Source organism: Cynocephalus volans, chromosome 6 (genome assembly GCF_027409185.1).
Source record: "Cynocephalus volans isolate mCynVol1 chromosome 6, mCynVol1.pri, whole genome shotgun sequence".
Classification (NCBI taxonomy): Eukaryota; Metazoa; Chordata; class Mammalia; order Dermoptera; family Cynocephalidae; genus Cynocephalus; species Cynocephalus volans.
In genome coordinates, this window is record NC_084465.1 from 32,860,521 (window position 1) to 34,013,953 (window position 1,153,433).

General features: G+C 36.6%; 8 protein-coding genes and 1 pseudogene across 21 annotated transcripts; 7 read left to right on the forward strand and 2 right to left on the reverse strand.

Annotated features, from left to right (window-relative positions):
* The first annotated feature begins 2,278 nt into the window (after window positions 1–2,278).
* Window positions 2,279–3,178, forward strand: TAS2R16 (taste 2 receptor member 16). Its single transcript, XM_063101030.1, has one exon. The coding sequence runs from the start codon at window positions 2,279–2,281 to the stop codon at window positions 3,176–3,178; it is 900 nt and encodes a 299-aa protein (XP_062957100.1).
* Window positions 3,179–103,965: 100,787 nt separating this feature from the next.
* On the forward strand, window positions 103,966–602,770 carry CADPS2 (calcium dependent secretion activator 2). 13 transcript variants are annotated; one of them, XM_063101364.1, is made up of 32 exons: window positions 103,966–104,307; window positions 221,988–222,101; window positions 279,370–279,702; window positions 297,234–297,314; window positions 304,817–305,053; window positions 310,297–310,418; window positions 342,293–342,404; window positions 365,388–365,527; window positions 411,877–411,943; window positions 430,836–430,944; window positions 432,009–432,209; window positions 438,019–438,027; window positions 443,828–443,964; window positions 446,220–446,407; window positions 465,370–465,471; window positions 474,054–474,117; window positions 477,072–477,195; window positions 479,179–479,199; window positions 502,348–502,451; window positions 504,010–504,018; window positions 510,532–510,688; window positions 523,890–524,031; window positions 524,157–524,276; window positions 528,851–529,006; window positions 530,453–530,600; window positions 531,295–531,309; window positions 544,791–544,865; window positions 558,006–558,089; window positions 558,195–558,227; window positions 573,172–573,279; window positions 596,836–596,940; window positions 602,603–602,770. In XM_063101364.1, exons 1-32 carry the CDS (start codon window positions 103,966–103,968, stop codon window positions 602,768–602,770), a joined length of 3,927 nt encoding a protein of 1,308 aa, XP_062957434.1. The 13 variants fall into 13 exon arrangements, with proteins under 13 accessions (XP_062957434.1, XP_062957439.1, XP_062957443.1 ...); XM_063101369.1 differs by lacking the exon at window positions 531,295–531,309; XM_063101373.1 differs by lacking the exon at window positions 524,157–524,276.
* On the forward strand, window positions 256,045–256,959 carry RNF148 (ring finger protein 148). The gene has a single exon (XM_063098679.1). It carries the CDS (start codon window positions 256,048–256,050, stop codon window positions 256,957–256,959), a length of 912 nt encoding a protein of 303 aa, XP_062954749.1. The 5' UTR covers window positions 256,045–256,047.
* On the forward strand, window positions 260,489–261,622 carry RNF133 (ring finger protein 133). Its single transcript, XM_063099570.1, has one exon. The coding sequence runs from the start codon at window positions 260,489–260,491 to the stop codon at window positions 261,620–261,622; it is 1,134 nt and encodes a 377-aa protein (XP_062955640.1).
* LOC134381216 (farnesyl pyrophosphate synthase-like) lies at window positions 374,860–380,525 on the forward strand (annotated as a pseudogene).
* LOC134380756 (uncharacterized) lies at window positions 532,344–534,658 on the reverse strand. Its single transcript, XM_063100886.1, has 2 exons — window positions 534,032–534,658; window positions 532,344–533,524 (listed from the first exon to the last, which is right to left on the reverse strand). The coding sequence occupies exons 1-2, from the start codon at window positions 534,566–534,568 to the stop codon at window positions 533,192–533,194; spliced, it is 870 nt and encodes a 289-aa protein (XP_062956956.1). The 5' UTR covers window positions 534,569–534,658; the 3' UTR covers window positions 532,344–533,191.
* A 15,225-nt stretch (window positions 602,771–617,995) lies between the features above and the next one.
* Window positions 617,996–620,305, forward strand: FEZF1 (FEZ family zinc finger 1). Its single transcript, XM_063101443.1, is given in 5 exon segments — window positions 617,996–618,796; window positions 618,993–619,127; window positions 619,370–619,502; window positions 619,946–620,223; window positions 620,225–620,305. Coding segments are annotated over 5 exon segments (1,428 nt in total).
* A 121,642-nt stretch (window positions 620,306–741,947) lies between these two features.
* Window positions 741,948–790,107, forward strand: AASS (aminoadipate-semialdehyde synthase). 2 transcript variants are annotated; one of them, XM_063099468.1, is made up of 24 exons: window positions 741,948–742,061; window positions 750,193–750,417; window positions 752,436–752,612; window positions 755,491–755,575; window positions 757,222–757,289; window positions 757,399–757,545; window positions 758,974–759,052; window positions 759,175–759,302; window positions 761,222–761,370; window positions 763,484–763,606; window positions 763,987–764,098; window positions 767,698–767,757; window positions 767,935–768,002; window positions 770,886–771,007; window positions 771,185–771,311; window positions 775,121–775,231; window positions 775,324–775,432; window positions 776,408–776,548; window positions 782,070–782,237; window positions 784,364–784,459; window positions 786,966–787,081; window positions 787,741–787,829; window positions 788,366–788,542; window positions 789,716–790,107. In XM_063099468.1, exons 2-24 carry the CDS (start codon window positions 750,208–750,210, stop codon window positions 789,832–789,834), a joined length of 2,781 nt encoding a protein of 926 aa, XP_062955538.1. In that variant the 5' UTR covers window positions 741,948–742,061; window positions 750,193–750,207; the 3' UTR covers window positions 789,835–790,107. The 2 variants fall into 2 exon arrangements, with proteins under 2 accessions (XP_062955538.1, XP_062955539.1); XM_063099469.1 differs by lacking the exons at window positions 763,987–764,098; window positions 767,935–768,002.
* Window positions 790,108–803,194: 13,087 nt separating this feature from the next.
* PTPRZ1 (protein tyrosine phosphatase receptor type Z1) lies at window positions 803,195–936,061 on the reverse strand. The gene is made up of 30 exons (XM_063101031.1): window positions 935,950–936,061; window positions 926,504–926,569; window positions 887,132–887,311; window positions 884,830–884,981; window positions 881,830–881,925; window positions 880,916–880,982; window positions 876,414–876,571; window positions 876,120–876,270; window positions 862,596–862,780; window positions 861,035–861,161; window positions 854,661–854,707; window positions 845,667–849,249; window positions 840,307–840,451; window positions 831,872–831,963; window positions 828,633–828,718; window positions 826,035–826,055; window positions 825,771–825,867; window positions 822,996–823,078; window positions 821,513–821,647; window positions 820,823–820,957; window positions 819,703–819,866; window positions 817,855–817,990; window positions 816,359–816,505; window positions 810,349–810,442; window positions 809,974–810,047; window positions 808,488–808,616; window positions 807,842–807,988; window positions 805,825–805,967; window positions 804,915–805,050; window positions 803,195–803,335 (listed from the first exon to the last, which is right to left on the reverse strand). The coding sequence occupies exons 1-30, from the start codon at window positions 936,059–936,061 to the stop codon at window positions 803,195–803,197; spliced, it is 7,029 nt and encodes a 2,342-aa protein (XP_062957101.1).
* Window positions 936,062–1,153,433: the final 217,372 nt, after the last annotated feature.

Consider the following 1,153,433-nt stretch of genomic DNA (forward strand, 5'->3'; position numbering starts at 1 on the left):
TATAATATTTAATTCTGCTTTTTGTTATTGTATTTTTAAAGATATTGTTTACCTTTGCATCATGAGTACAGTGATTTCTTGTATTATGTTCTAGAATTCTAAGCTTCTTTTTTTCAATTTTATTTATATTTATTTTTGTAGGGTACAGTGTGTTGTTTCAATACATGAATATACTGCCCAATAATTCACTTAGGCTAGATAGCATAGTTTTGTACCCGTTAGCTCATCCCTTCCCAATCTTACCCACCTCCCCTCCCAGCCTCTAGTAACCATTATTCTACCCTCTACTTCTATGAGAATCACTGTTAAATTTTTTTTTAATTCCTCATATGCTGAATTACTTCTGTTTTCTCTTCCTTGAATGATTAAAAGTTCATACAGACTTGGAGTTTATCATGCATAGGATCGATGATTTTCACTTTGTCCTCCTGTTCTAATAACTAGCAATTATTAGAATTCACGTCTCATTTCTGAAGCCACTAATATTTGGTGTCTATCTGATATAGTCCTGAATCGAGGGAAAATGTATTCCTTCTCTAGCCTACTGGGTGTTTTTAATATGATTCGTTGGAATAGATAGGGCAAAATAATGTTTTTCAGAGTTTGGAAATGTCTGCATTATGTGAATTATTAATAATGTCAACTTAAGCAGTGCTTGTATTTGTATTTGAACCTTTTTTGTACACTGTTTTATCTGGAAAGGGCCATAATAAGTAGTTTATTCTGCTATCTGGTGGACTATGAATATTTGAACCAAACAAAATCTGATATAACAACTAACTTCCTTTTCTCTTTCTTTCTCTTTCTTTACATTTTATAAAGCATAGCCTACTCTCACTTTTTATATAATGACTTCCAAGGATGTGGGGGGGGGCAAATACAAATGCTAACAAGATGTTTTTCTATTCAGATAAGTCTTTCAGTGTCTCAGTCTTTAGACTAAATAAAATCATGGTCCTACATCAAGCCATTAGACATGATCATTAATAGTACTAAAGGAATCATATTAATAGGTTTTTTTAAAGATACTCAAAATTTAATCAATTTCTTTCAGAACACTAATGTTGCAGAGTTGTAGCTGTCTCCTGAAGGGCAGTGATGGAAACAATAAGGATTTCAAGGTGAAATGGACACATGAATACATCCAGGGGGTAGAGGCCATCCTGTGCTGCTGAGCCTTTGAGAGCTGTACATCCATTTGAAAACCTGGAAGTAATGCGTATTTTTATGGGTGTGGATATATCCATGCAAATATCTCTATGTATCTCTATAGTCATGCTTAGAGAGATATGACTAAATCCATGCCTATAGAGACATGCCTGTAGAGATAGGTTTCATTTACCTATGAAATAATCCCTGCATGTTTAGAAGTAATGTGCTTTATTAGTGGTAAGAGAGCTCTCTTAATCCATCTTGAGCAATGTGAGCAGTGACAAAAAGAATCTAGCAATGTAAGGAGAAAAAAAAATAGTGATGTTAATGGGAGAAAAACAATTTTCAAAAATATAGAAACCATATGCTCAAGGCTTTGGAATTGGCAGAAGAACAACAGCTAAGAAGGCCACATCTTGATTGAAGAGAGTGTAAGGGGGAGTGTACAGTGATTTCTCTGCAGTTTGATTTCTCTGAGTTGAGGAATTCAATGGCAAGTCATGAGTGGCTTGCATTGGATGGGGATACTTGAAGGTCTGGGGTTACAGCAAATTTGTGGGTGCAATCTCAGAGAAAAGACTTTTTATTATCATTTTTATTTGCCCTTACACTTTGTAGCACCCCAATTGTTGAAACTAGGAAGGCAGGGCTTCCGAGGTTGGCATTGGTACAGTGCTCAGCAGAATAGAAACATTACCCAGGACATGAATAGATGGTGAAAGACTTATTTTTCCTGTGGCTCAAATTGTAGTTTAAAAGTGTGGAGATACCATTTAAAGAAGATGGAGAAATAAGCTGAGGGCTCCTTAGACAGATAACAAGAAATAAATAGCATGGTTATGAAATAGGTATGTCGTTATGGCAATAAGCAAATCACCTCAGGAGCAGGAATCCACATTCAAACAATATTTACCTGCATCCAGATGTGATAACAAACCAGCAAGCAAAGCATAAACAAATCCTGTAGATAGGAAAATGGCAAATTCAAAAATGAGCTGGGGCAAATTTGCAGAGGGAGGTGATTTTTTGGACCAGATGGTGGTGGGACCAGAAACCTGTTTCCCTACCTGGAAATTGGTGAAGCAATTCTGAGTCTTTGCCCAGGAAGATCCTTTGGAGTACAAGGATGATACCCGCCCAGCTCTTCTTCATAATCATCTATGTGCTCGAGTCTGTAACAATACTGGTGCAGAGTAGCTTAATTGTTGCAGTGCTGGGCAGAGAGTGGGTGCAGGTCAAACGGTTGTTACCTGTGGACATGATTCTCACCAGCCTGGGCATCAGCCATTTCTGTCGGCAGTGGGCATCAATTCTATTCAATTTTTGCTTCTATTTTAACCCTAATCATTCATTTTGGTACTTATCACTCACCTGGGAATTTTTTAATATTTTTATCTTCTGGTTAACCAGCCTGCTTGCTGTCTTCTACTGTGTCAAGGTCTGTTCCTTCACCCACCCCATCTTCCTCTGGCTCAGGTGGAGAATTTTGAAGCTGGTTCCCTGGCTGTTACTGGGTTCTCTGATGATTTCTTGTCTGACAATCATACCTTCAATAATTAGGAATCACATCCAGATTCAGTTCATCAACATGGTGCATTTACCTGGAAACAGCACTATGACTGAGAGACTTAGGATGTTTCAGAAGCATATGTTCACACTTTATCGAACACTTGCATTGGGCCTTCCCTTCCTCCTGTTCCTGGCTTCCACCATCTTGCTCATGGCCTCACTGTCCCAGCATTTGGTGCAGATGAAACACCATAGCACTGGCCACTGCAACTCCAGCACAAAAGCTCATTTCACTGCCGTGAGACTACTTGCCATGTCATTTATCATCTTCACCTCTCACTTTTTTATCATACTTGCCTCCTTAATAGAAAGCGCATTTGATAGGAGACCGTGGTTCTGGATTTGGGAAGTCTTCCTCTACGGCATAGTCTCTATTCATTCCACTTCACTGATGCTGAGAAGCCCTACGTTGAAAAAGGTTCTAAAGGTAAAGTGCTGGGTCCTAGAGGCTGCCTGAGGCAGAGGGTATAATAAGACCCCTGGGCAAATGGGAGTTTGCATTGACACAACTACTACTAATAGCAGCACTGCTCCTATCAGTCCCCTCGTGACAGTGGAACACCATGAACCCCCATCTCATTCTCTTTCATCCCCACAGCCTCTATCTCTAAACAATCAATGGTTTCTCTGTTCTGTCCCAATCCTTTCCCTTCCACAATCCTCAGGTTGGTCTAAACTGTCTCATGACTGCCCCATCTCTCCTTAGTCCTCACCATCTCTGGAACCTCACTCCCACTGTATTCTACACAAGGCAGTCAAAAGCATGGTATCCACACATTATTTTATCCATCTCATGACTGGCAATTACTTTGCACATTAATATGAATCCTTTTTCCACGAGAATTTATTGCCCATACTCTGAGTGCACCTCATGCAAAGCCCTCGATTTACTTTTCTAACTTTAATCAAGGAAAGGTCTTCCCCTCTCTTTCTCTTTCTCTCTCTTGCTCTTGCTCTCCCTGCTGCTTCTGAACCTTTATCCAGTGACACAAATTTCTTTATTTGCCTCTCTTCCAAATACTTTACCTTCATTCCTTTAAAGCTCAGATCAAAATTTGACTCTTCTTTCATTTCCATTTGCCAAGACATATTCTTCCCCAGAATAGTGGGCCACTTACCCAGTCTAGTTTCATTCCTTAATACCTGTCCAAACATTGGTGACTTAATTATGTCAACCATATAAGGTTTTATTGGCTCGAATCTTTCCTTTCTGTTTACTATAAGTTGGAGTGAACTTTCTAGGAAGATTACCGTATTAAGGCATAGCTGGTTTTCTCCCATATATAACACAGATGTCAGCTGAGACCCCCCATATTTTATGACATCTGAGGGACACTGGCCTAAATTTTCTGTATTCTTTTACTTTGTGCTCTGTGGCAGTCCAAAGCCCTCCCCAAATGGATAAGAATACAGAAACCATATAGTAATCAATTAAAATCACCTATAAGACATTCCTGTTTTTTAAAAGTCATTTCTGCCTCCCCAGTTCAACATGTTTCTCTCATGCCCTTTTCCCTTGCAGGGCCCCATTTTGCCCACTCCTTATGGTATCTCTCTCCTCTCTTCTCTCTTCTTCACCTTCACCCAGGACCAACCAAGTGTCTTGGTAATGGCCAACTCCTAGGCCTTTGGGTCTCAGATTCTACCTACCCCAGGCACTCATCAAGGTACTTTTTTCCCGAAAACAGTTACATCTCTTACAGCATTCTGGTGCCAGGGGTTAAGAATATAATTTTCTCCACCCTGTATATATATATTGGGCATGTCTGATGAACCAAACTTCCAGCTCTGCCATTATAAGACTGAAACATCTCCTGAAAGGAAACCATCCTACAGAAAAAAAATGATGCAGGTATCTCAAGTTTTACTGTCAAAAAAAAAGACAGTCCCTGGAAGGGAATGGAAATTCTGATCTGGTCTTGTATCTATCATTCTGATTTGGCTTGGAGTTGAATCCATATTTGAAAATGAGGGTGTGAAATGTAAGTGAAAACTGAAAGACCACTTTCACCAAAAACTCTGTGGTATTTGGTAAATGCCAACAGCATTCCTACTGTTGCACAGAAAGGGTGCAAAAGCATAGTGTCCCACTGCAGAGCAGCACTCGGGCAGCCTTGAGACTTCCTGAGTGACAGTGGTTAAACTGCAGTAGAAGGTGTGACTGAACCTGGTGGGCAACCATTGAGGTGGAACTGAGCAGGAAAAAAGGAAAAGAAAAGGTAGGTACTGACATTGTGTTATCTGACCAGAGACTGCCAGAAATGCTTAGGGGACGGGTAGGAAAGTATGTTGCAAGGGTTTGGGATCCTGCTGGAATAGATTGGACAAGAAATTTGGATTATTTGTCATTTGTATCCACACCCAGATGAGGTCCTGCATGTTCTAAAATCTCAGATAGCTGGAAAAAATAGAAACGGTTCCCTTCATAAATAGAAAACAGGAAAAAAAGACATTCTCCCCCCACCCCCACACACACCACTATCACATATACAGACACTATTCCAGAAGCTATGAAATATTTTTAGTACTCTCACTGTCTTCTCTTATGTAAAGTTCAATGGGAAACTTATCCAAGATACACATGAAGTGAGGGTGTTAGAAGCAGTTGATAAGGGTCCAGAAATCAGGGGGAAAAAAGCAGAAAGAAATAATAATTATCCTTTCTATTGTGGTGTCTAATACTTCACAAAGATATTTTACATATATTTTCTCATTTGGAACTGAAAAAACAGGTCAAGATCACCCAACCCAAACTAACTAGAAAACAGACCTAAGAAGGTTGAGTGATTTACCTAAATTCACACTGCTGCTTAATGCCAAACCTAAGGCCAATGGAAAAGGAGTAGAAACCAAGGGCTAAATTTTAAAGGAGCAAAGAATTTTAACAGGAAAAAATAGTGGGGATTTGAACAGGAGGTACTTTAGAAAGAATAACAGAGAGGTTGTGACCAAGAACAATGAAATTTTTTTTTGAGAACTTTAGTTAGCTAGATATGGAAGTAGGGACTAATGCACCTGTGTTGTCCAACTTGTAAATACTCCACCCTATATAATGTTCATTATCCCTCACATAAAGTGTGTTGCCTGATAACTCATAACGAGCAGAAAGCAGAAGATTAAGAAAGCTCTATTCCTGGGGTTAAGGAGCAAATGTTTAGAAGCCCACAGGTGGTAGTAGTGGATTTAACAGGAGCCCCATGAGTGCTGCCACCCGGCACCTGTACACACACCATATACTGCACAAACCAAACCATTAGCAACTGGAAAGTAGACCTTCCATCCTTCATGAAATATTCCATGAACCTAATTAATGCCTTGTGATGCAGAGGAGACTGGCAACAATGGTGAATTCCTGATAGTACTTGGCATGAAACCTATTCCTAACTAGATATACTGTAGAATTTACTCACTGGATATTTTCTCTACCCCATGTCCATTCCTACTATACAGGATACATGGATTCAAAAACTTCAGTTGCACCTTTTTTGCCTATTTCTGAGCCTAGTATTCAAGACTTTCCAAAACCTGCCTCTAAACCACCTGCGCAGCCTTAACCCCCCAATAATCTCCAACCCAAGTGTTTGTACCAGACGTATCTCCTCATTCTTTCCTGAATATCCATGCATAGGATATTTGCATTTGCATTGGACATACCTATGCATAGGATTAATGCTCCTCACATTTGCTAATGCCAATTACCTTTCTTTTTCTGTATTCCCTCATTATGACCATTGCTTAATTCCTATCCTCTCTTTATGACCTAGTGCCAGCCCAGCTATACACACAAATGTCACACTGACTCTTGCCCATCAAGGTCACTCTTCATTCTATTACACCTGCTGTCTCTAGCACTTACTTGGCACCAACTGTAAGCTATGTCCTAAATTTCTTCCTTTTACTTCTGCCTTTGTAATACAGTTTTCTACATACAAGAAATTCAGTTACTGTTAAGTGATGACGATGATGACAAACGGATGACAAATTTTGGAATGTGGAATTGCAAGAGATCTCATCCATTCGGTAAATATTGACTGTCAACCTACTGTGTACTACTGGAAATACAAAGATGAGATGGCAGCTTGATCAAGATGTATTCCTCCTGACAAATGAGGGCCCCTTCCTGAGAGTTCCATATATGGGTTATTTTATACATGGTGGGTCTATTCTGGCTCCAAGAAGACCTCAGTAGAAGGAGGCTATGGCATTCCACAGTGGGACAAGAGCTCAGAGGAGTTTAGCAGATAAATGCCTCCCCCTTACCAAGCAATAAGGAACTACAGAAATCTTCTCTGGTTTCTAAAGAACAGGAAACAACCTGCATTCGGTCTCCTTCTCCCACAGAGGGCAACGATGGCCAAGTCACAACAGCACCAGTCAAACAAGAAGTTAGCCTTTTGTAAAAAATGTTTCCTACCCTCCTTAACTTGATGGTCCTATAAAAACAAGAAGAAGGGAGAGGAAGTTATAGGGGAGTGAAAGAATTGACCTCCGTTTTCTTCCCCAAGTTCGATATCAGGCCTAAGATAGGTGAAGAGAAGAAGCTTTGACTTGAATATGAGATTAATGTTTTGATTTAGACTCTTTAAAACCAGGAAATTAAAACATCCTTAGATACCTATGCAGTCTATAATGCCATCAAGGGATGGGAAATGGTGCTCTCAGGAATATGTTTGAAGGCAGAGGTTGGAGAAAAAATCTGTTCCTCCTGAACTCAGCCTATTCAACAAATTTGTTACATAAGACATAAGTCAGTAAGATGTGAACAGCCTGTACATTTTCTCCGAGATTGTCAGGTATTGTACATCACATTTCACTTATAAAAGACCCTAAGATAACATCCGTTCTCAGGAAGCGAGAAACCAAAGGCCAAGGGAAAGGTCCACCTGTGATGATCCTTAGTATTCTTGCCATCACGACCATCACGACTCTCCCCACCTGAATCCACGTAGAACAACATCAAATTCTGGGCTCAGTCACAATTTCTTTCTGTACCTGGAAACTCTTGATATAGAGTTCCGCTTTCCTTCCATTCTGGTATTTGTGTTTCTATTTTGTTAATGGTGTTTTGTTAATGGTCTTTATTGTTCTCATATTTCTACTGTAAATTATGGTAAGTTTATTTTTTTTTCAAAATTGGTCTTGCTGTTTTGAAAAAGGAGAAAAAAGAACAAAAGAAGAGAAAGAAAAACTATGAAGGATAATGGTATGAGGAGCATTGTAACAATAAAAGAATGATGACATAACTGCACTTGCAAACCAATTTTTAAAAATTATCTAGATTTCCTTTTGCTCCAGAAATTCATATTAAAGGACAGAATTTGGGGGACTCTTTCTTATAAAGTGTAGAAGAACATGTACTTATAATCAGCCTAGTATAACTTATTCCTGTGACTATTAATAATGCCAAAATGCTTCCTAATTGGGGGAGGGGGTAATAAATGCATCTTCTTTGGCTTTTCTACAAAAAGCTTTTATAGAGTCCTTGAGACTCATTTACCATCCATTAGCCATGTCTCAAACTGCCAAAGCAACATTTCTTTAAGACTATTTTTTCTATTTTTAATAAAACTTTAAATATTGATTCTAAGTGTTAATTGACTTTTTTACTAGTTTTGATGGCAAGTCAGATAAGCTCAATTGCAATGCCAATTTTCTTCAAATCATTTTTTAAGATAAAATTGATTTTAAAAAATGACAGGCTACATTGGTTGGATAAGAGATAAATCCTTTATCATGAATTAAGTTTTTATTTAAATTTTAATCTAAATGCTGGATTTAAAAACAAACGAACTTTTAAGAATAAGCTAAAAGTAAGTAATTGAAACACAGCCAAAGTGCAGTCAGAATGACTGAGAATAATCACTCAAATTTGCAGGGGAAAGTAGATCTTAAAATTTAAGTTTAAAATTAGAGGAAAGATAAATTTCACAGGCCTTCATTCTTAAGGCCTAAAGATAGACTGTGTAGGTAGATATTTCTTGAGAATATTGGCAGATCAGGGGTGCCAGAGCTTGAGAATTTGAATGAAGCTCATTCCAAGAACTTGGAAATAAGACTGTCTTCTGAAGGGTAAATCAGGAAATCAATTCCCCTCCCTACTTCTGCCTTAAATGAAACTATCTAAGAATTAACCAGAAAATGGGTGTTGAAACGTTCTCCAATTGAACCCCTGGATTTAGGTCAAGGCAAATTCCAGATTGTAGACAAGAAAGAGAAGTAAAACAAGTCTCAAAATAAACTTTAACAAACAAACAAAAAGGTAACAAATCTGAACTCACTTCATTATGTTCATCTAGGTCTGATCAGGGTAGGGGGATGTTTTTTCAATCGGCTTGAAGCTTTCTAATCCTATTGACGATCCTTCAAATGTTATCTGAGGGATTCGTCACAGGGTAATATAAGTTTCTTCAGCTTTTACTCCAGCCACACTCACTCATCTGATATGATGTGGCTTTCACGTTGTGATTGGCTATGCCCATGCCACTAAGTGGATGTAAATGGAAAATTCCTAGATCCTGAAGTATGGGTACAGGTCATGGAAGACGCATGACATACAAGCATACATGACAATGGCACAGCAAGACTTGGAGGGCCCAGGTCCAGGATATTAGGACTGGCAGTTCAAGCCCAACTCAGCCTTCTCTGCCAACTTTGCCACCACCCAGAGAGCATCCTATTAGAAACAAATACAAGGGCAACACCACAGAGCTACACTCACTCTGTGCCTCGACTATTATCATTTTTTTTTAACTTGATAAACATCAATATTTTGGTGTCTGTGAGGTTCATTTCTGCCATCACCACACTCAGTCCCAGTTTTCTTGACCCATGCTTAAGATCATGTAGCTTGAATTTAAGCGAAAATTTCCCTGATCCTTGATAACTGAATTAACTCCTAATTGCACCCACCTAAATCTCATACCTTTCAGCTTCAGGTTCAGTAGTATGAGTTTGTTTCTCAACCTGACCACCCTGGAGAACTAACAGGAATGGGTCTCTGGGCCCATAAAGCTAAGGAGCAGAACCTAGCATGTGGTAACGTCACTGAGATATTATTTTGAGAATAATCCAGTATTTAGGATTATTACTGTCACTGTCTAGGTCACTGTTCTTAGTTGAAGGTAATGAAGTCCAGTCTAGATGGTTTGAGGAGGGAGGACTGACTGCATGTTTTTAGGCAGCATATAAAGTTTCAGGGAGGATTAGGAAACTAGGCAGAAGCAGTGCAACCAGAAGAAATGCCCATCCACACAAAAGTGCTGTTCCAGCAGCACCACCTGCCACTTGACATCCATGACATTAGGGAACAGGCAACAGAACTTGCACCACAGCTGCCCCAGGAGCATCAAATGCCCCTGACCCAGGATCAGATCTCACCTAGGCAGCTACAACCCCACAACGCTTACTTCCTCTTCCTGTGACTCTGGCGGATGCCTCCACTTGGCTAAACGTGGATCATACATTCGATCACTCGCAGAGACTTAGCTGTTCTCTGTGTCTGGAGAATGTCATGTTTAGCTTTCCAGCCTTCACTGCAGGCTCACAGGAATGAAGCGAAAGGAGGAGTGTGAAACAAAGAGCAGTGTCACTGTAACTTTCCTGTGCAAATACCTACAATCAATAATATATGGGCTCCAGTGTACCCACATTTATCACCATTGTTCAATAATAAAAAATTAGGTATCAAACAAAACTTTTTATGCCTAAAATAGATATGAAAATGAATCGTGAAAGTTCTCATCAAGAAATTAATACCAGAAAAAAAATCTAAAAGAAACAAGGATAATTAAATATGGCTACCTCAACATTTGTTAAAATCAATGTCCTGAACTCAGACATTTTAACATAAATATGTAAAATAGCTGTAAAACAACAGTAAGCTTGACCGTACATGCTGCACCCCACCCCATACTGTTTGCATTCTATTTCAACGGGGAGAAAAACTTTAAGTTTAATGGCAAGAAAGGAGAAGAAGAGATTACTAGCTAGAATAGTCTTTACTTCCCTCCCTGATCCACTTTACCAAGTCAGTGCGCTTATTTCCCAGCTGTTGTCAGTATTGGGTGATAGGATCTTGCAGGTGCCCCCTTCCTCAGAGAACTGCCGACAGGATCAGCCTCACTTGGGAGATTACTGCCAGCCCACAGTAAATACTATAGCCTGCAGCTAATGACTGGATGATATGGGGGTATAAAAGTCCTGCGCCTTGGGCCAGACTAACTCTATGGTGCAATTCATGCTCAAAACACCCCCTGGGCTCAGTCCAAAACTGGTCTCCAGCTGAGACCACATCCTTGCCTATCTTTTATTCTCTTGCCCTATTCAACATTCTTCACTCATTTTCTCCTGAAAACATTCTTTCAACACATCACTTGAAGAAGAATCTGCTTAAGTTTGTTTCTAGGGAATAGAAACTAATGAACTAGCTAATTTCAATACTGTTGTAGTAGAAAATAAATAGAAAATAGCAAAGAAAAAAAATTATGTACGTACTCCTCTGTCAAAAAAGTGGAACTTAACTCTCTACCTTCACTGTGATTGTATTTAGTGACTCTTCCAAAGAGCAGAGTATGAAAAGAGAGACAAATACAGTGGAGAGTCTTGGCGAATATTACCTAGGCCAGGTGATCAAGGTTAACCTCATCAGTGATATGTCGTGCTGATAGTATATACCCTTCGTATGATGTAATGAGAATGACATTTACCTCTGTGGTCTTCCTCCTAAAACCCAGTCCAACCATGAGAAAAACATCAGATAAACACAAACTGAAGGACATTCTGCAAAATATCTGACCAATACTCCTTAAAACTCTCCAGTTTATCAGAAAGTTTGAGAAACTGACACAGACCTGTAGAGGCTAAGGAAGCAGGCAAATCAAATGCGGTGTGATATCTTAGGTAGGATCCTAGAACAGAAATGGGACATTAAGGAAAAATTGGTAAAAATCTGAATAAATTTCAGAGATTATTTATTAGTAATGTTGGCTCCTGAGTTGTGGCAAATATATGCACTGCATGTGTCCTAATTAACAATCGTGGAAACCAGGTGTCAGTACTCTTTGTATTATCTTTGCAATTCTTCTGTAAAATCCAAAACTATTCTAAAATGTAAAGCTTATTTTAAAAAATAACAATTAAATTCCCTCATACTTCAAACATGGGTCATTTTCTTTGTATCTTTTTAAAAATTTTTCTTTGTATCTTGAGAGTGAGTTTATTGTTCTTACTTGAGGGTTTTATAATTTTTGGTCGAATGTCAGACATTTCATGTAGAATAGTATGAGTACTTCCAAAAGTTCATGGAAAGATTCATATTATATTTTAATTCTATTTTTCCACAAACTTTTTGAAGTACCCTCAAAGTGGCTGAGCTAAATAAATTTTGTGCCTAGAGGCAGGCATACCATTTCTTCAATCAGGGTGTAAGTATGGTGGCTGACACCTTGCTGTGCCATAGGCAATCAGTTCTACACATCTCTTCTCTCTTTGGAGGAGGTTGCCTCTCCATGGATCTCATATTGCTCCATTGCCTTGTGTCATCAGTTCTCTAATGAGTTCAAGAAAAGTTATGATTTTTGTCATTTATCCAGCTCTTCCTCATTGAGAGATGCGAGCAGATTCTTTTCAGCTTTCTACATCCTAAGGATAAGCAGAACTTCAGGGGTATTTTCCTAATTCTCTATACCCAAACATCATATGTGCACATAGAAGGAAGGAAAATAGAGGGGATTAGGTAAAGTGATTGGAACAATATATTTTAGAACAAGATTCTGAATGTTTGAAAACTCACTGAATCTTAATGTTGAAAGAAATATTAGAACACATCTATCTAAGGTTTTAAAATTCAAACCATATTCTCTTTTGCTAAAATTAAATTTTACTTCTCACATTCCCTCTAGGAGGAGACTGCTTCTTGTTAAAAATCAATATGTCCTCAGTATATCCCCACCAATCAAAAAATTTCTGTTGTACTTTAAGCTGAAGTCATGAAAAGCATATAAATAATTTTTTCATTTTACGTATAAAAATTATATTATAATATTGAGAATGTTTTCAAACTATACACCCCTTTCCTAATTCTCATTAAAAATATCATATGAAATCTTCTCCTTCCTCAGAATGAAACTATTTCACCTATTTCAAATATTCACCAAACAGACATTTTTTGGTATATACATGCCTATGGAGAAAATGCATTTTGAAGCAAGGCCCATGGGATTCCTTTGATTAGAATATTTGGGGAAAAGTCTTAGAACATAGTTTCTTCACAATTTCTTGCCCTAAACAGAATTTTTGTATTACTAGCTAATCATTGCTGATCATCAAGTCATGATAATCCTGATATCAACAATGAAATATTAAATACTAGGAACAGTTTATGTGCTTGTTAACTATAATTTCCTTTCTGGAGGTATGAACAGAAGAATCTCAATATTAAATTCACCTTATAGTAAGGAAACTTTAGTGAGAAGCTGACAGCAAACTAAGCAAATATTTTGTTTATTTTTGCTGGAATAATTTTCCTTAGAAAGGACAAGAAATAACCTATTAAAACAAATTATTCTGATGCATGTAAAATGACATGAGCAGGAACAAATTAAAATTTATTCATGAACATATGACTGACAGGTAGTAGAATCATTGCTCCAAACCTCTTGAAAGTATGTCCCTATCTGAATCTAGTTTGAGAGGCTCTTTCTGAAATTTCTAGGGTAATACCTCAGTGGAAATATATTTGTTTTAGATAAAAGAGAGCGTTTCTAATGAGGAAAACTTTCTCTTTTGTAGGAAAGACAAAAAGCATTGAGGTTTGGTTTTAATTTGGGAGAAAGGGATAAAAATACTACTTAGAGCTCCTTGAATTTTCCTACCAACCGCCTCTTGAGCTTTTATTGTTGATACTTGGGCAGTGTTTCTCAATGTTTGGTTCAAGTAATCGGAATTACTTCAAGCGTTTAAAATGCTAAATCCATAGGCCTAGCGAAATTAATATTTCAGGAGTAGAACCTAGGAGGCTACATTTGTATCCCAAATGATTTAGACAAACATGGATGAAGCTAGAAAATTAGTGCTCTAAAGCAGGGGTCAGAAAACTTTTTCTGGAAAAGGTTAGATACTAAGTATTTTAGCCTGTCTGGGCCATACTGTCTCAGTCACAACTACTGAAATCTACTGTAGCAGCACAAAAGGGGCCATAGACAACACATAAACTAACAAAATTGTCTATATTCTAGTAAAATTTTATTTACAAAAACAAGCAACCAGCCAGATTCAGCCTACTGGCTGTAGTTTGCCAACTCCTGCTCTAAAGGATGAATCTTTGCTCTTTGTCCCACCAAAGTGTTAAAAGGGAAAGCAAGGAGAGAGATGGGTTAGATTTGTTGAAGGGATGAGGGAAATGTACCCATTATCATCCCCTTCTCTTCCCTTCTTAAGCACTTAGGATAAATTCTGCCCGTGGTATAGCTATCCTGGTATTGATACAACCAGCTGTAATTTAATTCTCTTTTAATCATAAAAGTCACTCTCAGCATTCTCTGTTAATCCACTCCTTGTCTTCCCAAGCAGCAGAGAGCAAGAGAAGATGACAAAGGAATTAGATATGAGCTACCTCCCCTTTAAAAAAAAGTCTATAAATGTAAACAATGATCAAAAGAATAACATTAAAGTTAGTTTTATGTTTATTTGCCTGGTGGGGGGCGGGAAGCATTTTGAAATATCTGTTTTTAAGAAGACAGCAACAATGACTACTCTCTGTTAAACTATCCCAAAACAGCAGAGAGAATGAGAAGCTGAAATTGAACCTCCATTCTTGAAATTAGGATACAGCTATAACTCTAAAAACAAAGTATATTTAAAGAACGGTTGAAAAGTGCAATAAAAATTCAACCAAAGTGACATTGGCTATCAAGATACATTACATACATGTCAGCAAAAGCTCAGAAAGCTCAGAGTGCAATGTCCTACAAAATCAGCACTTAAAACAACAAAACTGGAGTTCATGGGCTACTTTCATAAGCCCCTCTGATAAACATCCCTTAATAAAAAGCCTAAACAAGCTTATATATACAGAGTCACAAAATCTGTAACATGTGATCTCTCCTTTGAGCTAAATAGAACTTTTGCTAACTCTGAGCACTATACTTGCTCCTCTCACACACAAATCTCTCTATAAATATTTCATCCAGGTAGAAATCATGCATTCAATAATGAATAATAATCCAATAGAAACTGATATCTAACATGCAAGACACACGAAAACAAAAGAAAAAACAGGAATGCAGATGAAGATTACATTGCAACAAATGTTTCAATATAGAAGATTAAAATCATTTCAATATAGAAGATTCCAAATATTCAAACAGAAACCATGAAAATATCTCCTCTATAAAACAAAAATTCAATTAAGAGATATGAAAATCATGAGGGAGAAATAATAAGAAAAAAAGATGAAAGTAAACTTGTGAAGTGAAAGACGACAGTAAAATCATTATGTTCATGAAAGAAGCAGCTAACAGGAATATAAAAGAAACTTCTAAATGCAAACTAAGAAATATGACAACAGACCTGAGATAAGAGAGCAAAAAGAAATTGAAAAAAACAGAGTTTACGTTAGGATGGTGGTTACTTTTGGAGAAGTGGAAGAGTTTTGGAGTATTGGCAATGCAATGTTCAATTTCTTGAAGTGGATGGTAGTTAAACAGATATGTTCACTCTTATATTATTTATTGAGAATATATTTATAATTTGTTCACTTTTATGTGTGTATGCTATACATCAAGAAAAATTAAAAAATAGAAATAATATCATTAACATGTAGCAAGATCCACCATATAAATTAATGATTCCTCCTGAGGAAGGGAAAAAAGAGTCACAGGAAAAATATTTAAAGATACAATTTAAGAAAATTTTCCTGAAATTAAAAAGATCTGAAATGACAAAACGAAAAAGTACTCAAATTTCCAGGGAAATGGACACATAACTTCAAACACTGAGGCATGTTCAGGTAAAATTAATGAATTTCATTTAAAAAGAAATAAATTAACAGAAAGCATTGAATCCCCTAAAATGTTAGTCTAAACATAAAACAACCCTGGGAATGATGGTTGAAAAAGGACATAAATGTTTTAAACTATGATAATATAGAAATACTAATATAACTAACACATTATTGGAGATAATGATGTAGGAAGAAGATTATATATATCACAGAAAATTAGTTACAAAGGTAATCACTAGAATAACTATGTGTAGATTGCAAGTTTTCCAAATTATCAGACTATAAATGCATTTACAAAATCAAGCAAACATACAGCAAAAGATGAAAAGCAAAAGACAAGTTAAAATATAATTTTTTCACAAAATATATCAGAAATAAGGTCCAATATATCTGTTATATCAATAAATTTAAACAAACACCTACTAAAATAAAAAGTTTTTCAGATTGAACTATAAAGCAAACACAATCATATGCTAAAATCAAGAAAAACATTTAAAATTAAGTGACTCACAAAAATTAAAGTTAAAAGGAGAGGAAAATATTTTTGTAGTAGAAGTCTGTAATTGACCTAATTTAATGATAAATTAAATAGTGAAAAAATTAGTAAGGGTATAGAATAACTAAATAATATAAAATAGATCTGATTGCTTTATGTCTACAACTGCACCCAGAAAACAGAAACAAAACATTTTTTTTCAAGTTTCCATAGATCATTCACAAAAAGTTATCACATATTAGGCAAACAAAAAAGCTTCTGCAAATTTTAAAAGAAAAGAAAAAGCACAGAAATCATTCAGTTACCTAACAGAGCAATGCTAGAAATTAATATCAAAACATGAAAGAAAAAAATGTATTAATCTTTTTAACAATTCTGAGGTACAAAATAAAAAGCAAACTAAAATTTCACCAAAATAGAGAAATAATAACAATAAAGTGCTAAATATCAAAAAAATCAGGATATGGCTAAAGTTCACAAAGGGGAACTGTAAATGTAAATATTTAAATTAATAAGCAAGAAATAATGTCATTGTATAAATTAAGCACCCAACTTATAACGTTAAATAGAGATCAATCTACTAAGGAATTTTTAAGAGAAAGATTAATAAATACAACAGCAAAATTAATGAATTTAAAATCTAAAAATTAAAAAATAATTAAAATAAAGAGCTGTTTCCTTCAAAAATAAATAAAATTTTGATGACTTTTTGTAAAAATGTACTAACACTAATACAAGGAGAGATAAAAAACTCACATGGATCAATCTCCATAGAAGGAATAGAAAAAAAAATTCATAACACAAAAAACGTTTGCATAAGTGAATTCTCCAAACACAAAAATGTTTGCATAAGTGAATTCGACCAAAATCTCGAAGTATGTAAATAAGAAGTACAAAAACCAGAAAGAAGTGAAAATTATTATTATTTGCAGATGATATCCTTGTAAATCTGGATATCCACTAAAAACTATTATGCATGATAAGAGAATTAAGTACAGTGGCTGGATAAAAAAATTAATGCAGTACATAAATAAAAAGGCTTTTTACAAATTAGCAATAGATAAAAAAAACTTAATTGAAGAAAATAACTAATATGTGATAACAGCAAGGTTAAATATTTCTAGGAATAACTGACAGAAAATGTGCAATGGAAGTATGAGGGTGCTTCAAAATGTTTGGAGAAAATGGAATTAAACAATAATACAAACTTTTCCATAAGCTTTTTGAAGACCCCTCATGTGAGTAGTCTTTAAAAAACACTGCTGAAGAACACAAACGTGGACTTGAATGAAGGCAAAGGCATTTTTTACTCTCGGACAAAATGAATCATACAGATGTCAATTCTCCTTCAATCACTAAATGTAATGATTTCTCTTTTTTAAATGTTCTCAACATTTTTTAAACTAGGTAAGCATTTTCTAAAATTCATATGCAAAAATAGGTTTTCAACAATTCTGAGTGGAAAGTGTAATAAGAGGAGATAACACATAAGATAAAATCTGTTAAATCTAAAAATAATCTTCAAGATCATTTAAATGAAAAAACGTAGTTGAGTAAATGTTTAGAATATGTTCTCATGTGTCTAGAAAATTAAGGCTTTCTGATTCTGTCTTCAATTATGCAGAAACTACCATCAGAAGATTGCATAGGATATTTCTGGGAAGGAAATGGAGGATTAAGGGATTGGAGCAAGGGTGAGGTGATTTACTTTTCACTACATTTCCTGTTTCTTTTTAGTTTTGTGCTATAACTACACATTAATTACTTTAAAATTTAAAGTAAATGTTTTAGTCCGTTTTGTGTTGCTATAACAGAATACCTGAGACTGGGTAATTTATAAAGGAAAGAGGTTTATTTGTCTTATGATTCTGGGACAGCTGCATCTGGCACGGGCCTCAGGCTGCTTCTACATGGCGGAAAGTGGCATGCAGCCGGTGGGTACAAGCCGATCACATGGCAAGAGGAAGCAAGAGAGAGAGGAGGTGCCAGGGTCCTATAAACAACCAGCTCTCACGGAAACTAATAGAGTGAGAACTCACTCATTAATCCCCCCTCCCCAAGGGAGAGCATTAATCTATTCATGAGGGATCCGCCCCCATGACTCAATCAGTTTCCAACACTGCCACATTGGGGATCAAATTTCCGCATGAGTTTTGGAGGGGACAATACATCCAAACTCCATCAGTAAATAATTTAAAAATAAAATTATAATTATGCATGTTCATTTAAGAAAATTATTAAAATTTAAGAAAAGTTAATCATTAAAACCAAAATTAATTGCAATCCCATCCTTAGGAGCTAATACTGTAAAGATTTTCATTTGTTTCTCTTGACTCTTTTGTCTATGTGTGTTTAATAGAAGCAAGAATTATTACATATGAGTGTTCCAAATAGGCAGAAGGAGGCAAGCACTGAGAAGATGCAGTGTGCAAGCAAAGAAGATGCACTTCTCCAAGCAAAGTGCAAGGAGAAGATGTGCTTTATATAATAAACAGCTAGGAAAGGGGGACAGCAAGAGGGAGGAAGAGAAGCTGATCTGGTTGGGACATGAGGAGAAACTGGAATGGCTGGCATATATGTCTTCAGAGGAGCTCCAGATTAGAAGAGAATTGAAGGAAATGAGGGAATGGATTAGGATTGTTTTTGGTTATCTGTTGAGACCATTACATACGCTTAGAGAAATATAGGGAACTATTAGAGTTGCCTTGTTTATAAGTTGAAGTTCCTAGGCCATTCTTCTTTAGCAATGACTCCCTATGGAGACTGAGCCATGTGAGCCCTGTGATTCACTTGCTTATTTAAAGAGTGTGTGCGTGTGTGTATGTTTGTGTGTGTGTGTGTGTGTGTGTTTACACATAGAAATCTCTTCCTTCATAAACATTTATATGATTTTTAATGTTTTTTAGTAGTAGCTTAGAAGTACTTATGCCTTTGCCCTTCCCACAATTAAAAAAACAATTTTATAAAACCACAAAAGATGAAACCCTAACTGGATCTACATTGCCTACCAGGCAAATGTCCTTTTTCAGAAGACTTCCTGCAGCAAGACCCACATGACATGGATGCTTGTACATAGGAAAAGAGCCACCACTCCTTGTTAGGTGCTACCAATGTGCCATTGATAACGCTCTTCACTCTTCCCATCAGCAGACCACAATTCTCCTCAAGCTTGGGCTTCCAGTGACACTCCTTCAGGATCAGAACTGGAGGGCAGGACACAAATCTGTGACTCAGGGTTGTGAAGGATTCATCTCCTCTGTACTTCCTTCTCCTTTGCCTCCTCTCTTATGTTGTCAGGATAACTTTCTGCTCATCTGACCTCAACACACCACTCAATCACTCAATCACTTGTACGTGCAAGTTGACAAAACTTAAGTGTTTCGGCTCTTGGTAGCTTTGGAATGAAGGAGGGGTTTAGAAAGAGCTAGTGAAAATAGTTGGAGCATTTTCTTTTTTGCTACCTTTTATAGCTAGAGAGAATGTACTTTTAGAACACATTTAGCTAGAGGGATAAACAAACGTGTACTTTCATCCAGAATATTTTTGTGTTGCCTACCTTTTAAAAAATTTAATTACTCTAATTACATTTTTAATAAAACTCACTTGGAAACTCTAGTGATAATTAAATGCTTATTTTATTTTTACTTTATTTAGAAAATGGCTTTGGCTTTTGGAGTTTATTGACAAATTATAATATTCCCCATTGGAATCTCCATCAGTAGCCTTTTGACCTAATAATTTTTTACCTTATGCCTTTAATATTGTTATGTGGGAAATGGATGAATGTACATTCACATTTTGAAAAGTTTACTTCATACCAAATACAAAGTTTTAGAGTTTTGTATTTTTTTATTTCGCATAACATTGTGAACAATTTCTAATGCCATTAAAATACCCCTTCTGGAACTCTCCCCTGCCTCCATCATGAACAAGATTTCAGGAAAAATTCCACAAAGTCACAGAGTATGGGTGAAGAAATAGGCTTTATGGGAGAAAGGGAAACTTACACAGGCTATGGCTCAGCAAGTGGAGAAAAGAAACAGGGCACCTGATCTGCCTTTCATTCCTCAGAGCCTCCTGCTGGAGCCAGTGTGCCAGGGTAGGTTTGAGTTCCAGTGGATCCCACCCCTCCCTGAAGTTCTTTTTCTAGAACAATCATGAGAAAAGCAGCCTGCTGCTGGCCAGCCATTCACAGCCATTCACAGGCATTGTCTAAGAATGACAGTGGCCAGGAACTCTGACACCTGAAGACCCTGGGAAACTGCAGTTCTGGCAGTGGAAGAAACCACCATCCAGTCCTGTGGGAACATGAGTTTGGCTGCAGCCCCGCCCTCTGGGAGAATAAGAATCCCAGATACCAGCCAGTTAGTTGTCTAGACAGCCCAGAGTGACTCTGCAGGACTATTTTCAGCAGTCCTGTAAATTATACTACAAATGCATAATAATTCATCATGTATAAGTGCCACAGTTTATTTAACCTTCTCTCTGATTGTTGCTATTTAGGTTTTTCTTTATTTTTCATTTTTATCAATAATGTTAAAATGAACAACTTTTGCATAAATCCTTGTGTGCATTTCTGATTGTCCTTTAGGCTAAATTCATAGAAGTAAAGTTGTAGTGTCGAATGGCAGTAATTCCATTATTCTTTATTTTCTGCTACCAATTTGCCTTCCAGGAAGAGTATACCAATTTTCAGTCTCACAAGCAGTGTATCAAAGTGCCTGTTCCACCAATTCTTCCCCAACTGTTATTTTTTTAATGTGTTCTCTATTCTGGTAGATGAAATGGTATCCTATTAATATTTAATTAGCATTTTTTTCATTAGTAATGTGAAATGAATACTGCTTTAAAAAATTGTTTGCTTGTTAATAAGTTCAAATTGCCTGTTCATGACTTTAGTTTATTTTTCTATTTGGGTATTAGTGTTCTATTATTGATTTTGATGAGTTCTTTGTACATTAAAAATATTAAGCATTTTTCTATCATATCTATGGCAGATATTTTCTCAGTTAATTTACATTTTAATTTAAGATGTAATTTCTATTATTCCTTTGATAACTGTACAAGTTATCAAAGTTACTTGCTAACTTTTGATCAATTATTTCTAATTTCAGACCTGTCTGATGTCATGAGGAACTTTGAGGAGGGAATATATATTTTTGTTTGACAGTGACTTTCTGTGCATGCAGATAACTAATAGTAAAATTAAATGCAATCTTTGAAGAAAAAGAGTTTGAGGGCAAGATATTTTAACTCATTTACTAACTTCTAGGAAAATATATTGCCAATGTCAGAAATAGTCTGTTTAATTGGACTTCATCTGGTTTCCATATATGCACTGTGATTTTCTAGTCTGAAAAGTATATAGTGTGAAGCTTATTTTTATTTCCTGAACATGAACTGCATATGTAGTAACAGTATATGGAGGAAGTATTAAGGAAAGGCATAAATTGTGCTTCATCAACCAGTCAACAGTAGAAACACAAGACTTCTCATAAGATAGCAGTCATATTGAGGCAATTTTTCTCATATTCACTTACTTTAAGCCTGAATTGATATCTCTAATATTTGAGACCTGTCAAATTATACGTTTGGTAATTCTGTCAAAATCTTTTCAAGTTGGCTATTCTAATTTACTCTTTTCTCCTGGGAGATAGGAAAAAGAAGCAAGTTGCCACTCACCAAATTAAACAAACTGTAATTTTTCTCTTTCCACCTATTAATTACTCATCAAGAGTTTGCTTTTCTGGATTATCTATCCTAAACGAAGTCAGAGGCTTAACTATCTTCTACTAACTAGACCTATAGAAAGTCAAATGTATGTCATTCTCTATATCCAATATTAGAATCCAAGCATCAGCTTTATTTTTATTTCATACTGAAAAAGTACTAAGAAGCCTAAAGTGCTTTTCAAAGGCAAACTTCTTCCTACTAAAGGCATCCCCAGATACCAAAGGTCCCTGACCATTGTGTCTTCTCTTCCTGCTTTCACTCTTCCCATCCTCTAGTCATCCCACATCCATCACATGCATGTACAAACACACTGACACACACACACACACACACGCACATCCTCTATTTTTCCATAGGCACCTAAACATTGTTAACCAAACATTGTTTGCCTACATACTAACCAAATGTTTGCACAAGAGAAAATTTGATGGATAATATCAGAAATAGGAAGGGAATTGGAAAGAATGGAGAAAGTGCTGTTTGGGGATAGCAATGAATGAAGTAACTTCATGAGAAGGGGAGTTGCATATAAATCTCTGCCTTCAAGACCTTGAAAGAATCTCATGATATAGATGTATTGATACCAAATTTTGAGAGCTAGGAAAGACCTTTGAGTCTTCTAGTGCAAAGCCTTGAATTAGCAGGTAAAGAAAAATACATGATCAGAGTAGGTGACTTGCTTCAGGAATTCAAGTAGTTTGTGGTGAAACTAGAATTAGAACCTATGTGAGTTTCTCTCGGTTTTCAATTGAGGTGCTATTTTTTTTCTACACATGCAGCCTCAAAAGAGGTTTTTAATCTAATAATGTAAGACAAGGCTGATAATGTCAGGTTCTCTCCTCCAGGATCATTATCAGCACAATACAAGTGGCAATGTGTTCACCATTGCCAGGGTTATAGGAACCTTGTTATATTCAGATTGCAAAAGGAACAGAGCTGTGTTTAGCTTATGCTAATTAATCTGGACTTACTGGATGGATTTACAACGAAGTTAATAAAATAGTGAACAGTATCAACTATGCCATAGTAGTTCACACAGCACTGAAATGTTAGTAAAAAGAAATTCTAGAGACCCAATTTTTTCATTCCCCTTCAGAAACAGGTACCCCTTGTTCCCTACTGTAGTGTTCCAATATGATATCAACTTGGCTACTCTTTAAATTTAATGCTCTTGTTTTTATTAATAATAGACTGCTTTCTCTTTCTATATGTGTGTCTAATACCAATTCCCTTAGAAAAATGGGAGTCACTATTCAATATGGAACAATCCTTACATGACAGAGCACTTGTGTGTGGCCACCTCAAAGGCCATGGTTTAACTCATGGATTTAGTCCCTTTCCTTCTTCAGTCCTTCTTCAGTCACCTGGGGCCGAGGTGGTGGCAAAAACATGGCATTATATGACCTAAAGATTCCTCAGTGGAGGCTATACATACAGCAGCTCCCTGGTTTCCAGAAGGGTCATTGTAACTGCAAGCACTTCACATGGTATAGTCTGTGCAAAAACAAACTTTGAAAAAGAAATAAACATGCACAATGAAATAATATCTATTATACACCTGTAGAATGCTTAAATTAGGGAGACTTCTGGTTGGAACTAAATGTACACAATAGTCACTACTTCCTCCTGAAACCACACAAAAATGATGACAAAGGGTCTGGGGGATGGAGGTACAGAGCATAAACTTAATCAAACAAAGAGAAAGAAAGGGGAGAAAACAAAACAAGATTTTGGAAGCTGGAAACAGATGGTTGGTAAGTGACTCAGCACTACTGAGAAAGATGAATCCTAAACTGGCATTATGGAAAGCTAAGAAGCAAGCCAATCTACACCACATAACCCCTGAGAGAAACGAAGAGACCAGGCACCTCTGGAAGTGGGAATGAAGGTAAAGTGAGGACAAGAAGAGATTCTGCTAAGATCTGTTGAAACAGTGAGTCCACAGTTCCCCGGCCTTCCCTGCAGAAACTGGGGGTTTATTCTCTGGAGAGGATCAAACTGAGGTTGCCTGAAATGGGGGACACTGGCATAGCTGAGGCGGACTACCATACCTAAAACAGCCTCTGTCAGAACTCAGCACGGAGAACCCAGCAGCCAAGTTTATACCTTACGGGCAGGAGATTAGAAATGTTTTCCTGGAGAATTTGACCAGGCATTCCCCAAGCAAGTGGCCCAGACAGATTGCCCTGCATTTGGCAAGCCCCAATTAGTGCTATATCCTCTAATACTATTGAATGGCATCTCCAGCTATTTGAAGAAAGATGCTAACAGAAAAGGCAAAGAAACCAGAATACAGGAAATAGTAACTTCGTGGAAACAAAAATTAAAAAGAACTTTGTGATAGACACTCCACTAATAAAACATGACTCTTTGTGCCCACCCTTTTCGAGGGTGTATTCCTGCCCTCCCATCAACAGTTAGACCATTTCTCCATCCCTTTGAATCTTAGCTGGCTTGTGAAGTGCTTCGACCAATAGACCAATGTAGACTAAGAGGAAGCCTGATAGTCTTTGATCTCACCCTGTTAAAACCCAGGAGCTGCCCAGACAACCCATGGAATTGTAAAAAAGAGTAAATTGTTTTAAACCACTAAGTTTGACATGTGTTCATTTTAAGGTTGCGTGAGAGTCATGGTATTAACCTTTTTAAAAATTATACTTTAGCAACAGCCAAATCTTCATCTTTCTCAACTAAAGAGATAATGCCTAAAACTGAAAAATGTTTAAAAAGGCAAAATAAGCACATTACTTACAGTAATGGAGATTAATATCAAAAGAATCCATTAGAACTGGAAAGTATCATTTTTCCTAACAAACTTTGCAGAACTCTTGCTCTTTTAAAGCCTTGTGCATATATAATTTGGGTAAAAACTAAAACTAAACTATATTTCAAGATATAAAAGCCAAAGAGAAAAGATTAAGGAAAAAATGCACCAAAATGTTCGTGATATTATCAGTTGTATTGATGGCAGATTGCAATGATTTTTTTTTCTTTTTGCTATGCATTTCTCCATCTTCCAAATGTTTAGCAATGCATATAGATTGTTTGCATATCAGAAGGGGAAAAAAGAGAACTTGGAGAGACAGAGAAACGAGATCAGAAAAGAAAGCTCTCTTGACCAGGTTTAATTCCCAGGCTCTCCCGTGCCCTGCATCCCTTCCTATTCATTTTCCTTTCTCTCCTGCTGTCACACATAATGAGACAATACAATCAGCTCCTCTACAATAGTTTAATTCATTCTAGGTTCTTGTTTCTTCCTGAACACAGGCTTGTCTAAAACATAAATTAGCCCAATATTTCAGCTTTATTTAATTTCTAAAAATAATCTGTGTTTCTCCACCATTTTTTGTCCCTACCCTATCCTAGCTACTGTGGCTACCTGGCTCTGCCTACCTGTTCTATCCTCCCCTCCCCCCACCAAGAGATGCAAACCTCAGATCCTCAATGTTCATGATATGAATGGCAAGTCAGTGATGCAACATATATCTGTGGGTTTACAAGCCACTTTTCCAGGCTGTTTTCCTCACAGTCTGACCCGATGTCACCCAGAGGAGTGACAGAAGTTTTATTTGTCTCTGCTTAAAAGGATGTGTGACATTGAATGTCATTGTTCAGCCTGTAATAGCACAGCCCAGGCCCTCTCCACTGTTGCCCAGGTTACAGGTTGATCTGCATGAAGCATATAATCTCCAAACCAAAAGGTCCTGTGGAGCCAATCATTCACAGAGACAAACCATATGAGACGAGACAGATTTTTGTAGAGTGTTACTTCTTTGATTCTTAGAAAAAAGGCTAATTTCACAAATAAAACCTGATGGAGACAGGGAAGGCAAGGAGGAAAGGGCAGATAAGGATTTGCTTTTCACTAACACATACATATTTTATATGTGAATGCTGAGATCAGCTTCTGCTCTGGTGTTTGGATTTTATTCTCCAGCTAGAATTTGCTTTTTTCAAATTGTAGCAGAAACATTACAATACAACGGTGTTTCTTAATATTTTCACCATGCATTACTTAACCATCATGGTTTGTCTCTCTAAATTTTGCTTCAATTACATATTCATATTCATATTCATTATTCATATTTTGGACATATGATTTATAAATTATTTTCTATACTTGCATTCTTGGAACAAAAGGTTCCCTAGTCTTCCTTCCCCACATACATGGGAGAGGGTTGGAGGTAGGAGGGAGAAAATGATTACAAGCTAAGGTTGTGGTCACGAGTCAAGTATTCACTCCCACCTGAAAAATATATTTCAGCCAATTGTTTGGTTAAACAATTCCAAGAGCATGAAAATTTCCTTGTATTTACATGGAGCACAGCTTGTATTTATGTACATTATAAGGTCTAGATGCATAAACACTAGAAGTTGATGCAGTCTCTCCCTCAGGAAATAACACCTAGTTTGTGCCAAGAGACTGGAAAGCTCTCTACTGTGTCAGGGAAAAATGACCCAAGGGAAGGAAGGAAGCAAGCAAGAATGGTTTCTAATTTACACTGGATTAAACAATTCTGAAACACAAAGATATTTTGATAAATACTGACTTATTTTAACTTACTGTAAGAGGGGTAAGCAAATATTATATGTCTGCTCACATAAAAAAAGTATTAAATTCTATCTTATAAAAGCTGTGAACAACAACAATCTGTAGTTGAGAATTTTCTTATAGGCACAAAAGAAAAAAAAAAGACTGAAAAGCAAAATTAAGTTGATATGACATCTCCCAGGGTCTGTGGGCACAGCTCATCATGACTGGGGCAATAGGGGATGAACAGAATGAGCACAGGACAAGCCTGGGAGACGTGCGTTACAGCATTCTTGGATTTACAGAGCTTTGGAGGACAACCATCTGGGTTGGGTTGGGCTTTTACTTTTTCCTTTTTATTTGTCAGAGTGTAGTAAATTTTTTCATTTTACAAAATAAATAAAAAGAAGTTAGAGAGATAGAAAACAATGTGACAGAGATTAAAATAAAAGAAAATCTCAAAAAAACAGGGATGGGATGGGCAAGTTTACCAATAGCCATTCTGATTCTCTGACATATATGTTGTTCAAGCTCTTGGATCTCACTCTAAACACAACCTCTGTCTTTTCCTTATAACCCCATTCCAAGTTTTCCTTCTCTTCCTTCCAGCTTTCCATAATTATTTCTCCACTCTTCTTAATTCTCTCTATTTCTTTTCTTCCTTCTCTTTCTTGTTCTAGTTCCTATTTTTCTTTCTCTAATAATGAGATATGCAAAGTATAGAACAAAGTGGATTATTTGTAAACAAGGTGGAAAAAATTTCAGGGAAATGTGGCAGAACATTTGGGGTATCAGTTCCATTCCGTTCCTCCTCTCCTCTGCAAAAGCAGGACCAAAAATAAGGAGGAAGAGAAGAGGAGGTGAAAAGGAAAGACAAAAGGGAGGCAGTGGAGGAGGAAGAAAGGGGAAGAGGAGGCAGAAGAAGAAATAAGGGAATTTCCACAAATAATATCCAGCGACCTTTGCGGGTAAGTGAACCTGAGCTTGCAACACTAAGGAGTGACCAAGACAAAAAATGAGGGGCGTCAATGGAGAAGCATCAGGGAGGGTGGAATTGAGGAAGGCAGAAAATAGTAATCCTGGTGAATGGAAAGCAAACAGGAAAATGTGTAAATTGGACTGTTAAAATATACATTCAGTGCTCTTAGTGGTGAAAGCAAATCTATAACAACCCATTATAAAGGTTCTACACATAACTATTCTGTCTCACAGGTCTACAGTAGTCAAACTACTAAAATGGAGACTCAGAGCTCCCATAGAGAATGTTCCAAAAGAACCTATGGGGATCTCCAAGGATTTTTATGACCTAACCTTAGAAGTCTCTTCTGCTGCAGTCCATTGATCAAGCAATTCATGAAAAGCCAGTCCAATTCAAGGGGAGGAGATTTAGACTCTATTTAATGGAGGAATAGCTAAGAATTTGAGACGATTTCTAATCTCCCACAGATATTCACTTGCCTACAGTCAAAAATTAGTTCCTCCTCTTATATGCTGTTGGTGGGAATGTAAATTAGCAGAGCCATTATGGAAGACAGTATGCAGGTTCCTTAAAAAGTTAAAAGTAGAACTACCATATGATCAAGCAATCCCACTACTGGGTATTTATCCAAAGGAAAGGAAATCAGAATACTAAAGAGATATCTGCAACCCATGTTTATTGCAGCACTGTTCACAGTAGCCAAGATATAGAATCAATCTAAGTGTCCATCAACAGATAAATGGATAAAGAAAATGTGGTATGTATACACAAAAGGATACTAGTCAGCCATAGAAAGGAATGAAATCTTGTCATTTATGGCAACATGGATAGGCCTGGAAGACGTCATGTTAAGTGAAATAAGTTAAGCACAGAAAGATAAATACTGCATGTTCTCACTCATATGTGGTAGCTAAAAATTTTGAGCTCGTAGAATTAGAGTAGAATTGTGGTTACTAGTGTCTCGGAAGAGTAGGGGGAAGAGGACATATGGGAGGTTTGTTAATAGATGCAAAGTTACAGCTAAATAGGAAGAATAAGTTCTAGTGCTCTATAGTACTAAATGACTATAATTAACAATAATGTATTGTATATTTTCATTTTCTTCCTTACATGTTTTTTATAGCAGTGTTAGGTTTACAGAGATATTAAGCAGAAAGTACCAATAGTTCCCACACCCTCCCCCAGACACATACGCTCTTTCTCCTCTTATTAATATGTAACATTAGTGTGGCATATTTCTTCCTATTATAAACCAATATTAATATATTCTTAAATCAGTTTAGAAGAGAGGATTTCAAATGTTCTCAACACAAAGAAGTGATAAATGTTTGAGGTGATGAATATGTTAATTACCCTGGTTTGATCATTACACATTGTATAGATGTATTGAAATATCACTCTGTACCCCCATAGATATGCACAATTATTACATGTCAACTGAAAATAATAATAATTTTTAAAAAGAACTAGTTCCTTAAATTTTATACCTCATATTTATATGATGTAAATCAGAATAGAGCTCCTTTTGATGACCTGTAAATGTGAATCACTGGGAGTATGAGTTAGGGTGCTTAGTTCACAGTCCTGATTTAATGATTAGGCAAATGAGTAATCTTAAACAAATAATTTAAACTCTATAAATCTCCATGTTTTCACCTGTAAGGTTAGTGTTAGGTTATTTTATTAAGAAACATTGTCTTTTTCCTTGAAGGATTAAGATTTTATCCTGGAGAGAAGATGCGGATCCTAAAGCCCTGGAGCAGAGCGTGAAGAGGATGCTACTGTCCTTCCTGCTTCCTGTGTGTAGCAGGAAAGTGACTTTTGTTGCATGGGCTGCATGAAGATCTGCCAGGAGATGCCTGGTTTAGGTGGTCTCCAGTTCTGTTTCAGCTTTTAAATTATCATCTGTCATCTGATACTTTTGATCATATCAAACTGCATTAGTCTAGGAACAACCTCAAAATACCAGTGGATTAACACAGTAAAGGTTCATTTCCTGCTCAGATGAAGTCCAATCAGTGGGGGAAGCGGGGCTTTCTACATTCTTTAGTCCCATCATCGCCTAGGAACTCACAGTCCTCAACTGACTTCTCCAACCCAATTGGCTGACAGAGGAAGAGAGAGAAAGCAGGGAAAATCATGCAGTCGTCCTTTATGGGCTAGCCTGAAAGTGGTGTCACCCTTCTGCGTTCCATTGGCTAGAACTCAGTTGCATAGCAACACTTAAAGGTGGGCAATGAAGTCTATCTGTGAGCCCAGAAGCAAAAGAAAACAGATTATGGAGAAAATGCAGCATCTGGCACGTAGTCTAATCTTTAAAGTAAGGAAATATCATGGTGGTGTGCAAATCCAGATGAATTTTACAATGAAAACAGAGGGAAAAAAAATTCTTTAAGTTTCCTGAATGGGGATACATAATATCAAGTGCTAAATGGAGAAGCTGAAAAACGAAACTCCCACTTGCTTGGTAAGCACTAAGATAAAAAGACCTTTCTGTGTGAATGCAGAACTTTAAATTACAACTAGAAACATTCATAAAATGTACTATGGATGTTAAAACATTTTGGAACCTACTGATGTTCCTGTTAACAACAAATCTATGCCAATAAAATTATCAACCCTTTCTGGATGACCCAGTGTATAAGTGAAGCCCTGTTGGAAAGCTCCTGTAACATCTGTCCACACCGTGTTCTTTTTTATAGGCAGCACTCCTATGCCTCCACTTTTGTAAGCAGCACATTTACACACCCTTTCAGCAGAAACACATCATTGTGTTCTTAACAGTTTCCAAACAAGAATTACGCAAAGGTTTGGAACGTGCTCTGTAATCAGAAACCATTCAAATTAAACAAATCTATATTTGCCTGTAAAATGACCCACTCTCTTTTCATCTTGTTTTTTAATGATGCTTATTATATTTATATCCAAGGTTAAATGTTCATTCAAGCTTAACCAGTTTGCTCCTGACATTCATTTCAAGCTTACACACAACGATGTCATGATTTTACTCTCGAGATCACAAATTGGTTAGCTAAAGTTATTTTAAAATTTTTTAATGTATAGCTCAAAAGCAAAAATTGGAGAAAATATAACAAGTAGCAGGGACTGCTAACATTAGGTAAATGGCTATCTTCCTATCTACTTTCAGAGCAATGGCTTATGTAGGAACAGAGTAAAATTATACTACCTAACAGAGCTGGAATATAGCTAACACCCCACATCCACAATATTTTTACTTATCACTGCTATCTCATTTGTTTATGAGAAAAAGAATCAGAGAGCAGCAAGTGTACAATGGGTATTCCTGAATGATTTTAGGCTTCATAAAAAATTATATAAAATTTAATCACATGGAGATAAAATTTTTCCAACTTCTTCCTAGCGTGCATTAAATATACCTCTAGATCCAACTGATCTCTTTAAATAATCAGAGATAAGGCCTTGGGCCCAGGGACTTTGGCAGGCATTTTACTATAACTTAATTTTTGTGTATTTTCAATATGATTATTTTTATAAATGCTGTCTACTCCAAGTCTTATCAGTATCTATTTAAATAAGTTATATAAAGTTAATTTAAGGAAAACATTAAATGAATGATATTAAAAATGAACAGCAACATGGCAAATATTATTGTAACGGAATGGGGTCCATTGCCCAATGTGCAACAAACCACAAACTGAGACACTGGTCTTTGTAGCAGGGAAAGAGGTTTAATCGTGAGGTGGCCAAGCCAGGAGACAGGAGAGCAAGTTTCAAATTTACCTCTTCAATAGTGGGGAGAAAGGGATATTCGTGGGGTAACAGGTAGGGATGAGCTTGGATTTAAGGAAGACCTTCAGCTATCTGCAAACCCAAGTTGCCTGCATGCCTCTTCGCAGGTCTCCTGTTCAAAAACTGGCAGTGTTAACATGATCTGGAGGTGGAGTGTTCAGCCCTTTGACACCAAAAGGTCACTTAGAAGAGAGGTCTGTGGGCATGGTCACTTCAGACCACTTTGTGCTGGACAAAGCTGACTCCAAGGGTCCTGCAAAACGTCTTAACCAAACAACCTGTGACTTTTGTGTCAGACATTATCTTGAGGAAAAGGACAGGAAAAAAGGTCTTACGATCTTAACTGTTCTAGCTATGCAGGGATCAACAATTTTACGGGAAGAGACTGTAAATGGAACTCTACTAACAAAGCTAAAAGCAAGCAGGGTAGAGAGCTTTAAATTTTCCTTCTTAAATGTCACCAGTTTCATTATGAATGTAATATAAGACGAAATGAGGAGAGACAGAGCCAGGGGAGCAGAAGCCCCCAGGGGCCTTAAAGACACCAGGGGGCTGAGGGTCTCAGCGCTGCCCCCTCCCACCACAACCAGGCCAGCAACGGAGCCATCCATCAGCCAGACATGCCCTTCCTTCCCCTATCTGCCCCCTTCCACAACAACATCTTAGAATGTACTTATTAAATTAAAAGTAAAATAAAATAAAATTTCAAAAAGACTGAATGATCTTTAGGGAACAGCATATGGGGAAATTATGCAATATAAACACCATATTTGTGGCTGTCATTGCTATAAATAGCACACACAAAGTGATGATGCCATCAGAGGTCTTTTTTTGCACTAAAGCTATTGTAGTTTTTTTTATAATATACATATACTTTTATTGGTTATAAATATTCCTGAGATACAAAGCTGATCATTACCACTTGGGCCCAAGATGTGAAGGCCAGATACATGCTGACAGCATACCTGTTACCACAAATAGCGTGTGTACCTACCCCATGTCCCCCACCCAGTTAGCCCCAACCTCCCTCTTCCTCCCCTTCTCCCACCTACCCCACTCTGTAGCCCAAAGAATGTTCTCTCCCTCTGCAAGTCCAGCGCACCACTGTGGTCTTTCTTTCCTTCCTTCTTTCTCTCTTAGCTCCCACATACAAGTGAGCACATGTGGTATTTATCCCTCAGTGCTTTGCTTATTTCACTCAGCATAAGTTTCTCCAGGCTAATCCATGTTGTTGCAAATGGGAGAATTTCATTTTTTTTTAATGGCGGAGTAGTATTCCGTGGTGTATATATACCACATTTTCCTTATCCAGTCATTCACTGAGGGACATTTAGGTTGGTTCCATGTCTTGGCTATTGTAAAGAGAGCTGCAATGAACATGGGAGTGCAGGTATACGATCTTCAACATGATGATTTCCATTCTTCTGGGTATATACCCAGAATTGAGATTACTGGATCATATGAAATATCTATCCATAGTTGTTTGAGAAACCTCCATACCATTTTCCATAGTGGTTGTACTAATTTACAGTCCTACCAACAGTGCAGGAGTGTTCCCTTCTCTCCACACCCTCACCAGCATTTGTTATTCACTGTCTTTTTGATTACAGCCAGTTTGACTGGGGTAAGGTGGTATCTCAATGTAATTGTAATTTGCATTTCCCTGATGACTAGTGATGTTGAGCATTTTTTCATGTACCTGTTGGCCATTTGTATGTCTTCCTTTGAAAAATGTCTATTCAGCTCCTCTGCCCATTTTTTAATTAGGTTATTTGTTTTTTTACTGTATAATTGCTTGAGTTCTTTATATATTATGGATATCAATCCTTTATCGTATGCACAGTTAGCAAAAATTTTCTCCCACTCTGCAGGTTGTCATTTCACTCTCTTGACTGTTTCCTTTGCTATGCAGAAGCTTTTTAGTTTGATATAGTCCCATTTGTTTATTTTTTCTTTTGCTGCTTGTGCTTTTGGGCTCATGTTCATAAAGTCTGTGCCCAGACCTAGTTGCTGAAGTGTTTCACCTATATTTTTCCTTAGTGATTTTACAGTTTCTGGTCTTGTATTTAAAGTCTTTAATCCATTTTGAGTTGATTTTAGTGTATGGTGAGAGGTGCAAATCTAGTTTCATTCTTCTGCATATAGATAACCAGTTTTTCCAGCACCACCTGTTGGAGAGGCAGTCTTTTCCCCAATGTAGAATTTTGTTGCCTTTGTCCAAAGCATTTGACAAAATTCAACATCCATTCATGATAAAGCCTCTCAACAAATTAGGTATAGAAGGAAAGTATTTTAACACAATAAAAGCCATTTATGACAAATCCACTTCCAATATCATTCTGAATGTAGAAAAACTGAAGGGCTTTCCATTAAGAACCGGAACAAGACAAGGATGCCCACTCTCACCACTGCTATTTAACATAGTACTGGAGGTACTAGCCAGAGCAATCAGGCAAGAGAAAGAAATAAAGGGAATCCAGATTGGAAAAGATGAAATCAAACTTTCACTATCTGCAGATGACATGATACTATATATCGTACTTTTTATATCATTCTTCATAGCACTCTCCATGTTAAAGAATAATTATTTGCATATGTAAAACCAGATTCAATTAGTTATAAAAAATGGCTCAGATCTAATAGAGGTTTATTTCTTTCTTCCGTAGCAGTCACATTGCAGATAGTCTAGGAAGTTCCCATTCTTCTTGTTGCTCCCTGGAGCAGCTACAGGTTCAAAGATACCTGAGCACACTGTCTATATCCCAGGTAGCAGGATGAAGGAAGACGCCAAAAGAGAGAAAGCACCTTCTCCTTAAACGATATATCTTGGTAAGGACTAATTCATATGGTCACATTTAAATATGAGGAAGGCTAGTTGAACATATGGCTCACTGAAAATTTTATTACTATAGAAGGAGGAGAGAAAATATTGATGGACAAATAGCAATCTGTTTAAAGCTCTAAGGGATTTCTCAATCCACAGAAAAGATGAAATTATATTTGATATAATTCTATCATTATCACATTTTATGATATCTTACTGTTCCATTACATACCAAATTAAATACAAATCCCTTGGCATAATGTTCAAGTCCCTTCACAATTGTCCACCATATAAAAATATGGCATTAAGCTGCAAAGACGGTTTGAAATGGCAATATATTAGAGCTGCTTCTTTAAAAAACTGTACAAAGTGACTGAATTGATCCAGATGAGTCCGACAGTTAAGCAAGGTGGGAATTTGAGCACTTAAAAGCAAAGCAGATGTTAACGTTTATTTCTTAAAGATCTTAACTGACACTAAAGCCTAGAAAGGTATTCTTATACTTTTAGCTCTGCTAAACGACCAGCAGGTCACAGAAGGTAAACTTAAGACTCCCACAGAAGAGGCTGACACTGATAAATAAAAATGAGGTTAAACAGAGTCATTATAAAAATCCCTCTGGTAAAATTTCAGAAAAACGGAAGTTAAAGCCAGATGTTTCTGTTCCCCTGCTCATCCAATTTAAGCCTACTCAAGATTCAAAAAAGCTCTATTCTGAAATTTCATAGCAACTGCTCAAGATTTGGGGAGTAGCAGCAAGCTTGATTAGTATTTGCCAATGCTGGGACATTTTGTAGGAGAGCCCCCACATCACATAATCTGACTTATGGGAAGTTGCTGAAATCTGTCCTAGATATATCAGGATGCCACCACTGGGAAAATAACTTCATAATTTTGCATATCTTGGAAATGATTATGACATGTGATAAAAAGAAAGTTTATTGGGATCATCCTTCCCTGAGAAAGTAACATAGATTCCAATGAAAACAGGGTAAAAAAACAATTAACAAAATAGAGCAACATTATTACTTTTTATTCAAATGGTATCAGAATATAATAATTCACATATTTTATGGCATAACATGTTCTCATTCAAACATATAATAAAGTCAGATAGCATTCCAGCTGTCCTGAACACTTGATAACTTTCTCTACACCATTTCTCTTTCAAATCTTAGAATATGTTTTAAATGTGCGGTGTTTTTGTCCTTATGTAAAAATTATCACTGGATGTGAGGAAATCAGCTTAATTGTTATTAGGTATAGCTCTAAAAAAAATTGCAGAGGAGGCGGAGCCTCTGTCTTCACTTTCAGCCCAACTGTTCTGCAATTTCTTCTTGCTAATCTCTTCTCCTAAACATTTAAGTACCCTGTCTCCTTATATTCCTTTCTACCGTAGGCTTCTACTTCTTTCCTCCATCCTAGCCTCTGATCTGCTCCATTCTATTCTTACTGTCAGGGAAGTGTCTTGTAAGTAATGGCAATAGTACGTTACATTTTATATTAAACTTTGTAGAAAAAAGACTATGAGCATTGTGCTGCATATTTGCCATGCTTTCATTCCCACTGTCTTCCAACAACAGCACTCTGGTTTCCCATGAATGAATACACTTCCCTCTCATTCTCGGTCACGTGACTTGGGTTGGATACATCCCACCCCCAGATCTAGGGGTGAGCCATAAAATCCCCTTTTGTCATCTGGAGGCAAGTGCCTATGGAAAACCAGGTTTTTAGTGGAAATAAAGAATATAGAAACTATGCAGTTGGTTGCTTGCTTGCTTCTAAGAGCACTAAAAAATTGCATTGATGGGAAAAAAGTGGGAACCTTGAAAATTGTACTGAAAGCATCTGAGCACATGCCAGGGAAGTGGAAGACCTTGAATTTCCAAATTCTACTGTGCCTTGTTTGCCATACAAGTAGCCAATTCTATCCACGGAGATTCAACTTCTCTTGCCTAAAGAACCTGTAATGAGCTTTCCAAGAGAGTTGCCTTGCAGGAAAATCTTAACCTTCCTCTTCTTCTCATTACTCTTGACCTATAACTACACTAAAATCCAGGGCACTGGGCACAGAATATGACCTGAGAGGAAGTAGCATACATACTAATTGCAAGATTTTGCCAATATTTATTAATTATGCGTGTGGAGTATTTATTGTAACAGATTCTAAGGGGTTTGGCTCAGGTAGAAGAAATGTAATACAAGGCCAAACTTATTGATGCAGTGGAATTTACCAGAAATTCTGTATTTAATGTGTTAACAAAAGTAGCTTAAAGTGGTTCTGTGGGTTCAGTTGCTTAACTGAAAATTGGAACCAAAGGTTGTCTCGGCTGACTGGAGTTGAGATATGAAAATTATCTTGGTACTCTGTAGAGAAAGTTTTCAAGTATTTAGGGAAGTTAGAATGCTGTAGTGACTTTATTATGTGTTATCTCCTTACCCATCTTCCAATTATGTCTCCCAGGAAGGTCCAGAAGACACTTTTATTTATTACTATGTGACTTTCTATTATTTATTTTTATTCATTATGCATATTCATGGAGTACAAAGTTGACCATCACGATCTGTGCCCAAGATGTGAGGATCAGATCAATACCACAAGCATGTCCGTTACCACAAATTGCAATTATTTGCAATTATTCCCTGTGTCCCCCACCCAACATCTCCCCAACCTCATTTCCCCTCCATCCCTTCCCCTCCATCCCTCCACCTAGGTATGTTCTTTCCCTCTGCAAGTCCAACACACAACTATGGTCTTTCTTTCCTTCCTTCTCTCTCTCTTAGCTTCCCCTTATGAGGGAGGACATTAAAGGCTTTGAGACATAAACTAGTGAAGGAAACACCAACATCCTGGAAGACCTCTCTAATAGCTATTCTCTAGAGGCCAGAAGTAACAGTGGGAAATGCTACTATTAAAATAAGCTATCTGAATTCAATGTGGGATAATGCAATCCCAGTGTACTAAGAGCCAAGTTGCAGGTCTTAATTTCCACAGTCAAAGTAGATATGGTTACCAAAATGGGAAGGAGACTAGTATGAACAGCAGTGAACTCTGGTACTGCTGTGCCCAGACTTCTCACCTGTAGAACTGTGAGCTAAAAAATGGGCATTGCTTTAAGCATCTACATTTACACAGAAAACTAATGTACGGTCTATTCTTGCTTCCAATACCAGACAAAGTAAGAACTAATCTGTTCCTTATTTTCTCCATTTATGGTATTAATTTTCTGCTGCCATCACCTCTGTTAATGTTTTACCCTATTGTTGTTGAAAATGATCCATTCTGCAGGGCTAATATATCCTTGCCCACCAGTGTAATAAAACATATGCTGTCCAGTTCCCAGAATAGTGTTATTATTCCTAAGGGAAGGCTGGACTCACAAGCTTACAACCAAAGAGTTACAACTACATACTCACTGGCTCAGTCATTGTTTTGAAGTATACCACTGTGCTAAGGTGGCTTGGTCCAGGAGTACTTCATGCTTCAGCCATTTCTGTGCTGGAATCAGCCTTGCTCATTAACAGCCTAGCCAGTGGTAAGAAACTTGGCCATCCAAGGTACAGAGTGTTTTTGTTTTGCCATCACACTTAAACAAGGTTTAATTTGAATGGCGGTGTTGAATTGTCTTTCTCTAAAATTTGTTTGTTGAAGTCGTAATCCCCATTACCTCAGAATGTGATCTCATTTGGAGAGAATGTCTCTACAGAGATAATCAGGTTAAACTGAGGTCATTAGGTTGGGCTTCAATACAATATAACTGGTGTCCTTATAAAAGAAGAAATTTAGACACAGATAAGCATAGAGTGAAGATGACATGGAGAAACACAGGAGGAAGATAGCCATTTCCAAGACAAGGAGAGAGGTTTGGAACAGGTCCTTCTCTCACAGCCCTCAGAAAAAAAACAATCTTGCTGACACTTTGATTTTGGACTTCTAGCCTTCAGAACTGTGAGACAATAAATGCATGTTGTTTAAGCCACCTGGTTGTGGGACTTTGTTAAGGCAGCCCTAGCAAACTAACACAATGGGTTTATACTTTCCACAGATCACACCATTTCCTTTCATCTTATAACCAACAGCTATAATATTTATTTTACCAGCCTGGACCCCTGAAGAGAGTTGATTTGTAGGCTGCAGCAATGAACTTAGATAAACAGTCCAGACTTGCCTTCTCCCTGATGCACATCCCATGACAGTGTTACTAGTTTATTCTGGTTTGCCCAGGACTTTCTCAGTTTTAGCATGGAACATCCCACATCCTGAGAAACCCCTCAGTCCCAGGCAAACTGAGATGGCTGATCTCTATGTCCTCTCTTGCCAGAAAACCTCAGTTGGAATCATATCAATCAGAGAAGTTCTAATACTGTTGAACACCCAAAATGCAGGGTTGGTATCTTGATCTCTTTGCCTTCAAAGGACAACTTAGCTCCTAATCACATTTCCTCACCTTCTCTCTAATGGTCTATTTTCTCAAATCAGGAATACTAGGAAACGGTAACTACTTTAAGCTGCTATTATCACTTCTCTCCCAGAGCAATGACTGACTACTTATGTTACATCAATACAACCAAGACAGGCTCCTAAAATTATTCTTTCCAGAGCAAGTAAAAGCTGCTCAAGCAGACTTACAATCTCTACCTAAACAGAGAAGTGGCTGTCATGCTTTAATAGAATCCTTTCTCACAAAAAAAATTTTTTTAAGTTTAAACCTCCATTATCTTCCCCACTCTATGGAGAACTCCTTGAGAAAAGACTTTGTCATGTTCATGTCCTTATCTGTGATGTCCATGATGGAGTTTAGATGTATTGTCCTCCCAGAACTCACGGAAATTTGATCTCCAATGTGACAGTGTTGGAAAGTGATTGAGTCATGGGGGCGAATCCCTCATGAATGGATTAATGCTCTCCCTGGGGGAAGGGGGATTAATGAGTGAGTTCTCGCTCTATTAGTTCCATCAAAGCCGGTTATTTAAAGACTCTGGCTCCTCCTTTCTCCCTCTCCCTCTCTCTCTCCCCCTTTCCCCTCTCCCTCTCCCTCTCCCTCTCCCTCTCCCTCTCCCTCTCCCTCTTCCTCTCCCTCTTGCCATGTGATCTGCTTGTACCTGACGGCTGCCTGCTGCTTTCCACCATGAGTAGAAGGAGCCTGAGACCCATGCCAGATGCAGCCGTCCCAGAATCGCAAGCCAAATAAACCTCTGCTCCTTATAAATTACCCAGTCTCAGGTATTTCTGTTATAGCAACACAAAATGGACTAATACAGTCCAGGACAATTCTTAACAAATATCAGTAAATGTTTGTTGAATGAGTCCAAGCATGAAATAGCTGGGGCGTAGACAAGGAATGTGGGAATTGGGCATAAAGGTATTGATAGTTTAAATTAAATTAATGGGAAAGAGTTGAGGGGAGTAAAGAGCTGAACACAGTTCAGAAATTTTGGAATTGGAAAGAAAGCAGACAGCATGAGTAGCATGGATAACATGAATGAGAGTTCTATTCTTTCAACTGAATTTAGGGAGGAAAAATTACTTTTTACTGGAAGATATAAATGGAAATTTCAGAAATAGTCAAGGAAGTCACAGTGATGTAATGCACTTTGGGAGGTGTTTGAATATAAGATATAAGGAGCTTGGAGAAGCAATTCGTATCCCAAGGAAATAGTAGGTCCTCTAGAATTGATTATAACCAAATTAAAGGTAGTCAATGGAGAGCTGGCTGGTTAGCTCACTTGGTTAGAGTGTCGTGTTGCTAACATCAAAATCAAGGGTTTGGATCCCTATACCAACCAGCTGCCAAAGAAAAAAAAAGAGTAAAGACAGTCAATGGAGAAGGAGCCATCAAAGAAGAAATTTCAAGAGCAAATAGAAAGATAAATGGAGAAACAAGAATGATGTGATCGTGCCAAGGCGGGCAGCTCTGCAACATCATCAAATATGGAGAAAGGAGGGATGTGAATAGATTCTTTGATTTAGATACATCTGGTCATTTTTTAATTTGAATGACTTTAATAAAATTGGAACAATGGAAACCACAATCGAGAACCACAAAATTTGAGGAAAGTAGGAAAAGACTGCAAAGACATTCCATTCAATCAAGATGAAGCAGAAAAAGTAAAGGCATAAAGTTTGAATACACATGGAGCCAAGGACATACCTCTACATGTTTAGGTACAGCAGTGCTGGAAGTCATAAGGGAAAAATGGAACAATGAGAGAGAAAGCAAGAAATACAGGCATGAGGACAAAGTTGAGGGCAGGTGGATGGGTGAAGAATAGGTATGTCTATGGAGGACAGCTGAGTTATCATTATAATACTGCGAGATGAGGAAAGTGAAAAAAAGATTAAATGCCACAATCAAGAATGTTTTGCTAAAAGGTCACCTTATAGTGCCTGGAAAAAAATGGTTGATGGGGAATAACTGATTATCAAAACTGTGAGTTGTCACTGTGATAAATAAAGGAGAAATAAAAAGAAAGCTAAAGATTGCTGACAACCATGGATTGCTTCACCTTGATTTGCCTTGTGAGTCTCATAAGCTTTCATTTTAATTGTATTCCAAGCGTGCAGTAGTGCACTTGATCATAGCCATACATTTTGGATTAGTGAATATTTAACAATAAATTTATCAGGACTTTAGTGCTAAATTATTCTGTGTACTCAGTAACCTCAATTATAAAATATAATTTTCCAGATTCTAGTTCAATAGCAAAGTATGTGCACATTATAGTATTTAAAAGACTATACATATAAATCCCAAATTTATATATGAAAATCATATGTATCATACAATCTTAGGTTTCAGAGAGATAGAAGGATCTAAGAAGTGCTGTTTTCTCTTTCCCATTGAGGACTATGAGATTAAATAAAGTTTTAGAGACTACAATGGAAGCAAAGGTTACATTTCTCAAATGCTTTCCTTCCACTTAGATATTCTTTGCAATCTAAAAACTCAATATAGCCTTAATGTACTTTGAGTTTGTTTATTAATTTCAATCACCTTGTTTAAGAATTCCAAGAGAGAGGAGAAGAGTACTCTTCAAACTTCTACACTAATGCTGCTTTCATTCTTTCACTGAATCATGTTCAACTAATTAGCACCTGAACTCCACACCTATGTGCATCCTTTTCAGGAAAAAAAAGACCTTAAAATTTTAAGAAAATATTTTATAAACATGCTCAGTGCAAGCTTATAAGAGTAGTTTTTCACACAAATTAGGCTTCCAGTTTATATTAGACGAGAGCAGAAATAAACATAACTAGTCACTAGAGACTTGTTTTTTTAAAATTTTCTTTTTAATTTTTGGCCACAAAAGAAGTCTTAATACATTTAAAAAGACTAAGATTATAGAAAATATGTTCTCTGACCTCAATAACAGAAGGAAATTTAGAAAATTCACAAATGTGTGGAAATTAAACAACACTCTCCTAAATAAATGATGTGTAAAAAGAAATACCACAGAGAATTTAGAGAGTACATAGAGCTACAAATCAAGGCACAACATATTAAAATTTATAGGATGTAGGGCTCATGCAGTGCTTAGAGGAAAATTTATACTTGTAAACACCTATATTAAAATGCTACATTCTTTTTTAAGGTATTAATTTCTTTATAAATTTCCTCCTTCATATACCAGATTTTTTTTTCTTGTTTCATTGTGTTATCTGATTCTTCTATCTTGAAGTTTCCTTAAAGATGGTTGCTCAGAATTCCTTTTCAGTCATTTTAAGGTTTTCCTGCTCTATAGGGTCTGGTATTTTGAGAATTACTGTGTTCTTTTGGTGGTGACATATTTTCTCAGGTTTTCATATTTCTAGTATGTTTATGTTTACGTCTGGTCATCTGGTAGAGCACTTGCTTCTTCTATTACTCTGGAGTGGGCTTTGAGGAAACAGACGTCCTCTTCTTTTTCCAGTCTCTGATGGTGACTCTTCTTGTGTCAATGTAGTTGAATGTTTGGCAGGCCACCTGCATGGTAGTTGTGGCTACTGCTGTGGCATCCACCGCTTTTGTGTTAGCCATAGCTGTGGCAGTGACTGTGGTGGACCACTACATGGAAGTGATGTTTTTGGTATGCTCCTGGAGATTCTGCCCTTGGCTCCTGCCTTTGGACCCTGCATGCTCTGTATGTTTTTTATAAAATGAAGAAAACAATGCTTTGTTTCTATTACTGGTGGTCTCTTACCTTTTGCTGGTACTGAATAATAATTATTAAATGAGTTTTATACTAATTCTTTGCTAAGCACTCTGAGGTTGCAAGGAAAAGACAAGCCAAATGAGAGGTTATTATAAGGGTGCTATGCAAGGTAAAGAAGCATTGGAACCCACCTCAGTGGCTGTATGCCTGTAGAGAGGTGCATCACCTCCAGGACTCGGTTTGTATTGAGCTCCATGAAGAACTGGAACAATGGCTGATTTTCAGCCAGAATATTTTAGACTAAAAATATGAAAATATCAAAAACTAAAAGGCCTAAAAATCCACCTCTTATTGAAGAAGCTTCACATTGATAAGACAATCCAATATGAAGCAGCCCAATTGGACCGAATTTTATATCATCATTTCAGTAGCAGATGGCATACTTTATGTCTACTCCATACAAGTTTACTCTATGGAGGTGCTGTGGATTGATTAAATTGTGTCCCCCAGAGTTCATTTATTAGAAGGTTAATTCCTACTGTAAGTGTTGAGGGTGGGAAATCCTATTATGGTAATTGAAAGGTGGGGCCTTGAAGAAGTGATTAGATTGTAGGGCCACACTGTAGTGAATGGATTAATAATGATCAGGGGCATGGTCCTGGGGGCTTTTAAAAGGCGAGTGCATGAGGAACTCTCTCTCTCTCTGCTCCACCATTTTCTGCCATGTGAGATCCTTGGGTCACTGTCACTATCACCAAGACCTTCACCAGATGTGTTCCCTGAACTTTTGACTTTCAGCCTCTTAAACTGCAAGGAATAGTTTTCACTCTCTTATAAATCACACAGTTCCATATATTTTTGGTATAAGTAACAGAAACAGAGTAATACAGCAGGACACCCATGGCTGGATTCATGGGTAGCTAGCTATATTGCACCTGGAATAAACCATAGTAACTTAAACCATTAGCTCATTTCCCTAGATCTGCTTGTCCCCAATTCCTCTCTGATATCTCTGCTTCACTAGGTAGATGCTGTCTAAATAAAAACATCAGTTTTCAAACATGGGTATGTAAGATTAACCTCTGGTGCTTACTTTAAATGCAGATTTTAATCCACAGTGCCTAGATATTTTGATTGAATAGGAAGGCCAATTCCTTCTTTTTTAAAAACCACCTTCAATGTTCTGATAAGAGATGGTAGAGGGTCAAACTTTGACAAATTTTGTATAGAGAAAATTAAGAAATGGATGTTTTCTCAGTGTTCTCTGCTTTGTCCAGAGTCACTTGAAACTATTCAGAGCTTGACCTGGCCACATAATCTTGCACTTAGGTTCTTTAAAGTCTGTTTCAGTATAGAACCAAGATACTCATAGAATGAGAAGAAAATTCATTACAGAGAAAAGACGGTTTAGATGTTATCAGACCAACAAAAAATGCTGTATCAGAGATGACTCTATGCAAAGTGGATATAATTCACCACTGTCATCACTTCTACACTGTTAGACGTCGTTAGAATGGGGGCCATTAGAAGGCCCAACTCAGCCGGGCTTGGAAGCCTGATGAGATCATTGCCCAGCGGCAGATGGCAGAAGGAAAAATAAAGCAAAGCACAGCTAATGACAGCAGGAAATGAGGACTTTCATCAGGAAGGTGCACACCATAATCTTTATCTAATCAATGAGAAACTAAGTTCAGTTAATTAAGCTTATCTAAACTTTCAGAATTACATACTATGAGATTTTAGGAAAAATCTTGCCAAAGAAGAACAGACTATTTCTTTTACTGGCAACTTAAATGTAATCATTTGTCTTCTTATATTTTTAATAGATATTTTCATTACCAAACTTTCCTTGAAATACTTTTTAATTGACTACTTCTGTAATAATAGGTAAGTGCTTATGAATAAGACTAGAAAGATACATAAAACACTGCTGGAAAATTTTGCTGCTGGGTGATATTGTGAAACTTGTGAACTATTTTATTAGGAAGCAGGAGAGGCAAACTCTTCCCAGCAGGTAACTCCCTCCAAAAAACTAAATGGGTAATACTTGTAAAATATTATGGGAGGTTTAATTAAAACTACATGATTCAGCATATAGGATTTGGAGAAGCAGTGCCAAATAGCAAGAATGGGAAGATGAGCTCTGTAGGAAAGATAAGAATGCTTAAGCATGAAAGAGGATTGGGTAGGTTGAGAACCAAGACAGCACAAAGTTGGGGCCAAATAATGGAGGGGTTGAGAGCATGGAACTTTTTCTTTTTCCCTTTTTTGGCCTGGGTTCATAATCCTGACTCTTCCACTTTAACTTCTCAGTGCCTCAGCTTCCCTATTGGTAAAGTAGGGATAATGATAATATCTGGTTTATAGGGATATTGCACAGTCAATGGAAACATAGAGAAAGGCCCTAAGACAGTGCCTGACTATAGTTAAGTTCCAAGTTGCTCTTAGCTTTTATTATTGACTACAGGAGGCCCATGCTACTCTAAGGCACAATGGTTTCAATAAGACAAACTTCCTCACAGGTAAGCTAAATCCCTTTCTCTCTTTCAATTTAAACTCATATACTCTTCTTCTGTCATTCACGGAGACAGGGAATAGTCAAACACGTTTCTCTACATGATGACCCTTCACACTGTGAGTGATTTCATGTAATCGGAAACATTTGTGAATGTAGAGCTCTTCAGGGAAAAGCATGTCCCGATCTAATTTCACAAAGTAATGTTAGGAAGGAAACAATCATTGAGGCTCCTCCAAATCAAAGCACTTTAGAGAAAGTCTTTTAATCCATCTTTAAGCCAGTAAAGCATGAAGAGAGAATCACGGATGTCCAAAATACGTGTAAAAACGGGTTTCTTACATTTACACTCTTACCACATTTTGAGGCTGAAATCAAAGGTTAGAGAAAGGTCTAATCTCTTAAATCAGAATAATTTAGGGTCTATTTCTACATTAGGATATCTTGAATCTTGTGTTTTATAACACATTTAGTTTACCCTTATCTTACTTTAATTTTTAATAGTAACTTGAAGGCCAAGGACACCACTACATATATTTGGATTCCCACAAAACCTAGCAAACAATTTGCCTATTACAGGTATTCATTAAGCATTAATGCTCAGTGAGTCCATAGCGGTCAAATTAGAAACTTAGGAACTAAATAACATCTGAGTGTGTTTATTGGAAATAGCAGCAATTGGCAAACATCAGAGAGTAATATAGGTGTCCAATAAACATACGTTTCTTTAAACAGTGCAGACAAATAGTAAAAAAAATGTAATGTTATTTTAGGGGAATTTTAAAAAGTAAAAATTTGATTTCTATCAACTGCCTGTTCAGTTTAAAAAATGGTGAAGATTTTGCAAAACAAAAATCAAGATGCATGGTATAATTTTACAAAATTATTTTCTGGTTTGGGTGTATATTTTAAATAGTTTTTTCTAAAATTATTTTTAAACTACACTCAAAAAGTAGATTGTTAGCATTTAAAATTAAATGCTAATTAATCTTTTGATAAAAATAAAGTTATATGAAGCTGCTTGCCCATGTTATGGTTCTAACTCCTACAAAACACCCTTATTTAGTACCAATGGCCACGTTTGCTTTAGAAGGTTGCTGCTTCTCTGGAAAAGTTAGAGTAAGGAAGATGGAGAACTGAATGGCTAGTGAAGAATCTGGTATGACTTAAGACCTTCTGTTAGCTGTGGGCTGTTGCTGTCCTGCACTGGCATAGGAATGAAGAGGTCAGGAAGAAAAATTAGGTCAGGTATTCCACCCCCATCTCCTCCACCAGGCAAGTGAATAAATACACTTCTAAAGTTTATTCTAACTCCCAGACTTTTTCTAGAACATGTCATAGGTGACTGTCTCATCTCATCTAGGTATGAGCCTGTGCCCTTTGACTGATCTGAGTTACCCTAAAACCAAATTATTTTTCAATATAAAAGGAATAAAACTGTCTTTATATATTTAGGATGTATGCTTTTCATCTTAACTAATACAGCATAGTTGGATGTTTGGTGTTCATTCCATAGAAATCTAGATAAATATTTCTTTAATGTATAACACAGTGGCGGATGGGAGGAGGAGAAAAGACAGTTTAGTAAAACTTCAGAACACTGAACACAAACAGAAAATCTTCAAAACCAGCAGGCATAATATTATGTCAACATAAAGCTATGCCATGTTTTATTTAACACATATCCTAGTTTTTGACATTTAGATGGTTTCTGATTTTCTACTATTGTGCAAAATGAACTTATGATTGTTGTTGTAAATAAAACTTTAGACATGCTTCTGATTATCTCCTTGTAGTAAATTCATGTAAATTAAATTGCTGAGCCAAAATGTATGCATTTTCATAGGCTTTCACACATGTAGCCCAATTGCCCTCAAGAAATCAATTTACACTAACAATTTGTGTATGATAATTCTTACCTCTCAAGAAAAATATGGCAAAACATATTTTAAGTTATTACATATGGACTTCATTATTATATATCCAACATCGATCAATTTAAGACAAAATTATATTAGAAGTTCATAAACACTTATGAGGTCAACATTTGCAGCAAATTCAGAGCATATTTTGTACCATCTTTTAAATGTATCCTCCCTTAAGTATATAACAATTAATATATATTTATTTTAGTTCTCACATTACCTTGCTTTCTCCTTCTCCCTCTCCTTTTTTATCCTTCAAAAAGATCTCCAATAAATCTTTCAAATGTCTAATCCCATGTATTTTGTGATATGTTACTATGAGCTATTTGTTTTCCTTAGAACTCCATTGCAGGACTTATCTTGAGGCCAATGTTGATGACCACTGGCTCCAAAGACCTTTTTCTACTGCCAGGCAGCTGAAGGTACTACAAGCAGTCAATATTTGGGCTGCAAATCCACCTGAGGATCATATTACAGTTATTAACTTTCAGGGGAGATATCCTTGCCCACCCTATGTAGAACCAAGTTTTGTGAAAATAAATTTTTCTCAGCAGTCACATTTCTGGGTTCCCATCTTGACTTATTTTTTGGTCTAATCTCAACAATGCATTTAAAAATAGCAAATAAGTGTGAATAACATAGTATATTTTGTCCAGAATTTTAGTTGTTTTGGTCGGAATGTCAATCAGGGTATTAGTCTTCCATATTGTCAAAAATAAAAGTCACATTTTATTTAACAAACCATTAGATTTTGTTGCAAAATTAATGACATGAATATTATGCACAGTATCTTTGAAGTGCAGGAAGCAGTATGATGCTGTCAACCTAAATAACAAACAGGGACAGACTCTGAAAGAAAATGATATTCATTTGGGTATAGGGCATTGCAATGGGAATGCACTTTTCACAGTAAACTATGTGTGTATTCAAGAGGTAAAGGAAGACAAACTTTTTAAGAGAAAAATGATGGCAGGATGACATAATAGTTTGGGGAAAATTATCCTAGGCTACAGGAACAATAACAAGGGTGACACCAGTCCGAGGTCGGACAGATGTTCTTGCAGAAGTATTTGTTTTTGTAAGGTTGTGAAGGCCTTTGTGCGAGGTCATGGTTTTGCAGAGTCCTTTGTGATAATTTTTATTAACAGGCATGTATGTGTGAGAATCCTCCCTTCGTGGGCTTCCCTGGCTCTATTGGTCAGGGATTTTAACACATGTGACTTCATTTTGATTTTGCCAATTTTCACATTGCCAGTTATGTAAAGTGTGCAAACTAGAGTGTAGCGTTGTAAGATCACATGACTGGGAAGTAAATGGAATTGTAACTCTGACACTCTCTAGTCTGTGACTTTTGACCATTGAGGCCGTAATGAAGATGTGTTGCTCAGATTGTCTCTCAAAATAATGTGCTGTGAGGTATGTAGTTGGCTCACGGCCTCCAGCTGCCCCATTTGTAGATCCGCCCCGGAATCCACACCAAAACCACACTTTTTGCAAGTGTCCCCCAGCCAAAGACTGAGTGTGGCTGGAGTACGAGAGCCAGGCCATTTCTCCTAGACGCAGGCACCCTTTGTTCCAGAAGATAACCCTCCTCCCGTGTCCACTTCGGGCCGAGGTTTGTGACAGCCTGTCTGAGACTTGCTCAGGGCTGCACAGCTGTCCAGGGTTCTTCCTACACAACCTTCCATTCTTCCCTTCCCCTTTCGCAAGTGTCTGGAGGCTCTCCCTTCCCTCTCCTACTCCTCCTTACCCTTCACAAGAACCTCTCCTATAATAAACCTTTTGCATGTCTAATCCCATCTCAGGGGATACAAACTAATTTAGTTAATTTCTCTGCTTTTTAGTTCCATTGTCTATAGAAGAGGATAATAATACATAACTGAGGTTTTTAAGGATGAAAAGAAATAACATATTTAAAATACTTACTACAGGTCCTAGGACATAGTAAGTACTCAATAAATGGTACTGCTACCATAATTATTATTAAAAATACCACAAAAACAACAGAAAAAAACCCACAAAATATGGACTGAATTAGGGGTGATTTTTGTTTTCTCTCTGCTTGCCCATATATTCCAGAATTTCTTCAATAAGCTAAAAAACAAATATGATAAGCTCAGATATTAGATTTGGGTAACCTTAGTTCAGGATTTTTGTTAAAGCATTTGGTAAGCAATTTTCAACTAACAATTATAGAAGTGATCGATGAAATGATTTGCAAATTTCCCCAGCTGAAAATTTCCATTTGTATCCAAGCAAATTATGCTTCGTAAGCAAAATATATTTGAAATTTTGCCCCAAAGCCATTATGTTCAAAACTTTACACCTAGGTAAAGCACTAAAGCAGCTTTAAAACTTACATGTACAGTAACATATTTAAAAATCTTTCATAATGCTTATGTGTAATGTATCTGCTTCACCGGTTCATTTTAGCTATCCGTGTTGTGTTCCGTGTTTCCTACCATTTTTATCCTCTTGCATTCTCTTCTAGTCTTACGAACGTGTGAAAACTAAGTCCCAGCTCTAGTCTATACCGTATCACTACAAAGGTGCCCTTTGGGAATTACTACACACCGTCATGCAGCCAATATCTGCACGGGTGACTTTGGGTGCATTAGTGGAGGGATTTTCTAGTTTGTAACTATAGATTGCAGGTGCCAGAAATTCCCAAACTCACTCTTTACTGCTACATTTCTCTCACTCTCAAAAGACGCTTTTCTTCACAATGCGGATTTTATGAATGAGCCAATGAGAGCTCTCTCCCATTCCGTCTCTCACTCTGTCTTCCATTCGGACACACACATGCACACACTCTGACGGTAGCGTCCCAGACCCTCCTTAAAGGACCTGAAAACTGTATTTGACAGTAATGGGAGCATTCCATTCTTTATGTTTCAATCGTGCTGTGAGATATTTCTCATGCACAGGCAGAAATGAGAGATTCTGCTCTCTTCGAGCATGCCCGTGTTTCCCAGAGAAGTGATATCATAACTCTTCATTTCAGGTGCTGGAAAGATCCTGTTGGTCCAACCAGAGATTCGCGTGGCTCTTCCACCTCCCGAGCCTGAGAAGGGAAAATCGGAGGTCTTCAAGGCCAAGTCCGGTGACACAGACCCTTGGACGCTGCCTGGTGACCACCGTCAAAGTAAGGATGGCATCATGAAGGGTGACAGAGCCACCTTACCTCTGAAACCAACATCGGGACACAGATGGTGGCTGGGAGGGGGCACTTATTCCTAAGAGGACCCCCCTGCAATTAGAGCCTGGCCGCCAGAGAAGGCCTTTGCACCTCCCGCTGGGGGCCTCCAACCCTATGTCTTCTAAGCTGGCTGGCAGCTCTCCAAAGAGCCCCGCTGAGACCCCAGGTCACGGAGGAGTCACTAGCTAGTGAGGACTGTGCGGTTTCACAGGACATGACTTGCTGAAACTTGCAATGTTTCCTTTACTTCAAAGGGGCGGCTTTTTCGGTCCTCAATCTCAAACACACCACACTCCACCCCCACACACATATACACACAAACCACCACACACACACACACACACACACACACACAAACACACACAAAATCAACATCGTACTCTATTGGAGCTCAGAGCATTTCATTTAGGGGTAATCAGTCTCATCCACAAAGCAATCTGGTTAGTTTTCCTCGTCTTCATGGTAACACTGAAAATTGAGTTTCTCACGGTTCAGTGGTGAAAGTCAAACCACCTTAGTTTTTGAGTCCCGTTGAGCACTATTGCCAGTTGGAATAATGGATAGGTAGCTCTTCTCACTTCCTTATGCCTTGGAAGGATTTTGGGGGCATTCACCACTGACAGAAGAGTTTGTTACCGGTTTCTTTTTAGTTTGATAGTGTGTTCACCTTCCTTTCTTCTCCTCCCCATTTTCTTTCCTTCCTTCTTCTCTGTTCTTTCCTTCTGGTTTGTATTTGTTTCTTCAATATTGAGGCAAGAAACTATTATCTTAAAAGGAAGGGAAGTTTGATTTTACCTCAAGTGTTCCATGTCACCTGTTCACCACCTCACCTTGACCCCAAGCCAACTTTGTCAAGTGGCACTTTTCTGTGGGTGCATGCATTCATAAAGCGTCTCCTACCATAGCAACCAAAAGCAGGAAAAATAAGTTCTATTGGTATACAGTAGTGCAAGGAATTTGTAATTATCAATAATTTATTGGATGTCCTCAAACGGCTAGAAGAGAGGAGCTTAAATGTTCTCATCACAAAGAAATGATAAATTTTTGCAATGATGAATTTGCCAACTACCCTGATTTAATCACTACACATTGTATGCATATGTTGAAATAATTGAAATATAAACTCTGTACCCCATAAATATGTACACTCAATGTGTTTCAATTAAAATTTTTTATTATAAAAGAAAATCATAAAGTTTTGAGATTGCATCAATTTTTCCTTTTATTTTGAGCCTACCACATATCAAAAATGTTAATTTTAATTAGTCTTTAGAGAATAGTTTTGTTTTGAAAATACAAATATTTTGTAATTTCTGTGAAAATTTTGAGCTTCATTCATTATATATTTACTAGTGAAAACTAAATAGTCATATAAATACCTCTGCTAATGACTTTTAATTTTTCAAAATGTCTCAGAGTATAAGGCAAAACTATGCTAACTATTCAATTACTTATTCTTCTCCCCATCTGGGGGGGCGGGGCAAAATAACCTAATTTTCTTGAAATTGATGTGCTGAGGTAGAAACTCACTTTCCATACTTCCTTGCATCTAATTGTGTTCATGCAACTCGATTGTAATGAATGAAATGAAAGTAGAAATCTGCTGGGGATGAGGGGAGAGCAGAGTGTTTGTATTAGTCCATTTTGTGTTGCTATAACAGAAATACCTGAAACTGGGTAATTTATAAGGAAAAGAGGTTTATTTGGCTTACAATTCTGAGACAGCTGCATCTGGCAAGGGCCTCAGGCTGCTTCTACTCATGGCGGAAAGCAGCAGGCAGCTGGTGGGTACAAGCAGATCGCATGGCGAGAGGAAGCAAGAGAGAGAGAGAGGAGGTGCCAGAGTCTATTAAACAACCAGCTCTCACAGGAACTAACAGAGCAAGAACTCACTCATTAATCCCCCATCCCCCAGGGAGAGCATTAATCCATTCATGAGGGATCCTCCCCCGTGACTCAATCAGTCTCCAACACTGCTACATTGGGGATCAAATTTCCACATGAGTTTTGGAGGGGACAACACATCCAAACTCCATCAGTGGTCTAGGACAGTTTATGTTTCCTTGAGAAAAGGGCAACAGACAGACACACCTGGTGAACTCTATCCATGGTGAACAATCCGCCCCATTTCTTTCCTAGAATTCAGATGTAATATAGTACCCTGGACTGCAGCAGCCATTTGTGACATGAGGAAGGAAGCATAAGGAAGAAAACCAACACCAAGCATAAAGATAAGAAAGATCCTTGGTTCTTGATGGCACGTTAAATAACTGAACATATTCTTAACTGATAGAGATTCCTCTCTGGTTGAGAAATGCACTTTGTTCCCTAAGTTCTATTGGCATCTGTCTCCATTGAACCAATACCATCCTCAGGCCTTCCCTGACTTCTTTTCATTCTCATTAAGCTGTGAGGTTGTTTCATTAGACTACCCTAATCTCTATAAGAATCAGAGCTTTTGACAATACAGACCCAGACTTCTTCCTTTCAGGCAGTACCAGGATATGTGTTACATCTTAAACGTTAACGTGTGTCATTCTTTGTTGTTTCCCACAGACACCTGGAAGATGTATAACAAAAGAGGATCAGCATGTTTTGGGGTGATTTTTTCCTAAGAAGCCTAAAGTGCTTTTAAAATTTGTTTTAATCACTGATAACATCTCTGCCAATTGTACTTGAGAAATGGGCAAAGAGCTTTAAATTACTAGAGGTAATGCAGCGAACGTGAAGATAAAAATTAGCATCCATTGACTACAAACAATTAGAATTACAGCTTTGCAATAATCTTCCAGCAAATGCTGGTCTTAAAATGTTTCCCTTGCATTTTGAATTCTTTTAAATAAAAGTTTATTTTTATACTTCATGTTCTGTAGAATTTTACCTTGCTTTCACTCATGTGTGTTTTCATCTTCTATATTGAAAGTTTAGCCAATTTCCTACTGAATTGTCATCTCCAGATGAGGTTGGTGAGTGACTGCTGATGATATTTGAACTGTGCAGAATGTACAAAGTGTCCAAAATATGTCCTACTTGCATGAACTTTCCACTATTTTTAAATTAAAATATTTATTCTCCAGAAATCTCCTGTTAGAATTCAAATGTGGTTCTTGGAATAAATAATATTTTAAGCCACTATCACTCAATAACAAATCTTGTAATCAAATTAGTTAACATACATAGTTCATTGAGCCTTAAATAGATAAGCTTTACGAGTAATTCAATTCCTCTGCTCATGGATTTATTATTTATTATTTTTGAGTGCTATGTATTAAGAGAACTGCATTTTAGCTTTTGACTAGAATTACAGCAGGTTAGTATCCGATTCCTGATAAGGTCATAAACACTTATTTCGGAAATAAAAACTTTAGAAAATAAAATTGTAGATTGAGATGAGAAGGCAGAGAAATTAGCTTAAACCTCAATGGTACTTGCAAAATAAATATAATGTGAATTTAAAAAGATGATTGGCTCACAAATCAGACACTAAAACCTAAAATGGAAATTGAATATCTTCTCCTCAACTATTATAAATTACTCTGACAAAAAACAGCTCTATAGGAAAGGGGACACACACAAAAGAAAAACATATTGTCAGCAAATATTTAAAATCCTTAACTGAATATTTGGAAATAAAATATACATTAAAATAACAATATGATACTATAGCTTTTTACCTCTGAAATTGTCATGTATTCAAATTTGATAACAACCATTGTGCTGAAACCAAAAAAAAAAAAAAAAATTCCCCAAAACCAAAAACAGATAATCCCTTAAATGGATGACGGAGGCAATGTTAACAGATATAGACTTCCTGGCAACTGGTTAATATATACAAAAGCAAATATTTTCTAAGCCTTCCAAATTCTTCTTCTAAAAATTTGCTCTGAGGAAATAATTAGTATCTGCCAAACCTTAACTGCATTATTAAAGGCTGAAAATGTCCAGTGATCCAGGATTGGTTAAAGAAGTAACTGTGTTTCCTAAATTATTAGGTAGTCTTTTAAAATGATGTTCTTGAAACATGTTCATTGATATGTTAAGTTCTTCCAAATTATTACTAATGGGAAAACCTATTTTTCTAAAAAAACTTTTCAAAATACGCAGTTTTAAAATAGATGTAATTTGGGCAATATACATCAGTGTGGTGAGAGTATGTATGATATCCATTTTTCTTAATTTGGCTCATCTATATTTATAATTTTTGTGGAGTGAACATGTACTTAAAGTTTTTTAAGTAGTCTAATAATTATTATACACAAATGGAGTATGCCTCAAATATATCCCTTGAAAAATCTTAAGTTTTATTCCTTTTAATGAAAAAAATTGGAAAACGTATTAAAAGCTCGTTGAGCCATACACTCAGCACAAAATTCTTATCTCTGACCGCTACCCTTTTTAACCCCATGGTAGAGCTCACAACTATGTTTGTAAGAGCTAAAGCTGATGGGGCCAGTTGTAGACCACTCAGGGTCTCTTTCCCCCCATATGGAACTAGAATTCCAATCGACCAGTAAGCATCACTTGAACAGAAAACAAACCCAAAGCTATGGAGTGTTGTGATACAGGCAAAAAAAAAAAAAAAAAAAAAAAAATGTGTCTATTGAAAGAGAGAGAAAGGTGAGGAAATAAGAGAAAAGATGGGAGACCACGTAATCCCAGAAAGACAAAAAGTAGTAACTTTAGTTACAGGCTTTTTCCAAAGTTTACAGACCCAGATTGCACTTCCTGTCCCAGGATTCCAAGAGAAACCTATATTCCGATAAAGTCTGTTTTCTTCTTAACCTAGTTTAAGTAAATTTCTGTAATTTACAAGGAGAAAGCATAGATTAAGAAGTGCTCTGTCAGTTATGAAAACAGAAATTACACCAAGTATTTTAACAAGAGAATCAAATGGTTTAACAGGTACTGGAAGATCAAAAAGATAGAAATTGAATACTGAAGTATCATAAAGGCCCCAGTGACAGTAAGCAGCTACCACCCCGAGGGCTGGGGTAAAAAAGGAGAGAGCCTGGGAATACCAGAAACTAGCAGTTTGAGCAGGGACAGCCTGGCTTGTGCTTTTAATTAACAATCTTCGAGGAGAGGCCCCAGGAAGCTGAGACTCAGATATCTGAAGACAAGATGTCAGCCAACTGGTGTTGGTCTCTCTGAAATGGCGAAACAAGGCTGGTTACAGGAGTTTGAGGAAAATAAGTAGAAACTGGAAATAATTGTTATTGATACTCTCTGCCATTTCCAGGATAAATAAAGATTACACAAGTGATGTTGGTAGTCATGGAAAGAAAAACAGGAAAAAGCCTATCTCTTTTTCTTCCTCCAGACTTCCATTCTTCCTTCAGAATTCTCTATTGTCAAAGTTGAACAGGGAGGCAGCTGGTAAAGCAGAAATGTGGTTTGCAGAGTGCCAGCCCTAGTGAGACAAGGCAGAATACAAAACAGTAGGTTTAAAACTGGAAAAAAAAAAAGGCTTAATACCAAGCATATATGATAAAAGTAAATTTTATTTTACTTTTTAATTCCATGTTTTATGCCAAACACAGTGTAAAAATAGTTGCAAAATGAATGAATAGCATTATAGAGAAACCATAGAAACCACTCAATAGATAAGTTCAGAGGAAATTTGCTATCTTGTCAGTCTGTGTTGTACTAAAATGTCTTTGAATTAGCTTTGTTTAGTCCTAAATGTAATTAAGTTTGTGAATTTAGAAGCAATTTTATGTTTTGGTTGAATAAAAATGAAAAATTAAATTATTGCATTTTTTGTTCAAACATATTCATTTTGATAGTGTTTGTATTTAACATCTTCTGTCTATTGAGACATATCAATTAAAGTGTTTTATTTCTCTTATTAAATTCAAAAAATGTACAGTAACACTGAAATAGTTTTACAAACTTGCAGTTCTGCAATCAGTTCTTACTACAATAGCAGTTCTTGCTATTGTAGAGAGCAATAGGCCAAGCTGCCACTGAAATACTTAAAAGAAAAAAACAAAAGAATTACAGAAATTATATTTTTAAGAATATACTTTAAATAACACTGTGGAATCAATAAAGACAAGATGAATTAAAATATCAGAAAAGAAAGCTCTCTTCTTGGTAATCTGACTCCAGACATTTTCTTCACTGGAGACATTTGCCAATTCTGGGAATAAGCCATAGATTGCAAAGATGGCTGTGATAATTCATCATATTCATGTATGCATGCCCTTTGCAATGTGATATTGACACTCATCCCAGTAAGAGGTAGAGTCTATTTCCATATTCCTTGACTAAGAGCTGGTTTTGTGACTTGTTTTGACCGAAACGTTGTGGCAGAAGTGAAGTTATGAGTTCTGGAGCCTAAAACTCAAGATGTCTTATTTTCTTAAAACAATGACCTGAAATTGCCATGTAAAGATGTCTAGTCTAATCAACTAGATGATGATAGGCCATGAAGAGAAGAAAAAAGATGTCCAGTTCTATAGCCAACATCATGTACTGAACATGTGAGTGAGGCCCTCTTGGACCACCCAGCCCCAATGTGCTGAGAGATGACACAGCTGCATGAGGACCCCAGGTGAAGCCCACAAATAAGCCACCCTGCTGATGCCAGCCCAAACTGATGACCCACAGAATTATGATCAAATAAATAGTTGTTTTATAAGCCACTAAGTGCACAGTGGGTTATTACACAGTAATATATAACTGATACAGTTGTGCATGGCCGAGGCAGAGGGACTCTACTGGAGGAAAGCAGCAAGTGTAGCTTTTGATGTCCATGTGGGCTGGTATAATGAGTTAGAATCTAGAAGATCCACAAATACATTTCTAGTTTTCCTTATGAAATTTTCTAAGGGATGGAATGAGACAGGAGGGTGGGATGTGACTAAGACAGAAACTTCTAAGAAGCAGAAAGGAAATTCTTACAGTCTTGCAATGATTAGTAAACAAAGTCTTGTCAATGGGAGGAAGTTTGCATAAAATACATGCTTAGTCTGAGACTCAAGAAAACTGTCAGACTTTGAAGCTGCACAAAGTGGAAGGACACAAACCTAAGCTTAAATTTCTGAAGGACCAAAGTACATCTCCCATATGTTTCAAGTCACAGAGAACTGCCAAGCTCTCAATCAAAAACTCAGGAGCCTCATGCTCAAGAAAACAGACAAATCAGAAGTAAATCGAGGCTAAATAAAGAGTAACTCAACTTAATCTTTGTTTAAATTGAGGTTATCAGCTCTACACTATTTCTACCTAACAAAAGAAAGGACAAAACCTCCTTGGGAAGAATAATATCAACTTCTATAATATGCAACCTCTAAAATTATTTTATACACAATGTCTAACAAAGAATAAAGAATTATGAGATATGGAAAGAGAACAGCATGATCACAAGAGGATACAGAAGACGATAAAGGCAGACCTATAGATAATCCAGATAATTGAAGTTAGTAAATAAAACTTAAAAAATAATTATTTTAAAAGAAATTTTTAGTAAAATGGACAAAAAGTTGAAAATAGTTTAAAAGAGAACTGAAATCTTTAAAAAAAAAAAAGTAAGAGAATATTCTAGGACAATAAAACATAATACCTTCCATTAAGAACTCACTGGATGCATGTAACAGTAAACTAGACACAGCAGAAGGCACTGTAGAATAACAGAAAAATCCAATCAGAACCACAAAGAGAAAAGAATGAAAAGAACAGAATGCACTATAATAGACATATGGGAGACAAACTGTCTAAGTCTGATTAATTGGAGTCCCAGGAGAAGAAAGAATGGGGATGGAGTATTATTTGAAGATATAATGGCTGAGAATTTTACAAAACTAATGAAAAATATAAGACCACAGATTAAAAATGCTTTGCAGAACCTATGCAGGATATTACAAAGAAAACCACACACAGGCACATAATAATTGAACTGTTGAAAACCAATGACAAGAAGAAAATGTAAAAGCAGGTAGAGAAAAAAGATATATGAATGTCAGAGAAACAATAAGAATGATGGTTGACTTCTCAAAAGAGTTGGAGGAATCCAGAAGACAATGTAATGTCATTTTAAACCAGTAAAAGAAAAACCAAATTCATAAAATATAATCAAGTGAGCATTCTAAAACTGAAAAGAAATGGAGTATCTAAAATTACAAACTTCTATAAAAGTATAACAGCAGATTAGACACAACATAAATTATCACTAGTAAACCTGAAAACAAAAACAAAAATAAATATATATCCTAAAGCACAGAGAGATAACATAATGGAAAAGACAGTTGAAAGGTCTAAGATATGTATAATTGAATTCCCTGTAAGAGTGAGGATGGAAAAAGAGAAGCAATATTTGGAGATATAATAATCAAAAATTTCCCAAGATAGATCAAAGAAAGTAACCCACAGATTCAAGAAGCTCTGTAAGCTTTAAGCAGAATAAATACAAAGAAGAACGTATCTAGGTATGACACAAAAATAAAAAAGGAAAAGAGAAAATCTGAAAAGCATTGAGGGGCAAAAGTCACATTACATTTAAATGCACAACAGTAACAGTGACAGTATAATTCTTAACAGAATGAAAAAAGCCAAATGACTATGGAACATAAGCTTTAAAATTATGGTGTGAAGGGGATGGCAGACAAATTAAAATTTTACATGCAACAAAAATACTTTTCAAAAATAAAAATAAAATAATTTGTTCAAAAGTGGTATTCATCCTTGCCAAAAAAAAAAAATAATAAGAGAACTCATTGTCATCAAACCTAAAATAAAAGAAATAGTTATCTAGACAGAAAAAAAATTATGTTAGAGAGAAACACGGCCCTAAAGAAAGGCATAAAGGATAACACTAGTGGAAAATTAGGGGGTGGGGTAAATATAAATTTAGTCTTTTACAAAACAATATTAGTAACATCACTGGGATTTAAAATATATGTGAAATTAAATTTCTGTCAACAATGATTCAAAAAGCATCATTATAAAAATTATCAATCTCAGAAATAAAAGAGTCCTACCAGACTTAAAAATATAAATGAACATTAGATGGAAACAAAATTACAGCTAGATAGGAAAAATAAGTTCTAGTGGTATACAGTAATGCTAGGCATCTATAATTGACAATAGTTTTTTGTATGTTCTCAAATGGCTAGAATAGAGGAGATCAAATGTTCATAGCAAAGACATGATAAAGTTTTGTGGTAATGAACATGCTAATTACCTTGTTTTGATCATCACACATTGTATACATGTATTGAAATATAACTTTGTAATACATAAATATGTACAATCAATTTGTTTAAATTGGTAGGCAGAGGAAGATGGCCAGCTAGAAGGATGCATCCCTCTTCTGTCCCACAAAAACGGAGAATAAATACATGGAATATGCAACTATATTTGGACAAAATGGCAATGGAAGAGAGCTGGAACACATCAAAAGAGCAGCAGAGACACTGGTGATTGCAGAAACTCAAGATAGCCAAATAGAGGATGTCAGAAAATTCCCAGCCACCACCAACCCATCCCACTACTGGGAGCAGTAAGGACCCAGGAAAAATCCCTGCCTGCAGGAAAGAGGTGAGTATGTGCAGCTCCATGATCCAGTAGCCCCTGCAGCCACACACCTCGTGGTGGGAACTACTCATGGAGTCCATGTGACTGCATTGACCTAGAAAGGATCACACACGGAATCACCCAGATCCCTGAATCCCAGGCCACTGCAGTGATCAATCACAGTTTGGGTTCAGTCCCAACACATAGGGAATTATTTTGATTCAGTCCTGGCAGCAGTTCTATACCCCTGCGGTCACATCATTTTGATGGGTTGCCTACCCCAAGAGGTACCTGAGCCCTGGAAACAGGTGGTTCAGTGCAGCAAGGGTGCCACCCTCAGGACAGAAAAGGTTGGCATGCACAATTTACAGAGCCAGAAAGTCACCCAATCACCACCTCTAGCCACTGCTGGCAACCCTGCCTTCTTTGATGAAATGCCCTTGTAGTTGTTACTCATGCCTCTCTCAAGCAAAGGCCCATGACTGCAGCTCCAGCGAGCCTGCCCAGAGCTGCCCTCTGCAGCAGTGGGACTTCAGAGGGACTCAGCATCTCTCTTGGGGGTACATCAACCCATCCATAGCCCCAGTGACCTCATGGAGGGCTGCTCCTCAGCCCAGCTGAGGATCTGCAGTGTTCCAGTAACACTCCAGGTCACAGGGGCATGTGCACAATAGCAGCAGCCTTGCCTAGAGTGGCTACTCCAGCTGAACAGCTACAGAGGGCTCCAGTATCCCTCTTGGGGGTGAAGGGTCCCACCCAAAACTGTATACACCTTGTCCAGAGTAACCAATTTCAACAGCGGTGCTGCAAGGTAACTCAGTGCCACTTTTGAGGTTACAGGGCCCCACACACAAATCCAGTGACCTCATTCCATATTTCCCATTTCAACAGTGAAGCTACAGAGTACCCCAGTGCCTCCCCTGGGGGTATAGGGCTCTGCTCATAGACCCAGAGGACACCACTGAGTCACTCACTCTAGATGAGGGTCTGCTGAGCACCTCATTGTCTCCCTCAAAGCATAAGATCCTAACCCCAATCCCCAGAAACCCTGCCCAGTTTTGTCCATTCAAGCTGAGGAGCTTCAGAACACCCTGGTGCACTTATAAGAGTCACAGAATACTAGTCAGGGTGCTAGTGAGTCCACCAATGATCATACACCTCACTCAAGGAGTAACAAGGCTCCCACCCACTTCTTCAAAGAGCTCAAGGGCTTGCCCACAACCTCGGTGACCCAACACAGTGTTACTCACTTCAGCAAGGTACTACGGAGTGCCCAAGTACCTAGACCATGGAGGCACTCACTGACAGCTCCAACATTGAATACAGTGAAAGTAACCACATGGAGACTACACTAATGTGTCTACCCAGAACCAAAACAAACACCCTACCCAATGGTCAATATAAAACACATCTACAAGAGGGTGTCTGTCTCCCTACAAGCCACTTCAGAGTATTTTAAAAACTGCTCCACCAGATGGCCATATAGCAAAGTAGGGATACTAAAAATATGAAAAAACAAGAAAATATGATACCCTCAAAGGAATACAATAGTTATCTATTACTAGACCCCAAACAACAGGAAACATTTGAAATGACTGAAAAGGAATTCCAGACAACAATCTTAAGGAAACTCAGTGAGAAAAAAGAAAACTCAGACAGATGATACAATGAGATGAGAAAAACAATCCAGGATCTGAAGAACTAATTTTACAAAAAGATAGATACCTTAAAAAAGAATGTAGCAGAACTCTTGAAACTGGAGGATTCATTTAACAAAATAAAAAATACAACCAAGAGCTTAAGAAACAGGCTACAGCAAGAAGAAAAAAGAATTTCTGATCTCTAAGAAAGTCTTTTTGATAAAACCCAGGCAGACTGACAGATCAAAAAAAAAATTAGAAAAAAGAATTTTAACAAAAAGAAGAAAACCTAATGAGAGCTATCAAACAACCTTAACCATCTGAATCATGGTGTTCAAGAAGGGGAAGAGAAAAGAAAAGGCATTTTCAGACCACATTGGAGTTAAACTAGAAATCAAACAAGTGAAACTTCAGAAACTATACAAATACATGAAAATTAAACATATGGGTCAAAGAAGAAATTAATCAGGGAATCAAAAACTTTCTTGAAACAAATGGAAATAAAAGTACATCATACCAAAACCTATGGGATACCACAAAAGCAGTACTAAGAGGGAAGTTTATTGCAATAAATGCCTACATCAAAAGAATAGAAAGACTTTAAATAAACACTTCAACGAACTAGAAAAAAAAAACAAGAACAATCCAAAAATTAGTACACAGAAATAAATAATAAATATTAGAGCAGAACAAAATGAAATTAAGACAAAATAAGTACAAAAGATCAATGAAACAAAAAGTTGGCTTTCTGAGAAGATAAACAAAAATAGACAAACCATTAGCTGAAATAACTAAAAAAGAAGAGAGAAGTCCCAAAAAACAAAAATCAGAAATGAAAAAGAAGACATTACAACTAATACCATAGAAATACAAAGAATCAAGGACAAAAACTATATGATCATCTTAATAGATGCAGAAAAAGCATTTGAAAAAATTCAATATCCCTTCATGATAAAGACTTCCAACAAATTAGGTATAGAATGAAAGTATCTCAACACAATGAAAGCCATACATGAAAAACCCACCACCAACATCATCTTGAATGGGGAAAAGCTGAAAGCTTTTCCTTTAAGAACAGGAACAAGACAAGCCTCTATGGAAAATGGTATGGAGGTTCCTCAAACAATTGCAGATAGATCTACCATATGACCCAGCTATCCCACTGCTGGGAATATACCCAGAGGAATGGAAATCATCAAGTCAAAGGTATACCTGTTCCCCAATGTTCATCGCAGCACTCTTTACAATAGCCAAGAGTTGGAACCAGCCCAAATGTCCATCATCGGATGAGTGGATATGGAAAATGTGGTACATCTACACAATGGAGTACTACTCAGCTGTAAAAAAGAATGAAATACTGCCATTTGCAATGACATGGATGGACCTAGAGAGAATTATATTAAGTGAAACAAATCAGGCACAGAAAGAGAAATACCACATGTTCTCACTTATTGGTGGGAGCTAAAAATAAATAAATAAATTCACACAGACACACAAAAAAAACCAGGGGGGGGGAGAAGACATAACAATTACAATTCCTTGAAGTTGACATGACAATCATACAGAAAGGACATTGTTGGGTGGGAGGGGGGAAAGGGAGGAGGGAGGGAGGTTTCGGTGATGGGCCACGATAATCAACCACATTGTATATCGACAAAATAAAATTTAAAAAAAATAATAATAAAAATAAAAATAAAAAATGGAAGGAAGGAAGGATGTAAGGAAGGAAGGAAGGAAAGAAAATCATAATAACACATTGAACTTTCAAAAGGAGAGAAGAGAACTGTGGTTACTACAGCTTGGGAAGGGGATGGGAAGAGGGACCACAATAAATGGCTTAATGGACACAAAACAGCTAATTAGGAAAAATAAATTCTATTGACATACAGTCAAGCTAGGCCCCTACAATTAAAATTAATTTACTGCATGTTATCAAATGACTACAAGATAGGTGATCAAATGTCCTCAACACAAAGAAATGATTAAATTTTGTAATGATGAAAATGCTAATTAGCCTGATTTGATCATCACACATTGTATACATGTATTGATATTCAGTTCTGTGCCCCACAAATATGTATTATCCATTGTTTCAATAAAAAATAAAATAAAAATAAAAATAATTTTTTAAGATTCAATTAAAAAAATTATTTTATAAAAATAGAAGAACATTAGAAACAACTTTACATTAATACTTGGAAACCATAATATACCAAAATTAATACAAAAAGAATAAAGATAAATTAATGCTCATAAACCTACTGAATAAATTGAATTTTCAAAAACCCAAAAAACAAAGAAAAACATATTTTTCAAAAGCTTCACTAGTAACAATTTCCAAATATTTAGAGAAGAAATAATATCAAGCTTAGACAAACTTTTTCAAAGAATAGAGTGGATACGTCTCACTTTATTTTATACCAATATGTTTGTGACAAGAAAGAGAAATTACAGACCACTATCTCTTGCAAACATGTATGCAAAAATGTTTTTTAAATTTTTATTTAATTAAATATAACAATATATAAAAAGGATAATGTATCATAACTAACTTAGGTTTAATTCCAGGAATGCAGGATTGAGTAAACACGCAAAAATTAATTAGTTTAATTTGTTACATTAACAGAATAAAGGAGAAAAAATATACAATAATTTTGATAGATGTGAGATTTGGTAAAATTCAACATCTACTCATGATTAAAAAAATATTCTTAGCATACTGGGACTGGAAAGGAACGTTCTTACTCTTATAATGGTCGTTTATGAAAAATCCATAGCTAACATTATACTTAATGATAAATGAGTAAATGCCTTTGCTCTGAAGTCAGGAACAAGACTCAAATGTTCACTGTCACCATGTCTTTTCAACATTGTACTAGAGGTCCTAGCATGTGTAATAAGGCAGGTAAAAGAAATTATGGGTATGAAGATTAGAAAGAAGTAAGCAAAACTATTTATTTTCACATCATTGGTGTATATATATTTAAAAATCCAAGAAAGCATACAGGAAAACTACTAGAACTAATAAATGAGTTTACCAAAGTTGCAGGATTAACAAGAATAATATAAAAAACAATTGTACTTTTGTGTGCTGGCAATGAATAATTGGAAAATAAAATTTTAAATCAATGTCATTTGCAGTAGCATAAGATCATCAAATACCTAAAAGCAAATCTAATAAAAGATGTGCAAGACCTCTGCAATGAAAATTTCAAAACCTTATTAAGAAAAATGATATAGGCATTGACCATATTTACAATTTGGAAACCTCAATATTTTCAAAATGTCAATTCTCCCCAAATTAATCTATGTTTCAATGTAAGATCAACCAAAAATCCTAGTTGTATATAAGTGTTTGTGAGTGTATAAATTAACAGTATCAATTCAAAGAAACCTGAATAACCAAGACAATCTTGAAGAAAAACAAACTTGCACTTAGACTATAATATTTCGAGGGCCCTGCTTGCCTAGGTCTAGAGGAAGTATGCTCCTGGAGTTCAGTGATTAGATATATTTGGTCTGTATCCGCAGTCAGCAACAAATGAGAAGCTGTTTCTCAAAAGAAAGAGTTATTTTCCGAAGACAGCGTTATTTTGCTGTAAAAACCTGGAGCTTTGTGCATACTTTTTCTTATCAGGGTTTGTCATAGGGTTCATAACTTTACCACAATCACTTCAAGTAGCAATGCGTCTGCTGGATCATGTGTGTCAGAAGACATAGCAATTTGTACTCCATCCTTCACTAGGTAAAGAGATTTCTTTTCCTCTATATTTCACTCAAAATGGCAGCCTTCCAGGTTATTTCCTAAATATATTAGATCAACATACTCGAATATGATGCAAACTATTTCCGAACCTCAAAGAGTTTCAACAAACATTGTTCCTCTTTCTTAACTCTAAGGAGTGCAAATACAGCAATTTTTAACTTTGGAGGGGATGTTTCAACTTGTTTTAGATTACTAAACACCAGCAACTTTATTGAGGTGGCAGGCTACAATATTTTTGCAGGTTCTGTTCACCATCTTCTGCACACATGTGTGTGACCATGGCATCTAGAATACCTAATACTTGACCTCATAATGACAGCAATATAGTGGTCTAGCATGCTGTCTTGTAGTATGATGAGATTATTGAGGTCCTTGTGGACGAAGCTGTCGCACAAAGCAAGGCAGCTGATATTGCCTTAAGACAGGATAACAATGTTGTATTGCTGTCCCTGTTAGATAAAAGCAAACTGCTTTTGATATTCTCCCTTTATTGGTATATTATTAACAATGCTAGCCAGATAAATATATTTACAGTAGGCTTTATTGATTTAGTCACATAAAGAGACTACATCTGCAATAACAGCTGTATTTGAAGTCACCACCTGATGAAATTTACAATTATATTACTATTATTCTCCAAGCCCCTACTGTTTTCTAAACAAATCAAATAGGCAAATCTAATAGGGATATGATAAAAATCACCATCCCTGCATGTTTCAGTCTTTAGATAGTGGAACTCATCTCTGCAATTCTCCTAGAATGGGTTTTGATTTTAGATTCAAATTTTGGTAAAGCGGGGGAGTACCGGAGGTTTCCATTTGGTCCTTCCTACAATAGTCATGACTTCACATTCTAAGGAGCCAATGCAGCATTTCTGCTAGGTATCAAGTATATCTAATTAAACTATATATATATAAATATATTCAAGCACTTGGGGGAAATTAAAGGATTCTTTTGGGAACATCAGGGCCCACTGTGAGACATACTTGGACCAAAATTCCATTTATCACCCTGTGGCCTGGTTGACTAGAAACACGTTAGGTCTCCAAATATTGGAACTGGCCTATAGTTAGTGCCTAATAACCTTTCCTAACAAAGTTCAGGTACTTCTCCTTCCCCACACATAGTTATTCTAGTAAATGGTTAATGATTCTTTTGAAAGAGGCGGCAAATTTTCTGGCACATTTTCATAATGTTATTGCTTCCCTTTCAGTCAAGGTGTTTTAGGTCCATGAAATGTAGTAAGTCTGTGAACTACCTCCAATTTAGTAATCGGTTGAGAGACCAAGGCTGGGAATAGGCTGAGGCAAGTGAGATGCCTAGAGCACAAAACTGAAGGAGGCACCCACTGCTCAAACCTGAAAGTGTCTCTTTAAATTTTTTATCCTAAATGCTTTATTTGCCTCATTTTAGTCCCACTCTTTTAAGGAATAACGGTTGCTATGAACTGAATCTGTCCCTCCAAAATTAATATGTTGAAATTCTAATCACCAATGTAATGGCAGTAGGAGGCAGGGTCTTTGGGGTTTTATGGTTAGGTCGTAAGTGTGGAGCCCTCAGAAATGTCTTTATAAAAGAGAGCCAAGTGAGAAATTCAACCCTTTCACCATGTGAGGACACAGCAAAAAGTCACCATCTATGAACCAAGAAAGGGGCCCAGACACCTAATCTGCCACCACCTTGCTCTTGGACTTCCTATCCTCCAGAACTGTAAGAAATAAATCGCTGTTGTTTTCAAGCCACCCAGTCTATAGTATTTTGTTATAGCAGCCAGAATGGACTAAGAGTGGTTCTTTTATCATGGTTGCTAATTTCAGAAGGTTTCTTTTTGCCAGACACAGAGGGTTGTTTTTATTGTCATTATATAGTTCAAATAAAATCTTAAAGAACTGCCCAGCTGATTCAGTTCAAATGACCTCATTATCAATAAACCCTATGTGTTAGATAATGCTGATTATCTCTACTATTGTCTTAGATTGGAGAAATGCCAGGTCTCTTTCATGTGTGATCCTATAACTTTCCCATGAGAGATTTTCTAAGACTATAAATTCAAATAAAAATGCAATTTTAATAGCTTTTAGGATGAATCTGTCTTTGATTTCTCTTCTATATAAATTAAATTAGAAGAAATGCTTATAGAGCAGTTACAAAAATTCCCTGATTCTCTGACCAGGCCTTGAACAGAGAACTTAAAATGACTTTGCTGTTTTCTTTCTTTTTGCTTTTTCCCTTCTTTATAGTTAGAAGCAGCCTTGTATCTCCCAACTCTTTACAATGGTCAATGGCCACAGACTCTTCTGTCTGCAAAACCTTACCTTTCGCAGGCACACTTTCTGTTGGTCACGGGCGATAATATAAGATATCTATTCACCATGGAGGATCATGAGCTACTGGAGCCCCCTCCTGGTTGCTGGATCCTCATTATCTTGTCTGATTAAATTTTAAGATAAACAGTCTCAACGTCACTTCCTTGAGGTTCCATTTTCTGCAATCACATCTAGTCCCAGTAACTGTATCAGTCAGGGTTCTCAGCCACAAACAATACAATCCATTCTGGTGAATTTAAGAGAAAAATGAATTCATCAAAGGATATAAACTAATTCACAGACTCTCTGGAAAGGCTACAGAGCCATGCCCTGAAGCTGCACAGCTAGAAACAATTCCTGTTTACACTGTGCAGCCTGCTCTAGACTGAGTATATGTGAAGCTCACGAAAGGATGCTGGAAGTGCCACCAGTACCATCCTGTAGAATGAAACAGCCACGTAACTTCCCCACATGGGCCATTTCCTCACATTGTTCACATGGATATATCTAATTTAAGAATCTAGTCAAAAATCAAAGGTCAGGCATACCTTTTTGCAATGGAGTCTACTACAATGAGTTTTCTGCCTTCTGCTTTGGGAAAACCCAACTCATAATAGATGAAATTATCAAAATGGAGGAAAGGTATTCTCCACATAACTGATAAGTGTTTGGTACAGTTTCAGAAGCAAGTGATAAAGAAATAGTTCATCCCGATGTTGGGCACATTTTCCACCTATCTGTCCGTCTGTCTATCTAACCACATGTCTTGTGTACTTCTTGAAAACAGGAAATATATTTTTCTGGAAAGAGATTTTCTTTGTGGTCTCTAATATAGCTCCAACAATAGCACCTGGCCTGTAATATTCTCAAAACCTGTTTGTAGAAAGAATGAATGGACGGATCTATGTATAATTTATCTGAGTCATGGCATAAAAGCCACTCTAAAATATGAGGATTACTTTTTCCTCCAAATTATGCCATTTGCTGTACCTCCAATTACCCCCATCACTATCCTCTGCATTCTTCTAGAACATTATTTGAAACTAGAATGGGTTTCATCACATTTTCACTTTATAATCATGAAACATTAGGACATTATTACTTATAATAATGAAATATTACAGACAACCTAAGTGGCCAATAATAGTGGATTAGTTTAATATGTTTTCATGTATTACCCCATACAATTGAATACTATTCAATTATTAAAAATCATCACAGTGGACATCTCTTTTTTTATTCTTCTTTCTTATAATACAAGTATCCCAATTTTTCTTTGGGATAATATCCCTGCCCACCTTCCCTTAGCCAAATGGTGTGCCTGTGAGCCAAGATTGGACAGATGTTCTGAGCATGTAATTTGAAAGGAAAGATTTCTGGAGCTGAAATTTATTCATCCCACCATGAAGAAATTATGTATGGCATTCTTTTCCCTCAATTCATGAAGCAAGATGATTCCTTGAGACTGTTCTCTAGATTCTTTGAATTTTATGATTTTCCCTGTTTTGTTCGCATAAATTCCTTTTTTGTTGTTGTTTAGGATAACTAAAGTCAGTTTCTGTTCCTTCTAAATAAAAAGTCTAAGTGATAAAACTGTGTTTTAGAAGAATGTTTTGCTGACCTGGAAAAAGATTTGTAACATATTACTTCGTTTAAAAAAGTAGGTTGTGAAACCATGTAATATGTTCAGCACAAATTAATACATTTATACAGAAAACATTATAGATGATACATAAAAGCAATTTTTTTTTCTGGAAGACGGTATTATTAATTTTTATTCTCTTTGCTAATTCTTACGTTTCAAATATTTTAGAACGCCAGTGCATTACTCTGTCAATCAGAAACAGATATATTTTGGAAGGAAAAAAACCTCCCAAACAGATGTTGATTTTAAATTTCAATTACTTATTTCAAAACCTTACGAAGAACATTAAATAAATTCAAGAACCAAAGAAAAAAATAAAATGAGTTTGCTTTACCCGAATGAGACCTGAAGCATCAACATGGAAAAACAGGTGGACCATAATTGGCGTAATGGATTCTTCTGTAAATTAGCTAGTCCTGAGGTAAGGGGGGACCGTGACTAGAACTTTTGGAAGATTTAATTCCTCTCCTGCACTTTGACCATGGCTGATGAAACTGGAATATTTCTCGCAATTGCCCCCTGAATCCTTTTTATTTCTTCAACTTTTATTTCTTCTGCTTTTTACATTAAGATTTCTTTCATTTAGAAACCCAAATCAAATCTCCTTAAGCCCCCCCCCCAAAAAAAAAAACAGAAAGAAAAAGAGGGGATTTATAAGCTCCCGTAATAGAAAAGTCCAAGGATAGAGGTAACTTCGTAGATGGCATTCCAATAATGTCTTCCGGACTCAGTCCCCTACACTAGCTCTTTCTTCCTATGTTGGCTTCATACCCATAAGGGCTCTCTTAGTGATGTACCCAGAGGCTCCATATCTATGTCTTTTTCTGATTAAGTGTGACATAAAAGATATTTTTGCCTTTGAAAATTCAACAAAGTTCCAAAGTTGAGTCTTTTTGGACAATGGGTCACATGCTCACCTGTGAACCAACCTCTGTTGACCAAGGGATTCTGATTGGTCAGGCCAGAGTCTCCTTCCCATGGGGCCAGAAGGAATGTCAGTCCACCCCATCATGTGGACCAAGAGTAGAGGTGGAGTGGATGTCCACTGGAAACCAGAGAAGGGCAATCCATTCTGAGCAGGAAGAACTAGCAAGTAGTTATCCACCATTGCTTTTCAAAATCTGCACAAATATGGAAAGATGGGAGTGAGGAATCAAGTTTTGAAAACTTGCCAATTCTTATCTTTCCTCCTTGAAGCTCTGTCTATAAACAAATAATAATAATAATAAATGACCAGCATGATATAAAAGAATGTCAGGAAATCTGAGCTGTGCTCTTAGCAATATCAAGACGAGATTATTTAATACCTCTGAACATCAGGTTCCTCACAGTTGAAAAAATGTGAGAGGGAGAGGAGGGAGAGAGAGAATTAATTAAGATGAGTGTTAAAGGTCCCTATCAATGCCAAAACTCTATGCTTCTTGATCTATTAAGATTCTTGATTAGACAAAACCTCATTTTACTTTTTCCTTTTAAAAATTGGTTATGATTCATATATATGCCATGGGAATAATCTTATTGTCTGATATTAGGTTTTGAGTAAGAACTAAGCTACACTATTTGATGACAAATATGTGAGGAACATTTTTTACAGATGCATGGATACCTATTTTGATGGGATTGTTTTTCAGATCTAACACATAATATAGATGCTTTTGCAGGAAAAGGATAATATATCAGGAACAAATTAGAGCTCATTATGAAAACATGTTGCACTAATATCAGGTACAGAAATTAGGCCATCAGGGTGCAGGAGAATAGTACCAACCAAATTATAATCACCATTTTTCAGTGACTCCTACACAGGATGCCATAAAACCTTTGGTAGGAAAATAATAGTAGTTACCCTTTATTGAACATCTGCTATGTGTCAGAAGTTTTGTGTGTTCTCCATAACACTCCATTATAAACCATATTATAGTGTTGTATGTAGTCACTATAATGTCACATGTATGAGAAATGAGAAGGAAATTTGGGCTCAAGGAGATTAATCGTTTACCCAAGCTCACAGATCTGATCATTGCAGAGGTGGATCTGTTCTCAGGTCTCTTAGACCTTTTGAGTCCATGTCTTCTTATAATCTCCAAAGGAGTGCCTTGCATTCTTGCCTCATATCTGCAAAATTGTTCCGTATGAAACATTTTTGCCACATTTGAATCTCAGGCAAGTTTATACCAAATGAGGGAAAGTCTATAACAACACAGAAATAATATATAGAGAGAAGTTGTGGCTTTTTACAAATTGTTATTTGTTAATTCGTGGAGAATACAAAATCTTGACATAAGAAAGAGAGAATTGGCTCTTATTTCTAAATCTATAAATGCAGTTGGTAGTGGTCTTGAAGAAAATGTGTTACTAGAATGTCTTGCAGAAACATGACATTTGGTTACTAATTTAAGATCTGTTTAAAGACAGCAATATTAATTTCTCTTTGTTTTCATGTTATCCACAACGAACAACTTTTTTTGGAAGAAGATGCCTCTGAAGCAAAAAGCACAACCTGAGGTGAGGTGGTATCTCAATGTAGTTTTAATTTGCATCTCCCTGATGACTAGTGATGTTGAGCATTTTGTCATGTATCTGTTGGCCATTTGTATGTCTTCCTTTGAAAAATGTCTATTTAGCTCTTTTGCCCATATGTGGGAGCTGTGAGAGAAAGGAAAGAAGGAAAGAAAGACCACAGTAGTGCAGTGGTCTTACAAAAGGAGGGAAGATTCCTAGGGCTGCAAAGCGGAGTTGGGGGGAGGGGGGGGAGAGTGGTTGGAGGGACAATTGGGTGGGGACGTGGATTATAAAAGCAATTTCTAGTAATTTGCATCTCATGAGTATTCATAATAATAATTAATAAATTAAATTAAATTTTAACAAAACAAAAAACAAAAAAACCCTCAAAACACAAACTAACTTAGCAGCTGAAAATTTCTTACTTTTGAGAATGGTGATTGTTCCTTATTAAATCGGTGGACATAGATCAGCAGAGCTGCCTCCAAAGGTAATGTTAGATGAATCAAGCCCTAAGGGAATCAAGGCAAAGGTTTCCTATGCTCACGTTAATGTGAGTATGTCTCACCATGCCAAAGGCAGTAACAGAACCACAGTAATGAGCATGCTAATAAAGAAGCTGGATGTACGTACAGGGTAAGAGGAGCTAAACAGGTCACCAATCCTAGTTCAGCCGCAACATTTCTTCGTATTCTAAATTTTCACAGCAAAGGGATTATAAAAGCTCAGATAAATCTCAAGAGGTTGAATAATGATTCACAAGCCAACTGGAATGCTTCCATTTTAGATGTAGTCATTATTTTGGTAATGCTATTGATTGCTTAATTCTGCTAGTTTCTTTAACTGCGATGGGAAATGGAAACCATTCCTGTAATTGCCAATACACCGCTTTACACAGAAACCAGCTGAACTGGAATGAAAGCAATACCAGGCTTACAGTTAATGAGGTTTCTCAATCCATCAGCAATAGTAGCTGAGGGCCTCTTCTAGGAGTGCGCCACTCCAGGTAATGCTGTGCTGTTGGTCTTTTGTTTGTTTGTTCGTTTTCACGTAGAACTACAAGAGGCTCTCAAGAACTTGGAAGAAGGGGAAACGAGTTTGCCTTAAGAGACAAACTGAAATCAGTGTTTAAAGCAGCAGTAAGCAAATTTGCCTCAAAGAGATTGAATAGCTCCCCTGGCTAATGGTAACCTGATTGAATGAAATAGCAACATATTGAAAGAAAGAGTATGTTAATGAATGGAGATATAAGTTTACTGGGGGGGAGTGGGGGGAGAAACTGAAAAGCAAGGATAGGAAGTGAAAATCCAAGCATCTAGAGGGGAATCCAGCCAATGCAAGTCTGATACAAATTGAACACTGGAATATTTTAATTCTAAAGGCAAATACAAATAAAAATAAGAGATTTAATTCTCTCTGCTGAAGAAAAGAGGAAACTTCCTCCCCTTCCCTTTCCTTAGGGTATTTACTTTAGAAAGCTTGTAAGTTCCCTCCCTTCTGTTTGAAATATATGTAAATATTTTTTAAAGTTAGGTAAGCCTCTTGACACCTTAATGACCAGAAATGTCTTTCTCAAGGACCTGGAAACCATCTCTCTGAAATGTAATCGTTAGGGAAGGTAACACTCCTTCCTCTCTCTCAGTTTCTGTGGCAGAGTAGGATCCTAACTTCCCTGGGAGCCTCATTCCAAGTTGCAAAAGTACCTCCAGTCATAAAGATGTGAGAAGTTTATTACCCCAATTACCAAGCAAAATGAAGATGAACTAGGTGTGACCAATGGTGCTGTTAAGTCCTCTTACCTGAGAACTAGTTCTTCATCTTGAGAACACGTTTGAAATGATTGCATCTGCTTGGCTGTATAAAAGGTTGAGATCTCTTTTTGTCTTTGCAATCTTAGTGGATTGCTTTTTTAATGACAAAATTGTTTTTTTCTCTTCTACCTTTGCAGTGAGGTTTTCTGGGTTTGAGAAGAGACTTTATTTCTAAATATATTTCCCCAACACAACTCCTTTGTTCTGGTTCCATGATCATTCCAAACTCCTGGTTATAAATGATTTTTCTTAAAAAGTCTGTGTTCAATGCATTAAATAAGTGCAAGAACTTTGATTTGCATGATTATTCTCCTCATTGTAAAATAGTATTTGATTATATACATCACGAGTTTGATTTTTGTTAGTGCATTTCCAAAGAATAGTCTGTTCTTAATATGCTATCAAGTTTGTAAGGCTGTAAGTCTGAAAACCACCCTCCACTCTCATAAACTGTCAAGATTAATGTTATTCTGTGAGGACTCTTAAAAACAGCCAACAAGCCTTCCCTATTGAATTCCTTTAGATATACACATTTTCATGCAAAATTTCTTCAGAAACAAGAAGATATTCCATATAAAAAAATTGATCCCTATCATTAATTGTTACTTGTTAAAACAAATGTTGTCTGTCCACATGTTGCTCTTGGTTTTATACTAATAAAAGGTAAGTATTAAAGAACCAGCTGAATTCATCAAGGTAGAAAGAAACAGATATTCTAGTAAGAAATTAAGAGAAAAGAAAACCATTACTTGTAGTTTCCCCTTCCTAACATCTCTCAGACACAGGGCTTGGAGACAGCAGATGGAGGACACCACTTTATTTTGACCTTAGCTCTAGTGTTCACTGTTCTCTATGTACAATAGTGCTTTTGTGCTTTAAATCAACAACCTCACCACTGGCAGAATGTGATACTCTACAATTTATAGAGGTTATATTGTATGTACCTCTGGAAGTTTTAGTTCTTGAAAATTATCATTGGGTATCCAGACTCTTAGGTAGCACTGAAAAAAGAAAGAAACATCAGTTTTCTGGGAAATTTCAAGATACCATTGATTATCTGGAGCTGCCCTTTTAACTTGATAACATATTTGGGTCACTGCTCCCTCATTAGAAGCTCTAATAAAAAGCTCTCATTTCTATTTATTCTCTATATGTTCATTTTGTCATCTAGCCTGCCAATATGCTAGAATTCCTTTTTCACAGCAGCTCATCCTTAGTATATTAGGTTTACTCTGTACTACATAAAACCTAAATCTGTGGCTATCACCTCACCTAGCTACATCTGGGCTGTACAGCTATATATTGCTTAAAATACAAAGCCACTGAGATTTATGTTCATTCAAAGTTTGGGGTACTTCATTTATATTCTAGAGTATCTTACTCTCCAGCTTTTCAATTATTGTTTGTTTAATAAGAAATCATTTAGTTGCTAAATTTTTGGTTTCAAGATTAGGTTGAATTTTGGTTATGAAATATTTTGATGATATGCCCTGCCTAGACTGAATTCTATTTTTCAAAGTTATTATTCATGACAACCTCATTCAGAAACTGGAAATCTTTATGAATATAGTGGCTAATTTCATTTTAGTTTTTCATCCCTAGTTTCTATGCTTTGTAAAAAAAAAATGGTAATAGAAGAGTAGGCTAATAATCTCACAGGTTTACCCCAACCTCAGCCCCCAAATGCATAATATATATAATCATTGTCCATCATACTTATCAAAGGTAAAAAACAACAAATGCAGAAAAATAGGGGTATTTGACAATGGGAGGAATATTTAGTCTATAGACTTCCTTCAACATCTTTCGTATATTTTTTAAATGGAAAATACAGAGCTGGGGGAGAAAATGAAAGAGAATAGAGAATGTTAAAAACTCATTCTATATTTCAGGCTCCAACTTAAACACTACTTCTAAACTTTGCCATAATATGTATGTATCTATATTTATATTTATATGTATATTTATATGTATGTACACACAACATATATAAACATACACATGCACACACAATTTCTTCTTTTTTTCTGTATTCCCCATCATATTTTGCACCTATCTTATTATTGAGATGCATCTTTGAAGTTTTCTTCCTACAGTTTTATGTAAATTCTTACTAATCTTAGTTTTAACTTGTTAAAAAGTGTTCTATTTTATCACACATTACACATAATTGATTACTAAGGTGACCTTTTGCTTCACTATAGAAGGTCACAAATCTCATTTAAAATTTTAAAAATGTGTATCTTCATCTCCACTTTCAAACAAACCCACCTGATTTTTAATTACTCTTCAATTCTACAAACTTTTCATAATAGCCTTAATCATCTGTTTCGTCTTACCCTTTTCAGTACTAATCATGCAAATTATACACGGAGAATGTGGCTGTTATAATTAAAATATGATCTTCACACTATTACTTCATAAGGAATGTGATTTCTTCAAAAAAGTGTAATAAAATTGTGGGATTTAAGTAACTAAATTATATTTAGCAGTTAAAATGTTACTTCATCTCATATTGTTCTAGAGTGTATTGTGATGCTACATTCAGTCATCAAGACAGGGAGAAATTTGGGATTAAATTGAACTGTGATAAATAGTGTAGAGCTAGAGCCAGGGTCTGGAGCTCGCAGACTCCTTGAGCCCATTCACAAACCCTTCACATGCAGGTCTATGAGGTAAGTAACGAGCAAAAAGGTCCTAGGAGCCTTGGTTGAAGAAAGAATAGTATTTATTCAGCACACACATGTCTAGGAGCTAGGCAGTACAAAGGAGAAGCCCAGAAACTCAACTGCTACCAGCAAAATCCAAAGAAAAACTGAGCAGCTGCCAGGAGAGTAAACATGCTCTATGTTTAGAGCCGAGCTCTGCGGCCAGCACTACTTCACAAACTCAAGAACACACAATAGCAAGAAAACTAAAAATATACATTGGTGCACATGTGCACCAACTCCACCCACACAACTTGTTTGCAAAGAAATGTGCTGCACGACCCCCAACCAGACCCGAGCCAGGGAGCCTGACTAAATTATCCTATTTTCCCCACAAATAGTAAGACTTAATGGCATTTAGTAGTACCTGAGGTGCCACAAAAACAAAAACATCAAATTATATTCTTATTTTATCCTAGTATACCTGGGGCTCAGTTGCAAGGAATTCAAATAATCATGTCTGATTATTTAAGTTTGTTTCCATGCTAGCTCAGTGAAGTCAGAAAAAGTTAACTGAAATAAAACAGAGTATGATATGGTCTTTCTCAGGTTCAGGGCATATGGTTGGTCATACACAGCCCTAGGGGGTGCCATTTACATTCAAGGTTGCTCTCAACTTGTGTATTTATTACCATCATTGTCTGTCAGGTAGCTGTACACGTCTTGAGGAAAAGGAAGTTTTTTCTCCTAATATGAACAAAAGCACCATTCAGGCTATAGCAGGGCTAGACTCTGATTCTACATACACTGAAAGGTGTAATACAACACACTGGAATCTCTATCTGATTAGATTACACCTTTAATTAAACCTGTATCCCTTCTGAAAATATGTGGAAATGCAAATGTAATAGTTCCTCGGGAAAACTAGTGACATCAAGGAGGATATCATACTCTGAAATACAATAATAAAAATAATAAATTTCTCTTACAGTGAGTTAGAAATAGAAATCCAATGAATTCATTATCGATTCTTTCCTGTTGCAATCAATAATTCTAGTTTATTTCAGTCAAAATATGGCCAAGAACTTTTAACATCATTATATTAAATGGAAAACAATTAGAAAAAATACCAGAAAATTATTAAATGAGCTCTATATTCAAAAAGTAATATAAGAAATAAAGTAAAAAGAAAAGTACAACTGGAAAAATAATGTACATTAAAATACCTAAGAAGATTATAGGGAAAAAAAAATAGTTGCCTATTAAATGTTACTAAAAAGAATTGTGTAACAAATAGCATGAACTCACAAACAGTATGTTAATATAAAGCTATGAGGGAAGGTAAAGTCCATGCATTAACGCTTACTCTCTGATTTAGACGATATAGGGAAAGAACACTTGTTATAAACTCTCCCAAATTAGAAAAAGATAGTTATAGATGAAAGTGATATCGGAGGTAGCGTCCAGGGGTCCCATTAGCCTCAACCCAACCTGTCCTCTTACGAGGTTCTTGACTCTGCCACAGGAAAGAACTCAAGGGCAGAGTCACAGTAGAAAGTGAGAACAAGTTTAATATAACAGATAAGAAATACAGGTTCCACAGAGAGTGCAGCATAGCTCCAGAGACTGAGCAGCGCCCAGACCAAGTTTAACACAAAAGTAAGTTGTCTAACTTACAAGTCTAACACAAAAGCAAGAAAAACACATTTAAATTTCAGTACAAAGTGCAGGCTGGCTCAAGAGAATGAGCAGCCACTTGTTGAAAATAAGTTAGATACAAAGTAAAGTATACACACCTCTGGCAGGTAATACACGTAGCCTCCAGGAAAATGAGCAACAACCCCACCTTCAGCAGGATTCGGCTTTTATAGTTTATCTCATAAATGTTCAATTAGGGGGTGTCCCCCAGTTATGTAACATTTAGTCTTGCACATGCTCAGTCCATCTCTTCCTGAAGCATGTTCATTGGTCAGACCCTATCACATGCACCAGGCATATTCAAGAATATTCAGTGCTCTCTATTGAGCATGCCCAGCCACTGGATTTGCATAAGCCAGCCCCTTGTGGTCTCATTTTCCCCTTGTTGGTGTTGAAAATAGGTCTAACTTGCAATAGAAATTTCTTTCCAGGGAAGAGCTGGGGGTGGGGGGGGGGTGCGGGCTGAGACCTCAGGGAGTGGCTGGAAACCCAGAGGCTGTCCTGAGACCTGAACCCAGGGAAACTGAGCTCCTCCTAGAGCAAAAGGACAGGTACAGATGCTTATAATTGGTGGAATGAAATAGATGGGGAGAAACCATGAATAATAGAAAACCCATGGAAAACTGTCCTGGGAACTGAGAGATCTTTGGGGGAAGCTCACTGCAAGAGATGAGGAACAATAAAGAGATCAGAGTAAACCCGAGAAGTAAGAGGAAAGGAAAGAGGGTCAGAAAAGAGAAAACAGGAGCAGTAGGAACCTAATACAACCATGTTGTAGTCAGTATAGGATAGTAGATGTGAATTCTAAAAAGAGAGAATAGAAAAGTAAGATATAGTAGTGTTTCTCTGTTATTATTAGGAAGAATATATTGGTTAACTAATATTTCTCACTTATTTACTGCAGAGAACATCTGTAGGGAAACAAATTGCATTTTACACAGCTAGATGAAAATATCATTTAAAATTATCTAAATTTGTTTGATATTCACATATATCAGGAAAATTTCTGTTTTTTATTTCATTTCTACTGTACGTTTCAGCATTAAGTAGAGAAGACACTGAATGTCCATCTCTCAGTTAATTTCTGCAGATCAGTTCTATAAACTAGCTCTACAAACATTAAATCAATTTGCTGGAGTCCTTATTTTGTGCACATCTGTCCTTTGATAATCTCTGTCTTACCTGACAGAAAGAAAGGCTGATAGATAATTCTTACCATATGGTTAAGAATATTATTAATCATGATTCTTTTTTTTTAACCCCTATGCAGTTTAGAGAGAAAGCCACAAGGTTTCTGTTGACTGTACCTAACACTTCGCCTCCTTAGGAGTTACTTTTTTCCCCCAATTTCCTCAAGATACTGCTGAATATTTACATTGACAGTTAAATTGACAGTTTGGGGGTTGATAATATTTATTTGTTCCTACCATCTAGCCCTTTTCCCTTTTCTAACAAAAACCCTGTCTTTGATCATATCTATCCCTTCTTTTCAGAGCCCCAGCCCTCAGGAAAAGCTGACTTTTTCCCCAGCTCTAGGGTTTGCCTGATGGGTCTAAGAAGGAAGTTGAATTCCAGTGATCCTGGGAACCAGGCCCAAAACAATTAGCACGTGGCATGTCTCTGGTTACAAGATCCAGTCAGAAACGGTATGTGACAAAATTCTAGCTAATTGGGAGAATTTTGCTGAAAGCTGCTGGGGAAGAAAGCATCCTTGATCTTATAAAATGGCTCCCTGAATCTTGTCTCCCTGTTTTTGGTGTGAGAATAGGTAATGTGCTACAAGATTTCTCTGCTGTGAAGGGAGAACTTGAGGAAAAACCCAACTCTCAGAGGAAGGCACAAGACAGGAAACTGTGAAGAGGCAAAACCAGAATTACATACTGAGTTAAATGGACCTAAAGTCTGTCTGTCCTCTGGACTTCTGCCACATAAGCCAATAAATGTTCTTACTGTTTGAGCCAATTTGAATTGGATTTTGAAGTACTTATGTGTATTACTTGGGCTTACATATCAGAAAAGTTTTGGTTCCTCCTCTGATCAGAATGCCCTTGATCCACTTCGGTTGACCTTACAAAATAGTGAAATTTAGCCGGAGGGATTATTGATCATAAAATCTTGAAGGATCTCTGGTTCAATCACAGTCTTATAGTGGCGTGTTAGAGAATGGACCAAAGGATTAAAAACTTCTTAGATGCCATTTTTTAAGGAAAATCTTCTACTTGTTGCACTAATTTGTCTTTTTGTCCCAAATTAACAAATAAAACAATGAATTTATTTCTAATGCCTTCTTTTGCTAATGTAAGTAGAGCTTGATTGTGTTGCAAAGCCAAGAGATTTACCCAATGGTTTCCCTGAGTCCTTGTCTTTTAGATTAGTATGTGGCCAACACAGGGTTTCTAATTTCAGAACTGTCATTCTTAGAAAGCAAGCTGCTGGGAGAAAAAAAGCAAATGATTCTAACCTAAGAAAGCTTTGCCTACATTAAAAAGTAAAACAAAAATTAAAACGAATAGATTATAAATTTATGTTATATTTTAAAGTGAATAGAGATGTATACTTTGTATATTAAATATGCTAAAATTTTTGCCACATTAATAAAACAGAATACTATTTCAAATTAAAGAAATGTACATTAGAAGAAAAATAATTCAGAATTAGTGCTTTTGTTTTCAAGAGTCCAAGAACTTTTTTCTTCTTAACTTTAATTTTCAAATCTCTATCCTCCCTTTCAAAATGCATTTGATTTCCAATCCATGTAAATGATACTACATTTCTTTTATTTTAGTAGAGGATTTTCTTACTATTTGTTGACCAGTACTTAGTTAATTACTCTCTAGAAATAAACTTTAGGGGAAAATATGAATAAATTCCAGGCCATAAGAATTTACTTAGTTGCTATACTATTGGACCAAGTGCTTGACCTTAGTGCCACAGGCCCTGCTGCTGGAAGTCTTCTGCATCTTATTTGTTGCTTCACAGGTATCTGATCACACTTTAAAAATGATTTACCAAGAAAACAATTCATTGATGAGTTTACATACTACCTCCTCTGGGAAGAATGTATGGAGTCTCCTAAAGCCATTCAATCCTCTCCTACTCTGTGCTTACATAGCAGTCTCTTCATACCTCTAAACTATAGCATTTACCTTGTTTACTTCTATTTAACTTTTTATATAGCTATCTCCTTCACTAGCTTATGGGCTCCTCAACAGTAAATCTCCAGTGGTATAAATTTTTGGACCTCAGTGCCTAGCACAAAACCTGACACGGGTGTCATCAATACAAGCTTCTTGTACCCTAGTTACATACATTAATGACTTCTAAGGAGTGTGCCTAGTTTCTGCCATTCTTTACCTAAAAAGTTGGAGACAGTTACCTTTCACCTTTTGTATATGTGGCAAATATTTGCAATTTGCAGTGGTTAAGTGACTGTGTTCCAGAGTTGGACTATCTGCATTCAGATTCCAGCTCAGCAGCTTACTAGCTGAGCAACCTTGAAGAAGTTACTTATCATCCTAAATTTCACTTCAGCTGTAAAGGTGGTATAATAATAGAACCTACTTCTTGGGGGTTTTGTGAGAATCAAGTGAATAAGTTTAAGTAAAGCTCTTGGTAGGGTGCCTGTAGTATGCATTTTCACCTTTAAGTAAATGGCAATGTTTCTGCATTTAACATTAGCTGTTGTTATTACTGTTGTTCCTATTAGCTACTGAAATATTTTACTTTCAGTGTGATTACATGTTAAATTTCAAATAATAATGAAACTGCATTATGGGAACAAAATCTATGAAATTGGGGTAGCTTTGGAAAAATTCCAGGTAATTTTATAGCTGAAAATTAACAATTACAATAAGAAGCAGTCATGCCAGGATTGTACTTTTCTTGTTCATTGGCTGTCTTTTTGCAGGAAAGCAAATTTTGTATTTCCAGGCAGTATTCAATCCATCATTTGAATTCATTGGTAGCTATCTTCAGGGTAGTAGCATGTGGATATCTTATTACTCAAACTCTAGAATTCAAATGAACTGTTGATAGTGATGGGAATGAATGTTAATACTGTTTTGCTGTATATTCAAAATGCTACAAACTTCCCTATATTCACATACATAATATATCATTGTGGATAAGCCTGGATTGTGAAGATTTTGGATAATGAATCATTAAAATGGTCCACTAAAAATACTATTTAGTATTGTTCCACAAAATCATTTTTTTCTTGCCAATTTCAGCTCTTGAAAATGTGTAAGTGTGGTGGACATATATGTAGGTATATGTGTGCCAGAGGAAAATTTATTTATGTGTAAATGCTTCTAAAATCTCCAAATTATGTGTATTCTATTATAAATCCAGAGATCTCATGTGATTGTGTTTACAGTGTTTTTTTAAATATTCATCCTTTGAAATATCCAAATTGAAAAAATTAAATTAATTAGAACTAAGCCTGTTCTGTTAAAAGCTTACCTGTGACTTTTGGTTGGACTACAGAAAAAAAAAAATGGGTTTATTTTGGAAATGGACCCTTAAACCCTACTCTGCTCTCTGTAGATTTCCAAAGTAGGAAAGAAAACAAAAACAAAAGCAAATGTAAGACCAACTTGCAGATTCAAGTGTGCCAATTGTAAGGTAAAGCAACTAGAAACCAGCAATAGCCTCCTCAGAGATACACTAAATTAGGTCTGAATTTCATGAGCTTTTTGTAAGCACTTATATGTTATCATGACCTTGGGAATACTTTCTCTGAATTCTGGAGACTGTGTATGAAATGTATAATTCATTCTTTTTTTTGTCAAGTACTTCCAGTGCTTTAGTGGGATTTCATGTACTAACTCTTATATTCTAACTTTATACCTGAAAATCCTTTTCCAAATTTAAAAAAAAAAAAAAAAAAAAAAAAACACTCTGTGTAATCAGCAGTGCCTAATAGATTTTTTTTTCAATGTGTGGAGGAAAGGGGGATAAAGAGAGAGGGGAAAGGAGGAAGCAAAAGCAACGTCCATCAAGATGTGAGGCAGGAGTAAGAATTTCTTAGAACCAGGAAGTGTGGATAAAAAAAATTATATTTCATTATGCTGCCCTGCATCAATGATGCTTTTAAAGTACTAACTGCAGTATATTTTTTACAAGTGTATAGCAATATTCCTTTTTTTAAAATTTTGTAATAAACATTATCTGCCAATAAAGTAACTTTTTATTTTATAAATAAACTTTATTGAGGCATAATTTACAAATAGTGAACTGCGTCCATATAAACTGTACGATTTGTTGAGTTTTGACAGATGTATGCACGTATTAAACTACTGCTACAAATGTTTTCATAACCCCCAAAATATTCCTTGTGGCCCCTGGCAATCTATCTCTTTCTCTGCTCCTGGCCCCAGGCTGACACTGACTTGCCTTCTGTCATAACAGGCTAGTTTGTAATTTCTAAAATTTTATATAAATAGAATTACACATGTGTACTTTTTGTGTCTGGCTTCTTGCACTTATCATGATATTTTTGAGAATCATGCATGTTGCAGATATCAGGAGTTCATTCCTTTTTATTGATGAGTAGTATTGTATTACATGGATTTACCATATTTTTAAAATCAATTCAGCTGTTGATGAACATTTAGATAGCGTCTCACTTTTGGCTAATGTGAATAATGTTGATCTAAGCATTCATATACAAGTTTGTGTACGGACATAGAGTTTCATTTCTGTTAGGTAAATAAATACTTAGGAATGGAATTGCTGGGTCATACGGTAATTATATATCTAACTATATAAGAAACTGCCAGACAGTTTTCCAAAGTGTTTTTACCATTTTACATTCCCACCAAAAGTGTTCACTCTCCTCTACCCTCACTTCTCCATCTCATCGATGCTTGGTTTGGTCATGTGACTTGCTCTGGCCTCATGGAGGACAGAGTGTACTTCTTTGTCCCTTTACTTAGAAAGACGTTGGTCATGTCCATGTGATTTGCTTTAGTCAATGGGATGTTAGCTGACATGACACAAGCAGAGGCTTGAAATATACATACAGGAATGGGTTCTCCTTTTATGCCTCTGCCATCATTATGAGAAAGAACATACCCTAGAAAGCCTGGTCCAAAGAGGATGAAAGACAGATGGAGCACACCTGGAATCAACTTGCAACTTAGAGCACATCCTGGCTTAGTTCAGGTAACCCACAGAGAAGTGAGAGAAAACAGTTGATTGTTATTTACTCCACTGAGTTTTAACATAGTTGCTATTCAGCCACCTAAGTGGCAAAAAGGATTTGAACCCTGGCACAATAGGTACAATGTCTACTACACTGCTACTCCTCCAGGAAATAATGGGCTATTGTCAGACATCCAGGTAAAGCTAATCAGTTGGTAGACAAAGTAAAGGTCAGCAACTTAGGAGAAAGGCCTGGGTCTGGAATTAAAAAAATGTCCTCTCGATGATCTAAACCTCAGCAAATCATTTTAATCTCTCTTTGCTTTCCTTATAAGACTTGCAAAAAAACAAAACAAAACAAAACAAAAACTAAATAGTCATAAAAGTTCTTTGAAAAGTTTAAAAGTGTTACGGAAATGCAAGTTATTTTAAGTCTGTGTTGTTTCCTGCTATATCCTCAGTGCCTAGAACACTGTCTTGTGTGTGGTAGGTGCTCAGTAAATATTTACTTAATTGAATAGGAATGAATTCTTTTCAAACAGTAACCTCAACTCATAAACAGCAAAAACACAAAGTATGTTTATTGTCACCTCTCCCAGGGAGACTGAGACGCAAGGATTATTCAAAGTCCATTTCTCCAGAGCAGTGAGAGGCCCAGAAGGGGTTAATCCCAAGAACAATTTCTTCAAGCGAGAAGAATTCCTAGGATTAACCCCCAATGAGGTTTTCTCTCCGTTTTTATTCTCCAGGCAAGAAAGTTACAGAAAAGGAACACAGGTGGTTACAAAAAGAACAGTGAGATATCCATCATGGCAACACTTAGTTCCCTGAGAAACTTAAAGAAACAACTGAAGGTGAGATGAGGAACATCCCCCAACCATAAATCTTGAAGTTTTTAGCTCACATACTTTCCCATCATTAGGTTTAGCTACACCAAGGACGACTGCCCTTAGAGCAAGCATTTTTGCTGTGTTACAATTTTTTTTATCTACAATAGAGACTGTAGTCCTGGGAAAGTTTTCTGTTTTTCCCAAGCTTAGCATTTCTGTGTGCAATACTAAAAGGCTAGGCTATACCTAAAACTACAGGGCTGTGGCCCCACTGAAACTACAGGGCTGTTGCCCCACCAAGCTAAAGCCTATGCTAAAGGGCTTTGGCCCTTCTAAAACTAAGGACTGTGGTCCTACTAAGCTATAAGTTAGGCCCTGTGAAATACATTTGCTTTATTAATGTTGGTATCCTCCACAGTTTATAATTAGGGAAATAATTAATTTCTGCTCTTGACAAGAACTGGAAAAAAAGTTAAGAAAGTTGCTTCCTTTTACAGCATTAGACTTGTATTCAATACAAAGGGTTTTTGTTTCCTACCCCTACTAACCAACTAATGGTACCCTGACTAATGTTCTGTAAATCTTAACATTGAGAGTGTTGCAGTCTTGTATCAGGATGCTTTCTGGTCCAAAGAGTGTTTTAATAGCGGGCAGCTATCTGAATTTAATATTTGCTCTGCAGTTTAAAAAAATAAGCTTTATTTATAAAACAGAGATGGTTGAGAAAGCAGCCAAATGAACATCTGGATTGGAAAGTTAGGTTACTCTGTTGGGAAGAAAATGTCCATTTATCCTTTTCCCTTCTCTCTTTACCATAAAGCAAGACATAGCTTAATAAGAGGTCTCACTTTGGGGACATTTGCATTTAATTCAGTTAGTATTCAGGTCAGGGGTATGATTAGAGTTTAGGTTTAGGTTAGGTGAACAGTTGGTTTCTCACGTCAAATCACAGAGAAATTCAAATTAAAGATGTTATTTAACTTGTTCTACTTTCTATTATAATATTGGCTGCCTTTTTATTTCAAAACATCTCTGATGATTTCCTGAGAAAATTTTTGGTAGTGTACTTAAAGGGTTACTTCAGCTGTAAACTTTCATGTTAAAATATTAAACTGGAACATCTGAACAGTATTGCATCACTGGCATGTAACTGACTAACAATCTGGAAGCAATAAATTTTACTTAGGTATCCTTCATAGTAGTAAGTGTTTCATCTTGTGACAGAAGCCTCCAGTGAGGGTTTTGGGTGAAACTCCTGTCTCAGCTAAAATCTTTGATAGCTAACCCTAATCCTGAACCATTTCTGCCTCCAGTTAATATGTGCTAGCAAGGTAATTTAATCTTTCAGTGTCATTAGTATATTAAGAGTTATAGACTAACCATAGCATTGAAAGGAAGGAAGGAAATGATCACTTTTCTAATTATTTTTGCTGTAGATTTTTATCATAATGACTTTAGTTTATTTCTTGAATATCTATATATTTTATCTGTTCAAAGATTATATGCTTGGAATTCTTGACATGGAAAATCTGTAAGATGATAGAAGGGAAATAAACAGCAGGAATATAAATATAATTCATATCCTGGATTCCTTAGAGTATTAAAGCTGATTTTACCCTAATCACCAAAGCTTACGTAATTTTATGGTCCTCAGACTCCAGATGAAACCAAAGCTAAATGGGAAGAATTTAGTACTATAATAGGTATTTACATGTTTTAAAAGAGAGAAGAAACCAACTTTTTGATTCGTTGATCTTTTGAATTGTTTTTTGGTTTTCAATTTCATTCAGTTCTGCTCTGATCTTAATGATTTCTTTCCGTCTGCTAACTTTAGGATTGGATTGTTCTTGTTTTTCTAGTTCTTTAAGGTGAAGTGTTAGGTTGTTCACTTGCCATCTTTCCATTCTTCTGAAGTGAGCATTTAATGCAATAAATTTTCCCCTCAATACTGCTTTTGCAGTATCCCACAGGTTTTGGTATGATGTATCATTGTTTTCATTAGTTTCAATAAACTTTTTGATTTCCTGCTTGATTTCTTCTTGGACCCATATGTCATTAAGTAGAATGCTGTTTAATTTCCATGTGTTTGCATAGTTTCCAGAGTTTTGTTTGTTATTAATTTCTAGTTTTAATCCATTGTGGTCTGAGAAGATACATGGGATAATTCCAATTTTTTTGAATTTATTGAGACTTGATTTGTGACCTAATATGTGATCTATCCTGGAGAATGATCTATGTGCTGATGAGAAGAATGAATATTCTGAGGTTGTTGGGTGGAATGTTCTGTAGATATCTGCCAATTCCAATTGGTCTAGAGTCTTGTTTAGATCTTGTGTTTCTCTACTGATTCTTTGCCTAGATGATCTGTCTAATATTGACAGTGGAGTGTTCAGGTCCCCTGCTATTATGGTATTAGTGTCTATTTCCTTCTTTAGGTCTAATAGAGTTTGTTTTATAAATCTGGCTGCTCCAACATTGGGTGCGTACATATTTATGATTGTTATGTCTTCTTGATGGATCAGTCCTTTTATCATTAAGTAGTGTCCCTCATTGTCTCTTTTTATGGTTTTTAGTTTAAAGTCTATTTTGTCAGATATAAGAATAGCCACTCCTGCTCGTTTTTCTTTTCTGTTTGCATGGTAAATCTTTTTCCATCCTTTCACTCTTAGTCTGTGTGAATCTTTATGGGTGAGGTGGGTCTCTTGTAGGCAGCATATAGTTGGGTCCTGCTTTTTGATCCAGTCAGCCAGTCTGTGTCTTTTAATTGGGGAATTTAAGCCTTTAACATTAAGAGTTGTTATTGAAAGGTGTTGATTTATTCCTAGCATTTTATTGGTTGTTTGGTTGTCTTAGGTGTCTTTTGTTCCTTGCTTTCTGATTTACTGTTTGGTTTCTTTGTTTGTTGGTTCCTTAGGTTGTAGATAGTGTTTTTGTTAGCTTGTTTTCTCTTCATGAATGCCATTTTTATTGTACTAGCGGGTTTAGATTTTTCTTAGGTTTTTATGGCAGTGGTAGTTATTTTTCGGGAACCAAACCCAGTACTCCCTTGAGGATTTCTTGTAAGGGTGGTCTTGTGGTAGTGAACTCCCGCAGTTTTTGTTTGTCTGAGAAATATACTATTTGCCCCTCATTTCGGAAGGATAGCCTTGCAGGGTAGAGTATTCTTGGCTGGCAATCTTTGTCTTTTAGTATTTTGAAAATATCATCCCATTCCTTTCTAGCTTTTAGGGTTTGTGATGAGAAGTCTGATGTTAACCTGATTGGGGCTCCCTTATAGGTGATTTGACGCTTCTCTCTTGCAGCTTTTAAGATTCTCTCTTTGTCTCTGAGTTTTGCCAATTTGACTATGACATGTCTTGGAGAAGGCCTTTTTGGGTTGAATACGTTTGGAGATCGTTGAGCTTCCTGGATCTGAAGATTTGTGATTTTTCCTATACCTGGGAAGTTTTCTGCCACTATTTTGTTGAATATGTTTTCAATGGAATCTCCATTTTCCTCCCCTTCTGGAATACCCATGACTCGGATATTTGAGCGCTTGAGGTTGTCTGATATCTCTCTCAGATTTTCTTCCATGTCCTTGATTCTTTTTTCTTTCTTTTTGTCTGCTTGTGTTATTTCAAACAGCCCATCTTCAAGTTCAGAGGTTCTCTCTTCAACTTCGACAAGCCTGCTGGTTAAACTCTCCGTTGTGTTTTTTATTTCGCTGAATAATTTCTTCAGTTCAGCAAGTTCTGCTACATTTTTTTTCAGGACATTGATTTCCTTGTATATTTCCTCTTTCAGATCCTGTATACTTTTCCTCATTTCATCATGATGTCTAGCTGAGTTTTCTTGTATCTCATTCAGTTTCCTTAGAATTATCACTCGAAATTCCTTGTCAGTTATTTCAAGGGCTTCTTGTTCTATAGGATCTAGAGTATGAGATTTATTAACTTTTGGTGGTGTACTTTCTTGATTTTTTGTATTTCTGGTGTCTTTTTTTTGGTGTTTATTCATTGTGGCAGGGGGTTTCACAGTCCACCGGTTTGAGACTAATGACTAACTAGGATGTTGCTGTGGTTGCTAATTTGGTATGGCTCCCGCCGTGACTGCTCAGTTGGCCTCTAGTGTCTTGTGTGTGTGGTTGCCTCGGGTCTTGGGCTTCTCCGGGGATCCACCTTTCTGGTCAGCTTGTACTCTGCTGGGCTGGTGGATCACGTACCACAGGGTGTGTGATCTCTGTTGAGCTTTCACTTTCTGTACAGGACTTCTCCCCGTTCCGTGTGCTCTGGCCCAGGCTGTTAGATCGTGCAGTGGCGACCCCACCGGGTGTGTGGTTTCTGTCGAGTCTCCCCCCTCTGTGCACACTGTGCTGGGCTGGGGCGTGTCTTCTGCACCCCTCGTCTATCAGCTGGGCCTTCAAAGTTGGTTTTTTGAAAAGATAAATAAAATTGACAAACCATTAGCATGGCTAACAAAAAAAAGAAGAGAGAAGACTCAAATAACAAAAATTAGAAATGAAAAAGGCGATATTACAACTGATTCATCTGAAATACAAGGAATCATTCGAGACTACTATAAACAACTATACGCCAACAAATTTGAAAATCTGGAGGAAATGGATAAATTTCTGGACACACACAAGCTCCCAAAACTGAACCGTGAAGACGTAGAAAATTTGAACAGACCAATAACAATAAAGGAGATTGAAGCTGTTATCAGAAGGCTCCCAACAAAGAAAAGCCCAGGACCAGATGGATTCACAGCAGAATTTTACCAAACATTCAAAGAGGAATTGACACCGATTCTTTACAAACTATTCCAAAAGATTGAAACGGACGCAAATCTCCCAAACTCATTCTATGAAGCAAACATCATCCTGATACCAAAACCAGGTAAAGATATAACCAAAAAAGAAAACTACAGGCCGATATCCTTGATGAATATAGATGCAAAAATCCTCACTAAAATACTAGCAAACAGAATACAGCAACACATACGAAAAATTATTCATCATGATCAAGTGGGATTCATCCCAGGGATGCAAGGTTGGTTCAACATACGCAAATCAATAAATGTGATACACCATATTAATAAACTCAAACACCAGGACCATATGATCATCTCTATAGATGCTGAAAAAGCATTTGATAAAGTTCAGCACTCATTCATGACAAAGACCCTCTATAAGTTAGGTATAGAGGGAAAGTATCTCAACATAATTAAAGCCATATATGCCAAACCCACTGCCAATATCATCCTGAATGGGGAAAAGCTGAAAGCTTTTCCTTTAAGAACAGGCACTAGACAAGGATGCCCACTCTCACCACTCCTATTCAACATAGTGTTGGAAGTACTAGCCAGAGCAATCAGAGAAGAGAAGGAAATAAAGGGCATCCAGATTGGAAAAGATGAAGTCAAACTGTCCCTGTTTGCAGATGACATGATCCTATATATCGAACAGCCTAAAACCTCTACAAAAAAACTGTTGGAATTGATAAATGATTTCAGCACAGTAGCAGGATACAAAATCAACACACAAAAATCAGTAGCATTTCTTTTCTCCAATAGTGAACATGCAGAAGGAGAAATCAAGAAAGCCTGCCCATTTACAATAGCCACCAAAAAAATAAAATACTTAGGAATTGAGTTAACCAAGGAGGTGAAAAATCTCTATAATGAGAACTACAAACCACTGCTGAGAGAAATTAGAGAGGATACAAGAAGATGGAAAGATATTCCATGCTCTTGGATTGGAAGAATCAACATAGTGAAAATGTCCATACTACCCAAAGTGATATACAAATTCAATGCAATCCCCATCAAAATTCCAAAGACATTTTTCTCAGAAATGGAAAAAACTATTCAGACATTTATATGGAACAATAAAAGACCACGAATAGCCAAAGCAATGCTGAGCCAAAAAAATAAAGCTGGAGGCATAACACTACCTGACTTTAAGCTATACTACAAAGCTATAATAACCAAAACAGTATGGTACTGGCATAAAAACAGACACACTGACCAATGGAATAGAATAGAGAATCCAGAAATCAACCCACACACTTACTGCCATCTGATCTTTGACAAAGGCACCAAGCCTATTCACTGGGGAAGGGATTGCCTCTTCAGCAAGTGGTGCTGGGATAACTGGATATCGATATGCAGGAGAATGAAACTAGATCCATACCTCTCACCATATACTAAAATCAACTCAAAATGGATTAAGGATTTAAATATACACCCTGAGACAATAAAACTTCTTAAAGAAAGCATAGGAGAAACACTTCAGGAAATAGGACTGGGCACAGACTTCATGAATACGACCCCAAAAGCACGGGCAACCAAAGGAAAAATAAACAAATGGGATTATATCAAACTAAAAAGCTTCTGCACAGCAAAAGAAACAATTAAAAGAGTTAAAAGACAACCAACAGAGTGGGAGAAAATATTTGCAAAATATACATCTGACAAAGGATTAATATCCAGAATATATAAGGAACTCAAACAACTTTACAAGAAGAAAACAAGCAACCCAATTAAAAAATGGGCAAAAGAGCTAAGTAGGCATTTCTCTAAGGAAGATATCCAAATGGCCAACAGACATATGAAAAAATGCTCAACATCACTCAGCATCCGGGAAATGCAAATCAAAACCACATTGAGATACCATCTAACCCCAGTTAGGATGGCTAAAATCCAAAAGACTATGAACGATAAATGCTGGCGAGGCTGCGGAGAAAAAGGAACTCTCATACATTGTTGGTGGGACTGCAAAATGGTGCAGCCTCTATGGAAAATGGTATGGAGGTTCCTTAAACAATTGCAAATAGATCTACCATACGACCCAGCCATCCCACTGTTGGGAATATACCCAGAGGAATGGAAATCATCAAGTCGAAGGTATACCTGTTCCCCAATGTTCATCGCAGCACTCTTTACAATAGCCAAGAGTTGGAACCAGCCCAAATGCCCATCATCAGATGAGTGGATACGGAAAATGTGGTACATCTACACAATGGAATACTACTCAGCTATAAAAACGAATGAAATACTGCCATTTGCAACAACATGGATGGACCTTGAGAGAATTATATTAAGTGAAACAAGTCAGGCACAGAAAGAGAAATACCACATGTTCTCACTTATTGGAGGGAGCTAAACATTAATATATAAATTCACACACACACATACACACACACACACACAAATCGGGGGGGGGGAGGGAAGAAGATATAACAACCACAATTACTTGAAGTTGATACAACAAGCAAACAGAAAGGACATTGTTGGGGGGGAGGGGGGGGAGGGAGAAGGGAGGGAGGTTTTGGTGATGGGGAGCATTAATCAGCTACAATGTATATCGACAAAATAAAATTAAAAAAAAAAAAAAAAAAAAAAAAAAAGAGAGAAGAAGAAATAAGTTGCTCAAGTTTTCATGCATGGGGAAGACACCAAGAGTAAAGTGTTACTTTTCAAATCTGATAAAAACAAAAAATTTTTTAATTAGAATACCTTCAGTCCACAGTTGCGCAAACTCAAAAATTTGGGAGACACTCTTAATACCTTTCTCTGACTTTTGCTTAATATCTATTTCCTCATCACGGTATGTCAATTGTGTATTCTATATTACCTAATTTAGTTCATTATATCTCTTTCCAATCATTTCATTTCCTCCATCTCCATTACTTTAGCCTGTTTGTTCTTACCTTCTAATCTCTACAGTACAACCTGAGTGATTTTATTATAAAAAATGAAACATATGAATATAACTCTGTTGCTTGACACCCATCATTGCTCTTAGGGTAAAGGCCACAACCTTCAGTGCTGTCTGTAGGGCCATGCCCCATCTGCCTTTATCTCCCTGCTTTCCAGGCACTCTGGCTTTCTGTCAGGAAATTAGAACATAACCAAGCTCCTTCTTGCCTCAGAGCCTTCAGACGTGACACACCTTCTGCCTAAAATACTGAATATATTTTTAAAGTATTTGTTATTGACATTATCTAATATATTTTATTAACAATATATGTCTAATCTTATTTAATCTATAGCACCCCCAGACCTCTGCACTAAGTAACTTTGAAGCAAATCTCAGATATACCATGAAATACTCTAACTCGTGCTCATCCTTCGGGTATCTGCTCAAACACCATTTGCTTCCCTCATCTTCTGTTAGACTGGGTGATATTATATGCTCTCATGGCACTTGGCACTTTTACTTTATTGCAGTTATTTCAATGTGTATTATATCTTTATTTGTGTGGTTTTTAAATTAATGTCTATCTTCTCCCTTAAACTTTATGTCCCATGAGGGAGAAATTGTATCTATTTTGCTAATTATTCTGTCCCCTCCACTTATCAGAGTGCCTGGCTTAAAGTGAATTTTTGATAAATATTCATTGAATTAACCAACCTGTAGAGATTTCCATAGTAGAACCCCCTGGCTGTTGCTGCTTTCTTGGCCTTCTTCATGGTCTTTTGACTGATATCAGAAAATTTCCTGTGTGCAATTCCTGCCCTGCCATGCCTCTAGTCTCTCCAATGGAGACATTTATCTTTTCTTTAATTTCTTCTGAAGCACCTGATAAAGTATTATTTTTCCAACAGATGCTGTTGGTCTATCTTTAAAATAAATGCACAAACAACACTTACATGTAATGTTTATCTTCTTAATCTTTTTAATGCCTATTAGCTATTTCTTACACATCACAATACTATTTTCCCCCACTAAATATAGAACAACATTGTCACAGAAAGCAGATGGACATAAATGTTTATTGTGTACCATGGCATAACCAACACTATGATCAAGTAAGTGGAAAAATAGTCAAAAGGTTGGTGAATCATCTTAATGGAAATGGTTGTCAGCAACATTACCTAATTTTAGTTCATTAATTTATTTTTATTCTAAAATAAACAAATCTAATTTTTGCTGAATCTTTTTTTATATATAAACCCTAATATTATGTAAACTTTCTATTTCAGTTTGAGTAAGAAAAATGCACATTAAGAAAAAGTTAAGAAAATTAAATTCTGGGAAAATTTTGACACGGTAAAAATGCCCTCACAAATTTGGCGTCATGTATTTCTTCAAATTGTTTTATAATTTTTTAAAAGACCAGTATAATTTCTGACAGAAAAATCTAGCTTAATTATATAAATTCTTAACAATAACTATTCATTAGGTTTTTCCATTTTGCAATAAAACAGGATTCTCTGCTTAATCAGACTTCATAATTTCTACTAATCTATTCAAAGTTTTCTGCAAAATTATAGTATCATTTTGGGTTAAAAGATATAATGATGTCATTCAGAAGGTGGCACTGTTCAGAGGGAGAAGAAATTCTTAGAAATTGAAAGAAAAGCAAATCTATAAAATTAAATACACTCTCAAATTATAGCATCAAATATTTCATTTGAGATTTCCATGTGGCTATGTGATAGGGATTTGTTTTCTGCCTTGGGTACACCTATACAGATATTATTGCCCTTCCTGATTCCAAATATTTCCTTCCATGAAAATGCTTTCCCTTGTCACCTATACTACAAAAGATTTCTATTCCTTTGGCATCAGATTGTTCATCTTAAAAATAAAGGATTATATAGCCAGTTTTTCAGCACTCTGCTTAAATCTGTTTATGAGCAATAAATTAAACAGGAAATGAAATATTACTTCTCTTGACTATATCACCCTAAATCAGAAATACATTATACAATTAGCATATCTTATATTACCTTCCTCTCACTGGGTAAATAATCTTACCAGGTTTGGAAAATTATTGAGTTAATTCCTCTACAGTTCTTTGACATTTGAAAGGAAGTGCTTACATACAATGTCATTTCTAATTTCCATCGAATTGGATGTTTCAAAGGACTTTAAAAGACTACAATTGACCTTAATGAAAATTGATACCATGTGTAATTTAACGGGTTCATTTGTCTAGTATGGTATGTGCAAAGTGGCTATTCTTCAAAAAATGGCAGTTGAAATGAGAATTTCAATTATTTTTTTCACCAGTAGTTTGCAACTAGATCTGGAACAAAAATACTTTAGCAATTCTACGACATGTGAAAAGTAAGTTACTTAAAAGATTCTGACTACACGTACATTGTCAGCTGCACAGCACAAGACTTATTAAAGATTAAAATCTAACCCGGTCTTTTAACCACATTTGTTAATAGATGCATTTTAACATTCAAGTATCTAACCAAATTAAATTAAAGATACAGCACCATCTTATGGATGTTTCTATATTTGTAAAATTTGGAAATACAATAATCTCTTTGAGTTTGAGAATGGAAAAGCTTTATCAATAAAAAAATTGTAGGAGGAGAACATTTTACTGTACCAGGGAAAAATGATACAGTATTGAACAGCTCCAGTGTGTGTATGTGCATGTGTGTATTCATGATGGCAAATAAAGGCACAAAGATTCATCATTCTTTTTTTCTTTCAAAATTAAGAATTCTACTAAAAGAAAAATTTTAAAAATTATTACAATACAAATTCATAACTTTGTTAAACAGCACATTTGGCCAAGAATACTGTCAGTCTCTAAAAAACACTGGAACATCACTGTGTATCACCTTGCAAGGATGCTATAAAACTAGGGAGTTACTGTACTGAGAAGTGTTCTTACTAAGCCATACACCACACTTACTAAAGGCTGCTGACAAATTGAGATATGATAATAAAACTATTTAACTTTTAGCTGAAACTGCGTAACTGGTAATGAAGTCTCTTTATTTTTATCTATCCTTTATTTTCATAAGTGGTTTATACCCATTATTATTGTTCAGATTTTAGATAAAGACATTTTTAAACACTTTCTAATAATCCTTTTTATTTTAATATAGAACACATTGCCAGTTTGAGGCTATAAAAAAATTGATAAACAAATCTCTCCAATGAATTATTAAGGCATAATTATGTATGTATGATTCATATCCTTAACCTTTAGTTCACTTTAGTTATCAAATATAGATCTGAGGCATTATGTAATTTATCCAGGCCATATAGTGTACAATTATCCTACTCTAACGAAAATACAGATACAATGGTTCTTTGCTCTTTGATGTCTTGGATTCCATGATAAATATTTTGGATCCTCTCCTTAGAAAAAAGTCCTTGTGTATAACACATTTTGGACACAGTTTCAGTGGTTTCTGGACTTCCCAGAGCTCATCTATACTCTGTGGTTTTAAACAGTATTCTCCTTATTTTGACTTTTATTTCTTTTTTGTTACAATTTTGACAAGTGAAAGCCAGGGGCTTAATTACAAAGCTATGAGCAGTCTTCTTGTGGTGGAGAGGATCCATAATTTTACACACACACACACACACACGCACACACACACGCACACACACACTCTCTCTCTCCGTCTCTCTCTCTCACACACACACTGTCTCTCACATACACACACACATATTCTCTCTCTCACAAACACTCATACATACTCCTACTTGGTTTTGATTCCCTTCCTCGCACAACTAAATAATATAAAAAGAGTAGTGTAAATAAATTGGTTCTTACAGATTTTTTAAATAGATTATTTTTATATTACTTACTTTAAAGTTTAACTTGTTAAAAATATGATGTTGACTACAAAAAATAATATAAAATTTTGGGCTTTATCTTCCCAGAATATTATGGGTTCTAATAATGTCTCATTAGGAATCATTCTACACTATGTAGACTTGACTGTAACTCTCTAAATTTTGTTTCAAATGTAAACTTGTCACAGATTTAAGAAAACTAAGTTATTCCTAGACGTTCACATTAATAGAAAAAACATAAAGTTGAAAAATTGTAACCATACCATATACATATTTTCATGTTCACTTCTCAGATGTGGACAGGTAGTTTTAGCTTAATAAAATATTCAGGGAAATTTCAGATTTATAATAATAGCATGGTGTTTAAATTCAGATCCAATTCTATATTAGATGTTAAATGAAAATTTTCAGGTTATTAAATGCAAAATTATCTTTATGTAACGTTTTTATTTGGTTAGTAATATTGTAGAACAATCTTGCTAATTTAATGCAATGCTTTCATATCCAAGGGGAGATTGTATAAAAATTCATTAAAAATTTGACACCTGATTATTTAAACTAGGAATGAAAACACTTTCAGAACCTCTATCTTTAAGTGTCATACAATCCACTGGATATATTTGTTCAACATTGTGTAATACCTACTTTATCCTGAAATCAGGCTGAGAAGAACATTTGAGAGAAATATTTGCTGAGTAATAATAATGCTTTAGTTGTACAATAGTAAAATTAAAGATATAGCCCTGAAGACTAGGGGTTCTCAAAATGTGGTTCTCAAACACCTGGGGGTCACTGAGACGCTTTCAGAGGGAATCTGCAAGGTCAAACTGTTTTTATAAGAATAGTAAGACATTATTTGTCTTTATCATTGTGCTGACATTGCACGGAAGGTGTGGAAGCAGTGGTGGTAAAACTGCTGGTGCCTTAGCATGAATTAAGGCAGTGGCACCAAAGTGTGCTAGTAATCACTTGGTACACACTCAAAAGGAAAAAAAAAAGCCAGTTTCACTTAAGAATGTTTCTGGTTAAACAGTAAAAATTATTAACTTTATTCAATTTCCACCCTTGAGTTTACTTTTTAAAATATTCTGTGAGGCCACACGGGAGATATGAATGAAGCCCTTCTGCTGCATAACGAAGTACAATGGTTGTCTCAAGGAAAAACAACTCTTTGAGTTGCAATCTGAGCTGGCTGCTCTTTCATGGAAACTTGTTTTTACTCCAGAGAACAATTGACACACATATTATAATTTTTCCAACTTGGATATCAGGTAGACATTTTCTCAAAAGTGAGTAAAGCGAGCTTGTAACTTTAAGAAAAACAACTGAAGGTATTGTTGCCAGTGATAAAATTCAAGCTTTCAAGTGAAAATTGGAATTTTGTAAAACTTGTATCTGCCACTGTGAGCTTGATAATTTTCCAGTAAAGACTTTTATGATGAGACTGATGGTTACTTATAAATGTGATTTTTTTGATACTATATAATAAACTGTGTCAAACTTTGGAAGATCTTTATAATTCAGTGATGTTTTCCAAATGACCAACAAATGACATTGAAAAATCATAAATGGTTAAAAGATCCATTTAAAGTACAAAATAGACTAATGGATTTTTTTAGTATCACAGAGTAAGAAAATTTTATTGATATGTTTATTATTCTGTATTGAACTTAACCTTTAAGAAACTATCACTTGTTGAGTTTTGGTGTAATATCAAAGAATATTCATAAATATATTTAAAGGCTATTAAAATACTCCTCCCCTTTTCCAAATGCAAATCTATGTGAGGTGTGGTTTCCTTCATTTACTTCAACCAAATCATTACATTGCATTAGACTGAATGCAGAAGTAGATATGAGAAAGCAGATGAGTTCTATTAAGCCAGACATTAAAAAAATTGTTAGAGTGTAAAACAGTGCCACTCTTCTCACTCAATTTACATTTATAGTAGTTTTTTTCACAAAAATATGTAATTTGTGTTATATAATAGGTTTTTGTTCTTAAATGAATAGTTATTTCTAAATTTTCTTAGTTTTATTTTTCTAATATTAGAAATACTGATAGATAAAATGTACACAAAGTTTTAGGGGTCATTAATAACTTTTAAGGTGCAAGCGGGTCCTAAAAACAGGAAGTTTGGTAAGAACTGCTGTAGATTAGAGCAATAGTAAATAGTTACCAAGACATATCTTTATCTTTCCCACTTAATGTCATTCCTTATATTTTTCACCAATAAAAACTCTACTTCACTTTAATTTTCTTGACCAACGTGGTTGAAATGGTGTAAGTTTTTTATATAAGAGAACTCTCATCACTTAAGTGAGATATTGATTGAATTCCTTTTTAATCAATGCAATTCTCTTTTTTAAAGTGTTTAAGATTTTTAATTGATAAATAATAATTGTGTACATTTATGGGGTACAATGTGATGTTTTTATCCATCTATATATTTTAAAATATATTCAATCAAGCTAATTATCATATCCATCAACCTGCCAATTTACCATTTTTTGTGTGTGGTGAGAATGCTAAAAATCTATTTGAGCAATTTTGGAATACATTATTATTAACTATCATTAGCATGCAGTGCAATAGATCACTAAAATTTACTCCTAATTGAAACTTTGCATCCTTTGATCAACATCTTCCCTTTCCCCAGCCTCTGGTAATCTTCTTTCTCTTCTCTGTTTTTATGAGAATGACCATGCTGTTCAATTCTCTCTTTACGGTGTCCTAGTGTAGTACTTAATATAGAATAGGCACTCAATATATATTATTGACTGGCAGAAAATGTGTTTAACAACAAAGTCAATATAAGTACAAAAGCTATGAAAGCTGGAGGAAAAAATGTCTTTAGCTACTTATTGCTTTACCCATTTATGATTCCTAGATTTTATCCATTGCCACAAAAATCTCACATAGTTTGTGGCTCTATTAACTCTTAAAACACAAATATCTTCTAGGCTAAATATCCGCTTCTCTGGAGACCATAATAATCATCACGTACATGTATATCTTGAATTAATGCACAACTTTTCTCGTAACACTCTGAACACATAGGTCACGATGTGCATCCACCTTTCCTTCCTGCCTGCACTTCAGAATCCAACTCACTTCCATTACTTCCTTCACATTTCTTATAACATGGAAAATTAAAGAACAACAGAACTGTACTCAATCGCTAATGAATGCATCAGATTGAATAGGAGCAGAAGAATGGTAGCTTCTTATTTGGGGTCAAACCTTCTTATAAAAATTATGAAATTTCTTAGATCTTAATAAAATATCTTAATACACATTTGGAAATTAGTTTATTTTGTTCATTTCAAGGCTAAAAACCCAGAAATACAAATTCTGCGCTGTGTAAAATCCAATAAATAAATGCATAGAACCATTTGTAACTTTATCTACATTTTGTAGATATAGTTCATGGCTAAAGTGAGCTTAATTATAAAATAATTAACAACAGCAAAATACTTGGCATTAACTGAGAACTTGCTATATACCAGATAGTCTTTTAAGTACTTTGCATGCATATTATTTAATTTTCACAACAACCTTTTGAGCGTATCTTTAGTCTTGAGTGTGTGTGTAAATGTGGACTACTTATTTATTGGTCAATTTGTGCTTATCATTTGCATATATTTTCATCCATTAGCTGTAAAAAGTGGGGTTGCAGAACGGTTCTTTGCTAGGACTCAGATTCTAACTAGAGAGAAGAAAAGGAAAAAAGCTGAATAAAGGGAGAAAGGGGGATGTAAATGTGGTTTTCAGGAGAATTATTGCCTCATAAGGCATAAAAACTCATCTTAAAGCTTTAAAAAATGTATTGTTTTTATCTTACTTTTATAAATGCATACTTCTTTTATTAGCTGGTTTGTGAGTTGACAGTTTTCTCTTACATATTGCAAAACTGGTTTTTCCATTTCACCTGAAAAATATTCTCTGTTGTAAAATAATTTTGGCTATAACTATACCACAAAAGATAATAGAATTTCCACTTCCAAAAGACTTAAGGGAAATTTTGAGAATTTTTTCTCCAACACTACAAGGGCATATATTACCATAATTGTTTACTTGGTGCTCATATCTGTTTCATGCACATCCTTTCAGGGCTAAATTTTATTGTTTTTATCTACTCAGACCAGTGCATAGCCTAGAGTGGGGGCCTGAAAAATGACTATTCAATGAAAGAATGACTTCACCTGTGACTTTAAAGAGTTAATACTTTCCTTTCAGGTCAAATGCTCAAATTAATTCTCAACTAGAAAACAGCTCACCTATAGGTATTCAGGTCATGCACCTGTTTTCTTAAATATCATCGCCAAAACACATTTTATATTCTATTTTATTGCTGTGCATCCATCTTTCCTAAGCATTAGAGGTGTTTCATTAAAAAGCAGTCTAACTTAAATTTGTTTTTATGCTCACCTTGACAAAAGTAAAATTGAATCACTGAATAAGTTCAAGTAGTTCAAGTGTATTCTGTGTATTTATGAAATGGTGCACACCAATCATAGTCTTATATTGGGCATCAGTCAATCAATTATTCCAGAGCATCAACCATTATAATGACCTAAAAAGTTAATATGTAAGGTAGAAATTTGGCAAGAACAATAGTATAAGCACAAAATTGAAAACTTCAGTAAAAATTATTAAAGTGCAATTAATTGTTAATGATTAGGTCTTCTTTTTAGGTTCCTTTTCTTCAAAACATTCCTTAACTAGAGTAAGGGAGGTTTCCCCAGAGACCCATCATGGGCCTTCTTCTCACTCTGAACAAACAATTTCTGGGCCTTACCATCCATATGTGTAATTTCAATTACCACCAATATGCAGACGATATTTTTATTCCGATTTGAGTAAGAGGTTTGCATTTCCAACTGTGTCTAGGATCTCTCTGATATGTTACATAGGCTCCTTGATGCTTCTCCAAATGTATGTTTTCTAGAAATCCATATTTCAACTATTATTAATCAAGTAATCCTATCCTGGGGCGCATATTCTATCCTCCACCCTCTTCCTCAGCTCCTCATACATATTAATTCCTTTGTCAATCTATAAGCTTTCTTCCTCCTGTTGTCCTCTCTCTTAAATTCAAGCCTTCATTGTTTCTCTCCCAGATTTCCTTAGTAATCTCCTCTTTGTATTTTGCCTCTGGCTTCACTGCTCTTAGATTGTTCCAGGTTGACTCTTTAGAGTTACAGGTACACAGTATGTCTTACCTTACTCAAAACCCTTATGTGTATGTCCATTTTCTTCAGGTTATGATTTAAATTCCAGAGCATGACGTACAAGGCCAGTCCCTAATTTGCTTCTGCCTGTTCTCTAGTTTCATCTCCCCCATCTTCATACTTACATATATTCTTCACTTCATGCATTCCGCTTTACCTGCAGTTCTCCAAATGTGACAAACAATTTAATGCCTTTGCAAATGCTGTTCTTCCTCTCAATAGTGTCCTTACCTCAACAGCTCTGGATCATTCTTCAGGATAAGTCAAGCATCCTGGAAGTCTTCTCTTTCTATATCCTGAATGCATTGTTTCTTCTCTGTATTACCATTATCTCTTGGGTTATTGGAACAATCATCGGATTGCAATTCTGATATTGATTTTTTTTTTAATAAATGGTTTTCTCACTTGTCATTTCTTAACCTGTAAACTTCTTAAGGACTTTATCTTGTTCTTCTAAATATAACTAGTATAGCTTTAACATATGGTAGTTTCTTAATCAATGTTAGGTTTAATTAATGAAATCCTTAAAAATTATCTTTGTTGTCTTTTGGTTATTTCTTTAATTTATGCTTCATATTTTCATCTTCATGGAAAAAAAACATTGTATATGCTATTCTAAAAGATGTTTTCCACTGGGATTTTTAAGGCTTGGAGATTTTTGATTTGGTAACACGTTTAATAGAATGGAATAATAAGCTATCACATCAAGAAGTATTAACTAATTCATAAAAAACTAAAAAATATACCTTTGGTTGGCAAGAAAAGGAAGGTCAATAAAGACGCTATATTTAAATTGCACCTTTATGTCCCTAGGAATTAAAATTTTATTTTAGTTATCAATGTAATAAAGATCATACATTTAATATAGTGATTTATTTTCAAGACAAATTGCAATAGAAAAAGCCACTATTTGAAACTAGAAAATTATGTCGGGTCCTTATCCCATTAGTTACTAGTTCTGTGACCTACGATAATTCTGTACGTCTCATGTTCCTTATCTGTACAATGGAACTAAAAAATAGATGAGATTTATGTACATAAAGAGCTTAGTGCAATAGCCGGTACAAAGGGAAATCATAATAATAATATCACCTGCCTCAGAAGGTTACTCTGATGACGGTATTAGATAAACAACTTCACAGAGCTTTGCAAATTGCCACGTGCTATATAAGCATTAGATATTATGACAAATGAATTTACCTTGCCAAAAATAACAGTGCCTTTAAATGCATCAGTTTTTGAGATTTCCTATTCCTTGGCAGTTGGCGATCAGCGAGCAGCTGTGCCCTTAGTGAAGACCTCTATGTACTACCAAAAAGATAGATAAATAGGCAAGGCTCTCCAGGGATTAATGTCATCTTGTCCTTTACCCCATCTAGGGAGAATGTCAGTCAATACAGAAGGAAAGTCTCTCTCTTGTACACCTAACTGTGAAAGTGGCCTGAAAAAGCTAAAACTGTTATTTGGCCATGGGGCAGACGAACACTGAGCTGACAGTCGCTGTGTTTGCTCGTTATTACTTTCACTGAGCTTCATCACCTGCCAGCCTGGCCGCTCGTTGCACACTCGACCTTGTGTTGCATACAGTGTTTTGCCCATTTCCCCCTCTGTCATGACTAACGACACAAAACAGACGCACGAAAACAAAGTCCTAGGTGGTGCTGGCACTGGGACTGAGAAATCAGCGCAGATGAAGCAGACCGCCGTGCAGCTAAGAGACGAGACGCCCACTTGAGGGCAGAATCCACAGCGACCAAGTGCTGTGTGCCCCAGTCCACTGCGGGCTCAGCCAGAGGTTAGCAAGGCTGGACCCCGCGCGGGCGCTCAAACATTTGCTGAATAAATGTCTACACTACACGAACTGTATTGAGTCGATCGCATCCCAACCCAGAAGATAATCGAGCTATTTGAGCTGAATTGGAGCTTCATTTCGCAAATAAATAAAATCTATCTTGCCAGTGCGTCTGCAGGAATAAAACGGTTTAAAAAGAAAACCTCTCCCCCCCCCCCCTTTTCTTTTCATACACGTGCCCTGATTTTTATAATTTGGATTTCGGCATGAGCGTCCAACAGCCACAGAGCAGGGCGAGAGACTTTTCAAAGTCTGCTCGCAGCGACATTTCGAGGTGAACGGATCCGGTTCCACTTTTCCGCTCCCAGGTTCAACGCTGGGCATCACGTTCGCGTCTGAGAAATGTCCCGGCCGCTTCCCCTCACCTCTCGCTGGGGGACAGCCTTCCCTGCGCCCCATCCCACCTCCACCTCCCCAGGAAGCTTGCGGGAGAAAAGATGACAGCTAGCGGGGGTCCCTGCAGTCCCAGCAGCCTCGGGGGTGGCCGCTCCCCGCCTTTGCAAACGGCGCGCTCCGGCACCCCGCACCCGGGCCCGGGCAGCGGCGCGGCGCACGCACGCGCACTCCGCGGCCCCGCGCCGGCTCCTCAACGTTCCATTCCACGTGTTGCTTGTTGTAGGCGCCACAGGTTCTCCACCTGCGCCCGGGCGCTCCGGCCGCTCCGCCTCTGCCGGCTGCCTCCGGGGGACCACGGTGTCGGCGCGCCCCGGGCTGGCCGAGCCATTCCCGAGGCGCCCAGGCTCACTCCCACTAACTCCGCCTATTCGATCCCGGCGGCTCCCCGGCCCCCCCTCCGCGTCCTTCTCCCGGCTCCTGCCCGCCCCTTTCGCCCTGGTGGTAGGAAACACGCCCGTGCCCAACTCGACGTGTCCGGAAAGCCCTGGCCAGTTTCCCTTTCGTTCTGCGGCCGCTGCTACCAGCCCCGCGGCTCCCTCGGACCCGCGGGCGCAGCCGCCGGGGGTGAGGCGCCTGGGGGCCGCGGGCCGAGCGGCGGGACCCCCCCGAGCACCATGCTGGACCCGTCTTCCAGCGAAGAGGAGTCGGACGAGGGGCTGGAAGAGGAGAGGCGCGATGTGCTGGTGGCGGCCGGCGGCTCGCAGCGAGCGCCCCCGGCCCCGGCTCGTGAAGGGCGGCGGGACGCGGCAGGGCGCGCGGGCGGCGGCGGCGGCGCGGCCAGACCCGTGAGCCCGAGCCCCTCGGTGCTCAGCGAGGGGCGAGACGAGCCCGAAGGGCAGCTGGACGAGGAGCAGGAGCGGAGGATCCGCCTGCAGCTCTACGTGTTCGTCGTGAGGTGTATCGCGTACCCCTTCAATGCCAAGCAGCCCACCGACATGGCCCGGAGGCAGCAGAAGGTGAGTTGAGGGACCCGGCGCCTCCTGCCGCCACTTCAGTCCGGGGTTTTCTCCCGGTCGAGTTTTGGGGTGCCTGCCCGCCGTCCTTTTGCGAAACGCAGGACACTGTGCTTATATTAGTTGGGGAGGGGGTGGGGGGCAAGGGCATCTTTTGGGGAAAGAAGGTGCTTTTGCCCGCCGAGTTTGGGGTTGCAGGGGACGCGTCTTTAACCCCATGGCAGGGCTGGCAGGAGGTGTCAGCTCCCCATTCATGAGACCGGAGACCGAGACCGGCCATGCCGAGGTTGCATCCGTCAGACTTAGCTCTGCCGGATTAGAATGCAACTCCCATCAACTTTAATTTCTAACAGCAGTGGTGCATTCCTGTCCACTTAGCTCGGCCTGGTTTTGCTGGAGCTGGGCTTTGCCGTGGGTCTGAGGGTGTAGGTAGGTGAAACAGGTGGAGTCTGAGCACTTTTCTTCTGTGAGCTGGAGAAAAATTCTTCACTAGGGAGAATGGCTAGAAATTGTCCTCAGTGAATAAAAAACAAAGTTAAATGGATAAGTTTCCTATGCTGCCATACAACCAGGACATTAAATCCAAACACTGAAGAAGGTATGCAGGTTTGTAGAGTGGCTGTGGGTAATTCCTAGTCTGAGCAGTTCTAATTATATGCACTGTTGATGAAAAATGAATGGTGCATAACCAATTCATAAATGCTTTTTTTTGGCTTCCTCCTCAAAGAGGTAAGGACTTTCTTTTAGGTGAAATGTCTGCCAACTTTGGTTTTAAAACAAGACCCCAGAGATCTGATGTTCTGTATCAGACAGAGGTAATAACTCAAATTGCTCTCACTGGGTAAATGTTTACAATAGAAACTGTCTAGGAAATCTTTTTAATGGAATGCTGAACCTGGAAGGTTCTGTAGAAATCTGTTAACAGTCCCCTCAGTTTGTGACAAGAGACCTAGAGAGATTGTGTAGTTTGCTCAAGGCATACATAGATGTGCAGACGTTTATTGGGTTTCAGAAATACTAACTTCATGTGAGACCTTTTTTTTAGAAATTTGGACAGATTTTTAATTGACTTTTGAAATATAATTGTAATTTAGAGTAAATGGAGTTTCCCCACCCCTTCCTACCCTCATTTACACTACCTTTATTTTTTTTAACTTTTTAAAAATCACTTTATTGAGATATGATTGACTAAAAATCTGTACATAGTTAATGTATGCAACTCATTGAGTTTGGGGATAAATAAACACCTATGAAACTGCCTATAGTTAACAGCACTGTATTGTATACTTAAAATTTTCTAACGGTAGATCTTATGTTGTGTTCTTACCCAAGCTTTTAAAACTGGCACCAACTGAGCAGGTGTTTTGGAATTATTCTCTGGGCGTGCTTATGAGATGATTCCCTACACTTGGAGACTAATCACACATATCCTTCAGGTAACCTAGCCTTCAGGGTAATTCAGAGTCACAGAATGCAAGGGATGGAAAAGATCTCGAGATCCTCTAGACAGTCTCGTCATGTTGGAGGAGAGAGGTCAGAGAAGCACTTCCCAATCCCAAACCAATTGACATGATTAAGCCAGCATTGTCAGGTCGGTTTTGAATGCCCTGTGGTGTTTTCGTGAGTCTGCTTCTCCACTCTTAGATGAGTACCATACTTCCTAATCCATTGCTTGTGTTGGGGCTGGTTTGAGGGACCACTCAGAACATCTCACCAAGTCTATAGGTCAAGTGACTGTCAACTTCAGTAGTCATTCTTAAACTAAGTGTAATTTTTGACATATATGTTGTGGTATGACTCCATATAAAGTTTATGAATATCATCCAGTCTCCAGTTTTACCATTCAAACTGCATTTAAGCTTATTTTTAGTGTATTAAAGTGTAAAAATAATGTGTGGTAAAATTAAGAGGCTATTTCTATTTGGAATATTACCCTTAAAGATACTTTTGCAAAAACTCATTTACTAATGGTTGATTTATACTGTGAATACTTGTTGCATTTTGTTAATGAAGCAGACTCTCCCTTCGTTGTTCAAATAGTGCAGTTCTCTCTGACTCCTCCTGTGTTTAAATAGAATGTTTGTTTCTCCAGAAATTATTTGAGTTGGCAAACAGGTACATTCACAATACTACTGAGGAGCCTATTGTTAAAACCTTATACAAGCATTACCCAAAATAATTCCAAACTACAAAACAGAAGCAAAATACTGCGTATATTCTATAAAAAAATATTTGGAATGTATAGAAATTTTTTTTTTCTAACTGTTGAGAGCATTGAGCATAGGTTACCTTTTGTGAATTTTTATTTTTTATTAAAATGGAGGCCCGGTAACAAGCTAAGTATTTACCTTATTCAAAATGTATTCAAAAGCCCTCCCTCCCTCTTTTTAAAACTCTTTAATTTTTTTTTTTTTTTAAAGGTAGCTGGAACAATTCTTGGCAGTCAGATTCCCCCTTATGACAAAACGAAATGGGAATTTAACTATGTTCATGTGAATTTGATGCACAAGCCAATAATTAAAGCCAAAATCTTACTTTAAGCCTTGAATTATACAGTTGGGTCACATAAAAGAAGTAACAGGATAATTGCAAAATCACTAATCCATTGTATGTTTTTATTTTGTATCTTCAAGTAGTCAGACATCCAGTAAAAAGACTTAATAGCTTAAATTGTCGTCATTGAAATGTGTATTGCTGCTTACTCACTTTTCCCAACTTTGAGAGTTTAGAGATTCTGAAATTGAGATCTGAAAGGGTCTTCATTTTATAAACGAAGAAAATTAATCATAGAGGTGAGGGCTTTACCTTAGAGGCCAGGACTCAGGTTTCTAGTCAGTTAAAGCCTTTTCACAGGGCTGATGAGTTCCTGTGGACCAGAGTTGAGCCACTGTGTTGTTTATTTTTTCATTTGGTTAAAATGTTCCACAGAGCTAATCAGAGGTTTTGTTCATGAACTATTGAGAAAGCTTAATAGTATTTAAGGCACAGTTAGCTGAAACATGTATTTCTTTGCTTTTGGCTGGAATATTTTAACTCTGAGGAATGACAGTGGTCAGGTTATGGCAGTCAGTCATTTTGATTTACTCTCGATGCCTTTACAGAAATTTCTGGTGGTGAGTATGAGCTGAACACTGTGGCAAAGCACCATACCAGGTGGTCACACCTCCTAAGTGTTCATGCATGATGTCAGCATGAAGTAACAAACAGCTATTGCAAAATGACTTCAGCAGTGAATAGTGCTTGAGCCTCTAAGCTTTATTACCTTTTTTTCACCTTTGTGCCATCACAAAGGTAACAACAATAATTTTGAACTTTGGATGATTCTAGATCATTGGTTAAAGGTGGGATCAGTGTTGAAACTAGAAAAGTATTGTAGATCAAGCAAGTATTTTAAGTATTACTTAAAGGCAATTTGTCAAACTTTTAGAAAACATTGAGACCCCAGAGGAAAAAGTAATACAGGGGGTTGTTGGTGGTTACAAAGTAGGGAGACTCCAACAAGCATAATGACCAACATAGAGGAAGTAAAGTTTATTCACTTATAGATGTGAGTTTACAGAGTGCAAGTCTGAATTTATACCTATATTTAAGGTGGGTATGACTTAAAGTGCTGATAGTTTGGGGTAGCCAGATTCTATAGGTTTCTTGTCAGTGATTGCTCTATTCGTAAATTTTGTTTTTATTTAGTAAAAGTTAGATGTTGAAAAGGAGCTATTATTTTTTTAGCTAGAAATGAGGGAATTAAAAAGACTAAAATGATACCTAATAACTTTCCATATGTTTCATATAACCATGCTTTTTGCACTTCTACATGCATTGCCACCGTAATCACACTAAATTGTGCCTTATTAAACGTTTTATATAATAAACACTCCCATCACTTGCATACTTGTCTGTAATAATTCTAAGTTTGGAGAATATATACAAATAGTACTGTGAAATTGCAGGTGGTGGGGAAGTAAACTTAGGTGAAATTGATCTGGAGGAGAGCATTGTGGGGAAATGGTATTGGATAAAATATGCAGTGCATTTTTGCTTCCAACTCTCTCATCTGAATGTTATATTACATAAAGTGGCCACTTTTATCTCCTTTTGGAAACAGTAGTCCTTTCTGTTTCTCTGTCTTCTGACAACTTATGTGATTCCCATGCTCAGGGAAAGAGCCAGTTTTATTAAAAATGAGCTACAGGTTTGCAAAGACTGAGAGTCACTTTTCTTATGCTAGGCACCATTGTGCTGTAGTGCTATGTTGCTCTCCTTCTGAGAGTTAAGATAAACTGTGGCCTGATACATTCTTAGCCCCATGCATGGCCTCTAAGAACTGTTGGATACATGCAAGTCTCAGATTTAGTCCATGCCTCAAAGAATTAGTGAGGTACAGGAAGAAGGAAAGAGAAATATAGAGGCAAAGTACTTTTACTGTTCTTTGAAAACTAGTGTTCCTAAACATGTTTGGAGAGCTCCAGGATTCACCTGGAGCATCCTTCTAAAGAAAGCCAAAAAAAATGGTAATACCTATTGGCGTAGACTAATGACTTCAAAAGGACACTTTCCCAGTGCTATTACCAAACCCCAGAGACAAGTAAATGGAGTTGCATTCTTGCCTGCAGGTTTCCAGCAGATCTTGTGATAGTCTAAAAAGCCGCTCTCTTAGGGAGCTAGGATCAATTTTCATTTTTGCTCCATGGGCTTTGGTACATTATGGTGCAAATACTAAAAGAGATAGAAGGGATGGGTTGTGTTTGCAGCTTTTCATAATAGGGAATACCTTGTCCTGTGGAGAGTGGGTTGGAAGCCACACATTAAAGTAAAATCTCAGACTGGACTTGAAACACTCATAAAAGTGCTTGTTGCTTCAGCTGATTCATCTAACCTTCCACAGGGTATCTTGAGACCGCGGCATTTAATTTGGTGGAATGAGTTGTGCTGATGAGAACTCAAATGGATTAAGTGATATTGGAGTTTGCTTCTTCCTTTCAAAAATGAAATCAGCTGTAATTTTGATAGATGATGACTTTATTAAGTGAAATAATATTATTGTAATTGTGTGTTTTCCCTCTTCAGTTTCTTTTTTTGTTTGTTTTGTTTTAACGGAAACAGCTCCCTTTATTTGTACTCTCTCAAGATAAATACAGTTTGTAAGGTCATTAAGGACTTTGAAAAAACAAAATTAAGAAAGCTGACTGCCAGGTTATGGCAATTCTGAATAGAAAATCCTACCAGTTATCATTTGCTAGTGAGGCAGGTCACTTTGAATTATCGCCACTGTAATCATACTAAATTGTGCTTCTTTGTATGCATTTCAAATTAATTGGGACCTTTCTCTGGGAAGGAGGAAATAGGTTGTATAGTCATGTGATATTTCTGTTTCAGTTTTTAGGCTGGGGAAGATGTAATGATGGTAAATTATCAATGGACAAGTGAAGTATTACCTAGAGTTTGAAGAGTATGCAGGCAACAAATTATGGAATTATTGTTCAATATCTGTAATACTTTATCTTATGACCACTGTGTTTAAGTTATCTGAAGATTTTATGATTTCCTTTCTTTAAAATAAATAAATAAATAAAGGTCTGTAATTCTTTTTATCCTTGACTGCACATTAGAATCACCCAGTGAGCTTTTAAAAATCCCATTATCCAGGTTATACCCCAGACTAATTAAATCAGTCTCTGGGGTGTACTTGTAGAGCTTCCCAGGTGATTTCAATATATAGCCAAGGTTGAGAACCATGGTTCTAAAAAGAAGCAACAGAAAACTGGCTTAATTTCACCTACGCAGGGTGAAAGTATTTGTAATAGTGAGATTACTGAGTAATTAAATGGTTATTCCGTATTAAAGAAAAGGCAATAGGGGTATTCTAAGCAAGAAACAAACAAAAAGACATCTAAATAATATTCTCGAGTTTCTTGAGTCAGTACAGTGGGGAGGCCAGTGCATATTCATTTAGACTTTTAAAAAGTCTTTCAATAGGTGATATGCTGAAGTTAATTAATAGTTGTGTAATTTATTCATTATAAAACCACAGATAGGTCACTACATTAGCAACCAAAAATAAATATTGGATACTGAAGGTAAGCATGAGTGTTGATTTCCATTCCAAAATGAACAGGAATGTAGAGAAATCTCAAAGTTGGAGCTGACACTGAGTAATTCCTAACTGAAGAATAAATTTCACAAAGGTCTTACAAGATCTTTGGTGGGTGGACTGTTTCCTCAGTGTATGTAGTAGTAATGCATATAGGTTTTTCAAAAAGTAACCTTTAGAAGGCATTCTCAAGTAATCATCTTATTAAATTAATTATAACTATTTAAATGAATTTAAGTTCTGCCATCTCAAAAATTCTAACATTAGGTGGACAGAAAGGAAAACCTATTTTCCTCAAATTCCATTAATAGGTGAAGTTTGCATTTGAGAGCCTTCTACTTTGTAGAGTGTCGTTGATACTCTGCTTTGCTTCTTGAAAGTATCATATCATTTTGTAAACATCATGGTTTGAGTTTTTTCATTTTATAACCTTGAAGTTGGTGATGAATTTTTATAATGGAAATATTACTGGGGCAAAGGACCTGAACGACTTAAAGGCTGTCTTTGCCAGTCTCACAGCTGAGATATTTAATTTGCGTCTTTCTGATTGTTTGTGATGATAAATGTGTGTGTGTGCACGTGTGTGCTTGTTTGTGCACATGGTCGGTCTAATATCCTTATTTCTCTATTGAGATTTTGAGTTTACGTATTAATTGATGTGAATCATTTATCAATTTATTGAGGATAGCATTCCCTTGTGGAGGATGTTTCTGTCATCAGCCTTTCATTTTGTTTTTAGGTGTACTTAGATTGATCTTTTCCTTAATAACTTATTTCTCATTTGTGCTCTTACCCATCTTACCATCAGTTACCCATCTGAAATTAAAATTTGAGGGGAGGAGTTGAATTTACTTTTTTTCTCCAAATAGCTAAGCAATTGTTGCAGCCTAATTTTTGATTAAGCTCTACTTTTATTACTAAGCTTTAAGGCCCAATTAATCATATTAATTCTTTTCTTCATTAATTCATTGATCAACTGATTATTGAGACCCTATTATGTAAGTTTAACACTATCCAATGTTCTGGAGATAAAGTAGAGAATAAAAGAGGCAGAAATCTTCTTGTACTATGTTCAATAATTTATATATACATTATGTGTGTATGTATGTTTCTCTTTATATCTGTTTCTGAGTTTTCATTTTAACACGTTAATGTAGTTCTTTTTTCTGGATTTATGATAACTTTATTACATATTTTAATTTCTCATGGGGTTAGTTTCTTCTGTGTCAAAATTTCTTTTGAAAGTCTATTAAACTATAGCTGAAAACTTCCCTAATATTGGGAGAGAGAGTCTTACAGATCCAGGAAACTCAAAGAGCCCCAAATAGATTCATACCAAAAAGGACCTCCCTGAGACACACTGTAGTAAAATTATTGAAAGTCAAAGACAAAGAGAGAATTCTAAAAATAGGAGAAAAGCGTCAAATCACCTGTGAGGGAGTACCCATCAGGCTAACAGCAGACTTCTCAATAGAAACCCTACAGGCCAGGAGAGAATGTGATGGCATATTCAAAGTGCTAAAAGAAAAAAATCTGCCAACCAAGCATACTATATCCAGCAAAGCTTTCCTTCAGAAATAAGGGAGAAATATTATCTTTCCTATACAAACAGAAACTGTGGGAATTCACCACCACAAGAATAGCCCTTTAACAAATCCTCAAGGGAGTCCTACATCTGGAATCAAAAAATAAATAAAATTTTCTTACTTTCATCACTCTTCTTGCCCCTCCCCCCCTTTTAAAAATTACTGGCCCAGTATAACATATTGGTTAGGAAATTACTCTTTGTTTTTAGAGAGTTTGGGCTTCATTCTTGTCTAGTATTCATTCACTGAATGTATAGGGCACTTCTCTCTGGGCCCTGGCTGCTTCATTTGTGAAATGAGGATAATAACCTCATAGAATTCTTGTTATGATTAAATGAGATGATGCATGCAAGTGTTTAGTACAGTTCCCACTACATGCATATTTTCAGTTTTAGGTGCTGTCACTTTTACTTGTCAATTAAGCTCGTTTGGGAAACTGATATTTTTACTATAACATATCTCTTCATTTAGTAAAAATATTTTTGTAATGTTTTTAGTTTGCTGTTATAATCAAGGTTATTTTTACGCATTTTATATTTTTTGTTTTTATTGTGACTTATCTTTATCATCTCATTATGGATAAATAGGAAACTAATTTTTTTTATATAATTGGTCATATTAATTGTACGTATCGATGGTACGTACAAAATTGACTGTTTTGTTTAGTATTTATCCTTCTAGATTTTCTAGGTAGGTGGTTGAATCATCTGCTGATAGTGATGACTTTTGTCTGGTCCTATCTAGTAGCTATACCTATTCTGTTTTACCTATCTCTGTACTGGTTAAAATATCCATAACAGTGTACTTGTTGCCAACACCCTTGTCTCAGTCCAAGTTTTACTGGGGAATGTTTTTTGGTACTTTACCAGTGAATATATTGTTGGTTAGGATTTTAGGGTAGCTATTATTTATTGTTTAAATAACTATCTTTTTATTATTACATTAAGAGGATAAAAAATATCAGAAAATAATGTTAAATGTTATCACATTCCTATTTGTACCAATGGAGGTGATTGCCTAGTTTTGTTTTACATGTTGGCTAACTAGGTTTCCTATTAAACCGTATTTGCATTTCTAGGGTCATTTCTACCTGATTATGATTGTTTTTTACCTTCGATTTTGAGTTCCCTATACTTTTAATTTTTTATTTTTACAGCTATCTTTATAGGAGAAAGGTATCTTATTTTCTATTTTGGACTGTCATTGTTACAAGTTCAGTTTTAAGGAATAATGATGTTAATTGAGAAATATTTTACCTTTATCGGTATTCCTAGAATAGTTTTTTGTTTTTAGTATGTAAAGTACCTGATACTTGGATTTTTAAAAGAATTCCACTTGTAAAATTATCTACATACAGAATCCATTTCAGATTTATTTTTCTTTAACCTGTTAGATTTTCTCCTTATTCTAGATTCAAATATGGTAATTGCATGATTTCAGAAAAGTGGTCATTTCTAGATTCTCAAGTATATTAACATTGAGTTGAACATATTTTGTGCTTATTTTCTCAATATCTTTTAAGTTGGTTTTATATAATCTTATTTTATATTATATTCTTTAAAAAAAATTCATTAGCTTTTCCAGATCCTCTTGTTTTTACAAGTATACCTGTTAACTTTATAAGTTGTTAACCTTATAAGTTTCACTGTTTTATAAACCAGTGGTTTCTGTTCTTTCTTTGTGTTTCCCTTACGTGTTTTTTTTGGCAGGGGGGTTGTTATCCATTTATTTTTTTAGGGAGGAAGAGACATAAGAGAGTGGTTCTTTCATCTGGTTTCTTGGTTAGGATGCTTAGTTTATTTTCTGCTTTATAATAAGATAATGAAAATACACAAAGGTACAGATTTAACCCTGAGTACCGTTTGCCTCAGACCACGTGTAACATTATGAAACTTATTTAAATCCTGTTTCAGATTTTTTTCCTTGAACCAGTATTTACATTGATAATCAGAAGAGTACGTTAAAGATTTCAACCGTTGGAAATTTTTTGTTTTTTCTTTCGTAGTAGATTTCAAATGTTATGTTGGCAGAGAATGTAGTTTAGTGAACTATTCTTAACATTGTCATATATAACTAACTTTAAGTTTTCCATCACAAATTAGTATATATTATGACTTGTAAACGTTGCTATATATGTTATAATTAGCATTATTATAATAACCATTCCTATCTTATTTTTGTCTTTTTTATTAAATTATACTACTCTAATTATATTTGCTTTGCATATTTAACTTATTTAACCATATTTAACCATATTTAACTTTTTTCCCAGTTTACACCACCACCCCCTACCCCCAACAGTATTTATTTATTCATGAATTTTATTTTTTATTTCTTAATTTATCAATTAAATTAATTCAACTTAATTTATCAATTAATTTAATCAGTTAATCAATCATCAGATAAGTGGATAAGGAAAATGTGATATATCACACACACACACAAAAAGAATAAAATAAGATAAGTATAGTTGATTTTCTGGTCCCTTTACTAATTCCTCCTTTTCCCCAGTCCCTCTCCCCCCACATCAACATCATATCTGTTCACTTATCTTAACAAGATCAAGGACTATTGTGATTGTTGTGTCTTCCCTCCCACATTTATTTGTTTGTATATTTTTATTAGCTCCCACATATAAGTGAGAACATGGGGTATTTCTCTTTCTGTGCCTGGCTTATTTCACTTAATATAATTTTCTCTAAGTTCATCAGTGTTGCTGTGAATGGTAATATTTCATTGTTTTTTTACGGCAGAGTAGTATTCCATTGTGTGGATATACCACATTTTCCTTATCCACTCATCTGATGATGGGCATTTCGGCTGGTTCCAATTCTTGGCTATTGTAAATAGTGCTGCAGTAAACATGGGAGTACCTGTATCCCTTCGATATGATTTCCAATCCTTTTAGTATATACCCAGCAGTGGGATAGCTGGGTCATATAGTAGATCTGTCTGTAATTGCTGGAAGAACCTCCATATCATTTTCCGTAAAGGCTACACCATTTTGCAGTCCCACCAACAAGGTAAGAGGGTTCCCTTTTCTCCACATCCTTGTCACCATTTATTATTCTCAGTCTTTTGGATATTAGCTATCCTAACCAGAGTGAGATGATATCTGAAAGTGGTTTTGATTTGTATTTCCCAAATGCTGAGTGACATTGAGGATTTTTTCATGTGTCTGTTGGCCATTCATATATCTTCCTCTGAGAAATGCCTATTCAGCTCCTTTACCCATTTTTTAATTGGGTTACTTGTTTTGTTGCTTTTAAGCTCTTTGAGTTCCTTGTATATTCTGGATATTAATCCTTTGTCAGATGCATATTTTGCAAATATTTTTCTCCCACACCGTTGGTTGTCTTTTTGCTCTGTCAGTTGTTTCTTCTGCTGTGTGGATGCTTTTTAGTTTGATATAATCCCATTTGTTTATTTTTCCTTAGGTTGCCTGTGCCTCTGGGGTGGTATTCATAATGTTTATACCTAATCCTACTTCCTCAAGTGTTTCCTTTATGTTTTCTTTTAGGAATTTTATTGTTTCAGGATATATATTTAATTCTTTAATTCATTTTGAGTTGATTTTTGTATATGATGAGAGGTACATGTATGGTTTCTTTCTTCTACATATGGATGTCCAATTTTCCCAGCACCATTTACTGAAGAGGCAGTGTCTTCCCCAGTGTGTGTTCTTAGTGCCTTTGTCGAAAATCAGATGGCTGTAGGTGTGTGGGTTGATTTCTGAATTCTCTATTCTGATCCATTGGTCTGTCTGTCTGTTTATATGCCAGCACCATGCTGTTTTGATTACTATAGCTTTGTAAGTTAGGAGTGTTATGCCTCCAGCTGTATTTTTTTTTTTTTTTTTTTTGCTCAGGATTGCTTTGGCTATTCATGGTCTTTTCTTATTCCATGTGAATGTTAGAATTTTTTTTTTTTTTTCCATTTCTGAGAAGAACATCTTTGGAATTTTGATGGGGATTGCGTTGAATCTGTAGATCACTTTGGGTGATATGGACATTTTCACAATGTTAATTCTTCCAATTCAAGAGCATGGGATATCTTTCTGTCTTCTTGTGTCCTCTTTAATTCCTCTCAACAGTGATTTGTAGTTCTCATCGTAGAGATTTTCTACATCCTTGGTTAACTTTATTCCTACGTATACGTATTTTATTTTTTTGATTACTATTGTAAATGGGTTAGCTTTCTTGATTTCTTTTTCTGCTAGTTCATTATTGGAGTATAAAAATGTTACTGATTTTTGTGTGTTGATTTTGTATCCTACAACTTTGCTGAAATTCTTCATCAACTCTAATTAAGAGTATTTTTGTATAGTCTTTACGCTCTTTTATATATAGGATCATATCATCTATAAACAGGGATGATTTGACTTCATCTTTTTCAATCTAGATGCCCTTTATTTCCTTCTCTTCCCTGATTGCTCTGACTAATACTTACAATACTGTGTTGAATAGGAGTGGCTAGAGTGGGCATCCTTGTCTTTTTCCTGTTCTTAAGGGAAAAGCTTTCAACTTTTCCCCATTCAAGGTGATATTGGCAGTGGGTTTGTCATATATGGCTTTGTGTTGAGATACTTTCCTTCTATACCTAATTTATAGAGTCTTTATCGTGAACTAATGTTGAATTTTGTCAAATGCTTTTTCAGCATCTATAGAGATGATGGTTTTTGTCTTTGATTTTGTTGATGTGTTGTATCACATTTATTGACTTGTTTATGTTTAACCAACCTTGTATCCCTGGGATTAATCCCACTTGATCGTGGTGTATAATTTTATGTATGTGTTGCTGTATTAATAAGTTTTGATGCCAGACTCTTAGTACTTTAGAGACTCATAAGTATATACTTATAGTCTGTGAGAAGTAACACCTTTTGATCCATTTAATGTGTGTGTTAGATAAGGATTTTACTTTGTCCAGGTTTAATGTTGATACTACTTTCTTTTGGGGAGTTTATTAGAGATATTGATGAATATCCATAATACATATATGCCTGCACTTATATGTTCACATATATATACATATAAACATGTATACCACATACATCTGCATACATATGTGTGTATACATACATTTCTGAATTATTTTGTACTGAAGAAAATTATTTTCTGCAACAATTTTTGTAGAGTCTTTGCTTTAATAAGGGCATTTGGAACATTTTATTAGTCATTACTGATATGTTTCATCTTATTGTTTTCTATTTTGTTCAGTGTTTTCTATTTCTTTTGGTTTTTATTTTACATCTCTTGCTATATGTGCTCTGTTTTTTGTTTGTTTGCTTTTGAATATATCTGGAAAAAGAGGAAGTGGCATGCAGGTGCAATGGGTAGGTTTTGCTTTCTCCAAAAATCATTTTCCTTATGGGGGGATTTGGCTTCTTGCGTTTTCAGGGCATTTCAGCTCTCTCATCCTGGAGTTAGGGACTGGTAGAGTAATACAATATAATTGTTTCTCTGCCTTCCTCAGGATTATGCTTTTTGTTTTGATTCAAAGGGCAGAGCACATGTGTTTTAAGGGGCTGTGTCTCCTTCTTCATTGATGGGTTATGAAGTTAATGGAAATTCCTCAGGAAATTGGGTTATAGTTTTATCCTTAATCTGTAGTGTTGTTACCCTGTAGGGAAAAAAAAAAACAATTTTCTTGATCTGCATGCAATTTTTTATTAAAAAGTGGGAAAATTAGTTCTGCTACCATGAAACCTATATTCTTACTACTTTAACATATTTATGGGAATATATTCCAAATTTTATTTAAAAAGATGAGAGTCTTAATTTGTCTGTCTGGAAAAAGAAATCTAAAACTCAAAATACCACTTTAGCTAAAAAGGCTTACAAAATGCTAACTATCATCAGAAAGAATTCTGAAATATAACAAGACAACTCTGGTCTACATTTGTGAAGCTCTCGTGTTCTTAACCAGAATGATTGCATATATTCTCAAGCAGTAGTGAGTACTGAGATTGAGATAAAGCCCTTTCTTGCTTCAACTGAGTCAACTCTACTTTTACATGTTTTTTTTTTTTGATAATGTAGAGTTTATTACATGTTTTACTTAACAAGCTTCTGTATAAAGCTTCCTTTGAAGAAATAAAGTTTCCTATTTGCTTATAATGAAAATCATTGTTTTAGTGCAGTACCCCTGAAATGACAGGCCAAAATGTCCAAATAATTACGAAAAACTAACAGAATTCAAGTGTACAATACCATAACAATTTTCATGGAGTTTGATCACCAAATCATAGAATCCTAGGCTTTGGATCTTGTTTCCTTCCCTTTTATCTGCTTACTACTATTTAAGAGGTAAGTGATGTGGGGATATACAATTTAAAATAGTATAGATCTAATGTTGGAGGAAGAGTCTGGGGAGTCCTGATAGTCGACCTTAACCCATCCTGTCCTCTTACCAGTTCTTTACTCCACCGCAGGAAAGAATTCAAGAACAGAGTCACAGTAGAAAGTGAGAACAGGTTTAATATAATAAGAGACACAGATTTCACAGAGAGAGTGTGGCCTAGCTCCAAAGACTGAGCAGGATATCCACTCCAAGTTTGACACAAAAGTAAGAAGTACATTTTTAAAGTGTAGTACAGAGTTTAGGCTAGCTCAGTAGAGTGAGCAGCCATCTTTTGAAAGTAAGCTTAACACAAAAGTAAAGCATACACACCTCAGCCAGAGAAGTATGTTTTCGCCCCAGGAAAGTGTGAGCAACAACCCCACCTTCTGCCAAGATTTGGCCTTTATAGTTTCTCTAATATATATTCATGTGATCTAATGGATAGTCAACTAAGAGAGTGGTTCCCTGTTATGAATCATAGAGTCTTGCACATGCTCATTTGGTCTCTTTTTGGAGTATGTTCATTGGTCAAATTCTGAGACATGCACCAAACATATTCAAGAACATTCTGTGCTCTTTAGCACCTCTAGTGGAAGGTCATTCAAAGGATAATTTCTATGTTACTGAGCATGCTTGACTACCAGGGTTACATAACCTTTCTCTGCTGAGTGTGCCGAGCCACTGAATTTGCATAAGCCAGCCCCTTACATGGTCAATTTCCCTATGTTGGAGCCCAAAATAGGCCTAACTAGCAATAGTAACTCTCCTCTAGGGGAGGGTCTACAAGAGGGACTCGAGACCTTTGGGAGTGACTTGAAACCCAGAGGCATGTCCTGTAACCTAAGCCTATGGAAACCAACCACCTCCTATCTCAGAGCTTGCTATAAGAATCAGAGACTAATAGGTGAGGTGTTGAATTTGTGGTCCTTCTAATGAGAAGAGATCAAAAAGTCAAGTAATTGGAGCTCAGGGGAGATATTTGGGCACCAGTCATAAATCTGAGAGATGACATATGAATGGTGGTTGAAGTCATGGGTTGGATGAGGTGGCCTAAGGTCAGAATCCAGCAAGGAGAAGATTTTGACAACTGGCCATAGAGAACTTCAGGATTTAAGACAGGAGACAACACTGAGCTGGAAAAGGAAATAGAGAAGGAACAGCCATGTGTAAGAAGAAAACTAAATGGCCTTTGTCACAGAAACTAAGCAGAAGAGCTGTTTAACAGAGGGAGAACAAAGCAATGTCAAGTGCTTCTGAGGAGTCAGGTGAAATGGGGATTGAAAATGTTAATGGAGATAGCATTATGATTATTATTTAGGATTACGGAGATGACCCCGACATTGGTAACCCTAGCTGCTCATTTTAGGTTCAGTTTCACACAACCCACTTCTTCATACATCAACATTCTTAAACTGTATTTTGTATGCTGAATTCAGTCTTTCTTACTTTAGCTGATGAACAGCTTTGCCACGCAACAGCTAAGATTCAGCAGTTTTGCTCTTTGTATAGAATTTTTTTGTGGGAAACTAAATATAAATGTGTGTGCATACACATTTGTGTCACACACATATTTGCAGTGCATTTGCTTTGAGTAAAAGTGAATTTTAAATTATTAGTGATAGGCATAGGCTTCAAATGTGGTACAGATGAGACAAAGATTATGAAGTATGCTGCAAACAGAAAATATCTGACATTTTTGTGTACTTGTTGTTTTTTTCATTTAATCGTGAATGAAAAAAACAAACTCAAAGAACTTATGCAAATACTAAAATACATATCAAGAAGTGGGATGAAACCAGGTTGTGGTTTTTTTTTAGCTTAATGGTAATCTCCCCTCCTCCATTGTCCCCTTTCTCTCTCTGAGTGACTTTCCCATTTTAAGTTTTCCGTGTTGTTATGGAACGCCTTTCTGTAAGAGAGTAGGGGATCTGCCCTTCCTTGTCCTTTCTAAATTGCTGTCTCCTCATCTGCAAGATGACTAATACTCTCAGCAAGATGCTATGAAGATTATGTAAAATAGTTTCTGAAATTATAACCTAGTACAGGGCCTAGCGTGGAGTAGTAGATCATGAAAGAGTTTCCTCTTTCAATTTACTAATAATTTACATTCAGGGAAAAAATATTTCACGCTATAAATCATATTGAATTTAGTCAAGAAATATTGAAGCAATGCTTGAACTGATGTTATGTGGTAGGCACTGGGAGTATAGGTGTAGACAAGATAGCCTTTTGAAGCTTATATTTTTAGTAGAGGAGATGAATAATCAAAAATACATGTATACATTCCTATGTAAGTGATAGTGACTGTGGGAGGAGCTTGGCTTCAATAGCTATTTCTCATAGGGTAGTCAGGCAAAGCCTCCCAGAGGAGTAGGTAGCTGTTGAGCAGGACTTCAGTTAAGTGAAGGATTGACCACTTGGAGATGGGGAGTGGGAAAGGATGTCTAAGATGGCCCTAAAAGCAAGTGCAAAATTCCCTGAGGTGTGGAATAAAATAAATTTTTCTTATAAAGAACAGCAAAGAGTTGCAGGGTGGCTAGAGTAGAGTGCATGGAAGAAAGTGGGAAGGAATTGGTCTGGAGAGGCGGGTTGGAGCTAGCTTATGTAAGTACTTTAGGCGATGGTAAGACATTCAGTATTTAAGCGTGATCGGAAGGTTTTGAGCTGGTTCAAGAAATAATTTGATTAAGATTCTAAAAAGATCTTTTTATCTGATCTGAGAATAGACAGTGCCACTACATGGCACAACTCTGGGGGGTTCCATTTACATGGTTTTTAAGGCACTTCCTCAAAGTTGCATAGCCTTGACAGTAGACTGTAGGGGGCAAGAATAGAAGCAGAAAGAACAGTTAGGAGGCTGTGGCAGTGGTTCACGTTTGAATAGGTGGTAGCCTGTTCAAGAGGCAATATAGGATATAGGTAGAGAATTACACATTATTTGATTATTTCATAAATCTTTTAAATGAACACAGGTTAAAACTGTGCTATTTTGAGATTATAACATGGCTAAAAATAAACTATTTAATTAAAGTGATACATGTATTCATGTGGTTAAAAGTGCAACCCTTGCTTGCAGAACTTACAATAGAAAGCATCAGTCCCCTGCCCCACCCATTCCCAGTCACATCCCCTTTTAACTCTTAATTATTAATGCTTAATTCTTCTGGAAAATACTTTGAGAATAATAATAATAATAATAATAATAATAATGCCTCCTTCACTTTTCTTGATTCATCCTTTAGCCATTACTTCCTGCGATGGGGGTGGGGTGGGGGGATTTAGCTCATGCACACAGCATCTGGCACTCTTTTCTTCTACTTGGAATACAGTTATTTCCCATTATTGGCTTCTGCTAGTGTAAATGCAATATGTTCTTCCCTTCCTACAAGCAATAGAATTTTTAGTTGGGCACATGGCTGTCCAGCTGAAGACTACATTTATTATCTCCTTCTCTCCCCCTTTTGTTAGCAATGGTACTAAACACAATTGTTCATAGAGAACGTGGGTCAAGAGCACAGCCCTGGGGAACAGCTTTGCTATTTCTTCCATGTAAAAACAGGACCATCAGTCTTAATGAGGAATTGTAGAAGCAATGTCTTTGTTTTTGCAGAATTCAGAAGACATCCAGAGACTGCTGAGATTTCTCTGAGAGCAGAAAGTGAGTCCTGCCAGAGTAGGAGCAAATGGCTTACAAATTGTTGCCCCAAAGATGTGTCAGTAACTAACTGGGAACATTCAGGATCTCATATTTGTCCCACCTCTCTTGCAGCTAGATACAGCCAAAAGACTAAGTTCAGGCTAGTGGGTTTTGAATGGAAGCACTGTGTACAAACCTGTGAGCCATTCCCTGAGAGGGGAGGAACATGTCTTCCCTGATCTCTTTCCTGTTCCCACTAGCTAGGATACCAGTGTCTGTGTGGCAGGAGTTACAGCAACCATTTGGACCAGGGCATGGCTGCTACTTGTTGAGGTTAGCAATAGCAGCAAGTTAGAAGGAGCCGAGGACCCTGACATCTTTGCAGAGGAGTGAGTGCCACCACCCCAACTCAGGCTTCTATGTGAGAGAGAAGTGAACTTCTATCATATTTAAGCTAATTTGTTGAAGTTAACTTATTTAATTTTTTGTATTTGTTATAGTAGGTCTCTGTTATGTTCATATCCTAACAAGAATTGGCCTTGTAATTTAACCGATTTACTCATCCCTTTAGTTCTTATTCCTTCAACCGTAGACATTATGGCCGTATTTTTCCTGCTTACAATGTTAATTGCCTACTTGATAGTCATTTGCCCTCCTTTCCCTACATTGCTTCCAGCCCTGGGTAAGATACTTGCTCCTCTTGTTTCCCTTGCAGCTGCAGGTGGTGGCCATGTAACATAAGTTTTGGTATATGAAACAGGAGACAGACATGGTCAGCATTCCCCACCTAGTGTCTGGAGCTGTAGCAATCATCTCATGACTATAAGGAAAAAAACAAGGGAATTTCAGAGGTGCTGGTTCGGACACATGTGAGTCTGAATCCATTGTTGACAAGCACCTGCATCCCGACATTTTTCTGTGAGGAAAATACCCTCCCAAGGCTGATAAGTTACTTTATGTTCTGTAACCATCATTAAGATCTCTGCACTTTAGGTTGTTGATTCTACAAATGGAAAGCTACTTAATGGAGTTTACATAATCAAGATTAACTACTTTTCACTGTATAACCACATAGTATGCTTTGGTTGCATTTCTTTTCATTTAATTTTTCTTGTAGTTCTTACTTGTTTTTTCTTCCCTACCTTTCTTGTCTTCCTTCATTGCCGCCTTCAGTTGTTCCAAATTATAAAGCAGTGGTTCTCAGTGGGGATGGCAGTATTCCCTAGCAGACATTTAAAAATTTTATGGGCACAACCACGCGAGCATTGGAGCCAGCTACCCCCACCAGGATCCCAAGATGGGTACCATGGGCCTCAAGCCCTGCCCCGACTCATGACCAGGCAAGCAATGCGCAAGCTGCCCCTCCCTGAGACAGGAGCCAAGGGCCAGGCCCGCCTCTGCCCCGCCCCCCAACAACCTCTGAGAATGTACTTGTTAGTCACGTGTGCATGTGTATTTCCTTCGGGTGTGCGACTTATCTGTTCATGTCCTTCACCAGATTCTAGAAATACTGAGATGCATGATGAAGAATTGTCCTTTATCCTACATGACATCACAATGTCCTACTGGACATTTATGTAGGTAAAACCTGTTTATAGTTATTTGAGCTTGTAGCATAACTCTTTATTTATAAAATGCAAATTATCTTTTGTATGGTTTTAATATACAGCAAATTTTTTTTTTTTTTAGATATGCAGACAACTCCCAGGTAAATTGAGGGAAGATGTAACTTTATTTTGTTAGGAACTTTCTCAAGAATTGCTCACCATTTTGGAAAATAATGTCACCTGTGGCAATGATACTTTTGATATCTGTTTTACTAATACAGGATACATGTGTCAGCATTCATTTTCACTTAAAACATTCTCCTTGATTTTATGGGTATGTACAAAAACTATTTAGCCTTTATTTCAAAATGTCAAAAATAAGAAATAGTGTTGACGACATTCAGTTAAATGTTGCCAAATACCCCTTAAACCCAGACTTCATCCTGCAAGTGGGTGTAAGCATCTAGTTTTTTTTTTCTTTTTGTCCTCTAGACTAGTTATGTCTAAGCATTTACATACTGAAATACATGTTTTTCAGCTATTTTATCATTTTATTGTTTATTTCTAGTCCAGTCAGGATAATTTGTTTGTTTATATTTTTGAAAATGTCTATGTGGGTAAAATAAAACCTAACTTTAAATTTCAGTTCTGTGTAGCAAAAAGGGTTATTATTTATCTTTTTTGTGTTAATCATAGGCAGGCTTTCCATTAAGGTCCAGCAAGAAATTGCAGTCACACTCTAAGGGGCAATCACAAATTACAGAATGTTGGGCAGGATTTAAGGAACCAATGAAGGATGATGGTGAAATATCCAGGGATTAACTGCAGAGGGAAGCCCTAAGCCTAAATGAGCAAAAGTGGGGAGCTGTGGCCAGAACTGGCTGGGATCGATAGCCGTGGGAGCAAGGCTGTCTGACAGAAATCTCCAGTGAAGAATCCAGTCAGTGTCAAACCCTGCATGTCAGGGAGGGAGCCGAGGGAATGAATCTCCTGTCTTCTTTCTCTTTTCTCCTTCTGATTTCGTGCTGGTACCTCACCAAAAGGGAAACCCCAAAAGAAGCCAAAAAGCAAAAATGCCAAGCTGTTGTGGTTCATTAGCCTCCCAAGGCACAGACCAGGGGAGAGAATAGAGGAGAGTGGGTTTAGAGGACAAGGGGGAATATCCCGGTCACAGGATGTTATGTGTACATTAGGTGTGAGAATCACTCTTCCAGAGGATAGCATTAATCTCTCTGGTTTTGCCGTTCCTCCCAGTTTGTCCTTCCTGTGTCCTTCTGCTGGCTTGCTCTAATTTGAGCTGGTGTTCAGACAGCAAGCTGAGAGCTGTCATTCTCTCTGCATAATTCTCTTGAATTGGAGCCTCTGTTTTCTGATTCCCTCATTCTGTTTAAACCTTTTCACATGTACCTTTGTAAGAAAGAGTATGTGATAAACTTTCTGATTCCATGCAGGTCTGAAATTTTCTTTATGTTGATGGAGAAATTGGCTGGGCATAGAATTTTGGATTGAAATCATTCTCTCTCAGAAGTTTGAAGGCATTACTATACTGTCTTCCAACTTCCAGTGTTGTCAATGAACAGTTTGAAGTCTAGTTTCATTCGTTTTTAAATGACCCATTTTTTTCCTTTTGCAAATGCTTTTAATGTTCTTATCTTTACCCTTGGGGGTTGTAAAATGTTACAATAATCTTTAGCTTCAAAAAGTGTCTTGCACAACACATTTTTTTTAGTTACAATCTGGAAACAGGAATACGTCCTTTAACTCTTGGATTTTCTCTTATTTTTGTGAGTTTGAGATTTGAAAAGGCTGGGAGGTAAAGGTGGGTAGGGTGAGACAGACAGCTCCTTGAAGTCATTCAGTCTTTATTAACACACTTATAAATCCCAGAATGTTCTATTTGGATGAATTTTCTAATCATGCCATTAAGATTGTTGGTAACAAACAAGTGTTTTCCCCGCCCTTTGGCTTTTCTTTAGGTACGTAGAGTAATATAAAGTTTGCTTTGGAGAATTACAGAACATTAAAATTGTATGTTCACATTGTGTGTGTAATTAAAATACTCTCTATTTTTTTTATGTTTTAATTTTCTATGTGACTTAGTAGTTTTACCTTTGACTCCCTTATGTATGAGTACTTCAAAAAGTTCATGAAAAGATTCATATTATCTTTTAATTTTATTTTCCACAAATTTTTTGAAGTACCCTACTATTAATGGAGCTATTACGTGGAATAAGGCCCATAGATTCTGAAGTGACCTTGATGTGATGAAACATAAACATCTGGCTGTAGAAATGAACTTCAAAAGAAACTTGTTGCTCTTTCAGCAGTATGTTTTTGCCTAGAGACATTAACCAGATTTTGTACATTAAAAATAAAAAATTAAAAGATTCTCATCTGATTAATTTTATTCAGCTTTTTTTAACACATTACTCCCATGTTCTATCAGTCACTTATAAAACTTTGAGTCTTTTGGGATGTTTTTCTTTAATGTAAAATAGTGTGAACTTTCAATTAACCAAAACTCAGTCAAACTGAGAAATTGATGCAGTTTTAGAAGCAAAACAATAAAGGAGGGATAGAGGGAAATCAGGAGGATGTTCTGAAAAACAATTTCTGAGGCATGTGCTAAGGTCAGAGAGAGACCTGAATTCCATTAGACACGTTTTGGCAGAGGTTGCCCAATTCTTTTTATGTGCATGGCCCTCAGGCCCTGCTCCCTGACCATATCAATATGTAATGATTTCAGTAGGTAGTACCATCTGTGTTTTTTCCCCCCAAGAGCCATGTACGTGACAATGAGAACATTTTAACTTTTTATGAAGCATCTTCTTTTATCTCATTAAAGATAGCTCTCCAGCATATTTGCTTAAATAACATACTTTTTACTTGGATTTTCTCTCACCTAGTTTCACTAGGCCTTCAGTGTTTTTATTAATTTTAGAATCATGTATTGCTGTCTAGAGGCCTCACAATAGTCTCAATATTGTCACGAAAATGTGTAGTTTAAAATGTCAGCTATTCATAATGTGCCTGGAATATTAATGCTTACCAGATTCTGGAATGTTGTTCTTCAGAGAATGAAGGTTGTTAAAAATCAAGTGATAAAACACATATGACTTTTAAAGGAAGTGAGTATAATTAAATGACACTTTAAAGTCTGAGAATTTGAGCTCATTTTATTTCTGTTTCTGTATTTGCTCAGAGAATGTAAATAATCTAACGTCACATAATTTGTAAGTGGTTGTGTTTGAATTTGAACTCAGGTTTCTGTTTCTGACAATCCTTGGATCTTTAGCTCAGGTGTTTCCTAAGGTATCTCTCTTTTCTCTTGCAAAGTTAGAACTACTTTCTTGTATAAAAGCTCTTATTTAAAATCATTTTATTAGATTATAATGAATTTGCTAGTATGTGGGTATATTGTAGGACAAACAAATCACGGTTCCCTAAAGCATTATGTATTAGTCCATTTCTGTTGCTCATAAAAGAATCTTAAACTGGGTAATTTATAAAGAAATGAAATTTACTTCTTACAATTTAGGGGCTGGGGAGTCCAAGGTCTGGGTATCTGGTGAGTGCCTTCTTTTGGGTGGTGACTCTCTACAGTGATACAGGGTGTCACATGGTGAGAATGGGCTGAGAAAGAGAAATCTAAACTTCTCACTTGCTCTCCTTATAAAGCCATCAGAACCACACTTATTACTCCATAAATGGATCAATCCATTCACAAGGGCACAACCCTCACAATATAATCACTTCTTAAAGGCCCCACCTTTCAGATACCATAATTGGATTTCCCACCCTCTTAGCACTGTTACAGTGAGAGTCAAGCTTCTAATACATGAACTTTTGGGCGAGACATTTAACCCATAGCACATTACTACATAATTAAAGCCTGACATAAGGTGATTTAAGTATTTTTGTCATCTTCAATGGTGGTATCATAAAGAGTTATTTAGGATTGTTTGGGAAACTGAATAGGAAATCTTAAAATGTCAGGATCTCATAATCGCAATTCTAAATCTCATAAACTGTGACAGAGTCTGTCTCAGTGCTAAGGAGGTTAGTGATTTTGATTGCAGGTGCCTGCCCTTAGGGCCTCTGAACTCAGGGATTCTCACTCTCCCCAGTATTCCCCAAATAACATTCAATCTGGTTATGGAAAGTTGTCATTTAATAAATAACGCAGCCTGAAATTCTCTTTTACTTTTCAGTTTTTATTAATGCTTGTTTATCATTCATAAATCTACAGAGTTGTCATTTTTTTGAGTGTAGAAGCAGTACATGCTTGTAGTAAAGTATTTGGAAAATTCAGAAACATAGAAAGGAATAGAAGGGAAAACAATCTGACCAGGGGTAACAGCGAGTGCTGAGCAATTCATCCTTATCGTTATTGTCTCCATGCCTATTTTCCACCACTGATCATGCCACAAACAAATTTTATATCTTGCTTTTTCCCTCACTTAGCATTATATTCTGAATATTTTCCTGTTCAAAAACCTCTTCCCAGTACTGTTCTAATGGTTATATAGTCTTCCCTCACATACACATATCATAATTTACTTAACATTTGTTCCATGATGACCATCTGCATATTCCCTATGGGAGAGGAAAGGTGGATGTCACAGTATTCCCAGACTGGGAATAACAAGTTAAAGAGTGTGTGTATTTTGAGACTTGTAACAGATATTGAATTATTGTCTAGAACAAGGATAATATATATTCATAGGAGTCTCTGAATAGTTTGTAAGAATGCCCATCTTACTGTAGCCTTGCCAGTCTTGAATATTATATTAAAGATGTCTTTGAAAAGTTTGTTTCTTTTATTTATTTTGTTTAACAAAAACATATGTAGTGCATACTATGCTGCATAAATACTTTGTTACAAGTATTTGTATGAGGGTACTTCAAAAATTGTATAGAAAAATAGAATTAAAAGAAAATATGAGTCCTTCCACAAACTTTGAGAACCCCTTGTATATTGGGTGAACACAAATGGTATTTTGTTGTTTTACTTTGTATTTACTTTTTAAAAAAAAAAACCTTAGTTAAAATACCCACTTTTCATGCTTTTTAGCCATTGGTGGGCCCTGGTATGGTAAGTGCTCTTGTGAGGCCAGCTGGGAGCCACGACTTAAAGGTTGGGGTGTGTGAAAAGCCTGTATGTAGAGGTTTGCACATCCAGGAAGAATAGTAGGTTGGAGGCAGGGAGAGGACTTTGGTGGCATTTCAGTAGTTCAAGGAATGAAAGTGTGAATGGGGTAGTGAAGGCAAAGATGGACAAGATGGAGAAGAAGGAGAGGGGCTGTGAGAGATGTTTAATGAATGGAATGAGAAGGGTTTAGAGATGTTTCTTAGGATCTCGCTCTTGCCATTTGCTGGATGGGAATATCGTTACCGAGATGTGAAACAGGAGAAGAAAAGGGCCTATTCCAGCGAGGTTTATGCTGACTCTAAACAGAAAGCATGTCTAATAGTAGCTTAAACCCCTGGGCTTTCTCTGTAAGAAGGAAAGGGGACAGACACGCCATGCAGTGGATCCTGGAGACACTTTATTCTGGAAAGACGCACCCCTCCCCACCTCAACTTCTTTCTACATCTAAAAGGCAAACCATAGCTGTATAGCTGTAAGGAAGGCTGAGATATTAATATTTTTCTTAGCAGTCTGTGCTGGAGGAAAGGAGTGGAGATGGGATTTGGAATGGGAATTGGGCTACAAACAGTATGCCAACAGGGGAGTATATAATAAATTTAATTTTGGCCATGTTTGTGGAGGAAAATTTTATGCAAAGGAAAATAATGCCAGAAGTTGTCAGGGCTTGAAAGATAGATGTAGATGCAGTCTGCGTTTGTTTCATATTCAATCTTACTTCTAAAAGACTTCAAAATTCCTGTTTCTAGGTCTTTTCTCCTATTTCCATGGCTTTTCTTGTTTCCTCATTCCATTCATTAGTTCTCACATCTTGTATTAGGACCATCCCCTATACCTTCAAGCCACATGGTCAGACTCTCCATGATACTCTGTCATTCTGGCCCAGTTTGCCACTTTCATTTTATTAATTGCCCTCAGGATTCTCTTGGGTGTGCTTCTAGTGTGAATGGGAGGATCCTTTGTCTGTATTTGGAAATTGAATTCTAGTCTATTAGAGGTATGACAATAGCTAAAATCTTCAACCCCTCTGCATATATACCTTTTCGCATCTGAGGGAAGGGATTGCTATTAGGACTAAATACATTAATGTGTGTATAGTATTTCTCGCTTCCAGTGGCTGCTCCCTTCCTTTCTCTCTCTCCATGATTTTCATACAGGAAGAACTAGCTTCTAGGCAGAATACTGCTAAGAAATATTCCTACTAATACTAAGGAAATGATCCCTCCAGGAAATTAGCAAGCCCTTTCTCTAGGGTCTTGTATTTTCTCCCTTCACTGTTCCTCTCCTGCCCTGACTACAGCAGGTGGAGATGAAAGTCACACTTGAAAAGCTTTCAAACTCCACTGCAAACTACTTCCTGTCCAGGGAGAAACCTTTTAAGTAATTTGATGCCTTTTATAGGTTATGTTTGTATGGGTTATATTTTCACATATGACAAGTCAGTAAACATTATCTAATTTTTTTAGGTCTTACACAAATACAGTGATGTTCCTTTACACTATGATTTTCAAGGACACGATTCTTTTTTTGAATTAAACTAAGTGTTATCTAACAGCTGTGGTGCTGAAACAGTGTTTTCATGTCCGTGAGAGTACCTGTTCCCCTGGGTCAATTCAGCATTCCCTTTATACCAAACACATGCAACATAATTTAACCTTAAGTGTTTTCTCTAGAAGCTTTTGCTCTCTGCACGTACTTGAAGTTAAATTGTCTGTCATTGTTTATGTGTATGATTTATCCGCAAGGATAATGAGCGTTAGTCCCGAGGTTGCTCATGGAAACCTCTCTGGTCCTCGCGTATGTGTGCAGCATACCTTGTTGTGGCACAGCGAAGCCCCATGATGCCTGGTGTGCTGTTTGGCCACAAACTGTAGCAAAGGTGTATAGTATCTTTGTTTTGACACCTCAACAGCTCAGGTTTCTCTCTACTGCTTTTTTGTTCATACACGTCTACTCTGACTTTTGCATTCTCGTATACTGTGAGTGGAGGGCAGGTAGAGGCAAGACCTTCATTTCTGGCTCTCCTAGGACATTGCTCCAAGAGTTACTGTGTTCTGGAGCCTGTTGCTATGGACTGATTGCAGTAGGCTCTGTGAAGGAAGGAAGGACAGGGCTGGGTCTTCCATCAGTCACCCTCTATAGCAAGAGGCACCTCTGGGCATTTGCCTGGGGCTCCAGGTAAAAGAATGTTTGCAAAGCACTGAAACCATAGCACCCGGTATTTGCTCTTCCACCTCTTCTCCTGCCCTTCCTTCTCTCATTTCTCCCTTTTTCTCCTACCTCCCCCCTCTTCTTCCAGCTTCCCCCACTATCCCCTACGCTAATTCCTCTGGGAAGGATTTGATATGACTTGTGTGGATCTTAGAGAAGGGTGTATGCCCACCTTCAAGATTTTAATGGAACACAGTGATATATGTGTACATTCATTTGTGAATCTTTTGATGTAGGGGTATATTAGCCAGGACCTAGTCAGGAAAGCACCATCATCAAGTGGTTCAATAAAGGGGATTTAATAGAGGGATCCAATTACAAGGGTATTGATAAAGCCAAAAGAGCAAATAGGGATCTCTTGTGCAATGCAGAGGTTACCAGCTGCAGGAAGCCATTACCACCACTCCTTGGGCTAAGGGGACATAGGGAGGAGTTGATGTCATTAGAGCCAGGAAGGGAGCTGCCTGGTGGGAGCTGAACGGTAACAGAGAAGCTGCCTGCTGAGAGCAGAACCCAGGATTGAGGGCCACCCAGTGGTGACTGGAACCGTGGAGGAAACTGCCCACAGGGAGCTGGAATTATGGAGATGTGGCCACTTCTGGAGATGCTATGTGGCGCAGAGGAGGTGGGAGAGAAATACCCCAACCTTTCTCCTCTTCATCTGTCCAGTCTTTTGCTGGTCTCTTATCAGCCTGTTGAAATCAGAAGCCACTGTCAAGGAAGGCTGGAACTGTACTGTGCAGGATTCAGTCATGTGACAGGAAGGCAGGAGAACAAACAGGCAAAGGACTGGCACCAGGGCCTTTTCCTTAAGTATGATCTGACAGTGGCAGTCATGCATTATCTTCCTAGCATAAGCTACGTCCCTAATGTACTTTCTAGCATTTCCATTTTAGATTCTTTACCGTGGGAATTTTGGAGTAGAGATTGCAAAACAGTCCACGTGCAGGATTCTGCAGGAGCCTCCTAAACTTGTTTTCCTGCTTCCATCCTTAACCACTCCTGAACCCTGATCTGTTCTCTGTAAGCAGAGTGATTTTTTGTTTTTGTTTTTTTAATAACAAAAGTCAGATAGTTTCTCTGTTCAGGACCTCTAGTGGGTTCTGTATCACTCCTAGTAAAAGTGAAAGTCTTTACAGTGGCCCACCAGGCCCCATATGATCTGCCCCCTTTATCTCTCTAGCCTCAGCTCCTGCTACTCCCCACTTGTGCTCTCTGCTCTAGCTAAATCTGCCTCCTTGCTGTTGGTGGGACATGCCAGGCACATTCCTGCCTCTGCCCCTTTGTTCGTTCTTAGCCTTCTTTGTACCTTGAATGCTCCTCCCCCAGGTATCCCTCGCATACTTCGCCTTTGCTCAACCATCAACTCAGTGAAGCTCTAACCAGCCCCCTATTAGAAGTTGTGCCCCACCCCACAAACTTCTACAATGCACAAACTTCCTACTTCCCTTCTTTGTTTTTTTCCCATTTTGCACTTATTACCACCTAATTAACATATTCATTATTCAACCCTATGTACCTACACACACACCTCCTCCCCACCCCACACACAGAGTAATGAGGGCAGGGATTTGTTTTGTCTGTTTTGTTCACAGAACATCTGGCACATGTCATTGAATGAATAGCTGAATTCAAGAGTCAATGAATGACTTCTTAGATTTTTGAGATTTCTTTCCACCAATTTTTTTCACTTGTTTTAATTATATTTAATGTGACAGCAGTAATATTAACTTGCTTTTAATGAGTGTTTCTGAAGTGTTTACCTTAATTTTTAATAGAAACAAAAAACTGCTTTTTCCACTCAAATTTTTTAGGTAGTAAAGACTTCTGGATTCAAATTACACTTCTGCCACTTACTAGCTGTTTGACTATGGACACTTATTTATGCCTCAGTTTCCTGGTTTGGAGTATAGGGATAATAAGACTACCTACCTCAGTATGATTATATTAAACTGATGCATGAAAATCACTTTAAATAGTCTACACAGTCAGTGCCCACTAAGTCTTAGCTGTTATTATTAGCATAGGTTTATATGCTGAGACAACCAGGAAAAACCAACACCTCGGGTCCCCTGCTGTGGGAAGTGTAACTGCCTGCTAGCCCAGCTGCTGCTCCTCCGTGTCCACCTTCACGCTGAGGCCCTGCTTTCTGCAGGCTTCTCTTAGCCAGTGACTGCACACAGAGGGATAGTAAGGCAGGCTCATCCCTGTGACTTGTGAAGCTCCTCTGTCAGGTGACTTTAGCTTGAGGACTCCGCATTGGCCTGATTGAGCCTCTTTTGGGACTGTGCTGGAGTCCAGTCCTCCTTCCTTTCCTGTGTCCTTCCATAGCCATCAGATCTGCATCTTGTTCTGAGGACACTCTCTGCCTTCACCTGCTCTTTACCCTAATATGTCTTGTGCATACCTAATCTTGTTTTGGTGTCTACTTGTTGGCTAACCAAACTGATGCACATGATCCTGAAACAATTACCACTAATTACATTAAGTAAAACTGACATGAGCGAGAAGAGAAACAAACAACTATCTCAATGTAGGCATGCCAGTTTGGCTGGGCAGGGTGAGAAGTTTGCCAGGGTGAGCAGAGAGCTCCTATTAAATTTGTGTCTTCCCCGGCCATTGTTGGAGCTTCTACTGAGAGACATTATTGGCTCTTTGAATTGAAAGCATCTTGAAAACAAAAATTCAAATGTTTCTTTTATATCAGTCACAGCAGCTGCCTACAGTAGTAAACATGGAGATGTTTAATACAAATTTGTTAAATTGACATTCCTTAATCGATAGACTCCGTTTTCTCTTTGCTTGGGAACTGTGAGTAGGTAATGAAGATGCTGCTGGTGGCTGGGGACAGGAGGGACTGAGGAACTCTAGAATTTATGAATTTTACAACTTTACCAGGGGATAGACCCTGGAAATCTATAGCAATGGCATTTCTGTTGTCCTCAGGACAAATAGTCAAGCTTTCAGAATTCTTCTATGCTGTAAATATATTTTAAAAGAGGCTTGGTAAAATGCAAATTAAAATGGTTTTTGATGACTTTTGACTAAACACATTAAATATAGTGAAAAAATAATGGTTTCCCCTATTTTACAGATTGAGGAAAGCTTCAGAATGCTTCAACATTCTTTATAAAGAAAGCTTTAAAAACTATGATAAACATGAATTAATTATATTTGTGTTTATGAAAAATAGTGGACAACTAACATGCTTATTAAGTTAATCACTAGAAATGCAAATTCTTGAGTTGTCTCTTGATAGCTCAGTAAGGAGACAAGCTAAGACTGAATTTCTCTCTTAGCCTTCAAATGAAAAGTGTAGATGGGGAAGGTTGAAAGATTTAGTAGTTATTTCTTAACCTGCCTGGGACTTTGGAAAGCAGGTTCCATGCTCTTGCATCGAAACTCTTAATAGAATATGAAAAGCTGTTCTAAGATACTTTGGAAGCTTTTTTTTTTTTTTTTTATTTGTTTGTGAAGTCTTCAGAAAAAAAATAGCTTTTGTGTGTAAATCTCCTGGTTTTCTAGGTGTAGTTTTTCTTCCTTTCCCACCATCCTTATCTCATTGTTGTTTGAAGCTGCTGGTTGCTTTGGTGTCTGAAACTCTTGGGGAAAAAGTCAGATCATTAACTTTTACACACAGATACAAAATATTACCATAGTCCACTAACTTGGAAATATTTTAACCTGCAGTGACCTCTGAATGAGAGAAAGAGACAAAATATAGTGGGGAGAAACACGTAGGCATTCACGGCTGTGCCGTGATCTTGTTATAGCCCTTGGGGTCCCTGGCTCCTACTCTGTGAAGAGAGCACTTGGAGTAGAGCTTGCCCACAGTAGCCTGTAGATAAATGGTCTCTTCTCTAGGAGGTTGTGCAGGTGTTTGCCAGTTTGAGGAAAGACTTTTTTCTACTTGACTCTTTCCATTGAAATTGAGGAGAGATTTAGATTCTCTTTTCACCACTGTTCCAGCAGTGACCTCTGAGGGCTGTGTCTCTGAGGAAGGACTTGTCTTCTTGGAACGCTGCGTCAGAAGATACTTCTCTCTTAGTTATGCTGGTTACTGGGCTTGAGAGGAAGAGCATTGGTTTTATCGGGGACGTTTATCAAACTGTATGACCTTAGCAATAAGCAAAGTGTTGTTTATTCTAATGAGATCAAGTCCTTAGTTATAGGCGAAGTATTGAGCATTCTAATGAGATTTAGGCGTAGGCGAAGTGTTAAGTGTTCTAATAGGTATTCTAATGAGATGAGGATAGAAGGTTCAGGCCTTCGATCTTGTCAAATTACCTTGTAGTTGCTCTAGAACAATGGTTTTTTCCTGTACCCACCTAAAACTGCTGCCTTCATCTAAGCACAGTGTTTTATTTTGTTGCTTTTGTTAGATTGCTCTGAATTGTATGCATTAACAAATACTTCAATACCTTTACAACAACTGTTACTCTTCTGTGCCAGGCACATTTTTTCTTGTTTCTTTTCCATGTTGTGAAGCAAAATTTGCTTCAAGGAGATTAAAGTCTAAGAAAGTAGTAGTTCAGAGCAGTAACCCATAAGGCGGTCTGGGTTTGCATTGTACCTTTACTATTTTCTAGCAGTGTGAGCTGAAACAGACTTACTTTTGAAACCCTCAGTTTTTGCATGTGTTAAATGGGCATAAGAATAGTATCTTTCCCGTAGGGCTGTTGTTAACTAAGATTTTTAATTTTACGTAATCATTAAGTAGGTATAGCAGAGACTTAGTACGCGTTGGCCATTTTTATTCAACAAACAAGTGTGATTATAAAAGAATAACAAATACAATAAAATGAAAATATACAGAGCTTCACACATAATAATTAAAGACCTGTTAGAGTTGAAAGCAGTTTATCACAGGAGATTTCTGATAGGAGGTGAATTTTGAACTAGATTAGAACTGATGAATATGAGGAATAACAAAGAGAGATTAATCCAGGTCAGTAGAGTGGTTCTCAAACTCTAGCGTGCATTAAAGTCACCTGAGGACTCCTTTAAAACACACATTCTTGGGCCTGCTGCTAGGCATACTGGGTCAGCAGGTAAGGTATGGGGCACAGGAATCTGCATTTTAATAAGCACTCTACCTTTAGCTACCGGCCACACTAAGACATTTTTGGTAGAGGTTGGCTGTAATGTCTTGAAGAGCATGTCTTAGTGTTAGAAGCAAGTGGATGACAACTTGAGGGTCATCTCAGGAAGTGAAAGAGAACTTTCATTGTTGCCACATACACAGCTTTAGTATTTTGTGTTTTGTTTGGTAGGACCTCATTTTTCACCGTGTGCAGCTATTTGCTCTTGCTTTTTTCTTATCAAGATATAAATAAATATTACCCACCAGCTGCCAAAATAATAAATAAACTGGTCTGCCTATTCCATAAAATTTTTGGCTACTATATTTGGAGGGTTACCAATGCAGTCTTCAGTTTCATAGTTTATATTCCAATTACTTTACTTCTATATTCTCATGTTGAATCTGAATATATAATTCATTTAAATATTCTGAGGCAGCATTTCAAACACCTCATTCTCGGCTTTAGCTTTCCTGTGTTAGGCAACTTTTGCATCTAACTAAACTCAACCTAAAGTTTACTTTTGAGATTTACAAAGCACCCCCACCAAGATTCTCAACATATGTAAAATATTTACAGTGACTTTCTTGGTATTTCAGAGATTTATACCTTTTGCTTTAGGCTGCAATTTAGTATACAGTCTATCCAGCATATGAAGCAATTTTTCTTGCGCAGTTGTTAAATCGATTTTACATCTTTTTATTTGTTGGAGAAGAGATGAATAAACTTTGCTTACTAGATTTTATAGAACCTCTATCGCTTAATATTTAAACATCCTCAGCACTTTAATTTAAATATGCCTAAATGGAATGTGTAAGATGCAGTGCTTGCCATTTAGTACCTTGCATTACAATAAAGATTTCAAAAATTTAACTGTGCAGTCCCTACAAAGAAACAGTTAGAACCCATCCTTTTTCCTTACTCCTGAATTTTTAGAATACACAGATGCTCCTGTTTCCTGCTTTGATGTTATTTTAACCGTTGTGTTGGATGAGGGAACACAGTGTGCTGATGTGCAATCGTAAGGCAACTTTATGCTTTCCTCTTTATCCCTTCAAACACTTTTTGATGATATTTTTTAACCTTTCTCCTGGGATGGAATCTCAGGTAGGTGCCATAACTTTTCCCAGATAATAATATGGAAAACATACTAAGTTCTCCTGTCGCCTGTGGTCCCATTAAAGTCTCATTTCAATAACTAATCTCCAGTCCTATGTCATAATCAAAACCTCAAACTCCATTTAAAGTTGAAGATCCTCCCCTCCGCAGGTGAACCTGCTCCAGGCTGAAAGCCTGTGGTGTGGTGGCCAATGAGTTGGGCTTCTTCTCAACTCCCACTTGCTGGCTTGAGGGGAACAATCTAAGTTTCCAGATGGCCACCTGTCTGGTCTCTGCCACCAGACAGGCAGCTCCTGTCTTGGTTCTTTACCTTAAAGGTTTGTGGACTTGGATCTAACTGTGATGCCTTGTGATTCCCCTACGTCCAAGGGGACATGTCAGGCTATTCTAATGGTCCTCTTAAAGCTTTTCTCACTTAACTGAAGAATGGAGGGTGTTGATAGGGGGAAGGGAAGTCACTGTATTCCAGGAGCACTTTTGGATTAAATTCTTTCTTGGCTTCTTCAGATCCACTCATTTTACACCCTCAAGCTGGGTATTTGACTAAGGCCCTCAAAATGTTTTATTTTTTTAATTTTTAAAAAAATTTACCACCTTCTCTAAATCCTGCACCTTACTTTGAAAAGTAAAAGTGTATGTCACCTATTGTTTTCAGTCTCTGTCTTCCCACACAGCTAGCACAAACAGCTACATAAGGTATGACCTGGCTCCCCTTCATCCGGGCCCCAGCCATTCCTCTGGCCCCCGAAGGGTTAAACCTGTGCTGGATTTCAGCTCCTCTTGCTACTTCTGTTGAACATCTTGCTGCAAAACACAACCTCTACAACTCTGTTTGGTGGCTTAGGTGGTTTTGTTTTTGGTCTTTTGATGCCTTGAGTAAAAGTGGTATTGAAAAAGCCCTGCTTTAATATCCTGTTGTGTTCCATTGGGCCAGACCAGCAGCAGTAAAATGAGTGGACAGTAAGTGAGTACCTACTATGTGACGGCTGTTAGGAAAATGTGACTGCAGTTATCAATTTCTGAGCCCTGGGGATATGGCAGGCACCCAACAAACTTTTGGTTGATCTGATTTGGCTGAGCTTACAGTATTATGGTAGAGAAAAACACATATAAAGAAATATAATATGAGGCATATTATGTAAAAACTGAAGAATAATAAGAAAGCATACAACATTTATGCAAGAGGGTTGATTTTTAATTGGGATAATTAGGAAAGACACCAAGGAGATGGTGGTATTTGAACTAGATTTTGAATAAGTAATATTTTAATAAAGGTGATGGGTTCAAAGGAGGAAAAGTAAGTAACAGCACAAGCCAAGACATGGATGCAGGAGAGTGACAGGTATGTTGGGAGGCCTCTGTGTAATCTGGTGACATTGGAGCATATAGTATACATTGTTGCAGGGGATAAAGTGAAATTGGAAAGCTGAAATTGTGAATGTCCCTGAGTGCTGTGCAAAGAACTCGGGACTGTGTGAAGGTAATACTTGAGCTGTAATGAGATCCAGCATGATGGTCTTTGAAGATGAGAAGGGATTCACTGTGGTGTTAAGTTAATGCAGCCACCAATCTGAGGAGGTGGGAGAAAGATATTTATCACCTTAAGTCTTTTGTGTTCATTATACTGCTTCTGACCAATGGTGAAGACCCCTCTTGTCCCTCACTTCTGGGATTTGCAGTAGAGAATGTAGGATATTTATTTGGCTTAGATTTTTATCGGTGGCGAATAGTGACTGGGAAGCCTTATTTGATGTTTTAAAATCTCTGAAAAGCACCTTAATCCTGCCCCTACTATGAGCTTATGGGATAAAAAAAAACTAGGAAAAAATGCAAGAAAGAAGCCTTACAATAAAATGTGTTTATTTTTTTTAACCTCTTTTCATTTTGATGTTGTTGCTTTAGGCCACATGTCTGTCTTTACCTCTGAGCTTTGCTCTATCTCTGAAGCCTTATGTGAATCCTCCCTCTCACTTTGTCTCTTAAATATCTGTCTGACCTTTTAATCACATCAGACTTCCTGGATTTCCAATTCATTATCTAATGTGACTTTGGATAAACTCTTGATTGTATTAGTGATTACACATTATATCTGAGTCCCTGGCCACAAACTATGTAAACTGTGTAATTTAGGATATATCACTATAGTTGTGTACAAAAAGAGTTTTAAAAATTTAGTTGGTTAATATTTCTATGCTGATATTTGAGTGCCAGCCTTCTAAAATGTTTCTTGTGCACTAATGTGATGCAGGATACCCAATGATATTTTTAACCCCTTTTACAGTATTGACTATGGCTTTGATTGCATTATTGTGATGTTTTTTTGAGAAGGAAACTGTTAGAAATAATGTGATTGAAAATATGTCCTTTAGGTTATTCATCAATTGGAAATAAGGGATTTGTTAGTAAATAAAGAATCATCATTTTCAGCATATAATTGAGTATCGCTTTTGGAGTCAAGGGTAAGTGGGGTTTTTGTTTTAACTCTAAAACTATGAAAGGAGATGTTGACCACTTATTTTAAAAGATGAATTTTCATGTGAATGTGAAATCCAACTTTGTCATATCTGGATTGTGTCCCTACTCCCATAGTTCTCTTGCTCTTACCTTTGTGACACTTACCCCAACTTGTAACTTCAGCCTCACCCCCAGGCTGGGCTAGTTCTGTCCCTAGTGGGACCATATAAGGAGCTAGAAGCAGAGGGCCAGAGACTCAGCTTTTGGTTGGGCCTGTGTTCGGTCCTGCACTCATTAAGGTGCCTAGTTGCCTGGAAACTGGATTCTTGCCTTACTCATCTATGATCACTTCTCTGCTGGGGATCCGCATTTCCTTTCAAACTCAGGGTACTCATCTGGAATCCTTTGCTTGCCTTTTCGTCAGGCTTCTCTACTCATAATGCCTTCAAGCTTGCCAGCCCTGACCTAGATCCTGTTTTCCCTTTGAACACTTGCCCCCTGGTGATGCCCCACCTGCCCTTTCATGTTGTAGACTTGTCTGCCTATTTCAGATCTGCTGTTAGGCCCATGGTCCTCTTCACCATCTCTTCATTAACTGACTCTGCTCTTTTCTTGCTCTTGTGTTCTGATCAGTGTGGAATTGCAAGTCAAGCCTTCCCTACCTAGTCTGTTTTGTTAGACTGCTCAATTTTATGATGAAGTTACCTTTCCTTTGTCAAATGTCATAATCTGGCATGATAACATCATAATTTCCCAAGGAACTGGAGTGTTTTTTAGAGAAATCTCACATTCATTGTTTGCTGTGCATTTAAAAAATATTGTCCTTTGTATCAAAGCACTGATTTTCTTTCTTCTTCATTTTGTTTCGCTTTCCAAAAAGTATCACTTTTTATTATCCTGATACAACTTGTCTTATAATATCAGATCAAGGATATATATACATATGCCAGGTCTACAACTGAAGAATTTAAAAAGCTCATGTTTACATAGCTTAACCAAGAACACATTGGAAAGCCAGGGATACAACAAGACTATATAATAAGTCTTCTCTCCTGCTGATCTTTGATTCATATAGCCCTCTCTAGGAAGAATGTTTTAAAAAAAACTTTTTTGGAAACAACTTTAGGTTATTTGATGCTAATGCAAAATCCATTAAGGTGGGTTAGTAGGTAAGCTGACATTCTTGATTTCCTGTCTTCTCTCTTGCCTCCCAGGAAGCTATCACTGATGCTACATAAGCTATGACTCGATTCTCATGCTAGATTTCTTCTTTCTGTGGCTGGGAAGTAACTTTATGTGCCAGTGGGCTGGTGTAGTTGCCGTTTAGAGTCTTAGGGGCCTAGGGATACAGAGAAATGATGAGGAATTCTTGTATCATGAGAGTAAAAGGAAATAACTTTTAACTGTGTGAATGATTAAAACCTAAATCACCATGCAAAGTAACGAAAAACTGTAATGTTGGAGAACTAGTGTGCAAATTTAACTGTTTGTTAAACGCATGCATTTAAAGTCAGAGTAGTGACTCTAAATCACTTGTTCTCAATTCCATCAGGACCAGTGCTCCCTTTTTTAATAAAAAATAATTTTTAATGCCACCTTCCTGTCCTAAAGTAGAATTCAAAAATAATATAACTTTTATAATTGAATAAATCAGTACAATGATATACTATAACATAAAGAAATAAAAATAATTTTAATAAATTAACATGTATATCAAATGTAAATACTTGGACACTACTATCCTAGGAGGTATAATTTAAGGTGCATGCACACATATTTGTATAAAATCACTGAGTATACTAATCATCAGTACAGTCTGATGTAAGCATATTCTAATGTTGATTTGAATGCCATGGCCAGCAATGTGATTTTCCAAACTGGTGAATAACCATTAGTAAATTTCCTAGTAAAACAAAATACATTCTTCTCTTGATTTGCACAGTGGTTGTATTTCTGAAAAATTGTGTGCATAATAAAAACATACTAAAATACTTGTATTTATGTAAACTTGTGTTAGTGTTAGACCCAAATCATCATAAGTAGTTTTTAATTTATGCAAATGTCCTGTAGGACTTTTAAAACCTAAGGACTGTCCTTTGTGTAGTAGATCATGTAGCATCACAGGCTCTTGCTCACTTAATACCAGCTATGCCCCCAGTCACTGTGATGACCATAAACAACCTCACACATCTTCAGAATGCCACTCAGAGAGAAGGATATGGTCTTCTTTGAGACCCTCTGCTCTAGTCAAGTGGCTAGTGGTGTCCATCTGTAGATGAAATACCTTGGAGCAGGAAACAGGAGCCATGCCTTCCTCACCATCACTCTCTGGAAGGTTTTGGTTATTTGGTGCTAACCTCCATGATCCGCACCATGAGAGCTTCTCTGAAACTGGACGAATCCAAAGGCTGGTCATTCATGCACTTGTACTTCTGTAATGTAAGTGTCATGTTCTTTGAAATGATATACATCTTTTTCCCCTTGAATATAGAGTTTTGTTTTAGAAACTTAAATTTGACATTTTGCATTTAACATTTGGGCTATAAACTAGGTAAGCCTAAGGCATTATTATTTTTTTACATTGGAAGTGTTCATTTCTAGGCTTATAAATTTATACAGTTTCTTTTGAGATGTCTGTTCGGGTCCTTTGCTCATTTTTTAATTGGGTTATTTGTTTTTTTTTTTTTTTTTTTGCTGTTTAATTGTTTGAGTTCCTTATATATTCTGGATATATTAGCCCCTTGTCTGATGTGTAGTTTGCAGACACTTTCTCCTGTTCTGCAGGTTGTCTCTTCACTTCGTTTATAGTGTCCCTTGCTGTGCAGAAGCTTTTTAGTTTGATGTAGTCCCATGGTGTATTTTTGCTTTAGTTGCCTGTGCCTTTGTAGTGTCACTAAAAACCACTGGCCACTCCCATTTTGTGTAGCATTTCCCCTGTTTTCTTCTAGTAGTTTTATAATTTTGGGTCTTAAACTCAAAATGGATTAAAGACCTAAATTTATTTTTGTGTGTGGTGAGAGACAGGGATCTAGTTTCAATCCTCTTCGTGTGGATATCCAGTTTTCCCAGCACCATTTTTTGAAGAGGATATCCTTTCCTCACTATATATTCTTGAGACTTTTGTCGAAAATCAGTTGGCTATAAGTGTGTGGGTTTATTTCTGGGCTCTCTGTTCCATCGGTCTATTTGTCTGTTTTTTATGCCAGCACCATACTGTTTTGGTTACTATAGCTTTCTAGTATATTTTGAAGTCAAGAAGTGTGATGCCTCCAATTTTGTTCTTTTTGTTCAAGATTGCTTTAGCTATATGGAGTCTTTTGTGGTTCCATACAAATTTTAAGATCATTTTTTCTATTTCTGTGAAGAATATTGTTGGTATATTCATAGGTATTGTATTGAATGCATAGATTGCTTTGGATAATATGGACATTTTGATGACGTTAATTTTTCCAACTCATGAACATGGTATATCTTTCTACTTATTTGTGTCCTTTTCAATGTTTTCCACCAATGTTTTATAGTTTTTATTGTAGAGGTCTTTCACCTCCTTGGATAAATTTATTCCTGGTCAAGTAGCACATGAAAAAGTTTCCCAAATCACTAATCATCAGGAAAATGCAAATTAAAACCACAATGAGATATCATCTCACTCCAATTAGAATGGCTATTTTAAGGAGACAGAAAATAAATGCTGGTGAGGAGGATGTGGAGAAAAGGAAACACTTCTACGTTTTTGTTGGGAATGTAAATCGGTACAGCCATTGTGGAAAACAATATAGAGGTTCCTCAGGGAACTAAAAAATAGATCTATTTTATGACCCAGCTATCCCACTACTGAATATATACTCAAAGGAATGAAATCAGTCTATCAAAAAAGACACCTGCACTCCCATGTTCATCACAATACACAATAGCCGAGAGATGGAATCAACCTAAATGCCCATCAACAGATAAGTGGGTTAAAAAAAAAAACCAAAAAAAAACTGATGTGTATACACAATGGAATACTATTTAGCTATAAAAAATGACATTCTGTCCTTTGCAGCAACATGGGTGGAATTGGAAACCATCATGTTAAGTGAAGTCAGTCAGGTACAGAAAGACAAATACCACATGATCTCACTCATATGTGGAATCTGGAAAAAAAAAAAAAGTGATTCTCACAGTAGTAGAGAGTAGTATAATGGTTACCAGAGGCCAGAAGGGGATGGGGGGGGTGAGGGGAAGGAGAAGTGGTAGACTAACAGATACCAAACTATGTTATCTACCCTAAGTGAATCATTGTGCAGTGTATGCATGTATTGAAACAACATACTGTATCCCACAAATATGTACAAGTATGTTAAAATTTACAAAAGAAGGAAATTATGACATATGCTACAACATGGATGAACCTTGAGGACGTTATGTTAAGTGAAATAAGCCAGCCATATGAGGACAAATCCTGTAAGCTTCCACTGATATGAGGTATCTAGAGTAGTCAAATTCATGGAAAGAAGAATGGGGGTAACCAGGGGCTAAGAGAGGGGGAAATAGGGAGTTATTGTTTAATGGGTACAGTTTTTGTTTTGCAAGATGAATTCTATAGATGGATGGTGGTGATGGTTGCACAATATTATGAATGTACTTAATGCTACTGAACTATTATTTAAAAATGGTGAAGGGAAAACAAACAAACAAACAAACAAAAAAAGCAGTGTGGCAAGGATGGAATTTCTAGAAAGGAGAAAGAGGTTAGTGTTTTCAAGACAGATGAGTGTATGCGTGTGTGTGTGTATGAGTTCTTATAGACAGGTACACAGGTAGACTTACCTCTTTGGTGTTCGTAGTAGTGGCTTAGCCAATGGGATTTTAGCAAACATGACATAAGCAGAGCCTTAAAAAGTACTTGTGCATGGGAGTTTTCTCTTTTCCTGTTCTTTGAAACCCGAGGATTCACGTCAAGAAATCTGGGCTAGCCTACTGAAAGATGAGAGACGATGTAGAACAGAATCTTGGCTTAGGCGCCCCATACCAAACAGCCTGCTACCTTCCAGAAATATGATTGAGGCTATTTTGAGTTATAAGTCCTAGCTGATTTATCTGGGAGCAGAAAACTTGCCCAGCTGATCTATAACGTTATAAGAAATAATATTTCTTATTTAAAGTTGCTAAGTTTTCAGGTGATTTATAACAAGCAAGAGCTGATTAGCAAATGAAGCAATTCAGCAGAAAACCACCCTGCTTCCCAAATTGTCAATCACAGAATTGTGAGCTAATGCATGATTGTTTTCAGCTAAGTTTTGGAGTGATTTGTTTCACAGCAAAAGCTGACGGATACATGTCTATATACAACAGAAGCTTTAAATTTTTTTCCCTTTCTTTGTTGTCAGAATCATGGCATCTTCCAAATCTTTCTCCCTTGAGGTCCACAATCTTATAGTTAATTCTTTTCCTTCTCTTGCTGTGTGCAATGCTTTTAGTAACATCTTTGAGTCTGTTGCTTCTTTCAGTTCCCATAAACAGTGGGAACACGTTAGAACTATGTCTGGTCAAGAATAAAAACTTTGCTATAGATTCTCTGTTATAGCTAATTCTGTGACCCTTATAATCACATGTAACTTCACAGTGGGGTTTTACTATGAGGCAGACATAGTATAGTGGAATGAATATTAGCTAATTCTGAAAATCAACACAATCTCTTAAGAACCTTAGTCATATGAGATTAGGACATCTTTCCCCTGAGCCTTCTTCTACATTCAGATACTATAGTTGTGTGATTTCTAACCCTGATTAGAGTTCTGTTTTTAATAAACTTCCCTAGTACTGTGGTTACTAAAAGGCTTAGCAGGCTCTCTAGCTTATTTTCTTTAATTGTCTTTAGAGCAAAATCATGGCTAAGCATTGTCTGGACCCTTAGTAGATAGTGTAGGCAAGTTTAGACAAGTGTTTCTTTTTCCCTTCTTGTTGTCTTCCTCTTTATACCTTCTAGCCATATATTGTGGTATAACCATCTTTGAATTTCTAGAATGTATTAAGATATACCATTTTTAGCATATCAACTTTCCATTTTTCATTTTAATCTGTATACTATTCATATGATCATAACATTATCATATTAAAAATGTGTCCTTTGTTTTTCATATACAGCATTGTAAGCACCTGCTACATTGGACCTCATAATAATGAGCTTAATGATCATTTCTATATTGTCATTGTTGGTCATCTGGGTTATTTTAAAGTGATATTAAGCATCAGAGTTTTTATTGTCGTTAAAGAAATAGGGGAAGGCTTCAGATTGTCAAGGCCCTTTCCCTGGATTTCAGGGCAGGACTGAAAGTGGCAAGAACAAAGCTGCAACCCAGAACTTGAAGCAGAAGAGAGGCGGTGAGGATGGATAAGCAAGGTGCCTAACCTGTTGTACCAGGTTTCCTTCATTTCCTTCCTTGCACCTGCCTCCCACTCTGCTTCCCCCTGCTTTCTGCCCCAGAGGCTGACCTGCGTGGACTCTTGCTCTCTGGCGTCTGGTTGAGTTTGGCCCATGGGGAACTGGCGGAAGCTTGAGGGAGAAAGGAAGAAGTCAAAGTGTTCATTCTCCTGGCTCTCCCCTTGGAAGGGCATCTTGAGCAGGATGTGTTCCTGAGCCTAATCTGCTCTCCAGAAAGCAGCCAACTGTGTGATTGTTTCCCAGGGTTTCAGTAATGCTCCTCACCTGCTCCTTTCTAGCCCTGAATGGTAACAGCTCAGCTGCTAGCCAGGTCACTCACTGCCCCTCAGGATTCCGCTTAGACCCACACCTTGTAAATCACCCTTTTGAAAGTAAACCATCCTCATTATTCCATTTTGAGTGTCACATCTCTTTCCTATGGAGACCTTGACTGGTAATACTGGATACTTTGCTTAGAGTGGAAAAATCTGGATACCACCCCTAGAGGGAATTAAACTCTTAAATACATTGCTAATACATTTACAAGGGCTGAACATCTTCAGCTCTTCCTTCTTAGAATGGCTTTAGAAGGAATAGCTGAAAATCAAAGTTAGCATTTTCGTAGAGAGTTTCTACTTTTTTTTTCTTTTGCAAAATGTTTAGATGTTCTTTTTCAGCTTTGTGTTTTCTCTTGGAGCAAAGCTTGAAGGAAATTAATATCCCTGCAGAAACCTAATAAATGCGCAATTTTCGTTTCTACCTCTACTTTGATAAGTTGGTTTAAAAATTTATTTATTGCAACTATAGCATATTTATGCTGTAAGGTGTAGGTTTAAATGGAAAGTTCTCTATGGTGATACATTATCTGGTTATTTATCAAGTAATTCTTCCCAATCCTTTGGCTTGTGATATCTAATTAACAATATATTAAATTCTGTATAATTAGATCTTATCTGGAACTTCATATTTTTATATCGATCTGCTTTTCTAATTTTATGGCAGCACACACCAGGGTTTTAATGATTGTTATTTTGTAATAAATCCATCAAGTAGGCTAAAATGCCTTGTTCCTTCAGAGTTTCTCTTTTAGGGAATTTGACAGCATATTTTATTCTTTCAGATTAAGTTTTGATTTATTTTGTCGATGAATTTCTATTGACGGTTTTACTAATATTCCAGAAAATATAGGAATTAACTAAAAGAGAATTGACATTTTTGCAATATTTACCTTTTTTACTAAGAAACGTGCGTTCTTCATTTGTGTTATTTCTTACATCAAGTTATTTCTTACACACACAAGGAAATGGAGGGACTATGAAATTATCACTTATAATTACATGTAGAACTGAGTAGAGGACCTAAGTTTTCAATTAGTTGTTTTCATCTTGATTTCCTGCTTTTCAAAAACATAAAACCAAAGATAACTTGCATTGAACATGTAAGGGATTTCTTTTTCTGTAATAATCTAAGATTTATGAAAATAATATATTTCTGTTATGTTTCTTAGTTCCTTTTCCTGTAAAATTGTAACTAAAATGCTTATACAGATAATCAGGCTTGCCTACCTGTAGAGAGTGTTTCCTAATCTTTTCCATGTCATAGAACACTTAGAGAAATGATGTTTGTATGACACCTTCAGGTGAGTGGGGAGGCTTTATTTACCCTCATCTGGAGCTGATGGTGCCAAGTGATTTCCTGCTGCTCTGGGCTGAGGCCTGTTTCTGGCTCAAGTGTAAAATCAGCACAATTAATGCAAGTTTTTCACAATGTTGCTGCTAAACACAGAAAGCACTGTAGTTTATTGCTGTAAACTTTCCTCTTAATACAAAGCTACAAAGTTAGAGTTAGATAGGAAGAATAAGTTCTGGTGCTCTGAGGAGACTGTAGCTAATAATATTGTATTATGTATTTCAAGATACCTAGAGAAGAGAATCTTGAATGTTATAACCACAGAGAAATGATAAATGTTTAGGTAATAGATATGCTAACTGTTCTGATTGGATAATTATACAATACATGCATGTGTTGAAATAACAAGCTGTACCCTATAAAAATGTACAATGAAAAAATAATTAAAAATGAAAAGAAAGCACTGTAGGAACAGTTTCGGTCACTGAATTACCTTGTTCCTCTATGGCTAACAACTCTGCCCAGGTAGTTCTTCACTCTACTGCTCAGACTCCCAAGTGGCTCTCCATTGCCTGAGCAGAAAAGCCAAAGTGTTTCCAATGACCTCTACCATCTGTTCTGCCAGCCTTCTGACTTCACCACTTACCTCTCTCTACCCTGTTGTTCTTTTCTGCTCACCACTGGCCTCTTGGCACTTCCTCACACAGGCCAGGCACACTCTTTCCAGTGCCCCAGCTGCTCCCTCTGCCTGGAATGCTCTTGCCCACATAGGGGCCAGGCTCACCTCTTTACCTCCTTCAAGGTCTAGCTCAGTTGTGGCCTTCCCTTCAAGAACAAGCCTGACCACTTTGAAAAACTGATTTGTTGATTTTCACTTTGCCTATACACTATCGAGTTATCTGAGTTATCTATTAGGGTAACTCAGGTGTGTGCTGGTTTTTTTGGAAAAGGTAATCTGTAAAATCTGTAAGCTGTCTCAGCCTGTCCGTCCTCCTGAAGTTGAATTATTGAACATCTTTATCACCAAATCCATTGGCTTCTTGTCAACTGGTGTTTCCTTCTGCAGCGTGGGATATTCCCCTGATTATTGGAACTGTCTTCTCACTAAATTTTGTTAATTCCAGCCTACCCTAAATTTTTTCTTAATGCTTTGATGACTCTTTGCTGTTTTCTCTTTTACCACCTGAGATTTCGTCAACCCCTTATTTAGGGTAACTTACCAACAGTTAGGCTTTGGTTTTTAGTTATTTTCTGGTAAGCTTTTCTACCTTAGCTATCTTACCTACTACCATCATGCTAGCTGTCATCTCTCCTCATCCAGACCTGTCTTGATTGTTGTCTTCAAGGGCGCACTTTCCTGAACAGTTTGTACGTTTACTTTAAGCAAACTTGTTTGTTAAGTTGTTCTCTGGTTCTTAGGTGTCTGTTTTCCATATCAGCTGAAGTTTAAGAAAGAATTCAAATCTATTTCTCATATGATACTTTCCTAGAGCATTCCAATCTGATGATACATTTTAAAAATTCTTTATAGTAATTCTTATAAATCATGTCTCAATTAATCAAGGACTTTTATTGTTACCTTGAAGTATGTTTTAAAAATCCTTTATTGCTGTTGAATTTTTTAAGGGAACTGTTTGCGGGTACAAATTGAACATTGAGAAGAGGAGATGTACTTTTATTCCTACCTTTTAAGAATACTTTGTTACTTAATCATTTCTCTTTTTCAACTTTAGTGTTTAAATGTAAAAGCATGGTACATATCAATTCCTTAATTTTTTCTTAAATTTATTCACAATAAAATTTTAATATGTGAAGAATGGTCAATTTCAGTAGTACTTAATGCAGACAGGAAGATACTGTTTTTATCTATTAAATTTACAAAGGTTTTGAATGCTATAATGGCCTGTCAGAAAATAAATGTCAAAATACCATACTGCCATTCTGCAGTTAGTTAAGATCAGTGGGACTTTTTATTTATTTATTTTAAAAGTAAACTTAATTGTGTATATTTAAGATATACTACCTGATGTTATAAGATACATATCTAGTAAAATAGGTACTATAATGGAACAAATTAACATATCCATCATCTCACATAGTTACCATTTTTTCCCCTGTGGCAAGAGAACTTATCTACTCATTTAGCAAAAATCTTGAATATGATACATTATTATTAATTCTAGTCCTCAGGTTGTACATTGGATCTTTTGACTTGTTTGTCCTACATATTTGCTGCTTAAAATCCTGTGATTTTAGCAGTATGGGAATAAGGTTTAATTGATTTTATGTTGTTTCTGTGGCATTGTCAATGAATGGAATGCCATTTATTCTTATTTCGCTTAAAATAGATCCTTATTTTACAGATTTTACATCTCTTTTGCCTTTTTATCTTGAAGTAAACATTCATGCTCTCCTTCAGTGATTTCCCAGGGCTGGAGCCTTTCTGCAGTGCAGTGTTTATAGTTAAGATCAGAGACTCTGGAGACGGACTGCCTGGATTTGAATGGTGGTTCTGCCTCTCACTGTGTCAGTTTGGGCAAGCTTGCTAACCTTTATATGTCTAAAGGTTTCTCACCTTGAAATGGGGGTAATGTTTCCTATCCGTGCTGTCTTTTTCATACTGTTTGCTGCTTTGAGGGATAATGAATAGTTGTATAGTATACCTCATTTTATAAATTCATAAATATTTGGATTTTTTCCTCTTGCTCTTCTTGCTTCAGTATTTGGAAAGGTGGCTGCTCTTGTGCTATTTTGAATGAACTTGGATAAAATGAGTTATGATTATTTGATTGGCAACTTTTGAGATATAAAGCTGTCTTTGAAGCCCCATAGAAAGAGGTTATGGTTATTGAAGATGATTAGAAACAAATTTTTAAAAATATAGGTTTCATTTTTACTTCTGGGCTCATTGTTTTCTTAAAAGACTCCTTTCAAGTTATATTTTTACCATGATTCTAAAATGCATTTAGTACACAAAATGAGGGCTTAAAGTTATCTGAGAGTGAAGTAGACTGCATAATTGTTGAACTATACTTTAAGCTTTTCTTACAAAACTTTTACCTAAGACATTTTTAACATGATATAACAGGAAGATAGCTGTATCTGTTACCTGTTTATTTTAACATCAGTCTTTCTTCGTTCCATAGGATAATTAAAAAGTTGATTTGTTTGAGTGTGGTGGCTTTTGCATGCAAAGGTAGGAATCTGAGAAGTTGGTCTCATAATGCTGTTTACAAGATTTCTTTTTCCTTGTAATATACATTTGTGAACCAAATTGATCAAGTATCTCTTCCTTCAAATCATGAAGGGGAGAAAATTTCTAAGTTGCCCTTTTGGATTCTTTGCTTTCCCCTTTTGTTGAAGGAAAAATATAGCACATTGGAATCGATTAACACCAGTAGTATAAATTATATACATCACTTTAAAATGTGGTGAGTAGAATTGATCAGATTGTGTGATTTCATTGTGGTCAGAGAATATTCCACATGATATCAATTCTTTTAAGTTTTTTTTTTTTTTTTTTTGTCTTTTTCGTGACTGGTACTCAGCCAGTGAGCACACCGGCCATTCCTATATAGGATCCGAACCCACGGCGGGAGTGTCGCTGCACTCCCAGCGCCACACTCTCCCGAGTGCACCACAGGGTTGGCCCTCTTTTAAGTTTTTTAAAGTTTGTTTTATGTCCCAGGATATGGCCTATCTTGATATATTCCGATAGTACTTGAAATGAATGTGTATTGTATGGTTGTTGGGTCGAGTGTTCTCCTTAGATTCTGTTGGTGGTGGTGTTGAGTACTTCTACATTCTTGCTGATTTTCTGTCTTACTCTATTAACTGTTGAGAGGGGTGTTGAAGTCTCTAATTATAACTGTAGATTTGTATATTTCTCTTTTCAGTACTATGCATTTTTGCTTCACATATTTTGCAGTCCTGTTTTTGGTACCTATGCAATTTAGGTTGTCTATGTCTTCTTGGTGGATTGACTCTTTTATCATTATGTGATGCCATCTCTGTCTCTGGTAATTTTCTTTGCTCTGAAGTCTACTTTATCTGATGTGAATATAGTTACTCCTGCTTTTCTTTGATTAATGTTTGCTTGATATAACTTTTTCCTTATATTTATTTTCACTTTGCCTATATTATTATATTTGAAGTGAGATTTTTATAAGCAGCATATACTTGGGTCATAGTTTTTAATCTATTCTGCCAATTGATATATCAAAAACATTCACATTTAATATAACTATTCATATATTAGGACTTAAGTCTGCCATTTTGTTTTTAGTTTTCTGTTTTTCTCTAATTTTCATTTCTCTCTTTTCTTTGTCTTGCCTTCCTCCAAGTTACTTGAATATATTTTAGAGTTCCATTTTAATTTATCTGCATTGAATATATCTCTTTGTATAGCTTTTTTAAAGGTCGCTCTCAGTATTACCTAAATATACATAAATTACTACAGCCTATGGTATCATTCTTTTAGCAGTATACGTGAAATCTAGAAACCTTATCTCCCTTTAGGGCTCTTTACTTCACCTCATTATTATTTTTTTATTTTTATTTTTTTAGCAGCTGGCCAGTGAGGGGATCCAAACACTGGACCTTCATGTTACAAGGCTGTGCTCTAACCAACTGAACTAACTTCCTAAAAATATTTCCAGTACATACATTTAGAATCATGTGAAACTGTGTTATAATTTTCTCTTCAATCATCAAACGTAATTTAGAAAACTCAAGAAAAGAAGGAAAGCTAATTGTGTTTGCCTATATTTTGGCATATTGTGTTCTTTCTTTTTTCCTGATGTTTCAGGCTTTTGTTTTGTTTTCTTTTGTTTTATCATCTCCTGTTTAGAAAACTCACTTCAGCTGTTCTTTTTTGTTTTAGCACTTAAATAATATTATTCTACTTACTTTTGGCCTCCATGGTTTCTGATGGGAAATGCACTGTTATTTCAATTTTTTTCCTATAGTAAGGAATCATTTTTCTTGGCTGCTTTCAAGATTTTTTTTCTTGATGTTTAGATTTCAGAAGTTTAATAATGATGTGTCTTAGAATGGATTTCTATTTGTTAGTTCTGTTTGGCATTATCTGAGCTTCTTGAATCTATATGTCTCATGGTAAATTTGGAAACTTTTCAACCATTATTTCTTTTTTGTGCCTTTTTAGACCCACCTGTTTCTCCTTTTGTGATTCCAATGACATGAAATTTAGATTATTTGTTATAGTTCCACAGGTCCCTGAGAGAGAGAGAGAGAGAGAGAGAGAGAGAGAGTGTGTGTGTGTGTGTGTGTGTGTGTGTGTGTGTGTGTGTTTCAGTCTGTTTCCTTTATGTTATTGAGATAGGGTGTTTTCTACTGTTCTTTCCTCCAGTTCACTGATCCTTTCCTCTGTCCTGTTTATTCTGTCATTGAGCACAACCATTGAGGTTTTTTTAAAAAAAATTTTGGTTATTGTATATTTCACTTCTAAAGTTTCCAATTTACTTTTTCTTTATATCTTCTGTTTTTGTTGTTTTTGGGTTTATTTTGGCTGAGACATTCTATCAATTTTGCTAAGTCTTCCTATTTTTTTATTTGTTTTAGGCATGTTCATAATTATTTCTTGAAGCATTTTTTAAGGATGGCTGCTTTAAAATCTTTGTCAGATAAATCTAACATCTCTGTCATAGTAGTGTTGGCATCAGTTGATTGTGTCTTTTCAGTTTGAGATCTTCCTTGTTTTGGATAGGATGAGTAATTTTCTACTGAAACCTGGATATTTTCATACTATATTATGAAACTCTGGATGTTATTTAAACCTGGTATTTTAACTGTTTGGTTTTTATTTTGGATATTGCTCCAGCAGTATTTTTCAGGAGAAGGAGAAACATTGCCTTATTCCTGACAGGTGGAGGCAGAAGTACAGTTTCTTTATTCAGCCTCAGTTGACATGGGGGTTGAGGCTCTTTATTACTGCTGGGTAGGGGTGGGGTTTCTGCCTGTTCCTCTTTAAAAACGTCATTGTGTTCCCACTGGGTGATGGTGCAAGTCATTAGTCTCCAAGCCTCCTCTGCCACCACCTCAGTGGGAGTGGGAGGGGTGCTCCTTTACTGTGTAGAGGCTGAAGTCAAGCTCACCTTGTTGTTTTCAACTGACACAAAAGATGGGGGCTTCATTGCCATCCAGTGGGCATGATAGTCTTGGCTCCCTACTTGGCCTTCTCTTATACCACTGAGTTAGGAGTGTTGGGGCTCTTGTTAAATTCTCTCCAGAGAGTAGAATTCTAGGCTACCACTTGACCTTTGCTGTCATGGGTGGGAACGGATGAAAATTTGAATAAGTGGATTGTATCAATGTCATTATACTGATTATAATATTATAGTATAGTTTTGCAAAATGTTAGCATTAGGGCAAACTGGCAAAGTGTACATTGGATGTCTCTGTGTTAGATCTTACAACTGCATGTGATTTTGCAATTACCTCAGTAAAAACTTCAATTAAAATAATGTTAAAAAATTTAAAGGTAAAATTTAAGGGGAAAATTTATTTCCAAAGTCAAAACTATATAATAAGGTATATTCACGTAAATCTTTTTTTTCCAACCCCATCCTCTCTACTTTGTTCCCTCTCTCCTTCTGTAGGTAACCATGCTAATAGTTTTTGGTCTAATCCTTCTACTGTTTCTTTTGACAATACAGTTTCTGTCCATTTTAATTTTGTCCCTTTCTCCCATTCATGTAGAAGATGTTACATTGAAACATCATTGTGCACATGATGTTTAGTAGTTTTCCTTGAATCAAAACTATTTAGTAGTTTTCCTTGAATCACTCTGTGCAAAAATCATAGAGATTTTCCTCATCACTTTGAGTGGATGAACCATATTTTATTTGCTCTTACAGTAAATGACAAAGATATCCTTGTGCTTTGGGTTATTTTGTATTTTTTGCAGTGTATTTTGGGAAATGCTGGAGATGTGATTTTTGAATCAACAGTAAACATATGTGCAATTTTGCCAAAATCTTTAATTATAAAGACTTTATAACATTTAATATCTGTTAGGATAGATAACCTTCTCCCTCACCCAAGTTCTGCACTTTTTTTTTTTTTTAAACTATTCTTGCTATTTATTTCTCTACATTGAGCCTTTTAATCAACCATTGAAGGACATCTGGATATAGTATTATGTCTGTATGTCTGTGTTTTTTTTTTTCTTCCTGTTGGCCCAAAACTTAGTATGTGAAAAAGATGGAATCTCAAGTAGTGAGAAAAAGATGGACTTTTTAATAAACAGTATGGGAACAACCACATAGCCATATGGAAAAAGATAAAATTAGATTTGTTTTTCACATGATACACCAGAACAAATTCCAAATCCAGAATGAATCCTAAATACAAAAAGTGAAATATTGTAAACATTTAGGAGTAGGGAAGACTTTTCTGGTTTTTTTCAAAACCCAGAAGCAATTAAGAGAAGACATTAACACATTTACATGGCAGAAAAGATCATAAGCAAGGTCAAAATACCCAAAGTGAGAAAAATTTTTGTAACCTATCACAGACAAAGGACTAGTAATACTGGTTTGTAAGGAACTCTGAAAAACTGAAAAGAAGAGTAATAACCAAAAAAGGGGTGGGAGACAAGGCAAAAGATATGAACAGAATTCAAAGAAAGCTATATACACATAGCTCTTAAATATATAAAAATATACTCAATCCTCAGTAAATTTAAGCTATAATGAGATATCAGATTGGCAGAAATCCAAGTATAATACTTTTTTTTGGGTGGGTGGGGCTGGCAAAGCTTCAAGAAAACAAGTACTCTGAGATGTTTTTCAGGTTCATAAATTCATGAGCTCAAATTCACCAGTGCCTGTACAAGAGTTGCTTCAGGATGTAGTGGTTCAGAACAGGGACATTATAACTAAATGGGCCTTAGCTCTTATTAGCTGTGTCACCTTGCACAAGTTTCTTACCCTCCCTAAGTTTTGGTATTCTCATCAGTGTAATGGGGATCAGAAAAATATTTGTCTTGGGTGATTGCTGTGAGAATCAAATGATACATGCAAACACTCAGTCATTGTATTATCATCATCTTTATTATTGTTTTCTATTTTTTTCCTGTTAAATGATGAGTGATAATTTTTAAGGGATTAGGAAACTTCAGAGTAAGCCATTTAACTGCAGATCAAAGGGGCAAAATGGTATTTTGAGTCTGAGACTGGGCAGTTAAAATGATTTGTATGTGTGTTATTGAGCTTGGGAAGGTCAGAGTGTGGAACGGGGCTATCTTCTGAGGGGAGTGTAGCAGAAGCCCCAAAGAGCTTCTTTTAAAAACATGGAACACATCTCCCTCTCCCTGTCTGATTCTCACCTGCTGGAGTAGATGGTGAGGAACCTGGGCAGAAGAGGAGAATAGAGGAACAGATGAAAGTGGGAAAGAGAGACTTTCCCAGAGACCCGGCTTCAGAGTTAGGTCTCTTCCAGGTCACATATTTTTTTTAAATTTTCTTAGTGAACTCTCAGTGGAGTCTCTGTTCCTTACTACTAAAATGTTTCATCTAATTGTGGCTGATCTTCATCCGTGATTAATTATAGACGCTTGCTACTCAAAGTCTGTGGACAGGCAAGATCAGCTTCACCAGAGCTTGTTAGAAATTCAGAATCTCCAGCCCCACCTCAAGCCTACTGAATTAGAATCTGCATATAAGTAAGATATCCAGGAGATTTGTATGGATATTAAAATATGAGTGGCACTTTGTAGTCACTACTCTCATAGTCAAGCTATTTGAGGGGTGGGGGGTGAGATGGGGGAAGGGAGAAAGAGTGATTAACTTGTGTTAAACACTCTATTCACATTAAATCACCTAATCTTAAATTTAGGGATAGGTTCTAATCTACCTATTTTACAGAGGAGGAAACTGAGGCAATTGGAAGATTTTTTTTTTCCTAAAATACAATTACATTATACAATTAAGAAATTACTATGACATGACCATCTGATGTTTCTTTGATAAGGATTGAATGTTTTGGAGCATGCACCTTCATTTAAAACAATGACTTTAAATTTTAAATAAAACTTAACCTTTGAGAAAGTAGAACTTCATTTTTTTCTTTCGCTAGATCAGTTGGTTAATTCTTTAACAAAATCATTTCAATTGGAACTGCTTTCTGAGTAAAAAGGAAACAAACTTTTTGTTTTCTTTTTTTTTTTTTTCCAGAAATGAGTCCTAGTTAAGAGGTAACAATTGATGTGGTTTTGTAATCATGTGGGAATTCATATGGATTTATTCCATGTTAGCTTTGTCACGGTCTAATGATTCTCTGGAATATACTATTTTTTTTTTTTTTTTTGGTATTTTTTTATTATTAGCATGGATGTTTTTTCCTTCAGGTCTCTCTATTGCATTTCTCCATTTACCACTCTAAGAGGACTGCTTGCTTGTGATCGAGATGGAAAACTTTTACAATTACCTATTTTCATTGACTTCTAAATGAGGGTTAATGTTTTGAACTTTTGTTACAAATAGAGGTTGAACTTTTCTGAGGTATGGCTTTGTGAAATTAGCTGTTAAAAATTTTTCCAGATGTGAGGTAAAAGCATAATCATTTGAAGGACTTTATAGCTCTTGAACATCACTTGGGATTTGAACACATTTCTTACCAGAAGAAAATTAGCTATCACTTTGATTAGTTTAGGAGAGCGCTTCTCTAGTAGATGAGCTTTGCAGATTGATTCTATTAACAATTTTGTTTAAAGAAAAAAACCCAAACGTTATGTGTAGAATGAGGATTTAATGATTTACAGGAGTAACATACTCAGACCACTTTCTGTGCTACGTCTGTGCAGAACAGTTTCCTTTTTTTAAAATCTCCTTTACATCTCAACTCCTTGGTGTTTGCCTGTAAAAGTGCCTGCTTCATTTATTTTCTTTCATGCTTTCTAACTAGGTTCTAAACTTTGTGCAAGAGCTCTGGGACTGACCTGGGAATAATTCCACAGTCTGTATAGTAAACAGACCGTGAACCAGAAGTGTCTACAGGAGGTTTCAGTTTACCAAACAGTACAACAAATTTAATGAAGTGATTTAATTTCATTTTATGGTTGACATCTTAGTTTCTTTATTCACATTAATTAATTTTATAATAAAAATGATGATAAAGTACTGGCTATTTTTAAAGTCATATAATGATAACATGATAGATTCAATTTGATATCTGTATTAAACTAGGGGTAGCAAACTTTTTTTTTGGAAAGGAGTAAACATTTTTATGCTTTTTGGACCATTCTGTCATAACAACTCAACTCTGCTGTTGTAGGGCAAAAGCATCCATAGACAGTATGCAAATGAATGAGGGCAGCTGTGTTCCAATAAAACTTTGATTATGGACCCTAAAATCTTAATTTCATATAATTTTGGTATGTCTTGAATAATCTTTTGATTTCTTTTCAACCACTTAAACATGTGAAGACATCCTTAGCTTGCAGGCCACATGAAAACAGTTTGCTGACCCCTGTATGATAAAGTTTATCATTCTTAGCAACACTGTTAATGATTATAGTGACTAAGATGATTCTTTGAGTAATTCATTTGATGTTTCAGAAAAAAATCTACATTTGTTTTGGGCTTCACTAAGTCAAGAAGATATCATGTCATCATTTTGCTTATGTGGTCTACTTAGAATAAGTCTCCTTATTTATTTCTCTGAAGATTTTGTTATTAGCACCAAAAATATTCTCTGCTTGATTTGTTTTTCTTATTTTTCAAAATTCTTAGCAAGATGTCAGTTGGGAAGCAGAATAGCTTGGTTAAGGACTTTGAAGTCAGATTCCATGTGCAAGCTGTATGATGTGGGTCAAGTTACTGAACTTTTCTTCAGCCTCAGTTTACTTAGCTGTAAAATGGAAATAATTGCCCCCACACCCCTATGCACACATTGATGAATTAATTTTCTAAACAAAAAAAGCTAATGTGGATAAATAAGTATTACCTTTAAAACTTCTGATCAGACCTCACTTCTCTCTGGTTAGCATTTTTATGCGACATACTCATTTGTTCAGCATTATTAATTTAAGGGAAGTATTTGGAAAAAATAGGAAGTTAGTACATATACAATTTTTTTAAAAAAATGCCATTATTCATGAGAAGTATTTTCCAATATTCACTCTTTTTTTGTGCTCTGCTAAAAGTGGTGATATCAAATAAAGCCTTAAAAAGTAATGACAGCAGGTCTCAGGGCTGAGCCCATGGCTCACTCGGGAGAGTGTGGCGCTGGGAGCGCCGAGGCCGCGGGTTCGGATCCCATATAGGGATGGCCGGTTTGCTCACTGGGTGAGCGTGGTGCTGACAGCAGGTCTCTTCATCAGAATTACACAGTTTTTATGCAGTAAAATTGTCAGAATGCCCCTTTTCAGCCTCCGTGTATTTCCAGGCATTTACTTAAGTCCAATTTTATGAAGATAAAGTTCAGTTTTTAAGAACATTTCTGTACATGAAAGGCTCTTAGCATAAATAAGGAAGGTAATTTATAAGTGACAGTGGTTTTGAATGTTTTTTGACTAGGGAACAATGAACACTACATTTATAGTAATAAACAGTCTGAAATGATGAGATATGTAACTTCACAACAACATTTTAGCAAAAAGATAAATGTAATTATTACAAATTAGCATAATTAAGCAATGTAATTACTGTAGGTTGTTCATATAATTAAATCTAAAAAATGAACTTGTATAGAAAATTAAGGTGTTTGTTCGTTTTTATGATTTTCCTTTAAGTATGTTTTTAAATTGGGAGTGGGAAAAGAAGAAGAAAATATAAATGCAGATATTGACTTATGTCTTGCAGAGATGGTCAAAGGAGCCTCGCTTGTTACCGATAATGACATTAATTAGCTTGCACTTTTCTCTAAGATAATATCAACTTTTTAAAAAACTTTTTTTCCTGCCTGTGCTTCTTTGAAATCTGATTGAATGAAGGAAGATGAATGGGAAGTGATAGGGCTTCGGTCCTTTTGTTGTAGCTTTTCCTGCTGTGTTTCATGGTAGATAAAACACCCAAAGAAACTGATTTCTAGCTTTGTAGAGTCCAAAGACCTGACAAGCAGCACATTGAGAGCCAGCTGAAAATGTCCAATGTGTTTTCAGTGTGCATTAATCAATGATAGTGTAGTGTTGGTTCTGTAGAGTAAATTTGTGGTAGGATGCTATGCCTATTTTAAAAATGGCTGTAATGGTAGTACTAGTGTTAGGTTTTATCTTTAGCAGCTAGTCCTACCATAATACCTAGAAGATAGTAGAGACCGAAATATTTCTTGAATGAATAAATACTATGTGCCAGGCACTATAGAGAGAGCCTGAAGATGAATAAGACATTGGCCTTATCATAAATAAAGAACCCACCCCAACTACCACACAAGTGTTTTTAACCATTGTGATTTCCATCTTAAGAAGCTTTAAAAAATAGTTTTCTTTCTGCTTTCTGCAGCGTTCATCATATTTATCATCTAATAGACTTTTTAGCTTTTAGCATTTGTTAATTCAGAATGATATAACACCATAGCTGACTAAAAGCTACTTACATTTTTTTGAGCATGTTTTCTGTCAATATGTCATGAAAATCCTTTAGAACAATTCTTTAATCAGCATATATAACCTCTGTGGATATTCTGTTTTTCCATCTTACAGATGGGGAATTGATTTGCTTCAGAAATCACTGAGCAAGACATTGGTACAAGTAAATCTTTTGTCCTTTGGGATTTCTGTTCATTAAGTTCTATGAAAGGAAATATATAGAAGAGGAAAAAAAATAAGTTAAATCCCACAGTAACTGAGGACCAAGAATACTGGAATTTAAAAATTAGAAGATAAAAAAGCAATAGTAAATAATTTAAGTAATTGAGTAGATAATTAAGTGAAAGATGAGTTTCCTCAGTTTAGAAAATTATCTACCTAATCAGTAGTCCTGCTTTAGCACAATGTGATGTGATAAAATGTCCTTGAAAAAAATCGATTCTTTTATCTCCATAGACAGTCACATAAGATGAGGATATCAAAGAAAAATATGTTGATGTGCTTGGGTAACTATGACATAGAACTCCATGATAATTTTATCTAATGTATACCAGAAAACGTCATTTGATTTTTAAAATTACAGAAAGCAGATTTTTTAAAATGATTATAAATGTATCTGTAATTCCTTTTCTTATATTGTTTTAAAATGTTCAGAATTAGTAACTGTGTTATAGATACTTGGATTCTCCAAAAAAAAAAAAATTGGCGACTGAAATAAACTTCCCAGTGACAAATGTGTTATCTTAATTTAAAAATTAAACCCTAGAATGTATACAGTTTAAATTCCTTTAAAATTAAATGACATTATAATATACAAAAACATTAAAAAGTATTCTGTAAATCCAGAATTATCCAGGTGTTAAATTTATTGGTAGCAGCTACATTTTTACTCCTAGAAAACCATGCTAGGTGGGCATGAATATATCCAAAGATGATTTTACAGCCATGCTATTTTACCAATAAGGAAATAGGGACAGAAAAGAGATTTAATAACTTGGAAGGCAGCAGTATGCTACTTAATAGCTAGAGGAACTTCATACTTTATTTGTCCTTAGTTTTCTCATCAGACAAATGGGATAGTAATCTTTCAGAGGGTGTTAACAGAAGAATTGGGTGAGAGCTATCTGAATTCAGAGCTAACTGAATTTGGATTGCTTTACATTTGCAATGAAAACTTGGGGCCGGCCCGTGGCTCACTCGGGAGAGAGCGGTGCTGATAACACCAAGGCCACGGGTTCGGATCTCATATAGGGATGGCCGGTTAGCTCACTGGGTGAGCGTGGTGCTGATAACACCAAGTCAAGGGTTAAGATCCCCTTACCGGTCATCTTTAAAAAAAAAAAAAAATTCAATGAAAACTTCATTTTAGACCTAAAAAGTAGTCAGTTTGCCATCTAACGCTTCATATGCCCCAGAGCAACACACTTAAGTGTCTGTCCACATGGGTCTTCTCTCCTATCAAGCAGGATGTTATATATGTCTTGTCAGTTTAGCAGTAGGTAAAGACACTATTGTTTAGTGTGTTAATGTTATACCACAGGACCCCATACCCTTGATCAGCGAAGTTGTAATGGTGGTTGTTGACACCATAGTAAGTGGTAGAGAATTCAACAGGTCTGTATTTTAATACTGCAGAACCACATTTTACTTTCTGAATTCTAAATCAGAGAGGTACAAAACTACAGGAATGATGAAGTTATAAAAACGTGAACATTAAATGTGGAGGGGCCCAGTTTAGACATCATGACTGCACCAGTAATGTGTGTAAGAAAAGGTCCAATCACGAGGCAGAAACCACATAGTAATTTGAATGAAAAAAGTTTAGTAAAAAAATTAACTCTAACTGGATTAACCATAAAGGGTTAAAAGGAACTTTAAACAAGGTCTTAATAGGCAAAGTGAGAAAACCCCCGAGTGTCACAGGCTGAGTTGTGTCCCCCTCCCCCACCTCCAAAGTTCATATGTTGAAATTTTAGACCTCAGCATTTCAGAATGTAACTGTATTTAGAGATAAGGTCTTATAGAGGTGATTAAGTTAGAATGGGGCCCTAATCCAATCTGCGTGGTGTCCTTTTAAGAATAGGAAATTTGGAAAAACAGAGACCCCAGGGATGTGTGTACACAGAGAAAAAGCATGCAAGGACATCTGTCACAAGAGGGCAGCCATCTGCAGAAGAAACTGAGCCTGCCTTGTTCTTGGATTTCCAGCCTCTAAAACTGTAGAGGAAATAAATTTCTGTTGTTACGTCACCCAGTCTGTGGTGTTTTGTTATAGCATTCCTAGAAAATGAACACACCAAAGAAGGAACAAACTTGGAAGGGCAGCACCCTCCCAAAGTTGGGATTCATTCCTCATTGCAGAAGGTGTGATTGCAGCCCACTGGTTGTCAGAGAAGTTTGCTGAGTTGTCCAGGCCAGATTTGGTCCACAGTTACTACGCAAGCCAAAGACCCCTCTCCAGAGTACAGGTAACTTGAGACTGGCAGACAGGGAACACCAGTCAGGGATTCAGGTGGGTCCAGGCTGGTTGATGGACAGTTAGAGGGATTCAGACAGTGGGAATGTGCTCATGGCCAAGTCATGTGAGACCTGCAGTGTGCATTGTCCGTGCTGAGCAGGCCATGGTGAAGACTTCACTGGGCCAGGGTGGGACTGTGAGCTCATTGAGGGTCTGTGGTTTGAGGCATGGAGTGGGGTGGAGAACCACTGTTAAGTCTCCTGCATGCATTGCTGGTAGCAGGGTGGCAGGGCCAAGAAGAAGCAAATGCAGGCACACTGGAACCAGGAAAGAAAACCCATTCTTCCTGCAGCATCCTCCAGAATCCTACCGACAAAGCTTAATATCATGTTTACCAAAGAGCAGGAAAGCTTACCTCTAGTCTTCAACTCTCTTATCTAAAAGCAGACGAGTAGATTTGGAGTCAAAAGGAAATAGATTGATAGCTGTTGTGTATATTTTCCTCCTTTCCTGTGAACTAACACAGCCTTTAAAGTTCTTTGGGGAATCATAAAACAAAAGCAAAAAAAATCCTTCCAACTCACTTTTTTTGGTTTTAATATCACCCATTCTTAGACATATGCTAAACTAGCAGATTTTTTTTCTTGACTTGAATACAATTAAATAATCATAGAGGAGAAGATTACATAAGTGAGTTCTGGCAAAAGTTATTAGCACTAACCTAAGTCACTCATGGTTTAAATAATCTGTATTGTTCACCAAAATGACTATATTAGAATATTTTACAGACTACATTAATGGTAAGGTGTGAGAGAAAGATAAAATCATTAGGGTTGCTCTTAATAGATGGCAGGACTCTGGTGATCAGTTTGTTTATCTAGACATCCTAAGGTATTTAAGTCAGTGTTAAAGTATCATTTGTGTTGTAAATCCATTAACTGTCCTTGCAAATGCAGTGAAGTTACAAAAGAGGGAATTATCTGGGCAATAAATTCCAGATTCTGGCTTTTATTTCCCAATCAGAACATTTTATTAGATATGTTTACTTTCAGTTCTGTGGGGGCAGTAGTAGAAAAAAATGACATAGGTCAAATTATTTTTTACCAGTTCTAAGCACTTGTATTTCAGTGTAGAACTGAGATCATTACAAAACTGATTTATTCATTCAAAAGAGAACACAAATCTTCCACATCCTCGAAAATAAGGGAACATTTATGTAGAGTCAATTTTTGTAACTTTAACATATAATTTTGTAAATTACTTACATTATGCATAGTTTCTGACAACATAAGTCTCATCATATCGTGGCTCTGCCACAGTTAAAATATCCAAAAAACTTGAAGTAGATAGGGTTAGTATTTCCTATTTCTACTTCCAGAAATGACCATATAACCAAGGTTTGTATATACAGTGCTTTAAAATAAATATTGATACAGATAGAAAAGACTGACTCCTACTTAAAAGAGAAAGTATTGTTTTTAAGTTTAAAAAACAAAATATCCATGAAAAATTAGTGTTACAGGTCAGTGTGCCTCCTTTTACTTCCCTGTAAGTTTAAGCATGCAGAGGGCTGTGGCAGATTAATAGTATGCATGTGCACTTTTCTTATTTCTTCCTTCTCCTTGGGAGAGGAGTCTATCTTATGAGTTCTCGGGCACATATTTCCGGGTAACTGTGTAAAGATATGCCTGCCACTGTTGGCTTTTCACCAGCCCTTCACACTTCAGAGACCTTGGGTCTGGCTTCTCCTGATATCTGCAGGAAAGATGGTTATGTGACATGTCAGGGCAAAAGAGATGATAATTTTGGAAGGACTATTACTTTGGTTGTAAGCTAATAAGTATGGAGGGTTTTGATCTTTGTTTCCACTGTTAAAATTAGTAAAACATTACCCACCTGAACCTAAACTATCTAAAGTATAATTAAAGGAAGTAAACGATTAAAGTATGTGAGAACCCTTTCAGTATTTATTAAGGTATTCTGCTGGGGGTTAACTATGGGAATACAAAGAGGATTCCTATGTCTTTTGTTGTTAAGAAACTTGTAATTAAAGGAAGATGAGAAACATAGACAAGTAATATTAAACTGATAACATATCTCTAAATATAAATGAGTCCTCCCACTGAAGTACACAAGCTTGTGATTGATGAGAACATTCCTTACCAATCTCCAGAATTTATTCGTTGTTTTACGTGGTTTTAGTAAGCTTATTTATCTAGTTTTTAAGTATATGATATTAGAAATAGCAAACAGATGAATGTAAGTGCTTCTGTAGACAGTATAGTGAATTAAATGAAAAGTGATAGTTGACTTCAAGGCAGGACCTAGGAGATCTTATAAAGCATATAAGGATTTGAAACGTGGCAATCTGGAGTCATTTAATGTAGAGACGCTGACCCTTTATGATGCCCTTTTGTCCTGAGGGCATCCCTGTATTATAATCTAGAGTAATAATTGCTATTCACAATGATAATTCAGTGGTTTAAGAGGTTTAAATATTTTCTGCTTTATTCCCTTAATGCCACTTACTCTAATTCTACCCAAATCTTTGGCATTTCCTTAGAAATGTCATTTAAGAAATATTATTTAAAAATGGTAAATTAAATTAGCTTTTGTAAAAAACAAACTCAGTGATTCTAAAACTATCAGCCATTTCTTTGCACAGGACTTTAGAGAACAGATGTTTAATTGTAAGAATATTTTCCTGAAAGAAAAAACATGACCCTAATGCAAAGTTTAAACCTGTGTTTGAAAAAATGCAACATGATAATCTTCAGCAGTTGTGAATTTTTATTTTAAATCATGATTTCTAGATGTGCCTTGTTTTGGCTTATAAGTCGTTAAAACAATTTCATCAGTTTTCCCTTGTAGAGAAATAGCGGTTATGCTCACGTCCAGGCACTGATGTGGGGAAAGGAAACTATGGGGATCAGGATAAAAGCTTCACCCTTGGACTTTTCTAGACAAACTAGAGTTCAGGTCTAGTCCTATCCTCATCAGGGACCAGACAGGCAAGAGCAGTGCAGTGACTGGGAATGAGTGACCACAGTGGATTGGCCAAAGTGTAGCTGTCACTTCAAGCAAAAGCCTCACTGTGAACCTTGTACTGGTTCTTTCTATTCAGGCTGCTTCAAAAAGACAGGACGGGGCGAGGTCAAAACTAGACATCCTAAATACAGGAATTCTCATTAAGTAACCCATCCCACCCCTCAAATAAATTTGAGTCTAAAATGTGTATTAGAAAAACCAGGACTTAAGTGTATCACTTCAATTATTTCAAAAAATGTTTTGGTGGTTGTCTGTGTTTGAGCTGCATAATGCTTAGTTGCGAAGTACTTGTTACTTAGTTAAATCATTAAATTTTTAAGATGAATCAAGTGGCTCTGGTTTTTCAAACTTTTGAAGTGACCCATGATCTCAGAGGCATGAGCTGCCAAGTCACAAGCTCACCACCTAGTGGTGACAGGTTACTGTGATTTATGGTTTGTGTTACATTATCATACGTGATTCTGATAGAAAACACCATAGAAAATGACAAGGTGTATGTCACAGTGCCAGTAATCTAACATTCTTTTGCATCCTAAGATAAAATTCCATAATAACAGAACATTCTCTCCCCTGATCTTCCTCTCACAATGCCAGGGTTTTGTTTTTTGTTTTTTGTTTTTTTCTACCTTGGAAGGAAAGAGTCTTCCTTGATTGTGATTACTTTTTACAGAACAAATACGGGCAGTATTTACTTTTCTTCACTTAAGATTTGGCATTTTTTTAAAGGAGCAGGGTAAGGGATTGAGTGGGTTTCTGCGAACAACACCGAGCTGTATTTCCTGAATGTGGTATAATTTTTTGATATTTTTCTCCGAGTTTATATACATTGGGACAAAGGTAGTAAGGGAGTTGGAGGAAGTGAAGAGATGTATTTCCTTAAAATACACACATATGCATACAGTGACAACAAACCTATATGGAGTTTTTCTTACTTTAAAAATAATTCATAATTATTTTAGAAAACAAAATAAAACATTAAGATAAATACAAAGAAGAAAAATCACTTGAAATATTAATATGATTAGAGGTCATTGTAAATGTTGTGTGCATCCTTATATAAGTCATTTGTGCACATAAATTTGAGAATGAAAATAGGATTGTGCTCTACGTTTTGTTTTATGTACCTTAACAGCTATCCTTAACCATATTGTTCAACAACATCATTTTAATGATTGTATATCATTCCATTGTATTCATGTGTAATTATTTAACCAGCCATGTAGACTTTAGATTGTTGATAATACTGAAAAATTAGACATGTGCTTGCAAAATTTTAAGAACCACCCATGTGCCAGGTCTCTGGAGATAAGAGAGACACGATGACTGTGCTGATGACGTGCATGTTCTGATGGAAGTGCCAAACGATGAGCAGGTAGGCATAGACGAGATGGTTACAGTTTGAGATGTGTGATGGGATAGACCTACACCTGGGGTGTAAATGGCATGAGTTTGCATGTCTACTTTATGTAAGGAAGTCAGAGAAGGGATTTTTGGGGCTGAGATTTTGTAGTGAGACTGTCAGCCATCACAGAAGACTCAAGTGGTAGAGCATTTGAGGCAGCAGGAATAGGAAGTGCAAAAGCCCTGAGGCAGGAAAGGGCTCAGCTTATTCTAGGAAAGGAAAGATCCTTAAGCATCTCTGGTGTTTCTTTTTCCTCTTTGAAAATGGATTGTAGATGTTTGTCAGTTTTAAAAGGCTGATGTGTTTTGTTTTGCTTTTGCATTTGCAGGGTAATTGGGGAATATTGCACATATTCACAGTACAAATTCCTCCATGATAGAAATGTAAAAACTCTCAGTCCACTTATTCAGGTTGTTTTTGTTTTGTCCTTCAGAAATTTTATTTTTAAGTATTTTAAAACATTTTTAATTAAAAAAATATTTTTTAATTTTATTTTTTTATTGTAACATAGTTGATTGTGTATATCTGTGTGGTACAGAGTTGAATATCAGTAGCTGTGTGCAATATGTGATGCTCAAATCAGGATAGTTAGTATGTTCAACATTATACAATGTAATCATTTTTCGTGGCCTTTTACTTATCGGGAATTTTTTTTTAAAGATAGATTTTACAAATGTGAAACCTTTTAGACATTTAAAAGTTTTTCTATTATGAGAGATTTTTACGTCTTTTTTTTGTTATTCATATGTTGATTTTATATTTGAATCCTTACCAGGGTCTTATTCATTCTAGTAGTTTTTTTAAAAATTGATTTTATTGGCTTTTCCATGTAGACAGTTATATATTTTCCAGTAGAGACAATTTAAAATTTTTTTCCATTCCTATGTGTGCCTTTTTTGGTTAGTGTTTTCTTTTCTTATTTCATTGACTAAAAAGTCTAGTATGTGACTTAATATTAGTAATAATCCTTGTAATAATAAAATGTCCTTGTCTTTTTCCTGTTCTAATGGGAGTATATATGAGGATACTTTAAAAAGTTCATGGAGAAATGGAATTAAAAGATAATACTAATCTTTCCATGAACTTTTTGAAGACTCTTAATATAATATTTCATATAAATATTTCATTAACATGGGGCTTTGTGCTAGATATACTTTGATCCATTTATTAATTGAAGGATCTTGAATACTGTTTCTCCCTCAGTAATACATTTTGTTAGCAAAGAGTGATGAATTCCCTAGATCAAATCCTTTCAAGTATGTATTTATATGCTCACATGGCTTTTGTTCTTTCATCTGATAATATAATGGATTTCTTTAGAACATTTTTTCTGTGTTGAACCATTTATGCATTCCTGGTATAAACCTTAGTGGGTTTAGGGTTTTTGCAGCGTTTTTCATAACTTTTGTTGGCCTTTGTGTTGTCCTTGTCTGGTTTTGGTTACTGGGTTTTGTTAGTCTCATAGTTGAATATTTATTCTGTTTTCAGTCTCTCTTTCTGTAAGCCCACACATTTTCTTTTGAGTACTGTTTTGGCTGCTAGCATTCTTAGTTTGAAATGGTAGTGCTTTCTTTATTTGTCTATAGTTTTTATGTATAATTTTCATTTTCATTTTCTCTTTAGCCCAAATAGATAGTGTTTTTCCTAATTACCAAGGTGGTAAGTTCACTTGAATTTTTTGTTTGCTCTTTTGTCCTTTGGTTGTGAATCCTTTTTTTTCTGTCATGGATATACAATGAAAGCCTCTTAGAATTTGAATTTGTTGTTGTTGTTGTCTTGAACCCTGTTGTTCAAAATGTTGTTCCCAGATAGGCATCATCATCATCATCATCTGGGAGCATATGAGAAGACGATTCTCAGGCCCCATCCTATATCTTCTGAATCATAATCTGCATTTTAAGAAGACTCCCAGCTAATTCATATGTATTTTAAAGTTTAAAAATCACTGCTTTGGAACTTGGTCAGTTCTTTTAAAAGTTACAAGACTTTGTTTTTTAAAGTGTATCTGTGAGGTGAAAATTATTCTCTAATTTATTTTGACAAGTTGTTGTGTTGAACACTCTAGATGCTTTTTATGAGAATTCTGAGAGAAAAGTGTTAAATTTCCCATGATGATTCTACATTTATCAAAGTATTTCTCATAAATTTTACACGGGATTGTGAATCAATAAATGTTTAATAGGAATAAAACTGGTATTATTATAGCTCTGAATGTATTTGCTTCTTATTTTCTTGAATGTGTAATATATTCCAGACACTGAAATAGACAGTAGATAGTGAGATAATTTCTTATGTGTAAATGCCACTTCGTAAATGCCATTTGTGGAGTACTGTTTGCATATGTTGTTTTCTTCCCAGGATAACTGAGTGGTATGGGTTACACACTTTTTTTTTCCCCTGGGGAGGAGCCACAGGCTCTCTTAAGTCATGTAGATTTTAAGTGGCAGAGCCAGAATGTAAATTCACATCCCCCGATTTGAGGTTCAGTGACTTTTCCCTACGCCAGTAAATGTGTTGACTGAAAGAAGTACGAATATGAGGCATTGAACAAATTTCTCTATGAGACAAAGTGAACATTTTAATTTTTTAAAAGTTTTAAATATATATTGGCTAATTTGAGTGCCAGTGTTAACATTTTAATCTCCTCGTTCAGACTCTGCTGACACTTACATAAATTATAGTCTTGCATGTGAGTTCATTTAAGTACTTCAGGTTAATTATATATTGTATATTTTTATTGTATTATTGTACTGCTTATTCTATATAGCTATACTTATTAGAAATATGCCTCCCTCTTAATCTAAAAGGGAAAGAGTGATAATGTGTTTGTGTTCTGCTGTTTCTTGCATTATTTGGTTACCATGTTTTTAGGTAATAGTTTCAAGTAAATTGGCAATATTTCAGAGCTGGTATTTAAAGGAAGTGGCAGTATTCTTGAAAGGTAGAAAGATCACAAACTTGAATCTATTTAAGATTTTATGAAGGAAATTTCTGATTTATTTATTCTGTGACTATATGAAAACGTGACAGCATTTTCACAACAGGAAAACCATTTCTCTAAATGTGAGGTGCACCTGAACAGATTATTGCACTGTCCTCTTTGTCATGGGGATAAAGCTGTCTTTCCATTGAGTAACCACCTAGCTGTCCAAGATAACTGCATTAACAAGGGCCTCTGTAAAGGGAGATTTCTTCCGCCAATCCCCCCCCCATCTGTGTTGGAAGAATGAAGCAGATCGGGCTAACTTGTATAAATATCTTCTGTGACCTTAAGAAACCTCAAACAAACACTCCTCCCACAGTGTGGCTCTTTTATTTTCCTCTTGGAACAAGTACTTGATAAAATAGAGTTTATAATAAAACAGAAGTCTCTCTAAGGTTCCAAAGCAATTGAGTATACAGAAAAATGCTTGTGACGTAGGCAATGGTAGGCAATTTCCCATTGTGATTTCAGTAAGAGGCCCTCAGTAAGCCTTTGGTCAGGAAGATTCTCCTGTAACATTACACATTATGAATAAAATAAAAGTAAGCTTTGGGAAGACTAACCTTTGGTTGGCCTTGCAGTATTTGAAATAATATAGGGCATCTATATACGGTGATGTAGACACAGAGGCTATAAACAAATATCCTCTAGATTGTGATGGTTTCATTTTTAATAGGGAGTTTACCATTGTTTCATACCTTAGATGACCTTGTTAGTTTATGGTGAAGTTTATGTGCTTGTTGACTGTTCATGAGAGAGTATCATTTTCCCTTAATCTGGAGGCCGGGAAAGCTGCAGCCCGCGGCAAGCATTGATGATTGGCTTAAGGAGGATGGTGTGTTTGGGGAGGATCACAGCACCTTTTTCCCTCCTGTTTCTTCCTCTTGATAGTTAGAGGAAAGGGTCAAGAGAAGGAAAGAGAAACCTCAGTGGTTAGAGCTTTATCATGCTATTACTTTGTTTTTATAGAGATTTTTGAAGCTAATGTGAAGATGAGATTTCTGGGTCTGAGCTTCAGCCAAAGCATAATGTTTAAAGATAGGGGTTGGAGGGGTTTACCAAACAGTTTTACTCAGTGGAAGTGGAAAGAAAAATGAGGGTAGATTCATGAAATCATAAAGTTAGAGGAGGGCCTCACTGATCTTTTGCAGGTTTGACACAACTCTTTGAGAGGCTTTTAGTGTGTATAATGATATGGCTGAAAGGTATGGTTTTTATATTTCATCATTCGTACTCAGTACTCTTTGACAAGGATCCAGTATGAATCCTTTAATCTGTATAAATATGCAGTCAGTTGTGAATCAGATTAGAATTGTACAAATTCTATCCATGATGTATTGAACTGGAAGTTGCCATGGTGATATTAGGTGAGCAGTTGATCTGGAGAGACTGGATGCTTTGCTGTTAGTTATTTCTTGGCCTGGGGTAAGCGATCTACCTTTATTGGTTCACTCTATTCATGTTTAAAAGTAAACAGCTTGTAATTGTTTCAATTTTTTTGCTTTGCTTTATAAAGAAAATAGGTTGTCTGAAAGACCACAAATCTAATTTACTTGAAATCTGTAATGCCATACTACTAAATACTTTTATGAATTTTATGGGTGCTTTACTGAAGTCTGTTGCATATTTTAATAGTGTCCTAATTTGTTCAGGCTACAACAACAAAATACCATAAAATGAGTAGCTTATAAACAAGATAAATTTCTAACAGTTCTGGAGGCTGGGAAGTCTAAGATCAAGGTGCCAGCAGATTTGGCGTCTGGTGAGGGCTGTCTTCCTGGTTCACTATAGGCTGAAGGGGTGATGGGTCTCTCCGGGGCCTCTTTTGTAAGGGTACTAATCCTGTTCATGAGGGCTTCACCTTTATGACCTAATCACCTCCCAAAGGCCCCACTTCCAAATACCATCACCTTGGGGGTTAGGATTTCATCATATGAATTTTGGAAAGACACAAACATTAAGACTATAGCAGATAGTTTAAAATGGAATGTTTTTGGCACTAGTTTTTAAAACCTCAAAGTCAGTATGTTACCAGAGTAATGGTAATCTCCTCTGTCCAAAAAATAGTGCACTTTGTGTTACATTTTGTTTAGTAGAAGGTTTTGGTTTGATTGGCAGACTTTGAATGCCTTTTTTTTTTGAGGTCCTATCATTTTTAATATTCAATACCAAAAAGCAAATATATGTGGGAATGGTTCTATTTACAGACTGACTTAGCCATTTGTTTTAGTTCCCTTAAGTCATCAAACTTCAATGTAAAATGTATTTTCTTTACTAATGATGATTTTGCAAAATAATTAGATGCATATAAATCAGACTTTTTAATGGCTTTATAGTTGACAATTGAGATAAAATGCATTTATTTGTGATTTAATTAACCCTTTTGATTGTAATTTCTGATACTTAGGCCTTTAATTCTGAACATTTTAGATTGTGGTTTATATGTAGATTTATTTTTTAATTTAAAAATCGTGGAGTATACTATAAAGAAAATATATTTCAAAGGGCCTAGTTTCTTGTAGTTTCAGGTTTAGTCTAACTTCTTAAAAGTACATATAAAATGTTGACCTTGCCAAAGACAGGAAATTTTCCCCAGGCTATAGTCTCTGTTGTAAGATAAAGAATTGTAACACAGCAAGATTGCTAGCTCAAAGGACAGACAGGTTACTGATTGATATGTAAAGATACTGGGAAGCTGTGTAGGGAGAAGGAATGTTTGCTAAGACCAAGCTTTTGTTGGTGGATCGACTTAACTTCTTACAAATTGCATTATGGAATGTCACTTTGCTTGTTTTCGTGAATGTTACCAGCCTATATTGTTAAACTATAACCCCACCTATGTTCTCTTCCTGTAACTTCCTGGTCTGGAGAATAAATGCAGGAAGAGAAGGAATGCCTCTCTCTTGAGGGTTCTGGGAGATTAATCACTTCGGGGCTTCTCACTGCTCAGAAGAGATGGGCTTTGAGTAATTCTTTGTGGCTCTGTCACCCAGGGGAGGAGCGGCGACAAATCCGTGGGAGGCAAAGCAACAAAAAATTTACTCTGAAATTGAAAAACTTCTGAGAGAGGCTGTTTTTATAAAACTTCTTTCATCCTGTGTTGAATTATTAAATAGAATTGAAATAAATATGTTGATAAAGTCATTAAATCACAATGTACTTGTTAATGGCATCCTGTGTAGTCTTCCTCCAGATTGTGTTTAAAAAGCTGTTGTTAATCTGGCAGCTGCTATCAATTGCTATGCTGGCATATCTCACCGTGTGCTTCACGCTCTTATCCTTTGCTCAGTTCAGGACAAACTGAAAAATTTAGTTCACACTGACAGCCAAAGAAAATGACCCAAGGGATATTAGAATGTTTGAAAGAAGAACCAGGAACAACAAGGGTTAATAATTTATTTCTGTTTGTGTGTGTCTCTGACACCATCTCATCCTGTCTGTGGTTTCCATAGTGCTTCTTTCTGTAGTATAAAATCTGAAAATTAGACAATATTATTTCATACCTAAGCAGAAGAATAATTTTTTATGTAAGACTGATGTCAAAATAAGAACTTCAGCATCTGAACTTCATACATTACAAATTGATATATTGTACTCCTTCTCACCCCATTGGCATAGTCTCATGCAACTTATATTATTTTGCTCTGGTCAACATGGTCTACAGTGATTTAAAAGACATTAATAAAGCTGGAGGAATTGATGTGCTATGGGCACACTGCATATTGAACCCTGAATTAAAAATGATTTGTACTTTCTTCCTTTGTTTTTTTGTTTTGGGTGCTACCATTTCCTATGTACCTGCTCATAGTTAATATTCCTAAATCCTTTAGTGTTAAGACTCAATGGCTAGGAAAAATTATGAAGATAGGCTCTTGGGAAAGCTTGGTTCTACAGAAGCTTGGGTTTTATGCCTGTGAATTTTCAAGTGGTATATCAATTAGGAAGAACTAGCTATGCATTGCAATATCTTTAAGAGCTATCTTAAAACAAATTTCAGACCTGGATGGTGTTCATGAGCTATAATTTGAAGAATGACTGAGGGATATGAGTACTAGATTTAGGCAGTTAAAAAAAATTCATATGGATTAAGATGGATGTTTTATTCATAAGAAGAGCTAGTTTGATCTTTATCTGCCTTGATATTTTTAAGTCCTGTAGTTCCTGTGTTCTTGATTCATTACTTATACAGCCTTTTTTTCTGAACAGTTAAATTGGTGGGGATGGGAAATAGTTGTTAGGAGCATTTTCTTGGGTTATAAGAGTGTTGAGGAAAAACTCATCCACACCGAACCTTTTTTTTTTTATTTCTATTTTTAATCCACAATCTCACCTTTCCAAACTTTGATACAGGGACCTATGTTTCTTCCCTCAAAAAAGCTGGTCTGATGTTTGATTTCTTATTTTTATGTGAACATGTAGAATTTTTATGTTTCTTTCCTTCAGCACTCTACCTGTAATTATAGTTTTTTGGAGGGTTTTTTTTTGGTAAGAGAATGGATAAGTGCCATTTTTATTTCATTTTCTATGAATTGCTTATCCATGTTCATGATTAGTACTATTTCTATGTGTAAGAAAATAGCTCCTTTATTACTGAAAATGGCAGATATTTCCCACACATAATTTTTGTTCTTCTAAATGGTGTTTTATGTTTTGTTTTTTGTTTTCATAAACAAGTTTTAAAGTTTTATGTAGTCAAATTATCAGTGTTTTCATTTTGGACTCTGGGCTTTATCTGCAAATAACTTTTGAAAGCATTTGTTGAATGTGCATATTTATCTATAGACATTTTTAGCTGTAAGTTAATTTTTTAAAAACATTAGATTATTTTGTTTTGTGGCTGTGAGAGGGGGAAAGATTTGTATTGACATCTTCTGGATTTGGGGACTAAGTATGTTAGGATGTAATGCTTTTAGTAAATGGTGGAACTTGTTATGTTCCTTAGCAGATACATCCCTGCAATACCCTTTTCTTTTTGAGTGCTTTTTAAAATGAGATAAAGTGGTTAAGGCAATTAAGTAGGAACTCTCACTCCTAATTACTGAGCCTTTCGAGTAAATGAACCAATTAGAGGCTAACCCTTCCTTGAAATGTGGTGGCCTTGGGGGATATGGGCTAGTAAAACAGTAAGCCTTCCTTCCTGACAGGTAAAAAAGGGATTATAAAAGCACTAAGCCCTAAATATACCACTCTGGACTGCTCTAGTTGGGATTCTGCGTCCTTCCAGTTCAAATGATTCCCTAATAACTGAAATCTCCTCCTTTGCTGACATTTCCTTTGCCCCCCTCATTCTTCCACCTCCCGCCTCCCACAGGTGGCCAGTGAGCCAAGCTGAGGACAAAATAAAACCATTACTATTGCCTCTGCCATCTGGCAAGTTCTATCACTGCAGATACATGGGCTGTGAGCATCTTAAACCCTGGGACCAGTAGTTAGAGATAAGAGGGCAAGTACTGCTTCCTCCTTTGTGTTCAGTACCCAACAAGAGCTGAGTATTGAAAGCAAGAGGGTTAGTGATAGGGAAGTAGTTTCCACTGCTGAAGCAGGCCTTTCCTCAATCCTGGAGACTGGTTGAGGACTTAAGCCCCGAGGAGAACAAGTTCACTTAAGCCCGAATGAACACAAGGAACAAAGTGGAGCCCTGTGACCTTTAGAAGACCAGTCTTAGTGGGTAGGTTTTGCTTGAATCTAAGCTTAAACATGGAAAAATAGTTACCAAAAGACTTCTGAGTGTCTTGCCATAGCCCTATCAGCCCAAGACCATCAGGGACAAAGCTGGAGTACAACAAAGGCAGGTTTATTGACTTTTTACAATGAGGGAGACTGCACAATAGAGGAACCACTCATGGGGTGTATTAGTCAGGGCTCTCCAGAGAGACACGGGGCTTCTCACCAATCAAAGGAAGAGAGAGTTATTACAGACTTTTTGAGAAGGGTAGAGTTTATGCAAAATCTAAATGAAGCAAACTTTTGAGAGGTTTATGTAAAGTAGGGCTGTCCGTAAATGACTCAACATCACTGCAAAGTGGACCAGGGTCCTGTTTCCTGGAAACTACAAAATGTGGAATGTGGTGTCCAGAAGCCCCTTTTCTGAAGTTCTGCACCTGGCTTGTAAATCATGGCTGTTTCTCTGTGTCAAAGTAACTTAAATCCTCTAGACAAGAGTGAAATACTTCATTCTGACTACTGTAATTTCAAACAGCAAGATTTCTGATAGACTATGACTTTAGAGCACAATGTTTCTCAGTGCAAAAGAAAAGAGTAGATGCTCAAAGAAAGGGGATTATGATGATACTTTGTAGTGGCAGAATGTCCTTGAGAAGAGTGCTGTTTCTTATTGACTTTGAAACTAGCTCTATCCATGTTGGTTATTCAGCCTGATGCATGGCTGGGCAGATTTTCATTTCTTTGAGTTAATTTTACTTTCTCAGTTTTCTGTAGCATACTCTCAGTCTCATACCAGGATGTTTATGCTGTCTAGTCTTTGAGTACTATTTGTAAGGGACTCTATTTCTCCTCTCTAGTTGGACCATGTAAGTACTGCCCAAATAAATATTTTCAGTTTTTTTAAGCTGGTAGTGGTTGGACCTTGGGCCGTGTCTAGTGAGGACAAGATATCAGATGTTTGATAACTGCTTGCTTCACTCTCTGAGTGGATTTTTGTGAACAACTAAAGACATTCCAGAAGGTTGCCCTAACTGCTAATACCAAATATCCTGAACTGTAGCTAATTTGTGAGACTTGAACTTACTCCCTTGTCCCTTCCCCAGACACAGGATTGGGTGCCTGTGATGCGCTGTGCATTGTGCTGGGCACGTGGATTAATTACTAAGGTGAATACTATGTGGTTTTCATCTTCGAGGAGCCCACTATTGGGGGAGATGGAGATGGAAACAAATTGTTGCAGTGTACTGTAGTAAGTATTGGAGTAAAGGTAAATAAACTATGTTGGGGACACAAAGCTCGTGGTGGTGAACTGCCCATTCCTAACTTCCCTTTGAACTGTAATAAGTCTTCAGTCATCTGGAAGTTAGGCCTTGCACTGGAATGTGTCTTGGCTTAAAGACAAAAGTCAAATGGTAAGTTTACAATGAGAGCATGAGAGAGAATATGAGAGAATCATCCAGAAAGTTTTATAGTTGGCAACAGCTAACTAACTGGTAGGCCTGTGGTTTCTGAGGCCCCTTCTGTAATGCTCTAAGAAAGTATAGACACAAGAAGTATATGCACAAGTTCATGATACTTTTATACTGCTGTCAAATGGCATAAAACATGAGACTAAACTTTCAGTCTTTTTTTTTTTTTTCCCGTAGGGTGGAGAGGCACCTTATAAAACCCTCATCAGGTGCAGGGGGTTTAGATATCTGGTCTCAAACCACTCAGCTGACAGAGGCATCAGTTGTTCTTGATACTTGAAGTTTTTATTCTTTCTGGAATGGTTTCCCCAGAGAGTACTTAGACAAAAGGATTGATAATAGTGGTTTCCAAACAGTCCTGCATACTCTTAAGGGATTCATCTCATAAATATTTAGTAAGGCCTACTACATGCCTGGCATTTTCTAAAACTGGGGATGTAGCTGTGAGAAACAGAGACCTTGTTCTCATGGAACCTGATTTCTGGTGGGGAGGATGCTCAGGGCTGTGAGGATGGGATCACAGGCAGGCTCGGTTCCACATTCATCTGTTTTCCAGTGCGAACTTTTAGTTAACCTCTCTTTTAAACCAGGGATGGCCCAAACAAGTTTGAAACCATTCTCATTACACACACACACACGCACGCACGCACGCACGCACGCACGCACGCACGCACCCAACCACCCACCCACCCACCCACCCACCCACCCAGGAATTTGGTGATGCTTCATTTCTCTTTACTTGATTTTCACATAATGGGAGAGCTCTGAAAGTATTTGCAATCCTGTCTTAAACACAGAACTCACAATATTAGTAAAAACATTTACATGGCAAAATTGAAAGGCAAAATTATCCACAAAAGTCGTGCCATATATTTATCTCACTAGTGGGTACCACACACTCACTGTTAAATTCATAAATATCAAAATTCTTGATAAATTCTTACAAGCAAAATTTTCCAACTTTACAAATACTAGTTAGAAAAGATAGAAGGATGTCCCTCTCTGGTCTCCCTCCTTCAGCTGAACATCTTTGTTGTAAAAATCCACTGATCTATAAATGTACTGCTTATCTGTTTATATCTGTAAATCATTTTGACTTTGCTTCAGGCATTATCTAATCAGTCCTTTCTTCCAGTCTCTTGTCTGCTTAATCCTCCCTCCTTTCCTTTGAAATGTGTTGTTCGCATGCTAGTTAGTGCTCATTACTATAAGCCGACCTCAGGTTCTTCCTAGCCTCTCACCCATCCCCCAATGATGTTAATTTGCCACTTACATGAACAAAAACTATTTAGATGTTGACTGTAAACATTGGAAACATAAAAATTCAAAGTCCATATGATCTCTTCTAAGAGTTATAGCTTGGAGATCAGGATGTGATTTATATCTCCTCCTAGATATTCATTATCTCCATCTTCTGCACCAGAAGGACCTAAAGCCAACTGATATAAGGGAGACCTTGTGCTAGGTGGTGCTCCGGGGAAGGGAAATGGTGGGAGGCTTTCTCTAAATCGCCTGAGCCTTGCAGAGAGAACAATGTTGGAACCCCAGAATAAAGCGCTTCAAAGAGGCAGATCCTAGAAAGAGCCTGGTCTTCAGAACCGAAGATTCCAGTGTACTTGGTCTCCCTGAATCCCCAGAACCCAAGAGTGAGCTGAATGGATGGATTGAGGTCAGTCGTCCACTCCCCTGAGCCTGAGAGGGCAGGGAGGCCTGACAGCAAAAAGACTTTGTCCTGTTGTCTCTGCAAGGTACTGACAGCCTCCCTTCTTCACACAGCTCACACAAGTGAGATTTAGACCTTTTAGGGCTCTAGTTTTCAAGTTTGCCATGCACCTAAGGTATTTACATAAGTACTAGTGCCTAGGTGCCTCCTTCAGAGATTCTTGTTGAGTTGGTTCTGGGCGTTTTGAGCCCCCCCCCTTATTAAAAACAAACAAAAACTCTCCAGGTGAATCTAATGTACAGCTAAATTAGAGAACCTACATCAGACCTGAGCCAATAAAGATGGCAATCTACATAAGAAAATCCATAGGCAAAGAGAAAAAAACCAAACAATCAGAACAAATGTGAAGTGAGGTAGCGATGTTGGAGGAGACATGAAGATATGGAAAATAGATAATGAACGCACTTAGGGAGATTCCTTTGCAGCACCTCTAAAAAAGATGTTAAGCATGATTCCTAATTAAATAGTATGATAATGGTATATAATAGTACTGAATAGTTCATGAATAAAAGGGCAGAGGAGTGGTTAGGGTGAGACCTGATTTATTATTTTGGAAGATCAAGTGCAAAAATATCTCAAATCACAGAGCAAAAATATGAAAAGATGATTAAAAGAAATCTTGAAGGGGAAAAATAAGAGCCTCGGAGAATAGATCCTAGAGACCTGAAATGACAATAATTGGAGTTCGACAAGGTGAACAAAGCAACACCAATAGGAAAAGTGATCATTATTTAATAGACAATACTCCTGACCCTGAGCTAAAGAAAGATCTGGGCTTGCGAATCGGAAGGGCTTAGTAAGGTCTACACTCACCTGATGAGAAAAGACCCATGTCTAGACATATTCCGATGGAATTCTCAAGTTCTCTAAAGATAGATCCAGGGAAAAAAAGAGTTACCTTGAGAAAAGAATGGGCGTTGGGAACCAGCCTGGTGTTGGTTTTCTCATTTGCAAATCAGGAAGTGAGAAGATAGAGGCATCCATACACTATTGAAAGAAGTGGACTACAGTCCAAAAATCCTACATCCAATTTACATCATTTACAGGCCTAGTGAAAAAAGTAGTATAGATTATGTAATAACTTAGAGAATATCACTCACATATCCCATCTAAGGGTAGATGCTAACCAAACAGTGAATAAACCAGAACAGAGAGTTCAAGATGGGAAAAAAATGAAGAGGAAATATTCACAGTAAAACTTAACACATGGGTGCATATAAACTTAAATGGGTAGAGATAGTTGTCTGGGGATTTGTAATTTAAGTGCAAAATAAGGACTTATAAAACTTCCCCAGAAAACCTAGAAGTAAAATGTACCATACAACCTAAAGTTTGGAGTGGCGAATGCAGAAGGAGAAACATTCTAAAAAGATCTTAGGGAGGAGGATGAGAGAGCAGTGATAAAAATATTCTTAAAGACTGAGCTTATTAGGGGATATGAGGAGGTAAATAGAGGGTCATGGTAGGAAAAATTATTTTATCTTAATGGAAGTTGTAATCTTGTTTGCAAAGAATAGAGCCATACCATCTAATTATGAGAACAGGGGAAAAGAGGTGACTACTAATGAAATAGGAGAGAAAGCAGCATTTCCAAGTTAATGAGGAAGAAATAACTTGATCAGCCCCTTAAAAAAAAAAAGAGCAATATAAAATGACTAATAAACACAAAGTAAGATGGAAGGAATAAAATTAACCACAATAGTTATTATATTAAATATGACCACAAATTAAAAAATTTTTAAATTTAAAATCAGATACTGGACTGGGTTAGAAAAATAAGGCAGATATATGCTATTTATTGCTTTGTTGTTAATGTGTTTATAAGAATGTTTGCAATACAGAGACGCATTAAAATGATACTGGGAAATGTAAAATAAGTGAATAGTACAGTGTTAATATTAGAAGAGGAGAAATAGGATAAAGAGGAATCTCAAGTAAAAATAAAAGGCAAATTTATTTTGATGATGAGCTAGAAGTATGTATGCACTAAACAACATATCAGCTAAAATATTAAGCAAAAAAAAAAAAGTGACTAGGACACAAAATCCATGTACAAAATCGATTACATTAGTACATTTAGTGCAGATGACCAAATACTTTTTTTTAGCATCTATCGATTTACTATAACTTAATTCATCATTTCCAACAAAAACTAAGTAAAATAGTAATCAACAGCAGGCTGGCAGGCCCTCGATCTAACATAAGGAATGGGCCTTCTGAGGAAGTAACCTGGGCAATCAATGGATGAGTTTCACCCAAAAGTAAGTCCATAGGTTTGGAGTAGCCAGATACTGGAACATGACGGGGAGGGGGATGGGACAGTGCATAGTGTGACATAATGAAGGCCCTTGAGACACACATCACTGGATTCTGCTTGTGAGACTCCTGGCTTTCCTGCAGTGGACTTTGTTTGTTCTGATACTCAAATCTTGAAGACACTGAAGGAGTATTTATAGAGGGGGGAGAAAAAAGATTGTGAATCAAGAGGTCTGTACTCAGTCCTGTATCATGTATGAGTGTATCATGGATGAGTATCATAGTTTACATTATTGTTCGGCAAATGCTCTTTTTTGCCCACTCTGGCAGAATTTACTTACTTGCTCTCTGGCTTTCAGCTTGACCTTTTGACTTGCTTTATCCAATTGAATGTTAGAGGGTATGATGTAAGCAGAGGCTTGGAATGTGCTATATGGTTGGGCTTGATCCCATAAGAGCTACTGACCTCTACCATGCAAAGAACATTTCTTAGTGGCTTCTGCTCCTTGCACCTGATCCCAGATGAGACCAGTGGATTGCCCTGGTTGACCCACATCCTGAAGCAGAGCTGTCCCATCCAAAGACCGCTGAATGTGGGGAAAAAAGGTTTATTGTTTTGTACTTGAGAGTCCCTGGTTGGTTGTTAAATAACAATAGCTGAATGAGACAATATAAGAAAAAACAAAACAAAACCTTTTGTAGTTTTACTGGCCTAAGAAAGTACATGCTCTTCTAACTTTTACTAGAAAACAGTTTTTGAACCTGAAAAAGTACTGTGCCAAATGAAAATGAATCATAATAGGGAACATAAGAAAGAAAGATGTGGAATGGAAGAAATAGCGTTAAACAAAGAAACAAGTAAAACAAATTTAAATGACTGTTAATAAGAAAGTCACGAAGCAATTGTTAAGAAAGGATTCTCAAATTCAAGAGTTGTACTGCTAAAAAACTTTGGAACTCTAATATCAGTAGAATTCAAAAAATTGGTGGGAAAGGGAAGTGAAAACCTTATTTGTGGTCATATTTTATTAGGGGAAAAGATCATATATAATGTTAATTCTGGATTGTGATACGTAAACGTAGGTTAAAAATATGTGAAATTAAAGGTAACCACTGGTAAACAAAGAAATGCAATAATAAAAAACTGGTATAGTAGCTCCCTCTGGCACAGAGGGCAGATTGTTTTCCTACCAGGGTAATAAATATATTGCCTCTCTCTGGGGCAAAGTTTGGGTAGATTTGCTAGTAGCCCCTTTAAAAAATTAGCATTTCCTGACCTCTAGGCTTCCTCGGCTGTGACACAAATCCACTGTGGGTGCAGCATCCCCAATGGGCCACCTCAGATTACCCCTATGGGACTCAGGGACAAAGAGAGCCCATTCAAACATGAAGCTAATGCCTTCTGTGTTGTGCATAATGACATCCTTTTTCTTTGACCCAGGGGTTTCATGTCTTGTACCAGCATCTATAAAACCTATCAGGCTAATTTGTTAGTTTGCAAACCTGAAACTCTTTACAGATATTGTGCTGTACTGTTTGTTCAATGTTTTTAATATCACCCTTGGATAAAAGGTACAGTATACCCAGAATGAGTATAATTGTCATAAGATTTTTATAGTACAAAACAGCCTAGCAACCAAATACATAATACTAAATCTTTTAGAGATAATTTTTTTATATACATTTTTAAAAAGTCATAGTTGAGAGACCTTAACACAGTTCTTTGAAGAATTTAACAGATCAAATAAGCAAATATAAGTAATTTTATGGGATTTGGCTATCATCCTCAAAAAGCTGGTGTGAGTATATATTGAATATTTGTGGATACAGATATAGACACAGGCACATACCATCTTATTTTAAAAGGTGATATAAATTAAGTGCCCATAAGATAGTTAAAAGCTTTGAATATATATTGTAGGCCGCAATGGAAAGTTCAGTAAATACTCAAGAGTAGAGATAATTCAGTCTTTATTCACTTGACTAAATCCGTTTAAACTAGAAATCCAGAACAACTAAAAATCTCAACCTAACAGAAATTAAACATGCTTATAAATAATTTGGGGATCAAAGGGGATATCAGAGGTGAAATTAGACTGTAGGATTGATAAGAAAAAATACTCTATAGTAAAGCTTGTGGTAATTGGACAAACCATGATTGGTAGAAAATTTATAACCTTGTGCTTTTATTATACAAAATGAGCTCAAAATAAATGAACGAAGAATTCAGGCTTAGAAACTAGAGTCTAAACTAACTTTTCCTTGGAAGTGCTTCTGGTTCTTATTGCTAAATATAAGCCTGTGTTAACACATTGTTCCATTTTTAGAAAAGAAAAAAATATAGCTCTCTACACTTTAAAGAAAATAAATTGGCTTGAGATGACTTTTTTGTCAGTATGTTTCCAGACTATATATTTTTTGTTTTTGTAGAGAAGGCTTGAATAAACTTCAGCAAATTAATTTTTGTAAATTAAATTCAATAATTTAGACCTACTTTTAGAGATTAATACATATGTTAATAGTGGTTGAAATTGAAAATGAAATTGAAAACTTTCTCCTTTTTATTTTAAAATCTAAAATGCTTACAAAACTTTAATTCCATATCTCTGAACTATATTGATTTTTCCGGCTATTTCTCATTTTTTGGAACCTATTAATAAAGACTTTGACCTATAATATACAAAATTTGCAAAGACATAAAAATAAGCAGCCATAAATTTATAATCTGTCTAGCATCAGAACAAACAGGGTGAAGCAAAATGTAAATGCCAAACATCAGAGAGCAAAACTAGTAAGATCTAGCTGTCTTCATTCCTTTCAAACGTGAAAGGTCATTTAAGGAAAGCTTTGCAAGAAAAGTGGGATGAGAATTTGAAGTACAGTTATGGAAAAGTAGTTTACTAAAAGTAGAAAAGAAGGTTTCAAAAATGTGTTTTGTATGCCAGCCTTTTCCTGATATTAAAGCAATGCCTGAAAAACTATAGTAGTCCCCCCCCCATATCTGCGGGGTATATATTCCAAGACCCCTAGTGGATACCTGAAACTATGGCTAGTACCAAACCCTATATATATAGTTTTTCTCTATACATACATACCTATGATAAAGTTTAATTTATAAATTAGTCACAGTAAGAGAATAACAACAAAAGCTAATAATAAAATAGAACAATTATAATAATATGCCATCATCACTACATTTGTGCTTTGGGACATTATTAAGTGAGATAAGTGTTACTTGAACACAAGCACTTGCATACCGTGACAGTTGACATGATAACCCAGAGGCTAACAAATGGCTAACAGATGGGGAGCATTTACAGTGGGGAGTGTTTACAGTGTAGATCCCTTGGACAAAGGGGTGATTCACAGGACTGATCAGGAGTGCACAAGATTTTATCATGGGAAAAAAAAAAGATTTTATCTTGCTACTCAGAACTGCCTGCAATTTAAAACTTAATATTTTCTGCATTTTAAAACTTATTTCTGGAATTATTTCTAGAATTTTCCATGTAATATTTTTAGACTATGGTTGACTGCAGGGAACTGAAACCCCAGAAAGTGAAACCGCTGAATGAGGGGGACTACCACAATACTTTCTGACTGTACAACATATAGGATGTGTGTCAACATATAAAATTAGCTCATATGAATCCTACATTTCTTTTAGGAAGACTTTTCTGAACTTGTGGTTCTGAGTTCTGTTCTTTCCTTTTGTTCTAAGGCACTTTCATTTTTCCTTGATAGCGTTTAATGCACAGTTATTAAAGTTATCTGTGTTTATCTTTCCTATTAGTCTAGATATCTGCTGTGGTTTCAGTGTTCACCCAAGCCAGTGTTGGAACTTAGCCCCCAGTATGGAGGTGGAAGGTAGGCCATTTAAGAGGTGATTGGATCACGAGGACCATGCCCTTGTAAATGGAATGATCCATTCATGAAGTCATGGGTTAATGAGTGGTCATGAGCGTGGTTCTGATGGCTTTATAAGGAGAGCAAGTGAGAAGGTTACCTTCTTGCTTATGCCACTTCTTGTCCTGTGATACCCTATGTCACCAGGAGACCCTCTAGAGAGTTCCCACCCGGAAGAAGGCCCTCACAAGATGCACCCTCTGGACGTTGACTTCCCAGCCTCCAATACTATAAGAAATAAATTTCATTTCTTTATAAATTACACACTTTCAGGTATTCTTTTATAAGCAACAGAAACGTACTAGTACAATATAGTTAAAGTTTAAACAATGTCTCCATTTTTATATTATCAGCAGTTTAGTGCTGATAATTAATAGAGCTGAGTACATGAACTTTCTTTGAATCAATTATTGTATTAGGATTGATTTATTATAGAAGAGGAGTTACTTGTTTAAGTAGTGTAAACAATCTTTAAGCTTTAGGCCAATTAGCTTTTAAGAAATGCTTTGTCAGTTTTCATATTCACCAGTAATGTGTGAAAGTTTCCATATCACCATGTTCTTACCAGCATTAAGCATTATAATTTTAAAATCTTTGTTAAGTTAATCAATAAAAATAATCTTACTGCTTTAGTATGCTTTTTTTTCATTACCAGAGCAGTTGGACATTTAAGAGAGTTTGCTAACTCAAATGAACTGTTCATGTCTCCTGTCCTACATTTTATTGAGCTCAAATTCTAGTAAAGTTATTAGCCAATTTCATATGGTCAGTTTTCTTCTAGCTTGTTTGATTTTTAATTTTCCTTGAGATGTATTTGATACACAAAAGTTTTGTGTACTTAAAGTCATTGATTATTTATCTCCTTTGCCTGGTAAGTCGTTCCCTATCAAGAGCTTAGATTTTTACCTTTATTTTCTTGTGTCTTTTTTATGGTTTAAGTATCTTGTCTATGTGTAAAAAATCCATTGTAATTACTGGATTTGCAATAACTATGCATGTGGATTTGGGAAGAATTGACATCCATCTTTCCATCTAGAAACATATGGTATGTTTCTCCAATTTTTAAGCTTTTAAAAAAATCTTTCAGTAAGTATTCTTCTTTATATAGAATCTTTGAGCCTTTTTTTCATATTTTAGTTTATGATTGCTTTTGCCAGTGGATTTTTCTTTTACATTAAACAGTTATTTTTACTATACAGGAAAGCTCTTAAGTTTTACTTGCAGCTGTTGAATTTACCAGACTCCCTTATTTACCTGTAGCTACTCAGATAATTAATTCTTGCTTTCTAGATAGAAAGTAGTATCTAAAAGTAAAGTGGCATTTTAAATTTTGTTTTGGCTTTTAGTGGGACTCTGGTTAATTTTTCACCCATTAGGAGGGCCGTTTGTTGTTGTTTTGAGATTTATCTTGTAATGATATTCCTAGATTTATTTATTTATACTTATTTTATAAATATATTCGCAATAAATATTAAATATTTAATGAATACTGAATTTGACATATACCTTCTTGGCATACATTAAGATCATTTTATGGTTTCAGAAGTTTGACCTATTGAAGTGATATCTTAATCAAATTTGTAATGTAAACCATTCTTGAAGAACTGTGATCTAGTCTTGATGGGTAATTATTTTAATATAATTTATTCACTTTTATGCTCCCAAATAGTATAATCACATTTTTTCCTGGAGTTTTCATAGGCTGACTCACACCCTACATTCTGCCTCTGTTTTGGTTCTCATCTTAGTGGTTTCACCTTGTCACTCTAACTTAATTCTAAACATTTTTTCTTTCTTTCACTCCTCCACATCAAATGCATCAGCTCAAAACCAGTTCTGCCACTAAATACATGTCATCTCTTCCCCCATCCATCTCCCTGCTATTCCTCACTGTTCTTCATTTGGTTTGTTGGGATGGCTTCCTAAGTGGTCACCCTAACTACCTCTCTTTCATCCTTTTTCTTTTGTCAGTTTGATTTTTCTCTCTGAAACACAGGTCTAATTATGGCAGTTCCATTTTTAAAGTTAAACAGTGGCATCCCATTTCCTTCGCCATGAAGTTAAAGCTCTTTCGCTGGGTCATTTCTAGCTTTGACTGCTTTCAGTCTCCGCCATGGCCCTTGTTGCATCCTTAATTGCATCATTTAATTGTACAGAAACATGATATGAGGTTTTCACAGCCTAGAATGATCTACTGCCTTGTTTTCTTGGCTGCTCCTCCAGCTTCCCTTTTTGGCTTAGATTCCACTTCGTCTAGTAAGTGTTTTATAACACTTTGGCTGTTCACACTGATTTTAGGTGTCTTTCCTTTCTATTCCCATTACATCCTTCTCATTTATAGTTTACTTATTGCATGGTATTTTAATTAATTTTCTTGCCTCTTTCTTCTCTGGGAACTTCTTGAGAGCAAATGTTGTGTGCCTCATTCATCTTATTCCTGTGCCTCCCAAATAATAGAGACTCAGTAAATATTTATTGGGTGAGTGGATGGATGCGTGGATGAACAGACTACCTGTAGCCTACATTATAGTGGTACCTATAGCCTGGTCTTTTCCTTCCTTCTCACTGCTACAAGAATGTTCTTTCTAAGAGATAAATCTGACCTTTTCACAACAGTGTTGTAAATCCTTTAATGACTTTGAACACCCTCATGATAAAGTACTTTAAGCAGTGTTTCTCTAGACTTTAACAGCCCGAGGCTGTGGTTCTCAACTCCTGCTGTGGGTTAGGCTCTCCAGGGAGCTTTGAAAATTCCAAGATATCTAGGTTCTGCTCCAGACCAATTAAATCAGCATCTGGAGATGGGCCTCAGCATGGGTATTTTCAAAAACTTCCTTGATTCTAATGTGGAGCAGGATGAGACTTGCCCTGTCCACAGCTTCTGAGTTTTCAGCTGCCTCCAGTCACTTAGTTTATCTGGAAGTGCCTGAGTCAAGGCTCATGGAGCACTGAGAATTCTTCCTGGCCCGTTGGCTTTCTGCTGAGATCTGCATCACTCTGGGGCTGGCTCCTCACAGCCCTGTTGCCCTCCTCATCTGTGAACCTGCTTGGTGTCCTGCAGCAGCAACCGCTGGTGCTTCTGCCTCATTGCATGGTGCGCAGCTGTCCAGTGGTGCTACCACCCCCACAGCAGGCACCCTCGGATCCTCGGCAGGCAGAAGCTGGGCCGTGTGCTTTCGAGCTCTGCACAAATTTGATCTCTGCGTTTGCTCTGCCCAAGATGAATGGGCACTGGGTTGAATAGCGAAGAGTGTTTCTCACCTCTTGGTGTTATATGTACTCTGTTAAATGGACACCAGAGGAAACAAAAGTACTTTATGCTTTAATATTGATCTGAATTTGGGGGGAGTGGGACCCTTGTGAGCTGCAGATACTGTGTTCTGTGTAGATTCCTCTCTGAACAGGTAACATTGTCACTGGCTAAGGTAGAAAGTGATCCCCCTGACTCTCTTCCTGTAGAATGATTTTATTTCACTATTTTTGTTTAAATCTAGGGGTTCTTCTTAGTCCTTCATATTTTTAAAACCTTTCTCATTAACCATACTGCATTTCTTCTCCTCTTAAGTTATTAAATTGGTTTCATGATCTGCATGATGTGCAGTTGGGTAGAGATGGAGATAGGAAAGAAGGGAATGAAATGAGCACGTTTTTGTGTGGGTAGCACTGCCTGCACAGACTGTTTACACACAGCATCCTCTTGTAAGTGAGGCAAGGTGTCCTGAGAGTTAAGAGTTCTTCAGACAGACCTGGTTCCAGTTCTTGTTCCCTCAATTATAGCTGGTGTTCTTGAGCAGTTGCTTAACCTCTCGATGCCTCAGTTTTCCTATTTGTAAAACAGAGATACTAGTGCTTAGAATAATACCTGACACATAGAAAGTGCTCAATAATAACATTTAAATCACTTTTCCAAGGTTAACAGTTAGCAGATTCAGATGCACATTTGTCTTACCCTGAAGCCACACCTCTGAAAAAGAGATAAAGGTATTTAAATCACTAATAAGCATTTTGAAGTCTATAACGAGGACATTTAAAATTTTTATTTGACTTGAGACACCATTGTAAATATTGACTTTTGGCTAATGGGTGAATGACATTTCAAGAAAATTATGTTCTGTGTGTGGAATGATGGGGGAGGCGCTATCATAGGGTAGAGAACTGGCGTTATGAAGTGATGGGTTTCAAATGAACACCATGGTGTGGAGTCAAGGAATAGCAGAGATGGTGTGATCTGGAGGTCTTGGTGAGCCCTCAGTTGTACCGCTGCCAGCTGTGCATCCGAGTACCGCTTTCCAAGGTGTAGGTAGCTCTGCCCTATTAGGAAATTGGAATAAACAGGAGTGTTGTGAAAGCCGCATTCAAGGAGAGAGAATGAGACTTGGACTCTGTAGTTTAACTATGAATTTTTTTGTTTGTTTGTTTGAAAAGATGACTGGTAAGGGGATCCGAACCCTTGACTTGGTGTTATCAGCACCACACTCTCCTGAGTGAGCCACGGGCTGGCCCCTTAACTATGAATTTTAAAATCATAGGTTGGCAGAAGAGTAAGAACTAAGGGTCTTCTTATGCAGTAATCATAAAACAGTGTTGAAATGTCTCGAGAGCAATGATAATAAAGAAGCAGAAAGTCACATTAGTTGTAATTGTCTTACTCACTTGATTCTCTAGAACTATTGTATTATGTGTCTCACATTAAGTGTAGACCAAATTTGACAGTGCAATTTGAATGGCAGGCTTGTTGTGATTTAGAAATTTATACTAATGGCAGCTGTGACTGTTTTTTGACGGTGGCGCTTAGCAGCATATGCCATCTTTCAGGTTATCTACATTTTCCATCATAAGCTCCGTGCTTTGCAACTTGGTTGCCATTCCTCATAAGGGTTTTCTTTTTAGAATAAAACATATCTTCTATGCTCTCATGTGACTTTTTATGCACGGGATCTTTGAGCTATTCAGTACTGAAATAAAAGACATTAGAGGGAAAATATTTGCTTATAAGCCTAAGCATATGGCCTCCAGAGGAACTGTTATTACTTATATAATTACCTACGATATATTCTTCAAATCTAGGAAGAAACTTTAAAAATAGCATACATTTTATTTCTCTCTACAATATTGAAAATATTATTTTGTGTCCTTTTATGCATTTTGTTTTCAATTTTTTAAAAAAAATCAGAATCCTTTATATCTGATACCATTCTAAAGATCACTACTAAATAACCAGTGGGTAAGGTAGTGTGGCATTTCTAAAACCTTTCAGGTTCCTCTTTTACTTGACCTTAAGAAAAAGCAGTCATCGATTTGCCTCCTATATTGGTTTTTAAAATGTCTTAAATCAGTTTTGGAACAAAATAGGAATATTTTTTAAATTCCTATTTTCCTACCAGGATGATCTTGCTTAGATTTATATATGGCTTTGTTGTATATTTGTGATATGAATACTCAGATCTTTGTTACCTTCACCTTGTTACTCTAGCATTCTAGAGCAGTACTCAGGAAATGAAGGTCATAACTCTGGATTTGGTCTTGCCAATATCACCTTTTTATTTTTAATAACTAATATATGTCAGGTGATTGTCTCACTTACCCAAATCAACGATTATAGAAAATTGAAGGCGTATGCCTAAAACCCTACTTTATTAAAGGTTTGTCTTTAATTACCACATTTCCCTTTGTTATTTTGTGATTGACAGCTGGCTGCAGACTGTAATAAAAATTATGTATAAGGCCATAAACTAATTTTAGCCATCTCTGCCACCTGATCTTTACTTATTTTTCTGGAATTGTGAACAAAAAGGAATGTAAGCTGTTGCCTTCCCAGGGAAATAACAAACGAGAAGGTGCAGGTCAGTGACAGTAAGGATCTCAGAATTCTAGAAGCTCAATTTTTCAGTGTAGACTAAGTTCTATTATGAAATACTTTCTTCACTCTTTTTAACTCCAGTCTAATGAATAGACTGAAAATTTGGGAGTTCTTCAAATCAGTGATAGCTTCCGCTACCATATTTTACTAAAAGTACTTGGAGTTAGATTATTTGGAACGTCAATAATTGACTACGGTCACTAAAATTATTTGTACACTGTCTAGTTGTAGGTCAAGGGGAACAAGAGAAAGGCACAGTGGGTGTGCCAGCTGTGCAGAATGATGGCCTTTGTGGGTCTAGCTGTGTGCTTGTGCATGCCTCTCTCAACTATTGACTTTTCTTTTTAGAAATAACCATGCAGTAATCCCTCTCCAACAGAGGAGCTTAACTTTCCTGAAAAGCACTATAGTTCGCACAACCGTGGTCTCCGAGGAAATAAGGGGTTAGGGTAGCATAATATTTCAAAGCATAGACTTTGAAATCAAACAGACCTGGTTTTGAGTTCTGGCTCTATTATTTTATTTACCTGCATGGGCAGTTTCCTTAACTTTTGAATCCACTTTTTCTCACCTATAAAATAACATCAACCTTACTGAGTTGTGAGCATTAGATGAGAAAAAAGTCTAAAACCTAGGAAGCATCCAGTAAATGGGAATTAATATGACATTAAATATGTATTTAAAAATTCATTAAATAAAATTTCTATGACTGTCTGCTTCAAAACAATCTGCATTTGATTGTGCTGAAACCTACTTTGGAAGGCAGCTGTCTCCTGAATCTTTTCTTTTGTTTTAATTTTAAAAACTATTTTATTGAAACACATTATTATACATATTTGTGGGGTACAGAGTTATATTTCGTTACATGTATACAATGTGTGATAATCAAATTAGGGTAATTAGCATGTTCATCATTATAAAACTTAATCATTTCTTTGTGATGAGGACATTCGATCTCCTCTCTTCTAGCCATCTGATATCATGCAGTAAATAATTGTTAATTATAGATGCCTAGCTTGATTGTATGTGGATAGAACTTTTTCTTCCTAGCTGTAATTTTCTGTCCATTAACCAACATCTCATTATTCCCCCTAAATCTTTTCTTAAATTGTTTAGGGAATAATGATTTTTTTACTAAGTAGTTAATAGATGTTAGACATTTTTTTATGTTTGTCTTTTGTTCTTTATATGTATTAGTTCATTTCATTCTTATGTCAGCCCTGGGATGGAGATACTGTTGTTATGCCCACTTTATAGACAAGATATGGAGCTTTAGAGAATATGAGCATATGAGTTACTTTCCATTACTACCGTTAACTAGTAAATGGTAGAAAAGGGATTTAATGGCAGTTCTATCAACAGGGCCCAGATTTACCTGTCATTCTATCCTGTCAGCTAGATTGTCATGATCCGCTGACATACAGCCTCCCACGTTTCTATGTTCTGTAAAGTTGTTTTTTTTTTTTTTTTTATGTTTTTGAAACAGCCCATACTTGTTTGAGATTTTTTGTCTTTTGCACTGGTATACACCCTTACTAACACCTTTTCTTAGCTGTTAGCAAGAAGCTTTTTCAGTATTATCTTGGCATTAAAGGGCATGTTTTCCTGAGCTGAATCTGTGCATATATTGAAAGGGAAAAGAATGAACAGTTCTCATTTCTCTACCCCATGCCACAATGAATGTGGCCTTTAGGGCTGGATAACTGTAATTATTAGGCTTGTGTGAGGAGAGTGAACTAAATGGCATATTGGTAAAATGATCAGAGATGTAGAAATATTCTTAAATCAGTGTACAATATTTCTAAATTAAGCTGGCTAACAGTCACTGTATATTGCATTTATATGACCTTAGTTCAAATAACTCAGAAACGTTCTACGTATTTTCTATTTGCCTTTACAAGAGATAGAGGAATTGAGCCCAGAAATCAGACTTGGGATTTTTTGAATACTGTATTCCACAATCAGCCAGCCCTGTGTGACCTTGAGAAAGTCACATAGTCTAGTATATGTCTCCTCAACTGCAAAATAGAGATAATAAAAGCTACCATGTAGGTTTGTTTTAATGATTGAGGGAGTTTACATTTCAGCTAGCATAGTATATACTAGGCTCTCGGTTATTGAGAGCTGCTATTTCAACTACTGTAATTTTCATTGTTATTCAATGCGTTCCTTTACTTAGAGGACATATTATGTCCCTAAAGAATGGAGTATACTTTAGTTAAAGAAATATTGTAGATGGCTTTATTTAAATAGACATTAGAATACTATCAGTGAAGGAAGTGCTGTAGGAAGATCTGGAGCTCAAAAAAGTTGATGCCGTGGTCCGTCCTTCACGTGTAGCATCTGGGCACTTATGCTTCATGAATTCCTAACTTCTTCCGCCATCTCCAATGACTAATTCATCCATATACCCATCAAGTATTTGTTTAAATTCCTATCATGTTCTGGGCACTATTCTGGGTAATGGCTGTTTACCCTTAGCTTCCAGAGTATATTTATTAACTTATTTTTGGGGGGGGTACAGGTCAGCAGTGAGCAGGATAAGCTGACCAGGATTCTCCATGGCCATTTTAATGAGTTCTCTTCAATTAAGAAAGAATATATAGACCTATATATGCTTTCTGACTTGAATTTTTTAAAAAAATTCTTGAGTTAGAGATACTGGGGCCCTACTTGATGTAATTATAACTTGTATTAGTTTGTTTCTGTTGCTTATAACAAACGACATGGAACTGGGTAATTTATAAAGAAAACGAAAATTATTCCTTATAGTTTCTGAGGCTGGGAAGTCCAAAGTCCATCTGGTGGTGGTGACAGTGGCCCAGGGGTCTCATATTGCAAGATGGTAGAAGCAGAGAGAGAGGGAGAGAGAGAGAGAGAGAGAGAGAGAGACTCTCCTCTTCTTTTATAGCCCTCAAAACCATGCCCCTGACCACCATTTTTAATCCATTCATGATTGCATGATCCTACAATCCAGTCACCTCTTCAAGGCCCCACCTTTCAATTACCATAATAGGATTTCTCACCCTCTCAGCATTCACAGTGGGCGCTAAGTTTCTAAAATGTAAAACTTGGGGGACACAAGTCAAGCTTCAGTGACTTTTGGAGGAACGTGATTCAATCCACTATATAACTTGAGCCCTGACTTTTGGCTGGAGTAAAATACAGCTGTGAGCCTTCTAAATCCTAATCTGGCCAGTACATTGTTTGGAGCACTGATCTCTGGTATGTGCCAGAGCATGTACAGCCCAATTGGTATAATCCTTCACAGTGTCAGATAAACCCCTCTTTTTGGATTAAATTCATGAGAGAAGGAGTCAGAGAGCGACTCCGTGAGTCTCAGAAAGTGCTTCCCCTTCTCTGGGCCTTGGTGTTTGTCTATTTCCAATACCTGGGCCATTCTTCCTAGTGATATTATTTGCATTACATATTCTCTAACTTAGGTCTCATTCTTACATCCTTCGAGAGTTCTTCCCTCCCTCACCATCCTGTCTGAGATAGCACTTCTTCCTGTCCCTCTCCACAATGTTGTTTAGGTTCAGGAATACATCTTTTTTGATTTTTTGTTGTTGTTTGTAGTTCCACCTCTCCAAGAACCTCCATCTACTGTCTGGGCTGGTTGCCCTGTAGGTCACCTGCTAGGTCTTCCTGAAACTTTCCGTTGCTTCCCCCTGGATATTCCCTTTGCCTTTTATCAGAGACATTTTCCATGATAACAAGATCCCCATCTTTCTTTTTCTTGATTTTGGTGGAATATGTTCTTGAATAGCTTCATCATATTAAAAATGAGGTACTGCAGCAAAGTACACTGTGACAGCCCTTAACGACTCTGCTGTTTGAGTCACAATGCTCCAAGTCTGGACTGGTTGCCCTCTATGACTGGTATTTATCTGTCATCCTAAGATCTCTACCATTATCTTGGGAATTCCCTTACCCTCTCTTCTTCTGTTCTGATCGAAGCTTCTGTTTTCTATGACCTTAGCTTCTCTTTCTCGGAGGAGTATCTCATTTTGATGAAGCACATCCTCTAATAGTGTCCTGAGAGGTGGTACATAGGAGAAATATTTTTTACATTCTTGATTTTGAAAATGTCTTTTTTATCATACAATCGATAGTTTGACTGGATAAGGAATTTTGAGTGGAACTCACTTTCCTTCAAATTTTTGAAGCTTTTGCTCTGTTGTCTTAGTTTCTGTTGAAGAGTCTGAAGCCATTCTAATTCCTCATCTTTTTATTACAATAATGTGCCTTAATTTATGTTAATTTTCATCTTTTGTGCTGGGAACTCAGCCTTCTTAATCTGGAAGTTCATGTGCATACCGTATGGGAGATTTTCTTTAATTATTTCTTGATGATTTGCTTTTCAGTTTTCTCTGCTCTCTTTCCGGAATTCCACTGACCCTGGTGTTGGACTGCCTAGCTAGTCCTTTGATTTATTTATCTTTTCACTTTTATTTTCCATATCTTTGTCTTTCTTTTCTTCTCTACCTTTGCGGGCTTTCTTGAACTTTGTCTTCCAACACTTCTATTGAGCACTTCGTTTTTGTCATATGGTATTTTTAATTTTCAAGAGCCTTTTTTGTTCTCTGACTACTTTTTTTATAGTTTTATATTCTTGTTTCATGTTGTACCTTTTATTTTTCAGATGGTATTGAAGATAGCATGGTTTGTTGTTGACTTCCTACTAGTCTGTTTTCTTCTAACTTCCTTTTTTCTATTTGTTTTGATTTTTAGCTTTTGTATTAGAGACTTTTCCCACCTCTTGGACTATCCTTGGTTGTCTGCATGTTTTTGGTTTTTGTTTTTGGCAGCTAGCCAGTACAGGACCTTGGCCTTGGTGTGACTAACACTGTGTTCTAACCAACTGAGCTAACCAGCCAGCCCTGTCTGCACATTTTCAAGAGTAAGTGGATTCAAAAACTGTTTGGAGGCTCTCAGCAGATAGATAAGGCTTACTATTCATGATCTGGCTGAATTGTTTCGGAGAAACCCCTGGCCATCAGGTGTATTTAGTTTTTTCACCTTAGCTTGGTCTGATTCCTCAGAGATCAGTATTGGCCTGGTGCCAGTGTTCCAGGAGTGAGTGAAGAAGAATCAAGGAGGAAGCTTGGTGTTAACCTTGCTATGTACCTGTTCACTTAATTCCTTTGCTTTCAGTATTGCATCCTCTCTCGGTTATGTTGGTGTCTCCCAGGATATAGACCTTCTCTTTCTCAGAGACTGACAGTCTTTTGCTGGATTGGTGATGGGCGGTTGTCCAGCAGTGTAGAGTTGAGCAGGAGATCTAAGGTTATGTTTCATAAACAGCTTTCAACAAGATTTCTTTGTTTATTTACCTGTCACCCCTGCTTTTATTCACACAGTGCCAGAGATATTTGGTACTGACAGTTTCTGAGGTTTTCAAGGATGCTTTGGTATTGATCAGGGTTGGTACTTAGCTCTTCCCATTAGTAGGTTAGGATTTGGCATTTTTGGGTCTGCTAGTTCAGTTGATAGTTGTCTATCTGATTTCCAGTTTCCAATGTTTTGTTGTTGTTGACTCTTACTGCTCCCATTCTTATAGTTTGTCTTAAAAATATCTTTTTACTTTGAGTGAGATGTGTTAGGAATAAATATAATTTAATGTCACATATACAGCTTTTAAATATGAAAAATGAATTATTAGTTGAATGTCTATAATTATCACCAAAATATATGTATATACAAATATTCACAACTGAGGATTGTTGTAGAATATATTGCCTTCTTTTGTTTCTCCTAAAGCTCTTGATGGCTTGTCTGTTTGCTTAGCTAATTATACATTTACAGTTGATTATAGATAATTATAGTTTACTTAGTAATTATAAAGTATATACACCTATTTATACAATATGTATTGATTCTATTCGATATATAAAAGTATTCATTGTACATATATACCTATATGTGCCATGTTATATATACACACACCCACATAAATGCTAACTTGTGACTGAATTAATTTTAAAAAGATTAATATGAGCTGTGGAAGGCTTCTATTTTATGTGCTCAGTTAAGGAATTAATCCTATTTAGATTTTGATTCTTCCTTTGCTAGCTAGCTTTAAACGTTTGCTATATAATTTGAATATAATTAGGCAATGTAACACTAAAATCAAATTATGATAAGTGGCTTTCTTCAGAAATGGTGACAATTGGATTAATAGCAAAGGTCTGGGCCAGAAGGACTTCTGCATTTCTACAGTCTCATTTCTCAATACTACTCAGTCCATTAAAATCATTAAAGTCCTCTATAAATCAGTATAATAACTGTGCAGTCTGATGAAATTCAACTCTTCTTCATAATTTTCAGAACGTTCAAAAGCCTTTTTCTGTGAAACCCCAAATAATTTCTGAGAATTCAGGAACACTACCCCTATCGTATACCTTTATTTACAAAGTGATTTGCAAAATAAAATGTACCAAGCTGGCAATCTTTTTCTATTTGTACTTTTGAAAATTTAGAAAAGAAATGTAACTTTATTAAAAGAGTATTTTGATTTCTTCTCTAACCTTTGTATTTCAATCCACCCTTTGTCTTGTGTCTTTCATCCTGCCTTTTGCCAGAGATCTGCTTCATTTCTCTTAAGAGTGTATGCCTTTTCAATAAAATAACTGTTATTCAGGGCCATAATCATTTCATTACATCACAGGATCTTGATTTTCAGGCAGGTGCCTAAAAGATGTCAGTCAAGTAAACAAACCCACGCAGGACAAGCTCTGCCTTGGTTTTGGCAATGGTTGCTAAGACTATAGACTGTGATTTTCCACTTACAGAGAAAAATGGCAAACTTTTTGTCTTAATTTTATTTGAAATATAGTTTCCTGCTCTGAAACTACCTAAAGATTCCTTGGCCCATTATTTTTCCTTTGATGACTTTGAGATCTTTTTTTTTTTTTTTTTTCCCCCTGAAATGAGAAGATCCTTAGACATTATTTTTAATTTGCACTAAGTAAACCAAAAATTTCCTTCTAAACAAATGCACTATTTAAATGTGTTAACCTTGGTACTTTTATTTAATTATTTTTTTTCTGGTATTTTCTTCCTTCCTGAATGCTGTTGATGAAGATTAGTTTAAGAAACACTGGCAGTTTGCAGCTACCACTTTGTTTTCTTTTAATCCCAAAGGCTTTCATGGTAGAAAAAGAAATAATTGAATGAACTCAACTCTTTCCAATTCTGAAAGGTGGATTGGCATCAGCTCAGAGGACTGCTTAGGGAAAGGTCAATAAACATATGCAGATTACTTCTTTTGGGTTTAATAAGCTTTTGCCCCGTGCCTACGTGTGTGTCTGATTTCATATACTGTTTTAAGAGATGGCTTGATATGATGTGCCTGTTTAAAAAGTGCCAACTTTATTTTTTTAAGAGGTGTAGATACTGAAGTCCATTTGGTTTATACCTAAAGCAGCCTCTTAATTTCAGTATTTGGACTACATCTCAAAAATACTGTTATTTCACATAATCGTGGCACTTTACATCAAATAAAAGAGGCTTTCAAAATAAGATGTGAGATTGCATTTGCTTTGTTTTACTTCTGTGGTAGTTATAATACATATAAAATGTTTAATTAAAAAAATTTTTTTTTTGATCGGTAAGGGGATTGCAACCCTCAGCACAGTGTGGTCCACACCACGCTCAGCCAGTGAGCGCACCGGCCATCCCTATACAGTATCTGAACTCACGGCCTCCATGCCACCAGCGCCACACTCTCCCTAGTGAGCCATGGGGCCGACCCCATATAAAAATGTTTATAAGATTCTTAATATGAATGACTGCAAGAATTTGCTATATTTTACTTCATCCTCTTAAAAGTTTGCTGTATTTTTATCCTGACCCCTTCTTTGTTCTGCTGAGATGCATATAACACCAAAAGGAGTGAGGAATTCATTTACATGAGAACCTGCAGGCAATATGAAAATGAATAAGGCTTGGCAATTTTCAGCAAAGGGAACTTATAATTTCATAGGCATGGGATCATAATACATGTATATGAATATCTACACTTTTAATTCAATATAGTATCTAAAAATTACAAGGAAGTTAACAAAATATAAAGGGAAACAAACTTTTCTTGATTCTATTTCTGATAAAAGATTTGAGGCTCTCTATTAGGAAAATATTAGGTTGTGAATGTCATTTTGTCAAATGATAGTTTTTTGAACTTAAATTTAGCATTTTAGGTAGGAAAAACATTTTTATTTTGGGAAGTCATAGCTATACTTGTATGAGTATCTCATGCCTCTGCCAATCTTAGTTTTTTCTCTGCGAACTAGTTGAATATACTCAGGAAGACATCCAGGCTAACTGGGTCTGGCCTAGATAAGTTTTTCATAATTTAGTCTTTATTTTTAAACGGACTCTGTTCTGCACAGATAGTATCATGTGGGTAATGATTATCTACAGTTTTTTCCTTCAGTTAATAAAATTACATTTTTTTCTTTATTCTAATCTGCAAGTATGTAGTGGTTGCTAGTCAGTTGTTTTTAAAAACTGACGTAGGGTACAAATATCCAAACAAGAGTGTTACTGCCAGAGGGTTATTCAGTAATTTTCCAGATTTCCTTTAATTTTTCAAGACATGGGTCAGAATTGCCTAAAATTGTAACATAAATTACCACAAAGCATCTAGACCACAAACTAAGAGTTCTGAGTTTGGCCAAGTGAGTCTCAAACAGGTACATTATCATCACTTCTGTTGTCACATAGGAGTTCAGGGATACTAAATATATTGCCATATAGAGCACCTTGGAAAATATGCCCAACTTAACAGAAGCTAGCCAGCAGTGTTTAAAAACATTGCCTTTGGGCGGTGTTTTAGAGCTTTCCCACCTATGTGCATATAGAGGGCTGTCCAGGAATTATCACTCACATTTACTCAGTATAAAAGCTGCCCGTGGACTAGTGTAATGTGGCAGTACCTTCTCCACTGCGCTTCAAGGTGACACTTTGAGGGGATTGGGATGTGGAGAGGGTTCCAGGAAAGAATTCATGCCATTTTCTTTATACTTCATGATTATGACATGGTAAAATACTAGAGTATTTGGAAATTCAGTTATGGTATCGAGGGTACAAATATTCTTAAATGTAACATTTCTTCCTTTTCTTTCTTGTTTTTTTATTTTGTGTGTATGACCGGTAAGGGAGTGGATTGTAAACCTTGGCTTGGTGTCGCCCACACCGCACTCAGCCAGTGAGCGCACTGGCCATCCCTATATAGGATCCAACCTGCGGCCTCAGTGCTCCCAGTGCTGCACTCTCCCGAGTGAGCCACGGGGTCGGCCCCGTTTCTTCCTTTTCTAACAAATGCGGTGTATACATTTCTTTTGATACTATGAATGGATTTCAAATTGAACTTTTTCTCATATCAATAATTTGAAAATAATGACTATTATATAAGCCTGTTTAGATGTTGTTCTGCAGCATTAGGATACATGGGATAACTAGACAGCGAGTGACTTGTTTTAACCTCACGGGGATCTGAACCTGTGACCTTGGTACTCTAACCAACCGAGCTAACCAGTCGGCCCTGTTTTGAGTCCATAAGCCTTGTGTATACATGTTAATATATGAATATATTCATGCAGTTCTTGTAATTTTCAGGTAGTTCATTCCGGTGCTTCGATGTCAGTTAAGTTAGTCAACTTTTGAAGTCAGTAACTGTCCAATGTACCTGAAAGGTGAAAATAAGTGTTTTCTATTTTCTTGAAAATTCTTGATTAAACTTAGGCTCTTTTCTGTACCATCAGTATGCTGTGGTAGGAAACAATAACAAATGATGCCCTGATGCCATTTCTTCACATAAAAACCAAAAACAGATGGAACAGTAGCAGCTTGGATTTTATTACATTCACTATTTTGTTAACATAATTTAATGCAGAATCCAGGCAAACTTCTACATAGGAAAGCTTCTCTGGAACAGAACTATGTGTTACTTGGATTGCTGTGTTTCAGAATAAGCTTTTGATGTGGAAGCCTTTACATATTCCCATCAGTGCGGAACATAAACATAGGCCCTGTTCGTATAATTTCATATTAGTTTCCCAGTTTTTTTTTTTTAACCACTCTGAATTTTGTCCCTAGTAGTATGTTTGGGTGTTTCTCTGCAAAACAAATAGTGTTCTTCCAAGCATTACTTTTCAGGGATTTTAATATTTATTTAAATTAGAATACCCTTTTATAACATCTGTGAATTCATTAATAAATAATGGAAATTCTTGTGATTTAATGATCTTTTGAATTAGTGTTGTCTCTGTCATCTGACAGCTTTGTCTTTGCTAAAACTTTGACAGCTGATGACTTTTTCAATATTCTTTGCTTCATTGGTCCCAAATACAAGAGTACTTCAAAAAATTCATGGACAAAGTCATATTATCTTTCAATTCTATTTTTCTATGAACTTTTTGAAGTACCCTCATACAATATAATGTTGATAATATCATGTAGCTGATAAAATGTGATTTTACAATTTTTGTGAGATATTTTGGTTTTAGCTATTCATTGCATGACCTAGAGTTCTTGAGTTCAGTCTGATACTCTTGTATCCTAGTTCATAAAACGATTTTGATGGTCTTAAAATTCATAGCTTTTTAAGTTAAAGATAGATTTATTATGGGAAGGTATCAGCATGTTTGCTTAGTATCTTTGCTTAAGTTGATAATGTTTACATGAAAATAAGACATTTAGGCTGCAGAAAAGAATTATTGGAGTGAACAAATCTAAATTTGGTATAATCCTCATTATGCTGCCTAATTAGTGGCCAATCTTTTTATTTGTTACTATTATTTGAAGACATACTAGAAAAAAAAGAAAAGTAAAGTTGTCTTATAGTAGAAAAAGAGACCTGTAAAATTAAATCTATGTAGATCTAAAGTTCTAAAGGAGACTGTGAGCCATTATGAATTCAGAAACTTGATGTAAAAAAAATTAAGGTTGTCTGTATTCTTAAGAATGTGTTTTAAAATAGATTATTAAAAAATGTTAGAAAGTAGCATTAGATACTGAGCTACAAATTTTCATTTAATTTGAAAATTAAAATTTAGATATTCATATTATATAGATATTACATTCTTAAGCTAAAAAGTTTGAAAGATATAAATTCGGGAACTTTCAAGGCCCTTTAGTAAACTTTTAAAATTAAAATGTATTATTACTATGTTAGGAGCAAACATTTTTCTAATTTGTCAAGTTTTTTCAAGAGTCGGACTTAGATTAACTAATAAAACAAAGCAGTGGTAGGTAAATGAAGAAATACCAATTGATAAAATTTGCATAATTAAATTCATTTTAAGAATACTAATTTAAAAACCCAATAGCAACAAAAAAAGAAAAATTACTGATAGTTGTAGTAATGATAACAAGCACTACTTTCTATGTTAATAGGAAACATTGTGAAAATTAAAAGCATATTAATTGTACTGAAAACTAAATACATGTGTATGCAAAACAAAAATTTTTTGATAGTAAACAGATTGTGACTAAACTAATCCTTCTGTCTGGATGATTTAGCTGGAGGTCAGGGAGAGATGGGTAGGACTGCACAGCCACTTCTTAGTGGGGAGCGCTCTGAGTCCTCTTATTTACCAAAATGGCAATTACCTTATGGAGAAAGACATTAAAATAATGTTCAAATAAGATTCAACTGTTTTACACTTTTGAATAGTTGTTAAAAGGGTTAAAAAAAAAAAAGTCTCTTGCATGCCCTACAGCATACTGGTGGGAAACTGCACTCTGTGAAATATGTAACCCCTCTCCACTGTGGGTGGAGAGGGGAGTATGTGTGTGTGTCCGTGAGTGCATGCAATTTGTGTGCTCGTATATATACAACTGAGCTTTAAGCTAGTCATCTAATTTTTGGCAGCCGTAGCCGTTGGCAGTTTTACAAACCAAAATCGTAGGAAGAGAAAATTTTGCTTTCTTCAATCATATATGTATTTGAACATTCCTTTCAAAGTATCTAAGTTTATTTTACAGTGTATTAGAAAATGAGGATGTATTTGTTACAAAATGTCACTAACTTTATGTAAGATTAGGCTTATTTCATTTTTGTCTCCCCCATCCCTATCAGAGTACTTGGTTTTTAGTAGGTTCTCATAAATTTTTGCTGAACTATTGAATTACTCGATGTCTGAATAAACATCAAGTTGTAACATAGACCTTCTCAGTAAAAATTGAGGCAGATATTGCTTTAAAGTTTAGTTTCCTGTTTGTATGCACTTAGAGAACTGTAGAGTGATGTAGCAATAGAGACGTGATGTGTAAATCTTGAGACTTAAACAGTAACTGATGAGAGAATGAATTTCTGCTATTCATAGATATGTATCATAAAAATGCATCTTTTTCCTCAAAAATTTGTCTTTGACTTAATTATACCCTATCAGATTTCAATTCAAAAATGTGTTTGTAAGATGTGAATGCTATCAAACTAATTTATAGGTACCTGCTGCTTTCAGTAATAAGTGATCTTTTTACCTAAGGACTGTTGAATAACTTGATCTACTGCCAGAACATCCACTGGTCACGTTCTTGCAATGTCTTCCTTCGGAGAGTAGAAGTTCCCATCCCAACATCCTATAATGCACTCCCATTCATCTCCCCTCTTCCTCTTGCTCCTTTCCTTCCCACAATCATCTGGTGGCCCTCTCTCCTTTCATATTCTTTTCTCTTACTCTTCATGTACCCTCTTCCCCCCAATTCCCAACCAATGGGGAAGGAAATTTTTATTTGAGGTTTCCTATTCCTTTAGGACTAGGTTGTCAGCATAGTGAACTAATGTTAAGTTGCTATATACTTTAAGAGACTGAAGGGTTTACATATTAACCTATTGCAGGAGTTTTTACAAGGGAGGGATTCTGGACAATACTGTAACCTAAAGGGTTTGTCATTGTAGAATATCAGCCATTTTGGTAGGTAAAGTTAGGGAGTATGACTAATGTTTGGGAAGATGTGGTAAGTCACAAAACTGCCACATAGTGGAGGGGGGATAGTGAGAGACTTGCTAATGGACACAAAATTATAGCTAGATAGGAAAAATAAGTCCTACTGGTGTACAGTTGACCCAGGGGTCTGTAATTAGTAATGATTGACTGCATGTTATCAAATGACTAGAAGAAAGAGCATATGTGCACATCACAAACAATTAAAGTTTGTAATGATGGATATGCCAATTACCCTGAATAGGTCAGTATACATTGTAAACATGTATTGAAATATAACTGTGTACCCCATACATACATACAATCAATACGTTTCAATAAAAAATTTTTTAAAAACCTGCCACATCGAAGTCTTTGGGTGGTGTAGAGTTTGCCTTAAGTTTTGATATTTTATCTACTTCATGTAGTTCCTTACAATATACAAACAATTTTGGTGCTAAGTTATATTTGTAATTATTAATGTATTATTTTAATTTCTCTGTTGATACTAGAGTTATTTCCCCACCTTACTTGATAGCCGCATTTCACAGTAATATTCAGGTACATTTCAGAGATTTATAATACTCAGGATTTCAGAAAGCTCTTACAGAAAGTATGAGAATGTGTTATTTACCCATTCTTTGCTACAAAAATAATGTTGAGTGGTTCTATAATTTAGGAACAGAAATAGATATAAGGTAAACAGGGTTTGTTAATAGAATTTTGTGTGAGAGAAATTAAGAAAAAAACTAACATTAGAATAATGTCTTCCAATGTGAAAAAAATTCAGATCCACTTTAGCACAAAATATTTAAGTTTTTCTGTTCTATTTATTCACATCCTAGATTATCTTTCAGTTTTTAGCTTCCTGAATCCCTTTTTGAGTTTTCTTGGACATCTGTTTTGTGAATTCAAGTTTTCTCCTATAAAATGGAGCTGATAATACTTCTAAATGCTAATTGAGAGTGACTAAGGACTCTCCCTTCTTCAAGTTAACCCTGTGTGTCTCAGTAGGTGGGCAGCAGATGCAGCAGATCCAAAGGTGTACCATTTACCAAAAACCAGGAGTTTAGGACCAAAATGAATATGCCATAGGCTGAATTACTTAGCACTTCACTGTTTAGCAGCCTTATTTATACGTGTTGAGTAGAACGTAGGCTTTCTTTTTAGACTACTGTGTCACGTGGCAGTGTGTGGACCCTGGAGAGTGGCAGTGTACAGCACCCGCTCCCCCCAATCCCTGTGGTTTCTGTAGTCTTTCGAGGCCATCATCTACCTTCTGTTAGATTCAGGTAGGTTAAGGTTAGGTTGTGTGTGAGGTGAACTCTCCTGGACATGGGGTGAAGGAAAACAAGCTTTCAATTTCCACCATACTCTGCTCAATTTTCCCCTCAGTGGAATAGGTGGAGGAGTCTTAGGGCCCCCTTATTTCAATTCCCTACTCCCTGAAAATGACATCCTTTATCATTATTTCTAATGACAAATTTGCGTTAGACATAAGCAGTTTTAGGTTATGTATTTTCCAAGCAGATAAAACATTAAAGCTCTTAAGAAGTGCCTGTATTTTAAAATGATTCATAATTATATAGACCAGTAGTTGAATCTGCTCATATTTCTTTTTCATGAGTAATATCCCCATTTAAAAATTGGTTTGAGTCCTATCTTGTGTATCATGTGTATCTGTCTTTCCATTTTAGATAGATCAAAAAAAAAAAAAAACAAATTTAGGAGTTACAGAAAAAGTAAGTCAGTCAATCTAAATCTACTTACTGCCCCTTCCCTCCCTTTGATATATTTGGGTAGATTTCTTAATCCATAATTACCATCTCCAGCAAATCCCAAACCTAGCTGAACATCAGACTCCCTCAGGAACCTTAAAACTATAGCTTTCCAGATCACTATATTAAAAATTCTGAATAGTAGGTGTGGGGTAGGTCTTCAGTAACTGTACTTTTTAAAAAAGTCTTTTAGGGAAATTGTAATTAGCCAGGTTTGGGATTTGCTCACTTATTCTTCATTTTTTAAAAAATGATCACACATCCCTCTTAGTGGCATCTCTTCTATTTGTCTGGTTTTAGTCTTGCTCAGCATGTTGAGTTCTGATGGGGAAATTTCCTTTGAGCTTTAGTTTATTATTTTTTAAAGTTTATTATTTTGTTATTCTTATTTTTGGCAGCTGGGTGATCCAGGGATTGAACTCTGGACCTTGGTGTTATCAGCACCACACTCTAAGCAACTGAACTAACTGGCCACCTGAGCTTCATTTTCAGACAGCACTGAAAAGATTAAGGAGTTGGAGGTGACTGGAGCCTTAAGACATTATTGAGTCCTAAGAGACAAAGGTAACTGGGTAGAGAAACATAAGACAATCCAAAGAACAAAATGAAAAATATTATCAAAGTCTTAGAATGAGAGTAAGAAGATACAATACAAATCCTAGTATAGGATGCCAAGTTACATTTGAATTTTAGATAAATAATTGATATTCTTTAAGTTCCAGTTATTACATGCACATACTTGTACTAAAGATTTATTTCAGATAGATAATTATGAAATACTTATACTAAAAATTATCTAGTATTTACCTGAAATTCAAATTTAACTGGGAAGCCTACGTTTAATTTGGCAACCCTACCTGACATGAAAGGAGGCCTTGCAGACTTGTTAGACTCAGCAGTGGAGCATGAAGTAGCCATTCGATTAAAATAGCCCTAGAAGCAGGCTTTATTTTAAAATACCTCTTTTTTTGGCTTGTTTATTATTTCCTTATTAATTACTTGAACACTATCTTTGTAACTGATAGAATCAACTCCCCTTTCCTTGTCCCTCTTACTGGGAAAATCATTATATATTCTCCCTTTTTTGGACATCACTTGAATGAATGTGCTAAAATTTTGTCTTTACTTATCCGCAGTATTCTGTACATACATTCAGATTTGCTTTTAGAATCAGAAAATCAGACGCAAATATTTGTCATCCTAGCCTAATGTTCAGTTCTTTTAATGCCACTCTTGAAGAAGGTTTTTTTTTAGCTGTTTATTCTGCACAAATCCTTGAGTTTGCTAATATAAATATGTTTGCAGTGATATCTTGGAGGTAGCATAGCATATTGCTGATTAAATTTTGAAAAGTCAAAGAAGCAAAAGAATACAAAATGATTTTCATTGTTAGGGGGATAATGTGATCCTTGCATTTTATGTCCCCAAATACCTGGATACAAAGGCAACAATCAACATGATTTAATTTATGTGAAATAAATTATTTTTAAAGTTGCTGCAGCTAAGATTTCTGTTTTAGGTACCAATCAGAATTTCATTATTTGTTGGGAAAATATTCAGTTAAACATTAGAAGATACTAGTTTTGGCTTTTTGTATGCAGTTTACCAGTTTAGGCCTCCTTTTTGGAAAGGACAGGACAGAGGTGCAGTGCTAGTTACCTACACAGTAGCTGTTCTCTAGCCATCCTTCTTTCTTAATAGACCATTGGTTTTGTTCAGATATCAGGCCTTCATTATTTTACAGGGGTGGCTGGATTTTTCTCGAGTCACCAGGGTGAATCTTGCTTGGTCAGTCATGGTATTCCATTTCCCTTACCCCAGTGCTTTCTTTAGGAATGGACACATGAACCAATTCTGGCCAGTAACATGTGGGGAAAAATCTGATAGAGGGTGTGCTGTTTCTGGGGAAGTTTTCTCTTCTTTTTCAGAGTAAAATATTTCTTCATCAGTCTTTGATTGTTGTGCAAGGGTGCTTTGCAGAGAGTTACAGTGGATTTCTTTGGAGTTAATAAGCTTGAGTACAAAAGTCAGCACATGGAGCATGTAGATAGATGGAAAAGGTCTGGGTCCTTGATGACTTCATTGTGTGACTGAATTAACTGATTTTGGAACCTCTTACCTTGGGACTTCTTGAGATATGTGATAATAACCTCCTGTATTGTTTAACAGGCTGTTTTGAGTTAGGGCTTCTGTTACTTTTCAATCAAAAGCATCCTAAATAAATTAAGGGAGTAAGATAGACCATAATGTTTACTTTACTGAGATTCTGCTGCTACTTATGTCAGAAAGATGGTCAGCAAAGATGGTGAGCTGCAAGTCCCTTACCTTCCTCCTCATCTTCGCTTTCTTTTTGATAGCCATTTCTCATCCATGATCTACCCAGTTTAGAAAGAAAGCAAAAACTTCAAACATTTCTGAGGAACATAAATTGATATCATCTTTTCTTCTTCTAAAATCAGCTCTGTCAAAACACTTGTTACCTACTGGAAAAGGCCATTGTGTGGCATGGAGCTGGTCAGCACACTTAAGCTTTTAGATCGGCATGTAGTTGTCTGCTGCCGAGTCTGTCTGAATACTTCACGGTGAACATAAAATTGCTGTTTCTTGCAAATATGGCTTACACATACGGAACTTTGCCATGAAAAAGCAGATGGTACCGAGGCACAAAGTTCTTCCTGCCTGAGAACAATATCATCTGCAAAACAGAGCTACTCATGCTGCAGCTTAACAAAGAAATCCTTTGCTGTTTCTCTAGGCCTCTCTGAGTCTGGCTGAACTTATTATTTGGACAACATACAAGCTCTCTTGGAATTCATTTTATGATTGTGCCTAATTTCCTCCTCCTCCTCCCTCACTTATATCACTGCTGGAGTCATTGCTCAGTGGTTATGACAGGATACATGCCCAGGAAAGTAATAGTGAATGGTGGATTTTCTTCTGCTGTAGACGAATGCACATCAGCAAATGTTGTGCTTTGTGTGGGGTGTATAGATGACTGGCATTCATGTTTAAGGAATCTGCATCTTAGTAAGGAGAAAGCCACACAGGCAAATGATAGATGTATATATAAGGTGCAGAAATCGCACAAAGAGGATAAGATGACTTGATTTGGGGCAGCAGGAGGAAGTAGGTTCTTGGAGGTCTCATCTGAGTTAGTTTCTAAAGGATGAAAGGGTATTCCAGGCAGAGGGAACAAACTGTGCTAAAGGCACAGTGACACAGACCAGCAGGTCGGGATGGGGTTTTGAAGGTAAGTGGGAAGGAGGGGAGCTTTTACTCACCTCTCCAGGCTCACCAAGTCATGTGATGCTTTGCTAGGCTCTGATGGTCCTATGTCTTGACCTGGGTGTGGAGAATGTGACTTGAGAAGTTCCAGAGGAAACCCCAAGGGTGGCCAGTGGCTAAGAGCATGTCAGTCAGATGTACCTGGCTCTGCCCCCGAGTTTTGTGAACTTGGGACATTTTCTTAACTTCTTTGGGTCTTAGCTTCTTCATTTGGAAAACAAGGAACCCACCTCATAGGGAGCTGTTAACATTAAAATAATCCATGTAAAGAGGTTGGTCTTGTGCTTTGTATATAGTAAATAGTCAATAAGTGTAACCTATTATGTCTAGTTGTTAAATTATGCATATATTAAGCATGGTCAAGGGGAAATCATATTGTTTCAAAAGGCTAGTCCCCTCACCTGCCTTGACGTTGCTCACCAGACTCATTGGAAGGAAAGCATTGGCTAGAAACTTTGATGGCTCATGATGGACTCTACTGGATGGTAAAGTGGCACAGCATGAGCCGAACTTCATTCCATTTCTTGCTTTTTTCTTACTAAACCTCAAAACTTGTTTGCATAGCTTCATTGATTTTGTCAGACCTTAAGGGGTGGCTGGGGGTGGCTGGGGTGGGAGTGACTTTTGATTGTAATAACTTCTTAGAACGGCTCCTAAGAGTTGTTTCTCTTTCAACTTTCTAGCTCAGCAGTCATCTCTGAATTGCTGGTTGCAACAGAGATCACTCAGGCTGCAATTTATGATAATTGGCTTGCGTTTGCTTTTGATGTGCTTATGTTATTAGTGGGGACCATTAAAGGCTGTGTTAAGGTCCTTTTCACTCAGAGTGGTGAATAAAACAGATGCTGTTAATGAATAAGATGGTCCTAAAGCAGACTTTTTGGAAAATAATGACAACAGGACCTGCCAGTTTTCTCTCTTATCTACGTGCCACCTTGTACAGCACCATGTTCAGGGACAGGACAGAGAGTCCTGTTGAAAAACTCAGTACTTAACTTGATCATCTCTTCTAAGATTCAGCTGAACGGAGACATAGAGTCAAATAGGAACACTCCAGCGGGTTAAGCAGAACATAGTGATAGAGTAAAAACTATGGACTTGAGTTCAGGAGACCTGGGTTATGGTCCCAGTTCTATGACCCAACTGGTTTTTTACCTCCACCTCTTGGTCTGTTTTCTCATTCTTAACATGGATAGACAATAACAACTGCTTTACTGTCTGACAATGAAAAACACTAGGCAAATACTTAGGCATTGAATTTCAGCTCTCGTTAGGTTTCTCCTCTGTTGTCATACCACGGAACTTTGCCTCCAGCTTACATACAGTGGAGCCTGCTGCTGGGCAGGAGGCCATACGTCTTGCACAACCTTCAGCATAGTGCCCTGTTCATCTCTGTCTTCCAGGGACAATGACCATTACACACATTTCTCTGTACCAGCACTGTTCTATTGAAGTATCGTGCGAGCTACATATGTAATTTAAAATTTTCTAGTAGCCGTATTATAACACATAAAAAGAAACATGAAAATTATTTTGATAATTTATTTTACCCTGTTTATCCAAAATGTTTTTTAAACGTCACCAATTATAAAAATATTGGTGAGATATCTTTTATATGTATATATATATGTTTTTGAGTATTTGAAATCTGATATGTATTTTAAATTTAGAGCATGTGTCGACATGGACGAGCTGCATTTCATTTGCTCGTTACCCTAGTGTGGTTAGTGACTACTGTATTGACAGCACATCATCTGTTGTTAATTGTTCATCGGCATCCATCTTAAGATTCATTGTTGTCTGTGTCCTCTGCAATTGCTGAATAAAATGACCATGTATTTCTGAAATAATAGCAGTTATAAAGCATTTAATCTGTTAAGCCCTTTAATGCTATCACCTCATTTAATACAAGAGCACTATTAAATTGTATTGTTACTGCTGTCATTGTGTAGATGATGAACTTGAAGCACAGAGGTTAAGGGACCTGCTTAAGATCCTACAACTTGAGGGTTTTCCTAGATGCAAACAGAAAAGTAGTCTGACCCTAGAGCTCTTAATTACTTCATCCACTGCCCTCTTAATGGCTATAACTGTATTAGTCCATTTTCTGTTGCTTATAACGGAATACCTAAAACTGGGTATTTATAAAGAAATGAAATGTATTTCTTACAGTTTGGGAAACGGGGAAGTCCACAGTCCTGTGGCATATCTGGTGAGGGCCTTCTTCTTGATGGAGGCTCTGTACAGAGTCCCGTGGTAACACAAGTAGTCACATGGTAAGAAATGGCAAGAGCTCTTTCATGTGCTCTCCTTATAAAGCCACCAGTCCACACCCATGATAAACGGATTAATCCAATCATAACAGCATAGTCCTCATGATGCAATCACCTCTTAAAGGCCCCACCTTGCAAATACTGTAATCAGAATTCTAACCATCTTAACACTGTTATATGGAGACCAAGTTTCCATCACATGAACTTTTGGAGGATACATTCAACCCACAGCAATAACCTTACTATTTAATGAAATAGGGTAGGATATCTATGATAGGCTGTTTTTTGATCCACTGTGGGAAATTAGAGTTTTTTAATAATTTGCATAATAAACTGAGGTTTTTTTGTGGGGGTGGGTGGGCATAGGAATAGAGGATGTTGCCATCCTTGTAAGGAATAATTTCGTAGCAACCGATTAATGTTCATTTGTCCCTTAGTTCGCTCACTCATTTTTTTTTTTTTTAAATATTGAACTCATTCTGTGTGCTCGGCATTTTTAGTATAGGGTGAAATAAATGAGCTAAAACCAAATTCTTATCTTGAAGTAGCTTATCCCATTCTAGCAAGGGAACTTAATTAATAAGCAAATAAATGCATACGGGCTATGTATAACACATCAGCTAGGGATAAATACAATACCTCTTATTGAAAAAAAAATCTGTGGCTATGGGGGAAATGGAATAATATGGTAATTGGAAAGAATATAGGCTTTAGGATCAGAATACGGGTTCAGATTCTGTCCTTACCTGGTATTAGATGTGAGGTTAAACAAGATGCTTAACTTCTTTGAGCTTAATTTCATCATTTGCAACAATACTCTATAGGAATTTTAGGAAGATTGAGACATGTTGGCCAAGGGTACAGTTAAGCAGGATGAAAAAGTTCTGGAGATCTAAATGTACAGCATGGTGACTATAAATAATATTGTGTACTTGAAATTTGCTAAGAGAGTCGATCTTAATGTTCTCATTACACACATGCACGCAATAGCTGTGAGGCGATGGATGTGTTTATTAGCTTAATAGTGGTAATCATTTCACAGTGTATACCTATGTCAAAACATCATGTTATGGGCCTTAAATATATACAGTTTTTATTTGCCAATTATATCTCAATAAAGTGAAAAAAGAAAAATAATAAGATGTGTGGAATGTGCTCAGTATAGTATGGAAGGGAAACTCCCGGAATTCATGGACTTAACACCTGCAGTTTCAGTATTCACTAGCCCCTCCCGACCCCCAACACCCCCCCCCCCAGGGTTATTTCTCTCTCATGTAAAGGAAGTTGGGAGGTAGGTGGTCTAGAGTTGCAGTGCCGCTCCACATCATGTGGTCTCGGGCTCTTTTAATCTTGCTGCTCCACTCTCTTCATGGGGCAAGGTGACAGTTCCAGCAAGCACATCAAATTCCAACCAGCAGAAAAAGACGAAAGGGAGAAAAAGGCAAAAAGGGTTTGCTTCAGCCACCTTTTATGGTTTCCCGTAAGTCATGCACACATTTGCTTACATCTTATTGACCTTAACATAGTCACTTGACCATATCTACACCTGCTAGGTGAGGCTGGTATTTGTAGTCTTATAAGGGCATATTCACAGACCCAAATATTTGCGCTTATGTAAGTGGGCAAGAGAGGTTATTTGGATAGGACATTATTGGTATTAGTGCCTCCAACAGGATTTATAATACATAAGACGTCGCTGGGACCCTCTGTTATTCTGTTCTGATACGCAGTTTGGGGAGCTCTGTTGTTTCAGAAACGTGGAAGGCACTGAAAATTTTTGCCCCAGTGGTTTGATGTAAATGTTTTTGATAGAGTGTTGATAGAATGGGAAAAAGAAAATAACACCTATCTTTTAGTCTTTTTCTGTTAATGTCTTTTACTGTATCTAATTAACAGGCCTTAAGGCTATGTCTGTGTGCATTTTAATGAACATTTAAGCCTGGAATAAATTCTTTTAGCTCCTTGAAAAACCTTTCTCTTTCTACCTTTCTTTGAGGTATACGAGGCAAATGCACACCTACCCTTCAGTCCTGGAGATACAGGACCCACTAGTCACCTGCCACTTTGCTGTGGAATTGACTGTGACTCCCTTTACTAACCAGGATGTCGGGCAGCCCTCACTGTGAGTGTTAAGAGTCCTCCTGGGGACTGCAGGTCAGGACAGGCTCCACGCAGCAATAGTTGCTGGGTTCCCTAGTAGCATATTGGCTGGTATCCTGCTGTAGTAAATATCTTGGCATAAATCTTCAGTTGATCCGCAATTTAGAATGAAAAAGCTAGAATCCAATTTGAACATCAAAAAATACGTAAGAAACATAAGACATCTCTGAACTCTATAATCTGTTTTTCTTGTGGCCATTATTACTATGGATAAATTATCATAGCTACCCAGGATTTAGAAAATTTAGCTTTTACTGTCAGTATTTGAAGTATTCTTTTTATAAGGCTGACCTCTTGATTGTATTTAGATATTTGCAAAGATATTTATGTTCTAGTGAAGTTTCTGCATTGTAGTTTTATATGAAAAGTTCTTTTAAAATTTCTATGAGATTATTTCTGCTGGTCAAATTTTTCTTTATATTTGAAAAATATTTTATCATCCATTGATAAATATAGTAGTTTGAAGACAAAATATGGGCAAAATTAAAAGTCTGAATAATAAAATCATCTGTCTTGAAGAATATTAATTGATAGATTGTATCAAACTGAGGGAGTATATTTAATCATAGGATTTGGGATTCTTTACTTAATCCTGAACTGTCGAATATTTTTATAATGACCTGGATGAAGACTATGGAAATGTCTTATTTCATTAGTGGATATAACAAAACTAAGAGAGGTATGTGGACATTGGTGAAGGAATCTGAATTCTGAAAAATATCAAAATCAACTGAAACAATGGACCAAACCTAGCAAGATGAAATGCTGCTTAATCATGCACACATAAGAATGTTTTAGAAGTTTTTATTGATTATAAGCACAGTGTGAGTCAGTTGATGTGACTGCCAAGAAGAGTTAATTGGTTTTTAGGTTGAATTAATAGACATAGAATGCTTAGAATGTGGGAGGTGGTCCTCTCACTTGTCTCCATGTTGGCCATACTGTGCTGGGAGAATTATGATCAGTATACCCAGTGCATTTTAAGAGGGACACTGCTATTGTGATCAGTTTCATTTGCTTAGTTGTATAGCTTTCAAAGTGCTTTTTCATGTACTTGGTAAAAATTTAACATGCTTATTTTATGAACCAGAATGCATGCTTAGGAGAGTACCCAGGATGTGGAAGGGAGCTGGCAAAGTTTATCCTAGAAAAGAGAAGACTCGCAAATAATCTAGTACCTGTCCTCAAATTCTTGAACTGCTATGTTGGAGAAAGAAGGTAACATTTAGTCTTATTTTGCCTTGGATAGTACAGAATGAGGGTTGTGTGGTGGCCATAGAGAAGCAGATTTAAGTTTCTTATAGCTGCCCAAAATTAGGTTTCATTGAGGTAATAAAGGTATGTGTGTATGTGTGAGTTTGTGTTTTAATAGGCCCATATGGAGTCTGAGAGACGACTTGTAGATTTTGTAAAGATTAAAGCATTGATTAGAATGTTAAATAGGATGATTACTGTGGTTCTTTTCTGACTCTCTTGGTCTAAGTTTCCTTGAAATCTTCAAGCTTGAAATGTTAAAAATTTTCTACCAGAAAGGAGAATTGTCCAATCTTCGTGCAGGATAAGATTTCAACTATTTGCAATGGATTATAATTGTTCTGAGTTTAAAGATGCGCTAAGTTACTATTGTAGTTTATATTAAATCAAAATTAGTTAAAATTTGAGTAGATAATAGGTCCTGTGATTTAAAACCAAAAAACGAATAAAGTGGTATAGGTTGAAAAATCTTTCAGTCTTATTTACTGTCCAGTTCCCATGGCAATCTTTCTTCTATAGTTTCGGTCTGCATATGGAAGCAAATTCACATATATGTTCTTATTTTGTCCATTTTCTACATGAGTGGTGGCTTATTTTACATATAATTCTATAACTTGCTTCCTTCCCAAAGGTATTTTGATAATTTTTTGTATCAGTGAGAAGAGAACTTTTACATTCTTTTCATGCAGTTAATAGTATACCACTGTTTAGATTAGCATAATTTAGTCTCCTATTATCATTTATGTATTTGTTTTTTGCATATGATGCAGCAAATAACCTTGTACATTTGTCATTTTGCATGTGTGCAGGTGTATCTGTAGTATCAATCCAAAAGTGGAACTGCTGATTCCAAGAATAGGTGCATTTATTGCCAAATATTTGTCATACTCCTCTTTTTGTCATACCAATTTATATATTTCCGAACATTAAAAATGACCTCTCATGTAATTTTAATTTGCGTTTTTCTTAAATGAATGAAGTTAGAAATGCTTTCATAGCTTATTGGTTATTTCTTTGATCATATCCTTTTTGTCCATTTTTCTGTTGATTTATTGGTCGTCACCATATCAGTTTCTAGGAGCTCTCTATAAGCTTGGAGATTAGTTCTTTGGGATATTAGTTGCAAGTATTTTTTTTTTTTCTGGTTAGTCTTTTTCTATTTTGCTTATCATAGTTTTTGCCATGTAAAATTTATTCTCAATTTTTGTGCAATTAAATTTATGACTTTTGGAATTTTTTAATAGAGTTTATTTCTTAGAGCAGTTTTAGGTTCAAAACAAAATTGAGCTTGAGTGAAATCTGCCACCAGAACAGAACATTTGTTAAAATGGATAAACCTACAATGACACATCATTATCACACAGAGTTTATAGTTTTCATTAGGGTTCACTCTTGGTGTTGTGCATTCTATGAGTTTGGACATATTTATGAGTATAATGACATGTATCTACCATTATAGCATCACTAGTTTCACTTCCCTAAGATTCCTCTGTGCTCCACCTATTCATCCTTCCCTCCCCCTGCTGATCTCTGGCAATCACTGATCTTTTTACTGCCTCCATAGTTTTGCCTTTTCCACAGTGTCTTATAGTTGGAATCATATAGTATGTAGCCTTTTCAGATTGGCCTCTTTTACTTATAGCTGTCCAAAATTACTTAGTAAAAGGCGAAAGATTTATATGTTTTGAAGAGAAAGGAAGATATCCAAATGGCCAACAGACATATGAAAAAATGCTCAACATCACTCAGCATCCGGGAAATGCAAATCAAAACCACATTGAGATACCATCTAACCCCAGTTAGGATGGCTAAAATCCAAAAGACTATGAACGATAAATGCTGGCGAGGCTGCGGAGAAAAAGGAACTCTCATACATTGTTGGTGGGACTGCAAAATGGTGCAGCCTCTATGGAAAATGGTATGGAGGTTCCTTAAACAATTGCAAATAGATCTACCATACGACCCAGCCATCCCACTGTTGGGAATATACCCAGAGGAATGGAAATCATCAAGTCGAAGGTATACCTGTTCCCCAATGTTCATCGCAGCACTCTTTACAATAGCCAAGAGTTGGAACCAGCCCAAATGCCCATCATCAGATGAGTGGATACGGAAAATGTGGTACATCTACACAATGGAATACTACTCAGCTATAAAAACGAATGAAATACTGCCATTTGCAACAACATGGATGGACCTTGAGAGAATTATATTAAGTGAAACAAGTCAGGCACAGAAAGAGAAATACCACATGTTCTCACTTATTGGTGGGAGCTAAAAATTAATATATAAATTCACACACACACATACACACACACACACACAAACCGGGGGGGGGGGGGAAGAAGATATAACAACCACAATTATTTGAAGTTGATACAACAAACAAACAGAAAGGACATTGTTGGGGGGGAGGGGGGGAGGGAGAAGGGAGGGAGGTTTTGGTGATGGGGAGCATTAATCAGCTACAATGTATATCGACAAAATAAAATTTAAAAAAAAAATTACTTAGTAATATGCATTTACGGTTCCTCTGTATCTTTTCATGGCTTGGTAGCTCATTTCTTTTTAGTGCTGAATAATATTCTATTGTCTCAGTGTACCGCAGTTTCTGTTCACCCACTGAAGGATATCTTGGTCGCTTCCAAGTTTTGGCAATTATGAATAAAGCTGCTATCAATATCCATTTACAGGTATTTGTGTGGACTTAAGTTTTTAACTCCTTTGGGTAAATACCAAGGAGTGTGAAGACTGGATTGGTAAGAGCGTGTTCAGTTTTGTAAGAAGCCACCAAACTGTTTTTGCAAAGTAGCTGTACTATTTTGCATTCACACTAGCGATGAATAAGAGAGTTCTTGTTGCTCCACATCCTCACCAGCATTGGGCGTTGTCAGTGTTCTGGATACTGGCCATTCTATTAGGTTTATGGTAGTATCTCATTTTAGTTTTAATTTGCATTTCCCTGGTGACCTGTGATGTGGGACATCTTTTCGTATGCTTATTTGCTATCTTTGTATCGTCTTTGCTGTTGTGTGTCTTAAGTTCTTTGGCCCATTTTTTTAATCTGGCTGTTTTTTGTTTTGTTTTGTTTTGTTTTGTTTTTTATTGTTGAGTTTTAAGAGTTCTCTGTATGTTTTGGATAACAGTCCTTTATCAGATATGTTTTTTGCAAATATTTTCTTCCAGTTTGTGGCTTGTTTTCTCATTCTGTTGACAGTGTCTTTCACAGAACAGAAATTTTTAATTTTATTGAAGTTCAGCTTATCAATTATTTCTTTCATGGATCTTGCCTGTGGTGTTGTATCTGAAAAGTCATTGTCAAATCTAGGGTTATCTAGATTTTCTCCTGTGTTATCTTCTGGAATTTTTATAGTTTTGCATTTTATATTTAGGTCTGTGATTCATTTTTAATTTTTGTAATGGATGTAAGATATGAGTCTAGATTCATGTTTTTTTGTTTCTGTTTTTTTTTTGTTGTTGTTGTTGTTGTTGTTATGTGGATGTCCACCATTCCCGCACCATCTGTTGAAAAGACTTTATTTTCACCATTGTTTGCTTTTGCTTCTTTGTGAAAGATCACTTGATTATACAAGTATTTATATGGGTCTATTTCTGGGGCCCTTTGTTCCACTGATCAATTTGTGTATTCTTTTGCCAATACCACACTGTTTTGATTACTGTAGCTTTATCATAAGTATTGCAGGTGGGTAGTGTCAGTCCTTCACCTTTGTTCTTTTCCTTCAATATTGTATTGACTATTCTGGGTCTTTTGCCTTTCTATATAAACTTTAAAATCATTTTTCAATATCCACAAAATAATTTGCTGATATTTTGATTGGGATTGCATGGACTCTATAGATCAAGTTGGGAAGAACTGACATCTTGACAATATTAAGTGTACCTATCCATGAACATGGACTATCTCTAGATTTATTTAGTTCTTTTTTGATTTCTCTTATTAGAGTTTAGTAATTTTTCTCATATAGGTCTTATACATATTTTGTTAGGTTTATTCCTAAGTATTTTATTTTGGGGGTGCTGATGTAAATGGTATTGTGTAGTTGATTTCAAATTCCATTTGTTCATTGATAATGTATAGGAAAGCAAATGATTTTTGTATATTTAACCTTGTATCCTGCAATCTTGCTATAATTGCTTATTAGATCCATGATGTTTTCATTGATACTTTGGATTTTCTACATAGACATTCATGCCATCTGCAAACACAGTTTTATTTCTTCCTTCCCAATTTGTATATCTTTTATTTCTTTTTCTTGTCTTATTACATTAAGTAGGATTTCCAGTTTGATGTCGCAAAGGAGTGGTGAGAGGGAATATCTTTGTCTTGTTTCTGATCTTAGTGGTGAAGCTTTCAGTTTCTCACCATTTAGTTTGTATAGTGTTAGCTGTAGGTTTTTTGTAAATGTCCTTTATCAGGTTGAGGAACTTACCTCCTATTCCTAGTTTACTGGGAGATTTTATCATGAATGATGTTGCATTTTGTCAAATGCTTTTCTGCATCTATTGATGTGATCATGTGGTATTTCTTCTTCAGCCTGTTGATGTGATTGATTACATTAATTGATTTTGAATGTTGAAAAGCCTTGCATGTCTAGGATAAACTCCACTTTGTCATGGTATGTAATTGTTTTTATGTTTTTTAATTTAATTTGCTAATATTTTGTTGAAGATTTTCGCATCTACGCTCATGAGAAATACTTTAGGTTTCTTTCCTTGTAATGGACTGTGGATCTCGAGTCACAGATCTTTTTCAAATGTTTAAAGGAATTCTGTCCTGTTTTCGTCTAGTGCTTTTAAGGTTTCATCTTTATACATTAAAAGTTTTAATCCAATTGGACTATAATTTTGTGAATTATGAGGAAATTTAATTTTTTTCTGAATGGCTACCCAGTTATTCTAACATCATTCATTGAATAGACCATCATTTACTACTGATTTGAGGTGCTATACAGGTATTTTATAGTACTTTTTTTAATTGTATTTGGGTCAATTTCTTGGGTATGTTCCACTGTTCTCTCTATGTATTGGTGTATGATATAGTTTATTTTGATAATGCAAATAACTTTTAGGGAACTCTTCTTTCTCACAGCTATCCCCAGTACTAGATTTTAATTTAATTTCCTTTTTCTCTCCATGTCTTGTGTATGTGGAAATGTAGACCTCCTCTCTATACTAATAAAATATCCTTTTATTGACTTTTTGTATATCACTGTAATATCTGATGCTATTATATGTCTTAAGTGTAACTGTGATATTTTTAATTCATGGAATAGTTGAAACCCAGTATTTAGTCAGGTGCCTCTGATGTGTTTTGTGAACTGTACCAGCTTTGTTGGAGTTTCCAAGAAGACGGTTTGCTCAAATCTCCTTTCCTTGTTTATATCTGCAAATTTTCCACACCATAATTACCACAAAGTAACTCATTGTTATAATAGCTAAATTTAAATACTAATAAACTAGAAATTGCAGAGATGGTATTTTAGAGGAATATTTGAAGAGCAAATTGTCTTTGATAGAGATTGAATGAAACAATACACAGGTTCTAGTTTTTAAACACTATTTTATTAATCAAGTGAGGAGTTGGAACAAGTGATCTGTAAGTTCCCCTCCAGTTCATTGTCATTCTCACATGCATTTCCATTATTTTACTGAACACTTGGTTTCCAAGGTGAGGCCCTTTTTGGCGATTCCCAGGGCTTGGCAACTAGAGTGCTCTCAGCTGCCTCACTCTCAGCAATTGCTGTCCCATTTCCATCTGGCACCTTTTGTGAACCATGCTCAGGGAGCTAAAGTCATGGACTTAATTTGCCTTGCTAGTACACACACATACAAAAGGTCCCTACTTTCATTTTCTTCATATTATAGAAATAGAGATTGTAATATAATGGTGATGTTCCTACATTTCAGCTTGGCTTATCTTCCCTTAAAAGGAAGGAGATAACCTGAGTAAAGAAATGGAATGGTCTCTCTCCACTGTTCAGGGCAAGAGGCTTTTTTTTTTTTTTTTTTTTAACCCCTGGGTACAATAAGACATTTCTTTCAGTCTGTTACTACCAGCAACATTTTCTTTACAAACTGTCTGTGTTGTCTCCTAAATAAACCCATTTTTGGAAAAGAGCTTGTCCTCCTTTATATTTGAATGGCATTTTAATAAGCCTTTTGAACAGATTTAAACTTATTTCACATCAGCCTTCTTTTAGAAGCCAAATCATATCAGTTTGTTTAGTCTTTCTAATCCTTTAATCATTTTATCCTCAGTTCCAAATGCTTCACATCTCTCCATAGATTCCAGAACTGGTCTGAGTTCTTTAATAAAGTCTGATGAAGATCAAATGAAATAGAAGGATCACCCCTTTGCTGTTCCTGATGTATTTCAGGATTTGGTGTTTTATTTCCAAGACTATGTTGTTCTCTCTCCAATTAAGCAAAAAAAAAAAAAAAAAAAAAAAGAATGCTTCTGCATGACCTAGGAAGTATATGCACCTGTAGTTGGGACCAACTTCATGGGCATGAGCCTGTGCAGTTGCCCAGTGCTTAGAAGAGCCCCAATACTTGGTTTCATGCTCTGTGCCTAATGTCATGGAGTTCTTAATAATTTTTTAATAAGAGGCTCCTTGTTTTTATTTTGCACTGAGCCCTACAAATTAATTAGGGTCCTCTGCTTGTATTTGATGACTACAGGATGTTTGTAAGTCAGAACCTAAGTCTGAACCACCCTCAGTAATAATAATGCGAGCTAGACCTATGGTGAGGAAATCTGGTTGTAAACCTGTGCCCCCACCCTGGTTCACAGCTCTTCCCCCAGCACGCTAGAGGAGGCACTCACTGCTGCCCATTGCCTCTTCTCTTTTGGATTTGTCTCCTCCTCATCATTCCTTCCTTTATCTCAGCTCGGGCATTGATGTGTGTTTGTTCATAGAATCCCAACTTTTGGCACCCAAAGTTGTTCTTTCCAGGGGATTCTTTCTCAGGGTCCCTTCTGTCCTTTACAGTCTTCCTTCTATTACCTCTTGTCCAAGGCATCATTCACCCATATCCAGGAGTTCTTGTCCTCTCTGCTTTCTCTGTTCAGGACAGCTGGCAGTTTGTGCAATAGTTAATTTCTCATTCAAATGTTAAATTTACCCCATTTCCTCAAAGAGACTGGGGTGGTAATTGCAGGAATTCTGTTTGGGGTAGAAATGTGGATGCCATTTCTATATCACGATTTCAGAGTATATGGGAAAGTGACTTGGAAACATTTAAAATTTAGCCGTTAGTGCAAGTAGTAGGATGTTTTAGCTTTTATTTTGTTTTACCGTAAAGTTAATTCTAGGTGTATGTAGTTAATATATATACAGCAAATATAACTTGTAATAATTTTTTAATTTCATGCATTGGCTAATTTATCAGCTTCTTTTCTCTCTTTCTTGTAGCTTAACAAACAACAGTTGCAGTTACTCAAAGAACGGTTCCAGGCCTTTCTCAATGGGGAGACCCAAATCGTAGCCGATGAAGCATTTTGCAATGCAGTTCGGAGTTACTATGAGGTGAGTTTAAAGCGCTTTGTTTTTAGCATTCTGATGCTTTCTTAAGGATTTTTTAAAAGTGGTTTTCCCATTTTGAGAAACTCACTGGTATGACAAGAAAGCTCTGAGTTTGCAACCTTCCTGAAAGCATTGTCAATTCTCTTTTGCAATTTAAAAAGTCTAATTCCTCAGCCTGGTTATGAGAGATAAACAGAATTGAAAATTATTCAAATCTTTTGAGGAGAAGTAAACTGTTTAGAAAAATCTTCTGGCAGTGATTGATACAGCTGAATATAGCTATCTTTAGGTCCACATGTCTAAATTATCCTTTTTAGGTGGGATTTCAATAGTACATTGCTATCTTATGCCATTTTGTTTCCTAAGCTTTATAATAATTAAGGCCAATAACTAATTCCAAGAGGAAAAATTGAATTCTCTATTATTATAGATGGAATAATACAACCAATACCATCTTTCCAGTTCTGAATTTTTAGCTTCTGACTCATCGAGAATGCTCTATGGATTTCCTATGAACACCAGTTTTCACACATGGTCATTAACTGCTTCAGTGAGTTGCCAGTAGGTGTTATGTTTAGAGAGTTCTCTTTTTTTCTAAGCATTTCAGAGTTACATGGGGAATATATCATAGTTTACTTATGCAACTCCAGGGAAGTTTATATTTCCCTAAGCCTTGGCCTATTGAATTAGATAAATGTGGAAGTCTTGCTTACCAAATATGTATATGACATTAATCTTGTGGCAATAGTGGTTATGTTATCTAGCTGTTGACTCAGAATATCTTAACAAGTGCAGGACCTCAAAAGTCTTAACACTGTTGGTGAAAATGTAAATTAGTACAGCCGTTATGGAAAACATTATGAAGGTTCCTCAAAAATCTGAGAATAGAACTATCATATGATCCAGCAATCCCACTACTGGGTATTTATCCAAAGGAAAGAAAATGAGCATACCTAAGAGATATCTGCCCACCCATGTTTATTGCAGCACTATTCACAATAACCAAGATATGGAATGAGGCTAGGTATCCAGCAACAGATGAATGGATAAAGAAAATGTGGTATATGTACACAATGAAATACTACTCAACTATAAAAAATGAAATCCTGTCATTTGCATATTTACGGCTGCATGGATGAGCCTGGAAGACATTATGTTTGATGAAATAAGTCAGGCACAGAAAGATAAATACCATGTTCTCACTCATATGTGGGAGCTAAAAAAAAAAAAAGTTGAATTTTTAGAAGTAGAGAGCAGGGGCCGACCGTGTGGCGCACTCGGGAGAGTGCGGTGCTGGGAGCATAGCCACGCTCCCGCCGCACAGGTTCGGATCCTACATAGAGCTCGGTGAGGGCGACACCAAGCCAAGGGTTGTGATCCCCTTACCGGTCACAAAAAGGACAAAAATTTAAAAAAAAAGAAGAAGTAGAGAGTAGAATTGTGGTTACTAGAGGCTGGGAAGGAGAGGGGGGTCAGGTATAGGGAGAGGTTGGTTAATGGACACAAAATTACAGCTAGATAGGAAAAATAAGTTTGAGTTGTCCAGTAGTGCTGAGGATGTGTGATTAATAATTTATCATATGTTCTCAAATGGCTGGAAGAGAGGAACTCAAGTGTTCTCATCACAAAGAAATGATAAAGTTTTGTGATTATGAATATGATAATTGCCCTGATTTGATCATCACACATTGTATACATGTATTGAAATATAACTGTGTACCCCATATGTACAATCAATCTGTGTCAATTAAGAAAAATTCCTTTCAAATAAAAAAAATATCTTAACAATATGTAACCTTATGTTTCATCTTACAAAGCCTGAGTCTTACACAATGAAATCGTACCCTGAATCTTAAAAGATGAAATGTAAGGTCCTATATTTGTATTATGTGGTAAAACAAAATAAAAGCCAAAAGCCTGTGTTCAGAATGAATGAAATTTAGCTCATGGAAGTAATTTTTGTAAAAATATGTAAATTTTAAAATAAAACAGCTCATTTTTAGTTTTGATAAATATACCAGGGCACTATAAGATGATAACGTTAGGGAAACTGAAATTGGGTAGGGGGATGAGGGAATTCTTTGTTCTGTCTTTGTAACTTCTGTGTAAACCTAAAATTATTCCAAAATAAGTGTTTTTTAGAAAGTAATCTTAATATGATGTGGCCACAGTTTAGTAAAAGGCACACTTAAGTGGTGCTGATAAGAATACCATAACTAATGAAGAAAAGGGAATCCCCATTGTATTCTACATGAGGATTGTGTTTTCTTCTGGGCACCATATATAAATAAAAAAGATGTGGACAAATTTAGGGTAATCAGGTTTGAAATATATTGTTTAAAATATGGTACTTGAAGGAACTAGAGGTATTTAGCTTGGAGACAGATGGGGCTTGTTTTGTATACAGTTCCAAGAGTGAAACTAGGACTAAGCTTAAAACTCATATATGCGGAGTTTGGTTGCACTGCCCCCAAACAGAATGGAAGGGTGAGTGCAGCGTCACTAGAGGCTAGATTCAGGCGGCACCTCACAAGCACTTAGGATGCTTATTGTACAAACAGGTCTCAGAGCCCTGCCTTGTACTTGTGGAATCAGAATTTCAGAATCTGTGCTTTTAGTAGGTTCCAGATAATTCCTCTTACAACTGGTGGATTGCTAACCAGTGGAATTAGATGATTACTGTCTAGGATTGTTACAGAAAGAGATGTAAGCGTTGAAGAGGTGATTTGACTAGGTAGCTAAGGGTTTTCTATTCTTTTGGTTGTATTTCTAGGTAGTGTTTATTTGTGAGACTACATCCAATTTGTCTTTGTGCAACCCTAAAAATGGTGTTAAGATGTATGATATTAATAACATGTTTGTGGAGGCTATACTCCTCATTTGGTGAGCATCTGAGTTATTTGTAAACCCGGATTTTCTGACTCTTTCTGGTACCACAGTTGTTTCACACTTGCCATTTTGAACATACCTATGTCAGGTACTGTGTAAAGCACTTTAAACAGTATTTTTATTTGCAGTCCCAAACATTTTAGAGATTACAGTATGTTAAAAATATTTACCTTTATAAACAGGTAGCATTATTCCCATCTTACAGATGAAATTGACTTGTGTTTAAAGCTGTGTGGCTAATTAGTGGCATATCTAAAACTTTACTCTTTCCACCAAAACTTATTAAAAACATATTTGAGGGTTCAACTCAAAACCTATTGAACACAAATTCCTGGGGATGGGGCCCCCAATCTGAATTTTGAACCTGTACCTTGATGATTTTGATTCACACTATAATTTGAGAAACATGTTGATATAGATCTTACAGCTTCTAGATATGTATTGCATGAAGGAGTCATTTCTAGTTACCGTTGTATCCCAAGTTTAGCATACAAAAACACATTTAACAAATATTTGTTGCGTGAGTATTGCAGCATTTATTGCTCTTTCTGGAAATTGTGTATTTTGTTCTTTTCTTTATTCTTATTTTCTCCATAATTTTCTTTTAAAAAAAGTATCACTTTAGTGTTGCTGTGGAATTTCTTTTGAATATGACTGTTCTCGATTTCATGATTTTGTGTTTCCTTGAAGATGCCAGACATGTGAGAAGCATGGTTGGGCTTTTGTATTCTTTCTGATTGAGATTTATAATTTTGTGACCTTTTTTGGCTTCTTACATCTTCGAAAGTCTATTTTTTCAGGGATGTTACATATTATTTGCTATATGCAGCTATTTTCAACTATTAGTAATCTTTTAGTAGTGATATTTAGATTTATTAGGCTTTAGTAGCCTTTCTCTGTGATGCTCATTTCTAATCATAAATGTATACATACACATGCATAGACATGTGTGTATATGTATATACATATATGTGTGTATATATGTGTATATATATATATATATGAAAAATCCTAAAAAATGTGTATTACCAGTTATGTTGAAATTTTCTCTCTCAACTTCATAAATTTCATCTTTATTGAAATTTCCGTCTTTTCTGTCTTGATTGATATTTTCATGGCACATTCAATTTTTTCTAAAAGGTAAATAATTTTTATTTAACTAGATCATGCCAGTAGTAGATCTTCCTAGGTGTTTATATGTGGTATTCTCTTGGGTGTGTGTCTTTGTGTATCTGTACCTATGTCAGTTTAAGTGAGTATTTACTGTGCATACTATTCAATATGTTACATAAAAGCATATACTACATAGGTAATAATGATTTTCATATGATAATATAATTTCTATCAGTATTTTTTGTGAGATATCTTAAGTACTATAAAATAATAAAAATAATATAGAAGATATGTTTTTGAAATTTCATAATTTTTTCTCATAAAGTTGGCATAATTAGAAAGAAAATGGATCCAAACATATAAACCACCTAACTAGGAAGACCGTATGAGGTTAGAGAAGGACCAGAACAGGAAAAATAGAAAGAAATGGCAGGCAGTATGTGTAACTACTTAATAAAAATTGGCAGTTATAATCTTGATAATTTTATGGCTGCTAATAGATTCTGCTGTACATTCATCTTTTTTTGATTGAAGGGTTTTTTTGTTTTTTTTTAAAGGTTTTTTTTGTTGTTGTTTTCCTTCTATCAAGCATCTCACTGTCTAGAGAAAGGCATAAACTGTACACTTATTCTACAAATATTTGCTTTTCCTTTCTGCCCATATCTTTTTCATGATTTTTGTTTAGTTTTGTTTTTCAGTTTAGGAAACTTCAGTTAACTCTGCAGATGGGTAAACATAAGTTTATTCCAATTTGCTACTTTCCAAGTTGTTCTTCCCATCAGATATCTGCTTCTATTTCACCTGGATAAATTCAGGTGCAACTTCATTCAAATATAATAATGACAGTGTGATTTATAATAGGTATGTGCAAAAGTAAATGGCCTTTCTCTTGAAGATTTCCAAAAGACAGTATATAGTTGCTTACCAGACACTTTTGGCAGAATAGAAACTTTCAAGTTGTCATTTTGCCAAAAAAAGAAAAAGAAGGATGTTAGAGATTTTTGCTTTCTTCTTCTTTCTTTTTCTTTCTTTCTTTCTTTTTTCTTTTTTTTTTCCAGGCTTGGCTTTGTTTACAACTTTTCAGAAAGGATGTATAGTTTTCTTATTACTTCTATTTGTTGATGTTCTCTTCTGGCTCGAAGGAATGAGAGTTATAGAATTATTTAATCCTTTAAAAATTACAAAAGATGTTTTAAAATGGTCTTTTCACCACCATCACCATTTGCTGTTCAGATTTCCTGCTTATATAAGACACATGAGAATTCCTTCAAACACATTTTAAACATTTTTTTCAGTACTTTTTCTTTTAACATGAAATTTGTAAATAGTCATTTTCATCTCAAAAATTGAGATCTATTTTTGGCCCTTTTATTGCATATTTTTATGCAGAATGTAGCCTTAAACTCTAGAATTCAGAAGACTACTTTGAATATTTCTTTAAGAATGCTTTTTAATAGAAGTAATATATGTTTATGTTAGAGAATTTAAAAAATATTTAAAAATATTAAAAAGAGAAGTTTCTGTAAACCTAAAACTGCTTTAAAAATAGTCTATTAATTATAATAGAAGAGAGGAAAATATGCAAGCATATTACCTATATAATTCTAGCACCTATAAACAACTCCTTTTAACAGTTTGGTGTTTCTCTTTTAGAATCATTTTAAATTTTTGCATAATATTATGCCATAAGCATTTTTTAATATCAAATATCCTGCATAAACATGCATAATAACTGCATAATAGACCATTGTGTGCCTATAACTAAATATTAATTAATTTTCTTCTTACGTTAGACAATGTTTTCTCCATTTCTGCCTATTGAAAAAAATGCTGAAATGATCATTTGTGTTCTTAAATTGGTTATCTTTGATAAATTTCTGCAAGTAGAATTACTAGATGATAGATGATGAGCATAAGATCTTTATACACATTACCAAATGGCTCTCAAGAAAAGTAGTAACAATTTACGCTACCATAACAACATACAATGGTGCTGGGTTTTTTCCCTGCATACTTGATATTATCAAAGTAAACGTCCACTGTTAGGTTCACTCGTTTTTGTTTTGCTGTTAGCGAATTTTAACATTGTCATATTGGTCATTGATATTTTTTTCTTTGTGAATTATCTGTTTCATGTCCTTTGTTTTTTCATTTGGATGTTCATCTTTTAAATACTGATCTTTAGGTGTTGTTTACAGACCAAGACAACTATTAACCCTTTGTTTTGCTGCAGTTATTTTCTTCAACTTGATTTTTGCCTTTTCCATTCATTTTTTGTAAGTTTCCTTACCTCTTATATTCACTCATTTCCTGTTCTGGTAGAGTGAAAGACATGTTCACATTCCAGGTAGAGAAAACATCCCATTTTATTTTCACTGGGTTTTATTTTCTTGTTCATAAATCATTGATGACAGTGGTTTGCATCATACTTCTCTCGCCATTCCAGCTACCACCCCACCTGAATTAGTAGCTCTTTGACTTCGGTTCCAATCAAGATTTGAATATGCTGGTGTAACTTGTGCTGTTGCTGGGGACCTGTTTCCCCATCTGTAGAAGGGGGAGGTTAATCTTTAAAGCTCCCTCCAACTGCACAGGTCTCCAAGTGTTAGTTTGTTTCTTCGTGCTTCTCCTTTTCTTTGTCCCTCGTGCTCTTGTATTTCCAAAATGTGAAGAACAAAAAAAGGAACATGGTTTGATACTATACCTTCAGGACAAATCTCCAGGAGATGATTTTGGAATCTTCATACCCATTCTTACTTCTTTGTCTTAGAATACTAAGGAACTTGACTTCAGCAGTCAGCTTCTTCCCAAGGAGTCTGGGACTATCTGCTCCAACTTCCCACTACTACTAGCAGTGAGTTTGGTGTCATTCTTTCGCATTTATCTGCCCTCTTCCCCTGATATTGTACCCTCATTCTTAATATTTATTTAAAAATTAAATGCAATTGTTTAATTGGTTTGTGAAAACTGAGAAATTTTTAAGACATTTTTTGTTTTGTTTTATGTGATTACCTTGCTTTTTTAGAATTGGTATGTACAGCGTGTTACTCAGTCTTTCTTATGTGTATAAGCTAGAGGGAGAGGGTCTGGGAAGATCAGCATTTAAATATTTTGATGAAATTTTTTTATCATTTTATGTTGGAATAAAAAGATTTACTTTTCATATTTCAAAGGATGTTTGGCCTGTCAAAATCTCTTTTAAACTTTGCTATAATGCCATGGAAAAAGCCTATTTTTTTCATAGTGAATTGATGATAGCTAAGTAAACCAAGATTGGCAGCCTCTGGCAGGAGGGGATTAAAAAAAGGTCAATACATTCATAGATGAAATCCAGTAAGCAGTAATGAGAAGTGAGGGTTTAAATTTGCATTAAGCTCTGCAGATCACGTTGTATTTGTTATATTTCATATTAGCCATTTTATTTCACATCATATTATAAGGATGGCATTTTAAGTTAAGTATTCTGTAAGAATCTGGAAAATGTATTTTTGTGTCTGAGATTCCAATTTCTATTTAGGGCATCTGGGTTTATGCTGCCTGTCAGTGTTGTCTGTAGAGCCACCTGCATTTTTGATGGCATCTATTTTGTCATAAAGATTGGATAATGCATAGATTATAGAATTTTGTTGCTTGAAGATAGCTGAGGAAGTCATCTTGTTTGAACATTTTCCTCCTCTTTCTTCACTCATTTTTAGAAGAAAATGAGATCATGAAATTTTTATGCCCACCCAACAAATTTATGGCAGAGGACAGGGCTAGACCTCCCTCTATTAACTCTTCATCTTCTCTTTTCTTCTATCTCTCTGTTCTTATAACGAGGATATTGCATCTTTACAGGTGAGCTGTGAGTGAGTAGACTGAGTGCACATTCCCAGTTTAGCCAGTGAGCTACAAATTTAATCCAAACCACATAACCACCAAGAGGAGGAGCATCGGTGGTTCCCTCAGTGCAGCATTCTCTAATTCCCAGACCCAAAGAGGGAGTGCTGACTGTACGGTTATCACATTGTGAGATAGGGCTTTGACAGGTCTGAGATGCTTTTGTGTGTGTGCGTGTGCGCTACAATTTAGTCTTTGTTTTTTTAAATTATTTATTTTAATTGACACATTGTAATTGTACACATTTGTGGGGTGCCATCTGATGTTTTGATACATATATGTTGTATAAAAATTGGGTCAGGGAAGTTAGTGTATCCATCACCTCATGCATTTATCATTTCTTTGTAGTAAGAACATTCAAAAGCCCTTCTAGCTATTACATAATATACAGAACTTAACTGTTAACCATAGTCACCTTACTGCATGATAGAACAACAGAACTTTTTCTGCTTACTGAAAGGTACTTTTATATCCATGGGCCAACCTTTCCTTGTTTTCCCTTCTCTCCTCCCCTTCCCGGTCTCTGTTAACCACTGTTCTACTCTCTGCCTCTATAATATCAACTTTTCTTTCTTTCTAGATTCCACATATGAGTGAGATCCGGTGATATATGTCTTTCTGTGTCTGGCCTCCTTCACTGAACATAGTATCCTCTAGGTACATCCATATTGGCTGGATTTGAAATGACGGGATTTCATTCTTTTTTATGGCTGAACAGTATTCCATTGTATATATACATACACCACATTTTTTTTTCTTTCAATTTATTTGTTTTTGGACACTTAGGTTGATTCCACACTGTCTTTGTATACTTTGGCTTGGAACCATGATTCAGGAAGAGTTTACCCTCATACCTGTTTATAAACATTTTAAGGGATTGTTTGTAACTATCAAGCTCTTAGACATTCTTGGTTCTTTAACTAAACAGCATCAGCAAAACCATATTTTTCTTCAGGGAATACTCCCAGTAAGTGCTTAGAGAACCTGTGAGCAGTGGCACTGCTGCAGCTTTCTGATGAGGAGGCCCATTTGGTCTCAGATTCCATTTTGTAAGAGTACTCCTTCATTAATCATGGAAATGCTCTTTAACTTTAAATGTCTTTCCTTAGGAAGGTGTTCAGTTTCATTTGTTTTAATCATCTTGTCAGCTTAAAGTTAAGTAACATATCTTTAAACACCTATGATTAGTGATTGGTTATCTACCTCATTAGACAAACGCTATCTCATGTGTATAGTTGGTTTTTTTTGGTTTTGGGGTTTTTTTGTTTTTTTGTATCAGAAAGTTCTTTCTCACTTTAGAGTTAAAATTTTCCTTTATTACATTAGTCACTTTTCAATTTCTAAAAACATTCCAGGGTAAATAACGCTGCTTCCCTGATTCCATGCAGCTGAAGCATCATGAAGTTTGTGATTGCTCAGATGTCACTCTTAAGTCAGCTAAATGCATTTCCTCTGCTTATCTTCTGTCTGATTTACTCAGTGGTGCTTTTTGTCATTCAACTTCTATTTTTATTTATTTATTTTTTTATTTTTTATTTTTTTTGTTAATAAAGAGCTTTACCAGGCTGACTTTTATTTTTTTATTTATTTATTTATTTTTTTTAAATTTTATTTTGTCGATATACATTGTAGCTGATTAATGCTCCCCATCACCAAAACCTCCCTCCCTTCTCCCTCCCCCCCTCCCCCCCAACAATGTCCTTTCTGTTTGTTTGTTGTATCAACTTCAAATAATTGTGGTTGTTATATCTTCTTCCTCCCCCCCCCCCCCCCGGTTTGTGTGTGTATGTGTGTATGTGTGTGTGTGAATTTATATATTAATTTTTAGCTCCCTCCAATAAGTGAGAACATGTGGTATTTCTCTTTCTGTGCCTGACTTGTTTCACTTAATATAATTCTCTCAAGGTCCATCCATGTTGTTGCAAATGGCAGTATTTCATTCGTTTTTATAGCTGAGTAGTATTCCATTGTGTAGATGTACCAAATTTTCCGTATCCACTCATCTGATGATGGGCATTTGGGCTGGTTCCAACTCATGGCTATTGTAAAGAGTGCTGCGATGAACATTGGGGAACAGGTATACCTTCGACTTGATGATTTCCATTCCTCTGGGTATATTCCCAACAGTGGGATGGCTGGGTCGTATGGTAGATCTATTTGCAATTGTTTAAGGAACCTCCATACCATTTTCCATAGAGGCTGCACCATTTTGCAGTCCCACCAACAATGTATGAGAGTTCCTTTTTCTCCGCAGCCTCGCCAGCATTTATCGTTCATAGTCTTTTGGATTTTAGCCATCCTAACTGGGGTTAGATGGTATCTCAATGTGGTTTTGATTTGCATTTCCCGGATGCTGAGTGATGTTGAGCATTTTTTCATATGTCTGTTGGCCATTTGGATATCTTCCTTAGAGAAATGCCTACTTAGCTCTTTTGCCCATTTTTTAATTGGGTTGCTTGTTTTCTTCTTGTAAAGTTGTTTGAGTTCCTTATATATTCTGGATATTAATCCTTTGTCAGATGTATATTTTGCAAATATTTTCTCCCACTCTGTTGGTTGTCTTTTAACTCTTTTAATTGTTTCTTTTGCTGTGCAGAAGCTTTTTAGTTTGATATAATCCCATTTGTTTATTTTTCCTTTGGTTGTCCGTGCTTTTGGGGTCGTATTCATGAAGTCTGTGCCCAGTCCTATTTCCTGAAGTGTTTCCCCTATGTTTTCTTTAAGAAGTTTTATTGTCTCAGGGTGTATATTTAAATCCTTAATCCATTTTGAGTTGATTTTAGTATACGGTGAGAGGTATGGATCTAGTTTCATTCTCCTGCATATCGATATCCAGTTATCCCAGCACCACTTGCTGAAGAGGCAGTCCCTTCCCCAGTGAATAGGCTTAGTGCCTTTGTCAAAGATCAGATGGCAGTAAGTGTGTGGGTTGATTTCTGGATTCTCTATTCTATTCCATTGGTCAGTGTGTCTGTTTTTATGCCAGTACCATACTGTTTTGGTTATTATAGCTTTGTAGTATAGCTTAAAGTCAGGTAGTGTTATGCCTCCAGCTTTATTTTTTTTGCTGAGCATTGCTTTGGCTATTCGTGGTCTTTTATTGTTCCATATAAATGTCTGAATAGTTTTTTCCATTTCTGAGAAAAATGTCTTTGGAATTTTGATGGGGATTGCATTGAATTTGTATATCACTTTGGGTAGTATGGACATTTTCACTATGTTGATTCTTCCAATCCAAGAGCATGGAATATCTTTCCATCTTCTTGTATCCTCTCTAATTTCTCTCAGCAGTGGTTTGTAGTTCTCATTATAGAGATTTTTCACCTCCTTGGTTAACTCAATTCCTAAGTATTTTATTTTTTTGGTGGCTATTGTAAATGGGCAGGCTTTCTTGATTTCTCCTTCTGCATGTTCACTATTGGAGAAAAGAAATGCTACTGATTTTTGTGTGTTGATTTTGTATCCTGCTACTGTGCTGAAATCATTGATCAATTCCAAGAGTTTTTTTGTAGAGGTTTTAGGCTGTTCGATATATAGGATCATGTCATCTGCAAACAGGGACAGTTTGACTTCATCTTTTCCAATCTGGATGCCCTTTATTTCCTTCTCTTCTCTGATTGCTCTGGCTAGTACTTCCAACACTATGTTGAATAGGAGTGGTGAGAGTGGGCATCCTTGTCTAGTGCCTGTTCTTAAAGGAAAAGCTTTCAGCTTTTCCCCATTCAGGATGATATTGGCAGTGGGTTTGTCATATATGGCTTTAATTATGTTGAGATACTTTCCCTCTATACCTAACTTATAGAGGGTCTTTGTCATGAATGAGTGCTGAACTTTATCAAATGCTTTTTCAGCATCTATAGAGATGATCATATGGTCCTTGTGTTTGAGTTTATTAATATGGTGTATCACATTTATTGATTTGCGTATGTTGAACCAACCTTGCATCCCTGGGATGAATCCCACTTGAACTAATGAAAACAATGATACATCATACCAAAACCTGTGGGATACTGCAAAAGCAGTATTGAGGGGAAAATTTATTGCATTAAATGCTCACTTCAGAAGAATGGAAAGATGGCAAGTGAACAACCTAACACTTCACCTTAAAGAACTAGAAAAACAAGAACAATCCAATCCTAAAGTTAGCAGACGGAAAGAAATCATTAAGATCAGAGCAGAACTGAATGAAATTGAAAACCAAAAAACAATTCAAAAGATCAACGAATCAAAAAGTTGGTTTTTTGAAAAGATAAATAAAATTGACAAACCATTAGCATGGCTAACAAGAAAAAGAAGAGAGAAGACTCAAATAACAAAAATTAGAAATGAAAAAGGCCGATATTACAACTGATTCATCTGAAATACAAGGAATCATTCGAGACTACTATAAACAACTATACGCCAACAAATTTGAAAAGCTGGAGGAAATGGATAAATTTCTGGACACACACAAGCTCCCAAAACTGAACCATGAAGACGTAGAAAATCTGAACAGACCAATAACAATAAAGGAGATTGAAGCTGTTATCAGAAGGCTCCCAACAAAGAAAAGCCCAGGACCAGATGGATTCACAGCAGAATTTTACCAAACATTCAAAGAGGAATTGACACCGATTCTTTACAAACTATTCCAAAAGATTGAAACGGACGCAAATCTCCCAAACTCATTCTATGAAGCAAACATCATCCTGATACCAAAACCAGGTAAAGATATAACCAAAAAAGAAAACTACAGGCCGATATCCTTGATGAATATAGATGCAAAAATCCTCACTAAAATACTAGCAAACAGAATACAGCAACACATACAACTTCTATTTTTAAAGTTTTTTCTTTTTGGTTTCAGAGACAAAATCTTGAGAAAAAACATGCGTTCCTTTGTTAGTACAGTCACAATGAGTGCTGGTCTCACCTTAGTATATTTAAAGCTTTTTTCTCTCATAATTGTTTAAATGAATAGAGTAAGCTCTTGGAAAGCATAAAGCATTAAACAAGTAAAATGTGCAAGACTGTGACTAGCTAAGATAGTCATTGATCATCTGTTTCCTCATATTATTGGTTTAGCTTATTCAATTTAATTACTTTTATATTGATTGACATCAAAATACTTATCAAAAGGCCTGTTTTCATCTGGCACAAAGTAAAACATTTATTTTTGTCACTGAAGTTGACTCTAGGAAGAAGAATCTTTTTTTCCTAAGATCATTGGGAGGAACATTCTTTTGTATATGAATCCAGATTTGTGATGGAAATTTTATTTATAGTGGTTGAACTGATAAGATTTGGTATCTTGAATAAAGACAGGTATTTAACCAAAAAAAAAAAAATTCTAGTGCTGATAATACCAAGGTGTCCAGGGTATGATCCCCTGTACTGTCCAGCTGCCAAAACAAAACAAAACAAAAAAAGAAAAAAACATTTCAAGCTGTTTTGTAGAGGCCCACTATTTTTACTGACAAGGGAATAACGTAAAATTTGTATGCATTTATCCCATTAACCAGTGTCCATTATGTGTGAACTGCTATCCAGGTGCCCTCCAGAGCCCATGGTTCTACTTTGCTCTAAAATACTCTGTATTCTAGTAAAGGTTAAGGCTCATTTCCATCCAAGATGTCAGGGAGGACCATGGTGAGTGCTAGAAGAAAAGAGGAGATGGTTTCAGAGAGAAACTGATGAATGGCAGTTTGCAGCTGGGATTTTTAATCTGGATGGAATTCAGGGGTTCATAAACTCAGATGGGAAAATATTAGATCTTTATTTTCACTAAATTCTAACTGAAATTTAACATTCACTTACATTATAAATGTAGACGAAAGACCACAGTACCTGTGGCTTTACCACCAATAGAAACATATATATTTTCATATCACATTACATTTAACTGTTGCTATCTTGAAATATTGTTTATGTTCATGAACTACACTGAAACTACACTACTCTTAAGTCTCTTGATACATTTTGTAATTTAATGAGTTGTTAAGGAAGCATATATATTACCATAGCACAAATTTGTTTAAAAAAATTGTATAGCTGTATTTCATAATAACTACTTTCTTTTGTGATCCTATGGACTTAATTTTATACATTTAACAGCATTATCCTGAGAGGGGATCCATAGGCTTCATGACTGCCAAGCAGTGTATGCTACAAAAATGTTAGAAATCTCTGACTTTCAGGACTTGTGAAAGCTTCACAGAGGAAATGGAGTTTAAACACTGGGGAAAAGCAAGAGGGAAAACATGGTGGTCTTTGTTTCTATCCGCATTGGAATTCCAGATCTCTGTGACTCCTGGAAGTTCCTTAACCTTTCTGTACTCCAGTTTGCTCACCTGTACAATGGAGATAATAATATACTTGCCTTCCAGGATGGTTGATGATTAAACCAATTAATGAGTTTCAATGGCTAAGCGCAATGCCTGAACTAAATGTGAGTTGCTATTTTTATTATTATTACTTGGAGCGTTGTTTTCCCACAAGTATCTGTCATTGTTTTGCATAATGCAGCACTTAATTTATATTGTCATGTGTACTGCTTTCTCATAATGATAAGCTTTTTCAGAGCAGGAAATCATGGTTTGTATAGTACTGAACATACAGTAGACACTAAATTAAGTAGTCAATTTGTTTGAGTTAAAGAATTCATCTAATTAAATAAACACTTAAGTAAAAGTCAGATACTGTCTTTGCCTTGGACATGTAAAGATGAATAAGGCAAGGTTCCTGACCTCAAAGAGCCCACAGTCTACTGGGAGAGACAGCTGTATAAGCAGCGAATTATTGAAATTGTCCTGGCCCACTTTACCAGCTTGCAGTGACTGACTGAGACCACATAGCTCTTTTAAAATTTTCCTTTTTGTGTCGAGCAAACCTAGAGGACTTGAATGTGCTGTCACCTACTTCAAAATGAAAATATTATGTACATAGAAACTGACATTATGTGAATTTCTCATGAAGCTGTGAAATTAAATAAGATCAAACATGTTAACATACTTAGCACAATGCCTGGCATGAATTAAGTTTCAAATGGTAACTTTTAGGTTGGACCATGTGAAACTGCCAATATCTGACTATTTTTGATGTATCAAAAAGGCAGCTTCATATCAATAAACATAATAGTGTTCAAAACAGCTATAGTGGTTTCTATTTGATGTCTCTCATGGGTGGTTTTATGTGTGGCAGTAATCTTATGAACATCCAATATTGAGCCAGTCAAGGTGATTCACTTTCAGGAGTATTATTTGAGGTATATTAATTTTTAGGGGTGTATTAGAAGACTCTAAAGGTTCCCCATGTATATACCTATATGAAGTCATCTTTTACACTTTTACAATGACTTAAATTTTATTTACTATCAAGATATATTTAAGAATATACACTTATAATAACATTAATGCTGTTTTCATGTGTTCTTAATTTTGTTTCCAAATGTTTGGCATACCCTCTCAAATCACATCTAGAAATTATATCTAACAGTGTTATTTAATTTAATGACATTGTTATGTTTTTACTCCAGTATATATTTGTTGTCTTTGAAACAGTATACTCGAGAATGACTCATTAGGTCTGATTGACGGCTTTAGTATGACAGTCATATTCGTTTTATTTCTACTCAACCAACATTCAGGTGGCCACTGATTATGTGGAATTGGAATAGTACAGTGCTCTATACTTAGGAGGAGACCACAAAGTGTTTAAATCAAGCATAATATTTAGGAAACATTAGTTTAATAATTATAGTTTTCTGTTGCAAGAACTCTCCTTTTTTGAGTAAGTTCTTTCCTCTTTGAAATGGTTTATATGAACTTCTATTTTTTTAAATTATAAGAAATAGTTGCAGAGAGGTAGTTTTTCTTTCCCCAGCGGCCTTTAATCTGTGCAAGATCTTGATGAAGCAGTAAGTGATGATTTTCTATTTTTGTGATTTCTTTCAATCACCTTGGAATATGTTTAATCCTTTATATACTGGGGAGATGTTTGCTTGACTCCTGAATTCTCTGTTCTAAAAATGTCTGTGTTGCATAGAGGAATTTAATTCCCATCCTGTCTAATCTTCTACTTTTCTTATAACATCCTACGCGTATCTGATGGTGTGGCATGGACAGGTGTTAGACCAGTGATGATAGATGGATGTGAAGGGTCCTTCAAGAGGAAGGGTACTAAATACACTTAACCTCTGTTCATGCATGTTGGGAAGAAAAAAGGAGAGCAGACTCTCTCTGTCCCTCTTTCCCCTCCAGTATGCCTTTGTTTTTTAAACTGGCTTCATTGCCTGCTCTAATGCACTCACAGGTGGTAGCCCTGGTGTGAACTTGGCCCCCTACTTTCTTTCACAGAAGCATCATCAGAGGAAGTGGATGATTTGAGCAAGCTGGGAGCAGAGAGGAAGCTTGCTGTCCTCATGCAGATCTCCCTCCATCAGGCCAACTGGTCCCGTCTCTCCCACTCCTTCCTCCTCTCTTCCTCCCCTTACTGTCTTCCTCCCCTCTGCCGTCTTTCTTTCCCCTCTTTGCAGAGCTCTTGGCATCAATCAGTCTGGTCTCCAGGCCCTCTGTGGTGACTGGTGGCTGGGGTTGCCTCCTCCCTCACCATAGCAGCTCTGGCTTGCTATGCCCATCAGCAAGTATTCAAAGGGGGCTGAGTCCATACAATGTGGAGGGAATCATACCTTGGCTTTTCCTCTACTTAGTTCTTCAAAATTGTGTACACTTATAAGAGCATAAGATGGCAGTCTTTGAAAATTTTATTATTGAAACAATAAGTGGCAAATTATTATAAATGCAGCCAGTCCTACAAAAGCCAGGATGGAGGAGACAGGATAGAGTCCACTGTGACCGCTGACTGTCGAGCAGATCCTATCTGACTGGGAAACAGGATCATTCCATTGTTTCTGTTCACTGTGATCCCCAGCCAGCTGTTGGACAGGATTCCGAGGCCATGACATTGTCCTCTAAGAGGCAGTCAGTGGTCAGTGCTTCATCTTCTCTGCTGCACGGTGTTTGGTTCTTCCTTTAAGTGATGTCTTGTAATGCTCAGATGATAAAGGGATTAACGTGGTCCTGTTTGATCAGTTACTTGCCAACTTTTATACCCTCGTTTCACTCAGCTTTCTTACACACGCTTGATTATTTAGTAATGGTGAGAAACCTGTGGTTACCTGAATATGACGTATATAACTTGCTTTTCCTTATTCCATTCCCTATTTAGAAGGCTCTGGCTACCCTTATCTACCAGGAGAATTCCACCTATTCTGTAAGATGGAGCTCACTGGTCCTATCCTCCAGGCAACCTTCCCTGACCCCACTCACCTCTCCTCTTCCCTCCTCTTCATCCTGCCTCCTCCTGTCCCTCTCTCTTCCCCCTTCCTTCTCCCTCCACCTCCACCTTCTTTCTTCCTGCCCCTGTCACATCCTTTTTTCCCCTGCCCTCAATTTTTTCATGTCAAAAAAACTTCCAAATATATAGGCATACAGTGTAGAATGCTGATATGCAGTTCTGGGAACAGTCGGGTTAAGTTGTAATTGTTGACTTGTGTATCCATCGTATAAACCACACATATCAAGTTTCCATCTTAATAAACTCTAAATGTGTGCTCTTTTTTAAAGCAAAGAATGTAGGATATACTGATGTTATGCTAGGATAACTAATATTTTAGTATTTTCTGCCAGTGATTTTACTATATGAAGAAAATGATTATGCCTTCTCCGAGGTCCCTTCTTTAATGTCCATTAGCTAAAGGATGGAAGGGATAGAAATATTTTAATCACTGAATGTTGTATAGAGGATTTTCTACATCAGTGTGTTGTTTACTCTCGCTAATCTTGAAGCTAATTAGTTTTTACTATTTATTTCTGGGTATGAAAGTTAGTTATTACCTTTTCAGTTCCAAGATATCTTCCAGATAGAAAAAATCTAAGCAGTGTCATATGTAAGCCACTTGTAGTCAATATTCACTGGAAGAAAAAAGTCCTGCCATTATTTAATGCCAGTGTGTCATAATTTTTGTAAACATTTTATGTGGTTTTTATCCATTTAATATTCTTGTTTTTTCAAAAAATTTAAAAAACTTAACAAGAATTATTTATAGTCTGTTTTTCTGTGTTCATACCCTCAATTTACACATTTTTGAAGTTGCCAGACTACTTAGGCATTGCTACTAAATATCTGTCATCTTTACTTGCTTGGTGGGCCAAACTGAGAAGAGGAGATAACTTCTTAATTGGGTTCTGACAAACCAATTTGAGAAATTAACTCAAAATGATAAAAAGTGATAGGTAATGCCAAACATGTTGAAAATAAGCTGTAAGAACAGTCATATCCTGAATTCAAAACTATGAATGTACAGAATAGATATATTAGGAAGGATTATTCACACTACAGAAAGTCATTGTTTTGCTATTTAGTTTGTTATAAGGTTCACTTAAATGGAAAATTTTGTTGGGATTTTGAAAATCAGATATAATACACATGTATTACAGAGATTGTCAGCACTGAAATTTTATTTTTGTGTTCTACTTGAATTCAAGACATGCTGACATTTCAAGTAGAGCCTAACCCCCATTTTATTTCCTCTGGATTCTGTTTTCTTGTTTGTAAATCAGTTTTCCCCTTTCTGGGCCTGGCATCCCCATCACCTCTCACCCACTTCTCCCAAGAACCAATGCATTAGAACAATCAGTGCCTCAGTCCCTCTCTACCTTTGACTCTGTCCTCCGGTGATTTACCTGGTGGATGAGACTGGAAGTAGAACCCAGGCATAACTGCCTTCCTATTTGGAGTTTTCTGATGGCTGGGAGCCTCTTACGTTCTGCTCTTCTAGACTGTCAGCTTTACAAGGGCCTTTCTCTGGGAGTGGCAATATAGATTGTATTTGCCTGCCTTTTTGGAAGTGATGGGGGTGGGAGGAGATTGACCTGCCCTGTGGAGGGTGGACCACCCCAGTTTGGAGTTACCTGCAGCGTGGGGGTGTGTCAACCAGAACATTAAGGGTGAGGATTCCAGGTGCACAGTCTCTTATCCAAAAGTCTTGGAGCCAAGTTATTTCAGCTGTCAATACTCCTATGGGGTGTGGGGCAGGCTCTTTTCATAAAATAAATATTTCTGTAGCAACATGTATGAATAGTCACACTGACTGAATAAATAGACTCACATTATTCCAGATCAGTTTTTAAAATTTATTTTCTACTTTTAATTGACTTTTTATAATTGTATATGTTTACAGGGTACAATGTGATGTTACGATGTATGTATACAATGTGGAACTATTAAATCAAGCTGATTAACATATCCATCACCTCACATACTTATTTTTTGTGATGAGAACATTTGAAATTTAGTCTTAATGATGCTGAAATAACAGGTTTGCGCCCCACCCCCATCCCCCCAATGAATTTGCTGCAAAGTTACAGAAAAAAAATTGTTTTAAAGAGTTTTTCAGGGCTGGCCCCGTGGCTTACTCAGGAGAGTACGGCGCTGGTAGTGCTGAGGCCGCGGGTTCGGATCCTATATAGGGATGGCCGATGCGCTCACTGGCTGAGTGTGGTGTGGACAACACCATACCAAGGGTTGCAATCCCCTTACCAGTCAGAGAAAAAAAAAAAAAGTTTTTCATATTGAGTTGATAAAAGGTTATGGCCCTTAGTAAAATCTAGGGAAGAAAAATCATGTTATTATTGCTTCTTTCAGGGCCAGGGTGGGTGAATTGATGACTTTAATCTTCAGGGGTACCTTGCTAAGAGCAGACCATGTAGGGTTTTTCCTTTAGATCTTTGCACTGTGGTTGGTTTTGATAGTTGTACAATTTGCCTTTTTTTTTTTGGCTATTGATTGTGTGAGAGGTTTTAAGCCTTATACCAGGGATAATTTTGACTGTGGCAGGTGAGTACATCCATACATCCATCTCTGTCCACAGCAAAGCAGCTCTTTTTTTAGAGGCAGTACTATACACCCCATACCTTATTCAAAGGAGTATGACCTCAGTTTGGACTGTGTATGGAACAGAGAATCTTTTCATGTTTTTAAGGCACAGGCAGAACAATATTTGCTGTGTTTAAATTGCCAGGCACAGAAATCCCACATGGGTTACAGAGGAGCCTAATGTGGATTCATGTGGCTTGTCCACAGGCTCAGGTCACTCCTCTACCAGTGATTGGACAGTGGATGATTAATACATGAGTGTTTGTTTGTTTGTTTATTTGACCAAATTTAAAAAAAAAAAATTTCTTTCACAGTAGAGATCAATAGCACACAGTATATTGAACACTAACAAAATTATTTTCAGGAAAATACAGAATCAAGCAATAGTGACTTTCTAAATCTTTACACTTCATAGTCTACCACAAAATAGGCCAAAATTCAGTATTAAATAAATAGATATTTTTTCCCTAATAAAATTTTTTTCAACAGCTTTTCTAAGGAAATACATTCATAAGACTTTGTTTACATTCTTTTTTATAACAGTGGCAAGAACAGTGAGGGTTCTCAGTTACGAGATGTATCCACAGTACTGGGGTTTGTAACACTGTGTAGACAGACTACACTGCACTGTGTGAAGCGTGGTTTTCTGGGAGTGAGGCTTTCTCATCTGGAACTTTGGTTCCATTATGGTTGTGCTTTGCCTGTGCAGTTCACATAAATACAGAGAAAATCTGCCTGCCTACCAGAGAAAACACTGGGACTAAAGACCACCAGTCAAGGAAATAGTATTAAAGGATGCACCACAGGGCTATTGCCCTTCTATTCTCTGCTGACTTTGGTATCCCTGGGTGTCCAGTGTGTGTTGACCATGAACACCCCAAGCCAGTTTTATTATTATTTACATATTTTTTTAAAATACTGCATCTTAAAAATATTTAAAAGCAAACAACCCCTCCACTAATTTGATTGGATCTTCTATAATTAACCTTTATGATGGAGTTAAAGAATAAAAGAGATGTGTGCATAATTGGCAAAATGAATAGTGCTCCAAGTATTACAGATATAATCATAGCTGGTGCTTGTTAGAAAATCCGAACAGTGCATTTCCTGTAGTGAATTAGGGCTTTAAATATATATATATATATGCGTATATATAATATATACATATCTATGAAAAGTGGGGTGTTAAGCATCAAAAACACTGTTCTTGGTTAGTATCCAATATGGAAAATAATCATGCATCTGCACTAGTTATAAGAAAAAAAAAAAGGGTAATTGGGCTATGAGATATTCAGATAAACATTGGGATCAAGTCCTGGTTCATCCACTTAACTAGCTGTATGATGTCTAACAGATTTCTTGCTTGATAAATGAGATTCTAGTAATATCTGCTTCATTGCATTATTGTACATTTTAAATGCAATGAGACTTAAAGTTCTAAGAACCAAGCATTCAGTAAAGACTCAAATTGAAACTTGTTGCCATTATTAATAGTGGAGCATTGTAAGTTACTATTGCTCAATAAATTATGAGTACTATACTTGAGGTATTAGCTAGTGCAGTTTGTAAGAACATTATACTAATCACCTTCAGAGTAGATAGACTTATTCCTGTATATGGCAGTGGATTTTGTTCTAGTATACTCTCGATGATTTGTTCCTTATGCCTAGAAACCCACCTTGAATGTATGTGTTTTTGTTGAGGCATAAAAGTAAAAAAAGTGAATTTTGTGTCGCTCAATCTTTCTAGTTTATCACTGGATTTTTTTCTACAATTGTTTCACCTATGGTTCTGTTCTTTGTTTGATTTTATTAAATAATTGATGAGAGTAAAGTATTAAATGATTTTGGTAAATTTATTTTTTTCTTTAAAATACAAACTTACATAATGTGAGATGTAGAAACTTGAGCTAAAAACTAAGACAACTGGAAACAATTCAAAAGTTGTAGAGTGAATAGAAATGTCCGTTTTATGTACTTGTAGGTAAAGCCTGCCACTCATATATACTTTCAGATTAACCGTATCACTTTTCCTCCTGATTTATACAGAATATTAATCATCTGTTTTTCCCACCGGCATGATCTGTTAGTATAACCTTCTCAGTCAATAAACACCAGCTGGAACAAAAGTAATTCACCTCTACGCTTCTCTTGTCCAGAACTGGCTTTTTATGTGGATTATATAAACACTTTTGCTTTCTCACATAATGTTAACTTCCTCTTTTCCCTAAATCTCAAATTAAATTTTGAATCATTGGTAATGTGAATGTTCTTCTTGCAGTTTGCCATGGATTAATAATGTAACAATTAGTTGATAAAGCAAGGCTCTTTGCCAATGCATTGAAAAATTCTGTGCCAAGGAGATCTAATCAAAAGCCTCTTTGTTTTACGTCTTTGTTTTTATTGGAGGTCTGTGGGTGTGAGAGAACAAAAAGATACCTTTTATTTGAAGTTGGCCTATACATTATAACTAAGATATTCATAGTAAGTAAGCTTGCCATCTATTTTCATGCATCCTTTATGAATCATGAAATACTTTGTCCCTAATGGGCAATCAAATTAGTTGTTTAGCTGGAGATGTTAACACGCATTTATGTAAATAGATCACGAATCTTTAAGAGTTAGTGTTATACATGGAAAAGTGATACCAATATTTTTCCTCAAAATGATGACTTCCTTAGAATTATAAGGTTGAGAAAGTCCCTTAAAGACTGTGGCATCATTCTTAACTGGTTAAGTAAGTGAACAAGACTGTGATATAAAGTTAATGATGGCTACTGGTGGTGAACACATATCAATCTCATTTCATCCTTATAAGCATCCTAAAAATTTGCTACTGTTGTTATCCCTGTTTTACATGTAAGGAAATTAAAGCATATAAGTTTAGATAACCTGCCCAAGGTTGCAGAGTTGGTGTGGATACAGGATTTAAATAAAGGCAGTCTGGGTTAAGAATTAACAATTTCTATTCTTGGTAAAACTAAGGAGACCAACTATAAAAACTTACATTGAAAAAAAAAAGATTTGTTTTTAAATATTAAATGTAAAGTCTCTGTGAGGTGTGAATCAAGGAAGCTTTTACTATGAACAAATGTACTACATTGGCTGCTTTATCTTCAATTGCATGAAATATACTAGGGAAAGTGGTATCTTAGGATGTCATAAGCACATGTGAGTAATCTGCCCCATCTTGAGGCAGGATTTATCTTTTAGTGTGCAATAGTCTGAATGTTTGTGTTCTCTTGGAATGTTGAAATCTTAACCCCCAGGTTATTTGGAGGTGGGGCCTTTGGGAAGTGATTAGGTCATGGGTGCGGGACCCTCAGGACTGGGATTAGTGTTCTTATAAAAGAGGCCTGAGAGAGATCCCTTACCCCTTCCCACCATATGAGAACACAGCAAGAAGGTGCCCATCTATGAGCTAGACAGCAGGCCCTCACCAGACACCAAATCCGTTTTTATCTTGGACTTTCCAGGCTCCAGAACACTGGGAGATAAATTCCTGTCATTTATATGCTACCCAGTTTATGGCATTTTATTATTGCAGCCCAAACAGACTAAGACACTGCTTCTCCAGCACTTACTTCTTACCTTATTTAGGGTATTTATCACTCTGGAGTGTCAGCTTCTTGGATAAGATACTATCTTGACCTCATCTTTGGATCCCTGAGTACATGGAATGAAAGATTTATGAGGTCAGGAAATTGTTCTTTTTTTGATCACTGCTTTAGTCTTAGCACCTAGTACTGGGCATATAGTAGGTTCTTGATGAAGATTTGAATGAATGAGTGAAAGAATCAATAGTGTAGTTATTGAGAAGATGTTCTTGGATTGTACTCCTAGAGGGGATACAAAAAAACAGTAGGACATGGCAGGTTCTTAATCATGCCAGAGAATCACCTTTATTACATCGAATGAAACAAGTAATTGATCTTATACAAATCAGTACAAAAGGCCCTGTAGGAATACAAAGAAATATAGCAAAGTCCTATCCTCAAAAATCTTATAATTTGAGAGATAAGGACAACCTGTGTGAGAGTGGAAAAAGGTAAATTAACATTGTTTTCAGTACGTGGAGAAAAGTGTCACAAGGCAGTATCCATATTATTTTGTAAGAATGGATGCAGAAAAATAAAGAAAATGGTGCTTATTTCTTAAAAGATATAAGAATATTTATTTTTAATTCAAGAAGTTCATATATGTTATACATACTATTTTTACTGTAAAATATAAATATGAAAAACTTAAAAATATATTGTGACATTTCACTTAATTTTCTCCAAGTCCATCCATGTTGTTGCAAATAGTAATATTTTATTCTATTTTAGAACAGAGTGGAATTCCATTGTGTAGATGTACCACAGTTTCCATATCCACTCATCTGATGATAAGTCAGGCACAGAAAGAGAAATACCACATGCTCTCACTTATTTGTGGGAGCTAAAAAAATAAATAAACAAATACACAAGCAAACGGGTGGGGAGTGGGGAAGAAGACACAACAATCACAATTCCTTGAACTTGTTAAGACAAGTGATCAGATGTGAGGTTGATGGGTGGGGGGCGGAGGAAGGGAGAGGGCGGAATTGGTAAAGGGACACGAAAATCAATTACATTGTATATTGATAAAATAAAATAAATAAAATAAAATAAAAATATATTGTGATAGTTCACTGTAGAAAGAGCTTAATTTGGACTGGATTAATCAGAGAAACTGTGGGGCTTGCTGGATTTGACTGTATCTTGGGGTAGGAATGGAAGACAATATGGGTTGGAGAGAAAGTTAGATCAATTAGAAATTTTTGCTTTGAATATTATTGCTGATATGATGTTACCTTGAGGTACCAAGGTGTACATAATTAATCTGACATAGGTTTCTCCTGATAATGACCACTTGGGGCTTATGACTTAGATAGATATAGATAGCAATATACTTATATCTATATATAGAGAAATAGATATAGATATATGTATTTATATAAAAGATAGTTAAAGGAGGATTTTTAACCCAGTAGAAGTTGCTTGCTTATATAGTAGAAATAGTTGTTACTTTATGGCTGCGTGTTATTCCATATTTATTCACTTTTTCAGATGCAGAGATATGGATGGAATTTTTTCTTGGCTTTTTGTAAGACAGATCACCCGTGATCCTTTGATGTTAAATAAGCTTTTTTCTGGACAACTGTTGTCAATGTAATTTTAAGCTGAGAGGAAGGCTTGTCAAATCATTGCTTGTTCTATTTTTTAAAAAAAATAGGTAGTTGTATAAAGCATAGGTTGCAAAAGCTGCTGATATATCTTAATATTTTGAAGACTAAGTGCTTGAAAAGTCAAATATTTGTCAGGGACCCTGAGCAAGTTTTATTGTGCTAGTATAGGGACAGGAGGGTGGAAACAGGATTTTAAAAAATGAATTAGACAAGACCACGTCTCACAAGGTGTTCTAAACCAAGTGAGAGTATAGACAGACATATAAGCACCTAACCATAATTATGAAATTTAAATGATTGTCAAATGGGTATAGATATAATGTGTTGTAGAAGCAGGTTGTTTGGCCAGGGAGATCATGAAAGGGAGATTGAGATGGATCTTGAAGGATGAGAAGAATTTTATTAGGTATAAAATGGAAGAAAGAGGCTTTTTAGGTTTGGGAAGGGAAAGAAAGGCCCATTTATTGAGTACCTACCAAGTTAGCAGTGTGCTTGGTGATTGACAAAAGAAGTGAAATATATCATCGAATACTCACCATAGCCCGTAGAGGCAGGTGTTACTTCCCCATCTTACAGATGAGAAAACTGAGGCTCAATGTGGTTCACCTCACACAGCTAAGCATGCAGCAGAGACTGGATTTCATGCAGGTCTGCACATGGCTCAGTGCTTCACTACACCGTTTCTGCTAGTGTGATATCTCCATATTTATGTTTTTCCTTACTTGCCACTTCCCAGGAGGGATTAAATTACCAAATAAACAAGAAAGGGTTTTGTGACCTGTGAATTGGAAAAAAGTAAGGGATCTAAATGGTAAAATCTCCTTAATCACCTCTGCCCTGCTATTTCTGTCTACGAAGAGCTCACTCAGAGTTCACCATGCTCCATGGGACTTGTATTAGGAACTGACAAAGCTTATGCAAACCTTCAGTGACTGTGGCTTAGGAAGGTCTAGAATCTATTTTAAGGCTTTAGAACAGCTTTGAAATGTCAGAGTCTCAAAAACAGCTTCCCCACCCATGTGATCCTCATCCTTGTATCTTATTAACAAGGGGAGAATAGCCTGTTTACAAGTTCTAGCAGAAATTCAAAGGATTCTGCTTGGGTATGTTTTTTTCCTCTTTCGAGTATATTGTCTATTCTCCACACCCTCAAGCAAAATTCCAGTTAATATTAAGAAATATTTTATTCTAGGCTCAAACAAAGGTAACAATACCAACAAATACTGTCTTTAATCTTGTATTTACTTAAGGGTTTTCAGCTCCTTCAACTACACCTTTAATGCAGAGACCACAGTGTGAGGTTTTCCCCCCATTGCTTCCCAGAGTAGTAGTAATGAGTTTCTACTCTGTTGATTACCATTCTCTCTTCTAACTTGGTAGACTGAGAGGAAAAAAAATTGTTTTCAATTTAGTCTTAAAGTTATGTAGACCTTGACTTGAATTCAGAATGATGAGAGTGCAATGCATGTTGTTTGTGTTGTGCCCATTACAATTTAGTCATATTCCAAATGCTTATTTATTTTTGCATCAAGGTATGGCCACAAGAAATAAAATTTATGAGTATTAAATCTATATAGGAATTAAAGGTTGAACAGTTATGCATATTTTAACTATGTGTACTCTTACTGAAATTATCACCCTATGAAGAAAAAACTAAGTGGTACATCATTGCATGAGGATATTACAGGTCAGAATACAGAGGATAATGACACAATCAGTTCAAATCAAACTTTATTGAAACGATGATGTGCTAGTTAGTATGCTAAAAGCTGGGTAGTAAAAAGATGAGAATAAGATTTAATCCCAGCTCTCAAGGAGGTTAAGAGAGTAGATAATTTTGTACAGGGAACTATATCAACTGCTATTGCTGCATGATAAACTACTCTAAAACTCCATGGCTTTAGAGTCAGTACCTGTTATTGCTCAGTAGTCGGTGGATGGGCTAGGAGATTCTTCAGGTATTGGCTAGACCCACTCATGTGCCTGTGGTCACTTTAGGACTATAAAGGCAGCTCTGCTCTTCTTGGGCTCTCATAGATGTTTGCCTGTCGGTAGGTTGATCTAGGGTGGCCTCAGCTTGGACAGCTGGGCTTTCCTCCAAATTGTTTCTCATTCTCTATCAGACTAGCATTGTTCACTTGAGGGTGACAGGATTTCAAGGAAGTGAGGGGAAGAATGCAAGGCCTCCTGAGGCATAGGCTTGGCATTGATACACCATCACTTCTGCTGCAGTATGTTGACCAGCCTAAGCTACCAGGCCTTCTAGATGCAAGGGATGTGGAAAGAAATTTCACCTCTTCGTGGCAAGACCTTCTGAGCCACATTGCAAGGGGTCATTGGTACAGAGAGAGAAATAACAGGGTCCATTTTGCAATCAGTGTGCCATAGAGACAGATTAAGTTTTGTAGAGGGTACAAAGCTTGTATGAGGTAATATGTACTGACTTACAGTAGGCGCACAAGAACCTCTAAGCCATTTGAATTAAAGAAGCATACATTTCAGGACTGACACTAGTAGAAAATGAGATTGGATTGAAGGAAGGGAAGACCAGTTCTGGCGAGTCCTGTATGCATTTTTAGAAGCTTGGGTGTTGGCCCTTGGATAGGAGGAGCCATCTAGGGTTTCAAGCAAACAGGAATGCCATTGTAAACTTCCTTACTTGTTTTTAAAGGTTGCTCTGGCAACAGAATGAATTCAATGTGAGCAAAACTGTGGTGGGAGATTAGATAAAATGCTGTTGCAAAATTCTAGACAGTGAGAATGATTATGAAGGCCAGAACAAAAGCAGTGGAAAGTGTTCCTCTAAGTGTGGTAAACTTGACAATGTTAATCATTCAGTCAAACCCTTTTGAGCCAGGTCACTGTTAGCTTGAGAAACATCAATGAGTATTGCCTTTGTTTAATGTCACAAAGGCCTCTTGGAACTTAAGAACTATAATACACATTAATCTTTCCTCACACATTCCACCATTGACCATGCAGGCAAATAGATTAGAATAGTAATCCTAGTTTACCAATGTACATCAAAAAGTTTGTGGAAAGATTAGCATTATCTTTTAATTCTGTTTTTCCACAAACTTTTTGAAGGACCCTCATACATAGCCAAGGAATTATGGTTAGTGATATGATTTAAAATGCACTGTTTGTTTTGGCTGTTTTTTCTTCCTAATATACTTAATTACCAGAACTTTTAATAATATTGCATTATTATATCGGTTAGCATAAATAATAATGAATGAAGATCCTGAGTAAATTTTGTGATTTTCTGTCTACATAATGACCTGCCTTGACCCAATTTCTAGTCTTTTCTGCTATCCTGGCAGTTGAATTTTCTTTATGTGAATCCTAAATTCAGCCCCACTTTGGCCTAGTAACATAGCCCAGCTGTAGGCAGAGGAAATATTCAGGACTCTTCTAGAAGTTTCTAGGATCAGTTATTATTTTGGCTTGGCTCTGCTCCTACATTTAACAGGGTTTTCAGGGTCCCTGCTCTCTGCTAGTGAGTTTTTCACCAGTGGGATACAGGCTTCCTGAGGCCGCAGTCCAGGGCCAGCTCCTTAGTTGTCCAGTGCTGACTTGGCTTGCAGGGGCCTGTCCATGCGCTGCCTGTTGCAGAACCTCTGAGGTCTTGAGCTCAATTAAGAGCTTCCTGATGGCACATGTCCTACCTGTACTTTCTCCTGTCTCCTACCCCCATCACCATCCTCCGTCACACACATCTGGTTGGAATTTGAAAACTCAGATTTGTGAGTACTTGTCACCAAGTTAATAAACTTCTTACCATGCTCCCATGTGCCTGTGGTGTTACTTCCAGCGTTTTCAGTCATCTGTGCCTGCCTTGTTCCAGTATATGAATATAGAGGTAATACAAAAACTCACATATACTTTTTAAAAAAATTTACTGTATTCTGTGTTTAGCATATTCAGAACTCTCTTTCCTGGATTCAGAAAGATTAAAAGTATATTTGTGCTTAAAACTTTTTTCCTACATGCATGTCTGAGAGAACATGTGAGAGTAGTGATTATGAACATGTGAGAGAGAGTTATGGGACAAATTCAGAAGAGAAGACTACATTAATTTTCATAAGAATTTACCAATTATCAATCAAATGTAATGAAATTTGAAAGTAAAATTTTATTGGTCAATGGATGAATGGATAAAGAAATTGTGGTATGTATATACGATGGAATATTATTCAGCCTTAAAAAAGAAGATCTTGCCATTTGCCACAACATGGATGGATCTGGAGGACATTATGCTGAGTGAAATAAGCCAGACACAGGAAGAAAAATATGGCATGATTTCACTTACATTTGGAATCTTAAAAAAACCAAAATTAAATATATAGATGTAGAGAATAAAACAGTGGTTACCAGGGTCGGGGAGGGGGGAAGAAATGGGGAGATGTAGGTCAAAGGATACAAAGTAGCAAATATATAGGATGAACAAGGTGACAGGTCTAATGTCAACATGAGGACTACAGTTAATAACAGTGTACGATATTCAGGATTTTTGCTAAATGATCAAATTATAGCCTCTGGCGGGGGGCGGGGGTAGAAATGGGTGACTGTGTGAGGTAATGCATATGTTAATTTGTTCCAATATAGTAACCACTTTATTATATTTATGTATCTTATAACATCATGTATATTTTAAATATACACAATAAAATTTATTTTAAAAAAGTACATATAGAGATTAGTATTATAGTTGCTACAATTCAGAAGTGCCTTTTATATAATAGTTTTATCACATGACACTATGAAGTTTTTTTTTTAAACCACTTAAGAATTAGTTATAATCAGAGGGAATGTTTGCCAAAATAATATATATGTTAGAAAACAACACACACAAAATTTTTTTATTGTAAAAATAAAGATTTCGCTTTCAGAAAAAAATTTATCATTAGCATTATTTGCTTTTTTGTTACTCTCAGTAAACTACTTACACTCAATATTCTGTTCCGACTAAATCCCATTACAATGTATTTAATTCTTTGCAGGAAGCTTACATAGTTGTCTTTTTTTGAGCTTAAATGCAAAGTAAGTGTGTTTTGTGGACCCTAGAGATCTTCGGTAATACACAGCCCTGGATACTATGACTTGTGGGGTAATTTATTGAAGCCCCTTTGGTTTTCCCTACATCTTAGAAATGCTGTCTATGCAGTGTGAACATATCCTAGCTGTTTTTCTATATCAGGGTACAGATTTATGCAAATGTGAACATTCTTACTGGTAGGAGTCCAAGAATAGCAGAGGGGTAGAAATCAGTTGATCCCCCCCCCCATTTAATGTTAGTTATAACCGTCTAGAAATTTTAACTGGAACCTAGAAGTTCTAGGATGCATACATATGTATGCCAAATTTGCATGTAACTATTCTCCTGCATAGATGATGACCTCATTAAGGCCAGGTAACCTTTAACATAGACTTTGTTAACATAACCCTATGTTGGGTAACCTTTAAAAAAGACTTTGGCTCATGTCAGTATCTTGTGTATAGTTCATATTGTATGTTTCTTGTGGTAAATGGTTACTTAAGTATAATTCCACTGGGTGAACCTCAGGAATTTAGAGCCTGTAGCTGCCATTGTGTTTAACTACTCTCCTTCTAGTTCGCACCTTTTCCCCTTGGTAGCAGAGCACTGAAATCTTCACTCTCCCTCTGGTTACATGTTCAGCCAGGGAAGGAGTTCTCACAGCAGAATAAATCATGATTAACAAGCCAGTCATGATGATTCCACTCCAATCTCCAGGGCTTTTATTAAGCATGGGTTTGTGAAGTAATTCTAGCCAAAGACACATTGAGGGATGTCTGGTAAGTTTCTGGAAAAATTTTTTCCTTGCTCTGAAGAAGAGATAGGGGACAAGAAATGTCTCTTTCTGCTTCTGTTTGTTATCTGTCTGTTGAAACTTGCATGAACAGCCCCCTTGGGAGGTCTTGAAAGGAGCCAACGTAAGAGGAAAACCAGTATACTTAAAGAGACAGAATGGAAAGATGTAAAGAGCAGAGGTTTTGGGACCACTGGATCAGCCAATCCTGGTAATATGTTTCAGTTCTCCTTACCCTACCTGAAAGGTTTAACAAAATGAAAAACTCTATACTCTATACTTGGCTGTTAAAAAGAAAGTCCGAGCATTGAACAAATGAGCTAAAAGGAACAGATTACAGTAGCTTCAGTCATCCAGTCCCTTTCTCTCTCCCTTGGAAGGAAGATGTTTGGATCTGGTTCTGATAAAATGGATGCAATTTGAAATCACACTTCATGGACTAATGGGTTGCTTGTACAGATCTCTGCTGCTCCTATTCCAGGGAAAACTAGAGAAGTGGAGTTGCGTTGAAGGCATCATCCTTGATGGTATATTGCCAATTATAAAAGCTTACTACATGACGAGAGCTCTGACCTGATCATCCCAAGGCTGCTCCATTGCAGCATGCTTTCTTAACCTTACTATTAACATTTTGGACCAGATAATTCCTTTTCATGCGGAACTGTTCTGTGCATTTTAAGATGTTTAGCAGCACCCCTGGCCTCTACTCACTAGATGCCAGTAGCATTCACCGGTTGTGCCAATCAAAAATGTCTCCAGAAATAGCCAAATGTCTCCTGGGAGGCATTACCCCTTGCCTGAGCACCATTATGTTAAATATAGAGGATTGTTTCTTACAGGTGCATTTTGTCCTAAGACAGGGATAGACAGGGAGTTCTAGCTACCATTCCCTTAACCACTTAACTCACTGCACTAATTCACAAAAGTGCGGTGAATTAACAAGTCCTTCAAATTGGGCCTTTCGACCATACAAAAACGTCTTTGATTTGAGATGTGTTTGGAGCCAAGATATAGTTAACGTTTAAACTCTTCACCCTTAAAAAATCAGCCAAATAAAAAAGCAAGGTCAGAATTACATTATTTTTTAATCCTACCCCCAAAGGTTAAATAATCACAAATTTAGCAAATAGCATCTAATATGATGTTATACTGCCTTCTTAGTGAGGCTTCACTTTGTCACTGTTAAGTCAGCCAGGAATTCACACTCCATTTGAACATGGGAAATGTTTACTTGTAAGGACAGTTGAAATATGAACTGAATTACACCTGATTAAAATCATAGAAATGGGACAAGTTGACTGATTCCCATTTTGTTAAAAAAAATATATATAGTAACTAAAATATTATAGGTCATGGAGTACAATAAATACTTTTCTCAAAACAACAAAACTCTCCCAACATGCCTATGATTTAAATGTTTGTGTCCATTTTGCACACTAGGGTCTTTCTGTATCCCTAGGTACATAGAGAAGTGTCTTATACATTGTAGATTACAAATTTTTGAGTGGGTTTTGCCAATTTATTGCCTCCCTGAAACAGACTTCAGGTCAATATTTAAAATAAAAGCAGACAAACTTTAAAGCAGTAAAGATACTGTAGTTCGCAGAAATAATGTAGTGATGTGTGATCATCGTGGTCATCCCTTTTACTAAGTTTATTAGTTCAACTGTTAAAATAACTGACTTGTTGTATTAGTCCATTACTGTTGCTTGTAACCGAAATACCTGAAACTGGGTTATTTATAAAAAACAATACTTAACTGCTTATGCTTTCGGAGCCTGGGAAGTCCAAAGTCCAGGGAGCATATCTAGTGAGGGCCTTGTTCGTGGGTGGTGACTCTTCACAGCAATGCAGGATGTCACATGGCAGATGGCAGGAGAAGAGAGACAGCTAACTGCTCACTCTTCCTCCTTTTAAAGCCATCAGAACACCCATGACCACCATTACACCATCAATGGATTAATCCGTTCATGAGGGTACCGTCCTCACAACCTAAACACCTTTTAAAAGTCTACTTTTCAGTTACCATAGTAGGATTTCCCACTGTCTTAACACTGCTGTTTCTTCTGCCTGAAATCTTCTTACCCTGTTCTTTGCTTTGCTAATTCTGATTTATCTTTCAAGTCTCCGACGAAGTATCACTTTCTTAGAGAAGTGTTTCCTGGCCCCCTAATTTAAGTTTGGCCCCCTTTTCCATTTATTCTTCCTCTAGGTACTCTGTGCTTTCTTTTCAGAGCCCTTAACACAATTTTCAGTTATATGTGTGTTTGTTTAAAATCTGCCCTCATTAGACAACAAGGTCTACGAGAGTAGGATCCTGTCTGTTTTCTTCTCCAATATATGCTCTGTGAGTAGTATTTGCCTAGCACATAGGTTCTCAGAAGCTATTTCAGTGAATAAAGTTGCAGTTGCCTTGCAGGATGGGACTACATCAGGCTAAATTTGAGTTTATACTCCATTTTTCTCATGTTGAATCTTTAGGCCTGGGATAAGCATTTAATGTTGGAAGCGAGTGAGAATGATTTGCTCCTACTTCCCACAGGATGGCATGTAGGGTGGTGTAGCATCATACATGGGAACTGGCAATTGGCCAGGTAGGTGCACTAATACATGAATTATTTGTATTTTTGCCTTATAGCTAGAGAAACAAACAGCATGAAGTGGTTAGGTAGCTTTTCAGTCTATTCAGATCTAGAAAAGAAACTCAAGGCTTTAAAAAAAATTATTCATTGCTTTAGAGTTTATTCAAATTGTTATATATCTTGTCTCAATGTTTACTAGCTTTTTGACCAATGAGATTTCAGTATGCAGTGCAGTAATATAAACTCTTGGATTGGCCTATCTACCTCTGATGTCACAATTTCCTCATTAGGAAGTCATAATTTTCTTGAAATCACATTGTACTATTAACAACCCTTGTTATTTTGTCTCACTATAAGTAAGATAATCTACCAAAAATAAAAATGCTGGAAAGAGCAAGATATTTTTGATCCACTCAGACCTGTGTATTTACGTGTTTAATAATCTACTGCCAACAATTGAAGCTAGCTTCTTTACTTTCTTTTACAACTGATGTTTTATTTTTCATGTTTGTCAGTTAATAGGCAAATGGAGGAATGAACCTGCTTAGAATAACTCCTTCAACTCATAGTTCCGTTTCATCTCGACTGTGGAGACTCAGCATCTTTCTACTACTTAGCCTTCCTGACTCAAAAGGAAGAGCCATTTGGACAGCTCACCTGAATATAACATTTCAGGTGGGAGATCGGATTATATCACAATTAGGAGACAGTGGAGTATTTGGGAATCATTCTCCTCTGGAGAGGGTGTCCGGTGCAGTGGTACTTCCTGAAAGATGGAATCAGAATGCTTGCAACCCTTTGACCAATTTCAGTAGGCCTGAGCAGGCAGACTCTTGGCTGGCCCTCATTGAGCGGGGAGGCTGCACTTTTACACAAAAAATCAATGTGGCAGCAGAGAAGGGAGCAAATGGGGTGATCATCTATAATTATCCAGGTACGGGCAACAAAGTATTTCCCATGTCTCACCGTGGAACGGAAAATATAGTCGCAGTGATGATCAGCAACCTGAAAGGCATGGAACTGTTGCGCTTGATTGAGAAAGGAGTCTATGTGACAATCGTCATTGAAGTGGGAAGAATGCAAATGCCCTGGTTGAGCCATTATGTCATGTCCCTGTTTACCATCCTGGCTGCCACAATTGCCTACCTTTTCTTGTGCTGTGCCTGGAGACCTAGAGCTCACAATTCTTCCATGGGGAGGCGAAGACAGATAAAGAGAGATGTGAAGAAAGCTATTGGTCAGCTTCAACTGCGAGTGCTCAAAGAAGGGGATAAGGAACTAGATCCAAATGAAAACAATTGTGTTGTTTGCTTTGATATATACAAACCCCGAGATGTAGTACGTATTTTAACTTGCAAACATTTTTTCCATAAGGCATGTATTGACCCCTGGCTTTTAGCTCATCGGACATGCCCCATGTGCAAGTATGACATTCTGAAAACTTAAGAAATCCTGGGACTCTTCTGAAGATGTAACCAGATCTTTCCAAAGATTAGTATTAAGTGAATTCTTATTGTACTTTCTGTAGAGAGAAAATTTCAACTTCAGCTTCTCTCTACCCAAGTACCAAAGAAGGTGAAATTCGTGTGTTTTAACAATAAAGTTCCATATCATGCCAAGCTATTTGAACTTGTCTTTCTAATCAGTTGTAATTGTTATACATTTTTGCCCTTATCAAAATAAGAACACTAGAATATGTTAAAAACAATGTTAATCTTTATCTTCAAATCACTATGATTCTGGCATTGATGCTACAAAGAATGAGCCACACTATTATAAGTTTCCTTTTTTAAAATTCTAAGTTTTGTTCCATAAACTATTTTTTTTAGTTGAACTGTTTTTAATTAAAAATGGTGTCATTTTGTATATATAACTTTTTAAAATATTTTATTTTATTTTGTCAATATACAATGTGGTTGATTATTGGGGCCCATTACCAAAACCTCCCTCCCTCCCCCCTCTCCCCCCTCCCTCCCAACAATGTCCTTTCTGTTTGCTTGTCGTAGCAACATCAAGGAGTTGCAATTGTTATGTCTTCTTGCCCCCCTCCGTTATTTTTTGTGTATTTATTTTTTTATTTTTAGCTCCCACCAATAAGTGAGAACATGTGATATTTTTCTTTCTGTGCCTGACTTGTTTCACTTAATATAATTCTCTCTAGGTCCATCCGTGTTGTTGCAAATGGCAGTATTTCATTCGTTTTTATAGCAGAGTAGTATTCCATTGTGTAGATATACCACATTTTCCGTATCCACTCATCTGATGATGGACATTTGGGCTGGTTCCAACTCTTGACTATTGTAAAGAGTGCTGCGATGAACACTGGGGAACAGGGAACCTTCGACTTGATGATTTCCATTCCTCTGGGTATATTCCCAGCAGTGAGATAGCTGGGTCATATGGTAGATCTATCTGCAATTGTTTGAGGAATCTCTATACCATTTTGCATAGAGGCTGCACCATTTTGCAGTCCCACCAACAATGTATGAGAGTTCCTTTTCCTCCACAACCTCACCAGCATTTATCGTTCAGAGTCTTGGATTTTAGCCATCCTAACTGGAGTGAGATGGTGTCTCAGTGTGGTTTTGATTTTCATTTCCTGAATGCTGAGTGATGTTGAGCATTTTTTCATATGTCTGTTGGCCATTCATTTATCTTCCCTAGAGAAATGCCTATTTAGCTCTTTTGCCCATTTTTTAATTGGGTTGCTTGTTTTTTTCTAGTAAAGTTGTTTGAGTTCCTTGTATATTCTAGATATTAATCTTTTGTCAGATGTATATTTTGCAAATATTTTCTCCCACTCTGTTGGCTGTCTTTCAACTCTGCTAATTGTTTCTTTTGCTGTGCAGAAGCTTTTTAGTATAGAATTCTATCTTGATTTCATTCCCCATGGCTAATTAATTTTATTAACACCCAGGAAATCTGGTTTCCAAAACTACTGACTAGCGAGTAATGTGTTCTAAATAACTATTTTATAAAATATTACTTTTGGTTATGTAACTAAATATGTTTTAAATTATTATAGCCCTCTCTTAGGGTAACATTGCAAATGTTCACCTCTATTGCCAGAGCTCTTTAAATCCTAGCATAGTGAATCAGCTATGGTAGCAGACTTCCCTTCTAGAAGTGTCTCTAGTGAATGCTTTTTTCTTTTCTTCTCCAAATGATAGTATTTCCCTGTTTAGAGAATTTTGATAACATAAAGCAGAGCTGAAATTTTTTTTTCAATTGCCTGTTCATATTGTTTATTTTGCCTTATTTTGCCTCTTCTAACTGATGAATAAGCAATCGTGTAATAATGAGAGGCTGAAAGGTTTGGGTTCTGTTGTGCTGATGAAAATCTTTCTGGATGATATGCTAAAACTTTGTCCAACTCAGATGGTACCTTGTGAGTCTACACACTGTACTACACTTTTAAAAAGGGCATTATGTGGAAATGAAATCAGATTAGTGGACCTTGGGATAGAAAAATCAATCATTATAAGCTGAATACATCAGTATTCTTTTTTATGCTACTTTTTGTTGAGTCCCTAGGGCTCTTTGCTCCTTTCTCTTCCTTGCCTCAAATTACCATGCTATTATTCACATTTTATAAGTACCACCTTCCTTCAGTCCCATCCAGAAGTGTCTCTTAGCATTGCATGCGTAGTGGCCAGACATTTATGTTCAAGGTCAGAATCCTTGGCTTTGGTTTCCAAGCTGGTTGGGAGGGGGAAATAAAAAACATAATTGAGACATACCTCCAAAAAAATGTATCACAACAGCATGGCTATCTGTGTTTATTAGTTCACACTTTATTTTTTAGCTTTGAAGTCATAATGTGACTTCCATTAATTTATCTCCATTGGCATGAAGGTAGCAAAAATGTAGGCAGAGTTGACAGTGTATGTGGGATCTTCCACCAAGGATGTTTGTTGAGTTCAGCAAAAATTTCTGTTAAAAGCATTTATGTCCTGTAACAGTCTCTGATTTCAATGGCCAACTTTAAGTGGGGAGCTTGAAGTTTTTCTTTTTAAAATCGATAGCTACATTTTAAAAAATGAATTGTGCTAAACTGATACCGCTATATTTAATCTTTCCTCCTATACCCTTTCTTCTTTCAAAATATTGTTAGATTAGTGACAGATGTCAGGGTCTGCAGAGAAATGAGCTTCCTTGGATATTAATCTTTCCTGTCTTGACTCGTCATCCACGTGTACCATCAACGTGAGTGAGGACGTGAGGCTAAAATAAATTGAGCAGGATACCCTATTTTTAAAAATCAAAACCAACAAACTTCCGAGAAGTCTTGTATTAAATATAGTATAATAGTTTATGTAAAAAAATTAACATTTTGACCAAATATGATATAAAAGTAATGTTACCACTTATACCTCACATTTGCCCATACTGCTAATTGTTTATCATTCTTTTTTTTTTTTAACTTACCATTTTCTTGGAAATATTTTCTTCACTTGTGAAGAAAAACAATTGTGTAGCGTTCTTGCACATGCTTTCAGGTTTTAAAGAGCATGTGTTGTATGAATTTTATATTTAGTTTTTAGTTTAATGATCTATCTGCTACCATTATATGTATAGTTCAGTGATTGAATCCATCTCATAACAATGTTGAAATCACTCTTAACAACATTTGAAATATTTAAGCCAATAAGTTTACAGCATGCCCTAAGCTCTTATGTAATTGGCTGCTTCGTCTTTTATGTCATAATCACATTATGCAACAGTAAGCAGTATGTAGACTTACAGGACTGAGACTGGGATTTTATTTCTCGATCGAAAGTTTCTCTTATTCTAATAAAACATCTGAAAGTCGTAAGACATCCTTAAGAATTTCATACAAAAACATGCTGGAAGAAGGTGGATCTTGTTTTCACCCAGATGATTATTTTCTCTTCCTTATTTTAAATTGATTGTCAACAGATGTGGAAACCACATCTTACTGGGTTGGTCCTTAAGTCACCAGGAAGAGAGAGAGATGAATCTACTCAAGACTGGCACTTGGAGAAACAACACTGCACCTTCCTGGCTTCTGAAATTCAGTTTTCTTTGGCTGTTTAGTCAGAACTGTTGTAGAGCGAGTGCTGGTTGGACAGCGTACATGAACATATCATTCCACATTGGGAATCGCATGGTGTCAGAGTTGGGGGAGACTGGAGTATTTGGAACAAGCTCTGCTTTGAAGAGAATGATGGGAGTGATAGTGCCACCAGAGGGAAAAACCCAAAATGCATGTAATCCCAATACCAGTTTCAGCCGATCAAAGAACTCAGAGAAGTGGCTCGCACTTGTTGAACGAGGAGGTTGTACCTTCACACAGAAAATTAAGGTGGCAACCGAGAAGGGAGCCAGTGGAGTGATCATCTATAACTTTCCAGGAACTGGCAATCAGGTTTTCCCCATGTCTCATCAAGCATTTGAAGATATCGTTGTGGTGATGATTGGTAACTTAAAAGGCATGGAAATTTTGCGTTTAATTCAGAAGGGAGTTTACGTCACAGTCACGGTTGAAGTAGGGAGAAAACGCATCCTATGGATGAATCACTACTTTGTTTCTTTCATGATCGTCACAAGCACTATGTTAATATATTTCATCTCTTATCATATTCGAAGACTTTGGGTAGCAAGGATTCAGACCAGGAGGTGGCGGCGATTAACAACAGATCTCAAGAAAGCATTTGGCCAGCTCCAAGTTCGGGTATTAAAAGAGGGGGATGAGGAAGTAAATCCAAATGGAGATAGCTGCATAGTTTGCTTTGAACTTTATAAGCCTAATGATACAGTTCGTATTCTGACTTGCAAACACTTTTTCCACAAGAATTGCATTGATCCCTGGATTCTAGCCCATGGGACATGTCCCATGTGTAAATGTGACATCCTTAAAGCTTTGGGGATTCAAGTAGATGTTGAAGATGGAACAGAATCTTTGCGAGTTCTAATGTCCAGTGAGTTACCTGAGACCCTATCACCTAATGAAGCGGAGACAAATATTGAGCCTCCTTCAGCAAGAATGTTAGATAAAGTGACCCATGTGCAGGAGAACCCTACTTCACAGAATGACAACCAGCCTAATTCAGGAAGGGACGATATCCATCCTTCACCTTTAGCATGACCTTTGAGGAAATGATTAAACCAGTTTGTCAAATCAGGTCTTAGTACTGATAATAAGTTTGTTCGAAGTGTGGTTTTTGTGTCCTTTTTTGTTGCTTTGGTAATTTTCTACATTGTCAAAGCCTTAAAGACAGAAAAAAGAAAAAAGGCCTGGCAGGATTTTTACAATTTCTGACCTTTGCTAGATGTAACTTTTTGTCAATGTATGTTACTCCTGTGAGTGTATATGTGTTTATTTCTGTGTATACATTCATGTTAAAACCAAGGACAAACTTTTTTCCCTAAATATTTTTATATATATATATATAGGGCTCTATTTTGTTAAGAAAATTGTTAATATACTTGTATGTTCAGTCCAATACACAAATTAACAAGTTGGACAAACAAATTAACTTTTACTTGCTAAGAAGAGTAAAAATTATCTTTTGATAATATATTGCACAATATATAAATTTTGAAGTCATTGAGCTTTTTTTTAAAATTTGGCATGAAAATTTTGCTGTACAGAATTTTATTACTCTTATACTTGATAAATAGTTCTGTTCAAGCAGTTAATACATTTTATGTGATCTGCATCTGCATAATGGGAGCAATTTTAAAAATCAGGTACTAGTGCTCTTTAAGTGAACACCACATTTTCAGTGCCCAGTATTGCTTATCATAATTGTTACATGTTTACAGTACATAGAAAGGTTTAAATGATAAAGAATTCCTATGATATTTAGTCATGGTGTATTTACTTCCCATGAGTTCCATCCCACTCCCTAATTTATTTTTTGCCATTAAATAAAATACTTAAAATATGCCAGATTATTTTGGAGGTAAGTAGCACAATATAGAAATTATTATTATGACTTTTGGGATTATGTTTGCTTTGTTCACTGTATTCCCAGGGTCTAGCACAGTGTCTGGCACTCAAGGTTTTTGAATGAGTAAGTGAATGAGTGAATAATAATAAATATCTTTTCTTATAATGCAACTATTATGTGTTAATCTGAAAAACTGGGCAGTTTATCTCAATCATACAAAATAATGAAAAATTAATGCTGAAAATTTTCATCCTAAATCACTTTGTCAAAATATAAAATTATAATTTTAGCCCAGAATTTATTGACATTTTAGCATGCAGAATTTTATTGAGGAGCTTTGAACTCTAAGGCTAACACTGTGATTTGAATTATTGAGCACCCCTAGTGAGAGACCTGGTGAAGAGGAACTTTTTGAGTTGCTTAGTGCTAACAATACAGGAATTCAGAGACAGGCAGGAGAGCAGTAGTTGGCTGTAACTGCGACCCCAAGGAAGACTATTTGAAGAAGGGGCATGCAACTAAAACTGAGGAGAATCAAAACAGAGCACAAACTGGCCAGATGACCAGGTGGGGGCGATGTCTTGCTTGGTACACACAGGCTTTTTTACACACAATATTGGAGAGGATTGATGATGTTAATCACAATAACTATTCTTTGAAAGAACTGCATAGCACTACTGCTACTGGAGGATTTAGCAGGAACACTGTTTCAAGTGTCATTTTGAGTTTACCCTGGGAGAGTAAAGTCATCCTTGAGAGACTGAGGAACACACTGAAGGGAAAGGACACTGAGGACTCTATGAGAGCCACCTCTGAGAGGATTGGCTTCTAAGTGAGGATAAACTGTCATTCTTAGGCTAGCCACTGTTGGTGTCTCTGCAGCTGGTGGCAGTGGCTAGAGGTTTCCACTAGTTGCCCAAGAGAATCACTGGAGCTCTGGAAATGATTGCATCTCCTAGTGTTGGCAGTCCCCAGACCCAGAGGTCTAAGATTATTACAGCTCTGAGAACTGTTAGCAAATTCCTGTGGGTACTTATTCTAGGATAGATCTGGCACTGGAGGGATTTGTTTGCTCTTCCCATCAACAGTGCCATTGTGTTCTCTTTCCATTCTTCCTCTGCATCCTCACTGACTTCTCCTTTCCATTTCTTATCTCCTTTTCTTTTCCTTTGTTCCTCATTGTTGACCTCCAACCCAACTTACCCCCACATCCAAGAAATTAGCATGTGCACACTTTTATAGTAAGATGGATTTTGTTAGTATGGACACTTAATATTTAACATAGTGAGCTTGTTTTGATTTGAGAATTTTCAATGAATTTTCTTTAAAGGGTAGTTAGAATCAGTATTTGAGGTGGGAACCAAAGGGTCAAGTCAAAAAACTTGGAAACTGTCACTGCTGAATGCTTACCATGTGCCAGGCAGTGGACTAAGTGCTTTCCAAGCTGTGCTTATATGTCAGAACAAAACTGCAGATTTAATCCTTGTCTTTAGAATGTTGTAAACAGATCAATAAACCACTTTTACTCTGGGTTTAATAACTAGGACCTGGAAATAGCACTGCTATGTCAAATGTTAGTTATTATCTATTGTAGTAGATTTTTACCTATTCTGTGGGCTGCACCATTTTCTCTTGTACCTAGTGATGTGAACATATTTTGCCATAATGACATAGGACTGTAATGTGAATTATTTTGCCCCTAAAAGCAGTGTCATAATGGGTTTCCCTTGCACTTTTCCTTTTTTATGTGCTTTTTCATTCTTTGGTAATAACATTTTTTATTCCTCACCCCCTGCTCAGTAGGGAATTGTTGTGTCTTATAAATATTAGGCTTGCTTGTTTCATTATTACTGGGATAAATTAGGTTTAATATCTCACTAAAGTGAAAAATATTCTGAAGTACTTTACATCTGTTTGGGTGATGCTATAGGTGGTTATTTATATAGTACCTCTTATTACAAAACACATTGCACTGATAATATTCCTGTCTGTCGCTATAGAATTATTATAATGCAATTGTCCTGTAGAGTGATGTTGGTTAGCCATTATTTGCAACAATGTGAACCCTTCAAAGGATTTAGTGAGCCAGGATTCTGGCTTTTCTGATGAGATGTGAGGTTAATGTACACCTAATGTGTTTTTTCCTTCTCCTAACTCACTGGTTTTTGAAGCAGCATGTGGGAATTGAACAGGGGAAGAGGTCAGATTTGGGGGAAGCGTTGAATCAAAAAGAGGAAGTATTCACACGTTGCTAGTGTGGAGGAGTCATTTTAATGGCAGTTTCATCCTCCCACTCCTTCATTTTCTATGAGCACCTGTTTTTTGTATTTTAAAAATAACTTTGTTTTTTTTGGTTTTGCATTTAATGCATCTTCTTTTAATGTTTAGCTCTTAGTGATGAAAAATAAGCATTATAGGTTATTACATTTACTAGCACTGAAATACCTTAAAATACATACCTGGTTTTCTTAAAGGCAAGAACTTTTGGGGGGGAAGGAGGAAAATGTACTTTAACTTTACAGAAATGGATGAGCAGATATTAGGGTTATTCACAGATGTAAGAGTTGTTCAATCACAGTCTGTCCACCAAAACCTTCCCTTTTCATAGCTACGCTACAGCTTATCACGCCTCTGTCCATAGTTATGGTGTCATCTTTGTATGTCCCTTGATGATTTCAGCTGCTGCCATGAACATTCTTCAATATTGATGATGGCCAGGGAAACCCTGATTTCAAAACTACACTGTAACCATTTCCAATTCAGCAACACCCCTTTGTTGCCACACATCAGGTTCAGTCCTCTTTGAAAACTTCCCAACTTGTAGCATCTTTCTCTGAATTCCTTCTCTGAATTCCCTTGATTTTTCTTCTCCACCACTTCTTCAGGCTTGTTCTCAGTTCTACTTCCAAGCAGAGTTTGCTTTAACCATCCATCTCTTTCCAGCTCATCTCTTCTTTCTAGCTTCAGTCTGAAATCAACTGTAAGCTGTTTAAGCTTTACTCTCCCAAGGGTGACTGAATTCCTTGCCTCCTGGAGTTCTTCTGTGGTATCATTTGCCTGCTCTGAAACATCCTTGCTATTTGCTTGTGGTACTTCTGTTCCAGAGCAGCCACTTATTACTCAAGTTGTAGTGTTTGATTATTAGCTAGTTTCAACCAGATCTGTGCTTCTGTTTAAAAATTCTTAATCTTTTAACTCCCTTTTCTAGTCCTCATAGAGCAGTACTTCCAAGACTTGGCTGCACATACGAATCACCTGAAGAGCTTTTAAAAAATCTCAATGCCCAGGCTGTGCCCAAGACTTCTGGGCTGGGAACCTGGCATCAGTATTTTTTGAAGTTGCCCAGGTTGTTCCAATGTGCACACAAGATTGAGACCAATGCCAGCGGAGTGTTCCAAAGAGCCTTTGCACTAAGAGCCTTTGACATGTTTTCACTTTACTGAAAATATTTAGGTAGAAATAAAAACATCAAGGTAGAAAGAGTTAAATTTCATGGAGAGGCATTGATAAAGGCTTCTGGGAGTATAAAGGAATGGATTTCAGCTGGAGAAACGAGACAAAGAAGAGAATCACATCTATAATGGCACTGCTAAGTTGGGAAGAAAGACATTCTACTGAAGGGAACAGAGAGAACAGCAGTGTTTTATAAAGAAGCTTTGAGTGTCATGTGAAATTTTGGTAAACAGACTTGAAAAGGAAGACAGGGAACTCCAGAGGCTGTTTCAGTAACCTAGTAGTGGTAAGGTGAAAATATGAACTGAGGCAGTGGTAGGTGAAATTGGGTGGGTCTTCTCTGAGATTATATGTTCTTTGATGATTTTGTTTGCTGATAGGAATTTTCTACTTCATTTTTGATGACCAGGTAATGTTGATTTCCAAACTTCTTTATACTCGTAACCTTCATTTTAGATTTGTCTCCAATTTAGCAGCATACCATGGATGTAGAAGACGTGGGCGTAGGAAAAGAGAAGTTGAGGGAGAGTGAAGAGTCAGGGAGGGCCCATTGGTTTCTGGCTTGGGCCACTAGGTCAGTGACGCCATTCAGTGAGATAGAAAATAACTGGCGAAGCAAGTTTGGGATGGAAGAGTTCAAATTTTGAGTATTCCAAATTTGAGGAAACCTTAGAACTTCTAGGTGATGTTCACTACGCAGCTGAAAATATAGGTCTTTACTAATTAAGTGAAATAAATGTAAACATTTAGCAAAAGTCTTGATACATAGTATTAAATTGTGATTTACTAACAAAAAATTCATCTGTCAATTATATTTACACTAGGGGTGATTCTACTATTACGTAAATCTTAATGTTACTCTTTTGGACCCCCTGAATTTGTAGTATCCTTATTTACAACGATGTGTGACTTTTTTCTCTCAGAAATACTTAGCAGCCTGAGTGAAGTCGGCAGTTGTGATAGGGATGGTGGGTGTGGTACTAATAATAATAGCTGCAGTATTCCAGGATGGTTATATCCACTTAACAGGTAGAAACTCAATCCTAACAGTACACTGTGAGGTAGGCTTTGGTGTCCCCATTCTTTAGATGAAGAAACTTAGACCCAGAGAGGTTGAGTAACTTGCACAAAGGTTAAAAAGCCAGTATGTGACTGAACATATATTTGAACTTAGTCTGGGTTCCACAGCACATGGGCTTAACCACTACACTACAGTTAGCTTGACAGTCTAGTTTTTAAAGGGAGAAAGTGTTAGTATGAGTTCAGTTTTGAGAGCTTAAAGGATTTGGCTGTGGAAGAAAAAGTCCAGCTAAAAGGTATTGGAAGTGTCAGCAGGAGGATGGTTGAATTGATACCTCATGAGAACTCAGCATAATTAGGAAAGATAAAGGAGTGTGGGTATGTAAGGGCGGGGGTATTGGCAAGGGTATATCTTATTAAGGGAAAAGAAAAAATGAGCTGTAGGAATGGACGCTTCCATTTAGGAAGTACTGTTTCTAGAGCCGGTAGCTGTCTTGTATAAAAAGTAATTTAGTCAGAGGGGTTTTGAGGTAGGTTGCCTTTCTCCCAGAGTTTGAAAAGATAGAAAAATATTTTTTTAATTCTCTTAATAATTGACATCAGTTTTTTTTTTTCTGTTTTTTGGTGTTTTTTTTTTTCTTAAAGTTCAGACATGAGAAGCACAGTTGTCTCTTGAAAAGAACATGTGCTTTTTACATGAGATGACCTGCATTCATTTTCTGCCTCAAAGGCAAAGCACCTCAGAGCAGTGGTCCTCAGACCAGCAGCAGCAGCACCTGGAAACTTTCCTTAGGGCCCACTGTAGACCTGGAATCAGAAACATTGCAGAACCCCATAGTCTGTTTTAGCAAGTTCTCCAGCTGATTCTGATGCACACTCAAGTTAAAGAACCTCATTTATATCAGAGGGTCAGTTTATTTTCAGCTAGGACACATCACACAGTTGAAACCAGGAATAGTATAAAAGTATTATGAATCTTAAAGCACTCTCAAATAATAGTTGCTTTTACCACACTAGCTGTAGTGAGGTAACGTATGGGCATATGTCCTATGTACAATTGGTCTCTGATTCATGCATGACTGTGCATATAAATGCTTGCTTCTTTCCTCTCCTGGTTCTGGTTCCTCTATCTACCCCCACTCTCAGAGCTGCATGGGAGTTGTGAGAAGACTAATAGATTTTAGACAGCTTATGATTTCCTAAATGGAAAGATAGGAAGAAATCTGGAAAGCAGAAACATCTGAGGGCAGTTCACTTAATGAACTGGGCAGCCTACAATGAAAGAGGATAGTTTTTCATTCTACCTATTCACTAAAGCTCTGAAAAGACATCAATATATTGAAACAGTGGGCCAAAGATGAAATTGAGAAGAGAGTCATATAAATTCCTAGGTTTGGGTCCATAATACCAGCTTCACAAATACTGGAGGGAGACTCAGTTTAGCTTCCAGAAAAATGTAGCTGAAAATAAGTGTAAGATGAGCCATTAGGCATGTGAGTGGCCATCTTAAAGTGCACGGCATCTTCTACCAGCATGGCTTCTCTAACTAGAATTAATTACCATCCTTTTCTTCTCCTTGATTGTGGTATCTTACCTATATGGCATCTTCATTGATTCATTCATTCAACAAATATTGATTGCCCTGGAAATACAGTGGTGAACCATGCAAAACATCTTGCCCCGATGATGCTTATGTTCTAGTGGATAGGAAATATGATAAATATGTAATATGTTAAATAGTTATAAATGCTATGGAGAAAAATAAAACAGAAAACAGAATAGGGGAGTTGTGGAAGACAGAGTTGCAGTTTTAAATAGAAGAGATGTCACCAAGAAGAGAAACAGTTGAAGAAAGATCTGAAAGAAATGAATGAAGACCCTACTGTAGAATCTTCCAGAAAAAGTGAGGCATGTGCTAAGGAGATCGAGGATCATAAGCTTAGGGGTTGTCATCAGAGAGAGATGTGAGAGGAATATTTTATCTGGAAAGCAGAAGACGTCTGTTTAGCTGCCATCCAACTCTTGAAAAATGGCCTTGGGAAGAATTTAGATTTTCTTGCTTATTACAAGGGTTAGAACTAGGAGAAAGAATGACAACTATATTGCCACCTGGAAACAAAGAACTTTCCAGAAGTTGTTCCTGCCCATATACAGGTTTTGTCTTTAGTGAGCAGAAGGAGTTTTATACTGTTTGGATGTTGTTTTAGAGGAGGTGGTGGTGAGGGAATTCAGGCTTTGGAAGGGTAATTGGATTTATACCTTTGAGGTCTCTTCATACTCCTGAGAATCTGACTCTGGGATTAAAAAACAATAACATTGTTATTCCATGCATAGTTGCCATCTGGTGGAAAAATAAATAACTACAAGGTAAAAACTACAAAATCCGTTTAACAAATATTTATTGAGAGACACTCTATGCCAGGAAAATTTAGTAGTTTTGAGTTCATTTTTGTTTAACATAACAGAATGTTTGCTTTTAAGATTGATTTATTTTCCAGAAATTTTCTTTTTTAATTTTCATTTTGAAACTGTGTTTCTCTGTAGGCCCATGGATTATTGAAAGTGAATAACTTGCTATCCTCAAGATTCGTGTTTTATAAACCTAGGATTTGAGAGGATAGTAACTCATTCTTTGGTATCCTGGTAGTATTGTGGAAAATATGTTTGAATTTTAGAAATATTTTTTCTCCCAACTTCTGTGTCAACATTGGTACATCACCCATCTTCTCAAAGAAAAGTTTCTTAAGACATTGTATCTGCAGCAAAGGACTAGTATTTATTGATTTCTAGTCCATCGTGGATTGTTTTATAAAATACAGAATCGTGTTTGACTTACTCTGAAATGAATGACAAAATAATTTGGTTTGATGGAGGGATGGATAGATATGCGAATGTTAATTGTTGAGTCTAGGTGGTAGGTATATGTGTGCTTACTACATACTTCTTTCAATTTTTCTGTGTTTGAACATTTTTATAAAAAAATGTTCGGGAAAAATCATGTTTTTGAATGCCTTGGCAATGTCACGTATCTAAAAACTTACTTTCTCTGTGCTTCTTGAGCGACAGGTAACAGTTCGGGTATGGACACTGGTCCACAGATCACACTCTGAGTAGCACTGATTTTAATACTTATTTCACTGTATTATCTATGTGATGCTAAAAAAATTGTGCTGAGAAAGGTGTTATTTTACATTGTAAAGATATATCAAAACATCACATTGTACCCCATAAATATATATGACTATTGTATTAGTCCGTTTTGTGTTGCTATAACAGACTATCTGCAACTGGGTAATTTATAAAGAACAGAGGTTTATTTGGCTTACTATTCTGGGACAGCTGCATCTGGCATGGGCTTCGGGCTGCCTCTACTCATGGTGGAAAGCAGCAGGCAGCGGGTGGGTACAAGAAAATCATATGGTGAGAGGAAGTGAGAGAGAGAGAGGAGGTGCTAGGGTCTTTAAAACAGCCAGCTCTTGTGGGAACTAATAGAGTGAGAACTCACTTCCTATCCCCACCCCCACAGGGGAAAGCATTAATCCATTCATGAGGGATGTGCTGCCTTGACTCAAACAGCTTCCAACCCTGCCACATTGGGGGTCAGAATTCCACATGAGTCCTGGGAGGACAACACATCCAAACTCCATCAACTGTTATTTGTCAGTTAATGTTTTTTTGAAGTGATATTATCCCTATTTCACCAATGATGATACTGACTTATGATGGTTTGGAGTCTCTTAGCTTGTGTCACACCTTGATCTGTCAGGTTTTCTGATGTCACTCTAATTTCTGTTGCATTATTTCCCCGCCAATGAGCAGAGAGTGGCACAGACATAGAAGTGAAGGTGAGGTGAGCAGAATTACATGATTGAAGTTTTAATATTGTAGAGCTGTAAGGCAGAGGGGGGACACATTTTGTTTGTTGCATATAATAAAAATCATTTAAAAAATGTATTGAACATTGAATATTATGAGACTCCAAAAGAAATACAGTAAGTTTTTAAAATTTATTTTCTTTATCATTACAATAAGGACAAAAATAATATTTCCTTCATAGACTAGGCAGAAGGAAGGCAACCCAGGAACTTTGAGACTTTTCCGTCACACCATAAAGCATTGAATGAAATAGGGGAAGAATGAAGGGATGTCTTGGGAGAGGTGGTACTTCCTTTCACTTTGTGTCTGCGTACAGAAGCTTTTCTTTAGAAATTCGTGTTTACCGTGTCATGCTGCCTTTTCCATTGTCAACACATGATTTTTCTTCCCCGTCAGGGTCTTAGTCTTTGTTGCACAGAGTCACACAGATTGGAAGCCCAGGTAGTGCCCAGTGAAGATAGGCACTTCTCCTTTTATTCTTGTGCTTATAGTGAGTGACTTGGTAAATTCTTGTTTCAGTCTCTATAGTTACAGGGTTAGGGAGAATTTGCCATTGGCTTAGGGAGATTTAAGCTAATCAGTGAGTTGGAAAATACCTATAGAAGAAGACTAAAGGATCTGTGGTTTGCTGATATTAGAAGAAAAAAGCTTTAGAACAACTTCATAAAATTGGTAAAATGATGGGAATAATTGTGTGTATGTATTTTTCCCCCCAAAACAGCTTTATACATTTCAAATCACATTTATATTCATTTGGATATAGACTCATCTCAATTCCTACAACGGAATGCAAGGAGACTGATAGTTTGGGGTTTTAAATTTTCTCCAAGGGCTTTAGATTTGATATAAGGGATTTAGATTAGTTACAAGGAAGGGCCTTTTGAGAGCAACTGTTTCCTAGGCCAAGAGATATCTGTTACCTAAATTTATTTTTATTTGTTTATTTTTTAGTTATTCAACTCCATTTGCTTATTTTTTATTGACCTATATTGATTATATGTATTTGTGAAGTACAGAGTTGAATTTCAATTTCAGTACTTGTATACAGTGTGTGATGATCAAATCAGGGTAATTAGGACATTCATCATTACCAAACTTAATTTATTTTTAAATAAGAGAGATTATTTGCTATCAGTTTTAAGTTGTGATTTCTTCACATTTGATAAGTGAAGGAATGGGATTGGTTAAACCAGTGGTTTCCAAACCTTTGGAATTCATTGATCAGTAAAAAACACAGAGGTGAGATATAGCCTTTTTTTTTTTCTTTTGTCCAAGAGACATCATTAACCACTATAAGAACAAAAAACCTACCATTTACTATTAATAACATTGCGTTATGAAGAAGTGACTTGTTGCATCTACAGTTTCAACTATTAGAATATTAAATAAATATAGCTTTATTAAAATATACTTCGTAGTCCTTGTATTTTTTTTTCACCTTGAATCTATGAAATCTTATCCCACACTGGTCAAACACCAGCCCTTTGATTCAATAACTTTCCAAAGTACATTACTACTACAAGTATCTAATGATTTTCTTTAAAATTTGAGTATCTAATGATAGCAGACATTCCAGAGGCCTTAAAGGGGCAGTTATCATGACATTCATAATCTAAGCAGGAGAGAGATGCGACGATGCTGTACAACACGAGGGCAGGTATATTTAATACCTTCAGTGAGTCTTTACCTCTCCGTCCTTTTGTTTTTTTACCTTTAAGATAAATACTGTCACCTGCTTTATATTGTTAGGGTTAATACCTGTAAAGCCCCTAGAATAAATTTTGGCTATTTTCCAAATGCAGTTTTTATCATGTGGCTCTCTGATTTAAATGCCTTAATGGCATTCCATGTTTTGGGGGTAAAGACTAGAGAGGCCTTTTCACGCCTTACAAAGCACTGCCTCCCCTCTTCTGCTTCCTGTGATAGCTCTAAACCCTTTTTCCCTGCGCTCCAGCCCAGGGAGTCATCTTGAGGCCCACTTAGACCAGCTGTATTCCCTTAACCCATTGTCCCATGGTCTCCTCTCATTTCTAAGATAATTTCTTTCAGTCTTCAGATCTACACTCACCTTCTCAGGGAAGCCTCTGTGACTTCCCCGACTAGATTCAAAACCTTGTCACAAACTCCCATGGCTCCAGAAATTCTCAGTAATATTTATCAAGCCACAGGTATATTAGTTTGTGTAACCATTCATTTACCCCACTATAACCCCTGGCAAGGCAGCAAACCCATGTCATTTTGCTTACTAGTGTATTCCCAGCACTGATCATGCTGCCCAGTACATAGTTTGTCTTGATAAATGTTTATTGAAGAAATGGATGAGGTATGGGAGGGGAACATATGGAGATAATTGAGGGATAAACAAGTGATCCCCTTTCTTGGAACAGAAAATATGTTCTTGGGGGCAGTGGAAGAGAAGGCTGGAAAGGTAGGTTGAGGGATACTTGGATGAATGAAGAGACTGGCACAGTACAGTGCCAGAGACTGGCTTTGGGTATATAAAGTGACCTGATAAAAAATATTGGTATTTATATACCAGAAAACTAAAGCTTATTTTATTGCTGGTGACACTAAATTCACCACTGTTACAAAGCTTCATGAATTGTTAACACCTGAAAAATATATAGTTTTAAAAGACTATATCATTGTTTCTTCAAGGACAGCACAGATTATGGGAATCATGAGATAATATTTTAGTTGGCATTCTTGAGGAGAAAAAGGCATCTCATAAGTGGAGCTCTTGTATTTTCTCAGCATTTTCCTGGCTGAACACATGCTGGCAGCCTTCCCAGGAACCATCTCATAGATAGCCACAATGATCTGGCAAGCAGATAATATTTTTCTCATCATTATAAAATCCTTTTGACTCAAAGAGGCAATGCATGGTTCAGATCAACAGCATTGTCTGAACAATAAATGGTTCTGTGGAAAAGTGCATTTGAAGTCTTATTTGGACAGCTGAGCAGACTTACCCTTCACAGATACAGTTTCTTGTTATAGTCATCACATTTCAGTTTTGTTATTAGTTCACCATGACTTTGATGAAATATTCAGTGATTTCTTTGGTATATAAGCTGAGCAGATGAATGGGAAGAGTGGCAGTTGGTGGTGCTCAGAAAGCTGTGTACAAGTTAAAATTCACTGAAACATGCAGAAATGTAATACATGTGGTATGCTACAGTTTTCTGTGAGGTTCCTAACCCCCACGCTGAAGGGGTTGTGTGTCCCATGGCAGTTTCACAAGGTCACTGATTGACAGTTGCACAGGTGTTGGCCAGTGCCCAGCAGGACACTGGCTGCTAGAGGCACACCTGTGGTGAGGCACGGGCGTGGGAGAGAAGAGGAAGTAAAGGGGTGTTGCTTCTGGAGTCCAAAGGCCAGGATTCGGTTTCCATTCTGCTAATAGATCTTGGGCCAGTCACTGATCTCCTCAGTTTGAGCCATTTAATCTGTAAAAGAACAAGAGTCCCAAAATTTAGCATCTTAAGTATTGTCTCACCATTTATCAGGATTAGACGTCTGGGAGTGGCTTAGCTGGCTGTTCCTGCTTAGGGTCTCTCAGAAGGTCATCTGAGACTGCAGTTGTCTCAAGGTTCAGTTGGGAGGGAAGAATTTGCTTTCGAGCTCACTGACCTGGTTCTTGGCAGATCTGAGTTCGTTGAGGGCCGGTGGCTGAGGGCCTCACTTCCTTGCCACAGGGCAGCTTGCTGCCCCCAGGGCAGGTGACGAGGGAGGGAGAGCAAGTGAGAGTGCCACCGTCTTTTATATCCTAATCTTGGAAGCGACATGCCATCACTTAGTTTTCTGTGTCTTCTGTACCTTAAAGTTCTTCTCTTTACTGACCTGTCTCCCCCATTGCTTAGATGTGATTTCCCAGTCTAGCTTTTACCTTCTCTCTCATTTCCTTTTTCATTCACACTTCCTAAAGGAGAAGTTTATATTTGCTCTCTTAACTGTATCACACCTTATCCTCTCTTCTCCCTCTTTACCACTCCAGTCACTCTTCTCTGCCAAAGAGGACCCAGTGACTATGAAAACCAGTAAAATCTCTTTCATTTGATATGATTTCTCTGTGGGACTTTTTTTCTCCTCCTCTCCCCTCCCTGCACTCTTCCCCGTTACCTTGAGACTATCTCCTACCTTGACTGCTCGTATGTTCATATTTTTCCTGTTACTTCTCTTATTCTACCGGCCTCCCCTGGACTCACTTCTTTTGCCAACCATTTAAATGCAGGTATTTCATAGGATTTTGTTCTTGCCTCTTCCTATTTTTACCATATTTTGTCTCCAAAACTGACCTTTCCCCAAACTAATTATCTGTGATCCTCCCAACACCCACCACCATATACAAATGCCTAATACACACATGCACGCACACACACATGCTTCCACCTGCGCTTTTATTTGGTTAGTGAAATCCAAGCACCCCAGTGAAAAAGCTGTAAGTTGTCATATATTTTCCTGTCTTAGTTTCTGTGTTCTGTAAATCATTACAATATGTTCATTCTCTCTCCCGACTCCCTCTTGACTCTGCCTTTCTCTCCAACCCCACAATCCTTGCCCTAGTTCATGCCTTTTTGGTTTTCCACCAGGTCTGTTGTCCTCATCTGATAACTGGGATCCCAATCTCTGCTCTGGTCACTTTTCACTTCGATGATGCCACCAGTTATTTGTCTAAAGCATCCTTCTCAGCATTTTAATACCTAGGTTTCCCAGCTTTCACTGGCTCCATGTCATCAGATGGAGCCCGGTTCCTCCCTTGGCACATGTGGCATTTCACCATCTGGTCTCTGTTGGTCTATCTGAAATGATTTTTGTTGCCTTCTTCCATATAGTTGATGTGCCTGCAGTGTGAACACCCCTACATTCCCCTCAAAATGCCTTGATGTTTTATTCTTCTGTGCTTTTTGCCCCTGTTCTTTTATTTTACTGAAATGTTTTTTAGTCTCCCTTTTCCTCTCACACAACTCACAGGCCATTCAAAACTCGGGCCCCTTGTCTCTGACCTGGGCCCTGCTCTTCTCCAACTCTGGCTCCCCTGCACCCTGAGTTAAGAACTTCTTTTCCTTTGCTTTCCCTCTCTCTGTGTGGGTTTCTTTTATTGCTCTTACCACTGTTATTCTCCTGTTTGTCCATGTCTCTTAGGTAGTGTGAGCTGTTTGAGGACAGGGTCTTTGACTTATTGATCTTTGTGCCCCAACACTTAGCAGAATCCTTGACACACTGATACCACTTAGCAAATATGTATTAAGTTAGACATAGTTGGACTGAGTTATTATGGATTTAGGTATGGTTTTGTAGGGGAAATTAAGAATATAAAAACCTGAGTTCATTAGAACCTTTGTTCAAAGATGTGGTTTGGTAGTTTGGTGGAGTCTAGCTCTGACTGTGTGAAGCAGAAGAAAAATAAAATGCCTGCCAACTTAGAGTATTACAAATCAAGCAATTAAAAGTTTTTCTGAAGTCAGTCTCAGCATATTTATATTGCACTTTAAAAATATCTTGCTCATCCAGCTTTATTCATATTTCCAAATTTCTAAAAGTTGGTTGTTTCAACTTTAGATATTTTCCCATAGAAACAATGTTGCAGCACTTCAGTATTTTTATATCAGCCAGGGTGCACTCTGGAGACCACACAATAATTGAATAGGGAAAGTTTATTATGAACAGTGGGTGATTGGCCATTATGGATAAAGAACCTCTAAACAATATCAGAGTAGCAGAAATAGTGGGCAGAGTACCCAAGGAAGGAAGAAATCTGGAAGAGGGTTCACTCCTTTCATCCTCAGGGCTGGGAGGAAGACCTCACTGGAAAAGGGGTGTCTTACTGCATGGCCGAGAAGTACACTGAAGTGCTGCAGTTGTGGGATTCACAGGGAATCTGCCCTCTGGGGTTCTGGGGTGAAGCCGTCCACAGGAAGGTGCCACACTGCAGAACTCACTGAGACTCTGCCAGTGAAAATGGTGCACTAGGAAGTCACCCTCAGGGCTGGAGAGAAGCTGCCTGTGGGCTGGTGCCATGTGCCTGCAGGTAAGAAGATGAGAACCAGGAAGAAGGGTCCTACTTTCTCCAGTATCCATCCTCTAGCACCCTCTACTGACATTGCTTAAAATTGGGCTAGCTGGCACAGGCAGGGCAATGGAAAGGTAGGTTTGGAGCTGAAAAATAACAGATTAACAACTGGCACAGTCCACCCTGCAATGAGTTAAATGTGTCCCCCAAAAGTTCATGTATTAGAAACTTGATCCCCACTGTAACAGTTTAAAGAGGGTGGGAAATCAGATTACGGTATTTGAAAGGTGGGACCTTTGAGAGATGACTGGATTGTGAAGACTGTGCCGTCATGAATGGATTAATCCACTCATGGAGTAATGAGTTATCATGGGTGTGGCCTGGTGGCTTTATAAGGAGCACGTGAGAGAGTTTTCCTCTTGCCATCCTTGCCATGTGATACCTACGTTGCTGTACAGAACCCCCCACCCAGAAGTCGGCCCTCACCAGATGTATTCCCTGCACTTTGGACCTTCTGACCTCTGTTGCTGTAAAAAAATTAATTTTGTTTCTTTATAAATTACCCAGTTTCAGGTATTCTGTTATAAGCAACAGAACAGACTAACACATACTTTCTTGACTACTGAGCTATCAGATATTCCAACTTAACAAGATACAGCTATCACAGAAGTTAGATTATATATATAAGTGTATAAAATTCAATATATATAAGATTACATATATAATTATTTTATATAATTTTAAAAATATGTGATTTATAACTATGATTACAATTTTATAAGTATATAATTATATGATTTTTACTATGATTTATAAATATGTAATTTATTCATGTTGAATGCCACTGCCCAATGAGAGTAGTAGATGCAGATGAGAAGGAAGATGGCGACTCCCCATGTGTTCTGAAGTCATTAATGTCACTCTTAGACAAAACATGTTGTTACATATCTTAATGTTATTTTCCTTGATCTAGAAATATTAAAAGCATAGTTTTTGTTACTTAAGAATTAATTCATTTTGACTTAGAAACATAAAGGATAAGACCGACTTTCCAATAGTAAGTAAGTGAGCGAGAGCCGATAAGGGGAGAGGAAGTATTGTGTGAATGTTTTATATATAGGTGCCTAACATAAAATTCATTACCATTCAGTGCCTAAGTCAGGCAACCAAAACAGTTGAGTGGCAGAGATCTTCATGCCATTGAGCAAAGATAGGAGGCAAGGAAAACAGTTTGTGTGCATGACCTTAAAGGGGAGAACTAAAGTGGTGGGGAAAGGTCTGGGCTCAGGGAGCTGAGTGTGACAATCAGAGAGACGAGTGAGTTCACCTTGACTGTATGGCACAGGTTTGCTGCTTACCCACATGCGGATGGTCATGGTGATGTGGGGCAAGTAGTGTGGTCACAGCTTGGCAGTACTTCAGTATTATGAGTCATTGCTTGGGGTAAAAGTTGTCATGAATTTTTGTTCATTAACCTTAACAATAACAGCATATAAGTTATGGAGGCTGTGCTAAGTAGTCCCATAGGTTCTTCTGGAAGAATCTTTTGTCATTCTTGCAAGAAGAAAACAGGAATAAAAGCAGTCTTCTGTGACCCAGAGAGAATCTTGTGAATATTGATTACATAATATGTTTAATGAATCCTGACAGATTTAGATCCATAACTTAGACAAATGGAGAGATTTAAGGCCAAGTCTGGTGTCTCTTTCAAAATATGACCTTGTTATTGATTATCACCCATCGCTTCCTACCTGCTTCACAAGTATCTTTCTCTATGGTTTTCATTTTTTTTTCTTCCCTGCTATTAGTGGACAACTGGAAGTACCTTAGAGGTATTGTTTTTCTAACATGCATTCTTTCTAGCTACTAGAAGTATGTGAGAAGTTGGGAGGACTGATGGAATCAGGGACTGGGACAAGTGTACCCTAACCCCCCCAGCTGTGGAGCAATTTTTATGGACAATTATATATGATGGGTATTGACTTGGATGTTAGACTTATCTTACTATTAGCCTTCAAATCCTCACTCAAATGATAGGGGACCCTCTTCCTGCTGAAGAACTAGACAGAACTCTCAAATACAGGTAGGGACGTTGGGTTTATATCTCCAATTACCTTCTTAACCATATATATATGTTAATTATATACATATTAACATGTAAAATTGATATGTATGTTATATATATAAATATATATATACTTTTTTTTTTCTATGCCCTCAAATAGTGGAAAGCATGAGGGAGCTTTCTTTTGTCCCTTTATAAGGGCACTCATCCCATTCATGAGGACTCCACCTTAAAAGACTCAGTTGCAGAGATGCCTGTGACCTTCAGGTGACATGTAGGTCAAAGTCAGGTTATCTTACAGGTTCCTCAGCACTACATACTGCCTCTCCTAATGTTTCAACATTTTAGAGATTGGGGTCCTCTGTTCTGTCTTTAGTTACCATGTGTGATAAAACATTTTGAATCGTTGTAGAATATTTGGTGTCAGTAACTCTGGTTGGATTGCTGAATGTATGTGGCATTAGTGTCCATGCCTAATTGTAAATGGGCTTTTATTTTGTTTTGTTTTCCAGGTCTTCCTAAAGAGTGACCGAGTGGCCAGAATGGTTCAGAGTGGAGGATGTTCTGCTAATGATTTCAGAGAGGTGTTTAAGAAAAACATAGAAAAACGTGTGAGGAGTTTGCCAGAAATAGATGGCTTGAGCAAAGAGACAGTGCTGAGCTCATGGATTGCCAAATATGATGCCATTTACAGGGGTGAAGAGGACTTGTGCAAACAGCCAAATAGAATGACCCTAAGTGCTGTGTCTGAACTTATTCTGAGCAAAGAACAACTCTATGAAATGTTTCAGCAGATTCTGGGTATTAAAAAACTAGAACACCAACTCCTTTACAATGCATGTCAGGTAAGTGGTCTATGATACTTCCCATTCCCCCTGTCTGTCTCATAGAATGAACATCAATTGCCTATAAGCCTGTGAAGATGTACTTTCTATAATCACTTTGCTTGAAAAGTTGAGTGAAATTGAATTTTAATAAATCAAATAGTGAGATTTGAAAGAAACTTTGAAAGATGTTTTTGATAGAGAAAGAAGAATATCATTACTTTTTATCTAGAAAATCATTGTTCCCATGTGCCCTATTTTAGGACATCAGATTTGTGCCTCTTGGGTATATATTGGGCATGCTCTGAACAGTAAAATGAAAATCATCTGTTATCTGAAAAAGCTTGGCAGTTTACAATAAGCAGGTATTTCTCAGTGCAAAATACTTTTTCATAAAGATATGATACTGTTCTGAGTTTTATGGAAGAAATTGAAATTTCAAATTTTGTTCTTTAACCTAGCAGGATAGGAATGAATTGAAGATGATTGTTAATCTATGTAATTTAAAGAGATGATAAAGTTAATAACATACTTTCTCTTCAGTTGTTACTCTAGTCATGCAAAAGAAAAATTGTGTAAGTCTCATCTTTCCATGTCTTTCATTTTTACCCCTATGATTTGTCTAATAATGTATTCTTCTATATTTGCATTTTGTTTGCTTATTTTGGTATAAATTATTTAACTATGCCCTAATATACAATTAAAATTAACATAGTTCTGGCATTTTAAAATTTATGTGTTCATTAAGAGTTATACTCTGGGCCGATCCCGTGGCTCACTCGGGAGAGTGCGGTGCTGGGAGCGCAGCAGCACTCGGGCCGGGGGTTCGGATCCTATATAGGGATGGCCGGTGCGCTCACTGGCTGAGCGCAGGAGGGTTGCGATCCCCTTACCGGTCACAAAAGAAAAAAAAGAAAAAAAAAAAAAAAGAGTTATACTCCTATAATGTATATATGTTTATTTTTAATCTTTTCACAAGTCTACTTCTCTTAATTTCTGTATTCTGTCCCTATCACTTCACATTGCTCATTTGTGGATCATTTCAGATAGATGAATTAAGAGTTAAATAATAATAAAGCAATGTGGCACCTTAACCCTGTGAACAGTTCATACACACACCATAATTGTTTCACTGTGTTATTAAAGTAGGTGGTCACTTGATAATAGTGGAGGACGACTGAAAAACTAAAATCTTCTATTTAAAATCTTCTATTTTAAAAGATAAATACAACTGGGACTTTATATTTTTTAATGAAACAGTAGGTCACTTATACAGTTTAATGTTGATGAACATAGTTCAGTAGTAAAATTTAGATTCAGACTTTTGATAGGTATTTATTGAGTATGTATTCAAGTCAAAAACCTCACTTAGGTGTTAGGGAAGCCAAACAAAGCAAAATAAAATATTTGTTCTCCAGCTGCCCTCTCTACTAGAGCAGAGAAACATCTAAATGAGCTATTACTTATGTATTAGAGTCTATACTGGAGGTCACAGAATTATGAAATATAGTTCTGTGTACATGTGAGTTTGTTTATTAACTTAAAATATTTTAAATTTATCCTTTGCTTTTTAAGATCATTTCTACAGCTGTGTTGTGGACTGTCTGATTTCTAACTTGGAACATTTTTCAAATTCAAATCTCCAGTTTGTTCAGTATTTTAATGTAAGGACAGGAGTGATGTGTTTCAAGCTGTTTACATGTCTGAGCTGAAACTGGAATTCCTGTCAGTTCTGATATTTGAAAGAAAAGCTTAAGGATTTTTCTTTTGTATTGATTTAAAAACAAAAAGAAATGACAAAAAAGTACTCCTATAAAAAAGAGAAGAGCTTTCCTTTGTAATAATGACGGTTTTTCAGAAATTATGAAAATACATTGTTAAAACAGCTAAAATTCTTTATTTTCCCCCCAAAGCATATATATCTTATTTTACTTATCCTTTTCTTTTCTTTAAACAAAAATTAAAAAATAAAAGATAATAAAAAATGTAATAGAAATCACAAAAAATAGCTGGCCCTTTAGAGAAAAGAAATCATCTGAGAAGAGAAAAAGTGGAGCAGGAATTGAGGGAGCAGAGGGAGGGTGGGAAGCTGGTGGAGCTGCTAGAACCTGGCTCAGTGAGGTTTCCTCTACCTTCCCCGTGTTTCAGGGACAGCCTTAAGACTCCTGCTAACTGTAACAAGCTCATTTCTGTATTTCTTTGCCCTTGTCTGGTCCTTTGTTTTTGCCAGCAGCAATTCCCTAGAAAAATTTCAAAAAATGTGTTGCTTGCTACAGGGTCAGAAGCTCAGGATAGAGAGCTGTTGTGGTGAGAGGTACAGGATAGCAACAGCCAGGCAGTCTCTCGGACTTGAGAAGGTCAGGACGTGAAAGAGAAGGGAGTCCTGTCAGGGCTGCCTCGTGACACTAACGGGAGCATCATGCGATCCCATCTTTTGTCCCAGAGCTGCAGGATTAACATCTAGAATGGAAAAACAGGAAACTGTCTTCTGAAAAAGCACAGGTGTGTGCATGTCTTCTGGTCAGAGCCAGTAAGTTATTAATGATCAAATTTAAGGCATCAAGAAAACTCCTAAAACACTAAGTTGGAAAGTAGCACAGACCACAATAAAGATAAGAAGTCAGGAATAATTGTAAGAAACATTATTTACCTGTTATCAGAAAAACATTAAAAAGATAAAAAGGAATAAGAACAACCGAAGCATGTTGTAGATTAGCTGTTATGTTATTAAAACTGTCATACTTTGGATTCTTTGATTTGATAATAATGTATCTGCAGTGATACATTCATAGAACAAAACAGTAGAAGAAAAAGATAATGAAGCTCAAAAGTACGCAGTCTAGAATGAGCAATGGAACAGTACAGGAATCTGAAATTGTGAGCCATGATATAGTTGAATCAGAATCTTACAAGTGCAGTAAAGAAACAGGAATGAAGGAAGAAAGATATGTTAGTGGGAAATTGCAGAATTATTTTAGAGAAATGCAGTGAATTTCAAGTAAAGATAGCTATTCTTTTAGAGGAATAATGTTAATGTTAAATGATATTAAAACTATGTATTTTATAGTCTTGATAAGAATAGTTTGATTTCACATTTTTTAATGAAAATGCTGTTACTTAAGCGGTACCAGTTAATCAGCTGCCTTTCCTTAAACAGAAATTAAATGTGTTTATTAAAGATTATTTTTAAATATGACATAAGGTAATACAGTATGTTCAAATTAATTAGTTAACCCATTATCCATAATCTTGCAGGGAATATAGATAGTATGCTCCAAGCATTGTGTTAAATGATTGGAACATAGAGAATGATAAGACCTAGGTATTTGCTGGGTTTATTTTTTTAAAAAGTAATAATCCTGTTGTTAAATGCCACAGTGATGTGGTAAATCCCTGGATTTGCCTTCTTGGGATTGGGAAAGTCATTACAGTCTTTGGGTGTGTCATGAAGAAGTTCACCCAAATGAGAAGATGCTGAGGTACTGTGGGCAGAGGGTGGAGGTGTGAAACAGCGTGGTTTTTTGGGGAAGTGCCAGTCTTTGGTATGACTGGAGTATATGGAAGAGATGGGATGGGGCTGTGGTTTGAGATGACATTAACAGAGGTAGGTAAGGGTTGTACAGGCTGAAGAGAGACATGCAATCCTAAATGACCAGGGCACGAAGAGTGGAGTATGCTATGTTATACCTACTTCTGTAATTCTCCTTCTGTTCTTGTATTTGTATTTTAAGAGGATTAAGTCACTCCAAATTTTCCAGCTGCCTAGATCCTCATCTTTTCTGCCAAAACAACCTTCATTAATATTTTATAATCTCATTCTATTAACTAAAGAAGGTGACTCACCCAGATTTACCCCAGAGTCAATGCAAAGTTAACTGAGATCTTGCTCTCTTAACATCCCCAAACCCCCAAATTCCTTATGTTTTGAAGACTGCCATAACTGTGTTAAGTAATATCACAAAACTGTTTGGTATTTGTAAGGGATAAACAGGAATACTTTCAAATGGTTAAAAAGTAATGTTCACATTTATGATTCCCTTTCCCTAGAAGTCTTAGCTTTGGAGATGAAGCACTTTGGGTCTAGGAGTTTAAAGAAATCCATAAATAGGCAGTTGCTATTTTTCTTGTTTCTCTTACTGTGGACGCCTTCCCCTGGGAAGTTCAGGAGCCATGAGGCGTTAACCGTTCTGAACACCTCCATTCAAGGTGTGTAAAAGGAAGGTAGAGAAAGGGACAAATGTCAGCCCTCAAAGGAAGTTGGGATCTGCTTTCCACCACTGTCTTTCTTCTCAGCTAAAGCATGTGATTGATAATGTCTTATTTAACATAAAAATAATTTGTCTACTTGAGCAGATTAAAACCATATTCCACAGATATTTGAATAACTTTCAAAATGACTTTTAAAAATGACTTTCAAAATAGAAAAATAAACATGGAAATGACAATTAGGCAGGGGTATATTTTTCATATATATGTAATTTTATTTCTTTACATTATTTTTTATTATATATGTGGGGTACAATGTTGATTTTTAATAATTGTGTAGAATGTGTGGTGGTTAGATCAGTATATTTAGCTTATTCATCATTACGGTATGCAATCATTCTTAGTGTCCATTGACCAGTTCCTCATTAGCCCCCTACTATTCACCCTCCCCTCCCCTTTCCACCTCTAGTTTTCTAAAAGTTCAATGTATTACTGTGATTGTTGTTTCTTTCTTTCTTCTTTTTCTCTTTATTGTTCATTTATTTATTTATGGATTCAGCTCCCAGTTATGAGTGAGAACATGCGGTATTTCTCTTCCTGTACCTGGGTTTTTTCACTTAGGATAATCTCAAAATACTTGAGGGAAATATTCAAGTAAATGTTAGTAAATAGCAGTTTTTTGTGTTTTGGAATGTAGCAAGGGAGAAATTTAAGACCTTAAGAATGATTCGATTTTACAATATCTGAGTTTTGAAATTCTGAAATTGATTATTGGGATGTCCATAGTAAGTATAAATGTTTACCTCTTTTATAAATAAATGCATCATGATGTAAATTAGATGAATTTGATTTTAGTTAAATGAATTTGAGTCTCCAGTTAGTAATATTGAGTAAATTTCCTCTTTAAAATTTTTATTTTTGTAATTTTCGATGTAATTTTAATATATTCCTCACAAATCAAATTACAGGTTTTGTTAGTGTTGCTTCATTTGACTATGCATGATTTTCTTTCTTACCTTAGGCCTACATGTGGAGGAACTACATATATGTATATATATTCCTAAACAAGGTTTCTTCTAAAATGTTTTGTTGAATTTGGTTTTGCTTTCTCCAGTAGCTCACCAGATCATGAATATAGGCTACCTTCAGACATTCCTTGCCTTTATTTTTAGGTTTTTCTTCTCTACCTATATGTAGACTATGGAAGTTAGAATGTTATCCCAACTTTTCCAGTTTTTTAAAATGATATGAGAACACAGATTTACAAAGAGATCAAGCATTTTTGTAGCAGTAATACTAGGAAAGTAGTATTTTTGCTAATGTACTCCATGACCTATTCTCAACTATTAATGAATAAAAAAGGATTATATGAGTGTACTGTTTCAAGTATAATAAGCAACTATATCTTATTTTTCATGGTTGCTTATGAAAGAAAATATTCTGTCAAAATTAAGATGATATATGTGAGAGACATATATTTATATAATATATAATATATAAAATTATATATGAAATATTCTTTCTTTTATTTATTTCAAAATGCCTATTGAATACCTACAAAAAAATGTCAATTTCCAGGTTAAACAATGAAAATACAAAAATAACAAGATTTGTTTTTTTTCCTTCAAGGTATTTGCATGTGGTCAGGAGAGAGATATTTAAACAAAATGTGAAGGTATAATTGATCAGTGTATTACTGGCGGTATGTACACAGCACAACGTGTGCATGTGGATGGCAGTATCTCAATTTGATATTGGATAGTTTGCATGGATTTCTTTAGTGCTCCTCAACCCTGTGTGCACATTAGAATGAACTGAAGAACTTTAAAAACCACTGGATGGCTGGGCCCCACCTCAGACTAAGTGAAACAATCTGTGCAAGGGGGCCCGGTATGTATTTTTAAAAATCTTCCTATGTGATGCTGATCCACAGTGAGGGTTAAGGATCCCTGGCCTGACATTCCATCTGACGAATGTGTCCCAGGGTCATGTCTAGCTGTATGGGAGGCTGGGAATAGTGTATCTGTGTGCTAGAAAGAAGAAGTGATTTTTCACTGTGGAAAACCCAATTCTTTAGTGGAACTTTAATTAAAGTTTAATGAAGGTTTGTAAAAGGAGGTAACTCCTGAGTTTTGGAAGATGGACAGAAATTTAACTGACAGGGGTAAAATAACATTTACAGAGGTATAGGGGAGTGAAATAGCTTAGAATCTTTTAGGGAGGTATGTTGTGTGTATTGGTAGAGTAGCAGGAGATGAGGCTAAAGAGTTAAGAAAAGACTTGACTGTTAAGGACCTTATATACCGGATGAAAGGCCATGGAATTTATCTTGTGATAGGGAGCACTATTGAGGTATAAGCCAAGGAATGACAGGAACAAATTAGGGTTCTGGGAAGATCCTTCTCTGTGGTCTAAAGAATGGACTGCAGATGGACATACCCTGCCTTGTTCTACCTGTGGGCATGGGACGTGGCTGTTAAAAAAAAAAAAAAAAAAAGGACCAAGAACTACATATTAATCCTGCAGGTAATCTCTTGAAGCTCTGCTTCTTGAGTTGCTCTAAATCTTTTGATTGTGGGCTTGTTTTTTTACCTCCCTTTTTCCCGTGAGGTTCTTAGGCTTCTGGATTTCAACTAGGAGTCTGTTTTCACATCCTCTTGGTTCCATGCCCTGTATTGTGTTTCAGAATTCCACTCTGCTTCCACACTAGGGAACTTTGGCTTGGCTCAAAACACTGGACCACTTGCTTTCCAGGAAAGGGACAAGAGGAAAGTCTAGGAATTCTAGCAGAAGCTGGGGATTGTCAATGTTTATCTGATGGAGCTTTTATATTAACCATGGTATGATGGGGCAGCTATGATTCTGGTGTTCTTTTAATGTAGTGTCCACTTTGGTCAGGCACTTTTCCAGGCTCTCAGGATACGGTGGTCCCTCTTCTCATGAAGCAGCATTTTTTTAGTGGAGTGGGTGGATCAAGAGTTCTGTTTTGTACCTGCTGAAATCGAAATGTTAGATGCCCATGTAGAGATGGCTGGTGGTGGTTGGATATACAAGTTGAACTTTAAGGAGAGGTAAGTATTGGAGATGATAGATTTGGGAATCCTTTACATAATGTCAGTATTTTCAGCCATGGGAAATTATGAGATCACTTTGGGAGGATCTGGAGCTCAAGAAGAAAAGGGGCTCAGAACGGAGTTCTGTGGACACAAGGATTTAGAAGCTGCGAAAAGGGGAAAGAGCCAGTGAGGTGGAGAAAAATCAGAGTGTGGTGTCGTGGAAGCCCAGAGAAGACATTTATTTCAAGGAGAAAGTGCTGCCAAGTCAAGTAAGATGACGATTAAGTGACCTTTGAATTCTTCAAGTTGGGAGGCACTGTTGACTTTGACAAGGGCAGATTCCTTGGGGAAGTTGGGAGCAAAACTGATTGGAGTAGGTTAAGAGAAAAGAACCAAGATGGTAAGGAAATAGAGTTAACAAGAAAAGGTTCAGGCAATCAGCCAGTACATAGAACATTACATATTCAGGAAGTTCCTTCTATATAGGACATTGAATCATCTATTTAAAAATATTTATTGGGTACTTACTATGTGCCAGGCTTACAGCATCAGACTTTGTTCTTAATTGTTTATTACTTTTGGACTTTTAGAAATATATGGCTGCATAAAATTTAAAGCCTAATTCTTCTGGTCTGAACAACTTCTCTTTTATGAGTTTTTTGTTGTTGTTTTTTAAAGCATATTGAAAAGTCTATGGAAAAGGGATTCATGCATACTCTTAAAAGGATATCAGTGATATTTAATGCTTTTATCTGATTATCAAGGTCATGATGCCTAAATCCTCTTTGCTTTAGACTGGAAAAAAATTAAATGCCTCCAGTTGTCCTAATTACCTTAGAGCAGAACTAACTTATCATTATAGTAAATCTTAGTTAGTGGCAGTGATTAATTCTAGCTATTTCTTATAAACTGGTAGAAAGACCACTAGTATGGTTAAATGTTTAAAACTATGTAATTTCCTATTTGCAAAGTATTTTCATAATTCTGATATGAAGATCTTCACATAAACAAAGCTTACATCTCAGTCTATGAATCATCGTCAAAGATTTGTGAATTCACTGTATACATGGTTTACCAAGAGCCATAGAATTTAGAAAATATAGATATGTTCGCTACCCTGTTTAGTTGGAGAAATCAGATGCTATTGTGATTGTCGCACTCGATCCACTGAAAAGTACTATATTAGTAAAAAACAAATTCATTATGTTTATTTTGAGTATCACCACCCCCTGCTCCTGTCTTTTCAGGTAGATCAGCTCCTCATTCTACTCTGTGTCACTTAAGCCCCTGGTCAACTGATGGATCTGATACTCCTCAAATTCGATACAAGGATACTTCAAAACGTTCGTGGAAAAATGGAATTGAAAGATATTACAAATCTTTCCTTGAAATTTTGAAATACCTTGTAGATTGAAAATATTTTTTTTTCCTGATACAAAACCTGGTTCTCTTTCTATTAATGTCGGGTTCAGCCTTCTAATTCATAATTGAGCCCTTCCTTTTTTATTGCCTTCACAACCCAAACGGTACCTGATACTGCTGCCCTCTCTTTAATTTTGCTTTATCTGCTACTTTTCTCTTTTTTCCACCACCATTGCCATCACTGGAGACTTCATTACCTTGCACATGGAGCATAGCAGTAACCTCTTATCTGCTTCCTTCTTCCAGTCCTACATGTTTCTTGCTGCCAGATTAACATTATTGAATCACCATCTTGATCTGGTCATGACCCTTCTTTGAATAGAGAGGGGGAAAATGGCTCCTCTTTGTCAACAGAATGAAATTCATACCTCCTGGCTCAACTCTCAACAGCTATGGTGTTCAGTCTGGCCCCCACGTTTTCTAGTGTTCCTTCCCATCTCATAATCTTTATATACCCCGTGTTCTAGGTAAACTGAATCACTCCTTTTCCTTATCTACACACTATATTTTCTTGAAATTTAATTTTACCTCACATTATTCTGTTCACTTGGAAATCCCACTTTTCCATTTTTTAGGACCCAAGTGAAATTCCATCTCTTCCACAAAGCCTTCCCTGCTCCAGCCTCCACTCATTTTTGTTAAATATTGGGGGAGAAAAAAAACATCTATGAGGAATTTATAGTTCCCCATCACAGCCCAAAAGCCTGTCATATTCTACTTTGTAATATAGATATTTGTATATGCCTCTTTTTCTGCATTTTAACAACTTGAGCATAGAATAAATACTAAATTAATCTTTGTACCATTAATTGTGTAGTTATATTTAATGTGTTTTCTATTGTGGGCACTCATATATATATATATATATATATATATATATATATATATATATATATATGGGAATAATGGAAAGAGTGAAAGATGAGTTGTGAGTTGTGGTTAAGGAGTGTGAGGTGGGTCAGTTGAACCCTGGAGTGAAACTGCAGGATTCAGGCCTTGGTTCTACCACTTATTAACTGTGCGACTGTGAGAAAGTTGCTTAAACCAATCCGTGCTTCAGATTTTTCATCACTAAAATGGGGCAATGGTAAGACCTATTCCATAGAGTTGCTCTGAGGTTTAAATGAGATAATGTTTATAAGCATTTAGAACAGTTCCTCATATATAGTTAAGTGCTGTATAAATTTAGCTCTTAGTCATGATGAAACTAGAGTTCTAATCTTCTCTTGAAAGGTTCTCAGAAAGTGGTAATATCTGTGTTATTTTTTGAGTGGGAAACTCAGGTCCAGCATTATTTCATGATCCATGTGTATGTAGGTTCAACTATTTTACTGAGATAAGTATAGTTAGTAAATAGAGTATTTCCTCCTTATCCACGGTTTTGCTTTCCATGGTTTCAGTTTCCTATGGCCAATCACAATCCAAAAATAATAAATGGAAAATTCCAGAAATAAAAAATTCATAAGTTTTAAATTGCAGGCTGTCTGTGTAGCATGATGAAATCTCACACTGTCCTGCCTGGGACATGAATCATTCCTTTCTTAGCATGGTCCATACTGTGTGTGCTACCTGCCTGTTAGTCACCTGGTAGTTACATATCAGATTGACTGTCACGGTGTCTCAGTGCTTGTGTTCAAGTAACCCTTGTTTTATTCAGTTTTTTAATTTTATTATTAGTTATTTCTGTTAATCTCTTACTGTGCCTAATTTGTAAATTAAGCTTTATCACAGATATATATATAAAGAAAAAAACAATATATATGGGGTTCAATACTGTCTGAGGTTTCAGGCATCCACTAGCCATCTTGAAATGTATGTCCTGCCAATAAGAAGGGACTGCTGTAATTGCTTGAAAATATTAGTATGTAACTTGTTCAGAAGATGAAAGGTTAAATACACACACATACACACACACACACACACACACAAACGGGGGGGGGAAGAAGATATAACAACCACAATTATTTGAAGTTGATACGACAAGCAAACAGAAAGGACATTGTTGGGGGGGAGGGGGGGAGGGAGAAGGGAGGGAGGTTTTGGTGATGGGGAGCAATAATCAGCCACAATGTATATCGACAAAATAAAATTAAAAAAAAAAAAAAGATGAAAGGTTAATACCCAATGAAATACTAAAGAAAATTTCATGATATGCAAAAATTTGCCAAGTTATATCTACCAGTTTAAGAATATGTATATATATATCCATATATATACGTATACCTAGAGAATATGTATGCATATTCTCTAGATACAGAAGTCCCATGGTTTTTATGTTTGAGGTTAAATTTCTTATGTTCTTGCCTTTGAACATTTTGATTTATTATTTAATATAGTTTAGTTCAGTTCACATAGGGTAATTTTATGCCTAATTAACTCATTCATCTTTTCCCTGTGTTAAGTATTCAAAGGAAAGTGTGGTTTGGGAAATGCATTTTTAAGACTTTTAGAACTTTTCTGCAAGAATCCACGGGAGAACTGCTATTTCTAAGTCAAAATTTTTATGCATAATTTAGAAGGTAGATATAAGAGTTCTTTAAAAGATTTGCATCTAACAGGCAGAATGTTATCTGATTCTTCCATACACAGTGTCATACAGGAAATGTGTTGCTCCTGAGAGTGGGAATAACTTCATTTCATTATGTCCTTTTGGGTGTGTGAAATTACAAAAAGAACATTGGTTACCTTGTAGTTGTTAGCTAATTCTCAATGAGCAAAAAGAGTATGAAGAGGTTTTTTTAAAATTTTTTTTTTGTGTGTTTTGGAGCAGTTGCCTCAGGAAGATGTGTCAACATAGAGGGGGTGTTCGGGTCTAAAACCTTTCAAATACAGGTGGAATTATCCTTTGTATTTGCACTAAAACTGAGACTAGTTGTTTGAACTCCACCATTGGAGTTGGGTTTGTTTTACTCCTATTGGTAGGGTAAGGTGAGGTAAAAAAGGGCATACATTGTAGTTTGAGGTAGAGGCTGTAAATACCTGAGAAGTTCATCCATAAGACAACTATTAAAGATATGTTCTCAGGGCCGAGCCCGTGGCGCACTTGGTAGAGTGCTGTGCTGGCAGCGCGGCGACGCTCCCGCCGCGGGTTCGGATCCTATATAGGACTGACCGGTGTACTCACTGGCTGAGTGCCGGTCACGAAAAAACGACAAAAAAAAAAAAAAAAAAGATATGTTCTCAGATCATATCCGCTTTGTTGCTCAATAATTGGCTTAGATAGTCTGCTTCGTAGATTTGGAGGTTGATCTGGACAGTGAAGGTGAGGAAGAAGAGCATCCCAGGCAGGAGAAACACAAGGAAAATATGTGATTCAGAAAATGTAACATGTTCGCCAAGCAATGAATAAATCAGTTTGTGCAGATGATGCAATTATCCACAAGGTTGAAAGGCAGATCGGTACAAAACAAGGGAGGGCCTGAATGCTAGGTCAGGTGGTGGGCATCCTTTTCTCTTATTCATAGTCATTTATTCTCATTCATTTGCTCCTTCCTTCCCTCTCTCTTCCCCTGTGGTCTTATCTTCCTCCCATCCCTCCCCGCTTTGAGATTTTAGCCTGATCGAGGGTAGTGGGAATCATGTAGAAATAGGGAACCATGTTGAGGAGTGGTTAGTAAAAAAGATCAATGTGGTTATAATTTGAGGTCATTGTGAGATGTCTGGAAGGAAATGCCTTGCCTTCAGTTGGACTGCAGAGCTAGAACTCGGGAGAAAGGCCGGAGCCATGTGCTGACTTTTGACATTGCACTGAGACATGACTGCAGACACTCGGAAGTCCAGGGTAGCTGAAGACCAAGCACGTTTGTGGGCTGAGAGGTTGGGGCGGGGGGTGGGGGCAAAGAAAACAGCCGGAACAGAATTAGTTGTGTAGAACTACACTTTATGATAAATAGTTTGTGATTCAAGTGATGATAGAGAGTTAACAAACACTGATGTGATATATTAATTTGCTAAATCTTTTTTTTTTTTTTTTTGACCTGTAAGGGGATCGCAACCCTCAGCATGGTGTGGTCCGCACCACGCTCAGCCAGTGAGCGCACAGGCCTTCCCTATATAGGATCCAAACCCACCGCCTTGGCCCCACCAGCGCTGCACTCTCCCGAGTGAGCCACGGGGCCGGCCCTAATTTGCTAAATCTTAATAAAGTTTTCAATCAATGTTTTGAAGTCATGTTGCAAAATCCATGCATGTTTGGCACTGTCAAATAAATCAAACACTGGGCTGCTAGAAAACTATATGATAAACAATATGCTGGGTAGAGTATTCTTTTGGAATCAGTATTAGGTTTGTAAAAATTATTTCTTGTGATGTATTATCTGTAAATAATCAGATTTATAGATGATATAAATACAGTGGGCCAGCTATGAATTAATCTCAGGGAAAAAAACAAATTTACATAACAGTGCGAAGCCTCATTTACTTGTATTTTTCATACTAAAGGATAAAGATAAATATTACAAGAAAATAACGATACAATTTATTTGAGAAGACTATACCATAATTGGAGTGGGGACTTAGAGAAAAAACTAATCGACTTTTTTCAGTGGGAGAAAGGGGGACACAATTAACTGGGGTTAGCATATGCACAGGCATCATTATGGTGAAACAGCTGTTAATGTCTTTTTTTTAGTGATCGACAATATTAATATAAGGGCATTTATCCTGGTTCTATAAAATAGATTAATCAGAGAGGACAACGATGCTAAACAGTGCTGTAGAAAGCATCTTATAAAAGATGCTTTTTTCTTTAAGATGTGAGCAAATGTAATGAATTTGTGTGTTTGATGTTGGTAGTTTTTAAGGCATTAAAAGAGTGGTATCACAAGTCATAAAAAGGAGCTGTTGGGTGAAACTTAGTAAAGTAATTTTTATACTGTATTTAACACTTCCTTAACTGTAAGATAGTTGGCCGGCAGCACAGGCTTCCAGTCTTTCCTAGGACTTCTACAAAGGAGTTTTGCTCATCTCCAGGACCTTCCCTTTTCCCAGAGCTGCTTCCATGAAACAGGAGAGGGATTAGCAAGGAGAGTCTAGGGTTTGAGATTTGTAAATCAAGGCAAATAAAATGCTACATTACATTGGTATTTTGTCTACTCCGTTTTTAATATTTTCATCTTTGCAAATTCATCCCAATACCACCAACCAAGAAAAACATTCTTTTCTCACTGAATTCTCACAATACTTGGTCAGTAGCTTCCTTGTGGCAGTTGTGTTCTGTTTGACATACTATTTTCACTGTTTTTAAAATTAAGTATGAACTCCTGGAGGGCCACAGCTTTTGTAGCTAGTGCAGTGCCTACAGCAGAGCTTGCTGTACAATAGGTGTTGAAAAATAGTAATAGAGTTAATAAAGTGATCATGGATCATTCACGTCAACATTGTTAACAGCCTATGTCTTGGTGCTCCTTTACAAAGAATTTAACAAATCTCTGTAAGCGTAAGGTTGACGATGTGGCTGATTTTTATGGTTTATATTCCAAAAGCCGTACAGCCTCTCCTAGAATGAGGAGTAGCGGCTTCCATACAGAAGATTTTCCCAGAGTCGTGGTTCTTTACCTCTTTGAAATTAACTACCCTTTTGAGAATCTTGAGTAAGCAATGAAATTCAGTTTTTCAAGCGAAAAAATGCATGTGTCTTCAAAATTTCACTCACAACGTGAGCAGGTTCACAGGTTCTTAAAGGTCTGAGTTAAGAATTCCCTAGCCTACAGAATGTTGAATGCGGAAACAGTAATCCCTGCATAATGAACATAAAGAAAATAAAAGTATATTTTCCATATAATATTTGTAAAGCCAGTGAAATATTTTGATAATTAAAGTGGTAATATGCTCTGTGTAATAGAAACTAGAGGCATTGCAAAGAATAAAGATACATTTTGGTGTCTGTTATGGTCAGGGTTGAGTGACCTTCTTTAAAAGACCTGTAAAATTTTCTGTGCCAGGTAATCTACTGTCACATAAAATGTTGAAATCAGGAATTAAAAGTAAAATAAAATGTGGTTAAAACATGAAGTTTTCCTGGTGGAGTGAGAACTCACCTCTGACTCCTACTGCAGTTCCCAGAGTCCACACATCCTCATTTTATTTATTTTGCAGCCGAAATCCAGCACTAGGATCTGGTGTGTCAACAGCATTTTAAGTCTAATGCCCCTCTTCTATAAACCATTCAGGCTTTTCTTTATTTTTTTTTTCTTCACCATCCCCCTCTTTATTATTATTATTATTTTTGAGCGTGTATGCAAAACCACTTATTTAAGTTCTATAGAGGGTTCAGAAAAGAAAGAGAATTATTTTTACTATAACAGTATCTGCAGCTGGCAAAATGATATGTTCCTGAAGTGGCTAGAGAAACACACACACACACACACACACACACACACACACACACACACACACACACACACACACACACACTCTCTCTCTCTCTCTCTCTCTCTCTCTCTCTCTCTCTCTCTCTCTCTACATAAGACTGCGGAAATCTGAGTGAGATGGGTGGTTATCAATGTCAGTATCTTGGGTGTGGTATGATACTATAGATTTGTAAGATGGTACCATTGGGGAAAACTGGGAAGAGTATACAATGGGCATCTCTCTAATTCTTACAACTGCACATGAGCCTGCAGTTATCTCAATTGAAAAAGTCTACCTTTGAGAAAATGTTCATGAAAATTAAATAATACAAACTTTCAATTAAGTAAATTACATTTTAAAAAGTAATAAATACTCAAAACTTGAAAGAAAACAACAAAACAAGAAGTTAAATTAATATTTTTACACGTTAAAAAAATTAACCAACTGGTTTATTCTCTTCAATTCTGTCTAGCATTACATAAAGCAAATATACACAATTAAATTTTTGTTCATTGTCTGTATTAAATTAGCTTTCCCTTTTTTTTCTGAAACATGTTTGGAAGTATGGTCTTTTAGTTTCACAAAATGACACCAGTAAGTCATTAAAGTTAGTACCTTTTTGATCTCTGAAAATGTAGGTTTATGAAGGGAAGAATATTAAAAGACAGTTCAGTACAGCAATGCTGTACTTTTCTTTGCCTACATTTTTTCAGACAAATGCAATTAAGGCATTAATATTTTAAAAAGTAGTAGAAAACTACCTCTTATAAAGAAAACACTGAAAAACCCAGACATGACTCAAACAGTTCCATTTAAAATTAAGTAAGAACTGTTAATCTGAAGACATAAATATTTAAAGATGTTAAATACGGTTTTTTGGTGAAGTTTGAAGAAGTGCTATGGCCTTTTGTTTTGGGATTTAAAATATTTTTTTTTGATGGAGCTGGGAGAAGAAATATAACTCCTTTAAATGAAGTAACCTTATAATTCTGTGGGAAAAAATACATGTCAGCATTTAAGCAAAAATCAGAAGATATTTCTATTACATTTAGTGTATTTGAGGTATTATTGTAGTTAGAATATTTTTATACATCATTTTTGTTTTTAGGAGCTTGTAATGAGAGATTTCAGTTTCTGGAACAAGTACTTATAAGATATTCTTTTCCTTCATAATTATATTAGTTTTTAAACCACTTTGGTTTTAGACACAGTGAAGAAAAACAAGTTTCTGTTTGATTTTGAATCATATTAATTAAAATAAAAGTACATTAATTTTTGAGATGGGATCAAAATTCCTTTACAACAAGGATTTACTTTAAGAAAATTTGTCTATTTTTTAAACTTGTTTCAAAATGAATTTGATTTTTTTTATCCACGTGGGAACATTTTTTATAAAGGTAATCCCAGGCCTTTTTTTTCTTTATATGTAGGAAAAAAAAAAACAACCCCAAAACAGCAGGCTTTTTTGCTTCCTTCTGACCTGTTGTTTCTGCTGGAGATAGAGAGATCTTTTCTTCCCAAAGCTTAGATCTGAGACTATCCCTCCCCTAAAACCTCCCAGTGAAGTCCCATTGAGGTAAGAACTAAAACTCCCTAATGTCTGCTGTTTGTGAAGAGTAGCTTTTGAAGTAGCTCTGCCTCTCTCTCCAGCCCCTTCTCTCACTGCCTCTTAACAATGGGAGTGGGAAAGGGGAAGGAATCAAAGTCAAGAGAAATTTAACACACCCTCAATTTAACATTTTTTAATAACAAACTAATAAAGGAAGATTGAATTAATAATTGGGGAAAAAGAAATCATGAGGAAAATTAAAGGAAGTTATAGAAAAGGTTAAGGTTTATTTTATTGGAGAAGTGAAAATAATTTTCCACATAAGTGGGGAGTTCTTATGCTTTGCTTGCTTTCAATCAAATTTAGAACAAGCGAATAGAATTCTAATGTGCTGCCAATCTCTACAGGTGTGGAAGGATTTCTTGGTTTTATGAGTCTGTTGTTACTAGAATGAGGAGTATATGAAGTATATGGTAGGAAGTTATATCAACCAAAGAGTACTTTTATAGTTTAGCACTAATTCAAACTTATTAAAATGAAGGGAATATTTTCTAAAAGTACAAAGAGAGAAGTGAAACATTACTGAGTATCTCATCGTTCAGAAATGCATAATAGGAATTTAAAAGAACAAAAAGAGAATCATTCATTTGGAACTGTTTAGGACTGACCTTCATGAAGAGAAAAGGATGGACTGAATGAACTTAATGACAATTTAATATAATCTCAAGGAAACAAGGATTTCTTGGTTCAGAGTTTTGTGGACAAGTTGGGCACAAGAATTAGATTTTTTGGTAAACCAACCTATAAGCTACTGGACCCAATCTAATAAAACAAACTTCTGTAATCTCTTCTCAATAGGTAGCTGAGAGAATTTATTAAACATTTTTGAGTCATTTAATCTTTGCTTTACTCAGTAGGTCCCTTGCATTAACTTATCATATACGGGTAATTTCTGTTTTATTTTTAAGCTGGATAATGCAGATGAACAAGCAGCCCAGATCAGAAGGGAACTTGATGGTCGGCTACAATTGGCAGAGAAAATGGCAAAGGTAAATTATTAACTTTGGCATGCTCTTCCACATTGCTTTCTTTGCCTACATTTTTGTGAGCTGAGTGTTTTGTACAAAGAAAACCAGCATGATTTTATCATTTTCTCTTCTACATGTATACCTCTTAATCTCAGATATCTGAGTGCACATTATTTAAATGGAGCATATTATCCATTTTATGAATCCATTCTTAACATGTGAAATGTTTAAATTCATTAATAAGTTTTGTTAAAAGATTTTTCCAAAAACAATGCCTGAATTTCTTTACCTGCAGATCTTGAAGAATTTTAATGTTGCACTAAGCAGAATATAATCAGGGAGAAAAATCTCCCTGTGGAATCATATAATATATTCAAAGTATGTAGCATGGTGCCTGGTACACAGTGATGCCAACTAATATTTGATTGAATTATTAAATGCATGAAAAATATAATTTGAAATATCTAGTGCAGAGTAGACAGGTAAAGCGTGTCCCGTGTAATGTTGTAGTTATTTCATTTGTGCAGTCACTATTTCCGGAAACAGTGATAGATTGCAAACAAAGCCCACGAGGTTTTTTTTTTGAATACTTAAGAATTTTGGAGAGAATGGAACTTAATTGTCTAAATCATTCTTTAGTGAATTGATGGATTAATTGACTTAATTGGTATAAAAATTTTAGTCCTTCCCGATAGAATTGTGTTTATAGTGCTGTTGACTGCTCTGAGCATGAGATTTTCTCCCTTTCCCTTTGTTAAGCAAAAACTTTGAATATTGGGTGTATAGACTGTCTGTCTCTCTGTCTCTCATAAAACGTACACATCTTTAGTTTACAGCTCAGGGAATGTACGTGTATATATACCCTGTGTTAACCACCTCCCAAATCAAGATAGCAAACTTCACCAGTACTCGAGAAGATATATCTCAGACTCATTTTAACACTTAAATTTTTGTGCTTCTGCAAAGAAAATATATATTCATGAATATGTGATATCTTTAAGAATGCCAATACTATGTTTATCTAAATGCTTATTAAATAAAACAGTAAGAAAAAATAGAGAAAAGTTTAGAGAAGTTGGGTAATAGGGATGTATTAGTCCATTTCTGTTGCTTATGACAGAAATACCTGAAACTAGGTAATTTGTAAAGAAACAGTATTTATTGCTTACAGTTTAGGAGACTGGGAAGATCATAGTCCAGGGAACACATCTGGTGAGGACCTTCTTTGGTGGTGACTTCAGTGATTCAGGCAGAAGCAAGAGATCCTCACTGGATCTTCTTTTAAAGCCATCAGAACCACACACATGATCAGCATTAAACCATCAATGGATTAATCCATTTACTAGGGCATGGTCCTTACAATTTAATCACCTCTTCAAGGCTCCACTTCTCAATTACTATAATAGAATTTCCCATGCTCTTAACACTGTCGCAGTGGAAATCAAACTTTGATAAGTTTGGGGGGACATCCAATCCACAGTAAGGGATGACAGAAAGTTGTGACAACCAAGCCAGAGGTATATGAGGAAGAATCTCCAGATAAATGAAGGTATTCGATGCTATGAATTAGGGGCTACTATAGGGTTACTCACATATAGGGCAATGGTTGAAAGGACAACACACCTTATTGCTGTCCTCTGGATCTCTAAAGGGGCATTGAATCATTCTAGAGATTGAAATGTGGAATTCATTGGATAGAGATCAAGCAGCTTGAGCCTATTGGGAGCTTTAAAGAGAAATATACTTTATCAGAAACCTTAGCCTGTATTGAACCTGACTGGAAGGGCATTTTCTTTTCTTAAAGACCTAAAACTAAGGGAGGATCCAGAGAGATGTACCAGGTGGTGTGGGGCAGGACGCTAGACCTGTGCTCAGCATTTGGAACTTGCCTACTTGTCTATAGATTGTACCTGAGGCTGTACACATAGTCATAAATTAACCTTGCTCCTGCAAAGGCCTGGCTGAATATGCAATGCTTTGGAATAAAGTTTACGTAATTTTCTGGAGAGGTACAGGACAGGAAGGAAAGCCTCAGCTATGTTCTCAAGTTCACATCTGAGGAGAATGTATGTTAATAACCCCTGGGTCTGGGTCAGAAGAAAGGGTTAGTGCTGAATGCACAAAGGCTTCACCTGGAGGGGACCCTACTGGCTTCATCAGAAATGTGGATAAAGTGGAAGAAGTGTGAAGAAAATTGAAGCTGATGGGTTTGGGAGAGGGAGGAAAAGAAAACAAACTCCCCAAAATGGATACCTTTCAGTGAAAATACTGATATAGCAGGTTGAGCAGCCTTAATTGCTTTCCACTTCAATTTCACCAGATTGAAGCCATCTTAATAAAATATTTATAGGGCTAATTACAATGTACTGACCTTGTTGCATTATATTCCTAGAGTAATCTTATGAAGCCACAAGGGCAGATGATATCATGAATTTAATTTTATAGATAAGGAGACCGAGGCTTAGGGAAGTTTGCTAACATCACGATTCCGTAACAAGCACGTGGCTGTGTCGGGCCTCCCACCCTGGCCTTTGACTCCAGAGCCTGGGCTTGCTCTCTCCCACCCCGCTGCCTCTTCAGTCTGATATCCTGAAGTGTGGTTTGTTAAAAGTTAATAGTTGGCAATAAAGAACACAATATAATAACAATAAAACCACAGGGCAGAAATGTCTTCCAAGGGAAGGAAATGTTGGCTTTCATCTTTTTAACCAAGGGATGATTAGGAAGTAGTGGTAAAAATGTGGACAGGGCAGAAAGACCTGTGGTCAGAGCCATGATTTCCATTTCTTAGATTTTTAACAGTGGGCAAATTGTTTTATCTTTTTGAGCCTCAATTTTCCTATCTGTAAATTCATGGAACAAATATTTACTGAAAACCTCCTAATATAGCCAGGCACTGTTTTAAGCACTTGGAATACATCTGGACAAATGTAACTGTCTTGGGATAAAACAAGACAGAAGTATTCCTGCCATGCCCTGGTGGAGCTTACAATTTATTTGGAAGAGCCCCGCAACAGGCAATAAATGTGCCATGTAACTGAGTTGTGGAAGGAGATTATTGCTACTAAGAAAATAGATCAGAGAAAGTGAGATCAGGAATGCAGGATGGGTAGGGGAGTGATTATAGTTTTTAGCCAAGTGGTCAGGGTAGGTCAGTTCTTGACAATACTATCCAGTTTCTCAAGCCAAAAAACTTGGAATCACCTTTTACTTTCTTCTTTCTGATACCTCATGCAAAACTTATCAGGCAATCATTTGCGTCTACATTGACAGTATTTCCAGAATCTGACAGCTACCATCCTCTCCTTTCTGGTCTGATGCAGTCATCATTGTCTTTCCCCTGGATAATTTTTCTGTTCTTTTAGCTAGTCTTCTGGCTTTTGCCCCTGCCGCCGTTTTTTTTTTTTTTTTTTTTTTAGCTAGTCTTCTGGCTTTTGCCCCTGCCGCCGTTTTTTTTTTTTTTTTTTTTTTAGCTAGTCTTCTGGCTTTTGCCCCTGCCGCCGTGAACACAGCAGTCAGTCAGTGATCATCTGCATATGACCTTGTGATGGTTCTCAAGTCGCCAAGAGTGAAATAACAAGTTTAGACAATGGCTTGCAAAGTTCTGTGTGATCTGCTCTTTGTCACCCCTCTGACGTTGTTGTCCACTAAGCTCTCACCTTGCTGAATCCACTTCAGCTACGGAGGCCTCCTTGCTCTTCCTGCCACAGTGTCTTTGCCCTGACTCCTCCTCCTTCCTGCAGCAATCTTCCACTGACGTTCACATGGCTTGTTCTCCATTTTAGTCAGGATCTCCAGAGAAACAGAACCAGTAGGACATGAGATAGATATATAGATACAATGAATAGGTAGATATAATATTATGAAATAGATATTTTTTATATATATATATATATATATATATATATATATATATATGCTCTACATATATACAGAGAGAGAGAGATTGACTGACTGATTTCAAGAAATTGGCTCACGAGCTTGTAGGAATTGTCAAGTCCAAAATCCATAGGGCAGGCTGGCAGATTGGAAATTCAGGTAAGAGTTGGTATTGCAGTCTTGAGTCCAAAATCTGCAGGGCAGGCCAGCAGTCAGGAAACTCAGGCTGGGTTTCTGTATTGCAATGTTGAGTCAGAATTGCTGCTGCTTCAGGAAATTTGGCTTTGCTTGTAAGCCCTTCAGCTGATTGAATGAGGCCCACCCACATATCGGAGGGCAATCTGATTTACTGAGTCTACTTGATTGTAAATGTTAATCACGTCTAAAAAAGTATCTTCACAGCAACATTGATTGGAGTTTGACCAAACAACTAGGCATCATAACCTAGCCAAACTGACACACAGAATTGTCATACTCCCTCATGTACTTTTATGCTCAAAGGTCATCATCTCCCCATTGAGATCCTCCCTGGCCATTCTCTTTCAAGTCTCAACCCCTTTCTACCACTCACTCCGTGTCACTATTCAGACTTTTTCTCCATAGCACTTACCACTTTCTACCATATGAAATGATTTTTTTATTTATTATGTCAATCTCCTTACAGTAAAATATAGGCTCCATGATAGCACAGGGTGTTTGTCCTTTAACTTCATGGTTATATCCCAGGGGCCTGGAGCAGAGCATATAGCAGTCGGTGAATGTCTTTCCATGACTGAATCTTCACATGTTGGCATATTGTCATGAGACAGCCCAGGCCCTGCAGAATTCCTGAATTATTTGTAGGACTCCCTCCTTTCCCTTCCACTCAAGGGCCTGCTTGAATTGAAAGCGAGAGAGGTTATGAATATGGGAAGAATAACTGTGAATCTGCTCCAATTTGTAACAAAAAATTGAAACACCTTAGTATGTTAGTTGTGATTGGGACCAGCGTTACAATAGTAAGTAGTTTACTTGATGCCACAATCCTGAGATTGTTGTTTTCATGTATATTATGTGTTAGGACTGCCAGTGAGCTATGCTGATCGGAAGACTAAATTAGAACATGTAATCTATTAGTATATGGTTTATAAGAATTACTCATATTAAACAGCTAGAAAAACCCTATGTCTGATTCAATTCTAATTTAAAAGATCAAATTTAGCATGTATACTTGTACAATTGGTTTTGTTGTTTTCAAGTAAAAGGCAACACAGTAGGTTAAGTAAATCGATGATATACTATCAATAAACCTGAAAGCTTTAAAACAGAGTTGTGAGATTTTTTCAAATAAAAAAATTAATTCTGTCCAATATGGTTTTATTCCCTGAAAAGTCAGTTTTAGTTATGCCTGCCATTCCCCTCTTTGGCAGATGATAGTGAATGAAGTGTTTTTAACTAAATCTAAATAGAAGTAGGTTATTTTTTTTTTCAAGTGCTGATGCTAGGTTTTCTATAAAATAATACCTTGGAAGTTTTAAAATAAAATGGTGCATCAGAATTTTCAATACATGATATATTTTCCTTTTGCTTTTTTAAAAGGCATAACTATGGCTTTGGTACAAGTAAAAAATGAACACATTAAATATTTCATTCAATGCGTAATTAATGAACAAACCAGTTAGATGTTGAAACCAGTCCAAACAGCATTTGGAAAACTAGGTATTTGGGGGCATTGTTAAGATGAGATTCATGGTTGGATCCTAAAATGGTTAATTTCCAACACGGATTTACACTATAACCACTAAATTATTTTACTCACCAATTATTTGTATCTTTTCTAAACAAAATTCTGAAAGGTAACACGCAACTTTACTGTCTGGAGCCTTTGCTCACTGTGAACAGTAAGCTGAAACAAGTGCGTTTCCCTACATGATCATTGTACTACCTTCACCCCATATGGCATTGAAAGGACCTGCCCTGTCAATTTTCTGCCTTATTTCTGGGTTTTGGAAGTTTTCTGACAGCTTTTAAAGTTAGCCCCAAAATGTAAAAGTATATTTTTATGGCTTATTTTCCTCTCCCCCCCCCCTTGCTTATGTTGGGGAAAAAAATCATTACAAACAATATTTTTCCCCCAAAGGAAACCAAGTGTAGTTATGTGTTTTTCCTAAGGATGCAAACTTACTATTTTGGAATGTTGCTTCAAACTATATAAAAGTGTTAAAAAGGATACTTAAGAATCTTCTTTGGGAAAGTTAATTTTTAATGTGGATATTTAATCTTTCTGTCACAATAAATATGCAATTTTAATGTTGGTTATATGTAAATTATTTTTAAAAGAAGTATGTGAAGTTTATTGGGAGGGGTGAGAAAAACGGGTGGCCTGAGACTCTGGGACTCATTGGTGAAGGGGTGCCAGCTGTTCCTTCTCATCCCTAGTCTCTGCCTCGCTTGCACCATGAATGAACTGGTGCAAGCGAGGCAGAGACTAGGTGCAGGTTGACAAGGGCAGTGTGGACGTGTTCCAGTCATACTCGAGATGTGGATTTCTTAGGTTAGGTTTTGAATGATGCCAAGGGAAACAACAGTAAAGGTGGTGATTTTCTGGAGCATCAGGCAGGCATTTGAAAGACGGCTGCTTTAGGCTGTCGTCCACCTGGCCAGTTATGTGTGGTGTGGGTCATGTGATGCCAGGCTTTATGTGGTAAAGCTAAGCATATGTACCCTCTTGTCGGTAAGAGAGATTGGCAAAGATTAAAGAGCAGCCAAGAGTATGAGGAGGAATGTGCACTTACTTGCTGTTTGTGAGAATATGAATTTGTACAGTCTTCTCTAAGGACAATTTGGTACTATCTATCTAAATATCAATATTTGGAACATCCTTTTAACAGAGTGAAAGAAACAAAAATAGATTGCAGAGATACAAGAATTGAAAGGCAATGCTCATGTGATTCAGAAAGAAAATAGAATCTTCCAAACTGAGATTGTTACTTTCTTTTTCATTTAACAGCTTTTATCATAAATTGGCCATTTGCTTGAAACAAATTATTCTAAACCTTTAGTAAAAAACTGAATTTATGGCCATAAGGGATCTGGGCACATTTGTGTGATGTGAAAATTACTAATTTGACCATGTTATTATTCAGTAATATGGGTTTTTTTTAATGTGAATGCTTATGTCTAAAAAGCATACCCTCCCAACAATGCACATCGGTGCTAAGAAAGAGAGATATTGTTAAAATGTTTGTTTCCTAACTCACAATCAGTATATCCAGAACATGTTCTTATAGTCCAGTTCCCCAAGCATTTCAAAGTTAACAGTGACTAATTAGGGTTCATCTGTACACTAAAATATCTTACGTGCGTGTTTTCAGAGTTCACTTTTCCATTAAGCAAATCTTGTCAGAAATAAAGCTAACGTGAAAATATATATAATGTTATTCATTTTGTACCACCATGATCCTCAGTAAGATGCATAAGGTTATCTTTAAACATAATGAAAACTGCCAGAGCCTGAAGCTTTTACAGCCTGGAGACAAAAGCAGGATAAATATGTTAATTGTGTCATAATTTCTAGACAGTGGAATGTTTGCATCATATAATATTTTGTGATGAAATTAAAATATGACTTGTATTACATTATTATTTTTAAAATTATTTTCAAGGAAAGAAAATTCCCCAAATTTATAACAAAAGAAATGGAGAATATGTACATAGAAGAGTTGCGGTCTTCAGTGAATTTGCTAATGGCCAATTTGGAAAGTCTTCCAGTTTCAAAAGGTGGTCCAGAATTTAAATTACAAAAATTAAAACGATCACAGAATTCTGCATTTTTGGACATAGGAGATGAGAATGAGATTCAGCTGTCAAAGTCTGACGTGGTGCTGTCATTCACTTTGGAGGTAAGTCGCTTTATCTCATGCTCACCTCTGACGGCAGAAATGAGGCTGCATGATAATTTCTGCTGACCTTTGTGGTAACTTGTAGAATTTAAAGCAGGGTCATATATTTTGAAGATGCCAAATTATTCTTTATTTGTTGGTCAATCAGGTTGTGTATGCAAATGTATGCAAATTTTCCTTTGAACATAACAGCAGTATTAGGATTAAATAATGAAATAATAAAAGTTTTGAGGCAAGTCTTCTTTATGCCAGTTAGGCTAGTGTAATTTCATTGATAACATAAGCATCAAAACACACTTGGGTGGAAATAAGATTTAAACATCTAAGTGAATTCTCTGTAATTTGGAAACTCCTTTGAGGCTTTTGGTTAACCTTGTTTTTAATCTGCTTCACCAGGGGGATCATCTCTCTAGAATCAAATGGAATAAACTGGGTATAATGCACAATATTGGGTACTGTAGATGATAAGGAGAAAATTCTTCCTTTCCAGAACTTACATCTTCATTATAGGCCCAGTAAATATTACAAAGAAGAACAAATGTCATGCATTTAAAATTTTATTCCCCAAAACTTCAGTGTTTCATTCTTTTTATACAAATCACTGGAAACCAAAGATACTGATACTCTTAATACAGCTACCTGTTGATGTTTTTCATGATTACATTTCTTTATTGCTAATCTATGTATGTGGGCTAATCTAGGTATCTATGTCTATACACTTCCACACACACAACAAACATCTTTAAGTTCCAGAAGAAAGAATGTATGCGAAGCACAGGATTAAAGATTATATCATAAAATGAGGACTGTAAAGTCATTCTTAGGCTTAAGCTCCAGCTTTTTTCCCTCTATAATTTTTGTTCTATAAGTAAATGCTAGCACTGTGAAGCCTAAGTTTATAGCTCTCCCAAAACCTATATTGAAGCTTGTAACTCCTTCCTTATATCGTTCTGCTAGTTCCCAGCACTGCTGTTTGTGTTTGCTGATTGGCAGAGAAAAGCGTGTACAGTCTTAGGAGGTACAGTTTGAAATTTCTTTGTTGATGCTTGACTGACTTAGTTTATGGCAAAAAACAACTACAAAAAAAAAAACGCAGATGCCTACTTTCCTTTTTTCTCCATTTATTTAATTCTAAGATAAAGTCAATTCTTGAGGATAAGTCAATTGCCTCTCACTTTCTTAACTTCCAAGCTAATGATTTCTTCGTAGGTTAATAGATTAAACAGCGTCAGAGTAGAAATATGTGGCTTTCCTCTTACTCAAGACTCAGTTTGGGGTTTACCTAATGACTTTGCCAAATGACTTTGCCAAATGGCTTTGCTACTGGGTTTCTTCTCGATCTCTTCAGCCTCATAACATAAAGATGTTTAATTTGAAGCTACATAGTATATTGCACGTGGAATTTCCTCATCATTCCTGCCTCAGATCTCCTGCTTACTAAAATAAAATGGGCCAACTCTTTTTTTTTTTTTTAAGGTTTTGTACAAAACAAAATCAATCATTTAATTATAGTATATCTTTTTCTAACAAGAGTTTGGCATTTAAATTCATTGATGGAAAAAATAATTTGTAGAGCATATAATTTTTATGATGTATACATCTATTATATTTAAACATTCAGCACTGAAAACAGTTCAGAGCATTTTCTTTTTTCTCTATTTTTCAAAAATCTTAAACAATTTTACGTAATAAACTTCTTATGAATTCTATTTTTTCTTTTGAAAACAAAATTAGGCTGATGAGTCAGTGTTTAAATAAAACTATGAATTGTTTTTCTGTGCTTTACTGCCAATATGTTAAAGAAGGCTGTTCAGTTAGCAATATAATGTTAGGAAGAGTATACGAGCTAAAACTTTCTTTTGCATGGTCTGAGAAGTTTGCATATTTATAAAATTGTTTTGACGTCTTCTATTGCTATGTCTATCACAAGGCTGATGTTTTCCTACCACAGCATAATAAAAATCTGTTCTTCAGTACCCACGGTATTTTAAGTAGGAGTTATACGTCCAGAAACAAAATGAAATCACATTAAGTGACAGCTACCAGGTGCGTATTTGTCGGACACCTGAGGGAATAGACAAGGTACCCTCTAGCCACAGGCCCTGTGACATCAGCCAAGCTAAGCTGAATAATTATTCCTAGGCCATTAAGCAAGCCTAGCTCCTTAGACCCCAGATTTTAGCTGCAGAAAACTCTGAGAGGCAAGCAGTTAATTCAATTTAAAGCTCTCACATTTCATTAGTCAGGCTTAGAATTGGTCCAGTGGAGAAGGAATGAAGTGCAGATTTGAAAAATGCTGCTCAAATTTCATCCTCTTTTTAAAACTGCTACCTATCCTCTCTCCTTCTCCCACCACACTTCGTATTCCCTTATCAAGCTTAGTTTTTGCCCCCTTTTCATGTATCAAAAAGCAGCAGTTAGCCATGCAGGATTACTTTTGGGTGTCTCCATTCATGAAACCTTCAGAAGGAAAAATAAAGCAAGAGATAAAGTAATCCACAAAACACCACAATGATATGTTAAATATTTAAGTAAGACTAGAAAAACAGATGTTCATCTATGAATTATGAGTCTGTAAGTTGTATGGGGAATGGTGTCAGCGGCATTAATATATTTATCTGATTTTTCACGCTGAGTTTCTTCATTGATATTAGACTGGCAGACTCTGTAACTTTCTCTGTATGTGGTCATATATGCTCCTCAATTTCACCATATTGCTCAGCATCATTTTCTCACAAACTACACATGCTTAAGTGTCACATAACTCTGTGGTCAATATATTGCACAGAAGCATGTTATCTAGTTTCATATTTTGTTCATGCTTCCCTTTTTGCTTATAGGACACCTTTGTCTATTTTATCCTTGTTGTATCAGCCACAGAGAGATTGGGGAAGAAAAGATGAAATATGGATCAATTTTATTTTCTGTAGTTCCATTATCAAGTTTTGCTGGAAATTGGTTGAAATGGTTACCTAAAATTGGGTTAGTTGATGGTCCGTGGAATTCTTGGCTGTCTTTATCACTAGTGATTGAGACTAGCTATGTTTTATTTTCCTTTTGGAAATCGTGTTTCTAGAATTGTGTTGTTTCATTAACATGTATAGATTCATCACAGAAGTTACATCTTTGGAAAGTGGCAATTCTGTAGGATAAGACATTCCCAGCACAGTAGGGAGTATTGTTTTGAGGAAAAGAATGCTGTTTCTCAAGTTGTATGTTTTAGGAGGTCCTGTTTACAGTAGCTTTTAATGGAGGTGACAGAAATATTATTAAGCAGACCCTTCATTTCTTTTTTCTTGCACTTTGGCTCTTAAGTATACTGCAGAAAGACGTATAGTATAAACAATAATATTATGAAATATGAACCATTGCTCTTAAGATTTCTAGATTTATCTGTGGTACACGATTCTGTTGTTTTATATGTTTTAAGTGATTACCACAAGAATGATTGTGTTTTGTAATGATGAATATGCTAATTATCCTGATTTGATCATCACATATTGTACATAGATATTGATATTCAACTCTGTACACCATAAATATGTATAATCAATTGTTTCAGTAAAAAAATTATCATTAAATTAAGAAGTCGTTAGAGTCATGGTGGTAAGTACAAATGTAGCTGGCTTTTAATTGATATGGTTATATATTTCATTTTTGTCAGCTTCTGGTTAGTTTGATTTGTATAAGGATCTAACTAATTATAATATTACTAACAAGCTTTAGTCATTAAAAATGCATAACTACTTTTGCTTATTTTCCTTAGTCGGGATTTAGTACTTCTCCCTAATTTCCCTGAGTATTAGAGCAGCTGGGAAAGATGTTACTATTATCTACCAGTTCTCTGTTAATTCTTAGTCTGTTTTCAGTTAAGTCCTCATTTTTATTCATATGTTGGTATTCATTTCAGTGTGACAAAATGATAAAAGCCCTGGTTAAAGAAGGAACCCCATTCTGAGTTTGACCATTTATTTCTCATTAAATAACTGGGTGACCAGTTTCCCCTATGTTTTATGAAAAATAAATAAAACAAAAATAAAATAAGCATTTGTATTTACAAACATAACTCTTCTCTTGTACCAGAGCTGAAAGGAAGAACAGTTCTTTTAAGGTGGTTTGTTTCTTTGATACCTTTTGAATCAAGATTCATATCACAACTCTGTGAAAAATGTGATGACTTTAATAAGGAGTTAAGTGATCAATTGGTGTTTTGGTAGATATTTTGAAAATTTTGATAGCTACATGACATAAATGCTATTATTCTTATTTGTACAAATACAATATGATATCAATAAAGAAATTAATATACATACATAAAAATGCCTTTTAATCTTCTAAATTTTGAGAATTTAGAAAAGTTCATGATGCAAACTTTGAAAAAATCACAGCAAGTAATATGCATATTTTATTTATACATTCAATAAGAATGTTAGGTTACAGTATTTTAAAATGGGCAACCTTTTAAACAAACATAAAAAGCACACTTGAAAAAAACACATCTGTTTCTTTTTCTCTTAGGAGTTAAAGATATGTAAGGAAGATCAGTTTTTCCACCCTTTCCTAGTGTACTCCATTAAATTAGTGCATGCCTTTAATGGATAGAAAAATTATTTTTCACCAAGTTGGTATTAAAGTGTTCAGTGGCAAATTATGCTTTCTATATTATTTTGAAGATAAGGTATACAGTGACCAAAAACAAAATCCCTTTATAAATAGTAATAGTCATGTTAAATAAGTGAATATAGAAAATTTTTGATATCACATATTGATATCAATGAATTGGTATGATGATAACAATGTATACCAGTAATAAATACTATATTACTTTATATGGAACTCAACATGTACTCCTGTTATCATCTTTACTGAATTTATATTTGCAGTTCTGTTTTACTTAATGCAGAATTGCCTTAATGTGTTATGGATCTGAGTTTGTTTTATTTAATTCACAGGGCTTATATTTAGGGTCTTTAACCTTACTTTTGTTTTATAGCTGGCAGGAGATATTTCTTCATTAAGATGTTTCTTATTTCTTCATAAGATTTGACTTCCTCAAAATCTTATCTATGAGTAGAGGTGGATAATAAAGAAGATAAAATAGCAGTGATGTTACCATGTAACAAAACTTTTTTTTTTTTCAATTTTATCATTTGGTCTTCTTCATTGCTGTTCATGCTGCTATTTCTATATTTTGCTGAATGCTATCAACTTGACGTATTATTTTAAAATTGTTTTATCTTTAGATTGTTATAATGGAAGTGCAAGGTTTGAAGTCAGTTGCTCCGAATCGAATTGTTTACTGTACAATGGAAGTGGAAGGGGGAGAAAAACTGCAGACAGACCAAGCTGAAGCCTCAAGGCCACAGTAAGCTCATTGAAAAAAATGTGTTGGTTGTTTTGTTTGTTGTTTTTTGTTTGCTCCCAAAGAAATGTGCTGTATATAATTTATTTGCAGAACTGTATGGTATTATACTCTGAAACTGCCATTTGGCTACCTGTGTCTCAGCTGTGTTAGAATCAGTGCGCACCTTTCTGGATAATGATATTGTAATTAGAGCCATGGCAGAATCCCTGCATAGCACAAACAGAAAACCTAACATGCAAATAGGAAGCTAATCACTAGGCAATAAAACGTTTGGAAGTCATTTATAAGAGCAGCATATGTTATTTAATAGGTAGTGTGTGATCCACTTATTAGAATTGTACTCTCTTAGCTTTTTCATTTCTACATGTTATAGTTCTGTGGTGACGTGAAGGTAGATAGCACTGTTCTGCACTGTGATTTGCAATACTTAGTGACAAGGTGGAAGTTAAAGAACCAGTTTATGACCAGTGTATGACCGCCACCTGTTCTCATCATTGCACCTGCTCTTCCTCTACCTGCAGTCTTCTTCCCTCTTATCTTTGTATAAGTGGATCCTTGGCACTGAGAATCTCGACTTAAACATCACTTCCTGAGAATAATCCTTCCCTTTAGGTAACAGAAAACAGATATTTTCTGGCTCATCAGTTTTTAATTTTTGAACTGACATGTTTCTCATCTGTTAATTTAGTATTGTGTCTGCCTTTGAGAAAAAGGCAGAAATCTTATCCTATTTAGTCTTAAATCCTAGTACCTAATAGGCACTCAGTCAGAATTTATTAATACAGTTGCTTGAGCTTATTTTTGTGACTTATTCACAGTAAATATTTGAGAGTAATATATTAGTGTATTTAAAAAGTTGTGCAGTCATCACCACCATCAATGTTAGAACATATTTATACCCTTAAAAAGAAACTCTTTATCACTTAGCTATTTACTCCCAATTACCCCAGCCCTAGGCAACCACTAATTTACTTTCTGTCTCTATAGATTTGCCTATTCTGGACATTTCATATGAATAGAATTATATAGTATGTGCTCTTTCATGACTGGTTTTTCACTCAACATAATGTTTTCAAAGTTCATCCATCTTGTAGCATGTTTCAGAACTTCATTTTTTTATAGTGGAATAATTTCCATTGTATGTATATATCACATACACACACATATTGTATATCTTTTCGCCTGGGTTGATAAACACTTAAGTTTTTCTACCTTTTGGCTATTGTGAAAAATGCTACAATGAATATTGGTGTAGAAGTATCTGTTTGAGTTCCTATTTGTAAGTATTTTGCATATATACCTGGGAGTAGGGTTTCTGGGATATATGGTAATCCTATCTTATCTTTTTGAGGAGCTGCCAAACTGTTTTGTGCAATGGCCACACCATTTCCATTCCCACCAGCAGTGTATGAGGGTTCCAGTTTCTCCACATTTTCATCAATATTTGTTATTTTTTGCGAGGGGTGTGTGTGTTTTAAAATCTTCCTGTTGGATGTGAAGTGGTATCTCATTGTGGACTTGATTTGCATTTCCCTAATGATGTTGAGCATCTTTTCATGTGCTTTATTAACCATTTATATATATTCTATGGAGAAATGTCTATTCAAGTCCTTTGCCTATTTTTATTTGAGATGTTTGTCTTGTGGTTTTTAAGTTTATGAGTTACTTATATTTTAGATACTAGACCCTTATCATATATATGATTGGCAAATATTTTCTCCCATTCTGTAGGTTTTTTCACTTTCCTGATTTGTCATTTGAAACACAAATTTTAATGAAGTCCAATTTATTTCTTCCTTGTTGCTTGTGCTTTTTGTGTCATAACTAAAAATCCATTGTCAAATCCAAGGTCACAAAGACTTACCCTGTGTTGTTTTCTCCTAAGACTTTCATAGTTTTAACTCTCATATTTAGGTTGATGATCCATTTTAAGTTGATTTTTGTACATTGTGTTAGGTAAGGGTCCAAAGTTTTTCTTTTGTTTGTGACTATCCAGTTGTCTCAGCACCGTTTGTTGAAGAAACTATTCCTTCCCTTCTAAATATTTTCTGTACTCTTTTTGAAAACCAGTTGACCATAGATACATGAATTTGTTTCTGAACTCTCAGCTCTATTCTATTGATCTGTATGTCTGTTCTTATGCCAGGACCACACTGTCTTGATTACTGTTGCTGCATAGTAAGTTTTAAAATCAGGAGCACAAGTTTTCCAAATGTTCTTATGTTGTTTTTCAATATCATTTTGACTAGTCTGAATTTCTATATGCATTTTAGGATCAGTTTATCAGTTTCTACAAAGATTCTGCAAAGTTCCCTGGCTGAGATTCTGACAGAGATTTTGTTAAATCTGTAGGTCACTTTGGAGAGTATTGCCATATTAACAGTAATTTCTTTCATCAAGGTGCTTTTGATCAGTGAAACATGTTATTTGCATAGTAAATACAGTCAATAGAAGAAGCTTCTCAGCTGCAGGAAATACAAGACCCAGGCCCCACCATACCACCCCAGTGGCTGAGGGAATTGAGGTCTTGTCACTTCTGAAACGCATTGGAAGCACACTAGTGTGCACCACTACTCACTTGTTGAGAAGCTCTTTTATGACACTTACATTAGTTTATTTAATCTACCCCACTAGTCTATGAGATGTTGAAGGAACGCAACTGCCCTGAGAATCTCAATGCCATGTTTTATTCTACAGAATCCTTTTTAACAGTTTTGCTAGGTGACAGTCATACGAAATTCACTCCTTGCAAGTTAGATGATTTTTAGTAAATTTATACATTTGTGCAGCTGTCATCACAATTCAACTTTAAAGCATACATATCACTTCAAAAAGTTCCATCATGCACATTTGCAGTCTATTCCTGCTCCTACTCCAAGTTCCAGGAAACTACTCACCAGTTTTCAAACTCTATAATTTTACTTTTCCTGGATATTTTATATAAATGGAATCATATAGTCTTTGAATGTGGCAATATATAGTCTTTGAATGTGGCTTTTTTCGTTTAGCATAATTTCTACAAAATCTATTTAATTGATTCTTAACTATTTAGTCAGTGAAATTACTTGAATGAAATGAATTGACTTTTATCTGAATAGTTATCTTATTTTTATACTTTTTTCACAAATTTATAAGTTTTCACAGGTTGTTGCTTATTGAATTTTTTATATAATGTACTTATAAAGAGATTCCGATAATAGAGAACATGTAAGTGAACAATTTAAATAAAATACTTGGAAATCAAGAAAAAATATTATAGGAAGCCCCCAGTACTCTTTTTTATTACTCTTTCCACAAGGAAATTTTACTAAAATGGCCTTTCAGTATTTTCTCATGAACACTGAGTTAACTTTTAAAATGAATTAAAAGATTTGTATTTATCATTGTATCCTAAGGGCAGATTACCTTAAAAATGTATCCCATGAGTGCTCACCAACTACAGCTTTTTCCTGAGCTTATTTTGCACAACAGGAAAGAGATCCTTTTCCTCATCACGGTAGTGAATTATGCCCTAGACACGTTTTCTAAATTTTATTGCTTCAACAGTTTGTGCTTTGTTGGAGATCAGTTCATCCTTCTGTCTGATACTAATTAATGTGCCTTATTTAGTCTGTATTTCCAATAAATTTAATCACGATTTCAAGCCATTACCCACTTCATTCCTGTAGTTCAGATTTCCTGCCAGCAATTAGGTAGAAACAGCATGTGAGGTTGATACATAACTTAGAATATAGGACCTGGGATCTAATAAAACTGGCGTTGATAGACAACTTTGATTCATAAAGAATGATAGTGAGACAATCTAATTTGTTAAATTTGGGGTTTTTTATTTTTTAATATAGAGAAGGGAATGTGGATAAACTAAATTTTTCGGTTATGGGAGAAACTCTAGATGGATTTTTAAGTCATTGTTTCAGTCTCTCAGTGAACCAAAAAAAAGTTTTGTCCTCTGTGAATGAGGTATGGAAGCACTGTTGCTACACTTTTATGTTTTTTATGATTTGTTTTTTTACCATTTCCAAGCATTTTATTTATTTCAGTTTTAGTTTTAGCCCATACTACCTAAAAAGGGAATGGAGCTATAGTAAAAGAAATGACAAGCTTTGGGAGTAATGGGAGTTGTTATGATCATATAGTAATCACAAATTTCCTGATATGTTCTCATGTATAAAGCACATTCTCTACATGTGGTGAACATCCTTTCAATGCCTAAACAAACACATGAGCTAATAATACCCTAGAAAGGTTAAGATAGATCCTGGGGAAATAAAAGCAAGGAAATTGATTATTAAATACAAATAGGGAAGAACATATAGCATGAGACCGAACCTCTTAACAAAATTTTAAGTGCACAGTGCAGTGCCACAATAAAAACAAATGTGCTGATAACTGGAACAGTGAGTGAAATATCGGTTACATTTATTAAAACAAAAGACAACTACTAGGAAGCAACACTGTGTTTTTACCATGTGGCCTGTCTTGCCTTCATCCCATAGTGCTGTTTTATTAAAGGTGTTTAAAGGTTAATAGGGCTCTGTTCCCCAGACACCTGAAAGTAATAAAAGGCAAAAAGCAGTAAGAAAAAAATGAATTGCATCATTAGAGAAACATATTTATGGACATTAGGACAGAACATTCTTCTACCTCATGAAAATGGTGGAAGTGCTGTCTCCAGTCCTTATTTCTGGAAACTTTAAATTCTTAACCACAAGTTTAATAATCTGCCAAACTGTTAAAAGAATATTGCAACAACAAATGGAAAGCATATTGGAATGACAAGGTACTCAGACAAGTGTTTGAGAGATTAAATACAGACTGCATATAAACCAAGAGAAGTTCACCATGCTTTTTTAAAGCATATACGTTTTCATTTTAATTTAATAATATCAGAATTATTTTTGAAGAATAATTCATTAGCCAGCTATTCTTACAGACTAGAGATAGAATATGCTACATGTTTATATGACCTATCAAAATGTATGCCTATTTTTAATGAACCTAAGGGGAAAAACATTCAAACTGCACAAAAGTTTTGTCTCTTCTCATTTCTGTCTTTCAAATCATGACAGATTGCTTCCTCTTATATAAATAAATTCACTATAAGTAACATTTCTCTAAGACTGATATACTGCTGGTGCAGAACAAAATGAAACCTAAAGAGGCAAACACTAGCTGACAGAAATTATATTTATTGAGAATTTATTTGTAAGTAAAGGAAGCTAATCTGGGGATCGTCATAACTGGAGACATCTGAACTAATGAGAAAATATGATGGATTAAGATTCCTGTTGCTGGCTAAAAAGTATTTGTAAGCTCCAGTGAAAAACAGCAGGGAGAGAGTTTGGGAGAAATTTTATATAATTATGATTATTAACATTTCTGTGGTAGATTTACAGCTTGTAAATAACTTCCCTTATATTCTATGACTCTTTTTCAGAGCAACATTTTGTATTTATTGTTATTATTTGATTTATGTAACCAGTTATTGACAGGACTAAATTTGTCAGAAGTAAGTAGCAAACTTAATTTTTATCCCAGCACTATCCTCATGTACTTTAGAATTTCCCTTCCATACCTCTGGAAGGCATCTTGGCAGATACCATACCTTTTCTGGTCACTTTCAGATATTAAATAATATGTTCAGGTATTAAAATTTTCAGACCAGTTTAAATCAAAATTTTTACACATTTCAAAACGTTTTCCTTTTCTTCCAGCTCACCCAGAAACCTCTCGAGGGGAAACATACTCTAGTTTGTTCATTCCACTCTTCTTTTTTTGCTGCTCATTTCCTTTCTACACCTTTGGGTTGAGTTTGGGAGGAAGGGAAGAAAAGAAGGGGCAAAATGTCTGTGCATGTGGGTGCTCTATGTAGTTCTCACTCGGTTGGCAGATGCCTTCTGTCATGGCAAGTGTCCACATGCAACATTTCTTTGGTGCAGTTCTTAAGAGACTCCCGGCTGCCAGGGTCTTCTGACATCACACCATTCCCTCATAGAATGATACATCCTGTGGCTGCCCTCTTTCCTCCTCCCCTGAGCTACTGGTTTAGTATCATAACTCTTTTCCTGCTTGCTTTTTCTTTCCTTAGCAGATGGTTCAAGTAACTTGGAATCTCCTTGAAGACAAAGACTGAATATTATACTCCTGATCCTCCCCTGGCACCAGCCAGTAATATGGCTTAGTAGGTGCTCGATGATCTAATGGAAGTGCTTTTTCTACTGTTCACAGTATTTTTAAAAAAAGAGTCTCCCAGTAGGTCTCAGGGTATGACACCTGGCCATCACCTGCTCAGATGAGCAGGAAGTCTAGTTCTTGTTCTCCCATCCCAAGCTCCTATTTTTCTAGAAATTCCATGGAAAACATAATTGTGTTAAAGGGCCAGTTCTTTTTCTTACAAGTGCTCACGTTAGGCTGGAGTTCCATGATCATTTCCAAATGCTTGCTATCCTGTCTGGAACAATGTTTTTTCAACTGAGATGTGAGACTACCTGGATAAACATGACACGTCCCAAGAGATATATAGGCACAAGTATAGTTTCAGTAGAATTGACATATGAATCCTCTTCTTCCATAAGTACTCTTTCCTGAATCTCTTCTGTCTGGGAAGGGGCCTGCTATGTGCAAGTTCTCTTTCTCAGCCTCCTTTTCATGGTTGCCCTTCTCCTACTTTACAGAAGAAAGGTACACTCTTACCCAACTTAAGTCTTACTGTAGTTCTTGTCCTAGAATGGAAAAACGTTCACAGTACCATCAAAGGAAACGTATAATAGTAACTGTTAGTTTTCAGAAAAGTGATTGATGATGTAATAAATCCTTCTGCAAATTAGGTGGCTTCTACTACTTTGCTTTCAACAAAGTAGACGAATGATTTATTCAAGTGTTCAACTGCTAAATAATTGAAACATAGCTTTTACTTATTAATTGTTGTATGATTTGAGAACATTTAAATAGGAAAGAATGAAACAAATTGATGGATATTGCTATAATGATGCCCCCATCTACTTATTTTCTCAGAGTTTGCAACAGAAAAAACAAAACCTGGATTAACATGGATGCCGAACTCTGTCTCAATCTAGAGTTAAGTAATAGTCATGTTACCCTGACATGATCATTATGCAGTGTGTACATGTGTAACATCACATGGTAACCCAGAAATATGTACAATTATTGTGTGTCAATTATGAATACAATTTTTTTAAATGTTAAAAAAAGTAATAGTCATCTGTAGATACATGAACTAAATAGAAAAAATAGCACTTATTTATTTCATTAAGATGCATATCTCATAAACTAATTTTTATATTTATTTTTAATACATATTTGTGATAAATATATTTATTTTAAATCACTTGGGTACTAGAGTAATTCTAATAAAAACTCAGCTTCAGGAATATTTAGTACTAGAGTCTTATGATCAGAAAAAAATAAAAATTTAATATATAAATCAAATACAGATAATTATGATAGAGTCATTAATAAAACATGTATAAGCATTAAAATTTATTACAGTAGGGTAAAACTCTGTTTCCAAAAGGAGTCAGAGTGAGAGTTCAAGGAAAAAAGAAATAATGTAAATTTCTGTTTAAAAAAAGAGTTTTATAGTATTTTTTAAGTGGGTGGTTATGGGACCATATTGCTACAGTAGTTAGATTCCATTGGCTGTACTTAAGAGTGATAACTCACATTTTTATGCAAAATGTCAGTGTTTATAATGCACCAGAAATTATACCCCTTGCAACTCTAAATTTACATTAAAAATTTCTACATGTTCACTTAAAAGAAGAGATTATATAATTTTTCAAAATTATTTTAGGAAGTGCATGAGAATAAGTTTGAAGGCTGCTTTTCTAGGACATGCCGTGTATGGGAGCCAGAACTAAGTCCTGAGGTCAGAAGACTTTACTGTTGTCATGCAGACTGCTTAACCCGTACAGTGAGAGGAAATGCCTTGATCCTTAGCTGCTGCCACCCTTACATCCTGAGCTCAGTGCGGCACTCCAGGAGATACACTTGCAGCTACCTCCATGCTGCTGGTTCAAATCTTTACCAAATCAGGCCGGATTCCTGAGGGGTCACAAAAGCTTGAATCTTCTCTTGGAAGACAAGCACAGTAATAGCTGCTTAGAGTATTGCTCCGAAAGGGGGGGGGCGGGGAGCACATGGGAAGGATTTTCCAGGATCCTCAGAACAATCAATGACTGAAGAAGAATGATGATGTCTATAAGTAGGAAAGACATTTGAAAAAAATGTAACTGAGTAGCATTTGAGGTGAGTTGGTAAATAAATGCATGCTTTGAAAAATCACCAGATACCATAATATTTAAAAACAGAAAGAAATACATTGGGTGAAAATTAAGGAAGTAGCGTTGTTCTTTTTAATTTTGCATGATTTAATTGACAAAGTTTGTATGTATTCAAGGTATACAACATGGTTATTTGATGTATGTATGCATTGCGTAATGATTATCACAATCAAATTAGTTAAATCCATCACTACCCGTTAGATCCCTAGAACTTGTTTGTCTTATAACCGAAAGTTTGTAGCCTTTGATCAACATCCCCTCATTTCCCCCAACCACCAGCAGCCCCTGCCCCCACTCCCATCCCCCACCTCTGACAACCACTGTTCTACCCTTTGTTTCTATGAATCTGACCTTTTTAGATTTCACATATAAGTGAGACCACACAGTAGTAGAGCTTTTCAAGAATTCAAAATTTCAAGATTTGAAAATGCTAATTTCAAGGAGATAATAGTGGATCTTTATCAGGGCAACTTGGTTTTAAGGGAAAGAGTGATACATACCAGCCTTGCTACACATTGGCTGTGTTACTATAGCTGGTTACTTAAATCTCTTTGAGTCTGCTTCCTCATTTTTAAAATAGGGTCAGTAGTACCTATTTCAAGGATTATTTTGTGAATTAATTGGGATGGTTCACATAGGAGCATTCAGTCATGTTTTTCTGCTTTTACATCTCCCCATGTAGTCAATGTTTTTTCTTTTAGCCTTTACTTCCTGTGCTTACTTTTATATTTCTCTACTCTTGTGTTCATTTTTCTACTTTCTTTAAACCTTTTCTTTTAGCATCATATTAAGTCCAGGGAATTTCCAGGAGGGGTCCTACACTTAATGAAGGATTGAATGCTTTTGACATTAAAACAGCATTGCTTTATGAAGTGAAATGTGGTTGTGGTTTTGTCTCCTGAGTCTTGCCTGAGATTTTTTAGTTTGGGTGTTTATATTGTCAAGTAATATTTATTTGGTGAGTACCCCATAACCAATTTTTTTTTAAAGATTTGACAGTTTCCATCAAAATGAGGTAGTTTTCAATATGAATAATTCTGTAGTGTCAGTTATGAAGAGAAAACATTCCGTGGTTGTCATATATTCACCAGCAACATTGGTTTTGTTTCTAAGTTGATGTCATTGAAAATTTATATCTGCTGTGGTGAAATGCAGCCATCAAAGCCTCGCTAGCTGGGTGCAGCATGGTATCCTGCAGCTGCTGACAGTAACTTTGTATCCGTGTCTTTCATGTTGGCACCGTGTTAATACATTATGTGCAGGGAGCTCAACTGTTACCTGTTCTGGAATTGTGGAATTGAAGTGCAGCTGTGGACTCCTACTGTAATTGACATGTGGATCAGCAAAAGAAAGGATAACCCTAAATTGAGCATAACCTTATATTATTAGTAGTTTTTCAGATATAGGGAAATCTGAAAGAGCTTATAAAAATATCTTGGAATCCTATGTAGGCCCTCGGTGGTTAGACGGAGAAAGAGAAGGTTGTTTGTTAATCAGAGTATTCGAATGGCCATGATGAACTAGAGATCCAAGCAGAGTGGGAGCACACAGTGTGGTTCTGTCTCCTGCCTCTGTATGTGTGCACACAATGCTTCTCTGGCCTCTTTCTGTCCAGGAACTCTGATTAATGTCTCAGTATCTGTTCACCTTTGTGAAGATTTTGCAATCAGATTGATCTCCGAACACTCTCTTCATTTTTAGCACTTTTTTACTTAACCATAGTGCAATATATTTCCATTTTTATATTCATTCTAGTGATTTATGTATAGCTTCATAGAAAAAAAAATTTGTTTTTTAATACCCATAGTGTGTTTATGTCTGTACACATCGTTATATAGAAATTTTTCAGTTAGGTAATTGTATAAATATAATTGCAATGGTAGTAATAAGATGAAGATTTACATTCTTTGCAAGTGAAATTTATCTTAAATGTATGCTATACACCTCCTAGCTCATACATTCAAATGGAGTAATTCCTATTTGAAGAAAATGAACTTTTTTTGTCCTCTCACATTGGTCATGATTCTGATATGAATTATATAATTATTTTATAAGTATATGAATCTGCTACAAGTTCTCCTGTTTGAAAAGAAATTTTCAGCCCATACCACCTAAGTGACATTTTCCCCTTACTTTTATTAAAATATCTATGACAATGCTTTTCCTCCTCATATTTTATATATAATATTTTTTGTTCCTGTGTTATTTAGTAAGACTATTGTCAATCTGATTATTTTTAAATTAATAGAATTTTTCTTAAAAAAATCATAAATTCTAAGATTTCCTGTTTAGAAGGGATATTTAAAATAAATTTTTTTAAAGTACTGACAGAGTGAGACCCCTATTCATGATAGTTTCTCCTTCCCTATGAAATGTGAAGAAACTGTTCTAAGTATAGGAAGGAACTCTGTTATCTTGAAGGTATAACAGTTTTGTTTTTGACTTCAGGAAAGAGAAAGTCTTTGTAAACTTCGGGGTTTTATTTGCACTTAAATATCTTCCAAATTAAAACTATAGGCTCCAAAAACATTACTGCAAAGATATCGGCATAACATTATTTAAAGAGATTTTTTTCAAAGATGTCAAGACAAGCCTATTTTTAATTTATTTTGATCTCAGAAAGAACTTCAGTGACTTAATACCACCAAAGAAACCAGGGTAATGGTAAGTGCGGCAAAAAAATTAAAAGTGAAGAATTAGTCAATTCTTAGACAAGCAACACTTTTGCATTCCTGGCTAAGATTTCCTTATTACATAAAATGCAAGATGGATTTGGTTGGCAAAGACTTGAAATCTTTTGGCTTGTAAAATAGCAAAATTTTACCTGGAGCAAGTCTATGAAAGTCTCACTGTGTTCTAATGTTTAATTTTCCTCTTTTCACCATGATATATAGCTTTCCTGGCAGATGGCAACATTTGGATTATATTGAATTTGGCAAATTCTCATAGGAATCTTCAAAAAATTTAATATTTGAATGTGAAAAAAGTCACAAATTTTATATTGCTCTGCCAAAATGGTAGAGATGAAGTGTTCTACATTTTTCTAGGAAAAAAAGTGAAACAATATTTATTCACTATGAATATAATTTTTAGGATGTAAAAACTTAACCTATTGTCTTTCACATTTAAAAATTGTGTTCCTAATGTAGTCTTGTGTTTTTGCTAAGGTGAAATCAGTAGCTAAAGGTCTATATTTATACCAGCATTAAACAACTTTAGCTCTAGGTCCCTCTAAAATGAAAAATGTTCCCATCCAATTGTTTGTTTTACATGTGGGCAGTGTTTCAGGTTGCCTTATTCTCACATTCTCTCTCTGCAAATGCTGGATTCTGGGTGAGGGCCACTGAACCAACTTCTGGGGGAGAGGCTCATTAGTACTTTTGTAAATGAATCCTTTGATAAGTAAGACCAAAACAGACATAAGTTATTCTAAGTTCAGCTCTGAACAAATTCATGTCATAGCAGGGTTTTGTTGGACTTTACTGTTTATTTGAGCTCCTTGCTAAGCACATACCTTCTAATAGTGGGACTAGAATTATAAATAGCTTAGAATAAGGGTCCTGATTTCTGCTGCTGCAAACTCATTAAAATTGCAGAAGTAACAGTTTTTTTCTGGAAGGCTCAGAGCAAGTTTGTGGACTTAATGTGATTAGTCACTTTTGTGATGGAGACTTACTAACAGATGGACATGTTTCCCCCATAATCAAATTGGTGATTACATTAAAATTTCATCATTAATATTTTCTTAGGCATATCTGTGAATGTTTCATGGCTCCGTTTTTCAGAGCAGGCCCCCAACCTAGCCAGTGACCTTTGCTGTTTTGCCACAGTTGGAGGGGATCTTTAGAAAGACAAAGCTTATTTATACCAAGCTGAGCTTGGCTTACTTAGTTGCTTTGACTCCATGGGGCTGCTCTTTCTGTTCCTGCACGTGTTGTTTTCCTTTGTTTTCTTTCCATCGTGTGGCTTCTGGTGGCATGGGCAAAGAGTGCCCATCCATTTTATAATCATCCTTTTCTTACAACCAGTCTAAAGATGTAATAATCAAACAGCACATTCTTATGAATTGATCAAAACAGTTCAGTTTTATAGCACTGCTTATGTAAATTAAGATATATTACAAGGAGGATAATTAATCTGATCTAGAGATATTTATCCATATGGCATGGGTGAGCAAGAATTTCACTGTAAAATATAATCATTCTCTTTTATTAGATAGGAGATAGGTACAATTTATTCTGTGTTACTTTAATATGTAAGCAATTCATATTATACATTGTATTATTGTCTATTCTGAAAGAAACTTTTGCAAAGGGCCAACACCTAATAGTAGTCAGTGTTGTACCCTCAAAATTATGTATAATCAATTATGCTTCAACTAAAAATAAAAATAAAATACAAAGAAATAGATTTCAGATGTAGAAGGAAAACTGTTACTAAAAGAAATTCTGCGACCAATAGAATTCACTTTTTAGTTATCCAGATTAGTACTGGACAGCATATCTTTCTTCTGGCTGGATATCTTCACTTGGATATCTTACAGATTCTTGAAATTCAACAAATTCAAAATAGAAGTACTTGTTTTTCACTTTTAAGCACTCTCCTTTTCTGTTTACCATCTCCATGTGTGGTATTTCTAGTCAGAAATTTAGCAATTTATAATTTCTTCTTCTTTCTAATCCCCACATCTAAATCCTATTATTTCTGCATCCTTCATGCCCAACCCATCTGTCTCCCTTACCCAATCGTCATTGCCAGCACCTTGGTTTGGGCCCGTGCTAGGTTTATCCCAGGAGCTTCTGTTTGGTCTCCCTGCCTCCATTCTTGCCTCCACTCCAGTCCAATTTCTAGAACACATACCCAATTCTGTCATCTTCCTCCTTATCATTTCCCTTTGCCTTCAGGATGAAGTCTGACATGAAAGCCTCAGCATGACCTGACTTCCACTACGTCTGCATCTCCTGCATCTCTCCAGCTTAGATTCTATACTCTACAGTGTTTCCAAGCAGAAGTGCTGTTGTGTTTTGGTGGGAGTAGTTTTCATCATTGCAGCTGTCCCTTTCATGGTGGGTTATTTAGCTTCCCTGACCTCTGCCTGCACGCATTTTTAAATGCCCCCTAGCAGGAGGAGACACCATCTCTGGCGAGAACCACCCACTGTGTGTCCTGGCATGTGGCTTACCTCCCTTTCATTCTGTACCTAACTACCCACCCTTTAATTTTCCTGGAAGGCTCAGTTTTGGGTGCTCTTGTCTGTGAAGCTTTCACTGAGCCCCTGCCCCCCACCTCCCCCAGAGGGCTTCTGTAACAACTTGTGTTTTCTCAGTCTTGGAACTCTCACTGTGTGTACTAGTTGTCTCTCTCTTTGTCTGCTGCTTCTCAGAAACTGTGTGCTCCCTGAAGACAGAGGGCAGGTCTCTTCAGCATTGTACCCCCAGTATCTAGCTCTGTGACTAGCTACCATTTGATGAAGCATTTGACCTCCAATAATATTGAATTACTTTCACTGGTACTTTGTAATAGATTCAAAATAATATGCAGCTGGCTGTATGTTGTATACCAGGTAGCTGACTATATGTTGTATACCAGGTGGCTGTACTATTGACAATAGTATTATTTTGAATCTATTAATGAAGTACCAGTGAAAGTAATTCATCTATAGGGAGGATACTGATTAACAAAAATTAGATATGCCTGTAAAACTGTAGCTGTGCACTGACTAGCTTTCTAGTATTTATGTGCAAGAAAGTTAAAATGAGTCTGAATGGCCTTAATAGCAGCTGGGAGCCAGTTGTCACCCTAATTTCCACCCACTACACAATTAAATACAATCTGCTAAGTGACATGATGCAAATCACTTTCTGTGGCCCAAATCTTCCTTCACAAATTGCAAATTATACTACATTAACATCCCATCTTATTCATCCGGAACATTTTTGCAGCAACAAAAACAACAGTATATATTATTAAAATCTCCTCTATAAATCACATGGAGTTTCTTGGAGAAAATACTCCTTAAAAATAAGCTGGAATTTTAATGTTCCTAAAGCTGTTATAACATTCTGAGTTGGAAAGCATGGTGTGTAGCTTTCAAAAAGACATCTTTGTAGCAAAGGTAGAGTATTTTTATTTAACCAAATATACAACCATACTTGTTTTCACCTAAAGTTTTTCCACGCACATTGCTTATTCTAACTTTTGCATATGTAAATAAGGGCTAACAAAGCAATAGCTAAAATATATATTTATATAGTAATCTAAGAAAAAGGAAATTTTCATTCAAAAAAAATTAAATACCTAACCAGGCAACTAAATTCACTCTGTTTTGTAAACACATATGATTTTTGTGGTTGAAGGACCCAGATAATGTTTCATTAGAATAATTCATCTTCGTGTTATTCCTTTTTCAAAAAAATCAAATGTTAAGAAGATGCCAAGTCTGCCTTTGCCATAATTTTGTATGCATCCATTGAAAAATATGCTGAATATATTTCACCAGATTAAATTGGAATACAAATCCACAATTACATTTTATGATTCTTCCAAAGTTATATCAGATGTATTAGTTGATTGGTTAATTTAATGTTTATGAGGTATTAAAAGGGAAATTGTAGGTAAACTGTTTTCTAACCTTTAAGTGGCATGTGGTTTTACAATATGTACAAATGGACTGTGTCTCAATATTTCATTTTTTCATTTCAGGGAAGAATTTTTAGTAAATTAAAAAAAAAACCTCTCAGATTCGTCTCATAGAGAAAATCATCATTACTACTTAAGTAGTCAAATAGCATTTAATTCTTGGGTAGTATTCTATAACAAAGTAGAAGTAAGGTGTGGACACAGTGATGATAGGGAAAGTGAACCCGACAAGACAAGTGGGAAAAAATACCACAAAAATAGTTTTGTTCAAGCACCAAAATGCTTAAAACTAAATTTGAGCTCTCAAAATAATAAATAAAATCTTTATTGAATAATTTATTAAAAGACACCTGCTGCCCAGTGATGAATTTTGCCTAAAGAAAGTTCTCTTCATAGTTGGCTGAGCAGAGAGATTGGGTCAGAAATGAACAGTAGTCTCAGGTAAACACATTTAAAATATGTACCTGTGTCATTTATCAGTTGTGACAGTTCTGATATGTAGATATTCACTTAAGTCAAAATATGAGTTACTGTAAACATGCTAAAATCACTGGTAATATGATGTTAGTTAAATGTAATGTATTTTAAACTGCGGAAGTGGTTTTCAAGTCAGGTGGTTGCTCTTATTTAATATACCTCCCCCCTTCAGTTGATTGCATTCTCTGTAAAAACTGTTAATCTGAAAACATGGAATATTTTGCATGTTTTTGTGTATATCAGTGGCAGTCTGAGCTAGAGCTATTGTCTATCCAATTTGTGCAATTGTCCAATGTGGCGGTAATGTTGTGAGCACAATTCCTGACCTGATGCAATTCTCCTCCTACATTTAGCATAGTAAAATATACTGTTGAGAAAACTTAGTCATCCAACTGTTGTGGCCCTCCTTGTAGTCCTTTAAAGATTGGTTAGGATAAAGTATATCATGTCATTCATTGATTTCTCTATTCAACAAATAATTATTGAGCTCTCCTCGGTACCAAGCACTGTACATATTCTGGGGTTGAAATGATAACTAAAATCAGATATGACTATGGCACATGGTGCTTGTAATCTAAAGGGAGGAAATAGCCATTAACAACTAAATACCTAGGAACATACTGTTACAAACTGGGTAATTGCTTTGAAGAAAAGAATATGATCCTGTGCAAATATATGGCAAAATAATCTGACTTATTTAGGAGTCATCCAGTAGAGCTGGTTAAGAAAGTCTTCTGAGAGTGACCCTGGAGCTGGCAGCAGAAAGACAAGTATCTAAGCAGGCATTGGCCGAGGATAATGGGACAGTGGGGAATGAGCATTAGTACTAACAGGCAAGTGCAAATGCCCTGCAGCAGGAGCTTTCTGGGCAAGGGTTGATTGTGGGAAGAATGGTTGGGATGAGGTTTGAGGAATAGCTAAGGTACAGGTATTTCTAGCCTTGAAAGCCATGTTGAGGATATTAATCTTCATCCCAGCATATTGTTCCCTTATCTTATATTTTCTCTTTTACCTTTTCCCATTTTCTGTGGTGGCAACCTCAGTGCTTAAGAGTTTTTGCTTTTGTTTATAGATATAGACTTTCTTAGTACTTCTCAGAGCTATAAAAAGGAACTGCTTTCATATTCTGGAGCTTGGTGAGAAAGAGTCATTTGCAAAGATAGTTCATATGTAAGACAGCAGCTTTGCTCCTCTACTCCCATCACTGCAGGGGGCTAGTTAATTGTTCATGACTGGTTACTACCTTTTGCAGCTGGATAAAGCACATCACATCACAGAGCAGATTTTCTCTCTTGCTTCTCAAGTTACCTTAGCCCTCTCTTTATATCTCTTTTTTTCTGGTTTATCATCTTCAGGTCAGCCCACCCTTAGCTGACGTTTTTGGATTGCACCCAGTCTGCATTACCTTCCTCTTCCCTCCAGTGCTGCTGACTGCTCTGGGTGTACCACTGTGTCTCCACTATTTCATTTGGCCTCTTTCTTGGCTTTGGTCATTCTAGTCAGCTCAGCCATGGACTGAATTTTTTACATTTTATTATTATCTCTCTTGTTAAAATAAGACTCTTTTGGTAACATGGTAGCTCAAGGGCAGAGTGAATAACGGAAAGCAATCACCCTCTGCATGTACCAGCCAAAATGGGGAGAGACCTGAATTTTCTTAAGAGAACTAACTGTGTCTCTATATAGACTTCCCACTGATAGACTGAGGGCTAAACTTTATCTAGGTATAAGGTCCTTAGAGCAACCAAAACAAGCACCAACCTTGTACCACTGCAAAGTGGTGTAAGGACTTCTTATTGTCTTTTGTTTCAGAATTTCTTCTAAAAATAGCCTGTACAGATTTAATATGGATTTTAGGAATTCCAAATATCTGAGATGATATCTTAGAGTTTGGTGTAACATTCCCCAAAGGGCTTCCTACCTCATGATTGGGTAGCATGACTTACACAAAAATAATTGTGCCTTATGTTCAATGATGAGAGAATATATAAAGCCAAAACATGCATTAGCCATGTTTCTGCAGCTAATACAGCACTGATAGACTTCCAAAAAATCAAAGAACTACAAGCAAAAGCTGTTTACCAACTGGTGTGGATAAAACAGGGCGTTCTAGAACCTGTCTTCTATCATACTTAATATATGTGTTATCACCCCTTTACGAAGTAAATAGGATGTAAGATCACTCACAGCGCCTCTTTCCCTTCAGAGAAGCTGGATGGGAGAGCAGTCATGTATTGGCCATTTGGATGTCTGTCCTGACATCAGGAAAATAGGGTTGTCTTAGTCTGTTTGAGTTGCTGTAACAAAATGCCATAGATTGGGTGGCTTATAAGTCACAGAAATTTGTATCTCATGATTCTAGAAGCTAGGATGTCCAAGTTCAGTGTGCTGGTGGATTCGTTGTCTGGTGATGGCCCACTTACTGGTTCATAGATGATGCCTTCTCACCGTGTCCTCATGGTAGAAGTGTGAGGGCTCTCTCTGGAGCCTCTTTTGGTAGTGCCATCCATAAGGGTTGCACCCTCAAGACCTAATCACCTCCCAAAGACCCCACTACCTCGTACCATCATCTTGGGGCTAGGATTTGAAAACTTAAGTTTTAAGTGGGCACAAACATTCAGATGATAGCTGCGGTGCTCTGGTGAATTGAGAAAAAGCATTTATTTTGTAAGCCTTCTAATATGCCAGATATGATGATAGGTGTTTTACTGATTTTATTTATTTTCCCAAATAATTATATGAGGCAGTGTTCCTATTGTCTAGATAATAAAAGCAAGTCTTCCAAAAAATTTAACTGACGTTCCTAAATTAACTCAGATCTTCAGCAGGGAAACCAATATTCAAAAACACTCCTTAGATTCCAAAATCCATATTCTTGCTACACATCATTGTCTTCTCTCTTGAATATGTAACACGTGTTTTTTATCTTCAAAGCACAATGGTGGTTGCATTGGGGGATATAGCTGAAGTTATTAAGAGAAGTCATAAACATAGTAGATTTCTGCCTTTCAACAAAGGTCAGTGTGCAGACTTTCTCAGTGCTCTAGTATTTGTTTATATTTCATGTTGCCCTTTTGCCACAGGCCTGAGTCTGTGGAGGCCAGTTTGTTTTCCTTCATCTTTGCATTTTCATCATTCATACTCATGATGTACACATATCAGGTGCTTATTAAGTACTCTTCCAGAGCTGCATATGTTAAGAATGAGAATTACAGAAAATGTTATTTAAATATTCCTGCAAGAGCCAGCTAGGTAAGTGTTGGAGAAACATAGATCATAGTACCCCTTTACAATCTTAATGGAGCTTCTGTCATCTCATGAGTGTCAAAAACTATTTCCAAAAAAGAAAAAAAAATCAATTTAAATATCCTTAAGCTTAAAAGCATGTCTGTATAAGTATAGCGTTGATGTTCCAAGATATCTCAAAACTTAGTTGTTACTGACCATCAGAAATCTGCAACAGGAGGAAATTTCCTTTCCTGAGTAACAGGCGGGTAGGCCTCATAGGAACCAGAAGCAGTGAGAGGCCAGCAGTGACTCTCTGGTCTGTGCAGATTACCAGATTCCTCCCACAGCTTCTTGTGACGTGTCACCACTGTACAGCACACCACCGTGCCGGTACTCACTGGCTGCCCATGGGGCTGCTCTTGAGCCCCACCGTGTGCTTTAGTATCTGCTTGCCTCTGTTGGGTGCCCAGTGCTTCTGGCTGTCTTCTTAGCCCCTTCAGAAATAGTCTCAGACAACTACTCTATCTGGCAACCAGGATGTTTGTATAATTCAGGGACTTCTATTGCTTCTATACTACTTCTGTGCAGTTGGAAAGTCTTTTTATGTCAACTAAAGAAACTGTCATTTAAGAAAGAAAAAAAGTTGTTTTATCTTCTGGGAGACCCCAGAAGGACCACTCCCAGGGGAAATGCAATGATCCTGTGTAGATGATTCAGCCTGGCACTTCCCCTTTTAAGCCCTCTGTCTTTCTGCCCTATGACCAATCAGATAGGAGGCTTCTCTGATGACCTATAACAAATAAAGTCCTTATTACCTTACCTTGCTTGACTCGGAGGAAATGGAGAGGTGGAGTGAAGATGGGGACCCCATGGAGCCTAAGTCTGTACTGCTTCTGGCCTTAACTTAAAAGAACGGCCAAATTTATGGAGTCCTTACCTTTTGCCTCCCCTAGAATGTGTGTTCTGGTGACACACAAAGAACCAGACTTATTCCTTGCCCAGTCCTCCAAGGATCTTCTGCCCAATTGCTGCTAGGCCAGAAGCCTAAAAGCATCCATTCCTCCCCCATAGCTGTAATCCCAGCTCCAGGGCTGCACTGAGCTGGGTGCTGTCCATGGAAGTAGCAATCTTGAATACATCTTGGGCCAGTGTGAAGATGAGGGAGGAAGGATGGATGTGCTTCTGTATTGCTATTTTTTTGCCTTTGGAGCAGCTGGAAACAGCCAAGGAGCATTTGTTTTTATATGTAAGCCATTAAGAATAGGATTGTGAGGGTACTTCAAACAGTTCTTGGATAGATTTATATTTTGTTTTAATTCTATTTTTCCACGATCTTTTCAAAGTACCATTGTACTGACATGATGGTACTTGGCAATTCTAAGGCCTTCAAATTAAGAAAATATAAAGCAAAAATCTTTAAACCCACATGTGACTGGCCCCAAAGAACATGAACCCCTCTTAAATCTGTCAAATTAGATATTAATTGTTGGAAGATATTTGGTAAAACTAGTTCTAGCAAGTGATGGACACTCCAATTTACTAGTAGTAATACACTGTATTGATTATCTAGTGAAAACTATTACCTAATAGTTTGGAACCCTATATTTTACATTTCTATAGTACTTTTTATCTTTAAAGGATCATTTATTAATTCTATTACATTTGAAAGGATTTTCTTCCAGTTCATATTAAACATCCAGCTTTTACTTTGGTGTCAAAAAACAGGAGCAAGTAGGATTATGTTCTCATATAAGCTTAAAAGTTGAGGGTATAGGAACAGTATGAACCTAACACATTGGTAAATTTCTGTAGATGTTTCATTACTGGTACATGCAATATAGTTGTGCTCATTTCCACCATTGCATTTTATTGTTTAAACCTCACACTGGGGATCTGTATGTGTATAACAAACTTTATGCTTAAAGTTAATTTATCTTACATGTCAATTATTTAGCCTGTCTTCCTGTACATTAGTTCTTAAAAATCTTGGTTTTCATCTTATAAAACGTTGCACATTTTTAGTACTGTCTTAACCAAGTAAAATTGTAATGTAAGATATGATATGACAAATTGTTCTCTTTAAAATTAGATACTTCAAGCTAATGTCTTTGAACTATCCTGCTATGAGGAAGAGAAAAGAAAATGCTTGTGAGAGATTATGTCTTCTATCTTTTCTGAAACCTGATTTCATGTTAACATGCTTGCTGGACTTTCCCAGAAGAAAATGGTACAAGTTTAATATGATTTCTCTATTCTGGATATGAAGATTTAATGGCATGAATACTTCATAAAAGAAATACAGACTTTAGAGGGCAAATATATTCTATTATTCTTTCTTGAGCTTTAGCAATCTTTATAGCAATGACATGGGAGCTCTCTTTGAAGGGAAAGGGAAACATCTAAGAGACAGTAACACAGAGAATGAATGTGAAGCCCATAGGATTTTCCTCTTACTATGAAAGTTATTACCCACCCCAACCCATCCCCAAATATTTTTCTGCCTTAAAGCATAAGGTGTCATCCCAGGATTTATTCTGTCCTTATCGTGTTTGAAGAAACAAATAACTTTGTACTGTCTTTCCATCATAAAAAAAAGTTTTAATCAGTGTGTTTGAGAGATCCTCCCAAAAGCCTATAATGATAAAACTTAGTTGCTTTAAAGGATTATTTTCTATTTCTTCTATTAAAATTTGCATCATTTCAGCATTTTGGACTGGGAGTTATTTTATAAAGGAAACTTAAAAAGACAACATGCAAAAATACATTAAGATTAAAAGTACCTCTCAGTTTTCTTTACTTGTTTGAGGTTGGACTTTTAGAAATCCTCCGTCCTTTTCTCCCCTTTGTCTCTCTCTCTCTCCCTTCTCTCATTCTTATCCCCCTCCCTCCCTCTTTCTTTTTTTCTTTTCTCTCTGTTTTTCTCTGCCATGTTTTGCTGTTAGTTGGTGTCTCTCTCTTTGTAGCTTCTGATATTTTCTGGATTCTGGTGTTGCCATTTTATAAAATGATCAAAACTGTCAATATTTTTAGATAGGTATAATTTTGCTTAGGCGAATAGAGCTGAAGTAATACTACTAATATGGGTACTAATAAGAATAGTTAACATTCTTTGTGCACTTTCTATGTGACAGGTGTTGTGCTCTAATGGGTTTTAATATGCATCATATTCATGTATGCCTCAATGATATTAGGAAGAAAGTATTATTAAGTTATGGTAAAGTTATTTGCCCAGGGTCCTTTTGCATGTTAGAATTGGTATACAAGACCGGAATCTATCTCTGAGGTCCGCACTCTTTATCGCTCTCTCAGTGCCTCTGCACTCTGCTGTAGGCAAGGGCTCAGATACTAGCTCTGAGGTTTTTTCTATCCTTTTCTTTTTTTTTTTTTTTTTTTTTTTAATCAATATTTTTTTTCACACTTGCTCATATAAAAAAAGTTTAGGACAATGTTATGATATTTGAATCATTAATTTATTAAGGTTGTTACCTTTGACGTATAGCCACGCAGAATCATTCTTTTGGTTTTTTTGAAAAGATAGAGTAGTATATACTTTGTCTCAAATCACAATGTGATTTGTTGGATAAATTTTATCTTCATGACCTAGAAATTCACGCCATAATTTCATTCATTGTCATATCTGTATTGCCTTTGGTATATTACTAACCTCTGTGCATCTCAATTTAGATATGTCAAATTGAAATTTCAAATACTTATAGTATGTCAACAACAGTAATGATGAAAAGTAAGGCAATTTTTATAAACGGTATTGATCACCCAATTTAAACTAATTCAATTAGATGTATAGAAAATTTGTGTAAAAACATGTTCAATATATTAAAATAAGTTTAAAACCTATTCTACAGATTAACTATTTAAATTGAAGAGGAATGATGCTTGTTTATAATAAAATTTTGAAATTGTAGCAAATAATATTGGATTTTGTATTAAATGCATTATTTTTAAATTTAGAATTTTGATTATAATGGAGCTATTTGTAATAAATATTATTTACAAGATAGGTACATTTTTTATGAGTCAATCTTCTTACTTAGGGTAACCTTTATAGTTAAGAGTAATTTAAAGTCTTAGGCCACCTTAAATTGTATTCTTGGTCTTTTGGTTTTGTCAATATTTATGTAAAATCAGTTGAATATACACAAAGTTGTCTGTTTCACCATTGCTTATAAAAATTAAGACTGGAAACAACCTTAAAGTGCCATCATCAGCAGAGTGGTGAAATTATGGCATAGCCATACAAGGGGAATTCTTTAAAGTGTTAAAAAGAATTGCGTGAATCCATGTACTGTCACATGAAGAAGTTCAAGATATAGTCCTGTATAAAAGAACAAGTTGTAGAATACTGTGTCCTATTTATTTTTAAATGAATAATAAATATGCATTTAAGTACACATACAAGCATATAGATAGATGCATAGGCCTGGCCTTGTCAGATACAAGTTCCTACTATTGTGGCATTTGAGTGGGCACCCTTCATTGGCTCCTTCCTTCTCACAGCTTCTACTACCATTTCTATCTTAATCACTCCCAAATCTGTTTCTTGATTTGCAGCAGCCTGTTGGAATCAGACACTTGAATTTCCCCAAATTAGTTCCTTTACCTCTTGCAGTTTGGACCATGGTAAATGACCAAGCTACCTTTGTTCTTGTGAAAGCTTAGTTTTCTTCACCACTTTCCCCTTAATTTTTGGTTTAAGTACCTCAGTGTTGCATAAATCTTTGATAATCTTGGGCCCTGTGAAACAACTTAGAAATGTTGCACTTTTCAAATATCAAAACTGCTCTTCCATAAGTGTCTTCTGCTTAGAATTTTTCATAAGACTGTCTTAATTGCTGATATTAATTCGGAATGCTGTATTTAAAAGCATTTGTACAGTGTTTAACATTGTTTTTTAAATACTTTGTGTTTTATTATTTAATTTCTATTCATATACTTAATAATCAGGCTCTTAGTAATTCTTATTAAACTTAATTCCTCATTGTCAGAGGTTAGTACATTATTCACTTAAAAAGAAATAGCCCTGTTTGTTTATTTATTTATTTTTATTTTTATTTTTTTTGTCTTTTTCGTGACCGGCACTCAGCCAGTGAGTGCACCGGCCATTCCTATATAGGATCCGAACCCGCGGCGGGAGTGTCGCCACGCTCCCAGCGCCGCACTCTCCCGAGTGCGCCATGGGCTCGGCCCAGCCCTGTTCATTTGTAATGATGGGGTATTGTATCTACTTGGTATATTTTACACATCCCTTTAATGTATGTGTTGTACATACCCACCTTCCCAGTGGCTTCAGAACGTGTTAGAATGGCCTTAGAGTACATGTGGTCATAAGGAGCAGGGCAATGACTAGTAGAAAGATACCAACAGATGTAGGCAAGGGATACAGTTTAATGTAACTAAAGGATCCTAGAGCCTAGTGCATAACAATAATTGTACACAGCAGGGCACAGCAGTATGCCCTCAGTCAACCAGGCAAGTTTGCCTGGCTCCTCAACAAGGCACTACTGCTTGACATTCTTGAGGATACCGTCAGGCCTTTCTGATAAACTCGTTGCATCCCATTCTCAAGTATCCTTATTCCCTCTTGGTTCCTGTTAATGGGCTTGAGAAGGGTACCCATCTACCTTCTCACCAAATACGAGTCATTGAAAGTAACACAGTCCTTACTGTTCATGAATTGAGTGAATGCAAATTCAGTTTCTTTAGCAAATCCCCCGTAGAACAATAGAAAGACCTCAAATCTACTTAAAGTCTAGTGCATAAATCTTTTGGAAAGATTTTCTACTTCCTAAGAGAATATTTTAAACAGTTCGACCAAATATCTGGTGTTTGGATGTTTGAGTTAGGAACCACAACTGTAACTCTGTTCTCAGAGAAATTTGTTATATCATGTTAATCTTAAAATGCCTAAATTATGAGAATGATAATTTATCTATATAGTTGGATTGTTAAAAAAAATTATAGCATGAAAAATTTAAGAATTATTTGTAATTCATTAAAGATTTTCATTTATACCCCTGTAGTCAGATCCTTAATGCTTTCTATTATAAAATTAGTGATGCTCCTGAAAGTATATGTAATTTTATTTGATAATTTTAATAGCAATCTTTTGTAATAGAGTTAATGATAGTATGGTAAAGAAAACATCATTTTAAAAAGCATTTAATAAATTGGATATGAAAAGAAAAACTATCAAAGGAAGAAAAGAAGAGAGTTTAGTCATAATTTTCTTATATACCAGATAATGTAAAGGAGGTAGATTTCTTAGGACCTAATATATAAGATATGGTGAAATGAATAAACAAAAAGTTTGTAGAATTTAAATAGAAGAAGACAAAAGTTTAAGACTCCACCAGTAAATATTAGAGCAAATTTTAATAAATGGAGAGACCTCCCTTTTTCTCAAATAGAAATGTAAGTTGGAAATATCTATTTTCTTTTTGTTCTGCTATGTTCTTTGATGTTCGGACATCGTAATATCCTATAAAGCTTAATAATAATTAAAACAGTATAACACGGCCAAGGAGATAGATCTGTAGGACATAAAGTTCAAAACCAAACCCAAGTTTATGTAATTTTATAAATGTATTTGGCTTCTTAACCAAATGAGATGGGCACAAATGAAAAATTAAGTAAAATACCATCTCATGTCACTATTTCATACAGCTTAAAGATTTAAGCAATGAAAACATTCAAAAAAATATCGGTTATTATCCATATAATCTTTGGTTAAGGAGAGACTTTTTTTAGTAGGATGTCAAAATCAGAAACTGTAAATCAAGTTGATTGAACTGGCTACCTAATATTTTTTAAACTAGACATTTTTAAAAACTCATAAACGAGTTAAAGAGAAAATAACAAATGAACGTTGTTGTGGCAGAGAAGGACTCTCTGGTGAAACTTTCCTGGGTGTTTTCCTGCTTGAGCTTTGGCTAACTTTCTGAAAACATTCCCATATTAAGCGGATATTATTATTCTTTGGCTCTCTTGATAGTCAATAAGCGAAATGCCTTGAACATTAAAAGAAAGACTGTTGCCATGACCTTTGCTCTTTACCAGTCTGCTTTTGCTTTGACTGAACCACTTCCACCTCTCGGTAGCCATTGCTTCGATCATGCTATGTCTTCAGGATCATACTGGTAAAGCTTTGTTTAATGTGCTACAGTTATTCAAAGAAATACTTCAAGATCATGATCCTATTTATTTAAAATTTCCATTGAAAGCTCTGCTCTTGTTTGCAGGAGATCTGGGTGCAACAGTTCTGGCACTCATCAAGCAGAAAGTTGGCTCAACTTTCATTTTTCAGTCAGAATTGTGTAAGCTGAACCAGTTTAGATGTCTGTGGTGTTGGCTATTGTTTCTGCTGTTAATCATAGGTTCTCTGCAATTAGGATTCAAACAAGATTAATTTTTTTCTCACAAATTGTTGCGGACTGTCTGCTGCTGCAGACTTCATCTTCAGCATTGTCTGGTTCCTTCTTAAAATGAGTTATTCTTTTGTAAACTCCTTCCTTCTTAAATGAGTTATTCATTTGTAAATTTCTGATTTCTTTGAGCAGTTTTCTGTAAAGCATCAATGATGTCACCATTCTTCCACCCAAGCTTCACCATACATTTGAAGTTTGTTCTTGCTTCAATTTTAGCAGAATTCGTGTTGCTCTGAAAGGGGCATTTTGCAAACTGATGTTTTATCCTTCTTAGTGCCTGAAATTAGATTCTGTTTAGACATATTACATTAAGTTAGTATGAGTTTATTTTTATGCAAAAAAATTTTGCAATCCATGCATAATTTTTTCATAATACACATTTCCATGAATTTTTTGAAGACCCTTCAAGTGTTACAGTATATTATAATAAAATTACTTATTGTCTGTAATCTTCTGTTAGAATGTAAGTTCCAAGAGGATAGGGACTTCAGTTGCTGACATTAGAATATTGTCTTTCACATTCAAATCACCGAATAATTTTTTGAATGAATAGCACATATTCAGTTTTGTTTCTTCTCCTTTTGTCTTCATTTTACATTATGTGTGGTTTTATATTGCCTTTATAACCATCATGACAAATGGCAGCAAAATATTCCATCATATTCCCTATAATTTAGATAAGCATTCCTCTCATATTTAGGTTGCTTAAGTTTTTGCTGTTACACATAATGCTGTAGTGAATATTCCTGCTTATTTGTTCAATACTTACAATTGTTTTGTTAGGATAAACTTCTATAAAGAACCTTAATGGACTAAAAGACACGACCATATATTTTGGCTCCTGATAAATTTCTAAAATACTTTATGTAATAGCAAATACATGATTAATGTCAGTTATTTCAGTTGAAAGATGAACTACCCTGTGTTTTAATAGTCAGGAAGTCCTGCTGTTCTCATAAAGGTGCTTCGTAGATATTTTATTCTTTTGAACATTTGCACTGGAGGTCTGAATCCTCATAAATAATACATTCATAGAAGTAGAGAAAGGCTATGTATTTTGAGTCAAAGCAAATTGACAGCAAGGGTAATGTATTCTTTTGTCATATAACAGTGAGGAAATAGTAGGAAGATAATAACTGGTATTAATTACTGAAAGTGTTTAAACATGACAATTAAGGTAGGAAACAAGAAAACGTCTTGGTGAATATTTGAAGATAGGCCTATTATCTTCTTCCTTCCCCTTATTTTTTTAAGAGGGGTTGTGGGCTTGGGATTTTAATCTGTTCATTCTAGAATCATAAGCATTTTTCTAACTACATACATTTTTAACTTTTACTTTTCACAGGAGAAATTCTCAAAGTAGTGCCAATTTATGCTTGTGTCCTGGAATGTTGGCATTTATAAAGACTATTAAGTACCATAGTATTTATGTAACCCCTTAAAATTGCACTTTTCTGTTGAATGTCAGTAAAAGCTTAGTCCTCTGACCTGTTACAGTTAGGCTCTGCTGGTACCTTGTGCCTCATCTTCTCACTGCCTGGAAGCACATTATTTAAACCTTCCTCATTTCGTGGAAACTGACCATTAGTATTCCTTGCCCTTGACTCAGAAGTCTCAGACCTTGTAGCTAGACATATTCTTGTGGATTGCCTACCAGGCACTCCTTTAATTGACATACTGGTTTTGGGAATGGATATCCCAGATTCCTTTCCAGATTCTAGATTATTAATGCCTTTTTATAATTTTAAGTAATTTTTTGTTTTCTAATAAGTGATCGTCTAAACTGAAATATATTAAGTTTCTTGTCTGGCTTCTCTAAGCTTGTCTGTCTCTATTACCATTCCTAGCATAGTGTTATTTTTCTAATTTTACTCAAGTGTAATGATTGAAAAGTAATCATAGTCTTAGAATTGTCAAAGGTAATAAGTAGTTCATACTCAATGGGTATTATCACTATTGAACAATTTTATATCATCAAAAAGGACATCAGAAGTTGACAAAAATATAAATGGAAATTGACAAAGCTTCAGTGTTGGTGAGATGTCTCAGTACTTCTACCTTGCTGTATTAAAGGTACCAAAGGTGAGTAAAGATCAAACAGATTAAACAGATATGATCTGATGGCCCTATATGTAACAATGTACCCATAATGGAGAATACCATTTCTTTTTGAACATTCATGGAAAAGTTATACACACACACACATTAAAAAAAAAAAAAAAAACACAATCCGAATATAAATAGTACATTGTAAATTTATGGGATGCTGTAGTTAAAGTGGTTAAGGGAAATTTATAGCCATAAATGCTTACCAAGAACAGAAGAAAGGCTTAAAATTAATGACTCATGCATTCAACCTAAAATTTTAGAACAGCAGAATTAACACAGATAAATTACAATGAAATGACATAGAGAAGAATGTAATGAAGTAGAAAATAAACATGTAATAAAGAGGATCATCAAAGTCAAATGATGGCAGAAAAGAAAAATAGAAGAGACAAATCTCTATCAAGTTTAAAAATGGATAAAAGAAGAAAAACAATATTAGTGATGAAAAGGAGACGTAAATACAGGTGTTGTAGAGAGTTAGCAGAAAAGGAGATATTTACAGTTTTGTGCAAATACTTTGAAAAACTTATATAAAATGTCAAAATTGGCTCAAGGGGAAAGAGAAAACCTGAGTAAGGGTAACCAGTGAAGAAACAGAATCAGTAGCAAATGTTTTTCCACAAAGCAGCACCGGATGCAAATAATTTAATAGATGAGTTCTAAGAACAGATAATGCTCATTTTATACAAACACTTGCAGAGAATAAAAATATAGCGCTTTTTAGCTCATTCAATAAAGCTAGGCATAACCAAAACCAAACAAGGAAATAAAAGAAAGTAAATCTGCAGACCAGTATCAACAGTGAACATTGATACTGATCTAACCACCACACATTGAAAATCAATGTTGTACCCCACATGTATGTATAATAAATAACAAAAATAAAAGTCTAAACAAAATATGAGCATACTAAACCTAGTATTTCAGTTTGTTTTTTTTAAGAGAGAAAATTAAGTTCATCTCTGGAAAGATAGAAAAGAGACTATGTATCATCTACCACAATCACTAGTGATCTCAATAGATGTAGGAAAATGTCTGATAAAATAGAGCATCCATTTCTGGATGTATATTCTCTCTTCTCACACTCTTTCTCTCCCTTTTATATGTATATGTGTATATATATTTTTTTATTTGTGTGTGTATATATGTATTTATGTATGAAAACACACACAGTCTCCATATATCATATATATGATTTGTCTGTAATATATATACATATACACTTTATGAACACATACATATATTCTGATTTATTTATGTGCATGCATGTGCTTAATACAGAAGGGAGTTTCTTTTACCTGTTAAAGGCCATCCACCAAAAACCTATGATCAGGCTTAGAGATAAAATGTTGAAAATATTTCCTTTAAGAAATTCAAGGGGATGAAAATATAAAATTCAGGATTCTGGCTACTTCAGAGTTGTTGGGGGATGGAGAGGAGAAGAACATGTGACCAAGGCCGAGTACCAAGGGGCTCTTTTAATGTACTGGTACATTCTCCATCTTAGCCTGAGTAGTGGGAATGTTGGTTTTTATTTTATTATTTTTCTTTAACTGCATCTCATTTTATGGACATTTTTTTGTGTATACTTTCATTCACAGTTTTTTTTTTTTTTTTTTTGGTTATAGCACCATGCTCTAACCAATGGAACTCCCTGGTCAGCCCCTAGTTTAATGAGTAAATGAGAGATGCACTATAGAGGCTTGTTTGTGAAGGATCAAAGGTCAAAGGCGATTTTCTGGAAATTTATGCAAACGTGAGAGCACAGTTTATGCATATGCATTATTTGTGTTATGCTGTCTAGCAAAGTGGAACTGACAACACATTTCCCTTCGTGTAGAATGGCAGGAGGACGAGGTGAAAAGACAAAACTTACAAGGTCCCTTAGTGCTGGTTAATGGGGTCAGTCAATAGTTTCTCTTTGAAGAATCTCTTATTGGAGTAGGGTGGGAATTTCAAATGAACATAGAAAGCGGTATAAATACTTTCAAAGGATTTTGAAATTAAAGGAGAAAAAATATCATCAATTTAATATATAAAAGCAGTTTTAGGAAGAGAATTTAGTTTAAAAGGTCAGCAAATTCTGTGGAAGGCTATTAGACTGTGCCTACGTGATTACTAGAAATCTTTTATTTCAGTTATAAGAACATGTCTGCAAGGGTTAGTCTTCCAAATTTAACCATGCGATACTAAACAAAGAAGGGTATGACATGGGAATTTACTCTAGAGTTGTCAGGCAGCTTGCCTGACTGTGTTGAAGGCTTAATATTCCACATACTAAATTGAGAATTTTTCTCTGCTCCCTTATTTTGGTTGTAAATCGATTTTTATTTCTATTTTACCTCTGCCTTATCTCAGACCAACTTAATGCTGTAAAATGTCAAAAAAAAAAAAAAAAAAAAAGATTCTTTGCTAACCTCTTTCTAGAAGTCTGAAATTGAAATTAAGCTACTTTCCCATCCTAACTGAGTCTCTCTTTTCCCTCTGGCATATGACTTTAGTTGCAAAAGAACTGTCTTTATCTACATGCTAGTTTCTTCAGTCATTGAAATGGGCTCTGCTTTATTGTACACATTTATGATATTATAAATACTATAATAGGAAAGGAAAGCATCATCACAGTTCAATTTTTTGTTATACTCACTTTCAAGTATAATAATTTTCTGTATTTTGCAAAATTTCTCAATAATGTTTATAAAATATAGACAGCTCCATGAAAATGGTAATTCTTTTTTAAGACAACATAAGAAAATTGGTATTTTTTTATTTGATGATTTATTTTTAACATGAATCTTTATTTGACTAAATTTCATGCTTTCTTCCTCTTATGTGGTATTTTGTTTAATGGCATTTTCTTCATTCTGTGCTGTCTCATTGTCTGTGATCTCCGAGAGTCATGAGAAATATTGATAAGATTTTTTAATATCAGGTGTGTGCCAGTTAAGTTTGTAAATAAGCTAGAATGAATTGGTGTGTGGTAAAGGCAAGATGCTATTAATTAAAAGATAAGCCAAGAAAACATGTTATTTTGTTATGATGATTTGTAAAGCCAGATGTCGACAGACTTACTGTATTCCTAAGAGAATGTATTGGGAAATTAACTGTAAAATGCTCATATTTTTATGATGCATATTTCTTTCTTTTTAATGGGAGCTTTAAAAAGTCACATAAAGCAATTGACCTGAGATAATTACTTCCACTATTTAAAAAAAAAAAAAAAAAGACAATGTTTAGTTAAGACTTTCCAAGAAAAAACCATTTGGGGGTAAACCTTCAGCGTGCAAAAATAGTTCTCTGGGAAACTATCACTTATGTAAACAATCCCTTAGCAATTTTTCCTAGATGTCTGTAAAAGCGGTGTTATAATTCACATTTGAATTAATGAAATTATAGATTTTAATAGCTACATCTATAATGCTTTACCTTAATGTAAATCTTACAGCACTCATGTCCAACATGCTAATTTTCTGAACAGCTGAATAACTATTACAAGCTGTAGAGTTTATTGTTATTTTCCTTCTTGATGGTGCCATCTGTCACAAACAAAAGAAAGATAAAAATCTCACTGAGCCACAAAAGATTCTGTATTGCTTAATGTGCCTTCTATGGAGACACATGTATCCGGAAAAAAAATTAATGCTGCATTTTAAAGAAGATCTTTGTTACTTCATTGCAGATGGGGAACTCAAGGAGATTTTACCACTACCCATCCTCGGCCTGTGGTCAAAGTAAAACTCTTCACAGAAAGCACTGGGGTCCTGGCCTTGGAAGATAAAGAACTGGGAAGGGTGAGTTACGGTCATCCCTGTGTGTCTGCAGTAGCACAATTGTGACTTCTTTTGATTCAAAGATAAGGTGGACCACTATGCAGTATGGAAACTTTCTGTTCATAAATTGCATGAAATCATTTATTTGTAATTTCCCATAAGCCCAATTTATACCTCTAATTTATTAAACATAACTGTTGACAACACAGAAAGTATTATGATAGGCTTTAGGTGGATAAGGGGTATATATAAGCTCGTAGTCACTGACTCATTGATTCTTCTCACACAAGTGCTCCACAGCCATTGAATATGAGTGACACTGGACACTTGTCCTTCTTGGTGAAAGGTAATTGTCATTTGATACATTTCTGCCTATAGGTTAAAAGGATCATTTTTATATTTGAAATAATCTGTTCATCTTCATTATGATTAGACTAATTACAAAATATCTCTTAAGTACATGTGTCTTTCTCATTTCTTCCATTTTCCCTGTGAAGTCTCCCTTGCCTTTTTAATATTGAATTATTTTTTTCTTCCTATAGTCATCTCCTCGTATCTAGGATATATTTATCCTCTAATCCCAGTATACCTCCACTATACTCAGCTTCTGCTGGTAGTAAAACCATTATAACATTAGGTAGATTGGTGATCTTAACACCTCTCTGAGTGAAAGGTTGTGTTCCAAGGAGTGTTCTATAAATTTGTCTTCTGTAATGTGAGTCTATCTTATCCTGATCTGAAGACTGCATTCATAGATATTTTCCAGAGAATAAACCCTTCAGAAATCTCACTTGAAAATTTCTGGTAACGATGGACAGCTTGTGCAATGTTAGATGGTAAAGGATACTGGAATCATTCTGTATATTGGAAAACTTTTTTCCTGAAGTCGGGATTTCTATTCATTTCAAATTCTCTTCTTCTACCTCCTTGACACTGTTTGAATATTTCCATGTCTAGGGATTTAGTGAGTTTATGCCTGTACTCTAGAGATTGTGAGACTGCACTGAAACATTCCAGATTTCCTCTTCTGTTTCCTTGGTACATGTGTTTGTTAATACGTAAAACAGCAGTGCTATACTGTTCATTCATGTGCTTATATATTGATATTTTATTTATTCTACAGAGATGTACAGGTAGCATAATCTAACAGAAGAGACTTGAAGACTACCTATGGTTTTTATGGATTTATGAATCAGGACTTTTTATTTAAACTCATTACGTTAATTTTACCTTGTTTCCTTATTGTAACTATTTTTCAGTATATAACAGCAGCCATTTTAATTCTAATGCTGAAAGTAATTCTTAAGCTATTTTTAATTTACTTCCCAGCTGGTCAAATAATATAGCTAAGCAATTTTTAAGTTGGATACATAAGTGATATATTTTTTACACAATTGTGTATCTGAGTAAGGTCTTTTCCTCCCATGTTGCCTTCCATACAAGAGAGACAAGTTTTTTTGGTTTTTTTGTTTTTAAATCTATTCCAAGGTTTCTGAGTCTTAGCACTCTTGGTATTTTGAGTAATATAATTCTTTGTTATTGGGTGCTGTCCTGGGCATTTTATGATATTTAGCAGCATCCCTGGCTTCTAGTTAATAGATGCCAACAGTTTTCTCCTACCCCTACCTCCCAGTCAAGACAGTCAAGAATGTCTACAGACATTGCCAAATGTCCCCTGGGAGGTTGTGCAAAATAATTCCTGCTTGAGAACCACTGACCTATACTAATGACCTCAGTAGGTTCCAAGATTATAAATATCATTTATGTGTCAATGGCTAGCAAATTTTTATTATTTTTCTTCCTCGAGGTTTATATATCTAACTGGCATATGTTGTATTTCCAGTTGTATATTAATAGATATCTCAAACTAAAGATTTTTGAAATAGAACTTATGGTTCACACCCCCATAAAGTCTTCCAATAGAGGTAGTTGTCAATCCAACAAGACTTGTTTATCCTTCCCTCACCCTAATACCCCATCTATTTGCAGGTTCTGTCAGTTTTTTCCTAAAATTTTCAAAACATATCCACATGTTAATATCTACACTACCCTAATTCATGGCACCATCATTTCTTACATACCAACACACACATACTACTGTAATAGTCTGTTTATTACTTCCCATTTACCATCTGTGTTCTCTGATCCAGCCTTCACACCTAACCACTTGTATTTAAAATTCAAAACAAATCACATCATTCAGTCCTTAAAATCTTCCAATGTCCTCCTATTTGTTTAGATTATAAATTAGACTCTTCATCACAGTGTAGCAGATCTGACAGGGTGTGGCCCTGGACCAACAGTATCAGCAGCACCTGGATGAGTGTTAGAAATGCAGATTCTCAGGCCCAACTCTGGATCTGCTGAATTGGAAACTCTGGGGGTGGGAAGCTGCAATCTGTTTAATAGGCCCTCGTGGTGATTTTGACATACCAAAGTTGAAGAAGCCCTACTCTATGGGAACCTTCTTTCTCTCCAAATTCATCTTCTGTTATTACCTCCTTGCTTACTGTCATTCTTCTTTTGCACCTGGCTTTCCTTCTGTTCCTCAATCATCACAGACTCACCCCTGCTTTAGAATGCAGGTCTTTAGATGTTCTGTAACCTAAGCACACATGCACTCACACACAGTTGGAAGAAATTGGTAATTATTTCTGGATGGTAGGGCTACTGGTAATATCACTATTTCTCTCCTTTTACAATTAGAAAAACAACTTATTTTAATTTTAAGAAGTCCTTACATGATTTGAACTCTATAAAATTTTATGAACATGTATAATCTAGAGAGTTTGGGTTTTAAAGTTAGGTTTTTTTAATTGAAAATTTGTATGGCATTTGAATTTTAAAGATGAGCAACAGAGAACATAAAATAGGTTTATACCACAAGTGCCACTGTACACCTACTTTTAACATACAGAAAAACTGATATTAACACATACTGGTGAGGACGCAGAACAGAAACTCTCATTAACTGCTGGTGAGAATGCAAAATTGTACAGTCACTTTGGGAGACAACTTGTCAGTTTCTTATAAAGTTAAACATTGACTTACTACTTGACCTAGAAATTGCACTCCTAGGTATTTACCCAAGGATTTATGAAGTTTATGTCCACACAAAAATCTGTTTGTGAATGTTTATAACAGTTTTATTAATAATCACTAAAGACTGGAAGCAACCAAGATGTTCTTCAGCAAGGGAATCAATAAACTGTGGTCAATTCATACAATGGAAAACTATTCAGCGATAGAAAGAAACAAGTTACTGATTCATCCAGTAACCTAGATGAAACTTAAATGCAAATGAAAGAAGTCAGACAAATAAGATTACATATTGTATAATTTCATTCATTCTAGAAGAGTTAGAATTATAAGGATGAAAAACAGTGTTCACCAGGGATTGGACAAGGTGGGGAGTGGCTGGCTAAAAAGGGTACACAGGAAACTGTTAGGGTGAAGGACATGTTTTGTATGGTACTGAGGGTTGGATGCCTGAATATATGTATTTGCCAAAACATATAAAACTTTAGTGTATGCAAACTAACATACACATGCACATACATGCCGGCCAGTCAGCCAGCAGAGTCAAAGAGATCCCAGGATGGAATGAAGACTAAAACAGATGAAATTAATTGTATTGCAAAGGTAGAAGCTTCACAAAAAAAGGGGGTGAGAAAAGAAGCAGACTTAAGTAACCTAAGGAAAAAACAGTAACCTGCAAACACTACCTTAATACTAAGTGATGAAGATTAACACTACCAGTGATTTCATGTGGCTGTCACATACACCCTAATATGATGTTATGAGAAGGACATATTTCATCTCTGTGGTATTCTTTCCCCAAACCTCAGCATAAACCCAGTTTAATCATGAGAAAAACATCAGGAAAACTCAGATTGAGAACACTGTGCAAGATAGTTGGCCAGTACTCTCGAAAACTAAGGTTATAACAAAACTGAGAAACTGTCACACATCAGAGGGGACTAGGGAGAAATGACAAATAAATGCAATGTGGTATCTTGGATTAGACCTTGGAACAGTAAAAGGACATTAATGGAAAAACTGGTGAAATCCAAATAAAGTCTGGAGTTTTGTTAATTGTAACATACCAATGTAAGTTTCTTGGTTTTAAGAAATGTACCATGGTAATGTATGCTGTTAATTATGGGGGAACTGGGTGAGATGTGTACAGGAACTCTCTATACTATTTTTGCAACTTTTATGTAAATCTTAAATTACTCTAAAATATAAAGCTTAGTTTTGAAAATTTTATAATAAAACAAGCCTTTTAAATATTTTTTAAATGCTTCAGTATATGTATATATTCTCTAAGAAATGAACATTTTCTTACATCACTTAATTCCATTATCACACAGGAAATTTAGTATTGATATACAGTCAATGTGATATACAGTCAATATCTAGAGTTCTTTAATTATCCCAACATAACTATAAAAGCTGTTTTTCCCCCAATCCAGATACAGTCCAGGATCGTGTATTGCATTGGATTGTCATGATTGTTTAGTTTCTTTCTTTTAGAATGTCCCACTCTGGCTTTTTCTTTTTTAAGACATTTTTGAAGAGTCCAAATTAGTTTTGTAGAATGTTCTTCATTCTGGATTTGTCTTTCGTGATTGGATTCCAGCAAACACCTTTGGCAAGAACAGCTCTTACATGATGTTTTGTGGTTCCCATTGTGTCCTATCAGGAGCCATATAGTGACAATTTTCCCAGTATTGGTGATGTTAAGTATGATCACTTGGTTATGGTGGTGTCTGCTAGTTCTCTCTATTATAAAGGTGACTTTTTCATTTGATTTTAATAAATTGTGGGATGTTTCTTTGAGAAAGTTCCTCCAACCACCTTTCACCCAGTGATTTACCTACAGATTCATGGGTTTTTAGAAACTTACTGTGTTAACAATCAATTTCTATCATTATTCTTTTTTGATGATCAGATTGTGCCAAAGACGTGTTTATGTGTTTCTTTTATTTTTCCTCTTTCAACATAAACCCATCAATCTTTGCTTTCTGGCACATGAGATGTTACAGGCTCAGCTTGTACTCACCCTGCTCCAGGTCTGTAATCAGCACTGGTTCCTTTTAGTGATAATGGAATTTAGAAACCAACATCCTATGTAATATCACTTTTTAGTTGAGTATATATTTTTTTAAAATCCTGAGTTTACTGGTTCCCTACAACATCAATATATTTACTCATTTTCTCTGTTACATACATGCAAAATAATTTCAGAAATACCATAACAGTACCACTATCGACAACAGACTTACAAAGTAAATATCAGTATTCCTTTACTGTTCTTTTTGTCCTTGGAACATACCACACATAGTGTTTATGTCTGACTGCTGTGTTAAAAATTAACTGAAGAGCTTATTTGATCAGTTTTCCCAAACTGAGAAAGATTGACTCCCTAGACTTCTTCTTAAGTGGCTGTGTGATCTGGAGGTATTTACTCTCTTGATCTCAGACTCCTGTCTCTCTCATTTTTCCTAGTTCTAATTCTCTGTCATTTTATAGGTTTACTGGCTACTATTACTGCTTACTATTCAAACATTCAAACATATCCCATTTAATCCTCTATGAGGATGGCAGTAACATTCCATTTTTAAATAAGGAAAGTAGTAATCAGAATGGTTAAGACCACTCAGCAAGTGCAAGAGTCAAAATTTGAAATTGAGTTTTCTGACCCAACAGTCTGTTCCCTAAACCAACCATTAAATGGCTCTATTTGACAAGATGAGGACATTTGATAGTGTCTTATACAGATCATGGTGTGGCCAATTTAATTTCATGACTTAAAACAGAAATCAAATATCTCAGCTAAAGTTATTTTCTACATAGTCATTTTATGCATCATATACATTTTATTTCATCTTATCATTTTATCCAATGATTTGAATCTTATTAGGGTACCCTCTAGCTGCCAGTATACTTTAATAAATTATTGTATAATAAAATACATTCCTGGATAACTATTTAACTTGTTGAATGGTGTTCTTCAGTACAAAATACACTTTGGAAGTTTTACCACAATATTTTTTTAGTTTTAGAAGTGTTGCTATGAAATCATTCTTTCTGACAGTTGTTAGAAGAAGAACTACCTGAGAGAGATTTGGAAAAGACTCAAGTTCTGGGCCCAAGCTTTTCTTTTATTTTGTTTAAGTTGAGCCCAGGAAGAAGTATTTTAAATACTCACCAGGGGATACTGATGTGCGTATAGAGGTAAGAAGTACTGATACAAATAGTATTATTGATACTAATCTGCAGGCAGGATTGAGGACTAGTGACTCATAGAGGTAAGAGGAAGAGATGTATCATAGCATGGAGAGCTGTGAAATGATAGCTCAGACTTAAACAAGCCTTGGACAGTGGAAAGTTATGTTCTTTGGCAAGCGCTTGGCGTGCAGATTTTGTTTGTGGATGGGAGATGCAAATACCTATTTATGGAAGTGGAGGTGGCATATGGATATTTTTCATCTGAATTGGTAGTTAATCTTCCACCAGGTGCTAAGGGAATACCTGGAGGCAAAACAGAAATTTTTCTCAGGAAACAATTATGAGTATGTCCTGACCAGTCAAGCACCTAAAAGTACACAATTTATCATAATCAAGATAATTTTGTCCTGAAAAACTTGAAAAGCAAGGCTTCACTAATATAGCCATATAAAAATGTGAATAATAATCCCATGGGACTTCTATTTGTAGACTGTGCAGTTTCCATTGAATCTTTCAGAATGAATTATTGTATTATATATTCCTAGAATCTGTTTAACTTGTCAAATGAAGTCCTTGAGTACAAAAAAAAAATTGGGGGAGGATTTACCAAAATATTGTTTTTGTTTTAGAAGTGTTGCTATAAAGGCATTCTTTCTGACAGTTGTTAGAAAAAGAACCTGTTGTCCGTTTATGCACTTGGAGCCCATGGCCTTGGTCCCACATCATCAGTACTGCAGGAGGAGGCTGGTTCCTCTGCCTCCCTGGGGAGGGGGCAGCATACCAATCAGAGGATCTAGTTTTCTTTTTAGTGCAGTGTAGCCAGAACACCTTCTTTTTTTCTATTTTGATTAAGTAATATTCGAGAGAGCAAAAAGACTAAAAGTTTGCTAACCTCTTAGATACAAATTTTAGGAGTAGTATAATAACCTTGTAATTAAGGCTTTCACTGCATGTGTTTCTCTCATCTATTTTTTTCTTTTTGTTTGAGTGTCTGTGTTTCTGTGCAACATTTCTTAATATGGAGATGTTCATACCTAATCATTCAAAGTGACAGTTATTATGCTTGTTTTACAAATATAGATACTATATATGGAAAAAGTAGGTGATAGTTAATTTTGGGTACATTGTAAATATTAAGATAAATTAGCTTTGCTGAACTTTTTTATTATTTCATTGAAACTAACTCTTATTTTTCAAGAAACTTGTTACTCTTAATGTAGCAAGTAGAAATTAGCCTGTATATTTGTCTTTTTCATCAAGCTGTTTGATTAAGCATCGATAGAGACCTATCTGAGGAGTTAAGCTATATATTGGTGTGTCCAAATAGCAGTCTTCTTGGGAGAAAAATATACTGTCTTAGGAACTCTGGTCAGTCTAATTTTTCCTTTCTTGTCCCTCTTGCTTTCCTAGATATATCCTTTCTGTTTTTTTCTCATTTATATAGTTCTAGTTAAGTTGAATTCTCTATAAGTTATGTAAAAAATTTTAGGGGCTACATTAATTTTTAAAACCAAACATAGCATATATATAGCCAGGTATCCCATACGTATAACTGGACCGTAGAGCTTAAAATATGTCCCTGATTGCCTGATTTATAGGTATTTATTGTAGAACTTTTGATTTCAGCATATAAAATAATATATCAGGAATAGATTAAAGGTGTTTTATTGAATAACTGACCATACTAATTTTTCACAAATAATTATACAGTTAAACTCATAAAAATCACTTTAGGTCTTTGCATAACTCAGACAAAAATTTGTATTTGAGGATTTAAAAAGAATTGCCGGCATTATATATCTATGTATGAATAAAAAAAAAAAACCCATTAGAGAAGCTGCTAGTGAAATCATAATCATAGGTATTTTTCTTCAATTTGAAAGCAAAATTTAATATCCAATTTTATTGAAATATCCAGCCCTAGGTAACTGCTGCCCTAGCAAATTAATATCATTTGCTGCAAAATGGAATGGAAATGCAGTTGCATTTCATATATGTCTAATTCAAGTCACCATACACAGGAGACTTTTATTTTTGTAGTTCTAGCAGGTGGCATAGCTTTTATGAAACTGAAAAATCACAGAAAAGTCCTTCTCCCTCCTTAAATCCTTTCATATAGTGATTTCTCATGAGACTTTACAGTCAAATCTCAGCAACCATGCTGTGACCAGCAGGACCACAGACAGGTGAAGGGCCAGAGATAATACATATAGGGTGCAGTCTTTCCAAACGTTTTTTTTTTTCTAGCAGCAGTTAATTATGTCTGGCTTAACAGCTCACAAGCTGTGAAGTGTTAGAGGAGAAGATTTGTCATTCTAAGTCTGACTTTGAAGGAAACTTGACAGCACACATCAGTTAGCTGTTCCTCGGTGAGCCTATCTCAGTTGTTCTCTAAGGAGCTGGCCAGGAGCCTCACGTAGAGGTAGAGGAAAGCATTTCTTACCTGCTCACCACCGAAAGGATCTGAGTGAGTTATAAATAGGCATCTTCCATGGTGGTCCCATGTGCATGAGTATAGTAGAAGTTCACATTTCACTATTTCCTCAGAATGATAGAGGCCTTCCTCTGTCCCAGATAGAACAAATACTAGACATATACTGTACTAACCCCTTACTTCTAATAGGTGTGTATTATTTCATTGTGTAAAACCATTTGCACTTCCCTAACAACTTATTTGTGTGCTGCTTTGCCATCTCTACATCTTCTTTGATGAAGAATCTATTCAGATATTTTCTGCAATTTTTAATTGTGTTGCTTTTTTTTTTTTTTTTTTTTTTGGAACATGGAAATCTATCATTTAGACCTCCTTTATCAGATTATATGATGTAAATATTTTTCTCTCAGTCTTTGGCTCGTCCTTTCATTCTTGTGACAGTGTGTTTCAAGTTCAATTTATGGATTTCTTTAACGGCACATGCTCTTGGTGCCATATCCAAGACATCTTTACCAGACCCACCATCAGAATTCTGTTATGTTTTCTTGTAGGAGTTTCATATTTTTCAGTTTTTACATTCAGATCTTTGACCCATTTTTAGTTAATTTTTGTATTTGGAGCTACATGTCAATCAAAGTTAATTTTTTTGTAAATGAATAACCAGTTGTTCTAGCACAGTTTGTTGTAAAGCCTTTCTCCCCTGAATTCACTTAGCACCTTTGTTGAAAATTGGTTTTCTACATATCTATCTGTTGATCTATTTCTGGACTTGATTCTGTCCCATTCATCTATTTCCCTTTCTTGATGCCAGTCCCACTTGGAATCAGGAAGTGGTAGTCTCCCAACTTTGTTCTTTTTTTATTCTTCTTCCAAAGTTGTTTTGGCTATTCTAGGTCCTTTACTTTGCCCTATGACTTTTAGAATCAGTTTGTGTATTTCTATCAAAACAAAACAAAAACAAAAAAACCAAAACAACAACAGTATGATTTTGATTGTGATTGCGTTTTTTATTGTGATTGCATTGAATCTGTGGATCAATTTGGAAAGAATAGACAACAATATTGAGTTTTCCGACTGACAAACACAGTAAATCCCCTCATTAATTCAGGTCTTATTTAATTTTTTGTAGCAGTGACTTACAGTTTTTAGCGTACAGGTCTTCTATTTCTTTTGCCAGATTTATTATATTATATTTTCTGCTACTCTAAATGATATTTTTATTCAGTTTTTTAATTTAGATATGGCTAGTATATTGAAACACAATTAAGTTTTTATATTGGTCTTATATTCTGCAACCTAGCTAAACTCACTGTATCTAGGAGAACTTTTATAGATTTATTTTCTTCATAGACAGTATTGTTGTAAGCAAAAATGACAGTTTTACTTTTCCCTTTCTAATCTAGAAAGCAGATCTTTATTTCTGTTTGCTGCTTTATTGCTCTGGCTAGAATCCCAATACAGGGTTGAATAGAAGTGGTGAAAAGTGGACACCCTTGTCTTGAGCTTATGGTGGAAAGCATTCTGTCTTTCATTTAGTATTTTGTTAACTGGAGGCTTTTGGTAGATCATCTTCATCGGACAAAATTCTGTCTGCTGATTTTTATTTAATTTATTTTGGCTCTGATCTTTATTATTTCCTTTATTTACTTTGGGTTTAATATTTGATTCTTTTTGTATTTTTCAAAGTAAAAGCTTCAAGTCATTGATTTGAAAAATACTTTTTTTCTAAAATAGACATTTACTGCTATAAATCCCATACCCACCACCAAATTTTACTTGATTAGCATCCCACAAATTTTTGTCTTTTTTCCTTCTCATTTCCATCTTATTCAAAACGCTCTCTAACTTTCGTTTTGGTATATTCTTTGACCCATGGGTTATTAGAAATGTATTATGTAGTATCCAAACATTTGAGGGTTTTCCAGAGTTCTTTGTCATTGATTTCTAATTGAATTCTATTGTGCTTAGAGAAAATGTTATGACTTTAATCCTTTCAAAATGAATTGAGGTTTGATTTATAGCTCAGAGTATGGCCCATATGCACTTAAAAAGACTGTATTCTTTCATGCTTCAGTAGAGTGTTTTATAAATATTAAGTAGTTAAGTTGCTGTTCAAATCTTCTGTATCTCTACTGTTTTTCTGTATACTTTTCTATCAGTTTTTGAGAGATTAGTATTGAAATCAACTATAATTTTGGATTTTTTTATCATTTTTTTTGCTTCATGTATCTTGAAGATCTGTTATAAAGTACATAAATATCTAGGATCACTATTCCCTCTTCATTAATTGACCCCTTTGTCATTATGAAATGACCCTCTCTATCACTGGCAATATACTTTGCTTTAAAAATCTTCTTTTTCTGAGCCACCCCAGCTGTCCTTAGACTCGTGTTAGCATATTATTATCTGTTTTCATCCTTTAATCTATTTGTTTCTTTACATTTAAAATGTGTTTATTGAAGCAGAAAACGATTGGATCTTTCTTTTTTATCTAGTTTTATAATCTCTGCCTTTTAATTGTGGTATTTAGACTGTATTTTGATATGACTATTGATGTTGCTAAGTTTAAATTGACATTTAGCTATTTATTTTTCTTTGCCTCATCTGTTCTTTATTTCCTTTTTTTCTCTTTTTTTGCTCCTTTTTTATTAAATATTTTTTGGATTGCATTTTTTTCTTCTTATTAACAACTGTTTTAGGTGTTGCTTTTTAACTCATTGTAGTCTAACCTCAAGTAATATTATAATATTTAATGTATAGTTTAAGAACCTATAATATTATACCTTCATTTCTTCCCTCCCAACATTCGAGTTATTGTTGTCATACATTTTACTTTTACATATGTTATAAACCCACACTACATTGTTTTTCCATTTGTTTAAATGGTCAATTATCTTTTAAACTAGTATTACATTGTTATTTTTAGGTAGAAGAAAGGCTTAGGAAATTTTATCTTTTTCTCACCTTATCATTGCTTTGAACAAAATCAGGAATCTTTTAGGAAGGAAAAAGAGGATATTGAGTAAGTGGGCAGTAATGTCTTGTATGTGAGTGGAAATCCAAAGTCAATGCTTTTATAACCTCTAGGACCACAAGTAAAACAAATAACCTAGCCAAAATAGTCAGAGGCTTTCTTCACAGAAATATTAAAAGCCAAGGAGGTAGGGGTGGGATAGTAGATAATTTGAGGTTACTTATCTCTCAAGGTACTGATGTGACTGAGTTAGCTGCAAAATGTACTTCTTAAGTAAATTAAACTTGTTTTATGTTCAGCTAAATTTTGAAAATCTACTAGATGGCTTATTTTAGTTTTTATATAATTGATATTTTATCTATAATTAAGAAACAAAACCAATTGTTGCTTCAGACCATTTCTGTTTTATTGGTTAGTGGAATTTGGAAACTGTGGCACAGAGAGGCAAAGTGAATTCTTCAAATTCATAGTGGTATCTTTGTTATCCCTTTGAGAACAAGGCCTAGGCCATATCATCCGTTTCAGCAACAGCATCTGCCTAGCAGTTTCTGACTCTTAGTACATGTTCAATTAATATTGTGAAGTTGGATGAACAAATAAATACATATCCTGAAGTTTGCCTAATTGGTTTCATTTTTCCTGTGCAAAGTTATAGTAGAAAGTAGAATGAGTCACTTTTGTTTGAATGCTTGAGATCCCTAACCAAGCACTAAACTTAACAACAATTATAGAATGATATATAATTTGGATCCTACAGCAAGAGTGAAGTTTTAGTGTATTTAGTCTACCTCCTACTTATAATAGACAGAAGCAGGTTGGAACATCCTCAAGTCCGTTACTAAGCCCTTCTTTTAGTGACTGCATTAATAAAAGAAATTTCCATGCATTTTGGAGCTATCCAAAACCACTTTAAGAATATCTACCTCATTTTATCCATTCATTCGTCAATGGACACTTATGTCAATTTCATGTCTGGGACATAGTGAATTATATTTCAATAAAAATGGGAGTACAGATACATCTTCAACATATTGATTTCATTTCCTTTGGGTATATACTCAGAAGTAGAATTGCTGGATCATATGATAGTTCTACTTTTAGTTTTTTGAGGAACCTTCATACCATTTTCCATAATTTATGTTAGTAATTACATTCCCACCAACAGACTACAAAGGTTCCCTTTGCTCCATATCCTCACCAACACTTGTTATCTTTTGTTTTTTTGATAATAGCCATTCTGACAGGTGTGAGGTGATGTCTCATTGTGGTTTTGATTTTGCATTTCCCTGATGATGAGTGATGTTTAGCATTTTTTCATATATACAGTGGAATATTATTCAGCCTTAAAAAGGAAGGAAATCCTGTCACTTGAAACAATATGGATGAACCTGGAAAATATTATGCTAAGTGAAATAATCCAGGCACAGAAAGACTGATACCACATGATGTCATTCATCTGTAGAATCTAAAATCGTCAGATTCATAGAATCAGAGAGTAGAGTGGTAGTTGCCAGGGACATAGGTTTGGAGGGGTGGGGGAATGGGAAGATATTGGTCAAGGGGTACAAAGTTTCAGTTAGAATGAATAAGTTCCAGAGATCTATTGTACAGTATGGTGACTGTAGTTAATAATAACATATACTTGAATATTGCTAGGAGAGTAGATCTTAAATGTTCTCACCACAAAAAGAAACTAATAACTATGTTAGGTGAATATCAAAACATCATGTTGTGTACCGTGAATATATATAGTTTTTATTTGTCAATGGGGGCAGAGCGGTTGGGGAATATTAACCTCTATTTCCTTTAGTAGTAGTACAGAAAAGCTAAGACTAAGTACTTTTATTCCCTGCTGGTTTGTTTGAGTCAAAAATAAAGTCCTTAGGTCAAATGTACAAGATTCCAATTAGTTGGTTCATAATGACAAACTGAAGAGCTTAAAACCTGTTTCCAAGAGACATTAATTCTGGCACTGACTCTGCCATAGTAGCCATGAGGCCATGAACAAGTCATTTAACTGCTCTTCCTCTGCCCACAAGTCTCCCCCTGCCCTGACCTTTATCCCCCACCACCCTCCCATCTTAGCACATATTTTTCTGAATGCACTTGATTCTTTTGAGTGTATGAAAATGTATCGTAGACATTTCTCACTTCATACTCTCCTGTCAGTCTTCCTTTCCATTATTTAAGAGACTACTGACTAGTTCGCATTCATATAAAATGACAAATTGGGAAGGTTTTCATTAGTCTTATTATTTTGGCAAATTGTTTAGTTGTGATTGTTAGACCTTGCATAGATTTCTTATTCACATAAAGAATAAGAATTTATCTTCACTCTTCAGCGTGGTAGTTGATTTTCAGTGTAAATACCAACATTTATCTGAGTCTATAAATTAACTAGTCAGTTCCAAAATATTTTGCTGTAATTATATGTTCCACACTCTTCAGTTTAAGGATACAGCTGATGTTATCTAAGTTCAAACATTATATGTACTTCCCTCCTTTCCATACGACCATCATGTATTATGGGTTGACAGGAATTGACTCGGCTCTAAGAATTCTAATAGTATTTAACAACCAAAGAGTAAGAACAAAGCTGAATTCATTGTTAAAATGTTTGTGGAATAATTAAGGGAGTAATGTGTCAGAATGAGGAGGAGATGTAAAATTGAAAGTGTCTATTGCTATCTTGAAGTAATTTTCCTTAGATATTCATTTAACTTCAGTGTCAAGTTATTTACATAACAAGATAATGCCTCCCTTTCCAGGATGATGTGAAATTAATATAAACTTCATAAAGCACTTTGAGACACTCAGTTAAGAGGTTCTCCATAAATGGCAGGCATTATTATAACCAGACTAGTATAAAGAAACATGATGAAGCTACTTGTGCAGTGTCCTGTAAGAGAAACTGCATTGGTAAGGAAATATAAAGGTCACTGCTATTCATAATTTATGGCTGAGGAGAATAGATCAAGAATAATAATGATGCTTTCCTGTGGAGAGATGTCTTAGAAAACTCAGATGTAGCAGTGCTGGAGTATATTGCTCAATCCAAGGAGAAGTATAAAACCTATACTTTACAAGCAATAAAAGTGATATACAAAGATGAATAAAGGCCATTATCCTTCGTTGAGCCATGAAAAATACGGTGATTGACAAATTTGATTATGTCTTTCAGAATTTTCATGAAAGGCTTTGAATTAGAAGAAATAATCCTTAATCATTTGGGTGTATGAAACTTGAAATTTGCTTCAAATATAAGCATGATTGTCCTCTCTCTAGTAAACAAAATCCTCGTTGTTAATCCTGTTTAAAAAATTTTTGATTTATTATAGGAAAACTCAGAACTTTGCTTTAACTATATTAACTAATACAAAGTGAGAGAAAACTGTATATTTCAAAAGATATTTCATACAAGCAAAATGCTTCAAGAATGTGAGAGAAATAAGTACACACACACACACACACACACACAAATAACCAGACAAAGCTAATGATAGAAATCTGCATGTAAAAATATCTTTGAATCACACACTCAGCAGAGGAAATTTAAAAGGTAAATTTAGTTTTATGATGAAACTTCAGCTTTTATTGTCTATGCATTAGTTTCTTGTTGCTGCTATAACAAATTACCAAAAACTTAGTAGCATAAAACAACATATATCTATTATCTTACAGTTCTGAAGGTCAAAAGTCTAAAATAGATCTCTGTGGGCTAAAACCAGAGTGTTGGCAGGGTTGTATTCCTTTCTAGAGACTCTAGGAGAATCCTTTTTTTTTTTTTTTTTTTTGGGCCTTTTCTAGCTTCTAGAGGCTGCCTATATTTTTTGGCTCATGACCCCCTTTTCATTTATGAAGCCAGCAATGGCTGGTCATGTTTTTCCATCATACCACTCCAACACTGACTTTTCTGCCTTCCTCTTCCATATTTAAGAACCCTTGTGATTACACTGGGTCCACCTGGTTAGTATAAGATAACCTCCTATTTAGCAGCCTGCTACCTTAATTCCCCTTTGCCATTTAAGGTTACATATTCAGGTTCTGGGGGTTAGGATGTGGTCATATTTTGGAGGCCAGTATTTTCTACTTATCATATTCCAGTAATGGAAAGATGAGAGTTTTATAGATCTTTAGCAAGTGGCAAATAAATGACATAAATTTCTAGAATTTTGAACCATCGTTTTCTCTTATCAACTTTTGGCAGTACTTTAGTGGTCAACTTTTTCTCTTTTCAACTCACGGAAGTATCAATTTTAGATTTACACTTTTATTTCTAATTTCTAAAGATCTATTCATTCATCCATCTTTCCAACCAGCCAACAAATACTTAGTGTCTACAATAGGATGTGAAGGAAACCGTGGTTAAGAATGGCTTAGATTTAAGAATGAAGAAAGATGGCGACAGTGTGAAGAGATGGATATGTTAATTAGCTTGACTGTAGTAATCAGTTCACTGTGTATATGTATATCAAAACATCATGCAGTACACCTTAAATATGTATAATTTCTTTTCAAAAGAAGAATGGCTTAAAGATACTGGCTTAACTTACCCTATGTGCTGTGATGAATTACCCTGTCCACCACAAAATAGCTCCTTCCCTCAAGGAACGTCCTCTGCTAAGTGCATGCCAAATGCCCTTTCGTATAAAAGTTCATTATTAAGTAGAGATGTTAGAAAAAAATGTGGGAATAATTCACAGATCTTATTTTTCTTTTCTTTGCCTTATCCTCGACACCCTGCCCCCCATCATACAAATAACAGAGCTTTTAATCTCTATCTTTTAACCAGCTAATGTCAGGAAAAGGTATATACTTAAAATGATACTTTTTTTTTCTTGTTTTACTCTGATTATTTATGTATTAAAAGTTCTTTCTTATGAAGAAAAAATGTACTGTAAAGAGGAAAGGAGATGTGCTTCTCTGTTAGGTCAAGTACATATCTGGTAAGAGGTTGGAAGTTTGATCAATTCCATATTGTAAATTCCAGCATTCTTTCCAGTTTTGAAAATAAAGGGAGCTGGATTTAGCCCACAGACAAGGTTGGCAGAAGACGTGATGCTAATCTTTCAGTATACAAAGAGCACTGTGTTAGTGAGAGTAAGCAGGTGCTCTTTGTTTCAACTAAGTAGGAGAGGAAGCAGTGATATTAAAAGAGAGGTAATTTAGACTAAGCAGCCTCAGGCGTATTAAAACAGTGAAAAATGTACAAATGGAAATTTCTCAGAATAATCATCTGATTCATCTTCTCTGCACACTATAAGGGTTCTGATATTAAAGCAAATATATGCTAGTTATTAACATCTGCTAAATAAATATTTACTGAAATGAAAATTCAGGTAGTCCTTTCTCAGTATATACTATCACCAGTTCCTAAGCTCTCAAGAAGTTACTTGAAAGGTTCACAAGGAACAGTCATTATAAATCTTTGCTAAACTATAAAATCTCTGTCAGTTGGATGAAAAAGATAGAGAAATGTCAACAGAACCCAAAAAGTCAAGGTTTCTCATAGAGATAGGCTCTACTTATGTGAAGAGATGTTCCCTCAGGCATTTGCTTAAAATACTTCTTGTCTCAGGGACATCTGTTTGTCAGCAAGAAGGACTTATCATAAAAAATTGAAACATGATTTCAGCTGAAAGCATTTGCAGTCCCTTTTCACCCTGTTTTAAAGATGTGTTTTTAAGTCCAGTTCATCTCTTGGTTGGAGGTGAGAACACCTCACCACACTCTGAGTCATGTGACTCCTCTCTGGGATGTACACAGCTGGAGAGAGGGGGATTATTCTTTACTCAAGGGCATGAAAATTTGATTATCATTCCCTGGCTTAAAATCATCTTTTGACTACATGTTACCTATAGGATAACATACAAACTCTTTAGCAAAACACATTTTTTTACAGTGTATCCCTGGTCTCCCTTTCTGGTCTCATCCGCAAGCACAGCCTTCCTGTTTCCTCTTCAGATTACCTGGTTATGTCCGCTTTCTTCCTGACTTTGCACAGTGTCCCGTCTAGCAGAAGTGATCTTGCCCAGCTTGCCTGATCTTGCTCACTTAAGACTTAAGTGAAGTCCTCCTCCATTCCTCAGAGTGAATTTGTCCCTCAAACTATTGCTCTCTGGCCTCACCTAAACTTTCTCTTGCTGAGATTTCTGACTTTTCTGTTTTCAACCAAGCAAGAGCCTTTCAAGCCTTACCGTGCTTGACTTTTTGATCTTCATTTGTTACTGATGGTCACTTCCTCCTCCCTGAAACACTCTCCCCTTGAATTTGGTGTGTCACACTCTTCTGGGTGTTCTTCTACCTTCTTGGCCTCTGGTCTCAATTACAGTGTTTTCTTCTCTTCTCTATCTCTTAAAATTTGATACTCCACAGGGTTCTCTCCTTAGTTTTGGGGGACATAAAGAGAATGACATGGCAGAAAATGTAATGAGCGTTTGTATTGAATGAAGTTCTTTTGGTGACAAGCAGTGGAAACTGATGGAGGGTGGGTGCAAGGAACAGAGAAAACTGAACAACCATGTGGGAAAGGGCAGACCTAGGGTGGTGGCGAGAATGTCAGCATCAGGATGTTGTGCCTTTTGCTAGGGTGTCACTGTTAAAGTGTTTGGTTCCAACAGCCCCATGTCTTTATTTCCTGTCCCCTTTCATGTCTGCCTTGTACATCTATGTATTCTTTCAGACTCCCACATGAAACAGTAATTTCTCTATAAAGGCTGTCCCATTCAAGAATTGCTTATTACACCCATCTTTGAGCTACAGTCATACCAAATATGTATCTCTTTTACTGTAAGATACAGTGCAATTATATTGTGGTCATGTGGATGTTATCTTCATTTAGTTGAAGAAATGTTTTTCGGAAAAGGCAGTAAATTGTTTATCTAACCCCAGGGCCTTTTTTTTTTTTTTTTCTTAGCATTATTCTCCCTAGTGTTTTTGTTTGGTTTTAATTATTCAGATGTTTATTGAAATAGAGTTTAGAAATTTAGATGGTCTTAAATTCATAGGTCACGAAGTTCAACTAATGTGATATACAAGGATACTTCAAAAAGTTTCTGAAAATAGAATTAAAAGATAATGCCAGTCTTTCTATGAACTTTTTGAAAACCGCTTGTACACATGAATGAACATGGCTTGGCTTTAATCAAGGTATCTTAATGGAAGAGAAGCAATGTAGAGGTTCTATCTTCTATAAATATATTTTAAGAGAAAGATCCTACTGAATCCCATATTATTCTAAGCATATCTGTATGTACATATATATTTTATAGTTTTTTTAAGTTTGAGTTCTTCTTCCTGTATGTTAAATTTGACTATTTTAAACAAAAAAATTCATTTTGTGTTTTTCTTTACACCTTAAGAAAGATGGCAAGTAATGTGTTGACATTTTGCTATGAAAAAGATACATTGACTTTATATTTAAGATAAGAAATCATACTTTTTTTCTGTGCTGCTAGCTGTCAAGACATTTAAAGTGTTGGTGACAGAAATAAACTAGAAGCAGAAATGTATGTAGAAAGGTTAAGAGAAGTGAACAGCAAAGAACAAAGTAATTTTGCTAAATAATGTAAGTTAGCTATTTTGTATAGAGCTACAATTTAATTTACATGTGAACCTAGGATACAGAAGGATCCTTAATAAAATATCTTTAAATATTTTAATCATTGTAACCATCAACATCAGACACACCTCACTGCACATGAGCTGAATTCTATTGAAGTGGAGCTGCTTATCATGAAGAACAATCCCATTAGCACTCCTTTACTTGTGAAAGATTTTTGAAGCAAAACATTGTGTTAGTATACTAGTTAGGATACTACTAAATGCTGTAACAAACAAGTGACAACATTTCAGTAGTTCAAAACAGTATCACCTGTATAACAGTTTACTATGGCCTGATGGAACGGTGGCTTTCTTCCACGTGGTAATTCAGGGCTCTGGTTTCTTCCATTTTAGGGCTCTCTCATTTCCTAGGCCATTGCCATTCTCAGTTTTTGGCTGTCAGAGGAATAAGAGGGATGAGGAAGGCATTCCTACATCTTAATTACCTTTTCTCAAAGTGACACATGTCGCTTCTCTGATATTCCATCACCTGGAACTTTCACATGTCCCTACTGAGGTGCAGGAAGAGCTAGGAATCATAGTCCTTGGCTTACTAGCTGCATACCAGCAGTTGTACGATACTAATGAAAGCATGAATCCTGGTGGACAGTTACACTATCTGCCATAGTTTACTCCTATAGCCACCAAGTAGTTTTGTTACCCTTCCTCCCACACATAGCACACATTCACCACAACTCAAGGGAAACAGCCTAGAGTCTCATTTCGTCCTTACATCCATTCCAACATCTGCATCAGATTTAGCTATGGCTGTTTTTGCCTGGTAGCCTATGAACTGAAGTTCATGTTAACTCTCTACTCCTCTGCCCTCCCCTTACCATCCTGCCCTAGCATAACCCAATATACAATAGTGGGCAGGGACAGGAGAGCTACAGTTAATTTGAGAAAAGAAAAAATGGGAAACACACAGCAATAATTGTTCACTGACAATAATGAAATCCTGTCAGGCATGCGCCGTGAAGACCTCTTGAAAGTGTTGAAGATCTCTTGATTAGACCTGTATTGTGTATCTGAAAAGAACTCCTTTGTTCTATATTCTCCGTGGCCCTTTGGGCTCTACGCATTGGAAGCTAATTCCTCATCTGTTCTCATCTATGGCTAAATGATAGTGCTTGTGCAATTTGGGAACCTGAAAACTATTTTCCAGACCATTTTTAAGACTATGTTCGGGGCTTATTTGCCAATGAAGTTCTCGTAGAGACGTAGTAGATTTTATATCTGTGGGTCTCCATTTGTTACAACGTGCCAGTGTTCATATCTTTATCAGTCAGGATGTCCAGGGTAACAGAGACAATTTCAGGTTTTTCAGATGGAGGGAACTTAACACAGGGAATTAGCTATACGTATGATAGCACAGAAAAGCCAAACAGATGATGGTGAATAAACTCAGAGATTAACAAAATCAAGAAACCACACTGCACACTCTCTAGAGATTGAAGGGCAATGTGAAGAACTGATATTATCAGAGCTGGGAGTTCTGATTGTAAAAGACCGTGTGCTTCTTGAGGGGACTGAGCCAGCCATGTCCTTTTTCTTTGTGTGTCCCCACATAGTGAGCACTCAAATGTTTGTTTAATTAGACAAAGCTGAGCAATAAAGTCCTTCTACTGACTTCAGTCAGAAAAACCCATCAGAAAAATAAAATGTGGCAGAAATGATGGTATTCGATGTTGGGATGATCCTTAACTTGTGGAACAGCTGTAATTAGTTATTTTGGGGACCTCACTTAATAACCTCTTGTTGACATTTAGAGAATGTCAGAAGTTTTAATTTAAATTTTCTCTTCCTGTATAAGACTTTTAGAGTTTGGAAAAATAGCAATTTTTATATAAACATAGATGGAAGAATTAAAAAGGAATAAAGTCTGTAGGTGGCTCATGCCAAAACAAATTTGAAAAAAAGGCAGGGGGGTGGAGAGGATAGGTGGGAGAAAGAGAAAGCAGCTTTCCAGACTTGCTAGGAAAACAGCAGCTATAGCTGCGAAGGATATCACTCAGTCTTTGATTCTTTTTTGGAATCCCCTTCTAAGTTGATAATGACATTTCCTTATCTACTGGTTAGAGCCAAAAACTATCAACATATTTTTCTTTAATGTTATTTAAGAATCTGTAAAATAGCCCACTAGATATTTTAGCAGTCAAAATAGATGAATTCTAGAGTATGATCATAATTTGGAAACCATCACAAATGCCATTTAGTCTGTTCTTGGATGTCCTTTGCATGTTTGAGCATATAGATATGCTGGACGCAACATAGCTATAGCCTTCACGATAGGCTTGAGAAGAGTCTCCAAATAGTAGGTATGTTTAACAACTTGTAAGTTGAGAATAGTTTTAGAAGTTTTTATGACTGTTGTCTTTCCTAGAGAGAAGAAGAACCTTGCTTAACAATTTCTTGGTGAATATCCATTTTTTTTTAAATCTATAATTTATCTTTTTTTAAATTTTAACATTCATTTGTACATATTTATGGGATACAGAGTGTTGTTTCAATACACGTATATACTGCACAGTGATTCACTTAGGGTAGACAGCATAGTTTTGACCCATTAGTCCACCACTTTTCCTCCTCCACCCCTCCCTTTCCTCTGGTAACCATTATTCTACTCTTTACTCCAAGAGAACCACTTTTTTTGTTTTATATTCCACATATGAGTGAGATCATGTAGTATTTGTCTTTTTGTACCTGACCTACTTCATTTAACATGATGGTTTCTAGTTCCATCCATGTTGCTACAAATGATAGGATATCATTTTTTTTAAATAGCTGAGTAGTATTCCTTTGTGTGTGTGTGTATATATATATATTTATATATATATAATTCTTTCATTCACATCTAAACTTCAGATTTATTTACTTTTCACTTGTTTTAAAATAATAATGAATTAAATATAATGCATCTCTCTTTAAGTATATTTGTTTTGTCTTTCAGGCTGAAGTACTCCCAATTTAAAATACCCATGAAGGCTTGGCTCTAGGTCATGTCTAAAAGATGTCATGATAGACTAAAGAGGGGAAAATTCATTGTTTTACCTATATGGCACCTACATCTGAAGAATAGGCTTTTCTTTCCTGGGTTGTCTTTCTGAAGTAAAGTGTTATAAAATAATCACTTGGTAATTTCGCAGTTTTATTAAAAATAATTACTTTGTTTCAGTTATTACAATATCATCTTTATAGTTTTGAAAACATGTAATCAGGAAAAAATTCTTCTTTGGTATTGATCTACAGCAGAAAATGTGCTATGGTCAACCTTTTCCATCCCTAATTGAGTTGATTTCCTTTAATACTATTTTATAATGAAAATATTAAAACATGAGGCATATTTGTGCTGCTTCAAATAATTGCTTTTGCTTTTTAAGCATGTTATGTATAATCTTGAAGATTTCTTTCTGAACTTCTTTGCCCTGGGGGAGTGTAGTGTATTCTTGAAATTATGTGTCCGTTATGTATTTTTCAACTGTCGATTCAACTGCAGCTTGTTGTGCTATTAATTCATTATGAAGTGACACTGGAAGAAAACTCATTATGTGATAAGATGAAAACACCTATTTGTCAAAAAATAAATGAGTCTGTATTGAAAATCCATCTACTGTAGTGGGTGGGAGTCAAATAGTTTACTAGATATATGTGGGCATTGATGCCTTCTTTTCAAACAGGAAAACACAGAGAAAGTATTTCAGTTCCAATCCGTAGACACTCTGTATCATGCACTTAAATGTTTTGTTTTTGTTTCTTACAGGTGATATTATACCCAACTTCTAATAGCTCCAAGTCAGCTGAATTACACCGAATGGTAGTTCCAAAAAATAGCCAGGACTCTGACTTAAAAATCAAACTGGCAGTGCGAATGGATAAGCCACCACATATGAAGCATAGTGGGTAAGTGTGTATTTGAGATGTTTTCCCCCTGAGTTATTGGATTTAATTTCTGTTGCTTTGCCCCCCATGGATTTGTCACCCCACTTCCCCTGGGTGATGGAGCCGCAAAGCATTACTCAAAGCCCATTTCTTCTGAGCAGTGAGAAGCCCCAAAGTGGTTAATCTCCCCTGGAACCCTCAAGCAGGAGGCATCCCTTCCTTGGGAAATTAATGCCAATTGGGATTCTCTTCCTGCATTTATTTTCCAGACCAGGAAGTTACAGGAAGAAAACATAGGTGGGGTTATAGTTTAACAGTATAGGCTGGTACACTTTCAGTGAAACAAGTCAGATGACATTCCATTAGACAATTAAGTGATCTTACAGTAATTTCTCAGTATCTTTACATAACAATCAGTAACTAGTCTGTCCTTGAGCCAGCAACCTTGCTGTGCCACAAATCTTTATCTTACACCAGAGACTTTATAGCCTGAGGAAAATTTCCAGTCCTCCACAAGGTCAATATTTGAAACTGCAAGGCTTTGGAAAACCAGGCCCTGTGAGGTACATGTACTTTATAGTATATACCACAAATTTCAAGGTATATTTTTTGTCAGTTTAGTGGGAAAACCAGTGTATCAGGTTTTCACATGGAGTTTTCTCAAAAAACTTGACCTACATAGGTTGTTTTACTTAATTTTTTAGACCCATAGACACCTTTAAACCTAGACACATGGATATTTAGTTAACAAAACTGTCTGCATCTGACACAATATTGGTTTGATAGTCTTTGGTATTGCACATCAGTCATAGTAATAAAAAATGCTGATGTATGAAGATAACTTCTAAGAAATAGTTTTCAAAATAAGTAATAGTTGAAATAAGCCTAATATTCAGATCCCCAGAAATACTGAAAATTACATAAAATATATAAAAGCTAAAAGATGAGTCAAGTATAACCTAGAAGGCTGTTTTGACAGGAGGGATAAGAGTGTTCATCCGCTGTGTGAGTGTATCCCAGGGATTGCTGTGTGTCAGAGTCAACATTCATCTCTGCCAAGGTCTTTTTTTTTTTTTTCCTCTTGTAGCTGGTGAGGAAATAGGTCTGAACTCTTGAATACGATAAAATGACTTTTCAAAAATCTAGGTCTTTCTCAGATTAACACTTTAGTATTTACTCCAGTCCAATCTCAGCATGGGGTGTTAGCCATTAGAAAAGAAGGTGACCATTTTTCTAAATAAGGAGAAAAGCAGTTGCTAACATGGCTTACACTGAGTTTAGCAACAAACAGCAGTCTAAGAAAGTGTATTCCTGTAAGGAGAGGGGTCTTTTTGTGATGAAAACATTTGATCTCCTCTCTTCTAGCCATTTGAAAACATACGTTAAATTATTAATTATAGATGCCAACCTAGCGTTACTGTATACTACTAGAGCTTATTTTTCCTATCTAGCTATAATTTTATTGTGCCATTCATCAAAAGAAAAAGAGACTAAATACTAGTGGAGAAATAACTGCAGTTCCTGGAACATACTGTGTTCTTTTATGTCTAACTCTTGACTCTACTAGTCTCTAAGCACTTTAGAGCACTTTAAATCACCATCATCGGGTAGGAGATAACTGATGATTCAAAAGATAAGGAGGATTTTTTGGATAACCATTAGGGAAAACAAAGTCAGGGTCTGGGCAGGGGCAACCCAAGTGTATATCCTATAGTTGCGATGGGACTAAGGACCGTATCACTTCCTTGGTTTGGAATGGCAGTGTGTGCAGTGTAAGAACAGGCCTCACTGAAGGGAATGTATCTCGGAGGGCAGGCTCTGGGAAAGGGAACCATAATTGGGGTAGCCTACATTAGGGCATCTTTAATGTAGTAATGCAAACTAAAGTCTAATTATGACTCAGCTCATAACGCAGATGGAGTTCCTGGGATTTAATGTTTTGGGCTCCTTCATTCATCTGTCTACCTGCTCACCATTAATTTATGAAGCAAGCATATGTTGCAAATATTAATGAAAATTCTCATTCATGTACAGCCCTAAATGAGATACCATCACAGGCCTGTAGAACTGGCTAGTCGGGGATTCAGACTTGTATACAAGTCATTATAGTTGTGAGTGATAATTCCTCTAAGACAGAAATGAGAACCTGGTGGAAAGAATTTAGCTGGGGATAATCAAATGAAGTCTCACAAGACACTTGGATTTTGACATGAAACTTGGAGGAAGAATTCAGCAGGTGGACAGTGGAGAGAAAGGTCATTGCCAGCTCATGGCACAGCATATTCAAAGGCAGGAGTCCTGGAAGGACTTTTAGCTGATGGTAAGTTCCATGCAACTGGCATGGAACATTTTGAGACTAGAGAGTTAGTGCAAGTGCTCTAAAGTGCTTAGAGACTAGTAGAGTCTAGATTTAGACATAAAAGAACACAGTATGTTCCAGGAACTGCAGTTATTTCTCCACTAGTATTAAGTCTCTTTTTCTTTTGATGAATGGCACAATAAAATTATAGCTATATAGGAAAAATAAGTTCTAGTAGTGTACAGTAACGCTAGGTAGGCATCTATAATTAATAATTTAACGTATGTTTTCAAATGGCTAGAAGAGAGGAGATCAAATGTTTTCATCACAAAAAAGATTAAGGTTTATGATAATGAATATGCTAGCAACCCTGATTTGATCATCACACATTGTATACATGTATTGAAATATAACTCTGTACCCTATAAATATGTACAATCGATGATGAATATACTAATTACCCTGATTTGATCATCATACATTGTGCATGTGTATTGAAATATAGCTCTGTACCCCATAAATATGTACAATCAATGTTTCAATTAAAAAATAAATTCCTTAAAACAAACAAAACAAAACAGGAGCCTGTGTATCACAACATCAAGACAGTCCTTAGTTTACTCATGGTCAGCACCACAGTGAATACCCTTCAGACTGGCTCAGGAACAAAGATTGAACATGGAGTTGGGCGTAAGACAAGTTCTGCAGCATTTAGCTCCTGTGGGAAGAAATCCCTGCTGTAATCTGGCAGTTTCTTGGTTTAGAATGTTCCATGGCAGGTGGGACAATCTAGCCCCCTTACAAGGATTGATTTGGGGTTGGGGGGAAGATCCCTCCTTTGCACTGAAGGAGAATTTGTTTTTATCACATATCTGACTAAATTCGAGGCCCTAGAGTGGCCCTGCAATTGACTTCTGCCCAAGACTACAGGTGAAGGAGAATTCTAAAGAAGATGCATCATAGTTTCCCAATTTAATTATAAATCTCAGGAACTCACTAAAGGATTCAGACCAGGAATGCTTCATATCCCAGCCACATCTATTATTATCTGCCCTTGCTTAGAGATACTGACAGGCATTTCCAGATATTAAGGTATCTCTACTGTTCGTGATATGCAAAGTGAAGGAATTTTAGAACTGAAAATATCTCTGATGCTGTTCTGCTGAGCTAGTGTGTTATTTAAGAATATGATATTTCATAACAGTGGCTCAGTAAAAACTATTTTAATAGTAATATTAGAAGTAATCTACCAGAAGTAAAAGTCTTAGCATTGCTGTAATGGTATTGATCCCTATGGGCAGGGACAGTTAGAAATGCTTTGCTGCAAGTATCTGTTCTGTTTTCTCAGTGCCTGTGTTTTAAATATTTTGGATATCAATCCTGTTTATAGATATATATGGGAAAACATGGTTTCACCACAGCACAACTATATTTGCCTTTTTCTTAGGTGCTTCATAAATGAATTTTGCTGCCCTTAATTACATTTAAGAAGAGAAAGAAAGTCAGCTAACTTTCTTCTTCCAAGTACTCTGTCATACACCAAAGCAATAATATAACAGGAATAGTAGATTAATAGCATTTTGCTTTGGGAGTAGATTGTGTTCTGTCAATAATTCATCATATAATAAATAATTAACAGATGAATAATTAATAATTTAAAAAGAGAGAAGCCAAGTTTAGAAAAAGATTAATTTATCTTTAAAATATGACAAACTCCTTTTATAGATAGAGTTATTAAGTAGATTAAACAATAAATTGGAGGGTTATACATTTCTATCTTCAGAGCACTTAAGTTGAAATCCTTTGGGACTTAAGTAGTAAAAACCTAATCTCTTTTAATAATGTGGCCAAAAATTATCTCTCTCTTACGTGAACTATTTTAACGTTTTCTCTGTTTTATTCATTTATTATTTGTATTTGGCCCCTATATTGCCCCTAAATACTTTTATCAGTATTATCTATATTTTCGTATGAGTTCCCAACTGCTCTGTAAGTTTCATAGACCTATTTGAATCTCTAATGCCTCACATAATGTTTAATCAAGGATAATATTAATATGAATAATGATAATAGTGTGCTCCTTAGGGTTTAAAAGAAAAAGTAATAAAAATGAGAGTAAGCTGCATTCATAAGTTGAAACTTAAAAGGTTTATAGGGAACAGAGTATAAATTTACTATAAAAAATTCCTAAAATAATTGAAATAAAAGGTGTTTGGTTTTCAACTGTTGCATGCTCTTTTTTTTTAAGCAGAAAGTAAAATATATCTTACCTAAAGCTTATGTTTCTAATAACTAACCAGTTTATGACTATACAGTTTTTTCGAAGTAGGATTAACTACATGCAATTGAAAATAGATATTTAATTTGGATAAAGTAAGCATAATGATGATTCCCTCCTTTTAAAACCAAATTAGGTATTACCACAAGACATATTTAGCAAAAAGTTGGGTATATTTATTCATTTGAAGTATGTTGTATAAACTAATTACAGAAACTACTCTTAGATGAATCTGTGAAACAATTACCAGGTAGATTTTGAATGGTGAAATGATTCACATCCAGCTTTTGAATTTATTTTTCTGCTTTCTTTGTGTAGCTGGAAGACAGAAGTGTTCTTGCACAAAAGGACTATACTTTAGCATAGCCTAGTGGCTAAGTAACAGCATTAACTTAAAACTTAGAAATACTATCCTTGTTTTTATTAAATAATATTATTTTTCTAATTCAAATGTTATTTTCTTAACCAAAAGAAAGGCAGAATAAAATGCAACTAATAAAACAAATGACTATTATGACAATTAAATATATAACTGAAAAGGAGAAAGAAGAAAATTAAATTGGCTGTCACAGATATGTGGAAGCATTATTACCTCAAACTATCAGAAGTCTGATGCAATTGATTACTTTTGTAGGAAAAAATGAACAAAAGTTTTATGAATAAATAATTATGGAATGGTTTTGTCACAGTTGAGATTGGTAAGATAACATTTTAGAAAAAACCACTACCATATAAATTTCATATTTCTCTTTATATAGAGTAATTCTCAGCTATTTACACATCTGTTGAATGAATGGATGGGTTGATATATTTTGAAATTGTCACAAATATAACCCTCCAGTTTAATTTACATCATAAAGATATAAAAGACATCGGGTCATCTCCTGCTGTAAGGGAGAACAGGATAAGCACCAAGCCAAGCCAGCTGTATTCTGGTGACCCCCTCATTCCCCAGAGGGAGGGCCCACTAGGCACCCAAGGGCTGGGGTGGCATGCCTACAAAAACTTCGGTAATACACTTAAAATTCAAATATTACATTTGCTCATAAAGTAAAATTACTGCACTCTAATAACATTGCACTATTTTGTTTATGATTTCAGGTTTATCATCTTCAGCTAACTTAGGGGACAGTCTTATGACCAAAGGGAGGACAATCTTATTAAGGTCAAGGTAGAATTTGCTTGGTAGGTCCAGGCCTTACAAAGAGGACAAGTCTTTTCTTTCCCAGAGAAAATTGATTTTTCATTTTCAACTTACCTTTTAGAATGACTTTCCTACATGTCTTTGTCTGAAATTACCGTGTTTTGACATCTGACCTTCACATGAACCTACCTATTGGTTCTATTTCTATTCCCATGTTGAACTTGCCCCAGGGTGGCTTTCCCGATTTCACGGAAGTCCTACTTCTCATAGCCTTGGCAAAACTTCTGGCAAAGTGTTTCCTAGGTTCTTAATAAGTGACTGATCCTTTTTCCAAATACAGCTTCCAGAAGAGAAGTCTGTCTGTGTTACTTTATAAACAGTTAATGTAGTCATTGCATTTAGAGTGATAAAAAGAATGTCATAAAACCAACTTTATTTTTCCAAATGCCTTAATACACTTTATTTTCTGTTTGCTCATTTAAGTCATTAAGAGCTATATTTTAATTTTAATTTGCTAGTGATTAATAACAAATTATGTCATAATGGAAGACACATTTTCAGACATAGCTTTAATAGTCATTAAACCAAATGTTTTAACTTGTTATAAACCTTTGCAGAACTTCTGTGGTTTTCCCTATAATAAATTAGTTTGTCTTTAACTTTAATCTCAAATTACGGCTTTTCATTAAACACCCTTTTACTCTCAAGATTCTTCTCCAGGAGTGTAGCATGTTGACATGCATTATTTTCTTCTTTTACTTTTCATACATAAAATATCTTTTTTTTTTTTAAACACCCTTTGGCATCGTACCTGAGTATCTTAAACACACTTTAGGCCAAATAATTAAAGGTGAAATATGAGCTCATCTTCTTTTTTCTTTATTTTCTTTAAAAAAAAAAAAAAAACTCAGGCCATATATTTTCTTGGGCTATCTTAGTTAATTTGGGGCACATTTTTAAAAATCATGTGAAAACTATTTATGAATACTACATTTTAAAGTTTTATAAACAGTTAATGTACAGAATTAAAATGGAATCATTTCATTTTCTCAGTTCAAACTTGACTGTAAAATCTTTGTACTGTGTAAAGACATAGTAGTACTTTTTATTCCTTTGCACACATCTAGAAGTTAGAAAATATTAGCACTGAGTGAATTATGCAACAATCTTGGGTTTAATGCCTGAGCATTGTGAGAGGTAAAGAAAAACTTTGAACTTTATTTTAAAATATTTACATTTTGTTTATCATCTGATATAAGTGGCTGAATTGTGGTTAGTTGGAGGATGGTATAGTAACAGTTATGTAGAATAAGTGCTAGTTTAGGAGCTAAGACACCTGTAGCTTGGGTCTCAGTTCTGTCACTAACTTGGGTAACTTACCATATCTTTCTTGGCCTCAGTTTTATCAGTTGTTAAAGGGGATAATGAAATAGAATACTTGAAAGGCTCCCAGGCCCTGGAAATGTAACAATAAGTAAATCATTTCCTCCCATACCTCTCCAGGTGCATGCTGCACTCATTCCATGGCCCGGCCATACTTATAGAGGATGTCCAGGGTGTAGGGAGAACAGAAGTGGTAGAAGTGAGGGCACCATGGAGAGAGATGAGAGATTTGGAATTTATTTGAGTCCTCCCAAGGCAAGGAAATGGAAGTATGAAGACTGACATCAAGCTGAGAAAGGCTTCTATTATATAAAATTAATTTTAAAAAAACATGCTGTAGAATCATGTATACTCTGTTAGAATTAAAAAACAGATGCATATAAAATTCAGAAAGGAAACACACTATATATACTACATAGAATAATGAGACAACAGGTAAAATTTTATTTTCTCTGTTTTCCAGATCTTTTGTGACGTGGTTATACCACTTTTATGATGAAAGAATGTAGTTATCAAACTTAAAAAAAAAGTTAAATTTGTTTGAACAAAAATCTGATTACTAAGGAAATCATTTGAGAGTGTTCTTTAAGGTGAGCCTTGAAGGACTCCTGTCCATTCAACATTTAAAGGGGTGTCATGGTTTAGGAACATGAATTCTGGAGCCAGACTGCCTGCATTCACATCCTGGCTCTATCACTTAATAGCTGTGGGATCTTGGGAAAGTTGTGAAACCTCTCTCTGCCTCAGTTTTCTTAAGTGCAAAATAAAATGTCAGTAGACCCTATCTCATAGAATTGTTGGGAGGAGTAATACTTTACTACATGTGATGTGCTTAGGAGAGTGGCTGGTGAGCTCACAGTAATGCTCAGTCTATTGTAGCTATTGATAAAACCCTAAAGAAGGTTAGTTTTGAGTTGAGATATTAGTGAAAGAAGGAAAAATAAACATTAAAAATTTAAAATATGGAGTGGAACTAAACCATTAAAAAAAATGCAGTATTTCCATCTCATCCCTCAACCTCTGCCCCTTTCTCTGTCGTCCGTCTCAAGCAGTTGTAATGGCTGCTGCTGAGTTTTGGGGGTAACCCGAACTGGGAGACCTGGGCTGCAGCCAGCTGTGTCTTCGGGTTGCTCTGGGTCTTTAAGCAACATATTGGGCTCACTAACTCATCTTTAGGTTTCTTTCCGCTCTGAAATCTATTACTTTTTCTTTAACATTCATTTATTCATTTATCATGTACAACATGTTTTGAAATATGTATACGTTATGAAATGTGTAAAATTGTACATATTATGTACATGTTTTGAAATGTATACATTGTGAAATGTGTGAAATTGTATATATTTATCATATACAACATGTTGTTTTGAAATATGTATAAATTTTGGAATGGCTAAATTGAGTTAATTTACATATGCATTACTTCAAATACAGTAGAGTTCCCCCATCCTCGATTTTACTTTCTGTGGCTTCAGTTACCTGTGATCAGCCAAGGTCCAAAAATGTTAAATGGAAAATTCCAGAAGTAAACAGATCATATGTTTTAAATTGTGTGCCATTCTGGTTGGTGTGATGAAATCTTAAAAGGTCTCACTCTTTCTGTCCAGGACATAAATTGTCCCTTTGTCTAGTGTATCCATGCTGTATACACCACCTGCCCTATATAATGTGATTGTATAGGAAAAAACATAGTTTATATAGGGGTTCCTATATAGGATAGGGTATTGTCCGAGGTTTCAGATATCCACTGTGAGTCCTGGAACATCTTTCCTGCCGATAAGGGGGGACTACTGTATTTATTTATTTATTGGTGGCTGGATGGTACAGGGATTGAACTCTGGACCTTGCTATTATCAATGCCATGCTTTAACTAATCGAGCTAACCTGCCTGCCCTGTGCTTGTTTTTCATGGTGAGAACATTTAAAATTTATTCTATCAACAATTTTCAAGAATATGAATTATATCCACCATATTGTATATGAAATCTTTTTCTTTCAATTCTTTATTTTAAACCTAAAGTTAGAGGTATCTTAAGGAAATGAGATGGAAATGTTCAAACTCCTGGGCAAGACAGAAAGAGCTAAATGATTTTCAAGCCAAATTATTCTTTTTAAGGACATTTCCATAGACAGGAAGCAGAGTGGTTAAGGACACAGGCTTTGGTGTTAGTCAGACCTGGATTCAGACTCCTGCCCTGTCATTTAATTTGCAAACTCAGTCAGTTTAACTTTTCACAGCCACATTTTTTTCAGCCATAAAGTTGGATGGTCCTGAGCATGAAATGAAAAGATATATCCATTAAGCCAGTAACACAGTGCTTGTTACATAGTAAGAGTCAGTTAACTAGTAACAATCATTATGAAAGTAATTATTTTTGAAAATTATACTCCCTTGATAACATTTTTGATAATTTTTTTTAGTTTTAATCATATCATTTGACTTTATTCAGAAGAAAACTCTTAAAGACAGATGAGAAAATAAAAGTGTATAAATCATCACTAATCCCTTGGGAGTGTAATAGTTATGTCCCCATTAGGGCCCTTTGCTTAATTGTTAGGCTTTAATTTACATGTTTATTTGACAGCTGTTATGGATGTAGGTGGGGTAGTTTGTTTCTCTTTGTGTGTTCATTTTTCTACTAACCTTGTCTTCTCTCTGTGTCCAAGGAAGAAAAATGAAAATATTACATAAGAGCTTTTAACCATGTCTGAGCGACTGACTTGGATGATATATGCTCAGATTCTAAAAAAGAACACCTGGGGATTGTTTCATGGCAAGTGAGAGGAATTAAGATAGAACTTGTCCCTTTATTTCAGTCTAATGCAGTCTAAATTATTTTTAAAATTACAAATGCTTTCAGTGCATATTTTAAAAAACCAGTGGTACATTTTGTATGTTTTAGTGCAATTGCTAGTTTAAGTTTTAATTTTCTTGCTTAAGTCATTAAGCAAGTATGATTTGATCTATACATCTCTAAACAGTCTGTCAAGTCTTGCTAGTTGTGGTATTAAAATTTGTCCAGTTTCATGACACATTGTTGATCTCACTAGTTTTTACATTCCAAATATGTTTGTTTAATTTCATCTCATGTATTTTTTGTGTATTTCAAATTTTAGTTTTATGTGTGTAAATATTTAAGGAGAGATTGATAAGTCTGAACAGCTGACTGTTCTAATAACTTAGTGACTAAACAACTTTTATTTTGTAGTGACCGTAGCACCTAAGACATTCATGTAATTGAATAATTAGCCTAATTATATATGTTAGTGATTTATGAAAATAATCACTAGGAGTGTCATTGAGATTAGAGTTCTGGAGACCTTTGCCATTACTGACTCCACTGCAGAATGTTCGACTCTCATGCACTCCCCTTTACAGAGAAGCCCATCCTGTCCGCCCTACAAAGTATCCTTCTTTCCCTGTTACCAACTCTCTCTTTTTAACCTGTTTCATTTTCTAAAGCTCTTATCCTTAGCCAGTGTTATGTTTATTGACTGTCTGCCCAACTGGCATGTTATCTCCACGGTGTGATTTTTTAATGAGTAGCTCCCCAGCTACATGTAATCTCTGTAGGGTAGGAGCCTTGTCTTACTGCTATTTTGAATTAATTAATGCCAGTGTTGAGGATATGAACAGAAAGAGTAAAGGGTTTATACAGGTATTAAAATTTCTAATCATTTATCCTGCGATCATCTGTATCCTTAAAGATAGTACTTTAATAATCAAATCAGAGGGGAAAAGCACTTCTTAATCTCACAATTTTTTTTAAAAAGAGTGAGTTTGCTACTTTTTTTTAAAAAAAGCAAATGTATTTTTAGAGCCTTTGCTTATTTCATATATTAATACTTATGAAAAAGTTTTAATTTCTTTTGACAAGGGATTAGAAGGATATAGCAATAAGCCAAAGAAATCTGAAGACCAGCTATTTCCATCTTGGTAAAATTTGCAGCCTTATCCTTTCTTCCAGTTAGATTGACTCTTTGATTTATCCTTAATTCACTGCTTTCTCTTCACCTATATTAGTTAATATCTATCCTTCTGTAGGGTTTTCCGCAACTAAATCCCTTTTCATTACTTTTGCCAACCCTAGCTCAATCTCTCTTCTAACAACAACCAAAAAACCTGTTTCGGTGACTTCTGTACTGATTTTTCTATATTTGCCTCTTTTTTTCAAACCACTTAGGAATTTACGAGTATAATTTATATCTATACTAAAATATTCTAGTGTTCCCCATTACCTATGGGATTAGGTTCAAATTCCTTAACCTAGAATTCAAATTCTTCAAAAATCTGGCTCATCTAGTCTTCTAGATTTTCTCCCTTCCAAATGTAAGTCGCCAGCTTCAGTCAAATTGATAAATACATATACCTGAAAATGCTTTTACTAACAACTCTATTTCGTTCTTCTTTTTTATTTATTTTTTTTTTTTTACTTATCAAAACCTTACCAATCTTGTATCAGCTTACACATTTTCTTATTCAAGCACAGATGTGCCAAGAAAGATAGTTTATTTGCTCTATGATTAATCTAATCATTCCTCATGAGCAGACCCTCAGCTAACTACAAGCTCCTGCATCCCCACTCTTCTGATTTGGAGGGAACTCTAGGTCTCTTTTATGCTGTGAGAATCTAAAGAGGCTCTGGTCTTCCATCTGCCTCACTGGGATCACTCCCACTTTGTTACAGCACAGCCTGCGTGACAGCAGGAGAGTGCCTTTCTACTTTAGGCACTCTCCTCGGCTCCTTCTTTTCAGCCTGCCTTCTTATCTCCAGAAAAGAGAGCTTCCACACTGTTACTTTCTGGTTGCCTAGGACCTTCCTTATGTAAAACTTTTGGTTAAGTTAGCCAGACCTGCCCTACTCCATATTAAAGGAGGAGATCAGTGAATTTAGGAAGTTCTTTCTACATGTAGGTTGATCACATAAATGAGCCCAATAAATGAACTTCCTAAATCCATACCCTTTTGCCCTATACCTGTGTTGTCCCCTCCAACTTTGGGCTTGCTCATGTGACTTGCTTTGGCTCCTGGGACAGTAGCAAATTTGGTATTGTCTTGAGAAAGCACATGTACATTTTCACTTCCTCTCTTGCTCGCATCCTTCCCCATGAGGACACGCATGGGTTAGCCCGCTAGAGAAGCAGAACTGAATCTGCCTTGTTTTCCTGGCCAAGGTCTCAGACATATGATTGAGCCCAGATCAAATGAACAAAGCCATCTGGCCACCTTGTAGCTGATCACAGACCCATGAGTGGGTCATGCTGAGCCCAACTCAGGTGAATAGAACTACTTACCTAACTGTGGGCTCTTAAGAAATAATAAATGATTGCTGTTTTAAGTCACTAAGTTTTTGGTTGCTATGTGATACAGCAAAGGCTAACCGATACTGTGTACTCTTGTTTTGCTGTAAAATCTATTCACTTTTACTCCTTCTTCTATTATACCTCAGCTGCACAGAATTGGATTAATTATAATCCTTGGCCCATGATGTATATCACATTGATCGACACATTTAATTTTATATATATAAATATATATATATTCTCTGTACAATAAGCCTTTCTACAAATATACTATTATTTATCCATTTCATCAAGGTGGATATTTGCGTCACTTCAGATTTTTAGTATTTCAAACAGTGCTGCTATGAACATTCCTGTACATGTCTCCTGGTATATGTGTGCATAGTTTCTCTTGAATGTGTACCTCTTGAAATTGTTGAGACTGTGAGAATATGAATGTTCATATTTATAAGATAATACTAAACTTTTTATTTTATCTTATTTTATTTATTTTTACTTTATGAATATTCATGAGATACAAATTACCACAAATTGCTTTTATACCCTATGTCCCCACCCAATTGTCCCCCAACCACCCTCCCCCTCTCTCCCCTACTCTGCTTTGCAGCCCTAGGTATGTTCCCTCCCTCTGTAAGACCACTGCACTACTGTGGTCTTTCTTTTATCTGTTCTTATCAGTTTAATACTAAACTTTTTACTTTTATTATATTTATTTATTTTTTTTGTCTTTTTTGTGACCGGTAAGGGGATCACAACCCTTGGCTTGGTGTCGCCCACACCACGCTCAGCCAGTGAGCACACCGGCCATCCCTATATAGGATCCGAACCCGTGGCGGGAGCGCCACTGCGGTCCCAGTGCTGCACTTTCCCAAGTGCTCCGTGTGGTCAGCCCAATACTAAACTTTTTAATGTTGTTATTGGTTTCAATAATTGTATCAATATTCACTTCTTTCAGCAATATGTAAAATTCTTTTGCCTTTCTCTTTTTTGGCTTTTACCACATACTAGCTTCTTCTGATACTTAAACTTTCACGTTTATGTCTTTTTTATATATCTATAACATTGTTTCCTGAAGGCAGGGAAATAGACTCTTACTTCATTACTCTGTCCACAGAACATAGTAGATGCAAATTATTGATTGATAATTGGTTGATTTTTATGTACTCTCAAATTACATAAAATTTAAAATCATAGACAATATGAAAATTCCCTTAATACTCATTTTTTCACCTCAGGCTGACTCAGACATCCCCAGTCTGTGCTCCCAGATACCCAGAACATCCTCAATTATAGAATCATTACCATTCACACTCTTGTTTGTCGCTCCAGCTAAGACTAACTCCTTATAGGCTGGAGCTTATTGTCATCATCATTTGACCAGGCACTGAATACATGGTTGGTTTCATCAATCATTCAATGAGCTTATTGATTACTAGGTGCCAGACTCTTTGAATGAATGAATGAATGAGGGAGTGAAGGAAATTTGGTATAAAAATAGTGATGCTTAAAAAGAAACATCAATCAGGCCAAGCAGGAATCCGCATGCAGGAACAGAATGGATAGAGACCAGAAATCGGATGTTTATGCCCAAGAAAAGCAGGATTTTCTCCAGCATTTCTCCCAGATTGTTAAGGTGCTGACTGAAGATGAGATGGGGCACCCACAGACAGTAGATGCCCTTGCCCGGCTCAGGGAGGTCCTGGGGTTCAATGCCATTGGAGGCAAGTATCAGCTGGGTTTGACAGTGCTGGTAGCATTCCCTGAGCTGGTGGAGCCAAGGAAACAGGATTCTGATAGTCTCCATTGGAACCTGACTGTGGGATGGTGTGTGGAACTGCTGCAAGGTTTCTTCCTGCTGTCTGACATCATGGATTCATCCCTCACCCGCCGGGGGAAGACCTGCTGGTATGAGAAGCCAGGCATAGATTCGGATGCCATCAATGATGCTATACTTCTGGAAGCATGTATCTACTGCCTGCTGAAGTTCTACTGCCAGGAGCAGCCCTATTACCTGAACCTGATTGAGCTCTTCCTGTAGAGTTCCTGTCAGACTGAGATTGGGCAGACCCTGGACCTCATCACAGCCCCCCAGGGCAATGTGGATCTTGGCCGATTCACTGAAAAGAGGTACAAAGCTATTGTTAAGGACAAGACAGTTTTCTACTACTTCTGCCTTCTTGTAGCTGCTGCCATATAGACGGCAGGCATTGATGGGGAGAAGAAACATGCCAGTGCCAAGAAGATCCTGCCAGAGATGGGAGAGTTCTTTCAGATTCAGGATGATTACGTTGACCTCTTTGGGGATCCCAGTGTGACTGGCAGGATTGGCACTGACTTCCAGGACAACAAAAGAAGTTGGCTGGTGGTTCGGTGTCTGCAAAGGGCCACTGTGTAACAGTGCCAGATCCTGCAGAATTATGGGCAGAAGGAGGCTGAGAAGGTGGCCTGGGTAAAGGTGCTATACAAGGAGCTGGATCTGCCAGCTGTGTTCTTGCAGTATGAGGAAGACAGTTACAACCACCTTATGGGGCTCATCGAGCAGTATGCTGTGCCCCTGCCCGCAGCCATCTTCCTGGAGCTAGTGCAAAAGATCTACAAGCAGAAAAAGTGACCTACAGACTGCAAGGGCAGGGAGGGAAGACGCTCAGTAAATTATTGTGTAATCTTAAAAAAAAAAAAAAAAAAAAAAAAGAAACAACAATCAACGAGAGAAATGCATTAGAAACAGTTGAAAGATTGTATTTTTACTTGCCCCACTGGAATGGTGGAACAGCTGTTAACCTAAAAGCATAGATTACAAAATTAAGAAAACTGAAAAATGGAAAATGAGCTGGCAGAACATAACACAATTATATAAATGGTATAGTGGACTTTTAGATATCAAATTCTTCTTCCATGACTTTGATGTTCATTTGGAAGATATAAATATGTAGTTCACAGAATCTTTTTTAACTGGTGACTTGAAGCCGTTTCCAAAGAAATCCTTATATCAGAATTCACAATTTTGAAAATGGACAATTTTTTTTGGCTTACTTTACTCTTCATTGAAGGTGTTAATAATATACATTTTCATGATAGTGTTGCCTACGTCTGTTGGATGTAATTTTCACTGGTCACTCTAATCAGTGAAAGAACAAGGACACAATGATTATTTGAAAATAGTAAGCTGGGCTGCCCAGTTAGCCCAGTGGGTTAGAATGAAGCCTTGTAACACCAAGGTCAAGGGTTTAGTTCCCAGTACTGGCCAGCTACCACCCCCCAAAAAAGAAAACAGTAACTGAAAAGTATTATCTTTGTTGGTGGTGAGTATGAGAACGGTATGTGTTCATGCATGTTTATTAAGCTAAACAAATATGGAACATTTAAGAAAGATAAAAAATGTCTTAACCTTTATGTGAAAAGCTATAGAAAGAAAGATGATCACACCTGAGTGATCAGATGGATTTCTAGACCATTGCAGACTATGATGACCAAAGCAGAAGAAATCACTGAATAAAGTGAATAAGGATTGGACCTGAGAGGAGTAAAGCATGGTAAAATGAATCGGACAGCTACAGTAAAACATGAAAGTAATGTTACATTTGAAAGTACTGCAGGGAATATGGATACAGTTATCATGCCCTTCAGTATCTTGTCCACCACAAACATGCCTTCTTTATTCAAAGGAAGACAAGTTCCCTTTTGTTGAGCCTTTGCCTTGACCTTAACAAGACAGTTATGAACGTTCGACAGAATCTGCTTACATCTTCCAAAACTTGCCCTTAGTTATAGACTATGTGGTGTTCACTCAAAGATTTAACTATTAGACTTACTAAGTATAATATCTAAAAAGAATGAGGGTTAGGTGCATTTATAGTAAAATTTATGAATAATTGATGAAATGTTAAGACAATTAAAACTTACTAAAGGACAGTGTAATGCCGTAATAGTACAGTGTCGTTGGAGTGCCTGGAGTGTGTAGCCACTGTGCCTTAACTGTGGCCCTGTCAGTGTGTCATCTTGGGGCAAATTACTTCCCCTCACTGTGCCTCATTTCTTCATCAGTAAAATGGAATATGTTAATCACCTATTCCAAAAGGTGCTGTGAGGGTTAAATGAGTTAATATTGCTAAAGTGCCAAAACATAATTAATACTCAGTCAGTTGTAGCTATTATCCATATACAATAGGTCATTTGAACTATGATTTACAAATAAATGCCATGTTGTGATTTTATGACATTATTGTGTGTGTGTGTGTGTGTGTGTGTATGTATATATACACCATGTAACTTTGAGATGTTTTTCTATGACAGTAGTAATATGATTAATCATGGAAAGATTTGCATTACCTTTGATCAATTTTTCCATGAACTTTTTGAAATACCCATGTATATGTGTGTAAATCCACCACACTCTTTAAAAAAATACAGACGCAGTGATTTTCATTCTAGAAAACTGGAATTAGAAGCATCAAAAAGACCAAAAGTCACCCTATTATACCACTTTAAAAAATATTCTTAGGTATGTAAGAGAAAAATAAAAGTACTTCTCTTTCTCTTCCATTCCCACCTACTGTATGAACAGTTTTGTGTGCATGTATTTGTTTCTCTGCATATATCTTTGTTATATTAATGTATTCAATTTCCGGTAATTTTAGACATCTCATATTTCCAGCACTGATATTTTCTGCCAGTATTAAGCACTCTATATGTATTTAATATTCTGACCATTAAATTTGTAGCATCAATAAATGGATTAAAAATTATTTCTTAATTAAAATTATTCCTACAACTTGCATTTCTGCAAAATCAATTGGTCGTAATAAGTCATTTAAAAAGAAAAATTGAACTTTGTGATACAGAGCACAAATTGCATTTATGATTGATAGGTAATACAAGTGAAATAAAAAATTACTAGACAAGGAGGAGAAAGTGTTTATCCTGATACCAAATATTCAGTGAATGGATTATAGTATGATCTCGCCTTTATTGTTTCCCATGGTAATTGTCTGGAAGAGGTATGAAGAATTGTGAGACCTTAATAATATGCCTTGCCATTTTAATTGCTGAGAGAAGTAAGAGAATCTTAATTGCCGGGAGATGCATTACTAATTAAAGTGTCATTCTACATTCATTCTGAAATAATTAGTTTGAATATTTGTAAGAACTGAGATATAAATTTAGTTCCAAATTCAGGAGCATACCCACAACAGACTTTGTTAAAATGATCTATGGTTAAGAAAGGTTAACAATCATAAAACTTTAAATGTTTCTCTAATTTGATACAATTTAATTTTTTATTGGATTATTGAACTTGAAAGAATGGAGTTCACAGTATTTTAAAACTAAGTATGTTTTTCAAATTGCTATAACACAAAGTTAAATTCCTAAATAGCTTTCAAATTTCTGTGGTATTGTTATTTTTTCATTATTTTGTTTCAAGAGCATTTATCACAATTTGGGAAAAATCTACTTATTTTATAAATAATGATGTCAACATATGGTTATAGTATAATATATGAATTGTAAATGGTTAACACTACATGGCAACTGGTAAGTGTAGTCATGATTCAGTGGGCTTTAAAAATTCTAAAGTACGTCAAGTATTCAGTTAAGATAAATGAATTTAAAAGGATATGTACTTGAAAGGAATTTAAATAATAAACTTACCACAAAAAAAGTGAAGAAACCAAATACAAGTGTGACTTGAAATATTTTGGACACATGGTTACCTAAAATCACCAATTGAAGTTTCATCAAGAATCAGGGCGTATTACAAAAAGTAAAAAAAAAAAAAAAAATGAAGACTTTTTTTTTTACATGGCCACTGCATAAAATTAAAGTCATGCCTCATACTTGACTCAACAATTATAAGACATTTAAAAGTTACAAAGTTAAAAATACTCATATTTTTCTTCTTTATAATTTGTACACAATTTTATTTGTTTCAGAGACTATTGATGGATTTACCCTGACTGCCTTATATAGTTTTTTTGGGATTTGGGGCACAGAAAATTGAATACTTGTAGTCCTCATTTCATGTCACACCACCACCAGCCTCCTCTTTTTTTACTTTTTAACCATTTCATCCCTGATCTCTTCTCTTATTCTGTTACTGCCCGCATAGGTATCAACTCTGTATTGGATAATATATCTTCGAATGTTATGTATCCATGTAAAATATGTAGTGTTTTGTGTGCATATATGTTTTAAATTTAGATATATTGTGCTAAGGATATTAAATTTCTTAATTATTTTCTTAAACATGAAGTATTTAAGACCTATGTACATTATTATGTATTCTAGGTCAATGCTTGTTGGTATTACACAACATTCCATAGTATCACCACGTTTTATCTGTCCAGTCCTCTGATGATACACACCTGGATTGTCTCCAGCTCCCATACACCATAAACAATGCTCCAGGAATTGTCCTTGTTTATATCTACTCATGGGCCTATGTAAGAGAATTTCTCCATCATATATAACCAGAAATTGGGCATACAAATAGATTATTTTACTAAGTATGTCAAGGTTGCTTTCCAGATTTTCTGTTACTATTTACAACTCTGTTTCCCTGTTTCTTTTCCCCAGAGCTGACATTGCTTACCTTCCTAAATTTTGCTTTTCTGATGAGTAGGAAGCGATGTTTCATTTTGTTTAGTAAGTTTAAGTATCTATTCTATGCTTTTCTGCTAGACCTCCTCTCTTGTGATTAATACATTCATCTCATCTCCTCTGCCAATTTTACTTTTTTGTTTTCTACCTTTTTTCATTGTTTTATAGATGTTCCTTCTCTAGATCTACACAGTTCAATAGAACTGCCATGATAGAAATATGTATCTGGACTGTCCAGCAATTTAAGTTGCTGTGACACTAGCTTGAATTCCTAAATTACTTTCAGATTACTCTGGGGTATTGATATTTTTTCATTGCTTGTTTAAGCATTTATCACAATGTGGGGACTATATGTGACTTTTGAGCACTTGAAATGTGGCTAGTGTGACTAAGGAGCCAAAACTTATATTCTATTTAATTTTTATTAATTTAGAAGTAAATAGGCACATTTATTGACTGTGTTGGGCAGAGAAATCTAGATATTAATCCTTTGTTGGTTTTAGCTATTACAGATATCCTCTAGATCTGTTATCTGCTGGATAACCTTGTTGAACAAAAATGCCTAATTAGCATTCACATGCATTGGCTTTCTTTCTGTGTATTTGCTCTTTTGGAGTAACTAATTTTGTGTCCTTTATCCCTTAATCACAGAAATAATCTCCTTTATTTTCTTCTTTCAGGCTTATAGATGTATCTTTTACTTTTAGGTCTTTAACCCATAGAGGGCACTGTTTTGCATATGGAATAAGGAAGGCATTCAGCTTTGTTTTTTCTCCATGAGATAGTTTTCTCACCTTTGGGGGCATTTTCTAACACTAATAACTAATTCCCTGATTCTTCAGACATCAAATGGGTGTCCAACGATTTAATTCAATTCTGACACTAACTACTTGAAGTTAGTATAGACTCCAGAGGTTAAGGAATAAATCCCACAAGACTGCTTTCACTTTAGACACCAGTTGCAAGGCTTGGGCCATGCATACTTCTCACCTACTTGCTATAAATTGAGAGGGTTGTGGGAACCCCCTCTTCAGGTCTGGTAGTTTGCTAGAATGACTTGCAGAACTCAGGAAAGTATTTTATTTATGTTTACTGGTTTATTATAAAGGATTCAAATGAGCAGACAGATAAAGAAGTAATAGGGCAATGTCCAGAAGGGTCCTAAAGGCAGGAGCTTCTGTCACAGGGCATTTGGGGTACACCACCCTCTTGGCATGTGGATGTGTTCACCTACTCAGGAACTCTCTGGATCTCCTTGTTTAAGAGATTTTACAGATTTCAATTTCCAGACCCTCACTCCTCCCCTTCCTGAGGTGAGTGGAGGTGAAAGTTTTAGCCCTCTAATCATTTGGTCTTTCTGGTGAACAGTTCATCCTGAAGCTATGTAGACACGCCTCCCTAACTCAATTAGTGTAAACTTACCAGTGATTAAAAGGAGCTCATTAAGAATAACAAAAGACACTCTTCTGGGTATATACCCAGGAGTGGGATTGCTGGATCAATCCTATGGAAGACCTATCTGTAGTTGTTTGAGGAACCTCCGTACTGTTTTCCATAGTGGTTGTACTAATTTACAGTACCACCAACAGTGCAGGAGGGTTCCCTTCTCTCCACACCCTCGCCAGCATTTGTTATTCACCATCTTTTTCATTGTAGCCAGTCTAACTGGAGTGAGGTGGTATCTCAGTGTAGTTTTTTCATTTCCCTGATGACTAGTGATATTGAGCATTTTTTCATGTACCTGTTGGCCATTTGTATGTCTTCCTTTGAAAAATGTCTTTTCAGCTCCTTTGCCTATTTTTTAATTGGGTTGTTTGTTTTTTTACTGTGTAATTGCTTGAGTTCCTTGTATATTATGGATATTAATCCCTTGTTGGATGCATAGTTAGCAAAAATTTCCCCCCACTCTGTAGGTTGTCATTTCACTCTGTTGACTGTTTCCTTTGCTGTGCAAAATGCACAGAGGGGTAAATACCACATTTACTCACTCATAAGTGGGAGCTAAGAGAGAAAGAAAAAATAAAAGAAAGACCACAGGGGTGGGTTGGACTTGCAGAGGGAGAGAACATACCTTGGGATACAAAGTGGAGTGCGGGGAGGGGGAGGGAGGTTGGGGATAATTGAGTGGGAGACATGGGGCACAAATACAATTTGTGGTAATGTGCATGCTGCCAGTATGAATCTGGCCTTCACATCTTGGGCACGAGGGGTGGCAATCAGCTCTGTATCTCATGAATATTCATAATCAATTTTTTTTTTTTTTAAAGACACTCCTATTACTCAGGAAACCTCAAGGGTTTTGGGAGCTCTGTGCCAGAAACTGGAACAAAGACCAAATATATCATTGCATTATACCACATGTACGCTACTGTGTGGGAGACAATCCATAGGTCTACCTTTGCTTTTGTGATACAGAAGCACAGTATTGATTTTAGTAAGCTGACTTACTCAGTTCTCTTATTCTAACAGTTTTCTTATTTTGTTGTATTTTCTATTTAGGTGATTATATAATCCAGAAATGTGATTTTTTGTCTTCTTTTACTGTCTTTACCCTTCCTTTTTCTTTTTCTTGCCTTATACAGTGGACCAAGGCCTCTAGTGCTATGCTGTTTAGAAGTGACACCAGATAAACATGGTTTTTCCCCATGTTAGAAAAGCTGTATCTAACATTTTTTTATTAAGCATATTTGCTTTATGTTCTTGGTATGCAGGCTTATTAAACAAGCTGCTGCTTTTTTTAAACCACAAATTTTTGAATTTTATCAAATATTTTATATCTATTAAGGTAATAATACTATTTTTCTCCATTCAACTATCAATATAATGAATTATATTGGTGGGTTTTCTGATATGGAACTATCCTTACATTCATGGAACACACTGTTATTTAAATATTATTAAAGTTATTTCAAACTAAATGAATTTAAATATTCTTTGCAGATTATCTGACTGCTGAGTTTGAGTCAATTTTTATTTGCTTTTTAAGTAGTTTAGCTTCTCCTCAACTATGCAATTCACATAGACGTCTCCACTGCAAATTTCACATACCTGTTTATAAGTTAAATTGACCTACAATCTTTTCCTTTTAATGTTCTCAACCAGTTTTCAGTTTAGGAATCAAAGTTGTATTAATCTCATTAAACCAGTTGGGCAATTTTTTTCTCTTTCTTTTTTTTTTTTCCTCTTTTCTCCTCTTTTCTTTTTTACTAAAGCAATTTGTATAAAAGGGATTTTCTGTCATTGGAAATTTGTTAATAACTTATCTATAGTATTTTCTGGGATGAAAGCTTGGGTTAGATGGAGAGGAGGTATTTTCGATAACTTTGATAGTCATTTCAAATTTTGTAGTAATTCTTTGTCTATTTAATTTTTCTAGTTTATTTTGCATCCATTTCTCCTTTTTACTTGAAAAGTATCATTTTTTTTCAGATCTCTTAGCTCTTAATATTTAAAAATCCACTATTGTATCTATAGCTATCCTTTTTTTGTTCTTTTTTATTTCCTTTTTTTCTCACTCCAAATATTTTTACATGGTTCTCTGTTTTATTTTCATTATTCCTCATAGATAGAGTTTTGTCTATCATACCAATTTTTTCAAAGGACTAGCACTTGGTGGTTAGTTTTCTCTCTCTTTATAAATCTCTTCTATGTTGATTTCTCACAAAATCTTTATAACTTCTTTTCTTTTTGTTTCTGTAGGATCATTAGGCAGTGCTTTTTCCAAAGTCTTGAGTTGAATAATCCACCTCATTTTTCCTGTATTTCTTATGCTCCAGTAACCTTGAGTTTTTATTATGTAATTTTTGGTTTTGGTTTTGGTTTGGTTTTATTACTCAATAGAAGGCTTTTTCCCATTTCTTTGTGAGATTGTTTCATACTGAAAGAGCTTTTTTCTGTTTATATTGGTGTTCTGTTTAAATTTTTCATCTAGTTTTATCTTCAATTTTATTCTTGATTGACATAAATAGAATCTTTCTTCCTTGTCATACCATTACACTTCACAACTTTTTTTCTGAATTTTTTCTGTTATGCGGTGCTTCTGTACTCTTAGAAGCATCATTTTTTGTTCCTTTTCTTTGCTTTCATTACTGTTCACACAGACACTTGTCTAAACTACCTAGGACAAATGAACGTATGCTTCTTGGATAAATAGCTGTACGTACGCTTCTCGAAAGTCTTTTCCAATATCAGCTTCCTTTCCCATAATCTCATCCTGAAATGCTTTTTTATTGCTCTATCGATGAATCATTTGGTCTAATCACTGGTGACCAAGTCCAACCAAGTGTAGCTTGGGAGGCTTGGGCCCCCTTTCTCAATCTTCATTAGCACCCTTCCACCTCTGATGTGATAGTTGAGGTTTTTCTCAAACTTAAAGTGCTATATGCAAACTCAGCTGCTAAAAAAGTCCTCTGGGTCCTCTTCTCTCCCCATGGCACTCCATTTATATAAAAAGATTGTTTTCTGTGAGGCCCACCTGTGTAGAAATTTCAGCTTACTCTTTCTGACCCTCATCAGTAAATGTTCTCACCTGATTTAGTGTGTTTACTGTGTCCCCCAGTAAGCTTCAAGTTTAGAAATGCTGTGGATTGGGTACTTTTTCATCTTATTGATCCTCACAGATAAGATTTTTACTTAAAGTAGAAAGCAATTTTGATTTTTGACATGCTCAATTGACAGAAAACTTGAGGTTTTCATCTTCAGAATCCTGTAGCACATTCTATTATAATTTCAGACTAATTATGTCTGAATCTTTCTTAGCTGTCCTCCTTGGAAGTATCATAGATATGGTGTATTGCTAGGGCAATTGTCGGAATCCTGCCAGTGTAGCCAATTGTATAGTTATGGCTAGGACTAGGGCCCACAGACCCTTCAAACTCATTCTACAGACTGGGTCACAGACCCCTCACATGCAGGTCTGTGAGCTAGGTAATTGGGAAAGATCCCGGGAGCTGTTGACAGATGACACCACCTCAGTCCTCAGCTTCCTCAGCAGCAGCAGCAGCAGCTCACAGCAGCCTCCAGCAACAGCAGCGGTGGCCTCCTGGAGGGTTCTGGAGGGCCTGGCAGTAACAGCTTGCAGCAACAGCCTCCAGCAGCAGTAGTGGCCTCCCCATGGGCCCCTCTGAAGCATCCCGGGGTCAGGGTGCCATGGATCAGAGCCACTCGTCCTTTATACTTAAGTCCAATAACCCAGGACACCTGGGTGAAAGTCAGACAACCCAGGAACACCTGGGTGCATGTGTGCAATTACATTAGACAATAACCAAGGAACACCTGGGTGCACATGCATATTTATATCAAGTGCTAAGCAAGACTCTGAACCCCCAAGGGACCCTGTCCATTTATCTTCACTTTCCCTACATATGGTCTATGTCCATTTCATCTTTAATTTCTCATTTTAAGTCCCAGAACACTGTTTACAAAGTGTAGGTCTCTAATAAACTATGAAAATAAGTAATTATCAGTACCTCTCTTTGTCTAGTCTGCTTTGTTCATTATTCTGTAACTGTAATCTATAACTGTTCTAAACTGTTTATTTTTAAATGAGAAATGATATTATGTATCTAATATAGTTTTACATATTCTGCTTTATTCTATGGAGCGTAAAAGGATTTCCAAATATATTTTTTAAATGCTGTGCTTTCAAAGCACACCTGCAGGCCAGATTTGGCCCATAAGGTCACCATTTTGGTCATCACTTGGTTTACAGAAATTGTCCCTCCCCATTATTACCTTTAAATGATTTTTGAGGCTCTGCTAGTTGCCACACTCTCAGAAATAGTATTTACTTTCTTGATGAATAAGAGACCTTAGATAGTCACATATTTTTGAAGTTGATTTCATTGAATAAGAAAATGAAAGGAATAATTTTTTTTCTTTTTTTAAAACATTCTTTGTGTCATTTATTAAAATTGTGAAGTTTCCATTGATGTACACTATTACTTGGTCATCTAATCACATGACTTTCTATTGTCTCTTCTACAGTTACCCGACGTTGAGGTTTTTGAAGCATGGCCCTATTAGTTATTGAATAATGAATTAGAAAACTCTAAATATTAGGGTCTTCATATAGGACGTATAATTTGGCATCAATCTGACATTTGTTTGTTGCCTCAGAATTGTATCAGTCTCTAGGTTTGGCATGATGAATACCTTAATTCATAACTTCATTTTAAGCCTATGACTGTAGTGAATTATATAAAAAGCAAATCTGCACAGTGTCATTTAGCCAAGTGAATATACTTGATTCCCTCTGTATAGATACTTTGCTAAAGTATCATTTAGATATTTTATTGGGAGGCATTGAAATAGGCCTGACATGTTAAAAACTTAGAATATTTTGATGTAACCCATTCAAGGAATTTACCTTACTACAAAAGCAAATTTTTTGATTGTTTAAATGTAAGATTAGGAAACAAAATCCCTATTAAAGTGGTCTAGAGTTTAGATAAAAATCACAATCATTCTTTTAAAAGAATTCAGTTACAATGAATAGAATTTAGATCAGCATATGTTCAAACTGCTAAATCAATGGCAAATTAGGTAACACACAGGGCTGGAGATGTGAATATTATATAATGAGGATAATAAAGGAGTTGAATGTGCTGTGCCTTGGGTGCATGTTAGTAGCTAATTCTGGTATGATTGCTTTGCAATCATTTATCGGCTGAGATGCATGTGTTCTGCTAAATGGAAATCTTGGACGTTCTCTCATACACTCTATTATTTGTAATTGAACACCTGATTTCTATCATGCAACAAATTAACATCTGCACTGGATCTGTCTTTTATGCATATGGATATACTGATTAGAATTTTGCAGATAGACAGATACTTGAAAACAAAAAGACAACATTGTGAAACACTTCCAGCCATAATTTTTGATTACATATTGAGAATCGTTTAATTATCTTACTCCATTTAATTAGCCCTTTTACTTAGGTCAATTGCTTTTTTTATTAACATGACATGTTAGCAATTTGTTAATTGGCATAAAATAACATGAGACTTTTCTGGGTATTTCCTATGAGAAGTACATGTGTTTAAGCAAGCTAAGGAAAACATAAAATGGTAAATGTATTCATTAGCCCCCTTACAGCATTTGCCAGTGCCATTGCTTGGTGCCATCACAATGTGTGTTTATGCCCTTTGAATTTCTGTCTTTCTATTACGCAGAATGAGTGTGTTGATTTGAGTGGTTACAAAAATTTGAGGTCATGAGTATATGTTTAAAATGGAAAGGTCTTTTCTGAAATTAAAAGAATGGTGAAAAGAGGTGGATATGTAAATGCTAGTTGGTAGGAGGGAGATAGGCATAGAGATACATGCATGCAGCTAAGAAAATTATAAAGGGAAAAAAATTAGTCATTATCAAGCCTTTAACCTCCAATCCTCTTTGCCAGTGTTATATGTTATAAATAACTTTTACATATCTATAAAGACGTTATTGATTACACCTAGGAAGAAAAATTTATTTTCTTCCAAAAAATTCCTCTGGAATCTGGCACAAATAGATAACCACCAGTAGTAACCTGTGTTGCAGGGGTGGTTGTTTAGCCGGAGCTCTTTAAACACCTTGCATTATATTCAAACATTTAAGTGTGAATGATTTTCTTTTTAAACCCTAAATGAGCTATTACTGTACCATCACAACTTTGAGGAACTATGTGATGGAGAAAACAAGTGCGTAGTATAACATTTGTTTCCATGTTGTTTGTTTATTTTTTTTATTTTCTACTTTTTTCTAAGAAGGGTTTGTGGTTACTTCATACCAGCATAGAATTTAAGAGCTAAAAGAGATGTTGGGAATAGTTGTCCCAACATTTGTGTTTTATCAACAAAACACTACAGGCAGGAGTAGTAGACCTTTCTAAAATTGTTTGTGTGTGAGAGGGGTATTTATTTATTTAACCTATACTGAATATCTCCTGGGCAAAGCACCAGATTGGACATTCTGGCAAATACAAAGGTAAATTTACATAACTCCATTCCAATGAGAATTGTTCGGTTTTCCTTCCTTGTTAGTAATGTTTTCATCCACTTGGGGGCACTATGATCAAATTTAAAAAGAAAAGAGAAATGTTATTTTGTTTGGTTTATTTCAGTTAGAGAAACTATTTACTATGCCATCGGGAAATCTAACTAATTGCAAGCATACTTCAAAAAGTTAGTGGAGAAATAGAATTTAAAGATAATGCAAACATGTCTATCAACTTTTTCAAGTACCCTCATATACACTTGTACGTAGAATACCTTTTCAGTATACAGAGATGGCTCGCGTTTTGTTCGTTTTTGCTTGTTTAAGTTTCAGAACAGGTATAGATTAAAACAATAGTTCCCGAAGTGTGGTCATCAGACCAGGAGCATCAGCATCACCTGAGGACTTGTTTGACATGCAAATTCTCAGGCCTGACCTACTGAATCAGCAGCTCTGGGACTGGGGCCCAGCAATCGGTAATTTCACAAGCCGTACATGTAAGATTTTGTTTCTTACTAATGTTTAAGAACCACTGAATTAGAATAAGTAAATTTTGAGATACTTTTTTTTATTTCCAACTGTTGCAGAATCATTAGGTTAGCATTTAGTTTATCAAACATGCTTGAGTACTGTGAAAATCTGTTTCTTAGGAAAGGTTCCTACATTAATAATAAATTAATAAGTGTGTCTGAAGACTTAAGCTAATCTTTTTGTATGTGATTATACAACTGGATCAATATGAGACAGAACCGTTACTTATTGTGACTTATATCTCATCTACCCCCAAGATTTTAATCATGTGAAAATTTGAGATCAATCATTTGTGTTATGTAGCTAAATGAGCCAATTAATGGAATTTCTCAAATCTAACTTCCTTGTGTTGATATCAGAGACGTGACCTAGATTTCAAGATAATGTTGCTAATAGTTCTTATATTTTTTTTACATCCTTATAGTATCTTTACACTTATTAATAGGGGTATTGTACATAGTGGGCTATTTGAGTCTCTGATAATACTTTGAAGCAATTTGGAAGCCAATTATTACCTCTACATACAATTAGAAAAAATCAAGACCAGTTTGAGAATTCTTATCTCTAAGTGTAATATCAGTATAGGGACCATACTCATTCTCTTTTTAAGAAGCCTTGATTTTGCTGCTGTGTTCCTGAGAGTTAGTGGAAACTACTAGAAGAGAATACCGCTGCCCTTAAGAGCAGAACTTCAAACCTCTAGTTTTAGTCGAGAAGGAAAATCTTCTGGAAGTATAGATGTCTAGACTGTGAGGCTGGAATTTGAATTGTGAGATTTCCCCTCTTGGAGGGTTCTCTCACGTCCTTCTCTAACACCACGCTGGACCTCAGATGAGCCCTAACTCCACCTTGTCTCCTTTCTCTTCCACTGTGGACACTTCTTTATATTTTCTTTGGGCAGTTAAAGTAGTGTAGAACTTCTGAAAGTCTATACTGAGGGAGAACAAATGAGAAAGTAATCACAAAGAATATAAGAAACTACCAGTAAAGTTTGCCGTCATTCTGGTGGATTCTGAGCTGTTTATCTACTGTCATGTGATACTATGTGCCCTACTCAAGATTGCTGACCTTAGAGAGCACCCCCAGGCTTCCCTACTATTTTCCTCAGTCGTATAGTAGTTGGAGGCCATTCCTTCACAATTAACTATAATGCTAAAGTGAATCTTGTAGCAAAGTCAAAATGTCAATATTTAATGAATATTTCCAATTAATCCTTAAATGTTGTCCTTAGCATGGTTTTTGTAGCATTAAAAGTATCAGAAATTGGTTATAAAATGTATGTTTATTGTTGTCTGTAGCAATAATTGTACCTACCTTACATGGTTGTCATATTAACTGAGATAAAATTTGTAAAGTGCAAAGTACAATGCCTGGAATTTAGTAAATCTGTTTCTAAAAAGGTAATTTGTCATAATGAAAATGATGATGAAATGCATTGAACTAGTTATTTAAACAATAACAGTTCAGCATGACATAGAATATGTTATACTGTAATATAGTCTTTCAGTTTACTCACTTAAAAAATTTGTTTCTCCTTTCTGATAGAGTAAAGCTTGATTTACTTGAATGCGAGTGAAATAAGGTTAAGTCTAACAGGACGGCTTTTTTATTTCAAATTTTATTGTTGAAGTTACCTTAAAATTTACTAAAATTCAGTATTACTTTTTAGAGTGCCTAAGTTTATTTTATTTTTATTTGATCATTAAGGATCATTTACTCACTGGTGTTTATCTGTCTAAAAGTCTCTCCCTTGTAGGAGGTCCGATGGCAATTTATTTTTACTTTTCATAGTATCTTCTACCTTATGTTGATGTTAATGATGAGCATATCTTCTGTTCTAAACTCACAGTATCTGAAGTAAGTTCGTTTTCTTGCCTATTTTCCTATAATGGTAGAACAAAGGAAGAAAAAAAAAAACCTCTGAGGAGTTGACGATTATTTAGACTGTAGTGAATTACAGTTATAGTGTAATTCTTGTTAACTTTCCAATAATTTCTGCATCCGCCTGAAAAGCAGATACAAATGTGCCAGTAACTGAATCAAACTCCACACCCAGAGATATAATTTTGACATGGATCTTCAAGCAAGATTTTCATTTTATTTTCCTAGGGGAAAATAACATACCTTCTCAATTAAAACGAGAGAGATCTCAAGTTTTTTTTTCAGTTCTTCTGCTATTTAGATGGTGCCACTATAAAGAGAGGAAGGACAAAGATACTTAGAGGTCATTGTCTTCCAGGGGCTGATTTTTTTTCTATTTTATTTTATTATTGTTGTTATTTATTAAGAAAAATCCAGAGAGACCATTAGATTGACTTAAATTCTTTTCTGTGACGTAATCTTGATCCTCTATAAATGCATGTAATAGAGTTCTAGTCTTTATCCCTAGCTTTATCTCTAAAGGGAGAAGAGCTTCTGATTATATTCGTTTTAAAATTAGAGGCTGGTAATTTTTTTTATAAAGTGAAATAAATGCTTTACTTATCTTCTTTCTTCTGTTTGCCTACCACTTTTATATCCACACTAACCTCTGAATGTATGACTCTCTGAAACGATTTCATTAAGATAGGAATATTTCTTATTTGAATGAATGTATACTAGTGTTGCTTTGGGAAGAAGATACTGATTTCCTGTACTGACCCATGCCATATAATGAAATAAAGAAAAGAAGCAGGTTTTTTTTCAAAGTTTCATTTTAAAAAATCACAGAAATTTTATTGTACTCATTTTCTATTATTTTTATTTATATTAGGATATTGTACAATTGTCAAAGTTAATAGAATTTTTTGTACATACACTTAAAATAAACGTATTTCACAAGAGAAGTTCATATTACAGTACTACTGAAATATAAGGCATAGGGTAATTTTGCATTCGTGGGTTATAAACATAATACATTCTACTTGCTAATAATATTTTGTTGAGGATTTTTGCATCTTTGTTCATCAAGGAAATTGGCCTGTAATTTTCTTTTTTAGTTTCTTTATCAGGTTTTGGTATTAGACTTATGTTGGCCTCATAGAATGAGTTTGGGAGAGTAGCTTCTGTTTCAATTTTTTGGACTAGTTTGAGGAGAATTGATATTAATTCCTCTTTTAAAGTTTGATAGAATTCAGCTGTAAAGCCATCCAGACCTGGACTTTTCTTTGTTGGAAGATTGCTGATTACCGCTGTAATCTCGTTGCTGGTTATTGGTCTGTTCAGGTTTTCTATCTATTCTTGGTTCAGTCTGGGTAGTTTGTATATGTATAGAAACTTATCCATATCTTCCAGATCTCCATATTTGTTGTCATACAGTGGTTTATAATAGTCTCTAATGATTCTTCATATTTCTGTGGTATCGGTTCTAATGTCTCTCTTTTCATTTCTGATTTTTGTTATTTGGATCTTCCCTCTTCTTTTTTCTGTTAACCTAGCTAATGGTTTGTCTATTTTATTTATCTTTTCAAAATACCAACTTTTTGTTTTGTTGATCTTTATTGTTTTCTGGGTCTCTATTTCACCTCACCCCAGTTAGACTGGCTAAAATCAAAAAGATGGTGAATAACAAATGCTGACGAGGGTGTGGAGAGAAGGGAACACGCCTACACTGTTGGTGGGACTGTAAATTAGTACAACCACTATGGAAAACGATATGGAGGTTTCTCCAACAACTACATATAGATCTTCCATATGATCCAGCAATCCTACTTCTGGGTATGTACCCAGAAGAATGGAAATCATCATGTCAAAAGGATACCTGCACTTCCATGTTCATTGAAGCTCTGTTTACAATGGAACCAACTTAAATGTCCATCGATGGATGATTGGATAAGGAAAGTGTTGTATATACACCATGGAATACTACTCAACCATAAAAAAGAATGAAATTCTCCCATTTGCAACAACATGGATGAGCCTGGAGAAACTTACATTGAGTGAAATAAGCATAGCACAGAGTGATAAATACCACATGTGCTCACTCATATGCAGGAGCTAAGAGAGAAAGAAGGAAGGAAAGAAAGACCACAGTGGTGCGTTGGACTTGCAGAGCGAGAGAACATTCTTTGGGCTACAAAATGGAGAGGGTGGGAAAGGGGGAGGGAGAGGGAGGTTGGGGCTAATTGGGTTGGGGACACGTGGTACAAATGCTATTTGTGGTAACGGGTATGTTGCCAGCATGAATCTGGCCTTCACATCTTGGGCCCGATTGGTAATGGTCAGCTTTGAATCTCATGAATATTCATAACCAATAATATATATATATATATATTAAAATATATACATATTAAAAATAATACATTCATTTTAAAGAATGAATACTTAGTGTGAATAACATCTTAGTTAAAATAAATAAGGTAAATGTTAATAGCAAAGTTGCATTTTAGAGGGAATAACTTCACAAGTATCTTTGGAAGTGATTTCTTTGCTGTAGTTCTTGTTTGACAAAAGCAATTATATATATTTTTCCAGTAGATGGCGCAAGCATTCCCCCTAAATAGAAAATATTAGCTATTGATTAGAGAACTTGGTAATAAAGGTGGTACTATTTAAGTAGAATTAAGTAATCTTCAACACATTTTCTGTTTAGAAAAAGAAAAAAAAATGAAAACGTTAGGAGAAATGGTAGTTCATTTTGGACATATCAAACTCGTCAAGATACTTTATTGAATTAATATAGAAAAACATCAATGTTTAGTAGTATGTGAATAATCAAAGATGTTACAAGGTCAGTTTTAACCAAAAGTATCTGAGACTTGAAATTCTGAATATATTGTGTAAATGTCAAAAGCTTTTTTTTTTTTTTTTTTTTTTACTATCTTGATTTCATCTTTCTTTGTATCCTGCAGTTATAGACAGGAGCACTGTGAATACAGTTTCATAGGCAAATAAATAAATGGAATTCTTAAGCTTTAAGTTAAAGGAGAAAGGAAATTTACAAACCTAGTCCAATGAATCTCAACCTTATTGTACACGGGTTTCTTATTCTTATTGGCTTTATTTTGTTATCCATTCTCTTCTAAATAAGTAAAAATGTGTTAGTGAGAAACTGAACATCAAAAAATACTTGTCTGTAGTTAGAATTTTTTAGTTGGTTGATAAGTAGCAACTTCTTAACAAACTAAGAAATTCAGAGCTTGAAAACATAATACGGATACTCCATGGAAAAACTGCTTTTGTCTGATGTATGAGAGTTAATTTTTGTTATTGTAACTTGCACGAGATCATAGATACACTTCATTTTAGAAAAAGGTATATACTTCAGTTTTTGCCCCACTCTTTGAAAGCTTTTTTTTAAAAAAAATGGGGCAAAGTTGAAAAATGTATAGACACCCCCAACTCCCTGCCTCGAGTTTTCCAGAGTCCTCTAAAAAGTTAAATTGAAACATTTTTCTGTTTATTCTGTGTTTTCCTGTGTGTTCTACTACTACTACTGCCTTAATATGGTCACGGAAAATATTGCTATTCTTGTTTTACAGAAGAGAAAAGTGAAATTCATACCTGGCACTCAGCAGTTTAAAGGGATGTTAGACTTAAGAGAATCATTCACTTGTGTACCCTCTCTTTCTTAGTGTGCTTTCATCTCTCTCTCTCTCTCTCTCTCTCAGGTTATTTTCACTCTTTCATCTCTGTTTTGAAAAAGAAAAAGGAAAAAAAGCACTTATTTTGCATCCCTGATATTTATTACCATGTGGAGGGATATCCATTACCGTAATACTCCTGTTCTGTCTTCTCTCTCCACGTGTTTTTTGTTTGTTTGTTTTAATTTACCTGATTGATTATCTTGAGGGCAAAAACTAGGTGTGAGTGGATTGCCCTTTACACTCTATTTGTCTCTCTAAGGTGAGTTTTCCAGAGGGAGTATGTATTCTCTGCTTCTCCCTGCCTAAGTCTGTCATGGACAAAATCTCTCTCTGGATAGGCCTGTCCTGCCCAACACTGCCTGTGGCTGGGCTGGGAAAAGTATGTCTGATAGTAATATTGAACCTCATAAGGAAGCCCAGTTCTTTTACAAATGAACCAAATTCCCCAGTATTATCTTTGTCAGTATTAAAGGTGCTATTTTATCCTTTATCTGTCAACTCTTTTTGTCTTAAGTCAATTTCTTCAGAACTCAGAGAAAAGAGGTGCTGAATTACTGCGCCTTCTCAGAGACAGATTCTAACAATGTTCACATATCAGAAAGTTTTTTTAAAAATCATATTAGTGAGAGTTAGAAATCTGGTAGCATTTTGAGATCTTTAGACACAGAATATATTTTATTCTGAAAGAATGACCCTTGGCTGAAAGACCCTTGTGATACTGTGAGATTGGGGCCATTTTCAGCAGTGGTTCAAAAGCTCTGGGAGTTGGGACAAAGGGATGTTGGGTACCCTGGACTCTTGAACCTCTGTGCCTGCTTTCACAGCAGCTGCTCCATGCTTCCTTAATGATATTCCATATTAAATTCAATTTTAGGATAACATCCTATTGCTAAAATTATTTGAATGCTGTAGTAGATTCAATTATGTCCCCCCAAAACTCACTGAAGCTTGAATTGTGTCCCCCAAATTTTATGTATTAGAAACTTGATCCCCACTGTGACTGTTAAGAGGATGGGAAATCCTATTTTGGTAATTGAAAGGTGGAGCCTTGAAGAGGTGACTGGATTGTAGGACCATGCAGTAGTGAATGGATTGAAAGTGGTGGTCAGGGGTGTGGTTCTGAGGGCTTTAAAAGAAGAGAGAGGAGAGTCTGTCTGTGTCTCTGTCTCCCTCTGCTTCCACCATCTTGCAATATGAGACCCTGGGTCATTGTGGCCACCACCAGATGGACTTTGGACTTCCCAGCCTCAGAAACTGTAAGCAGTGAATTTTGTTTTCTTATAAATCACCCAGGTTCAAGTATTTTGTTATAAGCAACAGAAACAGACTAATACAATTGCTCTTGATTTAAATAAGTATAAAAATACCAATTTTATGGAAAATCCAAAGGCTATCCAAGACTTACTTTGATATATATCCTATAAAATTTTGCTAAAGATTTACTTCCTTCATTATGTTGTTATAAATGTTTCTACTGACAAAACTAAGAAAAACTATTTAGTCGTTCCAAAAATGTTTGTGGAATATCTGCCATAAAAAGGCACAGTGATGGGCAGTGAAAGTGGTGAGTCACAACTGATATGGTCTTTGCCCTCATGGAGTTTGCAGTCTTGTGCTGGAAGTAGATAGTTGTCAAATAATCCTCAGGCCATGGCAAGGCTATGGAAAAAATGTCCACATGCCATCTAATACAGGTAATAAGGGACTATGACCTTATTAGTGATGTCAGGGAGGGCTACTCTGAGAAAATATTTGAGCAGAAAGGATGGGAACAAATGGGGAATGTGTGATTCAAGAACCACATTAATTTAAAATAAGTGTTAGAAGTGGATGAAATTGTACAATGTACAGGACTGATGGGGTAGGAGCAGCGAGAATGCAGAGTATTTGTACAGAGAAGTACTTGGTGTCAAAGAGTCAAGAAAAGTATCAAAGGATCGCAGAATAGACAGGATGTGAGCAGTCATAGAAATGTCTGTGATGAACCAACATGTCCAGAATTCGAGAGCAGAGTGTCAGAGAAAGATTAGCATGAACAAGAGCAAGCTGGGTCCTCAGTCTTGACTACTGGGCAGCTTATCAAGCAACTACTTAAGTGCAGGGAGCAAGGCAGGGACTGAGACACGGAAGCCAGGGGGTACTGTCAGAGCTGAAGTGACAGCAAGGGTAGCTTACAGCCCTATCTCTCGAGTGAGTCTTGAACCAGAACTCCCTGATCCTCCTTGACTACAGAGAAGATTGGTCACAAAGTGTAAAATCGAAGTTCAAGTGACATAGTTTAGGTAGAACAAGACTTTTGGGAAGGGAAATCTGTGAAATGTGCTGTGTGGCAGGAAGAATTCAAATACCTTTGTAAATGAGGCATATGTTGATGTTACATGAAAAATAGGCACATTTTGTTTTCTAAATTTCAGTGTTCTCCAAAAATGTTCTCTTTAACTGAGACCAGAGAGCAACATTACAGGACAAGAGACCTTTCAGGAGTCAAACATAGTCCATGGAGATTATGATCCAAATTTTAAAGAAAACCCTTTCTTCTTTTCAAATATAAATCTTCATAGATTCCTACTAAAAATATGTTAGAAAACAAGAAAATAGTTTAATTATGACTAGAATATTAATTAATTGAAAAAGAATGTAAAAAGTCAGTAGTATAATTTTGTTTCTTAAGACTTATTATCAGTAATTTAGTCCAACTGATTTCTCAAAGTGTGTGCTAGAGAACATTTCTCCTACAAGAGGTCCTATGAAAAAGAATCTGCACTTTGGGAGACGCTGCAGACACTGTTCCCCCACCTTCACCACCCCTCGGAGACGTACTCACCTGTCTGCTACAGGCTCCTAGAAGTCCTCACATACAGAACCTACTTAGCTTTGCTTAACTCAGTATTTCTCACATTTGTTTGCCCACCAAACACGTTCTTTTTCTTCGTGATACCTCTTTGTGTCCAGATGTTCTAAGACGCACTGAATCCCAAATTATCTTTTCAATGATTTTCTTTTTAGAGTGTATATAGTTTATAAAATGGACATGTGATGTACACATTTCTCTTGAATTCTTCAATATGAAGAAGGTACCAGATATCTTCATTTACAGAAAAGGAAACTGAAGCCTAAAATATTTGGGTTAATTCAGGATTACCTGTATTGTGTATAATTTTAAACAATGTTTGATCATTTTGTTTTACTTTAGGAATATCATACCGTAAAAGAGAAGATATTTTCAATAGTCAATAAGATATACTTTATTACATACGATGGCCTAAAACTTTTGTTTCTTGCCAAATCATTTGCATTTTGGGGGAAAGGAAAGCTTAATAGGGTATCTTGCAAAAATATCTAGGATTGCATGAGTGAATCGTTTTCTTTTACTTGTTAGGTGCCCTGGAGCCTTTTCGCCAAATGGTGCAGGATTTCCTTCCCTTTGGATCACATCGTAGCCTGAACCCCAGGGACATTCACATTGTTACAGCCTCTGTCCTCTTCCTAGGGGATGGAGGCATAGACCTGACTCTACATAAGTTTGCCCGGTTGGGGTAGAGAAGGTTCTGTAGGACACTATGGTCATTTTTTTCCCTTTTATCCACTTCTGAGACATAATCAGCTTGGAAAGCCCACTGATTTTCTTTAACTTTTTACAAAGTGGTAAAGCTTCTGCAGGTGGAGAAAAAATTTTGAAGGTCATTTAAATTGAGGAAAAACATAGAACTATGCTTTACAAAATATGCCTTCTGTGGTTGAATATGTTGATATCATGCATATATGAACTTTATTTAGTCATTCCACAACGTATACTATTTCAAAACATCATGTTGTCCATCATAAATATATACATTTTTTATTTGTCAATTGTAAAATATAAAAGACTGAGACCCCAAAATATTTATATACTTTTATAAACATCAGTATTGGAGAGATCACGATCCATTAAAAAACGTTACCAGGGTACTTTTTTCTGCTGATTGAGATATAAATGAATGCTGATGACCAGTTAATCAAAGACAAATATCAGGAAAACTCTTCTTAATAAAAGATTTATCTGTGCAGTTTGATTTAGTTCGGTTGCATGGCTTGTATTTATCTATTTAAAAGTACTTGTCATAGGGGGAGTGGGGGAAAAAAAATAAAAATAAAAAAAATAAAAAAATAAAAAAATAAAAGTACTTGTCATAGAAGTACTTATATGATTTCCCCAGTTCAATTTTGTCTCTAGGTGCCAGTGCATTGACATTTATATAAAAACATTCCCTTTAAGAATGATCAGTTGTAGTTCCTGATGTCTTATGTGAGGGTGGAATGGCGTTTTATGGTCGTCTTGTCTTGGCAGTTTGCCTCTATTCCTGTTATAGATTGTGCTATGGCAAACCAATTTTTAAAATAGTATTCATACCTTAAACTTTTACTTATCTGATAATCCTGACATGAGCTGAGATTTAACTAGCTGAAGGTAGAATTTCTCATGAAGAGTGACAGTTTTACAGTACCAATTTTACAAACCTTGATACCTAAATAAGTGAAGAAATCTACATTTTATTTAAATTTGCTGTTATAAGTCTTCTGTTTATATATAGCATAGAAATTTTAACTTCTTGCTTAACAGTAAGAGTTTTGGTTTGTCTTCAGTCATAACTTCTCTCAGTGTTACAGAATTTTGTTTGGTGAGGATTCTTTCCTCGCATTTCCACCTCTTGTACTCTTTCCCATGAGAATTCAGGAAGTACATAAACCACCTGCCAACTGGAAAGTATTTACTTCTAGGTTTCTTAATGCCCAGTGTTGTCTGGAATCAGTTTCTTTTCTCATCCTTAACTGAAAACAAAACGAAAAAAAAAAAAAAGGCTTAAACTTGTGGGGTTAAATAAAAGGAAGAGTATAGTGAAAGGAAGATTCCTTTTATGCAAGCAGCAGAGAACGTGCAGGGATGACTGAAAGTGCCTGAGGGCATTTGGTCCCTGTTGATTTTCACATCAAATGCAATGGTGCCCACAGATAGCCTGTATTGTTGTCAGTTAAATGGGATCATGAGTGTCTGAAAGGTGTTTGAGAATGAACTGAAAATCATTTTCACAAGTGGATGATTACTTCTGCCACATGTTAACCGAACTCTATCAGAATGGCCCAGATTTTTGAGCCTGCATTAATTGCTCTTTCAACCTTGACTGAGGTTTCTCTTTAAAAAAGCCCTTTCCAGGACTAAACTACTCTATATATTGATTTTTTTTTTCTGTCTGTATTTTTCCTTGAAAAATGAAAGCTTGTTGAAGAAAAACCTTTATCATTCAACATGTAGATTGATTGTTCCATTTCTTTGAATAAAAAGCTAGACTCATAAGTGATCTGCCAAAAGTGATAGTCCTTTTTTTTTCAAGCACAGAATAATTCCCATCTTCTAGATACAATTATGTTTCTCAAATATTCATTAGTGATGATTTTTCATCGTAAAGTAAAACCATAACTCTCACAGCATGGACTCAATGCAAATAAATTGTCATATTCTCCTTTTTATTAGAACTGTATTCCACCACTCTAATTGAAACTCAACTACAATATTTAGTAAGATGTTTGGAGAATTTTTCTGTGTTGAAGTAGTCTTTGAACAATCTTCAAGTTAGAAAGGTTTAATAAAGTGCTTTTGAAGTGTTTAGATAGAGTTTTTTATTGTATGTTACCATTTTCTTTTTCACATAAGGAATAATTTAAAAATATTAGCTGTGTCTTTACTATTATTAGAATAATATAGGATATTATAGTTCAAACATTGTGTTATGAAGATGAGTTAAATCTCAACTTTTAAAACTAATCAGAAAATGAGTTCTTAAAATTTTGTTAACTTTTGTGATTATATATTAGTAGAGAATATACAGTATTTATAGAAAATGGCTTAATCTATTAGTTAAACTCATTTCTGAGGTTTTTGCTTCAGGAAGACTAATCACAGAATATAGTGTATGAATCTGTTTTTTTTAAAAAAATTCAAAGTTCTGTGCAGAAGCAAGCATTTAAAAGTTTTATAAGCATCGCAGTGTTAAAGTGATGAGATGTAAATTATGTATTTGAAATTCAGTAAAAATAAGCATGGTAATTTTGCCGATTTTAGTTTTGCTTTGTTTGTTTTTACCAAACTTCATTTTACTCAAGAAATCTATTGTTCAGAGCCATTTTATTGGTACTAGAATACATCTTGTTAATGATCAGCACATATTTAAAGAAAGGTTTTTATTCCTCCTGTCACAGAATGTTCGGATGAATTTCATAGACTGTATTGTCCACAAATGAAAGCTTTTAGAAGTAACTTGTGGTGTTATCTCCCAACTGGCTCATTAAATTAACAGATGACTCTTTTAAGGATCACGCTGACATCAGAGAGGTTGTACAATTTTTAATGTTGTGTTGAGATACTATAGTGACCATAACTAATGATAAAGAAGATTTTAAAAAATACGCTGTTTACCTTGTTGGTAGTAACTATTTTGACATGATGGTTGGCCATTTCCTTAAAAAAAAAAAATCAAGTAGGCAAATAGCAAAATGTTTTTTAAATTTTCTCTTCTCTCAACTATTTTCTGAACAGCATAGTACATATTCTACACATCCACATCATGTTTTAAATATACAATTAAAAAAAAACTGAACTTTAAGTTTAGTTTCTCATATCTCTGATATTTGAGGATACAATATGACCTAAGAATGGTTAGAAATACAAAAAGAAAAATCATTGGTGAATGAAACATTGTAAACATTGATTCACATTTAGTTGTTTTTGTGCCTTGTTTCCTAGCAATGATTCCTGTGTTTCTTTGGAGCAAATAGTGCTCTCCATTAGAAATAATCCTAGAAGAGAGATTAATATTTTACAATTATTACTGTGTTCCTACTGATTTATAAAACCAAATGCTTCAAGGCTTTACTCTTATGTGTTAAATCCAAGCTTCGTGTTAGGGCTACTAATTTCTTTGTTACCTAATCCTGTGAAAGGAGAGAAGATTTTAAAGTTAAGCAGGCAATTTTTGGTTCAAAGGGAACAACTTCTTAATACCTTACTTAAGTTGGGTGTATTGATGAAAGCAAACACTTTTAAATAATATCTGAGCAGTTATTTTTAAATAACCCAAAATACTCTACTTACATGAGTATCGTGCTGCACTGGAGACATTTCAGTATAAAAAGTGTTATCTGTAGTGTAAATTAACATTGGAAATATATGCTTATGAAATATGCACAACAGAGTATCTCTTTTATCCCCATTCTTGGATAAAATATAACTTTGGTTGGGGAATTTTTTTTAGGGATATATTCTAATAGGATACTGGAGAATGTAGCATGGCCATGAAAACTGCTGATATTTGTGTTTTGTGTTCTTCATTTCCTGTCTATTTCCGACTTAACTGAAGGAATTTAACAAAGATGAGAAAACAATGTGTTTAAAACCAACTTCTGTAGGTTGATGAAAACGAATAATGTTGAAGCCCTACCCAAAAAAAAAAAAGAAAGAAAGAAAAAATCTGCTTTCCTGTTTAAAATAAGGTGAAAAATACTTACAGTACCCATTAGAATACTTCCCTCATGCTGTGTAATACTTATTTTATTGGATATCATTATAAATTGTCACATAAAACCCAGTTAATGTGTATTCTCAGTTTGACTGGTATTTGGCAGATCTGATTTACATATCCTAAAAATACCCAACTTTTTTGAGTTAATCATACAAAGCAGAGGAAGCTAGTAATGAGTCAGCAGGTTATAAAATATTTGGGGAGAGGGCAGCTGCAGAGCCAACCCACCAGCAGATCTGTAGTACACTAGCCAAGGTACTCTCTCTCCAGGATGACAAACAAATTTCCTGGATGATATTCTCCTACGCCTTTATTTCATAGACTCATACTTCATAAAGCAGTAAAAAACCAATTTGTCCAGAATTCAGATGACAAGCAAATATTAAAACTAGATTTTTAAAAATACTGACTAATTTTGTGAAAGAGAAATAAATGACAGGTAAAGAGCTATCAAGGATCTGTTTAATTAATGCTATTGCCATTGTATGTCAAATAGATTTAGTCCTATCAGCTGTATCTTTTTCTTTTACAGCAGTATGCACTTATAATTGATGTTTATAATAATAACCCCAAGATGCTATAGGGTCCTTTTTATATAATTAAAGAAATATCAAATTATATTTTGTGACTATTTGAAGTCAAGTCAATTTATTGTATGCAAATTCTTTAAAACTAATTGTAGGTATAGATACATTCTTTCTGTGTAGAGCCACTCGTTTTTCAGTAATTAAGGATACTCAAACATTGCTATGTCAGTATAATGAACAGAATCTATTACCTAATACAACATAATAACAAGTTAAGTATAACTTCCATATATTTTTTTGAAATAAATCTTTTGAGGTATAGATATCATAAAATAAATAACTTAGAACCTAAGACTGAACATTAAAAGAGAGAGAACTGAATAGTGATTCAATAGCAATGTTAGGCATAAAGATGGGTTAGAAGAGAATGCATTTTGATTTTTACAGATATTATTTGATAAATGGGTAATATGATAGTTAACAAATATTCACATTATTTTGGCTCCTTTTTTCCTCAGTCGCTCTACACTCCAGCCCTCCCAAAGGCAATAGGACCATTCAACTATAAAGAAGTTAGATGGGTCCAAACTCCTAAACTTGAGAATGGCCTTGAAATGTGGAAAGCCCATTTAGCCATGAAAGCTAATAGGGTTCTCCACTGTACTCAAGATAAAAAGACAAAGGCCCTTATCTCTGTTCTTTAGGTATTCAACTTACTCAAACCAGAAGTATTTATAGAGTCGTAGGGACCCCCTTCCCAAAATATTTAATAATGGTCATTCTATTCTGACTACAAAAGTAAGATATGCTCTCATACGTTGCTAGTAGTAATGTGACATGGTACAGACACTTTGGAAAACAGTTTGACAGTTTCTTATAAAGTTAAATACACGCTTTCGATATGACCCAGAAATCCCACTCCTAGAATTTATCCAGGAGAAATAAATCCATAGGCCTACACAAAGACTTGTATATGAATGTTCATAGTAGCTTTATTTACGATATCCAAAAAAGTGGAAACAACTCAAATGTCTAGAAACTGGTGAATGGATAAACACACTGAAGAGAATTTATGCAATGGAATAGACTGATTAGCGATTAAAAGGAATGGACTCATGCAACAATGTGGATGAATTTCAGAAGCATTCTGCTAAATGAAAGAAGTCAGACACAAAATGCTACATACTGTATAATTCCAATTATATGATATTCTGGAAAATGAAAAACTGTAAGGTCAGAAAGAAAATCGGAGGTAGCCAGAGCTGGGGGCATGAGGAGGGGATTGATCATAAAGGGTATGTGGGGACTTTGGGGGAGATGAAAATGTTCTGTCAGTTGATTGTGGTGGTAGTTACACGACCCTGTCAACACTCATCAAATTGTATACCTAAAATAGGTGAATTTTACTTTGTGTGAACTATACCAACAAACCTTACTAAAAAGAAAAAAAAGAAGAAGACATGGTAAATGTGAAAATTGTGAAAATGCAGAAAGGCATGAAGAAGAATATGAAATCGATCTTTAATTTCACCAGCCAGCTATTAACTACACATTTAACATTTTGTTGTATTTTTCTGGATTTTTTTCCAGGCATGCGATATGAGTTCGTGTGACTGCTTTTTAAAAAAAAAATTTAATGTATTCTTAAATTTATAATTGTCACATAATAATTGTGCATATTTATAGTGTACAATGTGATGTTTTAATGTATGTATACATTATAGAATGATCAAATCTGGGGAATTGGCATATCCATCACTTTAAACACTTATTTCTTTGTGGTGATAACATTCAAAATTTTTTCTTCTAGCTGTCTTGAAATATACACTACATTGTTATTAGCTGTAATCACCCTACTGTATAATAGAAAGCAGAACTTACTCTTCCTGTCTAACTGTAACTTTGTACCCATTGGCCAACCTCCTCCTCCTCTCCCTTGCTTCTGTGACTGTACTTTATTAACTTAATGGTAAAAGAATTTTTCTGTGTCACTGGTAATTATTTTTTGCTATCACTTTTAATAGCAACCTAATCATTCCTTACTGTTCAGTTGTTTTTGGTTTTTACTCTTAAACAATATCGACAAGCTCTTTTTTCTTCACTGTTCCCTCATTTTTAAGTGCATCTCTTATGCCAAGAATCTGCTTTTATGCCCGAGAAAAAATAGTGATACTTGGTACTTAATACCAGAACCCATCCTTATAGTGAAAAACACTCAAATTTGAACTTAAAATTAATGTATTCTTATTCTGTATGATTATCTTTTCTGATGTGTTTTATTCATGCCCTTTTTTTGCATCAGAATTTTGTCTGGCTAATATGAAAACTTTAAGAGGGCAGAAACATATATATATATATATATATTTTTTTTTTTTTTTTTTTTTTTTTTTCTGTATAGCATTTTAAAAATTTCCTCATAGGCACTTAATCTTTTAAATAATTGAATGTTGAATATTGTTTCTTTTTTCTTATGTGCGGAGCCAGTAAAATTCTATGGCCAGTAAAACTCTTACGGATACTTTTGGCCTGTTGTTACTTCTGTATATTTTCAATTTAGTTCTTTTTTATAGTGCAACAGCCCAGAATATTTCAAGGCCTGACATTCACAGACTTACCTTGGTGCCAGTTCTAAATTTTCTCTTCTGTTTCTTATAACATCTTCCACCAATCCCCAAATCAACATATATGCATCCATCCACCCACCCCTCTGCTTGTTGTCTTCGGAGAGACCATACATTTTCATTCCAAATTTAATCCATCATTTTGAATGATGTTGCAGCTGACTGTTATTCCTTATGCAGGACCTTCACTGTCAGCAAGAGTGACACTGTCTTATGGTGTTGATGGTTTGCGTATCACTATTCGTTTTCTCTTGTGTATGACCCAGTTGCCCAGCAGTCTCAGCAGTCTGCAATGTGAGACACTTTGAAAGAGCTGAGAAGCATGCTGTGGTCACAGACAGGTTATTCCATATGCCCTCTGTGGATCCTGGGCAGTTATTTAGTGCACATCTTGCTAGTGTACTTTTATGGAGGGCATCTATCACGTCCACAGTATGTAGCTCATGAGGTCATTGCTGTTAGCCCTGTAAGAGGAGCTTGGGTGTGTTCATTTCAGGAGAGGGGAAATTACATAGGAAAGACAGAAAGAGAGCAGCTAAACACATCACTAGAACCACAGAAGAAAAAATAGAGGCTAGAGCAAAGGTGGGGCAAAGGGTTCTAAGGGGACCTTGAGAAGAAACAGTGAACAGGTGAGAACAAGAGCAGTAGACGTCTCTGCCAGGCATTAAATAAATTCACATTACATCCACAGGCATAGACAATGGTATTAAGGGCATCATAAGACCATAGAAGCTCACTGTTCACTTCAGCTAGCCGATATGTCTGAAAGGAAATATATAATTGATTTGGGCTATTTGGGTGATGATTTCCAATGCAAGAGTCTAGTTATTTTCATTTTGACTTTTAGTAAGCCATATTTTTTCCTGATTCTGAAGGTTTAGAAAACACAGGCATAAAGAAGGAAATTTAAATCTGCCATAATTTCACCATTCTAAAATACTAATATTTTGGAATATTTATACATTTTACAAGTTCCAAATCATTAAGTATGTGTATAGTTTTGAATCTTGCTCTTTTCATATAACATTATATAGTGAGATATTCTCTGTGTTATTAATTTTACCAAAAACATCATTTCAGTAGCAATGTAGTATTTCTGTAAATATGCTGGCATTTTAAAAATAATTCCCCTACGGTTGGACATTTAAGTTGCTATCAGTTTTCAATAATATAAATAACTTTGTTCTATGTATCTATGTAGGATGCAATTTTATGTGTACCTCTAATTATTACCTTAATAATTTTAGAGTGAAAAATGTAGGACTTTTTCTTCATATTGCCGTGTTATCCCTACGGGAAGGTGGTCTCACGTACCACTCCCACTAGTAGTGGATAATAGTGCCCATTCGTTTTATCACACTTTAGCCAACATCCCGTGTTACTGTTTTTAGAGGGAACAAAAGTATGTTTGTTTTATTTTGCCAAAGAGAATTATGAATATTTTAATAAGACAGAAACTAAAAACTTAAGCTAAGATTTTAGGTTTAAAAGTTGGGAGAAAAGTCTAGGATTTTAAGCCCCTCAATAAATTGTTAGCCATAATGCTCTTTTTTTCATCACTCAGGATTGTATATAAATTTAGTTGGAATAGACTCTACACTGTTAAACCTTCACTTCAGAAAAAAGGAATGTGAAAAATGTTTTAAAATCTTTCTTTAATTTTAAAATTAGTCCTCTATTTGTCATATTTTAAGCTTCTAACAATGTTTTCCACTTTTGTAGGAAGTGTGTATGTAGTTTCATGGCATGATTTTAAAATAGCTCTCCACAACAAGCTCACGCTTGATTAATTTGTAGTTTTTCCTTTTTCTTCCCTGATATTTCAGTGTGTCATCTGTATATTCAGTAAGAACAATATTCTCAAATTATTTACTACTTTAGTCATTTCAGTTCAGTTTACTAATGTCGATGTGAATTTAAACAAAAGGCATGGTTGAAACAATGTTAAACTATACAATGTCATCTTTATTATTATCTGAACATCATAATTTAAAAACTTTGCAGCAATATGCTTCCATTAATCAGGTAAATCCCCAAATGACGGAGCCGGTGGAGACCTTAGAAATCAGCAAACCCATCTTTTCATTTGATAGGTGAGAAAATGGAAACCCAGATTGGTGCAGACACATCTCAGGGCCACCCAGCTGGACAGTGACCCTTCACCCTGGATTCCTGACTCTACAGCTGGCTCCTTCTCAGGCCACACTACTCAGCTCTGGTTGTCTGAGAACTGAAGCATTTAGTACCTTGTTCTCAATTCATAGCCTTTGTCTCTCCTAAGAAGTGTGTCTAAGAATAAAATTCCAACTGGTTCTTTGATTATCCTTTCTAACTCCTACTTCGTTCAATTTGTGGTAAGGACTGACAAATTGATAAGCCACATAAATCAATTCCCTTTCAAGAACCTAGAATAAGCTCAGTCGTTTTGTAACACAGAAGCTGCATGTTGTCTCAGATTCCAAATGAACGAAACTTTGCCTTTAGCAGGCTGGTCTCAAAAATAAATACCTGTGGAAGAAATATGATTACACAGAACCACAACATTGCTCATGCAAGGTGTCCTTTTGCTTGTTTGTTTTTCTTAACAGATATCTGTATGCCCTTGGACAGAAGGTTTGGAAAAGATGGAAAAAACGTTACTTTGTTCTTGTTCAGGTTAGTCATTTTTTTTTCCTGTTACATATTCACTCTAAAACAGCAGTTCTCAAACTTTTGTTGATGTGGTAATATATATCAATATTTTCTGAATTAGAAATTAAAATTGAGAATTTTAAAAATATTTAATTCATTTTAAAATAAAAGTAGTAAGTTCATTACAGGCTAGCACAAATAACATTTTTATGTAAAATAACTAATTTCCAAGACAAAGAATTTAGTGAAATAAATGTCAGTTGTTTTATGCTTTTACACATCTCTTTACCATGTGGCTTAATAGAATGTAGCTGTATTCTCATATCAGCTTCTGCACTCAATTTGTTGCAATATCAGATGAAATGTAGCCTCTGGAAAATTCCATTCTACACTCATGAGAGGATAAGTATGACAAATGCAAATAATTTCTAAATATTGTCATTAAAATAGTTTTGACCTTGCAGATCCCCTGAAAGGATGCCAAGACTAACCTTGACAACTGCTGCATCATTCTGATATTTTACTCATATAGATAAACCATAATACATAAAATCACTCATTTTTATACAAATATACCACATATATCACTTATTAACATAAATATGTTTTAAAATCAACTTGACTGGTGTATTTGTGATTGGACTCTGAACATGGACAAATGGTTGGACTATGCAGCTTGGCTGACTTTTTTTTTAATCTTGAATAACCTTTGCTCATAGAATATACTCATTAAGTTAAATTTACATTAAAGAATAATTTTATAAAAATAGTCATTCCATTCCATAATAAATCCAAGCTATTTTGTTCTCAATGGAAAACTGTGAAAAGAGAATCACTCTTGGAATTCTTAGCACAAAACAGTCTGTAAAATCTCATTGATTCATACCATACATTAGTAAGCTCAGCTGGGCTAGATCAGAATGACAAGGTGAAATACCAAGAAAGCAACATTACCACTTGCTGTCTTCTATCATTTGCAATTATTTGCTTGCTTCTATACATATCAAAATGGATATGTATGGAAATTTTAATGAGAGTGACCCATTGGGAGGAACTGGGTGGTTTTTGTTAGTATTTTTATTTTATTTTATTTATTAGTATTTTTAAAGATAGCTGTCATCTATGCACACACAACTTGTAGGTCCATATCTGCAGGCTGCATTATTGAAAGGTGAAGGAGAAATACAGAGGTCCATCAATTGCTGGATAAGATTACTTTTGATGTCCCTTGATGGCATAGTAACTTCATGAAAAGTGTAAAAATTCAGTCAAATTATTTTTATCTAAGTGGCAAACAGCCAGCCTATTATTTTTCCTAGCTAAAATGTAACCTTTTATTATTGTGATTAGAACTAATATAGTTGTTCAATGAATTTAATAAAAGATACACACACACACACACACACACACACACACACACACACACAGAGTCAGTATTTCAATATAGAGCCCAAAGGTTTGCTCTGAATACAGGTCCCCTGTTATGAGTTCTGGGTGTTCTGTCCTCCAAAAAGTACCCCCGTAAGGCATTTTCTACAGTTTTAAGGTTTAGTGTGTTTAAATCGGTGTAAGAACTTAAATGCATTTACTAAGCAGTTTGAGTGGAGATCTTTCTGGACATTTTGATTTTATTTCTGTCTTACAGATGTCTCACCCACATCTAATTTGACAAGTTTGTGTTAGTGGTTTTTTGTGTCAAGTCTTTCTAAAGCATTCACTTGATTTTTAATAGAAACAGGAGCTTCCTTTTTAGTTATATTTCATGTATTTATGTAGCATCTCCTTTTATTCAGTAATTTCAATAGACAGTGTAATTGGTATAAACTAGTTTGGGAACAAACCCAGCTGACTCTAAGCAAGCGTAGAGTTTAACTGGTGGAAATACATACTAGAGAACATGTGAATATAATCCAGTAACCACAAATGTTCAACGTGTCATTTGCATTGGTCACTATGTTTTAAAGAGTGAGTGGAGGGTGCTTGTGTGTGTGTGAGTCTGGAGACCTGGTTAAGTGATAGTAGGCTAGAAGAGTTTCTAATATACTGACAGTCTTACTACAAAAATTAGGATTTTGTAGAGCAGTCTTGGGAGGTCAAATGATCACCTTTTGCTTTTGGCCAGGTAATGCTTGAAGTAATCCTTTACCCCTTATTTTCTAGCATATGATTACAAGAATCAAAAGTTGCAGGACAAACATGTATACTTTGATTGTCAACCGTAGAGAGTTTAGAAATGAAAGAAGGAATTGGAATACTTTGAGATTGTTAATTGGTATGCCTTGAGGAACAATTAATTGTCTTTGGGGAGCTAAAAGTTCTTCCAGTAACAAATATATGTGTTTTACATTTTAAAAGGGAAAATCCAATTTAAGTTAAAATAGGTAAACCCATATGCTCCATAATTAAAATTTCTGAAAAATACCACCAAACTGTAATGAATTTGGATTTATTCTACCTGAGGTATCATCTTAAAATTTTAAGTCATGTTTAAGCATTGTATATTTTCACACATATATGTACATACATCTCATGCCCAAATCTATGCCAGTACTCTGACAACTTTTTGGGGTTTTAAACACAACTGAATCTTCCATTCAATTCCATGAGTAATGGGAAGACAAATTGAATGCACAATCTTCCAAATCTAGATGGATATGTATGGAGATTCAATAAGAATGACCCATTGGGAGGAACAGGCAGTTTTTATTAGTATTTTTAAAGACAGCTCTCATCTATCTGCACACAGCTTGTAGGTCCATACCTGCAGGCTGCATTATTGAAAGGTGAAGGAGTCATTTTTCTAGGAAGGACAGCATACCCCTGCTGTGTCTGCTGCTGCCATCGGCAGAATGGTGCTCTGGTGATAATGTGAATCTCATCATCACTTGTGAGCATGTATTATATGAGTGATAGAGCTGGAGATCCAGCCATCAGCCCAAGAATTTGTACTCATAAAAATTGATTGAGAATCACGTTTGGCCAGCTGCAAAGTCATTGTTCAAAGTGAACACTTGAGGAGCCACTGAGGTGCAAAGACTTTTCAAAGACTCACATATAAACATTTAAATCGGAGTAAAATGTCAATTTAAATCAGAGTCAAAAAATGGGAAAATAAATTACTTGTTAATGTTGAGTGTTTGTTTTGCCTTTAAGTAAGTTTAGTATTGGTGCCTGTTTAGATTCTCATGCCAGTACAGTAATAAATAGATTTTAATGTTTTCTGAGAGGATGAATTTTTTTTTAATGAATGTAAATTTTGGTTCAAGCCAAATTGAAAGAGCAGTGATTTTGAAGAATATGCTTGAAATCTTACCAAAATTAAACTTATATATGCTTCTTATTCATTTTTCTTGTGCTTGTTCAGTATTTTAATATTAAATTTGGAGGATATCACCAGAGTAAAGTACTTATGATACCTTAATATATTGTAGTTCATTATAATAAAACCATTTAATAGTTTTAAAATTTGGTATTTGTGATTTAACCCCACCGAATTATTTCTTTATTTTATATTCTGCTAAGGCCTATGTAAATAACTGTATGTCCCAGGTATTATACATTCTGTGATACATCTGCAAATTCCTGAAGCACTCACCTATAACATAATTATTGCTATATTTAATCTAGTATTTATTAACCATTACTTTGTGACTAGCATTTATGCGAAGCACTTTTAATAAATTATCTTAAGTACTTCTCAGAATAAGTCTAGGACAGTAGGTGTTATTGTTATTCCCACTGTATAGATAAGAAAATTGGTGTACAGAGAGGTTATATATGTGCTAGAGTCAAGCACATCCAGTTCTGTCAGACTGTAGAGACTAAGCTCTTATTTCCTTTGCCATACTGCTGTGATTAAATTGATACACACAAGTACAGTTGATTTGAGGACAAACAGATATATAAATAATGACTGCAGGTCATTTATTTCGTGAGGTATAAAACAGTGTTACTACACTAAATAAATGGCGAGAGTGTGATGGCTTAGAGAATCCTGTGCTCATGGAGGCCACTTCCTATGTGACAGCACTGGAAACTCAAGTAGGCATCTATGTTGTTCTGGCCCTGTATCAAAATGTACACTGCTTACTGTCGATGTGTCGGAATCATGACTTGAAGTTGCTGCAAAGAGCAGCAGGCTATCAAGACATGATGTTAATTACATGTCAGCTGAGTTGGCACAGGATGTAAACAGTCATGCCACTGAATGATTCCTACATGCCAAAGACATACAGGAAGCGTTCTGCTAGGAAGATGCCATCAAGATCTGCTTTCAGTGTGGAGAAGTGGCTGCCCCAGCCTACCAATTTCTGAAATGTTCAGTACACAGGGGGATCCCCTGCAACAGACTCCTCTCACGTTTTTGGAGAATGTCACCACTGCATGAAGAACGCTAAGTTCAGCTATACGATTTATGTTTAGTCCAGAACATAACTGAGATTTGCTTGTGGCAGTAAGACAATGTGAAGTGAACAGCTACATGGCTGTCAGATCAAGAAAATCATGGGACTGTGGCTCTCTAGCTTTATGTTTTAAGTTGGTTTAAAATTTACAAACCCAGGACATGTTCAGTGCAGAATAAAATCAAACCATACAGTTTTTATGGTAGGAAATGAAAGACCCTCATCGACACTTCTAGCAGTACTGCCACCTTATTCCAGTCTCCTTCTCAAAAATAGCCAAGTGACTGTTGCTAATGGTGTGGACTTCTAAACTTGCATCTTTTTGTGTATGTCTGTGTGTGTGTGTCTGCGTGTCCATAAACACATCCATTCATCCCTAATGGAATCATTCCAAATATTTTTGTTCTGTGATTCATTTGTTCTCCTTTAAAAATATACCAAAGAGAAGTTGCCATGTCAACATATAAAATTAATTTTATTAAATGAATGATTGAATTTCATAATATAGATTAACATAATTTATATAACACTTCCTCTTGCTTGGATATTTAAGTTGCTTTTTAAATCAACAATCAATGCTACCATCAATATATTTACAATTCTTATATGTTAATCTTCATATGCGTGTGGGAAGTATTCCTATAGATATGAAATTGCTGGGTCTAAGGGGATAAATATTTGTAATGTTAAGTAAGATTTTAAAGCTTTAGACAATTTACGAGTTTTTAAATATTCACCAAAACTTTGACATGTTTTTCTCATTTCAGTCACTTTTGTATAGTTAACAAGTGTTTATTAGGTGTTAAGTTGCATGTTATTTTTATCTTATTTTTCAAAACCTATATCTTCAATATGAAAGGAAATTGAAAATTCTTTTGGTTGTGGGGTTTATTCGGAGCAAAATGTCAGTGGAAAATCATTTTTATGTTAGGTTTCATTTTTAAGATAACTTTCGCTTTGTGATAATTGATTGGGTTTTCCATTAAAAAAAAAAGATAATAGCCATATTAATTTATGTGATAGGCCCTTGGACATTAACAGACTTAATACATTTATTCTTTTAAGTAGCTCAAAAACATATTAAAATAAGCATTTGCCCATATCTCAGGAGCTAAAATTATTAAAGGAGACAGAGGATAGAGTGAGAATAGGGCCCGATTTAAGAAGGAGAATTTTATATGGAACAGGCAGTTATCTCAATGTGAAAATCTTCTTTTTTACTTATACCTTTTGTTTCTTTAAGAAACCATTGTTTGGTGTTATTTTCATGTTTGGATTCCAGGGCAATGTCTGATTCCTCTTGTTTTACAGCTGATAGCTACATGAAAGAGCAGAGGACCTATGAATAAGGATTGTATGATATTGTGAGGACTGAATCACATTTTTGTGGGCTAATGATTCTTGAAATTTGTTTTACAAGACTCCATTTTAAAATGCTGTGTGTATTTTTGTGTGTGTCTTTCTGCATATATATGTACATCTTTATATGGATGGGAGTGTGTGTGTGGATCCATATGTAAAATCTTCACACAAATAGTGTGCCTACTACGTAGTAGAGACTAAGTAAATATTGGTAAATAAATGAATATCTTTTCTTTAATTTGGGTTCCTTATCTTATATGGAACATGAAATTGACTTATATCTGAGCATACTTAAACCAAAACTTTGGTGTCATCTTTGATCTCTCTCTTTTCTTTACCCCCATGTCAATCAGAAGATACTGTTTGTTCTTTAGCCAAAACAGTATTACATTTACATCCAGTTCTCTCCACCTTCTCTGCTACCACACTAGCTGAAACCACCATCATCTTCACGTGGGCTTCTGCAGCAGCGTCCCAGCTGTTCTCTCAGCTTCCACTTCCACCACTCTCCTTACAATCGTTCACACTGACAGAACAATCTATCTGAAGCATATCTCACATTGTGACAATTCACCGCTTAAATCCTTCTAGTGACTTCCCACTGCACTTAGAACAGCCCATAACCATGACCTACAGAAAGTCCTACATATTCTGACCCCGATCTTCCTCTCTGCTTAGTCCTTCCCTGTCACTGAGCAGCATCTTGACTTCTAAAGCTCTACCCGAGATTAATTGCTGTGCCATGAGTAATAGTTTAGTAACTTCAGGTCACCATCCGCCCCCCCCAAACGTACCTCAAATAAGTATATAACGTGGGTTTATTTTTAAGTGTGATTTCTGCACAAACACACCTTTGGATTAAGTCCCCAACTTTCTTTCACCTGGATTGTTTGCTACCCCTAAGTCTCTCTGTAGAAATTCTGATCATTCTACTGCTTTTATTTCCCCCGTGGCTGGCTTTTTCAATCTCCGATTTAGGTATCAGTTAAAATGTCATCTTTTCAAATGCGTCTTTCCACCCACCTAAAGTGCCCCCAACTCATTCCCTGTTACATTATTCTGTTTAATATTTTTCAAACTTTTATCTTCAATTAAAATTATTTTATTTATGCATTAACTGTTTTTTTAATCTCTTTACCCCTTCTAGAATGTATGCTCCATGGAAATAAAGATTTTATCTTTCTTTTAGTCTACTGTATCTATGGAACTTTAAACAATGCCTTGTTCGTGAGTAAAAACTGATAAAGTAGTTGTTAAGCTAATGAATATATGCAAATCACTCTGAGCATTGTTTTAGAAAAACTGTCTTTCTCTAATTTGTACACTGATTGCTAAATCTTTTTTATACCATTTAGTCAAGACATTTAATAATAGATATATATATTCCTCCCAGATCTCTTAGGATCTTGAAGATGTATTCGTTTTCCTTGATTAAATTAAGCCCTGGGATTTTTTTTTTTTTTTTTTTTTTTTTTTTTTTTTTTTTTTCCCCCTTTACAATAACTCTAGCAGCACCTTTGGCTCTGCCAATAACATATCCAGCTAAGGATTTTTAAGCTTTAATCTTACTGAAATTAGACGGTGGCAGTTGCTAAGCTGCCAGCTGTTAACATGATCTCTACAGTAGTAATACAACATGCAAACCTGAAAGCTGTGGTCTCTAAAATCTCATAGTTAGCATTTACATGAGTGGACATGGACAGGTGTCGAACAGGTTAGCAATTGAGAACAAAATGAGAGGTTTCCTATTCCAGATGCAGATACCTCATGGGACCACAGCTAGTTAGGTTAAGGTGCCCTATCAAAAGTAGTAAGGCCAAAACCTGCTTTAATGCTGTCTTCAGATTAATGTCTGTTTATATCCCCCAATTTTCAACAAATCCATTCTTTACAGTTATTAAGAGTGGATTGGTTTAAGGATATTGAATGTATATCATTCCTGTGCTTCCACAGAAGGGATTTTCAATTTCAGTATAGTAAATTATATAAGCTTTGTTCAGTAATACACAAGTAAGCTTGTAAGCAAAAGCAAATACTAGATCACCATAGGTCAGACCACCTGTTTCTATCTAATTCCCTGGCATGTGATGGGGCAGAGAGGAGGCTGCAAGACTGCCTTTAACAGAGCACAGGGGGCAAGGTGACCCCCGGTCCCTGTATCTAATCTTTCAGCAGCACACTTTAAATATCAGTGCCAACTGATACTGACAGGTCGTTCAGAGTACAGCTTTTCCAGATTACCCTTGACCTGGATACTGGTTAGCAAACCAGTAGTTACGAAATGTTAACACTATTCAGAAGGATTCACCTGAATTTACATTGGATTCATTGTCGGGTTGGCCTTGGGAATGTGATTTAGCAAGACCTTGCAAAAGGGATGGGTAAAAGTTAGGGAATTTGGGGTTAGTAGAGGAATCAAAAGAAGTATGAAATGTGACATCTTTTTATGAAAATAGAAATAGGAATCAATGAGTCAAAACGATAGTATTAATAGTTGCTTCTGAAGCAAATGTATTCCAAAAGCCAAACTGCACTTTTTTTCATTTGTCTCATGGGTCAGATTTCCTAATTGTCAGTGACAGCTTTGTTAGTCCTTGGTATTTTGTTACTCTTCCGTCTGTACTCTTCATTGTAACTCTAGGAGCAATTACCTGTGACAGATTCTGGGTCTGTTGGGTGATTTTTGAGATATTAAAATGAAGAAAATATTAAAAATACAAACAAATTTTTAAAATGTTGTAATGCTTTATCATTTAAATGGTCATGCTTGTAGAAATAGGGTGATTCCTTTAAAGCTGGAGCTTTTTTTGTAGGAACTTTACTCTTTAAATTGGTAGTTAAAATTGCATATATCCAGCATATTAAAAAATTATTGTATTATTTAAAACTAGCTAGAAATATGATACTTAAAGCATAAAATAGCAACTGGACATGTACTTCAAGTTATACAAAGAAAAAAATTACTGTATGCATTTTACATTGCATGCCTTTTGATGGCTAATTTTTAAGGCTAGATCTAACATGGCAAGTAAATTCTTTTAGCATTTTAGGTGGGTTACACATACCAAGTCTGAATTCTTTAACACATGACAACATGAGCATATCAATAATTCTATAAGGAGCTTTATAGAGTAATAAATTTTTAGTTTTTAAGAGAATAATTTTTAAAACCTATATTACAATATATGTTCAAGACAATGTCCATTAGAAATAGAACAATGTAGTATCTAAAACTACATTTAGATGAATCGCCACTTTTTTCTCTCTTCCTCAATTTCTTACTCATTTGTGTATTTATTCAACAAACATCTTCAACAACACAATCACTACGTTCTTAGTTTGCCAATAAAAAGAAGGAAAGAAATAGCCCATGAGAGTGGGGAGAAAGACACAGAGAGAGGGGGAGAGAGCCAAGTGAGGCCAGGAGACAGAAGACTGAGGCGTGGAGAGTCAGCAGTCCTCAGGGCACTCAGCTTGTGAGCATGTGATTCCACAAGCATTCAGTCCCCAAATGAGTCAGGTGCCTGCGCGGTGTTAGAGTAACAAACTACATCTGTGACCCAAAATGAAATGACTTTTGTAAGACAACAAAAGAATATATAGAGAGAAGGATGACTGGTCCCTGGGTTAGATCCAGTGGGAGACTCCTGGGAACGGGCAGGCATCACACAAGGGGCTCTCCACATCAGTGATCTCTGATTCTCTCAAAACCCTGTGAAGTATGTTATTGTCACCTGTATTTTACAGAAAATTAAATGAGGTACATAAGGGTTAGAGTGATTTGCCTGAGGTCTTGTCAAAATAAGTTGGGAAGAATAAAAATAAGTAAGGATTGAAGGGAAAAAATAAAAGTGAAACTTGTGTTTGAAATGGCAGGCTCATTCATTAAAAACACCTTATCCTCCCTTCGCTTCCAACTCAAATACCTTAATATGACTGACTCTCTGCAGAAGCTCTTCTCTGACCACACTATTGGAAATAAATCCTCTTAATGTCCATCTCCTTACTTTGCTTTGTGTTTCAGTGAAACAATTCACTGTACAAAATTATTTTTGATTTATCTTTGTTTATTTGTAATTCAGTTCTTTCCTTCATTCTCACTCTGTTAAATGGATATTTTCCTGATTTGGGGGCATTGTTGTGTCCCCGAGGCCTAGAGAAGTTCACTGCAGATGCATAATAAATATTTATTAGATGAATAAATGCACAAATGACTGAATGAATGAGAGAAAGGGGTAAAAATACCTATAAGAACATGGAGGAAGATAAAAAAAAAAAGTTGTAAATGCACGTGAAAGGTAACCCATTCTGTTTAGTAAGCAACAAAGGACTAATTTGCAGATCTCTACAAGACATCAAGAAGTGACCAAATATGTCTTTATAAAGGTCCACATAGGAAAGAGCACTCACATTAGTCTTTACATTATCTTGCTAATATGTTCCTTAAAATAATTTTGTACAACTATAGGTACTCTTAAATTTTCATCCTAAGTTTAAATAGTTGCAATGGATGCAGTTTCTAAAGTAAAACCATTAAGTCACTTGTAAACATACCCTATGGAATCTACATACTCTTGTGATCTTATATCCACCTGCAACCGTAGAAAATTTTATATTATTAGCTTTTTCTCTTTGAACTCTTATTTCCATTGCTCTTCTCCAACAGAATTTTATTCTTATGAAATGTGTTATGTTTCAAGATTTTCTTGATCACTCTGTCATACTTCTCTGTAATTTAAAAAATGTCTACAAAATTGGAATTAAAATCTTGTAACCAAAAGCTTTAAGGGTTGAAAAATTTTTATATTGAAGTATAATTGCAATTATGAGTAAAACAGAACAGATTAAAACACATAAATATAAGGGCCAGCCCCATGGCTCACTCGGGAGAGTGCGGCACTGGTAGCACCTAGGCCACGGGTTCCGATCCTATATAGGGATTGCTGGTGTGCTCACTGGCTGAGCATGGTGCAGACCACACTGCCAAGGGTTGTGATCCCCTTACCGGTCAAAAAAAAAAAAAAATATATATATATATATATATATATGTATATATATATATATATATGTATATATATATGTGACAAATTTTGAAGAAACAATTATTAAACATAAATAAGTTAAATTTTATTGGAAATACCTTTCTTAATAAGCTGGATATGGTTTTCCTTCCCAATTTATCTTCATGTTTTTTTCTTTTTTTAAAATTTTTTTTATTTCAATTTATCTTTGAATAAATATTACGTATTGTAGAATGAGAAAGGGTTTCACATTAATTCCTTTTTTGTTTATGTCATTTTTAGAGATATAAATGTTGAGAAACCTGGCTCACTAAATAAGTAGACAGAAACAGAGGCTTTGTCACAGTACTAACACTCAGTTTCTCAAATAGTTTTTTTTTAAACTCCTGAGCTAGATTTTCCAAACACATAGTGAAGTAAAAATTATTTTTAATATTCTAAATTAAGTTCTTAATTATTTTTGATAACTAAAGTTCTACAAATTTGCTGAAGGCAAAAAATGTGAAAACCATCTGACTTTTTAAATAATTTGCTTTGCCTCTCAGTGTGTAGAACCATATGACTGCAACAAGAAGAATTCTCTTCTGAGCCTCCCTACATAAATGCCTGCTAGAAAATGAAAAGTGAGTTAGGGAGCACTCAGTTTTATTTGCTGTCCAGCTCGAGACTGGAGGAGTCGATTCTAACAGCACCTAGGAGAAGACTCAGGGAAATCGATAAGGATTTCCTGAAGATCACTGTTCAAGAATAGTTAAAATGGTGGGGGAACTAATACGGATACCTGTGAAGAGATTCTATCATACTAAAATCTAATATGTTGATTTTATACTCTAATAATTTTTAATAAAACATACTCTATTGAACAATTTGTGTGATGAGTTAAAAGAGTTGGCTGAGAGTAATAAAAGATCTGGCAGAGATAAGAAGATTGTAAAACTGAAAAGAAGTAACAGATTGTCCACATTTTAGGGAAAATATACAGAATTAATACTGCATAAAATGAGGTTAGTACTGTAAAAGACAATAGACAAGCTCTAAAAGTCTGAAATGAAAACTATACACACAATGGCAAATATTAAGGAAAGAAAGCAAATATACAATATAACAAAAAGTTTGCTTTTCTAGGTAGGAAGAGAAGAGAAAACAGACAACAATAAAAGATAAAAGAAGAAACATGTTCTGGTATTAAAAAGAATCTTATCTGCAGACAAATAGATTTCCTACTTTTCAAGAAAATTTAGTGAGAAAGATCTACATGAAAACAATTCTTCCAAAATATTTTTTCAATCAAAATATGTATGTTGCATCAGACGTCTCCTTAACACTTAACTACAGACGTTGATAGAGCTGTATCTACAAAGAATTGATGGGAAATTCTGTGACTTAGGAATTTAGTACTCACCCAAGAAATTTTTCATGTATAAAAGCACTGGAAAGATATTCTCATGTGGGTTAGGATTCAGAAAATATTCAGTGCACCTTCCTGGAAATATTTAAAGGTGAACTCCTGATATTTGAGAGATGAATGCGTCATATCTCAGAAATATGGAACTTAAGATGTAAAAGAATTAGAGGCTAATGTTAAGATCAACATATGTAGTTTAGTCTACTGTTGTAAGATATTTTGACTCAAACATAAACATGAAAAATGATTTCTAAAATGGTCATAGAAATATAATTATTGCAAAGTGTGAATTTTAAACTTTAGACTTTGCCAAAAATAATAAGTGGAAAAATAAAGACACATCTATTTATCATGTTATGTAACAGACAGAATTATTTTGGTTTTTTAGTAGAGAAAATATCGAGTCTACTGGGTTTTTGAGAACTATTAAGGAAATTATCACAGAATAAGAATAGGATGCGGAGAAAACATTAGTGACCAAATAACAGAAGATAAAAAGCAGGGGAAAAAAAGTGAGACTAAACATAGTTTTTATTGTAAATGAGTGAAATGGAATAATTAGCAGTCAGATTCTCAGAATAGAATAAAAAACAAAATCCACATACCTGGGTATTATAAGAGATTTACCAAAAACAAAAGGCCAAAGGACAGAAATAAAGCAGGATGACAGTATTAATCTCAGACCTGGTAAAATTTAAGAGAAAAAGTATTAAACACCCCCAAGGATTATAATTTCATATTGATTGAAGATATAATTAACAATTAATATTAAACAAGTGATAGCAATGAATTGAAAAAAACTGCAAAAAAAAAAAAAAAATGGAGAAACCACAGGAACCAAAAACAACCAGAACGGTTTAGAACTTATAAAAATGCTGTAGATAATTCGTGAGATGAGGCTAATACGAATTTAATGCACGTATTAAAAGTGAACAAAAACTGAAAATGAATAAGCTAAGTAGGTGAATTTTTAAAAACATCAAATAGATAACCCCCAAAATAAAGAGATAATAAAGATGGCAGAAATTAAGGAAATTAAAAAAAAATAGAGGGGATTATCAAAATGCAAAAGATGTTCTTTGAATGCACTAAAAGATGAATAAACCTCTGGTAAAAATGATTATGGAAAAGAGTGTAAGTGACTAAATAGTATATTAGAAAATGAGCAAACTATTTGATCAGTAAACTCACAGAAAAGGAAACCCTAAGTGACTAATAAATATAAAAGGAAATTCTCAGCACTGTTGGTAATGGGAACTGTAAACCCAAATAATAGCAAGATACCCTTTCCCACCCATCAAAATTGGCAAAAAATAAAAAAAGATTTACAGTGTCAAAGTTGGCAAAGACATGTTACATCAGGAGCTTTCATATACAACAGGTGTATGTATAAATTGGAAAGCATCTTGGTAACATCCAGTAGAGATGAAGATACAAATGTCCTTCAACCTAGCAATTCCACTCCTTGGTGTGGTCCTATTGCAGCCCTCACACACTGGGCAAGAAGATGTGCACACACATGTCTGTTGTGGCATTGTTTGAAGGGGCAATAGTTGAAAGAAACTGAATGCCACTAGTAGAGTATTGGGTAAAGTGTGGCAATTCAAGTAATAGAATATATATTTCAAGATGGTTAAACATCAGAAGTATGTTCGACTTTGAGGGAAAAAAGGCTGCAGAAGAATATGCACAATCCATTCATACAAAGTTTTAGAACATGTAAAAAATACTTAGTTTTATTTATCAATTCATTTATATGTTATAAAGTTTTTACATATACATGGAAATGATAAATACAAAATTCAGCATGGTGGTGACCTCTGGGGGAGAGGAGAAGAAATGGACTTGAGTAGGCAAATATATATATATATATATATATGCATCAATTATTTCTACCCTTAAAAAAATTAAAGCATATATATGTAAGAAGTTATCATTAAACAAAGCTGAGTAGTGAGTATATATATGTTAGTATACTATTATACTTTTTATGTTTGAAATATTTCATAATATTTTTAATTAAGGTAACATTGTGTTAAGTAGCTTTATGGAAGAATAGTGGGACTTTGGACTAAGTTGTTGTCCTTAAGTAAGAGACTGGGCTTCTTTTTAAAACATATAACAGAAGTGTACTGTTATTGTTTAGTACCCACCACTCCCATCTCCACCCCGTACTCCCTTCCCCAAACACACACAATCATACCTTTTTACACAAGGAGACTGAAACTTTCTTCAGGTGATCATAACAAACATCTTATGGGAGCCACTGGCTTTCATTTGTTAAGTCTTAGACATAGCTAGGGGGAAAAGTAATTTCACTGACAGTCTGTAAGATGAGGAAAAAGAAAGGAAAGGAAGACAAGTGTAGCAAGAACCAAAAGTTTCACAAGATATTTGCCTCACTCTTCTCCAGTAGGCTGAATGGGGTTTTGTTTGTTTGTTTGTTTTTTAAGTCCATCCATGTTGTTGTGAATGGTATATTTCATTCTTTTTTATAGCAGGGTAGAATTCCATTGTGTGGATATACCACATTTTCCATATCCACTCATCTGATGATAGACATTTGGGCTGGTTCCAACTCTTGGCTATTGTAAATAGTGCTGCAATAAACATTGGAGTACAGGTATCCCTTCGACTTGATGACTTCAATTCCTCTGGGTATATTCCCAGCAGTGGAATAGCTGGGTCGTATGGTAGATCTATCTGCAATTGTTTGAGGAAGCTCCAAACCGTTTTCCATAAAGGCTGCACCATTTTGCAGTCCCACCAACAGTGTAAAAGAGTTCCTTTTTCTCTGCAACCTCACCAACATTTATCATTCTCAGTCTTTTGGATATTAGCCAAGGCTGAATGTTTTTATTTTTCAAAATGGAAGTAGATACTTTTTTCTCATTGAAAAGGAATTCATGTCTTTAAAAAAAAAAAAACCTCGAAGAACACTGAGAAAATAATTTAAAGTAACCTATAATTTCACCACCCAGTAATAGCCACTGTAAATATTTTGATATATATCCTTTTATTCATATATATGTATGATGTTTACCCATAAAAGCACAATCTACATTTTTGTTTTTAACCTTCTCTTTATATGCTATATTTAAAAAATAGTTCCATGTTATGAAAAACTGTCACATCTCTTTTTATGGCTCATAGTATTATACAGCATAGTCATGCCATAATGTATTTTAACCAAATCACCTGTTTGTTTTTCCAGTTTCTTTTTCTTACATGTAGCACTGTAGTGATCACATTGCACATACATCTTTGAGTATCTGTCCACTTGTTTCCCTGGGATATGTTCCTAGGAGGAGATTAGCTGGATTTAAGTAATGTAAATAAATAGTAAAGCTTTTGGTACTGTATCAGAGTTCTCCACAGAGGCCGGCAGGCTGGAAACTGAAATGGGAGTTGATGTAGACTTGAGCCAGAATTTCTTTTCCAGGAAGCCTCAGTTTTTGCTGTTAAGGCCTTCTACTGCTGGTATGAGACGCACATACATATGGAGGATAATCTTTTGTAAAGTCAACTGATTGTACATGTCAACCCTGTTTACAAAATACTTTTACAGCAGCACCTACATTGGTGTTTGACTAAATAACTGGGCACTATAGCCTAGCCAAGTGAACACACAAAACACAAGTATATCACAGTACCTTTGCCAAACAGCATTCTAGAAAGTCTGCACTGGTTTTCATTCCCAAAGCAAGCCTGTAAGAATGTTCATTTCTCCACATGGTCACCAACACTGTATTTTAGCAACCATTTTCATTTTTGCCAGTCTAATCAGTATTGTTTCTAATGGTGTGTTATAGTCATGTTAATTTTAAGTTTTAAATCTAAAATCTGTTGTGCAGTTCAGTAGGCTCTAACATAGTAATTTTCACAAAAATCTGTGCCTTTTATTTTCTAGGAGAGCAGAGTCATCAGCTCCACCCTTCTTGAAACAGAAAATCCATTTCTTCATCTTAAAAATAACAATGTTGATCTCCACACCTTATACATGTCACTACCTCAAACTTCTTTTCTGGCCCAAGGTACAGAGAGTAGGTGTGAAAAATAAATGCAAAAGTAAAAGAGAGAGCAGCCATCCTTTGCCCATTTTTCCACTGTGTGTTCTGGGTTTTCCTTTTTGAATTATTGTTCTTTATATTTTCGATATGAGTTCTTTGTTGAATATATGTTTTGTACACATCTCTTAGTCTGTGGCTTTACCTTTTTTATTTTCTTCATGGTGACCTTTAATGAAGATAATTTCTTAATTTTGATGTAGTCCATGTATCTTTTTTTTTTCATAATTAGCTCCTTTTGTGATCCTCTTGAAGTTATCATTTGCTATTATAAGGTGTTCTTACGTTTTCTTAGTTTCATTTCATGTTTAAGAATGGAAGAGGAAAATGATTCACATTAACCATCCTCTTTTCCATGGAATTTTGTGTTGTAGGATATTTTGTAATTTAGACATTTATTAACCCACCAAACATCCTTTTCTCCTGCTGGGAACAGCAACTCCCTGTATCTATTTTGTGGGAGCTTCTAAGAGCCTGCCTATTGCAGCATTCAGCATTCTTTGCTGTATATGTGAGCTCTTGACCCAAACTGAGATGATGGTACTTTCTTCCCTTGGCCACAGTATTTGGTCCAAATATGGCCTTTAGAGCTAAGCTGGCACAGTCAGGGAGGTGACTGTAGAGCTCTTAGCATCCATGGTTCTAGCAAGTGAGACTTGAGCACAAGTAAATGATGCCAAGGCCAAAGAGAAGAAGAATTGAGAGGCAGAAGAGATCTTGGAGGTGTCGTCACTGGCTTCCTAAAACCTCCACCCTGGCCCTCCCTTCCTGTGGGTTGGTTATATGGGTCATACATTCCCAGCTTTCAGTATGATCTTTATTTACTTTGGCTAAAAGTCTTGAAATAAGTATGCTTGAAAATGTGGTCCTGTAGTTATATAAGTTTGGGAATACTCCTAATATGAGGGTGCTTTTAAAAGTTCATGGAAGAATTCATGTTCTTTTAAAATTCCATTTTCCGTGAACTTTTTGAAGTACCCTCATATGTCTCCCTCTTAGACATTCACAATCTATGTTAGCATATTACAAAGGCCATAAGAAACCCTGAAGCAAAAGGAGCATATTTGTCTTTATTTAACCTACTCACTCCAAACTTATTTTTAACATGAATACTTATTTATGGTGCTTCTATGAATATCTCATAGAAGCTTGGCCAGTGAATCATTGACTTAGGTCTTCCATGATAAAGCATTTCCCAACCGCAAGGTTAAATGAAAAGCGCTTTGATCTCTGAGCTAGGTTTTGAAAAATGCTATAATTTAATAATTTTTATGCAAATTATGTTAAACTTTTATTTGGAAAAAGAATCTTATAATTATATGGAGAAGACTTCTAAAGCACAGGCAACAAAAGCAAAAATAGACAAATGCAGCATCGAGCTAAAAAGCTTCTGCACAGCAAACAGCCAACAGAGTGAAAAGACAACCTGCAGAATGGGGGGAAATATTTGCTGACTGTTTATCTGACACAGGTTGTATGTCCAGAATATACAAGGAACTCAACAGCAAAACAAACAAAAAACCCGAAAAATAATCCAATTAAAAATGACAAATTACCTAAATAGACATTTTTCAAAAGAAGACATATATATAGCCAAAAGGCATATGAAAAAATGTTCAGCATCACTAATCAGGGAAATGCAAACCAAAAACCACAATGAAGAATTATCTCATGCCAGTTAGAATGACTACTATCAAAAAGACAAACAACAAATGCTGGTGAGGATGCAGAGAAAAGGGAACTCATACACTGTTGGTGGGAAAAGGTAAATTAGTACAGCCATAATGGGAAAGAGTATGGAGGTTCTTCAGCAAACTAAAAATAGAACTATCATAATCCAGTAATTCCACTATTGTGCATTTATCCAAAGGAAAGGAAATATACCAAAGGAAGTATACCAAAGAGATACCTGCACCACCATGTTTATTGCAGCATTATTTACAATAGCTAAGACTTGGAATCAAACTAAGTGTCTATCAACAGATGAATGGTAAAGAAAATGTGGCAAATACGCATGATGGAATACTACCCAGTCATAAAGAATGCAATCATTTAATTTGAGTCAACATGAATGAACTAGAAGACATTATGTTAAGTGAAATAAGTCAGGCACAGACAAATATCACAGGTTCTCACTCATATGTGGGAGCTAAAAAAAAAAAAAAGCTTGTGGAAGTACAGAGTAGAATTTTGGTTACTACTGGAGACTGGGAAGAGTAGAGAGAGGTTGGTTAATGCATACAGAATTACAGCTACACAGGAAGAATACAGAATACTTCAAAAAGTTTATGGAAAGATTTGTTATCTTTTAATTCTATTTTTCCACAAACTTTTTGAAGTACTTTTGTAAGTTCTAGTACTCTACACTAGGTGTTTCTAATCAACAGCAGTGCTATGTGCCTATAATTAACAATTTATTGTATATTTTTAAATGGCTAGAAGAGAGGAATTCAAATGCTGTCATCACAAAGGAGTGGTAAATGTTTGCAGTGATGGATATGTTAATTAGCCTAATCTGATCATCACAGTATATACATGTATTTTTACTCTGTACTCTAAAAATATGTTAATCATTATGTGTCAATTAAAAATAAAATTAAAAATAAATAAAATATAACTTTAATGTGACTAATCTGCAATTTTTTTTTTCTCAAGCAGGTTAGCCAGTACACCTTTGCTATGTGCAGTTATAGAGAAAAAAAGTCTGAACCACAAGAATTAATGCAGCTTGAGGGATACACTGTGGATTATACAGATCCTCACCCAGGTAATTCTAAGTTGAATCACATTGCCTGCCATGCATGTGTGCCTGAATTTTTTATAAATACCCTGTCTTTTTTACATTTCTAACTCCACTCGATGAAGAGGATGCATAATTCACATATATAACTGGGCAAGACTTTATGAGATTCAAATTATGTCTTTTTGAGGGCTATTATTTTTAGTCATAATTCATCATATCTGTCATTTTAGTACAAGGATGAAATATGTAAAAGTTGCTATAATAGAAAAATTGTATGAGAAATATCAATGCTTACTTAAACGTTTTTACTAGAAAGCAGAAATTATACCAAAAATAGGGAAATGAATGTCAAATGAATAATTATATATTATATTGTATTTTCTTCCAACCAACGCATTCTTGCACTTCTCTCTCTTTTCTTCATATTAATACTGAGCGTATAATACAAGACACTTTGTATCAAAAAATAGAGATTGAATTAATATATGGATATTAATGAAATTAATATAGCAATATTAAGAAGCATAGTGTTAAGAAATTAATGTACAGAGATTAAGAAATAGAAATGTGACCATATTCACTAATGGGTCACTTAAAAATATCATCTTCACTAATATTCACTAATTGGTGGCTTAAAAATATCATCTTCTCTGTGAAAGAATTTTGCAAAAGTTAAAATATCATACAGTATGAGGTGCCATTATTGTCTTAGCTGTATTTGTTTTTTGGCTAAACTCGTCATGTATTTCTCCTGTTGGTGAATATGCCAATAGGTAAGACTTCCTTCTCTGGCAGGAAATATCAGATTATGCTATGCATTTCTGTGGGGTATGTTTGTATGTCTTGCAGTATGCTGTGTTACGAACTGTTTGTTTCCCTGAGTTACTTTAAATTTTCAATTTAAGCAAAATTTTTGGTTATTGTTTCTCTTAAAATTTTGAATTGTGGATTTGATGTTCAGCAAAAAAATAATTTAAAGCATTTAGCTGCTAATATCAAATTCATTCTTTTCCATGAGGCCAGTTAATGAACGAGACTAAAATCTATCAACTGCGTAAATTTTTAGCAATGTCTTTCTTCCTCCACAGGCCTTCAGGGTGGTCATATGTTCTTTAATGCTGTTAAAGAAGGAGACACTGTAATATTTGCCAGTGATGATGAACAGGACAGAATATTATGGGTTCAAGCCATGTACAGGGCCACAGGTCAATCATATAAGCCAGTTCCTGCAATTCAAACTCAGAAGCTGAATCCTAAAGGAGGAACTTTCCATGCAGATGCTCAGCTTTGTAAGTTTTGTTAAAAAATAATTTGATTATCAATTAATAACCTTAGTAAGATATAAAACTGTCTGAGGCAAATTTGTTCAGTATTATAGTTTACATCATTAACTGACTCCTAATTAAATAAAAATAGTTCATATTAGTAGTCATAGAATCAGTTATCTAATTTTTCATACAAATATGGAGTAAATTGTACATGTGGTTTCCAATCATATATTTGCCACACATTGGGGTATTTCTGGGAATCTCAAGAGCAGATGAGAAAATTCTCCAAAACTTCTCAAAGGAAACTTTATTTTAGTTTATTGTAATTTTAACTTAGGTGTCCTGTAGAAACGGGAAAAGTATTGCAAAATCAAATTAGCATTGATTCCAGAACACAAAAACAAGCTATCACATTCCGGAGTTGTCCTTGATAACCCAGAAGGATAAGAGGGCTTTCTTCTGTTGTGCAATGATAAAAAGAATGGCATCAAGCCAAATTTCTTTTCCTAAGGAATTAATATTGTGTTATTTCTGTATAATAATTTAAATCGTTTAGAACTGTATGAATATTTTTCATTTTAATTTGTGTACTGATTAATAACAAATTATGTAATAATGGTAGAAACATTTTAAAACATAGCTTTAATTATCACTAAACCAAATCTTTTAGCTCATTATGCTCCTTTGTAAAATTTCTTCAGTTTCACCTAAAATAAATCAGTTTGTCCTTAAATTCAAATTATGGCTTTTTATTTTCAAGATTTTTCTCCAGAGGAGTAACATCTTGACAAGTATTATTTTCTTCTTCTACTTACTATGCATCAAATCACTACTCATTTTTCTTTCTAGATAGCCTTCAGTGTCACATCTGGGTATCCTAAACAAAGGCATTTTAGGTGGAATATGAGCTCTTTCTGTCTTTATTTTCTTTCAGAAACCACAGACTATATTCATAGGTTATCTCTTTTTTATTTATGTATTTTTTAATTGACACATGTTGATTATAGATATTTATGCAGTACAGAGTTATATTTCAGTCTATGTAGACGATGTATAATGATCAAATAGGATGATCGGCATATTAATGATCATGAAAATTTATCATTTCTTTTTGATGAAAATATTTGCTCTCCTCTAGTCATTTGAGAACATACAATTATTTATTTATTTATTTATTTTATTTTGTCACTATACAATGTGATTGATTATTGTAGCCCATTACCGAAACCTCCCATACAATAAATTATTGTCAATTATAGATGCCCAGCACTACTGTAGATCACTAGAAGTTATTTAATAAGCTTTTTTTTTTTAATGACTGCTATGCACTTGTCACTGTGTTTGGCCTTGGTGAGAATCTCTGTCCTTCACGAGTTCAGTTATTAAAGAGACTCACTAATATTACAGCCTTATATTTTATCAGTATAAATATAATATTTTTATATTACTCTCTCTTTATTCCTTTAAATCCTGTTTTGTTTATCACTAATACAACTGCTGCTTGTCTTTCCTCTTTGTCTAATACATTTCTGCTTATTCTGCAAAAACTTTCAGTGTAACTATGCTTTGCTTTTCCATTTCTCTGTGGTTCCATTCATTGTGGGCTGGAATGCATTGCTCATAACCATGGAATTGCCGTGACATTTGGCAACGAGGTCCACTTAATCTCTGTCCTCCTTATCTCAACTCTGGACACCTTTGACTCCCTTACGTCATGTTTAGTGGGTTCTTGCCACAGTGGTATATAGTAACTTGTTGAGTATTCTCCAGCAGTACACTGGGGTGCTCACTCAGGGATTTCTGCTCCACAGAGCCCTTATCCCTTGCTTCTCTGCTACTTAAAGAGACAGGTTGGGTGCATCTCCATCTCCATGGGCTGCGCATGCAAGGGCCATCAAAGCACAAGACTCTTTCAGCATTCCCCAGAAATTTTTTTTTCCTCCAGAGCTTTTTTTGTTTCTCACCCCCACCACAGCATAAAATCTAGTCTAATCTCTTCCTCCACCTATTTTCTTCCCTTTGGGTGAGCTATCCTTTTTTACCTCCTGGTTTTGATTTTTGATATGCAAAATTGAGTTTTTAGGACTTCACTGTCTTTCATCTCCATAAGCCTGTCTTCTGTCCTTCCCTCATGAGCTACAGTTCTGCAGCATTTAATCTGAGCCTCCTTTGTTTGTCTTCTTGAAAAATTGTATTTTGTATGTGTGGACTTAGTGTCATGCTACATAAGTAGTTTTGTTTCTTATCTTGCTCTGTTCTATTTTTTCATTTAGGTCTACATGTTTAAAATTTGTCTGTGTTTCTATGAGTACATCTAACGTCATATCTTTTAAAGAGAAAAAATTTCTTACTTTGATGTTCTTTTTACCAATTTTTCATAATGGATATGCTTTTGGTGTTATGGCTGAAAAATGTTTATCTAACCAAAGATCACAAAGATTTTCTCCTATGCTTTCTGTTAGAAAATTTACAGTTTTGGCTTTTACATTTTACATCCATTTTGAGTTAACTTTTGTATGTGGTGAGAGGTATGCCTCAGTGTTCATGGATATTATATAAATATCTGGTTGTTCTAGGACATTGATTTGAAAAGACTTTCACTGAATTGCCCTTGCACATTTGTCAAAAATCAATTGACTACATTTGAGTTTATTCCTCTGCTGTCGTTTCTTTTCCTTTGAATAGTTTGTCAGTCTCAATATTATTACTACACTGTCTTGACTTCTGTAGCATTGTAAATCTTGGAATTAGGTAGTGTAAGTCCACCAAATTGGTTCCTATTTTTCAAAGATGCTTTGGCTCTCGTATGTCCTTTGCATTTCCCTATGAACTTTTAAAACATGTTCACATTTCTTCTGGGATTTTGATTGGGAATGCCATGAATCTGTATGTCAGTATGTAGAAATTTGGGGAAAGCTCACTTCTTAACAGCACTGAGTATGCCAATCAAGGAATACTACATATTGTTCCATTTGTTTGGATAGTCTTTTATTTCTCTTTGGAATGTTTGTAGTTTTCAGTGAATAGATCTTGCACGTCTTTTGTCAGATTTATCCCTATGTATTTCATATTTGGTGCTAATATAAACAGTGTTTTTATTTCAATTTACAGTCATTTATTTTGTTATATTAGTGTTTGCTTTAAGATCTAAAGTATACACCTTAAACTTACCATGGTCTAACCTTCAAGTGATATTATTTCCACTTCATGTATAGTATATGAACCTTACAACAGCATATTTCCATTTTTACCCTCCTGGCATTTGCACTATTCTTGTCGTACATTGTCGATCCCACCATAATTGCTATTATTATTATTGCCTTAAGCAGTTATCTTTTAAATACATTTAAATAAGAGAAAACGCTATATGCGGACTTATATTTATACTTAACTGTATTCAGTGCTCTTCATCCTCCTGTGTAGATATTTTACTTTTTGAAGGACTTTCTTTGACTTTTCTTGTAATGCAGGTCTGCTGGTAATTAATTCTTCCAGCTTTTTTATACATTAAAAAGTCTGTATTTTAACTTCATTTTGAAATCTATTTTGCTTTTAGTACTTTAACAGTTTTAACTCCACTTTCTTCTAGTTGCATTTTGTTTTTCTGATGAGAAATGTGTGGTCGTTTCAGTTAGTTCTCTGTATATAATGTGTCTTTTTTTCTTCTAGATGCTTTAAAGATTTTCTCTGTAATGCCATTTTTTTCTGATTATTATTTTTTTAATTTATTTTTTTATTATCAATATTCATGAGATACAAAGCTAATTGTCACCCCTCATGCCCATGATGTGAGGGCCAACTTCATACTGGCAGCATACCCATTACCAGAAATTGCATTTGTACCCCTTGTCCCCCACCCAATTACCCTCAACCTCCTTCTCCCCCCCCCCACCTTGTAACCCATGGAATGTTCTCTCCCTCTGCAAGACCAGTGCACTACTGTGGTCTTTTGTTACTTCCTTCTTTCTCTCTTAGCTCCCACATATGAGTGAGCACATGCAGTATTTGCCATTTTTTGAGCAATTTTATTATAATGTGCCTTTGAGTAGTTTTCTTCATGAAAATGTTCTGAAGCTTTGTTCTGAGACACAGTTAAGTTTCTTGGAAAGAGTTTGATCCTTTCAGGATTTGCTTTTAAGTTTTGTTGGGTGGGACCAAGCAGCATTTAGTCTAGGATTAATTTTCTGCACTTCTGGACCAAGATCCTTTTTAATACACTAGCTAATAACCCATGAATTATGATATTTTTTATTCTGGCTGCCAGGAGCACATATTATTCCAGGCTCTATGTGTTTGGGGTATTGTTCTTTCCAATTCTTTAGAGTGATTCTTTCTCCGGCGTCAGGTAGTTTCCACCTATGCGTGAGCTGATCAGTACTTAGCTCAACACTTGGCACTTGGCAGAGTCCCTCTGCAGATCTTGAGAGTTCTTTCTCTGTGCAGCTCTTTCCTCTCCAGTATTCTTTCCTGCAAACTCTAGCAACTGTGGCCTCCCTGAACTGTCAGGTCCATCTTCTCAATTCAGGGAGACCACTGGGCTCTTCCTGGGTTCTTGGTCCCTGTGCCACAGCCTAGAAAGTTTCTCCTGGCAGTAACCTGGGGTGATTGTAAGGCTCACTTCGCTTGTTTCCTATCTCTCAGGAATCACTCTCCTATGTTGCCTGATGCCCAATGTTTTGAGAACCCTTTTTTAAAAATTTTTTCCTGAATTTTTAGTCATTTCAGGTAGAGAGGGTTAAGCTGTTCTCAATTGTGCCATCTTGACCAAAAGCAGAATGATTGTTATTTTGTAAGTTAAAGCAGGATTTCTCAGCCTCAACAATATTGACATTTGGGACCAGATAATTCTTTGTTTCAGGGCAGGAGATGAAGTAGAAGACTGTCCTGTCCATTATAGGATATTTAGCAGCATCCCTGGCCTCTACCCACTAAATGCCAACAGTACCTCCCCCGCTTCTAGTTTGACAAGCAAAAATATTGCCAAATGTCCCAGGAGCAAGGTTGAATTAGAGAAGTATCACCCCCAGTTGAGAACCACTAAGTTACAGTGACATGATAGTTATTTTTATGCAAATCTCACGCCCATTCACTTGTGTTCCAGTATTTTTTCTTAACATCCTGTGTGCAAGCAATGCCCAAAGAGTGCACCAAGCTCACAGATAGTATCCATCTTGATGGAGTACCAAGAAAAGTGGTTGGGAACCACTAGCCTAGAACATTAAGACCATGACTAGACATACAGAATTAATGAATAAAAGATCTAAATAATCAATGGATTCAGGGAGCCATGTAGTCTATTTCTAATAAAACTTTTCTACTATTTGATATCAATTTATTGTCCAGGTAGTATTGATCAGGCTAGGGGAACTGAATTTACTTGTCGTAACTAAAAAAGCCAAACTGGTTCACTTGAAACAATAGCTCTTCTGTATTTCCAGTTGTTAGGAAAGTCTCCAATCAGAACAGACACCTGCTATTTTATCTTTCTTTCTTTTCTTTTTTTTTCTTTAAGGAAAAAAAAAGAAAAGAAAGGTGGGAAGAAAGAAAAATTTCTACCTCATGAGAGTGCGAATACTAACCCTGACTTATATCACAGAGATTGTGTTGAATTGCCCCAGAGAGAGGTTTACCCTTAGTATTTTCCTCCCATTCTTGACTTACATATCATTTATCTTTCTCCTTTTCTAATCATCTCTTAAAAGAACAACTTTTAGAGTCATTAGTAGAAGTTGAGAAAATAACATGAAATTAAAATGACCAGTTACATAAACATATATGTTCCTAACCTACTTAAATATGCTCTGTTTCTCATTTCTTTGCTGACCTATAGCTGGTAAAGGTAAGTATTTTCATGACTTTTTTTTGCTTACATGTATTAAAATGTTTGTAATGATATAATGGTAGAAGAATGTCGTGATCTTGTTTACACTTTCAGTCTCCTACTTTCTAGCCGAACTCAGAATACTTAGGTTAGTTTTACCATTTATAAAACAAAAATGTCTACTTACTACAACTGAAAAGTATCAACCATTCATACAGGCATAAAGTTAATGGCAATGAAAGTATTGCAATAACATGCAAACAAAAAATGGTCAGTGTGTTAAGTAGAAAAAACCATAAATTATATATGTGGTATTATTTTTACTATGTAAAACAAAAAACAAAAAACCCAGTTTACAAAATAAAAGTACAGGTAGATTTATACCTAAAGTATTTGTAATGAGTTTAATTGGAGAGACTAGTTCCTATTTTATTTTCTCTATATCCTGAATTTTCTCTGACACGTGTATTTTATAATTGAAAAAAAAAGAAAGCTGTTTTTAAAACTGAGGAAAAAAAGAAAGCCTGTTTTTAAAACTAAGTATATTGAATGTTTAAGGATAGTCAAAACAAAATAGTAAATTTATAAAATCTAGCTTATTAAAAGACAACCTTATCTTTTTTAGGATATAAATAATATGTATTTATGTATTTCTTTGATAAGCGAGGCTATTCTACTACCCTTTTTCTTTGACTCTCAGGATGTATAGAAATTCTAAAGGGATAGGGTGAGCTGAAGAGGCAGCGTCGTGCTGCTGTACTGTATTTCTACCTCAAACATCAGTGCACTCCCTTTGCCGGGCTGAAAGACATTCTTTGGTTAAAATATTCTTGGCTGTCTTCAGCCAAAACACTGTGTGAGCACCCTATTTTTCATTTTCTCTCTGTTATGTATGTAACATAATACAATATTATATAATGTAACACACTAGTAGTTGACTTCCAATAATAAATAAACGTCAAAAATAAACTAGAAAACCTACCATCTATTTCATTTTTAAGCTAAACATTTTTTAGAATTCTTAAACTGGAATGTAAACTTACATTTAATTTTATGAATTTATTTTCTTGATTGAGCTAATATGTTAAATTTCATACTTCATAGGGAAATATTTGTCTTTCTTTACATTGAACATTTTATTTCCGATATGTGTTTATTATTGAGTTACTTTACTTATTTGTGATTTTAGGTCTCTATGTGTTGATTAAAATAGTCTCATGTGAAAATATTACTTACATGTTGCTGCAGAAAGCAAGATATGTTAATCTGTATCAGTTTTTAATCAATTTAACAAAAAGAAGCTAAGAAATTATTTGAGTCATTAATAGAGGTATGAACAAACTCCTAAATAATATTTCTATCAACTCTTACTCTTTGGTCTTTAGCAGAAAATATGCATACATAAAATGACCATACTAGCCAGGCTGATCTACACAAAATTTTAAAACATTATACTTTTCCTACTAAAGGCTACACAGGTAGTATAAAAAGAGAAGTGGTGCCTACTTTTCTGTGCCACTTTTAACTTCCTGTAACTTTTCAAGCTCTATGATAGTTTGAGCTAAAAGAAATGTGTAATTGGGTATGAGCCAGTCGTAAATGCAGCTACAGGCGAACTCCTTAACATAGGACAATTTTAAACTAAGACAATAAATCACATTCTCATTTACTGCTTAATTCAGCTCAGTGTTTTGCAGAGGAGACCAGCCCATGGCTAGCAGCACCCTCTTCTTAGTGCTTTGATACTTGAGTCCTGGACACCTGAGTGATTTCAGAATGCTAATAAATGGCCTCCTGTTTTCCTCCATTGTGCCCCTTTCCCTTTTTCTTCCCCTTTCCCTTTCACATACGTAATCTCTGCTGCAACACCAGGAGCAGCAACAAATGCAGCATAATTAGAATTTGTTGCCAAGGAAGAAGCAGCATTTCAGTTTTTGGCTTTTCCATCTCACGTTCTGAACTCTCATGTAGATACCTTTCCTGGGGTTTGGGTTCTTGAGCACCCAGGGGCTGGTTGTGCTTAATGCCCACCAGATAGCCTCCCCCACCATAGTGGGGCCCAGCAGCTTGCTGGTAATCCTCACGTTCTTTTCTGTCCTAGCTATTTTCAAGTTAGGGTTAACTGTTTAAATTGATCCTGTCAGCCTACTTACTCTCTTCTCTTGACTTCCAATAGCTATTATCCTAAAGAAAAATTTAAATTTTCAGTTTCTTCTTAAATAAAGCCTCTATAACTTCTTAAATCTATAGCAAATAGTAATCGTTCTTAATTTGGGTTTTATTCCATTTACTGTTAGCACATCTGGTGACAGTACCACCTAAAGACACTGGAGCATATATCCAGCTGTTACCATAGAAACTCCACCAGTATCCTCAATTACCTTGTCCCACATCTGTAGTTAGTCCACAGGTTAATCATCACATTTTATGACAGTTTTGCAGTTCATTGTTTAAGCTCATAGCTTGTTGGTTTGTTTTGATAATTTTCCTATATTCTTTCAGAAGACAAACTGAAATGGAGTTTGCCATTATCAGAGAACATTTGAATAACATCACGAATAATTTTCCATTTAAATCTAGTCACCATGATTTTGTTATAATAAACATTAATTGAAGGTAATTCAGTATAACCCAATTTCAAAGCCTTGGATTTGGTTAGATTATTGATTGAAAGAAAGCGTGTTTTCCTTTCGACTCAGATGATGCATCTGTGTAATAGTGAAGTGTAGATATGTTTTGCCAAGAGAAAACTGTGTGAAAAAATGCTTTATAAAAATAAGATACTAGATGATAATATTTTAATAATAGCTGATTTTCTATTTTACTTCAGTTTGTAAGAGAACTTTAAAGTGAAAGATTGGGTGGTGGAGGAATGGGAAAGTATAGGCTAAGGGATACAAAGTAGCAGCAGATAAGTAGCATGAGCAAGTCTAGAGATCTAATGTACAACAGGAGGAGTAAAGTCAATAAAATTGTATTAACTATTTTTGTGAAGTAGATTTTAACTTCTTTCATCACAAAAAGAATTTGAGTTGGCAGATGTATTAATTTGCTTCACTGTAGTAATCATTTTACTATCTATATGTATCCCATAACATCATGTTATAAAGCTCAAAAATACACAATAAAATTTATTTTTTACAAAGGAACCTTTCAATAGTATACATCTATATCTCTCCTCCTGGCTTTTATGCTATTTTTGCCATGCATTGTACTTTTCAGTATGTTATAAACACTACTGTACATTGCTGTTATCTTTGTTTAGAACAAGGTCCAGCAAACTGAAATCAATGCCTGTTTTTGAAAATAAGATTTTACTGAAACAGCCAAAACTTAAAAAAAAAAAAATTCGTTAACGTAGGGAAATCAAAACTGTTGCCTTTTGGTTTATTTTTATTTCTTCATAAATTTGTGGAAACTAATGGTTTACTGGTACATGATGAAGTGTTTTTGCATAAAATGTTTTGAATTGTGCTTACCTGACAGAAAGAAGTAAAGATGCTTGGTCTTTACAGCCTGATTTTGAAGATGGGATAATCCCTAAGAACACATTTTACTTTCATAAAATTTTAGCCTTGGAGGGATTGTAGGTTTGGGGTTTTTTGTTTTGTTTTTTAATAAAAATTTTAGTGAGTTTGTTTGCATGTCTGTTTTTTCAATGTCAATACAGAGGCTATATTTGTGCCTTAAATTGCTGTCATGAATATCATTTTCATCACTAATGATAATTGGAGGAAAGGTAATTTTCCATTTATATCTGTGATTTGGAAAGGCTTGTCACATTAGCAAATATATGGATTGGAGTTGTATTTCATGAGAAAAATACTTTGTTAAGTAGATTCTTAAAAAATCTGATTTAATTATACAAATGAGGTATAGACTCTTTTTTTCCTCAGAACTTGTATATTTTATTTAAAGGCTGTATGCTTATTGTTTTAAAAGAAAAAAATTTGCTTCTACAAACCTTTATAGTGAAAGAATTTGGGGTTTTTTTCTGAAATTTATTACATATCTAAGCCATCAATGGGCATTATTTTTAACTGCTTGTTATGACCTTCTCTGGTGAAAGAAATAATGAATAAAATTCAGCAGATGTCTTATAACACTAGTAATTGAATTTCATAAAGGTACTACTAAAAGATATTTTTTACTTAGAGAAATGAAAATTCTAAGATAAATTCCTTAAAATACAAAATAATCTTCCAATTTTATAATACATGTGCTTTGCATTTTTCAATATACTTCCTACTCATTTGATATTATTTCACATTATAATATATTTGGCTTTATATTAAAAGACTCTTAGATAGAAGAATAAAATACAAAAGAAGTTGAATTATCTCATTTCTCAGTTCAGGAAAAGCAGTTTAGTTTTGTATTCATCCAATTAATGCTAATTTATCACATGTAATATATTTAACTATTCAGGTAAGTAATTATTAAATGTAAGGGAATACATAGACTACTTTCTCCGTGGATCATAACTTCATACCTTACATCATCAATAAACTGCCATTTATTGTTACTTGCTACATTTACCTTTTGATGAATGTCATTGATGTGAGAGATACACTAGTTCGTGTATCTTTTTTCTTTTAAATGTGATTCTGAGGACCCTTCAGCTTGAATTATATAGTTCTTCCATCTACAAATATGGCTGAAAGTTGAACTTGACATGGATCAATATGATCTGGACTAAATATCTAAATGTGACTGATTATGTTAGCATCATGTCTACAGATCAATATTGAGTTTTATATGAGCCTGACTCTATAATTGGGTTTAATCAATAAACTTTTGTCTCTTTTCCTTTACAATTTTAGGATTGTACCATGAAGGTTTTAGAAACTACACTTAGCTTACATTTAGGACTCTGCTTTTCTTGTGATGATTAGAAAGAGATCTGTCCATGAATTTAAAGGAACAATGAAGCTTCTGCCCTACCATTGTGAAAAGAGTCCACTTTTATCTTGATAACTGATTGCTTGCTCTATATGCTCTATATTTCTAACAGAGCTAATGTAGTAACACCCCAGCACTCCTTTGGGGTAGTGTGTAGCTTTTTTTTTCTCCATACTTAGTAAATAACTCACATTGAAGACTGACAAAACATACCATTAATGAAAGCAATCATAAAAGCTTGTCTTTTGATAAACCCGCAGGGTCTACGGGCGTTGAAAGATGCAATCTGTAAAGAACAATAAATTTGGCCCTTTGATTGAAGTGCCATTTGGGACGTTATGCTTTGTCTGCATATTTTCACAAACACGATGCTCCCTTTTTTATGTCTCTTAAACTTGAAGCTTAAGAGCATTCGTTGCCGTTTCTACATTAAGGTTGGTCCCATTAAAAGCTCCATACAAAACGAAGACTGGAAGTGATCCAGCTGAAGTGTGTGTGTTCATTTCTGCTCTAGTTTGCCATTTGGAAAGCATGCTTCTGGCCATCATTGGTGTCTTTTATGAATAGACCTGGGTTGTTTTCCAGTCAATTCCTTCAGTAGATGTATACTTAAAATACATCAACTTAAAGTTGAAAAATAAGATTATTCTTTTCATGGATATTAGAAATAGCTTGAAATGGAAATAGAATATCTTCATTCCAAATGATTTGTGGATTTTTCCCTTTCATTTTTTGTTAGACTTCAAAAATTTTGCAATTTATGTTAATATGCTGAACTCTTGGCATCATATTTTATGTGATAGAAGGTAGCCTTCTGTTATCATGAGGCATGAATTCTGTGTTCTTCAAAAACTGTATTTGTCCATTATTAAACCAGGAAAGTAAATGTACTGTACATGCTTTTCTAAATTTACAGATGCAGACCGTTTTCAGAAACATGGTATGGATGAGTTTATTTCTGCTAATCCTTGCAAGCTTGACCACGCCTTCCTTTTTAGAATACTTCAGAGGCAGACTTTGGATCACAGACTGAATGATTCCTATTCTTGCTTGGTAAGTACAAATCTATCTAGTCCCTTATAGGTTAGAATGAAAGATTTTAGAAAGTGAGAAATACTTTTTATAAAACAGCATTTTATTCCTGAGTCCTTAATAACTGTAGTTGGAGTTAAGGATAAATGCTTCTAATCGATTGCTTCCCAATTTGAAAATTATACCCTTGAAGACCACTGCTGTGCCACTCAATAGACAGGAGAATAGACTTAAATAGACTCAAATAGATGCTGAACTGTGGTTTATCAGTTCCTCAAGAGAAGGCTGAGTGAAAACAGAAGGCTTTAAATAAAGATTTTTTAAAAACCTCTGTTACAGCATCTATTAACACCTGTACAGATATTTTAAGGTTTAAATTCTGCTCACCAGATGTTGATATATTGCATTTCTTTCTTTGGTTCTTACAAGGACAACCTAAGTGACAGGGGTAAAAACAATGCAATATACACTATGCCAGGGCTATGCATAACCGAGGATAGCCTTAGTTTCGTCTAGCCCTCCAAAGATCATTTTAATTCCTTTAAAAAATGTGGGGGGGGGGGATTAAATTGAGTAGCCAAACTGCTGCCTGGTATGTGTTAACTATAGCCAAAATTTAGGATAAAAACTATAATTTATATTAAGGAGGAATGCTTGACACCTCAGAATGTGAGGACTGAACTTTATAGCCTGAGAATCATATGTGCCTTTCCAGGGATGTATATTGTCATTGGCAATTCCTCTGAAAATTTTCCAGCCAGATATGCCTATTTCTATCACCACTTTAGTCTTTTGTACACTGAATGCAGGAACAGCATGCAATAAATTTATTCTCTTTAAAATAAGATTTCGGACAGGATGCTCTCCCATCTCATTGGAAGTGCTTCAGTAGACAGAAAGAAATGAAACAACTTACTGCTGTGATCACATCAACTGATCATTCATTCATTTATAGATTGTTTATTAAATACCTATCAGTCTACATGCAACTGCATAGTTTAAACCTGATCCAACTCAAAATTTACCAATACATAGGGAGTAAAACAAATCATCACAAAACCCAATGATACCTTTCCCTGGACAGGTGTACATAGAGCAAACATCAATAAGTTTCCTCTTGGATTCTACTCAAAAGGGTTAGTTACTGAATTATCCAAAGTTATTTTGATTTGTTGGTGATCCCATGTGTAACGTGGAGTCTGAGGAGAACACCACAGTGTGTCTCCCACTGCACCTAGAGGAGAGTGGGGTGATGTGATAGAAAGCGTGTGGAGGCGGGATCACCCCGGCTATAAATCTTGGCTCCACAACTGATGTGCAGTGTGGTCGTGGAAAATTCACTTAACATCTCTGAACTTTAGCTTACTCATCTGTAACATGGAAATCATTATAACTACCACACATGATGGTTCTAAATATTAAAGATATAATATATGGAATATGTCTGGTACAGTGCCCATACCATCACCGCTCTAAGTATTCTAGTCCTTTTTCCCTCTTTATACTTTCCGTCTTTCTCCCTTTCTCACCATTCTTTTTCTTCTCTTACGTGATTATTCTGCTCCATTTAAAACTCTCTATATCCCTTCTTTCTCTCTATTATCTTGAATTGATTCAAATAAATTTATATAATCCCTCGAGATATTTTATACACCAACTAACTCCACCTAGCCCTGTCCTCCAGTGTCACCACGCAGGCTGCCTGCTGTCTCCGTTGGCATGCTCACACACATCCTACCATCTCATTTCAGGAGGACAGGACACTACTACTGCATGGTCATAGAAAGATAAACAGAATGAGAGAACTATCCCAGATTTTTAAGTAGAAAAACAGTATAGGTATACCACCGCTAGACTTACCGAAATTTTCCTTTTGTTCACTTTATTAAATGCTTTTGGTAAGAAGGCAGTTTCAGTTGTAGTGTCTGCTTTACCATTCTCTTTTTAATTGATTTACGAGGAGACTGAAATTTGGGGAATATCGTTCTTTGTGACTGACAGATTGAATCCTGTAAACAAATTTGACTAATTTTGAATGATTGTGGAGAACAAGTGGCCTGTGCTTTGCCGTGGCAATAAGGATAGTATTAGTTTGTCAGTGTCCCAAGTCAGTTTCAAAATTAATGACACTAGCTCTTCTGAAAATATCATGAAACATACCTCTAAAAAGATAAATGTCAGAAGACCCTCCCATGCAGCTTCTGCTTATAATGCCTAAAAGTGCCTACAGAAAAGCAGAAAAAAATATCTTTTTTTTTCTCTTTTTTCTTTTGCAGGGTTGGTTTAGCCCTGGCCAAGTCTTTGTGTTAGATGAGTACTGTGCCCGTTATGGTGTGAGAGGCTGTCACAGACATCTCTGCTACCTTACAGAACTGATGGAACATTCAGAAAATGGTGCTGTCATTGACCCAACCCTACTCCATTACAGCTTTGCATTCTGCGCCTCTCATGTGCATGGAAACAGGTAATTTCACTTGCAAATACACAGTGAAATGGATAGCGTTGACTTCGGAAGAGAGAGAAAATGCGCTTTGCCATTATCACCTAGTAACAGGTTTTTAAATAGCGAACACTTCTTGCAAGGGGGAAAAAAAATCCACAAAGGAAAAATGTGCATCAATATGCTGTTGATTTAGGTGGGCTGCACTTTATGTTTCTTTTTACTTTTAAAGCCACTTGAAAGACAGAGACTATCTATGAGATCAGAAGTTGCCTTTTAGTTCTTATTTTCCCCTAGGACTGGAATCTGCACAGCTTCAGTGTCCATATGATTCCTACTGTAATGCACATGGGTGTGGAGGTGGGATTGGTTGATAGGTTTGTATATACCTAACAATTCTTGCTTTTCCTCTGTGGAATAAACTTTCATTGATAAAGCAAGATAAATGATGGGGTTTATAGAGAGCTTCTTCCCAGCCTCTTCACTAATCTGTACTTCAGGAGCAACAGTCTCCTTTTAGTTCTGAGCCATTGACATCACCTACTGCTATACCAAGATAGCAAAAAAATCCCCTAATGAGGCTCCCACAGCTATTTACTTCTGAGCTTAAAAATCTGTCCGTGTTACTCTCCTTCTCTTCTCCAGAAGCCTTTGGTTGGGTTCCTCCTATAAAGGAGGTGCCCCACATCCTATCCCCTTTTGACCTTGTTTAACCATTACTCCATCTCTCCCTCCAGGCACTTCCTCCTCATTCTTCCCACAAATCTCAGTAAGCTGCAGGTAGCCTCACAACATAACATAGTGGTCAAGGGATTCTGGGAGTCAGACCATTTGGGTTCAAATGAATGCTTATTAGCCACGTGACATTGGGTGAGTTTCTTCATCTGTTTGTGTCTCAGTATCCCCATTCATAAGAAAGACATAACAGTAGTTTCTCTCTCATAAGTCATCAATTGTGGTGGAAAGTAAACATGTTAGTGAATGTCAGGTACTTACACGTGCCATGTGCCACATATCTGGCACAGGAGTGTTCAAAAAAATGTTAATGAATAGCTTTTATTGTCTTATTTACAGTTATTCTGTCAAGCTACCATTGTTTTCTCTACCTTCCCAGCCAGACTTCTCTCACCATTCCTGTGTCTTGTTTCCAACTCCTCACTTGCTAATGGGGCTCCTTGAAATGGATTGCCTCGTGACTGAAGCCAGTAGCTTCTACTTGGTTTCATGCTCTTTACTCTATGTATGTATGTATGTATGTATGTATGTATGTATGTATGAATGAGCCCCTGGCTAATATTTCCTGCTCCTCCAGATTCCCAAGTGCAGTACAGAGTTTTCCTCACATCTGTTCTCAAACTTGATCTTTATCTTTCTGAGAATTTTTTTACTTCAGTGATCTCACAATTTTGACTGTGACCTATCCACATACAGGTAATTCCATTTGAGTTATTCTCCTAAACCCGAGATCTCGATTGACAATTAATTGGCGGCTTGAACATTCTGCTGACACTTTCAACTCTCTGTGTATAAAATTAAATCCATCATCTCACTAAACCAGATCTTATACCTCTTACAGCTCCTAGCAGAGTGCCAGGCAAAAAGTAACACACCTGGCACAACACGTGTTCAATAAATATTTGATGAATGAATGAATATTATTTAATATCTTTTTCATTAATTGCCCATTAATTTGTCATTCATCTTTTCCTTTACCTCCTAGACCCAATTTGTTGCCAGTGTCAATATTCAATCTCCAAATTACCACTCAAATTTCTCTCTTTTCCATTTCCATTCTATCTACCATAATTCTGGCCTTCATTTTTTCTTGTCTGTACATCTTAATTCATCTGTCTACTGCATTTTTCTCTCTATAGTAGTCTATAAACACCCTCAGAATTACACATTTACTGTTACCATACTCCTTTTCAAAAAACTCCAATGATTTCCATTTGATTATTAAAAATAGATTCTGAGCTCTAGATTCATTGTTGTCCTGTTGTCATCTTGTTCTATCTACCCAGTCTTATCTCCCCATAATCTTACCCCAAACAGCCTGTTTATTTTCCATAGAATGTTTCTGTTTTTCCCAGTTTTTAACAATTACATATCAAAGAAGTCCTCTAAGAAGACTTCTGTTCACTTATTCAAACACTGAAAGCGGTACACTGTAGTTGTCTCATGACCTTTGTCATGCGTACTTGTGTGGTACACACACACACACACACACACACACACACACACACATGCATACATATATCTGCTTCTATTCTACTAAACATATCATGAAGGCAAGAACTAGCTCTTATTCAGCTATGACCCTTTATACACCTAAACACGGTGATTTGCATATTATGGGTGCACAACAGATATTTGTTGAAGTCCCCACTGCTGCCATTTCTCAGCCCACAATAAAATAAGACTGACCCTAGTCTCAGAATCTATTCAAGCTTTCACCTCATTATGGAGCACAGCCTTGCTTGGAAAGTAGGAGAATGTTGCAGATTGTAGTCGCTTTTTCTGTTATCCCAAACTAAACCCTCTGTACTTAGCTAACGTGGGGGTATGGGACCAGTTAGGATAGCTAATCTTTGATAGTCCGTGTTAGGAGCTGTTTCATTAAAACTGTCTCTTGTCTCCTGGCTCTGTCTTAATTCCTCCCAACTAATGGATATCAAAAGGTAGACATCCCAGTGTTAGGCAGTACTCTGAAATGCAAAGAGATGAGAAGGTTGCAGTGAAACAGGCAAACCTTCTCATATATACTCAGTATTGTATAATCAGTCTATTTTAGTCATCAACACACAAAGGTAAAATTAAATTGAGAACATTAAGTGGAAAATTCAGCTAATGTGCCCCTGAAATCTATGTGTTTGAAACACATTTTAATGGAAAGTTACTGAGGCAACTAGGAGCTGCTGCCACTGCCTGGGAGGCAACCTGATTTGAATGTATAGGTTGCCATAGTTACTTTTATTCTGTAAAACTATTGTTTTCTTTATAATGATACTTTGTGTAATTTAAATTATGTTTATGTGTTCATGCATATATTATCCTTAATATTACACATTAAATTCATTTTCCTGGAGGTTAAAATATGTACATATCCAGGTGTTTCCGGTGGCATTTTAGAATAGAAATTTGAGTCAGTCTCTTATTCAAAATTTTGGTGACATATGGCTTGAAAAGAAGAAGGAAAAATTGTAGATTTTAGAGAAATTTGAATGAAGTTTAGGGTAGAAATTATCCAAGATAAGCTGAAAGTTGTGATGCTTTCTGCAATATGTATAGTCTGACAGATATCACTCAGAAATGTCATGCTGCCACAATAAAAGAATAAAAAGAGGGAAAAGATCTCTACTTGAATCTCGGCTCTGATATTTGCAATCTGACCCATGTCAGGCAAATCACTTAACCTCTCTGAAACTCAGAGTTCTGAGGAATACTAATGTGAAAGTGCTGATAATTATAAAACACTTGTATCAGTATTGATTTGTCTTTTTATTCTAATGTGCTTCCCTTTGTCACATAGCCTACAAAGATAGAACTGTGAGGAGAGGAAAAATGTGAAAAATAGTAGTGAGAGGTGTAATACCTTACACAAAGTAGGAATATTTCAATGTGTATATAATTATACTCTTAATTTCTTTGCTAATAGAATATTCAGGTTTTAGCAACCTCCCCTTGTGAAAATGTGCTTCTCTTATCCATGTCTGTAGCATCTGATATTTATACAGACATTTGTTTAAAATACTGTCAATGTCAAGTCTGACTTTTCTACAGTATTTGCCATAGTCTTTTTTTATGGTCGTTTTTTCATCTAAGAACCACATTCATAGAGTCATTTTGCTCATTACCTGAGCCACCTCTGTAAAAAATTCAAAAGGAAAAAAGATTGCCTTTTGTTATTGACTGAAGTGAAGGACAGCAGTACTGTCTGGATTGGAAATTTTTCAGGGAGCACATCCTGTTACACAGTGTGGAGCTCTCTAGGTGTGTTCTTTCTGTACAGATACATCTCTGAATGGCACTGAGTGTTTTAGAAATAAAGGAATAGAGTTAAACAGAAAAGGTCTGGCTGGTATTAAGACTGAAGAAGAGAGAGAAAAAGAAAGGAAGAAAGAAAAAGGGAGTCAAGGACAGAAACAGACAATCTCATGCAGGATGATAGCCACACACACCCGTGAGTGACACAGCCACTCACTCAGCTGTAGTGCGGTGAAGGACCAACAGGAAGGAAAAAAGGGATTTTCAGAGACAATGCCTAGGGCAAAGTTCTAGGTTGATATGTGTGGTTATATATCTTGGTTTTGTAAGTCAGACTGAGGGTGGAGAAACTAAAGCAGCAGCACAAAATGGCTTTTATGTATCAATTTAATGTAAGACATGCAGTATATTCACCAACTCTTCTAGGGTTTAGTAGGGCCATCTTAGAGCTGCTGCATGCCTGACAAAGGCCAGATCAGATGTGCTAGCTTTTAAGTGCAGGGTACAAGAGTACAACATAAGTATAGTTTATATATAAAATAATCTCTTATTTTCTATGGATCCCAGATGATATCACAGAGTGGTAGGCTCCCTTAATGGGCATCAGTCAAACCATCATATCATAATACCCCCATCTTCACAGATGCTAACATTTCACCTTGACTGTCACTTCAGAAGTTATGTTACAACTTCCTACCTCTAATTTTACAGACAGGGATGCATTTTTGAGTGAAGTCATAGATAATTGTATCAAATAAGATCATCAAAAATGTTCTCTACTACTACTTAATTCTAGTCTTGGATATATGACTTAGAAAAATTAAGTATAAATGCCACATAAAATGTAAATCTAGAGACTCACTTCTGGAGCAGGTAAACAACCAAATAAAATAACCTTGTTGTAAGCAAGGTTATTCTTATGTAATGTGGCTGATCTGACATAATTCATCCTATATACACAAAGGCAGAAGGGATAGGTATAAATGAGTGTCTTAAATATGCACTAAAGGATCTTTTTTTCTTCTATCAGAAACTGTAGGAGAACCCCAAATTTGTCTTAGTCAGACTTGTCCAGCAGTAACATCTATACCCACCCAAACTTGAGTTCAATTCTGAAGCAAGATAATTATGCCTTTCAAAACAAAACAAAAAAGACAAATAAAAACAGAGAGAAAAGCTTTGGGGGATTAAGAGGGGAGACTTGTTATGTTGGAAATAGCACTGAGCTCGGAATCAGTACAATTGTGTTCCTTTCCTTGCTCTTCTACTTATGAGCTATTTGACTTTGAGCAATTGGTCCTAATCTGTCTCTGCCTCAGTTTCCCATCTGTTCCTTGTAAATAATATCAATGCTACCTACCTGACATGGTTCCTAAATAGGTCAAATAAAATTCTTTAAGTATTTTGTAAGAAATAAAATATTGCTTAAATATCAGATGGTGATATCTTATAGACAATGTGTTAGTTAAATAAGCTTTTGGGGTGATATTTTATATACAAGGGAACTTCAAAAAGTTGGTGGAAAGATTCATATTATCTTTTAATTCTATCTTTCTGCCTACTTTTTGAACTATCCTTGCACACTTTATTAGTTAAATAAGCTTTGGGGGATTGTTCTGTCAAAAACTGACAGTCCTCTGGTGAATTTTGAGTATCATTGTTAGAGCAGCATACCAAAGACCCATTTCAAGCAGTGGGATGAGACTGGAAAAGCACTGAGTCAGTGCCTCACTTCATCCACTATCCACAATCATGGGAAGGAGTCGTGGTGAAGTTCTGGAACCTCCCAACGTACCCCCCAGCCCTGTCTTGCTGGAAAACATTGTAGGCCCAATGGTGGAATGGCAAAGACAGCCAAAAGCCAGAGCCAAGAACCCCATCGTCCACAGTGAGTGAGTAGTCACTCAATCAATTCTCTGTTTTCCCTTCACATGAGAAAAGAGACTACTGAAGGTCAGTCACTGAGAAGAGATGAGATAAAGGGAATTTTTCAGTGTTTGTTAGGCTACAGCAGGTCAATGATGAACAGAAATCAGAGCTACACCTCTGTCATAGCTTTATTTAAACTTGGTACCTTTAGAACCTCCTTGGCATCTAGAATTAGGTGTGGAAGAGTTTTGAGTCTTGAATTGGATCTCTATGTAGTTTCCTAATATACTAAAGTTTCTTTAAAATGTAGTGTGTAACGTTATATGTACAATTTACCATTATTGTTGCCGGTCAGGTTTGGGATTTTTGGATCTATGTTGATGTACAAAATTGGATTGTTAATTTCCTTTCTCATACTATTGTTGTAAAGATTTGGTGTCCAGGTTATTGTAGCCATATACAATGAGTTGAGGTGCTTTCCTACTTGTTCTGTATCAGACTTGAGTGACCGTTTATTGAAGTTTGTCAGTAACTCATCTTTTAAACCATCTGGGCTTGGGAATCTATTTGTGGAAATATTTTTAACTATTGCATCAGTTTATTTTGTAGTACAGATGATTCAGCCTTTCCACTTATTCTTGTGTGAGTTTGGGCAAGTTATGATTTTTCTGGGAAATGGTGCATTTCATCTAAATTTTCAATTTTATGGACAGTAAGTTTAAACTGGTTTTTGTTGTTGTTGTTGTTGTTCTATCTGCAAACACCTCCCCTTTCTTATTCTATATTATTTATTTTTACCTTCTCTCTTTTTCCCTTCAATCCATCTTACCAGGAGTTTGTCAACTTTATTGGTCTTTTTTAGAGCAACTTTTGGCTTTGTTAAATGCTATTGTTTCTTTTTAAAATAAACTCTTTTAGAATAATTTTTAATTTACAGAAAAGTTGCAAAGATAGTAGTACATAGAGTTTCTGTATTTCAGTTTCCTCTAATGTTATTGTCATACATTAATTACCATGGTTCATTTGCCAAAACTAAGAAACCAACATTGGCACACTACTATTAACTAACCCCCAATTCTTATTCAGATTTCACCAGTTTGTTTGTTTACTAATGTCCTTTTTTCTGTTATAAGATTCAATCCAGGATCCATTGCATTTAGTTGTCACTGTCTCCTGTGATCTTTGACAGTTTCTCAATCCTTCCTCATTTTTCATGACCTTGACAATTTTGAGGAGTACTTGTCAAGTGTTTTATCAAATGTCCCTTAATTTGGGTTTGTCTGACAGTTTCATGATTAGCCTGGGATTATGGGATTTTTTAAAGGAGGTGAAATACCCTTCTTACCACATTCTGTCAAGGAGTACATGATATCCACATAATATCTCAATAGTGTTTACCAGGTTTCTCCATTGTAAAGATATTATTTTTCTTTTTCCTACTCTCTTTGAAAGCAAGTCACTAAGTCTAGCACACTCTGAAGGGGTCAGGAGAACTAAACCCCACCTCCTGGAAGGGGGACTCTCTATATATAATATTTGGAATTTTTCTGTAAGGAAGATTTGTCTCTTCTTTCCTGTTTGTTTATTTAATTGTTATTTATATTAGTATGAATTCATGTATAGTTTCTTTATACTTTCTGTTATAATCTAGTACTACCTTATTTAATTTGTTGCTCAAATTGTTCTAGCTTTAACCATTGAAAGCTCTTTTATACTGGCTCCCTTTGATATGCACCCCCCCCGAACCCCTTTAGTTTTTTAGAGCACTCTTTCTGGTACTGCACCATGTTCCAAGCTCATCTTATATTCTCCCTGTCTCAGCCCAAGAATCAGCAATTTCTCCAAGGAGTACTGATTGCTTTTATAAGAGAATGGTATTTAGAAACCAAGATCTCAGTGATGGATGTGCTAATTGCTACTGGGATGTCTTGGCTTCCAGGCCCTCTCAGTGGACAGAGCTAGGCGATATGTATATGTATACCTACCCATGAGTTCATACTGATGTCCTCAACTGTAATTCAGGACCACAGTGTTTATTTTAGCCTTCTTTCCTTCCTTATCTGTAAGTTCTCACTTCAACAGTGAGAGATCTGACTTCCATTATTCCCCATCCATTTACTTATTTGTTCAACCCCAATATACATGGAAAGCAATTTCAGAATTTGCCAGCTAGAGAACAGCATTTGTGTATAGTTTCTTTAGACATTAGCCTTACAAATTCCAGTCAAAACATTGTTTTCCAAACTTTGGTAGAGCAGCAGTTTTTCCTCTTTATTGAGGTGATGCCATACAGTAAATTAGAGTCATTTGGCTGGCTAGTATACTCAACTGGTTACAGTGTGGTGTTATAATATCAAGGTCAAGGGTTTGAATCCCCACAACAGCCAGTGGCCAAAACAATAAAAAATAAAAGAATAAAAATTTTAAAAATATGTATGTGTGTATACACACACACACACATACATACACACACAGAGAGAGAGAGAGAGAGAGAGAGAGAGAGAGAGTCATGTTTCACAATATGAATTCTATCCTGGGATCCCATGACATCCTAGTTAATGCAGTGTATGTCTGGTTTTTTTTGGGGGGGGGGGGTAGGTTTTATTTGGGGTTTTTGTTTGTTTTCTTTTTCAGGGTTGCATACAGTAAAGCACACTCTTTGTGCTGTGCAGTTCTTATAGTTCTGTCAGTTCTAACAAATGCGTAGAATCATATATACACACCCTACTGCCAAACCCTAAAAGTTTCACTGTGTACACTCTTTGTAGCTAATCATTTCATCAAATTTTTTTAACTTTATTATTCCTTCCTTCTCCTTTCTTGAGTTATTTCTTTTCCCCTTAACTTCTTAAGTTCATGTTTAACTCATTTCTGATCAGCTTTATTTTTTTTTCTTTTTTATAATATAAGCATGTAATGCTATAAGTTTTCTACTAGTTACTGCTTTTACTAAATATATAAATTTTATATGTAATATTTGACTAAAATTTATTTTACGTAATTCAAACTTTTCATTATAGTTTATCTTTTGACACAGGATTACTTGTAAGTGTATTTTAAAATTTCTGAGAATGTGAAGCTTTTTTGGCTATTGAACACTGATTTCTAAACTAATTTTTTTTGTGTGTTCAGAGAATGTGATCTGTATACCAATTCTTCATAACTTGCTGAGATTTTCTTTATGGTCAAATATGTGTCAAATATGCTAAGTGCTAAATATATATATATATATATGAATATGTCTTCTTTAGCTTGGTAATACAAGCAGGATTTGTGTTGTTCAAATCTTCTAAACTTTTACTGATTGTTTGCCTGTTTGATCTATGGGGTTATGACCAAGGTGAGTGGACATCTGCCACTGCATGGTGGTCCCTTCCTTTTATTTCTGTTAATTTTTGCTTTGTACATGTTGAGGTGGTTTTATTAGGTACATTCAAGCTTAAAATTGTTAAAAATTCTTGGTAAATAGATTATTATTTTTATTTAGTGATCCTTGTCAAAACTAATAATAATTTTTGCATTAAAGTTTATTTAGGTGATAAGTAAACTTTAATGCAAAAGTTATTAGCTTTCTTTTGGTATTATCTGATACATGTTTGTTCATACTTTTAGCCTTTCTGTATTCTCGTATTTTGGTATTTTATAAATAGTAAACTAGGTATTTTTAAATTTCCCAATATGACAGTTTTTGTCTTTTAATTCATTTAGCCCATTACACTTATCACATGTATTAATAAAAGTAAAATAATTTCTGCCATTTTATTTTAGGCTTTCTTTTTTGGCTCATGTTTTGTAAGCTTTTCGTTTTCTTCTTTCTTGTCTCCTTTTTGTTTCATTGAGGTTATTTTCTTATTCTGTTCTTTATTTCAATAGTTTACATTTTCCAACAGTCAGTCACATTTGAGATGTTGCTGAAATTTTTGTTTTAGGCTAATCACAAATTTTTTCTCCTTTTAAATAGTACAAAGATCTTAGAACATTTTGCTCTAATTTTCCCCTTCCTGGCTTATATGCTTAAATTGTCTGGTATTTTAGTTGTATCCTTTCTTCTTTGTTTTCCAGTCTTACATATTAGATATTATTTTTATTATTTTATATTAAGCACTTCCTCTTTCCTAAAATATAGTCTTTGGATTTTCCTTTAATTGAGCCTCCATAGGTTGTGAATCTTTATTTGGAATTGCCTTTGTTTCATCCTAACTTTATTAAGAAAGTTTTGCTAAATATACAGTTCTATATTGACAGTTATTTTCTCTCAGAATTTTGAAGCTGTTTCTCCATTTTATTTTGACTTCCTTTGTTGCCATTAAAAACACTGTTGACAATCTAATTGCTATTCTTTTGAGGGTGATTTGTCTTTTCTGTCTGGTTGCTTTTAAGATTATTTTGTTCTTTTGTATTTTGTCGGTTCACTATAATGTATCTATGTGTGGATTTCTTTTTATTTATTCTGATTAGAATATTTGTGAATTTCTGACCCACCTGCCCTGGTTTTGGGTAAATGTGAATTCTTTTTATTTACCCTGGTTGGGATATGAAGATTCATGTTTGTCGTCAGTCCTGGAATATTGTTATCTCTTTAAACATTGTCTTTCCTCCGACCTCTTTCTTCTCTTCTGACACTCCAGTTACCCAGGTATTACACGTTTATTTTATATCTCTTAAGGTGTCTAACATATATTCTATCTGCTTATTTCTCCATCTGCATTCTGTGTAAAGTTCAGTTCTGTCTTCTAGTTTGAGTTGGCAAATGTTTTCTATAAAGGCCCCAATAGTAAACATAGTAAATACTTTGGGCTTTTTGGGCCATATGGTCTCTGTCATAACTCCTCAACTCTGCCATTGTGATGCAGAAATAGTCATGGACAACATATAAATGAATGATTGTGGCTTTTTCCAATAAAGTTTTATTTGCAAAAGCAAATGGGGGCCATAGTTTGCCAACCCTTACTCTGCTTCTTCAGTTCTCTCTTCAGCTATGACATCTACATTTTCACCCACTTATTGAGTTATTAATTTCAATTACTAAAATTTTTAATTCTGGAAATTCTATTTGGTTCTTTTTGAAATCTGCTTGGTCACTTCTAAACATCTCATTTCTTTCTTGCTTTTGATTTTCTTTGCTTTTTGTAGATGTTTTATAATTAATTACTTTATATTGTTATCATTTCAATAAATGAATTTCCTAGGTGTTTAAATCTATTGTTTCTACTGATGTTTTCTCCATGGTTGTCGGGTCCGCCGCCAGCTGACCCAAACAGCCCTAGCCTCGTTGCTTTCGGTGCGCGAGCGAATGGCCCGGGATTCCTCTTTCCCTCCTGTCCCGTTTGGAAGGAGACGGGGGAAGAGAGCCGTGAAGAGAGGTGAGCACACCGCCGGCCCCAACCCAGCCCGGTTAAAGGACACTCAGACATGGCGGGGGTTCTGTAGAGCAGTTCCGTTTATTATCACACAAGCACTTGCTTTTAAAGGCAAATGGGGAAGGGAGGTTTTTTTACATAATCTTATCAGCTTAAAGGTCAAGAGAGCATGCATCCTGTCTCAATGCCTAGCTATTGCAACCTCGAGCGCAGAAGCGCGCATTTGGCCAATAAGGGCTAAGGCAAGGTTCCCGCAGACACCCCCACCCTACTTCCTCCCGGTGCTGTCTTAGGCTGCCACATTAATACGCCCTTGTGGGCCTATAATGGCGCTGCTTGTAATGTCACTTAAGAGGACGTTAGTTTTTAAGGCCCGACACATGGTCACTTGTTTTCTTGCACAACTAGCATTTTTTTGTTAAACACATGAACTTGAAATTAATCTGTAGGAATTCTACCAGGCCTGAGTTGAGAATGCTCTCTTTCAAAGAGGACTGGCTCTTGGTTTTCCTCGGTGTTAGGGGCTGCTACTGGAGCTACTTTATTTTCTCATCTTGGAGGTTTCTTGATTGCACAGGTAATACCCAGCTTCGTGAGGTCAGGCCTATGGGACATATTCTCAAGAAAGACTCTTTATCATTCATTCTGTACATGTGGTAGAAACCGACAGATTTGCTTATTGTCTCCCCTTTGCAAGAACATTGGTTCTTTCTAGCCCATCCTTTCACTGATAGTATAGCCCATTTAAGGATCCCAGTTTTAGGCAGGCATCTCAGGCTCAGCAGCCCTCCAGATTAGGTCTACAGCCCAGTCGTCCATTCCTTTAAACACAGCTGAAAGCCTTCTTAGTATGGACATTTGCCCCCAAGGTAGCCCTGGTGTTCATATTCACCCCTACTGTGGTTTCAGCTCCTGGTTCATTTTAACTTTTTCTGCCCTTGAGAGAATTATTTTACTTTCTTATAAGTGCTGAAGAACATTTAACATATGTTTGTGGTAGTTTATGCAGCATTTAGGTGTTTTCTGGTGAAGCAGATTTTTTGGAATATCACGTCAGTCCACTTTACTAGAAGCAGAAGTTACATAATCAGTTTGCATTTTGGAAAAATTATTTTGGCATCTCTGTGGAGAACTTTTTGGAACCCTCTTCACACACTCTTCTGATTCAGGTACTACTTGATTCTGATTAACTGCTGCTCTTTCGTCACATCTCACCTTAAATATCATTCCCAAACTGAATCCTTCTTTGACCTTCCAACCGAGATCAGATCTTTGTACTTTTGCCCTTAAATGTAGGGCAAATCAGACTTATTGTCTGATTTTTATTTTTTTATACCTTTCCCTAATGTAAACTCTATTGAGGCAGGGATCATTTCTGTTGTGCTTACAAGGTATCCCATGGCCTAGCCAGGTGCTCTGTAAATATTCCCTGAGTAAATAAATGAATGACAATGGGCCATCTGTTCATAGATTTTATAGGTGATATATTGTGGCATTTCTTAAGAAGACTTAACAAGTAAATGTTTTTTAATTAATCAAATGCAGCAATTTTTATGACCCATGAAAAAAACTTTACCTAGCCCGCAATATTGCACCATTTTACAACATAGAAATTAATATATTAAAACAATAAGATATTCTTTATGTATCTTATTGTTGTAATGTTGAAAATGATTGTAACAAAAGATAAAGACCATAGTTGATTAAATTGCAGGGAAATTAATATTTTCATGCACTGCAGGTCAGAGTGTAAGGTAAGTGCTTTCTGAAAAAGCAGTCTTGCAATATATATCAAATACCTGAAAATATACATTTAACCAGCAATATACTCCCAGGAATTTATCCAAAGTAGACAATCATATATGGGTTAAAAAGATATAGGATTATTGAAGTACTATTTATGGTAGAAAACTAGAGGAAAAAAGTCTACATTTCTACTCCTGGAGAATTAGATTAATAAATTATGGCACATACATATATGTGTATGTGTAGATTAATAAATTATGGCACATATATATGTGTGGCACATACATATATATGTGAAGAATGAAATATTCTATCAAAAAGCACATATTATAATATTTAAATAATGTGAGAAAATGTTTGCAGTTCATTAAAAGAATAAAAGTATGAATCAGAATGTACAATATGTCTATAGAATTTATAGAAAAAGACTAGGATACTTACAGAATAGTATTATCAGTTACTTCCGGTTGGAATGCCTATAAGAAATTATTATATTTTTCTAAATTTCTCCTCTCAAAGTATGATTTGTATGAAGTTCTTTAATTACAATACACATTAAAAAAATAGTATTAAGTATGGAGCAAAGGATGATATTTATGTCAGAGAACCTTGTATTCTCTTATTTCTTAATTCTCTTTATTTTTATTTTAAATTCCTCTTGGTATTTTCTTTCTCTTAAATTCTAGAATTGTATACTGCAGTGATTTTAGTTTGGATTAGTCCAAGAAAGTTTTTTTGTTTGTTTGGTCTCAAGAGAGGCCAGTTATCAAACACCTTTCTTTCCTTGGCCTAGTCATCACCACCCTAACACGAAAACTAAGTCACAAGATCTTGTACCTTCATAGAGTCAGATTAATGGTTTCACTGTAAAAGTGTCTATTCTTTAAAACTTCCAGAGAAGTTAGAATGCAGTACAAAATTCTAATAAGGAAGGGATTATGAGGAAGGCGTATTTGTAAAAAGGGAAGAATATGATTTCAGAATTGCATCTTCTAAAATATTTTCTCATAGGAAATCTGTTCCATCTCCATGAACATGTAGGGATAGAATTAATTTCTTCTTCAGGATATTTAATGTGGGAGGGACGTAAGTGGACACTGATTATGTACTATATGACCATCCAAATGATATACCATTTTGATTGAAACAATAGGAGATGTTAAAGGTTAGGAAGCAAAAAGGAGAAATTATTGTTTTCTCCCTCATCATCTTCCGTTATTTCTTATCTCATGCTGTGACTTCGTCTCTTTTTCATTCTGTTCACAAATGGATATTGGTGGGAAACACATGAAGTGTAAAGTGACTTTACCTGCTGTGCTGCAGGAGGAATTGACAGTTCAAAACTACCACCCTCTAGGTGTCTCTCCCCTTCTCGCTCTCTCTGAAGGAAGCTAAGATGTCATACATTCCTCATAGGAGAGGGCAGGTGGAAAAAAGCCTACAAGAAACTCAGAAGCACCACGAACTTTGCCATTTGCCCACTGATAGCTTGCAAAATAACCTTTTACAACAAATTACCAAACTTCCAGGACAAACAAACTTGCCTGATGAGTTGGGGGATAGAGAGATTTTGAAAGAAACCTATCTCATCAATTTAACCAAACTTTTCTATGCCATGTTAATCCCTGGTATATTTACTCAACCAACAAGTTTCCTGAACACTCTGTACCAGGCAATATGCAAACTCCTAGTGATTATAAAGCCAAGGGCACATTTAACCCTCAAGTATGTGCAAGTTTTCCAGCTGATAAAAGTGATTGAGCAAATACCTGTAGAAGATATGATAGTTTTCATTAAGTAATAGAATGCTCACATCAACACTAAATGATGATTTTTAAGTAGGAATTGTGGGGAGATTCCATGACTAAATAATTTTGGAAAGTGTTGTTTTAACAAAGTTAAACATTTCTTTACTATCGGGCTTCTCAGACTCCTTTATATGCTGTGGTTTCACTATGATCACCCAAGAGAATTGCATAATTTGTATTGTTAAAAAATATTTGGGCTGTTGAACCTGTTTTATTGGAGCATCTCACAGGATCATTATTTCTTACAATGTTTCAGAACATACTGACAGCCGGTAAGTCTTATTTACTCAAATTTCCCAAAAGAAATGGATATTACACATGCCAAAATTGGGTTTTATTGGTATTGTGGGCCTCTGAATTATTTTTATTTTACTGGAAAAAGGAACTGTAAGATGTGTGAACCACCAACTGTTCAAACAAGGGAAGCGACACTACCAGTTTGGCCCCATATCTGAATATTTAAGCAGATTTCCTCATTGATATTTTCTCTTCTGCTCAAATGCCTGATTCTGCAGCTTAGTTTTGTATCCTTTCCTCTCAGCTCTTTCTTGAACTATAGTGTAATTGTCCTTTACCTTTATAGAGACTAACTTCTTGTCTGTTCTACCCCAGAAGCCATCAGAGAAAATGGGTTAGTAACACTGTCTATCCCTCTTGTTCCTGAGTTGTCTTTTAAAAACATCTTTCTCAATTTAGAGCTATGTTGCATGTGTTTAAGGAGGAATTAGTAATCATGACAAGATGTTCAATATATATAAAGGATTTTGTTTGTTTTAATATGCCTTAATCTACCAGATTGATAAATAGCACCAATTACAAAATTCCTTAGTCCATGGAGGAATTTAATGAAATTAATATGTGTAGACCTTATGAACTATATTTTGGATTAATCCGCCTTTCAAAAAAGAGTGTGCGTGTGCGTGCGTGTGCGTGCGCGTGCGTGCGTGCGTGCGTGCGTGCGTGCGTGCGTGTGTGTGTGTGTGTGTGTGTGTATACGCATGTGATGGCTTCTCTGAAAACAGAATGTGACCCATAGGCAGATGTAAGATCAGGCTATTGAGAATCAGTGGCAGAAGGTTCTATTGTACAAATTCTGTTTTTTAAGAATCTTTGAAGTATAATTAACATAGGCACAACTGCCTTTGGCGTTCAGTTGCTTATTACCTAAAACCAGAAGGAAGTTTCACGTCACAACTTGTTTAACTTTATCTGTAATTAAAAGAAGTGTGTCTACTATTACACCATGTTTTATAATTTGTTCATATCTTAAGCTTCTTTCACAGAGCCCTCTGTTTTTATTGAAATTGTGTAACTCCAATAACTGTAGGCCCCAGGAAAAAATGAAAATATTAAATCACAATACATGAGAATACCCCTTCTTCTGATTAGAACCACTTTTATATTTAATTATCAGTCATAGAGTTAAACCCCAATTAACATTCAAATCAGAAAATTGGTCTTTTATGATAGAATTTTAAATAACTACATTTTAATATAGTCTTTTTATCAATGTCAAAGAGGCATTATTTTTACTTCTATTATCTCAGGAGAAAAATTCTATTCTTGAAATTTAAATTGTTTCACTGTTAACTAAAATGGCAACTACACACTAAAGATTTTCTGCTGAGTGTGAATACATGCTAAGTTTTGCTAGAGATCTTTCTACCCAGAATACATAACTACAATCCCTGCTTCTGTTTTCTCTTGACAAAATTTTCTATTTTGCCTAGTTATAAAAACATTCCAAATAATTTACACCCTATTAATACTCAATCAATATTAATAATTTGTCATATTACTAATTCACGAATTCTCATAATCTCATATATTTTTACATTCTATACATTACTCATTTGTTTCCTCAGCATACAAGGGTCTTTCAAAAAGTTTGTGGAAAAATAGAATTAAGATAATACAAATTTTTCCTTGAACTTTTTGAAGACCCCTATATACCTCATATTCAGCATAGTCTAGTATATACACTGAAATAAGAATGTGAATAAAGTCATGTCCAAATTGTTAAATGTTGCATTTAACCTGTCAGATTTGTACCTCATTTAGTAATAAACTCAGTAAAAAGATGGTCCCTTACTGGGTATAACAGTCTGTGTCTTAGTGAAGACTGACACAGGTGAACTTCTCCTTTGTCACTTTTTATCACCTGCACCCCTGGCTCCATTCTGTCAGGTCAGTAATGTGCCCCAGGGCACGTGACAGGGCAACTTACTTCATCACTGTGCATCACAATCTCATTTGACAGTTGAACCAAACAGGAAAATGCACTCAAAGCCAACCATATGGCATCTGCCAGAGAGCTAAGCCAAAGGATCATGTCAGTCATCAGAATAATAAAGATGAATTCTTTACTCTTTTTCATCGGGTTTGCATAGGTGTGTTTAGTGACATAACCACCCATAACTTTATGGTATGAGTTTTTATTTCTGTCTATGTAATAACATAATTTAGGGATAGTTTTTGTCTGAATGCCCAGATTCCCAAGTGAATGATTTATATAGAACTCCCTAGTTGGACTTTTGTAGTCATTGCCAATGCTTATTCATAGGTTACAGTCTGTTTTGTGCTAACATTACTCAATAGGGGTTGATTCTGAAGTAATTTGTGAAAAATCCATTATTAGATTAGCATAAGACATTGGAATTAGCTCATAGCTCACTGCTTTTTAATTTATTTATCAGACTTCTTCTCCATCCTAAAAATATGTGAAAGACCAATATTGTGCCATTACTTTTTCCACAGTTAACATTCAAAACGTGTTCTTATGCAATAAATGTGATTCATATATTATTCTGAAGTTAAATAATTGATGCTTCCTTATTTAGGCATGAAATTTAATTGTAAGAAATGTTTTCAAAGCATGAATTCCAGCAGTATGTATGTTTCTGAAGTGACAAATTATTTACTCAATATTGGAAAAAAGTTCTCATACTTAAATGATGCTTTGATATGAATATAAGAGGTCATTATGTCACTATGATTCAGATATAACTTTATAATTAATTGCTTTTCTTCTAATAGACTTGTTAACAAGCATCAAACATACACACATGTACATATGTATATATGTATAAAAAACAGTGGAAGTATCAAAAATCTTCTTGATAAAGTTGTTTTAAGCATTCATTTTTTTGTTATTAATAATCCCTCTTTCTACCTATTTTACACAAAACATTAAAATTAGTATATTGGAATGATAAATATAAGCATAAGTCTTTGGGAATTAAAATATAATCTTTAGAGAAATAAGCTAATGGGGGAAGAAAGTGATTGGTGTTAATTAGTGGAAAAAACTCATTTTGTTTTTGAAATAATTAAACAGGCTTTGAAATGAATAAGAGATTAATATGTTTTTTTCTCCGTATTAACAAACAGGTAGAGTTTATATGTTCAGAATTTTAGATGATTGGTACACAACCAGATACTTAATTGGTACAGAATAAATTTTGAGTCCCTGCTATTAGATATATTTTATATTGTCAATCCTACGCTTAGTAAAAAATTTTAACTTTTCAGTCTTCATAGCTGCTTTTTAAAATCCTAACAAAAGCTCACATTGATTCCACAGGGATATTTAAAGACAAAATCTTGAAAAGAAACACAGCTAGTGTTCTCTGTATATTTTTTCTAATATTTATTTTTATTCATGTGCCCACATATTTAAACAAACAAAAAATAGAACAGTAAACTTTTACATGTAACCAAATTTTCTGTGTTTCATACAATAATTAAAATGAAATCTCCAATTTTCTATAGCTTAATTTTTACTTGGAAGAGAAGCAGTTAAGATGTTTTAGCTTGCATTCAGTTTTTTTTATAAATAATATTTCTATCAGGGGATATTCATTTAATTGGTCAAATGTTTGGTACCACTGTAAAACACTTTTCAGTGCCACTCTCAAGGACTAGTAATTGTTTTCTGTAGATCTAGAAAATATTTATTATAATCTTTACCTTGAAGGCTGTTTAAATGAGAATAATTCCATTCCATATATTCCAGGTCAAAATACGAAGCAAATGGCTACAAATATCTCTGATGAATTTCCACTGTAAACATGACTGATATGAATACTGTGGCCCACTATGCCTTTTCTGTAATTATTTGGATTTTTAAAGGAAATATATATGTGTATAAATATATAAAATATATAAAATTAAATGCTCTATCAACATAAATTACTGATTCTGATATTTTTTTTTTCAGGCCTGATGGAATTGGAACTGTTTCAGTGGAAGAAAAGGAGAGATTTGAGGAGATAAAAGAGAGACTGTCTTCCCTTTTAGAAAATCAGATAAGCCATTTTAGGTATGTTTTCTATTCATTAATACAAGTATTTGTTTTTGTACTTCACTCAACTCTCCATTCCCTTACAAATTGTTTATCATATCTTTCTGCTACTAAAGAATCATTAATGTCCCCCTTCCCCCCACTGCATTGTCTGCGGGGTATGGTTCACATTCTTCAGTCTGCAGTCTTCTTCCCAGCACCTGCTGTTCAATGTCCACTATTCTCTTAGGTTAGCCATTCCCCTAAACATCTTCTATTCCACTCTGCCTCCTGCTTGCCTTTTGCATTGCTCATCCTTGCATGGCCTCTTCCTCCTAGCTCTGGTGACTATTTCTCTTCTCTGTATCACCAGGCAAGGAGACTCTCAAGTCCCACCTCTACAGTGGAGCCCTTGTCGATTATTTTAGCAAAGAAAGTTCTGATGTCTTATAGCACTTTCTTGTTTATGCTCTTCACATGTCACATAATTATAACATACATTGTTTAAGTCATTAGTTATCTTTTTATTTACATTCTGTGAGGACACGGGCCATTGCACCAACCACAGTTCCTTGCTCAAAGAAATTAGCTACCAATGCTAAGAACCATTTGCAGAGTAAAAGATAAATATCTTGATAATACTTCTTTTCCCCTGATTATAGTTAGGTCAGCAGAACCTAATGGTTAAAAACAAATATGCCAGTACATTTTTTCTATCACTCTTATTATTAGACCCTATAAAATGTCAACATGTCAGTGTATTATGTCTCATAGCACGTCTGTGGTATGTATATGATTCAGAATCATTTCATGTGAACTTAATGAAAAAATAAACTCAGTGAATGTGCCCCCCAAAATACTGTTATGTAACCATTTGAATGCTGTATGGCCATTCAGAGCCTCACTTTTCTTATCTGTGATACAAAGAGTTTAGACTCGATGATTTTAAAATAATACTGAAGGAAGAAATTCTCAGAGGATGTGTTATGCATCTGTTTCCCTACATTACTGGTTTTCATCTGGGGCAGATACCACGACTGTAGGGTAAGTAAATGAGGGAGGATTTTTGTTGTGACAATAACCAAGAATAGGAGCATTTTGTGCTGAGTTTAGAAATGCATTGCATGGGACAATCCCACATTGGAGAATTATTCTTCCCAAAATGGCAGTAGACTCACATTAAGAGAGACTGTTCCGAATAACATAGCCAAATTCAACTTACAGAGTTAGGGCTGCATTCTCTGCCTGAAATTTTGTTTGAATTTATGAACAAAATGGAGACATAAGGAAGGCTTTTGCCTTTGCAGAGGCATGCTTCTTCATTTGCTGTTGTTGAAAGTGCTGTCTCTTAGGTTGTGTACAGTCCTTTAAATATATTATGTGTCTTTCAGTGAAAATCAATGTAATTTTTCCCTTTTTGCCATTGTTGAGATGGAACTCATCATTCAATTGAATATATTAGCAACTGTCCGTTTCTTTATGACTTTCACATTGCTCTCCTCCTTCGTGGGATGGCTTTATCCCTAGACTGGTAGCAAGAAGACCACAGAATTTCTTGGCTTTACATCCATACATACCAGTATTCAAAGGAAACAAAAGCTGTCTCTTTCTGTGATTCTCTCTTAAGAGCATGAAAAGTTTCCTTTGAAGATCCTAGCAAACTATCCCTGATATTTCATTTGCCCTAAATAGGTCATGGGCCTTGTTCCAAACCAAAGCCAGTGGCCAGAGGAAGCCCATGGAGCGAATGCCTCCATCAGTCACTGACATTCAGATGAGTTCACCGTGACTGAGTTAGACTAATCAGAGCCATCGCTCCAGGGGAATTCTGTTCCCCACACTGTCACTCAAACTATGCAGTAGGGGACAGGGAGTAACAGTTATCCACATCATTTATTGTGGTAGTTTCATCTTCTCTCTTAGAGCTTTGTTTATCTGTTCCTTTTTTATGCACATCATCTTTAGATAATTTCTCTAAAGATGTACTTTACAATCCTTTTCAATTTTATTTTTTTGGTGTACTGAGGACAAGAATTGAAATTCATTGGTCTAGACATTTGGGGCTGACTTTTACATTCCCACTAGATGTTTGTAGAGTTTGTGTAAATTTTACTAGTTTATTTTTTCTGAGTCTGTAGAAGACTGGATAGGAGGAAATGGGAGTAAAATGAAATAGAAGAAATTTAAGATGACCATACAGGCAGATTTAGAACAATAATACATTAAAATTGTTCATTAGAACTCTTATAAGGATTCTACCAAATTATCTCTCTTAGCCACTTATGTTAAAATTTAGAAAGAACATAAATTGCTTATGAACTCAGGCTAAAAAGGAAAAAGTAGTATTATTAATAACTATTGTATATGAATTTAGGTAAAAGTTTATATTGAAAGTGATAATAGAATAATAATATTTTCAGACCTGCATTCAAAAAATGTGCTTACCATATTCCCTTTGGTAAAATTTACCAAAACAGAGGAGGAAACAAAAAAGAGGAACAGGTAAGATCCGCAAAACAAGAAATCAACATGAGAGAGAAGGGAATCATAATAATGATGGTTAATAGAGACACTCATAGTGATAGTTGATCTTAGAGAGTGACCAGTTCTGACTGGAGCTAGTCAGAAAACTCTTCAAGTGGATTAAATTGACAAAACACTGAGATATTTTAACATATTGAGAGATTTACCACCCAGAATAGAGTTTGGAGTTGTATTAATTAGACTGTATTAATTGCAATTAATAGAGTTTGGAATTATATTAAGTATATAAAAATAGGAAATTAAAAATATACACAAGTATTAATTATAAACAAAATATTGAATGAACCTAGAAGTAATTGTAGCAAATACTGTCTCTGTTGTCTAGGACATTTGCATAATTAATATAATATGAATACTGAATTTAGATTTAACCCCCTAAAAAAGATGTAACTATATTAGAAGGATGGAAGGGACAGGAATTATGTTTGCAGTGGGGAAAACTGGTCATAAAAAAAAAAGAACTACTTATATTCAAGATGCAGTAAAAAGATTATATTTACCCTTCCACCTGAAACAAAATATACAACAAAAATATGTGGGAAAAAAATGGCTTTAAAGACATTTAATGTAAGGCAGTGAATGAGTGATTCCTGAGATATGGAAAACAAATGAAATAAGACCTTTAGTTGCCCCTGCTTATTGCCAGGAAAGTGTTTCTAGGACATGGACCAGGGAAGAGGTACCTGGTGAAGCCCAGTATACTCCCTGACTTGAGGAGGCAGAGCTGGGAGTCCAGGAAGGAGGCCATGGCAGCCAGAGCTTTCAGGTCAGAGTTCTGAAAAAGAGAAAGGAGAGAGCTACAGGTTTTGCAAAAAGTCCCCAGAGTATGGATCATTGCATGTACGTGAGGAAACTATAAAGTCTGGCAAAGAACCACATGACAGAAATACAGGAGAAAATAACCAGTGCAAGTACAGAGCTAGGAGTAATTCCAGTTTCAGTTAGCCAGAGTGGAAAACCTTCCAATGCATGGGCATCATAGAGTGATTACTGGGTTTGACTTAGCAGTGGGAAAAAATTAGCCCTGAAATAAACACTGCCTTGGTCTCTCCTAATGAGGATTAAAATTGAGACTCAAATAGATCAAACTGTTTCCAAGTAATTTAATTGCATTTCTGAAAATAAGGGTATTTAAAGGAGTATTAAAATAGCCAGCCATCAACAAGGTAAAATTCATAATGTCTAGCATTCAGTCAAAAATTTCCAGGCATATAAAAAAATGGGAAAATGTGACCAATGAAGAGGATAAAAAAACAGCAAATCAAAGCTGAGAAATGACACAGAATATTGAATTAGTAAACAAGAATATTAGAAAGATTGTTGCTATTGTATGTCATATGTTTAACCTGTTAAGGGCATGGATGGAAAACCTACAGCTAACATTATACTTAATAATAAACATTTATGTTTTGTAAACATTTATGTTTTATGAACATTTTCCTACAATGTAAGATCAGTGTAAGATCAGAAACAAGGCAGGGATGTTTGCTCTCACTACTTCTGTTCAAAAGTGGACTGTATGTTCTAGCCAGTACATTAAGACAGGAAAAAATGAATTGATGGCATCCAGATTGGAAAGGAAGAAGTGAAACTGTCATTATTTACAGTTTACATGATCATCTGTGTAGTAAATTGTATGGAATCTAAAAAAACTTCTTTAATAGTGATTTTTTAAAAGTTACAGGATCCTAGATAAGTATATAAGTATCAATTTATTTCCATGCACTAGCAACAAACAATCAAAAATTGAAATTTAAAAACTATCACAATAGCAACAAAAATTATAATTATAATTAGGGATCAGTTTGATCAAAGATCTGCAAAACATGTTCACAGAAGAGTAAAAAGTATTGCTGAGAAAAATTAAAGAAAACCTAAATGAATGGAGAGGTATTTATGGGTCAGAAGACTCAGTATCGTTAAGATGTACATTCTCCCTAAATTGACCTATAGATTCAATGCTATCCCAGTCAAAATCCCAGCAGGATCTTGTAGAAATTATCAACCTGATTCTAAAATTTATATGTAAATACAAAGAATTTACCATAGCCAAAATAACTTTTAAAAAGTACGACAGAGGAATTTTGACACTACCTTATTTCAAGACTTATCAAGCTACAGTAATCAAGATAGTGTGCTACTGAGAGTACAGAAATAGACTCACACACATATTTGGTCTATTGATGTTCAATGCATGTGCAAAGGCAATTTGCAAAGTGAACTTATTTCCAACAATAGGTGCTGGAACTATTTTATATTCAAGTACAAACTCTTCACCTTGATCCATACCTCATACCTGATACGAATGTTGACTGAAAATGGATAGAGCTAGAAAACACACAAGAAAATCTGTGTCCTTGAGATAAGCAAAGATTCCTAAATAAAACACCAAAATTGTGAGTCATAAATGAAAAAATTGTTACCTTGAACCTCTTCAAAATTAAGAACTTTTGATCTTCCAAAGACATTATTAAGGAAATAAGTAAGTCATAGAATGGGAGAAAATACGTATACAATACATATCTTTCTCACAAAAGACTTCTAAAACTTAATTATAAGAAATGAATCAACCCAATTATAAAAATTATTCTAATGGATATTTCACCAAAGATATATCCTGATAAAAAGGCACATGAAAAGACCTCAACATCATTACTCAGTAGGGAAATGTAATTTAAAACCACAAGTAGGTACCACTACATACTTATTAGTATAGCTAAAATTCAAAACAAAAAACTGAACATGGGTGTTGGCATGGATGTGGAGAAACAAGAACTCTCATATGTTGTTGATAGTAATGTAAAATGGTACAGTCCCCTTTGGAAAACAGTTTGGCAAGTCCTATTGTTACTGGATGCAGATAAAGGTTTTTGGTCTATCCATGAAAAGAAAAATCTTTTCACAGGACCAGCTAAAGGGAAGGAACAGGGACAGAGAAACAAGACATTATAGGGCTTTATTACCAAGCACAGGCACATGTCAAGGAAGTACCCAGGCACCTCTGCCAGAGAGAGGTGTACACGCCTCCAACCTTCTCCTTCCTCTCTGTACCACACAGAAACTCCTAAATGCCTAAATGGCTCCATCCTCTGCCCTTCCTGTTCCACTGGCAGGTGCTGGCCCATGCAGTCTGAATATTTATGAGCAGCCTCCCTAGAGCATGTACCTATTCTGTTCCTGCCTGACTATCATATTACCTAGCCACTCCACTCCTAGATATTTTTCCAAGAGAAATGAAAGCATATATCTGCACAAAGATTTTTGTATGAATGTTCATACCAGCATTATTCATAATAACTGAAATATGAAAATAAGCCAGGTGACCATCAACAGGAAATGGATAAACTATGTATTCTGTGCAATACATTGTAGTATTCTGTTGCATAGAATACAATAAAAAATTAAAAAGTGAACTGTTGATACACATAACAGCATGGATAAATGCCAAAATAACTATGCCTAGTGAGAGAAATCAGACCCAAAAAAGTATATACTGTATATTTTCTCATACATAAAATTCCATGCATACAAACTAATCCAAATGACAGAAAGTAAATTAGTGGTTGCTTGGAGTGGGGAGGAAGCATTCAGGGGTCATGAATTACCTTGATTGTGGTGGTGGTTTCACAAGAATATACGTATGTCAAATCTTAATCAAATTGTATACTTTTACATATGTGCAGTTCACTGTATGTCACTTACACCTCTAAATAAAGCTCTTTTAAAAGAAATGAAAGGTAAGTGCTTATCTTCCATAGTGGGAAGCTAGTAGGATAACTAAAACTGAAAAATGGAGAAGTGAAAATATTAGTGTGCAATTTAGGGATATGAAGTTTAAATACCAAAAGAGTCAGCTAAAAGCTGACTTTTTTTTTTTCACAGAGCAGAAATTACTTGGAGTGGGGTGTAACTGATATGAAGGACTTCCATTTTTTCATAAAAAGCCTTTTAGAAGAAGTTTCCTCTTTAGACTATCTGTATATATAACTTCAATAAAAATAAATAGTGTATTTAAAAATGTATAAGGAAAAGAAAGGGCTTAATCATAGGACTGATCTATGCAGGCTTATTTATCTGTGTAATTAATTTACTGAAGTGGAAATAAGGATGACTTCAATTTGTTCGGATTAGGTATTAAATGTGGTTGAATTTTATTTGATAATTGAGTGTTTTCCACTTTGCTTTGCTGTTACAAAGCTGTCAGAATGGTAAAAACCCAAAATATTTGTCCTGAAAGGCAGAACAAAACGATTCCCTTCTTTTAAAACTTGTTTTGTAAAGATTAATTAAGCTTCTGTGTAGTTATTTTCTGTACTTTATTGATTCAGGATTACTTGTACTCTGTAAATGTGCTGAATTATTTACACATCATGGGCAGCTAATGCTAATTCAGAACATACCCAGTGGGACCTCGGAGCCCTGAAATGCTAAATGTAATCTGGGGATCAGTAACATTCCATTCATAAAATGTGTCACCCACAGGCTAATGGAAATAAACAATAGGAAAGACAATGGGTGGATTATGCAAATACACTGAAAAGATTAAGCAGAGGGGAGGGGACTACAAGAACTCAATTTGTGTTTTATTTAAATGTGGATTAAGGTTTATAGTATACAAAATGATTAAACCTACTTTGCTAATTTAGTAATGCTCTAAAAAGCACCACTGCACAGGAAAAACTCCATCAAAATAAATTAGTTGTGGCTTTGTGTGTGTTGGGGGGTGGGTAATAGGATACACAGAGGCAAGATTAAGGAAGAAAATTTTTAACAGTAAATAAAATGATAAAATCACTTCTCGGCCTTTTGGCTAAGATCAAGTGTAAATAAAATGATAAATATGGTACTCTGAAGAAAAATTTGAGTGACTAGATTTATATTACATTTGTTTACATTTTCTGAGACTACTAAAGTTTTCACAAAACTAAAACCTAATTTTTATATAAATTCAACCACTGCTTTGTTTTTTATAAAAGGGAAAATATCATTTTTTTTCTTTCTTTAAAATTTGATCCTATAAAATAAGTTAGACTTCAAATGTGCTTTTTAGGAAAACCCATTCAAATTACAGTGGGAAAAAAATTACTTCGTTATTATTGTATCTAGGAAAATATGTCCACTCAGTCCCCGAGTAATGGAAAAGTACATAGAAATAAGTAATCTTCCTTCCAAGTTATTTGTTTGCAAACTTCTTAGTCAGAGCAAGGTGGCAGCCTAAGGACAGCCTGTAGCACTTACTCTTAAGGTGAGAGCTGCAGTCCTGGAAGGGGTGCTTTGCTGAGTTTGGTTCCACACAGCAAGGAGCTCCAGCAAGATGAGATGGCCTTGATGTTCAGTACTCCTTAAATGTAAATTGACCTGAAGAGCGTCCCCCTCATAAAGAGCAATAAACCTGTTAGCACCATGTGGTAACTGACTTCTAAGGAGGCCACTGACTCTCCCAGCCTCATCTGACCCTGATTTCAGAACAACCCCAGAACCTGCCCTTCTCTGATCGGTGTGTAGTAGGAATATATGGGACTAGAAATACTTGGAACAAAATGGACCCTGTTGACAAAAGAATTGCAGAGGATTTCTGTGTGTTCAAGAATTAGACACCATCACAGACACGAATGTCAGCAAAGGGGAGAGCTGGAACCTTGTTTGTCCTGGAAGTTGTGTCTGTGTTGTTTGCCTTCATAACAAACCACGCAGAACTATAGGAGGAAATGGGGGAAATCATTTCATTTTCTTCTAGAGCTTGAATAACAACAAACCTTAAAGAAATTATTAGGGAATTCATCTGAATTAACTCTTAATTCATGGCTTTGGTGGGGTTTTTTGTTTGTTTACTGTATTCTTTTAGGACGTGTATCATCAAAACTTTAGAAACTTTTTCATCACTGTTTACACCTTTGTTGTTTGAGGCATTGAAATCATAGGGCTAGGTAAACTTCAGCAGTTAAAATTTTCCTGGATGAGTTGATGCTATTTTAACCTCTTCATGTTGTTCTTCACTAATGCCAAGTATAAGCAGGAATTATTTAGCAGTCTTCGGTATTAAATGTTTGACTTTTTTCTTTCTTTTGTTTTTAAAGGTATTGTTTTCCCTTTGGACGACCTGAAGGTGCTCTGAAAGCTACACTTTCATTACTTGAAAGGGTATGTTCAAACATTAGGAATTCTATTTGCATTCTCAATTGCTGTGTATTTTACTTATTGAACTAGTCAGACAGTCCCATTTCTCAGGAGTCTGTACTCTTTATGGAGTCCATCCCATTTCGTGAATTGCTCACCTCTTCTTACTGGGTTCAAATTCTCCCTATACATGCTTTTTCCTCCAGGAAGGCTTTCCAAAGCCTACCACTGCCATCCTATTCTGATATTATGGCATCTTTTTGGTAGTATTCATTTTTCCCACCTTTTTTTCTCCTCATGAAATAGTCTTCTTTTGTTTTCTCAATTACGTGTAATTATTTCTGCTTTTCGGACTTCACGGGTGTCTTTTATTATCCCCTTAACTTTATTTGTACTTCTACCTGTCATAGTTTACACGCCTGTAAGAGTTTATCATTTAATATTCACAAAAATATTATTTCTTTCATTCAAAATTTATCTCAGAATTTATTTCAATTATTCGTTGTTACTTTAAATGAATTCACAAGTTGTAGAAACTAATTTTCCCCCAGAATTAACTAGCAAACAAGCTTTTAAGTCCATGTTAAAAAATCATTGAGGTTTGAAAGGGAAGTATCTTTTTTATCTGTCTATAAATCTGTTCATGTGCTAGTTGAATGCTAAGGGTTAAGCGCATGATTTGATTATCTTGGTCCTGGTTTATTGACTCCAAGGACTGTTCTTGTCCATTTTTCTGCCAAATTAATTTTAGGTATTACATTGTTTATTAGCATCTCTATTAAAAGCGAAAAGGGAAGACATTGTTTAGACATTACATCTCTCAGAGATTTAAGAACTTGGGAGATGAGGGCTAGAATGGATGATTAAAATAAGATCTTTGGATTATAGATTGATTTTATCTATATATCCCTGTCTTATCCCTGATTACTGTGCATTGTCTGATAGAACTATCATTATAGTAATTACATTTTATTAGAATTTTTATAATTTTAAAAGCTGCATGTAACCCAGGCTTTTCAAAGTATTTCTTTCCTTATTAATTCTTACTGTTCATGAAGGTATCATGTGTTAAATAAAATCCTTACAGATCACTTTACTTTTTGGAGTTGCATTCCATTATGGGGACTTAGGGCAGCCTCTCTGTGACCTGGTTTCCATGGCAGAGCCCCTTCCTCCCCACAGCAGGGAAGAGTTAGTAATAGCAGAGATGCCCTCATGTCCTGCATTGACAGGTGACAGGATGAACAGTGACCTTTATTCCAGTTATAATCACTAATCACATCTCTTGCTGAATTGAGAGAGAAATGTTAAGGGTCATTTCTTCATTTTTATGTCTCTTTACTTACTGACAACTTAGAAAAATAAAACAAAATCTACATGTGAACTCTTGATATCTATGATAATAGAGGAAGATGGGAGGACGCATGACACAGAGATTGGCATCTGCCTTTTAGCATTTGCCAGGAAAGAGTATTCAATTCCTCCCACCCCAAATTCAATACCCACCTCCTATATACAATGAAATATTGCCGGATTTAAACCCTGGACTTTCCTCTGTGTCAGACACGTACATTCTAATTTTAACAGCTATTTTTGTTATTTAAATTTTATCACCATGGGAAGCCTAATAGCAAAGTTCATTGTTCTGCATATGGTACAAAATTAATCTTAAAGTTAGATTTTAGTAATAATTACATATAAAATAATATTGCATGTTTAATGCTTATGTTTTTTTACTAAGAGCAAAAGTATTTTTCTGGCTACAAAGAGCAGTTCTAATGAAAGTGCCAAATATATGTCAGAATAATATGAAGAATAATTAAATTTGAGAGAGGAGACATTTTATAAATGATGAAGTTCCTATTTTCAAAAAAGGAAATCTTGCCTAACAAAATTTTAAAATAGTTGTCAAGGGTCACTGGTGCTTAGAAGACTGAAAAAATTAGAAATTATAAAATCCTTGGTGCTATGGCTGACTGAAAAGAGAATAAATAATAAAGCATGAAATGTATATTTTCATGTTCTTTCAATATTTCTTTCAAGACAAATGACTAATAGAATAGAGCAGTTTCCTCTATATTAACATTCTGCCATATATTTTATAATTTGAATGTCAGCAAAGCAAGAAAAATTGCATTAAATATATAGAAAAACAGAGTTTGACTAATGGTATAATGAAAACTTATTGTGAGCAGTTTTATCAGTAAGGCAGTTTTAAAGAAAATTATCAATAAGTCACTATAAAAGTGTTTAAATATTTTATATTTTGAATTCTGGATATAAGTGTATTTTTGCTTTGCCAGTAGTAAAACTTTTTAAGGAAAAATCTGGAAACACATTCAGGAACCCAACAGAGAATAATCAGTTATTTTTTCAAAACTGCAGAAAGTTTCCATGTATTTTAACATTAGATATTCATTTCACTAAGACAAAGAAGTTTACTCTGTCTTCTTTTTGTAGTCTGCCATGGTATTTCTGGTAGATCACATTCATTAAAGTTTAATTACTGAGAGCAGAGGTCTTGATTATTTTAAAACTCAAAAATTATACTTATTCTTCATGGAATTTTTGTTATTGTTTTCAAAAGATTTAAGGCTTTTAAATTAGGGATGTGCAAAACAAACTTGGTTTATTACTTGTCCCAAGAACTGTAATCCTGCTCTGAAACAGCTGCTCTAATGGAGTCCTGGGTCCCTGGAGGAAAAGTGACAGTCACACTGAATGGTGGCCTGGCCTATGGGAGGTTTTGATGTGCGTAAATGAGGCTTAGAGGGGAGGAGCCAAGACTGGAGGATTACCTTCCCAGTTGTGAAGTGCCGACTCATTACTTCCCCCATGTTACCTAGGCCCCTTCCCCCTTCCTAGTAAGAGGTCTCAGACAATATGTGTAATTTATTTTTTATATTTTATGCGACATCTGTCTTTTTTCTCTCCGCCTGTTTCTCTCTCTCTCCCTCCCCACCCTTCTCTCTCGGTAGGTTTTAATGAAAGATATTGCCACTCCCATACCAGCAGAAGAGGTGAAGAAAGTGGTCAGAAAATGTCTGGAGAAAGCTGCCTTGATCAATTACACTAGACTCACAGAATATGCCAAAATAGAAGGTTAGTGCAGTGAGCAATTGCCGAAGTGGCAGTGAGAGCCAACAATGCCTATTAACTGAATTTTCTGCAAGAAGTCCTTTCGTTTCCTGAACAATCCTGTACCGTGGCAAAGGGAAATGTCTCATTAAAATCTCAGCTGGTGAACTGAAGAGCTCTTTCCTATTCATTGCTTTAATATGCCTCCTGGGACTCTGCTTGAATGAAAGACCCAGGATTCGTGCTTAAGTTGTCCTTTGTTCTTATTTTGAGTTTTCAAGAAACCAAAAGGTGTTTTCATGGGTTGTATTTTTGACATTACTGTAAGTATGTCTAACATTTAAACTATGGGCAGTGGATTCTTTCCTGATCAGTAACAGTGTCATACTACGTAATTTTATTTTCTGTTCTGCAGTGTCACTCAGAGAAGGAAGAAACTTGTTGATTATTGTGAGGGCTGAATTAAACTAATAGAGCTTCCTGCAGCTTTTAATTGCTTGCAATATATTGGTGCATTTGAAAGATTAGATCTCTTGAGAAAACTGTGCATTTTTTTTCCTCTTTCTTTGAGTTTTATTCATTAAGGATACTGATATTTAAAATGTTAAGAATTAAGTTGATTAGAATTTGTGGCAAAGTCACAAAATCAGCTTTTATTCAACAATCCTTTGATTGCTATAATTAAATGTAACAAAAGTTCTCAAATTCTTTTTTCAAGTTATAATAAAACAGGCTTATGGAATTCATTTAGCATTAATTGAGAGAGGGAAAAAGCATACAGTTAATGTTAAATACTTATATCTGAAAATAAAAAGTAAGTCATCCTTTAGAAAAAAAATTAGTAACTTTTAATATAAAATTGTACTTAATGAATTATAAACTTATAAATTAGTTGACATTAGGATAGTTTTACCAAAATTCAGCCAATGGAAAATGCGATTGATTATAATTGGTGGCTGTTATCCTTCCTTTTTTCTCTTCACATCTAGTCAAGCTTTCTAACAAGCATGTGATAACCAACCTCCTGAGTGATTAACAAAAAAGCCATCTCATCACTATAGCAACCAGTATTATATCACGAGAGTAACAACATGAAATCTCCTTAGTTACCAGTTTAACATCATTAATTATGATATCATGTTGTGTTAAAGCAAAAGCAATGAACATTAGATCATTAGAGAAAGTGGAAGATTAACACATTGGTTTTCATTTTTGAATATTCATTCAAGTAATTTTCATGGTTTGGGAGAATTGGATGTTTTAAACACAGATTGAAAGAATTGATATAAAAATAGACATATTAAAGCCTTTCAGATTTGGCAAAGTGAAAAAAAGTTTGTGGACAACTTGAATAAACAGACAAATGTTACAAACCCTATCCGAAAAAACTTAAGAATCCTTTTGTTCTTAACTATCTGTTTTAGCTAATATTTTTGACCCTTACTTTGTCCAAGAATACTGAGAAAATATACTGTATATTTCTTTGTTTATCTCTGTATTTTATAGTCAAAAAGTCTATTTTAATATGGGTAAAGAGCTATCTTTTATTTGTACTCATAAAAACAAGTCTTTATTAGAAAAAAGTGATGGAACCAAGTGATGGAAACAACCCCCAGCCCCCAAACTTTTCTCTTTCTGGAGTCACCCCTGTCTTATTTCCAGTCTAGTATGAGAATATTCTAGAAAAAGGATCCTAGCAATCCACTCAGGCAGACCTGCCAAGCAGTTTTTTAAAAAACCAAAATGCTTGCTCATTAGGTGAGAAAGACTTGTATGCTTTTTTATTATCTTCCACTCCCCTCCCCCTTTTTTAATCTTAAAAGAAAAAAAAGAGCTTTTGTTTTTTGTTATTCTCAGGACCAGACCAACAACAAAATCAAATTTAAATTATAAATAGGAAGGGAGCTGCTTTTCTTTGCTTGATTAGCCTTCTACGATAGTTGAGCAACAGTTGAGCAACGTGTGGGTAGTGTGCTTTCCCCTAAATTCTCTTTTCTTACGTTTTAGGCCCAGCAGAAAAGGAAACAGGTAATCGATGTTTCTGCATGCACGTGCCATTATTTCTAATGTGGTGGTGTGATGTTGTTTTATGTTTTAATCCATTTTATTGAAATATGATTGACATACAAAAATGTGTACATATTTAATGTATACAACCAGTTAAGTTTAGAGATAAGTATACACCCATGAAACCATCACTGCAATCTATGCCATAGACTTATCACCTCCCAAAGTTTCCTCCCACTCTCTTTATTTATTATTATTATTTTGTGATAAAAACACTAAACATAAGATCTGTTCTCTTAGCAATTTGTGTGTCTGTGTGAAATTATTTTTTTCATTGTACATGTTTATGAGGTACAATTTTTCAAGTGTACAGCACAGTAGTGTTTACTACAGGCACTCTCCTGTACAGTAGGTCTCTAGGACTTATTTATCTTGCATAACTATACTTTGTACCCTGTGACTAATACCTCCCTGTTTTCCTTTCTGCCCATGTCCTGGCAATCACTGTTCTACTCTCTGCTTCTGAGTCTGAACTATTTTAGATTCCTCATATAAGTGGTATCATGTAGTATTTGTCCCTCTGTATCTGGCTTATTTTATTTTAGCATAGTGTTTCTGGGTTCATTCAGGTCACAAATCACAGAATTTCCTTTTCTAAGGCTGAGTAATATTCCGTTGTATGTATATACCACATTTTCTTTATCCACTCATCCATTTATGGCCTTTTAGGTTGCTATCATGTTTTGGTTATTGTGAATAATGTTGCAGTGATTGCTGAATCCTATGGTAGTTCTGTTTTTTTATGTTTTTCAGGAATCTCTATACTGGTTTCCACAGTGACTGTACCACTTTACTTTCCCACCAACAGTATACAAGGGTTCCCTTTCTCCACATCTTCTTCAACACTTGATGTCTTTTTTTTTTTTTCCTTTTTAACAGCTGGCCGGTATGGCACTCTGAACCCTTGACCTTGGTGTTATCAACACCATGTTCTAACCAACTGAGCTAACTAGGCCAGCACAGATGATTTTTTTTTAAAATAATAGCCATCCTAACAGGTGTGAGGTGATAGCTCATTGTTTTGATTTGCATTTCCCTGAGGATTAGTGATGTTGAGCACCTTTTCATGTACCTGTTGGCCATTTGTATGTCTTCTTTTAAGAAATGCCTATTCAGTTCCTTTGCCCATTTTTAAATTGGGTTATTTGGTTTTTTGCAGTTGAGTTATGGGAATTCTTTATATATTTCAGATATAAGCCTTTTGTTAGATATATGGTTTGCAAATACTTCCTCCTATTTCATAGATTGCCTTTTCATTTTGTTGTTTCTTTGCTGTTGGTGGTGTGATGTTTTCATATTGATTAATAGCTCTCTTTTTCTTAGGGCTTCTATTTGATAATTTAACTGGGATATTGAAAATGACTTGATTTTATCAGAACTATTGCTAAATGCTTTGTAGAAAAAATATAGGCCATTTATCTCTGTAAAAGTTCAGCGTTTTTTTTTTTTTTTTTTTTAATATGGATTCAAAGCCAAAGAGCTGAGGCTGTATTAATGTTATACATTCTGTCGTAAGCATGGACACTAATATTATTTGGAAGCTATTGCCAGTATTTGGAGAACTCTTACAACTAGACAAGAGGACCATCTTCCTTTATCATTCTTGAAAAATAACATGAGATTAAAAAGCATAATGCTATTAAATAAAAAGTAAGCTGTCCTTAACTTTGGAAGTTTTTAATCATAGGAATGAGCAGCGGTTATGAAATCCAGTTCTCAGGAAATTGCTAGGAAAGAGTTCTGGGTCTCTGAAATTTTAAAGGTTTTATTACCTTTCCCTTATCATAATTGTAATTAATTTAACTACATGTGCCATTATCTGTTTATCCTATCTATTTCCTCCTCAGCCCCTTGTAGGCAGGGGCCTTACTGATTTGTTCACTGTTATGTCCTCAGACCCTAGCACTGTGCCTGCTGGCACAAAGGAGGTACTCAGTACTTTAGAGAAAGGCAAGAGGTTAGTTCCATCTGAAAGCAGTGGAGCAAGAGACAGGTGATGAACCTTTCTAGTCCTAGTTTTCTCATTTCAGTCAAATTTTGCATGCAGTATTATAGACAAGTGTTCTTGGGTTGTTTTTAACTGAAGTCTTCCATTACGGGCTCTCTTCCTTTTTTTTTTTTTTTTCCCTACCCTTTTCAATTATTTTTCAATATTTGACCCCAGAAACTGATAGAACAAAACCCTCAGGCCCACAAAACTTTCAAACGCCCTGAGAAAGAACACACTTAACAATAATCTCTAAGTGCACTGTAGAAAAAAATGAATTGGAAAAAAAATGAGACTATTACCATCTCCTGTTATGACAGCCCATTGTAATAGGAACAGTCCCATGCTTTTTCACAGACTTTTTCAAAAACTCTTATGGCGTTTTATACCCCACAACATTCCTGTTGTGAAAACAATTTTTATTCTAATCTACAAATAGGAAATCCAGGGTTGTTCATGGCTTTCCTACTGCCATAGAGAGTAAATAAGTCAGCCAGCTGGGGCTGGACACAGGTGTCCTGAGCCCTACCCTACAGAGGCTATGCTCCTTCCCCTGTGAAATGCGAAAGGGTCACAGTGCACCTGGGTGAAACACGGGGCGGAGGTGCTGTGTGTAGTTGCCCCATTCCCATTAAAGAGAGGAGGAAAGAGGAAGGGAGTTATCCCCCTTGGACCTCGCTTCCACCAAACAGAGGTCTTCCCTGGACACCTATTTAGCACCCGTACCACTGCTCAGCTGTACAGGTCAGCAGCTCTGGGAAGAGTACTTTCATAAAAATTAAATGCTTGTATAAAAAAGAGAAAAATCTGTGTAGTCTCTGATTTAAGTAGATTGAAGGAAAAGCTTAACTGAAGAATGTTCCAAAGTAACAGAACAGGGGATTTTTTAAAAAATGTAGTTATATTCCTTTAGTTGCATTTGGTAGCAAGTTAACCTAATAGGGTTAGCTAGTCAGTGTTCTTGGGGATTGCTTTTAGAACTGGTTAAAAATGAGAGTATCAGTTGCATGTGTAAGAGCTCAAATGCCTGATAATACTTTTAAACAGTACTCTTGAGCATTGTAATCATTTCTCTATAAATGTCTTCTTTCTTGGAAATTATTTGCATGTTTCATGAGAACAAATAGTTCATTTTGAGAACTTGAAATTTGTAGAAAGCAATTTTTTTTTAAATTTGGGAGTTATAAAATAACACCATTTGGTCGAATTGCCTTTTTTTTAGTACTAATTTAAAAACTTTGATTTATACACTGTTGCAAAATCAACTAGCTTTTTCCTTTGTTTTAGTTTTATCACTAACTTATGCTAGTTATGTAATAGATCCTTTTTATTTGTAATCTTGGATTCAAGATAACATTTTGAAACTTCATTTTCCTGATTGCATTTTTTTTTTCTTTTTTAAATCATATGCCTTGTTGATGCAAATTAGGTATTATTTTTAAAGAAGAATCAATGTGTTTTGTAGTTCAAGGAATTTCTTATGAGCAAGAACAGCAGTAACGCATTTAATAACAATAACTGCTTTCTCCTGAAAAGTGCACATTATGTGGTGACTTAAGATAGAAAACGGGAGACTGCTCCTCAGAGCTTGCCTTGACATGAGATCTTTTGTGTAGACTTAGTACCTAGGATGATCGTCAATCCAGAAATGTGGAGGTGCCCTGCACAAAGCGTAGCATGGAAGCAATAGGCAAAGTCTTTGTGTGGTGAGATCTTTCTGGGCTCTCTGGTTGCCAGGTTCCCAAGTCTAACCCCCAGTGCCCTCATTTTCAGAGTCTCAGTTGAATGGGATAGAGATGCTTTCCCCAAGGGCCATGGCTCTTACTGTCTTTGAGAGGAGAAGTTGCACTGTGGCAGTCCTTATGTCATTAGGATGTTTAGGTGGCATTTCAATTTAGCACTCCATTGTCAAATTATCACGATAAATGATAAATAAAATTTGTGCTGCTAAAGAACTCATATGTCTGAAACTGAGTGTGTATAAAAGATTGCACAGCTGATGAAAATAATTTTTTGTCACTGAATAATGTCTTATTAATATTTCTAATATAACAGTTTTCTCTCAACAAAGTTTTGTGTATTTTCTTATAAATTTGATTTATTTTTTTGAATGTTACATGTCATCATGAACTAAGGTTTCTAAAATCTTAAATAATAGACCTGAAATTTTGAGATCTCATAAAAATTGAGAACGCTTTGCAGAAGGTAATTTGTTTACTAAAAGAAACCAAATCCTCTCTCTAAAAACAATACAACAGGTAATTAAAGAATTTACATTCAGCTTTTTAGACAAGGTGGCTTGAATGATGGAATTGTGGTCTGAAAGTAAAATCTCTGTGACCATTTCTGCTTCTACATCACCTCCTGATTATGAACAAATCAATCGATACAATTTCTGGCTCTAATAAAGAGAATAACTCATTTGTCTTTTTTTTTCTGTAGAATATTTGAGAAAATCATATAAATCCCTTAGAGATTTTAGTTTGTAAAGTATTATGTGTATGTGTGGTAAAAACTCATTTCTTGAGCTATAGTGATTTAGTATTTGTGATCATCTGGATAGGGATCAAATTAAAATTTATTCTTGCACTGTATGTAAAGAAAAGCTATGGGCATTTTTCAGATGGTCAATGAATTATTTAAATTACCTAACAAGATAAGTTTTTTTCTGATAACTATAAATTACTTTGATTCCATCACCTAATATAATATCATTGAAATGTTAATTTTAAACTATTCTTATCAATATGTTCTTATAAATATATTGAATCAAGCATCTTTAACACTTCTTCCTGGCCACATGATTAGCTTTGTTCTATTTAACGTATGTGCAAAAAGACATTAAGAACACATTCCCTTTTAAGTACTATGTAGGTGATACTAATTCACTTTGCCCTTTTCCACATCTGATCTGGAATGAATGAGGACTCCTAGTAAGGACTCCTAGTATGTTTATTTGTTTCAACTTTTCTCCCACCACCTTGCTAACCACACAAGAAAACAACCCCACACTATGTAATTTGTGTTCACACTAACACAATGTTGACACATTAATTCCTATGTATTAAGAGATGTTTTGGAGGCATAGTAAGCAGTGGTTGCAGGGATTATTGAGTAGAAGGGGTAAATGAAGACATTTGCTCACATCTGACAAGTCTTCAGTTTGGGTAACTTCAGTTTGATTAATATGGAGGAAAGCCTGTGTAGTACAGTTGCCCAGTAGCTCCTGCATCCTTGGGTAACTAAGCAAGTAAGTGAAAAGTGGATTGAGGACACGAGGAGCAGCCTTGTACACGGGAGGCAACGTAACAGCAATGATCCCCACACTCTCAGGACCTCTGCACTCACTGCTTACCCACAGCTCTAGCGACCAAAGGAAAGAAAGAGGGCTCTGTCAACCCCAGGTAAACCAATGAGACGCGTAAGGACACTTACCTCTCTCCTCTAAAATGGGTTCTGAGTCTGCATTCCTTTAGCAACCTTCCTGCTTTGTCTGAGTTTAATTCTAGGAAAATGATAGAATGTGTGACTCTTTGAAACAGTGTGGCAGCACTGTCATGCTGCTGTCTGCTTTCAGCATTCTATCCCTTCAACTGGAATTCATCTCCCAGCACTGAGTGATTCGTCATGACTCTTTGGAGCTGTTCTGTGACCTATACAAGTGGCACTGTTCCTTGATCCACAGTCTCCGTCAATGAGTCATTCATCCTGTTCTTCCTTTTTAAATTTTATTTGTATTTATTTTACAGTGAGTTCTAATACATAAGGACAATCTCAATCAGTGATAGTCATACCTAATTCCACATATGAAAAGGAAAACTTGATTTTATCTTAACAGTATTCTCTTTTCAGATCAGGTTAACAAAGGATCTTAAGTTTAATGACACATAAGTTAAGGTATTTGAGGGCGGTCACTTCTTTTCAAACTTGTAAGCATGTTAAGGCTCAACTTTTTATCCCTGCAAACCTGTAGTCATCAACACCTACCCATACCTCATGTTCTCCTGTATCGGGGGATGAAGTATCTTCTTCTTCAAAGCCAACTGACTGTTCTGTGATGTTCATACCAATTCCACCTACCTTTTTCTGGATGGATTCTACTCCATCATGTATCTCTTCTTTCTCCTATGGTTGTACATCTGTCTTCTTTCTAGATCCTTCCCTTCCATCTGCAACCATGGTATCACCCTAAAAAATGCTTAACCTGAGCTCTATACCTCCTTCCAGCTGCCATCCAAAAAGTAGTGTATATTCTCACCTTCATTTCACTCCACTTCACTTCTTAGCCCACAAAAGTGTTGCTTCCAATTTTACTAATCTGTCTGGTGGGAGAGTTACTCTAGCCTGGAGTATGGTGTGGTGAGAGGGAAGGTAGGAGGGAAGAAAGCATTAAATTCTGCTGCTGCTTCTCCCTTGCATGGCCTTGGGACAATCAAAGCCTTGCCTTTTGCCATAGATACCAGTATCTTAGAGTAATATTAAGACAAGGCCCCACCTCTGCTGCAGTGAGATGTTGATGTAAACAAAAATGGTTGAGCCACCCTCAGGCAGTCATCCCTCCACTTCTCTGCAACCAAACCCCTAAACCTAGTGGATTATGACCCAAGGAGAAAGTTGGCCAAGTGTTGCTTTGAATATAACAGAGTGAGGATGAATCCTTGTCCATAGGAGCTGCCTAATGGATTAGGCAATTATCAGTATTGATTCCATATGCCTGGGACTCTCTTCTCCAAAGCTTAATCTCTTCTTTTCTCAAATTCGCTTTAAGGGACATAGGCAAGGTCCTGTCCATCACCCCATTCTTAATACTTCCAAAAGATCATGAGCTCTCATGCAGAATGACTAGATTCCTGAGGAATATAGCCCTTATAAAAGAAAAACTAAATGATATGTACCATCTGGAATTGATGAGGCAAGAATTTAAATTGAGCATAATATATAAATATTCTCAAGGGGATATAGAAAGATACTAGTAATTTGATGCAGAAACAAGAAACCATGCAAATCAGCTGAAAATATTGGTTATGAAAATAGTAGGTTGTAAGGAAGATAGGATACAAGATGAATGTAGCTGAAGAATTTGTTAGTGACCTGGGAAATCAGAATGAGGGCAGTAGTAAAGGAGAAAGTGGCAGACAATATCAAGGAAATGCTAAGAAATATAGAGAACAGAAATAGAATAAGACAATTCCATCAGACTAAGAAAAAAATGTACAGTATGAAAGAAAAATAAAGACACAAGAAACATAGGAAATAATGGAAGAATATCATGAACAAATACAAAAATTGAAAAGTATAGTTGAAATTGATAAATTTCTTGAAAAACTGTATATTGGTCAAGTCAGCACAAGTAACAAAACTCAAAATAAGTGGTATAAAATGGGAAATGAGTGAAATTTGCCCAGTTAACTTCATGAAGCAAAAACATCTTGATTCCCAAATCTGATAAAGACAATAGAACAAAACATAATTATTATAGGCCCATTTCATTATATTTCTAAATATATTAGCTGATAAAATCCAATAGTGTGTTGGGAAAATAATATATCACAATCAATGGAATTTATCCCAGTAATATAAAAGTGGTTCAACATTAGAAAACTGACATACTAAAAACAAAAATCTTATGATCTCAATAGATGGGGGAAAAAAAAGGTATGTAAAACAGATCAACACTTAATATATGATTAAAAATTATACTGTTAGCAACCTAGAAAGGAGACTTCTTTAACTTTATGAATACCCATATAGAAAAAACCTACAGTGAATATTTTACTTAATGGAGTTTAGAGGTATTCCCTTCAGAATTAGGAACAACATAGAGTGTTGGACAACATAAAAGGAATGAGAAAAAGGTAATCAAAAGAATGGAAAGAGAAGAGATAAAACAACCATTGTTTGCAGATTATCATTTCCCTTAAAAATGTAAAGGGATCTGAATAGAACTTTTGGAATGGATAGAAGAGTTCTGCACCTTTGCCAGATATAAACTCAACTTCTTAAAATCAATAACCTGCTGTCTCTACATTAGTAGTTCTCAAGCTTTTTGGCTCAGGACTCTACACTCAATGCAGATCCCAAAGAGTTCGTTTAGGTGGGTTATATCCACCAATATTTACCATATTCGAAATAAAACTGAGAAAATTATAAAATATTTATTAACATTTAAAAATAATAGTAAACCCTTTACCTGTCAAAGTAAGTAAGACATTTTTATGAAAAAAACATTTTCCAAATCAAAGCTTTTTAGTGAGAAGCATGACACTGTTTTACCTTTTTGCACATCTGTTTAATGGCTACCTTAATAGAAAACAGCCAAATTCTCACATCTGTTTCTACATTCAGTCTGTTATAATATCTTATTTTGGTTGATGTATGTGGGAAAAAAAAATCAGGCCTTCAACTGATACATAGCTGGAAAAGGAAGGAATATTTTAATAGAGTTTTCAGATAACTGGAGATTTTTCTTCTATGATACTGTAGCAAACTCCACAAGTGGTAGTTTCTTAAACGTTAATTACAATGTGGAGTCTGAAAACAAATCGGTGAACTTTTCATACTATTCCATTCCATTCCAATGGTTTATCATGAACTTTGAATAGATCTTTCACCACACATGATCTTTTAACTTCATGTATTGATCATTTGGAAAATATTGATCCACTATGTTATTACCTTCCTAATGTTGGCAAATATATAATGTCAAGAAATAACCCCTTTTAATATCACTTTTTTCTCATCAGAAAAGTCTTAAAGTATTGGGAAGCTGTCAGACTCATGACAGATACAAGTTTTCTAAAATTCTAGTTTTTCTTGAAAGCTCTGATAATAGTATTGGCAACAAATAGTATCTGTTGTTTTCCTTAAAGCAACATGTTTGTTTATTTTTCGGAAAATGTTTGCCAACATCCAAGTCTGAATAACCATACTTTGTCTATCAGTAGTCTTTTCAACTAAAAATTGTTCTGTATGAAAAAACAAGAGCAGTCAATTGAGATATTATCATACTTCAGTATGCAAAAGTGCCTTATGCACTCTTCCCAGTCTGTTACACATATACACATAATATGAAAAAATTTATACTCAAGGGCAGAGATTTAATAAAATTAACAATTTTTACTGTTTCATCAAGGGCAACCTTACATGAAACTGGGTTTTTCTTTTCTTGAATGTATGTTGGTGGAGGACACAATGACAGTTATAATTTAGCACCACAGCCTTGATTTATGCTAAGGTAGTACCAGTTTTACCTACTTTTGCTTTTGCACCATTAGTGTAAATGTCAACAGAGTTTAAAAGGCAAAAACACCTTAGTATTAATCATGAAAGTAGTCTTGATCTCACAGACCCCTGAAAGGTTCTAGGGACTGCAGTTGTTCATGGACCACTCTGAGAACTACTGCTCCACACTATCAATCAAAAATGAGGTAACTTTTATAATAACAATCAAACTGTAAGGTATCCAGGAAGTAACTTTGCCAAAAGCATGCAAGACTTCACAGACCTTTATGAAGAAAATTCTGAAACTCAAAGATCATAGAAAGTAATGTAAATAGATATAGAGACAGTCCATGACCTAGGAGGGATGACTGAATAATGTAAGATATAAATTCTCTCCCCAAATTAATGTATGAATTTACTGCAGTGCCCATCAAAATTCCAGGTTTTTTAAGAACTCAATAAATATACCTTAAAATTTAAATAGAAGAATAATAAGTCAACTTCTAAAAGAGTGTTAGAGATTTGTTTTACCAGGTACCAAGACAAGTTACAAAGCCATCTCCAAAGCCCGTGATCAAGCAGAAAATCAGAACAGAAATGTAGAGTCAGACCCATGTACACATGGAGCCTGGTGTGCTTCATCTGTAGTAAAGCTGGGACACAAGTCACTGGGGAAAGAATAGGCCATTTGGGAGGTGCTGTTTGAAAGATGGGTATATTAAATGGATAAAAATAAACTGGGTTCTTCTCTAATAGAAACTTGGTCTCCAGAGAGATTAGAAATCTCAGTGTAATGAAGAAAATCTCTACTACTGTAAATTTAGCATTTCTTTACTGTAATGATCCTTGACTGTTATTTTTATCTTCTCACTTCTTAGATAATTTTCCAGGTTTGTCTAATATCTGAGTCAAAACATAACTTTTCACTTTCCGATAAAACAGAGCGTGTTCCATTTTAGTTACTTCATTTTCTCTATGGTAATAGTTAAAATGCATAGAGAATGCATCAGGAATAGTTAATTGAATATATCCTGGATTCCACAGGATCTGGAAAAATTATCATATATTCTCCCAAAAATTTCTCTCTGGTGAATATTTGTCTTCTGTAAAAATTCTTAGAACATAAGCACTTCCTGGAAAACAAACATGTATGTAATGTCTCCTTCAGCATGCTCCTCATCAGGGGTTATTCCCTCATGCACGATCTGTAACACTCTGAACAGCTCTTGCAGAGTCTTTTCTCCTTCCTCTGAAGATGCATGGAAATCTCATTACAAGTGTTCAACACCTGTTTCCTTGAAGGTCTCAAAAAGGATATCAGTTTGCTCAGCTCACTTGACAGTGTGTCACACGTTTGTTTGTGTGTGTATGTGTGTGTTTTTACTTTTATATGAAAGGTGATTCACAGTTACATGCAGTCTTAAAATAACAAGCTTTCTTCCTTTCACAAGCAATTTTGTAGAATTTGTCATTCTCCAAAGCCAGATCTGGAAGCAACTGATTGCTGACCCCTTGTTTATTTACCAACATGTGTCAACAGGTAAACCAAGTGACATATAGCAGCATGGCTCCTGCAGCACCTTGTTAAACCGAGTAGTTTAGACGTATTAAAATGTCTTTTCCAATCGGACAAAAACAGAGTAATGCAAACTGACAGGTTTCTACCTTCTTATTTCTCAACAGGGTTTGTCGGGACTCAAAGCCTGCACAGATGAAATAGTTTTGGAAATTAGGGAGGGTTCACTTGTAGGCCATAGCTGAGTGGCCACTTAGCTTCAAGCACTAAATTAAAAGGTCTAATTGAAGCTTTTTAAAAGCCATGTGTATATGTGTGTGTGTGTGTGTGTGTGTGTGTGTGTATTTTAATTTTAAGAGGAGACCTTTAAAATATCTGTGAGGCATCAAGGTGCACATACACACATTCACAATGGTTAACACACAGGATGTTAAAAATAGAAATACAGTCATGTGTCACTTAACAATGGAAATACATTCCAAGGAATGAGTTTGGTGTAGCCTATTGCCCCAACTGTGGTCTATCGTTGACCAAAATATTATGTGGCACATGACTGTATTCAAGATGGCACTAAGCCCAACCCTGTTCTCTATACCTGGTCTTTACACTTGTCCAACTAGGAGATTTTCCTTAAATCTTAGCATCAAATATATTACCACTAGAAAACCTTAACCGTGTATCAAAGGAAACAAAGACATATATACAGACATCAAGCTCTTTTGACTAATTTCTTATCACCCAAGGCTGCAAATCTTTTCAAATGATATCTTTCCTATTGTGGTTGCTGTCTCCAGAAAACTTCTCTTTACTTCTCCTTCAACTTGCCTGCCAGCTGGAAAGCCTCTGGAGGCTCTTACGTCCTCCCACTGCCCACTCCTGAACAGACTACCTTCACCCCCACAGCCTCCCTGCATGCTGCCTTGACTGTGCTCCCATTATTCACAGGCAGACGTTCTCCTTGATTATGGAAAACAGAGTTAAATAGAGTGAGGGGTGAGAAAGGATGTGCATGTGGAGGTGAGATGGCACCCCTTGTATGCATGAGTATGACAAATGACATGGAAATGGTGTTTTAGGTAAATGCAATTTGAATACAAGAAGGAATAGGCATGAATTTAAGATGCTTAGCCCTTAATTATCTGATGATTCAGTGTTGGGAAAATAGAATAGTTTGGTCAGGCTCCCTGCCTCTGGTCTGGTTGGGGGTGGTGCAGCACATTCTTTGTAAATAAGTGTGTGTGGGTGGAGTTAGTGCACCTGTGTGGCACCGTGGCTTGGCTGGCATCTAGTGCCTCAGGCGGCCACCACCATGTATGACCATGCTCTCGAACCTATGGCTACAAGGACCTTTTGGCCAGTTACCTAGCTCATAGATCTGCGTGTGGGGGGTCTGGTGATCCAGCCTGGCATGTGAGGGGTCTGGGGACCCAGTCTGGCATGTGAAGGGTTTGTGACCCAGTCTGGAATGGGCTTGAGGTGCTTGTGAGCTCCAGACTCAACCCTAGATCAACAATTGGCCCAGTTGGCCAGATTACAGGCAGGTAGAAGAGCCCAAGCACTACAATTGGCGTAGTCTGTGACAGGATTTGGAGCAGGTACAGGAGCCAAAAGCCCTTGGAAGAAGGAGGAAATGTGGCTACTTTTGAATATGCTGTGCCCTATGGCCACCTTCCTGTTGACTGGGATCTGGTTTCTGCTCACTGTATTGTAGGGCAGCATAGACCAGGCATTATAACAGAAAACCCCTTGGGAGGGGGAGGAAATGTTGCTATCCCTGAGCATGTGGTGCCCGGGGGCCACTTTTCTGCTGACCGGAGCCTGGCTACTGCTAACTGTGCTGCAAACTGATCTAGATTTGCGGCAGAAAGCAGAGTTGTTGGAAGCAAGGATAAATGTCCTGCAGGATGACGTGCAGCAACTGGCCACTCCTGCTTCTAACACCAGGGAAGACAACCAACCCAGTGGTGAGTTGGGGGAGACTGTGCATCTCAGGGCACAACCTGTTGTGCATCAGAAAATGAAGCACGAGCAGCCTGTGGGACCAGATGGACAACCCGTGGGTTATCCACAGGTGACCCAGTTCACCACCTATGTCCTGTATACTCAGGCTGAACTGGTTGACTTGGGGAGACAGTAAAGCAGCAGAAACAGGGAGAACCCCTGGCGGCTGCAGCTATGGGACCTAGGGGTGGATAGTGTAATGTGCTCTAGAGATGATATAGTAAACGCATGTCACATTTATCCGAAAGCAGAAGGCTCGAAGGGTGCCACTTAAACCTGATGGCTGGCCGGGTGCCGTATAAACCCGATAAAGCAGATGGCTTGACAGGTGCCATATAAACCCGAGAAAAGAGTGACTGAGTGAATGCAGTTGTTCAAACTGTGGGCAAACGCTACAGAATTGCCTGAGACTGTGAGTGAATAGCTGGTGTAAGCCAAGCTGATTCAAGTAATTCAAGAGCCAGGGATGGGGCAGTTAGATGCTAATAACCAAGACAATGGGAGAAAGCCCTGAGGGCATTTCAGAAGTTTGGGAGAGTGCCCCTCCCATCATAGACCTTGAGACCTAGGAGAACTGGGATTTTCTGGAGGGCAGACCTGAGGTGTCATTGCCCTCAGCAAACTGCTTTCTACATCCCAGCCGCTCTGGCTGGAGCAATCCTGCCTCAGCAGCTCTGAAGAGCAAAAGCCAAAAACCTTGGTGGTGTTCACATTGTGTTAAGTTTGCAGACCAGCAGTATGTGAGAGCAGTGGAGGTGTGGCAGCCTCCAGCTAGATTTCAGAAGATGTATGAAAAAGCTGGGAGACTTAGGCAGAGACCTGCTGCAGGGGTGGAGTTGCTGTGGAGGTCATCTATGGAGCAATGTGGAGCAGAAAACTGGGGTCAGAGCCCCCACTGAGGAAATGTTTAGTGTAGCCAGGATGGCAGGACTGCCACCAGGAGCCCAGAATTGCAGGGCTGCTGTCAATGCGCAGTGCAAGTCTGGAAAAGCTGCAGGTACCATGGCAGCTCAATGGGCTGAACTTGGTGGAGCTGTAGGAGTGAGGTTGCCCAACTCTTTAGGGGTCCAGGTGCCCCAGTGTGCTTAACGTTTGCCGTGTTTGGGTTTTGGGTTTGTTTGGGGCCTGTTTTTCATTTCTATTCCTCTCTTCTGGAATGGGAATGTGTACCCAATGTCTGTCCCACTGTATCTTGGAAGTAGAAAAACTTGCTTTTGACTCTTTACAGGTTCACAGCTGAAAGAAGTTTTGCCTTTAGTCTCAGATGAGACTGGACTTTTGAGTTGGTGCTGCAACAAGCTAAAGACTTTTGGGGCTGGGATGGAATGTGTAATATGTGAATGTAAGGGTCATTTATCCTCGCTAAGGGAACATCATGGAAGATTCTGAATGCGTAGATTATACAGTGAGGGACCCTCAAGGGGTGGATTGTTGGGAAAATAGAATAGTTTGGTCAGGCTCCCTCGCCTTGGATCCAGTTGGGGGTGGTGCAGCGCATTCTTTGTAAAGAAGTTGTGTATGGGTGGAGTTAGTGTGCCTGCGTGGTGCTGTGGCTTAGCTGGCATCTAGTGCCTCAGGTGGCTGCTGCCACACAGGGCCATGCTCTTGAACCTATGGCTCCAAGGACCTTTTGGCTGGTTACCTAGCTCATAGATCTGCATGGGAGGGGTCTTGTGACCCAGCCTGGCCTGTGAAGGGTTTATGACTCAGTCTGGAATGGGCTTGAGGGGTCTGTGAGCTCCAGACCCAGCCCTAGCTCAACAGTTAGCCCAGTCTGCAGGATTACAGGCAGGTAAAAGAGCCCAAGTGCTACATTCAGTATTGGCATGGCCATCACTAAAACTATTCTGCTGGTTTTCAGTTTCTGAATTTGAATTATATTTAGGAGAAATGAGAACAACGTATATGTAAAGAGCAGCACAACCAGGGAGGGGACCGTTTATCAGTTTCAGCTACTGAATGTATTTATGTGTGTGTGTGTTCTCACACACGTACATACATACACGAGGGTACTTCAAAAAGTTCATGGAAAGATTTGTATTATCTTTTACCTGTATTTTTCCATGATCTTTTTAAAGAACCCTCATATATGTACAGATGACACGGCTAAAGGCGAGTCTTTAAAAAAACTATTATACAATTGGTGAAATTTCTAGTGGAAAAATTTCATGCAGTCTTTGGAATTCTACAGCACAGATCTATTCAGAGCTAACTAGAGAAAACTATGTATGCAGTATAGAAAACTTTCTTCTCCTTCAAGCCTTTGTAATCCTTGCAGCCAGCAACACTATGGAGATATATTTTTCCTTGTGACACCTTAGATATTCCTGCTTTACAAACTTAGGGAGAGCCAAGGTCTCAATAAAAAGACAACTATAATAAAACTCAAATTGGGTGTCTGTGTTTCTCACCTCTTGTAAATCACATAATTGTAAAAGCATGTGACAAATGATAAGCCAATATTAATTTGTGTGTGTGTGGGATGGGGGGGCGGTTAGCAATCTTCTCTGTAATTCCATCACCATCATCCCTTCTCTTAAGGTTTTGAGAGGAGAATATGCCTTGATATTCCTCCCAAAGAAAGTCTCACAGAGAGTCACTGACTTTTATCTAACATATGTATTTGACATTTTATGCCCTTCACCTGTGGGCCACTGCTTCCTGTTGGCTTATGGAGATTGCTCAATTTGAGTCCAGCCCAGCTGCCACTGGCCAATTCTTCTTTGTTCCACAGCTGGCCATTGGCTTACAAATGAATTTATTGATGTGAAAGATAATCCAGGTGAGGTAGTTAATGTGACTGTGACCACAGAATGATTATTCCAAAGCACTATATTATTAGTGTGGTTAATTCCAAGGAGATATTAACTGGAATTGTTGCTTTCAATGACAAGGTCATTAAATGAGTTGGTCCCAAAGGGAGCCGTGGAAGTAGGGCTACAGACCTGTTGTTTTCAAACAGCTGTGGTATTAGTGTTCTCATGGATTTTAAACACCTGTAGAGAGGTCATATCATCCTATTTTCATTCATCCATAGGATTGCCCAAATATGGACACTGACCTATCTGGGGTGACTCTATGGAAATGTAAAATGTGTTCAGATTCTGCAAAAAAAGTCACTTTTGCCTAAAATGAGCTTTATATAAAGATATAGCTTGCTTTCAAATAAAGGAGGAAAAAAAGTTTACCTTTGTTTTTAACCTTGTTTTTCATAAACACTAGTAGTTCACAAAGTTCATTCCCTAGACCATCATCATGAGCATCACCTAGCAACTAGTTAGAAATGCAAGTTCTTGGGCCCCACCCAAGATCTACTGAATGAAAAGCTCTGGGGTTGATGCCAAGCAGTTTGTGCTTTAGCAAGCCCTCCAGGTGATTCTGGTGTACACTGGAGGTGAGAACAGCAGAATGAAAGGAATGAAGATACTCCATTCATGGAGGGAAGCAATATATATTCTAGCACTCATAGAACCATAATATCATTTACGTTGCAGTCAGATGAACCAGGAGTGAGTCAGTGTTGCCTCGTTCTCTATTGTTTGTTGTCAGTGCTAGGCCTTGGAGATGTCACAGATACTGGAGCAAATATAGGCCAGATTGACACTAAAGAATTGGGAAAGTGGGTTGAGTTTTAAGAACCACATCTCCACTAGATTTTGAGTAGTCTTCTTAGCCAGCAAGTTATATACTATTCCTTCTAGGGTACTAAGTCCAGAGAGTTACCCCAGAATCATCTGATCTAGTCACAAGTTCCAAAGAAGTGGCAGACAGGCTGGGGGCAGGGTATGTTTTGTTTAATGGGGAAGAAGATATCTGATTTCCCGCCCTCTTTTCCTCTTGAGATGAGGAGGCCCATGAGTATTGAGATCTGGCCAGGATTAAGACTCCCTGGAGCCTAGTCCTAGGCTCTGACACCATGTCACTTGCCACAGGTTGCTGTGCCTAGAGCTGGAGGATGGGTCAGAAAATTTCAATAAACACTTAGATTTTCCAACTGAGTTGTCAGTCTGGACTATGCAAAGAGGGAGAACACTGACCTGAGACAAGAGTTAAGATTCAAATTAGAACAGACTAGGGAGCCAGGAGACATTCCCTGAGCCAGCTAAGGTGGCCTAAAGAGGCTTAGGGTTCAAAGTGGACAGAGGCATCTGAGAGGAGTTAGTTAAAGTGGAATCTTTTCTGATCTCTCTAATTGGAGCAGATTGTTTATGTGCCCATAGCAGTGTGGTGTGTATGTGTGTGTAATGAGTGTCTTATATTTCTGTGGCGGGAGGGTCAGGGGAGCAATCACTATTTAGTGGGGGGTGAGAAGGGAGGGACCCATCCCACCATTTCAGCTGGATCTGAGGGTAACTAAGTATTGAGGGGAGGCTGGCATTCGTTGCCGCTGGATGACCTTTGGGGTTCCAGGTAGAAGAAAACATGCCGCGCCCTTGGCCCACTTTCTTGTCCTTTCAACCTCTCAAGGTGAAGCCTCACTGTTTGGGCCTCAGAGAGTGTCCCAGGTGAGTGCTTCCTTGTTGCTCTCATCCCCACCCCTTCCAAACTGGAGTCCTTCCTTTCACTCTTTTCACTCAATAGTGGTCATTTTCCCAGTTCCTCCCCGTCTTTCCACACCTTTTTCCTCAGTTTTCTAAATTTCCCTATAGTCCCTTCTTAATACATGAAATGAGAAGTACTTTCTCGTAGAAGACTTTCTCATAAGTCTCATGTTTCTCAGCTCAGCTATCTCCTGAAGGCTGGGGCTTCCTCCTCCTCTGTCTGATTTATTTCTTCAGGGGGAGGGAGAGGCACCAGAAAAGTAAGTTCTTTTCTTGTCAGATGAGACAGAGAAAACTGTGGAAGACCTCCACATTAGACTGCTGCTAGCTTTCTAAACTCACATACAAATTCACTAAAATAATTTCATTCTGAAGAACCCATATGATGTGCATGAGTGATTTGAAGCCTTCCTATTGATACATCTTTGATCCTACTTCTTGCAAGCTAATAGCCCTATTCTTGCATGCTGAGTACATTTAATTCACTCTCTATCCAGGCTTTATTATAGACTTCCTCATATTGACTGAGGAAGTTTGGTATATTGCCATATTTTACCTTGTAATCTGGTTAGGGAGAGATACACGTAAGTTCCTAGAAGGCAGAAATATTTTCTTGTTCATTACCATATCCCGTCAGTCGCTAGTACCATACTTTACATGCAGTAAAAGTTTGTTGAATCAAATTCAGGGCCACAAAATCTGGGGAGGTGAAAAACAAAAAAAGAAATCTGAGTGCACATATGAATTGTTTTTTAATGCACCCTAACTGGTCATCATGGCCTTGATGCAAGGCAGGGAGGAGGCCAGGGCAGCGGGCAGTATTGGGATGAGATCATTGCCATAGTCTTTCAATCTAACACCATCTTAAACATTATTTCTTGTTCAGCTGCAAATATGGATATAATCCATCATTTAAAAGTTAAGTCATTTTGTTAGGGGGTAGGTAAAGATGAGGACAATTAAAATATCTCATCAAAATTCGTGACAGTCTTTACACAATGTATATGTCTATCAAGTCATCATTCATCAAATTCAAGAACACCTTGAATTTATACAATTTTTGTCAATTAAGTATGTTAAAATAAAAAGTTAAGGTCAAAGCAGTACAAATTTCAGCCTTCACTGTGAGCATCAGTCATTGTGAATCCACCACTAGGGACTGTGACAGGAAATGGCAGCAAGGGAGGCCGCCAAGGTGAGTGTGCTGGGAGTACACACCCTCTCACACACCCTCTCAAACACCCTCTCGCAGCCGAGAGTGGAAAGCAAGCCTCCCAGAGCAAACAGGCAAGCCGTCTTCTCGCATCTTCCCACCCCTCCCCACCTCTTCCCCAGTGGAGTCTCTTCTAAAATATACAGAGGTATAATTAAAAGGAATTGTTTTGGGGACCTAAGAAGTGTTGTCATAGAAAACTAAAAATGTTCCAAAATGAAAAAGGATCATAGCCAAGAGCAGTGCATTGAAATTCATCAGGAAATCTTGCTACTGTTGGCATATTTGTTTTAAATGTCACTACGCGAAATGTATTACAACAATCAGCAACTTGGTGTGAAGCTTGAAGAATATCTGTAATGCTGTGGAAATGTTACAAAGAGAGTGAAAGAAAACATTTTAAGGAGGAATTCTGAAATATTCACGGTGTTCAGATTTTTAATGGAGCCATTAAGAAGCTTGTTATTTTAATAGAGTTCTGTTGAATGTAGTCAAATGGGTGACAATGAGAGGTGGCATACATAGTGTACTTGATAAAAATGCTATTAATTTAAAGTGTTAGAGTGGCCATTATTTTCAAGTACAAAATTTCAACCCTCTTGGTAAACTTAATCTAGAAAGAATATAATGTTTTAGACTGTTTTTAAGTTTCACTAGGACACAGGGTACTCTCAGAGTTTTGACTTGAGTGTCAAATGTAAAAGCTAGTTTTGACATAGTCACACAAACAAATAAGTTTTAAGGTTGTTTCCGTGATTCTTTTCTATTATTGCATACTTGTGTCTAAGGATATGGGGTGGTGGTGGTGGGGCGGGTGTTATTCCTATTAAGAAAATTGAAAATGAAAAAGAATCTAGGTCATTGTATTGTTGCTGTGTGTATGATGTGAGACGTAAGATTTTAATCCCATTCTTTAATCTCTATAAGACTCCAGAAATGGGAGTCATGATTCCCTAACTTGCAGAAGGATTGTAGGATTCAGTGAATAATGTACTGAAGTACGTAGGAAAAATAAGTTCTTCATCCGTAATAAAAATAAATAAATTTGGTTGCTTGTCCCTTTCCTTAATGGAAAACACATTATACACATATATGAATATGTTGGAACAGATAAAGCCCAATAGATAAAGCCCAACATTTATAGGAAGCATAGATTCTCTTAGCCAGAAGGAATCTGAGAGATTATCTGGTTTAGTGATTATTAGCATTTGTTTGGCTTATAGACAACTTTGAGAATTTGATGGAAATTATGGTCCTTTACTCCCAAAATTACCTCTATTAGCATGTAATTTTATGAAGTTCAAGAACCCCCTGAAACCTATTTTTAACCCCCTCCGTTAATAATCCCCAACTTAATTCAGTACCCTTCATTTAAAGATGGAGAAATTAAGGAAGATAATTGATATGTACCCTTCATTTAAAGATGGAGAAATTAAGGAAGATAATTGATATGTTCTTGAGAATTAAAAATTATTTTGAAGACTATTTTCTGAAATCTTTAGTAATTTAAGAATAAAGCATTCATTGGTTATCTGAGCAGTGTTCTCAAACTACAGCTTCATTTTATCTGTGAACTTGCTCTTGTTCATCTTAGTGTGTTAGTGACAGAAGAGATATTTGCACTTCTTCACAAAGTCAAATAAAATGATTTGGGTATTGACTGAATATTCAATATTGGTTTCCCCCTGTAATTATACTGTTGCATTCTCAGTAAACATTCATTAAATACCTGCCATAGTCCAAAGCCTGCACAAGATAAATGCATGAATGAGACCCAGCTTCTGACTTTAGGCACACAGTTTAGTAACAGATGCATCAGCCTGTAAATAGGGAAACTCAGAGAGAGAAGCAAGGCATTCAGCCCTGGAACTCTGACAAGGTTCCACAATGGAGGTAGCATTAAAATTGGACCTTGATTGATGAGTAGGAGTTTGCCAAGCAGAGGATCCAGATAGCCTAAGTCCATGTGTGTGCAGATTTTACAAAGCATAATATATTCTTAGTTTGGACTACTTAAGTTTAAATTATGCTTATGCAGTAATTGGTGTTAAAAACATATGTTGGCTCATTGAAGACCCATGCCCTAGTTTCACTAGCTATGCGTCATCATTCTCTGAGTCATGTGATCTTCCAAACCCCAGGGCCATACTCCTCTCTGGCCTACAATTTCTAGTCACTCACAGCAGCTCACAAATTCTTCCTTCAAGGTGTCTGTTGCATCTTCCCCTTTTCTATTCCCACTGTCATCTTCCCATACCTCACCGTTCTGCTGGACTAGACCCTCACCTATCCTTGTTACACACAATGAACAAATACATTTTCCTAAAATTAATTTATTCTGAGGCCCTGCTAAGAAACATTTGCCAAGTTATCTGTAGAATATAGTCATCCAGTCTGCTTATTACCTTACTTTTTTTTTTTTTTTTGTCTTTTTCGTGACCGGTACTCAGCCAGTGAGTGCACCAGCCATTCCTATATAGGATCGAACCCGCGGCGGGAGCGTCGCTGCGCTCCCAGCGCTGCACTCTACCGAGTACGCCATGGGGTCGGCCCTTATTACCTTACTTAAAGCCTGCCACGATCACCCACCATTCCCCAGCATGTTCTTACATACAGACGAGGACAAGGCATAGATGTGAAGAGTCCACATCAACTTCAAGTCTTCCCTTCACCACTGTTAGTGTTGCATTTCATCTCTCTTGAGCGTGTTTCCTTATCTACAAGTTATACGAATAAAAAAACAAATGACTTAAAGCTGTTAGGAAAATTAGTGTGATAACTCATGGAAAGTGTCCAGTGTTGTGCCCGACACATAATTGGCTCTTGAGAAACTGCAACATTTATAACCATGGTTGCAATCACCTTCCTCCAAAATGCATCTGTGTCATGCAGTATTTTCTTTTGAAACCCCTTCTTGTACCCAGATCATTTGTTATTCCTCTAGGACTGTGCTTCGGGCTTACCTTCCCCCTGGTGTCTCCCCTAAACCCACCTGCAGTCTCTCCTCACATCTCCTGCCACACTGACATGCTTGCTTCACATTGTTTCCAAACTTTTCTGAAGGGCCTTGCCTTCCTGACTCAACTATAACAGCTAGAGCTGCCCCAAAATGGAATAGGCTGTCACGTGAAGTCATAAGCCTCCTTGACTTCATTCACCCTTGTTTGAGGATGTTGAGGTGTTCATAAATGGATGGAAGTTTCGATAGATGATGTCTAAGGATCCTTTCAGTAGTGATTTTCACATTCTGAGTTGTTTAACTTCAGGGGTATGTCTTACACTTCCTCCTACTTTGCACAGCTATGAACATATTGTAGGCATACTCAACCTCAGTATTTGGCATTTGACAGGCTGAGTTTCCCAAAGAACCATTGTACTCTTTGATCCTCGTCACGGATGAGCAATGGCTTTCTACGCTGCGAGGGAGTTTAGTAGTATGTGTACATGGCTTGGGAGTCAGGGGATGTGAACCCCACGTGCATCACAGTCTGACCTATAGTGAGCATATAATAAATGTTTAACGAACAAGCACCAACCATAAGCAGTGTTTCCCTGCAGCCCCGTACATCCCTTGGGAACACATTAGGACAGAGCAAATGGAAGAATCTCCTCCAAATTTAAGGCTGAGGTTTTAGGAAGAAGTATGTTGAGAGAAAAGATCTGTTGGGTTGGGGGAAATGGCTCCTTAAGTTCCACAGAGGAAACTCTTTTACAGGAAATTTGCTTTCCTTTTCTCACAATTTCCTTGCTAGGGCAGAGAGGGATCCTATGAATCTAAGACAACATTTATCTTTACTGTCTTTATTGGATACTCTGTTCTTCACATTGTTTTGAAACAGTTTCATTACACAGGACACCTCTAATTTCTGCCAGTTTGTTGTAACTTAGAAATCATCTACTTTGCCTTCTTTGTTGATGAATTTCAGGTAGCTGCACTTAATCTTATTGTGGTCTGCCCTTTTTAAAACCAGTTTGACTTAATGCAGAAAGAACCTTCAACTTCAAAGAACACTTCCTGCCCTCCCCTTCCCCACCTCCCCCAGTTGGAAGGTGGAGTGGGATGGTGGCAGGGAAGTAGGGAAGGAAATCAGTTAATTGCAGACTGTCAAAGTTGTTTTAAGTGACTTTGTACTTCCTGAATTTAAGATCAACATGAACTATAGACATTTCAGGCTGGGAATTTAATAGCAATAAAAAAAGCATGGGTTTTGCTAATGCCAGGAATGACTCATCTAGTGAGAATGGCATTGTATTGATAATACAATACAGAGAGGAAGAAAAGACTGTTGTATCTGCTCTGTTTGTGTTTCTGACCTTGAGGAGAATTATAACTTGTTTGTTGAAGAAGTTGAGCATCTAATGTGCCGTTGCACCTGTTCTTATATATTAAATGGCAAAGCACTTGCAGTTCCCTGTGATTGCTTTGTGGGTGAAATATTTTCTGCAATCTGGTGAACTGGTTGTTTTTAAAAAATAATGTGTTCATTTGTGTTTCTTACATCTCTTATTTCTCAAAAATATGCTTTCTTATCCTGTTTCAACACCCTGATTTCATCATTATGTCTTAGAATATGTTTGGCTTTGTATTTTCAAGGTAACATTTTGATGATTTTTTTTTTTTTTAATGTAGAAACCATGAACCAGGCAACTCCTGCTAGAAAGCTGGAAGAGGTCCTTCATCTAGCAGAGCTCTGCATAGAAGTCTTACAGCAGAATGAAGAGCATCACGCAGAGGTGATGACTTGTTTCAACCCTAGTATAAACCTATCCATAATGCTTTGCCATGGTGGGAGCAACACAGAACGAGTGGCCTGACCACAGCCCTGATACACATCTAGCTATTCACCTGTAGAAAACTAAGAACGTATGTGAATTTCCTGGAAATGTAACTCCTGTGTTACAAAGCAATTGCATGTATGTATAATTTCATGTTATTCCTGGCAACAATCATGTTGTAAGGAATATGGGAGGGCTTATGGGATCTGTCCAAGGATGCATAAGTAGTAAGAAGCAAAACTGGAACACAAATTTATCTTGTAATGCCAGATCGCTTGCTTTTTACCCTGTGCCATGATTGCTTTAGTTTAAATGTGAAAGAAGTTAATCAACATGAGAAAGGAAAATTTGTATTAAACTGTAAGATAAAATTGAATGGAAGACATTCATGATTGTATGGTTGATAACTCTAGTCTTTAACTCTTACCATCAAACTTTCTTTAAATTAAATTTTCACTAAACCTGCATCGTTTATAATTTTAAAAAGTTCTAATTACATATTAACATTCATTAGAGATCTAGGATGTCTTTTCACCGAACTGCTTATTCTAAGACTTAAATTTCTGCTCTTTCTAATAGTCATGAGTTTACTTACAAAAACAGGTTTTCTGACTTTGAGTTAGATGGGGGAAATGTGTGGAATTAAATAAATATAATAAATTTCAGTGTCCTAACAGTGCTTTATTCTTGACGAAGCACATAAAATGAGCAAGAATAAAATAGACCAGATATATATGAATTTGTAGAATATTTGTATTAAAGAAGCCTAGTTCTCAAAAATATAAGAAACTACAGGAACTGCACTTTAAGCCAATTTTTGGAAAAGAGTATTCATGAAACCTTACTGTAGGTAACTAAGATTTATTGTTATCTGGTTATAAATATGATCATTCAAAACATCTGCTTTTAGCTCACACTGTGGAATCTAGTTTTTAGCTTGCATCTGTCATGTGTGAACTTGTTATGGATATTTTATTTTAAACTGAAGAAACAGCTGTTTCAATAATTTGAAATGAATTCCCAGGGGGTTCTTTTCTAGACTAGTACCAGTACTATGCTACAATGAAAATGATTACATGATAAAATATATGTATGTTTTGTCTTTGTCTTTTGTTAAGAGACATTATCATCAGAGTATTAAGCATTTTTGAATTAAAAAAAATTTCTAATTGGATATCCAGTTGCAGTATATATTTCAGTTAAACAGATACATCTAATATTACCATACATTTCACAAAAAATAAAAATTAAATGTTGCTCAGTAGACTCCATGCAATCACTAGAATGCCTATTAAAGTATAATGTATTCAAACACAATTAAAATGTAAATATTATTTAATTTCCAATCCACAGAAATACAATTGACTTTATTGAATAGAGATAACCGTAGCTCATAAATATCACTCTATTATATGCTGAAATATAGAGCTATTATGATGACCTCATTTTAAAATGCTTTGTAACACTATGGCATTTTTCTGTTCCACAATGCTTCCAAATTCTTGGAATTCCTCAGGGAAGAGAGGTGAGTAAAACTGTTTCCACTATTTTTCTAGCATGGGATTACTTTTTATGTGACTTTGAGATAAAACCTACTCTGATTGTAGTTCATTTTAAAGCCAACTTAGTCCTCTCTATGGAATTAGACTGGCCATTTTTCTTTGAATGGGTTAATCTTTGTTATACCATTGCGATGAGTGTGTCTTATTAATAATTGCATGTGTAATTACTGCTGTCCTTCTAAGTAAAACACAGCTGAAGGGATTTTGATATTTTGGTTTTGATTTTTTTTTTTTTTTTTGTAACCAGATCTAGCTTTTTCTCTGAACAATATTGGAAAGTGAATTCGCCTCATTCCAAAGTCATTTCCAAAGTGAATTGGTGGACTGCACTCTACACTGATATTTATTTTGCTGGTTGTTCAAGCTAGAGTTTCTTTACTCCATGAAAGAGCACCTGGCTCGGCTCCCTTGGTAGGGGTTAATATATCTGTCTCAAGGAGACCTTGAAGTGGCTCCTGAGTCAACTCCTTGTATTTTCGTTCTACCTCTCTCCACAGTGGCAGTTTACTTTACAGGACTGAGAGCTTGTTTCTATCCTTCAGCAATTTCTCAGTTAAGCAGGTTTCATGTCCTTTAGATCTTTGACTGTAACTTACTTATAAGGCAGTCTTCCCTTCTTTCTGAAGGCCTGTCGACCTCTCCTTTCAGGCTTTTCTTTAGAATTCCTGTTTTCTTCTTATAAAGATAGTTTTAGCTCCTTTCCAGAAAATCTTAAGGCAGTCTCCACATTTCAGTGACTAGATTGTTTCTGAACAGAAATTTTAGGCAGACTAATCTGACGATTATCCATCTAAAAATCACTCCCTTTGATAAAGCCAAGAAGTCCGAATGCCTGCTGGGGAAGCCATAGGCTCCCACCAGCACACCCCCTCCACACCTACCATTTTAATGATAAGATAACAAACCCAGAAGAGCCAAGAAACTAGCCAGAAGTGCACAGCTAGTTAGTGACTGGGCAAAGACTCAAGCCAGACTCCAGTCCTGGGCATTTTCTGATAAATCACAAGGTGGTTTTACTGTTTATGTAGAACGGCCAGAGTGGTCATCCTGTCCTGCTCTGGTTTAGCTGACAGGTTTGACACACAGCATCATAACAGGGATGTTAATGAGTGGGAGATAATTCCGATGCTATCCTGGAGATGTCCCTTGTACTCTAGCATATCCCAGGAGTCTGACTAAGGGGGCTGGATCACTGAGAATATCAGTAGACGGGCTGAGGGGGGGGGGGGGGGAGGATCATCAATATGAGCACAGCTCAGATTGTTACTTGTTATTACAGCAAAAGATCTTGATTTAAGACCTCTAAAATATTTGAAATATAATATCACCTACCATATCTGTAACACTATATGCAATGAGGTTGTTCGGCAGTAATTCAGTATTTGCAGTGTAGATGGCTCTCAATTCACTGCAGATGGTTGATTGATCCTGCACTTCAGCTGGCTGTGCCCCAGCCGCTCCAGCAACAGAACCAGGACAGAGAGAGGAGTTCGTATGCTCATTCTCCTAAACACCAGTATTTGAGCCAAATTGTGCTTCTGAATGGATTCTAACATAAAGAGAAAGGATGTTCGATTTTATTTTCCATATATTTTTGCTTATTCATGTCCAGATTCCTCTCCACTAGCATGCATGTCTCAGGAATATCTTAAAGTGTGGTTATGCTAAAGAATTGACCATGAATAAAATCTATTTACTCTCTACTACTAACTAGATTACAATAATCTCAACATTTGAACTGTTATTAATTACATCTTGTTTATATCTGGATAACCAGTGAGATACTTTTTCTTAGGATGGATTTAAATTTAAGATTATATTAGCCTGTAGGTCTGGCTGGTTAGCTTTGTTGGTTAGAGCGTGGTGTTGATAACACCAAGGTCCAGGGTTCGATCTTTGTTACCTGCTAGCCACCAAAAAAAGGATTATGATAGCCTCTGAACCAAGAAATGTCCCTCATTTTGAAAAAGGATGACCAGTAAGTGGTTTTCATATGGCTAAGGTATAGGGTAGAATCCCATTTGCAGCAGTGACTCTCAAAAGAAATAGCATGAGCATAAATGCCCTACTAAAAATATTTGTTAATCATGTACTATTTTCAAATATGTAGGAATGAAGCTAATGCTTTACACTGACATATGTTTTGAAGTGCTTTCATTCACCATTTCATTTGGTTATTTCAATATTTATGTTTATGTATGAACCTGATTATCAGGGATAAAATCAAAACAGTGAATGAAAAGAGTTAAAAAGAAACTTATGATGATTAGTTTAGGTTTCACCCTGAAGATCTAATCCATTCTACTGGCTCCTTAAGAGAGCTTACATATTCAGAGTATGTCGGGATCTTTAGCATCATGTTGTATGCATGAGTGTGTGTATGCATGTATGTCAGGCACAAGGGATACCCTGGAGACTACATTGTCTCAAGCTTGTAGGATCATCTACAAATTACAGGATTGCAAACTAATCTTGCAGAAAAAATAAGCATATAATACATTCCAAGGTCAAGTTCACTGTTTTTGCTGATCTGTGTAGCCATTTTCCTTTTTTTATGTAAATTATAAATTTTTACCATATTTTTAGGATTAAAATGCAGTAATAAAAAAATAGTAATCAAAAGCTTTAGATCTCAAAGAAATCAGACCATGATAGATGTTTCTGGCAACAAGAAATCGGAGGACATTAACAGTGGTCTGATCTGTAAAACAGATTATAGATAATGTGCTTGGCGTACATAGTTACCTAAGAGGCTGTTTGTGTAAGAGCTTGTTCTCTAGACCCCAGCTGACCTGGATTCAAATCATTGCTCTGTTACCTACCAAATATATGACTTTGGGCAAGTTATTTAATCTCTGTTTGCTAACCTATAAAATAAGGATAATGATACCATATGCCTGAAAAGTTATTTGGAGGATTAAATAAGATAATGTTTATAAAATCTTTAGAACAGTACTTGGCTTATAGGAGCTATTGGATTCATGTTGGACATTATTATTTTTCAAGCACATAAACTCACATTATAAGATGTGTATGAATTTCAACATGTTTTTGTAATAACTGATAATATCCATTTATTACATTTGTATAGCAAGAAATTTTACTATCCATTTGATTTTTACAACCCTGGGGGCAGTTTGGGCAAGTACTGTTATTGCCAATTTGCAGATAAGGAAACAGAAATGCACCCAGGGTGCAGCTTGGCCCTGATCACTCACGTCTCACCACTAAGTTCAAAGCTCAGTACTCTGGCTTTCAGGTTCAGGATTTATTCTTACCTGCCACGATTTCCAACTACCTTTGATAAACAAACCAGGCTTACAAAGTATCGTCAGCCTGCCACATATATATTATTTTCACCGTACAAGACTCATTTATTGTTAGAACTTGGATAGAGATGGTTGGCTAAAGGACTTACAATCAAGTTTTGTTTTATATTTCCCTCTTAAGCAAATTAAACATTGCCTTCTGCCTCTGCCATCTCATTTACACCAATTAGTGGCTTAGCATTACAGCCAAGATAACTTTAACCCAGATAATCATGACTTTTGATTGGTATCCTACAGACGGATGCCTTTCTGAGAAGGGTTTTCTTCTCCCTAGTGGAGACCCTCAGCCACCTCCCATGAGGTGGTACTCTAGGGAGGAAATTACATAGCCCCTCTTCTTCCTACCAACCTGGAGTGGGACGACTGCCACCCAGTGGGATGGCAAGAAAGGTAAGGGGACAGGTGGTAGAAATGACCCTATGTTCTCAAGGTAACTGCAACACTTGCTTTCATTTTCAGACTATGATTGCTGCAAGTTTTCTCTAGTCATGGTTAGGAGAACAACAGGCATTCGTCACAGACTGGCTTATATTCATCAGAAATAACATCATCTGGGCCGAGCCCGTGGCGCACTTGGTAGAGTGCTGCGCTGGGAGCGCGGCGACGCTCCCGCCGCGGGTTCGGATCCTATATAGGACTGACCGGTGCACTCACTGGCTGAGTGCCGGTCACGAAAAAATGACAAAAAAAAAAAAAAAAAGAAAGAAAGAAATAACATCATCAGAAGTACAATTTGTGACATAAATATATATTTCTGCAAAACATAATGAAATTTTCCATTTGATGGCAATATCTTGTCAACCTGAAGCTGTTGTTTTATATATATATTTTTTATTTAATATAACACATATATATGTTGTTTTATATATATCATATTTCATTATGTTATATATATATAACATATATATATATTCCAATTTAATTCATTCCCCACTCTGGCTCTGTCTTCCAAGTTAACTTTAAAAAGAACTTTGGGAATTTTTCTCAGAGTCCTGAAGAAATCCTGACCTAACATGACTTATTTTCTTAATTTTAACTTTTTGCAAAGGTATTGACTATGAACTGGAAGTGAGATTTTGAAAATATCTCTCTTTGCAGTACTGCATTTTTACTAGGGTTTCTACACTGTGCTACTCAGAGTGAGGAATCTCAGGTTCTTTTCTTTGTCACCACTACAGCTCCAAAAGACAGGAACAAGATACATATATTGAAATCATGTATACTATTTTTTATATTATTTGACATATAACCATTCTAGTAGATATTTAACCAAAAAGTATTCAAAGATGATATTTGCAAAGAACAATATGTTCAATTTACATAAAGCGAACTATTGCCAACAGGTTTCCACATTCGTATATTTGTCATACCTTTGAGCCAGGCGTTAAAATGTTCTTCTCCAGTCTATTACTTATATTACACTACTCTTCCTTAAGTCGACTTTTGCTTCTATTTACCATGCTGATTTTTTACATGGCAATGCTTGTATTAATATATTGATGATTATTCTTATAATATGTATTATTTTAAGACCATATTCACTGTATATGTTTTTAAGAAAATACTTATTGTATCAGGAATTTTATAATCCCCTTTTTTTGTTTTGTGGTTTGTCTCTTCCTGTTATAATCTAATTTATATTTGAAGAAATTAAATGAAGCTTTACAAACATAAATGTCATATGTTCTTAGAAAATTCTTGAAAGTAAATGTGGACTTCTCTGGCTGTAGTGTGATGATTTTTTTTTTTTTAATGAATGAATAATTTTAACTGAAAGAATAATAAAAATATCTGTATCACAGAAGCACATATTTTTTGTGGTAATTTGGTTAAAAGATTATGACATTACCAAAAACTCAATATAAAAATGGGGAAATGACCCGAAAGAAAATTCACCAAAAACAGTATAAATCTGTTTTTATGAAAAACTGTACAAACTCATTCATAGTTAGAGAAATGCAAAGTAAAACAAAACTGAGATACTAAAGTCAGAGAAGACCACACATTATTTTCAAGAACTCTCTAAGAACTAAGTATTATTTTCACACATCAAAGCAGAGATTTTTTTTTAAAGTGATTATTTCCCTTACCTAAAAGGCATAAGAAAGTGCTTGGCCGAGTAGAAAGTGATAAATAAAACGTACACAAACTGTCCTTATTATGTTTAGAGTCCAATTTAAGAGGCAGACATTAAAATATTCACATATGTAATCATAAAAGCAGTACTAAGTCCTGTGAAATAAAAATACTCGGTATCAGAGAGACTGTCTGGGAGGACCTAACTTACCCTGGAGTGTCAGGAAGTCCTGCTGCATAGAAGTGTAGTTTAGACCTGGAGCAGGGAGTTCATACAAGGCTTTGTAAGCCATTTAAGGGTTTTGGATTTTACTGTTTGTGCATCAGGAAGCTAAAACGGGGGTTTAAGCAGAGAAATGGTGTGATTCAGTTTACGTTTTAAAATGATGACTGGCTGCTGGATGGAGAATGGATGGGGCAAGCATTTTTCCTGGAAAGCAATTTGCAATGTGTAAAGACTCTAAAATATGCATGCCCTTTAATCCAGCAATTTTTAGAAGTTTATCCTAAGGAAATAATCGATATTCAAAGATTTTTATATAAAGATATATATTACATTTTCACTAGAAATGTCAAAAATTTGGAAATAGCCATTTTAATAGTGCTTAAAAAAATAATGGTATATTTTACAGTAGAATGTTATGCTATCATTAAGAAAGAAATTGTTGGAGAATATTGTTGAATATGATACCAAATGTTTTAATGTTTGTGTTCACAGAAAAAAGAAATATTGATAATAAGTACACCAAAACATTCATAGTCACCACATTTAAATTATGAGATACCAAAAATTTTCCTTTCTTTTTGTTTTATATTTTTTCCAAATGTAAATTAAACATGTATTTCTTTTATAAAGCAATAAATGTCACTGTACATTTTAATTCTGTCAATACCAAATTATTTAAATACGTGTATCTGTAAAATTTCTTCACACCTTTTAAAAATATTACATTGTTTCTCATACTTCTTTGTGAAACTAAGACATGTTGTAAAATGTTTTGAAGTGGCAAAGTATTTGTTATGTTTCTAACAAGTAATGTATTTCTACTTTATTTCTTTACCCTTTTATAGGCATTTGCCTGGTGGCCTGATTTATTGGCTGAGCATGCAGAGAAATTTTGGGCTTTATTCACAGTGGATATGGATACTGCGCTGGAGGCTCAACCTCAAGACTCCTGGGATAGTTTTCCTCTTTTCCAACTGCTTAATAATTTCCTCAGAAATGACAGTGAGCACTTGCATTTTCTTTAGTGTGTGAAATGAGGAGGGTGGGGAGATTGTTCTGTATGTGAACGTGTATTTACAGAGCCCTAGCACTGGCCTAACACGTGTTGACATGGGTGACATTAACGTTTGCTTAGCCTCTCTGATTATATCAGGCCAGAGTCTGGGGGAAACCAGTGACACTCACACATTGCTCCACTGAGCTCTGAAGTTCCTCTTATTCATACCCTCCTATCTCCATCGAAGACTGATAACATAAGCACCCTTCTCATTGTCCCTTGCGAATCAGAAAATCTACAAAGGTTGGCATTTCCAAAGTACTTGAGAATACTTACATCTCTGAGAGACACCTTAGAAATTTCTCATTATTCTAGAATCATGCTATTGTTAAGGCTCTTACTAATATACATTGTGGTAATACTGTTGGCCTGAGAGTGGATTAATTTCTACAGATGATAGAAAATGGGGCTAGATGGTATGGCTTCCTCATTCAGTATTTAAAAATGAAAGCGAATATGAAAGCTCTCTATTGAGACTCTTTTCCCAATGCAATAATAATTTTTACAATTAACATGGTAGACAGTCTTCTAGCAGCCAGTAGAAACCTAGTTTTCCTCAAGATTTTTGGCACATAGATTCTTGGGCCTTTCCAGATGGGCTTTTTTAGTTTCCCTTAGACTCAAGTTTGGTTACCCCTGACAGCCTTTGGTTCGACACTTGCAGTGACCATGGGGTCACTAATTCCCATTCAATAAAATTCTTCCCATTATAGACCAGGCTGAACCTAACCTCAGGTTCTAATTTGTTCTCCTTGGTGAATGCATCAGTCTTCTTCTATCACGAATTTTCTTCTCCAACCCATTATTCTCAGACCATTCAACTGTTCCTCACATGGTAGGGTTTTTATGCCCATTGCCGTTCCTATCACCTTCCTCTGAATAGACCACACTCCATTTATCCGTGTTGCTCTGGAGTGTGGTGCTGAGAACACAGTGCTCACCAGGTGACCTGATAACCCAGACCCCAGAAAGAGGTGCCTTCTGTCTGCCCTGTCTTCCTGCAGCATAAGGCCACTCTGACTCTCCTAGGAACTTCATTAACACAGTTGACGCATTTAGAACTTTTTATATGTTAAGACTCCAAATCTTTTTGCTGTTCTCTTTCCATAAGGCCACTATTGCATCCTTCTAGTTTTAAATGTAAATTCACGTTTTTACATTTTTCTTTGTTTAAAAAAAAATTACCGTATTGGTTTTGTTCATCACTCTAGTCCAATTTTTTTACCTTTCTTTGATTGTTCATGTCTTTGAGTCCTGATAAAATTACAACCATTTTACTAGGAAAAAATTCACATAGATATGAAATTGTGTGTAATATTGTCCTCCCCATGGGCATGCAGGATTGAGGACACCAGGTTAAGAATCTGTGTTCTAGTAAGAGAAGCATCATGTTGTAGTAATTACTAACATGGGCTCTGGGGCCAGACACATTTTTGTCTCTCTGCCATTTACCACTTGACCTTTGACAATAGTTTAACCTCTCTAAGTTTCAGGCTCTTCATCTATAAAAGGAGAATAATAGCACCTACAGTGTCACTGGCAGTGAGGATTAAATAAGATAATAAATAACTCATATAATAGATGCTAAATAAATATTATAGATATTATTAGTCTGTTAAAATTTCACTCTTGATTCTTTTGGTCATCTTATTCATTCTCCAATCCAATTTTATTTCATTTCCAAAATATTCTATTATAAAGCCAAAGAATTAAGCTACAGTCTTTCTTTAGGTTCAACCACTATGCCTGCTCTCAGAAGTTTTTAATAGCCTCCCATTCATTCCCTCCTGCTAGCTAGTGAACTGAATGACTCTTTTTCTTTCCCAGTCTCCTGTCATCATTTATTTTTTGTTAAGAAATCATAAGTCAGATTGAATGTTATCTTAAGGCAAATGTATAACAATAAACCTCTTGCCAAAATAAGTATATGTATTATGCATTAAGTCCTTAAATAAGAATAACTAACTGTAGGATTTTTTCTAACACTGCTTTCTCCATTTGAATGAAAACTCAAGAATTGATCATATTTAGATTTATGTTGGGGTTTATTCAAAGATGAGGCATTTATTAATGTTCACAATCAAGCAGTTAGTATAGATGATGAATTATTTAACTTATTCAAAATATTAGAATTTATAGAGAAATCAAAATATTTTAGATTTCTCAAAAATATTCTTAGGGAACCTCCAACTCCAGTGAATTAACATCTTTTTATGTTTATTTTTAAGAAGAGTTCTTGCATTGCAAGTGTAAATTTATGGGATACCGAAATGAGAGCTTCAAAAATTTAATTTTTAGCCATATTTGCAAATATTTAATTCATAAGAGTTTCATATCCCTCCCCTGTTTTATATTATTTCTATAACATTGACTACTATTAAATGCATAAAGTATTGTTTTGTGCTATTTTGTGTACAGTACTCAATCAGCACTGTCAATTTTGAGGCTAAGTGTAGATCTTGGCTTTGATTTTGCATCAATTAACAGATTTTAGAAAACATCAATTATTTCTGGAAAAAAACAGATCCTCCATGTAGTGAGGTAAATACAAAAGTTCCCCAGTGCCATAATTTCCTTTTGGTACTAAGAATATGGTGTAATCTGGGGAATTGAAATAGAATGCAGTGACTTTCATCCCAAACTCTCAAGTTACTATCCAAAACCAAGACCACTGAGTAATATCTCAGTCGTTGATAAAACATGATATTTCTAGCTATTAATATCACCCTTGATGATAATGAACAGTATTGTTAATAATTATGTGCTTGTTTTATTGCATTCCTCAGATACTCAGATGGTGATTTAATAAATTCGATGAAAATGTTTTATGTCGATCTATACCTACCCCCAAATTGTCCTTTTGGAAAATTATGGGAAAACATTTAACTTATATCCTTTTAGCCCCTCTTGAAAAAAGGATCCTTATATTGTGGCCATGGCATTACAGTTTTTACTCTATTGCCCAATAAGAGTTATGGTCCAAATTCAAATTAATTACAGCTTTAACTAGCCATAGGGTAATAGGAACAGAAAGTTCTGAATGTCCATTCTTGCAAAGGGAGATGATTTGCTGAATATCAGTGCTTGCCTACAGAGGTATAAATGTGTGTGTGTGTGTGTGTGTGTGTGTGTGTGTGTTATACAAGGTGTGTTGCTAATTCTATATAGATTTTAAAGGGTTGTGATTTATTACTTATAATATGGTATATTTATGTTTGCTTTCCAAAAATTTAAAATTACTAAGCCCCCTCAAACTAATGGAGATATGGCTTAGAATTTGTACTTATATGTGGCTTGAAAACTTTATAGCTGAGTTGGGTTGGTTTTTTTGTTTTGTTTTCCGTGAATAATTCAGATGTTCTCATTGGTTATTTACCATCTTTTTTTTTTTATTATTATTAAAATCTTTATGTTTAATATTTTAAAATGGGTATTTATCTTTTGGAGTATGGAGGAGATCTTAAACAAACCTCTTCATTTTCCAGGTGAGGAAACTAAATTTCTAAGAGACAGTAAGCCTGGGCAGGGGATTGTGACAGGGAATTAGGGACAGAGGAGAATTGGAGCCTGATCATCAATTGGTCTCCAGTTCAGTCTCGTTCCATAGTAACAAAAGCACATTCTGACAGCATTTGTAAAAAATATAATCCTTTTAAGGAAGATATAGGATTCCTTAAACTTTTATTTTTACCTCATAAAATGTTTATAAGGCATTGAGTTGCAGGGGTAAAGGAAGAGAATTTGTTGAAGAATACAGAGAGGATCAGATAAAGAAATGCATTGTCTTAGCATATATGTTAGGAAACATGTGTAACAAGAGTTCCAGAAACTGAACTAATTAGTGGGGAAAGGGACTCAACACAGCAAATTCAGTTTCTATTTTAAGGAGGAAAATATATTCTGTCTGGGGCGCGTGTCTTTCCTTATAGTTAGCCATGATTAGGGAAAGTCGTACCTTTAAGAACCCTTGGAGATGAAATGTGGTTTTCCTCAAGGGAACAGTACCAGCTGCACCACAATTTTAGCAACTGTCCCCAATCTCCCACCCTTCACAGACCCACCCACGGATTCCCAGAGCAAGACTGATGATGAAAACAAACTCAGGCTCCTTCATTTCTGGCCAAAAAAGACTGAGCTCCCTCTTGCCTCTTCACCCTGCCTCCGTCCACCTGCTCCACTCTCCCCAACTAAAGAGATAATTAGACGGGCAGTCACTTTAAATGGTACCCAAGGAAACAATTTTGAAAGAGAGATATTTAAAAATTGAGGGAAAATAAATGTTTTCATAATGAAGCAATTAGCATGATAGCTAAGTGATACTGAACGACTTGTAAAGCTAGTACAAATAGATTCTACCCTTACATGCCATTTTCCACAATTGTCTTGTCTATAATAGATATGGCAAGTGACCTCTTCTTCTGACAAATGGAAGTCATCTGCAAATGGCACAAATAATTTCTTTCAGCTCTACTGAAAGGCAAACCCTTGGAGCTAGTCACCTTTTAATCTGTGGATATGCTAGCAAGTGGCAAATGACCATTCTATTGGGAACTGATTCCCAAGTGAAAAATACCACGGTGCTTCTTCTTTAATTAACAGCCTTTTCACATTGCTAGCACATTAAAGCCATCCTGAAGAACACCCCTGCTTATATAATCAATGTCACAGCGTCTCTGCCTAAACGAATAATAAATGTTCGAGCTCCATGCTAAGTGAAAACCTGTTCTCCAAGACTTTCACCTTCATAAAGATGGGCTCATAAAAATCGAAAAAGGAAAAATTGGAATGTGGTCTCATGAGGATAAAAAGGCTAGTGTTAATAATTAACAAGGAGAGTGAAGTGGAGTCAAATTAGCCATAATAGAGCCCAGAGTGACTGGCAAAGTCACCTCTCATTATCAAAAACTCATTAAGAAATGAAGAGGTGGAAATCCCACTGGGTTATTCTCACACTTAGGCTGTATCAGAGATTATTTTTCAGATTTCTTTCAAATGAAGAACTGTTAGGTCACCATATTGTATATTAGGTTAATCTTCAAGCTTTGAAATATGGAGGGCTGACATATGCATGTTATTCTACCTCGAGTGCTTAAATGAGCTGCGCATCTGATACTCACAATATGTGTCTGTAGTTATATCTGTGTGTGTGTGTGTGTGTGTGTGTGTGTGTGTGTGTGTGCGTGCGTGCGTGCGTGTATACAGATACACATACACAGATATGTATACTAGGAGCAATGCAGAGAGGGTTAACTTCTAGATTATAACACGACTGTGTGCCAGCTTAGTTTTATTGATATGCACTTTTACAAATGATGAAATGACCACCAAAATGTGAAATGGTTTTTAACTCTAATCCTTACAGTTGATTGAATTCAAAATTATGTCAGAATTTTTTTGAAAAGTCACAATTTGTTTTATTGACCACTATAATAAAAAAATGTAAAAGTGATCACTAGCTATTTTTTCTCTCCTCTAGTTTTTTCACTGCATGTATACACTTTAAAATTTTTTAATCTGCTTTTTTGTTTTCTTAGGTTTTAGTGGCTTAAGGACAATAATCTGCTCTGAAATGCCTTTGTGTCTTTCACAGCAGATTTTTAGAACCATCTGTAAATCCTGAAGAAGCATAGACATCAAGAACCCACCCTTGAGGGCTGTTGGTCAGGTTACAGCCATAATCAGTCTTTCCCACTAACAGGGGCAGGTATTGCATGTCATAATCCCAAAGACCAGAAGGCTGTGTGTAGCTGGAGTAAAATTACAGACTTTTCCATTTGGCTTTAATATTAAGTAATCTCATAAAAGACAGCATGGGGACTGCTGGGCCACGAGACTTCTTTGTTTATCTTGCCCTAAGCCTTGGTTAACATTTATATTGACTTTTTTCTGAATTAATCTCATAAGAAACAGGTGCTGAATGTCTATAATCTACAAATCCCAGGCACCTTGCAGATACTTGGATAAATAACAAATTATTCCTGCCCTTGAAAAGCATAAAATCTAGTGGAGGATATGGACATGTATATACTAGTAACTATAATGCAACAGATTATAGAAGTATAACTATTATGTCTAGTGTCCTATGAAGTTTTTCATTATAGTTTTAACTTAGACTTGTTGCATTTCAATTTGTTGCACAAAAAGTAAGAAACATTATAATACCTTTGCTGTTTCATTTCTTGTCACTCTCTCTAGATATACATACATATGTACTCTTATGTATACAAATATATATATACTTTTAACAGTGCCCCGTGGGGAAAAGAATAGTTAGTTGGGTATGGTTTTAGTAGCTTATTATGCTAGTTAAGGTAGAAATTTAATATCACCAAGCTATATAAAATTACTAATCAATTTTTTAATTAAAAGGAGAATAAAATTCAGTGTGTTTCCTATTATGCTTAAATTTCAAGGGGATGCTCTCAGTGTTTCCTTTAGGAGGTAGATTTTTATTGATATTTATTCAATAAGCAGACATTTATTGAGTGCCTACTTAATGTGCCAGATTCTTGGTTGGTGCTATCCTGAGATCTCAGGGTGTGGAGGGGGGAAGTGTTTGTGTGTGTGTTTTCCTTCCACATGACACTGTTCTAAGCTACAGTTCTCCTAACTTTTCTCCTGATACTCATATTTGGCATTTGTCAACATGAAAAGTAACCTATTAATTTTATATCTTAGTCCACTGTGCTTGCATTTCTCAAGGTTGATAAAAGGTGTAGTCCCTTGAATAATTGTTGTTTTATGGCAAAGTCTGTTGATTTTATTGTGGCTTGTTTTGTTTGTTTTGCTGATTATGAATTACTCATTTCCTTCTGAAATGCCTAATTAGAATTTTAGGGGAAAAAACCATTCTTCCTGGTACTCCACTAATGCTGACAAATTGGAAGGGGTAGGAAAGTATAAAATTGGATTATGTGGGTTCAGGAGTCAGCAGAATATTCCCATACTAAACACAATATATGAACTCTTTGATTTGCTTATTCTTTATTTTACTCAGTAATTATTAATTGGATCATAGTTTATATTCTCTTTTGAAATCTTACTGTTAAGAGCCTGTGACAAGTACTTTTGTAAATGTAAGACTCTTTTTGGTATGTAAATAATCAACACTAATTTATTAATTATTGGGGATGTTTAAAATAATTGGGCACATCGACATTCTGAGTTTAGCTTTTATTTCAGCCTTTTGCTTTCTTTTTGCCATTTCTAATTGTACCATAGGGCTTGATGTCATCGATGCTTCATTATCTTCTGACAAGGTGATATTTGGAAACATAGACTCTTTGGAGGGGAAAAAAAGGTTATTATCATCAGCAAAGTAGGCACTGGTTCTCCACATATGTTGTTGCAACTACTTTTTGAATCTCTGAGCTGTCCATTTTATTCCCACACCTCAGGTATAGCGTCAGACACGTTCTTGCATGAGGCCACATTGAGAACTTGCCTATTCCAATGAACTGTTGCAATGGGTGCTTTGTAAAGACTTGATTCGGACAGGTGACAGCCCCAAATCATAACCTATCTTTATGACACCATATGGAGAAGATAGAAGCACTCATTGCGATGCCTCAGGCAGCATATTAAGAAGGGCTTTCCACAGTCTCTGATAGGAGCGAAATGCAAAGTGGCATATGGACAACTAAGAAAAGGAGCATACATTTACATAGAAAAGTATAGTGTAGTATGTATTTCTGTAGCCTTGCCTTTTAAACCAAATATTCCCTTTCCTCTCTTTTCCCCTCTGTTTGTATTTTCCCTTTATTTCTCCTCTCTCTTCCTTCTTCTTTTCTTTCTCTCTCTCCCACCCTTTGTCCTTCCCTTTCCTCTCTTCATTTACCAAAGAAATAATACTGCTAGTGTTCTAAAACTTTCAAATATTGGTTTATAATTTGACTTTTTAAAATATAAAAAGGAATGGTCATCTGAAATCTGAACAAACTTTTGGCCAGAACTCTAGATTTGTTGTAGTTCATAGGAAATGTAGGTAATCTCCAGTTTCTTCAAATCCTATAGAATACAATCATTTACTATTAAGAGGTTGACTAGAGAAAATCCTCCTTTTGCCACATTCATTAAAATAAGAGACATAAAATAACCGACCTCTATATCCAATAGAATTTTTAGCAGTCTAATCATGGATGTAGAGGTCAAAAATAGGATTTCTCATAATAGTGTTGTTTAATACCATACATTTTATATAAAGTATGAGGTACAATAGGTCCTATAGCTGCCATTCAATACAGTCTCCTGAATAATAATATAGTAATCTTAGTATTATGTCCAAGAATTCATTTATCCAACAAATATTTGAACTCATGCTCTGAGCCAGAAACTTTTCTGGGTACTGAGTATACAGACATGGTCCCTGCCTCAAGGACCTTGCCTCCTTGTAGGGAGAGAGAGAGAGAGATGTTAGCAAACACTGAGACCACTTCTTTGACAGGGACGACAGTGGAAACCTGTACAGGGTAGAGAGTAAACAAGGGTCCTATGGTGTGAATGTCCCCCTAGGCTCATTTTGGAGCTTACTTTCCTATATGGTATTTGAAAGGTAGGGCCTTTAAGATTTGATTGGATCGTGAGGGTTTAATCCATTCATGGATTAATGGGTTAATGGATGAATGGGTTATTACAGGAATGGCACTAGAGGCTTTATAAGAACAACAAGTGAGTAAGTTAACATGCTCAGCCCTTTTGCCATGTGATACACTGAGTCACCATGGGACTCTATGGAGACTCCCCACCAAGAAGACTCCCACCAGATGCACCCCCTCAACCTTGGACTTCCCAGCCTCCAAACTTAAGTAAATTTATGTTCTTTATAAATTACCCAGTTTCAGGTATTCTAAGTAACAGAAAACAGACTAATACACAAGGGAAACCAGTAATTGAGCAAGGGGACAGCAAAATGAAGTATTTCTAGAAAAGATTTGAGGAGCAAGAGTATACTTGAACTGAATCATGGAAATCATTATGACTGTACCACAGGCAACAGAAATGAGTCCAACAGGTAATTTTAGGACAGACCTTGGAGGACTTTCATAGCATTCTAAGGCTTTTGGAGTTTGTCATGATGACCCACTAAAGGATTATAATCTTTAGGAGTGACTTTATTAGTTTTATATTTTAGCAAGTCCCTCTGCTTGAGATTTTGAGAAGATGGATTGGCAAAGAGAAAATTCGGAGCCTAAAGACCAGATAGTGTTGCGGAAAAGTCGCCAAAGGAAACTCAGACACTCGGAGAAATGGAGAAGTCAGGCAGTTTATTATGCTAGCAGTCTCAGGGGAACTACCGTTCCAAAAACCTGAGCCCTGAATGCAGAGAGAACTGGAGTTATATACCTTTCTTGAGCAAGCAAGCAAGCTTGTCTATTGGCTCTCCGTCTGTATCCAGGCAGAGCCACCCAAATTGGGGTCTTCACCAGGTAGTTAAAGGTGGGTAAGGGGCTTTGGGTAGGGGGCTTCACCAGGTGGGCAAACTGGGTTATGGAGACAGGGGATGTGGTTAGAGGGCTTTCTGCAATGTGAGCTAGAGAGCAACTCCGTCTCTCATCCACACAGGAAATGGTGACAGGCCGAGGTTCAGCTCAGTCTCTCACTCACACAGGAAGGTCAAAAACTGACAGGCTTGCAAACCACAGAGCTAAAGAGTTTAGAAATGCATTCAGCTGTTAACCCTTAACACAACTCTAAATATTTCTTACAAGCAAGCATATTTTAACTGTAAAACTAAAAAAAGGATTAAAACAAGGAAAGGACAAGGAATTTGCTACTATATTAGGTTATTGCATTAGTTAAGACAGGAGAAGAGAGGGGTGGTCTAGTACAACACAGTGGTGGTGAACAGAGGAAGGGGCGTATTAGGAAGGTACTAAGGCTATAAAATACTCAGCTCTTGGATGTAGGAAGTGAGGAAAAGTCCTGTGGTACAACTTCCGTGTTGCTGGTGTAGAAATTAGGTGGACGATCTTTATTTCCACTCTGAGGATGGAAATTCAAGAAGAAAAGCCAATTTATTTAACAAGACAATGAATCCAGTGCTTATCAAATGTATCAAAAATAGAGCTGTTGCTAGAACTACATTTGAGTCAACTGCTACTTAATCTTAGAATCATTATAACATTTAATAACAACATTGAATGTTGTCCTCTTCATAGCTTCTTCATTTTAAGAAACTGACTATGACTTCATTACCACCATACCTAGTCTTTACATGTATAATAAAGTGGAATTTGAATTGATGAGGCAGAGTGCTTATTTGTAGATGTAATAATCATTTGTTACATAAACATGTGTTTTGATCTTTGTGTAGTTAAAAATAATGACAATGCTTAATAGTACCCATTGAGATGAAGGGCCTAGGTTCTTTATATTTTTTAGTAATAGGCCATATAAATTAAAGCTTAGGTATATTGTCTCACTTAATGTAAAACTTTTCAGCTTTCAATAAAGATTATGTTATAAGCACATTTAATATTTTTACAGTGTTAATTCATTTTTCCAGTTATTGAATGTAATAATTTTGCTCAACCTCTTGTATATACAGAGAGAGAGAGAAAGAAAGAGTTTTTTCTGAATTCTAATTCTGAAAACATATCTAAGATATTGCATAATGTGTTTGTCATTTGTGAGATTTTTTGTTACCTAAAACAATCTACTACATTGCTAGGTCTTAAAAGATGGTGATGTTGGGTTGAACAGATGGTTGAATGAATAGATGAATGGAAAGGATGGACAGGCGTACAGACACAACAGTTTGTGGTAACCCGTACACAGAAGCATGATGGTATTATAAAGTGTAGGGGTTAACGTGGGGCTTTGGTATCAAATCCTGCTTCTACTGCCTAATGACTAAATGACCCTAGGCAAGTGTCCTAAACTCTCATGCCTCAGTTTTCTTACTGATTGTGATGATTAAATGTGAGAATGCACATATAGGACTTAAGCATAGTGTTTGACACTCCAAACATGCTAGTGAGGAGGAGGAGGAGGAAGAAGTGAAAGTGAAGGAGAGCTCTTAAGTAGAGATCCAATAAATTCAGATTTAAGTATATATTTTTAATTTGCCTACCATGATGATTTAAGTCATTTGAGTGAGAATATTTCATCCTTAAGGTTTAGCATTCTCATTTAGGTGGCATTTGGTAGAAGTAACTGAATTACATGATTTGTTACCTTGTAGCTCTATGATTGGATCTCCAGGAATAAATAAAGCTCCTTTCAGTGTGTTAATGAAAACATCATTAAGATAACATTAGTCTCATAAATAAAACATTTACCATTAAAGATGATTATTATTCCCACTTTAATAAGAAATCTTTTAGTATGTAAATAAGCCAGAAAAGATTATTTAACCACAAAAAATACAAAACCATGTAAATCAGAGAGAGAAAAAAAATCAGTGTTGTATTTCCTTCTGTTTTTAGAATTACTTCCTACGCCACTTTCATGTGTCTGTAGTTGCTCAGCCTCTGACAGACCTCAGGATCACATACAGTAATATATCTGGGGCATCTTCATATACATGTCACCATGGTAGATGTCATACGCTTTGCCCAAGTTTAAAATACTGTTTAGGCTTTCAGGATATTTTTGCCTGAAGAAGATAATGCAGGAAATTATCATAGTTAGCTGAGTATTTTATAAGATGATACTATTGGAGTTGCTAATAGTTAGATTTAGTAACTATCAGCATATACAGCTATTCGAATCTGTAAAAGTGAAGATTACTGAGAGACTTTTCCCCATCTTCCACCTCTGCCGCCCCAGTCAAAGCCACCATCATCCTTTACCTAGTTTGTGGCAGTAGCGAACTGAGCGCTAATATTTTTCTCTGCTTCCACCCTTGGCCACATACTCCATTTTCCACACGAGTCAAGTCATATCATGTCACTTCTCTACTTAATAATAAAAATAATAAGGCTTCCCATTGCACCCAATAAAACTTCCACTCCTCAACATGTCCTAGGTTCTGGACCCCACCATGGACTACGTTTCCCCCTCCCTTACTCTACTCCAGCTACTCTGGTCTTCTCTTTTTTCTGGAAGGAACCCAGTTTATTCCTCCCCAAAACTTTTGTACTAGCTGTTCCCTCTACTTAGAAACCTTTCCACCTTCCACCAAATCTTCCATGAAAGTCTCTTTAGATTCAACCAAATACCATCTCTCTAGAAATACCTTTTCTGACCACAGAATATATTGTTAAATCAGCACATTTTCACTTTAAGGATCATTTTGAAAAGTCATAACTGGGTTTGGGATATATTTCATTGGAGAAATATTTATAATCTGTAGCACTATCATCCAAAAAACTACAACTTCTTTATTACATTACTTAGAATTTGCCTAGATATTCTCTATTATTTCATGGTGCAATTTAGGCAAATACTGACCTGTGTTTTAATGAAATTGTATTTTGTGCAGAAAAAGCATCCATCCTCTGAAGGAGGTGGGTGCACCTTGCCCAGCAGTCTTGTCTTAATAGCACAAATTCTTAGACTTCTACAGCTGTTTTAGGTGGGATGTTCTATACTATAATCCATTCAGGACAAATGGGACAACTGAGAAATGTATGTGATGTGCTGACTGTTTTTAAACACAGACGTGCAAAATTGGATGTCAAAAAAGAAAACCCACAGATAACTATAAGCGTTTAAGAATAACTAGATATTCCCAAGGCCATAGCGACTCTCCTAGTGAACTAAACAAGTGTAGCTCTTAAAAGTAATTAAGCTTACCTCTTAGAATTGAATAGGTTTAGTTCTTCTGTGATACACAGCATAGCACAGGGATTGTAACTGTCTGCTTAATTGCTGTATTTACATGTGTCAGGACCTTTGGGGAGCCAGCAGCAGTCATGTGCCTATGTATTAAACCACTTAGAAAGTAAAAGCATACCACCTGTCATGAAAATTTATACAGATATAATCTATTTGTGTTCTGACAGCCATATACAGGAAGCCAATTATACTTTTCAATCAATTTCCATTGATGTGTTATTCCATATGGAGAGCAAGATCCATTATCATCTGTATTTTATCAGTTCTTCTTAGTCAGACTCTTTCAGGAAAAGTTTTTTTGCCCATATTTTCCAAATGCCTGATTTTATCCCTCTGACAAATGCTATTTCTGCTTGGCTATTTCAGCACTTTTGTGTAATGGAAAATTTCACAAACACTTGCAAGAAATCTTTGTGCCCTTGGTTGTCCGCTACGTCGATCTCATGGAGTCCTCCATCGCCCAGTCCATTCACAGAGGTTTTGAGCAAGAGACATGGCAGCCTGTCAAGTAGGTATCTTACCTAGTGTCCATACAGCATCCGCCTCTTCACTCCTGACCTTGTGATTTTACACATGGCCATCTGTAGTTATTGCTTATGGTGGTCCCTTCCCACGTTGTTTGTTTCTTTACAGGAATATCGCCAACAGTCTTCCCAATGTAGCTCTTCCAAAAGTTCCAAGTCTGCCTCTTAATCTTCCACAGATTCCTAGTCTTTCTACTCCTTCGTGGATGGCTTCTTTATATGAGTCCACGTGTGTATTCCTCACTTATTTCCTGGTGATGTGTTAGCTAGTGCATGGCCTGGGCTGTGTTCTGTGCAGATGTGTTTAGATTGCATGGCATTTATCATCATTGGTTGAGGAATACTATGTTTTTGGTTTTATTTGTTTGAGTTTTTAAGCTATTAAGCCAAGCTTAGCATATCGATGGCAAATGATGTGGATTAAAAAGAAAAAATGCTGATATGATGTAGTTTATATGTAATCTGTGGGGCAGGGGTCATTTTGTGACCCAGGTTGTAGACTCAACTCAGTGATATAACCAGAGTTCTCCTTATATCGACAATCAGTGAAGTAAACAGTAACTTGAGGATTCTTTGTCGGCTCCAGATTCATGACTGCTCACATGACTTATCTTGTGCATGTAGAAAAGCACTGTAAGAACAGTTTCAAGGATATAATCTTTTTCTATTTTTATCTTAGTCTCATCATTAAAGAAACTTTGAAGAGAAGGGGTTGTCCTTTACATCCCAACACCAGGAAGTTCTTCTTTTGTTTCTTTCATATATCAATTGTGCACCTTGTTATTTCAAAATAATCTTTATATCATTAGAAACCATAATTATTAACTCCACATTATAAGGAGCCTGCCTAATGCAGATTCAGTAACAAAGTCATTAAAGTGAGAAGGCGTGGGCTTTGAAATTGGTTTGGTTTAAATTTAGATCTTAGCGTATTAATTATAAATCTTTCTCAGACTCACTTTCCTCACCTCTAAAATGGTTATGACACATAACTTAAAGACATTAAAGAAAGTATACAAAAGTACCTGGCACATCCTAGGATCTCCATAAATGACTACTACTATTGGCATATCCTAGATGCCCAATAAATAATTATTACAGTTTTCTACATTATTATTGTTATTGTTATCACTATCATCAATCATCATCATTATTATATATAACTGTACAGTTTATAAAACTATGAGCCTCCCAGTAATCAGATGAACTATGTGATAGTCCTATTTTACAAGCAGGAAAACTCAGACAGGCAGTTACGTGCTTGGCTCAATATCTCACATGAAGTCAGCTAAAAAGAATAATAATTGGAGAAAAATAGCTTCCATTTATTAAAAATTTCCATGTACCAGGTACAGTACCAAGTTATTTATCTTATTTAATTTTTATGACATGCCTGTGAGTTAAGCATCATTCTCATTTTACAGTTAAGGAAACAGAGTCACAAAGAAGTTAATAAATTTGTTCAGTGTCTCATAGCAAGTAAGTGAAAGGCAAAATTTGAACTCAGGTTTACTTGACTACAGAGACCTCACTGCTATCGTTAATTTATTCTACTTCTAGAAAAAGTACTGGTTAAGAACTTGCTACCTTTCTGCCTGTCCCAACACCAACTGTCAAATCTATACACAGTCAAGCATAAAATCAAGAAAGAGAGAGGAAAAGATCAAGAAAGAACAATAACTTGCAAAATAATTTGGCAATATTTTTCCAAGTTAAACATCATCACTGTACACATAAGGATTACTAGGATGTTATGTTACATGTGAACCTTTTTCTTACAGGCAAATGCTTTAGGCTATTATAGTGTGTAAAGTGGTGTCTGTGTGTGTTCAGGAACTACCTAGGAAGTATAATGAACCTTTCGAAGTTTATGATTTTTCAAACTTCTTTATACTGTTTTATTATTTAACACCTCTTCTTTCTCATTTCTCATCTATTTAACACCCTTGATTTTAACCAAGAACAATATTGTGGGCAGTATCCTGTGAAATTTAGGTTTTTGTTATTTTATTAGCTTTGAGATTTGGGGGAACCATGATTCCCTTATCATTGAGGACCCTTTTTTAAAATGGTCTGAATCTTGGAACAGGAATCATGACAAATTGGAGCTTAGTAAATAAAGCAATTGTGCTTTCACCATTCTGGGCAAATAAAAAAAATGTGTTTACAAGTTGATCACCATTATCTTTACCTGCCAAGGTCATCAACCTTAGTTCTTTGTTGAGGTTCCCAGAATTACTTATAATGTTATGAATTATTACAATTCACTTTTTGAAGATTTATTAGAAAACATTAAAAAACCTAAGGAATTAAAAATACAATTACTGATTAAATAAAAAGAACATAAAAGTAACCATGGATTTGAAGATACATCCCTACCTACCAATGCATAAATCATGTTTAGAGGTGCTCCTCCATATCTCTTTCTGTATGTACTGGGATTTTTAGCTCTAGAAATGGATGCCAGTAAGGTAAGTTTCCTGCTGGCATGTTTAGGAAATTATCTGAGTCCATTATTCACATTTGGATTCTCTAATCTGTTAATAATACTTTTAGGAATAGGTTACTGATTAGAAATAATCATAAAATGAAAAATCACTGAATAAATTGCAGGCTTTATGTACCAACTCCAGAGAAAAGCTACTTACTTTTTTAAAAAAATCTATTTCATTATAGCAAAGACTTGTTATCTTAATTACATTCCCAATTAAGCATTTATCATCTACACTCTTACCATAGAATCTCACCATAGCTTCAAACAGAAGGAAAATATATCCATATTCTCTATAAAGATGTAATTGTCACATTTTATGAGAAAGTTTTTAACAGGATTATGCCTTTAATAATTGAGATTTCGTTCTGATGGTCTTTGTTATCATTGTGTTTTTAAAAGGATACTTGCTTTAAATAGATTTATTTCTCCAAAGTAAAAAATTATGAGTAGATTTGCTTCTTTGCCAATTATATGTAATTAATCTTAAAGTATCAGTGCTTCAATCTTCCAAACTGTACACTGTCGATATGTAGGAGGACTTTTCTTGGCCTTTTTTTTTTTTTTTTTTTTCCTGTTTTTATTCTGCACATGGCACAAGGAGAAGTGAAGTAGTGTTTTTTCTAACATTTTTCATAGCAATGTCGCCATGGTGTTGTCTGGTTGTTTTGTTTAATGGTACTGGTACGTTTGGGGCACTGAATATTAAGGTGAGGAGATACTACGTGAGTGAAGTGCTGTGGGCAGTGTTCACTGCTCTGCTCTGCTGTGATTGGTCGCATGGGAACTTTACTCGGAGGACATCTTGGCTAGACAAGGAGATCACGAGGAATTACTGATAGCATGGCAGGAGGAAAGCAAAGCAGATTCATGATGGAGCTAAGACACCAAGGCCAGGTAGAGGGAAGAAATAAGCTTTTAATTAGCCAGAGCAAGAGGTGTTTTTATTTTGTGTGTGTGTGTGTGTTTTAAGATAGCTAATTACTCTATATTTAGCTAAACAATGTGGTTATTTAAAAAAATTTTATTTTTTATAGAAATTTTCCATTATGCCCTCACGATAATTGAGTTTATTTCTTTTTTTCTTTTTTTTTTTTTTTTTTCCGTGACCGGCGCTCAGCCAGGGAGTGCACTGGTCATTCCTATATATAGGATCCGAACCCACGGCGGGAGCGTCGCCGCGCTGCTAGCGCGGCACGCTACCGAGTGCGCCACAGGCTCAGCCCTGAGTTTATTTCTTTAATTTTCTTCTGCAAACTAAAAATATAAATTCCAGGTTAGTATGTGAGAAGCAATTGTTGGAAAACTGAGGACACGAATCATAAAGCAGGGTTTTTTTTTCTTTTTCTTTTATTATCTTTTACAGTTAAGTTTTAATATGTTTTAATGTAGGAATATTTTACTTTCAAGGTATCTGTTTCCTTGTTAGCCTACATGCTTGCATAATGGGAAGTAACAGCATTTTCCTTTGCCCAAATATTATACGTACTCTCCTACAAATTACCATCATATATGGTGTGAAAATACCATCCCCTAGAGTAATTTTACTACAGTAGTGAAAGCATAGCAAATCTTAGCTCCACAGTTAGATATAAGGACCTGACATACATGACCCTACATGATTTTGCTCCAACTTCAGAGCACCCTGAACTTCATTTCTCTGTTAGACCATACCTTGTCGTAAGTTGGGTTTTAATTATGATTTAGAAGAGGCACAAAGCATTTCAAAATTTAAGTAAGGAATTACTTCTCTGCCTAGCCGGTTATTTTATTTCTAGTACCTGTCTCATGTTTGCCTGTAATTGAGATATTTAAGGGCTCTATATGCTACACACCTGTAGACAGAAACCATCATGATGACAGAGGCACATGTGCATAAGTAGAAGAGTAAAGCCACTTGTTACTGCTATATGTATTTTCTTGCAAAAAATATACTTTTGGAATTTCTAGGAGAAAATATCTATGTATTGATCTTTATTCTAGAGATTGGTAAAGAAGATTTAAAACGTTTGTTCTTATGAACACAATTTGATTTTCTTTTCCTTAGTGAAGTATCTTTATCCATTATAAACCTTTTTATGAAATCTTACTACTATATTTATTTCTACTTTGTTCTCTTTGCCTTGCCTTATTAAGAAGTGAAAAGGAAGAATTAGAAGGCTGAACAAAGAAAATATTGGGTCATTAGAGATTTTGCGTGGTATTTTTTTCACTGGTGGCAATTGACACAGAAAAGAAAACCCAATGTGTTGGTGGTCCTCACGGTAAACAGCCAAGTTCATGATGTTCTTCATTTTTCCTTTTTCTTCTAGCAATGGCTCAGCCACATCAGAAGACCTTTTCTGGAAACTCGATGCACTGCAAATGTTTGTCTTTGATCTACACTGGCCAGAACAAGAATTTGCCCACCACTTAGAACAAAGACTTAAACTAATGGCCAGTGATATGATAGAGGCCTGTGTCAAAAGGTAGACATGTATTTTCAAGTTGCTGCTTAATATGCCAGCACCCAAAATACCGCTTTTCACCAAGTACCTGTTATACTGTTGTCATGGGAAAGGTTTCAATATATGTACTACTATTCCAAAAGAGAATGAGCATTAGGTTCTCTGACCTAAATTCTGGGGACTCATGTAATTGGTGAAATAGACCTGATGCTTTTCTTCAGGTCCCTCAACCATTGCCTTAATCAGTAGCATCCACACCATATTAATCATTTCTGTTGTGCTTATGGTTATCTCTCTGGGAATACTGTGCTTTGATTCCCGAGGTAATATCTCCTGAGACATATGGGAAAGGTCTGTTACGTTCTTTATGCACTATGTACTGTGTCTGTGTGCTGTGAAATGGCATGGCAGACTCAAAATACTATCAGGCACCGTCAGTTGTTCTGGGATTACTCACTATTGTCTGATATTTTCTGTCCATATTAGATGAGTTCCAAGTATCTATCTACGTTCTTTATAACTCAGGCAGGAACAGTTATGAGGCTTTGGAGTCCTCCAAATGTGCTTTCATGTTTTTAAAATAGTTTTTACGAAACCAGCATTGCATCCTCCTAATTAGCCAAGTGGTGTATTTTCATTGGCCTTGTTCGTGATATTTACAAGAGCAACGTGGGGCAGCATATGGGCTTAACAGTCAAATACTGGTTGGAGAAACTGAATATTCTTTAATTCTTTACACCAGGAAGAATCCTGTCCTTAGAATAATGTTCAGTGACCCTCTAAAACAAGACTATGAATTGGATTATTTAATGTTTTTAAAAAATCATCTGTGATGATGTCTCATCTGTGATGATGTCTCAAATCTGTGGATGTTCTTTGAATACTTTAGCATAACCAATTCCAAATTGCCTGTTAACGCAGTTTCTTTCAAAAACCTGTCTGCAACTTCAGATATTTGAGAGTGCAAAGTGAATTAAAAGAATTACGCATTCTCTGTTGTACAATTATCCTCTTTTAGAGTTCTCCAGACTTGTGCTTTGTTTATTTATTTATTTATTTACTTTTTATTTGGTAAGCCCTGAAATGGAGGAATTTGTTCTCCTTTAATGTAGAAAGGTGTGTGATTTTTCTGCTTGGAAATTAACTCAGACTGTTAAGTGAAACTATGAGGTTTTTCCATTAAATGTAACAGATATACTAGATATAACAAAAAGCTTCATTTGGGTAACAATATTGTCTGAGTGACTGCATAACACTAGGTTTAATATAAAATATCACAGTCTAATCTTTCACTTCAGACACCTGAAAAGAAGAGCATTCTACCCCCTACCTCCCAAGCACTGCCACACTGCTCAGTCCTTATTTGCATGTTTTAAATTAGCATCTCGTAGTGTTGATTTCACTTTTACAGAGCAGGTGGGATGTATGTCAGAATTTCTTACTCTGAATTCATGTTTTAATAACTAGAACAAGAACTGCATTTGAACTCAAGCTGCAAAAGGCAAGCAAAACAACTGACTTACGCATCCCAGCTTCCGTGTGTACAATGTTTAATGTATTGGTTGATGCCAAAAAGCAAAGCACCAAACTCTGTGCCCTGGATGGAGGACAAGAGGTAAGTGGAGTATGTTCCGCATGTGAAAATGCAGCACAGGGTGCCCTGGCAGGGGAGGGTGCTTTTCCAAAAGGCCAAATTCTCCAGCACCAAATGCTTGATATATATTTTTTTACTATAAAAATAGAATGCCCTTTATCCTCTGCTTATGTCAGTTTCTCCTTTTTTTATATAAATACTGCCTAAAATTTTACAAGTGGCCATTGAATTTCAGATATACCTTTTAACGGCTTAGGTGTTGCATATTTACATAAACCTTGCTTTTTACAAGCAAATGAGAAAGCTAGAAAGCAACCTGCTTTGTTTATACAAATCTAGAGTGTCCAGAGTTTGCATCCATAAAGGCAAGCCACACACAAAAAATAGCATATGAAATACTCTGTTTATACAAGTTTCCATTTTTTAAAGATCAAGCTGAAACATACTTAAAAACTAGACCTAGTTCTTATGAGTAAATATTCCATTGTTTAAATTTGATTTGTATTTTGTTTGGTTTTATATTCAGAAATATGACTTCATTTTACCCCATGATTTATTTTTGTTGAAAGTGGTGATTGGGTGAAAGTGAATTTATTTTTCTTAGATATTTGTTTAAATTGATATTTTGTTGTCTTTTTACCCATTGTAATTACTTTTCATCATTTCTTTATGTTCTCTTTCATCATCTTTTTTTTTCCCCCATGGTATGATCCAGTTTGGTAGTCAATGGGTAAGTCTCATTTTTTTTTTTTTTTTTTTTTTTTGGTAAAAGCACATTTTCATTTGAATTATTATTTTTGTAAATGTAGATTTTTTTATTTTTCTTTTCAAATTAAAATAATTTTATTTTATTTTCAGGGTTTTTAGCTTCTGTGTGTGTATATATAAGCTAATAGCTTACTATAACATAGCAAGAGCCCAAAGACTCATTAAGATGATACCAAAGGAGAGGGTTTGGGGAGATCAGATAGCTGACCTCAACCCACCCCATCCTCTACCAAGTTCTTGACTCCACCACAGGAAAGAATTCAAGAGCAGTCACGGTAGAAAGTGAAAACAGGTTAAATGAAAAGAATAAGAAGTACAGACTTCATAGGGAAGGTATAGACTGGCCCCAGAGAATGAGCAACTGTCTCAGCAAGTTTAATACAAAAGTAAAAAATACATACTTTACAAACAAAGTGCAAGTAGGCTCCAAAGTGAATGGCAGCCTGCTAAATGCAAGTTTAACTCAAAAACTAAGAAATACACACCTCATGGGAAAATGAGGGCTGGCTCCAGGAGAGTGAGTTACAGGCCGCCTTCTTCCTGGATTCAACTTTTATAGTTCAGCTACCTATACATAATCATGATATGTAATGAATATTCAACTAAGAGGGTGGTTCTCAGTTATGCAACCTAGTCTTGCACATGCTTAGTTGGTCTCTTAGAGCATACTCATTGGTCAAATTCCACCACATACACCAAATGTATTTGAATATATTTGCTCTCTGGCACCTCCAGTGGAAGGTCATTTAAGGTGTAAACTCCTTTTTACTAAGCATGGTTGGCCACTGAGATTACACAAGTCTGCCTCCTGTGGTCTCAATCTTCACATGCCTGTACTGGAAAGTAGATGCTGCAAGCAACAGTAGGTCAGGACTCAGAAGAGGGTTGAGTCCTACAGGAGTGGTTTGAGACACAGGGAAGTGGCCTTGAAAGACTCCCGCAGTGGGTAGTCAGTCAGTTCAGGGAGACCCTCCCAAGGAACAGCGAGACCACGGCTTCGGATGCAAAAACAAGAGGTTTATTGAACACACAGGTACCCGGGCGACTCAGTCTTTCGAAAGACTGGCGCGCCGAGTAGAGCTCCTGGGTCCTTTTTATAGCAAAAAGCGCGGGTACAGAAGCGAGAAGCAAGGTAATTGGTTAGTTTAAATCAAGCCAGGGGTGAACTTCGGTCAAGTGGGAGTCCTTGAAACAGCTGAGGGGCACTCTTGAAACTTTAACTGACTTGTCTATTTCTGGGAACTATCCGCCCTTTGCCTCGGGCCGGGGCCCAGGTGCATAACCACAGATATCCTGTTTGACTCTGTTCCCCTTGTTTCTTAACTTGACTTTTTGGCTGTATTTTCCCTATACCCTTGTAAAAAGCACTTCCTTCATTCCCCCATTTCTCTTGTGGATCGCTCTAATCTTAGAGCGGAATTAAAAGTTATCTTCGCCATTTAAGGTTTGGTATTTTTGCCTAAGGACCAGAATCTTAACTGCACTTACCCTATCATTGATGAATTGGACTAGTCTATTGATGACGTAGGGCCCAAGGGTGAACAACAGAAGGAGGAGTAATAGGGGCCCGGCGATGGTTGACAGTAGGGTGGTCAACCAAGGGGAGTTATTTGATCTGGTTATAAGCATTTTCATAGTTTGAGTCAGGAGGCCTGACTCTTTTAGAGGCCGGTGCATCAATTTCTGGAATATCCCAAGCCTCGAGACCCGCCGCCAGGGCACATATATCAGGGGTAAGGGAGGGCCACCAAGTCCAAAGGGGGTGGACTTCTGTCTTGAACCAGACAACCTTTCCAGTTTGGGACAGTACCTGCCAGGTGAGGGTGTTGGGCTGGTTAGGGTTATTACTTGGTAGGCTTGCTCCGCCGCCGCCGAATGCGCAACTTAAGAGGATTATCAGTCCTCTCCAGCTCCCAGGATTCATCTGGTACGGAGGGTGGCGCAGGCTTGAGGTGAGAAGCATGTACCCAGGCTGCAATGCCGTCTACTTTTACCGCTGTTGGTGTGGTCAGTAGCACCAGGTACGGGCCTTTCCACCGAGGCTCAAGGCTGCCGGTCCGATGGCGCCTAACAAGCACTTGGTCTCCGACCTGGAACGGATGAGGGATGGCCACGGCACCTGGCTCGTATACCTCCTTGATCTGGTCCCAGATCTGGGTTTTTACAACTTCTAAAGCCTTTAAGTGAGTAAATAAGACAGGAAGAAAGTTATCATCGGGACCCAGTGTTCCTCCCAACTCAAGTATGGGGGGGGGTCCCCCGTGGAGGATTTCATAAGGGGTCAGACCAAGCTGGCCAGGGGTATTCCTGGCTCTGAACAGCGCTAAGGGAAGGAGGGCCACCCAGTCTTTTCCACCGGTCTCTAAGGCCAATTTAGTTAAGGTCTCTTTGATGGTTCTATTCATTCTCTCTACTTGACCTGAGCTCTGGGGCCTATACGCACAATGTAATTTCCAATTTATTCCCAGTTGTGTGGCCAGTCCCTGGCTTACCTGAGCAACAAAGGCTGGGCCATTATCTGACCCGATCACCTTAGGGATCCCGAAACGGGGCAGGATTTCTTCTAGTATCTTTTTACATACAGTCAGGGCCGTTTCAGTTTTGGTAGGGAAAGCTTCTACCCATCCAGAGAAAGTATCTACAAATACTAGCAGATACTTGTTTCTATACCGGCCAGGCTTTACCTCTGTAAAGTCTACTTCCCAGTATACGCCGGGTCGATCTCCCCGTTGTCTTTTTCCGGTCTCTCGGTAGGTGGTAGCCGCATTAGTCATGGCGCAAGCCGGACACCGATTGGCGACTTCTTGAACAGTGGACCGGAGGTTCGGGATGGAGAGGCTGGTGCGGCTTGCCAGTTGAAGGAGCTTTTCTGGTCCTAAGTGTGTTAGCTGGTGTAACCGCTGAATGAATTCCTTTCCCTGGTCAGGAGTGAGCTCTCCTGGCCTGGTCTTAGCTTGAGCAGGCTCGATTGGCTCTTGAAGCTTTATAGTTTCTGCTAGCACCCTGACCGACAGGGCGGCTTGTTTTGCAGCCTCGTCGGCCCTCCGGTTCCCGGCCGCCACAGGGTTATTTCCTCTCTGGTGGCCCGGGCAGTGGATAATGGCGACCTGCTGTCCGTGTAGATGTTGATGTTTTTTCCTTCGGCTAGGCGTAATGCCTGCGTCAAGGCGATTAGCTCGGCCTTCTGGGCTGATGTCCCTTCTGGCAGGCTGCTTGCCCATACCGTCCGTTTGCCATCTACGATGGCGGCCCCTGCTCTCCGCTTACCTTCCACAATGAAGCTGCTACCGTCTGTATACCAGGCAGGCACTCCGGGCAATGGCTGGTCCTTCAGGTCCCGTCGAGTCCCAGCTTCTTCAGCAAGGATTTCTGAGCATTGGTGTACTGGGGTGGATTCTGACTCGACTGGTAGTAGGGTAGCTGGGTTCAGGACAGCAGGGGGCGCGAAAGATATCCTTTCGTTTAGCAGCAAACTCTGGTAATGAGTCATTCTGGCATTGGTCATCCACCGATTGGGGGGCTGCCGCACAATACTTTCGAGGCTGTGGGAAGCAATCACAGTCACATTTTGCCCCAAGGTTAACTTATCAGCGTCTTTGAGGAGGAGTGCCACTGCAGCAACCGCTTTTAGGCAGGTTGGCCACCCACTGGCCACTGGATCCAGTTTTTTTGATAGATAAGCTACTGGCCGTCGCCATGGTCCTAGGGTCTGAGTAAGCACTCCTCGGGCCACACCGGCTCTTTCATCTACGTATAGAGTAAACGGTTTGGTGAGGTCTGGGAGAGCCAAGGCGGGGGCAGACAGCAAGGCTTTTTTTATGTGGTCAAAAGCCTTTTGATGCTCCTCAGTCCAGGTAAAAGGAATGTTTTCCCTTGTCAGGGGGTACAAGGGTGCAGCCAGGGAAGCAAACCCAGGAATCCAGAGCCTGCAGAATCCGGCAGTACCCAGAAATTCGCGGACCTGCCTGGGGGTTGTGGGAGTGGGGATCTTCATAACTGTAGCTTTCCGGGCCGCGGTCAGCCATCTTTTTCCCTCTTTGAGCAGGTACCCCAAATAGGTGACCTCCTTCTGGCATAACTGGGCCTTTTTAGCTGATACCCGGTACCCCAACTTACTCAGTTCCTGCAAGAGCTTCTGTGTCCCTTTTTTGCAGCCTTCATATGTGGGAGCCGCCACCAGGAGGTCGTCCACATATTGGAGTAATGTGACCTGGGGGTTGAGAGCCCTAAAAGGAGCTAAATCTCGGTGGAGGGCCTCGTCGAAGAGAGTGGGAGAGTTTTTGAACCCCTGTGGCAGCCGTGTCCAGGTCAGCTGACCTGTGTTACCTTTTTCTGGGTCTCTCCACTCGAACGCGAACAGTGGCTGGCTGTTGGGGTGTAGTCTGAGGCAAAAAAAGGCATCCTTGAGATCCAAGACTGAGTACCAAGTGTGACTAGGCGGAAGGGAACTCAGGAGGCTGTATGGGTTTGGGACTGAGGGATGAATGTCTTGCACCCTTTTGTTAATTTCTCTCAAGTCTTGGACTGGCCGATAGTCATTGGTCCCTGGCTTTTTTACTGGTAGCAGAGGGGTGTTCCAGGGCGACTGGCAGGGCACTAAGACCCCTAGGTCTAAGAACCTTTGGATGTGGGGTCTGATGCCTTCCCGGGCTTCTTTAGTCATTGGATACTGTCGGACGGCCACCGGTGAGGCACCCGATTTCAGCTCTACTACTACTGGTGGGACGTTATTGGCCAGTCCCATACCTGTCTTTTCTGCCCATACGGTGGGAAAAAGTTGGAGCCAGGATGGGTCGATGGAGGGAGAGGCCGGCTTTTCATACAGCCGGTATTCTTCTTCTAGGTTTAGGACCAGGCACATGGTAGAGTGATCTCCCCATGTTACTTGTGGGCCCTCTGTAGAAAACTGGATTTGAGCTTTTAGTTTGGTTAGGAGGTCCCTGCCCAACAGAGGAGCGGGGCACTCGGGTATGACCAGAAAGGAGTGGGTTACTTGTTTATATCCAACTTTTAAAAGTCTCTTTGTGGTCCAGGGGTAGACGTTGCTTCCTGTCGCTCCTTCTACAACTGTCCGTCTAGGCTCTATTTCTCCCATGGGTTGGGTCAATACCGAATGTTCAGCCCCGGTATCGACCAGGAACTCAATGGGGGTCCCCTCCACAGTCAGTGTTACCCTAGGTTCGGGGAGGGGGTCCGAACCCCGACTCCCCTAGTCATCTAGGGATAGAACCTTGGCTTCTCTGATGTTCTTTTTCCGGGGACATTCTCTTGCCCAGTGACCCTTCTCTTTACAGTACGCGCATTGGTCTTTGTCTAGAGGGGGTCTTCCATCCCTAGGTGTTTTCTTTGCCCGGTTGCTCAGGTTCCCTGTCTGCCTATCTCTAGACCCTCTTTCACCTACCACTGCGGCCAAAATCCTAGTCAAGTTTTTTTCTTGGCGCCTATCGCGCCGTCTCTCTCTCTCTTCTGTCTCTCTTTTTTCTCTTTCTTGTTTTTCCTCTTCTGTCTCTCTCTTGTGGTACACCTTTTCTGCCTCTCTCACTAAATCTTGTAAGGAATAATCTTGGAGCCCCTCTAGCCTCTGCAACTTTTTCTTGATATCTGGGGCTGCCTGTCCGATGAAGGCCATTGCAACCGCAGCCTGCTGCCCCTCAGAAGAGGGTTCAAACGGAGTGTACCTTCTATAGGCCTCCATTAGGCGTTCCAAGAAAACCGAGGGGGGTTCTACTGGTCCCTGCAAGACCTCTCTTACCTTAGCCAAATTGGTGGGGCGCCGGGCTGCCCCTTTGAGACCTGCCACTAGAGTCCGGCGGTAGACCAGAAGACGCTCCCTACCTTCGGCCGTGTTGTAATCCCATTGAGGTCGATTGAGGGGGAAGGCCTCATTAATGAGGTTCTCGAGTTGTGTAGGGGCCCCGTTGTCCCCGAGAACGTTCTTGCGGGCCTCCAGAAGAATCCTTTCTCGCTCTTCAGTGGTGAAGAGGATCTGGAGTAGCTGTTGGCAATCGTCCCAAGTGGGCTGGTGAGAGAACATAAGGGACTCAAGAAGTCCCGTGAGTCCTGCTGGTTTTTCAGAAAAAGACGGGTGGTTAGACTTCCAATTGTAAAGATCTGCTGAGGAAAAAGGCCAATACTGTAGAGGGACCAAGCCATTAGGCTCAGCTGGGGGCCCTATGGCTCGGAGGGGCAAAGCTACGGTGGAGTCAGGACCGGAGCCGTCTCTCGGACTGCGAGGTTGGCGGCTCCTAGTCCCCGCAGCCGGTCCCTCAGGGCTAGGATCACCGGGCGCTCGGCCTGGTGCCGATCTGTTTCCCTGAGGGGCCAGAGGGGGCAGCGGAGCCGCCGGGTAAGGTGGGGTTTCAGAGAGAGAAAATAGGTCATCTGGTGTCGGGAGGACGGGGGGTTGGGGAGGGGCGGAAGGCTTCCTTGTAGGTGGCCTTTGAGTATTTTCTGATCCCGAAACAACAGCGACTTTGCTGGAGGGTGGCACCCAGGGAGGGGGATTCTGGGCGAGGTCTTGCCATACCACGACACAGGCAACCTGGTCCGGGTGTCCTCCGGTCTCCTGAAAAACAATCTTTTTAACTGCAAAAATGACAGTAAGATCAAAGGTTCCCTCTGGCGGCCAACCTACGCCGAATGTGGGCCACTCAGACGAACAGAAAGTCTGCCATTTTCCTTTTTTGATCTCCATGGACAGATTGTGAGCCCTGGCTTTGACATCTTTCCAATGATCTAGAGTAAGGGAGAGGGGCGTAAGGGCACTTTGCCCCATCTCGAAAATTTCCAATAGGGGAACGACGACGCAAAGACCTATCACAACTAAGACAAAAAGAAACCAGAAACGGCGACGAGACCGAGTGCCGTAGAAATAGAAGAAAGAGTCCGATGGCAGAGCGCGCCTCCCGAGACGCGGTGAGACCAAAACACAATAATCCTCTGCCAAGGGGTCCACCAGGCGTCCCTGGTCCTCCCCTGATCCTGGGACGTCTCCCAGGATTGCCGGGTGGCGAGCCCCCGAACACGTCTGTTCGCTACCCGCACTTCGCTCCCAGAGCGACTAACCCGGAACAAACTGAAACCAAAATGCGCGCGCTCAGAAAAGACAGTCGAAATCACTGAGTCAGACACAGAGACGAGACACAGAAACGAGACACAGAACGACTGCTGGCCAGCTTACCTCCCGTTGGTGGGTCGGTGGTCCCTGGGTGGGGGTCTCCGATCCCGGACGAGCCCCCAAATGAAAGACTCCCGCAGTGGGTAGTCAGTCAGTTCAGGGAGACCCTCCCAAGGAACAGCGAGACCACGGCTTCGGATGCAAAAACAAGAGGTTTATTGAACACACAGGTACCCGGGCGACTCAGTCTTTCGAAAGACTGGCGCGCCGAGTAGAGCTCCTGGGTCCTTTTTATAGCAAAAAGCGCGGGTACAGAAGCGAGAAGCAAGGTAATTGGTTAGTTTAAATCAAGCCAGGGGTGAACTTCGGTCAAGTGGGAGTCCTTGAAACAGCTGAGGGGCACTCTTGAAACTTTAACTGACTTGTCTATTTCTGGGAACTATCCGCCCTTTGCCTCGGGCCGGGGCCCAGGTGCATAACCACAGATATCCTGTTTGACTCTGTTCCCCTTGTTTCTTAACTTGACTTTTTGGCTGTATTTTCCCTATACCCTTGTAAAAAGCACTTCCTTCAGCCTGAAACCCGATCCCAGGGGCACTGAGTACCTCCTATCTCAAAAATATGTGTAAATACTTATACCTTAAGTAATGTGAAGAGGAATGTTTCTCCCTTTTAGGCTGAAGAATCTGCAGATTACTCTTAGATTTTTAAAGATAAAATTATTTAAAACCAAATGAATTCACCTTCCTTTAAATTAAAATCTAAATAAAATTAGAAGCAGAATGATTGTTAACATTTTCAAGCATATATCTGTGGTATATACTTTCATTAATATCAAAAGAATAGAGTTTGGGACTTCAGATGACAGATAGCATTTATATCAGGATAACCCCTAAATATTTGGATCAGTAAGCCACACCCAAGAGCACTTCATACAGATAAACCCCATTGTGGATTTTGGTGAGATATAGTCTTTTCTCCCACTTATGGCCTGGAATATAAGCATCTTCAGAAGCAGAAGGGCAGGCCCATATTGTGAGATGTTCACCCTTCCACATAAAAGGTCATCCCAAAGTACCACCCTAGAAACACTGAGGTATGTGGTTTGAAAACCTTTATGCATACAGGATTAAGTTAATTAGATTGCACTTTATTTTATTTTATTTGTTTTGTAATCAAAATGTTTTTGTGTTCTCCGTGTAGCTTAAATCTTAGAGTTGATATCTGGGAGTCAAATTCAGGGTGACTCTTACTGGATGGACAATTCTTATCCAAGTAGAAGGGCTTAGCTAAATGTAGAAGTAGATGAGAAGGCCCACTATTTGTGAATTTGATACTTATATATCCCTGATACAGACATTAGCTATTTGGCCATAATTTATATGTGTATATTTATATTTCATTCTTTGAGCAATTCAGGGGGAAAAATGTATTTCTAATAACATAGCATATAACCTTACAAATACTTAGTAACTGAAATATAAGTGTTACAGAATGTTCGGTAATTATTCTCTGGTCACTTACATGATTTATTATCTCTAGTAATCTGAATGAGTAGGCAGCTGGATTGGATACCAGTGTCTCCCGTCCAGCTCATGTTTTTCAATACCTGTATGAGAATATTATCTTGCTAATATTATCTTCATAAACCCATTCTTTTCTCATCTGGTTTAAGAATCATCTTGCCCCCTCCTCTTCAGTATAGGGTTTATCCATTTATTCTTATTTTAACATACCCTGTATTACCTGACACACAATAGGCACTTAGTAAATATTTGTTGAGTGAATGAACAGACTGATTTGTTGTTGCTGCTTTAAAAATCCTCCCCTGGAAGAAATAACTCACTCTAGCACTTAAAAAGAAAAACAGGCACACACACAAATGGCAAACACTGTTGCATTGTCAAATGATTCTTTACATTAGTAGGTGGATGGTTTTGAAGAATAATCTGCTACTGTTCATTATGTCTGCACCTGTACCTTCTCACCAGAGACAATTAGTTCCCCACAACTTTCACACAATTAATACAGTTCAAAATGTGCAGGTGTAAAACCCATTAGCAACCCTGAAAAGTGGTAAATAAGAATTTCAATGCAAAAGAAGGATTTTATACTTTGCTTTTCCTCTCTAGTATATATACCTACATAATTGCACAGGCTTTCCCTCTCCTTATGTGCCAAGATGAGTTTCAGAATATTTGCAAATTAGTATATATATTACATGCACAGGTTCAGCCAATGGGCCCCATTTTATAGAAAGCAACAAATAAGTTGTTGAAACAAAATAGATTATTACACATTTTGGAACTGTGTAAAAATATACACCAGGTAGTTAAACCTAGCAGAGATTTTTTTTTTTCTAAATTATAAGGAAATTATCTCTCCAAAATCTCTAGTAAATGTGTTGTATTGTCATTGCTGGGATAAAACCTTCCCAACTCCTTACTCACAATACAGCCCCTTCTGTGCTCCTAAATTATGATTCTGTTTTCTTACATGCCACATAATAATACAAACACATTCTGCTGAGGCCCAGAATAGGGTTTAATGGAGTGATTAGTGAGTGAATGATCTGCCCATGTGACAGCTGTGTGTAATGAGTCAGCAATCCCAGGCCAGTCCCTCAGGACAGATGTCGGGATCAGGAAATCACCACAGTATTTAGAATCCTTGTTATCCATTGCTACAGAAAAGCAAATAACTGCATGGGCTGGAGGCATTCATCTGCCCTCGGAGCCACTTCATCACATGGTCCCATTGGTTGAAGATAAGGATGAAAACACATTAATGGGGCAACTCAGGGGAGCAGCGGGCCCTGCTTGTGCAGGATTTGTTCTCAGTTAAAGTAAAATGCTTCCATTTCCAGGAGTAACCGTCCAATACCTTTAAAATTCATCCCAAGAGAAGGACCAAAATCTTTTCAGAAAGTTGAATTGTGCCAGCATTTGACTGGTCTTCATTTCGTGTGTGTGTGCATGAGAACAGACAGGTGAAATGACATTAACCTGAATGTAGGGAGGCCAGGATTTCAGACTGTCCCTGATTTCTGGTTTCCCTGGGCTCTGTGAAGTAAGGATTCCTGAATGGTTGTCTTAATAAGTTCAGAGTCATCTGCTGGAGAAGCAAAGCACAAACAATTCACTTTTGAGGGCAGATGTGGGGATAATAGTTTAAATATGAGCTGGAATCTACCAAATCCAACTTGAAATATTCTGATAAGAATGTTATAGGTTTTTATTATTGGGTACAAAAACATTCCAAATTTTTATCAAGAATGTTTCTGGGGGCTAGCCTGTTAGCTCAGGTGGTTAAAGGATGGGGTTCAGATTCCCATAAAGGCCAGCTACCAAAAACAAAACAAACAAAAAAAAGGATGCTGTCATGTAATATAATTTAAAAAGAAAATCTATCAGTTTTAGTGTAGGGAGTGTAAAGATCTGTGCAGGTAAGTTCTGTTTTTACCTGTTTGTAATCTCTATTTGGGTGTCTGGATCCCCTAATGAATCACTTTTTCTAGCTAACTTTCTGTTACCTACGTGTGGCATATGTTGGTTATTATCTTCGAAGAGAGAGAGAGAGAGAGAGAGAGAGAGAGAGAGAGTGTGTGTGTGTGTGTGTGTGTGTGTGTGTTTATAAAATAGGGAATTCTCAGGCCACCTCCCCACTCCCACCCATGTTCCCAGGCCGCCTCTACCAATTGTGCAGCCAGAGCAGATTCTGAAATGTAAGTCAGATCTAATCAGATTAATTTGCAGCAGAATCCCATATTATAAAAACATAACAAACCTCACACTATCTCGGTTTGCCCCTTGAGTAATATATATAAGGTGTACTTTTCATTCCTTCCTTTTTAACTTTGTGTATGTGTGTTTGTTCATTCATTCTCGTTGCCTCTCCCTCCCTTTATCTCTTTTCTTTCCTTTCCTCCAGTGCTCTCTTGCTCGCTCGCTCGCTCTCTCTCTGTCTATGGCTAGATCAGGTATCAAAGAAAGCAACAATCTAAGGATGTGTGTTTTAGGAGAGTATCATAGCTCCCAGGATCCATAGACTTTCCCTACCTAATACCTAAAATGGGTATAAATGACATTACTTTAATGGCTTGATTTTAAGAATTGCCAGGATCAATCCAATCCAAAAGTTTAACGTGTAGAAATTCTATTATTTTGTATTCAATAGCCTTCTGATGACGTTTGATTACTTTTGAGTTAAAAAATGAAATTTATGACTAATGGAGATAAACACTGAGGATAAGGCATGTTTAGGAACCTGTTTGGAAGTCTGGGTACCTTAATCCCTGTATGTTTTAGAGCACTTTCCATGTTAAAGAGAAAAATGAGAAGTTTGAAGCCCATCTCTGGTATCCCTTTCCTCTTCTACCCCAAAGAGGAGCCAGGCAGGTATTTAATTTCCTCTTGCTGCACAGACACAGATCTGGATCTAGAAGGGTATGAAAGGAGAGCGGCTGAGCTGTGTTCATTTGCATAAGCTCCTCACCACCCAGTCAGCTGCACAGCTTTCAGCTGGAGCTGGGGGGCCTTTCTTGTAAGTGTGTCTGTTGTCAGGGCTCACGCTACTGGTCACCCTATGTGCTGGAGTTACTCAGTGTGCTTCAGACATGTTCATGTGACAGCCTGCCTGGCTCAGAAAGTTATTGGTAATTTAGACTGAATCAGAACCTTAATAGCCAGCCACCTTTTTCGGGCTCCTTTTCTTCTACCTTTTCTTTATTCTCTCTCCTTTTTCTTCTCTTCAAGCTCTTCCTAAAGCAAAAATATCAGCACTATTGCAAAAGACATATACCCTCTGTTTCCATTCCTTTTGTCCTCTGGAGAGCACAAATTTGGGAATCTGTTATGCTTTAAATGAGACAGACAGGTTTCACTGAGTTCAGTATGTGCCTAGAAAGTTCCACGTTCAGATACGTGTGGTTAATTTTATAATTTTTTTATTGAGACATGTTGATTGTACATATTTGTGGGGTACAGTGTTATATTTCATTACATGTATATAATGTGCAGTGATCAAATCGGGTATTTACCATATTCATCATTACAAAACTTAATCATTTCTTTTTGATGAGGACATTGTCCTTACTCACACTCAGACACAAAGAGAAAAAGAAAATAATTCAGATGCTCCAAAATCATGCTTCCTTTCTGTATTATGTATGCAGGTAGATGTTGACCACTTGTAACAGAGTCCTTGGGAATTGGGTAGGGTCATTCCTGAGTATTCCAAAGCAGACCTAAGTTGATGTTTTGTTCTGTGTGGAAACTCTGAGACGTGTTTTCAGAAAAAAAAAATAGCTTTCAAAAACTTACATCTTAGGAAACCATTCAACCAGCAGCTAAGTCGGTCTAATGTTTATACTGACCTGAGTACTTTTACTCTAGTTATTATGTTAGCTGTTCCAAGAAGCCTTGAACCATCAAGATAGGGTTAGTCTTTACAAGTCACATTTTCTGTGAAGTGGCTATTGGGGACAATCTGTTGTCAGATAAATGCTTCTAAAGGAAGAATTACTGTTTAAATGGATGTGCCTTCACATGCCATAGAAGCCCAAGCTCCTGCTAATTTAAGAATGGAACCCTCTAGTATTCTCTAAAGAAAGCAAAAAAAGAGGCTTTCAGGTTTACTTTAAATACATCTTTTTCGTATTTATTTAAAGGCGTCTTTTTCGTGAGGAAGCGGTAATAAAACTATGGAGAGTGAATGCTGTTTCATTATCCCTTTTATGGTCTATTAATTTGTTACCATCTATTCACCTTTGTTGATGAAATTTTAATTTTGCCCTTGCTCGAGCATATTGTAAGAATTGTATAAACTGCTGCTCCCTGTGCCGATAAAAAGGTCCTTTTAGAGTGAACAATTGGGAGCTCATTTTATTTCTAGAGCACATTTAAAATAACTTATGAATGAGAGTTGTCAGACATGAAATGCTGTATTAATTAAATCTTTTTCTAGTCTTTTTGCTTCTCCAGCTAAACCAACCCTTTAGAAAAATACACGGCCACCTTAATTATAGAGGAAAAGACAAAAAGTATCCTTCACATTCCTCTGCCTGAATAAGAATAAGAACTCAATTCATCTAAATAATAACCCCATTAGCTGCTTAACTCAACAGTGCACATGGGAAAATTTTCCAGCCACAATGTAAAAAGTGTTGATTGGGTGGATCATTTTCAAGGTTTTGTTCTTTTAATGTTCAAAATGATCATTTTAAGTAAATCTGGTATGTCATGACTGGTAGCTTTAGAGCATTGATGACTTAATGCAAAAGTTTCGTGTCCATATCATCTAACGCATCTTTGTTTTTTAATGTCTAGCAACAGTACCATTCAAAAATAGATGATTTGATTGACAACACTGTAAAAGAAATCATTTCACTGCTAGTTTCAAAGGTAATGTATTATTTATTCATCTTTTTAAGCCAGATTAAAAAAATAATTTTCAACTGAGAATTTTTAGAAATATCTGTCCTAATTGCAAAATTGTAATTTAAAAGCTAAAAGCGAGAAAAGTTTGAATTTTGAGAAAAGTTGTGAACAAAAAAGACTATGAATGCTGTGTGACCAACTTTTGATTTTTTTGTTTATAGTGAATTTTGACTTTTCTTGCAATTGTTGTCTTTTTAAAAATAACTCTTTCTTCTGGTAATACCTTATGTCACATTCGTGTTCTCTTACTATTTGTTTTAACTCCAGGGTGGATTTGAGAAGTCATCAGTCCTTGAATTTAGCTGGTTTGTTGTGATGACAGCACCGGGCCTCTAGATCTGGTCTCAGAGACAGAGAAAGCTGGTAGGGTGGGATCCAAGGTTCTCCACTCTCAGGAGTCTCCCAGGATGTCTTATTTGATGCTCAAAACATCTTTGACAAAAGCTATACCTTTTAATTGTATAAGTAAAGGTGAAGCATAAGCGGATAGGATCTCACTAAGGTGTAGCATTAGTACCATGGGTGGCATTGGAGATCAGGGGCTGTTAAATAAAGAAGAACCTAATAGCACCATCCTAAAGAGGATGGGAAGGAGAAATGGATATGCTCCAAGTAGCACTTTCATATGAGCAGATCTATCGCTTGCTCTCATAGGCACCATAAAAGAAACACAAATCAGGCCTCATAAAAAAAATTGGAAGAATGTACAAGAAGCAAAGGAAGATCCATCCCCAATTTAATAAACAGGCAAAGGACATACTGTTTAGAAAAGAAAAACAGAGGTGCCCCATAAACAGAAAAATTGTTAAGCCTCATTGGTAATTTAATGAACATAAAGTAAAACTATAATAATATACTATAATTTCTAGAAAATTAACATATCTGTTTTTAAGCTAACACCTGGTTTTAGAAAAGGTGAAGTGAGACACTCACATTTCCTATATATTGGAGTATAAATTATTACAACCTTTCTGGAAGATAATTTGGGTATATATCAAGTACATTAATATCCTTTGATTTTTTTTTTTAATTTTATTTTGTCGATATACATTGTGGTTGATTATTGTTGCCCCTTACCAAAACCTTCCTCCCTCCTCCCTCTCCTCCCTCCCACCCAACAATGTCCTTTCTGTTTGCTTGTTGTATCAACTTCAAGTAATTGTGGTTGTTATATCTTCTCCCCCCCCCGGTTTTTTTTTTGTGTGTGTGTGTGTGTCTGTGTGTGTGTCTGTGTGAATTTATATATTAATTTTTAGCTCCCACCAATAAGTGAGAACATGTGGTATTTCTCTTTCTGTGCCTGACTCGTTTCACTTAATATAATTCTCTTAAGGTCCATCCATGTTGTTGCAAATGGCAGTATTTCATTCGTTTTTATAGCTGAATAGTATTCCATTGTGTAGATGTGTCTTTTGATTTTTTTTTTTTGCATTTTTTTCAGCATTATGGAGGTGCACAAAATATATATGTACATTGATATCTGTCACATTACATCTAATCAAAATTTTGGAACAACTTTAAACTCTAATATGAGGGAAATAGTAAAGCAAATTATGGGTCATCCATATTAAGCAACTATGCTTTCAAAGACTATTGGATAAATGAAAGGTTTATAATACAGTATTAAGTGAAAAAAGCTGAATTTTTGAATTGTAAAGTATGATGTGAATTTGTAAGACTATTAGGACAAACACCAGAATGTTAACAGAGCTTTTCTCTGGGTGGTGGGATTATAGTTGATTTTTGATTTTGGTTTTTCCTTTGAACTTTTTTGTGCTTTACAAATTGTCTGTTAGCAGATCTTGAGGTGGAAAACAACCACAAAGAAAGATGATTTTAGAACAGCACCACCTCACCAGTTTGTTCTTGTTTCCCTAATTTTACCACCACACCAAATACCTACACTTATCCATATGAGCGTACTTCAGAAAGTTCGTGGAAAAATGGAATTAAGTGATAATACGAATCTTTCCGTGAACATCACACATTCACCAAAAAGTGGAAAGGATGAAGGATAATAGGAAAACCATCTGGCAAGTGGGCGGAGAGGTGAACCACTGGAGAATCAGTTCCTTGAGGAAAAACAGTGAGATTTCCACCCTCCAAGGAGCCCACCCAGCACAGCAGTTGGCAGCACTGCACAGTTAACCCACTAAAGTGAAATAAAATTAACATTGTGCCTGCCTTCTCTGTGAGGCATCCAGGGAATTCCTGTCCAGATATAAACTCCCCATCAGCACAGGAAAACTGTGGAAGTTGCCTTTTGTGAGAAGTTTGCATAATGGAAGTCATTCAATTGCATGCTAGCATGCAGATGATACAGGGTTAGGTAGGCAGCAAGGGAAAAAGTCTAACTAGTATTTTGGAGGCAGGGGGTGAAGAAGAGGGGTTTCAGAGAAAGCAGGCAAAGCTGCATATCATCTCTGCATTCATTTCTGGCAAACAAAGAAACTTAAAATTTTGTATATCAAATACTTCTGGTTAATTGAAAAAAAAGTATATCAGAGTTAAGTAAGGAAAAGGTGTTCTAGAGATCAGCGCTATCCAATAGAAATTTCTGTGGTGATAAAAATGTTTATCCTGCAAGATCCAATACAGTAGCTACGAGCCACATGTGGCTGTGGAGTGCTCGAAATGTGGCTGGTATAAATGAGGAACTAAATTTTTAATTTAATTTAATTTTAATTAAAGTAGCCTCATGTAACTAGTGGCTATTATATTTGGAAATCAGGTCTAGATTATAATTTTCTCTTGCTGCCAAGTAGTACTTATTAATTATATTTAATTATTTAGTTGAAAAGTATAAATTAATTTCATGTGTTGAACCAAATAAGCTTCCATAAGAGATAACAATAAATTATGTTTCTTAATTGATTTAAAATTAATCTTTATAATTATAATTTGTTTTCAACCACTTTGAGATATGATTGACATACAAAAATGCATACATATCATATATACAATTTGATGAGTTTGGAGATAAGTATACACCCATTAGAGCACCACACAATCTATGCCATAAGCCTATTCATCACCTCCTGAAATTTCCTTCTTCCCTTTTACTTTATTATTTGGAGGTAGGATGGATAACAGCAACATAAGATTTACCCTTTTAGCAAAAAGTAATGTTTACTATAGGCACTATACTTGTACAGTTGATCTCTAGGACATATTCTTGCATAACTGAAACTTTAGCCTCTGACAAATACCTTCCCATTTCCCTAACCCACAGACCCTGGCAACTACCATTCTACTTTCTTCTTCTATTAATTTGACTGTTTTAGATTCCTTATATAATTGGTATCATGTAGTATTTGTCCTTCTGTACCTGGCTTATTTCACTGGGCATAAGGTACTCCAAGTTCACCTGTGTTCTCACAAATGACAAGATTTTCTTCATTTCTAAGGCCAAATAATTCTATTGTATGAGTATACCACATATTTATTTTCCATCAATGGACATTTAAATTGCTTGCAAGACTTTACTATTGAGAATAATGCTGCAGTGAACATGGAAGTATAGATATCTCCTCGAGATGCTGATTTTAGTTCCTTTGGATATATACCCAGAATTGGGATTCTGGATCATATGGTAGTACTATTTTAAATTCTTTCATGATCTTCCATACTGTTTTCCATAGTGGCTACACCAATTTAAATTCCTTTTTTCATTGTTCAGCAGTATGCAGTGCTTCCCTTTTCTCCACATCCTCACCAACACTTGTTGTTATTTGTTTGTTTGATGATAGCCATCCTAACAACTGTGAGCTGATGTATTATTGTGGTTTTGATTTCCATTTCCATGAAGATCAGTGATGTTGAACACATTTTCATATAGCTGTTGGCCATGTGTATGTGTTCTTTTGAGAAATGTCTATTCAAGTGCTTTGCCCATTTTGACTTGGGTTGGGTTTTTTTGCTATTGAGTTTATGTGTTCTTATGTATTTTGAATATTAACCCCTTAACAGATATATGGTTGGCAAAAATTTTCTACTATTCATTATGATTGCCTTTTCATTTTGTTGATTGTTTCCTTTGCTGTGCAGAAGCTTTTTAGTTTGATGTAATTTCACTTGTCTATTTTTGCTTTTGTTACCAGTGCTCTTGGTGTCATATCCAAGAAATCATTGCCAGAGCCATTGTCAAGATATGTCAAGCCATTTCATCTATGTTTTCTTCTAGAAATTTCACAGTTTTAGATCTTAGGTTTAAGTTTTTAATCTATTTTGAGTTGATTTTTGTGTATGGTGTAAGATAAGGGTCCAGTTTAATTCTTTTGCATGTGGATATCTACTTTTCTCATCACCATTTATTCAAGAGATTATCCTTTCTCCATTTGTGTATTATTGGCACCCTTATCAAAGATCAGCTGACCATATATGCATAGGTTTATTTCTGGGCTCTGTATTCTGTTCCAGTGGTCTATTTGTCTGCTTTTATGTCACTGTCATACTGTTTTAATCACTGTAGCTTTGTAATATATTTTAAAATCAGGACATATGCTATCTCCAACTTTGTCCGTATTCAAAATTGCCTTGGTTATTTTGGGTCCTTTGTGGTTCCATATGAATGTTAGGATTGCATTTTCTATTACTGTAGACAAAAAATGCCACTGGGATTTTGATAAGGATTTTACTGAATCTGTAGATCACTTTGGATAGTGTGGACATTTTGACAATATTAATTCTTCCAGTCTGTGAACCTGGAATGTTTTTCTATTTATTTGTGTCCTCTTTAATTTTTCTCTTTGGCATTTTATAGTTTTCAGTATATAAGTTTTCACCTCCTTGGTTAATTCTACTACTAAATATTTTATTCTTTTTGATGCTATTGTAAATGGGATTCTTTTCTTAATCTCCTTTTCAAATTTCTCATTGTTACTGTATAAAAACACGAATGAGTTTTTTTTTTCACATTCTTCTTTGTAATTTTCTTTTTTTTTAAATTTTAACTTATCAATATAGTGTAGTTGATTTTCATGTCCTTTTACCAGTTCTTTTTTCTGCTGTCTCTCTCCCCTCCCTGATCAATGTCATATCTGTTCACTTGTCTTAACAAGTACAAGGAATTGTTGTGATTGTTGTGTCTTCCTCTCACCCCTGCCCCACTGTTTATTTGTTTGTACATTTATCAATTTATTTATATTTAGCTCCCACAAGTAAGTGAGAACATGTGGTGTTTCTCTTTCTGTGCCTGACTTGTTTCTCATAATATAATTTTCTCTAAGTCCATCCATGTTCCTGAGAATGGTAGTATTTCATTCCTTTTTATAGCAGAGTAGTATTCCGTTGTGTAGATATACCACAGTTTCTTTATCCACTCGTGTGATGATGGACATTTGGGCTGGTTCCAACTCTTGGCTATTGTAAATAGTGCTGCAATAACAATCAATCAATGTATGGTCCTCACAATCTAATCTCCTCTTAAAAGCCCCACTTTTCAACCATAATAGGACTTCCCACCTTCAACACTGTTCCAGTGGGGATTAATACATGAACCTTTGGGGACACAATTCAACCCTATAGCACATAGTAATTAACTCAGTATAAAGTATGAGTTGAATAGCAAATTTCCTGTATTGTGTCCCAAATATTTCTTTCCATATTTTAATTATTCTGTGCATATTGGTAAATTTATTTGCTACATTTGCATAAATAAGAAGCCATATTTACTTCTTTTCACCTCCTCTCTTCAGTTCCACCTTCATATTCTCTTCTTATCACACATGTCTTAACAAATATGAAAATGAGCCAGGGCTCTCACTCACACATAGCACACCACAGTATGTGATCCTACTGCACACACATTTTATGTGCTTAGAAAAGGACTTGGCCTTCCATCTCTGTGTCTTTCTCTCTCTACCTAGCAGCTAAATGCTGATATTCCTTGGACTTCTATCATTAGTCCTCTTTTAAACTCATTCTTCGAATTTCTATGACTTTCACACTTCTGGCTTTAACTATGTGCTGGTGATTCCCAACTCCATATGAGAGGCAGTGTGAAGTCATGGTTAAAAGCCCAGCTTTAGACATGGGTTCAAATTCTGACTCCACCACTACCTGTCTGACTGTGGGCAAGTTACTTAAGCTCTCTGTAGCTCAGCTTCCTCATCTATAGAGTAGAAGTAATAGTAGTATTTATTAGTATTATTGAATATTAAATAAGTTAATATGGGTAGAGTCTTAGATTAGTGGGCAGCACATTGTAAGTACTATTTAAATATTAGCTGAGGATGTTGTTATTGTTGCTCTTGTTATCACCTACAGACCCATATTCCCAGTGGCCTATACAGCTCCACAAGCTCAAGTCTGTAAAAACACCCGCATAACCTCCACCCCAAGTGCTTCTTGTTTTGCATTTGCTGTCTTCATTGGCAGTACTGATCACCCCATTGTAAAACCCCTTCATCCTAGGATCTTTGTCTTCCTAGAATCCACTTAATCTCACACAGAGGACACCAGGGCCTATTGAGTCGATCTCCTAATCACCCCTTTTTCTTCCCCACTCCATTCTCACTGGCACTTCCCCCTCTTCAGACCCTCATTGCTTCTGTATTTAAATTCTTGCCTCACTAGTCTCCACCATGTTTCCCTTTTCCCCAGTTAGCTCTCCACCCTGTTACAGATGCATTTCCAAAATACAAATTTGGTCATTTCTTGCCAATGCATCATATATTGTAGGTGTTCCTACTGCCTATGCCATCGTTTCCTAAGTTGTGCCTCTAGTGCCCCATGCACTTGAGTTTTATTGATGTTTCATGAGAAGAGGTTGCTGATGCATTTGGGGAGCTCTACGTTCTTTGAGGTTCATGATCTTGCAGTGTTTGGGAGTGTAGTATTCTTGCACTTAACCAGCCCCAGCACCCTTAACTCCAAAATTTCTAACAATATCATATAGGGGATTAATATTCCTTAAAATAGAATTGTCTAAAGGGCTGACCCACACAAAACCTTTTCAGTCTCACCTATAGTTCCCTTCACAGTTTAATTGCTCCTGCCTCTACAACACTCTCATCCACATCTTAAGCTCTAGCCCTTCCAGAGTTGTAGTGATTTCACAGTTATTCAGACCTCTGTACTGTTTCACAATCTTGCGCATGTTGGAGAGCCCTTCTTCCTTTCCTCTTATAATTCAACTGCAAAAGTCCTGTTATGTTCTCCTTCCTGGAAGCTGTCTCACCCTCCTAGGCAAATTTAGTGCTCTCCTCATCCAGTGCCTTGTATGTGTATTTGCCATGTGGTTAACAGGAATCTTGTTCTCTTCATTCGTTAGGCTTAGTGAGTGTTTGCTAACGAGTAGCATTAAGAGAAGATGAAAACAAATCTGGATAATGCTAAAGAAACTTGCTGTAGCATAAGTACTCTGGTTCTGTTCTATCCATAACTTGGAACATGGAATAAAGCACTTTGCATAATATTATATACTGTGGCTGTGTCCATAATGTAAAATAGTAATATTCATTTTTTTAAAAAAGGGATTGACCTTCATGGCCATGAGGCATTGTAGAGGTGCAGGGTGCAGCTGTGGGCCTGGCAGTGCACTTAATGCCAGGAATACAGTGCTGAGCAAAACAGACAAGATCCCTGTCCTCAGGGAGCTTGCTGACCCTTGGGGGAGACACATTAAGAGACATAAAATTACACTGAGACAAATGTCTTGTGTAAGAGAAACTATGACAAGAGTGACTCATCCGGTCGGGGAGGACAGGAAGTTTTCCCAAGTGAGCAAAGCTTGGGTGGAGTTCCAAAGGATGAAAGCGTTAACCAGGAGAAGAGGGAGCATTTAGGTGGGAGAAACTGCAGGACCCAGAGCCTGGTGAAATATAAGCTGCAGGGGTAGGCACAAGCTTGTGAGACATGCTAAAGAACTTAAAGTCTTTATCCTAACAGCAATGGCAAGTCACTAAAGGGCTGGGGATATGAGGAGTATGGTATAGAATTAATGAGATTTGCATTGTAAGTAGATTCACCTGACTTTCTGTAGCAAACAGATTGAAGAGGGGGCAGTCAGGAGACTATTATGGTGGTCTCTGGTGAACTAATCCGAAGACAATTAAGGTGTACAATGGACAGGGTTTAGTAATGGTGAGAGAAAGGAAAATGTTAAGGATTGCTCTTAGGTTTATGGCTTGAAGCTCGGGATGGATTTGGGTGTCACTCACTGATGCAGGATGCCCTGGAAGAGGAACAGATCTGGAAGGAAAGACCATGATGTCAGTATTAGATATGTTGAGATTGATCTTCCTTTGAGCCATCCAAGGGAGGAGATGTCAAAGAAGGTGGTCCCTTAGCCTGTAATCTTTCCACGACACCATGCAGAACTCAGCAAGACTAGAGAAGGAAAAAGTGGTAGCTTCACCCTCCAGCCTCCTCGTGTCCCTATTATATCTGGGTTGTACCAATCAGCCTGTGCATCCCTGCTCTGTTGTTTGTTCCATATAAGCATGCATGCTATGGGACCAGCTTGAGCAGATTGCCACGTAGGATAACTGTAAGTCAGGTAGATAAGAATAGAATTCATAGTATGTAGTGATGAGGATGCTGAAGAAAAACTGGGAGAGTTAGGAGTAGGAACTGATCAAGGCCAAGAATGAGAAAATGACAACTTTCATAATGCCTTCCTGTAACAGGGGCTGGGTCGATTGTGGGTATGAATTAAAAGATCATCACAATAACGCTCAACTTCCTAGATCCTCAATTATTGCTAAAAGGGATTTAGAAAAGAATATACACTTTCTCACTGAATGTATAGATACAAATATATAGGTATATATACAGATACATACATACATTCTTTCTGACAACTTAGAACATTTTCCTCTGAATTTCTCTTAAGAATAAATGGACAGAAGAAAAATCTGACCTGACTGCCTAGATGATGTAATTTAAATAGCTTCCCAACTCAGCCTGGTGAAATTAATTTTCTTAAATTTACTTGTTTGGATTAAAGCCATATATTCAGAAGGCACCTGTTTAAATGCAAGTATGTGCTTAAAAGAAATAACACCCACACTCTTAGCCATTAGCAGAGAAGTACAGAATAAGATGGGTCACTCTATTTGTGGGGCAAATGAGAGGAGACAGTGTGGAGAATTCACTGATATCTGGATTAGGTGTGCTTTTTTGGAATTTGTTTCATACTTTGTGGAACAAGGTATGTTACGAATAAATACATAAGTTCTGCCAAACACTATCCATTCTTCATACAGATGTGCAGGATCTGGAAAGACCTTTTAGGAGTCAGTTGGAACAAAGCTTCAAAGAAGTGGATTCACAGTTTGGAGAAAGACAATGGGAAAGAAATGATAACTTTGTTTTCTTCCAGTCTATGATATTCTGGTTGCATGTGGAGTTTTAACAATGCTTATTAGTCCCGATCTTAACAAACAAAAACATAACATCTGCTAATAGATATCCCCAGTCCCACCCACCCCACCCCCACCACTGCAAACACCTAGTTTTTCATGATCAATCTCACTATCAATGACACTTTTCAGTCGAAAATTTTATAACTTACAATGTAAGTCATGTTCACTGTGTGTTTTGAACCCATCAGTTTATAGCTGGAATCCTCCCCATCACTTAGCATTTATGGTTCCACCATATGAATCTTATATACTGTTAAAAGTGAATCTTATATATATCCTGTTAAAATTCAACAGGAAATTTAAACCAACATGCCTTGTGGCAGTCTTCATGTTTCATTCTTCCAGTCATTTCAAAGTGCTTTCATCTTTAATTTCCTTGAGAGTATGCATCATGTGGCAAAGTTTGTAATTACCCAGACAGACTTGAGGTGTTAAATATTATTCAAACAAACCCAGTAAATGGCATCCACAATAAAGAGCAGGGAAACAAAGAGATTACAGTGTTTCATTCCACCCCAACACCCTCAGGAGAACAGAGAGCACAAGGCAGACCCATAAGTATTTATGTACTCCCTGAGCTGTGTGGAGAAAGTTCACAGGAAGCAGTTAAAAACGCAGCAACTAAACCCAGCGTTTAAGTGGATTTTGGTGGAATCTTGCTGTTTTGTGCAATTAAAAGCCAGATGGAAAATACATCATTATTAGTCAATCTTGATGTTAATAGAGTTTGGTTTTTAAGGAAGCCCTTCTACCACATGCACCTCCACAGAAAACTTACAAAGAAAACCTTCCTGTAGGAACTGTAGGGCTCAGCTGGTGGGTCCCAGAGGTGTAGCTGCTGTTCACTGCCATATAAGCACTTAGAATCCCTGCTGTATGGTGCCTCCCCAGGGACCATTTGGGACAGGGAGCAACTCGAGGAGAGACTCTCCGCTGTTGTTGAAATGGAGGCAAAGAATGCTGTGGTGTAGTTGCCACAGACCACAGGTCCACATGTAGGACTTACTCAGATGTAACCCAGTGCTGCTCAGGAGTCTGAAAAGAAGACAAGCCAGATGCCCCAGTGGAGAAACTTCTTCCCTAAATGCATCTGCCAGTAGTCTGCGCAAGTGTCTTTTATCCACTCCATTTCTGCTGTCCTGCAGTTCAGCTCCTGTGCCACATTCTTTTCCCTCTTCCAGTTTCATTCACACGGCTTGCCCATTTACACTGGCCTGCAACACTTCTGCACCATGTCATGCCCGATTGTGTTCACGTCTGTCTCTCACTAGTTTGTATGTTCCTAAAGGGAAAGGTCTAAGACTCTTGTGTTTTTGTATTTCCTATCTGACATGCTCAATAATAATAATTATAACAAAATGGCATTTATTGTGCACTTTTTGTATGCTGGGCACATTACATATATCGTCTTCTTTAATCCTCACAACTCTGCAGCATGATGGTGAAGAGCATGAGTTCTGAAGCCAGATCACCTGTGCTCAAAGCCTTCCCCTCTGCTGTCTGCCTAATGCCCTTGAAACGGGCAGGATCCCAATGGTCTTCTGACTTACAGCCTCAACCTTAATCTGCTTGGATAGAAACTGCCATAGATGTAATTGTTAGGCCCATCAGCTAAGAACCAAACTCGTTATTACCCCTTATCACTAAGCAGTCCTAACGCCACCCCCATTAACTTGTGGTTTAACGTATTTAAGTTTACAGACATAGGATGGATAGTAATTTAGCTAATCATACCAATAATATTAATTCTTTACATTTCTTTAGTATTTTGCCATTTTTGCAGTCCTTTCACATAAATCACTTCCATTGATCTCCACACCATCCTTGTCAGGAGGGCAGGACGGCTGTCATTTTCCCTGTTTAACTGATGAGTACATTGAAGCAAGAGAAACAAAATGACTTGATGTTATCTCGTAGCCAGACAGTGGCAGAGCTACAACTTGAACCCAGGTTTTCTAAATCCAGCCACAGGATTCTTCCCTCTACCTCGCCTCGCCCCACATGTGTGCATACAGACTCCCTGAAAGGCACCAGGAACCAGGTGTGTGCTGGAGCCTTCACTGGTTCAGGCTGTCTGGTAACCATAGCAATTGTGGCTCTCCTCGTGGCAAATGAGATCACCCAGCACACACTTGTTCACAAGATTTGAGTTGCAAGAGACGAGGCATTTTCCATAGAGGGCCATTAAGTTTGGAATTCCCTTCCCCTGGTCTGATTCTGATGGAACCCTAGAGTATTAGTCTCCTGAGTCTTTGCAAACCACATCAAGTTGACTTAGCCAGTCGTGATTGGTAAGAAACCCTAATGGGCAGGAAGAAAGTGCTAAATTGACTTTTAGTTGTGAGCAATTTGTAATTTTGTGTTTTTTGCTGTTTGTCTCCCTTAGGATAACTACCCAGCTGTACATAATTCTCATTCTTTAAAAACAAAATTTTAGTCAGTGGTTTACTTGGTTTTGTTTCTGTGTTCTTACATCATATCGCAAATGATGTGATGGAGAAACCTATAGGGAAGTTTGTGTTTCTTTTGCATAAACTATTTTGCAGTAATTGATCAGCCATAAAGAAAAGATTATCTCTGGTGCACTCGCAGCGAGTTTCCTGGTCACTAGAGACCAATAAGCTGTGTCCCTAGAACTGTTATCACTTCGTTAAAGAAGCTGCTATGTGAACAAAAACCGGCGTTTGTTAATTTCCCTTTTCATATTTAAAAAACCTTGTCAGTATTTTCCCTTTGGGAGTGTGTAATTTGTCAATAGTGCATATTATTTTAGTACTAAAGAGAAAAGATGTAGGACAGAATATCCTTATTAATGTATCTTATTTATTGATCTTCATGTCAGATCTTAGTCTGTTTCCATTCAGTAAAATTCTCCACATTTTTTATTATATTGCAGTATATTTGTCTTTTTTTCATTTCATAGAAATATAAGATTTTAGAAATGTAAAACACTTTTGAGACTAATTTGAACTCCATGCCCTCCTCCCTGCTTTCAACACACACAGTCCACTTAACTGATGGAGGAACCGAGGCCCACGAGGTACAGTGGTCAGGCCAAGCCCACGTAGCGGTCAGTGATGGAATCGGGATATCTGTTCTCAGTCTACTGCTCTTTCCATTGTACCCTGCAGTGTGTATCTGTTTTAGCTCTCCAGCTGCTGTGTAAGCTTCTGGAAGCAGGGGTGATCCTTATATATCCTAATTAGAACTGCTTGGTAACTGCTTGTCAAGTAATATCAGACTTTGTTCAATCTTAAAAGAGCCTGGAATGTTATACCTCCTTTTCATTATCTGCCTTTTTAAATTCAATCTCCTGTGTGGGTGTAAGAAGAGTTGGAGGATGGTGAAGTAGCATATGACAGAAAGGAATTCGATTAAGCTTGACCATCATTATTTCTAAACTTCTGTGTTGAGGTTGAAAAATATTTTAAGTAATAGTCTCATGAACCTAATCTTATTTATTAATGGTTAAAATTATCTCATGTGTGTAGTGACTAGACTTCTATTACAATTGCTTACTATTAAAAATCTTGTATTATTTCTAGCAATGGGAAAGGACCTTAGAGTTCATCCTTAAAATGAAAGAGTAAACATTACAAGTTAGCCCCTCAACTATCAGTTCATTCACTGTGGATTTTTGTGCCATGGGAGAAGTTGGTTCAGGAGTTGTTTTGCCCTGCAGTTAGTTTGTATGCACAGTAACATTCTGAAATCTCACCTGTAAACTGTATTCCAGTTTGTTTCAGTGTTGGAAGGGGTGTTGTCTAAGCTGTCGAGGTATGATGAAGGCACTTTCTTTTCATCCATTCTGTCATTTACTGTAAGTATTTCAATGAGTTCTCTTCTGCTGTCTTTTGTTGTTATAGTTCTTATGTAGCAGTTAAGAAAATAATTCTCATAATTATCTCTTTCTTTTGCACTTAAGGTAAAAGCAGCTGCAAAATATGTTGACGTTCCAGTAAGTACTTTTTATTTGCTTTTTAAAACTACATACAATTTTTTTTAATAATTATAATTCACCATGGGTTTACTTTAAACCTTTAAACCAATGCCATTCCCTTAGGTACATAGTTCATTTTCCTTAAGCAAGCACTAACACTCATAACAAGGCTTGTCAAGGCTATTTCAGTGCACTTTTTCCATTGTAACTTGGGAAGTCTTAAGGAAGTCATTTCATCATGCGAACATGTCACCTGAGTTGCAGAAGGAAGTTACGGCACTCTAGGATGGGGTAGAAAATGCCTCACATTTATAGAAAAGATGCTTGTTCTCCTTTCTTTCTGTGAAAGCTGTAACAGGCTTCTTATAGGAGTTAAAATAGTAATAAAGATGAACCAGTTAAATCAAAGAACTAGTTTTCTAAATATAAAAGTGTTACAGATCAGTAGTCACTTATTTTAACATTTGATTTTTCACAGAATTCTTGGCAAATAATTCATAACCTGTAAATTTGTTCAAAAATTAAGATGCCATGAGTGGAAATTATGAAACTTAGCTACAATGAAAAAACTCACACAGTAAATATAACTAACAAGTTAATGTAGCATTTTTAAGTTGCTCATCATACCAAATTAGTTTTTACTTCAAATTCTATTATCACCTATATGATCAAGGCCTAAGGTATTCTGTTTAATCATATATTTTGGCATATGTATCAATTTTCAAAGAATTAGAGCACAGTGAAGAAAACTGAAAATTTAAAGGTAGATGTATATATAAGCGATCTCTTCATACTTGAGGAAAGTTAGCCGTTTGAGTACTACGTTTTGTATATCAGTTGTGGATGGCTCTGATTTTTAAAATGCATGACCACATTTTGTCACCATCTGTATTTCTGCTATAATTATAAATGAACTTCTTTTTTGGACCGGTAAGGGGACCGTAACCCTCGGCACGGTGTGGTCCGCATCACGCTCAGCCAGTGAGCGCACCGGCCATCCCTATATAGGATCTGAACCTGTGGCCTCAGCGCTACCAGTGCCACACTCTCCCGAGTGAGCCACGGGGCCAGCCCATAAATGAACATTTTAAATGAAAAGGCTTTTTTTGTCTTTGCATGGGGTTCCTTTGGGCTTTTTATTTTACAAATAACTCCCAAGAGTCTTTATGTACATCTTGTCTTGGACCTAGAATCAGAAAATCAGTGCTGGACAACAAGCTAATCACATGTATAGGGTCCCATGAAGCAGCAGCATAGAAGAGAGAAATTAAGGAAAAGATTTTATATTTGCTATCTTAAAAAGAGACAAGTAATTATGGATATATCTGAACTTCATTAGACTTCCTGACACACACTTTGTGATATAGATTTAGGTTTATTTTGAATTACAAATGGAATGGGACTCCCTAAATTACTCATATTCGTAGGGCTTTGGAAGTTGTTAATTTGACCCTGTACTAGATCCATTATACTCTATAGAATTTTAGAGTCGAAAGAGACAGAAAGTAGTTCATTCAGTCTCCTTCTCAGTGCCAAAACCCACTCCTCTCACATTCTTCACAAAGATCCATTTGGGCTCGGTTTAATTATTTCAGTTGTTTTAGGCTCACCATAAGGCAGCGTACCCTAAAGTATAATGAGTTGAAATTCTGTACCTCTGTGAAATCTGCCCATTAATCCTGGTTCTAATCCCTCTTCTGCATGATAGCTCTTCGCGTATTTGACGATAATTATCATGTCTCCTCTTCCCAAGAGGGGTGGTGTCTATTCACAGGCACGAATTATCTGAGGAACTCTTATTTTCAAGATTAAACATCCTCAATTTCTTCACTAAACCCACTAATTAGATATTTGTTTAACACGCACTAAGTGCTAGGCTCCAGATATACATGATGAAAATGTACATTTCTTGCCCTCAAGCCATTTACAGTCGAGGCAGGAAAGAGGGAAATAGATATATCATCACAAACACTGCTATAGCAGTGGTATCCAGGCTGTTCAAGCCCATCACTCCCCTGAAGAATTCCAGCTTACCAGTGTCACTATTAAATCAAGTTGCCCCCACCAGAGAAGAACATACTATACCATATACTATTCTGTATGACAGTATTATGGTAGATACATGACATTGTACATTTGGCAAATGTACAACACAAGGAGTGAATCTGAATGTATAATTGGTAAACAATCAATTAAGTTATTATGAGATTCCAGGATGGAAAGGAAGCTGTAATAAAATGCAATTGTATGAAATAACCTCACTGAAGGGAAAAGTGCTGATCTAGGTAATTTTGGAAATGAGTCAAGTCTAAGAATAAAGGGGAAAAATATAAATAAGCATTGCACTCTAGTTGACAAAGTTTTTCTCCACAAGTTAATAATTCAGAAGCCATTATAGATGTATACTTGAATTGACCAGTTAAATTTATTTATTTATTTATTTTTATTTTATTAATTTGTTTTTTTACATTCTGTGATGTTGCAGAGCAGTTGGGAGGGAGAGGGAAAGGGGAAGGAAATGTGATGGAAGGAGGAAGGAGGAGGGGCAGGATTGAGGCCTGTGGCACCCTGCACATTCCCACAGGGGAGACCCGAGCTCTTTCAGCAGTGACTTGGTCATCGCTGGGGCTGGGTGCAAATGTCAAGGGGGAGTGGCAAAAGCCCTCTCCTGCCACCACTCCAGCTCCAGGAATCCAGTGCCCTTCTGGTTGCGGCTTGGTAGTCGTCACTAGGCTGGTTACAAGTGTTAAGAGGGTGTGGCTGAGACCCTCAGCCCCCAACCACCCTGGCTCAGGAGACCCTGATGTGCTTCCTGTGGCAGCTTGGTGGTCAGCGCAGGTCTGGTTGCTCATGTCGTGGGGGCGTGACTGAGGCCCGAGGCCCTGCACAACGCCAGCTCGGGAGAGCACGGGGTGCTTCCTGTGGCAGCTCGGTGGTCGTCACTGGGCTGGCTGTGGGTGTGGGAGGAGGCATGGCCAAGGCCTTGGACCCCCACTGTCCCGGCTTGGTAAAGGCCTGAGTTCTTCCTGCAGTAGCTTGGTGGTTGTCACTGGGCTGGTTGCGCATGTTGCGGGGGCGTGACTGAGGCCCCCCACTGCCCTGGCTTTAGAGAGCTCAAGGTCCTTCTTGAGGCAGCTTGGTGGGCATTGCTGGGCTGGTTGCTCATGTGGGGTGGGAGGGTGTGACCAAGGCCATCGGCTCTCCACCACCCCAGCTCTGGAGAGCCCAGGGCGCTTCCTGCAGTGTCTCGGTGGTCATCACTGGGATGGTTGTGCTTGTCGGGGGCATGTGGAGGCCCTCAGCTCCCATCCTCAGGACTGGTTGTGGGTGTTGGACGATATGGCTGAGGCCCCGGCCCTCCCCACTTTCTGGTTTGGTAGCCCAGGGAACTTCTGGTCCTTTTAGGTGTTATAGGTGTTTTTTGGTGAAATGAGACCTTTACTAGTTAATATCAAACTTTGTCTCTGGTTGTGGCTACTTTGTTTAATCTTTCAGTTCTGCGTTGGATTATTTGCTGTTCTCACCACTTTAAGTTTGTGCCGGAACTAATTTGTTGTCCTTTGCTTACTTCTAAAATGGGAGAACTTCCTGTGAGGACCAGTAATTGAGCTGTGTGGTTGAGCTAAATTGCTGCTTTGCTGCTGATTCCCTAGGGAAAGCTTTTTGTGCAGCTCAGGGTTTAATGGTTGACTTTATAGGTACTTCCAGCTCTTGTGAGATCTGGTACACCTGCATTGTGTAGAAACACTGGTTTGGGCCTAAATTTTTTCATCAAACTGCACCCCATGCAATTGCATATTCCTGGCCATTCTCCTCCGAGTCGTCTCACACTGATTGGGGGGTGGATCAGCTGTCCTTGCTGTGCCCAAGTGTTCCCCCGGTGGGACTGTCTCCCCCACCACCCTGCTCCATACACTTCCCTTGGGACGGACCATGCTCCGGTCCCTTACATTGACTCACCAGCCTCTGAGTGGCTCCTTTTTTTCAGTTGTTGTGGTTCCTTGGTCCTGTGTGGGTCCACGGGAACCCTGTTAGTGGTATTCTGGCCTGGGGGATACCAAGGCTCTTTTCTACCCTGCCGCCTTCAAGCAACTCCATCTGCAGGGCACAGTTGTGGCTTTTTGCCAGCTCCTGTTCCATGTGCTCAGCAGCTCTAGCCTGGAAGTGGCCAGGATTCAAAATGGTCAGAGAGGTTCTTTCTTTCTGTCATTGTGGCTTCTCCCACCGTCATGCACTCTATAGGTCTCTCCTCCTCTTCTCCTGAGCTCCAGGGGCCCCAGCTTGGCTGTGGTTGCTTTTTTATAGTTGTAAATTGGTTGATTTGTGGGAGAGAGTGACACTGGGGACCGTCAATTCCATCTTGCCCAGAAGCGTGAACTGACCGATTAAATTAATGGATGGTAGTTGATGGGAGCCAAGTTTCTCACTGTCGGAGTGAGAGGTTAGGGACCAGCAAAGGGAGAAGGCTAGAATGACCCTGTAATGGACTTGAGTTGGAGACATCAGTGTGCACTCATCTTTAGCTTCATATGTATAGAGCTGGTCACATATAACAACATTTTTACATATACGTATATGTGCTGGTTACTGTATTCACATTTCCTTGCTGTGTTCACTGAGAAGGCCTAGAAGCAATGACACCCTGGTAGCAACAGGCACACATAGCACCCGAATCATGGTCTCTAATCTCCAGTAAAATGAACGAGGTCTCATTGAAGAAATGGCTGATGCTAGAAAATACACAAGATGAACCTGGAGCATCTTGTAGTGACAGAAAGTAAGGAAGTATTCACACAAACCACAGTGACGGTGGGTCTGTCGGAGCGACACAGGAGGCAACTGAAGGAGTTCCCAGTGGCCTAAGCTAGAACAATTTGGGCAGCCAAATAAAGTAGTATTGGATTGTAACCCAAAGTATGAAGTAAATATCCATTAGTCCATACTAATTTAAATAAATGATTGAATAAGTGGGGAGAAAACACAAATTTCCCATGCAGAAGAATTCCAAGTAATTAATGTAGGTACTTCTCCCTCAAGGAGGTGGAACATATCTCCCCAGTCCTGAGTGTGGGCCACACATAGTGACTTCCTTCCAAAGAGGACAGTAGAAAAAGGGAAGTGGGGGAGAATGGATTTTTAGTGGAGAAATCCGACAGATATTGTCTCAGCCAGTTGGTCAAGATCGATATCAACAGTGGTAAGTCATGTTGACAACATTGCCTTTGGTATGACGTGATGAAAATAGTTCTTTGCCTCTATGGTGTTCCTCCAAAAAACCTATAACTTCAGTCTAATTATAGGAAAAATATCAGACACATCTCTATAGAGGCAATGCTACAAAATACCTGAGTGTACATCTCAAAATTGTCAAGGTCATCAAAAACAAGAAAAGTCTGAGAAACTGACACACCCAGAGGAATCCAAGGGGACATAATGACTAAATGTAATGTGGTATCCTGGAAGAGACCATGGAGCAGAAAAAGATATTAAGTAAAAACTAAGGAAATCTGAATAAAGTATGAACTTCAGTTAATAATACTGTATTGATGCATATCGTTATACTTCAAAAAGTTCGTGGAAAGATTTGCGTTATCTTTCAATTCTATTTTTCCACGAACTTTTTGAAGTACCCTCATATGTTAATTAATTGTAACAGATGTACTGTACTAATGTAGGATGGTAATAATAGGGGAAATTGGGTGTGAGGTATGTGGGAACTCTGTCTACACAAAAGCTAATCCAAAATAATTCTAAAATAAAATGTTTATTTTTAAAAAAGAGCATTGACCTAGGGCTTAATAATAGCTGAGTTTCAATTCTTTTTTGAGGCTATATGCCCTTGGATTAACTGTATGACCTTGGGTATCACTTCACTCAAGTGGCCTCAGTTTTGTTATTCATAAAATGGTTGAATAAGTTATATAAATTGCATTAGTTGTCCTAACTGTGGCATTCTGTCACTCTGTGAGTGATGTCCAGTTCTGTGTAAAGAGACAGCAGAGCCCAGAAGTGTCCCCTAGAAGGTGATGAGAAGATAAAGAGCTAGGAAAAAAATTCCATGGAGAAGGGGGTTGTACTTCCTTGCAGTACCTGTCACTCACTGGAATTTTTTTTTTTTTGAGTAAAAAATAAATAATTAAAAACATTGTTTCTGTAAACTGAAAATTATCTGTGGAATTAAGTTATATTCCTAATGTAAAAAAGGAGGAATACTTGGTTGTCAGATATTCTTTATAATTATAGCACAGCACAATTGAAGATGTGCAAGAGTTAATAACAGAAAATTACTCAGACCAACCATTTAAATACAGCATGTTCTGAACATAATCTTATGCATCTTTGCATACATACTTTATATGACGCTTCTTTATAGGAGAAAAAAATCATACATTTGTAGAAAAAAACATCAATACATTTCTGAACAGAAATTCCAGTGTCTCATGCTTCTTGGCAAAGAAGTTGGTAGGGTCTTCCTTAATCTTTCTGATCAAGGTGATGGACTGTGGCCTTCAGGAAAGTTTGGTAGATTTGCTTTTAGTTAAACAGCCCTATCCTGGAGAGGAGTTCTGATGGGATTACACAGTTCACCACCCCATCATATAACCTTGGAATGTTTACGTTGGTGAAGACTTCAAACATATTAAGAGAAAAAGAAAGATCTGGCAGAGAGACCTGATATGCTACATGTAGGACCAGAATAAAAATGTTCACATTCACTTTAAAGAGTGGAACCTTAAGCCAAAATCAAAAATTCCGTAGGGTTAGAATATTTTAGTGAAACTAAACAAAAAAATGTTTTGGCTTACATATAAGATAGGTAAGATGTAGCTGACAGTAAAGGATGTTAAAAAGTTGTATGAAAAAGCATGTGAGACAATAATGTGGGATACTTGCTTTTTAAAAAAATCAAGTAAGGCTGGCCCCGTGGCGCACTTGGGAGAGTGCTGCGCTTTGGAGCGCAGCGGAGTTCCCGCTGTGGGTTCGGGTCCTCCTATATAGGGATGGCCGGTGCGCTCACTGGCTGAGCGTGGTGTGGACGACACCAAGCCAAGGGTTGAGATCCCCTTACCAGTCACAAAAAAGACAAAAAAAAAAAATCAAGTAGTGTGAATCTGCACACAGGGAGGTTATACACAGGCTGAGGAACCAGACTGCCTGTATTTGAATTCTTGGCTCTATCACTTCACCTAATATCAGTGTGACCTTGGGCATCAATTTCTTTATCTATAAAATGGGAATATAATTATACCTCTTACAGTCTTGTTGTGAATATGTAAAGCACTTTTCGGGGTTCCTAAAGTGGAATTAGTGTTCAATAAATGTTAGCTATTATCATACACTATTATTGTTATTGTCGATTACAATAAAATATAGTTCTAGACTCTAGAAAATAATTATTCCCATCTCTACTATATTGATCACATCTGTATTATTGTGGACAAATTACATCCTTTTTTTTTTTTTTTTTTTTTAAGAACAACACATCCTTTTTACTTTGCATTCTCCTGTAGAGAGCAGGCAGGATAGTGAAGGAGATTGGAAATAACAGCTTATGAAGATAAAAGGAAATATGACTGTTTCCTGGGAGGAGGGAAAAAAATCTCAGAGGCAAGATAGCCCTGTTCAATATGTGAAAAGCTCCCATTTGGAAGAGGGAACAGCGTATATCTATATAAGTCAAGAGGATAGAACTAGGAACAGTAACTAAAAACTAGTGGGAGGCAGAACTGAAATCAGCATAAGGAAAAACTTTCAACAAAATTTTAATTGTTTGCAAAGATGACATATAGTAAAAGCTACACCATTGTTTGCCAGATGTGGTTCTAAAGATTTCTGCACTATGCAGGAAATATGGCCGGATGACATTAAAGGTCCTTTCCAACTCTGATTCTGAAATTTTGTTCTATAGGTCATATTAGTTATGGGGCATTTGGGGGTGTGCAGGGGTGTGTGTGTAAAATGCCTATCGAAAATGTTCTTGTTAACATTATCACATACATTGCATACCTTCTCTATGCTAGACGCTGAGGTGACACAGCTAAGGACATGATAAGGATTGATAAGGATATGATAAGGATTATTGTGGCCAAGAGAAGACCAAGAACGATAAGGAAAGAAAGGAGAAACTGTCCTCGTTTATTGGCTTCATAGTGCTGGTGCCTGATCCTGTTTGTCTGTCCTAAGAAGATGGAGATGGCTTATCTTTCTTTTATCTTGATCAATAATTCTTTCAAATATTTTCTGTTCTCTGTGATACTTGCCAAAGATTTCTAATTTTTGAACTCCACAAAATGTGGCTTGAACCCAGCTCTGTACCGTATAGACTTGATGTGAAGTCCAAGATCTGAGTTCAAGTCCCACCTCTGCCGCTTGCTAGCTGTCTGACCTGTGGGCTTCCATGTTCCCACCTGTGCAGTGAGGGTGACAGTATAATCCCCGTGCTGTCACTAGGTTCTTAGGAGGATTCAGTGAGTGCATTAATGTGAACGTAACGTGCTTTCTAAATGTAAAGCATTAGCGAAGGAAGTGAGATTGTTGTTCTCCCTGGAACGATGCTTCCTTTTCCCGAGTGCTCCTCTGCAGTTTCCACCCCTGCTGCAAAACACGGACGTTTTCTTTTTTATTTTTTATTTTAACTTCGCAGTATACATTGTAGTTGATTTTCATGACCATTACCTGTTCCTCTTTCCCCCCTCACTCTCTCCCCTCATTCCCCCACATCATATCTGTTCACTTATCTTAACGAGTTCAAGAAATTGTTGTGATGGTTGAAAACATGAACATTTTCCAACAACAACAACAACAACAACAACAAAAAGGTTTCCTTACACAGAGTGAAAAATACTAGATTTTTTTCATTTATTTTTCTTTTATTTTAGAATAATAAATACCTTGTGTAAAACAGTGGTGAGTTTTAAAGATATAATCAATTTGGTGACACTGGCTTTTCCCATTTCCTTCTTCTGCTTACATGCTTCTGATATTGTTTATTACTTAGCTAAGGCCACCTGAATGCCGAGTGCTTTACGTCAGAAGGAGAGCCAGGCAGAACTTGGGGAATGGAGCTCCTGCCCGCAGGGACATACTCACCTGGAGAGAGAGATGCTCACCAGGACCAGATTAAGAGTCTCAAGTTATAGAAGCAGGGCAGGTTTTGTTTTGTGCTTCCTAGATGGGTGTTTTGCTTCTCTTGTCTTTATTCTTTTGTTTTTTGCCCATCTGGCTGTTCTCTCTCAAGGTAAATCCATGGACCGCCTCTGCATACTGGCAGTCTATCACCCTCAGGCCTCCCTTAAGCCAAAATCTGAAAACTTCCAAGTTGAGCTGAGTAAATCAGTTCCAGTCCATCTGAACTTTAATAGCTAGAAGTGAAATAATACCCATAACATTTTAATTTTACTTCTTCAAGTCCGTATGTAGTTTTTATAATTGACACCATAAAACTATAGAAAGATGAGGGAAAGGTCAGTGAACCTTCTTGTAAAGTGGAAGATTTAATACCTTCATCATCATCATGATCATTACTCATGAATGTGATAGTATACAGCTCATATGTGATATACGTTCAGCACAGACCTTGTTTGGTGTTACTGTATCAGCAGCTATTCCTCTAAACGCTGAAATGTTAATGATCCTTATTATAGATCAGAAATAGCAAGAAAGATACTAGATGTTCAGTATCAAATGGGAAAGGCATAGTAAGCCCATAAATCTCAGTCGAAAATTTTTTCCTAGAGAATTTCAGGCTGATATCTTAAACTATCATTCAGTATTCCTTTTAATATTTAAAACGACCTGCACTTTGGAAGGATTTTCCCCAGTGATAAGACAAAAATTTTTGAACATATTAATGCTTATATCAACTATTTCTAGACCTATAAATATATAGATTATTTCACTATTTAGAGGAAATAGTACGAAGCATTTGTGTGTTAATGAAAGCAATATGACTACCTAAGTTATAGGAGCATTAATTACAGCACATTCTGATATCACATGCTCTCATAGCACTGTGGTAGGATTCTGCCTTTTACCAACTATATTTAGGGAGCAGAAAGAAGACCCTTATCCGGAGCAAGAACTCTGGAGTAATCAAAGAGTCTTTTAGAAATGCGGGACTGAGTGAAATGTTCACACTTAAAACACCTGTGTTACATGCTCCAATTATAATAGATGTTTTCAAACAGATGTAGGTGTCATTATTTTAATAGAATTTTCTACTTCTCAAATTGGTGAATATATAAATACATAATAATGTTAATTAATGGAATTTTAAATACTGCTAAATTTAACAAATTTATGTTATAAATCTGTTGCCACTGCATTCTTGAAATAATATTTTGGAATTTTTCTAAGTAACAGTGAGAGGTTTTTTTTTTTTTCATTCATGGTTTTAAAAAGTTAGGTAATCTATTAGTAGAAAACCTTGAAAAGTTCATATGCTTGTGACTTTTCCATTGTTTAAGTTTCTTCCATTCTGCCCTTTTTTATGAACTATTCCTCTATCCATAGGCTTATATTATATTTAAGTTGGTATAAATCGAGTTTGAAGGCTTTGGCTCTGTGTATTTCCTTTTGGTTTTCTTTGTGAATACAATATAATAATTCCACTTTGTAGAAAACTTGGTAAAATATACTTGGTTTTTTACAACATAACCATTATGGGTGTACTCAAAACCTATTTTTTTAAAGTATTTGAGGACATTTAAACTACTTCAAATGCTTTTGAAAAGTTTAAGAACATTTTTACTCAAAGACAAAAACATAGAAATTGATGTATAAATGCCAAAGTGATAAAGCCTATATTAAATAGTGAAAAAAATAGTTTTTAACAATACCTGGCATAAGTTATAAGTTTGTAGAACTATGTCCTGTGTTCCCTGATAATCACTTACAAACTATTACTGAATTTCAGATGCCAGAGCTGATATATAAATTGCTTCTAGTCCAATTTAAAATTTAGAAGACACACTATTATATCTTACAAGATCCATTTTTTTCCAAATGGTGAAGAATGACCAGATGCAGGTATTTCATTTACAAAACATGGAGATTATCATAAACCAGGATATCACAGTCCCACTCTTGATTGTTTCTTCAAGACAAGCTTTCCTAGGTTATGAGAAGTGCACTTTTAAGTTAAGTCAATTAAACTGTAGCTTCTGGTTAATCTCTGAGACTGGAATAGTATATTTAAAATTTTGTCTCCTTGTTAAGTAGACACCATGACAGTGTTTGTGTGTTGTATTGTTAACATCCTGTGGAAGGTTAAGCGGCTTCTTATGTATCTGAAGACATTGCTGTGAAAAATGACTGCAGCCTTGCACCCACCTACCCATGAATGGGGAAAGCAAAGACTTGCACCTGTGGGATTAGATGTGGCAGCAGGAAGTAAGAGCGTTTGCAGCATATAATTAACAAGGAATTTTTTCTCTCTCTCTTTTTTTAAACAGCGTGTTCATCTTGCTAGATTAACTAGTGATTAACACTTGAAAAAAAAAATTCCTGAAGTCTGCACCCTTACTTAAACTCATTCATTCACAGATGTATTTGATTACTTATACAGCCAATGTCGGAAGAACTCACCTTAAAATACTTCATTTCCTTCCATAGCTATGGATTTCTTTATGCTCATGGGGGAATTTTTTAGATTTTTGTGTTCCTTTACTGTAACTTTGATAGCCAAATTCTGTTATTTTCTGAATCAGATTAAAAGTAATTTAGGAACCTCTATTTTGATTTAGAGATTACTACCTTAATAAACAAGATGGAGAAGTCAGTGCTTAGTGAACTGAGGATCTCAGAGGTTTAAATGGGAATATGAAAAAATCATTTACTCTCTCTAAATGGTATTTAATGCATAGAGTGCTAGCTATGTGGTTTTTAATTGTTGTTTTCTCATATGCATTAAAAAAACTATAATTACAAGTTTAGAAAAGATTTCTAAATATAGCTCTCTAGAATACAATAGGCTTTATAAAAACTTAGCCAAATTCACAGATGTTGAAGTTTAATAGACCACTCATTGATAAAGTTGTAGGCACCCCCTTGTATCAGAATTTGTAGCTACATTCTGTGTCTGCAGTGCAATCACACGCATTCTTTTTATTTACACACCAACCACACAAACAAATTTAGCATCCTTAGTCTATTTTTTTAAACCAAACTTCATTTTTTAATAAGTTAACGTTTAGTAATGGAATTAGATGCAGTGACTTTCAAAGTGTGTAAATTTCACTGCGATAAAACAGTCTTAGCACAAAGGAGCACTGAACCAGTGATAATGTCTTCTATCCAAACACATTTGTACTGTATGTAGAAACCATTTAAAATGAAAATTACATCTTTTTTCAGCAATTTATCAGAGATAATTACCCTTCATACACCAAATGAAGGATAAAGTGTTTTAAAGAACTATAATTCTAATTGGTAAATGTCACCAGCTGTTGCAGTTACTCTTTCTTGTGTGTATTCTTTTTAATGATTATAGTCTCATGCCACAAGCTACAAGAAAATATATTCACTAGGTGTGAAATTCCCATATGTCACAGTTTCAAGAATAGGTAAACAGCTCAAAGATAAAGGAAGAAATAATGCCAACGAGTAATGTAAGAATTCTAGGTTTTGTTTTCCAGGCAAGTGTCTCTTAATTTGCCAAAAGAGGAGAAAATGCAATTTGAAAAAGAAAAAGAAACACTGAATTTGTTAAAATAACCTTTTAAATGAGCTTTGCTTCACATCCTCAACCAGAAATTCTTCTTTCCTTAGAAAGTTAGTGAAACTGTCTCAACTTACAGATTTCACTATTATATCCCTTAGGTCTGCCAGTAAGGAACAGCATTTAGTTTTCTTTTAGGTTCAAACTGCAAAGTATTTGTTAGTTTTAGATGGTGGGAGATAAAGTCTTCTTGGGCAACAGTTCATGATATCCAATGTCATCTCGCAAGTGATTAAGGAAACAAAAAAGAAATCACCCAAGTGTCTATGGCGAGTGTTTAAAGTCATTATACTCCAGTCTTCCTGGCCATAACTTAGTTTCCACTGAGTCTAATGAGTCAAATGATTGAGTGGATTAAATTTCTAAGCATAGTTTTCTTTCAAAAAGTGGAAATAAAAATAGGGATGGGGTGGATAGAAATGGTGGAGAAGGTTCTCATTTGTCTCCTCTTCAAATCCCAGTTTAGCTGGGCTGAACTCCCAGTTTAACTGCCTTGGGGTTATGTTTATCACAGTGTCTTGTTTCCAGGCACCTGACTCAGACTCCGAGCTAACTTGCTGTTATGCATAGGAACTTGTGCTCATGTCATTTTCATTCTGCAGCTGTACGTTTTCTGGATGTTCTCATTTTCAGTGTTTTGACAAAATTTGAGAGGCACAGAAAGAAATACTTACCTTACAGGCTAGTTGCCCTCAAGTATTAATAGTAGTAATCTTTGTAAAAATTACCCTGCCTCTTCACTGGAAAAACTGATGTATAACACCCCCCCACCCCGCCCAGCCCAACAAGAACAACAGAAAAGGAACTTAGGTTTTTATTTATTATCTTTGTAGTTACTTAAACTTTTAAACATCGTTTCTGAGAATTACTCAGAAAAATAGTGAAGAACTGAATTTGGTAAGTTGCTTCCATTAGGTTTGCAGTATGTTACCTACATTGTGTATGGATGTTCTTAAAGGAAAAACCAGTGAAGACTTTATACAGTTATTTTAAGTTATACCTGTTGTTATATCAGGATTATGTTGAAAAGACCCTTGAATTCATGTGGTATATAACTCCTTTTAGGCAAAATATAAGAGCAGTAAGAAACTGTAGTGATTCTTATTGCACAAAAAAATAACTTGTTATAAAAACTCAAACTAATTTATATAAGTGGAATAAGTAAGAAGTAGTCATTGCCTATAGTATGTGTTGGTATGGTATACCTTGAGTTGTTTTTCCAGCAGTAGTAACAGTTAAATGATCCATATCCTCTTTCACCTAATTTCCTTGTAGTGTTTACTTTGGCAAATGAATCTGTTGGTAAAGGTTATAAGAGCATTCTGTGGACGTGAAATAATGCAAGGCTAACTGGCTCATTTGAGCATTGGTTTTACCACTTTGTTCTTATTAATGTCATGCTCAAGTCACATAACTGACTCAATACGGATTATGAATCAACCCCAGGTGTAGATGATGCAAATAAGTATTTTCACTAACTAGTCCAGCTATATGAAACCCGAGAAAGGTAAGTTGAGCAGGAAAACTCTTTAGCAGCTGTGCAGATTTTTGTCCCTTGCTAGTACTGACTTGGTCTATAGCAAGGAGGAGGTGCCCTACCCCTTCTAACATTAGAAGGCACCAAATGTTAGGTACCTTTGGAAAGTTATCTAAATCCACATCTTTGGCCCTACATAGGAGACTAGTTCATTAATAGTCATATTGCATTTCTAAAACAAAATAAATCTTTGAGATAGTATTGATAATATTGAGTAGAAGCAATAGAAAATCCACAAATTTAGTTTGTATTCCTTGAGCACCCCTAGTAGTCTAGGGAGGCAACCCAAGGAAAGCTAACATTAGTAATGTTATTTATAAACCAACCACAGATGATGAAAAGTAAATTGTATTTGTGATTAGGACATGATAATTGCAAGTGGGAAACTTTTGAAAAAAAATTCATTCATTCATTCTGCTTGACATATTGACCTTTCAAGATAGCCATTAAAAAAATGATGTCTACTGACTTACAACCCTGTATTTCTAATTATCTTAATAACGATGAATAAGTATGACCTCAAATTATGAATGTCAGTAATAAGCTGTTTTATTTGCTTTAGATATGGAATTTATTGAAGATACTTATTGTTGATTTGATCTTGAACATATTTTACTACTGTAATTTTCAAAATTATTTTCTAGGGTGTGATTAAATGATTTCACGATTGATTCTGTTTTATTCCTCATGCTTTTCCCCAACAACAGAAACCAGGAATGGATCTGGCAGACACCTATATTATGTTTGTTCGGCAAAACCAGGATATTCTTCGAGAAAAGGTCAATGAAGAAATGTATATAGAAAAGTTGTTTGATGTAAGTAGCTACCCTTGCAAGGTATGCCAGCGTTATAGGTATACTGCAAAGTGAAAAGTTGCATTTGATATGTTTGTAAAGCAGACTCTCCTTTTCTGATCCTTTTTCTTCTGTGCAACTAATATAGTTGATCATTTTTATGTTTCTTTGCTGAGGGAAAGCCTTAATTAGCTTTCTTTTTCTACATGAAAACTGTCACTGTTGAAATGAGAGTGTCAAAAAGTTTTAACAGGCAAGATGATAATCATTTTACCATTGTGTACAGCATCATTTTACTTACCTCTGCAGCCTTCGATAAACAGAATCATGTAATGGATTTTGTCCCTACTGGAAAAGTTTTTTTTTAAGTCAGTGTCATATTCTTCAGTTAAACAAATAAATAAGCTGCAGTAAAGCCAAATATCTGTCACACTACTGTTATTGAACATTTTTATCTTGACTTAAGTACTAATGTGTGCTGCAATATATAATATTACAGTTTTATCAGTACCAAAGTCTTCATTTAGTCATGACAACCCCTAGATATGGGGGATTGTGGTTTTAGATATCACGATCATCATGTTTCACTTATTCAGTATCTGTAAAGGAGAATAAGAGAGCAGTCAATTTAAATAACGATGTTGTCATTCATTTGTAATTATTTAACAGTGAGTTCAAAGGAAATACTACTTTGCTTGTGACATAACTTTGAATAATTCATCACAATTCTGACTCTGAAATGCAATATTTGCCTTGAAGTGTATTTATTTATGTACATTTTTTCTGCATTTTAGAAATGCTTTTCTTGCAGTTGCATTTAATTATGCAAGTTACTGCAAATGTTTTCATAACAGCAATTCACAGGCTTCATGGTGACACTTCAGCTGTGGCAGTTACAGAAGGTCCTGCTACATCATCCTCTCTGCCATGGTCTGTTGTGTCAGCGTTCAATGTTTGTCAGATTAGGTGGTCAAAATGAATCTTATCTTTCATACTTTATGTTTCTAGCCTCTACCCAGGCCATTTTACAATAAAAGTATCATCTGTTTTAATAAGCTAAGTGTTAATATGTGTGAAAAAAATGATTTCCTAAAAGCTTTGATGCCCTGCAGGGGTAGAAAAATTATCATCCATCCAGCTGGCTCTTTTACAAAATACTGAAACCATATTAGCAACTTCTGCTTCTGTTTGGTATTGCTCTGAATTTACAAGCATATGTTTCATTTCCAAGTTCTCTTTTACTTTTTCTGCTTATGTGGTAAATTTCAAAAATGTTGAGCAGAAAAGGAAGGTTGAGTTGATGTTACTCTCTTTATGTCTCTTCTTAGTGTAGCTAAAGCACATATTCTATGAGGGAATCAAAGGTAGAGCTGTTGGAAATAGTTCATCATAAATAGATTTGGGGTGTGTGTGTGTGTGTGTGTGTGTGTGTGTGTGTGTGTGTGTGTGTGTGTGTGTGTGTGTGTGTGTGTGTGTGTGTGTGTGTGTGTGTGTGTGTGTGTGTGTGTGTGTGTGTGTGTGTGTGTGTGTGTGTGTATGTGAACAAATTCAATTTTTTGTCTTGGTGACCTATTTCCTGCAAAGCTTAACCATTCTTGAAGTTTATGACAAAGACAGAATTTTTTTGTCCTCAAAGATATTTCCCACTTCAACTCTTCTCTATTCACTGACTTCTTTCAAAGACTTTTTGTGTGACAGTAATAACAAATAGAGCTCACTAAAGTAGATTGAAAGAGGTCAACATTAAAATGATGCACTAGTTTAATGGTCCTGGTTATGTATACTTTTCTTTCTGTACCTAAGCATTGGACATGGCTGTGGGTTTGCTTCTAAAAGGAGCCCTTAACAAACCAAAATTTTGTTTTGGTTGAGAACGTTTTGTCATTTTGCATATCCCCGGTGAAATATTGGATTTATTATTCGTAAAATAGTTGTAATGTTCTTAAACATTCTGATATTTTAAGTTACACATTTTTATTACTTTAATTAAAAATAAAAATAGACCCTAATTCTATTGATATGTCATCAAGAATGGCATATATGAGGAGGTTCTAAGAGCCCCTAATTAGCCAAGACTGAATTTCCCTCAATTACAGTTAGAAAATGAGAGGTTATCAAGTATGTGTTGAAAGGTAAAGTAGAATGTGTATCTTAAGCAACAGATCATTACTGAGAGACATTGTATAATTATTGGAAATCCACTTGGCTGGAGCTTAAAATAATATTGCTAGGTGTCAAGAAACAGTTGAAAATAATGACCCTATAAATACTGTTAGCAACCTTAGCCTATTACAGACAAAAGATTGAAGAGAACAGTTTTATTCAGGCATCATGACAAACTTTTGCTATTGTAATTAGAGTACTTCCCATGTAAGTAAGTAAGTGTTAGTAAATGGATCCTTCTAACCTCAGAAGCAGAAGAAAACATGCACACACACACACATATTACAGTGAGTTAACACTTACTGGTTTTAGTTAATACAGATAAGAGGACAAGGGCTACAGTTTCTGGCCATACAATAGGAGGGCTTAACTCTGTAAGAATGATAAGCTTTTTACTGAGATGAAATTCACTTAGTTTAGAAATTCCAAGTATTAACACTATATTCATACTGCCCCCAATACTTTAAAAAGGAACTCATGTGTCTTACGAAATCTGCTTCCTAGATGATGCTCTAGGGAAAGGTTATCAAAAAGTTTGTGGAACTTTCCCTGAGAATACTAACTGCTTACGGTATCGTTGGCCTCTAAAACTTTTTGATAAGTTGAACATTTTAATTGTTCTTGATTTTTGTGCTGACATTCCCAAGGGTTCATTTTATTTTATTTTATTTTATTTTATTTATTTTATTCTAACTTATCAATATACATGGTAGTTGATTTTTGTGAGCCTTTATCCTTTCCTCTTCCCACCAACAGTGTATGAGAGTTCCTTTTTCTCCGCAACCTCTCCAGCACTTATCATTCTCAGTCTTTTGGATATTAGCCATCCTGACTGGAGTGAGATGGTATCTCAAAGTGGTTTTGATTTGCATTTCCTGGATGCTGAGTGATATTGAGCATTTTTTCATCTGTCTGTTGGCCATTTGTATATATCCCTTTGAGAAAAGCCTGTTCAGCTCCTTTGCCCACTTTTTAATTGGGTTATTTGGTGATTTGCTGTAAAGTTGTTTGAGTTCCTCGTATATTCTGGATATTAATCCTCTGTCAGATATTTATTTTGCAAATATTTTCTCCCACTCTGTTAGTTCTCGTTTCAATGTGTTGATTGTTTCTATTGCTGTGCAGAAGCTTTTTAGCTTGATATAATCCCATTTGTTTATTTTTCCTTTGGTTGTCCGTGCTTTTGGGGTCGCATTTATGAAGTCTGTGCCCAGTCCTACTTCCTGGAGTGTTTCCCCTATGTTTTCTTTAAGGAGTTTTAATGTTCCAGGATATATATTTAATTCTTTAATCCATTTTGAGTTGATTTTGGTATATGGTGAGAGGTCTAGTTTCATTCTCCTACATATGAATATCTAGTTTTCCCAGCACCATTTGCTGAAGAGGCAGTCTCTTCCCCAGTGTGTAGACTTGGTGCCTTTGTCAAAGATCAGGAGGCTGTAGGTGTATGGGTTGATTTCTGGGTTCTGTATTCTATTCCATTGATCCGTGTGTTTGTTTTTATGCCAGTACCATGTTGTTTTGGTTATTATAGCTTTGTAATATAGTTTAAAGTCAAGTTGTGTTATGCCTCCAGCTTTATTTTTTTTTTTTTTGCTCAGGATTGCTTTGGCTATGAATGGCCTTTTGTTATTACATGTAAATGTTAGTATAGTTTTTTCCATTTCAGGGAAAAATGTCATTGGAATTTTGATAGGGATTGCATTGAATCTGTAGATCATTTTGGGTAATATGGACATTTTCACAATGTTAATTCTTCTGATCCAAGAGCATAGGATATCTTTCCATCTTCTTGTATCTTCTTTAATTTCTGTCAACAGTGGTTTGTAGTTCTCATCATAGAGATTTTTCACATCCTTGGTTAACTTTAATTCTAAGTATTATATTTTCTTGATGTCTATTGTAAATGGGCTAGTTTTCTGGATTTGTTTTTCTTCATGTTCACTGTTGGAGTGTAGAAGTGCTACTGATTTTTGTGTGTTGATTTTGTATCCTGCAACTTTGCTGAAATCATTTATCAAGTCTGAGTTTTTTGTAGAGACTTTAGGCTATTCAATATAAAGGATCATATTGTCTGCAAACAGAGACAGTTTTACTTCATCTTTTCCATTCTGGATGCCGTTTATTTCCTTCTCTTCACTGATTGCTATGGCTAGTACTTCCAACACTTTGTTGAATAGTAGTGGTGAGAGTGGGCATCCTTGTCTAGTTCCTGTTTTTAAGAGAAAAGTTGAAAGCTTTTCAGGGTGATATTGGGAGTGGGCTTATCAAATATGGCTTTTATTGTGTTCAGATACTTTCCATCTATAGCTAACTTGTAGAGAGGCTTTATCATGAACGAATGTTGAATTTTGTCAGATGCTTTTTCAGCATCTATAGAGATGATGATATGGTTTTTGTCTTTGCTTTTTATGATTTGGTGTGTCACATTTATTGATTTGCATATGTTGAACAAACCTTGCATTCCCTGGGATGAATCCCACTCAATTATAGTGGATTACTTTGTGTATGTGTTGCTATATTCTGTCAGCTAGTATTTTATTGAGTATTTTAGCATCTATATTCATCAAGGATATTGGCCTGTAGTTGTCTATTTTTGATGTATGTTTGTCTGGTTTTGGCATCAGAGTGATGTTTGCCTTATAGAATGAGATTGGGAGAATGGCCTCTGTTTCAATCTTTTGGAATAGTTTGTAGAGAATTGGTATCAATTCCTCTTTGAAGGTATGGTAGAACTCTGCAGTGAACCCATCTGGTCCTGGGCTTTTCTTTGTAGTGAACCTTCTGATAACGGCTGCAATCTCTTTTATTGTTATTGGTCTGTTCAGATTTTCTACATCTTCTTGGCTCAGTTCTGGTAGTTTGTATGTGTCCAGAAATTTTTCCATGTCCTACATATTTTCAAATTTCTTGGCATATAGTTGTTTCTTGTAGTCTCTAATGATTCCTTGTATTTCTGAGTTATCAGTTGTAATATCACCTTTTTCATTACTAATTTTTGTTATTTGGGTCTTCTCTCTTCTTTTGTTAGTTAGCCTTGCTAAAGGTGTGTCAATTTTATTTAACTTTTCAAAAAAACAAGCTTTTGTTTCATTGATCTTTTCTATCATATTTTGGGTTTCTATTTCATTTAGGTCTGCTCTGATCTTAATTATTTCTTTCCATCTACAGACTTTGAGTTTGGACTGTTCTTGTTTTTCTAAATCTTTAAGGTGAAGTGTTAGGTTGTTTATTTGCCATCTTTCCATTCCTCTGAAGTAAGCATTTAATGCGATAAATTTCCCCCTTAGTACTGCTTTTGCAGTATCCCATAGGTTTTGGTATGATGTGTCATTATTTTCAAGAAATTTTTTGATTTCCTATCTAATTTCTTCTTAGACCCATATATCATTAAGTAGAATGTTGTTTAATTTCCATGTGTTTGTTTAGTTTCCAGAGTTTCATTTGTTATTGATTTCTAATTTTAATCCATTATGATCTGAAAAAATACATGGAGTAATTCCAATTTTTTGAATTTGTTGAGACTTGCTTTGTGACCTAACATGTGGTCTATCCTGGAGAATGTTCCATGAGCTGATGAAAAGAATGAATATTCTGAAATTGTTGGATGGAATGTTCTGTAGATATCTGCCAAGTTCAGTTGGTCTAAAGTGTTGTTTAGATCTTCTGTTTCTCTATTGATTTTTTGCCTAGATGATCTGTTGAGTGTTGAGAGTGGGTTGTTCAGGTCCCCTGCTGTTATGAGGTTAGTGTCTATCTCATTCTTTAGATCTAATAGTATTTGCTGTATAAATCTGGCTGCTCCGTCATTGGGTGCATATATATTTATGATTGCTATGTCTTCTTGATGGATAGATCCTTTTATCACTATAGAGTGGCCTTCTTTATCTTTTTTTATGGTTTTTGCTTTAAAGTCTATTTTATCTGATATAAAAATACCTACTCCAGCTCATTTTTCGTTTCTGTTTGCATGGTTTATCTTTTCCATCCTTTCACTCTTAGTCTATGTGTGTCTTTACAGGTGAGGTGAGTCTCTTGAAGGCAGTATATTGTTGGGTCCATCTTTTTAATCCGGTGAGTCAGTCTGTGTCTTTTGAATGGGGAATTTAATGTCTTTAATTTATAGTTATTATTGAGAGGTGTTGATTTACTCCTAGCATATTATTGATTTTAGTTTAGATGTCTTACATATCTTTTGTTTCTTTCTGATTTTCTGTTTTTCTTCTGTATTTGTTTCTTGGGGTGGTAGATAAACTGTTTTTTTTCTTCATTGTTAACATTTTTGTTTTACTGGTAGGTTTTGTTCTTTCTTGAGTATTCATGGCAGTGATGGTTGTTTTTCAGGCATCAAACCCAGTAATTCCTTGAGAATTTCTCCTTAGACTGGTCATGTGGTAGTGAACTCCCACAGTTTTTGTTTGTCTGAGAAATATACTGTTTGTCCTTCATTTCAGAAGTATAGCCTTGCTGGGTAAAGTATTCTTGGCTGGTAATTTTTGTCCTTTAGTATTTTGAATATATCATCCCATTCTTTTCTGGCTTTTAGAGTTTCTGATGAAGAGTCTGATATTAGTCTGATTGGGGCTCCCTTACAGGTGATTGATGCTTCTCCCTTGCAGCTTTTAAGATTCTCTCTTTGTCTTTGAGTTTTGCCAGTTTGACTATAACATGACTTGGAGAGGATGTTTTGGGGTTGAATATGTTTGGGGATCTTTGAGCATCCTGAATCTGATGATCTGTGTCTTTCCCTATACCTGGGAAGTTTTCAGCTATTATTTTGATGAGTATGTTTTTAATGCCATTTCCTTTTTCTTCCCCTTCTGGAATAGCTATGATTTGGATATTTGAGCAGTTAAGGTTGTCTGTTATCTCTCTTAGATTTTCTTCAATGTTGTAAATTCTTTTTTCTTTTTTCTGGTCTGCCTGTGTTAATTCAAACAGCCCATTTTCAAGGCCAGAAATTCTCTCTTCTGCTTGTTCTAGCCTGCTGGTAAGACTCTGTGTGGCATTTTTTATTTTGTTGAATAAATCCTTCAGCTCCACAAGCTCTGCTACATTCTTTTTCAGGGCATTGATTTCTTTGTACAATTTTTCTTTCAGATCCTGTATATTTTTTCTCATTTCATTGAGTTGTCTAACTGAGTTTTCTTGTATCTTATTCCTTAGAATTGTTGCTCTGAATTACTTGCCAGTCGTTGCAAGGACTTCCTTTTCTATAGGATCTAGAGCTTAAGAGTTATTATTTTCCTTTGGTGATGATGTACTTTCTTAATTTTTCATATTTCTGGTATCTTTCCTTTGGTGTTTAGTCTTTGTGGCGGGGGGTATCACAGTTCACTTGTTCCACCCTGATGTCTGGCCTGGATCCTGAAGGGACTGCCAATTCTGGGCAGTAGGACCTAGCCTGGGCTGGAGGTCCCGTGGTGCCTACCTTTTCCAGCATGGCCGACTCAGGGCGTGTGGGCCCAGCAGCTCTTAGGCCTCTCTGGGTGGCAGGCACCATCCTGCCCTAGGGTTCAGTTTAAATAATAGCACTAGAGACTAAGGCCCGAAAATGACCATTAACCTAGATTTATGCCCATTGTTTTGTGACACCCAGGAATGAGAATGGTACCTCCTAGAGTGTCAGCTTACAACCTACACAGCCATGCAACATGATGAAATCTGATTGCTGAACACCTTGCCCTGCTGTTTTTATTGTTCCAGTCTCCATGGATGAACTGTTTTGTTTCTTAATCTCATAGTATTAAAGAGGGAAATGATTAAAATTTGTATTATCTTAAAAGGCGTGAATACCAGGGTGCCTCAGAAAGTTTGTGGAAAAATAAAAGATAACACACATCTTTTCATGAACTTTTTGAAGTTCTCTCGTAGGATCATCTTAGACTTTTATATCAAATCTTGAAATATTAAAATTTAAAATATCCTATCAAGGTCAGTTCACCCCATAAGTGGTTAAACTTATGAAAGACTTTCTGCTTAAAACAGAAATAACTTCAAAAACGTTAAAATATAAATGATGGCAGGTGCATGGTATTAAAAGAGATAACTGAATTTGTTTAAAATCCACCCCTAATTTTTCAAACTGTCAAAATAATGATAGCTGTCACCACTTCCATTGCCTGGGCACCTCCATGTGCCAGGACATGTGCTTTACCTGTATCATTTCCAATCTTCTGTATTAGATGCCATCATCCCCATTTTGTCTTTATTTTTAGGTTAAAGAAAATAAGTGATTTGTTAAGTGTTCAATCAAATTTTGAAACTGTGTCTCTGGTTTCAAAGTCCACGCTCTCTCTACCTCACCTCAGGTTTACAAAATTTGAAATAATAAAATAGTGTTATGGGAAGAGCACTGGACTGGGAATCCAGAAACCTGAATTCCACCCACAGTTCTGCCATAGATTGTCTGGGTGAGTTTCAAAAAGTTGTGCCATTTGTTTAAGATTTAGTTTAGTTAGTATACATAAACAGATGATGTTGGTCTAGAACTCCATATGATTTCTGAAACCTTCCCAGACTTTAAACCAATGATTCTTTTAGTTTTAATTTTAGGAATGGTGACAGAAATTGCTGGGTTGGTTGCATAATGGGTGTTGCATCCCAGAATAACAATTCTCAAGTTCTTTTGTGATGGTCAGGTAAAAGCAAGGTGTTCTACTTAAGAAGCAACAGCAAGTGCAGAAGGTAAATAGAAAAGAGAGTCTCTATAGAAGAGTAGCTGTGCTGTGTGACTTTCTGTGTATCTACCGCTATAGCTCTGAAACCCAAATCTAGAAAAATAGTTGGAACCCATGTACTCTGTATTCAGGCTCAGTGTTTCTGAGTGACCAGGATATCTTAAACAGAGGCTGTCTCTGCCTGCCAAGTGGCCATTGAGACACACGCTAAATTTAAAATCTACATGTTACATTTACTTTTCAATTAAGAAAAGTGATTTATGTGGGTAATAGAAGTCTAAAGGAAGTTAACTCAAAGTTGGAAAAATCGTGGATTTGCCAAAAGAAGGTTTTCCTGTTTTGTAGGAAATCTCTCTTACCCGAATATCCTTTGTCTAACATGTAAAACATCACTGTCAGCAGCCTTTGTAAAATCTTTATCAAATTAAAACCATCTTCAATTTGTCTAATCTCAGTATAAAAGTATGACAAAGATTTTTTAATTCTTCAGCTCTATTTTTAATGCCTGCTATGATGTTTCTTCCCAGGCAGAATGGCTGTGCACCCTCAGGTTTCAGGACACTCTCAGTTTTTCAGGCACAAGCCACATGTATCTATGTTTCAGGAAAGATGATGGGTGCATTCCTTGAGAGCTTTGGTTCTCGGGGCTGGGAAGTGATGATGTTTCAGAAGTCAAAACTGACATCCGTCACAGCAGCACCCTCTGTGGTCATTTCTTAAGGGCTAAGAATGTTGCAATGCAAAGGCACTTGGAGGTTGACTATCCACATCTTGTTTTCCAAGATAGACACTAAACCTACCTAACTCTCTCAACTTTTGTACATTTATTGAGTATTACCCATCTTGAGTCCCTTTGAAACAATCTTGTTTTAGCTCTCTTGTTGCTGAAGACACATCAGGGTGCAGTATTTAATTGGTAGATCATGCAGATTAAACATTCTCTTGTGTTATAAACTGATTAAATATTTAATTGTTAAGGCATTTCATCTTCATGAGATTTTTTTTTAATATTATTATGATGTCTTGTAAAATTAAAAGTAATTCCTTAAATCATAGTTAATCAGTTATATTCACCCAAATAGTGTCTTATAAAGGATTGGTTTCTCTGGACTTTCCATGAAAAGAATTCTTACTGTTCAGTTAAGAAACTCTAAATTAAACATTTTAAGTAAAATTGACCTAAACTATACAAATGGGTTCAGCAGTCATTTTAAGATATGCTAAGATAAAAAGAAAAAAATTGAAAATATTACAAGTGAATATGCCCCTCAGAATGAAACTAATTTTGCACTTATATGCTCTTGTTCGTTCCTGGATTCCACATAATGTACCCGGAATCTCTCCTGACACACAGACACCTGTGGCTTGTGTGACGATCAGAATTTTTGAGTTTAGTGTTTCATACCAGTGCCCAAACTTTTTGATGCAAGAGTTTATTCACCCTTGGTAAGATCAACACTACTACTCTTTATTTAAAGATTCAATTTACCACCATGTTGATTTCCCAAGAAGAGTTGAAATCAACAAAACATGAGCAAAAGTAACTACTAGATAAAACTTTTCTTCCATAATACACTTGCTGGTATGTGTTTAGAGCTGACTATGTACTTTTTCAATCATATTCTCTGGGTAACTTTCTTTGTGTATATAATCAGCTTCTGTTAGGAATGCAGGCTGGAATCCATTAAGATAGAAGGCTGTCTCTGCCTTCTTATAATTCTATGATATTATAAATATATATATATGTATATATATAAATGTCTATATTCTCTTATGTGAGAATATCAGTTTAAAAATAGTCTTCTTTTTTCTTTTTTATTATTTATTTATTACAAATATTCATGAGATACAAAGCTGATTGTCCTCCCTCCTGCCCATGATGTGAGGGCCAGATTCATACTGGGGGCATACCCATTACCAGAAGTTACTTTTGTACCCTTTGTCCCCTCCCAATAATCCCTCAACCTCCCTCCCCCTCCCCCTAATTTGTAGCTCTAGGAATATTCCAATTTGTAGCCCTAGGAATGTTCCCTCCCTCTGTTGGATCACGTCACTACCGTAGTCTTTCTTTCCTGCCTTTCTTTCTCTCTAAGCTCTCACATATGAATGAGCACATGTGGTATTTATCCCTCTGTGCTTTGCTTGTTTCACTCAACATAGGTTTCTCCAGGTTCATCCATGTTGTTGCAAATGGGAGTATTTCATTCTTTTTTATGGCAGAGTAGTATTCCATAGTGTGTATATGCCACAGTTTCCTTATCCAATCATCTATTGATGGACATTTAGGTTGGTTTCATATCTTGGCTGTTGTAAACAGAGCTGCAGTAAACATGGGAGTGCAGGTATCTCTTCGACATGATGATTTCCATTCCTCTGGATATATACCCAGAAGAGAGATTGCTGGATCATATGGAAGATCTATCTGTCTCTGTCATTGTTCGAGAAACCTCCAAATTGTTTTCCAAAGTGGTTGTACTAATTTACAGTCCCACCAACAGTGCAGTAGTTTCCCTTCTCTCCACATCCTTGCCAGCGTTTGTTATTCACCGTCTTTTTGATTATAGCCAGTCTAACTGGAGTGAGGTGGTATCTCAATATGGTTTTAGTTTACATTTCCCTGATGACTAGTGATGTTGAGCATTTTTTCATGTATCTGTTGGCCATTTGTATGTCTTCCTTTGAAAAATGTCTATTCAGCTCCTTTGCCCATTTTTTAATTGGGTCATTTATTTTTTTAGTGTATAATTGCTTGAGTTCTATGTATATTCTGGATATTAGACCCTCATCGAATGCATAGTTGGTAAAAATTTTCTCCCACTCTGTAAGTTGTCTTTCCACTCTGTTGATTGTTTCTTTTGCTGTGCAGAAACCTTTTAGTTTGAGTTAGTCCCATTTGTTTATTTTTTCTTTTGCTGCTTGCGCTTTCAGGCTCATGTTCATAAAGCCTGTGCCCAGATATAACTGCTGAAGTGTTTCACCTATATTTTCCCTTAGTAATTTTACAGTTTCTGGTCTTGTACCTAGGTCTTTAATCCAAAAAATAAAAATAATAAAAATAAAAAGTCTTCTTCTGTTCAGTGATCTTTCACTTTGAAAGAACCAGGCATTTTATATAGACTATGTAAGTTAGTATAGATTCCCACTGCAGAGTCTTTTCTTTTTTATTTTGTTGCTACTTAAAAAGTACTCCAATATAAAACATTAATTGATGGCCCATTATGCCCAACCATGATTTTCCTGTCAACACTTAAATACTAATATTATTCCCATGTCATAACCATTATTTTCTTTTCTATCAATAGAAAGATAATTGATATAAGTTCAACAATGTACTTGAGGATGTTTGAGGTCATTTATTTCTAAACATTGTCTTATTGTGTACCCTGGTACCTCATTGTGTACTAAAGGTAGACGAAAAGTTTGGCTAATCTGTTTGTTAAATGTATTATAGGAACAGCATCTCATTAATTGCTGCATTAACACATTGTTTTCCAGATTTTTTTTTCTTAACTGTATATATTCCTGCTTTGTTTTACCTACAGTATTTGGACTTCCAATGAAGTTATTTGACCTCTTCCAAGCTATTCATATCAAACTTGTTCTCTATATTGTCGTACCTGCTTCAGTAAATGCCATACAGGACTTGCTCCTTAGCTGGTTTTTCTGGGCTTTTTTTTTTTTTTCCCCCTTCCAAGTTTGTTTCTCTTCAGAACCTCTGCTCTCAACTCAAATGAACCAGACAGCTGTAATTTAATAATCTTCATTTTAATGTTAAGTTATTATTTGTAAGTGTAAGAATTTATAAAAGGATCAACTTTTGATGTATCGTGTATGCCAAAATAGCATTGGCAAGTTCAGACGCCGTTCAGAGGCCAAAGGCTCTCATTTGAATCTAAGCTGCTGGTGAATTAAAACCTAAGAAATTTGAGATAAGCGTACCTAATTGCCTAAAAGAAACTCAACAAGAAAATGTACTGTAGCACGTTGATCTTATTTCTTTGATAATCAAAAGAATCTTCAAGAAATATGCAGACTTCTTACTTAGATTCTTGAAATGTGATCATGGAACACAATTGTCATTTGGCACATTCCCAGAAATACACATCTTTGCATGAGGCACCTGGACATCTGTGGCAGGTCTGGTAGAATCAGCTAATTAACAACACAGGCTTAAACAGGCACCTCATCTGGCAGTGCAGTTAGTTGCCTGATGGTGCTCAGCAGGATTTGGTAGTGCTTTTTATTTTTCTATCCTAATGGTCTGCTGCCCACCTAATTTTGCCTTATTGTCAGTCACTACTTACCGCAGCTTGGGGCCCTCCCAGGAGGCTAAATTATTATCAAAGGATTAGGGAGATGTAGCCTTGCAGCTCTGACATTTCTGATTACTTGTCTATGCCAGAACACTAATTAGCTGTGACTAATTAAGAAAAATGTTCCTGCCATAGAAAACCATTTAAAAGAACTGAGAAGTAGAAAAGCAATTCAAAAGCTGAGCAGTGCTCAGATTTGCTGATGCTCTTTAGATTTCCACCAAAGCTTTAACTCACCTTTAATTGTGCTCAGAATTTAAAAAAAAAAAGAAAAAAAATCCCACATGCAAACTGGTCGGAGGTTTTTGCTTGAATAGAAAAAAAAAATCATTGTTGATCACCTAAACTCTCTTAGCAATGGTAAAATTGCTCTTTGATGAATGGAAGGTGACAAAACTTTCACTTTCATGGAGAATTTTTTCTAAACACCAACTGAATAAATGTGCATCTGCATTCATCCTCCCAAGCCAGTAACAAAGACTTAATAGTCATTGAAGAAATTAGAACATTCTCTCTACTGATTTTATAAAAGATAATCAAGTTGATTATAAGCAATGTGTTGAGCATTTCAAAAGTTATTTAGTATCGATTTCATGCCTCTTTCACCTTTATGATGGTCTGGAAATTCTGACATCTCCACATAGAGCCTGGTTTTTCCATGGTGATTTTGCATGCCTGCACTTCAACTGGCCGCTAGTGACTTATTCATGGAAATGCCCTGGCATCCCCTGAGACCAGCACCACTATCGGTTGACCAATGCAATGTTTTCATAGAAGTGACAGCTACTCCTCTCCTTCTCTCCAATCCTAACTTCATAAGCAAATGACACACATGACTTCAAGACTGTTTCCTGTTGTGGCTTTTTGTACTCTCCCACCCCCTTTGCAAGCCTTCCCCACAGTCCCCTCTGCAGGGTTGGCATCATTCACAAGTTGGCACGCTAGTGGCAGCCAGGTCACCACTGTTGTCTAAATCCAACCTAAAAAAAAAAAAAAACTGTCTAGGAAAGTGGCTATTGTGGCAAAACCATCATTATATGTGTTTACTGAATGCATTGACAGGAAACTATATAAGAGGATAATTTTCAAAAGTACTCATAAACGCGTAAACTCTATAGAGAGCCCTCAATTTTCTGATCTCAGCCCAGCCCTGGATAAGAGACCATCTAAATTTTGCTAACTTAGTATGAGAAAAATATTTTGTTCTAACCTCACCTAAATTCTTCATACTGATTTTTAAACTCGTTTCCCCTTTTCCTCTCACCGGAGAACAAAAAGCATGTAGCCAGCATCCTTGAGGGAATAATCCTTCCTATATATGAAGACTGTTATTAAGGGACCTGTCATACTTGTCTACTCCAGGATAAATAATCCCTATTTGTTAACTTCATCTCATAGGTCCCTTTTCCAGCCCTTTAATCATCTTTGTGGCCGTCCTTTGAAACTTGCTAGCGGATTCTCAGTCATGCTTAGGGTTTAGATTCAGGGATAGGATGCAGTATTTGAGTGGGGCTGAGCAAGATTCTTTCAAGCCTTTTTTCTATTTTTGCATTCTAATACATAACTTTCTCATACTTTTGCTGTGATGATCTCCCTAGGTTTGGTTCCATATATTCCCCATATCTCTTTTTGTTGACATTCCTCTCACTTACTACTTTATATGTTTACTGATGTAGAATATCCATTCAGTTGATGTTGGGTATGTATAAGGTCTAGAAAACAAATCCAATTTACTCATCCATTACTATATGTAGAGAGTGGTGGTAAATGTTTGGATTAAAATGTTAGGCATTGGTTTTTCCCACATAGTTGGATATCTCTATCACAGTGACTCAGGATTCTAATTAGAATAGGAAGTTGAAACCCTTCTTGTTAATCATTTATTCACCCAACTTGTATTTATTTAACATTTTCTAAAGACCACACACTACTATAGGCTGGGAATATGATGTTAAACAAGATAGACCAAGTCCCTGCCCTAAGGGAGCTTACATTTTCATGACCAAATGGATCTTTGTAAAATATTAGTAATTTCCACACAAAATGTTTCCCTTTTTCATCTGCAGAATATTCACTGATTTTTTTCCAAATGGAAGTACTATTAAGACCTAAAATTCAATACTCTTTCAAAGTAGATAATGGTGATTATTATGAAATATACTTATGCATCTATTTATTTCTCTCTCTATTTTAATTGGATGATTGGAAACTTGAAGTTTAGTGCCAACACAAAGTTTGTACCTAGTTCAAGTGCTTGCAACATCAAACGCCGTGACTGTGAGGCAGAGCACACTGTCCCTCTCCATCTTTCCTGGGTTCTTTGCTCAAAAGCCAGGCTTGTATCAGCTCCCAAGAGAGCGCTCATATTCCCTCAGACAGAAGTCAACGTTGCCACAGCAATAATATTTTTCTTCCCTTCTTTTTAAAATCAGCTCACAAAGCCAAGAAAGTATAGAAGGCACCTGGGATGTGTCACTTAGTGGTGAAAATACACAGGCAACACAGCCGGCCATACCTCCAAATATGCCCCCACAGCCTCAGATAACCCAAGGAATGGGTACCATTACACCTGAGCATATCCTGGAGAGGCAGCTCCCTGCTTTGGTGACAGCCTCTGGAGGTCCAGTACAAGATCTGAGCACATCAGCACTTGAATTTGTAGTGTTAGCCTATCCTTGTGTGTGAGCATCTGTGTGTGGACACTCGTATATGTACATATACAGGTTTATTAATTTACAGTACTCCTTTATTTCATTCATCACCTAAAATGAAATTAGACAGTCACATTTTTAAGCTCCATTTTAGGCCTGTGTTAAATATCTCTAGCCAAGTATAATCATTTACTTTTCTGTGATTTCTACAAATTTAATGTCTGTTAAATTGTTCTTTAATTAATTAAATATGATTCAAGTCAACAGTGAATCTGGCTGTGGTATTCTTCTGTCCTTTTTCTATTGAAAAGCTGCCCTGCCACTATGATATATAGCATTTTATATTTCTAAGTATATAAAAGCATTCAGTCCTTCAACAAAGATGTAATGCATGCCATGTGCCAGACATTCTGCTAAGGGCTGGAGATAATCAATAAAAATAAGACTCAGTTAATGCTTTGTGGATGCTCTCAGCTGATTGAGGCAGACATATATACCACGTTGTGCAGTATTTTTATGGACACCGGTATAGAGTTCTAGGAGCAGAAAATATGGGAGCACCTAATCCTACCGGGTAAGAGATAGTATTGGCTTCAAAGCAGAGATCATGGTTGAACTAAGTCTTAAAGGCTCTTGTGAATCTGGCCAGGAGATGTGGTTGAGAATAAAACTCCAGACAGTGTGACTGGCGTGACCAGAAACCAAGGGTATAGAGAAGCCCAAGATGTGGCAGAGCTGCAGGTCATTCCGTTTGCTGAAAACAGTTCCTGTGGGAAAGCACCGTGACTCGGAGATAGAAAGGTAGCTGTTTATGCAGTCCTTATGACACTCTCAAAAAGTGATTTTGGACTATTTCCCATTTTTATAAGGAAACTGAAGCAGAAAATCCTGCAAAAAGCTAATTCTCAGAACTAGGTTTTATCTTGAAACTAATTTGTTCCATTTAATAGCAGTTTCAAGAGTCTAATATATTTTTTCTAGACCCTACATTATTGATTTAAAATACAATATTGACCAGTATTTAACATGCAGTATTCAAAATGAGTCATTCAGCCAGATGAAAAGACCAGAGTGCCCAAAACTGAATCATTCTTAGACAGTGTCTGTGCCCCACACTGGTAACTACACCATTATGAATTGACCACTGAGTTCAGCCAAACCATTAATTAGTCATTTCACTCAAAAGATTAGCCAAACCAGTATGCATCCCATTGTCTGTCACTAAGTAGGGGAGGGAGGGAACAACTGACGAACTGAAATTTTCACTTTGTAATCACTAATCTTTTTAGCACCAGGAAAAGAGCCACAGAATAAACTTAAAGAGGCACTTGCCTACTTGATGATAAATAATACAGAACAGTATTGATAGTAATACATTTGTGTAGTGCAGAGAAAGACAGGCTAGTTTAATCTTATTTTCAGGACAGTTTAGAAAAAAGGAAGTTTGAATTAATGAAGTAATAGAGAACTGAAAAGAGATCATCATGCTTCTCCCAATCTAATGGAAGTTATGTAACTTATTCTGTTATGTAACTAAAAGGATCTAATTCATCTGGAAATATCTCAGTTACTATATCCATGCATTAAAAAAAGATGTATTGAACTCCAGAGATAGGGAAGTTTCTTTCAGCATTCAACAAGCATTTATTAGGCACCTGCGATATGCCAACCCTTCCATGTTTGTACGTTTTATACTTTTTCTTTCTTAGCAGACATCATAATGCTCATAATGTACAAACTTTCTGATGAAGTTCAAAAATGAAAATCACTTTGAATATTCATTCAACACAGAAGAAAAAGACATGAATCAAATGCTTCTAGAGTTCCCCTGTGGAACAACCAGGGATCTTTTTTCCACATTGCATTGTTTTGCTACAGTGAAAAAATATTTTCCAGTGTTCTTAAGCATTAGGATGTGTGGAATCTTATTCACTCCTCATGTTACATTATCATTTCATTTTTGTAATATCTAGTACATTAAGAGGCCAAGATGAATAAGTTAAAAACAAAATAACAGACGCTAAAAAGTTCTGGAACTCTAGACCTCTAAACTTGCATTCTTCTTTATTCTGTAAGAGTAAAGCTGTATTGAAGCAGCATATTAAAACAAAAAGAATGACAATGTGGCTTTTTCTTTAAGTTCATTTTTACAAGAATCACAAGCTCTTCATGCCCTTTCCTCTAAACTCACAGTATTTCTATAGAACAGGAGATTCTCATTATTTTAATGCTAGGTTCATATAATCTGTCCCTCTTATTACAGATGAGGAAACTGAGGCACAGAGAAGACAAGTGACAGTTTCAGTTGAGCAAATAGCAGCATGAGAGGGGCCAGCACTCCCCACCCTCCCAGGTTCTACATTTATGTTCTTCTCTGGTGTGTTGACAGCAGCCCTGAGCTCCATGTCCAGACACAAATCTCTACACCCCCTACCCCCATGAATGTCTCTAGGTCTGGCTGAGAATGTTGATCCGGTGTATGTTGGGTTGAATACTTCCTGTATTTTTAACCATAATAATCTGGTTTCAGTTTTCCTTAAATATAGCCCTTAATCCTATTCTAAGCCAACAAAAAATTCACACTTAAAACTTTCAAAATGCTTGTGCTTTTAGGGTCTGCTTTGTGGAATTGGGTATGATAGTTTCAGGGGGATGCCTTGAATAGAGGTGAGAACATTGGTATTATTGTATCAAATTTACTGTTAGTATAAAATTTGCATTTTAGCATTTAGAAATGGCAAGTGAGTAAAATAGAGCCACAAATTTAGTTATATTAGATAGGTGTACTGTTGACAAAAAGGAAAACTCAATGTATAATAAATCATTTATATTTACTTTTTAATATACTGGTGAAACTGTAGGTCATTAATGTTTCTAAATATTTTGTTTTATAAAGCTACTAAAATGATCTTAAAGGATGGCTTATTGTATATTTATCAGATTTATCAAAACCTTCAGCATTTTTAAAACATTGTTCTTTTATTCAATTCATCTTTACATTTGAAAGGTACATATTTTTTAAAGCGAGATTTTCTAAGTGTCATTTCATTTCAGCACAGTGACTTAACTCTTGTAAGACAGTTTTTCTTGAAATAAATGAAGAAATACATACTGCAGAAATTTAGCAGTTCCATGTGTTAGTGCATTAAAAAGTGTTGGTTCTTTTTCTTTTCTTTCTTTCTTTCATTTTACTTTTCTTCACCTATTGAGACAAGCATAGCTAGAGAAGAATGAAAATGTATCAACTAGTACCAATTCGTAATCAATAAAAAGCTAAACATTTAAGCAGTAAATATATCACAGATTTGTGCCCTAGCAAAGCAGCTATTTTTACTTGCCACCATCATCAGAAGCCTCATTCTGACAGAAATCATTTGCTTGAAGCAGCCGCAATATACAAACCCTATGTGGTCTTGTGATTCAGATTTAGGAATATCAGCCGCAGAGGGTCTAAAGGCATTGTGCATTAGTATGTATTGAGACCTCATTCCAGGTGGCAAGCAGCTGGACTTTTTAAAAATAAAACTTCCAAAATAAAAGTAAAGTGCTTGTTTCCAGGTAATAAGTGTTATATTTAATTGAATCATCCTCAAAATGTTATAAATTAGTCAAAAATGGGAGTTGTGCATATTTAATATATTTGTTTTGTATTTCCACTAGTGAACAGAATAATGAAATTCCTTAACTACTTCTCTTTAACTTGCATGAAGAAAGCACGGTATGTTGCTAAATCTCTTTTCAGCAGCTCTGCGGAGAAACAACTTTAATCCTTGTTAGAAAATTGCCGAGTCTGGGACTGACAAAGAGCTCATGCTTGTTCTATTGTTAGTGCTCCCCGGCCCCAAGAGCAGAGCCCTTTACAGCTGCATGGAGCCTGCCCGGCTCAGCTGCACTATTTAGGAGAGGAGGTTTGTCAATTTCTATTGACAATGGAGAGAGTTTTTCAGGGCCTGTAGCAGTGCTGACACAGTTGGGGATCAATGCCAGCCATTCAGACTGCACCCTCTTTCATTGCTTTGGTTTGTTAATTCAAGACTAAAGGTCCACTGAGGGGGTTCAGGGTGTTTAAGAAAGCTGATGAACTGTTTAAGAAAGCTGATGAACTGCAAGCGTTTATAGCCCTGGTGTGGCAATTTCCATAGTCAGTGGCAACTCCTGGCACTGAGGGAGCTGTGTCCTTGTTGACCCTCTTGTTATTAAAAATGCACAAGTGCTGCGCTTCTCAATATTTCAACACTCTTTCATTGTCAATACCACCTTCTGAGCCCTTCAGCTTGTTGCTTGCTCTAAAGATCTTCTTAGATTGGGTTTGAAAACTTCACCTTAAACACTAGATTAGACTGATGTTCTGTTTTCCGTGCTCCTGTTGATTTGTTGAACCTTCCCAGGGCTGGAAAGCAAGTAGCAGCTTGATGGGGAGACGGGCTGCTAATATGATTTACCAGTCTACAGTCATGCACAATAAGTGTGAATAAATACAGGGGTCTCACAGAGTCAACCCCAGCCTTTCCTTTTCTTTTATTTTTGCTTTAAACGAGATATCTCAAAAAAATGAAGTGAGTAACACATGCCCTTACAGGAGTTGAATGAGCCAGAAAAAGAAAAAGAAAAAAAAAACAAAACACCATATATTTTGTTAAAGTGGTAGGCTGCTGTCATGGATTGATGTAGAAAAAAAAAATTGTAAAAAATACACTTACTGCTTTATTCCTGTGTAGACCAAAGCAAAGAATAAAGCGGTCCTGCCCTACCCATGACATCGGTGCAGGCTGTAGCTCTCCTTCCTTGTCGTCCACTGAAGGGAAAAGTGAATAGTCAACCAAGTTGTTTTGTAAAATTAACTTTGCCGAAATGAAAAGATATTTGCTAATATTTGGATTTTATTGCGCATTCGCTCTTTTCAATTATTTTCTTTGTTTTTTAGAGGATGGGTTGGTTTGGTTTGGTACGGAGAACAGGGAAAGAACCTAACCTACCTTTCACTTTTCTCTCAAGATGAAAAAATGGGACCCGCACCAGAAATAGGGAAGTGCCAGAGGTTTATGCTTAGTGGCTTTGTGTGTGTGTGTGTGTGTGTGTGTGTGTGTGTGTGTGTGTGTGTGTGTGTGTGTGTGTGTGTGTGTGTGTGTGTGTGTGTGTGTGTGTGTGTGTGTGTGTGTGTGTGTGTGTGTGTTTGAGTTTGAGTTTCACCATATATGAGAAAGAAGCAGTCGTAGTGTTTGTTGTTTGTTTTTGTTGTTAGCCTATTCTTAGTGGTAGCATGTACTGTGAGCTAAACTACTGCTTTCCTTTAAACATTTGCTTAATTTAGCTGAAATTCCTCTTCAGAATGCTTTGACCTAGGAACCAAAAATATACATTCTTATCTGCTAGGATAATTTTTCTCATAGACTTTCCTTATGGAACTATTTGTTTGCCTCAAAGTAAGATGATGCTAAAGTAGCTTAAACATTTTGCTTAACAATAGTTCTCTTTTTCTCTGTCTTTATAGTTAACTTTAGATCATTTTATTCCCAAATTCTTTTTCTCTAAAATTAAAATTTTGGCATCGAGTTTAAAGAAATTATCATATAAATAATTTCTGTTACATTAAATGTCCTTTCAATTATCGCTTAATTGTAAATACCATTTATATATAATGGGAGAATGAAGTTAAATTAGTTTTGAATTATGTAAGGATTTTTTAAAACACTTAAAGATGCATTTGGAGTAATTCTAAGAAAGTATTTTCATTTCCCTCAATTTTATACAGCTTATCATGTGTATAGTAACTGCGTAGTCTAACAGACAGATTAACTAGTAAGTTTGTGGTAGACTTATGATATATAATATTTTATCCCCCCAACAAAAAAGAACTTACTGTCCCTGCAGAAGGACTATAATTTTTAAGAGACATCCATTATGACAACATTTTAGCTTTCAAATGATCTGGAGAAAGGTGTGGGAGTGAGAGTCTTAATTCAGTATATTAATATTCCATATCAACAATACCTGTGAGTGTTTACCTGTATTAAAATGGAACTGAAGAAACTGAGTTTCTAAATTATTAAAATCATATACTTCCTCATTTCAAATAACGTCAGAAATTAAAGTGAGCACCTATAAAAGATTTTGAGATTTAATATGTCAACTGAAGTACTGAATTTACTAGCAGTTTGTTTTTTAAGAATTTGGGAGGGTAAGTGTCTTATTTTATAAAATTTATATCTGGCATTTTTTATGTGTTCTGAAAATTCAGAAAGTAATCAATAGAAAGGAGCAAAATTAGGGACAGAATAACATATTTGTAAAAATCATGGTCTATCCCATATTTTAAAAATGAAATTTTTATTCACCTATTTGATAATATTTAGTAAATTATTTATTTTAATTAGCTTCTCTCATTTTGTACATGTATGTCCAGTATATTAACAATAGAAATAAATGTGATGAAATGTGAAATTAACTTGCTTTTAATTTACACTTAAAACTATTTTCGTATTGTACTAAATTTTATTAGAACTATAATAAATACAAATAATATTAACTTTATTAGAATTATAACAAATACAAATAATAATAATATAATAAATACAAATCCAGAATTTTAGATGTATCACTTAAGATTTCTCATAGATGTTGAATTTACTGTTTCATTATGTGGGGGAAAATTTTTTTTAAGATTTTTTTTTGCTGTGTTTGAATACCCAAGAACATATGCACACACATGTGTTCTGTACTGTCACTGTATTTGTGTATAAAAGCAAGGCACAAAATCTCTTCTCTTTGAAAAACTCTTTTGTCATTTCCTAAGTGCTGAATGGATGTTGATATTTCTCACTGTTATCTGAATGAGTAGCGTTATTCTTAAAGTATTACCCAAAGCTAGCTCTGGCATATAATCACTGAATCCTTTAAAATATCACCGCTAATGGCAGATCGCCTTTTTCTGAAAATAGGAACAAAATTTCTTCTTTTACTGTACTCACAGACATTATGTAGGAGGAGGAAATTACATTAGAGAAGAATTTCAGTATTTCCCTCAAGATAGTTCTTATAAACAGAGAAAAATTATGAACTCTTGCAGAAATGAAACAGATCCATAATTTGGTCAACTGACATCTGTTTTGTGATTCTTATAAGATGTAAGAATTCCATCTGACAGTGTTCCTTCCCAAGATCTTAATAAATCTTTATTTTAGGTGAATTTAAAACATCTTAGCAGATTATTAACAACCAATAGTAGATAAAGGTATGATTGAGAATTGCTGTTTATTAGTAGTAAGCTGTGGATACGTTTTGCCATCACTCCTTTAAAATGTTATTTCTAGATATTGACTACCTGCCCTAATGGCATAACACATCTACTCTTTGATTTTTACATAACATGCGGGCTAATAAGAAATTTTCCTTTGAAAATAATTTAGCTTTTTTCCTGCTGCTTGGCCATCCATTCAGTCTCGTAACATGTATTTAGTACCCGTTGTTACCTACAAATTACAAAGCAGGCCACTAGGCTGCAAAGTGCAAAAACACTGTTTCCCATGAATATGTTACAGCTGAAAGACTGTAATGTTAATTCATGCTAAGAACAGCCTAGGTCAACTTAGCAGTTTTTCCAGCAAAACATACAATTCTGTTAACAGGAAATTATAGCATTATTGACTTCAAGTGCTGATCTGTGGTCATTTCAGAGTGTTTCATTACCCCCTCATTACCGAATCTGTTAAATGAATACTGCAGAGGTTGTTTTCTTTTTTGTCCTCCCCTCTGCCCCGTCCTTCTTTCCAGCAATGGTACAGCAGTTCCATGAAAGTCATTTGCGTGTGGCTGGCTGATAGATTAGACCTCCAGCTTCATATTTACCAACTGAAGACGCTCATCAAGATTGTGAAGGTAAACAAAATGTGTTTAGATGTGAAGTGCCCAACAAGCTATAAGGAATCATGGCAAGATATTGACATACACAAAGTCATATTTACTATAACTGAGCGAATGTAAGTACTTAAAAAGCATCACTTATTAGCAGTAATGTGCTAAGGTTTACTTCCCTTTTTACTTAGATTACTAAATACACATAAATTTATCTTTTTTGCACTAATAAATAAAAAGTAGTTGTTAGCAAGTTATCACATTTTAAGATAAAGTACATAAAGCCCGTAGCACACTTACTTGAATGTACAAGGGCACTTCAAAAAGTTCATGGAAAGATTTGTGTTATCTTTTAGTTTTTCACAAACTTTTTGAAGTACCCCTATAGTAAGTCCACTATAATTTTGCATGAATTTTCTTAAGAATAAAAATGTTTTCTCATAACATATTTGCTTCAAATTTATTAGGATCATATATCATTATGAGGACTTTTCAACTGTATTTGCCAATAGATTAAGGAGAGTCTCAGTTATTTTATTATATCCTTGTATGAATATCATTCATTGTTACTGCCTAAATTCTTTTAGAAGCATGCCCCTTCTTATATGTAAAAGATGATCGCTTTGAGCACTGGGGACCATCCAAAACTACTAACACAGATGTTATGTAGGTTCAGTAAGGCCATTTTGATATTTGCTGTTCAAGAGAAAAGTTAATAACCTATATATTATATTTAGTAAGTAGGGACTTTTTTCACACACTGGAAATTCTAGTGAAAGCACAAAATTCACCCCATGTTTAAACTTTTCTTAAAATTGAGACAGAAATTCCACCTTATGGCTGAAAACATAACTCTATGCTATTGAGAATCAACTGTTCTTTTAAACAGAAGACCTTCACTTCCATTTTAGTACTGTTTATTAATGGTAATAAATATGTGTGTGTCCATACACATAAGGTATATATGTGCATGTATGTGTATTTATGTGTATACACACGCATGTACACAGTAGTTCTCAAAGTGTCACTTCTGGCATTATCAGCATCACCCGGGAACTTGTTAAAATTGCAAATTCTTTGGCCCCACCCCAGACCTACTGAATCAGAAACTCTGAGGGTGGGACCCCACAGTCTATATATTAACAAGTCTTCCAGATGACTCTAATACATGCTATAGTTTGCAAAGAACCACTGTGTTACATCATTAAAAGATGTTCCTATCCACATTAAAATATCTTTCATCATTCTCTTGATTCCTGCCATCTAATTAGAATACAGATTCTTTTGTGCTGTAGACATAACTGTTATCACAGGTAAGAAAGACCCACAAATAGGGAAGTTCTGTTCCAGAGTCAGAAATTGGCAAATCTACTGGAACACAGAACTAGACCTATAATGTCACAATAATTGTAATCATGATTAGTCATAAATAAATAAAATTCTTGCAACTCACAAAATTTTAATACTATAGCTACACATTACATTTCAATGGACAAAATATCTTTGATCCAGAATACTGCTTACAAGGTGTTATTTATTTTACAAAGAAACTGAAAGCACACTATGATACGTTCATATTTGGCTTAGTTCTCCATTGTTTCTTTGTTTCCATAAATGTTACTTGAGGAACTTTCAAATGAAGTTCGTTTTTCATAAAAGAAAGTGAAGATAATGTGTTTACCTTCTAAATACAGGTAATGTTAAGATTGCTGTCTGTACTGTGATTAGTATTAGGATTAGCTGGTTATCCTAACTATCAGCCGTATTTCCAAGCTAACGTCTACTGTGTCCAAGATGTCAGAAGTTACAAATTCAGCCAGATATTAGGACTGATAGATTGTTAAGCTTTTTACTTTGTTTTTAGCATAAAAATCTCCATTTTTTATTAGCCTGTCATTTGTTTCTTTAAAAGTTATTTCTTTTCTTGTATTTACATGTGTCTTTACAGTTAAAGGTCAAGCACCAGTGAAAAATTTTTCAGCTTCATTGAGGTATAATTGACAAATAAAATTATATATATATATATATATTCAAGATGTTCAGTGTGATATAGTGAAGTATTATATATTTGAGATTTGCTATGAGAGTAGTTCTTAAGTATTCTCACCAGTGAATATTTTAGCAGAAAATAACTATTAATAATTCCATGAATTATATGTGGCATTTCCATTGTACTCTAAGTCAATTAATTTATCTTACTTTAATATATTCTTTATTATGGCTATCAATAGTTAAGACTAGGGGCTGACCCAGTAGCTTACTTGTTAGGGCATAGCGCTGATAACACCAAGATAAAGGGTTTGAATCCCCTCACCAGCCAGCTGCCCAGGAAGAAAAAAAAAGTTAAGACTGATCGTCATAAAATTAAATTTCATTAATATGTTTAATTTTCCATGTTTTGCTTTTCACAAACAAGTCCTCAGGCTCAGCCAATGATTTCTTTGGATGATATATTTTATCAAGTCATAGGGCTCTATTTAATAATTAAAAACGATTATTTTCACAGTGAAAATCAAGGTGAATTAATAACTTAATGTTCTAATTTTTTTTCCTACTTTGAATTTTACATTTTGAATTTGAATGTAAAATTCAAAGTAGGAAAAAAAATTCACACTTTAATGAACTTCATACATAGATTCATCATTCTTCAGAATCTGTGTGGTTTTGTTCATAATGATCATTTTCCAGTGAATTTCAGAAGCTATTAAATAATGCATGTATAGAATTGCGGAGGTCCATAATTAGGGTTTCTTTCCATTCAGATCACTTAGACTTGGACTACATATTACAGTAGAGTAGTACGTTCTACCCAGGATCCATACTACCCACCTCTAGCCGTCTAGTCCTCACTACCAACAGGCACTGTCGTTCTGTGCACATGGAGACCCAGACACCATAAAAATTTGTATGATAGCCAATGTCGCCGTACAAAGACACTTATACACTAATGGTTCATTCATGTTGCTCACTAAGAAAAAACAAATTCTGGTAAGATTTCTGTGAAAAATTAAGAACTGTAAAATTATTTGTGAAGTTTTAATATCAGAATGATTTATTTGGGAAGAGGAAAAGTAGAATCCTCAGGTAATAAAATGGCTGATGGATTTGTCTTCTCCCTGGTGGCCAAATAACATTTAAAAGCAGCTAACATAAATCAGCTGCCTCATTTGCTAGGAGAAAAGAAGGCAAGTGAGCAGCACTCTGTGGCAGGGACTGATCTTAAATAAGAGTCAACCAAACCTTTGTGACAGCCATAGAAGATGTCCATGTGTTGATAACATTGTATGAATTCTAAAAAGAGAGAAAGATTGCAAGGATATCTGCCTTGCCGCTCACCTAACTTGCTATTGCTGGCTAAGAGAATAAGGAAGAGGTCTTAATTGTATATAAATAAGAAAACCTTCAGGACTTCAAATCCGCAATTCGGATCTGTCCTGGCCAACGTATTGAAAATTAAGCTAAGTTAATAAATGTCCATAACGTTTGTGTGTAAAACAAAAGAAAAGAAAATTAAGCTAAGTATAAGGAATATCATTCCAATAAAATAAGAAAATCCAACTCACAAACTCAGTATATAATTGTTAGTGGGACAGTAATACTTTATATCAGATGTATCATCTGTAGGTGATTATTTTGCAGGCTTGATATATTTTTAATCTAACTATAAGAGAGCTACAGCTTTGAATTCAAATCTTTATGGTAATAATGCCATGTATATTAGTTAACAGATTCTCTAGACAAAATTTAGGGTTACTTTACCTGTTCTGATGCGAACTACCCTGAGTTTTGGTGAAAGAGAGTAGTACCACCTTAGTCACAACAACTTATGACTTAGAACTTATGACTTAGAATGACTTTGTCACAATAAGCTTTTTCAGCTTAGAAAGAGAATGTGAGGATGGTGGATTGTATGTGTCCTGAAATAGACTCTTAAAATTTGAATAAAATAGGTTTGCTCATTTAAGGAAGAAAGAAATACTCTCTGAATCTAAACTTTACTTTCTGTTGCAACACTGACCTCAGATACTTTGCAGCATTTCTCAGAGTTCAGTTTATTTTGGACATAAGATGGACTTTTCAAATATGAATTTTATTTATATCAGGAGATTATCAAGTGAGAAAAATATGTATTATTCATTCTCCATCCTTACTATTGACATATCACTTCTGAGACTTGGAATGACACCATTGGGCATGAGTCAGGTGGAAGAAAACAGGAAGATAAAATGTGAAAATCCCAGTGGTCTCACTACATTGGAATGATCCTACTTTCCTGTAGGCTGTAAGTAGAGGCCAGGTTTGTACATACAGGAGACTAGGATGCTCTTCTCAGCACTTGATAACTCATGTGAATAAGTACCTTCAGCTCAAATGTCAGAATGTTATGAACACTCAAATGTTATGAACACTTTACTATGTTCGGTGCAACTAAGCATCTCATAATATTAATTTCCAGCTATTGGAGTTATGCTGTGGGCCATGAAGTATACTATTCCTCCTTCTTATTTGACTTTTTTCATCTATTAAGTGCAAACAACAACAACAACAAAATGGCTACCAGGAATCGCTTAGAACAGAACAGTGGCATATTGATACATACCGAAACTTTGGGCCAGTCTATTGAAATCTGACTGCTTACTATTCTAAATCTAACATAGGACAGTAGAGGAATCAGGAAAGATATTTAGCATTGAAAATAGCCTTAGACGTACCTTCACAGAACAGGATATCTTCATTTGTTTTTTGTTTCCCCGTTTAACTAACTCTGGACTTTTTCTCCAACTTTAAAAATCAATAACAGTAAAATACAAGTCCGGTTTAGTCATGGAACATCATTTGTGAAGAAAATCACACTTTAAAAAGTGAACTTAAGAGAAGCTTTATAGATTATATATTTTAAGTACCACAGAAGTGTTTTGTTGAGGTTAAGAATCATTATAAAAATAAGAACATGGTATTTATTCTATTTTTTATATCAAATACACCAAATTATAATTTATTGTTTCACAAAAAAATGTAAATACTTGTTTTATTATCCCATCTATGGAAGTTTCAGCCCAGAATTTGGCACTTCCCGTTCCAAGGGAATTTCAAAAGGAAAAGGTAAATGTCATAGAGACTTTAAGGTGTACACAAATTTTTACCCAGTGGTCCTTGTAAGTAAATCTTATAATTAGCAGATGCTGAAAATGTGAACTTCTTTTACTGATAATAGGATTAATCCTCTTCCTCCACACATTTGTCCCCCAAAACTAATGTATTTTCACAAAAAGAAATGTATTTTTCAGTATTAAAGGAAAGACTACTCAACTGAAAAACTAAGAAATCTTTCTTATTAAAAACGTACATAAGTACGTATCATTTTCTATTTGTTACAGTTTTTTCAAATAATAAATTTTGTGCAATTAGTAATGTTTTGGAGGAAGGCTAATTTGTCATCTGATAGTCACAACACTTTGATGTATTCATAGTGATTGTAGTTTGAATAGCACTATCCAAAGTCTCTCATCCAATTTTTTTCCCCAGAAATACACCAACAAGATGATTGACATGGGCAACCACAATCAGAATTCATTAGTAGATTGTCCAAGATCATTTTTGAAAGGACGACTGAACTCATGAACCTACATATATAAGTATACATATAATCTAAGTTATCTAAGCTACTTGTCTTTTCTTTCTCCAGAAAACCTATAGGGACTTCCGATTGCAGGGTGTGTTGGAAGCCACGCTGAACAGTAAGACATACGATACTCTGCACAGACGTTTAACAGTAGAGGAGGCCACAGCCTCCGTCTCAGAAGGAGGACTTCAGGGCATTACTATGAAAGACAGTGATGAAGAGGAAGGCTGAGAACACAGCTCTGGAGAAGGAAGGAGGACTTTGACATTGTTTTTTTGTACCTTGTCCTTGTAATTACATGTATCGTTTTGACCAAATAAATATGCTTGTATTTCTTTAAAAAGTAAGCGAGTGAAAGGGGGAAATGCCAAGTATTTTCTTTTTAAGAAGATCATCCTCTTTTATTTAGCTTAACCTAAGTGAGCTTTGGCTTTGTTTGTGATTGGAACATGGACTTTTTTTTTTTTTTTTTAAAGCAGATTTAACCTTTTATTCTGTAATTACATCAAAGTAATGTCCTGTGTGTAAAGTGAGATATGTGTTTCTCATACTGTAATACTGTGAGAAGAGGCCACTTCTGATCACTGCGCCGACTCTATCGTACCCTCGTTACAATGGTCTGTACCTTACGGTTTATCATTTGTGTGCAAGGTTTGTTTTGTAGTTAATTTGCCATTATTGTGATGTGTATAAATCTTTAACCTTGGTTCTTAGTATTCTGAATTGGTCTGCAGGTGTATTCCTGGGCTTAAAGGACTGCCAAACCCAAATATAGGCTAGATTATCCAATGAGCTCATGTCTTGTTCCATTCTGAGTATTCCTTCTTTCAAGCGTAAGAAATCCTAAGGTGTGGGGTAGCAAGCGTGCCTCCATCACTGTACCTTCTTCTCCTACTTCTAAGTGTAACCCGCTTGCAGGCAATAAAAACCCATTTGGTCAAAACCACTTCTGTATTTATTAGACCTGTATAGAATAAATGCAGTAAAAGAGGTTTGCAGTATTTCAAACATCCCAACTATCTGGCTCTGTGTTTTTGTTTCTTGTTTCTTGATTTATTTTGTTTCATTTGGTTTTGTTTTCAATCAACTGAGTACAAGATATTAACACTGTGCTTTATACCTAGTAGTCGCACACATTTGTTAAAAGATTACCATAGCAAAGAACAATGTTCACTATATACTCATATATTGTATATGATTAGTTGATGTTACTGATTAACGTTAACTACTAATTAGTAATATTAATAATGCTAGTAATGTTAACTAGCAATCGACATTATTAGTTAGCAGTTATTTTCTCAAATATTTTCTTTCTAGGGTTTTGAAAGATAATAGTATTATGCTTCGTAATTTCTCTATGAATTTTTATTTTTGTAATTTTTCCTAAAGTATACTGACATATTGTGCTACTGCATTCATTCAAGTCAGTTAATGCGAAACGAGTGAAGGTATTTCTGAATTTATGAAAACTTATGTTCTGATACTGTAGAAGTGAAATAATTTGAGCCTCCAAATTTGTTCTCTCATGGTGTTATAAATGGTAACTAGGTACCCACATTAGCCCACAAAAATCTTTTTAATCCACAGTTATTAGATAGCATTGTTTTGGATCAATTTCTGGGTACTAGGGGTAAGATAAAAAGAAAAACAAAAGGAGGAGATATCTTCCCCTTCCCTGGATTAGAGACTAACTCTTTTGAAAGGCAGTTTGCCTTGGAATGCTCTCCCTTCCTTCCCCATCATAACACCTGGTATCCTTTTCTTCAAGCCCTCAAGTGTCCGGTTATGCTAGCCTAAACTCCCCAAGGACACACCCACCCACCCCCAGCTTGCTCCTTCACAGCTCAAACCGCTCTATACTTGGAAATTACCCACGCTTCTTTCCCTTGATTTAGTTTATTTAAATAAAATGTCCATGTCCTTGATACATCTCATCTCAGCATAATGGACCCATTTTGTCCTAAGGTGTGAGTAACTGATAACACTCCCCACCTTTAACTCTACTGGAACTCTTGTCTTTAAAAAAAAAAAAAAAAAAAAAAAAAGTATTTATTCAAATGTCTAGCTGATAGAATTCAGAAATAGAGGGAGAACGCAGGTGGTTCAGGGGAAGGCATTTGGGGCCAGGAGGGTCTTCCTGCTGGCCTGGCCTGTTTAACCCGCCTATTGGCCCCTTTGCTGGTCTGCCTTTGAGAGCTTCTCTCCAGATTTAGATGTTCCTTGTTCCTTCCTTTCCGCACCGAGGAGATTTCCGAATGCTCCATTTCGTATCCTTCACCCCAGTGGCTTCCACAGCAAGGATAACAACAGTCAAAAGCTGATAGTGCAAACTGCTCACATATTTATGAGGACTGCCTGGACGAACCTTTGAGCCACAAAAAGATTTGTGAAGAAAAATCTATAAATTAACTCTGAAAAAGAATGGAAAATGTTTTTGAGGGGTTTGCCCAGAAATTGTCTTCAACCTAACTCCAAATTTGCTTGAAATGACTTAATTGTTCATTGGTGTAACTGTTAGGATGGACGCCCAAACATCTGTCTATTAAAGGAAGCCAAGTTTTATGTGGTGTTATTCTTTTAAAAGTATTCTTAAAGAAGAAAAAGAAAGAAAGAATTTAGTTGAAAACCAACAAGTCTGGCAGAATTTTTGAACTGAGAAACATTTTTAGCTCAAAAGAAATAGCTCTACCCTCCTAAATGGTTTTAGGGAAGGGCAAAAAAGTACATTCCTTGAACAGTTTAGTGAGTGTTGCAGGAGAAAATAACGAATACCATCTAGTATCCAACCAGAACGGGTTTGTTAAACACCACATCTAGAAGGAAAGTTTCTTCGAACACTTGGAGAAAAAAACGATAATGCCTTTTCCCGGAAAGAGAAAGAACCACACAGAGCTTCATGGAAACCTCTTCGCTCCAGCTGAGGGTTGTTCTTGCATTCACACATTTTTCCACTTGAATTCCCTTTTGTCCTTGCTCGTTGTCCCTCGCTCAGAAGAAGGGATTTCCTGCTACTTTTGCCATAAACGCCCGTGCAAAGTGTCTCGAGCTCACACTGCGCCCCCCAGGGTCATGGCCATATCCTGGCGTCGCCCTCCTTCGCTCCGCTGCGACCAGCGGTGAGAGGGTCCACGAGCTCCCTGAAGGTGGCTTGGGTGGGGAAAAGGTCACTTAGGCGTCGCGGCTCCGAGAGCCCCGAACCCCCTTTGCGCCGCTGCGATCTGCCTCCCGAGAGGGACGCGCCTGGCAAAACCCAGCGGGGACCCCAGGCTGGGGCCACCAGGAGAGGTGGCCCCGGAGCGCGGACCGGCTTCAGAGCCCCGCCCTCCCGGCACTTGGTAGAAAGACCCGAAGGGGGAGACGAGCTCGAGAGCTTGGTCGCTTTTACTTCTTACTCCCCAAACAGAAAATGGACGTTTCCCGGTCCGGATCCCTAAAGGGAGGTGACGGATCGCTGTTCCCGAGAGAGGGTCGCGCGCGGCTGGCGGCGGTGCATCTGCACGTGGGGACAGCGGCCAAGCGGCCCCGCGCGCTCCGCGCCCCGCGGTTCCCCGCAACTCCCAGCCCCAGCCCCAGCCCTCGGCCCATCCACCCCCTTCGGTTTTGTGCGGAATTTGGAGGCCTGGTTTGTGGGCTTTCGGGAGGACAGGGTTCATCCTGTCTCTACACTGAGTCCCCCCCTCGCCCCCGCCACCACCCCCTGTCCCGCTACTGTGTAGGGAAACGAAGCGGCAGGTGGGCCTCCTTCCCCCATCAAGTCCTGCTCTCGGGAACCTTGGAGGATGGCTCGTTTGGCCCCGGTACTTTGTTGCAGATGGAGTCGAGTCCCCAGGTCTGGGTGGCCGGGCAGTGACGAAGAAGGGTTAAGAGCAGCGACGCCCCGCGAAGCGTCGCTTGGGCCACCCCCGGCGTGGGCTGGAGCTGGAAGATGGTTTGCAGCTTCCTTAAATTGCTCTGCTCCGGACACTGAGTAAGACATCAAGGAAGCAGAGGCGGGTGCTAGCTGAGCTCAGAGCTCTGAGGCTGGGTTCCAGAAGTCACTAGAAACTGTCAACCGCGGACTCCACCCATGTGCAATACAGGATTGTTTCCAAAGAGAAGTGGGCAGTGGAGTTTGAGCGCGTCCCACCGCGAGAACGGGAGGTGAGAGAATTCAGTCTGTTTCCCAAATGAAGACCCCTTGACTTGAAAGACTACCCAGAAATGGGTGGACCCGACAGGAGCCACCGCCGAGAGCCTGGGTCTTGGAGTCAGAAAAGTCTGGGTTCGAAAATCAACAGCCACACCTCTCACCCGCTCTGAGCACTGTGGTCTTGGACTAGTCACTTAACCTCTCTGTAAAATGGTCACTTAATAAGGAAGGTTGTTGTAAGGATTACAGACATGTAATAAGCTGTGGCCATTATTAACTATTTCTTCATGTAGGGATGGATTCAAAAGAAATTGTGGGAGGCTTGCCTGTGACAACAAGCATGCCAATCTCTCCCTGGGGTTGGCACAGGGTTCTCTGGGATCACACTCAGCTCCACGGATCAACCCCGCCCCTGGCATGCCTGTGAACTGGCAAGAATTGTCCAGTTCCGGGGTTATATAGGGCCAGCCCGGTGGGAGGAGAGGAGGAATAGGGAGGGGCAAGCCGATTCTGGTCTCCAGAGAGGGCTAGCTTGCTGACAGCAACCCCTGGAGCTGTGGTTGTATGGTAGGCAGCTGGAGATGTGTTACTGAGTCCTCCCAGGTATGATGTGGGTCAGGGACTCCACGAAACGGGACAGGGAAGATCCAAAAGGCAACATAACACAAGCGAGTAATCCCAGGCCTCAGCCTGTGGCCGATGGGTTGAGTTCAAGGGAATTTCAGGGATGAAATAGTGCTTATTAACATTTCCGAAAGTTTGAGGGGTCCTACAATGGCATCCTACGTCTCAGAAGAGGGATGCAACACAAGGAAGCACTTGCAAAATGCTTTGGAACCGAGAGAGAGAGGACGAGGAGGCTACAGGCCCCAAAGTGGCCCCAGCAGCGGCAGCTTAACAATAAAAGGACTGCAGGCACTTAGGGGGACAGCCAGCATGTAGTCTCGCCCAGAGTTGCTGGACTGGCAGCACTTCTATGTAGCCAGGAAAACTCAAACATCGTGGAGGCCCAGTGCTGGGCCAAGGTAGCGCCCCCAGGTCACAACCTAGCACCTTGGTGACACAGGAGACTCATGCCCTGGCAGTACAGGGCCTTGCACGTGGTGACCTTAGGGAGGCAGAAACTGAGCACTCCCGAAAGGTGGAGATACAGCTGGGTCTCCTACATTTTTAATCTGAGGGGTGTTTCCTATTCTAGTCATTCCTTTAAAGTAGCAGGCTGCCAGCTTCCGAGTCCCAGCTCCAGGGACTCAATACTACAACGTCTTTAATCTCCCTGAGTTTGCAACTTTGTAGTGTGGGTGGTTGTATTTATGCGTTTATTTGTGAAAGACAGGAAAAGATCAACAAATAAACATATTCTAGACTTGTCCCCAATCTCTGTGCACATTATCTCCCTCTAGGATTGGTGATTCTCACATCCAAGAGGAAGTGAAGAGTTGATTTCAAGAACCATCGGACGGAGTTATGTCAGTTACTCTTCCTACAGCCCTGGCCTAGGTTTGTTTGTAGAATCCCTACACATAGATGTCATCAATATGTCCCTGTGCAAAAACTGGAAGTGATGTGTCAAGTCATTTTCTTTCCTACTCTAAATAAATTCTGGCTTGTCTTTTAGCACTATCAGCATTATCTCCCTCCCCTTACCCTACAAGGAATATCTCCCTTGGGTGCAACTGAAAGCAAAAAAACTTGATTAAATGCTGAAGTTCATTCTGTAAGGTGTTTCCTTAACATGCGAGGGAAGCAAAACTAATTGTAGCTTTGGAGGGGATTTTGATTAGGGAGGTAGCAAAAGTTTCAGTAAAGAGGGGTCACACAGTGAAAGGTCAGAACTCAACAGGACTGGGTTCAAAAAAGTGGAAAGTGAAACACTGATAGGCCAACTGAGCCAGCAGATTGTGGGAAGGTATGGCTTTTATTAGGTTTTCCTAACCAGATGGTAATAATTTTTTAAAGCACACTTCAAAGTTGCTTTTTGAAAATTCATTGTCATTCATTCAAACTCTACAGTTTTTTGTTACACTGTGTGACTTCTAGGTGTGTTCTGTCTTAAAGTTAGAATAGTCTACAGAAAGTTGATTTATTTTAAAAATGCATAACTGCCTCTTAAGAAATAAAATCTGCTTTGATTAAACTGGGATTTTTTGAAAGCTTTGTGAAGGTTCATTTCTGAATCTACAGGAAAAATGTGTTCCCTAAGGAACTCAGGACTGAATGTGGGAGAGCAGGCCCCCCTTGAAACTGTGAAAAATAATTCAGCAAATATGGTTCCTATGCATATTTTAACATTTTCATGTATTTAACCTGAAATCTATTATTGAGCAAAGGGGTTGTTTTTAAGTCCAGCTGCCAAAAAAAATTTTTTTGAAAAGTTTATAGCTAACTTTTTAAACCAGGTGATAGCTTTTTATATGTAAAATATTCTTATTTTAAAATCTCTTTTCAATTTCAGTGTCTCTCAGGAATGAAGGGGGCTTTGATGTAGTCCCATTTTACAGAAAATTCAAAGCAAAGGGGAACTGCCAATATCCGTTCCTGAACCAGGAGTCCACTAGCTGTGTGGCCTTCCTCAAGCTGAAGGACCTAAGCTAGGAGGCCAGGGCAGGGCAGGAAACCAGCATCATTTATTCTAGCGCTCCGTATGTCCAGGATGTATTGGTTGTGACAGTACTTACGACAAAGTTTCTTAGAAAGGAGAAAAAGTTGTTCTCCATTCCAACGGATAATCGAAGAATCCAGCTTTAAAATGATAGTGAGGGACAGGGAGGAGAAAGAGGAGTTATATTTTACTCTTTATACCGGTGGCAATTGAAGGTGAGGTGGGAGCAGAATTCATTGCATACGTTTGAAAAAAGTGGACGTTTTTACTTTTTAAGTGCCCGCCTATGTGGTTTTAAATTAAAACCTCTAGAAATTAATTTAAAGTACAACTGCAAACTACAGATTAGATAGAATGTTGGAGAACACAGCCAATTTTTGCGCATGGATTTTGCAGGGAAAAGGGAAGCCAGAATAACAGTAAAATGCAGAAAGCAGAGAAGGGGAATGAAAGGCCTTTCCCCTTTCCGATCTCCAGTGACCACCATTCCAGCATCTAACAATGCGGGGAGGGCTCCACTGCTCCACTTTCCAAGCTCAAGGACGCGAGACGCACTTGGCGGAGACAGCGCAAGACCAAAGGGCACCTGCGCTGCTGCGACCCTCTGAGCTAAAATAATGGGACACTGGGATTCTACGATCCCTGCCCCTGGCTTTCCCCCTTGCCCCGCGTTCCACGGGGAATTATTAAGAAAACGCCGCATGTAAGGCTCCAGAATTTGAATGACTGTTGGTATCTGAGTTCAAATGCAGGAGGGTAAATCTTATTCGAAATGCAACGACAGCAATCACGTGTATTTTGGGGATGCCACGTTTCACTTTTCCATCGTGCATCTGAGCTGGCAAAGCTCGGGAGCCAGGTTGACAGCGGGGCCTCTCTCTCTCTCTCAGTAGAGGCCGTGGACTTCACTTATTTAGGGGAATAATTAATGGGAATTTCCTATTAATATTAAAGGATAATGACTTCGCTTTTACAATAAAACGTTAATGTCAGCCAAATAAAAGGGGAACGGAGAGGTCATTTGGAAAGTGAGGGACCCCAATTATTACCGTGCCTGCGACCTTTTGGACACAGCATATGCTCATCATTAAAAAAAAAAAATCTTTTGCTATTATTCAGAATCTAAGTCAGCGTCATTAAAGCCAATTTCTCTTTCTCTTCCCTTTCCTCCCTCTCTTCCTCTCCTTTCAACAGTCGTGTGAAGTTCAGATATTCTCCGTCGTGAGTAAAAACTCTGGGAATCAGCGTCATGTGCCAGCGCCGGGAACATATCCAGGTCTATGGTGCGAAAACGGAGTCTGTGCTGTGGAGTGATCGTTTTTGTCCTTTAGGTTTACATCTGCGCCCTGATGGTACGTAAACTCCTGAGAAGCTGTGAATCGCAGGGTCAGCCCAGGCGGTCCCCCCGCCCCGCCGCCTCCACGAGCAGCAGGAGCCGACCCCGTTCAGTCCCCGAGTCACTCCCAGCCTCGTTCCTTTCTTCTTCTGGCTTTCTACCCCAGACCCTGTCCCTCTTCCCACCCTCTACCCAGCGACTCAGCAGCAGAGACCAGAGGCCCCCGCGGGCCGCCTTCGTCACGTTATCGGCCGGCCCCCGAGGCCACCGCGGGCCCCCTTCGTGACGTCACCGGCCGGTCCCCGACGCCACCGCGGGCGCGGGGTCGCCGTCCGCCTGCTGCCGCGTCAACCCCGCGGCGGGGCGCCTCACGCCTGGCGCTGCTTCCAGCACCCTTTTCCTCTGTGAGCCTGATGACAAACTATGAGGACGGACCCCCCGGTAGAGAAATTGGAAAACAGCTACTGAACTTGAATAAAGAGGAGACGGTGGAAAGAGAAAAAGGAAGAGAACTTACACAGTCATTCAAACCCAGAAGCGAGTTTAACTCAATATTTTACATGTTAGTAAGATTCCCTAAGGACGGGTCAAGCCTCTCCTTGAGATTTAGGGTTCAGCTCCTGACACCTACACGGCACGTGTAGGATCCGGCCAGGGAGGGACCTGAGGGAGGGACAAGGGACAATAGCAGGACGGCGCCCCCCGCCCCCAAGCCCAGGGGAGGCGGCCGGCGGGGGCCCAGGTGTCCCGCCCTTCGGGGGCCGCGGGGGCTGCGTTCTGTGGGGGCCACGTCCTGTCCTGTTTTAGAGGACCTGGAGGGCGTGATCGAGAACTCAGGAATCGGGATGAAAAGACAAACAGGAGGCTGGCCCGGGGGAGGCAGAAGGGAACAGTCTTGAGCAGGAGAATCTGGACAGAAAACTCTTCGCGGCCATCAGAAAACGGCTGCTACTTCTAGGCACGGGCCAAAGTGGTTTCGAAGGGAGGATTCGCGAGGGAAAGAAGCGGCCGAAAAACACATGGCATGGTGACGGTCGTGCTGTGTTTGAAGGAGATAATCAGGTGCACCCCCCCCCCCCCTTTAAAACTGGTGTAAAGAACGAGTGTTCCGGGAGATTCAAAATCACAGGCAAAGCTGATTTAAAAGCATGTCGTAGTTCCTCCTCGACGTGCCACACCGCCAGGCCTGTGTCCTCTCGCCTTACACCGAGATGAAACGGCCCTTCAGTTCCACGCCCCGTCGCCAGAGCAAGCCGATCAGCGAACGTTCTGCTCGCGGCTTCTCATCAGGAGCTCTGCACCGCCGGTCACGCGGCCTCGAGCTGGAGCCGGCGCCCCCTCGCGAAGCCCTTCCGAGCCTCCGCGGCCTCCTCCCGGCCTTGGGGATGCGCAGGGGAGGCGAGGAGCGCGACCGCGCCCGGGAGGGGCCGCCCAGGAGCAGAAGCGATCCGGACGCGCAGACATGGCCGAAGAGCCCGGCGGGCGCTGCAGGGGCGCCCAGCTCGCCAGCCCTGGCCGAGCCTCTCGAGCCACGGCTTCGGGCCTCTGCAAGGCAGTGTCACAGAGCTCGGTCACCCCCGGCCTTGACAACGTCGTTGTTCCTGTGTCGGCTTTTCTGTTTCACTTCGGGCTTCTCTCTCTTACATGGCTCTGCTCTGGCAACCGGAGCGTGAATGCGGCGGGGCGCCTGGGCTCCGACGCCAGCAGCCCGCACGCAGTTCCCCCGGCAGCCGAGGCCGAGGCGGCTCAGGGCAGAGGGGCGGCGCGGGGCGCTCCCGGGCCGAAAGGCCATCTGCCGCAGTGCAGGAGGTGAACGCGTTTATAAACGACTCTTAGAAGTTTCTGGCTCAAGGATTTTGATTTATCGCCATTCCGTCTCCATTTCTCTAAGCTCATTCTTTCCTCGTTTGAATTTCGATTACAGGCTTTTTTATTTCATGGGACCTCTTAAGGAAGAAAGTTTGAAAAGAACATCAAAACTGCTTTTTAAAATCGTGGCTAGTATCAAGGAAAGAGTCTTGAGTGCCGAATATGGTTTTTATTTTGACCACATAATGACTTTTTAAAAAATTGGGGACTGCTGCAAAACTCAAAGAGCCGGTTGCCCTAAGCCACTTTTCCTGTCATTGTAGGCAAGTGTGTCAGTGTAGAGCAAAAAAGCATGTTTGGGGCGTCTTCTAATTGTTCGCCTCCCAGGTTTCAATAGCACCGTTGTAAATTACAAGCAAAACTTTGGTTTTTGTTGCTTGACTTTTAAGCAGCTCCACGAAAAGGTTGGAGAAATTGGGTTGCTTATTTATAAACTTCTTTTTCCATCAAGTCCAGCCCTGAGTCGTTGCCTCGCAGTCTGGAGGGACACACCTCACAGGCCTGTGGGAACGAGTGAGAAAAATCCCATCATTAGTGGAGGGCAGAAACAAACCCAGTCCAAGTGATCATTATGTATAACGCCTTTCACCTTATTAACAGCTCTCAAGTTGGGGGCTCTTCGTTTTCTTTTACAAACTGATCTAATATGCAAATGTTGTTTTGAAAGGAATAATTTCACTGGGTTTAAACAAAATTCTAATATAAAAGAAACAGTAACAACGAAGGTCTAAAGACAACAAACCACCCTCCCACTACTCCTCCCCCCAAAGTGAGAAAGGGTCTGTGAGTTAACTGACCCTTTCCATACTCCTGACTTGCTATACTGTCCTTCACAAACTATACAAAATTAGTACAAATTCTTTATTTGCTCCCAAACTAACTAAAAGCACACTGGTGGCCTTAAATTTGAACTTGTTGCCCAGTGAAAGTTAGTTCCCACTGTGTATTCATTAGCTAATCTGAGGTACTGGAACAGGGTCTTTACTTGAACCTTGCCGACCCTTTGCTATTTGCATCCTGTTCCATCACCCTGCCTCCATTACACACCAAAACAAAAGACCAGTCAGAGGTAAAGACTGAGCAAAACTGTAAAGGAATTTAGGAATGTATTTTCCTCTTCCAGAAGTAAAGTATATTGTCTTCAGTGCTATTTATTAAACAGAAAATAAGTTTGAATGTGCCTGAATGCCTGGGGGTGGGGGGGACATAATAATGATAATAATAATAATAATGCCTTCTTCACCTCCTCCTTTAGCTCACAGCAGCTAATAAGAAGCAGGGAGAAAGCAGACTGTTCTTGGCGAAGGAATGGGGGTCAGAGATGTTGGACAGGCCTGAAAACCCTAAAAACAAACAGAACAAATCAATGCACACAGCAGAAGGTTGTATATGTTATAACGTTTTCCAATCCATGTTTTATTTTCAAAGATCCAACAGTATTTTGTGACTTATCAAGGAAGAATAGATTAAATATTATGGATTATAATTCATGGACATATTATATGTCCTTTTACTTCCAGAAACCGTACTTGCTTGTGACAGGGACTTAAATAAAAAGCCTGTAAAAACTATGTAAATTCTTGAGGAATATCAGTAACAGTTTAAGAAGCACCGAAGTCAAAATTAGATTTCTAAAAAATGAGAATTTTAAATTATTTTAGAGGAGTAGAACTTTTTTCTTATGTTTTAAGAAGGTCTTAACCCAGAATTTACCTGGCCTCTTTACATCAAGGACTACTCTGGTTCTCTCAGGATATCTCGTGCAAGACAAACCATACACTTAAAACTTGCCTTCTACCAGGATTTAAGGTGGATGGATAGGGTAAATAAATATTGCCTTTCTGTGGGTGGGAAAGGGAGGAATACTTCATCATCAGCTCTGAACAAAAAAGGGAGGATTATAGGATTCTCCAAGAAAATCCGAAGAAACTATAACAGAGTTTCTACTTTGCAATTAACAAAACAAACAAGGTTCCCTTGCATTCCTTTTAGTAAATTAAACAATTTTTAAGTGTCAAACCATTTTAGAAGCTTCTAAATTTGCCAAATATTCCCTGCTTTTATTGCTTTTGTTGTTATTTTCAAATATGTTTGAAAATAGAACAAAGTGGTAGATTTGACAATAAGATGAAAGCTCTTCCTAAATACATTCTGCTTTTTAAGACAATTCCTACTTAACAGAGATATTATTTAAAAATTAATACACATTTTTGGTTAGGCTTTTAATAGAAAATATTAACAAAAGTTGGAATATCAAGACCTGGGTTTGTAAAGAACCTCTTCAGTCTTTAGGGTTAGGAAGCTCAAAGCTATCCTAAAGGAAGGGCGTAACTGATGCTTTGCCATATCTGTGTTACTCAAATGACACTTTCAAACACTTGCCAAAAAGACAAATCCCGAAAAGATCAGTGAAAAGCAAACTCCTGAAATATTAACTATACAAAACTTGTATTCCCCTTAGCCAATATTTTTTTCTTTTTAGTTTAGGGTCCACCTTAGGAGAAATTTACCGAGGTCAAATAAAGGCTATTTTGCCGTCAAGGAGAGCGGAGGGGGAGGGAAGAAGCGGAGAGGAAGGGACACGCGACAAACGTAAAACAAACTGGTGGCATTCAGTCAAGAAGACAGGTAACGCTCCGAAGGCTGGTGAGTCGTACAAGTGAGCTGGGGGCTCCAAAGCTTTGCAGAGCTCCAAAGCTTTGGTTCTTTGGCTTTTCCTTTAAACCTGGCCCTATGTCGGAGGAGTGCAGCAGGAGGAGGCTATTCCGCTGTTGGGAAGTGGCAGGTAGGAAAGGGAACCTGATCTGTCCCCAAAGGCAGCAATTAAAGTCTTAACCACGGCCCATCTGTCGTGGGACAGGGACCCGCCCCCTCCCCCAGCAGAGCTCGTCCCTCGCCCTTTGTCTGAGCAGGAGACAGGTTCTGCGGCCCCAACTGCAAAAGAAAAGAAAATTTCCAGCTTGGGGGAACCCCGTGTGCGTGGCTGCGCCCGGGCCGAGGACGGCTCCGAAGCGCCGCCCGGGGGTGTGCTGCCTCTTCCTCGGCTCGGCCCGGGTGCTCTGCGCTCGCCTCCCTCTGCCCTTCTTCAATGCTGCATCTGTCCTCCCAGTTCAAAGCCACCCCAGACCAGACACGAGGCACTCCCAGGCCTAGCTGCTAAAGCCGGTCGCATCCAGCCAGATCTCTCCCCCATCCGGCCCCTCGGCCACCCTCAGCTTCCAACAGGACTCACATCCCCTCCCCCATTTCTTCAGCAAGCGAGTTTCCCCACCACCCACCCATCTGCCCAGTCTCACTGTTGGGCCTCAGGCGCGTTCCCAGCCCAAGCTCTCTGCATTTCCACCCCTCACGGCTCGCGGGGCAAGGGCGGTACTGCCTCTCACGGAAAGCCAGAGTGGGGTGGGGGACCTAGGTCCTTGGCCTGGCACGTGCTGGGAATGGGGTAGGGAGGAGGGAATACTTTGAATTCAATTCCTCCTTATGAGGTCCAACTTCGCAACTCTGCGTGAAACTCATCAGGGGTTCAACAATTCCAAGGTTTCTAGTCCGTCTTCATCCAGCATCCCACCTCCGACACTTTCCAGCGCTCCTGCAGAAGGACACCACACTACTCTTGGCCAGATACCTGGCACCCGCCAACACCCGTTCCACACTCGCCCACTCGGGGTTAACTCACCAGGCAGATTGCACCAGAGGCTGCAGCGGGCGGCCACTCATCCCGGAGTCCAGGCCGCGCTGCCTTGTGCTGGCAGCTCTGCGCGCTCCCATGGCCTCCCGGAGCTGACTAGCAGCCCCGGTGTCTTCCAGCTCAATACAGCCCCTCGTGTGCGCCTAGCCCCGGGGCTCAGGCCCGCGAAATCTCAGGCTTGCAACCTGCTGCGCCGAGGAAGATGCGCGCCGCTCCTCCCCGCGCACTCTGGGCCGCTCCCGCCTGAGCTGCGGGAACCCGCACAGTAGGAGCTGCAGCCACTGTGGTCTTCCCGGAACCTCCTCTCGTCCGTTCCACTCCAGGAGTTTGGGCCAAGAAACCACAGTGGGTGGGCGCCCGGCCGGGAGTGGGGTGGGGGTCGGGGGCGCTTTTCAGGGGCATGGTCTCCGCGCGCTCTTTGGGAGGCGTAAGTGTAGCTAGCAATGGTCACGACTCTGGCGCTGCAGGTCGCTTTGCTCTTCGCTCCGCCGCGCACAGATACCCTGGCTGCAGCCTGCACTGCTTCAGGAAGGCACACGGACACCGCCAGTCCGGGTGGGGAGCAATCATTTCTGTTTCTCTTCTCCGCTCAACATTCAGTATTTATAATGTTCCAGTAGAGTTCTAGCTGAGCGCAGGTACTTACGAAAAAAAAAAAAAAAAAAAAAAAAAAGCTCTTTCCTGGCTCTCAGTGGAAACTCATAGAAGCGCGCGCGCGTGTTGTGTATCTGGGGTGGGTCCGATCCGAGTCAAGGTTTCTTGTGTGTGACACCCGCTTATTCCTTGCAACTCCTCAACTTTCTGGATGGGAGTGAGTCGTTCTCGGGCCTATTGCCACGGGCATCGCCTTTACGAAACCATAAACACATAACAAGCCTCCCAAGACCTTTAATTCTCAGGGGCGTTTTGGGAGGCCAGTTACCTGCTGGCGTCTTCCAAATAGTCCAGACTCGGTTCGAGCCACGAAGACTTCGGGATGGCAGGAGCGCGCAGTCCCCGGCCCTGCAGGAAGAAAGAGGGCTGCGAAGGAGGCGGCACGGCCCGGTCCCGGGCCCAACCCTGGCCCAACTCGGGCCCCGCGGAACCAAGCAGGAAAACCTCGGAATATGCTGCCCGAGGCTTCCTGGAGCCAGGAGTTTGATAAATATAGCCTGGCGTTTGCCCCTGAATTAGACTCCGTTTCCTTATTTAGTCCTTGCACAATGATTTTAGATGATGTCACTTAGAGCTAAACGAGAAAATTGATCTCAGATTTGCTTGGCCTTTAAAGCCTGGTTAAGCAGATTGAGAATTAAAAAGACAGAGGAAGCAAGGGGGGGCGGGGTGGGGGTGGGGGACCTGGAAGGTAGCGGCGTGTGCGCCCGAGAGTGTGTGTACGCAGGGGAGCGCGCGCAGCGCAGGGGAGGGTGCCCCCTCCTCTTCTGGGCGGAGGAAGCTCACTCACCAATGAAAAGTAGTCACTGACTGCAGAGGGAAAAAAAAGTTTTCCTGTTGACTGTTGGAAGCGAATTGAGCAATTATCTAGTTTACCTTCTCCTCTTGGAAGTTAACGATTGGCGAGATCTTGGCTGCGTTATTGACACAACACTTTCTATTGATAGAAATAAGTAGTGATTGTCCCCGAGTCATTGGTGCGCCAAGAACTCTGCGATGGGCTGGCAGGAGTCCATTGGGTTGGGCAGGCAGGTTCGGCTGGTGATGCTGGGGAGGAGGAGGAGGAGGCTGCTGGTGGTGATGGTGCCCGTCCCATTCTCCGCAGGTCTGTGACAAGCAGGGAGCAAGGCAACGACGGCGCAGCCCAATCCCGGCTGACGGACGCGGGCGACTCAGACATGGACAGTAGCTGCCACAACGCGACCTCCAAAATGTTAGCGACAGCTCCAGCTCGGGGCAACGTGATGAGCACGTCCAAACCCTTGGCTTTCTCCATCGAACGAATTATGGCGCGCACCCCAGAGCCCAAGGCCCTGCCCGTCCCCCATTTCCTGCAGGGAGCCGTGCCCAAGGGGGACCCTAAGCACTCTCTGCATCTCAACTCGTCGATCCCCTGCATGATCCCCTTCGTGCCTGTGGCGTACGACACGAGCCCCAAGGCGGGAGTGACTGGCTCGGAGCCGCGGAAGGCGAGTTTGGAGACCCCGGCGGCGCCCGCGGCGGCGCCCGCGGGGCCCGCGTTCAGCTGCAGCGACCTGCTCAACTGCGCGCTGAGTCTCAAGGGCGACCTGGCCCGCGACGCGCTGCCGCTGCAGCAGTACAAGCTGGTAAGGCCGCGTGTGGTCAACCACTCTTCCTTCCACGCCATGGGCGCCCTGTGCTACCTGAACCGAGGTGACGGCCCGTGCCACTCGGCGGGCGGCGTGAACATCCACCCCGTGGCCTCCTACTTCCTCAGTTCCCCTTTGCATCCGCAGCCAAAAACGTATTTAGCCGAAAGGAATAAACTGGTGGTCCCGGCGGTGGAGAAGTACCCCTCGGGAGTAGCTTTCAAAGACCTGTCCCAGGCTCAGCTGCAGCATTACATGAAGGAAAGCGCCCAGCTTCTGTCGGAAAAAATCGCGTTTAAAACCTCGGATTTCAGCCGAGGCTCTCCTAATGCCAAACCCAAAGTTTTCACTTGCGAAGTGTGTGGAAAGGCAAGTACTACGCAGAAGGGTGATCCTCCCTTCCTTCCTCCCATCCTTCCTTCCTTCTTTCTTTATTTTTATTGTTTGGGGGATAATTATTTATATGCACTAGTTATAAAGTTATCTTCCCCCTCCCCACCCTCTGCCCGGTTTGATTTCAATGTGCTTGTTCGGCTAACCTGTTCTACGTTTGTTTAATTTTAAGGTCTTTAACGCGCACTATAACTTAACCCGTCACATGCCGGTGCACACAGGAGCCAGACCCTTCGTTTGCAAAGTGTGTGGAAAGGGCTTCCGGCAAGCCAGCACCTTGTGCAGGCACAAAATCATTCACACGCAGGTGTGTTCAACTGTCTTAGTTTTATCTGGTTTACTTCGGAACTGTTTGCAGAAAAATGGCCAATAAATCCTTACTCTTTAGCGTAAAGTCTGTTTAAAATGTGCTGGCTGGACAGGGGGGAAATGCCTTTGTTTGTCTTTGTTCTACTTAAAAGCATTAGAGAATCACTGTGTTTGGGGCTTGCAGGACTCCAATAATAACAAAATACCTTAACTTCTCCGCTTTTCCTCCCTCCTGTTTAGGAAAAACCTCATAAATGTAACCAGTGTGGCAAAGCATTTAATAGAAGTTCCACTTTAAACACGCATACCCGAATACACGCAGGCTACAAACCGTTTGTATGTGAATTCTGTGGCAAAGGATTTCATCAAAAAGGTATCGAACCCAGGAAATGTTGCCTCTTATGTTGGTCTTACCGAAAGCCATAGTTAATCTCGCCCCACCACCCCCCACCCCCGGCCGACCAGTAAGGGGCATAGTTAATCTCTGTGAGATATTTTAGAAAACGATTTTTAAAGTGCAGCTAACCCCCTACCCCAAGTCTGATAAGTATTAAAGAAAGTCATGGTTCATATACCAAGGCGATATTTCTTTTTGACTGCATTTTCTCGTTTTATGTAACTGGGTTAATGAATGTGTATTAAAATGTAGAGGAAAGGGCCTTACTGTTTATGTTTAAAAGAAACTTGGGGAGACAAGTGCAGCCGCAGATAGCAGCCCTGCACCAGCTCAGCCGCTTGCTTGGCTACCTTCATCGCGACCGCTCCCTTATCAAGCTCTCTTTTCAGAACCACGTCGCTGTCATTTGTCTGTTTCAGGGAATTACAAAAACCACAAGTTGACTCACAGCGGGGAGAAGCAGTTCAAGTGCAATATCTGCAACAAGGCTTTCCACCAGGTTTACAACCTCACCTTCCACATGCACACCCACAACGACAAGAAGCCTTTCACCTGCCCCACGTGCGGCAAGGGCTTCTGCAGGAACTTTGACCTCAAGAAGCACGTCCGTAAGCTTCACGACAGCAGCCTGGGGCTGGCCCGCACGCCCGCTGGGGAATCAGGCACCGACCCGCCGCCCCAGATACAGCAGCCGCCGGGCCGCGACGCTGCCGCCTCTGCAGCCGACGCTGCCGCCCCCTGGGCCCCTGCAGCCTGGGCTCCACCAGGGCCACCAGTGATCGAGGCCAAGGTTCCTTCCAGCCCCAGGCCGGACCCCCACTGCTGAGTCAGCGGCAGACTAGAGCTGGACCTCCCTGCCCAAGCTCGTCTACAGAATCCCGGGCATGTTGAGCCCCACAATTTAGGGCCTCTGCATTCCCTGGCCTTTCGCCTCTTGCATGCACCTGCTAAATGGTTTTGTGTATTATATTCTAAATAGGCACTAACAATTATGAGAAATTTGGAACATTATGTTTTCTGATTTTTTTTTTTTTTTAATTTGGAAAGACTTTTCATCTCGGGTGGAGAGATGATGTTTGTTTTGTTTTGTTTTTTGAAACAAATTTCTCTGTATTTATTGAGATCTGTATTGTTCTACCCGGGAATGCTGCACCATTTTAATTTTATTATTGTATATATTTCCATTGTGTTGATTCTGCCGTCTAGAGATGCCTGCTGATTGTTTATTATCATTTCCTCCTTTCCTAAAGTAACAAAACACTGGGTGTATGTTATATATACATGCATATGTGTGCTCCTGTAAAGGCACATTCCACATCTGTGAGTGCACACGTACACATACACACTAGATAAGGGTGGATCATTGCAGACGAATTTGAATTTTGGTTTTGATTCTTGCACGTAAAAATTGATTCATTAACTGTTGCAAATAAATACTTGGAACATGCTTATTTAATCAACAGACTTTGGGGTTCTGTTCCTATTATTCAGCTAAAGATCCGGATTCTGACCTCTTCCTCTTCCTCTGAAATCTTTTTTTAAAAGTTCAACCCTGGACTTGTAATACCTAATGTTTTGACCTGAAAATTCAATAGGTGCGAATAGTGTCTCCAAATGGTTACAGCTTTGGGTAAAGTTACGAAATTTGGCAAAGTTCAGAGACAGAAGATGTTTAGTTTGCTAACAGAAATGACTTTGGCTTGGGCCACCTGATAAGCTTGTAGTGCACGGTTAGATGGGAGCAAAACACGGGGGAACTGTGCGTAATACACATCTCCAGCAACGCATTGCAATACTGTCACGTAGGCAAGTATGTATTGTTTGCATCCTGAAGGCACATACTGACTTGAACACAGCTGGCAAAGGGAGCCTCCGTGTTTTTATGTGTGTATATATGTTTATAGACGAATAGACTTCCATTCAAGGAGAAAACATGGATGAAAACCAAACTGAGGCGGGTGCCAGGTCCTTGAAATGCTTTAAGTGTTAATCAGCAGCTCCGCTGTGAGCTCAGGCTCTGCTGTTTTCTAACGGCAAGTCTCTCCTGCTTTCTTGCCAAAACAGTGAAACAACTGCTAAAGACTTTAATTAAGAGGGGTAATTAGTTCAGATTTATCAAAGCCGGGTTGTTATACTATTAGCTGCTCAGTAGAAGCTGCCAGACAAACTCACAGCCCAGCACAGTAGTCCCCCTGCAGCGGGGCCACATCCTGGGAGCGAGTGGGGGGAGCGGGCCGCAGGGACGCCCCTGTCGCCTCCAGGCCGGGGGCCAGCGGCGTCAGCCCCGTGGGTGCGTCTCGGCCCCTCCCCCCGGCCCACGCGCTCCCGCCTGGGCTGTCTGCGGCCGAGAGTCCCCCGCGGGGCCACACCGCGGCGCAGGCGCCGGAGAGCCCAAGGAGTTCGTCCCTCCGCCCGCAGCAGGGAGGCCCGGCCGGCTCTGCGACCGCCCCGACGGCTGTGGGAAACGTGGGGAGCACCCTGAAATTGGCGGGGTCCTGCCGCGCCCAAGGAAAGGCGGCGCCACGCAAAAGGCAGGACCAGGCCACAGATGAGCAGGGGGCACTGCAGGGGCGCGGCGGCAATTTCCTTGGCAACCCGAACTCACATTTCAAAGCGGGGAAAGATTGATGGCTCTGGGCCCCGAGTGGGTGACCCGAGGAGCTCCTCGACAGCCTAGGAGGCGGGGAGGTGACAAACGGCCCCCGTGGAGCGATCGCGGGCGAGTGGCTGGGCGGGCCCCGCGGGGCCCTCCACGCCAAGCCCCGGGCCGCGCCCCTTTTGGGTTGGGAAGAGAGCTTAGGAGGGCCGGCGTGGTCCCCGAGGACAGGGAAGTCCCGACACCGCGAGCAGACCCAGGACTCACGCACTTTGGGAAGTGGGGCCATTTCCAGCACAGCCATCATTTGATCAAATCCCGACGTTTCACTTTTCTTGACCTCCTCACATCCCCATCTTGTCCTTTGTTGAGCCCAAATCTATGTGAGATTTGACTTCGGAAAACAATGGAGGGTTTCGGAATTCCATAGCTGGGTGGATTCTGAATCCACAAGGCCCGCAGAAGCGTCATCTTTTTCTGAATGTCACAGCCAACTCGATAACCTCGTGCCAGGCCCTGGTCACATTCGGTCACAGCTGTCCATGCCGCAGAGGGAGTTTAGGGAAACGCCACGGAGTATCTGGGTAACCCCCTTTTTGAGGTGGCTGAGTCCGACCTTGAGAGCATTTGTTTTCTGTGAGTTAACAGAATGAGATCAGATGTCATTATAGTTTTTGCAAAGTGTATCTAAGTTAAAGGGCAGAAAATGGCCTTTGTTTCTTGAACCTTTTCTCAGTAAATCTGAACTTATTCCCAAAACGTTGGATGTAATTCTTCTAGACATTCAAGGTGACCCAATTGTACTGGTGGAAAACAAAATGCACATTGTTGAGAAAAATTGCTAAACCATGAAATGCGTCCACTTATGGAGAATTTCCTGTGGGTTTCCACTTCCTTAACCCATGCCACTGTGCTGTGACATATTGAGAAAACAAGTCCTCCGTGGAGGAATAGAATTGGTCTGTAGCAATACAGAAAGAAAGAGAGAGAGGAAGAGGGCGGGAGAGGGAGTGAGGGTAGAAGGAAAGAAGAAAGTGAGGGAAGGAAAGAAGAGAAGCAACAGAAGGAAGGAGAGAGAACTAGAGGCTCCGTTATTGTCGTATGGAAGGACTTTGTATAAGGTCTGATGTGGGATGGTGCAATAGTTCCAGTGAAGGCAGGCACAAGGAAATGGCTGTCTCTCTGCTCACAGGTTTGAGCAGCCTGGAGTGTTGGTGATTAAGTAGAGGCCTAAAGGAAATTCTCTAAAACTAAGCACTCAAGAGAACTACTTGTCAGGAGGCGAATTATCAATGAACTTTTATTTATAGCAAACCTTTTACAGCTTCCTAAACATCAAGCAGGATCTCCTTAAACAGAGTATGAGTTTAGGGATTAAGTTTACTGGGGAGAAAAATGATGAAGTGGGACACTTAGCTAATAGTCAATGGAAGACTTTGCAATTCTCTCCCCTCCAACAAATGTTGAAAGGTGATTTCTCCCCTCAACTGTCTGTATGTGTGCGTGTCTGTGTGTGCTTACGTAGATTTTCATACTTATTCATAAAACGGGCACCCTAAAAGTATAAATAGCAACTTGGCTTTGTCTTGGTTCACCTTCTTTTTACCAGACTCCAGACAGAAAATTTAATGAGAAAGAGAGGCCACGTGTCCAGATTATCTAATGAGAGAAATGGTTTTCCTCTCATTCCCTCTGCTGAATTAACTTTTGGTACACAGGAAGATGGCCCACAGGGCTGCAGGAACTAATTTTACAAACCTAGTGACCACTGGGGCCTTATGTTTTGTTGAGTTTTGGAAATCAGAATATAGAACAGAATTAACAATGTGAATAGTTAAATTTCTATTTTACTTTATCCCAGAACCCAAATCCTGATTTCCAATAATTTCTTCCCCAAAGTTGTATTTTGCTCAGACTTCCAAAATCTTATTTTAAGAATAAATTATTATGCAAGATTAGGAATGAAGTGGCAATTTTTACTAGTAAATGGAGCATTATTTAGGGGCCTCATCAAAGCAGTTAGTTGTTAGTGAGGTTTGAAGCTTAGTGAGTTTCTTATGGAACTCTGTTCCTTTCCAAATGTGGTAGAAATTAAGTCACACAATGCATTGGAGTCATAATTCTCAGAACCTGTGCATTCAATCTGATAGATTTTTTTTCCTTTTATTAGTGGCAGTTATCAATGTCAGAAATCATAATTTTGCTGCAACTGATGAAAAGTCAAAGAATCGACTAAGATGTAATTGTAATGGGTATATTTTGTCTTTGTATTTATCCCAAAACATGCAATATAAAATATAAATGATCTCAAATTCAAAATTGGGACAGAAACAAAAATGTTTTATTTGTCAATTTATAAACCCTTATACTGAGTAACTCTGTTATTCATGAAGTTTACGATTTTAGGGGATCATGATTAACTGTGTTACCAGAGTACATTTTTAAAAGCGTGAAAATTAAAACCAACCTACATCTCAGTGGGTAAGAACACAAAATTGTTGGCTGTTGAGAGAAAAAGTAATTCTGAACCCAATGAAACGTTGGGTTTTTTGATATGTTTTTGCTAGAAACACAGATTACTCAGACATGAGAAGTTACATGTCTCCATTAGTTTAGTTAAAAACTGAAAAATAAATTATATTTGTAAGTAGAAGATACCTTATTATGGATTTAATTGCTTTTAGGAATTAATGCATGTGTCTGTCCCTTCCAGCTCCTGGGCAAACTAAAAACACATAATGATATACTTATCAACAAACTGATCATTTGTGTACTCTTGGTGTTAAAGCAATTGCCAGTTCAAGTCAGCCTAGGTTATCCCACTTCATGCAGTAGAAAAGAAGAGGAAGCCTGGTGTTTAAATGGCCTTTATAGGAAATTCTGTCTCTGTTATTATATTTTTCTGCATGTATTGTGACATATTGCCCGCAATGAACTTTGAGGAAAAGTCAGAATTTATCATGCAGTTGAATGGGTACAAAGTTAGCACAAATAACCTTGTACATTTCCTCTTTAGGATTGAGGTGACATTGATGTTAAATGAAATCACGTTGCTATTGGTGTTATGGAGATTAAGTTACTAAGGAAAGATAAAATAAAATTCTGCCAATACAAGTCTCCAGGGTTAATATTTTGCTGTCAAACAAACAAATGTTACTCAGGGGTACAAAGGTGTGGGAATGGGGCGAGAAAGTATCAAGTACCAGTTCCTAACTGGAGCTAGAAATCTATCATAAAATGAAGAGCAGAACTCCTGCTTGACTGAACTCTGTTCTTCTTGATAGGAATAATATAGATGTTTTCTGTGTGAGAAATCTGAATGTTCAGACCAATGTAATGGCCCTCTAGTCACGATAACAAATAAGTTGATGTCTTTTGATAACCCACAATAGAACTGTAATCTATCCATTAAATGTGAACCAAATCTGGAGTATGTGTCTTAGTCAGCTTATGTTGCCATAACAAAATATCGTAGTCTGCGTGGCTGAAACAGTTGAAATTTGTTTTCTTACAATTCTGGAGGCCAGAAGTCCCAGATCAGGGTGCCAACATGGTCTTGTTCTGTGAGGGTTCTCTTTCTGGCAAGCAGATGATGGTCTTCTTGCTATGCATTCACATGACCTCTTCTTTGTGCCTGCTGGACGTAGGGATAGGGGAGAGAAAGAGAAGAGAGTGAGCAAGTGAGAGAGCTCTGGTGTCTCTTCTTATAAGGGCACTAATCCCATAGGACCAGAGCTTCACCCTCCTGACCTTATCTAACTCTGCTTATGTCCTAAAGACCCCATCTCCAAACACCATCATATTTAGGTTTAGGGCTTTAGCATATATATTGAGAGGACACAAACATTCAGTCCATAGCAGTGGGTAAAACTTTCCAAAAGTTTGCCTTGTGTATACACACACACACACACACACACACACACACACACACACACACACACACACACACACACTCAGAGAGAGAGAGAGAGGAGAGAGAAGAAACCTATCAGTTAAATAGATTTAAAAAACAATAACCAATTGTTGCATGAGCATCTTGATACATATTTATACAGTATAAATACATGTATATTCTTATTCAATTAAGCACAGATGTTTTATAGAATGAATTTATTATTATTCAGTTAAGCACAGATGTTTTTATAGTGTTTTTATTTGATTTCTCATATTTATTTAAAATGTAATATGAGAAATCAAATAAATTTCAAGTGTGTAGTGGAATGTTTCAGCCTTCATCTCATAATCCACAGGAATTCTGGAAAGGAAGCTTGAGAGAAAGTTTTGGGAAGTACTATAAACCCTAAATCAGTTGGTCAACAAAAATTCATTGTGTGCCTACTGTGAGACAGAGCTTGTACTAAATGTGGTGGCAATAGTGATGAAATAAAGGACATTGCCCATGATTTGATGGATCTCAGTCATAATATATATATATATAGCTAGAAATATCTAAAAAATAATTGTAAGTATGAAAAGTATTGTGAAAAAGAAATGAGAGTTTCCAAAAGGAGGATCTAATGAAGTCTTAGAGAGGAAGAGGTGAATATTTGGAAAAACATTCCTGAAGTGATTTTAATGGGAATATTTTTACCATCTTCTGTGTCTTTCTTGAGAATAAACCAGTTCTTTTTCTTTTTTTTTTTTTTTTTTTTAAATTTTATTTTGTCGATATACATTGTAGCTGATTAATGCTCCCCATCACCAAAACCTCCCTCCCTTCTCCCTCCCCCCCTCCCCCCCAACCATGTCCTTTCTGTTTGTTTGTTGTATCAACTTCAAATAATTGTGGTTGTTATATCTTCTTACCCCCCCCCCCGTTTGTGTGTGTATGTGTGTATGTGTGTGTGTGAATTTATATATTAATTTTTAGCTCCCACCAATAAGTGAGAACATGTGGTATTTCTCTTTCTGTGCCTGACTTGTTTCACTTAATATAATTCTCTCGAGGTCCATCCATGTTGTTGCAAATGGCAGTATTTCATTCGTTTTTATAGCTGAGTAGTATTCCATTGTGTAGATGTACCACATTTTCCGTATCCACTCATCTGATGATGGGCATTTGGGCTGGTTCCAACTCTTGGCTATTGTAAAGAGTGCTGCGATGAACATTGGGGAACAGGTATACCTTCGACTTGATGATTTCCATTCCTCTGGGTATATTCCCAACAATGGGATGGCTGGGTCGTATGGTAGATCTATTTGCAATTGTTTAAGGAACCTCCATACCCTTTTCCATAGAGGCTGCACCATTTTGCAGTCCCACCAACAATGTATGAGAGTTCCTTTTTCTCCGCAGCCTCGCCAGCATTTATCGTTCATAGTCTTTTGGATTTTAGCCATCCTAACTGGGGTTAGATGGTATCTCAATGTGGTTTTGATTTGCATTTCCCGGATGCTGAGTGATGTTGAGCATTTTTTCATATGTCTGTTGGCCATTTGGATATCTTCCTTAGAGAAATGCCTACTTAGCTCTTTTGCCCATTTTTTAATTGGGTTGCTTGTTTTCTTCTTGTAAAGTTGTTTGAGTTCCTTATATATTCTGGATATTAATCCTTTGTCAGATGTATATTTTGCAAATATTTTCTCCCACTCTGTTGGTTGTCTTTTAACTCTTTTAATTGTTTCTTTTGCTGTGCAGAAGCTTTTTAGTTTGATATAATCCCATTTGTTTATTTTTCCTTTGGTTGCCCGTGCTTTTGGGGTCGTATTCATGAAGTCTGTGCCCAGTCCTATTTCCTGAAGTGTTTCCCCTATGTTTTCTTTAAGAAGTTTTATTGTCTCAGGGTGTATATTTAAATCCTTAATCCATTTTGAGTTGATTTTAGTATATGGTGAGAGGTATGGATCTAGTTTCATTCTCCTGCATAACGATATCCAGTTATCCCAGCACCACTTGCTGAAGAGGCAGTCCCTTCCCCAGTGAATAGGCTTGGTGCCTTTGTCAAAGATCAGATGGCAGTAAGTGTGAGGGTTGATTTCTGGATTCTCTATTCTATTCCATTGGTCAGTGTGTCTGTTTTTATGCCAGTACCATACTGTTTTGGTTATTATAGCTTTGTAGTATAGCTTAAAGTCAGGTAGTGTTATGCCTCCAGCTTTATTTTTTTTGCTGAGCATTGCTTTGGCTATTCGTGGTCTTTTATTGTTCCATATAAATGTCTGAATAGTTTTTTCCATTTCTGAGAAAAATGTCTTTGGAATTTTGATGGGGATTGCATTGAATTTGTATATCACTTTGGGTAGTATGGACATTTTCACTATGTTGATTCTTCCAATCCAAGAGCATGGGATATCTTTCCATCTTCTTGTATCCTCTCTAATTTCTCTCAGCAGTGGTTTGTAGTTCTCATTATAGAGATTTTTCACCTCCTTGGTTAACTCAATTCCTAAGTATTTTATTTTTTTGGTGGCTATTGTAAATGGGCAGGCTTTCTTGATTTCTCCTTCTGCATGTTCACTATTGGAGAATAGAAATGCTACTGATTTTTGTGTGTTGATTTTGTATCCTGCTACTGTGCTGAAATCATTTATCAATTCCAACAGTTTTTTTGTAGAGGTTTTAGGCTGTTCAATATATAGGATCATGTCATCTGCAAACAGGGACAGTTTGACTTCATCTTTTCCAATCTGGATGCCCTTTATTTCCTTCTCTTCTCTGATTGCTCTGGCTAGTACTTCCAACACTATGTTGAATAGGAGTGGTGAGAGTGGGCATCCTTGTCTAGTGCCTGTTCTTAAAGGAAAAGCTTTCAGCTTTTCCCCATTCAGGATGATATTGGCAGTGGGTTTGGCATATATGGCTTTAATTATGTTGAGATACTTTCCCTCTATACCTAACTTATAGAGGGTCTTTGTCATGAATGAGTGCTGAACTTTATCAAATGCTTTTTCAGCATCTATAGAGATGATCATATGGTCCTTGTGTTTGAGTTTATTAATATGGTGTATCACATTTATTGATTTGCGTATGTTGAACCAACCTTGCATCCCTGGGATGAATCCCACTTGATCGTGATGAATAATTTTTCGTATGTGTTGCTGTATTCTGTTTGCTAGTATTTTAGTGAGGATTTTTGCATCTATATTCATCAAGGATATCGGCCTGTAGTTTTCTTTTTTGGTTATATCTTTACCTGGTTTTGGTATCAGGATGATGTTTGCTTCATAGAATGAGTTTGGGAGATTTGCGTCCGTTTCAATCTTTTGGAATAGTTTGTAAAGAATCGGTGTCAATTCCTGTTTGAATGTTTGGTAAAATTCTGCTGTGAATCCATCTGGTCCTGGGCTTTTCTTTGTTGGGAGCCTTCTGATAACAGCTTCAATCTCCTTTATTGTTATTGGTCTGTTCAAATTTTCTACGTCTTCACGGTTCAGTTTTGGGAGCTTGTGTGTGTCCAGAAATTTATCCATTTCCTCCAGATTTTCAAATTTGTTGGCGTATAGTTGTTTATAGTAGTCTCGAATGATTCCTTGTATTTCAGATGAATCAGTTGTAATATCGCCTTTTTCATTTCTAATTTTTGTTATTTGAGTCTTCTCTCTTCTTTTTTTTGTTAGCCATGCTAATGGTTTGTCAATTTTATTTATCTTTTCAAAAAACCAACTTTTTGATTCGTTGATCTTTTGAATTGTTTTTTGGTTTTCAATTTCATTCAGTTCTGCTCTGATCTTAATGATTTCTTTCCGTCTGCTAACTTTAGGATTGGATTGTTCTTGTTTTTCTAGTTCTTTAAGGTGAAGTGTTAGGTTGTTCACTTGCCATCTTTCCATTCTTCTGAAGTGAGCATTTAATGCAATAAATTTTCCCCTCAATACTGCTTTTGCAGTATCCCACAGGTTTTGGTATGATGTATCATTGTTTTCATTAGTTTCAATAAACTTTTTGATTTCCTGCTTGATTTCTTCTTGGACCCATATGTCATTAAGTAGAATGCTGTTTAATTTCCATGTGTTTGTATAGTTTCCAGAGTTTTGTTTGTTATTAATTTCTAGTTTTAATCCATTGTGGTCTGAGAAGATACATGGGATAATTCCAATTTTTTTGAATTTATTGAGACTTGATTTGTGACCTAATATGTGATCTATCTTGGAGAATGATCCATGTGCTGATGAGAAGAATGAATATTCTGAGGTTGTTGGGTGGAATGTTCTGTAGATATCTGCCAATTCCAATTGGTCTAGAGTCTTGTTTAGATCTTGTGTTTCTCTACTGATTCTTTGCCTAGATGATCTGTCTAATATTGACAGTGGAGTGTTCAGGTCCCCTGCTATTATGGTATTAGTGTCTATTTCCTTCTTTAGGTCTAATAGAGTTTGTTTTATAAATCTGGCTGCTCCAACATTGGGTGCGTACATATTTATGATTGTTATGTCTTCTTGATGGATCAGTCCTTTTATCATTAAGTAGTGTCCCTCATTGTCTCTTTTTATGGTTTTTAGTTTAAAGTCTATTTTGTCAGATATAAGAATAGCCACTCCAGCTCGTTTTTCTTTTCTGTTTGCATGGTAAATCTTTTTCCATCCTTTTACTCTTAGTCTGTGTGAATCTTTATGGGTGAGGTGGGTCTCTTGTAGGCAGCATATAGTTGGGTCCTGCTTTTTGATCCAGTCAGCCAGTCTGTGTCTTTTAATTGGGGAATTTAAGCCTTTAACATTAAGAGTTGTTATTGAAAGGTGTTGATTTATTCTTAGCATTTTATTGGTTGTTTGGTTGTCTTAGGTGTCTTTTGTTCCTTGCTTTCTGATTTACTGTTTGGTTTCTTTGTTTGTTGGTTCCTTAGGTTGTAGATAGTGTTTTTGTTAGCTTGTTTTCTCTTCATGAATGCCATTTTTATTGTACTAGCGGGTTTAGATTTTTCTTAGGTTTTTATGGCAGTGGTAGTTATTTTTCAGGAACCAAACCCAGTACTCCCTTGAGGATTTCTTGTAAGGGTGGTCGTGTGGTAGTGAACTCCCGCAGTTTTTGTTTGTCTGAGAAATATACTATTTGCCCCTCATTTCGGAAGGATAGCCTTGCAGGGTAGAGTATTCTTGGCTGGCAATCTTTGTCTTTTAGTATTTTGAAAATATCATCCCATTCCTTTCTAGCTTTTAGGGTTTGTGATGAGAAGTCTGATGTTAACCTGATTGGGGCTCCCTTATAGGTGATTTGACGCTTCTCTCTTGCAGCTTTTAAGATTCTCTCTTTGTCTCTGAGTTTTGCCAATTTGACTATGACATGTCTTGGAGAAGGCCTTTTTGGGTTGAATACGTTTGGAGATCGTTGAGCTTCCTGGATCTGAAGATCTGTGATTTTTCCTATACCTGGGAAGTTTTCTGCCACTATTTTGTTGAATATGTTTTCAATGGAATCTCCATTTTCCTCCCCTTCTGGAATACCCATGACTCGGATATTTGAGCGCTTGAGGTTGTCTGATATCTCTCTCAGATTTTCTTCCATGTCCTTGATTCTTTTTTCTTTCTTTTTGTCTGCTTGTGTTATTTCAAACAGCCCATCTTCAAGTTCAGAGGTTCTCTCTTCAACTTCGACAAGCCTGCTGGTTAAACTCTCCGTTGTGTTTTTTATTTCGCTGAATAACTTCTTCAGTTCAGCAAGTTCTGCTACATTTTTTTTCAGGACATTGATTTCCTTGTATATTTCCTCTTTCAGATCCTGTATACTTTTCCTCATTTCATCATGATGTCTAGCTGAGTTTTCTTGTATCTCATTCAGTTTCCTTAGAATTATCACTCGAAATTCCTTATCAGTTATTTCAAGGGCTTCTTGTTCTATAGGATCTAGAGTATGAGATTTATTAACTTTTGGTGGTGTACTTTCTTGATTTTTTGTATTTCTGGTGTCTTTTTTTTGGTGTTTATTCATTGTGGCAGGGGGTTTCACAGTCCACCGGTTTAAGACTAATGACTAACTAGGATGTTGCTGTGGTTGCCAATTTGGTATGGCTCCCGCCGTGACTGCTCAGTTGGCCTCTAGTGTCTTGTGTGTGTGGTTGCCTCGGGTCTTGGGCTTCTCCGGGGATCCACCTTTCTGGTCAGCTTGTACTCTGCTGGGCTGGTGGATCACGTACCACAGGGTGTGTGATCTCTGTTGAGCTTTCACTTTCTGTACAGGACTTCTCCCCGTTCAGTGTGCTCTGGCCCAGGCTGTTAGATCGTGCAGTGGCGACCCCACCGGGTGTGTGGTTTCTGTCTAGTCTCCGCCTCCCTGGCCGCACGTCTCCCCCCTCTGTGCACACTGTGCTGGGTTGGGGCGTGTCTTCTGCACCCCTCGTCTATCAGCTGGGCCTTCAAGACCCTGCTCAGCACCGCCTCGCCCAGGAAGTCTACCAGGTTTCTGCTAGGCACAGACGACCAGTCTCTCTGGGTGCCTTTGTAGCACTGTGTAGATCTTTCTCGGGTCTTGTTCACCTTTGTATCCCCCCGGTATAAACCGAATCTAGTGCCCGCCTGCAGCCTGCTCTCCGGCAGGATCAAGCAGACCTGGGAACTCTCCTACCACACTATTCCCAACCAGAAATTCGTTAGGCTTTTTAGCAAACTGGTGGCCGCAGAGATGGTATCTGCCTCCCAGTAACAGGAAGTTTACCGGGGCCGGAGTCCAGGGTGTGGTGGAGTGACAGTCGGCCCGCCCGTACTTCCTAGCCCTCCCAAAACTGGTCGGGACGCCCCACACCCCCAGCCCTGCCAGAGAACCGTGGAGGGAGTGGGAGAGGAGGTCGGCCCGCAGGGTCCGGAAAGCCCCGCGCCAGGCCAAGCAAATGGGCTCAGTGATGGCCGAGCAGGGCGGAGCTGCCCGCACCTGGGAAAATGGAGGCAGCACCAGGGCAATGAGTGGCCTGGTGGTGCAGGCGGGGAGCCGCGTGGGCATCCACCCCCCGAACAGAGCTTTGCCAGGGATCACTCACAGTGCTGTGCCAGGTCGGGCGCTCGCTCTGTCTCTGGTTTGTTGCCTTCCGTGTTCTCGGCGCTGCCGCCTCGGGCTGTTCAGTCGCGGCGCCGCTCGGGCGCTCCCAGGAGTCTTCTTTAATGCCGGCCTGAAACCTCGAATCCTGGATAGGGCAGCTGGCCGCCTTCAATGCGGCCCCAGCCTCCGGGATCCTGGCTGCATCCACAGCAGCCCTGGCGCCGTGTTCCCTGTTTCAAGACTCGCTTTTGCAGCTAAGAATCAGTTCTTTTCCTGCTCCACACTTCAAAGCTGTTGCCTGTAAATGAGGCAGCCTCTCCTGCCGGGGGCAAAGTGGCGTTGAGCCCCCACGACCGGCCAGCAGCAGCAGTCCTCCCTTAAGAGATGGCCAGAGAAAGGTCCACAAGTTTCCCGGCTGCCTGAGGCCCAGTGGCCACCTTTTCCACCTCAGCTACTCCGCGCCAGCCGCCGCAGCCGCCGCCATCTTGAAAACCTATCTAAACCAGTTATTTTTCAACAAGAGACTTAAATCTTAGGGAAAAGCAGAAAATACAATTCTAGAACAAAAAGATTATCATTCTACTTTCAGTCACAGAGTTGACCTCCAGAATCCATAGCGAGACATCTTAAAATCTAGGCGTTGTCAAAAGACAAATGATTATTCTTAATTTCAAAAGCCATATTTAGTCTTACTGGATATCTTGGGAGAGTTTCAAATATTAGTATCAAACATGTAAGGTACAAACAGAATTTTTATAAATTTACCTGTTTGATCTTTGTGAAAGATAAGTTGATCTTGGAAAACAATGCTTGAATTGTGAGACTTATTCAGAGGATGACTCCAATTATAGCTGCTGTCCCAGTAGTGGCTTCTTCTGGAGTAAATGAATATATTCCTTGGCCCTGGCATACTGCTATCTATGTGGAAAATGTTTCTTTCCTCTGTGATGATGAGAGGAGACTAAAGCCATTTGCTTTCACTTGGCAGGGATAGCAGCACACTTTCCCCCTCTTGCCTCAGAGCTATATGAATTTTCATGTTCTCTGCACAATCTAAACTGCAGGAAAGTTGATAGTCCTAACATCCCACAGCAAGTCGGGTTGATCCTCTGTATGAATTACATCATACTGGTTTACTTTATAGAACAGTAAGTTGGAAGACTTGCAGAAGCCCTTTTAAGACATATATGTCAGAAATTTAGAGAAAAACCCAATGGAAATCCAGAAGCCTGTGTCTTCAGTGATGTTTTAGGATTCTAGTGGTCTGGGGCATGTTGAGATAGCATCTCCAAAGTGAAAATGTTGCATCTCACAGCTCCTATCCTTAAGAAAAAAAGCACAACACAAGGTGCTTTTGGATTGTGGAGGTAACATACAATGCATTTAAGGTTGTACCAGGGATTTATTTACTGACTGAGCTGAAAAGCTGCAAATTTGGAATATGTTCTAGAACAAAAGAAGTCTTCAAGTGCTGGTACATGCTGCAGTTCAAACGGCTCTGCAACAGATCCAGTAGAGATGTAAATGTCAGTGACAGATCAGAATGCTGTATGGAGACTGAAAAATCAGTAGTAAAATCACTGAGCAGAGCCTTAGGTTTTGGAGAAAAGTCATGGCTTCTTATTCAAATAATTATGCTTTATGTTAGAGAAAACTCTTGGTTTCTGCTGAGCCCTGGCAGAGATTGAATGCCTGACAATTAAACATCAAATAACTTTAAAACTTAATCTTCCCAATATAAACTGGGTGTCTCTGATCTAACGAGCTATAGAGTTGGGTATATAGAGAATGATTCCATCACCAAAAGAAAGTGGCAGATTTGAAATTTGTCATGATTAAATCCTAAAAGCACAAGTAAATTGTGAGAGAAGATGTCCCAAGTTTTTGTGTCACCCACTTTAATTCATTTTTTGGTTTCTTGGGGGCATGGTCTGTATTAATTGAGTGAGGGAAAGAAAATCAATGAACCTACTTTAAAGAGCATTCTGCATGATATGCTGACTGCAGAACAGCTGTCTGGGTGGCCTTGGACCAATCCAGTTTCTCCCCTTTTTGCACTTGTAGTTCTCAAGAATAACTGTCAAATGTGCTGGAAAGGCAACATCTTGAGATAAGGTGGAACTGGTCAAACAGTCTCAGCTCTGCTCCTGTCCCTCCGAGGACAGGATGTCCTAGAACAGTTTTGCCCGATGACTCATGTGATCCCTCAAGGTATAAAACTCAGGTCAAATGGCTCTCTGGAGTCCCTCAGCTGTGGTGTGATGTGGGGCATACACAGAGAAAATTCCATCTGCCTTGGGCAGTTTTCCTGAGCCCTTGGATGACTGGCTTGCCATAATTCCCAGGCTTTTACTCTCCCTTGCTGCTTATCTGTGAGTAATAAAGTTGCCTTACTCAACTTGTTGTGTGAGTGTTCTGTCTTATGGGACCCATGCCAGTAGTAAAAATTACAGCTCAAGATGCAGTGGGCTGAAGTGGTTACCAATGCACAGGGAAACTACTTCACACTGACACCAGTCAGAAGTGAACTCCAGGAGCATTATAATTCCAAGCAGAGGAAACCTTCAGGCAGTGGGTAGGGGAAATCCTCTCTTTAGGAAGAAATTTTGAGTAATATATCTGGTTTCCCACTTGATGGAACAATGGCAAGAAGTATGGATCTATATGTATTCTTAAGCAGAAGCTAATTACTGGTCTAGATGGTCAAGAACTAAAAAGAAACATGATTGGAAAATCTGTGAAAAGGAGTTCTGGAAAACAGGTAAATGGACGTTTCAGAATGGGCCCAGCATGTCCCATATGATTGGTCACTAATGGAAATCAACTGTGATGAAATCTCCTAATTATCAGGTGGATAAGATGACTTGTTCTGGAGATGTCAATCAATCTCCCTCCCCAGACATCTCAGTACTTGCCAATGGGCTTATAAACTAAGTGACTTTGATGCCAATGGTGAAAGTTAGGCATGGTTTCAATGGACTTCCCTTTTACCAAGATTTGTTTGGCTTTCATGGTTGAATAACCTCCATACCATTGTTACTGGAATCAAAGCAGAGCCTGGATATGGTACTATGGGACCAGGCAGTCACCCAATGTTACATTGATTACATTGGACTCTTTTCTCATAAAGGGCAGCATGTTGTCTTTGGTGGAATAGACATTCATTCTGTATATAGGTTTTTTTTTCCTGTACACAGTATTTTTGCCAGCATTTTCATCCATGGATTCTCTAAATTCTCTACTTACCATCATACCACATATCTTCTTTGACCAAGAAATTTATTTTATAGCAAGACAGTTAAGCCAGTAGGTTCAGATCCATGGGTTTCAGTGGTCTCCTGTAACCATCATCGGGAAGAAATAGTCCTAAGAATGGTGTACTGGCCTGTTGTAGACTCAATTACATGCCAGCTGAGAGACAGCACCTTGCAAAGATGATGAAGATGTCCTCCAAGATACATTATATGTTCTAACCCAACAAGCAATAGTGGACCCTGCTTCTACATAAACAGAATATGTAGAAATTTGGGGGTAAAATGTGATCGGCTCCCCTCATTATTACTCTTAAAATCTCTTTTGCAAAATCTGCTTTCTATCCCTGCAATGGGTTTTACAGTAGAGAGTATTAGTTCCCAAGGCAGCAATGTTGTAATCAGGGGACACACTCATGATTCCACTGAACTGAAAGTAAAAACTGTCACTTAGTCGTTTGGGGCTTATAATATTATTAAATCAACAAGCAAAGACTTGGGCTGTTGTATTGGCCGGGGTGGTAGATTATCATCAAGGAGGTATAGATTGCTCTTAAGTCATGGGGATGGGAGACTAATATATAAAATCCAGGAGAGTCTCTGAGGTCTTTTCTAATATTTTTGCGTCCAATGACATAATTTAATGAAGAATTACACCAAACCTAAGTGACAGGATCAATAAAGCTCACATTCTCGAGGAATAAAGATCATTTCACCCTAACAGGTAAGGACTCTGACCAAGTGAGGTGCTTGTAATAGATAAAAAAAGAATGGAATTCATAACAGAAGAGAAGATCTAAAAATGCCAACTATGACCACAAGATATAGACCTATATAGCAGCCACACTTTTTCTTTTTTGTTTTGTTACGTACATATTTCTATATTTTAACCAATTCCATTATTTGCCTTTCTCACATACTTTTTTATATCAGATATATTGTTGGTGGTTAACTTTATAATACCAGAACATGAAGGGGGTTAACCTTGTAATTGTACCAGAACATTTAGTTATGGCTTAAATAAAGGAGATAGATATAGGGAATGATAGAATTTGGGTTCTGTCATTTTTTAAAAGAAGATAAAGTTAGTTTAGTCTGGATGAGCAATAGTTGTGTTGTGTTAGGTAGGAGAACATTGCAGTTGCCTGAAAGTTTAAATATATTAGAATACAATAAATTGGAAGGCAAACCACTGAGTGTTAGGCTATGTCGGGTTTTACCTGCTGCTTTGAGAAGGTCTTAGAAGAAAGACTTAAGCTTAAGCAAGATAAGGAGAATACACAGTTTATAAATTTGGGTCATCATAGGGATGAAAAGACAACTAAACCTCAAACAGCAGATTTGGAGGCTTTTGTATTTCCAATTGAGCTGGTTATTTCAGGTGGCATCAAGTTGAGAATGAGTCATGGTGGCGTAAAGACACGAATCACTTACTCAAGTGTAAAAGTTATATCTAGAAAAGAACTTTGGATATGGTTATAGGCACAAGAAATTTTCTGGAAACAAACAGGCCAGAAGTCTACTAAGTGTTTGAGGGAATTGTACGGCCAAAGAATTTGTGAACCCAATAACCCAAAAAGCATTTGTCTGTTTGAGGCCTTAAAATAACCCTTGGATGCTCAAACCTGTATGAGCAAAAAGTTGACTGCAAAAGCTGTATTATCTGAAGGAGGGAATATTCTACCACTCCTATTTCACATATGACATAAAAGATAAGGACCGGGAAGAACTTCCCAGAGGGTAGTACCAGGGGCAATAAAAAGGTGGAGCCTCATTCCATTTTAGGCTTCTCTTCTCACAACCTTGAGTTTTCTGATGCAATCAAACAGACTTAAACAATTTTCTCCAATTTTTCTAATTGAATTAGTGAAAGAGTTTTTCTGTATCATGTTTGTTCATAATTGCTTGAAGAAAAAGTGGTTTTTTTTTTTTTTTCTTTTCCTTTCTTTTTTTTTTTTTACAAAGCTTCCCGGGTGATGCTAATGCACAGCTAGGATTGAGCCTTTCTGCTCTATACTTCTTATTTCTTAGGTCAGCCATAGAAAACCAGAAGGTGCTAACTCAATGACTCTATCTTCATTACATTTAAAAAAAAGTTTTGTCATTAATGGAGAGATGACTCTTTTCCCTCCATAACCTATTTCAACAAATTATAGTCTATAACTTAATAAACAATTTCTATCCTTTGGATTAATCTAAGGCTCTGTCTTTTATTAAAAATGAAACGTGTGTAGGTAAAATATATTACTACTTAATTGTATACCCAAGTTAAAAAACTAAATGATTAATTCACTGAAAAAGTTAATGGCGATTGTAGTTCATGTCTGAATGAATATAAGCAGATTGCAAATGTGAAACTAAAATATTTAGTCAAAGTTTGTGTGATACATATTAAATAATATGAGTAAAAACCACTTAGCAGGTTTTTATCTGATGTCTTTTAGGCTGATGCTGGTGTTTGGACATGAACTTAGTGGTTTCGAGAGTCCGTGTAGCTTGTCTTAAAACCAATTCCTTTCCATAAATTGAAAGTATAAAAAAAAAAATCAGTAAAGGCCCCAAATAATTTTTGTACAGCTTTATTGAGGTATAATTTGGCTATAAAGATTAAATGGTTTAAGTGATGCCTGTAATTTGCTATTAGCATGTGCGTATGACAGAAGCTGTTGCTTGCTTAACGTTAGTCATTTTTGTTTCTTTCCATGCTGGAAAAGACCTGATTTAGTTCACATTCTCACTTGTAACTCAGATATATTTTACTTAATTTATGCTATCATGTTTTATTTTCCTCGCCAGGGGTTTGTTGAAGAGTGAGCAGTGGTTCTTTGGTAAATGTTCAGTGACTGGCTCTAAAATAAAATAAAATCAAATAAAAAGGAAGAAAGAAAGAAAATAAAAGGAATACCTTGATTTGTAGCACTTAGCAATTTCTTCAGTGTAAATATTCTAACTGTGGCCAATTCAAGCTACCAATGTGACACCAACTGGCTCACAAAATTTCTGGAAATTTAACAATTGGCCCTTACAAGCCAGTATGAACCAGCTTCTACACACCGCTGAGGGTGGACATCTCTCTGGGTCCTTGCCAATGAAAAATGAGGAAAACCGTCTGAAGATTACTTCAGAGGAAGGTTTCATTACACATAAAAGGAAATTCAGAAGAATAAAAAATCCTTCTCCTTCTGGTTATTTTTCCAACTTTTTATTATTTAAAACATTCAGCAAATTTGAAAGAATTTTACAGTGAACACATAGACACATCACCTAGATGCCACCATTAATATTTTACTGTATATGGTATATTCCATATCTACCCATGTATCAGTCCAACAGTCCATCTTATTTCATAATGTATTCAAAATAAATTTCAGACATCAATACCCTTGTTGCTAGATACTTCAGCATGTATAATATTAACTAGAGTTCACTATATGTTTATAGATTTTTTCTTTTGAAGTAAAATTTATAAATGAAGCATAAAAAATCCTAAGTGACAAATGCACACACTTGTGTAATCCAAATCTCCAACACAAACAGAACATTTCTAACACCCCCAAAAGTTCCCTTATTCTCTAAGTTAATCCCCACCTTCTCACCCAAGAGGCAACAACTCTTCTGTTTTATTTTTCTAACAGATTAATTTTGCCTATTCTAGAACTTCATGTAAATAGAATCATGTAAAATGCACTCATTAGTGTAAGACTTTTTTCATTCAGCCTATGGTTTTTAAGATTCATCCATGTTGTTGCATGTGTCGATAGTTGTTTTTTATAGTGCAGTAGTATTTCATTGTATGAATATACTGCAGTTTGTTTATACATTCTCCTATGGATGAACATCTGGGATTTTTTCCAGTTTTGGCTATTTTAAACAAAAAAGCTGCTATAAACATTTTATATAAGTTTTTTATGAACTCATATTTATTTTTCTTCAGTAACCACCTAGAAATGTGACTGTCAGATCATAAGGAATATATATATTTAATTTTGTAAGAAAGTGTTTTCCAAAGGAGTTGTAATATTTTATACTCCACCAAAAATGTATTCAACTCTGAGTTGCTCTGCATATGGCCAATATTTGACGTTGTTAGTCATTTTAATTTAAGCCGTTGTGATGGGCGTACAGTGGTATCTAATTTCCTTCGTACTAATGATGTTGAGCACTTTTTCATGTGATTGTTGGCCATTTATATGTTCATTTTTAGAAATGAAGCTCTTTTTCTCATTGAATTGCTTTGGTGCCTTTGTTGAGAACCAAATAGCCTATAAGTGTGGGTCTATGCATGGGCTGGTGTGCTGTTCTGTTGATATATTTGCCTACCTTTATTCTGATAGTATAATGTCTTGATTACTACAGCTTTATAGTAAGACTTTACCATTACTTTGTTCTTTTTAAAGATCTCTGTCAACATTCCAGGACCTTTGGATTCCCATACATATTTAAGAATCAGCTGGTCAATTCACACACAAAATCCTGCTGGAATCATGACTGAGATTGTGTTGAATCTATAAATCAATTTAGTAAGAACGACCATGTTAACAAAATTGAGTCCTTTCAAAAGAGAGTGGCTGTAAATATATAGCCAAGTAGGACAGTAGGTTGACTTGTTGTAGACAACTGTTAATTTGAGGGGCTGTTTTTCATCCTCAAATTGCTATAAGCTATTGTAGTATAAGGGTAGGGGGAAAAATCCTTATTTTGCACTACACATACCACCCCGCAAGTTTTTATCTGATGTCTTCTAGGCTGATCCTGGAGTTTGGACATAAATTTAGCGGATCTGAAAGTTTGTGTAGCTTGTCTTAAAAGTGATTCTTTCCACAAATTTAAAAGATGAGAAAATGTCCGTAGAAGCCCAAAACAATTTTTTAATTGCATAACTTTGGAATATGTTGGTCTTTTGATTTCTGTTGGCATCTCTGACTTCTGCCTCTTTTCCTTCACTAAGCTTCAATCTCTCATGAATTCTGCCTTTCTTTCTCCAAGCTTCTTGCTTCCCTTTCCTTGATTGGCTGCCGTCCAGCGCACTTAACAGTAACATCAGGAGGTCATCTGGTGGCATTCAGCCTTAGATCTGGAGCAGAGGAAGCACCAATCTATTTTCATGGTTGAGTGCTGCAATGAATTGAAAAAAGGGCAGGTTACAAAACTGAGAAATCTTGGGGGAGGATAGTCGAGAGTAATATTTTGTTTAGCATGACTCTTGCTATCTAATTATTGTCAATCATCAATTCCATTAAAACTGTCCGTCATAGGCTAGGGGACAGAAATTCCTAGCATGCATAAGAAGGGGGCTTTTGAATTGCTTGCTGTTGTCAGGCCCTCTTTCAGCTCCTCATTTATTCCCCTAGTATTGACATTTTAAACTGATGAATGTGGTTGAAATTATTGATCTGAAACTCCCCTATTTTTTTTTTCTGTGTATTAGAGAAAATTTTATATTTGTTGGCACTTTTTTTTTTTTTAAATTTTATTTTGTCGATATACATTGTGGCTGATTATTGCTCCCCATCACCAAATCCTCCCTCCCTTCTCCATCCCCCCCCCAACAATGTCCTTTCTGTTTGCTTGTCGTATCAACTTCAAGTAATTGTGGTTGTTATATCTTCTCCCCCCTCCCGGTTTTTTTTTTTTTTTTTTTTGTGTGTGTGTGTGTGTGTGTGTGAATTTATATATTAATTTTTAGCTCCCACCAATAAGTGAGAACATGTGGTATTTCTCTTTCTGTGCCTGACTTGTTTCACTTAATATAATTCTCTCAAAGTCCATCCATGTTGTTGCAAATGGCAGTATTTCATTCGTTTTTATAGCTGTGAAACTCCCCTATTTTGGGTCTAGTTAGCATGTACTTCCATTTGGTTTATGTTCCTTAACTAGTATTCCTTGTGATTAACAATGATTTCAAACCTTCTTTCAAAGTGCACTCCTCTTAATGATGAACACAAATCTGCTTATTTCTCACCTAACAGTCATGATTTCTGTGGCCACAAGTGCTAGGTAATATTTCTTCCAAATTTATAACTGATAGGGATCAGACACCTAATGTATGCTAGGTAATTCTAGAATAATATAGCACATTGATCTGCAACTTCCATTGCTCTTGGGAAAAAGTTGGGCAAGTGTGTCATTCTCAATTTCTTTATTTAGCGTATACTTGGAGAACATACTGTTATAGTAAAAACTGAAGAAAATAAAAATTAGGACAAAATGTGAGTTTTGCCTTTATGGAAATCACAGCTTAATATTTGTTTTTAGAAAGAAACCTACAATGGAATGCAAACTGTAATCTATTCTGTGATGGAAATATAATCAAAGGCTTCATTCATTCAAGCACTATTGAGTGCCTACCAGAGGTGGAGACATTGCTGTGAATAAATAGCACAAAAGTTCTGTCCACAAGACTTATATGAGGGTACTTCAAAAAGTCCGTAGAAAAATAGAATTAAAAGATAATACAAATATTTCGGTGAACTTTTTGAAATACCCTTGTAGGTAAGGGAGAGGTTGCTTTACCTTTGCAGAAATTAGGAAGGCCTTCTTCATTGAAAAATGTGGCACTCAAGAGGGTCCTCAAAGAACAAGTAGTATTTATCTATGTGGAGATGAGCGACATCACAGGTAAAGGGAATAAGGATAGTAGGCATGGAGATCCAGCAGGCCAGGAATGTCCACACAATGGCTGATAGATTTCATCTGGGCTTGAGTTTAGAGAATCAAAAGGCAGAATGAGAGAATGAGAGAAAAAACATAAAACATTAGGTTGGGGCCAGATTACAGAAAACCTTATTGTTCGTCTATCCATCCATCCATCCATCCATCCATCCATCCATCCATCCATCCATCCATCCATTCATCCATTCATCCATCCATCCAATAGACAACCCAATGTGAAGCTCCCACTGGAGAAACGCAGATTACAAAGTGGCAAAGGGACCAGATCTGTGGCGGAATAAATGTTTCAGAATATGTAGGTTGAATTGCGTTTAGCTGGGCAGTTCTAGTTGTTCAAGGGGGTGAGATTTCTTGTCTTTGCTGTTTTGGCCTGCATTGTCTTTGGGGATGGGAGGCTCTCAGAAAACGAAGGACTCAAATTCATAGTCAATGCAGGAAGTTGCCAGTGTTTTTTTCAGAAATAATCAGTTTCTCACAGATGGATGGCAAATGGGCAGTCTCCAATTATAACCTCTCAAAAGCAGTCAAACAGTTTCTCACCATCCTTTAATTTGTGACACTAAACAACAGAGGTGACCTGCTTGGTGAGATCCAGGGTGGGGAGAGCACAGTGGCTGACATCCTAGGCCACTTTAAGCAGTAAGTCTGCTTAAAGTCTCAGACTCAGAACCATTCAGTCTTGCTGTTCTCTTACTCCTCAATCCCCTGCCATGCCCAAAATGCAAGTTCCCCCGGTCAACTTTGCTCTTACACCAACTTACCCTCAGGCCTCATGCCACTTCTCAATTGCATTGCTAACCTCCCTTCAATCCGTTCCTCTGAGACCTCTTCACCCTTCTTTCCATCCAGGTCATTGCCATTCCCGTGGCCTCGCCGCTTTCCCTGGTTCACATACTCATCCTAGTGCATTGTGCCAACTACTGGCTTTCCTGCATTTTCAGCATCTTAGTCTCATCCTTTTTCTACTGTATCCTCACCTCAAACCTCAGCCTTGAATCAATCCATATACCTGCTTTCTCTCTTTCTGTACATAGGTTGCTAAAGTGTTGCTGAGGAACTACAGAATTGAGTGGATTTAAACCACTGTATGTACCTGGTTTCCAACCTCAGCTGGGGAGTCCCACTTCCCTGAAGCCAGAGTATTGACATGAATTATTTGGAATTCTTCTTCCTGGGAGATGTCTTTTCTACTCCATTCATTTATTTATTTAATTGTTTATTTATATCAGTATGGACTCATGGATGTTTATTTTATACTTTGGGTTGTGATCTATTACTAATTTATTTTGCTCAGATGGTTCCAGCTTTGGCCACTGGGAGCTCTTTTAGTTAGCTCTGGTGTTCCTTTGACATATGCCCATAATTGTGTGTTTGTGTGTGTGTATGTGTGCGCGTGTGTGTATGTGTTTGAAAACCCTCTTATATACTGGCACCACAAGATGTATCAGGTTCATCTTGCATATTTTTTCCCCTAGTCTTAGATACAATCATTTTTTTCCAAGGAGCCTTTTTATTCTTCCTTTTATTGGAGAATGGTATAAGAAATCAAGATTCGGGCAGTAGGTATGCTCTTTGCTACAGGGCTGTCATTGCTTCCTGGCCCTCTAAGTGGACAGATCAAATGTATACATACTAACTTGTGTATATACATATATCTATAATATATGTATAACTATTTCTATATGTAGCTATATGTATTAACTGTATTAAGCTAAACATGAGTTCATACTGATGTCTCCAACTTGCGTCAAGAACCACAGGGATTATTCTAGCCCTTCTCTCTTTCTTTTCTATATTCTCCCACTCCAACAGTGAAAAACCTGGTTTCCACCATCATCATCTACTTATTTGTTTGTTTATATATAGTCTTTTCTGAACTGTAACTTGCACACTGGTGGGAAAAATCTTTTTCCACCAAAATACAGTGCTTGTGTACAGTTCCTTTTGCCTTTGTCTTACAGTGTCCATTTATTTCCTGTGTTACTTAGGTCAAACTTTTCTCCATCTCATTCGGTGAGGTGGTTTCATATATTTTTAATACAGTTAAATTCTCTTGTCCCAGTCTGCCTTCCTTCCTGGGATCCCAAGATCTCTTAAGTGATTTTTTAAAATTTACGCACATTTAAGTTTACTCCTTATGCTGCGAGGTCCAATGGGTTCTGACCAATGCACAGCATCATGTATCCACCATGACAGTACCATACAGCATTGTTTTACCACACCCCAAATCTCCTGTGCCTCATTGATTCAACCCTTTTTCCCCTAGAGTTCCTGGCAACCACTGATCAATTTCTAATCCATGGACACAAAATATCTCTCCATTTTAGTTTTTCTTAATTTCTTTCATCAGTGTTTTGTAATTTTCTACATACAGATTCTGTATATATTACATTATATTTATAACTAAGTGTATGCTTTTTTGGTAAGATTGTAAATGATATTTTCCATAAAAATTCAGATCACAATTGTTCAATGGTGGTATACCAAAAAAGCAATTTTCCTTTTGTACATTGGCCTTGTATTATGTGACCTTGTTCCAGCAGCTGATTAGTTGCAGAAATTCTTTGTAGATTCTTTAGAGTTTTCTCTGTAGACAGTTATGCCATCTGTGACTAAAAACAGTTTTATTTCTTCATTTCCAATCTGTACATATTGTCATTTCCTTTTCTCATCTTACAGCATTAGCTAAGATGCTAGTAGGGGTTGAACAGGAGTGGTAAGAGAGAACATTCTCACCTTGTTCCTTTTCTTAGGGGGAAAACTTGTAGTCTTTCACCAGTGAATTTGATGTTAGCTGCTTTCTATTCCTAGTTTGCTAAGAATTTTTATTATGAATGAATGTTGGATATTGTCAAATGCTTTTTATGCATCAATTGGTATGATCATATAGTTTTTCTTCTTTAGCCTATTCATATAGTGGATTATATTAATTGATTTTTTAATGCTGAATCAGCCTTGGATACTTGAAATAAATCCCACGTGGCCATGGTGTATAATTTTTGTACACATTGTTGAATTACAGTACACTATTAGATAACTTGGGGGATACAAATGTAAATAAAACCATCTCTTACCTAAAGGAATCATATAATCAATTAGAGTGAAATAAAGACATATGCACACACTTATGTATAACACAAGCCAGAACATAGCAACTGTTCTAAAAGAGGGGAAAATCCTAGAAGTTTTTAATGAAAGGAAAGATCGCATCTGGTTTGGAGGAATTAGAAGGCACTACTATGTAAAATGTGGGTGATGTAGAATCAGAATTTGAGACCTGGAAGGAAACTCTGGGTCATCTCACTCAAACCCTTTCCTTCTCTTATAAATGAGGTAGCACACAGATAACCTCCATAAAGAGCTGGAATTTGATCTCAGATACCTCTTCCTTATGTCAGTAAGAGCTTTACTCTGCCTTACACAGTCTCCCACCTACATAGGAAACATAAATCTGTTTTACTTGACTTTTAAGTTGCTTATTTAGAAAATGAGCATGGCTTTTCTTTTGAATTTCCTCATTCCTTCAACAAAAAGAAAACTAGAGGTACTTAGTGGGTATGGAATTGCCTAATTCTGCAATTGAGTAACTCCGTCGTGTTCTTGTGCCTCAGTCCCATAAAACCAAACAAAGAAAACATAATCCCCATCTGCTACAATCTGTAGCTCCCCTGCTCCTCCCCGAGGGAGGCAATTTCCAGCTGATGCAGCCCTTAGTGTATGTTCTCTGTACGGACTTGCCTTTAACATGTGAGTTAGCTCCTTTTGCTAGACTAGGGCCAATTTTTTTTTCCCACAGAAAATTTACAGAGAAACTTAAATTGAAGTTCACCTGTGTTTGACTGCAATTTCAATATGAAAAGTTCACTTTGCCCTAAGAACATTTTATATAAGGAATTTGTAACGGCTTATTCTAAGATTGTTCATAATGAAAACAGCATGTATTCTAGTTGCTTGATATTATTGCTGATAATAGGGTTCTTTCTATTATAGCCATGTGCAATAGTGAATGGATATTTTTATTCATCTCACATAGAGAATGAACTTTCCTCAAATAATAATTATAATAATGAAGACGATAACAATGATACTGGTTAATATTTATTCTTAATCTTACAATGTATCTACTACATTATATGGATAATTTTATTTAACCCTCTCAACCACCCCATGAATTAGAATTGTTAATACCATCCCATTTCACAGAGAGGTAACTTTGCCTTAGACAAGATAGGTAACTTGCCCAAGGTTGCACAGTTGGTAAGTGGGAGAGCCAAAACTTTTGCTGCGCTCTGTCTGACACTGGTCCTTCAGTTTCCATCATGATGACCTGATGATCTGCTGCCTCTAACTGGCTATCCCTGGTTATCCCTATTGTCCCTGGACAACATTAATCCCCCCCCCCCTCTCACCCTAGTGGCTTCTGTGGCTTCCAATTTTCTCAACATTCAAATCTGCCTCCTCCTCTACAATCATTTCCCCACATGAACCCTTCAATCCAACCCAAGGAGTCACTTCATTTTTTCTCCCTCTCCATGAAGTCTTCCCTTTGCCAAGCAGCTCCCTTCAGCTGCAATGCCCACCCCCACCTCCTCACCGACTGTCTGGGTCAGCTCAAAAGAAAAATTTCCAAGGATGGAGAGAAGATAGGCAGTGGGTGGCTGAGCCCAAGGTGAAATAAAATAATGTTTTCTTTTATTGATTTATCAATGTTTGTCTTTTAATTTCTGAAGAGCCTCTATTGCATGCAAAAATGTTAATAGGAGTTGAAGGTCTCTTATTCATACAGTTCCAATCTATTCTGCAAATAAAAAGCAGTGAAAATGATTCATCCATGAATAATCCCCCCAAACCTTTGCTTATTGAAATGGATCAGAGATAATTACTAGGTTGGAGAATTTGCATCCACACAATTTTCTAGTCTCACAAACATAATTTTCTTTAGAATGAATAGAAAATATTTGCTCTTTTAAAAGCTGTTGTGAATGGTGAGATGTGTTCTTCCTGTTTCTGCAGAAATGTGGCTGTGCCATCTACTGCTGCTACTCCTCATAGCTCAGGATTTCTGTCTCCCTCCTGGTCTCTCCAACAACGTTAAGCTCAGATGATTGGTTTTAAACTCCCACCTGTATTCATCTCAGTATGGAAGTCTTGTGTTCTGTTGGTCATTCCATCCACTAAGAAGTCAGTGTAATCATAGTAGTTTGGGTGTTTGTAATTTCGTCCCGCAAGGTAATTTCATAATCACATGCAAGTTGGGAGGATAAGGGTAACCTGTCATGCCTCAGAGGTTTATTCAACTGCTTACCTTTTAGTATTTAGCTGAGAGTCACAGGAAATTTTAATCGGAGTTGCTCTGAGAAGGGGGTGGGGGACATGCTTTTTGTCTGTGATCCTTTAGAACCATCTGGAATACACATGAGATTTGTTTTCTGCCATTGTCTTGTCAGAGCATCAGGCTGTTGTTCCAGGTGTGTGAAGTGCCTGTATGGCTTAGATTTAATACTTGCTTTTCATTATGCCCAACAGCTTGGTCCTTTATTCTCTGAGGGATGTGTTTTCAATACCACAGGAGATTTCTTTATGCCCAACCAAATGACTCTTTACAAGCAGCTCAACTGGTGTAAGGCCTCAGGTGGGCTCAAGGGACCCACAAGAACAAGGTTTATGTATAGGCACAGGGGACATTCAAATGTGGCATTATATTAAAGGCATTTTGAATTTCTCCATCCTGGTTTTCTAGGAGAACAAACACCTCTCCTCCTGAGACTAAGCAAGAGATTCCAGGGTACCTTGAACTTGTGTTGAAAAATAGAAAAAGCAAGAGTAACGTAAACAAGAATATTGTGGAAAAAGAGAGAAGGAATAAAGAAATTTTTTAAAAAATGTTATTAAGGAATAGATAAGAAAAAAATAGTGATGTCTATAGGTGAATTTCCAGAAATAAAAGAGATTTTTGTGTTGCTTAGAGCTAACACATTGTCTTTAAAATAGCAAAACAAAAACAAACAAACAAAAAAGTCAATAAATAAAATGAATGAATATAGCTACATATGATAATATGGGTGAATTTTAGGAATAAAATTTAAGTGGAAAAGTCCCTGGAGATTACATCCTGCATAATATCTTTAGCCAATCCTTTCTTATTATAAAACATAATACAATAAAAGTGTATAAAGATAACCTTTTTATAAACTGAAAAAATACCAAAACAAAAGTATATGCTCTTAATAATACATATTAGTGTAATAAAACCATACCAAAAGGAAAGTAAGGCAACGATGGACACAAGTTTCAAGGTGGGAGGCAGGGAAACAGGATGGATGGGATCTCATATGGATGTAAGTTATTGTCCTTGTTTTAGTTTTCTGTTGGGTGGTGATTTCACAGTTTTTTTTTTTTTATCATATTATTAAAACCAACAAATGAACAACAAACAAATAAGAGAGAGCCTTTTACATACAAATGACAAAAGACTGTTATGAATTTAGGATTGTGATTAATGCAGTTCTGTGCACCTGATGTCCAATATTAAAAAATCTGGCAAAGAAAAGGGGGAAAACAATATTTGCCCTGTGAGTAACACCATCCTCCTGGTATGGTTGCTCCTGTATGGTGTGTGTCTTTCCCCCCAGTATTGGATGTTAATTACTCTCCTTGCCTTTAAATACTTACACACACATATATAAATATATAAAATATATAACTATATAATACATACATACATGTATATATATATATATATACACACACAAATATATAAAATAAGTGGATCTCTAGAGAACTCTCAATTCCATCATCAAGTATGATGGTAGCTGTCATTTCCTTGCTGCAGAAAAATAGTGAGGCAGTAATTTTTTCACACATGTTCCAGGCGAAAGCACCCTCTGCTACCAGGTAGTGGAGTGGCAATCCCCACTCTGAACATCACCAAGTCTATACTAGAGCTCAAGGTGTTTGTCTCTACTTTCAGAAAAAAGAGAACTAAGAAAGCAAATATTAAAATGGATAACTCCCATTTCCAAACAGGACAAAGAGGCCTCCCTGCCTCCCTACAAACTTTCTAAACTGTAGAACTTTTAATTCTGACTCTTTCCATTGATTACTTTTGTTAATTATCCCAGGTTGGGTTCCAGGGGAAACAAACTGAAAAGGAGATTTCTGTCCAGGTAGGTTATTGGATGTACTCTTGGGAATAGTGTCTATAAGGATGTGGGGGAAGCAGGATCGGGCAGAGGGAGAGGTTGAGCAGTGCTGCAGTTCCAACAGAGGCCTCGACCCATCTCATAGTGTGCTATGAAGCAGGGATAGTTATTCAGAGATGTCCCAAATTGAGGCAAGGGGGCTGAGATTTTGAAGACTCCCTTCCCCAAGGGCTACCTACCCACATCCAAGGCTGCTTTCGGAAAGAATTTTTCTGTCACCATTTTTTTTGACTCGTTTCCTCCCCTCCGAATAGTACAACATCAGCCAATTTTTGGCTTGCACACACATATTGAACCGGCCCATCCATGAACTAAGCTTGGCCTTTTTTTTACCTCTGTCCTCTGAGCAATAGGTACCACCCACTATAGGCATGAACTGAGGGAGAGGTGCCTTTGCAATATTGGTGGGTATCATAGGAGTCTTGGTCATCTGTTAGCATAGCTTACTTGTGCCCTCTGGCCTTGCTCATGACTGATACCAAGTGTACCACTTCCATCTTACTGTGATTAATTCTTTTCTGCAGATGCCATGGCCTTACTCTAAAACTCTAGGAATCTCATGATATGATTCTCCTACTGGAACCTGATGTAAAATCCACACAGCTTCATTTCTTATCACATATTCCTTTAGTACCATAAGGTCTGCTGGTTTTATGGCTCAAGTGTCAAGGCTGCTTGTACTACATCCTAAACCTGCTGCAGACCCCTTTCCCTTACTGGATCTCATTAAAAGCTGTTAGCCTTCCACATCACTCAGTAAATGAGTTGGAGCAGTATTTGCAAATATGAAATATGCTATCTCCAGAACCTGATATGTGATAATCCTGGCATACCCCAGACCACTGAAATCCTAAAAAAACTTTACTGATATGCTGAACTTCTAAGTCTTTATGAGGTTTGTCTCAAACCCTCTGGAGCACATGTGTTACCAAAGTCTACAACATACTAGGTACTTTCACTCATCTCATCCAATTTTCATGAGATCATTGATATAGTGGACAAACGTTAGGTTGTGCTGAATGCCCAGTTGGCCCAGGCCTCTTTGGACTATGTTATGACAGAAAGCAGGAGAGTTAATATAGTGTTGGGGGAAACACCATAAATGTATTCCGTTGTCCATCTCACATGGATGTGAATTACTTCTGGTCCTCCTTGAGAAGGATGGAAAAGAATGCATTTTCCAGACCAATGACAACATATCATGGATCTGAAATCATGTTAATCTGCTTCAGCAAATATTTCACATCTGGCACCACAGTTGCTATTGGAGCTACTGCTGGATTGATTTTACAGACATCTTCGTGCTTCAGGATCCATCTGTGTTATAGGGGCCACACTGGTGAATTAAACAAAAAAATGTGTTGTAGACTACCACCCTTATAAAGTTTAGATTCTCAAGGGTGGTAAAAATTTCTGCCATTTCCCCAAGAACAATAGGTATTTAATTAACTAACTAATTAATTAATTAGGTTGATTGGTTTTTATTGGCATGTAATTCATATACAATAAAATGCACAGATTTGAAGTGTATAGTTCAAAGAATTTTGACAATTGGATACAACTGTATAACTTACCACAATCAAGATATAGAACATTCAACACCCAAAAAAATTCTCATATGCCCTTTTCAACTTAATTCTTCCTCATCGACCCAGACTTCAGGCAATCATTGATTTACTGTGTGGCTATATATTGTATTTGGCTCTTCCAGAGTTTCATGTAAACCGAGTCATACAGTATGTATTTTTTGTGTCATCCATATTTGTTGCTAGTATCAGTGGTTTGCCCTGTATATTGCAGAGTAATATTCCAATTCATGAATATATTATAACTTGTTTATTCATTCTTTTGTTGATGGGCATTTGAATTCTCTCCAAAGCTTTACTTTGAGTAAAGCTGCTGTTAACATTTATGCACAAGTTTGGTTTGTGGACATATGTTTTCATTTACCTTGGGTTAATACTTAAGGGTAGAATTGCTGGGTCATGGAGAAGGTGTAGATATACTTATGTTCTTAATATTTTCCTGTCTGTCCTCTTTAATTTTTTTCAGCAGTGATTTGCAGTTCTCATTGCAGCAATCTTTCATATCCTTGGTTAAATTTATTCTTAGATATTTATTTTTTTTGGTGACTATTGTAAATGGGCTTATTTTCTTGATTTCTTTTTCTGCTAGTTCATAATTGGAGTATAAAAATACTACTGATTTTTGTGTGTTGATTTCATATCTTGCAACTTTAAAGAAATTGTTTATCAGCTCTATGAGTTTTTTTTGTTGTTGTTGTAGCATCTTTAGGTTTTTCTATATATAGGACTATCTCATCTCCAAACAGGGACAGTTTGACTTCATCTTTTCCAATATAGATGCCCTTTATTTCTTTTTCTTGCCTGATTGCTCTGGCTAGTACTTCCAAGACTGTGTTAAATAGGAGTAGTGAGAGTTCTGAAAAACAAGAACAAAAAAAAGCTTTCAGCTTTTCTCCATTCAGGATGATACTGACAGTGGGTTTGTCATATGTGGCTTTTATTGTTTTGAGATACTTTTCTTCTATTCCTAATTGGCTGAGAGTCTTTATCAATAAGGGATGTTAAATTTTGTCAAATGCTTTTTTTCCTGCATCTATTGAGATAATCATACGGGTTTTGTCCTTGATTTTGTTGATGTGCTGTATCCCATTTATTGATGTGTTTATGTTGAACCATCCTTGCATCCCTGGGATGAATCCAACTTGATCATGGTGTATAATTTTTTTTGATGTGTTGCTGTATCCTGTTTGCTAATATTTTGTTGAGGATTTTCATGTCTATGTTCACCAGAGATATTGGCCTGTAGTTTTCTTACCTTGTTTTATCTTTATCTGGTTTTGGTATCAATGTGAAGCTGGCCTCATAGAATGAGTTTGGAAGAACGTGGCCTCTGTTTCAATTTTTTGGAATAGTTTGTAGAGAATTGGTATTAATTTCTCTTTAAAGGTTTGGTAGAATTCAGCAATAAAGCCATCTAGTCCTGGGCCTTTTTTCGTTGGGAGACTGCTGATTACTGCTTCAATCTCGTTGCTTGTTATTGGTCTATTCAGGTTTTCTATGTCTACTTAGCTCAGTCTTGGTAGTTTGTATGGGTCCAGAAATTTTTGTATTTCTTCCAGTTTTTTTTAACTTGTCAGCATATAGTTGTTTATAATAGTCTCTGTACCTTCCATTTCTTGGTATGTCTTTTCAGGTCTAACCACTTAAATTGGTTTGGGAAGCATTTTCTCCTCTTTTTATTTTCTGAAAAAGTTTGTGTGAGATTAGAATTTTGTCTGGGTTCTCCAGAGAATAGGACCAATACGATATAGATCCTATTTATATATAGATATAGATATATAAGGGGAGATTTATTATGAGAAATGGCTCTTGTGATTACGGAGGCTGAGAATCCCCACCATATGTCATCTGCAATCTGGAGAACCTGGCAAGACAGTGGTGTAATTCAGTCTGAGTCCAAAGGCCCGAAAACCAGGAGCTCTGATGTCTAAGAGCAAGAGAAAAACAGATGTCTCAGCTCAGAAAGAGAGAGAGAATTTGCCCTTCTCTTTCCCTTTTGTTTTATTGGGGCCCTCTTGAATAGTTGATGCCCATCCACATTGTTGAGGGTGGTATCATCTTTACTCAGTCTACTGATTCAAGTGCTAATCTCTTCAAGAAACACCCTCACAGACACAAGTAAATATGTTTTATCAGCTATCTGGGCATCCCTTAACCCAGCCAAGTTGACACATGAAATTAACCATAACAGGTGATTTCCTCCATAAATGTTTAATAGAATGCATTGGTGAAGCCATCTGGGAATGCAGGTATCTTTGTTGCAAGTTTGGTAACTAATATTCATATACTTTTTAAAATAGATAAAACATTTAATCTTTTAATTTTTCTTGTTTCCATTTTGATAAGTTGTATTTTTCAAGACATTTGTTCATTTCCTTTATGTTGTCAAATTTATTGATACAAAGTTATTCATAACATCTACTTATTATCTTTTTAAACATGTCCTCTTTCTCCATGATATTGATAATTTGTGTCTTTTGTTGTTTGATTATTCTTGCTAGGAGATAATCAATTTAATTAAACTTTTCAACTTTCCTTTTTTGTTGGCTGGTGCTGGGATCCGAATCCTTGAGCTTGGTGTTACCAACACTGCACTCTAACCAATTTAGCTCACCAGCCAGTCAATAAACTTTTCAACTTTTAAAAAAATTAGTTGATTTTTCTCCATTGCTTGTCTAATCACTATTATATTGATTCTCTCTTTTTTTTTTTTTGTCATTTTCAATTACTTTGGGTTTAATTTGCTCTGCTTAAAAAATAACTTCTTAAAGTAGAAGCACAGATAATTGATTTTATACTTTTTCTCCTAAATAGCCATTGTAGATCAAAAATGCATTTAATGTCCCAATAAACCCATTGTAAAGTTGTAAAATCATAAGTAGAACCATTATAAGTTGGGGACAATCTTACAGATGTATATGAGAGGTGATAAGTGCTATGAGGAAAAAATAAAGCAAGGATGCAGGAGAGGCTTTCTGGATTGGAGATGGTGGTGGTTGTAATTTTAAGTAAATAGTTAGGAGAGGCCTCACTAAAGAGATGACATGAAAGATTCTCCACAGGAGGTTGTCAGAGAGTCTGAATGCCCTGTGAAAGGAATTCTCCTGAGCATTTCCCCTATGATTGAAGTTAGCAGCAAGTTGGGACCAAAATCCAGGCTTTAGGATCCTCTGTCCCATGCTTTTCTCCTTATGTGACCCTGTTATAAGGACTCATAAGGGATTCACTGAAGCACTATATCAAGCAAGTGATGTAGTTGTGAACTGTTGGCAAACATAAATGGCAAACAAATTAGCCTAACAAGTCTTTATTGATTACCTACTGTTCAGAGAAGATCACCACTCCCTGAGGGATCTCAGAGGAATACACACTGGATTTCCTGCCTCCAAGAAGCTGACAACATGGGGTGGGAGTGCGAGTAAAGCATAAATAATTAAAGGAGATGTTTTGAAGATACAATCTGAACAGTGTGGACACGAAAATATACCCAAGATGCTCTTAGGACACAGCCTTTTGCCAAAATCCAAATGACATTTTTCACAGGCTTGCTGAGTAAAAGAGAATTCTGCTCACTCACTTTCTTTTCAGCCTTGTCTGCACACATAGACTATCATACTGTCAACAGCTTAATCTAATAAGAAAGATGGCAATATATTGTCTTTTGTTAGCTGGCTGAAACCCAAGGACTGTGGCTGTTGAATACAGAATGGCAGACAGATGGAAGTTTCATGCTGTCCTGTAATTGCAAAGTAGCCTTACATTGGAGAGTCCTTTACAGAACACCATCTATTACCTGTGGATAAGTTGGGATGGTACATTTAAAAATAATTTGAAATAGACCTACTGGTGAAATTTGTTACTAATTAGATCTAGCATGGGGATAACATATTAGACATAGTGATTTACCTAATTGGTAAAGCTGTCATTATATTCGAGAGAGGCAAGGCTGTCAGTAAATTTGGGAGAGCAAGTATTTGTTTTAGATGTCAGTTTTTACACTGCCTGTAAAATAGAGGCTAGAAACCAGGCATTATATTGCCTCCCTGTGCCGTGTACCATAGTACCAGAAGTAACAAACAGACAATTTGAAAGGTATAAAAAGGAGTTGCAGCTAAAAAAAGAAAAATTCAAAAAGTCTAAGATATATCTATCTTGCCAAAAACCAGGCTACTTGTTTGATCGAACAAGTTCATTAAGGAAATATTCAGCCAGACCAGTTATTTCTCCTTGTATTGTTATAAAAATTTATAATTAAGATGGCCTGGTATTTGTCTTTGTTGCTTTAAAAGGACTCAGTCTCAGTTTTTAAAATGTATTTTTAGGGGGAGAGCATGATGCTAATAACACCAAGGTGAAGGGGTTCAGATCCCCTTACTGGCCAGCTGCCAAAAAAAAAAAAAAAAAGTATTTTTATTGCTTTAACTTCACTTTTTTTTTCTCAGTTTTAAAGCAAATATATATTTACAGCATTTCAAGTTTTTATTGCATATGTAAACATCTCTCTCATCTTGTTTCCTGTTTAATAGGAATTATCAAAAGAAAAAGAGTGATGGCTATGCTCTATGTTACATAAAGCATTTGCTGGAAGGTGGCAAGGACCTAATACTTGGGATTTTAAGCTTAATTCCATGCCTAATTTTGTTTTTATATTTCAATTAACATAAAATGAACCCATGGGTCTTCCTACAGAAATATGTATATATTTGATTTATATATATATAATTTTATATATGTATATGATTTTACATATACATAAAGGGTTCATAAAGTGAATCAGAATAGCAAAGTAATTATTCCATGAAGCTAATTAATTTGAAGACTTGTGAAGCATTTATGAGGTTGTAAAAGAAGGTTGCTGGTACACTAAGCCACAGGAGAATTGTTATCACCAGCACAAGTGAAAAGTTGACATTGGCAAAGGGAGAGAGCTGCACATGTTTTTCATCACTAATTCTCTCTCAGAAAATGTTATTTTACCAGCATCACGACATGGTTTAGTTAAGAAATAGATCATTGGAAATTGTCTTTACTTTTATCATTTATAACACACAATGGGGGAAATTGCTCAGATGGAGGAATGATGGAAATAGTCTTACTATATTGTGAGTCTCCCTCCCATACTCACACCCACTCACAGCAACACCTTGGTTAAGATTGTGAGTAGGTATATTGTTGGTGGGAAATAGATGAGAGTTAAAAGCTGGCAGGAGTTATGGAAAAGATTAGCAGCCTGGGATAGAAAAGAAAGAACGTGTAAACTCAGTAATAATTGCCAATGTTTATTGAGCACTTATTACATTCAAGACAGTGTGCTAAATGTTTTACACGTATTAACACATTTTATCTTTATAACAACAATATACCATAGACACAGTACACAGATAATCTCCATTTTTCATACATCAAAAGACATACAGAGAGGTTAAGCACCTTGCCCACAGTCACACAGCAAGTAAGTGGCAGAGTCAGGATTAGAAGCCATGAAATCTGGTTCCGCAGTCCAAGCTCTTAAACACTACCCTATACTGCTATAAAGCAGCAAGGTACAGAGGTGGGTGAAAAGGTTGAGGCAGTGGATCTATCCTAGGAGGAAGGCAGTGGGAAATGGGTCAGAAAGGAACCCAGCAAAGGTGTGATACACGCCTATTTCTCAGGGGTGTCAAATACAAGATTCTTACTTGGGAGACAAATTGCACCAGAGAGTCCCCCAGATCACTTCTGAGTCCAAGACCCTGTACCCCTATAATGGGCCTGGAAGATAGAAGAATGCAATATAAAGAGAACAAGGGCTGGTGAAGTGGCTGGGGAACATGTATTGGAGGTGTCAGGCAGAGATTTTGGTCAGAAACGTGCACATCACAGAGTTTAGATTCATGGAAGGCATATTCTCTACCTGAGAATGCATTTTCTCTACCCCTGGCAAGGGGTTAAGAGCTGCTGCTGAAACTGCCAACTTCCAAGAGAGCTCAGTGCTCTGTGTTCCTGTTGCTTTGCATAACTCCAATGGATATCAACTTTCTCGTTGATTTCAACAGTGATTGGTGTCTCTGAAACCTCTATCTGCTGGTTTTGGCTCTACCTCTCAGGATCATTCAAAACAAGTCAAATCCATTTTCTCCTTTCTGTTCTGTTTATTCCGGTGAATTCTTCCCAGTTTCTTTAGTTTTCTTCCCCATGTGAAATGATGTAATGTCTTTTATCATCCCGGTAATTTTCTCTCGAGCAGTCTTTACTTTGGCAGGAGTTCTTGGGAATGTGGTACCAGAACTGAACTTGACACATTAGATGTGGTTTGACCAGGATGAATTACAGTGACACAATCACCTCTCTCCATTTAGACTTTATGAATGAAGACTGAGATCTCATTAGCTCCTGGACTGCCTCTTTACACAACGGATTCGTAGTGAGTTTGTGGTCAATGAAAACCCACCAGTCATTTTTAATTTATATATTTCCCATTCTATACTTAAACTTATTTTTAACTAAGGACATGCACATGACATCACATTTTTGTGTGATATATTTCATCATTTATGATTTAGCCCATTGTTTGGTCTGTTTTGGATATTGATTGTATTACGTACAAATAATCATCCCTCCAAGTTCTGTTTTATTCAATGTCTGCTCTACTTGACATCAATGTCCTCATCTAAATTATTAAAGCCAATGGTGAGAAGGCAGGACAGAGCCTTGTGGTATGATCCCAGGGGCCTTTCATCACAAGTAGTTTTCCTTCTCTCATCTGAAAGATGAAGCTCTCTACAAGTCAGGATAAACAGTTGTCCTGAATTTTAGCTAAAAAGAATCCTGGCAGGTGTCTGCAAAAGCCCACCTACGGCTTCTCCACCTCATCTTTTCTCCTGTGGAAGGTCCAACTCCAGGATGAGTCACCGAGCTATATGTGGGTTTGTGGGTTCTGGATGAGGTCTGATTAGCAGTTTGTCCCTTTGGAACTCTAGATTAATAATACCAACCTGCCAGACTGGTGGAACCTTGGGCCTTCACTTTTCTTGCCTCTTTGTGAGATCTCTAAGCGGGGCTTGGAGGGCAGCCCCACAGGTTAATCTTTTAGGCACATTCCCCCTTTGCTGTCCCAGGGCCCCCAGAACTTTAATGCTTCTCAGGATGCTTGGTTACTGGAAAGCTTTTCTTAGCCTCATGGGCCCTTGGGCATTGACACTCTTGATGTAATCACCAGGAATTTCTCTGCCATCTTTGCCTGTGGTTGTCTGCTTCTCACGTTCCTCTTGGGGGTCCATTAGGTCCATTAGGTCCATTTGGTCCTCAGCAATAGTGACAGAGTACTTGACTACTTGACACTTTGCCATCCAGGTTTTTCTTTCCCTGGCAGCCTGGCTGAGGGGTTGGGGGAAGAAGAAACTTTGTTGGGCCTTAGTGGTTCCCAGCGCAGCCCCACACTGCCCCCTCCAGACATCCTTCCAGAGTTTGCACTCCCTGTGGAATTTTTTTTCCCTCTCTCAGGAGTTTCCCACATTCATTAATGCAATCTGCATTAAATTAATGCATTAAACTTGCCTGAAATATATCACACTTGTCTGTTGTTGTCTGAATTCCAGTGTTCAATAAGGGTCAAGCTCTTTCCCACAAGAATCTTTTACTCCAAGAAAATCAAGAGACATATAAAGACTTCTTTTCAGAACCCCAACCATTCTGAGACAGTTATGGAGGTTTTTATCTTTTCATAATCTATAGAGAACCTCTAGATGGGCACTGTCCAATAGAAATATAATATGAGCCACAAATGGAAGCCATGATCATTTTAAATTTGGTAGTATGCCGGACATTTTAAAAAGTAAAAATAAACAGATGACGTTATTTCAATAATATTTTTTATCTGTCCCAAATACACACAGTGTTATTATTTCAACATGTAATCAATGTAAAATTATTGAGATGATTTGCATACTTTTTCTCACATTAAGTCTACAAAATTCAGTGTGTATTTTACACTTACCACATATCTCAATTCAGACCAGTCACATTTCAAGTGCTCAGTAGCTCCAGGTGGCTAAGAGCTACCATACTGGATGGCACAGCTCTATATCGGAAAATCAGATTTTTATTATATCTATACCCTACTTATCCAATTTTCAACTTTGATTGGTGAGGAATTCTGTAGACTTCTCCCAAAGCTATTGCTATGGGTTGAATGTTTCCCCAAAAGTTCATGTATTGGAAACTTGACCCCCGGAGTAGTCGTGTTAAGAGGGTGGGAAATCTGATTATGGTATTTAAAAGGCAGGGTTTCTAGGAGGTGACGGGATCATGAGGGCCCTGCCCTTATGAATGGATTAATTTATTAATGGATTAATGATTTAATGGGCTATCAGAGAGTGGTTCTGACAGCTTTATAAAGAGAGCAAGTGAGCAGGTTATCCCTCTTGCTTATGCCATGATTGCCATGTGATACTCTGGTCACCATGGGACCCTGTAGAGAGTTCCCAATCAGAAGACGTGCCCTTTGCACCTTTGGACTTCTCAGCCTCCAAACTGTAAGAAATAAATTTTATTTATTTACTAATTTTCCAGTTTCAGGTATTCTGTTATAAGCAACAGAAAAGAGTAATACAGCTATGTACATTTTTTATCCTTTATCCTAATCCATATGTTATCTCCTAGAATTCCACCTTTAAGCTCAGAGTTTTCATACAATCGTGTCTTTTTTTAATTTCCTTCACATGTTGCCTTTTTCCATGTGTAAATAAAAAAAAGGGGGTGGGAGGGTAGACTATTGCTGTCTGCAAGCAATAAGTTCATCCCAACAAGTATTAGTGTGTTACGGCTGCTGTAACATATACCACAAACTGAGTGGCTTAAACAATAGAAACTTATTGTCTCAATGTTCTGGAGGCTAGATGTCTAAGAGGAAGGTGTTGGCATGGTTGTTTCTTTCTAAGGCCTATGAGGAAGAATCTGTTTCATGCCTCTTCTCTGGCGTCTGATGGTTTGTTGGCAATCTTTGTTGTTCCTTGGCTTGTAGAAGCATCACCCAATCTCTGCCTTCATCTTCGCATGGTGTTTCCCTAGTGTGCATCTGTTTCCTAATTTCCCCTTTTTAAAAGGACGTTAGTCATATGGAATTAAGGGTCCACCTTACTCCGGTGTAAGTTCATCTTAACTAACTACATCTGAAATGATCCTATTTCCAAATAAGGTCACATTCTGAGGTACCGGGGGTTAGGGCTAAAACATATGAGCCTTGGGAGGATACATTTCAACACATAACATGACCCCTTTTAGCTTCTGGGAATAGTTCTGGAGGAGGGTCTGTAGCTATCAAGCCTCTCTGGGATTGCTTCAGCTGAAGAAAATTGCCTTGCCTAATATCTGGGCTCCTTCCAGGACAACCTGCCTCAATGACTAACCAACCAGGGGCTATAATTTCTCAGTTCCTTTGTCTCAACATGGACAACTCAGAAGGGCCATCCCAGCTCCACAGCTCCCTGTGGGGTCAGATGAGTTTCATTTGGATTGCACCACAGCCCCACTTCTTCCTTTGCCTGATCTTGTTTCTATCCCCTCTTTTCACTGGTGTCTATACTGAGAGCACTCCCTAGTAAACCTCCTGCAAGCTAATTGTCATCTCACCTTTCAATCTGTAACACAAGGTAGCATACGTGTCACAAACTTCTAAAATTCCAAAGTATCTTGCTCATGAGTCATTATCTGAACATAGCTACAAAGCTAGCCTGGGCCACAGGTAATTTTTTCAATCACTTTTTCTGGAATTTTCTACTGCGAATTGCTATGTTAGCCTTTTATCATGCTTTCTGGGTCATTCCTAATCCACTTCATACTATTGAGTTTTATCATAAATGTGTGGATAGTTGGTTAAAAATGCTGTATGGGAAGAAGAAAGATAGACTTCTGGAGAGCACGGTGAAAAGGAATGAAAATACCAGTTCATTAAAAATTGACCAGCTGCTTCACTTAAAAAAATGCCACTGGTGAAATTAAATCATTTTTTTCCTTAAATTTTTATACAAATTACATTTTAGGCTGATTTCCAACTCAGATGAAAAACTAAGATTCACACCTCAGAAAACATGGGAGGATGCATGATTTATTACAAAGAGACTTTTGAGGGGTCAGACTCAGGTTCAGAAGCCAGTGCTGCCATTTTCCAGTAGTGAGACCTTGGGCAGTTTACTCAACTTCTCTTACCTTTCATTTCTGTATCAGAGAATTGTAGGACTATTGTGCTAATTGAAGAAAGTGTATATAAGGCAACTAGCAGAGTCTTGGTTCATGGTAAACCTTCAATAAACTGTGTTTATATAATTACAATAATATAATAAACAATAGCAACTTTATCAGGAAATAGAATGGAAAATTATTTCAAGTGGCTCCTGTGCATATTTAATATGTATTCTAAAGTATGAATGTTAACGATGTATAGATTATTCTAGGAGCATAAGATGTTGTAACTCATACCTTTAGGATCCTTCTGCTGAAACTGTATCTGTGCCAGCAGTGCCAGGATTTTGCTGAAGAATGGAAGTTTTTTGTTTTTTTGTTTTCGTGGTATTTCAAATAGCATCTTCACATCCAATTTCCTGAATATTTATTTCAAAAGTTTGCAGTGAAAGAAGTAAACTATCACTTGCAAAGAATGTATTATACAAAGCATATTTCTAAGAGACGTGAATTTATTAAAGATTCTGTTAGTACTCAGTTTGCTTGCAAAAAACATTATTTCATTTAAGTAGCTGTTTCAAGAATGGAAACTTCTCCATTAAGTGCTAAAGATTGAATATGGTACCAGATTATTGAAAAGGGTTTTAAAAAGAACACCTAAAAGCACCAATGACACAGCTTATTCTGTGTGTTCAGAATTAGAATAAAGCTTTTGACAATATTGTCAATGTGCTGACATGATTATTAGAGGTCCTTAACCTTATCATGGAACAGTCGAACAATACTTGTTTGAGCATCCCAGAATCGTGTAGGAAAGATTGTTGGGTTTCAAGGTTCTCAGGTGCTTTTTTCTTTTTTTAAACTAAAAGTGTTGTTGGCAAAGACAAAGAGTAGAGTGACAAAAGCTGATGGTACCTGCAGAGATAAGTTCTCATGTTATTGTTAATAGTGATAAGAGTCTCTAGCCATTGGTAATTTTTTCATACACTTATTTTCAAGCAAAGTACTTGCATAATGTTGCTTTTCTTCCCCTTGGAATTCACTTAGCCTTTGAGAGGTTGTAAAATAACTTGTTATACAAGCAATGGATATTTCAATAGTGTTTCACATCACCTTAAGTGAGGTACACGGGTTTTATCAAAAGTATTGTTATTGCTGTACCCAATGTGTTTTCACATCCCTGCATGAGACTGAGACTCACAGCCATTGCATCTCTGAAACAGGAACATCTCAATCCACCTCCCCATTTTACCTTATTTTTTTATTCATTTAAAAATATTTAGAAGTGTATAAAGAAAATAAAATGGTATAGTTGTACTATCCAGTTGAAATTTCTAATTAGAAATAAAGCACTACATTTACATGGTTAGAAAGTTACAACAGAGCTCTAGATGTGCTAGTATTGGTAATGTTTATATTTTTAAGCTGAGTGAATCAGGGATTCATTTTATTTTTATGCTTTGAAATGTACATGTATGTTACATATATTCTTTAGTAGGTATCCAATATTATATGAATAACAATCTTTAACTCCACCCACCACCAAGTAAAAAAGTAACCACAACAAAAGAAAGATGGGAATAAAATGTAAAGGCTTCTTCTCATCCCACTCACTCTCCTTAAAGGTATTTACTATTTTGATAATTTCTTTCCTGAGAAATGTTCCAAGCAAATAAATGATAAAGGTACATTTTTTAAATAGTCTTTTTTGTTTTTTAACCTGTAAAGACAGCATAGGGCTGCTAGGCAATCAGACTAGAGCTAAAAAACCTGAGTTGAAATTCTGTCTCTTATAAAGACAAGTTTTGTGATTGGGCAAGTTCTTAAATCTCTCTGTGCTTTGGTTCTTCATCTATAAAATGGGGCAAATAAGACTCAGAGGGTTGTTTTCAGGATTGAATGTGTTATTTATGTAAAGCACACTCCTGGCATATGGCAATCAGAAAATATGAGCTGTAATTATTATTTATGCAAAAGAGATTATATTTCAACTTCTGCTTTATTTTAGATTTGTGTAACTGTCTTTTTCTCATTTTTTAAACTTTTCTGAATGATGCAGTTTTAGATGTCTCTTATACACAATATATAATTTAAAAAATTTACCCACTGTGAGAGTTTTTCTTTTAGCAGATGAATTTATGCCATTTATATTTATTGATGAAACAAATATATTGGATTTTATTTCTTGTGGTTTTATTTTTATGTTAAAATGTTAATGCATTTTTTATAGTCTTTCTTTTGCTACATAAATTTTTTTTGATGTGTGCTTTTTTTCTTTTTATAGTTTGGACAGTTTTGCCTGTTTTAAGAACTTCTGTTATTTAACTTTATATATTAACTTAATCTTTTATGTTTTAATTTAGCAACTTTAAACAGTACTATTCCTTGCAGAAGGAAATAAGAACATTAGCAATTCATACTTTCTCTTAGCTCTTTCCTCACCTTTTACTTTCTGAATGTTAGTTGCATTCTTATTTTCAATCTTTTTTGGTAGTTCCTTTTATATTTTTATATAGTTAAATCTTGATTTATCAAAATACATATATTTACTAAGAAAAATGCTGAAATTATAATTTTTATATTTATTTTTACTTCCTTTTTACAATTTTGCTTGTTATATTATTATTTTTATAGTGCCAAAGATTAAAGACTTCATTTTTTCTGTGATAATATTTCCCATGGTTGTTTGTCTCAGTTATATGCATCTGAGTAGATTCAGCGCTTATAAAAAAAATTTGACCCCACAAGTTACTTAGAATTATGGTTTTAAATTTGCCTTGTGGTTTTAAACTTTTTCTTTTCGCTATTAATTTCTAATATAATTGCATTGTGGTCAGTAAATATGATTTGAATGATACCAATTCTTTAAGTTTCTTGAGCCTTGCTCTATGGCTTGGGGTCAGTTTTTTACTTGTTTCCTACATATTTGAGAAGAGTTTGTATTCTCTACTTTTTAGGTGGAGGGTTCTATAATCATATATGTTTAGCCTATTTTGTTCAAATCTTTTCTATCTGCTGCCCTCTCAATAATAGAGAGAGCTGTATTGAAATATCCCCCTGATGGTGACTTGTCCATTTTTTACTATAGATTTAATCATTGTTTTTTAGTTTATGTTGAAACTATTTTACTAGGTATATAAAAAGTTCAATTTTAAATCACCCTTATTAATTAAATTTTTTATCTTTATATAGTGATCATTTTTAAAAAATCACAAATAAAGTTTTTTTATCTTAAAGTTTATATTGTCTGATATTAAAATAGCTATTTCAGCTGTCTTTTGCTTACTTTTTTCCTGCTATAGTACTAAAATCTTTCACCATGTACTACCACTTAATTTTATGCTTTATATTTGTGTCATTTATGTTTTTCTTTCTTTTTTTGCTTATTTTGTGTTTGTTTTTTCAAATTGCATATTTTTTTCTCTACTAGTTTGGAAATTATATACCTTATTTCTATTTTATTGGTGGTTATCATTAAAATTTTGTCATTTATATTTAGCAAAGTTCAAAATTAATCAATTCCTAAACTCTATTCCAAACAAGGATCTTAGAACTACTTAATTCTAATCAATATTTCTTTAGATTTATCTACAATTACAATTTTTTACAGTCCTCATTCCCCTCTTGCATTCAAACCTTTATTCTGCACTTTTTTTAATAAGGTACATCTTTAGGAATGTGTTTTTTTTTAGTGGAGATCTACCACTATGTGCTCAGTTTTTTCTATCTTTCCACAAAGATGATATGAGGCCTAGGCATATTTTTAAGAAAACTTTTGATTTTACAAGATAGCTTTGATGGCTCTACAAATCTAACTTTATTATTTTTTTCAGTGACCTCAGGATATATTATTCTACTGTTCTCTGGTGTTCATGGTTGCTGTTCGTTTATCCATCATTTCTTCTTCCATGGCTGTTTTACAAATGTAAAGTTTTAAATTGAAAATATTCCCTTCAATCTTCTTGTTCTCCAATTTCATTACAGTATTTCTAGGTATATATTTTTAGTTTTATTGTTTTGTTTTTTTTAAGATCTACATTTTGCCTTTCTTTATTTCTCAAGGTGCTTATTTATAAATCTCCATTCTTTTTTTTCAGGAGTTCACAGGTTGACATATGTTACCTGAGAGCTGATATGCCTTATATGATACATGCTCTAAGAGCTGAACAATACACAATGAATTAATAAAATTAAATCACAAAGATATATTGTCATTTCTATATGAGACTGGATATCTTTTATTGGTTTTGAAAAATTGTTACTTATGACCTCTTCTGATTTTGCCTTTTCTTCATTCTCTCTGTTGTCTCTTTCTTAGATTCCAATTAGACCATCTTACTTGAACTTTATCTCTTAAATTTCCTTTTATATTCACCATATTCCTTTCTCTTTGTGTTCCATTCCAATAATTTTTTCAGCCCTCTTTTTTGGTTCTTTAATTCTCTGCCAAATGTGTTTTATATGCTGTTAACCAAAACACTGAGGAATTATTTTATTATTGATAAATGCCAGTTAACTGTTAATGTTCTAGTTCTCAGGTTCAGTGATAAATTTCCAAGTGTGCAGTATATTTTTAAGATAAAATAAAACAACAACAAAAAAGGCCATTCTTGGACAAATGAATGTACTGTATCAATGATTCAAGGGTTATGATTAAGTCAATTCTGTGCACCTAATTTCCAATAAAAAATAAGTTTTCAAATATTCTCAGATGTTTTAAACATTTTTTTGCATTCAAAAAATCTATTTTTATTTTTAAGTATTTCCCACCTAGTAATTTTATATTGGGTATCTTAATTTCAACATAAGAAGTCTTTAATTGTCTGAATCTGTTGTTTGTTTTTAATGCTGTTAATTAATCATGTGGCTTGTAGCTAAAAAGGAAAACACTGATAAGTTGAACCACATTAAAAAACCTTTCATTTGGGCCGAGCCCGTGGCGCACTCGGGAGAGTGCAGCGCTGGGAGCGCGGCGACGCTCCCGCCGCGGATTCGGATCCTATATAGGAATGGCCGGTGCACTCACTGGCTGAGTGCCGGTCGTGAAAAAGACAAAAAAAAAAAAAACAAAACAACAACAACAACAAAAACAAACAAACAAAAAAAAAACCTTTCATTTATCAAAAAAGTCCTTAAGAAAGTAAAAGTCAAGATTTAGAGGGAGAGAAGATATTCACAGCCTTATACCTAATAAAGACATATCCAGAGTAGAGTTATGTAAGGTATGTGCAGTCCTCCCTTGACTAAAACGTCCCTTTGCAGGACATAACTCTACTCTGGATATGTCTTTATTAGGTATAAGGCTGTGAATATCTTCTCTCCCTCTAAATCTTGACTTTTACTTTCTTAAGGACTTTTTTGATCTAGGCTGGATGTGCAGTAGGCTATACCATCTAGGTTTGTGTCAGTGCACTCTATGGTGTTCATACAATGATGAATCGCCCAGCAACACATTTCTCAGAACATATCCCTGTCATTAGGTGAAGCATGACTGTATGCAAAAAAATCTACAAGTCATTACAAAAATAAGAATCTATCAACATTAGAATGGAAAAATAAATTGGGATATATTCATACAACAGAGCAATGAAAATGAAGTACTGTGAGACACAACAAAATGGATTAATCTCAAGATCTAATGCTGAAGGGAAAGAAGCCTGACACAAGAATGCATGCTGTATATTCCACTTACAAAAAGTTACGGAATGCAAAACTAATCTATGGGGTTAGAAGTCAGAATATTGATTACCTTTGAGAAGGTTGTAGTGACTGGGAGAAAGAACAAGGCAGTCAGCTTCTGTAATGCTGGTAATGTTCTGTTTCTTGATTTCATTACACGGGTGTCTTTATATCTTAAAAATTCATTGAGCTAATTAACTAAGTGTAAGTATTGAGTTAAACTGATGACTTGTGTACCTTGCTGTATATATTTATACTTCAATAAGAAGCTGACTTGAAAAAACAACCCGTATGTTCTTGATTTTAGAGTTAAAAATTGTTTTCGATTTTTTATGTGGCTCAAATTGGCTTCCGTGGGTAATATTCCATCTAAAGTTTACTGTTTGCTAGGTAGTATACTAAACATGTTGCATTTACTATCTTATTAAATCTTCACAATAAATCTACATGTTAGAAATTATGTCCATTTTATATAGGAAGAATTCAACTCAGAGAAACAAAATTATTTGCCCAATGTCACACAACTAGTAGTATAACTATGCTATCCTGTCATGACAATACTTAAAGATAGAGATTAATTTTTAGAACAGAAGCAGTTTGCAGACTAGAGTCTCGCCTTGGGCCTATTTTAGAAGAATGAAAGGGAAGAAAATGCTGATGACAAATCACAATTGAGTGGGCATTGAAACAGATAAACCATTTAACCTGGGCGTCTTTCCTTACTAGCTATAATATAAATTACCTTTCACAAGCAGGTGAGTGCTGTTTTTGTTTGTTTTTCTCCCTGATTTTTTGAGCTTCTGTGAATGAGGGAAACCTCATAAACGACTATAGATAATATTAAATATTATACTTGAACAAGTTCACTTGAATTGCTTTCTAAATAAAATGCTTGGAAAATAAATGTTATTCTGTCTATATCTGTTGTTGACCAAAGAATTTCATCCAATATCTGGGCTTTTGAGGCTGTGATAAATACTTGCTACTATTTGTCTGTTCATGCCTTATACAGGGAGGCAAACTGCCTCAAACTCCAAAGGGTTTCTCTTTCCACTATGAAACATATTTTCTGACATTACATTAAATAGCTTGAAAATACTGTAACCATTGATGCATGGTTGTTGTTAAAGTATCTTAGACTCAATGAAAGAAATTAATAAATAGAAAACCAGTCTTAAGAGAGATCTTCTCATGGTTTTCTAGTTAAGAAAAAATAAATTAGCACTCTCAGCAGGAGAAAAGCAATGGATTGTGTGAGATTCTTTTGAAAAAGGAGAACTCCACTCCCAATGTTAATTTAATTTACATGCAGTTCTGGAGAAGTCATTTATCACTTTACTATGCATCTACTTCAGATAATATTTATGCTTATATATAAGCTTTTAATAAAATATACTGCTATCTCTGGAATAACTGATTTGGAATCAGTTAATATGGGAAACAACTGAAGGAAATTTTTGAAAAGAATTTCGTATAACTCTTTCACATATCTAATTTTAGGGACTATTTTATTAGTGTTATGATCAAAGATGGAGAACAAGGAAACTTTGGTTGTATTTATTCTTTCCTTTCATTAATTATGATGCCACAAGCTTCTCTTTGATTCAGAAAATGCATGCTGTTATCCATATGTTGACTCCATTTTCAGTAGTCATGAATCTGGGAGCTCAGATAAAAAGAAGACTAAAGCTGATTTGCCTTGCAGAATCTGAGTAATATTACTTATGCCAGCACAAACTAGGGTTTAAATATTCTTAGTTTAGCTCCAGAATGAATGTGCTGAGCCAAAAATTATCTCAGAAGGTGAAAACCACCCTGTGTCCCTACCCTTGACTGTTTCATCTCTAACTGGGACTTGCTGTTGTTGGGAGGCCTCTCCCGTCTTGTCCTGTTCATGCCCTTGTGAGCTCTCAGCTCCACACTGCTCTCTGCCTAAAGGACACAGGCGTCTAGTCTTTACTAGATGCTGTATTGCTTTGGTCTCCTCTCCCATGTCAATTGTGTTCTCCTCTCCCGCCATGATATCCAGAATTAGACTATCAAAATTACTTCAATATTTTGTAAAGAAAAGGTAAAGACCAAATATTTGAAGACTAAAGGAACTGCAGAAGTTCACTACATGAGAAAATACCAGAAGACAAAGAAAGGGCTGTGGCTTTGATGCCAGCAGCACAGTGTGACAGTCAAGAGAGACCCAGACCACCTGGGTTTAGGTCTCCAGACCTCCACTCACTAGCAGCGAGACTTTTTTCAGTCCTCAGAATTACATCTGTAAAGTAAGAATAACACTTAATTCCTGCAAATGATGTAAGCGTAAAAGCAATCTTATAGGTGCAATACTTACTAATTACAGTGCCTGTCACATTTTAAGTGCCCAATAAATATATTAGTTAGGTTTTTTGTTTGTTTTAAAGTTGGACACATTTTAAGGTTTAGTGAGCACTCTCCTGCTTCATCTGGGAGGGTGCATGGCTTGGGCACATGACTTAGGCTCAGCCAGTGTCCCAACCCCCAGCCACAGTTGTTACTTTAGGTTGGGTAAGTGACTAGGCTGGATCAATTAGTTAAAACCTTTTTTCCTCCCTTAACCAATATAGTTGCTTAATACAGCTTTTATTATTATTAAGTTTACTTTAAATATGCCACAGTGATGAATAATTAGCCCATATGTTTGTAGAAAATTCTGATAAATAATAGTGAACTAATTTATCACATTTTATAGTTTAAAGTGGCAGAAAATGAAAATGCAGGACCAGTATTAATGAACATTAGTTTCTCAAGAAACTAATGATTATATGAGCCTATATATTTCCTTTTGTTTTACTTCTTAAGCTGGTTGAGTAAGACTTCTGTCATTCAGTCAGAAGAATCCTGAACAATAGCAAGAAATAATAGTGTAGTCCATGGCCACAGACACTCTTCAGTGAGTCCTGCAAGCAGTTCCCAGGGCAGCTTAATCATCAGAGTTGGGTGAAAACAATTCGAGGAACAGGTTTGGGTCTTTGCTATAACCACAACATGCTGGTAAGTTTGGACTGTTGAGATTGGAATTGACAATGCTTTCTTTGGGATTTTAACAACTTTCAAAAATCAGATTTGGCAAATCTTAAATGCCAGAATGCTAAGATAATTAATAGAGATAAGGCTACTATAAGAGGTAAGAGCTGCTCCTGCCGCCATCCACCTCCTCCCCGCCCTTGCTGCAGGCCACAGGCTTTATGGCAGTGTCCTCTTTGATACGTCATGGAATTCATATTTTAGAGTCCTTCATTGTCCCTAGCGGAAGCTTTTAAAATGATGCCTCATAATGAACTAGAATGTATTGTTTGACAGCTCCTTAATTTTACAACTCCCGTTCTTTTTTTTTTTTTTTTTTTTTTTGGCATCTCTCATCTGAAGTTTTAAATAAAATATAAATTCTAATTTTAATTTGTTAATTTAGTGGCAAAAAAGTTTGGACCAATGAACTAATTGACTTACATAGAAGAATTTTAAACCTCCTAAATTTTTCTTATGTCCACTTTCATCCACTGGTGATCATCTTCATGCATTTTTAGCTTTTGGTACTAGATTCTGAAATCAGTGCTTCCAAAAATCTGATGTCTTGGTGGTAACAAGACTGGTTAGTGACGTTTAGCAATTGCAACTTTATCCTTTACCTAGTTTTCTGTTTCAGTAACACCCATGTGATTGCATTGGCTCTTCTAATATCTGATCCATTCACATTTTTTCTCCAGGACAGAATTGCCTGAATTAGAAAATGCTGTAAGTAGGAGTTGGCTGTGGGCTCCTTGTTGTCATTTGAGTAAATAACGTTTATTTAAATAAAAAGATTGTGCAATTTAAAGGTCATATTAGAATGACACACTTTAGTCTTTAATATAGCCAGCCATCAGAGATGCAGCTAGCAATGAGATCTGGATAAAAAAGATCCACAATTCTGATTTTCATCTGTTCTCCTTGGCAACCCTTCCTGAGAACAGTGTGAACGAAATTCCAAGACTAAATAGCCAATAGCATTATACACTTTCCAGCACACTGAGAACTAGCGAGTGAAGAAAATTAAATCTCCAATGGTTCACTATGAAAGATTTTATAAATTATTTTCTAGTACAAAAATGAGGTTGAAAGTAGCTGTCATCACATTTTTTTATACTTGTATCAGGTTTAGAACTATGAAAAAACCTCCAAATTATAAGGGTATTGACACACAATACTTTCAAGTATGACTGAATAAAATTTTAATTTTAATGAACATGTATTGAACAGCTACTATTTTTCCAGGCATTAGGTGGAGCACTTTACGGAAGTTAGCTCATTTAATTCTCATGATAGTCCCAATGTGGTAGGTATTATGAGCTCCATTTCACAGACAAGAAACGGAAGTAGGTAGAAACTGAGGCTTGCCTGAGTTTGCACAGTATAGAAGCCAGAGATCCAGCCTAATTCTGTTCACTCCAGAGCCTGGATCTTTCTTGACAATGCTGTTTTATGGAAATGTTCTTTTATTTGCTTTTTTTCTCTACAGATACTCTCATCTTTATCACTTCCAACACCTAAGCAGAAGGGTTGTTTTTAATTGTCCTTTTTTTTTTTTTTTACTGGTCATCCTTTATTATTATTTTTATTTTATTTTATTTTTATTTATTTATTTTTTTAAATTTTATTTTGTCGATATACAGTGTGGTTGATTATTGTGGCCCATTACCGAAACCTCCCTCCCTCCTCCCTCTCCTCCCTCCCACCCAACAATGTCCTTTCTGTTTGCTTGTCATATCAACTTCAAGGAACTGTAGTTGTTATGTCTTCTCCCCAACCCGTTTTGTGTGTGTGTGTGTGTGTGTGTGTGTGTGTGTGTGTGTGTGTGTGTGTGTGTGAATTATTTATTTATTTTTAGCTCCCATCAATAAGTGAGAACATGTGGTATTTCTCTTTCTGTGCCTGACTTGTTTCACTTAATATAATTCTCTCAAGGTCCATCCATGTTGTTGCAAATGGCAGTATTTCATTCATTTTTATAGCTGAGTAGTATTCCATTGTGTAGATGTACCACATTTTCCGTATCCACTCATCTGATGATGGACATTTGGGCTGGTTCCAACTCTTGGCTATTGTAAAGAGTGCTGCGATGAACATTGGGGAACAGGTATACCTTTGACTTGATGTTTTCCATTCCTCTGGGTATATTCCCAGCAGTGGAATAGCTGGGTCATATGGCAAATCTATCTGCAATTGTTTGAGGAACCTCCATACCATTTTGCAGTCCCACCAACAATGTATGAGAGTTCCTTTTTCTCCGCAACCTCGCCAGCATTTATCATTCAGAGTCTTTTGGATTTTAGCCATCCTAACTGGGGTGAGATGGTATCTCAGTGTAGTTTTGATTTGCATTTCCTGGATGCTGAGTGATGTTGAGCATTTTTTCATATGTCTGTTGGCCATTTGTATATCTTCCTTAGAGAAATGCCTACTTAGCTCTTTTGCCCATTTTTTAATTGGGTTGCTTGTTTTTTTCTTGTAAAGTTGTTTGAGTTCCTTGTATATTCTGGATATTAATCCTTTGTCAGATGTATATTTTGCAAATATTTTCTCCCACTCTTTTGGTTGTCTTTTAACTCTGTTAATTGTTTCCTTTGCTGTGCAGAAGCTTTTTAGTTTGATATAATCCCATTTGTTTATTTTTCCTTTGGTTACCCATGCTTTTGGGTCATATTCATGAAGTCTGTGCCCAGTCCTATTTCCTGAAGTGTTTCTCCTATGTTTTCTTTAAGAAGTTTTAGTGTTTCAGGGTGTATATTTAATTCTTTAATCCATTTTGAGTTGAGTTTAGTGTATGGTGAAAGGTATGGGTCTAGTTTCATTCTCCTGCATATTGATATCCACTTCTCCCAGCACCATTTGCTAAAGAGGCAGTCTCTTCCCCAGTGTATAGGCTTGGTGCCTTTGTCAAAGATCAGATGGCTGTAGGTGTGTGGGTTGATTTTTGGATTCTCTATTCTATTCCATTGATCAGTATGTCTGTTTTTATGCCAGTACCATATTGTTTTGGTTATTATAGCTTTGTAGTATAGTTTAAAGCCAGGTAGTGTTATGCCTCCAGCTTTATTTTTTTTGCTCAGTGTTGCTTTGGCTATGCGTGGTCTTTTGTTATTCCATATAAATGTCTGGATAGTTCTTTCCATTTCTGAGAAAAATGTCATTGGAATTTTGATGGGGATTGCATTGAATTTGTATATCACTTTGGGTAGTATGGACATTTTCCCTATGTTGATTCTTCCAATCCAAGAGCATGGGATATCTTTCCATCTTCTTGTATCCTCTCTAATTTCTCTCAGCAGTCGTTTGTAGTTCTCATTATAGAGATTTTTCACCTCCTTGGTTAACTCAATTCCTAAGTATTTTATTTTTTTGGTGGCTATTGCAAATGGGCAGGCTTTCTTGATTTCTCTTTCTGCATGTTCACTATTGGAGAATAGAAATGCTACTGATTTTTGTGTGTTGATTTTGTATCCTGCTACTGTGCTGAAATCATTTATCAATTTCAAGAGTTTTTTTGTAGAGGTTTTAGGCTGTTCGATATATAGGATCATGTCACCTGCAAACAGGGACATTTTGACTTCATCTTTTCCAATCTGGATGCCCTTTATTTCCTTCTCTTCTCTGATTGCTCTGGCTAGTACTTCCAACACTATGTTGAATAGGAGTGGTGAGAGTGGGCATCCTTGTCTAGCTCCTGTTCTTAAAGAAAAAGCTTTCAGCTTTTCCCCATTCAGGATGATATTGGGAGTGGGTTTCTCATATATGGCTTTAATTATGTTGAGATACTTTCCATCTATACCTAACTTATAGAGTGTCTTTGTGATGAATGAGTGCTGAATTTTATCAAATGCTTTTTCAGCATCTATAGAGATGATCATATGGTCCTTGTGTTTGATTTTATTAATGTGGTGTTCACATTTATTGATTTGCATACGTTGAACCAACCTTGCATCCCTGGGATGAATCCCACTTGATCGTGGTGAATAATTTTACGTATGTGTTGCTGTATTCTGTTTGCTAGTATTTTAGTGAGGAATTTTGCATCTATATTCATCAAGGATATCGGCCTGTAGTTTTCTTTTTTAGTTATATCTTTACCTGGTTTTGGTATCAGGATGATGTTTGCTTCATAGAATGAGTTTGGGAGATTTGCGTCCGTTTCAATCTTTTGGAATAGTTTGTAAAGAATCGGTGTCAATTCTTCTTTGAATGTTTGGTAAAATTCTGCTGTGAATCCATCTGGTCCTGGGCTTTTCTTTGTTGGGAATACATGCACACTCACACTTTTTTTTTTTAACTTTTCATTTTTAAACAATTACACATGCACAGGATGTTGCCTCTCAAAATACATGAGGAGTAACCACAGTCCTCTTCACCCTGCACCCAGCCACCATCAATGGTAACATCTTGTGTAAGTATAGTATGCTGTTGAAATCAGGAAACTGACATCAGCACATTCCATATAGATCATTCTGATTTCACCATTTTTACATGCACTCTGTGTGCCATGGCTTGTTACAAGTTTGTAATGCCTTTTAACAAATGAAAGCTATTTTCATGTTGTCAAATATTTCAGGCTTTTTAATAACTCTGACTTTCATGACTTGCTTACAAAGCCTTTTCCCACCCCCAAAGTATGAAAATTTCTTTTAACATTTTTATTTAGTATCTTCCTTCTTTTAGAATTTACTTTTGTGTATAGTATAAGGCAGAATCTAATTTAGGTTTTTCTCCCAAATGTACAGCCCGTTGTGATAAACCATTTATTACATAGTCAGTCCATTTCTACTGCTTAGCATGCCACTTTTGTCACATACATTCATCTGTTTTTCTACTCTGTGTTTTGTTCTATTTTTCTCCTAATCTATTACTGCACCTATACTGTGCAATTTAGGCTTAATTTTCAAAGGTATATAAATATTGCACTTTTAACAACGAAATCACACTGATGTGAGACTACAGAGCATGAAGGGCTTCTCCTTTCTCTAAGTTCAGCATGGTCCCTGTGTAGGGCCCTAGCTCAGATGCTTCTGTTGACCAGTCAGTTGTCATAAATGTGATAATATCTGTGATAAGTCAATAAAGATTGGTTTATTCCATAAACAGGTGATTACATGTTTCTCCTAAAATCATTCCAATTAACTTTTTTAGTACATCTTTCTATCCAAACACATCTGTGGCCTCTAAATGTCCACCATTGGTCTAATGGAAAGAGTTATGTGTTAGAATCAAAACCTCCTTAAGCCCCTCCATCTGGAAGCAGGCTACAGAGCATGCCCAGGGTCCTAGGCAGGAGCTTAGGACAGCTCCCTCTGCCCAGAAGCAGGCAACAGAGCATGCTTAAAACACCACTTCCTTGTGGGTGGCCCACCACAGCCACCACCACAGCCACAGCTGCTGCAAAAGCAACTCAACACCACAGCAGTAGGCACAGCCACCATGCAGGTGGCCCACCACTGAACTGTACTGAAACAAGGAGAGTCATTAAAGGAGACTGGAAAAATAGGAGGACATCTCTTTCCTTAAAGCCCACTTCAGAGTAATGGAAGAAGAACTGGATCTACCAGATGACCGGACATCAATGTAGAGATACTAGAAATACAAAACCCAAGAAAATATGACACCGCCAAAATAATATGGTAATTCTCAAATACCAGACTCTATAGAGCAAGAAACCCTTGAAATGACTGAAAAGTAATTCTGAGCAACAATCTAAAGGAAACTCATTCAGATATGGGAAGACTCGGACACCACAATGAAATGGGAAAAAATATTCAGGATATCAAGAGGAAATTTACAAAGAGATTAATACTTTAAGAAAGAATGTAGCAGAACTCATGGAACTGATTCACTCAACAAAATAAAAAACACAACTGATAGCTTAAGCTGAAGGCGAGGAAAAGTGGAAGCAAGAATTTCTGATCTTGAAGATAGTCTTTTTGAAATAACCCAAGAAAAGGAAAAAAGAATTTTAAAAATGAAGAAAAGCTAAGAGAGCTAGCAGCCAACCTTAAGTGTACAAACATTTGAATCATGGGTGTTCCAGAAGAGCAGGAGAAAGGGAAAGGCATGGAAAACCTACTCAGTGAAATAATAATGAAAAACTTCCCAGGTATAGGGAGGGAAATGGATCTTCAGATCCAGGAGGCTCAAAGATTCCCAAGCAGATTCAACCAAAAAGATCCACTCCAAGACACATTATAGTCAGACCCGCAAAGCTGAAAGACAAAGAGAGAATCTTAAAAGAAGCAAGAGGAAAGCGTCAAGTCACCTATAAGGGAGCCCCTATCAGACTAACAGCAGACTTCTCAACAGAAGCTCTACAGGCCAGACAAAATTGGATGATATATTCAAAATACTAAAAGAAAAAACTGCCAGACAAGAATACTATACCCAGCAATATTATCCTTCAGAAATGAGGGAAAAATAGTGTATTTTCCAGACAAACAAAAACTGCAGGAGTTCATCACCACACAACCAGCCCTACAAGAAATCCTCAAGGAAGTCCTTCATCTGGAGTCCAAAAAATGATAATCACTACCACAAATACACAAGAAACAAACAAACAAACAAACAACAACCCACCTGTAGAACAAAAATGCAAATGAGAAAGAGAAAGAAACTAAATCTTACCACCACAAAAAACCATAATGACAATGTAATAATGCCCTGTTTTATTTCTGATTTTAGTAATTTTGGTCTCTCTTTTTTTCTTGGTCAGTCTAGATAAAAGTTTGCAAATTTTGTTGATCTTTTTAAAGAACCAACTTCTGGTTTTGTTGATTTTCTCTATTTTTTGAAAATTCCCTATTTCACATATATCTGTAGTAATATTTGTTATTTCCTACTTACATTTGCTTTTGGTTTAGTTTGCTCTTCTTTTACTATTTTCTTAAGGTAGAAGTTTACATACTGATTTGAGATTTTTCTTATTTTTAACATGTGTTTATAGTATAAATTTTCCTCTAAACACTGCATGAGGCCTGATCCTATAAATTTTGATATGATATGCTTTGATTTTTATATCAGAGTACTTCATAACTTCCTTGTGATTTCTCTTTTCACCCATTGTTTATTTAGGAGAATGTTGTTTAATTTCCACATAATTGTGAATTTCCTAAATATCTTTCCATTATTGTGGCCAGAGAACATATTTCCCATGATCTTAGTCTTTTTAAATGTATTAAGACTTATTTTTGTGGTCAAAAATACCCCCTCAAAATACCTCCTCAAGCTTCATCATTTATTAACTGTGAGACTTTGATCAAATTACTTAAACTCTCTGGATCCTTGTTTCCTCATTCTAAAAAAGAAATGATACTTACCCATGGGATTGGACTAATTATTACATGAAATAATATGCATGCAAATACTATGGATAGTGCCTTGTACATGATTTTTGCTCTATAGATTTTAATGAAATTTAAGCAGTGACTTATTAAGGGAGAGAAACAACTTTTGGTCTTGATAAGGGCCATTTTTAACACATTAAATATAGGCAGCTAGAAAATTTGTAAATATGAATTTATTTATGATCTGTCATATAGCAGTGTTTGGGGTACTATTCAAGGAATGCAAATAATTATTGCATATAGCACTTGCTCTTAAGAAGTTTGTAGTTGGATTAAGGTAACAGATATTGTAGAGGAAATCTTTTTTATTTTTTTCATGCCTATCATTCTTTTTTGCCTTTTGAGGATTCTACCACTTAACTCTTACTTTATATATTGGTTTGGAGTTTATGCAGAGGTATACACACATGTCATAAGCTTGGCCTTTTGAATACATTCACTTTCTAGCTACAGCAATTGCTTGAAATCTGGGCATGGGACCCAAGTCACTAAATAAATTCTGAGACTTTTGCTAGAGCTATTGAGAAAGAAAAATTTTCCATAAGTTTTTACATGAGCCAAATTGAAACCAGAAGCTGCTCACAGTTCATCTCATAAAAAAAAAAAAAAAATGCTTGAGAAGGAAGCAAATATAGAAGGTGGCAGAGTTAACAGATGGAGAGACCAAGGCTGATGCTGTGGATTGAACTGTGTCCCCCAAAGTCCATGTATTAGAAACTTAATCCCCTGCTGTGACAGTGTTAAGAAGGTAGGAAATCTTATTATGGTAATTGAAAAGTGGGGCCTTGAAGAGGTGATCAGATTGTGGGGAACATGCTCTAGTAAATGGGTTAGTAAGTTTGTGGTTTAATTATGGCCATGGGCATGGTTCCAAAGGCTGTAAAAGAAGAGTACATGAGGAGTTCTCTCTCTCTCTGCTTCTGCCATCTGCCATCTGACACGTTGCTTTGTTGTGAGAGTCACTACCCACCAACAAGGCTCTCACCAGATTTTTTGTTCCCTGGACATGGGACTTCCCAGCCTCCAAAACTGTAAGCAATAAATATTGTTTCTTTACAAATGACCTAGTTTCAGCTATTTTGTTATAAGCAACAGAAACAGACTAATATAGCTGCTGCCACCACTGAAGCCCCTGAATTCAGCTGTCTCTCTGTGTTTGTCCCCTGAGCTTTCTAGTTACTCTTTTGGTTTAAGTTAGTTTGAGCTGTGTTTCAGTTAATTTCAACTAATAGTTCTGACCAATATAGAAATACAACGCAAATATGCAAAAACAAACAAACAAAAAAGAATGAAAGAAAGAAAGAATGAAGTCTGAGAATTAATTTTGGTGCTTACAGGGTGGAGATGTAGTGGGGCAGTGTTAACAGCCTTTGGGAGGAGTCCTGGGATGGGAAGTGGCCAGCAGAGGGGGCTTCCTTCTGCTGCCCCCACCTGGGTGCTCTCTACCTTCTCAAGGAATGTCTTGGGCACTGCAAATCTCTGCCTGCCCGAAGGCTCTCACTGCCACGAAGCTGAAAGTCTCAGCAGCAGGGCTTTTTTTTTTTTTGCCTCAAGACATTACATCTTTACATCAAGACAATTCTAGACACATGTAGTTGTGTTTAAAACTGACATTAAAATCCATTAACAGAATACATTTTTGTACATGAGGTCAGTTAATAAAATTCAGCCCAGTGCCAAGGCACAGAACTGGCAAGTTCTGATCTCAGTGCAGAGGAAAGGGGGGTGGAACCTGGGACAAGTAGAAGGACAAGCCATTGTGGCCTCTGACCTCCCTGGAGCAACACAGGAGGGCATCATGAGAACAAGGGCATTAAAAATCAGGCTGATTTAGATTTTGGTCATGCCTTATGTTTACCTTGGCATTTACTAGGAACTAAGTATCTTCTTCAGTAAAATGGGGTAATAATTATTCACATCTCATATGATGTGAACATTTAATATGGGAATGGCCACAGACCACGGTGCCTGGGAATAAATATATATGCTCAGTATGTATATAATAATTATCATCATGATCATCATTGCTGTTAATGTTGGTTTTATTACAATAGGAAGTTTAGATGCTTTAAGAAAGGGGTGATGTTGGACTGGCCAGTTAGCTCAGTTGGTGAGAGCACGCTGTTATAACACTAACGTCAAGGGTTCAGATCTCTGCATTGGCAAGCTGCAAAAGAAGAAAATAAATAAAAAAGGAAAGGGGCCATGTAAATGTGAACTTAATTCTCACTTCACAGGTTTGCATCACAGAGGAATATTCTGCTACAGCAACACTGTTCGTGTCAGAACTAAACAGGGGTTGGGTGACAAAGTTGATCTGGATCACAGTAATTTTAGAGAAGAGTAAAAAGAAAAAATTTTACCACAGGGAAACAATCTTCTGCTCTTGAAACAGATTCCATGTAACACAAGAAAATTTGCAGCCTTATTTTTTTCTTATCAGTATAAGCACATAATAGATTATAAATATCAACAGTATCTGGCCCAAATAAGTGTTTGTTTCTATTGCTAGCAGTTTTTCTCCATCCTTGAGTTATAAACGCAGCAATTAACAGAAGCATCTCACTGAGAGAGATATGCTTAACACATTCTGTTGGTTGCCACAGTCTGCAAGTATCCAGATATTCAGTCTATGGTATTTTACAAAAATCCAAATGTCCACATATTTGGAAACATTGACTTGTGTTATTGTGAAGTCAGAATATTTACATACCAGGATGGGGATTTTCTCCTTAATTCTTACTCAGAAAACAGCATAAAATCAGAATCCAGGTCCTGAGTCCCACAGAAGCCAATTCAGATGGTTGTCAACAGAATTATTTATATATGCATCGTATAAAAATCAAGTGAGGCATAGGAGGATAAATGCAGCTTTTGGATTCAGGGGGATTTAGATTTGACTTTCATTCTACACATTTACTAAATATGTGAAATTTCTCAAGTTACCAAAGCTCTTTGAGACTCATTTGTCTCACCTGCAGGATGGGGATAATGACCTCTGCTGTGGCCAGAGGGGTGATATACAGAAAGGCTGTGCTTTCTACGTAGAACCTGAGGAGCACTGGGTGGGAGGAGATTTTCCTCACAAGAAGGGGTGGAGGTAGATATGGCACCAGTAAAAAATCAAGGCAATCACCCCAATTTGTGTCTCATATCCTATCGCCCAGCAATTCCACTTCTAGAAATTTATCTACAGACATACACTTACATGCATGCAAAAACGCTTGTGCAATGATGATCACTGAAGTATTTTTATTAAAAAAAAAAAGTACTGAAACAACTCCAATGTCCATAAATTGGGCGCTGGTTAAACCAATCATGGGAAAACCATTCAATGAGCCACTGCATTGCAGCTAATAAAAAGAGTGAGGTACGTCTATACACAGTAACATGAAAATGTCCAAAGATACAAAGTTTAGCTAATAAAGTAATTTGCAGAAGAATATTATATTATAATTCCATTTGTCAAATGTATATCACATCACACTGCAAACAGTAGTTTATACTAGGAAGAAACTTGGGAACTTCACTGTATTACCCATTTTAGAAATGATGGAATTCATTTCAATGAGTGTGCATAATTTTTGCTATAAGGAAATATAAATATTTAACCTAAAAAGTCACAATTTTTCCAATTAATAAAGAAGAAAAAGCCAAGTGACATATCACATTTACAGGATTGCTGTGGCAGCTGCGTTGACAGCAGATTGAGAGAGGCAAGGAGGTAGCAGCTAGACCAGTCATGACACCATTGACATAACCTTAGACTAGTGTTATAGCAGAGGGAGTGGAATGAGGGGACTGGGTACTGCATGTGTTTTGGAGGTAGAGTCAATGTGGTCTGCTAATGGATTGGATCTGCAGTATAAGAAAATAGTCAAAGATAATTCCAAGTATTTTTGGTCTGAACAACTGGAAGAAAGGAGTTGTCTGACAAGACTCTTTTCTTTAGCCTTCCATGCATTAAACTCGTCCAGTTTCCTTCTTCCTGTGCACATTGGTTTTTTTTTTTGGTATATGTGAGAAGACCGGTTGCTATGCACAACCAGCCAGTGTATAAAGCATGGTTGTAGATTGAATGTGTAAATTCAAGAGGAAAGAGGAAGCCTGGGCCAGAAAAACTGCATCTTGAAGGCTTACTACCTTCAAGAAAAGGCCACTTTGATATGAATTTCAAAATACCACCGCAAGACAGAAAACTCACCAAGGACATGAAACATTGGAGTGAATTCTCAGAGCAGATTGTCGAAGATAATAGGTGGTTCCTGTAAGCTTTAGATATTCTTCGAACTTTTGTGTCTTTCCACTGCAAGTTTCTTAGAATTTGTTGTAACAGTTTTCCTTTGGATTAATCTAATTTCAAGTTTAAACATTCTTTGATGGTGTTACAAATAATTCACATCGAGCGAGCACTTCTGATTTGAAAGTTTCACTAATGCACGTAATTTGTTTCTTCAGTTACAAACATGTGGTAAAAGAATGGCGGTCTTTAGCATTGACTTGGGGATTAGGGTGTGTTTTTACCTGATTATTCAGTTCTTGACTAACTCCTGTAGCTTAAATATTTACTTCAATTCTGTCCACCCCTCTCAATTTCAACACAAAATCGACTTTAAAAGATAAAATTTGGTGCCATCTAGTGGCAAAGTGGTGAATTGCAGCATAAGCACAAGTGAGGAATTTCAAACTGAAACTACGTAACAATTTAGAGGTATCGATAATTATAAAAGAAAAATAGAATAAATTTGGAATTAAATTTAACTGAAACATGACATAACATAATATAGAAAAAAATCCATGGAATTAAGTGAATGGAGATATGCTCTGGAGTTGCTTCATTTATAACATGGGAATATATTATCTACATCATGGTCGGAAGCTGAAAAAATTTTATTTTTTAAAAATCTCAATACCAAAGACATACCATACTCTGGCATCTGCTAAATTAGACAAATACAATTTTTATATTACATTGTTAAATAGCATCTTTATATTTACACATTTGAAGAAAATTAATGTTTGGTTCAACTTATAGAGTATTGCAAAAGTCTGGACTTTTGAAAAACATTCACAGGGCAAAATATGGGCACATCTTCTCAGGTGCCAAAATTAGGAGTGAAAATTTCTACTGAATAGATACTCTCAGTTTGCTCACAGATGCATTTGTTGAATTACCAGGAAGTTTTTAGTCATCCAGGTAGAGTAACAATCATGTGTATTAAAACCACTTTTTTTGCATGAGATATTCCTTTTAGCAAGACTTCATGGCAAGGACTTGTATCAGTTAGGATATGGATTTGGTTGTTGAAAGAGAACCAATAATAACTGTGGTTTGAACAAAACAGAGAAATAGTTCTCTCTCATTAAAGTCTGGGTGGGCAATTCAGGACTGTGGAGCTGTAGCTCCAAAATCATCTGAGACCCAGGCTTCTTCTGTCCTGTGGTCCTGTAGCCTTCAACATGCAGCCTCTATCTCATGCTCCATGATGGCTGCTCTGTTCCTCTTCTCATCCCAGTTTTCTCCACACTTATCCATCTTTAATATCATATGAGGCAAATGGACAGAGGAGGGTGCTCAGTCCGCAAAATTTGTGCCTCTTTTCTATGAAAAGTTCTGTTCCCGATGGAATATCTGTTACAAAAACAATTTCAATATACTCTTCTGCCAATGAAACATACATACATTAATTAATTTATTCATACCAATATTAAACAGTAAGCAATGCATCTTTGTTTGTTCATTCATACATGCATGCATACATACTAATATTAAGAAGGAAAGTAAACCAATGCATTTGATCCCATTAGACCGGTGGTTCTCAACTTTGGCTGCACATTGTAATCATTTGGGGAGCTTTAAAAATATTGGTGCCTGCATCCAGCAATCCAAGATTCTGATTTAATTGGTCTAAGGTGTGGTTTAGCCTGCAATAAGTTCCTGCCCAGGTGATTCTAAGTGCAGCAAGATTAGGAAACATTGTCCTAGACCCTAGGGCACATCCAGACAAACCAAGGAGCTTCTAAAAGCATTATCTGTGCCCTTTCCCCTATTTCATTAAGCCACAATTAATCTGGAGTGGGGCCCAGACATCTATATTTCATTAAAGTTCCCCAAATGATTCTATTTGTACTTGGAGTTGAGAACTACTGCTATACATGAAAGAGAGTTTCTTTCATAAATTTTTTTGTCATTCTATCTATTGACCTCTATACTTGAATTTATATAGCTATTCTGTTGGATTAAATGAGCAGTTTCTGGTATAAGAAAAGTACAGATATATTGAATTTAAGCCCTCCTCATATGAACACCTCATTAAAATCTCAAACTTTCCCCAAGTTTAACTGGAATGCTAAAGGGGTGGTAACAATAAAATTAACTGTTATTCCATACATCCATGTTTAGATATAATTTCATAACATTTTCAATTGTTAGGAATCTTTAAACAACTTGATTACATTTAAATGGCAAAAACTTTACTTTGTCATTTGAAGGTCTTAGAGAGGCAATTTTATTGTTGAAAGGACTCCTCAGAAGCCATAGCCTTCCCTTCTAATGCCAATACTTAGGATATTCTGGGCAGGGCTGGGAGTTCTCTATCCTTTTTACCATCCATATTTCCTCTTTACACATTCTTATATTTCAGATAGCCCAGACACAGTATCATCTGATTGTTGCAAATCCAGTTGTACTGAGAACCTCAGAATCTTGAACTAACCAGTTTAGCCACAAAGTTGTTGACTAGTATTATCTTTGTACTCCATACAGGATTTACTTATAGGATTGTGCTTCCCAATTATACAAGCAAGTTGACTCATAGATTACTCAGAGCATTTCCAATCTGGGAGCTTTTAATCACAAGCCTGTACATCCAAGTCGCCTTTGACTCTAGCTTCAGCTCTGTGTGAAGTGACAAAATATGTGAGGACAGTTCTCTGCAAACCGAAGGGGCCCACAGGGATGTACTTACTGTTGGTGACCTATGAGTCAGGTAACTGAGTCAAAAAACAGGAATTCAGAAATATCTGTAGAAAACACCTTCTAGAACCTATAGCTTCTTTGTGCCTCAGATTTCCATTTTGGGGGCCAAGAGTTTTTCCTCTTTTTTTCTGTTGCCGTAATTAAAATGAATCCCATTAGAGATTTTTGAATATTTACATAAAATTAGATTCTTTAAGAAGTGTCTCAAAGAAATTCCGTAACAGAGTGTGTAGTACCACTGGGGTACTATTAAATGATGCTGCATGTTAGGGGAACACTTACACCCCCCACCCCCCTTATGTTTCCTTAGAGGAAAGGGAATTTTCATTCTACTCCCAAGGAAGGAAAGGCTACAAAAGGAATACTTCAAGCTTTTCTCGAAGCCTTTGATTTCTTCTCCCTGTGGGAAGAGGACTGACTGACGTCTGACCGGTGACTTTTAGAGAAGAAATCGAATGTGCTTGGCTCTACTGCTTCGAGTTTTCTCCTTTTCAGATCTGACTGTGCGAAAAGGGGTATGTCCCGGTCCTCTCTCCACAGTGCAATACACTGAGACAGGCTCTGTCCTTAAATTCGTGTCTGCCAAGCTCAGGTGCTTCCCAGGCATTTTACCATGTTTTTCTAGTCCGTTCACACTCCTCCTCTCCCAGATGAATACTTCACTCCCCTTCTCTCATCAAACGTCCATCTCTTCCTTCCCAAACCTCATGATTAGCTGAAAACCTTGCTTCTTTCTTCACTGAGAAAATGGAATAATCAGCAAAGAACTTCCACAGGTTCCCACTACCTAATCTACTAACCAAGGTACACCTAAACCCACATGACCGCCTTCCTTCCACTTGGAGATGAGCAGCCGATGTTCCCACCTGAGGCCCATCACTCCACTTGTGCCCCGGACCCCATTTCATTTCATCTTTTCAAGGGCATGGCTCTACCAATGTTCCCCCTCTCATTTCAATCCTTTTAGATTTTTATCGATCTATGTGATCATTCATATCAGCATATAAACGTGCTATAATCCTTCTCATCTCAAAACCAAAACAAGAACAACAGGGCTCCCTCTATTCCACGTCCCCATCGCGTCCATCCTATCACGGCTCCTCTCGACAGCAGAATTTCTCAGAGAAGTGCACTGACTTTCTGAGCTCCGCTTTTCATCTTCTTCCATTCCCTCGTGAACCTGCTCTGGTCAGGCTCTCATCTCCAACCCTCTGCTTACAGTTGTTCCAATCCAAGTCAACTTGACTTCTCCCTTGCTGTGTCCCCTAGTACAGCTGAAGTCTTCACCTATCTCCATCTGTCGGGCATTGGACATAGCTGGACACCATTTTCTCTACTGTACTGGTTGCTCCTTCTCAGTCTCCTTTGACGGATCCTATTCATTTTTCCAATTCTCTTTCCTCTTTCATTTTTCCATTCTTAGGTCACTTTCTTTCTCCTTCCACATTTACTCCCTAGGGGTCCTCATCCATTTCCATGGCTTAAGTGCTATCGGTGGTATTTGGGATGACTCCTCACTGTTTTCTTCAGTTAAGCCCTCTTGAGTCAAGCCTTCGGATTTGTAAATCCAGGTGCTTACCTGACAGCTCCATCTAGATGTCCGGTAGGTCTTTCAAATATAACATCCCTACACATTTTTTACTTTCTCCCTTCGATCTGTTTGATCTCAGCCTTCTTCCTCATAGTAAATGACAGCTCTCAGTCTTCTACGTTTTTAGTATTCTAGTTTCTCGTTTCCAAATGACACCTCATGGTGGTGATATACAGAGTGTACAAATGATGATTACAATCATGATTCTGGGGCCAAGAATGGGAAGACCTGCTAAGTGCAGTCCTTCAAAACGATACCATTTATTAAGAGCAGACAAAGGGCTGGTGCTTTTACCTTTACTCGGTCTTACTCCAAGATGAAAACAGTGTCCTCTCCACCTCCTTTGGAAAGATACTTTGTACAAGTATTTGACCCCTCTCTTTCTCTTGTGTCTAATATGCTAGCAAATCCTGGTGGTTCCATCTTTTACGTATATTCTATCAGAGTTCAATTCAAGAAGCAGAATGACTATGAGATCTATATATTCTAAATGATTTGTTGCAGGGATTTGACCTCACAGAGCAATTGTGCGAGCTAGTTAAGCAGTCTCAATAGGACTTGTCATCACATCTGATACTAGATCTTGAAGTCCACAGCCCAAGTAGTTAGGATGGGAAGATAGATATACCTGTATATCTACCTGTACATATATCGAAATAGATATTTGTGTCTTTATACAGATAGAGATCTATCTATCTATCTATAGATAGATATATAAAAATATTATTCTACCTCCTAATCTTTCCCAAGAATCTCTTCTGACCCACTGTAATTTATGTGAATTCTGGAAAATGTAGTTCAACCTAGCCTAGTTGACAAGCCACCTCAGTTCAATCCTTACTAACTTGGCATGCATAAACCATACTTAATATCAAATGATGACAATAACAAAGTCATACGTCCACCTAACATGCTACAACCATATCACATATGGCTGAAAACTATGCTAACTCCTTCCCCAGAAAAAATTACAAGTCCCTTTTTATCTGTGAGTGATACTCATTCTCCTTTTAGCTGATTTACACTCCCCTTTGATATCCTGTAACTTAAATATTGACTTTACTATTAACACATCTTATATTAGATAATAAATGATTTTAAAAGCAAGAAAACAAAAATATTCATATAAAAATAAGTAAATAATAGCTATTGCACTCTTCATTTTTACCACTGGTCACATAGTCATGGCCAGTATTTATGACCACCTTCTCCCACTACCGCTTCCATATTTCCTTTGCCCAGAGCAAGTACCTCAACTGGTCATTATTCTTTCCTTGGTGGGGCAACCCTAATTTTCACTCCTACGTGGTATGACCCGTTAGCAATTCTGTTTGAATTGGATTGTTGCAGTTTTCCACTGACTTTGCTCATAGGAATGATAGTACTAAAAGGTGTCCTAGAGGATCTCCTGTGTTCCAAACCAACTTCTTATCTTTCTCGTTGTACAATAGCAACCTCAATTTCCCCCTTTTTACTCAGGATCATTCCACCCCTAGCAGTACAGTGATCTCCTGTTTTGCCAGTTGATTCAATGTCATGAAGAGCTCAAAGTAGCCAAGTGCCAGTCTCAGCTCCCAGTTCAATGGGTTAATTATTATGTTCCCTCTAGTAGAGGCACTACACCCTTTGGAACTAAGATCTCTAGACCAGCAAAACCTAAAGTCATGGGGACAGGAAGCAAAAATTTGGCAAGTGGATCACTAGGAGCAGTAGTGAGAGGAGACACTGTCAGGAGTTTCAGGATGTCCTAATGGGCTCCAACTCATGCTTGTGAGTTCCAGCTTAATCTTGTCTGTCCTCCAGTTTTCTGTCCTTTTCCAGTGCCTGCACTGTGGACTGCAAGCTCCAGAATCAGATGTAAAGACAACAGTCTGACAGAGGCTGCTTAACCAGTTCCTACAATTATATAAGATCAAATCCCTGTAACAAATCTCTTAATAGATAGATAGCTAGATATTCAGACAGCGAAGCCACCACATATTCTCAATCCAATCTCTTCTTACCACCTTGGTTGTTGCCACTTGGTCCAGATGATCATTATCTCTCACCTGGGCTATAGCAGTACTTTACTTGCTTCAACCTTTGACTTTCTGCAAGTAGCCAGAGCGATCTTTTAAAAAGGTGCATTAGTCCGTTTCTGTTGCTTATAATAAAATAATTGGAACTGGAAACAATATTTATTGCTTACAGTTTCAGAGGCTGGGAAGTCCAAAGTCCAAGGAACAAATCTGGTGAGGTGACTCTGCAGCAATGCAGGTTGTCACATGGTGAAAATGGTGGAGAAGAGAGAGAGACTAACCTCCTCATTCACCATGAGCCTGTTCCCCAAGACCATTCTGTCTCCCTAGGCCTCTGGGTCTGCGATGGAAGGTTTAGCTTCAGAGACTTCTGCAGTGCCTTCAGGGCTTTTTTTCTCTGTCTCTTGATAATCCTTTTCTTCTGTACTAATCTCTTTAGCAAAAGGTCATAGGACTATACCCTTGCTTTTGTGGCCAGGCTGAACATTTTCCAACTTTTTGCCCTCTACTTTCTTTTGAATTATAAAGTCTCACTTTACCTCATGCCTTTTCTTTTCTTTCTTTTCTTTTTTTTCTTTTTTTTGCCATAACTCAACATAAGCTGTTACAAGTATCCATGCAGCTTCCTTAATGTTTTGCTGCTTAGCAATTTCTTCTGCCAAATACCCTGGGTCAGCACGTTGAAGTTCCACATTCCATACAATTGTTGGCCATAAACAGAATGCAGCCAAGTTTCTTGCCAGTTCACAGCAAGGGCGCTCTTTGCCCCAGATTCCAATAAGCTCCTTCTCATTTCTATCTCAGACCTCCTTAGAATGGTCTTCATAGTCCATATTTCTATAATCATTCTGCTCACCATGATTTAACCAGTCTCTGGGATGTTCCAAAGTTTCTCTGGTTTTCTTGTCTTCTAAACTTCCACCAACAGCTAGGGTTTTTCTAGTCTGCTCCTCCAAATTCTTCCAGCCTCCCCTAAACATGCAGTTCCAATGTCTCATCCACATTTTCAAGTATTTGTTGTAAGCAACACTCCACTCCTGGTACCAATTTTCTGTATTTGCCCATTTCTCTTCCTTATAACAAAATGTCTGGAACTGGCTAAATTGTAAAGAAACAACGTTTATTGCTTACAGTTTTGGAGGCTGGGAAGTCCAGGAAACACGTCTGGTCAGCTGACTCTACAGCAATTCAGGGTGTCACATGGCGAGAATGGTGAAACAGAGAGAGAGACTAACCTCCTCACTCACTCTCTTTTTAAAGCCACCAGAACCACTCCTAATATTCCAAGAATGGATCAATTCATCCACAAGGGTACAGTCCTCACAACCTAATCACCTCTCCAAAGTCCACCCTTTCAATTACCATATTGAGGTTCTCCACTCTTAACATTTTCACAGTGCGGTTAAGTTTCTAATACATTAAACGTTGGGGGAACATAATTCAATCCATTGCAGAAGGTAAACCAATTCATGTCATTTATCTGCTCTAAATCCTCCAATGTTTCTTATTAAAGTTAACGCCTCTATCTCTCATATGTGTTTATTGTCTATCTCCCCATCAATTAGAATGTAAGCTCTATGAGTGCAGTGCCTGATTTGCTCATTGCTGAATCCTCAGCACCTAAAATTGTATCCGGCCCACAGCTGACACTCAATAAATATTTATTGAGTGAATGAATGAGTGTCTCCATAGGAGAGGCACACAGTTGTTTGTCACTGCCTGTGGGTAAATTTAATACAGGGCAAAGTGTTAGAAACCCATTGAGGCTGAGGAAAATTCACATCCTTCATTTTAGTTTTTATCTGGGATGAAGTTTATGCTTTGATCTCTGTCATATTCCTGCATCTATTGGGGTAGGGAACAGAAAGGAGTTGTTTATTGGCCCCCTAAAGCCACAATCACAAGTTCCAGAAAAATGAAATAAATATATTTTATTTTTAAGTTACACCCAATCCAGCCAGTGTAGCAAAGTTTAGTGTCAACATTTAGGGAGCTGTTCTTTCAGGACTAAAGCCGAGCTCACCGAAGCTCTGAATTTTCAGGGATCTCCCTGGACATGTTTGTGTTCTGTATGGGGGTCCAGTCAAGTCCTTGCAAAGACATAGCTGCTGAACACTGGGAGTTTTAAACCCTCAAAACTGCCAGAATGTAAGTTCTAGCTGCAGGAACTCAAGTTCCTTGGGGAAAATAGGTATAGTCCTTTCTTAATTTTATTTCATTACAAAGTGTTTTCTTGTTTTACACAGTGTAAGGAAGGTTGCCCCAAAGTATGTTGTGCATAGAACAAAGGTGATTGGTTAAGCGTTAAAAAAAGGTACAGCAGCAGCATTCAGCCTGTAGAGTATTCACTATATCTGAAATATTTTTTTTTCAATTATGCACATACTTTCTGCCTTCAGAATACTTTGGAAATTGTAATGAGAGAGGCAAAAAGAATGGGCATTTTAAAATAAAACTGTATTTATATAAAACTGTATTTATAAGTCATTTGTATCAGAATATAATAAATCTCCACTGAAGTCATTTATTATGTTGTTTCAAAAGGATCTGTATATTTTAATTGTTAATAACAAGCTATACAACTGAAAAAAAAGATCATCTAATTCAATCTAAGTTCCTTTCCAAGAGAATCAATGCCTTTGCTTTGAAAATGGAATAGAAAAACTGTTCACCTTGTAGCCATTATGGCATGTTCACTACTGAGATGTCTGGTTTGGTTGCCATTGAGAGATTTTTCTTTGAAAATGTGAAAATCAAGGTAATGGTTTATTGTCAGACTTTTGTTGCTATGGAGGTATTCATTATCTTGGAACACCTAATGCTAAGGAAACAAATAGAATTAGTGGAGGCGTAAATGGAATATGAACCTGTAACCCCCTACGCTGCAGCTAGAGCAAATCTCCTTCCTTACTTTTCTCAGTAGATTATTTGAAACTGATCTGTAAAAATATAGGATGGAAGTTGGAGGGATGTCTGTTTAGCAAAGTCTGGGGGAGCTAAACCAGAACTAGACTGCTTATAAATTGTCACATAGGATTTTAGTCTAAGGAGTGAGGAGGCAGAGACCAAAAGGTGAAAAGTTTGGGCATTTGGCTTGTCGATGTCTATATGAATCGAACCTGGCCCTTGTGTCTTCAGAAACTTCAAGTAAATGATCCAAGCCCTAATTTTGGTCATTTTTCTAAGTTCCTTAAGTGCATCTAAGGAACAAATGAGACATGTCAGAAAGATCACATGAAAGCCTGGTTGCTGTCATTAGCAACTGTCTCTGAAATAATTCAGGCAGCATCCTATTCACTACTTCTAACTAACCAACTCCTTTTATATTATGGTATATAACTCCTGGTCCTTGGTTCTCAATACCCATCTCACTACAAATCTCAGGTCTCACCTCTTGATTCTAAGGAGGCATTTTGGTCATCCTTTTGGTTTTCTCTATTGAGCAAAATTTTGGAACAAAACTTGTAGCTTGTACAACTCCAGAATTTCTACATGGGAAAAGCACAAAGGTGGCAAGAGGGCAAGAAAGCAAGCTTTGGGGAACTAAAAAGTTGCTTATGCATGGCAAACACATTATTTTTATTCATCTTGTTTGTCGTAGAGTAATTCAAATGAAGTTTTAGAAAGATTGTAGGCATAGTTCAGATAAAATTGAGAAAATACCCTTACCAAAGAATTCTGGTGTTTCTTAATATTTGTGATGGCTTAGAAAAGGACAGTAATAGAGATTATATGGGGGGAGGAGAATAAAGTCCTGGTATAGCCCCAGACCTGCATTTTTAAGCACCACAGATTCCAGTAACTTGTTCTCCAGCCTAATGCCTTTGACTAAATCTCAGAGGTATCTGACACAACTACTAGCTGGAAGTGGCAGGGTATATTGTCTATACCACAAAACCTTCTATGATCTATCAGTTAGAGCTCTTACAGTAACGGGTGACAGGAAACTCAACCTAAGTTGGCTTAAACAAAGGACAAGTTGTTTACTATATTAGAAATGTACTGGGCAGTGCTAGCTTCAGATCCACTTGGCTTCAGTGGCTGAACATGATCTGTCTCTGTTCCTTGGCATTGTTCTGTTCCATGTTCTATTAATGACAAGTTAATGTCATTTTCAGACATGCTCTTATCTTGCAGAGTGAGATGTCTGCAGCAGTTCCACTTGCATTCTCACCCTGAAGAGGCCATGTACATCACCAGTGGTGGTGAATCTGGGCTTATCAAATGAATTGAGGTGATGTTACTGGAAAAATGAGGGAACGGGTGTCAGATGCAACACTGCAACTGTCTACCTCATGTGACTCACTGAAACTCAGGCATTCAATCTTTTTCTCTCTTATATTCCCACCTTGGTTTTAATATACAAGTCATACATTCCATCATTTTTTCCCCTTCCTATAGATAACTACAATGTGTGAAATTGGATGTGTATGGGATTCCATGCAGGGTTTTGAGTGCTTGTTTTAGCTTGTCATTTTTAATTCAATAGATGTGTATTAGATGTCTTTGTGTAAGGCACTGTATTAGGTAATGCTTGGCAGCAGAACAAGAAGACCCAGAAATATCTACTTTTTACATACAATAAGCATTTATTTCTCGGTAACAATAATTTGAGGAAGACATTGCTAGTTGGTTCTCACCTATGCACCAAATCAGGAAGCCAGACTCTTTTCACCTTGTGACATCATCAGCCCAGGGACTTGTTGTCACGGGACTCTAGCCGGTGGAAAGAAAAAAAAAAAAAAAGAGGGATAGAGAAGGCACATGTGCTTCTTAAAAGCCTTGATCCCAAAGTAGGACTCACTCATGTTTCATTGATTAGAACTAGTCACGTGTGTAGGTGCAAGGAGGTTGGGAAATATACTTCCTAGCCATCTCTGCAAAGGCACTATGCACTTCACAGTGTGAGGAAACCTGCAAAAGACACAGTCTCTGTCTCGTTAAAAGGGGAAGCTGATTTCTATTGACACACTCATAGCACATAGCAGACAATGATAAATTGTAAGAGTTTCAAATGATTATAGTAACTCAGAGGAGAGAGATACAATTCATTCTGAAAAGCTGAGCATTTTGGTGTTGTTTCGGATTTTAATCTCCGGAGTGCTGGGTATATCATGTGTTGAAATAAGTTGGCATACTGCCATTCCCCAAACTATGCATAGACTGAAGCTTAGTAGCTGCTGCTTGAAGGTAATACTGTTTCTGTTTCTCAGGGCAGGTTCTGCTTCCTTTGACACTCCCCATATGATTGGTACAGAGGCCTGTTCTCTGCAGGTATATAGGAGCAGTGAGCAGGTATGCCTGGGACAGCTGAGTAGATCACTTAGTCTCCTTTCTGACTTTTCCCTCTCTGCTGCTGCTGGAGCTGTTCTTTGTTCTGAAGAGTATCACTCCTACTCTGGGTTTACTTCCCTCCTCTCAGAGCAGCCATTCAACTATACACAGAGTGCCACACTCAGATCCACCAATCCTTTCAATAAACATCAGCAGCAAGATGGTACTGCCTAAATATTACTTGGAATGAGATTCCTAAATTATTGTGTGAGGGTTAATCCCATGATATTGGAACAGGTTAGACTTTTTCCATACTGTAATCTGTTAACCACTTCAATCTCCACCAAGATCATACTTTTTTAAAAAAAAGCCAGAAAACCATAGAATACATCATTTCAGATTTTTACACATAGTGGAATGTTTTCTTTTCTTTTTTTTTTTTAAGTGGAGATCAGCTGCTATCAATTTTAATGCATTTATGTCCTTCTTTACAAGTGCCATTTACCTAAGGTGAATGTATTCTTAGAAAAATCTCATAATTCTAAAATAAGGGCAGATCTCCATATCCTTTAGATGTGAGCTGTTTGCAATTTTATGTTAGCATAGCATACATTGAGGCATATTTAGCTTTAAGCCCTTAGGTCAATCTATATTTTATAATCTCTAGCAAAGAAGAGAACGCTAAAGGAATACATAATAGAATAAAGAACAGGCTCTTTTAATTGTTGAAATTTCAAGATTGGAAAATCCTTTCATGTAATCAAGTTCAAACACCTATATAATGCTGAGTTACCTGATTGCATAGCTCCCTGTATAACCATCTTTACAATTCCAGCCCTCGAACTTTTGTTGCCAAGAGGTTTTGACAGTGGGATGAATATTAGCAACTCCTTCTTGTTTGGGAAAGGAAAAGGAAATGGGAATTAAAGAGGTAAGGACATACTCTTAGTAGGAAGCTCTGGGTAGTGTATAAAGCAGGAAAAATATCGAGGGTCACCAAAAACCAACCAACTAAACAACCAACCAACCAACCAACTGACTGACCAACCAACCAATACAGAGGTGGGTTGGGAAGATCTTGATTTTGTGAGAACTGAAGATTATAAAATTTGAAAGGCCCTCTTTAAGAAAAAGAATATGAGGAGTTTCAAGATGGCGGCGGCTGCGGCAGCTGGCGCAGAGTAGCTGAGGTGGAAAAGGTGGCCACTGGGCCTCAGGCAGCCGGGAAACTTGTGGACCTTCCTCTGGCCATCTCTTAAGGGAGGACTGCTGCTGCTGGCCGGTCGTGGGGGCTCAACGCCACTTTGCCCCCGGCAGGAGAGGCTGCCTCATTTACAGGCAACAGCTTTGAAGTGTGGAGCAGGAAAAGAACTGATTCTTAGCTGCAAAAGTGAGTCTTGAAACAGGGAACACGGCGCCAGGGCTGCTGTGGATGCAGCCAGGATCCCGGAGGCTGGGGCCGCGCTGAAGGCGGCCAGCTGCCCTATTCAGGATTCGAGGTTTCAGGCCGGCATTAAAGAAGATTCCTGGGAGCGCCCGAGCTGCGCCACGACTGAACAGCCCGAGGTGGCAGCGCCGAGAACACGGAAGGCAACAAACCAGACCCGACCTGGCACAGCACTGTGAGTGACCCCTGGCACAGCTCTGTTCGGGGGGTGGATGCCCACGCGGCTCCCGCCTGCACCACCAGGCCACTCACTGCCCCGGTGCTGCCTCCATTTTCCCAGGTGCGGGCAGCTCCGCCCTGCTCGGCCATCACTGAGCCCATTTGCTTGGCCTGGCGCGGGGCTTTCCGGACCCTGCGGGCCGGGCTCCTCTCCCACTCCCTCCGCGGTTCTCTGGCGGGGCTGGGGGTGTGGGGCATCCCGACCAGTGTTGGGAGGGCTAGGAAGTATGGGCGGGCCGACTGTCACTCCACCACACCCTGGACTCCGGCCCCAGTAAACTTCCTGTTACTGGGAGGCAGATACCATCTCTGCGACCACCAGTTTGGAAAAAAGCCTAACGAATTTCTGGTTGGGAATAGTGTGGTAGGAGAGTTCCCAGGCCCGCTTGAACCTGCCGGAGAGCAGGCTGCAGGCGGGCACTAGACTCGGTTTATACCGGGGGGATACAAAGGTGAACAAGACCCGAGAAAGATCTACACAGTGCTACAAAGGCACCCAGAGAGACCGGTCGTCTGTGCCTAGCAGAAACCTGGTAGACTTCCTGGGCGAGGCGGGGCTGAGCAGGGTCTTGAAGGCCCAGCTGATAGACGAGGGGTGCAGAAGACACGCCCCAGCCCAGCACAGTGTGCACAGAGAGGGGAGACGTGCGGCCAGGGAGGCGGAGACTCGACAGAAACCACACACCCGGTGGGGTCGCCACTGCACGATCTAACAGCCTGGGCCAGAGCACACGGAACGGGGAGAAGTCCTGTACAGAAAGTGAAAGCTCAACAGAGATCACAAACCCTGTGGTACGTGATCCACCAGCCCAGCAGAGTACAAGCTGACCAGAAAGGTGGATCCCCGGAGAAGCCCAAGACCCGAGGCAACCACACACACAAGACACTAGAGGCCAACTGAGCAGTCACGGCGGGAGCCATACCAAATTGGCAACCACAGCAACATCCTAGTTAGTCATTAGTGTCAAACCGGTGGACTGTGAAACCCCTGCCACAATGAATAAACACCAAAAAAAAGACACCAGAAATACAAAAAATCAAGAAAGTACACCACCAAAAGTTAATAAATCTCATACTCTAGATCCTATAGAACAAGAAGCCCTTGAAATAACTGACAAGGAATTTCGAGTGATAATTCTAAGGAAACTGAATGAGATACAAGAAAACTCAGCTAGACATCATGATGAAATGAGGAAAAGTACACAGGATCTGAAAGAGGAAATATACAAGGAAATCAATGTCTTGAAAAAAAATGTAGCAGAACTTGCTGAACTGAAGAAGTTATTCAGCGAAATAAAAAACACAACGGAGAGTTTAACCAGCAGGCTTGTCGAAGTTGAAGAGAGAACCTCTGAACTTGAAGATGGGCTGTTTGAAATAACACAAGCAGACAAAAAGAAAGAAAAAAGAATCAAGGACATGGAAGAAAATCTGAGAGAGATATCAGACAACCTCAAGCGCTCAATTATCCGAGTCATGGGTATTCCAGAAGGGGAGGAAAATGGAGATTCCATTGAAAACATATTCAACAAAATAGTGGCAGAAAACTTCCCAGGTATAGGAAAAATCACAGATCTTCAGATCCAGGAAGCTCAACGATCTCCAAACGTATTCAACCCAAAAAGGCCTTCTCCAAGACATGTCATAGTCAAATTGGCAAAACTCAGAGACAAGGAGAGAATCTTAAAAGCTGCAAGAGAGAAGCGTCAAATCACCTATAAGGGAGCCCCAATCAGGTTAACATCAGACTTTTCATCACAAACCCTTAAAGCTAGAAAGGAATGGGATGATATTTTCAAAATACTAAAAGACAAAGATTGCCAGCCAAGAATACTCTACCCTGCAAGGCTATCCTTCCGAAATGAGGGGCAAATAGTATATTTCTCAGACAAACAAAAACTGCGGGAGTTCACTACCACAAGACCACCCTTACAAGAAATCCTCAAGGGAGTACTGGGTTTGGTTCCTGAAAAATAAGTACCACTGCCATAAAAACCTAAGAAAAATCTAAACCCGCTAGTACAATAAAAATGGCATTCATGAAGAGAAAACAAGCTAACAAAAACACTATCTACAACCTAAGGAACCAACAAACAAAGAAACCAAACAGTAAATCAGAAAGCAAGGAACAAAAGACACCTAAGACAACCAAACAACCAATAAAATGCTAGGAATAAATCAACACCTTTCAATAACAACTCTTAATGTTAAAGGCTTAAATTCCCCAATTAAAAGACACAGACTGGCTGACTGGATCAAAAAGCAGGACCCAACTATATGCTGCCTACAAGAGACCCACCTCACCCATAAAGATTCACACAGACTAAGAGTGAAAGGATGGAAAAAGATTTACCATGCAAACAGAAAAGAAAAACGAGCTGGAGTGGCTATTCTTATATCTGACAAAATAGACTTTAAACTAAAAACCATAAAAAGAGACAATGAGGGACACTACTTAATGATAAAAGGACTGATCCATCAAGAAGACATAACAATCATAAATATGTACGCACCCAATGTTGGAGCAGCCAGATTTATAAAACAAACTCTATTAGACCTAAAGAAGGAAATAGACACTAATACCATAATAGCAGGGGACCTGAACACTCCACTGTCAATATTAGACAGATCATCTAGGCAAAGAATCAGTAGAGAAACACAAGATCTAAACAAGACTCTAGACCAATTGGAATTGGCAGATATCTACAGAACATTCCACCCAACAACCTCAGAATATTCATTCTTCTCATCAGCACATGGATCATTCTCCAGGATAGATCACATATTAGGTCACAAATCAAGTCTCAATAAATTCAAAAAAATTGGAATTATCCCATGTATCTTCTCAGACCACAATGGATTTAAACTAGAAATTAATAACAAACAAAACTCTGGAAACTATACAAACACATGGAAATTAAACAGCATTCTACTTAATGACATATGGGTCCAAGAAGAAATCAAGCAGGAAATCAAAAAGTTTATTGAAACTAATGAAAACAATGATACATCATACCAAAACCTGTGGGATACTGCAAAAGCAGTATTGAGGGGAAAATTTATTGCATTAAACGCTCACTTCAGAAGAATGGAAAGATGGCAAGTGAACAACCTAACACTTCACCTTAAAGAACTAGAAAAACAAGAACAATCCAATCCTAAAGTTAGCAGACGGAAAGAAATCATTAAGATCAGAGCAGAACTGAATGAAATTGAAAACCAAAAAACAATTCAAAAGATCAACGAATCAAAAAGTTGGTTTTTTGAAAAGATAAATAAAATTGACAAACCATTAGCATGGCTAACAAAAAAAAGAAGAGAGAAGACTCAAATAACAAAAATTAGAAATGAAAAAGGCGATATTACAACTGATTGATCTGAAATACAAGGAATCATTCGAGACTACTATAAACAACTATACGCCAACAAATTTGAAAATCTGGAGGAAATGGATAAATTTCTGGACACACACAAGCTCCCGAAACTGAACCGTGAAGACGTCGAAAATTTGAACAGACCAATAACAATAAAGGAGATTGAGGCTGTTATCAGAAGGCTCCCAACAAAGAAAAGCCCAGGACCAGATGGATTCACAGCAGAATTTTACCAAACATTCAAAGAGGAATTGACACCGATTCTTTACAAACTATTCCAAAAGATTGAAACGGACGCAAATCTCCCAAACTCATTCTATGAAGCAAACATCATCCTGATACCAAAACCAGGTAAAGATATAACCAAAAAAGAAAACTACAGGCCGATATCCTTGATGAATATAGATGCAAAAATCCTCACTAAAATACTAGCAAACAGAATACAGCAACACATACGAAAAATTATTCATCACGATCAAGTGGGATTCATCCCAGGGATGCAAGGTTGGTTCAACATACGCAAATCAATAAATGTGATACACCATATTAATAAACTCAAACACAAGGACCATATGATCATCTCTATAGATGCTGAAAAAGCATTTGATAAAGTTCAGCACTCATTCATGACAAAGACCCTCTATAAGTTAGGTATAGAGGGAAAGTATCTCAACATAATTAAAGCCATATATGACAAACCCACTGCCAATATCATCCTGAATGGGGAAAAGCTGAAAGCTTTTCCTTTAAGAACAGGCACTAGACAAGGATGCCCACTCTCACCACTCCTATTCAACATAGTGTTGGAAGTACTAGCCAGAGCAATCAGAGAAGAGAAGGAAATAAAGGGCATCCAGATTGGAAAAGATGAAGTCAAACTGTCCCTGTTTGCAGATGACATGATCCTATATATCGAACAGCCTAAAACCTCTACAAAAAAACTCTTGGAATTGATAAATGATTTCAGCACAGTAGCAGGATACAAAATCAACACACAAAAATCAGTAGCATTTCTTTTCTCCAATAGTGAACATGCAGAAGGAGAAATCAAGAAAGCCTGCCCATTTACAATAGCCACCAAAAAAATAAAATACTTAGGAATTGAGTTAACCAAGGAGGTGAAAAATCTCTATAATGAGAACTACAAACCACTGCTGAGAGAAATTAGAGAGGATACAAGAAGATGGAAAGATATTCCATGCTCTTGGATTGGAAGAATCAACATAGTGAAAATGTCCATACTACCCAAAGTGATATACAAATTCAATGCAATCCCCATCAAAATTCCAAAGACATTTTTCTCAGAAATGGAAAAAACTATTCAGACATTTATATGGAACAATAAAAGACCACGAATAGCCAAAGCAATGCTCAGCAAAAAAAATAAAGCTGGAGGCATAACACTACCTGCCTTTAAGCTATACTACAAAGCTATAATAACCAAAACAGTATGGTACTGGCATAAAAACAGACACACTGACCAATGGAATAGAATAGAGAATCCAGAAATCAACCCACACACTTACTGCCATCTGATCTTTGACAAAGGCACCAAGCCTATTCACTGGGGAAGGGATTGCCTCTTCAGCAAGTGGTGCTGGGATAACTGGATATTGATATGCAGGAGAATGAAACTAGATCCATACCTCTCACCGTATACTAAAATCAACTCAAAATGGATTAAGGATTTAAATATACACCCTGAGACAATAAAACTTCTTAAAGAAAACATAGGGGAAACACTTCAGGAAATAGGACTGGGCACAGACTTCATGAATACAACCCCAAAAGCACGGGCAACCAAAGGAAAAATAAACAAATGGGATTATATCAAACTAAAAAGCTTCTGCACAGCAAAAGAAACAATTAAAAGAGTTAAAAGACAACCAACAGAGTGGGAGAAAATATTTGCAAAATATACATCTGACAAAGGATTAATATCCAGAATATATAAGGAACTCAAACAACTTTACAAGAAGAAAACAAGCAACCCGATTAAAAAATGGGCAAAAGAGCTAAGTAGGCATTTCTCTAAGGAAGATATCTAAATGGCCAACAGACATATGAAAAAATGCTCAACATCACTCAGCATCCGGGAAATGCAAATCAAAACCACATTGAGATACCATCTAACCCCAGTTAGGATGGCTAAAATCCAAAAGACTATGAACGATAAATGCTGGCGAGGCTGCGGAGAAAAAGGAACTCTCATACATTGTTGGTGGGACTGCAAAATGGTGCCGCCTCTATGGAAAATGGTATGGAGGTTCCTTAAACAATTGCAAATAGATCTACCATACGACCCAGCCATCCCACTGTTGGGAATATACCCAGAGGAATGGAAATCATCAAGTCGAAGGTATACCTGTTCCCCAATGTTCATCGCAGCCCTCTTTACAATAGCCAAGAGTTGGAACCAGCCCAAATGCCCATCATCAGATGAGTGGATACGGAAAATGTGGTACATCTACACAATGGAATACTACTCAGCTATAAAAACGAATGAAATACTGCCATTTGCAACAACATGGATGGACCTTGAGAGAATTATATTAAGTGAAACAAGTCAGGCACAGAAAGAGAAGTACCACATGTTCTCACTTATTGGTGGGAGCTAAAAATTAATATATAAATTCACACACACACATACACACACACACACACAAACCGGGGGGGGGGGGGGAAGAAGATATAACAACCACAATTATTTGAAGTTGATACAACAAACAAACAGAAAGGACATTGTTGGGGGGGAGGGGGGGAGGGAGAAGGGAGGGAGGTTTTGGTGACGGGGAGCATTAATCAGCTGCAATATATATCGACAAAATAAAATTTAAAAAAATAAATTAATTAATTAAAAAAATAAAAATAAAAATAAATAAATAAATAAATCTGTGCCCTTGTGCTGCCTGATGTCTACAACTGTGGGCCAATCACTGAGGGGTCTTGGCTGCATCACCTGCTCCACTCAGCTTATCTCTTATGCAAAAACACATACCCAGAGTCAAGTTTCTTTCTTAACTTCCTGCATGTATATCAGGTCCCATTAACAACATGGAACAGAATTATTGGTTTTCTATTCCTTTATGTTTCTCCATCCCTTCAACTTTTAACGTTATTTGTATTACTATCTTCTCCCTGAACTTATTCATCAGTATTTGTCAAGGACTTCAATACCTGCAATTCAGTTGTCCTACCTCACCAGTATTTCTCAAGGACTTCAATACCTGCAATTCAGTTGTCCTACCTGTCTGATTTTTTGTCAGCAATACATAAATGTTATGATATTCATTTTCTTTCTAATTTAGCCTTAAACACAACCAAATCTTGGATTTTGTTACCTGGAACTGTTCCACTTTCAAGATATTAGTCTTTTAAATGATTCAGTTCGACCAGTCAACTTTCAACTTCTTCCAAAGCCATATTGTTTTCTTTTCTTTTTTTTTTTTTTTTTGACCAGTTAGGGGATCACAACCCTCGGCTTGGTGTTGTCTGCACCACGCTCAGCCAGTGAGCGCACCAGCCACCTCTATATAGGATCCGAACTCACGGCCTCGGCTCTACCAGCGCCGCACTCTCCCAAGTGAGCCACGGGGCCGGCCCCAAAGCCATATTGTTGATGGACCAGTTTTCCTTTATATTTTCTATTTTTGATACTCTTATCTCTAGTCCTAGTCTCTTCTGATTTCAATTGCTTCCTTAACCAGGTTAATACCAGAATAAACTCTCTCAGCTATGCATGGCAGTCAGTTCTTGGCCTCTTTTGCCTTCTGTAATTACTCCACTGACAAAATTCAACCCTTGGAAAACTTAGCTATTTGGATCCTTTAGCCCAGTGTTAAAGCTGTAGTGCATCTTCTAATTATGCCACCTTGGTACAATACACATCCATGGGATATTCGCTGCTACTAAGCATGCTTTTCTACATTTCTAAATGACTCCTTATTGATTTCATTACAGCAATTATTCTTGATGATTTTTATTCTCTCTAGCTTTCTAAACCACTCTTTTCCTTACTGCCACTAAATTATATTACTTTTACTTTACTGAGGAGATGGAGTATTGCGTATGAGCTATGTCATCTCTTTCTCTCTACTATTGATCCCATCACTTCTAATTGACTCCTGGACTCTACTATATGAACTATCTATTTCCTTAGTATTTTCATTATCTCCCTCTCCAATCATGTGTTCCCTAAACCTGTACATATTCTCAGGTATACAGTAACTTAAAAAGTTCTGTTGAAGTTCCAGTCTGGATAAGACACAGTTAGTGCACTCCACTTCCATTGAACATATTGAAAATAGCTATAAATCCTGGATAGAATGCATGGGAGAGGTATTTGAATATTCTGAAAAGTAAGTCGTAGACGGTGGCTTAAGGAAGAAACATGAATTTGAAGTACCACAGAACCATCTTTATATTTTTTAATATAAAAATAACTTTATATTTTTTAAAAAAACCTCTCGTACCTCTGGTGTGGGATCTGGGCAACTTGAAGCTTTTAAATAAACATTGACATGGACAGAGGAATCTCTCTAGGGGAAGCCCTCTATTTCAGCCTTAATGAGCAGGAAAAAGATCTTTGGTGGGGAAAGCAGTAACAGCAAGTTCCCATAAGTGACTAAAACTTTAAGGGAGAGGAAATTCCTTCTTTGATTGGAGCAACAGTGATTCCCAGAGGGTGGGCTGGCCTTCTTTGCTCTTTTTCCTTTTTTTCTATCTTCTTGTTTGTGCTAGGTTCTACACAGTTGCAGGAAATGTATGGCAGAGCTGGGTAACTAAAGGTCCAGCTTTCTGATTTGAGGACCAAAAGAGAGAGCACCAAGGAAGTGGAAAATACTGAGAAGATCATAGAAATAGGGGAACTTGATAATGCAACTGGTTAAAGTTGTTTATGAACTGTTGGGCTCAGATCTTAGTTGCATGTATGTGAATCTGATCCTAAGTAGCATGCCAAAGACTTTGACGGCTGGCCAGCTAACTCAGTTGGTTAGAGCATGGTATTATAACACCAAGGTCAAGGGTTTGGGTACTCATACTGGTCAGCTGGCAAAAAAAAAAAAAAAAAAAATAGACTTTGAGAACTGGACTAAGAGATAGACCTCTGCCTAGGTCCCAGACTGGCCACTGGGTGTATGCATGTGACTTTGAAAATAGAACTGACATTGAAACCACAACAGACATAGATGACTAGTCTGAACTTGCAGTCTGAACCCATTTGAATATATTGCCTAATAAAATAAAAATGTCAACATTCTCCACAGGATTTAAACAAGACCCAGAATTTCATAGCTTAGTATTCAAACATCTAGGATACAATCCAAAAGTATTTGCCATACAAAAATGAATGAAAATCTCAAATTGCGTGGTTAAAAACAACACAAAACAACAACAACAAAAAACCAACTGGTGCCAAATCTGAGATGATATAGATGTTGGAATTATTTGACAAAAACTTTAAAGTAGCTTTTATAAGCATGCTTTAAGAACTAATGTGGGGAACTCTCTCAAAAAGAATGGGAAGATAGAAGGTTTCAGAAAAGAATAGAAGATATAATGAAGAAACAAATAGAAAGTTTAGAATGAAAAACTACAGTTACTTAAAAGAAAAAACTCACCAGATGAGATCAATAGCAAAATGGATTGCATATCTTGGCTATTGTAAATAGAGCTGCAATAAACATGGGAGTGCAGGTATCCCTTTGACATGATGATTTCCATTCCTTTGGTATACACCCAGCAGTGGAGTTGCTGGATTGTATGGTAGCTCTATCAGTAGTTGTTTGAGAAACCTCCATACTGTTTTCCATAGTGGCTGCACCAATTTACAGTCCCACCAAGAGCACAGAAGGGATCCCCTTTCTCCACATCCCTGCCAGCATTTGTTATTCTCTGTCTTCTTGACAATAGCCAGGCTAACTGGGGTGAGATGATATCTCAATGTGGTTTTGATTTGCATTTCCTTGATGATTAGTGATGTTGAGCATTTTTTCATGTACTGCTCAACTACAAAAAAGAATGAAGGGCCGAGCCCGTGGCGCACTCGGGAGAGTGCAGCGCTGGGAGCGCGGCGACACTCCCGCCTGGGGTCCGGATCCTATATAGGAATGGCCGGTGCACTCACTGGCTGAGTGCTGGTCATGAAAAAGACAAAAAAAAAAAAAAAAAAAAAGAATGAAATTCTTCCATTCACAGCAACATGGATGAGCTTGGAGAAAATTATGTTAAGTGAAGTAAGTCAGGCACAGAAAGAGGAATACTGCATGTCCTCACTCATAAGTGGGAGCTAAAAAACAAACAAACAAAGAAACAAACAAACGAGAAAAGAGACAACAACCAAGATAATAAGTTGAACTTTCATAAGGAGAGAACAGAACTATGGTTACCAGAGTTGGGAAGGAAGGAGGGGCAGGGGGATTATGGAGAAACTGGGTGATGGACACAGAGAATAATTATATTTTATAATGATGAATATAATAATCCTGATTTGATCATTACATATTGTATACAAATACTGACAGTCAAATATGTATCCCACAAATATGTATAGTCAATTATGTTTCAATAAAAAAAAGATGGAGATGACAGAGGAAATAATCTGAACTTGAAGCAAGATCAATAGAAATAATCCAATCTGAACAACAGAGAAAAACAATATTAAAAAAAATGAACAAAGCCGCAGGAATCTGTGGGACAATACCACAGCGTTTAACTTTGTGTCATCAGAGTCACAGAAGGAGAGAAGAAAGAGAAAGCATGAAATGTAGAAAAAGTATTTGAAGAAATAAGGGCTGAAAAGTTTCCACACTTGGCAAAAGACACAAACCTACAGATTTGAAACAGTCAGTCAGCAAACTCAAGCATGATAAATACAAAGGAATTTATACCCCAACATATAATTAAACCGCTGAAAACTAAAAACAAAGAGAAATCTTGAAAGCCCCTAGAGAAAAATAATATACATATTTTTAGGGAAACAGTGATTCTGTAACTAAATCAGAAAATATGAAAGGGAGAAAAAAGTGGAGCTACATTTTCCAAGTACTGAAAAAAAAAGAATTGCCAATCCAGAATTCTAAATTTAGCAAAAATATTCTGCAGGAATGACAGTGTAATAAAGGCATTCTCAGATGAAGGAACACTAAAAGACCTTGTTGCTAGCAGACCTGCTCTAAAATAATTTATAAAGTACATTTTTTCAGACAGAAAATGATAGCAGAAGAAAACATGGAGTATCAGGAATGAAGGAAAACAACAGAAATGGTAAGTATCTGTATAAGCATAATAGAATGTTCACTTCTTTTTGAGTTAAGTAAAATATATTTGATGATTGAAAGCAGGATATAAGATCAGCACACAAAAACCAATCATATTTCTACACATTAACAGTAAGCAGTAGAAAACTGACATTTAAAAAAAATGCCTTTTCAATAACTATAAAACTTTAACTACTTGAGTATTTTATTAACTATGCAGAGAGATGTTCATGTATTAGAGCACTTGGTGGTAAAAATGTCAATTCTCCCCAGATTGATCTACGAATTTAATTCTATTTCAATCAAAATTACAGCAGGATTTTTTAAGATGTAAACATTTATGATGTAAAAGCCAAAGAACTAGAATAGCCAAAACAATTTTGAAAAGGATAAATAAAGTTAGGAGAATGACAATACTTCATTTTAAGACTAACTCTAAAGCTATAGAAATAAAGACTGTGTGGTATTGGCAAATAGACCCATAAATCAATGGAACCAAATAGTCTAGAAACAGAACCACACAAATGTGGTTGATTTATTTTTGACAAAAATGCAAGGGAAATTCAATGGAGAAAGGGTAGTCTTTTCAACAGATCATGCTGGAGCAATTGGATAACCACCTGCAAGAAGATGAACCTTGACATAAACCTCACACCTTATACAATAATTAATTTAAAGGATCAAAAATTTTAATGTAAAACTTAAAGCCATAAAAGCTTTTAGAGGTACACTTGGGGAAAAAAATTTACACTCTGGAGTTAAGCAAAGAGTCCTTGGACAAGATATCAAAAGCATAGTTAATAAAAGAAAAAATAATAAATTCACAATTGAAATTAAAAACCTTTGTTCTGTGGAAGACATTGTTCAGAGAATAAAAAGACAAGTTAGAGATGAAAAAAAGTATTTACAATTCAGATATCTTGCAAAGATCTTGTATCCAGAATATATAAGATCCCTCAAAACTTAAGAGAAACAAAACAATTCAACTAAAAATGTGCAAAATACTTGAAAATACAATTCACTAAAGAGGTTATATAGAAAGATAGAAGGGAAATAAGCAGATGAAACGATATTTAACATCATTAGCCATTAGGAAATCACAAATTCAAACCACAGTGAGATACTGCTACATACCCATTAGGATATTTAAAGTGAAAATAACTAAACATACCAAATCCTAGTGAGGATGCAGAGTAACTGGAGCTTCTAGACTAGTGGTAGGAATAAGACGTGGTAGAGCCACTCCAACAGATTGGTGATTTCTTATAAAGTTAAACCTCTCATATAACCCACTCCTAGGCAGAAAAATGAAAACACGACAACCTGAACACATATGCTTACAGTAGCTCTATTCATAATTGCCAAAATCTGAAAATAACTCAAATGTTGTTTAGTAAGTGAATGAATAAACAAACTGTCCACACCACAGACTACTACTCAACAATAACAAGGAATGAGCTATCAATATATGCAACAACTCGGATGAATCTCAGAGACAATATGCTCAGTGAAAGTTTATAAACTGTATGAATCCATTTATATGTCATTTTTGAAAAGACAAAATTATAGCAATGGAAAACAGATCAGTGGTTGCCAGGGGTAAAGGATGGAAGCAGGATGTTACTGGACAATCACATGCAAGAAAATGAACCTTGACATAAACCTCTCATATTATGCAATAATTAATTTAAAATGCATCAAAAATTCAAATTATAAAGTGTGTTACTAGCATGAAAATATATAACTGTTCTGTATTTTGATTGTAGTGGTAGTTACACAAATCCACTCATGTTAAAATTCATAGAACTGTAATATTATGTGATACATTTTACCCTATGTTTATTTCAAAATTTAATTCTTTTTTTTGGCAGTGGGCCGGGACAGGGATGGAACCCTGGACCTGGGCATTATCAGCCCCATGCTGTAACCAACTGAGTAACCAGCCAGCCCCCTGTATGTTTATGTTTCTAAAACTCATGGTTATAAAAAGGTTTTCTTTTGATTTTTCTACTCTATAAGGTTTCAGACTCACTGATCTTATTCCCCTTGCTTACAAACTTCTCAAAAGAATATTGGATACCAGTTCCAATAGTTTTCAATTATGACATTTCTCTCTCCCCATATTGCTGCTTTGCCTGACACAGATTTATCACCTCTCTTCCCCTGGGTGACTGAGATGCAAAGGATTAATCAAAGCCCATTTCTTCTGAGCAGTAAGAGACTCCAAAGGGGTTAATCTCCCTGAGCCCTCAAGAGAGAGGCATTCCTTCCTTTGGAAATTAACCTCAAACTGGGGTTCTCTCCCTGCATTTATTCTCCAGACCAGAAAATTACAGAAAAAGAACATAGGTGGGGTTATGGCTAGGTATATTTTAACGGTAGAGGCTGGTAACATCATTCAAACAAGCAAAGTGACATTCCATAATGCAATTTGCAAAAGGTTAAGTTGATCCACCAACAAAAGCTTTATCTTAGCAAACACTGTTTTTCCCTATAGCAATTTCCCCAGTATTTTACATATCAGTCAAGTGACTTGTCTGTCCTTGAGCCAGCAACTTTGCTGTGTTACAAAGACTTTAGCCTAAGGAAAGTTTTCTATCTTTTGCAAGGTTAACATTTCTTTATGTAATTCCAAAAGGTTAGGCTAAACCTGAGACTTCGGGGCTTTGGAAAATAGGCCTTGTGAAATATATTTGCTTTATAAATGTTAGTGTTCTCTACACCATATTCTAGGCATCCTCAAAGTTCTATTTATTCTATCTTTGCACTATTTTTTATCATCAATATGGCTTCTTCTTTTTATGTCTATGCATTCTTCTTCTGCCTCTGAAATGCTCCAGGCACACCATGTTGGTTGTCATGAGAACTGAAAAAAATGTTTCTTCAACTGCCTGTGCTTTGGCTTGGACACTTCTTCAGGCTCTCTCTCATTCTTCTTACTTCAAACTTTCTCTTGTTACCTCATCTTGGTTTAGGTTGGTATGGTTTGAATGTTTGTGTCCTCTTCAAAATGCATGCTCAAACTTAATCCTCAATGCAACAATATTAAGAGATAAGGCCTTTGAGATAATTAGGCCATAGGGGCTCCACCCTCATGAATGGATTAGTGTCTTATAAAAGGGCTTGAGGGGTGAGTTCATTCCTTCTGTCCCTTCTGCCATGTGAGGACACAGTGTTTGTTCCCTTGGGAAGATGCAGCAACAAGGTGCCATCTTGGAAGCAGAGAGCTGCCCTTACCAGACACCAGACCTGCTGGCTCCTTGATGTCAGACTCTCAGTCTCCAAATATGTGAGAAATAAATTTCTGTTCCTTAAAAATTACTCAGTGTCAGGTATTTTTGTTATAGCAGCACGAATGGACTAAGACAAGGAAGCTACTCTCCGTGTACCTTTTTTCTTCTCCACTACTCCAGCATGTGCTGGTGTCTCCCCAGGATTCTCTGCTATTTACACAGTCAGACTCTAGCTCCATGCCAATATTTCTATTACTAAATGATTCCTAGTAGGTATCAATACACCCCAAGAGAGTTCCAGGAAATTAGTTATTATCACTAGGTGACTTCATCACATGCTTCAATAAGAACTGTGTCAGTCAATTTGTAACACGGCATTGATGGAAAAGCAGGAATATGGCTTATGCACAGTGCGTGGCCGATGTTGCAGGATAAGCGTACCACCTGTTATGGGCTGAATTACGCTCCACCATTCATATGTTGAATCCTGAACTCCTAGTAGCTCAGAATATAACTGTATTTGGAGGCAAGGCCCTTAAAAAGGTGATTAATTTATAAAGAGGCCATTAGGGTGGGCCCTAGCCCAAACTCACTGTCCATATAAGAAGGGGAAATTTGGACACACAAGGAGACAACAGGGTTTTGTGCACACAGAAGAAAGGTCATGTGAGCACGCAGTGAGAAGGCAGCCATCTGCAAGCCAAGGAGAGAGGCCTCAGGAAAATCCAAACTTGCTAACAGTTTGCTCTTAGACTTCTAGCCTCCAGAAATGTGAGAAAATAAGTTTTTGTTGTTTAGGTCACTCAGTCTGTGATATTTTGTTATGGCAAACTTAGTAAACTGATACACTATCAATAAAAATGCATTCCTGGCACAGCTATCAACGTGTGTAAATGCTAATGATCAGGCTTCAGTGAATGAGCAGACCCTGGACAAATCTGATAATCATAGTGAAGTAGGAAAAGAAAGAAAATCCTATTTCTCCAGGTTTATCTCTTTTTCCTGTTTTTGACCTAATAATATACACAATAATTAGGTCACGCAAATGACCTTTTAAATAGGCATATGTTAAAATAAAACTGTCGAAATAAAGTTGATATCTTTGTAGCAGCAGCAGCAGCCTCTGAACACAGCCTCTTCTTTCCTGCTTTCTCTCTTTCATCCAAAATGGAAAGTTATGGGGAACATTTGCAGGTGTTGCTGGTTAGAGGGCAGAAGAAAGACATGTAGGAGAGAAAGCTTTTTGCCCAGTCTTCCTCCAATTTATCTTTGGTCCTGTGAAGTGGATGTGAATGGGTGGGAGTAAAGCCATCCCTGGCTGGGAGATGAAAATCCTCTGCAGAGCCTCAGCATAGTTATTGAAGCTTTAAATTCAGCTGTGTGAGAAGCTGACACTAAGAGCTATAATGTACCTCGGGATTGCTTGTTCTATCCTTTATTTCTGAATTATCACTATCAGACCTCTGAGTTTTAATCTGGTGATGTTTTTCTTTTCTTTCTTTATTTTTTTACAAATCAGGAGCAGCAGATATTCTTTCTGGTAGGGATGGCAGTTTTAGTGGTGGTGAAAGAATAAGGAGGTGAAAAATGTTGACAACTTACATCTATAGTGAAGAGACTATTTCTTATGTTATCCACTTTCCGTGGCTTCAGGGATCAGGCAAAGATTTTTCTTTTTCCTTAAATATTGTGCAGAACTGGTTTGCCATGTGGTGTGGGATTTAAAAATTAGGTACTTATGCAAGATGACTAAAGGAAGTGTGCGTGAAAGTTGGTTAAAATGCCACATCATGTAGGAATTCAGGTTGGAATAATTTACAACTTTAAAACAGGTCTACCACTCTGCTCCTCTTTCATTGCGGTCAGTAGAACTGAACAGCCCATGGAACTAGAAAGTTATTGACATCCGATTTGGAAAGATTATTTGAAATGAGTAAATTCATAGCTGTGTTGTTTTTTTTAAAAAAATAAAATCTATTTGTATACGCATATATTTTGTTATTTCAGATACTCTGAATCAAAGACAGGCAATCCTTTTATCAATCTGAGCCATGAGAATTTAAAAGAAATTCTACGTCCTGATTAGGAGAGAGTGACTTTTTCCATCTCTGTGGAAATCAGTTCAAATGACATGGATATTTCATTCCATAAAAAACATCGATCTGGATCTATATTACTAATTCATTACTTCAAAATATTTATTGAGTATTCGCTTTTTCTAGATACTGGCTAAACAAGATAGACAATATGCAGCTTATTTACTGGGAGAAGACAATAACAAACAAGTAAATGATTTCAGAAAGTGATTAAGAGCTAAGAAGAAAATACAACAAGGTGAGATTGCATCCTCAGTGAAGACTTTAGCGAGGAGGTAACATTCATCTCAGAACCATATGACAAGGAGTCAATCATGCAAAAATCTTCTAGGGGAAGAGCTTTTCTGGAGGAGGGAATGGCAAGTGCAAAGGCCTTAAATTGAGAGGAGCTTGACATAATCCAGGACTGAAAGAAGACAGTGTGTTTGGACCATCTTGAGGAGGAGACAAAGGCAGAGAAGGGGTTGGGGCCAGCTCTGGCAGGGCTGCTAGGCCAAGGTAAGGTCTCTGGGTTTTATTCTAAGTAGGTAGGGAAGCCAGGGTTTTAGGCAGAAGAGTGACAGGATCTGATTTACATTCTTAAAGCATAATTCTGGGCACTTTAAGAAGAATCGATTTTATGGAAACAGAGAGACCAACTGGGAGGCCGTTGTGATATCCAGATGGGAGATGATTGTGCCTTGGACAGAGTGGGTGTAGTGCAGATGGAGGGAACCAGACTGAGTCTGCATATCTTGGAAGGGAGAGTCAATAGGACTTGCATAGAAATGGGGAGGAGATGAGGCAGAAAGAGAAACCGAAGCTGACTCCTGGGTTTGAGGGTTGAGCTACAGGTTGACAGTGTTTCTATTTTCAGCAGAATATGAAGCAAAACAATTAGATAGATGACAGGGTCAGAAAAGGGGAAGGAAGAGTTGTGGGAGGTTTGAGGAGAGAGGAAAAGTATAGCACAGTTATTTTGTGAAATGTTAGAGAGAATAGGAGGGCAAGTAAAAATGAATTATTGGAGAGAGTATTCTCTCCTAATTAGGATTAACTTTTGTATGATACACGCTTTCTAAGGTTTTCTAATAGGATCCTTGTTATTGTGATTTCCTTTTCTAAGAGAAGGGAGGGACAGAAGAGAGAAATATGAATTAACGAAATCATTTAAAATTTTTTTTCAATTTTATTTGTATTTACTTTTGTGAGGTACATTGTGTTATTTCAATACATGCATATACATGTAATGATCCACTTAGGGTAGACGGCGTAGTTTTGTACCCATTAGTCCACCACTTTCTCTGGTAACCATTATTCTACTCTCTACTTCTACGAGAACCACTTTTTTTTTTTTTTAGATTTCACAAATGAGACCATGAGGTATTTGTCCTGTGCCTGACTTAACTTCACTTAACATGATCATTTCCACTTCCATCCATGTTGCTGCAAATGTTAGGATATCATTTCTTTTTATAGCTGAGTAATATTCCATTGTGTATATATGCCACAGGTTTTTTTTTTTTTTTAATTTTATTTTTATCCATTTATTCATCGATGGGCATTTAGGTCAATTCCATCTCTTGGCTACTGTGAATAACATTGTGATGAACATGGGAGTGCAGGTGTCTTTTTGATATATATCGATTTCATTTCCTTTGGATATAGACCCAGTAGTGGGATGGCTGGGTGGTAAGATAGACCTGTTTTTAGTTCTCTGAAGAACCTCCATACTGTTTTCAATAATGGCTGTAACAATTTACATTCCCACCAACAACGTAGGAGGGTTCCCTTTTCTCTGCATCCTCTCCAGCAGTTATTTTCTGTCTTGGTGATGATAGCCATTCTAAGTGGGTGAAGTAATATCTCAAAGTGATTTTAATTTGCATATCCATGGTGATTAGTGATTTTGAGCATTTTTTCATGTGCTTGTTGGCCATTTGTATGTTTTCTTTTGAGAAATGTCTATTCAGGTCCTTTGCCTATTTTTAAATTGTGTTTTTTTCTTTTTATTGCTTATTTATTTATTATTTGCTGTTGAGTTGAGTTCCTTATATATTTTAGATATTAACCCCTTTTCTGATGTGTAGGTTGCAAGCACTTTCTCCCATTCTGTCAGTTGTATCTTCACTTTGTTGATAGTGTCCCTTGCTGTGCAGAAGCTTTTTAGTTTGGTGTAGTCCGTTTTGCGTATTTTCGCTTTAGCTGCCTGTCCCTTTGTGGTCTCACTCAAAAGAGCACTGCCCACTCCCATTTCATGTACTATTTCCTCCATGTTTTCTTCTGGTAGTTTTATAGTTTCAGGTCTTACACTTAGGTCTTTAATCTTCTGGTTTCAATCTTCTACATGTGCATATCCAGTTTTCCAAGCACTATTTATTGAAGAGTCCATCCTTTCCCCGCTATATATTCTTGGCACTTTTGTCGAAAATCAGTTGAATAAAAGTACATGGGTTTGTTTCTAGGCTTTCTATTCTGTTCCATTGGTCTATGTGTCTATTTTTATGCCAGTTCCATGCTGTTTTGCTTACTAAAGCTTTATAGTATATCTTGAAGTTAGGAAGTATGATGTATCCAACTCTGTTCTTTTTGATCAAAATTGTTCTAGCTATACAGGGTCTTTTGTAGTTCCACATAAATTTTAAGATTTTTTTTTCTATTTCTGTAAAGAATGTTATAGGTATTTTGATAGGGATTGCATTGAATGTGTAGATTGCTTTGGGTAATGTGGACATTTTGCTGATATTAATTCTTCTAACCCATGAATATGGATCTTTCCACTTATTTGTGTCCTTTTTAATTTTTTTCAGCAATGTTTTATAGTTTTCATTGTAAAGGTCTTTCATCTCCTTGTTATTCCATTTTTTGGTAGCAATTGTGAATGGGCTTACTTTCTTGACTTCTTTAGTTATTTCATTGTTGGCATATCAGAAAGCTATTGATTTTTGTCTGCTGATTTTGCATCCTGCATTATACTGAATTCATTTATTAGTTCTAGTAATTTTTTGGTGGAGTCCTTAGGGTTTTCTGTATATATTATCTTATCATCTGCACATAGGGATAGTTTGATTTCTTCCTTTCTGATCTTTATGCCATTTATTGCTTTCTCTTGCCTTATTGTGCTGGTTGGAGCTTCCAGTACTATGTAAAATAAAGGTGGAGAAAGTGGGCATCCTTGTCTTGTTCCAAATCTTAGAGAAAGAGCCTCCAATTTTGCCCATTCATTGTGATATTATCTGTGGGTTTGTCATATATGGCCTTTATTGTGTTGAGGGACATTCCTTCTAGACCTAGTTTGTTGAGTGTTTTTATAATGAAGTGGTGTTGGATATTATCAAATGCTTTTTCAGCATCTGTTGAAATGATCATATGGGTTTTTTCCTTCATTCTATTGATGTAATGTATCATGTTTATTGATTTGTGTGTGTTGAACCATCCTTACACCCCTGGGATGAACTCTATTTGATCATGATGAATGATCTTTTAAAAGTGTTGTTGGATTCTGGTATTTTGTTTAGAATCTTTGCATCTGTGTTCATTAGGGGTATTGATCTGTAGTTTTCTTTTCTTGTTGTACATTTTTCCAGTTTTGGTTTAAAGTTAATGCTGGCCTCATAAAATGAGTTTGGTAGTATTCCCTCTTCAATTTTTTGGAAGAGTTTGAGAAGAATTGGTATTAGTTCTTCTTTAAAAGTTCAGTAGAAAAAACATTTGGAAGAATTTGGCAGTAAAGCCATCTAGTCCTAGGGTTCTCTTTGTTGGGAGACTTTTTATTACTGCTTCAATCTCATTACTTGTAATTGCATGTTTAGGTTTTCTAGTTCTTCATGATTCAACCTTGGTAATTTGTTTGTGTCCAGGACTTTATCCATTTCTTCTAGGTTTTCCATTTTGCTCACATATAGTTGTTCATAGTAGTCTCTTATCTTTGTATTTCTGTTGTACTGGTTGTGACATCTCCTTTTTCATTTCTGATTTTATTTATTTGAGTCTTCTCTCTTTTTTTCTTCATTAGTCCAGTTAAAGGTCTATCAATTTTGTTAATCTTTTTGAAAATTCAACTCTTAGTTTCATTGATCTTTTGTGCCGTTTTTTAAAATCACTAATTCATTTCTTTTTGCTTTGATCTTTGCTATTTCTTTCCTTCTATTGATTTTGGCTTTGGTTTGTTCTTGTTTTTCTTAGTTCCTTGAGGTGTAATGTTATGTTGTTTAGTTAAAGTCTTCCTTCTTTTTTGATGTAGGCATTTATTGTTATAAACTTCTCTCCTAGAAGTGCTTTTGCTGTATCCCACAGGTTCTGGTTTGTTGTATTTTCATTTTCTTTTGTCTTCAGGAATTTTTAAATTTCCTTTTTGGTTTCTTCTTTGACCCATTTGTTGTTTAGGAACATGTTTAATTTTCATGTATTTGTATGGTTTCTAGTGTCCTATTTGTTGTTGATTTCTAGTTTTATTTTCTTTGTGGTTAGACAAGGTAGTTGATATGATTTCAGTTGAGGCTTGTTTTGTGACTTAACATACGGTCTATTCTAAAGAATGCTCCATGTGAGAAAGATGTGTATTCTGCAGCTGTTAGATGAAATGTTCTGTATATATCTGTTAGATCTAATTGGCCTAGAGTAGAGATTAATTCTGATGTTTCCTGGTTAATGTTCTGTCTGGATGATCTGTCCTTTGCTGAAAGTGGGGTGCTAAAGTCCCCAACTATTTTTGTGTTGGAGTCTGTTTCTCTTGTTAGGTGTATTAGTAATTGCTTTACATAACTAGGTGCTCCAGAGTTGGGTGAGTATATATTTAGAATTGTTATATCCTCTTGTTGAATCGATTCCTTTATCATTATGTAATGACTTTCCTTATCTTATTTTACTTTCCTTGGCTTGAAGTCTATTTTACCTGATATAAGTATAGCCACTCCTGCTCTTTTTTGGTTTCCATATGCATGAAATACTTTTTTCCATCCCTTCACTTTCAGTTGGCATGTGTCTTAATAGGTGAAGTGGGCTTCTTGTAGACAGCATATTGTTGGTTCTTGTTTCATAATCCATTCAGCCACTCTGTGCCTTTTAATTAGGGCATTTAATTCATTTACATTTAGAGTTATTAATATATAGGGATTTGTTACTGCTATTTTGTTACTTTTTTCTAGTTGATTTGTTGATTTTTTTTTCTTTTTCTGATCTTACTGTCTTCCTTTGTGATTGAGTAGTTTTCTCTAGCAGTGTATTTTGATTTCTTGCTGTTTATTTTTAGTATGTCTCATAAGTTTTTGTGTTATGGTTGCCATGAGGCTTATAGAAAACATGTTATAGTTATAACAGATTATCTCAAACTAATAACAACTTAAATTTGATATCTAAGAAAAAATGAAAGAAACAAAGTCAACTTGCTTTGGCATCATTCCCTCCTACTTTTTGACATTTTGTTGTTTGAAGTTACATAATTTAATATTGGCTATCTTTTATGCAGTTGTTGTATTTGTTGTTGTCTTGTTAGGTTTGTCCTTTAGTATTCATACTAAGAAAGTAAGTGGTCATGCAACCACCTTATGACATTGGAGTATTCTGAGGTGTGTGAACTTACTTAAGATGAGTGTCGTGGAGTGAATTATGTCCCCCCAAAACTCATTAAAGCTTGAATTGTGTCCCCCAAGTTTTATGTATTAGAGACTTAGCCCCCATTGTGACTGTTAAGATGGTGGAAAATCCTATTACGGTAATTGAAAGGTGGGGCCTTGAAGAGGTGATTAGATTGTAGGACCATGCTGTAGTGAATGGACTAAAAATGGTGGTCAGGGGAGTGGTTCTGGGGGCTTTAAAAGAAGAGAGAGGAGAGTCTGTCTTTCTCTCTCCGCTCTCTCTGTGCCACCACTTCAAAATGTGATACTCTGCTATCACTGAAGTCACCACCAAAGGAAGCCTTCACTGGCTGTGCTCCCTGGACTTTGGACTCCTAGCCTCTGAAACTGTAAGCAATAAATTTCATTTTTCTTTATAAATCACCCAGGTTCAAGTATTTTGTTATAAGCCACAGAAGTAGACTAATTCAATGAGTTATGTACCTTCAAATGTTTTCTTGCTGCTCCTTAGCACTGTCTTCTTTCAGACTGAAGAACTCCCTTTAGCATTTCTTATAAGGCAGGTCTAGTTTTGGCAAATTCCCTTAGCTTTTGTTGGCCTGGGAATGACTTTATTTCTACATCTCTGAAGGTTATTTTTTCTGGATAGAGAGTGCTTAGCTGACAGTCTTTCACCTTCAGCACTCTGAATATATCATCCCGTTCTTTTCTGGCCTGTAGGGTTTCTGCTGAGAAGTCCACTGAGAGATATATTGGGTTTCCATGGAATGTTATGTGTTTCTTTTCTCTTGCTGTGTTCAGTATCCTTTCTCTGTCTTTGGTTTTTGATAATTTGATTATGAGGTGCCTTGGGCTCTTCTTTCTTGGATCGAATTTGGCTTCCTCTGAGTTTCCTGTACCTGAATGCTGAAATTTTCAGCCATTATTTCCTTGCATATATGCTCTACGTCTTTTCCTTTTCCTTCTACTTTGGGTATGTCAATTATGTGGAGGTTATTTCTCTTGAGGTAGTCTCATGTTTGCTGTATTTCTGTTCCCTTTTTTTCTTATTCTGTTTTCTTTTTGTTCTTCTGATGTGATAATTTCATGTGTTTTATCTTTGAGCTCACCGATTCTTTCCTCAATTTGATTAAGTCTGTCATTGGAACTTTCTATTGAGTTTTTCAATTCAGACAATGTATTTTTTATTTCTAGAATTTCTGCCCTTTTAAAAAATTGATTCAATTCCTTTGTCAAGTTTTTCATTCTGCTCTTGTATTGTTTTCTAGGTACCATTTAATTTTCTATCTGTATTTTCTTGTGACTCCCTGAACATCCTCAAGAGAGTTATTCTGAATTCTCTGTCAGAGTCATAAATCCACTGTTCCTCTAGGTCCATTGCTGGTACTTGGTTTGCTTTCTTTGATGGTGTCATATTTCTCTGTTCTTTCTTGATCTCAGTGTCTTTATGTTGATGCCTGTGCATTTGAGGAGACTTCTACCTCTTCTAGGTTTTATAGGTGTTCTTTGGTGTTAGATTTTTGCTGTTAGAATGGGAGCTAAAAAATGTCACTTTATAGCATTGTGCCTCCTGAGTGTAGGATGCCCTGTCTGAAAGCCAGATGTCCTTCTGTCAGTCACAAAAGAAATATCATTCTAGTAAGGATATCTGCTGTGAAATGGAAATGTTCATATGGGTCTTATTAAACATGAGAGAATTAACAACGCAGAAAAGCCAAATAGGTTTAATGATGGTGGTAAGAGCCTTTGGTGGTAATTGGGGTAAGAGCTTTCTGCCTAAATGTACATTTTCCCACATTCCAGAGTCTTGGTGAACCCAGAAAATGAGTTTAATCCCATTTATCCATCTGTTCATCCTTTTATTGATTCATTCATCTATTTCATGAATATTTATTGAATGCCTGCTAGGTGCTATGTGCTGGAGATATACAGTAAATGAGGTAGATGCAGTCTCTTCCTTCATGGAGCTAACATTCCAATGAAGGGATCAGGCAGTAAACAAGTAAAGGAAATGGAGTGATGAGTGGTCAAGAAAGGTGTCTGAGGAGATGAAACTTGAGCTCTACAAGGATCTGGTGTGGGAGCATCCCAAACATATGATAGCAAGAAAGAGTTTGGCATGATCAGAAGGGTGTAAAACAGGGAAGAGTGGCAGGGGATGTGACATGAGGGCCAGGCAGGGGTCAGTTAACTTAGGAGAAATTTTAAAATCTTGTAAATTTTACTCTTGCTTCCCAATCACAATGTTCTCTGAAAGTTGCCAGAATAAACTTTTTTGTTTGTTTCTTTTTGGTGGCTGGCAGGTATGGGGATCCAAACCCTTGACCTTGGTGTTACAAGGCAGCATTTTAACCAAGTGAGCTAACCAACCAGTCCCCAGAATAAGCTTTTTAAAATGTCCATCACATCAGTCATTTCTCTGCTTAAAACCTTTCAATGGTGTCTCACTGCACTTAATATTGAATCCAAATTCTCTACTGTAGCCTACATGACCTGGAAGGAATTCAAGATATGTCCTAGTTTTTTGTCTTGTGCAAATATTCGGCTATATGGTGTGCCAGTTATGAAATGGCGATGACTAGGGGAATGACAGTTTTTTTAAGGGATGGGGAAATCTCACATATAGACTACTTTCAATTCATAGTGCAAAGAAATCTTGTGAGTGTAATTATTTAAAAAAATCTTTGGTGTACTTTCATACTGTTTTCTACATTAAAGAATTCATATTTGTGAGAAGTTCTGTGATCAAAGAATATATTTATTCACTCAATTCTGTTTTACGTACTTGGCTATGTTCATTTAGCCTGTTTAGAAGTATTGGTTTGCTTTTACTCAACTTCTTCAACTGCTTTGCCAGTCTCCAATCTCCCTCTTTCTGATCATTCCACCTCTTCACAATTTCATGTTTGATATGCCCTAACTATAACCAAAACTATTACCTCATCTGGTCTTTCTCTGTTTCCCCTTCCTTTGCTTTTGTGTCTTAGAACTTTAATTTTTACTTTGCTTTGTGTGTCACTGGTGATCTTGAAACACCCTTGCTCCTTCCCCCCCATGATTCTCCAAAGGTACTTGTTACCAATGCATAATTTCTCTACCTATTTGTCAATCTATAAAATGATTCCTTCAGATGTTCCAGACACATCCTTTTCTCCATCCCTGACCCTGGATCTGCCCCCCCTTTATAAAAAAAAATTTCAGAGAACATAAGGTCTGCAATCAAGCTTTGGAAATGTTCAGTTCCTGTATGGAGCAGCTGATAAACCATCTTTATACTGATAGGCTATATATATATATATATATATATATATATATATATATATATATATATATATATATATATAAATTTTTTTTCTGTTTTTTCTTTTTAGCAGCTGTCCAGTACAGCGATCTGAACCCATCACCTTGCTGTTATCAGCACCATACTCTCCCAAATGAGCGAACTGGTCAGCTCAGACTATATTTTCTATTAATTCTTAAAGTGAGAGAAGCAAGGACAGAAGGGCTACCACCTATACAGGATAAAACTTTCATGACTCAGGACCATTTATAGCAGGTAAGTTCTACAAAGGATGTGAAATTTTATAGAAAAGCAGTTGCCTTACTGAAAAACAAACAAACAGGGCTGGTGGGTTAACTCAGTTGGTTAGAGCATGGTGCTGATTAGACCAAGGTTCAGGGTTTGATCCCTGTACTGGCCAGCTGCCCCCAAAAATAAAAATAAAAAACCACCACCAACAAAACTAATCTAATTTCCATTCCATTATTATTATTATTATTTTTCTGAGAGGAATCATAGCATAGTAGTTAAGAGCATGATATTTGGAGTCCACCAGAGTTGACCCCAGCTTGGCCTCTAAGCACAAGTGTAAATTTTTTTAAGCCTCAGCGTCCTCGTGTGGATGGAGCTTCTTAGTATCTATCTCATGTCGTAGTATGGACTATCCGAGATATTATAGATTTAGCACTTGAAGCTTGGCATATAGGTATTCAAATGTGGTAAGTTTTCATATTATCATTTTATTACTGTGTAATTACCTTATTTTTTGTTTTTGCCATTTCATCACTGGACTCATTTATACTTTTAAATTTCTTCTTTAGAACTTTCTAAAACATACATTATATTTTTAGATTCTGACCTATACTTTCACTCCTTTTTTTCATACCTCTCTAATGCTCATACCTATTTTTTCCTCCCAAGGAAATGGTTAAGATTATGGTTTTAATGTACTTTATGATCATTTGCAGCATATTTTTTACTGATGTTCTATGGAAAAGTTTTAAAAACATCTATTATATATATATATTTGTGTGTGTGTGTGTGTGTGTGTGTGCACATGCAAATATACAGTCCTGTGTCACTTAATGACAGGGATATGTTTTGAGAAATGCATCGTTATGTGATTTCATTGTGGTGTGAATGTGGGGAAAATAGGATAATTTAGTCAGGCTCCCTCGACATTTCTTGTAAACAAGTTTTGTGTGAGTGGAGTTAGTGTGCATGTGCAGCCATGTATCTTTCTAGTTAATTGCTTTTGTGTGTTCTGCAGTTTGTGAAGCAGGCTGGTGGCAGAGAGCTTGCATCTAACAGTAGAGCATGTTTACTCTGCTGGCAGTTGCTCAGTTTCAGTTTTTCTTTGGACTTTGCCAGTAGCAGTTGAGTTTCTGGGTTTCTCCTTTGTACTGCCTAGTTCCTAGATGTGTGTGTGCTGAATAATGACTATTCCTACTTCAACCAAGGCTCCAAGGACCTTTTTGCCAGTTACCTAGCTCATAGACCTGCATGTGAAGGGTTTGTGAATGGGCTCGAGGGATCTGTGAGCTTCAGACCCTAGCTCTAGCTCTACAATTGTCATCATCGGCAGGATTATGCTACAGTGAATATCACAGATTGTACTTGCACAAACCTAGATGGTATCGCCTACTACACACCTAGGCTACGTGGTATGGCCTATTGCTCCAACCACCATTGCATATTTGGTCTATTGTTGACTGAAATGTCCTTATGTGGTGCGTAACTGTGTTTGTGTATGTAGGTGTGTGTGTATATGTATGTATTTATACATATAATTTATATATTAAAAACATAATTTATATATGTATAAATATTTCCTACATTTCTTCTTTAAGTACCTTAGCACATGAATCAATCTTCTCCATGGAATGAAAGTAACATAAACCTATCAACAAAATATTGTTAAAAATACTATGTCAAGAATTCAAGTAAAATAACTCAAATGCCTAGTTTATATTGAGGTATTTCTACAAGTCTATATTCTCTCCATCATATCTGAATCTCTAGAAGTAGATCATAGAATTAACCAAAGTCTACTTGTGATTATCTAGATAAAACTTTTCCAATTGAAATGTTGGCTGTTAGGCTAGGCTGTTGAGCCTCAATAAAATCCCATCTTGGTGCTCACATAATTCCTCCAATTACAATATTCTTTTCCTTTCTTAACATTCCTCTTCCCAAACCCTTCATTTCCTTACTCCTCCACTCCATTTTTATGCTAAATATAATTGGTGCTGTTAAACTTAATTTCCACACATCAGTAGCAGAGCTCTATAAACTCTCCAAATGAAAAACATTAGCATCCACAAATATTCTTTAGTGTTTGTATTACACTGTTTTTCTGTTCTAGGTCTCTGTTATTGATATGAATAACCCACACTTGTGGTTCTCAGTTTTGCATGCCATCATGACTGTATTAGACAGTTTTTGTGCTACTATAATAGAATACCTGAGACTGGATAATTTATAAAGAAAAGAGGTTTATTTGGCTGATAATTCTGGGACAGCTGCATGTAGAGTGGACCTCAGGCTGCTTCTACTCATGACAGAAAATGGCTGGGCAGCCCACGGGTGCAAGGAGATGACATAGTGAGAGAGAAATTCAACAAAAAGAAGAGTGTTAATTCTAAGGCCTACAACCAGTATAAGAACAACACTTGAGTATTAATTAGTGTCAGGAAATAAAACAAGTCCACATATTTTCTGGTAATTTTGTTTGCTCCAAATGACGTTAGCAGCCATGCACTGTATTCTAAAAGGGTATTTCCAGTTATAATTATATCAAGCATAATTTATAATAAATTATATTCTAAAACTGATAAATCCTATTTTAACAAAATTGCATTAGCAGTTTATTTGAATTCATTAAGCCTCAAAAGGTAAATATAATCAAAGCAAAAATAATTACAAGACATGTTGGCATTTGCCAAGTAATCTTTCTGCTTAGAAGAGGATTTACATAGTAGTATTCCAGGCCTCTACAACAGAGTCTTATACACACATGTTCATATAGTCTTTTATATTAATTGATTTAGAGACATAAATATTGTTGCTTTTACTCTGTAAAGAGTTGTCTTCTCAACCTTAAATTTAAAAATTCAAGAGTTATGAGTTAAAAAAAAAGTTTTTCAAATGTCAGTGTGACATAGTGTGCTGATTACTATCTGAGTGCTCCATCACATCCATTCTCTAAGGTTCTCGGTTTTGTTCTTTGACCCAGGATGCTGACCTCTATGGGTTGCATATTCAAAATTTGCCCTAGGATTTCCTGTTGAGTAGGGTCAATGAGATACTTTGGCTAAAGTTTTGAGTATGAGATGAAATGATGTCAAGGTACCCTTTAAATGAGCCATCTTTTTCCTGCAGAGACTCTGGCTAATATCAGTCCTAGAAATGGCCCCAGGAGGCAGACCCTCACAATGGAACTCTAGGATTGGGTTGGGAGGAAATAGGAGGCATGTTAGCATACAGTGGTATCACATTACTCAAATTACCATTGAAGGTGGCATGTGACAGAGTGCAGGGAGATCAAATAACTGTGGCACTTAGTTGCTGTGGCAGCAGTGAGGTGGATTGTGGGGGTGGATTGGACAGTTCTGGCTGCTCTGTAAAGCGTATGTAAAGGAAAAGATAAACTCAAAGTCTATAATTCCCAGCTCAAAGCACTAGTCAAGGGAAACCTGTAACAGTTCAATAAAGTCAAAAACACCAGAGGCTCAGATTTCATAAGAAAGAAAGCTTGAGTAACTACACTGGATAAAGAATTATGTTCTGCAAAAGTGCTGGTAGAGGGCCGGCCCGTGGCTCACTCGGTAGAGTGCGGTGCTGATAGCGCCAAGGCCCCGGGTTCGGATCCCATATACGGATGGCCGGTTCGCTCACTGGCTGAGCGTGGTGCTGACAACACCAAGTCAAGGGTTAAGATCCCCTTACCGGTCATCTTTTTTTAAAAAAAAAAAAAAAAAGTGCTGGTAGAGGGTAGGGAATGGGTGTTGAAAGTGGGAAGCTACTGTTATCAGTGTAGACCTCGTGACCAGCTTCAGAGCAGCTAGTTTTAAGTTAATTGTTTTTCCCCTTTTCCATCTTACATTTTATGAAGAGGACTAAGGGTTGTTAACATTACAGTTTAGTTTCCAGTAGGAAGTATGACTGAACTGGCATCATTAAGTGATGATACTGTGGCTGATGAGAATTTATTTTTCTCCCATATTGAGGTCGAAAGTTCCTTATCCAAGCAAAGGTCAAGAGTATATGCTGAACAGCAAAAAGAAGTGGATAGTGCTGATATTTCTCTCTTTGTTTCCCTACCATGCCTTGATCTAAACCATACCCCCTAACCTGTGTACCCCAGGACACTGATCACTTTGAATTCCATTAACAGGGTTCTCTTGCCCTTTGGCTTCCAGTTGGGTTTGGTCAAAGGGAGATAGCAACAGGTTGTTGGAAGGTGGGAGGAGATAAAGTTTGAGGTATTTTTCTCCTCTCTCCTACCTTTGCTCAGCCACAGTTTTGACAGTGGCTGCATTATATGGTTACATCTTCCCAGCAATTCCTCTTCAATGGCTACAAACTTTTTCTGGGCTCTGGAAACACTATTCCCCATTTTTGCCCCTTGAGTTCTGAGGTGGTAGTGATTTCCCACTATTGCAGGTCCTTGGGTCTTCCCTCAAGCCATTTTTGTTCCCTTAACCTTGCCTGTACCTCTTTAGATAATATTTTCATTAAGTTCTCTCAGTTACAGCCTTTGTATTGCCATTTCTTTTCTGCCAGACCATTGACTGGCACACCATGGAAGGAAGGAGAGATTGGGAGGGACCAGGTGAGGACAGCGATTCGCATGGGGATGCAGCAACAAGTGGTGGGAAGATGCAGCTAGGAAGGCAGAACACAGCATTCAGAAAACATGGGCACAGACAAAAGTTGATATTCTAGATGAGCAGTCAGCATTCCAGAGTAACAGGCACGTAGAGCAAGGGAGCCAAGAATCTGGGAGAAGTAGTTTTTGGGAGATCCCGGCAGCCAGGTAGACAGCATGAGAGAATCAGGGTTTCAAAAAATCAGGGCTTCAGGCACCAGAACTCCTGTCTTTGGCCCTAAGGATTTGGCAAGTGCATGGGAAAGCTTCAGTCTGGGTGATTCAGTTTCTGAATAGATTATCAAACACTGGTTCATCTACTCCATATGTTTGCTTATTTGTTCAAATATTTATTGAGCCCCTTCTGTATTGTAGACTCTGGGATAACAACAAAGGACAAAAAGGTGACTAAGATGCATTCTCTGACATCATAGGGCTCACAACTATCAGGAGTTGAAGACAAGTATGAGTGGTATTATGATACATGGTTACTAGACATTGTTATCTGGATATATTCTGCAGACACCTCTAAATATGTATGAAACTAAACTCATTATATTCTTCTAAAAAGCACACCTCCTTCCCCACTCTCCACCTCATGACTAGCACTACTATGACCTTGTCTCAGGGAAAAATGATGTGGCTCTTTTTAACTAAAGGCATTGATTATTCCTTGATTTGATGAAGTTGATCATCCCACTTTTTAAATGTATTTTTTGTATATCCTTATTAGAACATTTTTCTTACTTGTGATTCTGATGCACAGCCAAGGTGGGAACTCCTGAATTACATATAAATTCATCCTAAACCAAGGTTGTAGTTGGTCCTTAGAGAATGGAGTGAGCTGTATCTCATGGTGTGTGTGTGTATGTGTGTGTGAGGAACAATCAAGTATTTCTTGCTAAGTGAACACATGGAGTTGGAGCCAGTTGCTCCTTATTACAGGTGTCAAGATACAGCACAGCTGATTGTTCAACCAGGGATTCTGAGGATATTATTTGCTAGAGTCCTCACATTCAGGATCCCTCATTGTTGTCAGCACTTTTAGTTCTTATGGACTGACTTACTAAAAAAAAAATCGACAAGTCCAAATGTCAGTTTATTATTAATTTGCAATAAGTACATGCCACTGCATGCAACGTGTTTTTATCCTGTGCAGATAAGTCTCTGCTATAGCCAGATGCAACCTCTTTTACAGACATAGCTGTAGCATGAAATAAAAAAGCTTTGGCTTTTGCCCCTCCTTTGCATGAGCCCCATGGAAGCTGGTTGTGGCTGGGAGCCACAGAATGTTCTAGGTGAATAGGGGAAGCCATAACTGCAACCAGAAAGCATTTCTATGCAAGCATATTGGGTAAATTGCTTAAAGAGATATCAGAAGAATGAGACCTGAATTTTCAAGTCTCTAACAAGGCATTGTTATTTTTATAACTATTCTGCAAGTTTTATTAATACCCAGGTGGTATTTAAGCTCCCCCCAAGGTCTGGATATGTCCCTGCATCTGTAACATAGGAATATGAACACTCTACTGGCCTGACTAGAGGACCCCTTTTTTTCTGGGCAGAAGCCTGTCTACCTTTCTGAAATTCCATGTATCTCACTACTCTTCTGTTACCAAATCATTGTTTCAGGCAGAAAACAAGCAGTTAAGTTACAGTTTATTTACATTATGCTATCCCATAGAGATCTTCTTGAGAAGACAATGGGTCTCCAAATGGAGACTGGGAAATTCCTGGGTACCTTCAGCAATTCATTTAAAAACAGTTTTTAAAGTTGGCCATTCTTCCCTCTTTTTTGTTACTGTTCATCTGTTTCATTTGAGAATGATATTTTCTGGCTTTTTCTCACATTCTGGGGGGTGATTGTGTCCAGTGTACTCTGTATAATAATAGTAATGATGCCATTTTCAAGATGGTATTTACCAATTCTCTTATAAGTTTTTTTTGTCAGCCTGTCTAATGAGGGACCAGGAGTTACAGATCCGGCAGGATAATTCAAAACAAGTTTGTTTCCATCACTTACTCTTCATATATTTTTGTAAGTAAGATACTCTAGCTAAATTGGTCTGTAGAAATTGCAGGCTCTTTTGCCAAAACCCCAAGGCAGAGTCACTAGGTGCCACGGCTCAGAGCATAGGTCTTGTAAAAGTAGAGTCTAATGGCTACAGTGTACCTGTATTTCAGGTTGATTTCGGAGCTCACAGTGAGGTGCGATGTATCTGCACTTCAAACTGACTTCAGAGGTTGTGGCTCAGCTTCAGCTTCTGCAGACATTTAGAGCAAACAATCTTTTGAAGATCCATCTAGCAAAGTGCTTTTGACTTGAAATCCCTGCCTGTGTGGTTATTGTATATTTCTACCTTCTTGTTAATGGTGTTCATTTTATATTTTATCCTCAGGCTGTGATACATGAACTATTACCTCAGCATTAGAGGACAACCTGGATCTTTGGTGTTTTCAGGCTGTACTAGTTTTGCAGGGCTGTCGTACCACAGTACCACAAACTAACTGGCTTAAAACAACAGAAATGTATTGTCTCACAGCTCTGGACAGGAGAAATCTGAAATCAAAGTGTTGGCAGGGCCATGCTCCTTCCAAAGGCTTTTTGGGAGACTCCTTCCTTGCTTCTTTCAGCTCCTGGTGGTTACTGGCATTCCTTGACTTGTGGCAGCATAACTCCAATCTCTGCCTCTGTCTTCACGTGGCCTTCTTCCCCATGTCTCTCTGTGTCTTTTTCTGTCTTTTATAAAAACACTTTCAATGGATTTAGAGCCCACCCAAATCCAGTATTATCTCATCTTGATTCTAATCTTAATTATATCTGCAAAGACCATATTTCCAAGTAAGGTCCTATTTTAAGGATCCGGGTGGATGTGAATTTTGGGAGGACACTATTAGCCTATTACAATGCTATTGAACTCCATTATAGGCTATGGACACAGTTCCCTGCTCATCAGGGGAGATGGCATGTCAGTATTTTGGGCTCAGCAAATAGCACAGTCTGGTTTGCACAAGCTGCAGAGATTCCAAAGCAGCCAGGAAACTGAGGACTGAGACTGGCAAGAGCAGCCTGTGCTTCAGAGAAGTAGAAGCAGGAGAAGTTGTTCCTAGCTGTGAAAGAGTCCCTGAACTTAACACCCTTCTTACAATTCAACTGCAGTATCCTAAGATTTGGGTGTTTTCACAAAACCTTTGACTTCTTCACTTTTTCTGAAGCTCTTTTGTCTTCCGTTTTCTATGTCAGTTCACTCTTCTTGTTTCATTCACACTGGACTGAGGCATCCATATCAGACTTTTTTCCTGGCACCTCTGCCTACATCAGACCCTAAAGGTCACTGTCATGAGCTACTTTCCTCTTCTCATGATTATGTATAGTTGCACATTACATGGATCATAATTTATTAAACCAATATTCTATTGATTGCCATTTAGTTTGTTTTGAATGTGGGGCTGTTATATATCAGTCTCTGATGGACAAACTTTAATGTATATATCATATAGGTATGATGTATATATTGAAAAAATATATGTTAGCACAAATTCGATTATTTCCTCAGGATAAATTCCCAGAAATGGAATCACTGGGTGCAAGGTTATACACACTTTTAAGACTCTTAAATATGATATGGCTTACCAGATTCCCCTTCATAAAAAGGGTGATTTTTCCCCACAGGGGACATTTGGCAATGTGTAGAGACATTTCTAGTCATCACGCCTGAAAGGTGATACAGTGGTTAAAGGACAGAAGTGCTGCTAAACATCCTATAATGCACAGAATCCCTCCCCCCAACACAGAATGTCAGTATAGATGCTCCTTGGATTAGGATGGGGTTACCTCCTCATAATTCATCATAAGTTGAAAATATTGCCAAAGGCATTATGCTACCAGACTTCAAATTATACTGCAAAACTATAATAACCAAAACAGCATGGTACTAGCATAAAAGAAGACATACAGACCAATGGAACAGAATTGAGGACACTGAAATCAATCCATGTACTGACAGTTAGATGATCTTTGACAAAGGCACCAGAAACATATATTGGGGGAAAAGACTGCCTCTTCAGTAAATAGTGCTGGGAAAATTGGATATCCGTATGAAGAAGAATGAAACTAGATCTATAGCTCTCACCATATACAAAAATCAACTCAAAATTGATGAGAGACTCAAATATAAGACCTGAAACTATAAAACTCCTAGAAGAAAGCATAAGGGAAACACTTCATGATGTAGGACTGGGTAAAGACTTCATAAATAAGACCTCAAAAGCACAGGCAACAAAAGAAAAAAAAAAAAAGCAAGATTATATCAAACTAAAAATCTTCTGCACAGTAAAGGAAATAATAAAAAAAGTGAAAAGACAGCCTACAGAATAGGAGAAAAGATCTGCAAACTATACATCCAACAAGGGACTAACATCCAGAGTTATGCAAGGAACTCAAACAACTTAACAGTGAAAAAACAAGTAACCCAATTAAAAAATGGGCAAAAGAGCTGAATAAACACTCGTCAAAGGAAGCCATACATATGGCCAACACACAGCTGAAAAAATGCCTAACATCTCTAAGAGTCAGGGAAATGCAAAATAAAAACTACATTGAGATAACATCTCACCCCAATTAGACCAGGGTGTCTGCTGATGAGGATGCAGACAAAGGGGAACCCTCCTATATTGTTGGTGGGACTGTAAATTAGTGTAGCCATTATGGAAAACAGTATGGAGGTTTCTCAAACAACTACAGATAGAACTACCACATGATCCAGCAATCCCACTTCTGGATTACCATTTGGGTACCCACTTTGGATACCCAAAGACATGTAAATCATCATGTCAAAGGGATATCTGCACTCCCATATTTATACAGCTCTATTTACAATAGTTAAGAGTTGGAACCAACCTAAATGTCTATCAACAGACAACTGAATAAGGAAAATGTGGTGTACATATGCAATGGAACACTACTCAGCCATAAAAAAGAATGAAATTCTGTCATTTGCAGCAATATGGATGAGCCCAGAGAAAGTTAAGTGAACTAAGCCAGGCACAGAAAGAGAAATACTGCATGTCCTCACTCATAAGTGGGAGCTAAAAAATAAACAAATAAATAAAAAAGAAAGAAATATACAACAATCACAATAATACATTGAACTTTCAAAAGGAGAGAAAAGAACTGTGGTTACTAGTGATGGGAAAGGCGGAGGGGGAAAGGGATTATTGAGGAATTGGTTAATGGATACAAGGAATGATTATATTTTCTAATGATGAATATACTAACTATCTTGATTTGAGCATCACATATTGCACATAGGCATTGATATTCAACTCTGGACCCCACAAATGTATATAATCAAATATGTTTCAATAAAAAAAAAGAAGTAAAATATCATAAGTGAAAAATGCATTTAATACACCTAATCTACCAAACATGATAGCTTAGCCTAGCCTACCTTAAACATGCTCAGGACACTTACAGTAGCCTACAGTTGGGTAAAATCATCTAACACAGAGCCCATTTTATAACAAAGTGCTGAATATCTCCTGTAATTTATTGAACACTGTACTGAAAGTGAAACCCAGAAAGGTTGTATGGGTATTCAAAGTGTGATTTCTATTGTATGTATATCACTTTCACACTATTGTAAAGTCAAAAAGCCATTAAGTTGAACCATAATAAGTCGAGGACCATCAGTAGTGCTGCAGTTGAGAAATCCTGCCTATATCCCTGTTCTTGCCAGTCACCAGGGGAAGCCCCGGACTTCTAGTCCTCCTTCATTTTTGGGTTCTAATGCCCATGTGGTTTTGTGCATATACTTTCCTGCTGCATCTCCTGCCCCTGCCCATGTCTTAAAACCTCTTCCCAGTGAATTTAAGGTCAATCAAAATACTCCATTTCTTCACTCTTTTTCTGAATGGTCCCCTCACCTTCTTGCTCTCACTAGACCTGGCTTCCTCTAATAACACTTTTTCTCCAACAACCCTCTTGTATTAGTTTGTTTCTGTTGCTTATAAAAGAATACCTGAAACTGGGTGATTTATGAAGAAATGAAATTTACTTCTTACAGTTTGGGAGGCTGGGAAGTCCATGGTCCAGGGGCACATCTGATGGGGGCCTTGTTCTTGGTGGCGACTCTACAAAGTCCCATGGCAACCAAGGTATCACATAGTGAGAATGGCCTGAGCAAGAGCAAGCTAAACTTGTCACTCACTCTCCTTAGGAAGCCATCAAAACAAGGCCTGAGGAAGAGCAAGTTAAACTTCTCACTTGCTCTCCTAATGAAGCCATGAATGGACCAACCCACTCACAAGAGCACAGTCCTCACAATCTAATCACCTCTTAAAGACTCTACTTTTCAAACACCACAGTTGGATTTCCCACCCTCTTTAACACCATTTCAATAGAGATCACATTTCCAATACATGTACTTCGGGGGGACACATTTGATTCATAGCACCTCTTAAGCAATGGCCCTCTTCTCTGCCACTTCCATCACACCACGGGGAATTGGGCAGTGGCATGTGTTTTACTTGCTCTTCCTTGGCTTCCAAACCCATATCACTCTCTCTCTAACAACACACCCCTTTTAATCACATATCATCAGGTCTTAATATTTACTACTTCATTTTGGGGGGTAGTCTCTACCTCAACCCAAGTCACTCCTCTCAGTCCTTGAAGATTTTAGCTCCTGGTCCACTGTTGGTCTCTACAACAGTGTTCTTACTGTAATTATTGGTCATTTCAATATCCCTGTGGATGATCCTTCTAATATTCTGGCCTCTCACTTCCTTGAGCATTTTTCCTTCTCCCTATCTCAGCCACTCACTCCCTGGACCTTGTCATTGCCAATAACTGCAACTCCTCCATTACCTCCATTTTAAACATCCCACTCTTCAACACCATAGCCTATCTTTCCAGCTCTTTTTCTCCAGTACTTCAGCTCCAACAATTCTTGGACTCTACTCCACCAGGAAAAAAGTCTTTAATTCTACCACCTCTTCTTCATTTCTTATCTCTCTCAGATCCATATTTTCTTCTGTTCCTGGCTTACATTCCAGTCAGTCATTAAAATCCGCCCCCCCCCCGCCCCTTGCATGTACCCTACGTTCCCTTGTTCTGCTCTTGGCTGCTTTAAACCACCTAAGTTAACTTTCTTCTTCACCTACTTTGTTTGTACATCTGAGAAGCTGAACATGGCTGGGGAAAAGCATAGTGTCATGACTGGTCCCACCTTCAGTTCCTTACCAATACCTCCACTGGGCCCCATAAAGCTTTCCAGTAATTGTGTTAAACTTGGCCAATTCGTTCCTCCTCCTATACTCCTAGATCAGTGATTCTCAAGGTATGGCCTGCCGACTTGTAGCTTCAGCTCTGCCTGGGAAGAATGTTAGACACGTAAATTCTTGTGCCCCCTATCCCCTCCAAATCAGAGAGTCTGGGAGTCAGACCTACAGATTGTTGCTGTACCAAGTCCTCCTGGTGATTCTGATGAACACTCTGGCTGGAGAACCCAAGTTCTATCTGCTGCTGGGGAGTCACATCTGGCTTACTGCCTGTTTTGTTTGTTTGACAAAAATCCACATACAATTTACCTATTTAATTTGTACATTTTAAAAACTTCTAGTATTTGCCAGATGTATTTATGTAACCGTCGCCACACCCATTTTAGAACATTTTTATCACCACAAAAAGAAACACCAAACCCTTTAGTTGTCATCTCTCAATCCCCTCAGCTCCCCCATCCCCTGACAACCACTAATCTACTTTCTCTCTATGTATAGATTTGCCTATTCTGGATGTTTTATATAAATGAAATCACCCAATATGCTGTTGTTTTGTGTCTGGCTTTTTTTACTTAGCATGATATTTTCAGGTTTATTCATATTGTAGCCAATGTCAGTACTTCATTTCTTTATATTGCTCAAAATTATTGCACTGTATGAATATACCACATTTTGTTTATCTACTGATCAGTTAATGAACATTTAGGTTGTATCTACTTTGGGATATTAGAAATAATTCTGTAGGGCTGGCCAATTAGCTCAGTTGGTTAGAGTGTGGTGCTGATAACGCCAAGGTCCAGGGTTCTATCCCTGTACCAGCCTGCCACCAACAAAACAAAACAAAACAAAAAATAATTCTGCTATGAACATCTGTGTACAAGTTTTTGTATAGACATATATTTCTCATGATTACAATCTAGGAATTGAATTGTTGAATCATATGTTAACTCCATGGTTAAGCATTTAAGGCCTGTTTTCCAAAGCAGCTTCACCATTATACTTTCCCACCAGTGATAAATGAGGATACTCATTTCTCCACATCTTCACCAACATTTGTTATTGTCTGTTTTTTAAATTACGAACATTCTAGTAGGTGTGAAATGATATTTCATTGTGATTTAGATTTGCATTTTCCTGATGGCTAATGATGTTGAGTACATTTTCATGTACTTATTGGCCATTTGTATTTCTTCTTTGGAGAACTATCAGTTCAGAGCTCTTGCTTACTTTATTTTATGAATTATTGATTTATAAGAGTTTTTAAAGTACATTATAGATACAAGTTTTTCCTTTACTAAATATGTGTTTTGCAAAATTTTTCTTTCATTCTGAAAGCTGTCTTTTCACCATCTCAGTGTCATTCTTTGGAGCACAAAAGTTTTTAATTTTAATAATGTCCTGTTTATCTATTTTTTCTTTTGTTGCTTTTACTTTTGTTGTCATATTTTAAAAAAATTGTCTAAATCAAGTTCACAAAGATTTATACTTATGTTTTCCTCTAAGAGTTTTATAGTTTTGTCTTGCATTTTTAGGTCTTTAATCCATTTTGAATTAATTTTTGTATATGGTGTGAGGTAGGAGTATGCTATCCTTTTGCATGTGCATATCCAGCTGTTGTTGCCTGTTTTTGTAAATAAAGTTTTATTGAACCCAGCCACACCCATTTGTTTACCTACTGTCTATGGCTGCTTTCATACTACAACTGCAGAGTGTGTAGTTGTAATAGAGACTGTCTGACCTGCAGTGTCTAAAATGTTTGCTGCCTTGTGTTGAATATCCCCTGAAAACTTAATCTCCACTGTTAAGTGTTAAGGGTGGGAAATCCTATTATAGTAATTGAAAGGTGGGGCCTTGAAGAAGTGATTAGATGGTAGGTCCATGCCATAATGAATGGATTAAAAATGGTGGTCATGGGCATGGTTTGGAGGACTTTAAAAAGAGAGTGAATGAGGAGGTTACTCTTGCTCTCTCTCTGCTCTGCGATTTTGTAATGCGATGCCCTGCTGTCATGGAAGTCACCACCAAAGAAAGCCTTCACCAGATGTGCTCCCTGGATTCTGGACTTCCCAGCTTCCCAAACTGTAAACATTAAATTTCATTTTCTTATAAATTACCCAGTTCCATGTATATTGTTATGAGCAACAGCAATGGACTAATACATTTGCTATCCAGTTTTTTGCAGAAAAAGTTTTGATCTCCATTTTTTTCTCAAAGCTCCAATACTTGCTCTCCCATCTCACTCTTAGTTGAAGGCCCTACTGATGACTCTGAAACTTGGAACAATTAGAGAGTATTTCCACAAGTTCTCGCCACTTCATCTATTAACTCTTTTACATCTGGGCTCGTATCCCTTACCTTTTTCCATGCTCCTAGTTAAGGCCATCCCTCCACTTGTGGATAAGGTCACAACCCATTGATTATTCACTCTCTATTGCATTATTCTAATCATCATACAAATGTGCTATAACACTAATCATCTTTAAAATAACCTTTTTTGATCCCTCCAGTAACTACCACATTTTTCTCCCTTTACAATAAAACTCCTTGGAAGGGTTGTCTCCATTTACTCTCTCCTTCTCTCTTTTTATGTCTTTTAAAAATTTCTTTAAGTTTTACTCCCCCACCTCTCCATTGAAACTATTCATATTAACTTACCAATGGCCACCAGTGGTCAATTCTCAGTCCCTATCTTATTTGACCTTTTCTCCTTGGAATGCTGTACTTTCTTCACTTGACTTCCAGGAAACCATATTTTTCTGCTGTCCCTGTGGCCACTTCTCGGTCTCCTTGCTGATTCCTCCTAATTCTCTGACCTGTAAATGTCATTGTGCCCTTGGCCTCTTTTCCATTCTCACTCATTCATGTGGCCTTCTTGTTCAGTCTCATGGCTTAAGATACCATTTAAATTACTGTTGACTCCCAAGTGTTTATCTCCAATGTAAACATGTCTCTTGATTTTCAGGTTAGCATATCTGTCTATTCAACAGCTACATGTGAATACCTAATGAGGATCTCAAATTTGGTGTGTCCAAAACTGAACTCCTGATCTTTCCCCTATCCTTCCCCTCAAGTGTCTTCCCTACATTAATTAAAGGAAACTTCTTTCTTCTAGTCGCTGAGGCCTAAAGTCTTGGTGTCACTCTAGACTCCTGTTTCTCTCAAATTCTACATCTGAAGGTTGGCTGGGAAAGTTTTCCAGGGAAGATTTAAAAACAAAAAATTTCTGCCCTGAGGGCAAAGGCCTGACTACAGGTACTCTGGTAGCAAAGTGAAGAAGGGGCCTTCGAAGGCCCCACCACTGTGTAGACTTTGCTGTAATCCTCCTGCTGTCCGCCCTGCATGCTCCATGTACTTTACCTTTATTCTTGTCTTCTCCACCCTACCTCATTTTGTTCCTTTTTTATTTCCCTATTTTCTCTATAACTGCATAGATCTCTCAGACCCCAATGTGTATAGGACAGGTAGTAGACCCTGGTAGATTCCAAAAAAACAGAACTCAAGTCTTTGACTTCCAGGAGTTTTTACTTTGGTGTGGTATTTGTTATGATACATCTTTGTCATTTTAGTCATTTATCTTCTTAGGGTAGGGAGAATGTTTACCTTAACATTTTAGAATTTACTTGTGTGTATAGGCCCAGGCAATTTATTTACTAAATTTTATTTACTAAATTCTTGCCATGCGTGCGTGCATGCGTGCGTGCGTGCGTGCGTGCGTGCGTGTGTGTGTGTGTGTGTGTGTTTTCTTTGTTTTATTTTAGGGGCTTGGGGTTGTTCAATAATAGTAAATGATAAGACACAAAGACCTGTGCCTATCATGGGCAGTATCAACATGACACCATCCAATTGGAGAAAGCATCCTCCTTTGCTGTTCTTTTTCTGTCTATTCTAAGTTACATCAAATTCTATTATTCCAATCCTGTTTGTTTCTTAGGTGCTATACAGATGGCAATTATCATGAAAGTCAGTTCAATGTTGGGGATAATTTCCTCCACCTTATTTTGTGCTTCTTGCTGTGTCCTTGCCTATGCTTTGATTATTTTTTATAGCTGCTACTTCTTGCACTGCAAAACCCCCCGACATTTTTATATTCTTTTTTCCTTCCCATCTCAATAGTGAGATGACTACTGTTAAAGATTGGTTTGATCCAGACTGAACCAGAAAGAGGAATTTCTGACTCTTCTTATCTCCTAAACTTGGCTTTTTAGCTTTCTCCAGCTCAATTCCCAGAATGATTACACATGTGTTTTAGTTTTGCTTTAATTACTTCCCCTCTTCTTCCCCAATCTTTCTTATTCCTTTAAGGTATCTTCTCTTTTGAGATTTTCATTCAGGATAGGCTGTGGGGAGGAACACTGGATTTTCTTTCTTAATTTGAATACATCAGATCCATCATATGTCAGTGAGATATATCCCAAAATTTGCATTTCCATTTTTGTTTATATTACTATAGCATATAACTCTCATGCAACTCATTAAACACAGTTATGTGTAACTGAAAATGTAAAATTCCTGATAGCCTTGTAATAACAGTTACTAAGCAGGAGGTGATTATGCTGCACGTGTAATTCTCAAGGGATGCCATGGACCCCTGGGCAGTTTTTGAAACATTAGAAACCAAAAAAAGTGTACCCTGGAAATGCCAAGGGGCTTGAAATTTTCTTGAATTCTTTTCAGGAAGGATTCCTTAAACACAGCTAATGGCAAAGGAGATGAACAAGAAATTAGTTCTCCCTGCTTCTTCCATCTAAGGGTGGGGGAAAGCAGGGTACCATTTCCCAGGATATCACTATTTCCAACCAGAAACTGGTTTGTAGTGGGTTAGAAATCTTGATTCTCACTTGATTTTAGAATAAGGTTTTTAGGTAAATACATGTATGGGGCAAAAGCCCTCAGACAGGGGGCCACAGCCCATAGATAGAGTGGCCAAAGCCCGTCTAATCAACTCTTAATCACTGGTTAGGTATGGGATTATATACTGTAATTATTTTAGAGAAGTCAGGTGGTTGTCATAACGATCCTGTTAAGAGATTTTAAGAATTGCTGAAGGGAAAGTTGTGGAAAAAATGTTTGCTATGGGTAAGCTGTCTGTTGGGGGAAACTTTAGAGATAATTGTATTCAGATTTTATGAGTGTAAGTTTTGTTTAAGGAGAGGTCATACTTTAGATAATGAGCCAGTTTGACCAATTTAGCTCTTTACTAATTGTATTTTGGAATGTCACTTTAATTTACTGTTGTTACTAGTTTCCATTGTTTAGCTATACTTAGCCATGGATGACTTTTGTAACATTGCCTATGTCCTTATGTCCTTCTTTGATGATTGAATCAACTGATTTTTCTTGTGAAACTTCCTTGTCTTGTCAATAAAAAGGAAGGCTGATTTTGGATTGGGGCTGCTCCCCTGATGGGTGGCAGTCCCTCCAGGCCTCACTGATGGTACTTTGAGCAAATTCTTTCTTTCTCTTTTCTTGGTCTCAGTTACACAGAGGAAAATGTAACACTGGTTGTAGGAATTGTGATTTAGATTTACCTGTGGGTGGTTCCTATCTTGCCTGAATGGATTTTTAAATTCCTGAATGGTAAAGAAGGTCTGTTTCATTCCCAAGATAATATGGGAGTTTGGCAACAATAGTAATTGTCATTTAAAAACTTTTCTTTGCTAAAGGACTTCTTATTTTATATGACATTTGTATTTGCACATTCTATTTATAGGAAATTTCTATTTATAATAAATTGAATGATTTTGGGGGTGGGCAGATTATAGGTGTTATTGTAAAAATTGCTGCTCATGTAGGATATACATGAGAAAGTTTTGAGAAATAAATAAAATAAATGTAGGCTTATGCTGGATTCCTTCCTCCTTTTCCTCCCAAATACCTTCTTCTTTTTCTCCTTATGGAAAAAGTTGTTTAAGAATGAGACTGGGTTCTGAATGCTAGGAAAGGTGAGGTGAGGATGAGACAGGATAAAATAGTTAGCTCCAACATTAGCATACATACACCGAGAAAACACATCTTGACAGTCCTATGACATTCCCCACTGTTCTAAGAAAGGCTTAAAGAGACAAAGTGACTTGCAAGTGAAAGGCAAAGGAGGGGTTAAGTCTAGGTACCATTCACTCCATTGCTCAAGTGCCTAACTACTAACCTTAGGACTCTCAGAAAGAACAAAACAAAAGTAAGGAACATCTAGGGAAGAGAGAAAGCCAAAGCAGTTGGGAGAAAGAAAAGCAGCTCGAGTGGCATATAGAATCAACTCCCCAATTTCAGGAGCGCTGACCCAGTATCCCATATGGGTGGGAGGGGTCTCTCATATTCAGTGCAGCTTTTTTTTTTTTTTTTCTTTTTTTTGCCAGCTGGCCCCTGTGGGGATCCCAACCATTGACCATAGTGTTATCAGCACCATGCTTTAAGCAAGTGAGCTAATCAGCCAGCCCCTCCCACACTGATAGACTTGGTGGGGTTGACTGCTGGAGCTGACTTGGGTGTATCCAATGCTTGTTTTTTCTCTCATCTGTTATCCCTTTTCATTGTGAAGAAATTTATGCGACCTATCACACTTATTATAACAAATAGCACTACGATGGAGAATGTGTGAAACCCCCAATTTTAAGAAACAGTATTTCTCATGCACATATTTTTCAAAATTCCTGAAACTACAAGCATTTGAACAGAACATTGGAAGAATTTTGGCCAGGTAAATGTTTCATCAGGGTGGCATAAGGCCAGAGGTGTGCAGAATTCCAAAGTAAAACAACAGAGAAGCAGACTGAGCCTCACAGGTCCTTGCTGGAGTCACTGTGGTCCAGGGCCCTTTCCCAGCTTTGCTCATTTAGGAGTTTTTTTAGCAGTTTTTCCATGAGTATTCAACCATTTGCAGTGAAATTCATACTGACCAGTCATATTATTCATTCATTTCCATAAGCAGTTGCTGACCACATTTTGTGCTGGATATTCTCCTTTGATCCCTCTAGAATTGTTGCCCCCTTCTCCACCTGCTCTGTCCCTGCGGGCAGATGACCTTTATGAACTGCACTAACCCTCTGGCTCTTCTTTAGTAGATTAGTAGAAGGCACCAGCAGGAGATGGGCGGGCAGGAGGAGAGTGAGGTGGGGTTATTTATTCCTTAGACCCGGGGTCTACAAACTATGGCCCAGGGGCCTGCAGCAAACTATGGCCCAGGGGCTTGTAGCCTGTTCTTGTAACTTAAGGGTTATGGGAATGCAGCCACAGCCATCTATTTAAGTACTGTCTATAGATGCTTTCACATTCCAACCAGCAGAATTGAATAGTTGTGACAGAAATGGTACAACCTGAAAGCCTAAAATATTTATTTTTTGGTTCTTTACATGAAAAAGTTTGTTGACCCCCTGCCTTAGGTAGGTCCCTCCTTGGGCAGGGTTATTGATTCCTTAGGCCGCTTCATCCCTGCCAAAGACTACTGCCTTCGGTGGCACTCCCCACAGCCTCAGCCACACCACAGCTAGAGCTCTTTCTGCATTCTGCTTCCCATCTCTTCCTCTGGCTCTATTTAGGCCTATGGGTAGTTTTCACTGTTGCTAGTCCCAGAGTGTGTTGCCATATTTTGCTGACTTCCTTTAGCCCTGCACACACTTAGTCTCTTTATGTATCCTAATTTACCCAGTTGGATCTTGCCATCTGTTTCCTGCTGAGATCCTGACTGACCTATTACATACATAGCATTGTACTAGAAACAATGAAGAAAAAAAGAGGGAGATGAAATATTCTTATATTATGATCTGATGGTGTTGACAGGTGAGAGATGCAGATAAGGTAAATACAAATAAGTATTATATAAGGAAGATTATGAAAAATTCAGTGAGAGACAGTTACACAAGAGAGAAGGGAAAGATCACATCCAGTAGAAATATTCAGGGAAGTCTTCATTGATGAAGTAGCATTTGAACGAAAGCTTAAAGGATGAGTTAGCTGTAGAGAAGTGAACATTTTTGTAAATTAGAATTACAGATAAGTGTACAACATGAGATATTTTGGGGAAAATAAATAATAATTTCCAGTTTCTTTAGCTAGATGCTTGGCAGAGCACTTTGACCATCATCTCATTTTGTTGTCATGGTTATATGACACCATGAAATATTTCCGATTATTATCCGATTAGTAGATAAGAGAACAGAGGCTCTTTTGAAAACTAAGTAACTTGGCCATGATTTAAAATTTGAAGGAGGAAAGTAAGGATTCTTACCCAGACTCTTAGTCTTTAGGGAAATAGCAAAGCATAGATTGTGTTCAGTGTTGGTTTCAGGCTGGCACTGCTGCAGAAATAAAACTGAGACAGTCGATTTTGGCCATACCTTGAAGCAACTAACACTGTGTGAAGGACTTTGGGCTATGTTCTACCAGTAGTGGGTAGTGCCCAAGGCTTTTTGCTGAGGCCAATGAGACAATTAGAGTTGTGTGCTTAAGGAAACATGGTCTAAGTGGTGTCTAAAAGGGTTTTGAAGGAGGGCGATAGCAGTGGGATTTTAAAGGACATCGTCCATGCCATGGGTAAGGCTGATCGGGAAGAACGAAAGCGAATTTGGCATTTCAGTCTGGTGATATGGTAGTTAGGAAGAGGTGATATCAGTAACAGAGCTGGGAAACACAGGAAGAAGGGAAGACTTTGGAAGAATGATAAGAAACCTAATTTTGGATATGTGAAGCTAAAGATAGAGAAAAATCCCAATTTTACTTCTAGAGAAAATTCTAATTTTCCCTGCAAGTGGAGTTTCAGGAACGTTCTAGGCAATAGATTGTTGACACGTGATTTCACTAGCTAAACAGTTCTGTGGCAGATCTGAGAAAAGTGTAAGTGGTGGAGAAAGCTGTAAAAACAGGAGTGAAGATTACTCTGTGGCCACTGAGTCCCTGCGGGACAACAGCTGGGTTTCAGGCGGTTCTTCAGCTCCTAGCGCTGGGGCTAGTCTTTATGAAACGTGTATTTCCCTGTCCCTCGAGGGTTACATAGTCAGGACTTTCCAAGAACATTGGACTTTATCATACGCTTACGGATTCTGACTATCATAGAAAGTGATACGACATTTAATTTCTCAGGTTCTCAGCTTGCTGGATTCCTAAACCGTTCTAAGAACTGCCACCTGACTTCGTGGGCTTGTTACAAGGCTGTGAAGATGCTTTGAAAAGTGTATACGCTGAACAAACTACATGAGCTCGCAACTTTTTCCCAGATGACATACGCATCTGTTCAGCGTGCAGTGTGTCCAAACTACTCTCGTCCTCCTTCCCCTCCTTCCTTCTGCCAGGACAGTTACAAACCCGGTCAGTAACCGCTCAGGGAGGACGTGATGGCCTCGGCTGAAGACGCAGATCAGGTATCCGAGAGGCGGGACCCTTGGGGAGGAGCAGGGGCAGGGCATGACCCAGCACCTGGCAGCGCCGCCCATTGGCGGAGGAGAAGGTTGTTCCCGTAGCGAGGCCGCTGATTGGCTGCGGGAGGAAGAGGCGTGACGTCCTCAGAAGTTGAGCAAACATCTCCTCCTTCCCGACCCCCAGCGCAATTTCTGCCCGGAATTCCGAGCCTATTGCCGGCGCGCGGGGGTTCGGAGGCGGCGGGGGACTCGCTGGCGCCCCAGAGCGAGCCGGGTGAGGCGGGCAGCCCGGGCAGGGCCGCGCTCGTGGGCCGGGGCACTCAGCCTGCGCGGTGCGCTGGGAGGTCGCCGGCCGGACTCCGGCTGTCCCGAGCTCCGGGGCCACCCTGGGGGCTCGGCTGACCGGGCCGTGCGGGGCCCAGCGGGAAGACAGAGCAGCTGGGCCTCCGCTCCAGGCCCTGGCCCCGAGGGTTTCCCTGCGAGGGAGGCGGGCAGTCGGCTTGGCTCTCAGTGGGAAGGGGAAGGAGTGGCGATTCGGATTCTTTTCTTTTTTGGCGGGTGCTGCTGCTGCTTCCGCTGGGGAATGAACGATGCATGTTGAAGCTACAGCACGAACACCTTGGTACTTCTGAGACCGGATGCTTATTGGGGTTGACTGACGGGGGTGGCTGATGGAGACTGAGGGAGCTCCCCCGACCCCGGCTGTTCAGCCGGATTCTGATCGCAAACTTCTGCCTCTGCCCATCGCGGCCTGGCCGTTTCTCCTGAGCTAGAGACCCTAGCGAGCGGCTGTGCCCTGCGCACGCTCTCACAGACGTAGGGAGGGAGAGGTTGGGCGCCTTGGACGTCAGGTCTCCTGAACCCGTGAGACCCTCCAGGGCTGTGCGGGCCCGTGCGAGCGCTGCGCCGGGAGGGGGCGGGGAGAAGCTGTTACATTGTCAGGTCTTTGCAAGTACCCTGTGGATTGAATGGGGCTGAAAGTCCTGACAACTTCCAGAGGGGGAGACGAACTTCTCAGATGCTGATTTCAGGGCGCTGGGAGTTTGGGGCGGGGGGAGAAAGAGAGAGTGTGTTCAGTAACTTGGACATAGTTGGACATAGATGAATTTCTTTTATATTGTGGATGATCAGTTATTGGCATGTGGGCAAAGTGCAGCTGTGGTTATGCTGATGTACACAGGACTGAACCGTCTCTGACTTGCAGTGGTTTTCCAATACTGTGTTAACAAAACGACACACTTTGATGTGTCTGGGTTTGTGTATTTTGTCACTTGCACTCCCCTCCCCCCTTTCCCCATGAAGACGTGTGAACCTAGAGCTACATGACTTTCTGTATATGTAACCTGGTGGTCACTCTGCAAAGTGATTTAGAAGGACAACTGTTGAAGCTGACTTACATGAGTAATGTTCCCACTTCTCAGATATGGTTAGGGGAGGGGAGGGAAGAGTGGGAGGGGGAAAGAGGAATGGGTAAAGGGTCATGAAAATCAACTACAGTGTATATTGAGAAGTTAAAATTTAAAAAAAGAAAATCATGTTTTCTATCAATCCCACTTGTTACGGGTGACAGCGTGATCAGAACTTTAATTTTATTTATTTGTGATCGAAAATTTTTTTCTGACTAGTCCTTTAAGCATTAAGAGGCCTTGGTTCAAGATTTTGGAAATGATCTTTGGTGTGTAAACAGTCCTCATTTAACCAAAACGTTTTCATTTTTCCAAATATTCTTTTATTAATTTTCTTATAGAAATAGCATTATAGACAGTGGTAAATTTCTTAGGTGAGGCCACAAAAAATTCTATGCGATCAGGGAGTTCTATGCAAATCAGGAAAATTCTGTACATTGGGAATAGGAAATAACCAAAAAATTTTATTACCATATTCATCAAATCTAAAATGCCATCAATTGTAATATGCATCCCTGTTTCAGAGATGCTAAAATGTGAACAAATGTATCTTAAATTTGATGAAATATATCATTAAAATAATACTTTATTTATCTTGAACATCCATGCCTAAAGGATAAGAGAGAGCTTACTGGTCTTCAGTGTTTTTTCATAAAAATGTAAGGGGGAGAATTAATATGGAGGCATTGTGTGTGGCAAAGAGGAAAGGCAAGTAGTGTCTTCTGTTAGTGGTGTAGTTGTGCTCACTTCTGAGGAATGGGTAGGCTGGGAGCCTCTTTCCTTAACATTTATTGAGTGTTGATGGCATGGCAGGCTGGGCTCAGCACTTTATGCACATTAGCTCAATTAAACTTCACAACAGCCCTGAGAGGTAGATATTAATATGACTCCCATTTGATGAGGCACAGACAGGTTAAGTTACAGACCAAAGTCACAGAGTAAGTTCAGGTGCTGAGGAACTCAGGCCATTTGTAGGGGAGAGGAGCCAGTATTGCTCTGAGGTATCCATCTCCTGCTGCAAGCTTCAGATTACAGCTGAAAGGTACTTTATTTGGTATTATATTTCAGTCTAGATGAGGAAACTGAGGTCGAGAGAAGGAACCCTACAACTAGTTACATATCCCAGCTGCCAGGTTTGGGTTTTCCCACCATCCTATACTATATTTCATAACATTCATTGGTCTATGACTGTCCCACCTCTTCATCCCTGCACGGGGATCTAAACCTTTGACTTTGATGTTATAATACCACGCTTTAACCAACTGAGCTAACCGGCCAGTCCTTAAATTTGCTCATTTATTTTTTCATTCTTCCTTAAAACATTTGAGGTTTTCCTAGGTGCCAGTCATTGGGAATACAGAGATGAATAAAATACGATTCATACCCATTTACAGTTTAGCAAAGAGACAGACAAGCAGATAAGAATTTTGGACTAGACTCCAACTCAGAACTAGCTTTGTATTCCACCTCGGTGAAGCCAAATTTGAGAGCTAGAGACCAGGACAGTCACGGGTCTTATATCTTTGGATGACTTTTCAGTAGCTGAGGGGCTTTTGAATATTCTCAGACCAGAGTAATTAACACATATAGCCTGTCCCCTAAGATCCACCTTTTTTTTTTTTTTTTTTTTTTTAACTTCTAAATCTTTTACAAAGGGTGGAAGCAGTAAAAGAATGTACTGTTGCAACAGGAAGTGAAAGTATGGAGGCCAGTGTTGCTGCAAGCCCAAGCCTAGTTCTAGCAAGCCTTGGGGCTGGGAGGAATTTGGATTAGTACTAGGCCATCACCAGGAGCTCTGTTGATTTTGGAACTCTTTTGAACCTCTGCAGGAATACTATGATCTAGATACCAAATATGTAGGGTAGGCCAAGGCTCATAGCCTTGGAACCACCCACTCTGATTTAATTTAGAGCTTCCTGGGAAACCATGACTTTGTAAATATACTTGCATTTTTTGAATGAACTGGAAGGGTAAATATAAATAATTTTCATTGCCATGAGTTTAATGTATTGTCTTCATGTCAAGGCTACATTTACTCAGTCTTAGACTCTCCAATTTAATCAAGATATGTGCCTGATTATTACAAAAAATTTGGCTTTGAGAAATCTCCCCATGTGATTTGATAGTTTCAGTTTGAGTCACTGAATTATATTGTAATAGAATTGTTTTAAAGATCTAAAACAATTAGATCTAAACAACACATTCCTGACTGTGGGAGCTAGAGATGCAACTATTTGCCATGATTTCTTCAATAATGAATGTGTGAATGAATTTATGTATAATGAATCCTTTATACATGTCCCAATGGAAGTGACAGAAATGAAGAGAAGCTGTGCCTAGTCCTCTTCATTCTTTTGCTCTTGCATTTGTTTGTGCATCATTCTGGTTAGGTAGGTGTTTGTAAGTTTAAAAACTTCTGGTTGGGTGATGCTATAGAAAGTGTTGGAGAGACTTAAGGGATTTTTGATATTTGATGGAAGAATAAGAAGCCCTATGATGACATCAGCTCTGCTTCCACCCACTTCTCTTACAAAAGCTGCATAAATCATATATGTCATTTTCTGGCATAAGTAGTAGCAGACAAAGAGCTTCATCGAGTTACATTTAAAAAGCTATACCAACCAAAACAATGGACTGTCATGTCTTATTCACAGACGCATAGAAAATGGTTTTTATGAAAAATGGAAATTCCCTTATTTCCATGGGCCTCACTATCCTCATTTGTAATAACTGGTTTTAGATGATCTCTCAGGTCCTTTCTGACTCTAATATTTAGTTATAATTAGTAATCGAAAATTTATCGTCAGATTTTGATTGGTACCATTTAATTAGATAAAACTACCTATCCTGCTCCTGTAGGACTCTATGAAAATGGGCAGGAACTGGATTGCTGTTTCTTTATATCTTTACCAAATACCTAACATGCTATGCACACCTTAAGTATCTCCCAAATATTTTCTGAATTAAAGAAAGAAAATCAAAAGCACCCCTCCCTCAATCAATGGGCAAAGATTCAATTTTGATAACTCTATCAAGAAATGTTCTGGATTTTATTATATTTTTATTCAAGTATTACAATATTATTCAATAGTATTTAAGTATTATTTATTCAAGTATATATTATTCAAGTATACTTTTATTCAAGTATTCGTGCTAGGACAAACAACTATTTTTGTACTTATATATGTAATTGAACAAAAGACCAGTCATCATCTGAAAGGCCCTTCCTAGTCACAAATGAGATCCTCTGTCCTGAGGGTGGCTTTTCCTCAGATATAAGCTTTTATGAATCCACCTCACAAAATCTGCTTTGGTTCCTTCATGTGGTTTAGGATGATGATGGGATAGTTCACGGTCACTGAAAGAAACCGGTGGGATATGTACAGAGTGCCAAGCTCACTTGCCTTGTTCTTCTCGTGCACACACGTGCACACTCTTTCTCTCTCACTCTGGCTCTATCTCTCCCTCTATCTATAATGATCATGTTCCTCCCCATTTCTCTTGAAAAAGATAGAAAATCCGAAGAACATTTAAGCATGTGATTTCTCCTGATTCTCGTATGTGCATTGCAAAGTTAGGTAATTAGTAAATTAAAAGAAATTCTTAAGTCTCCCCACCTTGAGAAATGGAAAGAGAGGTAAGGAGGTATGATATAGTATATTCTGTTGTTAGTGAGAGGACCATCTACTGACGGTCTTCCTATCTCAGCATGTTGCTGTACCATTTGCTGTAATATTCTCATGACTTTTAGAGACATTTCAAAGTCCTGATCAATACTAGATAAGTAAGAATGTATACCTCAGTAAAGTTCTTGTTTTACAAAAACATAAAGAAGAAATCTTTTAAATTTCATTTTTACATTTGAAACGTTGACTTTCAAATGTTATATGTGAAGGCTTTAGAATTTGTCAGGGAAAGGGTCTTGTTCCCCACTCCTGCCTGTGTGACACCTCTCTTTCTCTTTCTGTCTTCCTCTTCTTATTTTCTCTAGCTTTCTCCTTTTCTTCCTCTCTCCTCCTCTTGCTTTTCTGCGTCCTCCTGGCTCAGCTATTATCAGCACCCAGCGCCATCAGTTGACCTCACTAGAGCCAGTGGGAGCCAGGATCTTCCCGCCTTGCTTCATTCATTGAAGGCATCGCCAGAAACAAACATCGCGTTTACTTCCTGGTAGTCTTGAAAAAGACAACAAAATCCAGGACAGGGAAAACCAGAACAGCACATCTGGGCATTTCCATGAAACACCAGACACCTGTGGTGCAACTCAGAAATCCTCACTGTTACCTGTTTCTTGATGACAGGTGACCAGAAAGTTCTATGCTGAGACCAAGTTGCAAGGTTCAAGCAGTTACGAACAGTAATACCTGCTATAATAAAACCCTTTTTCTAAGCACCTAGAAATCTAGAATTTACCTTGGTGGGGACTCAGGAATGATTTTCACAGCACAACACAGGAAAATGGCAAGAGAGGCACCACACGCTGAGGGGAGAACCGATAATTTACTATAACTATTAAAGTCAATGTCATATGAATCTGGTTTCTCTCTGAAACAAGAGCTGGCTGGAGTAACAGCGTGCCTCAGATCTACGTGGTGTGGATCTGTAGGCTTTTGCCAAGAAGAGAAAATCCCAGTGTTATAAACGTTAACCTAGGCGTCCTGCTTCTGCCTAACAGCAACTGCTCCAATTACACTGCAGTTCAGTTTCTTCATCTGTGAAGTGGAAATGATAATAGCATCTGCTTAGTAAGATTTTTGTCAGGAGAAAATGAGATAATGTTTCTAAAGGGCTCAGCATAGTGCTTGGCTTATGTTTAATCAATGTAACTATTGTTATATTTGTTTAAAAAATGAAAGTTACAGAAATATGATTTAAGAATTCCTTACAAAAAGTGAAAGTAAAAGTAACTTCCCAAATGAATTCCAGAAGTTCAGTCCGGCCACTTCTGTCTTTCTTTTAGTAGTCCCTATACAAATTCTCTGCCAATATGTATGTGTGTGTTTTTTGTGGTGTGCGCGCGCGCATGCGCGGGTCTCCTTGTGCCCAGACCCCCACTTCCAGACAAGGGAGGTGGCGGGGCGGAAAGGAGGAAGAAGGCTTGTCACTAAGTGAGCGGTGGCTGTGGCTATAAATCAAGCTTGGGCTGAGAGGCGGGATTAAATTATCTAAACATTCCCTTATTTAGGGCCAAGAATTTGCTACTCAGAATGTAGGATACAAGGTCATGTAGTCACCTGTGAGTTCACCAAACACAGCCGCTTTTGGGAAGATGGGACCGTTTCTGGACATATGTGTGTGTTCAAAGTACTTACTGTCTTTGGAATTGATTTTATCTAGGGACAAAAGAATTCAAGTGCTATGGGACATTACCATTTTTTCTTTGGCTCGGGGAGACAATGTTATAGGCTGGGGCTTGGGTTTAATGTAGTCTGTTTTTTTTAAAAAAAAAACAAAATTATATGAATAAACTGAAAACTAGATGCAGTATATGGCAGTGTTTTACTGAGATGTTAATCATCTATTTTGGCATCTATATTTAGCCTGAGTAAAAGCCTGAACTGATTATCAGCAATTTCCCTTGCTGTGTCCAGCTTTTTCCTTTCTTGGCCTTCTTTTCCTAAAGCCTTCTTAGCTGGACTCCTTGCTGTTTGCTCTGTTTTTTATTCTGTTGTGAAGTGTCCTATAAATTCACTATTTAGGTAGCAAGTACTTGTTTGCTCCTAGGAAATGTACTTGTGTGCTTGTTTGGTCAAACCTTTCCCATCTACTCATATAAGCTGGGTGCTCTTTAGAGATTACAGTCTAATTTAACAAAAATGTGTTTCATAGATTTTTGCTATATGCTAGCAGTAATAGGTGCAAAGTTTCTAGAAGATGTAAAATCATTTAGTCCTGATATTTTGCTGCCAACCTGACATAGAAAACTAAGTTTTGGCATTCAAATGATTCAGCAAATTATCATCTGAAATGACATTTGGCTACAAAATGTGATGTAATCATTTAAAGAGGGATAGAATACTGTTAGGCTTAGATATTTATGCTTTAAAATTTTTTATAAAATCTACTCTGCCTAGAACACATAGTAAGCCTTTTGTGAATGTCTTGATTGAATAAATGAATGGGATTTAGAAAACTAGTTGAGGCAGGTTGGTTTTAATGCAATGGTAGGAGGGTGTGGTTTGAAGAGGAAACCCAGAAAGGCAGAATAGCATGTTTAGATGAGAGAAGCAGAACAGCGAGGGTGAGGCTGGGTGTCAAAGGTAGGGGTAAGGTGGTTTAGGGCTGTGATTGCTAAACTTTTAACACCTGTGATGAAGGAACAGGTTTGATTGGTTGGTTGGTTTTCTTAAATTTCCAATCTGTTGAAGACCAATACTTTTATAAAATTCCATAACAATGAATTACTAGAAAAACAATCATATGATATAAAGGTTTCTAAATGCTTACTTTCTATTTCTGTGTACATTGTATCATGGACCAGTAAAAAAGCAGTTTATTGATCAACACGAAGTTGCAGAACACAGAGTAGTACTTGCTTAGAGAATCATCAGAAATGAAGTTGGAAAGACGCTGGCACTAAATTAAGAAGAAATTTGGATACTATTATAAGGATTTTAAGCTTTATGTCATCAAAATTGGGACCAGTCTGAAAGTCCTGCTTTCTATTATCTTCCTGGATTTGCATGTAGACTAATTTGTTTAAAATTTTTGTGCTGAATAGATGCTTGATAAGACATATATTGAAAAAAGCTATTTTGGCTTAGCAGTTATTGGTTAGTGTCACATAGTTGCTCTAAACATTTTAAAAAAAATTTTGAAACTAAACAACCTCATTTTTGGAAATTTGGGTTTGTTTGGATAAAGGAATACTTGTTTTTCCCTCCCTTCTCTATCTCGTACATGTAGTCAGTTGTATTTTACAGCAGATTTCTAAGGAGACCAGAACTGATCTGTAAGCCCTCCTGCCTTTTGTTGCCCTGTTCTCTTACATTGCCTTTACAGTCACCAGGTTTCAAGATGCTGCGAGTGCCTAGGACCAAACTGGGAAGACTGGGGGTCAGCCTCTCCAAAGGTCTTCACCACAAACCTGTGGTAGCCCTCAGGCGGGAGGATGTGAATGCCTGGGAGAGAAGGGCCCCTCTGGCTCCCAAGCACATCAAAGGGATCACCAGTCTGGGGTACAAGGTCCTGATACAGCCTTCAAATCGGCGGGCCATTCATGATAAGGTGAATATTGCTAATTTTAAAATATGTGGGAATAAAATGAACCTGTGTGTGAAAATTAAGGAGCATCTGAATGAAAGTAAAATGTTTGATAGTGTCACTTTCATTTCTTTAGTTAAAAGCATTATTTTCACCCCATTCCATGCTTTCTCCAGCTGAGGGATAAAGGACTGCTTTCACTTGTAGAAGATGATATCTTTCAGTCATTCTCTCCTTCCTGTGCGGCACTGGTTCTGGGATTAGGAGTCAATTAAGACACCATTTGTGTGCCTGGTAACAGAGGAGAAGGTCTGGAGAGGCCCCATAGCCAACCTCAACCCGCCTTATCCTCTTACCAGGTTCTTGACTCCGCCACAGGAAAGAATTCAAGAGCAGAGTCACAGTAGAAAGTGAGAACAGGTTTAAAGTAATGAATACAGATTTCACAGAGATAACGAGGCATAGCTCCAGAGACTGAGCAGGGCCCACACCAAGTTTAATACAAAAGTAAGAAATCCACGTTCACAAAGTGCAGGCTGGCTCTAGAGTAAACAGCAGCTTGCTAAAGCCAAATTTAATGCAAAAAGAAAGAAATACACACTTCAGGTGAGGTGTGCGCTGACTCCAAGAGAGTGAGCTACAGTCCCTCCTATCACTTTTACAGTTTTGCTATCTAATATATATTCATGCTAGCTAATAAATATTCAACTAAGGGGGTGGTTCTCATTTATGTAACCTAGTCTTGCACATGCTCAATTGGTCTCTTTTAGAGCATGCTCATTGGTTAAATTCCATCACGTGCATCAAATATATTCAAATATATGCTATGCTCTCTAGTGCCTCCAGTGGGAGGTCATCCAAGGGATAAATTCCTTTTTACTGAGCATGCTCAGCTATTGAGATTACATAAGTCCACCCCCTTGGGTCTCAATTTTTACTGCTGGGGCCGAAAATGGGTGCTACTCGTCACGCTCAGGACTTCGATGAAACTTGAATCTGAAGGCAGTGACTTGAGACTCAGGGGAGTGGCCTGAAGCCCTATCCCTTGAAACTGAGCACCTCCCCTCTCAAACCCAGAGAATGCTTCTTTGAGTAGAGTTTATTCATGAGAATGTAGCTTGCCAACCACTTTGAGAAGACTTTACATTTTTCATTTTGTTTATTCTTTAAAATAATCCTATCATATAGATTTGACTCTTATTCCAATTTTAGAGATATACATATATACATATACTTTTTCTTTCCTGAACCATTTGAAAGGAGGTTGCAGACATCATAGTATGTTATTACTAAATGCAATGGAATGCTTCTCTTAGGAATAAATCATCTTCCTACATAACTATCATATTATTTTTACAACCAAGAAATTAATAGTTCCATAATGCCATCCCATACAATCTATGTTCCAGTTCCTCATTGTCTCAAATTTTTTTTGTTTAATTGAGGTTTAAGCTTCATTGCATTTTGTTGTGTCTCTTTAGTTCTTTCAGTCTAGAACAGAACCTCCCTATCTGGTTTCGTGTGTTTTAATGACATTGACTCTTCTTTGAAGAGAATAGGATTTCTAGAAGTTCTGCCTCTGGACAGAAGTAGTCTGGTCATTTTCTCGTGATTAGATTCAGGTTAAACATTCTTGGCATGAATATAACAAAAGTGGTATATGTTCTTCCCATTGCATCACACTAAAGGCAAAAATATCAGGTTTTCCCATGGTTAGGGATGTTTGATCACTTGGTTGAGGTGGTTGTAATTACCGAATCATCAGTGGGGTGGTATTTTGAGACCTATGAATCCCTGTTCCTTAACAACTTTTCAACTGACCTTTGCCTGAAACAGTTTTTACGTGGAGGCTTGCAAAGTGATGACTTTCTGATTTTATCACTCATCTAAGTTTATTTGTGGTCATTCTTCTTTAGGGAAGAGATTTCCCTTTTTTTTCTCCCTTCTCTTTTGCTCTTTTGATTACCATTATGGAAGCATTATAGAAAATATGAGTACTAGAAATCAGGGGAATAATCTTTAACCCAAAATTACATTCCCAGGAATATGTTAAAGCTGGTGGCATTCTTCAGGAGGATATTTCTGAGGCTTGTTTAATTTTGGGAGTTAAAAGACCTGCAGAGGAAAAATTAATGTCCAAGAAGACTTATGCATTCTTTTCCCACACAATAAAAGCTCAGGAGGCCAATATGGGATTGTTGGATGAGATTCTAAAACAGGTAATTAGTAACCAATATTCATAAATGTTAATGCAGAAAGTTTTTTTGTGTGTATTTATTTATTTTTACTTTTAACTCTCAAGTGGAGTTTTAGTTTCCTTTCAGCATCTAGGAAATATAGTATTCACCTCAATAGGAAAGATGATCTATGAGTTAGTACTTGAATAATTCTGCTGCTCTTTAGGGCTCCTTTGCTGTGCAGGTTTGGAGTTTGTAATAACAGAAATTAAATATATTTCATTCCTTTTATATTCTGAAGTGGAAAAAATGTTTTTCCCTAAATGATTACCAATTTATAAACCAAATTGAGCAGATACTACCACAATAGAAGTTTAGATATGAAAATAACCTCAGGGATCATAAAACTTACTATCTTATTTTTCAGATGGCGCCCAGAGAGGTGAAGTGTCTTGACTGAGGTTGCACAGCTCTGTGGTGCCAGAACTGGACTAGAGATGATTTTTACATGTATAGACATTCATAAGGGAAAAAAACAATTTTTATTTTTAGATATAAGTACTATGGAAAAGCTAGTAGCTGTTTAAAATACAGGATATTCATTCAACAAATATTTAGTGAGTGCCTGCAATGGGTCTGACACTGTTCACTGCAATAAAAGAGCAAAACAGTAAAGTATCCCCATCTTCACAGAGCTTACATTCTTGTGGGAGGAATCAAATGATAAATGAATAAGATGTCTCATATGTCACTTGGTGATGTGTGTAACGGAAATGAATATAATACTGAGAAAAGAAGTGCTGGGCACTGGACAATGCTGGTTGAGATAGGGTGGTCAAGGAAGGCCTCATTGTGAAGGTGGCATTTGAGCAAAAATTTGAAGGAGGCAACCAAGTATGCCATACCCTTCTGGAAAGAATCTTCCAAGCAGAGAGAGTAGTTGTACAAAGGCCTGAGGGTCTTTTGGAGTAGAGGGTTAGAGTAGATCATGTTCTGAAATGCTTATTCTGTGTGAGTAACAGTTGGAGGTGGAAGGAGGAGAACAAGTTTGATAAAAGACTGTAGTCTATGCTAGACTAGACTCTAGGCAACAAGTGATGGTGGACTGCACCTGGCTGGTAAAAGTGGGAGTTTTGATACCTGGACAAGTCCTGGATGTATTTTAGAGGCAACTCCTACAGGATTCATTGATGAAATGAAGATGGAATGTGTGAAAAGGAGAGGAGTCAGGGATTCTAAGGTTTGGCCTGAGCAACTTGAAGAGGTTGCCATAGATTGAGAGAGTGCTACTGCAAAAGGAGCAGTCTTAGATGGAAGGTCAAGAGTTGAGTTTAGGGGCTGGCTGGTTAGCTCAGTTGGTTAGAGTGCAGCCTTATAGTACAAGACCATGGGTTTGGATCCCAGTGCTGGCCAGCTGCCAAAAAAATAAAAAATAAATAAAAACCCGAAAACAAAAAACAAAAAAAAGAAATTGAATTTAGGGCCTGTTGAGTTTAATGTGCCATTAGACATTTAGTGGGGAAGCCAAGTGGGCTACAAATCTGAAGCTCAGGAGGGCAGCTCCTCCTGCCATACATTTAGTAGTTGTTAGAGACTAACTAGATGGTCTCTAAAGCCTCAAGATGGAATGAGTGTAGGAGTGTGGGGAGTGGTTCACATCCTGGGATAAGGATGTTAGAGCATTAGAAATGAGAACATGAGACTAGGAAGAATATAGGAGAGTTCACAAACAGTAAAAGCAATGGAGGAAAATATGTTTTATATAGGAGAATAAAATACTTTCCTATTAATTTAAAATACACTAGATCTGGATGGTAGTTAATATACAGCATTTCTGAAGAAGAGACTCAAAAGTAATTAGTGGAAATAAAATTATAAGAAGAATCTCCCACTTTAAGCAAATAAACTCTTTTAAACTACTTTAGGAACATTTTTTTTTTCTGTTATGTGAACTTTTGATCATTACAAGAAAATTAATAAAAACAGACAGACCCCGCAGGACTGCTTTTTGGTAGGATTTTGTAACCAATTACTCAGAGATGAATGAATGTTAAACATGTTTAAATTCATGAATATGGTAAAAATCATATGATCTTTGAGGAAATAAAATGACTGTTTAAAACATTCTGTGGTTACAATGTCTCAATAGCTGTTAAGCATGAATTAATAAAACATTCCCAAGAGAAAGGAAAGGTTTCCAAGGAAAGAGAAAGAATGTTTTTAGTGAAGGTGAGGGAGAGAAATGCAGGCAGCATGTGCTACTTTTTAAGTGATACTTACCAGTAAAAGATGGAGAGAGAAAAAGAGAAGAAGAGAGACAGAGACAGAGAAAGAGACACAGGGAAAGATATTTGTGTATGAATTTGAGAGGGAATGTTATTTTTAAGGTAGAAGAGACCTAGGTGTATTTAGAATGTCAGAGGAACAATGTCAAAAGGGATGATCTAGGAAAGAGGTTCAAGAAGAGTGGTCTTGAAGGACAAGGAAAAAAGCTGAGATTTGTTCACAGGGATTTGTCTGAGGAGGGCGTCATTTTCTTTGAGACCAGAAGGAAAGGCGTGAGGATGACCGAGGCTGTAGATATATTTGGAGATGGTGCTGGGCAGGTTGGGGGGAGGGGGAAGTGGTCAAAAAGTTTACCAAACTCCTGCCTTTATTATTTCATTACCTAACTCCAAAGGGCATTTAGCACCCGCTAGGGCCATTCTTTCATCTCTAATTACAAATCTACAATTGGTTTGTGATCTGACATTTTCTAAATATTTTATGGTGCACCTGATGGTGGTAACTTATGTTAACAAGTCAAAATATATTTTTTAAGAGGAAAAAATGTGAACTACTTACTTGCTTGTATATGTACTTTATTCTTTGAAGTTAAGCTTGATGGATGTGGTTGAGAAATTTTTTATCCTTTTGTCAGGAAATTCGACTTATTGATTATGAGAAAATGGTGGATCACAGAGGAACACGGGTGGTGGCATTTGGACAGTGGGCAGGCGTGGCAGGTAGGTATGCCAGGGCTCCTACGTTGTCCACACTCTAGATTTGGAAGTAACTGTGTGTTTTCTGTCTTCTGCGGCAAGGGGATGAGAGTGTTTATTTCCAGAGATAAAAGTAAAAATGGGAGTATGCTGGAGGGTGACGAATATGGGAGGAGTAGAGTACAAAAATAAATTGTTAAAATATATTTTATTACAAAAATTAAAAAGAAAAAGAGCAGGGAGAAACATAACAACTATAAACAGGCTCTGACTTTTTAGGTAGTTGCATTTGGAAGGTTAGAAGGAGAGAGCAGTTTGATAAGGAGATAATGGGAAGTAGAAGACAGAAAAAAAGTGGAGAAAAAGTACAGGGGTAGGAACTGACAGAGGAACAGTCTAGAAAGAACAACAGCTGGAGTATGGGAAAAAACTCTGCTTGATATTTTGTCCCAGGTAGTACTTTGAACCTTCTTCAGTTGAAAAGTACCATAATATGTCATAGCTCTGTAGCATATTAGACGATTCAAAGGCCTAATAAGGAAGGTCATAATTTTGGCATTATTTGTTTGGCTTTGTTACATAAGAAAGTGGAAGATTCCTCATTGTGGTTTATGTCACTGAGGTTTCATCTTGACCAGTCTGCCTTTGCCGCCGTGGGTTTAAACTCTTATTAAACTGTATTCCTCAAAAAATATGGTTGGTAGTATCATATTTAATTGTGCAAAAAATAAAATTATTTGGAATCCTAGGGTACTTATACAAATAGCACTCTTTCTTTTCCTACCATTTACTCAAAAAATTGTCACACAAATAGGTTGGAAAAATTTTAAGTATTATCTACTTTTAGAACTGAGCAATTTCAGAAAATCCATAAATTTTACCCTAATTAACCTGCTTCTGAAATAGTAAAGAAATCTAAGCAAAATTTTGAAACTCATGAAATTCTTTTCACTTAGAAGCAATTCATTGTTTCTTATTTTAATCCTCAGTTTGTACCTTTTCTTACCCAACACATAAATCAGCTTTATTAAAGTAACAGAAAATTAAGTTTCTCAATATGGAAGCAGTGATAGGTAGGTAGACCTCTGATGACTGCTCTTCCTAGGGTCTTTCAAGACTCACCCAGAGGAATTTCGTCTGTCTGGAGAGAATTAATACATCATAAATAACTTGATTAATTCAGAAGCCACCACATTCAGAAGTAGCACCACACCAAGGATGTGGTTCTTATTCTTTGTGAAGTATTTAGGCAAGTAAACATACAAGTACAATGTCAGTGTTAATTGCTACAGGAAGGGCATTTAAGTGGACTTGGCTGTTGGAGAAGCTCCTTTAAAAAAGTGCTTTTGAAGCTGAGGTCTGAAGAATGATTAAAAACTACTCAAGGAAGTAGGGAACAGCGAGAGTAGAAGTATGCAAAGCCGGAAGGGAAGAGGAGAGAAAGAGCAGTTTTGAGGAACAGAAATAAGTTCGGTATAATTAGAGCGTAGATGAGGATGCTGCTGGGTTAGTGCATTTGATGGCAGAAAGTTGAGGGATGGATCAGCTCCACTGAGGCCCCTTCCAAATCTGAGATGTTATGGTCTGTTCTTCCTCGGGGCACCCAGCAGAGAGAACAGCCTCAGCTCCTCCCAACTAATGGTCTTTCTATTGGTCTGATTCTGCAATAGGGATGATCAACATTTTACATGGAATGGGTTTAAGGCTCCTTGCTTTGGGACATCACACACCTTTTATGGTGAGAGATGGTTATTTTGCTTATTTTTTTGAAAGTATATATTACACTTTAAGAATAGAAAAATGTCTCAACTGGTGAACTGACTTGAATCGTGTGTGCTTGCTTCCAGCACATTGGCATGGCCCATAACTACAGGAACAGCAGTCAGGCTGTGCAAGCCGTCCGTGACGCTGGCTATGAAATATCTCTGGGGTTGATGCCAAAGTCTATAGGGCCCTTAACATTTGTGTTCACGGGGACTGGTAATGTATCCAAGGTAAATTTTACCTACCTTTTTTCCATAACACTGTCTGAAACTAATACTAATCCAAAGAATGTGGGCATTTTGTGGGCATTTCAAATAGAATGAATGGGCATTCTATTTTGGATACTTCTTAACTGTATTTTTCTCATAGTGAAGAGTGGTAATGGTCTATATTAGTCCATTTATGTTGCTTATAACAGAAATACTTGGAACTGGGTAATTTATAAAGAGACATTACTTATTGCTTATAGTTTCAGAGGCTGGGAAGTCTGAGGTCCAATGTCCAGGGAACACTACTGGTGAGAGCTTTCTTTGCCAGTGACTTCAGTGATGCAGCGTATCACACTGCAAAATGGCTGAAGCACAGAGATAGACATAGCTCCTCATGCCCTCTCCTTTTAAAGCCCTCAGAACCATGCCCATGACCTACATTAAACTATCAACCACCTTTTCAAGGCCCACATTTCAATTACCGTGATAGGATTTCCCACCCTCAACAGTTACAATGGGGATCAAGCTTCTAATACATAAGATCTGGGGAACACACTTCAGTCCATATTATGGTCCAAACATTTTGTTGATTCCAAGCTATCAAAAGCTTGAAACGGGCCGAGCCCATGGCGCACTCGGGAGAGTGTGGCGCTGGGAGCCTGGCGACGCTCCCGCCGCGGGTTCGGATCCTATATAGGAATGGCCAGTGCACTCACTGGCTGAGTACCGGTCACGAAAAAGACAAAAAAAAAAAAAAGCTTGAAACACTTTTTCTTTCTTTCTTTTTATAAAGGGGTGATTTATTGTTAATGGTGTAAAGGTCTGTTCTTAGGGTGATCTGTTTTATCTCCATCACTGAGATGTCCAAAAGTTTGGAGGTGACCCCAGAATGTACACTTTTCAAGATTACATGGGGTTTTGCCACTAAGATATTGGGAAAATTAATTCAAGACTGGAATTAATACTTTCTTCTGGGATGATTTTAAGAATACGTTTGTAATCTCCCATAGAAACTTGTAAAATACCTATTTCTTCAAAGAAAATATTTTACAAATAAGACATCACTTTTACTATTATATTGTGAGGTAAGCATCTGATTTTTCTTTTGTAGGAAATATAGTTTGCCCATTTAAAGTAATTTTTGCAATGAATCAAAAAGTAGATAGAAATATTTTATTGTGCCCTCATATATAAATGCTCTTATTGATACTTGAGTAATTTAAGTAAAAAAAAAATTAGAGCCCCTTCTACTGTGTGTTGTTCAAACTGGAATAAAAGCTGGTTTGTAGGCTGTGTGGAAGTAGCTCATCTATATTGTGTGGCAGTTCTGGTTGGAGGTCGGGGGACGAGGAGTATATAATGTGGGATAAATGAGTTGGTATCTTTGCAGGAAACCATGTTGGCTCTTTCCTATTGATTTTTGGAATTTTACTCATGTGTTATTTATAGGGAGCCCAGGAAATCTTTAATGAGCTACCCTGTGAGTATGTAGAGCCCCATGAATTAAAAGAAGTTTCCCAAACTGGAGGTAAGGGGCAAGGGGCGACTGTAACTTTTACTGTTTTTAACAGTCTCTGTGTTACAGTATTTAATCACTGTAAATCCTTATCATTTGTCACCAGTTTTACTGATTTCTTTCTCCTCTGCAAGACCTCAGAAAAGTATATGGGACAGTGTTAAGTCGCCATCACCATCTTGTCAGAAAAACAGATGGCATTTACGATCCTGTGGAATATGACAAATATCCTGAGCGCTACATAAGTCGTTTTAATACTGATGTGAGTATCATATTCAGCTGTTGAATTGGCTGCTTATGATGCACTACAAGGCTCCTTTCAGGGAGGGAAATTATGAATGTGTACATTGGTTTTCAGTTCCCCATATCGATTTGTGAGTCCGTTCGGTGTCAAAAGTTGGCCTTAGGACTTGCTGGCTTTCGTCGGTGTTTGGAGTGGTCTTTACTTAATAGTTTTGGTGGTTTTTGTGGATGCACCCTTTGCTTCACTGCCTCTGTTTCTACTTCAGATCTGCATGGGCCCAATACCTCTAAGCCACTTACTGTGGATTTCTGTTTTCTCTGTTTATCCTGGACTAGTTAGCGCTGTTGGCAAAGACAACATAGGTATATCCCTTCTATGGCCACAATTTGCCATCATAGCCTCAGCCAGCCATCTTGAAATACATGCCGTTGATTACAGGGCCACCATGAAATAGTGTGGCTACATAAGCACAGACCACCCTCCTGTGTGAACAAGCTACTTACCAATCAAATCCTTCTAATGGGGACACATTAGGCTCATCTTATAAGGAGTACAATATGTGTGTTCTGTAGTAATTAGCCATGGAGAAATCCTCCCCCAAACAAACCAACAAGCCAAAAAATAAACAGAACAAAAATTGCATGCATTTATTGTTACTGTGGAAAGGCATGCTTTCAATAATTTTAAATATGTTTAACAACATAGCATTTTTAGATTCTGATATGAAATTTAGTTGTTATAGAATGTAGAGCATGTTAGAGAGAAAGACTCTTACCTTTAACTTGAGATGTTTGTAGAACAAAAATTGTAAAACTAGTTTCAAACTGAAAAATTCTGAATCTGCTAAATTTCCATCCCTTCTCTTTTCCCCAATCACAGAAGTATTGGTGATTGGATACATCCTAAAACTTGTAATAACCTAGTTTCCGTGTAGGCATGTATGTAGCACATTTCTCCGTGGAGCTTACAGATGTTATCTGATTTAATCTTCACAGCATTACTTTGAGGAATGGGGTATGTTATTATCCCCATCTGGCAGGTAAGGAAAATAGAGCCCAGAGAAGTTGTGGTAACATGATTTAGATTACACCCTACTGGTGGTCAAGTTGGAAATAGAGTTCTAGGTCACTTGACTCTCTGTCCTTTCCATTTTCTTTGCTATGTAATACATTATAAAATGAAAATACAGTATTTGTATATGTGTTATGTTCATATATTTCTCTACCATGGGGTGATTCTACACTGAGATCTAGGTGGGTATTTATTATGTTTACATCAAAAGATGGCCACTGACCGGAAAAATAAAAAAGTTCAATAGAAGTAACATTTATTATTTATTAATTAATTAATTTATCCCAATTTAAATACATTTTTAAAATTAATTCATTAATTAATTTATTTTTATTTATCATTATACAATGTAATTGATTTTTGTGGCTCTATATCAATTCCTCCCTTTACCCCCTCCCTTTCCTCCTTTCTCATCCCTGGCAACCTCAGTTCTATTCTCTTCTCTTAAAAATTTCAATGAATTATTGTGATTGTTGTATATTTTTTTGTTCTTTCTTTATTTATTTTTATTAGCTCAAAAATATAAGAGAACATGTGGTATTTCTCTTTCTGTGCCTGGCTTATTTCACTTAATATAATTTTCTCTAAGTTCATCCACGTTGCTATGAATGGCAGTATTTCGTTCTTTTTTTTAGCAGAGTAGTATTCCATTGTGTAAGTATACCATGTTTTCCTTATCCACTCGTCTGATGATGAGCATTTCAGGTGGTTCCAGCTCTTGGCTATTGTAAACAGAGCTGCAATAAACATGGGAGTACAGTTGTCCCTTTGACATGATGATTGGACTCTACTGATAGCTCTCCTTAAGGACACTGTATTAAAATGGGCTATTTCCTATTTCATTGCACTTGGAACTTGATTTACAGATTGCACCCTATACAACTTGTTTAATTAATGGAATCTACTGGGAACAAAACACCCCTCGCCTACTAACCCGCCAAGATGCTCAGAGTCTCCTGGCTCCAAGCAAGTCCTCAGTTGCTGGTGTTGAAGGCTGCCCCACTTTACCACACAAGTAAGGACTTTGCTTTAGCAACAATGGCAGTTTATCAGCAGCCTATTACTAGGGGATCAAAGAATATAATATCTGCACTTATCACAGGACTTAATTGTTAATGACGAGTTTTCTGCCTTATCTTACTTGATCTCTTGGCAGCATTTGACACAGTCAACCTTCACTCCTTTGTGAAACTCTCTTCTTTTGACTTCTGGGGCTACATATGCAGCTCCAAAGCAACCTCCTCAGAGAAGTCTTCTCCTATGTCCCCATTCCCATCTCTCTTAGTCTATTATTCTATTTTTAAAATAAATTTATGATTTTTCTCCCTCCTACTAGAACTTAATTATTATTAGAACTTAATTATTATTTGAACAGGCATTCAAATAATTATTAAATGTTGAATTAATTAATGAATCAGTCAATATTTGTGGAACTCCTGGTCTGCCTAGCGTTCTGCTAAGCTGAAGGACAGAGAAGAGTAAAGGATATATTTGCAGCCCCCAAGCATGTAGCTGACATCAAGTAAATGCCAAGGGAATGTTAGGAGCAACAATATGAGAATACTTTAAGTTGTTCATGGGGAAGGTTCACATTATCTTTTAGTTCTGTTTTTCCACAAACTTTTTAAAGTACCCTCATATCACAGGAGTTTAGAAGAAAGTGGGAACACTGCTCAGCAAAGCTTTGAGAGGAGGAGGAAGGAGAATGAGAATTACAAGTGATAGGATAGGTGCTTGATGAAATATGGAGCCACCAAAGCGCAACTGAAGACACTGAGTGAGATAGTCTAGCTCTAGTACAGGTTTATGTAGGTGCAGGGGCAGAAAGATATGATACTTTTCCTCAGCCTCATCATAAGGGTCACAGCTGACACTCCAATAACAAAAGACAGGTTAACAAGAGATAAGCATACCAAGTTTATTCAATCAAGTTTTACATGACATGGAGCTTTCAGAAATGAAGACCTAAAGACCTGGGAAAACTCTAGTTTTTATGCTTAGGTCTGATGAAGAATGGACAGCTATGTAGAAATGTGATTGGACAAAAGGGTATATCTAATGGTAATAGACTGAGGGGGGAAACCCAGCAAGGCCTGTCTGCTCATATTCTTCTTGGCTTCTCTGTGTAGCATTGCTACACATGGAATGTGTATGGGGCAGAACCCCTCTTGAAAAGGGTCTTCCGACCTAGTATCAGACAAGGTAGGTCAGAGAATTTCTTTATGGCCAGCTTCTACACAGGAAGGCAGGGGCAAGGTTAGAGTAATATTTTTAGGTTTTATGGTTTGCTTTGGGGAAGAAGGGTTCTAGTTTCTATGACCCACCTTGAGGAAGAGATATTCTGGTTTCTATGACTGGCTTCTGATGAGAAAGAGAGTCAGAAAACGGGAGGGCAACAGAAGGTCAGAGAGACATGCTGCTTCTGAGGCCTTCCAATATCTTTTAGTTCAAAGTACTCAGCATGCCAAAATGCTATATGGTGGAGTGTCATTTTCTGAGCTCCAACATTGACAAGTGGTAAGTGGTGGTTGGACAGAAAAATTGTGGTCAACCTCCGAAGGCTTTCAAATGCTGGACTGAGACTTTGTTTCATAATTCTAGAAATTTCCATGTAATCACATGTAAAATTATGTTGTACTAAGCAGAGTGAAGGTAGTGTAATTCAATCTTGGTGAGTTGGCTAACTATGTTAGCTTAGTCTGTTGTCAATGATTTCTCTAGGAAAGGAATTCCTCACTTTGGTTTCGTTTCTTTTCTTTCCTTTTTCCTTCCTTCCTTCCTTCCTTCCTTCCTTCTTTCCTTCCTTCCTTCCTTCGTTCCTTTTTTCCTTCCTTCCTCCCTCCTTCCCTCTCTCTTTTCTCCCTCCCTCTCTCTCTCTCTTTTTCTTTCTTTCTTTCTTTTGTTTCTTCTGGAGACTAAAATTCACAATGGGAAGATTATCTGTATCCCAGGACAACACAGTGTCCAGAAGACTGGCCTGTAGGAAAAAAAGCCTAAGAGCCTGAGAAATATTGGGCATCCACATTGAAAACTGTTCCAATAAAAGTGTTCATTTTTATTCATTTTAGTCTTGTTGGAGACTTCAGAATTTCATCTTCTCATCTAAGTATTATTGATGTTATTTTCAGACTTGTGGCAATATGTGACATTTCAGCTGACACGGGAGGATCTATAGAGTTCATGACTGAGTGTACAACAATAGAGCGTCCCTTCTGCATGTATGATGCAGACCAGCATATCATTCACGACAGGTGAGTTTGCTAATGCTGTTAGATAGTGAGAGATGCATAATAACCCATCACTTACTTACCTTGATATACTAGTCTAAAATACTCAGTATTTTACATCTTTATGAAGGTATGCAAATTTGGAGAAATGCTCAAACATATTAAAAAATTGGGTAGAAAAAGTACATGCAAGTTTTAACACTTAAATACATATATACTATATTTTAATGAAAGATAGGTTGCTGAAAAAAAGTTTTGTTTGAAGAGTTTTGTTCATTTTCTTACATACTTTTGTACAAAATTACAAATGATAATGAAGCAAATATAGTGGAATAGACATCTGGAAAAGTTAAAGCTTACAAATAAATTTTGTACATCTGAATAAAGCATATTGCTTCTGCTAGTGTTGAAGGCTCTGGGATTCTGATGTGTTCCATTGACAATCTGCCGGCGCAGCTTCCAATTGAAGCTACAGAGTACTTTGGAGACATGCTTTACCCTTACGTTGAAGAAATGGTAAGCAGACTGGTAGCATCAGCACCAACTCTGTGGTTTAAACAGAATTATGGAGTGATGTGAGTGTTCTGGTCTTCCATATCTAAGAAATCTGTTGTAAAATGAAATGCCAGCCCTTCTCCAAAGTACTTACTGATACACTTTTATTCTACATATTGCTTACTTGTCTCCTGAGGAACTTGATTATATCACTGCTGTCATGCTTAATTAGAATTTCATTTGTCTCTCATTATACATATGTTATTAAAAATTTCATGACATGTGAGATAAGACTTGCTTTGTTTTCAATTCTTCATATTGGGGCATTCTTACTTTTTTGTGATTAACAGATTTGAGAAATGAGAAATACAGAACATTTTATTGTGTTTTAGCCACCAATGCTTAATTAAGTGACAGTTTATGTTGAGGTTATGTGGTTTTCTTCTGTGGTAATTGATTGATTAATAAAATACTATGTTATCTAAATTACATATTCTTTACCAATGAAAACCTCTCTCACTTCAGTGTTTATCCTAAGTGTTCATACACATCTGTTACTTCTATTGCTAATGGCTGTCTGCCTCTGGCAATGATTTCAGAGCTTAAACAATGGCTCTTGTTCTTTTCATCTCTCGGGAGATCTCATAGGAAAATGGGACAATAGTGGGGCAAGAATAAATGAAACTTTCACTCTGTGATCTTCTTTTCTTTTGAATAGTATTCCATTTTGGCCCTTTGTTTTTCCTCTTAGGCTATGTCAGCAGGGACATGTAGCGGGCTTTAGAAAATGCAGACAGCAGGCATTGTCAGGGTTGGGCACAATATTGCACCTACTATGTGCTGGGCAGTGTTCAAAGTACTTTATATATTTTAATTTTAAATACTCAAGAGAACCCTATCATGTAGGTACCATAATTAAACTCATTTACAAATTAAGAAATTGAAGCATAAAGAAGTTAAGGCTGAGAAGGGTTGCCCATGTAGTGCTGGATTTGCAGTGCATCTGGAGCTGGTGCTGAGGGATTAAAATATCATGAGGAGAGTACAAATGTTAGGCTTTATTGGAGACATCAACTTGATTTACAGCCTTGAGCAGCATATTCACTTCCTTTCTGAGATTCAGATATTTTATCTGTAAAATGAGATGGGTGTAATGTGTAATCTTTTTGGTCTGTCTCCAGCTCTAACATTCTGTAATTGTACATATGTAAGTGGCTGAACAGTATGTGTATTAAAAAAAGGTAATAGTAAATTTACCCAGATGTTCACCATTTTTGATTGATGTTCTTCATTCATTTCCCTTTGGCATTATTTCCCTGCAGACTGAATTCGCTTAATTTTGCACTTCTTATAGTACAGATTTGCTGGTGAGAGATTCTCTTACTTTTCATTTATCTTCATATCTTCATATCTTCATATTATGTGTTCTGTTAATATGCCCTTTCTATGAATTTTTTTTTTATTTCAGATATTCTATTTTCAGTTCTAGACTTTCCTTTTTTTTTTTTTTGGTATTTTTCTCTGCTGAGATCTTTATCTTTTCATTTATTGTGAATGTATTTTCTTTATCACATGAAGCAAAGCTATAAAAGCCACTTTACAGTCTTTATCTCATCCTTGAGATATCCTTACTCTTCTTCTTAAAGGTACTCGCTATCCTAACTTCTAACTATGGAATAGTTTTGCTGTTTTTTGTTTGTTTGTTTGTTTGTTTTTAATTACATAGATGGAATTATACAATATATATATGCTAGTGGGTCTAAAATCTTTCATTCAGCATTATCTTTATGAGATTCATTGTTCTGTTTAGAAGCAATTTATTTATCTTCATTGCCAAATAGTATTTTATTCTGTGAATACTATATACCAAGATTTATTTATCTGGTCTACCACTGATGGACTTTTGGGGTTGTTTCCTATTTATGGTTACTACTAATGATTCTACTATGAATATTTTTTAATGTGTGTTTTTGGTACACATGTGTATATATTTCTTTATACCTCATATGAAATTGCTCGATCTTAGGGCATATCCAATTTTATTAGATACTGCCAAAGACTTTTCCAAAGTGCTTGAACCAATGCCATCAGCAGTATATGAGAGTCCCAGGTGTTCCACATCCTCAACAATTTTTTGCATCATTAATCTTTTAATTTAGTTATTTTTGTGTATGTATAGTGGTAATAATAATAATTATAAGTTGAACTGTTAAAAGAGAGAACTGTGGTTAGTAGAGGCAGGAAAGGGAAGGGAGAGGAAGGTTGGTGAAAAGATGGTTAATGGACACAAAATTACAGTTAGATATATTCATTTTAATACAGTAAACAAATTCTTGGCTGCCAACATCTTCTAGGTGTATTTTTCTTTCTTAGTTGGGTGAGTGCTCCTGACTTTAACCTATGATTAGGGAGAAGAAATTATCTCATTAGCCCTTCCCTGCCCATCAGAGGCAACAACACTTGCTTAGTTGTTTAAGGTTAAAGTACCCTTTACTCCTTAACAGCATATTCAGAGTTAGGTACGCTGGGAGAAGAGAGGAGAACTGGACTGGTGCTGGGATGTTGATACGAGATAGGTGACTTTGGTTGTCGTCTGACTCAATCTTGAGACAACGGGAAGAGCGTGTGGATGACTTTTGAAGTCTACTTGCTTGAGTCACTTTCCCTACCAGTTTTGAACTGCTGACGTGCCTATACAGCAGTCCATCCTTATGTGTGCTTTCACTTTAGGTGGTTTCAGTTACCCGTGGTCAACCACGGTCTGAAAATATTAAATAGGAAATTCTAGATATAAACAATTCATAAGTTTTTGTGCCATCCTGCTGTGTCCCACCTGTGACATGAATCATCCCTTTGTCCTGTTCGTCCATGCTGTAGATGCTCTCCACTCATGAGTCCTTTCAATTATCAGATCGACTGTTGCGGGATCACAGTGTTTGTGTTCAAATAGTACTTATTTTACTTCATAATGGCCCCAAAGCACAAGAGTAGTGATGCTGGCATATTGTTGTAATTGTTCTATTGTATTACTGGTTTATGCTGCTAATCTCTTACCGGGCCTAATTTATAAACTAGACCTTATCATAGGTATGTGTGTACAGGGGAAAACGTAGTATATATAGGGTTTGGTACTATTGGCGGTTTCAGACACCCACTCGGGGTTGTAACATATCCCCTGAGAATAAAAGGGGTTGGTAGCCTTGCTGAGTGGAAAACCCCATTCTCTACTTTTAATGGAACAGCTTGAACTTTTGGAATGGGATAGAGGCCCTCAGAAGGAGGACTATGGCTATAAAACTTGTGATGATATTTGACAGTGTGCTCAATATGATACATCTAACTGGTTGGGAAGAATAATTTTTCACGTTCCCAGCAAGCAAGGATGATTATCATCAAATATTAGCTTTAAAATTGGAACTTGTGCTGAAACACCATGTTCTTGGAAGCAGAGTTGATTGCGTGTAGAAGACTTGGATTAACAATTATCTATATTCACTGATCTTCAAAAAACTGTTTCCTAAATTCTGTTATCTTTGATTAATATTTCAATATGGCTACAAACAACTGGAAGGCTTCTTTGCAATGTCATTGATCTTCTACCAATCTCATTTTCATTTCAGATATTATCAGATGCAACACAGCCTCTTGAAAGTCAAAATTTTTCTCCTGTGGTGCGAGATGTAAGTTTTGAGAAGAATTTCTTTCCATGAATGTATTTTTTTCACTATCATCTTCACTCTCCTCTCTCCCTCTCTTTCTCCATATCTGTCACTCCATCTCTTTTCTATCAATCATGAGCCTATGTTTGTAGGACTGAAATGGATACTAAAGAAATGTCTTGTGTCATGTACATTTAGGCAGTGATTACATCCAACGGTAGATTGCCTGATAAATATAAATATATCCAGAAACTCCGGGAGAACAGGTAAGTATTGCTCAAATCCTCTTGTTTTATACATTTATTTTTATCTTGGATTTTATGAGTATTTTTTAATGCTTAAATGAAAGTTCTTAATAGTTGGTTTACACAATACATAAATTTTGATAGTGTCTGTAAATGTAGAAAAATCCAAACTAAGTGAGTGGCTGGCTGAAACAAATGTGAGTTCTTTTCCCCTAAACAGCAGTGTAGCATCATTTTGGCTTTCTAATATCCTATGTCAACTTTTATAAGCAAGTGAACATTCAAAAGAGCTCTCTTTTGAGTAGCCCCTTGTTCTTTCTCTGGAATTTTGCATATTGTCATGCCTCAGTTATTTTCTCAAAGTGAAATGAGCACACTAACTCTTTCTGTGGTGCTCTCAGTTTGAGTATTAGTTGAGGATTTGGACTATCTTTTATCTAATCTAATATGTAGGAAAGTGGGATCTTGAATGAAATAAAGGGAGTAGTGAAGAAAGCAAATGGTGAGAGGTAATTTCCTTTGGGGATTCTTATCAGGAGGAAAGTGCCAAAAATAGTAATGTGGCAAGTCAACCCAAGAGAACAGTCATTTTAGAAAGGTGTTTAGCTAAGGCCCTTCTTTCCTCTATTGATTTTATTGTGCAAAATTTGAAAACATTGATGTTTGTTTGGAATGTTCTGGTCCCCTCCAGCTGCTTGCACTTGCTTTGTGTTCATATCTGCTCTACTGGTCTATTCATGTTTAAGAAAATAACCCATGCACTGAATTCTCAGGAGAAACCAGAGTGGAGACACTAAAAGAAACAAAACTAAACAAATGTCTTACTTTCTTTTTCAGGGTTGTACCTACAAATTATAAATAAAAAGATCTATACAGATTAAGTATACTCTACTTAAGCCTTTCTCTTATGTGTTAGTTTGCTTATAGTTACTTTTTTTTTTTTTTTTTTTTTAAAAGATTACTGGTAAGAGGATCTTAACCCTTGACTTGGTGTTGTCAGCACCACACTCTTCGAAGTGAGTGAACCAGCCATCCCTATATGAATCCGAACCCATGGCCTTGGTGTTATCAGCACCACACTCTCCTGAGTGAGCCATGGGCTGGCCCTGCTTATAGTTACTTTTTAATGTGTCAGTGGAATACTCTGGCAAAAACACAAAGTGTATTTAATTTTTTTTCTTTAAGAAAAGAAAGTAGCTCTATAACCTCGTACAGTTTCGTATAGGGGAAACCTCACATTTGTGGGGTTTTTTTTTTTTTTTGTAGCTCTCTCTATCTTTTGATTCTCATCATCTGATGATCTTTATACTACTAATACTAGTGACATGTTGAACATGACGTGTCACAATGTTATCTTCACTCTTATGCATGATATTTCATGTAGCAGCAAGTCTACTTAGCTCCAATTGCTAGGACTTCCTGCCCTCCTTCCCTGATGGAATCTCGTGCCAAGAGACTAATAAAGATTGCATTTCAAAAGGAAATTTACCTTATTTTGAGCCCTGCCTTATTCTTACATTCTTTTTATCACTTAGCACAGTGACTTTTTTTTTTTTCCCTTTTTGCTGACTAGTACAGGGATAAAACCCTGGACCCTGCTGTTAACAGCATGATGCTCTAACCAACTGAACTAATTGGCCAGCTTGAACAGTGATTATTAACCTGGAGTATAGGGTTTGTGGGTCCTGATGAGGTGGACGGTCTTAGCATCTAGGAGTGAGATATTTATTTATTTATTTAATTTTTTTGAAGAACTGTCTAGGAGTAAGTTTTAAAAATGTATGTTGAACAATTTATATTTGCACACCAAAATAATGTTTTAATTACATAAACTGTAGAAAGTATTGTTAGAAAGAATATGCAATAACCAAATAATAATGGTTGTCTCTATGAGGCGAAATGGGACAGGGGTGGTAGTTAAAGGAGGCTTCTTCTCATTAGTAATATGTGTATATTGGGGGTGAAGAGGGACAGGAATATTTTATATTTATACCTATTTTTATTCACTAATAATGAAAAAGTTCATGGTTAAAGTTCAAGAGACATCCTGGCCTAAAGATTCCAGCAACAGAGCCTGCTGCTTAAGTCCCTAACACCAGGCCATTTCCATGGTTTAACACTGATATCAGGAAATTTGATTCAAAAGACATTTAGTGAGTACCTTCCACATTCAAGGTAAAATGTGCTGAGCATTAAGGGTTTTCTAAATGTGGGCGAGACTTAATAACTACCTTGGAGGTCATAGTTTATAGGAATCACCTGTCCAGAAGTTATAAATTCCAGCAGAATAAACTGTGTCAAGAATTAAAATCCTGCTTAGTACTAATCTTAAGTTTCTACGTTAAAGTTTCTACATTTGTGACTTCAAAGTTATGGTTTCGACTGTTCTCAAGTGACCCTAAAGATCCATGACAAAACAATTTCTAATATGGATAAAAATGATCTCCTCCTCAAGTGTTGTTTCCTTGGATTGTGGTGAGGACTAAATAAAGTGTCCAAGGTAAAGCCCCTAGCATGATTTTGAATCATGTCCCCTGGAAGAATAAAATGTGAATCAAGTTACTTAATTGTAAGTCAGGAAATGGTCTGCACCTCAGTAGTAGTATTGGGAATTCCTGAACGTCTATAGACATACATCTCAGAGATGTCAGGTTCTATTTCTCTTCATTGTACAGAATCTAAAATAATTAATGAAATATGTTTGTATAGGGAACTCCTGTTGAGCTTCTTATTGCAAATAATGTGGGAGGGAAACTGTTACTTTATATTCTAGGTCTCAGGTTTGGAGACAGCAAGATTCTTTTGCCATAAAAAAATAAAATTCTTAAAGTGGGTTTCCTGTAGAAAAAATAAATAAATAAAATAAAATTTTAATTACCCTTCTCCCCTCTCCTTTTTGAATAGGGAACATACTGGGTCACTTTCAATGGGCACCAAGAAAAAGGTCTTGATTCTTGGATCTGGCTACGTGTCTGAGCCTGTATTAGAATACTTGTCAAGAGACGGCAATATAGAAATAACAGTAGGTAAATAAGTCCTAATTTTTGAAGAAGAACTGATTTCATAGCATGTTGACTTTGAATTTTAGATGACTACTTTGTTTCTAAAATTTGTAGTTATTTTTTGCAGATGTTAAAATGTGGCTTACTCTCTGACTAATGGAAGGAAATCTTAAAAATTGCACTTTTTTATTCTTGAAATAGGCTCTGACATGAAGAATCAAATTGAACAGTTAGGCAAAAAATATAATATTAATCCCATTAGCATGGACATTGTTAAACAAGAAGAGAAGTTGGGTGTCTTGGTGGCAACACAGGATCTTGTCATCAGGTATCTGTCAAGAAATGTGTTCCATATTTTTGTTGTTGTTATTTCTCTTCCCTTTTCTCTTTCTCTTTTTTTCTCTCTTCTATTTTCTCTTTAAGTAGACTTTTTAATTGAAGTATGCATCCAGAAAAGTGCACAAATCATTAAGTGTATAGCTTTATGAATTTTCACAAAGTGAACATACTTTGTAACCGTCATCTACATCAGGAAATAGAGTATCAATAATAACCCAGAAGTTTTCCTGGGCCCTCTTCATTCACTATGCCCATCTCCCGTGGGTAAACACTAGCCTGGCTTCTAACACATAGGTTAGTGTTTGCCTGTTTTCAAACTTTATATAACTAGAATCATTCAGTACGTCCTCATTTGTGGCTGCCTTCTTTCATTCAACATTGTGATTGTGAGAACGTTTGTGTTATTGTCTGTAATTGTAGTTTATTCATTCTTATTGCTCTGTAGTATTCCATTGTGTGAATATACCACTACTATTTATTTGACTGTTGATGGATTTTTAGGTTGTTTCTGGATTTTGGTTATTATAAATCAAGCTGCTATACACATTTTAATGTTTGTCTGTTGGTTACCATATATACCCGTTTCTGTTGGGTGTATACCTAGCAGTGGAATTGCAGGTCATGAGGTATTCATGTTTTATATAATCTTATGTCTTATCCTTTGGACTTACAAATTTTATGAAATGAGAAGATTCTCTAGCCTTTGGCCATTTTAAGTCTTATCATAAGAACAGATCTTGAAATATAGTTTTTATTACTTTCTACTAAAAATGTAGATATAACCTCTAGATACAGAGCTGTATGAGGTTTACTCTATAATGAAACTTGGTTTTGAAATATCAAAGTGATGGGAGTAGTCACTTATTCCTAGAATGTAATTTTTCTAAGATGGGAAGAAGAAAGTTACTTGCAAACTCTTAGTGATTGCCCAATCGCTTTCATAGTTAGATCAGATTCAAATCGTATCCTTGGAGGAAGTTCTGTGTTATCCTACTTCAAAAAAAAAAAGCTTTGAAAGCAGATAGCAGATATAATGAAAAGTAATACTAACTACAGGTGGGAACTTTTATGTTATCTCTCTCTCTCTTTCTTTTTTTGGTGACTGTCCAGTAAGGGGCTCCAAACACTAGACCTTGGTGTTATCAACACTATGCTCTTAATATTTTTAAACGCAGACTCACCTGGGCACTTAAAATGTTACTCAATTTATACAAACTTTATGTAGATTAATTTTCATTTAGCACAAATTGACTAATGATCAATAGATGTTGTCTGGCAGTGATATGACTGTGAAAAGAAATTCTGATCCAAAATGGAATGTTCTAGCCTTCTGAGTAAAGCAAAAAGAATTTATTTTGCCACACATAGGTACCTAAATGTTATTTTTTTTTATAAAACAAAAAGAACATGACATTATAAAACACATTTTAAACAAAATTTGAAGTAATATATGACAAGATAATGGACGAAGACAATCTATAAATATGTGCAAATTTTAAAATGTAGCAAATTAGTGGTCTTCAATAAGATTTAGCATTAGCAAAATCTGTTTTATATTTAATTTTTTCTCATTTGATGGAGTTTCTATGATGAATAGTGGTAATGCCATTAAACATTGTTATCCTGCAGTGTTCTTTAATAAATAAATAATCTTTTATTTATTAAGTTGGAGAAATAATGTTTTGATATAAAGACGGTGACAGGGACTGCAAAAATAAAGTGAGTAAAGAATATGTTTCACAAAATTTTTATAATGTCAATTCTAATGCTTTTAATTTTTTAAGTTTAATTTTTAAAATTTTTTGCAAAGTAGCAATTGATTTTGGTAAATTTCTTTGAAAATTCTATTTGTATTTGGTGTGTATTTTTCACAAGTGACATTTCCAATCATTTGGATTAATTGGGTTGGAGTTAAATAATTCAAGGGTTACGTCCTGTTGAGTGCTTACTATATCACATTCGAAATGAATTATGAACTCTAATCTCTTTCTCTAAAAAAACACTGTCAGTCAAAGTCCTATCATTCTAATTCTCAGCATATTCCTAGGTCAGTGCAGATAATGCCAAAGTTTTAAAATATTACTAGATCTTGGTAAAATTTTGATCAGGAATATTTTTAATGTAGGGAATGTGGTAAAAAAAACTTCCCACTTAATCTTTAGATGATGATATTGTATATTTTTTATTAATAGTTTGATTCTAATGGTCTGTAAGTATTTTGCTCAATGGCTTTTTAAAAGCTACCAAATTTGGTAATAATTTTTTTGGTTTAAAAAGCTCAAAAAACAGACATCAAGAGCTTTCATAGGAGCTTTTGATACTTGCAAAATATGTACACAGTTTTATTCACATAATAAATCTAAGTAATGGGCCGGCCCATGGCTCACTTGGGAGAGTGTCGTGCTGATAACACCAAGGCTACGGGTTCGGATCCCATATAGGGATGGCTGGTTAGCTCACTCGGGAGAGCGTGGTGCTGACACCACCAAGCCAAGGGTTAAGATCCCCTTACTGGTCATCTTTAAAAAAAAAAAAAAAAAAAAAAAAAAATTCTAAGTAACAATACCCTAATCTATTGACCTGAGAAGGAATAAATGCCTGAGAGGTGGTTTTATTGTTTTATTTTGGTTTGTGTGAAATAGAGAAAAGTTGAAGTATGCAGGATAAATTTGGTAAGTACAGTGTGGTGTATAGTATGATATTGTTTATGACTTAGTATTTAGTTTTTCATCGGTATTACGTAGATTGCTTTACCAAATAGGCAGTAAGCTAGAATTCAAATATTATTTTGCAGTTGACAAGGGTGTTTTATTATTCCTTCAGTAGAATATGGATATTATATCAACATTTGTGAAAATTAGGGGTTTTTTTGTGATCATATAGTTCCAGCACCAAATTAAAATGCTAAAGCCAGATTTTCAGAAAACCCAAAGTTGAGTTTTAAGTGCAGCTTCACTTTTTGCTTACCCTATGGCTTTTTAGCCATTTTGGTAGCTTTCATACTGATCAATAATATATAAGTCTATCTCCTTCTCAGGTCTTTCCTGGAGTCTACTCTTTAATGTAACACATGGGCTGCCTTGATCTAGTTTAACCCTTCCTGATAGCCATTTGAGAGATGTGGAGGTAAAAAGAATACCAAACCTATTTTTTAGTAGGGGACCCAAGGCGGAAAACCATAGAAATATAAAAACAAATGGAATAAATTTCATTAAATGTTATAAAGAAATAACTGAATGCATGCAGAAGAAGGGATCTGGCTTTGGGGGAATCTGGGAAAGCTTCTTGGAGAAAAATAATTTTGGGGGCATTTCTTTATTTTGTAAGTTTTTTGGGGAAGGGCAGCTGGGTTGTATGGGGATCTGAACCCTGAATCCTTGACCTCGGTGTTATAACACTTCACTCTAAGGGCATTTCTTTAAAAAGTGTATGAGTTGGAGGGGATGGGTGGGTGTAACGAACAGTCTAACTGGAAGGCAAAGTAAGAGGAAGGAAACTCAGAGCTGGAAAAGGAAGGGCTTTGAATGGAGAATTACCATAGATTGTTTTGCTCCCCTATTTGATTTATGAAAGAGATTAAGGGAGAAAAATGGAAAGTTTAGGTGACAGCCTTTGTGGAGGGTTTTAGATGTGATAACAGAATGTATTCTGTAGTCCATAGGGAGTTATTGGTCATTTATGAGAGAATAATTTAATCAGAGCAGTACCTTAGGACTGAGTTTTAGTACAGTTCAAGGTACATTGGAAGGCAGGCTTGGAAAAGAAAGCTCTGATTAGTTTCTTCCTCTCTTTTTTAAGCTTGTTGCCTTATGTATTGCATCCCCTTGTGGCTAAGGCATGCATCACCAGCAAAGTTAACATGGTCACTGCAAGCTACATAACACCAGCGCTGAAAGAATTGGAAAAGAGGTAAATTTCAATCATTTTTAACAAAGTGGCTCTATGGCATTGTTTTTATTTTATATTGAATGTTTCATTTTTCTTCTTTCCACCTGTTGCAGTGTGGAAGATGCTGGCATCACAATTATTGGTGAATTGGGATTGGATCCTGGTCTTGATCATATGCTGGCAATGGAAACAATAGATAAGGCCAAAGAAGTGGGAGCCACGGTGAGCCCAATTTATACCCAAAGGTCCATTTAGGAAAATATTAAAAGGTCTGGCTTCTCATGTACAGAAATAGTCTTTGTGTAATTTTGATTAAAGATGCTGCTATATTATAACTCAAACTTTGATTAGAAATTTCAAAAAAATTCTGTAAGTGCAGAAATATTTGTATAGGAAAACAGTGTCCAAGTCTTAGATAGCAACTGATATTTAGAGATATAAATGCTACTATAATATTTTGGCTCAAGAAAGATTTTAGACTGCCTTGGAGATTCTGTAATAAGGTTTAACTTTGAAAAGTGGGAAAAATCATTAGAATATCATCAGTCTGTTGGAGTATGAAGTATCTTTTACACATGACAAGGCACTATTGGATATATAAGCAGATGATAATTCAGATGAAATGTTTTAGTTTTTTTAAATATATATAAAATCAAATAAATACAAGTCTGTTGGAACTGACCAAGCAGAATGGAACTAATACTTGGATTTTTAACTGAACCAAATGTTAGTCATTAACTCTAGAGTTTTTTTGTTTTTTTTCTTTTTAACATATGTATGTATTTTTCACATTTAAAAAATTTTTATTTTATTTTATTTTAACTTCTCTATATACATTGTAGTTGACTTTCGTGTCCCTTTACCAGTTCCTCTTTCACCCCTCCCTGACCCCTTCACCCCAGTACATCATATCTGTTCACTTGTCTTAACAAGTTCAAGGAATTGTTGTGATTGTTGTGTCTTCTTTCCCCTCTTTATTTGTTCATATATGTATTAACATATATAAAATATAACTGTGTGACACTCAAATGGTGTTTGGCTTTAAGGATGTATTTTTAGAACCCTTAGCAACTTTAAGAGAGAAAAATCTGTAAGTTTATCCCATTCATGTCATTGTCCTCAATTAATTACTTAGACACATTATTCTCCCTAACTTATTGTGTATTCTCCCTAATTTATTGATTCTTTAATTTGCAGATTGAATCTTTTATTTCTTACTGCGGTGGGCTTCCAGCCCCTGAACATTCAGACAATCCTTTGAGATATAAATTTAGCTGGAGTCCAGTGGGAGTTTTGATGAACGTAATGCAGCCTGCCACCTATCTGCTCGATGGAAAGGTGAAGGAATGTCATTGAAGCTTTAGATAGGAACCGGCAATACCCACCTAAGACAGTCCAATTCTTTCTTCCTCATACTAAGGCCCTCTACTGTGCTGCCGGTGCCCTGTGATTTCCTCCTGTGGTGTTTCCTAGTGTGTTTTCTGTTCCATTTAGTGTGGTCTCCTCACTGTTTTCAGCAAAGCCTGTGCTCATTTTTACCTCTTTGCCTTCTTGCAAGTTGTTTCTAAAACTTGAGAATTCACTTCTCAACTTCTCTGCATATGTAAATACTGGCCATCTTTCGATTTATTTTAACATGACAAACATTTACGGAGGACCTGCTATGCGTTGGACTTTGGGCAAGATACCAAAGACTGTCCCACTGAATGAAGTTCCTGACCTCAGAGAACACACAGCTGAGTGGGGGTTCAGAGAACTCACAGCTGAGTAGGCTCTTGGAATGGAGGGCTTGGTGTGTAAGGGAAAGATACTAAAATTTCCTCCCCACCTACTGTGTTATAGCACAGAAGAACTCTTGGAGTTTAGTATTATTTTCATCATTATATAATAAGGAAACTGGCTCAGAGAAAATGTCCAAGGTCATTTGGCTGGGATTTAAACCCAGGTTTAACTAACTCCAAAGCCTTTTCTTTTTCTTTTTGCCATATTGCATAATGGCAGGAAAGATAGATACTGGAATAAATAACTATAATCCAGCGGGAGAAGTTCCAAAATATGCTAAAATATCACAGACACACAGATAAGAGGGCAGTTGACTTGGCCTTGGTGAAGAGGTATGGGGTAGGGGTGGTGTGGAGAGAAGGAAAAGTAGTGGAGAAGAAGATGTGCTTGATCCTGAAAGATAAGAAGGTGCCAGCCAGGCAGGGGCACTGCCATTCATGAAATAGCAGGTTTACAAGGGAGAAAACAGGTGTAGGAAGCTCTGATAACTCAGCTGCAGTTAAAAAGATTGCAGGTGGCAGAGCCAGTATCTAAATCACATCTTTCTGACTTCATAGTTTGTGTTCTTAACCAAAAGGAAAGACTCATACTTGGGAAAAATATGTGCCAGGACTCAGGGTGCCTCTTTGAATTGTGTGTCCTATGCACCTCCTCTCCCTACCCTTGTCCTGGCCCTTCAGGGAGTGATGAGTGATGTGATCAGATGTGTGTTTTAATCAATACTGCAATCAGTATTATAAATTCCCAATGTGTCTGTGAATCTAAATGTATTTCAGGAGTCAAGTGAGAGAATTTCTTAAGAAACAGTGTGAATGTTATTATCAGCCTTACATGGCTTTTGTGCCTAGCATGGCTTAGACTTAGCTACACATGAGAATCGCCTGGGCCTCATGCCCAAAGGTTCTGATTCACCTGGGTTTTGGGATTTTAAAAATCTTTCCAAGTGATTTGAATGTGCAGCTGAATTTGAGAACAAATGATTTAATGATCAGAGGATCACAGCTGCACTTAAAATGCTGCTAAATAAGCAGGACACTTGCTGGAAGGTTGATGCTGGAAAGATACATTCCATGTTTCAGGATAATAAGCAGGACCAATGAGTTCTGATCCAAGCACTGGCATTGCTCACAGTGTCACCAAAGGCCAGGCAGTTGTAAAGGTCCACTTAAAAACAGTCTCCTTATGTGTAATGTGAGCACTGTTGTTCATCCAGTTCTCCAGTTTTATGAATCATGATGGTTTGGGCCAGAATCTCAGTCTGATGTTCTACCAAGCACCCATCCTTTTACCTGCCTGTCTCTTTGCATTCAACAGCGCTTCCACCTTCTGCAATCTGGGATAAGAGACTGGCTTATGTTTGGTATAAACTAATGTGTGAAGGCAGGAAAAATTCTTGCTTCAGTTGGGCAAACCTTATTTTCAGCAGCCCATATAAATAAAGGATAAAGATGATGACAGTGAAAGGGTCTACAGAATGAAAGCTGCGTAACAGAAAGAGCGAGAGATTGGGTGTCAGTGGGGCTGGCTTTGTGCTCTAGCTCTGCCATGTCTGACTGGTTGGATGAGATTTGGGTTCCTTGTCTGAAGATAAGGGCAATAATACCAGCCTTCCAGGGATCTTGCTCAATAGATTGCAACTTGCCTAGCAGTAGCTTGTCAGGCATGTCATAAGTCTCCAGCTAATATTAGCTACATGAAGAAATTAATGGTCTTGAGAGCTCAGGAAAAGCAAAAGATTATTTTCAGGCAGCAGAAGTTGTATTTGTTGAATTTGGAGTTTTCCCCTTTCATCCTGAACTCCTTTTGTGAAAAGGAGTGCTTTTTGCATTTCCCTGACACCGTGGAGGATACCAAGAGAAAACATGATGCTCTGCTTTTCTTTACTAAAATGATACTTTTTTTCAAGGTCTCTCTCAAGTTTCCTCTTGTGAATGGAGCTTTTCCTGACCACTCCAGTTCCCATTCACTATTATTTTGTCTGAACTCAATCAAAGTATCAGACATTTTGATTGTCTGTGTCTAAGAATTTTCTGGGTGCTATATTATTCACTCAGTAATTCAAGTGTATCAGTCTGTCTCCCAAGCCAGATTATTAAACTTCTTAAAACCTCTCTTATATTCTTGTCCCTCCACTCCCTCTGCCACCATCACACCCCATGACAGATCTGCCTTAAATAATTCACAGAATCATAACGGGGGAGCCAGGTGACCTTTCTGGCTTCTGCTTAAAGTTGGAGCCTTAAACTTTTCTAGAAATTAGGCAGTGGCCTATCAATTGGGATATAACTCATTGTCCTATATCCTTGCAGTAATTTCCAGCCACTAATTCTATTTCTTCTTCTTTTTTTTACTAATTCTATTTCTAATATCTGATCTGATGCCTCATAAATCTGACTTCCTTCCACATATTGGGAGACAGTGATTTCATCTTCTCCTGGTTCTGTTTCCTCCAGAGGTGGTGGTATATTTTCCTGTACTTGTGGCATCTGGGAGTGACAGTGCAGAGCTTTGTCATCATCTCCTGCAGCCTCCTCTCCTAACCTACCCCAGTAAACATATACTCTAAGTAAGAACTGTGCTTGCTCTGCAAACATATCTTCAAGACTACCTTGACTGAAGCACCCAGCTCTTCCTTTTTAGGAAAATAGGAGCTACTGCTGCTTTCCCGTTGCCGGCAGCCATTCCTAATACAGTTTTCAGATACATCACTGGTGGCATAATCTGCAGTGCTGTACTTTGTCAGTATCTCTTTCAAAATACTGAACCAGAAATAAGCACAATTAAGGGGACAGAGTATCACAGTAGAAAGAACATAGACATTGGAGTCACATAGACCTGGGTCCAAATCTGTCTCTGGGTGTCTCTCTTAGCCTCAGTTTCCACATCTGAAAAATGGGTTATGGCATGGATTAAAGATAATATATATAAGGCACCTGGCACATAGTGGGCCTGAATATGATTGTCTGTATATTTCCAGTGTTAAATTCCTTGTTAATTTAGTGATCAAGCTTATTGCGATTATTTGAATATTTGTTCCAAAGCATATGACTATGTGTGTGTGCAGGGGGTGTGGGGAAAGAGTTGGACTCAGAGAAGCTGCATCAGCGGTGAGGAATGAGCCACTGCTTCTGCGGGAGTGGGTCTTGGCCGTGAGCATTGTCAGGATAGAAAGAAATGCACATTCTCTGTGAAATAGGTAAATATGTCTTTCTGTCTTCATCCAAATCATTAATAAAATATTAAACAGGGCAGAGATTATTATTGAACCTCATGGTATGCCATTAGAAATACAACTCTGAATTGATATCAAATGATAGTGATTACTCAGTAATTTGGGGTCAGATTGTTTGGCCTCTAAATGAATCATTACCTTTTAGCTTATATTTTCCTATTCTCTTCACAAGAATTTCACAATATACTTTTGAACCAAACGATTTATTTCTGGTTGGAAAAGTGCTGGAATATCATGGGCTTCATTGAATTTTTCTTTGAAAAGTTTTCCTGACCTTCAAATATGCAAACAAAACTTTAGAATTGCCATAGGTTATAGGAGTAAGATGAAGTCGAGACCTGAAGGGTCAACATTTGTCTTCTTAATTATATTTTCTAAAAATTTAGAATCCTATTAGAAGAAATTTGTTTTAAAGAAATAGTGCAGAAATGGTCCCTGTGGAAATGTTTACCGTGCAGAAGGGTTTACAAGAAAATTAAATGAAAGGGATTCCACACATCCATCTGATTCTCTCTCTTGGAATTTAGATCATGCGGGACACTCTGCAAAGTGAGCCTTTTAACTAAAAAGATTTCATTGGTCCTGACACTGGAGTCAGTACAGTCCTTTTCCTTCTGGGGTTTCAGCCATATATGAATGGGTTTCTGTTTTCTCTTTTATACCAAGGCACATGCAGAACCCATCTGCAAATAAACTATGGGAATGATTAACTCTAGCCAAAGACCCCTTCATGTGAATTCTTCTAAATCCACCTTAAGGTACCCTTGTGCAGTGTTGTTTTGTGTAGCTTTAGACATGTGGTCAGAAACTGTTAACAGTGGTATAACCATGACAAAATCTACTTCCATTAGCAGCCCCAACCAGAATTCTCAGCCCTGATTTTATCACTCCAGAATGCATACCATTAACTCAAGGACAATTATAAATCTCACAAACTAAAAGAAAATTTAGCCTTTTAATTAAAATCAAAGACAAAAATATTCTTCAGTGCATTTTGGATCTGCGATGGGGGATGAGAGGGTATGAGTAGGAGAAGTACTGAGATATCAAAAGAGCTTGGGAACCAGTGACTTAACCTCTCAACAGCAGTAAATTCAGGGGTAGCACTTATTTTTCACAGTATATTCATAGCAATGTCTTTGTTGTGAGGGAACATCTCCTCTCCACCCCGCTTTCACCATCTGCAACACGTATATGGAGGTTTGCTGGTCTAGGCTTCGAACTCCTTGTAGTTGCTCAAGCACAGTTCCTGGCACTTGGTAGATGTTCAGTAAGTGTCTGCTCAATGGATTAAGGAGTGAGTGAAAGACAGGAATTGTGTCTTTTCATCACTCTCCTCATCTCCTCCACAAGTTGTGTGACTCCTGTCACATACACAGTAGCTGCTCAGTAAATGCTAGCCGTGTGAATGAAATGTACAAGAGCCGTGCCTGACCTGGCACCCACAGGGGTGTGGGAATAAAGAAAAAAGAGTGAGAATGTTGCTGTTGCTATTTGAGCATAGAAGCTATTTAAATGAGTATCTGTTGCTTTTAACTTATTGTTTATTTTTTTAAAAGGCAAACTCTAGTGGGACATAATTTAGTACCATTTGATCCAAGGGCAAGAAAAAATTGAAAACAAGACTTTATGTTTAGAAAAACTAAATGCTTTAAGTTAGTTTTGAAAGCCTGGGAAAATAATGGCCTTGTGAATTATGATATTAATGGAACACCTTGAGTATGGGATACTCATTAAAATTCTTTTTCCAAACCTCTATTGCTTTCTTTTGTGCAAGTAATGCAGATAAACCCAAACGAGAACAAACTGTTGTAACCCTATGTGTGCCTTTTCAATGTTCCTCAGGTTGTGAATGTTGCAGGGGGAGTCTCCTTTCTCGATGCAGTTACGCCCATGGATTATTTCCCAGGATTAAATTTGGAAGGCTATCCTAATAGAGACAGCACAAAATATGCTGAGATTTATGGCATTCTGTCTGCTCACACTTTGTTGCGGGGGACACTGAGATATAAGGTAAGCAGCTGTTCTCTAGATTCAACATGTTGCCAGTTTTGTTGTAATTGATATGTACACTTGATTTTGCTTAGTAGTCAAAGTATTTAAGATGGCAAACCAGGTTGGAGTCTATTTTCTCAGGAATCTTTCGATTGAATGTTTTATGAGATTCAACTCAAAATAGCAAGAAGAGAATTTATTGATTCATTACGAGTTGTGGCAGGCAGGGGCCACCTTCAGGTTAAGTGGGATTTGGGAGTAAAGGGACCTCGCCAGGACTCAATTTCTTTTCACCTCTCAGCTCTTCCTTCCAGTATTCACTGCAGTGTCAAGTTCTCCACTGCAACAAGATGGTGCCTCTCGTAGCCTATGAGGTTAAAATCAAGTGAGAATGAAAAAGTACATCTTTCTAATAGATAAAAATATAATTTTTGTCTTATTAGCTGGGGCTGATCCCTGAGATCAATGGGATAAAATGCTGATAGGCTTTGGGCTACCTTCTATGTCCTTAGAGTTGAAGATGGAGTCAATATCATCAGAAACACATGGACTGGGGCTGGGGAAAAGGGAAAGGGTGAGAGGGGCGTCCCCAAAGCAAATCTGAAACGTTTTTTAACCACAGGATGGGGAGTACATTTTAGGAGCATAAATACAAATGTGCACTACACATTTATTGAACACAAAAGAGCAGTTACATGTATGACCGAATCATGGCAACGTTTGTAAAAGTTTAGATCTTAGAAGCAAGCTGGGGGTATTACTTTTTTTCCCTCCTGTTTAAAGTGTATTTACATTGAGTTAATGCAAACAAATGTGAATTCTTTTATCAGTAACCTTATTTAAACAGTATAACCTTCCAGAAATCTGAAAATTACTAGTTGACCACACATTCAATGGTGAAATCTCTGATGCCTATAGGAACTATTTTATATTCTAATAACTTTGTTCCTCCCTAAAATTATTTTCCACACTTTTTCTTCTCTCTCTCTCCCCCTTTCTCTCTGCTTAAGCAGTAATTGCAGCAGCCACAATGTTTCTTATTCTGGTCCTTCCATTTCCCCTGCTGATTTGCACGTAGGAGAAGAAACTGTTATGGTCTTCCTGAACTTCATTTGTCATTTAGAATCTATTATCCAGTCATTTGTTCTCTTTTAGCAGACTGAAATGTTGGAATGTTGAGTAATGGGCTGAGTGCATGGGGATGAAGGAAATAACATACACATATAATAGAATTAATATAAGTATATAATTTCTCTGCTTCCTATACCTACACTCCAGCAACTGAATAGATGATTAATTATAATTTGTGTTAATTGCAATGATAGAGGTATGTAGAAAATTCTACAGGAATACAAAGAAGGGAGTGTTCACTCACCTAGGGGGCTCACCAGGTGTGCGAAGGTGGGTCCTAAGGGAGGAGTAAGCATTTCACAGGAAGTAGTGCAGGAGCAGCATGTACAGAGGCCCTGGTCTCTGGAAGAGCATGGCATGTTTGGGGAATGGTGAGACGTGAAGATGATGATTGTGAGTCAGGCCGGAGGGCCATATTGTGATGGGTTTTATGCAGTATACCAAGGACCTCAGACTTCCTCTGAAAACAATGAAGACACATGAGGAATTTTTATCAGAGTGGTGATAGGGTCATATCCACATTTTTGAAAAATCTCTTCAATTCCTACCTCTTTTCTGGCTTCCTGTAAGCCTTAGGGTAGTGGCTCTTAATGAGTAGAATGTATTGTCTGCTTTGGGGAGGATATTCTTACAAGTTCCTCCTCCCATTATGTTATAAGAAGGAGCCCAACTGACTATTCTATTAAATAATATCCTGCTGAATTGACAGCATATAACACATGAGGGAGTTTGCCCTTATGCTGACAAAAATACCACTCACATGTTACCCAGAAACAGAAGTAAAGACCCAAGTTTTGCAAGGTCTCTTACATAAACCAGTGGAATTGTTGTGACACTCTTGATCTCCATTTGAGCTTGGAGGTGGGTTGTATCCATATCAACAATACAAAAGACTATTTTCAGCCTGTTTTCTAAATAAGTTGCAAAGATAGATTTCTCTTTTCAAAAAAGCTTTAAATTGTTTTTCTTCGAAGAGGAAATTTTCATATACTGCTTATTAATTCCTGTTTCAGGGATATGCCAAAGCTTTAAATGGATTTGTAAAATTGGGTCTGATAAACAGAGAAGCATTTCCTGCCCTTCAGCCTGAGGCCAGCCCACTCACATGGGTAAGTGACTCCAGAATTGTGAGCTGTTCTTCAAAAAATACTTCTGAAATGGTCAGATGTACACTCTGATTTGAACTAGCAAAAGACCCCATCTGTAGTTTATGTTGAGGAAGATAAATCCTAACACTGAAGTCTCCTTTCCCTTCACTGTAGTGTGAGGATGGAAAGGGCATGGAGCTGGCAGCCAGGCCTGTTCCCTGCAGCAACTTCTACCATTTGAGCCCTAAGAAGAGATGCATTTGTCCTCTGCATTGGACTCTGGGTGCTTCCAGTTGTATAAGTGGTGACCTAGTGACAGGACTCACTTGGGCCTCCTGAAAGTGATAATCCAGGAGAAATGCTGGTGTATCACGGAACCAGATTGTCAACCCCCAAATTCCATCAATCCTCTCATTTGGCCCTTCACAACCATGTGTAATTTGAATTTCAGTTACTGAGTTTATACCTATATCTGTGCTGTACCAAACTTTTAGGATCTTAGGGTTGGAAAAGGACTTTGAAAGCATGGAACAGAACATAAAGTAGAGCTTCCGCTAACTGCCAGGGATTAACTTGTTACTAGCTGGCCATTCAACTTAAACTAGTGTGCTCATATTCTAATAGAAATGCTGAAAATGTATCACGAGGAGAAAGGGACCAATATTGCTAATCTCATTAAATCTCCAAAATAAACTTTGATATTTTTGCTCGCCAGTTGCTTTTTTTTGTGTACCTGTGAAACTTTCCAATCTAAGTTTTATCCTTAATAAAGTTACTTGTTGGATAGGAGTAAATAAATATCTGTAGAGAGAATCTGGGGTGGAGGAGCTGAGTTGGGGAGGTTGGTACAGGCACTCTTACAGGTGGTCCCAGTGTCTTGGTAACTATAGTATAGAACAGGGGTCTACAAACTTTCTTTGTAAAGGACTAGACTGTAAATATTTTAGGCTGTATGGTCTGTACAGTATCTGCCAGAGCTACTTGGTTCTGCCAAAGGCAATCTATAAACAAGCGAGCAAGACTATGTTCCAATAAGCCTTTTATTTAAAAAAAACAGGTGTGAGCCACATTTGGCCTGTAAACCAGTTTGTTGACCTCTGATCTAGAGCATGGCCTTTCCATTGGGAGCCTGGAAAAAGTCTTGTTTAGAAAGTAGAAAAAGCTATGGCCACTGTTTAAGTGTTCCTTCTTTGATATTTTGTTTCCTGAAAGGTCTTTCTCTTCTCTTGAGTCTACAAAAAAAAACCTCTAGTTGCTATTGGCAACCACAGCAGTAAGCCACTTTATCTTGGCCAAAATTGACTGCTGCAGGGTGGAGCAGAATGGGTGATAAAAGTGATGGAGAGGATATACAAAGGCAAGAAATGCGCTGGTAAATATGGTGCCAGCTGTTTAGTATCGAGTTGATGTTATGACTCTCATTGTTATTGCTGAAATGTCATTGTGGAATGCCATGCGTTTCTTTTTTTTTTTTTTTTGGATTATATGTACCTGTAGGGTACAACGTTGATTTTCAGTAATTGTATAGAATGTGTGGTGGTTAGATCAGTATAGTGAGTTTATTCATTGTTACAGTATGCAATCATTCCTTGTGTCCATTGACCAAGTCCTTGTTACCTTCCCCCTTCTCCTCCTCCCCTCCCCTGCCCTTTCCCACCTATAGTTTTTTGAAAGTTCAGGGTATTACTGTGATTGTTGTTTGTTTCTTTCTTTCTCTCTGTCTCTCTTTCTTTATTGTTAATTTGTTTAGTTATGGATTCAGCTTCCAGTTTATAAGAGAGAACATGTGGTATTTCTCTTTCTGTACCTGGGTTGTTTCACTTAGAATAATTTTCTCCAGGCTCAACCATGTTGTTGCAAATGGTAGAATTTCATTCTTTTTTATGGCTGTGTAGTATTCCATTGTGCATATCTACCACAATTTCTTTATCTAGTCATCCATCGATTGGACATTTAGGTTGGTTCCATCGCCTAGCTATGGTAAATAGAGCTGCAGTAAACATGGGAGTGCAGGTACGCCTTCAATCTGATGTTTTCCAATTCTCTGCATATATCCCCAGGTGTGGGATTGCTGGACCATATGGAAGTTCTTTTTGTAGTTGTTTAAGGAACCTCCATACTGTTCTCCATAATGGTTGTACTAATTTAGAGTCCCACCAACAGTGCAGGAGGGTTCCTCTCTCTCCACATACTCACCAGCATTTTTTTTTCTGTCTTTTTTATAATAGCCAGTCTGATTGGGGTGAGGCGATATCTCAAAGTGGTTTTGATTTGCATTTCCCTGATGATTAGTGATGTTGAGCATTTTTTCGTATACCTGTTGGCCATGAATTTCTTGATTGGTAGGGATGCAGACGTGTGTTTGCATGTGTATGTGTATGTGTTACAACTTGCCATTTCTAGTTATTTCTGATTTAGAAATTTGTGGTGCATTTGAGGTACAATGTCTTCACAGGATAATTTTTTAGTTGATTTACTTTCTATTTTATTAGGAACTTTAAATTTTAATCTTTATTTTTCTAACCAGAAAGAACTCCTCTGTGACCTAGTTGAGATTTCACGTTCCTCCAAGCATGATGTGCTTAAGGAAGTTGTCCTTAAGAAACTAGGAGGGGACAGTACCCAGCTGGAGGCCGCTGAATGGTAGGTATCCACCATTCAACTTAGAGCATAATATATTGGATCAAATGATTGTTTGGTCCTTTCTAGTCAAAGTAAGGTCAAAACAGAACCAAACATTTTACATTTGTCTTTAATTTGCTGCGCTAATGTTGGCCTGTTGTAGAGAGATTACCACGTACCATGTTCATGTGGAGATAAGAAGTAGATAAAGACAGGAACTCAAGAGCAATTATAATTTGAAAACTACTTACACGAAACAACTTACCACTCAGTTTCTGAGCAAAGTGAGATATTTTTGCTTTTCTGTAGAAGTTTCTCTGAGTATTTCTCTGACTACTTCAAAACATTCATTCACATTACTGCTGTGCAGCTGGTATACATAGGGTGGAAGAACTAATCTGTAAATTAATCTCATGAAAGCTTTGTAAAAACGTGGACTTATCTCTGCATTATTTCTGTTCTGCTCCAGGGAGCAGTGGCTGGGGGTTTATGATGATGAATCTGAAGATTAAAGCATTATTATTGTTTTTGTTATTTTACAATTTAGGAGAGTCCTGTAACTTGGAGTACCATCTTGTGACTCTGCTCTTAGAAAAGAAAATTCAAGTAGCTACCCCTGCTTCCCTAAAGAGAATATGTGTAGGTCTTGACCTAAGGCAGCCATCTCTTGTGCTTTTCAGGTTGGGCTTACTTGGGGATGAACAAGTCCCTCAGGCAGAGTCCATCGTAGATGCACTCTCTAAGCATTTGGCCATAAAACTTTCCTACGGTAAGCCATGGGGTATCAGTTAAATATCTCTGAAGAAGAATCATAAGATAGAGACAGTGCAACCAGAGAATTAGATTGGAGGGCTGAAGCCAAGCAGGGGGAATGGGGAAGTGTGCTATGAGGAAAAGGGTAATTGGGCTATCTTTTCCGAGGGAAGAATATGAGAATTATTAGATAAGAATGGACTAGGATAATATAGGAAAGGAAAAAGAAGTTTTAATTTTTATACATTAGGGAAATGTTGAAGGAGCATTTTGGGGAGCAAAGTGCGTGGCTGCTATAGCAGTGTCCTTGTGTCTGTAGCCAGGCTATAGTAATACCAACTTGGACAAAGGACCGTGATCAGAGTTATAGTTTCCTTGAGCTTTTCACTTGGTCTTTGGGCTAAAAAGCAGTATAGATATTTATCTAATGACTATATATATATATATATATATATATATAAGAAAGGAGAGCATAAGGGCAGGAATATGGGACAAATATACAATATCTGAGTTGTAATCATGGTGGCTGTTAAAAATGTCGTTTATTTTAAGGCCCTGAAGAAAAAGATATGATTATAATGAGAGACAACTTTGGAATCAGACATCTTTCTGGACATTTAGAAAATAAAACTATTGATCTTGTGGTTTATGGGGATGTCAATGGCTTTTCAGCCATGTCTAAAACTGTCGGGTTACCCACCGCCATGGCAGCCAAAATGTTGCTTGACGGTAAGTTCTATTCATCTGAGAATGGATATCACCTCCAAGTCATTCAGTGCTTGGACATCACATAATTACTGTTGAGCACAACACTGGCATTCACTAAAAGTGAGCCATCTTAGAAGATCCAAGCACTGGTTGACTGGGTGTTCACCTTGTGGGGAATAAAACTCACGGGCTTTAGAGTTAGGCCTGCTTTCTGTCCAGCTCTGTCACAAGATGGCTGAGTGACGAGGTGCAAACTCCTCAGCTCCTCTGAGCCAGAGTTTCCCCATCTTTTAGTGGGTCCCTAATTGGTAGGGTTGTTGTGATACTTAAATGAAATAACACATAAAGTTACTGCCACATAGAAGGGCGCACAGGGAATGTTAACTCCCTTCCTTTCTTTTCTTGGGTTTTTGCTATTTTGGGAGTGATAATTCTGAAATAGCAGAGGATATTCACTTCCATATCCTCAAGAATACAAACCATGTTTTACTAATCTTCATATCTCAGCATGTTATTAGTACTCAATATATTGGACTAAATGAATCAAAATTGTAGCTCTCCACTCTCCCCTTGAGATCACACATACATTCAATAAGCACTCCCTCTGTATAGAATACCACATTTGGCCCTTATGAAAGAATGAGGGCAGTAGAAAACATCAAGCATGTAAATGTGAAATCTACAATGGCATATCAGATAAGGTCAAATTAAACTACCTACTTTTACCAGAGGGAGGAAGTGATAAGGGCTGGGTCATAATGGCCTTTAAGGAGACTTACTGTTTCAGCCATCCTAAGAGGTGCCTGTGCTCAAATCATCAGAATGGTTTTAATTCATGCTGTTGGTGTTATGCCTTTTTAGAAAATCACATCAGCAAAATAAGCAGTTTACTTTACTTTCTTACTTTTTATTCTTTGATTGTCTTGGCAGTAATTCAAGCAGTCAGGTGTACAGTTTCTGACACTGTCCTTAAGTCCAGCTGTGCTTTCAATCTAAATTTAACACAGAATGTCGATTAAGTAATAATTTAGTAGGGAAATTTAAGCAGCTATTAAAAAAAATTCCTAGGCTTCTAACAACGCATTGACTCTGAGTTTACTGTTGGGTCATACCTTCTGTGTAGAGATTCTTACTGGGGAAATTAATCTTTAACACCATCTTTAAAATGGTCATTACACATTTATTTTCTTCTAGGTGAAATTGAAGCCAAAGGTCTGATGGGGCCCTTTTCGAAGGAGATCTATGGACCAATACTGGAGCGAATTAAAGCAGAAGGCATCATATATACTACACAGAGCACAATTAAACCATAATTGGAAATTATATTTTGTTATTATCTTCCCAGGCAACAGAACTCTGAATATTTGTGTGGCAAACATGCTTGCTAATGTGCTATTTTAAAGTACATGATATGTTTTGAGTAAGACAATGGTGTTTTTGAAATATGTCTCTATCTTAATATAAAAATTTTGGAATCTGAGATGCCAGTCATTACCCAAAACTTTAATAATTCTACCAGGTATTTTTTTCATATGTAAAAGTGGTAATTGATAGTGCTATTTGTTAAGTTATTGTGCCACTTTTTTTCTTATAAGACCATATTTTCCTATAATGAGCAGATAGTTTTACTTTTTCAGTCAGAAAAAGTTTCCTCATATAGCTGTATTTTTGTATTTTTCAAATTGATTCAGTTAGATACCTTTGGGTTATCTATCTGCAAATCTTTGCAAAATGGCATTTTATGTGTTTTTTGTAAAGTTATGTTTTATTTACTAAATGTTTTTCCTTATAGTTTTCTCTTGAGTATTTGAAAAGAGAAACAGATAAGATTAAGTCACAATCCACGTGATCACCTCATTAGCTCAGAAAAAGTATTTAACAAAATTCAGTACCCTTTCATGATAAAAATAGCAAACTAAGAGTAGAATGGAACTTCCTAAACCTGATAAAGGGAATTTATGATAAACCCATAGCTAGTATTATATTTAATGGTGAAAGACTGAATGAATTTACTCCTAAAATCAGAAACAAGACAAGAATGTTTTCTCTTGACACTTCTATTCAACTTGTACTGGAGGGTTGAGCCAAGGCAATTGACAAGACGATAAAAAGTATCTAGATTAGATAGGAAGATGTTAAACACTATTTGCAGATGATATGATCTTATGCATAAAAATCTAAAAGAAAACCGTAGAAAATCAAGATGTACTCTTAGAAAGATTAGAACTAATAAATGAATTCAGAGAACTTGCAGGATACAAAATTAATATACTGAAATTAATTGTCTTTCTATACAGTATTAATGAATGAGCCAAAAATGATAATAAGAAAACAACTCTATTTTCAACAGATCAAAAGGAATGAAATAGTTGTAGAATTGGGAGTCCAGAAATACCACTCACTTTTATGATCAATTGAGTTTTGAAAAGGGTACTAAGACAACTCAATGGGGGAAAAACAGTCTTTTTCATCAAATCGTGCTTGGAAACTTGGATATCCACATGGAAAAGTTGGAGCTCTTTCTCATACTACATATAAAAATTAACTCAAAATGGACTTAGGACCTAAATGTAAGAGCTAACACTGTAAAAAAAAATCTTTGAAAACAATATAGCATAAATCTTCATGATCTTGGATTAGGCAATGGTTTCTTAAATAAATGACTCCAAAAATACAAGCAACGAAAGAAAAAATGGATAAATTGAACATTATCAATATCTAAAACTTTTGTGCTTCCAAGAACACCATCAAGAAAGCAAAAAGACAACCCACAGAATGAGAGAAAATTTTTGTAAATCATATATCAGGTAAGGGAGGAATTTGTATCTAGAATATATAAAAAACTGTTATAACTCAGTAATAAAGAGACAATACAATTTAAAAAATGGACAAAGGATCCAAACTGTCAGTTCTTCAAAGAAGATATGCAAAAGGCCTGTAAGCACATGAAAAGATTATCAACATTATTGGCCATCAGGGAAATGCAAATCAAACCTACAGTGAGAAACCACTTTATACCCACAAGAATGGCACTAATCAAAAAGATAACAAATGTTGGTGGGGATTCAGAGACATTGGAACCCTTGCATACTGCTAGTGGACACATAAGAGAAATGAAACCATGTGTTCACAGAAAAACTTGTAAATAAATATTCATAATGGCATTCTTCATAACAGTCAAAATTGAAACAACCCAAATGTGCAGCAAGTAATAAATGAATAAACAAAATGTAGCACATCCATACAATGGAATATTATTCAGCAATAAAAAGAAGTGAAGGCCGATACATGCTGTAACATGGATGACCATTGAAAACATATTGAGAGGAAAACCAGATGTAAAAGGCCACGTATAGTTTGATTTCATTTTTATGAAATATCTGGAAGAGGCAAGTCACTATATAAAGGAAGTTAGGTTAGTGGTTGCCTAGTCCTGGGAAGTTTGGGAGAAAAATGGAGTAACTGCTAATGAGTTTGGGGTTTCTTTTAGGGGTGATGAAAATGTAGAGTTGATTGGGGTAATGCTGGCATAAGTCTGTGAATATAGTAAAAACCACTGTAGTGTATGCTTTGAATGTGTGAATTGTATGGTATGTAAATTATATTCAAGTTGTTATAAAAATATTGAATTACAAACAAGGTTTATTTGTTTTCTCCTTGGGGAAAAACTCTTGCTTTTAGAGATACAGATTAAGTACCTATTTGACTTTCATGGACTGTGCTCATATCCTGGCATAAGAATGAAACTAATTCTGCCCTTGAAATAAGCAGGTACCACTACTGGGGTATATGACAATTGAGGAAACACCTCCTGTGCAATTTGAAAAGGACCAAAGTTGATTGGTCTTGTCCCACCTGTCACAAATAATATATGGAGATTAATATTCCACTAATAAGTAAAAGCATTTTTGTTATGATTTTTTTTGACCACAACATATAGTTAAACACAATCAATTAGGAAATAAAACATCTCACATTAATCCCACACCCAGTGTGGATTAATGCTGAGATTGATGGAGAACTGGGGGAACTGGCACCTTGGGTGGGAAGGGGAACCTGTTGAGCTCTCAATAAAATTAATGGGTTTGGGCTTTATGATAATGATGAATGATAACGGGGATATGATTGAAGAGCTGATTGAATGTCAGTGTTGGTGGTGGTGATAGAAAAGAAAACATCAGTAAGCTTAAATAAAGCTAGATATAATCAAACACTGCATTGGCTCTCAATAACAACTTTTCCTGCAGAAACTTCAATAATAAGGGTGGTGGAGGTACAGTGCAGAACTTAGTAAGTGGATGATAATTATAAGCATATGGCTCTACCAGAGGTCAGCAGATTTTTTTTTTGTAAAGGGACAGACAGTAAACATTATAGTCTTTGCAGCCCAAAGGTGTCAGAACTGCTCATTTCTGCCCTTGTGAGAAAGCAGCCATAGAAAGTACAAAACTGAATGGACATGGTTGTGTTTCAAGAAAACTTTATTTGCAAAAAACAAGTGATAGGCAAACTTAACCCTGGAGCAGACTTGATCCTGGAGTTTGTGGACCCTTGGTTTAACCATTCTGGTAGACTCAATGCCCACATCCTCCAGATCTTTCTACCTCTTTTGTCCTCTTCCAGATGATACCATTATTTGTATTGTCTAGGTTTCCTTGTTCTAGACTCATGAAACACTAGAATACACTATACACAGTATGATTGGTTCAACAGCATACTAGCTGTTTTCTTATCCACAAAAAGAGGATAACAGTAACTTCACAGGATGGTTATAAAGATAATAAAAAGAGATGATAATGTAGGAGAAATGCCTGCCACCTAAAAGATGTTCAAAAGCATTAGTGTTCTTCCCTCTTTTGCAATAACATATTGCCTGAAGTTTATGTTGAAATTAATTAAAATTTTAACTTTGAGATATTTTCAATCTTTTGGATACCTTTGGAAGACTCCTCAAAGATCCATGCTGCTCACACAAGCCCTAGATGTATCTGGTCCTTAATGAGGACTTTACAGTGATTGTAGAAGTAGAAAGGACCACAACAATCACTTGGTCAAGTCTATGATTTTACAGAACAGACAATGTGCCTCACAAAGTTAAATGACTTGCCTAAGGTGTCAAGACTTAATATTGAAATTTGCCTTCTGAAGACACCCAAAATACTTAATAAAATTCGGGAACACTTTGATTCATAAAATATCTCTTAGGGTGTGTTACTTATTAGGACCACCACTAGCTCATATGGTGCTTTTTTGAAAATTAGAGAAGGGCATTCCTTCAAAACATTTGTATCTGTCAAAAAATTGTCCCCAAATATATAATTCATTGGTGAAACATACTTTACTACCCTCTGACAAAAAACTTATAATAAATATAGAAATCTTCAATGTCATGATATGATTAGCTGCCTCTTAGAGGCAGTGCACAATTAGCACAGCCATGCAAAGCAGATGATCTTATTCTTATCTGCAGTACCAGCTTTCTTTACAATGGCTTACATTTGATTGTTTGCAGCAGAACTACATTTACCAGACTTAACTTCCATTGGAAAGGATCCAGTGAGAAAATCTGGCTGTTCTGGAGCAATATTTGTTAGTCACTGATAGCTCATCTAACAATTTCCTTTTGGCAATTTTGTTTTAGTTCTAATATTCACTTTTAATTTTTATTTCTTAGTAATAATTACAAAACTCAGTGTTGAGTCCTAACCTGTTAGGTTAAGAGGTAGCAGACACATTAATCTTTCAAAACTACAAATATGATTATGTTCTTCCCCTGCTCAAAACTCTTCAGGTGTCTACCCTCTCTCAGGATAAAGCTCAGATTTCTTCTTAGAGTCATCCACGGCTCTGCATAAATGTGTATCTTTTCATTTTTACTTCAAGACTGCCCACTTCCCTGCAAAATATTATCCAACTCCAGAACTTCCTTCACCTCCTTGAACAGGCTTGCCCTCTCTTGTCTTTGAACTTTTTCTGACATTTCATTTACTAGAGACATTCATCTCTCTAACTCTTTACTTGGTCAACTCCTAGTCATTCCTTCAGGTTGTAGCTTAGAGGTCACTTCCTCAAGGATTCACCAGTCCAAATTAGGTATTTCTAGAGGACCTTGTACTATTTTTTTCACGACACAAATTACTCTTCGATATAGTTGACTGGGGCTTTTAAGAATGTGTAGAGGATTTTTAGTTGTCACAAAGACTGGGGTAGGCATGCTACTGACATCTGGTGGGTAAGGGACAGAGAAACTAAATCCCCACTGAGAAATTCTACATTATGGTGAAGACTGAGTCTTTCTAGCACGCCAGTTGCTCTCATACCTTCTTGTCTTTACCATTATGCCACACACCTCCTGACTTCCAGCTGCCAGCATCTCCCTGCCTGGGGGCTTGCTTGGGCAGTGAGAGCCCTCTTTTCCCATGATCACAGCAGCCCAGGAATGCCCGGGATTGTGACCCCCCCTTCCATTCTCTTCAGTCAACCAATGATCCATGGGACTTGTTATATCAATAGGCTAGCTCTCTAGCATCTTAGATGGGATAACTTGGACATGTATATATATTTTACTGGCTCCCAAAATTCTGCAGTGGGGTTATATTCTAGTTATCCACCTGAGTAACTTGCTTGACAATGCATCCTTCACAGTGGTCTTCCCTTTCCTGACTCATTTCCCTACTGACAGGTATTGTCTGTGATCACCTATCAAATAAACTACTTGTACTTAAATTTTTTTTCTCAGGTTCTGCTTCTTGGGAACCTAAACTAAGACTCCATAAGACTTCAATGTATCATCAACACCTACCATGGTACCTGGCATGTAGTATAAATTATACACACACACACACACACACACACACACACACACACACACACACACACACACACACACACACACACACACACACACACACAGACCAGGATAGTACTGATACATTTAAAAGCCATGGTGGGAAGGTGTGATTAAGGTGAAGGTGGAGATAAGGCAAAGTTGTTATAGGCTATCCTTGTATGTAAAGCAACTCTAGGTTATTTTTCAGCACTAGCTGGTGCAGCAGATTCAATGACTTTGGCCCCCCAAAGTCACTGAAGCTTAATTCCCACTGTAACTGTTGAGGGTGGGAAATCCTATTATGGTAATAGAAAGGTGGGGCCTTGAAGAGGTGATTAGGTTCTGAGGACCATGCCATAGCGAATGGGTTATTAATGGTGGTCATGGGCATTGTTCTGAGAGTCTTAAAAGGAGAGCACGTGAGAGCACGTCTCTGCTTCTGCCATCTTGTGATGTGATAACTTGTGTTGCTGAAGCTGCCACCAAGGAAGACCCTCACCATAAGTTTTCCCTGGACTTTGGACTTCCCAGCCTCCCAAATTGTAAGCAATAAATTTCATTTTCTTACAAATTACCCAATTCCAGGTATTTTGTTATAAGCAACAGAAATGGACTAATATAGCTGGACTGCTATAGAGGCACATTGTCCCTGTCATTTGCTGCTGCTTAGAGATCATGTTGAAATTTCCCCAAGAATGGGGGTGGGTAAAGAGCATCAGTTTGTGATATTTGAATCAGCCTCTATTATCAAAATCATTGTCTCATCATAGGTTGAAATCACTTCGTGATTGACAACCCAGGTGGCTGATATGATCAGCTTTGTGCTTTTAGAAGATTTATTTGTCTACAGTGTCTATTTGATATAGAGCAAGAGGAAGATATTCAGAGGCTACTATAGTAGTTGAAGATAGAGAAGATACTTAAAAAAAAAAAAGAGTGGATGGTCACAGCATCATGTAGACATTTCTTCTCTTGGCTGCTGAATCAGTGTTTGGAGCAGGGAGTAGAAACCACTCTAGGTATTTTAAAGAGAAAGGAATATAAGGTAGTAAGGCCAAGAGCTTATACCCACAGCTGGGGTCCCATGGATGGGAAAGCTGGAATCAGAAGTTACTACTCTTAGTGCTGTGGTTCCAATGCTAGATACCAGAACTCTGATGCAGAAAACCTGTCATTACAAACTTTCTCACCCGCAGGAGCCAAGAGAGCAGAAAGGTGGCCTCTCTTAATTTCTGTCTTCTAAATCCTGGGTAAAGTCTTCTACAGGGTGGCCGGCAAGTCAGAAAGCATAAGCAAATGCATGATAAATAGCTTAATATGACATTGCAATGCATAGTAAAATAGTATTGTCTGTGTTTCCAGACTTTATGGCTACCTGTATTTGGTGTTCTAGTGTAATGGTGTAAGAAACTACCCCCAAATGTAGTGGCTTAAAACAGTAGTCATTTATTTTGCTCATTAATATGCAATTTGGGCATGGCTCAGTGCAAATAGCTTGTCTCTGCTGCACACAGTGTCACTTGGCATGTGTTGACTGGAAGCTGGAGAATCCATTTCAAGACAGCTTGCTTACAGAGCTGGCAAGTTGGTTCTGGCTGTCAGCTGGAAGCTCAGTGAGGCAGTGGACCAAAACCTTGGTTTATTTTGTGTGGGCTTTGTCACAGCATGGTGGTGGTGTTCCAAGAGCAAATATCCCAAGAGACTCAGGCAGTGGCTGCATTGCCATTCTCGGCTTTAGAAGTCACACAGCATCACTTTCACTGTGGCCACAAGTCTGCCCAGATCCAAGGGAAGAACCATAGACCCCACTTCTCAATGAGATGAATTTCAAAGAGTCACATGTGGGATGGAAGACACTGTTGGGCTATGTATGGAAAATACAATGTGCCACAGGAAGGATCCCTAGAAGGAGAGTGGCATGTAGGTGGATTCTGTGACTACACAGTAATGACCCCAGTTATCAGTCTTTCTCATTGGCCTAATTATTTACTAACCTTTCATTTTTTCTATTGGTGGCTCATTGAAACTGTTAATGTATCCCCTTGTGCTTAGAACTGGAATGCCGTATAGACAAAATGTAAAATGTTTTTCATTCAACATACTCTAAAAAGCCCAGGAAACACACAGTTTTAACTTCCTATCTCTTAAACCACTTATTTAAAGTAAAGGTGTTATAAGAGATTTTGCTATTTTAATATTTTTCATTAGGGACCCTAATACCAATAGTTTTTGGTAAAAGCTTTATTAAATAATTAGCAAGAGGATAAAAGTTACTTGCATTGATTCATCTCTCTGTGAGGATAATTCAGAACTAAGGCAAGTCTCGAGGATGAAAGCAAGATAAAAGGTATCTGAGAGATGTGATGAACAGCAAGTCCAAAACTGTGGAGAAAAATATTTCAAATTAGCTTATTTGCGAAGTTTCCCTAAGATTGGTCTGTGTCTCTTGTGGCCTGCTTAGAATGGGTCATGGCTGATGAACTGATTAGAACTTCTTGTTGTGTATGCAACGAGAAGTTACAATTTCACACCGACAGTTTTTCTTACTCCCACTTCCACATTGTTTTTCTTTTAAAAATGATTATCTTAAAAAACAAAACTTGGTAACTACAATTTAATGCCAAGAATGTCTCGTTTCTCAAAACTTGTGTTGTGCATTTCATTTATATGCCTTAACATTTAATGCCACCTACTCTACCACACCAATATTTTACTATTGAGGGAGAGATTTCTAATGTACCAGAATATCATGCAGTTGGCAAATGAGCAAATAATAATCAATCATGGTTTATAATAAAAAAAGTGTTTTGTTTATTTTGACAAATGTGGCAGATTTTCCCACTTTCCCTAAAATGTTAAATTTAATTCAAGTGCATTATATTTTTGTTGTGCTATTTATAAGTAGAATTCAATTCTAATATCACATTTTAAAATTTATTTGCTTATAAAGAGATCTTATTTTCCAAGTTTTACATATTAGAGACATAGCTAACAAATATATATGCTAACAAATCTGAGGCTTTCAGATAGGAAATACGAAAATTCAGTAAGATTCCCATTGTGTAATTTGAGTAGAACATGTATGTATTAAATGCTTGCATTGAGTTTATATGAAGAAGCTGTTGCCATAAAATCTCAGGAAGTATCATATTGGAACTATGATGGAGTTTGTAGTTCTTATGGATGTAGCTAAACAGATAGAATATATTCATGCTTAATACTTCTCTTGAGGTTGCAAAACTGCTCTCCATGATTTAAAACCAAAGACACAGTGTCTGTAGGACATCCGTTTTCAATTGGACTGATTTGTAAAGATATTACCAAAAAAAAACTAAGAATAGACATATATTGTCAAAATTGATAAATTTATTAAGTTGAGGAACATTACCTATAGAGTTCCAGGTTTCCGAGGACCTAGAACAGTATTTTTGTTCTAGGTAAAAATCTATTCATCCATCCGTCCATTCATTCATTCATTCACCTAAAATGTATTGAGTGTCTTTGATGTGCCAGGTACTGTTCTAGGTGTGGGGATATGAGGTTAGCAAAAGAATTAAAAATTTTCTTTTCATGGGGCTCATATGCTAATGGAGGAGACAGACAACAAATAAATATAAAATATAATGTCAGAAAACAAAATGTTTTATGGAGAAAAATAAAGCAGGATAAGGAGATAAAGAGGGCCTGAGGGGGGTGGCGGACAGGCAGGCTAACATTTGGCTTGTACACACGTCAGTCCCCTCTGATGGTCAGTGCTAAGTAATTTGAATATTCTCCTTGAGAGGAGGGAATGCTATTTCTGACAGGCCAGTCAAGGAAAGCTGCTCTGAAAAGGTGATATTGAGCAGAGCCTGAACGCAGGAGTGGAAAAACAGAACTCTAATATCTTGTCAGTGGGGTTGCAAACTGCACAACGCTTTTGGAAACTGAAAGAGTATTAAGACACATAAAAAAGTTCATACCATTTGCTACCAAAATGACACTTATAAAAAAATTGTTTGTAACAAATAATCTTAAGCATGGTGAAAGCTTTTTACATAAAGAAATGTTTATCATAGTATTGTGACAAGAAGGAGCTGAAAGAGCCTAAACAGCTAACATTAGGAAAATGATCACAAGAGACATGGTACACCTGCAAGAGCATGGTTTCCTACCTTGACATTACTGACATTTTGTTATGAGTGCCGTCTTGTGCATTGCAGAATGTTTAGCAGCATCTCTGACTTCTACCTCATAGTTGCCAGTAGCATTCCCCACTTCTTTGACCAATTGTGACAATCAAAAATATCTTCATACTTTGCCAAATGTCCTATGGGGGCAATACTGTCCCAGGTTGGAAACTACAATACTGGATGGAATATTACACAGCCGTGAAAATAATAGGCTTATAAATTTGTAGTAAAAAAATATCTATTTAACAGTATAAAAAGCAGAATAAAAATATATTCACAATGAGGCCACAATTATGTAATAAAAGAATGTGTGTATAAGAATTGTGAATGCAATTAAACAATGAATGAAATTTTGGCAATGGTTGGAAATAACTGGGTGAGACTTATCTGACTTATCTGGCTTCATTTATTTTTCACTTGTCTCATAATTGATTGTTGTCTCAGAGTTAAGGGTCAAGAGTCAAGGAAAAATTGCTATATTTGACAGGAATTTTTCTTTTTAATCTTTCAGGATATATATTTATTAGAATTTGTGTAAAAATGCTTCATTGTCATACATGTTGCTTGCATAATTATTTTCTCTCGGACAAGATTCTGCAAGACACATCACTAATAAATAAGCACAAAGAAAAAAAAATTCTGTAGCCCTTCTGATATAGCTTAGATATGTTTGTCCCCGAAAGCTCATGTTGGAAACTTAATCCCCACTGTGACTGTTGGGAAGGTGGGAAATCCTATTACGGTAACTGAAAGGTGATGCCTTGAAGAGGTGTTTGTGAGGATCATGCCATAGAAATGAATTAATCCTTTGATGGTTTAGTGGTGGTCATGGATGTGGTTCTGATGGCTTTAAAAGTAGAGCATATGAGAAGCTCTCCCTCTTTCTCTCTCTCTCAAGCCATCTGTAGAGTCACCACCAAGAACAAGGCCATCACCAGATATGTTCCCTGGACTTTGGACTTCCCAGCCTCCATAACTGTAAGCACCACGTGCCAAAAAATGTTGGGAACCTTTGCTTTAAAAGGAACCAAGCTGGGTGTTAGAAGCAGGCAGATTTGCCAGTCAGAGACTCCAATATAAGCAAAGATCAAGCCAAACAGAGGGTTAGAAGCCACGTAGATAGAAAAAGATCAGGAAGTCATAATCCCAGAGTGGAACAAGTTAGAAGTCCTATATTAAGACAAATCGACAGGATTCAGGAGCTGTGTGGAACTGAAGTGCAGGATAATGGAATCATTACTAAGAAGCGGACTCTGATACTTGAAGCAGTCCCCTGTCTCAGCCAAGAGGAGTGTTTCATAGTACTGCATAACAAGGAGGGCACTGATCCCCAACAACGCCCAGCTCAGGGCCCAGAGCAGAAAGCCAGAGAAGTTTTGTTTAAACCAGTGGTTCTCAAAGTATAGTTCCCAGACCAGCAGTATCAGCAATACCTGAGAACTTATTAAAAATGCAAATCCTGGATTCCCATCTCAGACCTACCATACCAGAAACTCTGAGGGTGGGCCCAGCAATCTAATGCATGCTAATGTTGGAGAACATCTGCATCAACAACACTTCAGGGAGCCTCGGTTTCCTCAAGCAGTATCAGGTAATTTTCACCTAATCCTTAAGATAGAGCCCAAATTAATTCATTTTCCTTTTTTTTTTTTTAAGAGTTCCCTTTAAAGCAATAGGAATTTGAAACAGACAAAAAATAAAAGGTCCAACAAATAGAAGCAAGTCACAAATCTCAAAATGCTGGTAAGCACTCTTTTACAGGGTTCAAAAAAAAAATGAAAGTACTTCTTTCTCACCCTGCCAAGAGGAAGGACACAAGGTTAATTTTGAATTCTTTGGTTACTTTTCTACCCTTAATTCTTAATCCTCTTGTTTTACAGTTTTGTTCTATAACCCCCCAGAATGTCTAATCATAAGCTGATCTGAACCAGTAGTACATGTCACCTTAATTATTTTGTCTGTTTTTCCCTTAGCTTTTGTCCCAGAAACAAACAGCTTTTGAGAGTATGTTAGCCTTTTCTGTTGCTTATAACAGAAATATCTGAAACTGGGTAATTTGTAAAGAAACAATATTTATTGCTTACAGTTACGGAGGCTGGGAAGTCCAAAGTCCAGGGAACATATCTGGGGATGGCCTTGTTCTTGGTGGTGACTCTACAGATGGCTTGAGAGAGAGAGAAAGAGGGAGAGCTTCTCATATGCTCTACTTTTAAAGCCATCAGAACCACATCCATGACCACCATTAAACCATCAATGGATTAATTCATTCACTATGGCATGATCCTCACAATCTAATCACCTCTTCAAGGCACCACCTTTCAATTACCGTAATAGTATTTCCCACCCTCCCAACAGTCACAGTGGGGATTAAATTTCCAACATGAGCTTTGGGGAACATACATATCTAAGCTATATCAGAAGGGCTACAGAATTTTTTTTCTTTATGGTTATTTATTAGTGATGTGTCTTGCAGAATCTTGTCCGAGAGAAAATAATTATGCAAACAACATGTATAACAATGAAGCATTTTTACACAAATTCTAATAAATGTATATCCTGAAAGATTAGAAAGAAAAATTCCTGTCAAATCCAGCAATTTTTCCTTGATTCTTGACCCTTAACTCTGAGACAACAGTTATGACACAAGTGAAAATAAATGAAGCCAGATAAGTAAGTCAGATAAGTCTCACCCAGTTATTTTCATCCATTACCAAAATTTCATTCATTGTTTAATTGCTCTATACTTTGTCCCATCCCACGGGCCTTTTTTTGCTTGCATCATCCCAGTAGGACCCATGTCCACAATTTTCTTCCATACGTACCTCAGCACAACACTTCACAGCAAACAAAAATAGATGGCAATATTTTATATTTATTTTTGCAATTCCTTGGATAAAAACCATTAAACAATGTTTGGTAAGGTGTTATTCTCATAAAAACATCATTCAAAACAAAAGTATTCCTACTTTCCATAAAAGTTAAAATTACATGCTGAAACGGAGTTAATCACTTAGATAACACAACACAATATCAGAAGACTTCTAGAGTAACACCACATAATGAGCTATATCATTAAACTAAACAATTACACAGAGCTAGAAAACTGACTCAAGTAGTAAAATATAAAAATCTACAATTATAAATATAAATTTGGTCCATGGAGACACTAGAGCAGTATTTACAGTAAGTATCAGATTATTTCTACTTTAGGTGAATACTGCAGTTGTAAAACGTGGAATATCATACAGAACAGAGTATTTTATTTACACTCTACTATATTAAAAGTTATATTTCTAGCAAACCTGATGATTGCTACAAATACAGCTAAAAGTTTGAAACTAAAAGCAAACATTTTCTGTAGTTGGGAATTCCTAATATCTACAAATTGCAATTTTCTGTTAAAATCAATACAGAAAAAAATACCACAATTCCATTCTTAGAAATACTGTAAAATTCCATCATTTTAGTTCAAACATAATAAGTGAGTTACAAGAAGTCTTGCAAAAAGGCACACATTATTAATGATGTAAATTTGGCAGCAGAATCCTAGGTCACGAGAGTTACTGTCAGATGATGGAAGTAAACAGCTAACAGAACTGGATTGATTTTCCTGTCTAAATTCAGAATCGGAAAACAATGCTCAGATGTGGGCTCCCCCCTCCCCTTTTGGCGTTAAACTAAAGACTCTAAGCTCTCAGCTATATTTCCATCCGGTAATGCTGCACCATTACTCTCCAGAGAGGTGGATGGATTCTCTTCCTGCCTCGTGCTCACGAGGCTGAGGACTGCTTTGTAGAGAAACTGATACTGCTCCTACAGAAAGAAGAAAGGGAGGTTATAGATAGGGAGCTCAGTGAGGACATAAATTCAGAAGAAGAAGGAATAATTTTGGATACACTTCAGCACTGCTCATGGAAGGGTATGGTGTTAAGGGCTTTGTTATACTCAGCAGAGGTACACAATCTATATTAATGTCTCTTTCTGATTAAATTGGAGCAACTTTTCAATAATCAAACATTCACTGACCTAGAAAACTGGCCCACATGCATTTGCTAATGATAAGCACTCAATAATTATTCATTTACTTCATAAAATCTGCAAGTAATGTGACAGAGCTCTGTTAACTTGTGGGGAAACACTTTAGCACTAGGCACCTAAAAGGAAGTTTCTTATTCTCCTTTTTCTAGTTGTTATGAAATCCACTGGATCTGTCTATTTACAGAGAGGTCTCGGAAATGACTGCAGTGTCGGCTCAGGGATGTATGCAGAATGCAGTCCTTTCTCAAGATCTGCTGTTTACCGTGTCTTCATACTCTGTCAGCCTCACTGGTCCTATGCTCTAATTTGAGCAAAGGTGAGTGTGTGCTCTGCTGTGGTCTTAGAGTAGAGGCACACTGAATACTGAAGCACTTTTTCTTATAGATGTAAGCTCAGGTGATAGGGGGAGAGGTAGTTGCAGGTAACCTGAGCCAGTGACTAGCATCATAGTGGAAAACCATTAGGACCCAGTATGAATCAGTGCATCATTACAATGCATTTGTGAAACTTAGGTCTTCTGAAAACAGTTTCATGCAGGACAAGCTTGATACAACACTGCTGGCCTGAATGAGACTTTTAATAGGAGCGCCTCCGAAGTGCATGTGCACAAGCATTACCTTGACCTCCTGACAACTAGTCTGGGCTGGAGCTTTGAAGATGGACCCTTTAAAAGGCCCTATACATATATAGACCAATAAGCTGAAATTGAGCTATAATTTCTGCATCCACCTAAGCTTCTCCCACTGGGGTATTTGCACTAAGTTCCCTATTGTCTTTCCAGTCCCTGTTTCCACAATAATAAAAACTCCCAAGTTATTTTCAAGGTTGAGAATTATCTTTCCAGATGTGCTGTGCCTCTTTCTTGATTATACACGTTTCTCTCTCTTTTTAAAAGTACCCAAGAATTAGTAACTTGTTTACTCCAGGAATTGAGTTTGGCTTGAGAAAGAAGTCAATAGTTCCAACATTAGGTCCCTGAGCTCTGTCTTCTGACTGTTCTCTGAGGCTAGGCAGAACTTGAACCCTGGGAAAATAACTATTTATGTTGCTGGATAAGACAATTTGTTGCTTCTTCTACTGAGGATATTTTTCAGAATTACAAGATTTACAAAAAGGCACACATGAAACTTAAAATTTTTCACCCATCAATTTTCTGGAAGTTAAACTTTAAATACTTATTGTTTGTTGTTCTGGTTCTATGAATGGCAGACTTGTAATTCAGCCTGAAAATGACATGCTACTGGTATCAGTCAATGTGATTTTTCTTGATACCTGATAAAAATATTTAGGCGGTCTCTAGAAAGTAACTAGTATTCCAATAGTTAAAAGTTTGGTTCACTGTTTTATTACTTACAATGTCAGCAAAGACTCCTGGCCTCATCAAATTGATCATCTTGGCTACCTGGTAAACATCCATGGAACTTTCTTTTTCTAGTTGGTGCATAAGGGTTGTCAGAGCACAGAAAGTTCCTGCTGTCACTCCTCCGTGCCTTGTAGCAAAGAGAAAAGACAAAGATTCCATTCAGTTGCATCAAACACTCACAGAGCATATAGCTTTGACAACTTTGCAGTAGAAACACTGAAAATTTAATGGATTTTCTCTTCATACTTTTTTGTGCACAGAACTACATGGTTTAATTTGAAACACTGCCAAGTGTTCATGATATTAGCAATGGTAACTTTTTATAAAAGTTTACTATTTGCTTATGATTTGTTATTTTTACACAATGGAATAGGCTGGCAATAAATAAAAATGTTCTAACTGAGGTTATAAAATATATACTATGTATCATATAGTATACACATATATATATATAAAACGTAATTCCAATATACGCATTGTTTATTTGTTTATAACAGAAGCCTGGAAAGATTTATTGGATAAATATTCCTGTTTCTGGTAAATAAAAAACATATCAATTTTACTCCTGTTCTGAGAAGTCATGGCTGAGAAATGTCTCTCTGGTTAGCTCCTGTAAAATTCCAGTGCTAAAACACTGACTCATCACACGAAGTGTTCTCAGCATAAAATGTAAAAGCAGATTCTTATAATAATGCACCCATCTTCTGACTTCAACAGGAGCTTCAAGTGAAGTGAGAAAAAAAAAAGTGTTCTTTGTTGACTTTGTTGATAAGAAGGTGATAATCTACCCTGGCTGAATCATCATAGCTGGCCCAAAGCATTGGATTAGTACAAAGACAATAGAAATAGACATACACCCAGAGAATGCTCAATGTGAAATGATTCAAAGTGTAGAACTTACTCATCATGAACAATCATGGGTCCATCCCTGTTGGCAGCTTCTTCTTTGATAATACTTACAAGTTCAAAAGTTTTACTAATGGGACTATCAGGATTTGGCCACTTGGGGCACTGAAAATGCCTCACTTCAAGTACATAATCATCCTAAAAGAAGAAAGAGAAACTAATGCTTTTAAAGAGTAATGTTGGCTAAGTGACAGTTTATCATGAGTGGAATAATTGGGGAAAACTAGGAATTACAGTAACGTAAAACAACCACGTGGCGTGCATGAGTGGCAGTGGTAGTTGGTGCACTTTTTTCATCATGGAAGATAAGAAATAGTTGTGCTGCCACGTTTACCATGGTCAGATTTACTCAGCAGGGTAAAAAAAATGTAATCTCTTTTTAAATTCTAAAAATAAACCTTATCTCTGGGTGCAATATGCCACTACTAACAAATCATGAAAGTATGTATCAAAGATGTGTCTGGGCTGCTGAATTTAAACTTACAAAAATAAACCGTTAGTATTAAAATTTGTTTTGAAAATAGCACTACCTCTTCAAATACCAGCAATCCTCAGGCTTAACTAAGGGGGGTCTGGGATTGCACCACGCAGTAGGAAAAATGCTGCAGAGAACAGCAGAGACTCCAGCCCCAGTTCTGATTCTTGCTTAAGTGACTAACCAAACAGCATGACTTGATTAAATCCCTTAAAGCTTTGACCCCCAGTTTCTGAAAGTGTGCTCAATAAAATGCTACATTTAAAAACAAGTAGGAGAACCTAAATTTTACATGGAAGTACAAAGGGCCAAAACAGCCAAGATACTACTAAAGAAGAAAAACAAGACAAGGGATTATCTCATCAGTTATGAAGAATTATTGTAAGCTATAAGAATTAAGACACTGTTGTTTTGGCAGAGAAATGAACAGAAACCAATGGAATAAAATAAAGATCTTAGAAATAAGCCCATATTATCTAGAAACTAGATTTATTACTCAACTAGTATTGCCAAATCACAAATGATGCTGGGATAATGGTTATTATATGGGAAATAATGAAACTGAACCCTTGTCTAACAAAATATAAACCAAGGCCACACTGCTCATCAGTGAACTGGAATCAACATTTTCTTTCTTTCTTTGTTTTAATCGAGTAGGATTTTATCCCATTGCTATACTGTTTACGTTATCTATCTGCCTTATCAAGTTTATAAGTTTTAGTCATTCAATATTCTAGAGAATAGAGAATTCTCTTATATACCATATATGGTTTACCAGTTTCATAATTAGGGTAAAGTGAAACATTTAAATTATCTAAAACATAATTTAATCTTTTTCTGATTGAGAAGGTACTCTGAATCTTACATGCCTTAGTTGTCATTATTAGTATATTTTAGTATTTCACTGTAGCTCTATGTAAATAATTGACAAAGAATTCAATAATATATATTCTAATACACAACTCTTATATATAACCAAGAGTTTAATAAAACAATATATTATGTTATAGATAACAATAATATCTTGTAGATAACCAAGAGATCAGTAAAACAATCCTAGTTTATTGTACTGCACATTTTCAAAGCACTCCTTCACATATCAGCTCACTGTACTTTGGTAGAGAGCTGTAAGTTTCAGGTAATATTATTTTTTCCATTTTACTTAGGAGAATACAAGGTAAGGGCTTGCCTTAAAACATGACAATTAGAATTAATAATTTTTTAAATTTTTTTAATTTTTACTGTTTATTTTAAACCTAAGCTCTATCAGCAACTGATTTGCAGTAAAAGAGAAATCTTTGGTTTCCTTTGTGTGTAGAATTCAGGAAGAGTGTAGTTGAGTGATGACTAATTGTTTAATGATTCTGTAAGATTTTGAAAATGAAAGTGACAAGAAAGGTAATATTGATTATTTGGATAATCTGTCTCAATCTGAAAGAAATCAGAGTTCTTTTTATTTCTAGGAAAGATCCTTAAATCAGTATATGATTAACATGTTGTTAAGATGAAAACTTGGTCGTTTAACTTATGTCCATACCTGTGTAGCTTCTAAGATAAAGTCTTGAATTACAAGTTTTTCCTCATTAGATAGACATTTGTGTTCTTCAGCCATAAGAGTGACCTTAAAGCTCTCACAATTTATAGGCTCATCTTTATTTGGCCAGTAAACAAATTCATCTTCTGCCTGGAGGAATAAAAGCCAAAAAAGAGTCTAGATTTTAAGAAAATGTCTAAGTGAGATTGTGAAATAAATTGGTTGGCAGAGAAATTTCAACTTGAGTTTTCCTGTGAATCTCAAAATTTACTCTTAAAATCTTCCTGGTGTCTTAAACCAGATTGAAATGAAGAATAAAATATTACACTTAAGAACCCAAACTATTGCCTGTTATTTTGCACTTTTAGCTTATCAATAATGGTAATCTGAATTTTCTTAAGCAGTGTCAAAAAATATATAAATTTAAGTTCATTTAAAATTTCTTTCATTTGAAACTGTCATTCATCACTTTTAGACCTGGGAGATTGTACAACCAAACCATGCTCAACAATAAACCAGGTCTGACTCCAACGACATTAGTTTATTAGTTGAAAACATAACTTTGCTTGTTTGTATGCTGGACTTCTGGCTATTGTAATCTGATATTTCCCCTCTAAAGAAAGTACTAAAAGTGACCTAAGGGACTTACCATGTTTTGACCATCAGGGATCATAACTACCAGTTGGGCATTATGGTCCCATATCATCCTCCAGAAATCCTTGATGGTATGGAGAAGGGGATGCTGAGTGATGATGAATTCATTGCTCTGGTAATAGCCCTACAAAACCAAAGAAAAGATTCAAAGAATCTTACCATATGCCTTTAAACATTCAGAACAACATTTATAAGTTAATTGACCTTAAGTCAAAGAGTTGCAAATTGTGTGTATGAATAACAATGAATGATTATAGCAGTTGTCTACTGGGCACTTCCTCTATGCTAGGAAGTGTTTTCTTCCTCTTAAATCATATGTTCCTCATGGTAGTACTATGAGATAGGAACTGTGATTCTCATTTTTCAGGTGATTACACTGAGGCTTAAGAAATTGAGTGTTTTGCCCAAGTTTACCTCAAGAAGCGTTATTGTGTTCAAGTTTACGTATCACCTCTAGGAGCAGACTTACCAAAATGGCTTGTGGAAAGTGTCTCCTACACTAGATAGAATGGAAATCGGTGGGAGAGTTTCGATTTATCACTTTCCACAAGTTCCAATGGCAGAATGACAAATTTACACACCTTCTCACAACAGGACATCTTCAGTGTCCAGACACCCTTGGTTGCCTCTACAAGAGAGGAACTAGGAAGGACCCCTGCAGATTTTGCTGCAGAAACCTGGAAGCTGGTGCCACTGGATTAGTTATGATTCCATGCTGTTATTTATAAAAAGCATAGTTCTTCTAGCCCCTTCTGGTATGGAGTCTTTCAGATCCCATTCCTATTCCCATGGGCTCATTTGAAGTGTGACATGTATTTAAATGCCACCATCACATATCTCCCTGTTTCCTGCATGAATATTCCTCAATGTTTTCTTCACTGGATAAATAGAAGAGAGGGTTTGGAGTAGTAATTATGACACTTTCATCTGAAGCCAAGCCCTGTCATTCATTGACCTGAAATGATAATGAAGGTCACACAACAACTACTAAATCATTCATCCCTCAAAATGAGACCTAAATGTAGAAGGAAAATATTGTATCTTTAGAAATCCAGGTCCTAAATGAGCCAGATTTTCAGTGAGAACCATGCTGCAAACCTAGAGTGGTAATGTCAGTGTGGTTGTGTTTTGCTGAAACTGATATATCCTGGATTTGCTCAAGGGCTCTGCTTTGGTAAATGAATGGAGCCTCTTAGATGGGCAAGTATAAGTTTTGTTATCTACTTATCAGCCCTGAATGGTGAATTTGAGTTGTTGCACCTACTCATTTGTCTTACTTGGGGTTTTTTTCAGTCCCAGCACACACAAGAACATCAAAGAATGCTGTTATTTCCTTTGCTTCTGTGGGCTGTAGGCCTGCAGTCATCAGATTTGACTTATGACCAGCAATGGCCCAAGCCCACAGCCACAGAAGTCCACTATGGTTGTGATTCTGGTGACACAAGCTGGCAGAAGTCTCCCCAGTGACTTCTCTGGCTTACCATGATATAGGAGGCATTGATGTAGTCTGTGCCTTCCCCACTCAGGGATGAAATGCCGACCCTTGATCTTTCCACTGAAACACAGAACATTCATTGAAACAACTATGCTCATAGCACTGTACCACGCCACCCCCCAAATGCAAAACAGCTGCATTTCTCAAGTCGAGTGTCTGATCTTTAAGCTAATATTTCTATACATTTTGCATTTTTATAAGAGACTTCAGGGGTTTGAGTCCTTTTTAACATTTACCTATTGGTCATAATTAGAAAAATATGAATGTACTGCATTTCTCCCAAGGTATACAAATATTGTCAAGTTGCCTACAATGCTTTTATTGTAGAAAAGTTGTTTTTTCAAGATTTATCATAACTTACCAGGGATGATGGAAGAAGTTCTGTTCTTTTCCCTGTTGCATTGCTTTAGGGCTGTAGAATAGTCACTCTGCTGTATATTCGATTGACTCAGGAGCTGAGCAAGGGAGTCAAGGAAGAAACTAGGTTATTTTATTTAAGGCATCCAAATGATCACACACACACACACACACACACACACACACACACACACACACACACAGAGGACCCAACAAAGATTAGATATTCGTATAAATACGAGTTGCACATGTGACTTGTTTTCCTAGAATTCCTTGAATTAAAAATTGTTCTATACCAGGGAAGCTGGAAGAAGCAAAGACTCTCTCTAGTCTGACTTTCAGCATTGAGAGGATCTTCCTCATGGCTCCCTCTACAGATGTGCACCCTCCATTTCCTCTACTTAAATAGCACACTGCAATTCAGAGGTAAATTGCATTGTGTGTGTGTGTGTGTGTGTGTGTGTGTGTGTGTGTGTGTGCGTGTGTGTACATATATATGTATATAGCTAGATTTTATTCATTCCCTTTGTTATTTAGTACTCCAATACATGAATAATCTACATTGTATTTGTCTATTTCCCAACTAGTGAATGTTTCGGTTATTTCCAATGTTTTGCTATTTCAAGCTTTGTTGCAATGAATATCTCTTGCATATTTCTTAATGTGTACACATATGAGGGTTTCTATAGAGGATCAAGAGTCATTAGTGTTTAATTTTTGACAGTCTGATAGATAAAAAATGGTATATCATGATTTTGCTTTGCATTTCCTTAATTACTGAGAGATTATGAATCTTAGTGCTCAATAGCCATGTAAATTTCTTCATGGATGACTGCCTTTTCACATTTCCATTTCATTGTTGTTTATTAATTTGGAGGGGTTTTTGATGTATTCGATGTAAGTATAGTCTGTTTAAAAAGTTGCAAATGTCTTTGTTCTCTTTAATCACACAGACATTTACAGCCAATTTACTAATTTTTTTGAGATCTGCAAATTATGTTTTTATTTAAGAATTCCTTCTCTACCCTGAGGCCATCAAAAGATATTTTCCAATATTTTGTTATAATAGTAATGAGCCTTTGCTTTTTTACCTTTAGGTATTTAATCCATGTTTAGTATGTTTCAGTGTTTTAGGTGTGATAGGAATCTAATTTTACTTTTTTCCACATGGAAATTTTTCTAATGCCATTTATTGATTAGTCTTCCCTTCCCTCACTGATATGTAATGTCACCTCTATCACATAGATTTCGTCATATGCATGGTTTCTCTGGTTGATATGGTAGTTTTTCAATATTATTATATTGCATAATAAGTCTTTTTGTCAAGTACAGTACAAAACAATTCTATTTTTTTTCTTTTTAATTTTCAGTATTGGTTCGATGTTTGGCTCTTTACTTCTCCATGTTAAATTAAAATCTGTTCTTCATTTTCCATGAAAATTCCTGCTAGAAACTTGATTGATACTGCATTAACTTTTATATTCAATTCAAGGAGAATCAACTTCTTAACAATATTTCCATCCATCAACATTATATCTCTATTTATTTGGACCTAATTCTATGCTCAGTTCAGTTTTATAATTTTATCAATGCATTTATTGCACATTTTGTTAAGTGTATTATTTGAGACCCTGGAGTTTTTGTTGCTGTTGTTAACAATGGGGTTCTTTATTGTTCTGACATTTTTCTTATCACGTATAGTTAATGAATAACAATGCTATTGATATTTGTATGTGTTTGTTGAACTCTAATAAAAAATAATATTTTCACATTTGTTTCTCCTGCTGGTCTATATAGACAGTCATATCATCTGCAAATCCTTTCCCAAGATTTTTATACATTTTATTTTTTTCATGCTTAACTCAATTTCCAGTACAATGTTGAATAATAGTGTCAATAGCTGGCATTCTTTGTTTTTTCTTGACTCTACTAAGAAAATTTACAAGTCTAATTTTTATGTGTGATGTTTATTGTAGTTTTGTTGTAGATAGATACATCTTATAAGGCTAAGAAAGCTTGCTTCCATTCCTGATTTACTAAGAGTTTTTGTTATGAACAGTATAGAATTTTATTGACTACTTTCTCTACATTTATTAAGAGGAATATGAAATTCTTGTACCTAAATTTATTCACATTTTCAAATGTTAAATCATTATTTCAATCTTGGAATAAACCTTATAAACTCTACTTGATCAGGATATTTAAAGACTACACTGCTGGATTTGAATTGCTGATATTTTAAGTATGATTTTATGGATATTGGTCTATAAATTTCTCATACTGGCCTTGGAAACTTAAGATATCAAAGTTATACTTGTTCAGTAAAATAGTTGGGTTAGTTTCCCACCTGGATTTTTTTTTACCCTAAATTTTGGAATTTTCTGTTTCCTAAAAATTTGATAAAAGCTGACATTTAATTCTTCTGGGCCTGGTCATATTTTGGAGGTGAAAATTTTGGCAACTGATTCAATTTATTTAATGGTTATTGGTCTAGTTGAATGTTCTATTTCTTTTTGAGTGTATTTTGACTATAGTTTTCTTGAAAATTATCCACTTAATGTAGGTTTTCAAATTTATTGTCACACATACGTTCATAGTATTCTTTTATGTTTAGAAAAATATTTCTGAATTATAATTATGTCCTGATTTTTTCTTATTATTTATTTGTGCATATTCTCAGCATATTCCTCCCCTTCATCAACCTGGACCCAGGTTTGTTTATTAATCTTTGGACATAACCTGCACTTGGTTTTGTTTCATTCTTGTTTCTATTTAGCTATTTTCTATTTAACTTAAGAAAGTTTTAACTTCTTCTTTGGGTGTGTAATGTTTTTCTCTTAATTTTTGCATACTATGCCTACTTCAATTTCTTTTTCTTATTTATACTCAAATAAATACATTCATACTTGTAAATTCTTTCTACACACAATTTTAGCTGAGTCCTGCAAGTTATACTGCGTAATGTTTCTGTTGTCCTTTAATTCTAAAAGATTTATAATTTCCTCTTTAATATGTAAATTATTTATTTTTAAACATTTTTGCCTTGTCCACAATCACTTCATTTTCGTTATTTAAATTTATTTATTTTTTAATTGAAAAATAAAAATTATATATATATATTTATCCTGTACAATATGTTTTGTAATATGTATACATAGTTGAATGGCTAAATTGAGCTAATTAACACATACATTACCTCACGTTCCTATTTTTTTGTGGTGAGAAGACTTAAAATCTACTCTCTTAGTAATTTTCAAGAAAACAATACACTGTTATTAACTGTGGTCACCATGTTGTACAATAAATCTCTTGAATTTACTTCTCCTGTCTAACTGAAATTTTGTATCTTTTTACTAACATCTGCCTAACCTGCCCTCTCTTTGGCCCTGGTAACTACCATTCTACTCTCTGCTTTTATGAATTCAACTTTTAAAAATTCCTAAGATGTAAATTGTTTAAAAGAGTACTTTTAGTGTCCAAATACCCAGATATTTTTTTAGGGCAACTTTTCATTGTCAATTATTAATTTTACTATATTAGGTTCTGAGAATATGGCTAGCATAAGATAGATTCCTTTAAATTATCTCCCTCTTTCTCCTGCAGCTATTTAACACCTTTATTTTAGAATATGTGTACAACACATGAACACACACACACACACACTCACCTCCTGCTTCACAGAGGGAACAGAAGTCCCAGGACACTCCCTCAGCCTCCAGCCTTGGAGCTGAAACATTTACTACCATGCACACCCACTTAGGTTTTCCTGCTTTTGAATACTAATTCTTTTTTTTTTTTTCAAAAGATGACCAATAAGGGGATCTTAACCCTTGACTTGGTGTTGTCAGCACCACGCTCTCCCAAGTGAGCTAACCGGCCATCCCTATATAGGGATCCGAACCTGTGGCCTTGGCGTTATCAGCATCACACTCTCCCAAGTGAGCCACAGGCCAGCCCTGAACACTAATTCTTTTACCTGTGTCCTCAATCCTATCTCTTTGCATCTTCTCAGGATCTCTGTCCCCTCCAATTATTCCCTTTCCCATCAGTTTTCAAAGAAGCTCATAGGTCTCTCATTAAAACATAAAGAAACTCAAATAAACAAACCCAAAACATCTCTTACCCCCTAACTCCAAGTTTCCTTCCAGCTATCTTTTCATTCTCTTCAGATCAAAAATTTTAAAAGAGTAACCTAATTTTTGTCCTTAATTCCTCAAATACATTCACTCCTTAACTCCTTGCCATCTGGCTTCAATGCTGCACTTTCCTGAAATAGCTCTTACACTGACCTTTTAGCCAAATCCAATGGCCTCCTACATCCTCAGCACACTTGATGTGTCATTAGCATTTGTCATCTTTGTCCATTCCTCCTTCTTAAAACACTATTTTCTTTGGATTCTATTACATCCCACGGTCCCAAATTTTCTCCTAATCTCTGATATGCCCCCCCGCCTTTTTGTGGGTTGGCCATTCATCGGTTAATTATACTTTTTCTTAAATGATCTTTCCCAAGTCTTCTTAAACACCTCGTTTTTAATTGCCTATCTTATCCAATTCTGAGGCTTCAAATAGCCATCTCTAAGCTGATCACTTCCAAATCCAATTCTCCAGGCCAGATATCTTTTTTATGCATCAGACCCAGTATTCAACTACCAACCATATGTTTACTGAAACACCTCCCAAGTATCTCAAATTTGGTAGGTTTAGAAGGAACTGAGATCTTCTTCCCCACTAACCCCCTCAAGCATGCACCTCCTGTCCTTGAATTCTTAATCACAGTGAATGATATCACCACCTCCCAGCTGCCTAAGCCAGATTCTGAGTAGTTATGCTTGTCTGTTTCTTTCCTCACCGCAGTGTCCAATCAATCACCCAGTCCTGTGTTTGACTCTTAAACATATTATACAACTCCTCCCTGACACATCGCATCCTTACCTGTACTCCTGCAGCTTCCTGTTCTACCTCTATAATGGCACTGTTCCCACTGTTTCTGGTGCCTATATTGCACCTTTTCTTTTGCTAAAGCAGTCCTTTAAGACTCAGATAAGCCTGGATGAGCAAAACTTTATGTCTTCCTGACAACACGTTCTAAGTTCAGCATTCACCCCAATCTTTCTCTTATACCTCCACAAGCACTACAAGTAGTGACTGAGAAGGCAAAGACCTGAGGGAATTCATTGCTAACATCTTCTATGCTGTGGGCTGGGAAGAGCATGAGAAAAAAAGTGAAACTCAAGGTTTGTTAAATCTCATGAGTTTTTTCAGGGTATTCCAAATTCTTCCTAGTTATTATTTCTTCAGAAATTGGCCCTGTTTCTCCAGGAATCCTGGGAGGTAAGAGGATAGTGCAGGAATGATATAGGACAAAATAGTGCAGCCTCCATTCCTGTGGAAAGCTACGACTCTGTAAATCCTCTGGTCTCAGCAGGCAAGTCTGGTAACACATGCTTTCTAAATTCATTGCTTACAGATTTCTGAAAGTTAGAGAGCTAGGGTTGCAGGAGGTACAGTATCGAACAAAACATGCTCTCTCTGATTTACTGCCTCGAGACAGGGTGAGTGGGAGAGACTAGGGTTGAAGAAGCTATTGTTCTGGTGTGTCCAGGGGTTTCAAGTGAGACACAAATTTTTTCAAAGAGTAGAAGGAACAGCCTGAGCCACAGCACTCATGTTTAAGTGGTCTGGTTTTCTGAAAGTAAAAAGAGCACTTAAATAGTCTGTATTATAAGTTTTGTCTGTTCATTCTGTTATGCTCCGTACCCTCCTTTCCAGGACCAAGTTTACATTTATAAAAGTTAGTCTAGGGTTTCTGAAAACTTTTCCTCTTGCTACTCAGAATTCAGTTTCTCCTTGAAATCTGCCACATGGCATTGTGACCTATTGTAAAGAACAAGGATGGCAAAAACACAAAGCCACTATAACAACAATGCTCTATACCCATCCACACGGCCTTGTCGACTCAAGTGAGAAGACGCAGGGACATTCAATTCTGCGATGACATCAAGAGAACTCACCTGAAATTGTTTCTCTAGTTTTGTTTTGCCTGTTGGCCCAGGAATGAGGAGCACATTAACATAGGCATGAATATGGCTCTCTGGCACCTCAGTTTCTTTACTAAGTATGGCCTCAACCAGTGTGTCATGAATGAAGACATACTGTTCCTGGAAAAACAACGGCAATAAAGAACATTACTTCCAATTTTCCTTATGTGTATCTAGGTACAAAAGTAGTACCTTTCATTGACAGGCAGAGTTTTACAAAATGGGGGCAAGAACCCTCTGCTTAGTGGACCTGGCAGGAAGTCAGCAGAAGGGAGGTGGTCAAGGGAGAAGCTGCCTCTTTTCATTCCTCACCTCTTTATTTACTGTGTATTGACATTTGTGGGTGGGAGGCAGGAAGATTTGGGGAGGGAAAGCAATGTCCTCTCTGCCTCCTTTTCAAACCTACACTTCTGCGTTTTGCACGAGGACTTTCCTGACTTCTGTACTGCTGGTGCATCTCTCCCTTCTGGCAACTCCAACTCTCCTTTTAGCCTGTCACACATACTTCAGCACAATTTTATCTACAGTTTTAAATAGTTCTCTTATATTTCATGTATGAGACTCTTCCCTGCTCTTATCTGACCAGAATGTCATTTTCTTGATGGAAGGAAGTTTGGTTTGGTTTGGTTTGGTTTTGATGCCAACTAAGTCATATGGTTCTGATTCAAGCTGCTATCCATAGCTTTCAATTTAAATTCATTTTTATTTAGAAATAGTGAAAATAAAATACAGACATGCAGATGTTGTCCTATGTCATATATGAGTAAACTACGTGAGACTAAAAAGGGATATAATTTGAGCATAATTCATACTTTTAAAATACAAAAACGACTCAATTCACTATATGTATGAACAGCACGAGTGTTTTGCTAGCAGGGATGGCAACTGACTGATCCACTTCCTCTTTTTATGGATCTTCTCTGTTACCAGTGTCATTTTAAAAGATATTCCCCATTTAGTCACAAAACAGAAAATAGCTGACCCATCAGCAGTTACCTGATGTTATGGGTTGAATTGCCACCCCCCTTCCCACCAGGCCCCAAGATATGTAGAAGCTCTTACCACCTCAGTACCTAAGACTGTGACTTTTTCTGTAAATAGTCTTATTCAAATGGAATTAGTTAAGTTGAGGCCAACTGCGGTAGGGTTGTGATAGGTATACATATAAGAAGAAACTCTGGACACAGGCACAGACTCAAAGGGAAGACAGCTATGTGAAGATGAAGGCAAAGACTGGAGGTATACAGCCACAGCTAAGGAATGCACAGGGCTATTGGAAGCTGCAAGAGACAAGGAAGGATCCTTCCCTAGAAGCTTTTGAAAGAGCATAGCCTGCCAATACCTTGTTTTGAGACTTCTAGACTCCCGAACTCTGAGACAACAATAGGGCAGTCCTAGGAGACTAAAGGATGTACTTTTTAGTAGCATTTCTATACCTTAGGTGAATAGTTATCTTTTTTTTATCATACCTCAGTTTGCACCAAATAATTTCTTTGTGAACGAATGTGTTTTAAGAAACCAAATACATTGACAGTTCCTTCATGTTGAATTTGTTGCAACATACTGTCTAGCACAATATATGTGCCTGTTCTTCCAACTCCAGCACTGAGGAAAATACAAAGAAAGAAATATTTCAATGTCAAACGTAAAATAAATTTGAAGATAGGTCACTACCGGCTGTCATGTTGATTAAAATAATTTCCTTCTTCAAGCAAATGAATCATAATAAATTTAGCACTCCAAGATTATAAACAGCTTAGCAGTTATGCATAATGCTTTAAATGAGAAGTTAAAATTTTCCTTTTTAATTTTTTGATATGGGTCAAACTGCAAAACAACCTATTTCTGTTGGGGACTTTTAAAATTTTCAATAATTATATTTATTATTTATTATATATTATACAATGAAAATATTATGTTTCAGAGCAAGGCAAATAGACACTTGATATGAGAAAAATGAAAGCAGCAGCTTCACCAGATTCTGAAAAGAAAAGGTCCCTGGGTCTGTACTGCCAGACAGACATGTTTATAATGGTTTCTGTGTTAATGGGAGAAAGAATTTGATAAAGCTTTCAGCTGAAAATATCATTTCAGTGAGATGGTGAGGAAGAAAGCATAACTTCAGTCATTTCTAAAGGACCATTATCTATTGACTTCTTCAAAGCCTCTACTAGAGGGACGGAATTCATAGACAGGGATTCTTTTCAAATGTTCTGACAAGTAGGAAATGCTAGAGTGGAAAATTAGCACCTGCTCTGCACAATGGCCTGGTCCTTTTCCATTTGCTAAGAAACAATATTTGACCTTCAGAGCTATTTTTCTTGCATCTTTCTGTTTTCCTCAGCTTATCATCAGACAAATAAATTTAAAAAAACCAAAAAAAAAAAAAAAAATCTCAAGATAGGTCTGTCAAACTTTGTCTGAGGATAACTCCTGAGCTAGGTAATTAGAATGTGTCCGATAAGCTGCATATCAAAGAAAAACACTTGCTTCTGTAAAAACACAGACACTGCTTTGACAAAAATACTGTACACAGAAATGAATTTGCTTTTTGTGGTCATAAAGCTTGGCACATAGTCAGTAATTAGTAAATATTAACTATTATTATTTTAACCAACAAATATTAGATTAATACATGTAACATATTTTTTCTCTTTCTTTGAAATATCATTATTCTTATTTATCAAACAAGTTTTGGAAAATAAAGTTCTTGAGCATCAATAAATTGATAATGCATTCAATTAGATTATATTTATATATATATAATTATCTATATAATTATATTATTATAATTAGTGATATATTAGAAAAAACTCAGGGAAATGAGAAAGGGATTTTGGTCTCAAACTGTTTAAAAACAACTTCAAGTTATTTTGCCAAATTCCTCACACTCTGTGCACTTCAGTTCCTCTAATGTAAACCTGGCATAACAACTCTAAATAGACTACTACTCTGAGGAATAGGAAGTGTGTACCAAGCCTTTACCCCCCCGGTGTTATATGTTGTAATAAATGTTTGTTTAATGACAAAAACATCGTTCCACCTGCCTCACACAGTTAATAGGTTGAAATTCAATTCAACAATCAAACAGAATAATAACATCATAAAAACACCCACTGCTTTGAAATATCCAGCAATTAGATTCTGAGTCTGGCATCCTCATTTCCTAGTGATCAATACTTATGAAAATGGGCCAATAATTTCATCCTCTTCACTTCATGAATCATTCCCATTTTGGCAAAAACGTTGTTCTATTGATTTCCTTTTGGAAAGCATAAGCAATCCTGTGGGTTTAGAGGCACACCTCTGAGACTCACCTGCAGTGGACGACAACAGGTCCCACTGCGTGGCGCTTGGCATGGGCTGCCTTTCTCACGAAGGTCAGCACTGGCAGCGAGTACTCTGGTACTCCCATGTCAGGCCACTGAGTGTAGTGATACTGCGTAACCACGCGCCCACTGGGTCTTCCTTTCTGGGAGCCCTGGAAGAGTTCAGACAGCAAATACCAGTGACACACAGACACACACACATGCACACACATGGGGTTCTTGAGATTGATGTTGGAGGTCTATAATGAAGCAAAGAAAGTACACCGTCGTTTACAATGGTTAATTTCGTGTCCACTTGCTAGGGTACACTGGCCAGTTGTATGGTCAAACACTAGTCACACCAGATGTTGCTGTAAAGATATTGATCTGGAAGTGATGAACATGTAATCAGTAGGCGTTGAGTAAAGCCGATGACCCTCCACAATATGGCTGGGCCTCATCCAACTAGCTGAAAGCTATAAGAGTGAAAGACTGAGGTTTTCTGAAGAGGAAGGAATTCTCCTGAACACTACAACATATAAATCCTGCCTGAATTTGCAGCCTGCTGCCCTGATGAATTTGGAATCTAGACCGCAACGTCAACTTTTACGTGAATTTCCAGGCTACCAGCCTGCCTTGCAGTTTTCAGATTTGCTAATCCCCACAATCATGTGAGTCAATCCTTAAAAATATAAATCTATCTTTCTCTAGCTCTGTATCTTTCTATCTATCTATGCTTTTGGTTTTGTTTCTCTGGAGAACCCTGAGTAATAAATTTTTCTTCTTCTCCTTTTTTTTTCCTATTCATTCCTTTATTTCAATCTCCACTCTTTTTAGTTGGATGTTGGGGTAACGTCAGGCCTCTTCTGTGTGGCTACCACACGGGGCAGGAATTTTTGTTTGTGCGTCACATCCACTGCAACTGCACCATGACCAGCCTGGCTCCAAAGCCGCAGTGGGCATTTAGAGACTTGGAAGAACCTTTAGGACTGAGAAGTTGCTGTGATAAGAACTTTTAATGCCTTTACTTAGTTATGTATTTTTACCCTGTCTTGGTTATATCACCCATTCACTTAACACAGACCAAATGCATTACTCAGTTGATGGTGTCCATCATCTGTTGATTCACCTTTTTTATCTTCGTGTTTCTTAGAGTAAAATTCCTCACAGTATAATAGGCGAGCACCTGAACACTCTTCTGAGTGACCAGAAAGTTGCCGTACTCTTCACTACCTTCGGCAGGCCAGTACTGGTCACATTTTCTCTGCAATAGAAAAAGTAAAGATGCTGTTTCCGTAGTTCAGATGCTTAAAGTAAAAGTCACCTCTGAAATCAGCCAAGGTCTGAGACAGTGACAGGAAGGGACTCCCTCACTCTTCTAAATATTTTATCTTCTTTCTTAGTGATTGCAAATTGATTGTAGAGGAGACCAGGGCTAGAAGCACAGAACTGAAAGAGACTGGTGATGGTGTAATCCAAACTTTCCCTCTTTAGATGAGGAAAGTGAGACCAGATGCGTTGAGTCACTACAGAGCCAAGATTAGAATCCATGGCCTGTGAATTACAATCGATTTCAATGAGTCCCATTTACTTTCTTCCACAGTATGAAGAATGCATTTAAAAGGTAGACAGCTTGATTCACTGTGAAACTTTCTGACCTATAGTGTTAACACTTGCTCCTTAGCTGTCATACTTACTAGAGAGGAATCCCAACCAGCTTTCATATATTCTGCTGCTTCCTGATGCCGACTCTATTAAAATGAATTTAAAGCACCTCTACTCACTATAACGGGAATGACATAACAGATGACCTATATACCCTTCCTTTCTCCACAAGGTTTGTTATCATGACGATAACTTCCACGTTATGCTCCCATATCATTCTCCAGAAATCTTCAGCTGTGGATTTCAGTGGGCCTTGGGCAGCAATGTAAGCTTTTGGTCTGTTGTATCCCTGAAGAAACAAATGACAAATGCTGCTTATTAACTGATTTATATGCCATTTTTAACTGTACAATACTTCCATTTTTAAGGTCAGCACATTGTTTTTTTCTATAAAAGAAAACCATAAAAAATAAACTTGCAAAGCTGGAGAATCTTGACAGTACTGGCAAGGATAGCAACTGTTTTTTAACTATGATTTTTGTTACAAAAAATAGAAAAAATAAAAGTTCTCTTTGCTCTGACACAAACAATTCTCTTCATCTTTAATCCAAGTGCATTTAACCCAAGTCTATTTCCTGTGCTTACAATCTGGTCCTTAATTGTACTGCTTTGAAAGGTGTCTTAGGCAATGGGCTCAGGTGTCTACAACAGTTAAAAATTCTCTAGAGTTGTGACCTCCTTATTCTCCGTGGTGACATTGAGCAGTGCTAATCATTAATAGCTATCCATCACTGACTGAGCACCCAGTGTTGAACAAGATGCTTTACAAGTATTAACCTTAAACTTCATCTCTGCAAAATGAAAGCATCACCCCTGAATTGGAGATGAGGAAACTGAAGCTCAGACAAATTGACTTTCCCAGGTTCTACAGCTAGGCAGGGGTGGAGATGGGATTCAAAGCAGTTCTAACTCCAAAGCCCATGTTCGTTCTAACATACATACTGCCTCCTCTGGAAGCATAAAGTGGTAGAGTATAACAAACCCACTTTATACCATGGACTCACTTCTTTAAAGTCAGTGTCCCACACAGCATTAACCTGAAGGCAGCTAGACTGTGAGCACAGTGTCAGGGAAATAACTAAGTTCCACTGACATTCATTCAGTTGATCACAGTGAAAAAACCAGTAAGTTAGTGGGTACTCTATAATCCCTGGAAAGCTCCAATAAGTTCCACAAAGCTGCAGATCCTGAAGAGTACCCAAAATTATAAAGGTTGATAACTGGTTTAATAACCATCAGTTCGACTTTTAGTCAGTACTACCATGAGAATTTTTCAATCAAGATTTACTGATCATCTGCTATACGCATAGCATTGTGCTAGGAGATATGGAAAACTCAAAATAAACACTGGTCCTGCCCCTCGCATTTAAGGAGTTATAAACCTATCTGAATATACATATTCTACCTTGAATTCCCAACCTGAATTTTCTTCCTCACCCTGGAGATAAACCAAGCTTGAGTGTTATTCTTTCTAAAATCTTTGACATTGGATCACTTAAAATTATTTACTGTTAATTTGTATTTTTATTATCTATTAAATAATATGTATTAAGCACTAGTATATGTATGATATTATGGTCTAATAAATTCAGAGTCTAATATAATTTTCAAAAAAATTTCAATTAAAACATGCTTACATCAACATAATTGGCATTGATGTAATCAGTCAGTTTGCCATCTTTTTCAGCAAGTTGTGCAAGCTTAACCCTGCTGTGATCATCTGTAATAAAAAATATATATATTTTACTTAGCACAGATGACTTTTCAGAATGAAGGTCATTTATATTTGCATAATAATTTATCTCACACAATTAAAATCACACAAAAATAATTTGCTTTAATATGCTTTTTGGGGATACTGAGATGACAAAGAAAACAAAGATAAATATAACAATAATCTCTGCCTTCAAGACATTTTCTAATGCAGTAGGTGAGAATAAGACAGAAACACAGGAAGTAATGTACAGGTGTCGAGACAGGTGTAAGGCAGTAGGTGGATATGAAGGCAGAAATTGCACTGGTATGAGATGATAAAAGTTTTCATAGAGGTTGAAACTTGAAGTTGGCATCTTGGATGGGTTTTTTAAATGGGTACTTGGGCTGTGAACAGTGGAGGACCACTCAAGGAGCAAGAAGGGTGATGGGGGCCTCAGAAAGCTAGGGAAGGATGGCAGCTCAGAGCAGGAGGCTGGTGGAGGAAGAGAAGAAAGCAGAAGCCTCCCAGGACATTTCCGTGAACAGTTGCAACAAACAGCTTTTTCAACGGAAGAGCCCCAAAGAGGAAACTACTGCATAGAGAGGCAAGAACAGTTGTCCAAACACAGAGGAGCTGGATCCTGCATTGCTAATTAAAAGGGGATGGAAACTTGGGTAACCAATACATGGTGTAACTATGGTAATTCAAATAGGTTGAAATAAAGAGTTCGGGTTAACTTCAGTTCTATAGAGAAGCTGTATTTTGAGGAAATCCATAGTGAGAAAGGAAAATGTTTGCCTTGTGTTGAATGTCCCCACAAAACTTAATCCCCACTGTACACTGTTGAGGGCGGGAAATCCTATTACAGTAATGAAAGGTGGGGCCTCGAAGAGTTGATTAGATTGTAGGACCAAGCCATAGTGAATGGATTAAAAATGTTGGTCATGGGCATGGTTTGAAGTGCTATAAATGGAGAGTGAATGAGGAGGTTAGTCTCTCTCTGCTCCACCACTTTGCAATCTGATTCTCTGAGGTCACTGTTGGCACCACCAAGACCTTCACCAGCTGTGTTCCCTGGACTTTGGACTTCCCAGACTCAGAAACTGTAAGCAATAAATTTCATTTTCTTTGAAGTTTTCATTTCATTTCATTTTCTTCCAGTTCTGTATATTTTGTTATAAGCAACAGAAATGGACTAATACAGTGCTGCTAGAAGAAAACTTGGTAGGTTTACTGGGCAGACTGTATTCTTTTCAAGGATGAAGAAATGAATACAGACCAAACCATGACAAGTTAAATAGATACTCCGGGAGATTAATGCTTCTGTGACAGTTACAGTCCACAATGGTACAGGGAATGTACATGGAAATAGATGTGTGGCAATGAAGAAATGGGACTAGATACCAGGCTGACTGATTGCTGTGTTTTGGTTCTCATATTTTTAGAATGTCTGGGTTGTTTTTCTTCATCTCTACAATAGGACTATTTCTACCTATCTTGTCAGGTTGTTTCAGGGATTAAATTAAATAATGCATTTACAGTGCCAGGCATAGTAAATGTTCAGATGAACATTTACATAGCAAATGTTCAACGAACGTTCATCTCTGTCCCCTTCTTAATTGCCTGGTGGGTATTTTCTATTTGGCTTGTAGAGGAAATAGCCTAACAACAATTTTACTGTGTCTAAGAGGCAAGTGAGTTTTATGTGCAGCCAGGATAGTTATTTTAGTTGAGGAAGACAATCTTGCAGCAGAGCCCACTACAAAACAATAAAAATTGATGTAAACCCCATGGAAAGGAAGGCAGTAACTAAGCAAGCTATTTAAGAGAATGTGATAATAAAAGGGAAGGGAGTGAAGCTCCATCAACTTCCCAAACTAGAATGGAGCCAGAGTTTAAATAACCTAGCTGGCAACAGTCTGCTCATATACGAAGCTAGGAAGGCCCACTGAATCTATGAGGAGGGATATCATTTTTTTTTTTTTGGAGGGGAAAGGGAATATAAAGATGGATTTCAAGAGATGGGGAGGAATATAAAGGAAAAGAAGAGGGAACAGGTGTAAACAAATTCTGTAAGAAGATGGAAGACAGACAGCAATTTCATATGAAAAAGTAAGTAAAATTGCATTAATGAAAAAAGCCAGATAACCACTTATTGAAAAGAGAGAGAGAGAGAGAGAGAGAGAGAGAGAGAGAGAGAGAGAGAGAGAGAGAGAGAACGCACTAACAAAACAAAGGGACAGAAGGAATAAAAAGAGGGAATTCAAGAATTCAATTAATCCTTTATAAAACCCCAGAAAGAATGCCAAGAAAAGGAGGAAATGGGTAAAGGTAGAATTAAAAAAGAGAAAGTCTAAAGAGAATCTCATTTGGTTAGTAAAGTCATAAGTAGGTCCTAAGCGAAAATAGGACCATGGAATATAAATAATGTCAGAAAGCACAAGAAGAGATGTACAGCCCATGGGGTCTGAAGAAAGGACTAGATTCAAATTGGAGTTTGTTTTGTTTAAAAGAAACAGACGTAATTAATTACAGGATGTATTTAAAGTTGGAATGATGGAATGCTATGTAATATCTAACACAAGTCTTATTCCCTGATACAAAGGTCCTGAAACAATCACACTGAGGTTGGCTGTCATGTGAATTCAGAACACTGTTTAAAGGTACACCAGTAACAATGATAATAAAGTCAGAGCTGAGTTAAGGACATACTTACAGGCAACGATATTTATGTATCGGTTCTTGTGCTTGTTGTCAGGGTGGTTGGAGCTGTCTGCTGTAATACCTAAATCAACAGTACAGCTCTGCACTTCCTGTAAAAAATTTTATGTATACCATTTGAACACACATTTTTTTGAAACAAAGTGTGTTAAAATATAATAAGAAAGACAAAACAAACAAAATAATCTATCCAAAAAATATTTTTACATGTTACAACTACTTCTTGGCTAAAAGAAAATGCAGTGAAATAATGCCTTACCTGGTAAAACTCTTTCAGTGTCTAATGAGGGAATGAATGCCAAAAAAGTAAAGAAATCAAATTCCACAGCACACGACAAATGAGAAAAAAAAGCGTTCGTATTAGGTTTACAATGGAAAACTATGATCATGCAATAAATACATTTGTCAAATACTAACAAAACAGAATGTTTCAAACAGTTTGCATGCATATCAAAATGTCTAACAATCTGGAACCTTAAAATTATGTAAAAGGAAAAAATAACACTTTTAAAAGGGGAAAGTGATGTAATAATATGATGAATTTTTGAAATGCAGATGAGAACCACATATTCCATGACAAATTTTGTCATATTAGTCAGATTTTCTAATATCCAAATATAATTTTAGTTGACCACTGTAGCACTATTTGAAACTCTGAATTGGTGATACTTTTTTTGTTTTTAAGTTATTTTAAAGCATAAACAGCCTCCTGTTAGGTGGGTTGTAACGGATTTAGGGCTGTCAAAACAATAAAAATCGCCTAAAACATTTTTTTATTTTACATTTTTTTTATTATACATACTACGTCATTTTGAAGCAAGATTTAAATAGCATTACTTTCCATATGTTTAATTAGTAGTCCTCTCTTTTGTTTAAACCTCAAGGGTACCAAAAAATTACTTCTACTAATTTCCTACTAAAATTAATTAACAATGCTTTTCAGAGATATTTTCTATCTGAATATATTAGTTTAGAATTTATAATTGCTTGATATTGAAATAATAAAATAAAAGCCTTATAATTTCTGAGAAAGTATGTAACACAAATATGAATCTGATTCATCAGCAATTGGCTCAATCTCTCTTTTATTTAAAAGCTTTTAAATAAGACTTTAAAGCCTCTTTTGCAGCAAGTCATTCTAAATAATTGAAAACAATATATGAATCACTCAAAAGGGCAGCATTATTAGTTATTAAGCTAATTATTAAGTTTATAAAAAGTCTCTCTGAATCAGACTGCAAGTTAAAAGCAATGGAATTGAGAAAAAACTTTTTGAGTACAAATGTGGTTACTTTATTAATTTAATTCTTATGGATTGCTTAATAATATTTAAGTGATTTTAAAGTTGTGAAAACCATGAATCTGCTTTGCGGCATACGCTGTCACCAACTTTAATTATAAACTGCTTATTTTTTACTTTTTAAAAAAAGCATTTGGAAGATTAGACCCATGTTTGACATATTTTCCTTATTGCAATTAGAATTTTGTTTGCTGTTAGCCTAATAGTTTCTATCAGTTAACACTGAGTTAACATTGCACCACAAGTAACCTCTAGCTTATGCTAAGAAAAAATAATTCGATGTTTTAAAAATATAATTCTTCATATTATTCCACTTCACTTAGTGTTACCGCATACTGCTTTCTTATTCAATGTAGCTATAATTTAGATTTCTCTGAGGATTAAATCAGTTGGCTTCTATTATTTGTACTTTAGTGAAAACATATCACACATCACTTCTATTTCTTTTGATTTATTACAGCTTTCTACTCTATGGCATTTTCCTTTCCTAAATATATCTCGATTAATGTGACTCTCGGGAAGCAGGTGCTGTGTGCAATGGGGAAAGTGGATCTTGTGATCAGGATCAAAACTCAAGGTACTTCAAAAAGGGAAGTCTATAGAGAACTTGGTGGGAAAGTGGGAGGCGTGTTTCCTGGGGGAGTGACCAGAGGAGAGGCTGAAGACTGCTTGCCTGTCAACAACTGTAATAGAAAGGGCATGAGTACTAAAATCTCAGACCTGGGTTTGAATCTCAGCTCTGCTATTTCTCAGTTGTTAATTAACTTCTATGGGGTTTGGTTTCACCAATTATATGAATATAAATAATAACAAATAGCTGCCAGAGTTGGGTGAAGGATGGATGTGGAAGCATCTAGTCCAATGATATATTAGGGGGTGCTCACAAATGGTAGCTTTTACTTTTTGTGGTTGTTATTGTTAACTTTGGATTTATGGCTCCCCGTTTTGAAAAATCTGCTTAACTGATAGTGCAGTAGGGTATGATAAATTTGCAGTAAATTTCTCTGTCCCTTTGATCTACGAGTATTTTAAAAGAATATTATAGGAAAAATTTTCATTGATTATGAAGTTCAAATGTTTTTACAGAAATACATATTTTCTTGAGAAGATGTGATTTTTTTCTCATACAATAAAAAGGTTATCTAAATGCATTTATATTTACATTGGTGTAATACTTACAATTAAGGATTTGTATGTACTTTGGCTGAAAATCACGAAATTTAGTAGTTTAGTATAATTTATATAATTTAGAAAATTAAAAAGAATCGGTGTTACTAATTCAGATTTTTAAAAAAGAATACTAGAGATCAGTATTATATGGTAGAGAGTTAACAATGTTTTTGATTTTTCCACTTGTGCAACTTGGCTTTAAAAATGGAAATCAAATTTTCTAAATTATATGGTAACTATGATATAACACATAAGTAATTATGGAACTAATATTTTCACTAGAAGTGAAATCATTTCAAAATCTTTAGGTCAAGAAAAAGCCTACTGCTGAATCTTCTAAATTTATTATTTTGTATATTATTTAAAACAGACATATTAAAATCATACCTCAAATTCTTCAGTAAACCCACTACTTGCATGTAAGTCTGCAACATGCTTTGGAAAGTGCTTTATAGGAATTGCTCCAACATCATCTAAGTGAATAAAAAAAATGGCGTAAGAAAGAATAATTCAACAGAAATGAATGTGCCTCTCCTTTATAAAGAGACTTGTTCTAAAACAACTTCAAAATTCAATTACAGTAGTCCCCCCTTATCCAAGGTTTCGTTTTCTGAAGTTTCAGTCTCCCACGATGTGGGAATATTAAATGGAAAATTTCAGAAACAAATGGTTCATACATTTTAAACCTCATGAGTAGCATGCTGAAATCTTGTGCCACCCCTCTCTGTCCTGCCCATAATGTGAATCATCCCTCTGTCCAGAGTCTCCATGCTGTAGACACCTCTCTTGTTAGTCACTTAGTAGCCATATAGGTGATCAGATCAACCATCACAGGAGGATCACAGAGCTGGTATTCAAATCACCCTTATTTTACTTATTAATGGCTCCAAAGTGCAAGAGTAGTGATGCTGACAATTCGAATATGCCAAAGGGAAGCGGTAAAGTGTTTCCTTAAGTGAAAGGGTGAAAGTTCTCGACTTACTAAGAAAAGAAAACAAATATTATGCAGAGGTTGCTAAGATCTACGGAAAGAATGAATCTTCTATTTGTGAAATTGTGAGGAAGGAAAAAAGTTTGTGCATAGGGTTTGGTACTATCTGTAGTTTTGGGTGACCCCATGAATAAGAGAGGGCCTATTATATTCATACAATCCCAACTAAATCTCAGCATTCAATGGTTAAGCAAGAACTATCAATTATTTCTATATTAACTGTTAATCATGACCTGCATTTTAGAAATCTGATTTGATCAGGGGTCTCTTTTCCATCTATACTCTTAAGAGAAAATAATTTATTGTCAATGTTTATTTATAAATACCACCAAAGCCTCATTTCTTTTCAATGGACTGCATCTCTTTACGAACAACTTTAACATGAGTAAATTCTGGGAAAAACATGCAGAAATAATATATTTTCAATTTTACTATGATCTAAACATAACATATAGTGCAATTTCAGTTTTATAAAATTGTACAGTTTAATGTCTTACATCAAATAGTCAGATGTTTACATTTGAAAACATTTTTTCCTTCTCTATAAATAATAGAAAACATTTATATGCATAATATTCATTAACGATAGTGTCGAAAACCTTTGGGACTTCTAATCCGTAAAATTTCAAGAATTCAAACTTGAAAATATGTTATGTAAACAAAGTCATTGGATCCATTAATTAATTATGAAGGGGCCAAATTATTTTAACTGGCTCTCTCTTTTTTTTTTTCTTTTCCTGGAAAGACTTTCTTAGATTGAACATATTACTAGTTCACAGTATGCAATTTCACAAGTGATTTCTCTGACAAGGAAACATCAAACACATTTCACAAGAAACAGTTATTTACATCAACAGATGTTCAGCATTTAGGCCATCTAATATTTTTAAGCTTCAGTTACCAAGAATTTGTTGATTAAAAAAAACCCTAGAATCCATCTGTTCTCTCTCTTAGATGAGTGGACCTGAATACTAAAATTGAATTAGCCAGTCAAGCTTAAGAAACAATAGACAAAGGTGTAATTCCACCTTCGCACCTGCAGAAAGATCTTGCCTAGAAGCAGCTTTTATAATTAGATAAGAAAACAGAAATAATTTGTTGCACCTTAATCATTATGTCCAGTAAATGTCCTTTAAATCCATTGACATAATTCTACACAGCCAACCTTTTATAAGCAGACTACTACTGTTTATTGACATTCAGGTATTTTGGTAATTTCTTTCATTAATTGGTATGGAAGTCTTTGCATTTTTTGACTTTACATGAAAATGTGCATATTCAGGTGACAAAGAGTGAAGCTTTGATAGCTTAGCAAGTGAAAGGCAGAGATGCCCTCGATCACTACTCTTCTGACATTCAAAACAGAGGATTTTTGATTTCCTGGACAACGAATCTAAATGCAACAGATAACTGAGAGCTGTCAGTCTCAAAATCCTAAATATGTTAATGAGAAATTGTGCTATAATAAAATAAATGTGCAGTATTTTAATATGGACTAGAAAATAGAGATAAAACCACAGTGGTTAAAGGCACAGAGTGGATAACAGGAAAAGTAGCAAGACATTTCTAATTCCTATGTGTATAAAGAATAAAAATAAAATATATAAATATAAAAATATATAATATACACTATAAATAATAAAAATATATAAATATAAAATATAAAGATATGATATTTTGTTTGTTTTTAATCATGAGATTTCAGAAGATAACATCATAGAGAACGTGGGCCTCTAGCAATAGTATATGCAGCATCAGACACTTTAAGAAGCGACTTCTGTAAAATGACCAATAGGTGAATTTCTCCCTTTGTACCCCTGGTTTGGTGATTTCTATGTCCTCAACTCGTCCTCTAACCTCCAGTACTTCTTCCTTAGTTCACACACTTCTAGACAATTCCTTTTTTGTTACCACTTTTCATTCTGAGATGTTATAAAATAAGTAAGAGACTGTAATCTTATAGTGTGAACTCTAGGAGTCGATGGGTATCTTAATTAAATAAACCTGGCTAATTTTCAAATATTATTATCTAGGTAAACTCTGATAAAAAGTCAATATTTTCCCAAATATTCAACTGTTCAACATTTTGAGACTTTAAGTTTTTCAAGTAACCATATATTTTTTGTGCTTATGGTTTTTTCCTACCACCAATTTATATACATTTTTCTCTAACGTGGTTAAGAAAACTTTACTTACATAAACTCAAATGATCAGAAAGAAACTAGACTTTATCCTTACTTTTGTTTTTTCTCCTATCCACATTTACTGCATTGATTTAGTCTGACTTTTGTGGTTTAAATTTCCACTAAAGTGATGGGAATGAGTGAAAGTCAGCATTATTCTTAACTAATATTTTGTTGCTATAAATGTTTACACTTTTAACATATTACACCTGAGCAATTATAAATTATTATTTTGCCATATCATCTGTATGGGAGGAATGCTTAAAAGAATGAGAACAGGATATAAGCCCAGATGCCTGGTACATGATGCAATAAATACTCTGGACAACACAAATAATTACTAATCTACATTATAGCCATTTGTAAAGTACTCCAATAAAAATAAGCCTTTCAACATTGTGCTTTTCATTCAACCTCTACCAGCTACTCATGGTCACACTTTAAGCTATTACCTGAAATTGGAAAGATAGGTGTTGGAGGCGTGGATATTACTCGAGGGGATGTACTGTCCTCTAAATAAAAGTGGGCAGTCTGGAAGCATTTCCTGCAAAGAAAAGAAAGCCTTTTATACTACTAGCTGCTGTGGATAATAAGACAACTTCTGGGCTTCTTGAAATATATGCTGAAAATCTCCAGAATTAAAACAAAAGTGAACATATACTAAGAAGAGGGATTGTTGGATCAACACCTATTTCATCAAAACATGAGATATTAAAGAATTTTATGGCTTCCAAATTTACCTCAGTTTGACCTGTACCAGATGCCAGAGTGAGCAGATATCAGAGTGTTGAAAGCAGAGATGGCATCTGAAGCTGCAGCTGGTATGGAACAGTACTTTGCTGACATAGGAAACCTCAACGCCCTAGGTAATTGTCCACTATTGCTGTATACCGAGGTGTCCTGCCACCTTGGACAGGACCAGAGTGGAAAAGAAAGAATGTCCAAAGCAATTTTCACTCAACATTTAAGTGACCGTGTCCTTCTGAGCATATTTGGCTGCTGGTAAAAGGCAGCAAGCTATGACTAGGTAAAATGAAATTCCACAGTGGTAACTTTTAATGAAAAAAGAAGGCAGCTTTACACTGTAAGTATGGTAATGTGGTAGAGACAGAACTTAAATGAGGAAATAATGAGCACGCAACCAAAAACAGGGAGGATTTTCATTCCAACAGAGGCTAGCCTTGTTGATGAGGGTTTTGAGAATGAATATATTTGGAATCAATGACAACTATGACCTCTGATGTCACCTGAATCTATTTTCGTTCCGATAATAAGAACGATATCTGGTAAGAGCACACTGCCAGCTACTGAGAAGAGCAAAGAACCAGCTGCTGCTGTGATGTAACGCAAACCATCCTTAATTTTAAAAATTCAGATAACTAAAACTGCTAATGACACTCTTTGAGGTGGGTTGCTTAATTTTATTTGAAGTATTATTGATGAACTGTTATGTTCAAAGCGAAATACCTGAGTGAGAATGCCGATCTCACTTTCCATTTAAGAGCTTTAAGCTGCAAGGTATTTATCCTAATGTGCTTTAACACAACATTTGTTCTTATATAGTAACACACCTAAATCACAACATTTTTCCAGTAATTAAGTTCCCTGGATAAAATTCTTGAATGGCTTCCCACTGCAATTAGAATAATATTCAATTACTTCCGTAGCTTCATCTCCTACAACCCTCTCCCTCACCCACAAGGCTCCAGCCCACACTGGTCCTCTCTTTCTCCCTCGACGAAACACTTTCAGTACTACTTTAGGGTTTTGCTGTTCCCTCTGCCCACTTGCCTGCCACCCTCGTCATTCTGCATTGGCCCAAATGCCACTTCCTCTGAGAGTCCTCCCCTGACCATGCTAGCTAAAGTGTGAGCCCATCACACTGTTACCATTCTTTGCTTTTTCTGTTTGCTTTGTGGCACTTATCACCATCTGAAATACTATTATTTATGTATTTGTTTATTTTATATGCATAATTGGGCTGCCCTCATTAGAATGTAAGCCCCACAAGGCAAAGTTCTTGAACTTAATCACTGCAATGTCAGTCCTCAGTGCTAAGGAGAGTGTTTGCCAGAATATTTGTTCAATGAATAAACTACTAGGAGTAGTGTAAAATTATATAGTTTATTTATAACCTGAATGTCACAAACAAGCAAGCAAACAAAAACCCCCAAGGCAATGATATGCATCGTGAAAATTAGCCCTCTGCTGTGATAGTTTAAGCCTTTCATAACCAAACCTGAGAGAACATACACTGTGAGAACATAAGAATGTCTCCAAGGGAGAACAGGCAGTACAGGAGGAAGATGAGTACAGGTGTTAAAGGGACCCTGAGCTAGGTTCATATCCTGCCAAGTGGATAGAACAGGCTGTATTGATGAGGACCGGGAGAGATGAGGGCACCAGCCCCCATGATAAACTATCCCGCTGAAAGTCCACATGAGCAGAACTGAAGCCAGACGAGGGCAGAAACTACACGGAAAGTTTGGCTTATCTGTGCAACCATGGATGTAGTATGCTCTGACACATTCATAGGGAAGCATTGGACTTGGTATGTGCTTTTAAGATCACAGAATCAACATCCCTTTGACTTCTGTAAAATATAGTTACACAAGGTGGTGAAAGGTTTTTAAAATTTTTTTCAATGAATCTTAAAGTTGTCAAACACTTTAAGGGACCTAGTGCAATATCACAGCTGACACAAGAATCCCTTCAACAGCATCTCCAACATACAGTTAAGAAGGTGCAGTCTGAACGTTGTCAGTAACAAGGAGCTCACTTCCCTATGAGTCATCTTCAGTTGCTACATATTTCTTGCTTCCACTAACTCAAAACCTATTCCCTTCTAAGTACCTCCAAATGGTACCCAAAGAGCAGGCCTCCCTGCTGTGCTGGGATGGCTCTAACTCTGTGATATCTACTTCCCTGTTAATTTTACCCCTTGGTTCTAGCTCTGTATCACAGATTTTTACATTACGTATCTAAGATTTTTCAACATCTAAACTCTATCTGTGGTTCTCACCTTGTCTGACTTTTCTCCTTGAAATTTATACTCCAAATAACACAAATTTGTTGTAGATCACAGAACCTGCCTCATTCTCTTGTGACTCAGGATTTCTCCTTGCTTTAAACATGTTTCTTCTGCTGACTAAAATGCCTCACTCCCCAATATGCCAGTTAAATAATGTCCTCCTTCAAGACAGCTCACAAGTATCTTCTCTGTGAAATAGGCTTTCTTTCCTAAGCAGATTCTAGCACTCCAGCTTTTCTTCAGCATAACTTCTTCAATACAAACTTCCATTCACACTCACATATATAAAGGCTGTTTTGAAAAATGCACCTAATCAATATAAGGGTGATATTCATTTCCTGAACATTAGATTACATTATTTTAAGTACGTTTCATTACTGGTGATTAGGATAATTGTTTTGTAAATACTTTTTTTCGTGCCTATATTCTTATTATATATTTTTGAAAATCATGTCTTTTGATTTTATGTAAACCTAATTCTTAATATAGTGCCAGGATTACAATAGGTGTTTAACATTTTTTTGAATAATTAGATAGATTTCTAGTAGTAAGTAAATCCCACCAATCATATACCATCTAGCTGCATCCTAGATTCTCTTGTCTACATGAGTCTTAAATGAGATAACTTGAAATCTCAAAACATTTGGGAGGGAGAGATGGGATGTACAGGTAGAGGAAGATGGATGAATAGATGGATGGATGGATGGATGAGAAGATAAACAGGTAGATAGAGGATGTTCAAATAATTTGGGGAGAATGGAAAGATGGGCAGAGTTTCACAGAATCTAACAAGGTAAATTAAAACATATTGGCATCGAGGTGTAGCATGTTGATGATGTTCATTGTAGTATCTGGTTAAATATCATCACAATTCTTTTCAGCTATGTAATCAAATCTTTGTTGGTTTTAGAAAATAAGTGGTCCAATAATGTTACTTGGCATTAATTTCCCAGAAGAGCCTTATAAATCGTACCAAAAAGCTTGTAAGTGGAAAATATTAAACTGGTATTGACTAAATTATGGATGAAATTTATCTATATATTGCTTAGGTATATTTTATATTGCAGTCTTACACAAAAAGTGACACTTTCCTAAAAGGCTGTATGGTACCAGGAGGCCTCCATTCTGGGTTAGGAGTTACCCTCAATAACCCACAAATTTGAATTTTAGATTAAGAGAGAATTCACATTGTTTTTCTTCCCACTCTCCCCATCGCAAACAATTGTGTTTGCAGAAAGTTATTTTCTATACTGCTTTTGGTGGTGTGCTATTTTGCTGAATCTAACTTTGGTATTTTTTAGGTTCTAACTCTTTAAAAAGATCTCAAAAATTTGCCCTTTTTTTTTCTTTAAGAAGAACTATTTGAAAATCTTCCCTGTTGAAGTCATTTTGCATCTTAAAAACTCAAGGTTTGGCTCATGTAAATTATACCTTAAAACATCTGGAAAATAATTTTAAGGCATATTATTTATTGTATGACAAGAGTCAGTATCTATAGTCCATCTGTTCTGTGTAAGCAGTGAATGTCTTCACATCTATGTGCTAAGTGTTGATAACTATGTCTTCTGCTAATTATCACTCAGCCATGATGAAAAACGTGATGACTGTTTCAAACTTGTAGACATAGGTCCTATCAATCAATGGTAATCTGATTATTTAATTTACACCTTTTCATCACAGTAAGCATTTAGAATCAAAAGCTAGAAATGTGTAATTAATATTCCATTTCTTAGTATCCTTTTACAAATATGAAACAATATTCAGCATCTGCATTCATTTACAGAACCCCTAAGGAAAGTCTGACTGCAATCTTAAAGATGATCTAGCAAACCCACCCAAATGGTAAACAGAGGCAACTAATTTCTAGATGGGTAAGTGACATGCCCAAGGCCAGATAGCAAAAACCAGGCAGAACTTGGAAAGAACCCAGATTTTATCACCTCTAATTTGTTCTGTCTCTCTGCTAAAACATGCTCTTCTCGTGATTTAAACAAAACATAGGGGAACACCTTGAGTTACGTAAGTTAGACAAAAGGAAGGATTTATTATACCACTTTAAGATTATTTTTCTCCTAAAAAATAGGTTAGAAAGATATTTGAACATTTTCTTCTAAGAATTTTACAGTTTTAGCTCTTACACTTAGGTCTATGGTCTTTTTTTTTGCATTCATTTTTGTGTACAGTGTGAGAAAAAGCTCCAACTTGATTTTTTGCATGTGAATATCCCATTGCTCTAATACAATTTGTTGAAAGATTCCTTGCCTGTTGAAAAGTCTTGGGACCCTTGTTTAAAATTCATAGACTGTCAAGATAAGAGCTTATTTTTGGACTCTCAATTCTATTCCATTGATCTACACATCTATTCTTGTGCCAGTACCAGACTCTCTTGATTACTACTACAGCTTTGTAATAAGATTTGAAATCGGGAAGTGTAAGTCCTTCAACTTTGTAAAATTCTTAGAAGAAAATCTAGAAGTAAATCTTTGTGGTTTTGGTTTAGGCACCACCCTAGATGATACCAAAAGCATGAGCAAAAAGAGAAACAGATGAACTGGACTTCATCAAAATTAAAAATTTTCATACTTTGAAAGATATGATCAAGAAAGTGAGAAAACAACCCACAGAATGGGAGAAAATATTGAAAATCATATATCTGATAAGGGGTTTATATCTAGAAAATACAAAAAACATTTACAACTCAATAATAAAAGGACAAATAACCCAATTAAAAAATAGGCAGCAAAGAATTTGAATGCACATTTCTCCAGAGAAGACATACAAATGTCCAAAAAGCATGTGGAAAAAATAATCAATATCACTGGTCATTAGGGAAATATTAAAATACATTTAAAAACATTGAATTGTACACTTTAAACCAGTCAATTTTATGATATATTAACTTTATCTCAATAAAGCTGTTTTTAAAAAATGTTTAAATATGTAAACCTGAAAAAACTCATAAAGACCACGTTACTGTTAGGACTGTTGTTAGTGAGTCACTAGATTTTTAAATATTTCTATAGGCTATAGTTTCTACAGAGGTTTAAAATGTTTCCATATGGCTAGTGAAATCACATTGTTTATAAATGTGTCTATGCTGGAATTCGAATAATTTACACAACCTTGAAAAATGCACTAATATTTTCATCTTATGACTCAGCATGTAATATCCCTAATATATTATGATCTAAAAAGTTACATTTCATATTGAATTAACTTCAAATGGATGTGAGTAGGACACAAATTTAACAATATTTAACAATTTTGAAATGGGTAAGTAAAGAGTGACAAACTTTATCAGAACATTTGACAGATATAAAAAATATACATACGTACTCATATTTTAAACTACTGCATTCTGTATTCAAGGTACATAAAGTATTATTTGTGAGAAAAAGAAAAATATCTTATTGGCGAAGGTCAAATTAATATGTTTTCAGCTGGTATTTTTATCTTTTTTCTACATAATACAGATGGAATGATCCATTACTAATACTAGATAAAAACCATTCCAGATTTTAATTTTCCATAAAATATCAAATCATATTAAATGAGACACTGATTTTCAAATTTTCAAAAAATACACTTGAAATATTAAGTAACAGAGATTAAGAGACTCATTCTAATTACAGTCGTCCCTTGGTATCTGCAGGGAATTGGTTCTAGGACCCCCATTGGATACCAAATTCCACAGATGCTCCAGTTCCTTATATAAAATGGCATAGTGTCTGCATATAGCCTGTGCACACTCTCCTGTATACATGAAATAATCCCTAGATTATTAATACAGTGTAAATGCTATGTAAATAGTTGCTATGCTTTATTTTTTTACTTGTATTATTTTCATTGTTGTATTGCATTTTTTATTGTTATTTTCTTCCCAATATTTTTGATATACAGGTGGTTGAATCCAAGGATGCAAAATATGCAGATACAGAGAGCAGATTGTATTTCAATCTTATAAATATAAACCATCAGACATCTTTTTGTAACTTTTTACTAGCACTATTTAGTATAAAATAGAATTTGATTTTCCATCTTATTTAAAAAAATTTTTAACACCGATTCCCATTCATTTGAAAAATTGGTTTGGCAGGGAAAATCAGATCAGACAGAAACCAGTGACAGAAACCAGTTACAGGAACAAAGATGATTTTAATGTGCTAAGAAGTTTGGTCAACAAGTCCAGTGGGGAGAAAAGCAATATAAATTCTTGTTGAACAAACATTAATGGATTATGTACTCTATTCAAAGCACTTTGCTGAGCACATAATCTTCTGTAAAAAGAGTCATTGGCAATTATGAGAATCACTAGGTTACTGACTGAAGAAAGCAGCTTTGTTTGCATCCTGTTAGGACAAAATAGACTCCTAATCCATGTAGGCGAACAGAGGCACGACCTGTTCTCCACAGTCTGCAGTCTACTCTGTTCTGTAAAGGAAGTTGGATATGAAATACAGTTGATCATGGAAACATTCTGCCTTTGTCAATCAATGTCCAACTACAAACAGCTACCTGCTCCAGGCCTCACTGTTTCCAGCACTACCAGCTCATTCCTACTTTCCAAGTCTTCTTGCCTGCTGTTCCCCTGCCTGGAATGTCTTCTTTTATCTCTACTTTTTGAATCCTATGCAGCTCATACCCTACATTTTATTTTACATTTACCTTGCCCATTCTAGCATATCAAGATCACTTGTTTTCTGACCACTCTTAGCATTAGATTTCAACTGTTATGCGTACAGTTTTGTGTACTGTTTTACACATTTTTAAAGTAAAATCCTTTCTCCCCAATAAGTACAAATTTCCTGAAAACAGTGACTCTCGTTCATTCATCCACTCATTTTTGTTATTTCCCAATAATAGTTAACATGAAATTAGGTACATGGGAAATAAATACAGTAAGTGTTTTGCAGTAAACTGACAGAATATATTTTGGGAGAACTCACAAAGAGTGGTGATATGAACTTACAGAATGATGTTGCTAAATAAGAAGGAATCAATTACAGTTTTCTTAACAAAATTCTCTTTTAAAACAAAAGTATAAAGTGCTAAACTATGCCCCTTTTTGGTTTACAGAGATGATTCCTTATATCATCATAAAGTCCTTCTTTTCCAACAGGCACAATTATACTAACTTATGTTGTGCCTCTGGTAAATTTTCTAACTTGCTGTGTGTTCTGCTTGCTACAGGACAAGAAGCTTATGATGGGTGCAATTACCCTTGTCCTTTAAAGGTTTTCATGGATTCTTGAAAAAAGTGAAGCTGTATTTCATCCTCAAAGCAAATTATAGAGAATTTAAAATACCCATGAATCTTAAAAGTCATTAACTTTATTCTTAATTATATGTATATTTTAACTCCTTAATTTGTGCGTGGGTTATCATTTTTTATCAGTATAAACAGTTGATATGCACATTGTACAAACCCCACTGTCATTAAAAGAAAAGCCAATATTTTTTACTATATCAAAAAGTTATGTTTTCCTAAATAATAACTTTCAAAATTATAACAACTGGTGAAAAGCTTAGATTTATGTTAAATGCTCTAATAATGTTTGAATGTTAATTAGATTAGTGTAAACATACAACTGTCAAAATGCCGTATTAACTATTAACTGAAGTCACAGTTCCTCCATTTTACCTTCAATTATTTGATTTAAGTATGACGATTGATCAATCCTTTTATTATTGTGTCTTTGGATTCACAAATTCTCCTTATTCATAGTTACTTGAATAAATTAATGGCAGCTCTCAAGTGAAAGGAATTTTGAATATGCTTTGATGACCTTTCAGATGACATACATGCAAAATCTGAGCTTTATAAATTAAAATTTCCAAAACAAGCACTCAACTTACCTCCAGTAGATGAGAATACCCACAAGAACCACTAGACAGATAAAAGTCAGGGCTGACACGATCACAAGGGGTATAACTGCCTTCTTCTCGGATTCCAACCCCTCAGCTAGACCAATACGAGACTCATGGCTACTATTACTGGCCTCTGTAGTCGGAGAAAATTGAGAGAGTTGATATTTGAACAGAAGGAAAAGTTACAATACTTTTAAACTGATTAATTGCAACCTTCATTTCGGTTACTTACCTTTAAAATTTTGACTCTATGATGTAAAGAATGTCAATGATTATAAGCCAATTTAAGAAAAACAAAATTTAAAAAGTAAGGCAGGTTATTAGAACTGAAGAACTACAATATACCAACAGAGATTAGCACCCAGATATGGGTGCTGTGGCAAGAAGAGAGAGAGCATAGCACTGCCTTGAAAAGCCTGCTAAAAAGGAAATAAAGTACTAAAATAAGAAAACTCCTCAGTTTTTAAATAAAATGAACAGAAAAAGCAATGCTATTTATGAATCACCATATATATTAATTTTGTGAAATCAATTTAAATGGAACTATTTTTAACCCTGCTATTAGGTAAATAATTAGGAGCAATTAATAATTTCATGAAGAAAAATTTTTGAATAACCCTCTTACATTAGAATAACTTTCAATCCAGTAAACTATTTAATTTTAAATGGAGGTTAGTTTTAAAGTACTCTTCTTAATCACTTTTTTCCTAAAACAAATATAAATACTATTGCATGTGAATTGAAGAAATACACAGATCTAATTAGTTCTTTTCAAATACGCAAGTATAAACAATGCAAAAGTCCAAATTCAGTCCTTGTTTTAATTTTGAAAGACAGCAAATGACTATTTTTGTGAACAGTCAGGTACATTATTGCACTAGCACTCTGAAAATCACTGTGACTGGAGATATCCTTCCAAGTTGTTAAAGAGTTTCAGAATAGTTAATGTTAGTGGCCAGTAACAACTCTTCCCCTGGGAGTTGAGGTGTGTTCAGTGGGAAATCAAGATGACTGAGCATGAGAATTGTTTCTAAAATGATGATGTGCTGACAGTGTTGCAAAGTGAGAGCCCTTATCTTGCTTACTTGCAGAAGTTCTGAAAGAACTAAACTTAAGTTCCCCATAGAAGCCCACATGCTTCCTACATGCTTGGCACATCTCATGCTTTTATACTAAGTGTCTATTACTGATACGAGACAGAGAGAATCAATTTAACTTAAAATATTTTAAAATAAGAAATTCGAGACTAATACAGAGACAGTCCCCGACTTACTATGGTTTGACTTAACGATTTTTTGACTTTACAATGGTGCAAAAGTGGAGATGCATATTGTGATATGTGATAACTTATTCAACAATTACGTGAGATATTCAACACTCTATTATAAAGTAGGTTTTGTGTTAGATGATTTTGCCCAACTACAGGCTAATGTAAGTGTGAGCATGTTTAAGATAGGCTAGACTAAGCTATGATATTTGGTAGTTTAGCTGTATGAGGGGTCTTCAAAAAGTTCATGAAAAGATTCATATTATCTTTTTATTCTATTTTTCCATGAACTTTTTGAAGTACTCTCATATTAAATGCATTTTTGACTTAATGATATTTTTAATTTACCCTGGGTTTATCAGGAAGTAACTCCATTGTAAGCAGAGGAGCATCTGTAAATGCATATATACCACATTAAAATACATCTAATTAAAGTGAATTTAAGATTTAAAATAATAACTTTCTTCTAAAACTAGGGCTGATGAAAGAAAAGGCCAAGCACTTAATCCACTCATACAGGAAATGTATCAAAGAAATATAATGGATACCCACATTTCCAAGATGTTTGTTCTTATGATTTTGAATGCATTTGCTAAAAAAGAGTGGAATTCAAAGGGGTGACTAAAAATCATAAAACACTATAAAAGGTGAAAATAAGTCAACTCACCCTCGAGCTGTAGTTAATATTCTTGTGAGAAAAGCCCAAGCTTCAATTTTTCTTATATCAGTCATGTGCTGTGGCCATTCATTCCTTATTGTGTGAAGATTCATCTAGATGACTAATCTGATAGTGAGTGTACTGAACATTTCCTTATAAAATTTAGGAGAGCATCTTGTTTTATATACTTGTCCTCACATTTACCCTATTGTAACTATAGTTACCTAAATGAAAAGTAAATTGGTGGATAATAAATGAAATAATCCACTTAGCAAAATCCCTGGTCCTAGTAATTACAAGTGGTGGTTAATACTATTACCAATATCGGTCATTCTTGAGGTGTGTTTCCCAGAACAGCTGCATCTGCATCACCTGTAACTTGTAAGAAACGCAAATTTGGGGCCCAACCCACATCATACCAAATCATCTGAATCAGAAACTACGGGTAAGGCTCAGCAATCTGTGTTTTGACAAGTCCTGCAGGTGGTTCTGATCCACATTAAAATTTGAGAACCAATGATGTACATTAATGTATGTACAAAGTAAGCTTATATTATTACGCTGATTTTTAATGACCACAAATTTTCATAGCAACATGTATATGTGTGTATATATAGAAAAATATATATCTCATGTGCACAGATGTTAATGAGATATGTATGAACACATATGTGATAAATATGTAAGATATATAACAAAAAATATGTAACATACACCATATGCACTATATATACATGCACTATATACATACATGCACACACATATAGGCTTTTTCACAAATTCTTTGAGAGATCTGATCTTAAACCCTTTAACTGAGAAGTTAGAATAATAATTCTAGTGTAATTACATAGTATGAAACCCAGGTCTTTTATACAAGATGGGATATCACACAAAAATACACAATCAGCTGGTTACTTTGTATACTATAATGAGGAACAACTAGTTGCATTAATTTTATTTTCACTTAGTTGAGGCTAAAATATCTGTTCTGATATGATTCAGTAGTGCATGTGAGTAACCTAAATGATAAGACAAGAATCAACTAATAGACAATAAGGAAATAAAGAACTTAAAATTAATATTTTAAAATGTTTTGAGAATAAAATAATATAATTCTGTCATTACAACTTAAGCATTATATATATTTTATTGTCCTTAATCACAAAAGCATAGTCTCTAAGGAACAGACACCAATAACATGTTTCCAGGCTCAGTTTTGTATTTACTCCTTATGTGAGCTGGATCAAGTAATCTAGTATCTTTGGGTCTTGCATTAAAAAGTGCAGGTACTAATATTTGCCTTATCTGTATTATTTTGAGGAACACATCTTGTAAATTGCTCTACATTCTAGAAATACATCATACAATTACAAGTTTCAGAACTAGTCTATATGCATTTGATAAAGGGGCATATTCAATTATTGGATAAGACAGACTACATATGATTTTTTACAGATATAGATTTAAATACAAGCAAGAATTTTTCCCTAATCTTGTTTGATCCTATTTACTTCATTAAATATGTTACTTGATGATGCTAGATATTATGTTCACATTGTTTTCTTTTCATTAGTGGGAGAACATACTCTTAATAATTAAATATGTCTAACGAGTGCATTGAAGAGAAACTTGCTAAGTTTTAGTCAATAATTCTAGGTTCAGTATTTTGCTGTATATATAGTCTTTCTATAACAGTATAATTTAGCAAAAACATATAGATGTCATTACTTAGTAAGATGGAAAAATTGATGAATTCCTATTTTCCTTTAAAATAAATTCAATAAAAAATTTAAAAAACAAGTACTATAATTGAGGACAGATAATTTATATATAACACTAATGAATATAGTGACCTACAGATTCATTATTCATTTTCACATATCAGAGTTTAAGTGCTTAAATTGAAATGCAATGTTAAATAGGTTTCAAGTCAGAATACAAAATTGATGCTGCACTGAAGAAAAAATATACAAGTAGGGCCGGCCCTGTGGCTCACTCGGGAGAGTGTGACGCTGGTAGCGCTGAGACCGCAGGTTTGGATCCTATATAGAGATGGCCAGTGCACTCACTGGCTGAGAGTGGTGCAGACCACGCCGTGCCCCGTGCCGAGGGTTGCGATCCCCTTAGCGGTCAGGGGGAAAAAAAAAATATATATATATATATATTATATATATATTTATATATATATATATTATATATATATTTATTTATATATATATATAATATATATATACACACACACACACACACAACTAATTCAAGGGATGAAAATAACAAAGAGGAAACATATCTTAAAGAGATTGATGTTTATGTTCTGGATTATGAATATTCACTTTTATGCAGTAAAAGTGCAAGATGTTATATTTGCCTATCTTTTGACTTACTGTTAAGATTTACATTTTTCATTGTTAATTTAAATAATACTTTAAAGTTTAATGAAAGCAAATTATAAAAATTCTTATGATCAATTGAATGAAATTCAGTTCATTTCAATTCAAACTCATATACTTAATGGAATTAAACTTTCCTTTTTTCCTGGCACTTAAAGCAGACATCTGTATTATACATGCTGCAGGTAACCTGCTCTAAGAAACATCTGGCCAATAAACTAATTAGCATAAAACACATTAACAAACGAAATGCATTTCCACAGAAAATTTTCTAGTGTTTTACATCTTGTCATACAATACCTATACATACTATGCATATTAATGCCCATTATTTAACTTAGAAAGTTGTATAACAGCAAGCACAGAGTAAAATGTGTTTTGTTGGTTCACACTGCCCTCTTTAGGCAACACTAAGGTAATCAAAAAAAGACACTTTAAAAATTAAAACTTTTTTTTTAACTTTACATTAGTTCTCAAAACTTAGCAACAGAATTTTTCTTTTTAAATCTCCCCAAGCTGATGTGGATGTGCAAATTATCTAATTCCTTTCTATGGGGTGCGATCAGAGAAAGGTGCTTATATTATGGTACTATCAGATTTTGTAATTCATTTTATAATTCAATAGAATTAGTTTGCAACTTTTTTAGAATGAAAGTATGAAAATTAAAATCATCTAAATGTAGCACACTCCAATAATATCATTTAAAAAGCAATACACTAAATATGTATTATGCACATATAATTGCTCCCACACATAATAGGCACCCTGTAGAATATGAAATATTGACAATAAATAAAAATTGTTTTATCTATTTTAAAAATAAAGGACCAAAACATGTTAAATGTTCATTTAAAGTAATGAATAAAATCTTACTTTAAAAAAACTGTAAATTGATATGATGAATGTTTTGATTAAAAAAAGAGAGGACGAGCCATTTTACCAAATTTCTATCTTTTCATGATTTTCTATTTTACTTTTAGAGCAAGAAAATCACCATGCCTCAACAATCTATCCTTTTCATCCATAACTAACCTGCCTCTGAAACGTTGAACACTTCTGAATGCCCGCTAGTAACAGACGGTGTTGAGGTTCGTGGGGATCCAGGAGTTATTTCTGAGTCACCTGCTTCCAGGACCCCATCAACATCTCTTTCATTAACGTCTGGAAAACTGAAATCTGTGGACGTCTCGTTATCATTAAGGCTATCTGAGGTACCTTGCCCTGATCCACTCTCTTCGTCACTTGTCAGAACTGCCCATGCCTTAGATTCTGAGGTGGGAGGAAGCAGGGCACTACCAGTCTGAATGTCATTTTCCTCTTTTCCATCACTGTGCTTTTGGGGTAGTGCATTTATTGGTGGTAATTTATCAGTCAAACTGTCCATATAAGTTTGACTGTCTGAGGTTACACCTGTCACTTTATTTCCTTCTTCAGAATTCTCAGACAGTGAATATGAGATTGGGTTATCCTGATCCACAAGACTGTTTTCCTGGATGTCTGAATCATTCATTACCTTTTCCTGTGATTCTCTATAGAATGAGCATGACATACACTTATTTATTGGAAAGCCATCACTACCTCTGTTATCATAATCGTCATCATCATAAATATCATCACCATCTTCACCACCACCCACTAAATCAGCATCAGATCTGGCACTATGAGTCAGCTTAGAAGGTGCTTCAGAGGGAAACAGAAACTTGGTTGTGGTTACAGAACCATCTTTGCTAGGAGAAACAGCCATAGTGGAAACATAACTATTTCCTAAAGGAACAGAATGACCAGTAGACACAAGTGTATCAGAAACAACTGTTGGAATACCAGCAAGTACCTCATCTGCAACAGAACTTTTGGTGGAGGTGAAAATTTCATCTAAATATATAAACTTATTTATAAGTGTATTCAGTGGTTCATCAATCGATAAAACAGGAGTAGCAAATGCATGCCTTCCTTTTGTGGGGAAGGCCTGGTTAATCTCCAAATTGGCAGTTTGGAACAACTCGTCATTACTGTACAAAGAAGGTGCCACTTGCTGGGAACTTTCACTTTTAAGCAAAAGTGGTTCAAAATATTTCTCACTTGTATAAGACATGATTAAACCTTGAAGTGAAGCAGAGTGCATATTAGAAGTAGGCGATTCATCAAAAACTGGTACAGATGTAGGGTGCAGCATGTTTTCACTTGAAGCAGAATTTGATGTCATGAGATGCAATACTGTAGAACTAATTTTATCAACCTCGGGGGTTTCAACCAATATTGGATCACTAGGCACAGCTGGAAGAGCAGTTTTAAGCAAGATGTCAACATCAGAAGCCTGAAAGGAAGGTTGCAGCAATACTTCAGTATTAAAAGAAGCTGAGGCCTCATAAAATAAGAGCTGAGTTGAAGGAGATAAAATTTCACTAGCAGCAGGGTCAGAGGATGCTGGCTCTGAGTTTGCACTAAGCACAGGTTTAAGTGAAGTGTCACCAAATGCTTGAGATACAGTATATACTGGATGAACCAAAAAGTTATTTTCTGTAACTTGACTAATATCATGATCAATAACCTTAGTGATGGTATAAGCAAGAGACCCTGGAAACATGCCCTTTGTGCTAGAAATGGAAACAGAGGCTTCTGGCAAAGATGCATTCAACTTATTTATGTTATCATACATGTTGGGCATGACTGTGCTTTCAGAATGATAAACTATCTCACTGAAAGAAATTTGCAGTTCAGTCTCATTTCCATATATTATTTCACTTTTAGAAAGCGACTTATTATCATCACTGAACACAGATGTTGTGTATGTAAATTCAGCTACAGAAACAGGTGAAGAAATGTTAAGGGCTGTCAGCCCATCTGTGTCAGGTACAAGAAACTCACTATCAGAGGAGGTTCCAGACCACTCCCCATCACCCGAGAGGGCACGAGTAGGCTGCAGTAATGATGCAGTTGGGGTTATTAATGAAGACTTAGGCATGAAGATATGGCTGGGGCTGCTAAATATAGAACTCTGATATGATACATCAACGGAATCATACACAGGGATTGCAGAACTGTAAGAAACAGTGAAAATGTGTTGGGAGCCCTCATTATTAGACAGGGCATGAGAAGATTCAGGCCCTGAAGAACGTGCATGCATCGCAACATCACTGCTGGATGGCTCAACTTGAGAAAACATAAGCGTTTTATAAAGGACACCAGATTCACTACCAAATTCCAATGTCTCTGAAGTAGCATGAGTAGTGGGCTGATGGGACACCACATCAGGATATTGAGCAAGGCTGGGTTCTAATAGCAAATCACTGCCAGCCACTGGCAGAGAAGCATGCGGGGACACCTTATCACTGTCAGCAGCTGAAGTAACTTGCAGAAGGATTTGAGAAACTGTATGCAGATGGCGAAACAATTCACTACTGGAGGAAGCAGAGGAAAATGGAAGCAAAGGTGCACCATCATAGGAAGACAGGATGGATTCAAATGACACACCGACACTGGGAAATACAGGCGCAGCATGCAAGGCCGAATCACTACTTGAAGCAGCAGGGGTAGTGTTGAGGATCTGATTGTCAAGCAACAAAGGGGTGACTAGAGGAAAGACTTCACTACTGTAGGAAGGTTGAAGAGGTGTCTCACCATTGTATACCGGTTGGGTTGTCAGCGAGTGTACCATGTTGACAGTAGGGACCAAATCATGTTGTCCAGAGGATGGAGTAAAAGCGTGAGGTGTTACCTCTGTTGGGAAGTAAGCAAAGGTAGAATAATGTGGCATTTCCATATCTGTGACTGAGGGACCCTGTGACACAACTGGACCTGGAGAAAAGGATTCGGTTGTCTTAAATTCATCAATATGCATCTCAGTGTAATTAGTTTGGAGAAAGCTGTCTCTCCCTGATCCAGCATCGGGCTGTGTTGTCACATCTGTAGAGGTAGGAAGCCACACATTTCCATCAACAGAAGGATCCTTTAGAGATTCTTCTGAACCCGATGAGGCTGAATCTTCTGAAGCATTTTTCATAGATTCTCGTATAAGGACATCATATGTGATTGCCTCTGTGTTTTCTGAAGAAAATATATACCCATGAGACATGTTCTCAAAGATGAGTGGCATAGCAGAAGTTGCAGGACTGGAACCTGAAGAGTCATCAGCTCCAGTATCGATCTTGAAACTGCTCAATAAACTCTCTTCCTCACTGATATCAGTAGATACCTCTGGATATTCTGTTATAGAAACTGTGTTTACAGATCCTGCAGTCCCAGACAAGTTCATCTGTGGGAATCTAAGAACCGTTTTAGAGCCATCATTTAAAGAGGCTGAAGTAGCTTGCACAGTGTGAGGTGGCAGTTCAGTCACAGACTGAGAAGTCAAGGAAATATCTTTTTCTGTGGCCAGTTCACTGAATGGTTGGGAAGTGGAATGTAAGAATGCATTGGGAACATCACCCTTTCCAGAAAATTCACTTCCTCTCATTGGGGATCGGTTAGTCTTGGCCTCATTGTATTTAGTCCCTATGTGGTTGTAGTGTGTTGTGGTGGAAATCTGGGGTTCCTTTCTCCTTATTTGGTTTGTGGTACTGTCTCTTCCAGGATTCACAATAGCGTCTTCTTCAATATCTTTTTCCTCTTCTTCCTCCTTTGAAAAGAAAACAAGATTTAATGGAACGTAAGGAAATAAGAGAAAAACAAAATCTTAATAATATCTTATGCTGCATTATACTGCTAATCCTCATTTTTGGGTCCTGGGAACTTTTTATCTTCATAAAGCACCACTCTATGGAACCCATGCCTCTATTCTATAACCTCTGCCATCCACCCACTAGAATGAGTAATTAAACTTAATGTAAACACCTTATTTATGGCTGCCTTTATTTTAATCCTATGAGAGGAAGTAATTAAATTAATAGATTCCACAGCTTTAAAAGGCAGACACATTGTAGTTGCATTTACTTATTGAAAGTGTTATTTAACATGGTAAAATGTTTTTATGTTTCTTTGTTCAGTTCCTAAGGCAGCAAGCTAAATAGCAATTGGTTTGTTATAATATGAAATGGCAATAAAACTATTTATCTCAAAGACCAAAGCAGTTGGTATTCAGAATATTTCATTGTATAGTCTCAGAATAAATCATAATTTTTAAGTCATCACAAGAGGAGGATTTAGGACAGACAGAGGTGTTTGTCTTTGTTTTCCTTTTGTTTTTAATACTTTTCACTTGAGATGTAAGTGGATATATTAAAGGCAACTTATGAAAATATAATTCTAGTATTAGTCATTTAATTTTATGTTTCTTTTAGAATCATCATTCACGAGACTGAGTCTTCCATGCGCATGTAGTCAGTGTAATGGCTCAGGAGTGTTCCGGCTAGAAATCAACCAAGATCCATGGGTGCGCACATGTGTGTATGTGTGTGTCTGTGTGTGTCTGTGTGTGTGTGTGTGTGTGTGTGTGTGTGTGTGTATAAAACTGGGCATGTTATAGCATGTCTAATCACATGTTTAGAAAACTAAATTACCAAAGGTATCAAGATATGATTTTTTTTAGTCCATGTGGGACTTCGTACCCAACAATCTGTCAGAATTGTCATCTATTAGATTATTTATTATCTTTTGAGGCCATGTCCCTTACAAGAAGAAAAAAGTGACGGTACAAATTTGTCAGTGAGAACTTGGCCAGTATCAGTAGAGTCTGAATCTTAAACCATGTGTGCTCATGGGCATGTGTCTTGTATACATGGGAAGCTGCACTGCATGAAACACAAGCTTCCCAGTGTATCGGCCACATCATTATTTGGAGCTTAATTATTTGGTGGGTTGTATAGTATTTTCTGAGGCATCTGTGACAATTTTAAGAAGTAATCAGCTTAATCTAATTTTTAAAAATTTTTTTGGTGGCTGGCCAGTACAGGGATTGAACCGTGGACCTTACTGTTATCAGCACCACACTCTAGCACACTGAGAACTGGCCAACCCAACTTTATCTAAATTGTATTAAATGCTAAAAATAGTTACTCTCTTAGATTCCCTAGACAAATTTCCTTACTGGTGGTCAGTTTTTCTTTATGAAATTATTATTATGAAAATATTCTCCTAATCTAGAAACCTAAAAACCTCATACAATAGGAAATAAGAATAATTTGCCTTGACTTACTTTTGGTGACAATATATTGGTGCCATATGTCTCTTCTTTCCTTAGAAGTTCTCACAAACATTTGTTTTATAATCTGATCCAGAGTTTGGCAGAGGATCAACATTAAGCTTAGCAGTATGGAATTTCTAACTCCTCATTTTGCAAATCTGAATATTTACATAGTTTTCTGGTATCACTCTATTCTTTCTTTTACATACATTTATTTACATAGATAAACATTTATATATACACCTATTCACACTCTTACAGAAATATACGTTTATATGTTTTCATATACCTCAGTCCACTCTAAATCCCTCCTCGACTGATAGCCTTCCTGTTTACAGAGAAAAAAAAGCCACCAGACAAAAACACACCTCTTCCTAAACATTAAAAACACAGACCAACCATTGTGGTTTTCATGTGCATTTCCCAGATGATTAGTGATGTGGAAATTTTTTCATACACATGTTGGCCATTTATATGTCTCCTTTTAATGACCCTCATTCCTTCCATCCTGTTGTAATTGAAGAGTTGTTGTTTCCCTTCCTTTCTAAGGCTAATTTCTACATCTGTATTTTAAATCTATTCCCTACCATCTTCTTGGGAATTGAACACAATTGAGTATTTCCCTGTATTTTGTGTTGTCAATTTGTCTTCTCAAATTCTTAAACAGATCATTCCTATCAGCTTAAATGAACTCGGATTTCTTCTATTTAAAAGGAACATAAAGGAAAATTTCTAATTAAACTTTGAGTTATCATTCCACCTCTCTTCTCCCTTTCACAACTAAAGTTTCCAAAAGACATGTCTTCTATTTTCTCTATGTGATCTAATAATCTCTATTGACTCCTATAATAATATTACTTTTTCTCTTCTTTGCTTATATTCCCACACAAACACACGTTATCATATCCTACCATAAGATTTGTAGATTTCTATAAAATTTTTACTAAAACATAACACTCACTACTCACCTCTTCTGTTAGATATCTTTGGGAAAAAACTATATGCACATCACACACATATCCCTTCTATTGCTTTCTTTTCTAGTATATTTTAAATTTTATGAGGTTCAGATACTTCTCAGAATGTAAGGAAGGTGATGGACCACTCATTAGTCCTACCCCACCAAGTCTTACATGATCTCTATGAGGTCATACTGACTGTGCCAACATTTCAAGAATATATCATTGATGGTCTATGATTACTTTATACATATCTGACCAAAATATTTTAACAAATACTCTTTCCTATAATTTCTTATAAAGTTATTGTGAATCTCTCTTCTGCTACAGTTCTGATCTGTGTCACACTTATCTTTTACAATTTCCATTAAAAAAAAAATGTTAGTGTGAAGCCTTGATCATGTTGGAGATACTTTGTCTTTCAAAGTCATATATTTCTGTTTGGAGAGGATCTAAGGAATATCCCCTAAACTATTCATTTCCATATTCTGGGCTTAAAATTCATTATAGATGCATTCCACATATTTGCCAGCCTCTGTCATTCATTCCTGCATGAAGCAATGGAAACAAAGAGTGGATGGCTGAAGCAGTGTTTTCACTGCATCTCAGAATCATGCTTCAGGAAGACACGTTACAACATGGATCTGCTCTGATTCGACACTTTATTACAATAGTTCATTTCAATAGCATGAAATACTAACAATCTGCCAAGTCAGGTTTATAAGCCCCTGCTCCTGTGCCCTTCATCTTAAATCCTCTTCTATGTGGTGGTAGCTGGCTGCCTCTTCCTCAGAAGTGCCAGTGTATTCTTGGTATTTCACAACATGTGAGCTGCTGCTTTTTTGGCACTACCACCACAGGCAAAGCCCCATAAATGCCAAATGTCATTAAGACTGCTCTTTCTCCTCCCCTTTCTCTTTTAATCACAGCCTTCCACCCACAAGAACTCACGTTAGCTTTTGATTCTACTTGGCCCTCTCAGGCGTCTTTTTGCTCAGTGAGTTGTATATTCTCCCTTTGCCTTCCCAGATCCTCTCTTCCATGTCTCCATTCTGGTAGAAAAGTGAGATTATTCCCCAGGAGGTTCTTTACTTGCCTGGTCCTCACAGGATGGCTCTGTCCCACTGTAGAGGACACAGCATCTGCTGGGCTAACTCTCTACACCTTTTCCTTTCCTTTTAGGTCTAGCTGCTTACGAGTCCCTGATATCATTAGCCCCAAATGTACAACATCATCTCTTGCTGGTTTCCATTAACCCTTCCCACACATCTGTGCATAGTCCTTTTTATTAAATTAACCTCAGTGACTCCACTTGAGTGTGACATCTGTTTCCCATTGGGACCTGGACTGATACACTGAATTGTTTTCTTGCCTCTTGCTCAGGACTACAGTAAGCCAGCCTATAGAGAAGCAATGCTCAGACATTTTCACTTTCTTCTCTAACTACTTGTGTTAGAAGATCTACTTGTGTTTGTAACATACGTAACTGGTGAGACCTGAGACCTTTGGTATTTCTGTTCTAAAGTATCACAACAAAATAAAGGTGTATTAACTAACACTTACAGCTTATTCACACAGCTAAATATTATGTTAAGTACAGTACTATAGGTTTATGTAGAAACTTACTAGTAATTAACATTGGAAAATTTTAAATAACTTTTGTAAGCTTATGCTAAAGACTGCCTTAGGTTTAAAGTCAACTGAGAAAAAAAACAAACAAACATAGAATCACGATAACAGGAATTGCAACGAAAAATAATTGATCATTCTTTGGTCATTTCTAAAAAGTTCATGATGTGTAATACATTTCACATGAAATGGAACTCAAACAGCATATCATTTATTAAATGTCACCGATTACTGGGACAAGGGCTCATTTCAGCAAATCAAACCAATGATTTGAATTAACAACACAGCATAAAAATAATGTATTTTTCCTTCCCTTAACTTGATTCTATTGACCATTTCCATTATATACATATCCACATGCACCTGTGCATGCACACACGCACACACAAAGATATCCTTAGCTGAATTTTGAAAACTCTTGTTGAAAGGCGAACTGGTCATTTTGGTAAAATTGTGTCTTTTTTGTAATATATATAAAACTGGTGAGACCTGAGGCACCCTGAGAATACCCAGAAGATATATATATCATTGAAGTAATTATACCTGTAAAAACACAACCTAATTGCTATTTATGGCTAGATAATAGCATTAGTTATTACACTTTATCAGCTCCTACACAATGTATACATATACACACATTCATACTATCATTAACAATAACACCTGGATTGAACACGTAATTTCATTTATGATGAAGAGCAAATTTGGGCTTAGGATGAGATATAAGATACATCAAACAATCATTTTTTCTCTGTTTTAAAAATTAAGATCATGTTAACATTTGTAGATATTCTCAAATACCCATTTACATGTAGGATATTGTGACAGTAATAGACACATAATATCAAAAGCCCAAACACAAATAATCAAATTAAATGGACAAATACACAATTTACACACACAATTTACATTTTGTAGCATATTTATTATGAATCCATCAATCATTTGTTAAGTTATTTATAAATAAACTGTATTAAGAACTGCTTACATATTATTTTAGTCCTTTAGAAAAATTTGAACACCGAAAAAATTCCAATTTATAGCTGTAGCTCCTATCTACAATTATTTTTAAGTTCATTGTTTCTTTCATTATCTCCAAACCTTTTATATCTGGTTTTTTTTAATGGTCAAATGTCTTCCAACTTCTTCATAAAAGAATCATGTATATCAACCACATGACTATAAGTCTTAGCCACTAACCCCACAATTAATAATGCAATGCAAACTTTTATTAATGCAACAGTATCTAAAACCTAAGTAATAATTCAAAATAGACTTTAAAATTTTAAAAACATTTGCATATAAAAATAGTTAGGATACCTTGATTATTTCTTCAGTTCCAATTAATTCAGGAAAAAGGTCAAGTTCTACAAAATTAAAAATAAAATTATTAAAACTTTTATTCAACTATTTCAGCCTTGTGGGTTTACCTTTGGATAAAAAGAGGGGAAAACAAAACAAAACAAAACAAAAACAAAAAAATTAATGTTAGTTTTGAAAATACAGAATATTCCAAAATAAAACTTTCAAATTTCAAATTTTAGTTTTCAGCATTACTTAACACTACGTTACACAACACGACATAAACTTATATATAACTTCATTGAAAACCTTGATCTCTACCTTCCCCTCTAACTCCCTTCTACAATCCCACCCCAAGTCTGATTGAAGCTAAAAAGGGAGAAAAAAACTGACAAAACTGAGTGTAAAGAAACTCAAATAATTTTTCATCAGTGTGGAGTTACTTTCATCTTTAGTGTGGCTAACAAAAGCATACTTAGAGGGAATTTAGGGGATTTTCTGGAGAATTGGCAGGAATTATTTTCTTATTTGGCTGCCTTAATTTCCTCTTGTGACTGAGGGACAGATAATTCCTTACACTCCTCAAATTTGGGTTCATACCTATTTGTATACAGGGTGCTGTGCCAGGTAAAGTGGATAGTGTTTTCTAGCACGTTCCAGCCAGGTTGGCAGCAGAAAGGACTGAACAGAGTGATTCCTGTGCATTCTCCTCAGGGAAACTCAGCTAATGCTGCTGCCTTTGCAAAGAATTCCAAGACCTGGATCACCCAAGCCTGTTTTTCTCAACCTACCAGAATAAAAAAAATTCTAGTACTATGTATGAATATCTCAATGCTGAGACAGAACCTGTCAGGAAATGTTAGAAAAGACTGATAACTGGTTCTCTCCAACAACGAATCTAGCCACACTGCCAAATTACTGAGGGGCCAGAGGAGATTTCTTTCTCAGTCTTCATCTGAGCTGCCTAGGCCAGGAGGATGGTACACAGAGTCACCGTGAGGGCTTGGGCATTATTACAGTGATGTTCTTATTCCTGTGCTTTTACAGAGTCTCACTCTATCTCCAAAGTTTATGCTCTGCACTATCCCAAAGTTGCTTATGTTTTAAGTTTTTATATGTCCTCAAAGGAAAATGCATATTCTATAGAAATTTCAAGGCATAACTGAACTAACATTAAATGTTTATTATACCCAGACCTGTTTTCCAATAGACTTTCTTAAGTTTATTTTTATCAGAAAATTTCTAGATATTAGTATGTGTAAAACCATTAAATATAGTTCTGTGCATGAATTCTAAGTAGAAGAGAATTAAAGTAAAATCTGTAAGTGTGCCCAGTCCCTGAGAAGATTTTAAAATTAATACTCTTGACAACTTCGCTGTTTCAAAGTTACTTACCCTGAACAATTTACTGTGCTGTAAAAATGAAAATACTCACTAGAAACAATCCCAGTCTTAGATTTGAATTTGTAATTTTTTTTTTTTCCTGTTTGGCCATCAAGGAGTTTGGAAACTTTTATTTGGATCATTAGTATTTGCCTTTTTAAATTTTTGTCCGTATGAAATCCTTTTCCCACCCTTTTTCATGCTCTTTATGTTTCCCAATTAAAGTGATTTCAATTGCTTCAAACACGTGGTTTTCTAACTTCCTGGAAAATCAATACATGTGAATTTAAAAATGGGCAACTAAATTGTGACAAATATGATTTTCTTAAAGCTACAACTAGGGAAGGTCGTGCAAAAATCTTCAAATTCAGCATATGAGACAATACCTAGTCTTATTAGAAATACTTTTAAAAGAGACACTTTTTATGTACTTTTAAAATATTTTAATGCTTATATGACAAATCATAAATACTTGTTAGTGATACATATATTACACTGAAGATTTTTCTCTGTTAAGAAGTTGTGGAAAAAAAATTCTCAACAATATCCCATTCCTTTCAACATGCTTAAGAAAGTGTTTTAAAATAAAACACACATACACACGGTCTAACTTCACCTAACATCATACTTTTAATTGGCAAAGATAATTTTCTTATTTGATTGCCAGGGTTAGGATGGGGTATAATTTGGTATGTATAATTATCACACAGAGGAATAGGTTCCTTTTCTTTCCACATCCTCAGTGTGTATTGTGTTTGATTTATTTTTATCCTTTAAAGAGAGAATATATTAACTCTATGGATTATGATTCCTAATAAGTTAGAACACAAGATCTTAATGCAATCACATCCTAGGAATATCAGTGACTTGTACTGTAATTGTATTTGCTGCTCATTGCAATAAGAAGTAAGAATTTAAACACACTTTGAGGGATTTTCATTCTGCTTTCCAACTGGACTCAGATGATTTGAATTGACTGAAATTCTGAGGCTTCCCAGGAACTCTTCAACACTTCCATCCCCCAGTATCCAGAAGTCTTTTGCTGAGCCTCTCCAGAGCAATTTTGAAAATAAAATAATTTTTGAAGACTCTTTCTATCTTCCTAAAGATTCTGAAGCCATACTTCTAAGAGTTCACAAGACCCTCATACCCAAGGTCTAGCTCTGCTGACTGGCACAAGGTCTCATATTGGGTACCCCTGCCCCTGCTGTTTTGTCACAAATAATAACAGTGCCTGACTCAGGCACTACAGATACATTAAGTAGTTAAAAAATTATGCTCTTTTATAGAATCTTCTCTCTTACCAAAACAGGCTAGAAAAAAGTCTGATAGTGAAGACTGTCAACATGTTTTTTTTTCTTAAGTGAAACTTAAATTTGTGTAATAACTGAACAAAAGCTGCTGATTCATTTTGGTTTTGTTTGCGGGGATATGTAATGTTAGATTTTTTTAGAAATACCACATTAATATCATGTTAATATTCTATAACACAAAAAAGCAACACTGATGTAGGATGGCAAGTAAGGCTTATTTAATTGTTTGAAGGTAAGCCAAGTTTCACAGTGCAAAAAAATTAAAAGCAATGTAGACTGTAATCACTTCAAATTAGGATTTTAAATATCATATAATCACACCAGTAGCATTGCATGACACAGGCAGAGTAATGAAAGATGGGATGCATAGTGATTTAACAAGACAATTGTTATACAACTGAAAAGCACACAGTAACAGGAAAAAATGTGTTGATTTAATTCATCATGCATTTAAATTTAACACATATAATTATCAAGGCCCTATAACATGTACTTAAATAATGTCCTCTATATAACTGTATGATAATAAGCTCTACATTATAGAGGAGAAATAAACACAATTATCTTAGTTACAATGACATAACATATTTATGAATTATTCATAAATATAATTTTATACATTCATAAATATAATTTTCTAAAAAGTCTTTTAATAGAATGTATGCACATTTCTTAACATTAAAAAGGCCTTAATGACAAATTTAAGTTAGTTTATGAATATAAATTTATGTATTTATTTAAAAATAGTAATTTGAAATAATACTTAGTGGACATTCATTATGGTGATACTGTTGTATACAACAAAAAAGTATAACTAAAACATACAAGGAACAAAGTAATCAAATTATCAATTTAAATGCACAATTTAATCAAATTAGCAAGTTAAATGCACAATTTGGAAGACTGAGTTTATCTTCACAGATATTGATTAGATATCTGAAATCCGTGAAAGAATGAGGGCAATTATAAATTATCCTTCTTCATTTCTTTTTAACAAAAACAATAAATAATACAGTATTTAGAAAATAGTTTATCCTAAATAATAATAGAATAATTCAGTAGGGTATGTTACAGTGTTACCAAGGTAATGGAAAAACGCGATTAACAAGATGAAATGGTACTAGTAAAAATAATGATATAAGCAGCAAACTCAAAAGCCACTACACATCCATATTAGCCACATGAATAGCAAAATTCACAGATCTCGTAGGTATCAAATCTGTTTTAACAAACCACAAGATAGTACTGCTGTCAAGACTTTCATTGTGATGTATTTACTGTAAAACCAATACAAGCGTACTTCAAAAAGTTAATGGAAAGATTAAATTATCTTTCAATTCCATTGTTCCATAAATTTTTGAAGTACCCTCATATTTAAGACAGTATAATTTCAATACTAAACTGGAAATATATGGGAGGTGAGAATGCTATCACTGAACCACTAATGCTCCTCTAAATTGTAAATGTATGAATTGAAATGCCATTGCAGCATTTAAGATCAGCAAGAATAAATTCTAAGAGATCAAATATTTTCTTTATACAGAATAGGAAGGTTCCAAACTTTTGATGAAGGGATTTTGAAAGCAATAATTAGGGGATTAATCTACCTAAGTTTGTAACTTTTGGCTTTTAAGAGACATATCAAAACATCAAATCATATACCATCTTTTGGTAAAACATCATTACCATACAAAATGCTTTAAGGGACTAACATATACATGGAGATTAAACGGTTGTGTCTAAACTAGCATCTCATGATTACATTATTCAATAATGTCCTGATCCTTTGAATAAATGGAAATTGTTAAAATATTTATTATTTTGTACAAATGTGAATATACTACAAGTGATACAAGAATATCAAACTTTGTGCCAATATAGATTCAGTCTAAAAAGATCACTCAGAAATCACCTGTAAAGAATAGACATTTGATCTGATTTTTCATATGCAATAAGCTTCTAAAAATTAAAAAGCAAAAATATTCAGAAAATTTAAAATTTTGGCATAGTGAATAGAGAAAGGAAGAGCATAAAATAAATCACTGGAAATAATTATTTTTTGTAAACTTGAAAATTGTTTTGTGTACAAAAATTAGAGTAGCACAATTGAACTAAGACAGTAAAATCAAGTGAATGTGTTCAATATAATTTATATTCTAAAATGCACAGATAAGGATAGAGGAGATTTTTTATATGCCATATTTCAATCAATTCATATATGGTATTGGTCAACGTGGTCAATGTTGTACTGGTAAAGATGTCATTTCCTGGGTGGATCAATATGGAAACTTTGGTGAGGGTTTCCATTCAGTGAAGTAGTGTAATATGTATGGTATAGTTAAAACCATGGTCAGTTACTTTAATACACACCTTTCAATAAGACTTAGAGCTCACATTCCATTTAAAAATAAACTGATTTTGAAAAACGATGCTAAATAAAGGCAATAGGAAAGATGATTATACCCAAGCCATGAGGCAGGTCAGAGGAAATATTAAATAACAATATTGCCATCATGATAGTAGCAATATCCATTAGCCATCAATATCAACTTCAGAGATAATTGGGTAAGTTTTGCAGCCAGTGGTTTTTAAGAATACATATAATACTCTGACATATATTCTTTAATGTAAAAAGTCATCCAGTTAGAATAACTAAGGCAAAGTGATCTATGAACATATACTTTATTTAAGCTCATGTTGGATTAAAGTCCCTGTTATAGCATTTAAACAACAGAGGCAAACAAAAGCATATCAGTTTTCCTTCTATATGTAAAACTGAAATGAGCTATACTTTATATAATCTGTAACCACTCATTTACATTACAAATTGGTAAAAATTTCAATGAGTAGCCTTATGACAGAGATCACCAAAGAATAATTACATTATACATGTATACATGCATATATATATGAATATACATGTGTACAATGTGTGTATGCATATACATACGCATATATACATTTCCATTCTATTACTTTAAAACTGCTGATACTAACAAAAAAACTTAATTATGTAAACTTGCCAATTGTCAATTTATGATGGTCAGCACTTGATTCAGTTATTGCATATGCTTTGAGATCAGCACATTTTCCCATAATAGTTGGAGAAGATGCATGCAAATAAAACATAATTAGAAACAACTTTTGTTTTGTTTTGCTTTTGTGAAATAGTATTGGCAAATCAACTATGAGGAAATCACTCCCCCCGACCAAATTATAAAAGGTAGATAAAAATAGCTAAGATAAACTGTTGAGATGCTTTGTAGAGATACGTCAAAGAACCTCACATGATCTTAAGATCATGTGTATACTTACTACAAAATGCTTTGGGGGCTGAAAAAGGAAATAAACACAATGAAACCAATTCTTAATTACCTAACATAACAATCTTAATATTTACACAGCAATTATCATTTGATGACCATTACAAACACTCTAAATAGGTTTTGTGGTTATTTTACAAATGGAAAACTTCAGTATTAAGAATAAATTTACTTACTGTTCTGCACCAGATCTGCTGAACGAGAAATGGGTCCCCTGCCTCATAAAATTACCTGGCAATCCAGACTTAAGAGGAAGTCATTTTGCCTTTTGGCCAAAAAAACATGAAGCTGGAGAGAAAGCACCAATGCACCCCCAAATTAAACTAGCCTTATTTATTTAGATGATATAAAGGTAGTTTGGGGCAGCACTCACCAGGGTCATCAGAAGGCATGTCGACGATCAGCTGGTCACTGTATTTTCCATATAACCCATTAGTGCATATGGCTACTATTTGAAGAACATAACTCATATTAGGTAGCAAATTATTGAGAATAGCACCCTAAAAAAAGATATTAGTAATTACACAAATGTGTTATTCTCATAGGACTACTAACACACTAGACATCTGTCCTAACATACTTTTTCTCATCTGTCAATGAGAAATATTTATATTTTATTAACCTAAGAAAAGGCTATTGCAAAGTTATTAAGTTGAACCTGTTATATTTGTGAATTATAAAGATGCTGGGAAACTTGGCATTTTTTGTTTTTTTTAATCAGATTTAGTTTTCAAAAGCTTCATTTGTAACTAGAATTTATCAAATTCATAAATGAGCATCACAAACTAAAAAGTAATATATTAGAGAAGTAAGTGTGTAGCACATGCAGATAAGGATAAAATGTAAAAAACAGCTAATTTATCTCTTTATTCTGACAATATACAAGGGTACTTCAAAAAATTCACGGAAAGATTCATATTATCTTTTAATTCTATTTTTCCACGATCTTTTTGAAGTACTCTCATATATGCAAGACAGTAATAGAATTATCTACTTCACATAATTATGAAATGAAAAATAGTACTTACTCATAAATGCCATAATTTTCCTAGATCAAAGTGTCTCTATATTCTAGACAGCTGAATTAAAAAGTGGTTAAAAATTTTATCTATTTTGTTTGTATGCCATTAAACATAGTACAAAAAAAAAAAAAAGATTTTTACTTAAATGCAGGTTCTCAGGACTTGCAGGGCTCCAGCTGTCTGAATGCAGAGTCCAGTGTCCTTTCACTTGCACTGAGGCCCTCCTGTAGCCACAGTCAGATGAGGGTTTGCCAATGACACCCTTATCAATGGCGGACACTTCCCTACCAAAGCAGTTTAATATTGAGATGCTCAGGCCACAGAAGAAATCTGTACTTTATTTTCTTTAATTTGTATGCATGGGTGGAGGCAGGTGGGATAGATCTTTTTGTAAGAATTAGCTGTCTTCCATCCCCAAAGCTGTGACCCAATCATGACTTCATATCTGTTATCTGGAAATTTAATGCAAAGAAAAGGACTTGCATGTTCCTTCTCTATTTTTCTTGTGCTGGTGATAGGAGAAACAATACATAATGTATCAGGACACAGAGATTACATGCCCAGTTCTTTCTATCTGTGAGATATTAATCAAGGTATTTAACTGTTCTGTACATTCCTTTATTTGTAAAAAGAGGCCATGCTAAGTGATCTTCAGTTCATAAGTCTTTCATTTGTATCTACTCTATAATGCTGTTGTTGGAAAAGTCATGGTCTCCCTGTAACTCAATATAACTTTTTACATAATTTGGTAAAGCTGCTGCTCTGCACTGCCCCTCCCCCTCCATCCCACTGGAGACCTTCATACAAAGTCTAAAGTAACCAAGGTCAACAATATAAAATCATTTATAAGTTCTTACCTTGGAAATTAAGCTATAATATTATCAGATATAAAACAACTGATCTTATAGTTACCAAGTCTTGATAGCCATCAGTCAAAAACTCATGCTTGGTTTGGTCTTCTCCCTCCAGCTGCTGGTACAGAACTGCAAACTTCTCAATCATGGTATCATAAACTACTCGAGGTCTTTCCCATGTAACAAGAAGGCTGGTATAATTCTCTGGGTCAGCCTGCACATTTTCTGGTTCTGAACTACACACTTCAGAGGGAAAAAAGTACAGTTATTCATACAACTGTCAGCCTCCAGGACTTTAATAAGTAAAATATATTCTACGAAAATTTTGTTGTATTTTATTCCAACATAAGGTAAAAAGTTACTCTTTACCACTGTGGAGCTTTTGCTTATGCCATATCCCCTGTGTAAGATACTCTTTCCTTCCCTCCTATCTCTATGTGTTCAAGTCCTATCTTTCCACTTAGGAAAGGTCTTGGTCAAATGCTACCTCTTTCATTACACACACTCTCATCTCTACTGAAATGATGGATGTCATTTTCTTTTTTAAATTTTATTTTGTCGATATACAATGTGGTTGATTATTGTGGCCCATTACCGAAACTTCCCTCCCTCCTCCCTCTCCTCCCTCCCACCCAACAATGTCCTTTCTGTTTGCTTGTTGTATCAGCTTCAAGGAACTGTAGTTGTTATGTCTTCTTCCCCACCCCGTTTTTTTTTTTTTTTTTTTTTTGTGTGTGTGTGTGTGTATGTGTGAATTATTTATTTATTTTTAGCTCCCACCAATAAGTGAGAACATGTGGTATTTCTCTTTCTGTGCCTGACTTGTTTCACTTAATATAATTCTCTCAAGGTCCATCCATGTTGTTGCAAATGGCAATATTTCATTCGTTTTTATAGCTGAGTAGTATTCCATTGTGTAGATGTACCACATTTTCTGTATCCACTCATCCGATGATGGACATTTGGGCTGGTTCCAACTCTTGGCTATTGTAAAGAGTGCTGTGATGAACATTGGGGAACAGGTATACCTTCCACTTGATGTTTTACATTCCTCTGGGTATATTCCCAGCAGTGGGATAGCTGGGTCATATGGCAGATCTATCTGCAATTGTTTGAGGAACCTCCATACAATTTTCCATAGAGGCTGCACCATTTTGTAGTCCCACCAACAATGTAGGAGAGTTCCTTTTTCTCTGCAACCTCGCCAGCATTTATCATTCAGAGTCTTTTGGATTTTAGCCATCCTAACTGGGATGAGATGGTATCTCAGTGTAGTTTTGATTTGCATTTCCCGGATGCAGAGTGATGTTGAGCATTTTTTCATATGTCTGTTGGCCATTTGGATATCTTCCTTAGAGAAATGCCTACTTAGCTCTTTTGCCCATTTTTTAATTGGGTTGCTTGTTTTTTTCTTGTAAAGTTGTTTGAGTTCCTTATATATTCTGGATATTAATCCTTTGTCAGATATATATTTTGCAAATATTTTCTCCCACTCTGTTGGTTGTCTTTTAACTCTGTTAATTGTTTCTTTTGCTGTGCAGAAGCTCTTTAGTTTGATATAATCCCATTTGTTTATTTTTCCTTTGGTTGCCTGTGCTTTTGGGGTCATATTCATGAAGTCTGTGTCCAGTCCTATTTCCTGAAGTGTTTCTCCTATGTTTTCTTTAAGAAGTTTTATTGTTTCAGGGTGTATATTTAATTCTTTAATCCATTTTGAGTTGACTTTAGTGTATGGTGAAAGGTATGGGTCTAGTTTCATTCTCCTGCATATTGATATCCAGTTATCCCAGCACCATATGCTAAAGAGGCAGTCTCTTCCCCAGTGTATAGGCTTGGTGCCTTTGTCAAAGATCAGATAGCTGTAGGTGTGTGGGTTGATTTCTGGATTCTCTATTCTATTCCATTGATCAGTGTATCTGTTTTTATGCCAGTACCATACTGTTTTGGTTATTATAGCTTTGTAGTATAGTTTAAAGTCAGGTAGTGTTATGCCTCCAGCTTTATTTTTTTTGCTCAGTGTTGCTTTGGCTATGTGTGGTCTTTTGTTATTCCATATAAATGTCTGGATAGTTCTTTCCATTTCTGAGAAAAATGTCATTGGAATTTTGATGGGGTTTGCACTGAATTTGTATATCACTTTGGGTAGTATGGACATTTTCACTATGTTTATTCTTCCAATCCAAGAGCATGGGATATCTTTCCATCTTCTTGTATCCTCTCTAATTTCTCTCAGCAGTCGTTTGTAGTTCTCATTATAGAGATTTTTCACATCCTTGGTTAACTCAATTCCTAAGTATTTTATTTTTTTGGTGGCTATTGTAAATGGGCAGGCTTTCTTGATTTCCCTTTCTGCATGTTCACTATTGGAGAATAGAAATTCTACTGATTTTTGTGTGCTGATTTTGTATCCTGCTACTGTGCTGAAATCATTTATCACCTCCAAGAGTTTTTTTGTAGAGGCTTTAGGCTGTTCGATATATAGGATCATGTCATCTGCAAACAGGGACAGTTTGACTTCATCTTTTCCAATCTGGATGCCCTTTATTTCCTTCTTTTCTCTGATTGCTCTTGCTAGTACTTCCAACACTATGTTGAATAGGAGTGGTGAGAGTGGGCATCCTTGTCTAGTTCCTGTTCTTAAAGGAAAAGCTTTCAGCTTTTCCCCATTCAGGATGATATTGGCAGTGGGTTTATCATATATGGCTTTAATTATGTTGAGATACTTTCCATCTATACCTAACTTATAGAGGGTCTTTGTCATAAATGAGTGTTGAATTTTATCAAATGCTTTTTCAGCATCTATAGAGATGATCATATGGTCCTTGTGTTTGATTTTATTAATATGGTGTATCACATTTATTGATTTACGTATGTTGAACCAACCTTGCATCCTTGGGATGAATCCCACTTGATTGTGGTGAATAATTTTACGTATGTGTTGCTGTATTCTGTTTGCTAGTATTTTAGTGAGGATTTTTGCATCTATATTCATCAAGGATATCGGCCTGTAGTTTTCCTTTTTGGCTATATCTTTACCTGGTTTTGGTATCAGGATGATGTTTGCTTCATAGAATGAGTTTGGGAGATTTGTGTCTGTTTCAATCTTTTGGAATAGTTTGTAAAGAATCAGTGTCAACTCCTCTTTGAATGTTTGGTAAAATTCTGCTGTGAATCCATCTGGTCCTGGGCTTTTCTTTGTTGGGAGCCTTCTGATAACAGCTTCAATCTCCTTTATTGTTACTGGTCTGTTCAGATTTTCTACGTCTTCATGGTTCAGTTTTGGGAGCTTGTGTGTGTCCAGAAATTTATCCATTTCCTCCCGATTTTCAAATTTGTTGGCGTATAGTTGTTTATAGTAGTCTCAGATGATTCCTTGTATTTCAGATGAATCAGTTGTAATATCACCTTTTTCATTTCTAATTTTTGTTATTTGAATCTTCTCCCTTCCTTTTTTTGTTAGCCATGCTAATGGTTTGTCAATTTTATTTATCTTTTCAAAAAACCAACTTTTTGATTCATTGATCTTTTGTATTGTTTTTTCGGTTTCAATTTCATTCAGTTCTGCTCTGATCTTAATGATTTCTTTCCGTCTGCTAACTTTAGGTTTGGATTGTTCTTGTTTTTCTAGACCTTTAGGTGAAATGTTAGGTTGTTCACTTGCCATCTTTTCATTCTTCTGAGGTGAGCATTTAATGCAATAAATTTCCCCCTTAATACTGCTTATGCAGTATCCCACAGGTTTTGGTATGATGTATCATTATTTTCATTAGTTTCAATAAATTTTTTGATTTCTTGCTTGTTTTCTTCTTGGACCCATATGTCATTAAGTAGAATGCTGTTTAATTTCCATGTTTTTGTATAGTTTCCAGAATTTTATTTGTTATTGATTTCTAGTTTTAATCCATTATAGTCTGAGAAAATACATGGGATAATTCCAATTTTTTTGAATTTGTTGAGACTTGATTTGTGACCTAACATGTGATCTATCCTGGAGAATGATCCATGTGCTGATGAGAAGAATGAATATTCTGAGGTTGTTGGATGGAATGTTCTGTAGATATCTGCCAAGTCCAATTGGTCTAGAGCATTGTTTAGATCTTGTGTTTCTCTGCTGATTCTTTACCTAGATGATCTGTCCAATATTGACAGTGGGGTGTTCAGGTCCCCAGCTATTATGGTACTAGTGTCTATTTCCTTCTTTAGGTCTAATAGAGTTTGTTTTATAAATCTGCCTGCTCCAACATTGGGTGCGTACATATTTATGATTGTTATGTCTTCTTGATGGATCACTCCTTTTATCATTACGTAGTGTCCCTCATTGTCTCTTTTTATGGTTTTTAATTTAAAGTCTATTTTGTCAGATATAAGAATAGCTACTCCAGCTCGTTTTTCTTTTCTGTTTGCATGGTAAATCTTTTCCCATCCTTTCACTCTTAGTCTGTGTGAGTCTTTATGGGTGAGGTGGGTCTCTTGAAGGCAGCATATAGTTGGGTCCTCCTTTTTAATCCAGTCAGACAGTCTGTGTCTTTTGATTGGGGAATTTAAGCCTTTTACATTAAGAGTTGTTATTGAAAAGTGTTGATTTATTCCTAGCATTTTATTGATTATTGTTTGATTGTCTTAGGTGTCTTTTGTTCCTTGCTTTCTGATTTACTGTTTGTTTTCTGTGTTTGTTGGTTCCTTAGGTTGTAGATAGCCTTTTCGTTTGTTTGTTTTCTCTTTATGAATGCCATTTTTATTATACTAGTGGGTTTTGATTTTTCTTAGGTTTTTATGGCAGTGGTAGTTATTTTTCAGGAACCAAACCCAGTACTCCCTTGAGAATTTCTTGTAAGGGTGGTCGTGTGGTGGTGAACTCCCACAGTTTTTGTTTGCCTGAGATATATACTATGTGCCCTTTTTTTGGAAGGATAGCCTTGCAGGGTAGAGTATTCTTGGCTGACAATCTCTGTCTTTTAGTATCTTGAATATATCATCCCATTCCTTTCCAGCTTTTAGGGTTTGTGACGAAAAGTCTGATGTTAGTCTGATTGGGGCTCCCTTCTAGGTGATTTGATGCTTCTGCCTTGCAGCTTTTAAGATTCTCTCTTTGTCTTTGAGTTTTGCCAATTTGACTATAACATGTCTTGGAGAAGACCTTTTTGGGTTGAATACGTTTGGAAATCATTGAGCTTCCTGGATCTGAAGATCTGTGATTTTTCCTATACCTGGGAAGTTTTCTGCCACTATTTTGTTGAATATGTATTGAATGCAATCTCCTTTTTCCTCCTCTCTGGAATACCCATGACTCGGATATTTTAGCTCTTAAGGTTGTGTGATATCTCTCTCAGATTTTCTTCAATGCCTTTGATTCTTTTTTCTTTCTTTTTTTTTTTTTGTCTGCTTGTGTTATTTCAAACAGCCCATGTTCAAGTTCAGAGGTTTTCTCTTCGACTTCCGTAAGCCTGCTGGTTAAACTCTCCGTTGTGTTTTTTATTTTGCTGAATTACTTCTTCAGTTTGGCAAGTTCTGCTACGTTTTTTTTCAGGACATTGATTTCCTTGTACATTTCCTCTTTCAGGTCCTGTATACTTTTCCTCCTTTCATCATGATGTCTAGCTGAGTTTTCTTGTATCTCATCCAGTTTCCTTAGAATTATCACTCGAAATTCCTTGTCAGTCATTTCAAGGGCTTCTTGTTCTATAGGATCCAGAGCTTGAGAGTTATTATCCATTGGTGGTGTACTTTCTTGATTTTTCGTATTTCTGGTGTCTTTTCTTTGATGTTTATGCATTGTGGCAGGTGGTTTTACAGCCCACAGGTTTGACACTATTGACTGACTAAGATGTTGCTGTGGTTGCCAATTTGGTATGGCTACCTCAGTGACTGCTCAGTTGGCCACTAGTGCCTTGCGTGTGTGGTTGCCTTGGGTCTTGGGCCTTTCCGGGGAGCCACCTCTCTGGTCAGCTTGGACTCTGCTGGGCTGCTGAATTATGGGGCGGTACCGCAGGGTGTGTGGTCTCTGCTGAGCTTCCACCTCCCGTGCTGGACTTCTCCTTTTTCCGTGCACTCTGGCCCGGGCTGCTGGGATATGCCGTGGCACCGCAGAGTGAGCGGTCTCTGCAGAGCTTCCCCTTCCCCTGCAGGATGTCTCCTTGCTCTGTGCGCGCTAGGCTGGGCTTGGGATGGAGCCGGGTGGCGGCTGTGAAGCCTACCTGCTGCTGGATCGCGCGGCAGTGGCCCCCCCACAGGGTGTGTGGACTCTATGGAGCTTCTATCTCCCTTGCTGGACGACTCTGTTCTCTGTACACATTGGGCCAGGCTGCTGGATCATGCCGCAGCATTGTGGTCCCCGTGGAGTTCCCGCCTCCCTTGCTGGAAGTCTCCATTCTCTGAGCTCACTAGGCCAGGCTGGGAATGGAGCCAGGTGCCTGCGGTGAAGCCTACCTGCTGGATCATGCAGTGGCAGCCCCACAGGGTGTGCGGTTTCTGCGGAGCCTCCGCCTCCCTTGCCAGACGTCTCCCCACTCTGTGCGCATGGGGCTGGGCTGGGAACGGAGCCGGGTTGCGGTGGTGAAGCCTATCTGCCGGATCACGCGACGGTGGCCCTGCAGGGCATGTGGTCTCCGCGGAGCTTCTGCCTCCCCCGCTGGACGTCTCCCCATTCCATATGCACTTGATGTTATGTTTTTATAGTTTAAATCGGTTGATTTGTGGGAGAGAGTGATGCTAGGGACCGTGTATTCCGCCATCTTGACCGGAAGTCTCCGATGGGTATCATTTTCAATCGTGTGTTTTGTTTTACCACTATTACTGCATTATTATTTGCATGGTCTCATTTTTTTCTGAATAGGTCTTAACTCTTCTAGGAGATTATAATCATAAGAACCACAGCTCCTTATTTTTATATTGCCTAAAGCATGATCTTGAATATATCTGGCATGCAAATTCATTTTTAGAAATAAATAAACATAGGATATCTTCAAGCTCATGATATCTCCATTTCTCTTGTTCAGTACCTGACAAATATATTTAGCTCAGGATAAGGAGAATTTCAGTTATAAAAGACGGTTACTATCATACATTTTGTTACTAGAGAATACTTGAAATAATTTAAAATTTCCAACCAGAGAAAACCATAGAACAACTAAAGCTGTCACTTGAGTATTTTTCAGACCTGATAACATAAATCCTACTTTGGCATCATAAATAGATTATGTAAATAATTTCAGGGAACTAGAAGCTTTGTCTGTCTCATCTGAAAAACTAATTTTGTGAAAAACTGTTCAGAGATTTCTTAAAATGAATTCAAGCCCATGTAGGGAATCATGTCAAAAATTTAGTCCCATCAGAAAGAGTGACCTGATATTTTTAAAAATGCATTCACATTGTGATAGATTGGACTAATTGGGAGGAGAAAAATTATAAAATTTTACGATATTGTGCTAATGAAGCAAAGTAATAAGTATAATATTTCCCCAGACCGGATAAATTTGCAAAGCAGAGGAAGAGAAAAGTCTCTCAGGACAAAGATTAATTATATGCTCACAGAATCCATGTTTTGTCTTCAGGTGATACCTGAAGTTACAAAGCCACTAGATGGGAGTGTGCAGCTGACAGGTAGCAATAGCATCAGAATGTGATCAAAAAGCCTTTTTGTCTCTACTAGTTTGTAGTTCATTGTATGAACACAGGAGGGCACCCAAAAACAACATTTGGCTTCATAAATTGAAACAAATTTTACACATAGTATTTAGTATTAACAATTTCAGCATATGTATGCTATACTAGGAATGGTATATGAGTGATTCAGAAAAAAAAAAAAAACTTTACATAATAAATACATGTGTTAGTTTATGTGAGATAGAAACAGGATTTTCACTGAAAACTTCTGATGCTGGTTTTTGTTTAGGAAGGACTTAGAGTAGGATGTTCCTTTGGAAAAAAGACAATTCTTTCATTATCAAAAAACATAAATTCAGAATAAGAAAATGTATTCTGATTTAGGTCTAGACTACATTATCTGTTATGCTCTCTAGTGACACTTCTATTTGTGTCCACCAGATGGCAAAAGATCATCAAATTATCTCAAGGTGAGCTGTTCATATAAACTGTCACTGGAGGAACAGCTTCCTTCTTGCTTCTAATAAATCCCAAGTCCATTTTTAGAAAGTGGAAAGTGATTCTGGACAATACCATTTGTAGATTTTTGTCCTCTAAAAATTAATCTAACTTTTTAGTAAGTGAGATTGATATAAAGTGAACTATACTCTCAAGATTAAACTCTTAAAATGTATCACTTATATGCAGGTAAACAAAACATAAAAGTCTCTTGAGAAAAATATATAAGTATTAGTTGCAAAATACCCCACAGGTCTACTGCCTAAATAGCACAAACTTCTTTGGTTGGATGTCTATCTCACCTTAATAGTAGCAATCAGTAGGTTTAAATTTTAAGAATCAGAATTGATATAAAAGTAGGACTCCAAAAAAGAAATTTATATGTCCTGCCAGCAGGGTTTTGTTCCTTTGCTTTCTTCCTTATACATATGTAAGAGTTTAATAATTATTTGTTTAGTAATTTGAGCTTATATTTTAATTATAAATTTATTTCAAAAACACTGCTTTTGTTTACTAATAATTAACAGTTTAGTAATGTGTTTTAAAGTTGCAGCTAAACCTTATCTTTTAGATACTGAAATACAGGATTTTATGGAAAAAATATGTACTTTAGAATATCTTCAAGAGAAAAGCCTATTCTTCTGTACATAGTTTATAATTTTGCCAAAAGTTTGCTCTCCTATAAGACAGGACTGGATCTTTTAAATAACAATCTAGTTAATTCCCTATACACTACTTGGTGTTCAAACATAAAGCTGGGTAATGACAATGGAGGAAGTGATTAATATACACTTCGTTTTCCAGATTTTCTTTATATTTTCTATTGAAACTAGTCTACTTATTTTATTAGAAGGATATATACTCTATAAAACACGTTATCTAGATTAAAAATCAAGAAGGGTTTTCCAGGTCAGTATGTACTCAGACACCAAATACAAGCTACCATAGAATAAAATAGTAACAAAAACATCATTTCCTTGATAATGAGGAGTTCAGACTCTTTTGAAGTCTCATTCCCTTCTTCAGGACTACATCTCACACCCTGGTTCCTTTCCATATCTACATATAATCTGAGTCATCACATAATCTGAGTCATAGTTACTGATTGTTTAGGGAACACTGGACAAAAGGAAGAACCTGGTTCTTGCAAGCCTCTGGCTACAAGCAGGTTCAGACACATCTGGGGCCCATGTCAAATCATATAGAGTATAAGTAATGCTTTAGTACTATACAAATGCCAAGGATCCTCATTATGAAGAAAGAGGATACAGTCTCCTTATCAGGGAGTTACAAATGTTCTTGCTTAAAAACTTATTTTTAACATTCCACTCTCATCTGCTTGGTTCCAGGCACTATTGACATATAGATGAAGAATCATGGCACTGTCCCTGCCTTTAGGAAGCTCATTCTTGAGATAGCTTTTGAACCCTTAAACTTAGTAAGCTCTGAGAGGTAATGAGTACTTTTAGTTTCTAGGTTCTGGACTCCATTTATAAGGGAATGCACAATAAACTTGTAAAAAAAAAAATCTACCATGTAAACCAAATTAGATTGTGCTTTTCAAAATCACACGAATTTCTCACTAAAAGCTGTAAAAGCTTTGCACACTTTTAGCTGACGCAAAGTCCTGTGGTTTATCATTTATCCTCTCCTTACTTACATGAAGTGTGAACACCTAGGACATAGGAGTGAACGTGACTTGTGAAACAGGTACCAAAAGATTAATAAGCAAAGCACTGAGTGTCATGAGGAAAAAGCAAAACAAGTGGAGGAAAAATGAAAGAAACAAAATAGAGGAGAAATACAAATGAATTATTGGCTGTGACAAATCTCTTTGTTCATCAAGAAAGTCAATGCAGATGGCCAAGGGGAGGTACGAGTTTCCTTTTGCCTTCATTGCTTGGGAGAAGCACAGTCTTCCTCGAGGGAGAAGGTGCAGTCTCAGCTCCATGATTATGTGTAAAAATGTGGATGGACATGAAAAGACAGGGAGGTGATTCTTGGAAAATGGCAGAGAAAATGTCATAACTACCTGAGAATACTCTAGGTTTACCTCAGTTATTTCCCACTAATTTGAAGTTCCACGAGTTTACCACAGCTGATGACAGTGTACTGTAGGAATGCACACTGATAAGTCCACCACATCCTTATTTGAGCTTTGTGACCCTCATTTTAAAAAATATTAAGACAGGTAATTTCATGACTACTGTGAAAGAAGCTTAAAGACTTATAGACCCAGAAGATAACCATCAAGTTTGTGATTTCTCCTCAGGGAGCAGCGGATTTGAATAGAACTATTGTAAACATTGACACAAACACTACATATAATAATTGGAAAAGATCTATCACTGTTTTGCACTTCTGAATGATTACATCATTCACTTTAGGTAAACTGCCAAAAGAAGTCTTTCAGATTCCACTGACTTCATTCAATCTTCTTTAGGGACACAGTGACTTCATCAATAGTTCACTTCGTAACATAGAATCTTTTAAGAAGCAAATAATCTTCATTTCACTTTTCTGAATATAGTTACAGTCCAGTGTTTACATACATGTCATCTTAACAAATGCTATTTACAACCACTGACCTTTAAGAAAGTAAGTCTACAATGTATAATTCATCATGACATTTTTCATGAAATTGTAGCAAATGTCTCATAGCTCAAATACATTATGCTACAAAGACACTCCCTTCATGCTACTCTGCCTTGACGAACATTTTATATTTTATTGCATGTGTTCTTTTAAAAAAGCTTGCATTACATATATTACAGAGCTAACAAATGAGATCTGAAGTGCATCTACAGTTCTATTCAATAACTTATTTTAAAATGCCATGAACATGTAAAACTTGAATAGCACCTCATACTTGTTGTGATGCCTTGTCTCTTTATGCATACATACACCTGACAATATCCTAGTTAGGAGTCTGGAGCACATTATGTTCAAGGGACTGTATTGCTTTGCAAACTTTAGCTCATCTAAATGTCACAACAATCCTGTAAGATGACCAATTTTAACTTTTCTATTTCATAGGAGAAGAAACAGGCTTGGAGAGGTTAAGTAACTTGATAATTTTTATGCAACTAGTAAGTATTGGGGCTGGGGTCTGAAATCAAAAGTCTACCAGACTTGACAGTGCCCAAACTATTTTTTTTAATGTTTCATGTCTTTAAGGTCATTGGTTTTTATTATTTAAGTTATATAAGCAGAAATTACATCTTCTGTAAAGGATAATAATAATTATGTCTTCTATAAAGGATAGTGGAGAGAGCTTTGGAAGTCTTTAGAATAAGGAAGACCTGGGTTCAAATACTTTTGACTTTTATAGACCTGGGTTCTATACCTTTCTAGCTGTGTAAACTTGAGCAAGCCATTTAATGTCAACTTCCCAAACTAAAACATGAGGAAAATGAAGTCAAGTTTATAAGAGTGATGTGAGGTTTAAATCATTGAACTCTATAGTTCAATGCCCGGTAAAGTCACACAACACATGGTAGCTATGGCTGGTTTTGTTATTATTATCATTATTTTGAACCTTCAACACTGAACTGTGAAAACAATGTTCTACATTAAATCAGAACTCCACATAGGTTTATACATTAAACACTGCAGAAAGCACCCATCAAGCCTAACCTGCTCTTTTGTTATTAAATGGACATGAATTCTTTCACTCTTGCGGTATTTAGTGAAGGAGAACTTTAGCTCAGCGATGGAGGTAAAGAGATAAAACACTTGGTTATTTCCTTTATGGGGGTCAGAATCTAGTGGGGTTGGCAAATAAGTAATCAGGCAATTACCTTACCACAACTGCCATGGAGTCTGGAGCACCTGGGCACACCACACAGCTACAGAGATGCATCACTGACAGTATAGTCTAGGAGTGTGGAGCTTCCTTGAGGGTACAGTCTTGTGACTGGGGCCAGAGCCTGACTTGGGGGGACGGAGGTGACATCAGAGATGGCCTCCCAGGGCATGTGATGCCCTACTTGAGTCATGAAGAATGACAAGAGGCAAGGAAATGAAGTAAAGACAGAGAGAAGAGCATGCCATGAAGGGGACATGTATAAATGTCACTTGGGAGAATGTGGTCTTCCACCTTCAGGGGATCTCATGAGAAGGATGCTGGTTGGGAGGAGCAAGCAGCTAATAAATCCTACATAGGATACCATTCAATGACACACAGTTTGGATTTCATTCTAAAAGCAGTGGGGAGCCACAGAAGGGTTTTAATAAAATATAATTGATAAAAGTATATGACAAAAAAGAATCTGATTTATTTAATTTGTTATTTGGTCTATTACACTGCAGAAAAGGCGATGGTTAAATCCCCTTTCTTTTTTCTAATCAATTGTCTCTGTTTACCAGATAGGATGTTATAGTATTTAATATTGCTTGGAGAAATATAATTAAATTCCTTCACTTTGGGGCAATTTCATTTGAAACTTAACGTCACATTAAATATAGCTATTTATCACTGTTGTCTTGAGCTCTATCTATTTTTGCTAAAGAATAAACAATTCTCACAAATACCACAGTAAGGCAATAAAAGCACGCTGTTTTAATGCCTCATTTCCAAAAGCAGATGATTATTAATATTATGCATGGTCAAAAATACATTGCAGGGCCGAGATCAAAGAAGACCATCTACTTGGAAAGGTTTTAAGTCCCCAAAGTAAAGCCACTTCAATTATTTTTTTCATGAACCAGTACAACCTCAACCTCAACTGAGAAGTCAGCAGATATATCTGAATGTGTCTTCTCAGCTTCAAAAGATGGAGAGGGTGCTCCAGAGACTCCCGCTGCTGCCTCGGCATCATCTCCATGGGCTGTGCCTAACAAGGACAAACTTCTTTTCCCCCGAAGAAAGAAACTAGGAAGAAGACTCACTTTTTAAACGTATTAATAATCTAGTGCATTTGTTTTCAATACGTATTAGGAGCTAGGTTCTTCCCTGGAAGCTGCCAACAGAAAGATGAGCACTTTAAAACCCAAATAACACACTAAGACTCAGTTCAAATGTGGTTCTCCCATGGAGGTTTTCTGATCCCCCAAACCAGACGTGATCTCCCCAAGTTCTGAACTCCTCCAACTCTTATTCATTCCTTCTTATAGCTCATAGCCCAGGAAAATGCCATAAAGTAAATCTGGAAGTATGTATGTGGCTTTGCCACATATTATTGTGTGCTTAGGAAAAATCACTTTCCTTACTGAATCTGTTTTTCTCTCTCATCTGTAAAACTGAGTTATTTATATGCGGAAGAATGATTTTTTTTCTGGTGGTTGGCTAGAATGAATTTTTTAATTGCCATTATAGACACACAGTAAGAAATTAAGAGAGTTAAACAGCTCTCCTAAAGCTACAAAACTAATAATCAAAATATTTCTAAAACTCTAAGTCCTGTATATTTTCCATTATACCACAATTAACTCCTACATTGAATCTATGAGGGTTGTAAAAAAATTATGCTTCAGTACATACCTGCTTCATGAATCTCTTCCTTTCCAGTATATGAGGAAAACACCTGCCTAGAGAACTTGTACTGTTGTTCTCGAAAATTGTTTTGTAGGTAGTCCATCAACATGACATAACCAGACTGTTGCATCGTAAGAACTTCACAAAAAACAGCCAGCTGGAAAGAAGGTCAAATAATTTAGCATATCTGCTTCAAACGCATCAGTAAACGCTTTAAAACAGATTTTCTACAGCAAAGCTAGAAAATAATTCTTTTTAATTGCTTCAAGTTACTTCAATTGTTTGAATTTCCAAGATTACCTGGCTTTCAGAGATGCTAACGGTATCTTTAAAAACAATCCAGTCAACGGTGTCTGTGCAGGGAGGAGATGTCAAGGAGCCATTGTAACTGTAATACTTGTCAGTTGAGTTTGGCAGAAGGTTCAGCAATACGAATGAATCTAAGGCAGCCTGTTTTCCTACAAAGTAATAACATACATCGCAGCTGGAATCCCAACACTGGAATTTAGCTGTTCAAAGCTTCTAGGAAGCAGAGCCATTGCTATGTATTTATTGAGAACTGAAATTTTAATAACATTTTAGAAAAATTTAAAAAATAGTGATAAAGGTAGCATAACCCAAACTGTCTTTCATATATCACTATACAATATTAGGTGCTTTATCTTTACAACATCAAGATGCCAAAGAGAATTTTATGTATAAAAGATATTCAGAAATCATATGATCATCTCAATAGATACAGTTATATATTTGATGAGATTCAATACCAGTTCATGACAAACAAAAATAAAACCTTATTTTGATGAAGATTATATTCAAATGCCTATATCACCTTATCGAAATGAGACAAGGATGTTCTGCTATCACCATTTCTATCTAACATTGGACTGGAGGACTGGGCCAGTGCAATAAAGTAAGAAAAAGAAACAAAAGCCAGAAGGATGGCATAGGAAGAAATAATACCATCACGATTTGCAAATAGCATGATAATGCATGCAAAATATTAAAAATAATTTGTGGATTATTAGAATTAATAAGTGAATTTAGCAAAGTCACTGCACATAAGACCAATATAAAATAGATGAACATAGTCTATTCTAGCTCTAAATTCTATAAAGACCGGGCATATCCAGAAAGCCTCAAAGAAAAAAAACATATTTCTATTTAAAATTAGATTATTAAGTATTAATTTTCCATAACACAGAAACATTTGAAGAAAGGAGGGGTAACGTTAATAATTAAAAGTTAGATACAACTGCCTCCAGTCTGATTTAAAGACTGAATCTTAGAAATAAAAATCTATTTGACCGAATTGATAGTGTCATGTAGGTACAAACTAAATCTAGTTTTAATCCATTAGAAAGTTCAAGTTATGTTTGGTTTAATGGACTAATTTGTAACTTCTAAAAGTATTTCCTCCTCTCCTCCAACGTCAAGATAAGATGATTAGAATTCAGACTCATATTTGAGTTCTCAGAAACTCAGGAGAATATTTATTTTTAATCTATGAATAATTTCCAATTTCAAACATGTTTTTAGTATACAAAAATTTTTGTGATTAAAGAACCCCTTCTTAATCATCAATGGACTGTAACTATTCCTTTTTCTGCTGAAGACAAATTTATCTTACAAATATTTTGTGGAAATGTGGGTGTGGAGAATACTAATTGGATAAGGAGCCAGAAATTGACTCACTGCTAATTAGGCAGGAAATAAATGGATACCAAGGGAGCTAAAAGCCAGGAAAAGGAAAGCAGAAGTGAGACCTGAGAGAGAGTATTTTCTTAAAATTGGAAAGAAATTTTTTTAAAAAGTTAAGGGAAAAAATGAAAAGAGAGTTTTTGATATTTCCCTCTTTCTCCCCAATGAGGAATCCATTCTGAACCTCAATAGCAGTCATCTAGTCTGTCTTATGGATGTGTTAACTATTTTGTACCTTTTGTTTGGTTTACATACATGCCCTAAGCTTCTGTCCTAGATATCACCAGGACAGATATCTGTCCTGGTGATATCTGTAGATATCACTACAATTACACTAGTGATTTTCAATTACAGCTTCATCTTCTGAGAAAACTGAACTTTGGTTTCTTTTTCTGTGGCTTGGAAAAAAACATGTGCTTCATATGAATCACCTTACTATTGTCACACCTGACCAGTGCTCTTCTATTTGGGATCAATCATTCATTCATGCAATCACTATTTGCTTGAACAAATATTGATGATTAATGAATCAACTAATCAGATCCTTCCATGGGGAGGTTGATAGTGGAAGGGGGAAAGATGGAGAGGGAGACAGACACAGAGATAAAGACCACAACAGGGCCAAGCACTAGGGAACAGCTTCTAAATACTTAAAACCAACTCCTATTCCTTAGGACAATGCTATTGAAGATGGGGCCACATCAAAACTACCAGTGGGGATTTTTCAGTGTACAAATTCCTGGGCTGGACTTATGATTAAGAAAGCACCATAAGTGATGAGAACTCTTATCTGAGAATCACTGATGATGTTACCTGGGGTGAGTCTCTTCCTTGCAACTTGAAAGATTTCAACTAACTTGTCTTTTTTATGTGCTCTTCTTGGGGAATATTAATGTATTGTCTTTGTACTGCTACAACATCACCTTCTCTCTCTCCATTTCATGAATAGAACAATTCCTATCTATACAGTAGGTATGGTGGAAAGAAGGGAAAGAAAGAAGTGTGTGTGTGTGGGAGGGGGTGCTGAGGAAAGGAAAGAGAAATGTGCTTTGTCTCTTAGAAGGGAATATAGAAAACAAGCAACTAGCCCATATTATAACAAGGAAGATTTTATAATCTGAATGATGGTTGGAAAGTGTTTTATTTATTTATTTTTTTGGAAAACTCATATATGGAGCACATGGAAAGGGATTTGGGAGTTTAGCTGCAGTTCCACAGTTGCTGTCTAAAGACAAGAACTGCCTTCAGTCCTGAAGTTTCCCTGCAGCAATGGCTGGCTGCCAGTATTGGGAAGGCTTCAGTTTATTGGGTGCTAGGGGATTTTCTAAAGTCTCTCAATTCAAGAACTCTCAAAATGGAAACATTTAACTTCGGGAAGACTTAACTTATTTAGTTTGGGCAGATCATGTCTAACAACAATGCAAATAAAATTGACAAGTATTTTATATGTGTTCTGAAACATATAACTAGTATAAATTTCCACAGTACGGTGGAACAAACTTTGTGGACTAGGATGTAAACCCTGGCTCTTTCCTCTACCAATCATATAGCCTTAGATATGTTTGCTGAGTAGATAGAAATACTAAGTATCTAGGGGGGTGAGTTAACAGGCATGGAGGATTTTGTTTTATGGTAATAGAGAGAATAGAAAGTTGGTGCATAGGTAGCTGGGTAGAGAGACAGACAGATAGGGTAAATGAGGGCAGACTAGTTTCTGACCCCAGCCAGTCCAAGAACTATCAGTACTGCTTCCAAATTAAGAGTCAGGGTATAGGCAGAATAATGCTGTTAGGGAATCCATATTCTTGGGGGGCGGGTAGTAAGTGGTCACTGTGGCTCTGATGAAGCACCTCTCTCAATGACTTGCAGACAATATGTATTAAAAAGGAAACTTCAGTCAAAGAACATGAGCAAATTTGTTCTTCAGCTCATGTGAGCATCTTCCTACAGACCCGCAGAAATAAGGGAAGAATCCTTGAGAGAAAGTGTCTAAGGTCCCACAGTTACACAAGTCAGGGTTAACAACCCAGTGTTAACATCACTTTTGTTGTCCCCACAGTTTGGTGCAAGGCCTGGAACATTCAGAATTCATATTTTATACATTTTCAAGTTCAGGAACTGAAACTAGCTGCCTTCTTTCAGTCTGGATAGAATCCACTTTCTGAATCAATGAGGGGAAAATTAAGTGTGGCTTATGGCATTCAATGTTGAATTTTTCAATCTGGGTGGATGGAGAGAGATAACAGCTTCATCTTGTGTTTGATTGTGCCTTTCAAAAAACATGAAAGCTGCACTGCAGGAGTTCACATACTCCTGACTTTTGGAAAGTTCGGTCAATTCAGATCCTCACATGTAATTGACAAAGATGAATCAGTCCTAGACTAGCTTTCTGCTTTCAAGAAAAGGATTTATGTGAGTCTTGTTTCTGATTTCAAATTTTGCAGCTTCCTGGAGAGGAATAATCCTCATTTTATTGATCACTCAGTGCAGCATTAATACCGTGCTTAATAAAAATAAAATAACAATAATAACAGGTCTGTAGTCTATCGCCAATGTTGTCAAAAGGACTTCTTGTGACAAATTACAAGATCCATGAGATAGCAGGCAGAACAATACCAAAGCATACTGCATTTTGTTCTACTTAAGCTTTACCTTCCAAAAATCTTATCTCCTCATATTGGTAAAGCAAAGGATTTATCAAGGAAACCCCAAGAAATAAATTTTAACTTGAGTAAAAATTCCTTTAAATTATTATTTTTATAAAATTAACTAGTTTCAGTTTAAGGGATATATAATGCAGAGACAGAATAGATAAATACATTTTAAATACACGGGATAATTAAATTTTTCCAAAAATATATTTAGAAAACTTCAACTTCACACTTACATTAATATTATTATTTTTAACAAAATTTTCTGATAAATTGTTCTTTATTTGGTGAGAAATGTATAAACCTTCAAATGTGAGAAGTGAGGGATTGCTCCTTGTTAAAAATGTATGCCTTTCCACCATCTGGAACAAGTGATTTTTATCATATTGTAAAAATTCATATGCATCCAAAGTAGAATCTTGAAGAAAGGTATTTCTCCATGTTGCTTACCAAAACGACTAACACTCTCGACTCCATCAATAATTGCTTTGTAATCCAAATTTTCTTCTAGTCCAACCTGTTAAAGAAGAATGACATTCTAAAGCCAGGATAAACCGTTTGATGGTTAATAAAAATAATTGAACAGTTTAACTCCATTTTAAGTACAGATAATCTCTGACTTACGCTGGTTCAGACTTAAGATTTTTTGACTACGATGGTGCAAAAGCAATAAGCATTCAGTAGAAATTGTACTTTGAATTTTGAACTTTGATATTTTCTGGGGCTAGTGATATGTGGTTAGTTACTCTGTCATGGCGATGCCGGCTAGCAGGGTAAACAACCGATACAACTCTACAGTGCACTGTGTTGCCAGCACTGTTTGAATACTGTGTTTTGTCTTTTTACATCATATCATGTCTCCAAAATACCCATTGGAGCTTTTTAAAGATAATGATATCTTCAACTTATGATGGGTTTATCAGGCCCTTAACCCCATTGTAAGTAAGTCGAGGAGCATCTGTATTCAAAAATGATGTGTTCCAAACACACTTATTTTTTTCACAGCAAGGTAAAGACAAATAAAATAAACAAACACCAAATAACTTTTACCTTTTCCTCTAAGAAAAGTAAAATTTAAAATATTATGATTTGCAGTTAGTTATATAATTATGAAGCTATGCATGTACAAATAAGCAAACCTGTGCACTTGCAGAACAGTTCACTCCAGTTGGAAGAGACCTACCTAATTAATGAACAAAAGAGCCCCCTTTTAAACAGACAAGCTAAGGGGTCATCCTTTTTTAAAATGACCACCAGTTATCATTCCACTTGTGAGTTCTTTTATTTGTTAGAAAGTATGTCTTGATATTTCGCACAATTAAAATATGAATTCAGTTTATGCTAAATCTATGTATAATGATTACCTCAAATAAAATTGATAAAGCTCTTAACTTCCCTTTTCCTTTAACCGCTTCCTCAAAACTTGAAAATCGGTCTGCATCGAAGCAATAGATTTGCATCTATAAATGTAACAATGATAGTTTTATTACAAACAAAGACTTCACAAAAGTCAGCAAAGAGACTTAATAAAACAATTGACCAATGCAGTAACTTCTATTTGAAAAATTGTATAAACTGTATAATTTTATATTCTGTATATTTTCAAAATATTTTATCAATTACATGTATACACAACTATATTTACTATCATCCACCATCCTTCAGTGAGGAAGGAGAGACAAAATTAGAGATCTCTAGAACCAAAAATACCACTTTGAGATTACCAGGGGACACTGCAGTAATAATTTACTACAGCAATTATTAAATGCAATAAATTATCAAATGTTATTTTAACTATTTTGCTGAATTCTTTCAAATATGGTTTTCATTCTTAAGTGTGCATTTCTTCCTTGATGGTCCAGAGTTACCATTATTGAATATTATCATACAGTGCTCTATGAACATTGAAACTCTCAAGGACTCTGCTTGTACCTAAAAAAAAAAAAAAAAAAATCCCAGAAGATTTTTAAGTTTTGTATTTTAACTCTCCTCTCCTGCGGTGAGGCTATTCTTTGTTAATTTCTACCTCAGTCCATATATCTGTCTGCAGAGGCCTGTATTCCCACTTATAATTTGTTGCTTTTCATGTCATGGCCTTGGTAATCAGGTAACCCAGCTAGACAGAAGGGTAACTAAGGTAAGTGCAGAAAGCCTCTGAGAACATTCAGTGTGGTTAATGCTCTGATAGGAGGAACATAGAGCAGAAGATGTCAGTGGCTCCTCCCTTGGGTGGGTCACCAAAGCCTTTTCAGAGAGAGGGTTTCTAATCTGACTGCTGAAGGATGAGCAGCTTTTTAGCCAGCTGAAAAGGCAGAAGAGATGTGTTCAAAATCAGAGTGACCAGCCTGGGAAAGGTCTACAGCAAGAAAGTACGAGAAGTGTGGGAAATTGAAAGTCATTTGTTATGATTTCAGCTGAGCGTATGTGAAAGAAAAGAAAGGAGATGAGGCTGGAGGGTAGGCAGGGGACACACCAGAAAGGACAGTGAGATTGTCCCAGCAGTTTGGCATTGAAAACAATGAAAAGAAAGCCACTGATGCATTTCAGTTAACAGCAGAGGGGAGGGGGTAGAGCTGGGGAGAATGGGGACAGACTGACAGAGATTAATACTGGAGAGAGGGAGACCAGTAACACGGATGTTTAATGATCCAAATAAGAGACAATGGTGGCTTGAACTTTTTTCTGGCCTCCCACATCATTTAGGAGTAGAATTGAGAAGACTTGATTGTGAGATGTGGGAGACCAAAAAAACAAAACCAAAACCAAAAACAAAACAGAGCAACTCAAGGATGTTCCTCGGGTCCTCTCGAACTCACACAATTACATAGAGAGTGTTTTAAAACAAAGAATACCTCTGAGAGGTGATTTGAGAGGCTTTTGAAATTTTAAAAAAAAGGAGATTTAGTGCACGGATTCTGTACCATTTATTTATTTTGATTGCTCAGGGATTTTGTTGTTTATAGGGTTTTTCTTGATTTTCACTTTTGTTCTAAATAGGTAATATTGTAAGAAAGCTAAACTCTGAGTAAGATGTTATGTGTTTAAGTTGATTTTTATTTCTTTGAAAAACAAAATTTGATAAATGTGCTTTCCTTTAAGCACTTTTTGAATTTAATATACAAAACCCCCCAAATTATAAGCCATAAATGTGAATGGGCTTATTCCCATTTAAGAAAAGTCTTTTAGTCCTTTAAGAGACAATTTACCTTAGTCTTATTTTTATTATCAATAGTAACTACTTTGAATTATAAAAGTAATATAGTTTCATTGTAAATAATTTAGAAAATATGGGGATTTTAAAAGAGAAACTAAGAGAAAATAATGCCATCGCCCAGAGAAATTTACTGTTAACATTTTCTTGGTTTTCTTCAATTACCTTTATTAGAGCAGTAATTAATTCCCTCACTTAATCCCCATCATAACTTGATAAGGCAGGTACTACTACTTCTTTATATCAATTTCTCTGAAGAGAAACGGAAGCTTAGTTACATTAAGCAATTTATACAATGTCATGTTATGTAACTAATAACCCAGTGGTGGAGCCAGGATTCAAACCTAGTTCATTTCACTCAGACATTACTCTCAGTCACTATTTTATTAGTTTTCATGTTTTACAAAATTGTAATAATAATCTTGGTTATATCATTTTATATTTTTCTTTTCAAAAGCATTATTTTATGATGAACTCTTTTTGTATAAATATATCATTCAAGAACATAATTTTTGTAAGATCTATAATATCCTATCATAATTATTGCCTTTTGTTTCAATTTTTATTATTTCAAATAAATCTCTGCACATACATTTTGAACATATCTATAATAATTTTTACACTAACTTGCTACATATTGAAGTGGGTATTGAGAATAAACTATTTAAAGTTCTTGATAAAAACAAGCAAACTGCTTCCCAGAAAGGCCTTCAATTTAGATTCTCTCCAGACATGTATGAAAATGTTTATTTCAACTGCACACTCATTATTTATTATAACTATATTTATTTTACCTATTTTAAAGCTGAAAAATTCTCTCATTTGAATAAAAGGATTTAAAGAAAAGGATTCTCTGGTATGTTGATAAAATTTCCCCTTTCATTCCTTCATTTATCCATTTACTCAATCAACATTCTCTGATCACCTATTACTTGGCATGCTGGGTCACCAGGGAGTGGAAAATCAAAGATAGGTTTTACCCTCACCGAACTCAGTCTAGTGAGGAGGGTAAATGTTAATCAAGTTATCAAAATATCAGTATAACTGAATAATTATAAAATTTGAGCTAAAAATTAATCAGATTATATTCTAAATAAAATCTCAATGATTTGGAAAATGAAACGGTAACCCAGCAGAACTACTACTCACTTACCTCAAGTGGAAATTTTTGTCCTTCTAAACTATGTTCTGATCCATCTGATGACATATTGCATTTTCCCCAGTGAAAAGTTATCTTGCTGGCTTTGAACACCATTTCTGAGACTCCTCCACTGAGATGGTAGTCATTTGTGAGATTAATTTCCACTAAAAAACAAAACAAGGAAAACCAATAAAATTGCTTCTAAGTTTCTGAAAACAAAATTGTAAATTTCAACAATTTTTCTTCTATGTAAGATACATTAAGAAAATCATTCATCTGATAAATTAAAAAAATTAAGTCACCATTTTAGAAGCTAAACTTTGTAGTTCTGCACAATATACTTAATATATCTTATTTCCATAAATGTAAACTTAGCTGAAGACCTTAACTACTATATGATTCTAATAGCAGAAGACAGCTGGTCCACCTGCCCTGTTGGTTTGGTGCCCTGATATTGCTGTTCTTCCAAAGCTCTGCTTCCCTAAGTTATTTGATGGTAGTGAGGGAACAGAGAGTAAAAGAAGGAACAGAAGAGTCAAAAGAAGAAAAGTCTTCTCCTGGGAGTGCTCCCACCCTCTTACTTTGCCCATCTCTACTCCTTATAAGGCTGTGGCTTTTGTTCCATCTCCTTATCCCTCCAAGCACTATCCCAGGCTTCATCAAGCTCCAGAATCTGTGACCTAGGCTATGGCAGGGAAAGCAGGAAACCCTTTCCTATTGAAGGGTGTTGGGCATCTCATGTTTGAACTCTGAGTGGCAACCATCAGATTCTTAAATTTCCCTATATGAGCCCCACAGCAGATATTATCTGACTATATTTTATGATCCTCTGGAGAATAATGGTTTTCCTGAAAGCCTAATGCAAGATTTTGATGTTTCTAAATCAGATTTAAATAGTCTTTGTTCCATCAGAAATCACTGTTGGCATCAGAGACTAAATCCAACATATTGGCAAGCCAGTCAGGGATACAAACTTCTACTAATTATAATAATAATATTGATGACAAGCACAATAACAATGATGGTACTGATAACAGTCAACATTCACTTATCACTCACAATGTTCCGTGCACTGCACTAATTACTTTGCATGAACTAACCACTTGATCCTCACACAAAACTAGGAAATAGATACCACTATAATCCCTATTTTACAGATAAGGAAATTGAGTCACCAGAGGTTAAGTAACTCGTTCAAGGTTCCACACTGTCTTTCGAAGAGCCAGTAGTGAACCCAAGCAGTGTGGCTGTAACAATCACATGCTTAACCACTGTCCCCCAAGAAAAAAGCAGAGATTACATGCCTTCTTGCTTAGTAACATCCTTCAAAGCTGGTAATGAAAATGTCAAGATATGGGACAATATACTTTTATGTATTTAATTAATAATATAACATTTATATTTTTATTAATTATTCATTCCAGAAGTACTTGTTGGGTGTTTATTATGTATCAGGCACTGATGTAGAAAAATCCCCATCCTCATGGGATTCGCAATTAAATTATTATGTCCAAATAAATTGTATTTCCTAAATATGGAAAATAGGGAAAAAATTAACTAATGATAAATCCACCCCAACAGAGCTACTGTTATAATTTTGAATGTTTTTCTAATATTTGTCCTATGTGAATATTTGTTTTCACATAACCTTCTGGTATACAATTTTGTTTAAAATATAATATCAGAGGAAGATGACACTTTTTAAAAATGGTTTTGTCCATGTATAGCTTACTGAAATCTTTTTTAAGGTATTATATTTTGCATGTGTTTTTAAAAAAGATACTCTCAAAGAGAAAACACTTTAAGAGTGTTTTCTATGGATAGTGTAGAATTTTGAACTTTCTACACTAGTAATTTGTTTTCTTTTCCTAGTAATTTGTTTTCTTCAATTTAAATTATAGTCAATTGTTTTTTCATATCCAAATATTGACTATAGCATGAGGTTGAACAGAAAAGATCAAACTATAATGTCCAAGAAAAGGAAATTCTCATTAAGTGACTAACCAGTGATTAAGTTACCAAGTTATATTAGTTATAAATCACATTATCTTTATCATATCTTCTAGTGGCAGCATCATTATTGTTATGTTACTGGAAAACATGACATGACAGTGGTTTTTTTTTTTTTTGTACAAATTTTCAAAATGTTGTCTAAATTTCCAATTTTCTCTGCTCCATTTATTATCTTCTACCTATAGTTTCTATCCAGTTCATAGTATGTCATTTAAAAAAAGAAAAATTGAGATGGAACTAATATAAACATACACTAGGTCCGAAAAACACAATCAAGGCAAATAGAATGCAGAAAATTTACCTGTTTTGCCATTGTTGTGAATGAACGTGTTTCCCAAAGATGTTTTATCCCAACCCTGAAATTTAAGTTTCTTAAGATTCACATTTACTTGTGTAAGATCTTCATCAATATTGATAGGAGACTGTTTTGGGCTATTGCATGTTGGATATTTCTTCCCCCAATTTTTTTGATTCAGTGTTCCTAAGAAAAGGAAAGGTAAGAAGTTAGTTTCTTAAATTACCATGTAAAAGCTAAATTTTATAGTATAAAGTAGTTCATACATTACAAAAAATAGATACAACAGGAGAAAAAAATTGGAACATCTCTGAACTAAATCATAAATCAATTATGCCTAGATTTAGATTCTAGGTTTTAATATGAAACACTATAAAAAGAGGCCCATAGAACAACCACGCCAAGTTCAGGGTTTGACAATGGCTTTGTCCAGCCATCGCATTCTTCCAAATTAACAGAAAGACTAATTTTCATGTAAGGTGGTCAGTCCTAGCCAAGGGTCCTAAATTGAAAGGAGTCCAGATGACAGGCGTTAAGCTCTAACTTTCTTTGCACTCTCCATGGGGTCGCCCCCTTCAGACCTACTGTCATCCCCTGCCATAGAATGATTTGGTTTAATTTCCATCTGCATGGGGTCTTATTTATAAAAACACAATCATCAAGCTATGCTTGAAATCTTTCCCCCCTCCCCTTTTTTTCTGGTCATAATACCCACAAAGTTTTATTAACAATAAAAAAATAGGGCTTTCTATAAAGATTTTTGTTTACAGTGAAGTGAATTTTCACCTATTCCACAGAATGAACAGTCCTCTAAACCAAAATTGCCCTGTATTGCCTTTATTTCAGCCATTCCTAAAACCATGAACCATCTCTGGTAACCTCATTTCACTCAACGTTAACTTAGCATCCAAGCAGTGCTAAGAACAGGTATGCTCTATTTAAATTTCTATTAAAATATTTGAAATGTTGAGAGTGCAAGTCTTAAACATTTCTCTGGTTAAACACCAGCATTTCCACAGCCATCACCAGAAAGAGCAGCATGGTAGCATGGTTTTCAGCTTACATCCCTTAGAATGTTTTTCTTTCAGAAAATGAGTGTGGTAAGGCCAAGATTTTACATAACTGGGATGTATGGAAATTATAAGCAAACATATCTTCAGTACAACCATAGTCTATGTCATCTTCTTTCTGTGATAAGGGACTCAGTGAGGACTAACTTCTATGCAAGCTCAATCTAATGGCCATCTCTCGTGATTTGACAAAGTTAACTCTACATAATTTAGCCCAGGAAGAAAATAATAGTTAGTCACACCATGAAACTGCCTATATCTTCAGGAAAAATCAAGTAATACATCTCATAGTGAGGCATCTACCAGAATCAACAGGTGCTGAAAACTTATTTTAAAGTCTAGCTCTGTTCCTAGAGAGTGTTTGAGTGCTATAAATATGCACAGTGATGCATATGTTGGCTTCTAGGAATAGCTTTACCGATTGGAGTAATGATATGTTAATTTCACTGTAAGGAACTCTGGCATCGGGACAAGAAAACGCTGCTTATTTTATTAATGTCAATGCAAGAGAAGCAGAGAGACAAACTGTAGCACAAATCATTAAGGTCTTTTTCAGTGCTTACACTTTTATTACAATAGAATAAATTCCAAGCAAACTTAGGAAGTCGCATAGTTGTGATGCACAGAGACAAAATTTTAAGTCTCCGATAACACTGTATATGATGTATAAACCTGATATTTCCCATCGCATTCCATGATCCTCTCCACTTGGATTCTGAAAGACATCTTATACTAAGCATATCTAAAGCTGAACTCTTGATTTTTGCCCAGAAACAAGCTCCTCCTACAGTTTTTGCCATCCCCTGAACTTAAAAGTTATCCTGATATCTGTTTCCCCTTCAGTAAACACTTTTGGGTCTGCCTTCAAAATGTTTCCTTCATCGAGCCATCTCTCAACTCCACTGTTACCACCCTAGTCCAGGCCACTGTCATTGCTTGCCTACACCTTGCTACTCCATGAGTACCACAGCCATCACCCAGGAGATTGTTAGGAGAGTCAGGCCTCCACCGTGCCTTACCAAGTCAGAATCTATATTTTAACACAATAGCCAGGAAATTCATATATACATTAAATTTTGAGAAGCACTGGCTTAGACATCTCCAGTGCCTTCTAACTGGTCTCCACAGCTTTGCCTCTTGCCTCTTCCACAATTCTGTTCTTTACTCATGTGGCAAGTGAAATTCTGAGATGGCCCTCCAAATTCCTACCCCGTGGTGCACCTGCCCTTCTGCCTGTGAATATGGTGGGACAGTCACTCTCCTGATTAGTTTACATTCTATAGCAAAGGTGATGGGGGAGTTACTGCTGTGATTATGTTATGTTATAGAAACCTCCGTCTTAGCAAATTGAAGACAGATTCAAGGTGTGAGAGATTCTCCTGCTGGCTTTGAAGAAGTGAACTACCAGACTTTGAGAGGGTCACGGGGCTAGGAACTAAGAGCCACTTCTAGGAGCTGAGAGCATCTCCCAGTTTACAACCAGAACAAACAAACAAAAACGCAGGGACCTCAGTTCTATATCCTCCAGGAAGTGAATTCTGCCAACAACCTGAATGAGCTGGAAGAGGACCCCAAGCTTCAAATGAGACACCTTGATTTCAATTTGCAAGACTGAGCAGAGAACCTAGCTAAGCAGCCCATCCTCTCCAACCCATAGAAACTGTGAGATAATAAATATGTGTTATTTTAAGCCATTTAGTTTGTAGTAATTTGTTATGCAGCAGAAGAAAACCAGTACAACTCACTAACTAATCTTTTTCAGTACATGTTAGATCATGTGTCTCTCCTTGTCTCAGGTCCCTCCAATGCCTTTCCATTTCACTCAGAATAAAATAGAAACTCCTCACCATGGTGGACAGATCCTATATGATGTCACACTCGCATTGTCTCTGCTTTCATTTCCTGCCTCTCTGCATTGACCATTCTGCTCTAGCCACAATGGCTTCTGTTCTGTTCCTTAAGCACATGAACGCTTGATGCTTGCTGCCACCTCTACCTAGAATGCTCCCCCCAGAAGATGACTGCAAGCCCTGAAAGACGCATTTTCTTACTTCAGTTGGGTCTCTATTCAAATGCATCTCACCTGAGAGACTTTCTCTGAATACCCTGTGTAAAATATTATACTTCCTCCCCCGGTCACTCCCAATGCCCTCTCCTTTATTTTTCTCTTCTAACATATTAATTATATTTATTTATTTTTGTTACCATACCCCTTTGCACAGAAGGAAAAAAGAATGGCACACAGTAGATGTTCAATATACATTTGTTGAAAAACTAAGTCAAACAAACAAGAAATGGTGATGTCTTTTGTTTTATGAGTTTGAGCTCATAGGGATCTAGCATGAAATGGCAGAAAGGAGGAAAAAACCCCAAATCAACCAATTAAAGAAACATTTCTAAACTCAACTGTAGGTCTCATTTGACGATTTATTATATAACAATTAAGTTGAGTAGTCCCTTCTGCTGAAAGACCTGAAGTCTGAACTGTACATGGTCTGACATCTTACAGCACGATGACACTGATTACGTCTGAAGTGCATGGAATGCTTACACTGAGTGTGGACCCAGTTGAAAATACTTACTAAATCATAGTGCAGGCTCAAGATGCCTCCTTAATTTTTATGATTAAAAGGCAAATTAAAAGAAGCCAGAAAAGGAAAATGATTTTTTTAGTAGAAAGAACAATGAAGTCCAGAATAATAAAAAGATAAGTAAATAAATAAATTAAGTCCAGGAAAAAATAAGAACTTGAGGTTCTTCATGCAAAGAACTCTAATAGGGAGGTTGTTTCAAATCACCATGAGTAGAAGACCAAAGGAAGTAAACAAGTGTTAAAATTTAGACACAGGAATAAAACACAGATAACAGAAGTATTGAATACATTTTATTTGTCATTAATAATGAAACATTAGACTAACCTTTGGCTTAAACATCATTTTTTAAATTCCCAAATCAATATTTTTAATGTTGCAATTGGAGACATCATTCCAATCAGTGATTAAAGCTCTGGATGATCTACCTGAGAAAGCAGGTGTACAGCATTCATTAGAACCATATTGTATCCACCCAAGTGGATATACTAATTAAGGAATGTTATGAAGGAAGAAATTAGGATACTGGCTGTAGTTGCAGCAGAAGATTATTGGGTTGATTTATCCACACGGAGGATTGTGGAGTACTAAAGGAGAGCTCCAGAGAATTAAGATAAATTATTCATTCACGTATTCATCCACTCATTGACTCATCTGAATTAATACCACTCCTATAAATTTCCTGTGCCTACCTCTGTTGCAGCACTTAGACTGTATTTTATCTGTTAACTTATCTATTTCACCTGCAGGCTATTGCCAAACCCAGAGTCTGGCATACAGTAGAAACAAATTAAATATTAGTGAAATAGTCTTTGTGCACCCAATGAACATTTTCAATATCTGCCTATTATGTACCCTCTATCCCAAGCAGAATGGAAAGCACTTCTAGGCTCTGTAGGGGATACGCATGAGTTCAGTTTTGTTTGTTTGCTTGTTTGTTTATTCTTACATTCCAGAAAGGGGGAGGGGATGTGAAATAAAAACACAACTGCGTAAAGGAGTAGACATAGATAAGGAAAGTAAACATGGATAGCAAAAGCACAGTAATGAAGGCTTGCAGGACCAGTGGAATTTCGACAGGCAGAGAGGGAACTGAGAATGGGTGCTGCAGAGTGATGAGCCTAAGCAAACTCACAGTAGCAGAAAAGTGCAGCTGATGCTCAGAGAGCAGTAAACAGGCCAGCTTGGTCCCGTGAGTGAAAAGTGGATGCCGAGGAATTCTCCAGAGGGAGAAGGGAAGGCAGACTGTGATCACATACACCTGGGTAGGGCAATGGAGGCATGGAGGCTTTAGAACAATAAGGAGCTCAGAGCTGCCTCATCAGAGATTAAGCTGGCAGGAGAGCAGGACAGGCAGGCGGGGAGAGGCTGCATAATTAACGACCTTTTGTGTAGATAGCTTCTATTTGTCTTCATCTGACTTTCACAGTGTCCCTGTACTTATTGGAACTACAACACATCTGTCTCTTATTCATATTGTAATTTCAGCACCTTTCATGGAGCCTGACATTCCGAATTAAATAAACGTTTGTTGAGTGAATAAATGCTTCAATAAGGTATCTATAGTTACCTGTCCTTCAATGTCTCGGTACTACATATATGGACCAATTAGTGTGCTAGACAGAAATACATTTAAAAAAACATTCTGTGTAGGGAAATATTACTACAATGGACACGAATACAAAAATACCAACTGAGGAAAACTAAAGTGTAAAGTAAACAGGGAATGAGTAAAAAATGAAAGTAAAAACAATGCAGGTTTTCAAATATTTGGAGGGAAAAAATGGGTAAGTGATGAAAATGAAAGATAAGTCAAAGAAAAAAAATCATTCTTTCCCTCTCTTCTTTTCTCTTTTTTGCATTATTCTTCTTGGGTATTACCTTAATTAGATAAATGAATATAACAATAATAATACTGTGTAAGGTTTATAGCAAAGATACACTGAAAATTCATAGAAATATAAAAATTCCAACACTGATTCCTTTTCGAGGATACAATAAATTGTTATTATTTAAAAAGATCTGAATAACAGTAGACTTAGAACTGATTCTTTAAAGACCAAGATAATTAGTAAGAAAAACATATACTGCTTTTAATCTTAATGAATTTCTTGTCTAGTCCAGGTTTAGATACAAGAACATGTTTGGGTCTCTATATATTTACATAGAAAAATATTATTAAAAGGCAAATATAAGTGTAATATTGAAGTGAAGACTATGTAAAGTTTGTAGCATCTATTACTAATTGCCTTGAATAAACATCACTCAATTCCATACACTGTAAGTCACACCTTTTTAAGTTACTGTGGGCTTGCTTTCTATATGCTAACAAATATACCAAAAAGCCAAAATTTGAAAAAAGTCATTTATTTATTTATTTTTGGCTTTTTTTGTGACCGGTAAGGGGATCGCAACCCTTGGCTTGGTGTCGTCCGCACTGTGCTCAGCCAGTGAGCGCACCGGCCAGCCCGCGGCGGGAGCTCTGCTGCGCTCCCAGCGAGGCACTCTCCCGAGTGAGCCACGGGGTCGGCCCTGAAAAAAGTCATTTAAACAGTATAAAGCTATAAGCAATGAACGACTGATTCAAATTCTACTTTTAAGGATGCCTGAGAAAACTTCCCATGTTGAACACAAGAATGAAGATGTGTTTACTTGCACAAATCAGTGTGCCTGTTTGTGTTTTTGGCCAGACGAAGTTTTTGGAACTAGAAAGAGAAAAGCTGTTAGCAAATGTTAATAATGGCTGCTTTAATATAAAAGCCACACTGAAAGCAGATCAAATGCAAACAATCTCAGAATGAGAACCTGTTTAGTCAAGACTGCACTTTCCTTTATTATCTGTCCTAATGGGGCACTCACATCAAGACAGCAGAAAATCTTTGCAAGCTCGGCTGATATATCCAATTGGCAGGGGGTCAGTAAAGGCAGTTATCAATTTATCTGGGAAATCTGTAGCACAAATGTTCCTTAAGCATCATGATATCTAAGAAAAATTTTAACTGAAGTTCAGTATAAAGAGAAAGATAGAACAGAAACTTTTTTTCAAAGTTCCTGTTTAAAATTTTAGGACTTTTTCAAGTTGGAAAAATCCAAAACAAACAAACAAAAACTCTACAAAACAATAACAACAAAAACTACTGCTCTATAACACGATAAACAAGTTTTTTTGCAGACCACAGGAAAGAGATAAAAACACAAGACGGAAAAAGATCTAAGGACACCGACATAGTAACATGCCACTACTCTGAAGATAAGTAATCAAAACCTCATCATCTGTGCTTGGTATGAATAAAATCAATAAACAGAACCAACCTGACGATACTCATCATGGGTCATAATTAACCCACTGCTTTAATCAGAAAATAAAACAAATTCTAGAGAAGTAAAAATAATTTTAGCTGAGGCAAGAAATTATGGAGGTTCAAAGCAACACAAGAAAATTGAGGACTAAAAATAGGATGTCATTTTGAAAACTTTGGGAATGTTTGAGAGGATCCTTATCTGGAAGTGAGCAAGGGAAAAAGGACACCTCCCCAACTCCTGACTGGAGTACACCTGAGTGTTTCACGGTACCAGTTGTGTTGATAGGGAGTATGGCTAGAAAGAAAGACTTTGAATCTGGTTTTGTACCTGTAGACTGAGATTTCAAAGGAGCTTCATTAGGCAATCAAAAATACGGGGCTTGGAGCCACTTAGAGGTCTGGACTGGGCAACATAAGCACAGGTGGTAGTTTAAAACCACAGATGCAGATAAAACACTTCTATTAAAGTTGATAAGCAAGAAGAGGGTCAATGATAAGACATTGGAGAGCATTAACATTTACGGAGCATGAGGGGAGGAGGAGGCGGCACCAAAGGAACTTAAGAATGCAAATCTAGGAGAAAATGTTATCACAAAAATCACAGAAGGATTTTCTGAACAATGAGGTATTATCCCAAAGTTGGTGTCATGCCCAGCAGACAGAGCCCATAGGGTCATGACTGCAGAGTGACTACTGGATTTGGTTATTTCCTAACTCCAAACCCAATATTACTAGAATAAAACAATTTTAATAAAATGATGGACTTGGTTCAGAACACAGTGAATTGCAGGTGACAAAGCTGAATTAAAGTACTTTTTAAAAACTTGCTATGAAGGAAAAAAGATTGATAAGGTAGCACCCTGAGACACACGCAAGGATGACAGATGGAATTTTCTTTTTCAAAACAGAGGGAGACATAAACATGTGTATATATTGAGAGAAAGAGTTTTTACAGGAGGGAGTTTGAAGTTATGAGAGGTCAATGATATAGGCCACCAAGGAGAGAAGATACAGAGCATGGATGGAGGATATTAACCTAAGGAAGGAAAAAACACAAGAAAATCACGGAAATATGGATTCATAAGGATCTAGCTATATTTAGAGGACGGCAATGAGCAATCTGATGTTTTCTGTTTTAGAACAGGCTCGGATCACACAGAAGGAGAAGTTTTGGAACCGAGCGGACATCTTTCAATCCTACCTCTACCACTTACAAGCACCAGTGACCTGAACTGTAACAGGAATAACAATTGATCTCTCAGACTGTGCAGATTAAATTAGATGATATTTAATGAGCTGGCAGGTGGTACAAATCTTGAACTCTCTCCCTATTTTCTCAGGGAAACTGGAATTAAGATAATTCACTGTGAGGAAGAGGCAGGAGGGAGAGTGGGCTTGAGGGGACAGAGAATGAAATAGGGGACACATAGGACTGATGGAAAGTATTGCGGCCTCTGCTGATGTGGGAGACCATGAACTTGCAGAGGCACCACTCAAAAGTGTATATTTTTGCTTTATTAATTTTATTTATTTATTTATTTATTTTGGCAGGGCTAATAGTCCTGATGGACAAGCAGAGAGGGCAGCAGTTGCAATCCCAAGTGCAGATCTGAAGGATGAGTGCGATGGAAGTATAAACCGCTGGGGAACTCCCTCCACACCACCCTCATCTCTAATCGGGTATAAGGAAAGAAAGGTAATTTTTTAAAAAGCTGTTAAATTGTCACAACCATGGCATCCTCTGTCATCTTTCATTTTAAATTATAAAATGACAGAGTGACAGTGATGAAGCTCAGTGCTGCAGTGTTTCTGTTGCTGTAGCCCGGTATCAAATATTTAATAAAAACTGGGAAAAAAATCACACATAAAATTTAACAAACCTCAGGAACAACAAAGAGTTCTTGCACTCTATCCCCCACAGAAAAGCCACCATCTCGAAAAGAAAGAAAAGGCTTACAGATTAGGTAACTCTATAATTAATGTCATGACTTTTATATTTGCCTGATTCTGTCTAAATGAGTCCACTATATTTTAATATTCAGGATTCAGATTGGTTAGCCACAGGGGCTGAGAAGGAAGTAATGAATGATCCACTTTGATGACTCTGGCTTAGGTGACTGAGGATGGTGGTGCCACGAGTCAAGAGGCGATGGCATCTATTCCTCCAGGGAACAGGTCACGAAATTCCTTGTCATCCTCCCTGGCCACAGTGAGACCAGGCAGTAGGTTTGGGTGGCAGAGGGTGGAGGAAAAAGGGAAGAGCCACATTCTTCTTTGATCTGCACCAAGCTCTCCTCAAGAGCCCTGATAATAAGATAAGAGAGAAGCACAAACATGGATGAACTGAATCCTTCCTTGGGTTAGTTCACTGTCATCGGTGTGGCCAGAGTGGCACCGTTTGGTTCCCAACCCTCTCAGGGCATGCTGGCTGGTTTCAGTGGCCTCAAATGAGCCACACACAAAATGATCCGCATCAGCCTGATGATTCTGCACATGAGAACAGTCAGGCCTCACTTTACCTTCTCTGTCTGCAAAGTGGCAAGAAAGACTGACATAAACAATAACGTAATGGCAACAGGTTCTTTAAATTATGTATACTGCTAAATAATAAATATTATGTGACACCAGGGATCATTTGGATTGTTCTTTATAACAGAATAAAACCAGGAGTGTTTCCTAAAACAGGAATAGAAAGGGCTAGAATTAACAAAACAAATAAACAAACAAAAAACTACCTAAAGAATTAAAGAAGTTTGCCTTTTGCATACATCTTTTTCTCACTTTGGCTATTATATCTTGTTTCTTCCAAACCAAGTGAAAGTTCTAGGGACAGACACTTATATGAATATCATTTGAGGGGAATTATGACACTTAAAATTTATTTTTTCATGAGTAATCTGTAAAACACTGTTCAAGAGAACTAATAGAACCTCTGAGATATAAAAAAATAGTAAAAAATTATTACCCAAATTGAAGACCTGAAATAAGAGAATAAAAAATGTTTAAATGATAATTAAACCAAAGTGTTATTTAAGGATAGCAAATTTATGGCTTGGTTTTTAAAATCTTAAAGGTGACGATTAATTATACTTAATTTTTTAAAAATATGACATTAAACAGCTTGTCCATTGCTAGTCCCTAAACTTTCTGTTTCCTGAATCTCCACTTATTTTTCAAATTAGTTTCAGTCAGGATATTCCTACAAGCAGAGCAGAAGCCTGAACACTAGCCCTTTTACTTTTTTCTAACTTATTTCTTAAGGATGATGTTTCAGGATAAGTGTTTTAATATAAGTAATTCTGGTACATGACAATTTATAAATCATATAAAACAAGCTGATAATCTATTTATATTGCAAACAGATTTATTTCAATAGCTTATTAAATGGCACATATCTCTACTCTTTAATTGTATACATGAAAAGGTTAACGGAGAGAAAGGCTTTAAAATGTTAGGAGTCATTGCCAGGGTACTATCATTCCCAAATAAACATAAAATATTAAAATCGTTATGAAAGCCAAGTGTTGGGAAAATATAGGAAAATGGTCAGGGCCCCTCAGATGTTCAGAATCTTGCTGAGCATTTAATATAAATAGGCGTATGTGCTCAGGTGTTCCTTGGTTATTGTCTAGCGTAATTGCGCATGTGCACCCAGGTGTCCTGGGTTATGGACTTAAGTATAAGGATGAGTGGCTCTGATTCATGGTGCCTCCCATCCCTGGGATGCCCACTGGGGCGTGGGGAGGCCACTACTACTGCTGCTGCTAGTGCCCCTGGGACCCTCTGCAAGGCCACTGCCACTGCCGGACCTGTAAGCTGCTGCCGCTGAGGAAGCTGAGGACTGAGTTCATGTTATCTGCCAATAGCTCCTGGAATCTTTCCCAATTGCCTGGCATGGACCTGCGTGTGAGGGGTCTGGTGACCCAGTCTGTATAATAGTTTCGTAAGGTCTGAGCAATAGCTCTGACAATATAAATGGAAACTTAGTATAACTAAAATAATGAAACATTTTGACTTTAGTTGTGACTTGCCTTACTTTACAGCAAGTATATTTGATTTTTAATAAATTGATTCTTCAAGTCTTGGGCTAAAAAAAGATACACTGGCATGGATTCAAATTTATCTGAATTTGTGCCTACCTTATTCAGCCCCGTGGTGGAAGATTCTGTAACCATCTATTCAGTAACAGTAGTTTAAGTAGATTCTCTTTTTGGATGATCAAGTCCCCTGCCTCTGCATAATTGCACCAGGATGGTCTATCAGGAAGCTGGGGTAGAGGAAGAGAAGCAGACACCAAAGTGACACCCCTGAGAAGTTGCAGAAATCCTAAGGAGGCTTAGGACTTGCACAGGCCGGAAATTTGGGGAACCAGAGGCAGGTTAGCTTCTGAGCCAACAGAATCTAGATCTCCGAAAGGTTGGGAGGCCCCAGCTGACACCTGTTTTAGACATTTAACTAATTAATACTGAGGAATGGCCAAAGTCAAGAACAACGTAAAAGCCAACAAAGCCAATTCTTCTGTTTGCTCTGGTTTAGTTAATACCGTGTTCGTGTTCTCGTATGTCACTGTCAAATAATAAACACACTAGTAAAAGGTATTCAAGACAGTCATTAGGAAAATTATTCAAATATATTACTCTTTTTTGGTGCTCAAAATAAATCTTTTAAAAGTTACATTAATAATACCAAAAAATATTACCAAGTATTTTTTTCTTTAGTGGTGTGTTGCTAAGTAGCAAATGTAACTAACTGTATAATATAAATATAACTATTTAAAAAAAGACATTGCTATCCTTTGTTTAAGAAATCTAAAATTTTGCCAGTTTCAAAGAAGTGGTCTATAGACCATATTTCTACAAAAATTGACAAATTGGCCTATCATAAATTGTTTATTTTTGACTAACTCGCTGTGATTTCATGTGGTAGAACTCTAGTACACAAAACAGTAGAAACCTTCCAGATCTAAAATTTAATTATAACTCATCATAGCTTGTATTGAATCATTAGGATCTTATCTCCTAAATCAAAACCATATTTTAGGATTAGTCTTCTGATACCATGTGTTGGGGAAAAATAGGGAAATGTCAGGGCCCCTCAAATGTTCAGAATTTTGCTGAGCATTTGCTGTGAATATCCTCAGGTGTTTCTTGTTACTACTTAATGTAAATTGTGTATGGGCAGCCAGGTGTCCAGCGTTGTGGACTTAAGAATAAGACTAATAGCTCTGATTCACAGTGCTTCTTAGAACTCTCAGGGAAGCCACTAGGGCAGTTGCTCCTAGATCTGAATAAAACCCATTCATTTTTCTATACCCATGGCTCCCAGAACCTTTTTTTCGATTACCTAGCTCACAGACCTGCGTGTGGAGGGTTTGTAACCCAATCTGTGAAACGGACTTGAGGGGTCTGTAAGCCCTAGCTTTACACCATGTTCAAGGAATACCTGTCTAAGAACTTGATGGGTAATTAGAAAATGAATATTGGCCACACATATGTTTCTAAATTCAACTTTGTTTGACCTTCTGCTCCTATTCCCTGGATCTGCAGGGATCTGCTACTTGTTTTTTTAGTTTCTATTTTTTTTTTTTTTGGTAATACTTCTAGGTCTGAAAACACAAATGTAAATTTTCCTTGTGTGAGTTTAGGGTCTAGATGGAGAAGACATACAGATAAACAAACCAGTGCAATGAGAATTTCAAGCAGCCTAATAAAGACATGTATATGACCAATTCCCTGGGGTACCAGGATTGGTTTTGAAATAGAGATAAAGTTGAATGTAGAAAGTTGCGTACACGTTCCCCAAGGCAGGGCAGGGCTACTCTTGCTTTCTTGCTTGAGCAAGATCACCAGTCCCCTTGATACCTGGAGAAAGCAATGTGGTTTCGATATTTAATTGCAACTCTCCTATTTGGGATCTTACTTTGCTTCTTTATCTACGTCTGGCATCAGGGTTCTATTCTAAGCTCTGTCAAATCAACTATGTTCAATTCTGATTCTCCTAGCTTCTGGTCATAACTTGTCTATCATAGAATCTCAGGTATGGGAAAAACCACATTAGTTCAATTACCCATCATTGCTTGAATCCTTTAAACAACACTCTTGACAGGTTTTTCTGCCTAGTCTTAAATACCTCTGATGTTGGAGCCTCATTATCTCCCCTAGATACCTTATTCCGATTTTAGATATTTCAATGTTAGAAATTTATTTCCTCAATCAAAGTAAGTTCCTTGCAGCTTTTACATTTCTTGACAAGTTGTATCTACTTGGGGCTTTACAAAATTTTTAGTAATTTTCCACATGATGGCCCTGTAAATATATCAATACTGGCACTATAGCTTCCTGATCCTTTTTCATAATAGAGTCACATCTGTTCCTCAGATATCACCAACCAGGAGACCTTGTGCTGAATACTCTCCCATCTGTAAAGCTTGACACCTACTACTGGGTACAACATTCTCTATGGAATGAAATATGCAAATATAGGTGAGTTTTCAGGCTATAAAAGATGTCTGTGACTTTGTCATTACAATAACAATAGTAAGTTATATTTGTGTGGTGCTTTCTTTGAGAAGTATCATGGTATACTGTTAAAAGCATGGGCTCTGAAGTCGGATTTTCTGGGTGAAAACCTATCTTCACCATTTACCAGCTGAATAATCTGAAGGTACATCTCTTCACCTCTCTGTTCTTCAGTATTACCAGCTAAAATATATGAATTATATTAGGACCAACCTCACAGGATTACTGTGAGGCTTAAATGAGATAATACAGGGAAAGCCATTAGCACAGTGCTTGATACAAAAGAATGACTCCTCTAACACTCTCTATCTGCCACAGTCCACCCTTTCTTTTCCTCAAGCACACCACTATTTTTCTGTCTTAGTGATTTTGCACTGAGACATTCACCCCTTACTTCTCACCAGCTGGCTCCTTCTCTCTCTTCATATCTCAGCTGAAATGTCTCCCTATTGGAAAGCCCCTCCTCACCCCTGCAAAGCTATTATCTATCACATCACCACATTTATTCTTTTCACAATATTTATCACACTCTGCAATTAGCTTGCCTATTTATTTGCTTTTTTTTGGTCTTTCTCTCTCTAATGGAATTTAAGTCTAATCAGAGCAGGTATTTATCTGTTCTGTCAACTGTTGTATCTATAGAGACTAGTACTGAATGAACACATTGATGAATATCACCTCCAACTCTTGTTGTTCTTGTTTTTATTAGCACTTATCATTTCTCTTAGTTCTCATGAGTGCTCTCTGAAGCAGACAGATAAATGAATTCACATTTTCTTAATAACTAAAATGTACGGTAAAATGCATTTCACCAAAGTAAGGGGAAATATGTTCACTAAAATAGACAAATCCACTAAAACTCCCCAAACATTTCTCAGCAGCTACAGAGAATTAAGTTCAACAGAGCATGAAACTCCATTTCATGTGTCCCAGTTTGTCATATTAGGAAATTTCAGAATGCACATTCGGAGAAAAAATACTTATTGAGAACCCAGAATAATAATGTTGCCATGACAGATCTATTTAATTTGGCCTGAACTGCACCTCGCAAACAAAATACTTCTAATAGAGGCTAAGTAACAAACTCTTAGAGTTACAAAACAAATTCTCACTACAATATCCTGCTTTCATTTATTTTATTTAGAACTCCTGGAAGACATAAATAAAAGGAAGCTCACACAAATGATATATTTCTTAGACCCTTGTATTGTTTTCTAATCCAAATAATTTCTATGGGAAAATCATTAAACTAGATGTTGAATTTCTAATTGAATTATCTTTGCTTTTCAGTCAAAACTAGAGAGTAATTCAATAGTTGAAACTAGTATAATTCAATTTCTGCTTTGGTAGGTGCACATTTGTGAGCTCTGTGATATTATCTTTCCCTTTCTTTTTTGTTAAGCAATTAAAATTTGTATGCACTGTCAATATAACAGAGCAACACATAGACTATGGAGTAAAATATTGAAAGTCTTCATTTTGACCTGCCTCACCTTCTACTACTGTTTTAAAAGGCAAGTCCTGTTAATTGGTTGTTGCATATCCTTTTATTTTGAAACAATTTTAAACTTAAAGAGAGGGTTCAAGTACAGAATAAAGACAACTTTTTGTCTTGAATCATTTGAGAGGATGGTACAACATTCTGTTGACACAATACTTCAGCCTGTGCTTCTTAAATACGAGGATATTTTCCTATATGAGCACCAAATCTAATCATCAATATAGGGAAATTAATAGATACATTAGTATCATCGAGTTCTTATGCCTTGACCAGGTATTGCCAACATGTCTCAATAATGCCTTCTATGGCAATAAGATTCCATTTCGTTAACACATACTGACTTTAGTTCATCTGTCTCTTTAGTCTCTTTCAATCAGTTGAACGGTTCCTCCACCTTTTCTTGACTTTCATGATCTTGATACTTTTGAAGACTACAGTTACTTTACAGAATGTCCCTCAATTTGAGTTTGTCTGATGCTTCCTCATGATTAGATTCAGGTTACACAGTTTTATTTGGAATGTCACAAAAATGAGGCTCTTTTCTTCTCACTGTGTCTTACCCAGTGGCAGAAGATTTCTAGGTAGACCATTATCACTGATGTTTACTTTGGTTACTTGATTAAAGTGGTATCTGCCAGGCTTCCCCACTGTACTGTTGTTCTTTCTCTTTGTAATTAGAAAGTATTTTGTGGGGAAGATACTCTGAAACTATGCCAATATCTCATTCCTCATCAAATTTAATTTTTTTCATTTCTTAATTTATATTGATTTGAACTCACTTCCTATTTTGTTCAATAGGATGTAATCCATTACTATTATTATTTACTGGGGATCTACGGTACCCTTTTTCTACCCTATTGTCAGTTGTCATTTTTCCAATGAATGGGTTAAGAGACATGGCAAATGTTTTTAGGATCAGTGTAGGAGATTAACAGTTGTTACATTCTCTAGGCTGTCATGATGGAGGCTTTGAATTCCCTCCCAGACATATTCTCTCTCATCGTGTCCATGGGGGTTATAGTCCAGAAAAGGTTCTCATGTCTGGGGTTATCGCTGCATAACAGGAAAATCTGGGGATGTGTTAAGATCCTCTATGTGGCCAAACAGTGGTTTTATACAGTTGAACAATTTCCTAGGTCTTTGTAGGTAATCATTTCTCTGGATAGAAGGAAAATTCTCAAATAGTCTCAGTTTCAGGGGTGTTCAACAACTATTGCTTATTCATAACAAACCAGAGCATGAGTATGTCTCAGGCTTCTCTGTCACTTGCCACCAAGAGTCCTGACCAACACCTAAGAGTACCTACAGGGTAGATGGGGCACAGAAATTTTAATAAGTGAAGGAGATGTCACAATCAAGACATGGTGCATACTGAAATCTACTTTGAAAGTACTTGGTTATGCTTAATGACAATAATTTGACCAAAATGACCAGCTGCTTCTTACAAACTTTTGAGAAAATTATCCTAAGTCTAACATTCTTCCCAGGGTGAAGTGCATAGGCTGTCTAAACTATGAGGGATATCCCATGGCTAACAAGGGAGAGAAAATTCCTTCTCCCTGCACTGGACATGTATTAAGATGTTATTCTTGGAACACTGCCTCCAGGGTGTGGTTGAGAGGAGGTACAGAATGCATACGAGAAGTAGGTACAGCTAGTTGCAAATATTAGTGAGAACTAGGATGAGTTCAGTAGTTTTTCAGGAATCCCCTACATGGGCCAAGTCCTTACTAGGCATGGTGTAAATGGGGCTTTTCATATGACCTGGAGGTGAATCCTCCTAAAATAAGAAGGAAAATTGAGTCTAAGGAAATTTTTAAAAAATGAATTTGCAAAACTTTCAACTTTGAAAATATAACAATAAATAGTATTTACTTAAAAAAAGACATTGACTTGGCCTTAGAAATTCTGTATTTGTTTACTATTTGTAGCAATGGCTTTAATCCCTATGATTTTGGAATATCTCCAGAGGATAACAGACTAAAATGACTGTACTCAACATTCATTAATAGGACAGCATCCTTATGCAGTAGAGTTTAACGAGTCATCTTTACCTGTAGATATTTGCTCTGTGTTATTTTAGAATCTAAGCTCTTTGAGGGGCACTTGGTCTTTTTGTGTTCTGTTGGCAGGTAGGAGTGCTCAATTAAGATGTGTCGAATGAATGAGTAAATGAACAAAAATATTACTCAACAAATTCAGGCTCTACCATACATTTTAAGATTTTCAAATAAGTCCTCTGCTAGAGTATTGGGAACTGAGAGAAACTTTTTTTTGGACACCTATTAAAATTTTCAAGCATATCCCCAAGGGTTTGAGACTAAATTCCAAGAAAAATGCAGCCCAGTGACAGAAAATGTAATTTGTATGGGTAGTAGTAAAATAATTGTCCTGTGGAGTTGACATTATTTACATGAAAAGTGACAATTGCATGAATTACTTAACTCTAAACAGCTACTGAAGAAAAGAATGATTAACAACCTTTATTAAACAAAGATCCAGAAATATTTCTATCCTGTTTTGAAAGTTTTGAAGAAGCCACTGAATTACATTATCAATAGCCAAAAAATTAGGAGGAATCATCATTAAGAACACATTTTTGGAGGACTATACTACTGGGATTTAGAAAGTTAAAAAAAAATACAGAAATGGAAAATATAATCAATATAATCTTAATATTATCAGAATCCAGGATATTTTGAAGCCAGGTAAATAAAAATGATTTTTAAAGAACTTATGAAAAAGATCTTTCCTTAGAAATTGCTAGGTATAAACATGTCAAGAGTAACGCAAGGTAAAGAGAGTTTGCAGCCAGACTCACTAATGAGGGATTCTCACTGGACCCACTTAGGCCAAGAGCTTCCCTATAGAGGTAAAGAGGCCCTGTCCAGATATGAAAATTAATGCAAGTTCCATTTGCAGTTCTCCAAAAACTTACCTCACCTCTTACTGATGCAAATAGCAGGCTTTGAAAATGACGTTTAAAATGTTATTACATGTTATATAGAAGCAATAGCACTGCTTTTTCATGTCAGTGTAATTCATCCAGAGCGCTAAAGCACATGTATAAATATATGCATGCATATGCTTTCTCTTTTTTACTTTATCATTCATTCATTCATTCCACAAATTAAGGTAACATACACCGAGATTGGCCTAGATTCTGGATACTACAATACAAGGTTCCTCAGAGATCAATAAGCATCAGGATCACCCGAGAATTTGTTAGATATTAAATTTGTGGCCTCCATCTCAGATTTACTGAATTAGAAATTCTGGAAATGAAGTCCAGAAATCTAAGCCCTTCAGGTAATTCTGATGCCCTCTAAATTTAGGAATTACTGGTTTAGATTACACACTACCTATATTCAATTTTCCCTTCATTCTTTACCATTGTAACTGCTCCTTTGGCAATTTCATCTTCAAAAAAGGAACAAACTGTAAAAGTTTAGGGATATTTCAATTAAAAAAATGAAATTCTTTACTAAACCAGATGTTGTTAATTTTATCTAAATACAAAGCACTTTCATATAGTTAAAAAATGTTTTTACTCTATGTGTTTTACATTCTAAGAGCAAAAAATGCACATAACAATTATCTGTGATAATTTAGCATGAATTTTAACACTATTAAACAGGTAATTAATAATTGCTCAGTAATAACCTATAACATGCAATCTTTTAAGGTATATGGATTTCAACATATCTTGTAATCTATTCTAATACAGTCCAAATATGGTGAAAACTTGCATAATTACTTGGCAAAGTTTAATACTTATCTGGGCAACAGCTGCTAGCTGTTTAATTGCCTAACATTAGGAAATTAGAAAGTGGTGTGAATATCTATTTAAGGCCAAATATTAATTAGGATCAAATAAATATAGTTCTTTAGATCTCTGTGGTCTCTAATCTATGTAAATGTCTTGCAGTGATAATTCATAAATGATTAAATGAAGGCCAGATACCTTAGAGGAATTTGCATCACATGCCAGAACTTAACTTTCTACTCAATTTACTTTTAAAAATGTTTAAAAATATGGCATAAAAACATATCAATAGGACTTGGATTTTAAATCAAACTTTCTCTCTTGTGCTTAAGCATGAATAAGCAATCATCATAAATGAAAGGAGTAGAAGAATTTTTATAATTTTCCTAAACATGCACATTTGGGGGTAGTAGTTATAATAGAAAGCCATAGAATTTTCTTCCTAAATAAACTCTAAAATCTCATAAACATGTGCAGAACTGGATTTCTTTATTATTTCCATAGACATTAAAGATGAAATTGTTCTACCAAAAGGGAAACAATAGAGGCTGCTCACTAAAGATGAACTGTTCTCGCAAAAGAGAACGAACCCTTTCATGTTGATAGAGACTCACTCAGAAAATGGTGAACTGGCACTGGGAATCCTTTGATCTACAGGTCAGTAACACTGTCAATCAACTTGCAGAAGACTTTGTGCTTCAGGGGTGGGTGACTGCTCTGAAGCACATTTTGAGGGCATATCCAGGCTACAGGTTACCTGCATAATTGTTCTGACTTCTTAAAAAACTATACTTTATGGTAAATGATGTAGAAAATGTGACTGAGCTGGCAGTGATTCAGACAATCAACTATGAGAAATTGATTCTCACGGAGCTTGGATAATGATCCCAGATTGTGAAACAAATGCAAAGTGAGGCTACTGCACCACAGCACAGAAGAAAATCAGCTTGTGTGATGCTTGAAGTGCCCTCAGTGGAATCCCAGCTAGATCAAATCCGGGGGAAACGCAAATGTGTAGCGACATGACCATTTTTCTAAGAGGACATTATCTATTCCCACATTATCTAATTATAATTTTTTACCTACTCTTTAAGGATATAGACTATTAACATAGCGTTTCCCACTTTACTAATTGGTAAAGAAGTTCAGCTGGTACAGTCAAGTAGAAAAAGGCCTAGATGCAGGTCCCTCAGATACATAAACAATTAGACTACTGTGGAGTGAGGAAATATGAAGAGGTGGAAGACTTCTTCTAATGCGAAACAACTTCTCAATCACCCCTAGAATAAAAAATAATTTAAATAAATTTATATTCCATTAAATAGATGTTTAGTATCCTTTTCTCCCAATCTGATTATTAAGCTAATATATGTTTAGTCTAGAAAAGGGAGAAGATACCAGACAAGGAAAAAAATGAGCATAAAAGTCACTGACAATTCCATTTTCAAGAATTGGCTGTTCTTAACACATTCCATAAAAAGACACTGATAAAGCAAAAATAGACCACACTACACACAATGGCTTTGGAACCAGAATTTTTTCTATTTACATAAGAATTCAAAGACTAAAAGATTTATGCCATACATTATTTCCCACATCACTGAAACAGAAGAATCAGATGTGGCTATAAGAATTCTCAGGATAAAGCCCTGGGAGTTAAGACCCAGGTTCAAGTTTCCAGACTTCTGCTCATGTTGTGACTCAGGGCAAGTGACATCATCTCTCTGTTTCTCCATTTGCAAAATGAAAACACCATCCGCTTCTCAGCTTTGTCCATTCACACCATGCACACTCACTATGCACATACTCGGTACCACACTCTGAGAAAGAGGAAATGAATAAGGCATGGAACCCGCCACATGACCATGTTGCAACAAAGAGGAGGGCACAGTGACAGTAATACATAAAAGCAAGGGATCTGCTGGGCACAAGAGGAGTCAAGAAGGCTTTACTTGGAGGCAGTGCAGAGGTCTGTTACTCAAGCAAGATGGTAAAGAGCAGTTAGAATCAGAAAGATCTACTTTTGAAAAGGCTGGTACAGCAGCAGGCAGAGGAAAAGGTAATTATAAGAAAGGAACAGGATAAGTGGGCTGGAACCAGATCATAAAAGTCACTGTATGCCATGCTAAGGAGTCCATGTTTTCATTCTGCAGGTGATGAGGAACAATTAAAGGGATTTAAATAGGAGAATCATATAATCACTTCTGTACTTTAGAAAGATAACCGTGTTATGGATATAAACCTATTACAAGACAAGTCCTGAATATTACAGAAGACTTATCTGACTTTAAATAAGAACTTAATTGAGCACTTTGAATGTACCGGGCACTATTCCAAGTACTTTGTCTATACTGACTCATGTAACCATTGCAGCAGCTTTTGCAGGTAGGTACTATTATGATCTCTTTTCATGCATGAGGAAACGAGACAAAAGAGGTAAAATCTACAGTGGGGCCCAGATTTGAAGTCACGCAGCTAGTTTGATGCCAGAGCTTGTACTCTCATCAAACTAACTAGCAAAAGAACCCCCACTAAACCTGCTTCATTTGCAATGTACAAGTCACAAGTCCATAATCTTTATCTCATAGTGAACTCTCTGCAAAGATGTGTTGATTCATCCTGTTTACTTGAAACCCTCTCCCTCTTGAAGTATGGGAAACCTCCCCTTCTTCATACCCCTCTCTTTTGGACTTTTTTACTAGTTCCCCTTCCTTCAGTTTGCTAACTAAAATGTGGATGTAAAATCATGCCTAACATCCCTGTCGAGCTCTTTTACCTGCCTATAATCCTGCTAACTATGCCAATTGTCAAGCTAGGGCTGGGTCTGGAGCTCAGAGACCCCTCATGCCCGTTCACAGACTGGGTTACAAACCCTTCATGTGCCAGGCTGGGTCACCAGACCCCTCACACGCCAGGCTGGGTCACCAGACCCATCACATGAAGGTCTATGAGCTAGGTAATCAGCAAAAAGGTCCTTGGAGCCTTAGGTTTGAGAGCATGGCCATGTGGGGCATAAGTCCGAAGCAGCAGAAGCCAACCAAGGTGGCTGGACCACCCATGCACACTAACTCCACCCACACGTGACTTATTTACAAAGAATTTGCCACACCACCCCCAACCAGACACAAGGTGAGTGGGCCTGATTAAATTATTCTGTTTTCCCAACAATCCCTTAAATACAAGTCAGTCAGTAACTAGAAATTTAAGTCATTGTGATATGGTGTGAATTTTGTTTTCAGAACTTTTGATAGAATAAGTTTGCCAGAACTAATTTATGGGGTCCCAAGAAGCTGGCCTCATCACATTCCTGGTTTTCTATGCAGAGGCAGGAAGAATATTGTAGAGGCTGGAGCATAGTGGTTTCTCTTTCACCTACAGGTCTCTTCCTTTGCCTGAAACAATCTTTCACCCACACCGACTTAGCTCCTGTTTATGCTTTAACTTAATTAAAAGTCCTTTCCTCTCGGAAGCCTTCCCTGAATCTCTTAACCTATTTAGAAGCCCTTAGATCTTCTGTTACTACAATCGACCATTGTGGCATTTACCCCATTTTTTTTTTTTAAATCACACTTGTCACCACTATTGTTTGCATGCTTGTGACTGCTCTCATTCATCACTGCATCCCCAGTGTCTAGCACAGTGTCTGGTTGGTGTTATAAATTGAGTGAGTACAGTATTGACTAAGCTAATGATCTCAACACTTTAAATTTTCCTTTGTTGATGACTATATAATAACATTAAAGTAGGAGGCAAACCAGGGAAGTGATAAGAAGTCAACTCCTTCACATCCTAACACAGGTTGACTGAACCTAAAAATCTTCTCAAGAATATATGAGGCTGTTATATGCATAAATGCAACTGATCTTCAAGGACAAACTTTTGGGGTTTGGAAAAGAAAAATCATGTGTTACTTATAAAAGAAAGTGCTGCAAGAAAATCTTACTTCCTAGAGATGCTCATGAACTGTGTAACAATGGGAACCACACGATTTAGAGGTAATCTAGTTTGGCACACGACTAGTTTTGGATTTGCTTTGATACCGATTCTGGGTGTCTCAATCACTGTTTTAATATCCAAGAGGCAAAGGGCTACAAAATGCAGCCGTTCCTGTTTTCCAGTTCATTAAGATTCATACCTATTTCCTATATGCCTAAACTTATTCTGAACTCACTACACAATATTTATATTTTGTATATCCCTATTTGTTGCAAGAAGGGTTTGGGATGGTCCCCTGAAATTATGTTATTACTAGTCACAATTCCTCTCAGGTGAAACAAATTCTGTGCCCCAATGAGACTGGAGGAAGCAGAGCAGTAACTACTAAATATGTCTTGGGCTCCTACTACGTGTGAGATTCTGCTTAAGGCACAGGGATACAGTCTTGAAGAAACAAAGCTCTGCCCTAGTAGTAGTTTACATTTTCTGTTGCCCTCACCCTGGCTTATTTACAATACATTTACTTAGAAAACCATCCATAAATTATTATTGAAATAAAAGCTATGAAATAAATATATGACAGAGCAGTACATATATAGAGAGGCCATATGTCAGGGAAGATAATTAGGAAGTTTAAGGACAAATAAAATTAAAACAATAGGCTTAATTCTCCCTGTTGAAATAGGGAAGAGACTTCTCTCCTTCCCTTTTTTAGTGCATTTACTTTAGAAAGTAGATCATTGTAAGTACTTTCTCCTTTCTTTGCAATGTATATAAATCCTTTTGAGACCTAGGTAGGCCTTTTGTTAGCTTTATGATTCAAAAACCCAGGAACCATCTCTCTGAAATGCAAACGTTCAAGGAAGACAGCACCCGCTTCTCCCAATTTCTATGGGAAGGTAGGAGTCTGACTTCCATAGGCTCCCAATTTGTAAAGTCACCTCCTGTCATAAAAACGTAAGGTTTGTTTTTTCTCTGGATAAAGTCAATACGCTAACACCGATAGCCACTCCAATTACAGGTAAAGTCTGGATGAACTATGTGTGACCAATGCTGCTGTCAAGTCGTCTACTTGAGGACTAGTTATTGTTGATCTTGAAAACATGTATGACATGGGTTCTATCTGTTAGGCCACATAAGGGGTGAGATTCCTTTCTGCCTTGGCAGTCTTTTAGTGGATTGCCTGTGATATGTATAACATTCTGGTTTAATGCTTATTTGATAATAAAACTTTTCTTTTCTACTACCTTTATGGAAAGGACTTTCTGGGTTAAGAGAAGATTTTGTTTGTAATTATAGTTCCCCACAGAACACGTTAACAGCATTTATCTCTGGGAGATGAAATTCAAGATACACACACCCCCCCCCAAATACACACACACACACACACACACACACACACACACACACACACAACAACTGTATATACAGATGCTCCTTGACTTATGATGGGGATATGTCCTGATAAACCCATCCTAAGTTGAAAATATAGTAAGTTGAAAATGCATTTAGTACCCTGGTAAACCCATTGTAAAGTCAAAAATCATATGTTGAACCATCATAAGTCGGGGATGGTCTACATATGAAAAACATGTATGTGAAAAAATATATATGATATATACATGATTTTCTTAAATTAACACGTTTTTATAACAAGTAAGTGAAGCAGTATTCATTGTAGGGAAAACATCTACCAGATGGGCACGTAGATACTGGTCAAGACAATGGCTGGGATCTCAACGCTTTGGAGACCTTGGTATTGAAGGAAACCGATCTCGACAGGCCTCTGTCTCCTCAGCTTGGATATGGTCTCTTCTCTCTCCATTTGTCATCACAAGTTATTCTACTAAATTAGAGATCTGAATAAAGTTGAGCCCATGTGGACAAGCATCTGATCTTAAGTTGGAGATTGCTGCCATCACGCTGGCCACCCCGGCTGTTTCACTGGCCTGAGTGCCCGCACCCTGCTGCCTGCTCCATGCTCTGTCTTGGACACCCCAGCGTCCTCCTCTCATTTCCGCATCTTTCAGAAGAAGCCCTGCAGCGAGTAGTCTGGGCTCTTTTGTTTCTAGGACAGAGTGTGCAGGCCTCTTAGTGGGAGGCTCTGGGTGGGGAGTGAGCAGCTGAGCAGCCAGGAACATCCCAGGGAACCTGCACCTGCTGTGCGATGCTGCGCTCTGCTCTGCCCTCAGCTTCTGCCAGCCCTTTCCTCAGTCACCCTAACTCTCTCTGGGGCTCCCCATCGCCTCTCCCTCCGTTCTGGCTCCCATCAGCCCCACCGTCCCCAGGTTATCAGACCTTGCTCGAAAGATTTGAACGCTGCCTCGAAATAGGGTTCAAGTGTCCTTCCCTCCCCTGGGAACGTAGGCTTGTACTTGAGGAATGAATCTGGGCTGCTGTTACAAATGTACCAGAATATTCTGTGATAGTTAAGAAGCTCCCTGTACAGTCTATAACAGTTTGGCCAGAAGTCCTAGTGCTGGCCCATTCAAGAGATCTCTTACTTGAAAAAAATATACTACACAGTTAAAGCAGAAACATGACATTGGTAAATAGCAGGACAGATCAACAGTCATATACATATTCCTCCCCCTACCCCCACCAAGGAAAAAAGGAAATAAAATCCATTAGTCCTAAATATATGACTAGATTTCAAAATCACTTTTATGATTCTGTGCCTCAGTCATTAAAACACACTTCACTTAATAAAAAAATCTTTCTGAATATAATAAATAAGTCATTTACAGGTTTTTCATCTTTTTGCTCTTTGAAAATTCTTGGTTTAAAAAGTCAGAATTACCAGACAAAAAAACTAGGAAACTGAAACTTAATAAGCCCTGCACTTGGCTTTTACTGATGCATAAAACAAGAGGGTGGCATAGGTCAACTTAAAATTACTGTAATAGCATTTTGCCTAAAAGTTTAACACATTTAAGTGAATTTTGTGTGACAACACAAACTACAGCCTAATCTTAGATTTTTCTTTTTTTTAATTAACCATGTGATTTTCTCTCCTCTTTTTCTTTTGCTGAAATGTATTTACTTCATGAACTAGAACACTCCAGAGTAAAAAACACAGAGAGAGAAATAAAGGAGGTTCGGAAAGGGAAGGAACACAAGATCCCTGTAGAAAGCCCAGAACATTGAAGCACAGACAGGAGGAGGAGCAGCCAGGTTTTCTCATCCCGAGCTGCCCCAGGACTTGCCCAATCCGTTCAAGACTTGACTAGATGCTATCAACGAGCCTAGTTAGGAGGCTGGACTAGAGGATCTATGCATTTTAGCTTTGTTTGTGGGGGAAAACATATTAGCATTTAGTTTTACTATTAGATAAAATAAGCAATGATTATTTAATTGTGATGCTATTCTGCAGTTATTTTAAAAAATTCTATACTTAGTGATAGTTGCAAACAAATACATATGAAACATATTCATTTTTTAACCGACAAGAAAAAACTATATATGTTCATTGTGCATAATGTGTTGTTTTGAAATCTGTATACATTATGGAATGGCTTACTTGAGCTAATTAACGTAACTCACACCCTTATCATTATTGTGTGTGTGGTTTAGAACACTTAAAAATCTACTTTCTTAGCAATTTTCAAGAATATAGTATAAGTAAATTCTGAGTTTTAGATCATTTGACTGAACCCTATTCAGCCTCTACAATGAAGCATACTCTAGTCATCATATTTAGCATAAGGAAAAGTCTGCCCAGAATATAAATCTTAGCTAAACTTTGAAAAATATACAGATGATAGGAAATACCTGTCTAGAATGTGCATTCAAGCAAATCAATTCCTTCTAAACTCCTCTTGTGAGATTATCAGAGATGCCCAGTCTTGTTCAACCTGTTTGTGCTCAAGTTAAGTTACTGCCAAATAATAATCACTTGGATTTGTAGTGTACTTACTCAAAGGGCTTTCCTACAACAATGTAAAATAAAGCATCTAGTTAATTCACACACAATTAAATAGGGCATTACTAAGAACCTCTTACAGATGAGAAAGTTGAAATGCAGAGCAGGTGAGCAGCCTGGTCAGTCTGCATGGTAGTGATGACCAGTAGGCTTGACACTGGGTGATCTCTGTGCTCAGATCAGATGTCTGTGATACCCTCTCACCAGGACTCAGCCACACACTATAAACTGTACAGTAAGAAATGAGGCTCCTGACTCCTGTGGTCTCACCAACTTCCATAGACTCACTGTCCAGAGGAAACCATGGCCAGCCAGTTGGTGTGTATCTCTACTCCTCCTATCTATGTCCATCTGAATATGTAATTTAAACAAAAATGAAATAATTCTATAAATGGAGTTCTGGAGCTTGACTTTTCACTCCTAAGGTGGAAATGAGAAATGAACAGTCTATTTAATATAAAGAATAGTGAATCAAAGAGGAAAATATAACATGTTGAAAAAATATTCCAGGTTCTAGGAGTAAAGAAAGGCCTGAACGAACCAGAAATCAGTCATTATTCTAAATGGATACAAACTTTCTTTCTGAGTTGTTTGGCCTATTTCCTCCTAGGTTAAGAGAAGTAAAACACTAAACCTAACTATATTCAAAAATAAAAAACACTAAAACAACTTTACACAACCTTATGTTTATGGCTTTCTCGTTTTCCATAAGTAGTATCTTCTAGTCTATATATTTATCAGAATGGAAAGACTATTTAGACAGGGTATTCTATTTAAGGAAACAAAATCAATTCAGCAATCAAAGGTCTAGTAACTCAAACAGAAGGAAGGTTTTAAGCTCTCCTATGATAATCTTGGGCTATGTGCTCATGACATTATAAAAAGAAAGTTGAAATGAGTTTTTTTCCCACTGAATTATCTTCATTTAGGCATTGTCACAGAAAAGTTAAGGTTATTAAGAAGAATGAAATTAATTTTCTGAAACCCTTAAGTGAAATCAAGTTATTATGGAAAGAATCAGATTCTTAGTGCTGACATTCCCAGATTAACAATTCACTCTTTCATCACAGAGTGACAAACAAGCCTTGCTCATCCTCCTATAATAACTTTAAAAAAGGGACTGTCAACTGTATTTACCAACCCTGTCATCTCTTAGCATAATTGTAGCATACATCCTGAATAGAAAAGTTGTTTTTAACCTATCTAAAAAACAAATCTACAAAGGTAATACTTCTCTTCCCTTTCCACCCTCTCTCTCTCCACCCACCTGCTAGCCAGCAGGGATTTGTATTGTTATTTCATGTATTATAATTGTGTAATTTTTCATAAAGAACCTTAGATTAAGTGATTACATTTGAATAATATTTGATGTGCTGTATATTTTTAAATGGCTTATGGTGGCATGATGAGCTCTCTTACAGACAAGTGTTATGATGTACTTGGTAGTTTTTATTAATAGAATTCAATATGTACAAATACTCAAGGGCAAGTCCTTCCTTCCAAGATTGCAGCTAATTTGACCAATTTAAATAATGACAATACATGAAGAAATGCAAACATATAGCTCAACAAAATAAGCTATTATAGATGAAACTAGAACTGAATGTGTTCAAGGACAATTTACTTGAGCCATTCATGAAATTAGGTATACTTAAGAATCTTAAAACTAATTTATCCTGAAATTTTATGCAGTCAATATAGTTTTTCATTTTCTAGGTGGAATAATAAGCATTGAAATTGAAAATGCTACCAAACTTTAAATATTTGTATTAAAAATAAAAAGAAATAATACACTAGATAGTAAGTAAGCCACATTTTAAAGGTTTGGCTTTGGTGTGATTTGCATGGAAGAGAGATGTTAATTTGCATAAAGAATTTTATTTGCTTATTTTTGCTTTCCCTGGGAATTCAGACAAAATAATGAAGCCACATTCAGTTTGAAGTGGACAGTTGTAAAATGTCCTCATCCTAGACTCCTAGTCCTAGTCCTCATCCTAGAATCCAGTCTCTTACTAGAATCCTCAAATATTCTAGGAATAGATAATTTTTCAAACCAATGGGAAGCACTAATGTAAGTAGAGCAATTCACTCTTTAAAACTCTGGTAAGCTTCCATGAGACTCTGGAACATTCCCTTCCGAGACCTGCCACCCATCCTGCCTCAGCAAATGCCACTTTTTAATGAGTCTTATCTCTTTGATCACTAGACTATTCCCAAAAGAAACTAAAGCCAATAAAGCTAAAGGTTATGAGCAGTGTGATGCAACTTATTATAAAGTAAATAACTGTACATTGTTTATTCATAGATCCATCTGTGAAAGCCCGGCCACTCTGTAGGTACTATGTCTATACTCAATGAGCCAATTAGGAGAAGCACTGTAGCTGTTTCCTAAGATAATAGGATGTCACACAGTAGTATGCACTGTTGGTATTATATCTGCTGAATCTCACTGGTAAAACTGCTGTCTTCTCCTGACGGTGAGGCACACACAGGTGCTCAGGGATGCTGGGCTGCAAGTAAACACACACCACCATCACATCATTAGTCAACATACATCTGCCCTTGCTTGGAGCCCTAAGAACTGTGACCCTCTCTCACACTAGGACCTTCATTTTCTGACTCTAGGTTTAAGGAGAATGGAGGATGCATTAGAGCTTGTTTTCATTCATACATACCTGGTAAATATCTGAATTCTCTGTTTCATGGTTCATTGATTAGAGGAAAATAACTTGCTTTTAGTTCCACTGCTGATGCTAGGAAGTTAGTTATTAACAAAACTAAACCAGGCTGATTTTTATTCTATGAACATATCTCTATGTATCAAGTTTTCTACAACAGCTGTATATTACTTTATAAAATGGAACAAAAATTATCCCAAAAGCAATTGAGTGGTGATTTTTCTAAAAGATGACTTGTGATATTCTTAGGAATTAAAAATAATATATAAATGTAAAAGGCCAAAACATGGAGAATATTAATCTCATGAAAAACTCCTTGGAGAAAAGTTTGTCCTGGAAACAGGATTCCCAAATCACTACTAGCAATACCTAAATAAATCATTTAAAAAGATATCCTGCATTAAATATTGGCAAGATGGTAACATCAGCAGGTATTTTCCAGAGAATCAGAGTGTTCCTTGTGATGTCATCCTCCGCAGTGAGGGTGCACTCCAAGAATTCATGGTCTCTCCTAACATGCTTCTCATTAGTAGGGGGTAAAAAATAGCTGTAATTTTTACAAAACGCTAGGATTTCTCTTTTGGAGAAAAAGAAGGGCAAAATGGGTTACAGTTGTCAGATATAAGTTATAAAGAACATAAAATTTTAAAGTTTTTGATAAGATGATACCATATTACATTAGTTAAAAATGTATAACCCAACTAATAGTACATATAAAATACATGTGAAAAATTTCTTTTATATCAATATATATCCATTGCTTTCTGTCTAAAACCAACTTTCTCTCTATAAAAAAAGTGACAACCTTAATCTTTAAAGAATATTTCATGATGCCAACAAGAATTTTAGAAGAGTACACAAAGAATAATTATGATTTGTAATGATGAACATGCTAATAATACGATTTGATCATTACATACTGTACACTAATACTGATGGTCAACTCTGTACCCCATGCATATGTATAATTAATTACATTTCAATTAAAAATATATTAAAAAATAAAATTAAATTTAAAAAAATTTAGGAGAATCATTTTAGCTTTTACTTATTATAATAAAAGTAATTTTAGGGGAATTTCCTAGGTAATTCATTAATAGAAACAATATACTTGAACCATATAATCAAAAATTGTGTTTGAATTCTCAAGACCCCCAAGTGTCTCAGAAGTAGAATAGCATGTTACCAATTATTTCCTACAAAATTTTTATCTTTTTCTTTGAAATTGTCTTTGAATTTGGTTTTGTTTGATGATCGTTTTATTGCTAATATTATTTTAGCCTTTGTATTATTTTAATAAAGTCAGATTAAGGGAAAATATTTTTCCTCCTACGTTTAAATGCTTTATTTAAAAATCTTACTTTAAATACAATTTCGAGGAGATGTTGGTCAAAGGGTACAAAGTTTTAGTTAGGTGAAATAAGGGTTTTTTTGAGACCTATTGCACAGCGTAAGGAATATAGTTAATAATAGTGTACTGTACATTTCAAAATTGCTAAGGGATTATATTTTAAATATTCTTACTACAAAAAATGATAAATATTTGAGGTGGTGAATATGTTAATTAGTTTGATTTAATTTTTCTACATCATATTTATAATAATAAAAAATACAATTTAGAGGTACTTAAAAGGCAACTTTACCTTTTACTTAAAATAACTTACTTCAAAACCTTTATATTGTCTGAGATATGTATATAATAGAGAAAAATTGTTCCAAGACCCGAAATCAAATTCAGAGAAACTAAGACCCAAATTTATTCAAACAGATTATAAAACATACACTTTTAATAAAAACACAGGAGGCCTGAGAGCCACTGGGCCCATAGGCCCTGAGCCATCTGCACTGAAAGAGGCAGGCACCACAGTGGGACTCCCAGCCCAGGCCAGTCCCAATGGCCGAGAAAGGCATGAGGTGCCAGCCCACAAGCCCTGGGGCAGCCGTACCAAATTGGCACTCCCTGCATGATCCTAGCTAGACACTTGAGTCAAACGAGTGGACCATGAAATTCCCTACCACAATGACTAAACACCAAAAGAAAGATACAGAAATATGAAAAATCAAGCAAGTATGAAACCACCAAAGGAAAATAATAACTCTCAAGCCCTAGATCCTATGGAACAGGAAGTCCTTGAAATGACTGTCAAGGAATATTGAGCAAAAATTCTAAGGAAACTAAATGAGATACAAGAAAACTGAGTCAGACAACACAGTGAAATGAGAAAAAGTATATAGGACCTGAAAGAAGAAATGTAGAAAGAAATCAATTCCCTGAAAAAGGATGTAGCAGAGCTTGCAGAGCTGAAGGATTCATTCAACGAAATAAAAAACACAACAGAGAGTTTAACCAGCAGCTAGAACAAGCAGAAGAGAGAATTTCTGAACTTGAGGATGGACTGTTCGAAATAACACAGGCGGACAAAAAAAAAAAAAAAAAAAAAAAAAACGGGGAAAAGAATTTTAAAAATTAAAGAACATGTAAGAGAGATAACAGACAACCTTATGCACTCAAATATACAAATCACGGGTATTCCAGAGAGGGAGGAAAAAGGAAATGGCATTGACAACATATTCAACAAAATATGGCAGAAAAGTTCCTGGTATTGGGAAAGACACAGGTCTTCAGCTTCAGGAGGCTCAAAGATCCCCAAACATATTCAACTCAAAAAGGTCCTCTCCAAGACATGTTACAGTCAAATTGGCAAAACTCAAAGACAAAGAGAGAATCTTAAAAGCTGCAAGAGAGAAATGTCAAGTCACCTATAAGGGAGCCCCAATCAGACTAACATAAGACTTTTTTTTATCAGAAAAAGAATGGGATGATATATTCAAAATACTAAAAGACAAAAATTGCAAGCCAAGAATACTTTACCCAGCAAGGCTATCCTTCCAAAATGAAGGACAAATAGTATATTTCTCAGACAAACAAAAACTGCAGGAGTTTACTACCACATGACCAGCCTTACAGGAAATTCTCAAGGGAGTACTGGGTTAGGTACCTAAAAAACAACCACTGCCATAAATACTCAAGAAAGAACAAAACCCACTAATAAATTAAAAATGCTAATGATAAAGAGAAAAAAAAGTTTATCCACCACCCAAGAAACCAACAAATACAGAAGACAAAGAGCAAATCAGAAAGAAAGGAACAAAAGATACTTAAGACATCCAAACAAAAGTCAGTAAAATGCTAGGAGTAAATCAACACCTTTCAGTAACAACTCTTAATGTAAAAAGATTAAATTCCCTACTCAAAAGACACAGACTGACTGACTGGATTAAAAAGGTGGAACCAACTATATGCTGCCTTTAAGAGACTCACCTCACCTATAAAGAAACACATAGACTGAGAGATAAAGGTTGGAAAAAGATATACCATGCAAATAGAAATGAAAAACGAACCTGAGTAGCTATTCTTATATCAGATAAAATAGACTTTAAACCAAAAACTATAAAGAAGGCCACTATATAATGATAAAAGGAACCATCCATCAAGAAGACATAACAGTCATAAATATATACACACCCAATTTTGGAGCAGCCAGATTTATAAAGCAAACACTATTAGACTTAAAGAATGAGGTAGACACTAATACCATAATAGCAGGGGACCTGAATGACCCACTCTCAATATTGAACAGACCATCTAGGCAAAAAGTCAACAGAGAAACACAAGATCTAAACAACACTTTAGACCAATTGGACTTGGCAGATATCTACAGAACTTTCCATCCAACAACTGCAGAATATTCAATCTTCTCATCAGCACATGGAACATTCTCCAGGATAGACCACATGTAAGGTCATAAATCAAGTCTCAACAAATTCAAAAAAATTGGAATTATTCTATGTATTTTTTCAGATCACAGTGGATTAAAATTAGAAATCAATAACAAATGAAACTCTAGAAACTATACAAACACATGGAAATTAAGTAACATATGGGTCCAAGAAGAAATTAAACAGGAAATCAAAAAATTTATTGAAACTAATGAAAATAATGACACATCATACCAAAACCTGTGGGATACTGCAAAAGCAGTACTAAGGGGGAAATTTATTGCATTAAATGCTTATTTCAGAAGAATGTAAAGATGGCAAGTAAGCAACCTAACACTTCACCTTAAAGAACTAGAAAAACAAGAACAAACCAAGCCCAAAGTTAGCAGATGGAAAGAAATAATTAAGATCAGAGCAGAACTTAATGAAATAGAAACCCAAAAAGCGATGCAAAAGATCAATGAACCAAATCTTGGTTTTTTGAAAAGAGAAATAAAACTGACAAACCATTAGCAATGCTAACTAAAAAAAGAAGAGAATACAAAAATTTTTAAAAATTAGAAATGAAAAAGGTGATACTATGACTGATACCTCAGAAGTACAAGGAATCATTGGAGACTACTATAAACTACTATATGCCAACAAATTTGAAAATCTGGAGGAAATGGATAAATTTCTGGACATTCACAAACCACCAAAACTGAGCCAAGAAGATATAAAAAATCTGAACAGACCAATAACAATGAAAGAGATTGAAGCTGTAATCAGAAGGCTCCCAACAAAGAAAAGCCCAGGACCAGATGGATTCAGTGCAGAATTCTGCCAAACCTCCAAAGAGGAATTGACACCAGTTCTCCACAAACTATTTCAAAAGATTGAAACAGAGGCCATTCTCCCAAACTCATTCTATGAGGCAAACATCACCCTGATACCCAAACCAGACAAAGATACAACAACAAAAGAAAACTATGGGCCAATATCATTGATGAATATAGATGCAAAAATCCTCAATAACATACTAGCTAATAGACTACAGCAACACATACACAAAATCATACACCATGAGCAAGTGGGATTCATCCCAGGGATGCAAGGTTAGTTCAACATAATGCAAATCAATAAATGTGATATACCACATCAATAAAGTCAAAGACAAAGACCATATGATCATCTCTATAGACGCTGAAAAAGCATTATACAAAATTCAGCATTCGTTCATAATAAAGACTCTCTACAAGTTAGGTATAGATTGAAAATATCTCAACACAATTAAAACCACACATCTTAAGCCCACTGCCAATATCATCCTGAATGGCAGCTTTTCCCTTAAGACCAGGAGCTAGACATGGATGCCCACTCTCACTACTCCTATTCAACATAGTGTTGGAAGTACTAGCCAGAGCAATCTGAGAAGAGAAGGAAATAAAGGGCATCCAGATCAGAAAAATGAAGTTGAACTGTCCCTGTTTGTAGATGATATGATCGTATCTACCGAACAGCCAAAAGCCTCTGCAAAAAAACTCTTAGAGGTGATAAAAGATTTCAGCAAAGTTGCAGGATACAAAATCAACACACAAAAATCAGTAGCATTTCTATACTCCAACAGTAAACAGGCAGAAAAAGAAATCAAGAAACCTAGCCAATTTACAATAGCCACCAAAAAAATAAAATACTTAGGAATAAAGTTAACCAAGGATGTGAAAAATCTCTATGATGAGAACTACAAACCACTGTTGAGAGAAATTAAAGAGGACACAAGAAGATGGAAAGATATCCCATGCTCTTGGATTGGAAGAATTAACATTGTGAAAATGTCCATTCTACCAAAAGTGACCTACAGATTCAATGCAATTGCCATCGAAATTACAATGACATTTTTCTCTGAAATGGAAAAAAACTATTCTAACATTTATATGGAATAACAAAACACCATGAATAGCCAAAGCAATCCTGAGGGGGGGAAAAAAAAAGCTGGAGGCATAACACTACATGACTTTAAACTATACTACAAAGTTATAATAACCAAAACAGCATGGTACTGGCATAAGAACAGACACATGGATCAATGGAATAGAATAGAGAATCCAGAAATCAACCCATACACCTACAGTCATCTGATCTTTGACGAAAGCACCAAGTCAACGCACTGGGGAATAGACTGTCTTTTCAGCAAATAGTGCAGGGAAAACTGGGTATTCATATGCAGGAGAACGAAACTAGATGCACACCTCTCACCATATACCAAAATCAACTCAAAATGGATTAAAGAATTAAATATACACTGTGAAACAATAAAACTCCTTAAAGAAAACATAGGGGAAACACTTCAGGTATTAGGATTGTATACAGACATCATGAAAACGACCCAAAAAGCACAGGCAATCAAAGGAAAAAATAAACAAATGGGATTATATCAAAGTAAAAGTCTTCTGCGCAGCAAAAGGAATAATTAACTGAGTGAAAAGACAACCCACGGAGTGGGAGAAAATGTTTGCAAAATATACATCTGACAAAGGATTAATGTCCAGAATATACAAGAAACTCAAACAACTTTACAGCAAAAATAGGTAAAGGAGCTGAACAGGCATTTCTCAAAGGAAGATATATGAATGGCCAACAGACACATGAAAAAATGCTCAACATCACTCAGAATTCAAGAAATGCAATCAAAACCTCACTGAGATACCATCTCACTCTAGTTAAGATGGTTAATATTCAAAAGACTGAAAATGATAAATGCTGGTGAGGTTACGGAGAAAAAGGAACCCTCATATATTGTTCGTGGGACTGAAAAATGGTGCAGTCTTTACAGAAAATGGTATGGAGATTCCTAAATCAATTACAGATAGGTCTACCATATGATCCAGCAATCCCACTGCTGGGAATATACCCAGAGGAATGGAAATCATCATGCTGAAGGGATGCCTGTACTCCAATGTTTATTGCAGCACTATTTACAATAGCCAATGGTTGGAACCAGCCCAAATGTCCATCATCAGATGAGTGGATAAGAAAATGTGGTATATCTACACAATGGAATACTACACTGCTATAAAAAAGAATGAAATACTACCATTCGCAGCAACATGGATGGACTTAGAAAAAACTATATTAAGTGAAATAAGTCATGCACAGAAAGTGAAATACCACATGTTCTCACTTATTTATGGGAGCTAAAAATAAATAAACAAATAAATATAGAAACAGTGGCAGAGGGGGCAGGGAAGAAGATACAACAATCACAACAATTTCTTGAACTTGTTAAGATAAGTGAACAGATATAATGTAGATGGTGGGAGGAGAAATGAGAGGGAGAGGGGAAAAAGGAATTGGTAAAGGGACACAAAAATCAACTACATTTGGTATTGATAAATTAAAATAAAATAACAAAATAATAAAATAAAAACACAAATGAAAGTGTTAAGGAGAAACACAAGTAACATTAATTTTTTTACATAAGTTCTTCACATCTATCATTCCTACTCAGCCATTTCCCCAGGCTGTATTTATTTACCATATGTCTCCCCAAAACCCTATCCTAGGCCCTGTTGTTTGGGGTAATTGAAAAAATTAAATAATCAGGAAAATGCAAATTTAAGATAAGATTCCATTTTTTGCCAATCAAATTAACTAAATTTTTAAAATTAATGTTAGTAAAATTTGGGGAAACATGTAAATGTAATGCAATTTTATGAAATTAATTTGACCATATTTATTAATATTGTAAACATTCAGACCCTTTAATTCAACAACTTTTTTTATTAAAGCCCCCTTTTTCCCCTGAAAAAAGTATTGCTGAAGTAAATAGAGTTTGAGGATGTTTATTACATTGGGTATGTGATAGCAAGATAAAAAAAGAAAAGAGAAGAAAGAATTACACTTAATTAAAAATGGGGTAAGATTATGGATAATTTTTGTTTTTATATATTTCTCAGGATTCAAAACAACAAAAAATAGTACTTCATACATTTATAGATCATTATTATAAATGAGTAAATTAAAGGCAGGCTTTCCATACAATATCACACTGATCTACTTATTTATAGTATCCATCTGCACACTTATCCACCATATAGATATGCCTTAATTGGTCCAGTTTTCCTCCTCTGATGAACATCTTGATTATTTTTATGTTCTAATTTAACTTATTTCACAGACACAGTGTAACAATGGCTTAAAAAATTTATAATCTTGACTTCAGTGGCAATCAAACAAAAGCAAATTTAAGCAACAAAATGTTATTTTTTTAACTTGTCAAATTAGAAAAGATTTTCAAAGTGACAATCAGCAATTCTGGCTTGTATTCAGTGGGGTAGTCACTCATTTACACTAGAGATTAGTGTAACCTCTCTAGAAAGCATTTAGTTTGTGTGCATTGAGTCTAAAAAGTATTTATTTTTTTCTACTCAGTAATTGCATATCAAGGATTCTCTAGAAAATAAATCATAAAATTACATTTAAGTACATATCTGTATGTCTATTCATTTACCTGTAATTGCTTTTAGAAAGTTAAATATCCTAAAATAAGGGAATGCTTAAATAATAAAACATTTATTCAATGGACTGTTAGTCTTTTGACATTAAGAATTATGATCAGCAGAAATCATCATTAAAATGGGGAAATGCTCTCACTGCTGGGTATATACCCAAAGGAATAGAAATCATCATGTCAAAGGGATGCCTGCACTCTCATGTTTATTGCAACTCTATTTACAATAGCCAAGAGTTGGAATCAATCTAAATATCCACTGATGAACAACTGGATAACAAAAATGTGTTATATATACACAATGGAATACTACTCAGCCATAAAAAAGAATGAAATTCTGCCATTCACAGCAATATGGATGAACTTAGAGAAAACCATGTTAAGTGAAATAAGCCAGGCACAGAAACAGAAATACCACATGCCCTCACTCATAAGTGGGGGCTAAAAAATAAACAAGTAAATTTTAAAAAACAAAGATACAACAATCACAAAATATGTTAAAGTGCCAAAAGAAGAGAACAGAACTGAGGTTACCAGAGGTGGGAAAGGGGGAAGGAGAAAGAGTTAAGGGAGGAACTGTTAAAGGGCCACAAAAAACGATTACATGGTATAATGTTGAATATACCAATTATCTTGATTTGAGCATCACATATTGCACACAGGTAATGATATTCAACTCTGTACCCCACAGATAAGAACAATCAACTATGTTACAATTTTAAAAATGGGGAAATGCTCAAAAATAATATCAAGACCAAACTGGATGTATAACTCGATGTATAAAATATACAAACCTAAGACAGTGAAGATTGTACTATAATAATTTTTTTAGTATATATCACTGAAGGGAGTAAAGAGTGACTTTTACTCTTCTTTGTGCTTGAATATATTTTCTAAACTTTCTACAATGAATATTTACTACTTTTAAAGTAAGAATTTAAAAGAGAAAGAAAATGCATGCCTATTTACAAAATTCAATGTGCTGCTGTGCTTTACCTACAAAATAAACTCCAAATTGACCAGAATCATGGTAAAGCTATTCTAATCTGATTCCATTTTATCAACCTAATCTTATTTCTAATGAGTACCAACTCTAATGCTCAACTCTATCCCAGATGGTCACTAGGAATGTCTTGGTTCATCCAAATTCCACCCATGTTCTTCCAATCAGGCCTAGAGCTTCTCCTCTCCCCTATGGTTTCTGATCACAATTCTGGTAGTAACTATTTCAAGCTAACTTCAGATATTCACAGTGTTCTAAACCAAATTTGGTAATCCAACAATATTATTTTAGACTCTGACTACAATGAACTCAGCCATAGTAATTCAGAAGAAAGCTCCTTCTGAGAGCAAGAATCCCATCAATATTTGTTAAATGAATAAAAATAATTACTAGCATGATCATAACAATAGCAGGTAACATTTATTGAGAGCTTTTATTTAGAAGGAGGCTCTGTGCCAAGTGCTTTACACTTCATTCATCTTATTTAATGCTCAGAGCAGTCCCTCCTTTCACATTAAAAAGAAAAACTAGGCCTCAGGTAGGTTATGCATATTTCCCAAGGAGATGTAGCCAACAGCAGGCCTGGGATTCAAATGCAGCTCTGTCTCATATCAATATGTTATAACTCTAAAATTTGTTTATGGAAAGTGAGCTAGAAATCATTTAGTTTTTGATATATTTTATTAATTAATATTACCGATCATCCTTGTAGCTAGCTTAAAATGATGTGCTGAGCTACAAAGTTTCTTCTCATACACAAAAAAATAAATTCAAAAACAATAAAAGTTCCTGCTGAATCTTATTGTATAATAATGTGTTTACCTGTATAGGACCAGCCAATCTCTTCAACAAGTTTTCTCTGTTGTCTATAGTATCCATAAGCCCAATCTACAACCAAAAAAACAAGTGATCAATGTGTAGAAAAATTTGTCCAAAATTAAAAACATAAGTTGCCCAAATCATTCATACCATAAATAGTTCTTGATCACTCCTTTCCATATCGTCTTCTCAATGTCTCCCCTCAACCCCAACCACCACCATTTTAGAATCCAATGCTACTGTTCTGGTAATTAGTGAAAATTTTAGGGGGTACATTGAAAGAATGCTGAAGTCAGGCAGTGACAAAGCAAATACCTGGGTAAAGCAGGAGCAACTTAGAGGGGTTCATCCCAAAGAGAGACTGGGGTCAGAAAGGACAGCTTGACGTACCTCCAAATTTTCCCTAACATTTCCTAAGTCTAATACCTTATTGTTTAAATATACTTCTGGGTTTACAACCCAGTTTTATCTGTAAGTGCTTCTGGGAGACCCAGAGGTTATCACGCTTTCAAAATGTGCTTCCCTTCTAATGCAAAATGAAATTGGCTGCCTTGAGAAAACTGGAATTTAAATGTCTGTATATTATCTGGGAGAAAGGTTACTTAGACAGTGTAAGTGAACTTGTTCTATGGAGGCACAGAGATGCTTAAGTGAGGTAATGCAGTGGGAAGCTTAGGGTATCAGAAAGGTCATGACCCAGAGAGAGAGAGAGTGTCTAATCTAGAACACAGAAAGGAAGATGGGTGGAAGCCAAAGTCACACTCTGCATAATTCAAAATTTTGCCTGGAGCCATGCTCTGCACCCAAGAAATGGGATGTTAACGATTTCTCCTCCTCCTTCCTGTGCCATTAACCCTTAATCTCAGACTGAAGTAACCTTAGTACTCCATTTCAGCTACATTGTGGATAAAATAAATCTTGTGGGCTAGGTTTGGAACTTGATCAGTGTTGATAGAACAGTTTCAATAGAGAAGGCTGCAAATAGCTAGTTTACAAATGAACTTGTGGAAGATTACCCATTCATAAACTGGGGTTCTGTCAAAATAGCTTTCATTTGAATGCAAATATTTCTTTACCTCATTTATACATATATATATATATATATTTTTTTTTTCTCATCAGTAGGGAAAAGAAACTTTCTTCCTTTTCTCTCTATTCCATTGTTTCTCTTTATTTACAGTTCTCAATTTCAGGGATGCAAATATCTCAAAGACATTTTAGAAATAATTTTCCTCTATTCCATGTTATGATTAGTACAACATGGTAATAAATGACTGTTAAATTATTTTTTAAAACTATAAGGCAGGCCAGCTATCAGAAATGCACATTCAGAATCCATAGATTATTCAAAGCCAAAACTACTTTAGAGAAACAAGGTTTTGTTTTTGTTTAAAAATTTTTCTTTACCCATATGTCTAGGTAAATATTTCATTGACCATGTAGCACATTTTAACATATTTGTTTTTTTTACAATAGTTTTATTGAAATACAGTTTCCATATCATACAGTTCACCCATTCAAGTGTACAATTCAATGACTTTTTAGTGTATTTAGAGAGTTGCACAACCATCCTTATAAGCAATTTTAGAACATCTTTATCACCCCCCAAAAAGAAACCCCACACTCTTTAGCTGCCACACTCAATCCCATCCCACTCCCTGGCTCTAGGAAACCACTAATCTAATTAGTTTATGTAGATTGGGCTATTCTGGACATTTCATATAAACAAAATCATACAATATAAGGCTTTTCGTGACTGGCTTCTTTCACTCTGCGTAATGCTTTCAAGGTTTATCCATGGTGCAGCATGTATCAATACTTCATTCTTTTTTACTGCCCAAGAATATTCTACTGCATGGTGACCAAAACATCCTTCAAGTTTCCCTCAGCTTGACTAAACTTTAGAAATGCTTCTTCCTGACTCTAGGTCCCAAACCTCCCCTTTCTTACAGCATTTCCTTCATTAGAAATGGTGTAATTCTAAATTTTTTCCCTTTGAGATGTAAATCTTTTTATTAGCCACCTAACAGTTTTATGACCCAGAAATGTACTTTGCAATGACCTAGAAACCACCTCTTTGAAATGTAATTGTCAAAGAAGGAGATAGCATCCTTATCTCCCAGTTTTGGTGGGATGGTAGGAGCCTAACTTCAGTGGGGCACCTTGCTCTAAGTTGCAAAAACTACCTCTTATCATATCCTTTTTCTTTGGATAAAGTCAATTAGCAAACACAGACAGCTTATGACTTCCCCTTGATATCCTGTAGTACTTTTCCACCAGTTCACCCCAGCCCTTAAAAAATCTTACACCCTCTGCTTCATACAAGTTGAGTTCAGACTTGGTCTGGCTTCTCTCCCTTATTGCAATAGCTTTGAATAAAGTATTCCTTGCCTGTTCAACTTTGCCTGTTGCAATTTTAGTTTTGACTATGGGTATACCACTTTATTTATCCATTTATCAATCAATAGTTACTTGGGTTGTTTCTACTTTCGGGCTATTATTATAAATAATGGTGCCATGAATATTCACACATATATATTTTTTTCTACCTGAAAATGAAATATTAGATTCACAATTTATTTTCCAAATAGAGTTGTCCAATAAAATAGCAAATATTTAGGACTAAATTAATTTAAATTAAATTCTGGGGACAAGTGTTTCTTCATGATAAAGAGATATATGCAACTGGATGTTAGAAAGGGCTTTAAGAGATCATTTGACTCAGAATTTTAACAGTCTAGAAAAAAATAATTCCATTTTAGAGGTAAGGCAACTTATGCCCAAGAAATGTAAGTGGTTTGTACAGGTAGTAAGTGATAAAAATGGAAATTATAATGCATGGCTCCTACATCCTACTCTACTGATTCGTTCCCAATATCAAGGATTCCTAACAATCCTGAGCTATTGGTTACTCTCCTAAGTTGCTCTGCCTGAGCAGGGATGCCTATAGTATGTATGCTTTCAAGAGAAACAAAGAACAAAGCAAATAGTACAGTGGGCTAGAGGTTCACCAGTAGGAGTATTTGAACAAATAAATTAAGGAGAATTGACTCTATACTTGATTTGACCTGGCAATCAACTGGAATTTTCCTCTGAAACTTTGCACTGACCATAGGGAAAAGATTTGTTGTCATCTTTTATATATTTTAAATATAAATGCCATAAAAATGTAAAACATTTTTAGCATATAAATGCATTTTGATGACTTCAGAAGATCAGATACCATAGAAAACCTACAGTTAACAAATATTCCGTTGAGTTAAATAAAACAGTAAGCTCTTGTTTTAATGATTCATTCTAAAGGATGATAGGAAAATATGAACAGATTTTAGCCTTCCTTGTAGGGCTTTATCACTACACAATGAGCATTTGTCCTTGGTTTTTAATTACATTAAGAAAGCTTTTTCAATACAAGATTCCCAGGTGTTGTTAATCTCTCTTCAGTTCCTTTATGTATTGTTCCCTTAATTGTTACTTCAAACAATCCGTTACACATTCATATGCTAATTACATGGTCCTTGGGCGTGAGAGAGTACCCCACTTTTAAAATTCTACTTAGTGGTCTGATAGATGAGATGTGATAGCTCCAATGAACAAGAAAAAAAGAAGCTAGGTTCAGTTTTTTGTTGCATTATATACTTTGAAAACCAGTAAATCCTATGTAAAATAGAGCTTATCAAAGTGCTTATGCATTTTAAAATCTGTTAAAATAATGAAATATAGTATTTTTTTCTGTTTCTGTGGATTTTTGTTTCTTTAGTTTCTATATTTTGTTTTTTTCCCTTTAAAGTATTTGCCAGATCTGTTTTAGTGTGACTGTTTTGTAGCGATAAAACTAAAAGAAATTTCAGGAAGGAACTGTATGCATGATAACAGGAAAATATACATTAATGAGTGTTTTTTTAAGACTACTCTAAATTTTTTCCTGAAAAAGATATTCTTCATGACGTGGCTTATTAACCTGCTAACAAAATTGAAAGAAAATTGATTTATGTTATTTCAAATAACCTTCAATGTTCCTGTTTAAAAGCATTCCATCTTATACTTACCATGAACACCTATATATATGCAAATACGTATACACATTACATATACAAACATACACACACATATACATATATTCCTTTATTTTTCTTTACACTCATATAACAGAAATCAAAGTTTTATTATCCTTAATAATCAACATTAGTGTTTTTTCTCTCAAGTGTTTTAACCTCTTCCTTCCAAATAAAAATCAGGGTACCCATCTCCAACTAAAATATCACTGTAAATATCTTGAATTATAAAATTACTTCTGATTGTGCTCCTTACCCTAAAAAAGCCTCTGCTTCATGTTAATCAACAATTTATCATCTGCATCCTACTACTAGTTCTAGCAGCAGTACTCTGACAAAGTACACATACACACACATTTTAACAGCCTAAAGTGGCCAAAATATGATAAGGAGGAGAAATAGAGTGATCCTCAGAAAATAAACTTCAGGCAGAAAATAACCATACATATAAATTTGAAGTCTAGGATTCCAGATTTCTTAAAATGGACTTGTCCAAGGTAGATGATACTTCTGTCATGTTTCACATCCTTTAAAGAAGTCACTAAGGAACTTAGAGGAAGGGAAAAGGAGGTCAGTTAGTGACAGAAATCTGGAAAGGTGGTGAAAAGGGAAACAATTAGAAATGAGCCCTTGAGTAAGGCTAACAAGGAGAAACATGGGGAGAGGGGCTGAAATCTTCCAAGTAGAGGAAAGGGCATGAGCACCGAGAAGTGGAAAATCATGGAACCAAAGGTTTGAGAGGCCAGTTGAGCTCCCTCAGAGGATCTGCATGGGTCACTGGGTACTTATATTCTTGGTGACAGCTCACTGGGGTAGAAGGTCATATCAATCTTCACACTTTTAATTTTCATCCTACTCTCTCCTCCTACCTAAATTCATTTTTTAAAATGGGAAGGAGGTAATCTACTGAATTGACTGAAAGGTGTTCAATATATTTCATATATTGAGTATATGTTGAAGGAAAATATTAAAGATGAGTATGGGAAAATGAAATAAATATTTTAACTGAAGTGAAAGGAGCTGGGTGTGTTTTGTGAAGAAAAGTTGGTGGCTTGTAAAAGCCTGGAGAAGGACCCGAAAACCCCTGGAAATACTCTATGTCAGAGCAATTAACATCCATTAAATAATTTGACAGCTAGACATGCATAAGAAAGAAGTGGCAGTGATTAAAAAAAAAAAAAGGTTGATAATGATGGCAGTCATAACCATCTACCACTGAAATCAAAATAAATCCCCTCTCTGAGAAGAAAAAAATAAAATAAAATCAGAAATAGGAGTTCCTTTAAGAAGAGAATCAGCTTTTGATTAAAGAACACCTGTGAACACATCACCTGGCTATTAAAGTCCTTTGTGGCTTCAGATTTTCCATTGTTGCTCTTTCTTGATCTGATAAAAAAGCTGAGTTTAGATCCAAGTGAAGTGATCTAAACCAAAACCTGACTGGGTAACTAAAACAAACTTTCCTGGTCAAATTAAATTTGCCTTTGAGCACAGAGTCTACATTATCATACACGGAAGATTTTCTCCATGGATTTTCCTGTCACTCAATGTTAAGAATTGACTTGCTGTCAAATTAAGTTATTATACAGACTGTCTTAACTCATGTGGAATGTAAACTTTTATCAAGTACATATGCAAAGAAATGTGTCAAACATAATTTAGCTAATTATGGTAACTCAGATAATATGGCTTGTTTATGATATAGTGATAGTACAATTATTATACTTTACCACTTCAGATGGAACCAAAACCCCTTAAAACATACTTTTAAAAATATGTGTATTTCCCTCTAAATCATTTGCATTGCAATTTCAGCTGCTTTCAAGGGTTAGAAAGAAGAGTTCCGTTGGTTTTCTCCTCTCTGCAAAGGTTTAAAAGTCAAAGTACTTTTGACAATCTCAAAACTTAAATAGCAACTTCCTGCCAAAAAGGAGAACCCATTAATTTATATTAAGTCAAAGAATTCTGGAAAAATATGTTATAAAAAGTCCAGGTGACCTCTTTATTTAAGGATAAGGTTAAAGCAATGAAAAAGTAGACGCTTGAGGCACTGTACTAAAAAAAACCAAATGGTAAAATTATCAAAAGAGATGGAAAGATTCAACATAAAGGATAATGTAATAGAACAAAGGAAGACATTTCTTCCATACGCTTATTTTGGTAGTGAGACACCCAATTAAATACATATGTCTCATAGGACTAAGGGAGAGCTCAGAGGTGAGCAACTGGATTTTGTTGTTCTTTAGATACTGAGGACTATGAATGCTTTCCCAGAGAGAATTTCTATGTTGGCAATATGTCTACCAAACCTATTCAAACTTTTCAATGAAAGCTCAAAATATTCACAGGCTTGTCTTAGAAAGCAGCTAGTGTATTTTCCTATACTTAGATACATGCTTTTAACCTAATGTGATTTATCTATATTTCTAAAGTTGAGGGTTTTTTTTTTTTGTTAAAAACATGTTAATTTTTATCTACATCACATGGTAATAATACATGCCTGTTTCAGATAAATTAGAAAAATATGCATAAGTAAAAATAGTTTTAAAAATCACCTGTAATCCTATATCCTATACATAACTACTGTTTATAATTTTGCACACATGTATATATGTTTTTCTAGATGTTATATAAGTATAATAAGTATAATAAATTTATTCTTTACATAAATTTAATTGTACTATTTCTTCATTCAACAAACTGCTTTTTCTAAAAAATAATGAATCACTGACATCTTCTCAAGTTAATAAATATGGTTTTACAAGATCATAAGAGTTCACTTAAAGCATTCTCTACATTTTGGATATTAAGATAAAAAGTTGATTTAACTATGGAAAAATTATTTCTTGTACTCACATTACTCACGATATGAGTGACACCAGTTTCCATTAAGCTAGCTTTGCTGCAGCCTTATGTATAAAATAAAGTCTGTAGGAAATTAAATATTACTTTTTTCCCCCTTCAACCGTCTTCTACAACACCAAGAAAAGACTAAGATAGCACTAACTTATTGTCATTGGACAATGCTATAATCATTTTAGCTACCTAGTTTTACATCCGTAACTAAAAGTGAACTTGTTGCACCCTAAGAGAAGAACCCAATTGTTAATGACATAGTGATAATGGGAGAAAAGATAGAATAACAATGTGTGTAAAAATAACAATTAGAAGAAGGAGCTAAAGATAGTATTATTATAAGTGGGAAGAGAACCAAATCTGTATAAGAAAATGTATATAAAAGTGGAAAGAAAACACGGAATTCATCAAATTAGAAAAATAATGTGCTATTATATTTGTTATTTATGATGATGATGATGATATTAAATACTATTAAATTATTATCTGTATAATAATAGTGTGTTATTATTTAGCAATGTAAATAAGATTGCTGTTATGAAGTCTTACGCCCACGCACTTCACTAAAATCTGGTGTAGAGAGCAAGAGTGTCTGCTATTCTGAAGAATACTTGTGAAGTTCTGGACTATTGGCTAAAATAACCAATTAGAGGATACAATGGGATTCCAGATACCTTTACCATGACAAGCATAAAACACCAAGAAAATGAATGAATGAAGAAAGATATGGGCTATTATTAATATAAAAGAGAATGTGAATAAAGAAAAGACCTACCACATCCTTCAATGGGAACACTCTGTTTGGGGAAGTTACCAATGCTTTCCATATTAATGAATAGATCAAATCTCACTGAGATGTTTTTAATTGGAAAAATTATTCTAAAGTTCATATAAAAATATAAATGGAAAGCAATCATTGATAAACAATTAGATAAAGAGCGAAATAATAGGGGCTTGGTTCACCAATTACTAAAAGATAAATAGGCAGATCAACACAAAAAAGCACATATCACTAAAATTGAATCTGATATAGTTTAATTCATGAAAAAGGAAACATCACAATCAGATAAGTAAAGTGGGAAAGTTCAACAGATATTGGGAAGGAACACTGGCTATTTGGAAAGAGAAGTTAAATCACACTTTGCAAATACATCAAAATAAATTCCAAGTGGATTAAAGAAAGTTTAGAAAAGGATGCACAAAAACTAAGAAAAATATGTGAATGTTTAATTTATCATAAGATGGGAAATGCCTTTCTATGCATAAAAAAAGAATATTATAAACAAAACTCATAGCTTTTATTACATAACATTTAAAACATATATAGGAAAATGCTTAATGGAAATGCAAATTACAAGTGTCAAGCTATTGATAATTGTTACAGTACATTAAATAAATATAAGATATTTCAAACATACAGAATTCTCACAAATCAATGAGGGAAAAATATGAGCAGAGAAATTTTTAAAATGCAAATACAAGTAATTAATAAATCTATAAAGAACTGTTAGACTTCACTGAGGATCAAAGAAACAGAAATTAAAATAGTACTGAGATAGAATTTTTCTAGCTATCACAATGTCAAAGGTTCATTATTAATACTTTTAAAATATTCAGTGATACCTAAAGAATCTTGAGATGTTCCCTTACACACAGGTAGAAGAATCAACTAGTATAAACTTCTGGAAGTAAGTGGGCAAGAGTTGGAAAGATCTTTAAAATGTTTCATATCTTGGGCCGAGCCCGTGGCGCACTTGGTAGAGTGCTGCGCTGGGAGCGCGGCGTCCTGCCGCAGGTTCGGATCCCATATAGGAATGGCCAGTGCGCTCACTGGCTGAGTGCTGGTCACGAAAAAGACAAAAAAAAAAAAAAAAAAAAAGAAAATAAAATGTTTCATATCTTTTGACATAGTAATTCTATCACAAGGAATGTATTTTAAAAGATTAACAGAGATGAATACAAAAGTTCATGCACCAACCAAGATGTTTACAGCACTGAAAGTAATAGTGAACAATCAGAAAATACGTTAATGTACAAAAAGTGGGGGGAGTTTAAATAAATTATGTAATGTTCATAATACGAAATAATGTGAAGCCATTACAATTATATTTTTTAAAAATAGTTAAATGGAGAACTGTATAAGATATAAAACATTATCTACAGTTATAATACAATTTTATTAATATTAAATATATACAGAAATGTAAATTTCTGTATGTGGTACCAATGGGAGTGATTTTTATTTTTTGTATTCTTATGCTTTCCATATACTTGACATTTGTATTAGCTAAATATTTTTAGAATTTAATTTAAAATGTCTAGGCACTCTGAAAGAATGTCTCTGATTCTACAACCAGACAAATTAGAAATAAATATGTGATATGTTTTGAAGACTGGATAAAGAAAAACTTGAAACCCATTTTTCATTTCTTATTATAGATTTTACAATAAAAGCTTCTCCTTATTCACAAGGGACTGCACACAGTAGCTAGATGGAGTGTTAACAGCATTTTAAAGTTAATCCTGGGAAATCACAGCCAAGTCTACACATAGTCGGCAATCGAAGCATTTCAGTTACCAAGGTAATTAAAAACAAGAGCCATAGCAAAATAGGCAACACAGCAGACTCACAGAACACCTTATTGGACATTATAAGAAGATTAACTGAGTCTTCTATTTGTGGGTAAATCTTGAAACAGCTTTCTTTTAATTTGTGCCTTATTTCTAAAACAACACTTTTTGCTTAGACAAAATTACATATAAACATAAGTGTTTGTCCATTGAGCAGGAAAATCTGGCAGCTTTATGTATTAGCAACCTATTCTGAAATAGGTGTGGATCATATGTTAAAATTAGTCCCAGTACATCAACTGATTCATTACATACTTATGTCTGGGCAAGACAGAAAGATTTTTTGACTCCTTTCCAGGGTATTAACTGAAAATCCATTTTAGTCATGAATTCCATTTAGATTTTTTTTACTGGTCTAGAAAAAAGAAAACTTTATTCATAGGAAGTATATTTATTATAGTGAACTAACTGATACCTTTTTCAGTGGATTTTTAATGATTTAATATATTTCCAATTTACCAATATCTCTTATAAACTTAATAAGCCACCTACTGTTGCTTATTAAACCTACTTAAGCTTGGGTAATATTTTTAAAAGAAATCAGGGTGAGCATGGTAATCTGTCTAATTTAAACTACAAACACTTATAAATGTTTTGTGCCTCTTTTCACTTCATTCTCAGGGTCAGGATCCTAGACTCTGCCCTTTGAATGATGGCTGACCTTGAACAAGTAACATCTCTATGCTTGCATTTCCACAATTGTAAAATAGGGGTACATAGCTCCTGTTTACTTACAAGAATATTGTAATAAGACATAGTACATGTTTAAAACCGTTTTGAGCTCTTTGTAAAAATTTGCTTGTATAACTCATATTATTTCCTGAATTTTAGTTTTCAGGTATTTAGTTTTAATAGTGAATAGTGAAGCAAAATCCAAAACAAACAAACAAACAAACAAAAAACCAGTAACATTTATAGAATGTGCACAGAATGTGCTTATTCAGTCACAAAATTATTCATTTGTTTACTGTTGCTGTCTGATTCTTAGATTGAAGTACTTTTTAGTCTTAAAGATAAGTATGGACACTCAATGCACAAGGGATATATAAATCCTTGTATTCAAATATTTAACTGTTTCTCTTAAGAACAATGTGAGCACTGAAAAACTAAATATTTAATTTTAATTAAACTTGGACTATCCTTTTCTAATTGCCTCACTGCATTCCAGAATGAATACATTTTAAAAAGCAAGATTTTTAGAACATTTATACTTTCCTTGTTTTAGAAAAGACTCAAGGCAACTTACGATCATTATTTATTTAAAAGTTCATATTGTTTACATTTCAAAGTTCTTCATTTTAGAATTACTTTCCCCACTAGCAATTTTAAGAAATTAAATGCTTTGATGGCATCCTTAATTAGTTGGCTTTCGATTGTTAACAAGTGCCTACCTGTATTTACTCACTGATTTTGTTCATAATTATATAAAAAAGATTAAATCTATTGCTTTATTTGTATGCATAGATGTTTCACTGTCAATAGACTATCGAATGGTAACTATTATTCATCTTTTTTTCTTCTATTGTAAAGCTTATTTGAAGTGAGTAGAAACTGCTTGAATCCTACTGACTCAATTTGTGCGGTGCAGGGATGGTCTAGCTGGTCCACGGAATCATTTTATCTGCTTTACTTTCCTCTGCTTGATACTTTACTCCCCATCCCATGACTCTACAATTTGTCCTGCATCCCACTTGTACTCCCTTATCTTTCTCATGTAGACATGTGCATCCTCCATGGAAGTTGGGGTACCCACGATGCTTATTCTGAGAACCACCAAAGTCAGCCTTAAGAAGAGATGATTCAGTTCAACTACCAATCACAACACACTTATCTGCACGTCTTGTCATTGGTGACTGGTCCTGACCAAGGATAGCACTGGGTCTCACCGGCCCACTGCTTCAACAACTTTTCCCAAATTTTGCCTGATACACTTGATGCTCTCTGCAGTGGCAGATGCTCACAGATGCTCATTAAATTGCTTAGATAACACAGAGGAACAATATCTAAAAAGCATTCTTGTTCAGTACATAATAGCCTTGGAAAATACATCTCATTCGTTACTTTTTACATACAATAACAAATGGTTGGTCAGAGGTTAGATATTATTTATTTTGAAATAGTTAATTCAGTTTGGAATAGATATGTTTTCTCTCCAGGTTTACCATTGCATTTGTGAGGATGTCAAGAGACTGAACAAGTTAATGCAGCATTTTTGGCCTGAATTGCAACCAGGACTCGGCTGGCATTTTTTCCTGGAGTTACTAGGCTACTGGGACACCTCAAGATATTTAACATACGGGCCGACCCCATGGCGCACTCGGGAGAGTGCGGCACTGGGAGCGCATTGACGCTCCTGCCGCGGGTTCGGATCCTATATAGGAATGGCCGGTGCGCTCACTGGCTGAGGCCGGTGCGGGCGATCCCCTTACCGGTCACGAAAAAGACAAAAAAAAAAAAAAAAAAGATATTTAACATAATCCTGCAGTGTCTAATATGATGACGGTGATGGTTAAATAAGGAAGAGCATCTTTCAACAGACCAAGGGTAGGATCTTTGCACCTCAAGGGAGCCAGCTCTGCAGGCAAGTCAACATTTCTCTCTAAGTCTAAGTCAAGAGAAAAGAAAAAGTGTTGAAATGAGGACATTTAGGCTTGAAATTTATATATAATATAGCATGAAGACAAGATATTGAAATAGAACTTCTATTTTCTTTGATACATTTTTAAACATCTAAGTTACCTTTCTCAAGTTTACAGTTCTGCTACTAATTTCATTATGGCAATTTTTTTTTTTTGGTAAAAAATGTTTAATTGGTAATCTGTCATGCCTAGCCAGAGACACATTGATTTAACCTTGAAAATAAAATCTTGTATATGCATTTTATGCTCAAGGAGGTCACAAATTTGCAGCATAATGCCTAAAGTTCTTTAACATGTCATTCAAGTTCATTGGAAAACTAAGAAAACAATCACTATCAAAATAAAAATTATTTTAAACCATCTTTTTTTAACCTCAGAAATAGCTGACAGAAACCATCAACTCCTGTAATTTGAAATGATATCTATGCATTTTCCAAGGAGACCCCTGCCATACCACTTGAGGCTGTGTACTCACTTTCTACCTGAACATCCCTAGGTAACACAGTGGCGAGAGAATGCATTGTCCCTCCTAATCAGGGAGTGTCTGGTGATTTGGGATGTTGGTCCACACCAGGGGAACCAATGATCACCCTCACACAGCTTTCCCATCTCACACCGACAGAGCTCCTGTCATTCAGAAGCTGCATATGTGTAGTACATTGTGATGCTCTAGTGAGACTTGCTTATCAGGGAGAGAGACCACCCCTATCTCCCTGGCAAATGTGGTAAGAATCAATGTAATTTTACCAGCCCTTTGTATAATGTTGCCCTAATGCCCAGTCCACCAAATTATTTATGGGAAACCTAGCAGTGCTTTTGAATATAACAAGAAAATTCTGGAAAGTTTTCATATGTAAAATCAGCATGGTGCTTGGCACATGAGTGAATAAATGAATGAAAGTTATCAATCTTATATCACGTTCAGTTCTATAGTTAGGAGAGCTATAGCAAGTATCTAAGTAAAAATTCTTCAAGAAAAAAGGCATTGAGGATTTTATTCCATGGTCTTCAACGATTCCATTATGTTCTTATTTTAATCATATTTTAAAAAATTTTGGTCCTTAAAATACCACTGACTACCAAGGACATTTCAGAAAAAAAAAGATTAAGAGATGATCTATGATGTTAATAAACTTGATTCTTTGAATTCAAGGCACGTCTTGAGGATTTTTCACAAAAACAGTCGATCCTTTTCATGGCTTAATGCCACTGGAAACTTCCTCCTCACAGCTAGCAGATTGCCATGGACACACACCCGGATGCCTTTCACTCTCTCTGTGTCTCCAGAAGTTTACATTTGGGGACAAGAAGAAAGAGCAGTGGAATCTTTCCTGTGCAGGAAGTTTACTTGGGGCCTTCAACAAGATGCACCTTTGTAATACAAATTACTTTTAGAAACTGACAGCACGCTAAAAAATTATTTCTACAGAAATAAAAAAAGCAACACCTTAAAAATTCAGAAAACATCAAACATCCAAACCATAAAGCAATGATTTAAGACAGTAGTAAACACATATGATTTTACAGAGGTGTATCAGCCCACAGCTAAGAAAAGCAATGCCAGGTTTTGCTTCTCTTAAATAGGCACTGTATATAGAGGTAAGGAGGATAAGTATGCAATTAAAAAACAAATATAGACTGTGTAGCTAGATAATTCTAGACAACAGTTCCAGTTTTTCCCAGCCATGAAATTGTATTATTTTTGCCTGAACTTCATAAAGGATTTCCCGAATTCTTTATTGATGTCTGTGTAAATAAATTAAGAATTCTTTGGGTTGAGTATCAAATAATTTGAAATTTCACTCAATCTTATTCTGTTTTATTGACGATACCCAATAAAAAAGAAACGAGAGAAAACTTTCCCCCATACTGCTGTCTAAGGTAAGGTAAATGTTCCTATCTCTTCAGAAGCAATTCCAAGATAAACTTCCATTTTACAGGCCATCTGTGTGTTGATTTAGAATATTTATAAAGTGATCACAGGTTAAATGTAGCATCATTTTTTTCAAATACATATTTGAATTAATTTAATGACTGTAAACACATAAGAAGCCAAATTAATCTAAGCATTCAATTATCTCATCTATGCCATGCACCTTCCTGGTGTTATAAATAAAAACTCTCTGAGGGCAGTTCCCCTAATGTAGGGTTTCTCAAGTGCTTTCATATCATAGCTCAGTTAGAAAATGATAATGTTTTCAATGCCCTGGATTAACACATAAGAGTTGAGCAGGTGAATATCAGCACACCTCTAACCCACTAAAAGCACTGTAGCATACTGGCCTGGAAGCACCTTCTTGTTTCAGAGCTTTTGCAAAGCCATTTCTCCGCCTGGATATCTCTACTCTCTCCCTTCTCTGCCTCATTTCCCACCCCCAGTCCTTCTCACCCTTCGTGTAGTATCTTGATACCACTTCTTTTACTCTTACACAGTTTTTCTCACAATTAGATGATAATTTGTGTAATAATTTTTTGATATTTGTTTACTGAACTAGGCTGTGAATTCCTCAAGACTTCTAAAGGTGTCTTCTTGTTCCCTGCTGTATGCTCAGCACCTGACCTAGGTGCACAGTTGATGCTCAATGAATATTCATTGAATGAATACACTACAAATTTAGAATTTACAGTCTCAGGAATGTTCTCTGTTACCTCTCTCTGTTTCTCAGTCTTTTTCAGACCAGTGACTGTGTTAAATCTTTCCCTTTACAATTAAGAGCTGATTCAACCTCTTTTTATTACCTAGAAAATGGAAGCCATTGCACAGGAAATTTTGCAAGTTCCTCCCTCTGCACCTTTTAATTGGCTTCTGTCTTCACTCATAGACCTCTTTTCCCTTGTGTCTCACAGAGAAAGTTGTCTCCACTTTTTTCCATCCTCCTACTTCTCCAGGATTTCTTGGGCTTCAATCCCTCTCTCTTTGCTGGATTGGTCTCTTTGCCACTATATCACTGCTATCCTAAAAATTCCCCTTACCTTACCCCCTTCCTTGCCAAATGCACTGAGCATCTGTGCTTCCACATATCTTCTAATGGCAGCAGTCATCTTCCTTCAGTGAATGTATATCTGTCTTCCTTCTGCCTGGAAGGGCGTTTTAAGAGCAGAAGCCACTAAATTCTTGCATCCTCTCTAGCCTACCACCAAGCACAGAATAAGTGTTCAATAAATATTTAACACAAAGATGAATAAAAAGAATCACTGAATACAGAATGAATGCAAAGCAGCGAAAAACACATTGTTAACTTAATGCACATCTCTTATTTTGTGTTTCCTATACATATCTGATTTCATAGAAGTAAACCCTAGAATAGTGGTCATCAGAGGCTGGAGAGGGTAGGAGTTAGGGGAGATAGTGAGAGGTAGATTAATGGACACAAAATTACAGCTAGATAGGATGAATATGATCTGGTTTTCTATGGCACCGCAGGGTGATTATAATTAACAACAATTTATTGTATAACTGCAATTAGCTAGAAGAGAGGATTTTGAATGTTCCCAACACAAAGAAATGATAAATGTTTGAGATAATGAAAAAAAAAATCAGTGGTTGCCAGGGTTTCAGGGGAGGAGGGAGGGAGAGAGGGATGAATAGGTGGGGCACAGAGGATTTTTAGGGCAGTGAAACTATTCTGTACGATGCTGTAATGGTGAATACATGATATTATGCAGTTGGCAAAACCCATGGAACTGTATGACACAAAGAGGGAACTCTAATGTAAAACTGAATTAATAATAACACATCAATATTGGTTAATAATTATAACAAACGTACCACACTAAGGTAAGATGTTAGTAATAGGAGAAACTGTATATGTGGTGGGGCAGAGGGGTGGAGTACGGGGGTATCAAAGCTATTCGTACTTTCCACTCAATTTCTCTGTAAACCTAAAACAAAGTCTTTTACTTAGGGAAAAAAGAACAGTGGACAGGGACACAATGCTGTATGATAATGAAATGCAAACTCTGCCTTGCCATAATTTTCATATAAAACTGTTGCTGTTGACAATAAATACATGAAATTTACTCCAAACTCCCTTCATACGGAGCTTTCTTGAATTAATCTAATACTTTCTGTTCAATTACTGAAATCTTCAATTACACATTATCCCCTTATGAATAAAAGAATGTCATTTCTCAAACAACTGGAAAATTCGTCATCATAATTTTCTATTTCAAATATAATGTAGAAAAGACTCTTCCCTTTTCAAAATAGCTCTACTTTTATTTGCAACTCATTAACAGAACCTTCATTGATTTTGCCCGATTAAGTTCTTCCTGTGTAGATTTACCATTGAAATAAATATACTGATTGACCTTATAGTGGTCTAGGTGCCTACAATATTGAATAGCTTATTGAAACATTAAGTAGCTTATTAAAATGAAAAGTATTTCATATATACATGTATACAATTAAAAGCCTTAAAATATATAATGCTTTTTATATGATGTATGAAATATGACATCATAGATTTATGCCTTGAGATGTATTGTCATGAACGAGAGCTACAATCAATTGGCTGGGGAAATAGTTGGGTTTACATTGCAAACTACTTGAGAATGGGATTGCTTCCTCTGTAGATTTTTCCTTTCACTTTGACACTTTCTCTCAGCAGCCCCTGGCAGGAGAAAGATCTTGGAAAGTCTGCAGTCTTACCACCATACCTCCCTACCACCTCTGCCACCCATCTAGCTTTCAGAAAAGGCAGGGACTATGAAGGGACAAGATGAGGAAGAAGTTAAGAATCAGAGAAGGCGGGAGGGCGGCTGTACACATCTGCTGAAGGTGTGCATCAGAATTTAGGCATGAAGAGTTATTTTAAATGTACTCCATATACAAACATTTGTTATTAATATGAAAGAAAACCACAACGTATACTTACTAGTTATTACTGCACTACTTCTGGGACAAGCAAAAAGAGTTTATTTTATTAAACCGGCCAGTTACGATGTAATCAGATTAATCTATTTACATTGATGGATAAGTATTCATCCTCTAATTTAAATATCTCCCTTCTCTCCTCTCCAAACTTCCAATAGGTGTATCATATCTTAGAAATATTCTACATTACGAGTATGTAAATTTTGAAATATTCAACATTCTGATTATTTAAATATTGATTATGTAAATATTGATGAAGCAAAGTTGTGTTTTGTGATTATGCTTCCTTTCTAATCAATTTTTTCTTCTTCTTGCAGTTAATTAATGCTTTTTAATTTAATTTTCTAGTACCAACTGTGTATACATCTCTAGATCTCCAAAGTACCTATATATTTCTACATTGTCTGATGTTGTCAATGAGGTAGTAATATAGCATTCCCATTTCCCCTGAAATCCTTCTGCTCCAGTCTGGACTGGTGGCGACAATGCCTGCTGCCTTGCTTGTATACTCAGGATTTCCTTCATTCTAATTACTGTTCCACCAGTTGCAACTCTGGTTTCCTGAATGCAATGAATCCCCTTTACTATCTATCTGCTCATGTGATTGGAGCACATCCTCCAGCAGCTTCTGAGAAAAAAAAAAGTGCACAGGATAAAAATTTTGATATTGTCTTGTTTACTTTCACAATTCTAGGTTGAAAATAACTTTGTCCTTCAATTTTTCAAGGCATGTATTAATCTATTACCTTCTAATTTCAAGTGTTGATGTTGAGGAATTTAATACCTTTCTTAATCTCAGTCCTTGATATATTAAGCCTGTTTTTTTTGTTTGTTTGTTTTGTTTTGTTTTCCTCTTTAAACTTTCAGAATCATTTATCTCCAGTGTTTTGAATTTTCTTAGTAATATGCTTTTGATTTGTACCTTTTCTCATTGACTATACTGGTACTATTTGGGCTCTTCCAATTTAGAGGCCCATGTTCTTCAGTAATAACATACTTCCTTGATATTTCCTTTATAATTTTCTTACCTTTGTCTCTCTTTTTCCTTTTTCTGAAACTCTTTTAGTTGGGTATTAGATTTATGGGAGGGGTAATCTACTTTTAATTATCTTCTCTCATTTTCTACATCTTTGACTTTCTGTTCTACTTTCAGGAGTATTTCTTTTCTTTTTTTATTTTTTAATTGAAATGTATTGATTATACATATTTATGGGGTACAGAGTTAAATTTCAATACATGCATACGATATGATGTCAAGTCAGCTTAATCCTTATTGCAAAATTTTATCTTTTCTTTGCAATGAGAACATTTGATCTCAGTAGTATATTCTACCTAGTAGTTAACTGTTTACTTTAACCATTATTCATTATTTAAGAAATTTTCTAAAGACTCTTTCTTGTTCTTTTATGCCATTGTTCTTATGTTATGAATGCAAAATCTTCTGTCTCCCTAAATATATTAATTATAGATTTTATAAAATTTCACTCTACTTCCTACATTGTCTCAGTTTCTTATGCATTTCTTTTTTCTTTTTATTTGTTTGGATCACTTTTATCCTGGAGGCTTTGCTGAAATATCTGGTTATTCTTGATTGACTTTCCTTACTTAAGAGTAACACACTAAAATACAGACTAGATGTACTTGTTTGCGTGTAATTGAATGGGATTTGTCAAATTGATAGGCTGCGCTGTAGGGTGATTTTAACAAAAGGTAGATTTTTCACAGTGGAGTTACAGATATCCATATCTGTTGGTCACATGAATGCTTTTGACATTCTGGAACCAGAATGGAGGAATGTGACTGGAGCCCTTATGTATTAGTCCATTTTCTGTTGCTCATAACAGAATACTTGAAACTGGGTAATTTATACAGAAACAAAATTTATTTTTTACAGTTTTGGAGACTGGGAAGTCCACAGTCCAGGGGGCTCATTTGGTGAGTGTCTTCTTCTTGGTACAGAGTCCCATGGAGATGCAGGGTGGTATCACATGGTGAGAATGGCAAGAGCTCTTTAACATGTTAGCCTGCCCTCCTTATAAAGCCATGAATACTACTCCTGTTACGACCCACTAAACCATTAACCCATTGCTCCATCAATGGATTAATCCATTAACAAGGGCATAGTCTTCATGATCCAATCACCTCTTAAAGGCCCCACCTTTCAACACTACCACAGCCCAATTTACCACTCTCAACACTGTTACAACAGGGATCAAGCTTCAATGTGTTTTGAGGGGACATTCAATCCACAGCAGCTTACATTTCATACTCAGCTTTCAATTATTTCCCTATAGCTCATACATATGAGAGAAAATAGATTGCCAAAATATGCTAATTTATATAATTTCAGAACACTCTGACTTCTGGCCTTTCTACAGATTTTAATGTGTAAATAAACACTTTAAAAGTTAGACAGATACTGAGATCACTCTTTAATGTGTATAGTCCTGAGCCATCACCAAATAATATATTGTAAAAAGTATTCAGCATATGCATATGTTTTAAAATAATGTGAGGTTTATGGTTTTCATTCATAAAATATCTGTTTCTAGTTGTTCATCCAGGTATGACAAGGTAAAATAAATGGTTGGAATAATTTTCCATATTTAATTTATTTTGAATATATGCAAGTTGTTTGTTTTAGTGAACTGTTTTTCCGTAAAACTAAGAAGGATTTTAACAAACATGCCAATCAGTTTTAAGTTGTTTTTTAGACTTGTTACTACACATTGGAAAATAGCAAAATAATATCACTTCAGGTTTTTTTTAAAAGTCATCTATCTTATTGTATACTTTATTCTTTCTTTTACCATGTATTGAATTTTTAGTTATTTAGAAATATTTAGATATTTAGACAAAATAGTCATAGAAATAGTCATAGAAATATTTAGATATTTAGACAAAATAGTCATAGAAATATTTAGATATTTAGACAAAATAGTCATAGAAATATTTAGATATTTAGACAAAATAGTCACACATTAGAGTCTTGTTTAAGTTTTCAATTCCATTATCTTCATTATAGACTTAAAGCTGAGGAATCTTCTTTTGGGAAAATCTCTCTGAAAACATAATATAGAAGTATGCCATTATATCAAATTGTCATCTTAAAAATGTAGTAACTGATTATTCCATACACATCCTGAACACAACCCAAGTTTATCTTCCAAATATATGGATCATAAACTTAATTTTTTTATAGTGTAAGTAAAACCTGAAAATTCACTATTTTCATTGATAGCAGGAAACAGAGAACAAGCTAGCTACTGTCCAGATGATGTCAAGCTGGCAAATGTCTTTAACATGCTTTGACATGTGTAGTCAGAACCTATTGCCACTTCCCATGCCCCATTCAAGACATCTCCTTTACATTAATGAAAAATCCAAACTACTTGAAATACCTTCAAACCAATCTCATTTTTTTGAAAACTGGATGCCTAACCAACAATGATAATCCTTAACTTAATTATAATTCTTTATAAACCGTGAAGCTTACTTTGAACTACAGAAGCCTAGCTTATGACATTGGATCTAAAATATTGAATCATCTCTCAGACTGCTACGGTTGAACAAAATGGATAAAATTTAATAAACATTCCCTTCATTTAGTCTCCAATACATTAGTGAGAAGACAATCCATATAATTTTATTAAAAACTGTTCTTAAACATAAAATAAAATAACCCTGTTCTATATCATTGAGCAATTAATTCTCACTCAAATGTTTCATTAAATCTGTAATTTATATTTAAATCCAAAGGTTTACAGACAGGAAACATTCCAGACATAATTTCTCATGCAGCCATTAATCAACCAGAGACCCTATGCTTTTGGAATAATTGCTTCCTTTAAATAAAGACAGAACCCTTTTAAAAGTGTTATCACCAGGCTAAGTTTTAAGATCAGAGATTCAAGAATAGAATTAAGTTCAGTTTTCTAGAAAAAAGTACCACTGAAACATTGCAGGGATAATAAGAGTAGAGAACCACAACTTTTATTTGAGAAGTAACGTCTCATTTGGTCAAGGTGCTTTTGCCGTTTGTGTAGTGGAGGCAATTGAAATAGTAGGAAACCTATTTGTACTGATTATCATCAGTTCTTCTTGTAAATTATGCCAAAAATCTAGGAAATCAGTACAAAAAGGTAATGGAGCAAAATGATGAAAAGAAGAGGTGGTGGTAAAATAAGTAGGTGGTCTACCAGAGAAAAGCTTCAGATTTATTCGAGGCACAACCATATAGAAAAGGTAGTATATTGTCAAAGGTGACCTAAATTTGAGTTCATATCTTTTTTTACTCCATATTTTTAAAGCCCAGATGCCTACCATTTTGTATATGCGTAAAGACTAGAATATAGAAATCACTGCAGGCATTGCATGTAATGTAGATTAACTTTTAGCAAAATCTTAGATTTGAATCTCCTTATAGATGTCAATTTCCAGTTCTTACAGAAATTTCACATCTTTCTGAATGATTCTGATGCTTCAACTCCATATCTACATGGCCTTGTTTTAGGCTGAGGTCAGGAAGTGCGGAAAAGCACCCTTCACCATAAGCACTGTATAAAGCAGGTGTCCTTGAAGACTCTCCCTGTCTCCCTTTTCAGGACTCTCCTCATAGGGGCTAGGGAATGGTGTGAGGGATGCTGGAGTAAGAGTTAACTGTAGTAGGATCTGTTCTCTTAGCCCCGGGGAAGGTGCTGCCTCTAATTATTGTTGGTAGTTTTCTACAGAAACATGAAATTCTTAGACACCTTTGTCTTCAGCCCAGGAGTAATATCAGCAATTCCAAAGAAAAGAAAAAGTCTTCCTCAGCATCCTGTTACGGAATTAAATTATGGATAGTTTCTTTGGTCAAATCAACATGAAAAGCATATCCCAAGGCTCAAATGAGTAAAAGAGCATTAAGTGTTTTAAAGGTAGACATAAAACTACATAATTATAGTTCACTTAAAAGATCTTTAATTAAACTACTTTCATAGATAGCAAAAATGAAATTATTTTGAACCTATCTACATCCAGCCAAGGGCTCACTTATAATTCTTAGGTCCAGCTGAAAACCGAAATATTGTAAATTACTTAATATCATTATTTTTCCAGGTAGTTGAACAAAATTGTGCTTGCATTTATTAAAGTAGTAATCACATGAAGGGCTATGTCTTCTACTTAGAGTCAAGTTCTCATTATTTTGAGAAACCAGACCATAAAATTCTAGACATTATAGAAGTGATTCAAATTTTAGAAACTTTGAAAGCTATCCTTTCAAATCTTACTGATAAAATCATCTGAATATCTTTTGATTATAAGGCCCATTAAAATTTTATCAATAGGTAATAAGTACATTTCCTGCCTCATGAGAATAGTGGCAAAATGTTGAGATTACTTGTGTTAAAACAGAAAAATCAAAATGTTAAAACTCAAAATAATTACAATCATCTAAGAACATAAAACCAGCACATGAAGAAAGGTATGGCATATAGTAGATGTTCTCTAAATATCAGTTGAAAGAATGAATAAACAAATGAAATAAGCAGTAGAAATTAAATTCAAGGATTTGCTAAAATTTAATCTGAAATGTATACAGGATTCGATTTAAGTCTTTAAATCACACACTCACAAAATAGTATGTGTCTAGATTTTAAGAGGAAAGTTTGAAGAGAAAGAAAAAATGCAAATTACAGTGTAAGACCTCCTTTCAATATAAATTTCTGCATCTATATTATTCTACTAAATGAGTATTGCCTTGAATCCTTCACTGATAGATCACCAAATAATTTCCTGTTCTGGTTTGGACACGTTCTTAGCAAGAGGGCATGCTGATCTTCCACTTTCTCCCTGAGTAAGGGAAAAGAGAACTGGAGAGACAGGGAGGTTACACCGTTCTTCAGGTATCCCACTCAGGAAGCTGGCTGCCAGTCGAGGGCACTCCAGAAGGAAGAGAGTGTGGGGTGCATCACTGGTGATGAGGCTGAGATGGATGGAAGATGACAGTCTGGGACCAGCTCTCCACGTGAGGGATCTGTGCAGAGGGGGCCATCACAGGCTCCTCCAAAGAAAGCAAACAATGCCCCAAAAGAGATTCATCTCTTGGACCCCAGCCATGGAGGCCGTTAACCAGAGAATGAGCAACAACCTCTCTTTTTCTTCCTCCACAACTCTCAAATTAGAGTGTTTCATAGGGAGGAGGGTGAAGGAACCAAACTGAAGATTAAGTCTCTTTCTATACTTCATTCCTTAGGCTGGAGCTCAGGGATGGGTAAAAGATGAAGTCTGAATTGAACTTAATTTTTTTTAAACAGAACTAAACTTTTAAAAGCCAAGAGCAACAAGAAAGTTGTGGAACTGTCCAGAATGCCATTGCAGGATGGGAAAGTGGAATTTAATGTAACGTAATTGTGCACAGTGACTGGGTTAAAAAAAGAAATTCTTCATATTTACATTCCATTGAGTTGATGCTCCTCAATAGCTACAATTTTATTCAAAAATGAATAGAACCCTCATTTTTCCTTCAACTGGTTAAAAAACTAGTAATCTTGAACAACTCAAAGCAGAGAAATCAAGTGCTTTAACAGAAGTTTGTAATAAAATTAGTCTCTACCATTTTTTTTTTTTTTTCTTTTTTTTCGTGACCTGCACTCAGCCAGTGAGTGCACCGGCCATTCCCATATAGGATCCGAACCCGCGGCGGGAGCGTCGCCGCGCTCCCAGCGCCGCACTCTCCCGAGTGCGCCACGGGCTCGGCCCCCTACCATTTTTTTAATTGTTCACATAATGAACACGACAACAGCTTTTTATGTAAATAAATATCACAATTGATAAGTTCTAACTAGAGAATTCCTAGCAAATTCATGCCTGCCAGAAAAAAAGAATATATGCATTTTTATCAAATTAAATAAATTCATTTTAAAAATCATCATACAATATGTTATATACTACTGAACCACAAAGAGACAGTTGCCCAACCTTAATTAAGTGATGCTATCATAATTGGCACTGTACTAGTACCAAGCACAATGACAGTGTTCTACAAGGGAAAGGTACTACACAGTCTTGTCCTGCTCTATATTCCTAGCAGTAAGCCCAGTGCATAACACGTAAGTGTTCTGTATTGAACGAATGCAAAGAACATTCAAAATAGGAAATTTGTGGCAGGCAGTGGTCACCTTTGATTTTTTTTCTCCTACATTAAAAAGAAAATCTGCTATTCAACATTATACTACATGGTTATGGAACCATGAAGAAATACAGAATGCATTATTACAAGGTTTTCGCTTTACTATGGGCATGCAAGAGGGATATTATAAATAGACATTGATAAATGAGCTAAATAAAGAAATTAATAAGCTTTCTTCATGACACTGGGTTATAATAGCTGAAGGAAAATTCAAGACAACATATTACTGGAACAGAAAAATCTTTCATGCTCTGCTATGCATTTATGGAATAACTCCTAGAAAAATCATTTCAGTAAATAGCATCAAAGGTCAAGTTATTGATATTTTCTAAAGACACTCACCTGCAATAAAATATCTAAAGATTAATTATAAATAAATTCTGATTTTATCTGTGTAATACCTTCATCAAATATCAGTAAAGACATTTTTGGTAACTGCATAATTCCATAATATTCATTGAATCGATTTTTAAAAAGTGATCTATATTTTATATCCTGAAACAAACATACAGAAAAGATTTTAAGGTCTCGTTGTTCTGTTTCGCAAGCTACTAGCCATTTTAACAAAATACATATTTTCTGCAATAATATTTACCTAAATTCAGCTTCTATTACCTTGGTCCTGAACTTTACATAACATTGTCTCATTCCTATCTGTAGTTTTGTTTTCTTACCTTGAGTAGGTTGTGAACACAAATATGCAATTATTGGCATGCATAATATTTTTGCCTAAATTATAGAAGGGACTTCTTAAAATATTGTTCATTGTTACTACTTTCATTCACAAGAAAGAGAAACTCAGAATCTAAGGACATTCATGATGGTAAATATCAGAAATGGAAAATGGGGTATGTACATAGGGACAAATACTACTAAAATCCTCCCGTTTCTTTGAGCTCAGACACTTTAATCCAAGCTTTCCTACAGTAGCAACATGATATTGGGCAAGTTTTTTGACTTCTCTATACCTCATCTTCATTATAGCTGAATTGCATGATAAATGGAAAACACTCAGCAGGGACTGGCATACAGATTGTGTACAAGAAACAGTGGTTGTCATACTTATTAAACTTTAAAGGTAGGGATTTCATCATCCTTATTTTGCATCCCAAACACTGGTCACAGTGTCTATCAAAAAAAATACATACATACAAATTCTGACTCCAGGTATGTCTTTAAATTCCTATGCCCTTCTCCCACCAATGCAAAGATTTAGAACAAGGCAGGGAGAGGCATCTGAATGGCTTGCCCTTATCTACATCCCAGAATGAACCAATATATCAATGCTATTTGTTGGTTCTCCCTACAAACAGATTCAGAGACTCTCAAGATCTCGTTGTTGATTTAACATCATTCATATGTCATGTGGTGAGCTAGTCTTTGGCACTGAGGACTTCACAGAGTAGAACTGGAAGGGAAAGGTAAAATCAATTGCCATACAATGGGATCTAAACATTCAACAGGATCCAATCCAATCAATAAGAGAGTCACATCAAAACAATGTGATTTCCCGGAGGAGGGAGTGACCCTCAGGCAGAGAAAGGCATCAGAGACAAGGCAAGGTTTGTCTTCTGTCATAAAAGGTGAGAGGTCTCTCTTGGGTTGTATTAGTTTCTTGAGTTGCCAGGGCTTTGACCCTTGTTCACATTTATGACCCTCTGCCTTTGGCATCTAGTGTCGGCTCGTCTTTCTGTTTATCTTCTCCCTGGTTATGTTTCTTACTTCCTTCCAGCTCCCAAACTTGACCTCTCCAATCTGAAGACCAGATACGGTCTCCTTACACCTGTCTCTCAGGTTTCAGTGCCCACTCTTGTTCTTTTCTGCCTCAGTGAATGACCATCTCACCTCTGCTCAGACTTCAGCCACAAGGTATCTACTGACCAGGCCAGAATGGATTTTCCTCAGAAAAATGGATTTGTGTCTGTTCCCAAAGCAATGCAGGTCCCAGAGTTTACCCACTGAGAACACCGTGGTCAATACTATTAGAAAACTAATTCCTGAGTCAAAACTGGTATCTCCAAAGTTTGCCTGTACTTTTAAAATGTCTCTCTTGTCCCAGGCTCCAAACTTGGTTTCCAATAGTCCACAAAAGTCACCCCCAATCCATGTACTCCATGTAATACTGTCTCAGGGGATCTGTCTCCCTCCAGTAAAAGATGTTCCACAGTCACAGTGTGACCTGCACAGCTGTGGAGCCTTCCAGTGAGATCTGGTCCTTTCTTCAGGTCTAGAGCATGGGTCTCCCTTCGTCCTACATCCCCTGCCACCCACCCTTTTCATGGTCAACTCTAATACCCAAGAGCTATAGGATCCAAGTTTTCTCAGAGGAGAGAGAGCCAGTCTGAAAGAAACTAGATAAAATACCTAAATTATCATTCTGTTCAATTGAAATCTGAGTTTTCAGTAACTTCAAAAATAAAACTTCTGATAACTTAAAAATACAAGGTATGAACTTATACAGTTAATGGAATTTATCTTCCATATTTTCAGAAAGTCACACATAAAATACAATGAATCAAGATAGATGCAGAAAATGTATTTGAATGTTATGGAAAATATATTTGAATGATATGGACCCAGACAAGAGGGGACACTGGCCTTCCAAGTACAACCTGAAATAGGATGTACTTGGGGAGGGTAGAGAGAGGAATACATCAAGGAAGGGGAAGACGTTAAGCCAAACTTCCTTTTCTTTGAGATTTGCCTGCATGTCTGAAGGCTCTGGTCTTTCATATTTCATTGAAAGCTATTTTCTTAAACTGTTTATTGTACAGACTGTAATTTGCCAATGTCTTTTATATCCTTTCCTCGTAAGGCCAATTTGAGCCATCACAAAGACTCTTAAATGATGCTTTAAGACAAAAAAAAAAAAAACTTTACTTCTGAGATCAGTAGTATGTAACACTAGAAGATTGAAATGTAGCAATCATTATAATGAAATGACTTATACACTAAGCCTTCACTGTAACAAATGATACACAAAATCACTACTCTCTTCTTTAGTTCACATTTCCTTTAAAATACTATTGCTTTGCATTTATATATCTATATATACACACACACACACACATATATATGTACATATATAAAGCATTGGTATTTTGGCTGCAAGTGGTCTGCATGGTCAACCTCCTAGGTGCCTCCATTTTTTCAAATAACTAGAATTCAAATATCTGTCTCCAAAGAAGATATAAGTACGATTGCCCTATACCCAAAGAAGATATAACTACGATTGCCCTATACCCACAGGACCTGAAGAAGGGGCAGAGGGAGCAAGACTAGAAGAGAATGGACAGGAGAGACAGGTCATATTTATTTTTCTCATTAGAGTCACAACCAGACTTGTGTTAGGCCAGAGTTGTTTTGGGCCAATGCCTATTTTTATGGGCCCTAAAATCAGGGCTACATTCTTTGTCTTAGAAGAGAAAGAAACAACATACCTCTTAAATATTTGGATCTCAAAACAGGTAAAGATTTTTAAACAAAATATACAAATTATTTATGCAAAAAGCCCTTCAGGGAACATATTTTACTTCTGTCTTCCACAGTCCAGGAGAGGGATTATTATTTTTAAAATTAGGTAAACATTCTCAGGCAAGAGTTAACTATGATGACATTTAGGGTATCTTTCACTTTTAAAGTCTATCCACTTTCAGAGTGATAAATCCCAAAATTATTTTAACAGTTTTATTTGACAAAAACGATGAACCTAAACAGTACACCTTTCCCCAAATCCGATAAAGTATATCAAAATCCAAGGACATGGTGAGGGGAAATCTCAAATACTTATCCTTAAGATAAACAGTTCTAAAAATCTATAAGAAAAAGAGCAACATCTCAATGGGATAAAAAGCAAACAACTTGGACAAAAGGCAACTCACAAGAGAAATGCACACAATAACACAAATGTAAGTGCTTAACCACATTATTTATTACAGAAATGCAAACAAGAGTGCATTTTCTGCTATTTCGGTCTGTTAAGTATCTGATGTTGGAAAGGGTTTCAGCAAAGGGACTCTTTCATATACCCCAGACAAAGGCATCAACTGGTATCTGCTTCTCCTAGTGTGGTTTGACAATCTGAATCAAAAATCTTAGAAATATGCATACCTTTGTGGTAGAACATGTTCTTCTACTAATTTATTCTACAAAACAATTAGACAGTACGATTGAAGGATGTGGACTTGGCAGTCAGACAGTCCTGGATCTGAATCTCATATCAATCAACCATTTACCTGTCCTGTGAATAGGAACAGGTTATTTAACACCTTCTCATTTAATGCTTTCTAAGTTAAGATTTCCTCAGTCATATCCCTGAATGAGGATAAAGAAGAGTAGCTGTCTAATAACATCATTACATTCAACTGAAATAATATATGGAAAATAATTAGCACACTATCTTTTACCTGATAAATATTCAGGAAATCTTGGGCATCAGTAGGAAGTTATTGCCGCAAGGGAAAAAGTATGGAAGTATGAGGATGTTCATCATTGCATTGTCAATAAGAGCAAAAACTGGTCAGAACATAGTTTATGGAATACTACTTTGACAGTGATTGTTAATTGTTCCCCCAGTTACCATTTTCCCCTTGTTCTACAATAAAATGTTTAGCAGGGCACCTAACCATCCAGAATAAATGCTAAGCTTCCCGGTCTTCCTTGTGGATACGTGAAGAGTGCAACTTCTAGATCATGCCTTTAAAGGGAATATGCAGGCCTTGCCATTTGTCATTTCCACTTCCCACTAGATCGAATACCGACATGATTGTGCACCGTTCAGAACATGTGGAAGAGAACAGTACCCCAGAGATAGTGAAACAAGATAAAAAGACCTCCGGTTTCAACACCATGGCCTGCAAACCATCTTAGTTGACTTTGTACAAGAGAGGCCCCTCAGTCTGGACTGACAAAGGAAAGAGAAAAAAACTTGTTTCTTTTTTGAACCACACAGTCATTTGGGTTTTCTTCAACATGCAATCAAACTATATTCTAACTAGTATAGCAACTAAAAATGACAATGATTAATGACATGACAAAATTTTCACTATATTTTAAAATTCAGAAAGCAGATCACTAAAATCCATTTGCAGAGGGCAACCTTTGTTACAAATGTATGCCTCTCTCTCTCCCTCCCTCTCAACCTCTTTCTTTCTCTCTCCCCCTCCACCCTCACTCCCTCTGTGTATGGGTGTGTGCATATGTACTTAGAAAAATATCAGGAGAGAGGTAAACTAACATGTTAAAAATACTTACTTTTGATGGAATCACAGGTGAAATTAATTTTTATATATCTTATCTAATTTCTGAATATTCATGATTATTGCATATAATTTTATAGTCACAAAATATTTTTCAAAAAAGCAAGAAAAACCCACAACCATGCAAAAAATGTTATATATGGTTAAAAGGCTAACACATTTTTTAAAGTCTTGAGTTATTATTATTATCTTTATATGGGGGCAAATCCCAATTACCTTACCAGATAGATTGGATTTTTTTTAAACATCACTGCATAACATCTATATGCACACAAATTATATAAATGAGACGCTTACAGACCTCTAATCTATATCAGGCAGAATGACTTTGTCCTTTAAATGATGAAATAGGAAAGTCAAATTTAATACTTGTTAAACAATCATGTTAAATACAGTTGCAAACACATAATTTTTAATGTTTTTAATTATTTTGACTATGAAGAGAAAATTAATATATTCTGTATGGTTGAATGTTTCAACCAACCAGAATTCTGTGTCCCTTCCTTTTACCAGGCAGGCACTCAGTTTTGAGAAAATCAGGGTACTACTCCAATCCCACCACCCCCACCTTATTTTTGTAGCCATTAATTATGCCAGCTCTGGCAGAAAAAAAGTGGCCTTGAGGTAGAACTTTCCATTCTTTTCTCAGTAATACTAAATGCCATAATACAAAAAGCAGAGACCATAAGTTTTGTAATGAAAAAGGTTGTGACCAAATAATTTTATGTACATATAGGTTGTCTTTCAGATGTGAAGAAGAAAAAGACATAATATATGTGTCTTGATACAAAAAACAGGTTATCTAAGTATTCTTTATATAATTGCTTCCAAGAGTAATCTAACTAAAAATGACATCAACAAACTGTAGTAAACTGTAAGCTCCAAGGCATAAAAAGTAATCCAACATTTTATAGAGCTGATTGCTCTATGAATGTCCAAAGAATATGTAAAAAATAACTTAAGAGAATTCTGCATTTACAATAACAAATCTCTATTTACAATATCAAGTAACAGTAACTGGGGGAAGCTGGTTGATGGAGGTGGGAAGAGAGCTGTTGGTTGTGGGTAATGCATTTCATGTCTGCTATAGTGCAGAACACAAAACAACAGATTCCCTCTTAACAATTAGAGAAAAAAGTTGTAAAGCATTTTATTAATTACTAGATTAAAAATATGACCCAGAAAAATATAAATGCAAAGACTAAACAGGGCATGAAGCAAAAAATAGACAGTATCTAAAACAATTAGGATGCATAGATAAGAAATAATAAAACAAGATGAAGGAAGGATGTTGAAAAAAAATACTAAGATTATAGATAAGGCCGAAAATTGACTATATAATGTTTTCAAAGGTAATTTAATACAAAGGTAAATAAAATGTTAAAAATAAAAGGACAGCTCAAGACATACATGGCATGAAAACTAGAGGAAGAAGTGGTGATATCAGCCAAAACAGGATTCAAGCAAAATCAAACTGAAAATAAAAAAAGGTTTGTTTTTTAAAAAATTTATTTATTCATTTGACAAATATTTACTGAGCACCTATTAAGCACCAGGCACTGTGCTGAGGACTGCAGCTATACTGTGAATAAACACACAAACCCTCATGGGGCCTATGTTCTAATGGGGAGAGACCGAGAATTTAGAAAATGTACAAGCGATAAGAACTAAGGAGGAAAAAAGAGAGGGAGATAGAGTGCATTTGGGGGAGGAAGGTGGTTATATTATATAAAATATTACATAATATTATAATAGGATGTCCAGGGACTTAACAAAAAAGGATCAGTAAAAAGGAACATTGAGCAAAAACTAAAGGAAACGAGGAAGAATTATGAAAGAAAGGCATTTCGAACAGAGGGAACAGCACGAACAAAGGCCCTGAGAGGAGTGTGGCTGCAGGATTCAGGAGCAGGGGGGAGGCTGGGGAAGCTGGAACGGGAGTCAGGCAAGAGCGGTAGCAAAGGCGATCAGAGGAGCAATAGGGCCAGATCGTTCAGGGCTTGATGAAAACTACAGAGATTTTGGCTTTTACTCCAAGTGAAACAAGAAGTTATACAGTGATATGACCTAACTTACACTGGAACAAAATCACCCAGGCCAATGAGTGCAGTAAAGCAGGGAAAGCAGTCAGGAAGCTAGTGCAATAATTCAAGGAAGAGATTGGGGGGAGGCTTGGCGAGGTGGCAGCAGTAGAGAGAGATCATGAGAAAAGGTCATCCAGGAGACACACCAACGTTTGCCTTGCCCACAGACTAACTGTAGGTGTGGGGGGAGAGAAGAATTTAAGGTGGCTCCAAGTGAGGCTACCATTTACTGAGCTAAGATGACAGTAGAGCTTAGGAGTTGGGGTGGGAGGAAGATAGAGTTCGGACATGTCAAGTTTGAGAGGTGTATCAAATATCTAAATGGACAGCTGGTTATACGGCTCTGGAGGTCAAGTAAGAGTTCTGGTCTAGAAATAAAAATTTGCGAATCAGTGATGTAGAGAATACAGGGATGAGAAAACCATGCAAGTAGAGTAGACAGAAAACAAAGTGTCATCACTGTTCTGGAACAGGTCTCCAAAGAATAAATCTTGGGAACTCCAGTGTTTCGAAGTTGGTGAGATTAGAAGAACCAGCAGAAGAGACTGAGGAAGCCAGTGAAGTAGGTGACCAGGGAGACGTCAGGCAAACCAGGCAAGTGTGATGTTCTGGAGGTCAAGTGGATAGAGCGTTCCAGAATGACAAAGTGATAACTGTCAAAAGCTCTTTGTGGGCCAATAAAATGAGGACCAAGAACATCGACTACAGTATTGGGTACAGCAGTACGAAGGGCACTGGTGAGATGGATAAGGGCAGCTTTACCGAGTGGTGGAAGCAGCAGTCTGTCTAGAGTGGGTTCAGGAGCAAACGGAGATGGTGAGTATAGAAAACTCTTACCAAGAGTCCAGCAGTAAATGGAACGAAAGGAATGTGTCAGAAGTCAAGAGAGGAATATTTTTTTTAATGGTAGAGATAACAGCATATTAAGAAACACCCATTATTTTAACCACATTAACTGATTAATTTGCATTATTATATGTTAAGCCAAAAATTTAAAAGAAAACACCAAAGCTTTAATAATAAATGGGTAAAATGCAAAAAAAAAAAAAAAGAATTCTGTAACTAAAGATGTGACCACTAGCTGTAAGCATTCACACAAAGCCTTGCTTCCGTGGCAAGGATGGCAGGCATCCTTCCAAAATAACTCACGGTACATTTGTCTACATACTCTAATATTTTATAATCCCTTCTGCTTTTGCACGGAAGATGATTTCTTATCAAAAACTTCTGAAGCCATAGTAAACGCTTCCAAAAAACAGATGAGGATACTTCAAAATGTTTGTGGAAAAGTGGAATTAAAAGATAATACGAATCTTTTCATGAACTTTTTGAAGTACTCTCATAGACGACACATAGTTTTATGTCTCACATTGCCTCCAAAGAACCCTAACTATAATGGTTAAATTCTGTGCAAGCCTTCTCATACTGAATATTTGACTCAGGCCTCATTTTAAATAATTTTAAAAAATAAAGCCTTTCAAAAGCAGGATAAAATATTCATCCTTTAAAACTTAATGTGAAATCTATCCAATTTCTCTATGAACTTACAATTTTAAAACTTCAATAATTTAGTTCATTCCCTATAAAACTGTGTTTTAAAACCTGATTTTCCCAAAGTAAGTACCACAGTGATCATAATCATTGCTTATAACTATTTGCCAATTATTCATTAGATCAAATACTCCTGCTTCTAGCTATTGTATAATAAAATAATTGCTTTTAAACTTTTAACAACCTCACTAATATTCTATCAAGAATCACTATTTCAACAGGCAGTCTGTTTTTCAGTGTCTTTTAATTAAATATCCAAGTATTGTAATTATTTTCCTCATATGTGTTGTTTTCTCTTAATTATGTATTTCTTAAATGACAATGATTACATTTTATCCTGAGCATATTAAAACATACATTCCAAAATAATTTCTTAAATCACCTATTATTCAATATTAGTCCAATTCACACTAAATTGAAAATAATGACTATGTTTTTCAGTGTAAGCGATTACGTATTTTAGTGGATTCTTTGTCTTTTTTTAATCAGGATGAGTTTTTCTGAACTGGATTTTCTTACTGTTGTTCACAGAATTGGGCAGTTACAGAAGTTGGTGTAAATAAGTTCTATCTGTCTACTAATCTCATAACTGTTTAAGCTACTTTCATTGAACAGAACATTAACTTCTATCATATTCTACTAAACATTGTCCATCTTGCTAGACTTGCATTTTTACCAATCTATTTTTTTTTCATAATCTCTCAGTGTTTTACATGTCTTATCGGAGACTCTCCAGCTACACTGTAAACAAGGTCAACAGCCCAAAGAGTTGAAACTCTAATTCTCAACACAAAATATATTGTTTTAGAATGTCTCTCATAGTTCCCCAAGCAGGGCAAGGCATAACTCTAATATTCTCACATTTTTAAAGACTTTGAAGTATGAAGAACACTGGCTCTCTTTCCCAAGGAAAACAGCTTTTACTCTACAAACCTCCTATGCTGCTCAATATTTTTAAAGTATTAGACGATGATAAAATGCTGACAATGCAGCTACTGACAGCAACAGGTAACCAGTGGTTGTAATATGCACAGGGCTTTCTCCAAGCTTGAATCACACAGGATCCCACTTATCTCAGATCTTGTTCTTGGTAAAAAGGGAGAAAAGGAACTGAGAGAACTGCTCTTGGCTGGCACTAGCTGGGATGTTGGAGGGATGAAGAGGTGTTAGTGAAAGGGATCCGGTATCTTTTTGTTTCATTAAAACCCTGGTTTGACAGGAAACATAGGAGAACTTACCCATAGAAATGGTGCATCCGCTGTGCAGTCCAAAAAGTAGATTCTCCCACCGCTACTTAGAATAAAGAAACTTATAGTTCTCTTTTTCTCATGTTTCTGGCCACAGTCATCTTTCTTTCCTTCTTCTGCATTCACTATTGTACTCTATTCCAATCACTTAATTTTCTTTCTTAAAACTCTGAATGCCAAGAGTAAAAGCCCTCGGGAAGTTGTCCATGACCGTATGCCAATTCAGTTCAAAATCTATATAGGCTCTTGGACCTGTCAAAATGAGAGTGTGATTTGACTGACCTACTTTTAGTTTACCTTTATAAAAATAAAAGGGATTGAGCGAATTTGGGGGTGAACTGAATTCTAATTCCAAATGTAGAAAATGTGATCCCAAGTCTGACTCTGCTAAAGAGTGAATGAGTTGAGGTGGTGGTAGCATTTAACATTTGACTAGATAGATCTTATTATAGTCTTTTTTTTTAATTGAAACATAATTGACTATACATGTTTGTGGGGTACAAAGTTGAATATCAATACCTGTGTCCAATGTGTGATGACCCAAATTGGAAAAATCAACATATTCATTATAAAATGTAATCATTCTTTGTGTCCATTTACCAATTTCTTGCTAACCTCCCTCCCTATATTTTCTGTTTTTAAAGTGACTGCTTTGGAAGGAATAGAAGTCACTTATTTATGCCACAAATATTTATTGAGCAACTGCTATATGGGCAAGAGGTCTTTAAAGCTCAGGGGCTGTATCTCTTGAGGAGATCAGATCCTTCAAGAGACAGAGCTATGGAAACAAGGGAAATACAATGTGAGTGCTGTTTCATCATGGGTGAGATGGTTCCCAGAGGGATGGAATAGTGAGGTGTTAGAGAAGGTATTCAGAGGAGGTGAAAGACAACTAGGAATACATGGATCCAAAAGCCACCATTGAAGAGGAAAAGCTTGAGCCAAAGAGAAAGAGCGCACAAGTGGAGGGTCAAGTAAAGCTGGACAGGTGGCCTGAGCTCAGGTTTTGAAGCAGCTTGTGCCTCGCCACGGCCAATGGGTCTTTCCCAATGATGAGTAGGAAAAACACAAAATACCATCCATTATTTTCTCAGAGGTTGCCATGGATGGAGACCTTTGTATACCTCTATTGTGTTTCATTACTAAAGGCAGTTGCAGATGAATTTCTGAGAAACTATGTAAAAATAAAGTCATTCTCTTAAGATGCAAGTTCCTTAAAGCATTCTAATATCCACCACGAGAACCCTTCAAAAGGTCTTTTAAGATTCATTGGCCTTAGACAAGCAAAAATTTATGTCAAGTAAATAATAACAACAAAGTATTTATTAAACTGTATACATTTCACAAGAGAGCAGGCTGGTGAGAATTTCTTAGATTGATAGCAGATGGGTGTTGTTACTTTCATAGCTGAGCATGTGTGTGTGTGTGTGTGTGTGAGTTATATTTAATACAGTGGAACTTTCCGGTCATATTTTCATTAAATAATATGTGTGCTTGGGATTTTTAGGTGAATGAACAAGAACATATATAATATACAAAAAACTTTTCATTCCTTATTATTGAATACCAAATAATGACCCTGTGAGGGTTAATTAAGGGGACCTTAAACTTCCACTTAAATCAGTGGGAACTAACAAATTCTAAGAAGCATTATATGTACACATTAATGTTTTCTCACTGAAACTGCATAGTCTGGCATATTGTATTGTAACAGAATGCAATAATCAAGCATAATTACTTCCACACAAAAAAGTCTATATCAATCTTTTCTTGATGACCTATTTTCAGTGAGTTTTCTCCAGTAATGCAATCACTCAAACAAATCTCCAACAGACTGTTTACTACAATCTCAAAGTCTCACATTAAAAAGCCACCATTCCCTATGTATTTATAAATGAAAACTTGCTGCATGAAGGTACACTTTCTTTGCCTCGGGGTAAAAGAGTTTACAAGCCATTATCTTTAGCAGAGAGACCATTTGGCTAAATAGTCTATCTTCGCTTGCCTGAATGCCATGTAGTCTAATTCAACTTAATATTTTGTCACGTTTGTAAAAACCAGAAGATTTTTTTTTCCAAATTGTCAGATGTTGTAGGATTCTAATTTTAAAATGTGAAGAAGAAAAAGAGAATGTCTCAAAAGCTCCCTCCAAATAGGGAACTAGAATACTTATGGGCATTTTGTCATTCTGGGGGGAAGATAGAGGGGTTGGCATAAAATTTTGAATAATTTATTAAGGAATATAGAAGCACCTTGTGTTTTTTTTGATTTCCTCTCCCAAGAACACAGAATAGGTAAAAAGTAATGAAAGGTTAGGAAGAAAATAAGTTGGAATCACAGGCAAGACAGAAACATCATTGGATACTTTCTTGTGGCATGGATGGTGGCCAGATTGTGCTGTATCTTAAAGGATTTAAGGGCACCATGCACTAGCTACTCTTGGCTAATTAAAAGTAATTTTATTCTTCATCCCTCCTTCACAGGAATCCATTTTGCAGATGGCATTGCCATCTATGTTCAAAATTCTTCAGAGCAGCCAAGAATCATATGCATGCCAACTTCTGTGAAATTTTAGCACCAAGAGTTTACCTTTGTCACAAAAATAGCAGCTGCCACCACCAGAAATTAAGCTTCAAGTTGGGAGAGACTTAACTGTAGAAATTATTTGACATTTTCTTAGCAGTAGGAAACTGCTTACACAGTTATTTTGAATGTGATGGGGTGGAATCTTGAAGAGATCTACTTGTAAATGCATTTCAGAGTAGAAATGCAAAACCCAACCAACTTCTATATTCATGCTTCTCCTTAGGTAAATAATCTGAAATGAGTAATATAGGCTTATCTTTTTCTGAATATAGAAAAAAAAAGATGAGGCACAAAAAAGAGGCTTATGTTATTGAATGCAACAGCAAATATTGCATGTTCAGAAGGAAGAAGAGCTGCTCGTGTGATCACACAGACTTTTTTTTTTTCATTCATACAATCATTATTTATGGCCTATTATGTGCCAGACACTGTGCCTACACTTATGAAGCTTATTCTCTGGTGGAGGAAAGACAAAGAATTACATAAATAAATGCCACATTAAAATTAATCTGTCACACAGACTTTTTTGAAAAAAATTCACGTCTTTATTTTGTCTCTCCTTTTCCTGACTTTCCATAGAATTAAAATTTGATCCAAACAGTCTAGAATTTATTTTATTATCCTCTATCCTGGTATGCTTCTACTAGGGTACAATTTATATTTGTAACCAGATTAACTCCTTGAAAACAAAAAAGTATCTATTAAAGTTTAAGCACAGTGATGAGTGCACGGTAACTGCTCAATGAACATCTGCTGAACTGAGTTTAATTGATCTAAACTGGACCCAACTCCTTTGGAGAGGGACAGCACTGTATTCAGGTCACAGGATGAAACAGACATTCTTCCTGTCCTTTATGCTGGAGGCAGAATAAAGGCTCAAGATATCCAGGATATGTGCTATAATTTAAACTTAATAATTTTCCCAAAGGATAAATATAATATTTTAATGTCCAAAATAAAGCAATATCAACTTTGAACAGCAAGAAAAATACATATATATATATATATATACACACACATACGTCCTTATTTATTTATTTATTTATGCATGTGTACATACACGCATATATACAATAAATATATTTTTATATAACATACTTATATAAATGTATTTATATATATAAATATTACATGTCATTTCCCCACTCCAAAAGTTGTCAAAAGAAACTTAACTGTAACCAAACATTTCTAATGAATAATCCATTCAGTCATACTTAGACAAAAATCTTGCATCCAACTCTAACACAGCATAGCACAATATACCTATGTTTTTCATTACATAAGGAAAAAATATGCTTGCATTTCAGTCCTTGACAGCTGACACTTTCTTTTCTAAACTTGATAATTCATTAATTTACCATTTCATGTATCCTTAACGTATCTTAAGAGACACATAGTAGATAACAAATACTATTGTATTTTTCATAAATTAAAAGAAAAATGTTGCTGAAATCAATTTTAAAACAAATTCCGGGAAGCCTCTTCTATGGATTATTTTATCATTGCACTGTTTTTATTTAAAATGCAAGTTGTAAGCAATTTACAAAAATACTAGTTTATGCAATATGAATATAATAGCCTTCAAGCAATCTGAATTCATGGATATTAAGTAAGCCTATGAATTGACAGTCTGCTGGCTGAAATGTCACAATAGAATGTGTGTTCATTGTAGAAGGGACAAATACAAGTGTTTTAAAGGTGCATGAAGTAAATAGTTTTGAGATGGACACTTACTTGATAAGATTAACCTAACACTATAAATATGCTCAAATCCTTCCATCCTGAAAACAAAGTTTGTTTTGGTTAAGTTGTCTCACTCGGCTTCAATCCACTCTATACTCTGATATCTGAATTATCTTCCTAAAATAAAAGAGATCTAAAAAAGTCATTTATTTCACTGCTCAAAACCTTTCAGTAGTTCCCTATTGTGTAATGGATAAATTTCAAAATCCAAACTTTCAATTAGCCATTGGAAATCCTACCTAGTATTTGAGACTTTCTACTACTACACACACATCCCAACTGTTCCCTCTTCCAAACACCCCATTCTTACTCCCATTCCATGCTTCTCTGTATGCCATTCTTGTTGCCCCTGATACCTTTTTGCCCTCATGATGACTCCTGAAGCCCTATACATCACCCTGCAGGGTCTACATCCAACCCCAGCTCCTCCTAGCAATCTTCCCAAAGGTGAATTTAAGACTAAATGTATCCTCACACTTCACACTCACTCCACAAACTCTGATGAATGAGAGCTAATTATGCATCGATATTATTGTGAACATTTAGCAGATCACTAGAGGAATATTCTCTCTAGGGGAATATTTATCATAAAGAAGATGTTCAATAAAGATTTACTGAATAGATTTGTGCTTGTGCGACCACTACTGACTTTTAAGTATATCAAAGTGGAAATTTGGACCATCTAGAAAAGTTCATTGTTAACGATTAAATAAAGTTCAGTGCTTTTCAAATACAGTAAAAACAAGTAGTTTAGACCTGACAAATAATAAAAATGTTATTTTAAAAACACACATAAAATAAATTGCTGAAATGAAAAAACATATAATTAAGTCATATCTATTTCATGAGAAAATAATAACTCTGATTCTAATAAATTATGCATGGAGAAAAAAATAAACAAGAATAGGGAATAGCAAGAACATGCCTTGACAAAAACAAAAGATATGTGCCTGCATCCTGATAAATGGCACTTGGGACAGGACCCCTATCTTGGAGGCTGGTTCATTTATCCTCCCACCTGTTGATGGACTTGAATCACTGGACCAACTCCAACACTATCTGGCCTCCTTGAAGTTCCTCTGGCTTGCAAAGGCTATGAGGTCAACCACTGTAGTCTGTACTCCACCTTCTAGGGTTACTCTGAAACTGAAACTGCCTTAAGAAGAAGGAGAGAGGGATGAGAAGTTTTCCAGGGCCTTTGTCCTGTGGCACTAGCTTTGTTTAAGGACAGCATAAAACTTGCCAATATCTCTACCTTCAGAGAAATGAACTAAGATTAGTAGTATCATGAGGTTGGCCTAGATCTGTGGTTTTAAACACTGGCTGTACTCTGTAATCACCTGCAGAGTTATAAGAAAATAGCCAGCACCCACACTTTATGATGTGCTTAATTTGATGCCCAGGCAGGGATCAGTATGTCTTAAAAGTTCCAGGTACACTAGTCAGCTCAGGCTGCTATAATAGAATACCATAGACCAGGTAGCTAAAATAACAGATATTTATTTCTCACAGTTCTGGAGTCTGGGAAGTCCAAGATCAAGGGGCTGGTAGATTGGATACATGGTGAGGGCTCTCTTCTTGGCTTGCAGATGGCTGCCTGCTTCCTATGTCCTCACATGATGGAGAGAGAACAAGCTCTGGTCTCTTCCTCTTCTTGTGAAAGCACTAATCTACTGATGATGGTTCCACACTCATGACCTAATTACTCCCCAAAGGCCCCATCTCCAAACACCATCACATTGGTGGTTATGGATTCAGCTTATACATTTTGGAGGGGAAACAAACATTCAGTTCATGACACCCAGAAAGTCCAAAATGCATCCAGGATAGAGAACTACTGACTTAGATCAATGGTTGCCAACCATTTTTTGCGCTGAAACTAACATGACAATGATACCCCACATGCTCCTCCACAATATCCTTACTGCTCCTGTGGACAGATTACCCTTTTGCACAAGTCTGTGTGGCAGTTGAGGTACCACCTTCACATATTCTATTCAAGAAAATGTGTCAGGATGGAAATGGTGAAAATTTAATAAAAGAAATGATTTTTAGTCTCATGACAATATGACTGAAAACCATGAGAAAATCTAGAAAGTCCTTATAACTGTCCAGCATTTTCTAAGCATGTAATCAGGACTCTGGTTGTGATAATGATCTCCATTTAAAGACGTCATTTTAAAAGAGCAACATTTTCTTTTATTCCTATTCAAGATACTGAGTTAGTCAGTTCACAGAAAAGGGCCCATTTTTAGGTAAATATGTTAGAGCTTTAGGATTCAAGAAATAAGCAGTTCAGTCAGTGACAGTGAGAGTAGAAAAATTATGGAGTAAATGCTAAAGGGGAAGGCAGAGAGAGATAGAAGGATGGAATGATTCTCCAAGAGTGGAAACGTACCTGTAGTCTACTCAGTTTATAAATATTTTAAAAGAAAAATCCTTCTTTCCTACTAATTAATAAATTATTCTTTCCAAATATATACAGACTATATTTCCAAGGAACCTTGTAAAAAATTTATCTCTTCTTAAAGTGTACATAAGTTGACTCATGCTTATTGAATAAGACAAGAAAGTTCACATTACCTGAATAATTGAGTTTACTTTAATATCTGTGGGCAAATATCAGAAGTAAAAAAAAAAAGACAACCAGCCCATTTTAACACACTGGGATGTTTAAGAAGAAACATCTGTTAACCCATACCTTTAAAACTATGTTAACTACAAAGACTCCTAAATTATATTAACACATTAAAAATATTTTTAACTAATAGTATCAAAGAGCATCAGTCTCTTCCCTAGCAAACTTTTCATCAAGATGCTGAGCAAAAAAGTTTATTTGATTATCTCAAATTCATGCTCAAAGGAAATGAAGGTGAAGAGGAAACAGCAACAAAAAAATAAGGTAGGAAGGAGGGAGAGAGGGAAAGAGGAAAGGAAGAAAGGAGGGCAGAAGGTTGGTGAGAGAAAAATAAAGCAAAGATCCTAACAAAAGAGCAAGTCTCCTTTTTTTTTTCTCTGTTTTAGACTCCTGTGAGGATTTCTCATACATCCCATACCCTGTTCTATCTGAATTCAACTCAATTCAAATATTTGCTGAACATCTGATATACGCAGGGCTAAGCTAGGTGCAGCACATCACCTCTAGGATTAATGACAAAATTATAGACGAACTCCAAAAGCACACACAGCTACATAATGTGGCTGCCCTTTCCACCATTTGCCTGGTTTCCAGAACTGTCTTGGGCCTCTATCTCTTAGGGCCAGCTGGACTAGAGAGGGTTTAATCCAATATGATGGCTTTCGACTGACTGCAAATACAGTTTTCATGGGCTCAAGATAGTTCGCTCCTCATTACTGCCCACAGTTCACCCCCATTGCCCTCCCCTCTGCAACACACAAGCAGCACACACACACACAGAGGCGCATTCAATGAGTTGATGCCTTCATTCCCCGGGACACATCTGAGACTCACTGATGCCAACTCTCATCCAGAATTAAATGCTCACTCAAGACTGTCCCAGCAGCAACACATGCAGTATCAGTCATGGGAGCTTTATTTTTCATGTACAGATAGTGTCTGGATCTAGGTGATGATACTCTGCATTTCTTGGAGAATCAATGAAAGTAAAGTTCTGGAGCCAGAGTGGTATTACAGATGAATGGATCAAAGTGAATATTGACCTTACTCTCGAATTGGGATCAGAATCAAAAGAAGAAAAGACCACTGGAAATTGGCTAATCTTGACGAAAAAAAGCTACTTCCATCTAAGAAGTTTTGTGGTACAATCTCTCTATGACCTTATGCATTAAAGACTTATCAAGCACCTACTATAGGTGCTAAGTCCAGGAATGCAGGGATGAATGAAATAAATCTTTGCCCTCCAGGAGCTAGTCTAGTGCTGGAGACAGACAAATTGCAAAACAGTATAGAGGATGCTAGAACAAATTATGGAAAATGTGCTGTGGAAACAGAATACTCACTGCTGGACCAGCAGCTAATCTCTCCCATTCAACCCCAACCTATAAAGGCCACAAAGTGGACATTAAAGTTTCTTCATCTATTACTGTTCTACCAAAGGCCACCATAATGTCTCTGTGATATTTGTGTGGCTGACACAACACCGGCCAAAAAACCCCCACATGCATCAACGCTTCAAATAATTTTAATGACTTTAGAAATTTTTCTAGTTTAGTTAACAACTTCTCATGAGTACTGTCAATCATGACTTTGTCAGCTTTATTTTTGTTGTCCTAAAACAGCACTGTCCAGTCGACCTTCTGCAGTGATGGAAATATTCTATATCTGCACTGCTCCATGTGGCAGCCACTTAGCCATGTAGACTACTGAGCACTCGAAATGTGGCTAGTGTGATTGAGGAACTGAATTGTTCAATTTTATTTCATTTTAATAAATTTTAAATTAAATTGCCACATACGCCTAGTTGCTGTGGTATTAGACAGCACAGTTCTGAAATATAAGTGTTTTAGGATTGTGCAATATGATAAAATTTGTTTCCCTAGTGCCTACATAGTATATGATATGTGTCTCTTAAGAATTACAAACACAAATAAAAATTGGTTTCCTTTTGTAACCAGAAGTTTCTGCTAGGGATTACTCCCAATAAGACATTAATGTTAAACCATAATTGAAACGTATGTATATCTTGTTTAAATTGGCTTTGACATTAGCCATTGGCATTCTTGATGGCACGGGAAGCACTTTAAAATATTTGAGATTTAACATATTTAACGCATTAAAAGATATTTGGAAAAGACTATTATTCTCAACTAGTTGTAAATAGTGAAGTATCTTTGAAGTGAGATTTAAAGAAGGTTTTCATTGTGGGATTGAATCAGATTAGCTGGATTGTGGGCATCATGAGTATTAGAACTCTTTATGTGTATGCACTGTTTAATTATCAGTGCCTAGCGGATGACAGGCATGTAGTAAACATGTAATGAATGAGGAGACAAAGTAGTATGGATGGGACTGTTCTATATCTAGATCACACTGGTCATTACATGACCGTATGCATTTATCAACATTTTCAAGATAGTGTACTAATAAAGGTAAATTATGCCTTAATTTTTAAAAAGGTGAAAAAAATGTAACATGAGAGCACGTGAGACAAGTCGTGAAGGGGATCTCCAAGGAAGCAAATGGGACTGTGAAATGCAGCATCACATCTTATGTAAGCAAGCTAGTAAATTCCAAACAGCAAACTGATCTCCTGGGAATAAAAAAGAGAAAAAGCCTCAGGCTCTAGAGTCAGAAGGAATATACAGGCGGAACAGGCTGTGTGATGTTAGGTAGGTCATTTGACTTCTCTGTGCCTTTGTTTCCTCATCTATAAAATGTATAAAATGAAAACATCTAAGTCAAAGGGCTTTGTGAAGAATGAACTGAAAAAATGTATCTAAAGTGTTCAGCACTTGGACTGCACCTGGGAAACACAAGCTCATTTTTGTAACCAAAACCCTTTCTTGAGGTCCTCTGGTCCTGACCCAGATGGTTCCATTTCCATGCTACAAATGCAGCCGAGCAGTTGGCAAATGGGTAGTCACGCAAAGCTCTCAGGTTAGACATAACTCAGATCTTTTTGGAGTAAGGGAAATGGGGAAATGCAGCTTATGCTTCCAGAAAAACCTGAATTTTTGCCAGAAGCAAGATTCCCACAACATAAATTTTTAAGCAAGATTCCAAATCTCTAGTGCAGACATGAATTCATCAATGAAATGATTTGTCCTGGCAAACTTCCCTGAGTAGAAGCAACCACAGTCTGCATAAAAAGGAGAGAGAAATGAAATATAGAAAATTGCTACTGTGCAAATCAAAAGTAATTAATTTTATAAACAGAGACTAGTCATTATTTGGGGGAGGGAAGCATGAATATTTTATATTCATGATTATGATTTGTTTTCAGAGGATAAATAGACCAAGCTGAGAGTCACAAAATATTGAATTCTACTGACTCCATACCCAGCATAAATGAAAAAAATAAATTCTTGCAGAGGAGTTGGATATAATTTGTAGTTAATGTGGCTCAAAGCAGTAAGACACAACTAAAAAGTTCAGAATTTGATTCATTACATGTTTAATAATAATTTCCAAACATTTGAATTTAGTGTACTTTGCAGTGCTATAACTCACTTAATTCAAAGATACTGACTTCTCATTAAGTGAAAGAAACTATTCCTTAAAACCTTTAAAACACCTACCTCTCCTCTGTGACTCATAGTTAAGCCTCCTTACAGGAAAGCCACTGCAGTTTTTTCCATAATATATACCTGTCCAGTGGCTCAAGAAAGGATTGGTTTCAGTCCATATACTCTAATGATAATTTTTCTTTTGGGAGAGTTATTTGGAAGAAGCAGTTGCCCTACATGCCAATTCAAAACCTCAGAACATTTTGGACACAGAAAGTGATGAGGTCCTGATCACTTAGACATTCTTAAATGCCAATAATTAACACCTTAGTGAACTCTCCAACTTGTTCCTGGATAATGGTGAGAACGGCAGCCTGACATTCAAATTGTATCGGAGCTGTCATCCTGCACAGCAAGTCTCAGTCAATCAACAGACCTTTACTGAGAACCTATTACATATGTCAGGCTTGATGGCTCCAGCAACACTCCACCTTGTTGGCTCTAGCAACGCTGAAGATGAGAAATAAACATATCGGTGAACACTAAAGTAGGTGTTGACAAAAACTAATTAAAGTGGAAGCTGAATTTTTATTTGTAGATAATGTTCCTCAGTTTTCCAAAACATACTACCCTAAGATCAAGATATTCATCATCCTATTTGAGCTTGCCAATGCCTCTAGGTCAACCTGTTGGCAATAATGTAAAAGGCCATCTTTGTTAAAATGATAAGGAATACAAAAGACCTTCCAGTCTCAAAACGAACAAACAAAAATCTTTTGAATTCCCATAGCGACTTACTTTCAAAATCATTACATACACTTATGATAGTATTAAACAATGAGTTCAATTTATTACACTTAAATTTTACATCACTGAAGAGTTAAAGAAAATGTCCGACAAACCAAAATCTATACAACCAAAAACAGGCTGCAAATAATGCTCTACTGAGAAAAACCTCTGCAAATGTGGTATATTCATAAAATGGAATATTACTCAGCCATAAAAAGGAATGACGTCCTGATATATGCTATAACATAGACAAACCTTGAAAACATTATGCTAGGTGAATAAAGCCAGACAGAAAAGGCCACATGTTGTATGATTCTATTTACATGAAACATCCAGAATAGGCAACTCTATAGAGACAGAAAGTAGATTAATGGTTGCCAGTACCTGGGGTCAGGGAGAGTGGAGAATAACTGCTAATAAGCATGGGTTTTCTTTTTGCAGTGATTAAACTATTCTAGAATTAGATAGTAGTGATGGTTACACAACTTTGTGAATACATTAAATACACTGAATTATACACTTTAAAAAGATGAATTGAATGATCGGTGAATTTTATCTCACTTTTTAACAAAAACTTCACAATATACTCTGAGCATGTGGTTTTGATGACATACAAAGCAAGTATTTTCCTACTAATGTGAGATTTACTTAAATAATAATGTACGTACCAAGAGGACCTGGCTTTGTTGTTAAAATAGATCTATAACAGAAATGTAAATTCAACAGGTGTGCATTTGATGACCACAGAACTTTTAAAAAATGTCTTCCCCTTTCCAGAACCAAGTGTGGGATTTTATAGTCAACCAGACCAGAGATTCCTCTGCAAGTCTTATATGTCGACTGTATGCGTCACAACAATGCTGAGCACTTTCATAAAGCCTTTGGAATTCAAATTATGTCCACATATGTGCTGGGCTATGGGCAGCTATCACCATATTTGCAATGCAATCTCATTAGTTAGAACTCGATAATGATTTCTGTTTGTAAAGGTTACTGTGCCAAGAGTAGCACCATCTATTGGAAGAAAATGTAGGTTTGATATCTACTTTATTATAAACCATCTAAAATTTAAAAATTGGGATTATCAGACTGAAAAGAGTGTACTCACAAACTGAGGCACAACATTTTGTAACTTTCATGGTAAGCCTCCAAACCTATTTTATATTCGATCATGACTGAAAATCTTTGTGAAGGAAAAAAAAAAAAAAAAAAAAAAGACATTTCTTTAACAAAACGCAAAAATCCAATTTTACAATTCTTCTGGAAAATGACCAGAAAACCAGAATCTGCACTCCAGACAAATATTCAGACTATCTCAGAATGCAATCTCAGTTTGAAATGTCTAACCTGGAAGGCAGCGGATGAAAGATGAATCCATAAATAAATATATCAACCTGCCGCTCTCCTCCGACTTTGGCAGCAGTGGCAAAACGTTGAGAGATTATGATTAAAACTTTTTTTTTTTTTAAAGTAACTGCCTGGACTTGAATGTGAATAAATTGAAAGTACTGAAAACACTAAAAAGTCAGGTTGGTGCTTGTTCCTGTTACGACCTTTCAGATTGTGTGTGTGTGTGTGTGTGTGTGTGTGTGTGTGTGTGTGTGTGTGTGTGTGTGTGTGTGTGTGTGTGTGTGTGTGTGTGTGTGTGTGTGTGTGTGTGTGTGTGTGTGTGTGTGTGTGTGTGTGTGTGTGTGTAATTCTCATCAGACACGTGTATTTTTCATTTAAAGCCATGATACCCGTAGCATGACAATGAACAGCAAACACGTAGTGCAGTACATGGCCCCGCACCACGGCTGTATTTCTGCTCATTTATTCACGTTCTTATGTCTATCTAAACAGCTCTTTCCACACTTTGCAAAAGAGGCAAGAGAAGAGTGGCGGGGAAAGGGACCATAATGACCCAACCTCTCCCTCCGAGGGTCCCCAGCACGTATCCCCGCCGGCAGATGGAGGGTGGCGGAGACGCCAGGTGAGGAGGGGGCACACGTCTCGCCCGCAGCTGACATCCACAGTGCTGCCGCCCACACCGTGGGGTCCGAGTTGACGGTCCCTCATTCCTCCTAGCTAGATGGCGGCGGCAGCAAGTAGCGAATAGGCTGAAATCCCCCCACCCGCGTCCCGCCGATCCCGGCGATGAAACCCCACCGAGGTCTTGTCACTCACCCAGGCGGCACACGCACAGGAGCTGAATGCAAGCGAGGAAGCGCTTTGGGATTAGCATCTCCAGACGGTCCGGGGCCCCTGGCCGCGCGGCTCCTCAGCTGCTCAGGGCGGAGAGGGAGGGGACGCGAAGGCAATGTCCTGTGTCTATCCTGCAGGGTAGAGACGGAGGTGAGCTCGTGCGTGCGTGTGCGAGAGAGCGCGACCGCGGTGACGGCTCGACAGGAAGGCGCGTGGTGGCGCGGGGCAGCCGGCAGCCGAGGCGCACCCCGGCGGGCGAGCGGGCGTCGGGCTCCTTCGCCAGCTGCGGCGGCCGCGATCTGAGCGCTCGGAGCGCCCGGGCGCGGGAGTGGCGGGGGCGCGCTGGGGCCGGGCGGTGCGCGCCGCGGCTGCCGGCGGGGGCGGGGGCTCAGGACCGCGCCGCTGGGAGCGAGCCGCGGGCCCGGGGTCGCGCGCGGGGGGCGGAGGGTCCGGGGCCCAGTGGGGCAGGTCTCAGGCCGACACCCCTCCCCCTGGCCGCTGCCAGTGGTTTCTCGGCCCTGGAGTTGGTGGAACCCGCTGAGGTTGAGAATCTTCGCGGAGCAAGCGTCTCTTCATAAAGACTTCGTCCTTCTGGAGGGGAACAGAAAGCCAGACCCCCACTGTCCCGCACAGCCGGAGGCTGACCTTTGGATTTCACCCCTGGGAATGTTTTTCTTCTTATGGTTGTCCTCTGTGCAGATGCTAAGGGGGTCCAGTCAGAAGGGGGGGCGGGGTGCCTGGGTACGCTGGGGTCTCCTCCCCCTTTTCTTCCATTTTCCAATAACCACAGTAGTTCCAGACCCCATTGCCTTAAGGGCAGTTGACTCCAAATAATCTTCGGCCCCGGTTGTGACCAGTCTGACCCTGCCTCTTCTCTACCCCCCAATCAAGCTGTCCTGCTGTGCACAGCTGCTTGGGGGAGCTTCCAACACTGCAGTGGATTGCCCAGCAGGACAGAACTACCGAGTTCCTCCTCTCACAGGGTCGCAGGGGAAGATTTTTTAATTACTTGATTGAAGGACATACAAAAGAAATTTAGTACATGCCTTCTGCTTCCTCAGAGTTGGAAATGACACCCTGTATGTGCTTGTTTCCAGGGGGTGTTCATAACTAGGCAGGAGTTTGACTTTATTTTTATAATCTTCTCCTAGCACAGTGGGGAACACACACACAAATCAGTAGGTGTTCCCTAAATGTTTATTGAATTAACTGGAAGCCTCAAGGTAATAAGTTGGTATCCTCTTAGAGCCTGACTAAACCCATCCCTTAAAATTGGTGAGATTTTCATTTACATGATATCCTTTAACTATAAGCACATTTTTCTATTTATATGAGACCCAGTTTGGAGTTTTTTGAGGAGTCCAGTCTAAGGCACAGAAAGCCAAGATCTGGAATTATCCCTTGTATGCTTCAATAACAATGTGATGGAGGTGTCCGTATGATGTGTACTCCTTTGTCCTGTTCTTGTCTTAAAAATAGTATTCCAGCTTTAAAAAAAATATAAAGAAAACAGTGCCTACAAAATTGGGTTCTGAATGTACTTCAAGTGTTACTACCAGTTCTCACTAATGTCCACAGCCTCTGAATATCTGGTTAAATGTGCAGAGCTAATGATGTAGTAGTTTGCTATTGCTTCAGGAATTGATTGTAAACGTGTAATCACAGATTTTTAAACTATTTTGAGCATTTATTCAGGAGCACATGCCAATATTAAGAAGTTGACTCTTCATCTCATTCTGCCTGTGAACAGCAATAGAAATGCTAGGACTTTTAGAAGAATTATAGTGGGGATTGATAGTTGTGCATATGTTTCCATATAGGAAGAAAATTTTTGAGCCATTTTTGCTAGCATAACTAGTGTATATATAAACTGGAAATGCACTGAGAGTTCAGAGAAAGTGTTTATTTAATATAAACTGGAGTCAGGGAAGGTTTCCTAGAGACATGTAATTAAGCAAGAAGGACTAGCAGGAAAAAATTGATGTAAAATTGATGGTGGGTAAAAAACTGATGATGGGTAAAAGAATGAAAAAAGCAGAAGTTATGTCTTATTTAAAAAAAAACAGTGTGAATTAAATTTAAGCACATTGAGTGGGGCTACAGTATGGTAAAAATGGATTTTCTAATGGAGCAGCTTGTACCTAAAATACTAGACAAGAGGGAACCACAAAAGAACTGAAGACGAACTTCAGCTGTTTAGAGGAATCTATTTCAACTATTTAGAGGAACTATTTAGTTCCGGGGAGTGCATGGTGTTCCAGGAGGTCCCAATTATCAAGGTTTTCCTACCAGCTTGTGAGAATAATTCAACAAGAACAATAAACATCACCCAAATTCCTTTCTTACTTGGCCAAAATGTCACATCACTAGTCACTCTGTTGAGTTAGATCACCAAACAAAGACACCGTTGAAATAAAAGTTTCCCTGGTAAAAAGGGCAGGTGAGTCTGAGGTTTCTGCTAATTTGGTTCACATAGTTAAGATTATTGTCACTTGCCTGCGAAGGCAAAAAAGCCACCTTAAGGGAGTAGTATCCTTGCTAATGAGGTTTGTACTGGGACAGGATGGCAACCAATTCTATGAGACTGAGTGACAGCAACGGAAAACTGACTTGGAGGACCAGCTGATGATGTTTTGATAGTCCTGAGCAGCAGTGATGGAGTGGGAGGTTGAGGTCCTCAGAAAATAGGTCACGAAACACCCCAGGTGTGGGAAAAGGGATGGCAGTGGAAAGGTGGGAGCATCAAAAACATGCTACATCTCACATTTCACAATTTTATCAGGATCATGTCATTTCTGAGATGTGTATTCTGATCAATACACATTAGCCATTATGAGTTGAAGTTTTAATCTTGCAAAACCACAAACCTTCATTCAGAACCTGAATGTCTGTATGTATGTGTGTGTGTTTGTGTGTGTGTGTGTATGTGTGTGTGTGTGTACTCGCTCCATATATAGTATATGGAGCAAGAGAGAAGCAGAGGGAAAGAGAGAAGACAGAAAGTGACAGAGACACACAGAGGCAGCACATCTGTCTAAAGTGTTAACTTGTCTTGGTGATTTAGATCCATTTACTTCTCATCTACATACCAACCTGGTGCATTTTGTAAATTTAAACTCATATATGTGTGTGTGTGTGTGTGTGTGTGTGTGTGTGTGTGTGTGTGTGTGTGTGTGTGTGTGTGTGTGTGTGTATGTATGTATACATATATATAAGTACATATGTATGCATATATATATGCACACATACATATATATCTTTTATTTTATCAATATACAATGTAGTTGATTTTCTACTCATATATAAACCAAAGCTCTGGGAGTATTATCACTTTCAGTGAATATAATCTACCATTTAATATGATAACTTTAAACAAAGAGATGAGAAGTGATTTTATCAGCTGGACTTACAATGGTAAGGAATATTTCTGGAGATAAACAATGCTTACTTAGTTGAGGATCTGACAAAAACGTCAAAACTCTGAGTTTTCATAAAGGGAATAGATTTGTGGTTCTTTAAAACTTACCTTTATGTTCATTCACTCATTTGTTCAAACACATTTCTGTTGTGTGTCCATTATGCATCATACACTGCTAAATTATGAATTACTCCATCTCTACCATAAAGGAGACTCAGTATAATAGGAAAAAAAGACATTGCTACTACAAAATGTTTTTGTATAAGATTACCAGATATAATAGAGAATGCCTAGTTAAATTTGACAATCAGATAAACAATAACGTTTAGTTCAAAAGAATCTTAAGTGTACTATGATGCACTAAATTTAATGAATAAATTTAAAAATAAATTTTTAGCATAATAAATATTTTTTAGTACAACATAATTTTTAGTGCACTCCATTCAATACTTGGGACATATTTACATTTTAAAAAATTCACTGTTCATCTGAAATTCAAATTTAACTAACTAGGTGTCCTGTATTTTTATTTGCTAAATCTGGCAATTCCACTTTTTTGTGTCTGGGAATTGGCTGATGTCAGGGTTGGTCATTTGTAATTGTGAAATATTTATGGTTTTCCATAAGTTTCCTTACTCCACAAATTATTTCCAGAGTGTCCCTAACATGAATGCAGGTAGGTGCAAATGGAGGAAGGGGAATGCTTACTCTGCAGAATCCATTTGACTCTTAAATTCAAAGTGCTATGAGACTACAGAATATTGTATAGTCACTGAATAAAATATGGAATTAAAGGGGAAGTAAAATGTTTATGCCTCTTATACTATGACAATAATAAGTTGTTCTTGTTTTGCACATAAATTATTCCTCATTTTTATCCATTGTCATTGAAAAATATATTTGAGAAGTCACTAAGTTGAATCAATTGAATGTTTACCCTCTGAGAAAGTAATCGTTTTTTCTTTAAAAGTGAAATGCAGTTTTTGTAATTGTAAGGTGTTTGTCAGAAGCAGATCTCATTTTACATGAAACCATGTACTTTAGATTGTGAGGACAGATTTATCTTGTGTTTCTCACCTTACAAATTTTGTTCATATTGGACTGACACAATGGCATCTACTTAGTGTTCTTGTAATGTAGTGACATTTCTGAAAAGACTGAAGAGTAATTTTACTTTCAGCAGCATACTCAAATCTTTTATTTGGATTTGTCCTACTAGTAACTTTCTACCTGAAAAGCAATTCATTTTTGCCTGCCTGAGATTTGCATCTTTCTTCCTACTGACTCTTGGGAATTTAGCTTGATAGCCTACGACTGCCTTTTACCAATATCAGACATGAAACAGGTGAAAGGGTCCTCATTAGTAGCTCCGGAGCAGAGAGTGATGTGGTACCCTGAGTTCATCTGAAGGAGACATAATTATGTTTAAGAGGAAAACCACTGCATGTGACATACTTAGCCTTTTAGTATCTTATCATGATTGGCTATAAAATAATTTAAACTCATTATATTCAAAGTATATAAATCTGTGAGAAAATTGTATTAAAGAACACAGAAAGGCAGGAATCATTATTTCCATGTCAGGAATATTTGGTATAGTACGAGATTCAAGATAATTCTTCCTCTGTGTATCATTAGAATAGTCTACTTTTGTATTTTATATATTTTCAATTTCAAACAGCAGTTAGAAAAAAATAACCATAAACTTTGAAAATCATTTGTGGATGAATATTACTTAAATTTCAGTTTTTCTCTCTTAAAAAGAAAACGTCATCATAGCAGAGATCTTAGACCCTGACTTAGTCTGATCAGGCTGCTATAGCAAAATACGGTACCCTGGGTGGCTTATAATAAACAGAAGTCTATTTCTCACACTTCTGGAGGCTGAGAAATCCAAGATCAAGGCTCTTGAGACACTAGCAGATTAAATGTCTGGTGAGGGCCCAGTTCCTGGTTCACAGATGGCTGTCTTCTTGCTCTAACTTCACATGGTCAAAGAGCAAGACAGCTCTCTGGGGCCTCATTTATAAGTGCACTAATCCCATTCATGAGAGCTCTATCCTAATGACCTAACCACCTCCCTAAGGCCCCACCACCAAATGCCATCACATTGGGGATTAGGTTCAACATATAAATTTTGGGGGGACACAAACATTCAGCCTATAGCGGGTCTCTTAAATATTTGATTTGTTATAATGCTACCTTGATTTGGAAATTTTCATTTGTCTTCTAGATAAGACCCTTTTTATATTTTTTAAAAATTAGGATACTAAGAGCTTCTTGAGCCTTTCTTTATCTTGAACTAAACTTTTTATTTGATTAGTATATTAGTCCATTTCTGTTGCTTATAACAAAAATACCCGAAACTGAATGATGTATAAAGGAAATGAAATTATTTCTTACAGTTAAAAGGCTGGGAAACCCAAAGTCCAGGGAACACATCTGGGGAGGGTCTTCTTTGGTGGTGGCTTTACAGCAATGCAGGGGTCTCACATGGCAGAAAATGGTAGAGCAGAGAGAGACAGACTCTCATGTACTCTCCTTTTAAAGCCCTCAGAACCACGCCCCTGACCACCACTATTAGTCTGTTCACTACAACATGTTCCTACAACCTAACCACCTCTTCAAGGCCCCAGCTTTCAGTTTCCATAATAGGATTTCCCACCCTCTCAGCACTGTCACAGTGGGGGCCAAGTTTTCAATAACTAGAACTTTGGGGGACACAATTTAAGCTTCAGTGAATTTGGGAACATTCAATGCACAACATTCCACCCCTGGCCCCCTAAAATTCATGTCCTTTTCATATACAAATGCATTCATTTTTGTCCCCAAAGTCTTAACTTGTTTCAACTCAATAGTCCAAAGTTCAAAGTCCCATCTGTGAAATCAAAACAAGTTGTCTACTTGCAAGATATAATGCTGGGACAAACATAGGGTACAATTAGCTAACTAGTTTTAAAATAATTTTGATTTTTTTGATAGACTTTAATTTTTAGAGCAGTTTCAAGTTCACTGGGTGGAAAGTACAGAGATTTCCTGTATACCCCCACTCCCATATATGCACAGCCTCCCCGCATTATCAACATTACCCACAGAGTGGTACATTGACTTTAATGGATGAACCTACATTGACACAGCATTATTACCCCAGATCCATAGTTTACATTAGGTTTACTCTTGGTGATGTACTTTCTTTAGGTTTTGACAAAAGTATAATGACATGCCTCTCCCCTTATAGTATCACAGCATAATTTCACTGTCCCCCAAATCCTCTGTGCTCTGCCTGCTTGTCCCTCCCTCCCCTCTAACCCTCGGAAACCACTGATATTTTTACTGTCTTTATAGTTTCGCCTTTTCCAAATCGTCATATAGTTGGAATCATACAATATGTAGCCTTTTCAAATTGGCTTCTTTTACTTAATAATATGCATTTAAGTTTCCTTCATGTCTTTTCATGGCTTGATAGCTCATTTATTTTTTAGCACTGAATAATATTCCATTGTCTGGATGTATCACAGCTTATTTGTTTGTTCACCTACTGAAGGATATCTTGTTTGTGTCTAGTTTTGGCAATTATGAATAAAGCTGCTGTAAACATCTCTATGCAGGTTTTCATGTGAACATAAGTTTTCAGTTCATTTTGGCAAATACCGAGGATTGTGATTTCTAGGTCATATAAGATTTTGTTTACTTTTGTAAGAAACTACCCAGGTGTTTTCTGAAGTGCATGCACCACTTTACATTCCCACCAGCAAGGGATGAGAGTTCCTGTTGCTCCACATCCTAGTTAGCGTTTTGTGTTGTCAGTGTTTTGTTTTGTTTGTTTATTTCTTTGTTTAGCATTTTGAATTTTGACCATTCTAACAGGTGTGCAATGGTATCTCATCATTGCTTTAATTTGCAATTTGCTAAATGATGTTGATGATATTTTCATGTTTATTTGCTATCCGTATATCTTCTTTGGTGAGGTATCTGTTCTGATCTTTTGCACATTTTCTAATTGAGTTTTTTGTTTCAATTTTGAATTTTTTAACTTTTCCTTTTGAACTAATTTCAGACTTACTGAAAAGTTGTAGAAATAGTATAAAGAATTCCTGTATGTCCTTTATCCATCTTTTCTGATTGTTAATATTTTACTTTTATCATTCTCTTTACTGTATTCTTTCTTCTCTCTTTCTCTCTCTCTCTATATATGTTTATATATCTATATTTGTATCTATGTCTAAAACTAAAAAGACATTCTTGGCAAAGTAGTTGGACTGATCTAACCTGCTTCACAAACCACTCCTCAGGTTGTCGTCCTTTGACAGCTTCTTGATCTCATCAAAGAAGATTTTGTGGATTCTAGAATATTTTATTAAAAGCCTGGTTTAATAAAGAGAGGAATTAGTGATCATTAGGAGCCATTTGGGTTATTTAAGAATAAGTCATGTTAGATCTATGTTGTTTCCTTTAAAAAGTTGCTCTTGATTTTGGAAATGTTTCTTCTCAGATACAACTGCCTTCCTTCTATCTCTCCCATTCACCTTGTTTCTGGCTCTGCCCCTCTTGGATGGAATCTTGTCCCTGCCTTCTTACATAATGTCTTGACATTACTCTTTCTATGGTTTAGCCCATACTCAATACCAGAGTAATCTTTCTAAAATGAATATATGATATGGACTAAATACCAGTAAATAGGAACTAGCACTAGTGATTGTTTCCCCCAAATCCAAAAGTATTATTAAAAAATAATCAGTCTCTATAGAGGGAGCTTTTATTCGAGGAATTCATGTAAGTCAGCAGTGTGCCATATTGTTAACTGTTGGTTGTGTTAAGATAATTGTTGTACTAAAAGAATTATGTATTTTTTAGAACGGAAGAGGTGAATCCTCTTCGACATTGTGCTGGTCATAAGCTTAATTTAAACATCAGTAGTTACCTGTTCTCTAGTCCTTTGACATATGTCCAGCTTATTTTAGAGCACAAAGCAAATGTATAGAATAACTTCTGCAAATTAGAGAATCAACATTGGATTGGGTCATTGGAATGAGCTGCTCTATTTCAAATGCACGAATGTTTCTGATACACAGTCATTTAGCTGTTTCTTGCCTATCTCCAATAAAAAATAACTGTGGATGTAAAATAATAGCATTCTATTTTTGACCATATTAAAGACCATAATACTCACTTTTATACTTAGCCAACATATTATCTATCTAAAAGTGTGATGCATTTGACTTTAGGGACCCAGAACAAATTGCTTTCCTCTACTTGCAGAAAGAACTTCTGTTTTCCTTCAACCCCAGTTGATGAGGTCTTCCTTCTCTTGCTGAATGCTTTCTTCCAAGCTTGATCTGAACTCTCTGACTCTTCTAGAGCCAATGGTCCATCAGTTCTTTCAATCTCCCATTCTTGTTTATTTTTCTCACTAACATATCACAATCTTTCCATTAAAACTTCCTCTTTTGACTCCATGTCTCATTGTAGTTATAGTTCCAGATGCCTCTTACCTCATAGTTTTCTCATAAGAATAGTCTATAGTCACTATCTCCACTTCCTTACCTCCTAATTTCTTTCAAACCACTAAAATTAGTGCCTAAAATTTCTGCCTTCCTTATACCGTTAATAGTGGTCTTTAAATGGTAAAAACATCACATTCCAGTGGTCTTGTATGTCCAGTGCACCTGAAACTAAAAACTCATCATTCCTGCAAAAGTGGCTCTTTCATAGCACAGAAAACCTGAGAAGTCTCCTTGGCCCCCTCTTCCTCATCATCCCCATCTAATCTGTCACCGAATTCTGCAGCTTACTCTTAAATTCTATCCTATTGCTGTCATTATTTCTTTACATAATAAATGGGCCTGGCATATATATTCAGTCCATTATAAATATTTAAATATACGAACTAATTTATCAAAGAAGGGCAGCTGCCAAGCCAGTACTACCAGCTACTTCTCTTGCCTGCTTACAATAAAATTCCAGCCCTCATCTTTGAAGTGTCTTTTAGTTCTTGGACACTGACTTAGACCCTCAGACTAAGGAGGAAATCCCCTTTCCCTTGACTTACTGGCCTTTTAATTAATTTATTTATTTATTTATTTTGATATCAGACTCAGACTGTTCATAACCTATTTGCCTTGACTTAGAACTTACTCATAGTTTCTGAGTTTACAGTTTTTCCGCTGACAGTATGAGCTAGCAGGTCTTGAAAACCCCTAGTGTATCCAGGCTGCTGTAACCTTATTTTCTTCTTTTTACTCACAGTTAACTCCTCCTGCCCTAATTCCATTCAAGGAGAAAACCAGTCTGACCTGAAGACTTCAAACTTTCTCTGAAGTTTCCAGTGGCAGTATTTGGCCTCTTGCTATTGTAAATTTTGAGAGTTAAGAAATATCTCTATTTCTGGGTTGTTGCAAAAACTTGACATTAGCCATTGGCTATTTTTCCTAAGCATCTGCTTTTCCTTCATTATTTCTAGAAAGCTTTTTCTGCTCCTTAAAATAGGAATGGAAGGTGAGGAAACCTAAAGCCCTAGAGGATTCTCTCATTACTTTCATGAGAAAGGCTATAACTCAAACACATAATGTACAATAGAGAAACCAGTACAAACCAAAGTTCCAGAAAACTAATAATCAACTCTCTACCTTATATCTTCTGTCATAATAGTGATTATAGCCACACTTACATGGATGGCATCTATTAGGTGCCAAGTATTGTTTTAAAGGCATTGTACGAAGGTACTTCAAAAAGTTTATGGAAAAATAGAATTAAAAGATAATATGAATCTTTCCATGAACTTTTTGAAGTACCCTCATATATAGTTGTTTAATTCTCATAGCAAACTTATGATGTAGGTACCACTACCATCTTCCCATCTCACAAGAAAACAGAGGCCGAATGACTTGTCCAAAGTTAAATTGTAAGGGACAGACCTTGGATGTGAACACAGGTAACGTGGTACCATATTCCACATAATAATTAATTTACACTGCTTCTCCCTGAGGACACTTAGATTCCATACCAACTAAGTCCCTGCCAAACTCAGATCAGGGAACTTGTGCCGACTTTGCTTTCCTGATACATAGCACACTTTACAAAGTTTACCAAATGCCAAATGCCAGCAGCATGAACAGTGCATGATGCAGAAATAAACAACATTCTAGGAATTCAAATGTGCTCTCTGTCCAAGAAAGATTATTATTAGCCTGAGAAAGATTTTTGGCTTGTGTTTCTCTTCAATTACCCAAGCAGAGATATTTTGAACATAATCCCTGCAAAGATCTGGGAAATCAGTATAGGAGAGTTGTGTAGAGACATCACCACCCCAGGGAATGGTCGGCTGGTGGAAGTTCTCTCCAAAGCCTTTCCTCATGCCTCACTCCAAAGCACACAAGAGAACAGACACAGATAAACCCAAGTGACTTTAAGGGTTTCAGCTTTATGGGGAGCCACTCCTTCCTTTAAAATTCAAATAAGAGTGCTCTGGGATCCCATTGTGTGCTCACAGAAAGTTATTACATAGCTAGACCATAGCGGTTATAAAATTCACTGAAGACTTGAGACTTGAGGAGACTGAGATAACTGCACTGCAGAAAAAAAAAATGTAAAACGTGATGCCAGATATCACTGAATGTTCTATGTATTCTAAAGGGTGGGCATTCAACTCACTGGCTGCCTCCTTAGCTTCCAGCCTGATGCCATTCATTCTTGCAATGCATTCATTCTACGAATATTTTTTCAGCACTTGTTTGTGCTAAACATTATGTATGCTATGGGAAAATTGTAGTCTCTGCTCTCAAGGAGCTTACAAATTAGGGAATGTTTTAATTGTACTACAACTTAGCTCTAATTACCTCAAACTCTCCTTCCAAGACTAGGCCATGAACTTTCACTTTACAAACCAAAAGTCCCCTAAAAGTGTTTTACATATCTAAAAACGAGCCTTTACTCAAAGATAAATTCTACCTGTTGTAGCAACTGGACAAATCTTTTGAAAAAGTATCTTACTAAGAAATTAAAATTACCCCAGGTGAAGAAGGTAGGCCTTGATAAATAGAAGAACTGAGGAATAAAAGATAAATAGGTGGCATATAACACCAGTGGGCTAAAATATTATAAGAAAAGGACTTTTAAGACCTTAACGTTAAAGTAACAATAATGCTAAAAGCTACAGTGAAGGTTTTCAAGACGGCAGCGGCTGCGGCGGCTGGCGCGTAGTAGCTGAGGTAGAAAAGGTGGCCACTGGGCCTCAGGCAGCCGGGAAACTTGTGGACCTTCCTCTTGCCATCTCTTAAGGGAGGACTGCTGCTGGCCGGTCGTGGGGGGTGACCGCCACTTTGCCCCCGGCAGGAAAGGCTGCCTCATTTACAGACAACAGCTTTGAAGTGTGGAGCAGGAAAAGAACTGATTCTTAGCTGCAAAAGCGAGTCTCGAAACAGGGAATGCGGCGCCAGGGCTGCTGTGGATGCAGCCAGGATCCCGGAGGCCGGGGCCGCGCTGAAGGTGGCCAGCTGCCCTATTCAGGATTCAAGGTTTCAGGCCGGTATTAAAGAAGATTCCTGGGAGTGCCCGAGCCGCGCCGCGACTGAACAGCCCGAGGCGGCAGCGGCCGAGAACTGCGAAGGCGGCAAACCAGAGGCAGAGTGAGCGCCCGACCTGGCACAGCACTGTGAGTGACCCCTGGCACAGTTCTGTTCAGGGGGTGGATGCCCACCTGGCTCCCGCCTGCACCACCAGGCCACTCACCGCCCCGGTGCTGCCTCCATTTCCCCAGGTGCGGGCAGCCCCGGCCAGCTTGGCCATCACTGAGCCCTCCCACTTTCTTGGCCTGGCACGGGGCTTTCCGGAGCCTGCGGACCGACCTCCCCTCCCACTCCCTCCACGGTTCTCTGGCGGGGCTGGTGGCGGGGGGCATCCCCGGCCAGTGTCGGGAGGGCAAGGAAGTACAGGTGGGCCAACTGTCACTCCACCACACCCTGGACTCCGGCCCCAGGTAAACTCCCTGTTACTGGGAGGTAGATACCATCTCTGCGGCCACCAGTTTGGAAAAAAGCCTAACGAATTTCTGGTTGGGAATAGTGTGGTAGGAGAGTTCCCCAGTCCGCTTGAACCTGCCGGAGACCAGGCTGCAGGTGGGCACTAGACTCGGATTATACTGGGGAGATACAAAGGTGAACAAGACCCGAGAAAGATCTACATAGTGCTACAAAGGCACCCAGAGAGACCAGTCGTCTGTGCCTAGCAGAAACCTGGTAGACTTCCTGGGCGAGGCGGTGCCGAGCAGGGTCTGGAAGGCCCAGCTGATAGACAAGGGGTGCAGAAGACACGCCCCAGCCCAGCACAGTGCGCACAGAGTGGGGAGACGTGCGGCCAGGGAGGCAGAGACTCGACAGAAACCACACACCCGGTGGGGTCACCACTGCACGATCTAACAGCCTGGGCCAGAGCACACAGAACAGGGAGAAGTCCTGCACAGGAAGTGAAAGCTCAACAGAGATCACACACCCTGTGGTACGTGATCCACCAGCCCCACAGAGTCCAAGCTGACCAGAAAGGTGGCTCCCTGGAGAAGCCCAAGACCCGAGGCAACCACACACACAAGGCACTAGAGGCCAACTGAGCAGTCACGGAGGGAGCCATACCAAATTGGCAACCACAGCAACATCCTAGTTAGTCATTGGTCTCAAACCGGTGGACTGTGAAACCCCCTGCCACAATGAATAAACACCAAAAAAAAGATACCAGAAATACAAAAAATCAAGAAAGTACACCACCAAAAGTTAACAAATCTCAAACTCTAGATCCTATAGAACAAGAAGCCCTTGAAATAACTGATAAGGAATTTCGAGTGATAATTCTAAGGAAACTGAATGAGATACAAGAAAACTCAGCTAGACATCATGATGAAATGAGGAAAAGTATACAGGAACTGAAAGAGGAAATGTACAAGGAAATCAATGTCCTGAAAAAAAATGTAGCAGAACTTGCTGAACTGAAGAAGTTATTCAACGAAATAAAAAACACAATGGAGAGTTTAACCAGCAGGCTTGTCGAAATTGAAGAGAGAACCTCTGAAATTGAAGATGGGCTGTTTGAAATAACACAAGCAGACAAAAAGAAAGAAAAAAGAATCAAGGACATGGAAGAAAATCTGAGAGAGATATCAGACAACCTTAAGCGATCAAATATCCGAGTCATGGGTATTCCAGAAGGGGAGGAAAATGGAGATTCCATTGAAAACATATTCAACAAAATAGTGGCAGAAAACTTTCCAGGTATAGGAAAAATCACAGATCTTCAGATCCAGGAAGCTCAACGATTTCCAAATGTATTCAACCCAAAAAGACCTTCTCCAAGACATGTCATAGTCAAATTGGCAAAACTCAGAGACAAAGAGAGAATCTTAAAAGCTGCAAGAGAGAAGCGTCAAATCACCTATAACGGAGCCCCAATCAGGTTAACATCAGACTTTTCATCACAAACCCTAAAAGCTAGAAAGGAATGGGATGATATATTCAAGATACTAAAAGACAAAGATTGCCAGCCAAGAATACTCTACCCTGCAAGGCTATCCTTCCGAAATGAGGGGCAAATAGTATATTTCTCAGACAAACAAAAACTGCGGGAGTTCACTACCACACGACCACCCTTATAAGAAATCCTCAAGGGAGTACTGGGTTTGGTTCCTGAAAAATAACTACCACTGCCATAAAAACCAAGAAAAATCTAAACCCGCTAGTATAATAAAAATGGCATTCATGAAGAGAAAACAAGCTAACAAAAACACTATCTATAACCTAAGGAACCAACAAACACAGAAAACAAACAGTAAATCAGAAAGCAAGGAACAAAAGACACCTAAGACAACCAAACAACCAATAAAATGCTAGGAATAAATCAACACCTTTCAATAACAACTCTTAATGTAAAAGGCTTAAATTCCCCAATTAAAAGACACAGACTGGCTGACTGGATCAAAAAGCAGGACCCAACTATATGCTGCCTACAAGAGACCCACCTCACCCATAAAGATTCACACAGACTAAGAGTGAAAGGATGGAAAAAGATTTACCATGCAAACAGAAAAGAAAAACGAGCTGGAGTAGCTATTCTTATATCTGACAAAATAGACTTTAAACTAAAAACCATAAAAAGAGACAATGAGGGATACTACTTAATGATAAAAGGTCTGATCCATCAAGAAGACATAACAATCATAAATATGTATGCACCCAATGTTGGAGCAGCCAGATTTATAAAACAAACTCTATTAGACCTAAAGAAGGAAATAGACACTAATACCATAATAGCAGGGGACCTGAACACCCCACTGTCAATATTAGACAGATCATCTACGCAAAGAATCAGTAGAGAAACACAAGATCTAAACAAGACTCTAGACCAATTGGAATTGGCAGATATCTACAGAACATTCCACCCAAAAACCTCAGAATATTCATTCTTCTCATCAGCACATGGATCATTCTCCAGGATAGATCACATATTAGGTCACAAATCAAGTCTCAATAAATTCAAAAAAATTGGAATTATCCCATGTATCTTCTCAGACCACAATGGATTAAAACTAGAAATTAATAACAAACAAAACTCTGGAAACTATACGAACACATGGAAATTAAACAGCATTCTACTTAATGACATATGGGTCCAAGAAGAAATCAAGCAGGAAATCAAAAAATTTATTGAAACTAATGAAAACGATACATCATACCAAAACCTGTGGGATACTGCAAAAGCAGTATTGAGGGGAAAATTTATTGCATTAAATGCTCACTTCAGAAGAATAGAAAGATGGCAAGTGAACAACCTAACACTTCACCTTAAAGAACTAGAAAAACAAGAACAATCTAAACCTAAAGTTAGCAGACGGAAAGAAATCATTAAGATCAGAGCAGAACTGAATGAAATTGAAAACCAAAAAACAATTCAAAAGATCAATGAATCAAAAAGTTGGTTTTTTGAAAAGATAAATAAAATTGACAAACCTTTAGCATGGCTAACAAAAAAAAAGAAGAGAGAAGACTCAAATAACAAAAATTAGAAATGAAAAAGGCTATATTACAACTGATTCATCTGAAATACAAGGAATCATTCGAGACTACTATAAACAACTATACGCCAACAAATTTGAAAATCTGGAGGAAATGGATAAATTTCTGGACACACACAAGCTCCCAAAACTGAACCGTGAAGACGTAGAAAGTTTGAACAGACCAATAACAATAAAGGAGATTGAAGCTGTTATCAGAAGGCTCCCAACAAAGAAAAGCCCAGGACCAGATGGATTCACAGCAGAATTTTACCAAACATTCAAAGAGGAATTGACACCGATTCTTTACAAACTATTCCAAAAGATTGAAACGGACGCAAATCTCCCAAACTCATTCTATGAAGCAAACATCATCCTGATACCAAAACCAGGTAAAGATATACCCAAAAAAGAAAACTACAGGCCAATATCCTTGATGAATATAGATGCAAAAATCCTCACTAAAATACTAGCAAACAGAATACAGCAACACATACGTAAAATTATTCATCACGATCAAGTGGGACTCATCCCAGGGATGCAAGGTTGGTTCAACATACACAAATCAATAAATGTGATACACCATATTAATAAACTCAAACACAAGGACCATATGATCATATCTATAGATGCTGAAAAAGCATTTGATAAAGTTCAGCACTCATTCATGACAAAGACCCTCTATAAGATAGGTATAGAGGGAAAGTATCTCAACATAATTAAAGCCATATATGCCAAACCTACAGCCAATATCATCCTGAATGGGGAAAAGCTGACAGCTTTTCCTTTAAGAACAGGAACTAGACAAGGATGCCCACTCTCACCACTCCTATTCAACATAGTGTTGGAAGTACTAGCCAGAGCAATCAGAGAAGAGAAGGAAATAAAGGGCATCCAGATTGGAAAAGATGAAGTCAAACTGTCCCTGTTTGCAGATGACATGATCCTATATATCGAACAGCCTAAAACCTCTACAAAAAAGCTGTTGGAATTGATAAATGATTTCAGCACAATAGCAGGATACAAAATCAACACACAAAAATCAGTAGCATTTCTTTTCTCCAATAGTGAACATGCGGAAAGAGAAATCAAGAAAGCCTGCCCATTTACAATAGCCACCAAAAAAATAAAATACTTAGGAATTGAGTTAACCAAGGAGGTGAAAAATCTCTATAATGAGAACTACAAACCACTGCTGAGAGAAATTAGAGAGGATCCAAGAAGATGGAAAGATATCCCATGCTCTTGGATTGGAAGAATCAACATAGTGAAAATGTCCATACTACCCAAAGTGATATACAAATTCAATGCAATCCCCATCAAAATTCCAAAGACATTTTTCTCAGAAATGGAAAAACTCTCCAGACATTTATGTGGAACAATAAAAGACCATGCATAGTCAAAGCAATGCTGAGCAAAAAAAATAAAGCTGGAGGCATAACACTACCTGACTTTAAGCTATACTACAAAGCTATAATAACCAAAACAGTATGGTACTGGCATAAAAACAGACACACTGACCAATGGAATAGAATTGAGAATCCAGATATCAACCCACACACTTACTTCCATCTGATCTTTGACAAAGGCACCAATCCTATTCACTGGGGAAGGGACTGCCTCTTCAGCAAATGGTGCTGGGATAACTGGATATTCATATGCAGGAGAATGAAACTAGATCCATACCTCTCGCCGTATACTAAAATCAACTCAAAATGGATTAAGGATTTAAATATACACCCTGAAACAATAAAACTTCTTAAAGAAAACATAGGAGAAACACTTCAGGAAATAGGACTGGGCACAGACTTCATGAATACGACCCCAAAAGCACGGGCAACCAAAGGAAAAATAAACAAATGGGATTATATCAAACTAAAAAGCTTCTGCACAGCAAAAAAACAATTAAAAGAGTTAAAAGACAACCAACAGTGTGGGAGAAAATATTTGCAAAATATATATCTGACAAAGGATTAATATCCAGAATATATAAGGAACTCAAACAACTTTACAAGAAGAAAACAAGCAACCCAATTAAAAAATGGGCAAAAGAGCTAAATAGGCATTTCTCTAAGGAAGATATCCAAATGGCCAACAGACATATGAAAAAATGCTCAACATGACTCAGCATCCGGGAAATGCAAATCAAAACCACATTGAGATACCATCTAACCCCAGTTAGGATGGCTAAAATCCAAAAGACTATGAACGATAAATGCTGGCGAGGCTGTGGAGAAATAGAAACTCTCATACATTGTTGGTGGGACTACAAAATGGTGCAGCCTCTATGGAAAATGGTATGGAGGTTCCTCAAACAATTGCAGATAGATCTACCATACGACCCAGCTATCCCACTGTTGGGAATATACCCAGAGGAATGGAAATCATCAAGTCGAAGGTATACCTGTTTCCCAATGTTTATCGCAGCACTCTTTACAATAGCCAAGAGTTGGAACCAGCCCAAATGCCCATCATCAGATGAGTGGATACAGAAAATGTGGTACATCTACACAATGGAATACTACTCAGCTATAAAAACGAATGAAATACTGCCATTTGCAACAACATGGATGGACCTTGAGAGAATTATATTAAGTGAAACAAGTCAGGCACAGAAAGAGAAATACCACATGTTCTCACTTATTGGTGGGAGCTACAAATTAATATATAAATTCACACACACACACACACACACACAAACCGGGGGGGGAAGAAGATATAACAACCACAATTATTTGAAGTTGATACGACAAGCAAACAGAAAGGACATTGTTGGGGGGGAGGGGGGGAGGGAGAAGGGATGGAGGTTTTGGTGATGGGGAGCAATAATCAGCCACAATGTATATCGACAAAAAAAAAAAAAAGCTGCAGTGAACAAAAATAAAAAGAAAAAATTAATTTATACAATGAGATAAATACATTGCAACAAGAGGTTTATATTTATAGGGATAATAAGAGGAAGCCTTAAAAGCTAATAAGAATGAAATAAAAGGAGAGATATGTTCAGATGAATAAGTAGAAATCAAGAAAAAGAGAAGTAAAATATGTAAATAGCAAGATATCCACAAGGGCACAAGGCAGAGAGATGACAAAGATGAAAAGAAGAGCAGCTTTAGGAAACCCATAAAGTATGCTAAAACAGCATTTTAAAAACCACATAGAAAATACCAAGCTAAGGCTTTTAAAAATAAAATTCTAAGAATGTGAAAGAGATGAGCAAAGAAAGCAGGCTACCCGAGTGTCTAACACAGATCTCTGATCCCTTATGGCTTGTGAAGCTTGACTTCCCTTGCCCAGGTCCTCAAGGCTGCAGAACAAAGCAGCAACATTTGGACCTTTGTTTGCTTCTCTGAAGCTTCCAGCATCTGGTTAATTTCCAAAATCTTATCAGAAAAACAGCACAAAATAATAATAACATTTATTCTTTATTTACTACTAACTCTATGCCAAATATTTTTGCATCTGATATCTTGAATCATTCTCAAATTCAAGAATGAGATCTATCATTTCCCTAATTTGCAGATGCTCTCCAAGGCTCAAAAGAATTTAGCAAAAAAAGCCAAAGAAACTGTGGTGGTAGAATTGGAGTTACAACTCAAGTTTCTTTGATTCCACTGTGTATCCTCTTTCCTTAAACACATCTTGAATTTGTTGAGCCATGGAAGGCACATTTCTCAAGCAGCAGTACCCAGTACTTATCATATTACCTAGTGAGTACCTGCAGTTCAAACTGAATCAACAGACTTCCTGCTAGCTTCGTATTCTAATGACACTAGTTCCTCATAGCATTTATACATATATGTGTGTATGTATGCACACTTGGAAAATTAAAATTTGAAGATCAATCAAGCATGTTTAATAACACAAGGGAGTGCTTAAGGATGAGGGCAAATTAAAATAACAAAAATCAAAATGGGGAAATAGGGAAAGCAAAGTGAGTGTATCAGTCAGGATGTGCTAGGTAATGTTGCAGTAATAAGGAAAATTAAATTTATTTCTTGCTCACTTGAAGCCTGTTGTGTGTTCATGTGACTCTCCAGGGTAGCTGCTTTGGATGTGGTTGGTCAGCAGTCCAAGGTGCTTTGAACTTTTGGCATCTCCTTCTCAACATGTGTTTTCAGAATTTCAGGGAAAGAGAGTGCTAGTTGGTTTTGCACTGTCAACTTCAATACACCACACAGATGCGGCATATATCACCTCACTTCCAAATCATTGGCTTTCCAATGTGCCTGGAAGGAGAAGAGAAACAAATATGGGTAGCAATAGACGTGTCTTCTATACAGAGCAGGTGTGTGTGTGTGTGTGTGTGTGTGTGTGTGTGTGTGTGTGTGTGTGTGTGTGTGTGTGTAGAGAGAGAGAGTGAGAGAGAAAATAAAATATGAAGAAACCCAAAATCAATACAGTAACACTGTTTACGGTGGCATAATGATTTGAAAATTGTTTTGCTATCTTTTCTTAGGTTCTGAATGTTTAAAAATATTCTAAAGTCTTTTAGAGAAAAATAGGTAAAATCTCCACTGTTAGAGCTGAAACAGGTTGCAAAATGTTAACCCACATCCTCCATTAATCTTTGAGATGTTGTTCCATCCTTGAAGGCTTCTGTAGGAAGTTGAAGAGGGTGGATGAATAAAGGTGAAGGAACTGAAAATGACAGCAAAGCAAATAATATGTATTACAAAGCAAATTACTTCTATGATTCTTTCCTACTTTTTTCACCTTTGAAGGTAAAAATGTCTATTACATTTCTATACTTTAAGATCATGAAGGCATGAACTTTTGTCTGCTTATATTTGTAATAGCACCAGTCATTCCACCAGCTTAGATAAAGAAAAAATGATTTTATCACTTTTAACATGAACCACATTTTCTTTGTTCTACAGTCAGAATATAGTTTTAAAAAGAACTATTGCTGGAAAGAGCCTGAGGAAAGAACATGGACTTTTTCTTAGCTGAGGGACATCAAGTTTGTCTCAGTTGTACCCCAGAGCTAATGTAATCTAGGTAGATTACAAATTGAATTGACTTTCCAGATTTTTGTACACTTGTAACAGGTTATTAAAGAATATGGTTACATAGAGGCAAAGACATGAGAGAGCTAATCCCCCCCCCCCCAACTGTCCCCAATAGTTACTATGTTGTAAATACCTTTTCTCACCCCTTACTGCATCTTGGTCACAGGCAGTAAGTTTTCCAGGCATCTTTGTTTATTAAAAATCACTCCAATCAACTACAACTTCAATATCATATGGATTCAAACTTCTTCTCCCCTCCCCACCCCTCTCCAGGATGGATTGACTCATGTACCTTAGTTAGGAAGTGTTCTCACAGGATTTCCTAAATCTTCTAAGAGTTCTGACTCTTCTGGGCTTGGGACAGAGAGATCAGAGAAAAGTAGCAAATATCTGTGTTTTGACACAATCTTCTTATTGCCTCTTGCCCTATTATCACTGTGTGGCTGTCTGCCCCTTTTGGAGGTATTCAAAGTCTAACTCTTGAGGGTTGGGTGGATATGTAGATTTTTTTTGAGGCTTCTCCGTTATGCAGTTTTTTGATGTGCATGATCCTGAGTTGTCTCCACCTTTCCCATTTAAAACCTGCAAACCTCAGTTTACCCCAGAGACACTGTGGCTGGTTACCCTGTAGAGTACCAATGGAAATCCCTCTTGGGTAAAGTACTAGCAAGATGGCAGAGGCCTAACTACCTTTTCAGTTGTCCATTACATCCTTAGATGTGTTGAGCAGAATAATGGTCCCCACAAAGATGCCTATGTCCTAATCCATGAACCTCTGAATATGTTATGTTGCATAGCAACGGTTAGGGTTGCCGATGATATTAAGGTTGCTAATCAGCTGACCTTCAATTAGGAGGATTATCCTGGGTTGTCCAAGTGGGTTCAGGCAATCACAAGGGCCCTTAAAAGTGGAGGGAGGCAGAAGAGTAAGTCAGATTGATGTGATGTGAGAAGGACTTGACCAACCATTGCTGGCTTTGAAGATGGAAGAAGAGGGTCATCAGTCAAGGAATATGGGTGTTTCTTGGAAGCTGGAAATGGCAAACAGATTCTTTCCTAGAGCTTCCAGAAGGGAAGGCGTCTCTACTGACCCCTTGACTTCAGCCCAGGGAGACTCATTTCAGACTTCTGACCTACAGAAATATAAAATAATAAATTAGTGTTGTTTTAAGCCACTAATTTCATGATAATTTGTTATGACAGCTATAGAAAACTAACATAATAGGCAACCCTTGTGTCCTTGCCCTCCCCAGTGCTGCTGGCAGCTCCACTTGGCTGCTACTCTTCTTTCAGCCCTTTATTTACTTTTCTCAACTTAGGCAGGCAAAGGTACAGACTAGAAAATCAACAGCCTAAGCAGATGTCTGAGCAGGCAACAAAGTGCCACTTTTATTTTCATACAGGCAGTGCTTATCCATTTATTTTATTTATTTATTTTTTTTGTGATCGTAAGGGGACTGTAACCCTTGGCTTGGTGTCGCCCAGACCGTGCTCAGCCAGTGAGCGCACCGGCCATCCCTATATAGGATCCGAACCCACAGCGGGAGCGTCGCTGCACTCCCAGCGCCGCACTCTTCCAAGTGAGCCATGGGGCCGGCCCTATCCATTTATTTTTAAGTTTGCTTTTTGCTAACGTATTCATGCATAGTTAGTGTAATGCCCTACAAATCTCCTTACAAACGCACAGCAGCCAATTACCACGAATGTCCTCCACCACTTCCTGCTTTTCAGAGACAACTGACTTTAACTTATTTAGCTATCACTTTCGGTAGTTGCAGTGGATTGAATGTCTCCCCAGACTTAATGAAACTTGATCCCCTTTGTAACTGTTGAGGGTGGGATATCTTACTATGATAATTGAAAGATGAGGCCTTGAAGAGGTGATTAGATTGTGAGGACCAAGCCCCAGTAAATGAACTAGTAAGTGGATGATTTAATGGTGGTCATAGGTATGGTTCTGAGGGCTTTAAAAGGAGAAGGAGTAAGGAGTTAGCTCTCTCTGCTCTATGATTCTCACCAAGTGACACCTGCATTGCTGTAGAGTCACCTCACCAGATGTGTTCCCTGGACTGTGGACTTCCCAGCCTCCGAAACTGTAAGCAATAAATATCGTTTCTTTATAAATTACCCAATTCCAAGTATTTTGTTATAAGCAACAAAAATGGATTAATACAGTAGTCAATTTCATACCTCTAAATAACATGCTAATACTGCTGCTTCTTGATCTTTCTTTTTTTTTTTCCTTTTTCAGTTTTATTTTATTTATTTATTTATTTATTTTTCTTTCATGGTTTTTTTTTTTTTTTTAATTTTATTTTGTCGATATACATTGTAGCTGATTATTGCTCCCCATCACCAAACCCTCCCTCCCTTCTCCCACCCCCCTCCCCCCCAACAATGTCCTTTCTGTTTGCTTGTTGTATCAACTTCAAATAATTGTGGTTGTTATATCTTCTTCCCCCCCCCCCCGGTTTGTGTGTGTGTGTGTGTGTGTGAATTTATATATTAATTTTTAGCTCCCTCCAATAAGTGAGAACATGTGGTATTTCTCTTTCTGTGCCTGACTTGTTTCACTTAATATAATTCTCTCAAGGTCCATCCATGTTGTTGCAAATGGCAGTATTTCATTCGTTTTTATAGCTGAGTAGTATTCCATTGTGTAGATGTACCACCTTTTCCGTATCCACTCATCTGATGATGGGCATTTGGGCTGGTTCCAACTCTTGGCTATTGTAAAGAGTGCTGCGATGAACACTGGGGAACAGGTATACCTTCGACTTGATGATTTCCATTCCTCTGGGTATATTCCCAACAGTGGGATGGCTGGGTCGTATGGTAGATCTATTTGCAATTGTTTAAGGAACCTCCATACCATTTTCCATAGAGGCTGCACCATTTTGCAGTCCCACCAACAATGTATGAGAGTTCCTTTTTCTCCGCAGCCTCGCCAGCATTTATCGTTCAGAGTCTTTTGGATTTTAGCCATCCTAACTGGGGTTAGATGGTATCTCAATGTGGTTTTGATTTGCATTTCCCGGATGCTGAGTGATGTTGAGCATTTTTTCATATGTCTGTTGGCCATTTGGATATCTTCCTTAGAGAAATGCCTACTTAGCTCTTTTGCCCATTTTTTAATTGGGTTGCTTGTTTTCTTCTTGTAAAGTTGTTTGAGTTCCTTATATATTCTGGATATTAATCCTTTGTCAGATGTATATTTTGCAAATATTTTCTCCCACTCTGTTGGTTGTCTTTTAACTCTTTTAATTGTTTCTTTTGCTGTGCAGAAGCTTTTTAGTTTGATATAATCCCATTTGTTTATTTTTCCTTTGGTTGCCCATGCTTTTGGGGTCGTATTCATGAAGTCTGTGCCCAGTCCTATTTCCTGAAGTGTTTCTCCTATGTTTTCTTTAAGAAGTTTTATTGTCTCAGGGTGTATATTTAAGTCCTTAATCCATTTTGAGTTGATTTTAGTATACGGTGAGAGGTATGGATCTAGTTTCATTCTCCTGCATATCGATATCCAGTTATCCCAGCACCACTTGCTGAAGAGGCAGTCCCTTCCCCAGTGAATAGGCTTGGTGCCTTTGTCAAAGATCAGATGGCAGTAAGTGTGTGGGTTGATTTCTGGATTCTCTATTCTATTCCATTGGTCAGTGTGTCTGCTTTTATGCCAGTACCATACTGTTTTGGTTATTATAGCTTTGTAGTATAGCTTAAAGTCAGGTAGTGTTATGCCTCCAGCTTTATTTTTTTTGCTCAGCATTGCTTTGGCTATTCGTGGTCTTTTATTGTTCCATATAAATATCTGGATAGTTTTTTCCATTTCTGAGAAAAATGTCTTTGGAATTTTGATGGGGATTGCATTGAATTTGTATATCACTTTGGGTAGTATGGACATTTTCACTATGTTGATTCTTCCAATCCAAGAGCATGGAATATCTTTCCATCTTCTTGTATCCTCTCTAATTTCTCTCAGCAGTGGTTTGTAGTTCTCATTATAGAGATTTTTCACCTCCTTGGTTAACTCAATTCCTAAGTATTTTATTTTTTTTGGTGGCTATTGTAAATGGGCAGGCTTTCTTGATTTCTCCTTCTGCATGTTCACTATTGGAGAAAAGAAATGCTACTGATTTTTGTGTGTTGATTTTGTATCCTGCTACTGTGCTGAAATCATTTATCAATTCCAACAGTTTTTTTGTAGAGGTTTTAGGCTGTTCGATATATAGGATCATGTCATCTGCAAACAGGGACAGTTTGACTTCATCTTTTCCAATCTGGATGCCCTTTATTTCCTTCTCTTCTCTGATTGCTCTGGCTAGTACTTCCAACACTATGTTGAATAGGAGTGGTGAGAGTGGGCATCCTTGTCTAGTGCCTGTTCTTAAAGGAAAAGCTTTCAGCTTTTCCCCATTCAGGATGATATTGGCAGTGGGTTTGTCATATATGGCTTTAATTATGTTGAGATACTTTCCCTCTATACCTAACTTATAGAGGGTCTTTGTCATGAATGAGTGCTGAACTTTATCAAATGCTTTTTCAGCATCTATAGAGATGATCATATGGTCCTTGTGTTTGAGTTTATTAATATGGTGTATCACATTTATTGATTTGCGTATGTTGAACCAACCTTGCATCCCTGGGATGAATCCCACTTGATCATGATGAATAATTTTTCGTATGTGTTGCTGTATTCTGTTTGCTAGTATTTTAGTGAGGATTTTTGCATCTATATTCATCAAGGATATCGGCCTGTAGTTTTCTTTTTTGGTTATATCTTTACCTGGTTTTGGTATCAGGATGATGTTTGCTTCATAGAATGAGTTTGGGAGATTTGCGCCCGTTTCAATCTTTTGGAATATTTTGTAAAGAATCGGTGTCAATTCCTCTTTGAATGTTTGATAAAATTCTGCTGTGAATCCATCTGGTCCTGGGCTTTTCTTTGTTGGGAGCCTTCTGATAACAGCTTCAATCTCCTTTATTGTTATTGGTCTGTTCAAATTTTCTACGTCTTCACGGTTCAGTTTTGGGAGCTTGTGTGTGTCCAGAAATTTATCCATTTCCTCCAGATTTTCAAATTTGTTGGCGTATAGTTGTTTATAGTAGTCTCGAATGATTCCTTGTATTTCAGATGAATCAGTTGTAATATCACCTTTTTCATTTCTAATTTTTGTTATTTGAGTCTTCTCTCTTCTTTTTTTTGTTAGCCATGCTAATGGTTTGTCAATTTTATTTATCTTTTCAAAAAACCAACTTTTTGATTCGTTGATCTTTTGAATTGTTTTTTGGTTTTCAATTTCATTCAGTTCTGCTCTGATCTTAATGATTTCTTTCCGTCTGCTAACTTTAGGTTTGGATTGTTCTTGTTTTTCTAGTTCTTTAAGGTGAAGTGTTAGGTTGTTCACTTGCCATCTTTCCATTCTTCTGAAGTGAGCATTTAATGCAATAAATTTTCCCCTCAATACTGCTTTTGCAGTATCCCACAGGTTTTGGTATGATGTATCATTGTTTTCATTAGTTTCAATAAACTTTTTGATTTCCTGCTTGATTTCTTCTTGGACCCATATGTCATTAAGTAGAATGCTGTTTAATTTCCATGTGTTTGTATAGTTTCCAGAGTTTTGTTTGTTATTAATTTCTAGTTTTAATCCATTGTGGTCTGAGAAGATACATGGGATAATTCCAATTTTTTTGAGTTTATTGAGACTTGATTTGTGACCTAATATGTGATCTATCCTGGAGAATGATCCATGTGCTGATGAGAAGAATGAATATTCTGAGGTTGTTGGGTGGAATGTTCTGTAGATATCTGCCAATTCCAATTGGTCTAGAGTCTTGTTTAGATCTTGTGTTTCTCTACTGATTCTTTGCCTAGATGATCTGTCTAATATTGACAGTGGAGTGTTCAGGTCCCCTGCTATTATGGTATTAGTGTCTATTTCCTTCTTTAGGTCTAATAGAGTTTGTTTTATAAATCTGGGTGCTCCAACATTGGGTGCGTACATATTTATGATTGTTATGTCTTCTTGATGGATCAGTCCTTTTATCATTAAGTAGTGTCCCTCATTGTCTCTTTTTATGGTTTTTAGTTTAAAGTCTATTTTGTCAGATATAAGAATAGCTACTCCAGCTCGTTTTTCTTTTCTGTTTGCATGGTAAATCTTTTTCCATCCTTTCACTCTTAGTCTGTGTGAATCTTTATGGGTGAGGTGGGTCTCTTGTAGGCAGCATATAGTTGGGTCCTGCTTTTTGATCCAGTCAGCCAGTCTGTGTCTTTTAATTGGGGAATTTAAGCCTTTAACATTAAGAGTTGTTATTGAAAGGTGTTGATTTATTCCTAGCATTTTATTGGTTGTTTGGTTGTCTTAGGTGTCTTTTGTTCCTTGCTTTCTGATTTACTGTTTGGTTTCTTTGTTTGTTGGTTCCTTAGGTTGTAGATAGTGTTTTTGTTAGCTTGTTTTCTCTTCATGAATGCCATTTTTATTGTACTAGCGGGTTTAGATTTTTCTTAGGTTTTTATGGCAGTGGTAGTTATTTTTCAGGAACCAAACCCAGTACTCCCTTGAGGATTTCTTGTAAGGGTGGTCTTGTGGTAGTGAACTCCCGCAGTTTTTGTTTGTCTGAGAAATATACTATTTGCCCCTCATTTCGGAAGGATAGCCTTGCAGGGTAGAGTATTCTTGGCTGACAATCTTTGTCTTTTAGTATTTTGAAAATATCATCCCATTCCTTTCTAGCTTTTAGGGTTTGTGATGAAAAGTCTGATGTTAACCTGATTGGGGCTCCCTTATAGGTGATTTGACGCTTCTCTCTTGCAGCTTTTAAGATTCTCTCTTTGTCTCTGAGTTTTGCCAATTTGACTATGACATGTCTTGGAGAAGGCCTTTTTGGGTTGAATACGTTTGGAGATCGTTGAGCTTCCTGGATCTGAAGATCTGTGATTTTTCCTATACCTGGGAAGTTTTCTGCCACTATTTTGTTGAATATGTTTTCAATGGAATCTCCATTTTCCTCCCCTTCTGGAATACCCATGACTCGGATATTTGAGCGCTTGAGGTTGTCTGATATCTCTCTCAGATTTTCTTCCATGTCCTTGATTCTTTTTTCTTTCTTTTTGTCTGCTTGTGTTATTTCAAACAGCCCATCTTCAAGTTCAGAGGTTCTCTCTTCAACTTCGACAAGCCTGCTGGTTAAACTCTCCGTTGTGTTTTTTATTTCGCTGAATAACTTCTTCAGTTCAGCAAGTTCTGCTACATTTTTTTTCAGGACATTGATTTCCTTGTATATTTCCTCTTTCAGATCCTGTATACTTTTCCTCATTTCATCATGATGTCTAGCTGAGTTTTCTTGTATCTCATTCAGTTTCCTTAGAATTATCACTCGAAATTCCTTGTCAGTTATTTCAAGGGCTTCTTGTTCTATAGGATCTAGAGTATGAGATTTATTAACTTTTGGTGGTGTACTTTCTTGATTTTTTGTATTTCTGGTGTCTTTTTTTTGGTGTTTATTCATTGTGGCAGGGGGTTTCACAGTCCACCGGTTTGAGACTAATGACTAACTAGGATGTTGCTGTGGTTGCCAATTTGGTATGGCTCCCGCCGTGACTGCTCAGTTGGCCTCTAGTGTCTTGTGTGTGTGGTTGCCTCGGGTCTTGGGCTTCTCCGGGGATCCACCTTTCTGGTCAGCTTGTACTCTGCTGGGCTGGTGGATCACGTACCACAGGGTGTGTGATCTCTGTTGAGCTTTCACTTTCTGTACAGGACTTCTCCCCGTTCCATGTGCTCTGGCCCAGGCTGTTAGATCGTGCAGTGGTGACCCCACCGGGTGTGTGGTTTCTGTCGAGTCTCCGCCTCCCTGGCCGCACGTCTCCCCCCTCTGAGTACACTGTGCTGGGCTGGGGTGTGTCTTCTGCACCCCTCTTCTGTCAGCTGGGCCTTCAAGACCCTGCTCAGCACCGCCTCGCCCAGGAAGTCTACCAGGTTTCTGCTAGGCACAGACGACCGGTCTCTCTGGGTGCCTTTGTAGCACTGTGTAGATCTTTCTCGGGTCTTGTTCACCTTTGTATCCCCCCGGTATAAACCGAGTCTAGTGCCCGCCTGCAGCCTGCTCTCTGGCAGGTTCAAGCGGACCTGGGAACTCTCATACCACACTATTCCCAACCAGAAATTCATTAGGCTTTTTTCCAAACTGGTGGTCGCAGAGATGGTATCTGCCTCCCAGTAACAGGAAGTTTACCGGGGCCGGAGTCCAGGGTGTGGTGGAGTGACAGTCGGCCCGCCCGTACTTCCTAGTCCTCCCAACACTGGTCAGGACGCCCCACACCCCCAGCCCCGCCAGAGAACCGCGGAGGGAGTGGGAGAGGAGGCTGGCCCGCAGGGTCCGGAAAGCCCCGCGCCAGGCCAAGCAAATGGGCTCAGTGATGGCCGAGCAGGGCGGAGCTGCCCGCACCTGGGAAAATGGAGGCAGCACGGGGGCAGTGAGTGGCCTGGTGGTGCAGGCGGGAGCCGCGTGGGCATCCACCCCCCGAACAGAGCTGTGCCAGTGATCACTCACAGTGCTGTGCCAGGTCGGGTGCTCGCTCTGTCTCTGGTTTGTTGCCTTCCGTGTTCTAGGCGCTGCCGCCTCGGGCTGTTCAGTCGTGGCGCCGCTCGGGCGCTCCCAGGAATCTTCTTTAATGCCGGCCTGAAACCTCGAATCCTGAATAGGGCAGCTGGCCGCCTTCAGTGCGGCCCCAGCCTCCGGGATCCTGGCTGCATCCACAGCAGCCCTGGCGCCGTGTTCCCTGTTTCAAGACTCGCTTTTGCAGCTAAGAATCAGTTCTTTTCCTGCTCCACACTTCAAAGCTGTTGCCTGTAAATGAGGCAGCCTCTCCTGCCGGGGGCAAAGTGGCGTTGAGCCCCCACGACCGGCCAGCAGCAGCAGTCCTCCCTTAAGAGATGGCCAGAGGAAGGTCCACAAGTTTCCCGGCTGCCTGAGGCCCAGTGGCCACCTTTTCCACCTCAGCTACTCCGCGCCAGCCGCCGCAGCCGCCGCCATCTTGAAACCCTCCTTCTTGATCTTTCTAAATCTGTTGGCTTCCCCAAACGGAAAACTTAGCCATGCTTTACTTACAGCCTTGTAAAATGCACTAACTTTCCTCCCTCCCATCTTCCCAAGAATTACACTGTACTTTTGATTTCCTCAATGTTAAGAATGTGTATTTTTTATGACCATGCAAATGCTATTCATGTAGTATATTGTTTTTCTTTCTTATTTAACTCCTTATTATCTCTGGAAAAAGAATTGCCTTTTCTGTTTATTTTACTAACTTTCCATGTATGTATTATAATTACACCCCAAAGTTTTTCCAGATGGTATAATTCCTCTCTCAATAATTTCGGACACAATAGGTCTTCTGTTTTTACCCTTTTGGGAGAAAATGCCCACCTAAAATTTTGATCTGCTTCAATTTGGACTAGTTGCTTCTAGGTCCCTGCAAACATTTCCTCCTGGGACGTCCTTTCACCTTCTTCCTGGGGATTCTTGTCACCTCTTCCTTGTGCTAGATCTTCTGTTTCTAGGGTCTGCCACTGAGTGTGCAGAGGTGGCAAATTTTGAGGACTTTGTCTATCTAAAAACATCTCTACTGTGTCTTGAATTGACTTTGGCTGGGTGTTGGATTCTAAATTGAAAATCATTTTTGCTCAGAATTTTGAAGGCATTGCTCTATTTTCTTCTGGTTTTCAATGATGCTGATGAGACTTCAAAAGCCATTCAGATTCTTGATCCTTCTCCCTCCCTCCCTCCTTCTCTCGCTCTTCCTCCTTCCTGCCACTCAGATCTGTACATTTTTATTCCTGTCCGTAAAATATTTTTGCAATATTGCAAATCATATTTGCAATATGATTTCCTCCTTCCCATTTTCTTTCATCCCTTTGAATTCTCATTGTTTGAATATTGGACCTCCTAGCCTGACCCTCTACGTTTTCTTTTCTCTCCTATTTCTTTCTTATTTTTCTTTGTTTTCCAGAATATATTTCTCAACCCTTTTCCAACACATCTCTTGAGTTTATTGTTTCTCTTAACATTTAAAATTTTCAAGAGCTCTTTTTGTTCTCTAAATGAGCTTTAAAAATAATATCCTATTCTTATTCCATGCATGCTGCATTTTACCATGTATTTTACCCTCCCTAGAGACTAAAACCTCCAAACCCTACCAGGTTGGGGAAAAAATAGTAATCTGAATGTGTGAAGTAAGGGAGAAGATATAGGATTCTAGCTTTTTCTTAAGCAGATTTTCAACCAATCTGCTACTTTTTGTTTTAATTTTATTTTTATTTTATTGTGGTAAGAACACTTAACCAGAGATCTATACTCTTAACAAAATTTTAAAAGTATATTAGCTTACTGTTGACTATAGGCACAGTGTTTTATACCAGATCACTAGAGCTTGTTCATCTTGCTTAATGGAAACGTTATGGTCTCTCTCTCCCTGGCCCTTAGCAACCACCATTCCACTTTTTGATTCTATGTATTTCATTATTTTAGATATCTCATATAAGTGGAATCATTCAGTATTTGTCTTTCAATGACTGCCTTATTTTACTTAGCAACATGTTCTTAAATTTCATCTGTGTTGTTTTGTATTGCAGAATTTCATCCTTTTTTTTTAAGGCTGAATAGCATTCCATTGTACATATACCATATTTTCTTTACCCATTTATCTGTGAACGGACATCTAGATTATTTCCACATCTCTATTGTGAATAATGCTGCAATGAACATGGAAGTGCAGATATCTCTTTTGAGATCCTCATTTTAATCAATTCTTTGGGATAAATACCCTGAAGTGGGATTTCCGGATTATATGACAGGTCTATTTCTAATTTTTGAGGAACCTTCATCCTTCATTCCTTCATACTGTTTTTTTAAAGTAACTCTACCATTTTGCATTCCCACCAGCAGTATGTGAGGATTTCCTTTTCTCCACATCGTCTTCAACACCTGTCTCTTGATTTTTTTTTTTTTTTTTTTATAATAACCGTCTTGACAGATGTGAGGTGATATCACATTGTGGCTCTACTTTTCATTTTTTGGATGATTAGTGATGTTGAGCATTTTTTTCTCAACCTGTTGGCCATTTGTATGCCTTTTTTGGAGCAATGTCTATTCAAGTCCTTAGGCCATTTTAAAAATTGGATTATTAGTTTTAGAGATAATCATTTCTTTTTAAAATCATCCTCTCCCTTAGTTCAAAAAGCTCCTGGTGCTGCCAGTTACTGGAGTGTTTTCGGGGAGCTGCAGAGCAAATTGGGTTTTTATTGGCTTTCACCACTGCCATTGCAGGATTCAGCTGTCTCAGTACTGGTAAATCAGTTAACATTACCTTGATTTTAAAATTCTGATTTATCTTCATTTATCTGCTTTTGCAAAGATTTTTTCTTTATCGTTATGGTATCATTCCTTAAAAAATTCCTATAAAATGTTGTTTAATCAGGGCTTCTATAAGGAGTAGGGATATATCTATACGTTCAATCCATCGTATTTAATATTTTTCATTGGGATGGCACCATACACCTTTGTGAATGACTCATTTAGAATCCTTCTCCTCACATTAATCACTTGGCGTTGGAAAGGAAAGGCAGAGCACAAAGAAAGAAAACCCTGTCAACACACGCATTGGAAGAGAACTGAGCACTCTCCACCTTTCCCCAGTTGGTGGTCCCAGAGCTGATTCTACAGCCTCTTAGAAAATGTTAAGGGTCTCACCCCAATTTTGTTTTGAGGACTCTTTTTAGAATGTAGTATTAAGTTGTTGGCATTGGGCCTTAGCTACAATTCTGAGATAATAGGGAAAATTCCATACCTTATCCTATTATGTACTTAGCTGGTTATTATTTATTTATTTATTTTCTTTTTTTCTTCAGGTTAAATTATACAGTTGATCTGAGTGATCAAACAGTTGATGATAGTTGTTTTGTCTGTATTTCTTTCACCTTTACCTTTTGATTTTCTATATCCTTGTTCTCAAATGTACAAGAGCACAAACAGATTTTTTGTGTGTGTCCCACAAGCTTATGCAGGTCTTTAAATGCCAGTTATTCAGAGCTAAGAATGTATATCTCTTCAAATGAATATCCTATTAGGTATATTTCACAACATATGGTTCTGTGTGATAAAGAACCAGAGTTTTAAATGAGGATTTGTTGGAAAAATATTTATGTAAGACCCTCAATCAAGAAGATCATACTTATATTTTGGAAGATTTTAATTTTCTCTTCTTACCCTTTTTTATATTTAATGGTCTAAAACAACTTTAATACTAATTCTAACCCTTTAAACACAAACATCCACACACATCATAAATTCTCAGGAGGCAAATTTCAATAGTATCATAATCAATGATTTATAATTCTGTAAATGCCGAGCCCGTGGCGCACTCGGGAGAGTGCGGCGCTGGGAGCGCAGTGACGCTCCCACTGTGGGTTCAGATCCTATATAGGAATGGCCGGTGCACTCACTGGCTGAGTGCCGGTCACGAAAAAGACAAAAATATATATATATATAATTCTGTAAATCACTTTCCTTTTTAATACTCTCTGATTCCATTTAAGAAACTTGCCTTGAAATTGCATATATTCCTAGCAATAATCATTTTCAGTCCTTGTCACTGTTCTTTTCTCTTACATTATTCTGAAGTAAATGCAAATATTAGTTTATTTTTCCATATGATGAAAAACAGACTTGTTCGATTAATTTTTTCACACCAAGGTTGGTCTGTATGAGTTTTGGCACACTGGGTATTTTTTCAATTCTCCCACCTTTTTTTCTGACTGTATGGCGCTGCTAGATCTTTCTCAGTGACGATACTATCCAAAAGGCAACTCCACTGCTTCTATGTCTAGTGCCTAGAGTTGATATTCACCACCACTTTTAATTTTACAAGCTTACAGTAGGAGTTGGTAGAAGAGACTTTTAATCTCCTATATATCTTACACATGCCTGTTATTAAAATTTAAATAGGTCAAAGCTGTAATTTCTGGAAGCTAAATTCTGCTGTAGTTTTCACAGCAAAAGAAAACAAGGTAAAACTGTGATGTGCTGCCTTAAATTGATCGTTTACATTGGGTGCTTACTTAGCGAGGTGAAGCTTCAATCTTTGTTTGGGTGTGATGATGACTACATTTGCAGGCAGCCAATCAGGAAAGCAACACAATGGGAGCAAGAGCTGGCTTTGCCTGGAATTGAGCTGTTCTTGCTCAGAGCAAAAACGAAGAATGAACTCCATCAGAGAGTGTCAATTGGTGAAGGTTTTTCTGCAAGTGCAGTAGCCAGGATGATGTAGCTAAAGCACTATGTGGGCTTTGAGACACAGAGACCCACCGGGACTTGGCTCTGTTATTTGCTTGCTGTATGAGCTTGAGCAATTTATCTAAACTTCAGTTGCCTCCTTGGTAAAATAAGGATGGTATTATATATTTTTCAGGATTCTAGGAGTATTAAATGAGATAATGTTTGTGAATGTACTATGTAAATTTCAAAATGCCAGGGAAATCCAAGTGCTATGATGGTGTAAGGCTTTCTACAGCTGAAAGGTGGATTAGACTGCAGTATAGGATGATCTAAAACAGTGCCTGACATAGCATATGCTCAATAAAAGGTAGCTCCTTTCCTTATCCAAGGAAGAAAAATGTTTCATCAATAACAAGCAATTACAGGATAACATATAGATTCCATCATAACATAAACATTTCTTGTGGGGGGAAAGACAATTACAGGAAATATTCTAAAGTCCATACAATCTAATTTGCCAAAGATTATCATTGTTATAGAAAGTATAGCAAATGTGTTCAAATGGGATATATGGCACAAATGGTTCCTCCCTTTTTCCAAAATAAGACTTAAGTATGCTAGTAGGTTCTGCTCTCTGCAACTGAACCTCACTGATTCAGCATTATATTCCAGTATATGTAAAGTATATTACTAAGATTAACATTAAGAATAATATTATTGCTGCTTATAGAACAATACACATATAGAAAAATTAGGAAATAAAAGAAAACCATAAAGGACAAAAATCATCTACAAATGATGACATTTAGCAATAAACATTGTTACATTTTTGTTGCATTTCCTTCTGTCTTCAGTTCATATATCCACACAGCAACATATATAAGTGTCTGTATGTTTAAACATTTTTAAAAAATCACATGGAATATGGAGGATTTTGTGGATTATGACGTCTATTTATAGTCTGATTTTTTAAACTTACATTTTGGCAGGTTTGGCATTTAAGAGAGAAACTTTGTTTTCTTCCTTCAGTTTGAAGTTCCTTGAAGTTTATGGTATATGGATAGTTATTTTTGATAGTGTCCAGTTTTAATATAAGGTTGGTGTATAAAGGAAGTCACACTGAGAGTGAAGATGCCTGACAGACCAGCCAGCACCCACTTCCCACTGCAGCTTAATTGTCCTGGCTTAGTGTAGTGTCTGATTTAATCTTCACTCTAACCAATAAAGGCTAATTTTCATTTTACCCAAGAGAAAGCTGGGGAGAGTATACACTTTTCCTTCCTTCTTTCCCTCTTTCATTATAAAAACAGTATTTTATTTAAAAAATGTCCCATAAAACTGCCACCCTTTCATAAAAAGCAACAATAAAATCAACTTAAACAGAGCAAAAAGCAAAAAAAAAAAAAAAAAAAATTCTAATTTTTTAATTCTCTTACCACTCTTTTTCAAGTACATACATATTTTTACAAAGTTGTCATCATGGCTCAAGTGCAATTTTATATTTTATCTTTTTTTTTCTTTAATTCACTTTTTCTTTTTCATTCATCTAAAAATGCAGATTTTTATACTTTACAATTCAGTCTTCATAATTGTAATGTCATGTTTGCATGATATTCTGCTGAGTGGCTAAATCATCATTTTGTTAAACACTTACCTATTGTGAATTTTTAATTGATTGTTTCCAATTTTTACTACTGTAGATAATGTTGCAGTATAAGTCTATATGCATAAAATTATCTCCTTTAAAATTTTTTTCTCCTGAGGATAAATTAATAGAAACAAAATTATGAGCTGAAGGGTATGTTCGTTTTTTATAGGATTTTATTATGAAGAGATGTCTAAAGAAGGCCCTTCGTGCATGGAGGACAAAGCAATGGATGTATGTCATACTTGCAAATTGGGAGAAAGGGAACTTAACCTCTGAGACTAGGGAGCAATTATTTTTGTCCTGATTTCCTTCCCAGACCTATAGGCCCAGAAGACTCCTCTTCACAGGGTAATACCAATCAAAAGTAGGGGCACAAAGGATGGTGGAAGTTTGGGGAACCCTCCCTCTGGGTAGAATAAAAGTAGAGAATGGAACTTCAACCTGGCTTTGTATGTAGCCCCCGAGAAGGGAAGACATGGTTACTAGAATGTATAACCTTTCTAAAATTACAAAAAGTTGAAGTTTCCTCTTGTTTTAAATCATGAAACTTTGTCAATTTTTCTCGGTAATTTTTAGTACAGTAATTAAAATTAACTAGGGTGTGTTTAGGATTGGGAGAACTAAGAAAGAAAAGCACAGGACTGTGCTACTCTTCGGAGCACTGCTGCAGGAGCAAAGCTTCATGGCGGCTGCTTGGGGAGGTGACCCGGCTGGTTCCTTCTCACGTGTGGGCCTAGGATCTAGTGCCTCATTCAAGGTTATCTGAAGATTGAGAGCTCTCTCAAACAAATACCAAACCATAATTTACCTAAATGGTATTTTTATATTCCATGGGGCCAAGATGCATTAAAATATACATATATATTTTCTGTATTCACTCTAGTGTTCTCAACTTAATGGTTGAGTTATTTTATGTCTATCTTTATGTGATTTCCTGGCAGAACAACTATATCTAAAGTAATATTTAGCATTAGGACCACAAGTAAGTATATTCACAGTGTACCTCTAACCCAGTTAACACAAGAGAAGGCCTAGCACCAAATAAAAATCTGTCAGATTGCTTTTAACGTATTTATTTTTTTTTAGAAGTGGTTGTTGGATATACCCAAGAATGTGCTGTCTATTATGGAATTGAATTTTTAAGAATTATGGGCCCTCTATTATCCTGTGTGATGTGTGGATTTTTTCAAGCTGTCATTCAGGATAAGTGAGTTGCAAAGAACAATGAGGCAGGCCTGCATTGTGAGTGAAGAGGAACAAGTCTAACGTGTGTTGAAAAGATTTCAGAACAAATTTCATAACGCTAATTGTGCTTTAAAGAAATCTCTCTTATGAGTCAAATCTAACCTAGGAATTGAATGTCATCTAGTTATTATATAAAACAAATGTAAACTAGATCACCATCTATTACTATAACACAGGGTAATACTACATTACGAATATTTTTGATAATTAAACATATGCTACAGAATGTCATATAAGATGTATATGATTATTGTGTTTTTCATAAATACAAGAAATTTGGCAAAAATATGTAATAATCCTGTGCTATTCACTCATTCTCATAAATGAAGATAGGTCCATATTTTAATATATATTATCCTTAAGCAAGGTATAAGGGAAACATTATAAGCTTTCTTTGCATATGTAGGGGGATCAGTAGTGATATTATCTAAAATTTTGGTTGTTATATGTCACCATATTTTATACAGATAATTGTGAGAAATCCCACATGGCAAGATTATATTTTTATAAAGTAGCTGTTGTTTTGATAAAATTTGTTTGGAACATTTTCAATGCACTGAGCTGTGTCAATTCAATATTCATTAAAATTTTTTATTCTAAAATTCTTGTCTAAAATATAAGTTGAAAATGGATATTCCCATTTTAAAAATTACAGGCAGTATTCCTTCAATTCATCTAATTGCCTTTTCTGACAAATAAAATGTACTTTTTAAAAAAAATTTTATTTATTTATTTATTATTATTTTTTTTTTTAATTTTATTTTGTCGATGTACATTGTGGTTGATTATTGTTGCCCTTACCAAAACCTCCCTCCCTCCTCCCTCTCCTCCCTCCCCCACAACAATGTCCTTTCTGTTTGCTTGTCGTATCAACTTCAAGTAATTGTAGTTGTTATATCTTCTCCCCCACCCCGGGGTTTTTTTGTGTGTGTGTGTGTGTGTGTGTGAATTTATATATTAATTTTTAGCTTACACCAATAAGTGAGAACATGTGGTATTTCTCTTTCTGTGCCTGACTCGTTTCACTTAATATAATTTTCTCAAGGCCCATCCATGTTGTTGCAAATGGCAGTATTTCATTCGTTTTTATAGCTGAGTAGTATTCCATTGTGCAGCACTCTTTACAATAGCCAAGAGTAGGAACCAGCCCAAATGTCCATCATCGGATGAGTGGATACGGAAAATGTGGTACATCTACATAATGGAAAATGTACTTTTAGATATCATTTAGTATAACAGGTTTTATCATGTAATGCTTTGTTTTTTAAGCAAAGTGATGAATAAAAAAATACTTAAGCAGAAGTTGTATTACATCCAATATTAATTATCCCTAAAGTTAAGTTCCCAATTTATTTTTGGGTTTGTTATTATTGAGGGTTTAATTACTTTGAAATGGAAATGGGATGAACAAAACTAAGCATTACTGAAGTCACCCTATGCTGAAAGTACATTTTTTGGTTTGTGTCAATTAAGACTTACTATACTACTTTCTATGCTTATGAGAAAAACTGAAGAACATGCCAAATATGGCAATAATTCAATGTGGATTGGGCAATCACTGCAATTTCAAAATTCTTTACACCTTTTGTATCAGCCTACACAATATCTTACAAAATGAGAAAATAAGTCATTATGCTATAATTTAGTCATACTTTATACCCTTGGACACAAAACTCATACTCGTGATTTTTTATTACTAAAGTAGAAATATCAGACTCTTAAAATTATTATAAAGAGTAAGGAGAGGAGACATTGTTATGATTCTATCTACAAATGGAGAGAAATAGCAAAGAAAAAACATTCTGAAATGTTCAGTAAAAGTAGCTTACCATCTGTATTACTTATCTATTGCTGCATAACAAATTATTCCAAAATTGATCAGCTTAAAACAAATACTATTAATATCTAACACAGTTTCTGAGAATTAGGAATCCAGAAATAGCTTTTCTGAGTAGTTCTGGCTCGGAGACTTTCACAAGATTGTTGTCAAGCTGTTGGCAAGGTCTCCAGTCTTTGAAGACTTGAGTGGGGCTGGAGGATCTGCTTTCAAGTTCATTCACATGGTTGCTGGCAGGAGGCTTCAGTTCTTCACCGTGTGTTCCTCATGACATAGCTAGCCCAGTGCCAGTGATCTGAAATGGATGCTGAAGGCTTTTATAAACTACCTTTGGAAACACCTTCACTTCTACCATAGCCTTTTTTTTATGTCAAGATATATTTATTTATAACAGCATCTTCAAAGGTACATTCTATTTTTTTAAGTTGAAACATAATTGATTATATGTATTTACAGGGTACAGAGTTGGCCATCAGTATTTGTATACAATAGGTAATGATCAAATCAGTATTGTTAGCATGTTCCCATTACAAGTCATAACTATTCTTTGTGTCCATTACTCAATTTCTCCCTAACCACTCTCCCTTCCCACCTCTAGTAACCATAGTTGTGTTCTCTCCTTCTGTAAGTTCAACATATTTTTGTGGTTTGTCTGTCTTTTTCTTTCTTTCCTTCGTTCCCTCCTAGCTTGCTTCCTTCCTTCCTTCCTTCCTTCCTTCCTTCCTTCCTTCCTTCCTTCCCTCCCTCCTTCCCTCCCTTCCTCCCTCCCTCCCATTTATGAGTGATGACATGTGGTATTTCTCTTTCTGCTGCACTAGCTTATTTCACATAGCATATTTTCTCCAAGCTCATCCATGCTGCTGTGAATGGCAAAATTTCATTCTTTTATTTTACAACAGACTAGTATTTCATTCTGTATATATACCATATTTTCCTTATCCAGTCATTCATTGATGGACATTTAGGTTGATTCCATATCTTGGCTATTGTAAATAGAGCTGTGATGAACATGGGAGTGCAGATATCCCTATGACATGATGATTTCCATTCCTTTGGGTATATGCCCAGAAGTGGGATGCTGGATTGCATATTCTCCTATAGTCTTTTGGTTGCACAGACCAATTCTGGTACACTGTGAGAAGAGACCACAAGAATGCGAATACCAGGAGCAAAGCTCATTAGGAGTCATCTTGAAGGGTAGCCACCATACCATCCTTCATTCATTTATTTATTTACTTATTCATTCATTTTTAAACATTCATTAAGCCTATGTTCCAGGAATTGTGCTAGATGCTGGAGAGACAACAATACACGAAATAGGTATACTTTCCACAGTCAGGGAGTCAAAAAAGTACCAGATATCTACAGTGATAAAAGCTATGTTAAGGGAGCCCACATACTATCTCAAAGGCTCTCATAGTATTTTGTATTTTCTCAACATAAGCCCTGGTGCTTGTCTGACTCCTTGAGTGTAGGGACCATTCCTACCTCAACTAATATACTTTCTCTTCTACGATGATTTTGTATTCCATTCCACCTTACTACCTACTCCATGCATACCATAGAATTTTTCCTCATTTAAAGCCCTTCACCTACAAAAGTAATAATTTAAACAGCTGACTTTTTAATAACCATGGATATTTTCAACTTTCTTATTTAACTAATTATATTAGGATTGTGCTTCAACAGTACTGTGATTTCTAGTACCTATACTTTCTTCCCATCTGTCAGACATCTCCTGTCTTCACTTCCCTCCTGTCCTCTCAGTCTCCATAATCTATAATTTAAGTTTCCTATTGCCAGCATCCCCAATTCATTTCTCTTTGTTTGTCAAAATTCCAAACCAGGATGAACTTAAGTATCTCATTTATTTATGCCTTTATGTGACAGAATACTGCAAGAGAAATCCCAGCTGGATAAATGGGTTTTACTATACATTTATAATCATCAAGCTCAAATGTATCCCAACTACACCAGAAACCTGATCTCATTTCTCAAATCAGCTTATTTTCCCACTATACACAAAACTGCTCCATTCCTTTAACACTAACTTTGAGTATCTGATCCAGTCTTCACCCTCACACCCTTAACTCTCAGCAGAAAACTCCCAAAGAGGAAATCGAAGTCCCCACTCTTCTCAACTTCACTATGTTATATTTCCAAATGTAGTTCTGGTTGCATCCCTTCTGTCTTCTGTCTTTCTACTTTTAATGAAGGAAATGCACAGTTCTGGTCCTCTAAAGACTTATACCTCCGCATTCTCCCAGATCATATTCCTTCCTCTAGGTTCTCACCCCATTAGTTATTACCTAGATCTTCTGTTTCTTTGGCCTCTTCCTCATCATTATATTTTGCTTTCAGCATTAACAATTTTTTAAAGTCTAAGATAATATTTTCCCAAGTTTAAAATAAACACTTCTCAAACTGCATGTCTTTTTCACTTGTGTTTTCCTCCCCTACGTTTTGTCACACATTCACATTTTGTCCATTTCCCCCATAATTGGATTTTGCTAAAATTAACAGTGTCTTCCATGTTGTTAACACCAATGAACACCATGTTAGTCTTTTTAAACCTCTACCAACTTTTGATCCAATTAACCACTCTCTTTCTTGAAGTGCTCTTTTCCCTTGGCTGCAGTAATACTGCATTTTCTTGATTCTACTTTTATCTCTATGGGAACTATTAATCCATATTTAGGAAGCTCTTCATCCTCTACTACCTGACTATGAAACATTGGAGTTCTTGTTTCACTTCTCTTCTCTCTCTATTCCATCTCTAGGTGATCTTATTCCCCCTGATAGACTAGGGTAGTGAAAACTGCCATAGCACGTACCTGAATTTCAATGGCTTAATTTTATAAAAGTTAATCTCTCTCTCACATTATAGTTCAATGCATGCATTCCCAGTCAGTAGGTCTTCTACATATTAATGCAAAGATCCAGCCTCCTTCTATTTGATGGATATTGCCTTTTACAGATAATAAGAGATTTTTTCCATTCTGTTGGCAGTTGAAAAAGAAGCATAGTCATGCATCACTTAATGATGGAAATAAATTCTGAGAAATGTGTCATTCGGTGATTCCAACATTGTGTGTTTCTTTATCTGTACTTACACAAACCTATATGGTATAGCCTACTACGCACGTAGGCCATATGTTATAACCTATTGCTCCTAGGCTACAAAACTATATAGCATGTTACTGTACTGAATACTGTAGGTAATTGTAACAGAATGGTAAGTATTTGTATATCTAAACACATCTAAACATAGAAAAGGTAGAGTAAATATATAGTTCAATCCAGACATTTATATGGAATAACAAAAGACCACAAATAGCCAAAGCAATACCGAGCAAAAAAAAAAAAAAAAAAAAAGAAGGAGACATACCACTACCTGACTTTAAACTATACTACAAAGCTATAATAACCAAAACAGCATGGTACTGGCATTAAAAACAGACACAAGGACCAATGGAATAGAATAGAGAAGCCAGAAATCAACCCATACACCTACAGCCATCTGATCCTTGACAAAGGCACCAAATCTACACACTGGGGAAGAGACTGCCTCTTCAACAAATGCTGCTGAAAAAACTGGATATTCATATGTTGGAGAATGAAACTAGACCCGTACCTCTCACCATATACCCAAATCATCTCAAAATGGATTCAAAAATTAAATATACATCCTGAAACAATAAAACTTCTTAAAGAAAACATATGTGAAACACTCCAGGAAGTGGTAGTGGGTACAGACTTCATGAATATGACCACAAAAGCACAGGCAACCAAAGAAAAAATAAACAAATGGGATTATATCAAACTAAACAGCTTCTTCACAGCAAAAGAAACAATCGACAGAGTGAAAGACAACCAACAGAGGGAGAAAATATTTGCAAAATATACATCAGACAAAGAATTAATATCTGGAATATACAAGAAACTCAAACAACTTTGCACAAAAAAATCAAATAACCTAATTAAAAAATGGGAAAAGGAACTGAATAGGCATTTCTCAAAGGAAGATATATGAATGGCCAACAGACACATGAACAAATGCTCAACATCACTCAGCATTCAGGAAATGCAAATCAAAATCACTTTGAGATACTGTCTTATTCCAGTTAGGATGGCTAATATCCAAAAGACTGAGAACGATAAATACTGGAGAGGTTGCAGGGAAAAGAAACTCTTATACACTGCTGGTGGGACTGCAAAATGGTTCAGCCTTTACGGAAAATGATATGGAGGTTCCTCAAACAATTACAGATAGATCTACCATATGACCCAGCTATTCCACTGCTGGGAATATACCAAGAGGAATGGAAATCATTATGCTGAAGGGATACCTATACTTCAGTGTTTATTGCAGCACTATTTATAATAACCAAGAGTTGGAACCAGCCAAATGTCCATCATCAGAAGAGTGGATAAGGAAACTGTGGTATATCTACACAATGGAATACTACACTGCTATAAAAAAGAATGAAATACTACCATTTACAACAACATGGATGGACTTAGAGAAAATTATATTAAGTGAAACAAGTCAGGCACAGAAAGAGAAATACCACATGTTCTCACTTATTTGTGGGAGCTAAAAATAAATAAATAAATAAATACACAAACAAAGAAAGGGTAGGGGGGGAAGAAGACACAACAATCATAGCAATTCCTTGAACTTTTTAAGACAAGTGAACAAATATGATGTAGTTGGGAGAGAGGGGAGGGGGGGGAAGAGGAATGGATGAAGGGACACAAAAATCAACTACAATGTATATTGAGAAGTTAAAATAAAAAAAATTAAATAAAGATAAAAAATGGTACACCTGTATATGGCACTTACCATAAACGGAGCTTGCAGGACTGGAAGTTGTTCTGGGGCAGTCAGGAGTGAATGTGAAGGTCTAGGACATTACTTTTCACTGCTGTAGACTTAGGCTACACTAGATCTATAAAAAATTTTTTTCTTCAATAATAAGCTTAGGTTACTGTAACTTTTTTACTTTATAAACTTTAAAATTTCTATAACTTTTTGACTGGTTTGTAGTAACACTTAGCTTGAAACACAAACACATTGTACAGTTGTATAAAAATATTTTATCTTCTTATTCTATAGGCTTTTTTGTATTTTAAAAATTTTTATTAACTTTTTTCACTTTTTAAACTTTTTTTTGACAGCTGAGACACAAACACACACATTAGCCTAGGCCTACACAGGGTCAGGATCATCAATATCACTGTCTTCCACCTCCGTGTCTTGTCCCACTGGAAGGTCTTCAGGAGCAAAAACATGCATGGAGCTGTCATCTCCTGTGATAACAATGCCTTCTTCTGGGACACCCCCTGAAAAACCTGCCTGAGGCTCTGCTTGAGGAAGTGTCACTCTTTTCAGAAATGTGTCCATGGTTTACTTGTTTTGCTTCTTTTTTCAATCATAGACTTGCCTGTGAGCAGATAATGTTCTGTGAACATTCCTCTATATTAATGAAAACCTTTTAGTGTTGGGGTCCATCTTTTCAAACTTTTTAAGAAGCTTGTTAAAGTCTGCAAAAGCTTCTGCTAAAGCCTTCACTGTGTATTTTCTTGGGGGTTCTTTTTCTTTTTCTTTTCTGCAGTTTCCTTTTCTCTTGCCTCTTTTCAGCTATACGTTTCTGTCCAGTTTCAACAACTTCTCTTTAGTCAATTCCTCAGAAACCACCTCCCGGAGCTCCGCAATGTCACTCTTATCCACATCCTGGTTAAAATTGTTTGCCATCTCACCCACAGCCTTGTTGAGTAACATATTGCACTATGATGTGCTGACAGTTATGATGTCACTAGGCGATAGGGATTTTCCAGCTCCCATTATAATCTTATGGGACTACCATAGTATATGTGGTCCGTCATTTACCAAAACATTGTTATAAGGCATATGACTATATTTGCAGCTCATGTAAGACTATAAAAGATATTTTAAAAATATAGAGAGACCTAATTCAAACCAATGAGAAAAAGACTAGTAACCCAACAGGATATTGGGCAAAGCATATAAAGAACCTTAGTCCAAACTCCAAAACCCAGGTGACCTGAAGGATCAGAGAGTTGTAGGCTAAAAGCCAAGGGAAAAATAGTTCCAGTATTACCAAGTTCCATCTGAGGTCAAACAGAGGGAGAGTTGAGGAGAGGCCATGGGCATTAATATAGGATGACACAGTTGACTTTTGACAAAAAATTTCAGGTAAAGATTCGAGTACGTTGATGAGTGTTGTGGAGTTAAGGCAGTGGAGGCAGAAATGCTGACCATTGTCAAGAACTGTAGAGACAACAGCAAGGGGAAAGAGAGTAGGAGAACAAGAGGGAGGCTTGGTTAGTTTTGTTTGTTTGTTTGTTTTTAGGATGGGAGCAATTAAGCATTTTTGTAGATTGAGTAGAAAGAGTCACTGGAGGAAAATATAGCTGATTTTTTTAAAAAAGGACAATTAATGAAGCAAGAATCTGGAACAGTTGAGTTTTAGGTAAAGATTAAGATGGCAAAATTTTAAAGCTCCCATTTAAAATTAGAGATGAGCAAACTCATGATTTAACCTAAAAACTTACAGCTAAACTGGAGCTCCTGCTGTGTTCCTACAGCACCCCTCACCTCCCTCCGTTACGTTCATTCTGCTTTATCACTCTGGAACTGAGGAATTGTGACTGCTTTCAACCCTATTTCCCTAGCCTTCTGCATCTCCTATTGAGGGGAGGGCCTGGAAATTGAGAAATGGATGAGGATCCTTAACATGGCTCAAACCCTGTGCAAGTCAAGTTGCCTGACTTATGAGATTAGGTTCTGTGGGTGATGTGAGGCTGAAAAGGCTTTGGCAGGAGCCAATCAGAATGATGAGGTCTGAGAAATAGAACCTATGTAAGGTGTTTTAAAAAATCCTAAAACAATCCTCCTTACCACCCCTTGCCATCCCCAAAATAACAACAATGAAATAAGGGGGAAAAGGGGAAAAGGTGAGAAAACAAGGAAGAAGTTAAACAGTATATTAACAATTACTAAGATTCTAATTGTTGAAAGTTGGTGGAGACAAATGCATGGTTTTTCAGGAAATATAGCCAAATTATTGAAAACAATGTCTTCTCACCTGGCACAAGTGTTCCTCCCCTTTGTGGCAAAAGGCATATTAAGATAATTGCTACAACACTGCACGCGTGATTTTAAAACTGGAGTCAGTTTAAAGAAATCTCATGGTTCCATTTACTCTTCAGTCACACGGCTGATTTTGCCATTGGGAAATAGCCCCAGGAGTCAAATGACAGGTAGATATTTGATAACATATTTTATTGTGACAGTAAATTGATTTTAATTTTTCATTGCTTTTTCTTCCCCCTTGCCTTTGAATGAAGCATTTGGCGAACCCAGAGTTGGGCTGGACAGACCTTTCTTATGTTCTGCTCTTTAGGAAACATGTGCTTGTGGGCATGTGTATGTGTTGAGGTGTGATGACCTCTTGCTACCACATTTCTTCTGCCATCCCCCTCTTTCTGGATTTCTGATATAAGACAGTTGATCCATGTTAAAATCCAGAGTTAGCAAAGACACGATGTTAAGAATGTATTAGGGCCACTTGAAAGTTAATTATAGTCAAAAAAGGCTGACAATATTCATATTTTAAAAAGTCAGTATGATAAAGAATAAAAACATGAGAAATAAAAAAAAATTGGGAAAAGCACTGAAAATAACACAAAATGACAGCCTAATTGGTGAAGGTTCTTGGACAACAATTGAAATCCAGATCAGATCTTATGGAAGCTTTGAGTAATCAAATTCTAAATGATTGATATGGTGCTTGTTTTTATTATCCATTGAAGAAAAATGCTCTGTTGTAGACAAATGGAATATTTAATTAAATTGTAAATAATAGAGGTGCTTTGCAATGCTTGCTTTTATTTTTGTTATCTAATTTTACCTTTTCCCCCTAATATCAACAATTTGAAATCTGAAAACTGTGTGCTCTGTCAATAAATCTATAATCAATGCTAAAAGAAATCATCATTATATAGTAAGTGACAAATCATTTTAGAAACAATATCAGTGAAATACAGAGTTCAACTCAAGAGAGACAGGTAAATTCTATGTAGCAGAAAAAAAAAGAGAGAAAGAAATCAAAGCAAAGCAGTAAATAGATGCTGATTCCAGCATGACTTGCGGAATTTGGGAAGCAAGGGGCTGAGGTTTTAATTCTCACATGAGCAAGAGAAAGCCTGGGATGAGGTGAGCTGGGGAGTGGGAAGTGACCTATTTTCTAAAGCCCACAATCTATAAAATAGTTCTTCCTATCTCTGCCTACTGTGCAGGAGGAGCCTAGTGACTATTAGGTCATTGCTCATTATCATGTAAGAATAAATCAGTGACTCTTATTAAATAGATCTTTTCTTTACAGAGGAGAGAAAACGTCACAGCAAGGGTAGATCTCAGCATAAGGCCATTTTTGTTCCATTGAGAAAAATCACGTCCTTTCTTCCTTCCTTCGTTTTCTCCTCTTCTTCTTCCCCTTTCTCTCTCTTCCCCCTTTTATCAGAACAGCAAATATCTCCGATTGAAGATTGTAATCCAAATTCAATTCCTGACTGACATGAGTTTAAACATGATTAAAATCGAATGTGGAAATATGCAGCAAGTGAAGGAACAGCAGGAGTAACCCTAGAAGAAAATTAGAAATAAGAAGGACAATTAATATAAAAACTGGTATGAGGCTTTTGAAAATTTTGGTGTATGGACATTTTCACAACTCAAGTTCCATGGGACTCTCTCTCTCACACACACACAAACAAGTGCATGCATGCAAGTGAGCATTCAAGTTATGCTCACAATTAAAAACTGCACGCAACAGAAGAAAACAAACTATTATGAGAGAGAGTTAACAGATTTTAAAAAAAGAATTTTTACCACAAGAACCAGAAGTATCAGAACAACTCTAAAGACCTTAAAAATTATATTTAAGTGGATAATAGGGAGTTTCCTGCAACTCCATTCACTGGAGACAAACTCTCTGCCTGCTGGGATGGGATGCTATATATCCAGTTAAGGAGGTGCAAGTGTTGTGGAAATGGGGAGCAAGGTCTAGAAATATGGCTGTGAACTTTGGCCAGAGACAACCAGAAGTATTTGCTGGAAAACTGGCCAGATTTGTGGATGGCTCTATTGTGGTAGAGTTAGATGACACTACAGTGATGGTTATAGTGATCAGTGAAACAGAATCTTCATGCTGTCTGCTCATGCCTTTGGTGGTTGACAATAGATAGAAAGCTGCTGCAGCAGGTGGAATTCCTACATACTCTCTTAGAAGAGAGGCTGGTTTCTCTGATAAAGAAATGGTTACAAGTGAATAATAGATGGGTCAATTAAACATCTTTCCAGCTGACTAGTTCTAAGATACACAGTTCCTTTGTAATTTTTTTGCAATGTTAATGAACCTGATGTTCTAGCAAACAATGGATCTCTTGTAGACCTTTTAATATGAGATGTTACTTGGAATGGGCATTTTTCGGGCAATACAATTAGAAATGATTGATGGAGAATGTGTTAACACAATAATGTGCACAAAAAAATGTCTTATCATACTTTAAACTTGGATGCTGCAGCATCAAAAAGTCAGATATTATGTTGGAAGCATCTGGAGGAAGAGGGTTATAGCAGGATTTCTGCCACAACATCAAAGTGAGAGTAAAACAGATAAGCAACATTTTCTACTTTATGAGAGACTGAAATATAGCCATACAATGGCTTTGGAAAGGTGATTTAGTTTTGCTTTTGAACATGTTAAAATTTCCCGAGATAAAGCTATTAAAAAGATAATATTGCATACTGTGAAGAAACTAAGGAAAAACTTCTAGAGGTCTTTCCATATGAATAGAGTTCTTCAATACCACTTTAAAGTAGGTTTTTAGAAGTATGATTTTGAATGACTATAAAGATATCATGGTTGAGATGTGATTTCACTTAGGAATATATTGTAACCTTGATATATTTCAAACTCTTTATAGATCAGCTCTATTTTAAAGAGGACAATTGCTAGCACTTTGTATGATCATGTTGATTCATTAGAATTCACTGTGAAGTCTAATTTCATTACAATAGCTATAAATGGAGTAAGAGATCTAAATTTTACGTTGCACTATAAGTTTTCTACTTACTCAACTAATTAAATTGACAGAGTCATTTGTATAAATAGAAGAGAGCCTGGGCATGGTCCTCTTACAGATAAAACTCTATGTAGTGTTATTCACAAAGATTTTGCTTTCACTGTGAGAGTTACACTTGAGGTCGTTGAATCAAATTGGTCATTGTAGAAGGCAGTACTCTCCAACTGAACTCTCTGTGGTGATGGATATGTTCTATTTCTGCATTGTCCTATATGGTAGCCACCAGCCGCACATGGCTCCTGAGCTCTTGAAATGTGGCTACTGTATCTGAGAAACTGAATTTTAAGTTTAATGTATTTCTGTTTAAATTTGAGTTTTTAATATCTGCATGGGACTGATGACTGCATTATTGGACTGTGCACGTTTACAGCATTGACTTTTAATGGAAGTTTAGAATTAATGGATGCAGGAATTTCAATGTCATCTGCTCTTGTTATGTGGCAATATCACTGATTACCAAAAACAATCCTGAGGAGGGTAAAATAGGAGATTATCACTTGTTGACAGAATTCATGGGAACTGGAGATTAAAATCATGACATATATTTTCCACGTGATCTTAGCCAAAAGGCTGAGAAGCAATGTGACAGATTTTTTAAAAGCTGACATCAGTAAGGGAGTAACTATGATACAGCCCACAATTAAATTACCAGGGACACCAATAAAGATTTAGTGGAGGCTATTCAACAAACCTCAGTAATGAAGGAGACTATAATAGGTAATGAACAAACAATTTAAAAGCCTTGAGCATCTTGGGGGGAACAAAACAAAACAAAACAAAACAAAAAATAAAATGAACCTGTTGTAGAAACTATCCAGATTTCATTAGCACTTAAAAACATGAGGATTTTTTTGTTTCTTGGATCAGGTAGATGTAATTTTTAAAACTTCAGGTGAAAAAAAGGAGTAACTATTTGCATCGACATGTAGTGCTATGCATGAAGCAAAAGATTTCATTCCTAATATCTGCATAGATAATTTGAGGCTGCAATTAGAAACGGAAGCAGTTTACACTGACCCAGTAAGTGATATTAAAGACACCGGAGCAATGGTGAAGCTGTATCCAAGCATGATTGTGACACAACTACGTAACATCCAGCTTAAAAGATGAAAGATTAAATATCTCATCATCCTACAATTAGAAATTGGCCCAGAAACCCAAGTCCAAATTCAAAGATTTTGGATGTTATTCAGCAGATGAAAAAATGGGGCACTATTGTACAGTAGTTCAATTTTCTGCTATAACTCTTTCCAGAAGTCTAAATGAGAGTAGAACAGTGGCTAACAGAGGCTGGGGAGGGGAGCAGGAATGGAGAACGGGGGAAATTGTTCTATGGGTTCAAAGATACAATTAGATTGGGGAAATAAGTTCCGGTGTTCTGTTGTACAGTAGGGTGACTACTGTTGACAACAATGTAATGTATATTTCAAAATAGCTAGAAGAGAGGATTTTTTAATGTTCTTGCCACAAAGAAACAATAAATGTTCGATGTGATGAATATGCTAATTACATGTATCAAAACATCACATTGCACCCTTTAAAAATGTATGATTGTTATGTGTCAATTAAAAATAAAACAAAACAAAACAAAAAAAACCCTCTGAATGATAGAAGCAGTATATTGGAGCGGCAGTTCCTCAACTATTATTTAATTCTTCTTTCCCAGGATTTCTTAAATAATTACAGGGCAGAATTCACTACACTGGAAAAGACAGTAGCATTTCAGGAAAACCTCCTACTGTGTAGATTTACACATAAAATAATAAAATAACTATGTACTAATATTTTGTTAAAAATGAATTAAAGGGATAAAAAAAGATTTAAAAAATAATAGAAACAAAATAGTCTGAAAAGACATGGATAGTGTGAAAAGAGAAGAGGAGTATTTGAGACATTGCCCATGAATTTCCAAGAATAAAAAATAATAGTCATTTAATTAAAAATAAACTCAACAGGTAGTTTAGAGAGCAGATTAAACAGTTGATAAAAGAGTTGGTAAATTGAAAAATAGATCTAAGGAAATTAGTGAGAGAATAAAAGAGAGATAAAAATTACATAAAACGTAGCTTAAGAGAAAAATAGGTAAACAATAAGTTTTCATTGAAATAATGCACCATCATCTACAGTCCAATGCAATTTTCTTAGATGCAGGTCAGAAGAAAAATGACCTAACCATTCAACATATCAAGACACAAGTGGAAATAAGCTACTATAAACAAAAGTTAGTAGAAAAAACATATAGCAAAATTAGACCCTCAGTGGCCCAGATATTGTAATGATCAAGAATAGATTATAAAATAATCTATAAATTATGTATGAATATAAAATTATGAATGAAAAGTTCAAAAATATGAATCACAAAAAATAAGCAAGTAGTAATATTTAAAATAACAAAGAAAATCTGAAGAACAAACCGGAACATTCAGAAATAAAAAAATATATAATCACTGAAACAGCAAGACAGATTCAAAGAGATTATTAATATTCATCATAGAGAAACTTAGAGAAGGAAAATTTAAAAAACGAGTTAGAACACATGGAGGCTATCATGAGAAAATGTAGCATACATCTAATCAGAGTTACAGAAGAGTGGGAATGCAAGAATGGGAAGAAATAATGTTTGAAGAGAGGCTGAAAATTCCCAAGAATTTAGAAGAGACATGCCTTCTAAGACTCACAAAGCATCCCAAATCCCATAAGGAGAAATTAAAAAAAAAACAACTCCAATTCTAGGTGTGATTAGCAAATTGCAAAACTCCAAAGGTAAAGAGGAGATGTTAAAAACAGCTAGAGAGGAAAGACTGCTTCCCTATAATGAAGTGTCAGTTAAAATCACTGCAGGTTTTTCAAAAGTAACAATAAAAGCTGGTATATGATAAAATGGTATCTTAATAGAGCTTAGAGAAAAGAACTATCAACCTAGAATAGTTTACTTGTTAAACTTTCTCTCAAGACTGAGAGAGACATTTTTAAGCAAATAAAAGCAGTTTATTCCAAGTAAACCTTCTTAAGAGGAAATAGTATAGGAAGAAGAAAAAACAAAAACAAAAACTCGATAAATTTATCTCAATAAATCTGAGATGGAAATAAGAATGAAAAACTAAGAAATTCAAAAACATGTGGGTTCATATCAAGTGATAAGCTATAACAATTTCTAATCTGTGAGGTTAGTAAACAACCAGATAAAACTTGTCACTGGACAAAAGTGTACATTAAACAAGGATTGTGCTATAGAAGTTGAAGCCCTATAAATTAAGTGTGTGTTAAAAACAGGGTAGACACTAATTAATTTTGACCTCGTTAAATTAAATATGCATGCTGTTTTTAGAACATCCATTAATAATAAAAATAGGGTGTATAACATTCAGTAGAAGAGAGAAAAATGAAATTAAAATGACAGAAGAAGGCAAGAAGATAGGAAAGAAATTAAGGTTAAACATATCAATATTCTCAATAAGTGTAAGTGGATTAACCTCCCTTTACCACCACACGCAGAATTAAAAGAAATTGTTGGGTTATATGTTGCCTACAGAAGATACGTAAAAAACATAAAGGCACAGGAAGTTGAATGTACAGGTAAATCTAGGTATTTTCCTTTCCATTTTCCTTCTGCTATAAACATTAAAAAATAACGAGAATAAAAATTAAAACTACAAATACCAGGGCTTTTTTTTTTTTTTTAAAGTAAAATTAAGCAGCAATGAATCCCCTAAACCCTAAAAGTGGTGAGAGGGCTGGCAGAGCAGTAAAGTCAAAACAGGGGTAGGAATCAGAGAGGACCTCACATCTGTCAACCTCAGAAAATGGTGAAGGACATACCCTGTCCTAAATTCCTTGTCTGTAGCAACTGACATGCACTACACCAACTATTTTCATGACCTTCCTTTGATCTGATTTTCTTCCAAGAATTAGAGGAGGCAAGGCTAAACCAGGACCCACACAACAAAGAAGACACATTTCTAAGAAGTAAGACTCTATCTAGCTGTGATGGGAGAGGGACTATTATAAAAATCCAATGCTGCCCATCTCCATTTGGGTTAAAAGGAAAATTCTTGATAGCCTGGATCACTTCTCTTTCCCTACCTTCAATGCAAGACTGGCTACATAATTTGTGGGGCCCAGTACAAAATAAAAATCTCGAGTCTTTTGTCTGAAATTTCTTAAAAATTTTAAGATGGTGACAGTAGAGCATTAAAACAGAAATGAGGCCCTTTTGCACAAAGGACTTTGTGCGACTGCACAGATTGTCCATGAAGCCTTGTCTTAAAGAAATTCTTTTTCCCAGAAAAAAATTATCTCCTTAAAAAACGGAATAAAAGAAAAGCCAGCAGAGGATTTAATCAGAGACACTACAAGAAAATGGAAGGAAGGGAACAATGACAAAGAAAAATGTCAACAGGAAAAAATTCCTTGTGAGAAAATGTTGTCATAAAACAGTGGGAAATTGTCAACCATTCACCATGGAAACCAGAAAACATAAAAAATAAATAAATAAATAAAGACAGTGTACTGAATGAAGCATTTGCCTCTTTGTGGAAGAATATGGGAAGAAGTTGTGAGACAGTAGAACATGGAAACTGAACTGGAAGAATGAATGAAAACATTAAAATAAAATCACGTGAATCAGCAATTCTCAAACCTGGCTGTGTATTGGAACCCCCTGTGGAGCCCTTAAGTAATACCAGTGCCCCAAAATCATGCTCATAGATTTTTCTTTAAGAGTTCTTGACTGGAGCCTGGTCATTGTTACTTTTCAAAATCTCCCATTAAACTAAAATATATTGAACAATATATCATGTGTTTATTTGCCATTCATATGTTATTTCAGAACCATTTATTGAAAAGACTATCTTTTCTTTACTGAATTTCCTTCACAACTCTTTTGAAAATCAGTAGTCGCCATATATATGGGTCTATTGCTGGGCCCTCTATTCAATTTCATTTCTCTATTTATCTATCTTTATACCTGTATGGCACTACCTCATTATTGTAGTTTTGTAAAAGGTCTTTAAATAAAATAGTGTTAGTCCTCCAACTTAGTTATTTTTCAAAGTTGTTTTAGCCATGTTATGTCTTTTACATTTCCATAGAAATTTTAGAATCATATTGTCAATTCCTATAAAAATGTTTGCATTGGGATTGCATCAAGTCTATAGAACAATTTGGGGGAAATTGATTTCAAAATAATAAGTCTTTTGACCATGATATGATATAACTCGCCACTTCTTTAACTACTCTCAGCAACTTTTTGTGGCATTCAGTTTATAAGTCTGTACACCTTTGTCAGATTTGTCCCTCAATATTTTATTTTTTTTGTTATTGTGAATGTTAGCTTTTAGTATAAATTTCTGATTTTTGCTAAACCCACTTACTAGTTCAAGTTACCTTTTTGTAAATTCCATTGGATTTTCCACACAAATTATGTTGCCTTCAAATAATGACCGTTTTTTCCTTTTTTCCAATCTGGATGCCTTTTATTTTTTTTGTCTTGCCTTTTATTGTATTGGTTAGTAATACAACCAATCTTTTTATGTTGACTTTTATGTATATTGGTAAATAGAAGTTGTAGAGTGGACATCATTGTCTTATTCATTGTCATTAATGGAAACTTTCAATCTTTAATCATTAAATATAATGTTAAACAGGCAGTTTTACCATAGATGCCCTTTATCAGAATAATAAAAAAAGGTATTTTCTATTCCTAGTTTGCTGAGAGTTTTTAAAAATCAGGATTGGATATTGTCAAATGCTTTTTCCATGACTGTTCGTATCACCATATAATATTTTGCTTTCACATTTGTTAATACTATGGTTTAAATTGTTAGATTTTTAAATGTTAAACCAACTTTGCACTCCTGGAAGAAAACTTCTTTGTCATAATGTACTCTCTTTTTAGATATTGTTGGATTTGATTTGATAAAATTATATTGAGGATTTTTTCATCTGTCTTCATGATGGATATTGCGATTCAGTTTTCTTTTCTTACAATATCTTCAGTACCTTTCTTTCTTACAATATCTTGTTTTGGTATCAGCTTAATGTGGGTACATTAGAATGAGCTAGGTAATATTCCCTCCTCATCAATTTTCTGGAAGAGTTTGTGGCGAATTGATATTTTTTTCTTCCTTAAATGTTTGATAAAATTTACCACTGAAGCCATTTGGACCTGGAGTTTTCTTTATAAGAAGATCTTAAACTACATATTAAGTTTATTTAATAACTGCTGTGGAATGATTGAATTGTGTCCCCCAAAGTCCATGTATTAGAAGCTTAATTCTCGCTGTAACTAGTGAGGGTGAGAAATCCTACTAAAGTAATTGAAAAGTGAGGCCTTGAAGAGGTGATTAGATTCTGAGAACTTTGCCCTAAAGAATGGATTAATAATGGTGGTCAGGGGCGTGGTTCTGAGGGCTTTAAAAGGAAAGCACGTGAGAGTATCTCTCTCTCTGCTCCACCATTTTCTGCCATGTGAGACCCTTCATTGCTATAAAGCCACCACCAAAGAAGCATCTCCTGAAACTGCAGGCAATAAATTTCATTTTCTTTATAAAGTACCAAATTCCAGGTATTTTGTTAAAAGCAACTGAGGCAGACTAATACAACATGTACAAAGGATACTCAGATGATCTATTTCCTCTTGCCTAATTATGGTAGTTTGTGTCTTTCAAGAAATTTGCCCATTTCATATAAATTATTGGGTTTGTTGTCATAAACTTTTTCATAATATTTCCATATTATTCTTTTAATATCTGTAGCAATTTCTGTTTTGTCATATCTCTCATTACTGATGTTTGTACTTTGCATCTTCTCTCTTTTTTTCCCAGTCAGTCTGGCTAGGAAATTAATTTCACTGATCTTCTTAAATAATCATTTTATGGTTCCACTGATTTTTCTCTTCCCAATTTTATTGAGTTCTGTTCTTCTGGGTTTAATTTGCTCTTTTTTTCTAAAATTTTTAAGTGGAATCTTAGATTACTGATTTGAGATCTTTCTAATATAAGCATTAATATTGTATATTTCCTTCTAAGTACTTTGTTAGCTGCATCCTACAAATTTTAGTGTTTTATATTTTCATTTTCATTCAGTTAAAAATATTTTATAATTTCCATTGTGATTTCCTTTTGGTCCTATGAATTATTTAGAAGTGAATTTTTTCATTTCCAAATATTTGAGACTTTTTCAGATTTTCCTATTATTTATTTCTAGTCTAGAGACAGGAAAAAAAAAAACAAGGCAACTGGAACAAAGTTTGCAAGTCATATATCTAGAAAAGCTGTTGCATGCACAATATATAAAGAGGTTTCCAAACTCAATAACAAGAAAATAATTAACCCAATTTAAAAAAATGGGCAAAAGATTTGAAGTCACTTCACTAAAGAAGATATATGGAAGGAATTGTAAGCACACAAAAAATGCTTAACATAATTCATCACCAGGGAAATACAAACTGAAATCACAATGAAATGCCACTATATACTTGTTAAAATGGAAACAACAGCAACAACAACAAAATCCTGATTTTTTTTTTTTTTTTTGTCGTTTTTGTGACCGGTAAGGGGATTGCAACCCTTGGCTTGGTGTTGTCCGCACCACACTCAGCCAGTGAGCTCACCGGCCATTCCTATGTAGGATCCAAGCCCATGGCAGGAGCGCCACTGCGCTCCCAGTGCCGCACTCTCCCGAGTGAGCCATGGGGTCAGCCCAAAATCCTGATATTTTGAAATGCTAGCAAGAATGCAGATTCACTGGAACTATTGTACATTGCTTGTAAGAATTCAAAATGATACAGCTATTTTGGAAGAAGTTTGGCACATAATAAAATTAAAATACCTGTGTATGAGTGGGGAAAAAAAACACACTGTCTTTTCTCTACACTTTTTCTCAACAACAGTCAACACAGAAGACCTATTTCTCTGTCCAAATATGTGTGGATTTCTATCCACTAGCAAGCAAGCAACCAGCTCCACAGTGGACACCAGGTGGGTGTTTTCCAATTCAATTCTGATGCTATCTATTTGGAGGTAGTGTCAGATCCCACAGGGTGAGGACTCAGTCCCCAAGACTGTCTCCACTTCAGATGCTGGTTGCAAATCCAGGCCTCTGGAACTTCTGACCAACCAGCTATAAATCAGAATTCTCACAGCCCCCTCCCTGGGTTTGATTAGTTTCCTTGAGAGGCTCACAGAAAACATGTACTTAGGTTCACTGGTTTGTTATATAGGATACAGATAAAGATATGCATAGGGAGAGGTATGGGGGAAGGGGTCTCAAGCTTTCACGCCCTCCCTGGCACACCACCCTCCAGGAACCTCCACGTGTTCAGCTATCCAGAAGCTGAACTCAGGCCTCTTGGGTTTTTATGAAGGTGTCATTACATAGGCCTGGTTATTGTTGTTGTTGTTTTTATTTTTTATTTTTTTATTGTGACATAGTTGGTTGTACATATTTGTGGGGTACAGAGTTGAATATCATTACCTGTGTGCAATATGTGAAATCAGGATAATTAGTATATTCAACATTATACAACATAATCGGTTTTTGTGGTCCTTTACCAATTCCTCCCTTACCTCTCTCCCCCTCCCCCTTTCCCACCTCTGCTAACCTCAGTTCTGTTCTCTCCTTCTTGAAACTTCAACATACTATTGTGATTATTGTATCTTTCTTCCTTTCGTTTTTATATATCTGTTTATTATTTAGCTCCCACTTATGAGTGAGGACGTGTGGTATTTCTCTTTATGTCCCTGGCTTATTTCACTTACCATAATTTTCTCTAAATTCATCCCTGTTGCTGTGAATGGCAGTATTTCACTCTTTTTTTTATGGCAGAGTAGTATTTAATTGTGCAAATATGCCACATTTTCCTTGTCCAGTCATCCAACGATGGACATTAAGGTGGTTCCAACTTTCGGCTATTGTTAATAGAGCTGTGACAAACATGGGAGTGCAGGTATCCCTTCCATATGATGATTTCCATTCCTTTGGGTATATACCCAGCAATGGAATTGCTGGATCGTATTGCAGTTCTATCTGTAGTTGTTTGAGGAACCTCCATAATGTTTTCCATAATGGCTGCACCAATATATAGTCACCAACATTGTAGATTGATTAAATCACTGGCCACTGGTGATCAACTTAACCTTCAGCCATTCTCCCCTCACTAGAGGTTGAGGGGATGGGACTAAAAGTTTCATCTTGGTCTTTACTGTGATCAACCCCTATCCTGAAGCTACCCCAGGGCTGACCTATTATTACATATGAAAAGACTCATCACTTTGGAGAGTCTAAAGATTTTAGGAGTTGTATGTCAAGAGACAGGAATGAGGACCAAATACGTATTTCACAATATCATAATACCCTTACTATATGACCCAGCAATCCCACTTCTAGGTATTTATCCAAGTGAAATAAAAACCTATGTTCACACAGGAAAACCGTATAAGAGTGTTTATACTGGTTTTATTCATAATCACCAAAAACTGAAAACAACCTGGGTATCTTTCAAGTGGGGTATAGATTAATAAACTGTGGGAAGTCCATATATTGGGGCACAAATAAACAAGGGAACAAACTACTGATACACACAACAACACAGGTGAATGGCAAATGCATTATGCTAAGTGAAAGAAGCCAGATTCAAGTGGCCATATACTGTACAATTCCATTTATATTCCATTCTTATAAAGACAGAGAAATAGGAAAAGTAAAAGGATTGATGGTTGCCAGGGGCTGGAAGCCAGAAAGGAAATGACTACAGAGTATCATGGGGGAATTGGATGAGCTGATGAAACTGTTCTATATTTCGGTTGTGGTTATTGTTATATAATTGACCATTTTTCAAAGCTCACAGAACTGTACATTAAAATGCATGAATTTTACTTTATATGAATTTGATCTTAATGACAAAAATGATAAAAGAAATGGGCAAAAATTATGAACAGGCAATTTATAGAGGAATAGAGGCTTTTTAAAGTTCTGTGATCTTATGGACTCTGGAAAAGTAAGTTCATCCAAAGTGTTCTCAAGTTTCTAATCTGATTAGAATGGAAGTTATTAGGATTCCACATTTGTTTCAAACTTTTGAAATTTTCCCTGGGTAGAAAGTTTTTCAAGAGTTGGTATCTCCTAGGTGAATACCTTTCCCATTAGAATCCTGTCCTGATCTGTGTTCACTCCTGGTGCATAGGCATGCCACTCACCTGGCATTGCCACTGGTCACACACACACTCTTTCCACACTCATCCCCAAACGCTAAAGATGAAAAGTAGCCAAAGTTCCAAAGTTAAACAAAACAAAACAGGCCTTTAATGAATCCACTATCATCTGAAAAAGAGTAAAGCACAGAAGACTGAATAATGAGCAATAGTAATAAAAAGTTTGTTTCTTTACCACCACCTCATAGAGCTAGAAGACTAGGGCATTTTATGCCACCCTTTGACTGAAGTAGTCTATGGCCATACCACTCTGAACACAAACAATCTTGCCTTTTGCTGAGGTAGGGTCAGAATTTTCTGAAGACAGCCCTGTGAAACAAGAAGAAATACCACAGTAACTCAATATGAAAAAGTAGGTAAAATTTTAATAATAGCCTGAGATATCATTTTATATGCTAGATTATAAAAATTATATTTGTGTGAGACCTTAGAAATCAACAGACCACTCTGTCAAAAGACAAAAAAAAAAAAAAATGTTTAAAACTGATTATAATCTTTAATTTCATGTATTGTATGCTTTAAGTTGATTTTCTATGGTCTAAAAATATTTAACATAATTTAAACTGTTCTTTCATATGTTGGGTTTACACTGGTTTTCTCTAACATTTATGTCATTTGTTTCAGTCACTTATTTATTCATGTATGCGTTCATTCAAACATTTGCAGGGAGTATATTTATGGTTGCTCTCTTATACAGATAGTTAAAACATATAAATTAAAAAGGCATGGCCTGTATATTAATGGCATATATAATTTAAAGGCACATATAATTAAATAGATAGAGAATGCAGGCAGCATACATGAAACTACTGAAAACAATTTTAGAATCCAGAAGGAACTTACTCTTGCACACACACTAGAATAAGTATGTAGTTTTAATTTTACTTACTTTGAAAGCACATTTAATACAATCTTTACAAAAGATGCTACAATTTTTTCCCTTGACATTAAAAAGTTAATTAGTAAGTTTGATTGCCTCTTTTCAGTACCTAAAATGCAATCTGTTAGTTTGTGGGTGGAACATCTTATTATTTTGTGGTGTCACACACTGACCGGCTGTTAATTTATATTAAGCTAGGTATATTTGTTCAAAAGAGCGAATTATTCAAAGAATCATCAAAATAGTCCTTACTAGTTCCAGTGAAATTCCATCCTAGTGCTTTCTGTTAGTCGCCCCTGACCTTGTACATGACAACAGATGGACTCCATTGCTGGAGGAAAAATTCAGGCATTTTAAGGTAAACTTAAGTAGGAAATCTCAAAGAAAAGAAAGGTATAAAAGGCATATTTGATAACAAAATTGTATGAAATTCATATGTTAGTCTTTATGGGTTGGACACACACAGTTTAGAAGTGTATAGACATAAATAAATTTTTTCTAAATTCCTTGATAATAGTAGGGAAAGACACATTTTTAAATTGGTAATTTATCTGTAGTTTTGTGCTTTTAGACTGCATTATATTCTCTTGATTTATAGGTTTGTTATTCTGTTAAAAGCCCATGTTTATTTGAGCTATGTATTTTTATCGCGTTTCTTGTTCTATGTTTGGGGAAAAGGCCACCTCTAGTGCAATCCAACATTTTTATATTAAAAGATGACTAATCATGTCCTTCTCTTCTTGTTCACACTTTTCACTAGGAAGACGAAATGTTTTGCAAATTTAAAACACATGTGCCATCTGGCTTTAGTATACATAATTCATGAACTGAAAGGCAGTGTAGTTACATGATTAGAAGGAATTAATTTGGAGTCAGATAGACCTTCCTTTGTCACAGGCTGTGTGAGTATGGACTAATTATTTACCATCTCTGGGTTTCAGTTTTCCCATCTGTAAAATGAGAACAATGCTTATCTACAGAATTGTGATTAAATAGGTATAGGAAGCTGTTAGCTTAAAAACACTACATACATCTTTTAGAACTGAATACAAACTAATAATTGGCTAACTTTTTTTTCTTAGGTACAAAGAAAATGTAATCATTAATGAAAATAAGTCCTTAAGAAAAGGAAAGAATGTTTTTCCTCATCTAGTATCTTTTATGAATTGGTGCTAGTATCGTATAGTGACAATTAGAGGAATGAAGGGATACAGAAAAGGGAAATGCCACTGTGATCTTGAAGACAGTAAAAGGCATAAGAAAATATAGAGGTGTTTCAACTAGAAAGGAAACATCACTTGAAAATGTACTTAACTTATCAAATATTTGGTGATGTAGGCACCAAATGAATAGGAAGGCCTTGTATACTTTCATTTTAAACTGTAAAAACCAGAAATAGACAAAGCTCTCTATGAAGGTAAGAAATTATAGGTTCAATGTTCAGAAAATGCTGTGGTTTTGTGTATTACATTTTAAAGGGAATGTTTCCATATGATGAACTCTATTCCTGTTTGGTGATGTGCTTGTGGCCCAGGCCCTTTCTCCAGTTTGGGGTTCTGAGTAGGTCAGTGATTTTGTTTATCACTTTAGTCATTAAGGACCCTTTTTTCCTGGCTATAACAGCTGATATCATGCTGATGTCAAGGTCCATCTTTTGGATGTCAAGCAACTCTGCCTGATATGATCTTTACTTCCCAGGTGAAAGATCCTCTGTAGTTTGCAAAAAATATACAAACCGGGCTGAGCAAATCCTGTGATTTGCTCAGGATTTGCAGCTATATTGACTGCTCGCTATACAGACCAGCACTCTCTAATAGATACATAATATAAGCAGCATATGTAATGTCAAATTTTCTAGTAGCTACATTTTTAAAAAGTAAAAATATACACAGGTGAAATTAATTTTGATAACACATTTTGTGTCATACAACATATCTAAAATATTATCATTTCAGTATGTAGTCAATATAAAAACCTTATTCAGATATTCTCATTCTTTTTTCATATTGCATATTGCACCCTCAAAATCTGTGTAGTTTATATTCATATCACAAGTCAACACAGACTAGTCACATTTCAGGTGCTCAATAGTGATTTCCTGTCGCTGGTGACTTCCATACTGAACAGTGAAGATGTAGACAGCTGCAGATGGAGCTAGAAGAAGAAACCAAAGAATGCACTAGAGGAGAGACTTGTGAAGAATATGATTAATCTGATCTCAGGAAAAATGTAGTCACACAAGAATAGATATTCGCATTCTAGAATCATGACTGATTATAACGCTCATTTTAAAACAACTTTCCAAAATATACAAATTGTCAAGGGATGCTTAATCTAGCACATAATATTTTATCTCTTTAAAATTAAAATAAGAAATGTTACCACCTAGAGATCCATAGCATTAAAATCAAATATCATGAAATATCAATGTGATTTCCAATTGATATTAATCAGAAAGGAGAACTCATAACTTAGACCTGAGAAGACTCAAGAAAGCAGATACCTTTAAATATTTGTAGGTGTCCTCAGAAGACCCCCAACATGAGTATTCTCATTCAAAGGAAAGTAATAGTTTAAATTTATATTGAAGAATTTCTATGGGCAAGTCCTTTGCTTTCATTTAAGTATGATGGCAGAATCTCATGTGTGCTGAGAATTGACTTCTTATAATTCCATCGTGACAGGGAGAAATTCCTTCATTCTGTAATTGTAATTCTTGTGTCTCGATCTCCTTCTGGAAACAGCCCCCCACCTAAATGTTGGGAAGTCATTAAGAATTCATCTCTGTTCAATCTTTTGAACCTCTGCCAAGATTTCTAACAGAGTGCCAAACAGCTCTTGGTTGTTTCTAGATCTGAACTGAGCTGAACAGATAGGCTTACATGGAATCTTTCTTTCCCATTACAGATTTGGAGTTATCTGACTTCCTATCAGATTTAATTTTGATGATCTGTTAGTTTCATAGTGAAAGCAGTAGGAAAAAAAATGAGTAATAACATATGAAAAATGTCTGTAGTGTAATCACATTACAAACATAGATATTTCATTTCTCAATAGTTGTCCAGGTCACACTTGCAATTTGTTGTCAGTTGGTCATTGCATTTTCAACACATATGCTTCTCTCTTTGTAAAGTTAGCTGACTCTGTGTTTTTTTTGTTTTTTGGGGGGGTAACTATCATAAGCATAGATGCAGACAATGCATTAAATAGAACAGTTTTTTGGTAGTTTTATTTTATTTCTTTATGATTAAGAAGATGTGTGACATTAGGAAGAGAAAAATCAGACAATTTGCATATTAGCACAACCTAGATGATTAATTGGTATTAAGATATAAAAAGGTATGGTTTACATTATAAATAATCTCTGTGTTTTCCAGGGTTTTGAAAAATTGTACCCATTATTCAGAATATAACTCTTTGGGCTGGCCAGTTATCTCAGTTTGTTTGAACATGGTGCTGATAACACCAAGGTCTAGGGTTAGATCCCTGTACTGGCCAGCCACCCCCCTCCCCCCAAATATTTATATTATATTATATATTTTTATATTTTTATATATTATATATTTATTATATAAAATATTTTATACATTATAAATATATTTTTATATACATATGCTTGAATTCCTTTCCCCACCTAAAACAAACAAATCGTTATTGTCAAGTTTGCTTGCCCTGTGGGTTTATCAAGTCACATACACCTACAGTTGAGTGACAGTTTGCTTCATGGAGCTGTTCAGAGTAGAAAAGACACAGTTTACTATAAGCAATTACATAACCTCCCTTTAATTCGTATAAAGTCTTAATGTAGAAATAACTTGAATGAATGCCAAAAGGGTCATAGTTACATATGACATGTGCTGAAAGTTTTTACTTTTGAGGACTGCAGAAAGTAATACAATATCTAGATGACTATGGGGGTATCTTGTATACTAGGAAATATTTTTGAATGAACACTTACATGCCTCTTCTGAATGAATAGCCCCTTTCACCTAATATATCAAAATAAAAGAAATCAAATACACCTTTCTTCTGTGTCAGACACCAGAGAATGGATATTATGTGGTCTAAATAAACATTAGGTGGTCTATAGTATACTACAGTTTAGAATATATACTATAGAGAAGAGATTAAAGAAACGGAACAGGTAGTTTGCAGTTGCAGTTTTCTTTTTGTTCTTTCAAAAACAGAAAAAATAAGTCATGTGATAAAAAAAGAACCATTTAAAACACCCTACAAAAAATGGAAACAGAAACATATGCATATATATACATGCATATATTGAGAAAAAAATCTATGTATATATATATATACACACACAATAAAATCTATGTATATATTCTGTATATATACAGATACTTCAAAAAGTTTGTGGAAAAGTAGAATTAGAAGATAATACAAATCTTTCCACGAACTTTTTGAAGTAGCCTCATATGTATCAATACATATGCATGTGTATGTGATACACACACATACACCACACAAACATACATGTGTATCTATCTATCCATATGTATATATATCCATCTGTCCATATATTTTCATCCATATATATATAGGTATCCATCACCCTTTTTAAAAAAGCATAAATACATCATCAGCCAAGTTGAGCACTTTATGCTGTTGTAAGGTTACTTTTTATGTAAATTACTTGGAAAATTACTGTTTGTCTCTCTTGTGTGACTTCCATGAAATCAGCATTCAGCAGGCCTGGCTTCCTGGCAAACAATGGAACATTCAGCTCATATGTAAGGGGAGAGATCCCACCAATGAGAAGGGAGGGCACAGAGTGGGAAAAGTGACAACTTGAGTACAAAGGAGCAAAGAACGGTGATTCAGAAGGAGGGTGGGAGAGTGAAGCCTGCCTCCACGCCTGCCATGGTATGGACTCCTTAACTGGCACTTCCTTGGCAGGTAACCCACCAGGGCGCTGACCTTGGCAGTGGTACAGAGGTATCGTTTATGTGCAGAGGAACTGTTCTTCAACAATGTCTCCAATATGCTTGCCACAAAAATACCTTTTTACCCCAGGAAAAAGGGGAAAATACATGGAAAAGCATATTTTATTTTACTGTTACCCCTTCATGGCTCACTGTGGAAAATTTCCTGTATGCCCAATGTGCCCTTCATAGTCCTTAAGGATGTGTAAACAACATTTAATTACAGAACACAACAACAATGGCTTTTATTCAGTTTTTATGCAGTTCACTGCATTTTCCTTTCAATTCAAGGCCATGGAATAACTAGTTCTCCCTAGTAACTCTGTCTGGGGGAATTCTGTTAGATGATTACATTCCTGGTGGGGCTGTCTCTACCTGGAATGTTGCCTTCTGTCCTAGCAGCCTTCTTTCATCCACAAGGCAATTATAAAAGTGACCCTGATGATGGCTTTCTTGCTTCCATTTGTATGACTATTGACTGGCTATAGTCTGTTATTCTCAGTACTTATGTTCTGACAATTGGAGGTGACAAAATATGTATGGTGCCTTGTGTTTGGGAAAGATAAAGCTCTCGTTTAAAAGAGTAGGAGAGAATTTTATACTCTTGCGGTATGAAGCATTAATTCAGTGGGAGGAAACAAAAATAAGAATCTAACCTTATTTTGTGATGAATATGGAAAGACTAGACACACTCTTAATTCTGAGGGGGATAAAAAGCATATTTGAGGAGTTTACATGCTTGTGCATGTGTAGTAGGCAGCCAGCTGAGTCTGGTGGTAAGCCAATTCAGAAATTTCAAGTCATAGCTTCTCTGGGAATAATGTGCTATTGTGCCTGCTAGCTGCAAATCAGGAAATACTTTTTCCCTTAGAGCTGGAATCAGGCTTAATGATGAATCACTTGCCTCTTTATGTTTTTTCTCCTCTTATTTTGTTGGAGATTACTGGCCATGATTGATGGCCCCATGCAACTGGTAAAAGAAAAAAAAAAAAAAAAAGCTGCTGTAAAGTACAACCACCAGGAAGAAAAAGGCAATACTTCTGCCTTCTGTTTGCAGCAAACTAGTCAGGTATGATTGCTCAGGAGTGAGATTTTAGTTTCCTATTTCATACCTCAGATACCACTGTCTTAACTTATAATAGCCAGATCATGTTATAAATTAAGAAAAATAGTTTCTACTAAATAATCAAATACTTTTAAGCCAGACTGAATACAGCTCCATTTTGGAAGTGTGTTTTGGATAATATAACAATATTATCCGACATGTCCAACATCTATATATCTGTACAGCACTATATACTTTTTATTTTTAGTGTTTTTCAAAATTTTAATTAATCAATTACTTTTTAGTTGTTTAGTTTTTAGCAGTTTATTGACAGTCTCCCATGCAAAGCTAAGCCCTGAGAGAGCAGGACAGGTCCATCTTATTCATTAATATATTTCCATCATCTAATACATATTAGGTGCTCAACAAATATTTTAAACCAATGAATAAATGGCTAATGCAAGGAGGCATAATGTAAGGTCTTATTACATTACTTATACTTTGTTATGAAAAATCAGCTGAATTTATACATTCTTATGAAAATATGAGGAAGTGGTAAAAGTAACATGAGAGAAAGAAAGTGATGTGGAAGCTTGAAGGAGGAGAAGTTTACTTTTTGACTCGGGAAGGGAGATCAGAGCAAGCTACAAGGCAGTGGTGTTTGAATTAAGGTTTGAAGATGGAAAAATGATGGAAAAGTGGAGGGGCTGAGAAGCTTAGAAGATATTTAGGTAGAACAAACTGTTTGAAACAGAGGGCTGATTTATGGAAGTTGTTGGAAATCATGCTGGTAAAGACAGATTAGGATCAATTTGTTAAAAGCTTTGTGTAACAAACGAACAGGATTTTGATTTTATTTAGTCCTAAAGGGAATCAATAAGGCTTTTTAGTGAGTGAGTACCATGATCAGAGCAAGGCGTTTGACTTGTTGGGGAGGAATGTTAAATATTTGTTGGAGTGTGGAGAGGAAAGTCAGGGGTGGAATTAGAATGCTATTGTTATAATCCAGAAAATAGAGTAAGAGTATGAAGTTTGGTGAAGGAGGTGAGAATGGAGAAGATAGTTCAAGAAGGAGACATGATGCAATGGAAAAAACAAGATGCTTTGATAAACTGAGCATTTGGATTTGGGAGAGTGATGACTTGGAGGTTTTAAGCATTAGTAACAGGCCAGTGATGCTGGTAACCAAAAATATGGAAAACAAAACCATGAATAAATCTGGATGACAAGATGATGAATTTAGTTTTCATCATGTTAGGTTAGAGGCATTAATAGGTCATTTGCTTAGAAAGTTTAAAAATGCAATTGGAATTTCAGAGTTTAAAATCTTAGTGGTAGAGTAGTGCAGAATGATGGCGGATGCCAACATGGTGAGCAGTGGACAGGTCAAGTGGATTGTAGGTGAAGGTCACTGGAGATAAGAGGGTGAAGAAGTTCTTCAGTGGCAGAGCAGTCTGGGAGTAAATGGTGAGCTGGAAGAGCAGACAAGTGAAAGAGAGTTCTTCACTTGTTTCTTAGTTCCTGGGGTTTGCTTCTAGCTATTTATGCAGAACTATGGCGGGACTATGAATGAAACGTAATCAACCACTAAATATTTACTGAGCCTTCACTATATGAAAAGCATGATAATAAACTTTGAAAGAATATAAGGAAGTATAATTTATAATTTTTTCTCATAAATTTATAATCTAGTTGGAAGATGTCATTCATTTAATTACTGATTATTCACAAACATGAAGTAAGCACCTACATAGTGCTAAATACAGCTACTCTTCTCTTCATCAGAACTCTCCTTTCCAGGCTAGACATTTTAGTTCTTTCAGCTACTCCTTTTAAAAAGATAATGTCAAATCCTTTTCCTGCTCTCATTCAACCTCTCATTTATCAATGTTGCCCTTAAAGTATGTTCTATGGTTTGAATATGTCTCCCAAAGTTCACATGTTGGAAACGTAATCCCCAGTGCAACAGTGTTGAGAGGTGGGACCTTTAAGAGATGATTAAGTCATGAGAGATTTGCCCTCATGAATGGGTTCTTACCATTATCAGGAGGAGTGGGTTTGTTATCACGAGAGTGGGGCCTTTATAAAGGATGAATTTGGCCCCCTCTCTGGCTCTCTCTTGCTCATGTGATGCCTTCTGCCATGTTAAAAAGCAGCAAGAATGCACAGATGTGGCCTCTTGCTCTTGGACTTCCCAGCCTCCAGGATCATGAGCCAAATAAATTTTTGTTCATTTCAAGTTACCCAGTTTCTGGTATGCTGTTATGGCAGCACAAAATGGACTAAGACAATATCAGTATTGCGTCAGAGTGGAGCAGGTCAGCAAAATAGTGTGGTTATTATTTCCAGTGGCAGAATTCCTTAGATTGGGACATTATATTTCTATTAATTTCTATTAAAGCAAGCAGACTGTTTTTACCATTTTATGAAAAAATAAAAATAAACATTTATGTTTGTTATAAAAACCGAGAAAATAGAGATAAGCAAAAAAAGAAAATAATATCAAATTTGACACCTACAAATTCCAGTTTTTAGATACAGAATGGTCCTTTGCCATTTAACTCAGGCATTTATTAGCTTCTCTGTCCAGCAGCTGCATGACTGCAGGACTGAGGTTCTCACCCCTTTCCTAGGATATCTACATTCTGGGTGGCACCTACCTTTGCCCCTTCTCAGTCCATCAGCTGCTTCTTGTGCCTTTCCTAAGGCCTCTCTCGGATTTTGACCCTAGGCTGCTGCCACTGTCTACACTGGCCTGCTGCTGAGGGCTCATCAGGTACTGTTTTCTCCAGCACTGGTGTCATTTTTCTGCACTATGGAAACTGTCTTCAACCATTTCCTAAGGTCCTTTGGCAGCTGTTCTGTCTTCATCAGGCTTGGCACCACTTCCATATCTCTCCAGAGCTCTCTGTGGATTTTCTCTCTACAGTATATGCTACCTGCATGGCTGTCAGAGTCATCCGGTGATGCCAAAGCCATGAGAAAGTGTTTTTAGGGGAAAACTAGCCGTAATTATTGCCATTGCAAAGAGAACCTCAGTGACTGATACATGATTCCATTTATTGGTTCTAATTAATGTCAATTTGAAACCAAATCACCCTTCCAGGAGACACTGACCTCAAGTTTTTTCTCTGATCACTTTATCGCCTCAGGGTCTTTCCATTTCACTTTCCTCAAGGCTGCAACTTCCAGGACAGCTCCTAGAGGCATGGACTCTGCAAGCCACATTGAGATTTTTGTCTCATCCCCTAAAAGCAGAACACCCACCTCATTGGGGTCCCAGATGACTCTGACTCATCTGGTGGTGGGGGGGAGCTAGTCATAGGGTACATCAGCGTTCTTGATACTGTGCTCAGTAGAAAATTCTAGACTTATAGTCAATTCACCCACTGTATCATTAGAACACGTCAGATTATAAGAACCTGAAAGTCTCTTATTGAGATGGGCAAAGACAAACAGGAATTAATTGGCTTAAAAAGCTGAAAATTTTGGTTACTATTTGTGTGGTTTTGTGTGTGGTCAGAACATTTAATATCTACTCTAATAAATTTCAAGGATACATTATTATTAACTACTGTTAACTAGAGTCATCATGCTGTCCGTTAGGTCTCCAGAACTTACTCGTCTTATAACTGAAAGTTTGCATCCTTTGAGCAATGTCTCCCCATTTCTCCCACCTCCCAGTCTCTTCTACTTTCTGTTTCTAAGAGTTTGACTTTTGACTTTTTTAGATTCCACATGTCAATGAGATTAGGTAGCATTTATTTCACTTAGCATAATGCCCTCCAGGTTCATCTGTGTTGTGGCAAATGGCAGGATTTCCTTCTTCTGGGGGGCTGAATAATATTGTATTGTGTGTATTCACATTTTTTTCTTTATTCATTCATCCATTGATGGACACAAATTGTTTTTATATCTTGGCTGTTGTGAATAATGGGAGTGCAGATATCTCTTTGACATGCTGATTTCATTTTCTTTAGAAATACACCCAGAAGTGGGCTTGCTGATCATATGGTAATTCTATTTTTAATTATTTCAGGAAACTCCCATTATTTTCCATAATCGCTGTGCCAATTTACATTTTCATCAGCAGTATGTAAAGATTCCCTTTTTCTCCACATCCTCATCAACACTTGTTATCTTCTGACTTTTTGATAATAGCCATCCTAAGAGGTGTGAGGTGATATCTCATTGTGGTTTTGATTTGCATTTTTCTGATGATTAGTTTTGTTGAACATCATTTTATATACCTTAAAATATACAATTTTTATTTCTCAACCATACTTCAATAAAGCTGAAAAAAAGAAGCTGAAAATTTTGGGATGTTAGAAAAATTTTTTCTAGGTGGAGTTATATATACAGAGGTCTGAATGACAGTTTCAGGACCTGGTTTCTCAATGCACATCTGATTTCTACTTCCTCTCTGTTGTTTGAACTTTGGGATAGACTCTATCATACCAGTAGAAAGACTGCTACTGTAGGGATTAAGTCAGAATCCTTCCAGTCTCAAATTCAAAGAAAAAGAAGATCTATCTCCCAGAATTAGAAAGTTAATATTAGGCTCAAATCAGTCCTGTGACAATTTCTGAACCAATCATTACAGCAGGGGAATAAAAGGTACTAATTGACTCATGCTGGGATCACATGCTGTCTCTTAGAGGTGGGATGAAGTTGTCCCCAGAAGGAATTGGATCACTTTTCCCAAAAGAATGGAAAATGAAGTTGGATTGTTCAAATCCAACAAATATCTACTACACCCTGCCGTTTTCCTGTGGTATACTGATGAAACCACAAATGCTTGGGGTACTGTCAGCATATATCTGAAAAGGTGTTCTATATACATACAGCTGGAATTCCAGATGACCTGTTACATATGCTTTTTTATTTTTCCAAAATGAGTTCATAGAGAAACTGTCATGTAAAACTGAGTTTTTAAAAACAATTTATTATGACCTTCTTTCCATATGGAAATATATAAATACTTTTTTGGTTTTATGGGAATCTGTCCTAAGTGTTGTCACAATTTATTCAACCGTATGCTTTCCTTATTGTTGAATATTTATGTTTTATTCAATTTTAAGTCATATAAATTGCTCAGCAGTAAATTTTTGTAGCTGATACTTAGGGGCATATTCTTCATTGTCTCCTTAGGATAAACTATTAGAAGTGGAAATTTGTGGTTAAAAGGTGTGACTTTTTTAAGGCTCTTGATACAACATCCTCTCTCTCTGCATTCATATCACACTGTTGATTCACACTACATCTGAGGTCATCTTTGCTTTTTCAAAGACATGAACTTCTGCCAAACTAGGTTTTCTAAATTTTCATTCTAGTACAAAAATATTCTATCAGATTTAATTCCTTAAGACTTTTTTTTTAGACGCTCATTTTTCAGGATGTCATTTTAGTCACTCAATGACTAAGTTTGTGTTATTTGTAAATTCCATAAGCAGGCTTTTGCCATCTTCATCCAAATCTCTGATAAAAATCTTGATCTGTACAAAACCAAGACAAGGTCTGTTGCAATCTACTAAAGTCTCCTTATATGTCAATATCAAATTACTAGAACTAGAACTTTAGAATCTTTGAATTTTAGAGTAGGAAATCAGCTCAGAAATAAGTATTCTTTTTTTTTTTTTTTTTTTAGTTTTGGAATAATTTATTATGTAGCAACAGATAACTAAACACTGGATGTAGGCTACAGGAGGAAAGAGAGAAGTCTGGGGTGATTCCAAGGATTTTGATCGGGATAGGCAGGACATTCTTTTTTAACAAAGTGGAATCATGAGTTCTCTTTTGGGTATGTTAAGTTTGAGATAGCTTCTGCTGCTTCCCGCTACTTCATCCACACTGGCCTTCTCGGTGTTTCTCGAACACAGCAAGCTCGGTTCCACGCTGGTCTACAATGATGGAGTCCCCCATAGCCATTTTGTAATATGTGACAATAATTTCATGGTCACAAGTGGATTGAACCAGGAGTTTAATTTAGCACAGGTTAAGCCAATTAAAGTAATTTTCTAGGTTTTTTTTTTTTTTTTAAGTTTTATTTTGTCGACATACATTGTGGCTGATTATTGCTCCCCATCACCAAAACCTCCCTCCCTTCTCCCTCCCCCCTCCCCCCCAACAATGTCCTTTCTGTTTGCTTGTCGTATCAACTTCAAGTAGTGTGGTTGTTATATTTTCTCCCCCCCCCCCCCCCGGTTTGTGTGTGTGTGTGTGTGTGAATTTATATATTAATTTTTAGCTCCCACCAATAAGTGAGAACATATGGTATTTCTCTTTCTGTGCCTGACTTGTTTCACTTAATATAATTCTCTCGAGGTCCATCCATGTTGTTGCAAATGGCAGTATTTCATTCGTTTTTATAGCTGAGTAGTATTCCATTGTGTAGATGTACCACATTTTCCGTATCCACACATCTGATGATGGACATTTGGGCTGGTTCCAACTCTTGGCTATTGTAAAGAGTGCTGCGATAAACATTGGGGAACAAGTATACCTTCGACTTGATGATTTCCATTCCTCTGGGTATATTTCCAGCAGTGGGATAGCTGGGTCATATGGTAGATCTATCTGCAATTGTTTGAGGAACCTCCATACCATTTTCCATAGAGGCTGCACCATTTTGCAGTCCCACCAACAATGTATGAGCGTTCCTTTTTCTCTGCAACCTCGCCAGCATTTATCATTCATAGTCTTTTGGATTTTAGCCATCCTAACTGGGGTTAGATGGTATCTCAATGTGGTTTTGATTTGCATTTCCCGGATGCTGAGTGATGTTGAGCATTTTTTCATATGTCTGTTGGCCATTTGCATATCTTCCTTAGAGAAATGCCTACTTAGCTCTTTTGCCCGTTTTTTAATTGGGTTGCTTGTTTTCTTCTTGTAAAGTTGTTTGAGTTCCTTATATATTCTGGATATTAATCCTTTGTCAGATGTATATTTTGCAAATATTTTCTCCCACTCTGTTGGTTGTCTTTTAACTCTTTTAATTGTTTCTTTTGCTGTGCAGAAGCTTTTTAGTTTGATATAATCCCATTTGTTTATTTTTCCTTTGGTTGCCCGTGCTTTTGGGGTCGTATTCATGAAGTCTGTGCCCAGTCCTATTTCCTGAAGTGTTTCTCCTATGTTTTCTTTAAGAAGTTTTATTGTTTCAGGGTGTATATTTAAATTCGTAATCCATTTTGAGTTGATTTTAGTATACGGTGAGAGGTATGGATCTAGTTTCATTCTCCTGCATATGGATATCCAGTTATCCCAGCACCATTTGCTGAAGAGGCAGTCCCTTCCCCAGTGAATAGGCTTGGTGCCTTTGTCAAAGATCAGATGGCAGTAAGTGTGTGGGTTGATTTCTGGATTCTCTATTCTATTCCATTGGTCAGTGTGTCTGTTTTTATGCCAGTACCATACTCTTTTGGTTATTATAGCTTTGTAGTATAGCTTAAAGTCAGGTAGTGTTATGCCTCCAGCTTTATTTTTTTTGCTCAGCATTGCTTTGGCTATGTGTGGTCTTTTATTGTTCCATATAAATGTCTGGATAGTTTTTTCCATTTCTGAGAAAAATGTCTTTGGAATTTTGATGGGGATTGCATTGAATTTGTAGATCACTATGGGTAGTATGGACATTTTCACTATGTTGATTCTTCCAATCCAAGAGCATGGGATATCTTTCCATCTTCTTGTATCCTCTCTAATTTCTCTCAGCAGTGGTTTGTAGTTCTCATTATAGAGATTTTTCACCTCCTTGGTTAACTCAATTCCTAAGTATTTTATTTTTTTGGTGGCTATTGTAAATGGGCAGGCTTTCTTGATTTCTCATTCTGCATGTTCACTATTGGAGAAAAGAAATGCTACTGATTTTTGTGTGTTGATTTTGTATCCTGCTACTGTGCTGAAATCATTTATCAATTCCAACAGTTTTTTTGTAGAGGTTTTAGGCTGTTCGATATATAGGATCATGTCATCTGCAAACAGGGACAGTTTGACTTCATCTTTTCCAATCTGGATGCCCTTTATTTCCTTCTCTTCTCTGATTGCTCTGGCTAGTACTTCCAACACTATGTTGAATAGGAGTGGTGAGAGTGGGCATCCTTGTCTAGTTCCTGTTCTTAAAGGAAAAGCTTGCAGCTTTTCCCCATTCAGGATGATATTGGCAGTGCGTTTGGCATATATGGCTTTAATTATGTTGAGATACTTTCCCTCTATACCTAACTTATAGATGGTCTTTGTCATGAATGAGTGCTGAACTTTATCAAATGCTTTTTCAGCATCTATAGAGATGATCATATGGTCCTTGTGTTTGAGTTTATTAATATGGTGTATCACATTTATTGATTTGCATATGTTGAACCAACCTTGCATCCCTGGGATGAATCCCACTTGATCGTGATGAATAATTTTACGTATGTGTTGCTGTATTCTGTTTGCTAGTATTTTAGTGAGGATTTTTGCATCTATATTCATCAAGGATATCGGCCTGTAGTTTTCTTATTTGGTTATATCTTTACCTGGTTTTGGTATCAGGATGATGTTTGCTTCATAGAATGAGTTTGGGAGATTTGTGTCCATTTCAATCTTTTGGAATAGTTTGTAAAGAATTGGTGTCAATTCCTCTTTGAATGTTTGGTAAAATTCTGCTGTGAATCCATCTGGTCCTGGGCTTTTCTTTGTTGGGAGCCTTCTGATAACAGCTTCAATCTCCTTTATTGTTATAAGTATTCTAACTGCTTAATTTTTTTTTTAACTAAATATGAAAGAGATCCAGAGAAATTTAGTACTGTTTACAAGATCATAGAGCTAGAATGATGATGATATGTATGGTTAATATTGTTCCATTTTAATTCCCCTCTCATTTTCCTTCCCACTCTTCAATTGTTGTTTATTCAAAATTATATCATTGGAGGATTTATTTCACATTTTGCATAAATCAAGAAACTTTGTCAATGACATTTCCTATAAATCAATTAGCAGAATGAAGGTAGTGTGACATGCCTTATTTTGAATGCACATATAGTAGCTGTTCCATTTATTAATTCAACCTACCTTTTCTGACTATGCTATGATTATATTTAAAGATATTTAATATATATACCTTCCTTCCTAGTTTGAAGATAAGTCCCTTTTATGAATATCAAAAACATAGTTAAGTTGGATGGGACTTTGGTTTCCAACATCCTTTCATTTTTTGAGGAGGCAGGAAACTGTTTTATAGAGAGATAAAATGGCTTGCCTGAGAATAATGTTGAGCCAGTTGCCTTTTCTTAGTCATCTGTGAACATTACATCATCTTCCCTTAGACTATTTATCTTTTTTTTTATTCTGAACACATCTTTAAAGTTATTTTTGTTCTCTTTGGCATTTTTGGGGCCTCATCTTGCTCAGTGAGGACTTTAGTCTTCCTGACGCTATTCATACAAATTCTCACTAATCTTTCTGCTTAGCCCTGGTAATGTGCCCCACATTCCATGGTCTTTCCTATAGGCCTTTTTAGAAAGTGTCTTTAGTTGCCTCTTTTCTTACAATTTTAGAGCATTTAAAAATAACTACTAAGGTTTCCTACCCCCACAGTAGATTACTCCTATTATTAGAAGGCGCATCTCTTTATAACAGCATGTTTCTTCTCTTAGTGTTTGAAATATCTTTTCCCAAATTCAGGCAGGAAAATTCAGGCAGCATTTTTCATTGCCAGCCTCATTTTTACCAAGCCCTGTACAACCTTGTACCTTTTCCCCAACATTGTTGCCATTTCTACACTGTCAATTTGTCATTCTGATGATTAAAACTAAGTAGAAAGTCTTTCTTCCTGTGATTAGACTCAGAGTTGTCAGCAAAGGCTCTTTCCCAGTTCTGATGTTTTTCATCAATGTCTGTCACTGGGTGTGTAAATCTGTCTAGCTTAGGGATTCAGTATTGCAAACCTACTTGGCTGTTGACATAAGTTACATTCTCCACAATCATCAGCCTTATTGGTAATAAAAATGTTCTTTTTTTTCTATTTGCATTTTGCATTATTTCTGTTGATGGGATTGAGGGTAGAGGGAGATGAATATTACCTCTTGGGCTCCATCAAACCCCAGACCTGGGAACCATGTCTGGAAACACTGAATGTAGATCCAGGGCCTTGTGATAAAAACATATTAGCCTCCCATGATGGAGTTCCCTAAAGATGGTTCCGACTGAGGCTAGATGAGTTCATGGAAATTGAGGGCTGTGCAGTGGTAAACTGGGTAAAGGAATCTTTATGTTTGAAGGAAAGAAGATGAAGAGTTAACAAAGGAAATAGAGAAGGAAGAAATAGGTGGAAAATGAGAGGTGGTAGAGGAAATTATAGATATAGAAATCATACAGTAAGTTTCCCAAGTAGCTTCAAATATGTTATCAATTGCACATGTGAGGAGTTTAATGGCAAAAATGAAAGAGATTGGAGGTAGCCAGAAAGGATATTAGAATAATAGAAGCTCTTAAAATTTAATTTAATTTAATTTTTTAATAAAGGATACTGATAGGAGGGAAGGAGTTCAAGAGGGAGAGGGGGAGAGAGAGAGAAAAAAAATTATACCAATGCTTCTTATAGTAACTGTAAAGTGCAGATTCCTCAGTGGGCTCAGGTATCTGTATGTTAACACCCAGGTGCTCTGTAAGCACACTATAAATTAAGAACTATTACTTAAGCAGTTTGGAAAGGGATGGAATCTAATGTCTACCAGCAAGGGATGGCTTTAGATAAGAGGTAAAGCTCCTCTGATACCAGTCGGAATGAGAAGATAGACATGTTTAGTAAGTGAAGTGAAAAAGTTGATAAAGCAGTGGTGGAGCCAGGGTCTGGTCCTAGGTGTATCTGACTCCAAGTCTCTAGCTTCTTTAGCATAGGGTAGGGTCAGCAAACTTTTTCTATATAGGTCCAGAGAATAGAGATTTTAGGTTTTGTGGGCAACTACTCAATTCCGACACAGTAGTGTAAAAGCAGCCATAGAAAACACGGATATGGATGCGCATACCTGGTTCCAGTAAAACTTTACTTATGGACACCGAGATTTAGATTTCATGTAATTTTTGCATGTCACAAAATATTAGTCTTCTTTGGATATTTTTCAAACACTGTAAAATGTAAACACCATTCTTGCCTTGCAGGCTGTACAGAAACAAGTGATGGAACAGATCTGGCCCATAAGCCATTGTCGGTTCTTAGCAGAGGGCACTGATGGTCAGATTCACACTCTCCACAACATCTTTCCAAACCTAGGAACTGAAATTATCCAATCAGAGTGAAAACTAAGCCTGACAGTGTGAGTAAAAGTCTGACATAATCATCATTTTCCAGAGGAAAATCGTGACTATGTTCTAATTTTTCATCCTTTGATCCTGGGCCAAAAAAGGAGAAAGCAGATTATAATGGAGATTATGCTGTATATCATCTATTTGTCTTTCCAAATTGATTTTCCATGCTGCTATGAGACTGAGGAGGCTATCTGAATGCAATGTATCTTTACTGTTTGGCTCAGTTGGGGTTGGCCAATGGGAAGCAACAGGAGGTGATGGGAGGGAGGGCAGAGAGTACAGTAGGAGTTTCTTTCCCTTTGCCCCTTCCCTGTAAGACTCATGCAGGTCAGATGTTTACTTTAGGTTCTCAGCTCCGTTTCAGGTGTTCCTCTTTGGAGGGCACCTTCTCCCAGGTTCCAGGAACAACTTCTCCTTTCTCCTTCTAGTTTAGGGGTACTGAGTGTTCCCTGCACTACTAGCGATGGTGTACTGCACTATCCCTCATGTTTTTCTACATCTTTCTCACATCCATGCATGTAATCTTTTAATTAATCTCTTCTCAAATTGCACCATTTGAATGTGCCCTCTGTTTCCTGTGAGGACCTTCTGATACAGAGAGCCGTGATTGGGTTTAGCAGTATCGGGGGCCGAGCCCGTGGTGCACTCGGGAGAGTGTGGCGCTGGGAGCACAGCGACACTCCCGCTGCGGGTTCGGATCCTATATAGGAATGGCCGGTGCACTCACTGGCTGAGTGCCAGTCACGAAAAAGATAAAAAAATAAAAAATAAAAAATAAAAATAAAAATTAAAAAATTAAAATAAAATAAAATAAAATAAAAAAATAAAAGTATCTGTTTAGGAGGATCTCATCCTCTGCAGGAAAAAAGTAACAATCCCCTCCTATGGGTCCACATTATACTCTATAGTACATACGATATAATATATCTTTTAACAGCTTTATTGAGGTTTAATTGACATACCGTAAACTGGACATCTTTAGAGTGCACATTTTAATGTTTTGATGTATGTCTATATCCATGAAACCGTCATCACAATTAAGATAATGAACACATTTGTTATGCCCCAAAGTTCCCTTGTGCCCCATAGTAGTCCCTCCTGACTACCCTTCCTGCTCCCTTGCTCCCATCCCCAAGGAATCACTGGTCTACTCTCTGTCATTAGAGATTAATTTTTGTTTTCTAGAATTATATATTGTAATATCAGTAGAATTATATAGTATGTACTCTATCGTCAGGCTTCTTTCTCTCCACATAATTATTTCTTATAATATTTTCAATCATTGCATCAGAAAGTGTTTATTGCCTGCACATGCCGTCATATCTGTTTGCCTCTGTTTAGATTTCAAGTTTTTCAGGGCATGCTAGCTTGCCATTGTACCCCTAGAACCTAGGACGGTAGCTGAAATACTGAAGGAACTCAATGTTTATGGAAGGAAGGAGAGAATGGGATGATGTGGGATGGCAAGTAACCTCCATCCCTAAAGGGCTACTTGCCTCTTTGGCAATAAAACTTCTTAAATTCTTTGAGGGCAGCGTTGAATCATCTGTCCATAAGACTGGCTCTCAGTCAGAAATTGAAGCCATGAGTTTGCTACCTCTTTACAAGGGATCTATCATTCCCCTCACACTCCTTCTCATCCCCAGTGTCTGTAGGATTTAAAAATCTACCTCCATCTGACATGGTGTATAAATGATACACTCAACTTTGGTTCCTCACTGTCCAGGTCAGCAATGTGGAGTGGAGAAGAGACTCGCGGGGAGGAGTGGTGGGGTTAGGCAGTGTTGGATTCCAGAGCCTGAGCAGAAATAGTCTTGTACATGTGCAGGTGAGTTGAGGCAGGGCATGGATCACATACTCACATGCAGGCACTTAACCAAGAGAAACGAACCAGAAATGTACCTTCCTAGTTTCTTTCTCATTCATTCTGGAGTGACTGTGGAGTCTGAAGGACCATGAGGGCCCTTATTGAAAGCTAAAAATCTTGATTCCCTCCAGTTAGGTTTCTGAACTGCAAGAACTGGCTAAATTCTACAAAAACCTATAGGCCTTGAGGACAAATCAGCTTTGGAATCAGGCAAAAGTGAGTATAAAGAATTGATTTAGTTAATGAGGTGAAAATTATGTTATAGAATGTTGTACACCACAACTATATACAATTTTTATTTGTCAATTATTCCTCAATAAAGCTAGAGGGAAAAAAAGACATCATGCTAATAATAATTTTAAAAATACTAAAATGACTCATATATGTGCTAGATATTATTAAATGAGTTGGAGAAAAATGCATCCTTTTGGCAGAAAGGATCAGACCTTATATCTTATAAGGATGTACATTTATGAAAAGATGATAAAATTCTGCACCTAGCTTTGGTAAGCTGAAAACTGCAATGAAGCAAACCAATGTATTTCAGATCAGTGAATCCTAAAGATCTGTACAAGTAAATATAGGTTCTACCTTTGAAATTCTCTCCTTCACTGTGTATGGAGTCAACTTGATAAAATCATCCACAGGTCACTTGCCGAAAAGATACTTTTCTAAAGATTGAAGTTTCAGGAAAATAATCTATTTATTCCTAATAAAAATTTCATTTGCATTAGAAGAGACTCTTACCTTTGATGCTAGTAAAACAGTACTCAATGATAGAGTGTATGCTATCTTTCAAGTCAAGAGGTCACACAATGGAAAAAGTATCCCCGAACATAAATCCCATGACATCAGAGCAGTTCTTGGTAACTCTTACTGGTAGGATAATCATTCAAGGGATTATCATGAAATGAATAATTGCTGAACCACTAAAAAGGAAAGTAAAAACAACATTAACTAAATTTGCTCGGTTGCACAAAAGGAGTCTAATTGGAACCAGCCTTAGGCAGATACAGCAGGTGCACTAAAGTCCTGGCTGCATCACCCACACCTATGAAGAGAAAAAAAGAGTAACCTCTTTCCACCATTCAGGTTCTCTCAAGACTGGGGCATTTATAACCCAGGGTGTCAGGGATCCTGATGACACAGAAACCTCATCCATATTCAAGCCCTAGACCTGTCCTAATTGGAGGAGAGAGGCAGTCTGCTGTAGCTTGGGGAGGGGCCATTACCTGTCAACACCTCCTGCTTACTGCCTTTTCTACTGTGACTTATCATGTGACCACCATTCTTCCAATTACACATTTTATATTACTTCCTCTAATGACTTTTCACTGTAATCTTACTGATATTGTCCAAAAGGCATCAGTTTGAGAGATTGTGTTTGGAAAGACTTACTCTCTCACTTTATTCCAGACTTTGTAGACATGTCCCCTTTTTGAGGACCTCCCTGCCCACTCTCTTTAAATATCACATTCTTACCTCCTCACACACTGTAAATCCTTTTCCTACTGTTTCTTTTAAAAATTTTATTAGTACTCTCTGTTGTTATTTCTGGTCTGACCATACAACTCAAATGAACTCCTAAAAAGTACTGATTCTACAAAACAAAGATATATGACTTCAAGATCCAGTGTTTTAAAATCTTCTATGTTTCTTCCTCTCATACATTTCTAGAGCTACTTCTCTGCTACATCTTTGTGCCAGATGATATAAATTTATCTAAATTATTTTCCCTCTTGTCTTACTATAAATAGGATCAGAGGAGAGTTGAAAGAGAGATGCTTGAGTTTCTGTGTCTACCTCCATAGCGCTCCTAGTCGTTTAGGTTTCTACCACCATTTATAGAGAGCTGTTATATCCAGTTATATAATACTTAGAGGCAAGTGTTTTCTAAATTCAGTTCTACCTCTATTGACAGAGAAAAGGGTGTGCAGCAGTCGGGCTGCTCTCCTAAACTAAAATTGTCCAAATGGCACTTCGTGATGAGTCACAGAGAGCCCTCATGTGACAGGGTGCTCTCATGTCATTACCAAGGTTACTGAAGCTCTCTAGACTAGGAGCATATTTTCAACAGTGTTGGCTCTGTATAGAGACAGATGGGTTAGCTATTTTGTATAATTTGAGGGCCCTCAAAAGGCTAGTCTGAATACAAATTTTATTCATATTTACTTGATCTGAAATTCCTGCCATACACATCTTCTAGAGATACACATCTTCTAAATAAATAAAGATTTTCTTTTTCTCTAAACACTAGGGTTACAAATTAACTAGCTGACACATTAGCAGGGGTTAGTTGTGTGCTCAATAATTCATGATATCTCACTTCAATCAGGGGAGCACAGGTATCTGACATGTGAATGAAAAGGGGCAGTTTATTATGAAAATTAAATAAAGCATTGAATGTAGAGTACTTGAAACTTAGAAGGTACCAAAAATAATAGTCTTTATTGTAATTAGAGAGAAAAAAAAAAAAAACAGAATAAGTGATTACTAGGTTTCCAAGGCAGGCTGAAAAAAGCCCTTTATGATATAGTTCCTCAAATTCTATGTGACTGTGATGAGAACCAGGGACACTGCTGCTACCTGTGCCCCTGCAGTTCCAGGAACTCTTGGAAAGAAACTCCAGGTGTTTTTTGCTTTATCATTTCTAATTCTAAAACTATTAACACTGATATGAATATGATTAATATCAGAGCAGTCTTGGATATGGAAAAGAGAACACAAAAATCCCAGATAACACTTAAGAAGCAGGCAAGGTTTATTCTACCTGTTTTAATTATCCTGAGTAATTATAAGTGAAAAAATAATTCCATATAGGTCACTGAATGGGGTCTCATTTCTGATGAGAGACAAGATTCAGCTTCTGGAAAGTCATCAAATCAAACTCCCTTCATCAAACTTACTGGTGCCATATGCTCTTTAGAGGAAGTAAGATGATAGGTTCTTTTTATCTAGAGCTCTTATCCCTGGGTAAATCACTCAAGGTCAATGACTCTTTGTTTCTCATTTGTAAAATGAGTAAAATGAGTATAATATCGACATTATCTCCTTCACCAATTGTTATGAAAATCAACTGAGATCATATATGATATTTTATACAAAAAACATTTATGGAACAAAATATTCAGGTAATCTACTGGACATTAAAGTTACCAAAATGACTAAGGCATAGTCCCCTTTCTGAAATAGGGAGTGAGATGCATAAGTAATGTACTCATCATAATAAATTCTATAATGGAGACACAACAGAAACCCATTTACCCATCATATTAGGACTGATAGAAGATTGGTTGTCAAAAAAAGTTCATTTAAGTAGAATATCATATGAGAGATACATGTATAAGTTCAACTTAACCCATACAAATATATATTTTTTGGTCAATTTTTGATGTTGTGGATATGTTTCTAGTATGGATCTACTGATTAGAGTTCTAACTTCTGTTTCTTTCATAAACCACACCTATCAGACACTATGTATACTTTCTAGTAATTACAGTTTTTTTAAAAATTGAGAGTTTAAAGACACTCAGAAAACAGGCAAACTTGCAAAGACAATAGAGAATCCTGTGGTTTGAGATGCACACCCAGAGAACATGTCATCTGCAGCTGGATCCAAATGGGATGTTCAAGAGGTTAAAGGGAAAAAAGCAGCTGCTGAATGGTTGGGGAGGACTGGGGGACTTTCGAGGCACAGAAGACAGTACCTGGAAATCAGACAGGAATAAATTTTTGAAAATATGCTTCAGCCATGCTTTCCTACTACCTACCTGGGAAATGTGGCCAAATGATAGGTTGCCTGAGAAGAAGTGAAGCGATAGGTATGATTTTAATCACTATGTTCAACCTTCCAACAACTCTACCCTGTTCATGCTGGACCACCTAAGCTTTCTGAATATTCAGCTCATTTTTGGGTCATCTGGTGAAAATTTCTGAACAGATTTATCTAGCAAACTTCCTTCTATACACAGGAAAGGACAGAGGTCAAGGACATCAGTACAGGCACATTTCTAGCCTGTGGGTTTGAGGCAGACTTTACCACCAGTGACTAAGAACATGAAAGGCTCATTTGCCTGGGGCCAGGCAAAGTGCGAGTGTAGGCTTCCTCCAGTCATCCTGCCGAGAAATTGTGATTGCCCGAAAGGTGTTGCATAACACTTTGTTATGTTAGAAGGCTGACCTCTACCCACATTTTCCCTTAGGGATCACAACCTACTTGATTAGAGTCTTATTCCTTTTACAATATGGGCGCCAATGCCACCTATCCATAGAGAGTATTTCCTGACCTCTATCCCACTACCCCTTAGTCTGGTAACAATACCCACTCTTTTGCCCTCCCATAGAATATTTCCTGAACCTCTGTTAGAACAGTTATTTCATTCTTCCTTGGGTTCATATCTGTATCCAGAAGTGTGTTGGCAGCTTCCTGGACATAGGATTTTTATTTTCAAGACTCTATTTCCCACAACAGCACCTTCTATAGTGTAGTCAACAGTTTTACAGTAAGAACTAATTTGTTCAACTGAAGAAAGGAAAGTGTGAATAAGAGATTTCAGTAGCCTGAAAGAGAAACACAGTTGCATTTATGAAACATGCACTTAGAAATGATGGCAAAATTTAGAAGAATAAAAAATTGGGAGGGTTCAGGCAGAAGGAGGTAAAAGGGGGTGGAAAATAGAAACATTGAGAAAAGGTCGGAGGAAATGGGATGGTTTAGCATGGAAACGAGAGGATTTAGGGTAGTTAATAAGAGAATTTAATTATAGGCATCAAGTGGTTAAGCAAAGGAAGATTCCAAGCTGTTTTATAGCTCTACTGAGGATGAAACTAAAAGAAATACTTCTTGGTTTGTCTAATTTTCTTCCACATATTTCTTAACATCAGGGTCTTCTCTTTGTCTACAATGTTTCTGTGTCACTCTGTAGAAACAAAGGGTGCTTTGAAGGCCGTTGGGATTTTATTAGGCTACTATGTGAAAATATAGATTGGTCGGTGTCTGGGCCATTATCCATGTGTCTGAATTTCATTTAAAAATTAGTGTTGACGTTGTCTTTCAAAGATCTCCTAGAGTCTTATTACTTGGTCTTTTATGTGTGCAGGACCCTTACCAGTCTCTTATGGATGTGTGCTCTATAAGTAAATGTGTCTAATAACCATGGTTAGACTGGGACTGGGCGACAGTGCTCTCTCCTGATGACACTGCTGGTCTAGACGAGGAAAAGAGAAAAATAACAAAGTACTTCACACTTATCCAAGACGTGACAACGGAACCCTGAGAACTTTCTCCACATATAAGAATGAGAAGGCTGGACAATCTTCAAAAGGTCCAGGAGAGTGGGGAAGCAGGTAGGGTCACCCTTAATTAGTTCTTCAATCGACCTGCACTTGTACCCATCAAATCAGATGTTACTTGAAAAATCACTTAGACCACCATATGTGAAAGATATTTTTCACATTAGTAATACTTTTGTCTTAAGGGGTGATAACTGCTAACAAATACAGTTTAAAATGCAGGCTCAGTTGTATGTGTGTGTGGGGGGAGTGTGTGAGTGTGTGTGTGTGTGTGTGTGTGTGAGTATGTGTGTGTGTGTGAACTGCATCTTTATTTGTTGTTGGAAGACAAAGCCTCACAGCAGCAAAAGAGATAGACTGACCCCAGAGTTAGCTGAAAGCAGAGAAAAATCATTTGCATAAATACTTTTCTCTCCCCTGGGGCAGATTTGCAACTCATCACTAAGGAGCTGCAGTGGGAAGGATGAGGAGAGAAAGAGAGAGGATTATTTCTTTCACTTCCGCAGTAGGTTGACCTCACTCTCCTCTTGAATAACTGAGCCTGTCGTGGTGCCAGCATTCATGGTTTTCCACAACCTGAGTTATACAGAGAACAACAGCTATTTCGGTAGAATCAGGCCCCAGCTGAGTAGCATTCTGCCCTTTTTGCTTTTTTCCCAGAACTGCAGAAATACAAAATGACCTGGAACTAGGCATTAAGAACAAACACACTTCTTCAATTCTCTTTTTCATTCCACAGTCATATTAAGGATAATAACAACAAGGCATTTTTCATCCCCTCACTTAAGACTCATTTAAAGCACAACATTTGCTATCTAGATGCTTTATCTGTCATTTTGGGTTCTCTGATGGCAATTAAAGTTAACATTCTGGTAATTATTCCCTTTGAATGGAAGTAGTGCTATTTTTTTAGATGAGGATCTCAACAATGATGAAAAACAAAAATTAAAAAGCCACACACACAAAATCAAAAACACCCTGGACTGATTAAATTAAAACTAAGGAACATTAGCTAAGATTCCTCCTTGATTTAATATGAGTTTTCAAAATGACAAATGTTGTTCATGAATGTTTTAAGGTTCACTTTAATGCATATTTTATTAACTTTGAATGCATTACAATTTTCTCTTTTAATTTAGCCTTTTAAAAATAGTAAAATTGAAATTGTCTTGTCCAGCTTTAAAGGGACATTAGTTCTCTGCTCACATATTCTGTCTGGTCTTGTGAGAGTGGCCCATTGTGCCCAAGTACAACAGTTTCTTTGCAGAGCTGAATCTTAGACACTAAAGACAGCCTCTCTTCAATGGGGTTACTACAGGGGAAGAAAGAAAATTTCAGTGCCTCATAGAAGGGACAATCTAATCCTCTTTGCTGGTACATCTGCTGTGGCAGTTTTGCTCTGCAAATCAAAAGGCACCCCGTTAATTAAAGCTCCTTTTTCTTTCATTTTTATTCAGCTTGTGAAATGTGACCAGTATTCACCAAAAAAAAAAAAAAAAAATTTTTTTTTTCAGGCCACTTTAGTCACCAATATCTTCCCAAAGGGTGTGCACTTTGATTTGTCGTCTGATTTCCGCTTACTGTTCTTCCTTTTTTTTTTTTTTTTTTTTTTTTTTTTTTTTTTTAAGAAGGAGCTCTTCTTCTTTGGCAAAGTGCAATACATTCAGAGAGTTTCACAAAACAAAGCTTTCAGCTCTGAGTCAGCAACAAACTCATCTTTGTTCGTGTGTTTCTATTAAGGAAAGAAAGCCAATTTTATGCAGGTTTCTATGGCTGGCTTCACAAAGGCATCTCTCTGTGTGCAAGCTCTCTGGCAGGAACAGCCGACTCTGAGATCATCGTTTTCAGCAATCACCAGCTGCAATGAAGATTGGAGAAGGAAAATGATAAACTGGTTTATATGCTGATTTTTCCGAGGATACTGAAATATAGATTCATTCACTGGTAGTCAGTTAATGAAGACAGCTCACTGGCTATATTCATATGTACAGCCCAAGGTTTCCTCTACATGTTCCTTGATTGCCGACACACTTTGACTGGATATTCACATCATTTGTATTGAGCAGGAAGTGAAGCTCATTTGCATTTCCCTGGGTTTCCCTTGAAATTCCCAGGAATCGTTGTCCTTCATTTGATGGTGTTTTAGTGTGTTTAGGATTATATTAAGCTATAATCTCATAGTGTGTCTCCAGGTAGTTAACATTCGTTTAACAATAAGGCTAAGGCTCTATAAGATTCTTGATGGCCTACAGGGAGATGGTTTAAGATTTCTCGTATACCTGGCAAATATTCAGAATAAACAAAATAGTTCCAAACTCCTGAGGCAAGCATTTTAAAAAACATCAAAAACATGACTTGTTTGTCGTGTAGCTTAATAGGATAAAGTTTGGAGATATGGGATTGCATAGAGCAATCTGTGCTAGTGTTTCCTTAAGAGTGTTCCAAGAAACATTCATGCATACTTTGATTTAAAAGAAAATTTCCAGGTTAAATAAGCTTGAGTAGGAAATGCTGATCTTAACAAAATCAAACTTCTTTTAACTGCAGGACTTCTCAGAAGCGTAAATATGTAATGTGATAGGCATTTTCTAAGAGAGATTCCTTATATTCCCTCCCACCCCAGCAGTAACATCTGTGCTTTAAAGATCACCCTTTGAAGAAATGTTGACCAAGGCAATGGGATAATGAGATAATTTGCAACCGATGGTGTCAAAAGCTTAGGCTATCCTGGACTGTGAAGTTTGCAAGAGGAACTTCATATATGCCTGTTTTAATATGGGTATATAAAATATTTATAGTCAGATGTTATCTGACATTAGTTGTTCAGAAATCAATTACAATGTGAAATAGTAGAGTACTGCACCTCCCTGCCCATCAAAAAATGCTATCTTTTTACAAGTAGAGCCTTAGAAGATCCCTGTTAGTTTATGAATATACTGGTTTTATGATTCTCATTTCAGAGAGGCTTCGCGGCATAGAGGAGGAGCCATGATGGAATTTAAGTTGGAAGCCTGGTATGCTTAAACACATGGAAACTTGGCAGGTACCCTGTTGCTCTTTCTCAGTTAATGGCTACCAGTTAGAGATGTCAGAAAATACATTTTGGCCATATTTTAAGTATGATGTATTTTTTGTTCTTCTAGGAGATCTGCTAGCAAAGACTTGTTCATTCTTATTTTTCATTACTTTAAACAAGAGATATTTATTGAATTCCCACTATATCCCAAGTACAGTGTAAACAAGACAGAGATGGTCACTGTTCTCCTGGAACATACCACCTCAGCAGATAGGAGAAAGGAGAAATGCCACATTTTATCATATCTAGTCATGTGATGGTTTATTCATTTTACAAAAGGAACTTCCTTGTACATTTAGAACTGAGTAAATGGGGCAGAAATTACTGATACTTTGAAAAATTAATGCATTAGATTCATCTTGAATTTTGCCTGGCCCAGGAAAGTCATCTTCACAGGTGTTAGTTGTACACTCATTGTTGTGAATGTCTTGTTTATGATGACTGTAATTTGGGACAGAAATTCATGATGCATAGGTAAGGATGGGTCCTTTGAATTATTTGTGCAGACTTCCTGAGCAACTGCTTCTGTATTTCAATGACTGATGAGTCATAGTTCAGAAGAGATACAATCAGTGTGCCAGTTGTTGCGGGAAAACAAGAGGGATTTCTACTTTTGAATCCTTGGTACAAGTCTAAACTTCTCTAGAATTGGAAAATAAATCCTAAAGGTACATACCTAAGTATTGGATATATTACAGTACATAAAGGCTCTTTCTGCACTATTTAAGCAAGTTGGGGCTTGATTTGAGGGTGTTTTTCTTACGAAAGAGGAAACTATTGAACAAGGTGGTGATAAGGAAGCTGTGATAAAATGATTTTAAGTTATAAAACTTGCAAAAGCCTATAACACAGTTTAGGAAAAAAAATCTAGGCTTCTAGCTCCTCAGTTGGCCCCTGGTCTTGGTCTGCCCCCTTCTCTTTCTACCTTCATTTCCATCCTATAATTTGAGAGATTATACGTATATATCAACATCCCAGTCCACCAGATCCAAGCTCCATTCTCATCCCTGCAAACAGCTGTCCCTGGGCTACCACTGACTCTAGGGTGTGCACATCTATAGCGAGGTCTGCTCCTCAAGAGGGGGATCAAATGGAAGATGAGATTACAACCCTAGAAGCAAGCATGCAGACAGTTGGACAGGGAATTCTGAGTCCCTGAAGAACAAGGGCCTGTTATATAAGTGGGCTGTAGGCTCCAGTTGTGCACATTCCTTTGACCTGTAGTGAACAAGGTGGGGTAGGAGACTGGCAGTGTAGCTGGAAAGAAGACAGCACAGGGCTGTCTAAAGCACATATTCCAGGCCTGGTTCTAACAGTGGTACCAGCCAACTTTGTAGGCCTTGGCTTTTCATGTAACAGAAATGGCAAGACATTGAGGTGTTTCGATTTGGGGTTTCAGCCTTGCTCTGGCTGCTGTGTGGAAAGTAGCTTGAAGAAGAATACTTGTGGAAGGAGGGAGCCCAGTTAAGAGGCTATTGTAGAGTTTTAGACAAGAGATGATCATCTCTATGGGTTCCTATGAGCACCCCTTAGTCACTGATGAACAAGATACCCTCATCCTCTTCAAAGCTCTTGGGGACTCTAGAAAACAGATTCATCTGTGGGAAGAGGACAAATGAGAACTGAAAGCTTCTACGCCCACACAGCTTACCATCTACATTAATGTAGCTTTATTATTCAGCTCTCTTCACGAATGTAATTTTACTCTTCCACTATTTTTATTAGTATGACTTTATATTTCAGGAGACTCTTTCCCCGGAAGATAGAAGTTACAAATTACTTTACTGTTTACTCCAGAAACTTCCTGGAAAAGTTTTTTAATAAGAGTAAATGTTAGACTGTTCAATTTACTCTTTAAGGCTCTTTGAAACCATCTTCTAAAAAACCTCAGCTTGCTCTGTCCACCAATTCTAATCTGTTATATCACAATCCTTACACAGTCTCAGTCAGATGCTCTGCATTTAAAGACCATCTTAAACCAGTCTCCCAACTTTGCACTACTACTAAAAGGCTACTAAACATTGTGAAGGTAGCATTCTCCTTTTCGTTATGAGGAATAAACTCAGCTTTGTCTCATCAACAGGTCATTTTGGTGATACTTATGGTGAGCCAGTCTTTGGCAATCTTGGAGGCCCACTGAGATTTACAGTCCAAGACCCTCAGTCTGGAAACAGTGAATTCCTTTGAGGCTCCTTGTGCTTTCAACTCAGGGGGCTTGCATTGAGACCTCCTGTTCCTGTCTTTTTCTTTTCCTTAGGATCCCCAAATTTTAGTTTTATTTTGTCTTCTAGGATAATAAGCCTTTTTAAGGAACACTTTTATTACCTAATCAAATTCGAAAACTTTGTATTCTTGTTGGAAATCTACCTTATTGCTAATAACAATAAATTTGTCTGTGTCCTTGTCATTTTTTGGTGTATGTCTATGTATTGGTTCTTTTTGTGTTCCTATAACAAAGTACATGGAAGTGGGTAATTTATAAGAAAACAAAATTTATTGCTTATAGTTTCTGAGGCTGGGAAGTCCAAAGTCCATCTGGTGGTGGCAACAGTGATCCAGAGGTCTCACATTGCAAGATGGTGAAAGCAGAGAGAGCAGAGAGAGGGCAAGACAGACTCTCCTCTTCTTTTAAAGCCCTCAGAACCATACCTCAGACCACTATTTTAAACCCATTCACTACTGCACAGTCCTATAATCCAATCACCTCTTCAAGGCTCCACTTTTCATTTACCATGATAGGATTTCCCACCCTCTTAACAGTCACAGTGGGGGCTAAGTTTCTAGTACATAAGACTTGGCCACAACTCAAGCTTCAGTGGGTTTTGGGGGGACATAATTCAATCCACTACATTCAGCCCCTGGCCTCTCAAAACTCATGTCTTTTGGGCCGACTCCATGGTGCACTCGGGAAAGTGCAGTGCTGGGAGCGCAGCAGTGCTCCCGCTGCGGGTTCGGATCCTATATAAGGGTGGCCGGTGCGCTCACTGTCTGAGCGCGGTGCGGCCGTCACAGAAAAGACAAAAAAAAAAAAACCACAAAAAACCTCATGTCTTTTCACATGCAAATACGTTCATTTTTGTTCCCAAAGTATTAACCTCTTTCAACTCAAAAGTCCAAAGTTCAAAGTCCCATCTATGAAATCAATACAAGTTTCCTACTTCCAAGATATAATAGTGGGACAAACATAGTGTATATATTCCTATTCCAAAAGGGAGAAATAGGCCAAAAGAAAGGAGCAACAGGTCCCAAACAAGTTCAAAACCCAGTAGGGCAGGCATTAAATCTCAAAGCTGGTGAATCTTGTAAATTGACTCCATGTTCAATGTCCTCTGCACGCTGGTGAGGGGTTGGGTCCCCAAGTCCTCTGGCAGCTCTGCTCCTGTGGTTTTCCTGGTCTCAGGTGATGCTTTAGTTCTTGCAGGCTGGCGTTGAAACTGGTAGCTCCACAGGTCTGGGGTCTCCATGGCAGTCCCGCTCTCACAGCTCCACTAGACATGAAGCTGATGGGGTTTCTCTGCTTCAACTCCGACCCCATGTTTCTACTCATCATTGCTCTAGCGAAGGTTGTCTGCAGTGACTCTGCCCCTGTGACAGATCTCTTCCTGGGCCCCCAGACTTTTCCATACATCCTCTGAAATTGGGGTGGAGGATCCCAAGCCTCCACAGCTCTAGCATTCTGCAAGCCTGCAGACCTAACACCACTTGGATGCCACCAAGACTTCTGGCTAGTGTTTTCCAAAGCTGCAGGTCCAGCCACATCTGGGGCCAATTTATCCACAGCTGAAGCAGCCAAAGCAGTTGGGCTGCTGGTGGTGGAAGCAATTTCCCAAGGTGGTTCTGAGCAGTGAGCCTGAGGATGTCTCAGGACTGTTCCCCAAGACCATTTTGTTTCTAGATCTTTGGGCCTGAAATGGAAGGATTGGTCCCAGAGACTTCTGCAATACCTTCAAGACCCTTTTCCCCTTCTATTAATAATCCTTTTCCTTTGCACTAAACTTCTTAGATAAGGGTTACTGGGCTGTACCATTGCATGCTCTCTGCTTCTCTACCACATGGCCAGGCTGCAAATTTTCTAAATTTTTACACTCTGCTTTCCTTTTAAATTCTGGCTTTACATCATGCCCTTGCCACCATAACTCAGTGTAGGCTATTGCAAGTAGCCATGCAGCTTTCCTTAATGTTTTGATGCATAGAAATTTCTTTTACCGAATACTCTGGTTCACAACTCTTAAGTTCCAACTTCCACAAAGTCCTAAGGCATGGACACAAAGCAGCCAAGTTCCTTGGCAGTTCATATCAAAGGTGATCTTTGCCCCAGTTTCCAATAAACTCCATCTTACTTCTATCTGAGACCTCCTCAAAATGGTCTTTACAGTCCATATTTCTGTCAGCATTCTGCTCACTACTATGCCAATCTCTAAGACATTCCAAACTTTCCCTCATCTCTTTTTCTTTTTCTAAGTCCTCCAACCTCCTCCAACCTTTGCCTAACACCCAGTTCCAGAGCCGCATCCACATTTTCAAGTACTTGTTATAAGCAACACCCTACTTCTCTGATACCAATTTCTGTATTAGTCCATTTTGGTTGCTTATAGCAAAATAACTGGAACTGTGTGATTTATAAAGTAAACAAAATTTACTGCTTACAGTTTCTGAGGCTGGGAAGTCCAAAGTCCATCTGGTGGTGATGACAGTGACCCAGGGGTCTCACATTGCAAGATGGTGGAAGCAGAGAGAGAGCAAGACAGACTCCCCTCTTCTTTTAAAGCCCTCAGAACCACACCCCTGACCACCATTTTTAATCCATTCACTACTGCAGGGTCCTACAATCCAATCACCTCTTCAAGGCCCCACCTTTCAATTACCATAATAGGATTTCCCACCCTCTTAACAGTCACAGTGGGGGCTAAGTTTCTAATACATAAAAACTTGGGGAACACAATAAAGCTTCAATGAGTTTTGGGGGGACATAATTCAATCAACTACAGTCTATAAATGTCAAGTTAATGGGAAGGAGAACAGTTGTAGGTCCTGTAAGTTTGCTCTTCAAGCAGCTCTGCAGACTGAAAAATTCAGAAGGTTTTTATTCAGGCTGACTTCCTTTGGATAAAATATATATCAGGTCACTGATCAAAACCTCATGGGAAATTTCCTTACTATTGTTTTGTCTGGTTCTGAAAGAGATCTTTTGTATCTTTCCAACTCCTGGAAATTTTAGTCAGGTTTGCAATTGGAAATGATACAGCCCTCAGGCTGGGGCTGGCCCTAAGACACAAGGTGCACATGCAATATTTAAAACCAACTATTCCCACACTCTATGAGTTCTTCTCTTTCTAAACCTCATTCTGCTCCCCTCTTGGCCAGACTCCTGCTTCTTACATGTATTTATGCTATCACCCAAATTCAGGGAACTGCTTTCCTAAATGGCATATCCTTTACAAAGGATAACTTAGATTTATAGAAGCAACCTTGGGGACATTTTTTTTTATATCAAGATGATATTTATTGCAGAGATATTAAATGCCAAAAACTGTACTTAACACTGCATATTGAATCTTAAAGCAATCTTGTGAAGTTGGCTTTTTTTGAATTGTAGTAAGAACACTTAACATGTGATCTACCCTCTTAACAAATTTTTAAGTATGTAACACAGCATTGTTAACAAAAATATAGATCAATGGAACAGAATAGGGCCCAGAAATAAACTCATGAATATACAGTCAACTGATCTTTGAGAAGGGTGCCGAGAATATACAATGGGAAAAGGATAGTCTCTTCAACAAATGGTATTGGGAAAACTAGATACACACAACTGAAAGAATAAAATTGGACGCATATCTTATACCATATACGAAACTAAACTCAAAATGGATTAAAGACTTTAGACATAAGACCTGAAACTATGAAACTCCTAGAAGAAAACATAGGGGAAAAACTTCACGATACTGTTTCTAGCAATGGTTTCTTGGATTTTAACGCCAAAAGCATGGGCAACAAAAGCAAAGATAAACAAGTGTGACTACAACAAAATGAAAAGTTTCTGCACAGTGAAGGAAACAACCAACAGAGTGAAAAGACAGCCTAGAGAATGGAAGAAAATATTTGCAAACCATATGCTGTGGTTTTAATGTCTCCCCAAGCTCATGTTGGAACTGAACTCCTCTCCTTCCCTCCTGGTCAGCCAATGATGTTCCTCCCCAAATCAATTACTACTTAAAGTTAAACCCTTCTCAGAATAGGAAAACTCCTTGAGTTTGATTTTAAGCCCTGGTTTCCCTTTGAGTTGAGAGACATTGTCAACGACTTTCCAAAGCCTGTATAGGATAGAAAAATTTGCAGAGAAAGTTAGAATTGTTTCAGGAATGCATAATTCAGGGGTCCCAGATTTATAATGATTAGTTCATATATTAGAGGGAACATAGGATGCAAAACATTGGATGGAAAGACAGAATGGGAAGATCCGGAAGGTGACTAAAAAGATCCCAAATTTCATAGAAACTGGAGAGATTTAAAGGGATTTAAAGATGTTAGACAAGGTCCATTGGAGGCTATTCCCAAACTCTTGCCAGTGAAAATGAATGAACTCTAATCCAGTCCTTCAAGCAAAGAAAGAATGAGTTCACTTTAGAGATAGGCTCTTAAACACTCTTAGAGAAGAAAATGGTGTAACTTTAGCTCTCTCTTCATTTTTTGTAAATGGCCTGAAGACAGAAATAAGGGATTTGATATACAAGCAAAAGCTGGATGGGAAATAGTACCATTGTCAGATCTCTAGCACTATGCTAAACATTTTGAAAAAAAATTTTGAACAAAAGCAAAATACAAATCAAAATAAATAGATAGTCTTACAGATAAACAACTAGGTGTTTCTATCTCAGTCATTAAACACTGGAGGAGGGAGTTTCATGACAAAGATATTTAAACAGATAAATTGAAAGGTTATGGGGAAAAAAAGAATGGTCTGGTGTTAGCTAAAAATCTAATGGGAAAAATGGAGCAAGTGATCAATGAAGGTACTTGAGCAGCAGTCAAGCACTTGACTTCCCATTTTACCTCCTTTTACAAGGAGACATTTCTTTACATATTAAAGAATAGCCTTAAAATATTTTGACTGATACAGGCATATACATGGTAGGTGGTATAATGTCCCCCAAAAGGTGTCCATACCTTGATCCTTGGAACATGTGAATATGTTATCTTACACGACAGAGGAACTTTGTAGATTATGAGTAAGGACCTTGAAACATGGAGATAATCCTGGATTATCTGGATGGGCTAGATATAATCACATAAGCTTTAAAAATGGAACTTTCTCTGGCTGCAGGCAGAGGAGAGATAACACAGAAGAGGAGGTCAGAGAAATGTGAAGGGTGAAAAGGACTCAGTCTTTCTTACTGGCTTTGAATATAGAGATAGGGGGCCACAAGCCAAGAAATGCTGGTGGCTTCTAGAAGCTTGAGAAAAACCTCCAGCTGATAGCCAGCAAGAAAATAGGGACCGCACTTCTACAAACGTATACATCTGAATTGTAAAAACAACCAGAATGAGATTGGAAGCAGATTTATCCCCAGAGCCTCTAGAAAGAAATGCAGCCCCGCCAACACCTTGATTTCAGCCTTGAAAAACAGAGAGCAGATAACCTTAGCTCGGTCATGCTGTGCCTGGACTTCTGACTAAGGAAACTATGAGATAATAAATAGGTGCAGTTTTAAGCCATTAAGTTTGTGGTGATTTGTTATAGTAGCAATAGAAAATTAATACAGGGCATCAAAATGTCAACCCTAAATACTACTGCTAGTATACAATCTCTGACAGAGAAACCAACTACCCAGTGGGGGGGGGGGTATCTCTAATAACCTTCAGATACTCACCATGTCCCAGCTCATAGCTGTCACTCTTGGACCATTAACTGAGGAACATGCTGTCCTCTTTCATGACACAACCCTAGTAACTGGATAGGGATGAATTTACTGTACAAATGGAACAGCCTGATTAAAGGTTCTTCTGAGGGTTTCTTCCTGGAAATTCCTGATAATTTGGCTATTTCCTCTATTAGTAACAAGGTGATAGCTAGTTAGAAAACACTGAGTCATGTGCAAAATGGTGCAGCCTCTATGGAAAATGGTATGGAGGTTCCTTAAACAATTGCAAATAGATCTACCATACGACCCAGCCATCCCACTGTTGGGAATATACCCAGAGGAATGGAAATCATCAAGTCGAAGGTATACCTGTTCCCCAATGTTCATCGCAGCACTCTTTACAATAGCCAAGAGTTGGAACCAGCCCAAATGCCCATCATTAGATGAGTGGATACGGAAAATGTGGTACATCTACACAATGGAATACTACTCAGCTATAAAAACGAATGAAATACTGCCATTTGCAACAACATGGATGGACCTTGAGAGAATTATATTAAGTGAAACAAGTCAGGCACAGAAAGAGAAATACCACATGTTCTCACTTATTGGAGGGAGCTAAAAATTAATATATAAATTCACACACACACACATACACACACACACACACAAACCGGGGGGGGGGGGGGGGAGAAGATATAACAACCACAATTATTTGAAGTTGATACAACAAGCAAACAGAAAGGACATTGTTGGGGGGGAGGGGGGGAGGGAGAAGGGAGGGAGGTTTTGGTGATGGGGAGCAATAATCAGCTACAATGTATATCGACAAAATAAAATTAAAAAAATTAAATTAAATTAAATTAAATTAAAAAAAAAAAAAGAAAACACTGAGTCATGGATGGGCTTTAATGTAGTAAAGCCCAAATTGAATTTCTCCAAGAGGTAAAAAGCCTCAGCCAGAAAGTACTCATTATTTTGGTAGCAGTTCTTACAACATTCATATCCTCTCAGTCAAAAACCTCTGTCAGTGGGAGACATAGATCATTGAATACCTCAGGTTCATAAGTATGATAGAAATTCTCCACTTTCTGTTGTACCAACCCCAAATGCTATCTCGCCTTTGGTGTCTCCTGAGTCTGCATATTTTACAGTTGCAGAGCTGTGTTTCACTTTCTTTCTTGAGATAAAAGTAGTCAACACGCCTGTGCTGTTTCCTTAGAAAATCAACAATATAGCTAGACTGTTACTCCCCAGAGGCTTTAATGAGGCACCTTCTAACTTTTCACAAATCCTCAGCCAGGATACCAAAACATTAAATTTCCTTATGATTTTACTCTTATTTAATATGTGGATGATTTTTGTTTTATTCTAAAGATGAGATGAGCTCTAAGACTGATTTCATCTGTATACTTACTTTTTTTAGTTCAGGAACGGCATAAGGCTCCCAAAGAAGAGTTCTAATTTTGTCAAAGAAATGTCTAGTCCCAGGACATAGCTTACTTCAAGGAGGTAAATCCCTTATTCATGGTAGTCCACAAGCAGTTTAAAAGTTACCCAGGTCAGTAGCTAAGAAACAAATAAGAGGATATCTGAGTTTGCTACTCCAGAAATATGTTTTCAACTTTTCAGAAATTGCCATGCCACCAAATGACTTAACTTAGTCCTCAGTAACTAGATCTAAACATAAATGGGCTTTTGTGAGGATTAACTCTTCAATAACCTCCCACCCTGGGCTACCTAACTATTATAAACCTTTCTACCTATTTATATGTAAAAGATATGACAAACTCCTGGTGTTCTGATTCAACTACATAGAAATCATTAAACCAAAACTATGCTATATACCCTAAGTAAATCATTGTGTGGTATGTGCATGTATTGAAGCAACATACTATATTCCCCTGATATGTATAAGTAAATGTTAAAATAATAAAAAAAGAAATCATCAGACCAATAGTTTACTATGGTCTCTTTCCTGACACAGTGGTAAAAGCCTACTCACCTTGTCTAAGGACAACAGCCACAGTAACTAAACTAATGGGTCTTCTTTATGCTTGATAGATTCTTATTCTGTGTAATCTTTGCTTTTCACTGAAAATTCACAGCATTTATCAGCACAAGACATATCTTTTATGAAATTCTATTACTTCCTCTCTTACAAAATTTTTATTCATTGTTGAAATACTTTAAATCTTGCTATTCTTCTATTTTTTTCTGAAAAATTCAATGAATTCCTAATCTTGATTTTTGGGTTTTTTTTTTTTTTTTTTTTTTTTTTTTTAGAAAATTTAGAGTTAATCTTGTGTATTGATGGGTCATATCACATTATACTCAGAAATGGAGGTAGGTTCCTGTCTCCACTGAAATAATACATGGGGATCTTTTGTTGAAGATGGCTTTTGAAAACAAGCTTACACAAAAATAAAACTTAAAAAGCAGACAAGGGTACAGATGGTATGTATTTGGACATTAACTAGCTTTCACAGATCTTCCAAGTAAACAAACTACTTTTCTTTGCTTTAGTTCTACTTAAAGTTCTCCATTTATAAATTTCATTGCCTGGTACTAGATCATTCTTGACAAGTGGAGCCAAAATATTACAACACTATTTGACAATCCCTTGAGGCTTGATTGGCCAAAAAGTAGATAATTGACTGACTCCCAATGACTGGTATTGGATTTGTGTACAACAGCCTACCGGCTTCTACCTGTAAACTTGACAGGGACTTGTTATACTGGTAATCTGATTTCTATCTTCAGGATGTTCTCTGCACTACCCAGGGTCCATTTTGGCCCATCCTTTTTCTCTTGCAGAAAAAGTTCACCCTGTGCTTTAAGACAGGCCTGGGAAGCAGGAATAATCCTACATGTCAGGGTTCATAGACTAGCAAAAGAGCTAGAGAGTGCCACTAAGAGAAGTGCCACTTGAAAAGTTCATGAAATTGGACAGGTGCTCATTCAAGACAGAGCCTCTTTAGATATAATATTGGCCACTTGAGAAGGAGTATATGCTGTTCTAGGGGAGGAATGTTAGGCTTCCACCCTGCAGATCTCTTTGGTATCTTTAATGTTATTAAAAGATTTGGGAAGGGAACACACCATAAGATTGTCAATTTGGCTAAGAAACCCAGATCTCGTACTGTGAGCTCTTTGGTTTGGGGATGGGATTTATCCCCTCAGAGTAATTTGGGTAATCTTGGCTGAGAAGTGAACAACAAACTCTAATCATAATTCTTCCCGTGGTCTTTGTCTGGGTTGTAGTGTTCAGATGTGTGATCTCTAGTGTTTTGAATATTGCCGAGCAGCCACTGTGCCACTGAATGATCCAATTAATGATCATCCAACAAAAAGAACAGGAAAACTTGACACTTGTAGAGGTTGAAACAACCACCCCTGAAAACTTGATACCCTATCATGACAACTGAGTAGTGGTGACAATTTAGGATGATTACATCCTCAGATGTTTAATGGATCCTCCAGCAGCCCAAGCTGAAAAATAGCCACAGGGTAGAACAGTGAGAACAGAAACCATCTACATCCAGTCTGCTAACGGTCTATACAAACCTGACTTTATTATTTGGCTGTCATTATAAAAAGACTTAATTATTATTCTTCAACATGAATTTGCTATTCCAGGAAACTCTTCTCCAGAAAAATAAGAGATGCAACGAGCTTTGTTTGTTCTAGGGACTCTCCGAAAAACCAACTTCAACATACATTGAACTGTTCAATTGTTTGACAGACAGCATCAAATAACTGTTTACTTCCCTAAACTCACTGAAACTCATGCTTCAAAATCCTCACCTTGCTGTGTCCACCAGTACTAAATTAAAATGATCTGTACCAATTCCAGTAAAGATGCTGCATTCAATATCTACCTTGACCCAGACTCCAAATCCTCACAAATACCCTGACTTTGTCGTCTCCCTTCTAAGATGCTACTAAACCTCCCTTATAATTCTGCCCTCCCTAAGTATGGTAAGAATATTCTCAGCTTATTATATCTATATGTTTTATACATACGTGTGTGTATGTGTATATGCATGTATGTATACACAGATGTATGTATATATGTGTGTATGCATATACAAGAAATATGCACATATATGTGTGCGTATCTGTGCATATGTGTATTATACACACACAACATTTCTTGTTGTATATACATGTGTGAGCATTATTTGACAAAAGTTAGGTTTTGAACACCACAATTTTTGAAACTGTGACTTGGGCCATCTAGTTGAACAATAATTTTCTAAATTACGGTTTCTAGAAACCCACTTCACACCATTGAATTACCAAAATTGAACACAAAAACACATTTTAAAAACATAAAGCCCTTATAATATCTTGTAAGAATGTATAAAATCTGTAAACCCAAATATAATATAAAAGTTACATTGGAAATATTCCTTCTTGGGGTACAATTACAAGTACATTATAAATGTTTCTTTGTGGATATTATATTTACAGTTAGACAACTTGCACAATTTGGGAGTAAGGGAGAGGACAGGGTTTTGCCTTTGACCCTTATAAGTCATTATAATAAATTTTTAATTCTTACCTGAACATGGCGTTGCTACCACTTGTGTATCTGTATTCATTGCATATAAATTTGGGGAACTAAAGTGAGTATTTTATTTATTCTTTCAATATTCAGCCAATAAAGCCAATAATTTATTTAGCACCTATAATATGTACTCACAGGGCTGTGCACTGTGGACAAAAATCAAGTAAGACTTGGTTTCCACCCTCAATCAGTTTACATTCTAGAGAAAAACAGCTGAGTAATTAACAGTCTTTGCAGTGTCGTGAGTGTTATGATAGATGTATTCATAGGTTTCTATGGCAACAGAATGAGTCTCTATTCAGTCGAGGGGTGACAAAATCTGCCCAGAGAAAAGGAAATAAGAAGTTCTAAAAGATTAGAAGGAACTGCATAGAAGTCAGAGGACTTAGCTACACAAAGCTTCTCAAAACTTAAGTCGCATATGAAACATGAAATGTTAAAATGCTGACATTCTTTAATGTGTATGAGATGAGTTTTAAGGCTGTGATTTTTGTTTTTTTGGCAGCTGGCCAGTATGGGGATCTAAACCTGTGACCTTGGTCTTACAAAGCTCTGCTCTAACCAACCAACTGAGCTAACCAGCCAGCCTATGTCTTAACAGACTCTCAAGTGTTGTTAATACTTCTGGTCTAGGACACACTTTAAACAGCTACAGGATAGAAGGTAGCTCCTAATGATCATTTGAACTAAAACACTGATTCTTCAAATTTCATAGCAGCCAATTTTTTCTTCCATTTTTTTCTCTCTTTTTTAAATTGGAGTATAAAATATACACTAAAGTGCACAAATCTTAAGTGCAATGAATTTTTGCACACACACATACACTAAGGTATCCACTATCCAGTTCAAGATAAAGTACATTTTTGGCACATAATATTAGTTTCTTCTGGCCCCAACCCGTTGATAAGTCCTCAGATGTGACCACTATTCTGTCCTCTATCATATTAAATTATTTTGAGGCTGGTTAGCTCCACTGGTTAGAGCATGGCCCTGATGACACCAACATCCAGGGTTTGATCCCTGTACAGGCCAGCTGTCAAAAAGGAGAGAGAGGAAAAAAAAAAAAAAAAAAAAACCCAACAAACAGAAACCAAAGGGAGATTACAAATTAAATTAGTTTTGCCCATTTTTGAACTTCATATAAATGGAATCATATAGTATGTATTATTTTCTGTTTGACTTCTTTCATTCAAGATGTCTGTTAAATGCATCTATGTTGCTGTGCTCAACAGTAGTTTATACTTTTTCACTGCTGTGTAAAAGTAACACAGTACTTCTTATATGTTATATGTCCCAATGTATACTACTATATAAATATATCACAATTTGTTTGTCTATTCTCTTGTTGATGGACATTTGAATTGATTCCAATTTGTGGCTAATATGAATAAAGCTTCTTTGAACACTCTTGCATGTGCCTTTTGGTGGACATGTGTACCCATTTCTGTTGTTAACATTTGAGCTGCTAGGTCATAAACTAGGCATAAGTTTAGCATGTAAACACTGACAAAAATTCTCCAAAGTGGTTGCACTGTTTTACACTCCCACCAGCAATGGATAAAATTTCCATTTATTCAACATCCAAGACAACACTTGGTATTGTCTTTCCTTTGTGGCATAAATGTTATCTCATTTTTATTTCAATTTGGACTTCTCTGATCACTATTGATGTTGTGCCCATTTTTATATGCTTATGAAAACCTGCGTCAATACAAACTGTAGGGAAACAATCTAAAACAAAAAATTGATAATGATGAGGCAAAATCAACAATAATATAGAATTAGAGAAAAAAAAGAATAGCAGCAAGTGAATGCTGTAATTAAATAAAAACTACATTGATGATACAATAATACTGTAATCCACTAATACAAAAATTCATTAAACTCAAGATTTGTGCACTTTACTGCTGACTTAATAATCATAATAACATACGATTCTACTAGAAAATTTTGAGAATCTCAAGTATCAGGAGGGATGTGCCCAGCTGGACCTTACAATATTGCCAAGAATAGCATGGCAGCCTTAACAGAATACTGCATTAAGCCTTTAGCAGACTTCTCTAACAGGAAAATTTTTTTATGAATGAATGGGAAATATTAATATAACCCTTACTAATGTACTTAATAAGTTTCAAAATAGCGAGGAGGTCCTTCATTGTTATTCTTTGGACCACACTTGGAAGATACTAATATAAGAATTGACTCCCAAAAGGAAAATCACTGGTATATTTTCTCAAAGGGCAGAGTTATTAATGTGTTTTCAGTATGCATTCATATAGTAGAATCTCAAAATGCTCACATTGGAAAAATATCCTAAGGTATCCAATAAATACATGTTTAGAAGGTATTAGCTATTTATATTCTATATATACTTCTAAGAATGACACAGTTTTATCTTTAGGTGTTTATTCAAAAAGTGGTTCAAAGAAAATAATAATAATAACATGTATATTTTCAGCTACTATATATAAATTCCTATTGTCTAACAGACACAGCAAAGAAGTCGATTCATTGAAAAACATACAACAACGTACCTGTCAAAGAGGGCATTGTTTTTTGAGGAGGCTAGTTTTCCCAAATTTAGCTGCTAAATGGTTAGCAATACATTTGCATAAGAGAAAAATTTTTTAACTCATTACACAGTTTTCTTAACAGTGCTGCAAGCCTTACAGCTTGGCCTCTGACACAGTCAGCTGGACATTATTTTAAAGATGCTTTCAAATTGTTAATATTTAAGCAAACCAAAATTTTACTTAAAAGAAAAAGCAGCTGAGCAACTTTTTAAATAAATTGTAACCAAAATACCCAGAAGTTTTAATCTTTTAAATGAATCATAAACAAAATACCCAGAAGTTTTATAAGGACAGAATTGTCTAAAGTGCTCTGCCGAAGATACTTTATTTCAGGATCTAGAAAGAGATGTATAGGAGCCATCCCCCAATTTCAGAGTCTGTCCCAGTGAGTGTTCCTAAAGCCTGGTATGATTTATCAAAGCAAAGTTTATTTTTATTATCCCCATGAGATAATCCCCAATAGCAGCCCAGAATTACTGTCTGTAGCTCCCTGAGGACTCAATATCTCTCAATAAATAGTGTGCTTAAGTGTAATATTTATGAACACAACATAAACTTTTGTTCTCAATCATTTTGTAAATTTGTAGATGCTTGAGAAAGGCAATGCAATTTTGTGTGAAACTTGGGTATCTGACAAGATGGCCTATGGTCCTCTAGACAGAGGATGGAAGGAAATATTGTTTTGTGTTAACTTACTGTCTGAAATATCTTTTGAAAATATTTCTTTTTGGCTTCAGCAGATGTCCAGCTGACCCTGATTGACTGGACTGCTGTACCTCAGAGGCTCTGGAGAATAGGAGGTCCTGAGAACTTAGCCCCCTCAGCCTGCCTGGTCCTATGGGGATGTGGCCCTGCATGTCACACTGATGGTGAACATGGAGAATCTCAAGAAAATAATGATGTGAAACAGAGTTGAAACACTTAGATGCTAGTCTGGAAGACACAGAATTGGGGGAGGGGCACAAAATGTGGGCTGCATAGCTGTGATGTCAACTTGCTCTGCACAGTGGGACATAAGAGGGAGCAGTGACAGCTTTGTGGAGACATATATCCATTAATCCCTGGATAGCATGCACTGCATCCTAAACACTGGTCAGTGTAATAAAGATGATGGTCGTATCATAGGAAACCCAGAAAATGTCAGAATCTTAATAGAAGAATATCAAATCTAGAATAGAAGAAGCCATCTAAAAGAGTATTAAGGTTTTGTTTGTTCATTTGTATGTTTTAACTATACAGAAGTATATTTACCATTCAAGTTGTGAATGGAAGCTTCAGGGTGTGTCGCCTAGTGAGTGCTGAGAATTTCTGGGAGTTATTGTGAGTTTTTAGGTGGAGGGGAGAAGCCAGGTTGCTATTAGGGAGCATTTCTCTGTTGGTATTTCTGATAAATGGCCCAAAAGATCTCTGGAGAAAAGAACCTGAATCTGCAGCAATTTCTGGTAATTTCTTTTCTCATTTTAAATAAATATTCACTTTTGTACCTAATTTTGTCTTTGCATTTTGTATTTCTCTGTATTCCTTTTGTATTGGCAGTCTCCCAATATTGTGTAAGATTCATACCCAACAAAACCAGGATAAGTCTTTTATTTTTGTGGCTTGTTCACAATTTCAAACAGGCAACTGGACTCTTGGCACTTTAGAAATACACAACTTGTGAACATATAGTTTATGAAACACGTAATGTTTGCTCATCATGTCAGAGTGACTGACAAAGTCATTCATACGAAGAGATTCTCCAACATGAGACTGCCTTCTAACAGTTTTCATTGCACAAATGGTGTTATGCAGTCTTTTTTCAATGCATAGCTATTGAGAGATGGAAAAAACTCTGTTCATTATATATGTTATGTAAGACGACTGAGACACTGCACCAACAGAGAGCAGCTGGAGCCATACAGGTCATTGACACTTGGATGTATGACTGAAACTTTTGGGGTGGATGTGGAGTTCATAGATCCCTGGCTCTACACGTTTATTGCTGCTGGGAGACCAAATGGCAAAGCAGATAAAGAGAATAATGTAAGCAAAATCAACAAACCTGTACCAAGAAACCATAAAGAAAAGAGTTCAGAAACTTACCGGGGTTATTAATTTCTAACAGGATACACTAAAGAATTTTGATATTTTTATTTTTAAGAATATTTTTAGTGCCTGAAGGATGTATTTCCATGATAATTAGTTGAAATTTTAATTATGTAAACAGCTAAGCTGTATAAAACAAATACTGCATTCTTGCTTCCAGTTTAAAATATATATATTTTTCTTTTCAAAGTTAAGAAAACCACAGTTACATGTTTCCAGAGAACTTTATGATATTGGGGTAGAGAGTTGGTAAGGTTTTGGTCTGCCTTTGAGAATAAAACAGTTGATAACTAGATATTTATTGTTATTATGAGGATGGCATTTGGAGTTTTAATTAAGTACAATATTATTAAATGTGCAGAATAATTTGTCATTTTTCTGAAAGCAAGCATTCCATGTCCTTATGTGTTCTATCAACATTTTTTAATTATGTAAAATATATTTCCTCTGACAGAGGATACAATGAGATTAAAAAGAAAAATACCCCTCATTATGTAGCTCATTCATTCCTGCATTCAGCACCTAGTAGATACTCAATAAATGCGTAAGAGAATAAATTCTTTCAATTACTAGAGAATGCCTCCTAGATATAAAGGGTTTATATTTAAATGACTAAATGATAACCAAGCTTCAAAAAATGGCTCGTGCCTGCTTATAGATGAGAAAATAATTTTTAAGAGAAGCCTATCTATTTTGATGAAAATAACTCTTCTTCCTCACAATGTGATTCTTTCTGTTCTACTGTTGCAAACAACATATCTCCGTAATTAGAAATCTATGCATATATAATCCCCCAGACTATTACAAAATAAAGCCATTTGGACATGAATTTACTGAGGTGAAAATCCTGGAACAGTAGTTAATACTTTAAGAAACTTTGTTGATGAGGCATAAAATAATAAACAACAATTTGTTTCAAAATGTATGATGTAAAACATTTTAAAAAAAAAAAAAGAAGCCTATCAAACTATGAAGCTTATTTTGATTTTAGGAGGGTTTTTAAATAGCTCTTTTTATTCTTAGCTGTTGGAATAGTCTCTGGCATGTGAAAGATGTTTAATAAATGTTTGTTGAATTTATGAATAGATTACGCATTTTAAAGGTTTGTCCACTTATCTAAAATTAAACAGTTCGTTTACATTTAGTTTGACCATTTATTTGATTAATGGCATGAGATGGTCAGCAATACATAAAAGTTATTTTTGATGACTGCTAACCATGAGACCCTCAAAGAAAATCCAAAAATAGGCCAGATGAGAAGTAGAGGAACCTTGCTGCCTCAGGGTGAACACTCTTCAGTCATTATATCGCCAAAGATAGAAGTAATAAGCATGGCCAGTAATAAGCATGGGCCAGTGAAAAGGAAAAAGGATGGAATTTGAGGTTGTGAAGAAAACACATAAAGAGGATGATTAAGATATGTGTGGGAGGTGATGGTTTACTTGATTTAGCTAGAGCAAGGGTATATTGAAGAGTAATGAGATACTTGGTTAGAAAATAGGGGGATCGTGGACCCTGTTGATGAAGGGTCTTAGATGCCAGACTCGGGAACGTAGTTGAGATGTCACAGGCAAGAGAAAGTGGTTCTAGGAGACTGACATGATGAAAGCAGTGCTTGAAAAAGATAATCCTGGCAGCTGTGTGCAGGATAAAATAACAGGCTCAGACACAAGAGACTTAGCCTCTAGCTGGGGGCTGGCCAGCTCTTGGGAGGTCCCTGGGAAATGAAATATGAATGCATGGGGTGGGGTGGGGGGAAGCACGTCGAGACTGATTGGCTATGGGCAGATTCAAGGTGCTAGTTAAAGAAAAGGGACATTTGGCTGGGCTTAAGACTTATTTATATTTCAGATGTCAAAGACTGCAAAGGGAAATGCCCTCTGACATAAATGATGGGAAAGGATAAAAAGTTAAGACATAAGTTACAAATCTAGGGAATTATCAGGATAAGTGTAATAGCTGAAACTATGAGAATAGGTAAGTATAGAGAATGTATAGAAAGGGGGAAACAAAGTATCAAAGTAAGCTTTGCTTGGCCTCACATTACAGGTCAACAAGAGGTGCAGAGATGGGAAAGAGTAAAACTGTACCGACGACAGCAGAAGAAGTAGGAATATCACATTTTAAGAGGAGAAGAAAGATTTCAAGAAAAATGACCACCTAGGTCAACTGTAGCCAAGGAGACTGAAAATACAGCTGGAAATATGAAAGCTCAGGAGGAAAATTCATTCATCTGGGAACAGAAGAGGGAAAGAAATGATTTTCCTTATTTTTTTATAACAAACTTTTTTGATATATCTTCCTGGAATATATGAGGGTGGACATTAAACTCTTAATAGTTTCAGAAAGATTAATGCAACCGCAGTATAAAGGGGTTACGTAGTAATGCACAGACTTGATTCTTGTAATGCTGCTGCTGAAATCTATGCAATAAAATGTTAGATGATTATAGCCCTCATATGGTTAAGATAGATAGTTCAATCCAATTCCCAAGTGGAGGAAATAGATATACTTTCACGTTTAGGCGGGGCAAGCCATTTTGTAAGAGAAGAGTTCCTTTCTTGTTGGACTGCACTTAGTGACTTGATACAGAGACTAGTGGATATGTTTCTGTTCTCTTGCTTAGTTTTCAAAGGACTAGAAGTGGAATAAATTAGAAGAATTTAATCATGTGGAAAACAAACAAAAAATGCCATTTCTAAGCTCACTCAAACTATATAAGGGAAAGATGTAAAAACAAGCCAAAAGTTGAAATTGGGAAGGAAATTTTTACTCCTGGTTCTGTGTCTTTGATACTTACATAACAGGTAAAACAAAAATAGACTTCTGTACTTAAAAAAAAGAGTCCATATGCATTTGATGACAAACAGTAAATTATATTTAAACACATTTTTGCATATATGGTAAAACATGGGCTTCTACTAAACTGATCATTTGTTGTTACTCTTCTTACCCAAGCTTATTGGTAATGTAAGACTAACAAGTTTAAGTTACTTACAGTTAATTCTTTGCAGTACCATTGTCAAATATGTGCTCAATGTTTATATAGAAAACTGGCTTATAAAACAGTTTTATCCTGGTGGGGCGTAAGCATGAAATGATTTTGTATTTTTTTTTTCTCTCCAATTGCTACTTTCAACCATGCTCTGTTAAATCACTCTTTCTAGTCTTCTTAAAATTATCTTTGGTTGTTTCTTAACTTTCCATCCATTCCAAGGTGTTAAAAAATTCTAGAATGACATAAATTCAGCTACATGCAAAAATCAGCACACTTCCTCTCTTTGTATATTGTGCTTGCCCAGTGGTCTAAGGAGTTTGCACTGTGTAGGTATGTGTGTGGGCTCTGTTCTTTCTTTTCTTTTCCCTTTCTAATTCTGTTCCCTCTGTTTCTGGATTTACCTTTCTCCTCCTACACTGGTGCCTGGGAAGAGAAATGTGAGAAAGTTTCACACCTGCATTCCAAGGCTGGCTCTCTTTCATGGCATGCAAATATGAATTTTTAAAGAGTTCCACTCAGGTTTCTATTCTAGGGTACATCTCACGTTCTCTTGTTGCCATGGTCTTCTCTTTCACAATATTAAACAGCTCAAGCATGGACACCATCCTGGCAATTTCCATCTAGGTTAATTGTGGGAGTGAAGACTGCTTCAATAAAGCCCCCTCAGTGCTGTCTTTCTCCTATTCAGTTTTTTTTTTTTTTTTAACCTAATAGGCACACAAGGCAGATCCCTAATCCTGTTGCCCAAGGGCAAGTTAGATGCAGTCTCTACCCTTTTGCAGGTAACCCCAAATTCCAAAGAATTCTCTTCACTTGATTTGAAAAATCAATTCATTCTCTTTTCTCATTTGCTCTTCAGGTAAGAGATGGCACACAATATCTATGACTCCTTGCAATAAATATTTTAAGGTGAAAATGTGGTTTAAACATAATGTCTTACCAAGTATGCATATCCAAATGCTACTAAAAAAGGAGATAAAACTTTGGAATAAGAATAAGTTGAATTAAAATCTCAGCTCTGACATACATAAATTCATTGTACAATGAGCATACACATATCTACTTTATGGAGTTGTGACACTTAATGAGATAACAGTGTCACCTAAATAACTCATAGTCAGCAAATACTTATTCAACATCTACTTGATACCAAGTACTAAGTTCCTTCTATACTGTCAAATTTTATATAAATACAAATTAATTTAATTTTTAATCTGGTATATGAGGAATATCTTGTAGCCATAAAAACATTCTTTGTGTGAAACCAGGAAGATCAGGCTGAAAGTAAAACTAGCTCTTTCTAGTCTTCTTCATTTGATTCTCTTGCTGGAATGTCAATATCATCATAGATACCTAGTTTACACCTTCTAGGAATGAAATTTATCAAATAATATGTTTAAGAAAATAAAAATTGCTGAGAACTTATTTTTACATAAGAGAGCAACAAAAGTGTGGAAAAATAGCATAAACACAAGTGTAGAATGTTCTTAAACACCATTGTCAATAGATAAAAATACAGCAATTATATTGAGTCCCACAAACTTTGCAAGTTTCAAATGGTAAATTTAAAATTAATATTTAAATAAAATGTTCCTTCAAAAAATTTTGGTTAGAGAAAGAATTTTGTACTAAGCATTAGGAGGCCTGGATTTTAGACTTATTTCTGCCATTAACAGGCTATTAATCTTAGACACTGATTTAACTCTTTGGGGTCTTATTTCTAGTTCTCTGGTTCAGTTAAAATACTTTGTGACATATTGATTTACAGAAATATATTTAATGTTCCCAAACTAAAAATTCAATATAATCAAGAAAAATGTATTAAACTCCTAGTGTGTGAAAAGCTCTGTGTTAGGTACTGCTGTGAGGAGATAATGGAATAAAGAAAATATAATCCTGTCCTCAGTGAGTTAGAGGGAGTAAAATGTCAATGCCAGTCAGAAGTAAGTAAATCCTATACCGAGATTAATAAAATATTTAATGGAAATGCCAGGAGAATTTTTTATACTTGAGGAAGAGAAGATGACATTGCAGAGTAAGTAGCGTCTATAAATCAGTAACTCTAGCTGAAATTTTGTCTTCATGAGAAACTTTGCACTTTTAGAAAGTATTTCCTCAAATCTATTTGCAGCTCTTTATGTGGGGTTGAAAAGAAAATATTAATATTAAAGTTACTGAAAATTTTTGATATCTGGCATAAATGAATGTTTGTTTCTTTGAAAATATCTTGACCTCATGACTGTCAATGCCATTAATTCATGGAACTAGTATTTTAGATTCAACATCAAAGTGGAGGTTTTTGCTTTTCCAATAAATATTCCAGTCAATATTTCATCAAGGATTTCAGCTATGCACTGCAAATATAAGGGAAAACATAGCTATCTAGAGATCCCTACTTGATGAGCTAAGTGATATAATATGATGTATAATAATAATAATAATAATAATAATAATAATGATAATTGTAATAAAAATAATCAATACCTTTAAATATTATTGGTCCATGGTGGTAAGATTCTAAATATAAATTATAACCACTGGCATTAGTGGTTGTATATTCAAATATGTGTTCTATATTCACCTATATTCAATCGATATTCATCTATATTCAAATAAGTGTTGAAATTTTCATGTTTCAAAATTTATAAATTCCAAAATGATGATAATTCTTTAACCAAAGGAATTCTTTAGGGCTCCATTTATATGACTCAAAGATATGATGTGACTGTATGAAATATATATTCAAAAGTGAATCTCATTTTCACCAGTGTTTCTAAAATCATGCATCTATTTATTCTGTATCTGGAATTACATTATAACTATACCAGGAGAGCTACCTTTCTAAAGAAATATGTGAAAACCTTTGTATAAAGTGAATAATAGTTCTCTAGTTAAATTTTGAATAAATGTATTTTTTATACATTACTCTTTGCTTAAAACAAAGGTAATTAAATTCCAGGGTCTTGAAAAGCCCTGATAGGAGTAAAGAGTTTCTCCTTTGGTTATATGACTGGACAAAAATGGTGTGTGTGTGTGTGTTTTGGAGGCGAAGTGGTTCCCACCTCTCCCTCCTCCTTCTATCTGGGATAGAACAAATGGGTGTTGCCAGCTTACCTTGTGTCCCCTCTCCTGCACTATAAAAACAGAAGAATGCCAGAGCATTCTCCTGAGTACAGCAGTCATACAGAAAGACTTATTGTATTCCCCCAGAGGAATGTGCAGGTACAGGGAAATGTGATGTGCTAGGAGCATAACATGTAAAGGCTCTGCCACAGGAGAGAAAGGATATAGGGAACTAGATAGTAGGAAGGAGAAACTTAGCTCTTTTGTAGTAAGAATGTGAGGGTAGTCTAGGCATTCCAAGGAGTTAAAGAAAAGACAAGACAAAGGATTCTAATTAGCAATACCACAAACTTCATACTGGATTGATTATAAATGTTTCCAAAATACCCAAATAATGATTGGAGTCTGTGTTTAAGTCATGATTACATTGAATCACATGGATTACAGTGAAAGCAATTATACACATATTCATTCAAAGTGCCTGGCACACAGTAGGCACTCTATAAATTGTGGCAATTATTATCAAACGTTTCTCTTCAAGGAGACAAGCATACAAGATGCAAAAAGAATCTCCCTGAAATCTCTGTGAAAAATGATTATTTCATTCCCAGTACTAAAACAGACTAACAAACTCTCTGTATTTTCAAATCTCAATTTAATTTCCTATTATGTCAAATATTATTCTGTACAATAATATCCCAGTGTAATCAAATAATTTAGGTGAATTCATAAAATTTGCTAATTTACAATTGGACCTAAAGCAAAGTCTTAGGTACACGTACATTCTTTTTTTTAAAAAATATGTATTTATTTTCTCCAGAATATATTTTTCTACATGTAAAAGACTTAAACTATTAAAATTTTAAAAGCTACTGAAGATAAAGCACACTTATAAGACTCAGTGTTCCAGAAAGTATGAGGAAATATGCACACTGTTTAGAATATGAAATTAGAGGAAATAATGGATAATGTATAACAAAAGCATTAAAATGGTCCAAATCTTTTGGCATAGCCAAATTCTAGGAATTTATTCTAAGGAAAAAATTAAGCATGGACTTAGAGATTCATTTACAAGATGTTCTATATTTCTTATTTTTTAAAAAAAAAAGCGAGAAGAAAAAATATATTAATAAATGTATCAAAAATATCTATATACATAGAGTAGAATTCAGCCATGAAAAAGTATACTATTGGTTATTTTGCATTTTTTATGTATGTAAATAATACATAAATAATTTCCTTGTAAACATTCAAATGGTATACAGAGTAAAAAGTTAAAGGTCCAGATTACTATTTTCAGTAAAGATGTTCTAGGTAATTAGGACCAACACTCTCATAACATCTATAAAGCTGAATAAATTTTTTTTAAACATAAAAAATATGAAAACATTTACAAGATGGTAAGAAATTGGAGGTCACTTTCTTATATAGCTCCCAATAAAAAAAGTCAGAAGACAGTTGAATAAAAATATCAATGTGGTGAAAGAAAATAATTTCCAATTTTGAATTCCATGGTGAATAAAAATACCTTCCAATATGGAGGCAAAACCATAATAATTTGAAGAAAAAAAAAAACCAAAAACTAAAAATGTACTTAGGACAGAAGGAATATTATCCAAGATGAAATAAAAAACTGTAAAAAGGAAAGAAAGAACAACCATGGTAAATATGTTCATATATGTAAACAAACAGTAAGTACATGCAAAAATATTATGATCAGAAGGTATATTAAAATCATGCTAAAACAGCCCTGCTCCCTCCCAGAAGTTGTTGGTTGGGTCACTTTGCTGCAGACCTGCCTAGCATCCCTGTCCACTACCCAGAACCAGCTAGACAGGTAACTTCACTACAGCCCTGCTTAGCGGCCGTGCCCATTTACTGAGAAGTGGCTCAGAAACTCTGCTGTTGCCAGTCCAGCTCCTAAACCATAGAGGAAAACACTACCTTGAGACCATTGTTGTCACCACTGCCCAGCCCCAGAGAACTGCCACCACCACTGCCCTTATTTCTGTACAGCAGTCCATCCAACTGCCCACTGACATGAGCCCAGGTGCCACCAACTCCACCTCACCTAGATTCAGGTGTTCCTGCATTTTAACAGGAAGGAGGAAAGAGGGAGAAGCAAAGACCCAGAAGCCTCTGCTTGCAGGAAAGAGGAAAGAGAAACCCTGCCCAAAGTCATTGATTCAAGCTGGGGAGCTTCAATACCCACAAGAGCACCTATCAGGGTCATGGGACACCAAGTGGGGTGCCAGGAAGTCCTCCTAGAGTCATCCATCTCAGCCCAGGAGAGATAGGTCACCCAGGTGCTTCTCCCTCAAGCTCAGGATCTCACGCACGACCTTGGTGACTCAACAAGTTGTCATTCATTTCAGCAAGAAATCGCTGAGTGCCCCAGTGCCTAGGCCTTGAAGGCACTCACACAAAACTCAAACACAACTCAAAATTGAATATGGTTAAAGTAACCACACAGAGACTACATTACTATGTCTACCCAGAACCAAAACAAAAACATTATACCCGACACTCAAAACAAAACACATCAACAGGAGGGAGTGTCTCTCAGAGGTCTGGCCTGTGGCTCACTTGGGAGAGTGTGGTGCTGATAACACCAAGGCCATTGGTTCAGATCCCTATATAGGGATGGCTGGTTAGCTCACTTGGGAGAGCGTGGTACTGACAACACCAAGCCAAGGATTAAGATCCCCTTACTGATCATTTTTAAAACAACAACAACAAAACACTCCAGAGTAACAGAAGAATCAACTGTTCTACTAGATGACCAGATATAAATGTAGTGATACTAGAAATATAAAAAACAAGAAAATATGACACCACCAAAGGAATACAATAATTCACAAGGACCAGAGCCCACAAGCAGGAAAACCCTTGAAATGTCTGAAAAGAAATTCTGCCTGACAATCTTAAGGAAAATCAATGAGAAAAAAGAAGACTCAGATACACAACACAACAAAATGAGAAAAACAATCCAGGGTATGAGGGAGAGAATTTACAAAGAGATAAATACCTTTAAAAAGAATGTAGCAGAACTGCTGGAATTGAAAGATTCATTTAATAAAATATAAAATGCAACCAAGAGCTTAAGCAGCAGGGTAGCACAAATGGAAGAAAGAATTTATGATCTCAAACACAGTCCTTTTGAAATAACCCAGGCAGACCAAAAAAAAAAAAAAAAAAAAAAAAAAAAAGAAAGAAAGAAAAGAAAAGAAAAAAAAATCGAAAAGAGCTATCTGACAACCTTAAGCACAAAAACATTGAATCATAAGAGTTCCAAAAGGAGTGGAGAAAGTAAAAGGCATTGAAGACTGATTCAACAAAATAACAGTGGAAAACTCCCCAAGTTTTGGGAGAGGTACAGACTTTCAGATCCAAGAGGCTGAAAGATCCGCAATCAGATTCAGTCCAAAAAAGTCCCCTTTGAGACACATTATGTGAAACTATCAAAAGTCAAAACCAAAAAGAGAATGCTAAAAACAGCAAGAGAAAAGCATCAAGTCACTTTTAAGGGAGTCACCATTAGACTAACAGCAGATTTCTCAGCAGAAATTAACTACACAGGCCAGAAGAGAACAGGATCATATATTCAAAGCACTAAATGAGAAAAAAAAACCCTGCCAACTAAGAATACTATAACCAGCAAGGTTATCCTTCAGAAATGAAAGAGAAATAGTGTATTTCTCAGACAAACAAAAACTATGAGAGTTCACCACAACACAACTAGCCCTACAAGAAATCCTCAAAGAAGTCCTGTATCTGGAATCCAAACAATGACAATCACCACCATGAATATATAAGAAAGAACAAAATCTACTGCTAGAGCAGATATACAAATGAGAAAGGGAAATTATCTCACCACTTTAAAAAACCAACAAACACCAAAAACAATAAAAGGGAAAGAAAGAAACAAAAAATATTTAAAACAACCAAACAAAAACCAGAAAAATGCCAGGAGTAATACAACATCTTTCAATAAGAACCTTAAATGTAAATGGATTGAATCCCCCAGTCAAAAGACATAAACTGGCTGATTGGATTATAAAACTAGACCCAACAATATGCTGCCTACAAGAAACTCACCTCATTTGTGAAGATTCACACAGACTAATAGTAAAGAGATGGAAAAAGATATACCACACAGATGGAAACCAAAAATGAACCGGAGTAGTTATTCTTACAACATATTTAATAGACTTTAAACCAAAGACCACAAAAAGAGACAAAGAGAATCATTATACAATCATAAAAGGATCTATGTAGCAAGAAGACATAACAATCATAAATATATACATGACCAATGCTTGAACACATAGATGTATAAAGCAAACGCCATTAGACCTAAGGAGAGAGATAAATCTTAATACAATAATCATTGGGGATCTCAGCACCCCTCTCAATACTGGACAGATCATCTAGGCAACACATCAACAGAGAAACACAGGACTTAAACTACACTTTAGACCAATTGGATTTGTCAGACATCTACAGAACATTTCATCCAATAACTACAGAATATACTGTCTTCTCATCAGCACATGGAACATTCTCCAGGATAGACCACATGTTAGGTCTCAAACCAAGTCTCAACAAATTTTTTAAAAATTGAAATCATTTCAAGTACCTTTTCAGATGCAATGGATTAAAACTAGAAATCAATTACAAGAAAAACTTTGGAAGCTATACAAATACATGGAAATTAAACAACATGCTCCTGAATAACGTATGGGTCAATGAAGAAATTAAACAGAAAATTAAAAAATTCTTGGAACTAATAAAATGTAGACACATCATTCCAAAACCTGTGAGATACTGCCAAAGCAGTACTAGGAGGGAAGTTTATTGCAATGAATACTTAACATCAAAAAGTAGAAAGATCTCAAATAAACAACCTAACAGTATAACTCAAGGAACAAGAAAAGAAAAAACAGTCCAACCTCAAAATTAGTAGACAGAAATACTGAAGATCAGAGCAGAGCTAAATGAGAGACCAAAAAAAAAAAAAAAAAAAAATGCAAATGATTGATGAAACCAAAATTTGTTGTTTTGAGAAGGTAAAGAAAATTGAAAAACCATTAGCTAGACTGACTAAGAAAGAAAAGACTCATATAATGAAAAACAGAAGTGAAAAAAGGATACATTACAACTTATACCACAGAAATACAGAGAATCATTACAGACTATTATGAACAACTATACACTGATAAATTTGAAAATCTGGAGAAAATGGATGAAGTTCTGGACACAGACAAACTACCAGGACTGAACCAAGAAGAAATAGAAAACCTAAATAAACCAATAACAAGTAATGAGATTGAATCAGTTACTTTTAAAAAAAAATCCCCCAACAAAGAAAAGCCCAGGAAAAGATGGCTTTACTGCTGAATTTTACCAAAAAACATAGTTTAAGTTCTCTGTTTCTCTTTTGATATGTTGCTTAGATGATCTGTCCAAGGTTAAGAGAGGGACACTGAGGTCCCCAACTAGTATTGTATTGGGGTCTATCTCTCTCTTTACATATAATAGTGTTTGCTTTATATATCTAGGTGTTCCAATATTGGGTGTGTATATATTTATGATTTTTATGACTTCTTGCTGGACAGATCCAGTTACCATTATATAATGAAACTTCTTTGTTTCTTTTTATGGTTTTTGGCTTAAATTCTATTTTACCTGTTATCAGAATAGCTACTCCTGTTCATTTTTGGTTTCTCTTGGATGGTGCATCTTTTCCACCCTTCACTATTAGTCTGTGTGAGTCTTTACAGGTGAGATGAGTTTCCTGCAGGCAGCATATAGTTCGGTCTAGTTTTTTTCTTCCAAAAAATTTTAAAAAGTGCCCACTCTCCCAAACTCATTCTATGAGGCCAGCATCACCCTGATACCAAAATCAGACAAGATACAACAAAAAATAAAACTATGGCCAATATCCTTGATGAACATATGCACAAAAATCCTCAAATTTGTTGATGCAGCAGCACATCAAAAAGAATATATATCATCAACAAGTGAGTTGATCCCAGGGATGCAAGAATGATTCAACATACATCAGTCAATAAATGTGATACACCACATCAAGGACCAAAGCCATATGATTATCTTAATAGACACATTAATTGTTTGTTAAAATTCGACTTTCTTTCATGATAAAGTGTCTCAAAGAATATGGATAGATGGAAAGTATCTTAACACAATTAAAGCCATGTATGACAAACCCACTGACAATCATCCACTGCAATATCATCCTGAAAGGAGAAAAGTTTTCAGGACAGCTTAAGCTTTAGGAAGAGGAATAAGACAAGAACACCCAGTCTCACCACTCCTATGTAACATAGTATTGGAAGTACTAGCCAGAGCAATCAGGCAAAAGAAAGAAATAAAGGGCTTTCAAATAGGGAAAGATGGAGTCAAGTTTGTTTGCAAATGCTATATATATAAAAACTCTGCCAAAAACCTCTGATAGCTGATATATGAATTCAGTAAAGCTGCAAGATAAAAAATCAACATATAAAAATTAGTAGTGTTTTTATATTCCAATAATGAATTAGCAGAAAAAGAAATCAAGAAAGCAAGCCTCTTTACAATAGCTACCAAAAATTTAAAATATATAGGAATAAATTTAACCAAGGAGGTGAAATGTCTCTACAGTGAGATTACAAATCACTGCTGAAAGAAGGTAAAGAGGACACAAAATATGAAAAAGCATTCCATGCTTATGGATTGGAAAAATCAACATTGTGAAAATCACACTACCCAATGTGATCTACAGATTCAATGCAATCTCCATGAAAATACCATTGACATTCTTCACAGAAATAGAAAAAAAAATCCCTACATTTATATGGAACAACAAAGACCCCAAATAGCCAAAGCAATCCTAAGCAAACAAACAAACAAACAAACAAACAAACAAATAAATAAATAAATAAAGCTGGAGACATTACATTACCTGACTGAAGAAAATTATGTTAGGTGAAATAAGCCAGACACAGAAAGAGAAATACCACATGTTCTCACTCATAACTTCCTAGGAAGGAAGGAAGGAAGGAAGGAAGGAAGGAAGGAAGGAAGGAAGGAAGGAGGGAGGGAGGGAGGGAGGGAGGGAGGGAGGGAGGGAGGGAGGGAGGGAAGGAAGGAAGGAAGGAAGGAAGGAAGGAAGGAAGGAAGGAAGGAAGGAAGGAAGGAAGGAAGGAAGGAAGGAAGGAAGGAAGGAGAAAGAAAAAAAGAAAGAAAGAGAAAGAAAAAAAGAAATGCATTGAACTTTCAGGAGAGATCAAACCTAAAGATACAAGTGATAGGGGAGAGGCAGTGAAGGGGGTTGGGTAGTAATAGGTTGGGTAAAGGGCGTGGGGAAGGATTACAGTTTGTAATGATGAATATGTTAATATAAAATAAAATAAACAAAGCTGGAGGCATTACACTACCTGACTTTAAATTATACTACAAAGCTGTAGTAACCAAACCAGCTTGGTACTGGCATAAAAACAGATGAATGGAACAAATGTGGAACCCAGAAGTTAATTCACGTGTTTATAGCCAACTGAGCTTCAACAAAACCTCCAAAAACATAAATTAGGGAAAAGATATCCCTTTTAATAAATAGTCCTGTGAAAACTGGACATCCATGTATTGAGGAATGAAACTAGATCTGTACTTCTTACTGCTGTGGATTGATTGAATTGCGTCTCCCAAAGTCTATATATTAGAAGCTTAATTCCCACTTTAACCTTTAAAGGTGGGAAATCCTATTATGGTAATTGAAAGGTGGAGCCTTGAAGAAGTGATTAGATTGTAGGATCATGTCTTAGTGAATTAATATGATGGTCAGGGGCATGGTTCTGAGGGCTTTGAGCGTACCTGAGAGTCTCTCTCTCTTTACTCTGCCGTTTTCTGCGATGTTGGACCCCTGCATTGCTATAAAGCCACTACTAAAGAAGATCCTCACAAGACATGTTCCTTGGACTTAGGACTTCCTGGCCTCTGAAACTATAAGCAATAAATATTGTTTTCTTACAAATTACCCATTTCTGAATATTTTCTTATAAGTAATAGAAACGGACTAATATACTCACCATCTACCAAAATTAATTCAAAATGGACTAAAGACTTATATATAAGACCTGAAACTATAAAACTCCTAAATGAAAACTAAGAGGAAACACTTCAGGATGTAGGACTGGGCAAAGACTTTATGAATAAGACTTCAAAAGCACAAGCAACAACAGAAAAAATAAACAAACGGGATTATATCAAACTAAAAACCTTCTGCACAACAAAGGAAACAATCAACAAAATGAATAGACAACCTATGGAATGGGAGAAATATTAGCAAGCTATAAATCTGAAATGGTCAAAGGAGATGAAAAGACATTTATCAAAGGCAAACACACAAAGGGCCAACAAATACATGAAAAAGTATTCAACATCACTGAGTCTCAGGGAAATGCAAACCAAAACCACACTGAGATATCATCTCACTCTAATTAGACTGGCCATTATCAAAAAGGCTGAGAATAGCAAATATTGGCAAGGAAGTGGAGAAACGGGAACCCTCCTACACTGTTGGTGGGACTGTAAAATAGTACAGTCATTATGGAAAACAGTTTGAAGTTTCCTCAAACAACTACAGATAGAACTGCCATATGATCCAGCAATCCTACTTCTGGGTATGTATCCAAAGGAATGGAAATCATCATGTCAAAGGGATACCTGCATTCCCATGTTTATTGCAGCTCTATTTATGATAGCCAAATTATGGAACCAACCTAAATGTCCATCAACAGATGACTGGATAAGGAAAATGTGGTATGTATACATAACGGGGTACTATTCAGCCATAAAAAAATAAATTCTGCTATTCACAGCAACATGGATAAGCTTGAGGAAAATTATGTTAAGTGGAAAAACCAGACACAGAAAGAGAAATATCTCATGTCCTCACTCATAAGTGAGAGCTAAGAAACAAATACATAAATAAATAAGAAAGAAGGAGTAATCACAATAATACATTGTACTTTCAAAAGCAGAGAAAGGACAGTGGTTATCAGAGGTGGGAAAGGGGAAGGAAGGGGGGGTTAACTAGAAATTGGTTAAGGGTTACAAAGAATGATTGTTTTAAAAAGGTGAGTATACTAATTATCCTGATTTCATCATCACATATTGTGGGCAGGTATTGATATTCAACTCTGTACCTCACAAATATGTGTACTCAGTAATGTTTCAATTAAAAAGTTAATTAGAGAAATTATAAAATGCTTAGAACTGAAAAAAAATACGTCTAAAATAATAGTAAGTTGAAAAGGGAGGGAGTGAAAGGAAAATGTTTTAAGAAATTTGTCTGAGTAGGATAAAAGTACTGATTAACATTAAACTTCATAAGTTAGAAATGCATTATTAATTTCCAGATTATGAACTAAAAAAACAGGAATTGTGTATGTAACTTCCAAAAAGAGAATAAATTTTAAAAATTAAAAATTTATTTATTTATTAGCATTTTATATATATTTAGTCAACTTTATCAATAGCTTGACTTATTTCTTCTGAATTTTCAGTCACAGCTGGGAAAGATGTCCCATTCTTGTGGTACAGAGAAATGTGTCCTGTAGTACTTCTGTGGTTTCATATTTTACATTTTAAACTCCAGTCCATTTAAAATTCATCCTCTTATATCATGTGAGGAAGAAATGAAATTATTCCAAACTTCCCAATGGGAGTGAAATCAGCATGATAGCAGTTAAAGAAGCTGCAGGCCCTGCTTCATCCACAGAGACATTGAGCTAAAAACAATATATGGACTGGAATACTTGTATGAGAACCATAGTGATCAGTTGAGAAGCTTCAGCACACAGGCCATTGAAATCCAAGAGTAGATTTCAGCAAAATGGGTAGGAATTTATTTAAAGCAATGAAATAGAGGTAAGATAATTAAACAGAAAAAGTGTGACAAATGGAATGCCCCAATAAGTTAGTAGACTTAAAACCACATTATGCACATTATGCACACCACATTAAATGAAAAAGGATTGAATGCTCCAAAAAGGAGCTGAATGCTTTAAAAGACAGTATTCTCTGACTGAATAGTAAAAAAATACAAATATTAAGTTAGACCATATAAAATTGCCAATGGTTGATCATGTTTGGCCTAAAGAATTAGAATATAACATGGTTCAAACTAATAAAGTTATTCGAAACAGACACATATAAGGATAGCAAAACATTAACATTAAAGAAATGAAACAAATATATTGTGCAAACTCTAACCAAAAAGAAGTGGTTTATCTATTGCATTAGTCCATTTTTTGTTGCTATAATAGAAATACCTGAGACTGGGTAAAGAACAGACGTTTATTTGGCTTACGATTCTGGGACAGTTGCATCTGCCATGGGCCTCACGCTGCTTCTACTCATGGCAGAAAGCGGCAGGCAGCTGGTGGGTACAAGCAGATCACATAGAAAGAGAGGAAGCAAGAGAGAGGAAGGTGTCAGGGACAATCAGCTCTCGTGGGAACTAACAGAGCATAGAGCGAGAACTCACTCACTACCCCTCCTCCCTGGGGGAGAGCATTCATCCATTCACGAAGGATCCGCCCCCATGACTCAATTAGTTTCCAACCCTGTCACATTGGAGATCAAATTTCCACATGAGTTTTGGAGGGGACAACACATCCAAACTCCATCATCTATATTAATATCAAACAAAATAGAATGAAAAACATAAGGCATTGGCAGAGATAAAGAGATCAATTAATAATGATCAAAGTTTCATTTCACCAGTAAGATATCGCATTTAAAATCTGTAAGCACATAGGAGAAATGAACAAATTCACAATCATGATAAGGTATTTTAGCATGAATTTCTCAGTGATTTAAGAAACAGAGAAAAAAATCAGTAAGGAGATGTGTTTAAATCTTTTGATTTGAACAGCATAATGACCAAACAAAGGGATGGATATAGAATGTTGTAACCAACAACTGCATAATATACCTTCTATTTAAGCACTAATGGTGAAAATGGAATAAGCTTGAAACAAATCAATAGAAATTATCCAATTTAAAAAACAGAAATGTTTTTTTAAAAAATGAACAGTTGATACATAAAACTGGAAACAGCCCAAAAGAGTATACAAGTGGCAGAGTATAGAATATATTGTAAATGTAGAATACATAAAAAGTCATATCACATATTCATATTCATATCACATATCACATATTCACATAAAGAAAACTCCAGAGGCATATTTGCCAAGGAGTTAACAGGGATTATCAATAGGTAGGTAACAGAAAATTGTTCTTTTTCTTTTCTTTATCTATATTGTAAATTTTTCTACAATTTAAGCAGATAATGGCAAAATATTTGTCTCATAATTTTTGTAAACAAAAAAGCTTATTTTCCATTCACCCAAAATACAAAATAAGTGAGAAATTATTTTTAAAATTCCATGAAGCATGATCTCTTCAAGAACGAGGAAGAGACAATCTGTATGAGATTCATCTCAGCTTTTTATTTCTAAAAGGTTTCCAGGTCCCATGCCAGACTTACGGAATCAGAATATTTCAGGGGTGTGCTTGGGATTCTGCAGGTTATATTTTACCAAACAAGTTTGAGAACCATTAAAATAGAAAGAAAATGAAGATGGTTAAATACAGAGAAACTAGCAATAATCTCAATGATTGACAGTTATAATAAAAGCCAGATGTATTTTCTTTAATCCACTAACATGGCAAGATGAGTCAATTGTGTATATGGAATCTATTATTTCGCTGTCACATAGACAGAGCATCAGAACTTGATTTTGTGACTTCAGAAATAGAACCCTGTAATGGAATTAATTTTGCCATTCACAAATAGTGATGCACATAGCTTTAATTTACATACCTCTGAAAGCTTGATTTCAAAGGGTTATTTTGTTTTCCTTCCAAGCATACTGGACTAGACATCAAGTGACAAAATTCTTAACTGCATTCATTTTAGATGTACACCGGTGTATTTCTGCATATGCCTATCTAAAAACTAAATATTATGATTTAGAATATACTTTTGTGTGGGTTGGAGGGGGTGGTAGTTTGAACAGGGTCTCTAAATAATAACCACTAAACAAATAGTGTATGTTTCCAATTTCCAAAAAAGAGAAAGCTCAGAAATCTGATAGATGTCTATGAAATATTACCAAGATTTCTTTTCACCCCATACTAAGAAGATTTAGTCAAAGTCCAAATGAGTCACAGTTATTTTGTCAGAAAGTTATATAATTCAGGGGAATAAAGTCAGATAGACTTCAGCACAGAAGGTTATATCACAGTTACTTCTACAGTTTAACAGAAATAGTGTAACATTGTGCATAAGCATATTAGTTATAAAATCAGATAGACCTTGGTTCAAAAACTCCCATACTTAATAGCTGTGTAGTATTAGGCACATTACCTAACATTTTTTAGCCTCAGTTCTTCATTTGTAAAATAGACCTTTTATTATTGAGCTCAAAATAGCTGAGTACCCGGCAAATAGTAAGTACTCAATAAATTTCTACTAAGATAAATAAATAGTAGCACATCATATTCCCTTTCTCCTTATAGTGAAGAGCATGCATTTACAACAGTGTTAGTTTTTCTTAAACATCTATCTTAAAAGTTCATTTGTCAGAAATCTTAATAGGAAAAATTCTGTATACATTGGAAGAAATATTTTGATAAGTGCCTTGGAGTGAGGGCATGATCTCCAAAAGGCATTTCTAAGAAATCTCCTGTTTATCCCCAGAATTCTATTCTGATGTCAATTACATCAATCATCTTCTGTTACTTTCTCTAACCATAACAGCTCCATCTTTTTCTTTTCCTAAGCCTCCCCTCCATGTCTCCTCTTGCAGCATGTGGCTGTATTTATAAGGTGAAATTTGGCTTTCTTCTGGCTTCTTTAAGTTTTACTTTCAAACTCATTACCAAACTACAAAGGTTTGTCCTTGAATATCATTCCCTTTAGAATATCTGGAAAGACTATAAATTTTAAATAATTCTTGCATGTGGTAATGCATATATGTACCAATATGTTTATCTATCTATCTATCTATCTATCTATCTATCTATCTATCTATCTATATATATATATCTACATATATATAATTATATATGGTCATGCAGTGTATATATACTCTCACTTGGCCTTATAGGCACGGGATAAGACAGATAAATTTAAGAGGACTGTATAGGGTAAGACATTGCTCTGAAAATTCTGATAAAGTACCTTGATAAAGGGCACTGACTACAGCTCCCTATGGGGAGAATGAGATATCATCAAAACAACAACAGTCTCAAAAAGTTACCCTTTTGTTTAAGTTATTTCCTACTACCCTTCATTGTATGAAATTTGGTAGCTTACATTAAAGCTGATTCTGCTGTGAGAAAATGAAACAAGCCAATTAGATTTTCTTCCCCACTAAGAGTGACATGAGATGGCATCACCAGACAGGAGTATTTCAAAGATCCACATAGCTGATGAATTAAGAAAGAAGCAATAATTACTACTACAATCAAAATGTGGTTTTTTATCATCCAGACCATAGACCCTTGTGACTACCAATTGCTGCCAATTGCAAAGGAATGACATGAATTTAATTAATGTTAACATCTCTCAATCAGTAAGATGTATTATAAAAAACAACATGAACACCACCACTTCCGGAATTTGAAATGTCCTTTTCCTGTGGTCCTCTTTGCAAGCTCTGGAAAGGCCATTTTGAGGAGAACATGAGGCACTAAGTGTAGGGCCACAGAGCAAGGGAGACACAAAGTATGGAAGAGATGTGGATGTAGAAGTCAGAAGTTTGTCAAAACAAACACTTTCACTTCATATTTCCTTGGAATAGCCCTAAGAATATGCAAATATCATAATTTCTTGGGAGGAATTCAGTCTTCTCTGGGCTTCTGCCAAGAAAATGTATCCCCAGCTCGGTTTCCAAAGCCTCAACCATCGTAGCAGGACTGCAGAGAGCTGTGCAGCTTTCCCCATCAGGGAGTACATCCTTGATGCCAAGGTCTTTCCTGCTGGTGTTCCTCTGAAGAGAACTCTTCCCCTACCACATTGCCGACTAAGCAGTATGCTCATAGTCTCTTTGAGTGTACACCTGATCTTTATTAAGAATTAAGGGCATTTAGGGTTGTTAACCAGTCTGATTCAGTGCCATGAATTGCTCATTCTCTATCCATGTGTGTCTCAAATGTGTTCCCACTCTATCTGATGGGCGCTGAGATCCTCTTTCGGTATTCTCCCAATCTTACTCACTCTGACTTGATTTGCTCCATTTCAGCCTTTCACCACAATACCTTTATCATGGTCCTGCAGAATCCTGGGACAAGGATTTGAACTTTAGTCCCCTTTACTCAAGACCAGAGGACAACAAAATCTACTCCATATTTAACCCAACTCTAGAGACTCCAGTCTGGACAGAACTCTGTGTTCCAATCACACTGCTGATCCAGCTTACTAACCCACAGTCTCATGCCATTTTTTTTTTTCATTTGACCCAGATGTATTACCATGGTCAGGATCTTCCAGACCCAAATTATTTTCATTTCTCTTTCAGCCCCCCAAATTCACTTTACAATCACTTTTATTATTAGACTAAACCTTCCTTTTCCTGGCTTTGGATACCTTCTTCTGGGAATCATATCTCATAATGACAATAAAGATCATCAACCTTAAGATAGAGGAAAGATATTGGAGATGGAGCTGAAAACTTCAATAGAATCCCACTTCTGTGGAACTGTGCATGTTTAAATTGGCCACTCCTTCTGTGGCTTTCACCTAGAGGACTCTGTCTTGCCATTAGATAACCTAGTTTGAGCTTGGCTGGTAACCTCTTTCTTCCATTTGTTCTTGGTTCTGACATTGGATAAAGTCACTATCTCTTCATTCATCATTTTCTTGGCTGAAAACCTGGGACACAGTTCCTGTCTCCATTATTGCCTGATGGAAGGTATGAAGCTCTCTGGGCTTTCTTTGAGAAATGTCATGCCTATTATTCTGCTATAGATGTTTTCCTTGAGTCAAATATACAACGTAAGTAGAATTATATATGGGTTATTGGTGAGCATCACTTTTATGAGATAAGAAAGCATTTAACAATATTCTCATTTTATTTTGACACTTGGAGTCTTACGCTGAAGGAGCAGTGATAGAAATGCAAATGCATTTTGATCTCCAAGAAATTCATCTGAAAGTGGAAAATTATTTGCAGATCAAACATTTACTCAAGCAAGGATATTATCCTAATGTTTTATAAAATTTTTAGAATTACTTTTTCTTTTAATGGGCTATTCAATAGTATTTCATCAAGACACATTTAGGGTAGCATATGCTTTGTCTTTGATTTTAAATCATTTAGGCCTTAAATATAACACATCGATGTTTTTTTTGAATGTTTGCTATGAGTCAGATACTTTTCAAGACTCTGGGATATTTAAACATGAAAAATAACATCATTTCCTTTATACTGCTTATCATTTAATGGTAGAGATAGGCATATTGACAACAACTTTAATAAAAAGCAGAGTCAAAAAATGCTTTAAGAGAAACATAGATCAAAATATTCGAGAGAATAAGAAAAAACTTCACATATTAGTAGAATTGTGGTTCATGAAGAACATTTCAGGCAGAGGGAATAATGAAAGTAAAGACATTGACAGGTGAATGTGCAGAGCATGTTACAGGCATAAACCTCAAGCTTTTGACAAGCAGGCATGGGGTAGGGAGGGGAGGAGTCTGTAAGGTTCTGTGGTGTATCAAGACTGATCATGTCTAGACGAGGGCAGAAATAACACACTCATGGCACTAATGAGTGTGCAGGGCTGGGACAGCTAAGGAAAACTTTGTAGTGGCAGAAGCAGCAGGACTGCATCACTAGTTGGATGTGAAGATAAAAGAGAAGGAGATGAAGATGACTCTGGTTCACTAGCCTTATATGCCTGAAATAATAATGACGCCATGGCTAAGAAAGAGACCATGGAGGTTTGGTGCAGTAACTGATGCATACAGATTTAGCCATGTTGAGTTTAGAAAAGTACTTGTGGGATTTTTCTGGTGAATGCATCTGAAAGAGAATTGAAAGACACTGGGTCTGATGATCTGGGAGATGATCAGGCTTCAGGGATTTGAGAGTCATCCACATAGCAGTGATAGCAAAGCTTTACGAAGTAATAAACAAAAGTCTGGCAATAATTTCAGCAACCTATACTGTAGATAAAACCAGTTTTGAAAATTGGTTTAATTACTAAAGTAAGTCATGTCGATTTTAATTTGGTTCCTGCTCAATGATTATTACTTTATTTTCTTATGTATTTTTTGTTTGTAATCCATGATTTTTAAGTTCTCTTTCTTTTTTCTCCTTCTGTCTTATCTCTTTCTCTCACTCTTTCCTTCTCTTCCTTCAAACTAAATTTCTTTGCTCTTTCTAATCCTTTTGTCTCTCATCTTCTAATATAATGAGAAACAAATTTCTTGTTTTTGGACTGTTAGTTCATGACAGTATCTATGATTCACTAAACCATTTTGAACAACAGTTATGAAAGTGTGGAAATTTATTAATATCTTTTTGATGGATGCTTCCAAAAACCTGCAATCTACAACTCCAGCCAAATTTTGACTAAGGAGATTTTGCTGGTTTTGGATAGGCAAAACCTTGCTTTTCTCCTTAGACATAACAGATATTCAGCAAACATTTATTGTATACTAAGTACATTCCTGGTACTAAGGACTCATCTGAATACAACATGGTCCCCTTCTATAGCTAGCTTGCAAAGGAAGGGGCTTTCAAGATGGGTTTACTTAAAATCTTTTTCTTTCCCAGAGCCTTCATTTTAGGCACTGGGGTTTGCTAATTTATTGCTTGTGAATGCATTTGTCCCATAATTAAACTTGTTTTAATTAATTACCTGTAGTTTGTTGGCTGTTTGGTCTATGCCAGATTATTCTTGAAATTAATGACCACTCTCTTTCTCTATGTTTGAAAAAGCCCAGAAAATAAAATCTTACATAGCTCAAAGCATTTTGAAGATGAACAATAAACAGAAACTCAAAATTCTTGATAATTTTCCTTTTGTATATTTTTATCTTAGCCATAATATTTCTGGAGTTTCTTCTTTGTGTCTAATATTAAATATTTAGTGGCTTTTTGTTTGATAATCTAAATTTTTTTAAAAAATCAGTATACCAGAATTTGAGATAGAGATGGAAAATCTTGACTTCTCTGTACATTCGAAATCTTTACTAGAATTACAGTAGGTGTGTAGAAAAACAAGGCCAACGTAAAAAGTACAGGACAGAGATTTTCCCCTTACTTTGGCTCTTGTGGGTCCTGGAGGCAACACTGCAATGGGGCTAGCTGTGGGCAGAATGGAGGTGGGTTCTGGAAACACAGATTCCTGCCAGAGTGAAGCGCTCAGGTCCTTACACTTGACACTTGGCCATGTGTACCCTCAGCTCCCAGCTGCAGGGAGAGCTGAGTCAAGCATTACCCACTTACGTGATTTAAAGGAGTATCAGGGTTTAAAACACTGCATTTCATTTATAATTGTTATATTTAAAATCTTTGTTTTCTTTTTTTCTCTTTCAAACGCTTTAAATTGAGGATAGCCATAAAGAAAATGAGCAGAATGAAGTTCTGTGAAACTCTCATAGTTTGTTACTTTCGTTAAAATACATAAAACTTGAGAATCACTATGCTATGAAATGATATTCGAAAAGAAAATGGCCTTTCACAGCAGGATGCTAACCTCTGCTGCTAGAAAACCTTGTTAGTTTCAGCAGCGTTACTACACTGTTTCCTACTTACAAAGAAAGATCTCAACCTCTTTATGGTCTTCTCCAAAACAACCCGTTCTTGCTTGGCTGTAAAACTTGAGAATGGATCCATGGATGCTGGCTAGATTATGACCGATTTTACTTTTTTTGTTTGTTTTCTAGCTTGTTACATGAATCTCTCCTCCATTGGATTTGATTGTACTTTGATGTGAACTGTACTAAGAAATAATATTAATGAGAAACTCAAAGTTTTGAATTTTGGGATTTGAGAGAGAATAAGATTTAAAGTCAGGAAACATAGTTTCCAATCCCATCTACCCAATTTGTTGTCTGTGTGACCATGAACACATCTCTTAAACTTTCTATATATCAATAATCTCTTCTTAAAAATAAGGATGTAATGATTATTCTCCTACTTCCCACACATAACTGACTCTTGGGTGAATCAAAAGATAACGTGAATGCTTTTAGTAACCACATGGAAGTTATTGTTAATAATGAGTTAAAAGGAATACTTCAGACTGCATTTATTCAGAATTGGGATTTGGACTGGAGCTTACATTGACTGTATGTACATTATCCATAAAGAAAATAGTAAGAAGGAAGGAAATTAATGAATGTGATTGCAAAATTTCAGAGGAAAAGTTTTTGGCTACAAAAATAATATTTTTGAGGACTTCACCATATCAATTACTTATTTATACATATTACTACTGAATCTTAATAAGTCTCAATCTAAATGAGTTTATTTGCACACATTCCTGTTTGTCAGTTTTGGCATAAGGAATCTAAACAAGAGTGGAAGAAAACTTGATTTAAGACTTTAAAAACTAGTTCATTTGCTTGTTTGTTTGTGGTTGTCAGTTTAGTTTGATGGGTATTTGGTTCATTGCTCCCTGACTTATTACTAGAAAACTTTAAGAGAGCAAAATAAAGTTAATTTTTGAAATGCTTTCATTTGGGCTGAAAATGACAATGAACTAAAAGCAAATATGTAAAAATGTTCTAAATATCTCAGTTTCCTTGTTGGTAAAAACAATTAACCCTGTGGTAAAAATCACAGTTTTACGACTGTGATTCCTGGAATATTGAATGGGAATTGCTTGGAGTATTTATTTGAAGTGTATTTCACTCAGACTTACTGAGTCAGAATCTCTGGAAGTTGTGGTAAGAATACCAGCGTCTGCAATATAAACACGTATGTCAAATGAGTCTTGGGCATATTAAAATTTTCAACTCACCACATCAGTCTATAAGTCTGTACAAGTGTGTGTATGTGTGCTCCACTGTTATTATTATGCTCATGTAGACTGGAAAAGCACTAATGGGGGGTTAAGGGGAGCACATATTATTATTTGAATGTTTCTAAGACACAGATGGGATTTAAAGGTTTATCATTGTAGCTTGATGAATTTAAAATTAAGTTGATTAATAGTAACACGGAAGGTATGTTATAAATTAATTTTTGTTTTAATATTTATTAGCATTTGAGCACACCTGACAATGTGGCAAGCTGCACACAGATTATAATTTATCATTAGCAGAAGGATAAAAAATCCTCTATTTGGCCATATTCTTCTAAGAATGATTTTTCCACTCTTCTGATAGACGTTGTTCTCATTCTGCATGTGGGTTAAATGCTGTTGCATCTTAGAAGTTTGACTTTACCCTCTTCTCAAGGCTGCCTCCTTCTCCTCCCATGCATAGTGTTGATCCCAAGTGTTTCAGATAACACTCTGCACATTACACTGCATATCAGAGTCTACTTCCAGGAGAAACCACCTGTGACGGCATCCTGTCCATATCCCATTGGCCACCCAGAGGTCCCATTCAGACAGCTCCTGTCCACATGGGCACTTGTGTGTCTCTTCTTGAAGATGCTCCCTAGCTGTAGAACCATGCTCAGTTTCCAAAGGTTTGGACGAAAAAGCTGGGAGTTAACTCCCAACGAACGAGGACAAGAATGGTAAGGAACTGGTGGACAATATCCCAGCCTCCTTGCCCTCACTGGGAAAACGGGGATTATGTGCTTCAGTCTTTCAGAGTGTTCTCAAAGATTTAATTGCAGTTGCCAGAGCAATACACTGCTCCTTCATATTCACTAACCCCCTTTCCTGTCTTACTCCCCCCACTCCCTCACTGCCTTCCCCGGCTCACTCCCAAATGAATTAATTGCACCTAACTCCTTTCGGGTCTGCTTTTGGGGAGTTCAAGATGTGAGAATTTGTAGTCCTTGATTTATTCCATTTTGACTTGTATACATTGTTACTGTGTCTCTCTCACCCCTCTTTTTTGTCACTGGAAGTTTAATAATTTAAGTTATAAATAATATATCACATTGAAAAAACCCCCAAAACCAAAAACACAAGACAAAACAGTGCCGGACTGTCATAATATGCAGACTATCATAATAACACGTAGGGATTTTAAGAGGGTTATTTTCATAGTTCTATTGCATCTGGTCTCAGTTTATCCCTAGAGAAAATATTGAAATTAGTAATATTTAAGGAAAATCCACTGTGGAAATTTCTGTTTAAAACTGTGTAACAAGACACCCATACCAACCACACACTTGCTTTGCTATTTGCAATAAAATATGTTCTTATTATGAATATTTTTGTAACCCTGTTAGAAAGAGAAATATGATGTATATGAGATTTCAAAGCTTATGTGCTATTACATTTTTCTTGAATCATTTTATTATATGTTTTCTTCCACTCTGGAAAGGAAAAAAATATTACTTTTTCATTGGTGTGCTAAGCTAACAAACCTAAACAAACGGAAGATAAGTGACATGTCAAGAAATCTAAAATAATAGACTTTCGATGATCTTAATTTAAATTGTGCCTAAAAAAGTTCTCATTCTGTTGGCTATGAGAAATATAATTTGGTAAAAAGCCATTACATCTAATAATAAAACTCATAACTATTCAATTCAAATACTTAATTTAGTTTCATGATGCACTTATTTCAAGATGATAAACAATTATAAATGTTATTATCATATGAGGCATAATAACTGAATTACTAATTCTAAAAAGAGTTTGGGAAAGATGGGAGATGCCCTCTTATCCTCCTGGTCCTTTATAACCTGTTTTTTTAAAAAATTGAGGTGAAATTTATATAACATAAACCTAACCATTTTAAATGTACATTCGATTGTATTTAATACACTCACCATTGTGCAACCACCACCTGTATCTAGTTCCAAAACATTTTCATTACCTCCAAAGAAAACTCATAACCTTTAAGTAGTCATTTCCCATTGCCCCTTTTCCCAGCCCCTTGCAACCACCAATTTGCTTTCTGTTTCTAAGAATTTACCTATTCTGGATATTTCATATAAGACAATCATACAATATGAGATTTTTTTTTTTTTTGGTCTGGCTTCTTCCATTTAGGATTATGTTTTTGAGGTTCCTCCATGTTGCAGCATGTATCAATACTTTATCCCTTTTTATACCTAAATATTAGGTCATTGAATGTGTATACCACAATTTATTTAACCATTCATTTGTTGATGAGTATTTGAGTTGTTTCTGCCTTTTGGTTTCTGTGAGTAGTGCTTCTGTGAACATGTGTGTAAGTATTTGTTTGAGTACCTGTTTTCTGTTCTACTGGGTATATATCTAGAAGTGAAATTGCTGGGCTGTGTAATAATTTTAGTTTAACCTTCTGAGGAACAGCCAGTGTTCCACAGAAGCTACCTTATTTTGCATTCTCACCAGCAGTGTATGAGAGTTCTAATTTCTCTATATCCACGCCCAAATTTATTACTTTCCTTTTTTATTTTATAGTCATCCAAGAGAGTGTGAAATGGCAAAATGTTATCTCATTGTGGTTTTGATTCACATTTCCCTAATGACTAATAATATTGAACATCTTTTCATTCACTCATTGGCACTGTACATCTTTAGAGAAATGTCTCAAGTCTTTTGTGCATTTTTTAATTGAGTTGTCCTCTTGTTACTGAGTTGTAAGAGTTTTTTATGTCATCTGGATACCAGACCCTTATTAGACATATTGAAATATTTTCTTCCATTTTGTGGGCTATAATTTTCACATTCTTGATAATATTATTTGATGCACAAAAGTTTTTAATTTTGATAAAATCCACTTATCATTTTTTTTGTTTTGTTGCCTGTGCTTTTGGTGTCATATCTATGTTTTATTTTAAGTGTTCTATAGCTTTAACTTTTATATTTATGTCATTGATGCATCTTGAGTTAGGCTTTTATGTATGGTGTGAGGTAGGAATCCAATTTTTCTTTCTTTCTTTCTTTTTTTGCATATAAATATCCAATTGTCTCAGTATGTAGATTATTCATTAAGTGGTCTTGGCACCCTTCTGGAAAATCAGTTGACCATTGGTGTATGGATTTATCTCTGAACTCTCAATTCTATTCCATTGGTCTATATGTCTATCCTTATGCCATGCCACACTATTTTGATTCCCATAGCTTTGTAATAAGTTTTAACATTGGGAAGTGTGGGTCCTCCAACTTTGTTCTTCTTTTTAAATGTTATTTAGGTTACTTCGAGCCCCTTGTAATTCCATACGAATTTGAGGATCAGCTTTTCCATTTCTGCAAAAATAGCCACTGAAAGTTTGATAGGTATTGCATAAATCTATAAATTACTTCAGGTAGTGCTGTCATCTTAATATTGTCTTACAGTCCATGAACATGGGGTGCTATTTCATTTATTTATGTCTTCCTTAATTACCTTCAGCAATGTTTTGTAGTTTTCAGTAAAATTCCCTTGGCTATCTCCTTGGATAAAGTTATTCATAGGTAAATGGAATTATTTTCATAATTTTCTTTTTGTATTGTTCATTAGTTAAAGGAACACAACTGATTTTTGTGTGTTGATCTTGTACCCTATAACTTTTCCAAATTTGTTTATTAACTTCATTTTTTTTTTGTGGAGTCTTTGTGGTTTTTACATACAGGATCATTTGTTAATAGAGATAGTCTTCAGTTTGAATTTCTTTCCTTACTTCCTCCCTCCCTCCCTCCCTCCCTGCCTTCCTTCTTTCTTTTCCTAATTGTTGTGGCTAGAACTTCTAGTACAATGTTGAATAGCCACATTGAAAGCAGGTATCCCTGTCTTATTTCTAATGTTAGGAGGAAAGCATTCAGTCTTTTACCATTGGGTATGATGTTAACTGTGGGTTTTTCATATACTCCTAGGTCCTTTTTCTATCATGTTGAGAAAGTCTCATTCTATTCCTAGTTTGCTTGTTGTTTCTACACTGAAAGGGTATTAGATTTTGTCAAGTGCTTTTTCTGCATTGACATAATCATGTAGATTTTTTTTTTGTTTTGTTAATGTGGTGTATTATACTGATTAATTTTCTTACGGTGAACTGCTCTTGGATTCCTGGGATAAATCCCACTTGGTAATGGTCTATAATCCCTTTAATATGCTGTTGGATTCAGCTTGTTAATATTTTCTTGAGGATTTTTTGTACTCATATTTATAAGAAATATTGGTCTGTAGTTTTTTTCTTTTCTTTTCTTGTAGTATTCTCACATGGCTTTGGTATCAGGGAAATGATCTTATTAAATGAATCTGAAAGTGTTCCCTCCTCCTCTATTTTTTGGAAGTGTTCAAGAAGGATTGGTGTTTACAGGAATTCATCCATTTTCTATATCTAGTTATCTGTTTTGTTCATGAACAATTGCTCATGGTATTCCCTTATAATCCTATTTATTTCTGAAGGGCTTTAGTAATGTCCCCACTTTCACTTCTGATTTCAGTTATTTGCATTTTCTTTTTTCTTCATCTAGTTAAATGTATAGAATTTTGTTGATCTTTTCAAAGACTCAAATTTTGGTTTTAGAAATACACTCCATTGTTTTTCTATTCTCTATTTCATTTGTCTCTGCTCTAACTTTTATCATTTCCTTCCTTCAGCTACATTAGGCTTCAGTCATATGTGTGGGTGGTAATTAAAACCTTATGAGTGGGTGAGAGGCAGAAAGTATAGACAAAAAGGCGAAACCTTACGAGTGCCAACATTTGAAAATTGAATAGGGAAGAAGAAGCCAGCAAAAGGGACTAATAAGGAGATGTCAAGGGACTGAGAATGAGGGCAGGGAGCAAAGAAAAGAGAGTATTTCAAGTAAGAAGTAGAACATTATGACAAAAGATGCAATGATGCTAAGATGTAGAGAAAAATTAGAAATGAAAAGTGTCCCTTGGATTTGGTTACCTAGGATAAACAGCAATCTCAAAGGGTGCAATTAGATGGAACAATGACTGATATGTCCAGATTGGGTGATATGGAAACACTGAGGGAGACACTGGTCAGAGAGGTTTAACCATAAAGAGCAGGAGAGGCATAAGGGGCATCTACACAGTAACATAGGCTGAAGGAAAACTTTTATTAATGAAGTGGCATTAAAAAGTTAAATGTTGATAGGGAGGAAGCAATATAAAGGGAAACGTGATGTTCCAGAGTGCAGGAGATAATCAATAGTCTGTAATTCCTGAGAAACCATTAATTCCTTATTGCCTTGTTAGATTGTGTAATTTTTAAAGCATATGTGCCATTTCTTCAGCTAAATTTAAGTTCTTTGGTGACAGGCCATTTTCCTGTTTAGATTCACATGTTCTCAACTCCCACACTGTAGGCACACATAGGCACACATACACACATAGGCAGGTACACACACACACACATTCCGTAGTGATGATAGTACATAACTGATACTTCATAATCATTTGTTTCTCACTTGGTGTATCAAAACATGTAAAGGTTAGTGACCTAGAAAATACATTTCTCAGTGACTCTGCCAATAGCTTTCTCTTCTGTCTTAGAAGAAAATGATAAACCATGTTCACATTCTCTCATTAATATTCAGCAGTGATAGATGAATACTAAATCCTTACTGAATAATTTAGTTTGAAATGTTTACCCTTTGATGTACAAATACAGCATAACTAGAAAACACCGTGTCTTGAATTTATTCTCAGAAGCTATTGTTTCAGCATGTTTAACACTTTAAATGCCACATGAGACCCTGAGAAATGCTGCATAACAAGCTACAAAGAAAATTTCAAGTTTCTGAAGATACATTTCCCATCCAACTCTATCTTTACACTTACCATTGAAAGCCTAACTGGAGATTCTGGGACACCATTTTTGCTCCTTATTCTGGTCTCAAGAATTGATGGTTAAGAAGTTTTTATTGTTTGCTTTTAAATTCCAGTTACTTTTTAAAAAAGACACTCCAGATGCCCAAGCACCAACGGGGCAATTAGTAGGGAGAGCATCAGCCCAAACAGACAGAGATTCAAATCCTGCTTCTACTTTTTTAAAACTTAGGGCTTCGACAAGGCACTTAATTGAGCAACTCCCCATTTCCTTGTTTTTGAAGTGAGAGTGAATTTATTGACCTTGCTACTTAACTACTGTCAGGATTAAAAATTTTTTAAAAATTGAATTTGTAGAAGTAGAGGGAGGAGAATAGAGGTTACTAGAGGCTGGAAAGGGGGAGGTGGAATAGAGAGAGGTTGGTTATTGGATACAAGAGCACAGCTAGATAGGACAAATAAGTTCCAGTGGTCTAGTGGTCTACAGTAGTGCTAGGCATCTATAATTAACAGTAATTTATTGTGTGTTCTCAACTGGCTAGAAGAGAGTAGCTCAAATGCTCTTATTACAAAAAAGTGACAATTTTTTTGCTATGACAAGTATGCTAATTACTCCGATTTGATCATCACATGTTGCATGCATATCTTGAAATATAACTCTATACCCCATAAATATGTACAATCAATATGTGTCAATTAAAATAAATAAATAAAATAAATAGGCTGGCACAGAGTGAGCCATAATGAATGGTTGCATCTTACAGGGGCAAGGAGCACGATTTCTTTCATCCTGTTCCCACCTTCACCTTCATTAGAAAACTGTGATTTTAGTTCTTTCTCACTTCTGGATTTCTCATTGAAGCCAATTTGTGCTCAAACCTGTGATGTGCTGGAGGGAAAACCTGGATGATTTTCTTATTTCTACATATGGTGATAAATGGAACACATTATTGAGATTCACTGACTGTAATTATGGCAACTTTACTTGGCAGCTGATCTTATGGTTCTCTTTTATGTCTTAGAAAGTGACGTTTATTAATATTTAATTTTATTTATGTGCCTACTTAGTGTGTGTGCTGCAAAGATAATGCAAAAATGCCCACTTTGTAGTCTTAGGGAGCATATTCTCTAAAATGACAGACAGCTCTATTCACGCCCTTGAGGGGTAAAAAGTGGAAAAGAGTTGCATGCTGGCAGGGGGTGCCACTCTGAGAGCCAATGTGCTTTCTATTCCTGTCCTATATACACATTCATTCTGTTTCATGTGCACATTTGAGATTCCTGCAGCTCTGTATGAAACCATTAGGTCAACCCACAACGCAGCATGATGGCCTGCAGGGTTTCTTCCAGGCTGCAAACACAGGGGTGGATGTCGGGTTATATTTTTTTCCCACCTGTAGTCTCTAAAGGACATAGCTCTATTGGGTTGTAGGTTAGGGATCTTGTCAGGATCCCAGAATTAGGCAGCATCTCCATGCAGTTGCAGAATAGAAGGCAGAAAAGACAGAAGGTATCAGAGTTGAGGACTCTTGGGGACTTCTGAGAGAAGTCTGACTCTAAAAAGCCTGGCAGCAGATACAGGCCAAGAGCTATTGGGAACTCGTCACCTAGCAACGTGAGACTAGCTAATAAAGGGGAGTTGGAGCCTTTTCATTTTCTCAGACTGCAGGTAATTTTTTTAGGGATGTTTGGAAAGCGTGTTCTTGTATCTTTTTCTTTCCTGGAGTGTAACATTTGCTCTGTATGTCAATCAGATGACAGAATTAGTCCTGCATGCAGAGTGATATCTTTTGGGGGTTCTGTCCCTTCAGCACTGTGAGCATAGTTGGTAAGTACCACTTAATGCAAAGTAGCTGTGGCGGTTGCATACGTTTCTGAAATAACAAGGTAGGTGGAAACTAGCACCTGTGATGACAAAAAGTGGTAAAATATCAGCTGAACTTCTTAAAATAAATAACTTACCAAAGAGTGATGGCATCCTATACTTTGGATACATTTACAATTCCTAGGTTTCATCATCATGTGACAAAACAAGATGTCCAAAGCCAGGTTAGGAGAACCGCTACGAAAAATGCAAGCAGTTGGTCATGCTCCTCTACCCTAGAGCTACTCAAAGTGCCATCCACCGGCTGGTCTGCAAAATGGTACCAGTTCACAACTCATATAGAAATTGAGAGTAATCATTTGCAAACTTTATTTTAGCAGTTTGACTTCTATTAATTTAGTAATTAAATATCTTTTGTATCTAATACATTTTTTAAATTAGGGCTTATAAATAATATAAGGGCTTATAACAATGTATGCGTTGTTGTTTTATATTATAATAGCTCATTTTTATTGTATTTAAATAAAAATAGTGGTCTACAATGGATTGGAAATTAGAAACAAAGAAAAAACTGGCCCTTCAACACCGAGTGTTTGAGAAGCACTGCTTCTAGATCATGGACCAACAAATCTTTTTGTAAAGATCCAGACACTAAATATTTTATGATTTGTGGGCTATACAGTCTCTGCTGCAACTCGTAACTCAGCTGCTGGAGGGCAAAAAACCGCTATAGACAATACAAAGATGAATGGACATGGTTGTGTTCCCATAAAACTTTATTTACAAAAACAAGCAGTAACCCCCTGCTTTAGACCAAAATTTCTCAAACTTAACTGAGCAATCAACTCATGAAGATTGTTGTAGGGTGGGCCCTGAGATGCTGCATGTTTGACAATCTCTTGGATGACACTGATTCTTCTGGTTCACGGACTCCCTCTGAGAGTCAAACCCTGACAAAAGATGTCTGAAGTTGAAATTCTAAAGACAAAGTTGGAGCCCAAACTTCTATTTACTAGCAAAGTAACTGGGGAACAATTATTTATCTTTCAAGCTTCAGTTTTCTTATCTGAAAAAGGAGTTGATCATTTCTATCTCATTTAATTTCTGTGAAGTTTAAATAAAATTATGTATGTAAAACAGTTTTGTAAATAATGCAGAAAATAATGCTAAACGATATAAGTAGATATAAGGTTTTTCATAACCCTTAATTTTCTTTAAACTACTTTAGTTCAAAAGTGTGAGGATATGTGTGCAGCTTAAATTTTATCCACACACTAGGGCACTCATTTTTATTTGAAGTACCCAGTGATAAATACACATTCCATCTCTGATTACTTAACCTCTGAAGGACTTTTGTTATGAGTCCACACCATAGAGGTGGCCATGGGAAGCGAGTCAAAAGGTGCTATGTAAATATGCACTACAGGCTTTGTTAATACTGGTATTTAAAAAGAGTATTTATTCTGAAAATGAGTGCAGTTAATAGATGACTAAAGGGCAGCAGGAATGAATGAGTACATGTAATGAACCAAGCAGCCCAGCAGCCTAACACCTCAGAGTGAGCCTTATGTGTGGGACACCTTCCAGTCTCCTCCAGTCTTGTTTTTCACTTAACAGAAGCCAGCTAGGTCCAACAGGAAGGGTAGCTGAGAATGCAGTCAGAACGGTGTTACATTTTTTCATTGAAGGGGCTCTTTCTTGCCAGGTTTTGTCAGAGTCCCTGAAAGGGCAAAGAATCAAGACATCACCAGGTTTACACAACAGGCTGCATGACTGTTTTTTTGTGTCTGTTTGCTGATAAATACTTGTGTAAGGGGCGAGATACACTGTAAAACTTGCTTTTGACTGCTTGGAAATGAGGTTGTGGGGGAGGAGATGCATAGCTCCACCTACCTGTGATTTTCCAAACTAACAGTCATTAATGGCCAAATTGGCTTCAATTTGCCGCATAAGGTATCATTATTGTCTATATAGAACAGTGTCCAGCTGAAGGTTAACATTGTTCTTTTTCCTCTTCATCTAAAGGAAGGTTTGAGGAAGCCGTCTTGCATTTACTGAGAGAAGCTACACCCACTTTGTTAGAACACAAGTGAGAAGGGCAGCTTGTGCCACTGAAAATAGTTGTGCTGAGAAGGGCAGGGCTAGAGTGACTGGCTGTTTTATCTACAACATGGACTTGTAATGAGACCCTTTGTGCCTGGCAATTGCAGAAAATGGCTTTATCTAGAATAGAAAAGGGGTGGTCCTCCAGGATTTAAAATGGAAAAACTGGCAAATCTGAGATCTTTTGGGGAAATAGAAATGAGATTCAGGATTCTAAAGGTGGAGGACTGCTGAAGCAATTCCGACAGTGTTCTCGGTAGCCTCAGGATGTGGCTTTGAGAGAAAACAAGGAGGCCCTGCTGCACCATGAGCATCAGTCCAGAAGGAGGAGTTCAGGTGAGGACTTGGCCTCCATCACGGCAATCCAAGCCTGGATTTCTAGGCCCCCTTATGATGTACACTCCAAACCCTTCCTTTTATTTGCAGCAGCAAACAAGTCCTAGCAACCTTAACTTGGAGACAAGGTAACCTGTGAAGTCTGAATAAAGTATATGAGTACACGATGTGTTTTAAAACACCTCTGGACACTTGAAAGCTCTTAGCATGAATGCCCATGGAGGAAGAGGAGGCAGGGGCTCTGGGCCAGTGTATTGTTGGGCCCAGCAGTCTCCCTGAGGCTGGCTGGTAACGTGAGCGTGACTGTGTAGGGCATGAACATGAGGGCTGAGAGCTGCAAACTTGGGAGCTCAAGTGAAGGGTCCCAGTTGAAGGGTCCTCTAAGAGAATGGGATCCTCCACCTACAAAGATCCACACTGTCCTGGGGATCAGCGTCTCCAAAGTAATACCAGTTCTCAAGAGTGACACCATGTGGTAGTGGGAAGAAAAACAGCCTTGACTGAAGTCTCCAGTATTCTTCCAAATGGTGTAAAAGTTGGATTGATCCCTCCTATCAATTACATCAACTGTTTGACACTTGACAATTCATGGGGAAGACATAACCCTGGAAAGGGAGATGCTTCATAATAAAGTGAATGGGATCTTACGTTATTAATTACAAAAGAAAACAGATTTGATCATTACTGGCCTACCTCATTTGTGAGAGTTCATAGGTTTGTTGTAGGAATCAAAGAAAATAACAGATGTCTTGCTTCCTTGAAAAGAGCAAAATAAAATAATAAGAGTATTAATAAACTTATCATACGTGGTCCATATTACAACTATTGTCACAAACTGGCTATCTGTTTCTTTTTCTTAGTTCTTGAACAAAATTTATTTACTTATTTATTTGTTTGTTTATTTTAGGCTGGCAATTTGGTGTCAGATAAATTAAGTGCTCAAAGCAACTGTTGTCCTCCTTGCCTCACTTTGGCTTTTTTATTTTCATACCTGGAGAATTGTTATACATTGAATTGTGTCAGCTAAAAAGATATGTTCAAGTCTGAACCTCTAGTACTTTTGAATATAACTTTATTTGGAAATAGGGCCTTGGCAGATGTAATCAAATTCAAATGAAGTCGTTAGGATGGGCCCTAATCCAATATGACTGGTTTCATGAGAAGAGGAGAAGCAACACAGAAACACACACAAGGAGAAGGCCATGTGATGACAGGAGCAAAGATTAGAGTTATGCAGTCACAGCCAAGGAAAGCCTGGAGCTACCAGAAGACGGGAGATACATGAAAGGATCTTCCTCAGAGGCTTTGAAGGGAGCGCAGTCTCAACAACAACTTGATTTCGGACTTCCAGTCTCCAGAACTGTGACACAGTGAATTTCCGTTGCTTTAAGCCACCAAGTTTGTAGTACTTTATTAGGGCAGCCCTAGAAAACTAATACAAAGACTGAACAATTGAAAAATGGAGAATTTTCCTCTCATTCAGAAAGAATGATGTCAAGAAAACACAGGCAATGTCCTGATAAATGTAAAAATATAAAGGCATTTTCGTGCAGCTTGAAATTGAGAAATGAGCTTCATCAAAGCTAGAATCTCTTTGTAGAAGGTGTATAGGACAGTTTCCAGGACAGTTAACGGAGCCCAACAGATGGGACACTTTTCAGGCCTTTGATAAAAATGGAGATGGGACATTGTTCACGTCCTGTGCTCTTCAAGACCTCCTACTCTTCATCCTGTCCCTCCCCTTTCTCCATCTTTCCTCTTCTCTCTTTCTTCACCGTTTACCCAGTCATTTCTTTTTTTCTTTTTCTTGACCGGTAAGGGGATCGCAACCCTTGGCTCGGTGTCGTCTACACCACGCTCAACCAGTGAGCCAACTGGCCACCCCTATATAGGATCTGAACCCATGGCCTCAGTGCTCCCAGCACCACACTGTCCCGAGTGAGCCACGGGGCCGGCCCTACCCAGTCATTTCTTTCTTTTTTTTTTTTTTTTTGTCTTTTTCGTGACCGGCACTCAGCCAGTGAGCACACCAGCCATTCCTATATAGGATCCGAACCCGCGGCAGGAGCGTCACCGGGCTCCTAGCGCTGCACTCTCCCGAGTGCGCCACAGGCTCGGCCCCCTACCCAGTCATTTCTAAAGTGTTTTCTTCTGCTTTCTAATATCTTTCATGTGGTACTGAAATGAAAAATCTAATTTAAAAATCTCATTAGCTGAAAGATAGCCAACAATTTCATAGAAAGCTGTCCTGGGGCCCTTCTCTCCTTGGGAACTGACTTTTCCCCTGACGTGTAAGCCAATGTAGGAAATCACCAAGACCCAAGAGACACCTGGGACTTCAGCTAATAAGCTCAATCCCTTGTTTCTCAAAATTGATGAATATGCTGGATACCTGGTTTCTTTGCCTGAGGAAGTACCTAGTTCTGAGCCTGGGTACATTTAAAGAAAGGAAATTGAGTTGGTACCCAGCATGTGCTTCACGGGAAGGAGATTTCAGATCTGTCAAATCAAGAAGCATGGAGCCACCTGGAAAGAGAAATGAACTTCACCTCCCCCTCCCACCCCCACACATCCACACACATCCACACGCACACCCCTGACAAAGCTGCTACTCAGAAGTGAGAGGGAAAATCTCTGAGGGAGAGGAAAACTGAGACACAAGTTCTGAGGCCTGAGACAGAAACCACAGCAAGGGAATCTTTTGAGTTGGTTTCCTAGCAACACAAAGCCAGTGTCCTTTTGGAATTTTATTGTCACTCCTTGAAAATAGTGACTCCTGAAAAGAGTCTGAGCAATAAAAAAAGAGAGAGAGAGAGAGAGAGAGAGAAAGAGAGAGAAGAGGAGGAAGAACTTACTGGTGGTTAACATTTTATTCAATTCCTGTATCTTAACAACAAAACAACAAAATAAATTACAACAGTGCCTAATCTGTGTTTTTTTCAGTAATTAATTAGAACAGGATCTGGCACTGCAATTAATATTGTAAAATGGACATATTGTTATTTGGGGCCCTGGCATTATGAACTGACTTAAGCCAATTTGTCCATTTGTGGCTGTGAGATATTAAAAACCACCTAAATGTAGAGCTGGGGAGGATTATAGATCTCCTCTTCTATGTCTTCACAACCATGAGGAATACTAAATTAAAGCAAGTGTCAGAACAAATCTGCCATAATGCAAACATTTATGAGCACACAGACCCCAAAACATCATGCTGTTCTTTTCACTCCCGGAACATTGCGGTTCTCCGTCTTTTTATGCACTCTCGAGCACTTTGCATGAAGCGTTCATTTGAGACCAGTGTGATGCTATTCTAGTATCCGGATTCAGCTAACCTTTTAATCAGAATTCAGATCTTTGAATGACATCTGCAGTATCCATAAATGATCATCTAACCCCAAATCGAAACTCTTAATCCCAAAGATTCATATAGCCTCAGCAAGTGTGGAGATGCTTGTACAATATTTCCAGCCAATTCACAGATCTTAGACATCATTCATTTTGCCAATTAAAAATTATTTCTAATGTCTTTTGTGCAATTAAGATCCCCTCTAAAAAGAATGAGATATGAGTGTTAAAACTGAAAGAAGCTGGTTCTGGAATTGAATTTGAGTATTTCAGATATTAACAAACAATCCTTGAAGCATTTATATCTGATTAGAGTACTTAAAAGGATTGCTAACCTATCCACTCCTCCCCCTAGGTGTATATATACTTAACTTATATACATATATATATTACATTATTTGAAATATTTTAAACTAAATTCTGATAATTTAAGATCTAGCTTCTTTGTTCCATCAAGATGCTCATTTTCCTCTGAGTTATTAAAACCTGCTCTCCCCCCCAACAACTACAATTACTTGAAGTTGATACGACAAGCAAACAGAAAGGACATTGTTGGGGGGGAAGGAGGAGAGGAAGGAGGGAGGGAGGTTTTGGTGATGGGGAGCAATAATCAGCCACAATGTATATCGACAAAATAAAATTTTTAAAAAAAATCTGCTCTCAAATCTTTATTCACATGAAAGAATAAATAATAATAGCTTTGAATATGTGCATGGGGGAGATGAAAGAAATAGAAACTTTATTTTAAAGTATTATTTTAAATATAGAACATAAGTCAGTTATTCTAAGTCACTAATTCCCTTCTCTGCTGCTCTTGGTCGATTAATCTGTTATAAGTATCCCATTAGCCAAATGAGGAAGAGAAATACGTATCACCTTGAGACCCTCTCTTTACATATGGAATGATGTTTAAAAAGTAAGACTAAAACATTACAAGAAGGTGGCCACTGCTATATCTCACAAGGTAATATTTATCTTGAACTCATTGAGACCAGAGGCGGATTCTTAGCCTAAGAGACTCAGAATTTGATTTTTTCAGTGTCCTGGAATTTGTTATGCTAATTAAGCAACCAAATGACTGACATATAGACCAGAAAAGTAATTAATTCACAATGAAAAAATAACCAAACTGCCAAGTAAACCTAATACTAATGTTCATTTAACCCACGTATTTTCTTGCTGCGTGCAAACTACTGAGAAAATCAAATGACCAAGGTTCTAGAAAAAGGAATCAAAAAAGAGGCGCTTGGTTATAAAACATTAATGTTTTATGCCATCAGACTCTTCCAGGCTAATGAGATATATACCTGCAAGGAGTACATTTTCTCACGTTGACTTAACAGGTAACCTCATGTCCCACCTGCATAGAGCGTGGATGGACGATGACAATTGCAGTCCCTGGAAATCTCCCTCCTCTAAGTTTTCATGGCTAAGAAACCTCCCTCCTAAAGACAAATCCCTTCATTAGAGATAAGAGCATCTTCACTCTGGTTAAGATGCAGTCTGATGGTTCTTGGAGCCCAGCGACTTTGCATATCTGTTTTGTATTGATTTTATGGTTCAATTCACATGGGCACTTTATTTCTGACAGAATGAATTATTGTAGGCACCTCTTGTGGCTCCATGTACCACTTAGAGCTAGTGATTATTCTTCCAATCAATACAAAAGAAAAGCACGGATGTCATATTAGAAATGAAATTTTAGTAGAATTTTAGAAGAAAAGCATTTAGAAGAGTGTCTTGTATAGGAGTTGATAAATATCTGTTGAATTCATAATTGAGTATATGCTGCGCATACTAGTTCTGGAAAAAAACTTTAAAAAGTGGTGGAAGGCAGGGGCGTTTTCTGATAACCAGGATAACCTGGCACTGCCGCCATTGTCCTGAGCCCATGCACTCAGTCTACACATTCTGTTTGGCTTGGTTTCCTTGCTGGTAGAGGGGAGAGATCACACCCAATAGCTTCCTGTGAATCAACAGGCAAACCATGGGGAAAGACCTGGGGAGCCCCAAACAACATGAAGTGTTTCCAGTAGTCCCAGTCCCATCCTGCAGAAGGAAAGAATTCCCTCTTCCCCAGTACTCCAGCTCTACACTTCCCCTCTTGTTTCCTCTCAACAGGAGACAACAGAACACCGTAGTATTAATGAACGAGAGACATCATGACAAGAGATAAAAGGGTAAGAAAATTTAATGAAGAGAGCTTTGAAAATTAATTTGAAAAGAAAGGTAAATAGTTTTGTTAAATCCCAGAGCTGTAAGTAACCTACTTTTGAAGATTATGCATGCATTTAAAAAATCACTGCTAAATCAGTTTTATTCTACCGTGCTCTGATTATTTGCTTATCCTTTGAAATATGATAGCCTCTCTAGAGGCTTTAGCCTACTTGAAAATTTACTGCATTTTCAAAATGCATTATGATAGCATGTTCTTCTTTACATTGTTTCAAGACAGAACCATAATATAAAAGGAACAGATCATTTTTTAGTGTTTTGTTTTTGTTTTCATATCCTGGTTTGTTTTAATATGCTTTCATCTTCATCAAGATTATTTTTTTGCTAATAAAGTCAGTTATTTTGAGTCTAGCTGGGGTTACCTGGAGTTACATGTTAATAAAATTAAAAATGGTAATAACAGTGAACTCTCTAGAGAACATAAAAGTGATAGCTTTCTCTATAATTCAAATTAAGCCAGTGGGATGTTTTCATTTATTTTATTTTGGGGGGTTTTGGTGGCTGGCCAGTAAGGGGATCCAAACCTTGACCTTGGTGTTATCAGCACCGCACTCTAACCTGCCAGCATGAGATGTTTTTAAACGTACATCTTAACATTGTGTTCTCCTGTTTTTAAACTCTTCAGTGGCTACCTGGATGGTTCAAAATCAAGATCACTTTCCTGATTACCTTTCCAGCTTCACCTTTCATCCTTCGTCACCCCTGATCCCTTCCTGTGCTCACATCATACTGAACACTTGCAGTCTCAGGAATGAGCCACCCTTTCCCTTCCCTTCCAGCGCATGCACCTGTCGTTCCCTTCACCTAGCTCACCCAGGTCCTCATCACGCCAACTCCCCTTCATCTGGTTAAATGCTACTTTTCTTTCAGCCTTACAGGACTCTACCAACCATGGAATTATCACTGATCACACAAGACTGAGATTGCCTGTGGACTCCATCTTTCAGAAATATTTAAGTGAAAAAATAAATGAACACTTCATTAATCCTTTTAAAAAAATGGATAGGACTGGAAGTTTCTACCCAGCCCTTTATACTTCACAGACTTCACACTTGCTGTCCATGTTTTTGGCAACAGTAATTTCCTTGCAAGTTTTTCAAGTTTTTGGAATTTTGCAGCTCTGCAAATACCATTTAAGTTCAGGCCCCTGAACCTAAGACTACAATTATATGTACTATTTATATTGTAAGTTTTGTAAACATAACTTTAAAGCATTCATTAATTCATCAACTATTTAATAAAGCCCTTACAGAGCCCAATAAATCAGGGGTGATTTTTCAGAACTATAGCTGGAGAATATCTGGCCCTCATAGTTCCTTTCTTCTCTCTCATTTTTTATTACAAGTTACTTTATATTGAGACTCATCCAACTTAGAAAAATGTATAAGAAAGAGAAAATATAGAAGTGTATCTATCAATTTCACTACTTATTTTCACTGGCAAAACATATCCTAAGTAGAATCAACTAAATAGCGTTTAGAAGAGGTGTGAGGGATTGGAGAGAAAGTATATGAGAGAGAGATTATTTATAGTTTGCAAATGTCCACCACCAGAAAAATTTAAATCATGGTGAATGAAGCGTTTTTTAGCTAGTTACATTATACTTCGAAATTTGAATTTTGATCTGTGTAGTAAAAATTCCTCCCAGATTTGCTTGGCTTTTAAAACACAAATAATACTTGCAAACCATTTTCTTTTGATTATGGCTTAAAATTATGCCTTATGTTTTTTGGAATCTGTGCCATCTAAAAACTGATTCAAAAGTAAATTAATATATTTCTTTGATTCTAAGACACCATTTTGAATGGAAAGGGAAAACGCTACCCCATTTAATAAATACACTGATTGTAAGGCACATCTCAGTTTTTGAACATTAAATACATAAAAATGATCATTTTGAAATCAAAGATACACCATGTATTTTTTTCTTTCTGCCAGAAATCAAGCTTGATTATGTGGTCCTTGTTATACTACTATATTCTACATTTTTCCATTTAAATGTGTAGAATGAACACAGAAAAAAATCCAGCTGGTTTCTAAATATGACTAAATGAAAGGCATTGATGTCTCTACAGTGAAGAAATGGCAGTACTTCAGATGACTTTCGCCAAAGTCGTACTGGTTTTCTGTCCGCACTTGTACAGGTTATGCTGCCTCTTGGCTGAGCATTTCAGTATTGGTATTCTGCTGCCAGTTCATCATTTGACTATGGTGTATTTTCTTTTATCTCTCATTTCATCCAAAGGCGTGTCAAAGCCCGGGCATACTTCTAGAATAAAACAAAAGTATTATTTTTGGCTCAATGTTATTATTTAAATATTATGTTAGCCTAAAGTTTAGCCTATTCTCACTCATGCCCTTCATTTTATGTAGTGATCAGTTATTAGACTAGTATTTTACCATTACCTTAGTTCAACGTTTTTCAAAGTGTATGTTAAGGACCATCGGCACCAGAATTTCCTGGGTGCTGGCAGAAATGGTGATTCCTGGACCCAATGTCAACTGCCTGTGTTTGAAAGTCAAGGGCTGGGCTCTGGAACATATTTGAGAAGTTCTGCAGAGTGGAGCACGGACTCAGGAGCTAGGCTGTCTGGGTTTGAATGTCCTTTAAGAACAATGTGACTTCAGGCAAATTAGATAAGTTATTTGTGCTTAAGTTTCCTCCTCCGTAAAATGGGATAATATTAGTGCCTTCCTTATAAAGATGTTTTCAGGATTAAATGAGTGAATATTTGTACAGCGTTTAGAACAGTGTTTGGCATGTAATAAACACTATATTCCTGAATCTGTAGAAACCATGGAAAAATAACTTTGCTATCCTGACAGGTGCATTCCATTAAAAGGAATGCTCAACTGACCAAGGCTGTGTTGACTCAGTTAGATGAGGATCTATCTCGGGGTCAGAAAATAACTGGAGTACATAGAATTCAAACTTAGTAAGTGGGTACAGTCTGAACTTCCCAGTAGATGTGGGGGGAGGGAGTGGAAGGTTATACATCCCTTGAGGGTTTGGCATAGGTGCTATGATATCTACAGTAAGTGAAGAGACCCAAAAATTGTATTATAAATAGATACGAGTTTAATAAAGAGTTAAATTTTGTTTAAACTCTAGTGACTGAAAGATCAAACATCCTCATGGTGCCAAAGAGCTAGGTTAGACTCCTCAACTCTATAATCAGTGCCACCTGGTAGTTAAGCTGATCAGCAGGCTTTTTGGGGTTGGGTTCTATTTCATTTTCTTTTCTTTTGAAAGGAGAAAGTTATTTAAGGTGTGGTATCTATGAATAATACCTTGTATTTACATGAAACCTCTTTCTGAGGTGTTGAAAGACTTTTATTGATTCCCACTCCCTTGTAGCTTTTGGAGGCGTGGTTAAAGGAGAGGATTAAGAATGAAGACTGGGAATAAATCAAGCCTAAGTTCTATGATGCCATCTGTTCACATGTGGAATGGGATTTGCAATTACAGGCAAGAAATCAAGTGCGGTAATTCACCTCTTTGCTTCCAAAGAGAATTGTCTTTTTCATGCCTACATTTGAAATAATTTGGTAAAGAGGGAGGGTGTAGATGTCTTTAGTAAAGTGTTCAGAGTATGGTAGTGGAACAGATAGGTTCCTAAAAATCAAGTTGAAGGAAGGAGACAGGAAGACTAGAATTTCTATTTGCTGTCTAATATAAGGATTAAAATATACATTTAGTACTCTTCAACTTTCTTTTAGTATGAATTGCACTAAGTTTAAGAATTCATAAGACAAACAAATTAATTTTACAGGAAGTTATGGAGACTTCCAGGTCTCTGTAAAAGGAAATTTACCCATAAAACTCACTTCAATTTAAACTTAATATAAATGAAATGCCTTTGAAAAGGTCTTGATATGTGCATAACTTTTAACTAACAAAATGGAGACTTAAATATATGTATATTGTGTGAATACATATATGATATGTTCTTATTAATTCATCTTGTGAAACATACAAAAAGACATTTTAGAAAGAAGAGACAAAATGAAAAAGACAGTATTTTAAAATAATTTCTAGGAGGCCAATATATCGACAAAATAAAAGTTAAAAAAATAATAATAATAAAATTAAAATAAAAAAATAAAATTCTAATCAATAAAAAAAATAAAAATAAAAATAATTTCTAAATGGCTCAAAACGATACCACTGTCACTAAAAGTAGCATTTATTATTTTGATGTGATTGAGTATGTCTCATTGTCTTGGGGAGCGTTCTATTGTGGAAACAGAGCCAGTTTTAGACAAGAGCATTTTGTCTGCAGTTCTCACCGTCTTCACTGCTGCGTGCTGCTTTCTCAGGAGCGTTGCCATGTGAACATGTGGATAAAGCATTACAAAATTTCCAAATTTTAAAAGAGGTTTCAGAAACCTAGACTTTTCTGTAAACTCCTCCGAATTTAAAATTTCCCCAGTTTTAAACTTTGGGTGAGCAAAACAAAACACATTTGCTTGCTGGGCAAAGCCCACTGATCACCAGTGGATCACTTCCAATTTAGTCTTCCTATAATTTATCCACTTTTTAAAAAGCAAACATTAGCTTTACTGCTAAACATGCTCTCCCTCTATAATATCTATTGTTTTATTCTTCAAATAAATTAAAATCCACTCAGCTCCACAGTGCTCACAATCAAGTCTAAATTCCTTTAATGAAATGCAAGATCGATTTCCTGCTCCATGCTCCACTCTACCCTTCTATGTGATGTTCTTTCCACAGGAGGCTCTTCTGTTTCCTGTCCTCCTGATCAGGTCCTACCTATTATTAACACCAGAAGGAGTGTTGACTACTGTGTGGGGCCTTCTGAGTGAAGGATGTAGTAGTTATGCAACTAACCAGAGCAGAAATGCAGGAGGAAGAACATAAATATAAAGCTGTCATTAAAATTGATATCGAGTGACTTGGTTTGACTCACTCAGTATCTTAAAATAAATTCAATAAATACTGAGTCCCTCCTGTGTGCCACTCCGCTAGGCACTGGAATTAGGATAATTGAGAATATTATCTCTGTCTTCAAATTGTTAAAGGCTAGGACAGACATGCCATTAGACAAGTGGAATACAACAGTAAAAGTGCTTTCATGGAGTTTGTTGAGGGTGCCGATGGAGATTAGTGGAAGAAAGGCCTAAGCAGCACTTTCCAGAGGAGACTCACGAGATGAAATGGAAGGAGCAGTAGAAGTTTTGATGGGGCAGGAGGAAGGGAAGGCATTTCAGGCAGAAGGAAGAGAAAGTTCAAGCAGAAAATCAACATGTTTATACAAGTAAAGCTGGCGTGAGAATGGCATGTTGTTTGCTCAGATTAGAAGTTCATAACCACGTCTAGTGATGACTAGTACTGAATTATTACTGTTACCTGATGCTGGAGTTTAATATTAAACTTGTCCATGAAGTCATTTTCTTGAGGCTTCCTGTGATGAGCTATGATCTTCTTAGCCGAAGCCTTTAATGGCTCAATCAATAAATAATGCTTTTCATGTCTCTAGATTAGATTCGGATTAAGGGTCCATCTTCCCCTACCCAAAGTCTTGTGTTAGATCGAGAATATATGTTTGCTTGTAAGTGGTTTTCTCTTGACCAATTCCTTGGCTCAAACTATGAAATTTTTCACACCACTACTCCCGCCCCCTTCTGCTGCATCAACCCTCAATATTCCTTCAGAAATTTTAAACTAATTCAATGAAATTTCATTGCAAATAATTTGTGTTATTGGGATACTTGTTTGATGCTCTTTTTGCAATACATAAACTTAATAACGCTTTATCTCTGAGAACATCGTTGTAATATTATATGGTTTGCAGTCAGATGTGTGTAATACTCCAAAGCATTAATAACAGTCCCTACGAATAAGTTTTGTTGTAGTGGAGAAAAATAACATCCCCTACCTGTTATACTCAAATAATTGAATATCTGAGAATATTGCTATAAAGTACAAAAATTTTAACATATAAACTTGTAGAATTATATTTAATTAAAAAGATAAACTTCTAGTAACCAGGATTATAAGCAGCAAAAGTCCTGAATTTGCTTAGTTCTCAAAAAATGTTTATTTATTTCATCAGTAAAGTAAACCTCCTTGGGGCAGACTGAGTCAGCTCTTGAAAAGGTAGTGAGCCATGCTGTTTCCATTCATAGTCATTCCCATTAAATTCCGTTTCAGAATTAGGTCAAGCATGGGTATTGGCTGTGTGAGGTACAAAATGTCCTTGAATAATGACTGAAATAATGATTGGTAAAGTATTATTATGTCCACCTTTGCCTCTTTCTTTTCATATTTTTTTCTCCACTGATATATATTTGGCATGCCACTGGTCCAGAGGCATTAATTTGCTCTGATGGTCAACTTGGATTAAATCCCTCTTGCTACAACATCACAAAGTCATAAAAGCAAGGACCACATCTCATTGTGCCTTGACCACCTACATGTCTCTAGTGCCTAGCAGAGAGCCTGCCATATCAACACTCAATAACTCAACAAATACTTGTTAAACGTGGATGAAAATTCTTTTATTAGGCATTTACATTTGAAATACTGGCTAGGCTCGGTTTGTGCTTCTTTATGTCTTTACAAAACTTTTTGTAATTATGGTTGGAAATTTATACATTTAACTCAGATTGTATAGTCATATCAGGTGTATAATATGTTATATATATATATATTTTTTAATGTTTTCATAGCTGATTTAAATTTCTTCATGGGCCTCAATCTGTAGTGGAGGCAGTATGAGAAATAGAGACAACTTTTATTCCCAAATAAATTAATTACCTCACGTAGTTATCATTTTTGTGGTGAGAACACTTTACATCCACTCTCAGAATTTTTAGAATGCAATGTATTATTAACTATAGTCACCATGTTGTGGAATAGATCTTTTGAACTTATTCCTTCTCTCTAACTGAAATTTGGTATCCTCTGATCATCTCCCTAACTCCCACCCCCCACCCCCACAACCACCCCAGCTCCTGCTCTCCATTGTTCTACTCCCTGCTTCTGTGAGATCAACTATTTTAGATTCCACTTGAGATAATCATGCAATATCTGTCTTCCCGTGCCTTGCTTATTCAAAACATCACGCTGTACGTAGTAAATGCATACAGTTTTTTCTGTCAATTTAAAAAATAAATAAAAATAAAGAAATAAAGTCTTTTCCAGTATATTTTTCCATCCTTCTTTGTGGAGGGTGTAAATACTTCATCTTTCAAATTTTCCTTTTCCAGATGGTCTCTGAATAAAGAAAGAAATTAAGCTGTATGTGCATTCTTGAGTTGAGGATGGTCTTTGCTTTGGTGGGCAGGCATTTATGCTGTGCTTTGAGATATCACAGGCTCTGATGTTGAAGTCCATGGTTGTGAAACACAGGCAAAGCTCTCTTGCTGTTTATCGGTCACCGCTGCCTCTGCCCTATCCTGTCTCTCACTGCGTGGTGGATCTCACCATGGCCTGGCTGAAATTCCCACTCAGTGCACGCATTTCAGTTATCTCATCCTCTAGTCACCATTTTTTTCTGATGTGACTGCCTCATTTTGGTTTCTTGTGAGGTAATTTCCTCCCAGAGTCTGAACAATAACATTGGGTTGAAGCTTTTTCCTATATCCCCTTTGGCCCATCTTTTAGAAACTAATTGCCTCTCTCCCATACACAATTTTGGTTTAAATCTTGGGGGTAGGAGGTGGGTTGGAATGTAGTTCACCGCCTGACCGCTTTCCTTACTCCCTGGTCCCTTTCTCTCCTCCTCTAGGTTCGGAAAAGCTTTTATTCCTTCCTATTATTGTATGTTAGAGACTTCCCGCAAAGTCATTATCCTCTTCTTTCTGGAGGTGGCATCAAGGAAACATGATTTACAGAGAGGAATAAGAGCACACTGACTTACTATTTTCCAAGTACTATACACATTACATTCACTTTACCCAAGAGAAATCTAAAGCTCAAAGAGATTAAAGTAACTTGCTTGCAAAATAGCACAGCCGAGATTCAAAGCCTGGCTGTAAAGCATAATGATAGCACTATACAATTCAGAGTTTTTTAGTGTTTTCAAAGTTAGGAGCTTTTTATTTCTCTTTGTAAGTTATCACCAGATATTCCTTCTCATCAAATTAAAAACATAGTTTGAAAGCCCCTCTCCAATGTCATGTAATTTGGGGCACATAAGACCAGAAGCAATTGCCCTAATTAATTAATTTGACAAAACACAGTTTATATGTGAAAATGAATTAGTGATTAGGTGAAATTAAAATCTAAATTAAGGAAGCATATCTTCCATTTTTCACTCATGGTGGAGACACTTGTTTCAGTTGAGTATTCTCTGATATAAAATATAACCACATAAATATAATTAACAGAATTTGTTCCATTTGATTTTTAAAGAGAAGCAGAAAAAGTTTTTTCATTTAAAACTACTGACTGGAGAATAATGAACTGGGATCCATATTGTTTAAAGAGTAATTGACTTCAGGTTTTTAAAATAGAAATATATCAAATTTGCCTTTAAAAGAAATTTAAAACAGGAATTTTCAATATATAACAACAAATATGCATCAGGTAGATTTCTCCACTAGGTTGGCCCAAACTAACATTTAAAATAATGTCACAAATGCAGTTATAAAAGAGAATATCTCGGGCTCTGTCACCCCCACTTCCAAGGGCATACCAGCTCTCTTTAAATTAATTCTGCATATCCCGATTTCACGTGTCCTCCACCAACGAGTCCTCTTGGTGAGTCTGTAGTACCTGCTGTTTTTTGGTGATAGTTCTAGTCTAAGTCATCCATGTCTGCCAAGGGTCTGCTGCCCCTGATGCTCTCTTTAAAGACAGCTCTCTGCTGCCAATACCTATGGATATGCAAGCCAAGGCCCGCTTATGTCTGATGTTTCAAGGACTTAGGCTGTGTCTCATGAAGACTGCCCTTGTCAGCACAGCCTACTCAATTGGCATCAATGTAGCAAAAGCCCTGATCTCAAGGCACCATATTTATCTATCACACTTTTAGTGCAAACTTGTAATTGTAAAACCCATGAGAGTTTAGCCAAGGGATAAACTGAAAATAAACAACATACTATGCGCAGAGGTACCCTTTCCCTACAATACTTATCTCATTGTTCATTATCCAAACATACCTCAACTCTTTCTTTCATGAGCTGAGTACTATTCCAGGAGTTTTTTCATCTCCTTATGTAAAATAGCTTCAGTGAGCACATCTTAGCCTCAAAGGAAGAACTTTGCTGTCTTTCTTCCTGGTCTTCCACTTATATTTATAATTTTCTACTGGATATGTTAAATATCCCACATCTTCCTTAAACTTGGCATGTCTGAGTTGAACTCATCATCTCCTCTGAACTTCTCTCTGGGTTTCTAGTGTCAATAAATAGAACCATCTTATACCCGGTTACCTATATTAGGAACCTAGGCATTTCCTTTGCCTTCTCCCTCAACCTCGCTATTGTCCATATACACCCTCTCATAAATCCTATTCTACTTCCAAAATATCTTTTAAGTTCATCCACTTCTCATTTCTGCTATCTTACATCAGGGCATCACCTCTTTTCTAGATTGTTTGCAATAAACTCCTAGTGGTTTTCCCCACACTTTCTCTTGCCCCTCCCCTCCAATATTCCTTTTGCACTGTATAGCCAAATCTTCTACAGTGTACAATTCCTTTTAAAAACCTTAAATTTCTTCTTGTTGTTAGTCCCAGTCTGGTCTGGCCATAATGACATCTTTTCCCTTTTGAAACTGCCATGTTCTCTCTCAACCCCAGGATTTTCCAAATACTGATCATTCTGCACAGAATGATTACTAAATTTTTGTTAAATGAATGACCAAATGAATAATATTTTTCCAGAAAAGAGTACATTAAAGACCTTTCAACAAGGAGATTTCCTGGATCTATTTATCTTCAACTGAACAATTTCACTACATTGCAAAATGCGTTTAATGTTTTACAAACAAAAAGTACAACTGAAATTGCCTTTTCCGTATAGCCTTGTGGATTCATTTTGAGGTCCTAGCAGGAGTTCAGTTAATTCTGTTGCTTGGACTACAGCATGGTTCTCCTTTATCTGGAGTATCACCTTCTATGATTTGGGTGACACCCAGAAGATGTAGCCAATGCCTTTGGGACGATGACAAATATAGAAAGTGAGGGAATCACTAGACACTTTTCAGCCAGCCAAATCCATTGAATCAAACTTGGCATAAATGGAGTGACAGATGTCACCGTCAGATTGCTCTAACATCCTTGATATGACCTACAACTAGACGCTGTAATTTCATTTCAAAAAGCCTGAGTAATCTTTACAAATTTGGACAGTGAAAAAGGGAACATAATTTTATGACTTGGCAAGGCCAAAGGCATGCAATCCATCTAGAAACAGACCGAGAAACCCCATCATTCATAAGAGCATCTGGCCACCATCTACAGGATGCTGGACATAAACCAACTTTGATAATTACATCCAGCTTGCCCACCTTCTCTCACTACTTCAACTGGTTGACACACATTAATTCTGTTCAAAAAATACCATGCATGATTGCTAGTAAATTCTACAAGGCAACTATCTCACCCTATAAATTGTAACATATTATAGTAAAATAATTGCATAATAAATTCACAACTGTGGCTTAAAAATGGTAAATCACTAGACAATAAAACTTGTTAATTATGTTTCTCAGGGAAATTTAAATCTCTTAACTGGTATTGCTTTTCTAGTTTATTAAAGGAGAAAGTATTAGTTTTTACCTAATCTGAAATTCTGAGTTGGTTTTATGGTAATTGGATATTATATGATCGGTATAGTACTAGATGCACAAGCACACACACATAGAAGAGATTTTGCTTGGTGTGAGCTGGATAAAGTCTAAAATATAATTTAAATAGCAGATAAGCATTAATTACACTGGAGTATAAAAATAATTATAAAACAGAAGACGCTCCTTTTATTTACATTTCCATAAGCTGTTTATACTTATAAAACAATATAATCTTGTTAAGAAGTCTGACACTTTATTTGAAATAGTTTGTGTTTCTACAATTCAGACATTTAAAAAAATAGTTTTATTCTTCCATGCTATTTTGAGAATTTTTGAAAATGAAAGAATGTTCTGTGGTTGGCTGCTGTTTCAAAAGAATCTAACAATCAAGGGAGGTGAACTTAGGAAAGTATGCTGAACAATAATAATAACCAACACTTATATAAGCTTCACCATGTGCTGGGAAATGTTACATGTGACTTGCTTATATTAACTTACTCAGTTCTCATATTAACTCGATTAGGTGGGTATATTTAATATTTATATTTTTATAAATGGAGAAACTGAGGCCCAAATAGATAAATTTCCCAAGGTCACATGGCTAGCAAACGGTAGAGCTAGATTCAAATTCAGAGAGTCTGGCTCTAGAGTTCATGATTTTAACTATCATGCTATCCTGCTTGTCTGCTTGTACCCAAAATCAACACAAGAAACAATTATTCTTTTTAAAGAGTTAAACGTTCCCTAGTGAATTTTTTATCAGAACATTGATAATGTTCCTCGAGCAGCATCATTAACTCTAGAAATGAGATGAGGGTCAGGTTGACCCATTGAAGACTCTTTCTCCTCCAGTAGACTTTATCTCCAGTGGATTAAAATAGCACTAACAAATCAGTACAATTTGCCCACTTAAATTAATTGTAAAATAACATGATTTGCATATATTAACGTCTAGTCCACTTACAGAAAAATCTTGGGAAAGTTTGGAGCTCAGTTGAACAAACATTTATTTGGTGGCTACCATGAGGAAGGTATTATGCTAGGCTCTAGGAAAAATGAATCAAATCTAATCAGCTCATTAAGGGCTTTATAAACTACTGGGCCTCAAAAACTACTGGAGACACCAGGAATGTACATGATTACCTCTAACAAAAGTTATACTGTGATGACTATTGAAAGAGAGTTTTTCATGTATCTATTCAACATCGCTAGTCATCAGGGAAATGCAAATTAAAACTACATTGAGATACGGCCTCACCCCAGTCCGACAGGTTATAATCCAAAAAACAGTGAATAACAAATGCTGACAAGGGCGTGGAGAGAATGGAACACTCCTACACTGTTGGTAGGACTGTAAATTAGTACAACCACTATGGAAAACAATATGGAGGTTTCTCAAACAAGTATAGATAGATCTTCCATATGATCCAGCAATCACTCTTCTGGGTATATACCCAGAGGAATGGAAATCATCATGTCAAAGAAATACCTGCACTCCCATGTTCATCACAGCTCTGTTTACAATAGCCAAGATGTGGAACCAAGCTAAATGTCCATCAATGGATGATTGAATAAGGAAACTATGGTATATGTACACCATGGAATACTACTCTGCCATAAAAAAGAATGAAATACTCCCATTTGCAACAACATGGATGAACTTGGAGAAACTTAAGTTGAGTGAAATAAGCAAAGCACAGAGGGATAAATGCCACATGAACTCACTCATATGTGGGAGCTAAGAGAGAAAGAATGAAGGAAAGAAAAACCACAATAGTGCATTGGTCTTACAGAGGGAGAGAACATTCCTAGGGCTACAAAGAGGAGTGGGGGAGGGAGGTGAGGGATAACTAGGTGGGCACATGGGGTACAGAAGCAATTTCTGGTAATTTGTATCTCATGAATATTCATAATAAAAAATAAAAATAAAATAAATAAAAATTAAAATAAAAAAAGAAAAGAAAGAAAGAGAAAAACCACAAGAGTACCTTGAACTTTCAGACGGAGAGAACAGAACTATGGTTACTATAGGTGGGAAAAGGGGAGAGGGGTTAGGGAAAAACTGGGTAATGGACACAAAGAATAATGAGGTTCTGTAATGATGAATATACTTATAATTCTAATTTTATTATCAAATATTATATACTAAAACTGATAGTCTACTCTGTACCCACAAATAGGTAAAATCAATAATGTTCCAATTAAAAAAGGATTTTTTTTAAAAAAGAAAGAAGAGTAAAACAAAAGGACAAAGGGAACACCAAGAGGAAAGTTAGATGGGGGTGGAGGGAGGCTGGTGATCAGAGAAGCTGCAGCAGGCAGTGGACATTTGAGCTAAGACCATTGGAATGAGACTCCAGACAAAGCATATAAAATGATCCAAGTCACAAGGCATACAGGTAGTGTGGAGAGTTTTTGTAGATAAAATAGGAGAGGTATGTTGGTGCTGGATTGTGAACAGCATCATGTATGTGTGTGTTTTCTACACAGAAAAAACATGTAGATCCAGTGTAACATATCAATGAATGTATTACATATGCACATAATCTTCATTGGAGACAAATATTTGTGTCTGTTTATACAGAAAAATATTATGCTTAATGTAGATAGCTCCTTAGTCCAGAATAGTGCAGCAAAAAGGTTTGAATCCTTGTTCAAACACACAATAGGTCTGTGATCTTAGTTTCCTTATTTAAAATATGAGAATAATAATATTTATCTCTTTAGGACCCCTGTAAGGCATAATAAAATAATGCAAGTAAAGCTTTATATGTAGTAGTTCCTTTAAAAATGTGAGCTATTTTTTCAGTCAGTTATACTGAATATTATTTTTTCTGTCACCACAGGGAAAAAAATTAAGACAAATCAGAGGCTCTCCTATCTCAATGAGCTTGCCTAGTTAAATGTCCCACAATTACAACTATGGAAAGAGAGGTATGAGATAAAAAAAAAAATGGTCTGTATCTAGTACTAATCCTCCACATTCCATTTATTTTTTAGAATCCCTTACAATGTGCCAATGGAGCAAGGCTCCATGAAGAAGCTATACCGTTTCACTGATAAGTGAGCCAATCAGAAGAGGAACCGATTTTCTCTTCAAGGGAGTGAAGAGGTGGCATGGTGAATGAGTAACCGGAATTTCAACAACAACCTGACATACCTTTCCTCATATTAATCAGTGGGCCTCGTGGTGTTTCCCCTACAGTTGGATGAAGTCATGTGCATACTGATGAGAAGACTGTAAGTCTCATGGGAATATATCCTTTTCCTTTCTTTGGTCATTCTGTCCCCAACTGGAAGGTGTGTGGATCGAGGAAAAGAGAAGAGGATAATACAGTGTATGTCCACATTTTCCATGGAGATGAGTAACCAATCCTTACCTCAATATATTCTTGTGAGAGAAAAATAAAGATAAAGGCAGTAAACAATAACAGTGCAAACAAAAACTTCTGTATATCGCCCTCTTGGGGGGAAATGATTCATTAAGAATATTTTTTTTATTCAACTAAAGTTTGAATTTAACAAATTTAATTATCTTAAACTGACTATACATATACTTGACTTCTTCACCAAAGAATATGAACTTTGAATTACCAACCCTTATATGGTAATGCATCTCCATCAGGAAGACTAGATAGGAATGGGAATCAAGGGGTGGAAGCAAGAGTGGCCTACTTATATAACAACCAGTGACCCTCTTGGGACCTTGTTCTTCCCATCCCCCCAGCCCTGAACTCTGTAGAGAGTTCAGAGATCCTGGTTGCCAAGGAGGAACATGTCCTAAATAAGATTCCTATAAATTATAAGCTATGACCCCATTTAGGCACTTTAGGCTTCTTGTATCAAGGGACAAGCAGGCAAAAAACCATGGCAGGAATAGTTAATCCTGATCAGCATGAGGAAGTAGAGCTGATGTTACACAATAAGGACAAAGAAAAAATATGTTTGACATCCAGGTGATGCACTTAGGTGCCTCTTGGTACTCCCTTGTCAAATTTTGATGGTGAATGGTCAAGTGCAGCAAGCCCAGCCCACAAAAGCCATGGTGACCAGGGTTCCAGACTTCTCAGGGACGAGGGTCTGGGTAATGGCAGCAGGTCAGCCATCTACCAGCTGAGATGCTAGTTGAGGGTGGCAGGAATGGACAGTAAATAGGAAAAGAAAGAGACAATGAGACCACTTGAGATCCCAAGATCAACTGCAGTAGCAGGGGCTATATTTTATCTCACTAACGTTATTACTACTCTAAGTTCCTCCAGGAATAGAATTCCACAGAGTCTTAGAGGAGTTACTTCAAGAATATCTATGAAGAAGTGAATCCAGGCAGTGCTAGGGATGGACTGTAGATGTTTTCCTAGATGCTGAGGATGCTGTCGGCAAAAAACCTTTAGTTGTCTGTCCTTTTGGGGTTGCCTCAGTTGTACAGAATCACCTCCCCCCAGGTCATACATACCCCTTCTCAGTGTAGCTCATATCTAATGACTGATTGACACAGGGGTATAAAAACCTTACCATTTTGACCCAACTAGGGACAACCTTTAGCTCCCAAAATCACTGTGGTGTCAGCTGGGGTCTACTGTGGGCTTGCACCACAGCTCAGCTTTCACCTTTGCCCAATCCTACTTTTTTCTCCTTTCTTGTACAAACCCTGCATCTTAAACTCTGTTTTAGAGGGAACACAGCCTGTGACATTGTTTGATGGTGGTGGTCTGCAGTGGCAATGGTGGGAGTAGTGGTGACTTTCCAGTGGTTGACACGTCAATTTTCTTATCCACAAATTGCATTGGTGGGCAGCAGCCTCAGAAGCAGTTTTTTGTGACATTCTGTGGGCCTGGACTATTGGTGTGAGTTTTGTCATTAAGTCAGTTTCATAGCATAGTCTTGGCCATTCTGCCTAGAAGCTTAACCTCAGGTCTTATTCTCTAGCTCTTTCAACAATTCTGTGAGCTATCTAATAACTTTCAGTAAACTTCTGCTTTATCAACTTAAATCCGCTTCAGTTGTTTTCAATGGACTGACAAAGCAATGTATCTTAAACAAGTTAATATTAAACAAGTTAATATTAAACAAGTTCCAAAATGTTAGACCTCTAATAATTAATTGATACATTCCCCAGGATAGAACAATGATGTGAGTATTATGGGTATCAATTAAATAATGCTCCCCTGAAACAGTGTTTTGGGCTACCCTGGCAATAGTGAAGGAGGATTGGCATGTTAGAAATGAAAAACAAAGAAAGTTCAGTGATGCATGTAAATAGATGTACCTGGAGGGAAAGGAGGTGACAGATGGGAATGATGAAACAAGAAATTCTGACACAATGGAATTTTATTTATATTTTGAGAAAGACAAAATAAAGACCAAATATCGGGATATATAGGACATTTTAATTTCATTAAATGATTTTTTAAATACACATTTCAGATTGACACATTTCTGGCTCTATTCCACGCCTATTAGGGGATTCTGCTGTAGTGGGTTTGACAGAGCGCCTACAGTTTTCTAATGATAAAAACTGGCCGTGGATGGTGTATGTGAATAAATAAAGCAAAGTGGCATCTTCTCTGTTTCATCCATCAAAATGTTCTAGGAGTAAAAATAAAAGATGGTATCATACATAACAGAGTTCTGGGTTGAGACAAACATTGTATAATAATAGTACTGTTACCTTTAATTAAAATGTGATCAGGGCACAGAAATAACAAGCCCAATAAAGTTAAAATGAAAACTCATAAAGTGAAACCACATTGTGTCATTTCTGTACTTACCATGTTTTCTGTTATTTTTAAATGCCCCCCACAGATGCAGCCCTTTCTTAGAAATTTTCTATTTGCTCCCTTGAAATATTCTCTTTTCCTGGTTCATGGGTCAGTATTTAATGGCATCCAATAGCAATAAAACAGTAGCTTTAATAACAACTGGATTAGATGGTTTCCTAGGAAAATAGCTATGTACTTGGATGAGTCTGGCACTATGACTCAAATATCAACAGTATTCAGGTTGTGGTTTAAGAGATACAAAGAAAAAATGTGTTCCATACACCTAAGTATGACTTTACATCTCTCATTCTGTGATTCATATCTGGAGACTATCAACAGAGGTGCCCCAGCTGTTCTTGCCTGCATGGATGAAAGAGAGAAACAGAAGCCAATTTCAAAAGCAGCCAAGTATCAGAACCTGTAGAATTTTAAAGAATTAATTCAAAAGCTTGAGATATAATAAAAAATGAGCCAAGAGTTAGTATAAACTACTGAGCACAAGTGCAACATGTTTCTCTTGGCAGTGTCTAGAAACAACCACTTCCCTAAACAGTCTTTATGGCCCTGGGCTTCTTAAAGGTGGAAGGACTCAAGTTCTTGACTAGGAAGTAATACAGAAAGCAAAAGAAAATAAGGTTTTCTTTTGTGCCAATTGATGCAACCATAGTAGAAACCACTAAAGAGAAGGGAACTTTTGTTATTATTATTAGCAAGAACAATGAAGTGAAATTAGAAGTAGACTTCTTTTGGCCGTTTTTAAAAATTGCTCTTCACAGTTCTGAAAATCACAAAACTCAAAGAAAAACAGGCATGTTGTAATGCTCTAATTTCCTTTATTATTTGAGACAGATAAATGAGATAAAGACTTACAAGATAAATATGGTTTAAAAACTAGGCATTTTTTTCTTCTCTAAAAATAATGAGTTGAATTGAAGATAAAAGTAAAGATTCAATTCTCAGTGAAATTAGGAAACAAACTGCAAGATTTTTTAAAAGCCTCTGAAAGCTTACCAAGTGAATATAGGAGCCAAAAAGAAGGAAGTGGAGAGAAGCTGAGAACAGAACCCAGCAGATGCAGATTTTGAAAAGCCACAGAAGGAATGCATTTCCTGAAGGGGATGGGCATCCTCTACTATACAGAAATGATGCCCTTTACTGGAACATCAGGTGAGAGAAATGAAGTGACCAGCTTGATGCCAGAAGTCCCTCCGGATTGAGTTACATTGAGAGAAGCAGGGGAGATCTATATATGAAAAGTATATTTACAGGAAGAAATTTGCTCTTGTGGTAACTTTGGAGAAGCCTTTAGGCTCAAAAAGATAAGATCCTGGAAATCTACTCTGCCCCAGCAACACAGAACCTCTTGAAAATAGCTGTCAAACTCATTCAAAAGACAAGTAACAACAATAATTAGCAAAAAACTGGTGCAACTCATTTAGAGGCAAGTATAAAATATAATTAGCACAGTGTCCATATAAAGATGCTACAAGAAAAATTAGGAAAAAAATATTAGCCAAATTTAAAACAGATGAAGGATACCCCAGGAAAAAAAATGTCGACATGGAGCAAAGGCAAAGCATCAATTGAAATTTTTTCATGAATTAAAACAAAATAAGCAAACAGCTTAATGAAGCAATTGTTTCTATGAAGGAAAATGCAAGAACAAAACAAAGAGGTAAAAGCTCAGGGAAGAGATGGCAAAAGAGCAGGAAGACATGAAATTGTGCTGGCCAAACTTAAGTTAAAGAAAGAAAAAAGATATGGAAGGAATTCAATACCAAACAGACACTGTAGAAAAACACAAACACAGTAAGAAATATAGAGGATAGAAATGAAAAAAGAAAGAAAATGAGATAAAATTAAAGAAAAAACTAAATAGACGAAAAATACATTTAAAAGACAAAGGTAATGCAACATATATATAAGTGAATTTCCTAAAGAAGTAAACTAAGATAAAATACAGAACAAATATTTATAGATATAATTCCAAAAAATTTTTTCTTGATATTTAAAAAAAAGACTGAGTATATTACAAAGAAAAAGAAAGTTACTTTGCACAGCCAGACAAAAAAGATCATGTCACACAAAAAGATGACAAAAATTAGGCTTCTTCAGCCTCCACAGAAACTTTTAATACCTGAAGATAGTGATCAAAATAATTTTCTAAAGAAAAAAATGTGAGCCAAGGATTCATTATCTGGCCAAACTGACTTCCAGGTATAAAGAGCATAAAACAAATCTTGCAAGATGCAAGAAACCAGAGAATATTATTCTCATGAATTCTTTTCAGGAAATCTACTAGAGAGCAAATTTAGACATCATGATGGGATGCACATTCAACATACTTAACAATAGAACTAAGGCTAAGACAAACGTGAGGTTAATGGTGACACATCAGTGTAGATATTAAATGCCCTATAAATGAGACATATCACAGACAAAAATTGAAAGTAGAAAGAAGACAGATTATGTATACTGATTGTCATATCTCTAATCACTGGAAGTCAAAAGATACTTGAAATCAGCAAAGTAACAGAAGTATATGCATATCTGATAGTACAAAAGTAAAGACAATAAACAATAATATTACTGAATAATATAAGGTTGTAAAGTGGAGAGAAATGATAAATAGGAAGAAAAATGTGCTGAATTTATTATTTTTTCTTATTACGGATAATGAACCACACAGACGCACTCACACACAGTCACATGTGAAAGAAAACAAAAACATATACTGAAAGATAAAATGATGATGATAATTTTCAAAGTGATATAATAGATGTAAGATTAAACATATTTGTGCTTTAGACAACTAAAAATAGCTAAATGCATCTATTAAAAGAAAAATAATTTGGGGTTAGATCATAAAGTTAAACCCAGTTTTATTCTGAATAGGACCCAGGTAGAAGTAAGCATATTATGCACTGAAAAACTAGAAGATTCCAGTAGTCTATATGAATGAAATCCAAGATCATGCAGTACACAACCATTATGCAAGGAAATGGAATATGTAACACTATATATAAGAAAAACGCCTAAAACAAAAGTTGAAAACAACAGGATGGGCAAATCTCTATTATTCAAATGCAAAGAAAAAATTGGCAGTCACTCATGATCTTACTGTGAGCAAGGTTGAAATCAGGATAAAAAGCATTAAACAAGTGAAGAAAGAAGTGTTACAATGCTAAAGCAGGAAGTTCAAAATCAAAAGACACATTATGATGCTAAAGCATGCAGTTCAAACTGAAAATAAAACAGTGATGAATATCTACCAACCAAACAACAGGGCATTATCATTTGTCCAAAAAAAAAAAAAAAAAAATCTGTATGAGTACCAAGGAGAAATAGAACCATTCTGGTAACGATTGAAAGCAAATTTACTACTATTTGTCCATGACAGATTAACTGGGCAAATAAAAAACAGTATCATGCATGTGTGTGTATGTGTGTGTGTGTGTGTGTGTGTGTGTGTGTGTGTGTGTGTGTGTGTGTGTGTGTGTGTGTGTGTGTATTATTATAGGATAGTTATTAAACACTGTATCTTGAAAATAGAGATATGTCCTCTCTGCAAGTGCTCACAGAATGTTTACCATGAATAAAACAACAATAATTTCCAAAAAGTAGCAATTATACAATCTCAGTATACTAAAACTAGATCTTAACAAGAAGATCAAAACCAAAAATCCCTACCTCCAAGAAATTTAAAAAAATAATTCCTCAGGGAGGAATTTTTTGGCAGCAAGACGTGCTTCATCTTTGCTGGACATTGACATGAAGAGTACAGGACTAGATATTAAGGGAAATTACAGAGATCAGTCCAGTGGGAAACCCACTCTGCCCACATGGATGGGGTATATATGTTTTGTGTTGATATTAAGATGTCGCCATGACTCCAAATGTAGTGATGTTCACTTTAGGTAATGGAGCAGCTGTGAAAAGAAAAGATATAGAAACCAAAGCTCACCCCAATAAACTAGAAGAAAAGTTTACTGAATTAGCAGCAGTGTTGGCAGTTGTAAAACACAAACAGAAGTCTATGAAAATTTGGGAGAGTGTACAGAACCATTGGTGACACCACCACATTAGGAACCTCCTGGTCCTTCTTTGAAGTGCTTTCTCTAGTTCAAAGTCTGGAGGGCTGTTTACACAGCACTTTCTTGATGACCTCAGATTTATCAATCACTGTTTATCAAACATATTGGTCAAAATTGACACTTAATTTCTAACTTTATAATGACTGAACTATATATTTGCAGCTTAAATTTTTACCTGATGAAGAGATATTGAGAAAATATCTTTTTAGCAAAGGCCATGGTAAAAACTTTTGATGCTTGATTGGCATGATTTTTTATTTATATTATTCTTCCATTACACACATCCTTCCAAAATTCAAACACTATAAATAAAATTTAGGAGAGCAGCCCTTTTATATTTTTCTTTTGTTTTTATAATTAAATGGGGTTTGTTCAAGAAATCATCCCAAAGTCTGATGGTACTTGACTGAAATGACTGCATAAGTTTTAGGTCACTCCTGGATAAGGAAAACATAGTATATTTACACAGTAGAATGCTACTCTGTCATAAAAAAAGAATGAAATACTACCATTTGCAGCAACATCGATGAACTTAGAGGAAATATGTTAATTAAAATAAGCCAGGCACAGAAAGAGAACTACTGCATGTCCTCACCCATAAATGGGAACTAAAAAAGTAAATAAATAAATAAAAAGAAAGATAAAACAAACACAATGATATGTTGAACTTCCAAAAGGAGAGAACAGAACTGAGGTTACCAGAGGTAGGAAAGGGGAAGGATGAGGAAGGTAAGGAAGGAATTAGTAAAGGGCCACGAAAAATGGTGACATTGTACAAGGTTGAATATACTATTATTCTGATTTGCATAACACATATTGCACACAGTTAATGATATTTAACTCTCTACCCCACTGATATGTACTATATGCACAATAAATAAACTATGTTTCAATTAAAAAATAATTAATTACATTTAGCCTTGACCTAAAAAAAGTTTTAGGTCACTCAAGTCACTAGAGGTTCATTTTACCGACTTCTTATGAGAAACAATTTTCTGAATTTTTACACTTTCTGCTCAGCCTCGTAATAGGAAAAACCCTCTGATTTTGGTGTATGCTACTATAGCTAGACACTTTACATTACTTTTATGTGTTTATATTACTTTTATCTGTCCTGATTTGTCACCTACTCCCCATTTCCCTCTTCCCTCCACTCTTGCACTCAGCAGAATCTAAATGTTTACATTGAAACCTAGAATTTAATCACCTCCATTTAAATTGGTGACCGAAGTAGCTAAGAGGCATTTAGTTTATTTTTGCCTCATTTTATTTGTTCTGTGAGGTTTCAATGGTAAGTAGTTACTTTTCTTTCTGGACTATCTTGTCCACTCCCTCCACTGTTAGCACCTGGGATATATGTATTCAGGCATTTGATAAAAGTCTAGATTTTGGATACCAGGCATTTAAACCTCTTAAATTTCATAGTGATGTTGTGTACCACCATTTCATCTTGAGCAATGGCATTTTGGACCACTGTATATTTATGTACAAAACATAAATCTCAGTACTAAGGGTTTTGCTTTCTTGGTGTTTTGGTTGAGACACATGTGAATTTTATTTTATATAAAATAAAATTATTTTCTCTTGAACAGGCTCTCTTTATGGGTTTAAAATTTAAGAAACCTTCTGTTTCAGTGTAGGGTTCATCCATGGTCATGCCGGGTCTTATATATATATATATATATATATATATATATATAATTACTTGCATATACATTTGGATCTTTGCAAGAAAATAGTATATACATAAAAAGTTTTGTATAATTAATTTAAATTCATTAAAGGTTTTTTTCAACCTTTACAACCTTAGATAAAAATCTTTGCAGATATACTAATTACCCTGCTTAGATCATTACACATTGTATACATGTATCAAAATATGACACAGCACCCCATAAATACGTACAATTGTTACATGTCAATCAAAATTTTGAAAATTTATATAAAATCAAAACAGTAAAAAAATTTGAAACAGTATATTGATAAGACAATGGTTTTAACCTTAGGATAACTATCACATGCAAATTTGTCTTCTGTGAAACACTTCGAAATTGGCTTAACATATACAAATTTAAAATTGGTTGTTTATCGTCTGTGCTCCAGGTTCAAAAATGAAATCTTTTAAAAAATGCAAAACAAAACATGAAGTCACAAAGTGAAATAGCATAATCCCTGTAAAATAATAATATTAAAATCATTACAGAAACCCAGTAAAAGAACTAGAAAAGTAAAAACAAGAAAAAAGGGAAAGGAAGCAAGAATTTATAGTCAGAAAAAAATTGACCAGAAAACAGATAAGCAGTTGAATTAATGCATTAAAAGAACAGTTCTTTAATAAAACCAATTAAATACCAATAAACTAGATAAACCACCAGCTACCAAATCAAGAAGAGAGAAGTAATAAATACATAGAATGAGAAATAGCAATTGAGAAATAACCATAGAAATAAAGGAAAGTTAAAGTCATTTTTTAAAAAGAGCTTTGCTAATCACTATGAAAACAACTTTGAAGATGAACTGAATGATTTTCCAGGAAAATATAATATCTAAAATTAACTTTCAAAGAGGTAGGATGATCTAAAAGACTTTTCCATAGATTAAACAGAGAAAGTTATCAAAAAAAACTTCCCACTGTTTAAAAAATTTAGATTTAAATATTTTAATGGAGAAATTCTACCAAACCTTTAAGAAAGATAATTCCAATTGTTTGTAAACTTTTCCAAATCAGACCACAACAGAAGAAAACTTCTATGTTCTAAGCAAACATAATGCCAAAACCCAACCAAGACTGTACACGCAAGGAAAGATTATCTATAAACAAATGCAAAAATTCAAGATAAAATATTAACAAAAAGAATCCAGTAGCATACTTAAAAATATCTCTTTCATGTGGACTTAATTCTAAGAATGCAAGAATGTTTTAAAAACAAGATATCTATTACTATACTTCACAATATCAATAATAAAAATATCATATGATCATTTCCACAGGTGATAAAAACTATCCAACAAAATCAAGATCTATTCATAATTTTTTAAAAAACTCAGTAAAATGGAAACTTTCTTAATATTATAAAATATATTTATCACAGCTAAAAAGCAAGTATCATGCTTAATGGGGAAATATTAGAACCATTCCCATTAAAAGTAGGAAATAAACAACGACACCACTGTGCCAGTTGTCAGTGCAGAAGGAAAGGGGCTTTTCTTCCTGGTTTTAGAAAGAACGAAAACTCTTACTGCAAGGTCTGTTGTTGGTGGGTATGTGGAAACATTGGATGGAGCACTTCCGTAATGGTCTTCTGTGAAACATCTGGGAAGACTCACTGCCCTAGCTCAGGCCTGATGACCTCCTTTACCTGACCCCCCTGATTTGGAAACAACACCTTAGACCCTGTCCCTGCAGTGTGCTCCCTGGGTCCACTAACCCACAGCCTCAGCTCTGACTCTCTCTGTGCACTTACTTACCAGACTCAGCTCACTTGGCCCCTAAGAGTTGTTTCCTGTTTGCATTTCTAGCCACAGTTCTCTGCCATAGTTCCTTGCTCTCCAATCTCAGCCCACCTGTGCCCTGGAGAGGTGCTTCCTACTTTTCCAATGACTGTGGACCAGCTCTGGACTTCTCTATCCAGTGAGCTCTAACTACATATTTTCCAATAAAGTCTGATACCCTGACTTGGGAAGGGACCCTTCTAAGTTTGCCCTTTCTTAGATACTCTCCCTCAACACCAGGTTACCCTTTGGCATTCTTTCTATGAGTTTAGTGTTCTCTCCTATACCAGTATAAAATTCTTTATACTAAACTTCCCCAGTTTAAATTACTGTGTGGTTTCTCTCACCTATTTTAATCACCATAATCATTTAAAAATGTGTTGGATGTACTGGCCAATATAATTATAAGTAATAAAAAGACACGAGGTATAAAACTTGGAAAAAGAGTAATACTAGGACTACTTATTGATGATGTCATTGAAAATCCAAGATAGTTAACTAAAAATGCTACAAAACTAAGACAGTTCACTAAATCATAGGATATAAAATTAATATTTATCTATCACTGGATTTCATATATAAAACTAAATCAGGGGGCATATGTAATAAAATAATAAACACATTACAGCAAATACAAAAAGAAAATACTTACGAATAACTTCAATAAGAAACATACAAAACATATGAAAAAAATTTTAAAACATTTGTAAGTTACTTAAGCACTTGAACCACTGTAAAGTGATTCTATGTCCTTATATAAGAAAACTCAACTCCCTAATTATTATTAAAGTCAGTGTACTTTAAATTAATTTACTCCCTAATTAATTAATTTAACTCCCTAAATTAATTATTTTAAAGTCAGTGTACTGATAAACTATTCTTCAAGAGCAACATGATCAAGAATTATTAATATTTTTACAACTAGATAAGGTGGTAAATTTTACATAAAAAACAAGAACAGTTTATAAAACTTTGTGAGAGAAGAATAATGAAGAGGTAAACTCCTGACAGATGTTAAATCATACTATAAAGATTTGTAATTAATAGCACTGTATCAAACATGACCATACAGAAAGACGAATAGAATAGAATAGAAATTTAAGTAGTTAGACAAATGTGTGTGTGTGTGTGTGTCTATTTAATATAAGATAAAAAGGCATCTCAAGTTAAGTGGGAAAAATATTCACTATTGAATCACTGGTGTCAGGACATCTGGGTACTATCTCAAAAAAATAAAATGGGGTCCACATCTGACACTACACACTAAGATAATTTCCAAAAGTATAAAAAATTTTAACACAAAAAATTCTAAAATGTTGCTTTGCCTCCCACGGATTTGTCACGCCTTTCCCCTGGGTGATGGAGCCACCAAAGATTACTCAAAACCCACCTCTTCTGAGCAGTGAGAAGCCCCCAAAAGGGGTTAATCTCCCAGAACCCTCAAGATAGAGGCATTCCTTCCATTTGGGAAATTAACCACGAATTGGGGTTCTCTTCCCACAATTATTCTCCAGACCAGGAAGTTACAGGAAGAGAACATAGGTGGGGTTTTTGCTAAGTATAGTTTAACAAGTTTAACAATAGAAGCTGGTAACATTCAGTAAGACAAACAAGGTGACATTCTATAATGCAATTAAGTTGATCCACTAACAAAAGCTTGATTTTATCAAACATTCTCTTCTTACAGCAATGTCCCAGTATCATTACATATCAATCAGTAACCTGTCTGTCTTTGAGCCGGCAACCTAGCTGTGTTACAATTCTTTATGTTACAACAAAGAATATATAGCCTTGGGAAAATTTCCTGTCCTTTGCAAGGTTAATATTTGAAACTGCAAGGCTTTGGAAAACCAGGCCCTGTGAAGTACATTTGCTTTATGCGTATTCCACACTAAAAATACTGTTAAAACTATAAAATAGTTATTTTATAACCTCAAAGTAAGGATGACTTCTGTAATCATGACAAAAATTCCAGAAACCATAAAAGAAACCTAATAATTTTATCTATGTAAAACTTAAAACAAAAAAACTTCTGCATTGTGAAAACACCAGACTCAAAGTCAGAAGATGTAACCAACTGATCAAAATTTGATAACACAACTTTGGTGAGGATGTAGAAAACTTGTGCTTTTATACATCGATAGGAAATTGGTACAATAGCAAGAAGTGGCACTTCGGTAGTGTATAAAAATATTGCAACAGTTTGCATCCTTCAGATCAGCAATTCCACTTCTAGAAATTTATTTGAGAGACTGATGTACAAAGATACACATGTAAAAAGTTGCAGTTCTGCTTGTGACAACAAACATTTGTAAACAACCTAATTTTCATCTATACAGAAGTGGTAAAACAAATTTTATTATATCCCTAATGGAATATTATTTAAACATTAAAAAAGGAAACTCTCATGTATTAAATGGAAAGATCTTCAAGATACATTTAGAGGGGGAGAAAAGACAAGTCCATAATATAGTACACTACTGTCTATCATGCAGTAGTATATGTGTGCTTTCCTTATTTAAAAAATAATCTCTGAAAAGGTAAAAAGGAAACTAGTCAGAGTCATTACCCATAGGAGGAGATGGGAACAGTGCAGATGATAGACAGGGAAGGGAAGAAAACATTTTACCACTTACCTTTTATACTTTTTGATATGTGAACCACGCTTATTAAAAAGTAGCAGTTTATTGAACTAAACAATTTTAAAAACTAAGATAAATATTCCCAATCTGTCACAATATTGCCAAACTGAATTTTCTGAAATGTAATTTAGTTTTGTTATACATTTATAAACCTGAAGTGGCTCAGCATACATTTACATCTTTATGTTTATTCCTTGACCCTCTGCAAGCGAGGGTTCCACTGAAATTGCTCTCTCCCATAACCAATAAAAAATAAATAAATAAGAATAAATAAAAAAAAATTCACTAACAGCCTCCTAACTCCCAAATCCAACAGCCACTTTTCAATCCTGCTCTCGTTTGAATTCCCTGCAGTGCCTGGTGCTGTTGTCGACCCCCTTCATTATTGAAACACTGCCTCTTTGTTAGCACTTTGCCATCTACTAGAGTCCTGCTTTTAGTCCTGCTAATGCCCAGTCTCTCCTTCACAGTATCCACTCTCCCCCGAGTCCTAGAAACAGCAGGATAAGAATGGGATTTTTTCTCAATTGTCTTTCCCGGTCAAATGCCCTACCACCCCTGACTCTGGCTGGAGCTTGTCACACTTTCCATCACAAGCTTTTAATGATCAAAGGCCCTCTTCCCCAAAACTAAAGGTCGTCTTTGGTCAAAGAGGCAGAAAATAATTCTGAGTTTTGTTTATTTCATTTCCGTATAGTCATTACTCTCTGTTTTGAAGATGGTACTCAATATTTAGGAACACATACAAGTAGTTCTCAGAGGCAGTAGAACTGGGACCGGGACTTGAGAGGCAGCACAGTGCAGTGGGTAGCCTCTGGAACCAGATTACCTAGGTTCAAATTCTAGCCTCATTCCTCACTAGTGTGTGACGTTGAGTGAGTTATTCAAACTTTTTCTGGGTGAGTTACTACAACTGTACATGTCATATTTGCTTGTCCTTAAAATGAAGGTGTTACAGTAGTACTTCATTCATTGGGCTCTTGGGCAGTATTTTTGAGGTAACAGATGTAAAATCACTTTGAATCATCATTCTTGACATCAAGTTCTTGCATCTATTGTCAATAATATTCCGTGTAGAAGATTCTAGAACACTAACTCCAGAGTCAGAAATCTGAATTCCTGCCCAATTTCTGCTACTAATTTGATCTATGTTTTGGATACATTTTCCGAGTTTTAGCTTCCTACTCTGTAAAATGAGAGGCTAAAATATGATTGCTTAAATTCATTGTCGTCTATATATTTCTAAACACCCAACTGCTTTGACGAACAATGTCTCAAGCCTGTTTATTTCAAAGCCTAATAGCCAAAGTGCTGCTTTGTGTATAAATTGGAAAGTTTTGCTAAAGGTCAGAACGAATAGCTTCACTATATGAGAAACCTACAGGTTTGCTTTACAAAGACATGTAATAGTTTACTTATTTTTAAAGATAGTAGCCACTTCTGTTAGGAGAGGAAAAGAATTTTATCCCTGAGAGATAAAGTAGCTCTATAGTTGAATATTTATCTAATAAACACAGGATCTTAGAAATTTATAATATTGGGGAATAAAATCAAAATTGTATAGATTAGAATTAGGTCATCAACAGAAAAGCACTTATGTTTAGAAATTGGTATTTATTTTGATGTCACTAAGTTGAAATTTGACAATTATACCTAGATTGCCTCAGTATTATTTTTGAAAATAGGTTACCCCTATAAATCTCTTCAGTCCCCTTAGCTAAACATCGGGGCTCTGCCTTTAACACTTTACTCTCATTTACTCCTTATGTCTGATGTAGTCCTGAGCTCTGGCCTCTCTTTAGATTTACTCCATTGCCACTGCGTTTAAATCCTTTTCACATCTCCACCTGGCAGCAACAAACTGGCTGACTTCGGCCTTTTCATTTTCAAGTTATCACAATGTCAATGGCCAAGTACCTCCTTCTTTAAAGCACTTTACTCCTGATATTTACTTCTCAGGAACTCATATTGGTTTACTACCACCTTTTTAATTAAGTCTAAATTTCACTGCCAAACTTTCAAAGCTTTCCAGACTTAGGCCTTCTTTAACTAATCTAACCTCTTTTCTTATGGTTTTCTTTCCCATTGCCCACTCGACCCCATCCCTGCACACAACCTCTCATTCCTGATTTCATGCAGGAATTCAGTTCCTCTTCCTGGATAGTTCTTTCTTATTTTCTCCATCCATCCATCCTCTCCATCCTTTATAACATGCAAGTCTTATATTTGAATGAAGCTTTATATATGTATGGATATTTTTCTAAGCATTTGCTATTGATAACTCAGTTTCATGGCTTTCAAATTATTTCTGGTTCATGCATTATAAGAAACTTAAATGGGCATCATAACGTAGCAGAAAAATCTACTTACTTTTGAGAGTTTATGACTTGAATTTAAAATCAGTTCTATTGGCCAGTGTGTTTCTGCTGACAAGTCATTTTCTGAGCTTCACAAAGTTATTATAGATATTAGATGAAAAAGCTGAAAGCTGTTTCGTAAGCTCTAAATACAATGCCAGTAAAATTGTTGTTAATATGTTATTTCTATATAGAACAAATCATCCTGTTCAGTTTTAGATAAATTGGAGGTCTGTTAAAAAGTGTTTAATAAATATGAGAAATATACTTCAGGAAGTCACCAAGTAAAGTTTAAAATTTTTGAAAAAGAAAGAAATTGGAATTAATCCTAAGGCCATTGGGACTGGCATAGTACAGTCTTAGATATTGAATTGGATGGCAATCCTAACGACAAGCAATTCTCACATAAAAATGATGGGACATTGTTTATTCAAGTGTTTCCCAAAGAAACATTAGTATCAGATGACTGCACCCATGGCAAGTTACAAGCGACCTGCCCTAATTGCATTGTGTTGTCACTGATGAAAGATCTATTTCTATGAATAGGGAGAATCTAATTAGGGCTTCTTTGCAGAGTAATTCAGATTCTATACATTTTTTCCTGTGGCCATTCTGTATGGTATCCACAGGCAACTACATTGAAATCAGTGGAGACTTTACCTACTGGGGAAGTTTAATGGGAAATGCTAATGAGTTGGGAACATATATCCTATTCTAACTGAGATGAAGAGCATCATAAGAGAATGAATAATTTACATTAGAACTCACAATCTGGTTGTTAAACTATTGTACATTAACTTAAGGATATAGGACTGAAAAGTAGAAATATAAAGTGCTTTCAAAAATTATTTACCTGTTTGAAGTATCTTTTGTAAGAAATAGATAAACCCTAAGGATTCTTGAATATTCTCTTCTAAATTTTCTACAGTAATTAAACATACACTTATGCTCAATGTAAGAGTAAGAACTGAAGTATTAACTAAAGTGGAGTTCAAGTATATCTATGGAACGTTAAGACTTTTGGTAAGTGTGACTGAGACAGCTAATTTTCCATAAAAATTTGGGCTTCCTTTCCATGGTTTAGGGTTGTGGTAGGGAAGCAGCTTCCCAGATAATAATTACACTTCCAAGCTCCTTTTGCCTCTAAGTAGGAACATATGACTAGTTCTTCCCTGTGGAATATAAGCAGAATGATCAATTTCAAGCCAAGATGTTGAAGAAGTGGGTGTATTTTTTCTTCTCCTACCTGCTAACGGACAGAGGGAATGTTGAAGTTACGACACAAAAGGATCCATTTCCTAAATTTTAAGATGAAGGCACTCATCAACTAAAAGCACTGGAATTGGCCTGCAATGTGAGCAAAAAATAAATTCATATTGTGTTAAATCCCTTATATTTGGGGTTAACAGATTAAATATAACATAAACTAACACATTAAACATAACTGGAAGGTGAATAGCCTAAAGAGTAAGTTAACGGTATTATGTTTAGAGTTGATCTAGCCAGATTTTTAAATATATCTTAATCACTGGTGAAAGATACTATTGATATACTTATGGAAATGTTCCAAACACAGATACTCTGGAGGGCAAGTATAGGCAGCACTCCAGTTGCCATCATTACCATTTCTGTTTTCTTCCTGAAAACTGTTCCTTATTTTCTCCTTCATCCATTCATTCAAACTCTAAGTACTCTTTATTCTTTGGGTCAGGTCCTACCTTCTGTGCAAAGCTCTACAAGTCTACTGATACTCCAGTATCTCTGTGTTTACTATGCATTAACAAAGAGTTTCATGCTTTTCTAATTAGCTCAAATTCATACAGAAGAGAGATTTTATTGAAATTAAAAATTTTCCCAACATGAATTAAGAAAAAAACATGTTATGTATCACTGACAAGAAATGTACACAAAGCACAGAGAAGAAAGCACAATGATTTTTAATGTTTCATAGAATCTCATCAGTATTAGCCTTTAAATAAACTGAGGGGAAAAAATCTCTTCCTCTGGACCATTTTGGAAGATTTATTTGGAACATTTTTGCTCCTGGCACTAATTTTGAATAAATATTCTATTTCATTTATTAATACTATTTAGAAAATAAGATACTAAATATAAGATAGAGAGAGAAAGAAGGAGAAGAGGGAGGGAGAGAGAAGGAAAGAGGAAAAAATAAATTAGTGATTTAAAAAACTAAATTGTGAGTTGCTTTAACGTGTTCCATTAATGTGATATAGATTACTTAACTGAGTTATCTAATTTAGTAAAACTGGCTTGAAGAAAGACTGGGACATGACTTAAGGGAATGTGTTGATTACAAAACCCTCAGGTATCTTTGACCACTCAGGATCGTAGCTTCTCTACTAAATAAATTATGACTAGTCCTAGGTTTCCCTACCAGGGAGAAGTCTATCACAGTTTCAGCAAAAGGAAAGTGGAGAGTGAAGATCTGAGCTATACAAAATAAATAACCCAAGCATTTGAGCAGGCGTCATTCTAGTTGGGACTCTGAGTCAACAAATAAAATACAATAAAATAAAAATAGTATCCAGTGTGTGCAATATTATTGGGGCTCAGAAAACAATACCCCAAAGTATGGTTCTTTGGCTGAGCACTTTGAATTAAAGGAAGTTCTAATGTCTTGAAGCTGCCTCGGATTCAAAGTCTCTCTGACTTTCCCTTGTTTGTACCCCCAAGTACAGGGAGGAGCTCTCTCTGAAGTTTCCTTATCTGACTGTGGGAAGTTCTTCCAAGAGGAATGTAATTATCTTGAACCTCCAACCTAGGAATCTCATCAAACAAAAAGGGAAGATTAATCACCACACCCGGACAGGCAAATTGCCTATTCTTCTGTAGGCTCCAAAACAACTTTTGTTACCTGAAAATTTTTTTCTACATAATAAGACAACCTTTTTCACCATGCAGTCCTGCTGTAACTTCCCCCCAAAAGCCTCAGGTCCCTATTCCCTATGTGACAAGAACTCTGACCATCTGGCTCCACTTTTGAGTCTCATATTTTTCTATGAGTCTCCTGAGTGCACGCACATAATTAAAATTATTTTTCTCCTGTTAATTGTCAGTTTATTTCAGCAGATTCAATTACCGAACCTCCAGAGGAGAAGTTTAAACTTTCCTACAATGTGTATGGTAAAATTGTGACTGGTGGTAGTTAGAGGCTTCTGAAAGAAGACCCAGAGAACAAGAAACTCAGAAATGTTCTACTTAAGCCTAAGTCCCAGAGAGGACCCTAAGAATGAGCTTGATGACTTCAAAGATTTGGGTCAGAAAATAGGCAAGTAGCCTTGACCAGAAAGGAAGGGTTTGAATATCTAGATCAGAATTGTATCTCTTTTTGAGCCCATGAGGGAGCAGTTAGTTGGAACTTAGAGTGAATTCTGAAGGCTAGATGCAAAATTTACCAGGAAATAACTGTTTTTCATCTTTTTAAAGTAATATTTAATTAAAGTATGTAATTATGAATAATACAGCTGACATAAACATATTGGGGAACTCAATGACGCTTGGTATATCAGCCATTGCTTCATCACAAACCACCTTCACGACTTAGTGTTTTGCAATGCCTACCATTTTTAATTTTCAATTAGCAAATAATAATTGTACATGTTTATGGGGTATCATGTGATGTTTTGATATATCTAGTCATTGTAGATAGTAGTCATTAAATCAAGTTAATTAACATACCCATCACCTCATTTACTTATTTTGTGTGTGTGTGTGTGTGTGTGTGTGTGTTTGTGTGGTGAAAATGTTTAAAATCTTCTCTTTTAGCAATTTTGAAATATGCTATATAATATTATTAACTATGGTCACTGTGCTATGCAATAGATCACGAAAACTTATTGCTCCTGTCTAACTGAAACTTTGTACCCTTTGACCAGTATCTCCCTTTCCCCAGTGCTGCTCCTCCAGCCTCTGATAACCACCATTTCTACTCTTTGCTTCTAGGAGTTTGACTTTTCAATTTTTATTTATTTATTTTTTTTGCATTTTTCAAGAATATAATATATTGTTATTAACTATATCCACCATGTTGCACAATAGATTTCTTAAACTTATCCCACCTATCTAAATAACATTTTGTATCCTTTGATCAATATCTCCCCAACCCCTTTTCCCTCAGTCACCCCAACCCCTGGTAACTATCATTCTACCCTGTACTTCTACTTCAACATTTTTAGATTCCATATATAAGTGAGAACACTTGGTATGTGTCTTTCTGTATCTGGCTTATATCACTTAACATAATGTCTTCCAGGTTCACCCACGCTGATGCACATGACAGAATTTCCTTCTTTCTTGTGAATAAGTAGTACTCCATTGTGTATGTATATCACATAGTTTTTATTCATTCATTGATGGACACTTAACTTGATTCTATATCCTGGCTATTGTTAATAATGCTGCAATGAACATGAGAGTGTAGATATCTCTTCAACATATGGATTTTATTTCCTTGGGATATACGTATATTCGACCCTTGAAAAACACGGGTTTAAACTGCTATATGGGGGCTCCACACCCACAGACTTAACCAATCCCAGATCAAAAATACAGTATTAATGGGATGTGGAACCTGTGTATATAGACGGCCCATTTTTCATATCTGTGGATTCTACAGGGGCAACTATGTGTCTTGAGCATTTGCAAATTTTAGTATATGCAGGGTCCTGAACCAATTTCCCTAGTATATGAAAGGCCAACTACATATCCAATAGTGGGATTGCTGGATCATATGGTAGCTCTATTTTTAGTTTCTTGAGGAATCTTTATACTGTTTTCCATAATGGCTGTACTGATGCATACTACCACCAACAGTGTACAAGGATTTCCTTTTCTCCATATCCTCACCAATACTTTTTATTT

What these genes read in the sequence shown, in the direction of transcription:
- TAS2R16 (XM_063101030.1), top strand. Translation starts at nt 2,279, where the DNA reads ATGATACCCGCCCAGCTCTTCTTCATAATCATCTATGTGCTCGAGTCT.
- CADPS2 (XM_063101364.1), top strand. Translation starts at nt 103,966, where the DNA reads ATGCTGGACCCGTCTTCCAGCGAAGAGGAGTCGGACGAGGGGCTGGAA. An exon ending in ATGATTCCTATTCTTGCTTG is followed by an intron (nt 443,965 to 446,219) that starts GTAAGTACAAAT and finishes TTTCTTTTGCAG; the next exon opens with GGTTGGTTTAGCCCTGGCCA. An exon ending in CATCCATTCTGTCATTTACT is followed by an intron (nt 558,090 to 558,194) that starts GTAAGTATTTCA and finishes TTTGCACTTAAG; the next exon opens with GTAAAAGCAGCTGCAAAATA.
- RNF148 (XM_063098679.1), top strand. Translation starts at nt 256,048, where the DNA reads ATGAACCTGCTTAGAATAACTCCTTCAACTCATAGTTCCGTTTCATCT.
- RNF133 (XM_063099570.1), top strand. Translation starts at nt 260,489, where the DNA reads ATGAATCTACTCAAGACTGGCACTTGGAGAAACAACACTGCACCTTCC.
- LOC134380756 (XM_063100886.1), bottom strand. Translation starts at nt 534,568, where the DNA reads ATGGGCAAGCAGCCTGCCAGAAGGGACATCAGCCCAGAAGGCCGAGCT. An exon ending in GGGAAGTAGACTTTACAGAG is followed by an intron (nt 533,525 to 534,031) that starts GTAAAGCCTGGC and finishes ACTCACTTAAAG; the next exon opens with GCTTTAGAAGTTGTAAAAAC.
- AASS (XM_063099468.1), top strand. Translation starts at nt 750,208, where the DNA reads ATGCTGCGAGTGCCTAGGACCAAACTGGGAAGACTGGGGGTCAGCCTC. An exon ending in GGGGGACACTGAGATATAAG is followed by an intron (nt 782,238 to 784,363) that starts GTAAGCAGCTGT and finishes TTCCTGTTTCAG; the next exon opens with GGATATGCCAAAGCTTTAAA. An exon ending in CAGCTGGAGGCCGCTGAATG is followed by an intron (nt 787,082 to 787,740) that starts GTAGGTATCCAC and finishes TGTGCTTTTCAG; the next exon opens with GTTGGGCTTACTTGGGGATG.
- PTPRZ1 (XM_063101031.1), bottom strand. Translation starts at nt 936,061, where the DNA reads ATGTCCAATAAGGTGTTCTGTGAGTCTGCTGTGTTGCCTATTTTGCTA. An exon ending in TCAATGCCAATTATGTTGAT is followed by an intron (nt 821,648 to 822,995) that starts GTAAGCATGTTT and finishes TTGTTTCTTCAG; the next exon opens with GGATACAACAGACCAAAAGC. An exon ending in TCAATGCCTCCTATATCATG is followed by an intron (nt 808,617 to 809,973) that starts GTAAGCCAGAGA and finishes TTGGTTTTGTAG; the next exon opens with GGCTATTACCAGAGCAATGA.